Source organism: Dasypus novemcinctus, chromosome 15 (genome assembly GCF_030445035.2).
Source record: "Dasypus novemcinctus isolate mDasNov1 chromosome 15, mDasNov1.1.hap2, whole genome shotgun sequence".
NCBI lineage: Eukaryota > Metazoa > Chordata > Mammalia > Cingulata > Dasypodidae > Dasypus > Dasypus novemcinctus.
Genome location: NC_080687.1, coordinates 9510429 through 10485589, shown reverse-complemented (window position 1 = coordinate 10485589; position 975161 = coordinate 9510429). Strand labels below are relative to the sequence as shown.

Genomic DNA, 975161 nt, shown 5'->3' with positions numbered 1-975161 from the left:
TAATAGTAAAAAATGGTTATTTAATTTTCTTAGGTGTGATAACAACATTGTGGATATGTAGAAGAATGTCCTTATTCTCAGAAAACACAAGCTGGGTTATTTGAAAAGCAAGCATCATAATGTCTGTGATTTACTGCCCATTATTTTGCAAAAGAACGCACCTCTATATGTAAAGACATACCTACAAAGCAAGCATGCCAAAATGTTCATCAATGAATCAAGGTGGTATGTATAACCGTGTACAATGTGTATATCATTGTACTGTTCTTTGAACTCCTATCTCTCTGTAGTTTTTCATAATAAAGATCGGGAAAAATGAAGAAAGGAATGTTTGGCCTCATGGGTGTGACATATAAAGCATTTGGTGTCGGATCCCTGAGCTGCCCTACAGCTTCAGCTCTCCCCAGTCCCCCTTCCAGCCGCCCCCCACCGACCCTCTCCACTCAGATGGAAATCACCGTGGTTCCCCATCTCTCTCTCCAGCTCTCCCAGTGCCCGGGCTCACCTCTAGCAAAGCCCTTCTCCCACCGCCATCGCAGGCACCTCCTGATTGTCTCTCTCCCTACCCCACCCCCAGCAGCTTATTCATCTTTCGCATCTGTAGCAGCCAACATAAATGTACTAACTCAGCAAACTTACGTCCAATAAACAAATAAACAAGCTATTGATTCTCCAAGAAGCTTGGTATGATTCAAAACTGTCTTTTTTTTTTTTAATGGGAGAAGATGGAAGTTCAGTCACCGAGAGGTATGAGCCAATAAAGAGAGAGAGTTTGAGAATTCAGGTGGGAGGGGGAATTGCTATTGGAACGAAGTCCTGGCGGGCAGGGATGGGATGAGAATGGGGTAGGTGGGGCCGAGCACATGGGAAGCACGGTCCCAGAGCAGGTGATGCACCACTTCCGCTGACGCTGGAGGAGGAGAGGGGAGGAGGGCTAAGACGCAGGGGCTCAGTCCCAGGGCTGAGACAGAGCTGAAGGGGTGGCTCTGTTGGCCTCCCCTTCCCAGGGGCTTAGGCAAGGTCTGGCGTGAAGGAGAAGGTGCTGGGGCAGGGGCTTGGAGGAGAGAAATGAAAGTTTAGAAGCACCCAGGGACCGCCCTTCAGCAGGGGCTAGGGCAGGGGCCGTGGGAAGGGTGATTGACCCTGGGCTGTGCCCTGCTGAAGGGATCTATCAAGAGGAAGGCGGAAACGGACTTGGCCCAGTGGTTAGGGCCTGCATATACCACATGGGAGGTCCGCGGTTCAAACCCCGGGCCTCCTTGACCCGTGTGGAGCTGGCCCATGCGCAGTGCTGATGTGCACAAGAAGTGCCCTGCCACGCAGGGGTGTCCCCGCATAGGGGAGCCCCACACGCAAGGGGTGCGCCCCGTAAGGAGAGCCGCCCAGCGCAAAAGAAAGTGCAGCCTGCCCAGGAATGGCGCCGCACACACTTCCCGTGCCACTGACGACAACAGACGTGGACAAAGAAACAAGACACAGCAAATAGATACAGAGAACAGACAACTGGGGGGGGGGGGGGGGGGAGGGGGATTAAATAAATAAATAAATCTATTAAAAAAAAAAAAAAAAAGAGGAAGGACCCTTAACTGAATGTCATCAGAAGGTCCCATCTGCAATAGGTTTTACACCTACAGGAAGGGATTAATTTTCTGGGTTTCACGAAAGACTCAAACTACCACAACTCGCAAGTGTGCGTGTCCGGGATTGGCTCTACACAGACCTCACTTCTGAGAGTCCCACCTCCAAATGCAACTGTGCTCACGTCGGAAATCCAAATCCCCTCTTCCCGGACGTGTCTGCGCCACCCCCACCACCTTTCCGTCTTTCTTTGTCTTGTGGTAAATGACAGCGTTGTCTCCTAATTGCTCGGGCCGGAAGCCTGGGCTCACCTAAATGCTTCTTCCCTATGGCTGCTAATACTCCACTGGTGTTGTGGACTCTGTGGACATCCACTGGCGCTGTGGACTCTGTGGACACTCCCACCAGGACTGTGGACCCTGTGGACACTCCACCAGGATTGTGGACTCTGTGGACACTCCACCAGGATTGTGGAATCTGTGGACACTCCACTGGCGCTGTGGACTCTGTGGACACTCTACCAGGATTGTGGACCCTGTGGACACTCCCACCAGGACTGTGGACTCTATGGACATTCCACCAGGACTGTGGACCCTGTGGACACTCCACCAGGATTGTGGACTGTGTGGACACTCCACCGGTGCTGTGGACTCTGTGGACACTCCACCAGGATTGTGGACTCTATGGATATTCCACCAGGACTGTGGACCCTGTGGACACTCCACCGGTGCTGTGGACTCTGTGGACACTCCACCAGGATTGTGGACTGTGTGGACACTCCACCGGTGCTGTGGACTCTGTGGACACTCCACCAGGATTGTGGACTCTATGGACATTCCACCAGGACTGTGGACCCTGTGGACACTCCACCGGTGCTGTGGACTCTGTGGACACTCCACCAGGATTGTGGACTCTATGGATATTCCATCAGGACTGTGGACCCTGTGGACACTCCACCGGTGCTGTGGACTCTGTGGACACTTCACTGGCGCTGTGGGCCCTGTAGACACTCCACCAGGACTGTGGACCCTGTGGACACTCCACCGGCGCTATGGACTCTATGGAGCGTGGCTCGTTCCCTGACGACCTGGCCCGTCTGTCGCCACCACTGCCTCCTGAGAGACGGCAGCGGCTCCTGGCTGGTTCCTGCTTGCCCATCTTACACGTCCATCCACTGTTCATACGGGAGCTGGGTTCATCTTTGTGAAGTTAAAACTTCTTTCCAAGACCAGCTGGGTACTTTGTGGGGCCCAGGTTCAAAATGAAAATGCAAGGCCCGGCTTGGGCTGGGAAGTCCATTTCCTGTCCCCATGGCTGGATGCCTGACCTGCTGCCGATGGGCATCCTCTGGGTACTGGGATGCACTTGGTGTCTGAGTTGGGGTGGGCAGAAGGTCCTCTCTAAGTTACCCACTGAATGCCCTGTGGGCCTGCCAGCCCAAGGTAGGGCTGGCTGTCCGGTCCTGCCCCAAGATGCCGTAAGGTGGGTATCTGACCCCAGTCCTCCTCGTGTGTCCACCTGGGCCCCCGCCAGGGGTGAAGGGTGATGGCAGGACATGGCCTGAGCCCATCAGTGAGACTCAGTCATCTTCCCTGGTGGAGGGCCACAGGGGTCACGGGGCAGAGACAGGGAGATGGGCAGGGTCAGGTCCCCATGGGAGCAGCAAGAGTTGGGGCTGCACGTGAGCTGTGGCTCCAAGCCCCCGCGTTTACTCCATTGTCCCATTGGATTTCACTTCCAAAACGCAGAGGCAAAGGTGACATTAGTGAGAATCTTGAGAGGGCACCAAGGAGCCACAACCTCAAAGCAGGGCCCTTTTGAGCTTGGGACCCTGGGCGCAGGGGGCTACACTGGACCCCCACCCATGAAGCTGGCCCTGCCTCTTCCCTCCTTTCCTAAAAATCCTTGAGTGGCTCACGTTCTTCTTGCTCAGGAAAGGAGTCCAGATGTTTTACCCTGGCTTTCGCCGTTCGGCCTGCTGACAGTTCTCGCGGCTGGGAACACGTGTACCCCCTCCCCACGCCCCTTGCCTGCCTGACTCGTTCATCATCGGGGTCTTGCTTTTTCAGCACTTTCTCTGAGAAGCCTTCCATGCCCCTCTTGTTTCAGCCCCTTCTTTATTTGACCCCACAGCACAAGGTCAAGTGCTGCAGAAACTTCACATAGAAAGGTCAGTTACATACAGCCACCAAACAAGGACCAAAATGATCACACGACTTGAAAACCGGACAAAAGGCGTCCTCCGGGACAGCCCTCCTAAGGGGGCGGGCCTGGCGGAAGCCCAGGGATTTGTGATTTTGCTTTATTAACGCATCACTTACACTTAATTTATCTCCACTTGCATATCAAGCGTGGCCTCCAGGAGGCTGGGAGTTTAGCCTTAGCACCTAACACAAAGCTCAACATGTGGCAAGTACTCATTAAACATTTGCTGGCTAAATCAATGAATGAAAGAATTGAAGTTATAAAATCAGGCTGTCGTGCTCTAAGAACCCTGTATCTCATTACCAGAGTTTCCCCAAATATTACCATTAGCCTCTAAAGCAGAGAATATTAGCTGGAGGTCCACACGGAATCCTGGTGAATCCACTCTTGGCATGGAAGGATTACCAGTCCCTAAAGCTGCACATGAGGGAAGTGGATTTGGCTCAATGGCTAGAGCATCCGCCTGCCACATGGGAGGTGCAAGGTTCAAACCCAGGGCCTCCTGACTCATGTGGTGCACTGGCCCATGCGTAGTGCTGATGTGCGCAAGGAGTGCCGTGCCACGTAAGGGTGTCCCCCGTTTAGGGGGAGCCCCACACACAAGGAGTGTGCCCTGCAAGGAGAGCTGCCCTGTGTGATAAAAGCGCAGCCTGCCACATACACAGAGAGCTGACACAGCAAGGTGACACAACAAAAAGAGATACAGATTCCTGGTGCTGCTGACAAGAATACAAGTGGGCACAGAAGAACATACAGCTAGTGGACACAGAGAGCAGACAACCCGGCGGGGGCGGGGGGTGGGGGGGAAGAGGGAGGGGAGAGAAATAAATAAAAAATAAATATTTAAGAAAATAATAAAGTTGCACATGAAACTTCGTGGGTACATGTAGTTTGGGGAAGGAGTTCATTGATAGTTTTCATCAGATTTCAAAGGAATCTTGACCCCCAAAATCTAAAGATTCTCTTTGCTCTAAAATAGTGGTTGTTAAAAATGTGGACCCCAGAATGCGCATCATTGGGAGACTGATCAGAAATGCAAATTCTCGGGCATCTCAGACCTTCTAAATCAGAAACTCCATGGGAGGGGCCCAGCAGTCTGTGTGAGCAGGGACCCCTACCCCCCACCCGGTGATTCTGATGCCTCCTTGAGTTTGGAAAAGGCTAAAAAATTAGAAATAGAATGCTATATTTCTAAGTCTGTAGGAACAAAATGTGGGGATGAAAAATGTAAGGCAAAAAAGGAGGGAGTAAAGGAAAGACAAAGCATGGCCAACAGATGACAAAAATAAGGAAATAGAGGGAAGCAGATGTGGCTCAGCCGTTGAGCGCCAGCTTCCCACATATAAGATCCCAGGTTCAATCCCTTGCCCCAGTATCTCAAAAAAAACAAAAAAAAAGGTAGTAGAAATAAGTCCAAATATGTCAGTAGTCAAAGTGTGAACATTCTAAATTTACCGATTGAGAGAGAGAGTCGTGGATTGGCTAAAAATCAACCGACGACGGCAATGGGTTAGGGAGCAACTGGAGAGAGTGGAGAAGCCTAGAAAGGGGAACAGCAACTGGCATTTGCAGAGCGTGCTGACGCTTACCAAGAGCTGGCACTCCGTTATCTCACAGGGGCTGGAGCTTGGCAGTTTTGCAAAGTCAAGGGCTTGGCTAAGTCAGACAGGCAGTGAGGAGCAGCCTAGGAGGGCCCAGGCTCTGACTCGAGCCCCTCTCCCCTGCACACAGGATGGAGAAGCAGCTGCTGTGTAGTCTGTGGTCATCCTCTTTTAGGCACGGGCCAGCATTTTTGTACTTACTCCACCATTAAATTAATTTCCTTTTTTAGGTAGCATTACTCATTAAGGGCATTTGCTTGGCTCTGGTAAATTTTTACATGGTCTCAATTTAGTAAGTCTTGAAAAAAAAATTTTTTTTATAGCTTCAGCCTGAAGAAGTAAGAAAATTGAGGAAAGGTCAAAGGCCACCAGTCAAAAAGCAGAAGCGAGGCTCCACGTTTCTGAAACATTCAGCCGTGCCGAGAGCCTCGTGCTGGTTTCTCACACTCGCCGACTAGCAAGGGAGGGATTTAATTGGTGTCATGATCGGAATGTGGCTGCTGTCTTCAGGGCACCCAGTTATTGTTATCGTTGTGGGAACCAGGCTGCTCTCGTGGAATTAGACGACATTTTAAAATCGTCCTTCCTTCCCTTTGACCCAGCGCCTCGTCATGGAGAGCCTCCTGGTACCCGGTGCGCCCACACTACTTCCTGTAAATTGCTCCTCAGAAAACCCGCTTTTGTATGTGGAAGTATGCCTGGCTTTTAAAAATACATGTATTTCAAAACCAACAAAAAACCAATAGTAATCTATGCATTTCTGTAACAAATTTGGATCTAGCTTGGCATTAAACCACATCATGGACCAAAATGTGCCGTGCCGATGATGAGCGCTCAGCACGATTTGAGACTGAAATTCAGTCCTATGCTATGTTCCAGATCAGTCTCAACAGTTTCCCTGCTGTATCTGTAGTAACCGTTTTTCTTTGGACTATTCAAACAAAAGTGGTAACTAACTCCTTTCCTTGTCAACTTATTTGAGAATTTTAGTTAGACTGTCTAACTGTCAAGGATTATAGAATTGGAGTTGTATTTTTAAGGAAAATTCGTTCAAGCTTTCACTTAATCCATATTACCCTTTATTTTATTGAAATGTATAATTAACTGAAGAAAAGATTCTTCTTGGGAACATGTTGCCATAACATTTGAAAAGAATTCCCTTCATTTAAACTAAATTAGGGAAGCGGATTTGGCTCAACTGATAGGGTGTCCACCTACCACATGGGAGGTCCAGGGTTCAAACCCAGGGCCTCCTGACCTGTGTGGTGAGCTGGCCCATGCGCAGTGCTGATGCACACAAGGAGTGCCCTGCCACACAGGGGTGTCCCCCGCGTAGGGGAGCCCCACATGCAAGGAGTGCGCCCCATAAGGAGAGCCACCCAGCGCGAAAGGAAGTGCAGCCTGCCCAGGAGTGGCACCGCACACATGGAGAGCTGATGCAGCAAGATGACGCAACAAAAAGAAACACAGATTCCCAGTGCCACTGACAAGAACACAAATGGACACAGAAGAACACACAGTGAATGGACACAGAGAGCGGACAACTGGGGGCAAGGGGGGTGAGGGGAGAGAAATAAATCTTTAAAAAAATAAAATAAATTACTGTTTTACGTTGATCTGCATCTTTCTGTATATTTCTCATGACAGTGCTTGCATACTATTTGGTGTACTGAGCAAATAAATTTCTGTTTTAAACAAACAAACAGCAGAATTTAAGTCGCAGGGCATGCAAAATGAGATACCTGGACTGAGCTCCTGCTCTGGCCCAAGCAGCAAAGGTGCCACCTCTCTTGGCATAAAGGAAGAGCTCTGTCAGGTGGAGCTGGCAAAGGAAACATGGAACATAGAACTAGCGGTGGCAGTGAAAGAAGGTTCTGTACTGGCCTAAGAGAGGAGGTAATCTGCCCTGGGAGACTTTGAGGTTCTGTCCCTAAGAGAGCCGCAATTTGCTGGGCTGTCCAGCACTAGCCCTTGGCATGTGGAGAATGGGAGCTCTGCTGAGGCCCCCCCAGAGGCTTCTCTTAAAGGTCAAAATGAAGGGCAGCCGGCGTAGCTAAGGGTCCAGCTCTTGGAAATCAGATCCATCGGAATTCACGTTCAGGTGATGCTGGGCAATGACTGAATTTCCCTGAGACTCAGTTTCCTTATTTTTAAAATGAGGACAACAAACGTACCTCACAGAGCTGTGAAGACGACAACCTAAAATGTATGGAAATGTCTGCAGTGTAATAGGTACTCCAGGAAGATTTGCTCCCTTAGCCTTCCCTCTTTACACTAGTCTGAGAGTAAAGCAGATTAAAATTTATTTTAGGGAAGTGGATTTGGCCCAACAGATAGAGCATCCACCTACCATATGGGAGGTCCAAGGTTCAAACCCCGGGCCTCCTGACCCATGTGGAGCTGGCCCACGCACAGTGCTGATGCGCACAAGGAGTGCCGTGCTACGCAGGGGTGTCACCCGCATAGGGGAGCCCCACGTGCAAGGAGCGCGCCCCGTAAGGAGAGCCGCCCAGCACGAAAGAAAGTGCAGCCTGCCCAGGAATGGTGCTGCACACACAGAGAGCTGACACAGCAAGATGACACAACAAAAAGAGACACAGATTCCCGGTGCCGCTGACAAGAATGCAAGCGGACGCAAAAGAACACACAGCAAATGGACACAGAGAGCAGACAACTGTTGGGGGCGGGGGGGAGGAGGGGAGAGGAGAGAAATAAATACATCTTTAAAAAAATAAAATCTATTTTATATTTCTAAATTTCCAGCAAGTGTATTTCTTGGACCACTACCAAATTTTGATGGAAAAGAAAGCATTTCCTTGCATTAGGTAATCTACTCAACACCATCTAAATCTAAACATTCTGAAACGTCTAGATGTGAGCCTTTTCCTCTGAAAGTGCTGGAAAGCCCGACTCTTTTGCAACCGCTTCCCCCTTTGGGGGTTCAGCTACCCCCTCAATGTTTGTGTTTTTCTCCATGGGCCTGAATCTTCTCCTCTGCTCACGTTTGCGGTTTTCTCCGTGGGTCCGCATCTTCTCCTCTGCTCAGGTGTCGCTTGGCTGAATGGGCTGATGGGCATGCGCTCCTTGAGGGCATTTCTTCATTCATTCAGCAAATATGTATGAAATGCTGCAAGGGGCCAAAGCTGAATTAGAAAGAGTTCCACCCTCCAAGAACTTCCAGTCTGCAGGAGAGCCAGGCTTTGCAGAGAGGCTCTTTGATGGGTTGTGCTAGACAGAAGAGGGACACGGAGCTAGCCAGTGCCTGCCGGAGAGGCTTTGTGATGGACACAGCTCGCTCAGCAGAAGAGGCCAAGAATGGGGTGAAGAGAAAAAGGACGGCAACGCTCAACCTGCTGGAGTCCCAGAAACATCAGAGGGGCCTGCCGGGGGCTCCCCTACCCAGCAGGTATGAGCCACAGGTGAGGCGGCACATCCTCCAGGGGTTCCCGGCCAGGCCCTGCCGCTGTGCAGGCAGAAGGCGAGGCCACTGTGGATGGACGTGGGCAGGAGAGAAAGTTCCAGCGGGGCAGCTGGCCAGGGCGCTGGCAACGTCCTCGAGCCAGCTCCCCGGAAACGTGGGAAGTGCGGTGTGTAAGCCAGCACACCTCAAGGCCCCGCACGCTTGCTGGGGAAAAGAGGGCAAGCTAGCGAGGGATGGTTTTGTGGGCTGACGCTCCCCAGGACCTCTCAGGGTCCTCCTGCAGCCTCGGGGGTGGGCCTGGGTGACAGCCAGTGTTTTCGGGATGTGACCTTTTGGAAATGGCATCAGCGAAATTAAGAGGAGGCTGTGCTAGAGTAGGGCGACTAGTGTCCTTCTAGGAAGGGGCGAGGAGGCACAGACACGCAGAGAGAAGACAGCCACTTGACAACAGAGCCAGAGGCTGGAGCCAAAGGACACCGAGGGTGCCAGCGGCCACAGGTGCCGGGAGAGAGCCTGGGAACAGACCCTGTCTGCCGATACCTTGACTTCAGGCTCCCGGCCTCCAGAACTGGAAGGGAATAGATTTCTGTGGTTTAAAGCCACCAGCCTGTGGTCCTCCACTATCCAGCCAGGGACACCAGGACTGGGGTCAGACATGCCGGGTGTAACTCCCAAGCCCGACACATGGTCGCTGGGTGGACGTGGGAAGCCATTTATCCTCCATGGCATCAGTTTCCTAATCTGTAATCTGGGGGAGAGACTTACTTAGAATGAGTTAAGGTATGCAAAGTGTGTAGGCTATTTTGAATGCTTAATAAGTGGCAGTCGTGACGATTATTATTGAAACCCAAGTGAGCTTAGACCTCTCCTTTTCTCCATCTGCATCAGATCACTGGGCAAGTCCCTTGCCATCCCTCTTCTTCGTTGCTCTCCCTTCCGTTCCCATTGGGCCCTGGTCCCCCACCTCACAACAGAAGGATGGCCACGGCCCCTGGGGTCCCCCGGTTCCGGCCTCTTCCTTCCCAACCCTTTCTGCCCAGACCACGTGCGTCATCCATGAAGCTGGCCCTCGTCACAGCCCCTGGCAGGGCCTCTTCCACCGGACCTCCTATCCCGCATCGTCGGTGCCTTTCTCAGGACATGCGCCACATTCTGCCTTGAATTGTGGTGACGCTGTCACCATTGAACTGTGGCGTCCCTGCCCACGTGCTGAATCAGCACTGTAGGCGTGGAGACCTGCCCGTTTTGACTCTGGTTCTCGTTCGGCACCCAGCAGATTGTCCTGTGTATCTAAGTGCTCATGACACACGATGTCCCCTCAAAACACTCAACACGCACTGTGTTGACAAATGAACGAAGGAAAGCACTTCTACCCTCTATAGTCCCTTGTCCTAATGCTGACCTGTCCAGACGTGGGTGCAATGTGTCCTCGAACAGTGCAGTGTTAGCAGGTGAGCCCACGTGACTGTCCTCAACAGGCTCCAAAACTCTATCTTGCAGTCTCTGGGTTTCTGGACTTTGCAACATGAAAACAGAGCCCGAGACCACATTCCAGAGCTATTACAAATGAGGCTAAATCTCATTACCACAAATCTAAAAGACCATAAATACATCATAACAAAGATTACTTCCAATAAGCGCGCACGGCTGGCTGGGTTTTGAAATCTCTTGGTTTGTCAGATAGATCCTCTGTTATAATCTGATTTTACTTGTGGCATTACCAACAAACTCTCTAAAATCCCAAGTATGTTGTTGGCAGGAGAGACCAATAGAACTCGCGGGAAGGCCGGAGGGTGGGAAATGTTCTAGAGATTATGAAAAAATGTTCAAAGGACACAAGGCAAAGCTAGGCAAGATGGTGAACCCCGTGGCGTTTGGGCATGGCGCTGCTCTAGACGTGTCTTCCTCTTGGCGTCTTTCCTTACAGAGCCCTGGACATACCCTGAAGATGAGAGGAAGGTCTGAGAAACCCAGCAAGCCCGGCAGGCTGCTGGGGAAAGACCTGTGGACTGCTCCCTGATGAGGCTATTCCTATTCTAAAGAACTTGAAAAAAGTAGAACATGCTTCCTAGAGAAGGAGTAATACCAAAAGGATTTCCTCTTCCTCCCAAGCTCTGCTTTCAACTAATGTTTGGAATACAGTTGCCACTGAGCAAGATACTTTTGAACTGCTGAAAGTCAAGGACGCTTGCTTGTGGTTGTGGTTCAAATTCTTGCCACAGTAATTTGTGTTTTATGCATTTGAAAGTACGATTGATTTACTTTCAAGATGGTTATGGGACAGGACAAGGATCAGCTGGTGGGATCCGAACATAAAGAGCGTCTTGATGGAAAAGTTCCGACTGGCATCACATACCTCTTTCGAGGTCCAGCCAACCGTCTGCTGAAAGAGAAACAGAAGCAGACAAACTTTGCTTATTTTACCTTAAAAAGAAAACAGAAGGCCACCACGCCCGTGGGCAAAAGTAACAGTAAAATAGCCAGGCACCCCGGAACTTTTGGGACTGGGTTTGTGCTGGGCTCTGAAGGGAAACACATTTACACCTAATAAACAGGGGCTCGCGGACCAGATTCCCACAGGAAATGACAAGGAAGACAGCAGAAGGGACACTGCACATTTTTAAAGGTCACACTTGTGATAAAGGAGATATAGATTAATTACAACTCGTTTTCTGATGCCCAGTTAAAGCTCTGTAGACACCCCCCCACACACACAAATCCTAAAAGGCGCCTAATGCCACTGTGAAATCGTGACGGTGGGGGATTTATGAGGAAACGTCAGTCTCTGTCAAAACACATGTTCTTACTAAAGTTTTTCACATCGAGGACTTGGGCAAGATCACGCTTCAGCAGGACTAGCAGGCGGGGCTGAACCCGCGGGGAGAGGATCTGGCCCTGGCCCGGGAGGGCACGAAGAGCAGCGATGGCCTTTACCCAGCCCAGGAGGGACACTGAGGCGGGATTTAAAGGCTGCCCTGAGTCCTCGGCACGGGGCAGAACCAGCCGTCGTCGCCAGGGGAGAAAGTTGGAGAAGCTGCTGACATTCCAAGAGGCATTTGCTTGGGCCAAGGAAGGGTTCTCCTGTCTCCGGGGAGTGAGTGTTTTGTCTTTGACAGAAAAGGGCCGCAGGTTTTAACAAAGGGCCTCGCCTGTCTGAGGACACGCGTGCACGTTTTTATTTGGAAAGGATTTAAGCAGAATGATCATTTGGGAGATGGGAGGTGATATGATGTGCTCCCCTACATACCACCCGCCCCACCACCCCCATGGCAAAACTTTCTCTTCAGATACGGCCACTATTGCACACTTGTCTTAGGAAACAGCAGGGAAGACTGCCCTGTTTAAAAATTTTTTTTAAATTTAATTCCTAATGTCTGTTATTTCACCATTATAGCTTCATTCCTTTGAGTCTTGAAAAGTTCCTATATAATTTAAATATCCCTGTGGTGGAGGAAGGGTTATTTGAAAAGCCCATCAGTAAGAATTCACTGAGTTTAGAGGTTGCCCCGAGAATCTTTAGCCCTGAATTATTTGGATGTCTCCTGGCCTGGTGGTCTCCTCAGTCCTGCACCTGCTACGGTGAACTTTTCCTTCTGTCTAGCTTAGTTTCCAAGGCATGAAGGCAACTTATGTTGCCTGAAGTTCATCCACAAAATTAAAAGGCAAGCAACATACTGGGAAAATACTTGCAATTTGTGGCAAAAGGCTAATTGCCTCGATATAAAAAGAACTCTTACAAATCAGTAAGAGATGATACTAACAATAGAAAATAAAAAATAACAAAAACAAAACAAAACAAAACAAAAAAACCCAGACAGTTCATGAGAGACAGAATACAGAACGGGAAGAAGAAAGAAGGCAGTGGGGTGGGGGTGGCGGGGAGGAGAAAAACAGTTCAAACGCGAGTAATTTTTAAAATGCAGAATAAAGCAACGATGAGGTATTTTTTCATTTAGCAACTTAACAAATGTTTTTTTTTGTTTTTTGTTTTATTGAAAAAAAAAATCTGTGCTGCCAGGGTCTTAGGAAATCGGATTTTTAAAGTTCTGTTGATAAGAGCATAAACTGGCACTGCCTTTCTGCAGGGAGATTTGGGAATACGTTGGGACCCAACGTCCTTTATTATGTGTACAACAAAGGATTGATTAAATAAACCGTGGCAGACATCTACAAGTAACCATTCAAATGATGGAGCAAAAACATTCCAAGCTGTTAAAACAAAAAAAAAGTAGATTTCAAAATAGCACTTTCGGTTTGAATATAATTTTTGCTTTAAAATATAGATATTGGGAAACGGACTTGGCCCAATGGATAGGGCGTCCGCCTACCACGTGGGAGGTCCGCAGTTCAAACCCCGGGCCTCCTTGACCCGTGTGGAGCTGGCCATGCGCAGTGCTGATGCGCGCAAGGAGTGCCGTGCCACACAGGGGTGTCCCCGCGTAGGGGAGCCCCACGCGCAAGGGGTGCTCTTTGTAAGGAGAGCCGCCCAGCGTGAAAGAAAGTACAGCTTGCCCAAGAACGGTGCCGCACACATGGAGAGCTGACACAACAAGATGATGCAACAAAAAGAAACACAGATTCCCGGTGCCGCTGACAGGGATAGAGGCAGGCACAGAAGAGCACACGGTGAATGGACACAGAGAGCAGACAACTGGGGGCGGGGGGGGTGGGGTGGAGAAAAACAAATAAAAAATAAATCTTTTAAAAAAATTAAAAAATAAAATAAATTAAATATAGATATTAATACAATTGAATTATACACTTGAAAATTAAAATGGGAAAGTTTGAGTTGCACTGATGTTACTATGATAAAGTTTAAAACATATATGTAGAGAGAAGGGCAAGAAGAAATAGATGATTTGTGATATAAAATTACTAAGTTTGAAATGTATTTTGCCTCCATGACTAAGCCTACTTAAAAATTGAATATAAATATCTATCCTGCAATAATTAACTTGTTCTATGAGTATTAATTAAGCTCCTCCTATGCTCCAGGCATGGTGCTGGCATGGGGACACAGCAGTAATGGGACAAAGTCCTTGTCCCTTATATTTTGGTAGGGAACACAGACTATCAATAAGTAAACATGCATAGGTAAAAGAGTGATAATTTCATGAGGAAAATAAAACAGGGCATTACTACAGAGGAGTCCAGGGTTTGGAGGACAAGTTAGATACAATGACCAATCTGATGACAGTGCGTTTGAGTTAATGAGCCAGCCCCGTGAGAAGCAATCCAGGCAGGGCAGAGAGCGCACGTGCAAAAAGCCCGTGGGGAGGGTACAATAGCGGAGTGCTTCCGGAACAGAGAAGTCCACGGTTCAGGGGGCAACGTGGTAGGAAGTGAGGTCACTGAGCCAGGCAGCGGCCAGACCACACAGACTCTTAGACCAGCACAAGGAGTTTGAATTTTATTCGAAGAGCCATGGGAAGCCATTGGGGGACCTTGTCAATAATTTGATAAAAGGTGTTTTGTAAAGATAAAATAGAAGCTTTTGGTTATAATTTACAGTTAAATTAACTTCACATATGTAATCTCATTTTCGTGAAACAATTCTAAGTCATGTGTACGGATAATGATTGAAAAAACCAATCCGGGGGAAACGGCTGTGGCTCATCAGTTGGGCTCCCGTCTACCACATGGGGCCCCTGGGTTCACGTCCCGGGGCCTCCTTGTGAAGGCAGGCTCGCCCGCACCCTGCAGAGAGCCGCTGTCCCACAAGCGCTGCGGAGAGCCAAATCAGCAAGGTGGTGCAACAAAAAGGGAGACAAGTAAAAACACAGAAGAGTGTGCAGCGAATGGACACAGAGAGCAGGCAGCAAGCAAGCCGCAAGGGAGTGGGGAAATAAACAAAAATAATAAATACAGACACAGAAGAACACACAGTGAATGGACACAGAGAGCCGACAGCAAGGAAAAGAGCAGTGGGGGGACGGCGGCGATAATTTTAAAAAACAACCAATCCAGGAGTGGATGTGGCTCAAGCTGTTGAGCACCTACCTCCCACACGGAAGGTCCTGGGTTCAGTTCCCGGTGCCTCCTGAAAAAACAAAAACAAACAACAGGAAAACGGATGTGGCTCAAGCAATTGGGCTCCCATCTACCATATAGGAGGTCCAGGGTTTGACACCTAGGGCCTGGCCTGCATGGCAAGCTGGCCCACGCAGGGTGCCGGCCTGTTCAGAAGTGCCGACCAACGTGGAGAGCTGACACAGCAAGATGACGCAACAAAAAGAGACACAGAGGAAAGACAATAAGAGGCTTGGCTTACCAGGAAGCTGAGGTGGCACAAGAGAATGATTGCCTCTCTCCCCCTTCGGAAGGTCCCAGGATTGGTTCCTGGAGCCACCTAATGAGAAGACAAGCAGACACAGAAGAACACACAGCGAAAGGACACAGAGAGCAGAAATGGAGGGAGTGGGGAGAAATAAATAAATAAATCGTAAAAAAAAAAAAAGCAAATGAGAAAACCAACGCAGGGAAGCCAACGTGGCTCAGGGCTGGTGCTGGCTTCCCACGTGGGTTCAATCCCCGGCAACGGTACCTCAACAACAACAACAACAAAAACCCAACACCAACCCTGTGATATAGATACAGCTCTTCCCCCTCACAGAGCATGAGGCTCAGAGAAGTTAAGTGGCTTGGCCACAGTCACACAGCGAGTCAGTTGTGTGGGTGAGGCCAGGTCCGGGGCTCTTGCAGCCCCCGGTTCATTACCAGGAAGGCCAATGAAACCCAGTCCGCATCCCTGAAGGTCAAGGACCACATGGTGGCCGCTGAGTTCACTGAATGAATAAGTGGATTCTCCTCCCACTACCTCCCCCAAAAGAGGTGGTTAAGGAAGGAACCGAGAGACACAGTCTGTGTCACCCTGTCTGACGGCACCAGGACTGGAAACTCTGAGAATGGCGTTGCAACATCTGGCTTCTTCATGAAAGTCTTTTGAAACTTTCGCCCGACTCTGCGGAGGCAGCCTCTTTTCTGGAAGGGCCACAGAGGCCTGGCCCCGCCCCCGGCACCTGCCCGCCGGAGGGCTGAACATTTATTCCACAGCAGGTGGATTGCCCGAGCGGGGGCCCGTGACCTCCTGCTTCTGGATGCACTTTGGACCTGGAGGCCCTTTTTGGCCTGGCCAGGGGCCCAGGGAGCGCCTCAGCACCTGCTCGGCGCAGCTTTCCCGGGCATCTCTCTGCTGCTGCTGCTGAAGGCTCTGCATCTCTCCCCCCCGACGGGGCCACGGTTTGGTCCGTCGTTGGCACTGTCCCTTCACGGCCCCTGGGCAGCCCTGCCCTGGGACGCGCTCCTGGCTAGGGGACCTCGGCGAGCCTGGGCCTGGCCCGGCCAGCCTGTCAGCTCTGGGCAGCCGGCCGTGCTCTCTCCGTGGCTCTGTCAGCTTCCCTCCGTGCCTGGCCCGCCCCTCCCTAGGTCTGTAGCTTCTGAGGAAGACAGTTCTCGAATGTTCTAGAGCAGGGACCTGTGGTGCAGGCGTGTCCACGCACGCTTGTGGCCACTTGGGATTTAAATTCGGCCTTCTCGAGCCACATCTGAGCTGGGGGCCGGGTGGGCCCATAGGACGCCACCCCCTCCTCCTGACTGTCCCTGCAAACACAGGGAGCTCTGTGGGGGGAGACGCCTTGACCTCTCGCATGGTGCCCCGTCGTCCCCCCTGGCTCCAGGAGGACGGGGACCGCACAGCTCGGCCCCCTCCAGGCCTGCCCCCACGCCCCCCAGGCCTCTGCAGCTGTTCTCGTCCACGTCACGGATGGCTCCCACTTTGGCAAATCTAGGGGCCACTTTTCTGTCTTTGTCTCTCTCCACCTCTCACTAGCATTTGACCCTGTAAACCTCCTTCTTGAAATATGCTCTTAGTTTTGAGAAAACCTGGCTTTCCTGGCTTCCTCCTAACTCACGAGACACTTACAGCTGGCTCCACCTCTGCCCCACTGCTGAACGCTGGCACATGCCAAGGCTCCTCTTCTCTTCTCTTTCCGCATTCTCTCCCCAGACCATCTCATCCATCCCTTCACTTCAGGTACGAATCTCTGTGGATAACGCCTGATCGGTACCTTCAACCCAGGCCGCCCACGGAGCTCCACCTGCCCTGTAGCCTCTCCACCTGGATGTCTGTTGAAAATTTTCCATTCACTGGGGTCTAGATGAGAGATGGTTTCACGTTTACCCAGGACTGCCCCAATTGTGCTATGCTGGGTAGGGGAGGCTCTTAAGGACAATTCAGTCCAATTCCACAATATTCAGGTTAACATTAAAGCAGTTTCATTTTCGATTTTAAAACCACAAAAACACTCCTACCTAATTTTGATCTCAATGGCCTATTCTCTGTCTGGGACAAGAAATGTATAAGGTAGGCCTAAAACGTCTTGAAATTCCAGAAAGCAGGTCATTGATTAAAGATTACTGGAGCCATGCCAAAGAATTTAGGAGCCAACTTGGAATATCTCCTGTCTCAAGGTAGAAAAATTTGAACAACACAAAACAATAACTGCAGTGGACTGAACATATAGAAATGATAAAATTTATAATGAGACCAAAAAAAAAAAAAAATCCCTCAACTCATTTGTTATTTTGGAGGGATGCTGGTGAGCCAACTAATTATTTTGACAACTTGTAAAAAAGGGGAATAATCAATTTTCCCAATACAAAATGAACCTCACGGCAATCTAGTCATTGATAAGGGGACATTTCTCCCCATAGAAGTATTCTAGCTAATATAAGAAAGAAGGCATTAGAATCTCAACCTCTTTTTCAACCTCTAATGAAGTAATGATTCTTGCCAATGACCATCAATGGCACTAAAAAGGAGAAAACTGGGCAGTACATTCTTCCTGAGGAAGAACATTCTATCACCTATGAAAGTCTTGCCAAAACATCAAAGATTTCAATCTGAACAAGCCTTTAAATTTGGTTTATCGATTGGCAGAAAATGCAGGACACAGAGGAACGTGTTAAACCATGTTGCAAGGAAGCTATCAGCAAAATCCAGACTGTGGGACACGCTCCAGGAAAAATACCCGAGTTTCTTTAGCAAATGAATTGCAAGAAAAAATGTAGAGGAAGGAGGAACCTATAGATTAAGAGAAATTTAAGACTAAAAATGAATTAGAATGTATCGAACTCCTTTGGATAACAATTCCAACCCACTAACTGAAAAAAAAATTATGACACAATCAGGACTTATTTGATAATATTTAAGAATCACTCATTTTTTATGGGGTTTTTTTTTGTGCTTCATCTTTTGGAGATAAATATGACCATATCTATGGGTAAATAATGCAATATTTGGGATTGGCTTCAGAATAATTTGGGGTGAGGAAATGGAGGGTGTAGAAGAAACGAAGATTGGCCGTGAGTTGAAGAGAGTTGGAGGGGGTTGGTGAGAGTTATAACACTCTTCTTTCCACCTTTATGTTTGAAATTTTCCATCATAAAAAGGTTTCTTTTTATGGTAGTAATCTCACATTCTGCTCAAAGCCTCCCCTGCCCCAGCAGCTGAGCCCACGGGGTGGGGGCACAGTCTGCAGACATTTCTTGGCCTCTTCCTCTCCCCTGCAGCTGCTGTGCTGGCCGAGGCAGGAGGTGGACCGGGCAGGCGGGGAGGCTCCTGGCTGGGCCCCCGTGGGAGTCCGTGCTCTCGCTCTGGCCTGCTGTGACCTCGTCACACTTTCCGACCGCTCGCTGCCCGGGCCGCACCATATACTGGACGGTTAAGACGGCAAAAGTGTATTGTCTCCCAGTTCTGGAGGCCACAGGGGAGTGGGAAAGCGAGGTCAGCAGGGCCCTGCTTCTCTGGACTCTGCAGGGAAGAAGCTGTCCCGGGCCCCTCTCCTGCCTTCCGGTGGTTTGCAGCAAGCCGTGGCGACCTCTGCTTCAGTCGTGACCAGGCACCCTCCCCTCAGTCTGTCCTTCCGTGCCCCAATTTCCTCTTCTTATAAGGACACCCATCCTACTGCATTAAGAGAGCACCCTACTCCCGTGTGACGTCATTTGAACTTGCCTAATTCCATCTGTAACAGCCCTGTATCCAAAGAATGTCACATTCTGCTGTGCTGGAAGTCAGGGCTTCAAAGTATCTCTTGAGGGGGGCACAATTCAATCGAATTTTTTAACGGTTGGTTCAAATCATTATCCTAATGAGTCCCATACGTTGCTATTGGGTTTTTTTGTTTTATTTTGTTTTGATTTTTTAAAGATTTATTGTATATTTATTTCTCTCCCCTTCCCTTCCCCCCCCCCCCAGTTGTCTGCTCTCTGTGTTCATTCACTGTGTGCTCTGCTGTGACCGCTTCTAACCTTAGCAGCAGCACCAGGAATCTGCATTTCTCTTTGTTGCGTTCAGCTTTCCGTGTGTGCAGTGCCATTCCTGGGCAGGCTGCACTTTCTGTCACGCTGGGCGGCTCTCCTTACGGGGCGTACTCCTTGCGCGTGGGGCTCCCTAGGCGTGGCAGGGCACTCCTTGCGCGCATCAGCACTGCGCATGGGCCAGCTCGACACGGGTCAAGGAGGCTCGGGGTTTGAACCGCTGACCTCCCATGTGGTAGGCGGACGCCCTATCCATTGGGCCAAGTCTGCTACTCTATTGTTTTTTTTTTTTAAATAAAAGAAACTTAAAAATCATGCATAATGCCATTCCAAATTAACATTGATAATTCCTTTAAATATGATATTATGTATTTACTCTATAATTTGATTTTATTCCTAATGCTATATCACAATTGTTCTTTCTGTGTTATTTCCCCCTACATTATTTTTTAGAATATTGGTTTATTTCATTATACATATTTAAATGTTGTTTTTATTCCCACCTACATTTAAAAAACAATTTTTTTTCAAACTTCTTAGAGGTCTTTTATCTATAAGTGCCTTTCTTGTCACTGGCACCACAATTTGAGTGGCTTAACAGATTTGTGAGCTCATTAGGTTGCTAATTTTCACCAGAAGTTTTTTCCTATACTCCAGTTATTCATTGACATAATTTTAGGAAGGTTCCTTTCAAAAATTTAAATGATATCCACTGGGAAAAAAAACCTTACTAGATCACTTTTAAAGCAGTTTTTGTAAAATGCATTTAATTTTATTTTTTAGAGATGATTTATTTTTTGAATATAAAATTCATTTACTTGACTCCAAATTCAAAATGTACAAGAGGGCAAACTGTGGAAACTCTCCTTGCCCTGTTTCTCAGGCACTCAGTTCCTCTCTTCAAAGCCAACAGATGTTACCAGCATGTGAGGCAAATTCCAGAAATATTTTATGCAAATAAAATACATCCATATCTATATATGTGCATTTGATTCATTTATATATGTTTTAAAATATGTGTATGTTTGGTATTTGCATAAATATATATATGCACACATAAGCAATTGTGGATAGAATGTAACATTTTTATAAAATAGGAGATTTAATTTATATAAATACATCATATTTCTAATTGTTTATATTATGCATGTATTTTCCTTATTATCTCCCCCTATGTTTTCTTTTTTTTTTTTTTAAAGATTTATTTATTTTATTTATTTTCCCCCCCTCCCCCGGTTGTCTGTTCTTGGTGTCGATTTGCTGCGTCTTGTTTCTTTGTCGGCTTCTGTTGTCCGCTTCTGTTGTCAGCGGCACGGGAAGTGTGGGCGGCGCCATTCCTGGGCAGGCTGCTCTTTCTTTTCACGCTGGGCGGCTTTCCTCACGGGCGTGCTCCTTGCACGTGGGGCTCCCCCACGCGGGGGACACCCTTGCGTGGCACGGCACTCCTTGCGTGCATCAGCACTGCGCATGGGCCAGCTCCACACGGGTCAAGGAGGCCTGGGGTTTGAACCGCGGACCTCCCATATGGTAGACGGATGCCCTAACCACTGGGCCAAAGTCCGTTTCCCTGTTTTCTTTTTTTATTAGAGTAGTTTTTAGGTTTACAGAAAAATCTTGTAGAATGTACAGAGTTGCAACATATACCAATGTGGCAGTTCGAGATTATTTTATAAATCCCTAAAGAGAAAGATTATGTTTGTAAACATATCATACACCTCTGGGTGTGCTACCCTTTGATTACAGTGAATTCAGTTGAGGGGACTTTGATTAGATTTCCTGTTAAGATTGATGTAGGACTTTCAACTATTTTTTTTATTATTTTTTAAAGATTTATTATTTATTTATTCCCCCAAACCCCTTGTATTCTGTGCTCACTGTCTGCTTTCTGTGTCCATTCACTGTGTGCTTTCCGTGTCTGTCTTCTTTTCTCATCTTCTCTTTTGGAGGTACTGGGAACTGATATTGGGACCTCTGACGTGGGAGAGAGGTATTCACTCACTGAGCCACCTCAGCTCCCTGGTTTGTTAAGTCTCTTATTGTCTCTCCTCTTTGTAATTTTGCTGCATCAGCTCACTCATGGGCTAGCTTGCCTTCACCACGAGGCCCTGGGAAATGAACCCGGGACCTCCCATATGGTAGATGGGAACCCAATTGTTTCTTTGTTTTTTGTTTTTTTTTTACTTTTGTATTTATTTATTTATTTTTAAATTTTTTATCTTTATTCATTTTTAATATTACATTAAAAAAATATGACATCCCCATATACCCCCCACCCCCCTCACCCCACTCCTCCCCCCATAGCAACATTCTCCTTCATCATCATGAGACATTCATTGCATTTGGTGAATACATCTCTGAGCACCGCTGCACCTCATGGTCAATGGTCCACATCATAGCCCACACTCTCCCACAGTCCATCCCAGTGGGCCGTGGAGGACCTACAATGTCCGGTAATTGTCCCCACAACACCACCCAGGACAACTCCAAGTCCCGAAAACGCCTCCACATTTCATCTCTTCCTCCCATTCCCCACACCCAGCAGCCACCATGGCCACTTTCTCCACACCAATGCCACATTTTCTTCGATTACTAATCACAATAGTTCATGAATAGAATATCAGTAAGTCCACTCTAATCCATATTCTATTCCTCCATCCTGTGGACCTTGGATTGGTTGTGTCCATTCCACTTCTATGTCAAGAGGGGGCTTAGATTCCCCATGGATGCTGGATGCAATCCTCCTGCTTTCAGTTTTAGGCACTCTTGGCTCCCTGGTGTGGTGGTTGACCTTCTTCAACTCCATGTTAGCTGAGTGGGGTAAGTCCAATAAACCAGAGTGTAGGAGCTGAAGTCTGTTGAGGCTCAGGGCCTGGCTATCATATAGTCAGTCCAGAGATTCAGATCCCCTGGGTATATATTAAACCCCAGCACCAACTACAATCTGGTAAAGTGACAGGAAAGCCTTGTGAAAAGAGATCACATCTGAGTCCAGTTCCATCACACAGAAACACCAACTCCAAAGAAGGGCCAACTGACATGGCACTGAGCTCCATCTGCCATGACCATAAAACCTGTGGGGTCGGTCTCCTATTGGTTTTTAAGCCTTTAAGACCCCCTCAACCTGGCAGCTCACCAGGTCTGATGGACACATGCGTGGGTTCCTCAGAGGCCCTTTCAGAGGCATCTGCCCTGCTGTGTCCAGCTCTGGCTCACGGTGGGGCTTTTCCTCCCTCCCATAATCTTCCCATCCCCGCCAAAAACCCTCTTGCTCCTAAGGTTCTCCCTTTTGGAGGGCCGCTGTCTTGGGTGGGGTACCTAGAAGATATTGTAAGTCGCCACCCCTGAGCTGTCTGCTCAACCCACAGGAATCCAAGTTATCTCTGTTCAGAGGGAGGAAACAGACTGTCCAACGGGCACACCCTCTCCTGGCCGCCGCTCCACATCCCGCAACACCAGACGTGCCCGGCAAGTTCCAAGACCAAAGACCCTCAGAATGGAGGTTGGGGAGAGTCGGGCACACCCGACCTTTGCAATTGATCATCTCGGGGTCTCGCTTTCATTTATTGAATCATGAATAAATGATTTTAAACAGGCTCTGTGCAAAACATGGCCACACGAGGCCCCGCAGCTAAATTCTACTAGTCCAAGTGTTCCAAAGAGAAAAGTCTGGATTTTGTGCAATGCATGGAATTAACAACTGGAATAAGATTGTTTCTAATTTTATTTCTTTTAGGAAAGAATCTTTCATTAGTAATTAAGTGTTTCAACTTCCTTTAGAGTTTATTTTACAGATAGAAAGAGCTATAAATAAGTGCCCAGGAACATAAAGCTAATATTAGATCATCTCTCTGCCATCAGTGCAGTATTTGAATAAATCTTCCCGTTATTAAAGTGTTTTTCCTAGCACAAAAAAAGGCGTGGTAGGAAGGAGTCAAGAAACAGAGACAGCAAAGCTCAACAGGGAAGTTAAAGCCAGATACCACTTATTAACCCCGCACGACGCTAAAGTGCTCTCTGTGCGTTAGCCCAAATCAGCGCCACGCAATCTCACGCAGCATGCACGATTACCTCCATATAGAGACAGTAAGCAAAGCTCGGAAGAGTTGCTTCAGTAAACGAGGAAGCCAGGTTGCAGCTCCAACTCCCTTTGACTCTAAGAGTTGAGTTCTTAACCTCCATGTATAGCCCATAACAAAACTCTACAAAGTTACCGGTTTAGGATATATTTTAACAGCTCTGACACTACTTGAAAAGAAAATTATTTGTTGTGGGTAAATACCGTGAAACCACACAGTTTCAGGTATACAAAAGCCTACGTCATAAATATACATATGGACAGATTTTATAAATCTGAAGACCATTTGCATCTGTATACGAGTTCCTGATGTTATAAAAAAGATGGAGATAATGGTGGAAGGAAATTAACAACACTGAATTGCTAAACCGCTGATGTCTCAATGTAACTTACTGAGAGCACACCCTGTATCAAGCAGTAAACTAGGACTTAGGGGAATTCCCAAGGGAATCTCCCCAAGCCATTTTTATACCTAGGATTTATTTGAAGAAAATTTAGAAGTACCCACAGACTTATTGCTAAATTCCTTAGCTCCCCATATTTTAAAATATTTTAAAAATACATCATCTTTTGCGTAACCAACCAAAGTAAAAGCTTTTAACTTGCTAGAGGGAAGTATACATTTAGGGATGCTGGATATGTTTGTACAAAATGTAAAATTTGGTTATTCATTTATTTTTTATTTGAAATAGTCTTTTTATAAAAGGCAAATCAGATTTCCCCTTTAGCAAAAAAAAAATTAGATTTTGTACCTAAGACAAATTTAATTTCTCTATGTAATCAAATTATGAGAAAGATGAATTCTGACTTCCTATTTCTTTTTTAAATAAAGCTAGAGGGTCATTGTATTCGTTATCCGTTGCTGCATAAAACGTTATCTGAAAGTCACTCAGTGTTTTTTTAACAACAATAACACGTTTATTTATTTATTTTTATTTTATTTCTCTCCCCTTCCAGCCCCCTCCCCCCAGTTGTCTGCTCTCTGTGTCCATTTGCTGTGTGTTCTTCTGTGTTCACTTATATTCTTGTCAGTGGCACTGGAATCTGTGTCTCTTTTTGTTGTGTCAGCTCTCCATGTGTTTGGCGCCACTCCTGGGCAGGCTGCACTTTTTTCATGCTGGGTGGCTCTCCTTAGGGGGCACACTCCTTGCACATGGGGCTCTCCTACACGGGGGACACCCCTGCGTGGCACGGCACTCCTTGCACGCATCAGCACTGCACATGGTCCAGCATGGGCCAGCTCCCCGCATGGGTCAGGAAGCCCTGGTTTGAACCCTGGACCTCCCATGTGGGAGATGGATGCTCTATCCATTGAGCCAAATCCTCTTTCCATTAACATGGTTATTATCTCATGCTTTCTGTGGGTCAGGAGTCTGGGGCTGGCTGGGCTGGTGGTCTGCCTCAGGGTCTCCCAAGTGGTTTGCAGTCGAGGTGTTGGTGGGGCTGCAGGCACCCGAGGGCTTGGCTGGGGCTGAGGGCCCACTTCTCAGGTGACTCACTCACATGGCCGGCAGGAGACCAGTTCCTCGACGGACGTCTCCACATGGCTGATTTCTCATGTGACTCTAGGAAGGCCGATAATATTTTTGATATTGTGGGCTAAATAAAATATATTGTTAAAACTGGTTTCAACTGTTTCTTTTTACTTTTGAAAAGTGCTACTAGAAAATCTTAAATTACCTACAAGCTCACATTTGTGACTCACATCAGAACCAACCGTATTTACTGGGAGAACTTTTAACCACTGCTGAAGTTCTGTACCAAGAAGCAGTGAAAACTGATGCTCCAGGCCTCAAGTGCTACCATGTCAGCACTCCCATCCACATTCTCACATCATAAAACCCCATCCCTAGAGAGTGCCCTCTTGTTTCTTATCAAAACACGCTATCAAAAAAGGTCTAACTTCATTCACGCTGAGTTAAAAACTTAATGGTAGTGTTTTAGTTCCCTGGCTGCTAAGTCGAATTCCATACAATCGGTTGACTTCAGCAATGGGAATGCATTGGCTCATGACTTTGAGGCTAGAGAAATCCAAATCAAGGAATCAAGGTGGTGTTTCTGCGTGATGGAATTGGACTCAGAGGGGATCTCTTTTCACAAGACTTGCATGCTACTTTATTGGAATTGTAGTTGGTGCTGAGTTTAAGATATATGTAGGGGATTTGAATCTCTGGACTGATAATATGACACCCAGGCCCAGAGCCTCAACAGACTTCAGCTCCTACACTTTGATTTATTGGACTTACTCCACTCAGCTAACATGGAGTTGAAGAAGGTCAACCACCACAACATGGAGCCTAGAGTGTCTACAACTGGAAGCGGGAGGAGTGCATCCAGTACCCATATGGAATCTAAGCCCTCACTTGACATAGATGTGCAATGGACACAACCAATCCAATGTCCACAGAGAAAATGTGGAATGGGTGTGGGAACGGTAGCCATGGTGGCTGCTGGGTGTGGGGAACGGGAGGAAAAGATGAGATGTGGAGGCATTTTCGGGACGTGGAGTTGTCCTGGATAGTGCTTCCGGACAATTACGGGACATTATAGATCCCCCCAGGGCCCACCGGATGGAACGTGAGAGAGTCTGGGCTATGATGTGGACCATTGACTATGGGGTGCAGTGATGCTCAGAGATGAACTTACCAGGTGCAATGGATGTGTCATGATGATGGGAGAGAGTGTTGCTATGGGGGGAGTGGGGGGGCGGGGGCGGTGGGGTTGAATGGGACCTCATATTTTTCATAATGTAATTAAAATAAATAAATAAATAAATAATTTAAAAAAAAAAAAAAAAAAAAGGTGATGCCTTCTCCCTGAAGAATGTGGCGTCCTGGGGCTGGCGGCCGGCAATCCTTGGTCTTTGGCTTTTCTGTCACATGACAATGCACATGGCGACATCTTCTTCTTTCTCTTCCAGGTTCCATTGACTTCCATTTTCTGACTTTCCCTGTGACTTCTCTTTCCTGCTGACTTTCACTTTGCTTATAAAGGGCCAGTAATCTGGATTAAAACCCAAGATAATTCCACTGGAGTACACCTTAACTGAGGTAACATCTTGAAGAAATACTATTTACAGTGTATTCACCCCCACCAGAATGTGGACCAAGAAGATGTCCAAACTGGGGTACACAATTCAATCCAAATCAGGTAGCCTGAGTGTTTTTATGTCATTTTCATTTTAAAATAAAAAATAGATTTTAAAAAAGATTTGAAAATCCAAAGTGGAATAATCAGGCTTGAGCCAAAGGACTTGCTCTCGTTTCTGCCTCTGTGTTACCCCCCCTCCCCCCGCTGCCAATCTCCCCTCACTCCACGTGTGGTGGTTAGGAGGAAGGAAGGGGGAACTGGGCCCAGAAGCCTGGCCGAGTAGAAATCACCCAGCCTGGGATAAATGACACTCCATCTCCATGCCCTGATCATGCTCTTGGCTGCTAAGAATCAAGAACCAAAAGCATTTCACTGTGTCTTATCGGAATCTTCCCTAACACTCTTCACATACTTTTTGCCTCCTGGATCCAGGTGCAAAATAACTTTACAAGCCCAGCAATGGGCAGAGTAAAGTTCCCTTTAAAGGTTTTTTGGGTTGATACAAGCAGCCTGTTCTCATTCCCCAGAGCAATCGATTCTTACCATAATATAGGAAAGAATTGCGTTCCAAGTTTGTTCTTGTGATCTATATGGCTTTTTTTCCATGGAAATACTACTCAGCTCCCTTATGGAAAAAAACAAATGTCTTTATACTCTCATTACACTTGCTACCTTTGTCGTACATAAATGACACTGCTCACCCATCATCAAAGGACATGTGTACTGAATTCATTTTCTAGAAGAAGAGACGGATGGACACTGTCATCCTCCTTCCCTTGTGATCTAAACTGTTATTGCATTTAGAGAAAGCTCTGGGACTCTCTATTCTAAATAAGTGTGGTGAATATTAATACCTGCCATACCTGCTAGGGAGGCTGCAGGAACTGAAATCCAGAACGAAAGGGATTTGCATATGGGCTCCAGAAATTATGATTTGATTTGGGGGAAGATGCTGAGTTCTCTGAGCCTCGTCTGCAAAATGATGACAATCATCAATTTCCCTGATTGAGTTGAAATGACAATCCCTAAATTGTCTTGTTCAAAGCACCAAACATGGGGTAGGACAGAACAAATGTTGGTTTTGCTCTGCTTTCCTCTCCTTTCCTTTAGTTAACATATGTGCTGTGGGAGCCAAACTTCAGTTCTGATGCTTCCTGTGACCGTAGGCCCGAACCTGAGTCAAGCAGCCTTGATCTAATAGCAGAACATTATTATCGGTGGATGTTATCAAGAATCAAAGGATCTCTTCTTCTTCTAAAATTTCACAGTATAAGATGGAACTCATTGATTCCAGCTAACAGTGACAACTGGAAAACCAGATGGGAACAAATGAGACATGTGCTAATTAATGAAACGGAATGAATAAGAAGTGGTGCAAGAGTTTCTGGCGTGGTTGTGTGGTGATGACTTGTGAATGACAAATCCAGACAAGATGGGTTTTGGGGGGTGGGGGAAATCACCATCTTGGTCCAGCTCACTGGAAAGGCTTTATGAGAGAAGCATGCTTTGCGAATTATCTGAATATTTGTAGGAGGGGGGTTTCAAGGCAGGAGGGAGAGGTACTGGTACAGAGAGTACCTGGAATACCAGGTACTGGGTGTGGCCCGAGAGAGAGTTCAAAGGGCAGGCATGATTTTTTAATTAGCAGTTTTACTCACCTACCATACAATTCATCCAAAGTGTGCAATGACTCACAGTATGAGCACACGTGGTGCATTCATCACCACAGTCAATTCCAGAACATTTTCATTACTCTACAAAGAAAGACCCCATGCCCCTCGAACCCCTTATTGTTGGCACTTAGCATTGGTGTAGTAACTTTGTTATGATTGATGAAAGAATATTAAAATATCGCTGTTAACTATAGTCGATATTTTGCCTTAAGCGTATTTTTTCCCACATACCATCTATTACTAATGCCTTGCAATAGTAACCATACATTTGTTCTAGTTCATGGAAGAACAGTCTTATATTTTTACTATTAGCCACAATCATCATTCACAACAGAGTACACTATGCTATACAGTCCCACATGTCATCCTCTAGCTTTCCTTCTAGTGACGCACACAACCCTAAACTTCCCTTTCAACCACAATCACACACACGTATCGGCGCTGCTCATTACCCGCACTGTAATGTGAACAGAGATGATCTTTTGAAGAGGTGAGGAGCTGTCAAACCACAGCCAACATTGTTCAAAATTGGTCGCAAGTGAGCAAATCCCAGAACCAGGCCTGGGGACACTGGTTGAGTCTCCCAGAGATGCATACAAAATGCTTCCTCTAAAGCGGGTATGCTTCACTTTCGGGCCCTAACGTTGGAGTGAGGGGCAGGGCACTTGGGCCATTCCAAAGGCCCAAGGAAAAGCCAAAGGGACTGGGAGCTGGGACAGCAGATGGTTTAGGGGAGACTTACTGTCGCTTCCTTTTCTCAAGGACGGCCTTGGGAGTGGCGTGGCAGATGAGATGAGATGTTTTAAATTTCAGCAGAAGGATATAGTAGAGACAAAGATAAATGGCAATTCCTATATGGCTTCTGACACAAAAGAGTAGATGTCTGTAATATAAATTTTGAATCTTATACAATCTAGTTCCTGGGAGCTCTCCCTGTGGAGAACGAGCCCCGCCCTCATGTTGCACTGGTTCGTGGCACTCACCCTACGAACACTGGCTGGATCCAACCCCGTAAAGCCGAGTGTCGGCTCAGCATGCCCAACTCCCAGGGGCTGGCCACTGGATAATATTCAGGTCCCCTTGGCGGCAGATTTGGCCCAGTGGTTAGGGCGTCCGTCTACCACATGGGAGGTCCGCGGTTCAAACCCCGGGCCTCCTTGACCCGTGTGGAGCTGGCCCATGTGCAGTGCTGATGCGCACAAGGAGTGCCGTGCCACGCAGGGGTGTCCCCGCGTAGGGGAGCCCCATGCACAAGGAGTGGGCCCTTAAGGAGAGCCGCCAGCATGAAAGAAAGTGCAGCCTGCCCAGGAATGGCGCTGCACGCACAGAGAGCTGACACAGCAAGATGACACAATAAAAAGAAACACAGATTCCGGGTGCCGCTGATAAGGACGGAAAAGGTCACAGAAGAACACCCAGCGAATGGACACAGAGAGCAGACAACTGGGGGGGGGAGAGGGGGGAGGGAGAGAAATAAATAAAAAATAAACCTTTAAAAAAAAAGAATGAAGTTGGACAACTTCTTTACACCATACACAAAAATTAACTCCAGGTGGGATCATAGACCTACATGTAAGAGCTAAACCTACAAAAGTCTTAGAAGAAAACATAGGAGTAAGTCCTCGCGGTCTTGGATTAGGCAAAAACTTTTAGATAGGTTGCTCAAAGCACAAGCAATGAAAGAAAAAAATTGATAATTTTTTAGGAGGTACCAGGGATTGAACCCTGGACCTCACACATGAGAAGCAGGTGCTCAATCACTGAGCTACACCTGCTCCCCTGAAAAACAAATAGATAAATTTGACATTGAAATTAACAATTTTGGGGGAGTAGATGGCTACACTCAAGGTGGACTGGCTACACACAATGTTAAAATTGGTGGATCTGGGTATCTGGGGGATAGTAGAATGTTGATATTCTCTGCATGGGATTTGTATTATCTTTATAATTGTTCTATAAATTTGAAAGTATTTTGAGATACAAATTAAAAGACCCAGTAAGATAACATGTCACACTAACAAGAATGGCTACAGTTTTAAAAAGACAAAAAACAACAAAGGTTGACAAGGTTACAGAGAAATTGCTGGTGGAATGTAAAATGGTGCAGCCAACTAGAAAACAGTCTGAAAATCCCTCAAGTTGTTAAACACAGAATTGCCATATGACCCAGTAATTCCATTCCTAGACATAAATCCAAGAGAAATGAAAATTGATGTCCACACAACATAAAACTTGCACATGAATGTTTATAGCAACGTTATTCATAGTAGGCAAAAAGTGGAAACAACCCAAATGTCCATCAACTGGTGAAAGGCTAAACAAAATGGGCTCTATCCATACAACGGAACTTTATTCAGCAATAAAAAGGAATGCCATACCGATACAAGCTACAACATGGACGAATCTTGAAAACACTATGCTTGGTAAAGGAAGCCAGGTACCAAAGGCCACCTATTGCGTGATTCCATTGATATGAAATATTCAGAATAGCAAATCTAAGGAGGCAGAAGGTAGATTAAAGTCTTCGAGGGATGGAATGGAGGTGGGGTGGGGGGTGGAAATGGGGCATGGCTGCTGATGGGTATGTGATTTCTCTGGGGGATGATGAAAATATTCTAAAATTGATTGTGGTGATGATGGCACAATTCTGCGACTCTACTAAAAACCATTGATTTGGACATTTTAAATGGGTGAATTATATGGTGGGTGAGTTACAGCTCAATAAAACTTTAAAAAACAAACAAAACCACTGTCTATTTGGTGACATAATGACATGTTTCCAATTGCAGAGCGACATCCTGGCCTCACACACAGCGAAGGGGTTGGAAAGGACAGGCCCGGTACTAAGGCCCAGCCAGCCCTGCTCGGGCACCACCACTGGGGGATCCCGCGCTGGGTGCCCACAGCACCCCGAGCCCATTCCTGAGAAACTTCAAAGGGCTCCTGGCAGTGATGTGTCGGAAAGAGCTTAATAACTGGCTCTCTTCGGGGAAAATAATTTAAAGGCCTTGATTTGTAGCATTTGCCCATTTCCCTGGTGCAAATCCTTCCCCACGGCTGATTTCAAGACGTGGGGGAGACACGGCAGTATTTGCCCCTATCCAGTTTCTCTATGATACAAATATGACGGGTGTAACTAGGCTTGTCAGCATAACTGGTAGTTAAATGTTATAAAATAGTTAGGAGTGATGAGTTTTGAGCACTTACTATTGTTGTCTTTAATAGAATTTCATTGTACGTTTGCGTAACTTAATTTTTAGGAACGGCTGTCTGCAACATTCCTGAAAATGTAACAGGTGGCTCTTGTGAGCTGGTCTGAGCTGGCTCCGGCAACCACTGGCCCCTCAGTTTATTTCAGGGGGTGGCTGGGCGGAGGAAGAGAAGAGACGAGGGACAGTTTCCCTCTCCTCTTACAACTGCCCTTCTCTCCTTGCTCCGGCCTTCACTGAACAGAAGTCCTCTGCGTCCCCTGGTGGGGATCAGGCAACCCCAGAAGGGTTTTCTTTTCCCTCCTCGCTCCCTAAGGCTTCTGGCTTCGGGGTTCTAGTCGCCGTCTGTCTGCATAGCTGGCTCTCCTGCCCCACCCTCCCCGACCTGGGTCCATGGCCAAGGAAACTAACCGGGGAACAAAAACGGGCAGGCGGCGACGCAGCTGGTTTAACAGGTGCCTGATGGATTTTAAAGTTGTAGGAAATTGGGCTTGAATCTCTCACCCTCACCCCGGAGTCGTCGAATGAAACGCATGGCAGGGTGGCATTTACCTGGAAAAGTCCTGCAGATCTCCTCGGGCTGTTAGCCCCGACAACGTGAGCTAAAATGGTTGGGGCAGAAGGCAGGCTTGCTGGACGTGCTTGCCAGAAGACACGGACGCTCTAAAGATGGGCCGCCGGGGCTCCGGGGACGGCAGGGTGAGGATGCTCTTCCCTGCTGGTGCCCAGCTGGACCCGGGCAGGAGGGGGTCACCCCCGCCTCAACGCTCCCACAGCTCTTGGCTTATTTTTCCATCACTGCACTCAGTCTGCCAATATTTCCTGAGCACCCAGTAAGTGCTGGCAGCTGGAAATACCGTCAGGAAACCCCTTTGCAGCCTCTGTCCTCGGGGACCTCATCCATCTAGTGGGAGAATTTGCCACCTTCTCTATTATCATGTACACACCGATGTCTGCTAACAGGGAGTACATCCCACACCAGAAGTTTCTGAGAACCCTGTAGGACCAGGGTAGGTGCTCAGTGGAGTTTGTTGATGAATGAAACATATCCATAGACGCAGACTGGTCCCTGAGCCCAGGCCTCCGAAAGCTCCTAAAGGAAAAAGAAAAAAACCCTGAAACTCCTCACCCTCTCAGAACCAGGGTGCAAGGAAGCAGATTTGGCTCAATGGATAGAGCATCCACCTACCACATGGGAGGTCCAGGGTTCAAGCCCAGAGCCTCCTGACCCGTGTGATGAGCTGGCCCATGTGCAGTGCTGATGCGCACAAGTAGTGCTGTGCCACACAGGGGTGTCCCCTGTGTAGGGGGAGCCCCACGCACAAGGAGTGCACCCCGAAAGGAAAGCTGCCCAGGGTGAAAAAGCACAGCCTGCCCAAGAGTGGTGCCGCACACACGGAGAGCTGACGCAGCAAGATGAGACAATAAAAAGAGACAGATTCTGGGTGCCGCTGACAAGAATACAAGTGGACACAGAAGAACACACAGTGAATGGACACAGAGAGCAGAAAACTGGGGGGGGGGGGGGGAGAAAATAAAATAAAAAATAAGTCTTTAAAAAAGAAAAAAAAAAAGAAGAATCAGGGTACAGACTTCTCTGGCTGCTGTCTTCCCCATGACTTACCAGTGTCCTTCAGCCACTGGCACTTCATAGCCACCAATGGTGGGGTGAACGAGTGAATCACTCATTCAAGAGCAGTTTGAAAGACTGGGACAGAAACGTCCTGAGAAAGCAAAATGATTATCATAAGACGCTCTAAGATTCCTGGAAGTTGCAGGGTGTAACTGCGGCGAGGGAGTCTATTTATAACCAGCTATAGCATAAGAATTTAAGAAATGCTTTAAAGAAGGGTAATGAAGACAAAAGGGGAAGCTAGGAACAGATGGGAAGTTTCCAGTTCCTTTCAGCAATGCCCGTCTATCGTCCGTATCACTGTAAATATGTGGCACACAACACAAACCCCCGTGAGTAGGTCAGAAACGCTGCGTGTGCATGCACGCTCACACACGCACACGTGGCCACCGGTCACCCAGGTGCCCCGCTCGTGTCTTTTGTTTCAACGCACGAGCTCTTGAAGAGGGACAAGTCTTTCCCTAGTTACACTGAATCGTAACTGTATAGACATAGCTCATATAAATCCACTGGGTTTTGGTTAATTAAATGCATTCTCCTAAAATGTTTAAAATGATTTCCTTATGTCTGACTTAATGCAAATCAAACGGGGCCTCCTTATTTTGGAACCCCCTCTATCTGATGTAGTGACCACCCCCTTTCTTCTGTAGAGAAATGATGTGGAAAAGCCACATGTGTTTGTCCTTTCAATCTAGTGGGACAAATAATTAGCAAACGTGCATAAGACTTCGTCACAGTTCAATCTCTGCCGTCTGTCACTGGACGGTCTACAGAAAGAGTTACTGAGTCAGCTGCAGGAAGAAGTGCAGTCTTCAGAGCTACTCAGAGAACGTGGCTTTAGATTCCGTGGCCCTGGGTCCACAGACTCACAGAATGAGCTAGAAGGGGTATTACAGATCTCTGTCTTTATAGCAGAAGAGACCGAGGTGTGTACATGTTTTGACGCTGATGAGTTACAGTCCATTGACGCCTTCATTGAATTCAATGGGCTGCTTGCCCTTCCAGGTCTGCTCCCTTCTTCCTTCTGCTCTTTGGTATGATCCTCAAGGTGGGTTTCTCAGACCTGCAGTGTCAGCATCACTTGGGACCTTGGTTAGAAATGCAAATTCTAGACCCACCTTAGGTCTACTGAATCAGAAACGTTGGGGTGGGGTGCAGCCACCTGTGCTTTGCCAAGCCTCCCAGGGGGTGCTGATGCAGGCTAAAGTTAGAAAGCCACTGGACTGCCCGGGACAGTCTCCTTAGCCTCTGGCTTCCAACTGGACCTCAGCCAGTGGGGAACCCTGGCAGGAGATCCCAGCCAGAAGGAGTGAGCTCAGGGTACGTTTTTTCCCCTGGATTGTCCTAGGACTGGCTGGCCGCACCTGCAGCAGAGGTCACCAGCTCTGACGTCTCACTAGGCGACCATGGAGCTGCCTTCTGCAGCCAGGGACCTTGCAGGTCTAGGAAGGGAGCATTCCCTGTAGCAGCCCCAAAACACTGCTCTACCCCTACAGGGTCCCCTCCACAACCTCTGCCCCTCCACAACTTTACAAAAGATCCCCTTTCTAACCCTTCTCTAGTTACCCTAATTTAAATGTGCCACCTGGGATACTCAACTGAAGCCTGGAGAGATAGAAACCTGCTCGACCGAGCTGAGTGATGGGCAGAGGGGACGGCACGGTGCTGCAGGAAGCTCCTAGCACAGGATGATGACCTGCCATCTTCTTCAGCCCCATAGCATGAGTGACGCTGGGATATCCCCAAAGCCTGTATTTCCTGTAAAATAGCATACGATGTAGTTACACCAAACACGACCGTGCAGTGTGTTGTGTAACTCTGAAGACAAGATTGGTTTCTCCCCATGGATTCCCTGTCTTGAGTGTCTTCTTCTCAGCCTCTCTGACGTGCGCTGATCCAGTTTGTGTGCACCGGGTGGCCGAGGGGCTGGCGTGCCCTGGTCCTCGTTGGCCCCTTGGCTCCTGGGACTCCTTCTTCCCTCTTAAATCCACTCTGCCTCTTCCTGGTTTGTTGGTTGCTTGGTTTACTTTAATGCTATTTCCCCACCTAAAATGCCCTCTCTACACCCCGATTAAAAACCCCAGTGGGTTGAAATTTATCCCCTCCTCCTTTTTTATGCCCTTAGCATTTCACACCTTTATTGGAGTACTTACCACAGCCTCCCTTGTGCTCTAAGCTTTTTTTTGTCTTTATTTTTTTAATGTTACGTTCAAAAAATATGAGGTTCCCATATACCCCCCATCCCCTTCATCCCACTCCTCCCCCCATGACAACAACCTCCTCCATCATCATGAGACATTCATTGCATTTGGTGAACACATCTCTGAACACCGCTGCACCTCATGGTCAATGGTCCGCACCATAGCCCACACTCTCCCACAGTCCACCCAGTGGGCCATGGGAGGACATACAATGTCCGGTAACTGTCCCTGCAGCACCACCCAGGACAACTCTAAGTCCTGAAAATGCCCCCACATCTCATCTCTTCCTCCCATTCCCCACACCCAGCAGCCACCATGGCCACTTTCTCCACACCATGGCAGATGTGCTCTAAGCTTTTGTTGCTGCCTATTTCCTCCATTTCCAGTAAGCTCCCTGGAGCAGAGGGTTAGCCCAGAGGCGGGCACACAAGATGCCAACTGCCTCGGCACGCCAGAGGTCGTCTAGCTGGGTCAGGACCACCACCAGACGGGGCTCCCTAACCCAGTCCTGGATGCTCTCTGCTGCCGGGGGCAGTGGAGCCCCTTAAAGAAATTTTGTGTTGGGCTTGAAAATGCGATTTGGCTTGCTGGCGTTAATCATCACCTCTCAATTTAAGAAAAAATGCATTGAACGCTGATGTTGTGCTCTCAAACATACAAGGTGCATGCTCTGGGCCATGAGCTCCTGAAGAAGAACAGGGAATATTGCGATGGCTGGATTTCCAGCCATCAACTCTCAATCGGTGGTTGCCACAGTCCCAGCTGTGCTGCCTCTAGATCCAGCGTTAAGCAGTGACCTTCCTTTTCCCAGTTGTTCTGACGTGTTTTAATGGACTCTTTCCTCTGTCGGATCACTGCTCCTGTAGCCCTCTTTTCCTGGAAGGGTTCTTTTGTTCCTACAGAAGACCGGCGAGGTCAGTTAGAGGACAGGAAGGCCAGCTAGTCGAGTGTTGAAGTCCTTGGTGACACTCTAACGGCCTGGCCCCAAGACGGTCCACTTGCACCTGGAGGATGGGATAATCAGTTGTTTTGCCTTCATGTCACCCACCTCCTCACAGTTTCAGCCATAGGAATTACTTTGAGTTTATGACTTCGACCTCTGATCAAGAAGCCAACACCATGGTGACAAGAGGCTGTGAGCCCCAACGACCACTCAGAATCTCTGGGAAACCAGCGCTTGTTATCGTTCCAGGGAAGAGCCCTCCCTTTGAGTTCTCAAGTACAAAGTGGGATGGGGGTAGATTCCAGGAGAGAAGTCTCCTTCCTGCCCTCACTCTGGTTTCTTCTTTCAAGAATCTCAGGAGGGAGGTGGGGAAGTCTTGTTGTCAGTTGGAAAGGTCTTCCCAGAAGTTGTCAAGGGTTGCGCATGTCATCCTTTGAGTGGGGCTGTGATCAAGGCGCAATCTGATGAGCTGCCCGTTGGCCATTTCCTTCCTAATTCACATCACCGCTCCTGGGTATAAGGAACACCTTAGCAGCCAAACGTTGTGCCTGTGGGCCGTGCCTCCCAAGCTAGTCAACAGCTGGTGCTTCTGGAGACCTATCTCCACCCCTTTTGGTGGGTGCCGTCGTCCTCCCACCAGCCAGAATTTGTGTCAGTGCTTGTCCCAGTGGGAGCATCACACAGCTGACCTCATCCCTGTCTTGGAGAGATAACACATGACAGAGTTTTTCCAGGACTGTGCTTGCCATAATAGTCCATGAAAAATTGGAGGCGTTCTTTTCTTAAGCACAACTTCCTTTTGTCACCAGGCTCCCTCCTTGTGAAATGTCCCATCCTCGGTCAATTTCAAGCCTCTTGAGTCAGAGATTCCTTGACAAAGACTTCCCTCTCACAGCAGTTGGTTCCTGTGTTCATTTCTGTAGAGTAATCCAGAAGAAAAACATGGAGCAGTTGCTGTTCGTTTGCTTTCAAAATACACTGAATGGGCGTCAAATCTCAAAGTCTTAAATTCTGTACCTTCATTCACCTGCATGTCTGCACCACAGTATTAAAATCATCCCTCTTCCATGGGACAGGAGGAGGACACATTTCTGTTTTAGGAGTTACAAGCAAAAGCTTCCAGTCAGACCGCCTAGGTTGGTGGCTTGTCTATGCCACCATTGTGTGACCTCGGGCAAATTACTTGACCTCTCTAAACGCCAGCATGCTCATCTGTAAAGTGGATATATTTTCTGATTTACTCTGCAGGCTAATCAGGCAAGGCTAGTCCATGTGAAAACAATTAGTGACGTATCAGGCACATAGTAGATGATACAGGGCTTCTTAACCTTCTTAGTTCCACAGACCCCTTTGCCAGTCGGGTGAAAACCATGGACCCCTTACTAAGTCCATACTACACTGTGTATAATTTGATGAGTGTATCACACATGCACCAACATGTTCCCACAAGAATAATGTTTTGGGGTTTTTTTGCATTTCAATTCAAGCCCACGGACCCCTTGCTAAGAACCACGGGAGCAGAGGATGTTGGGTTCATGAAGACATTAGTGATCTTAAAGGATACAGCTTTGATGATATGATACAGGTAAAGGAAATCGTTTCCAAACCCTTTCCCATACTCACATTTTAAACTGGAAAACCAAGCAGGCCCCTTCAGATGTATCCTCTCCCCTTGGCTGTTCTTGTTTTCTGTCCCCCATCCATCCAGTTCCTAGGCCTACCCTTGTCCAGAAGCCCCTTGCCTTCCTCCCTTGTCTAGCCCATTCAGGACATGCTGGATGAAACGAGACCAATGGGGAAGCTATTCCAAGATATGAATTCATTCGAGTGTCGCAAGGCCAGTGCTAGATATTAGAGACACCACCTTGAGCCAGGCAGGCATGGTCTCTGACCTCGTGGTGCTTATAGCCTGGATTACAGGATCATTTCATTACTCTGCTCTAGCTACACTGGCATATTTAGTATATCTTGACTATGGTAAACACAGCCCTGCCTCAGGCCTTTGTACTGTTTTCACTACTTGGAATACTATGTCCCCAGAGAATTCCATGGTTTGTTTCCTCAATTCCTTCAAGTTTCTGCTCAAATATTCCCTTACTAGGATGCCTTTCCTGACCATGTTTTTAAATAGCATCCTCACCCCCATCCCCTCTACCTGCTTCATTTTTCTTCAGAACACTTATTAACACCTGACATATTCCATAGTTATGCTTCTTTTCTTTTTTTATAAAGATTTATTTATTTCTCTCCCCTTTCCACCACCCCCCCGCCCGGTTGTCTGTTCTCTGTGTCTATTTGCTGCGTCTTCTTTGTCTGCTTCTGTTTTTATCGGCAGCATGGGAATCGGTGTTTCTTTTTGTTGTGTCATCTTGCAGTGTCAGCTCTCCATGTGTGTGGTGCCATTCTTAGGCCGGCTCTCCTTATGGGGCCAGGCGGCTCTCCTTATGGGGCGCACTCCTTGCATGTGGGGCTCCCCTACGTGGGGGACACCCCTGTGTGGCAGGGCACTCCTTGTGGGCATCAACCCTACACATGGACCAGCTCCACATGGGTCAAGGAGGCCTGGGGTTTGAACCACGGACCTCCCATGTGGTAGATGGATGCCCTAACCACTGGGCCAAGTCTGCTTCCCAGTTATAGCTCTTTGTTAATTGCTTATCTCTGACCACTAAAATGTATGCCCCTGAATATAGGGATTTTGTCTGTTTTGTTCACTGCTCTATCACCAATACCTAGAGCAGTGCCTAAGACATCCTGCAACTTCAGTAAATATTGGTTAAATGAATGAATATGAAAACAAGGACTTAAACAGGAATCACAGACCAATGAGCTAAGCCTGATAACCAGAGCTTATACGGATGCTCTAGGAGCACATGTGAAGGGTGCTGAACTCAGGCATGGTGGGGGGGGGTGGTTAAAAGTAGGGGCAGGAGTTGGTAAGAATACATCTAAGAGACTTAAATCTTTGGAAAGTCCATGTGTCAACTGGACCCTGAATTTCAACAGAGTTGTAATACCTGCTCTCCAGTTCATTGGTCTCACCCAGGACAACTAACATGGAGGTGATGATGGACAACCACCATACCAAGGAACCAAGAGAGTCACATCCATTGGCTGTATGGGATTGAACCCCCCTCTTAATTAGAGGTGGAGTGGGCATCCCTATCCCAGAATGCTCAGGATTGGGGAATGAACTATGGACTAAAGTAGACTTACTGGTATTCTACTATAGACTTATTGTGATTCTAGTAATGGATGAAATTATATCACTGATATGGAGGCAGTAGCCTCTGGACGTTCTGAGGGCAAGGAGAGTGAAAAACAGGTATAATATGGGGGCATTTGGGGGACTTGGGAATTGTCCTGAATGACATTGCAATGACAGATACAGGCCATTATAAATCTTGCCATAACCTACAGAATTGGGTGGAAGAGATTGTAAACTACAATGTAAACTTTAATCCACACTTAGTGGCAATGCTCCAGAATGTGTTCATCAATTGCAATGAATGTGACCCACTAATGAAGGACGTTGTTAATATGGGAAAACATGGGAGGTGTAGGAAGTAGGGCATATGGGAATCCCCTATATTTTTTATGTGACATTTGTATACTCAAAGTATCTTAAAAAAAGAAAAGAAAAGAAAAGGAAAAAAGTAGGGGCAGGGAAGGGAATGTTCTCCAGACAAGAGGAACGGAATGCTCCAAGCTCAGGGCATGGCAGAGACAGGTGCATTGGGAGACCTGAAAGGTCTTGGGCTTGGCTGGAACATGCCCAAATAGCCAAGAGATGTGGTGGGAGGGGCCAGAGCCTGCAGAGCTGGGGGGCAGGTATTCAGGCCCTGGAGTCCTCCCTGCCCATCATGTAAGTAGCCATTAAGCAGTGACCCTAAGTGTTAGGAGTAGAGTAGAAGCCACTGGTCTAGGCTGGGTCGGAGTGAACCGAGAGGTAGCAAGGAGTGTGTTGTATTTTGATCTTGTGTTAAATTGGGTGAATAAATCCCATTGAATCATTCATTGATTCATTCTTTAATATTCTCTCATTTATTGTTTATTCTTTAATTCAGCAAATATTGATTAAATACCTCCAATGTGGCGGACACTGTACAGTTTTGGGGTGACTGGCCCAGACATGCTCCTTGCCTTCGCAGAGCTGTCTGTCCTTATTGCCAGTTGTAATAAGGAGCTGAAGGAAATAAATAAGAGGCGAATTGGCACGAACGCTGTGATGGCAGGGTAGGTGGCGAGGGATGGTCAAGGGACCATGCAGTTAGGATTCTCATCTTCACTCCTGGCACTGAGGACAGCAACCTAGAGATGCTGCAGTGAGGAGCTGGCCAGAGAATGGCCACTGGTGGCTTTGCTGGGGACCTCCAGTTTATTCTGCAACCTCCCTTTCTCTCCATCTAATCACTAACCATTTCTCCTTCCCAGAGGCACTGGGAGCCCCGCCTCCTGCCTCCAGATCTGCACCTGGTTCCTCTGGGCTGCCCGAAGGGTCCCAGCCGACTCTTCAGTGGCACCACTCTGTTCTTGGGCCTTCAGTTCACTTGGAATTATACCATCATCAGACTCCGCAGTGCGGGGTCGAGGGTCCTCCAGCCCGGAGTTAGATAAATGCATGCTGATGCTGTTCCAAATTCATTGCCCAATTCCCATGGGCTTCGCTTTACACCGAACAAAGGGCAAGACATCCATGTCTGAGACTATCAGTCGTGGGACCCAAGTGTAAATCCACATTCCTTTCAGGAACCCTCAGTCAGTTGCGCTACTCCCCGGTTAAAGTTACCTCTCCGGCTGCACCTGTCATCTGGAGCATGCTTCCTTCCCCACACACCACAAATTTCCTTTCTGCCACGGAAAGCTCTGAAGTCTCCCTTTCTTCCCTGGGATCTCTTCTGTAAAAAAGGTTATTTCCCTCGGACCCCACCCTGCCTAAGTACGTTCCTCCCACCACAAATTCTGTCCAATACACCTGCCTGCTGGCTGACGCCGAATGAATTGTCTTATGTTTGATGTATGTTCCTCTCCTGTGCGTGGGCTGGTTTACCAGTGAGCTTCCAGAGGTCAAGAACTATCGGTTCATTTGCATAATTATGATTACAAGGTAAATACGTAAATGGAGCAAATGAGAGACCACATAGAAATGCACTCAACTCAATGTTTGTCCTACAAAAGATGGTAGTGACTGCTATTCAAGAATGGATTGTTTTAAACTAGGTGCGTAGGTGTGCACTGTTTTTTGAAGCAGCAATATATGAACATGTGTGAAAGAGTGAGTCTTCCCCCCCAGCCACAGTCCCCTCCCCGGCAGCCGCTGCTGCTGTTGCCCAAGGTTTCAGGGAGAGGTGCTAAATAAGTGAGGCTTTTACTATGGAGGAAAAATTACCATCATCCTGCTTCACAGGCAGGCAGAAGCTACCGTCTTTCCCCCTTTCTAATCCCAGCCAAGCCCTGCTTTCACCCTGACATTCCTAGTTTTTCCAATCTGAAAGAGAAATAAATCAAAGTAGCAAAAAGGGGTTTAAACGGATGTCGCTCTCCATCTGGGGCAGCCTCGTAGGGAACTGTGCGTAGCCAGAGGAGGCGGGGCCGCCTCACCTGCCTGAAGCTACATCTCTAAGTGCGATCTGATCAGTATCAGAAGAGGTACAGAAATATAATACTGATATGATCATGATATATTTTAAAGTCTATTTAAAGAAAAAGAAACCAAATGCTAGTTCGCCAGCAAAACACGCATATATTTTAAGGTAGTGGGACTAAGACTGGATTGTTTTCTTTCTTTTTTCTATTTTATAAATGTTCTTTAATGTGATTTTATGACAAAAATCTAGAATATACTTTACAGTTTAAAATACATTATTTGAATTGAATTTTTCTGACTCTCGCTATACATGTATATTTAAATGTCAACTATACCACATTAGAAGGGGAAAGGAACTCCTTGATTCCTTCAAATACATTCAGCCAATGAAATCCATTCCATTCTTGTCTATAAGTTTATTTCTTGAGAGCACATAGAAATAAAGTGTATCCTGTAAGGCTATCATTCTCTGTCTCACCAGAACGTTGGAATCACCTGGAGAGCTTTAACAACTATGGATGCTTAGGCCTCAGTTGCAGAGATTCTGATTTAGTCAGTTTGCAGTGTGTCCTGGGTTTGGGAATTTTTAAAAGCTACCCAAGTAATCCTAATGCTTATCTAAGGCTGAGAGTCACCGATTTAAAGGGAGAAAACAGGAATAAGCCCTATCTAGAATTCATCAAAATAGACCCCTCTAATAAGAAAGTATTTTTACAAACCACAACCAATGCTGTTGAAATCAAGAAGAAAAGAAGGCATTTTTGCATATATCCTAGAATTTAAAGTTTATTAGAAATAATAAGATCTGCACAAATTAGGAGTGCTGGTGTTTTACATGTATCACCCCCAATCTTCATCAGACAGCAGGACACCTACATTTTAAAGATGAGGCAGGTGACAGTTTGCAGCTTCTGGTGGACCCCAGAAAAGATCATGTTCTTGGAGCTAATCTGTTCCCATGGGTGTGGGGCCCTTTGATTGGATTAGAGTGGGGGGGGGGGGTGAGGGCTTTAATTGAATTAGATTCAATTGGGGGCTTGATTGGATTAGACTCAATTGGGGAGTGGGGGCTTTAATTGGACTAGATTCAGTTGGGGTGGGGGCTTTGATTGGATTAGATTCAGTTGGGGGTGGGGGGCTTTGATTGGATGGCTTCAGTGAGGCCTGACCCTGGGTGTGTCTTGGTCTTCTTGCTGGAGTTCTTGCTAAGCAGAGGGCTGAAAGAGACACAGAGAAAAAGCAGCAGAGATACACAAATCCCAAACCTGGAAGAGACCGGGAGGAGAGGGGAGAGCTGAGCCATAAGCCTCATCAGCCACAGCTGAGCTGGGGCAGAAAGGAAGCCTGGGGGGAAGGCAGAGCCCCAGATCGGCAGCAGTCCAGCATCGCCAGCGGCCGCCTAGGGGGAAACAGCAGCTCTGATTGCGCCTTGATTTGGACATTTTCACAGCCTCCAGAACTGCAAGCTTTAAACCAATAAATTCCCATTATAAAAAGCCAACCCATTTCTGGTATATTGCTCCTAGCAGCTTTTAGCAACCTAAGACAGAAGTTTTCTTGTTACCCCAAATAAAGATAAGATACCATAATATTATTCTACACTAATATCGTATTTAATAACCTTCAGAAAATAAGCTCAAACAGAGCAGAGTTTTGATTATCCTTTATAGTTAGTGATTCTTAGCAAAATACATAGTTATTTTTGTGTGTATATATAATTAACTTATATCTTGCTGAACTATTATGATCATCTTGATATCAGAGGCAGGAGGATTTGCTAATTTGGGTGGCTATTACTAGTACTAACATATGGGGGTCTTTGGAATTAAACACTACACTGACTTTATTATGTACTCCTGTATGCCTCTATTAGTCATGGTTCTCTAAGGAAGCAGAACTGACAGGAGAAATCTGTAAATATTATGAAATTTTATAAATGTGTCTCACATGACTAGAGACGCACGAGTGCAAGTTCTGCAGGGCAGGCTGCAAGCCAGGAATTCTGATGAAGGTCCTCGGTGAGTTCCCTGGTAGAAGCTGGCTGACTGAAGAAGAATCCTCTCTCCTGAATGCTGAAATCACTTATCCTTTTAAGGCCTTCATCAGGGCACGTTCACTAGCCAGTGTGTGTGAACTGATTCGTTAAGATGTCTTTCACCGCCGAAGGCCATTTTCTCAGTTAATTGTCGATGTCATCAGTCATAAATGCAATCAGCTCCCTGAGGATTTAAGTCCATAAAATGTCCTCACAGTACAATTTGGCCAGTGCCTGCTTGACCAAACAGCTGGACAGCATCATCTGGTCAAGGTGACACAGAAGCCTGACTGTCTCAAGGCTCAAAGAAGCTATGCAATCGTGCAAAGACACACAGCCTTCCTGGCCTCCTTTCTGTGGCAAGCCAATCCCTGTCTTTGCCCTGATGTTCTCATTGTGTTATTCCAACCTGAAAGAGAAAATAAATCCATCAGAAGGATTAAGAGGCGTAAATAGGGGTCTGATGCCAACACCTGCCCTTATCCACTACCCCACATTACGTCCCTTTAAAAATAAAGCAAAACCATGCACAGAGGAGGATCCAGTCATGGTTACAACAAACACTGCCCTTGGGGAAGGGGGTCCTATTGCTTTTTACATTAAATACTTTAAATATTTCTGCTTTTTAATTTTATTAACGGGGAGCCTGAACTGCGCTTGTAATTTATAAAACTCAAAACAGTGAACAAGAGGAAACCACCAGCAGTACTGTGGCTAAGGGCAAATCTTGGAAGTCAGGCTGAGCAGGCTGCCTTCCCACTCTCCCTGGCCCTCACTGAATAAGCCAAGACCTTAGTTGCCACCTGTCGGCCAGGGGAACATTAGTGCCCACCTCAGCATCTTGTGACAATTACAGAAATTAGTATATGTGAGGTGCTTAGAGCACTGCCTGGAACACAGTAGGTGCTCCATAAATGCTACTCCCTATCATGTTAAGAATAGTCCCTGGGTTCTTTATGCTGAGCTCTCTTTAACTTTCTTACTTAAACCCCGTAGCCAACACACGGTAACCTCCCCTCATTCACAGATGGGGAGCCAGCATCCAGCTCACCCAGTCCTTTAATGGGGCGATTAAGCTCGGCTCCCAAGACCTCTAACTCCAAATCCCCTTTCCTGCTCTGACTCTGAACTCTCTGGAGGTTTGTGATTTCCCAAGAAGGAACTTGGGACAAAGATCAGGTCATTTTTCAAATTGTTCGTTCTTTTAAACACCAGAGCATTAGGAAAATCAAAGTTAGTAAAAAAAAAAAAAACCAGCAGCTGTACATGTCCCGAGATGCCTGCAGAGAAGCTACGGGTAAACAAGCTGCCACCCTGCACAGTCACACGGCGGTTGACCTCAATAGCTCTAGAAGAGCTGCATGGGGCCAAGCCCTGCATTTTATCAAATGTCCTTTCCAAGACCCTCCTCTGACCCCATCCTTCCACCGCAGCTGACTGCAGGGGCCCACAGGGCCCCTCCTGTGATTTCTAAACCTCAGGACAGGGCTTGGTCAAAAGCAGATCCGTGGATTTCTTTTTAGCTTGACAGAAAACAAACAAGCAATGCAGACTGGTGTGTGAAAGTCAAGACCTACGCTCTCAATGGTACTGGCAAGGGGAAAACATTGCACACCACACTGACACGTTTTAAACGGGCAGGAGACCACGGGTGACAGAACTGTAATTAGGTGGGCAAGGCCTGAGCAGAGTATCTTTTTCTTAAAACCCTTCAACTTTTCAAATAAAAAAGCCAATGTTTAACTGCCACTCTGACATATGATAAAATAAATAACCCCCTCTTCTCAAAGAAAACCAACGGAAGGTGAAAGGGGAGGGACAGCCTGAGCTCTCTGCAGGAAGCAGGGACGTCCCCCCCATCTCGTAGCCTTCTCACTTGGACACGTAGCTGTGGAAACCGGTGCTGGGTCGAGTTAATAATAGTCACTGCCAGCCCAGGAGAAAGTTCCCGAGCAGGATGCATGGTGGAAGGAGAAGGCTCGCTGCAGCGCACGTAGAGGCCAAGCTGTCCCGCTGGGCCCCTGACCGCACGCGGGAGGCAGGGGTCTAGATTAAAAAGTACCGGCACTTAGAGAGAAAAACAGACACAGGAGAGAGGACACACGTGCTCTCTTGCACACACACGCTGAGGATGGGAACACAAAACAAGCGATCCAGCCGTGTAGCCCAAATCTATTAGTGGTAAGACATGAAATGAAAAAAAAACCCATTTCCTGGTAAGTGCGAGATTAGGAAATGACAATTTACTCATCAGTCAAGCCACCTGGGACTAGGATGTCATGAAGGGGCTGGGCAGTCTGGCTCTACAGGGGGAGAAGTGATCGGTTAGGGGAGAATGGCTGCAAAGGTTTGGGAAGGTGAAATTCCGGCGGGCATGAAAGGTGCTGAGCAGAGCCAGTAAGCGTGCCTGAGAGCAGTGCCTGGGATTAGAAACAACCAAGTCAGAATTAGAGACAGGGGAAAGGAGGGGGTGACTTAGGGGAGGCGCTTGGGGCAGCAGCTAACTTAGGAAGTGGCTCGTGGAGCCAAGCAGGGCCCTAAACACATGTGCTGTGTTGTCTCTCCTCTTTCCAGAAACTTGGGATAGGTTTATGATTTCCATCCAGAGATGAAGAATTCCAAGGTTCAGAGAGGGTAGGAATAGGGTCAGCTGGCACAGCCGTGAAAGGGGGGACGCACTCCACTCTCCTGGAGCCACAGCCCCTTTCCTCTTCCTCTCCCTTGTGTCAGGACTCAGGTGGGGCCTGGGGACAGCTTCTCGAGAAGAGTTCACGGGAGTCGAAGGCAACAGGAAAGTAGGCCGGCCGCCGGACTGGTCCTGTCAGGGGCCCTGAGGTCTTAAGAGGGCTGGCGGCAGAGATGGCTTGCCGGGACCTTGTGTGTCCTACGTGACAAAGTGCCCGAGCCGACTATTTAAATATTTTGGCATATCGTCTTCCTGGGTGTGGTGCACCATTGTTCCCCGCCGCACACCCGGGCGACGCTGTTCAAGGATTGCTGATTACCTGGTAACCCTGGGCACCAGGATTTTTCAACCAAGAGAGTCAGAAGGGCCCACCCTGTGCAGGTATCTGGTTAGAGCAATAGCCGGAGGCTGTCCTCAGCCCCGGACTCCACCAAGAAGATAACAAAAGAGGGATCGAGACTACCTGCACCCCAACTAGGAACTGAAACTAGTTAACGTGTCCTTCAGTGCAACAACCCTAAGTGAAAGGCAAAGGCTTGGGAGCACGAACTCCCAAATTCCTGCCACTAAAGAATTTTTAAACACCTCTTAGGCAGGGGTGGCTCCGAGAACGTCCTCTGTTCCTGACAGGTCTGCATTCCACTGCTTCTTGGGTCCCAAGACGCCAGCGAGTCTCCTACACATGCTCCACGGTCCATTGTGAAGGCTCTGCATTGGGCCTCTGTCTCCCCGGGGCAACTGGCCTCTGTTTCACTTTAGGCACCGAGCACTTGGCAGGGGCCACCCCAAGGGGGCTGGCTCGCGCCCACAGTGCCCGCTGTCCGCAGGGGGCTTGCCTGGCTCCCCAGGCCCTGCAGTCTGGCAACTCAGGATCTGGCCCGGGGCCGCTTGGGTTCGGCCCAGTGACGTGGTCAGAAGGGATGGCACTCGGGGACCGTCTTGCTGGGGACCCTCCTTGGGTCCCATGTGGCACTACGTGGGCCTCTTCTGGGTAAGGCAGCTCAGGAGTGGGACTCTCGGCCGTGTCGCCCTTGCTGCGGAGGGGGCTGCGCCAGGACGTGCTGCTGAAGGGGCTTCAGGGAGAAGCGCTCGGGTTTTGAGGGTTAGGGGAACGAAATCCAGTGTTGACTCCAACCAACACGGGAACACCCTTATGCGCTAGGCGGGCTGTGAGGAGCTTCCCAAACCCGCTTTCTTTTGGCCCCAGGAGCTCTCTGTGAAGTAGGTGCTGTCTGCCTATCTTCCAGGTGAGATGGCAAGAAGTGAGCTGGGGGAAGCGGTGTAGCTCAGTGGTTTGAGCACCTGCTTCCCATGTACAAGATCCTGGGTTCAATTCCTAGTACCATGTTAAAAAAACAACAAAAACAACAACAACAACAAAAAACACAACAAAAACCTTCACAGCAACACATTGATTGGTGTTTGTTTAAATAACCCACTTACTCTGGAATGCTCAAATAAAATCCAAAAGAATATAATTTAATAATAATAATAATAAAAGACATGACCTGACTGTACAAGGTCAAGGGCACACAGCTGCTAAGACCAGCTCTAGGACTTTAATCCAAACCCCATGCTCTTTCACCAGAGGATGGCCTGATATCTTGACCATGCCTTAAAGAAATAGAACTACCAACTTTGCATTACACAGAAAACAAAAGCAGAATGGGAAAGCAGAGGCCTGACCCTGCGCAGAGCCGAGCTCGGGGGTGAGCTGGAGGCTCACCTGTGCTGGCTGCCACCTCTCCCAGCAGAGCGCTGGGCTGTCCCAGCACACGGGCACACTTCCCACTCCTGCGCTCCCCGTCCTGGTCCCGGGTGGCCTCCCACTCCCCTCTCACCCCCCAACACGCCCTGACCTTTCCTCTACCCCTCAGTCACGTACCGAGGCGGCCCGGCGCCATCTGCCTCTGGATCTCAGTAGCCCGGTGACCTTCGGCTCCCCACCCTCGGCTGGCTCGCTCTTGCTCAACTTCCCCATGTCCGCGGGCGGCGCCGGTGGCCGCGTGCGGGTGATCGGCCTAGTAATCTCCGGAGCCTCTGGCTTTTGTCACACGCCTTGGGCTGCCAAGGACAGCTGCTTCCTTCTCCCCGCCCTGTCGCATGTCGGCCCATGCCAAGCCACCCCCTTCATCGGGGTCCTACCCCAATCCTTGCCCCGGCCTGAAGGCTCTGCCACTTGTTTGTTCATGTCCACGTCCCCCCTGCAGTGGGGCCTCGCGCTTTCCAGAACCATTCCTCCCGCTTCTCCCTCGGCCAAGTTGTCCTGCCACCCGACACGACTCCCCCAGGATTGTCTGATCCTCGGTCGCAACGCTGTCCATTTCGAGTCTTTTGCCAGCTGCTTAGCCAGTTTCTCCCTTGTTGCCTGCACTCACCTTGGTCTGCCTGGCTCGGATCAAGAGTATTTTCTGCATCCCCCCCTGCCTCCATGCTTCCCATGCTTCACCTTCACTTCTAACCCGTGAGCCTTCCTGTCACTGTCTCCAAGACCTGGGACTCCTGTCTCTGCTGCCGCCAAGACGACTCCTGCTCAGCTCTTCTCCCTCCGCTCTGTCTCGCGACTTGCAATCCTGATGAATTCTGTCCATTGCTTCACTTGCTATCCCTGACCTTTCTCAGGTTTCAGGGCAGTTCATTTTTTTCAGGGTCTCTGTAAACTACCTATTGATTTATCTTTCTTTTTGCACAAGCTCCTTGGAGAAAGAATTAGGCCTGCTCTTACTCTGCCAGCTTAGAGACGATTCCATGGATAAACCGTGTGTGTGTGGGGGGGTGCTTTTCAAGATAATTTAAGAGCTGTTCCCCCCCCCCCACACACACACACAGTGAGCTTGATGGGGCCAGTTAGGGGAAGAGAACTGTGGAAGGGTGGCTGGGGATTGGATGCTGGTGGGCCCTGAGAAGGTGCAATATCTGAACACAAGGAAGCCTGATGGAGGACCTGGGTAAATTTGGGGGTGTCGTGTTTGATGTGTTTGCAGGGACACTGTGTGGCACATGAGCACAGGACTTGCAGAAGGCGCCTCCAGCCTCATGCTAATGTTTCTCTCTCCCCCTGGAATCCACTACAGGTTGTACAGAAGCAGAGGAAAGTATTTCAATGCTTATTATGAGTTAACTCATAATCCATGAGTAAATTTATTCCAAGCGATCAGTGCAAGCAAATACCTCAATGCAGCGTCTAGATCAGCATGCCCATTGTTCAAGAAGCACCCACCGAGCCAAAAGTTGGCTCAGTGATTACAGTCGGATGTCTTCATCAATTCCTTTTAATGGAATGAGCTGGGATTATCATGCTAATCGGATTTGTCCTTTCCGTCCAGTGTATCCCTGTTCTTCCATTAACGGGCAACAATTTTCATGTTCCTGCACCCAGTTTGCCCATCAGATCACCCCTTGCAAGCTTCTGGGGGTGGGAGTGGAATGGAGACGGAGGGGAAAGGGGTGGAGGGCTGGTCCTGGGCATTGGCTGTGGGGCGATCCCACATGGTGTGTGACCGGCAGGAGTGAATCCGGACCCATCCTGCCACAGGCCAGGGCTGGGAAAGCGGTCGAAGGAACGGAGGTGCAGGTTTTATGCGCTCACTACTTACAGACGACAGCGGTGACGTGACAAGGAGGGACCCGGGCTTCACACGGCACAGGCAGTCTCAGCCGCTGCTGCTGGATTCTGGAGGAGGGAGGTGTGGGGAGCCCCATTTGATAGGGAAGTGGCCTTTGTGCGAGGTGCCTAAAAGTGGAAGTGGGGGCCTGGCCCCTACCTGGGTACCTGGGCTTTGTCTGATCTGTGACACTCACCAGCACTCTACGTGCCAGGCACTGCCCTGACTTTGCAGCACGCTCACCTGGTTAGTCCTGCCAACCGCCCCGACCCAGGCCGCTTGCCCAGGGTGACGGAGCTGGGACCGGGGGTCCTGGCTCTCAGCCCCAGAGTCGGTGCCTTTTCTCTGTGGAGCAGGAGGCAAGGTCACATCGGCACCATGGCCCTCCTGCAGAGCCCTGATTCCCTTGGTCAGCACGTACGATAGGTTTCCTGCCAGCCCACACATCCCACACAGCAGAGACCAGCTCTGCGCATTCTCCAGTCTCTGGTACTTAGCACAATACTTGGCACACACGAGGCCCTCGATAAATAATGACCGAATCGAAAGACCTGTTCTGTTCAGCTGTTACAGAGGGAAGTGCGCTGACAACAGGCACATTTTAATAATGATCTTGTTTGCTTTAACGTGAAACACTCTGAGTGTATGAGCTTCCAAACGTCTGAAATGGTCTAAAAACTATAGCTTTGCAAAATAGCTGTGCAATATTATCCGTGGAAAATGTACAATGTTCTAGACGATGTGCTAAGTACTCAGTACCCATTTTTTCTCACTCAGTTCTTACAACAACTCTATGAAGTAGGTACTGTTTGGACTAGAACATGAGTTTCTGCTTCAGAGCATTTGCAGAACATTGTGTTAATCTTAGTTCTGGGTTCAGGCACTGCCGTTGCTCCAGACCTGGCCCTCTTCCATTCATTTCTTCTTCTTTTGCTCATATTTTAAATTATAAAATGAACACCTTTGAACTCACTACCTACCCTGAGAGCTAGAACGCTACACTTGCATTCACCTATGCGTTCTTTTATCATCTTATTCTCTTGCTCTCCCCACAAAGACAACTGCTATACAGGATTTTATATTCATCATTCCCTTGTCTATTTAATTGTGTGCCTAAAACCTTATAGTTTTAGTTATTTCTGAACCTTACAGACAGGGTATCCCACTTGGGTTCACCAAGTATTACTAATATATTCATATATTCCTTAGACTCATCCATGATGTCACACCTAGCTGCAGTTCCTGTTTTCTCTGCTATACAATATCCCATTAATTCTTCTGTTGATGGACATCTCAACTGTTTTTAATTTTCTTGTTCTTTCTCTTGAATATAATGCTGATTTAAGGAGGGGGAAACTTAGGCACAGAGAAGTTGAGTAACTCAGCTGAGATCTCCCAGCCAGTAAGTGACTGAATCAAAATTTGAACTTCGATCTTTCTGGCTCTAAGGCATGTGTCCTTTTACCATGATAGTAGACAGCCTCCATCAATCGTCCTTGGAGGAAAAAGGTAATAGGAGCTAAAGAGCATATGCTCCTTCCTCATTTTACTGTAGAAAGTCACTCCACCTCTCTTTGTTCAAGAGAAGAAGAAAAACTTGCAAGTTGAGTTAATTAGCCTTTCTAATCAAATCACTTTTCTCTTGACTGCAGTAATTCTTGGACTCCTCCCATTTCCAAAAGTAAAATTTGCTGGGTACAATGATTTACGTAAGAGACCATATGTCCAAATAATTTGGTTTTATACCTGCACTCTATCTTACCCTTAGTTTTATTACTAAATTCCCTTTGCAATTGGATCAATTGTGTGTGTGTTTTATTTATTTTTGTAATTAAAACAAATTTTCTTTTAATTTTTTAAATTTATTTTTCTCCCCTTCCCCCCCAGCCCCCGATATCTTCTCTCTGTGTCCATTTGCTGTGTGTTCTTCTGTGACTGCTTCTATCCTTATCAGCAGCACCAGGAATCTGTTTCGTTTTGTTGTGTCATCTTGCTGCATCAGCTCTCCATGTGTGTGGCGCCATTCTTGGGCAGGCTGCACTTTCTTTCGTGCTGGGTGGTTCTCCTCATGGGGCGCGCTCCTTGCACATGGGGCTCCCCTACACGGGGGACACCCCTGTGTGGCATGGCACTCCTTGCGTGCATCAGCACTGTGCATGGGCCAGCTCCACACGGGTCAAGGAGGTCTGGGGTTTGAACCCTGGACCTCCCATGTGGTAGGCGGGTGCCCTATTCATTGGGCCAAGTCTGCTTCCCTGTGTGTGTGTTTTAAAATGATGGAAAAATAAAGTAATATGTTGGGTTCTCCAACTTGTTCACCTTCTCCAACTTGCTCTAATGTTCCTAGAAGCAAGATAACTAAACTTATCTCTTCAGATTAAAAATAGGTTTTACCTGAAAAATAGATCTGTAAAATAGAAGAAGCTCTGATCATACAAACTGTAGATCAAAAGTTTAGAACAGAAATGATTTTGCTTAATTGTGAAGGAATTTCCCAATGAAAATGCTTAGATATTTGGAATTTAGGGGGAAGAATGGGAACGTACACACAATATGTTTGCACTTTCACAGTTTCTGCTTTTTCAAAAGTCGATGCTTCTGTACTTTAGGGCACTAAACAGTGTAAACTTTGAATTTATGTAGGTTTTGGATGTGGATCAGATTTAGGTCTGGTTTCCCCAAGATATGTCCCTCTCACCCTTAGTGGCTCCCGAAACTGCCCTGCGCCCTCAGCTCTCATCCCCTTTTCCTTATAACAGACCATCCGGGGGACAACCCGGGTCTCCAAAAACAATTTCTCATTTCTGTTTCCAGCCTTCTGAGCCAGTGGATTGAGAGTGTACAGATGTTTTTGATATCTTTTAAAAACATACCAAAAAAAGAAAGAAAGAAAGCCAGCCTAACAAATTAACAGAAAGTTTAGGGAACATGGGGGGAAATCTTACTCCCACCATACTCAGGCAACGTTGAGTATTGCCGAGTGTGTCCTTTTCGTCGTAGCCTCTGTGCACAAACACCGTCTACAGTGACAGACGGGTAATCCGCAACTCCCTACCCCGTGGGTCTTGGCATGGATTTTCCCAGAAGCAGACCCAAAGATGAAGATTCACATAAAGCTAGTTTATTTGGGAAATGCAGGTACATGGTCAGAGAAGTGGGGACAAGACACAGGAAGGGAAGGCTACCAGCATAGAGGTTTCATCCCAAGGAAACCTGGGGACACAGCAAAATTCACACCTCAAAACTGCCCTACTCTAGTGGTGAGGAGCTGAGGTATTTACCCATCATCTCCCCAGAGCCCAGATGAGGACTGCTGGGTACAGGGTGGGGGAATTGCCTCCCCGGTTGGGAGGCTCTGCACACACGGGGGCTGTCGGGAAGAGTCCCTCCCCTGGCGTGCACATCTGGCAGCTGGAAGTTGGCTGGAACACTCCAAAGTTCTGAGCAGAGTGGGCGGGCTCAGCGTGTCTGCTACACTGCATTGTTCCCTTAACAGTAATTATAACACAGACACTTCCTTGTTGCTACATTGTTTTCACTCAGGAGATTAATTTCTGAGTTAACATTTCATAACTGAATCTTAATTGAACTATCCCTCAAATATTTAGATTGCTCCAAACTGGAATTGAGCATGTTGACGACAAATAGCTCACTTATTTCTATTCAAACTCTAAAAGCAGGGGCCATGGGCCAGGAAGTGGATGTGTTGTATGTTCGTAAAGCTATTGGAAGTTCTCTACTCAAACGAGCCAAGCAGAATTTGGCATGTGAAGAGAGAACTGGCAATCAAGAGGGAGCAGCCTGCGCCACCCGTGCCCGGAGCTTGGCACACATATTGAGGGTGGCACTGGTGTCGCTGCTGGCATGTGCTCTTGCAGTGGCCACACTTTGGTCCTCAGAACGTCCAGGGTCTGTACTGGGCACAGCGAACCTCTGCACCAGAGCGCGCGCTCAGGAGCACATAGATAGCGGTCAAATGATTGTGTGGCAAAAAGGACTGTGGAAAGGAAATGTGGATTTTGCTCTAGGGAGGCTACCAAGTGCTGTGCTGCTTTTGGGCAGCTTCAGGGCATCTCTGGATGTCACTTCCAAGCCGGGGTCGGGGTGTCACGGGCATGGTCTCAGCTTCTCCAACAGCCTCCACCACCCTCCAGGCCTTCTTCCCTGGGAACACAACTCTGACTTTACAGGCTGCTGGGTGGAGAACCCCTATTCTCAGGGAAGTCAGCCCTGGGACAGCCCCAGGAGATAATCAGGACCGGTTCGAGTCCATTCTCCTTCACCCCATACTCAGGCCCCAGCCTCTTTTGTGGTTAGGGATGGTCATGTTAAAAATAATAATTCTTCCACACTATAATACTTTCCATGTGCCACTCTCCATAGCTATACACTTGTTTAATCCTCATGACAACCTTATGAACTAGGTTTACTATCATCCTTACTTTACTGAGGAGGAAACGGTGGCGCAGAGGGGCTAGGTAGCTCCCCGAGGCCGCATGGCTTGTCAGTACCGGAGGAAGGGTTCTCACCCTGGCTGGTGTGGCCCCAAGAGCCCTGCTCCTCCGTCACGGGCAGACCGTCTGGGCTCATCTTCAGGTAACCAGGAGAACATGCCAGCACGATCCCCGGATGAACGTAGGGATGGCCGGGGAGATGTTGGCTTCCGTCACCACTGGTTCCCACAGCGGGTACTTTCTGGCTTTGAATTATCAAAATCTGTAGCTTCCTCCAAAGGGTCTCATAATTAATTATAGATAAATAGAAATCATACTATTCAAACGGGAGCAGGCAAGAATGTTTCATTTCGCATTTTTCCTATCCTTGCCAGGTTAGAATTGTGCAAGGTCAGATTGCTTATGGAATCGTCTTCTCTCCAGTTCAGCTCCACTGTGCCCTAACCCCCAGCACGGGTGCATAAACACACACACACACACAATCATGCAGTACAATCACACGCACACACAATCACACGTAAGTGCACTCATTCATGCACACAATACAATCACGTGCACAATCACATGCCCAAACTTGTGCACACATGTACAATCACGCATGCACACTCACACGTGCATGCGCTCATGCACCATGTACAATCACATGTACACACACACACCTAGCCAGCGTCCCATGAATGTAGGGCTCCAGGACAGGTCCTCCCTTATTACCTGAGGCTTAAACTGCTTCTTTGAAGAAACACCTCCTCAAACATCATCCCAACCTGCTCTCAACTCTTCTTTAGGTCACTGACTTCTGCTTTTTCTTTATTTTTTATCTTTGAATCTCATTTCTTGGCATTAAGATACATTCTAGCCTTTCAGTCTAGAAAGATGGGTTCTTTTGATGGAGATTCCTTATTTTCTGGCTTATCAAGTGGCTAACACCTCTCCCAATTCCACAGGACCTTCGGGTTCCTTCTATCTTGACCCAGCTCTTAAAGTCATGCCCTCCCCTGGGACATCGAAGACCCCACCGGCAGTAAGTCCTTATCTCTAGGTTATTAACATCATGGTACTTTCCAGAGAGCAATGCTCATGCTTCTTTCTAGGCCCAGGTGTTTATAATTGTCCTACTGGGGAAAGTCTCTTGAGGTTTTATTTGAGGAACTACCTTCTATTCTCTTTGAGAAATCATATAGAATGATCGAGTTTCTAGAACACTAGTTATAATAAGCAAACATCCCAGGGGTCAAGGAGGAGAAGGCTATAATGCAGAAACCATCCCAGACATGACAGTGAACACTCAGAAGAGAAATCCAAGAAGAATTCCTGAGCGTCAACATGAGTTCACGAAGCAGTCAGTCCAGGCTGGGCTTGTTTTCGTTTGCATGAGGGCTGGTCCTTTACAGAAACAAGTCTTAACCTCAATACCCTGTGTATAGGAATCTGGGGAAAACTTTAAGGTGGAGTAACAACTAGCCCTTCAGGAACTACATATGGAATTCAGTCTATCTTACTCTACCTTCCAGCCCCTTAAAATATAAAAGAGATCCCTAGGAGTAATTGAGATGGGAAAGCTTATGTTGTATATATGCGTTCACAGTTTTTCAAACAAGAGCAGGGAACAAAAAAGTCCAGATGAATAGATGAAATACACAGATCTTGCACATAACTCAGGGACCCCCAAGAAAATGTCTGTGTATCTCAGAGTTGCCACCATGGTTTAATAAAGGCTGAAATTGGGGGTTCAAGAATAGAATGGGGTAGTCTGAAAAGCTTTAGAGCCTCTTTCAGAACTGCCTGGAAGGTCATCTTTCAGAGATGTTCTTCTGGGAATTTTTGCATTTGGAGAGGTCAGAACACAGCATCTCATTCCCATGTTCTAGAATTCCGTTTTTAATGAAGATTTAACCCCAAATCAATTTGCTTTAAGCTCTGCTTTTCACAGACTGTGCAGTGGCCTAAGCTAGTGCCAACAAGGCCCTCCAACTTGTAGCTTTCTACCTTTTTTTTCCCCTTATTCCCATAACCCTGTCCAAATCACACCTATTTAATTTAGGCCAACCAGTTGTCAGTTTGGAGTCTTGGAAAAGAATAACTAATAAGCCTGCTTCATTACAGCAAACCCAGGTTGCACGCCTTTCTGATAGCCAATCACATTCCACTGTGAGCTAAGTATCATAGTCACAATTCCATTTCACATCTCTGGTTAATACATTTTCTAACTGTTCCTTTAGAGAAACCCTAGAAAACCTTACTATTTCATTATTCCCTGTGGAAAATATTTCCTTCCAGGAATCTGAGGCTAGGATTGAACCTGTAAAAGGGCTCTTGTAATTCTAAACTTTTATATATTTTTTACCACTTTCTATACTTCATTGAATTCACGTGTATCCCTCTTTTAAAGTTTAGCAAATGACGCTGGTATATTAGTCGTTTTAACATCATTGGTGCTGACCAAGTAAAATCTGCATAGTGTCATTTAGACCTAAATATTTAATTCCTCCAACTGGGGTGGAATTCCTAAATTGTGGTAGAATCCTCTGCCATTTGTAAGGAAGGAAGCAGGCTCCTAGTAATACACATGGGTATTTAGAGGAAAAATAGACACCCATGTGTCCTGATTTCCCATCTGTTTCTCTCCAAGCTGCCCTCTTTGTCTTATCCCATGATATTGCACTTCTCACCCAACTCACTTGGACCCGTGGTGTCACACTTTTCACCCAGAAACACTGGCCAGCTCAGAGGTGTGGCTGGCCGGCTCAGAGGTTTGGCCTGCCACCTCCACCTACCGCCTGCTCCGAGAACTGCAGATCACTCCCAAACCCAGCCCCAACCCCACCAGGGGAGACTGGCTCTTCCTCCAGCAGCAGAAAGAGGAGATCCATTGGAAGGGAAAGAAAGAACAGGATGAAAGAGCAAGTGAACATTCAAAGATTCTGGGTAATACGCCTGAAACCTGAGTTGCCAAGGGAAAGCTCTGTTTCTGTCTCTATTTCAATATTTCCAAAAAAGGGATTGATAACAGATCACAGCCGAAGACCAATCCATTTGATGGTCATGAGATGCTGCTGTCCATGTAATAAGAACTACTTATTCTCAAATGAAATTAAAAGCAGGAGTTGGAGAGCATTTTTACTGATAGATGGAAATGAATTTGTTTTCCTAACTGCTATAGCTGGGTTCCCTGTTTGAAAGCTATTAAATGGTCTTTGAAAACAGCAGCCTAAAACAAGACAGAACATGTCTCCCTCATGTGCTCAGTCTTCTTTCTCAGTTCAGTGGTAATATTTTTTTCATACTTTCACCAGTTTCAGGAAAGGGTGGATTAGAGTCAGGGGCTTCCTGAACATTTTCAGAATAAGAAATCTAATGAACCAGCATGTTTAGAGAATCGTGTTTTGGAACATACCGACCCCATGTGGTATTATCTTTGCCACATTTTGCGGTTTTGTGTGAAACTTATTTTTAATCTTCAACAAAGCACGCCCATGTTTAGATTAAATGCTGATAAAGGTTTAATGATTTAAAACAAAAACTTTAAAAATAATTAAATATACAATGAATGCTGAAACATAAAAGTCAGACAGAATGTTACCTTAACAAGAAAGGGCTTTCTAAAGATCAAAGGACTGCTGTTTGTTTTATTTGCTAAAGATAAATAAGTACTTTCACTTTAAGGGGTTCTGTGCTGTTGAAGGAGGCTGGGAGTTTTTATTGCCTTGCCCCCCACCAAGAAAAAGGCTTCTTTCCCCTCAAATTCATAGAGCTGGAGGAATTTGTTTACTGCTAGTAAGAAGGGACACTGTGGTCTAGAAAAACAGTGCTGAGATGCCGTTGAAAACAGCATACCTTTCCATCTTAAAAATGCCTTGATCTTAGTCTGATTTCCTATCAGGAGTAAATATCACCGTAATCAGAGCAGAAACCAAGTGGCATGGGACAGCATGAGCCGCTCTGCCCCTTGCTGCACCCACCTCTCGTGTAGGGTTAGTTCAGTGCCACCTTTGGTGCAGCAGAAAGAAAACAAGCTTTTGGAGGCTGGAAGCTCCCTTGGATCTCCAGCTGCCTATACCTTTGGGTTTTCTTTAAGTCAGTTGTTGTTTGGAACTTCTTTGAGTTACAGACTCACATGTCAGAACAGGACAAGATGGACATATACTGTCAGTCCAATGTGTGGCCTGCAAGAGGGGTTTGGACAATGACGGTCCCTTTCTTTGTTGGGTCATTTTAATCAACCTAAGCAATTCTGGACGGTCTAATGTCTGGTTGTTTCCAATCTGTAGTTATCCTATGGACTGACTGAACCCCCCATCCCCCAATACCATCCAAAGGGAAGCAGTTATTTCTATTTACTTTGTATGGCTCAACACCAAACTGCTTCAAAAATATGCTTGCTATTTTGTATGAAAGCTTGCAACAAATATTTTTACACATAGCTTGTGATTCCTGTTATTTTTATGGCATCATGTATGGATTTTCTATCCAGGGGTATTGCCAAGTGTTTATGAGCTTGGGTTCTACAGTCAGGCAAAGGGAATCTCTCATGTTCTAGTTGTGTAGTCTGGGCAAGTTAATGAAGTTTAAGCTTTCATTTGCTCATTTGTAAAATGGCAAATATTAATCATACTTGAAAGGTGGTTTTGAGAATTGAACGCATGTAAGGAGCTCCACACAGCACCCGGCACTTATTAAATAACTGTTTGTATGATGGAAGGAAATTCATTACAAAGAACTTAAAAGACCTTAAGCAATAACTGAGGGGAATCTAATGCTACCATCTTTTTAACTCATGTCCTTTGTTTTCACCTGATGAAATGGTATGGAAGTTCTTAAGAGAATGCATGTTCCGTAGGTGCCTACAGGCTCATGCTGTGAGAAGCAGTAGAAGGCAGAAGCAGAAAGAATGACTGAGACGTGTATACATGGCAAAACCTTCACGCTGAAGAGGGGTTTTGTTTTGTTTGTAGGAGGTACCGGGGATTGAACCTGGTACCTCGTACATGCAAAGCAGGTGCTCAACCACTGAGTTCCACCCGCTTCACACGAAGAGGGTGTCGATGAACCATTTATTCTTTACAGCTCTACATGGGACCAAACTGAACTGTGGTGTGTGATAAACGATGCCCCATGGCTTCAAGAACTCTTACAAGGGGAACAAAACAAAAACAAAAGATGCTCCCCAAACCATGACTTTGCAATGCATCAGATCAGCAAATTGCTTTGCTTTGCTTACTCTACTTTAATGAAGGGCAGTATAGCCGAGGGGTGAAATTAGGTAGGCGGAGGATGGTTACTGTTTAAAAAATTATTTCGTAGAACCGTCAGGAATGCGTGTGATTGTTGATTTACTGGGCAGAGGAAAGGTGGTTAATGTCTATTAAATGTAAATTTTTAAATGATCAAAGAGGGAGTGTGGCACTACTGGTCGATAAGGGTGGATTCAGGAAATAGGATGAATTATTTTGTATAGACTAATTCTAAGAGAGTTGTTTTGGTTTGAAGAAAGACTAGAGTTTGGATCAGAAAAGAAAATGTTCTAAAGTTCTGGTTTTTAATCTATTCACTAAGTTTTACCTACAGTTTTTATTTGGTTTCCAACTCAATGATTTTTTTTTTTTGTCTTTATTTTTTTAATATTACATTCAAAAAATATGAGGTTCCCATATACCTCCCACCCTCCTCCCCCCACTCCTCCCCCCATAGCAACAATCTCCTCCATCATCATGAGACATTCATTGCATTTGGTGAATACATCTCTAAGCACCGCTGCATCTCATGGTCAATGGTCCACACCATAGCCCACACTCTCCCACGTTCCACCCAGTGGGCCATGGGAGGAGCAATGATTTTTAAACCCTTCGTTTCATCCAGAGCATGCTTAACATTGATACTTGGACTAATTTATGAGTGTTTTCCCAATGTTGCTTCCATTGTTCCTTTAAGTTCTGGGTATGGAGGCAAAGCTCGGACAGAGTTGTGTCTGATTCTGAGTGAGGGTATACTGTGCTAGAAGACGGTCCCACTCTTATCTCTGTTGGAATATTCCTGATAGTCACATCCTGATCTGCCGGATTACTAGTGAGTTAGTGTAACTCCAATCACACAACTCTACCACAAGAATAGAATTTTAGGTTCTTTTAATATGCGTGTTATCTAGATAAAACTATATCTAGGTCTTCCCTGACAAGCTGTATGATTCAGTGCTTTGTTTCTATGAACTAAAGTTAGAAACTCAGAGTGACTCACATTTCTTTTTGTATGCATCTAAGTGGACAAGGAAATCAGACTACTTCTGGTGTTGCTTTCTTTAAAAGAAAAAATAAAAGACATGCTTTTTCTCCGGTATCCTTTTTAGGTCAGCAGTTTTGAAGTGCAGGACTTATTGGTACCCAAGCGGAAAGGGTTGATGCTCTGATTTATCACGACTGCCTGTGAGCTGAGTTCTTCCATGGCTGGAGAAAGGAAAACATTTGTTGTACTAATTCTGAATGTGCTTCCTGTGTAAAATAACCTTTAACTCTGTGGAGATCCCCCATTTTAATGAGGGGAAGGAGAAGGAAATCAAAGCCCTGCACTGGTAGCCATTCTCCTAAGAGCGGGCCAAGCTGCAGCCCTTGTCACGACAGAAAGGGCTGCTGGGAGAATGTCTGGCAGGCTCGTTTCTCCTAGTTAAGGATATGACTGCATTAATTGTTTCAAAACGCGTGTGATATTTTGACCCACTAAGAAGACTGGGCTACACCAATCAGTTCTCGGGAGGAGGACGGGGCAGGGGAAAGAGGGCGGCCCTCTTACAAACGCTTGTCTCATGGGGACTGCAGGGAGCTTGGCCAACTGCAGGACAAGTTCTCCAACCCCAAACCAGACTGCTGGTTTCTATACTGCGCCACCTTCATTATAGGAACACTGCATCTAAAGTGACTGCCCTGGCAATCACAAGTCCTCTTTCTATGCAGAACTTTAAGGGGGTTTCCCTACACTGACAGAGAGGAAAACCCAGCAATGTTCAACTAGAAGGACACACTTTGCAAGAAGACTGGGTGCTCGTAAGCCCCTGCAGTGGCACAGCTCTTGAAGTTCTGTGGAAGGTACGTACAGGTGGTTGGGAAAGATGGGGGCTCCGACGTGATTTGTGAGCTTCCTGGCACCCCAGTGCTACGTGTTCTACTACAGGACACAATCATATTTTTGTCTCATCCAAGTATGCCTTTATACTAAATTATTCATTCAAATCTGCAGCTAGAAGTGGATGAACCTTTCCACGAGAGCTTTTCCATGGACATACACTTTCCATGGAAAGTACACCTCCAAACCTCCAAGCTCCCTTGCAGATTGCTGTGCACTGGTTCAGTTTATTCAAGACAGCTGAGTAGACCGGGGGAGGAAAGGAAAGGCAAGGCGACTGGTTGTTTGAATCCTTCCCATCCTGTGTTTTCTCCCTCTCTCCCTCTCCTCCCTGGCCTGGCTTGCTTGCATCTCTGATTCTCTCAAGCCAGAGCTTCTAATTCATCTTGACTTCCATCCAGCTCCTTTCCTCCTCCATAAGAATGAACTATTAGTTTCCATATGGACAGACCAAACTTTAGCACAGGAGTCTGGTATTTCACATGCCTTAGACTGTATTTCTCAGTCATAAAACTCCAGTTAAGTTTGACAGTAAAAGGAACACTATCTGCTACATTAGTGGGTATTTGATTACCATTTGTTGATAGTAAACACTGGTTCAGAATCATGAGGGCCAGGTTTGAGAATTCTAGTACTAACTGACAATTTTCTAGCCTCTCTGGGTATACAATGATTTATAGAAGAGAACTGCACTTGCCATGATTCTTAAAACAGGGTATCCATTACGCCTAGATGGAGGACTTTGGGATGGTGTCAAGATGTACATAGCTGGAAGGTAATCATCCTAGCATTACCAATTTTATTTGAGGACAAACAATCTAAAGCAGTCTTATTTTCTGTTTTCATACGAAATCAGACAGAATAGATTAGGTACCCCTAAAATGTTTAGCCTGCATGAATTCTACATATGGAGCCAACAGTTCTGAATCCTGCCCGTGGACTGCCCCCCCCCACCTCGCCCCGTTCACTGATATCCACTGATATCCAGAGGTCTCACTCACTGAATCACCTCTGTGCACCAAGCCTGGATATTCCAGCTGCCTACTTGGAATTTACTCTTGGATATCTCCAAGGTATATACTCAAAACAGGTCTAAAACAGAAATCTGGTACCTCTTCAATGTAAATCTTACTACATCCTAAGATGTATCTTACTACATCCATTGGGTTGCAAAACTAGAAACTGAAGAGTCATTCTTGACATATTTCTCTTCCTTATTCCCTGCGGCCAATTCATTACTGCCTTCTAAAAAGCTCCCAAATCCATCAACTGTCCTCCATCTTCATGGTCCTCTCATCCCTTGTGTAGACTTCTGTTTCTTCCTCTTGTCTTCTCTACCATCTCCTTCTCAGGCCCCTCTACCCACCAGGTGCTGTATGTGCTGGCCCTACACCTGCCTCTGCCAGCCTCATTCTTCAGCTCCAGCCAGTGCCCTTCCAGTCCCTTGTAGTCCCCGGGCTCCATCCCATCACAGGACATTGCTCCCATCTAGTTCCATTTTGTCCCTTATCCACTCAGATAATGTCTACTCCTTAGGTCACAAAGGCTTTTCTGACCTCCCCAACTTGTTCAAGCCTCCCCTATCATGTACTCTGCTAGCACCATTTATTTCTCTTTTGTAGCTCTTGCCAGGTCTGCTAGATTATTTTTTATGTGTATTTGACTATTTGATTGATGAGTGCTCCCCACAAGGCTGAAACTCCACGAGGACAGGAACCATTCTGGTGGGCACTGTGAACTCTGAAGCTAGCACAGCAGACACGAACCATAATGCATTTGGTGACCCAATGAATAAAGCCATTAATCACAAGCAAAGGAATGGGAGCTACTGACAAATGCCACCAGCAATAACAAGTCAAGATACATTAAAGGAGTTTCTGAGTCTAAACCTCAGTTAATAGGTTCTGCCTGGAGTGGTTAGTTGGGATGTTACTTTCTGAACATGAAGTGCAGGTTACGGAATTTTGCATGCAGATTTGTAAGACAAAAGTGCAGATAAGCATTTGGGGTTAAGCACCCAGCCCATTTAACAGGACTGCTGACCTTTCAGTGGCTGCTATACCAGGGCAGTTAATCAAAAGAAGTGTTCCTGTATACACATGTAAGCCAGGTTCTCCATATCTCTTAATTACTAAAATTATGTCCCTTCACCACATGACTCTTAGCCTAACAAAATAAGTACATTTTTGTAATGTTTTCCACTTAAAACAAATCTCCCTGAGAATTAATGGCATGGCATGGCATGGGAATGTGAGCAACAAAAATAGTGAAGGAATGATACTCCTTTACTTTTTTTTTTTAAAGATTTATTTATTTCTCTCCTCTTCCCCCCACCCCGGGTTGTCTATTCTCTGTGTCTATTTGCTGCGTCTTCTTTGTCCGCTTCTATCGTTGTCAGTGGCACCGGAATCTGTGTTTCTTTTTGCCGTGTCATTTTGTTGTGTCATTTCTCCATGTGGGCGGCGCCATTCCTGGGCAGGCTGCACTCTCTTTTGCGCTGGGCGGCTCTCCTTACGGGGTGCACTCCTTGCGCATGGGGCTCCCCTATGCGGGGGACACCCCTGCGTGGCAGGGCACTCCTTGCGCACATCAGCACTGCGCATGGGCCAGCTCCACACGGGTCAAGGAGGCCCGGGGTTTGAATTGCGGACCTCCCATGTGGTAGACGGACGCCCTAACTGCTGGGCCAAGTCTGCTTCCCACTCCTTTACTTTTAAGACCCACGAATCTTATTTAAAAGACAGTGTGAGCGACAACACTAACTTTAGACAGTAATTCCAGAAACTATAGTTTTCTGAGTAAATTTTAGGTCAAGGGACAATCTTACAAAAAGGTTGCCTTTAATCTCTTGCTTAGGCATATGCTCAAAGGCAAAATAGATTTCTCCATCTACATGATACAAAATGATCAGTTGTCATTTGAAAAAGCTCATTGAGCACTTACTCTGCTACCCAATATTCTGGCCCACTTCACAGTCTGCAAGTAACAGAAAACCTGACTAAAAAGTACAGAGTAAACAAACATGTCATTTAATTTTCTCCTGCAGCATGAAGTCTAGAGGTAGGCAACTTAGCACCCAATGATGTTATCAGGACATGGTTCTTCCTCTCACACTTCTCCATTTTGTCTTTGTCACCTCATGGTTTCACGATGGCTGCAACAGCTCTGGATCTCATAACCGCATTCTGAGTTTGTGGTGCCAGTAGAGTGGGGAGATGGGCAAGGACAATATGTGACCTCTTTTAGTTGGTTCTCTTCTTTTAGCCCAGAAGTTTCAATATACCAAACATATTTCAGGCAGGATAAATAAAAAGATATTAACAACAAGACACACTGAAGTGATAGTCAGATGGAGAAACTCTGAGGGCATCCAGAAAGAATAACAAAGACCACACCCAAAGGCTCAAGGATTAGACTTGTGGCGCTCTTAGCAGCAGCAACGGTGGAAGCCAGAAGGCAGCAGAATAGCATATCTTCAAGGTGCAGAGAGAATCACTGATAACCTAGGTTTCTATTTCCATACCCAGCAAAATCATCTCTCAAGAGATGAGGGAAAAATAAAGACCCTTTCAGACATAAAAAAAAAAACAAGACTTTACAACCCTCACTAAAGGAGGAGGTACTTCAGGGTGAAGGAAACTGATACCAGAAAGAAAATCTGAGCTCTAAAAAAGAAAATGACATACACATGGCTAAATCTAAGTAATCAGTCATCATGTTAAACAGTAATAATCATGTCTTATTTGTGGGGTTAAAAAATATAGAGCTAAAATGCTGGTAAAAATGGCATAAACTTGAAAGGAGGCGATCAGAAACAAGGCATTCAAAGGTCTGTGTTTTGTTCAGGAAGAGCAAAAATAATGATCAACTCAAGAATTTACTAAATTATACACCTTACCGAATTATACATATACAAATACATATACTAAAAATTCTGGGGCACCCCTTAAAATACAAAAAGCAAAACTGTAAAGGGAAGAAAATAGAATAAGGAAAAACAAAATATGGAACTTGATCCAAAAGAAGGCAATAAAGAGGATTTAAAAAAAATATGGATCTCCCTTTCCCCATCTCAGTCTAAAGCAGAGCGGGCATTACCACCCCCAAATCCTCAAGATTGAGGAATGAACAAACATAAGGGGGGAATGCAACCACAACCAAAGGAGTCTTATTGTTGTTGCTGTTAACTGTTTCAACGGAAGAATTTGCAACACTGATATAAAGAGAGTGGTTACGAAAGGTTCTGTGGGGAGGGGGAGGGCAGAAATGGGTGGAACATAGGGCACTGGAATTGTCCTGTATGCTGGTGCAATGATGGTTGCAGGCCATTACACATTTTGTCAAATCCTATAAAACTGTACAGTCAAAAGTTCTTGGTTAGTAGCAATGCCTCAATATTTGTTCATCAAGTGTAATAAATGTACCGCAATGATGTAAGATATTATTAATAAGAAATATATGGGAGTAGGAGGGTGTAGTGTATATGGGAATCCCCTATAGTTCTGATGTAACTTTATGCAATCTAAAACTTCTCTATAAACAAAGTTTATTATATGGGGGAAAGAAACAAAAAAAGAATACAGAAAATACAAAACAATAGAATGCAGAAAATAAGATGATAGAAGTGGAATCTAAATATCCATTTTATATATTATCATTGTTTCATTTTATATATAATATCCATATTATATATATATCCATTTTATATATAATAAAAGTGGACTAGACTTTGTATCAGATGAGCTAAAACGCAAAATCTTGCTACACGTTGTTTACAAGAGCCACATATAAAGCACGTAAGTTCACAGACGGGCTGAAGGAGAAAGAAAACATTGAATAAATATTAAACCTGCAAAATAATGTAGATATATTATTATCAGATGTAAAACCAGAAGAGAGACTTAAGGCAAAAAAACATTATTACAGATAAAGTGAAACAAGAAAGAGAAACTGCCAAATATACCATTATTGAGGGGAACGTTAACATATTGCCGTAGTCTGCCAGAATGCTATGGAAAATATCACACTACAGGTGGCTTAAATATCAGGAACTTACTGACTCACAGTTTTGAAGCTAAAAGAAGCCCAATTGAAGATACTGGCAAGGCTTGCTTTCCTGGCCTGGCGCTGGTGGCCAGCAGGCCTCGGGGTTCCTCGGCTTAAAACACCGCCTCCCATCACATGGCGATGTCCCCTCCCTCCTGGCTTCTGTGACTTCGGGGTTCACTTTGTAAGGCCTCCAGTAATCTGGATAAGCCACCCTGGTTCAGTTTACCACACCTTAAATAAAAGTAACATCTTCAAAAGCTGCTACTTACAATGGATTCATACCCACAGGGATGAGGATTAAAATACATCTTTCTTGGAAATTCATAAGACAAAAACAAATCAGAAATAATATGGATAATTTGACCATCACAACAAACAAACCAGGCCCAACTGACATATATAGAGCCCTATACCTATGACATGGAGAATGCATTCTTTGTACATGTGGAACAATGATAAAAATTGATCATGTACTAGGCCAATGGAGCAAGTCTCAACAAATGTCAATTTATCACTCTCATACAGGCTATGTTCTCTGACCACAATTTAGTAATAAAATATGACCAAAAACTTGGAAATTTAACAGTATAATTCTAATTAGTTCCTGGGTCAAAGAAGAAATCACAAGGGAATTTAGAAAATACTTCAACCAACCATAATGACTATGCAGGAAACATAAGATATACAATTAAGTGGGGGGAAAGTAATAGTCTTATAATGTGCATTTTAGAAAAGACAAAAGGCTGGAATTTTAAAAAGCACAGGAAAAAACTTTAATAGAATAGAATAAAGGAAATAAAAATAAGACTTGAAATTAATGAAACAACAATATTCAATAGAAAGGATCAACAAAGCAAAAAATTGGTTCAGTAAAAAAATAATAAAATTGACAAGCTTTGAGGAAAGTGAATTAGGCCCAACTGATAGAGCATCCGCCTACCACATAGGAGGTCCAGGGTTCAAACCCAGGGCCTCCTGACCCGCATGGTGAACTGACCCATGCAGAGTGCTGATGAGCGCAAGGAGTGCCGTGCCACACAGGGGTGTCCCCCATGTAGAGGAGCCCCACATGCAAGGAGTGTGCCTCTCAAGGAGAGTCACCCCGCACGATAAAAGTGCAGCCTGCCCAGGAGTGGCGCTACACACATGGAGAGTTGACACAGCAAGGTAACTCAACAAAAAGAAACACAGATTCCCGGTGCCACTGACAAGAATGCAAGCAGACAAAAGAAGAACACACAGTGAATGGACACAGAGAGCAGATGGGGGGAGGGGAGAGAAATAAATAAAAAATAAATCTAAAAAAAAAAAGAATTTATAAAAAAAATTGACAAGCTTTGCGCAAAATTGATGAAGAGAGAAAGCACAGAGCACAGACAATTTTAAGACTGGAAAAGGAAACATAATATATAAATATAATAGTATATAAACAGATTAAAATATAATGAGATACTACACACCTACTAGAAAACCTAAATCAAGAGTGACACCACCAAATGCTGGCGATGATGTGGAGGAACAGGAACTCTCATTCATTGTTGGTGGGAATGTAAAACGTCTTCCACTTTGGAAGATAGCCTGGCAGTTCCTTACAAAACTAAACATAGGCTTACCATTTGATGCTGGCTTTGTGCTCCCAGGTATTTACCCAAATGAGTTGAAAACATAGATTTACACCAAAACCTGCACATGAATGTTTACAGTAGCTTTAGTCAGAGTTGCTGAAAATTGGAAGCAACCAAGAATTTCTTCAATAATTGAATATATAAACAAACTGTGGTACAGCTATACAAAGGTGTATTATTCAGTAATAAAAAGAAATGAACTATCAATCTGTGAAAAAACATGGAAGAACCTTAGATGCATATTGCTAAGTGAAAGAAGCCAGGCTGAAAAGGCTACTTACTGCATGATTCCAACAATATGACATGCAGGAAAAGGTGAAACTACTGGGACAGTAAAAAGAGGAAGGCTTGCCAGGTGTTGAAGGGGCAAGAGGGAGGAATGAAATGGTGGAGCACAGGGCATTTTTAGGGCAGTGAAACTCTGCCATGTGATCTGTAATGGTGGACTACATTATACATTTGGCAAAACTCAAAGAACTGTGCAATAAAGAGTGACTCTAATATAAACTACGGACTTGAATAAATAACAACATATCAATGTTGGTTCATCAGTTATAACAAATGTACCACACTAATGCAAGATGTTAATGGTGGGGGGATGGGAAAGGGGAAGAGGAGGGATTCGGGAACCCTCTGCATTTTCGTGCAACTTTCCTGTCAATCTAAAACTGCTCTAAAAAATAAAGTCTATTAAAAATATTATGAGCAATTTACCAGTAAATTTAAATCAATACATTTAAGTAAAATGCACCAATTTCTAGAAATATATAACTTACAAAGCTCAAGAAATAAAAAATCTGAAATTTAAAACATCAGGGCTGATATTTAGCTTGTATTGAATGGTTTAGCCAGACAGTTTACTTAGGGCCAGGGTCTGTTGGGAATGACTGGGGCAACCATTCAGATAATTCCAATTTTAATATTCAGGGAGTATAAAAGGAGGAATAGGGAAGTGGACTTGGCCCAGTGGTTAGGGAGTCCGTCCACCACATGGGAGGTCCGCAGTTCAAACCCCGGGCCTCCTTGACCCGTGTGCAGCTGGCCCATGCGCAGTGCTGATGCGCGCAAGGAGTGCCGTGCCATGCAGGAGTGTCCCCCGCGTAGGGGGGCCCCACGTGCAAGAAGTGCGCCCCGTAAGGAGAGCCGCCCAGCGCGAAAGAAAGTGCAGCCTGCCCAGGTGTGGTGTGGCGCACACGGAGAGCTGACACAGCAAGATGACACAACAAAAAGAAACACAGATTCCCGGTGCCGCTGATAAGGATAGAAGCGGTCACAGAAGAACATGCAGCGAATGGACACATAGAACAGACAATGGGGGTGGGCGGGGGGAAGGGGCGAGAAATAAATAAATAAATCTTTAAAAATAAATAAAAATAAAAAAAATAAAAGGAGGAATAACTTCTAACTCATTTTGTGATATAACTTTTATACCAAAGTCAGACAAGAAAAATGTAAGAAAAAATTGCTGTCCAATCCAACTCTTATCATGGATGCAAAAATTCTCAACAAACTATTAGATAGATAATGATCAATTCAGTTTATTCCAGGAATGCAAGGTTGCTGCAACATTAGAGCATTTATTAGTGTAATTTAACTCATTAAGAGAGAAAAGCTATATGCTTATTTCAAAAAAGGCAGAGAGTTTAGAAAAAATTGCATGCCATTATAATAATTTTTTAAATCTCTTAGGTAAACAGGACAGAAAAGAACATCCTTAGCCTCCCTAATCAAGGGTATCTCCAGCAAAATAATGCTCCACAGTAAAAAGTTAAAAGCATTTCCTGTAAAAATAAGGAGTAAGACGAGATAAACTATTATTATTCCTATATAACTCTGTGCTAGAGACCTTGCCATGGCAGAATATCAAGAAAAATAGAAAAGTAAAAAGATTGGAAAGGAAGAAACAAAATTCTTAAATTTATCTATAAAAAGGAAATGATTATTTACACCAATAACTCAAAAAAATCTATCACAAATTATAAGAAGTAAGAAAATGTAGCAAGATTATTAGATATACGATCAATAGGCAAAAAGGAATTGCATTTTTGCTGGTGGGAATGTAAAATTGTGCAGCCACTGTGGAAAACAGTTTGGTGGTTGCTCAGAAATTTACGTATAGAGTCTCGGAGGCAAGATGGCGGCTGAGTGAACTTCCCGGTTACTAGCTCCTGGAGGGAATCGGCTGGGAGGCGTCGGAGACTCCTTGGGACCGGGCTGTTTCGGGATTTTTCCTGGTCCCAAGGTGTTTGGACATCGATTTGGAGGGAAGGTAACAGAGAGGATCCGTCTGTGAAATATACACGGAGATCCCAGCTACGTGTGGAGGATTCCCTCCTTGGGTAGGCAGAGCCGAGGCAGCTAGCACCGCGCGGAGCCCCGGCGGGCGGCGGCCAGGGTAGCCTAGCTGGGCCGCGGTGGGCAGCGGGCGGGGGATCTGAGCCACGCCGCGGCGGGCGGCGGGCGGGAGAGCCGAGCCGTGCTGTGCCGCGGCGGGCGGCGGGCAAGGGAGCCGAGCCCAGCCGAGCCTAGCCGCGCCGCGGCGGGCGGCGGGCGGGGAAGCCGAGCCGGGCCAAGCCCAGCTGAGCCGCGGAGGGCGAGGGGGCCGAGCCCAGCCGAGCTCGGTGGAGCCCAGCTGCGCCGCGGAGGGCGGCGAGCGGGAGAGCCGAGTCGCGCTGCGCTGCAGAGGGTGGCGGGCAGGGAAGCCGAGCCCAGCCGGGCCCAGCAGAGCCCAGCCGAGCTGCGGCGGGCGAGGGAGCCGAGCCCAGACGAGCTTGGCCGAGCCCAGCCGCGCCGCGCCGGGCGGGGGAGCCGAGCCGCGCTGCGCCGCGGCGGGTGGGAAAGCCGAGCCCAGCCGAGCCGCGGAGGGCAGGGGACCGGAGCCCAGCCGAGCCCAGCCGAGCCCAGCTGAGCCTGGCGGCGGGGTTTCTGTTCTTTGTTTTTTGTTTTTTTTTTTTTTTTTTATTTTATTTTATTTTTGTTGTTGTTGTTGTTTTTTTTTAATCCTCTCTTTCCTGTCCCCAATATTCTTCTTATACTATTTTATCTTAACAATACAATAGGTCCTACAGGAAATACCTCACATTTGCTGGGTTTCCTCACCCTCCACTGCCTCATTTCTCTGTGAATAGATTTAGCCTATCTACACTATCCCCTTTCCCCTACAACTTGATATCCTCCACCATTTGCTATCTCTCCTATATTCATTCTCCCTTTCTTTGATCCACAAAGTGTCTAACTCTTAATTTCTAATACCTTTGTTTAGTTTTCCATCTGGTATTCGTCCCTGAAACTATTACCTTTCTTTTCTCTTTCTCTCTCTCATGGAAACAATAGCCTCTTAGTACGTACCACATTCCTCCCATATTCAGTCGTCTACCTCATTATAGGTACTTTCCTACTACTATAACTCTACACAATTTACATGATCTAACCTCCATCCTCCCAGAACTCATATTGTTGTTTTGTTAACATATATCACCAATACTACTTCACACTTTTTCCTCCCTTACACAATTGCCTTTCCCCAGCACTAATACTTTCCTTTAAAGTGAGCTTAACTAGCAATAAGAAATTGGAATAAGAAGAACAAAGTGACAAAGAGAAGATATAACACTTACACAAAAACAACAGCTAATTAATCTCCAAGACTAGACAAAGAAGCTAAGGAACTGATTAAACCCGTCAAGAAAAAATGTTGACAAGACAGCAACAAAAATCTACAAACCAAACCAGTAATCAGGAAAACATGGCTGAATCCAATCAGGAAGGGGGGCAGGACTTCGCACAAGCAATGAAAGATCTCAGAACATTTATCACCGACAAATTTGATGAAGTAATGAAAGAGGTTAACAGCATGAAGACAACACTTGGAGGGGAAATTGCAGACATGCGCAAAAAAATAACAGATATGATGGACATGAACACCACAATTCAAGAAATCAAAAATACACTTGCAGCAAATATCAGCAGACTAGAAGAGGCAGAGCAGAGAATTAGTGATGTGGAAGTCAGTGCATTGGAAATCAAACAGATAGTAGAAGTGGTCAATAAAAAGGTAGAAAAAATCCAGATAGGACTTAGGGACCTGAATGATAACGCAAAACGCTCAAACATACGTATTATAGGCATTCCAGAAGGAGAAGAGAAGGGAAAGGGGTCAGAAGGACTGTTGCAGGAAATAATGAATGAAACTTCCCAAATCTACTGAAAGAGACAGATGTACATATCCAAGAAGCACAGCGCACTCCACTGGTCATAAACCCCAACAGGCCCACCCCAAGACATATACTTGTCAAATTATCCAATGCTCAAGACAAAGAAAAAATTCTAAAAGCAGCAAGAGAAAAGAAAACCATCACATACAAGGGAAACTCCATAAGATTAAGTGCTGATTTCTCATCTGAAACGATGGAGGCAAGAAGGCAGTGGTATGATATAGTCAAGGTACTAAAGGAAAAAAATTTCCAACCAAGAATACTCTATCCAGCTAAACTAGCATTCAAAAATGATGGAGAGTTCAAAATATTCACAGATAAACAGAAACTGAAAGAGTATATCAACAAGAAACCTCCCCTTCAAGAAATTCTTAAGGGAGTTCTGCAGAAAGAAAGGAAAAAACAGGACAGTCAGAGATGGAGGAGAGTGTAAAAGCAACAAGAAAGACAAAAATAGAAGGGGAAAATAAAATAATACAAACAAAATATAACAAACACAAATCCAACCAAAATATGGCTACCATAAATAACTCTCTAAACGTAATAACACTGAATGTCAACGGACTAAACTCACCTATCAAAAGATTCAGACTGGGACACTGGATAAGGAAATACGACCCATCTATATGCTGCTTACAAGAGACACATCTTAGACCCAGAGACTCATGGAGGTTGAAAGTGAATGGCTGGAAAACAATCATACAAGCAAACAACAACCAAAAAAAGGCAGGAGTAGCTATATTAATATCAGACAAAATAGACTTTAAATGCGAAACAATTGTGAGAGACAAAGAAGGATACTATATTTAGTGAAAGGGACAATCTGTCAAGAAGATCGAACAATCATAAATATTTATGCTCCTAACAAGGGCGCCTCTAAATATGTGAGGCAAACACTGGAAAAAATAAGTGAAAGAATAGATGCATCTACAATTATAGTGGGGGATTTTAATACACCACTATCAACTCTGGACAGAACATCTCAAAAGAGAATCACTAAAGAAACAAAACATTTGAACAGTATATTAGAAGAGCTGGATCTAATAGACATATATAGATCATTACACCCAAACACAGCAGGATATACATTTTTCTCAAGCGCACATGGAACATTCTCCAAGATTGACCATATGCTAGGCCACAAAGAAGGGCTTAATGAATTCAGAAAGATCGAAATCATACAAAACAATATCTCTGACCACAGTGGAGTCAAGCTGGAAATTTGCAAGGGACAGAGACCCAGACTCCACACGACAATCTGGAAATTAAACAGCACACTCTTAGAAAAACAGTGGGTCAAAGAGGAAATCTCAAAAGAAATCAATGACTACCTTGAAACAAATGATAATGATAACACAACATACCAAAATTTATGGGATGCAGCAAAAGCAGTACTGAGAGGGAAATTTATAGCCATAAATTCATATATCAAAAAAGAAGAAAGAGCAAAAATTGGAGAACTAACTGCACTTTTGACGGAATTAGAAAAACAACAACAAAGTAACCCAACAGGAAGAAGAAGGAAGGAAATAACAAAGATAAGAGCAGAACTAAATGAAATAGACAATAAGAAAGCACTTGAAAAAATAAACAAGATCAAGAGCTGGTTTTTTGAGAAGATCAACAAAATTGACAAACCTTTAGCGAGACTAACAAAGAAAAAAAGAGAAAAGATGCAAATACACAAAATAAGAAATGAGAAAGGTGATATCACCACTGACCCCACAGAAATAAAGACTATCATAAGAGGATACTTTGAAAAACTATATTCCAACAAAAATGACAATTTAGAGGAAATGGACAAATTCCTAGAAACACATAAGCAGCCCATACTGACAAAAGAAGAAATTGATGATCTTAACAAACCCATCACAAGCAAAGAGATAGAATCAGTCATTAAAAATCTCCCAACTAAGAAGAGCCCAGGGCCAGATGGCTTCACAGGTGAATTCTACAAAACATTCCGGAAAGAACTAACACCAATCCTGTTGAAACTATTCCAAAAAATCGAAACAGAAGGAACACTGCCTAATTCCTTCTATGATGCCAACATTACCCTAGTACCAAAGCCAAACAAAGACACCACAAGAAAGGAAAATTACAGACCAATTTCTCTAATGAACCTAGACGCAAAAATACTTAACAAAATACTTGCTAATCGTATTCAATAACACATTAAACAAATTATACACCATGACCAAGTGGGATTTATTCCAGGTATGCAAGGATGGTTCAACATAAGAAAATCAATCAATGTAATACACCATATAAACAGATTGAGAAAAAAAACCCACATGATTATATCTATAGATGCCGAAAAGGCATTTGACAAAATACAGCACCCCTTCCTGATAAAAACACTCCAAAAGATCGGAATACAAGGAAACTTTTTGAACATGATAAAGAGTATATATGAAAAACCGAAAGCCAACATTGTTTACAATGGCGAAATCCTGAAATCCTTCCCTCTAAACTCAGGAACAAGACAAGGATGCCCATTGTCTCCGCTCCTATTTAACATTGTCTTGGAAGTACTTGCTCGAGCACTGAGACAAGAACCAGATATAAAAGGCATTCAAATTGGAAGGGAAGAAGTCAAAATTTCATTATTTGCAGATGACATGATCCTATATATAGAAAACCCTGAGAGATCTACAACAAAGCTCCTAGAACTCATAAATGAGTTTAGTAAAGTTGCAGGTTATAAGATCAATGCGCAAAAATCAGTAGCATTTCTATACACCAATAATGAGCAAGATCAGGAGGAAATCAAGAAACAAATACCATTCACAATAGTAAATAAAAAAATCAAATACTTAGGAATAAATTTAACTAAAGAGGTAAAAAACTTATACATCGAGAACTATACAAGATTGTTCAAGGAAATCAAAGAAGACCTAAATAAATGGAAGAATATTCCCTGTTCATGGATAGGAAGACTGAATATTATTAAGATGTCTATCCTACCAAAACTGATCTACACATTCAATGCAATCCCAATAAAAATCAACACAGCCTTCTTTAAGGAACTAGAAAAACTATGAAATTTATTTGGAATAGAAAGAGGCCCCGAATAGCCAAAGACATATTGAAAAAGAAAAACGAAATAGGAGGAATCACACTTCCTGACTTCAAAACATACTACAAAGCTACAGTAGTGAAAACAGCATGGTACTGGCATAAGGAGAGACACACAGACCAATGGAATAGAATTGAAAGTTCAGATATAGAACCTCATGAATATAGCCATATAATATTCGATAAAGCCACCAAACCCTCTCAACTGGGAGAGAATGGCCTATTCAACAAATGGTGCCTGGAGAACTGGATAGCCATATGTAGAAGAATGAAAGAGGATTACCATCTCACACCTTATACAAAGATCAACTCAAGATGGATCAAAGACCTAAATATAAGAGCCAAGACCATAAAGACCTTAGAAAGCAGTGTAGGGAAACATCTACAGGACCTTGTAATAGGAAATGGCTTCATGAATATCACACCAAAAGCACGAGCAGCAAAAGAACAAATAGATAAATGGGACTACCTCAAAATTAAAGCCTTCTGCACCTCAAAGGAGTTTGTCAAGAAAGTAAAAAGGGAACCCACACAATGGGAGAAAATATTTGGCAACCATATATCTGATAAGAGACTTATAACTTGCATATATAAAGAACTCATATATCTTGAAAACAAAAAGATAAACAACCCATTTAAAAAATGGGAAAAAGACTTAAACAGACACTTCTCCAAAGAAGAAATACAAATGGCTAAAAAGCACATGAAAAAATGCTCCAAATCTCTAGCAATCAGGGAAATGCAAATCAAAACTACAACGAGATAGCATCTTACTCCCATAAGATTGGCAGCCATGAAAAAAACAGTAGAATACAAATGCTGGAGAGGATGTGAAGAAAGGGGAACACTCATCCATTGCTGGTGGGAATGCAGAAGGATCCAACCATTCTGGAGGACAGTTTGGCGGTTTCTCAAAAAATTATCCATAGATTTGCCATATGACCCAGCAATACCACTGCTGGGTATATACCCATCAGATCTGAAAACAAGGACACAAACCGATATATGTACACCAATGTTCATAGCAGCATTGTTCACTATTGCCAAAAGTTGGAATCAATCCAAATGTCCATCAACAGATGAGTGGATCAATAAAATGTGGTATATACACACAATGGAATACTACTCAGCTGTAAGAACCAATACACTACAATCGTACGTGATAACATGGATGAACCTTGAGAATCTTACGTTGAGTGAAGCAACTCAGGCATTGAAGGACAAATACTATATGACCTCAATGATATGAAATAAGTTAACTGCCTCAGAGAGCTAGAGTCTGGAAAAGTGGCTTACAGGAAATCGGGGGGTGGAGGAAGGATGTGAGTTAATGTCTGCAGGGGTGGAATCTGTGATGAGCTGGCGTTAAGTATGAGCACAAAGAAGGGACAAAATGGGGGCAAGGGGTTACCTTTGGATGGGGTTTTCTGGGTTTGAGGGGGGCTGGGGATGGGAAGAGGGGTAATATTGTCCAAGAAATAGGTGGGAGGGAGGGGCAACATACGAATATGGGAGAGTGTCAGAAGTTCGTTGAGAACTAAATGTTGAGTAAAACGTATCAAAGTATAAGTAGGAGGGTTACCTGGTTAGGACGCTCAGGGGGTATGGTCTGATGCATGACGGACTCCGGAGGGAATAGCTGAAGGCTCATTTTGCCAAGGTGGGTTCTACCATTGGGTGGGGTGGACCCATATCCTGGGGAAGACTAATGCCGTTGAATAGAGAGAACGGTATCTCTCGTGAGAAAGGACGGCTCCCAGGGTATTAGATTGGCAGGCGTTGTGGGCCCTAAGGGGAGGGGAAAATGGATGTGGAATGGATGGAACAAAGGTAAATAAGGGGGCAAAAGAGGAGTTATGTGAGAGTACACGAGGATGAATATAAAACAGCTAATATTACACCAAAAACATATAGGGGACGACAGACTAATAATGAAAACCATAAGACAAAACATAGGATAACTAAAAAATTTAGAAAACTGTACAGCCTAAAATATGGACCACATAGTAAGCACAAATGTCACCTTGTTTGAAAACTATAGTGTTGGAATCTGTACATCAGTTTCAGGAAATATGATATGAATAAGTTAAAAGATTATTGCTGTGCAAGGGAAAAGGTTTTATGGTGGATCTGGGGAAATACTGTATATTGTATATATGAATTTCGGTGATCTAAGACTCTTCTGAAGCTGACATGTTGGGATTCACTTTACGGGAAGTTTTGGATCACAGAGTGGTTCAACAATGGCAGTGGAGGAATACTGATATGGGATGTTATTGACAGGATATATATGGTTGACAGGGAGTTATACAGGGCATATGCCCAGGGTATATGGTAATGTCTATATATACTCATAGTGGAAACAAAAACAACAGCTGGGGGGGTACTGGGCTCCTGGCCGGGGGGTCACTGTTGTGGGCCCTGGGAGAGCAGCGGCAATCCTCCAGGTGCAACGGCAAGAACCAGGAAGGAAGGAGGGCCCAACAGTGGGCTCGTGATACTAATGGTTACACTTTTGAACCTATACACCTGCAATAAGAACAAGGCCTAGAGTAGCATTGTGCCTGGGGGTTTCCTCCTGACAGCCTGCATGTTACTCAAATGTGGCCACTCTCACAGCCAATCTCAGCGTGTAGATGCGATGCATTCCCCCCAGCGTGGGACATGACACCCGGGGATGAGCCTCCCTGGCACCGAGGGATCACTACCACATACCAGCTGAAGAAGCAACTAGAAAATGACCTTGAATTAAAGATTCAATGCGGAACAGCAGAATATACCTGTCTACATATAATAACATGACTTCGGGAAGCTGTTTGACCTAATGTAAGGGGGAAATGGAAAGGAGAAATGAGATTATAAGGCTGTGAGTCTCTAAAGAAGAGTCTGGAGGTTGTCAGAAGGAATACCCCTATGTACAACTGAACAGAGTCTAAGAGACAGATAAGGTAGATACAACCCCAGGTATTGGTTCTTTTGAGGGATAAAGAGACCCACGGGTTCTATGGTCATGGCAGAAGGGGTTCACTGCCATGACAGATAGCCCTTCTTTGGAGCTGGTGTTTCTGCGTGATGGAATTGGACTCAGAGGGGATCTCTTTTCACAAGACTTGCATGCTACTTTATTGGAATTGTAGTTGGTGCTGGGTTTAAGACACATGTAGGGGATTTGAATCTCTGGACTGATAATATGACACCCAGGCCCAGAGCCTCAACAGACTTCAGCTCCTACACTTTGATTTATTGGACTTACTCCACTCAGCTAACATGGAGTTGAAGAAGGTCAACCACAACATGGAGCCTAGAGTGTCTACAACTGGAAGCGGGAGGAGTGCATCCAGTACCCATGTGGAATCTAAGCCCTCACTTGACATAGATGTGCAATGGACACAACCAATCCAATGTCCACAGAGAAAATGTGGAATGGGTGTGGGAACGGTAGCCATGGTGGCTGCTGGGTGTGGGGAACGGGAGGAAGAGATGAGATGTGGAGGCGTTTTTGGGACGTGGAGTTGTCCTGGATAGTGCTTCACGGACAATTACGGGACATTATAGATCCCCCGAGGGCCCACTGGATGGACCGTGAGAGAGTCTGGGCTATGATGTGGACCATTGACTATGGGGTGCAGTGATGCTCAGAGATGAACTTACCAGGTGCAATGGATGTGTCATGATGATGGGAGAGAGTGTTGCTGTGGGGGGAGTGGGGGACGGGGGTGGTGGGGTTGAATGGGACCTCATATTTTTCATAATGTAATTTTAAAAAATAATAATAAATAATTAAAAAATAAAATAAAAATAAAATAATAAATAAATAAATAAATAAAATAAAATAAAATAAAGAAATTTACGTATAGAATTATCATAATACCGAGCAATCTCACTTCTAGATGGATACCCAAAAGTATCAAACAGATATTTGTACACAATGTTCACAGCTGCATTATTCATAGTAACCAAAAGGTGGATGCCATCCAACTATTCCTCAACAGACCAATGGATAAACAAAATGTGACCTAGCCATACAAAGGAATGTTACTTGGTCTTAAAAAGGAATGAAGTTCTGCTGTACGTGCTACAACACGGATGGACCTTGAAGACATCACACTGAGTGAAATAAGCCAGGCGAAAAAAGGACAAAGGTTCCATGATTTCTCACATGTAATAACTTAGAACAAGAAAGTTCAGAGACAGGAGTGGAACGGTGGTCACCAGGAGCCTGGGGAAACGGGAAAGGGGGGTTATTGCTCAATGGGTGTGAGCTTCTGTCTGGGATGATGAAAAGGTTCTTAAAACAGTGGTGAAAATTACACAACACTGTTGATGCAGTGATTTCACAGGATTGTACACTTAAAATTGTTCAAGTAGCTTTTTAAAATCATTTATTTTAAAAATTCAATTGCATTTCTGTACTTCAGCAAAAAAAAAAAAAAAAAAAAACAGCTGCAAAAGGATATCATTTACTACCATCCAAAAAATAAGGTATCTGGGAGTAAATCTAACAAAAATATTTTAAAAACCTCATGAAGAATATCATAAAACTTAACTGAAATATGTGTAAAAATGTCTAAGTAAATGGATAGCCATACCATATGAATGGAGAAGTTTCATCAAGATGTTAATTTTCCCCTCCCTGGCACCGAGGATTACTACCAAGTACCAGATGATGATGTAACTAGAAAATGACCTTGAATAAAAGGGTCAACTTGGACCAGCAGAATATCTCAGTCTACGTATAATACCAAGAGTTAAAAATGCTTTTTGACCTGAATCAAGGGGGAAATGGAAAGGACAAATGAGTTTATATGGCTATGAGCCTCCAAAAAGAGCCGGGAGGTTATCAGAGGGGTTGCCCTTATGCACTCCTCAGCAGAGTCCCAGAGACAGATAAAGTAGATACAACCCCGGGTATTGGTTCTTCTGAGGGCTACAGAGACCCACAGGTTCTATGGTCATGGCAGATGGAGTTTAGTGCTGTCAGTCGGCCCTACTTTGGAGTTTGTGTTCCTGAGTGTGATGGAGCTGGACTTAGATGTGATCTTTGTTCACAAGCCTCTCCTGTTACTTTTACCAGAACTGTAGTTGGTGTTGGGGTTTAATGTATACCCAGGGGACCTGAATCTCTGGACTGACCATGTGATAGCCAGGCCCTGAGCCTTAACAGACTTGCAACTCCTACACTCTGGTTTATTGGACTTACCCCTCTCAGCTAACATGGAGGTGAAAAAGGTCAACCACCACACCAGGGAGCCAAGAGTGCCTACAACTGAAAGCAGGAGGATCGCATCCAGCATCCATGTGGAATCTAAGCCCCCTCTTGATATAGATGTGGAGTGGACAAAACCATTCCAGGGTCCACAGGATGGAGGAATAGAGTATGGATTAGAGTGGACTTACTGATATTCTACTCATGAACTATTGTGATTAGTAATCGAAGAAAATGTGGCATTGGTGTGGAGAAAGTGGCCATGGTGGCTGCTGGGGGTAGGGAGTGGGAGGAAGAGATGTGATGTGGGGGCGTTTTTGGGACTTGGAGTTGTCCTGGGTGGTGCTGCAGGGACAGTTACCAGACATTTTATGTCCTCCCATGGCCCACTAGGTGGACTGTGGGAGAGTGTGGACTATGATGTGGACCATTGACCATGAAGTACAGTGATGCTCAGAAATGTATTCACCAAATTCAATGAATGTCTCATGATGATTAAGGAGATTGTTGTTATGGGGGAGTCGTGGGGTAAGGGGGGTGGGGGGTATATGGAGACCTCATATTTTTTGAATGTAACATTAAAAAATAAAGAAAAAATTAAAAATGAAAAAAAATTTTAAAAATCTCAATTAAAAAAAGAGATGTCAATTTTCCTCAAACTCTACAGATTCAGTAAATACCCAAAAAACCTTTTAAACTGACTCCTAAATTTATGTGGAAGAGCAAAGTGCCAGAGAAAGATAGCCAAGCTACTTCTAAAGAAGAGAATGAGGAGACTTATCCTACCAGATATCAAGAGATATTAGAAAGCTCTATCCATCCATGTATTACAAAATTTGCACAGGGACAGACAAATTGGTCAAACTAACAGAAAAGACAACCCAGGAACATGTTTGATAAACCTGGCATTGCTGGTCAGTGGGGGAAATGATGGATTTCTTAATATAAACAGAGATGGAACAATCCATATAGGGAAAATAAAAGGAATTGGATACCTACCTTACCAACTCCATAAGTGTGTGTGTGTGTGTATGTATACAATTGTAGTTACATTAGGGAGATAAATGTGAAAGGTAAGCCTTTGAAAGAAAGTTCAGAAGAAAAATACTGATAAATCTGATTGCACTTAAGAAGGTTACTTTATCAAAAGACATCATAAAGAAAATGAAAAGTTGCAAACTGAGGGAATATATTTGAACACCTATAACTGGCCTACAGATCAGTTAGAAAGAGACAAACTAAACGAAACATGAGCAAAAGATAAGAAAAGGCATTTCATAGAAACAAAAATGTGAATTAGCCAACAATGTGAAAATATACTCAATTTCAATAGTAAAGATGAAAATGAAAAAGTAAAACCATAATAAGATACCATTATGTTCCCAACAGAACTGACGAAATGTGAAAGTTGAGTAAGCTCGAGTATTGGCAAGAATACAGAGAAAAGGAAACTATTACTTGGGAGTACAAATTGCTTCAACCAGTGGCAAGTTATGTGTACATTCTACAACGTGGTAATTGGTAATCCCACTCCTAGTATAGAAACTCCTGCATCTCCACACCAAGTGACATGTATAAAAATATTCACAGTAGCACTATTTATAAGAACTGTACATTTTTGGGTTTATCACTTGCATGGTTGTCTACACAGGATCCTTCACCTGGTTCTCAGAGATTCTACTTTCTCTACTTCCTCTCATTCCTTCCCCAATTCCCTTTTCTGAAATCTTCCACTCTGTGGTCAGGGTCAAGACTGTCAAGGTGTTTAGAAACCCAGTGCTACTTGTGCCCTGGAACTCATTTCAGCCTGGGCCACCAGAACTCCAAAACCTAGAGGCAGTGCCAGAGCCTCCATCCTCTGGAGGTGATGTAAGGAATGAATTAGGGAGCCTGTGAGGAAGAATGGAGAGAGGCAGGCTAGCAGAAACGCTGTTGCTATAGCCTAAGGAAAGCTGAGAACTACTAAGCATGGTCAGCTCCTCAAAGATGGTGAATGGAGTAAAAAACAATGCCTTGTAGATGTTGTGATAACAATTATGATAGGCAGAGCCACAAAAGGTCTACAGTTCCTGGAAAGGGGGAAGGCAGGGCGGTAGAGAAAGTCAAGAAGTGAAACCTGACCTGAGATGGTGGAACACTCCAGAAACAGGTGACAGCAGGAATAAAAGTATAGGGGCATGGGGAAATGGACTTGGCCCAGTGGTTAGGGCGTCCATCTACCACAAGGGAGGTCCGTGGTTCAAACCCCGGGCCTCCTTGACCCGTGTGGAGCTGGCCCATGCGCAGTGCTGATGTGTGCAAGGAGTGCCCTGCCACGCAGGGGTGTCCCCGTGTAGGGGAGCCCCACGCACAAGGAATGCGCCCCATAAGGAGAGCTGCCCAGCGCGAAAGAAAGTGCAGCCTGCCCAGGAATGGCGCTGCACACACTTCCCGTGCCCTGAAGCGGACAAAGAAACAAGACGCAGCAAATGGACACAGAGAACAGATAACGGGGGGGGGGGGGGGGGGGGGAATAAAATCAATCAATCAATCTTTAAAAAGAAAAAAAGTATAGGCGCATGAGGCACAATGACATTTTCAGAGACTTCCAAGCAATTTCCTAGGACTGTAGTAAAGGAACTGGGAATGAGGCCGGCAATCAGATCTCAGAAGGCCTGTTTGCCATTCTAAAGAGTCTGGAGTTAATCCTGCAGGGCCCCCATTGAGGGGCTTTAAGGGGGGAAGTAATAGATTTGAATTTTAGGGACAAAACATCTTTTGCAGTGGTATGCCTTACTGGAATAAGGCAAGGAGCCCTTCTTGCCATTCAGGTGTCAAGTAATTCCATTAATCATGATACCTCATTTCTCAATCAGGCGAATTCACTGAGGTATTTTAGAAATAACACAGCTCATTCTCACTGATGTAAAGATAACTAGCTAGAATGATAAACAAATAAGGTCTTTTTTCTTCTTCTAAGGTCTATTGTATAAATGTAGCTGTACACTCCAATTTAATAAATGGAGTGAAGTTGAATAGCCTTTGGCACCAATCCCAGGTACTGAAACAGTGAGAAAACAACAAAACATGGAACATAATAGCTATCTATAAATCCAATTGTATGGCTAGGGTTAGGGAGCTTTTTAAGAGTTATGATTTCCCTGGCAAAGTATCAAAAACACATAGCCTCAAAAATTATTCAGAACAGCCATTTGGCAACCAACCATGCTGACAGAAAAAAGTTAGTAAATAGCCTACGTGTAATTCACCATTCCTGATGAAGTAAAGGAAGGGTGTTTTTCTAAGGCTTCAGAAAGACATATTTTCTTAAATAATAATGTGGTCATGAAAAAAAGCCAAGCAGTAACTTCCCAACTCACGTAAAAAAAAATTAAGTCTCTTTAAAAATGATAAAGACATTCTGTCACATAGAAGAATGACTGAGAAGATATCCACAAATAAGGTGAATTGGTTAACTCTGAGTGAGGGACTACAATTGATCTGTAATTCCTTCTTTGTGTTAATTGGTGCTTTCTAAATTTCTATGATTATGTATTGCTTCTAAAAGGGAAAACAAAAGAAGAAAAATAAATCAATTGTACAATCAGAATGTCTTAGCTGTGATTCTAACTAAGATTAATAAAAACTGCTTCAATTAACATTCTAGAGAGCTTTGAATATAGGCAAATTCTCAAGTCAAAGTCTTCAGGGAACGGAAGTCTTTTTAAAAATACAAAAACTTCGACTTGTAATTATTCATGCCAATGGAGAATAATGACACTAGTAACCAAAAACAGAAGGAGTGAAAAAACATCATGGAGGGAAGTGGATGTGGCTCAAGTGATAGGGCTTCCGCCTACCATGTGGGAGGACCCGGGTTCGATCCCTGGGACCTCCTGGTGAAAAAGAAGATAAAGCATGCCCATGTGGCAAGCTAGTGTCTGCGCGGTGAGTCAGTGCCCTTGTGAATGCCCGCGTGGTGAGCCAGTGCCCATGCAAGTGCCTGGGTGTTGAGCCAGTGCCTGTGCAAGTGAATCATACAGTAAAATGCTGACCCATCAAAGGAGAGACAAGGGGAGAGTCAAGGTGAAGTGCAGCAGAGACTGGGAAACTGAAGTGGTGCAAGTGACAGGGAACCTGTCTCCACAGCAGAGGTCTCCAGGATCAAATCCCGTTGAATCCTAGAGGAGAGAAAATGAGAAGACAACACAGACAGCAAAAACAGCAGCTTGGGAGGGAGGGAAGGGTGGAAGATAAATAAATGTTTTTTAAAAAATCATGGATATCATATTGGACTTTGCAATGTACTGCATGATGTTTTGCACCATATGAACATATATGCCTTCTGAACTGAATTTTTCTTAGGCCAATATTAAAATGGCTGTATGCTCCTACACGCGGGCTGGCAAATGAAGGGAGGCTACAGTAGAAGGAAACAGGTCTAGACTTTAAAGTGCATTGCATATAATCTACAAACTTTATGCTCCACAGGCAAATGGATAAAGGCTCTGTACATTAAAAATATAAACCACTTTTTAAAAACCGACAGACCTGAAGTAGACTACTAAAGCATGGAAAATGGAATGCTAACCTCTGATGCAATGCAGATGGAAAATAATAAAACAAAACACCTGGATTCAAAATAGTCGACTGCATTGCTTATTCTCAAAATCCAGCTTTTCATAATCAGAGGACACTCTTTTAAAAGCAGCTCTATCTGAAAGTATTTCAGAAGAAATATGAAACACTCATGTCTTGGGGTTAAAAAAAAAAAGGATCTGTCAAATAAACTTGATATCAAGTATTTCTCCATCCCTTAACACTTATGAAGGGACTTGCAAAGAAGGATGTGTAAATATGATTTATCTTAAATTAAGCACATGGAACTTTTCCCAACACTATATGAATTTAGATTATTTAAAGAATAGTTTAGATATATTCTTTCTAATCTATAGATCTCTTTCAGATCCTCTGAAATTTAAGTTTTCTTATGAATTCCTTTTTTTTTTTTAAGATTTTTTTATTTATCTCTCCCCTCTCCCATTGTCTGCTCTGTGTTCATTCGCTGTGTGTTCTTCTGTGACCACTTCTATCTTTATCAGCGGCACCAGGAATCTGTGTTTCTTTTGGTTGCGTCATCTTGTTGTGTCAGCTCTCTGTGTATGCGGTGCCATTCTTGGGCAGGCTGCACTTTCTTTCACGCTGGGCAGCTCTCCTTACGGGGTACACTCCTTGCGCATGGGGCTCCCCTATGTGGGGGACACCCCTGCGTGGCAGGGCACTCTTTGCACACACCAGCTCTGCACATGGGCCAGCTCCACACGGGTCAAGGAGGCCCGGGGTTTGAACTGTGGACCTCCCATGTGGTAGACGGACGCCCTAACCCCTGGGCCAAGTCCACTTGCCGCTTATGAATTCTGATCACCCACTCACGTGAACTCCCGTCACCCACATTTTCTGAACTTTAACACCACCAAACAACATTTTAACTGGTACCTTGAAGTGAATACTTTCTAAAAATGTTGTATACTGTATTATTCACTCAAATGTGTTCTGATGCAAAGTACCAGAAATCTGTTGAATTTTATAAAGGATATTATTTGGGGTAAAAGCTTACAGTAACAAGGCCATAAACAGTCAAGGTTGTTTTTTCACCAGCCACTTGCCAAGTGTTGAAGCAAGATGGCTGCTGATCTCTGCCCGGTCTCTCCTTTCCCTAGTCTCTCCACTGGGTGGGACTTGTCTCTCAGGACTTCCTATACCAGCTGCGCCTCTCAGGGGAAGGGCTCATCTCTCCCACAGGGCTCAGTTGGTTCAGACTTCTTCCTGTCACGTGGCAAAGTTCTCTCCCTTTCTCATGTGTCTTCTTGAGTGAATGTACATTTATATCAGCACCACCAAGGGTTGTGGAGTCAACCTGAATCATGCCCCACTGACAAGGTCGAATCAAAGACCTAAATTGATTTTATCAAGTAAATTCAAATCCTTTGAATTTAATATGATCAAAGGGTATCAAACCCAAAAGAACAGTTTAACAAACTTAATCTTTCTCTTTTGGGGATTCATAAATAATCTCAAACTGCCACATATACTAATTATTTTCTCCTCCCTTCTAATTCCCTCAGACAATGGAGAGCTCACACTTCCGGGATCCCAAACTCTAGGTGAAAACCATTGCCACCAGTCCAGTTCTCTCCTAAATCCTGATTTTGCTTTCAAAGCTCCAAAGAATCCATCTAGCTGAGAAAAACTGTCCTGAGAGACTGGGGAAGAAAAAGACTAAGCAGACCTGGTCAGATCTGTAGCTGGCAGGGAGTGGGAAAGGCCGGGCACATTCCTACATTCATGCTTTTTGTCTCATCACATACATCTGTGGTTCTTCAAGTTTGTGGATGTCAGAATTATAGATGTTGTGGTGGCATGCTGGTTTTTATTGAGTCTAGCCCTGGGGAGAAGGGGAGAATTGGAACCAGGCAAGTGTTAGGCCTCAAAGCAAGGCCTTTATGGATAACCAGAGATGGCATGAAGAAAACTTCAACACAAAAGTTAGGCAAACTCACACTTATTATGTCTGCAGAGGTAAGGAGCCAAGGCCAGTCCAAAGTGACTCAGACCTGACTCCCTCTGCTGCAGTTTCACTCTTGTTTAAATAGCCAAATTACTACTTAGCATTTGCTTTGATTATGCAGCTTCACCACATGTACTCCTTGTTATCCAGTTAACCCCTGAAGCCACTACTCACTTCTGTCTTTCCCTTCACCAAGCCCTTCCACTGTGCCCTTTGGAACATGCAACTGGACGTTTCCAATCTATTGCAATTAATGACCTGCAACTAGTCTATTGCCACTAGACCTCCCAGCATTTTTTTCATTTCCCTACAAGTTCTCTTTCCACATAATTGCAACCTAACTTTCTCATGATGCTACTTGCCTCAAAAGTTTATCCCATGGAGTCTACTCTTTCTCCCACTCCCCCTGATTCACAAGGCAAGAAAAGCCTCAAAATCCCCCTTGCTCCTCACTGTTACTTCTTGATCATTGGAATCATCACTCAGTCACCTGCCTCATATCTCCCTTTCTCTGAGGGCCTCTCCCACAGCTAACCCTCTACCCTCCCCTTGGTCCCCCTCACACCCAGTGGGGCAGCTGAGAAATCATCACCTCAATCATGCCTTCACTTTCTGGCATCTTCCCTTTTACTCCCTCAACTGACTCTTTCCCATCTGCCTACAAACATTGATCTCTCCCAACACACACACACACACACACACACACACACGCCAAAACACGGACAAGAACATAGCCCAACTCTCTATACATTCAAACCCAAATCCTGTTTGTTTTTTTGAGATCAACTTCTTTAGAACAACTCAGCTGCCTCCATTTAATTTTTCATTGATTCTTCACTTCCTAGCAATTTGGTTTCTGCTCCCACCGTTTTCCTTAAATTGTTCACCAAAATATTGTATGAATGACATGCCATTTGCCTAATGCCACAGATTTTCCCATAATCTCTACTTTAATACTTGACATCATTGGTCATTCCTTTATCTTGATTAGATCTTCCTTGGCTCTGAGACATTTTCCTCCTCCATTCCTCTTTACCTGATTCCAAGTTCTAAAAAGCTACTCTCTATATTAGACTTAAAGCCCTTTCTGAGTGCCTAAAGCCCGTGAGGCACTGTGCTGTATATCCAGAGGGGTCTAACCAAGCCAGCTGGTGACTGGATACCCAGGGCCTGAGCTCAAGCAAAGGATTGGGCTCTTGGTGGCCAGGAGCAAAAAGAGCCAAAGGGTAAATACAATTCCAAGTTTTTAGAGGGCACCAAGGGTTAAATGAGAAGAAAACTCAGTTGGTAAGTCTGAGGTGTAGGAATAGGACCCAAACAGGATATACATCTTTAAAATCCTTCAGGAGCTTTTAGGATAAAGCCTCATCCTTAAACTGGCCCACAGTGGCCTTCATAATAAAGTTGACTCCATGTACTGGAACCTCATCTCACATCACTTTCCACCTTACTCTCTTTCCCACCTCAGAGTTTTTGCACAAGCTGATTTGCCAGTAATGTTCTTTCAGATACCCTCCTACCCCAAATTAGTTTGTTTGCTCTTATGCTTAAGAGTAAGTATTCCTTAAGTCATCTCCATTCTACGCTGACCGGGCACAAGAAGGTGTTATCACACTACATTTGGGAAACAATATAGTGTAGTAATTACGACCATGGATCATATACTCAGGTTGAGTCCTTGAACATATTTATTTAACCCCTTTAGGTGTTGGTTTCCTCGCCCGTAAAATAGGGGTAATAGTAGTATCCACTTCATAAGGATATTGAAAAGATTTTATCAGATAATTCAGGTAAAGCAGTTAGAACTGTGCTAGGCCTGTAGTAAGAGCCCCAAATGTAGGTAATTATCACATTTAAATATTTGCTGGTTTGTCACTTCTCACCCTGGAGATCCCCCTGCACTTCTGCCTTTATGCAAAGTGGAAATTGTAGCATTTCCCCTAGCCGGCTTTGTATTAAATAAGATGATAATCTACACGTCTACAACGCTGTACCCACGGTAGATGTTCTTTACCAGCAGAGCTGAAGGCCGCATCTTCCCTCCGCTCCGGCACGTTTCGTCCCAACCCGCCCTCCTCCCAGCCCGCAGCTTCCCAGAGCCCTTGGCCCGGGTCCCTGGGGACCACAGGCGTGGGAGCGCCGGCCTCGTGCAGTTCCCTCCCGGCGCCCGCGCCCTTCTTCCTACCTCGCCCGGAAGGACGCACTTCCGGCGGATATGGGGGGCGGGCCCGGAAACGGAAGTGAGCAGCGGGCCGCTGACGGTAACGGGGCTGAGAGGTACTGCGGACAGCGGACTGAAGATGGTGAGTGAGCCCGCGGCCGCCTGGGTTCCCGTCGGCGTGGGGCCGGGGTCCAGTAGGGACCCACGACCGCCTCCTTGTCCGTGCCTGACGGCGGGGATGGGGCCGGCCTTGGGCGCCATGATGTGCCGAGTCACGGCTTGGGGGTAGGCCTCGGCGGGCCCCGGCCCTGGTGCTGGGAGCGGAGGTTCGACTCCATTCCCATCCCCCCGCTCAGTCTTGCCCGCCTATCTTCAGTTCCCTCAATAGGCTCCGACCCCTTCCCCGTGGGCGGCGCGGAGCTGGAAAGGACAAAATCAAACGTGCAACCATCTGCGAGGTGGTGTCGCCGACCCCCCTTTCCCTGAGTTGGTAGCCTCTGGGAGCCCGGAGACCTCAGACCCTTCCCTCAGGTTTGGTCCCCCGCCCTGCCGAGCAGCCGGCAGGGAAGGCAGGGGGCTTCCGTGTGAGTGAGCGTTTCGGAACTGCCTTGATAAACAGCCCCGCAACTACAGGCCGCATTTATATAACTAAAGTCTTTCTCTGCATCTGCCAGGGCTTGTTGGATGCTGTACACGGTGTTCTTGGTGTTGAGAAAAACTAAACAATTGCTTCCCTCCGTTTGTCAGTGTAGTTAGTGCCTCTCTCCTTTTTAAACGGAAAACTAAAAGGAGAAACTGAGGAACTTAAAAATTGTGACTTTGGGGTAAGACTCCTGAATTACCACTGCCTGCAATCGGTACTGGTAGGCCATACAAATCTAGAAAACTTCTCTTGGTAAATAGTGCTAATCATTTTAAAGACGTCTCAACGGGACTAATGGTACTTAGATTTTCATAGGTTTGTTTATTTCCTCTACTATTTTAGTAGAAACTGCCATTCTAACTCGGATATTTTACAGAAGGAATTTGGAATAACAGTGATAACATTAGAACCCAAAAATTAGAATTCCACTTGTTTTCTGCCATTTTACTATAAAGTGGTCTGGCAGGAGGAGAATGTTCAAATCAGAAAGTAATAGGAGATTCTTTTGGAAAGGTACATTCCAACGGTTCTAGACCTGAAGGTGTTCAGCTACCTGGTACTGCTAAATAAACAGGCCCAGAGAGGCTATTGGAATTGCTTGCAGTCACATAGTAGGTTAGTGTAGTCCACTAGATTGCAGACCAGATTTTTTTCCTGATCCACCATGACTTCTATATATTAAAGTTGAACTCTGTGAGGATTTTTCTCTCCTTTTTTTCTTTTTCTCTTTCTCTCCAGTGTTTAAATAGTTTTTATTACATGGGTATTGGTTATATGTTTGTGTGTTGTTAGTGTGTGAATGGTTTAATGGTGTTTTTTTTGTGTTGTAGAATACCAGAGGACTTGGATCTCAGCTAAAGGACAGCATTCCAGTTACTGAACTTTCAGCAAGTGGCCCTTTTGAAAGTCAAGATCTTCTTCGGAAAGGGTAAATAGGGGAGTTGTGACATCGACTTTGTTTTAATAAATGTTTCTGTGAATTATTTTTCACAATGTTTTTTAACAGTGTTGATATGCCCTAAATATATATTTAATTTGAGAGATATTAAGTAATATTCTTTGGACCTGGGGTGAGGCTGGTGGGGAAAAGGCTTAGATTTATAGCGAAAGAAGCATCTTAATAGTCGTGGGTCCTCAGCCAAGATAGGGGCAGTCATCTTAGGAGATGGTACATGGTAGCATGATTTGGCAGGGTTCTTTTTGTAACTCATAACGTGGAGAGCACTTGCCTCCTTCTCTTACTAACTTGCAGCATAGCACTCAAGAGCGTGATCATTTAAAACAGAGAATCCTGGCTCTGTTGCTTACTAGATGAATTAATGCCTTACTGGGTATATGTATGCTCTATGCCTCTGCATCTTCATCTATAAAATGGGACTAAGGATAGTGTACATCTCGTTTTGAGGAAAAAATGAGTTAATACATGAAAAATACTTAGAACAGTACCTGGCATTAGTAAGCACTCTGAACTGCTAGCTGCTATTACTGTTTTTCTTTGTGGCTTCAGCACAATATGTTCCTGCATATTTGGGTCTCAGTATATGGTACTAGTCCTTTTCCTTGGCAGGCTGCTTTGTGACTTAATAAAAAGAGATACTAACCTTTCTTCTTATATATACTTTGTTTTGAATTTTTGAGTTTTGCCTCTAATTTTAAGGTGTTTGTTCTTATTATACTAAAAGGGCATTCAGATGTTGCTGTCCGGTGACAGTCATAATACCTCTTTATAGACATTCCATTTTATAGTGGAAGAGGTACAGTATATAGCTTTTGGAATTGGCAGTATAATTTGATCTGTTGTACAGTCAAATTCAGAGGCCAGCCAGTAATGAAGTCCTGATGATTTTCCCCCCTTGAAATGCTCCTTTTTCTTTTCTTTTTCTTGGCTGTACCATAAGATTGCTATGAGCAGGATCATTTTCAAGTTCTGTGTCTAGAATAGTGTTCTTTACAAGAGCAATATTTAATAAATGATTGTTGCAGAATTTCTAAGGTTTCTTTCATCTCAAATCCTGGTTCAGACAAAGCTAGTTAGTTTTAGATGTAATAGTGTTAAACCAGTGACATGGATCTAGTGTACCTAAATAGCACTTAGTACATAGTTGGTGTTCTATAAGTGCTAAACACATTTACTCAACATGTGTTTAAGAAAGATATATTAAATACACATTAGACCTGGAGAGAAGAGGCTTAAGATATCTTATATAGTACAAGAAGCATCGCATCAGTAATATATTGAATAGTATTTGTTAAAACAATTATAGTCTGGGAAATTTGACTTTTTTCTTTGGGTGTATGATTCTGTGAATTTTAGTACATGTATAGGTTCCTGCAACCACCTCTACAACAAGGATATAGGACAGTTTCATCATCCCCCCCAAAAAAAACCACCTCATGCTAATCCATTATAATCACAGCATTGATAGATAAAATCTTGAGCTCTGGGTATTAAGTATCTCCATTTTAAATGTTTGTTTTCAGTTTTCCATGTGTGAAAAATGAACTTTTGCCCAGTCATCCTCTTGAATTATCAGAAAAGAATGTAAGTATGCTATTAAATTCCTGTAACCTTACTTTCATATTCTAATACAGAAACAATATTTGTAAAACTTTGTGGCTTCGTTTTGTTAAAATAATTCTGGTGCTGACAATTTGACCATGAAGAATATGAGACCTTATTTCTAATACCCTTGGAGGATAGGTGTTTGAATTGTACTTCACTAAAGCTCCCTTTCCACAGATTCTTTCGCTGTCTATTTTATGAGCACGCTAAAGATCACTCCACCTTTCTCCATTACTTTCAGTATTTTCTCATTTGATAATCCCATTTTCTTTTATCATCTTCTCCCTGTTATTTTGAGGTTGACCTCCCAAGTCCACATGTCTAGGCTAGACTGCTTTTCAAGCCTTGCATCCCAAGTTACTGAGGGACAGTCCACTTGCTGGGGAAGTCCACTTGCTGGGCACAGTGGGTACACAGGTACATATGACACCTGTGGAATGCTCCCTTTCCTTAAGGAGCTTAAAATTTATTGGAGGAGACAAGCAGTGTGTAGACAAGCACTACTGGAAGACCAAGGATGGAGCAGCCATCTGTGGTTGGGGTAGGTGGGAGGCTTTACAGAGCAGGGGACATTTGAACAGTTTTAGAGCAGTGCTCACCAGGTAAATAGGTAGGGAAAGGTCATGCCCAAAAAAGGGTGTAGCATATGCAGATGTTTTAAAGATAACATAAAGGGCTATACATTTAAAGCAAGAAGGAGAAAGAGGTATCTCTCTGAGGAAGATGGTGCAATGTTATCTGGTTAATAGAAAGCTGACTTATTCCACTTTTTCCTCCCTTCCTCTTTAGCAAGGGTAAAGATCTTTCTATAAGTTCAGATAATAATGACAGTGAAGGTCAAATTAGATGAGAAAATATAAGAGCTCCTAGTTGCTTTATGCTCAGGTTTCGGGCTCAGAAGTTGACATCCTAGATATAGATTTAAAAATATGTGAGTGTGATTATGAAACCATAGTTGGTCATTTTTGAGAAATACCCGGGGAAGTAAAAAGTACCTGTGGCCTGAAGAAGAGTATATATTCCACTTTTCTAAAGGGGAACTAAGTAAAAAACATAGACCAGCTGTAGTAATGTTGATTTCTAGCTCTGTTTTTAAGCAAACTGTTACTAAGTACCTGGCTGTGGACATTGGTAAGCCAAGTGGTAGTCACCAGCAACTGGGTGAGCGCATAGCAGGTTAACCTTAGTTCACTCTTTTTCTACGCTACTACATAGATGAAGCAAGGCATCAAATTATTTGACAAACGCTAAGTCTGAGGATATGATAGTGGATTATGGGCTGAGTGGCAGTCCTTAGTGTTGGGTAAATTGTTTGTGGTTAAACCTGTATTCAGAGAGTGTTGATTAAGGAATTGTCTGTTCAGAGAGGGAATATTTTGTAGAGTATCTTGGGCCTCTACTACATCTATCCCATTAAGTGTTTTCAAGATACTTAAGGGAAACTATAGAAAGAATGTAAATCAGGGTTTTGAAAGGAAAAAAGCTGGTTTTTTAAAAAAGCTCATTTTGACGAATGAGTGAAGTACATTGCAGATGATACGGTTGACCAAAATGCTAGGCCAAAAATTAATGAAAATCATAGAGATGAATGCAAAGTTTTGCATTTATGTTCAGAAAATGAATTAGGCATGTTGAGATGTTGTGAGCTTGGATTACTACCTAAAATGTGAAGATTTGATTGACTGCTCAGTATAAATGGGCAGATTACCTTGGCTGCTAATGTAATCTTTGACTTTATTAATAATAAGATGTGGCACAAATCAAAGGAGATAGAATTTTACTTTTCATTGTATTGGTCTGGCCACTAGTCTTGGAATATTGGTTCAGTGTTGACAAATATGTGTGAAGAGAAACTTGGACAAATCTAATTGAGACTGACCAGGATGGTAAAGAGTCTAAAAAGAGTCTAGACCAGGATGGTAAAGAGTCTAAAAAGAGTCTAGAGCTCTGATACTCAGCTTACAAATACTACCTGTACGTATTCTTCCTTAACCATTTAGCCAGTTAAAGACAATGTCTTCTTTTCTGAAATTCTGTGGCACTTATTGTCTATTATTAGTCTTTTAGTATGGGTTGTGTAGTTGAACAGCATAGGTTTAAATTCTTGGCACCATACTTTTATTAGCTAAGTAAAGTTGGGTAAATTGTTTAATCTCTCTTAGTTTCTTTATCTATAAAATGGGGTTAAGAACCCATCCCGGGAAGCAGATTTGGCTCAATGGATAGAGCGTCCGCATGCCACATGGGAGGTCCAGGGTTCAAACGCAGGGCCTCCTGACCCATGTAATGAGCTGGCTCATGCACAGTCCTGATGTGTGCAAGGAGTGCCGTGCCACGCAGGGGTGTCCACCGTGTAGGGGAGCCCCACGTGCAAGGAGTGCGCCCCGTAAGGAGAGCCGCCCAGCACGAAAGAAGTGTAGCCTGCCCAGGAATGGCGCCGCACACATGGAGAACTGATGCAGCAAGATGATGCAACCAAAAGAGACACAGATTCCCGGTGCCGCTGACAAGAATACAAGTGGACACAGAAGAACACAGAGCAGACAATGGGGTGGGGAGGGGATGGGGGAGGAGAAATAAATAAAAAATCTATAAAAAAAAAAGAACCCATCCCCATGAAACTCTTGTGAAAATTGAATGAGGTGAAGCTTATAAAGCAGGTGTTCTTATTTTTGTTCCACAGACCCCTTTGCCATTTAGGTGAAAACCACAGACCCCTTACTAAGTCCACACTATTCTGTATTATATAATAAATATATCACACCTGCACCAACATGTCCCCACAAGAATAATGTTTTTTTTTTTAAATTTCAATTCAAGCTCACAGACCTCTTGTTAAGAACCCTTGCTATAAAGCAGTTGGCACATTGCCAGCCTGTGGTAGCTACGACTAGGAGCTTCAGTAATGTGATAGAAGATGACTATCTTCTCTCAGTCAGTGGTTCTCTTTAGTTGTCACAACTTGGGGAGAGAGGCTGCTACTGGCTTCTCTTGGGCAGAGGCCAGGGGTACTGCTAGACATCCAGTGGTGTGCAGGATGGCTTCCCACAGCAAAGAATTATCTGGCCCAAGAGATCATTTGAGAAACACTGGTCTATACATAATGTCTTCCCAACTAAATTATAATCTTTTATAGGGTAGATTATTTCTTTTGTTTCATCACAGTCTAATTTTGCACATGGTTGCTCATCATTAAGTATACATTGATTGATAATTACAAGGTATGCTCAGTATATAAATTGATTTTTTTTTTTTACATAAAAATATATTTTTCATTAGGATAACTCAGTTTTCAATTAGAACTTCAGATCATGGATCCATAATAAAATGTTGATTATCACTAAGCACCCTGTGCCAAAATTTTGCTATGTCAAGCTGAAGTAATTAAAAGCCTTATTAGTAGACTTCTTACCTTAAAACTTCATATATATGGCCCCCAGGTCATGTCTCAAGTGTGCACTAATCTCTCAGTAGGTTTTTGATTAAAATGATCTCTTCAATGACTATTAGAAAAAATGCTTGCTTAGAGAGAATAGAGCAATAAAATGTGATCACATAAGATTACATCACATCATTATTACCTTTACTCTCGAGGTTTGTTTGCATACCATATCCCCTATCCTTCAGAGGCATTTTGGGAAACTTTATTTTGGAATCTAGCAGTCAGTTACCTTTCATTTTGCCTGCTGTATACTAAATTGTGATAGAAATTTGATGTAATTATCAGTAAAAATATGTTTCAGGAGGAAAAATGCTGATAGGTATCCAACACAAATTGGATAGACTTTTCAAAGACTGGGCTTTTTTCCCCCTTGGATCAATTATTTAAAAAATATTGGTAGTTTATACATTATAGTTTGATTAACAGGATGGTATAATGGTCTGATTAGTTCTTTTATGAAATCCTTTGAGATAAATACTTTCATACTTAGAAATTTCCTGTTTCTGTGTTGCTATATATAACTTTCTTCATCTCAAATTAGACATGTTCTTTGCTCTACCAATTTTGCGGTACTTGTAATTAAAAGTACTGAAATTATGATTGTGCCTTGTAAATATACTTTTGTAATGTGAAAAACATTCCTTAATATGTTAGTTTTGTACACATAAATTTTTTTTTAAAAAATGAAATGAGTTTCTCAGTAGTTCCACTTCTAAAATTTTTTTTTTGAGGTACCTGGGCCAGGGGTTGAACCCGCGACCTCGTATGTGGGAAGCTGGCGCTTAACCACTGAGCCTCTATTGGTTCCCACATGGCTGTTTTTAAGGGATAATTTTTTTTTACTGGTGAAGTACATTTGCATACTGAATAAAATAGAAGCATAAATGTTTAAAAATTTATCAGCAGAAATTAGTAAAAGTACTTCATTTTTATTTCTGTTAAGGATATTAATATTGTTCATCTAAGTATTATATTGTGTATGTATCACAGACAACTGTTTTGAAAGCAGAATGTTGTGTACATTTAATTAATTAAAGTTACATTGTTGTCTTTTGTAGTTCCAGCTCAACCAAGATAAAATGAATTTTTCCACACTGAGAAATATTCAGGGTCTGTTTGCTCCCCTAAAATTACAGATGGAATTCAAGGCAGTGCAGCAGGTAAGTTTATGGATCTCAGTTCCATATGCATCCACATGTGTGCTGATATCAATTGAAAGGACTCTTCTATTTTCATAACAGCCATTTCAAAGCTTATTCTTTCTGCTCCCCTATAACCTATTCTACTTCCCGCCTTTTTAAGATATGAATCGATTCCTTCCTCATAGAGAAGAAAAGCCATTAGATGGAAAATTCCTTCAGATAATAGGCTCATTGTTTGAAAATTTACCTGCATCTATTTTCATATTTTTCTCCTGATCCTTCTAGGGGGCTACAGTAAATTTAAAATCCCTCTAGGATACATCCTAGTGGAGGTAATCTAATAAGCAATTTTGTGGATAGCTGAATATACCTGTCATTCATGAATAAGATCTTGGAAAATGTGTCTCCAAGGGTGTAAGAGCTCTTTCCCCCTCCTGTACTCTGGATCCTGTCCCAGCATACTACTTCAGGGGAATTCCCTTATGTTTTGTCTTGTCTGTTCTTTAAATCCCACTTTTGTTAGAACCCCATCCCAGGTCCTCTTACCCTAGTATTTCCTATCCCTGTGGCTTTAGTGATTATTTATACATTGATGTCTCCCAAGTTATAATTCTGTGAACTGTAGGCTGCTTAACTTGTAGGCACTTCAGATTCACATGTACAAGTACAAACTAACTCATCCCTTCCTTCCAACATCTGGTCAATGACCTGATCTTCTCTTGTGACTATTCTCATTCTTCTGTCCCTGTTGTTACTACGTTGGTTTTGACCACTGCCATGCTTCATCTGGATTACTGCAACAGCCTTGCTGCCCCTCTAATTCATTGTACACACTCTAGCTAGCCAGAATAATCGTTGTAAAACACAGATATGATCATGTTACTCCCCTCTTAAAAGTCTTGCAGTGTCTTCACTTTGTCTTCAAAATAAAATCCAACTCCTTAGTGTGGCTCGCTTCGTGAATTTACTTCTTGTTCTTCACCATACTCCATATCTTCCTAAACTGATTGTGATCCCGACTTTATGTTCTCCTCTGTCTTTTTGCTTTTCCTACTAGTATGGATTTATTTCTCTCACCTGGCCAAAGTTGTGCCTTTTTCAATGAATTTTGTTAATTCCAGCAATTGCATTGGCTGAGTCCTTCAGGAAGCTATTTTTAGGACTTTTTCTCCAAGAAAAAAGCTCTCAAAAAGAGTATGGCTTTAAGTCAGAATAACTTTAATTGACTCTTGGTTCTACCATCTACTGTCTTAAGAACTTCAGTACGTTAGCTTTCTGAGCCTCATAATTTTTTGCTTTTAATGTGAAATGTAGCAGTAAGAATCATGTAGGATTATTCTGAAGATTAAATCAAGTAACATGTTTGGAACAAAATGGTTAGCTTTTCTTTTTATTCTTTTGCTCAGACTCCAACTACATATTCTCATATTTTGGGTCTAGTTTTTTAATCCCATTTATTCCAAACTTCTTTGCCTAGAATTCTGACTCTGTGTTTCAGTATTCTTAGTCTAGACACATTGGGGGAGGGGTGATGGATTCTAAGCATAACTGCCTGCTTGGGTTGTAAATTTGTGGTTATTTTAAAATACTGGTATCATTTAGCCACCTATTACTCTTTGGGAGATCACACTAGATCGAATGGCATTGTGTTTTTAAGGTTCCACAAGTAACTGATCTGTGTTTCTGATTACCACTGCTCTTTTAAAGGGTCTTAACTTACATTTGTACTTCATACAGTACAAAATAACAGAAAATGATATAATCATTTAGTAAATAAAATAATCTCACTGAGTGGGGATTTCTTTAGGAATTTGCTCATACCAAGTTTGTTAGGCATGAGGCATCCTATTGTATATGCAGTGGTTTGCCTGACAGAGTCAAAGCCCCCAAATCTGTGTGAGTGTGGTGGGAGTTATTAAGTCTTAACAAAAGCTACAGTATCAGTGTTTACATATTCTGAATAAATTTTTTTAAGGTACTTTTTAAAACTTTGTGTCTAGAATATGACCTGGTATGTGTTTTCACTTGTTGAATGAGTATTTTACTTAGTTTTATTTACTTTACAAATAAAGAATGAAGAACATGAAATTAGATTATATGTTCTCTGTTTTTCTCCTTTGTGTTTCCCTTCCCCCTAATCTTGCCCTTTTAAACTTTTCCCAAAGGCTCAGCGGCTTCCGTTTCTTCCAAGCTCAAACCTTTCACTGGATATTTTGAGGGGTAATGATGAGACTATTGGATTTGAAGATATTCTTAATGGTAGGTGTCATTCAGGAATTTTATATGGGAGCCCTTATATATATGTATAAGGCTATAGCAGCAAACAGACAAAATCCTTGTGCTCATGGACCTTACACCCTATTGACTTTATTTGTATTCACTGCAATAAGCTATAATTTAGTGGTAATAGTTGTTCTTTCACCATTTTTAAAAATGAAGATTATGAAATTCTGAAGTTATGTTCATTTCAGTCAACTAATAGTAATCATTGATTTCATGTTCATGAGCAGAAAGTTTGATGGGTGAGTCTAATACAATATCCTTATGGTAGCTAACAATGATAGTTTCAGTATTTAAAACATTTGTGACATGTAACTAGTTTTTAAAGCAACAACAACAAAATAAAAGCTTTCTTTAAAAAATACTACCCCATCCCCCAATATAATTGTTGCTTATAGAAGTGGTGAGTAAGAAAAAAGAATTGGTAATTTTTAACAAAATTCCCTGAATAATTGTATATGAGATAAATTACTATAAAGAAAGAACAACATATGCAACATCCTCATTTTTTTTTCTCGTCCCAAGGAAGATAAATAACATTCTGTCCAATTCTGCCTCTGTTCATTATGCCCCAGCAGTTCAGGAGAAACAGAAAAACCCAATAGGATTAAATTATATCAGTTTTGCTTGGCTGCTTATATCCAGTAAGGAAATGCCATGGACACAGTAGGAGTCTAGTTAGCCTCTTCGAGAATCATCCAAAGGAATTTTTTTTTTTTTTAAAGATTTATTTATTTCTCCTCCATTTCCCCCTCCCCTTTCCCCCCACTCCCCACTATCTGCCCTCCATGTCCATTTGCCTTGCGTTCCTCTGTGTCTGCTTGCACTCTCCACAGGTGGCTCCAGGAACCTATCTGGGGACCCTCCGGAGTGGGAGAGAGGCGACCACTCTCTCGCACCACCTCAGCTTCCTGGTTGTGCTTGGTCTTCTTATTTTCTCTCCTCTGTGTCTCTTGTTACATCATCTTGCTGTGCCAGCTCTCTTCATCGGCTGGCACTTGTGCGCAGGGCGGTCTTCCCACACTGGGCTGCACCCCCACGTGGGCCGGTACTCTGTGTGGGCCAGCTTGCGCTCACTACGAGACCCTGGGCATTGAAATCTGGACCTCCTGTATGGAAGATGGGAGCCCAATTGGTTGAGCCACATCTGTTTCCCTGAGGGAATTTTTTGAGAAAACCTAGGATTCCTAAACTTTTATTCAACTTAAACCTCATTTAAAATTAGTAAAATGATAGTTCAGGTCTATATGTTCATATCCTTTAATTTGCTACAACAGTGCATTCATTTTTAAATCTGCTTCTTAATTCTATGTAAAGAAGGGGAGTAGTACTTACTAAGCATTTATTCAGTCAATCAAAGCTATATTATGTGCCAGGCACTAGAGTAGGCTCTAAATATACAGTGGACAGCAAAACAAACCTGTACTCTAAGGCAGGGAGATAAACATTAAACAGATTAAATTCAAATGTATAATTGCAAATTATGATTAATTCTGGCAGTTAAAAGAATAGGGATGGGAAGCAGATGTGGCTTAGCAATTAATTGGGCTCCCATCTACCATATAGGAGGTCCAGTGTTCAATACCCAGGGCCTCCTGTTGAAGGCAAGCTGGCCTGTGTGGCAAGCAGCCCATGCGGAGTCCTGCCCCATGCAAAGAGGGCTACCCCGTGCAGGAGGGCTGGCCTATAGGAAGAACTGATGCAGCAAGATTATATAACAAAAAGAGACAAAGAGGAGAGACGCAACAGACTAGGGAGCTGAGGTGGTGCAAGAGAATACTTACCTCTTTGGAGGTCCCAGGATTGGTTCCCAGAGCCGCCTAATGAGAATACAAGCAGACACAGAAGAACACACAGCAAATGGACACAGAGAGCAGACAGTGGAGGGAAGGGGGAGAAATAAATAAATCTTTAAAAAAACAGAATAGATTTATAATTTCTTCTTGGGTTACAAGATGCACCTCTGGGTCAACACACAAGTTGATTGCTGAAAGATAATATGAATTAGTTGAGCAAAAAGTGGAGGGAAAAATATTTTGGGCAGAAGCAGTATGTTCAGGGCCTTGAGCAGCTTTGCATGTCGTCAAGAACTCTTAAAGAGTTTCAGATGAAGTTAGCCTGCCATAGTTTCATGGAAGCTGGCAGGAAACAAGACTCCTAGAGACAAAGGGCAAATGATTACTCTCAGTAGCAGCGGCTTAGAGTATCAGCATTTCCATTGATTCCCTGGGTTCTGGTTCTCATGTGGCAGCAAAAAGAGTCTTAGATGGTACAGTGTATTTCAACAGAGGAGGGAACCCCAAGTTTAGGGCAAATGAATATTTTATAATAGGCAGTAAACCTGGCTGTCCTGTATTCCTGAGGAGACACTATATTCTGAGACAATGTTGGTTTTAACATATACTCAGTGCCTCTTCTGAGATATGCAGAATTGTGAGACTTGTAAAAAATTGTCTCCCAGAAAGAAGATCATATAGTTGGAAGGTTTTTGGAAAGTGAAGGGTAGCTTCAGATGAGGTGGAAAAGCTAGGCAGGGTACAGATTGAGCTAGGGCCTTGCAGGCTCGGCTGTGAGTTTTCTTCAGAGTACAGTGGAAAGCCATTGGATAGTGTTAAGCAGGGGAGTGATGTGTTATGTAATTCATGTTGAAGAAGATCACTGGCTAGCTTGTGAGCATCTTTTCTCCCTCATTCCTTGCATCCCTCCAAGGTAGCTATTAGCTGCAAAGATCCCTGATTAGGTACTTGGGTGTTTTTTTTTTTGTTTTTTTTTTTTTTTACCTCCCTGCACTTCAGGTAATCTCCCTCTCGTAGGAACTATGACTATGTAATATATGGGTATGGGTATTTAGGGGACTCACCTTGGTGCCTTGCATTCGCTGTTTCTTCTGCTTACTCTTCCTCTCATTTTTTAGATTTCAACTTTTTTTTTAGGAGGTCCGGGGTTCATGCGAAGCAGGCAGTGAGCTATACCTGCTCTGCAAATTTCAACTTAAATGTAACTTCTTCAGGGTCTCCGTTCACCCTCTCACACACTCCCTTACTTAAACATCTACCTAGCACTTACCTGATATTTTTCTTGCCTGTCATTCGTTGTCTTCCCCATCTTAAATATGTCTTATAATGAGGAAATAGGTTGTTAATCTAAGCACTATATGAAGACAGTTAAAATATGGTGAAAATTCTTTATATTTCTCAAATATACATTGTTTAAAGTTTGGAGATGAGCTCTTTTCTTGCTCTTCAGTGAAGTGCTTGGCCAAAAAAAAAAAAACAAAAAAAAAACCCTGTACATGTTAAAAGGAAGGGAGGAGAATCTGAGGAAGGTAATGGTAAAGTCAGAGCCAGGCTTCTGATATGCTTTTCTTAATGCACGAAGGGGCTTCATTTACTCCAGTTCCCTGACTGTAGGAGGCGGAAGCCGAGACATAGAGGTGGAACCCTCACAACCTGGCTCGCACCATGTCTTTGGTGCAAGTGAATTACTTAATAAACATGTATTTTATTGAAGATAACCAAAGGCTTAAAAAATTAGACTTTAAAAGAAAGTTGTAATTATATAAATGAGTATATCCTTTATTTTAAAAGCTTAAAACATTATAGGTGAAAGTCAAGTCTCCTGTGATCACCACCAGTCCTCCTTCTCTCCCTCATTTTCTAGTTACCTGCTGTTTTTAGTTAGCATATGTTCTTCCAGACTTTTTTTCTGTATATCTTCATGCAGATTAATATGTAGTCAGAAAACACTTGACAATGTTTTGTGTGTTTAATTTTTTTTTTCACAGTTGGCATATACTGTATGTGCCATTTCCCTATTGATAGATGCTTACTTTTTTCTCACTTCATTAATACAGCAAACGTTTTTGCCCATTTTTTTACTCTTATGAAAACATTTTTTTTAAGTTTATGTTTTGAATGCCTATTATATGCATGGCCTTTTACTCTATTATGAATAATTGCAGCATTATCTTTTGTTGCTAAGGCTACTTTGTTGTGATCCAAGTGCTGAGAGTATCAATTGCAGAAATGATGTGACACAGTAATCTCCAATCTCTTAAGAAGGAAACACCCAAATTGGTTATACTGACCTGTTATGTTAGGTTATACTGACCTATTATGGTATGAATGGTTATTTTTACAAATTGATTTTACAGTTTAGTTCATTGAGTTTTTATTCTGTTTCTAGCCCTATGATGGGGAATAGAGGGTGAAAAAAAGGGGGGAGGTGATTTTCTTCTTTAGGGAGCTTACTATTTGGCAGTAATTTCTAAAACTCTTATATGTGTATTATGGTTAAAATAAGAATTTTGTCTGACTCATCTATAAAAACAAGGGAGTGATGACTTTTAAGGTGTTCTTATCCTAGAATTCTGGTGTGTGTGTATATGTATGTACATGTGTATATGCCACAGAGCACAGAATGGTCCAGATGAAAAGGTTTTACAATAGATTAGGATCACTTAAGAGTACAGTTCTATGAGTTTTGACAAATGTATATACTAACTAAACACCCCAATCAAGATATAACACATTTTCATTACCCCACAAAGTTTCCTTGGTCCTTTTGCAGTCAAACCCTTAACTGTGTCCCCAGGCAATCACTGATCTGTTTTCTGTCACTTTAGATTAGTTTTGCCTGTCCTAGATTTTCATAAATAGAATCATTCAATTTATTACTTTTTGAGAATCTTTTTAATGTTTGTTTTTGTTTGTTTTCAGATCCATCACAAAGTGAAACAATGGGAGAACCACACTTGATGGTTGAATATAAACTTGGTTTACTGTAATCATTTGTGCTGTTAAGGAAAAGAATAGAGTGAATGCAGCTTGTTTATAGTTGTCTTCTTACTATAACTTGATGAACACAACATTAAAAGTACTGACACATGAGAATTTTTGTCTAAATTGTATTAGTGATTGAAATTATTTGGTTCTTTGTTTTATGACCATGTTATGACAATTGAAAACACTAAAGGGGGATAGTTTTAAAACTAATTTATATGAAAACAGTGGCCTTCTAAGACTTTAAAGAATCGTTGTGAATGAATATGATAAATCTGCCTGCAGGTTCCAATTAAATCCATTTTCTAGAAGTTCCATAAATTTAATTTTGAATAGTCATTATCAGTTTTTGAGTGTAGCATCTTTCTGAGTAAATATTTGTAATTGATTTCACTGGCAACTTCAAATTAAGAACAGAATAAGATGTTTATACTTTATCCTATTTCAGTATCATCCATTAATACTCATAAAACTTTATTGATGCTATTTTAAATTACAACAGTTATTTAATTCTTTCAGGTTGAAAACTATAACTTCAGAAGTTTTGATTTTGGTCTTGTCTTTAAAGTGAAAAAATTAAATAAAATAACCAGCAGATGTATATAAAACTGTGGTTCTTCATATATTTGATATGTTTTACTATATATTTAATATGTTACCAGGTAACACTGTTAAAAGTAAAACTCGTCTTTCCTTGTTCTTGCTTTATATATCAAAAGATGCTTAAATTTTAATAATTACAATATTCGTACATATACCAATACAATAATTTCTTTAAAATTTTTCACCACGGTTGTTCTTTTTATAAGGTATGAAACTGGTACACAAAAATTACAAGATTTTTTAGAATGTTAGTGGGTCATCTTTCACCAAAACAAAATTAATTGTACTCTGTTTTGAGTAACTGTTCTGAAGTCTCAGTAATTTAAAAGTTTATTTTGATTATCAAAATTTTGATATACACAGTTTTTCAGAAATATCTTTATTATATTAAATTGGTGGTTTTCAACTAAAGATGATCTCCCTACACACACACATACCCCGAACATTTGGCACTTTGACATTTTTGGTTTTCTCAGTCTTGTGGAGAGTCCAGAGATGCTGCTAAATATCCAACAATACGGAGGACATTGATTTATGGTCATGTAATGTTAGAAACACTAGAATGAAGTGATTAAAAAGCATAATTAAAGCAGTAGCATTCCATGTCTTTTAAAAACTAGTTGCTAATAAAATTATAACACTATCTATATTGAGGTTGCTTCCTACAACAAAGAAGAAAAATCTGGTTCAAAATGTCCTTACTGCTTATATTGACAAACCCTGAGATAAATCAAGTAATTAAAATAAAAAATTTCTTACCCCTATTGAAATAAAGTCGAAAACTGTTTTTGCCAGCACAATATTTGCTAACCCATTTATGAGAAAATACAGACATAAGAAAGGTTCACTCATCAGTCATGTCTAAATTTATTGTCTTTCAACTAAAGAAAGTTGTGGGAGATTCTTCATGTTAGTTGCAGGAATAACAGATACCCCTCTTGACCAGAAGAGGGTACTATGAAATTAAGAAGCAAAGTTTAAATAGAAAAGCTAATGCATTTAAATATAGAAGTTGGTAATCATAAATAGTTCTCCGTTTCTAATAGTCTTTTTGCCTTCCTCTTTTACCTTTTTTGTATGCATACCAGCGTCCCCATCCCTGACTGCACTTAGGAATCATGTGGAAATCTTTTGAAACTACTTTTGTGTCAGGGTCTGACTCCTAGGAATTCAAATATGACTAGTCTGGGGTAGAGCCCAAGAAGTATATATACTTTTGAAAAGCTCTTCGGGGTTGAAAACCTTTGATTTTTATACTTCCTTTTCTTTCTTTGCTTGCTTTTGCCTTTGTATTAGGAACATTCATTAGTGTGGGTTAATAACTCTTCTGGTATATCTCAGGGCTAAAGAGTTTACTAATGTTTTTTACTCTGCAGTTTACAGTGCTTACTGTGGGGAATTACTCAGCTTCTTTGGTAAGATTCAGTTGCAGATTCCTCTGCATTTCTTACCTGGATGCCGTACTTTGAGAAGGGCCTATTTTCTTCCAAATGCTTGATTTCGTTGAAGAATTTGTTTACTATTTTCCTTACCAGAGTTTTGCTTGTGAAATCAGAATCTTTGAGTTCAAGGTACTTCATAGACATACCTAAGGGAATTGGACCTGATTCTGTCTTAGGCATTTTAATATACATGAGAGCAAAAGAGTTTGCAGGTTTCACTGTTAGTGTTGGGTGTTTGGCAAAAAAATTGAGTTCTGTTCAGCACGCTGTGGGATGGCTCTTTCACTAACTGCACCTTTCACTGCTACATTATGTTCTAAAGAAAAATGGGCATATCACTTTTTGTCCTTAGTTTTGTCCTTTCAGTGGGAATTACCTTCTTCCAGGGGTACATATAAGTATAGCACAGTGCTCTCAGGTGCATTGTGTTGTTCTGTTCAGTGAAGACGTTTAGGAATGCAAAAGGTGATCTGAAAAAGGACATTATGTTGGGAAAATGGAGAGATGATGTATAATCACTGGAATCCACAATTGGATAAATACGTGTTTTCTAACACATGAAAAGTATATCGGAACCAAATTTTCTGCTGTTTTCAGTAAAACAAAAGCCAAAAATGCTGTGATATGTCATTGGACAAACTTAGCTCATGATTTAATAATTATTCTGGTATCCTCATCTATAATAATTAAGAACCTGCACTTTTGTATGATATCTTAAATACTATTGAAGAATAAAAGCATACTTAATTTTTCAAATAGAATTTCAGCAGTTTTCTTTTTCAGATTGAAAGTATATGAGGCTTTACATTTTTTTTCTTTTAAAGATGGAAATTAAATTTTCAGAAAATTTAGAATTTGATGCCAGATCTTGAGTTTATTTCTGGAGCCTGTGGATGTGCTTTGTCAGTTGTACTTAGCCATCTTTCTGCTTCTCGGGGTCTTGACCTCATAGAAATAGGAAAAAGAGCTATACTGCTCATCTGTGACAAAAATGATGGCTCCCTCGGTCACTTAGAGGGCATGGCTTTCGGTCTGTGAAGACTTAGGAAGAATTCTGCCTTAACTTTGGCTAGGATTATTTGCTTTTGGAGAAATTAATTGATTTCAACTCAGACCACCTTTTTGTTTGTAATATATGTCAGCGTATTTTCTCCAACTTCTTATTTGAACAATTTCAAACTTAGACAAAAACTGAAAGAATAATAAATACAATGGACACTCATAATCCTGTAGATTTACCAGTTGTTACCATGTTGTCTTAATTCCTCATGATTAGCTTCAGGATAAACATTTAGCAAAGAGTCTGCAAAGGAGGCCAAATGTACTTATTATGTCACATAATATCAGGTTGTCCCACTTAACTGGTGATCCTGCATTTGATCACTTGGTTAACGAGTGTTGGCTGCCAATCTCTCCATTTTAAAAGTATAGTTTTCCTTTTGTCATAATCTGTGAAATAATTGTGGAGGTGGGGGGGGGGACTGCAAAATGGTACTATTTTATTATTCTACATTTATTGGCTGAAGGCTGGTAAAGCAGGATCTCCCATTTCTCTCCTCTTGAAAGTGTCTTTATGGACTCACGGATTCTTATTGTTTTATAATCCATTTCTGTCATTCTTTTGGATGATGTAAACCTCATTTTGATAAACATTAGTTTAAGAAGAAAATTACATTGGTGTTGTGAAAGTGCTAAATTTAAGTTTTAGCATTAATTAATGTTACTTCATGGAGTAATATTGACTATAATTGAGATATTTTAGTTTGAATAATCATAGAAGTTGTGACCAAAGAGCTAGGAAGTTCGCCATAAGGGGAAAACTGCTGACCTTAGTGCTGCTGGCGGTTGCCAGGTCACATGAGAAAGCCAGGAGGTCAGTAGCAGGAGAGCTCTCCCAGTGAGCGAGGCAGTATATCCTTGCTCCATTCTGCGTGGAGCTGAAGGGTAGACACTAGGAAGATTCAAGAGGAGACAGGGAACTGTGTAGATAGGCACAAGCAGCGGTACACATTCGTTTTTCTTTTTTAACTTTTTATTATGGAAAGTTTAAAACATCCAAAGTAGAGAGAAAAACGGAATATAACCCCATATCCCCATCTGGCTTCAACAGTTTATTCATGGCCAATTACCTACATTTTTCACCCACTTTCCCTCTCAATATTATTATTTAGAGATTACAAACATCACATTTCACCTGGAAGTATTTCCATTTATATCGACAACATACCCACAATTTCACAATCACACCTAAATTAGCAATAATCCCTTAAAATCAAGTATCTAGTCATTGTTCACATTTCTGATAGTTTGATGTGTCATATATAGGTAATTTTGTCAGCAGCTGTTTTGTTTGAATCAGGATCCAAATAACCCACATGCTGCAAGTGGTTTTGTCCCTTATGCCTCTTAACTGACAGATTCTACCTCTATCACTCTTCTTTTTCTTGCAATTTATTTGAAGAAACCAGGTTGGTTGTTCTACAGAGTTTCCACAGTCTAGATTTTGTCATATTTGCATCTTTGTGGTATTATTTGGTATGTTCCTCTCGCCCGTATTTCCTGTAAATTGCCTGGCAAATCTATAGGCCTGACTGGATCAAGTTTAGTATTTTTGGAATGATCACTTCATAGGGGATGTGTTCTTCCATAAAAAGACATCTGATGCTTAACCATTTCTCTTTTTATGTGATATTGGTAGCCATTGATGCAAAATGTGTTGATCCATTCCATTTATTAGAGGTTGCAAAAGGCAAAAGCCTTTTTTGCAGAATTGAAAAGCCAATTATCAAATTTATTTGGAAGGGTAAGGGGCCCTGAATAGCCAAAATGTCTTTGAAAAAAAGAAGGAAGTTGGAGAACTTTTACTTCCTGACTTTAAAGCATATTACTTAGCTACAGTGGTATAAACAACAGCATAGTACTGGCATAAAGACAGACAGATTGACCAATGGAACCAAATCCAGAACTCAGAAACAGATCTCACATCTACAGTCCAGTGATTTTTGACAAGGTTGTTAAGCCCCGTGAACTGGACCAGAACAGTCTACTCAATAAATGGTGCTGGGAGAACTGGATAGCCATGTCCAAAAGAAAGAAAGAGGACCCCTGTCTCACACCTTACATAATAATTAACTCAAAATGGATCAAGGACCATTTATGGCAACAACCATAAAACTCCTATAAGAAAATGTAGGAAAACATCTTCAAGATATTGTGGTAAGTGGTAGTTTCTTAAACCTTACACCCAAAGCATGAGGAACAAAAGAAAAAAATAGATAAATTGGATGTCCTCGAAATCAAACACGCTTGCACTGCAAAGGACTTTGTCAAAAAGGGTGGAAAGGCAGCCGATTCAATGGGAGAAAATATTTGGCAATTGCATATCTGATAAGGTTTAATAGTCATGATATATAAAGAAATTAAACAACTCAACAATAAAAAGACAAACTACCTGATTGAAAAATGGGCAAAAGACTTGAAAAGACAGTTGTCCAAGGAAGAAATACAAATTGTGAAGAAACGAATGTAAAAATGTTCAACATGACTAGCAATTAGGGAAAGCGAATCAAAAATGCAAGGAGAGGGAGCAGATGTGGCTCAAGCTTTTGAGTTTCTGCTTCCCACATGGGAGGTCCCAGTTTCAGTTCCTGGTACCTCCTAAAACAAACAAGTAAAACAAAGGGGGAGAACAATTCAGGGGGGCCAATGTGGCTCAGTGGTTGAGCACCAGCTTCCCATATATGAGGTCCCAGGTTCAATCCCTGGCCCTGGTACCTGAAAAAAAAAATACTACAATGAGATATCATTTCACACCTGTATTAGTCGACCAAAGAGGTGCTGATGCAAAGTACCAGAAATCTGTTGGCATTTATAAAGGGTATTTATTTAGAGTAGAAGCTTATAGTCACAAGGCAGTAAAGAGTCCAACTCAAGGTACCATAAGAGGTACTTCCCCACCCAAAATCAGTTGCCACATTTTAAAGCAAGATGTCTGTGAGGGTTCAGCCCCCGCTTTCCTCTTAAAGCTTCATGGTCCCGGCTTCTTCCGATCTCAGCTGTAAGCTGGCGTAAGGCTATATTCCTCTGTCTTCCTCTGGGGCTTTTTCTTTCCAGGCTCAGCTGCCCTGGTCTCTTCACAAGGTTAGCTGTAGACTATCAAGCTCACCTCTCTTCCCAGGGCCGCACAGGATTCTCTGTGTATCTTCTCTATGTATCTACTTTTGTGATCTGTATTAAGTGTCCATTCATACAGCCCACCAAGTGGGCAGGGACTCAACCGTGCATGCCCTAATGATGTGGTCAAATCAAAGCCCTAATCTAGATTTAATAAAGTAAATCTAAATCTAATACAATCAAAGGGGTATCATGCCCAGAGGAACAGACCAGTTTACAAATATAATCAATATCTCTTTTTGGAATTCATAAATAATATTAAACTGCCAGAACACCTATTAGACTGGCCACTATTGCAAAGTTGGAAAACTGTAAATGTTGGAGAGGATGTGGAGAGATAGGAACACTTGTTCACTGTTGGTGGGAAGTAGAATGGTACAGCCACTGGGGAGGACTGTTTGGCAGTTCCTAAAGAAATTAAATGTAGACTTGCCATGTGACCCGGCAATACCACTACTGGGTATACACCCAGAAGAACTGAGAGCAGGGACACAAACAGACATCTGCACACCGGTATGCATAGCAACATTATTCATGATTGCCAAAAGCTGGAAACAACCCTGGTGTCCATCAACAGATGAATGGATAAACAAACTGTGGTGTATTCACGTGATGGAATATTATGCACCAGTAAGAAGAAATGAAATCATGAAGCATGTGACAACATGGATGGACCTGGAGGATATTGTTTTGAGAGAAGCAAGCCAGACACAAAATGATAAATACAGTATGATTGAGCTATTATGAACTAAATATATTGTGTAAATCTTGGAATTAGTTAGAATATAGGCCACCACAAAATAGAATGATGTAGAGAATGGAAAGCTGATGGTTAATCTGTGCCGAATTGATTAAAAGGTTGTTTGTCAATCTTTGGAAATGAAATGAAATGTTGAGAGCACATCATGCTGATGTGACTAGCAGAGCGATTAAATGTTATGACAGTGGTTGAAAGGGATGTTGTACTAGAAGGAAAGCTAAAAAATGTAACTTGGGACTGTGTAACAGTGAAACCTCATGGAAAATACTATTATGGGTGATATTGTATATAAAAGACTTGTTTACAAAATATAAATACAAATAAACTAGAGAGAAGGAAACAATAGCAGCTATATATGGCAGGGAAAGCATAGAGAGATTGAGAGGCAATGCAATTTGGTTGGTTGGTTGGGTTTTGTTTTTTAGTGTTGTTATTGTCGCTGGAATAATGAAGATGCTCTAAGAATGACTGGAGTGATGAACGCACAACAATGTGATTGTACCAAATACCATTAATTGTATACTTTGGATGGATTTACGCTTTTTAAAAATATGTATCAATTAAATTGATTTGTTAAAATAATAATAATAACACCTCCAAGGGTTGACTTTGGGGAAAAGAGAGCTAAGGTCAGCTGGGTTCCGTTACCTGTATTTCCTCTTCCACTTTGTAGACCTCACCTGTCTCATTACGGCCACCTGGCATCCACTCTCATTTCCTAGTAGACCCTGAATTCTTTAGGGGAACCTTCCTGCCTGCTCTGTATCTTGTTTCCCACTGTAGAATTCTGGAGGCACAAGGGCTCTCCTCTCTGCTCCCCACCGAGGGCACGGGGGCAGGCATGTGACCCAGGCTCAGTCAACTCAACTGCGCTCTGGGGGGGCTGACACTGGGGCAAGGGCCAAAGGCCGTGGCTTAGGCGGCCAAGCCCTGGTGGTGGCCTGTGTGGTGACAACTGTGCTCTTCACCCGCATAAGCACAGCGGTGGGTTCGGCGGCTCGATCTGCGGGGCTCCCGGCTCCTGGTGGTTCTGAGCCCGTCCCTCAGCTCTTTATTGAAGTGGTGACTCTCCCAGGGCTTAGGGTCAACAGGGTGCCCTTGGTTATGATCAGGCTCCCTGGATGACACAGCAGTTGTCACCACACAGCCAGTGTTACTAGGATCGTGTCCTCAGGGAAATGTGGGAACTGGGGCCTCACTCTAACTGAGATGGGAGAGGAGGCCGCGGGACCTAGTGGAAATAGAGCTGTGAAGAGCCCTTTATCTTGTCTGGTCTCATGCCCACTTCATAGCCAGGGTCTGGCTGACCGGAATCTGAAAAGGCCGGCGGTGGCCAGCCTGCTTCGGACATTTAAAGCAAGTGACTAAAATTATATATAATAAAATAAAAATTTAAAAAAAGGGAAAGATAAAGAAGTGACTAACAAACTCAAATCCCCAAAGCAAGTGACTAAAACATAAAGAAACTCATTTCTTACGGATACGGGACTCGGCAAAAAACAAAGCTTGGGTCTACCAAATGAGGACAACTGCTGAAGTCACGGCCCCCATGGGATCCCCTGGAGAAGACTGAGGCAGTAATTGGGAGACTTGGGATTGAGTAAAAGGAAGCAGTCTCTTCACCTAGAGAAGAAGGGAGCTCCCTTCGCCCTGAAGTCCTCCCCTGAGGAGGGCAGTTCACAGGAGAACTGCCCCTCTTGCCTTAGCCCTCCCTGTTTCCAGACCCATAGTGGTAAGAGCCCAGCAGGCCCAATCCACGCAGTCCAGCACGTCGACAGAATATGAGCACTTGGCTCAGGTACAGCCCCCAGAATTTCAGGGCGACAGTAGGGAATGGATTCTGAATAGACTTTCAGAATATCGGTACGGGAGCCCTCCCACGAGGTATCCTGGATTCCACTCACTCCAGACGGCGGGTGGCTTTAAGAGCTGGCACAGGGGACTCAACAGGGGCCCACTGGATGAGGCCGAGACGCGGCGCCCTCAGCACGGGGTCGCCTGCAGCTGGACCCCACCTACCGTGTGGCTCGGAGGGTTTGGGCTGCAGCCTAAGGATGTGCATTTCCCACGAGTTTCTAGCTGCTGCTCATGCCACAGGCCGCTAGTCCAGGGACCTCACTCTGAGAGCCACTGGCGAAAAGGGAAGAAACACCCGGAGAAGCAAGCGTGTGGGAGACGCGAGCCCACGTGAACCCCTATTCACCTGCCACCTGGCTGCCCAGTGTGCGCCAGGTACCTAGACCTTCAGCCGGGGCTCACGCCTCCTGGTGCTGGCTTTAAAGTGCCAGTAACAGCCGTTTCTATTTAACTTTATTGAGGTATAATTGACACAAAAGTAATGTACTTATTTAATGTATACTGTTTGATAAAAATTTGACAAACGTATACACCTGTGTAATTCAATCAAAATTTCTATCACTCGCAAAGTCCCCTCCCAGCCCTTGTCATAACCTCCCCACCCCCACCCCGCCCAGGCAGCCACAGGTCTGCTTTCTGAGATGGTAGATTAGTTTGGCTTTTTAAAGAATTTCATATAAACAGAATCATATGATGTGTACTATTTTGTGTCTGGATTCTTTTGCTTAATATAATGTTTTTGAGCCTTAGCCACGTTGTTGGATATGTCAGCAGCCTTTTTTTAAAACTGATGTATAGTATTCCATTGTACGGATATGCCACCTTTTGTTTATCCATTCATTTGTTGAATAGCATTTGAGTTATTTCCAGTTTGGGGCTGTTATGAATGAAGCATCTATGAACATTTATGTCCTGCCTTTGCATAGACATACGTTTTCTTGGCTTGGATAAATAACCTAGGAGTACAATTGCTAGAAGTGTCTGTTCAACTTTTTTTTTTAAGATTTATTTACTTACTTTATTTTTCTTTATCTCCCCTCCCCCAGATGGTTCTCTCATCTGTCCGCTCTTTGTTTGCTCGCTTTCTCCAGGAGGCACTGGGAACCTAACACGGTGATGGCTAGTGCTGGAGGGCCTCGCTGCCGGCAGGGCCTCGCAGCAGGTAGGACCTACGGGAGAGATACTCACGGAGACTGGCTGATGGCGCAGGTCTGCTTTATTGCGGAAGCGCACGCAATTTTATAGGGTACCGGGTGACGTGTAAGCCGCTCATTGGCCCAGCCACCGGAGGCCTCTGATTGGCTACCCTGGGCGGTTGCTAGGGAAAGGTGAAATTTAGGGGGACGGTTTTTCTCAATGGGCGGCTAGCAGGGTTAATGAGAGCCTGAAGCGAAGGGCCCGGCACCGGCAACATGGCTGGCACTTTGCAGCGGGCTTTCAAGGAGGCGGATTATCTGCCTCATACTTGATGCCTGCAGGGGAGGCGCGTAACAACCTCAGACCCTGGTTTCAGCTACTTGCGCCAGCCATATTTCCGCCTGCCTGTGGACCCTTCCCTCAACACGGGACCTCTAACATGAGAGGCAAGTGCCCAACAGTCTGAGCCACGTCCGCTCTCCACGGGCATGGCGCCTGCTGGCTTGTAGCATCTTCCTGTTGCAGTGGGGGCGGTGTCTAGCTCCTTGCAGCAGGTGGCATCTAGCTTGATGCAGCAGGAGGTGGCATCTGCTTGTCTTCTTTAGGAGGCATCAGAACCTGAACCCAGGACCTCCCATGTGGTAGGCAGGTGCCCAACTGGTTGAGCCACATTCTCTTCCCTCTGTTTAACTTTTTAATACCATTTTACATTCCCACTAGCAATCTGTGAGCATCCCATGCTTGGCATCCTCTTCAGCACTTGGCGTTGTCACACTTTTTCCCCTTTAGCCGTGCTAGTGAGTATGTGGTGGTATCTCATTGTGCTTTTACCTGCACATCCCTTGTGAGTAATGGTGTTGGCATCTTTTTATGTGCCATTCTTCTGTCTTTTTTTGGGAGCTACTTTTTCAAATCTTTTGTCCCTTACCATCCCTTTTTTAATTTGGCTTGTCTGTCATACTGAGTTGTTAAGAGTTTTTTATTCTGGGTATGAGATATATATATTGCACAAATCTTTGGGAGTCTTGACTTGCCTTTTCATTTTCTTCTTGGTGTATTTCAAAAAGCAGAAAACTTTAATTTTGATGAAATCCAATTAATCTATTTGATGTATATAATTTGTGCCTTTGACATTTTCTTTGCCTATCCCAAGGTTATGAAGATTTTCTTCTATAAGCTTTATTTTAACTTTTATTTTATTATTATTGTTTTTTTATTTCTCTTCCCTTCTCCCCCCCCCCAGTTGTTTGCTCTCTGTGCCCATTTGCTGTGTGTTCTTCTGTGTTCGCTTGTGTCAGCAGCACCCGGAATCTGTGTCTCGTTTTTTTTGTTGTTGTATCATCTTGCTGTGTCAGCTCTCTGTGTGGGCGGTGCCATTCCTGGGCTGGCTGCACTTTTTTTTTTTTGTACTGGGTGGCTCTCCTTACAGGGTTCACTCCTTGTGCGTGGGGCTCCCCTACATGGGAGACACCCCTGCATGGCACAGCACTCCTTGTGCGCATCAGCACTGCGCATGGGCCAGCTCCACATGGGTCAGGAGGCCCGGGGTTTGAACCTTGGACCTCCCATGTGGTAGGCGGATGCCCTGTCCATTGGGCCAAATCTGCTTCCCTATCTTAACTTTTATATCTTAGCAATGCTAAGTCTTCTAACCCTAAACATGGTATATCTTCCCATTTATTTAAGTTTTCTCTAATTTTTCTTAGCAGGTTTCTATAGTTTTAAGTGTACTGGTCTTTGCACATATTTGGTAGCATTTATCTTTAAATATTTTATGTATTTGATTGTTTTTTTTCTTTTCAAAGTACAGGAGCAGAGGATTGAACCATGGACTGCATATGTAGGAAGCCAGCACTTAACCACTGAGCCACAGTTGGTTTTTCTGCTTGTTTGCCTGCTGTTTGTTTTTTTGCTTTTAAGGAGGCACCAGAAACCAAGCCTGGGACCTGCATGTGGGAAGCAGGTGCCCAACCACTTGAGCCACATCTCCTCCCCATACTTATGTGTTTTTGATACTATTGCTGAATGCTATTGTTTTTCATTTTAACATTTTCAGTTATCTGTTGCTAGTATATAGAAATACAATTGATTCTTACATATTGACTTTGTATTCTACGACTTTGCTAAATTCACTTACTAGTTATAGTATTTTTAAAATTTTTTTAAATGAAGGCTCTTTATGACTTGCTATGTCCACAATCATGCCATATGCAGATAAACAGTTTTACTTGTTCCTTTCCCATCTGTATGCCTTTTATCTCTTTCTCTTGCCTTATTTCATGGCAAGGACTTCAGTATGAGGTTGAATGGGTGGTGGTGAATTGGACGCTCTTGTCTTAGTCCCAATCTTAGGGGGAAAGCATTTGTTGGAAACTGAGGCACAGTGGCCTCTCAAGGAGAGACGTGCTGTCTCCATGCAAGTGCTATCTCCATGGTTACGCTTGCAACCTAAGGAATGCAGTAATTAAGAGTTCCCAGCAAATGGGATGAAGCTGTTAAAGGCTGAAAGAAAAGATGAGCACATACCTTTTGTAGTGAATAGAACACTTAGACTTTGTACTTTGAGATAAGATTTTTTAAAATTCCTTAGACTATGGGTAATGCTGATAGTTAATACATGTTTCTGCTTGATGTCACGTACACTATGTGTTTATGCTTATTGGCACATAGGCTACGTATGCCTGCTTCTTGTCACGTATACTGGGGTATATAGAGAGCCCCTTGTAAATAATAAAGTTGTCTGAGGAGCCATTACTTGCAGACCCCCTGATCCCAGCTCTCTCGTTCTTTCTCTTTGTTTCCTTCTCCCTTTTCTCTTTCTTTCATTCCCGATACTCTTCGGGTCCAAATCTCCAACAAGCTTTGTCTTTTTACCATTGCCATCTTAGCTGTATGTTTTTTGTGGCTGTCCTTTAGCAGCTCAGTTCCTAGTTTGTTGAGAATTTTTGTTATGAATGGATGTTGAATTTTGTTAAGTGTTTTTCCCTATCTATTGATATAATCATATTGTTTTCCTTTAGTCTGTTAATATAGTGTTAATACAGTTAAATTAAGTGATTTTCAAATTTTGAACCAGCCTTGCATTCTCTCTGGATAAATCCCATGTGGTCATGATTATTAACCTTTTTATCCGTTGCTTCAATTGTTAATACTGTATTGAGAATTTTTGTTTACTATCAAGAAGGATATTAGTCTGTAGTTGCCTTATACTTTCTTCATATGGTTTTGCATCAGGATAATGCTGGCCTCATAAAATGAGTTGGGAAGTGTTCCTGCTTCTGTTTTCTGGAAAAGCTTGTGTAGACTTAATGCATTTGTTCCTTGAATGCTTGGCAATGCTGCCCTCGAGGCTAACCCCCACCTCGATGGCACTCTGGCTACATACCCTGCTGGGGAGAGGAGACTCTCAGCAGTGAATTCAGGCTACATAGGGTCAGGAACTTAATTCTGTCGGTGCAGCCAGAATTAACTGGCTCAAGCAACTCTGTCTTAAGTTAATCAAATTAGACTGATTTTTGACCCCTCACTGATCCCGGCACTGAATCTAGAGATTGGTCCTTACACTATTTGATGTACTCTACAGCCTAAAATGGCGGTATTTACAAGAAGGGCTGTACCATTCTAGAAAACGTAGTCTGTGTGTCTTCTTTCTAGAGCAGGGTCGGGAAACTCCTACCTGAGGCTAAGTTCAGCGCGCTGCGAGTTGGGAGACGACGTTTCATTGGAACACAGCCATGGCCACTCGTGGTGTGTTGTCTTTGCTGCTTTGTGCTGCACAGGCCGAGCTGAGTAGTTGTGACAGAGACCACAAAACCCACAGAGCATAAGGCATTCCTGTCTGGACTTTACAGAAAGTTGGTTGACCCCAGAGCTAGAGCAGTGGTTCTCTGCCCTGGCTGTCTGGTAGACTACCTAGGAGAACACACACACACACACACACAGAGCTGCAGCACGCTCCCAGAAGTGTGGGCTTAATTTTGGGGGGGACTGAGGCCCAGGCCCTGGGGTCTTTTTTCCCCTTCCCTCCCTCCCTCTTTCTCTTTCTCTCCTTCTCTTTCTCTTTCTCACTCACTTTTTCTCTTTCTCTTTCTCTCTTCTTTCTTCTTTCTTTCTTTCTTTCTTTCACTAGGATTTTACAAAGCTGCCCAGATGATTCTCTTTAGCAGCAGGGTTGCCAGCCACAGCCTAGACAAGGCTCTGCCTTGGTGTTCCTTCTACCACCCGCCCCCCCCACCCCAGCCCGAGGGTTCTGAGGAGCAGATGGGGTGGGGAAGCCGCCACCTAGGGCAGCAGTTCCCAGGCCCGGGTGTCGGTCCCCTGAGGAGGGTGTGAAAAGAAGATCCTGAGACCCCACTCCAAGCCCTGAATTCACCTCCAGGTAGTGATGCCCGGGGATTTCTTTAATTCCTCATTTTCTGAAAAGAATCCTGAACCTAGGGCACCCTCTGCTTAGTATCAAGATTTTTGAATATTGAGTTAGTAGCGGGAGGGTAATGAAGTGAGCTGGGAGGGGAGAAAAGGCATCTGGAGGGTTCTGAGGCTGAGCAGCACAAGTCCTGGTGACCTGCCCAGCCTCACAGCAGTAGCAACCCACCTCCCGGGGGGGGGGGGGGGATCCGTGTTCATTAGCCATCACATACCCCACCCCCAGTACAGCGCTGGGTAAAAAGGAACGTGCTTTTGGTTTTTGGCGCCCATTTATCAACTCCATAGAGACCAGTGCTTCCATTAATGTCCTTTCTTCAGATAATCAGGTAGGATTCTGGGAGACTGGAGTAAAGCTTATATTTCATTTCCTAAGTATATTCCCCCATCGTTCGTGTGTCTCCCTTCAGCAGCACGTTTACTTAATCGCTTTCAGGACACTTCTGGGGATTTCTAAAGACATTCACGCCACCTCAGTCCTGGCCCTGACAGACTTACATCTCAGAGAGGGTTTCCTGCTGAACTGAGAAACCATGTGCCAATCCTTCAACTGCATAAAACGTGCCATCTGTGCCCTCTTCAGGACAGACGAAATGTGTAAAATCATGGAAGGCTGAGCCGGAAGGGCTCTAGACTATGTCATCTAACGTCAAAGAAAGCAATATTGTACAGTTTCGTTGATAACAGCGCTAATGTGTTTTTTGAGGCATTTCATACTGCACATGATATGAACCCCAGCTATGAAGAATCTCAGGGGTGTCAAGTCCATCAATGTGTAATGCTATTGCCTGGTGTTGGCTCAGTAGTCCTGGTAGAGGGAAGCAGACTTAGCCCAGTGGTTAGGCCGTCCATCTACTACATGGGAGGTCTGCAGTTCAAACCCAGGGCCTCCTTGACCCATGTGGAGTTGACCCATGCACAGTGCTGATGCGCACAAGGAGTGCCGTGCCATGCAGGGGTGTCCCCCATGTAGGAGAGCCCCACGTGCAAGGAGTGAGCCCCGTAAGGAGAGCCACCCAGCGCGAAAGAAAGTGCAGTCTGCCCAGGAATGGCCCTGCACACACGGAGAGCTGACACAACAAGATGACACAACAAAAAGAAACACAGATTCCTGGTGCCACTGATAAGGATAGAAGCAGTCACAGAAGAACACACAACGAATGGGCACAGAGAGCAGACAACTGGGGGGGTGGGGTGGAAGGGGAGAGAAATACATAAAAAATAAATAAAAAAAAAAGAAAAAAAAAATAGTCCTGGTAGATAAGTCTCCAATCTGTCTTGAGACTTATCCTCCTCATCTGTAACATGAGGAAAGCCAAGATCTACTTCATAGGGTTATTAGGAGAATAAAATAAGTTGATATAGAAAGCACTCTGTAAACTGTAAAGAGCTTTTTCTTTTGGTTTGGGAGGAATGTTGAGCAGGAAGAAAAATAAAAATAAATCTGAGAACCATTTTATTACTACATAGGCCACCAGCCCAGATCTTAAACCTCCAAGGCTTCCATTTATTTGCAAGGCTGACAACGACTACAGCACAATAGCTGGGGATCTTTATTTTTGCAAGTCCAAATAAAATTTCACAGTCATGTAGTTCAGTTCAGCCAACATTTATTGAGGATACAAGGATGAATCAAAGACTGGCCAGTCCTCAGGGTGCCCGTCGTCAGTGTTGGAAACAAGATGGCGGGCATCGCTGTGGCAGAAGCGCAGGAGGCGCTGGGCCTGCTGGGCAGGCGGGAGGGTGGGGAAGGATGTCCCAGGAGGCTGTGCGGAGGAAGCCACCGGTAGGCTGGGACCCGGAAGTTCCCGCGTAAAGCGGAAGGAAGGGCAAACGGAGTGGCCTAGCAAAAGCCGCGGAGGCCGGGCGGGGACCAGGGTTCAAACCCCGAGTGAGGGTCAAGGCAGGAAGAAACCAGATGGGCAGGGGTCAGAGCGGGACTAGCCTGCATGTTGGGTGGCCCTCTTATGGGTGGAAACCACGGAAGGAGGCTGGTTTGGGGAGCACATGTTGTGCTGGAGAAGTACCGCTCTCACGCAGGGGGGAGGGAGACCCAGAGTGTGGGAGATCAAAGGCGGGACCCCAGCCAGGGTCTGTCGGGGTGTGGGCCCAAAGCAAGGAGCGGATGGCGGCTCTGTAAGATGAGTTCTTTTACGCCATGATGGACTGTTTGCTCAGATTTTACATTTCTTTGGAAACAATTTTATTCATAATCTTTCCCCCCCTAATTGCCCCATGTGACATAAAGAAATATCATGTCTGTCACGGATGAAACATATTAGGAAAAGTGAAAAATATTCTAGAAGCTTTGACTACCTAAGCACCTAGATTGTCTCCACAAAACAAAGCTTTATCCAAGTTCAGGTAAAATTCTACTGTAACTATTTGAAATTCTCATAATTTCCCTATCCATGAGTGATACATCATAAGTTCCATAAATTATACCCACCAAATCCCTGAGAGAGAGGCCAGTCACCCATTTTGCAGCGGACGAATCTGAGGTCAAGAGTTCTCGTTGGACTTGATGCAATGAGTACATCAAAGAGATTTTGCTTCTGACCTTATTGAGTTTCTTAATCCTGCTTTATACCCTTCCATTTCCATTTCTTTCAAAAATCCAAAAGTGATGTGTTTTGAGATTTACTCTTCTACATATTGGAAATCCCTCCCATGATAGTCACAAAGTGCTCAAAGTGCATGGCGCTGGAAGACGCAGAAGTTTGGAGCTGGGAATTAATCAAGTGTTGATCATGGGGTTAGTTTATATTCCTCAGAAGTGAGAATCTATGATATGTGCATTCGGTTTCTTTTTTTAAAATCACAAGTCATCATCCGTCTGCAGCATCTCCCCTGGAATCTTCTTGTGTAAGAAGTGTATAACTTTCCTCATTCCAGTTGGTGCATCTGACAACACTATAAAGCAAACAATAGTTTACAATTGAGATTAAGGCAATACATAAATAAATAATCCATATGCCATCTTTTTCCTGGTTGCATGGCTTTTCATATATTATGCAAATTAGTCATAGAAGGAACACACTGGCATTTTAAATCCAACTGATGCTTTAGGCAAGCATTCTGAAAATCATGAAAAATCGACACAAGTCCTTTCTCCTCCAGACCCTAAGATGACTATGAGACCCTAACATGACTCTCTGTCCCATTACCAACTCTGTGTAGGCCACATAAAATTGTTATAACTAAAGCTACAACTGGATTTCATGTTCAATAGCTATAACCAAAGCCAGAAGACAATAACATCAGGAAATAATTAAAATAGCATGTAATTTTAGTTTTAAAAATATTTAGTAATATGGGGTTGAAAATATCCTAAAAAATCACCTACATTAACCTTATTAAAAGTAGTACTTTCATTAGCGTTGATCCATCTGTACTAGTTTTTCCAATTCTAAAAGTAACATAGGCTCAAAACAGAAAATTTATAAATAGGTGAAGAAGAAGATTAAATTTACCCATTAATTCTACTCCCCATCTAGGGGATTCTTATTAGTTGAGTAATTTTTCCTGATATGGATGCATCATAATTTACTTTTAACCATTCTCCTATCATTGGACATTTTGGTCATTTAAATTTTTTTTGCCATAATGAACTTCAAATATAAATTTTGGACAACATTACTGAATACTTTCCTTAGGATAGGTTTCTAAAAGGAATCACTGGGTCAAATGCTGTGAACTTTTGTTTTTAAGACTTTGACACCTGTTCTTGAATCGCTTTCCCAAAACAATGCTGAATAACACCACCAGCTCCATATGAGGCTGATGGTGTCATGCGCTATAGCACAGAAAGCCATTTTTTTTTGTGTGTGTGTGTGTGTTTTGAGGTACCAGGGATTGAACCTGGGACCTCATACGTGGGAAGCAGGCACTCAACCACTGAGCTACACCTGCTCCCCAGAATGTAGTTTTAATTTTGCCAATGCAATAGGTGAACAATCTCTTTTAAGAAAAAGATACCTGGTAAAAGTAACTTTTCATCAAAATTGTAGAGGAATTGAAACTACTTTTATACTGTGGCTTACGTAGATGCAGGCAGCAGAATTCCATCGAGACAATAAGTTTTGCATGTCTAGAACTGACGTGGGTGCAGCCCTGGGAGGAGCTCCGGGTCTGAGATGAACACTTCCCCTTCCCGGGAGTGCTCCTGGGCGCCTGTGGTCCCTCGCTCGCAGCCCGCCCCACACTGCCCAGGGGAGGCAGAGAAGACCTGGCTGCGGGTTGACCCCCTTTCCACTGACCCCAGTCGCTGTGCTCTCGGCCGCTTGCAGCAGACACACAACAGATGTCCAATATATGCACTATTCATAAATAGAATTCTGTACTTTCATTTATTTGAATATTTACAGTTAAAAGGGGAGCCATTTTAATCAAGCCAACTCTCTGGAAAGAGAACTCAGCCATCCTAATAGTCAGTGTTTTTCTCTGCTCATGTGATTTATTCACGAGCCATATTAAATTAAATCTTATTACAGCAATCTTTGGCTATCAGGGGATACTATACTCTAGGAAATCCTACTTTGAATATATTCATCTCTAATATGTTGACTTAAATCAATTTCTCATATTTAAAGAGACGGGTACTTCTTGAGGCTCTCTCCCTAACCGCATCTTGCCTTCTTTTCTTTCCGGTCAGCCATGCCACCACCTCTTTCTTATTGACATGTCTCCAAAGTTATTAACAGATGTCCTTATATCAAAAAGTTCTTGAGAAAAACATTCTGAGGCAAAATTTCAACAAATCTATGCCATTTTTACTGTGGGGCTGTCTAGGGAATTCACTTTATCCAGCTATCCTTTTGATAAAATGATAAAAAATAATTACATACCATAGACTGATGACTGGAATTAGTAATAGAACGGCACACAGCAGAAAAGTGAAGCCAGGGTACCAAGCAACAGTGGCTGAATAAATGCCATTGAAAACCGAAACTGCAGCGACTCCACCAAGTGTTTCTAAGAAAGCGATACAACCAAACAGGGTACCTGTTGGCAGCAGGGATGGAGGGAGAAAAAGAAAAGGCTGAATTACAGAGGAAACAACAGAGAAGATCTTAATGGAGGAAATGGTTAGTCACTGAAAACAGCAAACATGGGGGCACCTTTTCTTGGTGAATGAAGGTTATTCCTTCAAAATCCCATTTGGAGAGAGGTTCGTAACCCATTTTGCAGATGGAGAAAGGGAGGTAAAGAGTTCTCCTTGGCCTAGGTGTGAAGGATGTTGAAAACACAACATAGCTTGAGCGCCAGGGCCCATGAGGGCAAAGTGCAAAAGGCCTTAGCGGAGACTCATCTGAAACCTTGCAAGGGCTGTCCCTCGGCCCCAGGCCCGTCCAGCCCTGAGGTTCAGGATGGATTTCCCTTCACTGTCGGGCCAGTCTGGGAGGCTCCATCTGAGCAGAGCACTCCCAGCAAGCAACGGCTTCTGCCCAGGCCCCTCTGAAGGCTGAAGAAATCCTTTTCACTGGCTTCTCTGTTCTGGCAAGAGTGACAGCTGCAGGCCTAGGGGGATGAGCTTCTTATCAGACGTTCTGTAGCTGGAATTTATTTTTAAGAGTTTTTTTTTTCTTTTTTTTTTAACTTAGAGCACTTGTAGGTTTACAGAAAGTAAAGTTCCCATATACTAACCCTCCCCTGCCCACATACACAGTTTTCCCTACTGCAGTCTGAATTTGATCCCTCCCTCCAAACTGAAGAAAGAAAAAAACAGAAAAAAAATCTCAGTGACCAGAAGATTCCTGTATGTTTGACTCATCAAGTAACTGCTCTGCTCCGGTGCAGGTTTATGCCACAGCTTGATGCGCAGTGCTCCTTGACAGCTCATTTCGCTGCCTTACCTGCTAGCCCTGCTCCTCCCTCTGCCACGAGTAAGACAAGGAGAGTTCTGCTGCCGTCGCACTGCCAGGTGGCACCAAGCATGGCCTCAAGGCTGCAGGTCTACCTAGAATCTATGGCTGGTGACCCTGGCTTAGCACTGAATGTTCCAGAGCTTGTGATTAATGAAAGAAGCATGAAACGAGTGTATAGTCCAACCTTGCAATCCGAAAGATGTTCTACCAATTTTTAGTTTTGTCTGGAATTCAAGTCCACAGTGACTAAACAGTTTATCTTTTAAACTTCCAAAGCTGATCATCTTGGTGGACTTTTCTTCCTTTGTCAAATTTTGTGTCACTAAACATAAGATTTTGTGCCCATTTTCAACTCTCCATTATCAATGGAAATCTTCAATTATGGGCATGATTTCATTGAGATAAGTTCACACGTAGTTTCTGCCGTCTTCAGAAAGCAAGTCAGTATACTTGTTCTTACTTGGCCAAGTTTACTTTTCTCTGATTAGTTGCAATGCATTCTTCATGTAAATCATTGTGATCACTTTGATAGGCAAGATAAAGCCAAGCTTGAAGAAGATCTTTCATAAGTGGATTATGGTTTACAGGTCTATATTCTAATTTTTCCCATGTTTTTTTCTCTTTTTTTTTCCTTTTTAAAGATTTATTTATTTCTGTCCACCCCCTTGTTTGCACTTGCCATGTCTGTTTGTCTTCCTTGTTTCTTTAGGAGGCACAGGGAACTGAACCCAGGATCTCTGATGTGGGAGGGAGGCACCTAACCACTTGAGCCACGTCTGTGCCCTGCTTTTTGTTATATCTCTCGTTATGTTTTTTCTTATGTCTCTTGTTGTGTCATCTTGTTGCATCAACTTGCCGTGCCTGCCAGTCTTGTCAGCTCGCTGTCTTGCTCATCTTCTGTAGGAGGCACTGGGAACCTCTGCCCCCTGCTTTGTTGTGTCTCTCGTTATGTTTTTCTTCTTGGGTCTCTTGTATCAGTTTGTTGGGTCGGCTTGTTGTGTCAGCTCGCCACATCTGCCCATCATGCTGACTTGCTGTCTTCTTTAGGAGGCACTGGGAAACTAACCTGGGACCTCCCATGTGGTAGGCGGGAGTCAATTGCCTGAGCCACATCCGCTTTCCCTCCCCATGTTCTTGATCTTTTAGACTGCATATTGATTTTTATCTATTCAAATGTTTGCATTGTTATATAGATTCTCATATGTTACTTCAAATCCTTCATTGAATAATTGGGATGCCTTCATAAAGCATAAACCTATCTCTGTCAAACGTTGCATGATCATTTATGTACCTTCCTTTAACTAAAATGAACGGTTTGTCAATGCCAAGTGCATATCTGCTTGGTTTGCTGCTCCATCCCCAGGGCCCAGCTGTCCCAGCACAAGGTAGACATTTAATAAATATTTGTCAAACTAATGAATCAAAGCTTAATTTAAGAGCCAGTTCTCACTCATCAAGTAGCATGTAGACTTAATGTCTCCATGATTTATGATACTACTTTATGTCAGTTTAATTGGGAGGAAGTTCTTCTACTGGTCCACCTATGTTATGTTGTTTTATTTCTGGATCGCTTGCTGCAGTCATAACAGTGGAGGGCAGACCGCATAGCTCTAGTCCTGTCATATGACATTAATCCATTCTTAATGAGAAATAGGTCACCATCTGCTCTGACACAAACAATCACGCTATTATTACCGGTAGATCCAGTTTGTTGCAGAACTTTTCTGAGCAGTTAAACATATTCAGTAGTTGCCAGAGACAAATAGGATTACATAACAAATAGAAAAAAAAGTTTTTTTTTAATCCAATAGACCTCAAAAAATTAAGTCTGTTTTAACTGTGTTCCAATTTGTTATCACAAGGAGTGTAAGACTGATGATGAGATAAAATAGTTCATGCAGGGTGGCTTTAGTCATGAGTTTCAGTTGTTAGAACCCAGAGATTTCAACATAATTACCAAAATTCCATTTTCTCACCTTTCTTATGTAGGACAACACAGATAGTGAGAAGCATGTGAAAGCCCTGGCAGCATTTCCCCTCTCCTCTGATTAAAGTGCTTAAGAATGTCACAAAAAGAGGCATTTTTAAAAAATTAATGAAGGGTGGGAATACATTTAGTTTTGGAAATTTCAACACCTCCAAAGGATTTCATAGCTTGCAGTTAAGTACAAAGTAATTATACTATCCTAGATTAAAAGAATTATGAAGTTATGGCAATTATGAATAAGAAATGCCGAAATGTAAGTGAAACATTTAAAAAGTCACTATATTTAAAAGAAGGAATGCCTCTTTAAAAACTTTTATAAACAAAACTAAATATAAACAAAAATAAAATGTACATTCTGACAAGTCTATTTTAGCCCCAAGGCAAAACAGGTGGGGAGAGGGTGCAGCTCAGTGGTTGAGTGCCTGCTTCACATGTACAACGTCCCAGGTTCAATACCTGGTACTTTCCAAAAAAAACAAAACAGGTATATGTTTCCTTTTTTTTTTTTTTTTTAAATAACAGCTTTTTGAGATAAAATTTGCATACCCTAAAACTCACTCTTTTGAAGTGTACAATTCAGTGGGTCTTAGTGCCTTCACAGAGCTGGGAAACCATCACCACCACCTAATTTTAGAACATTTTCATCAACCTAAGAAGAAACCCTGCACCCATCAGCAGTCACCCCTCCCCCACCCTGCTCCCACCCCTAGGTAACCACTCTTCTACCCTCTGTCTCTATGGATTGCCTCTTCTGGGCATTTCCTATGAATGGAATTGACAATAGGTGGCCTTTAGTGTCTGGCTTCTTTGATTTATCGCAATGCTTTCCAGGTTCGTCCACGCTGTAGCATGGATCAGCACTTCATTCCTTTTCATGGCTGAATAATATTCCATTATGTGGAGAGACCACGTTTTATTTACCCGCTCATCAGCTGGTGGACATCTGGGTTGTTTCCACCTTTTGGCTTTGTGAATAATGCTGCTACGAATATTCGTGTCCAGGACTTTGTGTGGACAGATGTTTTCATAACATTGAATGGAATTACTGAGTCACATGGTAACTCTAACTTTTTGAGGATCTGCCAAATTGTTTTGCAAAGTGACTGCATCATTTTGTATTCCCATCAACACTCCATGAAGTCTCCAATTTCTCCACATCCACACCAACACTTGTTATGCTCTGACTTTTGAATTTCAGCTATCCTGGTGGATTCCTGACATGGCATCTCATTGTGGTTTTGATTTGCACTGTCCTAATGGCTAATGCTGTTGAGTGCCTCATGTGTTTATTGGCCATTTGTAGATCCTCTTTGGAGAAATGTCCATTTCAATTCTTTGCCCCTTTTCTTAAACTGGGGTGTTTTTCTAATTGCTGAGTTTTAAGACTCATATATATTCTGGATACAAGTTCTTTATCAGATATATGATTTGCAAATATTTTCTCCCATTCTGTGGGCTGTCTCTTCATTTTCTTAACGGTGTCCCTTGGAAGCACAAAAGTTTTAATCTTGATGAAGTCTAGTTTATTTTTTTCTTTTGTCCATTGTGCCTTTGGTATCATATCTAAGAACGCATTGCCATATTGCATAACCCACAGAAGCAGATAGATTTTTACATACTATAATCACCAGTTTTCATATTCCTAAATGGTTTTCAACGCCATCATCATCACTTCATCTGTGAACAGCTATGTTAACATACACTTACATCTTATGAGGAGAAAAGAATCAAGAAATGCAAGTTTTTAATTTATTGAATTATGCAGTCTTCCCCAGTGTTGAAAAAACTGGCATAAATACAATAGCATAATTATTTGTTCTTCATAAATAATTAAATGTGAACATTTGTACCAGGCTAAAACATGAAATAAAAGCTCCAAAGTCTAATAATCTTCATATACTATGCAGAGGGAGGAGGACAATGCCATATTAGATATCTAGCTAGTAACAAGTTCTAACAAGAAATGTAATTGGTGTTTTCCTTCTGTGCTGGCTTTTTCCTGCTTGCCTCTCAACTGTTTGATCGTCCATGCTTGGGGGGCTGACCCCCACCCTATAGAACTTGGACTTCATTGCTGGTCCAACTTCCTGCTGCATCTGCTCAGTGGGATTTAGGAAGAGAAGGACCGTGTGTCTTCTCAGCTCCCTCCTGATTCGGGGCCATCCCTCTCTGGTTATTTCCCTAACCCTGCTCCATTCCTCTCTAATGACCATTCGTTCAAGTCTCTTTCTTTGAACTGGCTGAAGAGGATCCTGTTTCCATCTGGGACCCCGATTAGGGGCCAGCTCAGACATTTGTAAGAGTAAGAATACAACTGGAGGCCTGCATATTACTATATTCTAAGTATTCAAAAGTTAATCATTCTGGCTAATGAAACTTTAACTATGGTATGTTCTGCCTCCCCTTTTTGAGATATACACCTTTCTTAATGAGCTGGAAGGCCAGGCATCCATTTGGAATTCTGACTTTTCTAGCATTCTGTGTGGGAACAAGACAGCACTGGGCGAGCCGGCCCTCGGCCCTGTCCCCAGCCTGTAGCCCACCCTCCTTCTGTTCTACCCCTGGCTCCATCCTGCTCAGAAAGGGTCTTTCACGTGTGGTGTGGACGCCCACTCTGCAAGCCCAGGCTCTGCCCAGCCCCTCCGGTAAAGAACCCCCTTGGCTACCCCAAAGGGGCAGCATCCCTGGGAGAAAGGATTTGAGGAAGGGGATCCTCCAGGCACTTGCTGGAAGAAAGCCTAGAGCCATCGGGCATCTAGGAGAAAGGTGTGGGTCCCTGTGGGCCTGCGCTCTCCTCTCCTCTTGGGTGGGGCAGGCCAGATGAGCCCTGGAGCATGAGGGCCCAGACAGGGACCACCATGCCTGGGCACAGGCTCTTCCTAACATAGTGCTAACGCTTTGTCCAAAAGGAGCTCCCAGAGAAGCAAACATGGCTCAGCTGATAGAGCATCCACCTACCACAGGAGGGGTCCAGGGTTTGATCCCCAGGGCCTCCTGACCCGTGTGATGAGCTGGCCCATGTGCAGAGCTGCCGTGCGCAAGGAGTACTGTACCATGCAGGGGCACTCCTGCGCAGGGGTGTTCCATGCGCAAGGAGTGAGCCCTGCAAAGAGAGCTGCCCCGTGTGAAAAAAGTGCAGCCCTCCCAGGAGTGGCGCCGCACACATGGAGAGCTGACACAGCAAGATGACCTAGTTTCCTGGTGCCACCAAGGGTGTAAGGGGACTCAGAAGAACACACAGTGAATCAATACAGAGAGCAGACAATGGGGGGAAGGGGAGAGAAAGAAATAAAATAAATCTTAAAAAAAAAAAAAAAGGAGCTCCCAGCAGAAAAAAAGGTGATAGAGTATTCTGAAGAATCAAGGATTGATGGAACATAGATTTGAGTTGGCACAGATTGTAGATTCATTCTATTTCTTAAGCAAATTAAACTCACCTTGTTCAGTAGAAGGAACCACTTTCGACAACATGGAGCGTACAACAGAGAGCGGAACGGCGGTAAAAAGGAACGGCAGCCGCACTGTGAGAGAGACGGTGGAAATCATTGGCTAAGCAAGAAGACTGGTGGTCAGTTTTAAAGGGGAAACATTTTCTCTCTGTCAAATATTTCATTTCTACTAGCACCTAAACTCATTGCATTGAAAGATTGATTCATTAACTGTAGAATTCTATTTTAAAAATTACAGTGTAGACTGGTTAGTTTAAGCTTAATCCAATCTAGAATTCTTATTCTGTAATAAGAACAAGAGTTGATATAAGTTTTAGGTATAGATCTATATAATCTGCCAGTTTAGACTGAGCTGCCAATTTCCATTAATTATTATAGTAACTTTTGTTTAGCAAGTTGTGATTGTTAGTTAGCAAGTTGTGATTTGCTTTTTCAGACTTGGGATTCTTAGTGTTAGCATTCCCTTTATTGATAAACTGATTTTTTTATCAACATGTTTGCTAATCTTTGTGGCTATATAGCTTCATGAACACAAACTGCCATTGGCGTTGAATTCCGACCCTGAATAGTCAGTAGCATTTTTACCACATGACCAAAGAGTATATGCCACATTTGAATAGCACTTTAAGGTTTTTAAAGACTTTGCACATATATCAACTTACTTGGCCTTGACAACCCTGTGGGGGAAAGGGAGGACTCTGTTTACGGAATCCTAGGAATTATACCAAGTGCATGACAGGTATCTCTTCTAATATTCATTGTGGCCCTCTGACTTGGGTGTTCCTAATTCAGAGACACCTGACTCCAAGTTGAGGCTCAGAGCAATTAACTTGCCCAAGATCACCTAGTGCTATAGATAGAAATCAGGCCCAATTCCCTTGATCACTCTGCCTCCCTGCAAGGTGGGAAGGGGTTAGCACCTGCACGGTGGAAAAGACTAGACTGGACCTTTGCTAAGGTGCCACTTGACAGTCCACACGGCTCTTCAAAGGCAGTGTCTCATGCAAGCCCTACAAAAATGCTACGAGATAGGTGGTCAGGGAAGGAGACCAATTCGCCAAAAAGCAATTCTTCAAAAGCCAATTCATGAAATGACCAATTTGCAAAACCTCTTTTTAAAGAATTTTCTTCTAAAATTTCTTCAATGAATATGAATTTATTATTCTTATAAATCTTTATGAGTATACTTAATATAATTGTCCCAAATATATTTATTGAAAGAAATCTTCTTAGTCACATTATCAGAAATGTTCAGTTTGACAAAAGCTATATTAAAGAATTATTCATAAGACAAAGTTTCCTAATAACACAATTTTGGCAAATATGCACATTTGGAAAATTGTGGTTATTCAGTGAATTGATTCTTTTTAAAGCAAATTGGCTTTCAGCTTATTATTACAGCTTCTGACAAACTACCTTTCGCCAAATTACTTGAATGAGTACAGGTTAAATAGAAAGTGTTATTGTAATAAAGTTTCTCATGTGACGACTAAATTCATTTGATATAAACATCAAATAAGTGGTTAATAGTAAAGCCACATTTTTAACTCACCCAAAAGCATCATGAGTGTTGTCCTGGCAAAAGCGGTCAGAGCCATCCCGGTCATGGTGGTCACAATTCCAATGAAGGCCATATGAATATCATCCATACAGTACGAAAAAAGCCATATTCCTAGAAAACTACTTAAAAAGGAGACACTGCCCAAAGCTGATCCATAACCTATAAAAACTTCATTCCAGCAGAGCGGTGAATCCAATTCATAAAGAATAAAAATTGGGGAAACGCCAATTACCACGAAAAAATAAGTGGTCATTGTAAAAAGTAACCAACAGAGCAAACGCTGTCGCTTACCGGAAGAATTTTTGAACAGCATGTAAGTTCTGTGAAAGAGGCTTTTAAAGCTTTCACAACATGATATGGGAACATTCTCAGATGAAGATTCTTTCTTTGGATTGCCAAGAAAAAATAAAATATAGATCAAGTTGACTGCAACAGCCAGAGAAATAATTAAAAATGACCACTCAAAACCTAGTTCTCTAATAAAATAGCCAGAAGACAGTCCAGTTAACCCAGTAACAACTCCAAGTAAGAAGTCAAGTACAGCTATTCGAATTGTTTTCTGCTTCTCATCTTTACATTGATCAACTATATAGGCAACGCAGCCTCCAAAAAATGTAGTATAATTGCCACAGAGTGCACTAAGGAAGGCAGATGCAATCAACAGCTGGTATGGTAAGGCAAAATAGGAAAGCAAACAGAGCCAAACGCTGGAGGCAAGGGTGCCAACGGAAGACGAGACCAAAGGGAGCTTTCTTCCTTGGTGATCACTATTAGACAAAAGTATGAATGTAGACACCAGGCCAGGGATTAACCCACTTATGGTCATCTGCAGATTAAAAAGGGACACTTTTTTCTGGATTTCCTGCAAATAAATAAGAGAAAAGTGTGTTTACAGAGATTTATACAACATATTTTAAAACATCACAGTATACCCCTCTCCAAACGTGGCCCTTAAGTCAAAGTTGGAGAATCTGTGGTGCAGAGGCCAGGGAGAGCTTAAATATTCACCTGCTTCGCAAAGCAGATATCAAGAGGTAATGTAGGGGCGGTGGACTTGGCCCAGTGGTTAGGGCGTCCGTCTACCACACAGGAGGTCCGCGGTTCAAACCCAGGGCCTCCTTGACCCGTGTGGAGCTGGCCCATGCGCAGTGCTGATGCGCGCAAGGAGTGCCGTGCCACACAGGGGTGTCCCCCGCATAGGGGAGCCCCACATGCAAGGAGTGTGCCCTGTAAGGGGAGCCGCCCAGCGCGAAAGAAAGTGCAGCCTGCCCAGGAATGGTGCCACACACACGGAGAGCTGACACAACAAGATGATGCAACAAAAAGAAACACAGATTCCCATGCCGCTGACAACAACAGAAGCAGACAAAGAAGATGCAGCAAATAGACACAGAGAACAGACAACCGGGGTGGGGGGGGGGAGGAGAGAGAAATAAATAAATAAATAAATCTTAAAAAAAAAAAGAGGTAATGTAGGGAGTGGATGTAGCTCAGTGGTTGAGCGTCTGCTTCCCACTGGGTTCAATCCCTGCTGGTACCTCCAAAAAAAAGAAAAGTAATAATTTATAAAAGAGGTAATGGAGTCATCCACACTCAGAATATTCAAGCACCAAGGTGAGACTTTAACCCCCCAAGAGGAAAACGTGCATACTGGCGTGCATCCGTCTTTCCCCTTAGGTTGGTCCCCCAGAGCATCTGTCTTACATAGGGGACCCATGGGAAAAATCCCCAAGGACCCCGTGGCCTCGGGACTGATCAGATAATTTTTCTTTTCACCATGAACAGTTGGCACGTTCTAAAGCAAGGGCCACACCCCTTCCGGTGACACTGCTTCTTATCTGCTCTAAAGGAGGGTAGAGGGCAAGGTAAAGGCTACATGCCCATCTTCTCAAACAGATAAGTGAGAAACGAATTCCTTTCCTGCTAAATAAAAGGAAATCCTGGGATGGTGATGTCCACTCCACCTCTATATTAAGAGGGGGTTTAGATTCCACAGGCTGGAGGAATAGAGTATGGATTAGACTGAACTTACTGATATTCTACTATGGAACTATTGTACTTAGTAAGGGAAGAAACTGTAGCCTTGATGTGGAGAAAGTGACCACGGTAGCTGCTGAGGGTAGGGAGAGGGAAAAAGAGATATGATGTGGGGACATTTTCAGGACTTGGAGTAGTCCTGGGTGGTACTGCAAGGACAGATGCTGGACACTGAATGTCCTGCCATGGCCCACTGGGTGGACAGGGGGAGAGTGTAAACTACAATGTAAACCATTATCCATGTGGTGCAGCAGTGCTCCAAAATGTATTCACCAAATGCAATGAATTTCCCACGATGATGAAAGAGGTTGTTGATGTGGGAGGAGTGGGGTGAGGAGGGGGGTGGTATATGGGGACCTCATATTTTTTTTAATGTAACATTTAAAAAGAAAATAGAGGGGGAAAAAAGGAAATCCAAAAATAAAAGTCTCAAGAGGAGCCTTCATGGACTGAAGACGGCAGGAGGCCGTGAGCTGGGCAAGATGCCGCGACTTCCCTGAGTGCCAAAACGAGGCCAGAGGACCGGAAGTGTAATGAGGGTTGTGCTAGTTACTTGATGCAAAGAACTTTGCACGATTTAAAAACGTTCCCTGCTTGCTACTTCTCTGTATTTTCCAAATTTAATATAAAGAGCACGTGCCATTTTTATTACCGGAAATACTAGGCTCATCTTTAAAAGCTTTATCTGTGTAATATCTAGAGAGCACCTGAAACACCTGATGTCCTGCAAAAATATCAAGTATGGAATTAATTCATAGTGAGTCTAGTTTTTTCTTTCCGCACTTGTGTAACTCAAGCAATTCCATGTGTCAGGAAATGCTCTAGTCACTCAGCCTCAACGTTTCCGTCATCGCCCCTGTTGTTTCTTGCATTCCCTCCGTCCCCCGCCGCCGGTGCAGTCCCATGTCCCATCGAGGACCTTCCCGGGGCCCCACAGCTCCTTCCACGCGAGGACTCTCCTTAGGGCTCACCTGGGCTACTCTGGCATCTAACTGGTCTCTTTATTGGATTCAGAATATAACTTCCCGTCTTCCCACTTTGCAAACCATATGCATCGAAGGTGGGAGCATCCGGCTGAAGCTCGCTATCGGCATGGCTGTGACCTACTTGATAGCCTTTCATGAAGGTCACCCACTGCACCCCGCGTCGAGGCTCGGACACGTGGCCCAGCCTAACTCTTCAGCATCACCCCACTTACTTCCTCTGAAATTCCCAACAGATGTCACCTCCGTCGTCTGAGCCTTCTCAGATACACTTTAAATCCTGACCGTGGCAATCAGCCTTCCCCGAGTTGTACTTCTTTCAGGTAGTGCTCAAGAGCCCGAGCTCTGGAGTCAGATGACTCTGGTCTCTGTGCAGCAACTAGAATGATCTTTTAAAAACACAAATTGGCTCACGTTGCTCTGCCGCTTGGAACCCCCCAGTGGCTTTCCTGCCACAGGAAGGAAGCCAAACTGCTCGCCACGGCTGGTGCACACGGCCCAACATGGTCCAGCTCCCCTTCTCTGGCCTCATGTCCTCCTGCTATCCTCTGACTCGGTCAGAGGACTCCCACCGCGCTGGCATCTGGGCTGTGTGCCATTCCTACCCTCTGCCCAAGCTCAGCTTGCTTCCTCAGTTGAAATGTCACCTGCTCCGAGGGGCCTTCTAGGAACAGTCCCTAGGCCCAAAGCAACCCACTGGTCCCAACCCAACAGGCTATCCCTTACCCTGCCGTATTAGCCTTTAGAGACGCACCACTACTTGACATCACATGATCTTTTAGTGTCTCTGCTCCTCATACCTGAGCACCAGGACGGTGGGAACTGTCTTTATAATCACAGTGTCAGCAGCTCCAAGAGCAGAGTTTGGCATGCAACAGGCACTCAATAGATATTTATCAACCGAATGACTGATCAGGCAAAATAGAGCCCCTGTAACTCACCCGCTGCATGTGACCTTGACCAAACTGTTTCTCTCTACAGCTGCTTCATCTGACAATTAGGGGTAACAACAAGCCCGGCCTCACTGGCTGTCATGAAGGTTAAATATAAAAATGACCCGGGTGCCAGGCCCTGGCACATAGTTGGTGCTCCACAAATTGTAGCTATTTCATTTTTACTACATGAGACCCGAGTACATCACTGTATCTCCTGCACACATAGTGGCCATCAAGTAAATGTTTACAAAGTAAACAAAGAAAGAAAGGGAACAGTTCTCTTTTGATCAGCTTCTCAACACGATGCTCCAATTTTGGCTCCCTCCGTCCCTTTCCCTCCCCTCCACCCAAGTCCTGTCTCTTCTTTTTACCATTTCTCACCCAACTTGAACCTAGACCACCCTCTACCTCTGTAATCCATTTTATAAAATGCAGATTTTAACTAAGATAAATTTAAAGCATATTTCAATCATAAATTACAGTTGCGAAAGAAGAAACAAATTGAGTATATCTTAAACTCTGGAGAATTATAATTACATATTACATAAGGGTAGATGGGAAAAATCAAAGTTAAAAAAATGCCATTTTTCAGTCAAGATTGAACAGAATGTCATTGTACTGAGACAGGAATAATTTTAGGAAAACTGTGTCAATTTTAAAGATGTCATAGTTTCAGAGGCTAAAATACAAACATCAGTCCCAATGGAGTAGAAAATATTCCATGTCATATTTCCTTAGTGAGACTCTGCTGGTAACAATGGATTGTTTTAGCTGTTCGAAAGTCTGCAAATAAAGTCCTGAGCAAGAGCAACTTCGTGATCTTTTGGATTTCCTCTAAACTGCTCCTCGCCAGTAGCAGAAGTGCCAATCTTAAAAGAAGCCTAAAGAGCACAGACTCCAATTGTTCATTTCACACTTCAAAATGAACAAATCATTTAGCAAGGAGGGAGCCTAAGGCATTTAAGAATTCCTTCCTCCCAAAAGTCAATGAAAATGCTAGAATTCCCCACCTCTTCATTCCTTAGTGAAGCCCTGCCATCTTATTAAAGAATCCTTTAGAGATTAATCTCATTGCCCAAGAGAACTGTATAGGTGTACTTTATAACACAGGGTTAAGAAAATGTGAAGCTTTGAATAGTAGGATAGATCAATATTAAGTTATTTATATGAGTATATATACTTCCAACCCAAATGGGCTGAAAAATAAGACCTTATCCATACAGAGACTTTCACAATGTTAAATATAAGTGAGATGGCTCAGTTTATTATATCTATATCCTGAAATAGATATTACCTTGCATTCTAATACATGTGTGTATTTGTGATGTAGGAAGGATAAATAAATATGGTAAAACAGAAAGAAGTCCAACCCATTTTCACAATATGAACTGTCTTCTTGCACACACTTGTTCTTTTGGAGGGTGACAAGAAAAAAATTCTGAACTGAAAAAAATCATTCATTCGTTTGTTCATTCACTCATTCATTTTTATTGGAGACTCACCCAGTATGATCTCTCTCATTTATACGCTTACAAGGGCAGACCATAAACCTTAAGCTTCTTTTAGTGAGCAAGTGGCCAGAGCCCACGCAGCAGAGCTGGGTGTTGAGAGAAACGAGCTCAGGGGAACAGGAAGCCCTGGCCCTTGGGCTCTGCGGGTAGAGAATTCTCGTCAAGTCGCTGAGCAGGGAGCGCGTCCTGGCAGGGGGCCTGAATGAAGGGCTGCAGAGCCCGGTGGGCCTCCTGGGAAGTAGAAATGTCATATGGGTATGACCGTGGTTGAAAGGGAAAGTCTAAGGTCATGTCCATTTCTAGAAGGAAAGCTGAAACCTGTAACATGGGACTGTGCAGCATAGTGGAACCTCAAGTGAAACACGAATGTAGGTGATGTTGCATAAATTAGACTGTTTTTACAAAATATAAATACAAATAAACTTGAGAGACAGAAACAGAATAGCAGCTATGTATGGCAGGGGAAGCATAGAGAGACCGAGGGGGTGGTGAGGTTTTTTGGGTTTGTCTGTTTTTTTTTTTTCTTTATTATTATTATTATAGGAATAATGAGAATGCTCTAATAATGACAGAAGTGATGAACGCACAACTGTGTGATTATACCAAACACCACTGATTGTACACTTTGGGCAGATTTATGCCTTATTAATATTTATCAATAAAAATGATTTGTTAAAAAAAAGAAAGCCGCTCTGTCCCAAGGGCCAAGCCGTGTTGGCCCCACGCCCCATCCCCAGTGGGGGTGGGGTTTCTAGTCCCCAGCCTGCGAAGCGGCACCTACGTCTAGGCCAGCATGTTCTCTCGAGGATTCATCCAATTCAAAAACAGTAGATGGAAAAACAACTAAGCAATTTTTAAAACTGAGAAAATCTTCAAAATGAAACCATTGCTCTGTGCGGCGGGGCTTCTCAGCGCTGGGTGGCAGAGATGGGGCCATGCCCACCCCCTAGGGCCCCTCAAGCTTCCAGAAGGGCAGGAGTCAGCCCGTAAGGGGGTGAAGGGGGGTGGGGGACTGCTCCAAGGGTGCCGGGGAAGGAGAGACACAGAATCTAATACCGGGAAGCGGATGCAGCTCGACTGATAAGAGCGTCCGCCGACCATATGGACGGTCCAGGGTTCGATCCCCAGGGCCTCCTGACCCGTGTGGTGAGCTGGCCCATGCTCAGTGCTGCCATGAGCAAGGAGTGCCGTGCCACGCAGGAGCGCCCCCACGTAGGGGTGTCCCACACGCAAGGAGTGCGCCCCGAATGGAGAGCTGCCCTGCTTGAAGAAAGCGCAGCCCACCCAGGAGTGCCCCCCCCCACGGAGAGCTGATGCAGCAAGATGACACAACAGAAAAGAGACGCAGATTCCCAGTGCCACCTGATAATGCCAGCGGATGCAGAAAAACACACAGGGAATTTGACACAGAGCAGACAACGGGGCGGGGCGGGGGGAGGAATAAATACAATAAATCTAAAAAAAGAATCAAACACAGACCGCTGTGAGCCCACTGAGCTGCCTGGGAGGAAACACTCTGGAAGGGAGACCAACGAGGAGGGGAGGCCCTCTTCTCCTGTTCTTGGGCCACAGCCCCCCAATTTCTTTCAGCCTCTGCCCCACACGACCTCACTCTAAGCACCTTGACGTCAGCACGGCTACCCAGAAATACTCAGTTCCAAGACAATTCCTCCCACAGCAATGAGGAAATGAGTAAGACCAGGGGCTGTGCCAAGCGGCCAGGCCTCATTCCAGCAAGGATAGGCCTGAGGGGACACCGGGGGAAGCACTAGAACCTTCCCCCGTGACCAGCTTCACGACTTCCTCTACTCCTCGGACTCCTCTCCCAGTCAGGCCTCAGCTGTCTCCCACTGAGGAGAAGCGCTCAGGGACGATGGGAAGAGGACTTGAATTCCCATCAAACTCTTCTCTGGTGATGAGGAAGCAGCCGCCACTCTTTCGTCCCCACAAAATATTCCTGCGGGAAAGAGTCCCAGGTTCAGAAGTCTAGTTTGTGTGTGGAAGACAGTGGGGGTGGGGATTCTGGGTGCAGATCTCTCTTGCGGCCTCGCACTGGGACGAGGGTAGCGGGTGAGATACCTCCTGCTGTAAATGAACAAAACCTGGGGGTTGGAGAGGGAGAAGGCAAAGCTCTGTCACATCGGGCTAAGCATCTTCAGGGTCCTGAAAGCAAAAGTGAGTGCTCTCCACGCCATACCTCCTCACACAGCTGCTCCCCCAAACCTGGGCGTCAGAGCTGATTTGACAGCACAGATGACAGAGGCGCTCGTAAGCTGCCCCACTCCCTGCCCTGTGACAAACACGGGCCCTGGGCTCACGCTCTTCAGTGAAAGCCTCTTTTCTGGAGCCATAAAACTGGTTCATGCAGATGCAGTGACAGGGGACCGAGAGGAGGGGAGCAAGAGAAGGGAAGCACCACGTTTCATTGCGTCCCACCAGGCAGCTCACGCCAATCGGCCTTAGTCCAGCTTTCACTTTCGTTTGGCAAGCAGTGGTTTTGGGCAAGCGCACTCTGAGGTTCTCTCCAGTAACAAGTGGCCGGGGCAAAAAAGGAAATGGGCCCTGAACTGGAAATGGGATTCCATCTAGCTGGTAGGAACCCTGTAAGACTGAGACGAAGTTTGTTATTGTCATGGTTTTCTTTTATTTTGTTTCAACCATAGATGAGCAACAGTGAGGCCAATGACACTTTTAGTCAAACAGGAAAGTCTGTTTGTTTTCATGATGTACACAGCCTCTGTTCCAACTGATCCAAAAGGCCGATCCAACCCAACTCGGCCCTAAGATCATTCCTTCTAAAAGCCTTGCCCATATCTCCTCCCTGTTCAAAAGCCTTCCCAGGTGTTCAGTGTCTGTAAGATATTGTCAAATTCCTCAGGATAATGTTTAAGGCTCTCTGACTCTGGCCCTTTTCATCCACCACCATCGCTGTGACCCGCGGCAGGTTCTTTCCAAAACAGGCAAGATACTCTTTAACTTCAGTCCCTTTTTTTTTTTAACCTCAGTCACTTTTACTTCCCTGTTCTCCCTGCCATTTTACTTGCCTCAGTCTACTATTTCCTCCTCCTAAGCTGTTTTCAAAGGTTCCATTTCCAAAAAGTCTTCCCTGACTGTCCATCCCAGCTGTCCGTGGCCTCTGCACCCCTCAACTGCTAGGGGACTCGCTGGTGATTCTGGCTGCTCAGCACTTAGCTCTCCTGTGAGGCTTGTCATCTTGATTTTTCATCTATAGGTCCCCTCATGCCCTAAAAGGATGCCAGCTCCTCAAAGCGAGGACTACCTACTACTCTCTTTGCACTGTGTCAGAAAGCCCCGTGAAGATGATTTGAACCGATTCAGTAAGTGTAGACAGAGCACCTGCCCAGTGCACGGTGTCGTGCTGTGTGAGGACAAAGCCAGCTCTTGTACTGGAGGCAATTCTTGCCAACTTTGCTACTTCCTTGGTATGTGACTATAAGTCCAGGTCTTAACCTCTTAACTCAGTTTCCCCACCTATAAAAGAAGGGTAACAATAATATCCAGTTAAGAAATTTATAGCGGTCATTTAGTGAGAAGACAAATAAGGGTCCAGGAAGCAGGAGCTCAGAAGAGTAAGAGCCAGGCTAGGTCAAATTTGAAAAATGAAAACACAGCAGTTCTAAGGACAGGTACAGAGATGGCATTTGGTGTACGGGGGAGGCCTGGAAAGGTTTTGGGGAAGCCTTCTTAGATGTGGGGCTACTTCTCTCTACTTCTAGAGAGAAGCTGGAATGCAGAGAAACTAGGCTTTTGCACTGGGCAGGCCAGTGATGAAGATTCACATCAGATGACCTGCCCCAGAAGGACAAAAGTCCTGGGGAAATAAAATCTTTAGGGCTCCGCCTACCGTCCAGTCAAAGTGAGAAGACACATCCGTGGGCCTGGGGGCCGCCTGGCCAGAGAGCCCCGGGGAGCCTGCTCCATTTGCAAGAAAGAGAAACTGTGGGGCGAGCTGACCACAAGTTTGGCTTTGGATTGTTCAGTCTGAGTGAGAGGCTATGCAAGTGGAGGCCGGAAGTAACTGGCACCTGTAACAAAAGCAATGAAGACCACTTCTGGTCCTTGCCCAAACGTCACCCCTAAAAGATCTTCTCTGCCCTCTGTGCTTAAAGTCTCATTCTCCTCTCCCCCCCAGTCCCCTGCCCTTCCCTAGCCCCCCTCCCTGCTTTATTTCTCATATAGATGATTTTAACCTTTTTTTCCCCCTTGACTCTTCTAAGTACCCTAAAGACAAACTATTGTGTTTTCTCACGGCTTATCTCCAGGGAGTAGAAAAGTGCCTGGCACATAGTAGGCGCTAAAGAAATATCTGTTGATTGAGTCACTGAATATAAAGAGCAGAAATCATTCGTCTAGATGTGTTTAGTCAAAGCCAGGGTAAAGTGTGCTCAAGGAGAGGCAGAAAGTATAGAAGGGAGAAGCAAGGTCTAAGAAAGGAGCTTGGGAGATATGAAAGAAAAGAAAAAAAACAAAAACAAAAGGGAGCTCGGGAGAGACCTCCAGAGGAGGAGATTTGGGGGACGGCAGGGAGACAAGCACAGAGGCAGCATGACTGCTCTGGAGCTTCCAGAGGGAGGGGACAGCCAGGGCCACGGAACGAGGAGGGGATGTGAAGGAGAAGAGGCAGAGCAAAGGCTCCAGAGACTCCAGGCAGGATGGGGACCGGGCAAGGGCACTCGGTTTGGGGCTGAAGAGTTTTGTGGTGACCCTTGAGAGGCCACTGCACAGTCTGTCCAGTGTCCTCTTTCATTTAAAAATGTAAAATTTCTTACCTCCTGCAATACAAAAATTGGGCTGCTTTTGTTTTTTTCACACTGAGAAATATTGCTATCAATAGCGATACTGTAGTTGCTTGTTTCTTCCCATATTCTCCTATACACGTACTGCGTGGTGAGCGGCGAGGTCAGAGTCATCGCGAATGCGCTAAGGAAAATGGCAGGTTCTACCCAGGGAATCTTCATGGTGCCTGGGAAATCGCTGAATCCTGTAAGAAACAAAAGGCGCACGGTAATCAGGGGCAGTCCCACCTGAGAGGCTAGGTTCTCAGGTCCCGAAGTTAGAGGAACTTGTGGGGCTGGGAGGTAACGTTAAAGAAAACAAAACAAATAAACAAATTTTTAAAATCCACCAGAAAATGAGAGCAGGAAGCGTTTCAGAGGAGAACGTCGGCCTCAGAGAAGGGGACTCGGTCAACCGAGATTGTCAAAAGTCCCATTCTTAAGAGTCGGTCTTTTGGGACTGGAATCCCCTGTCAGAGCACTCTTGAATCTCGTCAACTGTCATGCACCTGGGTTTTCCCAGATCACACTGCAGCTCCCACCTTGTAAACGGCCAGGTGCTTCGCAGAGCATAAGCAGTGAGAGTCCTCTGCAGCGGCTGCCACCTGTTTGCTTTCGTTATTTTGCTTCTCCTTAACAAAGGTCGGGGAGGAGGCCTTGCAAAAAGTAGCTCACAAAAAGACAAAAAATAAAATTTAATTTTTAAAAAAAGAAAAAATTAAAAACGGTAGTTCACAATCCAAAGGGGATTTAAAAACAAAAACAAACAAAAACTCACCCCACGATCACAGCCTTCCTGCCAGGCTAGGCGCAGGTCTGACCATTTTCGGGGCCCCGGATTTTTGGGGTGTCTCTCGGTCTGCCCCGCGTGGTGCGGCGACTCCCGAGCAGCGGGAGCAGCCTCAGGGGCTGGGTCAGCGGAGGCCTTGCCAGGGCGCTGGGCCAGGTCTACCCAGCCGGCGGCGCGGGGAGAGGCGGGTCTACGCAGTCGGCATCCGGAGGCAGGGACCCGGCATCGGGTCTACACAGCCGGTGCTGGGCGGTCAGGGGGATTTTCTGTAACCTTCGACCAAGTAACTTCTGCCGGAAAACCAAGACCCATTTTGGAGCAAACTAAAGAGCGCGCACTTCCGCGGCCAGTGACACCTGCGAAGGTTTTCAGCGCAGCCTCCGCTTCTCCGCGGCCTTGTGGACGCGGCTTCGGGGGTCGGCAGCCGGCGGTCGGTCGGCGGGCAGCGGGCCCGGGCCGGGGTGACTCAGCCTGGCCGCCTGCCCGGAGGCGGCGGGGCGAGCCGGAGGAGCCCAAGGCCGCCGAGCCCCGCCCCTCCAGCGCCAAGCCCCGCCCCCAGCCGGCGCCCGGCCCTGCTCGCCTTCCATTGGGCCCCGCGGCCGACGCCCCCGTGCCGATTGGCCCGCCCCGACGTCACTCGCTGCGCCCTGGCCCCGCCTCCTTCTCCCCCGGAGCCCCGCGGCGCCGGGTTCACCCCGCGGCCTCCGCGCTTGCAAAGCGTTCCTGGGCCCGAAGGTTGTTTTCGGTAGCCCAGAAGATCTGCTGGGAAAGCAGCACGTGTGTGAGGCAGCAAACTCCAGCCTCCGGGTCGGCAGGGCCGGGCCCGGGAGGGGTGGGGCGTGGAGGGTTCTGGAAAGTGCTCGGGCCCAGGGCAGCTCGCGGTCCCCGGGGCGCAGGCTCCTGCCCGCCGCGCGCCCGGGGCCCGGGGCCTCCGCTCGGGGAGCGTCCCTTTCTGCCTCTGTGCACGCCCGCAGCAAAGCCGCCGGGGGCACGCCTGCCGGGACCGTGCCTGCGCGCCTCCGCCCACCGCCGGGAGCGCGCGGCGTCCCGGGACGAGCTGCTGGCGTCTGTCAGGGGACTTGGGCAGGTCCTGGGGGAGGCGGGAGGGAGCGGCGCCTGCCCCGGGCTGGGTGCTGTCCCGCGGAGGGCGTGCCTCCGTCTTCCGGGCTCTTAATCTTATTTAAAAGCGGTGGTTTTGTCTGCGTTCCCACGAGATGACAGCACTGTCTTGTGGCCAGTCCCGGGTCACAGAATGGCCTGGTCTGACGTCGAGGCTCTGTGACACTGTTTCTATTGAACCACACCACCGCCCAGCTGTCAGTGTCAGGCCGGCGGAGAGCTCCCGCCCAGCTCCCTGACGGCAGCCCCGGAAAGGATAGCTTACGTGGTGGAAGGTGACTCCAAGAGGCTTAGGTCTGACACCCTAATATTGGTTGAAGTGACGAAGGTACAACTCTGTGATTACACCAGATACTGTTGATTGCACACTTTGGGTGGGTTGTGTGTTTAAGGAATTTGTAGCCAAAAAAATGGATTTAAAAAAAGAAGTTTTAAATTTGAATCCTCATTGCAATTTAGTAGCTTGTCACCTGGCACTTGCCACTTCTTTTATTTCTCAGCTTCTTCAAGGAAGCATTATGACATTCTTAATGCATCCGATAGGGCAGACTGTGGGCGCTGGAGAGCGGGTACACAAAGATGAAGAGGATAATTTCCTAAGAAGACAGGTGATGTCTTAAATCGTAGCATGACGTGATAAGGGCTAGATTAGAGGCAAATTCTAAATGGAGCAAGGAGCTGACCCTGAGCAGAAAGAGCTGGCCTGGAAGCGGGGGAGAGTCACTGGACACAAGGACACTAAGAAAAAGACAAGAAATGATCTGTGCAAAGTGCTGTATATCTTAGTAATTCTTACTAACATAACATCTAGTTCTGTGCTGGCTGGATCCACTTTCTACATTTTTTTGTCTGGCTTAGACCCTCCTTTCAACAATCTTTCCTAATAGGGAAAAAAATCAAGGTTAAAGTCATGTCCCAAATCCTAATACCTTAAAAAAGCAAAGGTTCTCTCGAGTTGCATGACTCAGTAGGGGGCTTGAGTTCGTACCATTTTCCGGCAAGGACACCACCTGAATGTCCCCGGCCCTGGAGAAGGAGGAGGGCCACCTGCAGAGTCTGGCCCAACTCTCAAAGGCTTCTTCCTAGAAATGACACATGGCCCTTTTGCTCATGTTCCATCAGCCCAAATAAGCCAGGAGCCTTGGGAGGGAGTGCACTCCTATCATATGCCCAGACGGAAGAGGAAATATCCATACAGAGCTCTGAAGACTTTCACGTCCCCAGACCACGATTTCTCAGGAAAATCAATGGGAAGAAAAGTGCAGTTCGAAAATGTTCTTTCTTATGGGGCTGAAAGAAAGCACATCCAACCTACTTCCAAGTTTCGCTGCCGCTGCTCTTCCCACCTGATGAAGAAGGCAGGCCTTCTTAAATGCAGCTGCCTACCTCTAGGTGACAATAACCCTCGGGCAGGCCTTTCTCCTCTTTCCTCGAGTAATACCAAGTGTTGTGTGTGTATTAAGTTAAAGAAGTCTTAACCATTGTCTGTTGACATCTGGCCCTAGACTGGGTATTATGGATGAAACAAAAAGTTAGCCCGTCCTATCTCAATCTCAAAGATGCTCCACGGTATTTGGTGAGAAAAGATGGAAAGAGATGACAGAAGCTCTAAAACCGAATATCTGGGAGTCATCACGGGTCTGTCCCTGCTGTTTGCCAAGCCCTCCTGATGTGGTCGCTCCTCACAGGCTCCCAGCTCAAGCCTTCTTCCTTGGAAGACTCTGAGAGAAGAACTTGAAGATAAAGCCAAGGTCTGAAAGGAGGGGTGGCCGTGCCACTGGCTTAAGCTCCCTGGCTGTGTTTCTGAAACTTGAGTCAACAGGTGTCTTTTTTACAGGGGTCTCCAGGAGGATTTTTAAAAATCGCTTTCTTGAGACATAATTCATAGGCCACATATGGCAGTTTGAGATAATTTATGAACCCCCCAAAGAGATCATGTTTGTAAGTTAATCTGATCCTCTGGGTGTGATGCCCTTTGGTTGTATTAGAGTCAGCCGAGATGTCTTTGATAAAGTCACGTTGAGGTTAGGGCTGGATTCGACCCCATCGTGCGGGGTTGAGTCCCTGACCCTGGGGTAGGCTCTATAAATGGACACTCACTGAAGGGGGACACAGAAGACACATGGGAATAGAGCGCTCCAAAGACATGGCAGAGGAGAGAACTTGAGCCTGGGGCTCCAGAGAGAGCTGACCCATTCGCCGGATAGTTTGCAACTGAAGAGACTAGAGCCCTGAGCAGCTGAGAAGGCCCAGAAAGAATCAAGCCCTCCAGCCTGCAGCTGAGATCGGAGGAAGCTGGGCCCACGGAGCCTTAAGAGAGACAGGAAGGCTGAACCCTCACGGACATCGCCCGCCATCTCGGTTCAACACATGGCAACAAATTTTGGTGAGAAAAGTAACCTTGGGTTGGATTCTTTAGGACCTTGAAAGTGTAAGCTTTTACCCCAAATAAATACCCTTTATAAAAGCCAACAGATTTCTGGTACTTTACATCAGTACCTCTTTGGCTGATGGATACCATATAATTCATCCATTTAACATGTACAAATCAGTGGATTTTAGTCTATTCACAGAGATGTGCCACCATCATCATAGTCAATTTTAGTGTATTTTCACCACCCCAAGGGGAAGTCCTATGTCCTTTAACTGTCACACCCCATCCCCAGCCCTCTCCATCCTCCATCCTTCAGCAACCACTAATGTACTTTCTCTCACTCTAGATTTCCCTATTCTGGGCTTGGATAGGGATGGAATCATATAGAATGTGGTCTTTTGTGACTGGCTTAGCATGTTTTCAAGGTTCGTCCATATAGCCTACATCAGTACTTCATTCCTTTTTATGTCTGGGTAATATTCCATTGCATGGTTACACCATATTTGTCTATCCATGCATGCATTGAGGGTCCTTTGGGTTGTTTCCACCTTTTGGCTACTGTGAATAATGCTGCTAAAAACATCTGTGCACGATTTTCTGTGTGGACTCTAGGAGAATGTTTTAAGTTTTATATATTCAGCTCAATAAGCTAAAGTTTTAAATGTAAGCATATTCCGAATTGTCTTCTAAGGACTGATACTTGATTTTAGCGCCTGCATTTGCATTTCTGCTTATGACCACATTGGCACCAAGTAGAACGATTTTCATAATCTCAAACTAATGAGAAAAGAAGTGGACTAAATACATAAAAGATAAGCTCAAGCCAAGGGAAAACCAAGTGATTTCATATCATGATGTTTGACAGAACCTTTCATAGTATTCTAATAAAAAATAGTGGGAGAAATGAGTCATCTCTGACACACAAATAGACACGCTGAACTCAAAAGGTCCTGTCCTGTGCTGTATTTAAGCAGCAAAAGCCAAAAAGGAGGACAGTAACTACTGGAGTTTGCTTCTTTTAGCTTCTGATAAAATCGGCAAAATAACATGTGGTGAAAAGACCTTAGTTATACCAATTGCTGCATGGGAGGAGATGGCCACTACTGTGCTAATAAGAGTCTAATGTAATACAACTCCAAGCACAAATTATTGGAAGGAAATGTGATCTGATCATCTGACCTTGGTCAATACACACCAAAACAGACCTGAAGAGCTGAAAAATTCAAGACCGACCTCAGCCCTTGCCTATGTCACCTCTGTTTTGGACAGGCTGAACAAATGTCTCCTTGAAATTTTCTCTCCCTTTGGGTTCCCGGAAGGACTCGGTCTTCTTTCTACTGAGAGGGCTCCTTCTCAGTCTCTTTGCAGCCTTGCATCTAAGTGATTGTGGTCCTGGGTTCCATCTCAGCTCTCTTCTCCCCCATCAAGCTCATCCACATTTGTGACTCAACTACAAAAAATATGCAGATCGTTCCCAAATCTCTTACCTCACTCTCCCCCTCTTCTCTTGAACTTGATCCCCAGAGCTTCTATTTGAGCATTTTGAAAAAAACTTTAAATGCCCAAAACATATGTCCACATCCTCCTGCTACACCTGACACCCCCCCTGTAATCCCTGTGTTAGCCTATGAAATCACTTGTCTGGTCAGCAGACATGGAGAACTGGGAGTCATTCCTGAATTTCTGGTCACCAGATTCCATAGCTTTCACATCATAAGTAAAACTGAAATATCTTGAGGCCTTTTAGGTGGGTGGCAGTTGGGCCCAGCAGCTCTTTCTCAGCTTGGCTAGGGTTAGGAGCTCTGTCTTGCCATTGATCCACTGGTGGGTGGAATTTGAAGGTTGCTAGAGAGGAAGTGGGCAGATAGGCAAGGGAACGCAGGGGTTCCTTGCTAAATCAGAAGTCCTGACCCTTTCCCTTTGAGATTTCAAGTAGTTACAATACTTCCGATGGGCTGGGCTGGTCCTAAGGTTGCTCAGTTGTCAGTAATGTACAGTACTGGCCCTGAGGAAGAGCTCCTCCATGATGGGGGGATGGGCGGTGGAGGTGGAAGGGAGTAAAATAGATGGAACTGATGAGCCAGGCTCAATAGCACTTAGAACAGACCACGGAGGCTGCACCCCATCCTCACCCACTGCCTTGCACCTTGGGGTTCTCCAGGAGAAATAACTGTTTAACTGTCAATGAAAGCATCCATCTCCCAAGAGTTATAACTGGGAACCCCACCTCCTGTGTGTGGAGTAAGCATTGCTGCACCTAACAGCCACCCCCACTTCACCCACCTCACTCTGGGCTCTGCAGCCCACCCTTCGACCTGTGAGCTGGCACTCCAGGTTTCCTGCACCAGCCTCACCAAAGCCGAGCTTGTAATCAGAACCAACTCATTTTGACTAAGTAAGTACCTCTGGGGTTCTCGCTTTTTGAGGGAGATCCCGGAGAATGAAGAATGGCCCTCTCGCCATCGGCAGGATGGAAGCTAGGACTGAATTTGTCTAGTGACTTAACTGTGGCTTTATTTCCCACCACAGCTGGTGGAATAGGATGTCTGGGAAAGCTCCTAGAGCGGGGGCTGTAGGGTCAGGTTCTAATCTGAACCTGAATCCTGCCTGGTCAGACACACCTACCCACTGTGCTGAGACGTGAGAGAGAAGAAGACCTCAGTGTAGGAGGTGACCCCGCAGAGCAACCTCCGCCTTCCTCTCTGAAGAGGAGACAGTCCCATTCCAAGCAGGCTTGGCTGGGGGAGTAAGGGAGTGTTTAAAGACAGCAGAGTAAATTCATGGCCCTACAATACAGATCCTGTGGAGAGGATCCGGCCACCATGCCTCTCCAGCTCCTTAGCTTAAGCTGCTGTCATCTGTCACCTGGATTGCTGCAAGTTTTCTTACCTGGGCACTCCACCTGCTCTCTTGCCCCACCTTCACCCGTTCTCCACACAGCAACACTGTATGCCCTTCCTTACATGCGTATAGAATTGCATCATTCCCTTGGCCAATGCCCTCGAATGGGCTCCCCATTAATTTAGAATACTCTGCCTCCAAACAATCCTATCCTTCTCCAGAGCTATCGGGTGGCCACAATGGAGCTTCTTTCACTTTCTTGAACACACCAAGCCCTTGCCCACCCAGAGATCTTGAACATGCTGTGCTAACTCCGTAGAATGCTTTCTCCCCACCTCCACCTTGCCCTAGCTCTTCCCACAGGCAGCTCCTTCTCCTCCTTTAGGTTTTAGCTTAATGTCACCTTGGAGGAATCATCCCTGATCGTCTTACCCAAAGTAGGAAACTGGTTCCATTTCCATTTGTCTCTAGCTTCTTGTTTGATTTCTTTTTTAAATTGCCACAGTTTTCTTTTTTAATCTTATTTTATTTTTTAATTCTTTTTTTAAAAGTTAATAGATCACACAAAATGTTACATTAAAAGACATAAGAGGGGGAAGCGGCTGTGGCTCCATCAGGTGGGCTCCCGTCTACCATATGCGAGGCCCTGGGTTTGCATCCCGGGGCCTCCTTGTGAAGGCAGGCTTGCCCGCACACTGCGGAGAGCTGCTGGCCAGGGTGCCATGGAGAGCTGCCCAGCCCTCCAGCGCTGTGGAGTGAAAAAAAATCAAAAAAGAGTGCACAGCGAATGGACACAGAGAGCAGATAGGAAGCAAAAAGCCACAAGCAGGGGTGGAGGTGGGGATTAAAAAAAATAATAATAAGAGGTTCCCATACCCCACTCCCCACCCCCATCATTTTTTTAATTGTATTTTTTTTAAGATACATAGATCACAAAAAATGTTACATTAAAAAATATAAGAGGTTCCCATATACCCCCCACACCCCGTTTGATTTCTTTTAACACTTTACATTTTAAAATTATTTTATTTTTCCTTATGTTTACCTACACCCTGCCCTGGAATGCAAGCTCCACGCAGGCAGGGCTAAGGCTGACTTTTTTGTGATGGTCCATATCTAGAACAGTGACCTAGTATGCAGTAAATCTTTGTTAAATGAACTAAATAAGGAGATTTTTGTTCAGTTCTCCTAAATTATGGAACTGCACGCTAAACCGTGCAAAATAATTATCTGACATTTATTTTTCTTAGGACACTGCATTTATGATTACATGCTCTGTCTTGGATTCTGTCTGAATCCCTTAAAAGAAGTGTGCCAGAATATTCAGCAAACTATGATTAGAACATTCAGATATGATAAAGCTTACTCATAAAAGCCAGTCTAAAAGGTGTAACTCCCAAACTAGCTGTTATTCTATCTGCAATTTGATTCTCTGCTAATAAAAGAAGGAAAGAGCTATTCAGCCTCCCTAGTAATCGAATAAGTGGACATTAGGATGACAAGGTATCATCGTTCATCTACAAAATGGGCAAAGATTTTGTTTTAAGATAAAATTCATTTGGCCAGGCTGATGTGAAATGAACATATTCTCACCCACTTAGTAAATTGGTAAAATATTTTTCAGAACAATAATTTAATAGTACACGTTAAACCACTAATAATTTGGGTGCACGCTGTCTACCCGGTAAGTCCCACTAATGAAATAATCATGAATTTATAAAAAAATTAAGCTGCTTCAATTTGTATTGCAAGGTTTATTTTAATTTGAAAGTACCTAAATATATGACTATATGTATATGTGTGTGTATAGATAGATAGATAATTATTTATAACATAATAGGGAACGAGTGCATATATATGATGGTGTTTTAAAAAGCCATTGTGAAGCAGGCTAGTAAGACAGGGAATCAATAGACGGATGTGGAACCTGGCAAGAAGTCCACGTGGACATCAGTCACGCCAGGATGGCTGCTGGAAGACCCTCCCCAAGATTCTGCCTCTCAGAAGAAGACTTCCTCCAGAAGCCAGGAGAAGCCCTGGATATTCCCCAAGGACTTTATCATTGGGCCCTCCTCAGAGATTGGTGGGAGAAATAATCAAAATGGTAAACTCTGGCTGCCTTCACCCCACTTGGGTCACTACACGAGTTTACCTGGGGATCTGTCATGGGGAATTGTAGTCTGTAAATCAGCCCTCCTTATTGCTTTTCAGCCCCTTCCTCTCTACCTGGGACCATGACCTGCTATTTTCTCCGATTTCTCATCCCTCCCTGCCTGAATAAATTACTGGCCTAGCTCACCTGACACGCTCTTGAAATTCATTTCTGCAGCATAGCCAACAACCTAGACAAAATCCAGTAACATATTTGGCGAGCCAGTCCAGGAGTTTATTGGTGAGTGAAACTGTGGCCTACAGCTTGTTTAATTCCTTCTTTTGGTTCTCCATTTTAAACAGGTTTACCTACAAGACCCCACAGGACGTAATCCCAGGAGGGAAGGGGCCAGGGCTCAGGAATTCTCTGCGTCCACACTGTGTGCCCAGGCTTGTGAGATCTGACCCCAGCCAGGATGGCTGGGTGATAGGGCAGTGGCTCAAATCACGGCCCTGCCAAGACAGAGGTTCCCCGGCAGAGCACTGGGCCCTGTGAGGCTTCTTTTTCTGGCCCTTTTAGCGGCCGGAGGCTTTGCCCTTGGGCCTGCCTGCTGTTGCCTTCTCCCGCCTTCTCCCTTCAGAGGCAGCATGGCAACAGGGGAGAGCCGGGGACTTGCCCCTCCCAGGACTTTGCCAGCGCCTTCCTATCTGACCACACCCAGTTACCCGGGGGACGAAGTGGGAAGGTGGAGGCAGAGCAAAAGTGGATGCCATGGGGGTTCCCTTCCCCAGGGGTGTCACAGGCCAGGGCACGCTTGCATAATTAACCTTTACCCATGGTTTTACCTTTTACTGCTTGTTACTGAATCTCTCATTACAGGTTTGTGTTAAAATGAGTCTTTCTCTGGAATGTTTTACTAACTATGAAACTGGGAAAATACCTTTGCTAGCAAGGAAGCTAGTGCCTCAGGGCCCCAAGGCCTGTTAGCTAGAACAATTAATCTCTAATCACTTAACGGCCTTTTGATGGCTGGTCTAACTGGGAAATTACCAGATGGTAAAATCATAAAACTAGGACTGTGTCTAAGACTTCTGGAAGGAAAGGAGGAAGAAGTTTTTTATCCCTTCTCTGAGGAGGGAGCATTATTTGGCTTGGAGGGCATCTGATCTATTTGAACTGTTTTCCAAGTCCAGGTGGCCCTGGAAATGCTCAGTGGCAGGGTCTCTGATTCCCAGGGTGGTGGGAACTAGAGAAGTAACTTTGAATGTCCCCCAAGATTTGAAGGCTTGGGTGCTTCAATTCAGAGAGCAGCTGATCATTTCCTGAGATTTAACTCAGGAACTTCTGTTTTGGTAACTGTGCAGTCAGTCTCGGACCCTGAAATGTCAGAGGTGCTGAGAACCAGAGTGGGAAACTCTGAAAGGCCTCCATTCCTTAGGCCCTTCCATTCAGAGGGCAGCCAAATATCCCCTGAGACTTAGCTCAAGCACTCTGATTTGGAGTAACTGCTCAGAACATCTCCCACCAACTCAGCTTGGGCGCATTGATCAGATCGTGGGAAGCATCAGATATCCCCACAAGACCTAGGTTGCCCACAGGGATGCCTTTAGGTCAGGAAGGCTCTGAAAATTGAAATTCTCAGGACACTGGGACAGAGCATCAGCTCTGCGGTGAACATTTTAGTCAGACTAGGACTCTGGGAAGCCAGATCAATTGACTAAAATGTGCTTCTTCATTCTTCCTAGAATAATGGGCATGGTCTCTAGTCTCCCAGTAAACTCCCAGTAGGAGTATCTTCTCAAGAATCAGGAAAATTTGCTTATTGCTGGTCCACATGGCCACAGTATAGCCAAGAGCAGCCTCTGTATAGGTCCTTGAATTCCAGTTAAACCAGTGTAAGAAAAGAGAACAGATAGATCTGAGGTCCAGAAACCTCATGTCATGTCTCCTTAGAAAAATGAGGAACCACACCTCAAACTTCCATTAGTTAAAACTTGGTTGTGCCTATATAAGGTGTGAGTAGAGATCAAGATCTAGACTGCTTACTAAACCTCTCTTAGAAAATAAAAAACCCCATGTGCCATCATTAACATCAAAGAGTTCCTAGAAATGCTAAAGGTATAAAATTCTCTCTTCTGTTTTAAGTTCAACTTTGAAATCTGCATTTAACTTAGTCAGTTTGCTTGTGCCTAGGAAATCAGATTTGGGATTCACCTGTTAGAAATTGGATAATGGTGAAAGATAACCTAAAGATAAGTCTTTAAGTGTCAATACTGTCTTGCAAGTGGATATAATGTACAAATCACAAGTGGAATTTACAAAGTTATTACTAATAAAATTCTTGTGACATAGTTAATAAAGGTACCCAGTTCACCTTAAAGTAAAACCTTATTAGAAACTGTAAGAGTACCTGCTAATTAACATCTTCCTGGTAAAAGTGTAAAAGTAAAAAGCAAAGTACTAAAAAGTTCACTTAATATGTTATACATTGCATTGGAAATGTTTAAAAAGTGCATAAAAATAGAGATAGACTTCAGCATTGTCAAACTCTCTTGTGCATTCTAACCAGGCCTTCAATACACTGTAGGTTGCCTCTCCATTTGAATTATTGGCCAGTTGGTCACTGACCCCTAAAACAATAAAGGTATCTACTACATCTCTGGTTGTGCTTCTGAAGTCAATGGAGACTACATTGTAGTTTCAAACTCCTGCAGCAGCCAATGATGGCTCAATATAGCCAGATGTACAATGAATATTGCCTCCAGACTGGCACTGTTTCATAGTGCCAAAAGGTGCTATGCACCACCTGTTGGAATACTGGAAACTTCCTTCCTAGCTTCTCTCTAGGGTTAATGGTGCTGCAGCTTGCTGGCTGTGTGAAGAACATACCAAGTAGAGCAATGATCACCAGAGTACTGTGAGTAAAAATGAAACACAATGGCATTATGACTTGCTCTCATGAAGAGATAACATGTAAGGTATTGCAAACCTGGAACTTAAATCTTGCAGCTCAAAGAAAAACTTATACATTGAATAGTACATTAATTAGTATTAAGCACTGTACCTATATCCTAACTTAGATATATGCTTAATGATTTTGGTGATATCTTTTCTATTCTAAACCATATGCAGTGAAACATTGAACATGTTAAAAGTCCTGGTAAATTTCATTTTCTAAGTAGTTAGTGAACATGCTTAACCCAGGTCTCCCTCCTAGCCCTTATTCCAGAACCTGTCCCATTCATACCCTGGGGAGGACTGGCAAATCCATATACCATCCTACCAGGGCTAAGTGTTTTCCATCAGAAGGGAAATGGCAAATGAAGTGGCTAAGACCCACTTAAGCTTAGCCCCTTTAAAATAGTCCATGGGCAATCTGTCCTCACTCAGGACCTGGAAACCATGTTCAGATCAAAACTTAGCAAGAAAATGCGCTTCATTCTCAGTTAGAGCCAAAATGTAAAGAACTTTACTCTGTAGTTCTGATCATTCTCATAGCTATTAAAATTAAAGGGATTTCCCGCTTGGTACACTAATCCTGAGTGAAGCCAGCTGCCCAATAAAGTGCCAGTTCACTAGAAGCTCCTGATGGGATGCATGAATGCCCGCTGGCCTGAAATACCTCTTCAAGAGAAAAAGCTAAGTCGTGTCTATGTCAAAGTCAGCTGTTCCCTCTAATACTAGCCCAAATACCTATTGCTAGGGGGAGGGCAAACCAGACATCCCTTTAAAAAAAAACAGACATCCTTTAAAAAAAAAAAAAAACCTTGTCTGTTTTCATCTCCTTTAACTTAAATAAAAAGGGCAATGCCTCTTCCATTCAACTCAAGGAAGAATACTGTTTCCCACAAACTTTGGGAAAATGCAGGCTTTACGGTTCTACTTTTTTGGTTCAGTATCCTTTTAGTGGGACACTATATTCTCAAAATTCTAAAGAAGTTTACTTCTTCCAGAATCAACATCTCATGAGCCATAGTGGGGCTTCATCCCAATTTGCCTAGGATGCCAGATCTGTCTTCTCCTGACTGAGCTAGAAGAGTCAGAGAGTTTTACTCCTTGTCAGGTAGGGCTTACTGCTCCTAACCAGCTGCGGAAGAAAGATCATTTCCCTTCAGCACCCCTTTAAGAATAAAGGTGTAAACTCTCTGAGGGGGGAATGAAGTCGGCTAGTAAAATAGGGAATCAATAGACAGATCTGGAACCTGGCAAGAAGTCCATGTGGACATCATAACTCCAGGATGGCTGCTGGAAGACCCTCCCCAAGATTCTGCCACTCAGAAGAAGACTTCCTCCAGAAGCCAGGAGAAGCCCAGGATATTCCCCAAGGACTTTATCTTTGGGCCTCCTGGGAGATTAATGGGAGAAATAATCAAAATGGTAAACAGCTGGAACTCCTCCCCTGCCATTAGCAAAGGGGTGGGATAATCAACAGTTCAAAAAGTAGGTGCAGGCGGCAGACTTGGCCCAGTGGTTAGGGTGTCCGTCTACTACATGGGAGGTCTGCGGTTCAAACCCTGGGCCTCCTTGACCCGTGTGGAGCTGGCCCATGTGTGGTGCTGATATGTGCAAGGAGTGCCGTGCCACGCAGGAGTGTCCCCCATGTGGGGGAGCCCCACGCACAAGGAGTGCACCCCTAAAGGAGAGCTGCCCAGTGCGAGGGAGAGTGCAGCCTGCCCGGGAGTGGTGCTGTACACATGGAGAGCTGACACGGCAGGATGACGCAACAGAAAGAGACACAGATTCCCGTGCTGCTGACAACAACAGAAGCGGACAGAGAGGACGCAGCAAATAGACACAGAGAACAGACAACCGGGGGTGGGGGTGGCGGGGGTGGAGGGGAAATAAATAAATCAATCTTAAAAAAAAAAAAAGTAGGTTCAAGGCCTCAGCTCTCTCTCTCACCTCTGGACCCCGACTCTGGCTGCCTTCTCCCCCACTTGGATCACTATGCAAGTTAACCTGGGGATCTATAACCTATAATGAGGAATTGTAGTCTATAAATCAGTCCCCTTTATCATTTTTCAGGACCTTCCCCTCTACCTGGGACCATGACCTGTTATTTTCTCCCATTTCTCGTCCCTCCCTACCTGAATAAATTACTGGCCTAACTCACCCAACATGCTCTTGAAATTCATTTCTGCAGTGTAGTCAAGAACCTAGTCAATATCTGGTAACACTAAGACATTAAGTAAATAGCCACAAAAGTAAGTGAATAATGTAATCCCAATTTTGTTTAAAACTAAGTATACATAAGTATGTATAGCAAAAACCCTGTAAAGTTGTCTATCAAATGTTGATGGCAATTATCTCTGAGTGATGGGATTATAACTGATTTTTATCTGCAAATACCATAGCCAGCATAATTTTCTGAATTCTCCACAAATATTTCAACCGTGAGTGTACATTAACATATAATAAAAAAAGAGATTATTTTTTTAAGAAATGAGAAGCAGAAACCATAAAACAGTACTGTGCAAAGTCATTCATATTTGTTAAAGCTTTTAACCTCTTCCAAGGGCATTAGTTTCAAAGTGTTTCTATGAGCTTTAAAGTTGAATCAGCAAGCACATGGCAAAAGTACTCTCTTGGACTGTCAGATAAGACAGGATGGAAGCTGAGCCCTGACTGGCAATGAGAGGCCTTTATCTAGAAAAGTTATCTCAAGAACAGAGCCGTAACTGCAGGGAGGAACGTGGGAGGCCTGCTCAAACCCAGACTTGCCAACTAGGAGACAGAACGTGGCAAGCCGGTCCAACCTTCTGACTTCACACATTAGGAGAATGAGAACAGAGGTGAAACACCCGTGTTATACTTCACAGAACACGCATGCCGGGCTAGACCCCCGTGCTGGTAGAGGTACAGAAAGGGCCCTCCTTGGGAGCCAGCTGTCCTGCCGTCCAGCTTTCTTCCTTACCCAGTGGAGTTTTAAGGAGAAGCTCAACTCTCCAAGGTTAAAATGCAACCCTCTTATCTGTCGCCTCCGGCAGTTGCTCCCATCACCACCCAGGTTTTACTACTGGTGACCTTGGGGGCAGGTATTCCCGAGGTTAGAAAACAGAGAGCCGTCTTGTCCCCTGGAAGGGTAACCCTAATCTCGGGTATCTTTAAATGTAGGGAGACGGGATTTATCTTGGCAAGGTTCATCACAGTCCTGACCAGTTGGATTATAGTTTGCTTTATTTCCACTATCCTGTAACCCTGATAATAGAGTTGTAAGATGCAGGGAGTCTTTGGGTAATTAGAACCTAATCTTCAAGCATTCAGACCGTAACTCAACGGAACTCTTTATCCGTGGATGAGCTCCTCACCTGAAGAGAACTGGTGGGAACTCTTAAAGGGTCATTTTGAGGAGTTGCTGGAGGCTTAGTGTGATGTAGCTCAAGCTGAGGAACTCCCAGAGGCTGCAGTCTCAGAGAGGTCTTCTCCCTGTCCAGTTTTACCTGCAGAAAACAAAGGAGATTGTCCCAGTGAAGAGCCAAGAAAGATCCCTTCCTGGGCCTGGCAGGGAGGGGAAGAGTAACCTCTGAAATAGCCCAGAGCATAACCAAAGACTCCGCCAGGGCAAAGCATTTACCTGAGCCTTATCCCACCTGGGGGAAGGGCACTTCCCCACCTCTGCCCCCTCTAGCTTTCCCGACTAACCTAACAGAGAAAACAAAAAAAGCTCAGGAAGACTTGTAACAGTCACAGCTCAAGGGATACAGGTCCACCCAAAGACAGGCGTTTAATGATCAGATTATAGAATGCTTCCTGCACACCTTCCCACCACATCAACAAGCTCCAGTACAATAACAGTGGGTTATAGCTGAAGGGCTGCAAGGCTTAGATTCTACTTAAGAAGAAGACAAAGGGAGCAGGTGTAGCTCAGCCGATGAGCTCCTACTTTACATATACAAGATCATGGGTTCAATCCACAGTACCTCTTAAAAAAAAAAGGAAGACAGAAACAAGGACACTAGAGGAATCTGATGGAAGCTTCTGGTAACTACAGCTATGAAAAAGACTAAATACAGCCCAACTGCCAACCAGAGTCACATAAACAGAGTCACATGCTAAAAGCCTTTAGTTTCTGGTCTTTGAAATACCTTGTCCAGTTTTTCAACAAGGCAGGCTAAAAGGGAAGCAAAAACACACTGGGAAGAGCTAAAGCAAGCATCAGAACCAGGCTTGGATATGTCATGATTTGGAAATCATCAGGTAGGGAATTTTAATTGACTAGCATTAATAGGCGATGGAGGGTCACATGGAGGCTAGCAGAGCTGCTGTGGTGGAGATGGCAGTGGGAGACTGAACGAGCTGGAGGGAGAAGAGGAAGTGGTCATGTCTTGTGCTACACAAGGTTCAACAGGAATGTCAGGAACACATAACCAGTGCAAAAGGCAAGAAAAAGAAATAAAAGACAGGAAAATTGAAAAGTTAGAAGTAAATCTGTGCCTATTCTTAGGCAACATGTTTATATAGAAAAGACTAAGGAATAAACACTTTTTAAAACCCTGCTATAACAAATAAGTTAATTATCAGGATCTAGATAAATTTACAAAACCTATATTTCTATCCATTAACAAAAAATGTGCAAAAACCTTTGCACTGAAAGCTATAAAACATTGCCAAGAGAAATTAAAAAGTCCTAAGTCAATTGATAAATATACCATGTTCATGAATTGGAAGACTAAATATTACGAAGTGGTCAGTTCTCTCCCAAATTAACCTGTAGATTCAAGGCAACCCCAATCAAAGCCTTAAACAAAAGAAGAAAGAAAGAAACTGACAAGTTAATTATAAAATTTTCATTGACATGCAAAGGATCTATAACGGCCAAAATAATCTTGAAAAAGGCCAGTAAAGCAGGAAGACTTACATTACCTGACTCCATGACTTTACTAAAAAGATACAATAAGGACTGAGGGAAGATGGCAGAGTAGGAAGCTCCAGGAATCAGTCCCTCCACCAGAACAACTTTTAAATGAGCGGGAACTGTCCGAATCAACTATTTCAACATTCCAGAGTCCAGGAGAATACTGTATAGCATCCAGGGAAGAGCAGGAAGAAGAGGCTGATAAATTGCAGTAAAAATCAGTAAACTACTCTCTCTGCAAGGTAGTTATTATCCCCCATTCTTGCCACAGGCAGCTGTGGGGTCCAGCCCCTGGTATAGCTTTTTTTTTTTTTTTTAAGATTTATTTTGTTTATTTCTCTCCCCTTTCCCCCCGTTGTCTGCTCTCTGTGTCCATTTGCTGTGTGTTCTTCTGTGTCCACTTGCATTCATGTCATGAGGCACTGGGAAACTGTGCTGCTTTTTTTGTTGTGTCATCTTGCTGCATCAGCTCTCTTTGTGCACAGTGCCACTCCTGCATGGGCTGCAATTTTTCATGTGGGGCGGCTCTCCTTGAGGGGCGCACTCCTTGTGTGTGGGGCACCCCTATGCGGCGGTCACCCCTGTATGGCACAGCATTCCTTGCACGCGGCAGCACTGCGCAGGGGCCAGCTCACCACACGGGTCAGGAGGCCCTGAGTTTGAACCCTGGACCTCCCATATGGTAGGCGGACGCTCTATCAGTTGAGCCATTTCTGCTTCCAAGGCATAGCTTGTTGTGACAGAAAGGGTCATATAAATCCAGTCCCCCCAGTTCTGGAGGAAGCATGGGCCATTCACTGATCAGTTCTTTTGATGAGCTACTTTGGATCACTGGGCACCCAGCTCTTGAGTGTGGCCATTGTTCTAACCTGCCCCACACAGAGATGGCAAAGGAGACTTGAAGAAGGTACACTTCCTCAGAGCTGGGGAGGAGAGGTGAGGGGCTACGTTTGCTGGCCAAGGGGCAAGTCAAGAATAAAGCTTTGGGGGAGCATGGAAGAAGCTCCTGGCACCCTCCTGGCACCTCCCAGGGCAGTCTGGAGCCATCCAGAACTTTGTTTGTGAGTGGGTCCCTGGCCTTGTTCTGGCTGAGAAAGACTGACTTGGGAAAAACTACTTTGATGTTACTAATAAGCACTTTCAGAGAGCCTAAAATCTATTTTTAATGATTCTTAATAGCACATGTTTTAGTTTCCTAGGTGGCTGAAAGCAGATACCATGAAATGGGTTGGCTTTAAACAATGGGAAAGTATTAGCTTAAGTCGAGGCTATTAGAATGTCCACATCAAGGCATCCTCGAGGTGATGCTTTCTCCCTGAAGACTGGCATTCTGGGGCTGGCTGCTGGCCACCCTTGGTCCTTAGCTTGCCACATGGCAAGCACATGGTGGCATTTCCTGGTCTCTTCCTTTTCTTCAGGTCCCATTGATGTCCAGCCTCTGGCTGCTCCCTCTGTGGTTTTTCTCTGTCCGAATTTCATTCAGCTCATAAGGGACTCCAGTAATAGGATTAAGACTCATCCTTTTTGAAGCAGGCCACACCTTAACTGAAGTAGCCTCATCTAAAGGTCCCACTTACAATGGGTTCACACCCACAGGAAGGGATTATGTTGAAGAACATGTTTTTCTGTGTTACATGGTTCTAAACCATCACAAAGACAATAGGCCAATGACACAGAATTGAGAGTTCAGAAATAAATCCATATACCTTTGGCCAAATGATTTTTGACAAGGGTGCCAAGTGCATTATTGGGGAAAGAAAGGTCTCTTCAACAAATGGCACTGGAGAACCTGGATATCCACATGCAAAAGAGTAGGTGGACCCCTACCTCCCATTATATACAAAAATTAAAGGATCAAGACCTAAACATAACAGCTAAAACCATAAAACTCTTAAAAGAAAACACAGGGGGGAACCTTCATAAACTTGGATTTGGTAGTGATTTCTTAGGTATGACACCAAAAGCATGAGCAATAAAGGAAACGTCGATAAAATGGACCCCATTAAAATGAAAAACTTGTATGTCACTATTAAGAAAATGAAAGGACAATCTATAGAATGGGAGAAAATAATTGCTAACCATATATCTGATAAGGGTTTAATATCCAGAATACATAAAGAACTGCTACAACAACAAAAAGGCAATAACTCAATAAAAAAAAAAAGGCAAGAGATTTCAAATAACATTTCTCCAAAGAAGATGCATGGCTGGCCAATGTGCACGTGACACGGATTGAACTTGTGATATGTGCTACAACATGGATGAGTGTTGAAGACATGCTGAGTGAAAGAAGCCAGACACACAAGGACAGATATAGTATGATCTCACTTCTAGAATAATTGCATAGAGACAGATAGTAGATTATAGGTTACCAGGGGTGGGAGTGAAGTGGGGGGAGGGGAAGAGGGAATGGTTGCTTAATGGGTACAGAGTTTCTGTTTGAGATGATTAAAAAATGGGGGTAATTGATATTGGTGATGGCAGCATAATAATGTGAAAGCAATTAATACCACTGAATTGTACACTTGAAAATGATTCAAATGGGAAATTCTAATTTGTATATATGCTACTTAAAAATTTTTTAAACGCTAGTTTAAAAAAATTAATTGATTCGGGGTGGGGACTAGGTGAAAATATAGATAAAATAAAAATGGCAGAGTATTAAAAAATATATGCTGTGGAGTCTGATGGAAAAAGTAGACAACATGCAAAAACAGATGGGTAATGTAAGCAGACAAATGGAGATTCTAAGAAAGAATCAAAAGCACTAGCAGAAAGGAGGAACGCCTTGGGTGGCCTCCTCAGCAGACTGGACGCTGCCGGGGTGAGCCTGGAGGTGGATCAAAACCTACTCAGTCCCAGCAGGCGCCAGACCCTGAACTAGGTCCTGGTCACCAACACAGGCCACCTGTGCCTCCCGGAGCTGGCTCACGGGCAGCCAAGCAGAGAAGTCCAAAGCCAGCCACCCCTCCTTCCGGTCTGTCCTCCTCATCTTCATCGTCAACCCCAGTCTCAGTTCTGGCCTTCACCTTTTGGAAATCTCTACACCTTCACCTCTGTTTTTCTTACCTTTCAATCTTGCCCCATTCCAGGTACTGCTTTGCATCGCTGGCAGAGAAATCAATCTCAAATACAAAACCGGCTGTTTTCTCTGCTTTAATGGTACATGTTGTCATTAGGGTAAAGTCCAAATTCCTAAGCGAGACATACAACACTGGCCTGTACTTATTTCTTAGCTTTGACTTTTGCCACTCCTTCCCTGGAAATGTACGTACTGAACTGGGGTTCTGACAGGTGGAGTTCTGATCGGCTAAGCTCCTCCCTCTTAATAGGCTGTCCTTCCGTGTCCCTTTCTTGTCTGTGCGGCCATCCAACTTATCCCTCAAGACACAATTCAAGTATTAATGGCCAAGGGAAACCATCTGACTTTCCTCCTCACCCAGCATCTGAGTCAGGGGCCTCTGCTTTTCGTAGAACTCTCTGTTCTAGCATTAACACGATGTAACGCGATCATCTCTTTTCTAAATTATTCCACCTTGGACCAGGCTAGGAGTTCTTTAAAGGCAGGTCTTTTTTTTTTTTTTTTTTTTTGAAACCACACAAACAATTATTCTGCATCTGAGCTCCCGGGTCAAAGGTCTGCGTGTGGGACCAGGTCCGTCAGCCCCTCCTTGTTGACTCCTGTGCACCTGCCCACCCGGGAAGGCTGTGTCCAGGGGCTGAGTCGGGGCCTCCAAGGCCCAGCAGGCGCCCCCTCGAGAACGCCGGAACCAGAGCAAACAGCAGAGAAGGCCACAGGCATGGCTTCGGGGGGCATCGGGCACCGCGCAGGTGCTATCTCGCCCGTCCCACAGGACAGGGGCAGCGAGGGCCTGGCTCTTCGATGCACAGCCCCACAGGCAGGGCCCATGGGTTCCGTCCCCTCAGCCAGCAGGAGCGCCACGCTCCCCAGCTGGCGGGGGCTGCCAGCCAGCTTTGTGTGGGCAGCAGGGGAGAACCGGCTCCCTGTATTTACATTCAGATCTAGCTTCAAATGGCTCCAAAACGTTCTTGTCACATAGCTGGATCTGATAGTAAGAGCTCTGATTTTTTAGAAGCTATATTCTTGTTGCATTTGGACAGAATGAATAATTTGTCTTTCACAGTTTCCTTTTCAATATTTCTTTTCAATAGTTGCTTGACCCAACATCATTCTGTCTACTCTATACAATGAAAATACAAACTAAATGGGAATAGAAAAAAATAATTAAAGCATTAAATTGTACATGTCTGTTCTACCCAAAATATACTTACATTAAAAAAATATGCATTTCAGTGAGAGATACACAGTAAATGACTCTAAGCATTCTGGCAAGCTTCAGGACACCTAGGCAGGGCCAGCATTTCGGGAAGAAGCTGAGAAAACTTGCATCGATCCCCATTTGTAGCGAGTTCCTTATGGCCATTCAGCGGTTACACTGAACACGTCATTAGCATCACTTGTGTAGGAAACTGGCTTGTTTGGGAAAAGGGAGGCAAGCTCTAACCTCAATTCTGAGTTCCTTAAAACTTCTCAAGAACATCATCAACAGCCTATACAGTACAGTTTTGAAATCGTAAACATGTCAAGGTAAGCAGAAAACTCTCCAGAGCCCAAAGCACATTTTCTGGCTGTATTTTGTTGAATTCCCCTCCACATATGGGCAGTCAGGCCGTGTTTCTTCTTGGGGACAATGTGGCCATGGACTAGAACAATGCAGGGGGACGTGGGGTTGGGGAGAGGAGGGTTAACCTTGTTGTTTTAAGTTGGACTCATCTGCCACATGCAATCCGCGGTCCTGCAAGCTCTCCTCGTATCATCTGGCGTAACACTTACTGCAGTCTTCAACTTTATCCTGGAAGTCCTCCTTGTCCCGCAAATGACGTTCTGCAGCTTCAATATTCAGCGGATCATCAAAATTCAAAAGGTCAGTAAAAAAAATAGTTAAATCCCCAAACCACATCCTTTACCGTCCTCGTGGGAGCCCAGCCAGTGCCGTCGATCGAATGTTCTCTCGGTAAACTTAGACATATTTCCCCTGTCTCTGTGACGTTGGGGTGCCAAATCCTGGCCAGGCATCTTACTTTGGGAGCACCACGTTGTACCCCTCAGGAACTTCAGTTTCAAAGTGACATTTTCCACCCCGGTAGTAACCCTCATCTTTAACAAGCAGCTTGTCCCGCACAGAGGCCCTCCGAGTGGAGTCTGAAGCTGTGGCTGCTGCCCGGGACCCTTTAGGACCGTCATCCCGCTTCAGTTTGCTCGCCAGGGTGAGCAGTACTGCTGCCTTTGGACCCCGCGCACGGGCGAGGCGGCCCGGCACCCAGCACCGTGCCCGCCCGCGCCCCGGCTCCCAAAGGCGGGTCTTAATAGGCCATTTTTTTCAAGCCTTGTATTTCGGCTTGTCAAAGCAACCAGTAAATGTTTGATGGATGAATGAATGACCGGGACGAGAGAGAGAGAGAAAAAAAGAAAAGGTCAATGTAAGAAACCGTACAACAACAGGGATTTGGGTCAAAAATCAATATTCAAGGTATGTGAGCCAGGATTCTTGGTTACAAATAACAGATATTGACTCTGGTTCATGTGAGCAGAAAAGGAATGCTCTAGACGGGTAGGAGGTAGCTCACGGCATTGACAGGAAGGCTGGAGAGTCAGAAAGAGACACAGCCGACAGCTGGGCACCCCGTCCTGGCAGGTTTGCCGTGGAGCTCCTGCACTGCAGCTTCCCAGGTGGGAAGGGCGTTTGCATGCTAAACAGCCAAAGGGACAAGTGTGGAGTATGCTGGGTTTTCCCAAAGACCCGCGTCCAGCACATCCGTGTTTCCCTTCTATGGTGTAAAACAGGCAGGGACGTGGGCATGGGGCAGACAAGGGGTGCACAGTCTGTGAAGATTATAAAACATATAAAAATGGCTAAAAGATGATCTGCTTTTCATTATCAACTCAAGCCAGCAGTTCCAAACAAGGCCAGTTTCTCTCTTGAAAAAAAAAATTGGTTGGTTGGTTGGTTGGGTCTAAATAGTTGCTGCATGGTAGTTTTAAAAATAAGTCCAAATTCTTTGATCCTCCTCCCTTTAAAAGGTGGAGCCTGTTTCCCTCTCCCCAGTGTGGACTGGACTTAATCTTTTTGTTTGATAAGTGTAAATTTCATATATGATATATTGACTGGGAATTCTATCTTTAAATGAAAATCTAGTCTTCTTTTTAACTGTTAATTGTTTTTGAAACTAAAGAAGAAATCAAATGAAAAAATCATAAAAATAAAATTATTTTTGGTAACTACTGAAAATGAGTGTTGTTTACTACCAAGAGGGTGTGAACAAAATGATCTGCTCCAGTTGTCAAATGTGCTAGGTATTATGCCACAACATTCAAGCTTAATGCTCAGATTTATGAGACAGTTTAAGAGCTCCAAAATAAAAAGAACACTAAATTTTCCTCATCATGGATCTTTGGATATCAGAGAGAGTTAGAGCATATAAATAAAGAGTGAAATCACCTTCCAACCTAAGCTAAAGGATTCAGTCATTAGATTCAATTATTTCTTTTTTTTTTTGAGCATAAAATTAAATCTCTACTCTTTTTCTGTTATTACCCACCAATAAGAATAAGTTAAGGTTCACAGTTTTAGTTCTTGACACAAAGTGAACTAGGAGGCAAATTTACATCCACCAGATACAATTAATGGTCCAACTTCAAAAAATTTGGGGGAAGCGGACGTGGCTCAACTGATAAGAGTGTCCGTCTATCATATGGAGGGTCCAGGTTCAAACCCAGGGCCTCCTGGCCCGTGTGGAGCTGGCCCACGTGCAGTGCTGCTGCACGCAAGGAGTGCCGTGCCACACAGGGGTGTCCCCGCGTAGGGGAACCCCACGTGTAAGGAGTGTACCCCCCAAGGAGAGCCACCCCACGTGAAAAAAGCACAGCCCACCCAGGAGTTGGCGCCGAACGTGGAGAGCTGACGCAGCAAGATGACACAACCAAAAAAGAGATGCAGTTTCCCAGTTCCGCCGGATAATGAAAGCGGACACAGAGGAACACACAGTGAATGGACACAGAGAGCCGACAATGGGGGGGAATGGGGAGAGAAATAAAATAAATCTTTTAAATTAAAAAAAAAATTCAGGCTATCTTGAAAGCTTGCAACATACTAGATATTGCTATGAATACTCTACTGACAGAATGCCAGCAATGGCAAGCAGTGAGTAGAACTTGTGAAGTGCTTTTTATTTATACAGTAGGTGTTTTCTATAATATGTCGCTAGAACACCAAAGATTTATAAACATGCCAGATGTTCAGAAGCAACTTAGTTCAAAGCCTAAACATGATTTAGGGGTGTGCTCCAATCTCAAGAAGGGTCAATCATCCATTCGGACAAAATTAATACTTGCCTCTGGGAAAGCAGGGACTCTTTATAAATATTTTTTAAAAATTAGATTTGACATTAGCACCAGTGCAAAATAAGCTCAGCATCATCAGATCCAAAACACCAGCACAAGTTTTAACCAGCTTTTAAAAAATCATGGAGAAGCGGCTGTCGCCCAATCAGTTGGGCTCCCGTCTACCATATGGGAGGCCCTGGGTTCGAGTCTGGGGTCTCCTTGTGAAGGCAACCTCTCCCACACGCTGGGGAGAATCACCCAGCCCGCAAGCACCACAGAGAGCCATCTCAGCAAGGTGACGCAAGCCGGCTCAGCGAGATGATGCAACAAAAAGGAAGCCAAGCAAAAAACCAAAAAACAAAACTCAGAAGAGCAGCAAATGGACACAGAGAGCAGACAGCAAGCAAGCCACAAGGGGGGAGGGAATAAATAAAAATAAATACAGACAGAAGAACATACAGCAGATGGACACAGAGAGCAGACAGCACGCAAAAAGCCACCAGGGGGGATTAAAAAAAATCATGTACTTCCTATTAAGATGTCAGACTAGCAGGTTATCAGATTAATAAATCTAACTCAAATATACTTTTTTTTTTTCTTTTTTGGAATGTTAGGGAAATGATTAACTTTTCCTGGACAAATTTCTCTTTTAGCAGTATTTCAGGAGAACAAATCAGTAGAACAGCCAACATTTTAAGATTTAAGATAGTCACTACCTTTTTAAAGATTTATTTTTTATTTTTTATTTATTTCTCCACACCCCCCCCCCCACCCTGTTCTCCCTGTTCCCCCCGTTGTCTGCTCTCTGTGTCCATTCACTCTGTGTTCTTCTGTGTCTGTTTGTCTTATTAGGCGGCTCCAGGAACCGATCCTGGGACCTTCCAGAGTGGAAGAGGGGTGGTTATTCTCTTGAACCACCTCAACTTCCTGTTCTGCTACCTCTTCTTATTTTCTCTCCTCCGTGCCTCTTGCTGTGTCATCTTGCTGCGCCAGCTCTCTGCATTGGCCAGCACTCCTGCACGGGGCAGCATTCTGCATGGGCCAGCACTCCACATGGGCCAGCTTGCCCTCACCAGGAGGCCCTGGGTATCGAATCCTGGACCTCCTATATGGTAGACAGGAGCCCAATTGCTTGAGCTACATCTGTTTCCCAAGACATTCACTATTTTTAAAACTGGGCATTACCTTACGTAGAAAATTACTGAAAATGGAGTGACTAAAGATCTTAAGAACTTTAAATAAAATTCCTTTCCTATTTGCCAATAAATGTGGCAGAAGTATTTTAAAAATCCTAGAAAATCTGTTTATTCATCATTCTTTCCAAGTATTTTTTTAGTAAGTGGTGTTCCTGTTCAAGGAATCCATGATTAACCTAATGATCTGATGGGGAAAGAGGGAAAACATACTTTTCACCTTTTGTGGAACATGCTTTAACCTATCAACTTAAGACCAAAATTAATAGCAATATAAAGAATTTGGAAACAAAAAGATTTTTGGTTTATATTTCATGATGGTGTTGCTGTCCCAACCTTATAAAGTAGAGCTGTCTGCTTTCCAAAATCCAAATATTAAAATACTCCCCATCTCACCGTGCTAACCTGTGTCCTTTGGTTTCTTTAAAACATAGAAGACTTAAAAGGATGTTGATTATCGAGGTGCAAGTTTGATTTGGGGGCCTTTCACACACAAAAATCATACCAAATGTCCAGACACTTATTTTATAGGAACAGTTTAAATATTATGCATTAGCCCAATCAAATTCTTCCATCCACCCTGTTGGAGAGGGGAAAAAATCCACACCCGTTTAACTATTTCACTCGATAGGATTTGTCTCCCAACAATAAGTAGCTTAAACAACTTTCACCCATCTAGTTTGACTTTTAGAGTGGGCAAGTCACATATTTTTAAGTACTTATAGCGAAATTGTGAGTTATAACTTGAACCTAGTAAACCATGCATCACAGCAGGAGCGAGGTTAACAAACCAGTGTGCTTTGAATTTGTTCAAGTACTGATATTTTGTATATAAAGACTTAGCATATATAGCAGCTATCATGAGAATTGAGAAGATTTTCCTCCAAAATGAAAATATTAAAACTAAGTTAAAACAGTGTTAGTATTCCACACAGCATAAAATTTGACAAATCAAGTTTACATGTCCCAGTTGACCGTGTGTGAAAATGCGAAGCAGGTATTAAAAATGTTATGTCCAATATTTAAAACCAGCTCATAATTGGGGGAACGTCTAAATCCTTAATTAAAAAACACAAATGGAGCGAAAGCTTTAAACACCTGTATTTCACGTTTGGAAACGCATGTTTGCATGCAGCAATACAAAAGTATTCATGAAGAATGCATAATCTCTGAAAATTATGAAAACATCCCTGCTACCAAAAACACATATCTAAATACAAAACTGACTACCATATTTGTTACTTCTGTGTAGCAAGAGAAGTTCATTTTCAAAACAGATAAAATTCAGTCTTTAGGTGTGAATGACAGTCTTTAAAATTTTTTTCTTAGTGTTTGGGGTGTTTAAGTATGCAAAGCCTCAGAGTGGAGAGTCCACAAAGAAAACCCAGGGTTGCCTTATGGCATCCAGTTAAGCCAGAGCTGGAAATGCCTCTGAGTCTTCTACATCGGGAACAGAAGCACTCGTCAGCCCTGTCGCCACAATAAGGATGCCCACCACGCCCATGTCCCCCACACCCATGTCCACCATGTCCTGGGCAGCCAAGGTCTCCAAAATTGATCTCCAGCTGAGACATTATATCATTTCCTGGCTTCTGGAAATGATGGCCTATCTCTGAATCTTCAGCATGAGCCTCTTTGACTTGTGAAGAACATACGTTCTTCATAAGGGAACATAAATTCCCTTTTTCCACTGCCCATCAGCACCTTCATTTGGTTTTCAGATATTAAATTCTACTTTTGCCTGGTCCTTACTTTGGATAGCTTTCCACTCATGCAAAGTCATCTCTTTTGGACCTTCTTCCTTTACCTCTTCAGCTTCATTCTCCTTATTTTCAGTGTCTGCGACTGGAGGCTCTTCACCTTCAGGTGTTTCCTCAGTCCCATTTGTTTGATCCAAGCCACGGCACTTAGGAGACATTCGTTTCGGAGCGCCTTTTGGGCATTCTGTTAATGCGTCTTTGACAGGTGCCCAGTGGTGAGATCTGCCGCCTTCACGTTTGTCCTCCTGCTTCAGGCCACAGCTGTCTCTCCCACCATGCCTGTCAAATTCACGTTGGCCAAGAGAATCAAACCCACCTCCTCGGCCACTTCAGCCCCGGATAGGCCGCTCCATAAAGTCCATCAACAGAAAGTTCTCCGTCCTCACTCTTTTCTTCAAGTGTCTTTTCAAATCGCCATGCACGAGGCGCTCGCCCTTCTGGTGGCCTACCAGTTATTTTCCCTGCGCCCTGAGGTTGCTGATCAGTTCTTCTTCTCACGTGTCTTTTTCCTTCTTTCTTGGCAGCACATCTGCACTGGGGGGCACGGGTTCTTGGGTCATTCTGAGACTTCTTACGCAGCTGCCTGCCTGCTCTGGGCCACGGCCTGCCCTGCGCTCTTGGCGCCAGGGCCACCAACGCTGCCCTTGCCGGCTTCTTTTTTCTTGTTCTCTGACACTTTCAACACCTCGAAGGGATCCAATCTGTCCTTAAAACTGGTCAAATTGGTTGGTGACCAGCAGCCGAAGCCCCCTGTGAATGCCCAGGCCTGACGTGGCGGATTGCAGCGGGCCGCGCCGAGCCAGGAGTGCCCGCTTCAGCTCTGCCCACAAGACCGTTTTTTTTAAATTTTGCTAGAGAAATGGCTTCTTTTTTTCCTCTTAATCAACTCAATTTTTAAAAGAAATTGTTAATATATATATAAAACATAAAATTTGCCATGTTAATCATTTTTAAATGTACAATTAATTCCGTGGCATTCACCATGCTGCCCGACCACCACCGCCGTCCATGACCAAGATCTTTCCATCACCCCAAACACCTCATTAAGCAATAGCACCCCATTCCCCCTCCCCTCAGCCCCTGGAAACTTGTATTCTACTCTCTGTCTCTCTGAATTTGCTTTTTCTAGGTCTTTTGTATAAGGGGAACCATACAATATCTGTCCTTTTGTGTCAACAAAGGTTTCTTTCGTACCCCCGTGTGCTTGGAACCTGCCAGGTCCCCCAGGTGTGCCTTGGCAGTGGGATAGAAGGAAGGAAACCGGGCGAGCAGTAGAGCAGGGCTTCCGGGAAGAAGGGTGGAGTCGCTCAGGAGAGCCAGAGCTCTGGGGGCGGACAGGGCCAGGCTGTAGGTTATTCCAGGTGTGAGCAGGGAGGCCTCGCTGAGAACGGGGACTTGAGAAAAGACCTGGAGGGAGCGCGGGAGTTTGCCACGCAGAGAGCTGGCAGAACCTTCTGAGCAGGCGGCAGCCCCAGCCAGCGCCCCGCGCCATGGGCCCATAGATGCTGGAGCGGAAGCAGGAACGTCAGCTGGAGGCCAGAGAGAGAGGGGGCCCCCAGGGGCGGCGGGTCCCCCAGGACCATGCCCAGAGGATGCCAGCACCCCCTTGGAGGGGCCCTGGGGGTGCTCCCAGCACCAAGCCCAGAGCTGGACTCAGGAGTCCGTTTATTCGGATTGGGAAGAAAAGGGAGCTCCCAGAAGCTTAGCATACTGGAGCTACGATGTCACCCCTGATACATGGTCGACTAACAGCTTCTGGAGGCCAAAGACACAACTTTCTATACGAGGCTAAAGATGAACGCTGTGCAGCAGGGGAAGTACAGGCATTTCCTGGCTACTTTCTTTCCCTCTGAAACCCCAGTCTAGGTAGCAGTTTAATAGTGTACATTACATCGTGTGTGTTCTACGTCACCCAGCAAGATTTTAGACATTTAGTCCCATGGAATTTCAGAGTCAGACAGGTTATTAGAAGTGTTTGAATTTTTTTTTTAAGATTTATTTTTTATTTATTTCTCTCCTCCACCCCCACCCCCCCGTTGTCTGCTCTCTGTGTCCATTTGCTGTGTGTTCTTCTGTGTCTGCTTGTATTCTTGTCAGCAGCACCCAGAATCTGTGTCTCTTTTTGTTGCATCATCTTGCTGCGTCAGCTCTCCATGTGTGCAGCGCCATTCCTGGGCAGGCTGTGCTTTTCTTGCGCAGGGCGGCTCTCCTTATGGGGTGTACGCCTTGGGCATGGGGTTCCCCGATGTGGGAGACACCCCTGCATGGCATGGCACTCCTTGCATGCAGCAGCACTGCACGTGGGCCAGCTCACTACATGGGCCAGGAGGCCCTGGGTTTGAACCTTGGACCTCGCATATGGTAGGCAGGCGCTCTATCCTTTGAGCCAAATCCACTTCCCAGAAGAGTTTGAGTTTGATTTCCCCTCAAAGCCAGCACCCCAGGCAAATGGCTAATTCTCTGCAGAACTGAACTTTCCTGGTTGGCACGCCTGGTGCACTGGATCAGTCATTTACACCAGGCAAGAGCAGAGGAGTAGATGCAGGCCAGCCCGCTGAATTCCCAAGCAAAATCTCTCTGGAGTAATAAGAAGGCTGCAGGAGAAGCCAGTGGTAAAGACAGAGAAACTGACCACAGTTTTACGCAGGGCCCGGAAGGGAAGGGCCATGGATCCCAGTGGCTGTCTTAACTCTGCCAACACTGGCTTTCCTGGGACACGCCAACCGGTCCGGAATGGCATGGGATAACCCAAGAGCTGAGATTTGCACGAGGAGGCAGTGCAAGCAGAGCTCTAGGAGTGGCTGTGAGCAGGGTGGCTGCGTGCTTTCTCTTCCCAACCCAGGCCCTTTTTAGAGGGAAAGGACAACTGGTGCTGATGGAGAAACGGGGACAAACAGTCACTCTAATCTCCCAGGGTTATTACAGGAGAGGCTCAGCGTGTCAGCCTGGGGGCGGGCACTGGGAATGCGGGGCGCTCCTTGGTCCCCCAGGTGTGCGAAGGATAAAAGATACACCTTAGCAAAATCAAGCGCAATCCCAGAAAGGCCACCACTACCTGTTCCCTTCCTTTAACTTCCGCTCATTGATTCAAATCGTTTTCTTTTTGGCTTAAACAGGAATTAATTGGCACGTTTTGTGTTTTTTTGTTTTCTTTTGAAGATTTTGGGGCCGGGGATTGAACCCGGACCTTGTATGTGGGAAGCCAGGGCTCAACCGCTGAGCTAGAGCAGTTCCCCTCATGGCAAATGGTTTTGAGACTAGAAGAAGTCCAAACTCAAGAGATCAGCAAGACGTGCTTTCTCCCTGAGGACCACAGTGCTCCCGTGCCGGCCCCCGGCAATCTTTGGGGTTCCTTGGCTTGTATTTATCCTGTCACATGGTTGTATCTTCTCCTTCCTGGGCTCTCTGACTTCTAGGTTCTCTTTCTCTTTTTTAACGGAATGTTTTGTTTTTAAAGAAGCTTTAGGCAGGGTCTCGGAGACAGCCAAAGTAGATACAACCCCAGGTACTGGTGCTCCTGAGGGCGACAGAGACACCCAGGTCCTATGGTCATGGTGGGTGGCCCTGGAGTTCGGTGCCTTCCAGTGGGCCCTACTTTGGAATTTGTGCTCCTGAGTGTGGGGGAGTTGGACTCAGATGTGACTTCTCTACACATGCCTCTTCTGTCCCTTTTATTGAAACTGTGGTTGGCGCTGGGGTTGGTGTATGCCCAGGAGACTGGACTCTCTGGGATGCCCATGTGCCAGCTGGGCCCTGAGGCTCAGCAGTGTTGCAACACCTACTCTCTGGTGTGTTGGACTTACCAGGTCAGCTGACAGGGAGGTGAGGATGGTCAACCACCACATCAAGGAACCAAGAGAGTCTACAGCTGTAGGTATGTGAGTCCCACCTACCAGCCACATGGGATCGAAGCCCCCTCTCAATTGAGAGGTGGAGGGGGCATTGCCATCCCAGGGCTCTCAGAATGGAGCAATAACATATGGATTAGAGTGGACTTACTGGTATTCTACTATAGAATTACTGTGACTCTAGCAATGGAAGAAATTATATTATTGATGTGGAGACAGTGGCCACAAGAGCTGCTGAATGCAGGGAGAGGGAAGAAGAAATGTGATGTGGGGGCATTTTTGGGACTTGGAGTTGTCCTGAATGATATTGTAGGGACAGATGCTGGACATTGTATACCTGCCATAACTCACTGAATGGACTGGGAGAGAGTATAAACTACAACGTAAACTATAATCCATGCTGTGGAACATTGCTCCAAAATGTATTCATCAAATACAATGAATGTACCACACTAATGAAAGAAGTTGATGATGTGGGAAAAGTGGGAGGTATTGGGAATGGGGTATATGGGAACCTCCTATATTTTTTAATGTAACATTTTGTGTGATTTTTGTATCTTTTAAAAATAAATTTAAAATATATTATTATAAAAATTTATAAAAATTTAAAACAATAGAGAAAATCAATGAGAAAAAAAGAAGCCTTAGGGGAAGGGGATGTGGCTCAAGCAGTTAAGTGTTCACCTCCCACATGGGAGGTCCCACGTTTAGTCCCTGGTGCCTCCTAAAGAAGATGAGCAGAAACAACGAGCAGTCAAGGAGCAGACACAGCAAGCAGATAATAAGCAGACAGATGAGGGAGCCATCTGGAGGGGAGGAGAAGCTTTAGATTACATAAATGTTACAATGAAAATATTTAGAGTGTATTTTAACCCTTAAATTGTCAAAATTGTTTATCTCAACAATAAACTGAAACTCATCCCTGAATTCTGTACCTTGGCAGTAGGTTGTACAAAGTGACATTTCCTCTTAAGACACAGCACAGAATCTGAAAACCATGACTATTAAATCACATTAAACTTTAATAAGTGCGTCACATTGAATCATCTCAAGGATGACAGAAGCCATGTCCTTATCTGACATATGCTGAAATGCCTTCATATACTCCACTGGGAGCAAGTGTCAAAGCCAGAGGCCAAGACGTCACAGCACTAGAAAATATTATCAGCACGCTGCACATTGGCAAAACCTGGAGAGAGAGTCTCCTGCAGATGGGTCCCTCCCTTCTCTCTACTCAGGCTCCGCACATACACATTATTTTCAGCCTTGCTGTTCGAGCTTGGGTTTTGTTCAGATATTTATTCTCCTCCACAGGCCCTTGCTTTCAAGCCTAGTCCCAGAGGTCCAATCATTGTCAGGCTAATAACCATTTCCTTGGCTGGTGATGACTTTAATTAGGGGTATAAAAGGTAATCCTGGCCCAGGAAGTGTGTGGAGAAGCCTGCTGGGAGGCCCCACTGTAAGAAAGATACACAGAAACATATCCTCCCTTTTATGCCTCCAGACATTGCGTGCCTGTGAAATCCGGAACTGCTGCAGCCATCTTGTGCCTGCGAGGTGCGCTCACTGAGGACAAGCACACAGCTGAGGATGGTAGGCGAGATGGAGAGACAGGAAGGTCTCAGTTCCTGGAAGGAACTGTGGTGGTAGCAGAGCTCTCGTCCTCTGGGCGCTTTGCTGACTTCTGTAAACATCGCGGGTGTGGTTGTTTCACAGTCCGTATCTGATGAGTCTAAAAAAAGCTGCTGTATATCTGTTTCTGCCTTCTTGTTTCCACTGGCTCTTTCTCTGGTCACCTTGTTTCCTTATTTGCCATTTATCTTTGAGAGGAGGTCATTGTCCTTGAAAAATGATTTGTGGGGACTCACAGGTCTGGGATAAAGGTGGGATCGGATCGAGGCAGGACTTCCGTAGAGGATTTGCATTTGCTTCTGCCGTGGGGCCCGGAGGTGCTACCATCCTAGAGCGCCCTAAACCACACATCCCGCTGACATTCCATCAGGGTGCCTGGCCGGGAGCACGCGCGACCCCTCCGGGACAGCTCTTCCTCTTTCTCCATTTCCCCTCTGCCGCTGGTGGGCACCAGCAGCCTCGGCTGGAGGAGAGAGAGAAGGTTGGTTCCTGGCTCGCACTCAGGACCCTGTGGAGTGTCAGGCTCCAGGAGGGTCTCCTGTAAGACCGCCCCCCCGCATTAGCTGCTCCCCCTCCCTCGGGGTGGCCAAGGGACAGAAGCCCGAGTGTCCTCCGAGTGTCCTCGTTGTGGCAAATGCCTTGGAGGACGAGTGGCCCTGGGGCCCCGGACCCACTACCCTAAATCCCTCCCCCTTAGGCCTTTGCTACCCACTTGGCAGTCCTTTGACATTTAAGGCGACGAGCCGTCCATTTCCTTGAGAGTTCACCTCTCCCTCTGGAATTACAATGTGAGAAAATAAATTCATTACCGTTGAAGTCATTTGAGTTGTGTGTCCCTCAATGGGTCTGCTCTTGACATTTTACCAGATTCTGGAGGAATTTCTGTGGGGACACCTGGAAATGGACCAGTCTCTAATACTAAGAGTTGGATTCACTGATTCAGTAAGGACTCCCGTTATTAGGGCAAAACACCCCCCAAAACTTACAAAAGAGATGTCATTGTGGCAAGAAAGAGAAAATCAACACTTATCGAGGGCCCAACTGTGCGTGGCACTTTAGTTTTACTATGTCCTGACTGGACTCTGGCCCCTCAGATGAAGCAGTGAGCTCTAATTCGTCAGACATCTGCGCAGAGTGCTAGAAGCAGAGGCGGGAGGGAGGGCAGGGTCGCTGCTGCACCGCGCCACCTGCAGCACACTCACCGCAGGAGCTTCCGGCGCGGCTGTCGTGCTTTCTGTTTTGGGTCAGCCAGAACTTCCGGAGCAGGGGGTCCCGAGGTCCCCAGTGGGTTTTCCTCACTAGCCCAGAGTCCAGCTTGGGAGTGACACTGCCAGCTTCACGGACTGTGCCGTTGACACTTGGCCTTATGCCTTCAAGCTGGGACCTTTGACTGAAACCTGAGCCCCGGGAGTCGGGGCGACTCTAACGGGGGGTCTTAGCCAGACACGGGGTCTTGGGGAGAGCCCCGAGGAGCCGGGGTCCCCGGCCCAGCGTGGTTGGAGAGTTGCCTGTTTTCCCGGGCAGAGTCTGGACTGGTCTGAGCCTTTTTGCCCCTGGCTATTAACCGGAGTGTGGACAAGATGATCCCTCAGACGCCCTCGGACGCCGAAAGGCGGCTTTAAGAGTGCACATTTATTCAGGACTTTATAGGCCTGACGTGGTGACAGGTCATCTGAGAGCCTTCCTGTAATACGGCCTTCGTCCCCCGCGCTGCTTCCCTCGCCACCTGTCGCGTCGTCGCCGCCCCTTGCTGTGGAGGATGTGGGGCGGGCGGCGCACACCCTGCAGGGCTGAGGCCCGGCTGTCAGGGCCAAGGCTCGGTCCCTGCCCAGGTGCCACCTCGGGTGAAGGGAGCTGGTCCTCAAGGCAGGACACCCGGGAAGGGCCGGGCCGGCCCCAGGGCCCCCGGAGCTGAGCCCGGCTGCTCCTGCTCCCGCGGCTCAGTCCCCCTGCCCTCACCGCTCCCAGGGTCCTCCCAGCTGCGCACCTGCCGGCTCCTGCCGCACACCTCCATCTCAGAGGCTGCTCCTGGGAGCCAGAGCCTGCTCCGGCCCCCGGCCCTTCATTCCATGCCCAGGGAAGGACGTTGGGGCAGCATCTAAAGAAGGCGCTCCTTAAATTCGGGGCGTCCCTGAAGGACGCATTTTAGTGTAATAAATGGTGACCTGCCCCTGGAGGGGCTCCAAGTACAGGTGACATGTCTGATGATGGCGTCTGAGTTCCCCTGAGCAGGAAGTGCCTGCTCTACCTCGTTGTCACCTGCCAGTTCTTCCTTCAGTGTCCAAGGGCTTAGAGGCTCTAATAAAAGCAAAAGTTGTATCGGGTGCCTGATCCCGCTATCCTTCCGGCAAACTTAACCCTCTTCCCGCCTTCCCAGGGGCCCCAAACAGGTTCACTTTCTCCCTGCCTGCCCTTCCTGTGCCAGCTAAGAAAAAACTGGGGGTCCCCCCGCATTACCGAAAGGAAGATTACAGTGGAGTGAATTTCACCGAGAGACTCCTCTGCATTGGGAATCTCTTATGTGCAGGGTGCTGGGCTGCAGAGAATTAGGAAAAGACAGAAGAAAAATCCATGCTCCAAAGCAGTTGCAAAGCAGATGGCTAGGCAGTCACCTTCCACCTGAAACTTGGTATTGTGCCAGGAGATGAGCCCAGAAGGGTGACTGGTGGTCCCTGCAGGAAGGCCCCAGTGATGGGAGCCTTGCTCCATGGAAATTAGAGTGACATACAAGGCCTGGGGCAACCCCAGCCCCGGGAATCTCTCCACCTGGTCATTAAATCACTTAAGGATCTGTGATAACTGGGCCTGCCTCTGCAAAACGTCCTTGGGGGAAGGTAGAGGGGACACTGGATCTCCAGCTGCCTTGCAGGGAAATGGACCGTCCTGCACCGTGACTCCAGGCACCAATCTTGGTGCAAGGGTGGGCAATCTCATGCAAATTGTCTGAAAAGACTTTTGAGCTCTCTGGAAACAGATACGGAGCAAGCAGAAAGATGAGGCTCATAAGAAAACATGAACACGTCTCTCAGTTGTTCTCTGCATACTAGCATTGCTATTGTTCCCAGGACCTATAGCCTCAACAAAAAGTTAGTATATTTATGTCTGTCTTGTTTCCTCTGGGAGTCCCATACATGTCCTTAAAAAAAAAAAAAAAGTCCCATTGAGCCAAATACGTAAGCTATGTAACGAGTACAGGAAGCTCTCAAAGACTTAGACGAAAAGCTTTTCTGAATCAGAAGGGGGAAAGAGCGTCATAATTTAGCTGTAATCCAGTGCCCCGCTTTCTGGCGGCTGACGAGTGAGCCCGGCCTGAGCAATGCACCCTGTGTCTCCATTCTTCCCTGGGGTGTTATCTGCGGCAAAGTATCCAGGGAGAATTCAGCCTCGCAGAGCTTGGGACTGCGTCTAAGGGAGGCTGCAGGGCCTTTGGCATAAGGATGGACAGACAAGAGGCTGGAAGTCTTGAGGCAAGACCAGGCTGGCCTGAACCATGACCACTTTCTCTGGGTTTGATCATGGGAAAGTTCTAGAAGTCCCACGGGAGGCTTTTTATGGAGGCAAGGGGAGATTTGTGTAGAGTTGGGCTATATGCTCTGAAGTCGGTTTAAGGCTTAAAAAGATCCCATGGAGACTATAAACTGTCTCTTCTCTAGGATTTTAAAAAGATCCCACAGAGACTATAAACTGCCCCCTCTCTAGGATTCCCTAAAGTAACTCCAACCCTGACCTGGGGTTCAAGTTAGGAACTAGATTTACCCTGCAAACCCAAGACTGCCTGGCCGGTTAAGCATTAGCAGCTCCTCAGCTGCGCTGAATTGATGCAGATCAATCCACTTACACTGCTTGGGAAGTGAAGAGTGAGCATTTCAGGAGCTTAGGCCCTGCTTAGATCTTTGCTTGAAAGTCACTTAACCTGTACCTTTGATGAGTTTATACTCAGTTTAAAATATCATTAAAATACATTCAATCTTGTTCATGGGTTACCTTTGTCTGTCCTCCCTTAGGAGTCATTTTCTCTGGATTTTTTGAAGGGCATTTCTGCATTTTGTGGAAATTTTTGTGAGGATGAGGGAAACAATTCACCCAATTACATGTAATGAAGGTATGATGCATTCATATGTGATCATTTTCTTCCAAAGACCTCAGAGCGCTCCCAACCATTATCCAATGATTTGATTTTATTGATACAGACACATACATAGCTATATATATAAAACCGGATTTATATGTGTATATAAAAACACGATTATTAAACATATATGTGTGTGTATAGATACAAAAGATGGAGTATCAGAATAGTGTATGTGGGTGTATATATATATGTCCTTTCCTTTTCAGGGGTGTTGGATTTTTTTAAATACAAGGAATTTACTAAGTTTTTCACTTCTCTGAGCTTAATCTGAAGGTAATCTCCTTGGAACCATCTGGAGTGCCTGTAAAGATGCAGATTCCCACCCCCACATCAAAGCAAGTAAACTGGGATCCCTGGGAGTAAAGTCCCAAAATGTGCAGGTTTCAGCAAGCTCCTGTGAGTCTTTACTTCAAGGTCAGGGGGGATTGGAAGAAGTGGACAAGCCGTGGGGCAGGAGCTTCCCTGGCACCCCCAAAATCACAACATAGACAGCTGCAGCCACCTGTCCGGATGATGCCAGCATGCTGATTCAGGGGGCAACCAGGTGAAAGAAATTATGATCGTCCACACTGTGTTTTCATGTTTCCTGTCTTTCCAATCATGAGCTACTGAAAAATCAAGCTGAGGTCTGGAAACACGACATTTTTAGAGAAGGAAATGCTCTTGATCAAAAACCAGATTTTTCTGGTGATACTCAAGTGAAATATCCTATTATCAGCTTCCTACAGATCTCCTAAGAGGCATTCTCAGGCATTTCGGAAGCAATCTCGGCAAGGGCCACTTCCCTGGCCATAACGCCGACCGCGACATGAGTCATGCCTTTTGTCCTGTGCCTGGAATTTGGGGATGTTTATGAAAAGTTGTTGTAAATACCAGTCATAATTCCTCTTTTCACAAGATTCTTTATTTCAGAAAAATGACTATCGCATCACGTACAAACGTCACATCACTTCCAGCCTCGTTGTCACCTGGAAATAATCTCTGTGCTGTTTCACTGGAGATTATTTAAAGGCTGTCGAGAAGAGTGTGTCACAGAGGCCCTCCAGAGAACGTTGATGGGTTACCATCAGGAACGTCGAGTTGTTAACTTGCGTCAACTGGACCAACTCCATCTATTGAGGCCAGAATGGGGAGTCCACAGAGGTTAAGAATTAAATGCTTAATGGAATGTAAAATATCTTTTTCCATACAGGCTCTTTGAGTTTGAGTACGACACCTATTTGCTTGCTACATTTAAATTTGCAAAGCAGGTGGACACTTAATATATACATCTCGATGACATTTTCCATAGCACACCAAAGCCTTATTTTCAAACAAAACAGCACCGATACTGAGCATCACAAATGTATGGTAGAGAATGATATATGCAAAGAATAGATGGCTTGAGCTTTCTCTCCCAGTGCATGCTACGTAAGCCCTCAGGCACAGAGGTTAGACTAGAACAGATAAATATGGTAAAGCAGGACATAGTGCAGACTGTCCTACAAGTCCCAACAAAACAGACAAAACAAGACAAAAAGATGGTATTTCGTTGAATCTCTGTAAGTAGAAATCCATTATGTAAACTGTCACTTATCCCCAGTTGTACTTGGAAAATGTTGATGTAGGGACAGAAGACAGTTTAAAAAAAAAGGTGCATGTCAGTTGTGTATGTCTAATCAACAAGGTCTGGAAGAAATAAATATTCTGTTTATGGCAGCAAGCATTTAAAACTTTTTTTCTTTTTTAAGAAAACAATTTAATTATACTCTTAGTTTCTACAGGGACCCACTGAAATGTACTTCTCCTGTCTTGGGAAGAGCTGCTGCATTTCTCTAATGCTAGCTGCTTTATAAAGGCTCTGTGACAAGTATTCATTGTGCATTCAGTACCTTGCTTTACAAAGCTGGGAGAAAAGGCAGACTTGGAAAATGGCCGCAGTTCTCATTTCTTCTCTTCAATAGAGGACAGTAGCAATGGTTTCAAACACTGGAGAAGAGAGCTTCTGAAACTTTCCTGGGGACCTGGTTGCAATGCAGACTCTGATGCAGCAGGTCTGGGGTAAGGCCTCAGGGTCTGCATTTCTAACAAGTGCCCTGGAAATGCTGCTCCTGCTGCTGGGAGGACCACACTTTGAATGAAAAGGCTTTTGCGTTTTCTCTCTCTGGGTGCTGTGGACAAGACAACACACCGTGCACCCTGCCAGAATGGCCACCAGTCAGAGGCATCCTCACTTAGCTTTGCATTTTTGCAGCTCTCAGCCTCCTGGGCTCTATTATCAGCCAGAGTCTTAGCTTCAAGATTTAAAAGTTTGCTTTCTGCTTTTTAGTGGGGTTCAAGAGGGCAAAGAAGCCTCAGCAGGGACACACTATTCTCACTTAGAGAGAAATCCTTGTCCTCTGGGAGCACGCTGTGGGGTCGATGGCCTGGCCCTTTCCCTCTCTAATGAGCTCTCGTTTTACGCCCACACTCCTGCTTTTGCCTGTTGCTGATTTCATAAAAAGCCTTAGTTAAATTTTATCAGGAATGAGAGGTCATTTGCTCCAATGTCCAGCCATAGAAAACACAGGGACTTTCGAAATGGAGTGAAGTGCAGGCACAGGCCAAAGTCACCTCTGGAGAGTTTGCCACCTAAACCCCAAGTCTGCCAGCGCTGCATTTTTGCCTTCCTTCCATTATTGCTCTCCTTATGACTAGATGTTTTGTTCAGAGTCACAGGGTGTTGGGCAAAATAGTTTCAAGTTTCCCCTCTTCCCCAAATTCCCATACGCCACTCTCCCTGTGATACCCCGAGGTATCCTTGACCAGAGGCAAGGTCTTAAACTGGTAACCGGGCAGCAGTTCTTTGGTTGCCTTGCCTCCACTGTTCACTGGTAACTACCAGCCCTATCCAGCTCTTTCTCCCATGTCACGCCACCTATCCACACCATCCTATTTGTGACTAATGCTTCATGCACATCTTTGATTTTGCAAGCATGGTCAGATGCTTCCTGATTCTGGCAGCAAGTTTCCTTTCCTCAATGTCATGGTCATCAGGGTGGTGCCTAAACAAATGGGCCGATTCTCCTTTCTGCCGCCCACTCAGTTTACATTTCGTTGTCCCTTTTAAAGTTAGGCACATCATGTGCTTGGCCTGGGTCAAAGAGATGTGGGTGGAAGTTCTGTATGGTACTTCCAGGAAGCAACACAAAGAGTCAGTGAACAGTTCTGGAATTTAGTTCAAAGGAGTCCCCATCAGGACACCAGCCTGGGTCCCCAGATGTCACGATGGGAAAAGCAGCCCCCACACCCCCACTCCTCCCACCCTGCAACCCACATCGCACATGTAGCATAAGTTACAAGTAGACCTCGGCAGGGTTAAGCCACTGAGACGGTGTGTGAGGAGGTGCTTGTTGCAGCAGCACAACCTACTCTATCCTGACATGCCCTGGCCTTCACCTGGCAGTGTAATCAAGCGACTAAACACAGAACTGCTAGGAAACAACCTTTTGAGAGCCTTCATTTTCTATTGTAGGGTGGGGTGGGAAGGAGAGGGGAGTTTGTTCAAGTTTAAGAAAACAGTTATAACCACTGTAAGGACTCACTTCCTCATCTTCTCAAACAGCAGGAGGAGGACCTTGCAATCAAGAACTGAAATTAATTCTTGTACAAATATTTATTTTAAAAATAGACTTTAAAGGACCATGATGCATTACTGTTCATTCTTCCAGTACCTCTCTCAAGGACACATATATATTGGAGATTATATATCTACATAATCCAATTTTTGGTAAAAGCTGTTAGCAAACCACAGTCTCTAAAAAAGGGATAAACTCAAGTGCACTTTTTAGTGGGAAGAATTAGGTGTCACAACAGTGTTTTTATTTTATTGTTTCAGCTCAGTGGAGTAGTTAATTTTAGAGCCCTGGTCAGGTGCGTTTTGCTTCTTTTCTTGTATAGCGTGCCACTCCTTTGACTTGATGATCAAAATCCCCAGGTCACACCTCCCTCCCTCCCCCCCCCATATTTTCTACTCACCATATCTCATTTCTGCTGACAGTCCCTGTAGTTAATAGTGAAATGTCTGGTCATCACCTGGGCATTCCTTCCTGGGTTTGAAATTAATGGGCATTAAGAAAATCCTCAAGCTTCCTGTTGTTTGAAATGGTTGACTTCTTTGCTTAGAGCACAATACAGAAACTACCTAGGTAAAATGGGAAAAGTTTTGGCCTCACAAGAGGAGGTATTACAATGTGATTAAGAGTTCAGGTTGCTTGGGTCTGAATCCACTCTGGCATTTACTAGCTGGGGGACCTTGGGCCATTTAATCATCCTCTCTGTGTCTTAGTTTCCTCATCTGTAAAATGAGATTGTAAGAGGGCATCTTCCATTGGTGACTGCTGTAAGCATCAAAATGAGTTAACACACGCAAAGCCCTGGGAAGAGCACTTGGGAAACAGCAGGTGCTTAGGAAGTTCGCCCCCAAGGTGATTTAGAAAGGAGGCAGTGGGCTTCAGACTACCCTGGAGGCCTTGGTGGAACTAATGACCTTGACCTCTCAGGCTTCAGCTTCCACATCTGCCAAATGGGGATAATAATTGAGATCTACCTCAGAGGAAGGCTGTGAGGCTATAACAAAACAGCATGTATCAAGCTCTTAGCAAGTACCACTGGGACAGTGTTTGCTGTCAGTCAATACCAGTTGTTACTATTGTAATTTTATTATTATTATTATTATTTTAATTTTCAGCATTTTAAAAGATCCACTTCCACCTTCCCCAAATCCCAGGCTTTCCTCTTCTTTTGGCGGCATTTCTCTAACACTTCGAAAGGTTTAATTCCTGATGTTGTCTAGTTTTTCTTTGATGAGGTCGTTTCTTTGATCTCGTGGGCTGCAGTGTTTATGTTGGCTTGTCCACAGGGCAACACCCAGGACTTATTTTTAAAAACCATCAAATGAGGTTTCCCAGAACTTCTCTAAAAAGCAAACTTCTTCAGGGGTAAAATAAACTTGAAGCTTCATTAGCTCTTTTTTTCTTCTTCAAAGATTTATTTCTTTATTTTCTCCCTCCCCTGCCCTGCTGTTTTTACTGTGTCCATTCACTGCGTGATCTTCTGTATCTATTTCTCTTTTTGTCTTCTCATCTTTCTCCTCTAGGATTCACCAGGATTCGATCCTCGGGACCGCTGATGTGGAGAGAGGCTCCCTGTCAATTGTGCCACCTCAGTTCCTGGTCTCTGCTGCGCTTCACCTTGATGCTCCCGTTTGTCTCTCTTTGTTGCGTCATCATCTTGCTGCATGACTCACTTGTGCGGGTATTGGCTCACTGCATGCAGGTACTTGGCTTGCTGCATGGGCACTCAGCTCACCACGTGGGCAGTGGCTTACTGCCAGGCCCCAGGAATCAAACCCAGGTTCTCCCACATGGTAGTTGGAGGCCTTATCACTTAAGCCACATTGCTTCCCTTCATTAGCTCTTGCTAACTCCTAACCTTCTAAGCCCTCTCTCAGAGGCTAACATTTTCCTGCTCTTCCTGAACCTATGCCAGAAATTACATGGCTCTGGCTTCTAAAATGAGAATTGTTTGGGTTAATTCAGTGCATTCTTTCTGGTATGGGGTATATTTTGCAGTGGGAGTTTTAAAGAATTGCATCTTATATTTAGACTGCAGCAACTTGTTATTCTAGTCTGTATATTTATTTATCCAGGTTTGCTTCCTACTTTATTTTACAATTATCAAAAGAGCATTATAAGGCTTCTTTTGTGAGCTCTCCAAATGTTTCAGATCTAAACAGACATTATTAACTGTTACTTCACACTTTCAAGAAGCTCCACATTGACTTCCTGTCCTGTGTGGAAAAGGTCTCTAAAAATATCTACAGGTGTAGCAATAATATAAATACTAATCCATTTATTCTATATTAATAAGCATTTCTTTTGATCTCTTCACTATGACAAACATGTAACGAAATCTCCTGGTGCAAGACAAGTACTAATTTAACTCTCTCAAAATAGAAGAACTAAGTTTCTTCGGGCACAACGCTGATTCTGGCACATAGTCAGAAAGCAGCACTTCAGCGTGGGCTGCGGGCTGCTGCGCTGCTCTCTCGACGCCTGCAGGGAAGTGCTGAGTCACTGCCCGGCTCCTCGCACAGGCCCGCAGGCCCGGAAGGCCACGTGCTGCCAGCAGACCCCACGAGGCTCAGGGCCATTTCCCGGCCTCCTCCGGGGCAGGGCCCGTCCTCCGAGGGGCAGGGAGGTCTCGCAGGGTCTCGCGGGATCCTCCCACCACCCGTCGGCCATCGGCCTGGCGGGCAAAGGAGCGGCGCCAGGGGGCTGCGTTCCTTCGGCTCAGAAGGGAAGCCGCGTGCTGTGGGCTTGGGGGAAAGGTGAAGTGGGAAAGGGGGAAGGCCCTGAGACGCCTGTGGGCAAAATGTGAAACCAGCGGAAAGAAACCGAATGCTCTAGCCCGCGGAAGGGGGAGTGGGAGGAGGAAGTAACTCGGAGAAGGAAGTAATGTGCAGCTGGAGCTGCTGCCAGCAGCAGGTTTTGACTGAACGATCTGCTATTTGGGAAGAGGAAGAACTTGTGAAAGAAGCCCCACCTCTTTGCCACCCCCACCCCCCAGCCCCGGAGTTTCCCCAGTGGGCCGTGGTTCAAGCCCCCCTCCACCAGGGAGCACTCCCGTCCGCGCAAAATCAGCCCGTTTGCGGCCAGGGGACTCCACGTTGAGCTCTAGACACATGGAATGATCTGGGAATGGTTTAATTTCAGGGTCTCAGGCCGCAGTACTCTGTGTCCTCTTCCGTCTCCTGAGGAAGCCGACTTGTGCAGTTTGTGCGGCCCAGTGATGCTATTTCTAGGTTTATGGAGCTCAACCTTGCAGCACATCCGCACAAGTAAATACCTTCTGCTGTCTGCCTCTTATTTCTGCCAACTGCCTCCGTCGGCTGTTCTGGGTCTTCAGATAACTAGCTCGAGCTCTCCCTCCTCCCTCTCCCTAGGCCCTGCCTTTAAACGCTCGGGTGCTGACATCGTCCACCAGGGCAAACCCAACTTCTGCAGCTTTTTACAGACACAGAGAGGTTATTTATTTTTCCTCAGGAAACCTCAACATCTAGGTGGGAAAGGCCTGGCTTCCTGGAAGAGTGCTTCTAGAAAGACCATTCCCCTAGGAAACAAAACAAACTTTTTATCTAGGTACTTCCTGTTTCCTTAGTTTAAAGTACTCTCCTGTAAAAGTACTTCAAAGACTCGGCCTCCCATTTTTAGGCTCATAAGGCTTTTCTCTTTTAACTCTTTGTGAGTATGGGCATTTAACTGTCTTTCTGAATGGCCCTTGGTTCTTCACAGAGGGACAAATTCTATTCAATGAATCCCTGCAGATACTCTTGTGTGTATCCAATCTTCAGATGCTTGTTATGTTATTCCTGTGGTTTGGGGCTTCAGAAGAGCAAGTGTGTCATGTTCAGATGTCATTGTGAATTGGAAGGCATGCAAGGATGGTGCTGTCGCCTCTAAATTTACATATTTAGATTTATTAAAATTTGCAAAAATGCATACTTATTACCCCTTCACCTGGTAAAAATATCCTCTTTTATATTTCTCTATGACTCAGCTTCAATCCAACATGTAGTTACTCTCCTTGAGAGGCACTAATAATAGTGGGGCGTAAGAGTTTCAAGATTAGGGAGTCATTTCTTAGATACAAACATTGTTTTTAAAAATCTCTTTTTATAAAGTTACTATTTCTTGGAGGGAACATATAAAAGAGCTAGCCATAATTTACACCTTAATATAAATTAGCCTAGAAGTTGAAAAGATCTTAAGAAAAGGAGACATGAGAATGGTAAGCTATGTGAACTCTGACAAATTATCACCTCTCAGAGTCTCATTTTTCTTGTTGAAAAGTGAGGATGGTAACTATTTCACAAAGTTATTTGACAATCAGAATCCAAAGCCGATGATAAATGTGGAAGTTCTTCATAAAATTTCTGTGTACTGAACTCATGTTAAGTACTATCACTGTTGTGATGGAAATAGCAGAAAGGACAAGGCAGGGGTGGAGAATGAGAGTAAAAAGAGGGCAGAATGAGCTTCCAGAGGTGTGAGCACCCCAAGTGTCCAGAAAAGTGGAAAAGAAGTGAGGGGCCAAGGAGACAGGCTTGGCTTCCTTCAGAGTTTTGTACCATGTTTGGCTCCATCAAGGTTCAAAGGCTCCGCAGAAACAAGTGTCCATGTGGGATCATGTGTGGGATCATGTGTGAGCCATGGGGGCTCACGAAGTCAAAGCTCTTTTCCTGCCGGTACGAAGGCATTATCCGTGTTTCCCACCATGATAACACTTACACTGATGGTGCAAAACTATGGTGGATAAAGCCACTGGTTCCTAGCACAAAGCAAGAGACAGTGGCCCCAACTGTACTAATAGCCATTGAATGGTCCTCACTGTACACTCCCAGGAAAAAAATCACTTAACAAGGTCCTTGATGAAGCAGGAAAATTATTGGCTATTAAATCTTGGCTCTCAAATACATGTCTTTTTATTTTTCCATTTAAAAATTTTATTAAAGTATGTATCTTTAATACATGGACATATATAACCAATAATGTCCTTTTGAACCTTTGCTACTCCCTTGTCAGATCATATCCAGGATCACATATTGTATTTAATTGTCATAGTCTATTTAATTGCTCTTCTCTTTTATAATTGTGGGAACATACATACAACATAAAACTTTCCCATCTCAACCACTTCTAAGCATACCATTCAGTGCTATTAATCACATTCATAATGTTGCGGTACTCTCACCACCAACCACTACTAAATTTTCCCGTCTTTCCAAACAGAAACCCTACCCCCAGTATGCATTTACTCCTCATTTCCTCTGCCTCTTACCCCCAGCAAATTGTACTCTAATTTCTATCTTTATGAGCTTGGATATGTTCTGATATTTTCTTTGTAGTACCATGGGGCTTAAATTTAGCATCCTAAGTCTATAACAATCTCACTTGTTTAGATACCAACTCAACTTCAATAGTGTGCAGAAACTACGTTCCCATATCTCTCTATTGCCCCACCTTTATGTACATCTTGTCGCAAATTACATGTTTACACATTATGAGTCCAAAACTATTGACCTGTCATTATATTTTATGCATTCACCTGTAGGAAGTAAAAAGTGAGTTATAAGCCAGAAATATAATAGTACTGGCATTTATATTAAACTATGTCATTACCCTTACTGGAGATCTTTATTTCTTTATGTGGCTTCAATCTATTGTCTAGTGTCCTTTCCTTTCAACCTGCAGAACTCTCTTTAGCATCTCTTGTAGGGCTGGTCTAGTGGTGACAAACTCCCTCAGCTTTTGCTTACCTGTGAATGTCTAATCTCATCCTCATTTTTGAAAGATTGTTTTGCCAGACATAGAATTCTTGGTTGGCAATTTTTTGCTTTCAGTGCTTTAAATATGCCTTCTTGCCTCTTTGGTTCCTGATGAGAAACTGGCAACTTAATCTCAATTAAGGCCCCCTTTTATATAACATTGTTTCTCTCTTGCAGGTTTCAGAATTCTCTCTTTATCTTTGGCATTTGATAGTTTGATTACAGTATGTTGCACGGTGGGTCTATTTGGGTTTATCCTGAGTTAGTTGCATGTCTTGGATGTATATAGTCATGCCTTATGTTAAATTTGGGACATTTGCAGCCATTATTTCTTTGATTATTCTTTCTCTTTTCTTTTCTCTCTTTCTTCTCCCTCTGGGATTCACACAATATGTGTATTGGTACACTTGATGGTGTCCCACAATGTCCTTAGGCTCTGTTCACCTTTCTTTATTGTTTCTTCTTTTTGTTTCTCAGACTGGGGATTTCTTTCTTTTTTTCAGGAGGTACTGGGGATTGAACCCAGGGCACTGTATATGGGAAGCAGGTGCCCAACCACTGAGCTACATCTGCTTCCAGACTGGAAATTGCAATAGTCTTATCTTCAAGGTCACTGATTCCTTCTTCTGCTAGTGAACCTCTCTAGGGGACTTTTCAAATTTTGTTACTGTGGTCTTCAGCTCTGCTTGGTTCCTTTTCATAATTTCCATCTCTGTTGATAGCCTCTTTATTTTCATCTGTATTTTCCTTATTTCCTTTTATTCTTTGTCCATGTTTTCCTTTAGCTCTTTGTGCACCTTTTTAAGGCTGTCTGGAATGTCCCAGGCCCAATCCCTCCTCACTGGTGGGTGGTTTCTAATGCCTTAATCTTCTCCTATGCCTCGGGCACCACCTCCCGTTTTGATAGAATGTTTTGTAATCTATTATTGAAACATGGGCATTTTGATAATTTAGTGTATTATCACTGGAATTTAGATTCAGGCATCTGTTAATGCCGTGAGCATCCCAAATAGGTCAGCTGTTTGAATTGTGCAGCATTCAATCCAACCCCACACGCTTGAAATTCTAGGCAGACTTTCATGTAGTGGTGTTTGAAGGAATTTTCATAAACTATTCTTTCATATATGATAGCTGAGGCTGGCAACTTTTCCATCACTGGTCATATCTTAAGCTAGGCAGCATGGATTTTACTTAAAGGATGAAAAATATTTCAATTATTGTTATTCAGAGCTGGATATTTAGCAGACATACTCTCGTAAAGTAGTAAGAAGAGCCTGTCACTCAAAGCAAATAACTGGCAGTATTTGTAGCCATGATAAAATTTGAGCTTCCAAACAAAAATGAGAATTTTGTGTCTGCCACCATTAGCATGACAGCTGCCAGATACCTAAATATTCTCTGGTGGTACAGTGAAATTAACCAATGTGATTTTTTCAGTATTGTAAATAAAATGTATCAACAATTGGAGAAATTCATTAACTAGTGACTCAATATTTTCCAAGGGATCAGGGCATGATATTATAAACCATGCACAGTTAAAACATCCATTCAAAGCTCAAGCTTAATAGTATGTAAAGTTAATTCATGTGATTTCAAATTCTAATTGCAACTAATCATTTGCAGTGTTTTGGCATAGTTTCAAAAGAGAACATCCACAAACATCTTATCCTTTTCCAACTACATATCTGTGTGGTGCCAGATTTTCTTCATGGCCTTCAACCCAAATCGCATATCACAATAGATTGAATGTAGAAGCAGATACGAGAATCTAGTCATTTTCTATTAAGCCAGACATTAAAGAGAGTTGCAAAAATGTAAACCAATGCCACACATCTCACCAATTTTCTGAAAAAAAAAAAAAAAAGTTATTTTCACAAAAAAACCCACATTACCTTGTTATTTATGTTAATATATAATGGTTTATTATTAAGTAAATAAAGTGTTTTAAAGTTTCTCAGTTTTAATTTCCAATATGGTGATTACTGATAGCTATTACCCCCACACACAAATATTCTTTGATGTCCTTAATAATTTTTAAGGGGGTAGAGAGGTCCTGAGACCACAAAGTTTGAGAACCACTATTTTGAAAGAAGATAAACACTTCCAGACAAACACTAATCCCAGCAGCTTCCCAGAATGGGTATAATAACTCCACTTAGCAACTCACCCCTAGGTATTTCTTCTCAGCAACATTGTCAAGCAACCTGGTCAGAAGAGGAGGTGGTAGAGAGCTGAGCCCGAGAGGATGCGCCTGGCTCCCTGAGGCAGCCGCTTAGGTCCCTAGGGCAACCAGAACAAGTGCCACAAACTGGGGGGCTTACAACAACAGAACTTTATTCGCTTACCGTTCTGGAAGTCCAAAATCAAGGTGTCGAAAGGGCCATGCACCCTCTGGAGGCCCCAGGGAAAAGTCATTCTTTGCCTCTTCCAGCTTCTGCGCCGATCCTTGGCGCTCCTTGGTTTGCAGCTGTGTCACTCCAGTCTGTCTCCATCGTCCCAGAGCCTTCTTCCCGAGTGTGGCTGTGTGGACTGCTACTCAGGGGTTCCCTTGCCCTAGAAAAGAAGGTACAGGTCACTGGGGGTGTCCTAGGTTTTGACAAATGCAGGGAGTGATCCTCTGACTCCCTGAAGAGTTGGATGATCTAAAACAGAGGTTGGCAAAATGCTGTCCTGGGACTTTCGGGAAATCCCTTGGACCCCTTCCGCGGAGCCACAAGGTCAAAGCCATTTTCATGCTAGTGAGATGCTCTTTGCCTTCTTCACTCTCATTCTCTCACAGGTGTACAGTGGAGGTGTCCAGAGGCCGACGAACATGGGATATCAAAATAAACGGAGTGCAGAAGCAGGTATGAGAATCTGGTCTTCGTTTAAGCCAGATATTAAAGTGACGTATACAAACGTGAAACATAACACGCTTCTCACTAATGTTTTTTTGTTTTGGAAGACATCAATTTTACACAGAAATATGGCACTTAGGCTAAAATGTGTGACATTTTTAATGAATTAATAAAGATATTAGATATTTCTCAGTTTTAATTTCTAATACATTAAGTATCAAAACAAAACAAAAGCTCTTTGGAGTTCTCAATAACTTCAAAGCCCAGAGTAGTGAATCGTAAGAGTTGGAAACCTGAGTCTTGCTTCCACAGTGTCCCAGAGATGGCTGAACCCAAGGCAGGGGTGACTTTATTTGGAAACAGGGTCCTTGCACATGTAATTAGTTAAGATGAGGTCACGCTAAATCCAATGGCCCGTGTCCTTATTAGACGCATCTCACTAGCATGAAAATGGCTTTGACCTTGTGGCTCCGCAGAAGGGGTCCAAGGGATTCCCTGAAAGTCCCAGGACAGCATTTTGCCAACCTCTGTTTCAGATCATCCAACTCTTCTGGGAGTCAGAGGATCACTCCATGCGTTTGTCAAAACTTAGGACACCCCAGTCACCTGTAACTTCTTTTCTAGGGCAAGGGAAACCCTGAGTAGCAGGGGGTCTTTTTGGGAGGCTTTGTTTTTTGTGGGTTGGCAGCAGAAATCCCACAGCAAAGTGCTCAGTCCGGTCCATCCGCTTCTGGGGGCTGGAGGATGCTGTTTGGTGGAGCAAGGGGCGGGAAGTGGGCACTCAGGCCACTTGCAGTACAGTGTGGAGACTCTTAGACCTCACTCTGGCTTCCTCCTGGTCTAATCTTATCTCCTTGGAACTTGAATTTTAGCCAGGCCAGGTCTCTCATCAACCTTTTTCCTTTATCTACTCTATTTCCTTCTCTCCTAGTTAGCATCTCCGGCTGGCCAGTTGAAATCTTGCTGGCGGCATGACCTTAAGCAAGTTGCTTGACCTCTCTAAACTGCACGTTGCTAGTGTGGGAGTAGTCTGTACCCAGTAGAGTGTGCATTTGCAGGAGAAAATGCACCCGGCAGATCTTACTTCACCTTAAGTACTTCACCTTAATTGTTAATAATTTGGCAGAACACAGGACTTGCATTTAGTGAGTGTGAGACAGGTTTTTAATACCCTTTCAGAGACCTTTTTCCCCTTTTTTAATGAACTCATATTTTTAAAGAATTAGCCTAACTAAAAAAAATCCTCTTTCTTTAGCTTAGGGGGATGGGCAAACTTCCCACAAGAAAAGAAATCAGAAAAGACCAGCCTGGAGACCAGGTAGGCCAGTAGGGATTTTGGTTGCAAACAACAGAGACTAACTTTAAATAAAAGGCAAAAGGAGGTTTTTACTGGGAGGGTAAAGGGTATCGCAGAATGGAAGGAAAGGCTGAAGAACCAAGATTTGGAAGCTCCCAACCCAGAATAATTTCAAGGATCTAGGAAACAAGCAGTGATGGGTTGTGTCTTTTAAGCACCCAACTCAAATCTGTCAGCCTTAGGTATTTCTCTCTCAGGGTCAAGGTGGCCTCAAATCAAACTCCAAGCCAGGCTGGTTGTTCTAGCTGGAGCCACAAGCCCGCCTCTTGGCCAGGGAAGGGCAGACCATCTGGATCTACTGTCCCTCCAAGAGTCTATCCATGGGTGGAGTGGTAAACCTCCAATGCAAGAGCAGGGAGTAGGAGAAATGGATACCCAGCAGACGAAAGAGCAGATGGCCTTTGGTTTTAAAGCAGTTGACAGAAAAGAGATCTAGGCATTTTAGTTTATTCAAGTGTTCCAGAAATGGGTGGGAGTTTGGTTCTCGTTAATTAGATCCACCTGGCATTCAAGGAGGTGATCCTCCGAGTTATGGTGGTGAGAATAGAATGGAGGATTTACGTTTAGGCACTTTGAAGAGGACATTGGCTGCTGTAGATAGTCTGGGGGCCCTGAAAGAGATAGGAGTTGTCTTCTCATTGCAGTGTATCAGAAGTGAGTTAGGTAGTAAGGTTCCTTCCCTCTTTAAACTTTCCTATAAAATCTTAGTCTATCAAAGACTTCATATAGAAATAACTTTAAAAGAGGCATCTCAACCTCTGACCATTTGCTATTTCCGCATTTCTGTTTATTCCTCTGGAAAACAAATTTGAACCAGGTTACCTTTGGGTCCCCTCGCTTTTAGTTCTGTGTCCTACAAATCTCTTCACCTTTACTGATCTGTTGTGAGACAGTTATGTGGTAAATAATAGTATTATTAACATGGTGCCTTGCTTGCCAACATTCGTTCTAAGATATTTTTCTTTTTCCCAAGAGTATTAAATTAATCTTTATAATCTCCCTTCAAATAGATAAGAGTCAGATGAAATTTCTTCCATTTTGGAGATTAGGAAATGAGAAACACCACGGTTCATGGAAAGGGATAGGATGAATTTTATTTTGTCTAGTCACTCTGAAGTACAGTGTTCTAGTCCCTTTTGTAATAATTATACATTAGACACTATTAGATAACAAGGTTTTGAGGGCTATTGTTAGGTAGGAAATTCGATACTGACCCAGAAATTATCTGTAAGGTTTACTGCGTCACTTAGCTGTGCCAAAGTTTAAAAATAGGTAAGAGAAAACATGAGAGGAGGAACTCGATGACAAAATCTAAGATCTTTATTTCAAGAGTATGAAGCAATTACAATTTGCAATTTAATTAGAAACACTCAATTAGAGTAAGAGAGAGAGTTCTCCTGCTGAATATTAAAGCTCACCGCAAAGGAGACGCTCACGTGAATGGTAGCTGTGGCTAATTAGCTACAGCAGATGGGCTGGAACAAGCCTTGCTGCGGGCTGGACGCTGAGCTCCCCTGGGGCCGGAGACCCCGATCACGAGGAAGCAAACTTGGAATGTGTTGTCTGTTCAATGTTTCACAATACATAATGCACCCCCCTTTATTTTCTCTCTCTCTTTTTTTGTCTTTTTTTTTTTTTTATGTTACATGTAAAAAATATGAGGTCCCCATATACCCCCCACCCCCCTCACCCCATTCCTCCCATAACAACAACCTCCTCTATCATCGTGGCACATTCATTGCACTTAGTGAATACATCTCTGAGCTCCGCTGCACTACATAGTCAATGGTCCACATTATAGTTTATAACTCTTCCCCAGTCCACCCAGGGGGCCATGGCAGGACATACAGTGTCCAGTAACTCACCCTGCAGCACCCCAAGTCCTGGGAGGACCCCAAGTCCTCCCGCATCACATCTCTTTTTCCCACTCCCCACTCTCAGCAGCTACCGTGGCCACTTTCTCCACATCAATGCTACATTTACTTCCATTACTAATCACAATAGTTCATGAATAGAATATCAGTAAGTCCACTCTAATCCATACTCTATTCCTCCATCCTGTGGCCCCTGGAATGGTTATGTCCATTCCACCTCTACATCGAGAGGGGGCTTAGATTCTACTTGGATGATGGATGCAATTCTCCTGCTTGCAGTTGTAGGCACTCCTGGCTCCCTGGTGTGGTGGTTGACCTTCTTCACCTCCCTGCTAGCTGGCCGGGGTAAGTCCAATAAACCAGAGGGTAGGAGTTGCAAGTCTGTTGAGGCTCAGGGCTCAGCTGGCACATGGACAGTCCAGAGATTCAGGTCTCCTGAGTATACACCAAACCCCAATGCCAACCACAGGTCTGGTAAAAGTAACAGAAAAGGCTCATGAACAAAGATCACATCTGAGTCCAGCTCCATCATATTCAGGAACACAAACTCCAAAGTAGGGCCAACTGACAAGGCCCTGAACTCCACCTGCCATGACCATAGAGCCTGCGGGTCTCTGTAGCCCTCAGAAGAACCAATACCTGGGGTTGTATCTACTTTATCTGTCTCTGGGACTCTGCTGAGGTGTGCATAAGGTGACCCCACTAATGACCTCCCGGCTCTTTTTTGGGGACTCATAGCCATATAAACTCATTTGTCCTTTCCATTTCCCCCTTTTATTCAAGGTCAAAAAGCATTTTAACACCTGATATTACATGTAGGCTGAGATATTCTGCTGGTCTGAGTTGACCCTTTTATTCAAGGTCGTTTTCCAGTTACATACGATTGCTTAGAAGCATCATCTATGCTTGGGTTTATTAATACGAGTTATTGATATGTTGACCCTGAGTTGAAACCTCTGCAGTCAAGCTGAATAAATTCCCAAGGTGCTGGGTCACTTAGGTCGGGTGGCTTAGGTCTGGGGGTGCCTCCCGACCCTGGAATAAAGCCAGGAGATCGGGCGACCAGACCACGTGTTCTGAGAAGGGGCAGGGATGAAACTCAAGAGTCCTGGACTCTGGTCTCCTGGCGTTAGAGCTGCCACGTTCAGCTGTGTGACTTTAAGTAAGCGTCTTTACTTCTCCGGGCGTTACTGACTTCACCTGTAAAATGAGTGCCCAGTTCACACTCTAAGGCGGCCTGGAGTTCTCTGGGTTCCCAGGAGGCACGACATTCCAGGGCCAGTGGAGAATTCTGGACCAGGCCGAGAGAGAGACCGCCGAAGAGAAGAAAACGCTTTCCTGCCGCTTTTTGAACAGGGGGCCCACGCTTTCAATCCGCACTGATCCCCCCGGGCTCTTCCTGGCCAGGAACAAGGTGTCTTCGCCCACCTGGCCAAGGCTTTCTGCTGCCACTCCTGGGGAGCCTGATTTTCAAAACCCGAGAAACGCTCTGATGCTTTCCCGCAGGTACGGGCGCCCTCTGCTGGGCAGTCTGGGCATCAGCCCGGCTGCAAAATCTGGGAAGACATTGCTCCCAAATCAAGAATTTCAAAACCCAATTGGTGTCAGCGGTTTGATCATTGATCTTCTCCCTCTGGACTTTTTAAGGCTCCTGAAGAGCCAATACCAAAGTGAATTGCTGTGTAGGTAGGTAAATTTTGTTTCAAAACAAGCAATCACAAAGCCTGTGCCTCCAGATCTAAGATGCACTGCAGAAACCAACATTTGGAACAACTGCTGATATCATTTTATTATGCCATCATGTAATAGTGCTTACTTTGAATGAAATATTCTTTATAATCTTTAAAGATTATAGCCATGGGGCAATGCATTACTGGTATCTTTCTCCAGGGTTAAAATAACGATCACGCAAATTTCCAAGTTTTATGTATCTGGTGACTTTCATTTTATTGGAATAGGGAGAATTATCTATGGAAAACTTCTTTAATGCTTGTAAGACATAAAGACTATAATATTTAACCATTAAATCACTGCTCTGTGATAGCCTTTCTATTTGGCAATTGTGGTAGCAAAACCATGGGGAAATCTTTAGAATTGGTGGATGTTGCAGTTTGATATTATTGATTAATTCCAAAAAGAAATATTGGATTATGTTTGTAAATTGGTCTTTCCCAATAGAGTGTATTGGATTCAGAGGTTTTACTTTTACTTGATTAAATGTTGATTAAGGCTTTGATTGGTTCATGTCCGTAGGCACCACAGAGAAGGGAGGTTGGAGTTTTGAACCAAAGCCCTGGGAAGTAAGCACACAGAGGAGCTTGGTGGTGAGGAAAGAGAAAAAGTCCTAGGAAGAGAAACAAGCCATTTGCCTGAGAGTCTACAGCTGGCCTTGTGCAGCTAGCAGAGTTGCTGAGCCCAGAGAGAAACGAGCCCTGGGAAGAGAGGAGCCCAGGAAGCCTGAACCCTCACAGACGTCGGCAGCCATCTTGCTCCAACACGTAGAAATAGACTTTGGTGAGGGAAGTAACTTATGCTTCATGGCCTGGTAACCGCGGGCTTCTACCCCAAATAAATACCATTTATAAAAGTCAACAGATTTCTGGTATCTTGCATCAGCACTCATTTGGCTGATTAATTCAGTGGACTTCTGTCTTCTCTCACATCCATTCCACATTCCATGTGAGTCTTTGTGCATGTGACTATGTGTGCAAGTGTATATGTGAAGAGTAAGTGGAAAGTGAAATGTGAGCATGTTTGTGTGTTAGCATGAGGTGCAATGAACAAACTTGAAGTCTCTGTCTAGACTTTACTGTGTGCTACACACTGTGGTATGGGCTTCTTCTAGCTTATCTCATTTAAATTTCATAGCACTTTGCAAAGGAAGTATTATATTTTCCACAAAAAAGTGAGTAAGGATTAGTGAATTTAGCCTGCCCAAGGTCATTCAGCTAGAAACTCACAATTTGGACTAAATCCCAGGCCCACTCAACTCCAAAATTCCATGCCCTTCCCCTGTGCAACATGGGCACCTAATGAACGAATCTAACCCTGATTACTTGTGTAGAGAATTAAAGTCGTAAGGACTTCGTGGACTGTCTAAGGGAATTGTCATTTCACAGCTGGCAAAGCTGCGGCCCAGAGAAGTGAATGGCTCGCCCAGAGCAGGGTCATCAGGGTAAGAGTTAGAATTAGACTGAAGGCCCTTTATCCCTAATATAGTGCTCTTCCCAGTGTATCACAGTTCTGGAATAACGCGGTTTTAGAAATGGGAGACCATCTTTTTTATTCCCCTTTTCCTATCTCCTACGAGGTGGTTAGGCCGTCCAAAAACTCCCTGCAGTGAGAGATTTAAAAGAATGACCTGGTATGAGAGTCAAAACAAATTGCATCTTGGCCATCATCAGATCAGAGAGTAGCAGCTAAGAAAATAGGTTGCTCACTGTCCCTCTGACCTTATCAGGTGCTACCAACCAAGACTGACTGAGCCCAACACCAAGGTGGGTGCTAGACGACTAGAAATGAATAAGATGTGAGCCAGCCAATGAGGGGTTCAGTCAAATGGGATGAACAAACATGTAAACAGAAGTTCATGGCTGCCAGGAGGGCATAGATGCCACCGGCGGGGCTCAAGGAAGGCTTCACCAGTAGAGGACACCTTCCGCAAGGAAACGCCATTCCCACGACGTTATTCTACTCCCTTTAACGATTCTACCTCCTACATAATCCAGAAACTGGAAACAGTAGAAAGTTTTGGAAGAAATTATTTGGTTAGTAAGGAACAGGGATGTGATGACTAGAAGGTTTGGATGAATTCAAATTCCCTAGAGGAATTGGGCAGCAAATGAAAGCTTAATTTCAGCTTGGTCAAGCACAAAGTAATTGGAATCGTTAAATTGGTATGTTAATTTAATTAAAAATTTAAAGTAAGAACAAACATGTTAGCTAAAAGGGTGACTATTTATATATTCTTAATGAGTTTTGAATTTAAACTTTTTTCCAGTTTGAAATAGGATTAATTTTAAGGCTCCCACGTGTATGACAATGAACTCAGGGAAAAAAATCAGAGGACCTTGGAATTATTAATATACTGCTCTTATTCCAGGTATGTTACCAAATTATATATTTAAAATGTTCTCAAAAAACAGGAAATGGAGTTGATTAAATCTTGGAATTGGGAAAGGCTCAAGTTCAAAAGTAATAGAAGAATAGCAAAAGAAAATGGAAAAATTTACCTAAAAATGCAAATTTCTTTATGTAAAAATTTAAAATACCATCAAAAGTACAAGGCAAACAATTGTTCAGGAGGAATAATTGGAGCAATAAGCTAAGAATATAAAGAATTCCTAAACATTAAGAAATTCTCTAACACCTTGATAAACAGATTTATTCATCAGCTAGTGCTGGAATAATGTTGCATAACAAATACTCTCCAAGGCCAATGGCTTATAACATCATTTATCCTCACACAAGTCTTAAGGTCAGCTGTGATTTGGTCGATTAAGGTTAGGCTTGGCTGGGTGACTCTACTTTAGGTTGTAAGGTAGCCTAACTTGGGGAGTGGATGTGGCACAAGTGGTTGAGCGCCTTGCTTCCCACATGGGAGATCCCAGGTTCGGTCCCCAGTGCCTCCTAAAAAACAAAACAAAACAAAACAACAAGCAAACAATTGTAAAAACCAACTCAGGGAAGCTGATGTAGCTCAATGGTTGAGGCCACATTCCCATATATGAGTTCCCAGTTCATTCACCAGCCCCAGTACCTAAAAACAACAACAACAACAAAACCTAGCCCGACTTGCTCCAGGATCTAGCTCCCTTCTATTCCAAGTGTCTCTCCTCATTCTAGGACCAGTGATTGGTCCAGGGCTAGTTCTCGTGGTGATGGCAAAAACGCAAGAGGTAAGTAAGTGACATGGAGCAAGCACATTCAAAGCCTTTGCTTGCTTTGCCTGCTAACACTCTACTGGTCAAAGCAAGTCACATGGCCAAGTGCAACATCACTGGGGCGGGAATGACGTTCCATCCACAGTGGGAGGGGAGGGGCAGTTCATCTGGAAGATCACAATGGGCAGAGGAACTAAGCTCGCAGCCCACAAAATAGGAAAACCCACAATCAACAGACATATGGAAAGATGATCAATTCTTTTAGTAATTATAAGAAATGTAAAATAACACTGTATTAAGATACCACTTATTATTTACCAAATAATGTGTTAAAGAAATCAAACCACGCAATAGTAAAAATTCTTCTCAGCAAGGAAACACAAGACACATATGGTTTCTCAGTAGAGTTCAACTAAATTTTCTAGGAACAGATCTTTCCAACGTTATGTAAATTCTTCCAGAGAATTGACAGAGGAAATATTTCTTTTTTTTTTCCTGGGTAAGAAGGCCTATATTTTATTTTAATTTTTGGGTTTTTTTTTTTTACACATTTTTAAATTAAAGTTAATAGATCACAAAGAACGTTACATTAAAAACATAAAAGGTTCACACATAACCCACTTCCCACCCCCAACCCCCACCATTTTGTAAATTGTATTTTTTTTGAAGATATGTACATCACAAAAAATGTTACATTAAAAAACATAAGAAGTTCCTGTATACCTCCCACCCCACCACCCAACTCCTCCCACATTAACAACTTCTTCCATCGTTGTGGCACACTCATCGCACTCGGTGAACACATTTTGGAGCACTGCTGCACCACATGGATAATAGTTTACCCTGTAGTTCATGCTCTCCCCCAGTACATTCAGTGGGTTATGGCAGGATATATAAAGTCCAGCATCTGACCCTGCAATATCATATAGGACAACTCAAAGTCCCCAAAATGCCCCCACATCACATCTCTTCCCTCTCTCTGCCCTCAGGGAAGGCATTTCTCTGCCTTAATGCTACAGTTTCTTCTATTACTAGTCACAATAGTTTTACAGGAGAATATCAGTAAGTCCACTCTAATCCATATTTTATTCCTCCATTCTGTGGACCCTGGGATGGTGAGGTCCACTTCACCTCTAGATCAAGAGGGGGCTTAGATTCCATATGGATAATGGGTGCAATTCTTCTGCTTGCAGTTGTAGGCACTCTTGATTACCTGGAAATATTTCTTGATTTCCTGGAAATATTTCTCAAAGCATTCTGTGGCAACAAAATAAGAAAACACTAGAATAAAGGAAAATTACAGGTCAATCTTAGTTTTACAGATGGACGTAAAAATCCTGAATAAATATTAGGAAACAGACTCTAACAGTAGACATAATAAAATACAGCAAACCATAACAAGATACTCCAAAATACCATAGCTTAAGTAAGAAAGCTTACCGGCTGGCTGATCTAGACTGTGGGGCAGTTCTGCTTGAACAGGTCATTCAGAGGTCTAGGTTCCTTGCACGCTGTTTCTAGGGCATTCCCTAGAGCATCATCCTCGTCTGAATGCTCAAAGCTGGGCCACTCCAACAGCAAGGTAGTATTCAACACAACGTGAGGAAAAGCCGAAGTCTAGGGAAAGAGATGTTTCTTTAAGCAAGAGGTACCCCGCAGTTATGCTACCACTTCTGGGATGATCAGACTCTTTCCCTGAGCACATGTGCCTGGGAAAAAGAAGATGCGTTTTCTGGTGACAGTTGGCAATATGCACAGAAGTAACAAAAACCTAGCAAAATGCAGAGCTCCGCCCAGCTGGCAGAAGCTGTGGAGCGCTGTCCAGCCCACAGATGCTTTGGAGTGCTGCCCAGGCCGCAAGCACCCTGGAGAGTCAACTCAGCAAGGTGACCCAACAACAAAAAAAAAGGGAGACAAGCAAAAAACCACAGAAGAGCACACAGCGAACAGACATAGAGAGCAGAGAGCAAGCAAGCTGCAAAGGGGGAGGGGAAATAAAAATAAATTTAAAAGAATACAGACACAGTGAATGGACACAGAGAGCATACAGCAGGCTAAAAGCCACAAAGTGGGGCGGGGAGGGAGTATAAAAAATGTTAAAAAAAAACAACCACTTAACAAAAGATGTGCAGGACCTATATGCAGAATATCATAAGGTCTTATTGGAAGACGTTAAAGAACACCAAAGTAAATAGAATGATGCTCTATGTTTTTTGAAAGGAATACTTGATGTCATGAATTTGTCAATTCTCCCCAAATTCTAAATGAAAGCCAAAGAGGATTTTCCTTGAAAATGACTGAGTAGTTCTAAAATTCCCAGGGAAGAGATAAGGGTCAAAAATAGCCAAGAAGCATGAGGTGATGAAGTTGCCCTAGCTGATATAAAGACCTCTTATAAAGCTGTAGAGTTTATACACATGTATTCGTGCAGGATAGACAATTGACCAGTAAAACAAAATAAAGAGTTCAGAAGAGGCCCACATACTTATGAATGTTTGATACATAACAGAAGTGGCATTGAAGATACCTGGGGGAAGAGGAGCTATTTAATAAATGGTTCAGGGAAGTGGACTTGGCCCAGTGGTTACGGCATCCGCCTACCACATGGGAGGTCCAGGGTTCAAACCCCGGGCCTCCTTGACCCGTGTGGAGCTGGCGCACGCACAGTGCTGGTGCGCACAAGGAGTGCCGTGCCACACAGGGGTGTCCCCCGCATAGGGGAGCCCCACGCACAAAGAAGGTGCCCCGTAAGGAGAGCTGCCCAGCGTGAAAGAAAGTGCAGCCTGCCCAGGAATGGCGCCGCACACACGGAGAGCTGACAGCAAGATGACGCAACAAAAAGAAACACAGATTCCTGGTGCCGCTGGTAAGGATAGAAGCGGTCACAGAAGAACACACAGCAAATGAACACAGAGAGCAGACAACTGGGGGCAAGGGGGAAGGGGAGAGAAATAAATTTTTAAAACTAAATCTAAAGTAAATAAATAAATAAATAAATGGTTCAGGAACAACTGAGTAGCTACATGGCTAGACTTGAAGTTGGCTTCCTACCTTACACCAAACACAAATACCGATTCGAGTTGATCCTGTTCTTAAATTGAGAAAGGCAGCACTTGAATAGCACTATAGGAGGATATCTTTCTAACCTTGGAAGTTCTTAAACAAGATGCAGAAACCCATGAAAAAAAGAGTCGATAAATGTGACATCCTTAAAATTAAGACCTTTTTCAAAAACACCATAAAGAAAATGAAAAGCTTTACATTGGGAGACCATATTTGTCATCCACAGGTAGAGGATTAATATCTTGAATACAGGGAAGCAGATGTGGCTCAACAGATAGAGCATCCGCCTACCACATGGGAGGTCCAGGGTTCAAACCCCGGGCCTCCTGACCCGTGTGGTGAGCTGGCCCATGCGCAGTGCTGATGAGCACAAGGAGTGTCCTGCCATGCAGGGTGTCCCCCATGTAGGGGAGCCCCACATGGAAGGGGCTGGCATGCTACTGTCCCAAGTCTAGGACCACCTGGGTGTCCAGGAGAGAGGCGGGGAACAGGTGCTTCTCTGGAGACTTCCGAGGTGCCTGGCCTTACTGGCACCTTCATTTCAGACTTCTAGTCTCTAGAATTGTGGACAATAAATTTATTGTTTTTTTTATACTACTTGAGCTTTATTTTGCACGAACATTTCAGTAGTTATTAATCCAATTCTGAACATGCCTCTCATTTTGGACCAAACAAGCTGTCATGGCAATAAATAATTATGTATTTAAGAAAAGCCCACTTTTGTATTTCACTTAATGCACTCTTACATTCAAGAAATTATATATACATTCTTGAATTCCAACTTATCAAAATAGGATAGCATCAAACTTTTTATTATCATCATGTTCCAAAGTTGTTTGCAACCTTAACTTCCATGCTGCTTTGTTCATGATGTAAGTAAAGAAGTCTGATTACATGCTGAGACAGAGTTTTACTATAATATTAATACATGAGATAGAGTTCAAGATCAAATATCAGAAGCTGGAATCTTTTAAATGTGCTTTATGAATACGAGTGTCTTATTTTTCAATGGCAAACGAAACAAAACAGGACCTTTTAGCTTAGAACTCAAAAATGATTAGTCTACTTAATTAAAAGTTAATTGAGGGAAGCAGCTGTGGCTCAATCAGTTGGGCTCCCATCTACCACATGGGGACCCTGGGTTCACATCCTGGGGTCTCCTTGTGAAGGCAGGCTTGCCTGCAAGTCAGGAGAGACGCTGGCCTGGGTGCCATGGAGAGCCAACTCAGCAAGGTGATGCAACAAAAAGGGAGATGAGCGAAAATGCAGAAGAACGTGCAGCAAATGGACACAGAGAGCAGACAGCAAGCAAGCCACAAGGGGTGGGGGGAAATAAATAAATAATAAATAAATACAGACACAGAAGAACGCACAATGAATGGACATAGAAAGCAGACTGCAAGCAAAAAGCTGCAAGGTGGGTGGGTGGGGGTATAAAAAAAAGTTAACTGAGTGATCAAAAACCTAAGAAGGGAAACCAATTTTGATCTGTCTTCTCATACCTAGATGGGTGTTTGTGTGTGTATACAAGCACACATACACACAACTACAGTCCAAATACAATGATTTTGAAAATGATTAGAAAAGCTCAAACAACAATGTCTTAGCAAATCTCAGTTTACATGAAGACTGCCCCAATTGTTTTAAACAAATACTTTTTCTGTTGATGCTAGGGAAAAAAAACTGGAGACAGCTGAAATATTTCTAAGTAAAATTATTATGAGAATTCTGAATTTTTAAGAAACAATTGTACCTTCCAGATTGGCATCAGCCAACTCAGGACCAGTCTGGCCTACTGGCCTCTTCTTGTAAACACAGCCATGTTCTTTCATGCACAGCTGTCTGTGGCTGTTTCCACAGTACAAAGACAGAGGTGAGTAGTTTCAACAGACACTGTATGGCACAAAAAGCCTCATGTATTTGCTCTCTATATCATTTTACAGAAAAAGTTTGCTGACTCCTGTTCTAGATGCTTATAAAAGAAAATTGGTCTCAAGTGTAGACTTTTGGAGAACAAAGTTCAATGGTCATCTAACGTGGACCAAAATGAGATAATATGTATAAGAAATACACGTATGTTCATTTGGAATATAATTCATAAGAAAATCAGCAGAGGATTATTTTTTTCCCTCCCCCCCCCCATCCTGCTGTTTTTGCTGTTTGTGTCCATTTGCTGTGTGATCTTCTGTATCTACTTCTCTTTTTGTCTTCTTGTCTTTCTCTTCTAGGATTCACCAGGATTCAATCCTGGGGACCTCTGATGTGGAGAGAGGTTCCCTGCCAGTTGCATCACCTCAGTTCCTGGTTTCTGCTGTGCTTCACCTTGACTCTCCCGTCTCTCTTCTGTTGTGTCATCATCTTGCTGTGTGACTCACTTGTGCAGGCACTGGCTCACTGCGTGGGCTCTTGGCTCACCATGGGGGCACTGGCTCACCGTGTGGTCACTGGCTTACCATGCAGGCACTCACCCTGGCACTCGGCTTGCCATGTGGGCACGCATGTGGGCACTTGGCTCACTGTGCGGGCACTCGGCTTGACACATAGGCACTTGGCTCGCCACTTGGGCACTCGGCTCACCACGCAGGTACGCACATAGGCCCTTGGCTCGCTGTGTGGGCACTGGCTTGCCACACAGGCATGCTTTCTGTTCTTTTTTTTTCACCAGGAAGCCCCAGGGATTGAACCCAGGTCCTCTCATGTGGTAGGTGGAGGCCTTATCGCTTGAGCCACATCTGCTTCCCTAGGATTATTTTAAAAACAAATATTTAATATTTTAAATAGCTCAGTTTTATAGGAAAGATATTTAAATAATACATACTTACTTTTGCAGTTAAATTGATCATTTTACAAAGCTGACAAGAATACAGAAAGCAGTTCTGAGAAACTAAGTGGAAAATATAACATTGGAAATCTTCTTCAGCTTTCCACTTTACTGGTCGAAGATACCACACAGACTTGTACAATGTCATCCTATTCTTTTTTTTTTTTTTTTTAAAGATTTATTTATTTATTTAATTCCCCCCCCTCCCCTGGTTGTCTGTTCTTGGTGTCCATTTGCTGCGTCTTGTTTCTTTGTCCGCTTCTGTTGTCGTCAGCCAGCGGCACGGGAAGTGTGGGCGGCGCCATTCCTGGGCAGGCTGCTCTTTCTTTTCACGCTGGGCGGCTCTCCTCACGGGCGCACTCCTTGCGCGTGGGGCTACCCCACGCGGGGGACACCCTTGCGTGGCACGGCACTCCTTGCGCGCATCAGCACTGCGCATGGCCAGCTCCACAAGAACGTGTCTGTCAGTCTTACACCAGAGACACTTTGCAGTCCCTTTACCGCAAGACAGTGGAGTAACGGCAAGGCAGAGAGAGAGACTTGGATGTAGTTTTCTACGCTGTCTTCCCGAAATGCCGTGCCAGTGGATAGAACCGGTATTGCACATTTCCAAAACAAGGTCCATAGTCCTTTCACTGCAGTTTGTTATTTTACAGGTAACATGGAAAGGCTCTTCTAGGTTTCCAGCATCTGGGATTGCCTCCAAACACAATCTAACAGCTCTAACCGGGACCCCTTCTTTGAGGTTGGCTGGTCTGCAACCTTCCCCTAGCAACTATATTTGTTTTCCACACTATGTCCAATTTTCCAATTCCTGCTACTCCCTTAGTGATGTCTGCCTTTTCTGCAAACCTCTTCTCAGGCTTTAGGCAGTATAAGTACTGGCATGTATCCATTGCCTGCAAATATGCTCTTGACCCAAATGTAGATACACATTCTCCCGCTTGGGTGACAGAATTTAGTTCTGCTGCATTGTACATTATAAACGGCTCCAATGAAACCTTCTCCATAAACATAAGTGAGGCAATATTCTGAATATGGGCTTCGAGAAATACTTCTTCAGTCTCTGCACTGTAAAATTTGGTTTTCATAACCAGTATTTGGAGAAGCTGAAATTTGAAGAATTTTCTAAAATACATTTTTCCCCCTCCACTCTGAGTTGTATAACTCACTGCATACACCAAGATGTTGTGGTCCAATTTCTTTTACTTCATGATGTATGACGTCATCAGCACAATTGGGTTTAAGTTCAGCCACTGCAGCGCTGGAAGCTGAAAGATTTAAATGCTGAGAAATTGTCTGAAGATCCAGTTTTACTAATACATCCCTTTTGATTTGGTTGCTATCATTATGAACGCTGATACAATTAGAAAAGTCTCTCCCATAAACATAGATTTCTGAAATTCTGTGGTAAAGTCCACATGTCACCCAACATTAAAATTTCTTCCCCATTTACAGTGGAAGGATCCTCTCTCCGGAGCTGGTGACGGATCTCCAGGTGAGTCTTCCCCTTCACACTGGAACAGCGCTGACTAACGTGGGCTTAGCCAGTCGCATCACTTTCAGCGCCAGCAGGGGCTCCTGTCTGCGGGGGCCTCACCTCCATCTGGGCCAGCCCTTGAGATCCACCGCCTGTGGGGGCTGAGGAGGTTCAGCCTGGCCCGCAAGAAAATAGGAACGTGTGCATTCGGGAAGATAGAGCGTCAGACACTTCCCACAGGTTCTCTGCCAGTGGTGCCTAAGGTTCTCCTCCTGCTCAGTCCTTTAGGGACCCAAAAGCTTCTTTTCACTAAAGCCATTCCTTATCTTTTAGATGTCTATACATAAAATATTTTCTCTATGTTCCAGCTACCTGAGCATCTCATGACTTAAAATACTCCCCGGTAACATGGCATAAATTCCTTTTGTTTTAAGCTACCAAGTTTGTGGTGCTTTGTTACAGCAACCCTAGGAAACCAATTCCATGCTTAACAGCATGGACCAAAAATAATGCTAAAGATTGTACACAGGAGACTACTATTCATTTGGTACACAGGAGCCCATTCATTTGATATCCCATGTCAAAATCAGGGAAACAAGTGGTATCCTGAGACCTTGCATAGGGATGCTTGGGTGGACAAGCCTAAGTATTTTGAGACCCCAGATTTCCTTGAGCCATCTGACTAGTTGAAACCGGTCCCTGCTGGATTCTTGCTAAGGAGAGGAGCATTCCCTTGCATGGATTCCCTATAAAAATATCACTGAAGGCAAGTTCCTCACAAAAGTATGCTGTACTCTTCAAGATTTGCCCACCTGTCACTCTGCTGCCTCCAGTCTGGTATCTGAAGTCAACTCTCAGCTCAGCCTGAGTAGAAAATTATAGACCTTTCTCCAAGAACAAATAGTTTACACACACACACCTTTTGTGGTTGAACCTTCACAGTTGCATGTGCACTACACTATTGATGGGTGTGTGGTGTTGTGCCATCAATAGCGAGAATATGGCCCAGCAACCATAGGGGAGAAGTCAGGCTTGGCTCCTCTTACCAACACGCTCAGTGACCCACTCATAATTTGTCCTTCTTGGGAAACCTTGGACTCTGCTAGATTAGAGGTACTGATTCACTGTAACAGTTCCACTGAACTTGAAGCAATGACTGTCCTCTGGCCACTTTGAACTCCCTATGCCAATAGACCAGAAGGCACAGCAATGAGCTATTATTCTGGCAGGAGTTTTTGACTCTGCCTATCACAAGGAGCTAGAATTGTTGCTGCACAATGCTGATACAGTAGTATGTCTGGAATGCAGGGATTCGTTGGGGCATCTTTGGACATCTATGTCTAGCAATAGCAATGACATCTGTAGAAATCGAGGCCCAACCAAGTCAAAGGAACTAAGGACTCAGGCCCTTTGGGGAGGAAGGTCTGGGTCACCCGGCCAGCCAAGCAACCTGGACTACTCAAAGTTCTGACAGACATAAAGAAAATCTGGAATGGGAAGCAGAGGAGGAAGAGGTTGATTATTTTACTTCAGAAGAACCAGTTGCAACAGAATAGACCAATGGAATATAACTGGTAGCTCAGAAAGCAACCCTTACATTCATGGCCAACTGATTTTTTTTCCCTCAACCTTGCCCCTTTGAGAAGGGGCAAAGACCACTCAATTAAGAAAGAATAGTCTCTTCAACAAATAGTTCTGGGAAAACTGGATCTCCAGTTGCAAAAAAAAGAGGACCCCCTACCTCACACCATATAAAAAAGAATAAAATCAAAATGGATCAAAGCTAGAACTATCAAACTCCTAGAAGAAAACGTAGGGAAGCACCTTCAGGACCTTGTATTAGGCAATGGTTTCTCATACTTTAAACCCAAAGCACAAGCGACAAAAGGAAAAATAAATAAATGGGACTTCATCAAAATTCAAGATTTTTGCATCTCAAAGGACTTTATCATGAAAGTAAAATGACAATCTACACAATGGGAGAAAAGATTTGGAAAAAAATCCAATAAAGGATTAATATACAGACTATATAAAGAAATCTCTCAACTTAAAAACAAATAACCCAATTTAAAAATGGGCAAAAGATTTGAACAGACATCTCTCCAAAGAAGTTAATATAAATGGCCAGAAAGCACATGAAAAGATGCTCAATATCATTAGCCATAAAGAAAATGCAAATCAAAAGCATAATGAGATACCATTTCACACCCACTATAATGGCTGCTATTAAAAAAGCGGAAAATAACAGGTGTTGGAGAGTAAGTAGAGAAATAGGAACAGTCAGTCATTGCTGGTGGCAACGTGAAATGGTGCAGCTGCTGTGGAAGACGATCTGACGGTTCCTCAGAAAGCTAAGTATAGAACTACCATACGACCCAGCAAACAGATATCTGCACACCAGTGTTCATAGCCATTGCCAAAATTCACAATTGCCAAAAGATGGAACAGCCCCAGTGTCCATCAACCGATGAATGGATAAATAAAATGTGGTATATACATTACAATAGAATAGTATTCAGTCATAAAAAGGAATGACGTGCTGATACATGTGGCAACATGGATGAACCTCGAAGACATCATATTGAGTGAAATAAGGCAGACACAAAAGGACAAATATTATATGATCTCACTGATTTGAGCAATTAGATTAAGCAAACTGAGCTGGGATCTAAAATATAGGTTACCAGGGGATGGGGTGGGGGATAGGGCATGGGAAGTTAAAGCTTAAAATGTACAAAGTTCCTATTTGGAATGATGGAAATGGTTTGGTAATGGATGGTGGTGATGGTAGCACAATATTGTGAATACAATTAACAATATTGAAATATATACCTGAATATGACTGAAAGGAGGAAGTGTTAGATTGTGTGCATGGTAAGAGAATAGAAATTAAAATTTAAAAATCCATGAAGCTACACACAGTGAGCCCTAAGTTAAACCCTGGACTTCAGTTGATGGTACCGATATAGAAATGTGCTCTCATCAATTGTAACAAATGTTCCACACCGATGCCAGGTGTTGGTGGTGGGGAGGTGTATGGGAATCCTGTATTTTATGCATGGTTGCTTGGTAAACCCACAACTTCTCTAATAAAGGGGAAAAAACCCACATTGGAATGTGAGAAAAAAGTTAACTAAAAAAAAAAATCCTTTAATTGTTTGGGAGAATTGCAGAGATAGAAGTATTATATTTAAAATGCTTAGTTACCTAAAATGAAGGGGGAAATGGAAAGGACAAACGAGTTTATATGGCTATGAGTCTCTAAAAAACAGCCGGGAGGTTATCAGAGGGGTCGCCCTTATGCACACCTGAGCAGAGTCCCAGAGACAGATAAAGTAGATACAACCCCAGGTATTGGTTCTTCTGAGGGCTACAGAGACCCACAGGTTCTATGGTCATGGCAGATGGAGTTCAGTGCCATGTCAGTTGGCCCTACTTTGGAGTTGGTGTTTCTGTGTGATGGAGCTGGACTCAGATGCGGTCTCTTTTCACAAGGCTTTCCTGTTATTTTGCCAGAATTGTAGTTGGTGCTGGGGTTTAATATATACCCAGGGGATCTGAATCTCTGGACTGACCATGTGATAGCCAGGCCCTGGGCCTCAACAGACTTCAGCTCCTACACTCTGGTTTATTGGACTTACCCCACTCAGCTAACATGGAGGTGAAGAAGGTCAACCACCACACCATGGAGCCAAGAGTGCCCACAACTGAAAGCAGGAGGATTGCATCCAGCATCCATGTGGAATCTAAGCCCCCTCTTGACATAGATGTGGAGTGGATACAATCAATCCAAGGTCCACAGGATGGAGGAATAGAATATGGATTAGAGTGGACTTACTGATATTCTATTCATGAACTATTGTGATTAGTAATCAAAGAAAATGTGGCATTGGTGTGGAGAAAGTGGCCATGGTGGCTGCTGGGTGTGGGGAATGGGAGGAAGAGATGAAATGTGGAGGCGTTTTCGGGACTTGGAGTTGTCCTGGGTGGTGCTGCAGGGACAATTACCGGACATTGTAGGTCCTCCCATGGCCCACTGGATGGAACGTGGGAGAGTGTGGGCTATGATGTGGACCATTGACCATGAGGTGCAGTGATGCTCAGAGATGTATTCATCAAATGCAATGAATGTCTCATGATGATGGAGGAGAATGTCGCTATGCGGGGAGTAGTGGGGTGAGCGGGGTGGGGGTATATGGGGACCTCATATTTTTTTAATGTCATATTAAAAAAAATGAATAAAGACAAAAAAATAAAAATAAAATGCTTAGTTACCTATGCCTGTCACAAGTTTGAGGACAACTAATAGAAGAAAAAATAGACTGTGTAACTTTTATAATAGGAAAAAGACAACAGAACAAATTTCCCTCAATCAAATCCTAAAGGAGGCTGAAAAGAAAAAAAAGAAGCATAGAAAAGCAGGACAAATTGAAAGCACAAAATTATATGACAGAAATAAGTTCAGCGATATAAGTAACTATAATTAATTTAAATGAGGTAAATTTGCAAATCAAAATATAGATATTGACAGATTAGATGAAAATAAGCAGATATTACAAATTCACAGGAACATACCTAAAATAACAGAAAAGTTAAAAGACAGGAAAAGGTATATAGCAATTACTAAAGAAAAAGAAAGTTTTGTAGCAGTATCAATGTCAGAAGAAACTTTATTCTAATGTAAAATGTATTGGAAAGTGTCACTGGATAATAATAACATACATAATTTACTAGGAAGATGTAATTTTAAAAAACTTACCTGCCCCTAATATCACAGTGTCAACATATGTAAAACAGAAGCAGACAGGATTGAAAAGAGAAATTTGCAAATTCAGCATCATAATGGGGATTTTAATACTCTCCTCTCGGTTAGCAATAGCTCATGTAGACACATTATTAGAAGAGATATAGACATCTGGACCAAAATATTAACAAGCTTGATTTAGAACACAGGTAGAAACAGGCATCTAAAAATTGGAGGATACACATTATTTTCAAGTACAGGGCATATTTATGCATAGGCCACAAAGAAACTCTATATCAATTTCAAAGCATCTGTATCAAACAGACCTTGTTTTCTGACCATAATGCAATTAGATTAGAAATTTATAGCAAAAATATATCAACAAAAGCTACATTCATTTAGAAATTTAAAAATATACTTGTGGAAAAAAAGCCATAGGACTATGTAACACAAACAGTGAACCTCAAGGTAAAGTATGGACTACAGTTAATAGGATATTGATAGTATATTCTTTCATCAGTTCTAGCAAAGGCACCACACCAATGCCAAGTGTTAATGATGGGGGAGGGGAATGGAAACTTCGTATTTTCTGCATGTTTTTCTCTAAACCTATAACTCCTCTAATTAAAAATTATTAATAAAATGCACTTCTAAATTACTCATGGGTCATATAAATAATCATAATGGAAATTAAGAGCTTACAATTTAATGGTATTGAAAATACCACCCATAAAAGTGTGTGGGAAATTTATATGAGAAAAACGCAGAGTGAAAGTTAAAGAGCTAAGCTTTCGACTTGAAGAGTTAGGGGAAAAAACATAACTTCAGAATAAACCCCAAAAACACAGAAGAGAGGAAATGATAATAGAGCAGAAATCATTAAGATTGTAAATAAAATACAAGAGAATAATCAACAAAGGCAAACGCTCATTCTTTCAAAAGACAAAAAAGAGACAACCTCAGGCATAATTCATTAGAAAATAATTTTAAAAAAGGCATATTTCATCAATATTAAAAAATAAAAAATTGATATAACTATAGAAATAGCAAGTGCTTAAATTTTTAAAAATTACAGTGGTAACATATAAACAACATAAAACTTTCCATTTTAACCCCTTCCAAAAGTCCAATTCATTGATATTAACTACATTCACAATTTTGTGCTACTAGTCACCACCCCTCATTACCCAAACTCTCCCATCACCTGGAACAGAAACGGCACCCCATAGAGATGCTGCCCTCTGGTAACTTCTAATCTACTTTCTGTCTCTATGAATTTGCATATTCTAGTTATTTCATGTAAATGAGATCATATAATATTTATCCTTTGGCATCTGGCTTATGTCACTCGATGTGAAGGTATATACGTTAATTAAAAAATACTATATCCACCTTAATGCCATTTGTGAAGGCCGTGGAGCTGTGCCGCCCAGATTCCCCTCCAAGGAAGGACTTGGTCTTAGCTGCTGGGTGTGCGGTGAGCAGAGAGCTTCTGGCTGTCCTCCTCCAGCACCTGCCTCACCTCCAGAGAACTCCCTTGTCCAAGAGCCACCTTCCCCCCACCAGTCCACATCCAGTGACCAATCCAGGTGGGGCTCTATGGACCTGGCTATTTGGCCCACTGTGGGACAACTGTCCATGTCATAAATAACGTGGTGCGTTTGGACAGGTTTAACACCTGGCTCCTGGGGTGGAGGGCAAGCCCTGATCTGTAGCGGCTGCCAATTTCTGCAGTGCAAATACTCCCACTACGGACAATTTCAAGCTGCGAAAGCGTTGGGAAGAGAAACACAGTAGTACATCATCATGTAGTATTTCCACAATACAAACACGGTCATTCATCATAGCTGCAAGTGGTCAAGAGCTTAGATATGCACGCCATAGAGTCATTAGGAAATGATGGGCTTCGAGTATCTGCTAACTTTAACATAGTATATTTAATGTTAGGTTTATATAATGTTTTCTTTAATGATGGTTATTTTTAACAACTGGCTCACAATCCTGCAAGTTTAGCAATGGGCTCTCATGAGCTGGGATGAACACGCTCTAGCACACCACTCTGCTGGATCTGCTCCTGAGTTTGCTGTGTGGCTGCTAAAGCTCTCTGGGGCTTGCATCACAGTTCACTTTCTCCCTTTGTCCAGTCCTGGTTCCTTTACTTTCCCACAGGCACTGACCTCTAATAAATAGCCAGCTGTATTAGCCAGAGTTCTCTAGGGAAACCGAATTGACAGGAATTATCTGTAAACAGTATGAGATTTTATAAAATTGTCTCACATGACCAATGGGATGCACAAATTCAAATTCTGTAGGGCAGGCTGCAACCAGGGACACCAATGAAGGTCCTCGTTGAGTTCCCCAGGAGATGCTGGGTCTCTGAAGTAGAGATGGGAATTCTCTCTCTGAATGCTGAAATCACTTCTCCTCTTAAGGCCTTCAACTGATTGGATGAGATGCCACTCATTGCTGACGGCAATCTCCTCAGTTGATTGTCTATGTAAGCAGCCCTCTATGCAATTAACTCCTTGATGAGTGAAGTTCATAAGATGCCCTTGTATTACAATTAGCCCAGTGCTTCCTTGACCAAGAATTGGTCAATGCTAGGCCATTGACACATTAGCCTAGCCATTGTACCCACTGTTTGGTAGACCAGTCTCCTGCCCAAGTGTCATTCATAACTTGCAACCACCACTCCATTCATTCTTTCTCAGTCTTTTCCCATCTGCATTGCAGCAATTTGCAATTGCAGAAGACAGATGCCTTTGGTCTCCTTACCTGTCCTTTGTATGCCTCACAGTCTGGTAAGGCAGTGGGGGAAATACTCCCAAGGCCTGCCATGGCAGACCCTTTTAAGGCTCTGCCCCCAGCTCCTAGGCCACCTTTTTTTATTTAAAAATTTTTTTAAATTATTTTTTTAAATGTTACACTAAAAAAATATGAGTTCCCCATATACCGCCCCCCACCCCCATCAACCTCTTTCATCATGATGGCACATTCATTGCATTTGGTGAACACATTTTGGAGCACTGCTGCACCACATGGATAGTGGTTTACATTGTAGTTTGCACTCTCCCCCAGTCCACCCAGTCGGCCATGGCAGGACATACAATGTCCAGCATCTGTCCCTGCAGCACCACCCAGGACAACTCCAAGTCCTGAAAATGCCCCCACATCATATCTCTTCTTCCCTCTCCTTACCCTCAGCCTCTACTGTGGCCACTTCTCCACATCAGTGCCACAATTTCTTCCATTACTAATCACAATAGTTCCATAGTAGAATATCAGTAAGACCACTCTAATCCATATTCGATTCCTCCATCCTGTGGACCCTGGGATGGTTATGTCCACTCCACCTCTATATCAAGAGGGGTCTTAGATTCCACATGGATGATGGATGCAATTCTCCTTCCTGCAGTTATAGGCCCTCTTGGCTCCCTGGTGTGGTGGTTGACTTTCTTTACCTCCCTGTTAGCTGGCTGGGGTAAGTCCAATAAACCAGAGGGTAGGAGTTGCAAGTCTTCTGAGGCTCAGGGCCCAGTTGGCACATGGACAGTCCAGAGATTCAGGTCTCCTGAGTATACACCATCCTCAGTGCCAACCACAGGTTCCGTAAAAGTGATAGAAGAGGCATGTGTAGAAAGGTCACGTCTGAATCCATCTCCATCACACCCAGGATCACAGACTCCAAAGTAGGGCAGACTGACATGGCACTGAACTCCAAAGCCATCTGCCATGACCATAGAACCTGTGGGTCTCTGTAGCCTTCAGGAGAACCAGTACCTGGGGTTGTATCTACTTTGACTGTCTCTGGGACCCTGCTGAGGTGTAAGTGTGACCCCTCTGATGACCTCCTGACTCTTTTTTGGAGACTCAAAGCATAGGCTACCTTTCAGCGGCAGCTTCCTAGGCAAAACCTAGGAAGCTGGGACTCAAGTTGCCCATGCCCTACCCCCAGGATGCTGCCTCAAGGGTCATTCTGTTTTTCCTAAAGCCCTGGGTGCCTGGATGAGGGGGTGGGGGTGAAGTAAAACCCCAAAGGTGATTCCCAACACACTCAGGTCCTGTCTTTGAAATGACAATTCTGGATGGACTTCTGCAAGCTTCCAGAGATCCTGGTGGTGTTGAGCACCTGCTGTATACACCAATGACCTGGATAACACACCTTTCTATTGATTTTTCATACTTCCTTCTTTTAAACACTGCATTCATGACATCTGCCTCTGGCACCACCTACCAAAAGTCATCTATCTATATCCAAGTCATTTCACCGTGTTCTGCTCTGGGAAGGGGGGAATTAACCTAAGATGCCTGTTGATCACATTTTTTTTCCTCAAATGAACTTCGTACCCTTATTTTCACAATTTCTAAATGCAAGTACAACCAGATGTTAAAATGGGCTTCACCTTGGAATAGCTGGAAACAATAGGTGGCTATGCCCATTGGGACCTCTGAGCAGCAGATGCCAAGAAGGATTAGATGCACAAAACACGTACTGGAGAAAACACCTCTGAAGGGTAAAGCAGGAGAGGCAAGGAGACGGCGTGTAAGTGGGGAGAGCTATCAGACTGTGCTGAGACCTGACACCTGAGAAGGGACAGAAGGTAAGAAGGAGGATTGTGTAGGGAGAACATTAGGTGGTTGTGCAGTCCTGAGTAAAGTGGGAGGGCGATGGGGACTTCCTGAGCAAAGGCTGCCCACCAGAGGGGTCCTGCACCGGGGGCAGCAGTGGCCCAGCTTTCATACTCGCCCAAGCTCATGTGTTGACCGTGAACAGCTGGGGGGCCGTGTGGCCTTGGTGGTTCTGAAGGTGTGACCCCTGGAGGCTGTCGGTGAGTTATGCGCCTACAATTTGGGCTAGCACACCTCCGTGGCCACCACGGACAGCTCTCCCCACATTTTAAATCAAGGTGTTGGACCATCTTTGTGGGACCTGCTAAATAAGGTTTCTGCCACCTTCAGGCCAAGTTTAAGAAAAGGAGAAAGGGAAGTGGATGTGGCTCAAGTGACCAGGCTTCCATCTACCATCTGGGAGGTCCCGGGTTCAGTTTCTGGGGCCTCCTGGTGAGTTGGCCCACGTGGAGAGCTGGCTAGTGTGGTGAGCTGGCCCGTGCACTCACAGAGGAGAGACAATAAGAGATGCAGCAGACCAGGGAGCTGAGGTGGCACAAGAGAGCAATCACCTCTCTCCCACTCCAGAAGGTCCCAGGATCGGTTCCTAGTGCCGCCTAACGAGAAGACAAGCAGACATAGACGAACACAGTGAATGAACATAGAGAGCAGACAATTGGGGGGGGGGGGGGAGAGAAGGAATAAATAAATAAATAAAAAAGAAAGGAGAGAATGATCGAGGGGTTGTTGCGAGAATTCCCTTGGAAAGAGGACAGGGTGCTACGAGGGAGAGGGGGAAGTCCTCATCCACCTCACGTGGACACTGAACATTTGCTAGAGCCCCGTGATCCTGGAAAACAGCGAAGGGTAAGAAATTCCCCACCCTTTATATTCTGGAAAATGGCTGACCGCAAAGAACTCCCTTCCCGTGTGACTCAGATAAGACTCACGGATGCCTCCTTAAGACAAGGCTGGACATGGAGCCTCCAAACTCCCCTTCTTTGCCTCATAAGTGACTGGCTGAACCGCTGCTCCCCACTGACCAAGCTGAACACAAGGCTCGGTAACCAAGCAGTGCCTCACTCCCCTCCTTCCTCCAGCCGCCTGACCGTCCAGGCACCCCCGCCCCCCCCCAGGGACCAGGCTGCCTCAGCTGAGGTGTCCTCAGAGCCATGCCTGGTCACGTCCCCTCATCCAGCCTCCCTGCACCTCGTTCTTTCCTGTCTAGAGAAGGAAACCCCTTGCCTGTCTGGTGAGGTCCTTATGGCCAGAGCATTCGCCCTATTTATTGCAATAGCCCCCTTTCCTCTACAATCATCTCACTTACCAGTCCAGGTTTGCTCTTTATTTGACAGGGGAAAGAGAGGCGTGGTTCTGGGGAGCTAGTTGGAGAGTCTGGCACTCATCTCCTGGGGGTTTAGGGACATACATGAACCCGGAAACAGCTGCCCGACTCCTACACGAAAAGCTTTAAGGAGAGTTTCCACGGAGTTAGGGAAGGAATCCTTGGAGAAGACACAAGGTCAGAGTTGTCTCAGAACAGGGGGACTGTCCTTCAGGTGCAGTGGTCCACACCTGGCGAGCTGGATGGGCGGAAGTGCCCAGGGTTTTCGGTGGGCCAGCATGGCCACGGCAGTAAGTGGTTAGGTCTGAATCATCAAAAGACTCTACCTCCCAAGACACGATAGCCCCCAGAGGGTCCAGTGAGTAGGACCCCCAGACAGAGAAGCTGAGCGGGGAGCTGGAGTGGCCAGCCAGGCCCTGTGCTGCCAGGGGGTTCCCCCGCCCCACCCCCCTGGAGGAGCCCGGCTTCCCAGAGCTAGTGGGGGGGTAGGTCGAGCAAGGAGGAGCTCCCCTGCCACCGGTGCTGGCCTTGGGCCCCACCGGTGCTGGCCGGCGGTAGGAGGGGAGCTTGGGACTGGACTGGAGAGAACCATAGTGGTTCTTAACGCCTGAAAGTGACATATAAAGCTATGAAATGTGCCCCAGATCCTTCCAGAGGGGAAGTAGAGCTGATGGAATAAACCTAAAAGACGCGGGGGAGTGGGGAAGCTATTTTGAGATTTCCCTTCAGGAAGTCTAGCTTGTTGGGAAAATTAGCTGGTATAAAGTATTGCTTTACACAGTCGTTTGAAAAAAAGATTCCCCATTAAAAAAATATGAAAACCTAACTAGTGCAAGAACTAAAGCCCTCATTTCATTTTTATAACGAGGACTTTTTAGTCCATTGCTGTTTCAACTAATATTTTTAAATTGGAGGCTTGGTAGATGTCTGGGCTCACTTGCCTTTTCAAGCCTCCAGGTGAACTGTTTGGAAGAGCCAGAGCCTGCAGATTGGACTGAGCGGAATGGGTTCGAGAAACCATTAACGGACAGATTCATTCAGAAGAGCGTCAAGGCTCCCTGGAGCTCCTTCATCAGTGTGAGGCGCCCTGGTGCTATTCAACACAGAACTAGACCTGGTTCTAGAAGGAACGTGTGCCTATTCCTCAGTTTCAGAAACCCACTTTGGGCTCCGTGAACCAGGAATCCTGCTGCCCTCCCAAGCTCTTCCCACCTTCCCCTGGCTGCGCATAATTCCAAGGCTCCAGTCCTGGCAGCTCCCTGCCCTGATAGCCCCCTGCTCACTCTTAAAAACTGTAACACATTTCCCATTTTACCTATTTTGAAGGTTTCGCTTTCGTGTTATTTATTACACACATAACGCTGTGGCGCTATCACCACCATCCCTTACCAAGACTTTTTCAGGACCTCAAACAGAAACTTAGTCCCCTTCCCGCTTCCTCTTCCCCCTCCCAACTCGAATCTATCTGTGTCTCCGTGTATTTACTTATTCTAGAGCTGTGATATAAGTGGGATCGGCCAATATTTGTCCTTTTGTGTTTGGCTTATTCCATGTCATCGCTGGCCCGGGTCGCCATTCCTTTCTACGGCTGAATAATACTCCACGTCTGCGCGCTGACACCGCATTTCCGTGATGCACCCAGCCACCCGCAGGCGGGCCCTCGGCTGCGTCCGCGTTTTGCCACCTGAATGACGCGAGGGACCCCGGCCTGCGGTATCTGCGGGCGTCCCCCTCTGCGCCCGGCCTTCCCGAGCGCGCCTCGGGCTCCCCGCGCTGGGGTCTGGCTGGCGGCGCCCACGGGCCTCGCCCCAGCGGGCGGGGACCGTGCGGGGCCGGGGCGCGCGGGCAGCGGCCGGCAGAGGGCGCTCGGCTCGCCTCGGCGGCGGCGCGGGGCGCGGGGCGCGGGGTGCGGGCGGGAGGCGCGCGCCGCTGGGCGGCTGGAGGCGCCGGGGTCTGGGCGGCGCGTGGGGGCGGCCGGGACGGGGTGCGCGCGCCTCCGCCCGCGGGCTGGCAGCGTGGACCGCGCGTCGCCAGCGCGGGGCGCCGAGGCCGGGCTTTGTCCGGCCATCGCGCGGGGGAGCGCCCCTGCGTCCTGCCGGCCCCGCGCGCTCCCCACGCGCGGAGCGGGGGCGGCGGCCCGGGCGGGGTCGGCGCCGAGGTGAGTGCGGGGGGCGCGGGGCTGCGGGGCGCGGGGCTGCGGGGCGCTCCCGGCGGCGGGGGCTGGCGGCGCGGGGCTTTAGCCAGCGCGCCCAGGTGCGGCGGAACCCCCGCCCTCCACCTGCGCCGCCTCTGCGTGTCTCTGGCAAGTTTGGGGACCCCGCTCGTGCCGACAGCCTCGGCGGCGCCGCGGAGCCCAGACCTTGCGGTCGATCGAAAACTCGAGCTGCGCGGAGGAGGAAGCGCCCTGGCTCCGGGGCCCGGGGCCCGGGGGTCTTCGCGGGCGGGGGCGACCTCTGGGCCCGCCCTCTCGGCCTTTCCCACGCAGGTGAGCGAGTCCTGAGCCGCCCACCCCCGGGGGTCCGCCTGGAAGCCGCAGGAGACGGGTGGACAGAGCCAGGGAGCGAGCGCCGCGTCGGCGTGGCTTTTCGGTGCCGAGAGCACTTTCTCTCCCCTGCCCTCGTCACCCGCTCGGGCTGGGGTGTTGCGTTTCCTCGGGCCCCCTTCCGCGCCGCCCGCCCAGACACCCCTGCGCTCCAGGGTGGTTGGTGAGTGAAGCCCAGTGCGCCCTTCCCCCATCGCGCGGAGATTTTGGTCTGTGAATTCATCTTATTTTAGTATGAATGTGTGATTTCCTGCGAGCTTTATAATGGCAGAGCCGAGGAGCGGCTTGCTACATCCATTTTTCATTCTGAGCCTGTGCACAGGAGGAATTTCAGGCACACAAGTGATGTTACTACCGTTCTATTTTAAATGCAGACGCGGAAAGAAGTACCCTTGGCAAGATACCAAAGGCGTCTGTACTCGGTTACATAAGTGCTTTCAAAAAATATTTGCTCGTTGCTTAAGTTATAAAAGTCATTACCAGAGCGTCCAGGAGGAGAGGGGAAGATGTCAGAACATCATTTCTGCTTTAAACCCAAACTTCACTGGAAGATAAGCATGGACTCAGCTGGAAGACACGCTTTTAAGCTAATATGGGGCCCTTTCTTATAAACCATTGTAAAGGATTGCAAAACATTAAAAACCAAAATAGGTTTTGTATATGCTTATAAAACTTGGCAAGGAGTCTTATGGTACCATGGCTAGTGATTAAAAAGATCCTATAGATATCCTTTATTGTTTTCCTACTTTTCTGAATTTCATTTTGATATCTGATGAGAACTTAGTAATTGGGAGTTGCCAGTTATAAAGATCGTCTTCACCTCAACAGCAAAGCTTCTGCTGTTATTTTTGGCTACTTTTCCAGGTAAGAAGAGACCCAAAGCAGCGAGCATTGGCTCTGCCTGTGCTTAGGTCTCCCTCCCCAGAAGTCTGCCTCGTTGGCTGTGGTTGTGCCCGGCACCTGGGATGCTCAAAGCTGGCCTGGGATTCCAGCTGGCCATTCTGCATTGAGTCGTGGAGAACATTAGTATTTATCACTTTGTCGCCCAAAGGTGAGACTGCCAGTGGTTTAAGGAAAGCCAAATGTGTGGTCTGAAATGGGGAGAGAAAAATGGTATTGGAAAAAGAGATCTGCTGAAGAATTGCAATATGTAAACTTTCGTAGTTTGTCTAAATCCTCTTTCTTGAGCAAAGGGTAGTTTTTGTTTATCAGGGACCCATCAACCCCCACGGACTACTTACTGGAATCCTAAGAGGTACATTTCATTGTGCAGGGGCACACTGGAGCTGAGTGGTAGTGTCAGGATGTTCTTTTATGTTTACGTGATGGAATATTCAAGATGTATTAAAGGTGATTTTCTCCAGCAGATTAAAACCTTACGTTCAGATAGACTAGTAAATTAAGTACAAACGGCTTTTATTGTTTTTAAGGTCGGAAGTAAACCTATCTACCTTATGTGCTTCCAAATATCCAAACCTGGGCGTCTATCTTGTAGATAGTTTCTGGGTGAAGTGTCTGTCTGATTTTGAAGGCTTATGTAAGAACTGCGGCTGTGCTTTTTGCTAGTCCGTTAAACTCCCTGCTTTGGCTGTTGCATAACTGACACAGAGCTAGATTGCTAAAGCCCAAAGCGAGTGAGGACGCACAGCCCCAGGCCAGCACGTGCTGTTTTATAATGAATTGCTGCTGCCAAATTAGAGGGAACAGCGGCGATGGTGGTTTGTGAACGAGAGATAAGAATAGGATCTGGAGGATTGTTGTAAGAGAAGCCTGTCAGACTTGGTGGTTTTCTAGAGTTGAATGTATCTCTCTTGGCAGAGGCAGTTTGCCTGGAAGCTGATGAATCTGAAGCTTTCAGGCCCCTCAGGCAGGCTTTGGCTTGGCCCGTGGGAGCGGCGCTGGCCATGTGTCCATGCGCTTGTTCCTAACTTCGTATTTGCAGTTTTGCATTCTTTTAAAAGTGGGAGGATACCGCCCCCTCCTCCCATTATATAAACCTCAGGCTCCCCAGATCTGACATCTGCCCCTCTCTCCAAGTCCTGTGCAGATGTTAAGCTAACTTATAATATTGCCTTATTTTAATTTTTGGACCCTTGTAAGAAGACAGAAAAGAGAGATTGCAGTTGACCTGGTGAGAAAATCAGATTGCTGTAATCAGGGGCTGTGTGGCGGGAGGGGAAGCAGGTGCTCAGCAGGTCAGCCAGCTCCTGGCCTTGTGATCTCACATGAACGGGACCTTTTTGGATCTGCGTGTAAGCGAAGGAGCTTAGAAAACTGCCATGGGCGGGCAGGGAGGAAAGTGGGTTAAAGCTGCTCGCCATCCCGGAGGCGGGCTGCTCATTAATGAGAGTTAATAGGAACAGCTAGTGTCAGCGCTGGAGAAGAGCTTTCTTTAAACTCCTTAGGATCTGTCTCTGATAGGAATTTTAATCTGTGAGCAAAAAACCCTCAGACTTGGAGCAGAGGCAGCAGGAAACAAATGCAGGTTGGGAAGGACTAGATGACTATCGGACAGTCCCCATCATCAGACTTGCTGAGCCTTATTGTGTCCCCTGCAGGAATGTGTGAGAGGCCAGTGATGAGAAGGGTTGAGGACTTCCTCTCTGAAACCATTTCCACTTTCACTCCTGAATTCAGGTATCTTCAGATCTTACCAACTTGACCCCTCTCCTACCGACCCAAATGCCCCATCCATCCACTCACCCACCATCCACCCAACAGATCATTTCGAGTGTCTATGTGACAGGTCGTGTTCTAGGCATTGGGTAGAAAACAATGAGCAAAACAGACAAAACCTGTGCCCCTGTGGAACTGACGTTGTAATGGAAGGAATTAGACACACTTGAGTACCATATTGAATATATTGGGTGGGGGTAAGTGATACGGAGAAAAATTAATCAGAGAAGGAGGGTGGGGATCGGGGGCAGGTGATTGCTCTTTCCAGTTGGGTGGGCAGGGGAGGCCTCACTGAGAGGGGGGCTTGATGGAGACGGAGCATATGGCCATCTGGGAAGAGCTCTTTGCTCCTTGGGGCCCCCGCCTGTGCAGTGCCCTGAGGCCAGAGCCTGGCCGGCTCACAGGGGGAGCCCTGAAGCCTGGGGCCAGTGTGGGGGGCTTCTTTGCGAATGGCCAGCGCCTCCTTGGGCACAGCCCACCCCTGCATTCTGTTTGCTGTTCTCTTGGCCCTGAACTTGGACCTCTTCCTGCCAGGGCCGAAGGCGGTGTCAGTGAGGGGCGGTGCAGGTGCACGAGAAGGGCTCTAGGGCACCTGGAACCAGGAGTGGGTAGCACTGACGGTTCCCCCTGGCTTGTGGGAAGGGAGCCAGCAGGAAGGTCTCGTTCTAACCCAGAATCCCTGAGCCCCCCTGGGGTGGGAGGGCGAACCACCCCGCGCCGTCTTGGGGAAGGTCTAACCGGCAAGCACCTAGAGCCCCTGTCGCGCGTGTACCTGAGCCAGAGCGGGCGCCCTCCTTGAGGCATTTCGGTTGTTCAGGGTTCACAGATGGGACCTTGCCCGTCGCCTGCCTGGGCTCCCTTCTGCCCCGATGGCATCCCTGCGGCCAGCACCCGGAGCACACCCTGCGCTTGCCGATTGCCTGGTGCCAGGCTGTCAGGAACCCAGGGCGAGAAGGCCAAGAAGCCAAGGTGCGCACAGAGCAGGCAGGCTCCCTGGCGCGGGAAGATGACGGGAGAGCGCTTGACGTCTAAAGCCTTTAGCTTCCAAGCACTTTGACCCATTTTTTGGACAGGAACGTGTGTGCGTCCCACCAGGAAGGCGGCGTGCGTGGGAGAGTTGGCTTCTCGCCTCGCCTGCACGCCCGTGCTTGCTTCGTGGGGTCTCTTGCACACTCTTCCAGGCTAGGAAAAGAGGTCCTTTAGGCTCTTCCTGGGTGTGTTATGCTCTTTGCTTGTTTTTGTGAATGGACCTTCTTTTTATTGGTTGTCGATATCTAGAAAGCTGTGTGTGTGTGTGTGTGTGTGTTTTCTGATATCATGTAACCAGGCACTTTGCTAAGTTCTCATTAGTACCTATAGTTTTGGGTTATTTTCCTTGGATTTTCTAGGTTCACAGTCATATCATCTGTGGATAATGATTATTTTGGTCTCTTATTTCTATCTCATGTTTTACTACCAGACTAGATAGAGGGATGAGAGGTTGTTAATTCAAGCTATTGAGTGGTATTATTAAAATAAAAAGGTTGATTATTTTTTTTCAGGCAGATGTGGTCCCCCTGCTCCTGAGAGGGTGGGCGAATGCCCCTCAATCTTCTCATTAGGCTTACCACCCTTTTGCACCTACACACCCTTCAAATCATTAGATTCAGTTCCCTTAGAAAAACAAAACCATATGTACACACAGTCATTAGAGCAAGTCAGCAGTGTCTGTGACTAGGGCTAAGCCGGCATCAATGAAAGGTTGATATTGACTTTGGAAAGTTTGATTCACCTGCAAAAATGAAAAACCAACATAACATATTAGCTTCTAAAAAGACGGTACTAAGGCAAATAAGTTTATCCAGAAACAGGCCAATATTGATAGAGTGATTTTAAATGCTTTTCCAAAGCACAGTGGAGAAAGCATGGGGTAGAGACCCATGGATTACAAGAAGTGACAATAAAACAGCAGATGCAAATAATGAACACTTAATAAGGAAGTTAAATTTCCACAGCTCACCACACTGCTGCTGCAAAATACTAATCTAAAAACATAAAATGAACACTATCTCTGTTAAATGACAGTATAAAAGAAGTAATCTTAAATCATCCAGAATTAATTGTCTTTGTACTAAGATGTTTGAAATTACTCAAAATAGCGTCTCAAGACAGGCAATCTTCTTCGACGCACAAATAACTGTCTTTACAGGTTTGAAATGTTGCCACATGCTGAATGAAACACATTTTTGTCTCTAATATTTATAATAGTATCAGTGTATTTTCAGGGGTGGTCAACTTGAGGATGGAAATCATGGAGCAGAATAATGTTGCTTGAAATTGGTATTTTTAAGCCTGATGCATTTTCTATCACTGTTGAGTGATCTCTTATGAAGTTGGTAAAGTGAACATGCCAAACATGACTTTTAATTTCCTAAAGACTAGCACGTGTTCCTAAAAGAAAAAAATCTACCTTGTGTTAGTCTAACTGGGAGGCAGTAATGACTTCTATACTGTGTGTGCGCATTCACATTTATGAGCAGATTTATGAAAAGTTAGTTTAATATAACTTGATTGTCTCCACCCCTAAACTTCATACAGAAATTTTCCTGATAGATTTTCAGATGACCATTTTGACAACAGCTCAAGAATTGTATGGAATATAAACGTGAGTTAGAACTTTTATCTTAGTTTGAAGAATGAAACAAAAAGTAGGATGTGGTCTGAAAGTCATCCTTCCACAGGGTAATATTAAAATTAAAATATTACTTCTTTTGGAAACACATCTGGAACCTTGGAGTAAGAACCTCCCCTCCTCCATAAAACCAAGGAGAACAATGATAAAACTTGTCAAGATAAACTCATTGAGAACTCTGGAAGTAACCAAAGGTTTGAAAAAAAAATCCGAGGAGTGTTTATTCAAGAAAAGTGACTGAGTCTTGGGAAAAACAGCAACCTTTGTGACATTTAAACTTTCCTCATTCCACCTTCTCAGGTCTGTGGTTGCTTGAAAATAAACAGCCCAGAATCCACTGGAGGGGGCATAACAAGTTTGGAGATTCTGTTTCCAGAAAATGACCTGTCTGGCAGCTCCCTGTCTTCATTTGACCTGACACAGAGCTCTCTGTATGAACAGCTCCAACACTAGAGCATTTGTTGGAAATAGTCAGCAACAGCTGTCTAATAGTGCGGGTGCCTGAGATGGTGATTCCAGTTGGAGCTAACAAGAGGCTGACCTGAAAAACCTAGAAGGAAAAATTGGTGAATGAGATGCCTATAAAGGGCTTTGAAAATTTGTTGAAAGTTAAGTGCTCTTTTATATGAATAAATAAAGAAGGCTTTGCCTTGAACTAAATAAAAAAAAAAAAAAAAAGGACTTTGAAAAGTTTCCACATATTCCTGAGAATCTAGAAGGCCCACATGCATGTGCAAGGATAGGTGCATGCTCAGAAAAAACTTGCAAAGGCCCCCATCTCTCACCTCTGACTGACACTGAGGCTCTGCATAAGCAGGAAGAGAAGGTGAAGGCAGATTTGTTAACTGCCTGCTGAAGCCTTGAGAGCACATGCCAACACGTACACAGAGCCCCTTGGCAAACACTGAGACTTCCTGGTTCAAGGCATTTAAGGAAATCTCTGTCCAATCCTTAGCTGACCACTGAACTAACTGAGAAGAGATATTAGTGGCTACAAACAATAAAGAGTTTGCAGAATTCAGGATATGGACAAATGGTAACAACAAGCAGCAACAAAAACAAATTTTTGGAAGGGGGTAGAATTTGATTCCCGAAGTTGCCATATTATAATGATTTAAAATCCAATTTTCAAGAAGAAAATACAAGACATGAACATAACTACCAAAATAAGGCCCATACACAGGAAAAAATGTAATCAGTGGAAAGCTGCCCTGAAAAAGTCCAGATATGACTTATTAGATAAAGACTTTAAATCAGTTATTATGAATATGTTCAAAGATCTAAAGGAAACTAAATAATTAAAGGAAAGTATGATAGTATTTTATCAAATAGAATATCAATAAAGAGATATAAATTATTAAAAAAAAGAATGCGGAAGTTGAAAAGTACAATGACCAAAATGAAAATTTCACAAGAGGGGCTGAACTGGCAGAAGAGTGAATCAGTGAACTTGAAGATAAGGCAATTGAACTTACACAGCCTGAGGAAGGGGATGTGGCATGAGTGTTTGGGCTCCTGTCTACCATATAGGAGGTCCAGGGTTTAATTCCCAGAGCCACCTGGTAAAGGCAAGCTGGCCCGAGCAGAGAGCTGGTCCACACTGAGTGCTGGCCTGCATGGAGAGCTGGTGCAGCAAGATGATGCAATAAAAAGAGACACAGAGGAGAGACAATAAGACACAGCATACCAGGGAGCTGAGGTGGTGCAAAAGATTGAGCGCCTCTCCCACTCCAGAAGGTCCCAGGATCGGTTCCCAGTGCCGCCTAAAGAGAAGACAGACACAGAAGAGCACACAGCAAATGGCCACAGAAAGCAGACAGTGAGTGCAAAAATAATAGGGGGTGGGTAAATAAATAAATCTTTGGAAAAAAAAGAATGAAGAAAAATAAACAGAACCTCTGACCCATGGGATCCCATGAAGCAAACCAACAAAGCCTAGGCCTTGCCAGGGCTGCTGTAACAAAGTATCACAGACAAATAGCCTAAAACAACAGCAATTTATTGTTTCTGATTTGGAGGCCAGAAGTCTGATATATGCTACTCCGTGGCTAAAGCTTAATATTAGGCTAAGTGAAAGAAGCCAGGCAAAAAGGCCACCTGTTGTATGATTCCATTTATATAAAATGTCCAAAATAGGCAAATTCAGAGAGACAGAAAATGAATTAGTTGTTGCCAGGGGTGATGGAAATGTTCTGGAAATAGAGAGTAGTGATGGTTGTACAACCCTGTGAATGTAAAAACTACTGAACTGCATACTTTAAAATGGTGAGCTTGATGGTATGTGAGTTATATTTAAAAAGCGTTTATCTTGATTATTAACTTTTTTGGTTTTTCCTTAAATTAAACAAGCCCTGGCCCTTGGCTTGTTCTTCCCAACTGGTCTTTCACCTGCAGAATTCAGTGAAATGTCCAGATTGGAAGATTAAAATCCTCCAACAGTAGAGAGTGGAGAAAGCCCACTGCTGTGAGTTGATCAAACTCAAAGCAGTAGCCTGGGAGCACTTATCGTAGGGACAGACTGTAGGTAAATAAGGCCATGCCCGTAACCCCGTGGCACAGCCTTCAATTTTCATAGCTCCACATCATTAGGGAAAGCTCGGTTGTGCTCTGAATCATCCTAACAGACTTTTTAATAAGGAAGAGAAACACTCTACTCTATAGGCTAGTGCTGACCAGCAGAATTATAATGAGAGCCACATAGCAATTTTAAGTTTTCTAGTGGCCCCATTAAAAAGGTAAAAAAAGCAGGCGGACTTAATTTTAATATATTTTATTTTACCCAATATAAAAGTTATCTTTCCAAGATGTTGAAGTAGTTTACATTCTTTTTTTTTTTTGTACCGAGTCTTCAAAATACAGTATTTTACACTTATAGCATATCTCATTTGTTCGAACCACATTTCATGTGCCCGTTAGCCATGTGTGGCGAGTGGCTACTGTATTGACAGAATGATTTTTATAAAAGCAGAGTCAGTATTTCCAGAGATGCAGCATGGAGTACTGCTTTCGATTCAATCCAGATGCAGATTTGGGCTTTGGCTTGATTTACTGCATTTATTTATCCTTAAAACAGTTACTAACATGGCTTCTTAAAAATATACAGTCTAGTTCTACGGTCAGGCATAGAAATACCTGAGAAAAGCGAAGTGTTCCTTTATTGCTCTAATAACCCCAGGGCCAGCGGTCAGTTCTGGTTGGGTGAGGGCTGGGGATGGCCAGGAAGGGCTTCAGAAGGAGGTGGGACTTGAACCCCACCTGGGAAGGTGAAGTGGAGCAAAGCATGGAGAGGTTAAACAGCCCTACCCAGGAAATCGCCTCGTAGGTCATTTGCTTGCCTGGAGCACAGGGCGAGAATGGGGTGGCTCAAGTGGTGGTGTGGTGAAGCTGGAGTGGGGGCTGTGTTACTGGAGGAGGTACCTGCCCTGCAAAGGAATGTAGGATTTATCCCCTATTAGGCACTGGGCTGCTGTAGGCATGGAGAAGCTTCTAGAAGGAAGTAACAAGATGACATTTGTTCTATCCTTAGGGCTTTTCTGATCTGCCTATGGTCTCTACAAAGCAGGAATGCTGAGCCCTGTCCAGGGGCTGCAGTGCGGAGCACCTGTGCCTGGAGGTCCAGCTGAGACTCCTCAGGCTTGTCTTGCAGTTTCCATATTTTGCTCTAGCTTTAGTTCTCCAACCTGGCTGTGCTCCAGAACCACCCAGGAAAACTTTCAAAAATAGAAATCCTTGGACCAGAGACCCACTGAATCAGCCTCAGAGCAGTGCTCAGGAATCTTGATGTGCAACCAATTCTTTCAGTGATTATTATGCAGGCACTTGTTTCAATCTGCACACCAGACTTTAGGAACAACAGCTCCAGAAGGTTCCCTTCCTCAGCGACTTGATATGGGACTCTGGGCCGTTGGGAACAATCACAGCTTCCGTGCTGGTGGGCTGCAGACCCCTTCCTCTGCTCACAGTGATAGTTGCCAGTAGCCTTCCGTCTCTCTGCATGAGACGGTCCAGTCGGTTCCTGGGCAGCGTCTGGTTTGACAGCAGAGCAGCTCATTTAGTTGGTACGTGACAGCCACACACATAGCCCTTAGGCAGCACTCCCAGGCATTGTTCCCACCCCTTAGTCCTTTGCTTTGACATGAATCCACTTTTCAATTCCAACCGGTCTGTTAATTCAGGGTCGTTACATTGGCAGCAGCTCTTTATCTTGGTCATACCCTTTAAAATAATGATGCTTTCCTTTTTCTGTTATATTCGTCCTCTCGTTCAGCGTATGCCATCACTGATGCATTTACCTTCAACATTACATGGTCACCATTAGATCCCAACATCTCTACTTTAGGGCGAGAATCACTGGAGCAAGTAAGAGTGCCCCCGACTGTCTGATGTACTTTACTTGCATTTCCTGTCATGGACATATTTCCTTCAAAAATTCTGATTGGATAAGAACAGTAGGTCTCACCTGCCACTTCAGCCCGGGCTTTTCACCACTGCATCTTTAGCATGCTGATCTCAGCCTTACCTCTCAGCTTCAGATAACTACTTTGAAAAAATAGGGAATAAGAAATAGATGAGTGGCATTAAAAACATCAAAACATTTATTTTGTAACTGGCACCACATTCTTGCAAAACCAAACCCAGCGATTTAGGATTTAGGGTGCATTGCTGTTGCATCGGTCTGGTGGGAGGATAAACTTGTAGAAACACTTCCTCCTCCCTCTCAGAGGACGCCCCTTGTTGTGGCCGTGTGAACTTGCGCTGCTGGGTTTTAGTTCCAGTGCACTGGCCCGGGCGCACTCTGCTGGCAGTGGGGGTGTGTGTGACGTGTGGTCGGCATGGCGGTGGGCATGGCAGTGGGAGGGGGGTGAGGTAGGTCCCAAGGTACGTGCTGTCTAATCGTAAGTGTATGATTACACAGCAGGTCACTCTCCCTTCGTTGCATTCGCTCTTGGGTGTGAGGCGGGGGTTAGTGAGACAGCCCTTTTCCTTTGCCCCTGCCTCTGCCCGCCCCTGCAGTGGCACTTACTTTGTCCTGCTCTCCCTGTAGCCCTTCTTAGGGAGCAGCTTTTTACTTTCCAGTCCCCACAGAGCTTTTCTTTCTGCCCTGTTGGTGCTCTTGGAAAGGTCTTTCTTATTGGAGGGAAGATGCTGAGAGGGAGTTGGCAGTAAGTAGGGACTGGATGGGAAGGAAGAGTTGAAAAGACACACCCAAGTCCCTCCAGTATTGGAGGCAGTTCATTCCTTTTCTTCCGGGTGCAGTGATGATAAGTTGGGTTGGAATTGGACCGGTTGGTTGCACAAACCATTAATGCTGGAAGAATGATGGGCTTGCCAAACGCGGGGCAGCTTTGACGGTTCCAGAACCCCTGGGTTTTCTGGTCTTGCCTGTACTATTTTTTTTCCTTTGTTTGGAAAAATTAGATTGACCCATATGAAATAGCCATTTTTTGGTAGCTAAAAATGGTTGAATAGCAGTAATTTTATAGGCCTCAAACTAATAATAGCAAGTATCCTGTGGTATCTTCCTCAGTAACATTTGGGAGGAAAATTTATGTTTTTTTCTTCCACCTAAGAACCCATCTTCCTGCTGAAAACTTTAGAGGAGAAAGTGTTTCTTGCTTTTTTAAAAATAGTTTTCTTTAGGATTTAACTAAGATTAATACTGTTAATGTTGTAGAATTTATAGTTCCTCTGTTTTTTTTTTCTTCCAAATTAGAAGAAAATAAGAAGCATAACAGTGTAAGCTTGGTGCAATTTAAGAACATTAAGAGCTACAAAATGGACATGACTGTCCGTTTATCAGAGGGGCTCTTCCCCTGACAAGAGCCACGTCTTAAGTCCTTAAGAGACTTCATTTATATGGTGTATTTAAGAATCAGTTTTCAGATCATTAACTACTTGAGGGATTAAGACAGAAAGAAAGTGAAGTCATGTAATCCCTGGAGGATTAATCTGAAAATACGATTAAGTGTCTCTGAAGTTCTCGACTCAGCCAGTAGAAAATTGTGAGTTTATGACCCAACTCCAATTATGAAGCGTTTATTTGCAATACGATTGCTGCATGGATTCAAGGACTCTTGAACTAACGTTATTTTTCAGCAAGAAGTATTAAAATGAAGTTACTATCTATGCTTTCCTGAATCTTTTTCCTTTCTTCTAAATTTTCTATACCCTTTTTTTTAAAGGTTTCCACGACTGAATTATCTACTAGGGCAAATGATCACCAATGGCAGTACAACTTGTTTTCTGGGGCTCTGGGTGAGTTTATGTGGACTTACTTGATTATTTTTCCATTTGACTAGTCCATAATTACCTCTTAAGTGTTGTGTAAAACTTCCTGAAATAGCTTGTGGCAGCATTTTGTAAATGATTTTATTCAGGAATCAAGTCAGTGAAGATGAGTTCTTATAAGAAAGCTTAATTTAATTTCTTTTCAGTTTGAATATATTCAGATATTGACTGAAACTCAAGTTCAAGCCCCGTGTTTCCTTTAATGATTTAAATTTGTGACTGTCTATAATGGATGTCTCTTTCCTACTGGTAATTAAGTTTCTACTGTGACAAAAGGTTATTGTGTTATTGTTAGAAACGCATTTTGTGATCTCAACAGACAAATAGAAGGCATGCAGCAGGTCTTGGGGGCTTGCTTTGGATGGAGGAGGTGCCCGAAAACCGAAGTTATTGAGAGAGAAAGACCAGCTTAGGGGAAAGAAAGTTAATGCAGTGCAATCAGAGCCTCTTAAACCATGAGTGGAAGCTTTAGTGAATGGCCAGGACCACAGGAAGTTTAGAACGTCAGCGAGAAGCTTTGCGAGGGCTGCTGCTAGCCCATATGGCGCTTGGTGCAAATTAGACATTTTGCTTCCATCTGATGGAAAACTATCAAACTATACTGATTTTTAGAACAAGCTACTTTGTTGCCATATGCCAGGAAATTGTCATATGAATAATGAAATTGCCTATCTTAAAATCAGCAAAAAGTAGTAGAGATGCTGAGGATGTGATTGGTCCCCTCTTAAATGTCCACTTGCACAGTGCACGGCCTGGACAACTGGCAGGCTGACTCTGCTTTCCTGGGGCTCAACTCCGGACAGACTCAAAGGAAAGGAAGTCTTTTATTACATTCTTGCCATGGAAGAGAGAGGATAGATACAAGAGTTTGGGGCTGTAGCTTTGATTGGAAACTTGGCTAGTATAACAGACACTTAGCAGAAGGACCGGAGCTTCTGTGGGTGTAGGGGCCAAGTAGCCTGAGCGTTCTAGGGATAAAACCAAGAAACCTCCCCGCCCCCCCCCCGACTGTGTTTTGTTTTGTTTTTTCAAAGATTTATTTTATTTCCCTCCCCATCCCCCACCCCCCACCAGTTGTCTGTTCTCTGTGTCCACTCGCTGTGTGTTCTTCTGTGACCGTTTCTATCCTTATCAGCGGCACCGGGAATCTGTGTTTCTTTTTGTTGCGTCATCTTGTTGTGTCAGCTCTCTGTGTGTGCGGCGCCATTCCTGGGCAGGCTGCACTTTCTTTCGCGCTGGGTGGCTCTCCTTGCGGGGCGCACTCCTTGCGCGTGGGGCTCCCCTACGCGGGGGACACCCCTGTGTGGCAGGGCACTCCTTGCGCGCATCAGCACTGCGCATGGGCCAGCTCCACACGGGTCAAGGAGGCCCGGGGTTTGAACCGCGGACCTCCCATGTGGTAGGCGGACGCCCTAACCACTGGGCCAAGTTCACTTTCCCCCGGCTGTGTTTTAAACCAAGTTTGTGTCAGAGTTACCGCAGTTCAGTGATGCATGGTGTGTACTTTTGGATTCCTCCCACTCTAATGAAGTCAGCTTCCTTCTGTAGGTCCCCTGTGTGAGGTTCTTGTTCTCCAAGACTATTTGAACTCGAGGTTTTTCCCAGGAAAAGGGAGATGGTTTTCAAAATGTTGAGTGTGTTCATAGCTCTTCCCTGCTTAGAAGTTTTAAGAATTACTGTCCTGATGAGACAGGAGGCAAAAAGGTATTTGCTGATGTTAATGGGTATTTGGTAGATAATAACTGACAGATTTTGGATAAGGGGGCTGCAGCAGGACTTTGGGTCCAGAGATAAGAGTTTAGGTGGAAATGTCCACATAGAAGAGGTGGCATTGGATTGGGAAAAGTGGACATGGTGGACGATGGGTATGGGGAAAGGCAGGAAGAGATGAGAGGTGGAGGCGTCTTTGGGACATGGAGCTGCCCTGGATGGTGCTTCAGAGGTAATCACCGGACATTGTAAATCCTCACAGGGCCCACTGGATGGAATGGAGGAGAGTATGGGCCATGATGTGAACCATTGTCTATGAGGTGCAGAGGTGCCCAAAGATGTACTTACCAAATCCAATGGATGTGTCATGATGATGGGAACGAGTGTTGTTGGGGGGGGGAGAGGGGGGGTGGGGGGGTGGGGTTGAATGGGACCTCACATGTATATTTTTAATGTAATATTATTACAAAGTCAATAAAAAAAAAAAAGAGTTTAGGTGGAGAATGTCCCTGAAGAGTTAGTGAGAAAGAAAGAACTTGGGGGTGGGGGGGACGGGAACGAGTGAGGACAGGGTGGTGGCGTGGTAGCTGAGGTAGTGAGGTGATGGCCGTGGGTGGGGGCTAGTCAGGGTGGGGTGGGGGAAGCCACAGTGGGGCAGCTGGGGGGGCGGCAGCAGCAGCTGTGACTGTGTGTGAGACTGTGTGTGTGTGGCTGTGTGTGAGAATTGGGTTTGATACTCTGAATACAGAAGCACAATTAAAGGAAACATGTAGGAGATTTACAGGTCAAGACGCTGTGTGTTATTTACATGTGACGCTTTCTTCCTGCCCCTACCAGACACACTGATGATCTCCGCATTGAAGAAAGAACCAGTGTGGGTTTTTTAATTAGCGGAGGGGCAGAAGAAAATGGGGAAACAGGATAAGGAAGGTGTATGTTAATCAGCCTCCCTCCCCGTATAATTGCTTAGCTGTGTTTCACTTTGTGGATATTATGTCTCATGGTATTTCCCCCCTTGCCTTTGGAATATGAAGGAAAGAGTGCGATTATGAAGACATTTTGGAGCCGATGCTTGGCCCCTGTGATACTGAGCTAATAACTTCATGTTCTATTTTTCTTTACCTTTTAGTAGAGAAAATATTTGTTGTTACAGAATGCTGAGGGATAATTTGTGAAAACAACAGTTTAATGAATGTTCAAGTAAAGCGGTTTAACAGATCAGTTATTCTCATGCTCGTTACTCTTCACAATTTTTACATTGAAATGTTTTAACACTATCTGGTCCAAATAATTGTCCCAATTATTTTTAATGAGATCCTTTATGGTGATTGTGTCCAGATGTACATGCTATGCAGCGAGAGAGATTTAAACAGCACGAGTGGCTTTTTAAAAAGGGAAGTGGTGCTGCCCTACTTTCAGAGGCGGGTGTAGTGCCTTGCGCATCGGGCCGGGGACACGTGTTTGGTGGGAATGGCTTTACCGTGCGGAGAGGCTGAGCACGTCCTCCGTGTGTTGCGAGCTCACCTGCCTTCAGCACCCTGCGGAGCCCTTAACATTCACAACAGCCCTGCGGGAGGTGTGGGTGGCATCCTCGTCCTACCTCTAGCTGGTGCAGGTGGAGCTGGGGTTGTTCCAGGCCATGCCCTAACCACTTTGCTTTCCTGCCCCCTCCCCAGAGGCTGGACCAGTTTCACTCTTAAATGTCTTTTTATTTCTCGAATTCTGGGCTTTTGAAACTAGCCTGTCCCCATAGCATGAAGCCTGGTAGCTTCAGAGACAGAACTGCTTTACAGTTGAGCAGATAATTCCATCATTAGAGGGACCAGCTGAACAAGGCCAGAGGAAGCGCAGAAAGAAATTTGCACCATATAATGAGATGTTAGGGAGTTGTCGGTTACAATTTGTTTCCCAGAGACCTTAGAGATTTTACAGGCTATGTGTTTTTTTTCCCATCAAAGACGGGCCTGTGATTCTCAGATATCTAAATGTCAAATAGGACTGAAATATCTTCAGATTTTGTGTATATGAAGAAACCCAGCGGTGTGTGTGTATCTTATTATCCGCTTTAAAATTATTCTCAGGAGTAGGTTTGAAGTGCCAGGGTCTCAGAGTACAATATTTCAGGAGGGTGAGGCTCATCTTCTCCCTCATCCATCTCTGCCTTAGGACAAATACATAAATAAAAAAACAAAATAGGAGAAGGCCAAACACATTTTGATATTTAAACCCATAGATCAGAGCCCAGAAAGATAGGAGACTGGTGGATGGAGGAGGCCATCAGTGAGTGTCACGTGGTGATTCTGCTCAGAGGATGGAAGCTGCACCGACTTCTTTGTTGTCAGTTTTCAAATGGTGTGTAAGACGCAGTTTTCCATACGCTGCTCCCTCATACCTACTGTTATCTAGCTGTTCTAGCTAAATTCAACCTTGTGGTCTGCTTGATGAGAGACCAGATTTTAAAAATCTCGGTCACCAGGACACACCCCAGAGGGCGGGGCCACACTGGCCCTGGGTGGGCTTTGGTGATTAAATGGTCGGCTTGCCCGGAGGCAAACAAAGTGCTTTCACTCCTGCCATTAGAAGCAGCTAGCAGGGAACTGTGCAGCACCCACTTGTCCAGGGAGGATGAATTGCAGTGGGAATCCTGGAAAAGTTCCTTTGATCCCTCATAGTGTGTCAGATGAGTTCATTATACTTAAAAATTACCCAAGAAATGGCAAAAGAATGAAAAGTGAATGAGCTATCACTCAGATGTCTTAGAGTTATTGCTAAATACATTTTTAATGCAATGTGGATTTTTTCCTCTTGTCCTTTTTGAACATAGCCTAGAGATTCCAAGCTGACCTCAGCCCTTTGGCGGTGATTTCCTGGGGCAGAAGCTCCGGCTCTGCTGAGGGAGGTCAGCGGGAGTCATTTCCAGTTCCCTGTGAGGCTTAAGTTTATTGTGGTTGACAAAGTCAGGAGTATGAATTAAATGGCTTGTTCCCCCCCCCATTAATCCTTTAAGATGATGTATTTTTAAACTTTCAAGTTTGAAATAATTTCAGACTTACAGGAAATTTGCAAAAATAATACAGAAAAACCCATAGAACTGTACAACACACGGAGTGAACTGTAATATAAACTATGGATTTTAGTTAATGACAGAAATATTATAAAATTGGTTCATCAATTGCAACAAATGTACCACACTAAGGCAAAATGTCAATAATAGCGAAAACTGTGTGTATGTTGGGTATATATGTGAAATCTGCACTTTCTGCATCACTGTTCTCTAAACCTAAAATTGCTTTTATTTTATTTTATTTATTTATTTTTTTAAAGATTTATTTATTTATTTAATTTCCCCCCCTCCCCTGGTTGTCTGTTCTGTGTCTATTTGCTGCGTCTTGTTTCTTTGTCCGCTTCTGTTGTCGTCAGCGGCCCGGGAAGTGTGGGCGGCGCCATTCCTGGGCAGGCTGCTCTTTCTTTTCACGCTGGGCGGCTTTCCTCACGGGCGCACTCCTTGCGCGTGGGGCTCCCCCACGCGGGGGACACCCTTGCGTGGCACGGCACTCCTTGCGCGCATCAGCGCTGCGCATGGCCAGCTCCACACGGGTCAAGGAGGCCTGGGGTTTGAACCACGGACCTCCCATATGGTAGACGGACGCCCTAACCACTGGGCCAAAGTCCGTTTCCCCTAAAATTGCTTTTAAAAAAGACCGAAAACAAAAAACAAAAATAAAAACAAACCTGTATAGAGAACTCTGTTAACCCCCTATCTAGGTTCCCAGACCAGATTTGCCAGCTTCTAACATTTTGCCGCATTTCCTCCTTGCTTCTCTCCGTCCCTCCCGCCCTCCTTCCTTATCTCCTGCACATTTGAGGGTAATTTGGAAACATCATGCTCCTTGAACACTTAATACTTCCAAGTACAAGGATATTCACTTATGTAACCATCTTAAGTGCAGTTATCAAGCTCAAGTACTTTTTTTCTTCTCCCCCCTGCCCTCAGTTGTCTGTTCTCTGTGTCCAATTGCTCTGTGTTCTTCTGTGACTGCTCCCATCCTTAGCAGCAGCACTGGGAATCTGTGTTTCTCTTTGTTGTGTCATCCTGCTGTGTCAGCTCTCTGTGTGTGCAGCGCCATTCTTGGGAAGGCTGCATTTTCTTTTGTGCTGAGTGGCTCTCCTTACGGGGCGCACTCCTTGTGCGTGGGGCTCCCCTACGCGGGGGCACTCCCGCGTGGCAGGGCCCTCCTTGCGCGCATCAGCGCTGCGCATGGGCCAGCGCCACACGGGTCAAGGAGGCCCGGGGTTTGAACCGTGGACCTCCCATGTCGTAGGCGGACGCCCTAACCACTGGGCCAGGTCTGCTTCCCAAGCTCAAGGAATTTAACATTGATATAAAGCTTACAGTCTATCTTCCAGTTTTTTCACTTGTCCCCCTAATGGAGGCATTTCCCCCTTCGTTATTTGATACAGTCCGGCATTGTGTGTTGCATTTAGGTGTCATTGTCTCTCTTTTTTTTATAGGAGGTACAAGGGATTGAACTCAGGCCCTCGTATGGGAAGCAGGTGCTCAACCACTTGAGCTACAACTGCTCCCTTGCCTTTGTTTCTTTAGTCCCCTCTCTCTTTTAAACTGTGGTAATATATTTACAACGTAAAATTTCCCATCTCAGCCACTCTCAAGCATATAATTTGGTGGCGTTAATCACATTTACAGTGTTGTGCTTCTCTCTCCTCTATCCATTACTGAAATTTTTCTATCACCCCAAATAGAGTAAGGCAGTAACCCCCATTCCCCCTCCTCCTGGGCTCCCTGGTAACCTGTTCTCTACTTTCTGTCTGTAGGAATTTGCATATTCTAGTAATTTCATGTAAGTGCAATCATGTAATATCTGTCTTTTTATGTGTGGTTTATTCTACTCCACATAATGTCCTCAGGGTTCATCCATGTTGTAACATGTATCAAAATTGTATTTCTTTCTTTAAAATATGGAGCTTTTCATGAATGTTTATGTCATCCTTGCCCAAGGCTATGCTAATCTTCTCTGTATTGTTCTAATTTTAGTAAATGTGCTGCTGAGGTGAGCACAACCTCATTGCTTCTTGTATCTGAATAATATCCTGTTGTGTGGCTGGACCACATTTCGTTCACCCCTTCATCTGTTGATGGACAATTGGATTGCTTCCACCTTTTGGCGGCTAGGAACATTTAGATGTCTTTTTAAGATCTGCTTTTGCTGGAGAAAGATTCTGTATTCAATTCTTCATTATACTCAGGTAGTTGTTATTTATTCTATCTAGTGTCCTGATTTTTAAAAATGTGTTTTTGAAAAAATATTCAACTATTAAAATGGGAATACTCCTCTTAGACGCTTGCGGAGGAGGAGTGACCCTTTCAGAAGTAGTTGGCAGCTCCTCTGTCTTGGGGAGCAGCCTTGGCACCTGGGTTGGAATGCAGGGGTGCTGCCAGAATTTTCTAGTCTTGCCTCTATAGGCTCTTCTCATCACTGGAATGTAAGCCCCATGAGCACAAGGTTTCTTGATCTATCCACTGCGAATTTTCCTGGCATCAGATTAATGAATGCCTGACACACGTTGGGCACCTAGTAAGTGTCTACAGAGCTGATGACTGAGCGGTTGGCTGCTGTGTGTCAGAGGCAGCTTTTAAAACTGTGGTTCTGGGAAGTAGGCAGTTTTTTCTTTCATCTCAACTGGAGGAAAACAGGGTGATTAAGATTGTCCTCTTACTATTTTAGCAGCACAAAAACACAAGAAACAGGAAAGAAAATTCTTTTATCTCTGGTATGTAACTTACTTAGTGGAAGCACTGGCTTTGCAGTCAAGGTCCCTGATACATTTGATTCCTCTTTATGCTTTTTACGTAGGAAATCTTAATATCTTTATCATTTCAGGACAGGATGGTACATGGGTCATCAGCAAGCTATGAAGAGAGAAGATCTGGAATTTGGTGATATTTATGTTCATGTCTTGGTTCTGGCAGTTTGCACGTGTGATCTTAACTTACGTTATGGTCCCCTTACCTTAAAATGGGAGTAGTACCTGTCTTGTAATTAAATAAGAATTAAATGGGATGATGATGGAAAGCGTCTTGTAGCAGTGCTTCCAGCAAAGTAAATACTGCTCTTCCCTTCCAAATAAGACCATGTTTAAAAGGTTCCGTTAAGAAGTTGACATTTCTAGTCTTGCTAACATGCTGCTTAAAAAGCCTGTGTGTGTGTGTGAATGAATATGCAGTTGTTTTTCCTATTCCTTTTCTGCTCCTGTAAAGTTAAGGAAATAGGGCTGCTTGAGTTATGGTTTGGCAGTGTGGAGCATGTATGGGCGTTTACGTAACTGCCCTGATCTGAACTAGTTTGTTAATGAACCAACTTTTCTTAAATGTGGAAGGCAGTATGGAAGTGTTGAGGGCAAAGACTCTGGGGAAATCTAAACTTAGTTTTTGAGGTCTACCAATTCAGGACAACTTTCTCTTCAGAGTTTAATTTAAAAGGGACGGCATTCTCTCTAATAACTGAAACTGCACGGAAGAGTTAGATTGGAAGCACTTGGCTAATTATAAATTCTCAAATGCATTGCAGGACACTCAAGTGCTTTAGCATCAAGCAGAAAGTACGGATGCACTTTTGAGTCCTGGAAGGCAAAAGCTTTTTACGTGTTCTTTAAATGTTTTAGTTTTATTTTCTTTTCTCTTTAGAAGAAATGATCTGGGCAGATTAATCTCCACAGACTTTACAAATATGTAAGTGTGCAAATCATATGCCACTTACAGTGGATTTTTAATAGACTGTTTTAATAGACTGCTTGTCAGAAAAGCTCGTGTTTTCTTTCGCTTCACATAGAAGCAAAATGTTTTGGTAGACATTCAGAACACAAAGCAATCTTTCACTTACTAAGAATCTGTACACTTAACCAAACTAATGCATTTTAACAGGAAAAAGCTACTAGGATTCATCTTTCCCATCGAAGGCGACAGAACAAAAAATGATCTTCTGCGAAACCCTGTAATCTGTCCTAGCTCCGTAGCACTTCATCAGAACTTTGCGCCCCGCGTCGCCTCCTACCTGATGCCATAGTTATTTGCATTGTTGAGAGACAAGTCAGAGTCGAGATTGCAGATGACAGCATTTTGTTCAGGACACCCCAGTTTTGCTGAGCAAGGAGCCCAGATCACTTGCAAAAGTGGAAGCAGCTTCATGCTTCTAGGGAAGGAAGTTAGCTTGGCTCTTGTTGGTTGGATGAGGGTTTGTCCACCTTCGGGGGCCAGGTTTAGGGTCGGTGGGCTTTATTTTGTATTGGATTAAAGGTAATGAACCAGGGGCTCATTTGGTTATCTGGGTCGGCTGCCTTGGTGGGGATTTCAAATTTCAAAAGGTTTCAAGAGGAAATAAATTCAAGAGGGAGTTCAGCGAGGATGTAGGGCACAGGGTTTTTGGCTCTGAGACGTCCCTGGGCTGCTCTTGCTCTAATTTTTCCAGCATCTACATGCTATTTTCCCACTGGCCACTCTGCTGCTTCAGCGGCACGGCCCATGTCTTATTGACTCCAGCGTTACTTGCCCAAGTGCCTTACCTGCAGCGGCTGCTCAGGAAATGTTTGGTGAACGAATGAGGAGTCTGTCGCTCGGAGGCCGGGGTCCTCGTTTGCAGTTCTCCTCGCTGAAAGTGGGCAGGTGGGCAAAGGTCCTCTCCTCCTGAGCACCCTGCTTAGATGGGCGGGAGCAGCCTGCGAGGAAGGCACCTGAGGGCCCTTTGGGAAGTGGGAGGAGACGAAGTAGGGATGTGGCCTTTCTCTAATCAAGTCGATGTGACTTGAAATGTTTTGCCACCTTGATTCTCCTTGTCAAAGGGGAAGAGGGGGATGAGGGTGGAATGGAAACTTTTCGGTCCCAGAGGGAAGGGGCGAGGGGGCACGGGGGCACGGGGGCACAGGCGCACTGGCTTTGGGTATGTGCAGGAGAGGAGCTGGCCGCCAGGCTCTGCAGGAGCCAGGAGACCGCAGGGGTGTCACCCCATGACATCCCTGAGAACACCGCAGGTAGCCTTGGAGCCTCCCAGCTTGAGGCTTCCTGACTCTGCCCCTCGTTTATGGGCTGCATGCTCCCTTCTGCCTTGTCATGGCCCTGCCTGACGACAGGGTGTCAGAAGGAGTGGCAGGGTGGTTCAGTGGGTGGCTCCTGTGCCTCGCTGTGAGGTCTCTGTTCCTTGTCAGTAACGCTCTTGTGGGGCCTCCCTGAACTTCCATCCCTGGCGTTTTCCACACCTTCCAGGGCCACGGCCCAGCCGGCAAACCGGGCAGGGGTGCCTCGTAGGACACAAGCTGGGACTTGTGCGTCCTGACCCCAGCGGGGCCTCCGGCAGCCTCGGGGGCTCTTCCCCTGCCAGGCTGAGCCCGGGGAGGTGCGGGAGAGCGGAGGTGGCTGCCGCGGGCCGGTGGCGCTGGCCGGGGCTGCCCGCTGCCCTCCATGCCCTGCGTGCCCCCCGGGGCCCGTCCAGGCCCCTCAGCGGGAAGGCAGGGCCCACACGCCCCCTGTGCTGTGGCCCCACTGCTGCTACTCACGCCTTTTTCAGGTCGGGTAGGATTATTTACTGACTGCCTGCTTTGTGGAGTTCACCCTCCTAGAGCTGAGAACATAAAGGAATGAAATCTGACTTCTGCTTCCCAAGAATTCACCGTCTAATGGGATAGCCATAAAGGAACCACTTGAAAAGAAGGGTCTGGAGGAATATGAAAGGGGAAGTGCAGAGAGGGGGCTCTCAAGCCCCCTCAGCTTCTCGCTGCTAGTAAGTTTGGGAGTCACTGAGTATTGGTTTACTTATTTATTTTTATTTATTTATTCCATGCCTCGCTGTCCGCTCTCTGTGTCCATTTATTGTGTGCTCTCTCTGTCTGCTCATTTTCTCTTTAGGGGGCACCAGGAACCAAATCCAGGACCTCCCATATGGGAGAGAGGCGCTCAATCCCTCAGCCACCCCAGCTCCCTGGTTTATTGTGTCTCTCATTGTCTTTCCTCTTTGTGTCTCTTTTTTTGCATCATCCTGTTGCCTCAGCTCACTATGCCTGCCCGTTGCACTGGCTGTCTTGCTTGTCGTCTTCTCTGGGAGGCACCGGGAACTGAACCCGACACCTCCCGTGTGGTAGGCAGGAGTTCAGTCACTTGCGCCACATCAACTTTCCTGATACCTTTTTTTATCTGTAGAATCCTGTGATAATAACTATTATTCAAAAATATCATTTTAATTACTCTGTGAACTATAATAATCGAATTAAATCACATTCAATAACGGTACCTAGTGTGTCAAGAAAAAAGACTCGTATTTTGGAAATATTTTCAATAACAAGTTTGTGTGATTGTTGAGTTTTAAAAAATTATTTTAGAAGAGTCCTTCCATAAGCATTCCTGCTAATTACCGTTTTAGGGTATTCTAGCCACATACTCCCCCATCTCATCACTGTGCTGCTGAGGAGAGAATCTCCTTGGCTTGACTAGTCTAGATCAGTGGTTCTTAACTGGGGATGATTTTGTCCACCAGGAGACATTTGGCAATGTCTGGAGACTTTTGGTTGCTACCACTTGGGGATTGGGGTGCCTGCTCTGGTATTTTGTGGGTAGAGGTCAGAGAGGATACTGAGCATCCTATAATGCACAGGACAGTGCATCCCTCCTCCCCTGGAAAAAATGAATTCTTCAATCCAAAATACCAGCAGTGCCAAGCTAGAGAAATCCTGGTCCAAATGAAAAAACTATACTGTGTACCACATTCACTAGAACATTTTATAAGATCCAGAGTCATGTGTTCCAGGAGATAGATGAGGTGATATTGGACTAAAGGGGGTTGAACGGTTGGGTGGGGTGGTATGATGGTGGTGATTCTTTGCCATGTCTGGCTTTTGCAGTATTTTTAGAACATTAGTTTTTATAATTAATCCGAAAGTTACATTGTTCCATTTGGTTCTTTCTCAGCTGTTTTCGAGAATGTTACCAATACGTCCCAAGTGTCCAGCAGAGACCCTGTGACTAGTACATAACTGATTGTATGTGATAGATGAATGCATGAAGACAATAGTGTGTTTTATTTGTTTTCCAGATACTCCTCTTGTACTTGCACAATTAGCTAAAGAAAAGTGCGCTGCTGGAGTTTATGAGTCATTTCAAAGATGCAAAGAGAGGGTTTAGGTTAAAAAACAAATAGACACTTGGCTCTCCCAAAGGGAAATGCTAGAAAGTCCTCGACTCTGCTGTCAGCTTGTTTGGAAAGCTCCATGGGCAAAAACACAGCTGCAGTTCATGGAGCCCCATTGGTCTAGAGCCACAGAGGAAGATGCTGCAAATGAAGCACTGTAGAAAGCCAACTCAACACATACCTATTTAAGGACAACCAGCAGGAATAAGGCAGGGTCCTTAGGGAGAATGGAAATTCATCTTATGGGAGCTCAACTGGCGGCGTGGGCAGGTCCTGATCTATTAGGGCAAGAAAGAGCCCAGGCACCCAGCACTTCCCGGTTCTCTTGGGAGAAGCTGGGTGCCTTACCCCTCACACCTCTCTCCTGCTCTTTTCCTGTATGAACGCTTTACTCCAGCCAGCTCTCCCCCAACCCTCCGCCCCCATTCTCTAACCGTGCTTCTCTTTTCTCATGACCTTCTGTCTAAAATGCCGTTTTCTCTCTCCTCTCTACCTTTGAGTTTTTTTCTATAAGATCAGCTCATTGTCGATCCTTCCTGAGTTTTTCTGCCTCAGAATTCTTTTCCAGTCCTCCTCCCCACCCCAGTTCAGAACGCACCTTCCAGTTCTGCTTTATCCTGAAGGTTTGAACAGGACAGGGGTTAGCACACTGCATTCTGGGATGTGCGTCTGTAGAATGTGGGTAGAAGTAAGGAGATGACTAGGAAGAAGCTGTTCTATAGAAACCTCAGGTGTTGACAGTTACCTGGGAATAATTCCTCCTTCATGGCCCTGGAAGCGGGCAGTCAGAGGAGGAAAGAAGCCCTCTTCTGTCCAGCGGGGTCCTGCTGGAGAGTGCCTGGCACAGCACCCTTCCCACTGGCATACAAGCTGAGTAGGGGTCCCGTGGTACCTACCTGGAGGAGAAAGGGGCCTTCAGGAATGCGTGGATCTTGTCTGCAAACTCCAGACCTAGAGTTAAATGCCATCCTAACGTTAGACAGAAGAAGGTCCCCCATGCACAGGCCTGGTCTTGGTTTTTGGATACAGGTGGGATGAAGCCATCCTTGTTTCCTCAGGGCCCAGGTGCAACATATCAAGTGTCTAAGGCTTGCCGGGCCCTGGTCTTGGCTCTTGGCAGGCACAGGAAGGGAGACCAAGCTTTGCTAATTGGCCAGAGCCAACCCCACTGGGCTTAGACCTTCCTCCCTCCCTCCCTCCCTCCCTCCCTCCCTCCCTCCCTCCCTCCCTCCCTCCCATACCATGGATTATAGTTTGTTTTGTAGTTTACACTCTCTCCCAGTCTATTGAATGGGTTATGGCAGGATATATAATGTCCTGCATCTGTCCCTGCAATATCGTTGAGGACAACTCCAAGTCCCCAAAATGCCCCAATATCACATCCTTTTTCCCTCTCTCTGCCTTCAGCAACTCCCGTGGCCACCATCTCCACATCAATGATATAATTTCTTCCATTCCTAGAGTCACAATAATTCTATAGTAGAATGCCAGTAAGTCCACTATAATCCATATTTTATTCCTCCATCCTGAGGACCTTGGGATGGTGATGTCCACTCCACCTCTAAATCGAGAGGGGGCTTAGATCCCACATGTCTAATGGATGGAATTCTGCTTGCAGCTGTAGACTCTCTTGGTTTCCTGGTGTGGTGGTTGACCATCCTCACCTCCCTGTTAACTGACCTGAGTAAGTCCAGTGAACTGGAGAGTAGGTGTTGCAACTCTGCTGAGGCTTAGGGCCCCGTTGGCACACAGACAGTCCAGAGATTCAAGTCTTCTGAGCATACACCAACCCCAGTGCCAATCACAGATTCAGTAAAAGTGACAGAAGTGGCATGCATAGAGAGGTCATATCTGAGTCCAACTCCATCATACTCAGGAGCACACATTCCAAAGTAGGGCCCAATGGCAAGGCATTGAACTCCAGAGCCATCTGTTATGACCATAGGACCTGGGTGTCTCTGTGGTCCTCAGGAGCACTCCTACCTGGGGTTGTATCTACTTTGGCTGTCTCTGAGATCCTGCTGAGATGTGCATAAGTGTAACCCCTCGGATGACCTCCTGACTCATTCTGAAGTCTCTTAGCCATATAAACCCACCTGTCTTTACCATTTCCCCCTTTTATTCAAGGTCTTTTTGTAGTTGCATCACGAGCTGGTGCTTGGTAGTAATCCCTTGGCATCAGGGAGGCTCATCCCTGGGAGTCATGTCCCACTCTGTGGGGGAAGGTTATGCATTTACATGCTGAGTTTGGTCCAGAGAGTGGCCACATTTGGAGCATCATGGAGGCTCTCAGGAAGTAACTCTTAGGTGCAGCTCTAGGCCTAGTTGAAATTTCAAGCCCAGCATTGGACCATCCTTCTTTACTGGTCTTTGCCCTTATACTTGGGGGATTGTTGTTTCTCCATTGGAAAGTGTGACACAGTTTCTGGAATGGAAACTCAGCACTCCCTCAATTGTTGTGTGAAACTCTACCACCTATGTCAATACCCAACAAACATCCAAACATATCTATATACCCTATATGCATGCCCTGGAGAACTCCCTCCCAACCATGTGTCTGCCATCATGATACCCCACATCAGTGCTCTTCCCCTGCCATAGTTGAACCCCTCTGTTATCTAAAACTTTAAAAATGAAGTCTAATATATTGCAAAATTCAATTAATAGGAAAATTAATAATTGCATGTTTAAAGATTAGAAATAGATACATAATAATTTAGAAAAACTAAAATTGGGGTATTAAAAAAATCAAAACTATCAAAAATTTTTATTTTTTGCCTTTCATCACTGTAATAGGTATTGTTTTGAATGCACAGTTGGCAAGGCAATCTCTTCCATTTCTTCCTCAGTGTCTACATCCTTTTTTTTTATCCTTCAAAAAAGTTTTAGGTCACAGTAAAGTCACATATAGAATATAGGGAACTCCCATATACCCAACATCAAACCCTTTCCCCCTTCCCCAGCAATGATCTTTTTACATGTAGATGCTACGTATGCTGCAACTGATGTACATATATTGAAACGTAGTTACTAACCATGGTTCCATTATGACTTACATTATGGTTTCCATTTTAGACTGTACACTTTTATAAATTTTTGGTTACATTATGGTTTACATTTTAAACTATACACCTTTATACCTTTTGGTGATATTTAACATGACCTGTATCCATCATTGCACAATCATGCTGAACACTTCCATTACCCCCCAGTTACCCCCTCTTCCACCTATTCTATTCCTCTCTCCCCCTCCTCTCAGGGCCCACAGTGACAACCAAGCTTCACTACTTGAACGACAAGATTCATAGATACTCGCAACAATGCTGAGGGCCTGACACACTAGTCTGTCCTCCCCCATTGGGAGCCACCCATGCTCTTGAGAGACACTCTCCCCTCTCTTTGAGAATATCAGGCCTCCCCAGGATGCAAGTATAACACCTTCCCACTCATTGCATGGGTGTCTACCCACTGATATAACACACTGACATGAAAAGTACTCACACACTCCCTAAAAGCCTGCCCCAGGTGCACCCTGTGTCAGATGTCCTCCCTCCCCCTGTCAAACACCTTATACCAGTAACCCTTCCTTATTATATTTTCTAAAGAGTTTTCTTAACATTATAGTTTGAACCACATACCTGACAATTTCCCACGTTCACTTGCTCCCCCCTAACTCTCCCCTCAATTCCCTGGATCATCTGACCCATCCTCCCAACCCTAGTCCCGCTCAAGCCTGCAAAGCCCCACCCAATAGTATCCCTATGCCCCTTTCTTATCCCTTCACTGCATAACTACTTACCTCCACTTTATCATAGATTTTGCCCTTGTGGGCATTGGCTCCCAACCTTCCTCTCCCCCCTATTTCCTGTAAGCCTGTCTTCTAGTCTTACTCTCTGAGACAGCTTGATTTGGTTAATTCATGTCAGAGAGGTCATGTACTACAAAGCTATAGTGGTCAAAACGGCATGGTATTGGCACAAGGATAGACATACTGACCAGTGGAACTGAACAGAGATTTCTACAATAGATCATTGCATATACACTCATCTGATAGTCAACAAGCCAACAAACCCACTCAACTGGTAGAGAATGGCCTTTTCAACAAATGGTGCTTGGAGAACTAGATATCCATATGCAAAAGAATGAAAGAGGATTACCATCTCACACCTTATACAAAAATCAACTCAAGATGGATCAAAGAGGGAAGCAGATGTGGCTCAACAGATAGAATGTCCACCTACCATATAGGAGGTCCAAGGGTTTGATACCCAGGGCCTCCTGGCTCGTGTGGTGAGCTGGCCCATGTGCAAGTGCTGCTGCACACAAGGAGTGCCAGCCCATGCAGAGATACTCCCACGTAAGGAGTGGCCCCTGCACAAGGAGAGCTGCCCTGCGTGAAACCGCAGCCCCAGGAGTGGTGCCACACACACACAGAACTGACACAGCAAGATGGAGCTACAAAAAAGAGACACAGATCCCCAGTGCCACCTGATGAGAATACAAGTGGACACAGAAGAACACGCAGTGAATGGACACAGAGAGCAGACAATGGGGGGTAGGGTGGGGGAAGATAAATAAATATATAAATCTTAAAAAAAAAAAAAAGATGGGTTAAAGATGTAAATGTAAGAGCCAAGACCATAAAGACCTTGGAAGACAATGTAGGGAAGCATCTACAGGACCTTATAACAGGAAATGGCTTCATGAACTTCACACTCAATGCATGAGCAGGGAAAGAAAAAATAGATAAATGGGACTCCCTCAAAATTAAAGCCTTTTGCACCTCAAAGGAGTTTATTAAGAAAATGAAAAGACAGCCTACACAATGGGAGAAAATATTTGTTAACTGTATATCAGATAGGAGCCTAATATCCAGCATATATAAAGAAATCCTATGACTCAAAAATAAAAAGACAGCCCACTTAAAAATTGGGCAAGTGATTTGAACAAGACACCACTTCTCCAAAGAAGAAATACAAATGGCTAAAAAGCACATGAAAAGATGCTCAACAGCACTAGTGTAGCAGTTGGATATGGTTATGAGTTCCAAAAATAGATACTGAATTATGTTTGTAATCTTGTCTGTACCTGGGCATGATTAAGTTATGATTAGGGCTTTGAATGGGCTCTGTCATTAGGGCGTTGAGTCCCCACCCCTTGGTGGCTGGGGACTCACAGATAAAAGGCATGGCAAAGGACAGAGTGGGGGGTTTTTGATGTTGGAGTTTTGATGTTGGAGTTTGGTGCTGAAGCCTTAAGCTGGGGCCCTGGAAAGTAAGCTCACAGAGGAAAGAGAGGAAAGACCGGGGAAGAAAGGACCAGAGCCAGAAGAAGAATACAGAGGAATAGAGATGGCTCCTTAGACATGGCAGAAACACCAGGGAGAGAGACAGAGTCGTTCAGCTGGTAGTCTACAGCTGACCTTGTGGAGAGAGGCAAAACCTAGAGAGCCTCATAGTCTACAGCTGACCTTGTGGAGAAACCAGAGGAGCTGAGCCCGCAGAAACCCAGGAAGCCTGAACCCTCACAGACATCAGCAGCCATCTTGCTCCAGCATGTGGAACTAAATTTTGATGAGGGAAGTAACTAATGCTTTATGGTCTGGTATCTGTAAACTCCTACCCCAAATAAATACCCTTTATAAAAGCCAACCAATTTCTGATATTTTGCATCAGCTCCCCTTTGGCTGAGTAATACAACTAGCTATTAGGGAAATGCAAATCAAAGCTACAATGAGATACCATCTTACACCCATTAGACTAGCGGCTGTTAAAACAACAGGACGAAGTGCTGAAGAGGATGTGGAGGAATGGGAACCCTTGTCCACTGCTGGTGGGAATGTGGAAGGATCCAGCCATTCTGGAGGACAGTTCGGCAGTTCCTCAAAAAACTAAATACAGATTTGCCATATTGACACAGCAGTTCCACTGCTGGGTATATTCCCAGAAGAACTGAAAACAAGGACATGAACCGATATATGCACATCAGTGTTCATAGGGACATTATTCAGTATTGCCAAAAGTTGGAATCAACCCAAATGCCCATCTACAGGTGAATGGATAAACAAAATGTAGTTTATGCATACAGTGGACTACTACTCAGCTGTAAGAAGGACTACAGTACTAGCACATGGGATCACATGGATGAATCTTGAGGACCTTCTGTTGAGTGAACCAAGCCAGGCATTGAAGGACAAACAGATATTCCTTTTAATCTCGCCAGGGAACCTCTCCCAAGATCCAACTCAGAACTTTGCAATATTGTGTAGAATTCCCCAAAGCAGTGGGTTTTGATTAGAGCTATTTGAAAGAGCCATATCAAAAGCAGAAATTGCCCAGAGGGTATGCTTAACATTAGAATGTTAAGCTGTAGAAAGGAGAAGGGACTTGTAAAAATAAAGTCTAATTTTGCTACAGAACTTTCTTTGTATGGCATTTCTTAAGGATGTCTGCAAACTGTCCTGGGGGCAGGTCTTCAGACAGTTGATTGATTTCACAGTGAAACTCAGATGGATGTATTAAAATTAAAATTGCATGCTGGGTGTTTAAATTTCATTATTATACCTGTGCTTATTACAATTACTTGTTTTCTAATCATATGAGACCGTTGGGTAGAGAACATTTACCTTGATTTTCATATTCAGAATATTCATTTCCCTGTTTACCATGATTTCATTTATTTTTAGATGAAAATTTCCCCCTTTTTTTGTGTGTAGCAGAGTGTATCTCAGTTGCGAAAGAGGAAGGGAATATCGTTATTGAATGAGGATGATCATTTATTTGCAAGTTAAACTATATTCTGAAAAGGATGGGAGCTGATTCTTGCCTGAAGATTGCTTGTTCTCTGGAGGCTCTGTGCCTCTGAAGGCTGTTTTCTGTGCTGTGGGTTTTTCCCTGCATCTAAGCAGGTATATGTCTGTTCCAGAAAAAGCCTTTACTTATGTTGGTATAAGAAGTAGAGAAAGGTATATGTATGTTCCAGAAAAAGCCTTTACTTATGTTGGTATAAGAAGTAGAGAAAGGTGAGGAAATTTACCCAGCATGGACTTAGAGAAATAAGAACTTTTACATAATTTAAACACAGGCTTTGTTTTTAGCAAAGTCATTTCCCCCTCCCTTTCTACTTCCTGCCTCCTCCCTACTCCCTCTGCGTTCCTTCCATCGTGCATTAAAGACGTAAAAAAAAAAAAAGAACTTGCCAGAATCTCACCAGCTAGGATTTTACTTAGAACAACAAGAAAAGCAAGTTACCTGTTTAAACATCACTCAACTAGGGATTCTGAAAGATTCTAAATTGTGCTTTTAAATGCTGCCATGTAAGCCCATTCATTTGGCTGTCGACCTCTTGGAATTTTTTTTTTAATCCCATAGTGGCTAAGATCTTTATTTATTATTTTTTAGATTTATTTACTTTTTATTTATGCCCCCTCCCCCAGTTGTCTGCTCTCTGTGTCCACTCGCTGTGTGTTCTTCTGTGTCTGCTTCTATTCTTGTCAGCGGCACAGGAATCTGTGTTTCTTTTTGTAGCGTCATCTTACTGCGTCAACTCTCTGTGTATGCGGCGCCATTCCTGGGCAGGCTGCACTTTCTTTGGCGCTGGGCGGCTCTCCTTATGGGCGCACTCCTTGCGCGTGGGGCTCCCCTATGCGGGGGACACCCCTGAGTGGCACGGCACTCCTTGCGTGCATCAGCACTGCGCATGGGCCAGCTCCACATGGGTCAAGGAGGCCCAGGGTTTGAACCATGGACCTCCCATGTGGTAGGTGGATGCTCTATCCACTGGGCCAAGTCCTCTTCCCTTGGAATTATCTTAAATGGCCATATGTTTGCACAGCTTTAGGATTGCCAATCTGTAGAGAAAGGAAACGAGAGCGCTTGTTTAAAAAACAAATCATCACGTTTATATACGAGATGATTCAGTAGATACATTTGGAGTGACTGTCGTCCATCGGGCATCATGCAGGTACCGCAGATAAAAAGGTAACTCTGAATGCTCCTTGTCCTCCAGGAGCTTAGCGCATATAGCTTCTGGTAGGCGGAGCAGATGAGTGAACACATGATTTCAGTACAGGCTGAAAAGGGCTTTGACCAGCGCCCAGAAGCGTCTGCAGTTCTGGAGGCCCTCCTTCAAGAAATACCAAATTACAAAATTTGTACAGAGTGAATATTTAGAAGGGGCCTGAGCAGCTGAGGACCCCTGAATCATCGGTCCCCAACTTCAGGCACGGAGGCCGGCCCCTGGGTGTGGGAGCCCCGAGAGGGCCCAGCCTCAGGCCGTGGGAACTGTGGAGGCGGCTGCGGGAGGCGTGTGTGCTTCCGTAGAGCACCTTCTCTGCGCAGCGGCCATTGTGAGCCTTTAAGTCCCAGTTCTGATAACCCAGCTCCCCTGTCAGAGTGCTTCAGGGCTCTGCATCACGCTGAATAAAACCCCAGACCCTTCCCCATTTCTCTCCCTGCCTCAGAATGTGCCACCACTGCCCCCTTACTGCTTTTTTTTTCTTGTCTACATACTTTTTTTTTAATTTTTAAATTTTTATTTCATTGTATTTTTTAAAAAGAGACATAGATCACAAAAAGTGTTACATTAAAAAATATAAGAGGTTCCTATATACCCCACCCCCCACTCCTCTCACATCAACAGCCTCTTTCATCAGTGTGGCACACTCGGAGCATTTGGTGAATGCATTCTGAAACACTGCTACACCACATGGATTATAGTTTACATTGTTGTTTATACTCTCTCCCAGTCCATTCAGTGGGTTATGGTAGGATATACAATGTCCTGCACCTGTCCCTGCGGTATCATTCAGGACAACTCCAGGTCCCAAAAATGCCCCCATGCCTCATCTCTTCTTTCCTCTCCCTGCCCTCAGCAACTCCTGTGTGCCCTCAGCAACTGTCTCCACCTCAGTGAAACAGTTTCTTCCATTGCTAGAGTCCCAGTAGTTCTATAGTAGAGCACCAGTAAGTCCACTCCAATCCATAGTTTATTCCTCCATCCTTGCTGCTCTTTGAATGCGTCAGTCATCCCCTGTCTTGGGTTTGCACTGGCTCTCCTGTGTGGTTGCAAGAATCCTTCCCTGGAGAGCACACACTTGCTCCTTTGCTTCCTCTGGTCCTTTCCAAAACGGCCGCCTCAGACCGGCCTCGTTTGGCTGTGCCGTTGACGCACGTCTGCCTTCTCTGCCTCTTGGCTGCTGTCTTTTCTCCAGAGCCCTGCCTCGCCGTGCATGCTCGTTGATCGGTCTCCCCAGCTGGGCCCAGCTCTGGAGGCTGCTGTTCTCTGCTGTATCCCCAGCACCTGCAGTGGCCCCTGCACCAGAAGGCACTCCTTCAGCACTTGCGGGATGATAAAGGAATGGAGATCCTGGAGCCCGTGGTAGTTGAGGTTTGTCTTCCCTGACTTGTGAAAAGAAAGTTATTCTTCCAGAGTTCGGATTGAGAGGTGAAAAATAAATGTGTCCCAGCTACATAATTTCAGGGAATTTCTAAGTTCTTTGTAAAAAGATTTCTGTCCAGATTCCTATGGAAAGAGAGGTTTGATATTGCACTATACTTAACACCTTTTTAGATCTCCTGTTTACTTTGAAATGCCTTTGTTTTGGATCTTCTTGGAAGAGATTTTGAATTTGAGAAGTGAGAAAGGAGAGAATAAGTTCAGAGTTTGTGTGTGTATGTGTAAGTAACTTTGAAGAGGTTAAAAGAATCTTATGTAAGAGATTTCCTTCCACTAACTATGCATTTGTTAAGCTTTCTGAAAGTGCACCTGATCACGGGAGTGGCTGCATGTGCGCAGGTGAGCCCGAATCCCTTGTTCTCTCTACTTCTGCAGGGGACACCCAGCCTCTGCTCTAGGATGGTGGTTTCCAAGGTGAGGTGTGTTTCCTGCTGGGGTGTGATGGGAGGCTCCTAAAATTCAGCTGGGGGTGGAAGATGAGACAGAAACTAAGCTGCCTCAGCTTCTGCTGGGAGGGTGGATGCCGTCAGTGTCCCTTGGTCCCCTGTACGTTTCCGAGCAGTGGGCGGTCCCTCATGTGGAGAGAAGCAGGGACACCTCCACAGCCTGGGTGGGGGGGGGGGGGGTGGAGACTTGGAAATTACATTATCCAGTGCTAAGTTAGCCTTCACAGCATAGATAAGTGACTTACCAACCATAAATTGACAGTCCTGCTAAGAAGTGAAAGTGCAAACAAATGTCAAGAAAATGGCAGAATTGATTTCGCTTCTGCTGCTCCTCATGTGGGGATTGCCTTAGCCAAGTACAGAACAATTATAACTTAGTTTGGACAAGAAATTAGCCCAAAATGGAAAATCATCAAGAAGATTGAAATATGGCTTTATAGCTATTATAACAATGTATCTTATCCTAATTGGGTAGTATGTCTCATTGTATTAATATTGGAATACATGTACTTAAAATTTAGAAAGAAAAAATTCTGTATGTATTGGGGGATACATACTCAAAAAAACAATGCCCATCTCAAGGAACAGAGAGTGTCTGCAACTGCAAGCAAGATAGTTCCACCCATCTGCCTCATGGGATCTAAGCCCCTCTCAATCAGAAGCAGTGGGCACCACCTTTCCAAGATCCTCAAGATTGGGGAATGAACAATGGACTAAAATAGGCTTATTATTCTATTATAGACTTATTATTCCAGCAATAAAAGAACTTTTATAATTGATATAAAGGCAGTGGCCACTAGAGGTTCTGAGGTGAGGGAGAGGGAAGAATAGGTGTAACATGAGGACATTTTCGGGACACTGGAATTGTCCTGCATGACAATGATGGATACAGGCCATTATATGTTTTGTCATAACCTATAAAATTGTATGGGGCAGAGTGTAAACTATAATGTAAACTATGGTCCATGGTTAGTAGCAGTGCTTCCGTATATGTTCATCACTTGCAACAAATGAACCACACTAATGAGCAATGTTGTTAATGAGGGAAAGAGGGGAAGGGGGTGGGGCTATGGGAATCCCCTATATTTTTATGTAACATTTATGTAATAATCTCAAGCGTCCTTAAAAAAAACAAAAACAACTAAAGAGCAAGAAAAGAGAGAGAAAAAGCGTTTTACTGTCGGCTTGTCTGCTGAAGCCAGCTTGGTGCCACCGTTGGGGGCCTTACTGTTCACAGGGAGCCGGGACCCAGTACCCGGGCACCTTTCAGAAGTGCAGAATCTCAGGCCCCAACCCAGACCTCCTGAATCAGGACCTGCGTTTCAGCAGGATTCCCAGGAGATGTGCAGGCACATCACAGGGTGGGCAGCATGCTCTCGGGCATGTTTATGCCGTGCTGCTTCTGTGCATTAGAAACAGGGAGTGACTCCCACACAGGAGGTTCTGGAATTGGGTTTAGTCCCAGTTCCGTCACTGGTGGACTTGCCTTTGGCTTACTGAAGCCCCCTGAGCTCGTTTCTTCTCTGGGAGGTGGGGACAGCAGCAGCCACCCCCTGAGGCGGACCTTCCTGCAGGGCACCGGGGGCAGGAGCTCAGGAACTGCAGGTTCAGCCCCCCAGACCCCTGTGGAGCCTTGGAGGGGGGCAGCGCTTCCCTATCTTTGTATTTCCTAGGATGGAGGTCTTCAAACTTTTTGCTCATGCATCTCCTAAAAGAATTAAAACACCAAACACAGATACCTTCACATTTCTGAAAGGTACCATTGAAAGTATTGTCATGAATTTAGAAAGTCGCGAAGTAGTGGCTAGGTTAGTATAAATCTCGACCTTTAAAAATAAAACCGGTGACATCACTCTTTCCAGTCTAGCCCGTGGAATCTCAGTACAAGTGTGACTTGACACACCCGGGATGGAGGGTTGTGCGGGGTGGGTCCCCAGCGGCCGCTGAGCCCCCTCGTGGCGCCACCTCCCACTGCACAGGCCCTCGGTGCTTCCTCCTGACGATGTTGGTCCCAGGCTCTGGTTGCACCGTCCTCTCCCTCTGTGCCCACAGCCCGGGCAGGGGCGGTGCTGGCTTCCAGCTCTTGCCCTCCCTGGTGGTCTGTGGGCCCCAGATAGTTTCTCAGCTTTCCTTTAGCTCATGTAACCAGTTCCCTGCCTTCATTTTCTCTTACTTACATGGGTTCTGTTTTCCTGCTTAGATCTTGCCTGACAAACCAATCTTTGGCCTTGCCCCATTGTTACTAGGGTAGGGTTTATACCCCAAATCAGTGCACTGTGGGAATATTAGGGATGCGTGAGAGGGTGCCTCTCTTTAAAAGCTGAAAGAAGGGGCGTTGGGAGGAAGAAAGACACTCCAGGCAGGACACCTTGGGGAAAAAGTACAAGTGGAAGATAAGGCCGAGCCAACGGGTTCCTTTGAAACGAGTACCCCTTGAAACGTCTTCGTGTGCTCCAGCTTCGGGATTGCTGCCTTGCGAAACCACATTGCATGCAGTTGGCACAATAAATGTCTTTAGGACGTAGGTGATTGAATATGCACCAGAGCCCCGGATTGTCCAGAAAAATCCTGCGTCTGCTCTGTGGCCTCAGCTCAGGCCAGCTCGTGGACAGGATCCGGGGCTGTGCTTCCTGGCCGGCTGGACGGGGCATCTGCTCGAGGGCCCGGGCACGTGGCCCAGCAGACAGGGCCACCGGGGCTGCAGGAGGACCGCGGAGGCCCGGCGGGAAAGCCGGCCCCTGCTCTCAGGCCGCCAGCCGCAGCGGCCGACGTGCGCGGCGGTGGGCAGCCGCCGCTTTGCTCTGGCACTCTGCCACTTACCTGGGGAAGTCTCCCAACGATTTTGTTTGCAGATTATCAAACGGCACACTTATTGGTTAGTCAACTAAACTGAAAATAGCCTAAGGATGTTAAAAAGGACAAACTTTCACTGGTGATAGAACAGAGCCTTCCAAAAAAAGAAAGAAGTACTATTTAGCAGCTTCCTTTGCTTTTTTTGGGGGCTGCGATTTTAAGTTACAGCAAATGTCATTCCACGTTAAAATTGAAATAGAGGAGTGGAGGTTAAAATACCAAAAAAAAAAAAAAGCTTCTGTAGAGAGCGGCAGCTGCCAGACATCGAGTGCCCGCGGGCCAGGCAGGGTCTGGGCGTGAGGTGCGTTCACTGATGTAATTGCACCGTGGGCGTAGCGGGTGGATATTGGTGTTGAGTCCATTTTATGGGTGGAGAAGCAGAGGCTTGGGTCCAGTGGCTTTCCCAGAGGCACATGGCTGGAAACAAAGCAGGCATGCAGGCTCCAGAGCAGAACTAGAATTCTGCCTCCAGGCCGCTTAGCAGCTGGACCCCAGCTGCTGCCCCTGACGAGGCACTGCCTTTTTAGGGGCTGGGCACCCCACCCTGCCTATCTAACCTGGAGAGGGGGACCTTGGCCTTGAGCTTATTGAAATGATGTTAAATGTATTTTTTAAAAATTATAAAATGTATTTTATTGGAGCAGTCAGCATTGCTTCCAAGAGCCGCCCTGGGTATTGAACTGGTGGCTTCCTACCAGGAATGTTGTAGCAATGGAGAACACGAGTGAAGATGGTAGCTCTGGAAGACAAAGACAAGCCTCCTTAAACTCGGAAATTTGACCTTCCAACTAATGATTCTTTTTAAAAATCCAGATTTATACTAGGTTAGATAGTGTATTGGGATTGTGCTCCAGAATCAAACCCATGGCTAGAGGCAGAACTGAATTGCAGATTTGTCTTTTTCACTGACCTGTTTATAAAATAATATCAAGACTGACATCTGCATAGAAGTGAATAGTTAAGTCCTTTCGCAGGTGTTGTACTGGTATTTCTCTCCGTGCCCACCCGCCTTCCACGCCCTCCTTGCCCACCATTCCCAGGTAGGAAGGACAGGCAAGGCGTTAACTCTCCTTACCCCAGCCAGGCGGGAAGCATTTTGAAGAGTTACTGTGCTGGAGATTATTATTATTTCTTAGAATATGTGCCCACCACTGTCCCCTCCCTCTTGGAAGGTAGCATCTAGAGGAAGAAAGAGCCTTTCGGATATAGCACATTAATTTCTGTTGAGGCAGCATGAGCATTATCAGAATGGACCCCTGACTCAGAACTGCTTGTGGGGTAGTTTGGGGAGGAAGTTGTGGGGAGGGTGGCTTCCCGGGGGGGGGGGGGGGGGGGGCGTAACCTGTGCCGGGTCTTGGAGAATTGTAAGATTTAGCTGGGCAGGAGTGGGGGTGGGGGACATCTGACCGGGTGAGCTCGGCGCAATGAGGAAGTGGGAAGCTGGAGTTGAGGCCAGGTCTGCTGGGGCCCATCCAGCAGCCTCCCCCTGAACTTAGCTGCTACCAGGCGGAGGTGGGAGAGGGAGGACGTACCTGTGGTTTCTTGAAGGGGCTTGAGCTCGTGCAGGCCCGCGGGTCGAGCTCTGGCTGTGCCCACACCACATTCACTCTTCGGGAACAGCACTCTGCGCCCCTGTTCCCGCCTCCAGGTGGCAGGAGAGGCTGAGGCCGGTGGACTGGAGCCCAGGCTGGCCTCGAAGTCCCTCGTCACCCTGATTCTGCCGCCATCAGGATAAGGGCTGGGTGGGGAGTGGGGAGAAGGGTCAGTGCCTGGGGCCCCCGGGTTGGCCTTCTGAAGACAATCCCTGTGGTCGCCAGACCTGACTGGGTTCTTTAGGACATTAGGGACGGGCGTGGGGACCTCACCCCTACAGTGTTATCATTGCTCTGGAAAAACTGTTTCTAGACAGATCCAACTTGCGAAGGAAACTTCTGGAACACCACCCACTTGTAAACTGGGCTAGTCAAGGTGTTGCTTTCTAGTACGAGGGCTTCCTTAGGCTTGGGCTGGCAGCCTCTTCTGGCCCTGTCTGTGTGGACATCTGCCACTCTTCTAACTGTGGTGATTAAGGCTCTCACACCTCCGTAGAGCTCAGTGTGATGTGGAGAAGTACCTACTATTGAACGTAACTACTTAGGTCAAACTTTATCTTCATAAAGTTTGTTGAATTTATAGAGGCACGGGCGACTTCATCTTGTAACTAATTTAAGAAAGGCCGTGTTCGTTGAAGGAGAAGCACAAACATCGTGCTGTTAGCGGAATGCTCTGGATTGGGGGCTTCTCCCTCTTGGCTGTGCTGCATAAAGGAATTTAAGGATATGCCATGGGGCAGGCGAGGGGGTAAAGAGTCTATGAAAAAACAAGAAAAGAGAGAGTACACAACCCGAGAGGTGGGAGTGGGCAGGGTACAGGGCGCGGCGCGCAGGTGGGGCCCAGGTGAGGCCGTTAAGACCTTCCCCGCCCCTTCCTGATGTTGGGGAGGGGCCCGCTGTTCGCTGCTCCGATTGGTCGCGCACCTGTCAGCCCTCAGGGGCCAGTGAGGAGGCCTTTTGTCTGGAGGTATCTGGAACCAATGGGGAGGACTGTGTGAGGTTACCCAGGGCTTCCCTTTGAACCCAGAAAGAGCTCCACGTGGGACCCCATGGCCAGGGGCTGGCAGGGTCTCTCGGGCCTTGTTCTCTAGCAGTCTTGCCTCAGGGGTTTTCTGGGCAGGGCCTCTTGGCCTCGTTTTCTTCGGGTCCCAGCTGTGCCTCGTCTTCGCTTTTCCCTGTACTAACCTGCCTCAGTACAGCACAGAAAAGAGGTAGTATGGGAAATGTGTATGTAGCTACACAAAAAAGTTTCAATGGAAAAAAAAAAAAGATGCACATGCCCAGGCCCCAGGGAAAACAGCCTGCTGAGCAGGCAGCGGAAGCCTTATTGCAACATGTTTCTAGGAAGCTTGATGAGAGAGGCAGGCTGTTGGGTTTTCCATCCGCATTCGTCTTGCTAATCAGTGAACTTCACCTGCCCGCTTCTGTTGCCAAACCTGGTGCAGAGCTGTGGGGGAGGGGTTTAAATTACACTTAGCTGCGATCAGTTAGACAAGGTGGTAAATATCTTTGGCAAGATGGATTTAGAATTTGCTGTGATGCTCTGCCATCTGCAAGGAAGGCCCCCTTTTGGAGATAAAACCAAAATGACATCTCTAGATTCTGGAGGTCCTCCTCCCTTAAGCAAATAAGGGTGGTTTCTTCTTTCCAGGTAATTATTTCCATAATCTGTGAAAACATACAAACAACATTATTTGGTCGAGGAGAAATGTGTCAGCATTGCTGGTAGTCACCATTTTGCCAGGTTTTTGCAGGATTTGGGGGACTGGATTTTGTCTTGCCTAGGAGGAAAGTGTCTGATTTAACACGAGCAGTGAGCCCCGGAGGCTAGAATGAGAGCCTTGGGAAAGAGACTCTTGTCTTGACATTTTCAGGCTCCCCACTGAAACTGGTGGAGAAACCAGGGTGATAAGAGTGGAAAATTCAGTTGGGGATGGGGCTGTTTTACCATGAATTGCAAGGGGAAAGCAGCAAAGGACCTCTTAGCAAATCACCATTGCGGTGCCCTTCTCAGCCTAAACCGGGGCATGTGCCTGGCCTGCTCTGTAGCTCCTGGCCAACATTTGGAGCCTGCACCCTCCTGTTTGACTCTGTCCCCATCTCTTCCACCGTGCAATGCTGGATACTGGGAGAGCTAGGGCAAGCTGGTTCTGCTTTAAGAGAAACTTACGAAGCGTGTATGTGAAGTCTCACCCTGTGTGCACTCAGGTTTTGCAAATGTTTGTCTTTACACATGGGCTGAGATGTGAAAGTGATTCATTTTGTGTAGCCGATGCCTTGTGTCATACCTGTTGTAGCTCCGTGCTAGACAGCTGTGGTTTGACATGCTGACAGACACTCTCCTTGCCAATGGCGGGCAGGGAGTGCCTTGCTACTTCCATCAATAACAAATGCTGTTCTTATCAGATAATCAGTCTGTTAGGAAATCTTAGTCTCAGGAGAGCCAGCAGATGGAGATGGTTGAACCTCTGTGGATCAGGGTCATGGCCAATCAAGGGCTGTGCTCTTTCCTGGCAAAGTATTTCTTTTGGACCCTTAGAGTGGGAAACTTCCTTGTGCTCTGGTATAGAGAAAGGAGTCTGCTGGAGGGAGAATTGTACATACAATGGGCAGTTAATTTGTGATAGGGTGGAATACTTGCATTTTAAAAATGTATGTGAGGTAATATGGATTAATTATCCATTACATGAGCAATCGATAGAAGTGTGTTAGAGAATTAATTGCAGGTAGTCTCCCCTTTTACGTAAAACTTCACAGACTGTGCATGTGGTCAGGAGCAGGCTTGTCACTTCCTAGCTTTGCCCAGGAACTTAGTGTCTGAGCCTCGGTGTCTTTGTCCCCAGAATGGTGATAGCAGCCAGCCCAGGGTTTAGGTGGTGGGTGTGTGCTAAGCAAACAAGCACACAAACAAAATACCTGGCACCTTCCAGGCTGTCAGTAGGCAATAGTTTCTATTCCATTAAGGCCACAGTCGTATCTTTGGGAATGCTCCTCCCACATCAGGAATCTGGGAGCTTTGCTGGGTGGCGTTTGTGCCTGGCACATGGTAATTCTCAGGCGCATGCAGGACTCAGTGGGAAAGCGAGAAGGTGCCTTTTCTCCATGTCAGCAAACTGGACTGCAGATGTGAAAGGTGCTCTCTGGAGGGTGGCAGGAGCAGGTGAGCACCTGGAATCCTCGAGAGGGAGAAGTGAGCCTCTCCCCAGAGAGTCCCAGAGAACACCATGGACTTCTCTGCGATATTTATTACACTCTCCTTCCCCATACACGCCCAGCTCCCAAAGGTATGTGGGAGAGAAGACATTCATTTTCGTCCTTAATATAGGGTCCAACATTTTAAAAAAGAGTTTCTCCAGAAATGGGCCCTCACACATACCTGTATGTGCACATGCAGACAGCCTCGTTGTGCCACACATGCACTTAATATAGGCATATGGCAAGGGAAGTATCACAAAGTGATTCACAATGTTGGTGACATGGCTGGTTTGAAATTTGGAAAAAAATTTACTCAGGGTGACATCTGGCAGGGTACCCCCAGATCCTGTATGATGACGTAATAAGGAATAACAACCAAATCAAAGAGTAGAAAAAGTAGAGCAAAGTGGAATTTAATATTTATAAAGCCTCTGGAGGACAGAGAACTTTCAAGGGACTGAGAGCCTTTTGAATGTTCACAACGGGGATGCTCACGGGATTTGACTCCAGCCAAAAAAAGTAAACACATCTGGTAGGAAAACAAAATGTAGGCAGAGTGGGAAATATATTTGCACCAAATATGATTAAGTATTAATATATTTTTCATGCAGAGAGCTTCTCCAAATAGACAAATAGTAGATAAAGGGGCAAAGAATAAGAATAAACAATTTGGAAGGAATGTGGCTGATAAACATGGAAATAGGTTGATTTCAGTAGTTTGAGGGAAATGCAAATGGAAAGAAGCTACAGTTTTTATCTCCTGAATTTTTAAAAAATCAGTAAAAACAGTCTTTGGTGCTGGTAAGGGAGTACTCTTCTCCATTTTTGGTTATATTATAGGTTAGTGTGTAGCTTTTGGAAAGCAATTTGACAAGTAATCTAAAAATCGATAAATGATGAATGTCTAATGACTCAGTTGTCCCACTTCTGGGAATTTATCGTAGGGAACTGGTGCAAAAAAAAAAAAGAGAAAACCCTCTAAACACAGAATGTTTACTGTTGCTTTATTTATTATAGTGAAAAATTGGGAACAGCTTAATAGCTCAGGGGTTGTGAGACATCCCCTGGATGAATTATTTAGTCATTAAAAGTGATGATTTTGAAGATTATTGTAACATGGAAAGAAAATAAATGTGTCAACTGAAAAACAGGGATCAGAATTTTATGTACGAAATGATTTTAGACATGGATGAAAAAGAAGCAATACACAGCATTTCCTATTAGAATGATGGTTTTATGGGTGAGTCTCCCTTCCTGCTATTTCCCAAATGTGCTACAATAATGTTGTTATTCATTTTACAATTTCAAAAACTATATATTTAAATAATTGCTGTTATTCTCCTAAGAGAGAGCAAAAAAGATGAAAGTACAGAAAATACGAATAGATAAAAGCCCTTCACGTGCTGCCTGGGCTTCAGCCTTGCAGCTTTCCTTGCGTCTCGTAACCGGTTGCTCTTCTGGCTCTCAGGAGCTGCTCTGCAGGTGAGCAGGTCATGCCGTGTTAGAATCCAGCCCCTTTTCTGACTGAGTCCGTTCGGGGTCTACAGCCTTCCCACTCAGGTCCCCTCTGCTGGTCTGAGCCAACAGCACAGCTGGTGGAGATGGACGTGGTCAGCGCCTCGCCCAACAGTTCCCACCCTCCGCTCCTGTGCAGGCACCCAGAGCCTCCTTAAAGGTGGCCGAGCACCCATGCGGGGAAAGCATTTTACTTCACCTGAGCTGGAAGGACTAGACATGAACCAGGCCATTTCTGATCCGCTGCTGTGTGTGCCTAGAAGCTGTGTGGACTTGTCACCCTGCATTGGCCCATAGTGGGCTTTCCAGGGAGGAAAAGAGAACTCTCTTTAGCAGAAGAATCTGATTTAGGTGCTGCTGAAAACAAATCTGTTCTTGTTTTTTTTTAATTTAAAAATTTTTAAAAATTTTTTATTAAATTGTCTTTTTTAAGATACATAGATCACAAAAATTTTTACATTAAAAAATATAAGAGGTTCCCACATCCCCCACCCCCCACTCCTCCCACATCAAAAACCTCTTTCATCTTTGTGACACATTGATTGCATTTGGTGAATACATCTGGGAGCGCTGCTGCACTGCACGGACTATAGTTCACATTGTAGTTCACCCTCTTCCCCTCTCCATTCAGTGGGTTATGGCAGGATATATAATGTCCAGCATCTGTCCCTGCAGTATCATTGAGGACAACTCCAAGTCCCAAAAATGCCCCCATATTACATCTCTTCTTCCCTTTCCCTGCCCTCAGTAACTACTGGGGCCACTTTCTCCAGATCAATGTTACAGTTTCTTCCGTTACTAGTCACGGTAGTTCTATAGTAGAATATCAGTAAGTTCACTGTAATCCATATTTTATCCCTCCATCCTGTGGACCCTGTGTTGGTGATGTCCCCTCCTCCTCTATATCAAGAGGGGGCTTAGATCCACATGGTTGATGGATGCGATTCTCCTGCTTGGAGTTGTAGGCACTCTCGGTTCCCAGGTGTGGTGGTTGACCATCTTCACCTCCCTGTTAGCTGACCTGCGCAAGTCCACAAACTGGAGAATAGGTGTTGCAACTCTGCTGAGGCTCAGGGCCCAGCTGGCACATGGACAGTCCAGAGATTCAAGTCTCCTGGACATACACCGTCCCCAGTGCCAACCACAGGTTCTGTAAAAGTGACAGAAGAGGCATGTGTAGAAAGATCACATCTGAGTTCAGCTCCATCACACTTAGGAAGACAAATTCCAAAGTAGGGCCCACTGACAAAGCACTGAACTCCAGAGCCATCTGCCATGACTGTAGAACTTGTGTGTCTCCATAGCCCTCAGGAGCACCTGTACCTGAGGGTGTATCTGCTTTGGCTGTCTCTGGGGTCCTCACATCTGTTTTAATAGAGTTGATTTTCAGCCCCCAGCCTCCGTAAGCCCTTTCCCTGGAAGAAGTCACAGGCTGGGACTTGTCGATTGCATTCCCACAATCAGGCTGACTGGCCTCTTCTGCACTCTGCCCACTTCAGGAGAGTCTTTGAAGATCCATTTAGGTGAGTTTCTAACCATCACACCTGGTCCTGCCCCAGTGTACTCACAATTACAGGGAGCTCCCTCACAAACATATACCCCTCGTGGGTCCACCATAGAATATTTGTTAACCCCATGCTAACCATAGGGGATTGTTTTCTACACCATCTAATGGGGAAAACAAGGCTAACCTGATTTTGAGTTATTATCCTTAGATCAAAATGTCTGTGCGTCTGGGAGAGCGTTGGGCTTTAAGAACAAACCAGTGGCAGGTGCTGGGCACCTGTTGCTCTCGTAGTTCGCGTGCTTCCTGGCTCTCGGGGCCTTTGAGGTGGGGAGGAGCCGCAGCTGTGACTTAGCAGGCTGTCACTGCCAACTGGGTTAGCGTCACAGCAGGTGCTTGGAGGACACTCAGGTTTCTGAGACCCTGGCTTCATTCATTTATTCAGCAATTATTTGAGTTCTTCCTCTGTGGCAGTGCTGAAGTGTGTTTCTTTCCCAGCCTATTAAACCCAGATGTTAAGCTGGGTAGTCCAATGACTTAGAGGAAAAAAATGCATTAACCTGTGGAACGCTGTTCATCTCTCCTGTGGGCCAGCTTAAAGACGCTGTTTATGCTCGCCCCTGGCCCCAACTGCTGGCTTTAGATTGCGGTGGGTGAGTGCAGTTAACTACCATCTCTGGAAAGCACATTTGAAGTTCCTGTTATTTTTGTCAAGGTAGGGCAGCTACTGGATTTAGTAATCCATTTCAAAATAATACAATGGAAAAGGGGCTTTCTGTTCTGTTGAGTTCCTTTCTGTAAGAATGTATCCTTAGAATGATTAAAAGCCCAACTGCCTGATGGAGTGTTCCATGAAGAGTTTGAAAGGAATTAGCAATCCTTTGTTGTGTCCACGGTGCTAAACAGAGCGACCCACGGTGCCAGCCATCAGCGCAGCAGAGGGCTTCAGCAGGGAGAGTGACACGGCGGAAGGTGTTCATTTCTCTTAAAAAGGGTGTCCAAAAATAAAAACCCATGTTTTGTAATGCCCTGTGTAGGAGGACAGGAATCAGAGGGGAAGCAGAACATACTAGGGTTTCAGTGAAATATTTTGAGCCAAAATAAACCTCACAGCTCTGGGCATTCTGTGAGCTTATTGTGTATTTGAGGTGATAAAATATTTATGATGAACATATGTAAGTTGCTTCAGGCCCTGTTTTGGAATGAGATAGATGAAAAACAAAGAGAGGTAACAATTCCAGGGTGTCAACAGGCCACAATGAGTGTACCAAGTCTTGCCGACTCCTGGGAGTTCAGGGGGTGAGAAGTTTTGTGTGTGGCGGGGGGAGGGGATCAGCTGATGTTTTAGGATCTGCAGTGAGGAATCCTGAATCCAGTTTCTTAGAATAAAGTTTAGAATATTCTATAATGTGTGTAGCGGTTTGATATTGTTTATGAATTCCAAAAATAGGTATTGGATTGTCTTTGTAAACGGGTCTATTTCTCTGGGCATATTAGATTGTATTAACTTCAGAGGTTTCACTTTTACTTGATTAAATTATGATTAGGGCTTTGAATGGGTCACATCAGTAGGACATTGGGTCCTAGGGGCAGGGACTCACAGAGAAAACGACATGGCAGAGGAGACAGTGTGGTTTTTAGCTGCTGGAACCCCAGGAAGTGAACACACAGGAGAAGAACACAGAGGAATAGAGATGGCTCCATAGACACGACAGAGGCCCCGGGAAGAGAGAGAGCCTGAGAGTCTACAGCTGGCCTTGTGGAGAGACCAGGGCTGATGAGCCCGGAAGGAAACGAGCCCCCCGGGGAGAGACAAAGCCTGAAGGAACTGGGACTATGGAGCCTCAGGAGGAAGAGTGGAGACTAGTAGCCATCTGCTCCAACACGTGGCAACAGACTTTGGTGAGGAAAATAACTTACATTCTATGGCCTTGTGACTGTAAGCGTCTACCCCAAATAAATACGTTTTATAAAAGCCAACAGGTTTCTGGTACTTTGTATCAGCACCCCTTTGGCTGACTAATACAATGTATAATCCATTTTTCTGACTACCTGCGAAGAACTACAGGACTTTGATTCTTTCAGTCTTACTTGAAAAGCATTTTAAGATGCTGTGGAGCTTCTTTAATATATATAATGAAGCTTTTTTTTGTTTGCAAACCATTCAATAAATTTCAAACAAGTTGTAATTGGTAAACCATAAGTTAGAATTCATTAAATTGTTAGCTGAAGACCATGAATTAAAAAACCCTGTGATGGCCAGAGTTCCCATCAAGGGAAGATTTAAGAGAGGTAGATCAGAAGTTGTCCTGGATCAAGAAGTTTTGGGGCTTTAAACTCACTGAACAAAAATATCCTCCTCGTGTTCTTTACACCTAAAACACCGGCCAGTTACTTCAGTGCTCTTGGGCACTGCCTTCAGCGGTGCTTCCCCAGAGAGGGGACGTGTGAGCTGGTAGCCAGCAAATATGAACCGTGGTTCCAAGTCAGTGATTACCTTCCTCCCAAGTTCCCTAATGTTAACATTTTGCATTAGTGTGGCACCTTTGTTTAACTGATGGAACAATACTACTAAATTTTTACTAACTATAGTTTATAGTTTACATCAGGGTTCAGTCTCGGTGATATACATTTCTTTAAAAAGTTTCATTCTGGTTACATATTTTAATTACTTTCAAGACTATAACTCAGTAGTGTTAATTACATTCACAATGTTGTGTAGATATGGCAACTCTTGAAGAATGACACCATAATCTCTGGCTTTAAAGTCTGAAATAACGCAAGTGAATGAAACAGCAAGTGTGAGTGTGTGTTTATGGCTGTGTACGTGTGAGTGTGCATACAGTGTGTGAGTGTGCACAGGGTGTATGTGAGCATGTGTGTATGTGACTATATGTGTGTGTGCATGCGTATGGGTGTCTGCTCAGCAGACTGACCTGTCTGTGAAGCACGTGACAGCTTCCATGGTTCTTTCCCTCTGAAGGGGCCCCTGGGAGCTCGGGGAGCAGATTTAATAAGCCTAAGCATCAGGCATCCAGATTCCCGGGTCCATTCTGAGATTCTGGGTGAGCAGGTCTGGGCTGGGGCTAGGAATCTGCTCTATTTTTTTTCTTTTACTATTTTATTTATTTTTCTCTATTTTAAAAAAATGTTACATTCAAAAAATATAAGCAGTCCCCATGTACTCCCCACCCCCCTCACTCCACTCCCACATCAACAACCTCTTGCATCATCGTGAGACAAATATTGCATTTGGTGAATACATTTTGGAGCACTGCTGCACCGCATGGATAGTGGTTTACATTGTAGTTTGCACTCTCCCCCAGTCCACCCAGTGGGCCATGGCAGGACATACAGTGTCCAGCATCTGTCCCTGCAGCACCACCCAGGACAACTCCAAGTCCTGAAAATGCCCCCACGTCATTCTCTTCTTCCCTCTCCCTGCCCTCAGCAGCTTCTGTGGCCACTTTCTTCACATCAAGGCTACAATTTCTTCCACCGTAAAGGATTGGGCTGTAGGGGATGCAAAGGCCCATGGCTTAAAGAAACATTTCTTCAGAGGCATAGTGGTGGGGCTAACAGAGTCCCTTTCATTTTCCTTCTGGTTCTAGCTCTTTCACCAGTCCCCTGCGTCAGGCCCTCACTCCAGAGTCAGAGTCTAGTTACAGCTGCGAACACCCAGGAAATAATCTTCGTGTTAAATTGGCTAACTGCCTTGCTGTTCTCAGCTGTGAGTGCTTCCAAGCCTGACTTTATTATTTCTCTCTAAGTGCTAGATAATGAGAGACTCGAGTTTTGTTATGCACACTGTTTTAGCACCAAAGCACTGTCCCCCCATGGGGTGCGCATTTTAAATTGGGAGAAAATATAACCTGTGCTGTGGAATATGCAGGGTTTGGCCTGATGGTGGTGTTTCCTGCACCATGAGGTGGATTGTAGTATCTCTGGGGTGTTCTACTTAAAATCAGCCCACTGATGGAGGGGGCGTAGAAAGAGCAGTTTCTTTGGGAACAGACGAGTGGCTTTCCCCCAAGGTGACATTCCTGGGAGGACCCGGCCGATGGTGATGGTCTCTTGTCTGCTCAGCTGCTGCAGCTCTTTGTAATTGCCTTTCTCTTCTGATTTCCTGGATGAATGAGCCAACATGTTTTCTAGAAAACAAAACTAGAAATAAACCATCCAAGGCTGCTTAAGAAGTCCGCTTAGGGGAGTTTGGAGTCCTGGTTTTCTGGATTTCAAAAGCCAATGTGATGTTTCCAGGGTTTCTCACTTCTCTTTTAAAGGAAAGGGGGGGACGCCTGTCCCTTGATGGTGCTTTTAAATATTGATGAGGCGTGCATGCCAGCGCCTCCCCAGGTGGGTCCTCTGAGGCACAGCAGAAGGCGTCAGTGAGCTGCTCGCTCCCGGGGCTCTGCGTTTGCATCTGCACTGCCCGCGAGTGCGGGGCCGGTGCGGGGGCTGCCCCTTGCACTCCCGCCTTGTTTAGATCCTGCTGCGTGTAAATGTCAGTTGGACCACAGCTCCATGGGAGCTGTGTGGTTTGGCTTGCTGTGGTGAGAGCCACATGATTGGAGCATCATCTTCCTGAACTTCCACCAGTTGGTAAGCACAGATACTTGCAGGAGGGTGCAGGTGAGGCGTGGGGCGAGCAGCCAGGAGGGTGCAGGTGAAGCATGGGGCGAGCAGCCAGGAGGGTGCAGGTGAAGCATGGGGCGAGCAGCCAGGAGGGTGCAGGTGAAGCACGGGGGGAGCAGCCAGGAGGGAGCAGGTGAAGCACGGGGGGAGCAGCCAGGAGGGAGCAGGTGAAGCGTGGGAGGAGCAGCCAGGAGGGTGCAGGTGAAGCACGGGGGGAGCAGCCAGGAGGGAGCAGGTGAAGCACGGGGGGAGCAGCCAGGAGGGAGCAGGTGAAGCACGGGGGGAGCAGCCAGGAGGGAGCAGGTGAAGCATGGGGGGAGCAGCCAGGAGGGAGCAGGTGAAGCATGGGGGGAGCAGCCAGGAGGGAGCAGGTGAAGCATGGGGGGAGCAGCCAGGAGGGAGCAGGTGAAGCACAGGGGGAGCAGCAAGCTGGCACCTGGGGTCTCTTCCAGCTTTCACCCTGGATCTCCTGGGGAGTCTGGCCTTTTGAGCCCCTGAACACTGGGGGTTAGCAGTTTTCTGTATCAAAAGGCTAAAATAACTGCTGCTTGGTTTTAAAGCCGGGCTTCAGAGGTTATTTTGCAATGGTTTGAAGTAAAGGCACTCCACATGGTCATCTTATTTTGAAGGTGGCTTTATGTAAGATTCAGAGAACAGCTGCCAAGAAAGGCTTTTAGACCAAGTCTATATAATTTTAATTTTAATTTGTCAAAGTTTTCATTAGGCTTTTGTTCCTGATGGAGAACTAGAGAGTTTGGTTTCTGTGCCTTGTATAGTTTGACTAAAGGATACCTACTGTATATGACTCAAACTTGCCTTGTTGCTACATCCTCCTTTAAAATACATATTTAATAATTTATTATGGGGAGTGATTGACATTGTAAAATGAATTTTAAAGTGCAGGTAACTTTTTAAGGATGGCAATAGGATCATGAGTGAATCAAAATGTAATACTTTTTACACCTAATAAATGAAGGAAATGATTCTATTACACAGATAACTCCTAACCCCTTACAAGCCTATGCAAATGTAATAAGAGTCTTAAATCATACCCACTGTATTTGAATGGTCAGTAGTAGAATGGGAGGGCAGACAATAGTTTCAAAAATGTATCGGTCTGGTCTTGTCCAAGAGAGTGGCCAAGAATGGCAGTTTTTAGGTTCTAAAAAATGTTTGTCCTTTAATATTAACCAAGTCCTTCTATCTTGGTGACCACTAAATTGGACTTGCTTATGGTTTTAGCCCTTTGGGGTATGTAACCAAAGCTCTCTTTCTTTTCCTCACTTTCCCCCTCATATTTGATTGGCTCTATGGCTAATAATTTCAGGAAAAAAGTACAAGAAAAAATACGGGAGGGCATCGTATTGGCCCACAATGTGAAGTAAGAGTTCTGTGTCTACTAGACGTGCTAGTGCCGGGTGCTTCTGGAAATAAAAAGTCATGCCACTCGGAACTTCAATAGAGCTCTTCAGCAGTTTCACCACTGATTTGCTAATTTTTTCTGACAAACATTAATTGGAATTGCTTAAATAGTGTCTGGGGGAGAAAAGTTTAAAGCTTTGCGTACCAGAAGCCTCAAATGATTTTTAAATTTTGTAACTCTTCATCGGTGTGCGTGGTTTTCTTTCCACAATGAGGTGAAGACGGTTGGAGATGACTCTGTCGGGCGAAGAGTTGGAGCTGTTCGTGTCAACAGGTTGTGAATCTGGGCAGTGGGCGTCCGGTCAGCCGGCCTGAGGATTTGGGCGGCTTTTGGCCCCTGTGCCCCGGGCTCGGCACCTTGCCACCGTGTTTGATCGCTGCAGCTTCTTTTCCTCCTCCAGAAATACTGGAACAGGGCTCAGGGAAGGGAGTCCACGTGCTGAGCCTTTCCTGCACAGTCGTCACCTCCATGTTCTGTGTTGTTTGCTCCGACTCCAGGGCCCTGGCACAGTGATGGTCCTTTGAGGGAACCCTAGAAAGACCGACACAAACAATTAGGTAATTGCATCATTTCTGTGTCTCCTTCTTAAGACTTCAAAGCCTCTCTGTCCATCCCGTTCCTCTCAGCCTGTAACACAGATGGAGGGATCACAGGGGCTGGTTTAAAGAGAAAAACAGAAGGACGGGGATGACAGAAAACAGCATTTCTCTCCCAAATTAAGAACCTACAGAATTTGGGATGTGCATTTTAGCCTAGTTAGGAGAAGGTTCCCACTGCTGTATAATGGTGGGCAGTTTATTCTTTTATGGTGTTCCCTTGCGTGGCAGCTTTCCTGTTTATTGCCTTGGAGCCTTGGTTGCTGGGGTGGCTCAGCTCTCACCCATATCGGAAGGTGCATATCGGTGGCAGCGCTGGTGGCTTCCTGCTCTCTTATGCTGGAGTTCCAGTAAGCCCTCGTCCTGCCTTTCTGGGTAGGAAGAGGAACGAGGTGGCTCAGCCCCAGTGTCCTGCTGCTTGTCCCGGGCCGCAGCTGTCCATGGCACAGCTTCCTTCCCCCTGCAGCAGCTGCTGTGATCCCTCAGGTTAGACTAGCATCCATTAACAGCGCCTCCCAGAATTTTGAATTTCAGGGACCAGATAGTCCTGGGAAAAATACACCAAACTTTTATATTGCCAGCCAAAACAAGTTTAAAAAAAATCATCCTCTACCGTCGTCGCTGTCAGTCTTTCCTTATTTTTGTTGTCTATGGAGAGTTCATAAAAGAAAGGGCATTTTAACTCCAGAAAGGTGGGGAAGGATAATCTCAGGCTATTGATCTTTGAGAGTATACATTCTACTTTTTGAAAAAAGTTCACTATCTGTTTTTTTCTTTCATCATAAGCTGATTGATAAACATTTTTATTTCAGATGAGAGTTCGGGAAGCCCTGGGCTGGGTGTTAGCATCTGCATTCTGTGTCTTGCTTCCCCATCAGTTCTTGGGTGAGGCAGAAATGAGAAGGTTGGTGAACATTTGGGTACTTCCAGGACAGTGGCCAGAAACGTCTCTGGGGTTGCATTCAAAACTACCCAGCTGATGTTTACACAGGGTTGGTTTATTTCTCTGCACATCATCTGCAAATCCTTCTCAAAGGGAAGAAACATTTAGCGCTATTGAAGAACTCTGGAATCTTAACTCTGGCCTCAACTCCTGCATACAGTTTGCACCTTACTCCCTTAACTTTCTCTGGGTTTCTAAGTCTTCCCGACTAAGTAATTAGAACCTGATCTCCCAGCTTCTAATGAGTTTAATTGGATAGTTTATTGTTCAGATAACTTAACATTGGCCTTGAGCAGAGGCCCCTTTCAGAGGTTTAAATTCTAGTTCATTTTAACTAGTCCTTAAACTAACGCTCTCATGGCTGAACTTTAACAGGTGCATTTGTAAATCATTTATCATTGTGAAGAAAGATGCTTTGTCCTTTCAGTAATGTTCATAGGGATTTGTTTTTTAAAAAAAGTAAAATAAAAAACGTTTGGAATATGTCCCCTTACATTGTGAGTGAGTTTCTCTTCTCTGTATACTCTGGAAACTGTCTGGGTTGTCTCCAGGTGTTTGAACTGTTTTAAAATGGTCACTCTTAGGCTCACGTAGACTCTCGCTTCTTATACACACTAGGAAAACACTGTGTGGAATATCATTAAGTTGAAAAGGAATGAAAGTATTACATTTTTTAGAATTTAGGTCTTAAGAGGAATCCACATGAAATGTCTATTGTTGGAGGAGCAAAACAAAGATAACCTTGATATTATTTCCATTATCTAAGTGGTTGAACAAATGGCCTCCCCTGAGGGGGCAGGTAAGAGCCTGAAATGTGGGAGGAGGACAGAGGGCCCCAGAGTAGAACGGATTCCACAGCCTAGCATCTTCTTCTCCTTTGGTCAGGTTCTCTGGTGGACTGCTCAGGTCGGTCAGGTTCTCTGGTGGACTGCTCAGGTTGTCAGTGGTGATCAGTGATGTTGGCTCTGCTGGAGATGGTTTGCTGATTAGTTGGTTAGATTTGCAATTGGGTAGGAATAGTGGCTAGAAAGACCTAGGAGTTTCTAGAGCAGCTCATGGGAGAGACATTGAGTGGTTTGGGGCCAGAGCCTAACCTGGATTGTCTGGCAGAGCTGGGAGCTGATCCACGTGAATGTGGGAGGAGCAGTGTGGATTTTCTGAGAGGAAATAGACTACTTTGAAACTCTAGTCCTATCTTCCTTCCCATGAACGATTCTGAGTTGTCCAGCATGTTAAATCATGGCACAGCTTTCATATGTATGGAAATCTGACCCTATTTATAAACTGATGACATAATTTCTATCATATTCTTATTACTTTTAATAGCAAAGGAGGGAATTTTGGTACATCGCCATCAAATGTCTACTGAACTTCTCTTTAAGCCACCATTTGTGAATTTTTATTTAGATTCATTTTGTACCAGGATATTTATATATATAAGAGCATGGAAAGCATTTCTAGTGGTTTCTTTAACAAAGATAATTTTTAAACATAAAGCAGTTAACCTGATTGTTTTTGTACTGAAATATAAACTTTTAGAAACTTAGATTTTAAAAGTGCACTCCCATGCACGGGGTCCCAGGTTCCATTCCTGGCATCTCCCCAAAAAACGAATGAACAAAAAAACCAGCTCCCATTGGGGAGTGGATGCAGCTCAGTGGTTTAGCGCCTGCTTCCTATGCAGGAAATCCTGGGTTCAATTCCCGGTACCTTTCCTCCTCCCCCACAAAAATTTAATGATAGTGCTTAACTTAGCAGTATTTGTAGTTTGACTCATTTAAATTTAATGGGTATGTTTTACTTTATAAGTTTTTAAAAAATGTATTTTTATTACAGAAGTTGTAAGCTTACGAAAAATCATGTACAAGTGTAGAATTCCCATCAGCACCCCTCCATCAACACACCACACCATTGTGGAACATTTATTACAGATTATGAGATAATATCATCAGGCTGTTACCACTAACTATGGTCTATAGCATACATTTGGCATATTTTTTCCATATCTCCCTATTATTAATGCAGTACATCTTTGGTATTGATGCAAGAGTATTACAGTATTGCTGTTAACTATAGTTTATAGGTTATATTAGTTGTATTTTTCCCAAGCTTTTCCACATTCTCACCACACTGCAATAGTGATGTACACCATTATAGTTCACAGAAGAGCATTCATGCATTTGTACTGTTAACCACAATTCTCACCCACTGTCTGCTGAACTTTTTTTTAAAGATTTATTTATTTATTTATTTCTCTCCCCTTTCCCGCCCCCCAGTTGTCTTCTTTCTCTGTCCATTTGCTGTGTGTTCTGTTTCCGCTTGTATTCTTGTAGGCGGCACCCATCATCTGTTTCTCTTTTCATTGCATCATCGTGCTGCGTTGGCTCTCTGTGTATACTGTGCCATTCTTGGGCAGGCTGCACTTTCTTTTGCGCTGGGCGGCTCTCCTTATGAGGTGCATCCCTTGCGCGTGGGGCTCCCCTATGCAGGGGACACCCCTGCGTGGCAGGGCACTCCTTGCGCGCATCAGCATTGTGTGTGGGCCAGCTCATCACACAGGTCAGGAGGCCCTGGGTTTGAACCCTGGACCTCCCATGTGGTAGGTGGATGCCCTATCCGTTGGGCCAAATCCACTTCTCTCTGCTGAACTTTCATTATGTCCTAGGCAACGTGCATGGTGTTGGGAATATAAATACATGAGAGATATGGTCCCTTCCAGTATTAAGGAAGCAGCTGACACGTGTTAAGCACCCACTCAGTGCTCTAACTGCTTTCACTTTATGGTGTGTCATCCTTGTAATCTCATGCCAGGTTGATGGGGCTGAGGTTCTCTGTCCACAAGCTTATTTTCTTTCCTTAAACAGTGATGTAGTTGCAGCAAGAATGTAAGATTCATATACAGGTGTCTTAGTTTACCAGTCTGCTATGACAAATACCACACAGTGGGGTGACTTAGCAACAGGGATTTGATTGTCTCATGGTTTCAGGAGCTAGAAGTCCAAAGTCAAGGCACTGATGAGCCCGTGCTTTCTCCCCAGGCCTGTAGCATCCTGAGGTTGGCTTGTCCCAATTCTGGCTTGCGTCTCTGCCTCCTGTCTCATGCCCATGTCTCTCTTTGTGCCTGCTCTTCCAGTTTCCTCTGATTTTCAACTTCTAGCTCCTCTTCCTGTGCCTTCTCTCTCTGAGACCTCCAGAGCCCCCAACTCAGTTGGCCCATACCTAAGTAGGACCTGAGAAGACCTTTGTCACAGGTGTGTGCACATCCTGATCAGTTAACGTGGCCAAAGATACTGTTTACAAATAAGGTCACACCCCAAGGAATGTGGGTTAAGAATGTATGCATCCTTTCTTGGGGTACGTATTTCAGTCTGCCACAAAGGGAGGGGTGAAAGCTAAAGCTGCAGGAGTTACATCGTGTCCTAATTATGAGGATTTTTTAATATTAGGTATGGAAATATAAACTTTATTCTATAGGTTATGCTGGCTCTTTGAAGGTTTTGAATAGGGACATTAAGTACAAATACCTGTACTAGATGGTGATAATGGGCAGGGGAGGAGTAGAAGAATGAGAAAAATTACAGAGGATGTCTATTTTAATGAGATTTATATTCATGTATTCATCCAACAAATATTGAGTGCTTACTGTGTGCCAAGCAGTGCCCTGGGTTATGGTGGTAGACAAGAGAGCCAAAGTCCTGCCTTCATGGAGCTTAGATGTTAGTGGGGAGGAGACAGGCATTAACACAGACAAGCAAGGACATAGGTGGAAATCTAACACTGCATGGCAATATGTGCTGCTCAGAGAACACAGCAGCTTAAGGGGTAGAGAGTGTGTGATGAAGGGGCATTACTTGAGGGGGTCAGGGAAGACCCCTTCAGAGAGGTGACAGTTGAGGGAGACTCCCTTGAGTGGACTTGTCATTCATGTAAGCGTGGAAGGAGTGGTCTGCTATCAAGACCCTGGAGTTGTGATCAAAGACCAGAGACAGACCAGTGGGACCAAAAGCCTGCGCAGGAGGGACGAGGCAGGGCGATAGATGGACCAGCTGACGTCAGCCTTTGGAAACGGTCGGCGTATGTATGGTATTTAAAGCTTCAGGAGTGCGTGAGATTGCCAAGAGGGAGCCTGAAGATTTAGAGGTTTGGAAGAAGAGGAGGCAGCAGAGAAGACAAAGAAATAATTGCCCTTGAGGTAGGGGAAAAAAAAGGAGATGTAATACCCAAAAGTTAATTGAAGAAAGTATTTTTTAAAAAAGGAAGAGTGATTAGCTGTGGCAAATACCAAGAAATCAAGTTAGATGAAGACATATCAAGAAAGGTGAAAATCAGCCTTTGGATTTTGGAACAGGGAAGTTTCAGATTTACTCAGTGAATGGTCTCAATAGAATTCTAGATTTGATGAAAGTGGGCTTGGGGGGGGGGCGGAGCAAAAATGCAAGTATAGACTACTTTTTAAAAGAGTTTGCTTTAAAAGGGGGCCAGAGAAATAAAATAGCTATAGGGTAAGATATAGGATAAGATATATAGGGTAAGATATAGGATCTCTTTCTTAAGATTGGAGAGACATCAGCATGTTGGTAGCTAATGACAGTGATCCTGAAGAGCTCTAGGTGGGAAGACATTGAATTGGCAGGAAGGATGAGAAGGTTTGCACAAGGAGAATCATCTTGCACAGGAGCAGGTCAGGTTCACCTATTGTAATGGTAGGGAAGGCTGAGTATATGGGTGTAAAGGCAGGTTAAGTTGATAGATAATATACCTGAAAGATGAGTTAGTCCTTTTAAGATTGCTTCAGTTTTCTTGGTAAATTAAGCAAGTTTGTTGTCTGAAGTGTTTGAGGAAAAAGAAGAGGTGCAAAGTAGTTTTTTGGGGAGTGGAAAGGTGAATTTATTAGGGAGTTGTGTCATCATGCTGGGCTAGACCGCTGAGGGTCTACCTGAGATTTGTAGTCATACAATTAAAGCAAGGCTAGCACATGTGGTGTGTTGTCTGCTACTGGGCTTTGCTGCTCAGGTGCAGACATAGAATAAGAGGAGAGCTGGGTTTTGTGCGGTAACTATTGTGTAGTTTGTATTATATATCCCAGTTTAGACATGCTCTTTATCTTAATCCATATTCCTGTGGTATGAACCCATTGTAAATAGGATCTTTATCTTAATCCATATTCCTGTGGTATGAACCCATTGTAAATAGGATCTTTGTTATTTTTGGTGAAGGTGTGGCTTAGCTGAATGAAGGTGGGTCTTGATCTGCATTAATGGAGGCTTTGTAAAGGGAACTGGGAAGTTTGAGAAGCTGGGAGAAAGGAGAGGACATTGTTACGTGATGGGAAAGCCAAGGAACCCCAAGGATTGGTGAGAGGCCAGCTGTAGAAAGCTCCTGATCCTGGGAGGAAGCAAGTCTTCTGGCTTCCAAAACCATGAGACCATCATTTCCTATTGTTAAACCCAAACCAGTTGTGGTATTTGAATAGCAGCCTGGCAAACTAGGACAAGCATGCAGAGTGAGAGAAGTGCAGAGGAGTTGGGGAAATGCATGGGAACAATTATGGTGGTGATCTATACCTAAGCAGGATAAGTAGAGAAGTAAGGACATGAGGTGGGTGGCAGATGATAAAGATTCGGTGGGGTCATTGATTTGGAGGGAACTCTTCCTTTGACTATGGGAGACCACTTTGTATCAGGCCAGTCCTGTTGCTGAGAACATCTGGGAAAACTAGATGGAATATTTTTAAAAATCTGTTTGAAGGCCACGAACCAGGGGTCAGCTTGACCCAGAGACATAAACCCAACATTTACTGTCATTTTTTTACAAAAGGCATTTGTTTATTCTAAAGTTGTGGTGAAGAAGCTGAGATGCAGGGAAGCTGAGCAAAATTTTGTGCAGTCTCATGAGGCTTTTGGGGGGTAAAAATTCAAATTCAGGCCCCATGGAGAAGGAGTCCTGGTTAAAAGAAGCTAGGTTCTCAGTTGAGACACCTAAAGGGCTAGATTAGTCCTTACAAAGATAGAAATCCAGTTTAGGATCAGTTTAATTCCTGGTTAAGATGATCTTTCCCTCCCAGAAGCAAAAGTAAATTGTGTCAGGAGGAAGATAATATCATTTAGAATTTCAAATTATCTCTTTCTCTCTTTTAAATACAAATGTCCAGTGTTCTGTCAAAAATTAACTGGCATACCAGGACATAAGATCAAGTGACCCCAACTAAGAGGAAACAAAATAAAACAATAGAAGTGGAACCACAAGTCATCTAGATAAAGGTGTTAATGAAAATACTCTTTTTTCATAAAGCTTGTGATTAAGAAATTAGTGGACAAAATAATTTGAACACAAAACTTATACAATAAAAACAATGGAAAGTTTAGAACTGAAGGTAAAAGTTCTGAAATTAAGAAATAAACAGGATAAACACCAGATTAGAGCTGAAAAAAAGATTAGTGAACTAGAATATGGGTCAATAGAAAATATCCCAGCTAAAGCACAGAGAGCAAAAAGAAAATATAATAAAGAGGATAGGAGACACCATATGGAACATGGTGAATATATCTAATATATATTTAATTGGAGAGAACTAATGAAACAGAAGCAATATTTGAAGAGGTAATGGATGATAATTTTCCAAATCTGATAAAAGTCATCACAGACTCAAGAAACTCCACAGATCCCCAATACATATTCCTTTCAACAGAGCAGTAGTAAGACTTAAAACTAATTTTTAAGAGAACTAATGAAAGCCTGAAGATAATGGAATGGTGTCCTAATAATGTTAAAGGAAAATAACTGCCAACTTAGAATTCAATATCCAATGAAAATATCTTTTAATATCAAGGCAAAATACATTTTCAGACAAATGAAAACTGAGACAATGTATTTTCATCAGAATTGTACTACAAGAAATATTAGAGTTATTTAGGCAGAAGGAAAATGATGCCAAATGAAAGCAAGGAGATGTAGGAAGGAATAATTTATTTCAATGACATGATCTTTGAGTTTCTTAGAAATGCTATGAGGGAAACATTTCTTCCCTCCCAAGACTCTTTAAGGCACATTCTGTTTTTCTCTTCTTGATGTGGTTTTTCTCATTTCTCTTTGGTAAGTTAACCTGCCCTCATTATTTAGAAAGAAGTACACATGCCAGTTCTCCATGGAAGCCTTCTTACACCTTAACTAGTCTGGAATGAGATCAAATCTCCTATAAAGGGTATCATAAGTACTAAGTATTAATTATTTGAGTGGTTTAGAAGATTGAATAGGGAACCTATTATTAGGAAAATATTTACAAACTGACCTCATGTTCCTACTCAGATAGACATTTTGTCTTAACACAAACATTTGTCCACATTTGCCCTATCAGTATCTTATATTATCAGTCCCTAATTGATAGTTGGATGTTTACAACAATGCAGTGCAAATTGGTTCCAAAATAAAATTGCAAATATTACCAGCTGTACAGAAGTTCATGAGTTTGATGACCAGCGATGTTGAACTATACACAGTGGTAATAATTGAGTTATACCTGTTCATACCTGAAGAAGATGAGATGGTCAAGGACCTTCAAAAAACAATAATTCAGAAATCAAAGACATAAAAGGAAGCTTTTGAGAAAATTGATTTTTTAAAAATAAAAAATCATCCTCTTTATTATGGCGCTGTGAAAGTCCAAAGTGTAAAGCATTTTGTGTTATGCCATTTTATAGTAATTTGTTTTGAGAAATATCTATTCTGCTAATCAACATTTGATTTATATTTTAGTTTTAAGAAATATTTAAGAATATTAAGAGTTAAATGAAATACACTTTTCATTTTTTCTTACCATTTTCAAGATTAATTGTTCAATTTATTTAATGCTGCATAGCAGTCACACAAAGAAGTGGTTTTAAACAAAGGTGATCATTTACTATTTCCCCAGTTTCTGTTAGGGATTCCAGAGGGGCTTGGTTAGGTGGTCCTTGCTCAGGTTCTCTGATGAGGTTGCAGTCACCTGAAGGCTTGCCAAGCTTGGGAATGACTTGCTCACCTGGCTGGCTCTTGGCTGGAGGCCTCAGTCCATTACCACGTGGGCCTTTTCATGGGCTTCTTGAGTGTCCCCAGGGCATGGTGTCAGCTTCTCTGACTTCCCAGTTCCTTTTATAAGGCCTCCATTAATGAAGACCCACCTTCATTCAGTTAAGCCCGAGCAAGTGGTCGGGAGGCCCTGAGGTAGACGATGCCATGCCTTTGATGACCTAGCCTCAGGAGACCCATTCCATCACTGCCTCTAACTGTGGGTCACACGGGGCCAGCCCCGACTCAGTGTGGGGTAGATTTACACGAGGTGTGAATGTTGGAGGCTTGGGTAAGTGGGGACGGTGGTGGGAGCTATTTTAACACACGAATTATTCCTTTTTTAAATAATTTACAGTGAATTTCTTTTCTCAAGTGGATTCACTCTCAGGGGCCTTGATTTGTTATCAATTATCCTGAAATAAGTAGGACTTCCCAAACCATTCTTTTATAGGTGTTCTTACCACAATTGGAATCCATATTTATTTGTGTGGTTATTTTATTGTCTGTCCCTCAGAGTCCAGTGTGCCTCCAGCATTAGCCCTGTAGCCAGCACCTAGGAGGTGCTCAGTATAATGTAGTAAATGAGTGAATCAGTGAGCCCAGTTGAAATGATACGTTCTTATGTTAGAGAAGTTCAGAACTTAGATTAAATGGATTCCTTTTTTGTTTTGCTTTGTTTTATTAACCAGGGAATGTTCTTACATTGCTGCTAAAGTAAGCCTATATATTGAGCATTATGGATTCTTATTAATGTTTAATTTCTAAGGGGATTAACTTAGTCTGTGCTGTTGTGGAAGGAAAAAGACTGCTTAAGTAAATATGTGCTATTGGAGTAATATAGATTTGGGCTTCTCCCAGGAGAGAAAAATGTCCAGTTGAATTCTATAATTGATGACCTGATGTCACTCAGGACTATTTCAACATTTGAGGTTAGGAAGATAAAACTCTTACCTTCAAATGAGAAAAGTTTCTGTTGGTTGATTTTAAGAATGAATCAGTAAAGAGGAATTATTCTTATGTAAAAGAATGACAATTATGCCTTACATGATTATTTTATAGGTTTGATATTTATAATGTTCTAGAATTTGTTTTATTCGTGACTTGTTTTGTCTACTAAACTTGTTTAAAAAATGTTTTTTTAATTAAAAAATTGATAAGACTTGGATAGGTGGCAAAATGCCAGAAAGGACCAAATTCCAATAGCTGCCGACGCACTATTATTCTGAGATGCCGTTATTTAAGTGGTTTTGCTAGCAGTGGAAATGTGACTCTAAGGAGGGTTTTAGCCTCTTTTATCTTATTCCCAGTCTCTGCCTTTCCCCCTCACTTCTTCCCAGAAGTTGTTTTCTGAGCGATGGCCAGTGTAAGCGTTCTTTCTTGATTCCCAGTTAGAGAGGAGAGGACACTCAGGTGAGCTGTGGGCACAGCGCACTGGGGGAAGCCTAATTTTGAATATTTATTTGATCGGTGTCTGTGTTTCCCCTAGATTTTAAACTCTGAAGCAAAGAGATTAGGCCTGCCCTTCCCACTGCATCGTTTAGGCTGCCTTCAGATGTTTGTGCAGAACGTCCTGTAAAAACTGGCTTAAATAATAATTGCTAGCTTATGTAAATGGAAGCAGTGAGATAGTGTAGACTTCAGAGGGACATTATCTGGTGAGCTCGGTTTCCCGCTGAATGTCCCAGGTGTACCCTCTTCCTCATCCTCAAGCCATCCAAAAGATGGTGGCAGCAGTTCCAAGACTTTCACTCTCTAGAGGAAGAGAGTTGCTTCCTGAAGGTACTGGAAGATCAAGGAAGACCTTCCACCCAAATCCCCACGAAAGCACTCTTGGGCATTTACGGCCCTAGGTTGCAGCATAGTTCCATTCCTAAAGCTGTCATTGGTAAAGGGAACGGGATTACCCTTGAACCAAGCAGACCCACCTGAAGCTAGGGGAGGGGCAACTTCTGAGGCACGTAGGAGTCATTGGAAGTGAGGGGAATTCCTGAAGCGTGTCAGGGTTTTATCAGGGCGGAGAGAATGCATGTCGGGTGGACAATTAACAAAGTCTTCCACACTCACTGTTGTGTCCCTACAACCTGGAAGAGTGCTTGGCACAAAATAGGTTGTCAGTAATATTTATTGAATTAGTTCGCGCTCTGTGATTGACTTTGTTTCCTGGAAAGATTACCATTTATACATTGTTTACTATTGTCCAACATTTAAATGCCATTTTGTTGTAGCAGTTGTGAGAGGTTCAATTATTTGCGTATAAAAAAGCCAGGACTCAGAAATGATTTTGAGAAGGAAAAATGGTTTATTGACTGCAGGCCGGACTCGGGAGCTTTCTGTTGCAAACCTGAGCCCTGAACAAGAATTTTGAGTTCCTTTTATACAGAGGAAGGGCTAAATTGTTCTTTGTTTCAGTGCTCAATAGGTTTGAATTAGCATATATATCTTTCACATCCTAGGTGAGGTTTTAGCATGGACTTTATACATTCTAGATAAGCTTTTAGCACATCTGGTTTGCATTTTCCCTGAATATTTAAAGTTTATAGAGTTTGCATTGATAAACTGTTTTCTGGGACTGGAGTCGTTGCCATGGTCACCAAGGGCAGGACTTCAGCCTCTTACCGTCCCACAGCCACAAGTCAGGACAGACAGCTTAGGTTAAGGTTATCTCCAAAGAGACATGAGCCTCCTCCCCACAGCCCACATCAATCTGAGAAACGTTTATTGAAATAGCTTGATGTTAGTTCACAATTATTAGAATCATTGAAATAAAGTTATAATTAAACACCTTGGTTGGTTTAGACAACTTTGCTAGCATAACCAGCCCAGGGGCTCATTTTAGCAAAACTAAGAAAGTAAATATGATCCATTATTTATAACTTGTAAGCCAGTAGAAGAATAACAGAGAATGTCATATTATACTGCTGGCATATGGTAGGAACCATAAAATCTCACATTACTCGGTGACACTTGTTCAGTTTAAAGAAGTGAATTTCGTGTGAGATTACTATAAATCCTGTAACTAATGTGGTGGTGATGTTGCTTTGGTAAATGGATCCTTAAGAAGATACTCAGAAGCTTTCCCACTCATCCGTGGGAATATGGGCATGTGTATATTCATCTCTTGATGTTATAAGCTGTAATTAAATTCTAATATTGCTAGGGCCATTGTCATTCCACTTTCATAAATTTAGCATCCAGATAATGGAATCCCTGGGTAATCCCCACCCTGGTGCTTGCCACCCTGTATTCAGCACAGGCTGCCCAGAGTACTTTCAGACATTTGAGTTTTGTGCTAAAATAGAATGTATTTTCTTAAAGGGCCTGGTGATGGATAGGAAAACTCAGGTGAGAATGAGTTTTCCCCCCAGATTGTTTATGGAACAGATTAAACACATTGTTTAATTAGGATCTAAGACCCACTTTTTTTCTCTCTCCCACTTTGGAGGTCCTCTGTGTTGTTTATCTCAACTAGGAAATTCACACTTTAGAACCTGAATGTTCTTAGGTCAGGTGTGTTGAGAGTGGGACAGGGTCTGGGGGATCCCATTTTACTTCTTGGAATGTGTGTTTTATTGGTTACTGGGCTTTTCCTGACCCTCTATTTTACATTCCAGTGATACTGAGTTGAAAACTTGACCTGGGAACTCCTCTTACCTGAAAACTTCCTGGAAACATCATTGTTCATATTTGAGAGAGCAAAGGTCTCCTGGGCAGGGTGTGTTGCTCTGTTTGTGTTAAGAGAGAGTTTTAAGTGATCTTTGTCAATTAGTAGAGTCCCTTGATGATCTAGCTAAGGCTGCAGATTGATGGGAGAGAGAACTCTCTGAAATGAGGCAAAAGAATTTCCTGTTAGTCCCTGTGTCCATTTGACACTGAAACGAGTGATGTAGCCAAGCCCCATTGTTATGGCTGCGTGGTTTTCAGTCAGTGCTCAGAAGTGCAGGTGGAGAAGAAGAGAAAGGTAGAGGTGATGGGGTTGATCCAGGTCAGAAAGAAAAGGAGACAAGAAGTTGAGAGTGTATATAATAATATCCAAGCAATAGATCTTGGGGTTTAGGCAAAGTAAATGAAGCTAGGGAGCTTCTGCTACATGGAGAACAGGCAGAGATTCAGCTACTGAGAGAGCCCTTCAATATTCATTAAACATTGAGACAACTCTTGCCAAAACTTTATTTCACCAACATGTGCTTTTACTTTTCTTTTCAACACATTTTGGTTAATAATGAGATTTAAGGAAAAAAATCTGGTGTTCATTGTGCTTAACTCATTGCAACTTTAAAATAATGTAAAAAGCCATTTTGTAACTGGAGAAAATGAAATCTCACTTCTCTCCTGTCTGCTGGTTAATTTTTCCTGTTTGCATATTACCTCAGGCTAATGAGGAAAGAGAAAATATATTTTACCAAGATCAGAATAAATCTAGCAAGGTTGATCCCTAAATATTTATGAAATACAGCAGTAAATGAATAAAGTAAAGCAGTAATAAAATCTGGTTGGTCTATGTTGGCTTTTGTGAAATGGAAAAACAGAGTCAAGGAATCATAGTAAATACTTTGATGTACTCAAAGTTTAGAATGAAAGGAAAATTAAATATTGAAGATCCATGCATTTTATAATAGGAAAAAGAAGATTTAATATACTGTACATATGTATATTCTGGAAAATTTGGGAAAATACATAAAAAGGAAAAGAAAAACTAGTCCCCTCACTCAACAATAATCATTGATAACATTTTGAGTAATTTATTCCAGATTTTGTTTTCCTGTATAACTTTTTTTTTCTTTTATTATGGTTGAGATCAGTTTTAGTGAGATTTGATCATCTGTGTAGCCTGAAATGACTTGGAGGACAGCTGAAGGAGAGAAAGATTATGATTTCATTATGGTAAAAGTAGTTGGGTTGGTTGCTGAGAGAAATCTTATAAAATGTAGAATTCTAGAATTGGCTATAGTTATATGTTTGATTTTATATTTAAATATTTTTGATTGAACTATGTCCATAAAATTCAAGTGCTTATGGAAATGCAGAGGACCTAGAATAGTCAAAACAATTTGAAAAAGAAGCTAGTTGAAGGCTACGATGGTGTGAAGCTGTATGTATCCCAGTAAAACATGTTTTTAAATCTAATTCCTATGGGTTGATGAGGCTACTTCAGTTAAAGTGTGGCCCATCCCAGTCAGGATGGGTCTTAGTCCTGTTACTGGAGTTCTTTATGAATGGAATGAATACAGAGAGAGAGAGAGAAAGCCACAGGAGCAAGAAGCTGCAATCAGTGAAACCTGAAGAGAAGGGAGAGACCAGCAGACACTGCCATGTGCCTCGCCGTAACAGAGGAGCCGATGATTGCTGTTAGCCATTCTTCAGGAAGAAAACATCACTTTGATGATGCCTTCATTTGGTATTTTCCCAGCTTCAAACCATAAGGTAATTAACTCCCACTGTTTAAGCCAGCCCATTTCATGGTATTTGCTGGAGTAGCATGGAAACTGAAACAGAGGACTTAACTACTGATTATGATATTGGCATAGGGTAGACATGAAGATCAATGGAAAAGAATAGAGTCCAGAAATAAATCCATACATTTATGGTCCTTTGATTTTTTTTGGCAGTACTGGGGATTGAACCTGGGACGTCATACATGGGAGGCAGGCACTCAACCACTATGCTACATCTTCCCTGGTCCATTGATTTTTGACAAAGTACCAAAGAACTTCAACAAGGAAAGTATAATTTTTTAACGTAATGGTGCTGAAGAAAAAAGAATACTACCATGTTTTTTCTTTGTTCTCTTCTCTCCTCCTCCTCTTATAATTCCTACATGATTAACAGCATTACATCACTGAAGTGTGTTAGATTGAATTACATACGCCAACAAAGATATGTTCTTAATCTTAATCCCATTCCTGGGGCTATGAGCATATAATAAATGGGCTCACATAATAAACCTCTTGCAGATGTTATTTTTAAGGTGTGGTCCAACTCAGTGAGGCCAGTTTGGCAGTTACTGGAGGCCTCAGTAAAGAGAGGAAACCAGAAAACAGAATTAGGAGAAAGCCACAGGGAGGACCCAGGAGCTGGAAGTCAGTGAAAACTGGAAGAGCAGACACAAGGAGAGAGCTTGTCGTGTGAAGGGAGGCATGAAGAGAGCCAAGGAGCCCCAAGGATGGTAGCCAGCTCAGAATGCTACAGACCCTGGGAGAAAGCAAGCCTTGCCAATATCTTGAGTCTTCTTTGAGCCTCAAAATTGTAAGCCATCAAATTCCTGTTGCTTAAGCCAATAAATAAATAAATAAAAGAAATGGTGCTGGAACACTTGGGTATCTATATTCAAGACAATGAACTTAGGCTCTAATCTCACACCATACATAAAAATGATCTCAAAATGAATCATGGAACTAAACATAAAACCTAAAACTGTAAAACTTCTTCAAGTTTAGGATTGGCAAAGATTTCTTAGTTATGGCACCAAAAACATGATCCATAAACAAAAACTTCGATAAGTTAGGTTTCATCAAAATTTAAAACTTTTGCTTTTCAAAAGATACTCTTATGAAAATGAGAAGACAAGCCATGGTTACAAACATGTGCTTTGCAAAGACCCTGTTAAGACCCTGGTAATTATATTTGGAAACCACATATTTGAAAATGGACTGGTATCCATAATACATAAAGAAGTCTCAAAATCCAGCAGCAGTTTGACAAACAATCCACTTAGAAAATGGGCAAAAGACATTTCACTAAAAAGGATATGCAGATGACAAATATGTACGTGAAAAGATGTTAAAATCATTAGAAAAATGCAAATTAAAACCACAAGGTAATGTCTACATACCTATCAGAATGACTCAAATTTAAAATAATGACACCACCAAATGCTGGCAAGGATTTAGAGAAATTAGATCACTGATCTAATGCTGGTGGTAATGAAAAATTGTACAGCCTCTCTAGAAAACGGTTTGGCGGTTACTGAGACAACTGAGCATGCAGTCACTGCACAGCTTGGAAATTGCATGCTTAGGTGTTTATCACAGAGAAATGGCACTAAATATATTCACACATAAACCTATACACAAATGTTCGTAGCAGCTTTATTCATAATAGCCCCAAACCAGAAACAACCTAGATGTCTTTCGGTAGGTGTATGGTTAAACAGAATGTGGGACCTCCATGCTATCGGAGACTTTGCTGCAATGAAAAGGAATGAGCTATTCATACACACAGGGACTTGATGGCTCTCTAGGGAATTATGTTGAATGAAAAATGCCAAAATGAACAGGCTACATACTGCATGATTTCATTAATGTATGATTCTTTAAAAAATTTCATTGTAGTATACATATAACAAAGTTTCCCATTTTAACCATTTTTAAGTGTACAATTCAGCAGTCTTAGTCCATTCACAATGTTGTGCTACCATCACCACCATCTATAATATAACATTCTTAAAACAACAAAATTATAGAGATGGAGAGCAGATTAGTGGTGGCCAAGGATTCGGAGTGGGGGTAGGTGTGACTAGAAAGGGGGGGCACGAGGGAGCCTGGAGGCCAGCAAACAGTTCTGTACCTTGACTGTAGTGATGATTACATGAATATAAGCATATCATAAAATCCCACAGATTCCCCCATCCCCTACACATACACACTCACTTGGACAGCAAGTAGAGCTGGTGAAATCTGAATCAAGTCTGTGGGTTGTACCAGTTTTCTGGTTTGATTTTGCACTGTAGTTAAGCAGGGTGTTGCCATTGGGAGGAACTGGGTGCAAAGTACGGGACCTCTTTGTATTTTTGTTGTTGTTGTTGTTGTTGCCATTTCCTGTGAATGTATAATTAATTCATAAAGTCTTTTAAAGACCAGCAAAGAGCCACAGCTTTCCCTGGCATACAGAAAATAGACAAAACTACAATTATTGGAAGAGGTTCCCCTTTTGCCAGATCCTTCATCCATTTCTGTAGGAATTAAAATTCCAGGGCCTGGTAGACTTTTGCATTTGCTGCTTTTTCTAGGGAAGGGTCCATTCCAAATGACTGTACTAAAATTTATCTAATGTAGCATCAGTGATTAAGCATGAATTCAAGTCATTATATTTTCTAAGTAAAAAAAGTCCTGTAGAGTAGGCTTTATTTTAACAGATTGGATTTGGGTGTTTTTAGGGAAAGCATCATTGATATTTTGCTTTTTTTTCTTGCTTTGCAATGACTCTCCTTTTATAGTACATCATTTGGTGCATATTAGTGAGAAAATCTGGCAAGAACACAGACTTTCATGTTCAACTAGATTAAAATATTCCTGACAAAATGAATGGTGTCAGGAGGCCAATGGGAGGAGGATTCAGTATGTTCACCTCTGTGGCTAAAGACCATTGCCCAGGTATTTTAGATAGGCCTTATTTAATGCTATTCTTTTTGTCTTTATTTTTTTAATGTTACATTAAAAAAATGAGGTCCTCATATACCCCCCACCTCACTCCTTCTCCCATAACAACAACCTCTTCCATCATCATGAGACATTCATTGCACTTGGTGAATACATCTCTGAGCACCGCTGCACCTCATGGTCAGTGGTCCACACCATAGCCCACACTCTCCCACAGTCCACCCAGTGGGCCATGGGAGGACATACAATATCTGGTAACTGTCCCTGTAGCACCACCCAGGACAACTCCAAGTCCTGAAAATGCCCCCAAATCACATCTCTTCCTCCCACTCCCTACCCCCAGCAGCCACCATGGCCACTTTCTCCACACCAATGCCATATTTTCTTCAATTACTAATCACAATAGTTCATGAATAGAATATCAGTAAGTCCGCTCTAATCCATGCTCTATTCCTCCATCCTGTGGACCTTGGAATGGTTGTGTCCACTCCACATCTATATCAAGAAGGGACTTAGATTCCACATGGATGCTGGAGGCAATTCTCCTGCTTTCAGTTGTAGGTACTCTTGGCTCCCTGGTGTGGTGGTTGACCTTCTTCACCTCCATGTTAGCTGAGTGGGGTAAGTCCAATAAACAAGAGTGTAGGAGTTGAAGTCTGTTGAGGCTCAGGGCCTGGCTATCACATGGACAGTCCAGAGATTCAGGTCCCCTGGGTATACATTAAACCCCAGCAACAGCTATAGATCCGGAAAAAGTAACAGGAGAGGCTTGTGAACAAAGATCACATCTGAGTCCAGCTCCATCACACAGAAACACAAACTCCAAAGTAGGGCCAACTGACATGGCACTGAACTCCATCTGCCATGACCGTAGAATGTGTGGGTCTCTGTAGCCCTCAGAAGAACCAATACCTGAGGTGGTATCTACTTTATCTGTCTCTAGGACTCTGCTGAGGTGTGCATAAGGGCGACCCCTCTGATAACCTCCCGGCTCTTTTTGGAGACTCATAGCCATATAAACTCATTTGTCCTTTCCATTTCCCCTTTGATTCAGGTCAAAAAGCATTTTTAACTCCTGGTATTATATGTAGACTAAGATATTCTATTGGTCTGAGTTGACCCTTTTATTCAAGGTCATTTTCTTTTTTTTAAAGATTTATTTATTTTTCTCCCCTCCCCCACCCCCACCCCAGTTGTCTGTTCTCTGTGTCTATTTGCTGTGTCTTCTTCTTTGGCCACTTCTGTTGTCAGCGGCACAGGAATCTCTTTCTTTTTGTTGACTCATTTTGGTGTGTCAGCTCTCCATGTGGGTGGCGGCATTCTTAGGCAGGCTGCACTTTCTTTTGCGCTGGGTGGCTCTCCTTACAGGGTGCACTCCTTGCGCATGGGGCTCCCCTACACGGGCGACACCCCTGTGTGGCATGGCACTCCTTGTGCGCATCAGCATTGCACATGGGCCAGCTCCACACAGGTCAAGGAGGCCCGGGATTTGAACCGTGGACCTCCCATGTGGTAGATGGACACCCTAACCACTGAGCCAAGTACACTTCCCAAGATCATTTTTTAGTTACATCATCAGCTGGTACTTGGTAGTAATCCCTTGGCACCAGGGAGGCTCAGCCCCGGAAGTCATGTCCCATGCTGGGGGGAAGGCAATGCATTTACATGCTGAGTTTGGCTTTGAGATTGGCCACATTTGAGCAGCACGGCGGCTCTCAGGAGGTAACTCCTAGGCACCCTGCAGCTCTAGGCCTTGTTCTTATTTCAGGTGCACAGGCTCACAAGCATAATCATTAGTATCAAGGGCTCATTGTTGGACCTTCCTTCTTTTTTAGTCTCTGCTGTTGCACTTGGGGGATTGTTGCTGTTCCTTTAGGAAATGTGATAGAGCTCCCCTGGCTAGGGACTCAGCACTCCCTCAGTTGTTGTTTTTAATTGTAACCACAGTGAAAATATCCAAACATTTTTATGTACCCTGGAAATATGCCCTGGAGAACTCCCTGCCAACCATGTGTCCCCCGTCAATAACATCCCACACCAGTATTCCTCCCCTGCCATTGTTGAACCTCTCTGTGATCCAAAACTTCTTCAAAAATGAAACCCAGTATATTGCCAGGTTCCATTAATAGTAAAATGGAATACAGTGATGAGTTTAAAGGTTAGATACAGAATACATATTAATTTGGAAAAATTAAGGTAAAAATAAATTGGGGTATCAAAAAATTAAAAGATGCAAAGCTTTGTTTTTTGTTTTTTTTTTTTTTGCTGCAAAAAGCTTTTTTTTTTCCCCCTCGGATAAATTTTTATATGTATCATATGTGCACAATCAGCATTCAAAACATCTCCATCATCCCAGAAAGCTTTTCCATCAATACTTCCCAAATCCTTCCTCACTATAGGGAAATACTATTTGCTTTCTGTCTATATAGATTAGTTTTTATTCTTTTTTTTAAAAATTTTTTTATTCATTTTTTAAAAATATTACATTAAAAAAATATGAGGTCCCATTCAACCCCACCGCCCCCACCCCACCATTCCCCCCACAGCAACACTCTCTCCCATCATCATGACACATCCATTGCATTTGGTAAGTATGTCTCTGGGCATCGCTACACCTCATGGTCAGTGGTCCACATCATAACCCATACTCTCCCACGTTCTATCCAGTGGGCCCTGGGAGGATCTACAATGTCCGGTAATTGTCCCTGAAGCACCACCCAGGACAACTGCAAGTCCCGAAAACGCCTCCGCATCTCATCTCTTCCTCCCATTCCCCTCACCCAGCAGCCACCATGGCCACTTTTCCCACACCAATGCCATATTTTCTCTGTGGACCTTGGATTGGTTGTGTCCATTGCACATCGATGTCAAGAGGAGGCTTAGATTCCACATGAATACTGGATGCAATCCTCCTACAAAGCTTTGTTTTTGATGTTTTGCCTCCATCACTGCAGTAAGTGTTGCCCTGTATGCAAATTGGCAGGGCAACTTCTTCCATCTTTTCTTCAGTGTCTACATTCTTTCTTTTTCTTTTTTTCCCCTAATTATTAAGGTTGTCTTCACAAAAGTTTTAGACCACGGTAATTCATATATACAATATACATTACTCCCCCATATCCAACATAAAACCCTTTTCCCTTCCACAGCAATAATTTTACATATTCATACTATATTTACTGAAACTGATGTACAGATATTGAGACAATAGCTTTCAAACAAGGTAACATTTGGGTTTACATTGTGGGTTATATCATTGGATAGAGACCTATACAATGAGAGTGAAGGTATACCCACATCCTGGGGAGGACTGATGTATTTAATGCTATTAAAAATCCCTGGAGGTTAAGTGTTTCCCAGAAGAGGAAATCAGAGCCCAGGAATGTTCAGTGCCTTTCTCAAGATTAGATGGCTCATGAGTGCCTGAGCCAGATCTGGACCTATGCAGAGAGGCGGCACAGTTTGGAACCCTGAGTCAGATTTAGGGGAACCCCAGTTTTATCCCTGTTATTTATTGCTTTTCAGCACTGAATGGCCCTGAATGGAAGTGTTTATAGCACATAACTTAAATGGATCAAGCTTAGGGATGAATATTAAGTCATGTATTTCAGAGAGTAGATCAATAGCTTTTGAGTCAATATATAATATTTATTGAGTCCTTATGAGGTTGCAGCCAATATTCTAGGTGCTGGGGATATAGCAGTGGAGAAAACAGACCAACCACAAGGAAAAGAACTAAAATATATGTCGTTGGTGATAGGTGCTGTGAACCCTGGGAAGGGAAGGGTGACAGGAGGCCTTGGGATGGGTTGATTTTGTGAGTAAGGCGGCTGGGAGAACCTCCCACGGTGGGTGACGGAGCTCCAGGGCTGAAGGCAGTGAGGGAACGAGGTCTGTGGAGACACTTGGCGGAGCCCTCCGGGGAGAGGGAGTGGCAGGTCTACAGGCTCTGAGAGGCAGATATGCCTGGTGTGTTCAGGGAGCAGTGCAGAGGCCAGAGTGTTGGAGCAGAATGACTGCATGGGGGCATGGCAGGGGTGACATTGGAAGGTGAGAGGGGCCACTGTGGGAAGGTCTTATGGGCCACTATTAGGGTGCTGGCTTTACTCTGTGCTGGCTTTACTCTGTGAGATAGGAGAATGCAGGGTTTGGAGCAGAGAAGTGCTATCACCTGACTTAATTTCAAAAGGATCCCTCTGGAGGCTTTGTGGAGAAGAGACTGAAGGTTCTGTGACAGTTTGATGTTCTTTTGTGAATCTCAGAAAAGATTATGTTTTTGAACTGGTCCATTCTGGTGGGTTTAAGACCCTTTGTTTGCATTAAATTTGGTTAAAGGACCTTGATTAGATCACTTGATTAGATCGCTTTTGATTGGACTGGGCCAATGAGGTGTGACTCAGGTTGGGTCTCTGCCCTCTCTCTGGGAGGACAGAACAGAGTGATAGAGAGAAAGGAAGCTGCCATTTTGATTCTGCCATGTGAGGGAGGACTCAAGGATCGCTAGTAGCTGAAACTGAGGTACAAAGCCCCCAAGGGGCTGGGCCATGGAGTGAGCAGCTCAGGGCTGAAGAGATGAGCCATGTGCCTGATTGCCCAGACCCACCATCTTGCCTCACCACATGGTAGGTGTTAGAGAAAATGGGGGTCCTCATTGGGAAATGGAGGCTGATGATTGCAGGTAGGAAGTTTATTGGGAAGCTCTCCCCATGGAGGGGGTCTGAAAAATAGACTTCAGCTCCCCTGCTGGCATGGCAGGGGTCTGAAGAGTGACTTCAGCCTGCCCCCGGAAATGAGGGCTTTGAATTTATACAGTACATTTCTAGGTGGGGAAATGATAGTCAGTGGGAGGGGGTCAAGGGTCCGAGTGAGGTGGAGGGACCATTAAGAAGCCCTAGAGGTGAAAATTTTCCCTTGTGTGGCTAGTGGGTAGTGGGTTAGGGAGCTATGTTTTCTTGGGATGCTGGAGGAGCAGGTGGTGCGTTGATCTGGAGGGAGTAAAGGTCTCTATCTCACTATACTCCTGTTTCCATATGGTTTCTTTGTTCAACCTTTGTGGAAGTGCCGTGCTTTCAGACACATAGGCTTATGGCAGGTGGGGGGGTCTTTGTCTTTCCTCAATGCATGTCAGGGGGAACTGAGTCACAGCTTGTTAATTATTGCAAACCTAGTGAGGAGGAACCTCTAACAGTAGGACTATAGGCTCTACTAGCGGACGACCTTGGCCACAAAGCATCTCTGATCGTGCCTTGATTTGGTCATTTCACAGCCTCGGAACTCTAAGATTTTCCCCTAATAAAAATCCTTCTTAAAATCCAACCCACTTCTGGTTATTTTCCATTGGCAGCTTATCTGGAATGATGGACGGTCCAGCAGACTAGATCCAGGTCCTGCTGGCCACCATGGCGGTTTGAGTTGGAGGTGCGTAGGGGTTCAGGCTGGAATTGCTTTCCAGGGGAGAAAGGCCCTGGAGGCCAGCGAAGGCGTTTGGTCTTTACTTTGTAGATAATGATTCACGTAGTTGGCCTGGTTGAATTCCTGCCTGAGGAGGCCTTCATCATTCCCGTTGGGTTTCTGGATGTGGGCCTCTTTGGGGTTTTCCTCGTGCTTCTCTGGGAGCCTTGGCCTTACTGACCACCTCTCCTCGCTGTGCTCACCCCTGCTGAGCCCTGCTTATTCCAGGGTCCTTTCCATCTCTCTGCCTGTCTGAACTCATCAGTAACTCTCGAGAGTCTGCAGCAGGCGTCGTGCCTGACATGGAGGACAAAGCAGTGAGCAAAACAGGGTCTGGCGGGAAGCAGGCGTTCAGCGGAGATGGTATGTCCCACCGCGTAATCCCAGTCATCAGGCTCGTGAAGGAAAACCACAGGGCACTGAAGAAGGGGGTCCAGCGATGAGCCCCCGAGGAGGGGGCTTTTAGGCTGAGGTCTGAGGCCTGAGTAGTGTGGGTAAGAGAAAGGGGGAAAGAGCCTTCCAGCGGGGAGCCCTGCGATGGGAAGGGGCTCCATGCATTTGAGAAAGAGCCAAGGCTGCGGTGGCTCCAAGTAGAGAGCTGCGGAGCCCTGTCTCCTCCCACACCACCTCTCCCTTTGGCCTTAGCCTCACCTGCGCTGTTCTTGGCACTTGTGTCTCTCCTGACATCCCGACGTCCTCACAGGCAGCTCCACTTGAACGTCCTGAAGGCAGGACACCCTTAGCATGTCCTAAACTCTAGGCACATCCTTCTCACTCCCCCATGCTTGGACCTCTGCTTTTCTTCATGCTTTTTTTCCTAGCCCTAAACCCCTTTTCTGCTGTCAAAACCCAGTTCAAACACCATGTCCTCTGCAAAACCTTCCCCAGCCTGTGTGTATTTATCCTTACCTCTGTCTTGCCTGGAAGAATAATTTAATCCAGTAACCTTATAAAACACTGTCCATTCTTTGATCAGCGCTGTTGGTGTGTACGTTTGACCATTGTGTATTTGTTCGTAACGGAATGGGTCTCTCTGGACTCTATACTGCTGGTGCTTTGCTTGATATTTAGGACAACAAAATAATGTTTATGAGCAGAATAAAGATAGCTATTGAACCACTGATGGGAATGCTTAAACAGGACAATAAAAGTAGGCAAGAAGCAGAGTCCTGTCTAATGCAGAATGACATGATGTCAGATGAAGGAAACCCATCTGAGTCCCCCGTTGGCATCTTAATCAGGGGATGCTGTTGATTATTATTCCAGATGGAAGCCCTGCATAGATCTTGCAAAATCTGAAAAGCAAGAGATATTTCAAGAGAGAATTGGTTTCTTGAGATGGACTCAACCTCCTAGTCTTGTCTTTTACATTTAGAATTGTGTTTTCGCTGTCCAGGGCAAAGGGTCTAGGGCCAACTCCATCATTTGGAAAGATTAGTGGAAGAGAGAAATACAATTGCCCGCTAACTTGACCCACCCTCCCCCAAGTAAAAATGTAATTGATAGTGAAGTCTGATATCCAAGACTCTACTTGGAAGTAATTAGCGTTTACGGAGGGTGTTTCATAGAATCCATTTATTTTAATTTCTTTTTAATGCTTTGTGATGGTGGCGGTGACAGGCTCATCTTTCACTCGCACTTGGTGCTTCCCTGGAGGGGCAGCTCACCGCGGCTCTCTGTTCTGAGTGGCAGGCTTCGGGCAAAAAAAGAACAGCTCCTGTTGGTGGCATTCCATTGTCGGGGGAGGAGGATGGCAGAGGCATTTAGGGGTTGACTTGACTTGCAGAGATGATTGCATTAAGGCATGCATTGCCTGCCCTCGGTAATTAAGCTCATTTCCATAGCAGCGTTTTCTCTTCCATGCCAGGATCAGGCTTGCAGGTACATGTTCATTATTTCCGACTTGCTAATTATAGCAAATTCATGGCAGACTTTGGTGAGCCGCCTGCTTATTATCTCTGTTGTAGTCTCACATCTCAGGTTCTGATGAAGCTGGAGTGTGCCCCGAGCATGGGTGTGTCTTTTTTTCAAGGCTTCCACATTTCCCCTCTGTTTATAGATTTTTTTTTTTGCAGATGTTTATTAAAAGTAGAGTGGGGCATTACGCTGCATGCTGGGGTTGGCATAGCAAAAGAATGGGTGGGTGCGTTTTTGTCCCTTGGAGAGGGCGTGCCTTGGTGAATGTGGGAAAATCATTAAACTCTGAGATGCTCTGCTTTTGTTATTCTAGGTGTAGCCGTGATAAACCGCCTGGGGCAGTAGGGATGAGAGCCCCAGAGGGTGGCAAACAGAGAGCCTGGCAGGTCTTAACTACAGCAGAAAACACACACGCAAAGCTTCTGTGTGTGTGTTCTCTGCTCTTCAGTTTAAGTGGCTTTGGAGAATGACTGGGCAGAGCGAATACACGAGGGGGCGATGAGGTGGGGTGGGGGAGGCAGAGGGTGCCGGGGTGCCTCCAGGATATCTAGTCATGGCCTGGGCTAATTTTGCCCACACCTGCCTTCCAGTGTTTGCTTTGGAGGACGTAGCAGTAAAGTTTCTAGGCGATATAAGAGCTTTTCATTAGACCATAAAACATAGTGGTGTCCCTGGAGAATTCATTATTTTGATCCTGTTACTTCATTTCTGGTGACTTTTACTCTCCAGTGACAGAATGGCCTAAGGTGTACGAGCTCTTGGAGGTTATGTCATAGTTCTAGTGAGAAGGTCCTCTAGGAGAAGGGTCCATATTGACCATCTGGATGACAGGTTCAAACAAGAGTGAGCTGAGCGCTGTGTTCACAGTGTTTGCTGAGAACCACCTGCGTGGTTATCTACCTAATAATTTTTGTCTGCATTATTTCCTGTCTTTGACCTAGCCTCATCCTAGTTGAATGTCTGCATGTATTTTTTTTAAAGATTTATTTATTTCTCTCCCATCCCCGGTTGTCTGTTTTCTGTGTCCATTCACTGTGTGTTCTTCTGTGACTGCTTCTATCCTTATCAGCGGCGCTGGGAATCTGTGTCTCTTTTTGTTGTGTCATCTTGCTGTGTCAGCTCTCCGTGTGTGCGGCGCCATTCCTGGGCAGGCTGCACTTTCTTTCGCGCTGGGAGGCTCTCCTCATGGGTGCACTCCTTGCGCATGGGGCTCTCCTATGCGGGGGACACCCCTGCGTGGCAGGGCACTCCTTGCGTGCATCAGCACTGCACATGGGCCAGCTCCCCACGGGTCAAGGAGGCCCAGGGTTTGAACCGCAGACCTCCCATGTGGTAGACGGACGCCCTATCCATTGGGCCAAGTCCACTTCCCTGTTGTATTTATTAATGCTGGGGCGTGGGCTCTGGAGCTGCACTGCCTGGCTCATACCCTAGCTCAGGCTTTCACTGGTTCTGAGGTTTTGAGCAAGTTGCTCCATCTTTCCAGTCGGCTTCTCCATGTGCAAAGTGGGGATAATGAGAGTATGTGTGTCTCAGCAATTTTGTGAGGATTAAATAAAAAGAATTTAAAACAGTTATAACAGTGCTTATTAGCTCTTGTTACTAGTTTTTTTCCTAGTAAATATGAAAATACTTACCCATTAAAATAAAAAATCACTTTCATGCCACCTAAAATTAGATTCCTTGCTCGGAGAAGCATTGATCTTGCCATCTAGTCCTACGCTTTCTGTTTGACCTTGACCTATCCTACTTTACCCTGGATGAAGGCCACCAGGGACCCCTTCCCATTTTAGCCAGCTGAGAACTTGGTCTTCCTTACACGAGGCTGCATAGCTTCCTCCCCTCAGTTCTGCTTTACCCTATGACATCACAAAGACCAGCTCTAATCCCTCTTGTGATTACAGCCCTTTACATAATTGAAGACAGCTATCATGTCTCCCAGAGTCCTCTCTTTTTCATCCCATAAAGTGTCACCTTTCCCCTCTGCACAAGCCCCAGCCTGCCTGCCATCTGAAGTCATCCTGTTACATGGAAGGAAGTTGTGGGAGAAGAGATTTGTCATAGGACACACAGGATACATTTTACTGGTACCTATTAGGGTTCATAAGCTCTGTGAGCATCTGGAACCTGGAAGCCTCCGGCATCTTTTCAGATGCAGAAGTTGCAGGTGGAGTGTGCACACAGACTGTATTCCCATTTAGAGCCAGAAACGTTCATTTGAAGAAGCCTTGGAAAGCTGGGACCTGTGGTTGCCTCTGCAGGCAGGAGCTGGGTGTGGGCTGCCTTCCTTGCCACTGCTACTCCTTTATCTCGGGTTTTTCATCATATAGCGCATTGCCTATTAAGAAACTGTACACACACATATGGAAAGAGCAGAATCATAGACTGTGACAGGAGCTGGAGGCAGTCTTAACAAGATAATGTGGAGGTGCTTTGAGATGGTAAATTCCTGATTAAGGGAATAGAAAGATAGTGCAGTGACCTGAAAGGAGACAAGAAGAAAATCAACCACAAAACCTCCTCTTTGCCCTGTGCCATCCCTGCACTCCACCTGTTCTGGCTGATTCCTCCTCCTCTAAGCTCCAGGTCTGGTGCTATCTCCCCCAGGAAACCTTCCCTCATCCCCTCACCCCCATATCAGGCTGGGTCCAGGGTCTCCCTTCTGTTTCCCGAGGACCCTAATGCCTTTCTTAGGAGCTGTCTCACCACAACCTGCAGCCTGAGGGCGGAGTTCTTGTGTTAGCACTGGTGTACTATTGTGTGTGCTGAGGCAGAGCCTGCTGGGTGGGGTGGGGTGGGGGCTGGGATGGGGTGGGCAGCAGTAGGAAGGCCTCCAGGGGCAGCTGGGGCTCCAGCTCCCCAGGCCCCAGTAAGCATTTACTGGGCTTAGAGGAAGGGGGGAGCTGCTCAGGGGACTGAGCCGAGACCCAGGCCGTCCTCGTAGGACAGCTGCCCCAAATCCAAATCCCACCCAGCACTGTAGAGCACAACATCGCTACCTTTTACCCAAATGCGTAAAAAGATTTCTGGTACTTTCTGTTTTATCTTTATTTCAGAATAAAGATTACTGAGTTCATTCTTTAATTTGTTTGAGAATATATCTCAGTATTGATTTGGTAACACACATATATAAACCATAAAATTTGCTATTTTAACCATTTTTCTGTTAAAAATTTTTTAAAAAGATCTATCTGTCTGTCTATCTAATCCCTTCTGCTCCTGCCCTGCTGTTTTTGCTGTCTGTTGTCTTCTCATTTTCTCTCCTCTAGGATTTACAGGGACTCGATCCTGGAGAACCCTGATGTGGAGAGAGGCTCCCTGTCAATTGTGCCACCTCAGTTCCTGGTCTCTGCAGCGCTTCACCTTGACTCTTCTCTTGTGTCTCTTTTGATGCATCATTATCTTGCTGTGTGACTCACCTGCACAGGGCACTGGCCCACCATGCGGGCACTCGTGCGATGCTGGCTCACTGTGGGCACTCACGTGGGCACTCGCTCGCCATGGGAACCTGCTCCCTCCTCTTCTTTTTCATGAGGAGGCCCAAGGGATTGAACCCAGGCCCTCCCATATGGTAGGCGGAAGCTCTATCACTTGAGCCACACCCGCCTCTCAAAATTTTTTTTAAGTATATCATTCTTACGTGACCACACAAAAGTGGTAAGTGTATTTTAAAAGTTGTGAACTTACAAAGCAAACATGTATAATGTCATATAGGGATCCCATACCTCACCCCACTACCAGCACCTTGCATTGTTGTGAAATGTGTTACAAACTATGAAAGAATATCGTCAAAATATTGCTACTAATTATAGCCCATATCTTATGTTTGGTGTATTTTTACTCCAGCTGACCCTATTATTAACACCCTGTATTAGTATTAAATACTTGTTATAGTTCACGAGAGAATGTTCTTACATTTGTCCTGTTAACAACCATCCATCATCCACCACTGGATTTCTTGTGTACACAGTCCCATGCTTTGTAAAATCCAGTCTAAGTGTCCATATACTCTGTGGCTCTCATTTTCATTACAGAGTTGTGCTATTATCACCTCAGTCTATTTTAGAATGTTTTCATTATTCCAAAAGGAAAAAATCCCCTACCCTCTTACACTGGCCTTTTCTGGTCTTTTAGAATCGTTATAATATCTCCTTTGCCATTTCTGCAAAAATTATAAATATTGCTATGTTTTAACCATTTTAAATGTACAGTTCAGTGGCATCAATCACCTTCACAATGTTGTGTAACCATCACTTTTATCCATGACCAAAACTTTTCTTTATCCTTTTTTTTTTTTTTTTAATTTTTACTTCTAGGGTAGGCAAGGGAGTAAAGAATTTATCAAGAAGCAAGAAAAGAGTTAAGTACACAACCTTAGACATGGATGCAGGTGTGCTACAGGGTGAGATGCATATGTGGGGCCCCAGATTAGGCCTTTTTAGGCCTTCCCTCCTCCCCTTTCCTAATGTTGGGGAGGGGCCCAGCTGTTTGCTGTTCTGATTAGTTGCCCCACCTGTTAGCTCTCAGGGGACCAATGATAAGGCTTATTCTTTGGTGGGTATCCAGGACTTCCCCTGACTCTGGAAAGAGTTCCAAATGGGATCTCATGGCTAGGGTCTAGGTGGGATCTTTTGGCTTTCTTAGTAGCAGGGATTTCTCGGGCGGCGTCTCACGGCCATGTTCTCTACTGGGTCCCAGCTGTGACAGGACATCTTCCCTATACTAACCTACCTCAACTCCTCCCTCAGAGAGTTTACACCCTTATTCTTAAGGTGCAGCTGAAGGGTGATGGTCATTCTTCTTTAGCTGCTTCCTGCTGGTTAAGTGGAGCAGGCCCCACTTGAGAGAGTGTAAAACTCTCTGGCTATTCTATTGAGGTTGAGGGAAGATGAGTCCAGCACTGTGGTTGGGACTGGATGAAATCCCTGCATGACTAATATCTTGTTCTGGAAGGCGTTACTTCTCTTTGTCTCCAGGCTTGACTCACCAAATACGTTAGTGAAACACTGTGTGTTCTGGGCTTCTAGGTTCTTGGCTATGTTGCATGAAAGAGTTTAAGGATACAGCATAGGGGAGGCAAGGGAGTAAAGAATCTAGTAAGAAACAAGAAAACTGGAAATGAGATAAGTACACAACCTGAGACATGGGTTGTGGGCATGCTACAGGATGAGATGTACTGTGTTCTTTTTGTTTTATTAAAGCAGCTTCATTTTCAAAACTTTTTCATCATCCCAATCAGAAACCCTGTACCCATGAAACAGTAATGCCTGCTGGTAACCTGAGATGATTTGGATTATCTGAGAGTTTCATGGCATTGGGCATTCTCTGCCCTGGACCCACTTGTTTCCCTCCTTCTGTCCCCCTCTCTTGCTTCCTTCCCTCCTCTTTCACTTCTCTCCTCATTTCTCTAGGAATCTACCATGTAAAAGATTCCTTCTAGGAATCTACCATGTAAAAGATGCATTGGGGATCTTAGTAGCGTCTAACCTTGAAATTAATATAAGTCCTTAAAAAGCCTATGATATGAGGCCACAGGAGAAGAAATTTCTGGGTTCTAGGATAGTTCCCAGGAAGGAGAAATGACATGTGTCTAGAGGACCAGGAGAGCTTCCCATTCATTTAGCTATGGGCTTAGGTGCGAGGAGCTTATGTGTGATGGGGGAAGTGGGCAGGTGGGGTGGTGGCATTTGGGGAGAGGGCAGGTGGGACGGGCTGGAGTGAACCAGAGAAACCACGGCCTTCCCTGTGTCCAGGGAGGGGAACGAGTAGGGAGGGGGGAGCCTGGCGGGTTCCCTCGTGGGCGGCTGGCGGCGATGGCTCAGGGCCAGGTGAGAAGCGTGGACTTTTCGCTATGGGCACGGGAACCCCTGAAGACGCCTGCAGCTGCTGTCAGCACCAAGTCCTAACTAGATGGAAACTAGCATGACAAAACCCTGAAGTCACTTGGGCAAGAGATGTTAGCAGAGGAAGCAAGGAGGCACACACGGGCACGTGCTTTGGGGAGCCTTTCAGGACTTCTTCTGTGCTGTTGAATAAAGGCCCAGGGCCTGCGCAGCAAGGAACAGCGGACAAGGAAGCAACACGGGCTCTCTCCTCCTTTGTGCCAAAGGCAAAGCTGCTGGTCAGCTAATCTAGTCTGCAGTTAGAAGGCTTCTGGAGCTGCTAGGCTAGGCTCTCCTGTATTCGGTATGGTCCTTTCTGTTCGGGTTGGAGTGCCTTGCAATTATTTTACGTTTTGATGATGAGTAATTCTGAAACTTCTTTCTGAAATAGAGGAACAGAAGTGCCCCTTGAAGCACAGAGCTTCCCAAGATCCTGGCTTTGCAGGTTCCCTGGAGGAGTTTAGGTTTCAGGAACATCCGAGAGTGAGTTTTGAGAATACCCTCCAAGTGCTTTTTCAGACTTCAGCTCGCTAAATGGGAAGGCAGGTTAAACAGACTAGCTGAATGAATAGAACCTGATTATAATTATTTCCATCCCTGGGTTGTCAGGCCTAGCTTCTGCCATGTGCAGATGTGTAAGTAATTTGCATGGTCCAGAGAAGTGTACTGTAAAGCTGGGATCCAAATAGAAGATCATTTTTCCTTTGGGATTTTGCACTTCAGCAAGTAAGTCGTGCTTTGATTTTAGCGAAGGGCGAAAGGCACGGGGAGTAGATTTGCTGTTGAGCGCTTAAAGGGCTGTATCAGTCTACTCTCCGTGGCTGCCAGGCACGCCTTGCTATTTATTTAACTGCCCTCCTCATTACTGTTCTGTCATCAGCAAACCTCGTAAGCATCTGATTGAGGATTCACAGTGTGTATTTACTACTTGGAGATGCTGTGCCATTCCTTGATTGGGTTATGTTAAATAATGCATTTCTGGTTTATGACTATCTGATAGAGAGAGTGAAAACTGGGATCCATCTGTGAGGTGAATTCAGTAAAGGGAAGGACACACTTTGCTTAAGAATCCTTGGAGCCTGGGACACTGTAACCTCTAAGTATGGAAACTTGGAACCATTTGGGTATTTACCCAGCTTGGTGTTTAAATACAAAAGCTCTTGAATGTACAGTAAGATGAACACATTGGTTAATTTAGATGGCCCTTCATTGGGCCAAAGTTCTGTAGGAATAAAAGAAGCACCTAAGATAAAGTAAAGATTTATTTATTTATCCCCCCTCCCCCTCCCCTCCATTGTTTGCACTCTCTGTCTGCTCTCTGTGTCCATTCGCTGTGTTCTTCTGAGTCTCCTTGTCTTCTCTTTAGGCAGCACTGGGAACCGATCCTGGGACCTTCCAGAGTGGGAGAGAGGCTATCAAACTCTTATGCCACCTCAGCTCCCTGGTCTGCTCTGTCTCTTATTGTTTCTCCTCTGTGTCTCTTTTTGTGGTATCATCTTGCTGCTCCAGCACTCCTGCATGGGTCAGCACTCCTGCATGGGTCAGCACTCCTGCATGGGCCATCACTCCTCTGTGGGCCATCACTCCTGCACAGGCCAGCACTCCACGTGGGCCAGCACTCCACATGGGCCAGCACTCCACATGGGCCAGCACTCCACATGGGCCAGCTCTCCATATGGGCCAGCTCTTCACTCAGGCTATCTCACTGCACAGGCCAGCTTGCCTTCACCAGGAGGCCCTGGGATTCGAACCCTGGACTTCCTGTATAGCAGATGGGAGCCCAATCGCTTGGCCACATCTGCTTCCCTACAAAGCAGCTTAAAACAGAGAAAAGATCAAGAGAAATAAGGAGTATCGCGAAGAGCTCACAATCCATTTGTCTGTTTCAACACTCCTAAAAATCCTCCTTGCTCAGCTGCTGAGGGCCAGCCTTGTGTAAGCCAAGCTATGTTTAGAAAAACAAAGAGAAAAGAGAGGTAGCGTCCTCCCTCATGCTCATAGAGAGAGGTGGCCCTGTGTCCTCGTTCCATTCAGATCTGTAATAAGCGGGCATCCCTGGAATGTGTGTGCCTGTGTTTAGAGCGTGCAGGGGCAGTATTGCGTGGGCTTTATTTTACTTATTTTGAAACCTGTGCAATAATGAGTTGTGTTTCTGTTGGAATTTTAGGTTTCAGAAAGATGTTTTGAGGGATACTGTCATCAAAAGAAAATTATAGGTAGGTTTCTTAAATCTGGAACCATATAACTCCCCAACATTAATTTAGGCAGTTAGAGAGGTACATCCATTCTTGTAGTTAAAAGAATGCTAATAGGTAGTGTCTATCTATAGGAATAGGTTAGGCCATGGGGGGATTTAGTATATAATGCTGAGAAGTTGTGTCCTTACAATTTGGTTGACTATCTAGAGATCCCTGAAGGTGAGTGTGAAGTTCTTGATAAATCAAATCAAAACATTTGATTCATTTGTGGTCCACACATCTCTGCAGTTTATCCTGTAGAAGCCACAGGGAAGCATTAGACCTGTACTGACCAATACGGTAGCCAGTAGCACACGTGGCAATTTAAATTACTTAAAATTAAATGAAAACCATTCAGTTTTTTCTTAGTTTCACCTGCCAAGTTTCAAGTGTTCAGTAGCCTCATTAGCTCATGGGGACTATATTGCACATTGTAGCTAGAGAAAAATTCCTTCATAGCAGTAAGCTCTGCTGGGCAGGGCTACATTAGACCATTGTCTCTGCCCCTGCTGAATTCTAACTTATTTGAGATCCAGGACAAAAGGATGTGAAACAGGAGATGACCAGGAAAATATCATTAAAATTTCATTAGCAGAATTTCAGTGCAGCATGTGATTGATTGTCAGAGTAATTTTGTAGATCAGAAATGATACAGGATTCCAGGTGGAGCTGGCTAGGAAAGAGCTGCAATTTTTACTGGGCATTAGGACTCCAACAGACAGTGCTGAAGAGGGAGGCATTCTGGAAGGATGGGTAGAAAATTTGGAGGGAGGGCAGTATAAGATGTATTTGAGGCAGGAACATCTGTAGAAGTTACGGGAGCCAGTGCAAAATGAAAATGTGGGGCCTCTTGTTAAAAAACTATTGCCGAATGTCTCATGATGATGGAGGACGTTGTTGATATGGGGGAAGGAGTGGGGTGAGGGGGGTGGGAGGTATATGGGAACCTCATATTTTTTTAATATAACATTAAAAAAATAAAGGAAAAAAAAGCTTTGTGGGAAGCAGACTTGGTCCAATGGATAGGGTGTCCACCTACCACATGGGAGGTCCGCGGTTCAAACCCCGGGCCTCCTTGACCCGTGTGGTGAGCTGGCCCATGCGCAGTGCTGATGCGCACAAGGAGTGCCATGCTGTGCAGGGGTGTTCCCTGCGTAGGGGAGCCCCACACGCAAGGAGTGCATCCCATAAGGAGAGCCGCCCAGCGCAAAAGACAGTGCAGCCTGCTCAGGAATGGCGCCACACACAAGGAGAGCTGATGCAACAAGATGATGCAACAATAACAAAAAAAAAGAAACACAGATTCCCAGTGCCGCTGATAAGGATAGAAATGGTCACAGAAGAGCGCAGTGAAGGAACACAGAGAACAGACAACTGGGTCAAAATTTTAGTCTTTCATCCCATTTAAAGCTTCTTTCTTTCCCACACACATGTACATACATAAATGATGAATACTCTATAGTCAGGCTTTACCTGCTAGGCAAGAAAGATAACTTCCTCTCTATATTTTTTTAAATAAACTATAGAAGGAAGTTGAATGCCACCAGAATGAATATTTGTTCTTGGAGCCAACACATGCTGGTATTTAGAGCTTTCAGAAAAATAGTTGCCTTTATCCAACCGCCTTAAGGCAAAGCCTGCTTACAAGCTCTTAACACCCACAGGATCTCCAATCTGCTTTTTTGTTGTTGTTATCTCATTCTTAAATAATAAAGGACAGCTAAGGATCCACAAACAATAATGATAGCAATCAAGATAAACAAATGAAAAGTGATGATTAAAGCAACAGAGATAATTCAGAGAATTATAAAAAGGCCAATTAACAGTCTCAAGGAAATGCAACTGAACAACCCCGATCATGTAGGAACAGGAAAATAATAAGAGGTTTCTAGGAAAAAAGAGAACTTGACAGAGTCACTTATATTGAGGAACTTGAAAAGAGATAGAAATTGGTATAAAAAGTGGGAAAACAGAAAGGCAATTAGAAACTCCATTAAAAGGAAACGCTGCACAAAAAGGGGTATGTAAATATATTATACTATTGACTGTGAGCGCAAGTGCCTGCGTGAGTGCCCATGTGGTGAGCCAGTGCCCACGAGAGAGCCCGTGTGGTGAGCCAGTGCCCATGCAAGTGAGTCACACAGCAAGAAGACGATGCATCAAGAGAGGCAAGGGGAGAGTCAAGGTGGAGCACAGCAGAGACCAGGAACTGAGGTGGTGTGATTGACATGGAACCTCTCTCCACATCAGGGGTCTCCAGGATGGAATCCCGGTGAACCCTAGAGGAGAGAAAAAATGAGAAGAGAAGACAACAAAGACAGCAAAAGCAGCAGGGTGGGAGAAGGGGAAAGGGAGGAAATAAGTAAATAAATAAATCTTTTAATAAGAAAAAAATAAACATTGTCATAATACCTGCAAAAAAAAAAAAAAAACAACTATTGCCAGTTTCAAGGTGATGATAGCAGGGCATTAGAGCAATCACGGTGCCCTTAAATGGGTACATTACATCATGGTGAAACCAGCTCTTATTTGAGGCATGGTGAATGAAACAGATGGACTGGAATGAGTTCTAAAGGTAGTAAAGTAGTGAGAGATATGGCCAGAAAGCACGATCAGAACTCTTCTTTTCTAAGCTCATTCACTGTACCCGGGTGTGGTGTATTTCTCACAGGTTTCAGTTTGGGGCCAGAGCCCAGCTTTTTACCCAGGGACTTGCCTTCCTGTCCTGAACATGACACTGATAATAGTGTTATTTTCTGGACACAGTGAAATGCATTGTGCCTGCCTGGTGACCTCAATTCTACTAATTGGAAACATTGTCTCTTGAAGGAAAATGGATGATAGAATTTTGAAAGCACCAGCTGAATGCCACATGCCACAGGAGGTGGGGTGTGACATTTGTTAGTGTTTGTTGACACGTGTACCACAATGTTGCCTTTCAGTTTAGATACTGCAGAGGGATTTACCGCCCCAAATAAGAAAGCAAAATAGGAATCACTGCAAAGGTATATATTTTTATTTTAGACGTATATTTTAAAATAGTGCTATGTAATAGGCTGGAAATTCTGGGCACTTGAGCTCTGGTTCCATATGAGCTACGGCGTGTGAGTCATCCTTGCCTCAATGGCAGATCCATCTGTGCGTATTAATTTCCTCTGTGAAGTAATGGTTAAGGTATTTGCCTACTACATGGGTACTTAAGGAGAAAAATAATAAAATACTGCAAAATACCCTACCTGAGTCATGTGCTTAATGTAAAAAGACTTGATGAGGATGCAGGCTGCTTACTTGGCAAAAATTCCAATACCCTTTTCTTTCTTTTTTTTAAAAAATTTCTCTCCCCTCTCCCCCTCCCCCCACTTGTTTGCGCTCTGTGTCCATTTACAGTGTGTTCTGTGTCTGCTTATATTCTTGTCAGGGGCACCAGGAATCTGCCTCTCCTCCTGTTGCGTCATCTTGCTGCGTCAGCTCTCCGTGTCTGTGGTGCCACTACTGGGCTGGCTGCACTTACTTTTTTTTTTAAAGATTTATTTATTTATTTCTCTCCGCCCCTCCCCCTGTCCTGGTTGTCAGTTCTCTGTGTCCATTTGCTGTGTGTTCTTTGTCCTCTTCTATTGTTGTCAGCGGCACGGGAATCTGTGTTTCTTTTTGTTGCGTCATCTTGGTGTGTCAGCTCTCCGTGTGTGCGGCGCCCTTCCTGGGTAGGCTGCACTTTCAGGCACTCCTTGTGTGCATCAGCACTGCACATGGGCCAGCTCCACACGGGTCAAGGAGGCCCAGGGTTTGAACCGTGGACCTCCCATGTGGTAGGGGGATGCTCTATCCATTGGGCCAAATCTCCTTCCCCCAATACCCTTTTCTTACACCTTTCTTCATTTCCCACTACAAGTAGCTTGGCTGGAAGGGCTGTGTCTCAGCTTCACGTCTCTAGGCTACACACACATTTTCCCATTGACTTAAAAGAACAAAACAAAACTCTTTTTTTTTTTTTTTTATTAGAGAAGTTGTAGGTTTACAGAAAAATCATGCAAAAAACACAGTTTTCATGTTCCTTCACCTCCTACAGTTTCCCTTTTTTTTTTTTTAACTCTTTGCATTAGTGTGGTAACTTTGTTACAACTGATGAAACATTCTTTTCCTAATTATACTATCAACTATAGTCCATAGTTTCCATTAGGGTTCACGGGCCTGCATTTTTGTTTTCGTATTTTTAAAAAACTTTTTATTCTAGTAACATCTGTAACCTAAGATTTCCCCCTTTTTAAATACATTCAAATATTATGCAATGGTGTTAATTACATTCTCAATATCCTTCTACCATTGCCACCATCCATTACCAAAACTTTCCCATCACCCCAGACAGAAACTGTGTACCAACTAAGCATTAACTCTCATTCCCTACACTTCCTGGCCCCTAGTAACCTGTGTTCTAGTTTCTGGCTCTGCTTATTCTAATGATTTCAAATCAGCGAGAGCACATAATATTTGACCTTTTGTGTTTGGCTTATTTCACTCAACATGATGACTTCAGAGTTCATCCATGTTGTCATAAATCTTTTTATTTTCAGATAATTATAGTTTCACATGTATTTAATAAATGATAAGAGATTTTGAATATCCTTTACCCAGTATTCCTCAATAATTGCATTTTGCAAAACTACAGTACAATATCACAACCAGGATATTGACATTGATTCAGTGCACTGACGATGCTCATTCATACTCATTGTACTGATTTGTGGCTGTATGTTTAGTTCTGAGCAGTTTTTTCTTGTGTAGGTTCCTGCATCACCAGCACATTTTTGAGATGCCTCCCGCTGCCCTTTTATAACCACACTCACTTCCCTCTATCCTTAATCACTGGTAACCACCAAATCTATTCTCCATTTCTATAATTTTGTTATTTGACATCCTTGATTAGTTGTTCCACGTTCTACATCTCCTCCTGGTTTTTAGTTTGTTCATTAGAGTGGGCCATGTCCTCCTCCTTCTTAGTGTGTCTTGTAATTTTTTGCTGGTTCTAGGCATCTGCTTATCTGGATGGGCTTATTCAGATGGTTAGCTTCTTTTTCTACTCTAGGGTTTTGTTTTGTGTTAAGCTTCCTTTTTGGCACTTGGTTCCACTTATTCTGTATCCTTGTAGCTCTCCGTGTTCTCCTTCCTGCAGTTTCTGAGGAGGACTGCAGCCTGCCATTCCCTACACCGCCATCTTGGAGCCTCTCAGCACCAGGTCTATAATTCTGTTATTCGAATGCAAAAGAAATGTGATCATAATATATATAACCTTTTGAGATTGACTTTCTTCTGTAAGCATAATTCCCTGAACATCAATCCAAGTTGTTGCATTTATCAATAGTTTGTTCCATTTTTACTACTGAGACATCTTTCATGGTGTGGACATACTGCAGTTTGGTTAACTTTTCCCCTGTTGAAGGGCATATAGGCAGTTTCTACTTTTTGGCTATTACGAGTAAAGCTGCTGTGAACGTTCATGTTCAGGTTTTTGTGTGGACATAGGTTTTCATTTCTCTGGCTTAAATTCCTGGGAGTGCAATTGCTGGGCTGGATGGTAATTGCATGTTTAATTTAGTTTAGTTTTTTTTTTTAACTTGCCAAACTATTTTCTAGAGTGCCTGTACCATTTTATATATCCACCAATAATGCGTGAATGATCCAGTTTGCCTGCATTCTCAGAAGTTTTTTGTGTTGTCACTATTTTTATTTTTGCTGTTCCTCATTGTGGTTTTAATTTCCATTTCTTTAATGGCTAGTGATGTTGAACATCTTTTCATGTGCTGATTTCTCATCTGTATATCTTTTTTGGTGAAATGCCTGTTCATCTCTTTTGCCCATTTTCTAATTGGAAGTGTTTTTTTTAATTGATTTTTTTTTACTGTGGAGTTATTCTAGTTAGATACTAGTCCATTTTCAAATATGTGGTTTTCAAGAATTTCCTCCAAGTATGTAGTTTGTATTTTCATACTCTGAAAAGGGTCTTTCACTGAGCAAAAGTGCTTAATTTTTAGAAAGTCAGATTTATTAATTTTTCCTTTTTGAATCAAGCCTATGAACTCTGTCTTACCATAGATACTGAAGATTTTCTTCTTTTTTTCTCCCTTTTAAGTCCATGATTCCCTTTGAATTAATTTTTGTATAAGATTAAGGTTAAATTTTTTTTTTTTTGCCTGTGTATGTCCAATTGCTTCAACACCGTTTTCTGAAAAGGCATTGAATTGCTTTTGCACCTTTGTCAAACATCATGGACATTTTTGTATGAGTCTTTTCTGTCCCATTGATCTATGTGTCTGTCCCTCTGCCAGTCGTGTACTGTCTTGATTACTATAGCAATATAGTTAAGTCTTAATAAGGGGTAGAGTGATTCCTCAGACTTTCTTTTTTTTAGTTGTTGTAGGGGGTGTGACCTTCCATATAAATTATATAATCTTGTTTATATCTACAAAAATACCTTGACTGGCATTTTGATAGTACTTGCATTAATCAGTTTGGAGAGAGTGGACATCTTTACTATATTGAGCCTTCCAATCTGTGAACATATGTCTTTCCATTTATTCAGGTCTTGATTTCTTTACTGATCATTTTATAAATTTTACCATAAAGAATTATACATGTATATTCTACATGCTTTATTATATACATGTTTTGTTAACTTCATGCCTGAGTATTTCATGTCTCTGGAGTGATTGTAAATGGCATTGTGTTTTTAATTTTAATTTTGATCACTACATATTCTTTGTATAGAAATAAGATAGATATTTGTGTGTTTATTTCATGACCAGTGGCTTTGCTGAACTCATTTATGATTTCCAGGGGATTTTTTGTAGTTTCCTTGGGAATTTCTACATAGATAGCCATGTCAAATGAAAATAGGTCTAGTTTAATTTCTTTCTTTCCTGCCTGGATGTCTTTTATTTCTTTGTTTTTGTCTTGTTGCAGCGGCTAGAACTTCCAGTACTATATCAAGTAAGAATGGTGAAAGAGACCATCTTGCCTTGTTCCCAATCTTAGGGGGAAAGCATTCAGACATTTCACTTTTAAGTATTATGGTTGCTGTAGTTTATGTATTTTGTAGGTACTCAATCAAGTTGAGAAAGTTCTCTTTTACTCCTAAGTTGCTAAGAGTTTTTGTCATAAATGAGCATTGGATTTTGTCAAGTGCTTTATTTTTTTCCATCAGTTGATATGATTATATAATTTTTCTACTCCCCTTGATATGATGGATTATATTGATTGGTTTAAAAATGTTGAACAAGCCTTGCCTACCTAGAACAAATCGTACACCAATCATGGTGTATAATTCTTTTTATGCATGGTTGAATTAGTTAATACTGGCTGAGGATTTTTTTTGCATCTAAATTCTTGAAAGGTACTGACTTTTTTTGTAGTGTCTTTGTCTAGTTAAGAGACTACTGGCTTCTTAAAATGAGGTGGGACATGTTCCCTTGTTTTCTGTATGAAATTGACCAAAATTGGTGTTAATTCTTCTTTAAATGTTTGGTCAAATTCTACAATGATACAAACTGGGCCTAGGGATTTTCTTTTGGGAGGTTTTTAAATTATGAACTAAATTCCGTAATAGTTTTAGGACTTGTATTAGTCAGCCAAAGGGGTGCTGAATGCAAAATACCAGATATCTGTTGACTTTTATAAAGGATATTTACTTGGGGTAGAAGTTTACAGTTACCAGGCCATAAAGTGTAAATTACTTCCCTCACCAAAGTCTATTGCCATGTGTTGGAGCAGAATGGCTGTTGATGTCTGCAAGGGTTCAACCTTCTCCCTCTTAAAGCTCTGTGGTCCCAGCATTTTCCAGTATCAGTTGTAGACTGGAATAAGTCTCGTCTCTTTCCTGGGACTAGTTTCTCTTTGGACTCAGTTGCCCTGCTCTCTTCACAAGGCTAGCTGTGAACAGGTGAATGGCTAGTCTCTCTTCCTGGGGACTCTTCCATGTCTAATGGAGCTTCTCTCTTTCCTCACCTATCTACTTCTCTGTGTATTTACTTCCTGTGGCTCCCGGATCAAAACTGTCTCCTCTGCCTTGTTGTTTTCTCTGTGAGTCCCTGCTCACCAAGGAGGTGGAATCTCAATGTCCTACTGACGTGGCCAATCAAATCCCTAGTCATAATTTAATCAAGTAAAAGTGAAACCTTCTGAATTCAATACAATCTAAGGGTATCACTAGCCCATAAGAACAGACCAGAAATAATCAGTATTTCTTTTTGGAGTTCATCACTAACATCAATGTGCTACAGGACTATTTTAATTATTTCAAATTAGATGAGTTGTGGTAGTTTTTTTTTTGAGGAATTGGTCCCTTTCATCTAAGATTTTTTCATTTATCATTTCTTTTTTATTTGAAGAACTTCTTTTAGCTATTCTTCAAAGGTAGATATTCTAGTAACAGATTTTTCCATGTTTCCCTTCATGTGAGGGTGTCTTTATTTTCCTTTCATTCCCTAAAGGATCATTGTCAAGAATTTGCAGTTGGCAGTACTCTCAGCATTTAAAAAATGCTGTGCCACTTCCGTCTGGTCTCTGCAGTTTCAGATGAGTCACCTGAATTTGTGTTCTCCTATAGGTAATGAGTTCTCTTAGCTGCTTTCAAGATTTTTTTTTTGTTGTAGTCAGTTTTGAGAAGTTTAATTATGATATATTTTGATGTATGTGTCTTTGGGTTTGTCCTATTTGGGATTCATTCAGCTTCTTGATTCTGTAGATTTATGCCTTTTTATCAAACTTGGGAAATGTCTAGCCATTATTTCTTAAAATAATATTTCAGCCCCATTCTCTCTCTTTCTTTCCAGAACTGCGATAATACAAATTTTGTACTTTTTATTTTCCCATAGGTCCCTGAGGCCCTGTTTTTTTACATTTTATTTTAATTTATTCTTTCTCCTCTTTTGTTAAGATTGTGTAAATTCTATTATTCTGTCCTTAAATTTACTGATTCTCTCCTCTGTCATGTCTACTTTATTGTTGAGCCTATCCAGTAAGTTTAAAAAAAAAAATTATTTTGCAATTCTTTAATTCTCATGTTTCTTTTTTATATGACTTTGATTTCTTTGCAGAGATTTTCTATTTATCCATTTGTTTTAAGAGAATCTGTAATTGTGCGTTTGAAGTATTTTTAGCATCACTGCTTTAAATTCTTATCAGATAATTCCTCTGATTCATCTCAATATTGGTGTGGGTTGTCTTTACTCATTCACTTGTGATTTTCCTGGCTTTTAATATGCTGAATGATTTCTGATCATACTCTGGACATTTGGGCTATTATGTTAGAATCTCTGGGTCCTATTTAAATCTTTTATTTTAGAAGGCACATGCCCTGCTTAGGAACCTGGCTGCTTCTGTGACTTTCAGAGCCTTTGTGGTATTCTTTTGGGCTGCTAAGCTGATCTGGTGCTGATGGTGCTGCTTGAGCGGGTGAAAGTACCTTCCCCAGGTCAGGCCACCTGGTGCCTGTAGGTGGGGGAAGGTCCTTGGCCCATGTGGCAGTTTGAAATAAATTATGAATTCCATATAGAGATAGTGATTATGTTTGTAAACTGGTCTATGTCTCTGGGTATGATACTTTTTGATTGTATTAGATTCATTGAGAAGTCTGATTAAATTATGTTAAGACTAGGGCTTTGATTCAACCACATCATTTGAATGTGATTCAGTATTGAGTACCAGCCCCCTTGCATGGATGAAACAGGCTCTCACATAGAAGGAGACATACAGGTTAAGAATACGAGGGAATAGAGACAGCTCAATAGACACAGCAGAGTCCCTGGAAAGAGAGGTGAGCCTATAGTCTACAGCTGACCTGGTGAAGAGACCAGAGCAGCTGAGAAACAGAAAGAAACAATCCCAAGGGGGAGAGATGAGCCTTATGCCAGCTTAGAGCTGAGATCAGTAGAAGCTGGGACTACGGAGCTTAAGAAGAAGAAGGAAGGCTGAACTCTAGTGGATGTCACCCACCATCTAACTTCAACACATGGCAACAGAGTTTGGTAAGGAAGTAACCTTGAGTTGGACTCTTTAGAGCCTTGTGACTATCAGCTTCTACCCCAGATAAATACCCTTTTTAAAAACCAACAGAGTTCTGGTACTTTGCACCAGCATCCCTTTGGCTGACTAATACAGGCCCGTTCTGTTTAAACCCTCTCTATGGTACTGCCCTCCTGTCCAGTGCCTCCCAGGCCCACTGGGGCAAAGAGGCTTCCTGTTGGAGGGTCTTGTTGTGGCGGCATCCCCCTTGCCTGTGGTGAGAGGCAACCTGATGCCTCCAGGTGGGGAGAGGAGTCTTAGGACCCCTTGCCAGAGCGACCTGACTGAGAAGGAGAGTGTTCCTTTGGCCACCCATTGACAGCAGCGCTCCCAGTCAGCCCCCCTTGCCCGGTGCTGCCTGGCTTACCTGGTGGTGTTGGCTGGTCTCCTGCTTGATTTGAGTGAGGCATGAGCCTACCTGGGCCACTTTCTCCTGCTAGCCTGGAAATCAGGAGATGCAGGCCTGAGAGAAGGTCTGCTTTTGGGTTAAGGATCCTGAGGTCCTGACTGTTCCCGCTTCCTTTTTACACCTTTCACAATTTGCCTTTGGTTGGGTGACTCTTGCTTTATTTCTAAGGTTTATGGTTTTACTTAGTGAGGAGGGACAGGGAGAAATGAGTCTACACCATCTTGTTCATACCCACATATTTTAAAATTCAGCTTTTATCTCCTTTCTGGATTTGTTTTTCCTTCCTTTTGCTTGAGAGTGATTTTGCGGACAGGCAGGATTTTCTCGAAGCTCGTGGGTATAGGTGGATGGAGCTCTGCAGCATCTGGCCAGGACGAAAAGCCCAGTAGGCTGAATTTATTTTGCTGAATGGGGGGGGTCAAGTCATTATATTAATATAAAAACAGGAAGTTTCAGGCCACTGCACAGGGAATAAAACAGAAGGAGCTGCTGTCTCTTATTGGTGGGAACCAAGGTCCGAGGAGGCTCGGCGCCCTTCCTCCCTGCACGGTGCAGTGGTGGCTCATGGGTCCGTGGTCCGAGCCCTCAGTTTCAATCCCTTGGAGCAGCACCCAGTAGCCCTCAATCAAGGGTAATTCTCTAGGTAATTCTTGCACTTTAGGTTCTGAAGAGGAATGGAAAAAGTGTGGCGATCACTTTAAGGTTAGTGGGGATTAGTAGAGAAGCTGGAGAGATCTCTGCCTGATGGCCATTTTTCCTTTAAGTAAGGGCACGTGCACTGCCTTCTGCTGGGAGAGATAAAACAGCAGCAAATGGCTCTTGGCAGGCAAGGTTTGCTCTATTTGCAAGACTGATTCCATTATATACTGAATTGGAAGGGAAATAATTTCATTCCTGCTCCTTGCCTTAGATCCCTTTTCTAATATAATGCTAAGAACACAGTGACATAGAGATGTCTTATTTGTCTTGAGTCACAGGATGGCTTGGGCCCAGCAAAGCAATTTTGGATCACTTTTGCATTTTACCCAGAAGCCAAACGCTGTGTTTAACTGTTCAGACACAAGAAGTCATTGGCCATTCCTGGATTTGCAGAAGTCTATAGATTTGCAGGCTTCTTAAGGAAAGAATTTGTAATGTATTGATTCTGGCTATATTCAGCTAATGATGACGCAATTAATGAATTCATGGTTAAGCGCCTGTGTTTTATGTTTAATGTAGGGCTAATATTTTCATTGGGTAAATGAAAATGAGCATTGATATTAATGCACATGTGTAAACATAATCAATTTAGGTATTTAAAAATGAACATATGGTTATGAAGAAATACTCATCATTAGATATTTCTAAGCTATTTTAAGCACTGTTGAGTACTATATTTTTAAAAATCCTTACTCCTCGATATTCACATTTCTCTGTTTCCTGATGTGGGTGAGGGAAGCTGCAGGGCCTCAATTCCTGGTTTCACTATTTACAAGCCTCAGATCTTAGGCAAGTTAACTCTGGTGCCTCAGTTTCCTCATATTTAAACCAGGCAAATATTGTGAATACAAATGAAGCCATATATGCAAAGCACTTAGAGCAGTATGGTGCTTATAGCCAACACACAACAGGTGTTAGCTTTTCTTGCATTGGGTGGTGACTGTTATTATGGAATCAGCAGACTCCGGGTATGACCATGTGAATTAAAAACCACCTGGCATTTTTATTCACCTCCAGAATCTTGACTATCCTGGATGAGTAATAAAAATGCCCCAGTACTCTGTCTGAATTAACAGTGCCTTGCTTAGTCTGTTGTCTTCCGTGCTTCTCGTACCCTTTCTCCTTCCTTCCCAAGGGTGGGAATTTTCACTGGCTTCACATTATTGTGTTCTGCATGATGGTCAAATTGGAGACCAGCTATTGTCCTGTCTAATCTGTTTCTAAAAGGTATGGCTTTAAAAATGGTGTGCATTTATGATGGTTAATTTTGTTGTACTTTGTTATTAAGAGGAGATGATGTTAATACCAAATGAGTAATAAAAAATCAATTAAAATCATTTAGGGAAATTAAAGTGCTGACAAGTTCATAATGGCTTTTCTGGTTGTTAAATGAGATTGACATGGATTAACACTGGGTAATAGACAGAAATGTGCTGAATTTACTGAAGTATATTTCCATTAAAATGACAGCTGTGTACAGGAGCCCTGCACCAGGCCGTTTGATTATGGGGCCCGTAAGTGTGAAGGATAGAACTAATCGAATAAGACAGTTTGTACTTTATTTTAATTAGGTAAATTCCCCTTCACGTTTTAATCACACAAACTTTGTCATGGATGGTGTAGAACCATGTAATCAGCCTATCTTATTGTCTAACTCAGGTTTCATTCTCTAAGTTATTTTTTCAAAATAAACTTAGTTTTAGCCTTTTGTATTAGATTGTATATGCAGAATTAAAAACTTTAATGAAAATAATTTGCCAGCTATCATTTCAGTGTTTGCAATTTTTGTATCATAGATTCCCACAAGCCATCTTTACATAAATATGCTGAAGAATCATATAGTACAATTTGCTGCATAAAATATAATCTGGTGAAAGGGACCTCTATCAGTGAAGGTGTTTAGTTCAAATAATAGCATTATTAGAGAAGCATATTAGAGAAGTCATAGGTTTATATAAATATCCTGCAGAAAATACAGAGTTCCCATATACTGTTCTATAATTAACATTTTGCATTGTGTGGTACCTTTGTTACAATTGATGAAACAGTGTTATTACAGTTGTACTGCTAACTCTGTAGATTACAGTCCTGTTCATTGTATTGTATAGTCCTATAGTTAAAAATTTTTTTTTAATTCTAGGAACATATATACAACCCAAAATTTACTGTATTAAACGCATTCAAATATATAGTTCTGTGTTGTTAATTATGTTCACAGTGTTGTGCTACCATCCATTACCAAAACTTGCCCATCACCCCAAAAAGAAACTCTATCTGTTAAGCATTGACTCTCCATTCCTTACCTCACCCTGGCCTCTGGTAACCTGTATTCTGGTTTCTGACTCTATGAATAATTTGCTTATTCTAATTATTTCATATCATTGAGGTTGTACAATATTTGTCCTTTTTTTTTTCTGGCTTATTTCATTCAACAGGTCTTAATGGCGGAATAATATTCCATTGAATAATCCATTGAATGGATATACCACATTCTGTTTATCCATTCATCTGCTGGTGGACACTTGTGTTGTTTTCACATTTTGGCAACTGTGAATAAACCACTATAATTGATTACAATTCTAGAATATGATTTCTGAAAACCAATAAAGCCTTTTTAGTTTCATGTGTTGATTGTTTTTTAAAATTTTTAATTTTTTTTTAATTTTTAAAGGAGCTTTAGATTACATAAATGATACATAAAAAAATAAGGGATTCACATATGCCCCTCTCTCCCTCTCCTTCCCACGTTCCCACATTAGCACTGTCCTTCATTAGTGTGGTATATTTGTTACAATTGATGAACACATTGAAGCATTGCTGCTAACCATGGACTACAGTTTACATTATAGTTTATACTCTGTCTGCACAGTTTTTAGGTTATGACAAAATATACAGTAACCTGTATCTGTCACTGCAGTTTCATGTAGGAAAACTCCAGTGTCTTGACAATGCCCCCATATTACATCTCTTCTTCCCTCTCCCATCCCTCAGAACCTCTGGTCGCCATTGCCTTTATATCAATGGTAAGATTTCTTTTTTTACTAGAATAATAATAAGTCTATAGTACAATAATAATGTCTATTCTAATCCATTGTTCATTCCCCAAACTTGAGAATTTTGGGATAGTGATGCCTACTCTGCTTCTCATTAAGAGAGAGCTTAGATACCATGGGGAAGATGGATGGAGCTATCTTGCTTGCAGTTGCAGACACTCTCTGTTCCTTGGGATAGGTATTGTCCATAATCTCCTTGTTAGTTGTCCTGGGTGAGTCCAATGAACTGGAGAGTAGGTGTTGTAACCCTGCTGAAATTTAGAGCTCCAGTGGCACATGAACAGACCAAAGATTTAAGTCTCTGGGACATAAATTTAACAAGGATAGTGCTAATTAATAAAAAGGTCAGAAGAGCTAGGTAGAGAGAACCTATAAATGAGTTAATGCTGTTACACCGAGGAGCATAGATTCCAAAGTAAAGCCCACTGACAGGTACTGAATTCCTGAGCTGTCTGCCCTACATATAGTTTCTGGATGTCTTTAGAGCCCTCAGGAGCCCTGCTATTTGAGGCACTGTTTACTGTGGCAGTCAATGAGATCCTCCTGAGACTTGCACAAGCATAACTTCTGGAATGATCTCCCAACTCACTTTGAAATCTCTTTGGTGTAAAAACTCATTTGTGTTTACCATTTCCCCCTCTTGGTCAAGGTCTTTTCCCAGATGCATTGCTAGTTGGCACTTGGTAATAATCCCTTGGTGTCAGGGAGGCTCATCCCCAGGAGTCATGTCCCATGCTGGGGGGAAGGTAGTGTATTTATATGCCAAGTTTGGCTTAGAGAGAGGCTACATTTGAGCACCAAAGGCTTTCAGGAAATTATTCTTAGGTATATGTAAAACTAGGCTAATTTTCAATTTCATAAGAAAAGGTTCACAAGTAAAATCATCAATATCAAAGGCCTGGTATTAATGATCTGTCTTCCCTTACTGGGCACTGCCCTTGCATTTGGAGGATTTTGCCGTATGCCATGTGGTTATAATGGGATTTGGATCTTTGTTGGTTCATTAGAGTTTTGCTTCACTAGGGTATTAGATGCATGAAGGTAGCAAATAATCAAGATTTATTATACTTGCAGGTTATAACCAGGTATTTATAGTCATGGAATTTTCTTCTACTTAAATGTACAGCATGTATAGCATACAGTTTTTTTGGTTGTGTAACTAGACATAATTTACGAAGTTTGTAGCAGCCTCTGAGATTTGAGTCAATAAATATTTTTTTATGTATGGCAATCTGCAAAATACTGTGCTAAACACAAGGAAGAAGCAAAGGTGAATTCTTAAAAATTATTCAAATTGGCCAATTTGAATAATAGTACAAAGCATTAGGAAGTCACTTCTAAAGAGAGGTGAAATAGTTTCAGTTGAGAAATCAGAGAAGACTTGACACTTGGCATTTGAGTTCAGTCTGAAATAAGAATTTTGGTGCATAGAAAATGGATGGAAAGGTCCTTTCTAGGCTGAATTGAGATTGAGCAAGGGCATAGAGGAGAGAGTCCATGTTGCACTCTGGGAGAACTTTGAGTAAAATATGGGGTGAATGGAGAGACGGCTTTATTTAGTAGGAAATGAGTTTGGAAACCCAGCACACCTGAGGAATGACACTCCTGTTAGTAGTATGTTACCTGTGGGACTGGGGCAGGGAGGACTCTACAGTAGCCGATAGGCCCCAGTTCACTTTAAAAAGTATCCAGGGAATCGCAGTTACTCCTGCTGGTGGGGTGAGGTCAGGGTCTTATCAAGCTGTGTTTCAGAAGACTTAGATGAGTGGGTGAGACCACTTCTTTGGAGTTAGGTGGAGCTGGTCCTAGCACTAGCTGCTGTGTAACTTCGCATAAGATACTTGCGGGAGAATAGCAGGGCTCCTGAGGGCTCTGGAGACACCCATGCCCTATGGTCAGGGCAGATAACTCCAGAGTTTGGTGCCTTGCCAGTGGGCTCTCTTTTGGAGTTTGTGCTTCTGAGAGTGACAGAGTTGGACTCAATTATGGTTTCCTTACATATGGCTCATCTTTCCCTTCTATTTGAACCTGTAGTTGGTACTGGAGTTGGTAGGTATACATCCAAGAGACTTGAATCTCTGGGCTGTCCATGTGCCAGCTGGGCCCAGAGCCTCAGCAGAGTTGCAACACCTACTCTCCAGTTCATTGGACTCATCCAGGACAACTAAAAAGGAGGTGAGGATTGACAACCTCCATACCAAGGAACTGAGAGAGTCTACAACTGCAAGCAAGAGAGTCCCATCCATCAGCCATGTGGAATCAAAGCCCCCTCTCAATTAGAGGTGGAGTGGACATCACCATCCCCAGAATCCTCAGGACTGGGGAATGAAGTATGGACTAGAATGGGCTTACTGGTATTCTACTCTAGACTTATTGTGATTCTAGCAGTGGAAGAAATTACAACATTGATGTGTAGGCACTGGCCACTGGAAGCTCTGGGGGCAGGAAGAGGGAAAAACAGGTGTAATATGGGGGCTTTTTCAGAACTTGGGAATTGTCCTGAATGACCTTGCAATGACAGATATAGGTCATTTTGTATTTTCCGATAGCACGCAGAATTGTGTGGGAGAGAGTGTAAACTACAATATGAGCTATGGCCCATGCTCAGCGGCAGTGCCCCAGGATGCGTTTATCAATTGCAATGACTCTGCCACACTAATGAAGGACATTGTTTTGAGGGAGGGTGTGGGAGGTGTGGGGAGTGGGGCATATGGGAATCCCTATATTTCTGGTATAACATTTATGTAATTTAAGTATCTTTTAAAAGACAAAAGAAAATATTAAAAAAAAAATACTGGTGGGAGAGTGATCACTGGAGTCCAGTTCTTCCCCCTGCTATGGAGTTATACTTTCACAGCCTGTTGCATCTCCCCTTGGCCATGTGACTCGCATTTGCTGATGAGCTATTAAGGGATGTTCCGCTATCAGAGGCCTGGCCATACTTGGGCTAGTACCCAGGTGAGTCGCCCTGAGAAAATGTGCTCTGGCGCTGCCGCCCCTTTACCTGGGCCCCGGAGTGAGATATGTAGAACAGACGGCAGCTTCAATAGAGAGCCACGTGCTGCCGAGCACAGCCCAGATCATCCGAGCCTCAGCCATGCGTGCGGGCTCAGCCAGCATGCAGAATCATGACAGAGGAAAAGAAATAGAACCCCTGAGATGTTGGGTCCCGTTATGTAGCATTCTTATGGCTGCAGAGCTCTAACACAGCGGAACCTCTTTGTACCTGTTTTCCTCCTCTGTAAACTGGGAGCACTGTCCCCTTCTTTTCCTTTGACTCATAGTAAGCAAGAAATACATTGTCGCTATTTTAATAATTAGAATATATACATACACATAAAGGACACACTTTCTGCACAGTGGGGAATTAACCACATAAAGAGGAAGAAAAGAAAGGTACTTAATGCTGTATTGTTACTATTAGTGTCTACTGTAAATCAGTTATTCTGATGCTTCCTGTTTACTATTCAGCATGTGTTCCTGGGTGTCTGCTGTGTGACCAGATTGGATGTACAGTGATGAGACAAAACAGACATGGGAGCTGGCATGGGGCTTCAGTGACTGTCACCTGTTTAGTCTGAACATTAACCTGCAAGGTGCCTTATTTTGCAATAAGAAGACCAAAGGCTCAGGGAATATGTCACTTAGCCAATATATCCAATACAGATACCTGGCTATTTCCACTCCCAGTGCTGCCTCTCCAGGGACACGGGAGAGATGGTATTGACTGCATTTCTCTGAGATGCAGCTTAGATGGGATTCTCTGGATGACTGTTAATCAATGGGCTAATAAAATGGAAATTTATCAATATAAACTTTAAATGCAGAAATAGTTATTAATAAATTAATGCATAGAGCTTTCAAGTGTGTACATTTTAAATAGCCAACAACACTTCCCAGGAATGAAGTTAAAGGAGCCAGTTCTCACTCAAGGTTCTTGCCAGAAAATAAATCTATCATACCTGCCTGCTAATAATCGATTAGTTGCATAGTACAGCGTGAAGTTGGCCTAATGTTTGTACATAATCGAAATACTGAAAAGTTTATTTTATGTATTCCAACCATGGCTTTGGGTTTCCTCCCACTTCTTGGATAGTCGTCGATTAGTTTTACGTGTTAGTGTTCTTGTGCTTGTTTATACTTTGAGAGAGAAGGACCCTGTTTGTTACTGAGGATAGCAGCCATCTTTGTGGAGAATATATTGTGTGACTTGCTTGTTTAAAATTTACTTCTATAATGAGTCATCACTTAGTACACTAAGGGCACAGAGCTTATATGTATGGCACGTGTATAAACCTGTGTAACCACAATCCACATCAAGCTCTATACTATTTCTTGTACCCCAGCAAGCTCCCTTGTACATCTCCCCTACCCATGCCTTTCTCTCCCCCAAGAAAACCACTATACTCTTTTCTGTCATAGAATTGTTTTGCCTGTGCTTGAACTTCACATGAACAGAACATGTCTGGCTTTTTTTTTTCCGGCTGCACATTATGTCTGCAGTTGTTTGTTTTTTTTTTTTAATTGCAGTGAAGTACTGCATTGTATGAATAGTCTGCCATTTCTACGAGGGGCTTTTGAGGTGTTTCCAGATTTTTGGCAATTATGCTTACTGCTACGATAATTTTTGCATGTAATTTTTGATGAACTTAAATATTCATTTCTTTCAGTATATACACTTAGGAATGAAATTGCTGGGTAACAGGGTGTATATGTTGTGCTGAACAATTTTCCAGAGTGGTTGTACCAATTTATACTGCTGTCAGTGTATGATAGTTCAGATTCTCTGTATTCTTTTGTTTTGGTTTTAAAACATTGTGGTCATGCCCTCTTAAGACATTTATGGAGTTGGGTAAGTGACTGTACTGACGGTAATAATTATTACATGCTGTCCTCTTAGGATTACATTCTTGGTTTTCATGCTTTTCCCAGCAAGCCCTGTCTGTAAGTTGCCAGAGACTGTTCTCATATGGCGTTCTGCTCTAACGTTCAAAATGTTTGGTTGCTCAGCTTGAGTTAATGTGCTTATAATTGTATTTGGTTCTTTCTGGTCAGGGCCTCAAAACCACGTGTTTTTTTTTTAAACAAGTCAATTTAGTGATACGTTTAATAAAACATATATCCATCCAAACTGTATAATCAGTGGTATTCGGTGTAATCACATATTTGTGCATTCATCAATTTATTCTTAGAGCACTTTCATTATTCCAGTAATAATACTAATAAAAAACAAAACTCATCACCTCTCTCTCTACGTTCCCCTGTTGTACATAGCTGCTGCTGTTTCCTTCTCTCTAGTATATTGGTATTGATATTTTGTAAAAACAATCTTATACATGCAATATCACCCTTATTCATGTTTTACATGAGGTTTTACTATCTTACATATTCCCATGTTAGTTTTTAGCTTTCCTACTAGTAATATACATGACTTTAAACTTTCCCTTTGAACACATATGTAATAGCTCTGCTAGTTAGAAACACAATGATATGCTTTCACTACTTGATTTCCAAAGATTCACAGACAACTTTTTTAACAGTTCTGCACAGATTAACCCTCAGCTATCGCTCAGTCCTACAGTATTTGCCCTTTTGTGTCTGGCTTACTTCACTCAGCATCATGTCCTCCAAGTTCATTCATGTTCAGAGGTGTTTTTTGAGGCCAGATTTTGTACTAAGGAAATAGAGCTACTCTGCCTTGAAACCACTTTTCACTGTCTTCCTTTGCGCTCCACCAAGGGAAACTCGTTAGTTGCCGTGATATTTGCATGTTTGTGACAATAGCAGAAAGGAGGGCCTGGCCCTAGCACTGTCCCTTTTACGAGCACCCTAACACCACCAGAAATTTAGCTTGACTCGTAACTTTTTTTCATTTACAACTGTAGCGTGGGGTCTCCCTCTGCTATGTGTTTTACTCCCACATAAATATGATTTGTCCGGCTTTCGTCTTGCCCGGGCTCTGCAGGGCCCCAGGTTGCTCTCCTTATCTCTGGGAATCTCCCGGCAGGCTGTGCTGCTCACACGCATTCACATCCGGGTCCTCGGGGCTGAGGAAATGGCGCCGCTGCGCCTCTGGGTGAGATTATTCCCTAGGCTCCCAGTGCCGCCTTCTGCGGGAAGCGGAGTTCAGAGCGGCTTTGTCCTCCCCTTGGCTTTGAGTCCAGAACCTTCCTCCTCTGCAGTCTGGGCGTTGGGGCGTGGGGTGCGGTAAGCTCGCCTCCCCCCCCCCCCAGGCGCCTTGCCTTGGGCTCCTCCGCCCTCTTCTGGGGGGTTGATTCCGAAATGAGGAGGCAGAACGCCCGGATGGCCGGTGGGGGGTTCCTTGGCGGAGGGCGTGTGGAAGGCGACGAGGGGCGCCCGTGGCCCCGTATTTCAGTGTTTCGTGGCTGTGGGTACTTGGTGGTCCAGCTTAGTCCTTTGTGCGTGTGCTACATTTTTTCCCCTTAAAGAGAAGGAATGGGTAGTGGAGAACTGGGGCATTGTTTGTCGAAGGGGAATTAAGGGGAACAGAATCTTGGGATTTTACACTGAAAAACCAAAATGGGCACCCGGGCAAGGCAGGCGACTCAGGCAGCCCGAACGACTTGCCAGCCCCTCGCTGCCGACGTCACCCCCGCACCAGGCCTCATTTTCCAGCTGTTTTGGAGCACTGGGCGCACAACCGAGAGCCAGCCCTGGCCTGGGGGCAGGCACCTCCTCCGCAGCTGCGGGGCTGGGGTTTCTGCTTGGGGGGCCACGGCCCTGGCACCTGTGCCTGTGAGGACAGCCTCTTGGCTCTGAGGGTAGAAGGCTGGGACTCAGCATGTGTTTTGGGCAGAAGGAAGAAACTGAGGCTGAGTAGACCAGAGGCCTGTAGGGACTTGACTCCTTTAAAGGAAAAGCTTTTCTTGGAGAGTCCTAACCACTGGCCTTCACCTCTGTTAGAAACCAGTCTTTTATGTCCAGAAAAAGGGTGCTCTCCTGACCACCCCTCAGGCATGCAGGCCGCTGAGGATGTGAAAAGTAAAGATGAATTTATTTTTCAATGTAACGGGCTTCATTGAAACTGTATTTTTTGTTCCCCTAAAGGATTTGTTTTAAAAAGGGCTATCTTTAGCCTTCTAATTGTTGTGATATCAATCAGAATGAGTAGGATGTTTTCTAGCCCTCTTTAAGACCAGTGTTATGTGCATCACAAAAATTGATTTTTGGGGGGTTGGGGCATAAAGTCTGGAGGGAACACACAATTTTAAAATTTTAGATTAAAAACAATTTTATCTCATGTCTATTTTTTTGCTAGCATATATAGTAGCATCCTATGTGCAGTCTGCAGTTCCAAAAATAGAAAGGAATACTTGGAAATGGCTGTTATTTGTTATTGGAGAAATTGAGGCTCAGAGGTCACAAAAGTGCTGAGTTTTGCTTAACTTTTTACACAATTAATTTTTTCTGTATTTAGGCCTAGGGAAAGTTTGGGTAATGTTAAAAAAGGATAAACAAGGCAGTTTCCAAGTGTATATCAAATATTTAAATTTGCTTTATACTCCAATTAATAAGTTCTTTAGTAATTAGTTCAGGGTCCATTTTTTTTATATTATAATTTTTCAAATTAAATTTAAATTTGATTTCTACTTTAGGCAGTGGTGAACTAGCTTGTTGCAAATCAGTCCACCTGCAAGGACAACTAGAAAAACAGAAAAACTAAGATAACAAAACACCTGTTTTCAAACACATTGAAGAGCTACCAATACAACAAGGACTGTGTAGCAAATATTTAGGAAGAAGCCCAGAGAAGTGAGCCTGACACTTGTCACCATGTTTACCTTTGAGGCATGTGCCTATTCACACTGAGCAAAGCGTCTAGCAGTGTCACGAGGGTTGAAGAACAAAAATGAACTCAGAGCCTACCAAGAATAAGCATCTCTGGTAAACCCATCATGCTTTCATTTGGAATTCATAACTGATTATAATCTAAGAATAAGAGTAACCTCAGAATAGACCAGCTCTCACAAAGACAGAAGCCTAGCACCCTTAATAAATTAAAGCAATCTGTCTATACCCCAACAACCTGCCAGAAACAAAAGTAAAATCCTCTCTGGAGAACTATAGCATTATCTTGAGCCTCAAATTATCTTTAACTTTTTTTATGTACAATTGCTAACCTTCAGTGAAAAATAGGTATGGCAAAGAACAAGAATTGACTGAAAACTGAGATGAAACAGACAGCAGAAACATCCCCTATTATTGGGTTGCCCTGTTTTATTGGAGTTATTAAATCCAGACTTTAAAATATCTATGACCCCTATATTCAAACAAGATGGAGAATTGCATCCAAGCATTGAAAACTATAATAAAGAACAAAATTCTGGATCCCAATAATTTTAAGTAACAAATGAAGAACTCAGTAGTGTGTTTAACCATAGTTTAGATAGAGCCAAAGAGAGAAATAGTAAGAAAATAGATTAAAATAATTTCTAGGCTAAAGCATGAAGATAAAAAAGAATTAGGAAAAAGCGTCAAACAGAAAAGAGCGTTAGTGGCACAGGGGATATAGTAAATAGATCTATTTATGTATTTAGTGTCCCATAAAGAGATGGGAGAGGGACAGGGGAAAAGGGAAAGAAATATTTGAGCAGATAATGGCTGAAAGTATGTACCATGAAAATATTAATTAAAGAGCAACTATATTATCAGACTAAGTAGACTTTGGGGTAAGAATTTTTACTAGATAAAAAGAAATATAGCTATTCTAAATATGTAGGTAAGTAATGGCATAGCCTAAATATATATAAAGAAAAAAACAACTGAAAGAAGAAATAGACAAAGCTGTAGTTGGAGATTTTAATACCCATCTCTCAGTAATTGATATAACAGGTAGACCAACAGTTCTACTAGTCATGGGCCCTTTATACTCTTAAATATTATTGAAGTCTCCAAGCAGCTTTGTTTATGTAGGTTATATTTGTGGATATTTACTGTATTGTTCAGTATTGTTATCTATATAGATATACATAAAACTGAGAAATTTAAAAATATTTATGGATACATTTTAAAAAGTAATAAATCCATTACATGTTTGACATAAATAATGATCAAAGCATATAATGAGAAGAAATGTCATTATTTTACATTTTTGCACCTTTTGTTAATGCTTGGCTTAATAGAAGGTAACTGTATTTTCACATATGCTTCTGTGTTCACTGTACTTCAATATGTTGTTTTGGTTGAAGTATATGAAGAAAATCTTCCCTCACATCTACAGATGTATAGTTAGAAAAGGGAGGGATATCTTAATAGCCTTTTCAATAATTGTGGGTATTCTTTGATACACCAAAGCTTGGCAAGTATAGTTTCTTAAAGGATATTTGCAAAGTAAAGTGTGAAACCATGTCACTGAATTTTTCATACAACATTATATTACAATTCACTGGTCTTTCTTGCACTTTGATCTTTTACTCATGAATGGTTTTGTAACACCATACATTGGTATTCTGGAAAATATTTATTCATTAAGTTATGCAGATCTTCCAAATGTTGGCATACTTCATTGTATGATATAAAAATCACCACCAATGTCATTAGAAAATATTGAGTATGTTAAAATGAGGAAAATTCGCTTAATGAGAAAACATCAAGTGTATAAAAGGCAAGCCACAGAGTGAGAGATGTTTGTAATATATACAACTGATAAAGATCTGATATCTAGCATATATAATGAACTTCAAAATAAATGATGATATACACAACTCAATAGAAACATGGGCAAAAGACTTAACAAATTCTTCACAAAATTGGATATTCAAGTAGCAGTTTGCATATAATTGAAAATAAATATGCAAAAAGCTGTTTAACCTTATTCATCAAGAAAATGCAAGGAATTAAAACCACAATGAGGTAGCAATATCATTTCACTCCCCCCTCCCCTGAATTCCTAGAATTAAAAAGACTGATGATATCAATGTTGACAACACCAAAAGATGACCAGAACTCTCAAGCTCTGTTGGTAGGAGTGTAAATTGATACACTAGCTTGAAAAACATAGTCAAAAAGTGAATATTTTTATTCCATTTCCAGGAATAAAACCAACAGAACTGTGGTACATATATACATCAAATGACATGTCCAAGAATATTCATGGCAGTATTTCTGACACCTTCTAACTGGAAACAACCCAGACCCTGCAGTTAGAGACTAGAGCAGCAGCTTGTGGTATGTCCTTACAACATGGCAGTCAGTAGAACTCCATGCACAGTGTGGCTACAGCTCACAGTGTTGAGTGAAAGAAGAGTACTGGTATATGATTTCACTTTTTATCAAGGTCTAAAATAGGCATAATCTATTATGTAAAAAGTCAGGATAGTGGTTATCTGCAGGGGGGTAAAGAAATCTGGAAGGGATCCTCTGTAGCTGTGTTAAAGTCCTTTGATATTTGTGTTTCTGTAGTTTAATATTGCCACGGTAATCTACAAGCGTTGGCTGTGTTATTGATGTTTCATTGAGGAAGTCACAGAGCCAAAAGTAACCAGCACGTAGAAGGTACTGTAAAGGAACCGGCTAGCGGCACTGCCAAGGGTTCATTTCCTTTTCCTGGTATTTGTGTGTGTGTCTGTGCATGCACACGCTCATCTGCACAACACGAGCACCTGCTAAGGGGTGGAGGGTGAGGAATGCAAGGGAGCCACGCTGTCCTAAGCTGTGGTAATGCCCCAAGGGGGTGTCGCTCTTCAGATCATGGGGAGGGAGGTGAGGGGTGGATTTGTTGGGGAGGCTTTGTGTTTCTCCTTCGCCTAGCTCAGCACCTGTTGTGTGTCATTTTCCTATGGGTTGCCTTTAGGTAGAGCATTGACATAACCACAAAATATTTCCATTTTTCAGAGCCTGATTTAAGAATGATGGTTAGTTTTCTTAAACTGTGGCATTCCAATATCATCATTTAGCAGCTGAAATGGACTGACCTGTACAGAGATCAACAGGTTTTGATCATTGCCCTTGATTCATTGGCTGTGAACTCTTCCCAGGGAAACTTGCTCTGATTCAGCTAGTGCTGTAGAGTTCACACAGCACCTTTCCCATCCCTTACCTCACTGGATTTAACAGCATAACTGTGAGGGAGCTATTAACCGCATTTCACACATGAGGAAACCTCAAGGAGAAGTAGGTTCCCTTTTCCATCTTCCATGTGGCTGGGATTTGTCACAGTTCTCCCAGACTTATTTCTCATGGGTCTCCATAAAATAAAAACAAGCAAAATCACTGTAATTATAATGGCAATCCATCTGTTCATGATTCTTTATGTTTATGAAGATTGTTGATATTGCTTAAATATACCATGTTTATTTATTTTTAATTGTTATAAATGCATTGCAAACAAATGTAAAGCCTACTTGAGCCATTTTAATCATGGAGAGAGTTTTCCCCTTAAGCTCTGTCCCGAGGCCAGCCCATGCCTTTTGCTGTATATGTCTTTCCTTTTGCTCTCTGTCCATGGGTTAGGCTGCTTATCACAGTGGGTGACTGAAAAGGAAGCCCATGCCTATTTGAATGAGCACAAAGAGCAGGCTGCTCTGCTGCCCTCTTTAGTTTAGAAAAGTTGAGGCCAGTCCTCTTATCTTGCCTCCTCTTACTGGATTTCTGCTACAAAGTGGGGCTGGCTGCCTTAGCTGAGTGCCTCGGGAGACCACCACTCAGTCCTGAAGATTCACTCTGACGCACTTGAGCTGAGTGATTATGGAGTTTGCTCATGGACTTGGCAAAGTGGGACTTGAGATATCCCAAGACCATGAATATGGATGTGTTTTTTTCACATCTTTGGTAAATATTAACCTAAGTTGTTTAGATAATATTAACAGTTAACTAAACTTGCAATATGCACCCACACATAATATCAGTCATGAAGGAAATGCACGGCAGGGGAGAAGAGAATAGCAGAGCATGGTAAAATCTCACTTTCTCCCCAGCTTCCAGTCCACATAAGACAGTTCAGCCTTTGACCAGTGATCACCTGGTTTGGTGCATGTGGAACAAGTGTCCTTAGGTAGTGAACCTGCTCCAGGTGTGGCCACACGAGGCACCTGTACCCCAGGGTAATAAGCATCTCTTTGGGGGAATTCTTGATATTTAAGCCTATAACTTAACCTTAGTTAAAGTTTCTTTTCTTCAGATAGGACTAGGACATTCTAAAGCCCTACCAAATAATAGCTCCTTAATTAGCACCAGCTGGAATAATTAATTCAACTGTTGTTAACCCTTGTGTCTTTACTTTTTGCTTTTTAGACAGTATTGAAGTCTCATTCCAGCCCTTCATCTGAGATAATAATGAAAAATCTTCTAAAGTCTCTGATCATTTTGACCTTTTCCATGACAAAGTGGCTGGCTTTTCCACCATAAGATGCCTCTGCCTCTCCATCATAATGCTCTAGCTGGAAGGCTTAGGTGGAGTGGTAGGGATGCCTCTCAAAGCTCAAATGCTTCCAGAAAGATTTGCGAGGTTATCTTTAAAAGAAATGGAATCAAATGACTGTCTGTCTGCATTTTCATTCAAAGGCTGTGGCAAGAACTTGATAAAGTTCAGCATCCTGTCCTGAATGTGTGTGTGTGTGTGTATGTATGTATGTATGTATGTATGTATGTGGTGACCCAGGAACAGGTAGTTCTTTAGCATAATAAAGACTATTTATTGGAACCCAGGATGGGGAAACACCAGAGAGGATCATTAAAGTCTCAGTGGGGAAGTGGATTTGGCTCAACAGATAGAGCGTCCACTTACCACATGGGAGGTCCAGGGTTCAAACGCAGGGCCTTCTGACCTGTATGGTGAACTGGCCCAGTCGCAGTGCTGATGCTTGCAAGGAGTGCCGCCCCATAAGGAGAGCCACCCTGTATGAAGAAAGCGCAGCCTGCCCACGTGTGGTGTCGCACACACACAGAGCTGACGCAACAAAAAGAGGCACAGATTCCCGGTACCACTGACAAGAATCCAAGCAGACATGAAAGAACACACAGGAATGGACACAGAGAGCAGACAACAGGGTGGGGGGAGAGAAATAAATAAAAAATCTTAAAAAAATAGCCTCAGGGACTAGTCTTCTATTATTTGAAGGTAACATCTGTTCCAATCCCAAATAATTCTCAAGAAAACTGTTGGACAAAACAGAAAAGGTGAGCTATAATATTAAAAAAAAAAAAAAAAAAGCCTGTGGACAGGAATAAGTTCCCTCTCACACACAAGAAAAACTCCAGCCATGCTGGTTCTTCCCCCAGGAAAGCGCTCGGCTGTGCTTGGAGGTTCCTGCTGCTCCCTTCTCTGAGTGCCAGTGACCTCCCAGGCATGAGGCAGGTGGATATGCTGGTCTCCAGTGCAGCCCAGGCCTGCTACGGGCTTTCATATGGAGTTTTAAAACGGGAATAATTATGTCCTGATTCACTGGTTTAAAGCAGTGCTGCTCAAACTTTGACAAGCTTGTGAATCACCTGGGAACCTTGCTAACATGTCACTTCAAATTTGGTAGCTCTTTGGTGGGGTCTAGTAGTCTGTGTTTCCTTAAACGGTCAAGGGTCTGTCTAAACAAAGCCAAAGCTGATAAACTGGTTCTTCGTGGCCAGGAATGTTTTCAGAATCAAAGACGATGTCCCTTCCTTTTAGACAGAGAACAATCTGTGGGAACCAGTTCTGAGCATCTGTTTAGAGAAGTTAAGTAAGTTGGAGGCTAGGGGATGGTAATGAAGAAGTAAACTATTATGGTAAATGAAGAAGTTAGTTGTAAATTCGTGGGAGGTCCTTTTGTATGAGGGCAAATCCCCAGATTCACACAGGTACAGCGTCCGAGGAAGGTGAAAACCCGTGCTTTTGGAGAGGACAGGCCTGTGTTTAAATCCCAGCTGCATTCTTACCTGGGCTGGCTGAGAACGGTGCATCAGAGCCGCCTGGGGGGAGGCTTGTCAAGGCACAGGCTGCTTGGTCCCCTCCTCAGGGTTTCTGACTCAGGACGTTTGGTGCGAGCTGGAATTTCCAGTTAAGTTCTCAGGTGACGCTGATGCCGCTGGTCTGGGGACCTCACTCTGACCAGGGCAGCTCACACCTGCAGTGTCAGCCTCTGTGAAATGGGTACAAGAATTCCCATCTTGACGTTTCATCATGAGGATGGAGATAACATGTACGAAGTGTCAATAATGGGTAGCCACTGCTACTGTTTCTGTAATTGTATTTATACCCTTTTTTTTTACTAAGTTTAAATAATTTAAAAAATATTTAAACTATGGACAAAGTTTGTGCTAGGGACTATATGTGCTTAAAGAAATATAAGATGGATGAGATCCTTCCCTGAAGGAGTTTATAATATAGTGAGTGACATAAAAAATGTATACGAATAAAGCACAGAATGTGATCATCAGGATAGTAGAAACACACGGAAAAACATGTATCTTTTAGTTTTAGTTCCTAGTTCCCCGGCTGCTAAGACACATACCATACAATATAACGGGCCGGCTTAACAATGGGAATTTCTTGGCTTCTGGTTTCAGAGGCTGGAAGGCTGGCTTCCTCCCGCGGTCAGTCTCTCCTGGCTGCCAGCAATCTTTGGGGTTCCTTGGCTTTCCCATCACGTGGCCATGTACATGGCATCTTCTTTCTCCTCTGGGTTCCGTTGGCGTCTGGCTTCTCTCTCGTTCTGACGTTCACTCTGCCTATAAAGGACTCCAGCAGTTAGGTTAATTAGGTTAACCCAATAAGGTGATCCATTAGGGCCACACCTTAACTGTAGTACCATCTTGAAGAGCTCTTATTTACAATGGGTGCCTGGTAGACCAAAACCCAGAACTTGCCCAAACTGGGGTACACAATTTAGTCCCCCAAAACTGTTAGAGAGGAATTATTTTTATTAATAGCTGAGGGATCAGGAGTGCTTCTTGGAGGAACTGTAATTGTACCCAACATTAAGGAATGAGTAGGATTTGGCATGCAGGGATGGGTGAGCAGGGATTTCCTAATGGAGAGGGGCGTGCTCATCCATGGGGATGATCACACTGTGATTTGGGTATAGAAAAAGGTTGCTTTCAGTTGACAGCAGGGTGTTTTAGGAGGAGGTGGTAGAGATGGATAAGATAATGAAGCTGGGCTGGACTCAAATCAGAGGCCTTTGAATTCTTAAATTTGCTTCTCTCCCCCTAAGCCTTCAAAATTTAAATGAAGTTTTGAAAAACTCCCAAAGACTATACTTTTTCAACAGAACCCCCATTTCCTGAGCATTCCTACAGAGCCAAAACACTTTATTATCTGGCCCTTTGCAGGAGAAATGTAGACTCCTGGTCTAAAGCAGTGGTTCTCTGATGTTCTCTCAACTCTAGAGTACGTCACAATCAGCAGAGGGCTTGTTAAAACACAGCTTTCTGGGTCCCACCCCCAGAGTTTTCAGTTCAATGGCACAGGTATCGAAATTTGCATTTCTAACAAATTCTTAGGTGATGCTGAGGCTGCTGGTTCTGGGGCCACACTTTGGGAACCTCTGGTCTAAAGCGGTGCTGCTCAAATTTTAGTATGCTTGGGAATCATCCCGGGCTCTTGTTGAAATGCAGCTTTTGAGTCCACAGAGCTGGGTGCTTATTCTCTTTTCTGTGGCTTACTTAGTATTTTATATTACTTTATGTGAGTATCTTAATTTGAGCCTTGAATTTTTAATTAAGTTAAGAAGTTCAAACAATTTACAGGCCATTTTTCTCTTCTTCAAAGACAACAGTTCATTTTCACAGTATATTTATGCAATAAAAAATTATTGAGCATGATGATATTAGCTATTTTTCACTGACCAAGTAATTTTGCTCTCACTCTGATCTCCAAAATCTATGTATGCTCCAGAAGTTGGGGACTTTACATCTGAGTGTTCACTAAGCCACTATTTATTGACTTAAATGTCCTCAGAAGAATTAATATGCTACTTTAGGTGATGGACAGAAATGTTTTCAAATGATCCTACATGACCTTAATAAATGTAAATAACCTTCCTATTTGAAGGTGTTCAGGCTCAGGCTAAAGGGTGGAAAGTACAGGGAAGCAAGTTTTGGTTCTATATAAGAAGTAACTTTCTAATTCTTTACAGTTGTTTAAAAATAGAATGGATGTCTTTTTAGATGGTGACATTCCCTACAATTAGATGTGCTCAAGAATGGCAGACAGCTAGCTGCCAGAAGGTTCCATAGGTGGGATTCCTCTCTTTGGAAGGAAAGGAGGCCTGTTGATGTCTAAGATTTCTTCCTTATTCTGCTATGGCTTATTTCTTTCATTCCTTGAAACAGCCGCTTCACTTGAGTTTAGATGTTGGAGGTAACATATTTTAGAGGACTATGGTGGACTTGTGATGTGTAGTTTTCATAGTGGTGATGTTAGCCATTGCTCGCTTCACAGGTGGGAGAAGGAAAGGAACCAGCATTTCCTCTGCTTTACGGCTTTACATATTATAGCAGATGATCACTCTCCACTGCACCATCTTGAGGTTTTAGGTAACAGACTCATTCAGATCCCGAGTACAGGTTGGGAACCTCCCACCCGCACCCCTTTGGCCATCCGTGGGTCCCCCAGTGGACTTAAAAAAGTTGTTCTGGAATGGTTCCCAAATGGTCAGCCTTGAAAATTGCATTAATAACTTTGAGCTTCATTTTCTTACTTTGTAGAGCGTGTATGTATCTAGATATCTACATATCTAGATACAAAAGAGCTTGTGTATGTGTAGTAGGCTGTGGGTGTTCAACCTTTTTATTAAACTGAGGGGACAACTTGTTTTTCAGTCTCTGCTGGATAGGAAGTGTTCATCTGCCCATTTTGTGCGAGGGCTGACTTCCCTTCCCCAGGGTAGAAAAGAATGTAAACATCTCTTCTCCCCTCCATTGGGTGCAGGTAGCTTTCAGCAGTGAGAACCAGCTTCACTGTAATGTCATCTGGACTATAACAAGTGCAAATCCCTCTATAGCCTGGGGCCCTGGCTTCCAGAATTCTTTTCACATTCTCCTTTTCTTCCTGTATCTCAGTTTTTGCCCAGCTTCTCACCACTACCTCACCCACCTTGATATCTTTTCATTACAGTTCCCCATTCTTAATTTTTCTTAACAAGGCATTGCATTTCCCCAAATCGTATGATTCAGAAACCAAGGGTAGGGATTGCAAGTAGGCAATGCCTATTGACAGAGCCTTTGGTACTGGCCAGGGTGGAGGGCACTTAACTGAAGGGTTATGGAGTTGAGCGTAGCAGGCTCGTGTGTGGGAGTGCATGGTAGCAAGTGCCAGGAGGAAATTTGAAAATAAAATCCATGATGCATTTCTTATTTCCTGTCACTAAATTATACTCAGTTTTCCTTTTCTAGAAATGTAAATTTATTTGATATTTTTAGTAATTGATTATAATAGAAGTATGTTTTTAAAAATAAGTAATGCAACTTGGTACAAAGATCATATATAGGCAAAGTTATTGATCTGCTTTTTCCCATGCAATACAACATCCTTGAGATATAATCAGTGATAACTGCCTAGAATAGATCTTTCCAATTTTTTCTACTTTCTCCAACAAATAGATGTTTGTTTTTAAAATCCATGAGCATGGAATGTCCTTCCATTAATTTAGGTCATCTTTGATTTCTTTTAGCAATGTATTTTTATGTTTCTGTGTTCATGCCCTTTACATCCCTGGTTAGATTTATTCTGAGATTATTTGATTCTTTTAGTTGCTGTTGTAAAAGGAATAAAAGGAATTTTTTCTTGATTTCTTCTTATGGTTGTACATTGCTTGTGTACAAAAACACTACTTGTTTTTGTATGTTGATCTTTTATCCTGCCACTTTGCTAACTTTGTTTATTAGTCCTAGTAGTTTTGTGTGGATTTTTCAGAATTTTCTGTTTATAGCATCATGTCATCTGCAAATATGTAAAATTCACGTCTTCCTTTCCAATTTGGATACCTTTTGTTTCTTTTTCTTGCTAAACTGCCCTAGTTAAACTTCCAGTAAAACGTTAAATAACAGTGGTGAAAGTGGGCAACCTTCCCTCATTCTAGATCTTAGAGGGAAATCTTTCAGTCTTTCACCATTGAGTATGATGTTAACTGTGGGTTTTTCATAAATGCACTTTATCATGTTGAGGAAATTTCTTCTGGTCCTAGTTTTCTAAGTTGTTTTTTTTTTTTAAATCAAGACGTTGTGCTGGATTTTATCCAAACCCTTTTTTGCCTCAGTTGAGATGATCATGTTTTTTTCCCTTTGTTTTGTTAGTGTGGTGTATTACATTAATTGATTTTCTTACATTGGCCTACCCTTGCATATCTGGGATAAATTCCACTTGATCATAATTCTTTTAATGTGCTGTTAGATTTGGCTTGCTAGTATTTCATTGAGGACTTTTGCACCTATATTCATAAGGGATATGGGGCTGTGATTTTCTTTTCTTCTGGTGTCTCTCTCTGGCTTTGGTGTTAGCGATGCTGGTCTCATGAGCCAGGTAATGTTCCTTTGATGCCCTCCTGGCTGCTTTCTTGACTGACTTCAAGCAGGCAGTCCTTTGCCCTTGGCCGCTTCAACTTAATTATTTCACACACCGTCCCAGCTGTCTGCAAGATGCCTCTCTGCCCTGAGACAAACCCTGGGAGGACATGTTCCCTAATTCAGTCTCTCGGACTTCCACTGATAGAGGTGCGGATATACATGCACCCCAGTATGTGCACCGAGGCCATCTGGCTCCCTCTGGAACAGGACCAGGGACCTGCGTTGTGGGTGGCGGTTGGGGAGAAGCACCTGTTACTGCTTCGTTACTGTCTTCAAGGTTCCTCTGCCACCTTTGCTGGAGGTGGGTTGGAACAGTAGCCACCGTCAGAGCCGGTCCCCAGTGACCTGAAGTAGCTGATGATGAACAGTGATCTGCAATCACATGCTCCTTGGGTAGGAGAACTAGGTCTTTGTGTCCCAGCCTGGCTCCAGCAGTCCTCAGTGCTGCCCACCACTAGGCTGGGGAGGGCCCTGCCGCAGGGAGAGTAAGACTCACCGGCACTTAGGGCAGTTCAGCATCCTCTTCTTCCAGTGCCTCCCGGGACGTTGCTGTGTCCCACTAGACTCTGCAGTTCGAAGTATCTGATTCAGGCAGTTCCTGCCAGTTCAGTGGTGGTTTTGGTGGAGGGATTGATTCCTGGAGTTTCGTACTCCCCATCCTCCCACCTCTCTCCTCAAGACATGTTCTCAGTCTGCCTTCCTGTGGGTGTGAACCTGTTGTAAATAGGACCTTTAGAGGATGCTGTTTTCAGTGAAGGTGTGGCCCAACAGGGGTCAGTCTGGGAATCGTTTATGAACAGAAGGAATTTGGCTACAGCAAGTCAAAGAAGGGCACAGTGGAAACCAGAAGAACAGACTCAAGGGGAGAAGGGGCGCTATGTGACAGAGGTGGAGGTGCCAGCCAAAGAACTCCAAGGATGGAGGAAGCCCACCTAGAATGCTACAGACTTAGGGGAGAAAGTGAGCCTCACCTGAGGCCTTGATTTGCACTTCTAGCCTTCTCAGCGGTCAGCCAATAAATTCCCATTGTTTAAGCCAGCCCATTGTGTGATATTTGTTGTAGAAACCTGGCAGACAAAGACAGAGATCTAGCCCCAATCCTTAAACATTTTTTATACATATATATGGGATCATAAATACATTGGGTATGCATTTGCAATTTTCCCCCTGTTTTCATTTGCATTTGCTCCCTTCACCCTCAATAACCCATGTTTACTATCTGGCTTGAATCCACCGTTTTTTTCCCCATATACCCTGATAACCATATATAAACATACAAACATAGAAATACATAGGGGTTTGGGGGATATTTATTTGCTTTATTAAATGATATAAAAGTGTTTTACTTTTCTCATTTAACCAAAGTACACAGAAGTCTCTCCAGCTCAAACTGGTATAGCTCTAATTCATTCTTTTATTAATATGTTCAACCATTAGTCTATTAATAAACATTCATTTTGTTTCCTTTTTTTTGCCTTTAGGAATAGCATTACAATAAACATGTTTGTACATCTATTCATTTGTGCTGTTTTATTTTTAAGAAAATGTTATAGTAGTTGGAATGTCATTAAACAGTATTTTTAGTACTAGATGTTGCAGGTTTGCTTCAATAATTTCTGTAGCAATTTAGAGTGCTACCAGAAATTTATAGTAGTGTCGTTTTCTTGACATCTCTATCACAGTATATTTAATTTTTTTTTCTTTATATTTTTTGGGCGGTAATAATTTTGAGCAGCTTTCCTTATATTTGGTTGTTTTGATCTTGGAATTTCTTTGAATTGCCTATCTTTTTTTAAAAATTATTTTATTTTTTTATTTATTCACCCTTCCCCGCCCCCCACAGTTGTCTTCTCTGTGTGTCCATTCTCTGTATATTCTTCTGTGTCTGCTTGCATTCTTGTCAGCAGCACCCAGAATCTATGTCTTGTTTTGTTGTGTCATCTTGCTACGTCAGCTCTCAATGTGTGTGGCGCCATTCCCGGGCAGGCTGCACTTTCTTTGTGCTGGGCGGCTCTCCCTGCGGGGCACACTCCTTGCACATGGGCCCCCCTACGTGGGGGACACCTCTGCCTGGCATGGCACTCCTTGTGCACATCAGCACTGCACATGGACCAGCTCATCACACTGGTCAGGAGGCCCTGGGTTTGGACTTTGGACCTCCAATGAGGTAGGTGGATGCCCTATCCATTGGGCCAAATCTGCTTCCCTGAATTGCCTATCTTTTTGCACATTTTTCTGTTGGGGTGTTTTTCTTACCCTTTTCTAAAAGGGCTATATAAATTATTGATATTAGCATTTACAAATTTTTACTAGTTATTTTTTCCAAAATCTCTTGTCTCCAGACCTTGCTTATAGTTTTTACTTGACAAAATTTTTAAAATTTTCATATGTATATCTTTTGACTTTTGTTTGTGTGTTTTCTTGGTAAAAAGGTTTCCGTGCTTCACTAGGTTGTACATATAGTCCTCTAGATTTTAAAAATTTTTATTAATTTTTTTTACATCTAGCCTTTATCTGTAATTTATTTTTAAATGTGGAGTAAGAAAGAGGATAAATTAGTTCCAAATCCCTTATCAGATATTAAAACATAGTCTAAAGGCTATTATAGTAAGATCAATATGATAGCTAAATGTATCAGTGAACAAAGTGGAGATTCTAGAAATAGGTATGCGTATAAGTAAAATTTTAATTTATAACAGTATTAGTTAAATTAAAACAGTATTAGTTGGTTTAGAGTGATATATTATGGTTACTTTCTTAAAATTTCAGGGAAGAAAGAATTTGCAGAGTATATGCATTTTTAATAACCATGCAGATACATTTTTATGCCAGGCAGAATATTTGCTCCAGAAATTATCAGTGGTGTGTCTTGAATGTGTTTCAGTGGCTGACAGTGAAAGCCAAGTAGTTCCCTGACTTGACACCATGAGTGCTGACAAGTTTTAGTTGATATCCCAGGGTATCACTTCTTAATTTCAAGGCATTACAGATGAGACAGACTGCTCAAGTTTCCTTTCCTGAAAACAAAACAAAAACGTTACCTTCCATTAGCTTCTCTACCATATTATCACATATCCCCAGAGCCTTTGGCAACAGATTCTAATTGAACACAGCTGTACTGAATTAGGGAGGAGGATTTACCTATTTGTTCATGAGTATACTCATAATGACCCATATTGGGAGAGAGTGGGAAGAACTAAGAGGTTTTTCATAGGGAGATATCATGGTGGGAACACCTGAAAATAGCTGATCTCATTTGAATAGCAACATGAAGCACGGGTCTGATTTTAATAGGGAGGTATTTGAGACATAAGAACACATGTGATGAAAGCATGTTTGTGCAGTAGTTTGGTGAAGTGGCTGTGTGAAGACGGAAGCAGTGGTCAGGTTACAAATAATTGATCAGAGGTGGGATCCCGTCGTGGGGGGGATGACTTACAGATGAGGCTGTTTGTTCTCAATGTCCTCCGCAAGGTGGTTGGAGTAGAGGACATCCAGATGTCCCATCATCACCCTCCCTTCATCTGACCTGTGGTCTCTTGACCCTCAAATAGCTGCCATTTTTTAAGAAATGTCAGGTACCAAAACTCATTGGACACCTGATTTCCAAGAACAATCTGAAGGTGTAGATAGATCCCAGTTTTCTAGGTAGAGATACCAATGTTTGGTCTGCTTGACTCCAAAAATGTTACCCTTCTGCTCCATCACACACTCTTCCACATACATGTTCATGCCTGCTATGTAACACCAACCTGGCGGTTAACAATTTTCTTGAAGTGTCCCATAACATAGCTCACATGATAAAGAGTGCACCCCATGAATACCTGAACTGATGTTTTTTAAGTACTGGGGATTGGACCCAGGACCTTATATGTGGGAAGCCGGTGCTTGACCACTGAGCTACATGGGCTCCCCTGAGTTGGTTTTTCATTTGATTTGTTGTTGTTTTTTTCCAGAAGCCACCAGGAACCAAACCCGGGACCATCCATGTGGGAAGCAGGTGTGCAACTGCTTGAGCCAAATCCACCCCCTACCTGTTGATTTTTAAAAATAAAATATTTAATATAAATACAGACTAAGAGCAGATTTATAAATACCTCAAGAAAGCTTTTTTGGTAGCACACCATTAAAGGAAAGCCTCGGTCTTATTGTCAGCACTGCACCATGCCAGCCAGAGTCAGTCAGCTAGCAGTGTGGTGGCCCATTTAGGTGCTCTTTAATTGCTCACTATAAATAGCTTAATGACAGTGCCATAAAAAGACTCTGATATAACCGAGGTACTCAGTGTGACCCATATATGTGATGTTATTTAGGTGTCTGTCTCTGAGGAAATTGATAGTCATGTGTGAGATGGTTTTCACTGCTGAATTTAAAGCTGAATTTTAAAGCCAATCATTTCTGACCCCTTTTCCCTTCAAATCCCATTGTCTTCATCATTCTTCTCCAGTCCTTAATTCTGGTGAGATCATATTTTTACACTCTACCACCTTCATCCACCAGCTACAATTCCACCACCTATTTGACCCGGTAGTGAAAGAGAAGTGCCTGCCCAAGTGCCCCAATCCTGATAACTTAAGATGATGCATTGTGGGCCTTTATGGTCGTCATAGAAACCTAGATGCCTTGCTTTGCTCTAGATGACGATGGATTTTCTTGATTCAGTCACTCCGTCATCTCTGACATGGTCCTCATTAACCATTGCCAACCCCCTCGAGGCCTCTGAGTACTTTACCTTGAGCGTTTCCTTCCTCCACATCAGCCCACTTCAGTCCACCATGCTGAGTGCTCAGTGCTCCTTCTGGTTTTCCATCCATTCCCAGTTTCACCATATGTTGGTTTCCCACACCAGTATGAACATCCTACCAAGATTTGCTTCATCTCCCACCAGAATTTTCTTTTCAAGGAAAATGGAGTCTAGTAGACTTGGAGAATTGAGGGATTGCATTGAAAAGGGGAGATCTGGTGGATAGAAAACATACAGAATAAAGATCTAGACTCTTGAGGAGTATGTGTAGCTGAAAAATGAAAAAAAAAACCAAAAACATAACACACAACAAACCAAACACCATACCTGAAAGCTTGAAGTGAGAGAGGGAATGTGGGAGGCAGTTGTGTGGAGACTGGTTAGATGAACTGGTGTGAAAGAAAGACTGGTTGAGACAAAGGGGTAAAAGCAACCTTAGAGAAGATGCAAGTGTGATATTCATGGGTCTGGACCTTTGCATCTGCCTCGATGACGCTAAAAGATGTTCCACTTTGCACAGTGATTGCACATGGGGACCCAGAGTTGATTCTAATTAGACTAAAAGCTAGCTGAGTATTTGGATGCTCAGATGCTAGTAACTTGATTGTAGTATCTGGAATCCTCTCTTTTAATAAAGAGGTCATCTTTTCCTTATAAAAATCAGTAAACTAATATTTGCCATTCACTGCTACCCATGTTTCTTTTGCACTGTGGGTCTCTCTCTCCAAAGTTCATCAACTCAATAAAGTAGGAGTTATTTTCCTTATTATATTAGGTGAGGAAGATATCCAAGTAGCTTGCCAAGGCCACAGAGTTGAATTTAGAACTTTGCCTTTAAGCTCACGTGCTTTCTCAGGGACTCTCACCCTGCTCTGGCAAGAGTGCAGATGTATATGACCCAGCATTTGGAGGTTGGGGATTGGATCTGAGTGTCGCAGAACCCAGGAGCACAGTGCTCTGTGTTTTGTGATATATGTACCTGTGGTGGGAGGTGCGAGACTAAGCTCTAAGGTTGGCCTTTAGCCAGTTATTAGCCTGAGCATCTGGAGAAAACACACCTCTGGAGCTTGTTTACTGAGCACAGCACATTTTATGAGACTAACAGGTGCCTGACCATAACCCTTTTGTCCTGAAATTGTCAGCATTAATTATGCTGTACCAGTAATAAATTTAAAAATTTCAAAATGCTTATTAGGCATCCACCTTTAAGTTGCTCTTGCTTAATTAACCCAGTAGTTTTGGAATCCTCAGCTTCAAGCATGTCTTAGACCTCAGGCTTCCCCTCTGGGTAGTTCTCGCAAAAGGAGAACATTTACCTGGTGGTCTGTATTCAGCACAGGTTGCCTTGTTTTCCCACAGGCCTACAGCTTGCTTGCTTGATCTGATACTAAGGGAAAAATGCATCTATAAAGACAGTGACACTTCATGTTACTTGAGATCATTTATTGTCCAAACTTAAAGTAACTGGGATATAGGTGAAGAAATGGTAAGAAACTCAAATGGATGTCTGAGCAGCCCAAATAGATGTTGGAAAATCTGTGTATAAAGTAGAGAGTCTGCAAGTCTTAGTCTGTTTACTACTGTTTAAAAATATCTCCAAAAGATTTAACTGTCTGGTTTCTCAGCCTGTAGACTGTTTTAAGAGTAGCAGATTAAAATATGTAGAGATTCTCTGGTGGCAGTTGCACTGACAAGGACAAGAAACAGACAAATGAACAGGCAGTCAGAGGAGCTTCAAAATTGGGTCAGCAGGTCCCATTTAACGTGTTGGCAAATGAAAGAGTGCTTAGTACTTCGTAAACTGAAAGTAAATCTTGTAGAATAAATTTAATTATAGCTGTGGAGGTTTATATTGTTAAACTTTGACAAAAGTTTAGATTTTGCTAGCCTGTGTTTTAGAAAGTAAGGAAATGCAGTTTACCTAAAGCTATTTCTGTGTTTAAGATTCAAATTTTAAAAATGGTTTAAAAAGATAAGCAGGAATTCCACTTCTGTGAAGATAGAGTAGACATACTTTTCATATCCTTACTAACAACCCTGGACATTTTATTTAAAATGATCATACAAAGAGTCTCAGAGGTGGAGGAAAAAACGTGGACTGGTAGGGACCTTGGGACTCGAGGAATGATGTGGTGGTGAGTTCCCTGATTTTCTTCTTGCTTCATATCCCATACCTGGAACTGAAGTAGCTGCAACCCCCCCCCCCCCCAACCCCCAAACAATGGGCGCAGCAGAAAGTCCCAGCAAAACCCTGCTTTCTCTAGTCAAATAACCAGGAAAGCAGCCACCTAATAAGAAGGAAGACTCTTAGACAATAACTGCTCTACTCCAGCCAAACACCCCAGAAGGAAATGACCCTGTCCAGGCAGACTCCAGCAAGACCAGGCTGGGAGCCCAAATTTCCTCCCTTGCCAGGCTATAATGAGGTGCCTCAGCTTTCGCCAGGGTGGTGTTCACAGAAGGTGGAGTAGGGGGGGGGCTTTGCTCCCACCAGGCAGTAGCAAGGCCCCCTTCTCAGCAGTGTCAGAGCAGACTGTGGGGATTGGGTGGTGTCAGAGGAGACAGGCTGGAGTGTCGGAATTTAGGCTTACAGTAGTGAGGAGGCCACATCCCCTTCCGTGGTATCAGTGGAGGCCACGTGGGAACCTGGGCCTCCATCCCCACTTCCTCCATCAGTGCAGGACCAGATGCTCAAAAAAAGATCCAGCCCCATGACGTAATCCCCCAAATATTCAGGTTTCAACCAAAAATCACAATACCATGAACCAGGAAGATCTCAAACTGAATGGAAAAAAGTCATCAACGACAACTCTGAGGTGACAAAGATTTTAGAACTGTCTGACAAAAGATTTTTAAAGCAGTCACCAAAAAAAAAAAATGCTTCAAGAACATGTGAAAAGATGCCCCACATCACTAGTCATTAGGAAAATGCAAATCAAAACTGCAGTGAGATACCACTTCACACTCATTAGGATGGCTGTAAGAAAGAGACAGACAATAAGAAAGTGATGTGGAAAAACTGGAACCCTCATACATTACTGGGGGGATTGTAAAATGGTGCAGCTGCCTCAGAAAGCAGTTTGGCAATTCGTGAACAAATTTACACATAGAGTTACCTTATGACCCAGCAATTCCACTCCTAGGTATATACCAGTTAAACAGTTGTGGCACATCTATACCATGGACTACTACGCAATAATAAAAAGGAGCAAACTATTGATACATGTTACAACCTGGATGAATCTCTAGAGAATTAGCCGAGGGAAAGAAGTCAATCCCTAAAGGTTCCATACCATTTGATCCCTTTTATATAACATTTTTGAAATGACAAAACTATAGAAAGGGAGAATGGAGCAGTGCTTGCTAGGGGTTACAGAGGTGAGTGGGTGTGGCTGTAAAAGGGTACCCTGACGGATCCTTGTGATGAAATGTTCTGCATCTTGACCATATAAACTGTCTCCTGGTTGTGATATTGGACTATAGTTTTGTAAGATGTTGCCATTTAGGGGAACCTGGTTAAAGGTATGTGGAATCCCTATTATTTCTTACAAAAGCATATGAATCTACAGTTTTCTCAAAAAGTTTAATAAAAAACAAGATAAACTGCTCCTCTCTATGATACAGTATGCACACATACACGCAAAGTTTTAAAAACTCTGCTAATTCTCAGTCAGACTCCACAGAATGCCACAAGTAAACAAAAATGCCCCTGAAGGCACTAGGGATGTCCAGATGCCATAGGCAAGCCACACGGCCACACAAAATGAACATCCCCTCAGTGGGATCTATCTGGGAATACATGAAAAGCTATTTCCTCAGTATAACAGTTATACTGCTATATTGGGATTCTTCTACTACTTACCCCCCCCCAAATGCAAATAGTGTTCACCTCTGATTGGATAGATTTCTATGTAAATGCATTTTAAAAATTATTTTAAAATAATTAAAATAATGTGGGAGGCGGGCACCCAATTGCTTGAGCCATGTCCACTCCCTGTAAATATATTTTTGAAACTTTCCCCAATTACATGTATTAAAATAATAAAATGGGGAAGATAGGAATTACATACATGGATTACAGAGTGCCCGATGAGTTGGTTAGTCACAGCTCTATTTGGCTATAAACTTTTAAAGTTAATTCACAATCACTGGATATATTCACTCTTTTTCCAAAAGAGTGCTGAATAAGAATGCAGTTTTGCAAAGACAACACAAAATAATATATCTACTTTTCTGAGCGATATAGTTCATGCTTTGCAGTGTCTGACATAAAATAGCTGTTCCACAAATGTTAGCTCTTATTACTGAAGCAAACACTTTCATATGTATTTACTTGTTTTTTCTCTAACAGCTCCACTAGTTAGACAGGGAAGGGAAGGTTTTTTATTTTTTAGTATATTTCTATTAGGTTTTGAACTTAGAAAACAATCATGCACGTGTGTGGAATTCCCATACAGCACCCCTCCACCAACACATTACATTGTTGTGAAACATTTGTTATGGATTATGAGATGATAATATCAGACTATTTCCACTAACTATGGTCTATTTTGTATATTTTTTTCATACCCTCTGATTTATTAACACAGTATATCTCTTGCATGATGCAAGAATATTGCAATATTGCTGTTAACTATAGCCCATCGGTTATATTAATTGTATTTTTCCCATGCTTCTCTACATTCTTAGCACCTTGCAGTAGTGATGTACATTTGTTCTAGTTCATAGGAGGAAATTCTTGTGTTTGTACTGTTAGCCACCATTCTCATCCACCTCTGGGTTCTCTATGTTATTCAGTCCCTAGGTTGTTCTTAGCTTTCTTTCAGTTGACATTTACTTCTCTAGACTACCTTGTTCAGCCACAATCCCATTTATAAACCAGCTATGTTAGTTCTACTCACTATAATGTGTTACCATCAATTCTATCCATTATGACACTTTTACAGTCAAGTTAGTAAAAACTCCTACATACATTAAGCATCAGTACCCCTTCTTAGCCATCCTCCTATTTCCTAATAACCTCTAATAAAACTCTAGGTTTTAACTCCATACATTGTTCCCTGTATTTAGTTCATATTAGTGAGACCATGCAATATTTTTCCTGTTGTGTCTGGCTTGTTTCACTCAGCATAAAATCTTCAAGGTTATTCCATGTTATCATGTATGTACCAATTTCATTTCTTCTTACAGCGACATAGTATTCCATCGTAAGTATATACCACATCTTGTTTATCCATTCATTGGTTGACATTTGGGTTGTTTCCATCTTTTGGCAATTGTGAATAACATCGCTATGAACATTAGTGTGCAAATGTCTGTTCGCATCACAGTTTTCAGTTCTTCTGGAGATATTCCTAGTAGAGGAATAGGTGGATCATATGGCAGTTCCGTATTTAGTTTCCTGAGGAACTGCCAAACTGTCTTCCACAGAGCCGGCACCATTCCATGGTCCCACCAACGGTGAAGTGTTCCTGTTTCTCCACATACTCTCCAGCACTTTTTTTTTTTTTTAAATAACGCCCATCCTCTGTGGTATGAGATGATATCTCATTGTCGTTTTGATTTGCATTTCCTTAATAGCTAGTGATATTGAACATTTTCTCATAACTTTTTTGGCCAATTGTATTTCCTCTTTGGAAAAATGTCTTAAGTCTTTTGTCCATTTTAAAATTTTATTTAAGTCTTTTAAAATTTCTTTTAGCAATGTGTATTAGTCAGCCAAAGGGGTACTGATGCAAAATACCAGAAATTGGTTGGTTTTTATAAAGGGTATTTATTTGGGGTAGGAGCTTACAGATACCAGGGCATACAGCATAAGTTACTTCCCTCACCAAAGTCTATTTGGGGCAAGATGGCTGACGATGTCTATGAGGGTTCAGGCTTCCTGGGTTCCTCCCTTCCTGGGGCTTGCTTCTCTTTCCTCTGTGTGCTTACTTCCTGGGGCTCCAGCTTAAGGCTTCAGCATCAAAGTCCAACATCAAAACTCCAACATGTAAAACCCTCAACTCTGTCCTTTGCCATGCCTTTTATCTGTGAATCCCCACCCACCAAGGGGAGGGGACTCAATGCCCTAATGATATGGCCCAATCAAAGCCCCAGTCATAACTCAGTCATGCCCAGGTACAGACCAGATTACAAACATAATCCAGTATCTATTTTTGGAACTCATAACCATATCAAACTGCTACACAATGCATTGTAGTTTTCTGAATACAATGCTTTACATCCTTGGTTAAATTTATTCCTAATACTTGATTCTTTTAGTCACTATTGTAAATGTATTTTTTTTTTTACTGAATTACTCCTCATATTGTACCTTACTAGTGTCTAGAACACTACTGATTTTTGTGTATTAATCTTTTATCCTGCCACTCTACTGAAAAGATTTATAAGCACTAGAAGCTTTGTTGTAGATTTTTTGGAACTTTCTAGGTAAAGGATCATATCATCTGCAAATAGTGAAAGTTTTACTTCTTCTTTTCTGATTTGGGTGCCTTTTATTTCTTTTTTTTTTGCCTGATCTAGCTAGAACCTCTATCACCATATTGAACAACACTTGTGACAGTGGACATCCTTGTCTTGTTCCTTATCTCAATGGGAAAGCTTTCAGTCTTTCACCATCGAATATAATGTTTGCTGTGGGTTTTTCATACATGGCCTTTAACATGTTAAGAAAGTATCCTTCAATTCTTATCTTTTGTGGTATTTTTATCAAGAAAGGATGAAGTATTTTGTCAAATGCCTCTTCTACATCAATCAATAGGATCATGTAATTTTTCTCCTTTGATTTATTAATGTGGTGCATTAGGCTGATTCGTTTTCTTGTGTTGAATCATTCTTGCATGCCTGACATAAAACCCACTTGATTATGATGAATAATTCTTTTATTGTGTTGCTGGATTTGATCAACAGGTAATTTGTTGAGGATTTTTGCATCTGTATGCATTAGGGAAATGGTTGTGTAATTTTCTTTTTTGGTAATATCTTCAGTTGGCTTTGGTATTAGGATGCTATTGACTTTTGAATGAGTTTGGTAGCATTTCTTTTCACTCAATTTTTTGGAAGAGTTTGAGTAAGATTAGTATTAAATTTTGTTTAGATGCTGGTAGAACTCTCTTGTGAAACCATCTTGTCTTAGGTTTTTCATTTGGGGAGTTTTTTGATGATTGTTTCAATCTCTTTATTTGTGATTGGTTTGTTGATGTCTTCTATTTAAGGTCAGAATAGGTTGTTTGTACATTCCTAGGAATTTTCCCATTTCATCTGCATTGTCTAGTTTTTTGGCATAGAGTTGATCATAGTGTCCTCTTATGATCTCTTGTTTCTTGGGATAAGTAGTAAGGCTCTGCTTTCATTTTTAAATTTTATTTGCATCTTCTCTCTTTTTTTGTTCTTTGTCAATCTAGCTAAGGGTTTGATTGATTTTGTAAATCTTCTTGAAGAACTAGTATTTGGTTTTGTTAATTCTATTTAGTTCTTAATTTCATTTATTTCTGCTCTGATCTTTGTTATTTCATTCCTTCTCCTTACTTTGGGAATAGTTTGCTGTTCTTTTCTAGTTCCTCCAGCTGTATAGTTAGGTCATGATTTTAGTTCTTTCTTCTTTTTTATTGTGAGCATTGAGGGCTATAAATTTCCCTTAGCACTCCCTTTGCTATATCCCATTGGTTCTGATATGTTGTGTTCTCCTTTTTATTCATCTTGAGGTATATATTTATTTCTCTTACAATTCCTTCTTTGGCCCACCAATTATTTAAGAGTGTGTTGTTTAATCTTCATATATTTGTGAATTTTCCCTTTTTTCCACCTGTTGTTGAGTGCTAGCTTTGTTCCATTATGATCAGAGAAAGTGGTTTCTATCTCTTCGATCTTGTTGAATTTGTTGAAATCTACTTTGTGAACCAACATATAGTCTATCCTAGAGAAATATTGGCACTTGAGAAGAATGTGTATCTTGCTGTTTTGGGGTGCAGTGTTCTGTATATGTCTATTAGGTTTAGTTGATCACATTATTCAAGCTCTCTGTTTCATTATTGATCCTTTGCCCAGATGTTCTATCCAATGCCGAGAGTGGTGTATTGAAGTTTCCAACTATGATTGCAGGACATCTATTTCTTCAGTTTTGCCAGTGTGTGCCTCTTGTAATTTGGGGCTTCCTGGTTAGGTGCATTACATATATGACGGTTCTTTCTTCCTGGTGAATTGCCCCTTTCATTAATGTATAATGTCCTTCCTTATCTTTAATAACAGTTTTGCTTTTAAAGTCTGATTGATCTAATATAAGTATAGCTACTCTAGCTTTTTTGTTTACTGCATGCATGGAATATCTTTTTCTAGCCTTTCATTTTCAATTTGTTGGTATCCTTGGGTCCAAGGTAAGTCTCTTGTAGACAGTATATAGATGGCTCATATTTTCTTATCCATCCTGCCAGTCTGTGTCTTTTGACTGGGGAATTTAATCCACTAACATTCAGTGTTATTACTGTAAAGGCAGTTCTTCATCTGTTTTGACCTTTGGGTTTTATCTGTCATATTTTATTTTCACCCCTCTTTTTACAATTTTAGTTACTTTTACTCATATAATCTTCATTTCTAGACTCTCTTCCAAGTCTCTTTCACTTGTGTTTTCTTTTTAGGTTGTAGCACTCCCTTTAGTATTTCCCACAAAGCTGGTCTTTTAGTTACAGACTCTCTCAATTTCTGGGGTTTTTTTGGGTGAATATTCTAAAATTGCCTTCATTTTTGAAGATAATCTTGCCAGATATAAGATTCATAGCTGGCAGTTTTTCCTCTTTTAGTATCCTAAATATATCATACCACTGTCTTCTTGCCTCCAAGGTTTCTGGTGAGAAATCAGCACTTAATCATATTGGGTATCCTTATATGTTATACATTGCTTTTCTCTTGCTGCAATCAGAATTTTTTGTCTTTTGTTTTTGACATTCTGATCAGTGTGTGTCTCAGAGTAGATCTATTCAGATTTATTCATATGGGAGTATGTTGTGCTTCCTGGACATGGATATTCATGTCTTTCAATAGGGTTGGGAAATTTTCAACCATTATTTCTTCAAATATTCCTTCTGTCCCTTTTCCCTTCTCTTCTCCTTCTGGGATACCCATGACACTTACGTTTGCATGTCTCACAGTCATTTACTTCCCTGAGATCCTGTTCAATTTTTTTCCCATTCTTTTCTTTATCTGCTCTTTTGTATGTTTGCTTTCAGAGGCCATGTCTTCAGGCTCACCAGTCCTTTTTTCTGCCTCCTTAAATCTGCTGTTATGTGCTCCAGTCCTTTTTAAAATTTCACTTATTGTGCCTTTTGTTCCCATAAGGTCCGATATTTTTCTATGTATGTTTTCAAATTCTTCTTTGTATTCACCCAGTGTCTTCTTAATATCCTTAACCTCTTTAGCTATCTCATTCAATTTATTAAGGAAGTTTGTTCAAACATCTACGATTAGTTGTCTCAACTCCTTTGTGTCATCTGGAGGCTTATCTTATTCCTTTGACTGGACCATATCTTCCTGTTTCTTAGTATGGATTGCAATTTTTTGTTGATGTCTTGGTATTGGTCTTACTAGATGTATTTATTCTGGGTAAAGTTTCTCTCTTTAGTTTAGGACTTTCTTGCCCTTTCTTCCTTGTTGATTTTGTAGTAGGAGCCAAGGATGTAGTTGATAATGTAAGCTATGGAGGCTGATGCTTCCTGTGTTGCCCCAGAAACTGATGTAGCTTCTCTCACCTTTCTCCTCTGCCAGGGGTAGGGAAAGAGCTGCAGCTATATGTAGTAATCCAAGCCATGCAGGCCAAGATGGTCTATAGTTGCCCAGAGAGACTGATGAGGCTTCACATTCCTTCCTTCCCTGCCTGGGGTGGAGATGAAACTGCAGGTGTTGGGAGCAAACTAATCTGTGCAGGTCAAAACTGACTGCAGTTGCCCAGGTAGATTGACATAACACCAGCCCCCTTCCTTCCCTGCTAGGAGTATGGGTGGACCCTCCAGAGTACCCAGCAATCTAATCCAGAAGGGAATACTGTCTCTTTTGCCCTTTAAGGGGTGGAGATGGAACCACAGGTGCCCAACAGATCAGTCTGTGTGGGCTGAAAGGACCCACAGTTGCCCAGAGAGGCTGAGAAAACACAGCTCCCCTTTTATCCTATGGGGGGGCGGAGGGTTGGGGTGGAGCCACAGGCACCCAACAGTCCAGTCCATACAGGTTGAGAGTGCCTACTGTTATCTGGAGATGCTAAAGAAACATGAGCCCCCCTATCCAAGTGGGGAGTAGAGATGAATCCACAGGGGCCCTGCAGTCCAGTCTGTGTAGGCCAAAAGTGCCTACTTTTGCCCAGAGAGGCTGAGGAAACACAACTCTCCTATCCTATTGGGGGTGCTGGGATGGAGCCACGATGTTCGACTATTCAGTCTGTGTGGGCTGAAAGCACTAGCAGTTGCCCAGAGAGAATGGGGAGACACTGCCCCATTCTTGTCCTGTTGGGGGTGGGGTGGAACCATAGGCACCCAACAGTCCAGTTCATGCAGTTGCCCAGGGAGGATGAGGAAACAGCAATCCTCTCCTGTCCTATGGGTGTGGGGTAGGGTAGAATTGAAGGTGCTCAACAAACTAGTCTGTGTAGGCCAAAAGTACCTGCAGTTCCCCTTCTATACTGTTGGGGGGTGGGGAGCCCCAGGTATCTGACTGTCCTGTCTGCTGAAAGTACCTGCAGGTGCACAGGGAGGTTGGTGCAGGTCCCCCTAGCTTCCTTCCTGCCAGTGGTGGGTCTAGGCTAGAACTGCAGTGCAATCTGGGTGGAAAGAAACCGGTCCCTACCATCACTGCCCCACTTCCCCTCACGCCGTGGGTGGAGTTAAAATGACAGTTGCTGACCTCTTTCCAAATTGGACAGGTTCAAATTTCAGCTGTTTTTAGGATTATACTTTAGCCAGCTGAATTTATTAATCAGTAGCTGAAACTTGTACCCAACTGTCTCTTCTTCCTCTGTTTTTGGGAAATGGCACTTCCAACTCCAGCCACAGAATAGCTCTCAAGGAGGCTTGCACCACCAATGGAGGATGGGCACTAGCCTAAGCGAATCTTCTCTGCAGATGGGCAGTCTTTTCTTTCCATTCTTTCGAGAATGTTACAGGGTCCTCTTCTGGTCTCCTGGTCCCCCCAAACAAGTCCTTTGGATAGCTCTGGGTGATTACTAACTGCCCCGTAGAGTGAGCTGAATCTTGAAGTGCCTTACTCAGCTGCCATCTTGCCCCTCAATCTCTTCTACTTAAATATTTCCCCTTCTTTCTTAAAACAAGACAAAACAAGGCACAGGTAATTACTCAGAAACGTTAATAATTTTTAGGTTCCCAACTTCCCAGCTTCTGGCCACACCCAAGTAAAAGAGAGTAAAATCATCCAGTGTCCTTTCTCCGTAATCCAAGTCCTTGATTGCTTTGTTCTCCAGAGGATGATTTTCTTCTTTCGACCCCTTTTCTCCCCACTCCCTGTCCCCTTTCCTTCCCCCTCCACTCTCCTCTGTTCTCCCCTCTCATTTGGTGGTGTGGGACAGGTGACCCCCCAGTTTTGGCCCTGCCTTCTCACCCAGCCAAGCCTTCCTCCAGCACTGAGTGAGGCTTTATGTACCTTGCTGCCATCACTGCAGTTGTGTGGTCAAGTTCCTTGCACAGCCCTAGGGACGGGCATTGCTCAGGGGACAGGCATGCAAATGGGTGAGAAGCCCCATGGAGACTTATGAGGAAGATGATTATGCAGGCCATACACACGGCATGGAGGCCACATAGGAAGGGACTTCCAGGGTCCTGGATCCTAGAATCAAGGTCTCGAAAGGGTAGGTGTGTGGGCCCCAATGGAGGCTTGTCCCCTTGGTCCTAGGGATTACTCATTCTGAAGGTCACAGCCAAAAGAGCAGGATCTTCTGAAGCCTTGGGTTGCAGGGCTTCAGGATGGTTCAAGAAGGATCCATTACCTAACTTCTATATAATATCTAAGAAGTCCTCAGGTATTTGTATAATCTTTTTCTAGAATAGGTATTCTGAAATCTAGACACTATAATTTTTCTCCATTATAATTACTTCCATTGTGTCCTCTCCCCACTCTACTAAAACTTAAAAGTTTAAATTATAAAACCTCTGATTATAAGAATAAAATATTCCTTGTAGACACATTGGAAAATATGAAAAAATATAGAGAAAATGAAATCATTCATCTCACCAACTGGAAAATTGTTAACTTTTTGGTGTGTTTGTTCCCAGTCTTTTCTGTGCATTTTACAAATTTGAGATCATATAAGATAGTTTTGTGGTATACCATTTCATTTAATTTTGTGTCATGAGAATTACTCCATTTCATTAAGTAATCTTCAAGCATTTGTTATTTGTTTTTTGTTTTTTTTAGGTACTGGGGAATTAACCTAGGACCTCGTACAAGGGAAGCAGGCACTCGACCACCAAGCTACGTACACTCCCAGTGAGAATTGTGTTTTTCATTTCCTTGTTTTTGTTTTTAGAAGGCACTGGGGATCAAACCTGGGACCTCATACATGGGAAGCAGGTGCTCAACCACTTGAGCTACACCTGCTCCCCAAGCATGTGACTTTTAAATTTCTGTGTAACATTCCATACTATGAAGATAAAAAGATTAACGTTTGGTCATCTTGGTGGTTTGTAATTTTTAAAATTAATTTAAATAACATATATATATCATTGAACATAAATATTTGGCTGCTCCTCTGGTTATTTTCTTAGGATAGGGTCTTAGAAGTAGAATTATTTGGTTAAAGAGAATAAACATCTTTAAATCTCTTGACATATTTTGATAAATTGCCATCCAGAGAGATTGTATTATTATTAGTTTAGATGATGAGAAAAATATATGCATGCATACATATATGTAGCTATATATTCTCATAAAAGTATGAAATGCTTCTTCCACCAATCAGTTTAGTTTCATTGGTCTATATGTCTATCTTTATTTCAGTAGCATGCCGTTTTTACCACTGTAACTAGGTAATATGATTTAAAGTTCTAAGTGAGAGTCTTCCAACTTTGCTCTTCCTTTTTAAGATGTTTTTAGCTAGCTATTCAGAGTCCCTTACCCTTCCAAATAAATTTGATAATTAGGATTTACATGTTTAAAAAAGGATTACATTGTTTAAAAAAGGCTGTCAAAATTTTTATTGGGGCTGCATATTTTCTTATCCATTCTACCAGTCTGTGTCTTTTGATTGAGGAGTTTAATCTATTGATGTTCAATGTTATTATTGTAAAGGCAGTTCTGACTGGACCCATTTTGACCTTTGGGTTTTGTCTGTCATATCTTATTTTCACCCCTCCTTACACTTTTAGTACTTTTACTGATATAATCTTCATTTGTAGACTCTCTTCCAAGCTTCTCCTGTCTTTTCTTTTCAGGCTGTATTTCAGTATCTTAAATATATCATACCACTGTCTTCTTGCCTCCATGGTTTCTTATGAAAAATCAGCATATAATGCTAATGGGCATCTTTTACATGTGATGAATCACTTTTGCTCCTCTCAAGATTCCCTCTTGGGAAGCGGACTTGGCCCAATGGATAGGGCATCCATCTACCACATGGGAGGTCTGCGGTTCAAACCCTGGGCCTCCTTGACCTGTGTGGAGCTGGCCCATGTGCAGTGCTGATGTGTGAAAGGAGTGCCGTGCCACGTTGGGGTGTCCTCCACATAGGGGAACCTCATGTGCAAGGAGTGCACCCCGTAAGGAGAGCCACCCAGTGCAAACGAAGGTGCAGCCTGCCCAAAAATGACACCACACACATGGAGAGCTGACACAAGATGACGTGACAAAAAGAAACACAGATTCCTGGTGCCGCTGATAAGGATAGAAGCAGTCACAGAAGAACACACAGCAAATGGACACAGAGAGCAGACAACTGGGAGGGGGAGGGGAGAGAAATAAAAAAAGATTCCCTCTTTATCTTTGGTGTTTGACATTCTGATTAGTATGTGTCTTGGAGTAGGTCTGTTTGGATTTATTTGGATGGGAGTACATTGTGCTTCTTGGACACGTATCTATTTCTTTCAATAGGGTTGGGAAATTTTCTACTGTTATTTCCTCAAATAGTTCTTCTGCCCCTTTTTCCTTCTCTTCTCTTTCTGGGAAACCCATGACATCATATTTGGACATATTTTGCCATCATTTACTTCCCTGAGACCCTTTTCAATTTTTTTCCATTCTTTATCTGTTCTTTTGTGTATTTGCTTTCAGAGGCCCTATCTTCAAGCTCTTTTATCCTTTCTTTTACCTCTTCAAATCTGCTGTTGATACCTCCAGTGTATTTTTAATGTATTTTTAATTTATTTTTTATTCCCCTGCCCCCCACGGCTTGCTTGCTGTCTGTTCTCTGTGTCCATTCACTGTGCATTATTCTGTGTGTCTGTATTTTTATTTTTATTTATACCGCCCCCCTTGCAGCTTGCTTGTTGTCTGCTCTTTGTGTCCATTAGCTGTGCATTCTTCTGTGTTTTTACTCGTCTCCCTTTTTGTTGCGTCACCTTGTTGAGTTGGCTCTCCTCAGTGCTGTGGGATGGGCAGCACTCTGCAGCACTTGTGGGCTGGCTCTCTGTGGCATGCAGGTGAGCCTGCCTTCACAAAGAGGCCCCAGGACACGAACCCAGGGCATCCCCTATGGTAGACAGGAGCCCAACTGATTGGGCCACAGCTGCTTCCCCCTCCAGTGTATTTTTAATTTCATTTATTGTGCCTTTCATTCCCAAAGGTTCTGCTATTTTTCTATGTATGCTTTCAGAGTCTTCTTTGTACTTACCCAGTGTCATCTTAATGTTCTTTTTTTTTTTTAAGATTTATTTATTTATTTCTCTCCACTTCCCCCCCACCCCCCCACCCCAGTTTTCTGTTCTCTGTGTCTATCCACTGCATATTCTTCTTTGTCTGCTTCTGTTGTTGTCAGCAGCATGGGAATCTGTGTTTCTTTTTGTTGCATCATCTTGTTGTGTAAGCTCTCCATGTGTGCGGTGCCATTCTTGGGCAGGCTGAACTTTCTTTCACGCTGGGCGGCTCTCCTTATGGGGCGCACTCCTTGCACGTGGGGCTCCCCTACGCGGGGACACCCCTGTGTGGCAGGGCACTCCTTTCACACATGAGCACTGCGCATGGGCCAGTTGCACACGGGTCAAGGAAGCCTGGGGTTTGAACCGCAGACCTCCCATGTGGTAGATGGACGCCCTAACCACTGGGCCAAGACTACTTCCCATGTTAATGTTCTTAATTTCTTTAGCCATATCATTGAATTTATTGAGGAGATTTGTTTGAAAATCTGTGATTAGTTATCTTAACTCCTTTATGTCATCTGATTTTGACTGGGCCATATCTTCCTGTTTCTTGGTTTAGATTATAATTTTTTGTTGGTGTATGGACATCTGATTTACTAGATTTATTTTTGGTGCATTTTCTCTCTTTAGTTAGGGATTGTATTTGATTGGCTTTGTGCTACAGCCCCTCTTTGATACTTGGTTCAACTTAATTGGAACTTTATAGTGGCTTGTGTTTAGCTAATCTGAACTTTTCAACTCATTTTCATCTGTTTTTTGCCCTTTTTCCTTCACCGGTTGTGGAGTAGTAGCTAAGGATGCATTTGGTACAATAAGCCTTGGAGGCTGAAGATACCCACATTTCTTCAGGAACTGATGATGTGTCCCCTGCTCTTGTTCCCTGCCTGGGGTAGGGATGGAGTCATAACCATATTCAGTAATCCAAGCCATGCAGGCCAAGAACACCTATACTTGCCTGGAGAGCCTGATGAGGCTCCATGCATCTTCCTCCCCTACCTGGAGTGAGGTTGGAGCTGCAGGTGTGGGCAACAGTCTTTTCCATGTGGTCCAAAAGTGACCACAGTTGCCCAGAGAGGCTGAGGGAGCACTGTCCCTCCTCCTGCCCTGTTACAGGTGGGGATAAAGCCAGAGATGTGTCCAACAGGCTAGTCCATGAAGGCTGAAAGTAACTGCAGTTGCCTGGAAAGGCTGATGCAGGTCCCCCCAGCTTCCTCCCTCCTGGAGGCAGAACTGGAGCCCAGATTAGGGCAGCAATCTGACATGGGTGGAAAGATACTGTTCCCTACCATCACTGTGATTTTCAATCCACCCCACTTCCCTCATGCTGGGGGAAGAGTTAAAGTGGAGCCTACTGGCCTCTTTCTGACTTGGACAGATTCAAACTTTAGTTGTTCTTAGGATTGGACTTTTGCCAGCCAAATTCACTAATCAGTAACTGAAGTCAGTGCCCAACCATCTCTTCCTCCCCTGTTTTTGGGAAACGAAAACTTCCAACTCTGGCCAGGGAATAGCTCCTGAGGTGTCTTGGGCTGTCAGCAGGGGATGAGCTCCAGCCTCTGTGGTGTGGTGTGCTTTTCTCATGAATCTTTTCACTGCAGATAGGCAGTTTCCTCCTTCCATCCTTCCAAGGATGTTGCAGGATGCTCTACTGGTCTCCTTGGATCCCCAACCAGGTGGTTTAGGTAGTTCTGGGTGATTACTAACTGCCCCATAGGACAAGTTGACTCTTGAAGCTCCTTACTTTGCTGTCATCTTGCCCCTTCTTCCCTAATATCATTTTAATAATAAAATTAACTGGACTTAAATATAAGTTTTTAGGGTATCTTGGATCTCTGTTAATTCATGAATTAAAATGTTACTCTTGCAACCATTCTTATTTTATTGGAATAGATCTTCCAATTATTTCTTTAATATAGCTTTGTGGAGGACTGGTTGCTCTGATGAGTGAGGGGAAATGCTGCTGCTTTGAAAGAAAATTTAAAAACAAACTAAAACTATAGTTTCCTGTTTTCATCCAATGTATGCCCTCCACCACCATGGATCTTTGAAACTCTGGAAATTTTTTACTGACATTTCTGAATCTCCTTTTGCTTCAATCTTACACTTCACTATTATTTTGTAGAATATATTCAAAATTGATGGACGAGGTAAACCATGATTTGGGGAAGAGTGTTGTGGAACCCTTTTTACCCAGGACTCACCTGCAGCTTCTCAGCTATGCTGGATCTGGAGCAGCTGGGTTACTTACTTCTAGAACCCAGTGGACACGGGGTCCTGTGCATTGCCATCCCAACCGGCATGGGTCACTGTTGCCTTGGGGACTGGTGGGGCCAAGTTTGCAGGGAGTGTTTCCTTAGCATTCCTTTGAATTTGCTCTCTGCACCATCAATTTCACTTGTTCTGATCTTTCATTCCTAAATGGCATATAGATATGCTGTAATACATCATTCCTTAAAAAGTAAAGCAGAAAACCCACCCTGTTTTTTTCTTCCATGCATTCTCAGTTCACCTCTACAGGAAGACTTTTTGGAAGAGTCATGTGTAGACATGGTCTTTGCCTTCTCATCACCATATTCTGTCCTGGTCCCACTCCAGTCAGGCTCCTCACAGTACCATTCTTGCCCACTTTACCAATAATGTCCAGCTGGCAAAGCCAGTGTCACTTCTGTTGTCATCTTATCCTCTTGGGAGCCTTTGACACAATAGCCTGCTCTCTCCTTGACTTCCTCTTGACTACACTTCTGGCTCCTGTTCAGTTTGGCCTCTGAATGTTAGAGTGGACCATGGCTCAGTTCTTTATTCTTCAATTCCATACAGTCTTACCCAGGTCATGGCTTTAAAGCCATGATATCTCCTTCGTTTAAATCCTTAGCCCAGCCTTTCCACTGAGCTTCCTTGGTTCATTTTTGACTTGATATTACCCTTAGATTTCTGATAGCTATCTCAAAACTAGTATTTCCAAAGCAGTATTCCTAATTCTTTGCCATGACATCTGTTCCTCCCCAGTTGTTCCCATTCTAGTAAGTGACAATACTATCTACTCTGTTGCCTAAGGCAACAGCCTCAGCACACCCTGTTGCCTCTACTTTCAGAATATGACCCCTCCTCTCTTTTTGCACTGCTAGAATCCAAGCCATTCTCTCTTATAATTGTTTCTATGATCTGGTCTTCATACTGCAATGATGATCTTTCTTTCTTTTTTTAGGCTTTATTTATTTATTTCTCCTTCCCCAATCATTGTTTGTGCTTACTGTCTGCTCTCTGTGTCCATTCCTTGCATGCTTGTCTTCTTTTTAGAAGGCACTGGGAACTGAACCCAGGCCCTCCCATGTAGAAGGAAGGTGCCCATTGGCTTGAGCCACCTCTGCTTCCCACTGGTGTTTCTCATTGTGTTTCCTCGTTGTGTCTCTTCGTTGCATCAGCAGCTTGCCAAGCCAGCCCATCGTGTCAGCTCGCTGTCTTGCTTGCCTTCTTTAGAAGGCACTGGGAACTTAACCTGGCATCTCCATGTGGTAGGCAGGCATCCAACTGCTTGAGCCACATTTTGAAAATATATAAAACCCCAACTCCTTCCACAACCAGCAGCACCTCTATTCTGATCCTTCCATTTCCACCTCACTTCTTTCTGCTTCTTGAACTAGCCAACCTTGCCTTGTTCACTGCTGTATCCACAAGACCTAAAAAGAGTGTGTGAACATTTTATTTGGAGTAATGAAAATGTTTTGGTAATGGATGGTAGCGCAACATTGCAAGCGTAATTAGCAGGACTGAAATATGTATCTGAATGTGATTAGAAGGTGAAATGTTAGATTGTATATATGTAACAGAATTAAAATAAATCCATGTAATTACACTATATTGTGACCCTAAATTAAACCTTGGACTGTAATTAATAATGCAGTTTTTAAAACGTACTTTCATCAACTCTAACGAATGTTCCATATCAACGCAAGTTGTTAATAATAGGATATTATATGGGAATTTTGTGTTATAGGCATGATTGTTCTGTAAGCCTTCAACTTCTCTAATAAAGGAAAAAAAGTGCTGGGCATCTGGTAGGAGCTCACAAAGCTTTTGAATGAATAGAAAAATGGTAGTGATTGGTAGGTATGCCCACAGAGTTAAAATTGCCATTGGAACTAATAAATTTCCTGTTACTACTTTTTGTTCCTCAAGAGACCTCATGTTACCTGGGTCAGTATTCAAGTGTGTCTAAGCTTTCTTTCTATAAAAGAAACTTTCCTGTGTTTTTAATTCCTGGGTCTTGGGTTAAAAAAAACCTGGCTGCTTAAGGCTCCACCCCTTGAAGCAATGGTTGGTCTGTAATGATTGTACTTTTCTTTTTTTTTTTTTTTAAAGATTTATTTATTTATTTAATTTCCACCCCCCCCTCCCCTGGTTGTCTGTTCTTGGTGTCTACCTGCTGCATCTTGTTTCTTTGTCTTGTTTCTTTGTCCGCTTCTGTTGTCGTCAGCGGCACTGGAAGTGTGGGCAGCGCCATTCCTGGGCAGGCTGCTCTTTCTTTTCACGCTGGGCGGCTTTCCTCACAGGCGCACTCCTTGCGCGTGGGGCTCCCCCACGCGGGGGACACCCCTGCGTGGCACGGCACTCCTTGCGTGCATCAGCGCTGCGCATGGCCAGCTCCACACGGGTCAAGGAGGCCCGGGGTTTGAACCGCGGACCTCCCATATGGTAGACGGACGCCCCAACCACTGGGCCAAAGTCCGTTTCCCTGATTGTACTTTTCTGAACAGAGCCATTTCATTCTCAAGCTCAAATTCACTACATCTTGGCAGCGTCTGAAGCTGTGCATATATATATCTGATCGTCCCATATGTTCTCTCCGTTTTGATGTGGCTCCTGTTTTAGAAACATGTGGTTTGTGTGCGATGCTCCCTTTAGCTGATGAGAAATCACCCTATGGCATATGTGTGTCACTATCCATTTTAGTAACATAGTCGGGGGAAAGTCTCTTGATTATAACCCACATCTTTGTAATGAGGTTCACATATATTTCTTCAGGCTGGTTGCCGTGGTACATTTTCTGTTTCTCATTCTTCTTGTCAATGTTATGTTTCCTTATAGTTTACAACACTTTTTCAAAAGCATCATTTTATTTAGAGCCTCATGAGGTAGACATTGGTTGGATCAAGTCATCCATGCAACAAACTGGGAAACTGCAACATGGCCGTTAATTACTTGTTCAGTTTTAGATGGTTGGTAACAGGTGCACCTAGATCTTGAGCTTTGGTGTTGGGCTACTGGGCATTTCCCTCTCTATCTACCTGTCTTAGATGTACAGTGGTTCCTATCTGACATTTTTAGTGGGTTATAAATATAGGTTATGAGAGCCCAGCATTTGGGAGCTCTCTGCATGCCAGATGTCTACAATTCAGAAATGTGTGCCTTGTGGTTGCATAATTAGACATTGCTTGATGATGGCATCTTTTACAAAGAGATTTCTAGTATGTAGAAAAAATGAAATGGTTATACTTCTGTCCTGGTTTGAATCTTTTGTGGATCCCAGAAAATTATATTCTTAAGCTCACCCATTCCTGTGCATGGAAGTCTAATGTGTGTGGAGCCTTTTGGTTAGATTGAATTAAGAAACCCTTTGATTGCACTAGACTCAGGTAAGGGACCTTGATTAGATTGCTTTTGACTGGACTATGTCAGTGAGGCATGACTCAGGTTGGGTCTCCAGCCTCTTGCTGGGTCTTACATGAACTGAGAACATACACAGAACGAGCACCACCATTTGACCCTGCCATGTGTAAGAGGACTCAAGGGTCATTAGCAGCTAAAGCAATGAAGCCCTCAAGAGGATGGGCCCATGGAGCAGCTCAAGGCTGAAGAGACCAGCCCTATGCCTGATTGCCTACTGCTGAGCTTGAGGTGAAAGTAGTGAGACAGGCAGACCTGCCATCTTGCCTAACTGTGTGGCAGGATGCCAGGATCATCAGAAGCCTTTCTCACCTTTGGTTTAGACATTTTATGGCCTCAGAACTGTAAACTTTTATCCCAAATTAATTCCCTTTATAAAAGCCAATCTATCTCTGGTATGTTTGCATAGGCAGCCTCTGGAAAACTAAGACAACTTCCCCTAGCACTGTTAGCAAAATAACAATAATGAAATAAAGTAATAATTAGTGCAAGAGCCTTTAATCATATGGTTATTTTTATGATGTCCTCCAATAAGTAAATTAAAGAGATGACCTCACCCTTTTTGTAGCAACATCAAAATAGCCAAAGATGATTACGTCTAGAAAATTCTGTGGCTGCCTGGAAGAGTGGGTTCTGGTTATCACAGCCTTTTATTTAAGAGATTTGCCATTCAGTTTACTTGTGCTGTCTTTGATTTAACTTTTTTTTTTCTTTTTTAGGAGGTACTGGGAATGGAACCCAGGACCTCATATGTGGGAGGCAGGTGCTCAACCATGGGGCTACATCTGCTCCCTTATTTTACCTTCTTAGAAAATTTTCTCCTGGTACTTTAATTGAATCTTAATTCAAGAATTGATTATCCTAATTTGAACAATTCTCAGGTTGGGAAGGTGTTTAATGCTTGGCATGCAAAACCTGGATCCATACCCTATGGAAATAATATCCATTCTAAAATACTTATGAAGTTTACAGATAATACAGTGTTTTGTGACTTGGGGTATAATTTTCCTCAGCGATCATCTTCCTCTGTATCCATATAAGATGAATTTATTGAGAACTGTAGTAAAACTTCCTCTACTTAGGAATGCCATGGTCTGGCAGTTACAGTGTTGCAATAACAATCCCGCGTATGGGACATCATTAACTACATCATGAGACTTCCTACAAGAAGTACTGTGTGTGGGAAACGGACTTGGCCCAGTGGTTAGGGCGTCCGTCTACCACATGGGAGGTCCGAGGTTCAAACCCCGGGCCTCCTTGACCCGTGTGGAGCTGGCCCATGCGCAGTGCTGATGCGCACAAGGAGTGCCGCGCCACCCAGGGGTGTCCCCCGCGTAGGGGAGCCCCACACGCAAGGAGTGCGCCCCATAAGGAGAGCCGCCCAGCGCGAAAGAAAGTGCAGCCTGCCCAGGAATGGCGCCGCACACAGCCCACGCTTCCCGTGCCGCTGACGACAACAGAAGCGGACAAAGAAACAAGACGCAGCAAAAAGACACAGAAAACAGACAACCGGGGGAGGGGAGGGGAATTAAATAAATAAAAATAAATCTTTAAAAAAAAAAAAAAAAAAAGAAGTACTGTGTGGATAATGTCCTTCAAATAAGTCAGGGCCACCTAAATTCCCTCTTGGGCCAGGGTCAGTGTTGGAACCACAAGAAGCATCATTGTTCACAAAGACGCGTATTTTGCAGACTAAATTTAACTTCTGCTTTCAACATGTGACATCCCTTGAGCTGATTCCTCTGTTAATGTCACTTGATCAACAAGCTCCTGCTTCTCATGTGGGGAGAGAGAAGGCATTTGCCCAGATCACCTAGTCATCAGTCAGAGTTTTAAAGTAACGAAGTATAATTATGGTTTATGGAACATGTTTTACCCCACATTTATCCCTGTAGTCTTGCCAGTAAGGAGAAAAAGGAAAACTCTGGTTGATTAAGAACCTCTTGTTCTAACTGCTGGATGACATGCTGGAGGGATTAAAGTGTCCCTTGTTGTCATTGTCGTCCTTCTCCTCGTGATCATGAGCCCCTGCCACGCTGTTGGGTGGCATTTGGATGCCCGTCGGCCAACCCACTCCTGTCCAGTTGGCTCACTGGGTTAGATAGTGGTGCAGACGGAGGCAGGTCTTGAGTTAGAGGCCTGTGGCCATTCTCATTTCCTGCTTTCCAAACCAACTGTTTCCCCCACATTTGCCTTTGCCATCCAGACGAGACCTGTGCCAAACCTCCATCATCACGAGAGCAAGGAGCCCCAGTGAATGTTCCGGAAATGGCGCCATCTGTGTCTATGAGGAGAGTATTTTTTTCAAAGACAGTATATATCGCCATGGTTCCTGTATGTCATGAACATCATACAAAACAACATGTATGAGCATGAAAATGTTGGAGGCATAGAAAGAACTATACTTCACCCTATGTCATCTATTTATTTTAATAACATTTCTTTTTTCCTGGTTATTTTAATAAGCAATGGCTTATTCAAACAATTAGAATATTGTAGTAAATAAAAATTCTTTCAAGCAGGGGTGGAGATTGGGGAGTTTGTAGTTGATGATAATGGAGCCTGATCCCAGGTGTGACATGGAAGGAGAGGGACATTCTGTTTTTCTTGTATGAGCAGGTGTCAGGGGTTGTCACTGAGGGACCCAAGGACAAAGTATGAGATGTTGAGACATCTTGACAATGCAAAGGCCTTTATGCTACTAACGACTGTGTCTGAGATGCTGAAAAGCCCCTAGTTTTTTAAATGTACAGCATCACTGCTAATATTGTAGTATAATATCTTCAAGGATCTTTTTGCAGCATATTTATTTATATAAGGTATCTACAATGGTGACGAGTGTTTTTTCAGTGAACACTCCATCTTAAACATCTTTCTCTACAAAAAAAAGTACCCAAAATTTAATTTTTAATGTTTGCTTATTTTTCCATTATTTGGATGAGCTAAAATATATTTTTGGGTAGTAAATGTGGCTCAAGCACCTGCTTCCCACATGGGATGTCCTGGGTTTGGTCCCTGGTGCCTCTTAAAAACAAAAAAACTCCAAAACAACAACAAGCAAACAAATGAAAAACCACCTCAGGGGAGCCTATGTGGCTCAGTGGTTGAGTGCTGGGTTCCCACATACAAGGTCCCAGGTTCAATCCCCGCCTCTAGTACCTCAAAAAGAAAACAAAATGAAACAAACAAATAAACTATATATATATATATAAAACTGTGGGGCTGGAGTCAAAGTTCAAATGAGGTTCACATACCATATGCTTCAGTATTTATAAGTGAATATAACAAGCTTAAATATGTTCTATTCACTTACCTTGACAAATATGCCGTTGTAGTGACAAAATTAAAGAAATATATGTGTTAAGTTACAATCTTTATGTGGGTGAATGACAGAAAATATCAAATTATTTTGCATTATTATTACATGTATAATAATGGACCAATGATATTATTAAATCTTGATTAAAATATGACATTGCTGGGATTTTCTCTTACCTGTTCAAACTGTGGACTTGGTGAGGATACTTATCTTGCTCATTTTTAGTGCCTTGATGAGTAACTGAATCTTCACTAGATAAAGAATTTGTAATGTCCTGTTTATGAATTGTATGTAGGTTATACTCCCCAGAAGCCTGTTTACTCTCAGTTTTAAGACTTGAAGAAATTTAAGCAGATTACATCTTTGAAGATTTATTATTTTTTAAAAACTTCTTTCAGTCTAAGGCTACTTTTGCGTTTTTCGTTTCTAAAAGAATCAATTTGTAGTCAATTTCAATAATCTAAAGGATTAAAAAGAAAATTATTTTATTCACAGTATACAGAAGATAAATATGTTTTCATCAGAAAATGTAAATAAAACTAAACTACAATGTAAACTATAATCCATGCAGTGCAGCAGTGCTCTAAAATGTATCACCAAATGTGATTAATGTGCCACAATGATGAAAGAGGTTGTTGATGTGGGAGGAGTGGGGGGTGAGGGTGGGGTATGTGGGACCGTCTTAGATTTTTTAATGTAACATTTTTTGTGATGTATGTATCTCTAAAAAAAAAAAGACAATTAAAAATAAATGTAAACAATATGAAATGTCAAATTTTCAGGAAATTATTTTCTAACTTATTCAAAATTTTGCAGTAAAATTAAAAGGCATAATACAAATTTTAATTTGGGATAGATTAAATATATGAACAAAACTCCTATTTTCAATTTAATATATTAAACTTTAATTAACATAGTAAATATTTTATAAAAATACATATTCTTTACAATTCTAGAATTCACTGTCCATCTAAATGTCAATGTAAAAAATTCAGTATTACATTTCCTGCCTGTCAGGTCTAGATCTTTATATATACAAGTTTAAGTATAATATGATACATTTAATATTTGCAAAATGTTCCTCAACCACTAATGAAATTGTTGTGAATACTGGAATAATTTGTGAGTATTTCTAGAACAAGAGTCAGCAATCTATGATTCCTGAACCAAATCCAGCCTGCCACTTGTTTTTTTAATATTTTTGTTTTTTAATATATTTTAACAGTTGTAGGTTTACAGAAAAATCATGCAGAAAATACATGAGTAGAGCGTTCCCATCTACCACCTCCAACACAGACACACAATTTTCCTTATTAATATTTTGCATTAGTGTGGTACCTTGTTACAATGGATGAAACACTAGGCACAATTAGACTATTTACTGCAGTCCACAGTTTACATTAGGGGTCACTCTTTGTGTTGTACAGTTCTGTGGTTTGTTTGTTTTTTTAAAAGTATTCTGGTAACAGGTAAACAACCTAAAATTTCCCATTTTAATCACTTTTTACAATTCAGTGGTAATTATGTTCACAAGATTGTGGTACCATTGCCACCGTCCATTACCAAGACTTTTCCATTTCAAGCAGAAATTTTGTGCCCTGCCACCTGGTTTTTCAAATAAAGATTTATGGGCACACAGCCACAAGTGTTCATTTGTGTGTTGCCTCTGGCTACTTTTGTAACAGAGACTGTGTGTTCCACAAAGGCTAAAATATTTTCTAGATGCCCTTTCCAGAAAAAGTTTGCCCATCTGTGCCTTAGAACGCGAAAAGAAGCAAGCAAATGGACGCTTGACCTTACTGGGAAACAGTACTCTTTATGCAAGAGAAAGGAGCATCCGAGCTCTCTGAGAGGAAGGATTTGAACCCTGGTTTGGCTTCTCTCTCCCTCCACGCTCCTGCAGCTGAGACGCCCCTGCATGGAGCCGGTGCCCCTCCCCCAGGGAGCTCAGCACCCTTGACCTTCCCAGCACTCCCTGGCCGGGATGGCAGAGTCATGCGCCGGCTGCTGTGCAGGTGGGAGTCCTTGGGACCTGGACCGTGCTAGTGGCCAGACAAGATGTTATAGGTCACCCTGTCCTGGCGCTGAGAGCAGGATCCAGAGCCACGGAGCACCCATGTGGGATTTTGTCCTGTGGATTTGTGGTCGCAAGGCCAGCTAACATGAATGGACTTAGGAGCAGCACTCGACAAGCAGCACTCGACATTTAGCTATTAAATCACCTGTTTAATCCGCACATTGCCCACAGTGTAGTATTATACACCCCCACTACAGCACCCACCTGAAAAAGAATGCCGGCAAGTAGAGATGGATACTGCATTTGGGATTTTAAAATGTTACGGGACAACTGCAACACTTTAATCATTTGAAAACATTTTAAAGATATTTGAATTTAGAGTGTTTTTTTTTAATTATAGGAATACTGTCTCATTATCAATAGTGCTTTTTCCTTAATATTGGTGAGTTGAGACCAGATTTATGGTTTAAGGCCATGGAAACACAATGAAATAAGCTGTTTCATGAAGAAAAGCAAACCATGATTTTAGCATGGATCTCCACGCAGTTTCTCAAGTAGGCCAGAGACCTAGAAAACATCCAAAGACCTTCCCAGGCTTTCATTAAAAAACAAAACAAAACTGAGTACCTGTTCTTTTAAGCTGAAAAAGAATAGAGAATTGAAATTAGTACTTGAGAGAAGTAGTAAATGCGTTGGGACGTTGGCGATTAGAGCTATGTAAAGATTAAATGGGCTACAATGTGAAATATAGAAATAGGCTTCCCTGGTGTTTTGCATTCTGTGATAGAGATGGACCTTGCATTTATTGCTGTTCCCACTAATAATGGTAGCCCCTCACAGCTTCCCAGTGCTTCCTATTTTCCACAGAACTTTCACATCCTGAGCTGGTTCTTCATTGAAGCATATGAGAAGGTGCTGACAAAGTAACAGCTTGTCCAAGTCAGAAGCTTCCATTTGGCAGAATGGATGCACATTCAGGCATTCTTATCCCGTTTATCACGTTCCTCCTGCTGATACCCAAGCGCCCTTTGCATGTAAGGTAATGGAGGACAGTTGTGTGCTGCACCCAAATGGCCATGCTAGACAATTCACAGGAAGGCTGATACCAGGTGTTAATGGCCAAGGACGAAACCCAGCCTTTGAATTATGTCTTTAGAGTTAATGAGACCTTCCAAATTTTGCAAGCTAGAGGGGATGATTTGTGGAGGTTGTTAAAAGCATAAAAACCCATGCTCATTCAGTCTGTCCATACAGATTGACTTTTGAGGAGCAATTAATACTTGCTTAGATCAAACAGATTTTGAATAATGCTCAGCATCTTAGATCTGCACAAAAAAAGCTGACTTTGGGGGGTTGAGGACAATGCTGAGGTCCGTCCCAAAGTGAGGCTGTCGTTGGCAGGTGGTGATGTGTAGGGAGACACCGGCCCAAAAATGAACAGCTTCTCCACCGAGGTGACCCCCTCCTTCTTCCAGGACACTCGCCCATAGAAAAATAGCCAGAATTATTAATCTAGGAAGTAATTGGTTCCCGCAAAGTCCTTCTACATTATGTTAGCAGGTGGTCTTGCGAGGAGTCAGCTGAAATCCTGCCTGTTCAGCACCAGCCAGCGTTTCACCCACAGAAGCTTTGGGATGAGCATATGCATTTGGGAATAGAGAATTTTAACATTCAGGAATCCCAGGTCTTAGTTTTTCAGAGGGTTCAATTGTAAATAATTCTGAAAGCATCACTGCTTAGGTTAGTTTTGCCTTCTAGCCTATGGTGCAATAAAACCTTAATAGTAAAGTCAAAGTCTCTGGTTGATGTCCCCAAATTCTGATAGCTGCAGGGTGGTAGAGAATGACTTTCCTATCCTCTGAAGTTCCCTTGCTCGCTTTTGGAAGAAATGTGTACCTTGAAGAGGCTATTTGTTTTAGTTTGCTAAAAGCTGCTGCAAGCAATATACCAGAGATGGCTCAGCTTTTATCATGGGAATTTATTAAGTTAGAAGCTCACAGTTCTGTGGCTGTGAAAATGTCCAGATCAAGGCGTCATCAGAGATGCCGTCTCACGTGTTGGCGATCCTGGACTCCTGCCATGTGACAAGGCACAGTGGAGGCTTTCTGGTCTGGGTTTCTACTCCAGGCTTCCTTTTTTCCTGAGCTCAGCTGTGGGCAATCAAGCATATGGCTCATCTCTCCCCTTTCCTTAGGCCTCTCTTGCAGGCCCTTGGGGCCTCTTTCATGCCTCTCTGCTCTGCTGATTCCAGCCTCTGGCCTCTGGGACCTCTCTCTCAGCCTCTCAGGGGTTCTCTGTGTCTGTTGCCTTTTTCTGTGTGTCTCCTGCTTTCAGTCCTTTGTTTATAAAGGCCTCAGCAAGAGGACCAAGACTCACCCTGGGTCATGCCTCTCTGAAGCACTCTAATCATAGGCCCCCCAACTGAATCTAATCCAGTCAAAGGGTCCTATGCCCACAGGAATGGATCAGCTTCAAGGACATGATCTTTTCTAGGATCCCAAAATGCTTCAGACTGTCACACTATTCTTTTAAAATTCTTTAAAATTCTAATTGGTGATTTTTTTCAAACATGTAAAAATAAAGAAAACTCCTTGTACTCACATCCACATTGACAAGAAAACTGATTTTTTTTGCATTTGCTGATGAGTTTTAAAAAAGAAAATGTTTCAGATACAGCTATAGCTTCAAATCCCTATCTTTGTCCCTTTCCTGTGTTCCTCTCCTCAAGAAAACTGTTGCTTAGAAGGTATGAATTGTTTCTTTATACTTTTGCTATATATTAATATATATGTATGCAAAGAGATGCATAGTTCTGCTTTGTACATATGAAGAGTACATGAACTCTGCCTATGTAATTTGCTCTTTTAGATAAAAGGTAACATTACTTTCAAGATTTATCAGAAGAGATACCAGAATTTAGTTTATTCACTTAAACTGTTCTATGATCTGAACATGATCTGAATATGAAATTTTGGTTTTCCTGTTTGCTGTTAATGGACACTGAGGTTGTTTTCAATTTTTCACTCTTACCAAAAATAATGCAACCAAATTTTTAATAGGTAGTTAGCTATATGGACTTGAGAAGTATCTTTTAGGCCAGTGTTTGCAAAGCCATTAATAGGGCATGGAATCAATTTAATGGGCTGCAACCAACATAAACTATAACAATAAAGATTAATTATAAATTAAGTGTTATATAAATAACAATATCAAAATTCACTGCACATTGTAAGTTAAGTTTTGTTTTGTTAAACCTTTCTTTAGTTAGCTGCGTATGTCCTGGAAGGTAAAACGCTTTTCTTACTGGGGGTCATGGTCAAGAGGTTGAAGGCCACCCCCTGGCATATGTGCTAGATGGGAGTCCAGTTGTTGGTTCATGGGGTACATGCATCGTCAACTTTATGAAATATTGCCCCATTGCCTTTGAAAGGCACTGAGTCCTATTTGCAGAGTTTGTTCTTGTTTTACTACATTCTAGCCCTGACTTGGTGATCAGATAGACATTCAGGTTTTTGCCACAAGGATTTCCCATTGAAATTTTAGTTTGCTTTTCCTAGTCACTAGTGAAGCTGAGGACGTGTCAGTTCTAAGTGTTGGCAATGAATGGGGAGAAGGTTTACCTTTTTATTTTAGCATAGTATCAGAGAGTTACGAGAAAAGCAGGCAAAGGAGGTCTCAGGTAGTGGCTTGGGGTCCTAATTGATTTAATAGGAAAGAAGGAAGGTGAGAAATATCTGGTGTTCTGATACTTGATGTTAGTTAGGACTTCCGCCTCAGAAAGGGACTAGAATTGACGAGCTCTCAGTCGCCTGCCATGTGATGGGAATGGTCTGGGTGCAACCAGCAGTGGTTAGCTGCAGAGGCTAAACAGGTAGATGCCCTGCATCCCAGTGTTTACATAAATGAGTGAGGGGGGCTGCAGGAAGCATGCTTGCAGGATTACATGCAGGGCTGTTCCTCGCTTCTCCTAAGAAGCACTCCTAAGTGCTGCCCTCTTAGTCTGTCTCTGATTTTCCCATTCCTGGTATCTATGAGAATACCAGAACAAAAAGGCGGGGAGTGCCCGTGTGGGCAGGGGCGGGCAGCGGTGGGAGTGGGACGCTCTGCAGAGGGTGAGGGCTGTCAGAAGGGGCAGCTGCGGCTCCTCTCTTGGGGTAAAAAAACCCTCTTGATTTTGTTTTTAAAATACTCACCCAAGTTTTATAAACAAAATTCCAGCCAAACAAACCACATCTGAATTTAGCCTGTGGACCACTGATGTGTAATTTCTGTGGTAAGTGAACAGAAGTGTGAAATGGGTCAAATCTTAAAAATCATGAGCACTGAGTTTGATTGCGTGTGTCCTAATTTGTCACTTCACTTGTTTCCTTCTAGGTGTATAAACGGATGTTGAAGGGGCTGTGAAATAATGAGTTACATATTGTTTAATTTATTTTTGTTCCTGAGCACCTCATACTTACTGTATAGGTAGATTTATTCTGAATGTTTGCTGACTCTATGGATAAATGAATGATGAAAACATTCAGCTCCTATATTCCTTTAGAGTCACAAATCTTAAAGTTAGAAAGTACGGTTACTGTTTGTCAGTTTTGCATCATTTTCTTAGGGCTGATATTAAAAGGATATTTCTGCTGCACAAGAATCTCCACATGTCACATCCTGACAATTTTACTGCTCACCAAAATGCCACATGCTAATTCATGATTTAGAAGGAAAGCTCAGCACATTAATAGATTAGTCAGTAGAATGAATAATAAATGACAAAGCTACAAATCCAAAGAAAATATGCATAGCTATTGGAAAATAATCTAACGAGGATTGGCCCATCTGGAGCCTCTGCTTCCCTAGGGGAAATTAGAGGATTTAGTGATAATCCTTCAGTCATAAAAGAAGAAAATGAAGTTCCATATGGGGCATTTGATCAAGCCCAGGAAATTGCAGTGCCGAGGAAATTCTAGAACAATTAACACTTTTCTGCACTTAACTCAGTAGGCAGCCCGCTTGGACTGATGGCAGCAGGATGTTATTGAAAATGTTAGTGGTGAATGGGTTGGAGTTTTAGCCACATCCTTTCTAACTCTGGCAGTCAGGGCCATCAGTGTATGAAATTTATGTGCCTTGATTCTAAAGACAAATTCAGAGCTATTCTTTTTTTTTTTAAAGATTTATTTATTTATTTAATTTCCCCCCCTCCCCCGGTTGTCTGTTTTCTGTGTCTTTTTGCTGCGTCTTGTTTCTTTGTCCGCTTCTGTTGTCGTCAGCGGCACGGGAAGTGTGGGCGGCGCCATTCCTGGGCAGGCTGCTCTTTCTTTTCACGCTGGGTGGCTTTCCTCACGGGTGCATTCCTTGCGCGTGGGGCTCCCCCACGCGGGGGACACCCTTGCGTGGCACGGCACTCCTTGCGCGCATCAGCACTGCGCATGGGCCAGCTCCACACGGGTCAAGGAGGCCCGGGGCTTGAACCGCGGACCTCCCATATGGTAGATGGACGCCCTAACCACTGGGCCAAAGTCCGTTTCCCGCAGAGCTATTCTTAGTTCTTCTTCCTACTCAGTCTCCAAATCGCCCACCTAAACTTCCTCCTTGCCAGTCTCCAACCACTCCCACCCTTTACTTGCTTCACCCCTGCTCTTAGCTCACAGAGGCTTGTGTGGATACTTGCCATGGCCTGGCAGTCTGTTTAGGTCTCTACTGATTTCTCCTCTGACACCCTGCAGTGGGTGTCAGGCAACCTCCGTAGCAGGCGTGTCCAGTCCAGAGGTCAAGTCTCCTTTCCATGCTCCATCACCACTATCCCTTCTAGCTTCTGGCCTTTACCACAGTAGGAAGATTCCTCTTCAGAAGACCGTGGCGGTGGCTTGGCCAACCAGTCTCCCTTTGTTTGCATGACTGCCAGTGACAAACATTGCACACTGGGTTGGCTGAAACAACATGCATTTATTGTCTCATGGTTTTGGAGGGTAGAAGTCCAAAACCAAGGTGTCAGCAAGACCATGCTTCCTCCCCGAAGCCTCTGGCATTCTCGTGCTGCCTGAGTGCAAGCCTGGCGGTGCCTCGCTTGTGGCTCTCTCTCTGCCCCATGTGATGTTTCCATCTCCTCCCGTATCTTCCTAAGGTTTCTGCCTTCTCTTTATGAGGCCTCTGGTCATACACACTAAGGCCAGTCCTAACTCAGATGGACCACACCTAAAAAGAACATCTTCTCAAGGTCCTGTCTATAGCAGGTCCACACCCACAGGAACGCAGACTAAGATGAAGAGCACGCCTTTCATTGGGGTACTTAATCCAACTTACCTCAATCCACATGTCCTTTCTGGACCTTCACTCTCCTTCTTGATGTCATAAAAACAACAATATCTATTAGGTGCCTTCTATACACCAGACACGGCTCTAAGGGTCCAGAGTGTATGCGCTTCATTAATCTTGACCATAGCCCAATGGAGAAAGTATTGTTAACCCTTTTTTTTCAAAGAGAAAATGGAGGCATAGTAATGTCTTGATTTTGCTTGTCTTTTTGAAACTCAGCTTCTTGTTTGCTGACTTCGTTTCTGTTTGTCTCAATAAACATCTCAGTGCCTATGGTATTTCAGTGATAAAGATGAGCAGTGCAGGATTTCTTCCCTCCAGGAGCTTACAGTGTGTGTGTGGGGGGGGAGTTACATAATGATTTTGCTGTGACATGGTACAAGGGAGGACTGAGTAGCCACAGGCAGCTCTGGAGCCTGGTTGTCACCTCTGAGGTTCAGAGATGTCTTCCTGGGGAAGGTGGTGGTAAAACTGTTTTGAAGGCTCAGTGAAGAGTTGGTGAAGTAAGATGGGAGGGCGTCGAGGCAGAGGGTACAGCATGAGTACAGGCAGAGAGGTAGGAAGCAGCCTGACGGATGAAGGCCACAAACAGTTTCCTGATACTAAATTTTAAAGTGTTGGAAGGGGCATGGTAGGAGGCCTCATATAATGAGCTTGGCCCTCATTGAGTATGAAGAGTTTCAAACTGGAGACAGAGATGGACAGGAGACCATCCTGCATTTGGAGAACAACCCTGGGGGGAGATAAGAGTCAAGGGGATTGATGAAGCTATTGTGATAGTCCTGGTGAGGGAAGATGAAGCACACAGTAAAGCTCACGGAGGTAGAATCAGAGCTGACAGGAGTGTGGGTGTGAGAAACATTTAGACATCAAAATCAGCAGGACTTTTTTTTGTAACAGCAAAATTTGGAAATATTAAAAATGGCCATTGAGGGAATATTAAATTTTATTGAATATACAATGGCATATGATCAGCTACTAAAAAGAATAAGATGGCTCATATGGAGTGACATGGGTGAAATTTGCAAGGAGCAAAATAACTTTTATGTCATGTTAATCATTAATATAAAAGAAGCCTATTTATAGGCTAACTGGACGGATATATGGGTTGCCTCTGCAGAAGACAGTTAGGTGGTTATAGGAAGGGATGGAGGAGAGGGACTTCGATTTCATGGTGTATCCTTTCACCTTTTGAATTTTGTGCCTTGGGCAGGTACTGCCTGTACTGGACTGAACATTATCTCCCCAGAGTTCATGTCCACCTGGAGCCTCAGAATATGCCCTTATTGGAAAGAAGTTCTTTGTGGATGTCATTACTTAAGATGAGGTCGTACTAACCCACCATGATGGGCATCCTTATGAGAAGAGGGGAATCTGGAAACAATGAGAAGATGGCAACGTGAAGCCATTGTGATAGGGGTTGGAGTGATGCTTCCTCAAGTCAAGGAACACCCGGGGCTACCAGCCATCGCAAGAGGCAGGGCAGGGTCTCCCTAGAACCTTCAGTGGGAGCCTGGCCTGGGACACCTTGTGACACCTTGCTTCCAGGTTCCTGACCTCCAGAACAGAGCAAGAATAAATTCCTGTTGCTTCAAGCCATCCAATTTGTGGTGCTTTGCTGTGACAGCCCTAGGAAGCTAATGCATGACCTATTCTTTTAAAAATCTCTGCTTTTGAATTGGATATGACCAATGAGGTCCCCAGGCGTGCAGGTGAGGAAGTGGGCGGAGTTGAGGGAGAAGGGGAGAGGAGATACTGTCAATTATTTATATTTTTTTCTCACAGTAGGTTTAAGAAATTATGATCCCTAAATCTCATTACTGCATCTCTTTTATTTAAAATTACCTCAAGTATTGTTTAACGATAAGTCAACCTAATTGGTCCTTATTTAGGCCAGTATTAAGCAAGTAGGAATTTTAGCTTAGTGAGCTTCCTGCTTTAGCAGGGTAGAAGTCAGCCCCACAATTGGTCTCAACTGCCCGTAAGGGACCCACAGCCCATCAGCTCAGTCTCAGATGCCCTTGGCTGCCTGCCCCCTCCCTCTCGCCCCTCCTTCCCAAGGCTTTGACTTTGCTGCCATAGGAGCTCTTAGCCAGCCTGTGAGTTTGGAAGTGGAGTTGGGTAGAAGCTGTGATGGGTTGACCTGGGAGGGAGGCGATGCTGGCCAGCTGCTACAGAGGTCCTGGGCTCAAAATATCTTCCTGCAGGTGGCTTGGATACTTTTATTTTAATTTTTTATGCTTCCAGAATTCTATAAATTATATAATCCTTTCGGGTAATAGTCAACTTTACAAGATGCAAGTGGATTATAACTGATGAGACATCCTTACATCAGTAGGGATTACTTCCATGGCAGTGAGGTTGGATGGGTTGGACCAGCTCATCTCGAGGACTCTGGGAATCAGCTTCCTTCACTGGCTTTAGGAGGTTCAGGAGATTGGGCCAGTTTGGGAGAAATGGACAGACTTGGGTGGGAGAGCTGTGATCAGAGGTGAGAACTATGCCAGGGTGGAGTGTGGAGACAGGGAGTTAAAAAGAGGGGTCAGGAGAAGCAAAGAAACTATGGGTTTGTAACAGTTTATTCCAGTACTATCCTCTTCCTAGGAGAAGAAAGGAAACTCTCCTTAATGACCTAGAACATAAGCAGTTGTTATAGTTAACAGCTAATGAGTTAATTTAACTTGGGGGTATGACCCTGGAAATCTAAACATCATCTATTATCTTTTTTTAATGGAAAATTGTTTCTTAGTTTCTAACAACAAAAAAAACTTTTTGGAATATAACCTATTTGGTAAGTTGGAAACTCCCTTTTCTTGCTTCCTATTTAGCAGTTACTTGACAGAATGACTTTTATGAGTAGCAGATTTATAGACTATTAGCAACTTCACATATTCATCAATCATCAGTGTCATTTTGCTATATTGTCAGGTAGAGATTATGGAATGCAAGTCTTCATTACAATCAAAAGACTAAATAAATGCCTTTTATTTCCCTTTTGTGGGAGCAGGCAGAGAAAAACATAACTTTAAAAAATCAGTACTGGGCTAATTCAGTTTTTGAATTGGAGGAGTTTAGGGTTATTTTTTTTAAATTCAGACCTTATACATTCAGAAAGTCATCATCTTTGACCACTTAATGGTTTTGTTGTAGAATTTGAGAGAGGTTCAATTATTTGCATATAGAAAGGCCAGGACTCAGGAATGATTTTGAGAAGAAAAAATGGTTTATTGACAGCCGGCCGGACTCGGGAGCTTTCTGTTTCAATCCCAAGCCCCGAACAAGACTTTTGAGTTCCTTTTATACAGAGAGGAAGGGCCAAATGGTCCTTTTGTTTCAGTTCTCAATAGGCTTGAATTAGCATATATCTTCCACATCCTAGGTAAGCTTTTAGCGTGGACTTCATACATTCTAGATAAGCTTTTAGCACATTTGGTTTACATTTCCCCAGAATATTTAAAGTTTATAGAGTTTGCATTGCTGAACTGTTTCCCCGAGACTGGAGTCATTGCCATGGTTACCAAGGGCAGGACTGCAGCCTCTCACCATCCCACACCCACAAGTCAGGACAGACAGCTTAGGTTAAGGTTATCTCCAAAGAGGCAAAGAGCCTCCCACCCAGAGCCCACATCAGTTTCAGTTAAAAAATAAACATTTATGAAGACTGCCTCTTTCAGCATCACACGTTAATGCCACTTGGAATACATTGCTGTCTCTTTCCCAGCCCACCACACCTGTATAGCCAAGCAGCAATGGTCATGAGGATATAAAAATGGCTTCCAAATAACAACACTGCACAAAGTGGTGACATTGCTCCATGAAATAGAATTTCTCTTCCAAATTAATGAGCTTTTATTTTCCCTATGACATTTCTCTTGCACGTGTGCTCATTTTTCTATAATCATTTTTATTGTACTTGACATTCATTAGAACATAGTGAGAATTTAGAAGTTAAATGAAACAGGCAACTGTCTAGCTACCATTTGGTGAAAAATTTCTTCTTAATTGAAAGCTCTTCTTTCATTAGCAGGGCTTTTCTGGTTCCACAAAACAATTCAGGTAAGGATGAAGGATTCTGAACCCTTAACCTTCACATAATTAGACCCATTTTTGATAAGTGAACAGAATAGAATATCTAAGGAAGCAGTTTCAGGAATGCAAGCTCTTGACTGTTGGCTTAAACACCAAAAAAAAAAAAAAAAAGCTGGATATCATGTGCAGGAAGAAAAATGTGTGTCGGCCGCATCACTTATACATTCGTTTCCTCCTTAAAATGTAGAAACTGCTTACCTCGGCTCATGTGAATTCTGACAACATGCTTGCTCTCAGAACAGGAGTGGCTTTCTCATATGGGAACATATCAGAAAGAGTCATCAATATCAATCTATCGAAGATGACTATGCTGGGAAAGTTGTGATTCTAGTTTGTTTTGCACGTCGCATGAAATTACTTAAAACAGTCTCCCTCGGCTGCAAGAAAGCAGCATTTGCTCTGGAGGCCCCTGTTAACAGGCTTCCTGGCCAGGTCCTGAATTTCTTCTCTCCTCTTCACTCACCACGTGGGCTCTGGTCACCTGTCCATGTCTCTGCCAGGGACATCATCCAAGTCCCCTGGTCTTTGATAACCAAGATCAAGGGAGGACCATTGCTGGAGGGCTACAGTTATGAGAAGGAATACAGGCAATCTGTGGGTCAAAGACTGACCCCTGGCCGACAGCCAGCCAGGAAACAGGGGCCTCAGTGCTGCAACCACAGGAAACTCAATCTGGCAACCACCTGAAGAATTTTGGAGGCAGTTGCTTTTCTAGAACCTTCAGCGAGCAACTCAGCCCTGCCTACACCTTGATTTCCTCCTGAGGAAGCTGAAGCCTAAGAACCAGTCCAGGCCCCCTGAATTTCTGACCCATAGAGACTGCAAGATAATAAATTTGTGTTGTTTAAAGTTGCAAAGTTTGTGCTAATTTGTTATAGCAGCTATAGAAAACTAATACATTCCTCTTTTGCATCCAAACATACCTAAATTTAGTTTAACATCTTAAGAAATCTCAAAAAAATGTTGTGTTCATCACTTCACAGATGAGCCATGATGCTTGAAATTAGTTTCATGCTAACAGTGCACAAATTGAAACAATATTAAGATAACATTAAAATATTAAGTAGCAGCTTTTATGTTGTCATTTAAAATGATTCCACTTCTCAAGAAACATTGTTCCCTCAAAAGCAGTGAATGCGAAGTCCAGGAGAGATCTGGGGGGCCACTCTGTGTCTTTTGTGATGGCATATGTTGATTTAAAGTACGCCATCAGAAGGAACTTTCTCATGATTAGCCAGATTCAAAGTCTTTTGAGAACTATATAATGAATTTGGAAATAGAAATCACTTTCCAGATATTTGAGGACTTTTGAGCATGTTTAGCATTTGAGAGGTAAATTTATTGATTTTATGAATATTGAAGATAAATTGATTACAATCAAGCATCCTTCAAAGACGTGAATGTAATTTCCATGCAATTAAACTCAGCAATTCTTTTTCCCGGAACTTGCCCCCATTTTCTTTCCTTTTTAAATTTTAATTATTAATATTTTTTGAATAGGTAATAATACATTTACACTGTTCAAGAAAAAAATTTTAAATGCTATTAGAATTTTTACCTGGAGAAGCCTTATAGTCACACCTGTCCCCATCTACCCCTTCTCAATAGACAGCCATGTTAGTTTCCTAGGAATTCTCCTGGTGCTTCTTTCTGCATATGCAGCAAATGAAATATATATTGTTTCCCTTTCCCCCTTCTTACACAAAAGGTAGATGACTTAGTTTGCCACCGGGCTGCCAAGGCCAAGTACCAGAAATGTTGGCCTTTGTAATGGGGATTTTATTTAGGGTAAAAGCTTACAGTCCCGAGGCTGTGAAATGTCCAAATCAAGGCACCATCAGAGGTGCTTTCTCACCTAAGTCAGCTACTGGTGATCCTGGGCTCCTGCCACGTGGTAAAGCAAGAGGGTGGCTGATGTCTGCCGAGGTCCCCGCCTTCCCTCCACAATCTGCTGTCACCCGGAGGTCAGCGGTGGGCCACCAGGCCAGGCCAGCCTTGTCTCTCAGTCTCCACTGCTCTTCTTTCTCCCCAAGCCCAGCCGTGGACAATCAGGCAATGGCCTATCTCGTCAGCCTTGAGCTGCTCCGTGGACCCAGCCTCTTGGGGGCTTCAAGCTTAAGCCTTGGCTCCTAGAGATCCTGGAGTCCACTCTCACATGGCAGGGTCAAAATGGTAGAGCTTTCTTCTCCTGTCTCTCTCTCTCTGCCTCTGTTTATATTAGACCCAGCAAAAGGGAGGAGACTCAATCTGAGTCATGCCTCACCGATGTAGTCCATTTGAAAGGGTCTCACACCCACAGGAATGGATTAATTAAAAAGCATAATCTTTTTTTTGGGGGGAGGAGTCATAAAAGAACTTCGCATTGCACAGTGGCATACCATACATACTGCTGTTCCTCCTTTTCCTCATCTGAGTATATGCTAGCACTCCTTCCATGTTAGAACCTAGAGAGAGTTTCCTTTTAGAGCAGCATAGCTGTGTTTTTTTTGGTTGTGGTGGGGGTGGGTGGGAGGTAGATAAACCATAGTTTCTGTAACCAGCTTTCTATGCATGGCTATTTGGATTTTTTCCTATTTTTCTTTTATAAGCACTGCTGTGATGAGTAACTTCATATTCATGTGTGCAGGGATAGCGCTAGGATAATAGCAGAAATAAGATTGAGTCAAGGAATAAATATGTAATTTTGATAGATATTGCCAGATTGCTCAGTAGGGGATTTTTTATTTTGCTTTCCTCATGAATGTTTGAGAGAACCTGTTTCCCTATAGCAAGCGTGACCATGTGGTTAATCGTCCCAACCAGGGCCCTTGGAGAGTGAAAGGGGCTCTTTTAATACCACACTGGGGTAGCAGGCATGAACTGGGATTTTCCTGGGCCATCAGGCTTTTGTTGTCTTAGTGTCACGAACTGAGTGTGCTGTCAAACTTCCAGATTTTTCTCAAGGAGCCTTGAAAGGAATGAAAATGCAAAATTAATCATTTTATGAGGCCAGCCTTAAAAGTATACCTCCCAGAGATTCTCTCTGTAAGTCTTGGGAAATATGTCATTGCCGAGTCTGGTGTTATCTCCAGAGGGAGCCAGCGCCACCTGAATGGCACCTGGCTGTAGGCTTCCTGCCCCGTGTACCCTGGTGTGGTTTGCACTTGGTTTGCTCTTTCTCCCTGTCTTCAGCGGCCTTGCTACTTCAGTGTGGATTTGTCTGGCCTGCCTCAGGGGTCTTATGGATGCTAAAGTAGGGGGTCTGAGCTTAGCCTGGCCCACTGGCATGCCATCTGGAGGTTCAGATGGAGAGACATGTTCTACCTGGAGGGAATGTGGAAGCTGGAGGACTGCTTGCCAGAGCTCTGGTCTTTCTTTACCTTTAAAAATTCTATCTCATTTATTGGGGAAATGAAGATTCTTATACCATGAATCAATCCTAGCTGTGACAGAGTTTGCCACATTGTGCTGCATTCTGGACCAAGTAATTAGGACAAGTAGATGGGCAAGGAAAGAAGCTCCCACCGGTAAGTAGAGTCCAGGGTCTTGAAGGCAGTGAGGATGGAAGAAGGCAGGTTCTGTGGGCCAGGCCAGGGAGCAGATGCCAAAGCTGGAAGATGCCAGGGGTAAAAACCCGAGGGCAGTGAGCCGAAGGCAGCAGGCCTCAGGTGCAAAACTGGGAGGGCAGTGCAGCGCAGTTTCCCTTGGGGTGGCTGTGAAGGGTGTGCCAGAGCAGAGGGTGCGGGTGAACCCCACCCCATGCACATGTTTGCACTCTCATTCATACTCACGGACCCACAGTGACCAAAGGCAAAGCAGTTATAGCACTGTGGAGCAGAATGACCTCTTGATATCATACATTATTTCATGGGAGTCAAAGTAACATGTGTGCTTCCTGTCATTGATTTTGAAGGTGTGTGCAACGACGTGGTGACTTGAAGAAATGGAATCAGCAGTCAGTGTCAGCTGGTAGCCAAGTCTCTTTCCATTTCGTCAGATCTCCATATGCTCTTAAGAAAGTACCTCTCAAGCTTGGTTCATCTCACCCATCCCTCATCTCGGCCTGGCTGGTTCTGAGAACCTCCAGGCAGTTTCTTGAACTTGCAGAATGTCCTCTGGGGAGTTCCTTCTCCTGCTCCAGTTCTGGTGCCTGCTGGCTGCAGCAGTGGGTCCTGGCACTGCAAACCCTAACTCTAGTATGACGCTAGAATTGCTGGGGAGATCCCTGCATGCATGCCGAGACATCCATGGCGTGACACCCGCGTTGACTTTCTCATTAGTCTGTGCAGCACCCTCCTTAGCCCTGCTGTGCTTCTCTTGACCACTTGGGTTATGCAGCTTCAAGTGCTGCAGGGCTACTCAACAAAGCCCCTCTTTTAGGGTTACTCAGGCCCTAGCATGGTTCTTCTACGGGGACTTGGGCACTGGGCCACGGCCGGACTGGAGGACACTCGGGGTTGTAGACTCCAGGTGGACTGGGACATACTCCCTCTCCTGGGGACCTGGGATGAAAGGCCTCTACTCTCTCTTCCTAGAGGGTGTTTCTCCCAGGAGGTCCATGGTCCCACACAGAGATCTCTGACAGGTCCTCTCCCGCCCTCCAGAGATAGCTCTGGTGATGGTTGCTTGGGCGCATACTTTGCTCACTCCTGTTGCACCTTATTTCTCGTGTACAGTGACTACTTTTTATGATTGTACTCTTTAGCACAGTAGCCTGAAGCTGCACGTGGCTACTGAGCACCTGAAATGGGTTCATCCAAATTGTGATGTGCTCTAAGTGTAAAGAGCACACTGGACTCAGCATGAAGAGAAAGAATGTCAAATACGTAGTTGATCATTTTATGTGGATAAGGTGTTGAAATGATAATCTTTCAGATGTATTGGGTAAAATAAAATGGATCATTAAAACTAATTTTACTTGTTTTTCTTTGAGATACCAGGGGCTGGGGATCGAACCCGGGACCTTGTATATGGGAAGCCAGCCTGCAACCACTGAGCCACATCAGGCCCCCTGACTTGTTTTTTTTTGTTCGTTTCTCTTGTTTTTGTTTTTCCAGGAGGCGCTGGAACTAAACCCATGTGGGAGGTGGGTGCTCAACTGCTTAAGCCACATTTGCTCCCCTCACTTGTTTTTAGTTTTTGAAATATGGCTCCTAGGAAATTTAAAATTCCATACATGGTTCACATTAGATATGTATTGGACAGTCCTTTTCCAGAGTATTCTCATCACCTGGGAGTGTGTTAGAAATGCCCCACCTCAGGTCTAGGGAATCCGAAACTGGGGCAGGGCCCAGCCATCTGTGTCTTCACAAGCCTCCGGGTGATTCTGGTGCAGGCGGAACTTTGAGAACCTCTGCTCTAGAGCCGCTCCTCTTTCCTACAGGTCTTTTGTTGAAAGCATTTGCGATGAAAGAAAATGAAAAAGAAGGAAATAGCCAACTTTTCTCTACAAATGTATGCTGGGCTATTCAACTGAGAGGTCGCCTCATGAGTGCTGCTAAGCATATTGGCCTTAATCACAGCTCATGGTCAAAAGGCTGTGGAATAGTTTAGCCATTGGGAACCTCCACTCCTAGGCCTTCCAGTGCTGTTTCTTTTCCTCTTTCTTGCCCCAGTATGTGGGCCTGAGGACAATTTGGCCCTCCCTTTTCATTGCTCCCTGGGGCAATGGCTTGTACTTTTTGGCTCTTTCGTGTGTCTCAGTGCACTTGAGTCAATGATATGCTGAGTAATTGGGTGAACTTTGCTGATTCTTGGATGGTGTCAGCATTCTGCTTAGACAGAAAGGAGGAAAAGGCAAGAAGAAGAGTAAATCAGGGAAAGTGTTGAATTTGCAGTGGTTTTTGAAACATGTAGCTTGGGAAAAATGAAAGCCTCCGAATTTAAAAAATTTCTATTTTATGTCTTTTTAATGGGGGAAATTTTGGTTTCTTCCTAGTGTTACTGGATTTTGTCTAGGTTCTTGTCTATGCTAAAGAAATGAATTTCAAGAGCACGTTGGGTGAGTTAGGTCAGTAATTTATTCAGTCAGGGAGGGATGAGAAATGGGAGAAAATAACAGATCAGGGGTCCCAGGTAGAGAGGAAGGGGTTGAAAAGTGATAAAGTAAGGCTGACCTACAGACCACAGTTTCCCATTATAGATTATAAATCCCCAGGTTTACTTGCGTAGTGATGCAAGTGGGGGAGAAGGCAGCCAGAGTCAGGTGAGAGAGAGCATCCAGGCCTTGTGTCTGCTTTTGAACTGTTAATTATTCCACCCTTTTGCTAATGGCCTAGGAGGAATCCCAGCCGTCTGCTGTTTTGATTGATCACCCCACCCATCAATTCTTAGTGAGGACCCAATGGTGAAGTCCTTGGAGAATATCCGGGGCTTCTCCTGGCTTCCGGAGGAATCTTGGGGAGGGTCTTCCAGCAGCCCTCTTGGGGTTATTGATGTCCATGTGAACTTCTTGCCAGGTTCCAGATCCATCTGTTGATTCCCTGTCTTACTAGCTGGCTTCATTCCCCACTCAGAGAGTTTACACCTTTATTCTTAAAGGGGCGCTGAAGGGATATGATCATCCTTCTGTAGCTACTTCCTGATGGTTAGGGACAGTACGCCCTACCTGACAAGTTGTAAAACCCTCCTGCTGTTGTATCTCAGTTGGAGGAAGATGGATCTGGCATCCTGTGTGAAGTTGGAAGAAGTTTCCTGATGGCTAACAAGAAGTTGATTCTGGAAGAAATAAACTTAATTAGAATTTTGAGAATATATGGTCCCACTAAGAGGCCACTAGACCACAGAAGTAGAAAAGGTCAGGTGCCTGCAAAAGGCTGCATTTTCCCAAAGTTGTTGGGAAAGAGTATTCTTCCTTCAGTAGAATGGGAAGAAGCCTTGCCCTTTTTAGTTAAGTTAAAGGAGATGAAAACAGCAAGATTTTTAAAAGGGGTGTCTGTTTTGCCCTCCCTCTAGCAATAGGCATTTGGGCTAGAGTTAGAGGGAACAGCTGACTTTGACACTACTTAGCTTTTTCTCTTGAAGAGGTTGGAGCAGTTTGATATGTTTATGAATTCCAAAAATAGATATTGGATTATGTTTGTAATCTAATCTGTACCTGGGCGTGATTGAGTTATGTTTAATCCCCCTTGGTGGGTGGGGCTCACAGGTAAAAGGCATGGCAGAGAACAGAGTTGGGGGTTTTTGATATTGGAGTTTTGATGTTGAAGTTTGATGCTGAAGCTTCAGCTGGAGCCTTGGGAACTAAGCTCACTGAAGAAAGGGAAGCAAGCCCCAGGAAGAAAGGAACCTTAAACCCAGAGAGGAGCAAGACCCAGGAAGGGAAGAGCCCAGGAAGCCTGCACCCTTGCAGCCTTCAGCAGCCATCTTGCTCCAACACATGAAAATAGACTTTGACGAGGGAAGTACCTTATGCTTTATGACCTGGTAACTGTAAGCTCCTACCCCAAATAAATACTCTTTATAAAAACCAACCAATTTCTGGTATTTTGCATCAGAACCCCTTTGGTTGACTAATACAGAGGTATTTTTGGCCATCCAGTGACTGGCATTCGTACATCTCGACAGGTGCTTCTGATGAACTAGCATTTTCTTGGGTAGCTGGCTTCACTTAGGATTAGTGCACTAAGCTGGAAATTCTTTGACTTTAATAGCTGTGGGACTGATCAGAACTACAGAGTAAAGTTCTTTACATTTTGGCTCTAATTGAGAACACAGCTTGTTTTCTTGATAAGTTTTTATCAGAACCTGGTGTGCAGGTCCAGGGTGAGGAAAGATTTTCCAAGGACCATCTTAAAGGGACTAGTTGAAGTAGGTCTTAGCCACTTTGTTTGCTGTTTCCCTGCTGGTGGGAAAATACTTAGCCCTGGTAGGATGGCATGGGTCTGCCAGTCCTCTCTAGGGTATGAGTGGGACAGGTTTTGGAATAAGGGCTAGGAGGGAGACCTGGGCTAAGCACATTTATAAACTACTTAGAAAATGAAGTTTACCAGCACTTTTAACATGTTCAATGTTTCTCTGCTTATGGTCTAGAATAGAAAAGATATCACCATAATCATCAGGTATATATCTAGAATAGGATATAGGTACAGCACTTATTACTAGTTATGTGCTACCCAATGCATGAGTTTTTCTTTGAGCTACAATGAACAGATTTAAGTTCCAGGTTTGCAATACCTTACATGTTATCTCTCCATGGGAGCAGGCCATTATGCCAATCATGTTTAAGTTCTACTGACAGTACTCTGGTCATCATTGCTCCACTTGATATGTCTTTCACACAGCCAGCAACCTGCAGCATCGTTGACCCTAGAGAGAAGCTAGGAAGGTAGCCTCCAGTATTCCACTGGCCTGGTGCATAGCACCCTTCAGCACTATGAAACGGTGCCAGTCTGGAGGCGATGTCCATTGTACGTTGGGCTGTATCGAGCCATTGTTGGCTGCTGCAGGAGTTTGAAACTGCAACATAGTCTCCATTGACTGCAGGAGCACAACCAGAGATGTAGTAGATACTTTTATTGTTTTAGGGGTCAGTGACCAACCTGGTCAATAACTCAAATGGAGAGGCAACCTGCAGTGTATTGAAGACCTGGTTAGAACGCACAAGAGAGTTTGACAATGCTGAAGTCTATCTCTTTATTTTTAAGCACTTTTTAAACACTTCCAACGCAATGTGTAACATATTAAGTGAACTTTTTAGTACTTTGTTTTTTACTTTTACACTTTTACCATGAAGATGTTAATTAGCGGGTACTCTTAGTTACAGTTTCTAGTAAGTTTTAATTTTAAGGTGAACTGGGTACCTTTATTAACTATGTCACAAGAATTTTATTAGTAATAACTTTGTGAAGTTTCTCTGCTTTTCTAGCAACTGAATAAATTTCAGTTGTGATTTATACATTATATCCACTCACAAGACAGTATTGACATTTAAAGACTTATCTTTAGTTTACCTTTCACCATTATCCAGTTTCTAACAGGTGAACCCCAAATCTGATTTCCTAGGCACAAGCAAACTGACAAAGTTAAACACAGATTTCAAAGTTGAACACAAAGCACAGATTAAAACAGAAGAATTTTATACCTTCAGCATTTCTAGGAACTCTTTGATTTTAATTGATGGCATCTGAGCTTTCTTTATCTTGATCACTACTCACACCTTTTATAGGCACAACTGAGTTTAAACTAATGGAAGTTTGAGGTGTGGTTCCTCCTGTCTCTAAGGAGACATGACATGGGATTTCTGGGCCTCAGATCTATCTGTCCTCTTTTCTTACATTGGTTTAACTGGAATTCAGGGTCCTGTACAGAGGCTGCTCTCAGCTGTACTGTGGCCACATGAACCAGCAGTAGGCAGAATTTCCTTATCCTTGAGAAGATGCTCCTATGGGGAGTTTACTGGTGGGCTAGAGACCATGCCTATTATTCTTGGAAGAATGAAGAAGCACCTTTTAGTCGACTGGTCCGGGGTCCCAGAGTCCTCGTCTGACTGAAATGTTCACCACTCCACATAATTTGGAGCTGATGCTCTGTCCAGCATCCTGAGAATTTCAGTGTTCAGAGCCTGCCTGGCCTACAGGCACCCCTGTGGATGACCTAGGTCCGGGGGGATATCTGATGATTCCAGCAATCAGATCAATACTCCCAACCTGACTTGCTGGGAGACGTTCTGAGCAGTTACCCCAATTAGAGTGCCTGAGATGTCTGTCTTGGTATATCTGGCTGTCTTCTGAATGGAAGGACTCAAGGAAAGGGGGCCATTCAGAGTTTACTGCTCTGGTTCTCGGCATCTCTGACATTTCAGGGTCTGAGACTTACTGCGTGGTTATCCAAACAGAAGTTCCTGAGTTAAATCTCAGGACACGTTTGGCTGCTCTGTGATTCCTGCCACCCTGGGAATCGCAGAGCCCCTGCCGCTGGGTGTTCCTGGGGCCTTTCTGAACTTGGGAGACAGGCCGAATAGATTTCAACCTGAAGCTGCCAAGTCGAATATTGCTCCTTCCTCGGAGAAAGGGCAAAGAGCTTCTTCCTATTCTTACTGAGGTCCTTAAAGCCATCCTAGTTTTATGACTTTACTGTCTGATAGTTTCAGAGTTAAACCAGCCATCAAAAGGCCATTAAATGATTAGAGATTAATTGTTCTAGCTAACAGGCCTTGGGGCCCTGAGGCAATAGCTTCTTGCTAGCAAAGGCACTTTACATTTTCACAGTTTTTAAGACATTCCAAAGCATTCTAACACAAACCTGTAAAGAGAAATTCAGTAGCAAGAAGTAGGAAGGTAAAACCCAGGGTAGCTGGGTGTGGTCAGATAGGAAAGCTGCTTGCAAAGGTGTGGACCTGCCAGGAAGGGCCAGCCCCTGGCTCTCCACCATTGCCATGCACCCCGTAGGGGAGAGGGCGGGAGAAGGCAGTGGATAAAGACTCTGGCTGCTAAAAGGGCTTGAAAAAGAAGCTCTGCAGGGCCCAGTGCTCTGCTGGGGAACCTCTGTCTTGGCAGGGCTGTGATTTGAGCTACTGCCCTATCACCTAGCTGTCCTGGCTGGGGTCAGATCTCACAAGCCTGGGCATGCAGCACGGATGCAGAAAATTCCTGTGCCCCAGCCCCTTCCCTCCTGAGATTAGGTCCTGTGGGGGCTCATAGGTGAACCCATTTAAAATGGAGAACCAAAGTAAGGCATTAAACAGACTGTAGGCCATAGTTTCACTCACTAATAAGCTCCTGGCTGGCTCACCAAATATGTTACTGGATTTTGTCTAGGTTCTTGTCTATGCTAAAGAAATGAATTTCAAAAGCATGTTGGGTGAGTTAGTTCAGTAATTTATTCAGTCAGGGAGGGATGAGAAATGGGAGAAAATAACAGATCAGGGGTCCCAGGTAGAGAGGAAGGGGTGGAAAAGTGATAAAGTAAGGCTGACCTACAGACCACAGTTACCCATTATAGATTATAAATCCCCAGGTTTACTTGCGTAGTGATGCAAGTGGGGGAGAAGGCAGCCAGAGTCGGGGTCCAGAGGTGAGAGAGAGCATCCAGGCCTTGTGTCTGCTTTTGAACTGTTAATTATTCCACCCTTTTGCTGATGGCCTAGGAGGAATCCCAGCTGTTTGCTGTTTTGATTGATTACCCCACCCATCAATTCTTAGTGAGGATCCAATGGTGAAGTTCTTGGAGAATATCCGGGGCTTCTCCTGGCTTCCAGAGGAATCTTGGGGAGGGTCTTCCAGCAGCCATCTCAGGATTATTGATGTCCATGTGAACTCCTTGCCAGGTTCCAGATCCATCTATTGATTCCCTGTCTTACTAGATAGCTTCACTAGTACCAATAAAGTTATGGCCTTTCTACACCTGGTTACAGCATGACCATATGTATTTGAACAAGTGTTCCCGAGCAAGGGCTCACTGCCTGGTGTGCACAGAAGTCAGTGCCATGGCATCAGGGTTTCGAGAAAAGAGCTTTAAGGCAAGGTCGACCAGTGTGGAGACAGGAGACCCCCCCCATTCAAATCTGGTTCCCGAATCTAAAGAATTTAGTATTTTGGGGGGAAAATGCTCAGTTAACTTAACAACTACAGTCTCAAGTACAGGAATGGAAATAAAGCCAAAGTAACCATTGCAGTAATAAGAATAATTCACTCGGTTAACATAAGTTAACAACTACAAATTCTCAAGTTAAGGAAGAAAAATAATCTAAATTAACACCTACAGATGTAAGTAATTATAGTCAGCTGTTACAGAGGTCAGTTACCTTTGTCGATCTTCTCATTCCCAGCCCACAAAACAGAATTAATGATTTCCAGTTTCTGTAACTGCCTGTGGAAGTGCTTTATAGATATTTTAATGGTGGAGTGGTTAAGAATCCCTGTATTGGCTTTGCTACCTGAGCTATATTTCGGTTCTTTTTGAACCTCAATGGCTGCATTTGTAAGTTGGGGATAACATAGGTGCTCAGTACTTCTCTGTTAAATCCTGAATATGTGTAGGAATTTGTACTTTCCCAGATGTTTAGATTGTGCCTATACTTTTGTAAGATGACTTTCCTAGCCTCCTGCAATCAAATACATTAATACTTGGAAATGAAACCTGTGAACATACATGCTAAGTGGGATTTTTGAAAAAAGACTATAAATAGCTTCATATCAGTTTAGGTTCCATTTTGCTGTCAAAGGAGTTACTAAAAACCTTTTTGTTTTCAGTTCTTTTTGGATTCAGGATTTTTGATAAGGGACTGTGGACTTTGGTAGTAACCATGTTGTCTGAAATAACGGAACATACTCAGATTAGCAAATGTGCGGCTTTGGCTTATTTGGAATGGCTGAGGAATGCCCTGGGTTGGGAGATTCCAGAGAACTGATGCATGTGTCAACTTTTAGAGTCACCACTGATGCCAACAGCCTAAGAGCCCTGGACTCTAGAGCCCACAAATGGGCATGGACATTCCCAGACACCAGTGCCAGTGGTTATGGCTTTCATTTTTAGACAGAAAAAAATCATTTCAAGTCAAAGCATCCTTGAATCTGGCTGTGCACGCATGCTACACAAAGTTTTATTTCTTTGTTAGCATAGCACAAAGTAGTTGGAAAACTCAACAGTGATGCCATAGGTTTGTTGTGATGATGAAACAGGTTTGCTGTGATGACTGTAATCCATAGCACAGACATGACCTTTAGTAACTCAAACAGCATGAACGGTGTCGTGCGCTGTTATCTTTAGAGGTGTTGATAATAAGTATTATCACCTATTCTTAGGCCAGATAGAAATGCTTCTTTTCAAAATTTGTTCATGTTTTAAAATATTTTTAGTAAAGAATGGTACTGGGCTCTTGTGTTTTATAAAGTGTATCTTTGATTTCCTCTGTCATTAATGTGATGACCTTGGTAAAGTCACTCTTCCTCTTTTGACTTTATTTGGTTTCTTCATTATAAAACAAATGGATAGGAGAAAATGACTTCCACTCTTTCCTTTGTGAGAAGTTATTTGGACTAAATTGGCTGGATTTCCAATTTGGAAGGAGCCCAGGATGAATCAGGCTCGCTCAGTTGCGAGGAGGGGGCAGGAAGAGGAGTGGGCTTGGGGGGTGGGGGGTGGGTGTGACTATGAAGCGCTCAGTGTAGAGCCGTTGGTGGCCTGTGGGGAATCAGGTGGGGGGCCCAGTGGGCATTTGGGTTCTGAGAGTGCGTGGTTGTTTCAGGTGATGGGTTCGTGGCAGGATGGTGATCAACACAGGAGTAAGAACTTAACTGGGCACCGAGCAGGGTCCCTGGTGTACCTCCCAGTTGGAGGTACCGGTCTCCTGGCTGACTGAGGTGAGGATACCTTGCCCTGGCCTGGGGACTGTGTCCCCATGCCGGCCTCCTCACCAGATGCAAATAGCTGATACAGAAGCTTTCTGGAATGTTTGCTGTGCTCCTGATGAATTCTGGTCACTTTGCTGAGTGTCTAAGGCTCAAGGGAGAAACCTGAGCTGGAGAGGTTTGTTATTATTAATAGATTATTATTATTTCTTTTGTCAGTTGATAGTAATAAGAGCTATATTTACTGAGTGCTGGGTTAATGTTAGTTTAGGGCTGAGCTCCCTCAAAAGGGAGCCACTAGTCAAATGTGACTATTTAAATTTAAATGAATTAAAATAAAAACTTTAAATACAGCCTATTAGTTCTACTAGCTACATTTCAAGTGCCCTGAATCCACATGTGACTAGTGGCTCCCATATTGGACAGCACAGAATCATCACAGAAAGTTCTACTCTAGAGCTTTATCTGTATTATCCCATTTAGTCCCGTAGTGTGGAAGTGAGAATTCTTGCCCATATTTTCGATAAAGATAGGGGGACTTTGGCTGAATAACTGGCCCCAGATCAGAACTTCAATCTTGTTCCCTCTGACCCTCTCGGGGACTTGCCTAATCCACTGGGTTTGGCCTTGTCTTGCTGTGGATGTTAGCAAAAGCCACGAATGCAGGAAGTCTCCTTGTGGTAGCAGGCGAGCTTGGGAGCTGGACAGAGCTGCCAGCAGAGACAGGGTCTGAGCACTGTTATGCAGTACCCAGAATTAGAGCCAGGCGACTCTTTCTGATTTCTATCATGACTCTACCAGCAAAGTTATTCGTTCATTTTGGAGAAAGCAGAAAATTAGAGAAATGGATATGAGAGCAAAGAATTCAATCCAGCAATCAGGAAAAAGATTAACAAATGTTCTAAATGGAAATGTTCAAAGTATTTACTCAGTGTGGACAATTGTTTCCAAAGCTGGAACTGTCGAAACTGTACTAGCTGGAACTAGTACAAAAATGTTGAAAGCCCATTAATGACCAAATATTCAAAAATGTACATTGAAAGTAGACAATGCTTTGAGGTGCTCCTCAGAGGAGCTTATTTATGGAGGGGCATTTGCTCACGTGTCCTGAAAATTAGAGATGCTTTTGAATAATCCAGGGGGAAATGAAGTTTGAAGGGATATAAGCTCATATCTGAAATATTAGTTTAATATGAGAACAAGCCCGTTGATGGCCTGAAGATGTTGCTTGTTCAGCTTTCCTCATAATCAAAAGCAATTGTTTGCAAAACAGCTTTACAGTGCTGTGATTCAATTGGTTTTGGACCAGGGTCTAATCAGGAGATGCATATACTTTCCTGTCAGATTTCCTCGGCTTAGAACCGCCTGCTGCGGGAGATTTGTATCCCTTGCCTGTGTAATTGAAGCCGCTCTGCCCGGCAAGCTTCAGAAGATTCTCGGGGCTGGGCGAGCCCTGGGGCTGGCTCTGCAGGCCGGGTCAGCTGGGGTGTGAGAGGGCGCCGGGCAGGTGCAGGCAGCCCCGGAAAGGCGATGTTTAGTCCTTGGGGCCCTTGGGGATGAAATCTCATCTTGTGTGAGACCTGCCTAGAGAGAAAAGTTTATGGGATTGAGGCCAACATAGTGACACCTTTTTTTAGAGCAGGCATAGAGGAATGAGGAAATTTTAGGAAAGTATATGTTGTTCAAATACACAGGAAAGGAAAAATAAAGGACTGACTTCCTAGACAGAGACCCTCGCCAGATTCGCACATCCCGGAAAATCTCCCACCCCCCTCTCAGTCTGAAAAGTGGGATCACAGATGGGGAAGAGGCTTAGACTGTGCTTTCTGGTGATGGGGATAAAGGGGCAAATGATTCTGGGTCTCTGTGGTAAGGGGGTGGTCTTTGGGCCCAGGAGGATCTGTCTGGTGCCCCCAGAATCAGGCAGGGCACCCGGGAAGGGAGCCTGGCTGGGAGGCTGAGTTTGGGTGGGGAGACAGCTGCAGGGTGCAGGCAGGGTACAAGGGAGCGCGTGTGCCCCTGCTAAGAAGGCTGCTGATGAGAACTCTGCCCGTCAGGGCCAGATCTTCTCATCTTCCAGCAGAAGTCAGGAATCGGAGCTATTTTATTAAAAATACTGGATTTAGACTTGTTGGTCATGAGTTCCAGCGATTACATAATGAGGGTCACGTAGGATGCATCTGAGGTCAGAGTTGAGCGTGTGCTGTCACCCTTCTGTTTTAAGAGGCCACAGGGAGTGTCTCCGGGGCAGTGCTGAGGGGTCACAAGTCCTCGGTGGAAGGCGCTCAGGATCTGGGGTTTGCTAATTAGTCATTCAGTCAGCATTTATTGATTAACCACCGCCAGGTGCACAGGCCTTGGGGCCTGGGGGATTCCACGCAGAGGAGATGTTAAAAGATCTGGATTCTGGAAAGGGAGCGACTAGTCTCTCTGTCATCGGTGCTTAAATCATGACTTCCCTGAGACACGCTGGACTCCTAAGCCTGGACCCCAGGATGTGGGCCCCTTTGTAAATAAGATCTTCAAAGATCCTGTTCAGAAGAGCCTGGCTGAATCAGGGTGGGCTGGAACCAGGTACGACTGGTGTCCTGAAAAGCAAGGGAAACTTGGACATGGAACTGGAAGCCACAGGAGGACACAGAGGGGCAGGCAGCCAGAACCTGCGGACTCGGGGAAGGCCTGGCCTGCCCAAGCCTTGAGTTTGGATATCTCGCCTTTCATGGTGAGCCAGCAAATGCCTGTTGTTTAAGCCAACCCTTGAGAGCAGCCCTGGCAGGCCAGGACAGATGTGACTGGAGAGAAGAGTCCACGAGGGCCAGTGGGGCTGGGTGTGATAGCAGAAGGTTAAACCAGGGGTTAGCATGAGGGCTCTGTGGTTGCTTAGGGGTTTGGGTTTTGCTGCACGGGCAAGAGGAAGCCACGAGGCAGAGGCGAGTCAGGATCGGTTCATGTATTCCACAGGGGACGCTAGTTGCCCTGCAAAGGGGGATTCCAGAGGGGCGAGGCTGCCGTGTGGGTCAGTGGGCCCTTGCGTACCTAGGAAAGAAACTCTCAATCTCTCCCCTCTTCCTCTTTCCATGGTTCCCACAGAGTCGCCTCCTCTCACCGCAAACCCTGCTTTCCTCATTGGCCTTAAGCTTTGAATAGGAGCCAGGAAGGGGCCCCTGCTCTCCCCTGAGACCAGGAAGCATGGAGCCTGCACCTGCCTGGGGGAGGCACGAGGAGAGAGGAAGATGGAGGAAGAAAACGAACAGATACTCCCACCAGTCTTTCCCCACAGTGGTGTGTGGACTCAGCCACTCGCTGAATCCTAGGGATTCCTGAATCCTGCATCCGTCTCCTGGGGGAGATGATGCCCAGCTGGGGGGGCTGCCACGTGCAGCTTTCAGTTCAGAAAGGAAGAGGTGCTGCAGCCTGCAGTCGTGTGGGCTCCACTCTATCCCGGCACTGAGACAAGCGGGCCAGTGGGGCTGGGTGCTCTGGATGGGGAGGCTTCGGGAAGCTTCCACGACCCTTTACACAGGGAGCAAGGAGGACCGAAAACCAAGTCCACACTTGGCACAGCCCGAGGAAGGTGCTAATGAATATCTCTTTTAAATTGTTTTCCATAGTCTGCGGCCATCCCCAGTGGTTCCTGCCTGCTTGTTCTCGGGACTCAGTTTGGCAGTGCCTCCCAGTGCCCCTCTGAGCCTTTGGGAGACTCTGGTCTTGCTTTTATTCCCACCCCCGTGCTTGCCCCAGTGGAGCGGCTAAATGTCTCTTGCATGCTGTCCTTTCCCAGAGGTGGCATCTTATTTGCCATCTTGTACCCAGTGCCTTGTCCAGATATGCATGAGCCATTTTGGAAGGCCAGGGAAAGGCTTCCTGACATGGGAACATTGGCACAGAGACCCAAAAGTGGATTTGCCTGCCTGGCTTCTGGATCCTGTCTGTTGGGGAGTGAATAGTGTCGCCTGACCCCCAGCCCTGTGAGTATAGATCCCTTTTAAAGAGGCCCTTTGAAGGTGCTGCTGGTTGAGGTGCCCAAGCTGAAAGAGGGTGGGCCTTCACCCAGGATGGCAGGAGTTGTGAGAAGTGGAAGAAACCATCAGGGCAACAGGAACCAGAGGGTGAGCAGGGAGAAGCAGCGCCAGGTGCTGGGGTGTGCTGCAGGCTCCAGGGAAAGCACAGCCTGGTGACTCCTTGATTTTGGACTCTAGCCTCCAAAATTGTGAGCCAGGACGTTCTTGTTGTAAAAGCCAACCAGGGTGTGGCATCTGTCACAGAAGGGCTGGCAAACTCCACCACTGTCTTCTCTTCCCTGCTCAGGAACCTTGCCTGGTTTCTCTTTGACGACTTCCTCCTATGGGAATTAAGCAGGTGTGACTTCAAGTAAGGGAGAAGAGGAGGAGGGCAGGAAAGAAAGAAAACAGAGAAAGCACAAATCTCTTTGGGCTCCCCGGGGAACCAGCCTGAGTGCCAGCCTCTCTTCTTAGCCACACTTCCTGCACGAGCTCTCCGTTCTTGCTCCCCCTTCCTGATCCCATGGCTGCCTGCAGTCTGGCTTGGACTCCATTGAAACTTCTCTTTGACCCTAAGTCCAGGGAACCTTTGCAGGCCTGTCTGCAGCATTTGGCCCTGGTGGATGCCCCTCTTAGAATCATTGACCTTTGCATTTCATCTATACTACCAGATTCTACCAGTAGTTTCTAACCCTCTAGCTGTTCTTTCTCAGTCTTCTTTTTAGACTGCTCTTCCCCTTAGAAGTCCTAAGCTCTCTTCTTTTTTTCCTCTGTACCCCCATCCTGGGTGATTGAGCTTAAGGAATCACCCATGCTCTGATCACTTCCAAATACACGTTTCCAGGCAGCAGCTCTTAACTCATTACCAAACTCCACGTAGCCTATCACCATGAATTTCTCCTGCATGCCTCAGTCTCCTCATGCCACAACCCACTCGTTCTTCCTGCTGAATCTTCCACCTGGCTGGGTAGAGCCACCATCTTAGGTACCCATTCACTCAAGTCAGACCTGGCTGCCACCCTTGCCCTCACATCCAGTTCACCACCAAGTTTTGCCCTTTGGACCTCCTAAATAGCCGTGCATCTGTTTCCTCGCCTCTCTCTGCTGTCGGACTCCTCTCTCTGTGGGACCCATGCAACGGCTCCCAGCCCTCCCCCTCCCGGCCCATTCTGCCCCACTCCAGCCCAGCTCCTGCCTCAGCCAGAGCAGTCTTTCCAAAACGCAGCCCAAAGTGCCATCGCTCTGTTAGTCACTCTTCAACAGCTCCCCGTGGCCCTTGGGATGGGTCAGGTGAATTGCTGTGTTCTCTCAGACCCTGCCAATCTGCACCCATCTCTCAGCCACCCCATCCCATCCTGAACGACTCTCAATGCTTGAAAACACCAGGCATTTCCTTGCCTCTGGGTCTTTACCCATGATTTAATTTCTCCCTGGAATCCTTGACATAAGGACTTGGGATTTTACTGTGATTTAAGGGGGGAGCCATTGGAGAGTTTGGAGGAGAAGGGTGACATGATCTAATTTATACTTTCAAAGGCTCCCTCAGGCTGCAGTGCGGGGAATAGATTCCAGGGATTGGGGGGGACCATGTAGGAGTCTCCTCTAGAGATCCAGGAGAGGAGATGGGGGTTGGACTGGTGGTGAGAGGTAGTCAGACGCTGGATGTATTTTTGAAAGGACACCTTGCCAAGTTTGAGGACAGGTTGCATGTGGAATGAGAGAGAGAGTCAGGGACAGTGGCTCCAGGTTATGTGCCCTGAGCAACTGGGAGGATGGAATGGATGAGTGGATTGTAGGTGGAACAGGCTTGGAGGGTGCTGGGGTGGGTGGGAAGAGCAGAAGCTTATCTCTGTGCATGTGAAGCTGGAGATCTGCTCACCATCTGTGTGAATGTGAAAGCAGATTAATGCCCCCCAGAGATGTCCATGTCCTAATCCTCACCCCTGTGTATTTGATCTTTCATGGCATAAAGGATTTTATAGATGCACTTAAATTAAGGATCTTGAGGTGGGGAGATTCTCCTTGGATTATCCAGCTTCATCCAATGTCATCACAAGTGCCCTCAGAAGAGGGACGCAGGAGGGTCAAAGTCAGAGAGGGGAGATGTGATGACAGATGAGAGGTCAGAGTGATGAGCTCTGAAAGTGGAGGAAGGGGCTACAAGCCAAGGCACTCAGGTGGCCACTAGAAGCTGGAAAAGGCTTGGAAGCAGGTTCTCTTCTAGAGTGTCTAGAAGGAGCACAGCTCTGCCAGCACCCTGAGTTTAGCCAGTAAGACTTATTTCAGAATTCAACATCCAGCACTGTAGGAGGATACGTTTGTATTGTTTTAAGTCATCAAGTTTGTGGTGATTTGTTGCTGCAGCAACAGGCAGTGAATACAGTGGAGTTGCCAAGTGGACTGTTACAGTCAAATCCAGCTTCGGGGGACTCTTATTTTCCTTACCTTCAGCTGTCATTCATCACTAGGCAAGCTGACAACATGCTTTTGGCTTCCTCACCTATCTTTTCAGTAAAAACTGGGAACTGTTTTTAAAAAATAGACCAAATGAAGTTCACACTTGTGCAGTGTATGTTTCCTGCACTGTGCTGGCGCCTCATGCCTATACCTTAATCTGTGTACCTATGTACCTATATACTATATGCTTTTTGCTTTACACATTATTTTTATGTTCATTGCTAGGTGGTTTCAGATTTTAGCAAAGTAGGAAAAGTTAGATTCTGTGGCAGAAATACTAATAGCTGTAAGATGCAATAACTGAAAACAGGGAAAGATGCAGGAAAAATCTAAGCACTCAATGCAGTTGTATTTAAGCTCATAGTTTAGGGGTAAACAGATCTTTAAATCACAATAGTTAGTCCCCAAGACAATATTTTACTGAAAGTACAATGACTAATGTTCAAAATGATCGCCATAAGTCAACATGGACATCATAAACTATTCTTGATGCGCTCTGTTTAAGAAAGTAGAAATTGCCCAATATATTTGGTGACCTGTTAACATAATTCAAATTTTTAAATGCATTGACTCTTAAATATGCTCCAGTTGCTAGAAAATTAATATGAGTGGAACATTTACTTCCTCAATGATGTTAGGATGATAGAGTGTCATTGAACTTTAGCAGTGGATAAATGCACCAGCACTACTGCAAGCAAGTGAGGAATTTAAAGATTAGGTCTAACTGTATGTAGACCTTGCTGTGAAAGCCTTTCTTTATGAAATTGTAGACAACCTTTGTGGCATTAAAGTAATCTCAAAAGAGCAAGACATTGGAAATTCACTCCCCAGTTTAGACCAGAAATAGCCATCTTTGCTACAGCAATTGGGATGGAGAGAATTCGGAGGGAAAATTTCTTCAATTTAATAAACAGTTGTGCTGTGCTGTTGGGATATACAGAAGACCTGCTCAAGTCTTGATCCATGTCTCTGTGGTATGAACCTGTTTGTAAACAGGACCTTTGAAGCTGTTAGTATCAGTTAAGGTGAGGACTCATTTGTGAACAGGATTTTTTCTATTTGGATGAGCCAAACTGAAGGAGGGTGGGCCTTAATTCATGACTGGGGCCCTTGAAAAGTGGAGGAAGTTCAGGTGCAGCTGGCCAGTAGAAGCCTGAAGTAGGAGAAGGCTGGTCCAAGTTGGAGGAGGCAGAGCTTGGATCTACCAGCCAAGGTATCCACAGTTGTAGGCCAAGCCAGTGGGATGCTCCAGACCCCAGGTGAGAGCATGGCCTGTTAACACCTGGATGTGCCCTTCTAGCCTCCACACCATGAGACAGTGCAGTCCTGTGACTGCAGCCAGCCAGTGTGTGGTATTTGTCATAGCAGCACAGCAAACTAAGACGTGTGCTTTCTGGGAACCTAGGGCTCTTCTAAGCCTTTGCATAGATTCCCTAACTTAGTCCTCAAGACAACAACCCTCTGAGTTAGGTACCATCATTATCCCCTTTAACAGTCGGCAGAATCAAGGCACAGAGAGGTTAAGCAGTGGACTCACCTTCGCCAGCTGGTAGGTGTAGATGCAAGGCCAGGCCGTCAGGTGCCAAGCCCAGGTCCTCACCTCTGCTCTGTGCTGGCCTTGCCCGCTCCCCAGCTAGACTTTGAACTGCCTTCGATACACGTCTCCTTTTAAATGTAGTTAGTGCAGAAGGGCTCATGTTGGTCTAGTTCAAGTCCTCGTCTTCTGCCTGATGTGGCACAGCATCCTTTGGACTGCTTATCCTGCCCTGCTCTTTCTTTCATCAGGTCTTGGTAGTGCCGCAAAACCCCATGTCATTCCTCTTGATTCGACATATGCAATAGTTTCCCACTTCCTATGGAATAGCCCCGGACACCTGGCATGACCTTTGTATCCACTGAGCTACTTGGCTGTGAACAAGAGAAACCCACGCTGGTGACTTGGGGCAGAAAAGAGAGGCTATGGAGGACGAGTGGGCAGTGGGCAGCGCCCAGGGTGCCCGCAGCTGGAGCATGCCGGGTGGGAGGCTTGTGCTGGACCTGCTGCTGCCCCCAGGGGCCGCCTCACAGCCATTCCCACTGCGGTCAGACTCTGTGTCGTCAGCTCCATGTCCCAAGGCCCAGGCGAGTGTGCCCCTTGACCAGGCCACGCTCACTTCCCTAGGAGAAAGAGGAGGGGGGAGGGCCGTCTGCCGCTGCTTCAAGGGAGCTGGATCTCTGCCTGCGGTTCCAGCATGGAGCGACCATGACCTAGGGAGTAGGTCTGGTTCTGGAGGCCAAAGGAACAAGGATGACGCCCCCCACAAGCATGGTCCTGCAAGATGTCTGTCTGCAACCCAGAAGAGATGCACACGCCTGTGTTTGCACACATGCACACATAGGCCTACACACACACAGATTTAACTGAAAAAGTTTCCAAGAAATCGTCCTCACCCATGTGATAAACCCCAATGTTTTATATTCTGTTCTCCTTTTTAAAAATGCAGCTGTTACACACGATGCTGATTCCAGTTTGAAACTGAAAAACATGCCCTGTGGCATCCTCGTCCCTTCCTTGTCTGGTACCGGCATAATCCCGCAGCTGGAATCTTGTCCTGCCCTTTCTAGTTCTCAGGGTTCCTGCCCCAGCAGCCTGGTCACCGTGCCCTGTCCCACCTCAGCCCCTGGGTTTGGGCTCTTCTCAATTACTGCAGTCTTCACATGCCGTCTCTTCCATGAAGCCCTCTCCAGTTCCTCCTGTTAAAGTCCTGGTTGCCTGATGGCTGGTGCAGTCCATAGTTCTTTCTCCTTGTGCTCCTGTTAGCTGTGGGGCCTCGGCTTTTCCTCCCAGAGGCCTCTGTCCTGGAGTGCAGCGAGCAGGCGCCGTTTCCTCGGTATTCCAGGTCATGGTCACTCTAAATGTGGAGTGAATGGTGATGGGGGAGGGAGATGTTTCCTCAGTTTACCCTTTTCCCCCTTGCTGCTCAGTTAAGGAAAGGCATCTGGCAGTGGGAGGGGCAGCAGTGCCCCCCAGTCCCCGTGCATTTGGGGCGGCTGCTGCTTCTGGTCCAGGCCAGCCCTTAAGAAGCTCACCTGAGCAAATCGAGTGTCTCCTCTTGCCTACCTTGGCCACGCCTCGGTCTCGTGACTGCTTTTGGAGGGTGCCTGATGTCCAGCTGGGCCTCTTGGTGTGGCTGAGACTTGCTGAAGCTTGTGTGATGGGGTAGCTTGAGTGGGGAGGCGGGGTGGAGGCGAGGGGCGCTGCTCGTTAACGTTAAAAAAAAAGAGTGGCACGTGTTACTGCATTTTTAGAGGGTGGGATTTGAGAGCAAATGTTTTTATGGGCGTTTAAAACTTATGTAAAAAGCAGAGCAATTCAGTATACTCGGAGTACTGCCAAGGAGTTGTTTCAGCCATAAAAATGCTGATGTATAAAATAGACAGTAACTTTTCACTATTCTGGTCCTTGAATGTTTGCAAAGGAGATCCTTAAAATATGGCGCTTGTTACCCTGGCAACAAAGCAGGCAAGAAAAGAAACTATGAATCTGTCGCGTGTCAAAAACCAACACCTTTAGTGTCCAGACATCCAATTGCAACCTGGGAAGGTACCTCATACGATAATTCAACCTCAAGGTGTTTGTAGTTTGCCAGGAAAATTTAAATCAGTGACAGCTGCTGCACAGTGACTGGGTTTTGCCTTTCAGAGCCTGCTCACCTGGCTTGTATCTCGTGGCCAGCTCTGGGTGCAGCCCTCTCTGCTTGGTGTTTTCAAGGATATGGTGGTGACCTGGGCCTGGGGTCTCAAGGGGCTGGAAATCTAGTAGCGAAAAAAAGACAAGAATGTAGGAACTAGTCGTGCTGGGTAGAAACTGGTAAAGGTCATGAGAAAGGAATGGCTAAAATGCAGAAGGGCTGTGGTTGGTGGAGCTCAGGTGAGAAGCAGTTTCTGTGGGACCCAGGGGGGCGGGGTGGGGTGGGAGGGGCTTCCCTTGCACCTGGAGCGCCGGGGGCCATCCCTGTGGCCGTGGGGGAGGGGCCCAGGCTTGCAGACCATTGGGGTCCCTGTTTTAGATGTCTCTCTTCCCAGCGCCCAGGCCCCGTTGGGCACAGAGTAGATGCTCACTGCATACATAGGGAATGAATGAATGAGTGAGGGCCGAGAGACCCCTCACAGCCCTCTCCTTGGTGCCAAGAGCCACAAGGCGGCTCTTTGGGGAAGAAGCACAGACAAGCCTCCCACTGCCCATCACGAGAAGGACGCGGCTTTGACCCTGTGCGTGCCCACCCACAAGTCTTCAAGCATGTTTCCTGTGCTGCATTCAAAGAAATGATGGCGTGCCTGTGCGGTGAAAGGCTGATACGGTCAGGCACGGATAGATGCTGGAAGCAAGGCCCAGCCCTGGGGAGCCGCCAGGCTCTGGGAACGAAGTCAGGCTTTCCAAAGATGGAAACATTTCTGGAAAGTTGGGGGGTGGGGTGGGGCAGGGAATATTGAGGCATCCCAGAAATAACCATAAACGCTAAAGACAGAAAGTGGTAAGGCAGCGCCCAAAGGGAGGCAGAGCTGAGAAAGCGCAGCCAGATGGCCATAGTAACAATTCTTTTCTTATCTGATTCCAGGCTTTTAGGTGAAATTCTGCCTAAGGGATGCTTTTCCTCAACCCCTTACTGCATGGGGACTTAGTCTACAGAATAGAGACTCACTATTTATTCTGTGTTGACGGGCTGGAAGTTCTAGAATGGAGAGAAGCGTGATGACATAACCAGCGGGTGGGTGGGAATGGGGGCAGCTCTAGAGCTGGGGTTTCGAATGGGCAGAGCGAAGGGCAGGGAGCAGGTGGAAGATGTCCAGCGCTGCTGCAAAGGTGAGTGAAACCCGGGGCTCTCCGGACCAGATGCTCTGAGGAACAAGCCAAGAGCAAACCACAGGAAACCCAGTTCTCACGCGTGTGCGTGTCGCCCCTTCTGTGGCCGAGTCAGCCCTGTAGCTATTTCCATATTTAGTGGGAGGGATGCCAGCTACCATCTATTTAGTACCACCTGCGGAGGTGCCTGCCACACAGTTTCTAGTCCTCCCCGGCAGCCCCTCAGCCACTATTTTTAGCTGCATTGAAATCATGCAGATAAAGAAACAGGATGGGATTGGTGAGATGCCACATAGCCACAGGATGACAGAGCTGGGGTCAAAGCTGAGGTGCCATACTTCCTTCATTTTTCCAAGACTTTTTTCTGCCCCTGCTTGGTGTTTATGAGGTCCTTTTATCTTTTAGGACTGATAGAGGGGGACTGTTCCCTCTGTAGCAACATTTTGCCGACTCACCCTGATAAAACATGCTGGATGCCTTGAAATATCCTCCGGTTTCCACTCTACAGGCAGCTGAAAAATCTTAACATTTGATTCCTACTTGTTAAAATTAGGGAAGCTCTTCTGAAATTGTGACTTTGTTTTCATTAAACTAGCTCAGCACTTTTTTTTTTTTTTTAGAATGTTCCAAATATATGTTTATTTCAAAAGTTGCTTGTTCTCACACAGAGGGAATTGTATCTCTGGAGAGAATTGGTGGCTCCCAATGGGTTAGGGCAGTCGAGGATGTCAAGCCCTCAACATGGTGGCAAGTATCTCTGAATATGGTCCTTCAAGTGATGAAGATTGATTGTCACCGTGGGCCCTGAGGGGAGGGGGAAAGAGGTACTGCATGGATGGAATCCGCACTGCTTTAAACCCTGCTTTTGTTGAACTCAGGGTAGAAATTAATGCGCCTCCATTTACCTGCGTAGGAGCTGGAGGAGGAGGGGTCTCTGCTTCCCTGAACAAGCTAGAAAGACCCTGGCTTCTGCTGCTGCCAGTTCTGCTTCAGGTTCAGTGTCCTGTCATTTCAGTGAGGCCATCCAGTCTGCTGAATTTCTCAGCATCCAGCGGTCTCCTCACATCCCTTATTATTATTTTTTTTCCAACTGTGCTCAAATACACATAGTATAAAATTTACAGATCCTTACATTTTAAATTTAGGTTTAAATTGTAAAGTCACTCTGTGGATGTAGCTTTAGTTTTTCATTAAAATTATTTTAATCTTTTTACTTGGCTATTGTTTCCATGAAAAATTCCATAAGAAAACAATGGGTTTAATTTTTTAAAAAAATTTTACTGATAGTGCTAAAAGGCTTACAACAAGAAATTGCAGCCCTCTGTCCACCTTCCCTATTTCAAGTCCTGCTCCTCAGCAGCAAACAATTTCAAATCATTTCATTTTTTCTTCTGAAATCTGTCTCCGATAGTCTGAGAGTATCGTCTGCTTCTGTTTCATTAAACAGCTCTGGGCATTCTCAGTTGGTTTTCATCCCTGCAGTGGAGAATTCAGGTCTCGGCAAATTCTGCTTCCCTTACTTTGTCCTTCCAAAATTTGGGTCAATCAGCAGTAAATATTTACATTATAGGACTATTAAGTGTTATTTAATGATGAGCCCATCAGTTGGTATACTATGATAATTCATTTCTTTTTCATGCAACTTTTTACGAAAAGTTTTTTTCTCCTAAGATTAATGAATGCCTATAAAGCAGACATTGCCAGTTGATTCCCATCATTCATTTCCTGTCCATCCGGGCTGGCTGACCTCTGATTTTGTTCTGATGTCACCCTTTCACCACGTGATTCAGAAATTCTTGGTTAAGCTGAGCCAGTCTTCCTTTGCCAGCTTGCAGGGGGCCTCTGCGGAGGGTTTCTGTGTCTTAGAGAAACAAAGAAACAGCCTCCCCGATCATTTGGACAAACTTGAGGGCTCAAAGACACCTGCAGTCACTGAACACAAATATCCAAACACGTTTTTCTCACTGCTTCTCACAGTGCTCCCACATCCTTTTGTCCTTCTGCTTCGTCTGAACCGGTTCATCCCAGGGCGTAGATACATTTGAATTTTTTGGGTTTTCCTTGGGTTGCCTGTCCTTACTGCCCTGCCTTCTTTGTTGGCTTCCAGATCCATTTTGCAGAAGCATATTCTTCAGAAGTATGGGGAAAATATATGTGTATATATATATGTATGCATCTGAATTAGTACATGTCTGAAAATGAGTTCTTTCTGTCCTCACACTTGATTTGATAGTTTAGTGAGATAATAGAATTCTCGGTGAAAATCATTATTTCTTGGAATTTTGGCATTGCTCCCCTGACTTCAAATATTTATTACTGTTCAGAAGCTTGTTGCCAGTGCTGTTCCTGTTCCCTATGATCTCCTTTATCTCACTAGAAGATTTAGAACCTTCTCTTTATTCTAGGGCACTGAAAATGCACAATGCTGTGCCACACAATATGCCAGTTTTTATTGGCGAGTCCTTTTAACCTGGAGGCTTGTTTCAGCATTGAATTTCTTGCATTGTTTTTAAGGCAAATTTTCCCTCCTGTTTTCTCGGTGCCTTTTTTTTTTCTTTCTGCCTTTGTATAGAATTTAGAACTTCTGGATTAATACTCTAATTATTTGATTTTTTTCTCTATTAGTTTCCCCCTTTCTTGATTCTAATTTCTCAGAGATTTCCTAGACTTTATCTTTAAAATGTTCTATTAACTTCTACATTTCAATGATCTTACTTAAAATTTCTATGAGCTCTTATTTATTTTTTGACTTATGGAATACTACTCAACCATAAAAAGGAACACACTATTGATAGGTATAGTAATGTGGATTAATCTAGAATGCAAAATACTGAGTGAAAGAAGCCAGACTCAAAAGGCTATGTACAATATGATTCTATTTGTGTGACATTAGGAGAGTTCAGCATTGGCCAGTGGGTAGTGGTGGGGGAGGGACAACACAGGAGAAGTTTTTGGGGTTATACAACTATTATATATCTTGATTGTGGTGGTGATTACACAACTTTATGCATTTGTCAAAACACTTAGAACTGTGTATCAAAATGTGAATTATGTCATATATAAATTAAACATCAATTAGAAAAAAGTTCATGTTTTCTGTATTTTTTGTGCCTTGTCTCCTCCCCCTCTCCTCATTTGAAGGCTTTCTTACATGGTTCGTAATTCTTAGCTATTTGTTCATAGTTAAGAGTGAGGTCATAAAAAGCAGATTGGGAGTTGGGGAGAGGGTTGTTCTCCTTAACTGGGGAGGAGGGCTGCATGTTATGTGATGTGTGCCTTTTTCTGTTTTAGGTATTGAGAGTATGGGGGATGAAAAGCCATAAAATTCTCTCTTTCTCTCTCTCTCTCACACACACACACACACAGAATTCTGAGCAAAGAAGTAGTAATTCACTGCTTATCATTTTCCTCTTTCCTAAATTGATTTTCCTTCAACTTGAATGCCCCTTGGTTTTCCTCTTTTTTTTCATTTCTCTTTTCTCATCCAGCCCCCTTGAACAAGAATCTGGTTTTGGTGGGGAATGGAGAATTAGTACCATTTGTGCAGTATTGCTTTAGAGGGTCTTTGATTAAAATGGATGTGTTTGATTGTCTCATGTTATTAAACAGTGAATTTCTAAAATGTGGTTTTGAATATTTAAAACATGCCCATTAAAATGCAAACTGATTCAGGTTTGAGCTTTTGGGAAATGTTTGATTTTTCTTGCTTACAGAAGTTGTCTGTTTTGATAATCAGGATGTACAAGCCTAAAACTCTGTCCCCAAAATTCTAGTGTGCCAACTTTTGATCCTGGAAGTATAGATTGGGTGCTTAGTGAAGCATGCCAATGTGTTGTTCTTTAGAAAAACATTCTTAAGTTTTGTTGGGAATATAGGTATTTTTACTAGTTTTCTTTAGGTTTTGGTGAAATGCTGGAGGATTCCTAGAAGCTAAGTAGAGTAATAGTATCTCTGTGTCTCAATTGGATTGAAAAAGCAATCATTCTCTCTAACATATGTCATTTATTTTTCTTGTGTCTTTCTAGGCCAAGTTGGTTCCTAACTAAACAGTATATTTTTTCTTTTCTGTTTATCCTTATTTTCCTTATCTCTTCCTTAGAGATAAAGGCATTCCAGGCTTGGTGATACAAATGCTTTGTTCATTACACAATACAATGTCAATGAAATGCAGAGACCGAAAGACCCTGGAAAATCAAAGTATATACCATACTTTTCCGTTTAGATGGAGATTTTACAATCACCCTTGCAGTTTATTTGCCTTCTGTTCTTTTTTTCCTGTTTTCTTTTTCTTTAAAAAAATTTTTTTTTCTGGGCTGCTTCATGTGTTAAATATTTAGCTTCATCCTTCTAGGTTTTTAGTTTATTTGGCAGAAAAAAAGATAAGTGCTTCTGATAAAAGATAAAAGAAATCCACCTTCTGGGATCAAAAAAAGCAATTTGAAAAGTTCAGTTCCTAGTGATGCAGTGCAGGCTTTTGAGCTGTAGGTGATCCTTCCTTTATCCTGATGATGTTAGAAAGATTTCTTTCTTCCTTTCAGATAGTGAACAATCCCTGAGACTTACCCTGCAGTCACCCAGATAAGCGAGAGGTCCTAGGCTGCCTGCCAGTCCCTGTGGCAGGCCGATGGTGATGAAGATAGTCAGTTTTCATAGCTCAAAAAGTGATGAAGAGAAGGCATGTGTTTATAGCTCAGACATGCCAACCGAGTTGAAATCAGCCTCTTTTGAGAAACTAGACCATGGGGACCTAGCCGAGGAGTTTGAAAACGTGCCCATATGTCCTCTCAGCTTGCACCAAGCCAGCCCCCCTGTGCCCACCCCTAGGGCAATCAACGGGGACTGCCCCCGCCCAGCCCATCTCCATGGCAGAGATGGATTGGACCATGGAACTCGTGGTAGAGATGGGGAGAGGAACACATCAGTGAAATAGTCAAGTATTGTGTTCATGCTCTGCCTGGCGAATTAGAGGAGAAGCTCTAAATCTCAAAGACTGGGTGCAATCTCAGTTGCCTTCAGGTGCAGGCAGGCAGAAGCCGCTGTGAAGCAACCCAGGTGTGAGTTCATAGTGCTTCTGGCCACTGGAGATGGGGAAAGAGTGTGCCCTGCCAACATGTATTTGAGTTCAGTCTTTGAAAAACTGCAGCTAACTCTTCTAACAACACAAAAACAAAACCTTGTCTGTTTGCCCCCATTCAGTTGGGTTTACTCCTATATATAAATACTTTCCTTTTCTGGAAGCCAAAAAGTGTTTTTCTTTTATCTAGATTTGAAATTTCCTGTCTCTCTCTTTAGTCTAATAAACAAGCACATAATAATGTTATTGTCATAGTTTGCATCTTAGCTAGTGTTTTGTAGATAGCATATTAGTCTTTAGTATCTTAGCTTTTTCACCTTGTATCATGAAGTAATAGCATAAAACTTATCACCAATTTTTGTTTTTTAGATTTTTAAAAACAAGATATTTAATGGCTTGTCAAAAAAAATTACAAAAATAATACATGTCCATTGTAACAAATTCAAACAGTACATAAAGAAAGAAGTAAAATAACTGCATTCCCTTGTGGAGATAAAACCAGAAATGTTTTTCAACCTGCCAGATTGAAAGATTAAAAAGAATTTCAGTGTTCAACACTGGCAAGGGTACAGCCAAGGTTTCTCATCCTTGGCACTAGCGTTCTCTGTTGTGGGGGTTGTGCCAGCTCTTGAGATGGTCAAATACAGTTGTCCTTGCTGCCAACCTTTAAGAGTAGATAACAAAATTTGCTTCCTTCTCTAGCACAGATAATTTCCAGTTTTTCTGGAAAGCAGATAGGGATGGCAAAGATAAATGACTCTGTAGATAATCCCCACACCTCATTTTCACTTTTTTCTTCTTTCTCTCTTCCCTCATGAAACCCTTTTTAGAGCAAGCCGTGCTCGGTGGACTGGAGTGTGATGGTGTCTTCCTTTCCTTAGCACATCGCCATCAGGGCAGTAACAAGGAAAGAGATGGTAAGGACATGACCGTCTAGAAGAGTGAAGAGTGACACGGGACTCCAGCGTCACCTGCAGTCCTGTACCCAGGCCTTGAATGCTGCAGCAGCTCTGATATTTGTGAGTGTCAGGTGCCACTTGAGTGCGTGGGAAATTTTATATACTTTTTATATTATATATGGATAGGATTAGGCATGTGAAACAGCATAGCCCTGAATTGCAAGATGGCGCAAAATCTCCCTTTCCCAGCCTCTCAATTGGAATCCCTGCCTCCTCCTCCCATTCCCGTAGGTACATAGTATTTCTGTGTAACCAAGTATTTTACTACACCCTGTCCTGCTTTTATTCTCATAGCTATTAGTACATACTTTTCCCTCGGGAGATTGCAGTTTCCCTGAGAATTAGGGCTCCTTTTTATTTCTTGATACCCTCTTATTCCTTGCACTATTTTTTATAGATTGATATTCAGTAAATTGGGTTCATCTTCAGAGCCCTTTTTTGGTTTCTGTTTTTTAAAAGAGATACCAGGGATTGAACCCAGGACCTCATATGTGGGAAGTAGGTGCTCAACCACAAAGCCACATCTGCTCCCCAATAAGAGCTGGTTTTTTTAAAAAAAGATACATTATTATTTTTTATTTCTCTCCCCTTCCCTGCCCCCCTGCCCCAATTGTCTGCTCTCCATGTCCATTTGCTGTGTGTTCTTCTGTGCCTGCTTGTATTCTTGTCAGCAGCACCAAAAATCTGTGTGTCTTTTTGTTGCGTCACCTTGCTGCGTCAGCTCTCCAGCTCCACTCTTGGGCAGGCTGCACATTTTTCGTGCTGGGTGGCTCTCCTTATGGGGTGCACTCCATGTGTGTGGGGCTCCCCTACACAGGGAGCACCCCTACGTGAGGGACACCCCTGCGTGGCACGGCACTCCTTGCACACATTAGCACTGTCATGGGCCAGCTCACCACACGGGTCAGGAGGCCCTGGGTTTAAACCCTGGACCTCCCATAGGTGGACACTCTATTGAGCCAAATCTGCTTCCCAAGAGTTGGTTTTATTGTTCATTTTTTTTTAAAGGGATACTGGTGATGGAAACTGGGACCTCATACATGGGAAGCAGACGTTCAACCACCAAGCCACATCCGCTTCCCCTTCAGAGCATTTTGAGTGCCCTCTCCACATGGCCTTCCTCTCTTACCTCTTGAGGTGTGAAGCCTTGTTCCTGGGAGGCAGAAGTCCTTGATGGGAGGTTGGGGAGGGGGTTGAGAGCTTAACTGGCAGCAGAGGACCCTGGCCTTCCTCCTCTGAAGGTCCCAGGTGAGACTTGGGGTAAGCCCTGCCACCTCTTTATGCTGCAGTTTCCTTCCATATAAAGTGAGAAGGTTGAAATAATTCATAGCACAGCCCTTTTCCCACTTCTAACCTTCCATGATTCTGAGGCTAACATATCCCATCAAGGCGTTATAAATTAGAGCATTAAGTGAATCAGGAAAAACTCAATTATGCCACCATCTTGACTCATTCAAATATTTATTGCATGATTACAATGTGCTAGAAATGGTCCTGGTCACTGGAGATGGGGCAAACCAGACTTACATGACCCTTATCTTCCTGGCGCCCACATTCAATGGGAGAAGAAGACAATGGATAAATAAGCAAACATATTGAGTAGCTGGTTAAAGCTGTGAAAGAAATAATCAGGTGCTGTGATTAGGGATACAGAATCATTTATCAAGGAAAGCCTCTCTGAGAAGGGGACATTTTATTTTATTTCCTCATTTTTAAAAAAGATACATAAAGCACACAAAATGTTACATTAAAAAATATGAGGGAAGCAGATTTGGCCCAGTGGATAGGGCGTCTGCCTACCACATGGGAGGTCCGTGGTTCAAACCCTGGACCTCCTTGACCCGTGTGGAGCTGGCCCATGCGCAGTGCTGATGCCCCCGCATAGGGGAGCCCCACGCGCAAGGAGTGCGCCCCGTAAGGAGAGCCGCCCAGCGCAAAAAAAGCACAGCCTGCCCAGGAATGGTGCCGCACACACGGACAGCTGATGCAGCAAGATGACGTAACAAAAATGAGACACAGATTCCAGGTGCCGCTGACAAGAATCCAAGCAGACACAGAGGACCATACAGCAAATGGACACAGCAGATAACTCGGGGGGAGGGGGGGGGAGAGAGGAGAGAGAGAAAAAAAAAGTTTAAAAAATATATATATAAAAGAGGGGAAGCCGATGTGGCTCAAGTGATAGAGCTTCCGCCTACATCATGGGAGGACCCGGATTCGATCTCTGGGGCCTCCTGGTGAAAAGGAAGAAAAGAAAGCATGCCCACGCAGTGAGCTAGTGCCCTTGCGAGTGCCCATGCAGTGAGCCAGTGCCCACGCAAGTGAGTCACGCAGCAAGATGATGACGCCTCAAAAGAGAGACAAGGGGAGAGTCAAGATGAAGTGCAACAGAAACCAGAAACTGAGGTGGTGCAATTGACACCTCTCTCCACATCAGGGATTTCCAGGATCAAATCCCCGTGAATCCTAGAGGAGAGAAAATGAGAAGAAAAGACAACAAAGACAGCAAAAACAGCAGGGTGGAAGGAGGGGAAGGGGGGAAATGAATAAATAAATAAATCTAAAAAATATATATATATAAAAAAGAGGTTCCCATATACCCCACTCTCCACACCCTCCACTCCTCCCCCATTGACAACTTCTTTCATTAGTGTGGTATATTCATTGCAACACTGTTTGTGTTGTACAGTCCTACATTATTTTTTAATATTTTTATTCTAGTCATATGTATATAAACTTGATCTATGAAATTTAGGAGATCGATTATACCTCAGAGGTGTGGCATATTAGTTTAAGAGCATGGAATCTGGGTTCAAATCTCAGTTCTGGCACTTACTTTCAAAGTTATTTTATTTCTCTTTGCACTTGTTTCCTTGTCAGTACAATATAATAATAATAATACATATTTGTGGGATTGCTATAAGGGTTAAATGTAGTAAAGCACTTAAACCAATGCCTGATGGGGAGCAGATGTGGCTCAAGTGCTTGAGCTCCCGCCTCCTACTGAGAGGTCCTGGGTTTGGTTCCCGGTGCCTCCTGAATAAAATGAAAATGAACAGCAAGTAAACCAAACAAAAAAACCAACTCAGGGAAGCTGATGTGGCTCAGTGGTTGAGTGCCAGCTTCCCACAAACGAGGTCTGGGTTCAATTCCCAGCGCTTGGTACCTAAAAAAAAAAAAAGCCTGATAATGGTAAGTGCTACTTAAGTGTTGAAAAATGACTTCTTAGTGTTGGGTGAATGCTAACTAATGCTGTTGAATACCTACTGTGTGCCACATATTATTCTAGGTATGGGGATAGAGTGGTCATCAAAGCAGAAAAGGTGCCTACTCACTGAGCTTACCTATAAATAAGGGGAGGCAGATATCAAACAGGGAGCAAGCACAAGAACCACTTCAGTGCTGTGGTGAGAAGCATGCTCTGACCAGGGTGACCGCACGGCCCTGGCCACCCAGTGCCATGGCAGCCCACCGGTTTAGCATTTATGAACTTTCTAAAAAATGTTCCATTGCACGCATAAACTTGTTGATGAATGTTTATAGCAGTTTTAATCATAATTGCTAAAAACTGAAAACAATCCAAATGTCTCTCAATGTGGATAAACAAATGGGGGAACATACTGTGGAATCTATTCAGTGCTTGAAAGGAATGAACCACTGGAAGACTCAACACGGATGAGTTTCAGATGCACTAAGTGAAGTGAAGGAAGCTAGAAAAGACTACTCACTACATAGCTGTGTAATTGAATTTAAATGACATTCTGGAAAAGCAAAATTGTAGGAACAAAAACCAGATCTCTGGTTGCCTGCGGCTGGAGGAGGGTTAATAGAAGAAGGCTTGGGGAACTTTTTGAGGTCATGGCATTGTTCTCTGTCTTGATTGTAGGGGTGATGGTCCCAACACTGTGTGTGTTTGCTACCAAAACTCACAGAACTTTACAATAAGAAGGTGAATTTTAGTGTACATAAATATTTAATTTTTTAAAATGGAAAAAATTCCTAAACAATGAAAAAGTATCCCTAGTTTTTTTGTCATTGTTTTTTAGGTTGGTAGTAGAGATTGAATCCACAACCTTGTATGTAGGAAACAGGTGCTCAGTCACTTGAGCTACACCTGCTCCCATCCCTATTTTGATTGATAAATTAGCTGGTCATTCTAGTTATGAAGAGTTTTAAGAGGGAGGAGATGGAACAGAAAATGGGGAAATCAAGGGAGAGAATGAAGATTGGCACTTTTTTTTTTTTTTGAGTATGGAATGTATTTATTTTTTTAAAGGTATGTTTCTATTTGTTTATTTATTTATAATTTCTCTCCCTTTCCCCTTCCCCCAAGTTGTCTGCTCTCTGTGTCCATTCACTGTGTGTTCTTCTGTGTCTGCTTGTATTCTTGTCAGTGGCATCGGGAATCTGTGTCTCTTTGTTGCGTCATCTTGCCTCGTCAGCTCTCTGTATGTGCGGCCCCACTCCTGGGCAGGCTGCACTTTTTTTGTGTGGGGTGGCTTTCCTTGAGGGGCACACTCCTTACGCGTGAGGCTCTTCTATGCAGGGGACACACCTGCTTGGCATGGGACTCCTTGCATGCATCAGCACTGCGCGTGGGCCAGCTCACCACACAGGTCAGGAAGCCCTGAGTTTGAACCTTGGACCTCCCATGTGGTAGACAGATGCTCTATCCATTGAACCAAATCCGCTTCCCTGGAATGTATTTTTATACAATAATTATAGGAACCCATCATGTGCCAGGCTGCATTGCATTTAAATGACGTATAAATGATTCAGGTTTGAAGTTGTATGTACTCCAGAAAATCTGTTCTTAAACGTAATTCATTCCTGTGGTGTGAACCCATTGTAAGCAAGACCTTTGGTCGAGGTTATTTCAGTTAGCATGTGGCCAACTCATTGTGGGTCTTGATTCTAGTATTGGGGTCCTTCATAGGTGGAATGAATTCAGACAGAGAGAAAGAGAGAAAGGCCCAGGAAGCAGAAGCTGAACTGAAACAGGGAAGAGAGGAAAGAGGCCAGGAGACTCTGCCATTGCCTTCCCATGTGACAGCGGAAGCAGGGATCACTGGCAGCGAGCCCAGAAATCCACAGTCTTACGGGGAAAAACATTGTCTTGATGATAAACATTTTCCTGATTTAAAAACCATTGGCAAATAAATTCTCATTGTTTAATCCGACCTAGTTCATGGGTATTTGCTTAAACAGCCTAGGAAACTAAAACAAAGGATTTCTCCTGGAGTGTACAGTCCAATATTAAAAAGTAAATGTAAATGTGCCTACCTATTTACACAGTGATACTACATTTAGTAATATATCTGAAGGAAATAAAAGACACAATAAAGATATGCATACAGTTATTTTCTCCGAAGGATTATTTTAAAGTCAAAAATTGAAAACAATGCAAAGGCCGGCAATGAGGGAGACTGGCAAGGAAATTAGGGTAAAAGTGTCCATTAAATGTTGTATGCATTTGTGTGGGAAGATGCCAATGACATGCAAAGTGAAAAAGTAAGGTTATAGAACTCATCCCACATATTTGAAAAGGTCTAGTCAAACTCTGTTTCTTGGTATGGATTTTATCATTTTTAGTTTTTATGTATGATTGAGAATGCATTTCTTTATAATTGGCAGAAGTACTTCTGTTTTGAAAAAGTTATCCACGACACAAAAAAAATTTGGCATAATAGGCAAGGAATGAATACCCCATATTTTTTGGAGTATAATTCTGTCCCAGAGAAGGAGATTTGCTTTTAAAGGGGAAAACCCTGCAAACATTTTTTGTTGGCAAATGTTAATGAAACTTCTTTTGGAGAAACAAGCAGCATTTTTGTCTGTAAGACTTTTTATCAGTGAACCTGATATTTTGCTTAAATGTCAAATTGGTTTAACCTATGAAAAAATCACTACTTCATTCTTTTCCTGGCCCTTTGTAGGGAGAGAAATAGCATCCATATATGTGTATGTTTTTTTCTTCAATCTTTCTACTCAAGGTAAAATAAAATAGCCTCTGCTACCTCAAAGAGAAAAAAGAAAATATATGCATCCTGAACACGGAACACAGTTCTGCTTATATGTTAGAATAAAATGTTGTGCATTATTCATATTATGTACAAACGATAATGAGAGCAGAACAGGTTCCAGAGAGCTGTTAAAACTCACATTATTTGGTGTTACAGAATTCAGCACCACGGACAGCTACAGGGTCCCTGAAGGTGTATTTCACCATACTCAAAACAATAACTCAATTTTTAATCATATGGTGGTGAAACCAAACTTGTAGTGTTCAGTGAGCCTGAAAAGTGTAAAGAATTAACTAACTATAATTGTGCCTGTTGAGAATAAATATACATGACATTTTGAAAAATGACTAAGAACACTGCTATTTCTAAGTAATTGCAAATGCAGAAAACACAGACGAATGATTACCATGAAACTTTCTAAACTAGATGAATAAATTGACTTATACGCAAATTTTACCTGCTATGTTATGTAAAATCATACTATTAAATGTGGTGAAACATTATAAACCCAAATATATGAGCAGTAAAAACATAAATCAAAATTTGAAAGCTAGGATTTTGGCTTTGTTTTTTTTATACCATTATACTTTCTGTTACATTTTGGGCTCACATCCTATACATTTTTATCTATCTTTAAGTTCTTCTGAAGGATCATTTACTGCATGGCAGTTGCTGTAGTTGGAGCTTCTTGGGCAAATAAACTTTTAGTCAGATGGAATGTGTTTATATTTAGAGGCAGAGTGTTTGACTATATGTGAAAGTTTGCAATTGAAAGAGCAATGAATCAGCAGATCTAGAGCCAAAGAAGGTGGTACAATAGCACTTTCAATCTTTCTAAACCCATGATCCCTTTTGATAACATAAAAATATAAAAAACTTCCTTTATTTTCTAAATAAATTAAAAATAATGACAAATATCAATCAAACAATTATGATGAGAATGTATTTTTCATATATTCTCTCCTGGGTATTCTAATACAGCCCTCCTGGGTAAGGAGGGTACCTAGCCATCTACACATCAAGGAAGCTGTTCAACAGTCTTCTTAAAATTAGACTGAAAAAAGTAGCTTATGCTCTATTGTAAATAGTGTGAACATTCACATTCTGAGGTCAGTTTGGGAAGAGACACTTCATCCCAAAGTGCCTACTGTGTGCAAAGTGCTGCCCAGACACCATCAGGGAAATGAAAGTGTTTGAGCTGTTAACTTTCAACTACATGAGCTTATATAAATCAAATAAAGGGAATAAGATACACATAATAGTAATAAAAATAAGACATTAATATTATAATAAAAAGATACACTTAACTATAATAAACATAGTATGACAATGTCAAAAAGAAAAATCTGGATGGATATTCAGGACATTCAGAGACAATATCTAGATTTTCTCTACTTTTTTGGGTATAGGACAGAGGGAATAAAGAATTTAGAAAAGGCTTCATGGAGGAGGAGGCATTTGAGCTGGAATTTTTGACTTTCAGTAGGTTGAGCTATTGAGCAGGGAGGACAATTTTATAGGGCAGTTGTATTTTAAGAAGAAGAGTAGTGGGAAATAAGTCTGGAAACATCTGTGAGCCTAGCACTCATCAGACCTCTAGTGTCAACCTGAGAAATTTGGCTTTAGCCTGTCATTCAGCTAGGCAACTCAGGGTCATTGTCTTACCTGCTAAAACAAATAACATAGGTTAGGTTGGCTTAAGCAAAGGGAATTTATTGGCTCATGGATTTGAGGCTAGGAGAAGTCCAAAGTAGTGGCATCAACAAGGCAATGCTTTTTTCCTGAATGCTGTAGAGTTCTGGGCTGGCTGCTGGTGGTCCTTGGTTCTTGGCTTCCCTGAAACATGACAATCAGTGCACATGGTGATATCTTCTCTGTTCTTCTCTAGGTTCCCTTGACTTCTGGCTTCTGCTTTTTCCCTGGGGCTATTTCTGTGTCCAAACTCCTTTGCTTATAAGGACTTCAGCTATATTGGATTAAGGCCCACCCTCATTCAGTTTGACATCTTATCTAATAACATCTTCAAAAATCCAATTTGTGAATGTATTCACACCCACAGGGCCAGCATTTGGAACCTGAACATGCCTTTTGTCAGGGACATGACTATCCTCAACTATCCTGTTAGTGATGGCAGAGATGGGGTAATTACTGAGTTTGTCTTTGTCTAGGAGATTGACTTCCATCTGTATTGGGCAGAACAAATATGGATAACAGAAAATTGAAGCCTAAGATGGATAAAGAGATTACATATGAGGTTCTGAATTCTATCAGTCTATTTCATGATTCAGAATGATTCAGAAATGTATATACTTTGAACTGAAAAAGTTATGGGTGGGATGGTTAAGCTGTTATCAGCCAATATGAAACAAGGTGCTGGAAACATGCCTGAATATTAAAGATGGGCAAAGACAGTCTTGTTTCTTATCAAAGGGAGGGTGCAGTTCTCAAACCACAAACCAGTAAACCTGATAGTGAGCCCCTGTTGGGTTTTAAAGAGCATTGGTAAGGGATGGGTGAGGTAAAGGAGAGTTAATGCATAGTGTGTATAGGGTTTCTGTTCTGGAGTGAGGGGAATGTTCTGGCAATGCATGGTGATGAGGGTAGCACAACATTGGAAATGTGATGGGTCCCACTGAATGGTTTACTTGAGAGTGGTTGAATGGGAAAGTTTATGTTGTATATATGTTTCTACAATTTTGAAAAGAGCAACTAAAGAGACAATGACAGTTAAATACAAGGCATAGGGAAACAGACTTGGCCCAGTGGTTGGGGCTTCTGTCTGCCACATGGAGGTCCGCGGTTCAAACCCCGGGCCTCCTTGACCCGTGTGGAGCTGGCCCATGCGCAGTGCTGATGAGCGCAAGGAGTGCCGCGCCACGCAAGGGTGTCCCCCGCATAGGGGAGCCCCACGCACAAGGAGTGTGCCCCATAAGGAGAGCCGCCCAGCGCGAAAAAGTGCAGCCTGCCTAGGAATGGCACTGCCCACACTTCCTGTGCTGCTGACGACAACAGAAGCAGACAAAGAAACAAGATGCAGCAAATAGACACAGAGAACAGACAACCGGGGGAGGGGGGAGGGGAATTAAATAAATAAATAAATCTTTTAAAAAATAAATAAATATAAATAAATACAAGGCATAGTCCTGGACTGGATCTGAAAATGGAGGGGATAAGGCCCAAAAGGACATTCTTAGGATATATGAAAAAATGAGAATAAAGATTGTAAGCTTTCTATCAGTGTTAATGCCCCTGAACTTGATCACTGTACTTAAGGTGTTTACATAAGTAAAGCCCTCATTCCCAGGAAATAGACATGGAAGTATTAAGTGTTTTCAAGGAGCATAATGTATACAGTCTACTCCTAAATGAGGTAAAAAGATAATTAGATAGATAAATGAATGGATGGAATGATACAGCAGAGTGGTAAAATGTTAAAATTGGTGGATCTGGATATCTGGGTATCTGCTGCAGTTCTCTCTATGACTTTTATATTATTTTTGCAGGTATCCTGTAAGTTTGAAATTATTTCATGATAAAAAGCTTTAGGAAAAAAAGGCTTTGGTACCGGTGATTTATGAGTCCTGAGAGGAATATATAGTGTTTAGGAGAATGTAGGTTGTTATACAGAACAGGGCATAGTAGGTCAATCTCATTTTATTTCCTTTCTTCATTTTCCTTTTTTTTTTGGAAGGAAAGGCAATGCTGTAATTATATTTCAACAACATATTTGACAAGTCTCCTGTTAGGATGTTCTTGTAGACAAGGTGGGGACATGTGGGACAGATTCAGGGCTGGGAGGCAGATGAGCAGATGCAGGGCTGGTAGGCGGATGAGTGGATGCAGGGGGCTGGTAGGCAGATGCAGGGCTGGCAGGCGGATGAGCAGATGCAGAGTTGGTAGGCGGATGCAGCACTGGTAGGCAGATGAGCAGATATAGGGCTGGTAGGTAGATGGAGGGCTGGTAGGCAGATGAGCAGATGTGGGGCTGGTAGGTGGATTCAGGGCTGGGAGGCAGATGTGGGGCTGGTAGGTGGATGCAGCATTGGTAGGCAGATGAACAGATGTAGGGCTGGTAGGTGGATTCAGGGCTGGGAGGCAGATGAGCGAATGCGGGGCTGGTAGGCAGATGCAGCGCTGGTAGCGCTTGGGTGTGGATGAAGAGGGCGTGATGAGCAGGTGAAGATGGTGTTCACTTGCTGTTGCTCTGGCCCCTGCCCGCCCTTGCTAACACTGCACCAGTGACTTGAATGCCAATGTGAAAGGCACGTTTACCTCTTCAAAGATGGTGTAGGAAACAGAATGGGTGGCACATATTTTTGATGAAAAAGTAAGGGTGAGCACAAAAAGGTTTTAAACAAGAAAGAAGAAGGAACCAAGCAAGATGTGGGGTATATTTTTATGGTCCTGCCCCTGGGTGCAGGAAGCCAGTTCCCAGTGCTCAAGGTTGAGTAGGTGTACTTGAGCAGTAACTCAGACAGGACGTCGGCATTTTACCCGATGAAGAGGAGTTGACGGGGCATTTGTTGTGTGGTTGGAGGTGTAACTAGCAGAGCGGACGTATTGCTTCCCGGTGGCTCTGGCTGAGGTGAGTGGGCTGAAGTGTTATGCTCAGCTCTGAGCACCTCTTTTAAGAGCCACTTCTGGTTTCCTGGTGAGTGTCCATAGGCAGAAGCTGCTTAGAGGGGGAGTGTTTTCAGAAGCTTCTCAGTTGCCAGAATCTGACTCTCTCACAAGGAGACTAGGTTTTGGGAAGGAAGAGGGCATAACAGCTCCTTACAAGTCCCTGCAAGGTTGCCCAGTGGAAGAGGGCGGGACACACCTCGGCTTGGGGTACTTGCTAATGTGGCAGAGGGGACCAGGAGCCCTGGAGGCGGTGCTCTCCTGCCCTGGAGTTCTCCCCAGGGGACCCCTAGAAGCACTGTTGTCCTGGCAATTGAAGCATCAAATAGGTCACGAGCCTAGAAGATCATGAGATTCCTTTTGAACCTAGGATTTAATCCCTGGATTATTTTTTTCAAAAAAAAATTTTTTTCAAAATAAAATAATATTTACCATATACCTTTCTTATAGTCATGCATCTGAAGCACACGAAAGCGACATACTGATTCAGGAAAATGTACATTAAGGTGGAGGGTTAGTACAGTGGATTGATGTATTTGCATATTTTGTTTACGTATAATTCCTGTATCACGAGTCTGAGCTCTTAAGAGTATGTTTTATATTTGGGGACAATGTTTACCTTAGTAGAGAACTGTGTATTGAAATCCAGATCCGGAAAAATCCTTGTTGGTTTCCACTTTGCGGTTTTCTCCTGGCGGGATGGTAGAGCTTTGGGGTGCGGGCATGAGACGGCTCTTGGAAGGAAGGCTCATGAGCTCTTAGCTCCCGTACATACCTGCCTTGTATGACTGAACACGGTTTCTAAAATTGCTTTTCAGATCTGTTTGAGCTTTCTCCCCTTTTTTGTTTTTTCCCTCTGTTCCTACTCTATGGTAGTGCTCTTTTCTTTTTTCTTCCTGGGTGGTCTGCTTGATTTCACCTTTGGTAGCTTCTCTTTCTACTGTTCCCCTTTCTGTGTGGTTTATCCCTTTTCTCTTTGTCCCTGCTCTGCCACTTCTTCGTTGTGTGACCTTGGGCCTGCTACTCTCTGTGCTTTCATTTCCATCCCTGGAAGTAAAAGCAGGCATGTTCTGCTCTGTCCCGGAGACCATTCCCAGGATCACCATTCCAAGCACACAGGTACTAGCTCTGTGTGCTGAGCCAGTACCTGGCCCCTGGGGGCTTCTAGCTTTCCACTCTCTTGCCAAGTTGTAAGCGATTGTTGACTGACAAAGAACTTCTGTGCTGTAATTCTTTGAAATTAAAATGCAACTCTTTATGGAAAGATACTGATTTTACAACTATTTGTCACTTTCTGTCGAACACAATGTAGTTTATAATGCCCTGGTTTTGTTTTTCAGGCCTGAGGAGGGTTCATTTCCCCCCCCCCCCCCCCCCTTTTCTCAGCTTCCACAGTTCAAACCAGAGAGAACGCCTGGCTTCGGGCTCTGGCTTCGTGCTCGATTATAATTTTGCCCTCTGGGGACTGGAGAAGCTCACTTTCCTGGATGGCGCATCCCCGTGGGTTTCCTGCTCCCTTCCCTGTGGGGACCTGTCTGCTGCAGAGGGCACGTCCCTGTGTAAGCTGCTGTCTTACTGCGCTGTGCTTGTCTCCCCGCTCTGGTTCTGTGTGCCTTTTTTTTTTGCATTTGTGCGCAGAGGACAAGTGTGTTTTCAAGGGAAACACTTAAAATTGAATAAAGATAGAAAGATGGGCTCCTGGGGAATCCCTTCTGAATTAGGAAGCCAAGGCTGGGCCAGGGCGTTGGCCCCTTGGTTGGGCCTGAGGGCTCTGCTGGGGCCTGGGAGGAAAAAGGGAGAAGGGAAAGAAGAATGGGAGACAGGAACAAGGGAGGAAGGGCTGGGAGGATGCAACAATGAGCGAGCCCTGGGGAGGGAAGAAGAGCCGAGGGACTAGGGACTAGGGAGACCTCACACGTGCTTACGGGTGTGTGTGGATTTGGGCAGGATTATTTGAGAGTGGGGGAAAGCAGGGAAAGATGTAGTCAAGAATGTTCATGTGTCTTGGGATGAGCAGGAGGAGGGGCAATGAAAAAGAAAAAGAAATGGACTTTAAAAACAAGATTTTGCATGATAATTTAAAAAAGGAAAAAAGTGTTTTTTTTAAAAACAAGCTTAAATAGGGAAGCGGATGTAGCGCAAGCAGTTGGGTGCCCACCTACCATGGGAGGTCCCAGGTTCAGTTCCTGGTGCCTCCTAAAGAAGGTGAGCAAGACAGCAAGCTGATGTGATGGGCTGGTGCAGTGAGATGATGCAACAAGATGACGTAACGAGGTGACGCAGTGAGGAGACCCAATGAGGAGATGCAATGAGAAACACAACAAGCAGGGAGCGGAGGTGACTCAAGCGATTGGGCACCTCCCACATGGGAGGTCCTGGGTTTGGTTCCTGGTGCCCCCTAAAAAGAAGAGAAGCAGACAGAGAGCAGACAGCACAGATAAGGGGGAAAGGAGAAATAAATAAAATAAATCTTAAAAAGACAAAACAAACATATAAAATGATCTCTTTTATGTAAAAAATGCATGCTCTCCATCAATTGATGTTTTAAGGGATGACTTTAGTAGATTGTGAAAGAATAAGTTGGGAAGGGAGGGGAATGGGGCGGGGAGGATTCATAAAGGCAATTATTGGTAATCTTTCATTGCTTAGGTTTGGTGGTGATTCTCAGGGCTTCATTATATTACTTTGATTTATAACTCATGTGCCTGTGTATAAATATGTGTATATATATGAATGCATATGTATGTATGGAGGAATATGTATATGGATATTTGTATATATACTCTTTTGAATGTATCATGTAACATATTAAATAATGAAGAAGAGAAACAAGTGGGTTACCATGTACCCTGTTCCAATAGAAACACAAACCCTCTCCCATGTAGAATGCATGTACTCATCTATGTTCGTGAATGAAGAGGAGAGTGTGGAGGGCTGTGAACTTTCAGTCCCCACTTGGGGGGGTGGGGGACAGGGCAGAACTGTTGCTGCTAACCTCTCCCACCCCGGTGCCTAATCAATACTTGCACGGTAGTGGGGAAAGCAATGCTAGCCTTCACAGACTGGTTTAGTGGTGAGCTCCGTGAGTCTGCTTTAATAGCAAATTCATACATTGTTGGATTTCAAGTGCAGCAAGGGCAGAAAGAACATTTCTTTTGCTCATTGTTCAGTCATTTATTTGTTCATTTATGCTACAAATATATATGAAGAGTCTAATACACATGCCAGGTACTGGCCAATGTTTACTTTCATTGTCTAGCATATTTGAAGGGTTTTTAAAGACTGCAGAGTAAAAATATAGGATGTTATCAAAGTTCCTTATGGAAGGACGTCCTCTATCCTAGGCGATCAGGAAGCCTTCCTGGAGGAAGTGGTGTTTATGCTTGGGACTGAAGAATAGTAGGAGTGCGTTGGCTGAAGTGGGGGGAGGACTCCACTGTCCACACAGGTGGAAGAGCTAGTGTAAATTCCCCGAGGCAGGAGGAGGGAACTCGGTACTGTGAGGCGTGAGGCCAGTGCTGCCGCAGCCTAGAGAGCAAACGAGGGGCGAGAAGTGTGCAGGGGCCAGATGGAGCAGGCCTTGAAGGCTGGAAGAGTTGCCCCTAATTTTTTATTTTGAAAAATTTCAAACCTATAGAAAAGTTGCAGATCTAGAACAGTGAAGCACCTGTGTTTTCCAGTGGTACCATTTGGCCACATTGACTTTCTCTTTCTCTGTCTCTCACACATGCATACATTTCACATATACACATACACATACATATACATTTACATACACACATTTTTTTCTTTGCTGAACCATTTGAGAGTAAGTTACAGCTATTATGTCACCCCTACATCCTAAAGCATGTATCATTTGAAGACAGAGTTATCCCGACATAATCACTATACTATTATACATTCAAGATATTTAGCATTGATACAATACTATTACTTAATATTCAGTTCATATTTAAGTCTCCAATTATCCCAGTAATGTCCTTTGCTAATTTTAAAAATCCAGGATCATGCATTGCATTAAGATATCCACTGAAGTTTCAGAAGATTTAAGACAGCTCTTTTGTAGAATTCCTAGCAATTTGAATTTGTCTGATGATTTTCCTACAATTGAATTCTGGATGGCAGAATATAACTAATGCGATGTGAGCCCTGAGAAGGACCTAACATTAGGAGCCTGTGACGGCAGTTTCCATTACTGCTGATATTAAATTTCATCACTTGGTGCAGGTAGTGTCCACCAGGTGTTTCCACTGTAGACACAAAATTTCCCACTTGTAAGAAAGTAAGCTGTGGGGTGCTACTTTGAGACTGTAAATATCCTGTTCCCCAACAATCTTTCAACTAATATTTTAGCATCCATTGGTCACCCTTGCCCCAAATAATTACTATTCTCCTGCTTGCAAAATGGTGGTTTTTCTTCTTTCATTTTTTCTACAGTTTTAAATTGCTAGTTTAAATTACTAGTCTGCTGTAAAGAAGAGTCTTTCCTTTTCTACCCTTTTAAAATTTATTATCAGTTTGGACTTGTGGATTTTTAAAGCTCAATATGTATTTATCCCTTGCTGACATTTTGATGTCCCAGTTTCTCCAAGTATGGCCCTGCCTAAAAGTTTTTTGAGAAAATACATTGATCGGGTGATGAATAAATCCATGTATTTATTATGCTTTTGTTCTCCCGAGACTCTCAGTCTGTCCATCTCACATGATCCTATTTTTATTTGCCTATAGGTCTCATGGACTAATTGGCTCTCATTCAGCAGGAACCTAAGAGAAGTCATCTTGCTCCACGTCAAGATGATGCTTGGTTTTGAAACTCTTCTGAACACGATGGAAGCAGTGTCACCACATGACACTGTCAGGGGACGACCAGCAGCCTGAGAATTTCCTACTAATCAAACTGCAGCTTGCAGGAAGCCCCTTTCCGTTAAGTAGGACTGCACAGAAAGCAGCCCCTACTGCCGGGTCAAAAATGAGTGTTCCGCTGATTCCGAAGAAATCCTGCTACTCTCAGTTGCAGGACAACAGAAATGGAGCGAAAAATAATAACGAGGGTACCCTAAGTCTGGGAGATACCAACGCCAATCCAGTCATGCCGGAGGAGGGTCCTCTGGAAGAGTGGAAGACAGGGGGCCTGGCAGGTGAAATTGAAAATGTGAATTCAAGTGAGCCAGCCAACAGCGCCCGTCTGGGTAAGGAGTCTCACAGACTGCAGGGGTTTGGGAAGGAACCCCAGGCCGGCCCCACCAGTCGGAAAGAGGCCCAACTTCCCTCCGCTGTGTTTGGGGAACCGCGCGCAGAGCACACAACAGGGAGAGGCGCGGATCTCCCGCAGGGCCCGCGCGGTGGCCAGGGACCGAGCGTGCCAGGTTGGCGGAGCGCCGGGAGCGAGGCCAGCGCAGAGGGGGCGGCCAGGCGGGACGCCGAAGCCCCCCAGCACGGCCCCCAGGACAAGCCGGCCAGGCCCCTCGACGGAGAGGCCCCGCGGCGGCAGCCCCCCGGGAGAGCCAGCAGCTGCGCCGCGGCCGTGGACCTGCTGGCGGAGGAGCGGGCTGGGAGCCCATCCCGGCAGCCCCTGCACCCCGCGCCCCTGCACCCCGCACCCCTGCAGCCCCCTGAAGCGCCGCTCCGAGTTTCTGTTGTTGGGGAGAAACCCCAGAAGACGCTGACAGACCCTTCGCGAAGGGCAGGTGTTCACCCGGCGGACGATACCTCAGAGGAAAAGCCTGCGCTGCCTCCTCAGCCATCTACCTCGGAAGCCCGGGAAGCCACCCCCGTGGAGCCCCCCGCGGAGGAGGCGGGGGACGGGGGCAGAGGCTGCCCGGCGCCCCCCGAGCCGGCTCTGGATTTAGCCTCGGCGTCCGAGGAAGCCCCGAGGAAGCCGCAAGCACAGCCCGGGCAGGGCCGGCAGGAGCGCGGGCCGGGGTGGAAGCGCGCCCGCCGCGGGGCTGGGCCGGAACGAGGGGCCCCCCCGGCCGAAGGCCTGGGACGTCCTGAGGGAGACAGGGTGGCAGCCCTAGAAAGAAGGGAGCCGTGTGGGAAGGCCCAGGAGCCTTTGTCACCCCCAGAAACCACTGGCGCGGGGAGCCGTCTACCCGACAGCCTTCCCTGCCGTCGTGGGTCGGGCAGCGGCAGCGACGAGGAGACGGGAGTCTTTCACCTCGGAGATGAAGATGCTCTGAAGACTGCCCCCCAGCAGGGCCCTGCTTCGCCGGGAGCCACTGGTAATCAGCCCGCTGGCAAAACGTCGCCCAGTGCAGGCAGGAAGTGGGGTCAAATGGCTTCCAGCGACTTTTCACCAGGTGACAGTCACGTAGCTGTTATCCCTGGAAAGCCATCTGACCGCAAGCTCTTCCAGGTTGGAGAGAAGAGGAGGATGCTGGCCGGTGGGGATATGGATGGTGCCGTGTTTTTGGCTTCAGATACTTCTGTTGGAGAGAGCAAAATCGGGGTCCCTGAGTCCCTTGTCCATCCAAGCAGCAGCTCAGAAGCAGCGGGAAACAAAACGATTGCTGCACCTGTTGCTGAAAATAGAAACCGTCTAGAAGGTGCAGGTGAGACTGAGAGTACCCCAGCAAGAGCACAACCCCTTCCTCGTGCCCCAGCCCCGCTCCCTCCGGAGGCAACTGTGAACGGGACCCACCAGCCACCACCGCCTGGGAGCGGCTTGCAAGATCTCTGCGTGTTCGGCGTTGGCATGGGGCCGCCCTTGGCCGGCCCACCTCCCACCCACAGTGGGCAGTTGTTGGCCACGCCCCCGAAAGTGCCTGACAAGAACACCTGCCCCAGCGGAATTCCCAAACCTGTCCTCACGCCTTCCAAGGATACCCCCTCCTTGCAGGAGGGGATGGAGAACGGCCACATTGAAAAAACAGAGGAAAGGACAGAAACGAAGCCCATCATCATGCCCAAGCCCAAGCACGTGAGACCTAAGATCATCACCTACATCCGAAGGAGCCCCCAGGCCCTGGGCCAGGTGGACACGTCGCTGGTGCCAGTGGGGCTTCCCTATGGCCCGCCCGCATGTAGCTTGCCTCTTGCCAAAGAGGAGAAGATAGCAGGTGGTGATCTCAAGCCACCTGCCGCACTCTATGAGAAATTCAAACCAGACTTGCAGAAGCCGAGGGTCTTCAGCTCTGGCTTGGTGGTGTCTGCAATCAAGCCCCCAGGGCAGCATTTCACGCAGATGAATGACAAGTTTTTGCAGGAGGTAAGAGATTTTGTCATCCTGATGTCATGTATAAGTTGGGTGTCCTAAAGTTTGGGTGTCTATAATGTCAATAAATTGTGCAAACCAAATCTTCTCTCTAAGCAAGCTGACGATTTTGATGGATATATTGGCACAGAATGGATACTTTGACTAGAGGAGGTTGAAGAGAAATGAACGTTTTTGACTAGAAGAGTTTGATGGTTGTAATGAGATGGATCCAGCATCCAAGGGGACTCATTTAAATTTCATTCCATTTAATACACAGATGGGTATGTATTAAATTAGCTTGCATGTTTGAATAAGTGAGCATAAGTCTGTATAAGGCAGGTCAAATGATAAGAGTCCAAAATCAGTACATTCATCACACTGATCAGGCTTGAGTCTCTGGTTGGACTATTTCCCTAATGAGAGAAGCTCACGTTCATACGAATGGAGAACACAGTGAGGGACCCCAAAAGAACCCACTAGACGTGGGCTCTCTGTGTTAAATAGAAACAATAATTGCCCCTCACCATTATTTGAGCACCTGCCAGTGCACTGGGCGCGCATAATGTTTACTCTGTATCAGTCTTCCCTAATCCTTACCACCTTTCTCTGGAGGCTGGAATTGCAACTTTTATCATTTTATTGAGGAGCTCAGGCTCAGAGGGTTTTAAGTAACTCACCAGAGTCCACAAAACTAGTGCAGGGCTGAGATTCTCACACAGGCCTGTGCAGGGTCACACTGCACTGTCGCTGCCATAGCGAGCTGTCCTCCGAGACCTCGGAAGCGACGTTTTTCTCCTGGAACAGTCTCCTTGTGGCAGCCAGAGTGATGGATTAAAACCAACTCTGGATCACATCACTCCTCTAACCCCCCCCCCCCAGGACTGTCCAGGTGCCTTGGAGCATGGGTTTATGGGCTGACCCATGGTCTGTCCCCATTACCTCCCTGACCTCACCTTCCACTCTCCGGCTCTCACTTGGCTCCTCCCCATTAGCCTTGTTGTTCCTCGGACAGTCCAGCACCTCCCACCTCAGGGCTCGGCGCGGCCTTCTGCCTAGGATGTTCTTTTCCCTGACATCTGCCTCACTTTTTTTAAGACTGTGTTTCCATGTCCCTTCACAGAGAGGTCCCCTGCCTGCGCTCTGAGATCGCTTTCCCTAGAGTTTTTTTCTTAGCGCTTCTCTTCCCCGATCTATATACATTTTTGTTTCTGTTTTATCTACTAGAATATGAACTCGACAAGAGGAAGGACTTTTTTCTTTAATCCTATTTTTTGGTCTTTATTTATTTTCTAATGTTACATTCAAAAAATATGAGGTCCCCTTATACCCCCCACCCCCCTCACCCCACTCCTCCCATAACAACAACCTCCTCCAACATCATGGGACACTCACTGCACTCGGTGAACACATCTCTGAGCTCTGCTGTACCACATGGTCAATGGTCCACATTTAAGTTTACATTCTCCCCCAGTCCACCCAGTGGGCCATGGGAGGACACACAGTGTCCAGTAACTGTCCCTGCAGTACCACCCAGGACACTCCAAGTCCTGAAAATGCCCCCACATCACATCTCTTCTTCCTACTCCCCACCCCCAGCAGCCATCATGGCCACTTTCTCCACCTCAGTGCCACGTTTACTTCCATCCCTAATCACAACAATTCCAGAATAGAGCATCAGCAAGTACAGTCCAATCCACACTCCACTCCTCCATTCTTTGGACCCTGGGAGGACTTTTTGTATTTTCTCTTTCCTGCTGTGCTCCCAGAGCTTAGAATGGGACTTGGCACCGATACGTGCTCCAAAAATGTCTAGCACAATGAGCTGACTTATACTTTTCATATATGTTAGATTCAAATGAAAGAATACTAAAGCTCCCTAGAGACTAGTGATTAAATGCAAAGCTGGCTCTAGCTTGAATGAGTGTATTGGCAGGTCTGAAAGAATGTACTGACCATGGGAGACCCATGTCAGACCTGGCAGAGGAAAAGGTGGCTCCACTTTCAGCAGCAGGTGTTGAGTGCAGCAGGCACTGCCTGGGAGAGGGCACCCAACAAGCTGACATTAGCACTTAAACGCCGCCCCCCTGACTGTAATTGGCTCCCCAACTTCCATCTCGGGAGCAAAGATCCTGACCGGAGAGTTGAAGAGTCGAGTCCCTCCGTGCTGACTGCAAGTGGACTTCTCCCACGGTGGCCAGAGGATGCTGCGTCTGCCCGCAGGCAGTAGAACCTCATTAAAAATGGACAGGTTGCCATACTGAGTTTGTACATCAGTCTTTGAGCTCGATTAATATGAGTCTTTCTCACATTCCCCAAATCTCAACCTCTGGGGCCTCCAAGGGCCAGGGCCAGGCTCTGACCCTGGACTTTTCTCTTAAGTTGGGGAGCTCCCTTTGGGGCCTCTGGGAGATGGCCCGCTGACCCTTGCCAGGCAGATCTGCAAGGCTTCAGAGCCCGAAGCCAATCAAAGGAATGAATGAATCCTCTTTCTCTCTTAAAACACACTCATGAGGGAACGCTTTTGTGGCGATATAGGTAAAATTCCTGTAATTTCCTGATGTTCTTCCTCTGGCACCTTCTTATTTTCTTCTATTTTCTCCTGTGAACTTTTTCCCCATCTGCGTCTGATGTCTCCAAGAACAGTTTCTATACTATAGGCGTATCCCCCCCTCCATTTTCTGTCCTCATCCTGCAGCAGTCCCCCCGCCCAGTCTCCAGGAAAGGGGGTCACATGAGGGGTTTGGAGACGCCCCTGGAATTGGGGGAGAACAGCACCTCCACAACCAGAGATGACTCATCCGAGGCAGTTCTTCCCCCGTGTTAAAGAATTTGGGATTTTAAGAGAGACGAGTTACCCTACAAACCAGCACTTTGTCTGTAAACTAGTTTCTGCCATAATCAGAGCCCTTTCCTCTGGGCTTATTTCTGGGTGACCTCCTTTAATGAAGAGCGTGCAATAGGCCGGCCCTGGCCGTTTACTCCAACAGCCGTGACCTTAGGTGACCCACCAGGCCCCCCGCCCTTGTTCAGACCCCAGCATGTAGATCCCAAAGCACCGCCCCCCCCAGCAGCGTGCCCCCAACTCACCACAGCTCCCAGAAAATCACACATTGTATTCATGGCAACAGACGTAATTTTTAAATGCAGAAGCCGTGTATTTTGTAATAAAATGGGAGGGCCTTAAACATAAAAACCCAAAGCACTTTCAGACCCTAATCCCTGCAGGTGACAGATGGGCACCTCAGTTTAAAAGCGCTTCTGAGGGACGGGGTGTCTTCTCCTCTGGCTGGAGGCACACCGATGTTTGAAGCATCGGAAAGTGGCTTCCAAGAATCTAGTCGAGCCAGGCTGATAAAGCCATCTTGCTTCTTGGCGTACGTTCTGCGTGGGCCGTGTGGAGGGCTGGGGCCCCCCTGCCATTGACTTAAAGGGCTCCCTTGGGGTATCGCGAGCCCTTTTCGTTTGGGGGGAAGGACGGTGGGAGGAAGGGAGCAGCGCTGGGCAGGGATGGGGGCTCCTCTTGGAAGGACGTCCTTCCCCTGCCTCTGTCTCAGTGCCCCTAAGCGAAGCCTCCTTAGGGACGGCGGGTCTCCCCAGGACACGGAACGGGATCGAGGATGGGACGGGCAGACAGGAAGAGGGACAGTCCAGAAGGGCTTAGTCGTGGGCCTTGACTGATTTCAGGGACTTGTTTGAAATAAAGGACTCTTCTGCTTGCTTTGCTTTCAGAATTCTTTCCCTACCAAAACTCCATTAGAGAAAGAGGGAAAAAGCCCTCGTCTCCAGGCGTTATGAGAATGCAGTATTATCACCTGTTCTGTTCTGCCAGTAGGGTAAAAGAAGATAGGGTGAAGCTTTTTGTAGGCTCCCTTGTTTTACTAAAAATGCAGAGATGAGTCATCTGAGGCATGCTTCTTTCCTCCTTTTTAAAGAATTCAGTATTTTAAAAGACGAGGTACCTTACGAAGTGGCAGGCACTAAAGTCACTGAAATCGTTTAAGTCGCTGTGCAGGGACATCACAGTGGTTTTTGACTCCTGAGAACTACCCAGTTTCACAGCACTGAGGAAGTACCCAGATCAGCTGGCTGTAAATCCTAAAAACCTGACAGGTCCAGGTGAGAAATGGTCATTTCTTCATGAGAGTACCTGCTAAAAGCAGTGAACAATGGCACCAAAAATTTAGAAACTAAAAAGTAAAAAGGAGCGTTCGTGGGTATAATAGATGAGCTGAAGATTGATGGAGCAGATGTAGAATGTTCTTTCCTAGGAATATAATATGCCCCAGCCTGAATTCAGTCTATCTGCTCTAGCAATCATGCATATTTTACAATGTGATTGTGATAAAACATTAAAGACCTAATCTTTTATTTCAATAATGTCAGTTTAAAGGAGAACTTTGTATCTATTTCAGCATGAAAAGAGTATCAAATTAGGGGTTTTTCTCTTGAACAGCTTGGATCAAAGCTTTTATAGTGCCTATTGCTTAAATGCTTATGATTCCAGAGGAGATAGAAGTTTGACACATAAAATGTATTGTGGTTTAGAGCAGAGTTAATTAACAGATGTATCTTTTCATACATGGTCTTTGGCGCTATCTTTTTATTAAATCATAAAGGAAATAGATTTCATTTTTAATATAAAGAAGGACTGATAGTATGAATAGACCTTGTGAATACAGTAGAATTGCATTTATAAAAGGTACCTCAAGCAATATTCTAATCCAAAATCTTAACTAGGGGAAAAGTAGTAGTAGCATTGCGTTATTAAATCGAGAAAAGGGAAACATGATTCCTTTATATAATAAATATTTAATTGTGCTCCAGTTATGTGCTAGACACTGTTCTAGAAGCTAGGAACTCAGCAGTAAACATATCTCTACTCCAGGGAACTTCAGTTCTAGTGACATTCCATGGAACATCCCTGGCAGCCTCCCCTGACTAAGGGAAGGCAAGCAGGAGAAGGATTTGCAGTCTCGTTTTTAATTATGTAAAGGCATAACAGATGCCTGGAAACATTGTCCACTAGCTGCTCTGTTTTTCCAAGTAGCCTAGTCTCCCTCCTTAACAATGCATATTTTATTCCCTTGGTAGCCAAGTAAAGACTTAAGATAAATGGATAAAGTTTATCCACTACTATGAAAAATGTGCCTGTGAAATGAAACTTTCACCATCTTATGAATGTTTGCTAATTCCTTTCTTTGCTTATAGAGGGACTGCTTGCACAAATTCCAATGGTTTTTTAATAATGAAATTTAAAACCTCTTACAGAGTTTTCCTCCCAATGAAATAGAGATGCTCAGGGTATTAGAACTGGAAGAGACGGGTTGGGTATGTTGCCAACTCTGAGATGGAGGTAAATGAGGCAGCCAAGCAACTCAGCGGCGCCGGAGGGGCGCTGGTTAGAGCTCGTCTCTGTTGGTGTTCATCCTGTGGTGGGAAGTACTCTAATTGGGCTTCTGGTAATTTCTTCTAGGTCGCAGATGGGCCTGGAAAGGAAGAATTTTGTTCTCCTGCCTACACACATTATGAAGTTCCTCCAACCTTCTACCGCTCTGCCATGCTCCTTAAACCCCAGCTGGGATTGGGGGCGATGTCCCGTTTGCCATCGGCCAAGAGCAGGATTCTGATCGCCAGTCAGAGGTCTTCAGCGAGCGCCATCCACCCGCCAGGACCCATAACAGCAGCCGCCAGCCTCTACAGCTCTGAGCCTGCAGGTAACGCACCAAACGACATACCACGGGGTGAATCCCCAAAATAGGAAGGCCGCATCTGTCTGCATCGTCCATCTGCTTGCAAATACTGATGCTTGTCGGAACTCACCTGCTGCAACCACTCTGCCTCCCTGTCACCCCTGGCTTCCTGCAGTTTGCCTCTTGTCTAATGTATTCTGTAAGCTTCGAGTCAGAAAACTTTTTCTGTCCCAGCCAGATAGTAAATATTTTAGGCCGCAAGGGCCATGCGGTTCTCTGTTGGAACTACTCAACTCCACTGCTGTGCTTTGAAAGCAGCCATGGGCAATGAGTTTTAAAGAGTGGGCAGAGGAATTTTGCCTGATGAACCACATCCATAATCGATTTTGATGAGATTTTGTATTTAGCATTACTACTAAAATGGCTTAAGACTTTTGGGATGTTGTGATGGAATGAATGTACTTTGCATTTAGGAAGAGCATGTCTTTTTTGGGATCCAGGGGGCAGATTATAGTAGCTTGGAGTTACATGTCCCAGAAAAACATGTTCTTAATCCATTGCTGTGGCTGTTTAACCCGTTGTAAGTAGGACCTTGTAATGAGGTTACTTCAGTTAAGGGGTGGCCCTGCCAAATCAAAATGGGTCTTAATCCTATTACTAGCAGCCTCATAGAGAAGGCCACAGAGAGAGAAGGCATGACAGTTAGATGCCAAATGAGAAAGGAGAGGATGTCACCACGTGACGGAAAAGCCAAGAAACCCCACAATTCGCTGGCACCCAGCCCCAAAACTCCATGTCTTTGGGGAGAAAGCCTCCCCTTGCTGATGCCTCAATTTGGACTACTCCTAGCTGCAAAACTGTGAGCCAATAAATTCCCATTGTTTAAGCCAGATCATTGTATGGTGTTTTTTTAGCAGCTGAGAAGCTGAAATAGCAGAGGTGGACAAATTTTTTCTTAAAGGGCCTCAGACAATATTTTAGGCTTTGCAGGGCATCTGGGCTCGGTTGCCCCCATTCTCTTCTGCCGTTGTAGTGTGAAAGCAGCCACAGGAAATATGTAAGTGAATGAGTATGATTGTGTTACAGTAAAATTGGATTTGCAAAAATGTGCCTGGTCCATGGGCTGTAGTTTGCCATCCCCTGCTCTAGAGAATACCAACCTTTGGCATGATCAGATCCATTCCTTTATTCCTTTATTCAGTATATTATTCACTCACCTGCTCAACATAGTTGTCTGGTCAGATGCTGGTCTCTGCATTCAGGATGCACTGATTCAAATACTGTCCATGACTTTGTGGGGGAACAAAGAAGTTAATCAGTTATGACAACATGGACAGACAAAGAGTGCACCTGAGGAGGGCTATCCAGCTCGGCTTGGACTGAGAAGGGTCTAGAAATGAGGTGAGCTAAGCTGAGTTTTTGAAGGCTAACCAGTAGTTTGCCAGACTGAGAAGGAGTGAAGGAAGAATACGTTCCTGTCAGAGATAGAGTTTGTCGATATGGGTGATTAGGGTCCCTTTTGGGACCAGTTATTCAGTAGGGAACACTGGAGGATGTTTTGTAGGATTGGAGGTGGTGGACAATTCACTTATGTGACATCGGCAGTTTCAGATTCCTAGGGGATGTCCAGGTAGAAATTTCAAAAGACAGAAATTGGGGCTAGAGATAAGTCTTAAGCCAAAGTTATGACTCTGGGGAAGGAGGGGTCATTACCCTTTCAATGGGGGGTGAAGCCTGGGAAACAGATTAGCAGATGCAGGACAGGGGAGGCAGGAGAGGGTCCAGAAGGAACTTAGGGCAACACCTGCATGTACGGGGAGCAGAAGAGAGAGAAGCCGGTGAGCCAAAGGGCCTGATGGAGGTGGTGTTTTCAGAGTGCAGGGAAGAGGGAGTTTCCAAAGTAGAAAATGGTCAAAACCTGCTCACAGCAGGACAAGTCAGGATGCAAGGAGGGTGTTGGGCTTGGAAATTAGGAAGCAGTTGGTGGCCTAGTTTTGAATGAGCAATTTTAGTAAAATGTGGAGGTGGAAGTCATGTATTAGTAGGTTCAGGAGTGAATGAAAAGTGAGGAAGTGGAAGCAATGAGAATAGACTGCTGTTTCTAAAAATGTGCTACTGAAGGGAAGAAAACAGTGGGTGCTAGCTGGAGGGGGAGGCAAGGTTGGGGTTTGTTTTGTTTTTGCAGAGTATGGCAGGAGCGATTGGAACTGGTTTGAAACCCGAGAGAGAGAGAATAGCCCCTGGAGAGAAACTAATGGAGATGCGGTGGTGAGCACGTTCCCGGTGGAAAGTAATGGGCTCAAGATTGCGTGCAGGGGTCAACCTTGGAGCAGAGCGCAACGTTTCTGGGAGGGAAGGAATGAATGAAAAACTGAGTGAGCGAAGTGTTAATTCCTAGGTTAAAACTGAGAACTATGTATTGACATCACCTAAGTGCCATTTCATTATTTTTACCGCTATTACAGACTTCACAGAAATAGGAGAACAATAATAGCATCTACTAAGGAAGATTTAAGTCAAATGGGAAGACATCCCATAAGACAAACTAGTTAGCTGTAAGATGGTCCAAAGGGAATAATGCCTAATTACAGTTGCTTTGGGATCAAATGACACTGGTGAGCTTAGGACTCATCGTGGGAGCTGCAGGGGAACCATCGTTTTGTTCAGGTGTTGTCTTAGTAAATAGCTCACCGTTACCATTCCTCCTGTTGAAATGGACATTGACAACGACTGTGTTCTCATTGTTCAGCAAACAAAGCTGCCCCGTCATTGGCTAACTTTCATTGCAATTTAGTATGCCTAATAATGGCCTGGAGGAACTTATTAAAAATGTAAGCTTCCTTGGCCCACACCCAGAGTGTGGCATACTCAATATCCCTCTGTTCATTTGGAGAAAAACCGTTGGTATAGTTGATAAATATTTATTGAGCACCTGCTATGTATCAAGTTGTCTTAGGCACTGATGTCTAAACAAGATAGATGAGGCCCCTCAGGTGATTACAATGCAGTGAGTTTGAATACTGTCCTGGTGAAAACTTCTGAGCTCAGGAGAACACAAGAGAGGATCTAACCCAGACTTGAGGTTCAAGATGCCAGATGGTATAAAGGCCAAAGGATTTGGGGCATGGTGGGTGAAGGGTTAGGGGAGGGTAGGAGTAGAAGGAAGAGTATGCCAGGTGGAGCAGAAGGTACACATGAAGATTGGTATGCCTGGAATGTAGAGTGTTAGGAAGTTTGAGTTTTATCCTAAGAGCAATATTGGACCATTAACGGGTTGTAAGCAAGGTTCGTAGTTTTTAAAAGAAATATCACTTGGACAGCACTTTGGAGAATGGATTGAGAACAAAAATGGAATTGGGTGGGCTGAGGATTGGAGACAACAAAACCCTTTAGGAGGTTGTTATAATATACCAGATATGATAGTAGCCCAATCAAGGTGGTGGTGGTGAGGACGGAGAGATGGAGATGGATTGCCAGAGGTAGATTTGACTAACCTCTTGACACCAGGATAGATTGGAAGGGAAAAGAAAAAATAAATAGCAAGGTAGAGAAAGGCCAGTTCTCGCTCAACTCTATTGGCAAAAATCCATGACTAATTCTAATGGGACTCTGCTCAGTGATTAGCTGGTCCACTTGTATTTGTATTTGCATTTTTAAGTGACAACAAAGATGTGGATGAATAGTCTTGATTTTTTGGTCCTGCTATCTTTGACCTTTGGTTCATGTGGAAATCTCTAGATGTCTGTTTGTCATTCTCTCCAAGACAGTTGTCTAGGTAGCATAAAACTTGTCTCCACGGATCTTTGTAATATGGAAAGGGTTTGTATTTTTATTTTTATATACTCCTTTCCTCCATTACTCCAAAAACCATATAAAAAGCACGTTAAAGTACAGGTTCAGAAGTCAGAGAACGTTTAGTGGTTTGGATAGTAGAGTGAGGGAACAGAATCATGCAAGTAGGCTTTTAGTAGACACCAACTGCTTTCATTTCTATTCTGAGGGTTCCTCTCTCTGGAACTGTCCATCTTCCAGCTTTTGTTTGCCTTCTCAACCAGATGTGTTCTATTGGAATTTCTCATCACCTTCTCCTGGGATGGAGCCATGCTGGAATACATTCTTGGTAATTTCCCAGAGGAGACTTAAAGGAAAGGAAAGTTGCATAGTTTCTGCATTTTGGAAACCGTCTTTTCTTTTTTTTTTTTTTTTAAAGATTTACTTATTTATTTATTTCTCTCCCCTTCCCCTGCCCCAGTTGTCTGTTCTCTGTGTCTATTTGCTGCGTGTTTTTCTTTTCCCGCTTCTGTTGTCATTGGCACAGGAATTTGTTTCTTTTTGTTGGGTCATCTTGCTGTGTCAGCTCTCCGTGTGTGCGGCACCATTCCTGGGCAGGCTGCACTTTCTTTCGCGCTGGGGGCTCTCCTTATGGGGTGTACTCCTTGCGCTTGGGGCTCCCCTACAAGGGGGACACCCCTGCGTGGCACGGCACTCCTTGAGCACATCAGCACTGCGCATGGGCCAGCTCTACACGGATCAAGGAGGCCCGGGGTTTGAACCTCGGACCTCCCATTTGGTAGACGGATGCCCTAACCACTGGGCCAAGTCTGCTTCCCTGGAAACTGTCTTTAGTCTGCATTCATTAGATCAAAATTAATTTTCGAGGTTGAAAGCAAATTTCTTTCAAAATATGGAGACTCCAGTGTTGCTCAAGAGAAAGCCTGATACCAGTCTGGTAAACATCTTTTGTAGTTGACTTGATTCTCTCTGAAAGCTTTAGAGTTTTCTCTTATTCTTGGTGTTTTGAAATTTACAGTTGTGTGTGTGTGTGTGTGTGTGTGTGTGCGCATGTGTGTGAGAGAGAGAGAGATGGGGAGGGGGGTACAGAAACAGGAAAACAGTAAAGAGACAGAGACAGAAAAAGAGTGAGAAAGAAAAAAGGAGAGAGAGGGAGGGAGGGGTGGAGAGAGAAAGATTAATTTTGCTTAGTGTTTGTTAAGATCTTTCAGTTTGAAGACTTGTATGACTTTAGCTCTGGGTAATCTTTTGTTTTCTGGATCATCTCTACCTCCCTGTTTTTCTTTTTCTTTCTTCCTGGAATTTAACTTCTTTGATTTTTGGACCTCCTAAAATGATTATCAATGTCATTACCCTTTCTTGCATGTTTCCTCTTACCTCATGTTTTCCTTCTACATTTTGGGCTTTCTTACTTAATTTTTTTTAACTCTTCTGCTGAATTTTTGCTTTGGCACTTTTAACTTCCAAAAATATTTTCTTGATTTCTGATTGCTCCTTTTCATAGCATAGTCCTTATTTATTGTTGTAATGTCTTCTCAAATTTCTTTCAGGATGCTAATTAGATTCTTAAAAAATATTTTTTACTGCTTGAATTCTCTCTATATTCTTAGGGGGCAGTTTTTCTCTTTCCTTTCCTTTTCTTGCACTTTTTGTTTTCGTGTTTGTTTTATGCTGAAACATTTTTTCAAATGTGATCTGTGTGATTGTTCACTCTTATTTTTGAGTTGGGTGAACTTGGAGTTCATATGTTTAAATTCTTTGGAAATCTATTCGCCGCTACCAGGGGATTGGAGGGGGTGGTAGGGCAGGGAGTAAAGGCCTCCTTGGTAGGTGCTCTGTGCTGGGATTAGGGAGGTATTGGGGTGGGGTACACTGTTTACCCCTTATTTTCTGCTCACTTCTCACTCCGCTTTCCCACGGATCTACCATCTCTGTGTCCCTGGCATCTCCAGTCTGTGAGAGCAGCAGGTTGCTTTCTCCACGACAGCTGCACTCTGCTCATCTCTGCCCCATCAGTCAGGGGTCTCCATCTGCATTCTGTGTTCCAGAAATTGTTGACGTATTAGACCTAGTAAATGCTTGTCTTTGTTCTCAGTTTAAATATGTATAATGCTTAATGGTAAGCATTCAATAAATGTTAGCCATTATTAATAGTATCTCTTGAAAATGAGTTACTTTTATTTTAGAGTATCTTTGGTTAAAGAGAATATGAATACTGTCTTCTGTCTACTAGTGGCTGTTAGGTATTGCAAAGTGAATCAGTTTCATCAGTATTGTAAAATAATGGTGAGAACTGTTTCTGATTGTACTCCATTGAAAAGACGTATTTTGCCATATTTTCGTTTTTTGAGTTTTATTCTCTAGCAAATAGAATAAGCACTTTAAAGTTTCTTCTACTTTGAAATGCTAAAGCAGTTTATCAGAAAACACATTTGATTTAACCGTATTTGTTTATAACAATATTGTCCCATCTTAGTAGTTTTGAGCCTCTGATGATTTTCTTGAGAATCACTAATATAAAAGAGGAACAGGGGGCTTTATCCATCCACATGTATAATAGCTGTTTAGTAACTTTCATAGATTTAGAATCTATACAAAATAATTGACTATAATTTTGTGAGATGTGCTAGTGCAAGGTAACTCTGTATTTAACCTAATTTTTTATACAAGTTTCCATTATAAATAGATCTGTCCAGCAACAAAATTACGACATCTGTATTATTTACATTACTATAACTTCTGTTAGAGTTCTTCTCTTTGAAGCATCCCTCCCCCCGCACATGCCAGGTCCCTCACACCTTTCCACCCACCCCCCAATTTCTAATTCCCTTCTCTTACACAAAGACACATTTATTCACTGACCAAAACATGAATAACTCTCATGTTAACTCTCTCTGGGACTTGTTTTATTGTAATCCAGCAGAAAAAACATATCCCTGGATATTGGTGAATCTCTAGATTAAAGGCATTCAGTTTTAAATGACTCATTTATATGGAGGTTCTCTAAATATTATCCAAAAATGCTTATACTCAGTTTTTTCTAATGTTGTCCAAATGGAAACTCAAACTCAGGAATTTTTTAGAAGTCTTACAGCAACTTTGGAGCTTGATGAAAGACACCGTGTAAGTAGTTTATGTGATTTTTTAGATATCGCTTACCTAACACAGTGTTCTGTTGTTATGTTAAACCCATCCGTTCACAGCCCTGAAAACATTACAACAAAACCAAACAAAGCTTTGGCTAGGGGCGCTTTCTGGCTTGGGTGTTGACTAATGCCTGTGAACTCCCGGCTCTAGTAAGTTTCTCTCCTGCCAGTGCCTTCCAGGTCACCCGCACATCTCAAGGATCCTCCTTTTTTGTCATGAAATTAGAAAACTTCTCTGCCTTTGCTCCGGAAAGCCTAGGGTCTAGGGCCCCTCCCTGTTCCCAGTCTGGCCATTTGTTCTTCCTGACACTCCTTTCTGGAATTCCCGTGGGCAGCCACAGGGACTGGTTAATCAGTGTTTCATAAACTCCGCTGAACTGAATGAAGCCAGAGGTGATGCAGTTCTATAATCCTTCTCTTCCTTCTCCTTACTTCATTTTTACTTTCCTTTAGGCCATTTTCATTCTCTAATCCTTCATGCTAGTTTCAGAGTGCTGCTGCTTGCTGGCATCACCATTGCTTCTATTTTGATCATCTCCCTTCAGGCTGAAACCGTCTTCTGTCTTGCCTCTTTATTTTCCTTTCCTTTAGTTAGTGTCTGTCTATCTGTCTGTCTCTCTCTTAAGTAGGAGCTTTGAGATATAATTCACCTACCATACAGTTCACCAATTTAAGTGTGATTTTAAGTGCATTCACAGAGTTGTATGACTGTCACCACAATCAACTTTAGAACATTTTCATCACTCTAAAGGAACCCCCTACTTAGTAGCAGTCACTCTAGATTTCCCTCAAATGCTAGCCCTAGGTGATCACTAATCTCCTTTCTGTCTCTATAGATTTAGTTTTTCTTTACATTTCATGTAATGGGATCATACAATATGTGGTCTTTTGTGATTGACTTCTTTCTCAGCATATTTTCAAGGTTCATCCATGTTTTAACATGCATTGCCACTTTATTCTCTTTTTATTGCTAAATAATATTTCATTGAATGGTTATACCACAATTTATCGATTCATCAGTTAGTGGACATTTGAATTGTACTTTTTGCTGATATGAGCCATGCTTCTATGGACATTTGGGTACAAGTTTTGGTGTAGCTACACATTTTCATTTCTCTTGAGGATATACCTAGGAGTGGAATACCTTGCATTGTTGTGAAATATTTTTTAACTAGTGATTAAAGAGCATCTTCAAAATATTACTACTAACCAAAGTATCACATATTTGGTGTATTTCCCCCCAACCCACTCTTATTATTATAATGATTTTTATATCATTTATACATGAACATATGTGAACAATAAGTGTATAGTAAAAGCTGTGTGAACTTAGAAAGCAAACATGCATAACATCATACAGGGGTCCCATTCATCAACCCTCCACCAACACCTTATATTGTTTTGATACATTTGTTACAAATAATGAAAAAATATTGTCAAAATCCTTACTACTAACTATATTCCTTATCTTACATTTGGTGTATTTCCCCCCCAGCCACCTTATTATTTTTTTTAAATATATTTTTTATGACAGAAGTTGTAAACTTACAAAACAATCATGTACATGTGCAGAATTCCCATCCAATACCCCTCAAGCAACACACCACACCATGGTGTAATATTTGTTACAGATTACGAGATAATATCATCAGATTATTACCAGGTCCATAATGTGCATTTGGCACACTTTTTCCATACTCCTCCATTATCAACACAGTACATCTTTGACATAGATACAAGAATATTACATTATTACTGTTAACCACAGTCAGTAGGTCACTCCAGTTGTTATTTATTTTTTTCTCTCCCCTTCCCACCCACTCCCTCCTTGTCTGCTCTCTCAGACCATTTGCTGTGTGCTCTTCTTTGTCCACTTACATTCTTGTCAGCAGCACCAGGAATCTGTGTCCCTTTTTTTTTGCATCATCTTGCTGTGTCAGCTCTGTGTGTGTATGATACCACTCTTGGGCGGGCTGCACATTTTTTGTACAGGGCAGATCTCCTTGGGGACACACTCCTTGTGCGTGGGGCTCCCCTATGCAGGGAACACCCCTGCATGGCATGGCACTCCTTGCACACATCAGCAGTGTGCATGAGCCAGCTCAGCACACGGGTCAGGAGACCCTGGGTTTGAACCCTGGACCTCCCATATGGTAGGCAGATGCTCTATCAGTTGAGCCAAATCCTCTTCCCCAGTTGTATTTTTTCCCATGCTTCTTCACAATTCCACCACCCTGCAATAGTGATGTACATCTGCTCTAGCTCACAAAGGACACTCTTGCATCTGTACCATCAACCACAATTCCCAACCACCTCTGGGTTTACTGTGTTATTCAGTCCCTAGATTATTCTCTAGCTTTCTGTCAATTGACATTTGCATCCCTGGACTACCCTTTTCAGCCACATACCCATTTATAAAGCAGCAGTTACTCACTATAATGTGTTACCAGCAACTCTGTACATTTCCACATTTTTATAGTAAAGTTAATTAAAACTTCTACATACATTAAGCATTAAAACATATGACAAAACAAAAAAAAATCATTGAGGTTGTGTCTTTGAAAACTACTTTCAAGCATTATGAAAAAATGTTGTGCATGGAAGGGCAATCCAAAGTTGTAGTTATTCTAACACTGTAATTTGTTTAAGAAATCAACTTCAGAGTATTTAAAACAGCAATACAATAAAGAATAAAAATAAATTGTAATTTTGATATAACTTTCAAAAAAAAAAAAACAGTGGTCCATCTCAGTCCTCCTTTTATCTCCTTTAAGAGTCTACCACCTACCACCAGGTCTTGAAGATATTTTCCTACATTTTCTTCTAGAAGCTTTATGGTGCTTGCTTTTATATTTAGGTTTTTGTTCCATTTTGAGTTAATGTTTGTAGAAAGTGTGAGATAAAGGTCTTCTTTCTTTTTTTTTGGCTATGAATATTCAGTTCTCCCAGCACCATTTGTTGAATGAACTCTTCTGCCTGAATTGGGTGGACTTGACAGGCTTATCAAAAATCACTTGACTCTAGATGTGAGGGTCTGTTTCTGAACCATCAATTCAGTTCCATTGGTCTATGTGTCTGCTTTTATCCAGTATAATGATGTTTTTTACCACAGTACTAGGTACTATGATTTAAAATTCAGAAGTGAGAGTCCTCCAACTTTGCTTTTCCTTTCTGGGACATTTCTGGCTATTCTGGGGCTCTTCTTCTTCCAAATAAATTCGATAATTGAGTTTTCCATTTCTTTTTAAAATGTGGGTGGAATTTTTATTCATATTGCATTGAATCTGTATATCAATTTGGATAGAATTGACATCTTAATGATTTTCAGTCTTCCAATCCACAAGCATGGAATGTTCTTTCAATTATTTAGGTCCTTTTAAATTCTCTTAACAATAAGTTGTAGTTTTCTGAATGCAAGTGCTTTACATGATTGGGTAAGTTTATTCCTAAATATTTGGGTTTATCTGTCATTTTTTATTTTCACCACTCTTTTGACACTTATAGTTACTTTTACTGGTACAATCTTCATTTCTAGACTCTCTTCCAAACTCTCCTTTTCTTTTCAGGCTGTAGTACACCCTTTAGTATTTCCTTTAAACCTGTCTCTTGGTTACAAACTCTCTCAGTTTCTGTTTATCTGTGAATATTCTAAACTCGTCCTCATTTTTGGAGACAATCTTGCCAGATATAAGATCCTTGGCTGGAAGCTTTCCTCTTACAGTATCTTAAATATATCACATCACTGTCTTCTTGCCTCCATGGTTTCTGATGAGAAGTCGGCACTTAATTATATTGAATATCCCTTATATGTTATACATTGCTTTTCTCTTGTTACAGAATTCTCTTTGCCTTTGGCATTTGACATTCTGATTAGTATGTGTCTCAGAGTTGGCCTATTTGGATTTGTTCAGATGAGAGTATGTTGTGCTTCTTGGACATGGATATCTATGTCCTTCAATAGGGTTGGCAAATTTTCAACCACTATTCCCTCAAATATTCCTTCTCCCCCTTTTCCCTTCTCTTCTCCTTCTGGGACACCAATGACACATGGGTTTGCATTTCTCTTGCTGTTGTTTAGTTCCCTTTAACCTTGTTCAATTTTTTCCATCCTTTTCTCTATTCTTTTTTATGTTCACTTTCAAAGGCCTTTTCTTCAAGCTCACTAATTCCTTCTTCTGCCTCCTCAAATCTGCCATTATATGATTCCAGTATATTTTTTATTTCATTTATTGTACCTTTCATTCCCATAAGATCTGTTATTTTTCTATGTATGCTTTCAGATTATCTTTGTGTTCATCCAATGTCTTCTTAATATCCTGAACATCTATGATCAGTTGTCTCAACTCCTTTATGCCATCTGGAGGCTTATCTTGTTCCTTTCACTGGGCCATATCTTCCTGTTTCTTTGTGTGGATTGTAATTTTTTGTTGGTGTCTTGGTATCTGTCTTACTAGATGTATTTATTCTGGGTGCAGTTACTCTCTTTGGCTTAGAGCTTTCTTGGCCTTTTTCCCTTGCTCTAATAGGAGCCAAGTGTGTAATTGGTGCTGTAAGCTGTGGAGACTCAAGCTGCCCTCATTTCCCCAGGGATCGATGAAGCTTTTCCCACCTTTCTCCTTTGTCAGGGGTAAGGACAGAGCCAGAACTGTGTGTAATAATCCAAATTGTGTAGGCCTAGACTGTAGTTGCCCAGAGAGATAGATGAAGTTTCAAGCCCCTTTCTCCCCTGCCCAAGGTAGGGATGGAGCTGCGGGTGTAGGTAGCAGTCTATGCCGTGCAGGTCCAAAATGACTACAGTTGCCCTGGTAGACTTCTGGCTATTCAGTCTGTGCCTGCTGAATGCACCTGCAGTTATTGGGAGAGACTGGTGCAAGGGCCTGCAGTTTCCTCCCTACTAGAGGTCGGGCTGGGTCTTATGCTAGAGCTACAATCTGATCTGGATGGAAAGAAGCCAGTCCCTATCAGCACTGTCATTTTCAGTCCATCTGGCTTGCCCTTATGCCAGGGGCAGTGTTAAAATGGCAGCTACCGGCCTATTTCTGACTTGGACAGGTTCAAATTTTAGCTGTTCTTAAGATTTACACTTTAGCCTATCAAATTTACTATTCAGTAGCTGAAGTTGGTGCCTAATTGTCTCTTCCTCCCCCATTTTTGGGAAGTGGAACTTCCAATTCCAGCCACAGAATAGCTCCTGAGGCAGCTTGTGCCACCAGTGAAGAATGGGCACCAGCCTCCAGGGCATGGAGTGCTCTACTCATGAATCTTCTCTGCAGAAGGGCAATCTCCTCCTTCCTTTATTTCATGGATGTTGCAGGATGCTCTTCTGATCTCCCAGAGCTCCCAGTCAGGTGCTTTAGATAGCTCTGGGTGATTACTAACTGCCTTGTAGCATGAACTGACTCCACGAGCTCCTTACTTTGCTGCCATCTTGCTGGTTGTTCTCTTCATCTTTTTATTGAGTTATACTAATATTTATAAGTTCTCAGTATAAGTCCCTTAAAAGATAAATAATTTGCAAATATTTTCTCCCTTTCTTGAGTGCTTATGCACTTTCTCAGTTGTGTCATTTGAAGTACGAAAGTTTTATTTTGATAATGTCCAATTTATCAATTTATCTATTTATTGTTTTTGTTTTTGCTTTTGGTGTCATATCTAAGACGCCTTTGCCTAACCCACATTCATGAAGATTTACATACATGTTTTATTCTAAGAGTTTTATAATTTTAACTCTGAAATGTAGATCTGTGATCTATTGTGGGTTACTTTTTGTATATGGTGTGAGATGTAGCTGTCTAATACTTCTCTTTTGTATATGGAGATCCAGTTATCCCAATACTGGAGTTTTTTCCTTAAATGTTAAAAATTTAGTTTTGCTGAGACTTGGAAATCATCCTCAGTTGACAGAAAATTTACCCCATATTCTGGTTGGCAGACCATTCCATGTCAATACTCTAAGACTATCTCATTTTCATCACTTCTTACACTCAAGGACTGTTCCACCTATATCCAGATTCACAGCTACTCTGTAAGGGTTGAAGTTCAACCTGAGAGCTGTAATGCTAGGGTGAGCAGGTGTCCTAGTTTGCCTGGCATGATGATTTTCCCAAGACTTGGGACTTTCAGTGCTACATTGGGCCAGTCCCTGTGCAAAGCAGAGGCTTCACTATCCTGGTGGAGAGGATGTCCCATTAAATTCAGGCTTTAAATTCAGTGTGACTACATTCACTAACAGACAGATATTGAAAAAGTGCTTGGGATCCATTAATTCAGAAAATATCATTGATCACACAGGAGGTACCAGCACTGTTCTAGGTGCTAGAGAATCACCTGTCAGGAAGACCATGCCTCCACCCTTATAAGGCTACATTTTAGTTAAAGAGGAAGACAGTAAACAATGGAGAGCTACATATAATATGCAGTGATAAGTGCTCTAAGCAAAATAAAACTGGAAAAGGTCATGGAGAGTAATAAAATTACTATTTTAGATAAGATGATAGAGAAGGTTTCACTGAAGGTCCAATTTAAATAGAAACCTGCATCAAGTGGGAGAACAGGCAGGTGAAGAGCTTTGCAGGCACTGCAGTGAACTTCAGGTATTAAGGCCCTGAGGTACAAATGTTCTCATGCTTGAGGATAAGCAAGGCAATTATGGGAGAGAGAGGGAGGAAAGAGGGAGGGGATGTCAGGTGGACAGGCAGAAAATGAAATTAGAAGTAGCTAGATTATCATGCCCATGGTACCAATTTTGAATTCTGTTCTAGCCATTGAAATGTTGAGAGCAGGGCACTGATGTAACTTTACTTAGCTTGTAAGAGTCACTCTGGCTGATGCAGAGAAATTGGTCCCTTTGTCTTCAGGTGAGTAGTTGTTTGTTGTATTCTCACATGTATTAACTATCTATTGCCACATAACAAATAACTCCAGAACTTGGTGGCTTAAAACAGCAATAATCATTTTATTATCTCTCAATTTTGTGGGTGAGGAATTCAGGAGCGGCTTGTCTGAGCAGTTACGACTTTAGTTTGTTGTCAGCAGAGCTGCAGTCATCTAAAGACTGGAGGCTCTTTATCAACTGCCAGCAGGAGCCCTCAGTTCCTTCCATGTGGGCATCTCCACAAGGCTACTTGAGTGTTCTCATGGCTTGGTGGCTGGCTTCTGTCAAAGGGAGCTCTCCTAGAGACTGAGGAGGAAACTGCTATATTTTTTATGACCTAGTCTCGGAAGTCTTCAGCTATCTTGGTAGAATAGTATTCTACTAGTCACACAGCTCAGCCCTGACTCACTACAGGAGGGACCTACGTCAGGCATGAATACTAGGAGGTCAAGTTCATTGGGACAGGGGGTCATCCTGGGACCTGGCTACCTAAGCCCACTTCTGACTTCCAATGATTCATGCCCCTCTCACAACTCACCCCCTCTCAAGGCTTCCGAGAGTCTCATCCTTGTCAACCACAGTTCAAAGTCCAGAATGTTGTTGTCTGAATCAGGTCCAGGTATGAAAGAAGCTTCTTAGGTAGACTACCTTGAGTATAGCTCCTTGAGCACAGCACCTCTTGAACCAAAAAATCTGTAAATAGACAGATTATCCCCTCCCCTCACCCAATAGACAATGCTGGGATAGACACAGCATAATTTCAATAAACTTTCCCATGTTTAAGAAAATAGAGCTAATTGGAGGCACATAGGAGTCAGTAGTCCCTAACAACTCTGGAATGCAGCAGACAATGTTGGTGGTTCCTGGGTTAGGACTAAGTTGTACAACTGTCTCAGAATGATTTTTCCATGGCTCTTGGCTCCATCCACTGGATTCTTGGTTCTACCTTCTTAGTCATCTTTCTTTCTCAATACAAGATTTGAATCTGAATGGTTTCTAAATATTTTTCCTGCCTGTAGAAGTTTAGGTTCAAAAGACTGCTTTCCATTTAGTAATGTCTCTGGCCCTTTCAGTTCAAGTTGGGAGTATTTCCTATAGCATAATTCTCTTAAAAGTTTTATGGGTCTCCTATGAATATTATTGGATTCATGTCATTAGACAATAGCTACACCCCAAAATCATTTTGTGATAAGCCCTTTTCTATCTTGGACTTCTGCTGAGGCTACTGTTTGAATGTTATATGATCCTGCCTTAGATCTTTCTGAATTCTTAAAGTCTTTTACTTTCAAACCATTGGCTTCATCTTTAGACCATATTTTCTTGATAGTGGCCTATGTCTGTTCTTTGCCTAGAAGTCATTTTTTGAAATTTTGGTGGTGGTTGCTATCTGGAGAGACTGGGAATTTTCAAACCCAAGTCCTGGCTCCTTGGTGTTTAACAGATCTTTTATTTTAGCTTCTTTAGCACTCTCTCCTCTTTCATTTTACACTAAACATAAGCAGAAGGTAGGTGGCACACCTTCAGCACTCTACCTGGAAATCTTCTTGGCTGGATTCCCAAGTTGATTAGGGACAATGTCTATATTCCACATTATAGCATGCAACATTGTTGCTAAACTTTCTGCCACTGAATAACAAGGGTTCACTTTCCATCAGTTTCCTCATTTTACGGCTTCACTGACATCTTCAAGCAACATAAGGTTTCTGCTAAAAGTCTCTTTGAGGCACTAAAGCTCTCCTCAGTTTCCTTACAGCTTCCAGTCTGCCTGGTTCCAAAGACACTCTTACATTATTAAGTTCTTGTTATGGTGGCATCCTACTTCTAGGTACCAAAATCTGTATTAGTTACATATATTGCTGGAAAACAAATCACCCTAAAACTTAGTAGCTTAAAGTTATAATGGTCATTTATTATCTAATGGTTTTTGTGGGTCATCAATTTGGGAGGAGTTTGGCTGAGTGGCTCTGGCTTGGAGCCAGCCTCTCACGAGTTTGCAGTCGGATTCAGCTGGGACTGCAGTCATCGGGAAGCTTGACTGAGGATGGAGCACTCACTTCCAAGATGAAGTAGTCACCACATGGCAGACAAGTTGGTACCAGCTGCTGGCAGGGAACCTCAGTTCCTCTCCATGTGGCCTCTTTACAGGGCTGCTGAGATATCCTCCTGGCATGGCTGACTTCTCCTTGAGTGAGCAAGCCAAGAGTCAATCTGCATTGTCTTTCATTACCTAGACTCAGATTTCACACACTGTCATTTCCACAGTATCTTATTGATCACACAGATCACTGTGATTCACTGGTGAGGATCGTTGGAGAGCCATCTTAGAAGCTGGCTAAGAAGCACCTTGGCTTATGCTCAATTTTTTCTTGGAGGTTAAGGGTGCCTTTTGCAGTTGTGACAACAATGCCTTCCATACTAGCAACAATGACAATACCTATCACTAATTGTATAAAAGTCTGATAAACACTCTACATACAATTTCTCTTCCATTATTATCATGGGTACATGGTTTTATCCTTTTTCTCATGTGAGTAAACAGGTTTAGAGAGTGTAATCTGGCTTGAGATTAAACACTTAATAGAAATTGTATCAAACCTACTTCTGTCATACAATCCTAAAATGTACCACTTCCTTTTTAAAAGTGTGCCTTTCTTTGCACAATTGCAGCCTTAATATGAAAGAATTTTCTTTACTATTTCCATGAGTGAAAGAAGCTTGGTAAAAACAGCTGCTCTTTGCTCATAATCCCAAGCATGAGGAGAGAGGAAGAATTGCTTCTCAGCCATGTGAACAAACCAAACCACCTCTCTGCAAGAAGAAACTATCTATAAAAGCAACCAGGAAGAACTAGTAAAAGTTTTTCAAAGGTGCTAATTTGGTTCAAATAATGTATCATGCCATATGTATAAATATGTCAGGTGAAAACACTTCAAATCTAGATTAAATGGAAGAAAATGGACTTGAGCAAAAGTCTTGAGTCACTTTTTTAGGATTTTGCCTTAATCTAGTTGTTTTCTTCACATAGTACTTGGTCTTGCCTGATTGAGCCCTGCTCTTTCTTCTCTCTTTGCTGTGATCATTTATGAATATGTGCCTTAATGCCAGGACATTGTCAGCCCCTCTCTGAAATGTTCCTTCTCTGTTTCTGAATTTCCTACAGCATCTGGTGAAGTGCCTTGTGGTGGGTGTCTATGATTGCATAGTAAATCAGATTAATATACATTTATTTTCTTAACTTCTTTATTTTACTGCCTGGGATGTCAAGAATATTGGACAATGAGGAATGGATCTTTATCAATATAATATTGAAAGGCAAAAGCTCAACAATCTGATTCTAGTTGATTGAGGCATTTTTCTAGCAGAGGTCTATTTAAAGGAGAATCAATACAAAGATGGAAAAATCAAAACAAATTTAATTCTTAGATTTTCATCAAAATGTGAAGATTTGCTTTCTTCAGAGGATTTATCTTTCAAAAGAAAAATAATGTTACTTTGAAATAGCAATACATCTTTTCAGTGTTCAACAGAAGCAAAATCTCTTGTTGTCAAACAGGAATGTTCATCTTTTTTCCCTTTGCAAAATCTTATCAGGATATAAAGTGTTGGTAAAAGAAGAGAAATGAGTTCTCTTTAGATTCTTTGTGTGGGTTTTGAATATTTGATAATTTTTAAAAAATGTTTCTTAACTTCAAATTTATTTTATTTAATTTTCCCATTATGTTATTGATTTCTCATTTTGTTCCATTGTGATTAGAGAACATACTTTGTATGACTTTAATCCTTTTAAATTTATTGCAACTTGCTTTGTGATTTAACATAAGGTCTCTCCTGGAGAATGTTGTTTATGCCCTTGAGAAGAATGTGAATTCTGCTGCTGTTGGTTGTCATGTTTTATAGATATCTGTTTGGTCTAACTGGTACATGCTGTCATTCAAGTCTTCTATTTCTTTTTCAGTCTTTGGTCTAGTTCTGTTCTTATTGAAAGTGGAGTGTTGCAGTCTCCAATTATTATTTTTTAATTATTTATTTCTCCCTTTAATTCTGACAGTTTTTGCTTTATGTACTTTGGAGCTCTGCCATTAGATATATGTGCTTAGGTATATATATATGCTTATAATTATTATATCTCCCTGGTGGATTGACTATTACAAAATGTCCCTCTTGATCTTTAGTAACATTTTAAAGAACTTTTATGTCTGAAACTAGTATAACCATACCAGCTTTCTTACGGTTTCACTTTGCATGATAGGTCTTTTCCTATCCTTTTCCTTTTAACCTCTCTGTGTATTTGATTGTAAAATGTGTCTCCTTTAGATAACACTTAGCTAGATTTAATTTTTTCATCAATTTGACTTAGCATTAGATGGTTTAATCCATTCACATTTAATTTTATTATTGAGAATATGTGGTACTGTTTAACTTTTTTGTCTTTCTTGTGTCTTACCTTTTTTCTCTCTATTCATCATTTACTTCTTTCTTTTGCATTGACTATTTTCTAGTGTAATATTTTAATTCCTTTAATGATTTTTAACTATTTTCTTTTGAATTATTTTCTTATTGATTGCTCTAGGGCTTATGTCTTCAGTTATCCAAATCTACTTAAGATTTATACTAACTTAATGTCAGTGAAACATATAAACATTGTTTCTCTATAGTTCTATTCCCTCTTTTTTGTTCTTTTGTTCTTATAACTATTAACATCTATGTTACAAACCTAATGATACATTTTTGTAAATATTGTCTCTATTCATGTTACAAATCTAATGATATGTTTTATAATTATTACACTGTATAATTTTGTCTTTTGAAGAAGCAAAGGGCACGCCAGTTTAGTGTCTTGCTCTCATGGAGCTTACCAACCTCCTCCTAATTGCTTGCCATCAAAATCTCCATTGATTTCAAGAGTGCTTTTGGGCTTGAACTTCCTCATGCTTCATTCATAATAAAGCTCATTCCTTTAGAGCTTTGGAGATCTCTGTTCCCATGGCCTGCCTCTACTCCTAGAGGAAATCTCTTAGGCTCTGGTGCTGAGCGTTGGAGCAGTGACCTGCTTCTCTCAGAGTGATACTCCTGGTTTATATGTGGGGAGCTAGGTGGGGGAAGTAGCCTCTGGCCTCCTCCTTTTATTGCCCCTAGAGTTGAACCGCTAACCTACAAGCGAACAAGTGTGGGCAAGAATAATTAAGCACTCTTGGCTTTCTGTGCCTGAGGCAGTGCCTCTGCCCTCTGACTTGGGGATGGAAGAGGGAAGGGCTCCCTGACTTCTGGGTTCTACTCACCTGGAATTTAGCCTCTGCAACATGGAAGTGGTGGTGGCAGGGAGCAATGAGAAATGCCGGTTGTCTGTGCCTCCGGGGGAGATACTGTAGCCCTGGGCTACAGAGAAAACCATCTTTTGGCCACACCGCAAAGTAGATATTCCATCTACTGAGCAGGGCTGGGTTTGGAGGGGTAGGTGAAGAATGGGTTGTGGTTCAAGTGTCATGGACTCTCACTGGTCTTATGGATATTTAGTAGATTTTCTTGTATATATGAGTCTTCATTTGCTGTATGCACTTAGCACAATTTCTAGAGGGTTAAACTTTTTTTTTTGAAATACAGTTTTTACCAGTTATGGATGTTTCACTGGAGCGCATGCCCAAGAAGCACCGCATACCACTTTTTGGTTGTCATCTTTTTGATATTCCTTTCATTTTTATTATAATATTAATAACTATTTTTTTATTGAGTTTACTTTGTTCTTGATGCATTATTATTTCCATCAAAGAATATGTTCTTGACTCACCCAATTACATATAATACTTAGAAAAATATATTCCTCTGATATTTTGGACTCATTTGAGAAATACACTTCTTACAAATAAGTCCCTTTCCTATGAAACATTAAATTAAGCCATGTTCAGTCAGAATAATTGAATCCAGTTATTTCACTGAGTGAGTTGGAATCTTCTGTTAAAGTGTTTCAAAGTATTTTCCAGGGACTACCTGATTCAGACTGAGATGTTTAGAAAGCAGACTTTGGGGCTCAACTCTACACTAGCTCTTGTGCAAGTAGACTAGTGGAGGTATTCAGTTCATTCGTGGGCTAAATGAAATTAATACAAACTTGGTTAATGCAGACCTTAAGTAAGCATTTACTGAATAAAAACTTGTGGAAGTCCCTATTCTGGGACTGATGATATAAAAAGAATAAGACCATTTCCTGAAGGAGTATATACTGTTTGTGAGAAGATTAAGCTGGTAGGAGAGACTGTTATATAGTAACTTGATGTATAGTATAGTTTACATTAATTTTATTAAAATTATATACACAGGGCATTGGAGCAAGTCATGCTTCCTCAAGTAGCCTATACCTATACCCATGCACACCCACACCTCCCCCCCCACACACACACAATGTGCCTTTATTAAAAAGAAGAGCTGAAAAGAGACTAGGGGAAAAAGAAAGCTAGAAAATCATTTAGAGACCTACTTCTCATAATTGGCAGATTCGTATGCTGGTGATTTTTCCTGTGTTCTTTCTGTGATGAAATGAATAATAACTGACTACAGAGAAGGGCAGAATAGGATAAAGTTTCTGTTTGGACGTGTTCAGTGGTTTTGTTTTGTTTAATCTGCAGCCTGGTTAATCTTTTACTAGATAATAAAGAGTTGAGTAACTATAGAATTAGAGCCCTGTTGAATGACCTGTCTACCAGCACCCAAGCAGATGTTTTTTGGTGGTTTGGCTAGTACGATTGTACAGAATATTTGGGAGCTTGGCTCTTTTGCCTTTTAACTTCCCATCAAAGTGCCTCTGTGTGTTGCTGGCATGCTGGTTGTTTTGTGCCACCGTGGTCATGGCATTGTGTGTTCGTGGAGCCCAGTCAGACTCACAGCCTGGAGGGCTGAGATGACGGGCATGTGGTGTGATGTTTTCTTATTTTGAAACAAGCTGGCTTTGCACATACCTGTGAACAAATTTCAAAGTTGGCACTGCCACACAATCAGAATTGGAAAAAAGAAACATAATGTTTATTTGAGCACCAGCTACCTGTCAATTTCTGTGTTACAGAAGCTGTAAGGCCCACACTGAAACCGCCAGGCTGGGTGTACCATCCCCCTTCTTTACACGGAAGGAAACTGGTTCCAGGCGCTGGGTCACCTGCTTAGGTACCATAGCTAGGAGCTGCTGGAGCCCAGACTTCACCATAGCTGTGGTCAGCCTGTGTTCCTCTGCCTCACCCCGTAAGCCTACAGAAGGCCCCTGCGGTGACTCTGCAGATGTGCTTCTGTGAGTCATGCTCTTCTGGTAATAACCACTGAAGAGTATTTGCCACCAGGTCCTTTGCCCATTGTAGGCGAGATTTTATGGTATATCTCCCTTTAAGAAATCCAGCAACTTGTAACAGGAAGTGTCCTCTTGCCCCATAGGTCACACCTTTCCTTAGGCCTTAGAATAGGGTTCTTGGGGTTTCCTCATCTCATCTGCCTAATTAGACTGTGAACTTCTGCAATGGGGGGTCGGGGAAGGGGTGGACGGAGGGGCAGCCTCTCTTCTGTGACCCTCCGAAGCAGCTAGCCCGCAGCAAGGGGCCCTTTCTCCCAGAGACTTGTCTGTGAATGTGCCCAAGCCTGCCCTGCAGGATTAATTGTGGTGTTGATGGCACAGCTGGCTTAGTATTCACACTCTGTGCCATTCTCTATCTTGTCTGTCAACTGAGAATAATTATTTTTTTTTTTTTGGATTGCGTTCATTTTAGCAGATTTAAAGAAAGTCTCCGGTTCAAACGCTGCCAAATCGAATCTACCGAAATCCGGCCTTCGCCCTCCTGGGTACTCGCGTCTGCCGGCAGCCAAGCTGGCCGCCTTCGGCTTCGTCCGGAGCTCCAGCGTGTCCTCGGTCTCCAGCACCCAGTCCGAGAGCAGCGCACAGGCCGACCAGGGCCCACCGGCCGCCAACCGTAAGTGGCGGGCAGGACCCCGCGCTTCACGCAAGCCAGCGGACTTCGTAACTGGGGTTCGTTTACGCTTCGTGGGAGGTTAAGACTTTGGGTCGAATGCCTTAATCTGCCATGTTGGGATTTTTAAAAAATCATATACTGGATAAAAATAACCAACTCGGTACTGTCATTTTCATGGGGGAAATAATGTGCTAGCAAAAAAATTTAAATTACTCTTACAGTCTAGACAATGACTTAATCTAGGGATGGATTCCAAGAGCTCCTTTTTACTTCTTGGCTTCCAGATAAGAAGTCAAAGAAATATCCTCAGATGGGTATGACTACATTGCGCTATCATGAAACATATTAGGTATTAAATATTAATTGAAAAAATAAATTTTTTTGTGATTACCTGTAGTAATACCAAATGAGTAGAGCATTTGACTGAATTTCTAAAGGTTATTGAAATGATGTTAAAAATAGAGAAGCACAGCTGGGTTTCTTCTAGTCCGTGCCCATAAACGTCCACATGGGCTGAGAGGATGTCACCAGGCCTATTTCCTCAGACTGACGTGGTAGATGGGATTTTAAAGCATGAATTAACAGCCTCCAGGGAAAGTCACAAGGGCCACTTCCCTAAAGAAGGTCTGGAGGCTGCCCCAGTCTGCCCAGCCTTTGATACCGGAGCCCATCTTAGCTGTGTCAACTTTAAAGCCACTGTTTTTGGATCTGAAGCCTTGACATCTTGGATGCCAGCTAGCAAGAACTTGCCAGAGGGCAGGATGGGCTTAGAGGTGTCAGTGGGGAGAGGTGGTTGGAAGGGATTAAACACTTGAAATTGAGTTGGAAGAGAAAAAAGAGAGAAGAGAATGCATTTTTATTTATTTATTTATTTTTTCAATTTACTTTCTCCAAGCTTGCTCTTTCTCTGTCCTTGGATTTACAGAAATGTCTGGAGCATGTGTACCTTTACCTTCTAAATTTTGGTCTACCTTTATCTTGATGTGTTTATAAGTGGTATTTAGAGGTTACTTGCTCATTTGGTTTCTGGGACGTGCTGTGGTTCAGACACTGCTTTCACGTACGGTTCATTTTAGGAATACCACTGCGAGGAGGGACTATATCACTGCATAGTAGATGTCTCAAAATCTGAAACATGCAAAAGCACACTCCTTATTTTTAGATATATGCATATCAGCAGTCTGATAATACAGGGGAGCTCCTGTAGGTCTTCATTCTAGTGATGTGATTTCCAACAGTAGCTTTCTTTTTTAGAGAGAGCATGAAAGAAAATTTTCTTATCTTTTCAAGGAAGGAGTTAAGGTTTTGATTTCTTAAAACAAACAAAAAATTAACCTTAGGTAAGTTGAGCCATGCCCCCATGGCAGCAGCTTTTGCTAAAGGAGAGCTGGCAGGTGTGGAAGGAATAAGTCCAGGTGTCCTTGGGGCATAGACTCTGGAGCTCCCCACAGAGACGAGAGTGTTAACGTGCAAGAGAAAATAACTTCTTACTTGAAGATTTCTTATTAAAAAGTAATATCTGCTCTCTTCAGAATTGTTTTTTATTTTTGAAAAACAGTATTTTAGGATTGTTCTGCAGTGATCTGCCACCTGCTCTGTGTAAAATTTGTACCTGACCAATAGACCACAGAAAACACATGTATTTGGGTTGATGTCTGAGTACCATTAGCCAGATTTGGTGTCAAGAAAACCTTTGTTCATACTCTTTAGTGAAGTGGTGCTGCTTTGATCGCAGGGTTAAGGAAATTTGACATTTGCTGCAGCTCCTGGGAGAGCTGTAAGCCTAGGAGCAAAGCATTGCCGGTTCACCATTCGAGGAAAGAGCCGATGTGACGTCAGAGTGGGTTCTTTTTTTCTTCTGGGAAAGTTGCTCTTTATTCAGTGTCTGTCCACACTGACTGTGGATGTGCTTTAAGTGATTCACTCTGTACCTCTGAATGCTCTCCAGGCTGCCTGCCTATGGCTCCTCTTTTGAGGAGCAAGTGTTGGTGAGTGTGGAGGGGCTGCGCCACGCGGCACCCTGACGTGAGGTGGCGGTGCATTTGCATCTTGACTGTCCTGCGTGGAATCTGCCCTCCACCCTGGGCTCGGGGGCCCATGCCATTAGCTCAGCCCCACTGGGCAGAGGTTCGCCTTGGCTCTCTACATCAAGTGCCCTTCTATGTCTTTTTCCTTTTTCATAAGGATTTGCAAATGGAGCAGACACAGGAACATGAATTATCTTCATGGTTCCCCAGAACTCAGGGGTGTCTTAACCATCCCGTTGAACTCCCTCATTTTATAAATGAGCAAACTGGGATCAGAATGAGTTCTGAGTGCTTTTCCTCTGTACTCAGTTCTTAAAGCTGCCATGATTGAAATGTCTGTCCTTTCTCTTAGCAAAGTGAATCCAAGAGTTAGAGTTGCCTTGGGAGGTCCCTGGGGCCAACCCCACCTCTCCATGCCCTTCAGCGAGCCCCTGCAGGAAGACATGAAATGATGGGAGCCAAGTCATGAGGAAGGAACCAGCTCTGGGCCTGGCAGCTCTCTCTCATTGTTAGGAAGCACTGTCTATGGGTTCTGACTGCCTCCTTGCAGTTTCACGCTAGTAAATACAGACTCTTTACCTTCCCCCATGCTTCCTTGAGGCAGTCCTAGAATGACTGTAGGCAGTTCCTTTCATTCCTTTATAGGTTTGTTTTATGAAGATTTTGAATTTGGCCCATTTCAAGACCCAAATAAGACTTCAAGTTTACTTATGATTTACAGATTATTTTTTTAGATTTTAATTGAAGGCCATGAAATGAATCTCTAAATTCATATCATAGCCTTTGAGCACTTATGTTCATGACTCATCCAGTGTGTAGCTCAAAATTATTTGACAATTTTTAGATAAGGAAAAAAAGTCCTTAAGATGCCTTAAGTGATAGAAACTTAAAGAGAAAAGCAATACTGTAATATTTAGTGTTGGTAATATACTGTAGCCTAAGTAGACCTTGTTGTTAAATTAATCAGTAATTAGGTGTAGACTTGATTTTTTTTCAGCAGGTGGATAAGTGTAATTTAAATTCAAAACATTTGGGGATAGGGAATTATGTCACAAAAAATGGTAGAGTAGGGTGCTCCAAGAACCCTCCACTGAAAAAACCAGGATGCTGGTGAAAAACATTTGAACCAATTTTTTGGGGACTCTGGCCTGTAATCAAATACTTAAAGAAACCAGGGAGTGCTTAATGAAGAAAGAAAGAGGCTGTAAAAATTCAGTAAGAGAGTATTGTGGTGCTTCCTCTCAACTGCCTACTCCCTATTCCCCAGCTCGGTGGTGGCAATGGAGACAGCAGTCCATGTTCCTGATGCAGCTTGCTGATGCTGGGCCAGGGTCTGCAGGGTGGGGTTGTGGTTGGGGTCAATAATGATCTTATTTTAGAAGCAGTTGTGGACATGTGTTTTGATATGTCTGGGAGGTGCCCTCAGGGGCTGGTATAGAGGCTCCCCATATTTTTGCTACTACCCTTTCCCCCAGGCTTGAGTGGCTTTCCAGGTAGTGTTGAAAGCATTTAAAGCCTGGAAAAGAGGAGGGTGAGGAGGAGGATACTTTGGATAATGAGAGCTTTGAAGGACTATTATGTACAGTACACTCTCCCAGGCTTGATGCATGCTCAGAAAAGACCTGAGAGGACCCTAGACTTGGGCTCCTTCAGCTCCATGAAAGCAGAAGGTGAAGGCTAAGACACAGTTGTAGGTAGTCTGGTTAAATGTTGATGGAGTGTAAGCCAACCTGAAAGACCAGGAGTTTTTCTTTTCCTTTATGTGCCAGGCATTTGAGAAAATTGGTTAGGTCACTGGCTGACTGCTAAAATAACTGAATGATATTTTGCTGACTACACACAATGAGGAATATAGTCTTTGCAAAATAAATAGAAACCATCCATCAGGAAGCCCAGGCATTAGTTATAGTAAACAAAGACTTTGAACCAACTATCTAAAATATTCCCAAAGACCTAAGTAAACCATGGACCAAGAACTAAAAAGGAAACCAGAAGAATGATGTAAGAACAAATAGGTACTATCAATAAAAAGACAGAAATTGTGAAAAGGAAACATAGAAATTCTAGAGCTGAAAAGTACAATAGCTGAAATGAAAAACTCACTAGATGATTTCAACAGCAGATTCAAGCAAGCAGAAGGGGAGAATCAGTGAACTTGAAGATGGGCGAGGTCCTCCATGACTTGACCTTAGTCTCCTTCTCACCTTTACCTTGTACAAACTCCTGATACATATCATCAACTAGCTAATTAGAAATGTTGACATTTTCCTCTGAGGGCTTTGTGTTTTCTGCCTTTGGGTCTTGGTTTACACCATTCATCTCTGCAATAGTTCTGTCTCTCCACCATTTCTATCTTCAGATGCTATCCTATTCATGTGCAGGTCACATACTGCTTCCTCTAAAAAGTCTTGTGAATACAAAGAGAACTTTTCTTCTAGAAACTCCTAGGACTTTTTGCTTGTATCATTTTGTGGATTACCACATGCTGTCTCATTTAGTTATTTTTTGTCCTATCTTCCCTGTACACTGTAAGCTCCATGAAGATATCTCTTAATAATTTTGGTATCCTTTGGACTACCTAGAACAGTCTTTTACACCAGTAGAATTTCAATAGAAATTTTGTCTCTTATCTAAGAGTATGGAAAAAGAGATACCTTTGAGAGTAACTTCAGTGGCCTCAGAAGTATTCTGAAATTGGAACACATTTTCACTTTATTCACAAGTATGACAATTCAGCATTGTGACATTTTTTTAAAAGATTTATTTTGTTTATTTATTCCCCCCACCCCCATTTGCAGTCCCTTTAGGCTCTCTGTGTCCATTTGCTGTGTGCTTGTCTTCTCTTTAGGAGGCACTGGGAACTGAAACCGGGACCTCCCATGTGGAAGAGAGGTGCTCAATCACCTGAGCCACCTCAGCTCCCTGGTTTGTCGTGTTTCTCATTGTCTTTCCTCTTTGTGGTTCTTTCGTTGCATCATCGTGTTGTGTCAGCTCGCCATGCCTGTCCACCATGCCAGCTCACCTTCTCTAGGAGGCATTGGGAACTGATCCTGGGACCTCCCATGTGGGAGGTTGAAGCCCAATCATTTGAGCCACAATTTGCTTCCCAGCATTGTGGTTTTCAAGATTTTTCTGAGATCTCTAAAATGTTGCTTTCATTGAGTGTGGTATATCTATAGATAACCTATAAAACTCAAAAAGTAGAAATGATAGTCATGTAAAGTATATTTAGAGATAAATCATTATGTAGACTGGTCTAATTGTCTCACAAATGTATAATAACCTATATATCTCTTTACATATAATTAGTTATTTTTAAAGATTTGGGCTAAAACCCTATTGTTGTGACTATAAGAGAATTTCAAAGTTTCAAAAATAAGATGTCTTGGTTTGGAGAGATTAGATATTCTCATTCAGTTCCTGAGTTGTACTTTTTGTTTTAATACTTTAAAAAGTAAATGTTCTTTTAATTATTTAATAGGATTTGGGTTCTGGGGATAATCTGAAGTGGGAAGTAGTCCTTTTAGAAGGTTAAAATGAAACTAAGGGTTAATATAAAAGCTTTTTTTCAAAATTAACTTAAGCATTTACAACCCTGAATACTACAAAAAAAAAACATTTACGTATGTAACACATTTGATTTTCTACATCTGAAGTGCATTTTGAATAAGATCAGAATTGACAAGAAGTATTACTGATAACTTCTATAGAAAAAAAGTCATTGACCTAACTCATCTTGCACTGATGAAGAGTCATTTTTTATTCATGGAAAAAGGAGCTGAAGGTGACTTGTGAGATCAGATTTCTGAGATACTGTTGGCTATTTGAGATTAAGCTTATCAAAGGCTTTGTCCTTACCTTTCAAAACTCTAGGGAAATGACCAGGTCCTCCTAGAGATAGCATTAGAAAGTATTTGTGATTTGTTTTGCTTTGTTTTTGAGAAAGTTAACCATTTATGTTTGTAACTAAGATAAACTGCAAGTTTGATTGGATTAGTCAGGGTTCTCCAGGGCAGCAGAATTGATTTAAAGGAATGGGCTCCTGTGAATGTGGGCATGGGCAAACCTGAATTCTATAGGGCAGGCTGCAAGCTGGGAACTCCGATGATGGTTTTGGATGAATTACCCAGGAGAAGGTGGCTGGTTGAAGGACAGCCTGTGGGCTGGTGGTGGGAGGAGGTACGTAAAGGAAGGTCAGGACTGCCTGGCTCAGTGCTCCTGTGGTACATCTTCAGATTTAATCATTCCCAACCTTTATTTTCCTACACTGGTTTTAGGTAATGACAACTTTCTGGATTTGCTTTAGAATACTCCAGCAAAGAGTTTGAAAAAGTAGAAGGAGGTGGGAAATTGATGAAAAAACATTGGCACATTTTTGATAATTCTTGAAGCTGAGTGATGGAACTATGAGGGTTCTTTAAACTTTTTACTTCACTTGTTTGGGTAGGTTTTAAAATGTCCATAATAGAGCATTAAAAACCCCACTTCTGTTGGTTTGGGGCTTCATTTCTTAAGAGGAAAGATAGTACAGTGGTTCAGGATATGGACTCTGGAGAGAGACTGTCTGGGCTTGCATCCTACCTCTGCCCTTTGTTAGCTCTGTGACTTGGGTGCCTCTGCTTCCTCATTGTAAAATAAAATAATTATCTTACCTACCTCATAGGGTTGATGGGAACATTAAGTGGAATAAATGTATGTAAAGTGTTTAAAATAGGCCCTGATGTAATAATGATAACATTTCAGTGCCCATTTCTACCCTTTGGCTATTTGCATTAAGTTCTGTGTTGAGAAGGCTTCAGAGGCTCAGTGGGAAAAACACCATGATGGGTTCATGATGCCTGATATGTGGCAAGGAAAGTGCTAATCTAGGCACTACATAAGACAGTGAAAGGACATTCACTCCAGTTCTGACTTTTTATAATCCCCTCTCACATGTGCAGTGCATGCCTTTCTGAGCTTTAATCGAAACGTATGTCATTTATGAGACATTTGGGTGGCAGTTCTAGGAGTTGCTGAGTTTTCATGGGAATGTCTTTGGGGCTATAAGCTTGTGGTTGCTTGGATAGTTATAAAATATAGGCAAGGAGAGCCATATTTTGATTTCTTTATTGAAAGGGGCTCTGCCACATCCTTAACATGATATCATTTAAGAAAAGACATTCATTTGGGTTCCCATTAAATGAAACATATTTATGCATGGTGACTAATATATCGTGTACTCATCTAAAGCTGATGGCATTTAAAACCTGGGCTCAGAATAGACACTGAGAGTTGGCTCTGGTTTTATTTCTGTGCCTTTCCAGTGTCTGTTGGGAAAAAATGGGAGCACTTGCTTTTGCTGTGTAAAGGGCTTCACACAGCTTCACATTGTGCTAGCGTCTAACTTCCACTCAAGTAGAGTTTTACTTGATCAGATATGTCAACCCAGTTTGGGTGGGTGGGGAAAAGAGAAGTGTGAGAACAAAAACCCAAATAAGCTTCTGATTTTCTCTGGAAATGAAGAAGTCAAACAAATATCGCTGATGGATTTAAATATCTATTTCCCTGGAATCTGTAATGAAGCAATTTAACATATTCTTTATAAGGAAAAAAATAGAATCATTTTCACTGAGGCTTGCTGTTAATTTCCCCCCATTATTCCCACACATTCAGTTCTTTTTCTTTTCTTCCTTCCCACACATTTACAAAGGAGAACATGGTTTTTCTGAGTATTGTTCTGCAATGCCTATATGAGAATATTTTCTTTACTGCTAAAGTAACACCTAGTTTATCCACCTTGATACAGATATCTGGCCCAAACTGTTAGAAATTACATTGTCTCAAAATGTTTGTCAGGGTTATCAGTGCTGCATTCTAGAATACGGCTCATTCAAGATGTTTAATGAAGAAAGGATGACCTTGACCTATGGAAATAATAGTTAAGAAATATGTCACACTTGCATACAATATTCATTAAAATCAACATTCATGGTATTAGAATTTTCTTTGGGAAAGTTAGCTTCACTCGACTCTGTTGTGTTTTTTTTTTTTTAATTTATTTTAATGTTGGGAGCAATTGGACTAAATGATTGGATCATTTCTGACTCTGAAGAACTAGGATTCTGAGGTTTTATCCTGTAAAGAAAAAATAGGCCTATTTGTGGTTTTTGAGTGGTGAATAATCAGAACTGCATTCCAGGAAAATAAATACAATAATGGCAAGTAAAGTGTTTGAAGTAAGGGGACCAAAGGTGAGAGATCTTAGTTCTTCCATAATTAGGAAGGTTTCCTTTCTGGGTGAGACCTTGTGTTTACTATTTTTTCCTATCATAATGAGATGGAAATTTCAGGAGCAGACAGCAGCCCAAGGGTTTCACCGCCCCTGTTCTCCTCTAAAAGGCAGGACCGTGAGTTATTTGGAAGTTGCCTTTATTGCCACTGGCCTCTGCCTAACGCTGGGCACCTTCAGCTATTGGTGCGGCGCTGGCGCAGAGGTGGGGAGGCCGAGGAGGGCGAGAAGGCGAGGGGAATGTTTTCCTACCTTTATTGCTTGTATCTTAGCAGAGATGACAGGTCAGAAGTAATATTCTGCCACAACTCTAACTCCTCTTAAGGGCAGGGAAGAAATATTAAAAAAATAAGCAAGCATAACTTCTAGATCAATATTGACTTCTCAAGGGAACTCTGTCAACAGCACCTGCTATCTTGCATGGTTATAAGATGCATGGGCTTTCTTCTGGGAAGGTTGGTAAAGATCCTTGTAGTACCTTCCTAAAAGCAGTACACGGGGCACAGAGTGATAACATGTTTGCTTTCAATGAGAAAGAATATAATAGACCTGATGAAGTCAGAGGCCCCTTTGGGCTCCTTTGACCGGCAGCAATTGGCAGGAAAATGTGAATGGATGAAATTGGGATGGGGAGTGGCAATAGAAATGGAAAAAAGGTCCAGATGTGAGAGTCAGAACCAAGAAGCTTACAGCACCCAAGAGAAAGGGTTGGTACTGGGAGGACGAAGGTGCAGCTGCGGGTACAGGAGGTGGAGTGGCTTGGAGGGGTGCGGTAAGTTCAGTTCTGGCCATGTTGAGGTCCCAGACCTTTGTGCAATGCGTCCAGACAATCTATAGAACTACCTGGCTGAATTAAGGAGTGTGGCCATGGAATAAGTAATGCTTGAACCACGAATGACCTCAGCGAGAGAGTGTATGTAGAATAAGATGGGAAGAGGGCTGAAGACAATTCTGTGGTACCCATCTACCTTTATAGACCAGAGACAGCATGGCCAGAGGGGAGGTATGGCCAGAGGCAGGACAGCCTCATAAGCTGTCAGCATCACCAAAACCAAAAGCAGAGAGGAGTTTGTGGAAAGAGATGGTCAGCCAGTGTTTCCTGTGCTGCAGAGGACGTGAAGTTTCAATATGGAGAAAAATGGGCCTTCAGACTTAGTGATTAGGAGGTTGCCGGTGGCTTTGAAGTGAGTTTGAACAAGGTGTGAGCAGATAGCAGGTGACAAGGGGGTGACGAAGATGGAAGTAGAAAGTACATACTACTCTTAAGACATTTGATGGAAGAAAAGAGCAAGGGCCATTGCTTGGTAGAGTAGCAGGGAAAGTTTTCTTGTTTTGTTTTTGGTTTAGCTTTTTTTTTTTTTTAAGATTTATGTTATTTATTTCTCTCCCCTTCCTGCCCCCTGTTGTCTGCCCTTTGTATCCATTCGTGGTGTCTTTTCTGCATCCGCTCGCATTATCAGGCAGTACTGGGAAACTGCTTTGCTTTTTTATTGCGTCATCTTTCTGTATCCGCTGTCCGTGTGTGTGGCGCCACTACTGGGTGGGCTGTGCTTTTTTTTTTCCACGAGGGGCGACTCTCCTTGTGGGAGGCTCACTCGATGCGCATGGGGCGCCCCTATGCAGGGGCAGCCCTGCGTGGCATGGCACTCCTTGTGTGCGACAGCACTGAATGTGGGCCAGCTCTTTTTTTAAGCATACTTAAGCATGCTTATGTTTTGAGAGGAAGGATCCAGCAGTGAGGGGAGCTTGGAGATGAAAGCAAGTGAGGGTGAAAGATGGAGCAATTCACGAAACAGGTAGGAGGGGATGATATCAGATGTACAGGTGGGAAGGGTAGCTGTGAAGTCAGGAAGGAAGGGACAAAGAAAGGGACTGGTGAGAAATTTTGGAGAGAAGGAAAAGAGCTCCAAGGAGTTCACACTAGCTAGCCTCATGTGTTCCAAGTCATTAAACAGTGCGGTTTTTGTACTTTTGCACCTCAAAGGAATTTGTCAATAAAATGAAAAGGCAGCCGACTCTATGAGAGAAAACATTTGGAAATCACATTTCTGATAAGGGTTTAATATCCATGATTCTATTGTTGCTATAACTCAACATTTGAAAGACAACCCACATAAATAAAAAATGGGCAAAAGACTTAAGTATACATTTGCCCAAAGAAGAAATACACATGGTGAAAAAACACATGAAAAAATGTTGAACATCACTAGCAATTAGGAAAATGTAAATCAAAGCTATAATGAGATATCATTTCACACCTATCAGAAAGGCTACTTTAAAAAAGAAAACTACAAGCCATGTAGAGGATGTGGAGAGATAGGAACAATTATTTACTGTTGGTGGGAATGTAGAATGGTACAGCCACTGTGGAGGACTGTTTGATACTTCCTAAAGAAGTTGAATATAGATTTGCTACATGACCCTGCAATACCATTACTGGGTATATACCCAGAAGAACTTAGAGCAGTGACACAAACAGACATCTGCACACCGATGTTCATAGTGGCATTATTCATGATTGCCAAAAGATGGAAATAACCCAGGTTGGCAATCAACTAATGAAAGGATAAGCAAACTGTAGTATATACACATGATGGAATATTATGCAGCTGTAAGAAGAAATGAAGTCATGAAGCATATACCAACATGGATGAAACTGGAGGACATTATGTTGAGAGAGGCAAGCCAGACACAAAAGGACAAATATTCTATTATTGCACTATTATGAACTAAATATATTGTGTAAACTCATGGAGTTAATAACTAGAATATGGGTCACCAGAAAATAGAATGAGGCTAGGGAATGGAAAGCTGAGGGTTAACTTGTGCAGAACTGGTGAAAAGGTTGTGTGTTAATCTTTGGAAATGAATAGAAAAGGTGAAAGCACAACATAATGTTTGTAACTAGCAGTACTATTGTGTGGGTGTGACATTGGTTTAAAGGGAAAGTCTAAGTCATGTGTATTATTAAAAGGAAAGCTAATAAAATGTAACATGAGATGGTATAGCATAGTAAAACCTCATGTGAAATATGAATATGGGTAATATTGCATATATAAGACTGTTTTTCTTTGAAATGTTATGTATGTTAATGTTATAAGATGTTAATATCAGACAAAAACAAAACAAAAAAATCATTATGCTAGGTGAAAGAAACCAGACACAAAATACTATGTTTTGTATGATTCCATTTATATAAAATATAAATATGAATCAATGTATAAAGATGGAATTTAATTAGTGATTAGGACTGGGGAAGGATAAAAGGATTAAGAGGTGACTGCTAAGGGTGTGCAGTCTTTCATTTTGGAGTAATGAAATTGTTCTAAAAATTTTTGTGGTGATGAATGCACAACACTGTGATCATACTAAAAGCCATTGATGCACACTTTGGATAGAATGTATGGAATTTGAATATTTCTCAATAACACCTCTTTAAAATTAGCTTGTACTTTTTTTTTAAAAGTAGGGTTTTTGCAAGTAGCAACTCAACCATGATAGACTTGGAGGCATGGAATTTCATAGAGTTAAAGTTTATAATGATTGATTTAAGCAATAAAATACTGAGTCACAGGTGAATGGAGAAAATTACAGAGTTACGGAGAAGGCTCATTTGAGGGTGGATAACATGATTTTTTATTGGAAACAATCTACCAGATTTTATCACTGTCTCCAGTGATGCTGGGAGATTGCAATTCTCTCCAGGTATCATCCCTGGTACATTGTAAATTACACAATTGAGATTCCAGAGTGAATATATAATGTGTCTCAGAAGCTTTGAGTCAAGTGATGTTTAAATACAACTCTGTGGATGCAAAGGTGCTGGTTGGAGAAGAGATGAATTCCTAGTGCATAGCTAACAGAGGTATTTCTCACTTGCTGGTTTGTAACAGGGCCCTTGTGCATCTCCGCATCAGCACTGTCCAGTAGAACTTTCTGCGGTCATGAAGTGCTCTCTAATACGGTAGCCACTGGTCACGGTGGGGAATTTAGCAATTGAAGTGTGAACTAAGGAAATGAATTCCAAATCTTGTTTAATTTTGGTTACTTTAAACCCAAAGAGCCACAGTGGCTACCCCAGGGGACAGCACAGCTCCAGTAGTATTATCAGTTTAGGCTTGCTAAAAGACATAGTGCTTCTGAGCATAGCTTCTTTAAGATTCATGACGGTAGTCATTTTTTCCTCTGTGTGGAAGGGTCCCACATGATACCGTGACAACTAGCTCTTTGGGATCCTGGGTTGATTACACAGAAGTAATGTAGATCACTGATTTGATGCCTTTACAGCTTCACATAGAGGTTTGGGGCTGGGGAGACTCTTAAAACCACAAACTCTACCTATATCCTGGAATGGTCGTTTTCATGCCATTGACCAAAGGGGCTGGATAAATAATTGTCCCATCCTCTTTATGATGAGGGTCACAAATGAGAACAGTAGAGTAAGGGAATTCAACCTTTTGTTGAAGGTACTTTTATTGGAGTATAAATATAATAAATTAATACCACTTTGTGTAGGCAGAGGTGAACAGTATCCAAACTAGAAAGAAAAAAGTGGGAAAAGGAAAGAGAAAGCTATTAAGTCTAAGGGAAGAAGGAGAGAGTAACAGGCAGCAAATGGAGCGCAGACGGTAAGATTCCTGTCCTGTGGAATAACAGATGAGGGCTCTGATGGCATCAGTGCTCCTGTCCGCCTCTTCAGGGTCTCCTTGAAGACCTCCTGTTTAGCCACACCGTGGCCTTGACCTCCCCAAGGCCAAGACGGAAGAAGGGGAGCTGATCTTGAAGCCTGATTTCAATGCAGAGCTTTGGTTCCCTTGAGATGCAGAAATTTATATTTTCAATTAAGGGAGATGCCAGACTACCGATGAACTATGTTTCAAACAGTCAGAAAAATATTTCTTAAATGGGCACTTATAGAGAAAAAGAAAACTTCATTTCTGTTAAATGCACATCTTATCCTGTGAACACGCAGAGAACAGAACTATTAAATAACTTGAGGCACCAAACTTTGCATTTTCCTAAGCAGGAGCAGACTGAATTGAACATGGACAAGGTGTAAGAGAAACACATGAATTGTAGATTTTTTTCTTTTTTCTCTTTATTGCATTGTAGATTTTTATCCGCCAGCAGGTACCAGCAGCTGAAATGAAATGCTGTAAACTTGTTGATTAAGGATGTGTATTCCTGGGCCTGGTGAGTGTGGTAACTTTTGGATGCTAAACTGACATATTTTGTTGAACGTCCTACCTGGTTGAATGTGTGAACAGGTGGCACGTGACACGGTTTTGGTTCCTTTGGTGTTCTCAGGAAGAATGGGCTTGCTGCCGGAGGACCGAGGAGCGAGGAGCAGCGTCCGTCAGCGTGAATTTTGCAGGGACATCCAAAGGCCCCTCTCCCATCATGTCATCAGGATGATCTTGACAGGGCTACATGGCAACTAGCCGCTTAATGTGGGACAGTCAACAATCAGTCATGAGGACAAGTCCTCGTTTTGTTTTTTCCTTCAAATTTAGTTGATTGTGTCAAAATTCACAAGAGATAGAGAACCGACTTAAATGTTAGAAAGTCATGTGCACTGAAATTAATGTGAAAGTATATATGAAAATTTGTCTTGTTTCCTCTCCTTTTACCACTTAAATTAGCAAGGCAGTAAAACATACGGAGATGGTCTGCTAGCCAGGAGAACAGAATGCTATCCTCAGTTCTTGTGCTATTAACTTCTTTGGGCTTCTGGTTTTTCATCTGTGAGATGAGACATAGTGGCATGAAACGTTCTTTCCAAATCATTCTTGAAAAGCAAAGTCTCATAAATGTCTAGCTGAATGACACAATGTGTGTGTGTTTATCCTACTTCATGGTTTGGGATCAGCACAGAGCATTGTATCCACCAGGGCTACTGGGTTGTCACTGTGTCTTCACCATTGACTTGGAGATGTCTACCAATTATGTGCTGTTTTATCTTGGAGCATGCCGAGATGTAAATTAAACTCAAGCCAGCTGTCCTTAAGTCCACCCCCACGGCGTGGTCTCCTGAGCCCAGGTCTCTGGTGTGTTAGGGCTGGGTGGGGCTCAGCTCAGATAGCTGCTTACCAAGCATTTCAGGACTTCATGAGGACAACAGGGTAAGCCGAGAACAACTGACCCTAAGGCAGAACTGGAGTTAGATGCGTTTTACTGTGTGATTTTTACTCTAAGTATACGCAATACATTTAAATTCTATGTGGTAGATTTTGATACAAATGTCTACTTCCTCCTCTCTAAGGAACTGTGAGAACCTTCTCCCAGTGTAGGTAAGACGTTGGAATTGCACCTTCTCCCATTAGGGTCCTTCTCCTACGGCTCTACTTAGGTAGTTATTCAACCTGACTCTAGGGTAGGGTTCTTCGCAGCGCTGCTCGTTGCGGACACTTACTCCAGTAAGTCCTGAAAATATTCAGTTCCTTTTCTCTTTTTGCACGGGGGCATTTCCTTATATAGAGAATCCCTGTTACTTTTACCACTTTGAGGGCTTTGCCTTCTTCCTGTGTGCTGGGATTTGTAAGAGCAAAGCTGAGATACTTAAAATCCATTATACACTTACGGAACTTCCTAAGGCGGGCCTGAGGGTAAGACGGGCTCTCTGGTGCAGTGTGGGGGCTGTGTCCCCTGGGCTGACTTTGCCGAGCTGGGACTGTGGGCTTGAGCACCTGAGGTGGAGGCCACCTGCAGCCCCGGGAGGGCCGTGTGCGTGTGGTCCCCGTGCAGAGGAGACGTGGGCCAAGCGTAAGCAACGCCAGTGCCCTCCCCAGGCCCTCTTCTCCCCCTGCTTGGCAGCACCGGCTGCTAAAACGGGGATGCTGGAACAGATGACCACCAGCTGGATGGCTTCCAACAACAGGAATGTGTCGCCTCCCAGGTCCCAGGCGAGGAGTCTGAAATCAAGGTGTCAGCAGGGCTGTGCTTCCTGTCCATCTTGCAGTTCATTGCCCGTGGAGGTGGCCTTGGCGTCCTCGGTCGCAGATGTGGCACTGAGCCTCTGCCCCTGTATCTGGTCTCTTCCCTTCTTATATAAGGACACCAGGCCTTGTGGACCAGGGCCTCCCGACTCCAGGCTGGCCTCGTCTTGACTAACCCCGTCTTTGAAGGCCCCATTTCCTCAGGACCAGAGCTTAGAACAGGAACGTGTCGCCCTTAGCACGCGACAGCCATAGTGCAGGACCCATCAGTCACATCCATGTGACTGCTTGTGTGTGTTCGTCTGTGTAGATAGGTGCGTGTATGTTACACACTCACTGCAGATTGCCAATGGTCCCAGTGAAGTCTCCCCATCCCCACCTTTTGCCCTAGCCACAAACAAGTGTGCCAGGAAAGTGGCCATCCCGGGCCCCCCAGCACGGCCCCCGGGACAGGAGGCTGAGGCTTGAGTCCTTTTCCTGTGCACTTTTTAATAAGAACTGTGGGTGACAGGGAGTTGACTTGTTGTACCCCTACCACTCTCTGCTGCCAGCATCCACTTCCTGATCACTTTGGTTAGAAAATGAGAACTGCCAGCACATCTCAGATGCTGTCAGCTGTGAGGTGTGCCTCTAGAGTTAGTGTCAACCTAGGAGACATCTATGGCCACCAAAAAGGTTTTTAATAAAAGCAAAGGAGCCTGGATGGACCCTGTCAAAACTGTTTCCTTACCGAAGGTGCTTATTACGCTGGCGGTCAAGAAGCAGATGTTTCAAACAGGTGCTACTCGTTGGTGTTCATATGGGAACTGAATGCATGAGAGAGACAGCCTGTGCCTCCCAGCTTTTATTTCTGCTGAGAAAGAGCTGGCTGCCGAGTCACCCAGGCTGGACTGGCCTCTCCATCCCCTGGGCACCCTCCTGCCCTGCACTGGCCATCTTACCACACCCTTTGCTGTATGTTACTTCCAGGAGCTGCCCCTGCAGCCTTCTGAGGAGCACGGCCCTGCCAACCCCTTGACTTCAGACCGTCCCTGAGGCCTGGATGACACTAGCATCTTAGGTTTCATGCAGGTGACAGAGGAGGACGTGGAGGTCAGGAAGGCGGGCTGGCTTTTATCAACGTCCCTGCGTGAATGAGTGACAGACGAGTGATAGAGGCTTCGGTCTGAGAGGCTCAATCAGTGAGTGACCGACAAGTGATAGAGGCTTCGGTCTGAGAGGCTCAATCCATGAGGTACGCCAAGGTGAGAGGCCCTGCAGGGAACTCTGAGTTTGCTGGAGAAAGGGTAGTTGACTCTCAGGCTGTGGCAGGTTGAATTATGTAGCCCAGGAAAAGACACATACTGTTAATCCATCTTTTTGGGTGTGAACCCCTTGTACATAGGACCTTGTGAAGATGTTATTTTAGTTACAGTGTGGCCCATCTCAGTCAGAATGGGTCTTAATCCTATTATGGAAAGAAAGCCATGTGAAGGAACCAGAAGTCTGTGGAAACCAGAAGAGAAAGGAGAGGCTGTCGCCGTGCGATGGGAATGCCAAAGGATCCAGAATGGCCAACCAACTAGCACGCTATGAGCTGTGAACTCCAAGACTCTGAAACCATAAACCAGAAAACGCCTGCTGTCAGGTCTACCCATTGTCTTAGTAGCCCTGAAAACTATGCCAGATATATTGTTGAAGTACTACAATATAGATTAGCAGTGTCCAGAATCAGTTTCCCATGACGTTTGCTTTGCTGAGAGGCTAAAGGAAGGTGAGCTCAGCTGCTCCAAGTACATGGGGGCCTGCTAGCAGCACGGAGATACTTGTTGGGGTTCCTTGTTGTATCCTGAACACAGAAATTTCAGGACCCTGCGCTGCTTTTCAAAGACTTCATGAATAGCCTTGAGGTGGACAGAATGGTGATCAAGGAGACCAGGAGAGTAAGGATCTAGCCACAGGCCCAGGTTATCCCCTTGGACAAATTGCAGTCATCCCTGTGGGTGTCCAGGGACCTGCCTCCAAAGGGAGAAGGTACCAGGTGACTTCCCAAGGCCTTCTGTGTAGCCCAGCCATCTGGTTCCATGACTCCGGAGCAGAAGGTTCTCTGGGATTGCAGTGCCCTAGAACATGAATTGGTTCCTTCTCACAAGCTATTTCAGAAACTATAGGAAAGGCCCCTCATATTTCCCATATATATATATCACACTTTGAAGACATCAGAGTTATGTCCAATAGTGTCAGTGTATGGTGTTGTCAATAAAAATGAATAATTGTAGAGCTTTATACCTAAAACATATAAATATTGCATTTTCTCATTTAAGAAAATGAAATTACCAAAGAAAACTCTTTGGTAATGTTATTAGGATAAAATTCATAGTCTCAGTACATGCATATACATTAGGCCAATTTAACTGAGGAATAAGTTACTCAAAACTAATTTTTAAAAATCTAAATAGTGGTAAGGTTATAGCCATAAAATATCTTATATGTACTTTATAAAAAGAAAAAAAATGATAAATGGGATAATGTATACTAGAAAATAATTAGAGCTCTAATGTTACGGATTTCACATTTCAGAAGCACATATGACAAAAAAATTCTCATATAATCTTTCATGTAATATTTTGAAAATACTTCTTTATGATATTTAGTAACTTTAAAACTTTACTTCATTGAACTTTATAATGTATGGAGAAAAAGTATGTAGCTATGCTATGAAGATAAAAATGTAGGAAAACCAGTAACAGGAAGAAATTCCTAAATCTCTAATTTGGTGTTCCCTCCCCCAGAATTACTTGCCTCTGTTGACTGATGAGAGACCAGGGTCTAATGCTACCCAGTGCCCTCAAGCTTACCAGGGTGGTGGCGTGTCTAGTTTTTAAGCATATGGCTGTGTAAAATTTTATCCAAAAAAAATCGTTCTTGGTAATAACCCCCAAAGAGAAAATAAATTCTTAAAGACTTACAACTACATACGCAATTAGCAAATTTCAGAAGGCAGCCAGATGAGCCTGTGAAGGTTAGCAGTGAAGCAAGGGAATTCACTGCCACCACCAGTAGTTTCTATTGTTTTGCAAATGCTGGCCAAAGCCAATTAGGCAAGGAAAAGGCGTGTATAAATATTGCCAAGGAGGAGACAAAAGTAATTATTTTCGATAAGCTCTTCATGGAAATGCAGAGAAGCTGAAATCAGCTTCTCAGGTTGAGAAAGTAAGTGGGCCAATTGCCAACTGCAAGGTAGGGAAAGCTGTCATGTTCTTTGTATCTGCTAGAAAATATGGCAGAGAAAAAGAGCCACCTACGACAGCAACAAAGAAACAACGAAAATGAAGCTACCGCCGTCCAGGAACTGTGATGGAAGCCGCAGCGCCGCCGAGAGGAGTGGGGCTGGGCGCCGTGGCTCCTGCCCGGCGGTGCTGGGTGCCTTCCGCCCGCCCTGCCCGCCCGGCCTTCCTCCTGCCGCCTTCGCTGCTGCCCACGCCGTCCACTTCATGCCCCCTGCCCTGGCATGCAGGAAGCTGGGCGCCAGGGGACTAACGGCTAACGGGCGGGGCACTTCCATCCCCAAACGTCTCCGTTCCGGGAATCCCGGCGCCGCCCCCACAGAGAGGACACGACCACATCCCGGGGACCCCCCGGGAGGCCTCCGCGGGGGCCACCGCACAGAGCCTGCTTCTCAGGGAGACACACAGATTGCCAGAGACCGGCAGAGGAGTGGTCAGGGAGCACCTACAGTCCAGAGACCACCACGAGCCCGCCGGCGCCTGAGCCCGGGACGGGAGGCTGTCCTCCTCCCCTGCTCAGCTGGAGCCCCCCTGGGTAGGACTGAGAAGCCCTCGGAAGACAGTTGTCAGCTGAGCTGTTGACAGTGAGTCAGGGCTTTGAAGGCACAGCTATGCACTTGACCCAAAGAGCAGGCCTGCTGGACATCCAGAGGAGGCGGGGTGCTGGGGGTATCCAGGTATCGGTCACCTGGTGTCACTGTCAGGGAAAGTCGTCTTCAAAACAAGAAACGATATCCATGCTGTATATCTGCAGGAAAAACGTATCTACCATCATGCCATCGGAACAAAACCTTGGCAAATTAATATAGGTGAATAGGCCCAAATGGTGGGTACAGAGTTCTCCAAGAAAAGAAAATACAGGTCACATACAAAGTCACACATCCCAGTGTCCCACAGTCATTAGACACAGAAGCTTTTAAAATTCTCAAATAAAAGTGAGGTTTTTTTTGGCCTTCTTGGAATAAGGACGGTATAAAACATGTTTTAACCAATTCTCCACCTTCTCAAAAGAAGGTGGAAACTATGGGAAAGTCCACGGATCAACAAGAGAGAATAAAAGAGGTTCCATGAGGATGAAAAATTATGATCCCAGATCCAGGCTGCCACCAGGCCCAGAGGGCCATTACCTGGCCTGGGGTAAGAACAGGGATGGCGGCAGGGGGGAGGCTTTCCAGGGACAAATTTGGAAGTAAGAGATAGGTGAGCTGAGTTTGACCAGGGGAAATGGAGCAATGGGAGTGATTCTGTTCTTGTTAGAAATGTGGGAGCATCAGTGAAAAGTTAGGGATATTAAAGGAGGTAACAAAAGAGTGCAATAATTCCAGAAAATAACTCCGTACTGCATAGCACACCTTAGCAGTAAATAATATTTACATAATAATATGAAAACTGGGAAAAATGGGGCTGGGAAGTGGGCAGATATGCTGAGAGTATCACAAAGAAATCAATATCTAGAGTATAATAGGTGAAGATAAAAATTTTAAAAATGAAATATTATACTCAAAACTTAGAGCTTTATATAAGAAGAGTGAAAATAACTAGAAAGAGTGACCTCCCTGAAGTGGGACTGAAAATGTGGAGCCGTGGGGCAGGCAGGACAGTCCTGTCCTTCATTCTAAGCCTTTCATTATTTATTCAGTCATTTTAAAGAAAAATATTTTATTTTCTGCAACACTCAAACCAGGAGAAAGACTTTGGGAACCTGGAAACATAGCACTGCAGTTAGGTTGCGTGAGTTTTTCCAGTGTAGGCAAATCCACTGGAGGAGCTTTCCTGGAAAGCATCTTTGTTCCCCCATTTCAGTAGCGATTCCTTTGTTCCCCAGTGGCATGAAGCAGGGGGGAAGTCCTCATCGTCCTGCACGTGTTTTAACCCTTGCACCTCCGGCTGCGGACCTCCCGGTCAGTTCAGAACCAGTACTTCTCCTTCTCCAGTGGGCTTACGAATCCCCGCGGAGCTCATTGAAATGCAGATCCTGATTCCGTGGGTCTGTGATGGGGCATTTGAGTCTTTTCTTCCGAGCTCACCTGACATGCTGAAGCTGCTGGACCACGTCCCAGGCAGAGAGAGCAGCACCGCCTCTGGTGGGTCTTGGCTTCCTGAAAGTGCTTCTGAAATGTTATGCCTGCTGGAATCCCCGGGACCTGTGAAAACTGGAAATGGCCAGGCCACACCCAGTAACAGTGAAATCAGAATCTCTGCTGAGAGGGCCCAGACATCAGAGGTTCCTGCAACTTCCCAGATACTTCAGTGTGCTGAGGAATTTGAGAACCACTGCCTTCGGTTATGTAGTGCCATATGGGAAAACCCTCTCTTTAAAATGAGCAGATAGTCACAAGCACAAAACTTACATATATATTTTTAATTTTAAAAATCTGTTATGCATACACATATGCACACATATTAACAAAGGCTTAGATTTCACAGGTTTTTTCCTAATTAGTATTTTTAATCATATGCAGATTTAAAAAATAATAAGGAATTTTGAAAATAAAAACCCATGAACTACACTCAAATATAAGGTCTTTTTTTCAGGCAAAATAAATATACTATTGTTTTTTTAAAAATACTGCTGAGTGATAGAAAAGATTTGAATAAATGAAGACATACGCCTTGCTGCTGGGTAAGAAGACAGTATTGTAAAGATTGTCGAATGTCTTCCCATCATGCTGAAAGGATGCACTGATTCCAGTGTCCATCATGATCCCAGTAGATTGACTAAAAGATTCTAATATGCATCAGTAAAAATAAATGTACAAGCTAACCATAAAATATTTGAAAATGAAAAGTAATGAAGATGCACTTTCCCTTCTGGTTTTAAAAGTATTATAAGATTTGCAATGATTAAAATATAAACAGGCATCACGATGGAATGGAATGCAAGAATCAGAAATAAGTCCAAGTCAGTCAATCAATCATAATCAACTAATTTCTCTTCATTTATATAATAAATATGACCTATATAACAGCATTTTAATTATATTATAAATCTAACACACAGTATAGAAAAGACAGATTTTTTTTTAAAAAAGTAGAATTGGGAAAATTTAGGGAATAAAACAAGTCAGAGCTCTCTCCTCTCCTGCACCAGTAAATAACTTACAGATGAATTTACTTATAAATCTAAAGTGAAAATTAAAACCATAAAACTCTGGAAGAAAATATAGATGAGCATTTATATAATCTTAAGATAAAGGTTCTCTCTAATCATGACATTAAAAGCAGAAGCCATAAAAGAAAAGATTAAAAGATTGTATCATTCATTTCAAACTACATAAAAAGATGAACAGTTCTTTTCAACTTTTAAGCCTAAATAAAATCTAAAACTTCTGTTGCTGATTAAAAAAAAACAAACACATATAAAGCAAACAGTAAAGTGGGAAACATTTTTAACCATTATAAACAATGATGAATACCCCTATGTAAAGGACTCCTACAAATTAGTAAAAAAAAAATAAAAAACAGCACAATAACAAAAATGGACAAGAAGATATAAACAGATATTCACAAGAAAAGTGAAGCCAATATCCAACAAACTTTAGGTACAATTTTTACCCTCATTATAAATATAATACAAAAATTGAACAAGATTTTTGTCTGACAAAATTTGAAAAGAATGATAATATGTAGAGTGTTGATGAGTATGTGGTGAACTGGACAGTCTTATATGCTGATATCAAATTCATTAATTGGTGCAATGTTTAAGGAGGGTACTTTAGTAATACTTTAAAAAGAAATCCTTAATATTGCGAATTGGTTTTTTTCCCAAGCAATTCCACATGTCATAATCCTAAGGAAGTAATCAAACTGACGTATGTATCTTTTCTTGTTGTAATAACAAAAATATAACATCTAAATCCTACTAGAGGAAATTTGAAGAATTAATTATATATCCATATAACTGAATATTATGAAGCTCTTAAAAGTGATATTGTAGATGTATATTTATTCACAAACTTCTTTGGTTATTTAAATGGAAAGAAATTACACCAGTATGTATGTATAAGCCTAATTTATTGGAAAATGTAAAACAAAACTTTATGCCTAGATAAATTTCTATTTTAATGTTAATAGGATAACAGGAGACTAAAAAATGTTTGCTCACTTGTATTTTCTAAACATAGGGTGGGGTGAGATAAGAAGAGACTAAAAGAAGATTGAACTATATCACAGAAGAAGTAGAAAAAAGAAAAAAAAAAAGGTTAATTGACCCAGTATTCCCAAGGGCCTGAGAAGGAGTTAAGATTTCAGTAAGAGGTTGGCCTGATCCCTGAGGCCTGGTTTGCCTTCTAATGCCATTATTATTGAATTCATTTCTTTCTGGCAGGGGAGATCAAAGTTGGCATAAGTAATTTCTGCAATATTCTTACAAAAATTAAAAGATGAAAGAAGGCTGTATTAAATAAGTGATACAGCAAGGAAAAGAAGAACCTGCTTGTGTTCAGAAGCATCTTTGATGAAACCACTTCTGGAGGAGGCACTGTGGTATGGTGTAGGCAGGACATGGAACAAATTGCCAGCTCGCTCTACGGGCCTTTGAAATTCTGCCATCTTCTTATATTTCTCAAGGGAGTGCTATTTCAGTGATCATAAAATTCCCCATAATTCCCTATTACTTTCCAAAAAGTAATAATATGAATGTTTTATGGGACATATCTAAGAAACTCTTAGCTCTGTCCAGGAAAACTCGCTGAGGACAAGTCCAACAGATGTTGTCAGGCATGGGTCCCTGAGTAAATATCTCTGGTCACTCTCATGTTTGAAGAAATATCCAGAAATCTTGCCTAGGAGCCCATTGCTTCTGTCCTGTGCTGGGGGCTTGAGCAAAAAGGCAGAAACAGAGGTGGAAGGTGAGGGTCTGGGCATGAAAGATCTTGAATTTATATTGATTTTTTTAAAGGAATTTATGTGTGTATGTATATTCTGTACAGGCAATGCCACATTGTCATGTAGGTAATTTATGTCAGGAATTCTTAAAATTTAAATATAATAATTTTATGATTATAAGAAAATTTTGTGGGGCTAATTGGCAATATAATTCGTACCAGTCACTCCTAAATCCTGGAACTGGCTAGATCACCAGGATGCAACATTGTATATGGACTGACGATAATTAAAATTTTAGTTCCATACAAGGTATATTTTGGACTAAAGCAGGGGTGTTGAGAGAGCAGAGCTCTTTAGCTCAAGCATGTCATTTCATGTCTCTAAACCTCATTTCCCGCTGTGTCATGAGAATGAAAGCACATGATTGAAGCTCCTTGTAAAGAGAAAAGTGCAGCGCAGATGCTGTTTTCCATGCCCACTTTTCCACATCCGCTGGTCTTCACACCGGCCTGTTTTCACACCCAACTCGGCAGCTGCTCCCGGAGGCTGGAGGCTGCTCTTGCCTCCCTCCTCTGTGAATGCGGACGGCATGGGGCTTTCGCCACCTTCTCCAGCATCGCCTTCCCGTGTTCCCACCCAGGCTGACCTTTGTGGGGCTTGTCTGGCTAAGGAAGGGGGGTGGGTAAAGGACGGGGTCAAAGCACCGAGGACTCTGATTCCTTAGAAGCTCGAGCTGAACCTCCCACCTGCCGAACAGAGAAGAGAAATGGAACGATGCCCTTTACCTGCACAAGTCTGCAGTCCCACTCATGTCCCTGCTTCTTTCCTTCAGCCCCTTTAGACCCTGTCAGAGGGATTTATCCTGCAAGGAGGGAATGAAAACCATAGCTTTTGTGGCCAGTACCCAACAGCGCTCTGGCTGGCCATATATCACCCAGGCCTCCAGCGCCGGGCCTGCTACCTACCGGGTGACGAAGCGACACTTAAAAAGCAGAAAAACCATCCTAGGGTCCACAGAATGGAGGAATAGAGTATAGACTAGAGTGGACTTACTGATATTCTATTCTGGAACTATTGTGATTAGTAATGGAAGAAAATGTGGCATTCATGTGGAGAAAGTGGCCACGGTAGCTGCTGAGGGTAGGGAGAGGGAAGAAGAGATGTGATGTGGGGGCATTTTCAGGACTTGGAGTTGTCCTGGGTGGTACTGCAGGGACAGTTACTGGACATTTTATGTCCTTGAATGGCCCAGTGGGTGGACTGGGGGAGAGTGTAAACTATAATGTGGACCATTGACCATGTGGTGCAGCAGTGCTCAGAGATGTATTCACCAAGTGCGATGAATGTCCCAAGATGATGGAGGAGGTTGTTATAGGAGGAGTGGGGTGAGGGGGATGGGGGATATATGGGGACCTCATATTTTTTTAATGTAACATTAAAAAAAATAAAGATACACACAAAAAAGGCAGCCTAACAAATAATGGAAGCATTATTTAAATAATCCTGGGAAGCAGATGTTGTTCACTGGTTAAGCACCTAATTCCCATGTACGAGTTCCTGTGTTTAATCCCCGGTACCTCCTAAAAAAATCCTGTCCAGGCAAATATGTCTTATTTAATCCTAAAAATAACTCATTTGTTTGTCCAGTGTTCCAAAAAAATAAATACATGAACACAGATTAAAAAAAAAAAAAAGCAGAAATAATTCAGATACTATGATTATGGTCAAAATCATTATCATTTTATAACATATTTCCTTCTCTGATCTTGGTCTTTTTACGGTTCAGTGTTTTAGAGTCTCCAGGTTTGTATTCATATTCTATCAACACTTGAAATATTTTATTCAAGGTACAATCAGCAATCATTCTTTCTGTTTCTCTAGCAAGAAGGTATTTCTTTAGCTCCTGTTCACTCTACTTATAATTAAGGGTTATTGCTTCCTGTTTACATCATCTGATGATTTCATGGTCTAACGTTTTGTTGATCATTTTAACGTTCTCTGATTCACTGTGTTCTTATTTTCCATTTACCTTGTTTCTTCTCATGTTGAGGCTTTTTTGGTCACTTATTAACTCACCACATTTATCTTTCTGCTTCTAATATCCAAAACATCAAAATTTTAAAAATGCTTTTCCCAAGCCATATATCGAGGCCTCTGTGCTAAACGGGGAGTTTCCCCTTGACTGAATGAAGTCACAGTGTTCTCAGAACCTGGACCACTGTGCCCCCAGCAGGACCCGCCGCCTGCTTTCTCTTGACTTCCCTTCTCACCCAGAGGCAGCGCCTGCATATCTGGTCATACCTGGTGGGGCCGCTGCCACCAGGTAACCAAGCTCCGTGAATGCAGGTGCTCGGGTTGCGGCTCCATCACCGAGTGATTGACTGTATCCTCCTCTTGCTGAAATCCCAGATTGTTTCTCTCCCTGGTGGATGGGGTAAACATCTTAGTTTGGCATTCTAGATCCTTAATCCACTCTGTGCCTGCCACCCCATGCTGTGCCACCCCATTGGTAATGAGGTAGGGGACAGGCATTCAGGAAACATATTTCAGGACCAGCAGTGCTCTCACCTCTCCACTATGATTGGAGGGTGAAGAAGATTTGGTTCCTGACATTAGGAGGCCATGGGTGAGGGAGGAGAGTGACATTCACTGAATTTAAGTCATTACAATATAGCACATTAAAAAAGTAGTTTAATAAGGAAGTAGAAAACTAAATTAAGTAGGCTGGGATGTCATTTTGATGACCACAGGACAGCATGTAGGGCCACTGGAGCATCGGGTTTTGCATCCAGTCATGGGAGCATCTTACGTGTAAATCTTTTTTTAAAGGTGAGATCTGGGTGTGTGATCGGCATCATATTCAGCTTCCTGAGCAGCTTCATTGCTTTAAAATGAGTGCTGCTTGAGTAGTTTGCAATTCAACCAGAGAAACTCTTAGGGTTGCCAAGCAACATACCGCTGCTGTCAACAGAAGCAAATCTAACATTAATTTTCTATCCCCTAAAATGATAGAAGAAATAAATGAAACTAAATGTTTTCATTTCTACCTACTCTGTCAAATAATATCAACACTGCGATTGTCAGAAACAGGCTGTTTCCACAAGAACAGTGTTTCAGGAGGCAGTCCCCTTGTTTTGTTCTGCTTTCCAAAGCATTTTCGGTCTTCAGGACATGCGGATGGCTGTGTGCTACTGCAGCTGCTCTGTGAGGACTGAGGGCTCCCACTCATAAAATAAATCCATTAAACGGCAACTTAAAAAAAAAAAAGGTGATTCTTCAAACCCAGAGGACTTCTTTTTGGTTGAGCTTAGAGAAGCAAAGACCATAGTCAGATAACTCATACTTTCTGCACAGAGCAGTCCATGAGAGCTTCTTGTGTGAAGCACATCCTCCATCACATCTAGGACCCACGGAAATAGAGCCAGTGGGAAACGTACACATTGAAGTGACTCAACTGGACTGGCCGGAGGATACCTGTGGAAGAAAGGGCATTCTTCTTTCTTCCCAAATAAGAGCTGTATTTTCCACTCTTTCTTAGATAGGATGCTTTTCTGGCAAGAGGTTTGTTTTGAAACCTAAGCTAAGACCAGGTGTGCCCGTCCCTCATGAAGATGCTGATGTAGATTTGTGATGCTCATTTATACTAAAGTCCAGGCTTCCCCTTAATTCTATTTCAGTACCTTTTTATTTTCAATTTGGGAGTTCCACTGCACTGATAATTAGTTCTCCCTCTTCTTAGTGGATCTATCTGTCAAGCACAATCCCTGCTTTTCTTCCTTACCTTACCACCAAGGGGGTCCCCAGTGCTAGACACTGCCAGTCACTATAGAGATCTGATTTCTGAGCTGGTGTTGTGAGTCCATGGGTCAATTGGACTCTCTGAATCTCTTTTCATATGACATAATACCTTTTGTTGGAGCACACAGAAGCTCTGAACCTGGGTAGTTTCTTGAGCTGTTTGGATCCAGAGACATTGGAAGAAACTGAACATAGCTTCCCCAGGACAGAAGTGTATTGGAGCATTTCTCCCTTGAAAACGTCATTCTGCTCATTCTGCACCATGCTTCTTGGCAAACAGCGTCTCTGATTCCACGTACAGGGGAACATCCCAGTGTGATCAGACAGTGGAGGTCAGTGTCCCATGTCCTCCAGTGGTCCATGGCCATCCGTAAAAGGTAAGGGTCTCAGCTACGAAGAGGGGTGCAGCAAAGATGAACCCCAGAGGGCCGTTGGAGGTGGACAGGGATATAGTTGGATTGAGCAGCAGAGAGAGGTCAGATTATTAGGAGCAGGGGGCAGAGGGGTGCTTGGGAGCAGGGTGCTGGCCAGGGTTTTGAATGTAAGTCAGTCTTATCCCCATTAGATGTAGGCTTTATTGTGTTAATCACACCATGGATGTTGACAAAGCATGGGTATTGCTATTCACATTTTCTATCAGGGTAAGTTTTTAATTATTAGTAAAAGAACTTTAAATCCACACAAAGTCTGGAAGAGAGCCTGGAGATTAAGCTAAATTTTCCCATCCTCCAGCAACTTAGGCTGGCTTCAGTCTGGTAGGAAGAAGGCAGATTTAAAGTTAGTGTGGGCGTGACTCAAGACTTGTGTGGTCACCTTGTGTTTTAGCATCCTCATCTGTAAAATGGGAATAATCATTCCATCCCTTCCCACTGTGCAGAAGGGTGCTAAAGATGAATGTATTCAAGAGATACTTGTTGAATATTTGCTATATGCCACATACCTTGCAAAGTGCTAGAGATTCAAGACTGAGAAGACCCTTCCCTACTTTCCAGAGCTCCAGCCTGGTGAGAGTCATCGACGCAAACACTTACCATGCACAGAGGAAGAGGGCATGTAGGAAAGAGCCACGCTTGCTTGGGACGTCAAGGAGCTAACCTGAAGGAAGAGAGGAGTTGCCTGACGAGAGCCTGCACGTATTCACAGAAGCCTGGCCGTGGGGTGCGCAGCAAGACAGCACCAAGGTCCCGAGGGGTCCCACTGCCAGGTTAGGCACTTAGGCTCTAGGGGGATGCGTAAGCAGTGGGAAATGCACGTAGCAAGTAAGACTCAGATTTGTGAATTCAAGAACTCCTGAGCGGCAGTGTGGAGAGTAGATCCATGGAGAGGCGACCATTTAAGAGCCCATAATCATCCAGTGGCGGGACAGAGAGGCCAGATGGAAACAGGAGGTCTTCCAGATGCCCTCAGTCTATTGATTGTCGAGTGGGGATAAAACATAAATGTGGGGATAAAACAATATCAGTGCCTGTAAACTTAATCTCAATAATGTTAGCTTTTAAAAAAGAACCTTCTTACATGACATATCTCAAAAAGAAGAAAAGAACTGTCAATATTTACATAAGAAAAAAATCAAGAAAAATCTGTTACCTCTTCTCCCCAAATCAGCAGAGTATCTCTGAATGGTGGCGTTTGTGGAGGGCGGGGGAGGGGGTGGGGTGGGGTGGATGATTTTAGTTTTTTTCTTCTTCTTACCATTATTTAAAAGTTTTGACCACGGGTATGTAGTACTTTTGTAGTTGATACGTGTATAGAAGGATGCCAGGTTGTCTTCAACTGTGTTTATCAAAATGGACTGTCTGAAAGCTTTGATCTTCTCACATCTCTGGAATTTGTTCATATAGAAAAATAAAAATGTACTCAGTGCTTCAGGAGCAAATAAGATGAAGAGGAAACCCTGCACCGAGGATGTCTTTCCTCTGTATCTCAAAAGACACCACCAACTGGATAGGGAATTGTGAGAGATCAAACTAAGGCTTGTCCATGCCACCAGCCTTGCCATGGGGCTGGAGAGCTTTTCTGCAACTCTTCAGTCCCGTAATGTGGAAAGCCCAGGTTTCCAGCATGATGGACACACTGTATGCCTTCCCTGGTTTATAAATATTCAGTGTTGTGATTGCTCATAAATCCAGGGATTGCCATGAAACTATTTTTCACTGGTGGTCTGCTTTTTCATCTGGAATGACATTAAGATTCAGAAAGGACTGTCTGTCATTTGGCTCTGTAATTTGGGAGAGCTGCAATTTCATCTTTCCATCATTATGGCAGGGCCCAGAGTTCTTGGAATGATATTCTGGTATTCTCTTCATGACTGGAGTTATAAAACAAAATATTCTGGTTCGCTATGGCAACCTTTTCTGGAGGCACATTTCCCTGTGCAGCAGACTGCACAGTGATATTTCCATTTTAAGTCCATTTTCCAGTAAAATCTACCATGTCTCCCTCCTGCATAGTAGTCATCTAGCCTATTCAGGTTGTTTGTCCATTAGTTGATAGAATATGGCTTCAAGTGGAAAGAGGACTGAGTTGTGGCTGTAAAGGAAGTTATGCTAAGTTTAAAGAATGCTGATTCTTGGGCCACCCTGGGGCTTCCTTGTGGTGGGCTGTGCTGACATCTCGAAGCAGAAAATGGTCTCTCTTCAGAAAACAATGGGATGAGCATGAGGACCTGTGTCTACCACGGCAGGTACAGAGAGGTCCAGCTTGATACAGACTGGGCATGGTCTGTCAGCTGCTTGGTCAACTTTGCCCCTTTATGTAAAATAACTTGGCAGCCTTTATTGGGTGTTGCCGGGAGGAACCCCTTTCTCAGAATGGCTTTTCCAGAAGACAAAAACGATTGACTTGCAGGGGCTTCCTGAGAAAATGGGCTGCACCCTACAGAGCTGCAGATGAGCACCACCTGCTGAGAAGCCAGGTGAGACAGCTTATCAAATTGGACAAGCATACCACGCTAACCAGCGCATAGCCGCCCTCCCCCATTTTATAAGAGCCCTCTGGGTAAAGTGGAAACTTGACGTCAGCCAATCAGAACATTTCCTCACTTGCCCTCTGTGGGCCTTCCACCTCCAGCCCCTCAGCGGAGCTGCCCTCTGCTTTCTGAGTGGGATGCTGCCCGATGCATGGATGGCTCCGTGAAGCTGGAGAGGCTAAATTGCATGAGTTGTTCTTTATCAGCCCTTGTGTTTTCAGGGTGCCTCATGACCACGAGCTTTGCTCAGCCAGGTCCTGGAGGACCAGGTTAGGGTCTCGTCCATCATCTGCAGGACAGGGCCCCTGCCCTGGGGTTCTTTGTTGGAGGGACAGGACCACGCGTGGGCTTTGAGGACCCAGTTAACTTGTCCCCACGCTCCCATCATAAGCTGCGATTGGCAGGCAGATCTGAGATCACTGTTGGGGAGGAAGTTGTGGTTTTATTTATTTTTTAATAAAAAGGAAGATATAAGTGATCTTTTAAAAAAACATATTTAGGTCAGATTATATCCTTCTCCACCACAAATACTCCACATTTTTCTCACACTGAGTGGAAAGCCACCGACCTTATCAGAATGGCTACCATGGCCCTTTATTATCTGCTCTTTTTTTTCCTCCACATATTTAACTTTTTCAAGCCTTTGCTCAAAATTCCCACAAGGCTTGCTCTGTCCCTCGCCACATTAAGTGACAACCTACATCAGTCAGCACATCTGATCCACTTTCTTTTTTTTTTTTAACTCTTAGCACTTTTTGCCATCTAGCGCACTTCTTCATTATGTGTGTTTAATTTATACATAGAAGTGACTCTCTATATGCATTGCTTATTGTCTGTCACCCCCTGCTCCACGGAGGGAGGGGTCCTGGTTTCTCTGTTGGTGTAGCCCTAGCACCTAAAACAAAGCCTGGCGCTCAGTGGACCCTCAAACAGTAGCTGAATTGGGATTGATTAAAGACCTGGTACTTCAGTTTTCCCATCTGCCTGAAATGATATTTTTTGTGCTGGCCAGAGGGATGCTATTTACAGAAAAGTGTGGAAATATTTAAACTCTTTGGGGTCCCAGGTCATAATTCTGTAAGTTAAGTTATAGTAACAATAATAAAAAAATAATAGTAAAACTGGTTTCTTAGCACTTGCCAGGCATTGTGCTAGTCACTTTACAAACAAGGAGGAAGCTGGGGTTGTCTCTATTTTATTGATAAGGGCAGCTGAGACCCTGAGCTTTTAAAAAGTCACAGAACACAGGTTTGGACCCAGGTCTCGATCACTAATCCTGAAGGAGGAAACCATGCTCAGAGGTGTCAGCGTTGCCTCCTGGCCTGAGTCGAGAGCCCGCTGGTGGAGTGTAGCAGCAGGCGGGTCCTTGGTGGCCAGGTGGGCGGGACCTAGTGTGCTGGGCAGCCTGCACCTGTTGCTGTGGCAGCGGGTGGGGCAGGGAGGCGGCGTCCTCTTTCCACGGGACATCTGGCTGGCTGGAGCCACCCGTAGCACACCTTTGGGGGTGGGACCAAGCGTGCTGGGAGGCTCCCTGGGAGCTGCTGGACTGAGCCTTTTAGCTGGAAGGACCTGTCCCCTGCTCACTTCCACCTTGCAAACCATCCCCCCTCCAGACTGCTTTAAATAATGCTTATTTTTCTTATTTCATCACAAAAGCCATACACATTCACTGTAGAGAATTTGGGATATATAGATGCATGCCCAGTATTTTAAAATGCCATAGTTTTACTACCCAGAGATGCTGAGGATGATGAAATGATTCTAGCTCATATTGTTTGAGCACTTACTACGTACTAGGTGCTGTGGTAAGCACACAATGTGGATGATTTCGTTTTGAAAATCTCACCATAGCCTGCAAGTTAAGGATCGTGCTCTCCATTTCACTGAGGAGACAACTGAGGCACAGAGCAGTTGACTGACTTCCCAAGATCACTCTGCTTTTGCGCAGTGCAACCAGGGTTCAACCTAAATACTAGAATGACTCCGGAATTCTGGAACATGAATTTAATAATATGCTTATGAATGTGTGTGTATTTGTGTGTGTGGTGTACATATACAGACATATACCTTAAAAATGCTCATCTATAAGTGCAAACTTTATAACATACACAGCACTAGAAGGATGTATATAAAAATTAATAGACGGAGGCCTGGAGGGGGGCATGACTAATGGGTATAGGTTTCTTTTGGGGGTGATGAAAATGTTCTAAAATTACACTATAATGATGGTTGCACAACTCTGTTAATGTATTAAAAATCATTGATGTGTGCACTTTGAATGGGTGAAGTTTATGGTATGTAAATTACATCTCAATAAAGTCCAAAAAAATACCACGAAAACCCTAGGCAGTCAACACAAATCACTTTTCAAATGCAACCATGTGGGTGGCGGACTTGGCCCAGTGGTTAGGGCGTCCGTCTACCACATGGGAGGTCTGTGGTTCAAACCCCGGGCCTCCTTGACCCGTGTGGAGCTGGCCCATGCGCAGTGCTGATGCGCACAAGGAGTGCCCTGCCACGCAGGGGTGTCCCCACATAGGGTAGCCCCACACGCAAGGAGTGCGCCCCGTAAGGAGAGCCGCCCAGTGCTAAAGAAAGTGCATCCCGCCCAGGAATGGTGCTGCACACACGGAGAGCTGACACAAGATGACACAACAAAAAGAAACAGATTCCCGGGCCGCTGACAACAACAGAAGTGGACAAAGAAGACACAGCAAAAAGGCACAGAGAACAGACAACCGGGATGGGGGTGGGGAAGGGGAGAGAAATAAATAAATCTTAAAAAAAAAACAACAAACAAATGCAACTGTGTATGCAGTTCTACTGGAAGTGAGCCAAAACTATATGACTACTCTTTTGAAATAGGTAGATAAAAATTGGTCAAAGTTGTTTAAAAAGAAAAAAAATAGGTGTTATAATAAATTTCAGAGATATTTTAAACTTTTAACATGAGAAGGATCACAGAATTGCTTTGGAAACTGCTCTTTCCCCTCTACCCTGGTGAGAAGGAATAACTACCTTTCCATGTTAATGAACATACAAGTACAGCATAATTATTAACAGTATTTATCAAATAGATGTCCCAGTTGCTTTAACCAAATTCCAGTCAACAGTCACTGAGGCCTTGTCCAGTTTCTTCCTCTCTCCAGCTTTGTGAGCTGACATTCGTTGAGTGCTTCCTGTGTGCCAGGCCTCATGCTAGGTACTTTGTGCATATGAGCTCAGGTAAATTATACCCAGGCTTACAGGTGAGAAAACACATGCACAAAGAGGCCAACCTAAGTCCATGGTCACACATTTATGTTTTTCCTTCTTGGTTTGTGCATTGGGGCAATGCTCAGAAAGCTCTTCCCTACATCACCCACCTCTGCTTTCTTCTAGCACTTTACATTCCTTATATTTAAGTTTTAAGCTGTCTGGAATTAATTTGGGGGCACAATTAGGCAAGGCTATTTTTTTTATTAGAGAAGTTGTAGGTTTACAGAAAAACTATGCAAAAAATAGAGTTCCAATATACCCCCACATTTTTAATATGCTTTGCATTAATATGGTACCTTTGTTACAATTGATAAAAGAATATTATTATAATTATATTTTTAACTACAGTTCATGATTCATATTAGGATTTATCATGCTGTACAGTCCTGTGGTTTTTCAAAATCTTTTTACTCTAGTCACATATATGCAACCTAAAAATTCCCCTTTAACCACATTCAAAAATATATTAATAATTCATTGGTGCAAATTACTTTCACAATGTTCTGTTACCATCACCACCACCCATTACCAAAACTTACCCATCACCCAAACAGAAGTTCTGTACCAGTGGGGCATTAGCTTCCCATTCCCTATCCCCACCCTGGCCCCTGGTAACCTGTATTCTAGTTTCTGGCTCTATGAATTTGCTTATTCTAATATTTCATATCGGTGAGATCATACAATATTTGTCCTTTTGTTTCTGGCTTATTTCACTCAATATGATGTCTTTAAAGTTTATCCACGTTGTCACATGTATCAGAACTTCATTCCTTTTTATGGCTTACAAATATTCTATTTATGTATATGCCACACTTTGTTTACACATTTGTCTTTTGCTGGACACTTGGGTTGCGTCCATCTTTCAGTAATTGTGAATAATGCCTCTATGTGCATGTAAATATCTGCTCGGGTCCCTGCTTTCAATTCTTTTGGGTATATATCTAGAAGTGGGATTGCTGGGTCATCTGGTCATTCTATACTTATCTTTCTGAAGACTCACCAAACTTTTCCACAGCAACTGTGCTGTTTTACAATCCCACCAACAATGAACAATGCATACATTTCTTCACATCTTCTCCAACACTTGTAATTTTCTCTCTTTAAAATACTAGCCATTCTAGTGAGTGTGAAATGGTATCTCATTATGGGTTTTTTTTTTTTAATATTTATTTATTTATTTATTTATTTCTCTCCCCTTCTTCCCCCACCCCGGTTGTCTGTTCTCTGTGTCTGTTTGCTGTGTCTTCTTTGTCCACTTCTGTTGTTGTCAGCGGCCTGGGAATCTGTGTTTCTTTTCACTGCATCATCTTGTTGTGTCAGCTCTCCATGTGTGCGGTGCCATTCCTGGCAGGCTGCACTTTCTTTCACGCTGGGCGGCTCTCCTTACGGGGCGCACTCCTTGCGCGTGGGGCTCCCCTATGCGGGGACACCCCTGCGTGGCAGGACACTCCTTGCGCACATCAGCACTGTGCATGGGTCAGCTGCACACGGGTCAAGGAGGCCCGGGGTTTGAACGGTGGACCTCCCATGTGGTAGATGGACGCCCTAACCACTGGGCCAAGTCCACTGCCTTATTATGGTTTTGATTTGTGTTTCCCTAATGGCTAATGATGTTTAATATCTTTTCATGTGTTTTTTAACCATTTTTGTATCTTCTTTGTTAGAAATATCTATTTAAATATCTATTTAAATCTGCTCATTTTTAAAATGTGTTCTGTGTCTTTTTGTTGCTAATTTGTAGGATTTCTTTATATATTCTGGATTACCCTAATCAAATATGTGGTTTCCAAATATTTTCTCCCATTCTGCAGGTTGCCTCTTTACTTTCATGGTGAAGTCCTATGATGTGCAAAAGTTTTAAATTATGATGAATTCTCATTTATCTATGTTTTCTTTTGTTGCTTGTGCTTTTGGTATAAAGTCTAAGAAATCAGCCTAATGTAAAGCCCTGAAGTTGCTTCCCTATATTTTCTTCTAGGAGTTTTAAGTTGGTTTTTATATTTAGGACATTGATCCATTTTTTGCTAATTTTGTATACAGAGTGAGGTAGGGGTCCACTTTCATTCTTTTGCATCTGGATATCCAATTTTCCTAACACCTTTCATTGAAGAGAGGATTCTTTCCCAGTGGAGAGGACGTGGCATCCTTCTCAAAATCTTTTGGCCATGATGTGAGGGTCTATTTCTGAACTCTCAGTTTGATTCCATTGGTCTATCTGTCTCTCCATGTGGATAAGGTTCTAATTTTAATTTATAATAAATGGCTAGCTAGTTGTTCTAATATAGTATGTAAAATGATCCCTACTGATTTGAGATATTTACCATATTAAATTCTTACATAAATTAGTATTTATTTCTGAACTCTATTCATTTTATTGAATCACTCCTATTTGAGACAAGGAGTTTGTACCCTTTTACCTTCACTTCATCTTTCAGTGGCTTCAGCTGTAGTTAATTATTACATTTTCTTACATTATATAAGACAAACTGTCCAGTTTAACAAATATACACAACAGTTCAGATTCATTTCGTTTTTTTGCCATGATTTCCTCATTCTTGTGCTCTTATTGCTTCCTCTATCAATCAGAGGGCATTATTTGCCCACCCTCAAATAATGTTTTCTAGAAAGGTATGTGGCTAATCTTTTCTGAGTTTTTACATCTGGGAGGACATCTCTCTCTTCATTCACATACGTGACAGTTTTGTTGGTCTGACACTCTTGGGCCAGAATTCTTTGCCCATAATTCCTGTGACTGATGCTCCATTTTCCGGCACTCACAGCTGTGGAGGAGACATAGGAACCTGTTTCTTCTTCACTTAGGTCTCCTTCTTTTCCAGCTTGATCAAGGGCTCATGTGTAATGCTGGGACTGAACATTTTGTTGATGGGAATATAAAATAAGTCAATTTGGGAAACAGTTTGGTAGTTTGTTAAAATTTTAAACAAATAACTGTATGACCCAGCAATTTTAGTTTGTTAAAATTTTAAACAAATAACTGTATGACCCAGCAATTCTCTTGCTAGGTACTATCCAAGAGAAATGAAAGCAAAGGTCTACACAAAGATTTTTACGCAAATGTTCATAGTGGCTTTATTTCTAATCACCAAAAACTGGAAACAACTCAAATGTCTGTCAACTGATGAACAGATAGATGTAATGATACACATGTAGAATGGAATATTGCTAAGTAGTACAATGGAATGAGCTACTGATATGTGCTATATCTATAAGCCTCAAAAATGTTGGTAAGTAAAAGAAGCCAGATACAGAAGACTACATGGTGTATGATTCCATTTATATGAAATTCCTATAACAGGCGAAACTTTAGAGAAAACAGATTAAGTGCTTCTGGGGTTGTGGTGGGAGCTAGAATTGACTGCAAATAAGCTGGTGGAAGGGATTTAAAGCATAATTGTTGGTGATAGTTGCACAGCTGTATAAATTTGCAAAAATCATCAAATTGTATACTAAACTGTGTGAATTTTATGGTATGCCAGTTGTAACTTAATAAAACTTTTAAAAGATTTCTAACTGTTAACATGACTCTTTATTATTGATTTTTCCTGGAAATCAGTAACTCTGTTGCTCTGCCTATTAAGTACTTTTTCTGTTGTTGGGAGAGTTTTAATCTACTTTATTGTATATGGCTTTTAATCCAGTTGTTCCAGGCTCAACTTCAGGGACACAATTTGTTTTTATCTCTTGATCTTCTTCCTCTGCATCTTAGGAAAGTTGTTTAAATCTATCTTCTACATCACTTGTTTGATTTTTTTTGGAACAGAAATTATACAACATGGACTTCAATATTTTTAGTTCTTTGATAAAGTCTACAACTCTACTCGCAATGTCAAATATTTCCTAATTTTTATCCAAGTGCTACAGCAGATGATCTTCAAAGTTGCCTGGAGTCTCCTGGAGCTGTTCTTGTTGCATGACTCTGAGGGCTCTCCACCGCTCCCCTGCTCGAATCATCACGGAGCCAGCCAGGGATTGCTGGTTCTCACCTGTCACTGCAGAGTACGTAATGCCCGTGGCTCTACTCTCTGACCACTGGTGTGGAAGGTGCTTCCTCTTCTCAGTTCTGCACTTGAGGATGCAGCTCCACACTGACTGCAACGCTCCTGCCTTTGTGTCTGTCTCCCTCTCTGTAGCCCAGCTCTCTGCCGTTCTCATGGGAAGTGATCCATTGATGACGAGCTCCTGGTCATCGTTGACACCAGAGTTCTTTCTCTCCATTCCCAGCATGGTGCCTTATTCATAGGGCCAACCTCTTTGAATAGACCTTGCCATTGTCTGTGCCCAGCTGGTTGTATTCTGAGCTTTGTAGCATCTGCTCGAATGTGGAGACAAGTCAGCTGAGAGTGGGTGGAATGGTGATGGGGGCATGGCAGATGGATGGCCCCCAGCAGGGTTGGGGCAGTCCTGGGGTGCTGATCCAGAATACCTCGCTGCCTTGCTTCCTCTCTTCCTGTCCACCTGATTTCTGCTGGCTCTTTACTTGGCTGTTGGAAGGCAGTAGAAGGAGGTAGGGGACAGGAGGCAGAGAAGAGGGGTGAATGCCAGCGAAACTGCCTCCAGCAGCATTCCTTGGAAGCTGAGCAGAGCACCTGCCCAAGTTGCAGCTCCATACGTCTCCTGAGTCTGTGAGTCAAGGGGCTGATGGTGAGACAGCGATAGCCCCTGTCCTTGGGCCCGTCTTCACGGCCGAGCGCTTTTTAAGCTGTTGTTTCTCTACTGAGCATCACCTAGCCTGTAATACAATTGTTTCTCCAGACGTTAGGTTGAAACCTGAGCCTGTCTGCTGATCAGTTGCCATGTCCAGGGCCTTCTTCCTTCAAGTTTTCACGGGTGAGAAACTGCACTGGGGGCTCTAGCAGATGCCATTTTAATACTCATTTTAATTCTTCTCCATTAAAGTAGACTTAATTTATATATGAATATATGCATAAAATCTTTCCTGATTTCATCAAAATCAGTAGTTTCTTAAATTAGAGAAATATTGTTATTTACAATTCTCGTGGAAGACAAGGGTCATCTTCTCATAGGCTGCTAAAACATATCTGGGATCTTCAAAGCACAACAGTCTCTTCCCGTGCTGTTCACAAACTGTTGTGGCCGATGCAAACAGCACTTTGCCATGAGGCTGGCCTCTCTGCAGTCCAGGACCCATCAGACAAAATGTCAGAGTGGAGAAGGAGAACAGAAATGAGTTCTGTACCTGATCCTGTTTTTGAAACAACTTTCTTTTATAGGAAAACTAAGGCAAGACTGTTTGGTGGTGGTCTGAGCAAATTGTTCCACATCCTAAGAATGGAATGAGGATTTTTCTGGTCTAGAAGATGAACACCCTAAGGTTTTTGTTTGTTTGATTTTTTTACCTTTGTTTGCACCAATGCCATGCCTGGCAATGAGGCAGCACTAGTCCCTAGAAAATGATGTTTTCCTCTAATGAGATGATAATGAGGCATCTTCCTAGTTTTAAATCAAGCCCAGTGTGGGAATGGAGGAACATAGGCAAACCTTTCTGTGGTAGCTGCAGGTTGAACTTGAAGAGACTGTTTATCCCCAAGTCTGGCATTGTGCTTCTGGATTACTGGTATACCTGCAGAAGCACATCAGTGTCTGTGTGCATTAGATATTGTAAAGGATAGAGAAACAGCCTCAAGGTAACTTCAGGGATCCAGAAATGGGAATTCCATTCTAATTCTGAGGTTCTCACTGAACTAAGTTTGTTTTTAGTATATAATCCATCCATTCTCAGTTGTTTGAAGGGAATGCAGCATAGAAAATAACTAATACTACTAATACCAAATCTCACCCACTTATTTTTTCCCAGTCAACAAAAGCTGAGCCACAATTGTGTGACAAGCCCTGGACTTTGATGGGTAGATGCATTCCTTGACCTCAATGCTTAATAGATTTTCAGTGAACAAATAGTTAATGTCCAGGGTAACTGCAAAAACATTTTTCTGCTTCTCTTTCCTTATCCAAAATATGGGGAATTACATAGCAAATCTACCTTTGGGTATTACCTAGATAAACAGAGTAATTGGTTTAAAGTACTTTGATCATGCAAAAGTCTGAGTGTGATTATTATTGCTAATGACAGAATGAGAAATCAAGTGCTCATGTGAATTTAAATTGGTTCAGAGAAGGGAAATCTGCACAAATTCCCATCATAGTAAGGAATTAATGGACTGTCTCAGGAATTGGTGCCTAGCGTTTGAAATAATTAGTTGGAGAAAAGTAAGCTAGTTCATTGAAGTAGCTGACAACACCAAATTAGGTAGGCTAGGAAAAACTACAGAGAATTATGCAAAATATTCCAGAAGGATCTAATCAAACAGTATGACCAGAAAATAGGACAGCAGCTCCATTTTAATGAAGATAAGTGACTTGCTTAGAAAAGGAAATCCACTTAATTTCACTTTCCTCAGCATGTTGTTAAAGCAAGAGCTATTAAAGTGAAAGGCTATGTGTCACGTGGTTAACACATATACAGGAATACTAAAGTACCATGTTTATCCATCCCCTGAACTTTATAAGCATGCTAAAAACTGGGGGTCATTGGGAACGTCAAGATACAGTCCCTCTCTTTAAGTTAGCTCACAGCCTAATTAAAAAAAAAAAAAAAGAGACTGCCTAATTTAAAGGGACAGACAGGTAAGCAGATGTGGCTGTGAGACAACCAAGTATGTAATGGTATGAATTTTCTGTTGCTGTATAACATGTGATCACGAATTTAGAGGTTTAAAGCAACATACATTATCTTGGTTTCTGAGGCTCAGCACAGCTTAGCTGGGTCTCTCTGCTCAGGACATCCGAAGGCTGGAATCTAGGTGCTGGCCAGTGTGGCCTCATCTGCAGACTCAGCTGGGGAAGAATCCATTTCCATCCTCACACAGGTTGTTGGCAGAATTCAGTTCCTTGTGATCCTGTGATCGGGACTCTGGCTTTTTGCCTGCTGTTGTCTGGAGGCCACCCACAGGTCCTTGCCACATGGGCTCCCTCAACATGGTCACTTGGTGAAGCCAGCAAGGAGAATCTCTCAGTCCAGCCAAATGGGGTCTTACAAAAGATAAGCTAATCATGGGAGTGGATCCGCTCTCCTTTGCCATGTTCTATTGTAGGTTCCTCCTGCTCTCAAGGCAAGGGGTTACACAATGGCATAAGTAGTAGAAGGTAGACATGATTGAGGGCTTCACACCTTAGGATCTGTTTGCCACAGTAATCTACTAGAGACTTCCTAGCAAAGAACACATCTGAGAAAATAACCTGGGATGTCTGAAGGCACACTGTTCATCCACTGCTCTTGAAATGTTTGGTTTCATCCTTGAGTCATTGATGGTGACTGGCCAGGCTTTATAACTAGACTTGGTAAGGCAGTCTGTATTAAGTTGTGCTCCATTGCTATGTTAAAATCTTTTATCAAAGTCATATATAATGCCAATAAGAATAATTATTCTTGTACTTATTGGTCAAAATAGTAAGACCAAAATTACAAATATACTAAATATTTTATTTTAATAAAAAATTCATAAATGTGAGTTCCTTTGCCAAAGTTATAAGATCAAGGCCATTTACAATTTCTCATTTAAGTTTCTTTTCAGCTGAGCAAACTCTTAAAGACACATTTGAAGTAATCTGAGTGAAGATTCTTCCTAGAATTTATACCACCCAGCTGTCCCCTACCACCACCACCACACAATCTTCTAAAGGTGTCTTCCTAGAAAAGTGTTTCTGCAAGTTGCCTCTATCATTTCTTTTCAAAGCCTTCAACCTCTTCATAGAAATAACTTTTTTTGCAATCTTATTTCAGTTTAATATATATTTTAATTAGAATAATTACAAGAGTATAACTAGCATAAATTTTTATGGTAAACACATCTTCAACTGGTGAAGATACCTGGCCCAGAGTTGTTTCCCTAAGTGGCAACCTGAGTCTGCCTGACTCAAAGCTAACACTCCTACCTACTGCATCTCCTCCTGTCATTTGACATTTTGCTTTTGCATTTGTTATAAAATTTTTGTTGTTGTTTTTCTCTCCATTCATTACATAAAGTTCTTTCTAAAGAGTTATTTTAAAATACTGTGCCAAGTCAACCTTTACACCTGCCCCCACCCCCACCCCAAAGAATTCCAACACCTTTATAATAAAAAGCATCATAACTTCCAGGCATCTCCCCTTTGCGCTGGTTTGAATGTGCAAACAGAACACAGGACTCAAACATTCTGGATGTATCAGTCTTTTAAAAATTAGAAAATTAGATATTTGACTTTTAATACTGATGTCTATACATGACATGCTTGATTTAAAAAAATATAATGTTAAGCAAGGATTGGAGAATTACATCTTTGAGAAGCAGTCACTATAGCTGAAAATGGATTTATATTCCCATTTTTTCATCCAAAGATTTCAGCTTTTTAAGCAAAATGACCAATTCATGCTATATAGATCAACATAGAACCAACACTTGCAGCTGTGATAATTATTTTAGAAACATGTAGTATTTGCCATTTTTTGAACCCAAAATCAGACCTCCTTATTAATTTTTGGTAAACATGCAAGAAGAAATCTAATTGTTTGGTAATAGACATAATAAATTGCCCAATAAGACAGGCTACTTACTATCTATGCAAATGTAAGATATTTCATTTAGAAATGAAAGACCCAAGATATTTCATTATCATGTTCATGATTTCTTTATGAGGCAGCATAGAGTATATTGGAAAGTGTTAGGTACTACACAGACCTGATTTCACTGGCTTCCCATCTGTAACATGGAAAGGATAATAGTATCTATTTTGCAGGATTGTTTTATGGATGAAAAATGCTTTATACAGGGGACAGTACAGGATCTATTAAGCACTCAATACATTTGTTGAATAAATGAATGAATAAAGTGATGAAGAATTAGTATTGTGGCAGCCAATTTTTAATCTGAATGGAAAGATGGACGAGATGGCAAACCAAGGACCAACAGGTGACAACAGTTGCTGCAAATACTCTTGGTAATTTTAGCAAGGTGGCTATAATGTCCATTTTTTATGTAAATATTTCAACTAAACCTGTATGTCACCGTGTTAAAACTCAATCTATTGCTCAGTTGATTCTCACTCATTAACTATCAATGAAATACATTCAGAGGCAGATAATGCTCATCTACCAAACCTATGTTATAGATCAGCTCAACTCAGAGTTCGCATTTGGAATATCCACACATGAACCTCCTCTCCTTGGAAATTACCAGGTAGCTGGTGGTGTGTGGTTTCTGTAGTCACAACTTGCTGTTGGGGACAAAACTGAAATCAGAAAATGACCCACATTCCTGTCTTGCAGTTTGAGATTATTTCATGAATCCCCCAAAAGAGAAAGACAATGTTTGTAAACTAATCTGTTCCTCTGGGTGTGAGACCCTTTGCATTAAGGTCAGCTGAGGTGTCTTTGATTAGATTCCCTGTTAAGATTACGGCTTTTGATTTGACTACATCAGTGGGGCATGACTCAGGTTGAGTCTCTGCCCCCTTGGTGCTGATATAAATGGAAACTCACAAAGACACACAGGAAGAGAGAGCTCTCCAATTTTTGATCCTGCCATGTAACGGAAAGGAAAAGTCTCAAACAGCTGAGGCCCTGGGGATGGAGGAGCCATTAGTCTGATAGTTTACAGCTGACCTGGGGAAGAGAGCAGAAGAGCTGAGACTGAAATAGAAGGCCTGAAAAAAAACAAACCTTGTGCCAGGAGAGAGAGGACCACAGGTTCATTTAAACATGAAGTCTCAAGAGCCTGGGGCCACGGAGCACAAGAAGAAGAGGATGTCTGGAGGGGAAGGAGAGACAAGGCAGAGATTGCCCGCCATCTTGCTTCACCACATGGCAGCAAACTTTGGTGAGAAAGCACCTCTTATGGTGCCTTGAGTTGGACTTTCATGGCCTTGCGACTGTAAGCTTTTACCCCAAATAAATACCTTTATGAAAGCAAACAGATTTCTGATTCTTTGCATTGGCAGCCCTTTGGCTGACTAATACACTGGTCATATAGTATTTGGAAGAAGAATTTCCTGTGTGGAGTAGTAATATTCACTATGTCCAAATTAACAGCAATTATGTGCTTCCAATAAATTTCCCTTGAAGAGTAATACTAAATCACCATAATAAATGTCCTCAGAGGGATTAGGTTATGGAGGAGTGTCCTGAAAGTATTTTAAAAGATTTTCTTTTTAAAAAGAAAATCTGAAAGTCTTAATATGTAGAGGGAAAGTACCTGATGTACTTAGGAGACTGATCAATTGTGTGACCTTGGAAAAAAATCCCTCAATGTCTACTGCTGAGTAGCAAATTACCCCAGAACCTAGTGGCTTCAAACAACATATATATTTATCTCTCACAGTTTTTAAGAGTCACAAGTCCTGCTTAGCTGTGTGCCTGACTCGGGGTCCCTCAAGAAGTTGCAGTTGAGCTGTCAGCTGGAGCTGCAACTCATCTGAAGGCTCGCTGGGGTGTGTGGTGGGGTGGGGTCTGCTTCCAAGCTTGCTCCCATGGCTGATGGCAGGTTTCATCTCCTCGAGAGTCGTGGGCTGAGGGTCTCAGTCCCGGCTGACTGTTTTTCCCAAGCCTCCCTCGGTTCCCAGCCACATGGGCCCCTCCCCAGGGCTCCCTCAGGCATGGCAGGTGGCTTCCAGAGTGAACAAGCTGAGAGAGGACACCCAGGATGGAAACCACGGTCTTTTTCAATATCATCTTGGAAGTGGCATCCCATCATTTCTGCCTGATTGTTTGGAATACTCAATATAAGCCAAAACTGTAGGGAAGGAAATTACATACCAAAGAGGGGTGGGGAATCCCTGGGGGCCGTCTCAAGGCCATCTGCCGCAAAAGGGGAGCATGTTAGAGGTTCTTTCATTTTTCTTATCTGGGAGACTTTATTCAAAGGGAAAGTACTCGATGGGAGTAGGAGCCAGACCAGGCATGTGACCTTGAAAAACTCTGCCAAGCCCTCTGAATTTCAGATTTGCACACCCAAAAGGTGAGTAGTACCAGTTGAGCTCCACATGCCATCCATGTAACTGGTGCAGAGCTCTTTGTCCAGATGCCTTCCGGTTTGGACCAATCAGCGGTTCTGGTGGTGCTTGTCGCATTGCATCATGCAGTCTAAATTGCAGTGAGACAGGACAGGACAATTGTGATGTCATTGCCATTAGCCTGCTAACAGCCCATAGAGAAAGCTCATTAGTTTGAAAAACTGGCTCTGGGCAATAGCATTTAACTGATAAATTTTAACTAACTACTCACTGATATGTAATCATTCATTTCCCTCAGAAACAACTTAGCCAGTCCCACTCTCCCTCCCTGCTGGCGTCCGGTGGCTGTCTACCTGAGCCTCTTCTCAAACCATGCTAGTAAAGATGACTCGGGACACCTCTGGTGTCTGCTCCTGTCTCCAGGGTGAGGTGGGGGTAGGCGGGGAGGGCTGTACAGCCCCCGGCTGGAGGACAGCCCCACGTGATACAGGTCCCACATGCCAGTGGCCCCTTTCCCCTCCCCTTCCCCCCCCCCCCCCCAGTTTTCCTGGTCTTCCTTCTTCCCCTTTCCCCTTTCTTCCACTCTTCCTTTTTGATTTTATTTGAGTGTTCTGCTTGAGTTGAAAAGGGTCAGGTGACGCTGCATCTTTGAACCTTTTAAAGTCCTTGAGTTTTGTGTGATGAGAAGAATAGGATTCAGCTGGTAGACCACCTGAACACCCTGGGGCCCCTCCAGAAGTTTGAAGTGTAGAAAGGATAACAGACGGCTGAGGTACCTCAAAGAACCTGGTCTTCCTCCTTCAAAATGAGCTGGAGGCAGGAGGTAGAGGCACCTTCTGACTCTGGAGTTCAGTTCTTTGTTACCGTGTTGTTCCAGCCTGGTGTTACCATCCCATTGTTCACTGATTTTTAACTCTTGCTGACAGCTTCAATTAGAAGAAACAAAAGTTACTGTTTTTCCTAGACTGACTTAATAGAAAATAAATTCTTAGTTGAGAACGTTTAACATTTGTGGGAAAACTAAGCTTTAAACTCTGGTTTTCCATCATCATTGTAAAATCTGAACTCAGTTGCTTAGTTACTTTTCAATTTGTAGTTGTTTTTCAAATATTTAAGAGCACTATGAATTAACCCATAGAATCATTTTACGTATCCTATACTATCATAGAGGTTTATAGTCTTAGTGGAAATATAAATGAATTAAAAGGCCATCATCTTGTGCAGTATTAAGCTTAGCAAATCCTACCACTGGCTAAATCAATTACCCATTAACATTCTCACAACACAATGTGGCAGGAATCAATTTTCTAAATAATATACGTTTGCAAATGAGGATGTAAAATGGGATTTCTGCGCAGCTAATCCTAGAATGCCAGATAAAAAGCCCAAGTGTTGGGACGTTACTAGATACTTCCGCAGGAAAAGCAATCCTTGAAAAGAATTCAAATGACCTATTCTACCATGTGGTATAATTCTTGCTTACCTAATATATTTAATTGTTTGGCAGATTTATACCACTTGAAATAGTTAAGCTGGCTCAGCGGGATTGGATTGGATGTGTTTACTATTACAGCTAGTGAAATATTCAGCTGTTTCAGTGTTTCTCCTTCTCCATTTATAATCCCATTGCCTCTGCGTATATTTTGAGCCCTATAATTTTTAAGAACCCAATTATTTCAGAACGAGAGGGAAAGGTAGCTATTGGTACAAAGCCGTCACATTGAAGTAGCCCCTCCCTCCAGTGTAACTGGAGAAGAAGCTGAGTCTAACCAAGGCTGGCTCCTGTTGGAAGTATAAAATCCCCGAGAGCATCTGGAACACATGTGAATCTCTAGCAGGATCCCGGACCCGTTTTTCTAATATCCCAGTTTCATTCCTCTGAGTCATGGGCATGAATTCTCATGGTCAGGAAGGCTGATGAAGATAAAATATGATGCCTTCACAAGGGTTTATAAGATTTGAAAGCTTTGCCTTTATTTGATGAAACTCCTTTCTCCAGCAGCACGAGGCATGCTTTTTCAGCCTTGATGGAAAGGAACGTGTGTGTTCCTGTAATACACCAAGAGGGAAAAGAAGCCTTGAGAGAACTGGGAGGGGTAAGAGGATAAGGATTTCATTAAAAGGGCCCGACAGCATTTGCCGTTCCATAGCACTGTGTAATTTGTAGTAACTATAGCAAAATAGGAACTCATAAAATGATTCCAGTGCGTTTGATCTTATCCCTGAAGACAAAGGAGAGCTATTGACTTGCCTTGTTCAGCCACGCATCCGCTTCACTGCTTCGGCCTCGGCCTCTAGAGTTGAGGTGGTGCCCTCCTGGGGAGAGCAGATGCAAAGGTGGAGAGCAGGGTCCCAAACTGGGAGACTCAGGATAGGTGGGCTCCCAGACAAGGCTTGTCCCTAGAGCTGATTGTTATCTGTAAGACTATGGAAAACTTGTCGTCTAGTGGGGACACCACCAGCAATTCTAACTCCCTAACTCAATTATGTGCGTATGCGTACTCATGTGTATTTCCTTTCTTTTTATTATGTACATAAATCTCTGATTAAAATCATAGCAGATTTTTTTTTTCTTTAGGAGGTACTGGGGATTGAACTCAGGACCTCGTACATGGGAAACAGGTGCTCAACCACTGAGCTACATCTGCTCACCAGTGAGAGTTGGTTTTCTCCTTTGTTTATTTTTTTGTTTTTAGGAGGTACCGGGGATTGAACATGGGACCTTGTACACGGGAAGCAGACATTCAACCACTTGAGCTACAGCTGTTCTCTTGGAATAAAATCTTGACATCTGCTTTTTTCCTCTAAACATCGCACCGTAATCATGGGTGCTAGTCACAGTACTTAAGAACTGGTACAGCGTGTGTCAGAGGTAATCAGAGTGAACACTAGCCACCAATAGCCTATACCCCTATCCCTGGCTAAATAATGGTCTTAATTGTCAGCATTCTCACCCATTGCTACAGAGTCTATGACCGAAATGCTTGCACTTAATCACAGTTACGTAGCCCTTGACTGGCTGCTCACCACTGGAGGGGCTACCATTTTTTAGTGTTGTAAATAATCATGCAGGGAGCAAATTTATTTTAAGGTATTTGAAAGAATTGACATAAGTGGTTTATAAATCCTATTTTCAGTTCTAGGAACTGGAAGGGTGATGATGGCTCAAAAGAAATCAAAATGAAGCAAAACTTCAGGCATTAGGACGGGTCCCAGCACTGTTTGGAGTGCTGCCTTGAATACGTAACCGATGAAAGTAGCTTTACCATGCCCCTTTTCCAGGCCGCAGAGTGAGAGGCAGACCTAGTGTTGGCACAAGGCTCTCAGAGCTACGCAGTAAAAGCTGCTCCAGTGCTCGCTACAAATACAAATGTCTGGTGCGGTGGGGGACAATATGGGAAGAGAGCACCAGGTGTGCCGTCAGATGGCCGGGCTGTGGCCTGGCAGTGCCTCTGTGACCTTGGGTGAGTGCTCAGCCTCTCTGAGCTCCCCTTTCTTCAAATGGAGGCAGGTGGGTGCCGAGTATCACAAACCGCAAAGGACTTTCGGAGTGGAAAGAATTATCACTTAGTTGATGAAAAGTCTCTGTGTTGATGTATTTTTTTAAATTATCATGACATGTTTCAAACGTAGAAAACTAGAGAATATAAGAATAAACGTCCATGTAACCTAGTACTCAAAGTGAACAAATCTTAAATTTTGCCATAATGGTTGCAAATCTCTTTTGAAATAAAGAAAATGATGCAGACCCAACGGGAACCCCTTTTAATCCTCCCCACTGCATTCGCCTTGCTCCCTCCCAGAGATGCAATTAGGAACAAAAAACTGGCCCCGGCATTTTCACTCTCAGCCTTCTGACGCCAGCACTTGCCGTCGTGCAGGCGGGCGATGTTTCACTCCCCTGGGACTGCTGTTTGGATGCCCTCATCTCGTGATCTGAACTCTCCGGTCCCTAGAAAGACACCCCTGAAGAATGGGTTAAAAGAGGATCTAAGGGAAGTGGACTTGGCCCAGTGGTTAGGGAGTCTGCCTACCACATGGGAGGTCCGCGGTTCAAACCCCGGGCCTCCTTGACCCGTGTGGAGCTGGCCCACAAGCAGTGCTGATGCACGCAAGGAATGCTTTGCCATGCAGGGGTGCCCCCGAGTAAGGGAGCCCCACGCACAAGAAGTGCGCCCCGTAAGGAGAGCCGCCCGGTGCAAAAGAAAGTGCAGCCTGCCCAAGAATGGTGCTGCCCACATGGAGAAATGACACAAGATGACACAACAAAAAATTACAGATTCCCATGCCACTGACAACAGAAGCAGACAAAGAAGACGATGCAGCAAATAGACACGAACAGACAACTTGGGGGGAGGGGAGAGAAATAAATAAATAAATAAATAAATAGCAAAAAGTAAAAAACTAAAAAAAAAAAAAAAAAGAGGACCTAAGGGTGACCAATTCTGGAGAACCTGCTAAATGCTGGTCCCTGGGTGTTTGTCACATATGTTCTGGAACCTTCAGCAATTCCCCAGGGTAGGTGTGGCAGTTTGATATGGTTATGAATTCCAAAAACAGATATTGGATTATGTTTGTAATCTGGTCTGTACCTGGGTATGATTAAGTTACGTTTAGGGCTTTGATTGGGCCACGTCATTAGAGTGTTGAGCTAAAAGACATAGCAAAGGACAGAGTTAAGGGCTTCTAATGTTGGAGTTTTAATATTGGAGTTTAATGCTGAAGTCTTAAGCTGGAGCCCCAGGAAGTAAGCACACAGAGGAAAGAAATGCCAGCCCCTGGAAGGGAAGCACCTGGGAAGCCTGACCCCTCGCAGACGTCAGCAGCCATCTTGCTCCAACACGTGGAAATAGACTTTGGTGAGGGAGCTGGTGGGCAGAGGGGACACTAACTGGCCGATAACAGGAGAGCTAGTACACAGATTGCAGGAAAACCGTGCAGCTTTCAAAAGGATGTTACAGGACAGTACCGTGGAACGACATTCGTGATTGCGATGGAGAGATTGCTATCACCCTAATTTTGAGTTTTGAAAGTTTGTTGATACATGTAGTATGTATGTAGATGTGTGTGTATGGATCTACATAAACTTGTGAAAATAAACTTTTTAACACAAACACAGGATTGGAAGGATGTATACCAAAAATTTATTAGTGGTTTTATGGTGACCTTCTGGAGACATTTAATGTTCTATATATATGTGTGTGTATACATGTATACATACCTGCATACATACATGCATATGTGCATATATACATACTCTGGGCTTGAATATAGAATGTAGAACTACAAAACTTCTAGGAAAAAAATAGGAAACAATCTTCTAGATCTAGGACTAAGCAAAGAATTCTTAGATTTGATGCAAATAAACATGATCCATGAGAGAAAAATTGCTAAACTGCATCTCATCAAATTGAAACTTTTCCTCTGGAAAAGATCCTGTTAAAAGGATGAAAAGACAAATACAGAGTAGGAGAAAATATTTATAAACCACATATCCACAATGGATGAGTACCTGGAATATATGACGGACTCTTTCAGTACCTAGCAGTAAAAACAAACAATCCAATTAGAAAATGGGCAGAGGACTTGAACAGACATTTGCACAAAGAGGATATACAGGTGGCACGTGAGCACGTGGAAGGTGTTCAGTGTCATCAGCCAGTAGGGAAATGCAAATTAAAGCAACAATGAGTTGTCACTGACACACCTACCAAAACGGCTAAAATAAGAAACAGCGACACCAAGTGCTGATGAGAGTGCAGAGGAACTGGATACGTTGCTGGTGAAAATGTAAAATGGAACAGCTTTCCTGGAATACAGTTTGGCAGTTTCTTCTGAAACCAAGCATGTTGCCCTCTGGGCATTCATCCCAGAGAAGTGGAAACGGGGGTCCACACAAATCAGTGCTTGAATGTGTACCGCAGCTCTATTGAGAGCCCCACACTGCAAACGACCAGGTGTCCTTTGATGACATTTAATGAATGATGACATGACCGTGGCACTGACACACCATGAACTCAGCAAGAAAGTGAACTGCTGATACACACAACAACCTCCAGGACTCTCCCAGAAATTATACTGTTTGCTTTCATTTCTGTAACATCTTAAAATGACAAAATTATAGAAATGGGGACTAGATTTGTAGTTTTGAATGGTTAGCGATGGGGAGGGCAGGCGGGAGGGAGGTGTGATTAGGATAATTATGGGGATGGAATGTTCTGTATCGACCATGATGGTGGATTGGTGACACCACACGTGATAAAATGCACATGCACAAGAGGACAAGTCAAACTAGTGAAGTCTGAATAAGATGGGTGGATTGCAACAATGTTAACATCTTGGTTGTGATGTTATTCTGTAGTTTTCCAAGATGTTACAGGTGGGGGAACTGGATGTAGAGGATATGGGATCTCACTGTATCATTTCTTGCAACTGCATGTCAATCTACAATTATCTCAACATTAAAAGTTTAATTAGCAAATAGTATTTGTAATGTATGTATATAATTATGTGATATATATAGCTTTGTATTTGTAAAAAATTAATTAGTAGTATAGTCACTGAAGAACTTGGCCAATTTGAAATATTTTATATTGTTCTTTTGCAAGGTAAATCATTTTGCAATTATTTAAAAAAGGGTTGTCTATACCCATTATCCCCAGTTTCTCTCTACCTGTCCTCTCTCGATCTGACTTTCACCTCCACACTTTTACCATGATACGTGATAAGCTATATATACACTGTTAACTCCAAAGCCAGATCTTAGTCCCCACCTCACTTGACCCAGCTACACCATTTGTCGCAGTTGGTGATGTCTTCCCTTGCAGCCCGCTTTCTGTACGTACCCTGGTTCCCGTGTTGGCCGCACCTGGGACAGCTGGAAGGTGCTGGAGCACTCTGCCCTCATCTGCTCTCGCTCCGTTGGGATCTCACCCAGCTTCGTGGCTTTAATGACCATTTTTGTGCCTGTGACTCTCAGCATTACATTCCCCACTCACACCTTTCTCTTGCACTCTAGATCCCCTCTCCAGCTGCACATGTAGCATCTCCACTTGGATATCCAATAGACATCTCAAAATTTAGCATGTCTAGAACCAAGCCTCTGAGTTCCAACCTTCACCACCCCCCCAAAGCCTTCCCCACCCACAGGGGTTCCCTCTTGGTTGAAAGAGTCTTCAAGTCCTCTCTGACTCCAGTCTCCATCATGCCCCAGTATCCAGTTCCTCAGCAAATTGGGATGATTCTACCTCTGAAATAAATTCAGACTCAAGCGGCTTCTTTCCACGTCCACTGCCACCTCCCTGTTCGGAGCGGCCATGCCTCTGCCCCACGCCCTGCAGCCAGCACACCTGCCAACGGCGTCCTTTCAGAACTAGGTCGGGCGTCGTCACTCCTCTGCTCCCACTTGCACCTTTCTCCATGCCTGCCACCTCCAGACACCCCTCTGAACCTGTCCTGTGCTCCCCTGTGTTCATTCATCTGGACACTCTGGCCTCCAGCTCTTCCTCCCGGGCCAGCCTGGCTGCCCTCTGCCTGGAGGCACCTGCCCCAATGTCCACATCACTGACTCTGTCACCTCCTTCCTGCCTTTGCGCAATTCTCCTGGCCTCAATGTGCTGCCCAGGCCCCTGTATTGATTAACAAAACCCTCTCCCCCCAGCACTTCCCCCACCCCACCTTTCCTGTGTTCCATTGCTCTTATCACCTTTTAACATAATGTGTAATTATATGACTGACGGACTAATGGTACTGTCTGACTCCCTATTCTAGAATGCACTTTTCTTAGGGCCAGGGATACTTGTCTGTCCTGAATGTATCCCAGATTCCTGGTATGTTGGTTCTCAGTGACCCTCAAGCATTTCCGCGGCTCTTACACAGCATAGGGTGGACTGAAGTGTGTGTTGATGCCCTCCAGTGGGTCCCTCCAGTGGGTGCCAGATAGGGGCAAGGTCAGCTTTGTATTTGTATTGGAAAATACTTATTGACCAAGGAAAACAATACAAAATACTAAGCAACCAAGTTAAAACAGAGACCTTATTTGGTCATTTAAAAATAAGCAGTAATATCCTGGCTATGTGGAAGTGAATATTTCACTAATTTCCATGTTCTCCGATAGGCTTGCAGATGGGGGAGGGGTGCCCCTATCTGATCTGGGCTGATTTAGACTGTATGTGTGCCAAATAACCAAGTCCCTTAAGCGACAACCACTTCCTGGGTTGCTTTCTCATGGGACTGTTGGGTTATTGGAGCCAGATCAGGGTCCCTGAGGACCTAAAACCCAGTGCTCCTGAGGCTTGGTGGCGCTTATTGAAGCAGGACTTGATCTTTGAATTCTTCTTTGCGGGGGGTGGGGATGGGTGGGGGGGCATCTGGCTACAAAGGAGCAGATAGAGCTCATTACGTAGCATATGAAGGAAGGCAAATGCCTTCTGAAGGAGAAGAAAAAGGTAACTTTCTGCCTTGTCTTTCCCACTCATAATAATGTTAGCTCTTTCCCAGGACCAGCGTCCAGCCTCTGTGATTGTGTGTGGTGTGTGGTGTATATGCCGCAGGCTGGAATTAGGGTGAGATCAGTGAGACATTTATTTCAAATGCAAAATTTAAAAGGGTGCCAAAATGTCAGTCATCAAGAAAAATATTTAATGCGGTATTTTAAAAATCAAAATTAATGCAAAAATCCAAGATGAACAGAATATCCAAGTTTTAAAATAAAGGCAGGTGGTGGTAGTTTGTTTTATAACTGGGAATGGTGTGCACTGGACCGGACACAGTTGTTTTCCAGTTAGCCTCAGCGCCCCATCCACGTGGCTGGCCCCTGTCTTCCTTGCTGCCTGGGTTTATGGGGGTTGACAATGATGTGCAAAGAGAATGGACAACTCAGGGCTTTATGTATATGCATTTTTCATATTTTCTCTAATTGTAGAGAGTTTAATAATTTTTCCACTTGGATGAAAATATGCAATGATGTTTTATACTTAGGGGCTAAATTTTTCTTTTTACCCCAGACACCAGTACGGCTTTCCATGGCAGTGTGTGTGCATGTGTGTGAATGTGTGTATATGTGCATGTGTGTATATTAGCATGTGCACATGTTTGTACATGCATATTTGCATGTGTGCATTGCACATGTGTGTGTGCATGCATGCGTGTGTTTGCTTTCATTTGTCCATTATAGTATTTAGGTGTGAGCATTCAAGGATATTAAATGCTTTGCTAGGGACTGGACTTCATTTCTGCACCACTAGAAAGACAGGTCCATTCTGTCTGACCCCAAGGGTTAGACTGGGTGTTCTTGAGTAGGCCCATGCAGGGACTTGTAGCCTGTCTCTCAAGACTGGGGGTTCCTAACCAATTTTGCTCCACGTACCCCCTTTGCCAATTAGGTGAAATGAATACCACTGTAATTTATTTATTGCATACATTCATAAGTGGAGGAAATGCTAGATTTCAGCTAGAGGTTAGAGAAAATGAAGATAATAAGTTGATTTTTTTTCAATTCAAGCTCACGGAACCTGAAATCTTTCCGTGGACCTCTTGGGGGTCCACTGACCCCTGGTTAAGAACCCCTGCTCTAGACTGTCATCACGGAAATGGCAATCTCTACGTGGGGTACTTTTGGACCTCACAATGATTATGTTAGAAAAGTGCTTCAAAATAATCTCCGTGATCTTTTTCCTCCACAGCAGGAGTCGTGAATCCTTCCTCACACCATAAAACCTCCCCAAACCTGCTTATTGGGTGGTTAGGCTGGCCAAGGGGAAAATAAAAGGAAGAGCAGGATCAAACAGCACACAAGACCTGCTGCTCTGTGAATCCAGAGCGGAAGTAACCCGTCTCCTTCCTCCTTGGTGGTTCCCAGGCTCCACTCAGCACTCTTACCTGCCGGCTTCTTTGCTGTCAGCTCATTTGTGCACCTCATTATTTCTGTCCTAAATTTAGCAGCACTGTGGGTCGGGCTTACTTTTCTGACAGCGATTTTGTGCTGTGGTGGGAAGACAGGTGCCTTACATACATCTTGATGTCGATGGTTATAAACTCTGATGGCACTCAAAGGTGATCTCTTTAAACTTGATTATTGTCAAGTTCTTGGGAAAAGCCTTTCTAGTGTCAGCCTGTCATGTACTGCGGTTTTGAGGTATTCCCATCCTTTGTCTAGGGCTGCCATAATGTGCATTTAATTCACAGTGCTTTTTGCACTGGCATGGGAACCCACACATGGAAAAATATCCCTGAAGATGAGATTCTTTTACAGAATATTTAAAATAAAGAACACTTTCATGGCAAACATTTTTCTGGAGAAATCCTGACAAATAATTAAGTGTTGGCCTTATGAAATAATTTTAAGTAGGAACTAATTTCTTTCTCCCTTAAGGAGATTAAAAAGAACACAACAAATCCCACAGTTAGTAATAAATGAAAAAGAGATCGAAATGATAGGTCGATTTTTTCTATTAAACATTGAAATTATGAAAAATAGATTCTTATTTAAGATTGACATGTGATGAAAACCTTGAAAAAATTTACTTAGAGCTCGCAGAACAGAGGTGAATATTTCTTTAGAGAAGTTTGAACCTCAAAGGGTTGCCATTGCCCTTACAATAACAATTGTGCTGGGTGGCAGGAGCCATGGGTGCTGTGAGGTCTGCTTCCCCCCTGCTCTCCACCATCATCCCACACCACAGCGCCCCCTCCGCTGAGGAGGCCCTGACCATCCTACAGGTGCTTGTGCATGCAGGCGCCCTCCTGCCACAGGACCTTTGCACATTCTCTTCCTGCCACAGGGTCATCCTTCCCTTCATTCCTCACCCCAGTTAGCAGATCTCAGCTCAAGCACCTCATCCTCTGGGAAGTCTCTCCTGAGCTTGTTGACTTGATCGACCTCCCATCCAAACCCATGTGCATAACACCCCTCACCTTGCCCCTCCTTGAGCTCTGACCATGCTGCACCTTTTTAATTGTACTTGAGATTGTTCCGTCATGCCTCTCTACCTCTTCATAGCCCACGAGTTGCCTGAGAGCTGGGACGGAAGTCCAGTTTGGCTTCCCATGTTGTCTCTTGCATCATTCCTGTTGCCTCAATAAATATCTGTGGAAGGATATGAAGACAATCAGGGTGAGGTCAGTCTTTTTTTTTAATTGGTTAATTCATTTGATCCTAAAAGTAAAAAACTGCCTTTGAACACTTGCTGTATTTCAGATAGGAATCTGTGCTTCAGTGTAGTAGATGATGCCATAGAGAAGTGATTTTCTTCTTCATCCTTTGGCTGGCCATCCACTTCCTGCTGTCACTGTAGCATCAACAGCATATCCACTGAGTTCTGGGTGGGAGAGGCAGTCACTGCTGCTCTGAAGGCAATAGTTAAAAGCCAGGAGGATATGAATTTCCATAAATGAAATGCAGTGAGAAAGCCTGTCTTTTACCAAATCACTCATGTCAGGATACAGCCCCTGGGGAAAACAGAATTCTGCTCTTATTGTCAAAAGAATGGCCTCGCCACACATCCTAATTAAAATGAGCAAACAGGGTTTGAAATTCCATGCAATATCTATTTCTCTAGGACTAGGACTTTCAGGCAAATGTTACTACTTCTGGACTGGAAATGTATGTTTTAGGAGCTTTGAAATACAGTTGTACTCATCCATAGAAGGAAGAGGAAAAAGAGGTTGACACAGAGAGGTGACACAGGGTTGGAATAGCATTCCAGATGTGAATCTTCCAGTGGTGAAGCCTTCTTGAGAATGTCTTGCCTTACTGAATAGAGTGTAGGCTTCCTGGCTCCAGGAGCTCTGGGCACGGAATGCCCTGGGAGTCTTCCAGCTGCTTCTGGAGGATGCTAGCTCCAGACCCATCATCCACTCCCCCGCTGAAGTTTTCTTCATCTGCTAGAAATGCTCATTCATAAATGGTCAGGGACTCAATGTATAGAATTTATTTATTTATTTTGTGAATAGAACATCCATAAATATGTTGCCTTGGGATGTTAGACTAATAGCTACTTGCATTGGTGGTTTTTATATGTATTTACGTACAGTTTTGTCCAGAACAAATGATTTTATGCAGACATCTTTTTAAACATTAGCCCTTTTAAAAAGTTTTTTGAGGATGTGAAGGTCAGTAGCCTATCTTTATGAACAAGAAAATTCAGTTTAGTTTTAAAATAAAATCTAGCAGGAAGCAGTTGTAGCTCAAGCAAGTAAGCTCCTGCCTACCACATGGGAGGTCCCAGGTTCCATTCATTCTTCGTGCCTTCTGGAGAAGACAAGCAAGACAGCAAGCTGGTGCAATGGGCAGGTGCGGTGAGCTGATGCAACAAGGAGTCACAAAGAGGAAGGACAATGAGAGACACAAAGCAGGGAGCTGAGGTGGTTCAGGTGATTGAACACCTCTCTCCCACATGGGAGGTCCCGGTTTCAGTTCCCAGTGCCTCCTAAAGAGAAGGTGAGCAAACTGTGAATGGACACAGGGAGGCAACAGTGAGGGCAAACAACGAGGGGGACGGTGATGTAGGCTATGGGTGGGAGGCTGTTCATCTCTTTGAAGATAACCTGAGCCGTGTGTGTCCTGAGCTATGCGTATGGGACAGTGAGAACGGTAGCCCTTAGTAACCATGACAACAACTCCAGTCCTGGAAAAACAGTTTAGCAATGCAAACTCTATGAACTTGAAATATTCAGGGAGAATACAAACCAAATATGTTAAAGCTTACATGAAATGTATGAAATCCATACTAAAAGCTTGCCTAGGATATAGAAGTTATATGTTAATTCAAACTTATTGAGCACTGAAACAACGAAACATTGGCCCTTCCTCTGTATAAAAAGAACTCAAAAATCTTGTTTGGGGATTGGGTTTTGAACAGAAAACTCCCAACTCCAGCCTGCCATAAATTATGTTTTCCTTCCCAAAATTATTCCTGAGTCCTGGCCTTTCTATATGCAAATAATTGAACCTCTCTTGACTTCTACAACAAGGGGAATAAATAAATAAAATAAATCTTTAAAATAAATAAAATCTAGCTCAATCGATAATACATACCAATAATTTCAGTTGCTTTTCATTATCTTTCTATGTAGTTAGTTCAACTTTCCCATAAGTGTGATATTTGTGGAATTACGGAAGACTAGAAGTATATAGTCAGTCATATAGTTTACATTTAATATCATACATGGCTTCTTGATTTGGTAAGCTTTAATTCTCAAGAATTCTTTAGAACTGATTGTGAGGTTTTAAAAAATTATATCATCTAATATTTTGCATTAAAAAATATTTTCTAAATCAAACTACCTTATTACTTTATGTAAGTATATTTTATATTCTCATATAGTGCCTCCCAATATTAAAAATTAAAAACAGCTGCATGGCTTCTGAATTTGAGAATTAGAAAGAGAAGTAGTTTTTTAAAAATTGGGATATAGTTTAGGAATAAAGCACGGTAAATATTCTAATAAAGTAGCATTATATGTGATCTCTCAAATTCATATATATATGATGAAAGAAATAGGAGTACATGAACCTCCGAGACAAGAGAGGCCAATTCCATGCTTTTGTACAAAAGGAACATGGTGATTGGTATACTTTTGTTGGACTAATTTCATTTTAAATTGTCAGCTGACATTTGGTGTATCTATTGTGACCACCCTAATTAATGTTGATACTAATGAGCACATATAAATCCCAGGAATTACACAGGAGGCTTTATTCTGAGCATTATCTGAATGTCGTTTAGTTTACCCACATACCTCCCTTGACTTCAGGTCATTCAACAAGGAACTGCTGGCCTCAAGCACTCCTTAGCCCTGGAGTGTGACTGGTGCTCGCGAGGGACGCTGAGGCACTTTCAGGTGCAGCAGCACTCGTCACATAAGCACGCTTAGAAAAGCACCTTGTTCCACTGTCCATCAATGAAGAACGTTAGGCAGTGGCCCTGGGCTTATCAGAAGCTTTGGACTTGGCAGACTGCAGTCAGTGTTTGCTGTGAGTTACTGCCCTCCGCACTCTTGCAAGGGAGGGAATGGCTCTTCGCCCTATCTTACCGTTGAGCGGGCTAAACGGCCAGCCTGTCCAGAGGCCAGGCTGGAGCAAGGTCAGAATCCACAGCGCAAAATCCTGTCTGCAGCTTTGCGGGCAAACTTGACCAACATTTATAACTTATTTCCAAAACCAACCGGAAAGCCCTTATTTGGGAACAGTGGGTGGGCATTCAAATGTGACACTCTCGACAGCCAAAATACTTTATTCCCAGCTTTGTGGAAATAAAGCCCCTTCCTCAGTCCTCCTCTGTGTGTCATTGCTGTTAGTCCAGGGTCAGTACATTGAAGTTCAAAGCAGGAGGAATTCGAGCTGGAAATCCTGATTCTGCAATTTAAGCCTTGCCTCAGGGGAGTCTGCTCCTGCTTTGCATACAAAGTCACACACCTCTGGTGCCTTCTACTTTATCAATCCACATGCAAGTGAAAAGAATATGTTGTAACCCCAGGCTATTTCTAGGTGGGGCATGTAGCAGCCTTGCCCTGTGTGCACCTACCCATGAGGGGACTGTCTTCTGGTTTGTGGACGGCCCGAAGCTTTTTCTGCACCCTATTCTTATTGGAGTTAAGAAGCAAATTAAATTCAGATTAGAGCTCGCTAATTTTCATGATATTACATGGATGTTGAAAACAATGAGACGTAACACTGGGCATTTGATAAAAGGAGGATTTAATAGTAAATTGGAAAAACTAAAATAAAAATATCTTAAAACAGCAATAACAACAAAATAGCAAATTGGTAAATATTAGCCCAGGAAAGAGTTTCCTATAGGTCCTCTAGTCAAATGTCCTTTTATTTTACAGATGGAACCAAATTAAGCACTTAGATAGTGTGGCTTTATCTAAGTGACTCATCTTCTTAGCTTTTTTGTTAGAGAGATAAAGTGGTTTTGAGAGTGTGATTCACCTTTTTGTATTTTAGTGTGAGAGGTGGTACTTACAGAGGTGAGCTATTATTGGAAAAACATGGCTGGTTTTTAATATACATGTCTATCAGAAACATTAATCAAGTATCTACATCATATACAGGTACTGTCCTGGGGCTGGGACAAAATAGAAAAAGTACATATATTATTACATATTTAGAGAATTCCTCCATCTTACCTACTTCTTCACTGCTTGCATTTCACTTTCTCTTGACCCACTGGATTTTGGGAAAGCAGTTGAGGGCATTTCTGCCCACTGCTCATGTGCTGTACAATGACTTTCTGGCAAAATCTCCAGGGAGTAAAAGGTTATGCTAAGGCGAGTTTTGGAATCTCCTAGAACAAGGCTTTGATTTTTTGTTTCTGCCTAAAGCTAAATCCCCCAAACCTGTCAATTCTTAGTTGACCTGGACCGTTCCTTGACAGGAGCAAGCTGGTGGGTTAGAAACGGTGCAAAGAAGAGCCACAGCAGTGATTGCGAAGAACATGGAGGAAGACAAAGGCTTTGAATTGCCTGTAGAAATGAGGACTTTGTAGGTGACACAGAGAACCTTGGGGGAGAAACACTGAAGGGTGAGGGAAGCAGTTGATTGAGGAAAGGTGGAGGAGCTCATACAAGAAGACAATGACCGAGAAGAGAAAGGCGGGCCAAGTGCTCCAGCACAGCAGGGCTAGCCCAGGTCACAGGTTAAGGGCACAGTTCCTCACAACTGTCCTCTCTCCAGACACCAGCCACAAGTCCGGGGGTCTCCAGGGCCACCTGTGCTTCTGACCAACTGGCTACAAATTGTGGACTTCCCACTATCCCGCTCAAGTTCGCTAATTTGCTAGAACGGCTCACAAAGCTCGGAAAGCCCTCTGCTGACGATTGTACCTTTAATATGGCAAGTCACAGACAGATGAGAGCCACCCATAGGAGGCGGCGCGTAGGGCCGGCTCGGGAGGGTACTGAAGGCGAAGCTGCCGCCGTCATCTCCTGGGGACGCGACGCATCACCCGGCACATCAAACTGTGACGCTACTCGACGAATGCTGCCCAGCTGGGGGCTCCCCTGCGCGGCTTCGGTGTCCAGCGAGGCTGCTGGGCGCGGTTGGTTGAGATCAGTCCCCAAGACCCCACCCCCGGAGGTTGGACTGATGGCAGGTGACTCAGAGCCCCACCCTCCAGTCGTATGGTGGTCTTTCTCGATGGTCAGCCCCCATCCTCAGGCTGAGCCATCGGGGTGGTCCTGGGGCCTGGAGGCTCATACCCCCCCATGAATAACAAACTCACTCCGGCTCCACGAGAAATCCCAAGGCCGAGGGCTTGCGCCACAGGAGCTGGGACATATGAGACCTCTCTTTGGGCAAGGTTAATTCTTCACTGCACAAGTGCAAAAAGAGCTCTTCATCACACGAGCTTCCAGAACGCAAGGAAGCATTCTCAACTCCCCCCGTGAGCACTCACCACCTGAAAGGAAAAGGAGTGCTAAGGGAAGGGGGCGCCTCCCCCTGCAGGTGTTCCTCCACCACATGCCCTTAGTATGCACCGCTGTTTACCAGCACCTGCCTTCTGTGAGACCTGTGAGCAGTGGAAACCCTACGGCTGCGTTTTTAAACCAAAGGACATAATATATTTCTAAATGCTTTGTGCACTACAAAACTCGAGTACATATGGTGGTCATTTTAAACCATTTCTGACTGAGCCTGGTCTGGGTTGCCTTGCTGTCCCTCCTCCCCAGGCTTTCCCTGAAATGGGGCAGGCCACATGCTCCAAGCCCCCCGGAGCGACAGGCTGGGACCTGCCCTCAAGTTGGTGTCGCCAGGCAGCTTGGAGAAGTGCTGCAAACCCCTTTTTCCTCCAGCCCCCGGCAGCGTTTGTGCCCCTGTTGTTGTACGGTAATGTGGTTCTTTGGAGTGGCTCTCCACAGTTAGAGGCGGTTGATAAAAGACTCTTTTCAGCAGGTGGCCACCCTCCCAGGCTTGGCCTGAGCGGGAACGCGGCTCGGTCACTGACCAGTCACGGCGTCGGCAAGGAAGATGGGCCCTGTCTGGAAAGCCCGATGGCGGTTAGGCTTTTAGAAATGTGCTATACCTTTTCCAGCTTCATTTTCTCCATCTATAAACTGTGGATCTTGAGTCTATTCTTAGAAGAGTAATTTGGAAACAGGATCCTCATTTAGTAGGCAAGTTTGGGGTTTAGGGCAGGGGTGCCTCCTAGTGAATGACCTTTTCGGGCTAATAAAGAGCTAATGAGAACCATTTTTTGTTCAGGTTCTGGTCAAAAGCTGTCTTAACTATTTTATTTTACTCCTTTGCCTGATAAATGTAGAGCACCGAGCATAGCTGAGACGTGAGTCAGAGAATAAGGCTGTTGCAGGGCTGGAGCATCCTCATTTGAACACCAGTGGACATTGTATGCTGTTGACATAAAATGCATTGTCTGGGCTGAACCAGGATCTGGACTGCACCTGGCTCTTCAGAGTGAGCAGTGCTAGACTTGTGGGGTGGGACACGGCAGGCAGATATGGAGCAGTTCAGTCATGTGGAAGGAAGGTAGACCTAATGTTAGTGGCAATGGAAGTGAGACACAAAAGTCAAGGGACTCGCACAAGACAGAGGCAGGAAAAGAGAGCATGTGCATCGTGCTAGTCAGGACTAGGTTTGCCTGCATGGGACAGAAAATCCAGAATAATTACAGCTAAAATAAGGTAGAATTTATTTCCCACCCAGGTAAAAGAAATCTGGGTGTTAGGGACCCATGCTCTTTACTATTTTATTTCTCTGCCAGCTTCTGTTCTGTGGTTCTACCTCATGGTCCACTGTGGCTGCTCGAGATCCAATCATTTTGTCAGCATTCCAGCTAGTAGGAAGGAAGAGGAGCTGAAGAAGAGCTAGTCCCTTTCTTTTGAACTTTCCAGAAGATAGACACTTCCACTTGCATTTCATTAGTCAGAACCTAGCCACATAGCTGGCTTAGCTTTCCTTAGCAACCTCCTAGCCGCAGTGGACACTAGGAAATCCCTTCTCCCTCCAGGTGGCTGTGTGCCCCACTGAAATTATGGGGTTGTACTATTAAGGAAAGGGAGAATGCATGTTGGGAAACAGCCAGCAGGCTGTGCCTTGAGGTTAGTGGACGATGGATGATGGTGATATAATGACAAAAGCACTTGGGGTTCAGTGACAGCTTTGCTACTGATTCCCTGTGTAGCCCTGAGCCGGTCACTTCACTTTATGGGGCCTCAGCACTGCCATTTTTAAAGTACAGGTTTAGAACCTGATGGTCTCTGAGATCACTTCCAGCTCAGATATTTTATGTCTTCTATAATCTTAAGAGTGGTTTGTCAAAACAAGACTAAAATGATTCATGATTTTAGCTATTTCAGGTTTAGTACATCAAGAATTTACTATTGTCAGTGTGAATGCACTTTTGGCCTGTTAAGAGAGAAATCATCCAGCAAATTGAAGCATTTAATAAACTGAATAAAATGGTGTAATGAATTAAAGGATTAGTCAGACCTGATATTTCACGGGGAATTAAATGTTGGCAACGTCCAGTTCAGTGTCATCTTCAATTTAGGTTTCTTGGCTTTGACAGAAATTAGCATTATAATTTATTATAATAAGATTCAATTGCACACTCAAGCTTGAAATCTTCAAGGAGATAAAATTGCAAAGAGAGTCCCTTGTCGGGGAATTATTTATCTCAATAAAAATTTGATTTTCTGCCAAGGTCCAGACCCTGTGTCAGGGTGGAAGAAGGTTGCCAGGCCAGTGTGGGGTCACACAAGCACACACCCAGAAGCATGGGCAGGTGTGAGGCACACAGTGATTGAAGTATGTATGGAGTGGAAAAGGAAAGTCAGGAGGGAGCACGATGATGAGCTCAGATGGGAGACCTGCGCGCTATCTAAGCGAAAATATGCAACAGGCAAGTGGATACATACACAGGCAGTGAACTTTGGAGTCAGGCTCAGGGTAAATACATAGATGTAGACCTTGTCACTGCATCGGTAATCAGCAAAATCATGGGAAGGGAAGAGGACCTAGACTGATAAATCAGGAAGACGATGACTTTTGGGGGAGAGAAAAATCGGGGGTGGGGGTGGGAATTGGGGGGTGGGGAACTGACAGGAAGGAAGTCAGGAGATCAAGTCCTCGTGGAAGTCAAGGCAAAGTCAGTCTGAGGACTTAGCTCACGTGCGTGTGTGTGTGTTCGTGTGCTTGATTTTGTTGTCGTTGATGACCCTGTATACCTAATGCCTAGTGACATCTGTGTCATAGCTGCCCCTAATAAGTATATGTTGAGTGAAGGAATGCATGAATGGTGAGCAAATGAATGTATATAAATATATAGGTAAGGACTACAAAATGTCCTTTGAGGCTAGAAATTGAAGGGGACTGAAGTTGTGGAGGTGAGGGTAGAAGCCCCAGTGGAGTAGGTGAGAAATGAATGGGTGTGGGTGTGGAGATGATGCGCTGACACTACTCTCCGGAAGTCTGGGATGGGATGAGAAGGCAAGGGCTTTAGGGTCCCGATGTAAAGGAGTCTGTTAGGACTGCTCGAGGCCCTTGTGTATGTTGAGAGCCTGAGGGAAAGCAAGAGAATGGAGGTGTGTTTGAACCCAGAACCTTGGCAACCTAAAACCAAGAGAGCCCCACCGTTGATTTAATGCTCTGCTGCCACCATCTTGAAATTTTTCAACAAGGGACCTTGCATTTTCATTTTCCTCTGGGCCTTGCAAATGATGAGGTCAATCTTGGGTAAGAACAAATAAATCATCAAATCAAATTTGTTGTAGGTTTCCATTCCCATTCTTTCATTCATTCAGTTATCCAACAAGTACCTGCTGTGTACCCAAGCATGTGGCAGGCACCGTTCCACACACTTCATTCCTAGACTTGGGCTCGGTGCTAGTTTATTATATTCATAATTTTTTGTTGTAAAAAATATTTCAATAATGTCTTGTTTTTCTTTTCTTTATTAATATTTGGTGTAATGAATTTAAGTCAGTATCTCTGTATCTTCAACCTTTACTTTTTGGAGTCAACCATTCTACTAGAAGGATGCGTTTCTGTATGCAAATAGAAATTGAGAAAGGGTGCTGTTACTTGGCCTATAGGATTTTTGAGTTACTAAGCCAAAAATGCCTGTAAGCTTGGATTCTCCAGTCCCTTGCTTCAATTTTAAGATTATTTTATTTTCTCTTTTGGCTTAAATATTAATGGTCTTAAGGAAATAAACTGCAATTCAGAAGTCTGTGTGACACCAAATAATTCATATTGGTTTACCCTCATATTTTAATTTATATATTTGCCTATAAATCTTGGTACTTGGTCTTTTGCCTCACTCTGTGTAATTTTAATATGTGAGTGGTGGGATTAGTAATTTGTGAACAGCTGGGGCCTTAGTGCTGTGTTAAACTTCTTCCATTTCCTTAGAAAAAAATGATAGTTCCAAGTGAATGATTAGGGTGGAGATAGAGCAATACAGATGCCCCCAGAGAAGGTCAATATGATGAATTAGGGCCCCTTCAGAGAGGATTGTCAGTGGGTCAGGACTACGTTCAAGGAAATTATATTGCTCTTCTCACTTCTGCTTTGTTTTTGAAATAAAAAACGATCTCTGTATCATCCCCCTTAGTCTATATCCTGACGTAAAAGTTGCAAAAAGTTCTTTTCTATTTATTACCACCTTATACCCTCTTAGACTGAAACTCAGATTTTAATTGAGAGCATTTTATTTCCCCTCCCTATTGAAAATTTAAATATTTCCTGTTTCTATATTCAGAGAATATAGAGTTTATACTACTTCCCTTCCCCAGGCATAATGTAAACTGTGATACTGTACACTAGCAAAGACAGTCTGATTTGTATTTGATTTCATATTAGTAAGACACACACACACACACCTACATGTTAACCATTGTTTCACTCTCATTTTTCCCTTAAATAAGCTGTACTTTGCTTTATTGGAAAATGTGCTTCATGGATCCCAGATGTTTCCATGCAACCTGGAGATACAATATGAGTATACCATTTATTTTGCATAACGTGGCATATTTCATGTTTGGGTGCACTCTTAATGGATTCTGTTTACCTCTGAGATCAAGAAACCAATTTCCTGTCAACAAAAGAAGACACATCCCATGATGGTCTGTACATTTCTATTCACTGTTTCACCCTTGAGAAATCCTTCACACTGCTTAAGCCTAACATTTAAAAAAACCAGTGAGTCGTCAGGGCACAACAGAAGCTTGCGTGCTCTATTCATTAGTGTTTGTCATGGTTGTCCGTGTTGAATTATGGAATTTGCAAGTGTTTTATGCCATAGAAGCAAGGTTGTGTTTGGACTGTAAAAACTAGTGATGCAGGAATGAAAGATTAGCTAAACTGCCTTCTGTTTTGCATTCTGAAATTATCCTGAATTTGCCTAATAAGTCGATTGCTCTCCAGTAATTAGGGACTTTGTGGTTTGATTTGGCTTACAGCCTGGCCAGGGGTTTTCTGTAACAACTTCCGGGTTCCTAGCATTTCTATGAGTCTTTCCCCTCTGCCTATAAAACTTGAGAATTGCAGAACTCAGTGTCATTAGTTGAAGGGCTTGTTCCTTTGTCCCAGTGGGCCTAAATTTATAGTCAGTATTTCATAAAAATTAAATTCTCTGAGATTTACCTTTTGTAGGGATTAATTGTTTGCAGAGTAAACCTAACATGCTGAATTGTGCCCAGCCAGCCTCTTTCTAGTCCCTAAATTGACATAGCCCTCTCTTCCCTCTGCTAAAAATCGTTCAATCTCTGTGTCTCAATTACAATTTTTGTCAATAGGACATTCATAAATCAAATGGATAGCTTAAAGCCGGGTGCAATGTTTAAGTCTCATATACACCCAGTCATATTTTTAAGACTTTTAACATATAATCATTTAATTATGTTTTTAGAAAATTTACATTCTTTTATTACAAGCTGAAAACAATTTAAAATAGACAAATTGGCACTGAAACCCAACATTATTTGTATAATGTAAACACGAAGTCTAAGTTCTTTCTTTGAATAAAGACATATTATGAGATCATGCCTCTTATTTTGGGAATGTGAAAACTGATGGGCAGTCAAACGTAAATGTTTATGGGTGATCATAAAGGAAAAGGGTTTGATTCAGTTTATCCCCCGGGGAAGAGGACTTGACGTCCCTCCTTTCATAATTACAGTCATTTCCACTTGAAAGGTTCATAGGTAGTAATGGAGAAGAAAATAGCAATACTGATTGCTGTAGCCATTAGACGACATGTGTTCTCCATCTATGCGTGCTGGGAAAAATTGCTTTGGGAAGGTAACAAAGAAAGCAAGCTTGTGTAGATATCTGTCACCACTGCTTTGCACAGATTGTCGATGCTACTGGGAAGCATCGTGGCTTTAGAGGGCTAAACTATTTCTGGTGTTTTGTTAGGTTGCTGGATATACTGACCGTGCTAACAATCGCCTTCGAGCAAGACATTAGGGTGTTGCTAACAGAAATCAACCTTTGCCTTATCTGCATATGGCCAACAAATGCTGTTTGCAAATCTGAAGCTCAATTATATAGGGTCTAACAGTGAGCTTTATTTATTTATTCCCTTCAAATTTACAACAGAGGCTGGTTTCTCCCTGTTATGGATGCTGGACATTTATCTAAATATCACGTTTTAAATTTTATAATTTATTTAAATACTGAAGTACAACTATAATAGAGATGTGGTGGACTTTGAGTGTGCTTAACAGTCAAGTTGTGTTTATATGCTCTCTTTATACATTTAGTGAATTTAAATTTTACAGCCCCAACCTAATCATAGTCATCATTTTCTTTGTATTCCTATGTCTAAACTCAGCTTGGTCATGAGCCACCATTACTGCAGATTGTATGAAGTCAGGGTTCTCTGAGAAACAGAACTGACAAGAGTTGTCTGTAAATAGTATGAAATTTTATAAAATTGTCTCATATAACTGTGGGAATGCACAAGTCCAGATTCCACAGGGCAGGCTGCAAGCCAGGAACTCTGGTGAAGTCCTCAGTGAATTCCCCAGGAAACACTGGCTGTCCGAAGTAGAGATGGGAATTCTCTCTCTGAATGCTGAAATCACTTCTACTTTTTTTTTTAAATTTCTCGCCCTCCTCCCCACCCCCCCCCGCCAGTTGTCTGTTCTCCATGTCCATTTGCTGCATGCTCCTCTGTACCTGCCTCTATCCCCATCAGTGGCACCAGGAATCCACGTTTCTTTTTGTTGCGTCATCTTGCTGTGTCAGCTCTCCGTGTGTGCGGCACCATTCCTGGGCAGGCTGCACTCTCCTTAGTGCTGGGCGGCTCTCCTCACGGGGCACACTCCCCCCGTGCATGGGGCTCCCCTACGCGGGGGACACCCCGCGTGGCACGGCACTCCCTACGCACATCAGCACTGCACATGGGCCAGCTCCACACCGGTCAGGGAGGCCCGGGGTTTGAACTGCGGACCTCCCATATGGCAGGCAGATGTCCTATCCATTGGGCCAAGTCTGCCTCCCTACTTCTACTTTTAAGGCTTTCAACTGATTGGATGAGATGTCACTCGTTGCTGCAAGCAGTCTCCTTAGTTGATTGTTGATGTAATCAGCCATAGATGCAATTAACTCACTGATAATTAAAGTCCATGAAATGTCCTTGAATTACAGTTAGCCCAGTGCTTGCTTGACCAAAACAACTGGGCACCATTACCTGGCTAGTTGACAAGTGAGCTAAACATCATAATGGTCCACTTGAAGGTGGCTCAGTTTCTGCAGAGTTGAAAATGTTGACTTTTGGGTGATTACTCAGTTCATTCAATTTAATTTCAGGGCAGATTTCAAAGTCCCTGTTGGCATTGCTCTTTCCTATACCAGGTTTTCTTTCCACCTGCCACCCACACCCCTCCTGGGACTTGGTCACGGACAGAGGGCTATGCAGTATCATGGCAGAGGGCGCGAAGGTCAGACCATGTCTTCTCCTCAGCCTCACTGCCCTGAACACAGAACACGTTGTGTCCTGCCTGGTGTTGGGTGTTGGCCATTTTCCTCACAGCATCTCCCATCGTGGTTCCATCGTCTGCTTCTTGGTGCAGGTGTGCATGGTGACTGCTCCAGGGCTGGTGCAGCTCTCTGTGGTGATCAGGGCATCTCCGCATCTCAGGTCACTTTGGTCCCTGAGGCCCACCTTGTCGGCTCTCCAGGGCATCTGCTCCTGAGCTTCCACTGCAGACTCTCTGGCACCTGCTCTGAGGCCATCCCCAGCAGGCATGGTGGTGCTTTCCTCTCCTCTCTCATTGTTTCCCTTTAGAGGGATAATGGGAAGAATTTCAGATCTCATCCATGCCAGAATTGCTGGGTGGAAGCTGTGGGTTATCCCAGACTGACTCTGTTGAACCTTGCCCAGCCATCTTGCTCACTTCTACCCCAGGTTGTGCTGGGGACAGGTTGGAAGGGGAAGTCAAAAGTTCACTTTTGAACATCTATCATTTGGGATCCTAGTAGACATTCAAGTGGGGTAGGCAGTTGAATACACAAGTCTAGGGACTAGTTAGGGGAGAGATCAGGGCTGGAGACAATTAGCCTGTAGAAGTCATTAACCTATCGATCATACTTAACTCCATGCGGTTAGATCACAGAGAAGCAACTTAGATAGAAAGGGAAGTGATAAAGTGATTCATTTAAGGAGGGGAAAAACTGAGAAGAAGCTGCTGTAAATGAAAGGCATTAAATGCTCAAGAGCAGGGTGGAATGCTCCATTCTTGCTCATTCCTAAACGCTGCAGGAACTGGACCTGGTATGGCAGCCAGTCCTCCTGATGCCTGCCCTTCACTTTGAACCTCAGGACCCTTTCCTCGGGCCTGGGAGCCACCTTCTCAGGAGACTGAAACTGGCACATGTGATGAAATTTATGGCCAACTCTGAGATAGATTTTAGAATGGCCAGAGCAGCAATTGTTTAAATACCAAGGTAATTATCTTTTCTCTGGGAAATGGTTTGGTCCTAAAACACATTAAAATAGCCAGTTACGGGTCCTTTCCAGCTATGGATCCATAGCTGGAAAGGGTCCCCTTGGGGCGGAGCCTGGCTCAGTGTGACCCCGTAACAGGGCTGTCCACCGCATCAGAGGGCTCCCCCAGTGTACACCCAGAAGAGGACTCTCAGGTGCATTGCTGTGGAGGAATCTAGAGCAGGGCAACCCACAGTTATTACTGCCCAGAATCTCAAAGTCCCAAATCCTTCTTTCCAGAAAGAAAATAAGATCCAAACCTTGAAGAAGTTGACAGTTTTCTAAGACCCAAGTATCTTGGCAGAATTTAAAACATCAGGGTCCTAGGAGTTATATTCTTTTTAAAAAAATGTTTTTTTAAAAAATTGTGGCAACATGTATAACAAAATTTTCCATTTTTGCGGGTCTAGGCAGGGGGCCGGTACGATAAGGCAGGGTACCAAGGAGGGGTTGGGGGTGGGAGTTGGCACTGTGGATGGTGGGGACCGTGGAGCTGTGATGGGACTGAGGCAGTGAGTGGAGCTACCACTGGACATAAACTTGCTGGAGCAGGTGGAAGACCTCAAGGCTTTTGAGGGAAGATTTACTGAATACCTTCATTGTTTGCGACCTGCTGCCGGACGTTGGAGGATGCTGCTTATAGAGGAATCTCTCTGTATCACTACTGGTGCATGGCACTGGCTGGTAGATCCCAAGACACAAAAGGAGTCACAAACTCAGAAACCAGTGGCTGGCTAGAAGACACTAGGGAGAGAAAGAATATGGCAAATGGGAAAGTGTCCATCATTGTGGAATCATCTGCTTTTTACCATTAGCTGCATCACTCTAATAGGCTTGTTCTCTGCTGGAATACACAAGAGAGTAGTCATCCCATCAATTAGAGCTGCTCAGTGTCGAACTGTATTAGCAGAATATAACATGTCGTGTAACGATATGGGAAAACTAATTTGAAACCGAGACCTCATGTTCAATAACAGTCTTCACTCATTATTATGGGACCTAAATGGCCTTTCTTCAAATAAGTGATACGCAAAGAGCCATAAAGGATTCCTTTTCCAGCTGGATATGTGAAGGTTAAAGCAATAACTGGCAAGGAAGTGTGCAGTATTTACCCTGATTATGTTGATGGCGATGACTCATTCTCAGTGTTTGGGATACCTTCGAATGCCTTTATTTTGGTGTTAGTGTCACTTTAGTACTTCAGATCCTGCAAATATTTTTGCAGATGAAGTATGTCTATATGTTATTAAATTAAACTTAGAAACAGAACCTCATTTAGTTTTTATAATGTAGTTTTGCAAACTACTGTAAATAGCGAATCGATGCCAATGTTATACAAAGAGGGAAAGGCAGGTGGACTTTGTTCTCCTGCACCACAATTTCGGGAACATCTGCTTGACATCCCCACAGCTCTTGAAAACCTGCTGTTGTGTACTGCTGTGCCTGTCACCCTTGTACTCCTCTCTTTTGATCATACTGCAGGAAAAATATCAGATTGTGCTTAGACTGAGGAAAACTCATTTCCATTATGTTGTAAGAAATTAGAGATGTTTTGAGAAGTAATTTTTGTTCAACCCAATGCTGAACTTCACTGTTGTGCTTATATTTTTCAGTTCCTTGTTTTCATTTAATGTTGGATATACTTTATATTTTAAAAATAATTTTAAGAACACTCCAAAGGCTTCTGAGTATACAAATTCAGTTATAACTTATGTATTATCTTAGAAGTTTATCAGTCATATTGATCTAGATAATTGGATTTTATTCTGGGGTAGGCATGCTGTTACCTAGTATTGTACAGGGGTACTTGAGCATCCTACTCCATCACAAGTTTAACAAGGGAGTGGGACCACAAAGTAGAGACCACAATCCTCACTGTTTAGAGAGTGTTAATGACATACTGTGTTTGCGTAATAGCCATGTGTACCATTAGAGTCCTTAAAATTAAACTATTGGGATTGTTGTAAATATTTTAAAGTACCGGAAATGCCTTTTACCTTTTATGAGAAGATTTTGAAAAGGTTTAAATTATTTCATGAGCATACTTTTAAGTTTCATTTAACATAAAGCTGAAAATTCCAGTAACAGGACAAAAACTTTTGAATAAGGCCACCATTTAACTTAAAATGTGTCTATCTTGGCTGTCACATCTACAAATTTTATTCTTTGAATTGCAGCAATAAAACCCTCTGCTCCTAAGAAGTCTTAAAAGAGTATTCTATATATTCAGCATTGTTTTATTTTCTGTAAATTTTGTAGGTAGATATGTGCATAAAAATAGTTTATATATAAAATTTTTGCCACTTTATTTTTAAGTGTATAATTGGGTGGCATTATTTTTATGATGTGCTTCTATCACCACCTTTAATTACTACAACCTTTTCACCACCCAAAATAGAAATTCTGTACCCATTAAGAGCTAATTCCCCATCCCTCCTACCCTCAGCAACTAGTAACCTCTACTCTGCTTTCTGTCTCTATGAATTTGCCTGTTCTAGAGATTTGAGATACATGGAATCATGCAATAGTTGTCCTTTTATGTCTGTCTTGTTTCACTCACTGTAGTATTTTGAAGGTTCATCCATGTTGTAGTATGTATCAGAACTTCATTCCTTTCTTAAGACTGAATAATATTCCACACGTATATACACCACATTTGTTTATCCATTTACCTGCCGATGGACACTTGGGTTGTTTCCACCTTTTGGCTACTACAGATAATGCCGCTGTGAACATCAATGTGCAAGTATCTGTTCAAGGTCCCTGTTTTCAGTTCTCTGGAGTATATCCCTAGGAGTGGAATCGCTGACTTACATGGTTTTCTATGTTCAGCTCTTTGAGGAACCACCAGACTGGAGAGCCCAGATACTGGGTTGGGGTCCTTCGTGAGATCTCATTCTCATCGCTTAAGCTTGTTTTGATGAGCTCATCTTTATGGAGTTTAGAAGGAACTACTGGGCATTTCACACTGAATGCTGAGTAACCTAAATGCTTTAAAGTTTCAAATTGTCCATTTTGGCTAAAACATTTATTTCCATGGAACTTAGCCTTGTTAAATCTTGTTGTTTTTTCACCTGTTTGGTTGGCAAACTCCCCTTCCCCCAAGGACTATATTACTTTTTTTTTTCAGAATTAAAATAAATGGAAATTCGTTTTTAAAAGAATTGTGAAGTAACCCTTGAAGTCCCAAGAGATATCCCAAAAGTTGCAAACCCAGAGTTAAGAATTATTGTTTTGTTTTTGTTTTTGTTTTTTTATTTCTTTCCCCTTCCCGCCCCAACCCCCCCCCCCCAGTTGTCTGCTCCCTGCATCCACCCGCCACGCGCTCCTCCATGACCGCTTCTATCCCTATCAGGGGCACGGGAATCTGTGTTTCTTTTTGTTGCGTCATCTTGTTGTGTCAGCTCTCCATGTGTGCAGCGCCATTCCTGGGCAGGCTGCGCTTTCTTTCGCACTGGGCGGCTCTCCTTACGGGGCACACTCCTTGCATGTGGGGCTCCCCTACGCGGGGACACCCCTGCGTGGCAGGGCACTCCTTGCGCATGTCAGCGCTGTGCATGGGCCAGCTCCACACGGGTCAAGGAGGCTCCCATGTGGTACATGGACGCCCTAACCACTGGACCAGGTCCGCCTCCCAAGAATTATTGTTTAAAGCAGGGTTTCTCAGCCTCAGCACTCCTGACATTTGGGACTGGGTAATGCTTTGCCATGGGAGCCCTCCTGTGCATTTCAGGGGGTTTAGCTACAACACTGTCCTGTACCTTCTTTGTGCTGGTAGAGCCCTGGCCTCCCAGTCTGGACAAGAGAAATATTTCCACTACCAAATATTCTCCAAGGTGATGGGGGTGACATGAATTGGGAGCAAATCACCACTGGTCTAATGGAATAGGGTTTGTAAAGGCTTTTTTTCCTCTATAGGAGACATACTTAACATGTTCTAATTTATATGTATAGATTTTACGTCTCTCAAATACCCTTTCATCCTTTCCCTACTAGGTTGGAAGTGACATGTACCAGAGGGTTTAATTGACCAAATCACATTTGACATGACCATTTAGGAAAAACTGGTGGCCCCTTGGGGGTGGGGTTGGGACCAGGAGTACAATTTAATCAGTCTAGGTAAATGAGAGAAGAGCACCAGAATTCACACAAAGTAGGACTCAGCCAGAGGAAAAGGAAGAAATCTGGGCTTCGTACATGCTGCAATTTAGTTATTAAAAACCGTGTTGTTGGTTGGGAATCTTTGCCCAGACACCCTGACGTTTCTGTAGCGCGCTTTCCTTGTGTTCATTGGTTTGACATGACATAGCCCAGAACTTAAAAGATAAAATAACAGATGAGTGTTGATGGCTGATTCATAAAGAGGTGGTCAAGTCACTTTTATCTCACATAAAAGGAAAAAAGAATACCCAAGAGGTTAGGCAGAAAGAAAAACAGTCTGAAGACTGTCCAAAAACTAGGTCCACCTTAGCCACGCACGAGGGATTGGCGAATGTGGTTTAGGACAGTGACTACAAAGGAGAAAGAACCGAGGAAAATTAATAGGTCAATGACTGGCCTACATTTAGTCAAAAGAGGTTGTTTGGATCAATTTCATTGTAAATAATGAGCAGCAGCAGCAGTAACCGTGGGGAGATTCCTCCTTTTCATGGGGGAGAGGGAGGGCCCATCTGGAAGGCCGCGGGGGTGTGTCCAGCTGAGCCTATCAAAATGTGTGTATTCCGGTAGGCTAAAATTCTCAGCAGCTCAATTCTCAGCCAACAAAATATTCTGCGAGGGTGCTGTGTGTCCACAATCCATGGAATTTTCTAGGAAAAAAAACACACAGTAGCTAAAATCTTCCTGAAAAAATAAGAAAATGTGGTGATTCTTGTTGTGTGGGAAATTTGAAAATACATTGGCTTTGCAGTATGATTCCAATAAGCAGTGTTGCTTAAAATCTTACCTGTGCTTTTTGACCAGATTGTAGGGTATATAAAAATAGCTAGGCCATTTCACTTTAAAATGCTTGTAGGGTTTTTTCCTTCACACTTTGGAGAAATTTTATGGATAGCTTGCAAATAATCTCTTTAAAAACTGGTAACCTATTCATGAACTATTATGATTAGTAATCGAAGAAAATGTGGCATTGGTGTGGAGAAAGTGGCCATGGTAGCTGCTGGGTGTAGGGAATGGGAGGAAGAGATGAGATGTGGAGGTGTTTTAGGGACTTGGAGTTGTTCTGGGTCATGCTGCAGGGACAGTTACCAGACATTGTATGTCCTCCCTTGGCCCACTGGGAAGAACATGGGAGAGTGTGGGCTCTGGTGTGGACCATTGACCATGAGGTGCAGCGGTGCTCAGAGATGTATTCACCAAATGCAATTAATGTCTCATGATGATGGAGGAGATTGTTGTTATGGGGGGAGGAGTAGGGTGAGGGGGGTGGGGGATATATAGGGACCTCATATTTTTTGAATGTAATATTAAAAAAATAAAGACAAAAAAATAAAACTGGTAACAGTTGCTGTGTTCTTAGGCAGTATTATTATGTGGGTGTTTGAGGTGAACGAACTTTATCCCAAAATCAGAGCTCATAAAATGTGTTAAGTGAAGAGAAAGCTTTTCAGTGGTAAATTGGGTTGATTAACTTTTTTGTCCTCAGTTGGTTTTCAAATAAAGTTGTTCCTTAAGAAAGAAAAGCGATTTATAAAGACTTTGAATACTCTCCTGTAAAACCCTCTTCTAAGGGGGTCAACTAATTTATGCACCTTTAATGTGGGAGAGGGAGGGTGTTCCTTGAAGGACAGCTTTTCATGGCACATGGGCATGGTTGGTTGGTATCTCTTCTCAGTGATAGGCCTTCACTGAGCACGCATCAAAGACCCCACACAGAAGTGGTGGCTTGTGAAAGCAGACCCAGCTATCACCACACACAGCATTATAAAGAAACAGGCATTCCTAAACACATCAAGGAATGCATGAGACAGGGCAAAGGCCGAGCTGGGTTCACTAAAAACTACAACTGCAAGCAGGAGAATTGCCTCCATCATCCATGTGGAATCTAAGCCCCCTCTCGATATAGAGGTGGAGTGGACATCACCATCCCGGGGCCCACAGGATGGAGGATTAAAATATGGACTAGAGTGGACTTACTGATATTCTACTATAAACCTTTTGTGACTACTAATAGAAGAAATTGTATTATGGATGGGGACAAAGTGATCACGGTAGTTGCTGAGGGCAGGGAGTGGGAAGAAGAGATGAGATGTGGGGGCATTTTTGGGACTTTGGAGTTGTCCTAAATGATACTGCAGGGTTAGATGCTGGACATTATATATCCTGCCATAAGCCACTGAATGTACCAGGGAAGAGTGTGAACTACAGAGTCAACTATTACCCACGTGGTACAGCAGTGCTCCAAAATGTGTTCATTGAATGCGATGAGTGTGCCACAATGATGGGGGAGGTTGTTGGTGTCGGAGGAGTGGGGTGGGGAGATGGGAGGTATATAGGAACCTCTTATGTTTTTTATAATGTAACCTTTTTTGTGATGTATGTATTTTAAAAAAAAACAATTTACGAAAATGATGGGGGTGGGGTGGTGGGCTGTGCTTTATATGGGAACCTTTTTTTTTTAATGTAATGTTCTATGTGATCTATTAACTCTAATAAAAATTAAAAAAATAAATAAAATAATTGTTAAAGTAAGCACCCAATTAATTTTAAAAAAACAATAAGTTGTAGTCCTCCATTGGCAAGTCTTTTTTAGCTTCAACTGGGTATTTTTTACTTTTCTGGCTTTGATTGGTTACTTGCTTTGGAGAAGTGCCTGAACTTCTTCCTGGGAGATCTGGCCTTTCATGGTATCTGTGGACACATCTACACCTTCAGACAAGTCTGTGGCATTCAACACAGTGGTTCATCATCAGCTCTCAGAAGCTTCTTTCTTGGAGCTTCTGGTGACCCTAGCTCATAGTTTTGCTCTGGGTCGTAGGTCACTGACCAGCCTGTGACCTGGCTTCGCTGGAGTCTGGTGGCCATCTCTGGCCCAGTCAGATGTGAACAGGGAGGTAGGTCACATGGTACCAAAGTTGGCTGTTGTGTGTGGGATAGCGCCCTGGGAGAGGGGATCCCAGTTCAGGGGAGGCTTCTGACCTCGATAGGACACTGAGGCCCCTGTCTTATGACAAAAGCATTGTTTGCCATAAATCATGTTCTCTTTGATTTTTATTCATTCATAACAGGACTTCAGAACCTAACTGAAAATTAATTAATTTTAATTCTACACATTTCAGTATCTTCTCAAAAACTTCCTACCTTTCCTATGATTTAATTCTCTCCTCTATGTCTAAAGACTTAAAAGGTGTTCAAAAAAAAACTTCTAGAACAACAATAAGGTGATTCTGCTTCAAAAGCTTTGGTCACCTTGTCAGAGAGAGGGCCAGGGGTGGGTGATGCCACAGCTCTATGCTCCTGACCAGCCCCAGTGGTCAGTACTGGGTTGGGACTTGGGTTTCCTTAGTAGTAATTATGCACCACCGTTGGAGGTAGGTGTGGCCTACCATGTGTCCATCATCTTCACAGGGTGCCAAGAGCAAATACTCATCCTCAGGAATTCAGGGGACGATGGGCAACCTGGCCACAATGGGTGAGTGGCGGGGAGGCCACATCATGTCCAGATTTGTGGGAAACCCCTCCCCTAACCTTCCCATCACCACACAGGTCATCGGCTTGGGGTTTGAGCAAGTTGTAATGCAGGAAGCTGGGGTCTCAATGCCAGTGCCTCAGGCTTGTCTAGCCGAAGCGTTGCCATTTTTAACCCCCAGAAAGATGCCTCTGAGGCAAGAGGTCCTCCATTATCTTGCCTCAGGCTTTGTCTTCAAGGCAGTTTGTTTAATGTCTGTCGTTTGATGGGTCAAAACAGAGTATTGGTCACTTACCAGAAATGTTTGCTCTAACAATAATGTCCAAATGAATTATGATTTCAATAAGTTTTCTAATGCAAGGACTTTTAAAAGCATTTTGAAATTTCTATTGTATGTGGAAATTTTTAAAAAAATCATTATGAGCTGTGCACATCAGCAGGACCTGCAGCCATGGAGATATAAAACGGGAAGTGGGGAACAAAGTGATGGTGCTTACCACTGAGTAGAAGAGATCACCAAGAGAATGAGTATAAGGAGAGAGGATGCCCAAGGGCTGAACCTTGGAGCTGCTCTTCTTCTGAGAAGCAGAGAAGAGGAACCAGCCAGGGACTCCAAGGAGAACCAGTGAAGTTGGAGGGCAGCTAGGAGGTTGTGGTGCCCTGAAAGCTAAAGGAATGAAACTGTCGAGAATGTGATCAGTGGAAGTGATAGATCAGGCTTACAGATAAGGTTATTTTTAGGTTGTCTGCAGCCTTACTTATTTTTTTCCCACATTATTTGTCTCCTACTCTTACAACAAATGGCATTTTCAAGTTCCCTTCCTTTCGTATGATTTCAAGGAGAAGAAAGAGTATACCAACTTACACAACTTAATTTGCAGTGGAAGAGAGCATCCTTCACTTGCTCTCCTTTTCCCCGCTCATTTTCTTATCAAACAGTGAAGTATTTTAGCATGTTGAAATAAGTGTACAGTTTACACATATTTAATCACCACCTGGAGTCAGCAATTTGCATTTTGCTATATTTGTTTCATCACCTGTCTCTCCCTCCATCCACCTATCAATTCATCTTATTTTTTTACAACACATTTCAAAGTAAGTGGCAGTCACAGTACATTTTACCCCTAAACACTTCAGCGTGTATACCATTATCTAGCATTCCATATTTGTTGATAGTTCCTTTTATTGTTTTTTGGTAAAATTTGCCTATAGTGAAATGTTCAAATCTCAAGTGTACCATTCAATAATTTTGACTGATGCATGCATCATGGTACCCAAACCCTAAGTGATAAAACATTGCCATCACCCTAGAAAACTCTTTTATGCCCTGCCCAGTAATTCTCCATCCCTCTATCCCCAGAGACAGGTATTATTCCTTTTTTTTTTTTTTCCACTAGGGATTAGTGGAGCTTCTTGAAGTTCATAGAAATGGGATCCTCAGTAGACATTCTTCTTCATCTCGCTTCCTTTATTCAGCATACTGTTTTTGAGATGTACCTATGTTGTTGCATAAAATTGCAGGTTTTTTTAAATTGCTGAGCACTTTTCCATGGTATGAATAAACCACATTTTGTTTATTCATGCTCCTTTGATGGACACCTGTGCTCTTCCCATTTTAGGCTATAAACAGTAAAACTCCTATGATAATACTTTTCTACTGTCTCATAGACTTTTGAGTAATAACTGAGATGTTTGTAAAGCTATTATTATAGGTACTGGCCCATAGTTGATGCTCAATAAAGGTCAGCTGCTGTTATGCTGAAGTTTAGTCATTCCTAGCTACCCTCATCTCACAAATTCAGAAACACGTTTCCTTAAAGATACCACTGCATATTACTTTACCTGTTACCAAACTAATTTAGTTAAATTAGTTTAATTTCTGGACCTGGTTATCTCAAGGTAAAAATCTAGGTCAGAAACCTTTTTGTCCCAAAGTCTTCAATGATAGGCTTACCAATAACCACAAGTCACTAGAACTTCTCCCTCATTCTATGCCATTCCAAGGTTGCATTTGACATCTCAACCTTGTTGTTATAACCTCTTGGGTTAAAAGGAATTGGAACAGAAATAGTAAGCATTTCTCTATGTCCTATTCTGAGTGCATGGAAACCTCTTTTATGATATTACTGTGTTCTTTTTCATTTTTTCTTTTATTCTTTTTAAAATCATATCTATTTCTATATCATTATCTCCTTTCATTTCTTTCCTTTGACCACTGAACCATAAGATGAGATTTCTCACAGCTATCCCTTAAATAAAAACTTTCAAACCCCTGAGAGGTATGTGTAGATTCATTTCCAAATTGGTTCATTTCTATCTCCTAATTTTTATTACTTTCTTTTCTGTAGGAGTTTCATTGCACTTAAGAGAGTTAAAAATAATTCTTGTATGTGCTCAATTTTTACTGCATTAGAACTTGTACTGAATTTGGAACAAAAGAATTGAGCTTGTGTCTTAATTTCTTAGTTCCTTACAATTGTGTGTCTATTGACAAGTTACTTAGTCATCTGAGACTCTGAATCATCAACTAGAAGTTAAAATATCACCTGTTTTAAGGGCTATTGTTATTAGGTATCATTAAATAAAATAATTTTATGAAAGTGCTTAACCTATATTCTCCTATAATGTAAGAGTTCAACAAATCTTCATTTCCTTTCTTTCCTTGGGCAAGTCAGTTAATGCTTCATCAATAAAATGAGGTTATATATCTCATAGGGTTTGAAAAGATGAAATATTAAAAGTAGTTTATAATCTCTAATGTATTCTACCAGTGTAAGATATTATTATTATTCCATTAATTTGTGTTACGTGTCATTTTGATTGATAATTGACCATGTATTATCCTGTATTCAGAGTACTTCAAATATGCATTATATGGAGGCATCTATAATAAGCTCAAAATCTTATTCCACTGGATGGAGGTTAGGTGGTATCAAACCATATAAAGAAAAGGATTTCAGGACATCTAACCTACAGATATTACAGTGCTTTTACTTAAGCCTGCGTTTTAACATTTGACTGGAAGTCATGAGTACAGGCACAGACAAGTTGAAATAAGCGCTTTGTTTTCAATAGTAACAGCCTTGACTAAGCAAAGCATTGAAAGGTGAGAAAGTCTATTATGCTACCCGGAGAAAGTGAGAGAATCTTTCATTTTCTCAGTGTAATTTGGGGGGGGGGGCCCCTTTTCAGCAAGGAAGAAAGCAAAATAATTAAGAAGTCAAACTATCACTAAGATATGAAACTGATAAGTTTTGTCGTGCTTCGGTGAGAAGGAATATTTTAAAGGGAAAATACCTTTTAGCTGGCTGTTGGATAAGTGTTAAAATGGTAAACATTCTTACTTGCATTCACCAAAAAGCAGTAATGAGCATTTTTAAATTATGTGAAATATGTTTTGAATGCTATCCATATAGGAAGAATGAAATTATAGTTTCTACTGGGAAGGTATAAGGCTTAGGCACCATGTGCTCTTTTTAAAATTTTTTTTTAAGATTTATTTTTATTTATTTCTCCCCTGCCCCCTCTCCCCCCATTCTCCCATTGTCTGCTCTCTGTGTCCATTCACTGTGTGTTCTTTTGTGTCTGCTTGTATTCTCATTAGGCAGCTCCGGGAACGGATCCTGGGACCTCCCAGAGTGGGAGAGAGGCAATTACTCTCTTGTGCCACCTCAGCTCCCTGTTCTGTTATGTCTTCTTATTTTCTCTCCTCTTTGTCTCTTGTTGCATCATCTTGCTGCACCAGCTCTCCATGTCAGCTTGCACTCCTGTGCGGGGCGACTGTCCCATACTGTGTGGCATTCCCACTCAGGGCGGCTCTCCTGTGCTGGGCAACATTCCCATGTGGGCCAACTCACCACGTGGACCAGCTAACACTCAACAGGAGGCCCTGGGCATCGAACCCTGGACTTCCTATATGGTAGATGGGAGCCTAATTGGTTGAACCACAACTGTTTCCTACCATGTGCTCTTTATACCATTTCTTGATCTTTTCCAAATACCTTGTGTGGCAGTTTGATATTATTTATGAATTCCAAAAATAGATATTGGATTATGTTTGTAAACTGATCTGTTCCTCTGGGCATATTAGATTGTATTTGATTCAGAGGTTTCACTTTTGCTCGATTAAATTTAGATTGGGGCTTTGGTTTGGCTACATCAGTAGGATGTTGAGTCCCTTGGTAGGCAGACACTGACAGAAGTAAATCCATGGAAAAGGAGAACAAAGGGGAAGAGAGACAGCTCATTAGATGGGATCCTGCTGCCCCAGGAAGAGATGAGCCTGACAGTCTCCAGCTGACCTTGTGAAGAGACCAGAGCAGCTGAGCCCAGAAAGAAATGAGCCCCAGGGAGAGAGACAAGACTTTTGCCAGCCTACAGCTGAGATCAGAAGAAGCTGGGACTACAGTGCCTTAAGAGAGAAGAAGGAAGGCTGAACCCTTGCAGACGTCACCTGCCATCTTGCGTCAACCTGTGGCAACAGACTCTGGGTGAGAAAGTTCCTCTTATGGTACCTTGAGTTGAATTCTTTAGGGCCTTGTGACTATAAGCTGCTACCCCAAATAAATAATAAAAGCCAACAGATTTCTGTTATTTTTCATCAGCATGCCTTTGGCTAATATACCTTGCTAAGCCTGTCTTCAGTCAATAACGATGTGAATGGGACCAGTGAAGCCCCAATACCTAAAGATAGTTAAATACCAGGAGCTTTGCCTACCTGAGCCTAAGTTCCACTGCAACACCCTATCTCTGGTTTTACAATCTTATTGTGGTCAGCAACAGCAGAGGATTAATCCAGGGTGGCACTGTCTGATAGGAATATAATGGGAACCACATTAAGGATATTAAATTTTCTTGTAGAGCCATTGGAAAAGTAAAAAGAAACAGGTGTGATTAATTTTAATAATATATCATCTTTAACTCAAGAGATCTGAAATATCATTTAAACATGTAACCAATATACAAGTTGAGTCATGTGCATTCTTTGTTTCAGTGTTTCACAGTGTACTTTAGACTTCCAACCTAAGTCAAATTGACACATTTTGGGTGCTCAGCAGCCACGGGACAGCATGGACAACATCTTTCAAGTACTGCAGATGTAGTCTGTCTATATTCCAAGCATACACACCTTTTAAAATGTTCCTGCCCCTTCTTAGCATCTATTGTGACCCTCCCTCCTCTCTGACCAATGGGTAATATTTTCCTTTTTCCTTACTCTTGAACCTAAAGGAGATAATGTGTTTATTAACTTATTAGGACTCTAGTAGATTGCATTTCCTGTTAACTTTTCTCTGACTCCTTGTCTTTTTTTTTTTTTTATTTTAAAATAAAATGGCCTAGCTTATAAAAACTCATTTCCATTCCAAATGGTCTTCCTATTAGTATTTTAGGACTTTAGGTAGGTGTTTTTATTTTGGTTGTTTTTGCTCTGTTTTTAAGTAGGTAGCTTTGAAGCTCTAGGATACCTGGAGGGGACAGTTGACCTTGGGCCCTCATGCCTGTCAACTTGGTGGATGCCTGGGCTTCTTTGAGGAAAATGGTTTGCATCCCAGTGGACAGTGCCAGGGAGCCCAGCAGCTTCTCCAAAACAGTTTCTGGTAACACGTGAAAGGAGGACAACCACAGCTCTTGAATCTAGATTCCATTAAAGTGGGCCTGTCTTGCTCATTGCGGTCTCCCAGGACCCTTCAGTGCCTGACACTTGGTTGGCACTCATTAATGACTGTTGAATGGATGAATGAACCAAAACAAATGTATCTATCCTCTGGTTTCCAGTCTGTGTTTGTAGTGATTGTGGCAGTTCTAAAAAGTGTTTCTCTTTCGAAGTTCCCACTTCCCAATGGGGTAATTGTATTAGATTCTTAGGGCTGCTATAACAAAATACCACAAACTAGGTGACTTGAAAAAAGCAGAAATATATTGTCTTGCAGTTTTGGAAGCTGAAAGTGCAAACTCAAGGTGTTAGTGTAGCCATGCTTTCTCTGAAGGCTCTATACCTTTCTCTTAGCTTCAGATGTTGCCAGTGAAGCCTTGGGCTTCCTTAACTTGTGGACACGTCACTCCAGTCTCCATCTCCATCATCACAGGGCTTTCTACCCTGTGTGTTGGTGCCTCTTCTCTTTTAAGGACAACAGTCATGTTGGCATATTGGATTTAGAGTCTACCCTGGTCCAGTATGACCTCATCTTAACTAATTACATATGCAATGACCCTATTTCCAAGTAAGGTCACAATCTGAGGGACTGAAGGTTAGCGCTTCACCGGTCCATTATATTGATGATATCATATGAATTGGACCTAGTGAGCAAGGTGGCAACTACTCTATACTAACTGATGAGGCATTTGCGTGAGAGAGGATGGGAGATAAATCCAACAAAAATACAAAGGCCTTCCACCTTGGTGAAATTTCCACATGTCCCATGGTGTAAGACATGGTGATTTATCGCTTCTAAAGTAAAGGCTAAGTTGTTGCATCTGGCCTCTCTTACCACTAAAAAAGAGGCACAACACTTCAGATTCTGGAAATAATATATTCCTCATTTGGTTGTGCTACTCCAGCTCATTTCCTGAGTGATCAGAAAAGCTAGTTTTGAGTGGGACTGGAACAAGAGGAGGCTCTCTGACAGGTCCAGGCTGCTGTGCAAGCTGCACTGCCATGGGCCACATGATCCAGCAGATCCAATGGTGCTGGAAGTGTCAGTGGCAAATAGAGATGCTGTCTGGAGCCCTTGGCAGGCCGCTATAGGAGAATCGCAATGCAGACCCTTAGGATTTTGGAGCAAAGCCCTGCCATCCTCTGCAGATAACTACTCTCCTTTTGAGAAACAGCTTTTGGTCTGCTCCTGGATCTTAGCAGAGACTGACTCTTAACCATGGGCCACCTAGTTCAGGTCTCACCATGAGACCTGAGTTGCCTATCATGAACTCGGTATTGTCTACCCACCAAACCATAAGGGAGGGTGTGCACAGCAGCACTCTGTAATAAAGTGGAAGTGGTATATATGAGATAGAGCTTAAGCAGGTCCTGAAGGCACAGGTAAGTTACACAAGGAAGTGGCCCAAATGCCCTTGGTTACCGTTTCTGCCACATTATCGTCTCTTCCCAGCCCACAGTTGTGGCCTCTTGAGGAGTTCCTTACGATCAGTTGACTGGTGAAGAGAATACGCAGGCCTGTTTTACAGATGGTTCTGCATGGATATGCAGGTACCATCTGAAAGTGGACAGCTGCAGCACTGCAGCCCCTTTCTGGGATGTTCCTGAAGGACAGAAGTGAGAGCAGATCCTCCCAGTGGGCAGAACTTTGAGCAGTGCACCTGTTGTTCATTTTGCTTGGAAGGAGAAATGGCCAGAGGTGCGTTTGTATAACTGATTCATGGGCTGTTGCCAATGGTTTGGCTGGATGGCCAGGAATTTGGAAGGACCGTGATTGGAAAATTGGTGACAAAGAGGCCTGGGGAAGAGGTACGTGGAGAGAGAGACCTTTCTGAGGGGGCAAAAAACATGAAGATATTTGTGTCCCACGTGAATGTGCACCAGAGGGTGGCTTCAGCCGAGGAAGATTTTATTATCAAGTGGATTAGATGACTGCTCTGTGGATCACAGTCAACCTCTCTCCCCAGCCACTCCTATCATTGCTCAATGGGCTTGTGAACAAAGTGGTCATGGAGGTAGGGATGGAGGTTATGCATGGGCTCAGCAAACTGGACTTCCCCTTACAAAGGCTGACTTGGCTACAGCCACTGCTGAGTGCCCAATCTGCCAGCAACAGAGACCCAAACTCAGCACCCAATATAACACCATTCCTTTAGGTGGCCAGCCTGCTACCTGGTGGCAGGTTGACTACATTGGACCGCTTACATCATGGAAGGGGCAGCAGTTTGTACTAATTGGAATAGACACATACACCAGACATGGATTTGCCTTCCCTGCACACAATGCTTCTTCCAAACTCCTCTCTGTGGTCTTACTGAATGTCCTAACCACATACTGAACATATTCCACACAGCATTGCTTCTGATCAAGGAACCCATTTCACAGCAAATGATGTGTGGGAATGGGCACATGCTCATAGAATTCACTGGTCTTACTATGTTCTCCATCATCCTGAAGCAGCTGGATTGATAGAATGGTGGAATGGTCATTTGGAGACTCAATTACAGTGCCAACTGGGTATCAAAACCTTGCCGGGCAGGGGCAGTGTTCCCCAGGAGGCTGTGTGTGCTCCAAATTGGTGCCCACTCTATGGTGCTGTTTCTCCCATAGCAAGGATTCATCGTTCCAGGAATCAAGGGGTAGAAATGGGAGTGGCACCACTCACTATTACCCCTACTAAATTTTTTGTTTCCTTAAGCTCTGCTGGTCTACAGGTCTTTGTTCCAAAAGGAGGAGTGTTGCCACCAGGGAGCAGCAATGATTTCATTGAACTGGAAGTTGAGACTGCCATCTGGCTACTTTGGGCTCCTCATGCCTCTGAATCGAAAGGCAAAGCAGGGACTTAACATGCTGGCTGGGGTGATTGAACCTGACTGTCATAGGAAAATAGAACTGCAGCTGCACAGTGGAGGTAAAGAAGAGTTTATCTGGCATTCAGGAGCTCTCCTAGGACATCTCTTAGTACTGCCATGCTTTTGATTAAAGTGAGTGGACAATTGCAACAACCCAATCCAAGCAGGACTAACAATGACCCAGAATCTTCGGGAATGAAGGTTTGGGTCACCCACCAGGCAAATAACCATGGCCAGCCAAGGTGCTTGCTGAGGTTAAAGGGAACATGGAATGGGTAGAAGAAGAAGGTAATGATAAATACAAATTTCGACCATGTGACCAGTTATTTCTTCCTTGTTTTGTTATGAATAAGTTTGTATATGTATATAAAACAAATATATTTGTTTTCTTTCCTGTCCTTCCCCTTATATGACATAAGTTGTATTAGTTTCACATCATAGTATTTAAGGATGTCAAGTTTAAGAGTGACTATTGCGCAAGAACTTGCAGCCTAGTCTGGAGAGATGTAGTGTATTTCAGGTTGTATGTAGTACAGCTGAGCAATGTTAAGTGAAAAAAGTATATATGTCTGTTATTGTTTTTATTCAGAGACTAAGTATGGCTTAAGGTGATGTGTATGACTGCAAGTTGACAAGAAGTGGACTGTGATGTTTAGGCTAAGTAACGGTGACTAGTTGCTTGGTCAAGAAAGCCCTAGGCTAATTGTAATTGAAGGACATTTTGTGGACTTGAATCATCAGTGAGTTGATTGCATCTATGGTTAATTACATCTACAGTCATCTGAGGAGATTGCTGCCAGCAATAACTGACATCTCATCCTATCAGTTGAAGGTCTTAAAAGGAGAAGTGATTTCAGCATTTAGGGAGAGAAGTCCCATCTCTACTTTAGACAGACAACGTTTCCTGGGGAACTCACTGAGGACCTTCATCAGAGACCCTGACTTGCAGTCTGCCCTATGGAATTTGGCCTAGTGCATCCCCACGGTCATGTGAGACAATTTTATAAAACCTCATACTATTTACAGTATCTCTTGTTGGTTCTGTTTCCCTAGAAAACTCTAATTCAACCATACCAGTAACTGCCCTGCCAGGATAGCAGGGGGTCCCCTGGTTCTGGGGAGACGGGTGCCTGCAGAGGCTTCGAGGCCTCACCCCCACATTGGTGCACCCTGGTGAAGCTGGCTTCTCTTTATTTCCTGCAAGACCCCATGCAGAGGTGGATCAGGTTTTCACCTCCTTTTAGTCTAGAGGTTTATCTCCACTTCAGGTGAGCTCTTCTAATTGCCACCAAATGCCATCAGGCCAGGAGCAGATGGCCACTTCATAGATTTATTACAAATGGTAACATTTCTTAAGTGGGGTAGTGGTCATATAGACATTTATTATTCTTTAAGAGGTACGCTATCTTTGAATTCTCCTGTTTATATATGGTATATTTCTCAATGAAATGGAATAACTCCCGTAATAGCAGGGTTGCAGCGTATCTTTCATTTCATTTCTTGCCTGTGAGACATGGCAAGCACCTTTGTATACCACGTAATGCTTTCTTTACGTCGCTCTCCTATCAAAAAAATATTTGGGAAGCTGACTTGGCCCAGTTGATTGGGTGTCCGCCTACCACATGGGATATCCGCGGTTCAAACCCAAGGCCTCCTTGACCCATGTGGAGCTGGCCCATGCACAGTGCTCATGCGCACAAGGAGTGCCCTGCCACGCAGGGGTGTCCCCCATGTAGGGGAGCCCCATGCGCAAGGAGTGCACCCTGTGGGGAGAGCCGCCCAGTATGAAAGAAAGTGCAGCCTGCCCAGGAATGGCACCGCACACACGGAGAGCTGACACAACAAGATGACACAACAAAATGAAACAGATTCCCAGTGCCACTGATAAGGATAGAAGCGGTCACAGAAGAACACACAGCGAATGGACACAGAGAGCAGACAACTGGAGGGTGGGGGGAAGGGGAGAGAAATTTAAAAAATATATATATATTTGATGCTTTCTTATTTCCTACCACACCAGGTCAGAATCCTCTTTTTGACTGGCACGACTCTCCGTAGGACTGCAGCCGGCTTACCCAGTCTGAATTTCCCACTGCTTCCCAACACACCCCCTCATCTCGGCCACAGCAGTTCCTCACTGTCCCATAGTTTCATGTACTGATTTCTGCTCCCATCATCCGTCATTCTCCAGCCTCTCTCTGCTGTTCCCAAAGTGCATTGTCTTGTTTCAACAATGAGAGAGTAAGGAAGTTCATGAAGACAGAGATCGCATCTCACCTTTTCCACAGAAACCTCCCCACACTGGCCACCCATTGCCTGGAGAATTTTTTAAAATTACAGATTACTGATTTTTACTCCCTGTCCCCCAGGAATACAGATTCAATAGGGCAAGAAGGGGTCCAGCCATCTGCATTCTTATCAAGCATCCCAGGTGACCCACTGCTCTCTTCTGTAGGACTCAATTCAGAGTTGAGTCATCAAGGAGAAGGGGAATAAACCCTCGGAGGGATGGGCATTTCAGATGTGGGAACTGAGGCTCAGAGAATGAAATGATTAAACTGCGGAAGAATTGGGAATTGCCAGTAGGTCCCTAGGTCAAGTGATTTGACCAGTCAGCATAAATTTTACTAGCTGGGAAGACAGATGTCCTGGAGGACTTTTGACCTGGCTGGCAGTTTGGGGGTAGACAGACAACAGGCAGATGCTGGAATCAGGAGAAAATTAGAGCAAGCAGCACCAGCAGGCTGGAGGGCAGCTCTTACCCCAGGTGGGAGGCTCTGCACTGGGAAGCCAGAGCTCAGGAGTCCAGCACTGAATTGGGGAATCTGCACTTGAGTGCATTTTGTAAAATGTGTGCTTATTTCGGCTCCAGAGCATGCGGTGCACGGCAGGAGAGGGGAGAAACTGCTCAGGACTATCCCAGAGGCCTTGACCCAGTAGGTTCAAGAATTCATAGTTGGGAACTTCTAAGAAATTTCTTCAGAGTTTTGAAAACCAAAAAGTAATTTATGAGGTTATGGGACATCCTTTTTGTGCCTTGGATAGAGACAATTAGAATTTTCAGTATTTATCTTGTATCTTAGAACAACATGCTCCCACGTGTTAAACTCATAGTATTTCTTCATGTCATTTTCACAATAGTAAGGCTACAGAGCTGTATTTCCTTTAGCTAAGCTGTTAAATCTGGTAATATACACTTGCCATAAAAATAATTTTTATTTTTATCAGTACAATTTTTATCAGTACAAAAGAAATTCACTGGCTTTTGTGTCATCTATTTATCTTTTTTTTAAAAAAAGAAAATTAAAAAGTAAAAAAAAAAAAAATTCACTAGGGGGGGAAAGAAAACCAAAACTTCTCACCCTGAAGTATTTAATTTGCTAATTTACTGGATTAGTCTTTTGCTTACATATATGGCTCATTTATTATCTTTTTTAACCTTATTTTACTTAAAATATAATTCATTGTCCATTGAATTAAGCTGAGAAGCTCCATTTCACAGCTCAGGTAGCCTTCAGTGGTCACTTTTAGGGGAGGAGAAAGCTTCTTAAGTGATTAATGCTTGTACTGTGCACTATACTTTCTTCTTCCATGTGCTAATACTAAATAATAACATAGCAATAGCTAACACTTATGTGACACTGAAAATACGTTTTTTTTTAACATATTAACTCATTCTTCACAACCCTAAGAATTAAGTGCTATTAACCCCATTTTTCAGCTGGGAAGACTGAGGCATAGGAAGCTTAAGTAACATGCCTAGAGACATAAATCTAGTAAGTGGTAGAGCTGGGATTTGAACTCAGGTAGTCTGGTGCCAAAATCCAGTGTCCTGACTACAAACTGTGCTGCCTCTGCCCAACGCCCTGCTGCGGAGGTGGTGGGAAGCATGACTGCCTAGGACTGGCATAGCCTCACTCTGGCATTGGCAGTGACTCCCAGGAGAGCTCAGGGTCTGTGAGTGGTAGGCACAGGTCAGCAAAGGAGCTGTTGGCACAGGTCAGCAAAGAAGTGCTGGCATAGCTTTTGGTGTTTTGCTTGAATGTGGCAGTCCAGTGCTACCTGAGTAGGGAGAGGTACTTGGCGTTTTTCTGAAATTACCACATTGTAATTCTCAGCTAGAGCGTTTCCTGGTATAATGTAGTTTATCATCATTCTGGCACTTCGGAGTTGTCAGGGTGACATGCTGTGGCTCTCCTTCAGCAAGGAGCTGCTCTCCAGGCATTCCTGGAGAGGCGAGACAAGCTCTGGGCTGTGACCTGTCCCCACTTTGGCTGGAGGCACTTACTGTGTTACCACAGCCCTGGGCTGCAGCAGCGAGGACCTTCCCTCTCAAACTGTGGCAGTTTGATACTATCTATGAGTTCCAAAAAGAGACATAGATTGTTTGTAAACTGGTCAGTTCCTCTGGCTGAGATACATTTTGATTGTATTAAGTTCAAAGGCTTAATGTTTACTTGATTATGTTACGATTAGGGCTTTGATTCGACCACATCATTAGGGTGTGCAGGAAGTCCTTGCCCCCTTGATGGGCTATCTGAATGGACATTCAATCAAGGACATAGAATTAGATACCCGAGAAAGGTGAGCGAGCTCTGACACGGAAGAGAAAAGACCTTTGATCCTGCAGCCCCAGGAGGAGAGATGAGCAATTCGCCTGATAGTTTGCAGCCAAAGAGGACAGAGCAGGGAGCAGCTGAGGCCCGTGAGACCAGGCAGAGACTGCCCACCATCTTACTTCAGCACATGGCAGCTGATTTGGGTGAGGAGGTACCTCTTATGGTACCTTCAGTTGGACATTTTAGGGCCTTGTGACTGTAAGCTTCTACCCCAAATAAATACCCTTTATAAAAGCCATCATGGGAAGCAGATTTGGTTTAATGGATAGAGTGTCCGCCTACCACTGGGTTTGAACCCAGGACCTCCCATGTTTGAACCCAGGACCTCCTGATCCATGTGATGAACTGGCCCATGCGCAGTGCTGATGCATGCAAGGAGTGCCGTGCCACGCAGGGGTGTCCCCACGTAAGGAAGCCCCATGCATAAGAAGTGCGCCCCTCAAGGAGAGCCACCCTCACGAAGAAAAGCACAACCTGCCCAGGAATGGCGCTGCACACACGGAGAGCTGAAGCAGCAAGATGATGCAACAAAAAGAGGCACAGATTCCCAGTGCCACTGATAAGAATGCAAGTGGACACAGAAGAACACACAGCAAATGGACACAGAGAGCAGACAACTGGGGGCCCCGGGGAGGGGGGGAGAGGGCGGGGAAGGGGAGAGAAATAAATATAAAATAAATCTCTTAAAAAAAAACAACAAAAAAACAACAGATTTCTGGTACTTGGCATCAGCACCCCTTTGGCTGACTGACAGAGAACCCAAACAGTTGGAAACCAAGCACTTACCCCGAGGAGACACCGTGCCCCTGGCTTACCAGGTCGTATTAAAGGTCCTGCTCCTGGGAGAGCCTTTGCTGGAATCCTGCTCATAAGAGGGGGCGGTGCCACTTGACAGCGGCCAGGTGGCCTTGGGGTGGAGGGTGGCCCCCTCCCCGGACGGCTTTCTCAGCTGGTCCTTCCAGACTGTGGCCTCCAGAATCTCATCTCGCGTCAGTTTGCCCAAGTTGGATTCATTGTTAGTCACGCTGTCCTTGGGATTTGGAAATCCAATTTGAGTTTAAGCCTGTCTTTTTAGATACTGCAAGTGGTAGGAATAATGGGAAAATGTCAGAAAGAATTTCAGTCTCTTGGTGGCCTCCACCCTGCATAGTTGGCATGACAGTTTTTTTTTAATTGGCTCAGAGGGAATCCGACTTAGGAGAAGAAATACAGGTATGAAAACAGCAGCGAGGCGCAGTTGTTACAGTAGAAAGGGGGTAATTAAAGCAGGCTCGGAGCTTGTCTCCCGGCCTCCAGCATAACAGCTTTTGACACGCGGCAGCTAAGGCACGTGCTGTGTGCCCTCAGCTTCCGGGGCCCCTTTGCGGAGCTTGCAAAGGAGGGCTAAGGTGCTGGGGACGGGCGGGGACTGTGCTGCGACTCGGCTGCTCTGTCCAGGTGACACTTGGGCTGGGTGGAGCCAGTGCCGAACCCTCAGACGAATGGACCTGATAATGCTCCCCAGAGACCCCGGGGGGTGGAGCAAACTGTCAACCCGTCATTCCCTGGCTCGTGAGAACCTTCGTATCAGACCCTGAAGGACAAAGAAATAGCCCACGGTCCATTTTCCCGGAGCAAGTGACTGTTTTGACAGGACGTGATCGCGCGGTCGCGCATGGTGACTGTGCAGTCACGTAAGTGTCTGCTCCCATGCCGGGCCCTTTACAGAGCCGTCTCCAGCACTGGAAGACGAGGGCTTTGTACAGCAGCCGCAAAAAAATACTTGTCAGTAATGCGGCGAGTTTAATGCGGTGAGTTATTTCCCAAGTGGTGAATAAAAGCTTGGGAGAGATGTTAACAACAGAGAAGCCCGGAAGGATTTCATAAATCTCAAAATTTGCTTTGTGCCGAAATACTTTATTGCGGCATTGATGGTACTTGGGTGAAATTTATTACATAGTAAATCACTCAAATTAAATAATTACAGTTTGTGTGTATGCTCATAAAAACTTCATCTGGGTCTTAAAAATCCTGATCAAATTTTCCGAGGCTTTTTTTTTTTTTGCTTGGGATTCAGAGAGGGCCTGTTTGGGAAAGGTCTGGATTAGTAAGTCTAGATAGACTAACGAGTGGTGTGATTCTGTTTAGGAGTATGAAAACCTCGTGTTTAAAATGCCACCCTGCCGTGTCCTGCACTTGAAATTGCGATCGTTTGTTTTTGAACACAACCTGCCTGGTGCGCTCTCTCCTGAGGCCACAGCCAGGCTACCCACGGCATCCCTGCGAACAGCACTCTACAGTTTGCCTGTTAATTTAGGCTCAATGTGGATGAAAAGCAGAGGTGGTAAGAGAAGGAGGAAGCTGTGGGTGGGTGGGGAGGGAGGGGAGAGGGACATCCCACAGCGCGCTCTGAAGGAGGATGTGAGCGCACATGGCATTTCATAGTTCTGTCCGGTATTAGCTTTTTGGGGGACACTGAGTCAATAGCTTAAGTTTCCGTTTCGGCCACTGAGCTTTGAAAGGGGATCATTTGCAGCCTTCTAACTGTGGAAACCCTATTAATATACACCTCAAGGATTTCTGGGTGTTCACTGTACAGTGCAGGAGCTGGCAGGAGGGTGAGCGTCGCTGTCCTTCAGCATATACATCTCTTGCTTTCTTGTACAATGGGATGGAGAATGGAATGAGTTAGGGGACAGCTAGAGCGTGGTTGTCAAAATAGAGCTCACCATCCAGTGCAGTTCAGCATTTCTGGGCCAGGCGTTGTATTAAATCCCAACAGCTCTGTGGCCAAGTGCAGTCCTTCCGGTTGGTGTTGAAAAATACATAAAGCATCACATGCCGATAAAGAGGCCCAGGCAAGGGGCTAGGGAACCCAGCGCAGGGGTACCCACCCCGCCTGGGCCAGTAAGGAGGCCATTCGGTCAAGGTGAGGCCCGAAGAATTGTTTTCTTCAACTGCCAAGTTAAAAAAAAAGAGGGAAGAGTATTTCACAAGGGGAGACTCAGGGGACCAAGAGAAAATGTTCTTTGGTAACATAAAATGATGGGGGCACCTGGGAGATGAGGCTGGACGAGGATTTGGGGGCAGCCTCCTCGAAGGCCATGTGCTCCTAGGCACTGTGGGGGGCCACAGGTGACCACATTTGTCTTACCACCCCCCCCCCCCACTCCCTGCAACAGGGGGAGGCGGAGTTGAGAGGTTCAGGCCACGAGTCACGCAAATTGTCAAAATAATCAAGGTGAGATGGCACAGGCCCAAACTACTGCAGGTTTTACAGGTCCAGAAAAATGTTCCAGAGCTACCTTTGTGGTTTTCTTTAGTCTCTTGTTTTTAGAGTATGAACTGTTTCGAATGTGCATGAAAGAGAATAACAAACAGCTATGCACCAGCACCCATGGAGGTAGACAATACTTGTTTTAAAGTCTTGGCCAGACTAGACGACACAATTAATTCACTCACGGGAGATTCAGGCAGTAAAGCCATGTTGGCGTCTGTCTCAGCGTGAGCTGCAGTAACAATTCTGCCACCTTTTGCAGCGTTCCTGCTTGGGGCGCTCACCTCTCCTTTTCCTTCAGCATTTGTCCTCCAGTTTAGTTTAGACCCAGGCTAGGGTCCCCCGTCCCCAACAAGGTCTTTCCCAGGTGGTTTGAGCCCCTGGCCCTGCCCATCCGGGCGCTGGCCTGTCCCCACATGCGGGCATAGGGGGTGATCACTGGCCCGGGCTGTGTCTGCTTCCCCCAAACCCCAGGGTGGCCTGAGCGTCTTTCTCCAGGCTGCACCTTCTCTGACCCACACCTCGGGTCACTGTCACCGCCAGGGAGCATGTTTCCAGCCAGCAGCCTAGCAGCCTCAAGCTCGAGCCCTTCCCACCACTTCGAGTTTCCTCTCCAGTTCTTAGTCACAACTCTGTCTTGATTCGGAAAATGACCACTATGATCTCTACTTTTATTTTAGTTGGTCATCGGCTAATGTTGGAAGCAGAGGATACACGTCAAAGTGAGGTCCTAGTTGGCCATCAACACTGGTCCCCAAACCTGACTTCAGGAAATCGTGTTCAGAGTTGTATGGTGTTACCCTAACGTTTACCTAGCTCAGGTGTGGCGCTTTAGCCTGCCAGCCCCTGCTGCCACCTGTATCTGCGTAATCATAAAGTCGAGTGTGACATGCTTTCAGTGAGGCGTACCTTGATCCACCAGTGGAAAGATGAACTCAGAAACAGGATTAGAAAGACATCTGAATAGTTTCTCTGAGCCATAAGGCATGGACATCAGTGACAGAATTTAAATAGCTGAAGTGACTTCTCTTTCCTTTTCTGGTCTTACCAAATTAGCATCAAAATATTTTTGCATGTTTAGGTAAGATGGTGTCATAAAGTCTAACGGCTTCACTCACCATAAATCATCACTGTGCTCATGTGCCGACTGAAAAACTGCTTTCTATTAATTAAATACCTGCTTTACCTCTTGAAACAAGAATACCCATATGCCATTAATATTTTCTAGGACATACCGTAGCTGGTGTGATCTTCGCAACAATTTGTCCACAGTCTGAATAAACAAGAAATTGCTCCTATTCTTTAGTAAACTCTCTCTACCCATTGGCTCATTCTTCTAAAGGAACGATGGCAATCACCCTGGAATTGGCATGTCCTTCTGAATTAAGGCTGTGTGGTTCCAAAAATGCCAGAATAAATTTGGGTTAGCATTGGCTGTGATTTTCCAGTGTTCTGGTGTTCATATCTCATCATTACTATCCATTCTTAGAGCATGTTAATGAAACAACTCCCTGCAAATGTAAAAGGTAACATCACAGAATCCTTATGAGCCTTTAAGATTTATGTACATTTTTAGCTTAAATAAACAGATATGTTTAAAAACGAAAAATGATGTAAAGGTGTTTTGGGATAGTTTGTTGTGGGTTCCGCCAAGTAATATTCAATATGCATGGCCAGATCTAAGTGCCAAACTTCTAAGTGGCTTTTCATGTTCCCATTTACACCATTGGAAGAAGAAGATGATGGCATTAAATTTTAAATTAAATTATGAAAGCTATTCTTATGAAGAATTCAGAGAACCAGATACACTCACTCTGTCAAATGCCACCATTACTTGATACTTAAAAGGAAAATAGACTTGAATTCCCAAAACACAGGACTCAGATTTATTTTTTGATGTTTTTCATGTTTAAACATGAACATTATTTTTTTTCCTCCATAGCTTTCAAGATTATAGAATTCATAAGAATCCTTAAGATGTGGAAATAAATACTTAAAAACTTGAATTTCATTTATACTGAAAGCCTCTTCAAGATTAAAGTCTTCACTGAGGCAAAGTGATCTCTTTTGCCCTTGAATACCCAAAGAAAGTAATTTGAATAAATAGAAATAATAACCACTGAGATAAGCTTTGCGACTTAAAGTTCCACTTAAATACCAAAATTAGGCCATTAGGAAGATGATGTTTGATCTTAGAATACCTTCAAGGAAGACGGTTACAAGTTTCAGAATGGCAGGAGGACTTGAGCGCCTTCTCTTTTCTTCTCTCTGGTGTGCCTCCAACTCTAATTTGGACTCCATCCTAGTAGGAGAAACCCCTCTTACATCATGAAAAATTGAGTGAGATCTACCCCTGGTTGGGGTGACCAGCCAGCGGTTAACAGTCCGCTTGCCAGAATGGGATGCTGCAGCCATGGGCTCCTCTTTGTGGAGCTGCACCAGGAGAACCACAGCTTTTGGCTTCTCTCCCACCCAGGGATGAAGCCAAGAATTTGACCAGGTGAGTTCTTGAAGTTGCCCCAAAAGCTGCTTCCCTTCCTGACATGCCGAGTATAATCTGAGGACTCGCTAGTGCTACTTGGGCTGAGATTCTTTCCTTCTGCAAAAAAAAAAAAAAACAGAGGAGGATAAAATTATAGGTAGGGCTGATATCACCCTCAACTCCGTAAGGGAAGTTACTTTTTTCTTGCATTGGGACTAGTTTCAGGCTTTGCCATCACACACTCTACCAAATGAGTTGCGTACTTATTCCTGCAGGTTAGATCCCCATGGAATCTAGGGCTTCTCCAACTTGGCAGCGAAGAGAAAAACCCATACCCTGGAGACTGTGTGGATGCTGAGAGTTTTCGTTGAAGGTCTTTTATGTTTTCCAAAAAAATCATGTAAATTTTGCATTTCATCCTAAAATATATATCCAGTTGTATATTAATAGAATCAGTGATTTCAATGACGTGTGAATTATTATAGCCTCTTTGGAAAGCAATTTGGCAATATCTATCAGCATTAAAAGTTTCTGTACCCTTTCATCAACCATCTTAATCCTGGGAATATGTCAAGGAAATAAAAGCATCAGTGTACACATCTTTAAGCTATATGTATGTATAATGTTATTTGGCCATGTGTTGTGGCAAAATTTGGCATAAAATGAATGGCATTCAACAGGGGCATGATAGAATATATTATAAATTGTGGATCAGCCACATCATGGAAAATTGTATAACCATTAAAGAGAATGAACTGGAATTCTGCCTGGTGACTCAGAGGGATTTCTAAGAGTAAAGCAAAATGCAGGAAAGTGTATATGAGTCCATTTTTGCAAAGTAGACAATGACAGAGTAACTCCATGTTTAGATGGTGATATTAGTTTAGCCACTTGGGTTGCTCATTTGCTACCCGAGTTGTGGATGGAAGGGATAAAAATCTTAAACACTTAAATTACCTGCCTTTTTGCAAATTTAGCAAATGCCGATACTTGTGGTAAGTGGTTTTGCCTTCTCCCTGTCCCACAACAGCAGAGCCCTGGAGCGCTAATGCTTTGGTTTGAGGGTCATGGACACAGATGCATCTGTAGTGCCAAGTCTACCTGAGGACCTGCTCCCTGTGGACCTCCTGTTGACTCTGCGGTGAGCCAAGCCTGAGGACCCACTCCCTGCAGACCTCCTGGTGGCTCTGCGGTGAGCCAAGCCTGAGGGGCCTTCTGGACTGAGGTGGGCCGAGGGCATGTTTAGGTTCCCGAGACTTGGTACCTGGCTCTGGGTCTTGCCTTCTGCTGGCTCCCCTATCTTTGAGGCATTGCCTTGTTTGACCTCTAGCTTTGGGTGGTGATCCCTGGTTCCTGCTGCTGCTCCAGCTTTTAATGACTGACTTCAGTCTTGTCCTCTAGCTTTCAGAAATTTCTGCCTCTGAGCCATCCTTTACATTGAGAAGGACTTTATCCTCTTGGCCTTTACTTAGAACAGCCCATCTCATTGGTCCATTCTACCTGACCCAGGAGCAAAGCTACTTTTAACATATATTACGTTAGATGCAGGCTCCTTTTCACTGACTTTCAGAACCTTCTGAAAGAGCTATGTTATTGATAAAAACAGATTTAGGTGGACCGTAATCTGTTTCGTGTTGCTTTAGTAGCGTAAGTACTGTGGTTGAATTTGGATAATCATGTTGGATTCTGTCTCATTTTGAACATGTTAGACTATTTGCCTTAAAACTAAACTCACAGGATTTCAGTTTTGGAAAGGGATTTTTAACAGCTTTACTGATATATAATTTACATATCATGTAATTCATCCACTTAAAGTGTAATTTCAGTGCTTTTTAGTCTATTCACAGTAGTGCAACCATCACCACAGTCAATTTTAGAACATTTTCATCACCCCCAAAAGAAACCCATACTCTCCAGCTATCTTCCCCTATTCTCCCATCACCCCCCAGCGCTAAGCAACCACCGACTTCCTTTCTATCTCTATACATTTTTCTATTTTGGACATTTCTTATGAATAGGATCATATAGATGGTTTACCTTTGTGACTAGCTTCTTTCACTTCGCATAATGTTTTCAAGATTCATCCATTTTGTGGCCAAATAATATTTCATTGTGTGGATACACCACATTTTGTCTATCCATCCAGCAGTTAAAGAACATTTGGTTTGTTTACACATTTTGGCTATTATGAATAATGCTGCTTGTTGGAGAAAAATGGTGCTCACTGGGACACAGAGACTGATTGTAGGCAGAAAAGTTATTGGGAAGCTCTCCCAGTGGAGGGGATCTGAAGAATAGTCTTCAGCCCACTCCTGGAAGGGGGGGAAGGGAAGATTTGAATTTATACAGAACTTTCCTAAGCTGGGAAATGATAGTCAGTGGGAGGAGGTTGAGGGTCCAAGTGAGGTGCAGGGTCCAATAGGAAGCTCTGGAGGTAAAAATTTTCCCTTGTATAGCTACAGGGTAGTGGGTTAGGGAGTTAGGTTTTCTCGGAGTGCTGGAGGAGCAGGTGTTCCTTTGATCTGCAAGGAGCAAAGGTTTTTATCTCCCTTTGATATGCAGGTAGAGAAGATTTCCTTCTCCCTTTAATATGCAGGTAGTGAAGATCTCCATCTCCCTTTACTCCTGTCTCTACATGGTTTCTTTGTTCAAACTTTGGGGAAGTGACGTGCCCTCAGACACAAAGGCTTTTTTTTGGGGGGGGGGGGTTGCCTTTCCCCAGTGCTTGTCAGGGGAACCGAGCTACAGTTATTAATTTTTGCAAACCTCTAACACTGCTATAAGCATTCATGTTCCAGTTTTTATGTGGACATATACTTTCATTTCCCTTGATTATATACCTAGAAGTGGCATTGCTAAGTCACATGTTAACTCTTTGTTTAACTTCTTGAAGAACTGCCAAAATGTTTTCATCCTGTGAATGTGAAGGGAAGCCATATCGTATTGTGATTTGATTGGCACTTCCCTGATGATTAATGATGTCGAGCATCTTTTCTGGTGCATATTGGCCATTCATATATCTCCCTTGGGGAAATTTCTTTTCATACTCTTTGCCCATTTTTAACTGGGTTATTTGTCTTATAATAGTTCTTTAACTATTCTGGATACAAGTCCCTTTTCAGATACAAGATTGAAAATGTTTTCCATTCTGGAGTTATTTTTTCACTTTCTTCTTGGTATTCTTTGAAGCACAACAGTTTTCTGTTTTGATGAAATCTAAACTATCTCTTCCTTTTGTTGCTTTTGCTTTTGGTGTCATATCTAAAAATCCTTTGCCAAATCCGAGATCATGAAGATTTATCCCTGTTTTCTCCTAAGAGTTTTACAGTTTTAGGACTACATTTATATTGTCGATCTAAAGATTTGGCTTAAATTTTGTGTGTGGTATGAGATAGGCATCCAAATTAATTATTCAGTTGTCTCAAACATTTATTGAAAAGACCAAAAAAAAAAAAAACACCTTGTGAAAAGTAAGTTGACCACAGGCACTTGGTTTTATTTCTGGATTTCAGCTTTATCCCATTGGTCTATGTGTCTGCCCTTGTGTCAATACCATACTGTCTTGAATACTGTTACTCTGTAGTAAGTTTTGAAATTGGGAAGCATGGGGCTTCCTACTTCATTTTTCTTTATCAAGATTTTTTGGCTATTCTGGGGCCCTTGCAATTCATATGAATTTTCGATTCAGATTGTCAGTGTCTACAAAGAAGTTGGCTGGAATTCTGATAGGGATATTATTGAATTTGTAGGCCAATTTGGGCAGTATTGTCATCTTTATGATATTAAATCTTTTAATCCTTGAACATGGATGACTTTCTATTTATTTTGATGTTTATTTTTTTCAACACTGCCTTCTAGTTTTCAAAGTATACGTTTAGTACTTCTCTGGTTCAATTTATTTCTAATATTTTATTCTTTTTTGATACTGTTGTAAATGGAACTGTTTCCTTAATTTCCTTTTCAGAATATTCATTGCTAGTGTATAGAAATACAACTGATTTTTTATATTAATCTTGTATGCTGCAACCTTGCTAAATACATTTATTAGCACTAAAAGATTTTTAGCAGTTTTATTGAGATGTATTCCCATACTGTACTATCTATCCAAAGTAGATAGTCAAGGGCTTTTAGTATAATCACAGTGTTGTACATTCATCACCATAAAAAATTTTAGAACAATTACATTACTCCAAAAAGAAAAACTCCACACCCCTTAGCAGTCCTTCCCCAGCCCTACATCACCACTAATCTAGTTTCATCTTTGTAAATTGATTTATGTTTACATTTTATATAAATGGAATCATACAATATGTAGTACATTGTGTATAGTTTCTTTCACTTAGCATAATGTTTTTTGGTCTGATATTAACATTTTGTGTTATTGACATGCATTTGTTCAGCATCAAAGAAAAACAGTCTTAAATATGCAGTTTTACCTATATTCATATTTTATATGCAGTTTTACTATGCTATACGGTTCCATGTTACATTTTTTAGCTTTCCTTTTAGTAATGTACATGACCTTAGATTTCCCCTTTAAATCGCTTTCATACCCACATAATAGTACTGCTGGTTACAAACATTATGTTGGGTTTTCACCTTTTCTATTCATTTCCAAAGATTAACACACATCATTTACCAATTTTGCACGTTAACCCTCAGCTTTCCAATCTCCATCCTCATTCAATCTTCTGGTGACCTATTTTCAAGTTAGTAACCCCATGACATTACAGAGTATATTTAGTTCCTAGTAGTGCAATTGTACAGTTTTTGTCCTTTTGTGTCTGGCTTGCTTCAGTCAACATAATGTCCTCCCGGTTCATGCATGTTGTCATATGCTTTACAACTTCGTTTCTTCTCACAGCTGCATAATATTCCAATGTGTGAGTACACCACAGTTTATCCTTTCATTAGTTGATAGACACCTGGGTTGTTTCCAGCTTTTGACAATTACGAATAACATCATTATGCACATCGGTAGCTCTAAGCTTTTTTGTGGATTCTTTAGGGTTTTCTCTATATAAGATTATGTCATATACAACTAGAGATAGTTTCATTTCTCCTTTTCCAGTCTGACAAATGGCCCTAGCTAGAATGTCCAGTATCATGTTGAATAGAAGTAGAGGGAGTGGACATTCTTCTCTTGTTCCTAATACTATGGGGAAAGCAGTTAGTCTTTCATCATTAAGCATAATGTTACTTCTGGGTTTTTCATAGCTGCCCTTTATAAATTGAAGAAGTTTTCTTCTATTCCTAGCTTGTTGAATGCTTTATCATGAATTTTGTTACATGCTTTTTCTGTATCTATTGATATAGGTTTGTGGTTTTTGTTCTTTATGCTATTAATGTGATATTAGTAGTATTATACTGATTGGTTTTCCTATGTTGAACTAACCTAAACAATTCTTTTTTTGGTAATGACTTATTCTTTTTATATACTGCTGGATTTGGTTTGCTAATATTTTGTTGAGATTTTGGGATCCATATACATAAAAGAGATTGGCCTGTAGTTTTCCTTTCTTGTGATATCATAGTCTGGTTTGGGTATCAAGGTAATACTGACTTTATAAAATGTATTGGAAAATATACCTCCTCTTCTATTTTTTTGGAAGAGTTAATGAAGAATTGGCACTAAATTCTTCTGTAAATGTTTAGTAGAATTCAGCAGTTAAGCCATCTAAGCCTGGCTGCTTTCCATTATGGGTAGTTTTCAATTATTAATTCAATCTCTCCACCTATTATAGATCTATGGAGATCTCCTGTTTATTCTTGGGTCAGTTTTAACAGTTCTCTCTTTCCAGGAATTTATCCATTTCATCTCAGCTATCTGATTCATTGGCATACAATTGTTCATAGTGTTCCTTTCTAATCCTTTTCTATTTCTATAAGATGGGTAGTAATGCCTTCTTTTGCATTTAGTTATTTGTGTCTTCTCTTTTTTATTTTATCAGCCTAGCTAATGGTTTGCCAATTTTATTGATCTTTTCAAAGAACCAGCTGCTGGTCAATCATTGATTTTTCTCTATTGTTTTTCTAAACTCTGTTTCATTGATTTCCCCTCGAATCTTTATTATCTCTTTTTTTTCTGTTTGTCCTAGGTTTAGTTTGCTCTTCTTTTTCCATTGTTTTCAAGTGGAAGGTTAGGTTATTAGGTAATAGGTTAGGTCATAGCTAGAAGCAGACTGAACCCGCATGATAATGAGAAATGTTGATTAAAGTGTTAATTTATTTTACTTACTTGTTTGTTTGTTTGTTTGTTTTGTTTGAGATCCTGGGGGCCAGGGGTTAAATCTGGGGTCTTGTATGTGGGAAGCTGGCACTCAACCACTGAGCCACATCAGCTTCTCTGAGTTGCTCTTATCATTTGTTTTGCTTGTTGCTTTGTTCTTGTTTTTCAGGAGGCAGTCAGGAACCAAACCTGGGACCTTCCATGGAGGAGCTGGGAGCTCAACTGCTTGAGCCACATCTGATTCCAATTTATTTTCATAAACTTTGAAATCAGATGACATTTTGTAGGATTTAGGCTTCAGTTTCACACTTTTGAGACTAGTGTTCAGGCCCTCATTTTTATTTCTGGATATTGGTTTCAGTATAGGAAAGTGAAGTGAATTGTTCTATCCAGATGATTTTACTAATCCCTTCCTATAATTGTGTTCTGCTTGTGAATATCTAGGCAGGAGAATATTTGAAGTATTTAGGTGGGTTGTGGCCATCCAAGAATGTCAAGTCTTTAATCCATTTTTCACCATCAGAATTTTGTTTTATAATGAGAACAAATTAATTGCTTTGAACACTTAAAAAAATATCTTCAGTACCTCAACCTGACTTTATATTGCATATTTAAATACCAGGTATACATACTGCTCATCCAGCAAACCACTTAATTGCTTTTTCAAGCCTTAAGAGTATATCTAGTTCATCATCTTACTATGTTCTACTTTTAACTTTTTAGTACAATGCCTTTCCTGGTGAATGATTACATGAACTGACTTAAATTATCCTTGTAAAACATTGTTGCTGAATTTATATTTTGTAATATGTGTGAAATTACCACCTACTAGTTTTAGACAAGCTTCTTAAATTTGAAAAATAAAACTTTTCCCTACTTACCAAAATAATTTCCTGCTGACGTCTGTTCCATGGGTACCACATTCAAATGTTCTTCAGTTAAATCAAATTTCTCTACTACACTACAAATAAGTATAGCTTACATTGCTCTTATCAACTGCAATAGAAAATGTCACAAGTGATTTATCTTTTTCATGCAACTTATTCTGTAAGCTTTCCACGAATTCTTTAAAACCTTAGCAACCAAATTTGGGGTTACACTTAATACTTGCAAAAAGTTATTCCTGTCTGTTCAGGATATGTAATTACAGCTATTTTCAAAAAACATTTCTCTAGACTCAGCATCCCTAAAGGGCTTAATACTCAACAATTTTTTCACTTAATTAAAAACTGCATTTCATAGTCACAGGATATTTTTCATTTATAATCAGAAACAAATTATGTTAAAATTTAAGTACTTTTTCCAATTTTATTAAGTTTTCATCACAAAACTTTTCTTAAACCAGCATTTATTGTGGCTTATTTCAGGAAGGTATATTATGTTGTATTCTTTAAGCACAGACATGCACTATTTACATATTAACTGTCCACCTTATTTTCTATGGTAAAAGTGAAGAGTATTACTTTCTCACCTATTTTTGGCACATTCAGCTTTCTGGATCTCTTTAATTTCCCTCCTTTTAGTATGGATACAAGAAATATTTTACTTTTCTTTCATGTAAGTGGAACAGTAGCATAAGCTTGATGACCAGTGAAATGTGACCTTAGAGTTTTGTACACATTAGAGAACAGTGGGGACTGTGGCAAACTGGAGGCTGCATGTCTATTTAAGGGCAGTAACCACTAGCCAATTCCATCGAGGGATCATTTAATGTTTCTAGATCTTCTCATTTAAAAATAAAATCCAGAAATTTGGATTTTCCCATCAAATCCCTTAACTTTGAAGTTGCTAATTATTTCCATGATTTCTGAAAACAATGCCTGGACCAAAAAGAATATGTCTGCTGGACTGATTGGGCTTGCAGGTGCCTGTTTGGAAATCCATATTTTATGATCATAGACTCCAAGAATGCTAGAGCTCAGAGGAACCTCAGGGCTTATCAAAAAATGAACAACTGTTCAAGGGAAGGACTACCAATTTCTAATACTGCAGGCTTCTAGTCTAATAGAAAGTGTTTTTGAACTAGTCTATTAATGCAAAACTCTGGTGAACAGAGTCAAAACAGAAAGAGTGTATGGGTGGTAGTTTTTTGGTTGGTTGTAAATGGCTTATTTTTTACCTGACTTAACTAAGCAGTGTATCTACTTTTAGCTTATTTTCACCTCTATGGGTATGACTGTGAGGAGATATAGTTTTGTTTGGGTTTTCCCACATTGCCTATGATTCAGAATTAATTACTATTTCTTTTCTGTTTTCTTTCATGCAGGTAGAAAATTTTATTTTCTTTCAGAGAAGGAGCTTGCCATTTACAACCTTGGAGGCATATTCCATATTGCCTGGAGGTTGACTCTTCCAGAGAAAACGTCTATATTAATTGTGGGAGTGGAAGCATTCCTCACATAAGTTAAATTGCTTGGATTTAGAAATACCCCATTTTCCAGTTAAACTAGAAAGGATGTGACAGTGACTGTTCTAAACATTCAGAGTCTCCTGCTTGATAGGGACATGCAGGCACAGGCCTGGACACTAGGATAAGGAAAATCAAGATGACTCTGAAGTTGTTTCAGAGCAGAACTCACAAACAGAATTTGAAATCTGTCTTCAGTCACGTGTTGGCCTTGCTGTGGCAATCTAGAAAATTAGGTTAATGAGATTCAACCTTTCTTTCCACTCTGTTCCTTGAATTGTGGTGGAGTTCAACTGTTACCTTTTGCCATTTATTGAGGATTTTGGTTTTTGCATTTAAAAAAAAAAGTTTTGGTGATGTAGAATGCCCTGTGCGTGGCATGATGGGGGTTGGGTGACTCGGCAGCTTACAGCCAGCAAGGAGGACAGATGTGGAGCCACCAGTGGGGACAGGGGTGCTGACGTCACAGGGTTCTTGGCCAGGGTCAGTGAGGGTGTCCAGTGTAAACTTTAAGCAAGAAGTCAATAGGTAAAACTATAGTCTGTTTGATATTTTGAAGCATTGCACTAGCAGGTTTTATTACCATCAATGGTTAATAGCAATCTGCTAGAGAGATCCATGACAAACTGTAATTCAGAGCCTCATGCTGGCAGAAATGTGACTTTGTATTTTCCTTCGCCCACAGATATTTTGTATTTGTGATGATCCAATTCAGTTTTTTAATTCTAGGAACTTGCTATTTCAGAAAATATTTCTGCCATAATTTAGAAATGGAGAGGTAAACTTATATTGCCTGGAGGTTGACAGGGAAGGAAAGAAAATGATTCTTAATGCTTTGGGAAGGAAAAAAATATGAGCCAGTTTTGTCATTCCCATTTCAGAAGGTTATTCTCATCTGAACAAGACGTTTGAAAGGTCAAAATGGAATATTGCCACCACTGCATCTCACCTGGTGCTTTGAAGTAATAGGCAATTATTTTTGTAGGTGTTTCTCAAATGAAAAGCTACATTCTTAAGATAAAATGGAAGCAATATTCCATGAATTTCAAACAGTATCAAGAGCCAATCATGACTTCTGCCCTGACGTATGTAGATTGACTTGGGCAGAATATAAAGTTTCCAGTCAGTGACCCATGATATGGGTTTCATATAAGAAAGAAAGGAAGGAAGAAAGGGAGAGAGGGAGGGAAGAATGGAGGAAGACAAAAGTATTGATTTCAGTTTTTCACTTCAAAATATCTGTTGGACACCTACTATGTGCAGGCCAGGTGCTGAGGACTCATTAAGATAAAGCAGGCCAAGTCCTTGCCCTCTCCCACTGATCCATGAGAATTTCACTGGAGGTGCTTGCACATAGTCTTACGGAAAATGTTGCATAAGATTGTCCCATATATGCTGGTAGAAGAGTAGTTCTGTAACATCATGTGGCCTGTCCAATTGTTTCTTTTCCAATGAATAGAAACATGGACCACATTTCAGAATGACTGCTTAGTATTAAATGGTCTGAATGTATCATTTTTTAAGTAAACAATTTCCTACTGAAAATTGAACATTTAAATTGTTTCCAGAGTTGTTTGATTCTGGATTTTTACTTTTTTGTGTGTGCTATTATGAACAATACTGTGCTCTTGCCTATAGTGATGTGGGCTATGGGTGGAAGGCTCTTTGTCTCTTCAGAGATAACTAAGTTGTTTGACTTGTGGGTGTGAAACGGTAAGAGGCTGCAGTCCTGCTCTTAGGGACCAGCAGGCTCCAGTCCCAGGAAATGTTTAACAAAGCAAGGGCTATAAACTTTAAGTATTTAGGGGAAATGCAAAAACCAAGGCTTATCTAAAATGTCTGGAGTCCTTGCTAAAAGCTTACCTAAGATGTGGAAGAGATATATGCTAATTGAAGCCTATTGAGAACTGAAACAAAGGGACGATTTGGCCTTTACTCTCTGTATAAAAGATGTTTGAAAATCTTGTTCCGGGCTCGGGATTCAAACAGAAAACTCCCGAGTCCGGCCGGCCGTCAATAAACCATTTTTCCTTCTCAAAATCATTCCTGAGTCCTGGCCTCTCTATTCTCAAATAATTGAACTTCTCTTAAATTCCACAACAATAGAACCGATTACCTTCTGCTAACTAATTCCTCCAAGTGGATCAAAAATTTTACAAAATGCTAATGTTGATAAGTTTGGCCAAATTTCCTTAAAGTCCCTGTATTCCCACCAGTGTGGATGAGTGTGCCTGTTTTTTCACACACCCATGCCAACACTTACGTCTCTATCTTGGCCAGTTGGATAAGCAGAGAGTCCTAGCTCATAGTTTACTTACATTTCTTTGATTAGCCAAGAGCCTATCTTTTCACATTTGTTGGCCCTTGTATTTTCTTCTTTTATTAGTTCCCTGCACATGTTCCTTACTTAATCTCTATTGGGATGTTCATCTTTTTCCTGTTAATTCATAAAATACCATTGTTTAGGGATAACAAACCTTTGTTTAGCCTATATTTTATAAATGTTTTTTTCTCATGTGTGTTGTTTATTTTAAACCTTGTTTACAGTAGGATTTTTGTCCTTAAGGTTTTTTTATCTTTTGTAGTAAAATTTATCCACCTTTCTCTTTAGTTTCTGTGGATTCTATTTTATTTTTTTGTTTGTTGCTGACAATAACTTTCCCCACTTCTGGCCTCGTCAATTGTTTTGACTGTGGCCTTGGTTTTTGCTCAGCCACATTTTCCTCTAATCCTAAAATAGTTATCTTGGGATCTCCTGGAATTTATTTTGGTGGAAAGCCTGACGATGAGATCAGTCTTGATTTGTAGCCAAATGTCTAGCCAATTGTACACTGGGGAATGAGCATCTTTATACTTTTATATATCGTATAGTATGTATATATCTTTATACTGCTTTCTCCTGCCAGCCTTATCACCTGCTGGGATCTCTCTAGACTCCCATTTATTGGGTTTTCTAGGTCATGCCATGTAATGCTATAGCATTTACCATCTGGTGGTACAGCCCCCTTAATTCTTACTCTTCTTCTCTATCCCCCACCCCCAGCCATTCTCACAGATTTATTCTTCAGGATGGCCTTTTCAAGGTCACCTCTCCACAAAATAGGAAGGAGTACTTCCTTTTAAAAGTCTTACACATAGTCAGTTAAATTTGTTTATAATTTGTTTGTTTGTAAATAACTTGAATGCAATCTTTTTTGTGTGCATTATCAAACTATTAATTATATTTTAATTGGCTACTTAATCGAATCCTGATTGTTTATACTATTTTAGTTGATTATTTTTGGATTTACTGTGTATGTTACTATGTCATCTGAAACTAATGATCACTTTATATCATTCTCAGTATTTAAAACTCTGTATTCTCTTGTTTACTTTACTCCTTAATTAATACTTACTAGTAAGGCAGTGCATGAACTTTTTTGTCTCATTTTGGGCTCTTTTGCTTCTAGTGTTTATTAATTTTACTGGTTCAGCTGTTGGTCTGATACATTGCTTTATCATTTTAAGGGATAACCACTACTCTATTTTATTCAGTCAATCTTTTGTGTGTCCCAGTCAGCAATGAATGTTGAATTATGTCAAGTGTTTGTTTAAACCAATGATCGGTAGATTCCTATGATTTTTCTCCCTGATGTGTTGATATAGTAAATTATTTAAATAGATTTTCTAATATTGAATTAATTTTCTCTGTTCCTTGGTACTAGTTAATTTACATACTAATGCTTTCTTTCTTAAAATAATTCACTCATGAAACTGTCTTGGGCAGAGGTTTTTATGGTTGTTGTTGTTGTTATAAATTGCTATCAACCTTCTCAATTATCTCCATGCTTTTTTGGCCTATTTGGATGTTCCAATCAGTTTTTGTAACATATTATCCTACAAAATTATCCATTTCATCCAAGTTTCCTAATCCATTACCAAACAATCCTTTAAGCTTCAACTATATATCTGCCTTTCCATTTCATATCCAATGTTATGTATTTACACTATTTCTTGATTAACTAGCAGTGTATATGGTATAGAGAGGTGGCTTTCTCAAAAAAAAATCTTTTATTAAGCTATCACTTGTTAATTTCCCTAATTTGTTCATCTTCCTTTTATCTTTAAATCAGTCCTTTGGCTTTCCGTATGCCTATTTCTTCTGTTGAGTGCATAGTTCCTTTACTCACTCCCTTATTTAGTATGGAAGGTGTATTTTACTCTGAATATCTTAGCCTATTTTCTGTGGACTTTATTAGGTAAGTAGGGGAAGGCTGACCCTGCTCGATCATATTATTGTCAGGGAACCCAAAGACAAGAACCCTGACTTCAAGGTTCTTGGGGCCTCCAGCCGCAGCACAAAGAACAGGAAAAGCTGGGGTGAACCATGGGGAACAGTAATTTTTCCTAATCAAATTTGGCTTAAATAGCTTTTGATTAAAGACAATAGTGAGGCCTGCTCTGTTTTGCTCCTTTCAATGTGTAAACCCAAATGCAATACGCTGTTAGGAAAGTGTACTGCATAACTACTGACAGTATGAGAAATGGAACAATAGAGAGGTTTTATTGGACAAGAGAAGACATATTAGTGCAGAATGTCTAGTGGCATGCTGGTCTAGGCTAGGGCAGGTCTACAAGGGAGTGAGAGGGGAGGGAGAAAGAAAACAAAAGTCAGCCTTTTCCCCAGCAGGAGCAGGCCTATCCTTATCACACCACCTTCCTGGAGGGAGGCGCAGCAGCCAGACCTATGGATCTGTCTTTAATGTTGGTCCTGGAATGGGGCCGGTTGTATCAACTGCTGTCCTCTGTTGGGAAGAACAGGAGAATGATGGAGAGCCAAACAGAAAAACTAACTGTTGGAGAAAATACGGCTTACTGGAACACGGAGACTGACCATAAGCAAAGAATTTCTTTGTTGAGAAGCTCTCCCAACAGAGGGGGTGTGAAGAACAGACTTCAGTCCGCCCACCACGCTGGTGAAGAGAGACTTCAGCCCACTCCTGGAAGGGGGGGACTTGAATTTATACAGAACTTTCCTAGGCAGGGAAATGGTAGTTAGTGGGAGGGGGGGTTGAGGGAGTGAGTGAGGTAGGGGAGGGGGCTGAGGGAGTCTGGCTTCTTGGAATGCTGCAGGAGCAAGTGTTTCTTTTGATCTGTAGGGGTTTAAAGGGTTTGTAAATAGTGAAGGTTTGCATCTCCCTCTTACTCTGATGTGCATGTAGAGGTGGTAAAGATCTCCTCCCTCTGATATGCAGATGTGAAGATCGCAATCTCCCTTTACTCCTGTCTCTACCCAGTTCCTTTGTTTAACCAGTAGGAAAGTGCCCCATGGGGGAGGGGGTTTACCTTTTCTCCAGTGCCTATCAGGGGAAACTGAGGTACAGCTTGTTAATTATTGCAAACCTCTAACACTAACCTTATTCCTCAAGGCCAACAGTTTGGTTCTGTTCCCTTTACATTTTTGTCGTTTTCTGCATGTTCTGCAGTTATGGTTTTGGTCTTTCACCCAAGAGTTCTTTAGGAGACTCTATTTTTAATTTCCAGTGAATCCAGTTTGCTTCTATTTTAGGTCTGTATATCTAGTTAAAAAGAATTATGATTGCTGGAGAGACTTAAAAGGAATTTTAGTTGTTTTTTTTTTTTAACAATTTTAAATTTATTGACCATGTGCTCTTGTTCTGTGTGGTGGTTTTCCAGGACAGTCCTTTGTGCTCTGGGCTGTGGAAGCCTCTGTGCAGATGATTCACTAGTTCTGCATCAGTTTTTATGCTCGTTTCTCAGCCAAGGGTTCCTTTTTTCCTTCTTCTTTTTTTTTTTTTTGAGTCCAACCCTGAAGGTCCACCCCTCCCAAATTAGTGCAGCCTTGCATATAATAAGGTCTGCTACCAGCCCAAGACTCCTTGGCAGCCTCTGTAGAGTAAAAGGAGCTCTTAGTCCAGATAGATTAGGAAGATCTTGCTAGGGGTCCCCACTCCTGGCACGTAATTGCCCCCTTGCTCCAGAGCTTGTGACTGGAAACTACCAGTTGTTAGAATTACCTCCCCTCACTTCCCTCATCCCCTGAACCCTGGACCATCTCATCTGCTTTCCTTCTCTTCTGCCAGGCTTCCTGTGCTCCATTGTCCACCCCATCTCTGGCCAAGGGGGGTTCCAGTTTCTTTGATGGCCCTACCCCCCGGGGCCCGGGGTGGGTACGCGCATTTCTCTCTGCCTTTCCAGCACAGGGTAGAAGTCCTGGGCGCCCTGGGTGTCCAGCTTTTAGACAGAAGATCTACCTCCAGCTCTCATGGTCTGGGAGTCACGGGGCTCCTGCTCACTTCTGTGACTTGACTACTTTCTAACATTTTTTGCTTGGAGATTTCCCTGTCTTTTTTTTAGCTCAACTGTGTAATTAAAAGCTATTTTGCTACATTTTATCTGGAATTTTCTCATGTTTAAAACAAAGGAGTAGAGAGTTCCTGGGCACCAGTTATGTTTTCACCATCACCTGGTTGTCTGGGTTGACTGTTACATGAATTCTACTGTTAATGGTTCACTGCAGTGCCTCAGTTTGGGTATAGTTTTATGGCCTATACATAATTTATTTCCTTCCATTAATTCATGTCAATTAAATTCAGCAAATATGTATCAAGAGTCTATTTCAGGGCAATTACTGTACTGGGTACGAGTAAAGATACGATCTTCATTTTTTTAAAAAGATTTATTTATTTATTTATCTCCCACTCCCCCCCCCCCCCCACCGGTTGTCTGTTCTCTGTGTCTATTTGCTGCATCTCCTTTGTCCGCTTCTGTTGTTGTCAGGGGCACGGGGAATCTGTGTTTCTTTTTGTTGCATCATCTTGTTGCATCAGCTCTCTGTATGTGCGGCACCATTCCTGGGCAGGCTGCACTTTCCCTCACCCTGGGCAGCTCTCCTTACGGGGCGCACTCCTTGCGCGTGGGGCTCCCCTACACGGGAGACACCCCTGGGTAGCAGGGCACTCCTTGCGTATCAGCACTGCGCGTGGGCCAGCTGCACACCGGTCAAGGAGGTCCGGGGTTTGAACCGCAGACCTCCTGTGTAGTAGACGGACACCCTAACCACTGGGCCAAGTCTGCCGCCAAGATATGATCTTGATTGTCAAAAATTCGTGATCTAGTAGGAGGGACAGACAGACGGAGCTAACCAAAGATGGTCCAAGCGAGTGAGCTCACGCATGCGTGTGCACACCTGTGGATGGCGGCATCGCTGCTAAATGTTAGAAATGCAGTCATGTGGGCGTTTTATTTTATTTTATTTTGCCCATTACGTTGCCTTTATTTTATGCCTGTCCTCTCCTGGTCTCTCTCGGTCTCCCCCTTTGCGCAGCAGTGTGCATTTCCTCCTAGTGCCGGGGACCGCCCAGAGTCAGGCCGCTTGTAGGCTTCTGGAGGGTGGAACTAGCCAGAGTGTATCGAAGTGGGTGCACCCAAGAGATTCTGAAATGTGACTGGTGGGGAAGATCACAGACTTCTTTGAAAATCTGGGAAAATTCTACCCTGTTCCTAGAAAGACTCATTCATTTTCCACGCACATTATGGATTCCTGAAGCCCCTTTATAGATGTCCTATCTATAGGACACATGTCACACATCAGTGACAGGTAAAACCTAGCTCAGGTTCTACCTCCAAGTCCTTCTAGAAAGAGAAGTAATTTTGTTTCAGCCACACAGTCGGGAGACAGACATGGCAGGTGCCCTGGGGTTGCGGTTCACATGGCCAGTTTTCATCAGGAGATATTTTATTATTCCCAGTCTCCAGCATTATTACTAATAACCCATGGAGGTGTTTATAAACCCAGCCCTCCCACGGATAGAGCTTGCTGACAGCTCAAACTTAATGAGCCATCTTTCTCGACTCTAAAGAGTCTAGCACGTAAAATCCCAGTTACCTGATGTGACCCCATGGAAGCCATCTGCAAATTTAATGACGTTGTAATGATGGTAGCACACGAGCATGGTATTGAGTACCTGATTTTCTTGGTTTATGAAGCCAAGTGAATTTTGCTATTTTCCAATTGCTTTTGGACGAATCACATTTGCCATGCTTAAAAAGTAAGCTTTGTCAGTGTAAGGCAAAAATAAATACAATGTTAATTTTTTTTTAAATTGGATTCTCAGTGCATTATAAAAATGTCGGTGCGTTTTTACCAGCAGGTGATTTGGTTCTGAGAAATCTTGTATGATTAAAATCCCTGCGTGGTGGAGTGCTGACTGTGGTGTGAACAGTCTCAACCAAGGCAGGTTTTACCTGTCTTAGGATTTTATTTTATAGAGAACATTTTTCACAAGCTGCATTGTTTTTATTTCAGATCTCTTCCTTTACCTTTGATTTGCTTTCTTTTTTTCAACTGTCAGCAGGTATAATGGTTTTATGAAAACCTTGTACATAAAAACCAAACTTACAGCAAAGAAAAATCATAATTCTTTTGAATTATGAAAGATCTCATCCCTCCTTTCTTCTCTTCATATCTGCTTCTTTAATAGTGCTGTGGATTTATTTTTATGTTATTACTTACTGACCAAAGAGAGACAAAAAATAATATATATTAAATTCAATATAAATCAAATGTAGGTTATCCCAATATGAAAATATGAAAAGGAAAGATCTGTCAATATAATTTTAAGAGCCCCAGGCCATTTTGCCTTTTTGAGTTTCTCTTCTCTTTTCTGTAAACTTGTCATCATAATTCTACAGATATTGAAATAAAAACAAATGCCTAGTATAGTATGGGATCCACCCCCTCTAGCACCTTAAGCTTTCCCCCCTCCTAGCAATTATCTCAGTTAGTAGAGATGCATTCACTTGTGTCCACGTGCACTGCGGACAGGACTGACGTACCTTATACCTAGCAAAGTGCCTAGAACTTGGAAGCTGACCCTCTTGTCTTTCTGGCTCAGCTAAAAGACTTCTTGGAAGCCTCTTTTGATCTGCTTCTGACTCCTAGGTATAACTAGCTTCTCAATTTCTTTTCAAATCCCAAACCTGACCCAGTACAAATTTCTAAAAAAGCCCATGTGACAGTTGGTTCCATTTGCTTTGTATAAGACTCTTTCCTCCTGCAAGTCCTTAGCCCTCTCTGGGGCATAGACTCTGTCGTAGTCCTCCTCTTTGTATCTCTTGCATCTAGGATCGTGCTGAGCATATGGTGGATGCTTAATTTTAAAAGTTAATATTGTGGAAGTTGGACTAGTACAGTAGGTGAGTTGACTTCTTCACTGGTTCCCTGTCCACTAACCTCATAGACTAGCCCTTTCTGGGCTGGCAGGGGAGTTGTTGGTCTAAGAGGCGTGCTGTGGTTAGAGTAACTAGGCACTGCCTTACCTGGGCCGGTTCCATTTGCTGCCTGCCAACCCCGGGGTCCCATTCGATTTAGCATTTGTTCTAGGTATATGTTACTTTCATGTTTAAGAAATAATTTATTTTATGTTAATTTTAAACAGCTTTATCAATGCTTATTTTGCTTATCATAAAATTCATCCATTTCAAATATACAATTCAGTGATTGATTTGTAATAAATTCACTGAGTGGTGCAACCATCACCATAATCCATCCAATTTTAGGGCATTTTCTTTTCTTTTCTTTTCTTTTTTTAAGATTTATTTATTTCTCTCCCCTTCCCCCCCTACCCCGGTTGTCTGTTCTCTGTGTCTATTTGCTGCATCTTCTTTGTCCACTTCTGTTGTTGTCAGTGGCACAGGAATCTGTGTTTTTCTTTTTGTTGCGTCATCTTGTGTCAGCTATTCGTGTGCACGGCGCCATTCCTGGGCAGGCTGCACTTTCTTTCGTGCTGGGCGGCTCTCCTCACGGGGCGCACTCCTTGTGCGTGGGGCTCCCCTATGCAGGGCAGTCCTGCGTGGCAGGGCACTCCTTGTGCGCATCAGCACTGCACATGGGCCAGCTCCACACGGGTCAAGGAGGCCCGGGGTTTGAACTGCGGACCTCCCATGTGGTAGACGGACACCCTAACCACTGGGCCAAGTCTGCTGCCTAGGACATTTTCATCACCAGTAAAATTCCTCATGTCCATTAATAGTTCATCCCTGTACCCACCCCCAAGCATTCATCTAACTTATGTCTCTATACATGTGACTTTTCTGGATATTTCATAAAAATGGAGCCATATAATAAGTGATCTCTGGTGTCTGGCTTCTTCCACCAAGTATGTTTTTGAAGTTCACCAGTGTCATGTGCATGAATCAGTCGTTCATTTCTTTTATTTCTGAATGGTATTCTATTTTGTCTATGCAATCACTGGAACTATGTTATAATTTTAAACCAGTTATTTGGTAATGAATATTCCAAAACCCCATATAATGTCATGATTGTAGTGCTCCCTTGCTCTCTCACAATTGTCCTGATTGTGCGAAATCCTCCTCTAGTTGTCATCCATCCTCACCACACCTTGTTGCTTCCCTTTCTATTCATATCAACATTCAGGAGCACCTTTGTACTAAGCCCTGAAGGGAACTCCCGATCTAATGATATCAGGGAGCATCTATTGAGTGCCTGCTGATACTGGGGCTGGCTCTAAATACGTTACATATTTTATCTCATTAAATCCTCACCATAATATATGGGGAAGATGTTATCATTATCATCCCTAATTTGCAGTTGACACTGGCTTAACGAGGTTAAGTAACTTGCCCAAGAAACTTGCCCGGACTTAAGACACTGGGTGGGTGGTAGCCACTGAAAAAAGAAATGCAGAAAGAAGACCCATTCTTGGGGTGGGAGTAGAAATATTAGGGGGCAGGCTGGGCCTGTGATGCCATAGGGCAGTCTAGGGGAGATGTCCAGTTGGTGACTCTACGTGCTCATGTAAAGCTCAGGCACAAAACCGAGGCTGGAGCTAGTCAGGGGTGTCATCAGCATGAAGAAGAGGTGCAGTCAGGAGAGGGGGAGTTTGCAGAGCGGGAAAACCTGAGGGTGAGCCCTGGGGGCACCGATGCGTAAAGGAGAGGTGGGGAGGGCCCGCTTACAGAGGAGAAGCCAAAGAGGGTGGAGCCCCAGAGGACCGGGCAGACTGCCGAGGAGGGGGCAGAAGCCCCCGGAAGACAGAGCTGAAGTCTCTCCTCAGCTTGAGGGGAGGCTGTTGACTGCATTGCATTCACTTGTGTGCCTTCAGAGGACTGACGCGCTGGGGAGCCAGTTAGCAGCGGCTTCAGAAACCAAAGGGCCTCGAGTGGTGGGGTAGTAAGAATGGTAGTCACGGCCTCCAGAGAAAGACTCAAAACCAAGTCATATGTAGGTGTGTGTGTTTATATACTCACATATACAATTACATGTGTATGGAAATATTAAGAGATTTATTATAGGAATTGGCACATGTGACTGTTGGATTGGCAAGTCCAACGTCCGTAGGGCATGCTGCAGGTGGGGAACTCCGAGGAAGGTGAAGGTGAATACCCCAAAGCTGGCTGGCTGAGGTAGAGATAGAAACTCTTCTTTCCAACTGCTGAAGCCCTCGCTTCTCCCTTTAAGGCCTCGCACTGACTGGATGAGGAGACGACTCTTGTCGCTGGAGGCGTTCTCCTTTGTTGGGTGTAGATGTAGATGGAATACCATCACAGTAACAGGCCACTGCTTGCTTGACCAAGCCACCAGGCACCATCATCTGGCCAAGGCGACACATGAAATTAACCACCACAGGTTAAACACTCTCTCAAGGGGTTCAAGAACTAGCGGCTTGAAGGCTCGGAGGATCAGTTTGTTTTAGTCACCCCCACCACGGCACTACCTCAGCTCTCAGTCCATGAGCTCGCCCTGATGTGTGTCTCAGACAGGGCTTCTGCCCAGGGGCCCAGGCACCCGCAGATTTTCACTTTCAATATTGTGTAAGTTGGTGTGCATAAGTGGTTAATAATCGAGAAAATGTGGCATTGATGTGGAAAAAGTGGCCATGGTGGCTGCTGAGTGCGGGGAATGGGAGGAAGAGAAGAGATATGGAGGCATTCTCAGGACTTGGAGTTGTCCTGGGTGGTGCCCCAGGGACAATTGCCGGATGTTGTATGTCCTCCCGTGGCCCACTGGATGGAACGTGGAAAGTGTGGGCTATGGTGTGGAACACGGGACATGGGGTGCAGCGATGCCCGGAGATGTACTCACCAGACGTAATGAATATGACGTGATGATGGGGGAGAGTGTTATTGTGGGGGGAGTGGTGGGGTGGGGGTGGTGGGGGCGAATGGGGACCTCATATTTTTTTAATGTAATATCTTTTTTAAAAATGAATAAATTGAGTAGAATTTGAAAAAAAAATATTGTGTAAGTTGGAATATTTGTTGAAGGCAATAGGATGGGAGCTGACCATTGGTCCACTGGTGATCCATCCGTACTTGGAGACACACAGGACAAATGCAGTTCAAAGGCGAACACGGGCACAGAAGGGCCCTGTCCTCTAGCAGCCTGCAGCACACAGGAGAAGTGAGCCTGGACCCCGGACTGGGCTTTCGTCAAGGAGGAGCTCAGCAAGGACAAGGCTCTGGACCTTGGAGACCCTGCTGATGGATGGCTCAGGCTTCCAACCACGGGGCACAGGGTGGTTAGAGAAGCAAGTAAAAGCAGGAACAGACTGACTAGGAGAAAATGGAAGGACCTAGGACAGCGGTTCTTAACAAGGGGTCTGTGAGCTTGAATTTAAATTCAAGAAAAACATTATTCTTGTGGGGACGTGTTGGTGCAGGTGAGATATATTAATTAAATAATACACCGTAAAGTGTGAACTTACTAAGGGGTCTGTGATTTTCACCTGACTGGCAAAGGGGTCCATGGAACAAAAAATGGTTAAGAACCCCTGATCTAGACACTGAATGGGCTTCCCACTCTCATTTCCTTAGGAATGAATTTCTGAAAAAGCGTAGCTGAAGGGTCTTTGGGTTTTAAGCAAGGGAATTAAACTAAGTCAATATTGAGAAATAGGAAGAACAGGTAGCAAACTAGTACTCAAACAACGGAAAAGGAGGGGAAAATGTTTAATTGAAACATTTTGATTTTGTCTTGGGAAGATGGGCCCTTCCAGTTCTGCTCTGACCAGGGAACATTTCAGCATGCCACCAAAATCCCAAGGCGCCTCATTGTATGATTTTGAATAGGAAAATGCGTGTCACCACTGCCATCACTTCTTCTTAATGGCCTCAGAACAGTGCAATTGATTGCAGCTGTTCAGAGCAATATTCCACTCGTTTATTTGAAAAATGAAGAGTTGTCCCATTATCTTTTACTGTCCTTGGGAATACGGCGATCGAGTGTCTCGCATGGCTGAATTCTCCATCGCAGATCGTCTCTGTGCGTCTCCTCTGAGCTCCTCCCCACACTGAGTGCAGAGGTGGAGGATGAAGACGTTAGCGTTACAGACGTGAAGGTTTGTGCTTTGCTCTCCTCTCTCTAGTTTTCAGGGAGAAGAGGGAATGATTTTGATTTTAGGCTTTCAGAAAATTTAGTTCAAATTTAATTCAAAAATGTCTCCTTGGTTCAATAAAAAATATCGATTAGTGTTATTACCTCTCATCTCTTCACAGGACAAAATGCTTTACAAGTTTAGTATAAAGTGTTTGAAACTTTCTTAAGTACCAGGAATTTCTAAATTTCTGTTGCCCATAAATTAGTTTGACAGCTGTCTGTGGAAACAGTACTCTTCAGTGCTCAGAAGATGTGAGAGTCCTGTAGATCTTAGCAAACTGTCTGCACGGACCAAATTGAAAATCACCAAAGGCAGCTGTGATGATGCTCCCCTAACAAGAGACACCAGTGTGATTCGTTTCCATCAGGCATTCAGTCAGTTATTCTCTTTAAATACAGAAAGGGAGCCCTCTTCTCACTGATGATGCAAAGTGCAGAGAAAGCCGAAAGCAACCAGATGGTGATTAAAAATATAAAGTCATGAGTGGGAAGCGGACTTGGCCCAGTGGTTAGGGCGTCCGTCTACCACGTGGGAGGTCTGCGGTTCAAACTCAGGGCCTCCTTGACCCGTGTGCAGCTGGCCCACACGCAGTGCTGATGTGCGCAAGGAGTGCCGTGCCACGCAGGGGTGTCCCCCGTGTAGGGGAGCCCCACGTGCAAGGAGTGTTCCCCATAAGGAGAGCTGCCCAGCATGAAAGAAAGTGCAGCCTGCCCAGGAATGGGGCCGCACACACGGAGAGCTGACACAGCAAGATGATGCAACAAAAAGAAACACAGATTCCCCATGCCGCTGACAACAACAGAAGCGGACAAAGAAGAAGACGCAGCAAATAGACACACAGAACAGACAACTGGGGGCGGGGGATGGGGGGTAAGGGGAAGGGGAGAGAAATAAATAAATCTTAAAAAAAAAAAGAGTCATGAGTGGTGGAACTCGTTGAGTGAATGCAAGATCTTCTGGCCAACTTAGTATGCACAGCCTCATTTAGCATGAAACTAAGAGCACAGACTTTGTTCAAACCTAAGCTCCACTCTTCCTCAGTTGAATCTCTTACCATCACCCAGCCCAGCTTTCTCACCTGTGAAACTGGGACAATATTAACGCCTCCCCTCTTGGGATTGTTACGAGAAGTTCAAATGAGACATGGTGTCAGAGCACTTGGAAGCCTTCTGAGCTTGCACTGCCAAGCTTGGCAGAGAAATAACTCTGATTTGTTCCCCAGAATCTAGGCTCTCCTCACTCACCCAAAGTAACTTTACTGTTTAATCTCCTTTTTCTGAATAGTCGGAGAGCTACTTCTCAGTCGTGGTTCCTAGTTAGATCATGAAATACTTTTTACCATGGACTCATTATACTTTGTGACTGAGTTCTTAAACTAGTGTAGTTAACACATAATATAACCAACTGATAATAATAATAATGAAGAAGAGATAAACGTAACCTGTTGGAACTCATCCCGATAATTGACCTTTTCTAGGAGCAGAATTAAAAGTTGTAGGCATCGCATGCTAAAGGTGAGTGTCAGGAAAGGACACATTGGTTTTAAATGGGAATGAGATTTTAGGTGTTACACTGATATTTTTTGGTGAGCTAAAGGAGGGGGAACATTTTGCTTGGAGGGTAACCTTGCAAGAGAATCTGGCATTTTTACTAAATATGCCTGTTTGGAACTTTCCTGTCCTTACCACTTCATTCACATTTTCTTCCTTCCTTCTGTTTCTCCACACCGCTCTCTTCTCTGTCTCACTGGTAGGCTCTTCTTGCTCCTCTCAACCATAGAAACTTGGAATTACCTGAGGCTTGACCCTGCGTCCTTTTCTCTTCTCCCTCTGTCTTAGTTTTCCATGGCTGCTGTAACAAAGAACCCCAGACTAGTTGCCTGAATAAGCAGAAATTAACAGTCACAGTTCTGGAGACTGGAAGCCCACAAACAAGGAGTCAGCGGAGCCAGGCTTCCTCTTAAAGGGGAGGATCTTTTCCCACCTCTCCCCTGGGTGCTGGTGGCTGGTCAGCCATGGTGCCCCTTGCCTTGTGGTGGCATCACTCAGTCTCTGCCTCCGTCATGGGGCCAGCTCTTTCTGTCTGTCTCAGTCTTACAGTTGTCAAGTTTCCTCTGCTTACCAGGACAGAAATCATAATGCTTTAGGACTCATGCTAATGTAGTTTGGCCTCTTCTTAATTAATGACCTCTTCAAAGACCCTATTTACAAATGTGTTCAGTTCACAGCACTGGGAATGAGCTCTTGAGCATGTCTTTTCAGGGGACACAATTCCATGCACAACATCCTCCAGCAATCACATCTGCTCCCATGGCTTCAAATACCACCTTTACTCGCTGGCCATTCCGCTTTGTCTACCTCCAGTCCAGATGTCCCTTCTGAGCTCCTTCCTTGACCAATCCAAAGTGCAGAGAAAGAAGAAAGGGACTTAATGTTGATTTGTTGTTTTAAGTTGTGAATGAAGCAGTGGTGGAAATCGTTGGGTGTATAGAAGATCGTTGGGCCTTAGTTTATTTGGCACATAGTTATGGTGTCCTCACCATGTGCTAGGGACTGCTCCAGATGCAGGGAACAAATTAGGTGTAGCCCTTGTCCTCAGGGACTGACCTCGTTGTGAAGGGGGGTTGTGTTCTTTCTGTAGATGGTTAGGGAACGCTCTCTGAGAGTGTAACATCTGAGCAGAGATCTGATGGCTTCCTCAACCCCTTTACCTGGATGGCACCAGGCCTCTAAAACTCAGGTTTCCCAAGCTGAATTCGTGACTTGCCCCTTTCCCCTGCGATCTGCACCTGCTCTGTAGTATTCTATTGAAGTAAGTAGTACCTCCACCATCCAGGTTGTTGAAGGCAAACACCTGTGAGGCTCTTCCACCACACCTAATCAATCACCAGTTCCTGTTTTAATTTTCCCTACAAAGCAGCTCCTAAATCTCTTCTATCTATCTCTACTGACTGTCCCCAGCAGCTCATATCTGGACGTATAATAACTTACCATCTCCTAATAAGCACTCTGGCCATCTCCACGCTGCAGCCAGAGTGATCTTTGAAAAATGCCTATCAGATCATGCCACTTCCCTGCTGGGAGGTGATGGTGGCTTCCAGTAGCTTTTGGGGTAGAACCCATAGTCTGCAGATCCTGTGGGCTCTCAGCTCTGCATCTATGCCAGTCATCCAGCACCACCTTCCCTGCCTCCACGTCTTGCAGCCTGACTATGCCATCCTCAGACCAGGAGCTCTTCATCGTTCCTTGCCATCCCAGGGCCTTTGTATTCACTCCTTCAGTTTCCCACTTCATTCTCCTAGCTAATCTCCTCCTTCAGGTTTCAGTTTAAATGTGACTTCTCTTCTTTAGAAGGGTCTTTCTGACCTCCCTGATTAGGTTAGAACCTATAGTTATTCTTTCTGGAAGTTGCTTCTACTTTTTCTCCATATGCTTTTTCACAGTTCATTCATCCTCTTCAACAGATATTTAACAAATGTGTTCTATGAGCTAAGCACAGTTCTAGGCACTTAGGATATGTCAGTGAGAAAAATATACAGAATCCCAAAAGAGACAAAATTCTAACAGAAGGAGGTCAAATAGATAAATACCAGCAGACTCAGAAATGATAAAGTATGTTGGAAGGTGAGATGGGCTCTAGAAAAGAAATAGAGCAATATAGGGAAGTTGGAAAATGATGAGGTCAGGGCACTGGGTTGCAATTAAGGCTTGTGAATCATTTTAAATGTTACTATAGGTTTAATGTTTTCCTTCTTAAATGCTTAGCTTTTTCTGGTTTACATACATGGTCTTCTCTTGGCACAGAGGAAGTTTTATTGAATGACATGAATGAATGACTGAATGAATGACTGAACAAACAATTATATGGGAAGACAGAAGATAGAATGACCTAGACCTGGACCGAGGCTGTGGGATGGAAAGGAAAGATGGATGTAAGAAGTATGTTAAGCAGGACTAGGCACTGGTATTTGGAAATCAGTTTGACTTAATGTTCTTAGTACAGTATATAGGTAAGTCCTAATGGCTTCAAGTTTCTTTTACTTGAAAATTAGCACTCCATTGCCATTAGCTGCTGTTCTGGTTTGCCAGTTGCCAAAAATAATACCATGCAATGGGTTTGCTTAAACAGTGGGAATTTATTGGCTCACAGTACAGGGGCTAAGAGAAGTCCAAAATCGAGGTGACAGCAAGGTGATGCTTCTTCCCCAAGACAGTGGCGTTCTGGGGCTGGCTGCCGGCAGTCCCTTGACTTTGGCGTTTCTGCCCCATGGCAGTGCACACGGTGGCCTCTCCTGGCCTCTCTCTCTCCATCTGACCTCACTCTGCCTTTAAAGGACAGAGTGTAACCTGGACAAGAGCCCAGCCTGGTGCAGTGGGGCCACACCTTAACTGAAGTAGCATCTTGAAGAGCTTTAATTTACAGTGGGTCTACCAAAACAGAATGGGGATCAAGACCAAGAGCACGTCCAAACCGGAACCTCCATCCAGTCCACCGCTGCTGTCAGGGGAAGCCGGATGTGTGGAAGGAGCCTCCTCTGTGCTTCATTTGCAGAGGCAGAAAGATGCCCATTCTGAGAAACATCTCATCAGGCTACTCAAGGAAGCATTTTCCAGTCCTGCCTCAAGTGTCTCTTCCATCTCCTAGGCTTCTATTCCATTAGCTTTCCCTGCTTGTACCTGCGATTCCTTCCTTGTGACAAGAAATTAGAGTAGCACTTCACAGAAATAGGAAAACACTGCCAACTCAGATTACCTCCACTTCACCGCCTGCGTTTTTTTCAACTTTTGGTACTGTTGATACAGAAATGTATAACTGCCAGCTGAGCTGTTCATCAAACTACGCGGTCACGGATCCCTTGCTGCCTTGCTTTCAATGTCTCCTCCTGTTCAGTAGTTTTAAAGTTATTATATGCATGCCATCACTTCTTAAAAATTTATTTTGCAAAATTGCTTACTTAAATTAAATGTGTGCTGTGATTTTCTTTCTGACAGAGGCCAAGTTCTTAGCATCTCCTAGCTTACCAGCCCAGTGATTTTCCCTAAAATGCACACTTGCATCAGCTTCCAACAGCTCCCAGATGAGTATTTTCTGAATGTGCTACTGTACTTGCACCCCACATCGCTGGAGGGCAGATGGAAGGAAGCAGAAATGGCTGCAGGACCTGTCTCTTACATGTGCTCAGGAGGGTGGAGAGGGCAGAGGGTACAGGGGCCAGCAAGGAGGCAGGGGTGGGGGGGGAACAGGCCTTGGGGCGCTTCCATTTCAGACGAGAGCATGAGGATGGCCTCCTCTGATAGATGACTTCCTACCGGGACTGCTTGCAGCCCCCTTAGGTCCATCAGTCACAGTGTCATTCCAGAATTAAAATTCTGACTATTTATATACACAGGTAAAGAAATCATCCTTATTAAATATTGGTTCTAAATTTCCTTTCCTTCACTTAGTGACATCAGTCTACAGTAGTTTTACATTTATCTAGAAAATGAAATCAAAGAGTGAAAAATGCTATAAGCAAACCTGATTAAAACATATCATATTAAAGCTTACCAGTTTAAGGATGTCTCTAAGGAACAAACTTTAAATCCTGGGCTTTAGCCTTTTGGATTTGCATGCTCTTTAACTTTGTGTGTCGACTAGAAGAAGACTGGAGAGCAAGGTTCTGTGTTTTGCTGGTCTCCTGACTGCTGTCTGGGAGGCAGCTGTTTGCTGTCAGCCAGAGCCTGGAGTGGGCTAGAAGATAATGAGACCTCCAGGTAGGGGGACGGCGATGTCTAGAAGGTGAGCCCATAGCTAACAGACCCTGCCATGGGACAGCTGGTCTCAGGAGCAGGCTCCCAGGTTCCAGGGCGGCTGTGCTGAAGTACTGAAAGAAGTCACACTCGAGAGTCAGACGGACTTGAATCAGAATGCTGCCTTTGTCCTCTGGTCTGGTCCAAATTACTGAGGCTTAGTTTCTGCTTCTGTAAAATAACAGAAGACGGCACAGATCAAATGAGCTCATTTATGTCAGTTATTAATAAAAGTATTTCCCAGACATTAGGCCTTGGGTAAATGTTAGTTCCTGTTTCTTCCAGGACTGGGCAGTAGTCAGGGGCCTTGTCCAAGAATGGGACTGTGGCATTAGCATAATATCAATAAATTAGAAACAAACTGTACTTATCAGGGATCCCAGCTGTGGTATGGAGTTTATAAAAATGGCGGCCATGTGGGGGTAGTGAGCCGAGAGCCCTCAAGAGCCCAGTGATTGGAGTGGACTGTGTGTGTCCACCAGACAGTGGCTTGGGTCGCAGGAACCTGGTGGCCAGCAGTGGGACATCCTGTCCTGGGAAGCTCAGTGGTCAGCTCTGAGGCATTGGAACTCAGGTGAGACCACAGACAAGTGTGCCTCAGAGCCCCATCCTATAGAGCGTGGTCTGCAAGACTGACCCTGAGTGCTGACTGCTTCTGTCAGGAGGACAGAGACAGGGAGAGTGTTGTCTAGGCCTGGACAGGGGTACATGGTGCTGAGAATAATTGTGAACAGGATAGACTAGTATTTCACTTGCTAAAAGCAGAGGAGGAAGGAAATAAGAAGATTTCATTCCAGTGTTGCCAAATGTTTGACGTTTTGCAAAAAACAAGTAGCATCTCTGCTACTGAAGGACAATTAAGTTATTCATAATTGCCATGGTTTGTTCATTTACTAATTGATCTTAAACCAGCTTTATCTTCATTGAAGTGAACATGCCTCGTCCCCCACTCCCACTCAGGATCCCATCAGGGCTTGGCGTTTGTCCAGCCAGGACTCATTAGCACATCTCAGACCATTAAGAGCACCCAGGCAGATATTCTCCAGCCAGTGATGGCTGGTCAACAGTAACACAGCCCCTCTCACCTTCTAACGTAACCCCCTCTAGGTTTCCTTCTTCTGCTCCATCCTGCCTTGTTATGAAATAGCTGATGTGCTCCAGTATTCTTTGCCTCCTAGTTACCCTTCTTTTTTTAAGATTTATTTTATTGATTTATTTTTTCCCATGCTCTCTTTGTTTGCACTTGCTGTGTCTATTCATCTTCCTTGTTTCTTTAGGAGGCACCGGGGACTGAACCCAGGCTGTCTTTTATAGGAGGGAAGCACCTAATCTCTTGAGCCACCTCTGCTCCCTGCTTTGTTGTGCCTCTCATTATGTTTTTTCTTCTTGTGTCTCTTGTTGCATCATGTTGCTGCACCTGCCCATCACATCAGCTCACTGTTTTGCTTGCCTTCTTTTAGGAGTCACCAAGAACCTTGGCTTCCTGCTTTTTGTTGTGTGTCTCATTATGTTTTGCTTCTTGTGTTTCTTGTTGCATCATCTTGTTGTTTTGGCTTGCTGTGCCTGCCCATTGTGCCAGCTCACTGTCTTCTTTAGGAGGCACCAGAACCGAACCATGGACCTCCCATGTGGTAGGCGGGAGCTCAATTGCTTGAGCCACATCCACTTCCCCTAGTTACCCTTCTTGACCCTGTGTGGCAGGTTGAAATTGTGCACCACAGAAAAGAAAAACAAAGCAAAACATGTACTTAATCTTAATCCTATTCCTGTGGATGTGAAGCCATTGTAAGTAAGGCCTTCTGACTACGTAATTTTCAATTAAGTGTGGCCCAACTTGAGGTTGTGCCTTAATCCTATCACCAGAAGCTTTAGGCAGAGAAAGCCAAGGAGAATCAAGAAACTGGAAGTCAATGGAGCCCAGAAGAGAAGGAGAAGTGCTGCCATGTGTTGGGAAAGCCAATGGACCCAAGGATCACCAGCAGCCAGCACCAGAACATCACAGTCTTTGGGGGAAAAGCTTTCTCCTGCTGACACCTCAATACCTCAAAACCATGAGCTAATAAATTCCTGTTGTTAAGCCAACCCATTGCGTGGCATTTGTCATAGTAGGTGGGAAACAAAGATGCCCCATGATCTCTGCTTAGTATGATCACCCTGTGATCATATGTCTCACCCAGCCTTCTGATGATCTCCTTGCTTCCAGTCTTGCCCCACTTGAATCTGTTTTTCCACTCCATAGCTGTAGTGCTCTTTCTAAAATGTAAACATTACTATGTTTCTCCTTTGTTGAAATTCTTCAATGGCCTTTTTTTGCCTTCACAGTCGAGCCAAACTCCTTAGAGAGACATGAGTCCTTTCCTGCAAGACCTCTGCCACTCCCACTGCTCCTTCTCCTGTCGTCTGTGCATTGCCATCTTGAAATGTCATTCCCCAGACTCAACTCACTGTCTTTGTTCATACTCTGGAATCCCTTCCTTTTCCTCCTTCTCTATCTTAGTGGTTCTTCAAGACTCAGCTTAGACCTCAGCTCTTCTGGAAGCCTTCCGTCCTCCCTGATCACTTGAATGACTGTCCCTCCTCCACATACCCAGAAAACACGATGTTTACTCTGTCACAGTGCTGATAACTCCACGCTTCATCAACTTCTCTGCTCCCAGCCTGGGAGCCCCTTCAGAGACCTCTTTCATCTCTGAAACCTGAGCACCGGGCCAAGCATCCATCACATGTCATGTCCAGTTGAGTAGCCAGTGTTCAGTTGTCACTATGATTGACTCCTATAAAGAATCAGAGTATGAAGCTTCTTGAGACTGAACTTGGGACCGGAACAACCACAGGGTTTGGCCCTGGTGATGGGAGAGAGGTGTAAGACGACTAGCAATTAGAACTCCATTTTGCTCTTGTCTGCTGGCAAACTCCTGAAATGGAGAGGGAGCACAGAGCAAGTGAGCATGTGTGTGCCCTGCAGCTTGGCAGGGAGTGTCCTGGAAGCCTGTGGGGCATTACCCAAGGACATCACACAACAGCAGCTGGAGACCAGACGTCCCTTGGCAGAAGCATCTATAGCACGTGACTTGCGGATGCTTTGTTGCCTCATTCCATTTTCACACTGAATCTTTCACAGAGAAGGGACCTTTGACCTATTTGTTGATTGGTTGATTAATTATTTATCGTACACCATATTTGCAGATTTGCTGCTTCACTTTATGAAGCTTCACCACCCCGCAGAGTTGACCTTTCTCCCACCCTTCTCGGCCTGGCAGTTCTCACGAATCTCTTGTAAAGAACACCAGCTCCTGAAAAAGTACAGGATGATTTGGGGGGATGAAATAGCAATTTTAGGAACAACTCTCACTTTCTGATGTTTCTTTGGCCCCTGTATTAGTTCTGCCTTCCTCAGAGCATGCGTCTTGGACTTATTTACATGCCTGGAGCCACCCACAGTTATGCCTTGAATGGCAAGGCTGGAATGAGCCATGCAGTTCACCCAAGCACAGGGTGAGAAGCGTTAATATGGCTCCTGATCCTGAGAAGATAAATGAAAAAAATCACACTATTTGTTATCAGGAAAATAAATTAGTTTTCCTTAAGCTGCCCAAAGTGCTTGTTTCCTCTCCTTGCAGAACTTTTAGAAGGAAATATCATTGGGGTGCCCGTGCAGAGAAGGGATGGAAACAATGATAAGCCTTGAAAGGATTTATTCAATTATTCATTCATTCGCTTATTCATTTTTTAGCTAAACACCCACTCAGCACTTTGCCAGTCCCCACACTTATTGAGTCCAGGTCCTTTCTAACTGTGAGAAGATAATTATAATACCATTTGGGAAGTGCAGATGTAGATACATGTGCAGAGGATTTGTGTGCCTGTGATGGGCTAAATCATGTCCCCTGAAACGATATGCACTAACCTCCAGTGCCTAGAATGGGACCTAACTTGGAAGTAGGGTCTCTCCTGATGGAATCAAGTGACGATGAGGGCAAACTGGATTCCAGTGACCCCTAATACAACTACTGGTGTCCTTATAAGATGAGAAAATTTGGGAACACACAGAGGAAGGACTCTGTGAACCATAGAGAAGACTGTGTGACCACAGGGACAGCGACTGGACAAATGTGTTTCCCAGCCCAGGAAGGCTGAGGACGCTGGATCCACCAGAAGCTGGCAGAGGCCAGGAAGGCGCCTCTCCGAGAGCCTTCGGCACATGCACCTGCCCACCCCTTGGTTTCAGACTTGGCCTCCAGACCAGAGAGAAGGGCCTTCTGTTATGGGGAACTGCCCAGTTCTGGACTCTGGCAGCCCTGGAGACTAACACAGTGCCTCAGAGTGCGATGTTACCCTGCCATTTGCCACCTTCCTTCCCAGAATAACTTACTTTGCGCATAATGTTGAACTGGGTTTAAAGAATGAACCAGAATTTGCTTGGGAGGAGGATCTGGGAAAATCATTCTAGTCAGAGCAAACCACGTGTTCAAAGGCACAAAGCAAAAACCAGCCTGGTACGTGGACAACCTAACAAATAGTCCAGTACTGTTGAACCCTAAGGTGCAAGGAGGGAGTGGCCTGCTAAGGAGCTTGGATATTTTTGGGGAGAAAGGGTGCAGAGCAAGTTGATTGAACTAAAGTTGCATTAATGCAAGAGCAGCACCAAAAGAGGTTTCTGCTCAAAAGACTGAGCTGGGGGAGCAGCTTGTATGGCTGCTTGAGACAGAGGGAAGGTGTGCGGAATGGGCAGGAATGAGCGAAACACGATGTGGGGGGCGTGGACTTCTGGGCAGGGTGTCTTGAGGCCCAGGATGTTGGTGTAATACTATGGCCATTTGTGACAGCAGCAGACATTGCTGGTTTCTTGGTTACAGCTCTTCTTTCTGGGCAGGGCTCTCTATCAGCACCTCCGAGAATCATCGCTACGTCAGCCTGGTTCAGTTAGCCTCTCTTTCTTCTTTGGCATTCCCTGGACAAAATGGAAGCTCAGGGAGCTTGGATTTTCTTTATAAGAGATGGGAGTCATGGGAGAGTCCTCACTTAGGAAACCATCAGTTTCATATTTTAGAAAGAGGAGGACAGGGAGAAGGAAAGTAATATTCACTGAACACCTGCTATGTGTCCAGAACTCTGCTAGGAGCTCTATCTATGTTTTGTTTTAAAACTTTCACCAGAATGACTCAGGAAAGCTCTGGGGCCACCCGGCACATGCGGGGCGGGCCTGAGTCTTTCCACCAGGCTCGCCGTCCCGGGGTGGGGTCAGCCCTGCGGGCTGAGTGTCCCCACGTGCCTCTGCCCTGCAGCCCCCCTCCCCGAGCCCTGGCCGTGTCTGCCGGGCTGGTGTGCCTAAGGCAGTACTGCAAACGCAGCAGCTTAGGCAATGCCTGGGTATTGGCGCCCACTCGTGCAGGGCAGAGCCCTCAGCTCAGGGCCTCCAGGCTGCCGTCCAGGGGCCAGTGGACCCCTCACCTGGAGGCCTCACCTGGAGGCTCTGGGGAGGAATATAGATGCTTCCCTGTTGGCAGAATGCACTTCCTTGCCATTGTGCAGCTCTAAGGGCCCTTCCTCGCCAGCTGCTGTCAGCTCCTCAAGGCTGGCCACACTTCTTGCTCAATCTTCAGGCCAGAGGTACCTTGAAGCTTTCTTGAGATCTGAGTTCTAGCCTCTTCTGTGACCAGCTCCAGAAAGCTCTGATTTAAAAGGCTCCTGAGGGGAAGCGAACTTGGTCCAGTGGATAGGGCATCTGCCTACCACATGGGAGGTCCACGGTTCAAACCCCAGGCCTCCTTGACCCGTGTGGAGCTGGCCCATGTGCAGTGCTGATGCGCACAAGGAGTGCCCTGCCACGCAGGGGAGCCCTACACGCAAGGAGTGCACCCCGTCAGGAGAGCCACCCAGCGCGAGAGAGTGCAGCCTGCCCAGGAATGGCGCCACACACACGGAGAGCTGACACAACAAGATGATGCAACCAAAAGAAACACAGATTCCCGTGCCGCTGACAACAACAGAAGCAGACAAAGAAGAACATGCAGCAAATAGACACAGAGAACAGACAACCGGGGTGGGGGGAGGAGAGGAGAGATAAATAAATAAATCTTAAAAAAAAAAATAAAGAGCTCCTGAGATGAGGTCAGACCCCCCCTGGGCCTACCCCCCTTCCTAGAGTCCCCTGCGCTGCAGCACATCGTCTCATCACGGAACTGTCACAGGCCCTGAGGGTGCATGGCATTTGCATCCGGGACACGGATCTCGCCCGACACCTTGGAATCCTGCCCGCCACGTATCCTTGTTGATGCTTCTGTTCAGATTTGCTGTTTTTAAAAACAGCCCCGTGGCCTCCTTGGACATAGCCTGGCTTTTCTTTCCTCTCTGCTGCCTAAGCCCTTTAACCGAAGCCTCCTTAGGGAAGGAGGCCTTAGCAGATGCTGCATTTCATAAATATTTCAGGAAACAATTTCTTCCATTCCGCCCCAGCCCCAGGGCAGCGGAGTGGCCCATCCTCTCCTTCCTGCACACCCGCCTTTTTTCCACTGTTCCAAGTGGAAATAAAGGAGGTCCCGTTCACCGTCGCTTGTACCTTCCTGGCCAGCTGGCAAAGGCGAAGCTTGCTGAAATCCTCTGTGCATCAGCCATTGTGTCCTGAGTGAGGAAGGAGCCAGGTGCTGCCCTAGATTTAGATACTTCAGCTTATACACCCTATTTAATTAACAATATATTCATAATACATATTTGTAGCCATTTTCTATTTACAAACATTCTTAAATTTTATGGAATTTTTTAAACAACAAGATATGTCCTGAAATGAAAGTGAAGTCGTTAGCTGGCCCTGGGGTGGGGCCATGGAGAGAGGGCTGAGGGTCAGGTCCCTGCCCCGGCAAGAGTGGGGGAGCTCCAGGCTTTGTGTGTCACCTTCACGACAGTCCATCTGACACCTTGTCTGTGTTGGAGGATCGCGAAAGGCAAGCAACTGAAGAAGGCCAGGAGCCTGCGGAAGCATCGAGATCTAGAAGGGGTTGAACTTGGAATCGAAGATTTCGTGAATCTCCAAAGCTGAAGGCCACGTCATCCACTGCTTCAGGTGTCGTGTTGAGGCTCCGGGCATCTTCCCCAAGGAATTTCAGATTTTATCAGGGATGGTCTCCTCTGACACCAGGCTTTCTGGTAGAGAAGTCCCTGATTTTATAGGACAGAAAGCCAAAAGCCTTGAGACAATGGTCTTATTACTTGGCAAAATGATGAACGTGATCTACTTAAGCCTTTGCTTATATCTCAAAACATTTAAAGGCTTTGAAAGGCTCTAACATTCATTTATTAGGCTGTTTATGAAAGCTTGCAAAGCCAGGTTGCATGTTTGCTTGAGTGATTTTATGATAGATTTTAAATTTTTTGCGATTTTAATTTGCACCAATCACGCCGGGACAGTAGATACAAGCTATAGGTTTACTCTTAAAGATGAGTGGAAATGGGGTTTTTGATATTTGAAATTTCGTATTAGAAAGGATTTCCAAGGAAAGGAGTGCATTCACGAATTAAGAAATGAGCATAATAGGGATGGGAACCTAACAGTAGTTAATGCTCACCCTATAGCAGATACAGTACACATTTTTTCAGTCCCATAAGGTGCTTGTTCTTCTGATTGTACAAATGATGACACAGGTGAAGAGAAGTTAATGCCTCTCCCCGGGCCACCGTGTACACAGTGCTGTGGCCACATCTGCCACGGGGCTCAGTGGCTGCAGCTCCCTCTCATCAGAGCCAATGACCAAGAAGATGCAGCTGAAGCAAAAAAATGGAGAACTCGCTTTTTTAATTTGTTTTGATTTATGCATCCATTAACTTCAGTGCTTTCTAAAACTGCTTATTTCCCTGTATAACCCTAGGATTCTTAAAATGAATGAATTCTTCTCCACTAGACCGTGGTGATTTAAACTGTTTGAGAGACGATCTGCTTCCTATTGGGGTTTCCCCCAGACAATTACAATTGCAATCAGTTAATATTTATGTTATCAGGATATTTTTATCTGGACTTTTAAAAGTAGCTTTTTATCTTTATAAAGCATAAAGCATTGATGCTGCTCCTGGAGATCCAAGGTTTTGGACTGCAGGTGTCAAAATCAGGAAGGTTTCAGCCCAGCTTCCAGCTTCTGGTTGCACCTGATCAGGATAGTAAAAATGCAGAGCGGGAAAGACTGAATTCATGAGCAATCATCCAAAACCCTTACTGAATGCTGAAAACAGCAAGTTTGTAAGTCCTAGTTCATCCAAAGCCAATAAATGCCTGAGAGCTTTACCTATGTAAAATGGACTAAGCAGGATTTTTGATGTTACCAGCTTTACCCTAAGACAGGTAAGAACAGCTTTTGCCTGAACCCTTCAGTTCTTTTCACTCAGTTAAAGCAGTGGTTCTCAATTGGACATGGTTTTGCCCCATGGAGGACATTTGGCAATGTCTGGAGACTTCTTTGATTGTCACAGCTCGGAGCTGGGATGAGGGGATGCTACCGGCATCTCTTGAGCATGAGCCAGAGGTGCTGCTAAACATTCTCCAATCCGCAGGACAGCCGAGCAGGAGCTGACTCAGATGTTAGCAGTGCTGCGGTGGAAAAACTCTGGGCTAAAGAGAAAGAGTCCTGCACTTGTGTTCAGAGACGAACGCCAAGAGGAAAGAAGATGACGCCATCCTCACCGACCCTGAAAGAAGAGGGAGTTTTCTAGCTCCCAGGAGGAGAGAGAAAATTACTTAGAGCTGAAGTGGTGAATATTATTTTGATTTATAAGTTGGCACACCTCCTTAAAACAAATATGCTGTTCATTGGAGATTTCTTAAGAGGAGAAATTTCTTCCACCTTAAAGATTGCATATTCCCCAGCAGCAACTAAGTAGAAAGGGTTCTTTTTGAGAGTGCCAGAAACCCAGGCTGGCATTTCCAGAGGGCCTGCTCTCTGCTGTGGGACAACCTGACTCCTTCTCGCAGGGCCTGCATGTTTCTAAGTGTATAGAAGACGGGTTTGGGGCTCAGACACAGTCATCTCCTTTGCAACCTGGGCTTGGTGTCCCAGGACGTGAAGTTGGTTTGCTGTCCAAAGCGATGTTTGACATGTAACAATCCCGGAGTCCCTCAGATGCCTCAAAACAAGTAATTAAATCTGTAGCATAAAAAAAAGACTATTCTAGGGCCCCAAATCCAAGGAGCATAAATAGAACACCTAAACTTTCTTATTGCTGTATTAATAAAAGCTGGCATATAAACCCTTGATCATTTCTATAATTTCTCATACCGTATTAATAACTTCAGCAGAATTTAAATTGGGTTCAAATCAGATGCTCTTATCTTCTAACAACTCCCATATTGAGCATATAATTAAACTGCTCCAGTTTAAACATTTTCCCCCAAGGTATTAAGTACTAAAAGATTCACATGATGATGAACTAGAGTGTTCATGGGTGATGGCTCAAGCTTTTAAGTACTGCAGATAAGGAAAAGAGACTTATTACAACTGGTCTAATTGATATAAAAGAGGAATGGTAAAAAAGTTGCTTTTAATTACCTAAAGGTCTCTTGAGATATCATATTAGCCCTTAGTCTTTTAAGTAACTAACCTCCATCAATATTTGATTCTGCTGGCTCCTCTGCGAATGTGACTTGGTAAATATTAAAGAGAATTTCCCAAATCAAAAGGAAACTAGAAGTAATTGATGTGCTGGGAGTTCAGAAGTCGTGGGCTGGTGATGCTGCTTTCATCTTCTGGGGTTTTCTGGTGGCCTTAAGAGCTGGCGCTGGCACTCCTGGCCTTTGCCTTCTTTGTTAGCCATCTCAGGCTATCTGAGGGTGCTTCTGTTTCTAAGGGGACATCACAGAGCAGGTGGCACGAGGGGACTTGCCCACGGTGGTGGAATGTTAAACGTTTCTCGGTTTAACCATTCATTCTACTCCTTTCCTTTTTATATTCATGTTCCTGGGCCATGAATCGCACTTACCAGTGCATCTGCATCATGCCCCGCCCCCCCTTTCCTGAGCAGAAATACTGAAAAGAACGCTTTGTCATGTATTAGCAGAAGGAGATGTGACAGCTTTCTGGAGTGTCTGTGGGCCAGGGGCACCGCGGGAGGAGAAGGTTTTATTTTCCTTTTTTCTCTCTGCAGTGATTTAGTTGTGATCTATGTCAAAGAAGTAAATCTGGGGGAAGGATGCATAGCTCTGGGGAACCACTGGCTATACACTGGGAGCATTAGAAACTGTCACTGCCCTCTACTTGCAGAAACCTTCTGCTTCCATTATTGGTCTGATGGAGGAAGGATGTCTTGAGGGTATTTCCGTAGAGCTCATGTGGCCAGGATCTCCGAAAATGTGGTATCTTTTGGAGTTCATGTGGGAAAGTTAGAGCTTGAAAAAATGGCAGCTCGTGAAAGAGAGCTACTTCTGCTGGTGCTGATACAAGTACTAGGCATAACAGCTAATATTTCTTGAGTGCTAGGCCCTTGGCTAAGTAGATTATGTGTATCTCCTCATTTAATTCTCAGGTTAACCTGATGATGTAGTGTAAATAAAGGGGCTAAAATAAAAAGAGGCTTACTTAAGTAACTTTGTTAATATAATGTTACTAGTAAGATTCAAAGCTGGTGTTGGACTTGGACAGTCTATGCTGTTGGTGGCTATACCACATGGTGTTCTTTTTATTGTTACTGCTGAAGACCTTGTTGTCAGGCCCAACCAGAAGCGCCCAGGAGCCTGGGCCTGCAGGGATCCAGCAGCAGACTTCCTGTGGGCTCAGAGGATTCATCTTCCACCCATCTCCAGGCCCGTAGACGTGTACTCCCCAGCCTATCAGGACTTGACTGTGGATGAGGACATGATCTCTGGTCTAAGGCTCGAATAATTTACGCTAACACAAATGGAAGAATCTAGACTCCTAGAGGACTGCATAGAGAAAGACCCTGAGGCCACCTCCTGGCTCAGGGAGTTAGTATTTTCTCTAGGTGAAGGGGAGGCCACCAACCATTTATTTTCCATTCTTTCATTAGACCTTAGGCTCCCCAAGCAGGACGCACAAAGAATGAACCATAATTCTCTGGAATTGCTGGTTCAGAGCCAGACCCCCCAGAGTGATCCCAGGTATTGCCTTGGAAGGATATGAAGTCATGGGTGGACTGGTGGCTGGAAGAAAATGCAGAGAGGGCATGGGCTGGTGTGTGTCACAGGCGGCTCAGCGTAGGTAAATGGACTTCATCATGAAAGTAAAAGGACAACCAACAGAATGGGAGAAAATATTTGGAAACTGAATATTTGATAAGGGTTTATTATCTAGAATTAAAAGAAATCTTACAATTCAACAACAAAAAGACAAACATCCCAATTTTAAAAATAGGCAAAAGATTTGATTAGATATTTCTCCAAAGAAGATATAAAAATGGCCAAAAAACATGAAAATATGCTTCACATCATCAGTCATTAGGGAAATTCAAATCAAAACCTCAGTTATATATCATTTCAAATAGTAGAATGGCTACTATTGAAAAAAACAAACAGAATCTAACAAGTATTGGAGAGGATGTGGAGAAATAGGAACAGTGGTTCATTGTTGGTAGGAATGTAAAATGGTGCAGCCATCGTGGGAGATAGTTTGGCAGTTCCTCAGAAAGCTAAGTGTAGAATTACCATAAGACCTGGCAATCCAACAACCGGATAGATGCCCAAAAGAATTGAAAGCATGGACTGGAACAGGTATTTGCACATCAATGTTCATAATGAAATGATTCACAATTGCCAACAGGTGAAAGAGACCCAAGTGCCCTTCAAATGATGGGTGTTTAAACTAAATGTGGTAGATGCATACAGTGAAATAATACTCAGCCTTAAAAAGACCATGAGTGAACCTTGAAAAAATCACGTTGAATGAAATAAACCAGACAGAAAAGGACAAATTCTGTATGATCTCACTTATGTGAAATCATTAGAATAAGCAAATTCATAGAGTTAGAAACTAGAATACAGGTTACGAAGAGCCAGGGAGGGGATAGAAATAGGGCATTAATGTTAAATTGGTACATTTTGGTACCAATTTTGGTAATGGGTGGTGGTGACGGCAGCACAATGCTGTTGATGTAATTAACACCACTGAGTTATATATTTAATGAGGTTAAAAGGGGAAATTCGAGGTGTTATTTATGTAACTAGAATAAAAATTTTAAAAATAAACCACAGGTGGGAAATGGATGTGACTCAAGTGATAAAGCTTCTGCCTACCATATAGGAGGGCCCAGGTTCATTCCCTGGGGCCTCCTGGTGAAAAAGAAGAAGAAAAAGTGTGCCCGCACGGTGAGCCAGTGCCCACACGAGTGCCTGCGTGGTGAGCGAGTGCCCACACAAATGAGTCATGCAGCAAGATGATGATACATCAAATGAGAGACAAGGGGAGAGTCAAGGTGAAGCACCGCAGAAACCAGGAACTGAGGAGGCACAATTGACAGGGAACCTCTCTCCACATCAGGGTCTCCAGGATTGAATCCCAGTGAATCCTAGAGGAGAGAAAATAAGAAGAGAAGACAACACAGACAGCAAAAACAGCAGGGCAGGAGGAGGGGAAGGGGGAAAATAAATAAAATAAAATAAAAAAACAAACCCAGAGGATTGTGCAAAATAAACAGTGAACCCTAATGTAAACTATGGACTGTAGTTAATAGTAGAATTAGAATAATACTCTCTCATTAATTTTAACAAAGGTTGGTACACCTTTTCACTAATGAAAAGTGTAATAAATAGGGAAATCTGTGTGTGTGGCAGGGATGTGTGGGAACTCTGTTTTTTGCTGATTTTTCTGTAAAGCTACCACTCCTCTAATAAAAAATAACCTTGAACTCTCTGAAAACCTCGACTCCACTCCAGGCGACCCCCACTCTGCCTGTACCTGCTGTGGCCCCTTCGTGGGAGTTATTTCAAGAATCTGAGCTTTCAGAGCACAGACCCCTTTGCCAGTCAGATAAAACCACGGACCCCTTCTCAGAATGTAGCAGCAGGTAGTTTTATGACACTAAACTAGCATTGGGTCTAACAACTACCACAATCTCAAAGTATGGCTGAGTGTGAGCGATTTTTCGAGATATGTAAAAACTGTAATGTGATATGAAATGAATACTGCTGTAATTTATTGCATAAGTGAAGGAAATGCTAGGTTTCAGTTAGAGATCAGAGAAAATAAAGATAATAATTTGATTATTTTCAATTCAGGACCCCCTGAAATCTGGTGAAGAACCCCTGTTTTAGAGGGTCTGTGGGCTCAGAAATTGGGAAAAAGAAGTGGCCATCAAGGAAACAAAGCCTCAGGAGACAGATTTGCCTTCAGTCCCGTATTTGTACAGCAAATTTTCATCCAGAGCCAGCCTCGTCTTGGTAGGACAGGAAATCCCCGGGGTCCCTCCTCACCTGGAGGTGATGCTGCGCCTGACGTGGTGGGAAGGAGGGCGAGAATGAGTTGCCGACCTCAGACCAGAGGGATTTGAATGCCGGGCAGAGGCAGGCGAGCTTACTGGGGACGGCCGTGCTGACCCCTTGGAGGTTTGGTGTAGGGACCAGTTGGGCAGATGCATGCTTTAGGGAGACTAACGGGGTCTGGCAAGGAGGATGAAGTGGGTGAGGGAGCCGGAGGGGACAGGCGCCACTTGCTGGCATATCCAGGCGAGAGAAGCCAGGGGCCTGTCCCGGGTGACGGCTGTGCAGCTGGACGGGGAAGTTAGCTGTGGAGCTTGTGATGGACACAGAAGCACACTGGTGACCTTTTCTGGTTCCAGAGAAAGGAATCAAGGAGATTCTGACCCTTCAATTCTAGGTGCCCAGAATAACGTTGAGGTAATAATAATACAGAATACATGAGGTGAGGGCACTGTGCAGCTGGGAGAGGTTTGCTCTAGCTGTCCTCTCCTCCAGGAGCTCCTCCCCAAATGTCCATCGGAAAAAGGCTTCCCTTTGTCCACCCTTGGGTTTTCCCCCTTGGGTTTCTTTCATAATTTATCACAGTTGGGATTATTTGTCTGTCAGTGTACTTGTTTGCTGTCTGTCACCCACACTGGCAAATTATGTGAGGACAGGACCCATGTATGTCCTGCGTCCACTGCCCTGTGCAGGGCCTGGCACATAGCAGGCTATCAGTGATGATTTATTGAAAAAATGCATGAATTTAAGAAAGAATTACATCAAGCAGTAATTCCACCCGCTTGTTCCAGCAGGCACATTGAAAATGCAGCACTGCTACTTAAAGATGGATGGGGATTATGTGCATTACAGCTGGAGCCATGTGTAAAGCCGATGAGGTCCCTGAAGAGGCTGTGGGGAGAGGGGGAAAGAGACCTGGCCTGCAGGCATGTGAAAAAGAGAGAGAGAGGATGGTGTGTCAGAGCTCAGAGGGCTGCTAATGCTAAGGAAAATAAAACTGATAAGAGGCTGGGGGGGAAGCGATGTGGCTCAGGTGATAGGGCCTCTGCCTACCATATGGGAGGACCCAGGTTCCATCCCCGGGGTCTCCTGGTGAAAAAGAAGAGAAAGCGTGCCTGCGCGGGGAGCAAGTGCCTGTGTGGCAAGCCAAGTGCCCATGCGGTGAGCCAAGTGCCCACGTGTGTGCCTGTGCAGTGAGCCGAGTGCCTGTGTGGTGAGCCAAGGGCCCACATGAGTGCCCGCATGGCAAGCTGAGTTCCCGGGTGGTGAGCCAGTGTTCACGCAAGTGAGTCATGCAGCAAGATGATGACACAACAGAAGAGAGACCAAGGGGGGAATCAAGGGGTGAAGCGCAGCAGAGAGACCAGGAACTGGGTGGAACAGGGAGCCTCTCTCCACATCAGAGGTGTCCAAGATCGAATCCTGGTGAATCCTAGAGAAGAAAGATGAGAAGACAAGAGAAAAAGAGAAATAGATACAGAAGGTCACACAGCTAATGGACATAGGCAGCAAAAACAGCAGGGTGGGGGCTGGTGATGGGGAGAGGAAGGAAAATAAAATAAAATAAAACAAATTTGCTTTAAAAAAAAATAAGACTGTGGGATTTGGTACCTGTGATGTCATTTAAAATACTAAGGAAGGAGTTTTAGTAGAGCTCCCTTTACAGAATGAGGGCTTAGCGGGAATGTGGAAGAGGCAGCTCTGAGAAGCTCAGGCTCCGTAGAGAGGAGAAGGGTTTTTGCGGTGGCAGCAGGTTTGAGGGCAGGGCCTTTTCCCTGCTGTAAAGTCATCTGAGCTCACTTGAGAAGGGACTCACGGGAGAGGAGAGACTGGGGCTTAAGCCCTGCCACTCTTGCGCTCGATGACTCGATGACGCCTTCTTGCTTGTTGTCAAGGCCAGGGTCTCTGGTGCTCTGCAGCCCTTCCAAAGCCTCCCTGTCACCCTCCGCCCTCCCCTCCTACCGGCCCCTCGCCTTCAGCCACACCTGCCTTCAGGACTCCCCCGCCCAGCGCACCCCCACCTCTGCCAGGACTGCGCTCCAGTGTCCCTTCGCAGGGATGCCTCCCCCAGCTGCAGCCCTCACCCACACTCTGCTTTCGTTGCACTTTGCACTCATTAGCATACTGTGTCATTTATTTATTTATTTTTAAGATTTATTTTTTAATTTATTTCTCTCCCCTTCCCCCCCGCCCCAGTTGTCTGTTCTCTGTGTCTATTTGCTGCGTCTTCTTTGTCCGCTTCTGTTGTTGTCAGCGGCACGGGAATCTGTGTTTCTTTTGGTTCCGTCATCTTGCTGCGTCAGCTCTCCGTGTGGGCGGCACCATTCCTGGGCAGGCTGCACTTTCTTTCGCTCTGGGCAGCTCTCCTTACGGGGCGCGCTCCTTGAGCGTGGGGCTCCCCTACGCAGGGCACCGCTGTGTGGCAGGGCACTCCTTGCGCGCACAGCACTGCGCGTGGGCCAGCTGCACACGGGTCAAGGAGGCCCGGGGTTTGACCCGCGGACCTCCCATGTAGTACGCAGATGTCCTATCCACTGGGCAAAGTCCGCTTCCCATCATTTATTTATTTATGATGTTTCTTATTCATTGCCCATCTCCACCACTAGGTATAATCCCTGGAGGACAGAGCAGCATCAGAACAGTGTTTCAGGAAGGGCTCGGTAATCATGATTCAATAATAAAAGTTAAGGGTAGTTGAGTCAACCTTAGGTTTCACTGTGAGCTTAACCACTATCAGTCGTTCTCCAGCACCCACTTGTCAGTTATACACACACATAACTCCACTTCTCATGGTAGAAATATCTGCCTTTCTGCACGAGTGGGTAGATAAAAACTACTAAATAGTATTAAGACTGCCTTTTCTTTCTTAAGACATTAAGATTCAGTGGACTATGAGTCTCTAAATCAGTGGCAGTGTTTGTTTATATTCCTCAAATTCAGAAAAAATGTTTAGATACCCTCCATTAAAGCACTCAGCATAATAGAATAAACTTTAAAAAGAATAATTAGGGAAGGAAAAATAGCAGTTAACCCAAGTACGTCAAAGTACAAACCACACAGAGTGGATGTAGCTCAGTGGTCGAGCGCATGTTGCCCATGCACGAGGTCCCAGGTTCGATCCCCAGTACCTCCAAACAAAAACGCAAACCGCAAGGGCCTGCTGAGGCAGAACCATTCCCAACGGCCAAAGCCAAGTGCAAAATGGCATCTGAGGAGTCCGGGTACCCGTGAGGTAACGCCCTGACTGGGCGGCGTCTGTTGCTAGAGGGAACTCTGGGGCATGTGGACAACTTCCTCCATACCACGCTGCCCTCAGAGCTAGCAGGTTTCCAGAAGTGCTTCTTGGAGCCAAGGGAGCAAAGCCCAGACATGTGTGGAGACAGCAGGTGCGGGCGCCAAGCCTGTGGGCAGAGAAGCGCTGCGCGGGGTGAGGACGAGCCACCAGGCTGCACCCCCAGCCTCAGCCTGCCTCTGGCCCTCCCCCCTGCCTCTGGCTTCCTGCCAAGCCGTCTTCACCTCGGGAGAGGTCAGTGAGTCTGTGCAGCGCCCAGGGGCAGTGCCCCTCCCTCCCTGTCCCGCGCTGGTTGGCTGGCATGGAGCTGCCCGGGCAGATGGCAGGCGTGCTCCTTGTCAGGACTGCCCTGTGCTCTCAGGGTGAGCCCGGGAACTTTACGAGCTGCTGGTGGCCTCCAGGGAGTGTGTCCTCTCTCTGCCCTGACTTCCCTCAGCTCAGTTTGCAAATGGAAGAGTTTCAGAAGAGATGTACCGCAATTTGCCATGGAAAATAAAATACGCTAGTCAAAATCATATCTTCCACATCCTTCTTTGAGGTCGTCTCCTGGAGTCTGTGACCTCAGCCTTTTAGTCTGTGGCTTTAGGACTTGAATTTTATCTTTAAAATTACTTTTGGCCAGGGAAACAGATGTGGCTCAAGCAATTGGGTCCCTGCCTACCACACGGGAGGTCCCAGGTTTGGCTCCCAGTGCCTCCTAAAGAAGACGAGCAAGACAGCAAGCTGGTGTGACAGGGCTGGTGTGCTGGGCTGATGCAACAAGGAGACACAACCAGGAAAACACAACAAGACCCAACAAGCAGGGAATGGATGTGGCTCAAGCAATTGGATGCCTCCCTCCCACATGGGAGGTCCCAGCTTCGTGTCCTGATTCCTCCTTGAAAAAAGGAAAGACAAGCAGACACAGAGCAGACAGCAAGTGCAAACAACAAGGGGGTGAGGGGAGAAATAAATAAAATAAACCTTTTTTTTTAAAAGAACCCTTTTGGTTCCCTGATCTCTCCACGGTCAACAGCTTCTTCTGATCAGGGCCTGACATTTACTTTCTGTCCCAACAACTTCTGAGTGCAAGAGGCTGGGGAGAGTTTGGCTAGAGGAGAGAGGAAGGGAACGTCCTGCAGACAGGCTGCTCTGCTCTCTAGGGTCTCAAGTAATGAGCGCATTTTTACTGGACGGATGGCATAGGATTTATGTAAGGACAACGCTTGCTGTAAGTGTTTATTATGCTTAAGCCATCTTTAAGAACTTTCCTCCATCTTTACAGTTCTCCTTGGTAAGAGAGTCCAGAATTTGAAACTTCATGTCTAACCTTGTCCCTATGGAATCTCAATTTTTCTAAGTAAAATATTTCATTTTGATCAAGAACTAGCTTTACTGAAATGACATGATATAAGGTTAACTTCAGCTTTTGAAAGGGGGAAAGAAAATATACGCCTGGGTTAAATATGCAGAAAAGGTGGAAGGTAAAACACTCAGTTGATACTTTAATAATTAACCTAAATCTTGTCACCCAGTGGCAAATGCTGCTAAATCCATGAAATATGCATCAATTAGGTAATCATGCAGCCAGAGCATTTTACCACTTGATTGCCTGAGATTGTTGAGAAAAATATCAGTGAAGAGAGTAGTTAAATCATTATAATATGGGTAAATATTCAAAGTCCATGAACCGTGTTTCTTAACTTTTGGCCTTAATACCATCATGTTATTAGTCACTGTTTTTGCTTTTTTGCTACGCCTTCATCCTGGGAAGCCCATTCTGGTCTGGTTAGTTTGTCCCATTGCCTTCATTTCTTCTTTTTGAAATTCAGGCTCATTACTGGCATTCCCAGTAAGTGACTGAGGAGGGAACACTGGGGGTGTGCGAAAAGAGCTGGCAGGTGGGCTGGAAGCCCCGCGCTCCCCCCACTGCAGTCACGGTCAGAACCAGCCTTTCGAGGGGGCCGAGCCGACCCCGCTCGTTACCCTGTAGGAGTGTATCAGGTACCCTGTAACCCCACCCTCCTCCTCCCGGGCCTAAAATCCATGGGACTGTCATTCCTTTAGCTTAGGCTTCTGGGGCCAGAACCTGCCTGTGGCTGCCTCTCTCTGAGCTAATTTGGTGAGCAGGAGAAGAGAAGGGTGAAGGGTGGAGGGGTGAATTGAATGTGAGCTGGGTCATTCTGCTGTCCTTAGCGAACAGGCTGCAGTAGTGCGGGCGAGGCATATTCTTTTCTTTTCCCTTTTTTTGTTTTTTCTTCCGGTTTTTTGTTAAGTACAGAAGTCCACGCTCAACTCTGAACAGACTGGTGGAGAACCACTGTGGCCGCAAGCAAGCATGTGGGACAGAGGTGAGGAATTTTAAAAAAAGAGAGAGAAAGGAAAACCAGCAGCCCCGCGGGGGGAGGCGTGGAGTTAAATCACGGCCTTGAGGCACTCATTCTAGCCAGGGTCCAGAAAAGAAAACCTGAAGATGAGAATTTTTTATTAAGATATAATTCACATTCCATAAAATTCACCCTTTTAAAATAGACAATCTAATGGCTTTTAGTATTTTCACAAGATTATGCAGCCATTACCACGATCTAATTCCAGAACGCTTTCATCACCCCAAAAAGAAACCCCATACCAATTACCTGTCACTTCACATTTCCTTCCTCTCCCTCTCCAGCCCCTGGCAAGCACAAATCGACTTTCTGCCCCTGTTGATTTACCTATGCTGGACATTCCATGTAATTGGAATCACAGAGTAAGTGGGTTTTTGAGTCTGGCTTCTTTCATTTAGTATGTTTTCAAGGGTCATTGATAGTGTAGCATGGATCAGTTCTTTACTTTTTACAGCCGAATAATATTCCATCATATGGATCTGTCACATTTCGTTTCTCCCTTCATCCCTTGATGGACATTTGCATTGTTTCCACCTATCAGCTACTGTGCATGATGCTGCTGTGAGCATTCACGTGTACATTTTTCAGTGGACATAAGTTTTTTACTCTTGGGTATGGGAGTGGAACTTCTGGGTCTTATGGCCACTCTGTGTTTAACCTGTTGAACTGCCATACTGTTTTCCAAAGAAGTTGAATCCCACCCAACAATGTGTGTTTCCCAATTTCTCCACATCATCCAATCTCTCCACATCTCCACCCCACTGTAATTGCCTGTATTTTTTTATTGTTGTCACCCTAGTGGGTATGGAATAGTATCTTGTCAGAGTTTTGAATTGCATTTCCCTAATGACTAATGATTTTGGGCATCGTGTCATGTGCTTATTGTCTATTTATATATTTTCTTTGAAGAAATGTTTGATCAAATCCTTGCTGTTTTCATGGGTTTTCAAGTTCTTCATGTATTGTGAATACAATACCCTTTACAGTTATATAATTTGTGAATATTTTCTCCCATTCTCTGGATTGGCTTTTCACTTTCTAGATGTTCCTTTGAAGCACAAAAGTTTTGTTTTTTTAAAATTTTGATTAAGGTTAATTTATCCAATTTTTCCTTTGGTTGCTTACGTTTTAGTACCCATATCTAAGAAATTATTGCCTAGTCCAAGATCCTTCTCTTTTTTTTTAGTTTTAGCTATTATATTTAGGTCCTAGATCCATTTTGGATTATTGTTTTATATATAGTGTGAGGTAGAAATCCAACTCCATAGAGATTTTGATAGAAATCAATTGATCACCTCAGGGTGCCTAACCACTGGACTCTAGAAGCTATCCCTGGAGAAAAAATTAAAAGTCACCTTCCCTTGGTTGTTCTAAGAGTTTAGAGAGAAAAAATATAGCTCTGAAGAGAGAGATTAGGTTTATGTATTAATCTGAACCAAACTGGATTCTGTAAACATGCAGAATATATACCTTGCAATTTCTTTTTTTTTAAATCATATGAATTCTTTTTGTCTTTATTTTTTTAATGTTACATTAAAAAAATAGGTCCCCATTTACCCCCCAACCCCCTCACCCCACTCCTCCCCCCCATAACAACAACCTCCTCCATCATCATGAGACATTCATTGCACTTGGTGAACACATCTCTGAGCACCGCTGCACCTCATGCTCAATGGTCCACACCATAGCCCACATTCTCCCACAGTCTACCCAGTGGGCCATGGGAGGACATACAATGTCTGGTAACTGTCCCTGCAGCACCACCCAGGACAACTCCAACCCCCGAAAATGCCCCCACATCAAATCTCTTCCTCCCACTCCCTACCCCCAGCAGCCACCATGGCCACTTTCTAACACTTTCATGAAGGCAGTCCTACCTTCCAAATGGTGAGTTGATGATACGAAGACCTGGACATCACCCAACGATGGCTGTGGTCCAGCAGTGAGGGAGGTGGCTGTGATCCTTTTGTTACCACAAGCAGAGGAATTCCTTCAGACTTTGGTGGTGTAGTGTAGCAGGGTGCTCTTCAAGAGTGCTGCCAGCATGGACAACGGAAGGGAATTAAATAGAGAGTGAGGTGACAACTAACAGAGGGAAATTCCTTTATGACATGGGACTGTTAACTGAAAATGTCTCTTCTCTCCCCCTCATCCCTGCCCCCAGCTAGCATTCATCAGCCACCTTGTTCTGGGGGCGGAGACTCATATTTCTGCATGCCTTCTGAGCAGAGGGGTTGACAGCCCCCACACGCTGAACAGCAGCATGGCTTCAATCCAAAATACCCCCCACCCTTCCAAAATGCCCCACTTTAGAACCACCGGATCTGATGTTTAATTTTTCTTGGGACTGGGCCTTCCTTGTATCTCTGTCGTGTAAGATGGTGCTGAGAGTGTAACTGATGTCTGCTGGCCTTAGTTTCATCTGTGCCTGCTCTTCTTTAACTTATGGTGTAGTTGAGTAAAAAGACTTAATGATATCATGAAAGGCCTGAGGATTTTTCAAGGAACCTGACAAGTAGATTCTAGAATTTATATGCAAAAGGAAAGGGTCAAGGAGAGCCAAGACCATTTTGAAGTAAAAGAGCAGGACTGGGGTCCTTTGTCTTATACTGACCAGTCTACCAGTACTGACCTTACCTGTAGTGATAAATATGGTACAGTATTGGCATAGTGATAGCAAATAGATGAATGAACTCAGAAATGGAGCCTCATGGGGCAGAGAGTGAATACTTGTTCTTCAAGCCCCTTCCCTCATCTCTGAAGCATAAGCAGAACTACGTTTCCCAGGTACCCCTTTTTGGTATTGGCCTGAAGTGGTTGGGATCTATACCACTTCTAGGCCTGGACCATAAAATCCTCCCAGGAACAATTCTCCATTTTCTCTCCTTCTACCAGCCAAATGTTAAGGTTTCTTGAGAACCCTCGAGTGGGACAAAGCACAAGATGGGAAAAGCCTGGATCCCTGAGTTCCTGCCTGGAGGGGAGCTGCCCAGGACAGCAGACCACCTGGGATCACATGTTTTAGATGATCCACTATCAAGAAACAAACTTTTGTAATGTGATGTTGCTGAAACTTTGACATTGTTTGGTTGCCTAAATGGAGACGTGATAGAGGACAGCCCGTGGAGCAGCTCTTGTGGAGAAGATGGATTGTCCAATATCAAGATCTGGGACAGTCGGCCAGGAATAGAGAGAACAAAACCACCATCAACAAGTCAGTCCCTACCCCCTGCCCCATTCCAGGTGACTCCTTAGCCTACATGTGAAAGACAAAACTTTAAAACATTTAGAAGACAAACAGGAGAACATCTGTGTGACATCAGGGTAGGGAATGAAGTCTAAGCCACGGAAGCACATGAGGCAGGACAAGACTGAGAAAAGTCAATGCTTCAGAATGAAAAGCTCCCGAATAAAGCTCCACAAGTGTGAGCCAAGCCACTGACGAGGAGGCTCGTCCCAAGGGGCCTACAATTTCAGGCCCACCAACTTAACCATTAGTGTTGATCTTTTCCTTTCTTCTCACTTAGAGCAGCCCATCCGATATTAATCCTTGAACACTTTCCAAGTTCCTGTGAAAAAACTAATGAAATGATGCGCCATTGAACTTGAGGTGAAATTTAATAACTAACACACGAGAGCGTGCAGTGTACTAGACACTGTTCTAAGTGTCACTCTTGTTTTAACTCTTGAACCACCTTTTTAAAAATTCCCTTGTATTCTCACTCTTCTCACAGCAATTCTATGAGGTAGATCACCGTTTTCCTCACTTACAAATGAAGAAACTGAGGCACGAGGGATGGTAGTTAGAGCAGGGGGCATTTCCACCCTGGCCATCTTGCTCCCGGGTCTGCCTTGTGGTTTTTATTTTCTCTCTGTGGCCAAGTGGACAAATCGCCTGGACCATTGAGGCCAGAGCAGACTCCGGTTGATGGGGATGGGGCGATTCCATTAGATGCATGAGCCATTTTCTCTGGTTGCTTTCTCCAGAACTTTTTTCTGGCTGGCATAAGCATGGATTGTTTATTTCCAGTTATTTTCTTCCTCTTCCCCAGCAGTGGTTTTATGTCACTAGCATTGTTGTGAAGTACTCAGAGCATTTATACGATGTAGCAGCCATTTCCAAATTCAGCATTCTTTCACTTACTGAATAATGCTGCTTTAATTACTAGGCAACGTAAGCTGTTTCTCAGAGTGGAACTGTTTACTGCCCGCTATATCCCACAATAATAGATAAGAATAGAGTTTTATTTTGTTTCAATTTTTGATAATTCAAGACATCTCTCATAGGATAGTTCAAAGCTTCCCTTGCCCCTTCATCCTTCAAACAGACAAATTACTTCCCAGTCTGGAAAGCAGCCAAATCTCTACCTTGACACATCCACTGAATAATAAATTTCATGTAAGAGAATGAAGCTGGGCACAATAAAATTTGATAAAAAGGCAGTTCAAACTCTACAAATGAAACTGAATATTTCCTTTCTTAAGAAACTTTAATAAATTGTTAAATAAAAGACGTGTGAGAAAAGTCTGGTTCCATTGGCATGACTAAATTGCTAGGACGGAGCCTGGAGCTTCAGGTCCACCAAGTAGAGTAAAACTGCCTGAGTATGAACCAAACCAATGGAAAACAAAGCTGAAAGATGGAAAGAAGCAAAAGTCCAATGATACTGTTTAAGTTGCTGGATCTAGCTGTACCTGAAACAGTGTAATTTTTTGGTTAAGTTGGTTGGCATTACGTTTCTTTCATTTGTCACCAAAAGAATCCCAACTAATACAATTGTATGCCCCTGATGGACACATACCCCAGTTTGGAGGCATAGAGTTAGTGAAAAAGATTTTGGAGCTTTAGCCTGAGAGTCAGAAGACTGAATTTGGGTTCTAGCTTTCCCACAAACTTGCTGTATGATTAGGAGTTGTACAAAATTATTTCCAAGCATTTTTTCTAATTCTAAGATACTCTGCTTAAAGATCTTGAAGAAATTGAAGGCAAATATCCCATAAACTGTGGGTAAGATTTCTGGGCTGTACCTCTGGAGAAGGGAAAAAAAAAAGACTGTGGAAAGTTTTGTACTCAACTTTAACTGCACATTTTAGTGAATAGATTGTTCTGGCAGCATGTGAGCTGTAGGCTGGACATCGGTAATGCCTGGTGAAATATTTCTAGCGGCTGAGCCTTCTTCTGAAATGTCATACAAATCTCCAGAGATTTCTGATTTCTAAGATCGGACTGGTGAGCCCACTTTTTAATTGAAAAGCTGAGACTCCCTTATTTGCAAATTTGCAGTGTCCCTTTTCGTAACTGGGTTGAGATCAAATACAGACATGCTTTTTAACCTGACATTGAAGACACACGGCAGGTCCTTCTGGTGGCGTTTTTGTGTATCTGTTCTTTCCATTGGCCAACTGAATTCTCTTAACCCTGTTTAGAACTATTTAAAACCCCAACACCTTGAAAGAAAGAGAGGGCATCCCTTCTGTTTTAAGAAATAGCACACTCTTTATTTTTCCTTCTTAAATAAGCTTTTCTTTACAAACAAAACAAATCTCAGCCATCTTAGACTTTCAGATCTTCAGAGGGAGAAGAGCAAAAATCTCTTACTCTAAATAATTGAATAAAACCCCTGGATTTTGTGAACACTAAAGCCATTTTAATAACATCATTCGTATGCAGATCCTATCAAGGGAGAATGTTGTGACTTAGCCTTTTAAAATGATGAAAACAAAAACCTGTACTCTTTCACTAGAATGCCGTGTACTTCTTCCAGCTGTCATTGCGTATGTTTTCTGGCGAGGGGTCTGTTCTTCCAGAGATTAACCAGTAACAGTAACTCGGTTCCTTCAGGCCCTCCCTGTAATAGATGGGGCCACACTGCTGGACTCAGAGGTGTATTTAGGAGATGTATGTCTTAACAGGGACTAGATTGTTGTGTCATTGTCTTTAAGAGACCCTAAGGGAATAAACACTTTGGAAAGGTGCAGAAGGAAAGTTTAGGGTACAGCAACTTCATACATTTGAACCGGACACGAACTCACATCCTAGTATGTCTGAGTGGTGACTTGTGACCACGCTGCCCTGTCTACGAAGAGCCCGTGTTTCTACACTGAGTCGTAAACTAGAATTATTAATAAATGGCTCTGAGATAAACGAAGCTCCAATTCAGAAGCCTCCCAGGTCGGTGAGGCCTCAGCCTCCCCAGTGTCTGCTTTGCTGAGTTGCGGACAGCTCCCCCCCCCATTCATCCTGCCCGCCCCATAGATCCCAAGCCCCATATTCCGTGTGTAGAATTACCTGGGGGTCAGGGAGCGCTGGGCTCGTATTTAGCGGTACGTGGATAAGGTCTCCTCTCACCTCTCCAGGCATCTCGCACCGTTATCAACAAAGGGCTGCCATGCCCTGTGAGCGAGCAAATGCCTGCCCATAAGCACACACACCTACACATATGCCCCGTGCTTTGTGCGTGTGTAAATCCTGCCGGAGCGAGGCCCCTCCTAGCTTTCATGGCACGCCCTTCAGTGAGGGCATTGGAGAGACAGACATGGGAGCATGACACAGGCTGCTCCTCCACATCCAGGCCCCTCACTAGCAGCCTCACTGGATTTGGTTCAGGTTCTTGGCTACACTGCAGAAATGAATTTCAGGAGCACATTGGGTGAGTTAGGCCAGTAATTTATTCAGGTAGGGAGGGAAGAGAAATGGGAGAAAATAACAGACCATGGGTCGCAGGTAGAGAGGAAGGGCTGAAGAGTGACAAAGTGGGCTGATTTACAGACTACCACTCCCCGTTATAGATGATAAGTGCCCAGGTTTTACTTGTGTGGCGACCGTGGCAGGGGAAAAACGGCGAGAAGGCAGGAACAGGCACCAGGACAGGGAGAAGTCAAGAGAGCAAGAGGTCTTCGTGCCTGCTGTAAACCAGTAGTTGTTCTGCCCCTTTGCTAATGGCAGGGGAGGAGCTCCAGCTGTCTGCTGTTTGGGTTGATCACCCCCCCATCAATCGCCCAGGAAGACCCAATGATCAAGCCCTTGGAGAATATCCGGGGCTTCTCCTGGCTTCTGGAGGAAGTCTTGTTCTCAGTGGCAGAATCTTGGGGGGGTGGGGGGAGGTGTCTTCCAGCAGCCGTCTTGGGGTTTTTGGATGTGCACGTGGACTCTTGGCCAGGTTCCAGCTTCGTCTATTGATTTCCTATCTAGCCTGCTTCAGCAGGTTGAGACATAGAGGAGATAGCCTGCATGCCATGGTGATCCGCTGGTAAGGCCGATGGTGGGGACGCCCGTGCGTTTTTATGCAGTTGTAATTAACACCCTGTCTGTCCCCCACAGGCGCAGCCTTCGGAAATGGAGACCAGCCCGCTCTGAAGGCGCCTCCGCCTCCCAAGGACACCAGCAAGGGGGCCGGCCGGGCGGCCGCCTCCGCTCCCTCCAGTGTGGCAGCGCCTCGCAAGAGTTTCCTGCCCGCGCCAAAGCCAATCTCCGCGCCCGCTGGTAAGACTTCCTGCCCTGGACAAGCTCCCCCGCGGAGCGGCTGTCAGCACCACGTAGAAAGTCTTCTGAAAGTCCCTGTGCCTGTCCGTAACGTAGATGGGATATGGACTATTGTAAATGGCATTTAAAACATTAATAACAATAGCGTTGCTGCGTGTCTTTAAAGCCTCACCGTCTCTCACCCCTCCCTCCACTGGGGGCAGTTTTCAATGGCCGAGAACAAAACTCAGGCTCTTTTTAGCCAATTGCCCCCTGGCTGTGGGCAGCGGGTGCTTGGGGGGTGATCGGAGGCCCCGCGGGAGCCAGCCGTGGGCTGAGCCTGGAGGACGGAGGGTCGCGGGCTGCAGGGGCTGCCAAGCCCGCTGGCTCAGGCTCACCCTCCCGGCTGCGGTGCCAGGCTCAGCCGCTGCTGCGGAAAGGTTGGCGGCACCTGCTGGGCCCAGGCCAGCATCGCAGAGGCCCCGGGCCCCGAACCCCGACCCCCGGGACCTAGTGACCGGCCACGGGGCCTCAGCTCACGCCAAGGTGCCTGTTGGCAGACACCACGGAAGCGAGGCGGCGGTCCCACTGTCTCCTCCCGCGGCCCAGACAAGTGCAGCTGTAGGTTGTCGTTAGGATTCCAGATTTCCAAATGACGCAGCTTAGGGGCAGAAGGGTGAGCCTTTCTCTAAAATCAGATCATCCCACGTGTGTGTGTGACGTTGCCCTCCCCGCCCCTGCTGAAGACATTTGTGGCGTTTTCTCTGGAGCCCAAACGTCAGTTGTACTTGCTTGTTCCTGCTTGTGACGAGCCATCACTTCCTTGGGTGACGACCTAAGTAAGCATGTGTTTAAGGCAGTGCTTATGGGCCTTCAGGAGATCCCTGGCCTTGCTCCTCTCAGCAGACGTTTTTGTGACTCTGACAATCGCTTCCTTTCATGCTCCAGACCAAAGCTTGGCACAGATACTCGTCCCTGGCCACCTCAGGGACCAGCTTCCTGGGGGGGAGCGGGAGTGGGGACCTGGGAATGGAAAGTTCTGGAGAAAGGAGGACGAGTGAGACACGATTCCTGGCCCCAAAGAGTTCACAGGCTGAGAAGCACAAAGAATCATTCAAACGTTGTTAATGCTATCACAGTTCACGGTAAATATTAAGGTCAGGCATGGTTGCTGGTTCCTCAGTCAGACAACTGAACAGGCCGCACTTCTTTAACTAATGGACCAGAGGCAAAAGGAGGGCAGGTTTAGGGGCGAGAGTACACACTTGGTTTTGGATGAGACAGGTCTGGGGATAACAGTGCCCGGTAGGAGCTGGGAGTCAGCAGCCTGGAGCTCAAAGAGAAGTTGGGGTTGGAGATTGAGATTTGCAAGTCCTTAGCATCCAGCCACTGCTCTGGGTATATGTGAGTTTCATGGGAGGAAGAAGGAAAGGCTGCGAGTAGCTCTCTTGGTAACACCAGCGTGGAAGGAGCTGAGTCCCATAGAAGCCGGAAGGAGAGAGAGATGGCCCATGACAAGGGGCAGCCATCTCCAGGAAGCCGCTTATCCCAGAGGATGCGTAGCCTGGCCGACATCTTGATTTTGGACTTCTGGCCTTCAAATCCACAAGTCCACAGATGCCTCTTGTTTAAGGAGAGCTGCAGAGGAGAGCCCTGTAGAGAGAGAAGAGCTTTCAGAGCCTAGAGTCACGAATGCAGCTGAGGAGGGGGAGGCCAGTGGATGGATCGTCCTGGATGAGATGGCAGGTGAGGTCGCCTGGCGGGAGCAAAAAGGAAGGCAGGGCTAGGGGTGAGCAGAGCTTGGACCTTACATTTTGAAGCATCAAGAAAATAAGGAGGGGCAGCGGACTTGGCCCGGTGGTTAGGGCGTCCGTCTACCACATGGGAGGTCCGCGGTTCAAACCCCAGGCCTCCTTGACCCGTGTGGAGCTGGCCATGCGCAGTGCTGATGCGTGCAAGGAGTGCCGTGCCATGCAGGGATGTCCCCCGCATAGGGGAGCCCCACGCGCAAGGAGTGTGCCCTTGAAGGAGAGCTGCCCAGCATGAAAGAAAGTGCAGCCTGCCCAGGAATGGCGCCGCCCACACGGAGAGCTGACACAACAAGATGACACAACAAAAAGAAACACAGATTCCTGTGCCACTGACAACAACAGAGGCGGACAAAGACGATGACGCAGCAAATAGACACAGAGAACAGACAACCGGGGTAGGGGGGAAGGGGAGAGAAATAAATATATCTTTTAAAAAAAAAAAGAAAAGAAGGAGGGAGGAAAGATAAGACAGGTGGAGTAGATAGGGGCGCAGGCTCCCCTCAGGGTTGGGGTGCTGTTGGAAAGGGAGTCAGGGCCCTGAAGTGCTGTGGGGGCAGGGGAGGGACACAGGGACTGGCTTCAGAAAGGAGCTGCCCCTCCTTCTCTTGGACTGAGGCCAGAAGCCAGGAGGCGACTTCACTCTGGAGATGGAATCTGAGGGAGTTTTGAGAAAAGGGGACACTCACTTTTTGACTATATAATATCCACCAGTTGTTTACTGATGATGTCTGAAGAGCAGTTCACGCCACCAAATGTCTAATCCGTCACTGAGAAGGAGCATATACACATCTAGTCTGTGTTTCCCAGCTGCTAAAACAAATAGCATGCACTGGGTTGCTTAGACAGTGGGAATGTATCGGCTGGCACTCTTCAGACTGGAAGTCAGAGTCGATGCACTGTCAAGGTGATGCTTTCTGCCGTGGTCTTATGGGGCTGGCTGCTGCGGTGCTTGGTTTTCCCAGCCGGTGGCAATGCCCGTGGCAGTGCACGTGCAGCATCTTCCGGATTCTGTTGACTCCGGCTTCTGGCTGCCCCGGAGGCTTCTCTGCCTGTGACTTCCCTCTAGGCCTCCAGTAGCAGGATTGGGAGCCATCCTGGTTCAGTGGACCACGATTTAGCTAAAAGTAACACCCTCAAAAGGTCCTGTTCATAAGGGGGTCACACCCACAGGGATGGATTAAGATTAACAGTATGGTTTTCTGGGGTCCATCACTTAATCCACCACAACTGGCCTTAGGGGTTTAGCTGCTGCTTTTTTAAGAGGACACGACCACAGGGATGGATTAAGATTAACAGTATGGTTTTCTGGGGTCCATCACTTAATCCACCACAACTGGCCTTAGGGGTTTAGCTGCTGCTTTTTTAAGAGGACACGATCAGAGACTGAAAAGAAACCGAATTGGCTGGTGGTTTTGCATCAATTCTTCCAGACTGACTTTGCATATGCTAAAGGAAAGGTAGGCAGTGCCCAGTTATTGTACCAGTCTTTGATGAAAAAAAATTAAGAGTCTTGATGTTTCTGTACAGCAAATTGAAATGCCCCTTTTTCCTACCTTATAATTATAGAAGATTTTGGTACAGGGGCCCTGGGGCTTGTGTAGGCTCCAAGACAGACAGTAATTGAAGCATGATATAAACTTTTGAGGTTTTATAGATTCAAACTAAATAGCCTTTAGGTTTATAGATTCAGACTAAATAGCCCAGCTCAAGTATGCTGTACAGGAAGAAGGTGGCAGAAGCCCTGCGCTTGCCCTGAGAAGCAGAGCCGCGATCCGAGCTCCCTCTCTAGCCTTCTGACTGTGAGCATCAGCATGTAGGGAATATTTCATATTTCTAAGTCAGTTAAAAAAAAGTTGGGGGTTGGGGGAGGATAATATAAATACTCCATGGGATTGTTTTGAGAACTAATTTAAATGAGAGGACAGAGAATGTTGCAGGTGGTTAATAAATGCTGTTTGAATCTGAAGCCGAGAAGGTCAGTTTGAGAAGAAAATTTAGAGAAACGGGGTCTCTTCCACTCTCTTCCAGACAGGATGGGGGCATCAGTGAAACGGCATTTTTACTCCCCCCTCACCCTGCATATCGACTCTGACCATAAATACTATTCCTAATTTTCCCTAAACTAATTTCCTTCCTCAAAAACATCTATCCAGCGCTGCGGAAGAAAACCGATATGCAGTCAAGAGCCTACCTGTGTCCCACATCCTTTATGTAAAAGAGACCCATAAATTTCGAAAGCCAGGAGAGAAGCACTTGGAAACACTGGCGTGTGCCTCTCTCTAAATAATTATTTTGCTGCCTTTGTCCACAATTCCTTAGTACTTACTTACTGACTAAAGGTGGTTCTGTTTTCTACATCGTCTTCCCTGATAGCAGGTGCCATCCTCGTGAGCCCCTGTGCTGGGAACAGCCCTTACCCACAGGACCAGCCCCTTCTTCTTGCCTGAGATGCCCAGTGCCGTCCCCTGCCCCCACAGACCCCATTCCCTCCTCCTCTCCTTCTTCCCGTAACTCCTTTTCTTCCCTTAGGTCTCAACCTGAGTGTGGCTTCTCCAGGGACACCTTCCCTGACCACACCCAGCATGGACCCACTCCCTGTTGCGTGCCCCCTCTCCTCCACAGCTCTTATGTCATGGTGGGATGGTTTCCCGTCTGTCTGCTCCGTACTCCATGTGCTCATCTGCTGTGTTCAGCCCCCAGATCCTTCGCCCCAGCTATAGTTCTGGTACTGCAGGTTCTCTTAGATGCCTGTTGAGTGAATGAGGTTATCACTTCCGAACAGTTTGAGGGTGTGATCTGCCACAGCTCGTGCTCAAGATGACCCATGAATTGCTGCAAGTGGTTAAGTCATGAAGCCGTGAGAAGAGTCTGTTCTTTGAGATAAGGAGTCTTGCTCTTCCCACACCTGGCAGTCCAGACTCCAGCAGACCTGAAAGAATTCAGCTGGCCGGCACCTCCTGTGACCGCCACCAGCTCAGCTTTTCAGGCAGCTGTGACCAGTTACAGAGGCCTGGCTGGGGAAAAACTGCTTCTGGGCCACAGTTCTTCCCATTTTCCTCTCTCCACTAGCCTGAGCTCTGCCAACCTTGCCCTCCTCACTTGCAGGCTCCTCGTCTAGGGTCTGCAGCGAAGGCAGCTTCAGCCACTGGAGAGCTGGGTCTACCCCGGTGGACAGAGGCTCCGAGGCGTAGCAAAGTCTTGTTAGCCTCAAGGCACTGTGTTTGATTTTCAAAATATGTAAAACTTTTTATACATTTTCCCATCATTGGCTCGAAGGAGGAGGCTGTGATCTAGTTTCTACAACAAAATCAGCGCTCATCTTGCTTTGTTCTGTCACCCTCATTACAAAGAGGGTAGACACGCAGATTACAGCTAAGTCCCAAATCATTGGATTTCTTGGGACTCTGGGATGTTTGGGTTATTTTAATGGCTTGGGTAACACAAACCCTTGTTTTAACCCTGCTGTTGGAAACATTTCCAAAGTGCTATACTTGACACTTTGCTCCCTCTTCTTGGTGAGCCCAAGCTGATGGGCTGAGCTCTTGCAGCTCTGGGCCCCATATTCAATTACCATCCACTGTGCCAACAGCAGAGCATTCCCTGCGAGCACTCGAGCTGCTCTCTTCCACCTAGATTTTGTGTGTGAATGACTTTTTTCTGGTTCCTTCCTTCAACAAACATCTAAGGATCTGCTTTAAGCCACATGTGACTTGGATAATTAGAACAATCCTTACCCTCCCAGACTCACAATAAGATAAACAGATTTGTAAACTAATTAGAGTAGGAGCAGGAGACCTATAATCTCATCGACTGGATTCCAGTTAATTCTCGCAGACCAAGAATTCATGGTAGGAGGGGTTAAGGAACTAACAACCTGAAAAACTGTAAATGTATTAAGCCTTTAAATCACTTATTATTTAATCCCTTTCTAATTTCACAAAAAAAATCTAAGGCGGTATGCAGTAAAGGGCACAGACTAACACAGACACAAAGATAAAAGATAAAAATCCAAGTGATTCAGAGAAAATTGAGGCAAAAGTAGGCTTGAGGTTGTTGGGTACAGGGGCAAAAGAAGGAAACAGTCAGGCGGAAAGCCTGTTACTTCACCGCAGGAGAGAAACCTACTTTCTAGCACTAAATTTTAGAGTATTGCAGTAGAATTTTAGAATTCAGATTTTAATTCTGTGAATTTTAAAAAATTATATTGAACAACATGATGGACAATAACTTGGTATATTTTAAAAGCATATCTATTCTGTTAATAAAAAAATATTAGATAATAGTTTAAAATTTTGGAGTAGGGAAGGCTTTTCTAAGCCTGACTGAAAACCTGGAAACATTTACAAAATGACAGATTTAACTAAATAAAAATTAAAAATTTTTTGCAATGAAAGACATCATAGTGTTAAGATTGACAAATTGGTGGCAAATGTATTTTTTTTTACCCATTTTTCATATTAAGATGTGTTTTTCTTATTGATTTTCAGGAGTTCTTTTCTTATTGGATGAGCAAAACTTAAAAAGATTGGTTGCATCCAGTGAGGGTAAGAATATGGCAAACACCTCTAACAACTTTAGTGGGAATGGTGACAGGTACAATTTTTAGAGGGAAACTTGACAATATCTGTGTAATGATCATGATCCAGTATTCCTACTTCCAGTAGCTTCTCCTCCAGAAATACTCGCCACACAGCAATGGCACATGTACAGGATTTGTAGCAGTGATTGTAATGCTGAAAAATAGGAAACAATCTAAATAGCCATCAATGGAAGGGTGTTTAAATAAGTTACAATGCCTCCATTCAATGGACTCACGCTATTATTAAAAATAATGAGCTAGATCTATATGAATGATATGGAAAGTTGTCAATGACATAATGTTAAATGGAGAAAAATTCAGAATATGATCCCATTTTTGTAAACCCTAAAATAAAAATAAATTTTATGTATATTCACAGAAAAAAGGTGGGAAAATATCATTTAAATTGTTTATAGCCATTATCGCTGTGGAGGAGGAGTTTCATTTTAAATTTCAAGGAAATTTTTAACAATTTTTTAAAATCTTAAAGGAAAAGTTTCATTTAAAAGTTCTATGTTCTTCCTATACTGTTAGAATTTTTCTAAATATGTATTTACTATTGCAATAAATATATTTTTAAAATTCAATGAAAATAGGATAATTCTGAGAAAAAACTGGAAAATACAGAAGAATAAAACAAAAATCTCTCATAATGTCACAGCCCATTAATAGCCACTAATAACATAAATTGGCAAGTTCCTTCTGGTATTTTTTCATTTTCTTTTTCAAACTTAATTCATGCTTTATATATCCTGTCTTTTTACTTAATATTTTTACTTAATATTTTATCCAAAGCATTTTCCAAGTCATGATAGATACGTGAAAACGTTATTTTTAATAATAGCTTCATATTGATCTAGAATAATTTGTTGACCTGTCTCCCATTCAACATTTAGATTGTTTGCAGTATTTTGCTACCATGAAACAATGAACTGCAATACCTTATTTGCATAAACACATTTCTCAGGGGTCCCCAAGACCACGATCAGGCTCAGCGATGAGCTAAGAAGGACTCAGGATTCAGAAGTTGTTAATGCTGACACGGTTTATTACAGGGAAAGGATAGAGTAAAATTAACAAGGCGAAAAGGCTCATGGGGTGAAGTCCAGGGGAAACCAGAGTCCCCAGTATGATATGGGACAATGCGTGGAAGTGTTACCAACGAGGACCTCTAGCCTGAGCCCGGTTGCCCAGGGGGTTTTTATTGGGGAACAGTGCAGTGCAGCTCAAGACCCCTGGTGTGCAAAACACTCTAATCAACCAGAACATTCCAAGTGCTCGTTCCCAAGAGCCAACCAAGGGCTGAGTTCTTGAAAACAGGCCCCTCTGGGAATGTGCAGAGTCCTGTCCACCCAGACTTCCTGAGTTAACCCTTTCCCACACACATATGCGTTAGAATAGATTTGTAATGAAAATACTGAGCCACATTCAAATGTGGCTTTACAAATGACAGAGAAATATTTTTACTCTATTTCTTATATCCATAAAGTAATAAAATCAATGGTTTGATATTAAATCATAGTTGTTTGAAGAGATTTCTTATGGGAGCTAAAGTAATATAGTCTATAATTTGCCTCTTATGAAATCTAACTTCTGTAAGCAAGAGTTTAGAGAACTCATAGAAGTAAATGGTTGGTGTGTGCCGTAGGCTGTCCCTCTGAAATGACAGTTGTCTCCGTTCAATTTATGATGACAAACTAGTCGGTATTAATTTGTCTTGAGTGCAATAGTCCACGGTGATGATCGAAAGGATGTGTAAGTATCTTAGATACCCATCCTGCCTACAGATAGTGAAATCATTTTGATAAAGTCTTTCCTTGTTCTTTTTTTAAAATTATACCCTTACTGAGCATTCTCTATTTACTAAACAGTATACATAGAGATTTATATATTTTACGTCCTTTAATCCTGGAGGAAACTGGGACTTAGCAAAATTTTAAAACTCCCCAGTTCATAGAGTTTCCAAGTAGCAGAGCAGGTCTGTCTGACTTTAAAACCTATTTACCCAACCTCTGTACTGGGTCATTTTCATATTCTTGTCCTAATGGAGGCCAATCGATTACATTTTATTGAAATTACTACCACTGAAAACTACGTCTTAAGAGATGGAGTTACTCTCTCTAGGGCAATGCTGGTTGCCCCGCATACAGTTTCTCAGATGCGCTGTGATCACTCTGTAGTCTGCTCACGGCTTTCACCCCCAGGCTGAGAGCCCCTGCCCTGCACTAAACCTGTCTGGAGGTGTAAAGGATGAGCCAGTCCTGTGACATTGCCTTCCTTAAGTTGATACTGATCCTTGCCTCCATTTACATCAGTGGAATGACAGCAGAAAGTGTGGGGGTTGAGCGCTGGTGATAAAACAGCAACAACTGAAAGTCCTGCTCTCGTGTGTAAAGGGTTTCAAATATTTTAAAAACATAGCCTTGGTCTTTCAACAGTTCTTTCTCTCAACAATTTTATGAAAAGCTTTTCTGCTGTTCATATGTCAAATACGAAATCCCTCCAGTGCATTGATCCATATAATTTTACACAAATAGTCAGGCTTCACCTTTTGACTCTTCTCACTGCTTGCATTGTTGTAGCAAATAGGAAAATATTTTCCTTTGAAAATATTGATCTGACGATAGATTACTTCTTGGTCAATATGGCCTTTGATTTTTGTCATGTTAACATGCTCTATTATAGAAAATAAAACTCCTTTATTCAGGTATAGAAATAAATACCTTTATTCAGGTATAGAAGAATTTCTAGTGGTTATATAGAAAAGAGCTTGGTGTCTTATTGTTTGGGTTCCTTCTACCTAAGGAAAAAAATCCTGCGAACACTGAAGCTGTTATCCTGAAGGCTACTTGCATCATAAAAATTAATTTTGCTTCTTTAAAAGCTGGCTGTTATCCCTGAGTTAAACTCCATGAATATAAGCATTTCTGGGCATATAATGCACTTTAAAAATATGAGTAGCTTGTCAGCATCATTAAAATGTGCTTATTGAGCACATTGATTTGCATGTGGCCAGGCACAGCCGCAGAATTTGTTCTCCCTGCCCTCCTTCCCTCCAGTCTGGTCAAGCATCTTCTTCCCTTTCTGGGTACACCTTAAATGAAGAAACTGGGAAAGTGTTTGCTGAAATAAAATATTCTGCCTTAGGAAAAGGCAGAGCAGGTCAAAGCGTCACTTTGCTACAGGAGTCTTGGTTCTAGATGATTTGGGGTCATCCTGCTATACTTAGCATGTGATACCCTTTAACTTAAAGAGCTTCATGAGTATTTTATTTTTCTGCTAATGAAAGAATCATGGGAGCTGAGCATGAGAACACACAGGCTGGTTCAGGAGAGCTGTGGGTTGAATCATGTCCCCGAGCCCTTAAGCCCAGTCCTGTGCTTGGGACACCATTTGGAAGCGAAATTTTTGCAGATGTTACCAAGATGAGTCCAAAAGACTTGGATGGGCCCTACTCTGATAAGATTGGTGTCTTATCAGGAGAGGGAATTTGGACACAGGAGTAAGAGAAATGGCCATGCACAAGAGGCAGAGATTAAGTGATGCCACTATGAGCCATGGAGCCCTATGGGTGGCTGGCCACATGCCAGGGGCAGAGATTGAGTGATGTTGCCACGAGCCACAGAGTCCTGTGGTGGCTGGCCACGCCAGGGGCAGAGACTGAGTGATTGGGCCCCACGAGCCATGGAGTCCTGTGGGTGGCTGGCCATATGCCAGGGGCAGGGATTGAGCAATGCTGCTATGAGCCACGGAGTCCTGTGGGTTGCTGGCCATGTGCCAGGGACAGAGACTGAAGGATGCTGCCATGAGCCACGGAGCCCTGTGAGTGACCAGCCACATACCAGGGACAGAGATTGAGCGATGTTGCCATGAGCCACAGAGGCCTGTGGTGGCCGACCTCGCCAGGGGCAGAGCCTGAGTGATGCCACCACAAGCCATGGAGCCCCGTGGGTGGCTGGTCACATACCAGGGACAGAGATTGAGCAACGCTGCCATGAGCCATGGAGCCCTGGGGGTGCTGGCCACGCCAGGGGCAAAGATTGAGCAATGCCGCCATGAGCCACGGAGCCCTGTGGGTGGCTGGCCATGTCAGGGGACTGGGAGAGGCATGGAATGGATCCTTCCCCTCCAGAGGACGCATGGCCCGGTCCAGCCGTGGCTTCTGGACTTCTCACCTCCAGAACTGAGCAAAAACGCTGCTGCCATTGAAGCTGGCTGGTCTGAGGCGCTGCGTCGTGGCAGCCCGAGCCCAGGCGTTCAGCGCTCTTCCAGGGTGGGCCGAGGGGCAGTTCAGCGCAATTACACGCAGCTGGTCTTGCGCGGGCAGGGGTGCGTGGCTGGTGCTGACTATCTCCCTGATGCCGAGTCCGAGTTGTCACTGAGGCCCGCTGAAGTTTGGGGGCCGAGGACGGGTGCGGGAGAGTAGAAATGCTTAAAGAGAATCTCTGCGGGAAAAAAATAAAGGCAGTAAAGTTGAGACCCAGGGCCTTGCAGCAGCCCACGAGACAGGAAGAGAGGGGGGCCAGAGTCTGTGCACCTGCCGCCGCCAGTGCCACCGCCATGCACAGGTGCTTTGGGGGTGAGGAGGCCCTGGCCGTGCTTGCTGCCACGATGGGGGCGGGGGCCGTCTTGCCCCTTCCCGCAGGTTGGGGGCATGATCAGCCACAGGCAGTGACACCACTCAACTCGCTGTCATCGCAGGACAGGCGAGCATCTGAGCTGGGCTGCCTGCTTGAACCTCCCTCTCCTGAGCTCCTACTCGGCGCTGAGCCCTGGATGGACTTGGGGAAGCAGCAAGGAGTGAGAGAGGCAGCAGGAGAGACACGTGAAGCTCCCGCACTCAGTTTTGCTAACTGGGAGAAAGAGAAATGAGTGGACCAGGGAGGGCAGAGCTGTCCACTACAGCACTTGGGCAGAGACCGCCCGGGTAAGCGCTGCGGGCCGCCTCGGGCTGAAGGCCAAGGTCGAAGGCCCTCCAAGCCACTCTGCCCTTAAGAACTTGGACAAGAGCTGCTAGCCCTTAGATCCTGCGTTAATTTGAAAGTCTACACCTCCCCGCCCCCTTGCAGCCTTTTTATGGAGGGACTTGCAGGCTGTGAAATGGTCAAAAGACAGCCTGAAAAAAATCGCACAGTTCATTCACAGCTGCTTAAGCAGTGGCTGATTTTAGTGGCACACACTCCCTGGCTTTGATCATCAGCCAAAGCTTCACCTTGAAGCAGTTCATTGGGACGGACAGTTTTGGGTTCTTGGTGTGTGTGTGTGTGTTTAGGGCACTTTGGGTGTGTGTGTGTGTGTTTAGGGCACTTTGGGTGTGTGTGTGTGTGTTTAGGGCACTTTGGGTATGTGTGTGTGTGTGTGTGTGTTTAGGGCACTTTGGTTTCAAACCCGAATAACCTTATCCTCTATTGCTATTTAAGGATTCTAATTGAATGCCACCGAAGGATCCAAATAAGAGAAAAGAGTCAGTGGTCCATCTCTGCTATGCCTTTCAGTTCTTTCATGGAAACCACAGCAAGAATAATATTGTTAGACTTTGGGAGCCTGGTGGGGCACACCCGTTCTCCCAGAGGGGAACTCATTTAGCAAAGGCCATGGCCCGCCCTGGTGTTGTCACAGAGCAAGGAGGCCCCTGGAGGCTGCTCGGAAACCTTTGGCTCCTTAAAAGCAGGGCACTAAATTCCTGCCTCTGATTCAAGAGTACATCCCAAAGGTTACGCACCTGGTATTTTGCCCACTCTTCTTTCAGCCTGAGGGAGCTGTGGGTGCTAGGCCAGCAGTAACAGTAACGGCTGCATGTGGTCTTTCAGGGCTGTGCTTTCCATTGTGAAATTCCCCATGCTTCAGAAACCTGCCTACTGTACTCTAAATGCATTGTTATGCAAATTGCTTCCATAGTGTAGCCTGATCTCTTAGCATCATTAGCATGGAACTTTTAATTACAAGTCACTGTTTTAAAACTTTTCCTTTATTTTCAGTCATTTATGCCCTACCCATTCTATTGCTTTGATGAAATACTGAATACTAAGTCTTCCTTGAGGTAGAAAATACAAGTACACTAGGGAGACAAATGCCAGTTGTCTATTTTATAAGATAACTGGAAAAGAATAGCACATTTCTGGGGCATTACAAAGTTTTATCTCTTTAACATTTAATCCGTCCGTCAGCTAATCTGTACTGAGAATGTGCCCCATCCCTTCCTCATCAGTAGTCATCCAAGCAGCCCAGCAGATGTGAGCTGGGCCCCGCTCTCCAGGCTCCCCACTGCTGGCCCAGCTTTCACCTTTGTGAAGTGCAGAGCTGGCCTGTTACTTCCCTGCTCAGAGGCCTGCCGTGGCTCCCCCTGGCCCACAGGCGCCGGCCCGGGCTCCTGCAGAGGGCACACACGGCCCTCTCTCAGCTGTGCACACACATACACACACACACACACTTTGCTTTTTCCTTAAACTTCTCATTTTGAAGTAATTTCAAACTCATAAGACTGTTGCAAAATAATTCAAACCCCACACATGGAATTCCAAGATACCCTCCTCCCAGATACCCAGATCCACCAAATTTTAACATTTTGCCACGTTTGCTGTATCATTCTATCATCTCTATTTTTTTCTGAACCTTTCAGAGTAGGTTGTATGCATCATGTTCCTTGAGCACATAAAGCTTCCATGTGCATTTCCCACATACAAGGACCACCTCAAGTGCACCTATCAAGTCCAAGTAATTTAACGTTGGCATACAGTGTATAGTCTATGTTCCGTTATTTTCATATGTCCCAGTGATGTCCTTTTGGCCCTTTTCACCTCCATTATTAGAACTAGTCCAGGATCGTGTATTGTATTTCATTGTTGTCTCTTCAGTGGCTCTTTTTTTTTTTGCTACGGAAACATAAACACAGACTTTCCCATCTCAGCCCCTCACTGGCATGCTGTTCCGTGCATGGCCTGCCTGCCCATGCGGCCTCCTCTCTTGCCTGCCACCACCTGCACCCCCACTCCCGCTGAGCCTCTGCAGCTGCTCGAGCGAGCCACCCCACTTCATGTCGCTGGGCTGCTCCTTGTCCCTCTGTCCCCCATCTGCCATGCCCTCTCCTTGCCCTTCCATTCCCAGTCACTTAAAAGCACCCGCTTTTGTCAAAGATGTTCACGTATGGACTGCGTAGCTCCTGGCAGTCACAGGAGCCCGGGCGCTGACCGCCTCGACGCCCTCCACCGCCGTCTTGAGCATTATCTCTGCCACGTGCTGGCCAGATTCTGCACCAGAGGCTGACCTCAGTTCTTTAGATTCACCCCCTTTTTTTTTTTTAAAAGATTTATTTATTTATTTATTTCTCTCCACTTCTTGCCCCCCCCCCCCTTGTCTTCTCTCTGTATCCATTAACTGTGTGTTCTTCTGTGTCCACTTGTATTCTTATCTGCGGCACCGGGAATCTATGTCTCTTTTTGTTGCATCAGCTCTCTGTGTGTGCAGCACCACTCCTGGGCAGGCTGTGCTTTTTTTCGCAGGGGGTGGCTCTCCTTGAGGGGCGCACTCCTTGTACGTGGAGCTCCCTGGCACGGGGGACACCCCTGCATGTCACAGCACTCCTTGTGCGGATCAGCACTGTGCGTGGGCCAGCTCCACACGGTCAGGAGGCCCTGGGTTTGAACCCTGGACCTCCCAAACGGTAGCCAGATGCTCTGTCACCAGAACAACACTATGAAGTGGCTCAGTGATGGTTTTGTGATGCAGCTGAGCCAGGGTTGGGTCAAGGTCCACTTTTCTCCAGACTCTCTTTTCCTTCTTTTTTTTTTTTTTTTTTAAAGATTTATTTATTTAATCCCCCCCCGGTTATCTGTTCTCTGTGTCTGTTTGCTGCGTCTTGTTTTTTTGTCTGCTGTTGTCAGCGGCACGGGAAGTGTGGGTGGCGCCATTCCTGGGCAGCCTGCACTTTCTTTCGCGCTGGGCGGCTCTCCTTACGGGCGCACTCCTTGCGCGTGGGGCTCCCCTACGCGGGGGACACCCCTGCATGGCGCGGCACTCCTTGCGCGCATCAGCACTGCACATGGGCCAGCTCCACACAGGTCAAGGAGGCCCAGGGTTTGAACCTTGGACCTCCCATGTGGTAGACAGACGCCCTATCCACTGGGCCAAGTCTGTTTCCCCTCTTTTCCTTCTAGTCTACTCAATTTATTTGTCTATTGGGAGATTGGTTGATTGATTATGATTATACTGAAGACTAATGAATAGGACATGGATTCCAAAATATATAATGCCATGAGAAGATGAATTCACGTTCCCCTTTTAAAGGAAATCATGTTTGTTTTTTAAAGTGCTTGGGCGTGGAAGATGAGACCCTTGATGAGTGTGAATGTGATTACAACTGTCCTTGTGTCACTGGTAAATTTTATGTGTCAACTTGACTGAGCTATGGTGTCCAGTTTGCTGGTCAAACACTAGTCTAGAAGCTGCTGTGAAGGTGTTTTGTAGATGTGAGTAGCATCTAAAGTCAGTTGACTTTAAGCTAAGGCAGTTACCCCGTAATGTGGGTGGGCCACGTCCAATCAGTTGAAGGCCTTAAGAGCAAAGAACTGAGGCTTCCTGGAAAAGAAGAAATTCGGTGTCAAGACTGCAGCGCTCCTGCTGCTGGAGTTTCCAGCCTCCCAGCCACCCACCAGATTTCAGCCTCACAGCCCCCACAATCGCATGAGCCCAGTCCTTAAAATAAGCCTCTTGATAAATAGGTAATACTTATATATGGACATGTGCATAAATTTACACATACTCGTGCACACAAATCCTGTTCTGTTTCTGTAGAGAACCCTGATAGATACCTGTCAGGTCCAGGACCCTTGTGCTGTCTCATTTCTGTATGGCTGCACCGTTATCACCTGGATACCACTCTGAGCCTTGGATGTCAGCATATGGTCCCCAGAGTCAGGGAACTAGTGTCCTTTGGCCTAGAGGTGGCTCTGGAGGTGGGAAAGGAGAGTAGAATGCCTAATTATCGTACCTGCAACATCATGCTGTATAGCCAAGCTGGGATAAATAGCACTAAATGGGCCAAAATGATGCAGTGGCTTACTTAGGAGTAACTGTAATAATAACAGCCACCATTTATTGAGTCCTTACTGTATGCCCAGCCCTATCCATCATTGCATGTTATCCCCACTTATAAACCTATGATCCATAAGTACTGTTCTTAATCCTGCTTTCTAGATTCTCTAGAGAGATCAAGTAATTTGGTCAAGGTAGCAAAGCTAGGAGATAGCAAGGCTGAGATTCCAACTCAGGCACCTGACTACAGATCTTGGACTTGCAAGCAGGGCCCTTTCTGCAGCCACCATATCAGGTGATTCTGCCACTGGCTGCCCTCTTTGCACAGCTGCTGCAACCTGAAATCACCCAGCCGGAGGAGGAGGCTGCCACAAGAAGTGTTTTTTGTGCCTTTGACCTGAGAAAAATATCAAGTTATAGGAGATTTAATACATTTTAATTGGTTAAATCTTTGGTTAAAATTTAAAAACCACTTTGGACATATTTCTGCTTCCACGATTCTTGTTCAGATGATCAAAACAACTTTATTTCCCAGTGAATCATTAGTTTCTATTGGATAGACTATGGATGGGAGATTAAAGAGAGCAGGCTCACGTCCCAGTGGCACCACCAGATAGCTCTGTGGCCTTGAATCCTTTTTTCGACCTCTCAGAGCCTGGGATTCCTCATTGGAAAAATGAGAGGACCACCCCCACCCTCATTCCATGGTGGCTAAACGCACTAGCCTGCGCTTATAATCCATAGGGTCTAAACCAATGTTGATCATAAGTAAATCAAGACTGCTAATAAGCACCATTTCATGTGTGCTTAGTAATTTCATGGCACGATCCTTAACGCTCTCAACAACCGTGTGGGGTGGATGCTGCTGTTATTTACACGGGAGGAAAGAGGCTCAGAGAATTGGGGTGACCTGCCCGGGGTCATCTAAGGGTAAAGGGGTGCCTGGGCCTCTACCATTAGGCTAAACCACCACTCCATTAGGTCTTTTTTCTACTTTCACCTCCAATTACCAAGGATTTGGTATTTCTAACCACAAACAGTGACTATCATCTCAATGGTGAGTTATTGAAGCTACTAAATTACTCATTCATTTACATTTGCAAAATGTTGTAGGTAAATGTTATCATGAAAGATGATAATATATTAAGTTTTTTAAAAGTGGCAGACTTCCACACGCAGTGCCGATGCGCGCAAGGAGTGCTGTGCCACACTGGGGTGTCCCCTACATAGGGAAGCCCCACGCACAAGGAGTGCACCCTGTAAGGAGAGCCACCCAGCGCGAAAGAAAGTGCAGCCTGCCCAGGAATGGTGCCGCACACACGGAGAGCTGACACAACAAGATGACACAACAAAAAGAGACACAGATTCCCATGCTGCTGACAACAACAGAAGGGGGCAAAGAAGAACACGCAGCAAATAGACACAGAGAACAGACAACCGGGGGAGGGGAGAGAGGGGAGAGAAATAAATCTTTTTAAAAAATAAATAAAAGTGGCAGACTTGTAACTCTTAAAAGTCAAAGCTAAAAAGGCAAGCAAAAAAGGGACAAAGAGGCTTAACCCCAGCATATCACAAAAAACCCAAATGGCTATCAAATGAATGAAAAAGATGTTAAACTTCTTCAGTAATCAGGAAAATGCACTCAAAAGCACAGTGAGGTGTATACCCATCAGAAGGTCAGGAACTTAAAACTCTGACCTTCTAGGTGTCGATGAAGATGAGGAAGTCATATGCTGCTAGTGGGAAATGGGTAAATGGGCACAACCGCTTTGGAAAATAGTACAGCGTCATCTAACCAAATGGAAGACGTGTGTGTACCCTCATGAGAGAATTCCACTTCTGGGTGTGTGAGAAATCCATTCACATGTGCACCATGTTCAAGGATGCTCAAAGCAGCGTTGTTTATAATTGCCAAGACCTGGAAGTAGAAGCAACTCAAATTTCTTTCAATGGTAAACTAAAGGAATATATTGTAATAGATGCAAACAATTTGGTAGTGATCACTGTTTAGCAATTAGATTGGACTAGGACTGCATGCTACAACTTCAGTGAATATTACAGATGCAGTGTTTAGCAAAAAAAAAAAAAAGCAAGGCAGCAGAATGCATGCAGTATAATTTTACTTATAAAAAATTTATCAGCAGCCTTAAGAGTATTGTTTAAGGGGTATGTGGATTGCAAGCGTATGAAGAAAAGTGAGTGATGGCCGAGAACATCATGGCAGGAGTTTTCTGATGGGAAAGGAAGGTGTTGAAACGTGGCAAACTTCTCCATTCACGTTCTCATGTTCTAAGTCTTAGCCCAGATGGCAATTTCGTGGGTGTTTGCTTTGTAATTATTTCTTAAACCATACAGAAAAATTCTAAGTAATTACACTTTATAATAATTTCATAATGAAAATGCATCCTTTTGTTCAAAAGTAAGTAATTTATTTAAATATTTACACTCATTTGATGACTGACACTTGGATATGTTGGAGGATAAATGAGTATGCGTATTTGCCTTGACCTAGTGAAATCAAACATCGCACGGGGATAGAGAAGATGCAGGCTGGACTCCACAAACAAGCCCGTCCATCCTCACCTCCTCCCTGCTCCCCCTGGATGCGCCATCAATTTCCCCCCGTCGCCTCCCTGGAACACCCTTTCCTTCTGGAGGCTGCTGCTTTTTTCTTCCCATCTTAGCTCAAACATGACCTTCTCTGTGAAGCCTTCCCAGCCCCCTGCAAGCTCCCAACGAGCAGCCTTCACTCGGACCTCTGGGCTGGCTCTTGCTGCATTATCTTGTCATATTTACCTCCAGGTCCCACTAGGTGGTGAATTTCTGAAGACAAGGATTTTGCCTCCTCACCTTGCAATCTCCAGCAGCTAATACCATATCAAATGTGGAGTGGCCTCTTATAAATACGTATTGAAGGAATGACTGAAGGCATGTTTACATTATGTCAAGGAACCAGTGCAGGAAAAGGGGGTTAATGCAGCACTTGGAGTAAAATGATAGGATGCTAGCATGGGGACTTTATTTCATTCTGAATAGACCATGTTTGGAATATTTTATTTATATGGGAAGAAAAGCTCTGTGAAGTACCATTTTAGTGTGCTCTTGAATTAATGTGTAAGTAAATACTAGGTGGAATAAAACAAATAATCTAGACTCTTTTCTTTCTTTTTGGCTTACTTAACTAAAACTGCCCCAATGAATAAAATCCAAACATATAAAGCATTTTCCCACCACAGCTTATTATTTATTCACATTTTCTCAGTGCCTAATACATCATACAATGTCCTGATTTCCCAGGAGGACTGAATTATTTTCTTTCCGCACATCCATCCATCATATTCAGAGCTTTACTCATTTTGTTTCAAACCATTGTGTACTGTGATTTCTCATTACTCACAAAGGACATGCCTGTTTATTATGTGGGGAGAGGGAGGTACCGGAGAAGAAAGGAGAAGGAGAAAATAAGAAGAGGTTTCAAAATGTCAGGAATTCACCAAATCTCAAAGTTTATTACCTTTTCCACAGAGGAAGAATATGATTAGTTATTGATATTAGAATATGATTAGTAACTAATCATTTACTTACAAAATAATACTGAGTCTGTGGTAAATTGTGGAGGATTCTCTTGGAATTTAGCCTAATGGGGACTATGGACAGTTAAACGTCATTCAACCATCATAACAAATGCACAACAATAATACAAGGTGCTCGAGTTAGAGGCGGAGTGGACATCACCATCCCAGGTCCACAGGGTGGAGGAATAAAGTATGGATTAGAGTGGACTTACTGGTATTCTACTTTAGAACTATTGTGACTCTAGCAATGGAAGAAATTGTATCATTGATGTGGAGACAGTGGCCACGGCAGTTGCTGAGGGCAGGGAAAGGGAAGAAGAGATGTGATGTGGGGACATTTTCAGGACTTGGAGTTGTCCTAAATGATATTGCAGGGGCAGATGCTGGACATTATATATCCTGCCATAACCCACTGAATGTACTGGGGGAGAGTGTAAACTACAATGTAAACTATACTCCATGCTGTGCAGCAGTGCTCCAAAATGTATTCACCAAATGCAATGAATGTGCCACAATGATGAGGGAGACTGTTGATGTGGGAGGAGTGGGGGTAGGGTGTGGGGTATGTGGAAACCTCTTATTTTTTTAATATAACATTTTTTTGTGTGATCTATGTATCTTAAAAAAAAAGACAAAATAATAAAATAAGAATATAAGGTATTGATAATACGGTGGTATATGAGGAAAAATATATACCCAATATAAATAATGGATGAGAGCTAGAACTATTTTAATAATTTTTAATCAACTAACAGATGTAACTACTGTTAAAAAATAGTGAATTATTTTTTTTAGGTGCTATCAGTTGTAATAAATGTTCTACAGCAATGCAGGGCATTGGTGGTGGGTGGTGGGTGGGAATCCTGTGTCTTAGGCATGATTGGCCTGTGAACCCACAACTTCTCTAATTAAACAAGGCACTCAGCCTTGTCCGGGCTTCCTCGGGCTGCGGCGGCAGGGTCCCCCATGTGGGGCGCTTACAGCAGGAACTTACCGTGTCACTGCTCTGGCGCCCAGGAGCCTGGAGTCAGGGCGTCGGCAGGCCGGGCTGAGGGCTGCAGGGAAGCGTGTGTTCCGTGCCTTTCTCCTCGCTTCTGGAGGTGGCCTCGGGCACCCTGTGTCCAGTGTTCCACTTCTTCTGTGACACCCGCCTGTTGGATCAGGGCCCACCCAGCCTGGTTTGGCCTCACTGTTGTCTTGATTATATCTGCAAACACCCTACTTCCAGGGACGCTCACATTCACCAGACCGGGGCTGAGGACTTGAGCAGGTCTTCCGGGGACACAGCTCACCCCATCGCAGCCTGTGGTGTCAGGAGCACCAGGTGCTGGGGCTGAAGGGCCGTGGGAGCAGAGGGGCCTGGAGCCGAGGTGTGTGGCTGCAGAGTCCTTGGAGGAAGTGCCCTGTCGGAAGGAAGGTGCAGTGACTGTTAAAGAAGTGAACTGAACTTGAAGAAGCCCAGATGTCTATTTCCCTGCTTTACTGGGTGTAGAAAAGCAAGGAAGAGGAGGGTAGGAGGATGGGGCCAGCCTTTCTGGCTGGGGCAAAGGCACCTGGACTGATACAGGGAGGCAGGAGGAAGGCAGTTTTCGTTAGGAGGCAGGGAGTTCAATTTGGGGCATACTGAACGTGATGTGCCCGGGGAGATACCCAAATAGACATCCGGTAAGTGCGATAGATGGGCAAACGGACAGGTCATAGGAGTTCCACAAAAAAACAAGCAAAAAATCAGAGGGGGGAAGGACATCAGCACAAACACCCCCGGACCTTTACGATGAGAGTTTGTAGACTGAAAGTGTCCACCAAGTGTTGATGAAAAATGGCCCATGCCAAGACACACCAGCATAAAAGTTACAACACTGGGGTAAAAAAGGGGCACCAGGGAAGCGGATGTAGCTCAAGTGGTTGAGCTTGTGCCTACCACACAGGAGGTCCTGGATTCAGTTGCCAGTGCCTCCTAAAGAAGATGAGCTGAGACACAAGAAGGAAAACATGAAAGACACAACAAAGCAGGGAGTGGAGGTGGCTCAAGCGATTAGGTGCCTCCCTCCCACGTGGGAGGTCCAGGATTAGGTTCCCAGAGCTTCTAAAAAGAAGACCCGCACATGCCAAGCAGACACAGCAAATGCAAACAATGAGGGGGTGAGGAGAAATAAGTAAATCTTAAAAAAGAAAAATGAAAGGGGTACCACAAGCTTCCAAGGAGAACCAACAGGTCACAGACAAAAGATTTGAGATCTGGAATGGCGTGGGACTTCCCAGTAGCAATCCTGGAAGTTAAAAGAATTGCAAATGCCTTTGCAATTCTGGAGGAAATAATTGCCAAATTGGAGTTCTGGAGTAAGCCAAACAATCCGTTGTATGAAGAAATTTTCAGCCATGGAAGGTCTGATACTTTTCCTCCCATGCACCCTTTCTCAGGAAATTCAAAAAGAATATACTCTACCAAAATAAGGAAGCAAAGTGAGAAAGAGGAAGACATGAGCGTTCAGAAAACAGAGACTCAACATAGGAAAGATATAAAGGGATTTCCCAGAATGAAGCAACCCCAGGGTGACAGCTGTGCAGCAGTCCTAGAAAGTACCAGTCCAGAATAAAATGGAGAATGGAGGCTCTAAGTACAATGGCTCCAAGAAAAAAAATGAAACTGAGATAAAACCTTGTGTGTTAAAATTGTGAGAGAAGAATTACACTCTGATGGAGAATTTGGGGGAGAATTACCAATATATGCTTAGAAAACTAAGCAAGGGGAAAACCAGGGCATTTATTAACTCCAGGGAAAACAAAAGGTTGTACAAAAAAGGACATGGTTCAGTTGTGAATAATACAGTTTGAACAAAGTGGACAAATGTATATTGTATTGAAATAATAAGGGAGGTACTGTGGAAGGAAGCAAAGTTGTGATTTTCGGCAGTAGGAAATTAGATCATATCAAAATGTAAATATTGGGAATTAGCTGTTTAAACTTGTTACAAGGAAGAGATGAGATGTGGGGGCATTTTCAGGACTTGGAGTTGTCCTGGGTGATCCTGCAGGGACAGTTACCAGACATTGTATGTCCTCCCATGGCCCACTGGGTGGAATGTGGGAGAGTGTGGGCTATGATGTGGACCATTGACCATGGGGTGTAGCGGTGCTCAGGGATGTAGTCACCAAATGCAATGAATGTCTCATGATGATGGAGGAGAATGTTGTTATGGGGGAGGTGGGGTGAGGGGGGTGGGGAGTATATGGGGACCTCATATTTTTTAAATGTAATATTAAAAAATAAAGACAAAATTTTTTAAAAAAAAACAGCTAAAAGATTTGCAAGTGATGAGTATGAATTGGGTATGGGGGGGGCAAGATACTGCTATTTTTTCCTTTAAAATCATTTGGGGGAAGTACAGATGTATGACTGATTTTTTTTTTTTTTTAGTTTAGGCTGAAAAATGAATGTGGGAGATTATGAGAAAAAAATAGAATTGCTTAGCTATGGTAACCAAAGTTACAGTTGACCACTGAACTCGTGGTGTCCCATCAGTGTCATTGCATAATTTCTTCCAGGAGTGTCCAGCTGGGCTAGAGCAGGGCAACAGAGTAAGCTAGGATTGGGCTCTGCAGACAGTTGTACCATGGTGGTTTCTATTTTCTGTGTGATATAAGAGCAAGAGTGTGGACAAGAGGAGGTAAAGTGAAAGACCTGGAGTTTAGGTTGGATAAGAAAAGAGGTGAAGACAGGAGGAGGCTTGTAGTTTGCGGTAAAGGGATTTGAGTCTAGATTCGAGAAATGACCTGATGGAGGGGAAGTAGCACAGTGAGACAGCTGGAGTTAGAAGGCGGGATGTGTGAATTCAAAGGTGAAGCCCAAGAGGCAAGGTCTAAGATGATCTTGGCAGAGGATCCTGAATAAAGTGTCTGGCAGGAATTTCTGATGTCAAAGGACTGAAAGGCTGGGCTGTCAAGTTATCCATGTGGTTCTTGACATCTACCAGCATGGTGGTAGGACCTGGGGGTAATGAGGAAGACAGAGGTGACTGCAGTGAGCAGGCTTAGAGGAGGCCAGCCAGCACCCTGGAGCCTCAGAGGAAGAGGGGTTTACACTGGTGCAACGGCTCGGGTTCTGGCTGTGTATTACAGAGTTTCAAGGAGACCTCCTACCCAGAGATGAGTTGGACAGAGAGCATAAGGGTCAGTGGGAACCATTTAAGAAGGTTGCTCCAGAAGAGTTGGAGAATGGGTGCCTACCAAAGAGAGAAGAGGGAGAGGGGGGTCATTTACCAAGGGAGTAAGGACTTCCCTGGGAAGCAGAAGAGTTGGAGAGAAGAAAGTTGGGTCTCCAATTTTCTGGCCTCAAGCTTTTGAAAACAAACAGCCGAGCCATTCCCTGGTCTCCTGGTCACAGCCCCGAAAAGACGACTTTCAGCCATCCATGTTCTCCTGTCCTTTTCCCCACCCTCACCCCCATCCCCCCACCATGCTTCCTACTGAGCTTTCCCACCTCTGGTCCTTCCTGCTTCCCTCCAAACCCTTATATGGAGTCAGTCTCCCCTAATCATAGTTCTTCCAGGTACGGGGGGGGGGGGGGGCGGGGGGGGAACGAAGAATGGCTGGTAGGCGAATGGACAAGTTACTTCTCAGGACTCACCAAGGTCATTGCCGTCTAGTGAAATGAAGGTCAAAATTAGTGCAAGAAGTCCCAGGGTCAGATCTAGGCTCAGCCACTTTTGGTGAATGTGAATGTGTTACCACTCCATGAGACCCCATACCTCCTCCATCCATTCAGTTCCTTCATTTGCTAAATGGGAATACCAACATTAGTACCAAAAGCATTTGGAGGGTGTATTAGTCAGCCAAAGGGGTACTGATACAAAATACCAGAAATTGGTTGATTTTTATAAAGGTGTTTATTTGGGGTAGGAGCTTACAGATACCGGACCATAAAGCATAAGCTACTTCCCTCACCAACGTCTATTTTCACGTGTTGGAGCAAGATGGCTGCCAACGGCTGCAAGAGTTCAGGCTTCCTGGGTTCCTCCCTTCCAGAGTCTTGCTTCTCTCTGGGTTCAGGGTTCCTTTCTTCCCAGGGCTTGCTCTTTTCTGGGCTCAGCGTTCCTGTCTTCCTGGGGCTGGCTTCTCTTTCCTCTGTGAGCTTACTTCCTGGGGCTCCAGCTTAAGGCTTCAGCATCAAACTCCAACATCAAAAACCCTCCACTCTGTCCTTTGCCATGTATTTTATCTGTGGGTCCCCACCTACCAAGGGGCAGGGACTCAACACCCTAATGACATGGCCCAATCAATGCCCTAATCATAACTTAATCATGTCCAGGTACAGACCAAATTACAAACATAATCCAATATCTATTTTTGGAATTCATAACCATATCAAACTGCTACAGAGGGGAATCAGGTAGGGTCATAGCCACGGAAGCCTCTGCACCTGGCATTGCTAAATGCTTCTGATAAAACCTCTCTGCTCAAGTGTGGCCTCCATCCCTGCTGACACCTCTCTTCTAAGGAAACAGGGAAGAGGGTCCAATGCTTGCTTGGTGCTGAAAAATGACCCAGGGAGAGAATGTATTGGGAGGGGGCCCATAAAGCTCTTTCACTTATGCAGGATTTGTCCACAACAGCACTTCTTCACTGCTCTCTCTTTCCCTTTGTGGAACAGTCTTCAGAAGTAATTATTGCCTTGTTTTATCCCAGGATTAATTAGGACTCTACTGTAGGCCTCGTCTTTGTAGGCCTCTCTCTGAGTACTTAGCACATTGTGGTGTTTTGTTTTGTTTTGTTTTGTTTAGGAAGTACTGGGGGTTGAACCTGGAACCTCATACATGGGAAGCGGGTGCTCAACCACTGAGCTACATCTGCTCCCCCATATTCTTGTTCTTGTTCTTGTTCTTGTTTTTTATTTTTATGTCACATTGTGTTTTAAGGTAACTGCAGGGTCAGTGTGTCCTTCAGAATTTAAGCTCCTTTTATATTCCTTTGTATTCCTAGCTACAGTGTCTGCCCCGGAGCAAGTCTGTGTAATAAATGGTTGTTGAAATGAACATGAAGTTAAAACCCAGCCTCTTCTCAAGTGTATCCTGAGACTCAGCTTCTCCCCTCAACTCCATTCTCCACCAACATCACATATTCCTTTTATGATTAAAAAGAAAATCACTACTGGCAGCCAAAATCCGTTGTGCTTCTGCTTTGTCCCTGCAACTTCTTTGAAATTTCCTCACATTTTTAAAAATTTATAGCCAGAGTTTCCGTTTTATTTTAGATCTTCTTACCTAGATGTTTTTTCATTCTCTTCAATCCCTATACATCTTACCTTGCTGTTCCCCTATTCAATTCGTTTTATAAATGACCTCAGATTCCCCATTTCCTGATTACGTTTTATTCGTTTTTTTCTCTTTACCTCCTGCCGGTTACACTGGTCCGATAAGTACTTGCATTGTTGCCACAATTGCATTTCATTCGTCAACCTGCCCCTCTCCATCTTCCCTCCGTAGTTTGTTGTCATGTGCCCTGTGTGGGAGCAGGTGTGCGGGTCCACGTGAGAAGCTGACCCGCTGCTTGCACTTTCACAGGTGTACAGGCAGAACATGAGACAGAGGTGGGATAAAGCCTGCTACCGTGTATGGTTTTTATCTCTTTTTGTTATCTTTTCTTATACAGAGATTTGCTTGCAGGACTTTGCTGCCTATTATGTGTAAGATTAAGAACCTGTAAAATTTCCCTTTTATTTTTTTGATATGCTTATATCTTTTTATGAAAAAGCACAGAGCATTCTCCTAGCCGTTATCTTAAATCTAAAGTTTTCAGTTAGTTGTGCGCATTCAGAATTACCCATTGTCGTTTTAAAGAAGACAGCCTCAGGAAGCAGATTTGGCTGAATGGATAGAGCATCCGCCTACCACATGGGAGGTCCAGGGTTCAAACTGAGGACCTCCGGACCCATGTGATGAGCTGGCCCACGCGCAGTGCTGATGCGCGCAAGGAGTGCTGTGCCATGCTGGGGTGTCCCCGCGTAGGGGAGCCCCACGCACAAGGAGCACACCCTGCAAGGAGAGCCGCCCTGCGTGAAAAAAGCACAGCCCTCCCAGGAGTGGCATGGCACCCACAGAGAGCTGATGCAGCAAGATGACGCAACAGAAAGAGACAAAGATTCCCGGTGCCACTGACAAGAATGCAAGCGGACACAGAAGAACACACAGCGAATGGACACAGAGAGCAGACAACGGGGGGGGGGAAGCGGGGAGAGAAATAAATAAAAAATAAATCTTTAAAAAAGACAGCCACGTCCTCAGACAAGCCCATCATTGTCTCATTGTCGATTGGGGAGCTTTGCGGCCGAGACCTGCTTGGAGGGCCACTCTGTTCTCACGTCCCAGGTGCCGTTGGTCTTTGCCTTTGCATCCAGCAGGAGCAGATTCCGAGCCATCTTCATGGCGTCGGGTTCAGGAGTGCAGTACAAAAGGGGCCTCTCCCGGCTGCCGTGCCAGCCGCTCCTGCCCTGCAGAGGCCCTGGTCCGCGGGAGACACAGCTGGCACTTTTCCATTCTGAGGGACCGTCCCGGGCTGCCAGGCAGCCCCTGTCGGCGCAGGGCTCCGGGGTGCTCTGTTTGTGGTGAGCTGTGTTGGGACAAGCCAGGCGCGTGGCAGTTGTCTGCAGTTGGGAGGAGATTATCAGCCACAGTGTTTCGAATTAAATCTGTGGACGACTGAGGTCAGAGTGTTGTTCTTCCTACAGCCGAAGCACTACAGGTCGGGCTCCGGAATTTGTAAATCCTGGCCTTTTACTGAGCTCTGAATCTCAGGGTGCTTCAGGTGCACAGGGGTAGTTGTCACCGCGTGCGGTCCCATAGAGAAGAGCGGTGGCTGGTGTTTACTAAGAGGCTCTTTTCTCTGGCCTCCATGGAATAATTCAGATCTTGTTTGGTTGCAAATTATAGAAGCCTAATTCAGACTGCCTTAGGCAAAAATGAAAGCCAAAGGGCAGAGGGACTTTGGGCTCCCATAGCTGGAAAGTTCAGGAGGTGAAGCAGGGCTGTGTCCAGGTTCTTAAACAGTGGCGTGATGATTTTTTTTTCTATCTCTTGGGCTTTTTCCTCTGTTAGCTTCCTCCTCAGGAAAGCTCTGCTGGGTGCAGAGAAACCAACAGAAGCTCCAGGCTTACATCTGGCTTAGGCATCCAGCAGAAAGAGAATTCTTTCCAATAATTTCAGCAGAATTCCCAAAGCAGGGCTCTCGTCCTCTTATGCTGGGTCCTGAGTCCATTCTTAGGCAGGGCATGTTGCCACAGCAGGCGCAGGCAGGGCTCCGGGTGGGCTGCCCTGGGGCCCAGGCCCACCTCCAGGGCTGGGGGCGTCAGCTCCGCTGAACCACGTGGAGCAGGAGGAAGAGGGGCACGGGCTGGCTCCCGGTCAGCATGGGTGTTGTTAACAGAAACTGGTCATGGGAAGTGGTGACTCCAGCAATTCAGCTCCCATCTACCCTATGGCGAGTCTTGGGTTCGGTTTCCAGGGCCTCCTTGTAAAAGTGAGCTGGTCTGCGCAGAGACATGGTCCACGTGGAGAGCTGGCTGGAGCAACTAGATGATGCAGCAACAACAACAAAAAATGGGTGCTGGAAAAAAAAGAAACTGGTTGAGCCCAAAAACAGATGGTCCCCAGAGGTGTATTGTCTGTGCTGGGGGAAGGAGAGAGAAAGCTGAGTGGGGTCTGAGGAAACACTGCCACTCAGAAGGAGTCAAGAAAATCAGGAAAAGCATCACAAGTGTCAGGAAATGTAGGGACCAACATAGGTCAAGCAGTTAGTGCCTTTTGATGAGCAAAAAGAACTTCCTCATTTATTTACTCGGTTAGTTCCTGTGAACTTCGCCTTGAGTGGCAAATGGGACTTGGTAGATGTGACTGAGGATCCTGAGAGGGCAGTATTGTCCTGGTATCTGGGTGGGCCTGATGACATCACCGGGGTCTTTATAAGTGGGAGGGAGGAGGGTTCAAAGTCGGAGGAGAAGAAGTGAAGATGGAAGCAGAGGATGGGCTGATGCACCCTGAAGGCAGAGGAAGGGGCCAAAAAATGTGGAGGCCACGGGAGGCAAGGAAGTGGAGTCTCCCATCAGAACCCCCAGAAGAAGCCGGCCCTGTGACGCCCCAACCTAGGCCCAGTGAAACCGACTTAAGACTTCTCATCTCCAGAGCTGCCAGGGAGGAAGTGTGTGTTCTTTTAAACCATCGAGTTCCTGGGAGTTGTCACAGCAGCTGCAGGAAGCTGGTACGGAAGGTGTCTGAGAGAGGAAGGAGCTGCATTTGAGGAGGATGAGGAGCATGCCAGGCAGACAAGGTGAAGGCTGAGTGCTCCAGCTTGAGGGACAGCTTGGGCTAAATCACAGAGGTAGCTGTGGAGCCGCGGCAGAACGGCCGGGAAGAACGGCGAGGACATCCCATCACCTTCTCTCATGCAAGCCATAGAGTCCAGCATTTCTCCTGAAGGGCACAGGGAGCTGTGGAAAGGCTCCAAAGTGAAATTATGTCATCGGGTTGGTAATTTCAAGACGTTGTTCTGGCAGTGGTGAGGAAGGTAATCTAGGCAGAGATGAAGAAGGTAAGACACAAGACTGGGAAACCACTTGGGAGACTTCTGTAGTTGTGCCAACAAACAATGATGAGGGCTAGGCTGGGATGAAAAGTGAGGACAAAGAGAGGGCTAGGTTCAGGAGTCCTGAAGAGGCAGGGTCAGACCTAGTAACCGACTGGGTGTGGGGAGGTAGAAAAGAGAACTCTCTGCTTCTGGAGCGAGTGCCTAGGGGGACAGTTGAGCAGGAAATAAAATATAGGAAGAGGAGCTGGTTTGAGAGGAAGATCATAAGTTGCAGTTGGGGCCTGATGATTGGGTTGTCTTGTAGGTATGTTGAAGCACCTCGTTGACAGCTAAAAGTAGGTCTGGCTCTCAGGAGAGATGCCTGGGCCCATCTGGATTGGAGGAGGTAGTGCTTGGAATCATCAATGTGGATAACTCAGTGTTTTTATTTTGTTTTTTTAAAGATTTATTTATTTCATTTTATTTCTCCCCCCACCCCTCGCCCCAGTTGTCTGTTCTTTGGGTCTATTTGCTGCTTGTTCTTCTTTGTCCACTTCTGTTGTTGTCAGCGGCACAGGAATCTGTGTTTCTTTTTGTTGCATCATCTTGTTGTGTCAGCTCTCCGTGTGTGCGGCACCATTCCTGGGCAGGCTGCACTTTCTTTCACGCTGGGTGGCTCTCCTTACGGGGCGCACTCCTTGCATGTGGGGCTTCCCTATGCGGGGACACCCCTGCATGGCATGGCACTCCTTGCGTGCATCAGCACTGCACATAGGCCAGCTCCACATGGGTCATGAGGCCTGGGGTTTGAACCACGGACTTCCCATGTGGTAGACGGACGCCCTAACCACTGGGCCAAGTCCACTTCCCGATAACTCAGTGTTGTGAGCTTGTGAGGGGATGAGCTCACCCAGCCAGCAGAGTGGATGGGAGAAGGCTAAAGCCTCCAGCTTTGCTTAGGTGTATGGCAAGGAGAAAGCTCTAAGCAAAGGAGATTGAGAGTGAGCAGTCAAGGTGCAGTAGGAAAACCATAAGACCAAAACCCACATGGGCATTTCTGGATACTCTTTAACATTTCTGGATCCTGGAGATCTTAGAGAGTTACATGGAAGCTGAGTCAGACAGCAAGACAACTGCAGAAAGAACTGAAAGTCTTAACTACTATAATTTTCTTGCCATCAAGAATTTCCAGATTAGTAATGGAAAAAAATTGTAGCATTGATGTGGAGAAAGTAGCCACAGTAGCTGCTGAGGGTAGGGAGAGGGAAGAAGAGATATGATGTGGGGGCATTTTCAGGACTTGGCGTTGTCCTGGGTGGTACTGCAGGGACAGATACTGGACATTGTATGTCCTGCCATGGCCCACTGGGTGGACTGGGGGGAGAATGCAGACTACAGTGTAAACCATTATCCATGTGGTGCAGCAGTGCTCCAAAATGTATTCACCAAATGCAATGAATGTGCCACAATGATGAAAAGAGGTTGTTGATGAGGGTGGAGTGGGATGAGGGGGTGGGAGGTATATAGGGACCTCATATTTTTTTAATGTAATATTTTTAAAAAAATAAAGAATGAAAAATAAATTTACTTTATATACATTTATACATGAAAAAAAAAAAGAATTCCCAGAACCACACAAGAAGTCCCCAGGCCTCACTGTGGTCCTAGGGTGAAGCTGGTAAGGGAAGGGCCGGTGAAGCTTCCAGCCCATGTCCAGCCTGTAGGACTGGTTGCACTTGAATGGTTTCTTCCCTTATCCTTTCATGGATCAGACACATTATTTACTTTTTGGTGTGGTTTCCTCTTCTTTTATTTTGTTGTTCATTTTTTATTGTAAAAGTAATGTGTCTCATCATAAGAAAATGGAAATGAAGCAGAAACATGTGAAAATAAAAAGTTCAAACCCCTTTATCCTACTGCCCTCAGGTAACTGCTTTTAACAGTGTAGTGCCTGGGGAAGCGGATGTGGCTCAAGCAGTTGGGCTCCCGTTTACCATGTGCGGTTCCCGGGTCATTCCCGGGGCCTCCTGGTGAAGGTGAGCTGGCCCGCGCCGTGGAGAACTGGCCCGCACATGAGCTGATGTAATAAGATAACACAACAAAAAGAGACACAGAGGAAAGACTGTGAGAGACACAACAAACCAGGGAGCTGAGGTGACTCAAGCGATTGAGTGCCTCTCTCCCACGTCAGAGGTCCCAGGATGGGTTCCTGTGCTTCTTAAAGAGAAGACAAGCAGACACAGAAGAGTGCACAGCAAATGGACACAGAGAGCAGACAGTGAGCACAGGTGGCAAGGGCAAGAAAAAAAAATCTTAAAAGAAAAAATGGGTGCCTGCCTTTCAGCTCTCTTTATATATTTGCAGTTGTAACGCAGATAACACTTTGTGATATGAAAATGCAATCGTGTGGTGCATATTGTTCGGCAACAGCTTTTTTCATTTATTGTGAACATCTTTCCTTGTCAGAACAATATGGCACTACATCCATACCAGGGAGTACTATGCAGCCATTGAAAGAAAAGACTCAATCAATGACTGCGTAGTACTCTCTGGTATGGATTTACCATACTCTCTTTAACCACCCAATGTGCCTGCTGGTTATTTACATTTTTTATGATTGCAAATAATGTAATTTGCACCTTTGAACATATATCTTTGCATACTTGGAGTGTTCAAAAGGATAGATTTTTTTTTTTAACAAGCGGCATTGCAGGGTCAAACTATAAATACTTAAAGTTTTGATGGAGGCTGCCAAACTATAATCTGCAAAGTCTGGCTGCAAGACATTGGAAGGCTAAATAAATATTGGTGTTTAATTTTCCTTTAAAATATGAAGCATTGTGTTTAATGCAGACTTTTGGCCTTTAACATTTCACTTCTCAGTTCCTAGGAATCTCAAAGCCTTTCCAAGTTTGTTGGTATCTAAAATCTGAGCAGACAGAAGGAAGTTAAGAGTGGGGTTAACCCTAGACCGTGTAACTTGAAGCCTCTGAGTTCAGAGGAATGAGGAGGGGACGGGGCTTGCAGGACCCAGCAGTTCCAGCCTTTACCAGCCCTAGACGAGGCAGCATTGGGGTGGGGGCTGCAGTGTGGACTGAGTGACCACGATGTCCAGGGAAGGATGTGACTGTCTGGTCCAGAGGAGAAGGTGGATCATAAAGAAGACAGGACTGTGATCGTTAAAAGTGGGAGGAGAACCATGGAGATTTCAGGCCTTGGAAGAGTTAAACCAGCAAGAACAGAGCAGCTTGTTCAAGGATGTGGAGCAGAGGGGAGGATGCTGGGAGAGAGAGCTGGGTAGGAGAGCAGGAAGGATGGAAGGTTGGCGAGGCAGGTGTGAGAGTGGGGGAAGTGGTACCCAAGTGACCAAACAAGGAGAGGGAAGTTGGATCCAAACACTTACCTGTCTCCTCCACATCCCTAGAAACGACCCTCCCCCATAATATATATACACACGTGTGCATGCATGTGCCTGCACACATATATATAAATATTCTGTAATAGTGCTGGAGAAGGAAAACTTGAGATATTTGAACACATTAAAATTAAAAACTATTATATACTGAAAGATATTATAAATTGAAAAATAAGTGACAAGCTAGAAAATAGAATTTCTATAACAGGAAAATGATTAATACTCAGAATGTGTGCAGAGCTTTAGCCCATCAACAAGAAAAATGGGCAAAGGGTGTAATTAAGCAATTCACAAACAAAGAAATACACATAATCAATGGAATACTCTCGGTGTGGGCAAAAATTAAAATGATCAAGATATCAGTGTTAGCAGGACGTAGGCCACGTAGAAAGAGGTGCTCATACCCTGTTGGTTGAGAGTATAAATTAGCGGAGTCTTTTGGAGACAGTTTGACTGCATCCAGCAAGATTCTAAATAAGCACACATTTAATCCAGCAGGACCACTTCCATGCACCTGTCCTCTGAAGATTCTAATCCACGTGTACAAAGGAACTAGTAGAAGGATGTAACACATTTGGCTATTTTAATTGCTAAAAGTTGGTCACAGTCTAAACATTCATCAATAGGAAGACAGTTGAATGAATTATGACACATCTCTCTTAATAAGAGGTGGCATTTTAAAAAACTATAAATTCACTGATATGAAAAAAAATCTCGCAAATGTGGTTAGGAAAAAGCAACGGCAGGATCTGATTCCTTTATTTAATAACTATCTTTGTGTAAGTGTAATATTCGAAAGTACCTAGAAAAAGACCTGGAAGAATAAACACCAGCTTGTTGGCAGAAGTTCTCTGGAAGGAGGGGCCAAGTCCCATGGCTTGTGGGGGGGTGGGAAGCTTGCATTCTGCATCTGATGAACCACCCAGCTGTGCTACTGAAGTGCCTGAGCCGTGGGCTTGAGTGTGGAAGTGTGGACAGTCTAGGTAAGCCTCTGTCTGTCGTTTCTCCATCTGGTCCTGCTCGTTGACTTGCTGGCTGAGGTGGTGTGAGGGTGAGTGTCTGCGCCCTGCACACAACGCAGTGTGCCCCTGATCTGAGGGACTCCTACCTGCCATTCTTAGCTATCACTCCCACCCAGGGCATCCCATTCTGCTGGGGCCAGTGCTGACAGCAGCGTCCACGACGGCTCCGCCCCACCTGAGAAAGCCAGAGGCGCTCAGTCCTCTCGGTGGACCAGCCCCTTGGAAATTAGTGGCCGTCTGCTGCTGGCCCCTGCGGCTGGGCGCCCAGTGATGCCAAAGCCGCTGGCCGTTCTCTTCAGCTCCAGCTTCCTTCCCTGTCTTCTGAAAATTTATGTAGGAAGAGAGACGCAGATAGAGTTGGTGGCTAAGGACAGTAAAATTTTAATTCCCAGATAGTTTGTCATTGTCACTGTGGGGGCAGTGACCGCCAGGGAAAGACACTTTTTCACCCATTCAGAGACAACAGTGTGCTTATCCCCTGACCACTCAAAACTCAACTCCTTTGCTGTAGACATACGCAGGGTGGTGGCCATAGCAACAAATCACCCATATATTTTTTGTTCTGTTTGCCTTTTGTTAAATCGCCCTTTCCGTAAATTGCTTACGTTCCTCCTTCAACTGTAACGAGCTTACTCTTCTTTTTCTTTCTATTTTTTTTTCACTATATATAGGAACAAAGAAAGAAGCACAAAAAGATCAAGATGCTAATAAGTCTACGGTTTCCTCTCCTAAGAGAACAGCAGCTTCAACCGCTAAGCTCCATTCACCAGGTACCTAAGCAATGTGAGCTCTGTTTTGTGGAGAGAAGGCTTTTTTATTCAAATGTCCTTAAATAGCACTAGCCCAGGTAGCATGCAGGATTGGTCTGTTTTATGATTCTAGATTAAATAAACTGGCAGTTGATATCCTTTTGCCTTAAAACAACAAGATATTATTGTGCCATCTATATTTAAGTGGCAAAATCTTTGTGTAGGAGTATCTTTTATTCCATCAGAATGTAGAAACAATTTACCACTGAAAAATAGACTTGGAGGCTCTAACCTCAAGAAATAATGTTTTCTAAAAGGTAGAAAAACAGAGAGAAAAGGTGGGTATCTAATGCTTGTTATCTGTCAATGAGGAATCATTTACTTTCACCTATGAATGAGCTATGTAATGTCACTTGAAAGTTGAAAATTCTGTATTACAAATAATCTTATTTTAAAACTTTAACCACTTTCTAGACTAGTATGCAGTACAACCTCAAAACATTTTCTTTAAGCACAAAAATAGTGGCAATAATGATAGCTAATGTCTGCTGACTCCGCGCTACTGTCCTAAGCGCTTTAAGCACATCGACTCATTTACTGCCCATAGTTACAGCGTGAAGCAGGTGCTATCAGCCTTCCCTTCCCTTTGACATGTGGGCATACTGAAGTATGGAGGCTTTAATTAATTTGCCCAAGGTCACAGATAATAAGTAGTAAGGCCTTGATTTGAAACCAGACAATCTGAATCCCAAACCTGCATTCTTAGCCACTACACTATTAACCAGAAAACTTAGGGAACTTATCCAAGTTTCTGGTTAATTAGAAATGTGTAGAAAATGGGCCAAGACACTGGTGCTATGCTCAGGAGACAAAGGCTGGTGCCTGAGGAGGGAGGGAGACAGGTTCAGAGGACACTGAAGAAACATGGACTTTCGGAAGGCTAGCACCCTGGCTGGCTGAACTGGAAGAAGCAGCGAGCATCCCCGGCAGGAGACTTGCCTAGTGCAGCTTTGGCTCTGGGAGAAAGTGGAGAAAGGGGCAAAGGCCTCCGCAGGAACTGTGGACCACCGTCTGCCATGCTCCAGCCTGAAACTAGATTCCACACTGTCTCTGTGGTCTGAGGATTCTATTTAAAATGGTGTAGCACTCATGGCTCTTCTGTCCTTCTGTTTGAACCTATGAGTACTAGAGCTGGTACGTGTAGTCCAAGGGACTTAAACCTTAGGGCTGTCCGTGTGCCAGCTGGGCCCTGAGCCTCAGTGGAGTTGTAGCACCTATTCTCCAGTTCACTGGACTCACCCAGGACAACTAACAAGGAGGTGATGACAGACAAGCACCTACCAAGGAAACAAGAGAGTCTACAACTGCAAGCAAGAGGGCCCCATCCATCAGCCGATGGGACTGAACTCCCTCTCAATTAGAGGTGGAGTGGGAAACCCATCCCAGAATCCTCAAGATGGGCAGATGAACTATGGACTAAAGCAGACTTACTGGTATTTTACTACAAACTTATTGTAATTCTAGCAATGGAAAAAACTATATCATTGATGTGAAGGCAGTGGCCACTGGAGGTTCTGAGGTGAGGGAGAGGGCAAAACAGGTGTAATATGGGGGCATTTTCAGGACTTGGGAATTGTCCTGAATGACATTACAATGACAGATTCAGGCCATTATATATCTCATCATAACTTACAAAATTGTGTGGGAGAGAGTGTGGACTACAGTCCACACTTAGTGGCAATGCTCCAAAATGTGTTTATCAATTGTAACAATTGTACCACACTAATGAAGGATGTTGTTAATGTGGGAAAATGTGGGAGGGGTAGGGAGTAGAGCATATGGGAATCCCCTATATTTTTTATGTAACATTTATGTAATCGAAGTTATCTTTTTTAAAAAATTAAAAAGTATATATTTTTAAAAAGACAAAAAATAATAAAGCCACTATGCCCATTTGTATACAAGTCTAATTTTTAAGAAAGTACCAAATTATTTTCCAGATTGGTTGTACCATTTTACATTCCCAACAGCAGTGAATGAGAGTTCTAGTTCTTCCATACCCTTGCCAACACTTGCTATTGGCATTCTTTAATTATAAGCATTCTGTAAGTATGTAGTGATATCTCATTGTGGTTTTACTTATTGGGTTATTTGTTTGTTTATAATTGAGTGTTAAGAGTTTTTATATATTCTAAATTATAATTCTTTTATCAGTTAGTTTATTTGCAAGTATTTTTCCAGTCTTTTTACTTATTTTGCATTCTCTTTAATAGAGTCTTTTAAAAAGACCTTCTTAATTTTGATAAAGTCCAGTTTATCTTTATTTTTCTTTTACGGACCATGGTTTTGATATTTTGGCCCCCCCCAAAATTTTTTTTTTGCATAACCCAAGATCACAAAGAGTTTCTCCTTCTAGAAATTTATGGTTATAGGTTTTACATTAGGTTTATGATTCATTTTGAGTTAATTTTTATATATAATGTGAGGAATAATTTAAATTTCTTTCTTTTTTGCATAATTATATACAATTAATTTGTACTCTTACCATTATTTCCTTTCTTCTGCTTATACTGAGTTTAATTTGCTGATGTCATTGATTTGAATTTTTCTTCTTTTCTTAGGTATGTTTTAGTGCAATAAATTTCCTTCTATGTTCTGTTTTAGCTACAATCCACAAGTTTGTTTTTACTTTGTAAAAACCCACAAGTTTTAATATATTTTTATTTCATCTTCATTGAGTTAGGTAATACTTTCTAATTTCTCCCTTTTGATTTCTTTTAGCCATGATTATTTAGAAGTGTATTGTTTAGTTTCTAAATGTTTAGGGATTTCTTTCTGGTTTATTATTATTATTATTATTATTATTATTATTATTATTTCTTCTTTAATTCCACTGTGGTCAGAGTGTATACTTCATGTCTATTAAGTTTATTGAGACTTGTTTTATGATCCAGAATAGGCATCTATCTTGGCAAATATTTCATGTGTACTTTAAAAGAATGTCTGTTCTTTGGAGCATTCTATAAATGTCAAGTTGGTTGATAGCTCAAGTATTCTTGAATTACAGATAGTTCAAGTATTCTGTATCTTTACTGATTTTCTGTCTACATGGTCTATCAATAATTGAGAAATGGGTGTTGAAATCTCAAACTGTGGACTTGTCTATTTCTCCCTTCAGTCCTATGAGTATTTGCTGCATGTATTTTGATTCTGTGCTATTAGTTGCAGAAACATTTAGAATTGTTAATCCACTTGATGAATTGAAACTTTATCATTATGAAATGGCTTTCTTTATTCCTGGTAATATTCTTCGCTCAGAAATCTATTTTGTTTGTTATTAAAAATCATTCCAGCCTAGTTTTTAGTTTGGGGTTTTTAAAAATTTGTTTGTTTTCTGGTTTTTTTTTGTTTTTGTTTTTTAGGAGGTACCTGGGATTGAAATCAGGACCTCATACATGGGAAGCAGATGCTTAACCATTGAGCTACATCTGTGTCCCAGTGAGAGTTGGGTTTTGTTTGCTTGTTTTTGTTTTTAAGAGGTTCTAGGAAATGAACCTGGGACCTTGTACATGGGAAGCAAGTGTTCAACCACTTGAACTACATCTGTTCCCTGTTAGTTTGAATATGGTGTATCTCTTTCCATACATTTACTTTTCATCTACTTATCTTTCTTATATTTAAGTAGGTTAGGTAGCATATAATTTGGTCTTCCTTTTTTATCCAATCAAAATGCCATTTAATATCATTATTGATTTGATAGGGTTTAAATCTACCATCTTGCTATTATTTTCTATTCTACCCACATGTTCTTTTTTCCCCTTTTTCTGCCTTCTTTTTCATTAATTGTGTAATTTATGTTTCCATTTTATCTCTTTTGTTGATGTATTAGCTATCTATGTCTTCTTGTGTTACTTTAGTGGTTGCTTTAAGGTTCATAGTATACACTTTTAAACTTCGTTTTATAGCTTCCAGTGTTGCTATCACTTCACATATAGTCTGAGAAATTTATAACAATATACTTCTATTTCTTTCCTCCTGGCTTTTGTACTTTTTTTTTTTAGATTTATTTTATTTATTTCTCCCCACCCCCTCATTGTTTGCATTTGCTATATTCATATTCTGGTCTTCTCTTTCTAGGAGGCTCTGGGACCTGAACCTGGGAACCTTCCATGTGGGAGGAAGGTGCCAATTACCTGAGTCACCTCCACTCCCCGGTCTTTGTACTTTTGTTGTCAAACATTTTACTTCTATGTATATTATAAACCTACAATACATTATTATTATTGATATCAACATTCATTCATCTTTAAAAGGATTTAATTAATAAGAGAAAAAGTCTCTTAGATTTACTCATTAATTTTCCATTTCTAGTTTTCTTCTTTCCTTTCTGTAAATGCAGCTATCCATCTGATATTATTTTCCTTCTGCCTGAAGGACTTCCTTGAACATTTCTTCCAGTGGAGGTTTTTTGGTGAATCTTTTCAGCCTTGTTCACCTTCATTTTGATAGATATTTTTGCTTTGTATAAAATTCTAGGTTGGAATTTTTTCTGTGTTTTTGTTTTAATTTTTCCTTTTAGTGTTTAAAAATGTTCCACTGTTTTCTGACTTGAATAATGTCTGATGAGAAATATGCTGTTATCCTTATCTTTGTTCCTCTGTATGTAATTGTCTTTTTTTCCTCTGGTTGTGAGCAATTTGATTATAATGTGTCGTGGTGTAGTTTCCTTCACGTTTCCTTCAGGGTTTATTGAGCTTCTTGGCTCTATGGGTTTACAGTCTTTATCAAATGTGGAAAAATTTTGCCCATTATGTCTTCAAAATTTTTCTGTCTTTCTTCCCTCCTCCTCTTAAGGGACTCCAGTTACATATATGTTAAGCCACTTGAAGTTGTTCCACAGCTGACTGATGTTTTTTTCATTTCTATGAATCCTTTTTTTCTCTAGATGTTTCATTTTGGATAGTTTTCTTGCTATTTCTTCTTATTTTCAATCATCTTTCATTTTATTTCTTTAAAAAAAAATAAATAGCACCCATTTCTTAGCTTACAGTTCTATATGTCTCAGTGGAAAAGGCATAGCTAGTCACAAGGCTGAAATCAAGATGTATGATGGACTGAGTTCTTGACTGAAGATCCTGGGGGAAAATTCACTTCCACACTCATTCAGGTTGTTTGTTGAATCCAGTTCATTGTGATGGTAGGGCTGAGGTCCTTGCTGGCTGTCAGTTAGGGTTTACCTTCAGCCCCTAGAGCTACCCACCTTCCTTGCCATGTGGCTCCCTCCAACTTGAAAGCAGTAACAGTATGTTGAATCATTCTCAAGCTTCAAATCTCTAACTTTCTACTCTGAAACCAGCTGGAGAAAAGTTTCCACTTTTAAAGGGCTCTCCTGATTGAGTCGGGCCTACCAAGGACAACCTCCCTCTTGCTACAAAATGTAACATAATCATGGGAGCAGTATCTGATCATATTCATGAGTTCCACTCATACTCAAGGGTTTTCTGCAGTATGTGAACAGCAAGGCCAGAAATCTTCAGGGCCATAATAAAATATGCCTACATAGGTAGATTTCAAGCTAGCCCATAATCAGGGTAGAAAGATCTGTAAGTATATGTTTCCTGTTCCTGTCTGTGATGGTTAGGCTAATGTGTCAGCTCGTCCAGGTAATTGTGCCCAGTTGTTTGGTCAAGCAAGCACTGGACTAACTGTAATACAACGGCATTTATGAGACTTTAGTTACCATTGACTTTACTGCAGTGGTAAATCATAGATAGCTGGTTATAATTACATCAATCAGAAAGATTGCCATCAGCAATGAGTGGTGCTTTATCCAATCAGTTGAATGCCTTAAAAGGGGAAGTGATTCCAGCACTGAGTGAGAATTTCCCAACTCATCTTTGGACAGCCAGCGTCTCCCAGAACTCATCAAGAACCTTCACTGGACTTTCATTGGAGCTCCTGGTTGCAGCCTGCCTACAGAACCTGGACCTGTGCATCCCCACAGTCACATGAGAGACTCTGATAAAATCTCTTGGTAGTGACAGATATCTCTTGTTGATTCTGTTTCCCTAGAGAACCCTGCCTAATACACCATCCTTGCTTCCTTCATTCCTTTCTGATGATGGCTCTCCCTTCTTTGGATTACTTAACATCTAAGAAGATCAATTGGACCATTTAGCACCTACATCAGGCCTTTGGGCCCTAAAATGCCATCTGGCCTAGGAGTGGCTTTCTCTTTGACAAAATTGAGACTGGAAATTTCTTGAAGTCTATGTTTTTATTATCAATTTTTATTTTGTCTCAAGAGTGGATTATACTAACGAATTTTTCATGGCTGGCTCTGAATTCATATTCCTGATTTCATATTCCTGAGTTTGTTTTGTTGTTGTTCTCCAATACTTTAAAGTAGTAAAGAATCTGCTCCTTCCTTGGAATAGAAAACATAAATCTCTTCTTTCTGCAAGGTATAGCAAGTCACTTATTATTGGATGGCTGCATTTCTCCCCTCTCTCTAGGACTGACTATAAAGAAATTTCCCATCCCCATCCCATCTGTTCTTCACCCTTTCCTATCACTAGCCAAACCCAGGCAAACAACTACCAATACTAAATAGGAAAATAGCATGCCACGTGGCAGAATTTTCTGAAATAAATTTAGGTTCGTATTATACAAATAAAACCTGTCAAATTCCACAAAGAACTCATACACGTGCTTCCTTTTATGTGCCTTCTGGGTGCCAGTCTGCAAGAAACTGATTTCCTTTCTATTCTGATGATGCTCAACTCATTAAGTGCTGCTTCTTAAACTGGGAAGCTATCAAAGTTGGATCCAGTAGTTCTTGTCCTTCCTGTTGAGAAGTGTGAAGGTCACGGGCCTTCTCACATGTTAGAAATATGCTGGGTTGCTTGTTTGTTATTGTGTCAGTTAAGTTTCTCAACATTTGGATTAAACCAAGCATTTCCATCCACTAGGGTCCTCTGGACAGTGACCCGATGACTGCAGATGAATTTTTTATAATCTTTCCATTTCCCAGGGCTGCATTCTTCTCCCCAGTGCCCAGCCTTTGCACGCAAAGTGTTTTCACTCACCTTTGTGGTCATGTAAGGTTACCGGCTTTTTCCGGTGGCCTTTAGAGTTGCAAGTTGACTCTAGTATCATGGATTCTCTCTGCCCCTAACCAGAGTTATGCAGCAGGGAGTGTGGCTCAAAAGACATTGTAATCAGGCAAGATTTAGACAGTGGGAGGTTGTTGTACATTTAGACTATGTGAGATCCATTAGAGACATTATAAAATGATTTAGCAGTGGGCGAAAGCAGTAGGAGCCCTGGACGCACCATCAGAAGGCCTAGCTCTAGCCCTGGCAGGCCTCCACTTGCCTTGCACCATCACCCTCATAGCAGAGGTGCTTCTTAAAAGTTGTCAAATATTTTGGTGCCCCACAAAACTGAAGACCAAGGGTTCATATGCAATCAGCTCTGTCTGTAGTAATGGAAAGACACTGGTCTAAGAATTTCTGCTCAGATACTTCATATAGAAGAAGTGAGGTGGGAAAAATTACAAAGGCCAGTCAGTAAAAAGCTGGTAGTTCTGTGCTTATTTGTTAATTCATTTCAAGATTCCAAAACCATCCGTAAGACCTGTTTTGGAGGTTCCCAGTTCTTCTGCGTGGAAGACAGCAAGATAATGCAGGTGACCAAAACCTTCCATCTCTGGAAAGAGACTAACCCCAGATAAATCCTTGCAGCCTGGCTGCTGAGTGACACCTGCCTGAGTCCAACTGAGACCTCTCCAAAAGCAACATACATAACGTGAGGACCAGGAGAGTCGGTGATAATGTCCTCCAACTCCTGGCCTGCTTTCTAGAGAACTACGGGCTTAAGAAGTCAGAAGAGGGTCTCTCTCATCACAGCTCATCCCACTGTGGCCTGCAGCCTAAGCAGGCCTATCACCTGTGATCCCTGCCTCCAGAAGGTTCTGTCTGATTGTTCCATTTGCCTCTGACTTCTGAAGCAGATTAGCGTGATAGCTTCAGTAGGTGCTGGCTTTTGAGAGAAGAAAGCAAAAGCCAACAACACCTTCCTTTTGTTTTTAATGGTTCTGAAACAGGTGAAGCTGGCCATGCATTGGTCTTCCTTAAACATCAGCTCCCCCTCCCCACCGTGGCCCCTGCGCCTGTGCAGCTGGCCTTATTCCAGGGATGGTCTGGTATGGACAGGTCAAAAGGCAATGGCAGGACAGTACTCAAGGGGACTGGGAGCACAAGAAAGAATATGGTTTTTAGTGAAAACCAAATACATACTGTTCCTTACAGTAAAATGATGAGTCCAAGGCAAAGTTAGATTTACTAGGGAAGCGGACTTGGCCCAGCGGTTAGGGCATCCGTCTACCACATGGGAGGTCCGCGGTTCAAACCCCGGGCTTCCTTGACCCGTGTGGAGCTGGCCTATGCGCAGTGCTGATGCGCGCAAGGAGTGCCGTGCCACGCAGGGGTGTCCCCGCGTAGGGGAGCCCCACGCGCAAGGAGTGCACCCCATAAGGAGAGCCACCTGGCGCGAAAGAAAGTTCAGCCTGCCCACGAATGGCGCCGCACACATGGAGAACTGACCCAGCAAGATGACACAACAAAAAGAGACACAGATTCCCATGCCACTGACTACAACAGAAGTGGACAAAAGAACACGCAGCAAATGGACACAGAGAACAGACAACCAGGGCAGCAGGGGGGGGGGGGGGCGCCGGGGGAAGGGAAGAGAAATAAAATAAATCCTTAAAAAAAAAAAAGGTTGGTTTACTATATTTAGAAAATGATGGAAACCTATCCGATGGAACCCAATAGAGAGCTCCATGGCAAACCTTGTCTCTCGCTTTTCCTTCCTAAATGCTTGGCATTGTGGCATGAGCTTTGATCTGTGCTGTGGAAGTGATTGGTGCCAAGCATCTGGGCAACCAGGAGTCCCACGCAATCGTTGTTTTATAAGGCAGATGATGTCACAAAGCAGCTGAATTTTCAATGGGCGTGTGATCCCAGATGATTTCCCAGGGAGCCTGGGTCTTGACTGTGAACCTCAGTTGTTTGAGGTCCCAGAAATAGGAATGTGAATGGAGTGTTCAAGGTGTTAAATGGAATGCTGGACTTGTGAGTGTGTGAAGAAGAGCAATACAGTAACGTGACCATATCAAAGCAAGCGCCAAGACTAGGATCTCACTGAACCCTTTTGAATTGTCATTTTACCATTGAGCATAAATGCAAACTTGATGATGATGATGAGGTGATAGGTCCTAGTAGACATCCACCCAGGAATAAATCTGATGGCTAAAAGTCCACGACAAGGTGGGTGCTTGCAAACATCCGCAAGCTCAGAGGTGACTCCATATACACAGATTGCAAGTGACTTTAATTCACTGAGCTGGAAGTAGGTTTTATTATTTCTTTTAGGTTTCTAAAAGAAATGCTTTCTATTGTAACAGTGTCAGGCAGCTGGTACCTCAACTAGTTAAAACCCTGGCGTGTTTGTTACAATCACCAGCCACAACAATAAAATGGCAAACAGTAATCATGAAAAAATTCACCTTAGGTCTTCAGCTGTGTCTTGGGGTTTAGTGCAGGCAGTAAAATCTCTGCCTTTCATTGGTGGGGTTTGGATGATATGAGTTATGTTTGTTTCAGTGTGCCAAATTTTGGGAGCAAATAAACAGTAAGGCTGATTTGCCAACAACGTGCGAGTGAATTTTCTGGAGTACTATATACTCAGGCATCATAAAGACAGTGGTTAAGAAGCAGTGATTTCACCTTCGCCTATTCCATTAAGTAATAATAATTTATATTGTGCCTGAGGTCACACTGTATCTATGACCTCCCACTTAACAAGAAAATCTCCAATGCCTTTTCAGAGAGGGAGAATTTAATTAAACTTAGCACAGCTGCCATTAAATTCACCATTAGATGCACTTTGATCAATAACTGCTCTTCCCCTAAAATGTGAAGCCGTTGTTGTGTTCACAAACCCATTACTCTACTGTGTTTCCGTATATTTGGCACCAAAAGAGGCTACCATTTTCTGGTTTGTTTTATGTGACTCCTTGGTATGTCAGAGGGGAAACCAGATAAAAGGGGAAGAAAGCACCCTTGAAGTATCAAAATACTCATGGTTGTGTTGGGCAGTGTCTCGCATGTTCTCTGGAAAACGGGCTACTTGAGCAAGGGAAAGAATGTGTTTCAGAAGGCAAGTCCATAGTTGAGCCACAGAGGTTCTTGGACTTCCCGGGAACACGTGAGGTCTGAGAGGAGCGTGGTTCCCAGGCGTGGCCTTTTGTCTCTGGTCTCCTAGGCATTGCCTTGATTCCTTCACCTTCAGCACAGAAGTTGCCTTTCACTGTAGCCTCCCTGTACTCACATCCCACTCCAAGCAGAGGTCCTGGCTCCTTCCCCTGCTCCCCTCTTGCCGGGAGCTTTCCTGCCAGGAGCCTAGGCGAGCCTTGAAGGTCACAGTGTGGGGTGTGGTTTACCCTCTTCCTGCAGAAGAAAGCAGCCGGAGGGATCATTTGTGCAAGATCTTTTCCTTTTTCTTTTTTTTTTTGTCTTTATTTTTTTTAATGTTATATTAAAAAAATATGAGGTCCCCATATACCCCCCACCCCCCTCACGCCACTCCTTCCCCCATAGCAATAACCTCTTTCATCATCATGAGACATTCATGCATTTGGTGAATACATCTCTGAGCACTGCTGCACCTCATGGTCAGTGGTCCACATCATAGCCCACACTCTCCCACAGTCCACCCAGTGGGCCATGGGAGGACATACAATGTCCGGTAATTGTCCCTGCAGCACCACCCAGGACAACTCCAAGTCCCGAAAATGCCCCCACATCACATCTCTTCCTCCCACTCCCTACCCCAGCAGCCACCATGGCCACTTTCTCCACACGAATGCCATCTTTTCTTCAATTACTAATCACAATAGTTCATGAGTAGAATATCAGTAAGTCCACTCTAATCCATACTCTATTCCTCCATCCTGTGGACATTAGAATGGTTGTGTCCACTCCACATCTATATCAAGAGGGTGCTTAGATTCCACATGGATGCTGGATGCAATTCTCCTGCTTTCAGTTGTAGGCACTCTTGGATCCCTGGTGTGGTGGTTGACCTTCTTCATCTCCATGCTAGCTGAGTGGGGTAAGTCCAATAAACCAGAGTGTAGGGGTTGCAAGTCTGTTGAGGCTCAGGGCCTGGCTATCATATGGTCAGTCCAGAGATTCAGGTCCCCTGGGTATACATTGAACCCAAGCACCAACTACAGTTCCGGTAAAAGTAACAGGAGACTTGTGGACAAAGATCACATCTAAGACCAGCTCCATCACACAGAAACACAAACTCCAAAGTAGGGCCAACTGACATGGCACTGAACTCCATCTGCCATGACCATAGAACCTGTGGGTCTCTGTAGCCCTCAGAAGAACCAACACCTGGGGTTGTATCTACTTTATCTGTCTCTGGGACTCTGCTCAGGTGTGCATAAGGGCAACCCCTCTGATAACCTCCCAGCTCTTTTTGGAGACTCATAGCCATATTCACTCATTTGTCCTTTCCATTTCCCCCTTTGATTCAGGTCAAAAAGCATTTTTAATCCCTGGTATTATATGTAGATTGAGATATTCTGCTGGTCCAAGTTGACCCTTTTATTCAAGGTCATTTTCTAGTTACATCATCAGCTGGTACTTGGTAGTAATCCCTCGGCGCCAGGGAGGCTCATCCCCAGGAGTCATGTCCCACTCTGGGGGGAAGGCAACACATTTATGTGCTGAGTTTGGCTTTGAGACTGGCCACATTTGAGCAACATGGAGGCTCTCAGGAGGTAACTCCTAGGCACCCTGCAGCTCTAGGCCTTGGTCTTATTTCAGGTGCACAGGCTCACAAGCATAGTCATTAGTATCAAGGGCTCACTATTGGACCTTCCTTCTTTTTTGGTCTTTGCCATTGCACTTGGGGGATTTTTGCTGTTCCTTTAGGGACTGTGATAGAGCTCCCCTGGCTAGGAACTCAGCACTCCCTCAGTTGTTGTTTTTAATTGTATCCACTATGAAAATGTCCAAACATTTTTGTGTACCCTGGATATATGCCCTGGAGAACTCCCTGCCAACCATGTGTCCCCTGTCAGTAACATCCCACAGCAGTATTCCTCCCCTGCCATTGTTGAATCTCTCTGTGATCCAAAACTTCTTCAAAAGCAAAGCCCAATATATTGCCAGGTTCCATTAATAGTAAAATGGAATATAGTGATGAGTTTAAAGGTTAGATATAGAATACATATTAATTTAGAAAATTTAATGTAAAAATAAATTGGGGTATCAAAAAATTTAAAAATGCGAAAGCTTTGTTTTTGACATTTTGCCTTCTGTCACTGCAATGTGTTGCCCTGTATGTAAATCGGCAAGGCAAATACTTCCGTCTTTTCCTCAATGTCTACATCCTATCTTTTTCTTTTTTTTCCTAATTATTAAGCTTATCTTCACAAAAGTTTTAGATCACAGTAATTCATATATTCAATATTCAGTACTCCCACATATCCAACATAAAACCCTTTTCCCTTCCACAGCAATAATCTGTTTATATATTCATACTATATTTACTGAAACTGATGTACAGATATTGATACAATAGCTTTCAAACAAGGAAACATTTGGGTTTACATTGTGGTTTATATTTTAGACTATACAATTCTCTAAATTTTTAGTTATCTTATGTTTTATATTATGATTTACATTTTAGCCTATCAGCCCCTATACATTTTTGGTGTAATTTAACATGTCTTACACCCATCCTTGCATAATCTTGTGGAACACTTCTTTTGCCCACACAGTTACATTGACCATCTATTCAATACCTCTGTCCACTTTCCCTTAGGGCCCACAGTGACAGTCAGTCTTCATTGCTTGAAGGGCTATGTTCAGAGATACTTGCAACAGTGTTGAGGGCTTGACATGCTCAACTGCCCTAATGCACTGGGAGCCACCCTTTCTCTTGAGAGATACAATTCCCTCTCTTTGAGAACATCAGTCCTCCCCAGGATGTGGGTATACCTTCACTCTCATTATATGGGTCTCTATCCAATGATAGAACCCACTATGGCAAAGTGAGCATTTACATACTCCCTAGGAGCCTGTCCTGTGTTAGATTATCCCCTTTAAGCATCTTAAATAGGTAACCTTCCTTATTATATTTTTCAAAAGTTTTCTCAGCATTATACTCTCAACCAAATACCTGACAATCTCCTATGTTCATATGTTGCCCCACCCTCCCCCCAATTTCTTGGGCAATATTACCCATCCTCCCATCCCTAGCCTCCCTCAAGCCTGCAAAGCCCCACCCAAAGGTAACCCTATTCCCCCATTTTATCCTTTCCTTGTACAAATACTTACCTCCAGCTTATCATAGATTTCTGCCATGTAGGTGTCAGCTTACATCCTTCCTCTACCCCCATTTTCCTTTAACCCTATCATCCAGTCTCTTGCTCTCTGAGACAGCTTGGTTTACTTATTTCATATCATTGAGATCATGTAGTATTTGTCCTTCAATGCTGGGGTTGCTTCACTCAACATAAGGTTCTCAAGATTCATCCATGTTATCACGTGTGTTTGTAGTGTATTCGTTCTTGAAGCTGAGTAGTATTCCATTGTATGTATATACCACATTTTATTTATCTGTTCATCTGTTGATGGACATTTGGGTCTATTCCAACTTTTGGCAATAGTGAACAATGCTGCTATGAACATTGCTATGTATGTATCGGTTTGTATCCTTGTTTTCAGTTCTACTGGGTATATACCCAGCAGTGGAATTGCTGGGTCATATGGTAAATCTATAGCTAATTTTTTGAGAAACTGCCAAACTGTCCTCCAGAATGGCTGGATCCATCTGCATTCCCACCAGCAGTGGATGAGTGTTCCCATTCCTCCACATCCTCTCCAGCATTTGTGGTCTTCTGTTTTTTTCATAGCTGCCTATCTTATGGGAGTAAGATGGTATCTCATTGTAGTTTTGATTTGCATTTCCCTGATAGCTAGAGATCTGGAGCATTTTTTCATGTGCTTTTTAGCCATGTGTATTTCTTCTTTGGAAAAGTGTCTATTTAAATCTTTTCCCCATTTTTTAAATGGGTTGTTTTTTTATTTTCAAGATATAGGAGTTCTTTATATATGTAGGTTATAAGTCTCCTATCAGGTATATGGTTACCAAATATTTTCTCCCAATGTGTAGGCTCTCTTTTCACTTTCTTGACAAACTCCTTTGAGGTACAAAGGCTATAATTTTGAGGAAGTCCCATTTATCTATTTGTTCTTTTGCTGCTCATGCTTTTGGTGTGAAGTTCATGAAGCCATTTCCTATTTCAAGGTCTTGTAGATGCTTCCCTATACTGCTTTCCAAATCTTTATGGTCTTGGCTCTTATATTTAGGTTTTTGATCCATCTTGAGTTGATTTTTGTATAAGGTGTGAGATGGTAATCCTCTTTCATTCTTTTACATATGGATATCCAGTTCTCCAGGCACCATTTGTTGAATAGGCCATTCTCTCCCATGTTAAGAGGGTTTGGTGGCTTTATTGAATATTATATGACTATATATATGAGGATCTATATCAGAACTCTAATTTGGTTCCATTGATCTGTGTGTCTCTCCTTGTGCCAATACCATGCTGTTTTCACTACTGTAGCTTTGTAGTATGTTTTGAAGTCAGGTAGTGTGATTCCTCCAATTTCGTTTTTCTTTTTCAATATGTCTTTGGCTATTCAGAGCCTCTTTCCTTTCCAAATAAATTTCATAGCTAGTTTTTCTAGTTCCTTAAAGAATGCTGTGTTGATTTTTATTGGGATTGCATTGAATGTGTATATCAGTTTTGATAGGATAGACATCTTAATAATATTTAGTCTTCCTATCCATGAATAGGGAATATTCTTCCATTTATTTAAGTCTTCTTTGATTTCCTTGAATAGTGTTGTGTAGTTCTCTGTGTATAAGTTTTTTACATCTTTAATTAAATTTATTCTTAGGTATTTGATTTTTTTAATTGACTATTGTAATGTGCAAGATCATTTTTGCTCCTCTGTGGTCAAGGAATGAGAAGCAGATTTCTCCCATCAAAAGGCAGAGATGTTGGCGTTTGGACCAGACCTTCAGCAGTGGAGGTGGTGCTGAGTCGTCCAGCTGGGAGAAAGTTTTGGAAGATGTTATAGAACATGGGTGCTGTAGGAATTTAAGGGCAGGAATCTATGGAGCAGAACTGCACAGGGGTGTGCCTTGAAGAAAGGGTCACAGTGTGGCCATTTAAAGGGAGGGAAGGCGCCACAAGGCGTCACTCTCCGGGGCCCCGTTAAAAGGCTGTCATCTTTCTGACTTCCATCTGGACTGATGGACTGATTTCCCAGTAGACATTTTCAGAGTCATCTTCTGTAAGAAAAAAAAAACAGCCGCTTCAATCTCTCTGCACAGGCATGGGAGAAATGCAGGAACCTGGATGGAATTCAGCAATGGTGTCTGCTTTTCCTTGCCCCTTAAAATATTTGAAGTCCCTGTCTGGTTCTTTCTTTCTCATACCCAAAATGACAAACCATGGGCAGTTCCTTCTCTGCCACTTTATGAAATCCTCCTGCCATGACTAGCTGTGGCCTCGCTCAGGCTGAGTGTGTTTATACAAGTCCTCGATCTTCCTTTATAGGGTTCCCGAAGCAGAGGACCGCCGCGCCCCGAAATGGGTTTTCCCCGAAGCCCGACCCCCAAGCCGGAGAGGCCGAGCGGCAGTTCGTGCAGCGGCTGAGGGAGCGCTGCGAGGAGCAGGCCAGGCAGCTGCGCCTCCTGCGGGGCGGGCTGCGGAGGGCCATCTGCGGCTTCGAGGCTTTCGCCGTGTCCACGCAGCACTTCTTTGGGAAGGTGAGGCCGCCCTTGGCGAATGTCCCCGAAGAGTCTGTGGTGGGGGTGGAGGGCGGCGGTGGCGATGGGTACCTGCCTGTGTGTGTGTTTTCCTGTGGGTTTGGGGTTTGGACTTTCCAAGGTCATACAAAATCTCCTGTGGCTTGGGGAGCCCAGGAGATCCCTCCTGTGGAAGGAATTGGTCTAGGAAGAATGACCTAATAACCTTGACTCCCAAGGAGGAAAGGCTGTAAAAAAGAGAGGCACACCGGCAGGCATGCGGAAGGGGAGGTCTCGAAGACGGTGGAGCAAGCTTGGCACTTTGGAGGTGAGGCGACCCTGCTCTCCAGACTCTGCTGGCTTCACACCCAGGGGCGGACAGTAGGGCCACAGCACCTGCCTCTTCCAAGCAAATGAGAACGGGATGTGCCCGGCTTGGGGTGCCCTCTCAGGGCCAGGCCGCCCATATTGGTGGCACAGGGGATGGAGGTCCTGGGGGTCCCAGGTTTTTCTGAAAACTGAGAGTGTTGGTTTCCTCTCAGCAAATGTCCAGGGTGGGCAGGGGCCGTGCAGCCCCTGAATTTGTGGTCACATTAGCCGGGAGCAGCTAAGCCTCCCAGCGCCTCGGCCTCGAAGGGGACTGGTCGGGGGCCTGGAGCCTGACTGAGGGAGTGGGCTTCACTTCGAGGACAGCGGAAGCATGTTGGAAAGAGAAAAGGAGCTCTTCCCATCGAGACATAGACACCGTGAATTAGCTTATTGAAAACACACAGGGCGTTGGGATTAATATATGGACCTCTGGTATCTATAAATGGTAGGAAGTGGGGGTAAAAAGCTCTATAAAGGCTCTCCAAATTAGAACGGGAACTCACTAAATTCCTGGCTAATTAAAAGAAGAAAATAGGAAGAATTTTAAGTAGTACCATGTTCACTGGTTTCTTCCTTTATCACCTGAACCTGAACTTATGGAGGACTCTTTGACCCTTTGTAATATCCCCCCTACTGCCAATTATAAAAGCCTGAGCTTGTTTTGTTTTTTCTTGCTTAAAAAGCTTTTAGCAGAAAGAGCAATTTGTCAAGTTGTTGTTGTCATGAATGAGAAGATGAACAATTGAAACCAAAATTTCGGTTTTACCAAGAGTTTTTTTCAACCTCCTCCCAAGTTAAAGTTTAACATTGGAGCTAAATGACCAATCTGAACTTCACGTCTTCCTGGCCAGGCTAGTGCTATTGGTGTTAACTGCGAACAACGGGCTATATACCCTCCCTATAAAAATGAGGATTACGAATGCAGTTTGGGCATGCAAACAAGGCATGACTTGCCAGGGTAAATGAGGAGGAGCATTGTGTTTTCATTTTTCAACTGGTTGCACATTTCCCATTGGCTACCAAGTCTTTAATAAAGAGAAGAGACCAGGACTGGTCCTTGAAGTTCAGGTATAACATTTACATTGTCACTCTGCTGGCTCTGGGATTTCTCCTTTCAGGCATCACCTACCCTTGACTAAGGTTTCATGTGGAATGACAAGACATGGTGATAGATACAGATATGTACTGATAACACACATAGAGTGAATAGATATTGTGGTGTGTTTCACAAGTGGGGACTGCTGCACCCCACCGAGAGCCTCAGGGCCTAGAGAGCTACCACACCAAGAGGCAGGGCCAGTTCCCTGCAGCGGTGCAGTTTGGTACGCCCCCTCGCCAGCTTCCTTCCCAGCAGACTTTCGGCATCAACTCTGACTACAGGACAGCTCCTCCTTGGCCCATAGCCATGAGATTTTTTTCCTCTGCAGCATACACCTGGATGTTAAATCAGAGGGCCAAAAGGCTCCAAAGAGCGAGCAGGTGGTTTGCAGACGTACCCATGGGGCCTCCCCACCGCAAGACCTGTACTTGACATGACATTTTAGCAAAGTGGCCAGTGGGCAGGACTTCCATTTTCTTACAGTAAATTACAACAAACCCTCCAGACAAGCCTCCTGGATGGCCAGAGTCCTTGGCTTCCCAAGCCATACATTCTTTTCTGTCTTTCTGATCTGCAGTTCACTTGCTCTGTCTCTCCAGACAAACCCCAGAAGAAGAAAAATGAACATTAAAAAAAAAAACCCTGTCATTGAACAAATTAAGTGGCTGTTTAGAGCAGGCTGCCCTGTGTACCCCGTGGTTTATGATGACTGATTTGAGAGTTTGCCAGGGATAGAAAATTAGGCCAGGAGGTATGACATGGGGGCCACACCTGGGACATAGAAGGCAGGGTCAGCTTGACCCTCCTCTGGTGTGTCCCCTGTGCAGAGAGGTGGTCTAGGGAATGGGGGCAGGGTGCTTGGGGTTGCTGTCTTGTTATTGTGTATGGGGAGTGATCGCCTGCAGGGCAGCCACTCCGTGAAGAAGCTCCGCCTCCAAAGCCAGGTCTGAAAACGCAGTATCTTCATTCTTCCAGTTAGAAAACACTGCTAGATCTCTATCCTGTAAGGAAATACATGCCTGTATTTGCTTCACTATAGCCTCAGCCTGCAAAAGAACCCAGTGCCGCTGGGACCAGGCTTTCCCCTGCCTCCATCTCATAGTGGAGAGGGAGCCCAGTGCCTGCTGGGACCAGGCCCTCCCCTGCCTCCATCTCATAGTGGAGAGGGAGCCCAGTGCCCGCTGGGACCAGGCCCTCCTCTGCCTCCACCCAGCTGGGCCATCTTGAGCAAGCCACGGCGCCTCTGGGAGGCCCCCGTCAGCAGGGGTGGCGTCCGTGTCCTTGCCCTGCTCCCCCTCACTGAGTCACCCACAGCCGGTCACCTTGGAGTCTCAGTTTCCTGGACTTCAAATACGATGAATACCAACTCTTCACCAGGCTATTGTGCAAAAGTAATGGAGACATGGGTGGCAGTACCTTGACCGAATGCCCAACAAAACATCCTTTCAGTGTAGGAGGACATCCGGTAGGACCTACCCGCGAGAATCCTAACAAGCAGGATGAATAAGGCATATATAATATGTACAAAAGTGGAAACACAGTACAGGCCACTCTCATTTAATGATATATGTCCCTAAAGGGTTTGGCCTGGGGTGTACTTTAAAAATAGAAAGCATATTCCCATCTAGCGACTCTGGAAGCGCTGATGGTATTCGGTATGGAAGTAAGTCGCAGTGTGTGGGCAGTCACTGGGAGGAGAGCATTAGAAGCCTAGAGGAGAATCTTCCATTTCTGCCCCTTGCTTTACAGCTCCTGGTAGGATGGCTGTGGAGGTTACCAGCCTTGGCAGCCCCTGCCTGGCAGCAAGGACTCTAAGAGGCCACCTCCGAGCTCCGTCATGCTGGTGCTGGTTCCAGGCAGCTCTGCCCCTGCAGTGAGGCAGGGTCTTCACCACAGGCCAGAGAAGCTGCTGAAACCCGTGATCCGGGACCTCCGGGGGCAGCGGGGGCAGTAGTGAGCGGGACACTTCGGGACTCCCACTTCCCAGGCGCAGGTGGAAAGTTTTTCTCCCTCTCGCTGCCTGGCTGCTGGGAACACTGCTCTTTAGCATCCCCTGGTGGCAGATACGTGAAATAATACGGGCAGTGGTCCTGTATAAAGTGGGGCGCCTTGCCTGGTAGCATCAATTTCATACACATGACATTTGAGGCCGTATGCTTTTGCATCTTATTTTAATAAGATTTAGTGTATTTATTCTTGTGTACTTCTCATGGCAGTTTGTGTCCTATTTCCAGTATTATTAACTTGATATGATGATTACAGTAGAGGAAAGTTTTTAATTGTTTTTTTATTTATCATTATATATTTTAGGCTTTAAAGTGTGGAAATTAATCAAGCATTTGTATACTTTCTAAGGCTAGTAAATAAAGTTAATAATGCATCACCATGCTTCTCCCCAAAGTTTACATATTTTATTGCTTCTACTTATTTGCTTTTATTATAAAAATCTTTTAAAGTACAGAAAAGTGGGAAGAATAACAACCAAAATACTCACCATCTATATTTCACACTTATTAAAATTTTGCCACATTCGCTTCATCTGTGTCTTGTTGCCCTCAGTTAAGGGAATATATTTTTAAGGGGACATGTGCTTTTCACCTTCAAGTCACCTTTGTCAGTAGAGGGTCTTTATCAGCTCTGCCTTTACCATATGGAGGCTCTGTGGAAGAGTCAAAGGAGGAAAGAGCAGAGCTCCTACATAACCGTAAAGCTCCTACTTGCCCACCACCTACTATGCCCTGGGTAGTTTACTTACATTATTTGTAACTCTTACAATGACCCTAACTGGTATAGATGTTACCCCTATGCGACAGTTGGGGAAACTGAAACTCAGAGAGACCATGTAGCCCTTTCAAGGCAGCACCACCAGAAAGCAGTCCTTACCTGCAACCCCTGGTTTTCCCACTAGCTGTGGGGCTGCCCTATCTCTCCCTCCAGCCTTCAACGTGCTTTTAATGTAGTTAAGGGGGAAACAGGTCATTGCAAAAAAGAAAAGCAAAATGGCCATATAAAAGTTAAACACTTATGCAGGTTGGTAGCAGAAAAGATCCAAGGTGGTGTTTATTCTGTTGCCGTAGAAAATGCTGTGTGCGCAGGTGAAAAGCAGGAGGGTTGCGCTGGGAGGGAAGGGGGCTGCGAAGGAGACCTGGGAGGGCCAGGGTGGAAGGCGGGCGCCCTTGCTGAAGCCAGCACTGCCTTGTCAGAAGGGACCGTGCAGGCGTCCCCTGAGGTCGCCGTGGACTGCGCCTGGCCGGACCTTAGTTCAAGGGGAGGAGAGGAGGGACAGGGAGAGAACGCTTTTGGGAAATAAGGGCTTGCTGCCTTTAACCATTTCATACATTCAGATTTTAAATTCAGGGGTTCATCTCTGAATGTGTGCCAGGCTGGCTGCCTGCAGCTCCAAAGCAGTAGAGAAGCCGTGATGCCCACCAGCCAAGGTACTTACTTCAGAGCGCAGAGGATTTTTGCACTTCGTGAAGCTTGCAGAGCAATGATTACACCCGATAAGAACTGGAGTCAGTACACTCTTTGTGGTCCCCTAAATCCTAAAAGTGACTGTTTCAACATGGCTTTCTGTTCCCTCACCATAAGCAATGCCCTACAATGACCTTCTCTTCCCTTGATTTTCCCTTGATTTTGTCTCAATAACTATCAATAACTATAAGCTTTTATTTATTTATCCCTCCAAAGATTTATTTATTTATTTCTCTCCCCTACCCTCTACCCCAGTTGTCTGTCCTCCGTGTCTATTTGCTGTGTGTTCTTCTTTGTCTGCTTCTGTTGTTGTCAGTGGCACGGGAATCTGTGTTTCTTTTTGTTGCGTCATCTTGTTCTGTCAGCTCTCCACGTGTGCAGCACCATTCCTGGGCAGGCTGCACTTTCTTTCACACTGGGCAGTTCTCCTTAGGGGTGCACTCCTTGCACGTGGGGCTCCCCTACGCGGGGACACCCCTGCGTGGCACGGCACTCCTTGCACGCATCAGCACTGCACGTAGGCCAGCTCCACATGGGTCAAGGATGCCCCGGGGTTTGAACCGCAAACCTCCCATGTGGTAGGCGGACACCCTAACCACTGGGCCAAGTCCGCTTCCCTATAAGCTTTTAAAAATGTGAGCACTAGGCTGCCACTTCTGACCATTCTTCAGCATGTGCCCTGGTGGGAAATATTGGTTAGGTACATTTTTCCAGTAATGCTGTTGGAAAGATAATGTTAGTAGTATGTCACAAAAGCAAGTGGGCCCCAGAGCGTTTGCTCTCACTCTGAGGACAGCAGCATGAGGGGTTTCTTAGCACAGTACCCGAATATCAAAATAGGCTCGAGACCAAGGAAGAGAAATCCTGTCAGAGCAGCTGGTCTTTCTACACCTGTACCCTCCAGTAAATACCAAACCTTAAATGTCGTTTGAAATTTATTTTAAAATAAATGCCATATTGGAATGCAGATTTAGCTCAACTGATACAGCATCCGCCTACCACATGGGAGGTTCAGGGTTCAAACCCCAGGCCTCCTGACCCATGTAGTGAGCTGGCCCATGCTCAGTGCTGATGTGCACAAGGAGTGCCGTGCCACACAGGGGTGTCTCCCATGTAGGGGAGCCCCACGCTCAAAGAGTGCACCTCACAAGGAGAGCCACCCTGCATGGAAAAAAAAAGTGCAGCCCGCCCAGGAGTGGCGCCGCACACACAGAGAGCTGACACAGCAAGATGACACAACAAAAAGAGACACAGATTCACGGTGCCTCTGACAAGAATGCAAGCAGACACAGAAGAACTCTCAGCGAATGGACACAGAGAGCAGACAATGGGGGGGTAGGGGGGAGGAAGAAATAAATTAAAAATAAAACCTTTAAATAAATGCTATAAACCCCCTCCAAATAAAAAGTCAATGTCATGGAAACTTTTAAAACATAATTTCTGCCCTAAGAAGCTTGGCGATAGGATCGCTTCGGCTCCAGTGCCTCTGTCCAGGGAGAAATGAGTTTGTAACTTTCCTAGGCCTCCGTTTTTCTATAAAATGGAGTAACTAAAGTTACAGCTTCAAGGACAACACTAGAATGAAGGGGTTGTCTAGGCCCACGGGCCTGTGATTTAAGTCCACTCACTCCCATGAGGTACCGTTGTCATTTCAATGCCAGAAAATGCTTGGCCCCTCTGGGAATGGAGTAAATTGGAAATTGGTGTGGCCCACTGTAAGCACATCTGCTATGAAATGATCACAGTTTAGAAAATATAAATTATTCTTTTTGGAAAATTCACTTAACGGAACAAACTTCTGTGGACCATTCAAAACATGAGTCAGTTTCTGAGTATATTTTTATTTCCTGCAAAACCCCTAGGGAAGCATGGTCAGTCCGAGAGGCAGCCTGGCCAGCCTGTGGCCTTTTGCCTCTGGCCCCCGAAAGGTGTAAGCAGCAGGATGCTTTTTGCTGTACCTCTGCTCCTGGAACTGAGCTGAGCTCCTGTATCCGTCTGTGGGAGGCACCCCATTGCCTATAGTGAGATTTGACGAAACCCCCTGCCTCCCCACCCCTCCTCCTCCTCAGTGCACATACCCTCTTTGAATCCTTTCTCTGATCCTAAAGGTGGGTAACCTCCCACCCTCGCCATTCTGTTTACCTGGAAGGGACAAAACATGTTTCGGATGCTGATTTCCAGTTTCAGAGCAGAGACACTTGAAAAAGCAATGCCATGGATAACTAGAAAAAGTAGAAACCTTTTAAAAAGGACAAAGGGCCCATTAAAAATTTCTGGGCTGTGTAAACACATAGCTCCTAAGTTCTTAACACTAACATTCCACAGTTTTGTGATATTCCTTTGGGTGTCCCACTGGGTGTCCCACTGGGAACAAAAATCTTAGGAACTGCAAACTTGTATCAGTGAACGTGTAGCAACACCAAGTACCTGTAGAGAGGCCGTTTTCCTTCCTAAGTGTTCTTTTAAGTCAAATGTCACCTGACCCGTTGAAACTCGGGGAAATCATCTAGAACCCCATCCCACATGCAGGAGGGCTCCCATCCTGCCTGAGAAGCTCTGGTGGGAAGGGCTTCTGCTCTTTCTAGCTACCCGTGGTACAGCATGTTGGCTTCTATTTCATTAATCCAGTTTGAGGCCGGGGTTCTTAACCAGGGGACCATGAGCTTGAATAGAAATTTTTAAAAATATATATTCTTACGGGGACGAGTTGGTGTGGCTATGATACAATGATTAAATAATACACAGTATAGTGTGGACTTAATATAGTTAGGAGTCCGTGGTTTTTACCTGACTGGCAAAGGGATCATAGAACCAAAAATGTTAAGATTAAATGTTAAGGGAATCCCACCATCCCTTGGGTGTGGATTCTGTTCCATGAAGCTTGACCCCAGACCTTTGTTGATTTCCAGGATTCCTTCTGCCTTTTGATGCAGGGGTCTCCATTTGAGAGCTACAAACATGGGACAGAGGGAGATCTCAGGAGAGAAGAAGGTGTCTCCAGAGATGTGAAGTTGGGAGTCATGTATGTAGAAATGACATAAAAAAGAGCACGTGCACAGATGAGAGTAGGAGACACAGGACAGCTTCTTAGGAAATAGCTGTGCTTCTGGGCAGGAGCCAGAGGAGAGCCCAGAGAAGGGAGATGGAGGAACTGGTGAGAAAGGGTGTTGGCAATCAGGAGCATTCCATGCGAGAGAAGCCCCAGAAGGAATTCCTGAAGCATGAGTGACTGACAATGCCAGGTATTAGAAAGCGGTTGAGAAAGATTCAGAATGAGAAAACATCTGAAACGTGGCAATTTGAGAGGAGAATCTGCACAGAGGTAAGGACAGTTCAAGGAGCCAGGAAAGTTGGAGCCGCTGTGAAGCCAGCATTTCCTCGTGAGAAGTGGCCAGGGCGACATCTAGAGGATACTGTGAGGAAATGAAGATCTGTGTCGAGAAGACACATACCAATTATTTCCTTGAATTCCAGGGACCACCTTTATAACAGTAAGTGTTTCTCTCCTCCACCTTGTTCACAAAAGGAAGAATTACAGACCTACTTATTTCACAAACCTAACTGAAACTAGGTTTGGAATTAAAAACACAGCTACTTTCATTTTTCATTTTGTTCCTGACAAGCACATTACTAAGACAGCAAGAATAAGATTTATGTGGAACACTGCAAATGCTTTGCCCATGAGATGATAAAAGCAATTAGGTATTGCACAAGCCTAAGATTCAAAACTATCTCTTCCTGTAATTCAGTCCCACGGCAGAGTGAAAGCCCAGCATTTCTGCCCAACCAAGAATAGAAAGAAAAACATATAAAATTCAAAAGTATTGAAACTATTACATGCCAGTGTTCTCCTGAAAACAAACACTCATCATAAATGCTGTACTTACAAGACAGGTAGGAGGTGATATTATTTCTCAAACTGTTCTTCAATGGTATTTTTCCCATTTATATTTTGGTTTGAAAGAAACTCAGCCACAGTTGCATATTTTAAAAGCTCAAAGAAAACACAAAAAGAGGGTAAAGAAACAAAGAACAAATGCAACTAACAGAAAATGTTACAAAGATGATAGATGTTAATCCAAAACTGAAACCTAGAAGGAGACACCTGGGCATGGACAGAGAATGCTCAGGAGCAGCTTTCTAATACTGGCTCAAAACATGGGAATGGGGACTCATGCATCAAGAGTTAAGGAATCTGTCCTTCCCTGTCCCTCTATCTCTTTTTTCTCTATTTTCTCGTGCCCCAGTCCTCAAGCAATCTTGTAGTGGCAGCAACAGAAGCCCCTGAGGCCAAAACTATGAGGGTGCAGAAATCTCTCTGAGTGGAGGAGGACGGTGCAAATACCCATTGCTTTTATTGTCTCTCACTTGTGCCATCGTTCAGACATGGATATGGGCACTATTGCAAGATGTGCACAGCAGAGTGGGGTAACTAAAGTCCCCACTTTCTGGCTGGAGGACTGAAAAGAGCCCCAGGTATTGGAAAGGACTGGGAGCTTGAGGGTAGGGAGAATCTGGGAAAATGATCCCTTAAAATTGTTTGTGAACTGGGCTCAGCCCCAGCTGCATATTTTTATCACCCTAACAGTATACATAGATTTGAGAACTGAACTGCCAATCAGATCCACTCATGTCCCTAACTGGCCATTGTTTGGTGCACATGTGGGAAGATCCCAGTAGCACTTCAGAGAATTGAAAATGCAACTACATTGGAAACACAACCCACAGAAAGCAATCTGAAATTGCTCCACATACAAAAAAACAGGAAAATCTCAACTTGTGTGGAAAAAAGCCAATCAACAAAGTCGAGACGATGCAGACGTTGCATTTATTACAAAGATGTTAATGCATCTATTTCTAAAATTCTTCAAGACATAGGGCAAGCACTCTTGAAGCAAATGGAAAGATGGAAAGTCATATCAAAGAAATAGAAGATATAAATAAGAATCAAATGGAAATTTTAGAACTGAAAAGTACAATCACCAAAATTAAAAGCTCACTGGATAAGCTCAATAGGGGGATAGAGATGACAGAGGAACTTGTGAACTTGAAGATAAGTCAATAGAAAGTGTCCTATTTGAACAATACAGAGAAAATAGATTAAGAAGAGGAAGAAAAAAAAATCCCAGGAACCTGAGATTTTATAAAATAAAAGCAGAAATCAATAAAAGTGAAAATAGAAAATAGAAAATAGAGAAAACCAATGAAAGCAAGAGCTGGTTCTTTGAAATGGTCACTAAAATGGATGTGTCTCTTATAAGACTGGTAAATAAAACAGAAAAGGCAGAAATTATAAATCAGCATTGGAAGAAAGGGTATGATATCCCTACAGACCCCACAGACATTAAAAAGGAATGAGGGTGTCTAGGAGTTTCTCAAAGGCACTATATTGAGTGAAGGAAATCAATGTATGATTCAATTTATATAACATTTGCCAAAAGACAAAATTAGAGTGATGGAGAACAGTTTAGTAGTTGCCACAGGTTAAAGATTGGGTAAGGGTGTCCAAAGGGAGTTGTTTGCTGTAATAGAACTGTTCTGTATTCTAATAGTGGTGGTAGTTATATGAATCAATGCATGTTTAAAATTCATGGAACTGAGTGCAAATAAAGCCACATAAAGCCAATGCTACTATAGATCCATTTTTATTTTTTCCCCAAGATTTAATGTACATTTATTCTTTTTTTAAAAATTTTTCTCCCCTTTCGCCCCACCCACCCCAGTTGTCTGTTCTCTGTGTCTATTCACTGCATGTTCTTCTTCGTCCGCTTCTGTTGTCAGCAGCTCAGGAATGTGTGTTTCTTTTTGTTGCATCATCTTGTTCTGTCAGCTCTCCGTGTGTGCGGTGCCATTCTTGGGCAGGCTGCACTTTCTTTCGCACTGGGCGACTCTCCTTACAGGGCACACTCCTCGTGTGTGGAACTCCCCTACGCGGGGGACACCCCTACGTGGCAGGGCACTCCTTGCGTGCATCAGCACTGCACGTGGGCCAGCTCCACATGGGTCAAGGAGGCCCAGGGTTTGAACCATGGACCTCCCATGTGGCAGATGGATGCCCTAACCACTGGGCCAAATCTGCTTCCCTATAGATTCATTTTTAAAATAATTTTTAAAAAATGATTCCAGTTTATAAGGGCATTTTTGTGTTGTCCATTTGGTCTTATTCATTTAAAATGTATAGGAAAAACAAATGCATTTAGTGCTTTGTGGGGAAGGTTCTCACTTCTTTGTGGAAATGGGTTGTATCTACAGGAGAATAGTGTGGGAAATGCCCATTTGTGGTGAGTAATAGTCAACCCATCTATTGCTGTGCTCTTGCCCACCCTCTGATCTGGACAGCCAGGTATGGTCTTCCCTCCCCATAGCAGTGGCTGTACAGCTGGACAAAGAGTCATATTATCAGCTTCAAATGGAAAAGACAGAGATAGGAAAGGAAAGTTAATCTGGGCAGAAATTAATCTCCAGCCTCCCATTCCCCATCAATTAGATGGAAATTATCCACACTGGGAAGGGGAAGCCTGCTACAGGAGAATCCCAAGATTTCTGCACCCATTTGTTTTGTGCCTGCCTGCAAGCTGAGTCCTAGAGGAGAGATTAAAACCCAGTGGGACCTCATCATTTGGGGGATTCCAGAGTGAAGGGGACCTATGCTTTGCTCATCCCACTTGGAATTCTGGAGGTCATAAACCTCCTCTTAAGCCACATTGCATGAGAATAGCAGGGCAGAGGTTGCTGGAGAGTGATTAGAGCAGAGGAAGTCTCAAGAGAGCATCTGAGAGATGGAGAACCCCTATATCACTCCAGTGCCTTGGGGATGGGGACAGGAGGGGGGGGCACCAGGTCTAAGGAAGATTAGGGTCAACCCAAGAGGAAACAGAGGGACCTGCATGGACCTGACAACCAAAGACCACTATGGCACCAAGGACACTTCACCAGGTGCTTTGAGGACAGGAACCAGGATCACCATCCATAAAGATGGGTTCTACATGGTGGCAGGTGCTGATGGGAAACACACCCCTCACCAGGAGTCCTACCCAAAGCCCACCAGCAAAGGAGGAGATGGAAAGAGAAGAAGATGTTAATGCATTCCTCCTCCAATCCCCACCCTCCCACCACCATCTGTTACTGGATCCCATGAGGGTTGGAATCAGCCTAGGTTGAGGGGTGAGAAGAAAAACCCAGGAGAGAGGTTTTTTCATTGTTTTTGTCTGTTTAACTTACTGAAGTATATCACTCATACATAAACATACATAAACAATAAGTATATATAATAATTGTCAAGTTATAAAACAAACATGTATATCGTCATACAGGGCTGTCAAACCTCACCTCACTATACCACCAATACCTTGCATTGTTATGAAACATTTTTAACTAATGATTAAAGAGCATCCTTAAACTATTACTGCTAACCAAGTATCTTACATTTGGTATATTTTTCCCCCAACCCACCGTATTATTATTATTACTATATCATTTATACATGAACATACACAGACAATAAGTGTATAGTAAAAGTTATGAATTTACAACACAAATGTGCATAATATCATACAGGGGTCCCATACATCAACCCACCACCAACACCTTGCATTGTTGTGAGACATTTGTTACAAATTATGAAAGAATACTGTCAAAATCTTCCTACTAACTATAGTCCTTATCTTATATTTGGTATATTTCCCTCCAATAAATAAATATATTTCTTTTTTAAATATACTTTTATGACACAAGTTGTAAGCTTACAAAACAATTATACACATGTGCAGGAATCCCATACAATAATCCTCTATCAACATACCACACCATGGTAGAAGATTTGTTACAGATTATGAGAATAATACCATCAGACTATTACCAGGTCCATAGTGTACATTTGGCACACTTTTTCCATACTCCCCATTATCAACACAGTACATCTTTGGCATAGATACATGGATGTTACAGTACTGCTGTTAACCACATTCCATAGGTCCCTCCAGTTGTAGTTTTGCCATGCCTCTCCACATTCCCACCATCCTGTGATAGTCACGTACATCTGCTCTAGCTCACAAAGGACACTCTTGCATCTGTACCATCAACCACAATTCTCATCCACTTCTGGGTTTACTGTGCTATTCAGTCCCTAGGTTATTCTCTACCTTTCTTTCAATTGGCATTTATAACCCTAGACTACCTTTTTCAGCCACATTCCCATTTATAAATCAGCTGTTACTCACTATAATGTGTTACCATCAACTCTATCCATTTCCACATTTTTACAGTAAAGTTAATTAAAACTTCTACATACATTAAGCATCAGTAGTTCATCTCAGTCCTCCTCTTATCTCCTTTAAGAATCTACCACCTACCACCAGCCTTAAAGATGTTTTTCTACATTTTCTTCTAGAAATGTTATGGTTCTTGCTTTTATATTTAGGTTTTTGATCCATTTTGAGTTAATGTTTGTATAAGGTGTGGGATAGGAGTCCTTTTTCCTTCTTTTGGTTATGGATATTCAGTTCTCTCAGCACCATTTGTGGAATGGACTGTTCTGCCCGAAGCTTGGGTGGGTTTGACCAGCTTGTAAAAAATTACTTGACCCTAGATATGAGGGTCTGTTTCTGAACCATCAAATCAATTCCATTGGTCTGTGTGTCTGTCTTTATGCCAGTATCATGCTATTTTTACCAGTGTACCTGGGTAATATGATTTAGAGCCCAGAAGTGAGAGTCCTCTAACTTTGCTTTTCCTTTTTAAGATGTTTCTGGCTATTCAGGACACCTTATCCTTCCAAATAAATTTGATAATCATGTTTTCCATTTATTTAAGAAATACTGGTAGAATTTTTATCAGGATTGCTTTGAATCTGTATATCAATTTGAATAGAATTGACATCTTCTGATGTGTGTATGGAATGTTCTTTCAATTATTTAGGTCTTTTAAAAATTTCTTTTAATAATGAATTGTAGTTTCCTGAATACAAGTGTTTTACAACATTTATTAAGTTTATTCAAAAATATTTGGGTTTTATCTGTCATATTTTATTTTCACCACTCTTTTGACACTTTTAGTTACTTTTACTGATATAATCTTCATTTCCAGACTCTCTTCCAATCCTCTCTCCTGTCTTTTCTTCTCAGACTGTAGCACACCCTTTAGTATGTCCTGCAAAGCTGGTCTCTTGGTTACAAATTCTCTCAGTTTCTTTTTATCTGTGAATATTCTAAACTTGCTCTCATTTTTGAAAGACATCTTGCTGGATATAAAATTCTTAGCTGGAAGTTTTGCTCTTGTAATATCTGAAATATATCACACACTATCTTCTTGCCTCCATCATTTCTGATGAGAAATCAGCACTTAATCTTATTAGGTATCCCTTATATTTTATATATTGCTTTTCTTTTCCTTCTCTGAGAATTGTCTCTTTGTCTTTGGCATTTCACCTTATAATTAGTATGTCTTAGAGTTGGTCTATTTGGATTTATTCAGATGGCAGCATATTGTGCTTCTTGAACAGGGATATATGTGCCCTTTAATAGGGTTGGGAAATTTTCTACCATTATTTCTTCAAATATTCCTTCTGCCCCTTTTCCCTTCTCTTCTCCTTCTGGGATACCCGTGACACATGTTTGCACGTCTCTTGCTGTAGTTTAGTTCCCTGAGAAATTGTTCAATTTTTTCCAGTCTTTTCTTCATCTATTCTTTTGTATGTTCACTTTCAGAGGCCATGTCTTCAAGTTCACCAATCCTTTCTTCTGCCTCCTCAAATCTGCCATTATATGATTCCAGTGTATTTTTAATTTCACTTATTTCCCTTTTCATTCCCATAAGATCTGCTATTTTTCTATGTATGCCTTCAGATTCTTCTTTGTGCTTATCCAATGTCTTTTAATATCCTTAATCCCTTTAGTCATCTCATTGAATTTATTAAGGAGATTTGTTTGAACATCTATAATTAGTGGTCTCAAGTCCTTTACATCATCTGAAGGTTTACCTTGTTCCTTTAAATGAGCCATATCTTCCTGTTTCTTGGTGTGGATTGTAAATTTCTGTTGGTGTCTTGGCATCTGGTTTACTAGATGTATTTATTCTGGGTGCAGTTTTTTTCCTTAATTTAGGGCTTTCTTGCCCTTTCTCTCTTGCTGATTGTGTAGTAGGAGCCAAGGATGTAGTTGGTGCTGCAAGCTGTGGAGGTTCAAGCTGCCCTCATTGTCCCAGGGACTGATGAAGCTTTTCCCAACTTTCTCCTTTGCCAGGGGTAGGGACAGAGTCACAGCTGTGTGTATAATCCAAGTCATGCAGGCCTAGACTGCAGTTGCCCAGAGAGACTGATGAAGCTTCACATCCCTTTCTCCCCTGCCAAGGGCAGGGATGGAGCTGCAGGTGTGGGTCACAATCTATACCTTGTGTGTCCAAAGTGACTGCAGTTGCCCTGGTAGATTTCTGACTACTCAATCTGTGCTGGCCAAATGTTCCTGCAGTAACCCAGAGAGGCTGGTACAAGGTCCACCAGCCTCCTCCCTGCTAGAGGTGGAGCTGAAGCCTAGGCTAGGGCTGCAGGCCGATCTGAATGAAAGAAATGGGTATCTACCATCACTATGATTTTCAGTCAGCCTGGCTTCCCCTCATGGGGGTGGAGTCAAAATTGTGGGTACTGGCCTCTTTCCAACTTGGACAAGTTCAATCTTTAGCTGTTCTTAGGATTACACTTTAGCCAGCCGAATTTGCTAATCAGTTGCTAAAGACAGTGGCCAGCCATCTCTTCCTCCCCTGTTTTTGGGAAATGGGGTTTCCAACTGCAGTCACAGAATAACTCCCAGGGCAGCTTGCACCACCAGAGTAAGAGGATCACTGGCCTCTGTAGCATGGCCTGTATTTTTCCAGATAATTTGGTGCAAGTCCCCTAGCTTCCTCCCTCCTGGAAGTGGGGCTGGGGTTTATGCTAGAGCTGCAATCTGATCTGGATGAAAAGAAGCCAGTCCCTACCAGCACTGTGATTTTCAGTTCACCCCCCTTCCACTCATGCCAGGGGTGGAGTTAAGATGGCGGCTACCAGCCTCTTTCTGACCTGAATGGGTTCAAATTTTAGCTATTCTTAGGGTTATACTATAGCCAGCTGAATTTACTAATCAGTAGCTGAAGTTGATGCCCAAACATCTCTTCCTCCCTGTTTTTGGAAATGGAGCTCCCAATTCCAGTCACGAAATAGCTCCCGAGGTGGCTTGTGCCACCAGTGGAAGATGGGCACCAGCCTTCGGGTTGTGGAATGCTCTACTCATGAATCTTCTCTGCAGATGGGCAGTCTCCTCCTTCCATTCCTTCAAGGATGTTGCAGGATGCTCTTCTTGTCTCCTGGAGCCCCCACAAGGGTGCTTTAGATAGGTCTAGGTCGTTCCTAACTGCCCTGTAGTACAAGCTGACTCTAGGAGCTCCTTACTCTGCCGCCATCTTGTGGTTGTCCCAGGAGAGAGGTTTGTAACATGAAAGTGGCTGAGTCATGTAAACCTGAATTGACTGAAAAGTTAGAGTTTGTTTGTTAAAAGCAACCAGATTAAGTTTTCCAATACTGACAACAAATGAAGATTCAAAGATAGAGTTGAAGTGCAATTAAAGAACAAGAAAATTATACTTCGTGAAGTTCATATCTGTAACATAATTTTTAAAATGTTATAACTAATAAGTTCATAACTATCATATACATTGTTTATGAATGTTTATATATGAGTGATATATTTTAATAAATTTTTTAAAAAATGTTATGACTAACAATACGAATGCTGGAAGGATTTTTTTGACCTGGTAATACATTCTAGCCTCCATATGAGGCCCTTGGGCTATAACAGTAACTCTGGACTTGAGAGGTTCTAACAAGTGGTCAACTTGACTTGAAGCTCAGAGAGGCTGCTTTAGCTGAAGCCACTCAGCAGATAAATGACAGAGCCAGGCTCTGAAGGCATCTAATTCTCAAACCAGTGTTCTTTCCTCCTCTGTCCAATACTTCCCGTCATTGCAAGAAGTAGCAACAAGGGTGACCCAGTCCCTCAGCCCTGAAGGTACCCACTACCCCATGGTGGGGGAGGCAGCGAACCTTAGAAGCACATAGGCTCTCATTTGGATAATCAGGTGATCAGAATGACCAGCACTGGCTCTGCCATTGGATGGTGGTGAACCTGAATTGGCACTAGAGAACAGGTTCAGAATGCTCACTCACTTGCTTTCCAGTGGTGTGTATTTTTATTTGAAGCAACATGTGTTGACACTTGCTGCATCTTTCATCTAAATTGGGGAGTTGCCAAGAAGGAGGAGGACTCCACTACCCCCACTCATTTCTCTGTGATTTCCTTCGGCGGAGCTGGTGAGCTGTAATGGGTTGGTAGTCTTGGGAACTTCCATTCCCAATGGTTGAATTGTGCTGCTAGAAGAAGGAGTGCACCTGAGCAGATGGGCCCTGCTTTATGAGTGAAGGAGAAACGGCGGTCAGCTGAGGGTGCTGCTGCATGGTTACCATACTTGGGGACAGCTTGTGACTGTGAGCTTTTGCATAGTCTTCTAGGGAACTCTAGGTTGAGTTTAGGAAGATACTGCATTGTGAGAAAAGAAAGAAGTAGAACAATCCAAATTAGACTCTGCCACTGGCTGGAATCCTATCTGCAGCTGGTAATCTATAGCTGGGGTCCAAATGGGTCCAATTTCTGGCTTTCTGCCCAGGTGCAAGTGGGTGATGCTGGACTCAAGGAAGAGGATGCTCTGTGCCAGGGGAAAAAAATAAGGGGCATTTCAGTAGACTAGACAGAGTGAGGAGAATGCTTGCCCCTGTAGCAAGCAAAGGAGGAAAATGGCCAAAATTCCTAATATGATGAAGCAAAAGGTTTTGATACTGTAGAATCAGAAGCTACAGTGCTAACAGTATATAGCATAGTTACAGTGTAGAAAGTAACCCTTCCAAAATAAAATAATTTTTTAGAGAGGTTGGGACGAAGAGGAGCTCATGTACTGTGTATTCATCATTATGATTGCTCATAGAAAGCACTGTGAAGGGGAGAGGGACATGGCACATTCCCAGAGTTGAACAAAGACCAGGCGACCATTGCACAAAGAGAGGGGAGACCTGGATGCAAAGTGAAGCTGTGGAGGACAGAGGACCTTGCAGAGCCTGTCAAGCGCGATGGGATTCTGACCTGATCTAAGCAGTAGATGTCTGTGGACGGATGGTGTTCTGAACAGACTTGCATTTGGGGAATAGATGGGCAGCTGACCATATAGGAAGGAGGCTCTGGCAGCAGTCCCTAGAAGAGCAGACAGTGGTGGCTAGGACAAATGCACTGCAAGGGGAGACTGAGAGAGGTTGGGGGTGCTGGGAGAGATACTGAGGAGGCAAGCTGAGTAGGGAGTGGTGATATAATTGAAGAGGGGGTAGGAAAGGCAGCTGCCAAGGATGAGGTTTGGGACTCTGGCTGGGGGAATGAGATGAATGGGGGGACTGTTCCCTGAATTAGAAATGACTGGAAGAGGTTCATAGTCTGGGCTTTGGGGCATGTTGCGTTTGAGGTGCCTTGAGACATCGGGTCAGCTGAATAGAGCTGGCACTCTGAAAACCACTGAGTACATTTTGTCTTCATTTAATTTAAGAAGAAATGATTGCACAGTTATGGTGTGCCTTGCAAAGGCTGGGTCCAAAGGAGAGGGGCTGCTTTTCTATAAGACACGTGACCTTCCCTGAAGGGGTTGGCCTCATCTGTGAGATTAGATAGAGGCATGACAGTAAGGAAATATAAATCAGTGTGTGTTTAATGACCAGAGCAAGGGATGGCTGAAGATGAGTGGAGGGGCTTCCTGGAAAGGGTGAGCCTCAAGTGAGAGAAAGCTGGCAGGGTGAGGGACAGATGGGAGAGAAGCTACGATACAGCGACATGAGCCAAAGGACGGAGTTCAGAGTAAATATTCCACAGCTCTTGGGGGGCAGTGAGAGTGCAGATTGCAGTGTGTTTATTAGATAGCAGTGGGCCGCTTGGTCCAGCCACTTAGAGATGGCTTTGAAGGTGAGAAACATGTTCTTTGAATTGTTGGTTTCCTGTTCCACTGGCTTTTCCTGGCCCTGTGAAAGGACAAACCAATGACAGCCAATGGCAAATGCAAGTTCACCTGACATGGAAGTTGAGTGTCTATTTTTTCTCCCTCATTGTCTCATTACTTTAGGCAATGTAATGCTAATTACCTTCTCAGTAAAAATTACATTTTAAAAAGACGTGAGAGTCTAAGGAAAACAGGGAATAGGAAACCTGTGCCCCTCCTGCTCCGTGGCCTCTCTCGGGGGCAGGGGGGTGACCTGTCATCTAGTCTCAAGGGAATGGACGACCCTGTGCAGCCAAGGCAGATACGTGTTTCTTAGGGAAAAGAAGAACACCTGACGCTTCTCAAATACCGGTTCACATGGAAAAATATCTTCCGACTTGAGTAAAAATGTTGTCTCAATTCTGGCCTGTGCTGGGGGGGGGGGGGGGCCACCGCCCAAACCTGGCTGCGAAGGAGACCGCTGATGACTGTTCTGAAAAATCACCCACCGGCCCCTAGAGAGAGCACATGTGCCTTACCTCCCAGCTGTCCACTTGTTCTCAGTAATAGGGAAACTCACTCAGGTAAAGCAGGAACGTTCAGGAACAGCCACTTGGGGGCCCATGTCAAGTAAGCTGACCTCTGCTGTGTGTAATTGAACCTGGAGCGGGCGTGCATTGTGAAAGCGCTTTTAAGTTAATGCATTTTCAGTGCACCGCAACGTAATCCCCAGGGAAGGTGAGAAGGAAACCCTGCGTAGGGAAAGCATCCTCTGCCTCTGAGCACGTCCGGGGAGAGGTAGGCAGCAAGGGGAGCTCCTACGGCCGAAAGAGCCAGCTTCTCTCCCGTCCTGAGGGACTTTTTCATAATGAAACAAAGTAGAGAGAAATTCCACTCACTTCTCCACGGAGGAGCCCCACATCCACTGGACTTCCAATATGATCCCAATTTTCTGAGGGGCTCATCGGGATGTGTGCCCCCCACAGGGAAAACAGCAGCTTTCTGTTAACGCAGGGCCCGACCCCGCGCCCTCCTGCTGAAGGCAACAGCTCCCAGGCGAGCTTCGCCTGCCGTCACGCCCTGGGCTGCCGCGTCACCCACAGGGAGGTGACCAAGGCTGGAGGAGAAGTGCTCGGCCCACGCGGCCTCCTGCACCCCCACGCCCGTGGGCAGAGCCTGGCTCCCTTGAAAGCTAAAGGGTGAAAAGAAAAGCCTCTGCCACGGGTGATGGCCACGCGCCGTGCCTTGTGTGGGCTATTTCCTTCATCTTCAGGCACGACGGTGGTTTGGGTACGGGCAACCTGTCTCGCCACAGCCACCAACTGCACCCCCGAGCACCTGCGAGGAGAGCCGGTGCCCCTGCGCGACACAGCCTGGTTGGCTCCTCCTGGGAAATCCCCAAAAGCTGTGGCTGTGGCCCCCGGTCGGGTGCGCTCCAGCTCTGCTCTTATGTCCAGCCTGTCTTTTTTTTTTTTAAAGATTTATTTATTTCTCTCCACCATCACCCCCAGTTATCAGCTCTCTGTGTCCATTCGCTGTGTATTCTCTCTCCACGTGCATCATTGGTGGCACTGGGAATCTGTGTCTCTTTCTGTTGTGTCATCTTACTGCGTCAGCTCTCCGTGTGTGCGGTGCCACTCCTGGGTGGGCTGCGCTTTTTTCATGTAGGGCGGCTCTCCTTGCAGGGTGCACCCCTTCAGCGTGGGGTATCCCCACGCGGGGGTACCCCTGCGTGGCAGGGCACTCATTGCATGCATCAACACTGCACGTGGGCCAGCTCACCACACGGGCCAGGAGGCCCCGGGGATCGAACCCTGGACCCTCCATATGGTAGATGAACGCCCTTTCAGGTGAGCCATATCCGCTTCCCCAGCCTGTCTTAATTCAAACCACTTCCCTTAAACAGTTATTTTCAGTCAAAAACGGACCATAGCTCCTGCTCCAGGGGTGCTGGTGGCCTAAAAACATCAAAGTGGAGTTGTAAAAATACCACCGGGGGGGGGGGTGCTCAACCACACGGGTTTATGACCCCCTGGCTGGGACCCAGTTCGGATGCCAAGCCCAGTTAGAGCCACTCATTCGTCAGCCTTTTCTTCACGGCCCACCGTGTCCAGACACTCTGCTGGGCTCCAGGGGTCCAGCCGGGAGCAAGGTCCACGTGTCCCCAAGGAGCTGCAGCTTATCAGTGCCTGAGTGTCTCAGGAGCGCCTCGGGGCAGGTTGACACCGTGCCAGCCTCTGTGAGAAATACCAGGTGTGCTGCCAGAATTCCAGCCCCAGCGCGTGTTCTCTTGGGATCCACCCAGAAGGTTGTTTCTGGTTTCACTGTCGCCGGGGCCCCAGAGAAGCTCTGTGGCTCGCCTTCTGGCGAGTGGGGTTTGCTGCAGCCGGGGTGCAGGGAACTGCACACCAGAGGGCAGAGGCAGCCTGGGACCGCGTGGCCAGACAGGAGCCCAGGAAGTCGAGATGACAGGGACAGTTTTCATAAAGCTGAGCAGTCTCAAATGCTTCCTCCTGCAGACCTTTTCCTGCTTGTCTTCCTCCACCTTCAGAATGGGCAGGAAAGGGGGTAGAGAATTCCCTCCCCCATCACATCCGCACTTGGCAGTGGTCCCCAGATTTCCCCCACCCGGGTGTCTCCAATGCAGGTTTTCCATTTCTTGGCCCCCCCTCCTTCCTTGGTGGCTGTTTGTCTTTCCACCCCAGGTTGGGCAGGAGTGAACCTGCGGGATAAAGCCATCGAATCCTAGCAGCCAGGCCACCAGCTCTCCCAGACTTGGACCAGTGAGAGACAGCATCTTGCTACCAGAAGAGAAAAGGAATTCCCCACCCCAGCCAGGGACAAAGGCATGGTGGCTTTAGCTTTCCCATCAAACCTTTCCTATTCTCAAACAGGGACCTCCATTTCAGCATGTGCAGCACATTTTACAAAGGAGCCTGTCCCAGGCAGAGCTGTCACCTTGAGCCCTCAGTAGATGTCGGAGGGACAAAGGAATTACCTACTTAGAAGGCTTTGAATAAATGACTGGACTGAATGAAGCAACAGCAATAAGGCTTCAGGCCCTTGGGGTAAAAATGTCCCTTTCCATTTGAACGTGGTATTAGAGAGGAGTTCCTTTTCCACTTTATCATCTATGTGCCTTATTTTTCAGCAACTGAGTCCAGCCGTCCAATTACTCTCCTAAAAGAGAGTCAATCCAATAAGCCTACGTTCTGCCTAGCAGAGATTTTAGAGATGGAGGAGGCACCATAGCTCCTTCCGTCTTGGTTTGCAAAGGTCAGAGGTATATTGAAAGCTGACCTGAGGCCCCTATGACACACCCAGGAGAGAGGGGTCAGGGACAGCTGACCCTTTTGCTGCTGTCTTGTCACTGGCGTCTTGGTAGATTGCCCACTCCAAGGGCTTAAAGGAGAACAAGCCTTGGGTCTTGACGTTTTCATTTGTGCGCGGGCAGATGTTGAGTGTGTGCCTTCTCCTTGTATGCTCAGCCCTGGGGGTCGAGTTGCAGGGCGGTGGGCGTGGGGCGAGGACAGCCCCTGCCCACATGGACTTTACTCTCAGATGTGAAGACAAACAGCAAACGACCTTGCAGATACGGGTACTGTTAGAACTGCTCTGTGCAGGTCAGTGGGGAGGCACCCTGGACAGCCTGTAACAGGCAGAGATGACCTCACCCAGGAGCTGAGGGAGGTCATTACCGCTAAGGAAGTAGCAGGCTGAAAGCCAAAAGGACCTGCATGTAGATGCAAAGGAGGAAGACTGAGCATTCCCAGTGCGGGGAGCTGCCGCCAGGGCGCTGCTGGGAGAAAGCCTGTTAGGTGGTAAGCGAGGGAGCTGGGGAGCAGGCGGCGCTGATGAGAGCTAGAGCAGCTGTCCCAGGAACAGTAGAAAGAGGTCAGGTGCTTGGGGGATAAGTAGCAATCGGGGTGTGCTCATAAAGATGATAAAAGGATTGGAGAAGGGCAGCAGTGAACTCAAGGAGACAAGCGAGGAGCTGGTAGAGAAATCAAGGCCAGAGATGAGGGGGTCCTGGACCCAAGTGGAACGGGGGAGAAGCAGATGAAGCTGGAGACACTTGGGTGGTAAAAGAATTTAGGGAAAGGTGTTCAGGGGCCGCTTGGCTTGCGATTGCTTAACCAGGTGGATGGTGAGGCCATTTGCTGTGATTGCTATCGTACATCCCATCGTCTAATAAAAGGAGGTCCTGTGAATGGCAAGCAGCATTTTTCAGTGACACAAATGAGACTCACAGTTACTACTATAAAATCTAGAAACGCGTCAAACCAGTCACAACTAGAAACCCAGCGCCTGGACTTGACCATGTCGTCACTTCACTCATGTCGTGCTGAAAATAAAACAGACTGAAGGAAAGGGGTGCAGAGCAAGTTTATTAAGCTAAGTTGCATTAATGCAGGAGCAGCACCAAGAGGTTCTGGGGAAGCGGATGTGGCTCAACTGATAGAGCGTCCGCCTACCATATGGAGGGTCCAGAGTTCAAACCCAGGGCCTCCTGGTCCGTGTGATGAGCTGGCCCATGCGCAGTGCTGATGCGCAAAAGGAGTGCTGTGCCACGCAGGGGTGTCCCCCGCCTAGGGAAGTCCCATGCACAAGGAGTGCGTCCCACATTGAGCTGCCCCATGTAAAAAAAATAAAAAGTGCAGCCCGCCCAGGAGTGGCGCCACACACATGGAGAGCTGGTGCAGCAAGATGACACAACAAGAGACAGATTCCCAGTGCTGCAGAGAATGCAAGCGGACATAGAAGAACACACAGCAAATGGACACAGAGAGCAGACAACAGGGGGGAAGGGGAGAGAAATAAATAATAAATCTTAAAAAAAAAAAAAGAGGTTCTGCTCAAAAGGTCGAGCTGGGGGAGCAGCTTCTGTGGCTGCTTGAGACAAAGGGAAGGTGTGGGGGAAGGGGAGGGGTGAGGGAGGCATGACTTATGCTTGGTACTGGCTTTCCGTGCTTGCGTCCTTGAGGCCACCTGGTTAATCTACAAGCAGGCAATTGATGTAAGACTGTGACTATCTGGTGAAGATCTGCAGGCCTTGCTGGTGTCAGCCTGAACTCGTTGGTACAGTTCTTCCTCTCAGGCTGGGGCAGGCAGTTTTAGAGCACCACAAAGGATTATGGGTATGTCAGCCACTCCAGCTAACCTCCGTTTCTTCTTTAGAACTCCCTGGATAAAATGGAAGCTCAAGCAAGTAAAGATGGTTAGTATAATCACTTATCATTCCAATTTCACACTCGGAAGATGCGTTTCCTGAGAGCAGGACCTCATCATCACGCCACCCACTCCCCTAACTACCTATAAGCTTTCTTCCCCACGTGGCTGGGAGGACCAGTCCTGCCCCCTCCCCACCCAACCTCAAGCTGGGTGGCCCCTGGCTTCGCCACCCCAGGGATATTAACCCGGCAGTGCCTCTGACAACCAGGACAGGCAGGCTCTACCTCATTCCAGGTCTCCTTGACTCAACCCCAGTCAATTTCCCTTAGTTGACCTGCCATTTCACGGGGACGGGCTACCATGAAGTTGCTGCTATCACCAGTGGAAACTTAAGATGGGGCTACGGGGTGGCTTTGTTCTGTTCTAATTATGTTTTATAGTTTACCTGATTAATTTTGTGACTATAACGAGGTGCCATTTGATAAAATATGGAGCCTTCTAGGTATAGGAATCCAGCAAAATAGTATCTAATTGCCTGCCTTCGCAACCTTCCTGGGCAGAAGATGACTGAGACTAAACTTTGTTCTCTAGATCCGAATTCTCTCCTCTGTCTACACACACAGAGCTTGAATTTCATTCCTATTTTATTTTAGCCTTCTCATTATCAGAAGAACTATTTGTTAACATTGTTTACAATCATCAAAGTCCATTTTTTTAAAATTTCCTGCTGTGGATCGTTTTATTTTAAAGCTGAAAAATAATGAAGCCACCTCTGCAGGCAGCATAAATAGGGCTAAGGAGGGAATTGTCTTCAGGCATCTGAGCTGTGGGTGTGTGCTAGATCATGGCCTATGGGCGTAATTTGAATTTGGCTCCTTTGGTATAGGACTCTCGACTTCTGTATCCATTTGAACTGAAAAGGGCATTTTAATAGTTGATATCTCACTGTGTAGAGCCTGCCCAAGGCTGTTTTGTTGCCCCAGCAGCATTTCCTGTTGGAGCTACTGTTATGAAGGGGCCATCTGCAGCCCTCCACCCCCTCCTTTTCTCACAGCTGCAATAATCCATACATTAAGCCTATTCACATGCCATAGACAATGTTCCAGATTAAATGCCCTTGTCCTCATTGAAGCAGATCTGGCTTCTTTTAATCCTAGTTTCCTTTTATTGACAGAAAGGAGAAGCCAAAATTGTTTGACAGTGCTTTGTTTTTAATAAAGAGATGTAGCTGCAAGGAAAGAAGAGTAAGGTATCATGAAGCCCAAATTATTTGTAAGATTTGTTCTAAGAGAATCCAGGGTGGCTGATGAGTCATATCCACTGATATGTTGGGTGAAACATGGGTTTGTAAGATGACTCCATCAAGCCTGAAAAGATGTTTTGGGGCCTGGCTGGGCTGAAACAGGTCTTGTCTAGGAATAGCTACCACTGCATATGAGTCTACCATCATACCTACGAGAACTTCCTGAAGAGCTGGTTACAGTTGGCCAGACGACTCACTGGAGCCCAGGAGACTCTGGTTAAACGGGAGCAGGTGCTCAGTACGCAGGTGGCACTGCCTGGCTCTCTCCTTTTGTGTGATGGTGTACAGAAATTCAGCTGGAGTTCGGTTTAGTGTCTAAGTGCACAGGCTGAGTGTTAAATTAGATTTGTCTAATTCAGGAGTTCTTAAGGGATCTGTGAGTGTGAATTGAAATCCAAAAAAAACAAAACAAAACAAAGCACCATTATTCTTGTGGGGGCCTGTTGGTGCGGGTGTGATATTTTTATTAAATAATAACACAGTATAGTGTGGACTTATTAAGGGGTCCGTGGTTTTCACCTGACTGGCAAAGGGATCCATAGAACAAAAAAGGTTAAGAACCCTTGGTCTATGGGAAGCGGCTGTGGCTCAATCAGTTGGGCTCCCGTCTACCATATGAGAGGCCCTGGGTTCGCGTCCCGGGGCCTCCTTGTGAAGGCACGCTGGCCCGTGCACCCTGGAAAGCTGACAACCCGTGCACCGTGGAGAGCTGGCACAGCAAGATGACGCAACAAAGGGAGACAAGCAAATTAAAAAAATACGTGCAGTGAATGCACGCAGAGAAGAGACAGCAAAAGAAAGGAACAATCCACAGGGGGGTACAAATAAATAAATCTTTAAAAAAAAAAAGAACCCTTGGTCTAACCCCTGCTCCATTATCTTCAGGAGAAATATCCCAGAATGCGGGCACCCGTGGGGGTTTAGAGATTCTTCCTGAGTTCCTCAACCTCTCTGAGCGTGAGCCCTGTTCAGAGAGTGCTGGGAGAAGCAGGCAGTGCTGGGTTTCTTACACCCGGGGCGCACACAGCCTAGACAAGCCCTCAGACACCTCCTCCTGGACTACCCTGGTCTGGGGAAAGGAAGCAGGAGGTTTTGCGAGGTATACTGAGGGACAATTCACGGACAGCAGGATTCATCCTTTTTGGTGTCCATTTCTATGAGCTTTGAGGCCATGATGTTTTAAAACGTTCCTAGATTAGCAACTTATAAAACACTGAGTGGAATCCACGAAGGTTTTCATCAAAAGAAGAAAAGAAAATCTCTTCTTTCTCAGGGACGGAGCTAGAGAAATCCGTTCATAAGATGGAGTCACTGAGTCACCTGCGGATGCAGGAGGAGAGGCCGAGGCCAGGAAGCAGGCAGAATAATGAGCCGTGGTCAACCCACACCTCCAGAGGGCTTTACCGTTAAGATTTTGTTACGGTGTGTTTCTAGGTTCCCTAGACTACTGCTTGGAAAGCCCCAATCTGGAAATAGCCCAGCAAGCCCAAAGGCCACATGCCATTTCTTTTTCTGATTGTCATCTCTGGCATGACTTTGAGCAAATCTCCATGTTACCCAGTTACCCGGTTGCCTGACGACGAAGTGGAACAATTACCTTTGAAAACTGTTACAAGAACGTCCTTCCCCAAAATGGACACTCCTCCACCCCTAACCTCCGAATCAATGCCACCATTCCCCCTGGCAGCTCTGCTCACAATCTCGGTGAGACGTTGGCGCCTTCATCCCTTCACCTAGAGCCAGATGGGAGTCTACAGGTATTGGATAGCACTGAAGACAGAGCCTATGATGTGCTCCCGTTTGATTTTGTCCTCAAGGTCAGGGCCATGGTGAGCACATGGTAGCTCCACAAGTCCTTCCTCAATTGAATTTTCTTTAAAAAGTAGATCTTTATCAAGCCCAGCAATATGCACAATCTCAATTCCTAATATTACATTTGTATGTGTATATTACAAGTTGTATGATGCTTCATAATCATTCTTTCCATGACGTTAATTCATTGAACAAGTATTTTCGAAGGCCTGCTATACAGCAGGTGTGATTCTAGGCTCTGGAGATGGAAGGGTTGCACCAAGGCAGAGCTCTTGTCCTCTTGAATATATATTCTAGTGGGAAGACATAAACACATAGATAACAGAATACAATTTCATATGACATAATTTCATGTAACTATAAATGCAATGAGGAAAATAAAGCCAGGGTAGTGACCTAAGGAGGTGTGAATGTGGCGTGGACTGCTCTCAGCGGGTCATCAGGGAAGGCTCACTGGGAAGGTAGCTTGAGTGATGTATGAGCCAGCCTTGGGGAAATAGGGAGGGAAGAAGTTTCCAGACCCAGGGAACAGAAAATGCAAGGGTCCTGAGACAGCAAGGAGTTGTGAAGTATTTGAGAAACGACAAGACACTTTGGTTGGAGCTCCAGGAATAAGGAGGAGAATGGAGGGAAGTAAAGCCCAAGAGTTGGGCAGGATTCTGATCAGACATAGAGGGGGATATTTACCGTGGGAAGTGCCATCAGAAGGTTTTAATGTGGAGAGTGATGTGTCCTAATGTACCTTTTTAGAAGATTACTCTGGCTGCTTGGTAGAGAATGGATCAGAGAGGGGCAAATGTGGGAAGGAGAGGTCCATTGGAGGCCTTGAGGTAGCCAGGAGGGAGAGCGGATGAAGTGGACCAGGGTGATGCTGGAAGAGATGGTGTAAAATGGAGTTGGGAGAGATTTGTGGGGGGAGGTGCCAGGGGTTGAACCCAGCACCTCATACTTGGAAGCAGGCGCTCAACCACTTGAGCTACACCCACTCCCCGTGGGATGGATTTTGAAGGTGGAGCAAACAGTGCTGGTGGATTAGATTGGGGGGCTGGGGGGTGGCAGTGAAGGGAAAGAGGACTCAGAGGTGCCTCCCAGGTTCTTGGCCAGACCAGGGAGTGGATTGGGGTGTTTATAAGTGAGATAAGGGAAGCCAGGGAGGTGCTGGTTGAAGGCAGGGTCTCTTCATTCCAGGCATGTGTACAGAGGCGCAGCTGAGATTTGCTTTGTTACGCAAATCCATAGCACTTCTGTGTGGCAGAGCCAGGATTCTTAATCAGACCTCCTGAAATCCATATTTATAATCAGCCCACAGGGAATGATGTACTGCAACTGAAACCGTTCAGGAGACACAATGTGTTTTGTTTAAAAGGCTGTTTTAAGGAGACAAGAACATAACTCTTTCTGCCAGAATTCATCAATAAATTCATTATGTAGGGGGACCATTGTCATGTCATGCTTTTAAAATGCCATGTGTTTCTGGTCTTTTTAAAATTGGTACATAGCGAAATTTATCATTGGTCCAACTGAGATAAAGAGAAAAAAAATCCTGTTTACCTCTCCTACAGCTAGTACTCTGACACTGCACCAGATTTAGGTTCTTGCTTTACAAGCGTCATGAAACAAATCACAGTTGTTTCTGCATTAATGAACCCCTACATTTGTGTGCGTGTGGGTGGTGTGGCTGAGCTGTCATTCCGTCAGCACTTGCTGGACACCCGCTGGGGCCAGAACACTGCCAGGCATGATGAAAAGATTTTTTAAAGACTAGCCACGTGATCTGCATCAGCTAGAGCTTCTCCAAAGAGGGAGATAGCACCACCTGCCGGGATAGTAAAAAACAGCAACAGGGGTAACAGAATCCATATGACCTTTAAATAGTAACTCCTGATATATGTAACTGTTTCCTGGCATTTAAACCTGCAAAGGTAAATGCTGTGTTGAGAACATCCAGGCGTCACTGTTCGTCTTAAATGAATACGTTTGCCTGCACAGAATCCATTGCGGGACTCCAAGTAAGCCATGTTCTTAAATAGAGTGTGGTTTGGAGGGTTTTTAGCATTTCCGAGCAAAAATATTTTCTCCAAATATGTACACTGCGTGTCTGCCATTTGTCTGATAGTCTACAGTTGACCTCATGGAGAAAATAGAGGACCTGAACCCAGAGAGAAGCAGGACCTAGGAAGAGAGGAACCCTGGAAGCCTGAACCCTGGCAGATATCAGCAGCCGTCTTGCTCCGACACGTGAAAGCGGACTTTGGTAGGGAAGTAACTTATGCCTGGTATCTGTAAGCTTCTACCCCAAATAAATACCCTTTACAGAAACCAACCCATTTCTTGTATTTTGCATCAGCAACCCTTTCGCTGACTAATACACCCTCTGAAACACACGCCTTTCCAAGACATCCAAAGTACTTGCCACTTTTTGCTCATTCAGAAGGATTAACATGATGCCATCAGTATAGGGAACCCACATGATGTTCTGCAAATTCTCAGATGGCTGAAGTCCTTAACTGTGACAGAGAGCATAAGAATTGGCACTGCTCAGGCACAGGGCTTGTGTGTGTAAGGTTGATCATCCTGTGTAAGGTTGTTCATCCAGTGTAATGTTAGCTGCTTCAGATCTTCCCTTTTGATCAGTATGGGAAATAATGCAGTGCCAGCTCAGTAGCCACATACCACCTACAGGCATCTGTGTTCAGCTCCTTGAGTAAACATTCCCGCAGCAGGCATGCCAAGTCTACTCTAGTTAAATTTGTGGACCACCAATGGCATCCACCAGGATGCTTCTGGGTTTTTGTCAGAGGCCAGATGGGTGAATTAAATGGGGATATGATGAGGAAAACCCACTGTTGCAGTCTGATATAGTTATGAATTCCAAAAGTAGATAATGGATTATGTTTGTAAACTGGTCTGTACCTGGGCATGATTAAATTATGATTAGGGCTTTGTTTGGACCATGTCAGTAAGGTATTGAGTCCACACCCCTTGGTTGGTAGGGACTCACAGATAAAAGGCATGGCAATGGACAGAGTTAGAGATTTTGATGTTGGAGTTTTGATTTGGAGTTTGATGCTGGAGTCTTGAGCTGCAGCCCTGGGAAGTAAGCAAACCGAGGAAAGAGAAGCAAGCCCTTGAAGAGAGGACCTGAGCCAGGAGAAGAACACAAAGGACTAGAGATGGCTCCTTAGACACAGCAGAAACCCCGGAGGGAGAGACAGAGATATTTGCCTGATAATCTCTACAGTTGACCTTGTGGAGAAAGGCAAAACCCAGAGAACATCATAGTCTACAGCTGACCTTGTGGAGGAAACAGAAGACCCAAGCCCAGAGAGAAGCAAAACCTGGGAAGAGAGAAACCCAGGAAGCCTGTACCCTGGCAGACATCGGCAGCCAGCCATCCTGCTCCAACATGTGGAAATAGACTTGGGTGAGGGAAGTAACTTATGCTTTATGGCCTGGTATCTGTAAGCTCCTACCCCAAATAAATACCCTTTATAGAAACCAACCAATTTCTGGTATTTTGCATCAGCAGCCCTTTGACTGACTAATATACCCACACTTTCATCCTTTAAGTCTTTGAGGGTGGCACTAATCTCTGCCTTTCCTTCTAGAATACAGTAGTGTCTGTGATTTACTATCTTCCCTATGGGAGGAGGAAATAATTTTGTGGACTGCCACTTGGGTTTTCCTATTACAATAGTTCTTACTCCAGAGGTCAACCAATGTGAAGGCTCTGCCAGTTGCTAAGTAGTTCCATTCTGATGATATATTTGAAAAAGAGGGAAATAACCACTGGACTAGTGGGCCCACTTTGAGATGGGCTGGAACTCCGATTATTACCTGCCTTCTGTCTGCTCCTACTCTAACAAGGGGGTCATGGTTGTGCTTTGGGTCCCTGGGATTCAGGGGCCACTAGGACCCTGCATCCAATATCCCTCAAAAAGTCTGGATATGCCCCATTTCTACAGGAAAGTCAAGGCCATAGGTTCCCCTGATGGAGGACTGGGGAATCTCTCCTGCCTACACTTGCATGGTGTTACAGAATCACCAGAGAAGGGACCCAGCCTCTTCTTTGGTGAATTGGTTTGTGCCTGAGATGTAACTCAGGTCTGAAAATTGGGCATTGTATCTTGGCTTTCTGTGGGCATGGCTCACCCCAGTCTTGGGCTCATCCGTCCTTGATTTCTCTTGCTTATATTAGCACTTTCCCTGTTGGCTACCCATGCATCTTACCTCTGGGAACACCATGTTCTCGTCTATAGATCCCTGCCTGGCAGCTCATCTTCCTGTCAGTCCTACCTGGGTGAAGGCTCAGTGCTGCCACAGGGTCTCTGACATGCTGGGATCCTCTTTTTCATTGATACTGGAACATCGACTTTCCCAACAGCATCTCCTGCTGTCAGCCCTAGTCTACAGAGGACAGCGTACCTGAGCTTCTCCAGATGCCGGTTTACCTCTCACCAGCACCTTCCTCATTGCCTTACTGAAAGGCATGCCCTCAGGGCCTTCCTGAGTAGTCAGCCTGGTGGGGCTTCCAAGCTTCCATAATCTCTGTATTCTAGCATGCCCACTTTTTTCATCTTTTGTTGCCTTCCTCCATCGTCTATCATGACAGTTTGGGCATCTGCTTCGTTTCCTGTGGGCCGTCACTTTTTCCAAGCTTCTACCAGCCAGTCTAGTCACAGAGCATAGCCATGCCCCAGGGCCCTGGCCAGGCTGTTAAAGCCCCTGTCAAGGAAACTTCCCCGTATCAGCAGCCTCTGCCTTATCTGGCTTTCCTTCCAGCTCCTCCCTTGATCCAGCACCTTGGGATCCACTCCCAGGTCTGCTCTCCTGGTTCCTGCTATGACAGGTTAGCCAGGTCCTGCAGCAACTTTGGCTTGGAATCCCTGTCCTCTCTGCGCAGGCCCAGCACCACCCTGGGTGGGCCATGCGGAGACTCGACCCTGGATTCTGCTCTGTTGTGAACAGGGCAGATGGGGACAGACCTGGAGGCGGACAGGCATGGCTCTGCGGGTGCCTCGTCACTGGGGCCTGGACATGGCCTTTGAGCAAGGCGGTGGGGGTGGGGTACTGGTCACTAACATGGGTGGAGGTGCTTAGGGCATCTCCCCAGATGGCCGCTCCTGCGCGCCCAGGGCCTTGACTTCCGCAGGGAGACTTGCCAGCGCTCAGAGTTCCGCCTGAGTGCCCCAGCCTGGTTGAAGGAGAGCAAGGATACTTGAGATGTCCCCCAGGAGGATTTCATTCACACTTTGCTTGATTGTGTTTGATTGTTTGATTGTCTGCCATTTTCTCTTGAAAGCCTAGGGCCACTCAGCAGTGACTGCCAATTCCATAGACCTTAAAATGAGTTTTCCTTTCTGCTTCACAAATGTCAGGGACACCGCCCGAGCCAGCATGTGCCATTGTTCTGGCATCGTAGCCCTCTAGCTGCCACCCCATCGCCAGCTGGCTGGAGGATGCAGCCCCAGAACTTATCCTTGGAGTCTGCTGCCCTGGACGACTTTGGGCACCACCTGCTCTGGGTCCAGCTCCCTGGGAGCAGAGCTGAGAAGAGTATGCGATTTCTTGAAAGCGTGCTCTTCAGGAAAAACCTGCAGAGTGTTAGGAAAGCATGAGCGAAGGGAAGGCATGAGCAACGATGTGGGCAGGGCCAAGTCTAGCCATGGTCTGCTCTGTGAGGCGCCCAGGAACATAAATCACCCCAGGTTGTCCCACCCCCATGCCAGTCAGGTGTTGGCCACTTCCAGCGGATAGGGGGTGTGTTACCCTCCCAGCAGCTGTGAGCAGGGTGACCCCTCCCAGCCAGGGGCAAGTCTCGGGAGCAGCTGCGGAGGGGGAGGGCAGCGTGGCCAGCAAGCTGTGGGGGGGAGCCAGCCCCCAGCAGGGTCTGCAACGGACTCGTTTCCTCACCATTAACCCTCGACTCTCCCCACTAATGCCTTCACTGCATTTAAACAAATTGCCCTATGTATTAACGTTTGTCAAAAAATATTTTCTCACTTCCTTTTCTTAACAGACCCTCCTAACTTTACCTATGCCAACTATTCATTGTGCTTCCATCCAAAGTTCATCTTCTCTCAAGGCCATGGCTGCCCCCTCCCCCTCCTTGTCAAGGTCAGCTACCACCTTCCCAGTTGCTCTCCCCACCACCCATCCCAGTCCCTACCCACCTTGCAACTAAGCTTTGCCTCTTCTCCACTCCAACTGCTTCCATAGTTATTGCCCATTTCCCTGTGTTGACCACCCACCCGACAACTTAACGTCCAGTTCCTGGACCTTTATAACTCCAGATGCTTTACCCCTCCACTGCAGCCGCCCACTCTAGGAGCTGTGCCTGGGTCCTGCCTTAACCCACAAGTGCTCGGCCACTCAAGTCTCCTTTCTCTGCCCACCTCCCACCCCCAACCTGCTCTACCTCTCCTTCCTCATCAGAGACCTGTTCCTCAGCCAGCACCCTTCTTCTCTCCATTCCCTTCTTGACCAGGACTTCTGGTTAAACCTGCCGCCTGCAGACTAGCAGCAGGGCGGCACCTGGGAGCTTTCTGAAAGTGCAGAATCCCAGGCTTGTTGAATGAGCAGCTGCGCTTTACCAGGATCCCCAGGCGGTTTGTATCACATTCAATCTGAGAAGCTCTGCTGTCTACAAGCCCCTGCCTTCGGGCTCCCTAACTCTTTATCCTTCTGCCTGGACCACCAGGGGTCCTCCAGGAACACTCCTGAGGACCCTGCAATGTGCACCCCCAGGTGTGGGTTGATGTCATCGCTCACCTGTGGCCCTCAAACACAGTGAAGTTCTCAGAGCTGCTAGTCCTTTTATTCACTCGTCCTCTTCTCCCAGTTTCTCTCAACGTGTGTTCCAAATGCTCACCACTTCTTTAAGCCCTGACGCAAACCTCTAGTCCTCTTTATAGATTAAGCTGCTTTTATTTAATTTGTACTAGAATTTAAATCACGATATCCTCCCGTGCTTTCTATTTGTTTTATTAATACAAATGAACACTTAGGTTTGCCCAAGGAAAAAAGAGAACGGTCAAACAAATTTAGCAAACTGCTAACATCTCTTTCATCTTGGGGTTATGTGCACACATATGTTGCATTATTTACGTGCTTCTCTCTGAGCTGTTTTATAATTTTTAAATAAAATTTGAAGGATCATTCAGGTGAAAAGAAAAATGAGAGGTTTCCCCTTATAAATTGTGACCATTGGCAAATCCATGTGCCTATTGGAGTCTAAAATTTTATTATTTGCCTAGTCTGAAAAATTGCAGGCCCAGAATTTGAATTTGAAATGAACTTGAGCCTAAAGTGCCTCTGCAGATGGGAAGCGGCTATGGCTCAATGAATAGATCATTCGTCTACCGTATAGAAGGTCCAGGGTTCAATACCCAGGGCCTCCTGGCCTATGTGGCAACCTGGCCCACGTGAGTCCTGCTGTGCACAAGGAGTGTCGCCCTGCACAGGGGTGCCCCCCGCACAAGGAGTGCAGCCCGCACAGGAGAGTAGACCGCCCAGGAACGGAGCTGCCCAACAGAGAGCTGACGCAGCAAGGTGACACAACAAAAAAGAGACACAGAGAAGGGACAATATGAGATGCAGCGAACTAGGGAGCTGAGGTGGAGCAAGAGAGTGATCGCCTCTCTCCCACTCCAGAAGGTCCCAGGATGGGGTCCCGGAGCCGCCTAATGAGAATACGACAGACACAGAAGAACACACAGTGAGTGGACACAGAGAGCAAACAACAGAGGTGGGGAGGGGGCAGAAATAAGAATGAATGAATGAATGAATGAATGAATGAATGAATGAATGAAGTGCCTCCGCAGAAATAAAAGCAAAAACCTCCCAAGGGGATTATATTCCCAACACAGCGTCAAAGAGTCCCCACAGAGTTTCAAAAAGAGGAGTGCACAATTTTGAAAGAAATCATAAAACAAAAAACAACACATTAGAGTCAGCAGAAACAGCAAACAATAGAACCACATAGAGAAGCCTTCTGATATTAGAGTTATCATAATTCTAATTATGGTCAATATGTTCAAAATATATTTGTATATATGTGTTTTTAGAAAAAAAGGGAAGCCAAAATATGATGTGTCTTAATTTTCCAGGGCTGCTATGACAAATGCCATACCCTGGCTGGCTTAAGCACCAGGAATTTGTTGGCTCACTATTTGGGCATTGAGAAGGCCAACGTCATGGGTCGCAAGTGGCCACGTTTTCTCCCAGAGTCTATGTGTTCAGGGGTGGCTTGCCCTGTGTTCTTGGCTTGTAAAAGCATCTTATCTCTGCCACAGGGTGAGCTGCTTCATTCTCTGGCTTCTAACTTCTGGATTCTACTGGCTGACTGTGAACAAATTTCCTCTGCTCATGAGGACTCCAGTCCTTTGGATTCAGGCCTTCCCTTGTTCCGTCTGGCCTCATCTAAATAGGATTTTCAAACATCCTATTCACGAAATTAATGACATACCCAATAATAACATTTTTAGAGGTCCTGTTTACAAATGAGTTCATGCACATTAGACTGGAAACGAAGACTTGAGCAGGTCTTTTGTGGGGGATGTAATTCAATCCCCAACTTGGTTCAAAGACTATCAAAAATTATCAAAATACCAAGTGGAAATTCTTGAACTTAAAAATGTAACAAGTGAAATTTTCAACTCCAGAATAGAAAATTTGTGAATTTAGAGTTTGAAGAAATTATACATGTGATAGTTAGGTTCATGTGTCAACTTGGCCAGGTGATGGTGCCGAGTTGTTTGGTCAAGCAAGCACTGGCCTAATTGTTACTGTGAGACTATTTTGTGGACTTAAATCATCAGTAGGTTGATTGTATCTTATGGCTGATAACATCTACAATCAACTGAGGAGATTGCCTTCAACAGTGAGAGATGTCTCCTCTAATCAGTTGAAGACCTTGAAAGGAAAAGAGATGACTTCAGCAGTCAGAAGAGAAAATTTCTATCTCTACTTCAGACAGCCACTTTCTCTTGGCAAATTCATCAAAAACCTTCATTGGAGTTCCCAGCCTGAACCCTGCCCTATAGACTTCTGCATCTCCACAGTTATGTGAGATTTACAGATCTCCTGTCAGTTCTGTTTCCCTAGAGAACCCTAGCTACTACAGCTTTGATAGCAGGGGTGCTTCTTAAGAAACAGAGTCTTAAAAGTGGGATTTCTGAACTGTTTCAGGGTTTTTGCAATTGGCTCTCTACTCTGATTAGATTCAAAGGCACTAATGACTCTATTTCCAATAATCAAGATGGAACTGTTAATCCATGGCAATAGAGATATGCAAAATATCACCTCTGGATACTGCTATAATATACTTAAAAGAGGGAAGACTCTGGGTGAGAGTATTTTTGACACCTTAACAGAGTTTGGTGGAATTATAAAGTATAATGATGTTGGCTGGTTGTTCCTAAATACACTGGGTACAGTTATAAAATAAAGAGATGAGCCTAAGGCTTCAAATTTGCAAATTGAGTACCGCAAGAATGATGTGTAACTAGAAAGAAAATGTAATTTCCTGTAGCTGCAGACTTGAGATCTCTGAAAACCAGACCCAGATTCTCCTTGAGCAAGTAAAGAGCTACAACAGAAGCTAAAATCTCAACCTTGTAGGGTATCTGCTGTTAAAGTGAAAGCACTGATTGGAAAAGAATGGGATCCTGAAAGTTGAATAGGGGGCATATGGGTTGCTAACGATGGCACGGGGGGTATTGAAACCCTAGATTCTGCAGAGTCTTTGCCAAATAAACCTGTAACGGGTTTCCCTGAAATCACTCAACCTCCAGTCCGCTCTCAGGAAATAGCTCCCCTAGCTTCAGTTTGCCCTGAGGAATCTGCCATCCAACCTGCACCTGCAGAGGTGAACCCTCCTGTGCCTGCTAAACCTGTAGCCACCTCCCTTGAGGAAACAGCCCCCACTCGTCTGACTGAAGAGATCAATCCTCTTTCGCCAGATGAAATTGCAGTTGGAATGCCCTGAGGTAATTGGCTTGTAAGACGCTTCTAATTCTCTTGACTCACTTCCACCACCCCTCTTTTCTTCCAGACCTATAACTAGATTGAAGTCCCAAAGGGCCCCAAAACAGGAGGTATAAAGTGTGACCCATTAGGAAGTATACTATATTCCAAAAGAACTGATGAGTTTTCTATTTATATAGACAGAAATCAGGGAAATGTGTGTGAAAATGAAAGTTAAGGGTGTGTGATAATGGGGGAAGGAATATAAAGTTGTATCAGGCTGCGTTTATTGATATTGAAGGAAACCCTACAGGGGACCCCGTGGATTCTTGCCCAGAGCACATGAATTGGAGTCCACCCCAGGATGGTCATGAGGGAAAGCAGGTTTATTAACACCTGCAAAAGAAAGGAGTCAGGTATCTCAAATCTGCCTTCCCTGAACCAGGGGAGCAGGTTTTTATGGATTCAAATGGGAGGGAGGGGTGGTTACCATCACAATGGCAAGTATACACAAGTGTGGGCCTCGTTTTGAAATAACCGTGAACAAGGGTAAGGTCAGCCTAGGGAGTTTCAGTAAATTCAGGTATTGGCTTTTGGCTATTAATATTCTGGGAAAGTAAGAAAAAGTTAATTCTTAACTCTTAGTTACAGTTTCAGGCTTCATTTTCACTTCAAAACAAGCTGGGCACTTCTGTTCATCAACTAAGCAAATGAAACTTTTAACATTAGATTGTGAAGGACAGGACTGCCTCAGTCAAGACCCTGGTGTTGGCAGAAACCAAGGTGGGGCTGGGTTTAAATGGCTGTGGTTCAATAGGAGATTCTGGATTCAATGTTGTAGCTCAAGGGGTTAGAAAGGGCTTTAACAGTTTGTTCGAATGATTGGCTGAAACGTGCCAAAAGATGGTCACCATTACCTGAGGTCGGAATGCTAGAACGGCCATGGTATAATGTAGATGAAGGGATCCAAGGACTTAGATTGGAATGCCTGAGTGAATTTATCGTGTAAGGCCTGCTCACCCACCCAAGGACTGTCCAGAGGACACACCTTCCACCAGGATTGTGAGGAACCAGTTTGTGAGACTAACTCCATCTTCCCTGAAGAGCTCTGTGGTTGCTCTTCTCTGTAGGTCAGATATTACTGTGGGAACTGCTGTCTCTGACCTGGGATCCTTAAACACTATGGGGATGATCAGATTGTGGGTTGGCAGAACCAAGTGGCAGCACTTAATTGCCAAAGACAAAGTGAGCTTGGCTACCGTAATGGACAGCAAACTCAAAACAGCAATTGAAATAGTCCTGAGTCTCAGAGATCTATGGCATTGACTGGTAATCATAGGGTATCTGGCAGTAAAATAGACAGGCAGTCTACTAAATTCCTATTGGTTTGTATAAGCAAAAGAGTTCGAGGTCAAGTGAACAAAAGTCTAACTTATATTACAGAAACAGAGCATCATGACCCCTTAAAGAATTCCCAGACTTGAGACAGTTTGCAGACCCAGAACCCCATGGATGAAGGGAAGGCTGGGTCACCTCGGGAAAGGACCCTGTTACACTGCCAAAAATTTATACCATTAATCTTCCTCCCCTTCTCCAAAGAGACCTACATCTTCTTACCAGAGTACCTGTGCATTGGGGGGGAAATGATCAACATTTGGGGGATTATTATACACTGGCTCAGAAGTGACATTAATTCCAGGAGACCCAAAACATCACTGTAGTCCATCAGTCAGAGTAGTGGCTTATGAAGATCAGGTGAATGATGGAGTTTTAATTCAGGTCCATCTCACACCCCACACCCATTCTGTGGTTATTTTCCTAGTTCCAGAATGCATAATTGGAATAGACATACTCAGCACCTGGCATAATCCCCATACTGGATCCCTGAGTTGTGGAGTGAGGGTTATTATAGTAGGAAAGGCCAAGTGGAAGTCACTAGAACTGCCCCTACCTAGCAAAATAGTAAATCAAAAGCAATACCAGATTCCTGGAGGGATTGCAGAGATCAATGGCACCATCAAGAACGTGACAAACATAGGTATGGTGATTTCCACCACATCCCCATTCAACTCTCCTATTTGGCCTGTACAGAAAACAAATGGATCTTAGAAGATGACAGTGGATTATTATAAACTTAACCAGGTGGTGACTCCAAATGCAGCTGCTGTTCCAGAAGTGGTATCATGGCTTGAGCAAATCAACACGTCCCCTGATACCTGGTATAGCAGTTTGATGTTGTTTATGAATTCCAAAAATATATATTGGATTATGTTTGTAAACTGGTCTGTTCCTCTAGGTCTATTAGATTATATTACCTTCAGAGGTTTCACTTTTACTTGATTAAATTATGATTAGGGTTTTGTTTAGACCATGTCAGTAGAATGTTGAGTCCCTGCTCCCTTGGTAGGCGGGGACTCACAGAGAAAATGACAGGGCAGAGGAGAGTGTTGAAGCTTTGATGCTGGAGTCCCAGGAAGTAAATACACAGAGAAGAAGAACACAGAGAAACAGATACATGAGGAAAGAGAGAAGGTTCATTAGACAGGGCAGAGGCTCCAAGAAGAGAGAAGAGCCATTCACCTGATAGTTTATAGCTGGCCTTATAGAGAGAACAGAGCAGCTGAGCCCAGAGAGAAATGAGCCCTGGGGAAAGAGATGAGCCCTCTAGAATCTACAACTGAGGACAGAAGGAGCTGGGACCATGGAGCCTTAGGAGGAAGAGGAAGGCTGAACCTTCGCAGAGACTGGCAGCCATCTTGCTCCAACATGTGGCAACGGACTTTGATGAGGAAAGTAACTTATGCTTTATTACCCTGTTACTGTAAGCTTCTACCCCAAATAAATACCCTTTATAAAAGCCAGCAGAGTTCCGGTACTTTGCATCAGCACCCCTTTGACAGACTAATACACCTGGTTTGCATCTATTGATCGGGCAAATACTTTTTTCTCAAAGATCACCAGAAATAGGTTGCTGTCAACTGGCATGGCCAACAATATACCTTGACTGTCCTGCCTCAGGTGTATATCAACTCTACAGCCCTATGTGATAATGTCCACATAGACCTTGATTGTCTCTCCCTGCCACAAAACATCACACTGGTCCATTATATTGATGATATCATGTTAATTGGACCTAGTAAGCAAGAAGTAGCAACTACTCTAGACGATCGGTAAGGCATTTATGTGTCAGAGGATGGGAAAGAAATCCAACAAAAACACAGGGGCCTTCCACCTCAGTGAAATTTCTAGGTGTCCAGTAGTGTGGAGCATGATGAGATATCTTTTCTAAAGTAAAGGATAAGCTGTTTTGGGTGGTACCCGAAAGTGGACAGCTGCAGCACTGCAGCCCTTTTCTAGAATGTCCCTGAGGACAGAGGTGAGGGCAAATCCTCCCAGTGGGCAGAACATTGAGCAGTGCACCTGGTTGTTCATTTTCCTTGGAAGAAGAAATGGCTGGAGGTACATTTATACAGCCGATTCGTGGGCTGTTGCCAATGGTTTGGCTGGATGACCAGGGACTTGGGAGGAACTTGATTGGAAAATTGGTGACAAAAATGTCTGGGGAAGAGGCTTGAGGAAAGAACTTTCTGAGTGGCCAAAAAACATGAAGATATTTGTGTCCCACGTGAATGCTCACCAGAAGGCAACCTCAGCAGAGGAAGATTTTAATAATCAGGTGGATAAGATGACCTGCTCTGTGGCTAACACTCAGTTTCTTTCCCCAGCTACTCCTGATACCAACCTGAAGTTTTGAAAGAGAGGACATAGTGCAACGTGCTCACTGTGACATTTGCCCATTAAGTTGACAAGACCCAGTGTTTAATCAGAGCAGACAATAATCAGTCCTGGGATCTCTGAAATCTGTCGCAGATAAACAGAAGTTTGTTTTGTTTTGTTTCTTTTCTTTCAGGGATAGAATGGCCATTTGTCAACAATAGCCAGGGTCAATATCATTAGCTGTTATTCCTAAGTGATAAGCAAACTCTTGATATGCTTAGTAGCTCAGTGCTGCACATGGCAGTTTGGCAGAGTAGGCACAGGAGCACTTTTTTTTTCTTTTCAAATCTTATGTTCTTTGCTATACTTCAAAAGAGATGAGGTATGTTCGTATCCTCTGGTCATTTTTCCCTTAAGTTGTCTTTTTCATATTGATTTATGACAAATAGTATAATAAAGATGGGAACATTTTATCTACCATATGTGTGCCAAATATTTTCTTCAGTCTATAGATTTCTTTTTACTTTGAGTATGCTGTCTTTAACATATAGAAGATTTTGCCTTTTAGGTGGTCAACTCAATGAAATAACCTTTCTGTCTTATGGGTTTGATTTCATACTTAGGAAGACCCCTCACCCCAAGATTATAATGATATTCTTACACATTTGACTCTGATACAGTGATTGTTTAAATTTTAAATACATATGAAATTCATTTTTATCGATGATTTGAGGTAGGGGGTTCATCTATGTGTTTTTCCACATCAGTAGGCTGTTGTCTCCATACCACTGATTGAATAAGCTATCATTTCCCATGGATTTGGAATGCCACCTTTATTGTACTATTGAATTCCAAAACATACATAGCTCTATTTCCAGACTATCTTGTTTGTTCCATTGATCACCTTACCTATATATGTGCCAGGACCATACTGTTCTAATTACTGTAGTCTTTTTTTTTTCCCAAATTCTACTCGATTTATTCATTTTTTAAAAAATATTACATTAAAAAAATATGAGGTCCCCATTCACCCCCACCGTCCCCACCCCACCACTCCCCCACCGTAACACTCTCCCCATCATCATGACACATCCATTGCATCTGGTGAGTACATCTCTGGGCATTGCTGCACCCCATGTCCTGTGGTCCACACCATAGCCCACACTCTCCCACGTTCCATCCAGTGGGCCATGGGAGGACATACAATGTCCGGCAATTGTCCCTGCAGCACCACCCAGGACAACTCCAAGTCCCGAAAATGCCTCCATATCTTATCTCTTCCTCCCATTCCCCACACCCAGCAGCCACCATGGCCACTTTTTCCACACCAGTGTCACATTTTCTCAATTATTAACCACAATAGTTCATGAATAGGATATCATTAAGTCCACTCTAATCTTTACTGTATTCCTCCTTCCTGTGGACCTTGGCTTGGTTGTGTCCATTCCACATCTATGTCAAGAGGGGCTTAGATTCAACATGGATACTGGATGCAATCCTCCTGCTTTCAGTTGTAGGCACTCTAGGCTCCATGGTGTGGTGGTTGACATTCTTCAACTCCATGTTAGCTGAGTGGGGTAAGTCCAATAAATCAGAGTGTAGGAGCTGAAGTCTGTTGAGGCTCAGGGCCTGGCTATCATATTGTCAGTCCAGAGATTCAAATCCCCTAGATATATCTTAAACCCCAGCACCAACTACAATTCCAGTAAAGTAGCATGAAAGGTGTAGTCTTGTAATAATGTTATATATTTCAAGCATTTTCTCTGCACCATTATTTTTGAAAATTTTTCATGACTATTCTCATGCATTTTCTCTTCCAGTTGAATTGTTAAAAATAAACTGTCATGTTTAAAAGAAAAGCACATTGGGATATAGATTCCCAGTGTACTGAATTTATTGTTTAACTTGGAAGGAATTTACATCATATAATATAGGGTCATTTAATTAGAAACAAGAGGTGGTGTAGCAGTTTGATATAGTTATGAATTCCAAAAATAGATATTGGCTTATGTTTGTAATCTGGTCTGTACCCAGGCATGATTAAGTTATGATTAGGGCTATGATTAGGCCACATCATTAGGGTGTTGAGTCCCCGCCCCTTGGTGGGTGTGGACTCACAGATAAAAGGCATGGCAAAGGACAGAGTTGAGGGTTTGTGATGTTGGAGTTTTGATGCTGAGGCAGTAAGCTCACAGAGGAAAGAGAAGCAAGCCCCAGGAAGAGAGGAACCCTGAGCCCAGGAAGTAGCAAACCCTGGGAAAAGAAGAATCCTGAACCCAGAGAGAAGCAAGACTCTGGAAGGGAGGAACCCAGGAAGCCTGAACCCTCGCAGCTGTCGGCAGCCATCTTGCTCCTACACTTGAAAATAGGCTTTGGTGAGGGAAGTAACTTATGCTTATGGCCTGGTATCTATAAGCTCCTACTCCAAATAAATACCCTTTATAAAAGCCAACAGATTTTTGGTATTTTGCATCAGCACCCCTTTGGCTGACTAATACAGGTGGTATTATCTTCAGGTCTTCTGTAATGAACTTCAGCATACTTTTATATATACTCACATGCATGCATATGTTTGTACATGTACATACACAGGTCCTGCACATTCCTGAGTATGAAGGCTTTGCATGAATTTGTCACTCCTGTCAACTTTCTATCCACATCTATCTATGTAGGAGACTCATCTGTGATACTTGAGTACCTTTGGATGAGATGTGGTGCCCATGACCCCAGGATCCTGACCCCAACAAATTTGACAAGCAATTGAGACAAAAACTCTACCCAGTGGTGTGGTCTGTACTGGAAAGAGCCTGTGTGAACCAGTCAGATGCTCTCTCTTAGGGACTTTGTTTTGAGATAGAGTAATAGAGTCAGCAGATGGTAGAGGAGACAGAAGCTGAAAAAACAGAAAACACTAAGCAAAAGCCAAGAGGCAGTAAAAATCCATGAATAAGCATAAATCTTGAACTAGAAAAGAGACTATAGAGGTAATCATAGGTAGCAGATGCAGAAAAACAAGTAGAAGATCTAGATAAAAGCTGAGTTCTGCATTTGGCAGAGTTGCAAGAGTAGAAAGCAAGAAAACACCTGTTGCTTAGGAATGATATGCTCACAAGGGTCCCCTGTGGAAGTGTTCACAGCCTTGGGCCATCAGAGCTGTTTGTCTCCTCTGTGATATTCCAGTTCTCCATGAGATCTGTCTTTGATACTTTTTTTTCATTTCTCGGTTTTTCCTTCCATAAATACTTGTGAACTTAAAACTGAACCTTTGGAAGGAAGGAGGGGAGTTAGATACATGGCTTTAGCCCTGCCCCCTCACCCCCATCTTGTATGAAAATCCTACCTCTTCCTCTTAGCAGAAAACCTAGCCTCCTACATCATCAAGAAGAGTTAAGACCATTCAACTTGAGCATCCTCGATTTCTCACAGTCCTGCTCCCATTCAAAATTGTGTGCCTCTAGAATGATCCTCATTTCCTTCTTGCCAGTCTCAGACGATGACAACTCCCCCAGTGCATCCCTTTCTGTGCCTTTGATCAGAACCCCTGTCCTGCTACTCTCGGGGCCCTGTTCCATGGATTATGGCCTCACTCACCTACATATTCAGCTTCTTCTTCCTTCCTGATACTTTCTCACCCTGTAAACAAGTCTCATCTCCCTAAAATAAAGCTCCCTTCATTCCACATCCTCCTGTCCACCTGTCATCTAACCTTCTCTTCCTGCTTTTCACCAGCTGTAACCAACTCCTGCTCCCACATCCCAGTGGCAGCTGCCTTCACCAGGGTCACCCCAATGACACCCTAACTGCCAGCCCTTAACTTCTTAAGTCTCTTGGCTGATAATTTTGATCGCTTCTTACTTCTGGAAACTCTGCCTCCTTAGCTTCTGATATTGTACTCTTTTGATTTTCCTCATTTTCTGACCACCTCTCTCTCCCTCCACCCCCTGTGTCTCTTTCTGAACCCACCCCTGAGTAATCCTACCCATTCTTATGGCTTCAGCTGTTACATATGTGCGAAAGACTCCCCAAACTCTGAGCACCCCTATTTGCTTGTTGTCACCACCCAGTTACCAGGAACATTGGATTCAACAGATGCTGAAGAGCAACCCCAGGTTTCCTGCCAGACCTGCTGCTAACCTTGTTCACAACATTGCATGTTGACCCCATAGTCACCAAAACTAGAAAACCGCCCCCCCCACCTCCTTCCATGCCGATTTCCCCCCCTAAATATATGTACTTACATATGTATTTAACTTTCCAAACCACTCCATCCAGACTTCTATCTTTCTCAGTGGCAGTTCCTAAAGCACCTCCCCGACCCTGTCTCTTCACTCAAGGAACCTTCCTGTAGCTCTCCAGGGTCAACAGAATAAAGAGCAAGCTCCTTGATTTGAATTCAAGACATTATCTGTCCTCTGCCTGGCTCCCTAGCCTCTTCTACAGTGTCAGAAGTACCATTTTAACATGGATCTTAGGGGACTCGGTGGCTGCTTTTCCTCAAACGAGGTCACCCAAGTGCTAGACCAATTCCGATCTGACACCCGCATCCGCCCAGGCAGCACCAGCCTTCCTGAACGGCCTCTGCAGTGTAAACCTTGGTTATTAACAGAATGAGAAAGAACCACAGAGCTGAGAAAATATTTGCTTTATCCTTTACACTGTAGGGCTGTCCTTTGATAAAACACCATAGGTGAGACCGAATAGCTGTCATAGCACCAAAAAGAAGGGCTGCTCAAAGTTGTGTTTTTAGCTAAGTTTCTACTCTAAGGGGGAAAGCTGGGTTTTCTTCTGCCTTCCTGAAAACCCATTCTCTTGGAACTCTCACTTAACTAAGATGACATGTCACTGGAGACAAGCCCCAAAATGACAAGTGTGTTGTTTGTTTTTTATTTCTGGTATAGTTATTAATCCTCAAGAAACCTTTCTTATTGATCACTATTCCTTGTTAGTTGAGGAACTAAAGTGTTCCTGATCCTTCTTGAGATACTGTTGGTAAATCTTCAATTGCCTTTCATATGTTCAGGAAAAGAAATTAATCCAAAGTGTATTCAATACAAGAGTAAAAATACCTGTTTTTCTGCCACGGGGGGGTAACTTAATGTTCTTGGGGAATTTGTGACTAATTAATTTCATTTGAGTAATCAGCGCAGTAATCATGCTAAATAGCTATGGCTTAAGCATTTTGATTTGCTTCTTAATTAAATCATTTTACCAGAACCTATGCAAAACTTTTCCGCTTTAAATAGTATTAAGAACTCGTTCAGGTCTTCTTTATTATTCAAGTATGAGGGCTTTTAGAAAGTTTATAAGCATCATAATTTTAAAAATAAAAATATCAAGTTCAATACTGTTTCTTATTTATGGTAATAGAAACCCAAATGACAGAGCACAGTCTACCCAAAATAGTAAACTTCTGAAGTTCTGTTTTTTTTTTAACTTTTTAAATTAATTTATTGAAATATATCACCCACACACAAACATACATAAACAATATGTGTATAGTAATAGTGGTGAACTTACAAAACAAACATATATAACATCATATAGGACTCTCCTAACCCACCCTACCACCAACACCTTACATTGTTGTTAAACCTTTTTAACTAATGATTAAAGAGCATTGTCGAAATATTACTACTAACCAAAGAATTTTCCCCCAACCCTCCCTATTATTATTATCTTTATGTCATTTATATATGAACATACATAAACAGTTAAATGTATAGTAAAAATTGTGACCTTACAGAGCAAACATGCATAACATCATGCAGGGGTCCCGTACATCAACCTACTACCAACACCTTGCATTGTCATGAGATGTTTGTTACAAATTACAAAAGAATATTGGCAAAATCTTACTACTAATTATAGTCCTTACCTGCAAACACACCTTATTATTATTTTTTAAATATATTTTTTATGACAGAAGTTGTAAGCTTGAAAAACAATCATGCACATATGCAGAATTCCCAAGCAACACCTCTCTGTCAACACACCACATTGTGGCGTAACATTTGTTATAGATAACATAATATCATCTGATTGTTACTATGTCCATAGTGTACATTTGGCTCACATTTTCCATACTGCCCCATTATCAACACAGTACATCTTTGGCATAGATCCAAGAATATTATATATTACTGCTAACCACAGTCCATAGGTCATCAGTTGTATTTTTCCCATACATTCCCAATACCTTGCAGTAGTGATATACATTTACTCTAGCTCACAAAGGACACTCTTGCATCTGTACCATCAACCACAATTCTCATCCACCTCTTGGTTTACCAAGCTAATCAGTTCCTAGATTATTCTCTAGCATTCTGTCGGTTGGCATTTATATCCCTAGACTACCATTTTCAGCCACATCCCTATTTATAAGTTAGCTATTACTATTTTTACCATCCAGTCTAAACATTTCCACACTTTTACAGTAAGGCTAATTAAAACTTCTACATACTTTAAACACCAGTAGTCCATCTCAATTCTCCTCTTATCTCCTTTAAGAATCCACCACCTACTGCCAGGTCTTGAAGATATTTTCCTACAATTTCTTCTAGAAGTTTTATGGTTCTTGCTTTTATTTTTAGGTTTTGATCCATTTTGAGTTAATTTTTTGGATAAGGTGTGTGATAGAAGTCTTCTTTCCTTCTTTTGGCAATAGATATCCAGTTCTTTCAGCACCATTTTGCTGAATGGACTGATCTGCCAAAGTTGTGTAGGTTTAACAGGCTAGTCAAAAATCACTTGACCATACATGTGAGGCTCTGTTTCTGAGCCATCAATTTGGTTCCATCGGTCTATGTATCTGTCTTTATGCCAGTACCATGCTGGTTTTACCACTATAGTTTGGTAATATGATTTAAAGTCCAGAGATGAGGGTTTGCTTTTCCTTTTATGATGTTTCTGGCTATTCAGGACCCCTTACCCTTCCAAACAAATTTGCTAATTGAGTTTTAATTTTTTTTTTAAATGCTGGTGGAATTTTTATCAGGGTTGCATTGAACCTGTATATCAATTTGAATAGAATTGACATCTTAATGATATTTAGTCTTCCAATCCATTAGCATGGAATGCTCTTCCAGTTATTTAGGACTTTTTAAAATTCCTTTTAACATTGGGTTGCAGTTTTCTGAGTACAAGTGCTTTACATCGTTGGTTAAGTTTATTCTTGACTACTTGAATTTTATCTGTTTTATTTTTACCACTCTTTTGCCACTTTGAGTTACATTTATTGATATAATCTTCATTTCCAGACTCCCTTCCAGGCCTTTCTCCTGTCTTTTCTTTTCAGGCTCTAGCACACCCTTTAGTATTTCCTGAAAATCTGGTCTCTTGCTTAGAAATTCTCTCAATTTCTGTTTATCTGTGAATATTCTAATCTTGCCCTCATTTTTGAAAGACAGTCTTGCTGGATATAAGATTCTTTGCTGGAAGTTTTTCTCTTGTAGTATCTTAAAATATCAGACCACTGTCTTCTTGCCTCCATGGTTTCTGGGGAGAAGTCAGCACTTAATTTTATTTGATATCCCTTATATGTTATGCATTGCTTTTCTCTTGCTGTTCTCAGAATTCTTTGTCTTTGGCATTTAACATTCTGATTAGTATGTGTTGGTCTATCCAGCTTTTTTTGAAGGGGAGTATGTTGTGCTTCTTGGACAAGATTATTTATGTCCTTCAATAGGGTTGGGAAATTTTCTACCATTATTTCTTCAAATATTCCTTCTGTCCCTTTCCCCTTCCCTTCTCCTTCTGGAACACCCAGGATATGTATATTTGCACATCTCTGACTGTTGTTTAGTTCCCTGAGAACTTGTTCAATATTTTCTGTTCTTTTCTTCATCTGCTCTTTTGTATGTTCACTTTCAGAGGCCATTTTTTCAAGCTCACCAATTCTTTCTTCTGCCTCCTCAAATCTGCTATTATGATTCCAATGTTTTTAAATTTCATTTATTGCACCTTTCATTCCCTTAAGATCTACTATTTTTCTATGCATGCTTTCAAATTCTTCTTTGTGCTCATCCAGTGTCTTCTTAATATCCTTAATCTCTTTAGCCATCTCATTGAATTTATTAAGGAGATTTGTTTAAACATCTATGATTAGTTGTCTCAACTCCTTTATGTCATCTGGAGGCTTATCTTGTTCCTTTAACTGGGCCATATCTTCCTGTTTCTTGGTGTGGATTGTAATTTTTGGTTGGTGTCTTGGCATCTGGATTTACTAGAGTATTTATTCTGGGTGCAGTTTTTCTTTTTAGTTTAGGGCTTCCTGCCCTTTCTACCTTGCTGGTTGTACAGTGGGAGCCAAGGATGTAATTGGTGCTATAAACTTTGGAGGCTCAAGCTGCCCTCATTGCCCCAGGGACAGATGAAGCTTCTCCCAACTTTCTCCTTTCCCAGAGGTAGGGACAGAGTCAGAGTTGTGTGGAGTAATCCAAGTCATGCAGGCCTAGACTGTAGTTGCCCAGAGATTGATAAAGCCTCATGCTCCTTTCTCCCCTGCCTGGAGCATGGATGGAGCTGCAGGTGTGGGCAGCAATCTGTGCAGTGCAGGTCCAAGATGACCGCAGTTGCCCCAGTAGACTTTTAATTATTCAGTTTGTGCCAGCCAAAGGTATCCTCAGTTACCTGGATAGACTGGTGCTGAGCTAGCCAGCCTCCTCCCTGCTAGAGGTGGGACGGAAGCCTAGGCTAGGGCTGCAGTCTGATCTGTGTGAAAGAAACCGGTTCCTCCCATCACTGTGATATTTGGTCAGGTCGGCCCCCCTCAGGCTGGGGGTGGAGTCAAAATGGCGGCCACCAGCCTTTTTCTGACTTGGACAAATTCACACCCCAGCTGTTCCTATATTCCTTAGTCATCCGAGTCTACCAATCAGTAGCTGAAATCGGCAGCCACCCGTCTCCTCCTCCCTTTTCTGGGAAATGGAGCTTCCAATTCCAGCCACAGAACAGCTCCTGGGGTGGCTCGTGCAGCCAGAGTAGGACAATCACTGGCCTCCGCAGCTTGGCCGGTAATTTCCTGGAGAGGCTGGCGCGGGTCCCCGCAGCTTCCTCCCTGCTGGAGGTGGCACTGGGCCTAGGCTAGACCTGCAGTCTGACCTGGATGGAAAGAAGCGTGTCCCCACCTGCACTGGGGTCCTCAGTCTGCCCCGCTTCCCTCATGCCAGGCACGGAGTTAAGATGGCAGCTCCTGGCCTCCTTCTGACTGGACAGGCTCGAGCTTTAGCTGTTCTCAGGATTATACTTTAGCCCGCTGAATTTACTCATCAGTAGCTGAAGTTGGTGCTCAACCGTCTCTTCTTCCCCCATTTTTGGGAAGTGAAGCTTTTGATTCCAGCCGTGGAACAGCTCCCAAGCCAGCTTGTGCCTCCAGTGGAGGATGGCACCAGCCTCCGGGTCGTGGAACCTCCACTTATGAGTCTTCTCGGCAGAAGGGCAGTCTCCTCCTTCCACTCCTTCAAGGACATTGCAGGATGTCCTTCTGGCCTCCTGGAGCCCCCAAGCAGGTGCTTCAGCTAGCTACAGAGAGCTCTGGGTGTTTACTCACTGCCCCATAGCAGGAGCTGACTCTAGGAGCTCCTTACTCCGCCACCATCTTGCTGTAATCTGAAGTTCTGTATTTTAACTCTGCTAAGTGTGACTTATAGAACTCTTTCCAAAAAGACCTGAGATATTTGGTAGTCAGCGAGCAGAATCACTCCACTGAAGGTTTGCCATGACAATAGAGAACATCTCGCTAGTAATAAATTGCAACACTGGATAGCACCATTCTTCTGCAATGGAACTATTCCAAACATTCCAAAAAGTATAAGGAATTATATAATGACCATGTGCTTGCTATTTGAGTTTATTAAAACTTAATATCATGCCATATTTTCTTTATATATTTTATTTTCAAAATAAAATATTTCAGATGAATGTGAAATATACCTAGGCCATGCCATCCAAGAAGAACCCACACCTGTGTTGTTATCTATTATCGCATGGAAAATTAGCTCTAAACTTAGCACTTTAACAAGCATTTATTATCTCACAGTTTCTGAGGATTAAGAATCCAGGAGTGGCTTAGCTGGTGGTTGTGTTCAAGGTCTCTAACGGGATTGCGGGGCACCCATTTGTTGGGTGAGGCTGCAGACATCTCAGGGCTCACTGGGGCTGGAGAATACACTGCCAAGCCCTCTCATGTGGTGGCGGGCAGACCTGAGATCCTCGCTGCTCTTTGGCTGGAGGCTTCAGTCGCTAACCATGTGGCCCTCTCCACAGGGTTGCTCAGAACATGGCAACTTGCTTCCTTCCCCCCAAAGCAAGAGATCCGAGGGAGATTGAGAGTGGAGCACCCAAGATGGAAGCCACAGTCTTTTATACTCTAACATGAAAATGACTTGCCACCACCACATTCCTGCCATATGCTGTTGGTCACGCAGGCAAACTAGTACATGTGGGGCAGGGCCACACAATGGTGTGAACACCGGGGAGAGGGGTCCTCTTCATGAGCTATTTTGGAGAATGGCTTCCACAACAGCCATGTACCACACAAATATTTATAACATAAACAATATACAGCATTGTTTCTGCATGGTTTGAGTCAGTACAAATATACTATATATCATTCTGTGTACCATCTTATATTTTGAGACCTTTCTGTGTTGATACCTGTAAATCTAATTCATCCATTTTTCTCTGCTGTATGGTATTCCACTGTACAACTGTACCATAATTTATGTATCCAGTGTTTAATTAAAAGACATTTAGATTGCTTGCATTTTTCACTGTTAAAATGAGCTGAGTATTCTTAAACATGTCAACTTGTGCACTTGTGCCAAAGTTTCCTTCTTGGATATATATTTAGAAGTAGAATTACTGGGTCAAAGTGTGTGCCTATTGCAATTTTCTTAAATTGCCAAATAGTTCTCCAAAGTGATTAAGGTAATTTATACTTCTACCAGCTGTGTGTTGATTTCTCTTGACTCATGCATTGCTGAATAGCAGTGGAGATAGTAGGCATCCTTGTTCCTGATTTTCATGGAAATGCCTCTGGTATTTCCCCGTTACGTAAAACAGTGGCTTTAAAGCTATGATATACCTCATTTGTCACATTAAGTAGATATCCCCTGTGCTTTTAACAAGAGTGGGTGTTGAACATTTTGTCAAAGGCTTTTTCAGTAACTGTGGTGGTGATCCTATATTTTTCCCTTAGATCTATCAGAATGGGTTTTGTAATACTGAACCAACCTTGTATTACTGGAATAAATCCCACTTGGTCCTGGTGTATTTTTTCTTAATGTGTTGTAGCATTCTGTTTGCTAATATTTTAGTTAGTACTTTTGTATCAGTATTCATAAGTGATAATGGTAGGGTTTTTTCTTTCTTTTTGCAGTGTCTTTACAGGTTTAGGTCTCAATGGCATACTTACTTTATTAAAAGAATTAGGAAATTATTTTCAATTCTCCGTAACAATTTATGGAGTACTGGAACTATCTGGTCTTTGATGGTTTGGTAAAAAACCCCTGTGAAACCCTGTGGGCCTGATACATTTTTGTGATTGTTCTTTATTAATTTTGTTTACGTATTCTGCGGAAATTGGTATGTTCCATCTCTGATGGGGTCAATTTTAGTTATATATATTGCCTTAGAAAATTATCCATTTCCTCTAGAATTTCAAATTTACTTGCAATAAAGATCTGCAATATAGCCTCATTATTTTTTTATCCCCCTCCCCTTGCAGGTTGCTTGCTGCCTGCTCTCTGTGCCCACTCGCTGTGAGTTCTTCTGTGTGTCTGTATTATTTTTATTTAATCCCCCTCCTCCCATCCTGTGGCTTGCTTGTTGTTTTTGCTCTCTGTGTCCATTTGCTGCGCACTCTTCTGTGTTTTTGTCTCCCTTTTTTGTTGCGTCACCTTGCTGAGTCGGCTCTCCATGGCACCTGTGGGCCAGGCGGCACTCCACGGCACTTGCAGGCTGGTAGCTTTCCGCAGCGTGCGGACTCCCGTCTACCACGTGGGAGGCCTATGTTCGCGTCCCGGGCCTCCTTGTGAAGCCACTTCCCAGCCACATTTTTTTTTAAATTTTTGCCTGTTTCTCCCTTGTCAGTTCCTATTGTATTTTTTATGGTTTGGGTTAGCTTATAGTTAGCTCTTTTGTTAATGTTTATCATTAAGTCTACTGGTTTTCTATTCTCTACCTTATTAATTTCCACTTTTATCTTTATGTTTGTATTTGTAGCACATAAATACTTATAACCTGAACAATCTATAGCATTGCTTCTGCATGGTTTGAATTGGTACAAATATTATACTCTGTATATCATTTTGTATATATCAGTTTTTCTTCTTTTAGATGCTTTTATCTTTGTTTCCATCCTCTTTTGATTTACTTTGTTCTTTTATAGTGTTTTTTTTTAAGCTGGATATTTAGTTTATTTTATATTATTTCATTTTTTATTATTTTTTTATTATTTAGTGCCATGAATATTCCTCTGACTGCATTAAACATAGCCTATTGATGTTTGTATGTAGTGTTTTCATTTTTGTTTTTATAAATTCTATCACTTCAGCTTGTATTTTCCTTTCAACCAAGAGATATTCAGTAGGAGGCTTTTAAAATTTTTTAGGTGGCAAGAAGCAGCTGTGGCTCAATCAGTTGGGCTCCCGTCTACCATACGGGAGGCCCTGGGTTCATGTCCCGGGGCTCCTTGTGAAGGCGGGCTCGCCCACACGCTGCAGAGAGCCACCTGGCCCGCAAGCACCATGGAGAGTCAACTCAGCAAGGTGCCGCAACAAAAAAGGGAGACAAGCAACAACGCAGAAGAGCGTGCAGCGAACAGACAAAGAGAGCAGACAGCAAAACAGGCTGCAAGGCGGGGAATAAATAAAAAGTAAATACAGACACAGAAGAACGTACAGTGAGTGGACACAGAGAGCAGATAGCATGCAAAAAGCTGCAGTGGGGGATAAAAAATTTTTTTAGGGGGAAGGCCTTTCAGTTTTCAGTTTTCGTTAACAATTTCTACTTTTCATTGCATTGTAATCAAAGAATGTAGTATTTCTACTTCATGGAAATGACTGATGTTTTCTTTGTGACCTAATGTATACTCTATTTTTAGAATAATTCATAAATGCTTGATAGAAAAGTATATTCCCTACTTTCGGGGTATCAAGTTTAGTATGTATTCTTAAGAGCTACCTACTTGATTAGGTTTTCCCACTTGATCTGTCTTGAACTGAGGGTGGTATAAGCTCCTTCATAAAGTTGCTTGCTGTGTTATTTGGTTCATAGGTAAACTTCTATGCCATATCTTCATTGTGATTTTTACTTTTAACATTAAAAGTTGCTCTTCTTTGTGTATTTAACACTCTTAGGCATGAATTATTTTTTGTTTTATATCAGAATTGTTTTCTCTGCTTTCTTATTTGTTTCCATTTTCCTAGTATACCTTCACCCATCCATTTATATTTTGCCTTTCTGAATGATTTTGTTCTATATACCTCTTATATACAGCATATAAATGGGTCTTACATTGTGAGCCAACTTGAGAATCTTTTTCTTTTTGTTGGTGTGTGAAGTCCTTCACATTTAGTTGATGTGACTGACAGGTTTGGTCTCAACTCTATCATAATATTTTATAATTATTTGTTATATTTGCCATGTTTCTTTTCCTAACAATATGTATTACTTATTCTTTTTATTGTTCATAAAAGTTATTTAGGAAGGTTTTATTTTTGTTCTAGTGGTTACCTTTATATTTCTATCATTTAAATGTACATAGGCCTCTGTTTCTTAGTTAATCTTTTACTATCTGGTTTGTCAGTTTTAAATAGTACCCTTTAACTCCCACTTTTTGCCAAAACAACAACCAATGAACATATTTTACTTTCTTTATCCCTTCTTCCATCCCTTCCCAATTTTGGGATGCATCATTTCTACTTTGTCATGACATATAACAGTTGTACATTAGTCTGCCCTCATTCCCACCTTTGTTTTTGTCTTAGATTTACAATTGTATATGTTAAAATGGTCACTAATAGTCCTTTGCTGAAATTTTTAAAAATCAATTTTACTGAAATGTATTCACAAACCATACAATCCATCCAAAGTGTACAATCAGTGGTTTTTGATATAATCACAGAGCTGGGCATTCATCATTGCGATCAATATTAGAACATTTTCATTACTCCAAAAAGAAAAGGCTCCTATCCCTTAGCAGTAACCTCCCAGTCCCTTTATCCTTCCCCTGCCATACATAACTGCTGTTTCCATCTCTGTAAATTTACTTGTATTTACATTTTGTATAGATGGAGTCACACGATATGTAGTACTTTGTGCCTAGTTTCTTTCATCTTTGTTAAAGTTTTCTAGTCATCTCTTGGTTGCATGAACTTCATCCTCTAGAAGAGTCCTCAAGAAAGGCTTATAGGTACAGAAATTCCCATGTTCTTGAGCATTTAAAACTAGTTTTCTATAGCTTTGATACTTAAATGGCTTAACTGGATATATAAAATCCTCAGATCACAATTTCTTTTCTTAAATACTTGTTTTATTTTAATTTGTGTGTGTGTATGTTTGTTTTAATGCTGCTCCATGTTACCTTGCTTTGTATACCTAACTCTTATGCTTTTGTAAGAAGTTGATCTTTTTGTCTGGAGGTGTTGATAATTTTTTAAATCTCTGAATTCTAACAGGTTTAATAAAGTAAGTTTTAGAGTTACTCAATCCAGGTTAACTTTTCTGGGTACCCAGTGAGCTCTTTCAATATAAAGGTTCAGTTCTTTGTAAAGTTTTATTATAGTTTTATATATTACTTTTGTTCCTCTGTTTATTTTCTCTCTCCAGGAAATCCAATAGTGTGACTATTACTCCTCCTTTTTTTGTCTTCCATTTCTACCATTTTCTCTATGACCTTTTTTACTTATTTCTTGTTCTCATGTTCTTGTAATGCCCCTTATGAAATTTTCATTTGATTTTATTTTACCTTGGACACCCTGTAATTTAACTTAACCTTTACTTCTGAGATAATATTGTTTTTCTTCCACTTCTTTCTTAAATTCAGTCAATTCTCGTCATTATTTCCTATTCTTTGTACATTTCTGTTATAGTTTTAGTATTTATGGTTCAAGATCTTTTTTCATAACCCCAAATGCTTGATTGAGTTTATCGAATCAATTTGAAGAGTTCTCTTAGTGTATTTTCCCCCATCACAGTTATTTTTTGGGTTTAAAATTGCATCAGTTTCTAAAAAAGAGTCTGGAGGCTGGCAGAAGGATTGCCCTCATGCACAACTGAGCAGAGTCAGTGAGACAGATAAAGCAGATACAACCCCCAGATATTGGTTCCTTTGAAGGCTAAAGAGACCCATGAGAGTTATGGCCATGGCCGATGGGGTTAACTACCAGGGCAGATGGCCCCTCTTTGGAAATGGTGTTTATGTGTGATTAATCTGGACTCAGATGGGATCTCCCTTCATAAGACTTTCATGCTAATGTGCTGGAGGTGCAGTTAACGTTGGGATTTAAGATATATTTAGGGGATTTGAATCTCTGGACTGACAATGTGATAGCCAGGTCCTGAACCTCAACAGACTCCAGCACCTACAATCTGATTTATTGGACTTACCACACTCAGCTAAGATGGAGTTGAAGAAGGACAATCACCACACCATGGAGCCTAGAGTGATTACAACTGAAAATGGGAGGATTGCATCCAGCATCCATGTGGAATTTGAGCCTCCTCTTGACATAGAGGTGCAATGGACACAACCAATCCAATGTCCACATAGAAGAGGTGGTATTGGATTGAGAAAAGTGGACATGGTGGACGATGGGTATGGGGAAAGGCAGGAAGAGATGAGAGGTGGAGGTGTCTTTGGGACATGGAGCTGCCCTGGATGGTGCTTCAGAGGCAATCACCGGACATTGTAAATCCTCACAGGGCCCACTGGATGGAATGGAGGAGAGTATGGGCCATGATGTGGACCATTGACTATGAGGTGCAGAGGTGCCCAAAGATGTACTTACCAAATCCAATGGATGTGTCATGATGATGGGAACGAGTGTTGTTGGGGGGGGGAAGGGGGGTGGGGGAGCGGGGTTGAATGGGACCTCACATATATATTTTTGATGTAATATTATTACAAAGTCAATAAAAAAAAAAAAAGAAAAATAAAATAAAATTGCATCAGTTGGGGCAAGTTGCATCTTCTGTAGTGATTCTTTGCAATAATTCTTTATAGATTTTTTTTTCTGTTCATCTTTTTGGGGAGGGGGTATTGTTTTCAAGATTCTCTTCTCATTTATCACCTTCTTTTATTAGAGTCCAGATTCTTCAGTGGGTTTTTTTATGGGGAAGGTTGATGGTGAAGAAGGGGTTTTGACTGTTTTAAGTTTCCTAATCTACATGCTTCTGTATTGACTTACAGAGTTAAAACACTAATTTTATCTAGTGCTCTGTGAAAACAGTGACAAGTAACACTAGGTGGGCCCAGTTCACTTGGGGCTGAGTTGACATCCTGGACGGTGACCTTTTAATATCTTGGCTTGTGCCATTCATCACCATCATACCTGTTATCTTTTTATGTATGTTTACAGTTTCTTCAGTATGTTCTCCCAGTGTTTTCTCTTTTTTTTTAAAGATTTATTTTTTTATTTATTTCTCTCCCCTTTCTCCCCCCGCCCCCCTCCCCCAGACACAGAGAGTTGTCTGCTCTCTGTGTCCATTCACTGTGTGTTCTTCTGTGACCACTTCTATCCTTATCAGTGGCACCAGGAATCTGTGTTTCCTTTTGCTGCGTCATCTTGTTGTGTCACCTCTTTGTGTGTGTGGCACCATTCTTGGACAGGCTGCACTTTCTTTCATGCTGGGCAGCTCTCCTTATGGGGTGCACTCCTTGTGCATGGGGCTCCCCTATGCTTGTGACACCCCTGCATGACAGGGCACTCCGTGTGTGCATCGGCACTTCACATGGGCCAGCTCCACACGGGTCAAGGAGGCCTGGGGTTTGAACCGCGGACCTCCCATGTGGTAGGCGGGTGTCCTATCCATTGGGCCAAGTCTGCTTCCCCCCAGTGTTTTCTTAATATCCTTAATCTCTTCCTTCACTTCATTAATTTGGTCCATGATATTTGTTTGGACAGCTTTGATTAGTTGTTTGAAGTTCTGCTTCTCTTCCTGGTTTTTAGTTTGTTTATTGGACTGGGCCATGTCTTCCTGTTTCTTGGTATGGTTTGTAATTTTTTGTTGCTGTCTGGTCATCTTTTTATCCTGATGGGTTTGTTCAGCTAATTAGCTTCTTCCTCTAGTCTAGGGTTTTATTTAGTTGCTGTTTGTGTGTGTATGTGTTAAGTTTTCTCTTTGACACTTTGTTCTTCTGTTTCCTTGTTGTTGTCTAAGTTCCCTTGAAGGAAAACAATTAGGGCCAGGGAAAGCAAAAGAGGTAAGGAAAGGAAAAGTGTAATAGTAATACTGATAGTAAAAGTTAGCAGAAGAACCATGTAAGACCTAGGAGAACGAATATCAAACTCACGTAAGCAGTGTAGAACCTACAATAAGATTGGAAACCAAATATGGAGAAGTATATAGTATAAATTAAAAGGCCAGAATGATGAGGAGAGAGGGAAGGAGAGAGGAAAGAGAAAAGAAAGGACAAAAAGAGAAAGAGTTAATAAAAGATAAAAACAGAATAGAAGAGTTAGAAATAAAAAACCAGAATAATTGGGGGCTAAACAAAGAGAGGTGGAATGTAAGAGCAACAACAGAAAGCAGAAGATAGAAAGATGTAGGAAGGAAAAGAGTGTTTTAGTCAAAATTGGTATACACAGAAAAGTAGAAATTGAGGAAAAGGAAACACAGCAAACAAGAAACAAGCCAGCAGCACCTAATTAAAAAAAAAAGGGGGGGGGGGCAGGGGGAGGAAGATAAAGAGAAACAAAGGACAAGAAAATAAAACACAGACAAATGCACAAGCAAGGAATTAACCAAACTAAGGAAAAACAGCCTTCCCTCTTAAGCTCCTGTGGAGCTTCTCAGGTTGCTGGTGTTAATCAGTCAATTACCCTGCAGCTTTCTCACTGCAGATTTTGAAGTGGGTTTTAGCAAGTAAACTAAGTTAAATATAAAACAAAAGTAACCTTTTTTTTTAAGGAAAAATAACAGACCCAAGGGAAGCTAATACAAGTGGGTTTTTGTCTATGTTTTCCCTGTCCTAAAGTATCAGCTAGATGTTTAATATTCTGGTGGGTCACTACTCTAAGTGGAGCTGGGAATCTAACTAGAGACTTCGTGTATTCAAGGTAGAAACTCCTCCACAGAGCTACACTTTCTGGTTGGGTTGATTAGCTCTTCATAAAGCTATTGAGTCCCTTCCCTTGGGCAGGACTGACTCTTTGCAATTGGATAAACTGATGATTGGGAATCTGTGCTTCCCCTTTTGAAATTCAAATGGGTCCCTGGTGACTTAACTCACCACAGAAAAAAAATGACTCTCAGTGTCTTCGAGAGCACCCACTTCTCGCAGGGAACCCTAAATGTGCTCTTGGAAGCTTATTAAGCACTTCCTACTGACCCCTTCCCTTAGGTGTGTTGCACAGGACTAGTTAATTGCCTGACTCCATCTTCTCCCAGGCCAAGTTTCCCTATCCCAGGGAGTTAGGTAAATCAGGTTGCCGCAGCAGATTTGCCTCTCCCCTTTTCCTGGTTTTCTCCTCGAACCTGCTGGTATGATCCTCAAAGCTCAAAAAAGGGGGGTCCAGACAATTGAGCCTGCACAGGGTAGACCCCTTCCCTTCACCAGAACCCTCCCGCTCTCAGAGTATGCCTCCACCCTCTGGGTGACCACCAAGAGTCGGGGATCGCTGCGGCTTCCCACCCTGAGGGTGATGGGGGCTTAGCTGTCCCACGCTCCAGCCTCAAGCGCCAAAAACTCATGGTTTAACCTTGAGCACTCAATCTTTTTGTTGTGCTCTCTCCAGATCGATGCCCTGAAGCCTCCTGCTTTGTGGGTTCCCAAAACAGCTCACTCAGGCAGGATCTAACCTCCACTCAGCCGTTTAGTGTAAGAGAGATGATATGTGGGTGCACTTAACCCGGCGCCGTCTTGCTGCTCCCTCGGATGGTACCTTTAAGATGCAAAGCTGCACCCCGTCTCCTGGTTCAACTCTTTGCCGTGGTATGTCTGTGGGGTTAGAAGCAAAGCTTTAGACCTCATTCAGGGCTGCCCCCAAAGATCTAACATATTGGATAGTAGTTAATTCAGACAAGCATGCATGATATTCATCTGTTCATTTTTAAGAAACAGCCTTCCATGCATTATTTTATAAGAACTTAAACCAAGTCCTCTTCGGGGAGCAGTTCTTACTTTCAGCAGGGCAGTGGCAAGCCTTTGTTTCACTTGAGGTGAGTCTCTAAACAAATCTTTAGCTATGGCTTCTTTTAAGGTGCAGTTCATTCACTCAGCCTTTTTAGTAGATTGAGGCTTCCAGGGAGAAAGCAAGTATGAGTCTGTACCTAATAGTCTAGATACATCTTGAGTTACTTTAGAGATAAAGGCTGCTCTGTCATCCCTTTGTATGGAAATAGGAAGTCTGAACTTCAGAATGATTTCTTTAAATAAAATTCTTACTACTTCTTGATTTTTTTTTCTGGCTGACAAGGAACGGTTTCTACCCATCTGGTGAATATGTCTACAAAGACTATTAAGGGAAGCAGATTTGGCCCAACAGATAGGGCATCCATCTACCACATGGGAGGTCCAGGGTTCAAACCCAGGGCCTCCTGACCTGTGTGATGAGCTGGCCCACACGCAGTGCTGATGTGCACAAGGAGTACCGTGCCATGCAGGGGTGTCCCCCACATAGGGGAGCCCCATGCGCAAGGAGTGCGCCCCGCAAGGAGAGCCACCCAGTGTGATAAAAGCAGACTGCCCTAGAGTGGCGCCACACACACGGAGAACTGACGCAGCAAGATGATGCAACAAAACGCGACACAGATTCCCGGTGCTGCTGACAAGAATACAAGCGGACACAGAAGAACACACAGCGAATGGACACAGAGAGCAGACAACTGGAGGGGCAGGGCAGGGAAGGGGAAATAAATAAAAAAAACCAGGAAAAGGGGAGGATGGACCAGTGTGTCAAGCTCTCAGTGAAGATGCAAGTAACTATGAATCTTATCCTTCAAGGAGTGAAGCCTAATGGTCACCATGGGCCAGAAGGGGAGGGGAAGGGAGAAATAAAATAGATGGAACAGGGGGCATTTGGGGGTGATGGAAGTGTTCTGCATGATCTTGCCACGATGGATTCAGGCCACTTTTTAAATTTTATCAGATTTTATAAAAGTATATGGTCCAAAATGTGAACCATTGAGGATGGTTGGTAGCTATGTTTCAATATTTGTGCATGAATTGTAACAAATGTACCATCCACACATAATATGTTATTGATGGGGGAAAGAGTGATAGGGGGAAGATGTTGGGTATATGGGATTCCCCTGTATTCTGTATGTGACTCTACTGTAACCTAAACTTCTTTGAAGAAAAAATGAAAAAAAAAGTAAGATGCTAGGGAATAAATGGAAGAAAATGTTACGGTACGTACAGGACAACAGTCTTATAGTGATGAAAAGCAAAATGTAAAAAAAAAAAGTTTTTTCCCTTTAAATATTGTTTCATTATTTTTAATAGCCCAATTTTCAAAAATACTTACTTTTCGTTAACTTTTTCCTGTATTTTACTTATGTATAAAACTACCATTATTTCATTTTCTTATTAATTGTATGTGGCTATTTTATTGGCTTCATTTTTGAAGAGGTTTTAGATCACAGAAGGGTTAAAACAGTGGCAGGGGAGGATCATTGGTGTGGGGTGTCAGTGAGGGGGGATATACATGGGAGGACGTTCACCTGGGTATATATATATATAAGGCATATAAATGTGTTCACCATGTTATTTTAACAGAGAGAAAATCAAACTTTAGTTTTGCACCAATACACCATTCAGCAAACAAATCCTATTTAGTATCCATCATAGCAGATGAAGGTGGCATCGGACAGGTTTTTCTGCTATGAAGTTACTTTTCATTTTCAGGATCAGCTCATAGATTTCTACTTAATAATGACTTCCCAGAATTAGCCTTTTACATTGAAATCTCTTAGTTTAGAAATTATTTTAGAGAAGCGGACGTGGCTCAAGTGATGGAGCGTCCATCTACCATATAGGAGGTCCAGGATTCGATCCCCAGGGCCTCCTGACCCACGTGGTAAGCTGGCCCACGCGCAGTGCTGCCACACACAAGGAGTGCCATGCCAAACAGGCGCACCCCCGTGTAAGAGTGCCCCATGCGCAAGGAGTGCACCCCACAGGGAGAGCCGCCCCACGTGAAAAAAGTGCAACCCGCCCAGGAGTGGCGCTGCACACCCGGAGAGCTGATGCAGCAACATGACGCAACAAAAAAGAGACGCAGTTTCCCAGTGCCACTGAGAATGCAAGCGGACACAGAAGAACACACAGCAAATGGACACAGAGCAGACAAAGGGGGGGATGGGGTGAGAAATAAATAAAATAAATCTTTTAAAAAAAAAAGATTTTACATTTTAAAGACAGGAAATGGGGGGTGTGGGAGGGTCTCAAATCTGGCTTCCCCAACAAGCGGGAGCAGGTTTATTATGGATTCAAACAGGGAAGGGGGAGCGGTGACCACCGCTATGGCAAGCGTGCACGAGGCCGAGCCTAGTTCTGGAATAACCATAAACAAAGGCAAGGCCAGTTAGAAAAACTATCACAACAGTAAGTATACAGAGGGGTGAACCGGCTTTGAAATAACCGTAAACCAAGGGAAGGTCAATTTAGCAAGTTCGAGTAATTTTAGGTATTAACTTTTGGCTATTCTTACTATACTGGAAAAGTAAGAAAAAGTGTTTATACAGAGTTTCAGGAATCAAATTGTCAATTCTTAGTTCTTGGTTACAGTTGCATGTTTCATTTTTGCTTCAGAACAAACTGGGCACTTCAGTTCCTCAACTAAGCAGCTGAAACCCTGCTAACGTCAGGTCGTGGAGGACGGGACTGCTCAGTTCACGCCCCTGATGCTGGCTCAGTTTAAATCGCTGTGCTTCAGCTGTTCTTATCCTGTTCTTGCTCAAAGGAAAGTCTCATGCAAGGGCAAGAGAGTGAGAAACTGCTTTCCGTGATTTGGTGTTTTTAATCTTTTTACTTACAATAATATTTAAGTTTGAGCATTCTGTGTCCTTAAGTTATGCTGAAGGTGAGGTTTTTGTGTAGTTTTACTTTTTCTTCTTGTTATTCTGTATTGATTTTGGAGGAATCAATATGTAGGCCGCTTCCACTTCCCTTCCTTCTGTATCATTTTAAATCCCTACTGCATCTGCAGAATAACCTTCTTGTGTTTCTAAGTTACTTATTTGTACCTTGAGTCTTTTCTCCCTTTGTCCTGAGCCAGTAGTTGGCTTCACTCATTTATTCATCAACTCAGTATATATATTTATATGTATTCTGTTTCTGCTCTGTGCTGGGAAGGGTTCAAAGTGTAAATGCAACAGTGACAAAGCCAAAATTCCCTATGTACATGGTCCTTAACACTCTAGGAGAAAGAGATAAACAATAATCAAGTAAGGTAGAGTGAGAGCCTTGTTGGGAAAGAATCAGGAAAGGAAGATACCGGGTGTGCTGGGGTGGTGGGAGAGTCTGCTGTTCTTCTAAAGGTAGTTAGAGAAGGCTCCGCTGGTTCGGCCGGTGAGGGAGCAAGGAGTGTGGCTATCTGGAGAAAGGTATTGCAGGCACAGCAGCCAAGGAGTGCCAAGTGCCTGGGGGGACATTCATGGCCTGACTGAGGCCCAGCCAGGAGGCCAGCACCGCTGGAGTGCAGTGACCGGGTGCAGGTGGCCAGATCAGAGAGGTCACGGAAGGCAGTTCAGGACCCCCACTGGAAGGTAATGAGGGCCAGTTCAGGACCCCCCAATGGAGGGTAACGGAGGGCCAGTTCAGGACCCCCACTGGAAGGTAATGAGGGCCAGTTCAGGACCCCCCAATGGAGGGTAACGGAGGGCCAGTTCAGGACCCCCACTGGAAGGTAACGGAGGGCCAGTTCAGGACCCCCTCTGGAAGGTAATGAGGGCCAGTTCAGGACCCCCACTGGAAGGTAACGGAGGGCCAGTTCAGGACCCCCACTGGAAGGTAATGAGGGCCAGTTCATGACCCCCACTGGAAGGTAATGAGGGCCAGTTCAGGACCCCCACTGGAAGGTAACAGAGGGCCAGTTCAGGACCCCCTCTGGAAGGTAACAGAGGGCCAGTTCAGGACTCCCCAATGGAGGGTAACGGAGGGCCAGTTCAGGACCCCCACTGGAAGGTAATGAGGGCCAGTTCAGGACCCCCTCTGGAAGGTAACGGAGGGCCAGTTCAGGACCCCCTCTGAAAGGTAACAGAGGGCCAGTTCAGGACTCCCCAATGGAGGGTAACGGAGGGCCAGTTCAGGACCCCCACTGGAAGGTAATGAGGGCCAGTTCAGGACCCCCTCTGGAAGGTAATGAGGGCCAGTTCAGGACCCCCTCTGGAAGGTAACAGAGGGCCAGTTCAGGACTCCCCAATGGAGGGTAACGGAGGGCCAGTTCAGGACCCCCACTGGAAGGTAATGAGGGCCAGTTCAGGACCCCCTCTGGAAGGTAACAGAGGGCCAGTTCAGGACCCCCTCTGGAAGGTAACAGAGGGCCAGTTCAGGACCCCCTCTGAAAGGTAACGGAGGGCCAGTTCAGGACCCCCTCTGGAAGGTAACAGAGGGCCAGTTCAGGACCCCCTCTGGAAGGTAACGGAGGGCCAGTTCAGGACCCCCTCTGAAAGGTAACAGAGGGCCAGTTCAGGACTCCCCAATGGAGGGTAACGGAGGGCCAGTTCAGGACCCCCACTGGAAGGTAATGAGGGCCAGTTCAGGACCCCCACTGGAAGGTAATGAGGGCCAGTTCAGGACCCCCTCTGGAAGGTAACAGAGGGCCAGTTCAGGACCCCCACTGGAAGGTAATGAGGGCCAGTTCAGGACTCCCCAATGGAGGGTAACGGAGGGCCAGTTCAGGACCCCCTCTGGAAGGTAACAGAGGGCCAGTTCAGGACCCCCACTGGAAGGTAACAGAGGGCCAGTTCAGGACCCCCTCTGGAAGGTAACAGAGGGCCAGTTCAGGACCCCCTCTGGAAGGTAACGGAGGGCCAGTTCAAGTCCTCCATGGGCCTTTACTCTTACTCCAGTAAGGAGGGAAGCTGCTGAAGGGAACAGCATGGGGAGGCATGGACTGACTTTTGTGCTGTAAATTTCACCTTGACTAGTCTGTTGAGGATAGGTTGGAGGTAAGGACAAGGGTGGACTCAGGAATGTGACTGGGAGGCTGCTGCCTTAATCCAAATAGAAGGGGATGACACTTGGACCAGGGTACTTAGTGCAGAGGTGTGGGAGCTGGCCAAACTCTTGACCTATTGACCTATGGGATTTGCTGCTGGATTGTGTACGGGCTTAGGAGTACTCACATTATTTTCAAAGGACTATGTTTACCTTTCCTGTAAGTGTAGACTTTTTTCCAAATAGCAAATATAATCATTAGTTGTGGGACACTTACCCTTTCCTTCCCTCAAGTGGTAGCAAATTTGGGAATCTGTGTTTGTGGTGGAGGGTAAAATAGTTTGAATCATTAGCTTGAGCCTGTGGCAATCTAGAGTACACATCACTAATGATACTGTTTCTTGAGAGACCCACACAGGAAGATGGCTGGGGTCCTACCATCAGTGGAAAAGAGAGAAAGAGAGAGAAACTCCAAGGTTTTTCAGCTTTCTTCCACTCTTATATCATAAAGATAATGATGGAAAGTGGCACTTTACAATATTGTACTTCTTCCAAGCTCCAAATCAGAGGGAAAGTCCAGGTAGAAGTAAAAGCAGTTTTTCTTTGCTTGACAATGTCTATACGTTGACTCAAGGTTAATTGTTCTTCAGGGATTTTAAACACCCTTTAAATGTTAGAGCAACAGGTTTGTTGCTATTAACAAGGGCCCTATACCTTGAAGTTCTTCCATCGTAAGTGGGATTAGTGCATGTATTTACTGATATATTTATTAGACAAACATATTTTTGGTGCCTGTAGGTGCTATGCTTAAGTGATAAGGATACAGTGGGAAGATGGACAGTAAACAAATCAACAGACAATTATTTAATTGACAGAGTGAAATAAAAGGAGAGGCTGCTGGGAGAAGCTTAACCTAGTGCACAGGTTAAGGGCTAGTCTTACCAAAGATCAGAAGCCATGTGCTGAACTCAAGGACATTTTGCTCCATTTTTGCTGTGGTCCTATCTGTTCTTGAGGAGGCTGCTGCTTCAGCATTACAGAGTAAAGATGACTAGGACACTGGAGTGGACATCAACATTCTGCCATTTTGTATCCAAATGGCCTTTGTCCAATAATGTGTGAGGTTCATTTGGAATTAAGGTATTGGTTGATAGTGCCACTTTCAGTAGCCTTCTCTTTGCCCGTATCACAGGTTTGTTATAAGATGACGTGTCGTCATGGCTATAAATAGTAAATCTTCATTTGCAATGAAGATGACATTATGGCTCATTGAGGAAATGGCCTCCTCAATAAATGGTTCTGAGTGAATTAACTATCCAGATGGAAAACAATGAATTTTCCCTTTATTTCATACCACACACACATGGAAAAAGTAGACTCCAGATAGACTGTAGATCTAAAAATGAAAAATAAAGCTTTTTAGGGTGGAAAAACATAGGAGAATGTCTTCATGATGTTGCTGTAGGAAAGGATTGTGTAAATAACACTAATCATAAAGGAAAAGAAAAGGAAAAACTAGACTAAAGTAAAATTAATAACTTACATTCATCCAAAGACACCTTTAAGAGTGTAAAAAAGCCACAAAATGGGAGTTCTTTACAATGCATATATCCAACAAAGGACTGATATCCGTAATAAATAAAGAACTCCCACAAATCAATAACAAGGAGAAAACCCCATTTAAAAGATGGGCAAAAGACAGGAGTAGCACTGCACTCACAGAGAGCTGATGCAGCAAGATGACACAACAAAAAGAGACACAGATTCCCAGTGCCACTGACAAAAATGCAAGCAGACGCAGAAGAACACACAGTGAATGGACACAGAGAGCCAACAACTCGTGGAGTGGGGGGAAAGGGAGGGAAATAAATCTAAAAAAATAAAATAAAAGATGGGCAAAAGACTTGAATGGGCACTTTAAAAAGGGGGATAACAAACGACCAATACACTTATGAAAAGGTACATGACTTCATAGTCATCAAAGGAACACAAATTAAAACTACAGTGAGACAAACTGTGCACTCATCAGAGTGTCTAAAGCAAAGATGTGGAGCAACTCTCATACATTGCTGGGGAGAGTGTTGAATTGGCACCATTGTTTTGGAAAATTATTGGGCAGGATTGTCTAGAATTGAGTGTAATCTTACTCCTTCCCTGAGCAAATTCATATGCAGGAGTTTACCCAACTGTAATGTGTAAAAATATTCACCAAAAGACATAGTGAAGACTATTCATTGCAGCTCTGTTCATAATAGCCAAAAACTGGAAAGAACCCAAATGCCCATCCATAGTAGAACAGACTAAGTATTGTGATATAATCTTAGAGTACTGTTTAGCTGTGAAAATCAACTACTGCTACATGCAAAAACATGCACCATTTCATGGGGAAAAGACAGTCTCTTCAACAGATGGTGCTGGGAGAACTGGTCCTTCATGTGCAAAAGAATCTAGGAGAACCCCTACCTCACACCATATACAAAAATCAACACAAAATGGACCAAAAACTTTAATAGAAATATCAAACTCCCAGAAGAAAACACAAGGAAGCATCTTCTGGACCTTGTGTTAGGCAATGATTTCTTTGACTTTACACCCAAAGCACAAGCAACAAAAGAAAAAATAGATAAATGGAATGTCATCAAAATGAAAAAAATTTGGTACATCAAAGGACTTTATCATCAAAGTAAAATGACAACCGACAGAATAGGAGAAAATATTTAGAAGCTACATATCTGATAAGGGTTTAATATCAAGAATATATAAAGAACTGCTACAACTCAGCAACAAAAAGCCAACTCAATTTAAAAATGGACAAGAGACTTGAATAAGGAAGTAGATGTGGCTCAAGTAGTTGAGCTCCTGCTTCCCACTTGGGAGGTCCCAAGTTCAATTCCTGGTGCCTCCTGAAAACACAAAAACAATCAACAAGCAAAACAAACAAAACAACCAACTCAGGGAAGTTGATGTGGCTCAGTGGTTAAGTGCCAGCTTCTTGCATATGAGGTCCCAGGTTCAATCCCTGGCCCTGGTACCTCAAAAAAAAAAAAAAAAAAAAAAAAAGTTGAATAGACATTTCTCCAGAGAAGATATCCAAATGCCCAAAAAGCACATGAAGTGATCTCAACATCATTAGCCATTGGGGAAAAGCAAATCAAAACCACGAAATACCATTTCACACTAGAATGGCTGCAATTTTTTTTAATGGAAAATTACAAGTATTGGAGAGAACGTAGAGAAATAGATGGGGATGTAAAATGGTGCAGCTGCCGTAAAAGACAATTTGGCAGTTCCTCAGAAAGTTAAATATAGAATTACCATATTACCCGGCAATCCCACTTCTAGGTATATATCCAAAAAAATTGAAAGCAGGGACTCAAATAGATATTTGTGCACCGATTTCATAACAGCACTATTCACAATTGCAAAAACATGAAAGCAACCTAGTGTCCATCAGATGATGAATGGATAAAATATGTGGTGTATACATATGATGGAGTTTTATGCAGCCATGGAAAGGAATGAAGTTCTGATGTGTGTGACAACATGGATGAACCTTAAAGATATCATGTGGAGTGAAATAAGCCAGACACAAAAGGACAAATATTGTATGAGTTCACTGATATGAAATAATTGGAATAAGCACAAAGTAAGCATCTACAATTTAATGTAGGTACTAGGGGACAGGGTGGGTATAGGGAATGGGGGCTTAATGCTTAAATTGTACAGAGTTTCCATTTGGGATGATGGAAAAGTTTTGATAATGGCTGGTGGTGATGGTAGCACAACATTGTGAACGTAATTAACAGCACTAAAGTGTGTATATTAACATATTAAGAGGGGAAATTTTAAATTATATATATGTTACTACTCTAAAGCTATTTTTTAAATCCATGAGACTGTACAACACATACAGTGAACTCTAAGGTAAAACATGAACTATAGTTAAAGTACAATTATAAAAATGTGCTTCAGAAATGGTAATGTTAAAAAAAAGGAAAAAAGAAATTGAACAAATGTACCACCGTAATGCAAGGTGTTCATAATAGGGTGATATATAGGAACCTTGTATTTTATGCATGATTTTTCTGTAAACCTACAACTTCTCTAATTAAAAAAACAACAAGACTAACCCTGTTTTATTGAGTACCTATTGTGTGGCAGAAACTGGGCACATTGAATACATTTTCTCACCACCTTACATGGTAGATAAAAATTATCTCCATATTATAGATTAAGACTCCTGAGGTTCAGAGAGTTGAGTGAGTTACCCAGAGTCACAGAACTGAGATTCGAACGAAATCTGTCCGGCCTCTCTCTTGTACTGCTCTTTTTCTTTTGTTTTTTTGAATAGCAGTTGCATTGTTGATAGACTTCCAGTTTATGGTCCACTGTGACCGTCCTTCTCCTTGAATATACATCGAAATAAACAAATGCACTTTGGGACTATTTCCCATCTCTGTATCTGATGATACCCATCAGTTGTCTCATCTTGTCTAACCTATTTATCCAGTTAGTAAAGTGCCTTTTGAATTTCACTTGTCTCATGAGAATAGTCAGTTCTTTTGAATATAATTCAGAAACCTAAGGAGAATCCTGTTCCTCCAATCATCTTAGTCACTGACTTAAAAGGGGAAAAAAAAAGTACCATCAAAGAACAATGGACTTAGAAAAACAAAGACTGTTCTACATAAGTAACAACCTTTCCTACTTGGGTATTATCACTAAAATAACATTTTTATTGTTCTCTTTTGACAAGTACAAAGAACAAAAAAGCACATATCTTTTATTTTCCCTTAATTTTCTAAATTCTGCTTATTTCATCAATGGTGTTTCCAGACCATCTTTTGTCTCTTGGTGGATGATCATAACCATCAATCATTTCTAGACTAAAGATTAAAGATTCCAGCCTCTTCTCAGCTCATCAAAATCTCTGGATGGCTTGCATTCGGTAAAAGCTACGCATATTTTCCTGGCAGACACCTTTGCTCTAAACCAGTGTTAGCACTCAAGCTCAGATTTTAGATGCATGGAAAAGGAGAAATATGGACAGGGGAACCCAAACAAATAGATGGTTGCCTTGGCAATCTGCACGAGGTACATCCATGATCGTTTTTCCCGGTGTTCTTTGGAAATAAGTAGTGAGACAGAAAAACAGATTTTATCTTGGTGACCTCCTACAAAGGGAACTTGGCTCACAAGCTGCACACAACCCCTATGGAACTACTGTGATTAGTAATGGAAGAAATTGTAGCATTGATGAGGAGAAAGTGGACACGGTAGCTGCTGAGGGTAGGAAGAGGGAAGAAGAGATGTGATGTAGGGGCTTTTCCAGGACTTGGAGTTGTCCTGGGTGGTTCTGCAGGGACAGATGCTGGACATTGTATGTCCTGCCATGACCCACTGGTGGACTGGGGGAGAGTGTAAACTACAATGTAAACCACTATCCATGTGGTGCAGCAGTGCTCCAAAGTGTATTCACCAAATGCAATGAATGTCCCACGATGATGAAAGAGGTTCTTGATGTGGGAGGAGTGGGGTGAGGGGGTGTGGGAGGAGGGGGGGGTTTATGGGAACCTCATATTTTTTTAATGTAACATTTTTTTTTAAATAGAGAAATAAATAAATAAATAAATGCCTCTGCCAAGGGCCACCTCGACTTCTTTGACTCTCCAGGATCCCCTGGGCATCACTGTGGGAAGGTTCTCAAGGCCTGTTGCTGGAGGTGTGGGTGTGAATGAGGCATACCAAGGAGGCCCTGCTGTTTGCAGGAAGACAGATGTAAACGATTATCATCCTGTGAGGCTGGATGTCATGGGGCAAAAGCAAGCTCCAGAATGACCTGACGTCACAGAGGAGGAGAAAACGCCTTCCTAACGGAGGACCAGGCAGATGCCTTTCAGGGGGCGAGGTAGCACTGCACTGACTTCAGGGTCAAGTTTTAGCAGAAGGCTTAAGGCTGGCCATGGGGCAGTAGTGGGGAGTGGCGTCTCCAGGTTTAAGGAAGACAAAGACACAGAATAATGAAATTGAACATTTTCACTTTGCCTTATGCACATGGTTCCTATAACGTCCATTTAAAGTTGTTTGTCTATGTGTTTGAAAATGTCCTTAAAAAAATAAAACACTTAAGTAGAGGCTCCAAGCTGTGAAAATGTGGGGTAATCCCATAAATATGTTTGTATTTCCTTTTTCATTTTCATGTGCTTCGATCCCTTATCCGGCTTTTAACACACAGTTACAATCAATGCTGGACTCATAAATAAGAGACTCCACAATTTGAATGCAGTAGGGAGGCTTCTGGCCAAGGGCTTCAGCTTTTGAGGCAGACCTGAGTTCAGGTCCCCGCTCTGTCACTTACTAGTTTTATATACACCTGCCAAGCTGGGTAATCTCTGGGCCTCAGCTTTCTCATCTGCAAAATGGAGACATACCTGTGCTTGCTCCTTCCAGTTTTGTGAGGATGGCTTGAGAGGTTGAATGCAAGCCTTCAGCCCGGGGCCTGGCATGACTGGTGACCAGCAGTGTTCCTTATGAGCTATTCCTCCCAAACACAGAGTGCTCATCTGGATCCCTCTGAAGAGATCTCCCATCAGGCTTTCATGTGACTTTTCTAAACACTTGTTCCTCCTCCAATGCCAGAAAGCCTGCTAGAAATAAAAGCCATCTCCAACCTTTTTCAATATTGGAGCCAAATCATCCCAGATTTGATGAGCCTCTGAAGTCACATCTTCCTTTTATGACAAATCACAAGAGTCTGAACTCCCTGCTATTTGCCTTCGAGAAGTTCAAGCTCTTTTTCAGGTATCCAAGCATTTGGGGTATCCCCTGGAGAATTTTTACCTCGGAGGGACCTACTCCTTGTCTTACCACGTGTTACAGAAGCCAGCCTGTCTCCCTCACAGTGGACTCCACTGGGCATTTTTCCTGACCGGGAAAGCAGGCGCCAGCTCTGGAGGCCCAACAAGAAGGCTCTGCCACCTTCTCACCCCAGCCCAAGGCCTCCTCCGAGGACGGTTTGTCTGTGGGAAGGCCGCAGACAGCACTGGAGTTCTGGTATCTAATTGCCCTTCCCAAGCTGACGTGCTGGAAGGATGGTTGAATCCACATTGGGAGCAGGGACTACACCAGCCAGGCCCAGGATAGCTTGTTGTGTCAGAAGGCGAGGAAAGGAGACTAACAGACGTGTCAGAAGGGTTCAGGGACCAACAAGAAGGGGCTCCTGCTGGCCAAAGGGGAGATATATTGAGCATCTAAAAGGGGTAATAAATGCAGTTGATTAAAACACATTGTGCATATTTAATTTTTTAAAACCTGAGTTTATAAGGATATTTTTTTTAAAAAGTGAGAGAAAGCAAAGCACAAAGAAAAACAAAACAAAACAAAACCTCTTTGAACACTACTGAGTAAAAAGGACACCAGCCCATGGCACCAGCCAAGTCACCGAGTCACCACCGCCAAACAGAATGGATGGGCCGGGCCAGGCATACCCCATGGGCCCCGCCTTGGGCATGGCACCCTGGGTAGGCACAGCTGCTGCCACTGCTGGCCCCTGGCTCCTGCCGGCTGCCCCAGCACTGGTCCTGGTGCCCTTCACGCAGCCTTCGTGGTGGCCGTGGCCTTGCCCTGCACATCTTTGCCCAACCTTGGCCCTGGGGTTCCCATTGAGTATCCTCCTCTGCAGTGCCCCTCACCAATGGCCTGACGATCACCCTGGAGGCCACTGGAGTTGCGGCCAACTTCTTGGCCATATTGGACAACTGCAAAGTTCTCTGTCTGTGGCTGATGTGACATCAACATGCTGATCGGGACCCCTGCAGAGCTACAGAGTCCACTGACACTGGGAGCAGTCACTTCCCTGTGGTGGGTGCCCCACTCTCCTATGTAGAGTCATTCTCATGTACTGAGAGGTCTAGCACCTACAGGGCCAAATGCTCTGCCACTTTGAAGTACACATAAGGGATCTGGATAGGCTTGTTAGGGGGGACCTCATCACCATTCCAAAGGGCTTCAGTAGCCTTTTCGTGGTCAATCTACTACTATTTTTGAACCAGAGAATTTCTTTTCAGTCAGGATTAACTTGACTGGAACCCCTGGACTTGCTTCTGCTACCCTAGCCAGCTACCAGGTTCCCTGGAGACATTCTTTGATTTCCTTGTGATGCAGGTAAAGATCTCCAAAGTTTTCTCCATGCAGATGTGTAGGGTGGGATTGCCAGTGGGTGGATCTACTGCCAACAGAGGTGAGCTTGTTCTGGGTAGATGTGAACCAAAGGAGACATCTGGTATACCCTCCTTAAGGAGGTATTGTATTATCAGGTAGAAATTCTGAAATTGGAAATTGGAGGCCTGAATCTGGACTGCAAAAAGTATAACACAGACAAGGCCCCAGTATAGTCACAGTATAGTCACAGAGAGCAGCCACGAACTCCTGCACCTGCCCCCAAGGGTGGTTGAAGCTGTGGTGGAGGCCGTGTCCCAATCAGCTCGAACTCCAGAATTCTCTGATGGTTTTGGCCTAGGTCCCAGGTGGCATGCTAGACTAATTCTGAAACACCTTGGTCTTACTTTCCTAAAATCTCCATGGACCTAGGAGATGAGAACTCCAGCAGATGCTTCCGTATGATCATCCTGCCTCAGCTTTGCATTCAGCCCACGATGGGCCTGGACTGAATTACAAATGTTACCGATTCGGTGTTTCACCTTCCACAGTTGCGCTGGCAGTTGGTGCTTCTCTGTCATCTTTTACAGAGCTTAGAACAGGGCGAGGTTCTTAGCAAGTCCTGTGCAGGAATGACCAGTGCTGCAGGGTCTGAACTTTCTGGGCCTTTCTCATAGAGGTCAGAGCCAGCAACTGCATCCCTGCCCACCCTTGGAATGAGCCCATTTTTTAAAAAAATTATCTCCTACACTTTCATGATTGTTTGTGGAATCGTCCTTCTTATCTGTTTCCATTCCATTGTCAGCATGTCCCCCATGATTTTGTGGTGGTCAGCGACGAGTCCTCTCTTGAGCAGCATTGCTGGAAATGAAGGCGCCTTCTGAACTCAGACAACCTTGAACTCAACCAATAAGAACTAAGTTTCAAGGGTGTCAACTGGGGTAGAAGCCTTCTTCCTGGATGCATTCATCTTAAGCCACCGCGCTGCTCCTGGACACTTTCCAGAATCACTATATTTTGATTCCTGATTTTAAAGCTTCCTCGTTCTCCTCTACTCCCAAGGGGGGAAAAATTATAATAAAAGGCACCTCATTCTAAACCAAAAAAAATGGGGGACACCAGGTCTTTATTCAGAAAATTAAGCCTCTATCCTATCTTTCCTATCCAAAGAGCATTGCAGGGAATTGAAATATCGAAATTGCCCTAGTTTATGAAGAAAAAGTATGTTTTATACAAAAATTCCAAACACAGTAAGTGCAAAAGGACAATAGAATTAGAAAATCATGTTGCAACCCCCGATGAAAGACTTGATTCAGGTAACCATTGTCAACAGATGAAACCATCCGATGCAGGGCTGCTGGGGAGCTTTGCAATGGAGGAGGTGGAACTCTCGCTTCCTGATCAACAGCTTCCCCAAAACTGGGGCTCCAGGTGCTGTGTGCTTCCTGGTGGAGGCGATGGGATGCCCCCAGCTTCACACCTAGGCATTGCTGGGGGGGGGGGGGGGAAGGACCTGAAACGACTCCAGCCTCAAGAACTCAGTTTCATTCACAGGGATGTAGGAGCCAACGAAACGACATGACGAGGGAGCAGAGAGGCACCCCCAGGATGTGGGGCGTCCTCCAGGACCTCCAGCCCACTCTGACCAAGCTGACGGCAGGGGGCGAGAGACTAAGACCAGGTGCACCCTGGGGACCTCGTTAGGGTCCCGATTCAAACATAACAACTGGGAAGTTGATTAGCAGCCAGACTTTCGATGTCGAGGCAGTGTTGTCCATTTTGTTCACTGGGTTACTACATTGTGGTGATGTCAGGAAATGGCCACGACTTTTAGTGATGTATACTAAAGTATGTCGGGCTTTGCTGTAAAATACTTTAACAAAGGGGGGGAAAAGAGGAGACAATAGCTCAAAAGAGAAAATAAAGTGAGAAAAATCTTGATAATTGCTGAATCTAGATGATGGGTATATGAAAAAAGTGGAAAAGGAAGAGGTGAAGCAAATATGTCAAAATCTTGATAGCTTAAAACTGGAAATGGGTGGATGAAGCTCCTTTGTTTATGTTCCTCTAATTCTTTTTAGTGTATGTCTGAAACTTTTATAATGACATTTAAAGAAGACAAATAAGACACAATTCTAGGGAGTGGAGGTGACTCAAGCCATTGGGCACTTTCCCCTCCCACATGGTGGTCCCAGGTTTCGTTCCCAGTGCCTCCTAAAAAAGAAGACAAGCACACAACAGACAGAGAGCAGACAGCGAGCTCAAACAATGAGGGGAGGGAGGAGAAATAAATTATCTTTAAAAAAAAAAAAAGACAATTCTAGGACTTTGGTACATTTCTCCAAGCCTAGGTTATTTGCGTTGAGATTATGCCCAGAGTGTGGCCTTGGCAATGCTGTATAGGATGGGCAGTCCCAGCCCCCGGCCGGGCCCTTTTATGCCCTCGGTGTCTAAGTAGAGAAGTTGCACCTTATCTTTCTTTGTAGGCAACAACTTGAGCGAGAACGATCACACATCTCGCAAGAACAAGCAGTAATTTTCTAGTACAGTGTAATCTAAACCCCCATATAGAAAGAAACAGTTTCCTAAGGCAAATGCTCTGCAGAGAAACAACTCTGCCCAAAGAAAGCAAGCTTGTCTGGGGAGAAGTTTAGCTTCCCAGAGCCTCTTCACTCCCACTGGCCGGTCCACTGTAGAGGCTCTGCCCTATCTCCATTTTATCAGAAGCCCATTGTGCAAAAAGTCACCCTCAAGGTGAATTCAAGTAACCCCTTCTTACGGCAGGAAGGTTTTCTCCCAAGGTTTCAGAAGTCCCAAGAACAGTTCTCAGTGCATGTTTAAACCCAACCCCGCTGGGCCTCTCTTCTCCCGAGAGGTGGCCCAAGTCCACCGCCAAGGAGGACCAGCCTCTTGGGAGGGAGGTTCCTCCGACCTCTCAGGCCTGGCTCCCTCCCTTTTCCCTGCTGCACTTTCTTTTCTAAACAAGAGGGTAAAAAGGGAGAATCTGCTCCCTCCCCCCTGTTTCCAGTTCCCCAAAGCCCTGCTGTTGGTAGGAGGACAGTGTGTATCTTCTCAAAAACTTTATTCAGGACACATACAAATACATGTGTGTAGTTTTGCTTTACTTTTTGCGAAAGTTTGCTTCCTTGCTCAACAATTCAGCACCTTCCTATAGGGTGGAAAGGTGTTGTTAGCTAGGGGATTTCCTACTTTTTTTCTTTTTTTTTTTGCTGCTACAAATGCTACTGCATTGAATATCCTTATGCAGACATTCTTCCATATTTATTTCCTATTGTATGATAGAAGTGGAATTGTTGGGTCAAAGGTTATGTGCATTTAAAATTTCTGGAAGTACATCCCAAATCGCCTTCCTATAGGATTACTCTGATTTACCTGCTTTATCTTTAAAGAAAGATTTGAGCCTATTTCAAGTTTAGGGCCAACATTCAAGTCTGTAAGCAAATCTAAATAGCCTATGCTACTTAACTATAAATTTGCTCTTTCTGCAAATGATAAATTTCAGAATTTCTCTTCTGAGATGTGAGGGCTTGCAGATATTTTCATCTTCTTTTCTCAGGAGTATGTAGATATATTTTTAAATACTGAGTCTCATAAGAAGAAAATTTTGGCTTCCTGCCTTTTTGATTGCTAGCAGTTTGAAAAATAATAAATTACTGAGAAAGATCAAGTCCTTTAAGGCTTTTAGGCTAATATATGTGAGAAAAATATCTCCCTCAAACCTCAGTTTTAATTCCTTCGGCCACTTAATTGGTCTGCGAATGTCAGGCAAGGCAAGCAATTTCACGTTTATATTTCAAATGTAAAGATCTCATCAAAAAAGGAAAACCTGTTCATGGTACCCAGACTGGAAAATGAGCACTTCGCCATCCGAGTGAGCAACACATTTCCTGGCAGGAGAAGTATTTGTGGCAGGGAGAGAAGGCCTCTTATCTGGCCATAGGAATCACATTTATAGATAGATTTTTTTACTTATCAGAAAAATGGAAACCCGGCGTTTGAGTGGAGCCAAGCAAATCGCACCCTCCTGCCTCTTCCTGGGAGCCCAGCTCGGGGTCCCTTCCAGCCTGAGCATCTCCTTTTGTGTGCTTCCCACTCTCCTTGCGTCTGCTGCGTGCAGAGCAGACCCTCCCCGGGAGAGGGAGCGGCTGCCGCCTCTCCTGGGCTGCAGGAGAGCACGCCTGCCGCCGTCTTCGGGAAAGGCTCTGTTATTCTGCGACTCTTGCGGTGCTCACTCAGAGGATTCCGGAGGCAGAGTGACCCTCCTCCTTCCTGCCCGTCCCCTCCCTCCCTGGCTCCCGCCTCCCTCCCCTAGCAGGATCTCCTCCTCCCCTCCGTCCTCCCGCTCCCGAATTCCCAAAGTTATTCGGAGAAATAAGGTAGCCGAGGGGACCACATGGAAGTTGTGACAGCTCGCAGCAGCACGCCCCTCCCGTGCCTGCGGCGGCGCCTGGGCTCCGGAATTACCTGCCTGAGCGTGGCGTGACGGCGACCCCCTTCCAGCCAGCCTGCCGGCATGGGCCACCGCTGCTGCAAGCCTTACTCCTGTCTTCAGTGCCTGGACCAGACGGTACTTTGCCTTCTCCCTCTCCTCCCCCCTCCTCTGCAAAGGCCGGAGAAAGCCCCGCCAGCCCCCCTGCCCTGCCCTCCCCAGCATGCGTGTGCCCGTTGTCGGTGGAGAGGACAGACCCCTGCCTGGCGACCCTGAACCCGCCGTGCTGGCGTTCCAGCCGCGCTTGGTCGTGCACGCTCTGCAGTGCCTTACATAATTCTGTGTTCCTGCAGTCTCCGATGGAACTGTTGCATTTTCCTGAAATAGTAGGGCTCTGCTAAAACATCTTGAAATCCAGACTGCCAAGAAATCCTTGGGAGGTTTCTAGTGCATTTTCATGTACCTGAGGCACCTAACACGTTCCAGTGGGGAAGTTAGAGCAGCGTGACATGCAGCCTTGGTCAAGAGTGAACTTTGAAAGTTGACTGCCGTTTTTTAAGAAATAACCTCTATCCTTGTCATTTATATTCTTTAGGTCAGAGACGAGAACAAACGGTAGAGTTATTCTCGCTGTACTTTTTTTACATCGGATAGGGGTAAAGAACATACAGGCGAAAACTTAGAGCCAGAAAGAGTCTGAGGGTTTCTTTCAAGCCTGCGCTGGAAGGGAAATTCACAGCCAGGGAACTGAAAACAGAGAGAGTGCGACTGAGAATCGTACGACAATTCCAACATAAAGCCTTTCTTTGCTTCTGACATTTGTCTACTCTGTGCGCTTGTACTGGGCAGGAATTAGAGCGCGCCTTTAATTCCACTCATAGAACTATGCTGGCAGCGTCTCTTGTCTCTGTGATATAGTTTATTAGCTCATACTTCTGGATTTCTCAGATGTATGAAATGGGGACTTAAAAGGAAGCAGAAATGGCCAGCTTTCTACCCCTGTGGGCAACAGCAGTAGAGACTGGAGAGAGACTATGTCAGCAGGTGAGGAAAATACATGGCTTCACAGAAAACACATCACAAGGCGGTCACTTGGGAACATCCTGGTTATCAGCTCCGCTATGAACTTTTACCCTAAGTAGTTAGATATCACCTAGGATGATTCCTTCTAAATCCCATTCATACGTTTTTTATTATTAGTCCATCGTAATAATCCTTAAAAAGTAAAAGAAACATTTCCTCCCAACTTCATATAAATACAAGATAGAAAAGGTAACTATTTTGAGAAAAAGGTTTTTTTTCACAGTTTGACCATAGCGCAGCTAAAGATGTTCTGAAAAAGTGATAGGATGGTTAAAATTACTTTTTTAAGTAACCAGTTTCAGAGTTAGGACTAGAAATAAAACCTGAAGTCTTTAGCATTAATTTATTGGGGGAAACTATAGAATCTTATCTAGAGTATAAAATGAATAAAAATCTGTTTAAAAAAGTGGTTTTAAAAAGCTGATGGTGCTTATATATTTTCAACTTGTAAAAACCTATTTATTGACAATGTGTATTGCTGGTTGACCCTGTACCTGGTTACTATGGGAATTATCAAAGAATTCTTAAAAGCCCGTATACAATTTACTAGTTTCAGTTTGGTTGTTCCTCCCACCTTGTCCAGAAAAATTACCAGTAGGGTAGACAACACGCACACAGAACACTTAAATCTTAGCACCAGACGGGAGTATCAGTAGGTGGAGTGCAGCGGGTACTGACCGTGTCTGCTTCTGGAATTGAGTGAGAGAAGAGATCAGTGCTGGATTCCTGGGCAAGTGGTCTTGGAAAAAGTGGAACGTGAACAGCCCTTTGAGGAATGGGGTGGAATTTCAATAAATTAAAGAGAAGAAGTATAATTCCAAGCGAGGAGCGCATGAGTCAAGGTGTTTGGGCCCAATCTCATGAAAGAGGAGAGGGGCAATCTCGTGGAAAAGCCCAGTGGGAAATCAGAGCAGAGAGAGGGCAGGGCAAGGTTTTCCAGCTGGTGAAAGCCTGACCCAGGCATTTCACTTGAGTTAGTAAGAAGCAGGGCCCCAGCCTGGGTTTTTGAGCAGAGGACGTCTGCAGATAGATTCACCAACAGGCATTCTGAAAGGAAAAGCAGGACCCAGGCAGGCGACAAGAAAACAAACAGTAACAAGTCTGATAAACAAGAGATTTTTCCTTAGAGTCCAAAGTCCAGCGTCACAGAAAGTCAGATTATCCCAAGGTGCGTTGATGAGAATGGAACCCCAGCCAGGAGTTGTATCATTTAAGAATCCCCTGCCTGCAGAGCCTGACGTCCCCTTGGAAATGCACTTGGGCAGGTTGAGTGTCCCTTTGCCCTGTCTGGAGCGCCTCTTCAGTCCCTAGGCTGACCCGCGCCCCTGCGCATGCGAGGTTCTTTCTTGTACTTGTCAGTAAGCTTGTGTCCTGCTGGTGAAGATACTATCCCGTCCCTCTAGAGATTTCTGTGCATTCCTGTGATGTGTTGATTATAATCTCCGAGGACAATCTCCTTTATCCGTCCTCTAATTCTTGGCATGGGTGGGAGTTGGGATAGGGCACCTCACCCAGGTATGCCTGGTATAAGTTTGGAGAAGTGATTGGAAGAAGGTTGTTCCAGAGAGGTCAAGGAACTTCTTAAGTGACACATAAATGGATGAGCCATCATAGGCCTAGCTAATCATTCTTCTTCTTGTAATCAGCTCAGATCCCCACATGACTTCTTCGTCCTTGCAGTGGCTCTTGGACATTCCATGTCTCATATCCTGGAAGAGAGTCCTCTATTAGGCAGAGCCTCTCAGGGCAGCGAGATGCCCTTTTTACCCAGGGTTTCTCTCCAGCACGCACGAGGGCAAAGCCTGGAATGATGCACCCTGAAGTGTAGTCATTTCTGATTTCTTTAAAAAACTAGGCGTGACTTTAGTCATTTTCCCCTTAAGTAGACACTGAACTGTATTGCAGAATATTAAGTTTGAAAGATATTTTGCCTTTGACTGGTCTGTATTAAATTTCATTTCATGGTAGAAAAGCTGATGGCGCATTCTACAAAAGCCCAGCGGCCATAGTGTTAATTATACGTGAAAGAACTCATACTTATTGATCAGGTCAAGTCCAGGCGCCATGCCCCTTAAAGCCGTAATAACTGAAATGAAAAGCAAGCGGGTCAGGCCACATCCCAAGGGATTCTTCCTCAGGGCTATGTTATGAATCTGGCCAATCTTAATCGTGGCATCAGGAAGACTGTGGTGTTCACAAGAGGCAGAATGAAAACAACTCTAAAGAGTCTATGTTCTGTTGATGTCAACTTGGGGCTGATTCATTCTCAAATATGAAAGACAATGTTTTCCTGTTAAGACAGACGTCTACCACGTTGAGTTAAACCTACCCTGAACTCAAGAGCCCTGGTGAAAAGCAATATTGTTTCTGGGAAGAATGAAAAATTCTTTGTAATTGAGTATATCTGTATGTGTTACACTTGAATTTTTAAATTTAAAAACGATCTGGTATTATTTAAATACCAAAACCCTATGGCTCTTTTACTTAACTCGCTGTTGTGGTTCTTTTGTTTAGCTTAGGGGTGTGTGACCCAGTTCACATAGTTGAATTTTCCTGATCTGCTCTCATTTCAGAATAGGCTAAAAATATAGGAAAGATTAGTTGGGAGTCTTTGGGTTACGTATATATATTTTAAATTTACATATGTATAGATGTAGGCCTCTCCCTTTAAAAAAATTTTCAGGTGGGTAAAGGGAGCTGGTAAAAATGCTCAGAACTGTAGTGAATTTAACAAAATTGGTGCAACCAAAGCTTCCTGCAGAGAGGATCATGGACCAGAGGCAGGAAGTTGGAGAGGGAAAGAGAAGGCCCACGGGAAGGAGGGTGCCAGGCTCCCAGAAAGAGGCCCATGTGCTGCTGTCACCAGTTCTGTTCTCCTGGCTCTGAGGCTCTCCCCACTCTCCCCGGGGTCTCCCTTCATGTCGTCCTGCTTGTTCATCCTCTGCTATCAGTTGAAATCTCCAAGACAGGTTTGCACGGACAGCATCAGCAGCTAACAGCTAACTCCCATGGACAAAGCGTGTTAAAATAACAGAGGGCGTCAGGCCTGCCTGTGGCTTGGCCATACATCCAGCTGCTTGAAGTTACTGGAACAATGAGCAGGTCGCATGCCCTGCCAGCCTTCTGTCGTGGAGTGAGAGCACAGGCATCTTCCCTTCCAGTGTGTGAGGGGCCTTAGAATGGAGGAAGTGTAGGCCTCGCTGTAACAGACTTGCAGTGGTGTGTTTGGGGCTCGAGGTGCAGGGGTGAGTTGGGTGTTTCACGGGAATGCTCCCTTGGATTCCACCTGTGAAGAGGTGTGCCTTGCTGGAGACCCGCAAGCTCAGTGCAAAGGACAGGGGCGTGAGCAGATAAAAGAGGGAGCCAGAGAGTCGCAGCTGCTGGTCCTGGGCTTAGGTGAATGCCTCCAAAGTGCCCATTCCCAATTAAGCCTGTCAGAGGGTTAACAGTAATTTTAGAGGAATGGCCTTCTTAGACTTTGCAGTTTCTGGACCATGTCACTATGATAGTTCAGATGGTTCAGACTCAGTTCTATTTTTAGCCCTTTTGAGTGGAAGCAGGAGCTCATGTCTTTGGCACCAGTTAGGAATTTTCCACTCACAGCCCACACCATCTGCCGCCCCCATTTAGGGAAACCCTGACCCATCAGAGGAGGCCTTGCACACATTTCAGCCATCCCACCAGGTCAACATTCCAGACCTGGCTAGGTTGGCTTGGGAAATGAAGACAAACAGGACGTGAGGTCCTTTCAAAGCTAGCCTATAGGCAGTCTTACCCCCGGGTGTTTGAAAGAACCTCAGGATCTTGCACAATGGCTGCTGGATTCCATAGAGCATCACGGGATGGAGGGATACCTCTTGAGGGCAAGGAGAAGAGAGTGGAAGATTCCTTTAGTTACCTCTTGCCTAAGAAAACACTGTTCCTGCAATGTCACTGATGTTGACTCATCTCTGTGCAGCATGGCACCATGCCATGCTGGTTTGGCTTCAGGAAACAAAAAAATACCTTACTTGATGCAGAGAATTCATAAATTAGAAGAGTTGATATCATTTCAGAAACAAGCACTTAAGGAAGAAGTGCTGGAGCCAGACAGCAGAGGTCAGCCTTAGAGAGCTGGGCAGTGCCAGTATCTTCAGCAGGAATGAAATCAGAGGCCATTGCAAAAGGCCCTTAGAGGGGCTGGTAGGGTAAATTGAAGGGCTTTGCTCTCAGCAACCCAATGTAGGGTATATGGAAGTGGGTCCCGACAAACCCTGGAAATCTATCAACATGCAACCAATAATAAATTGAAGTAGTGGGGAAGAGGAGAGGAAAGTTTTTCTTTGAAACAGACTAGTCAAGAGCTGACCTGCCCCTCATGCAGTTAGATGGTGATACTTTGTGGTAATAAGTGCTTGCCTCCAATCTGAGGCTCAGTACAATTTGGATCTTGATTGCACTTAGACAAGCTGGGAGGTGGGTAGTATCTTGGCATGTTAGTGTCTGAAGAAGAGTGTGGACTCTGGCTTCAAAGCCCTGCCTTTGCCATTTGCTGGCCAATTGTGCAGGGGCTTGTAACTTAAACCTCGGGCCCCAGAATTCCTCACCCATAAGGGGAAATAAACCCGGACCCACTTGACAGCATTTGGAGGACTAGTAAGAGGTAGGTAGAGGGCTTACTAGCATGCACCCTGGCACACAGATCATGTTTGGTGAAGAGTTTATATTGATTTGGTGATTAACCAGAACTTACCAGAATTTCGCCCTTTGCCTTGACATTGCCGCCATCAGGTGTGTCGCTTATCTCTTGCAGCTGACCCTGCCTTGGTCAGCCTTTTCACAACTGTGGTTTGGAACTAGTTGAATTTAAAGCCTGTACTTCAGAAAGGATGGGGATGAGCAGGGGATGGGATGGGAGCATCACCTTGACCTCTCTCGGCCTCTGCTTTCCTAAATGGCACGCGTTTCTACTCACACTTCCATTTCTTTCATTCTCCCCTCTCCATCTTCTCTGTCTTCCCATTTCCTTTCTCTTTTTTTTTTTTTGCGTCTTTTTTCTTATTTGCCCACTTTGTTCCCCCCAGTCTAATTCTTGCTTCCCCTAAACCACAGCTGTCAGCATTTGCTTTCCGTCAAAGTGATTCGAGTCCAAAGGGCTCCATTCCTATCCCTACCATGATCATCAATGAGGCCAGCTGAGATCTGGCCTGCACCAGGGCCTCCCTGAAACCCTTCCCAAAAGGTCTGCTCTTCTGTGGTGAGAAAGGTGGAGTGGCTTGTAAAGATGCTGGAGATGGTTAGCATTCTCCCAGAGCTGGTACGGTGACTAGAAAGAATGTTGACTGTGGGTTAGAAATCCGGGTGAGTTGGTTGCTTGTTTGCCTTCTAGCTGCTTATCACCTGACTGGTCTAAGTCTTTGTACATCTCATCACTCTGAGAGTTTTCACATTAATAATACTCTTTCTGGACTGATTAGTCCAATATTTCAATTTTCCAGCAGTGTTTAGGAGTTAGAGAGTACGAGTGTTCAACATTATTCTTTATAGCGGCAAGTTTCTTTTGCTAGTTTAAGACTGTTTCTGGATAAATACTGAAATAAACAATCACCAGAATACCAGATTTTCTTAATATGCTGGGAACAAGTTAAATGTTAGTCAGCAATATTATGCCGTTTTAGGACATGCATGTAATCCCTGGGGATTATAGAACTGTTCTTTGGGGTTCCCCAATCTTGGAACAAGATTCAAATCTTAGAATGGAATCAGGAGAGAAATACGAAGGTACCTAAAAGAAAAGAGCATGTGACTGATGTGGAACTTCTAAATGCATTAGATCATTAGTTTGGAAAAGTGCCTAGTTATATATAAGATGCTATCCAGTTGCAAATAAAATAAAAGGAAACAATGATATTATAACAGCTAACACTTATTATTAAGTAGTAAGTGTTGGTATAATACTTACATGGCACCATTCTAACTACTTCACGTGTTTTAATTCATTTAATCCTCACAACAACCCCATGGGGTAGGCCCAGCCTAGAGGCAGCGCATCTTAGTGGTTAGAAAAATGTGCACTTCCAGGATAGTTACAAGCCTTGACCTTCAGGGAAGGGAAGGATGCTATGGGCTAGGCTGGAAAGAAAGAGCCTCGTGAACGAGGCAGGATGTCCATGATCCCTCAAATGATGGCTCTTCCCTACGCTGTTATTAAGAGAACTGTTACCTAACAACTGTGGCCCTGGCACTAAAATTGCTCTCGGTTTATTGTGAAAATAGTTCTATTTTTTATATATTATATTCCTTATAACTTCACTTAGCAAATACCCTTTTGACAATCTAAAGCCATCACTTCAACGCAAAGAAGCACACGCTTCACGTGCCAAGGTTTGAGGGCAACGTACAGAGACGAGCACGTGAAAACTTTTTTTGCGTGGGCACAGGTTCATCAGGCTGCTGAGATCAGAGTCAAAGGTGGCTAATAAAGTTATGAATGGCATTCTTTCCATCAAATAATGCTTTAGCTTTGAGTTTTCTTGTTCCATCTATTGGTGGAATATTGATGTTCCTTCTATCAGTGGAATAAATGACTTGGAAACCTTAAGGTCGCTGTTAGTTGTATTATACATAGAGGTGTTTTAAGTGTTATGATCTGATCATCATTATTTATTAGGCAGCTCTCCATGTGTGGACAAAAGGGTAAGTTTAAGGGTCCAGTTGGTGGAACAAGCATATGCCCTTCAGATAAACATGGCATGGACATTTTCAGGGTAAAAAATTCATAATAGTAATAGAAATTAAAAATGTATAATAATCTATTACAGTAGATTAATGCAGAGAAGTATTCCAGGATCATATCCCAGAGTGTAATACAAAGCAAAGCATGCCCGTGGGTTTTATTGATAGCCTATTGCAAACTTTGCAATTTGAATGTGATACAAATGAATGAGTCATATTTGGCTTTGTATGTTTTTTATATGCTCATGTAGTGATAAAATCCCTTAAGGGCTAGACTTATAAATATTTGCTTACTATGATTCATTAATTAAACATATGAAAGTACTTATGTAGCATAAAACTAGGGGACTCTCGGTATCCGTTTTGTTTTTACAGAATGAAAGTGCCCTTGTGAAAGAAAATGAGCTGTCAGTCGAGCTTGCCAGCATCAGGGATGAAGTTGGTAAGTCGGGCATTGGAAATGAGCAGCGTAAAGAATGTCTTTCCCTGGTTCCCGCGACCGGGTAACAAAAGCAGTGGCGTCTCGTGGCATCAGCCGGAGCGAGCCTGCTCCATCCATGGGGTCTCGTGCCCGGCACAGGGGTGGGCTCTCGTGGCCGTAATTCTTACCTCTCTGTTGTCAGGACAGCTCGTATCAGGACGCGGGGTGGCTAAGGGGGCACAGACGCCGCTGTTCACAGACGGCGGCGCCCCTAGCAGGCCTGCCCCAGGCACCTCCACCGCTGCACACCGCCTGGGCAGGCGGCGGCTCAGGGCAGGGGGCTGGAGGCAGCTCTGGCGGGAGCACGAGGTGCTCTCTGAAAGACGCAGGTGCCCCCTGGCTTCCTGCCAGCGGACGCCCTGCGAGGAGGTGCTCCCCTCTAAGAGGGCAGGCTCCCGTGGGCGGCCTCAGCTGGCGTGGGTGGGAGCAGCTGGACTCAGCCCCGGCTGCAGGGGCTGCTCGGGGCGTCCCCCCAGGGGTGGGCTGTCCTGAGAGCAGGCTGCGAGGGAAGCGCAGGCCGAGGGCGCAGAAGTGGGCGCCCCTGGAACCCCTCGCCCTCCCTGCCAAAAGAGCCCCGTCCTCTCCAGTCTCGGTTTCAATGGAGGTCGTCTCTGTCTCGCAGCCACCGCTGTCCCATCCGACCCGCTAGCCCTCGCGCGTCAGCCCATCGGGGCCCACGTGCCCCCCCCCGTTCCTTCACCACTGGGGGCCGCCCCTCACTGAGTGATCCCCTCTTAGGTTCTCAGTGGCCCGTGTCGAGAGTGGCGCCCACTCTTCCACCGTGGGGAGCGGCTGCCCTCTGCGCTGATGGTGACCCCGCCGGGCGCCGGGCTCTGCTCCCGTTCCTCGCCACGCCACTCACCCGCGGTGCCCCTGGGGTCCCCACACAATTGGGTGGTCCGCCCTCTGTGCTCACATTGTGCACACACGCGTGCACACACATGATCTGTGACCTCATTGGTAGCTCCCCATGTTCTCTTTAAAAGGACACTCCCCCCCATTTTCCCATCCATAGCGAATCTTTTTTTTTTTTTAAGTTTCTCCTTCCTCAACTCAGCGCCTGCAGAACCCCCTCTCCCGCCCCACCCCCCAGCCTGCACTTCCATCGATGGGGTTCTAAGCCCTGCCCTTCCCCAGCCTCCCCCCTCCAGCACCCCAATCCCTAGGGGCAGCTCCAAGGTGCCAGATGGAGGTTCCAAACTTTCTCTATTCACTGTGACCCTAGTGTCTCCAGCGCTTCTCATAGTGCCTCAAGGCCACTTCCAACGTAATGCCCAGTTTAATAAGTTTTCACGTCCTGAAAAAAATAATGCATAGATATTAGGAAAAAATCGTATTTCCATTTTTCATCACCACGGTTGCTTGCCGACCGCAATGTGGGTGCCTGTTGAGCACCTTCTCGTACCTTGGCTTCAGGTCAGATAATGCCACCCACCTTTCCTCTTCTCCGCTGACTTTCACTCAGCGCTTCTTCTCAGATAATAACAATAACCTTCTCTTCACAAAGCTGCGTCATCGAAAGGAGTGACGTGCCACCTGATGTTGGCGCTGTGCACTGCCCTGAGCTGGGGGGTGGGCGGTGTCCAGCAGGCACCCTGCACTGCTGGGTTTCCCTTGGAATTTTAAGATCTCCTGCAGGGCCCCCTGTGAGTTTGCTGCAGGGGCTCAGGGTGCCTCGATACACAGTTTGGGAACCGTGGGCGGGGGGTCACTTCCCTTTCTTCATTGGCTGAGGGACTTGAGGGGGGCAGATGGGCAGGTCTTCAGAGCCTGGGGCTGAAAGTTGCTCCGAGGAAAGGGCAAAACATGACCTGTGTCAAGTGTGCCTCTAAGCCACGTTCCTTCCCCTCTTAACAAGACACGTTGATCTTTCTTTAGGCAGAGACAGAAACATGTTAAAATAATGCCGTCTCCAGTTTCCCATAGAGGGGCACCGAAGCGTGTAGCCCTGGAAGGCAGAGCTCCCAGGGAGGGGGGCATCTGCGGGGGCAGAAGGCGTGGGGGGCCCGCGGGAGCACGGGAGGCAGGGCCACTTTCAAGTTGGGCAGGTCACTCGCCTTCTCTGAGCTCGGGCGCCCCTTCATGAGAGGGGAAGGACGAGCGGAAGCATCAGGGGGCAGCACCTCAAACGCCGAGGACAGAAGAGGAAGCCTTCCACAGAGGAGGGCTTTATGCCCGGAGAGACCCCTGCCACCCCCCGCGTCCCCCCCCCCGGGGAGAGACCCCTGAGCCGCCCCCCACATGCGCCCTCCCGGGGCACACCCTCTCCTGGCCGCCGGCCTGTCTCCTGGCCTGGGGAGCCCCGCACAGCCTCCCTGCCCACTTGCCCCGAAGCGGGGTGAAGGCAGCAGCCCTGCGGAGGATGACGTGGGTTCAGGCTGTAAGTCCTACTGGGGGTCTGCGGAGCGCTAAGCGTAGAACCAGAATCGCCCTGCGAGGAGGGGGAGGCCTCGGCAGCCCGAAGGCGCCGTCCATCGAGTCGGCGTCCCGCCGGCAGAGGCTTTAGCAGAGGGCAGCTGGCCCGCCGCGGAGACTGCGTTTGTGAGAGACGGGCAGGGGGCCATATGGGGATGGACTTCTAGCAGGAAATCCCATGAGTTCAGGGGCTGCACCTGCAGGGAATTCCCTTGCAGGAAGAAGAGCGTGAAGCTTACCAACTTGACTTACAGATGATCTTGCTATGCATAGACCGTCACGCCTTCCTCGGCAGCCCCGCTTTTATTTAGACCTCTGCTCAGCCCAGTCTGATGAGCCGCTGGGGGAGGGGGGAGCTGGCATTTCTAAAGACTGAATTCAGACACAGGAGAAGGAAAGAAGCTGCAAAAAGAATCATTTGGGCCTGCTGATGGTGGATTCCAGAGCGCAGCTGGCCCGTCCCCAAGATCTAAAAATTATGGATTAAATTTTTTCCGATCCATTTAACTGCTGCTTGAAGTACTACTGGTAGCTGCTAATAAGTACCCCTCAGTACGCTACACCCCTACTGTGAATAATTTCACTCAAAGGCTGTGTGCATCTGCCCATTGGTGTTTCTCAAGCCTGGCTGTGCATTAGATCCCCTGGAGTGCTTTTTAAAAACACTCTTCCAGGACCCACCCTAGACCAACAGAATAAAAAATCTTTGAGGGTGAGATGGAGGCATTTTTTAAATCCCCCAGGTGTTCATTACGTTTGAAAATCCATGAGCTCCATTAAAGGAGCAGGGTTTTTATCTGAGGCGGGGATAGGGTAGAGAGGGGAACAGGTAACCTGGGATGGGCCTGGGAGGGGAGATCGTTCGATTGAATGATCATCAAGAGAAGGAGAAATGGCTGGGAAAGGGTACAGAAGAGGAAGTTGCAAAAGACAAATCCCACCTGCTTCAAAATTACACGAGGGTTAAGCTGGCTTCTGGAAAAAGGGAGAAGAATTTCCTTCCTTCCTCCCTCCCTCCCCTTTCTCCTCCTCTCTGGAAGCAATTGCCCGGTGCATGCCCCATGCATCTGCTGATACTGCACATTTAGAAAACATTCCCAGCTGTGGCATCCCCGGTGGAGCTAAAACAGGGTCTGCTAGGAGTACTTTTGATAGGTGCCATCCCACCCTGACTCAGAAGGAATTCCCTGGCAGTCGATTTACAGGTAAACTTTGAAAACAGCCTCTAGTTGAGAGCTCCCCAGGTCTGGAGAAGATATTAGCAGGCATGGATATCAGGGCCTTGGGCCTTAATGCCTGGACCCACCGCTGCATTTTAGAGATGAATAAGCAAGCTGAGACTCGTCCAAAGAGCTTGACTTCCGCTCAGACACCTGCAAGAAGTACCAAGAAGAAGCACTTAGTTCTTCTGAATTTCCACTTATTCATTTGTTCAACTATTATGTTGAGCACCTACTGTATGCCAGGCACAGGCCAGGCAGGGCCTCCATGGATGGTTGAGTAGGTCAAGCCCGGCAGTAGGGCAGCCTTCTAGGATGGGACTGAAATGCATCCTCCGTTGCAGTCAGCTCTCCAAGCCGTGTCCCACCATGCAAAGGCAGGGGTGCGTTTTTCTAATCTACACAAAGGCACCTTGTGGACTAGCTGGGGCTCTGGGGTCATGTCCCGGAGCTTCCGTGGTGAATAAGACTCAGCTCGTGTCTTCAATCTAAGGCCCTCTGGACGAGGGGCTACCAGAGAGGGACCCAGGCTGAAAACTAAGATGTAGATAGAGAGATGCGGGAAAGAAAAAGTCTTACTAATGCCTGCTACCCGCAGTGGTGTCGTGATCCTTTTCAGCTGTTCCCATTCTGCAGCCTTAAAGAAAGAAAAACTGTGTCTCTATTTCTCTTTCCATCTATCAAAAAAAATTTTTTTCACCCTTGTCGTTTTAATAGGTATAAAATATTCTATCAGGCTGATAAACTAGAGTAACCTATTCCTCTCCTTTGAGTGTTTAAGTTTTCCCCCATTTTTTTGGCTATTATGCAGCAAACAAAAGTGCTATTTGCAAATTGCTTTTTCCCTCTTAGGTGATTGTCTTAGGAATATATTTTCAAAAGTGTGTACCAGTACTCTTGACAAGATTTCACATTTGCTCTAAGCTCATCTGTATGTGAAATGTTCTTGGTATTTACTCTGTAAACCAAGATGAAAGATTATGGTGGATTTGATTTCGTTTAGGTAGGGTTGCCTTATGAAGAGGAAATTAAATCTCTCAGCCTCTCTCTCTCCCTCTGTCTCTCTCTCTCCCTGTGTCCAAGAGCAGAGACTGCATGGAGTGGGCTAACATTGCAATATCACTGTTATACTGTATTTCCTGGTCAGCCCCACCCTGAGAGCTTCCTGTCCTCAGGTTCCCTTTGCTTTGGAGTTGGTCTTAATTGGGTCTGTCCTCGGGAAAGTCTTCCCAATCTGCAGTGGCTTAGGGGAAGTCAGGGTATTTTCAACCCCCAGGAAACGAGCGTCCAGTACCATATCCAGCAAAGGAGGACAAAGAGGCTGGAAATCAGGTTTAATATATGCTTTTAGTAGCTTTAAACATACTCCATTTTCCCCAAAAAATATAGGCTTAAAAATATGACCCTTGATTTTTGCCTACTGTGCCATTCTGCAAATTTATAAGTCAAACATCAGAAAACTGAAAGACCACTCTTACACATGTAAGATTTGTGATTTCTTTTCTTGGGAACAGGTTATTTCTTTTTGAGAGTAAAGCTTCAAATTTTGCTTGGATATTTAAGGTCCTCTCTCCAGGAAAGCCGAGTGAGAGAATGACATCCAGACTCATCATTGCTGCCTTATTAGAAAGCCTGAGCCTTAAAAATCAATATGAATTAGATAAACTCCATGAGACAGAAAACCATATGCAGTGCAGTAGCTAGGAACAAATGGAGCTGTCTCTCCCCTCTGCTGATGGAGCCTGATGCTCTCCAGGCCTGCTGAAATGCACATGCAGGCTGGAGCAGGCCCTCTGCAATCCCCACTGCAAGTCCACCGCCAGAGCCTTCCCTCAGGCTGCTCAAAGCTGGAACTTCTGAATCTGCCGTGACCTTGGCCATCGTCTTTGAAGTTCTGTCACCCCAGCTGCTCTCATCTGGCCTTATTTACCTGGCTTCCGCCCCGGTCCCTAATGCTGATGGGGAAAGCTGCTTGAGGTGTCTGGCACCTTCTCCTCTCTTGAGCTCTGTTGCAGTTCCTACTGCAAGCCAGGCCCATGTGTTTTCATCTTTCTACCAGTTTCCAGACCTGAAAGGGGCTGTGCCTTTTTTACTCTTTTGCACACTTCAAAATCACTTAAAATGGACTATAGTTTTAAAATAGAAAGTTGTATCTAAAAACTATCATTCTGGTTAAATTTCTCAGGCATTGTACAGAAATCTAAATGATTAAATCCACGGTTTTATTAAAATCTGCAAATTGAAACAGAACAAAACAATAATGCCTGGATATTTTCTATAATATGAAATAAAGAGATTTTTAAAAATTTGAGACCTTTGATATAATGGCATGGTAGGAAACTATGTTTGTGATAGTAAGCATTTAATTGTTATTTATGATATCCTTAAGTTCCTAAATAGAATGATTTTTCAATTTATCTCATTTGTGACTAGCAACTTGCTCATATGTACATACACCACTGAAAGTGTATTTGTGAGATGATTTTACTTTTCCAACTTATACATAAAGCTCATCTTCCAATTTTGTGACCTTATTCTCTTATACTTCCATAGTGCTTAGTACCTACCAAGCTCGGTCACATAAGATGTTTTATTTAATCACTCACACAACTCAAGAGAGTAGGTGTTATCATCTTTATTTTATACATGAGGAAATTGAGGCTCAGAAAGTTCAAGTGACTTTTCTAAAAGCATACAGAGTCAGGTCATGACCCCAAGTCTAGAATTCTTTCCACATATAGAATGTAAGTTTACCATAGCCTCTCCTCCACTACCACCAAGGTGTTTTTCCAATTTTCAACTTGATAAACTCAAAAAATCAGACAAACCAGAAATAACTGTTTCTCCTAATTCTATGACTTCCACACAAAACCATAATAGATAATAGTATAAATCCATGTTCAAACAGGAACAAACATGAACTAGAGTAATTATGTAGCACAGTGTTGTTAATTATTCCTGGACTGTATCCATTAGAATTGGGCTCAGGAATGAATATCAAAATGCTGTAACAAAATGGTAGCTTAATCAAGGTGGATGTTTGTTTTTCTCTTACATAAAATTAGGAGGAAAGCATTAAGGGGCAGGGGTGTTGTTCCATTCCACAAAGTCCCCAGGGGACCTGGGTTTCTTGCAATTCACTATTCTACCATCCAAGCCCCTTCACCTCCTGGTCCAATGTGGCAGTAGTACAGCAGTCACCACATCCATACTCCAAATAGCAGGATGGAGGCAGAAATTGGGAAGGAAGCAGAGAGAGTGTGTCAGCTTCTTTGGGGAAGCTTCATCCCACTGGCCAGAACCAGGCAAAACTAGCTGCAAGGGAGGCTGGGAATATTTTCTTTATTCTTGGTGAACTTGCTCAGATGTTATTTTATTACTGTGGAGGAAGGGGAAAATGTATGTTGGGAGTTAGCTAGCTGCCTGTGCCACAGGTCCCCAATTGCCTCATGAGAAAAATGGGAATAATAACCCTATCACACTGGTTGGCTATGAGGAGAGCCTCTGGCAGAGTGCTTGGCACAATATGTGCTCATTCTTTTAAATTTCAGATTAGATTCTGCTGTCTTCCTCCCTCTCAACAATTTAAAGAAAAGTCTGGGTCAAAATGCCAAGACTAAGAAGGTAACTTCAGAAATATTAACCAATGTTGGGATCACACACACACACAAAAAGAATGTTCTGATTTAGGAAAAAAAACTCTCTTAAATGGACAGAGGTTGTCAGATTGGATAAAAATGCAGGAGCCAACTATGTGCTTCCTAAAAGATACTCTCCTCAAATATACATAGGATAAAGTAAAAAGAGGGGACAAAGGTATACTATGCTAATACCAATCAAAAGAAAACTGGAGTGGCTTTATTAATACCAAAGTAGACTTCAGATCAAGGAATATTAGCAGGGATGAAGATGGACATTACATAATGATAAAGGGGTCAATTTACTGAGAATACATAACAATACTGAACATCTATGTGCCTAACAATAGAGATTCAAAATACATAAAGCAGAAACTAATTAAACTGAAAGAAAAAATAGACAAATCCACTCTTATGGTTGGAGACTTCAGCACTCTCAGTATCAGTAGAGCAAGTAGGCAGAAAATAGTAGGGATATAGATGACTTGAGCACCACTATCAACCAAGTTGCCCTGATTGATGTTTGGAGAATGCTCCATCCAAAAACAGCAGACTGCACATACTTTTTAATACACATGGAACATTCAGCAAAATAGACGATTTTCTGGGCCATGAGACAAAGCTCAACAAATATAGAAGAACTGAAATCATACAAAGTGCTTTGGACTATGAATTAGACTACAAATCAGTAACAAAAATATTTGGAAAAATTCCAAACATTTGGAAATTAAACAACATACTATCTTGGGCCAAAGGGGAAACCACAAGGGAAATTGAGTGAAAATAGAAGGACATTGTATCAATGTATGTAGGATACAAAAACTCTTTGTTCAGTAGAGTTGAAGCTTCTCATTCAATTTGTTCAACAAAATTTTATATGGTAAGCACTGTCCTAGGCTCTCTAATGGTGAGGCAGAACTAGTTTTTGAAAGAAAGTTTTGATCTAGTAGATTAATCTCCAGTCAGAAATTTGAGCATGATGATATGGCTCTGAAACATACTGCTTTCCTCACAAGACAGAACACCCAGCTTGATGAGGTCCAGGAATTTCCTCTTATGAGGAAATGATATCAGGACAGAGCTGGGAAAATTCAAACCAATGATGTCAGCTGCCATGATTACATTTTATTCCAGTAAATGTAATTTTCTAAAGTCATTTTAGTTTCTCTCCTGAACAGGTGCTTACCCATGCACAGTATTACCAAAACTGCAAATTCCCTTAAATGTACCAGTAACTGGGTTTAGTTGCCATGGAAAATACATTACCAGCTACAATTCCACAAAACTGCTACATTTTCTTTGAGACAATGATTTATTCCATTTGTCAATAACACATTTTCTGATATTTATAAAATCCTTTTAAGTATATAGAATAGTGCATTATGGTTGTTGTGTGTTTTTTTTTAATGTGGAGATGTTTTGTGATCCTCTAAAATATTTGCTATTTTATGGATAAAGATAATTTTGCTTTCTGTTAAAATATGTTCTATATTAATGTTAATATTTTTTAAATCTGTGGGTTTAATCCTTAACTAACCTGAATTGATTTACTAGTCTAACTCAGGTCATCAGGCTGCCCCTAAACTTGGAGCCAGCTGTCTCCACTGGTTTGTGACTCTATAAAACTCATGTTTAAATATTCATGCAAAGCTCTTTTGCATATATTATCTCATCAGATCCTGACAGCAACTCTAGAATATAGTTAATATAGATAATATTACCACCATTTTACCAGTAAATAAATCATGGCTATAGAGATTAGAGGCAATCCCCAAATCCCTTAACTATTCAGAATAACTGAGCTGGATCCTTATCGCTTTCACCATGAACATACGATCATGCTGCCTTCATGTTGTAAGACCTAAATTGATGCCTTGAGGAAGGTTATAAATAGCAGGAAAAAGACATTGACATGTTGTAGAGTTAACCTGAAAATTCCTGAAGCGTACTTTGCAAAATATCTGTAGTAGTTTACAGATAATCACAGGCAAGTTACACAAATAAGATCACCTCCCACTTGTAAATTTCTCATGCACAAGGTCCCCTCTTATTTTTCTCGGTATCTTTCTTCTGATTCGTTTTATAAAACTGGGTTGAACTCTTTACTGTGCCAGGAGTAAAGAGGAATTTGACAGTCTCTGACCTCAAGAAACAGACACACAAACAGATCATTAAAACACAGTGTAGTAGGTGAAATGAGAGACACCTGGGAGTTCAGAAGAGGGTCTGCAACCCAGCCTGGGGTCAGGAAAGGCTAGGGGGCTTACACAGCCGGACTTCAAGGAAAGGTGGGCGTTGGTGAGCAAATGATTCTTCCATCTACGTGGTCAATGAGAAGGCGCTAATGACATCATTGATTTAATCTCTCCTCTGAAAAATGGAGGAATTAGTGAAGAAAGGCTTGTTTCCTTTGTGAAAATCCCTAATCAAGGGGCGTAGGACCCGTGAGTCTGTGTTTATGAGACCCTTTCGACCATCTGCATGAAAAGCAGTGGCAGTGAGTGGGACATAAGACACAAATGGTTCTCTTGGCAGATTTCTTAGCGTTTGCTTTATCTCGTCATGCCAAATGTCAACATAAATTATTCTCATCCATCCAAATAATCACAGAAACCGCCAGGCCCGTGTTCAAGGATCCGAGACTACTGTCAGTTGATTTGCTTAATTTGGCAGTTTATTTGAACACTGTAATATATGCATTGCAGTATATACTTGTGTCATTTCAGGTCATTCTTTTTTTTATCAGAATTTCCATTTTTCAGCCAAAGAGCAGAGTGTTTGGAAGTTAATTTCATTGAAGGAGGTGGTAACTAGACCAGTTTACCATTGGAGATAACCTTGTAAAGATTCACAGGGTTTCAGTTATAAAGACTGTCATCATGATATCAGGGCCCCTTAGCACAGCTGTTTTCTAAAACAGACTGTGGATGAAGGGTGTAGTCAGAGTTTAGCCAATCAGAATGACATGGCAGAAGAGACCAGACTGGCAGCTAAGTGTGGGCATTTACCGTGGTGGAGTCACCAGGGCCCAGCTTTTTGGTTTTCTTTGTTAGTACACCAAAAATGCATTTCTCTTTCAGGAAACACCTTTCGCTTAACTAGAGCCTGATATAAAAAACCAAAATGCCAATTTATTAATTTACAATGAGAAATATAATAGGACTTGTATGTTCCTGTCACTGGATCTTCTCCTTATACACAGATCTACCTAGAAAGCCAAAACTGTAGACAGAAGGCTTCTTGGTGAACCAAAATCCATTGTGTGCTGCAAATAATGATGGCATCTTCCTGAGATAGCCTTGAACATCCATCTGCATAGCCCTTCTTTTCTTGGATCTTGTTCCTTAGCCAGGGGTGGAGATGGGAGGAGATACAAAGCCTACTAGAATCATTGGGGAGCTTTTTTCAACATGCCCATTACTTAGTGGAGTAACTGGTACCAGACTTAAGCTATATACACAACCATAAAACTGGAAAAGTTACTATACGAGCCTGCAGTTTACAAGCATTAGACAGTGGGCACCACAGGACTGTGATCCCTGGAAAAGGGAGCGCCACCAAATGAGTCCCTTGTTAGCCCCAGCACTCTGCCTGGGTGCACTTACCAGACCACAGAACAGCATCCCGCTGAGCTGAAGAGGCAGACTGCCCAGAGTTCAGTGCAATTGAAGTGGTGGGAAATTGTGGGTCAGCGCTTTGGAGAGGAGTAAGCTGGTGGGGAGGGCCCCAGGAGTTTGCTCGAGGGTTTCCCACATGTTGTTAGATGAAGGGAGACCTGCAGAGGGCGACTGGCACAGGATTGGGAGCTGAATGGCAGTTCCAAGGTTGTGCAAGGGAGGCTTTGGAATTCTAGCCCAGCTGAGCAATCAGTGGAGACGTGAGGAAGGTCAGGCTTTAGGAGTAAGTACGGGACCTAGAGCGAGTGTCTAGGGCCTAGGACAACCCTGAAATAAACTCATCATAACAAAGAATAAACCAAACCTGCCAGAACCAAAGGGATTCACAGTCATTTAACTACCTGCCAGAACAAAATTCAACACCTGTTAAAAGAAAACAGTGTCGTATAAACTTCCTGCAATGTATCATCCACAATGTCCAGAATAGAAATTTTTCAATTAGACATGCAAAGAAGCAGGTTTCCTAATCAAGAGAAAAAGTAGTCAGTAGAAACAGACCTTGATCCAGATGTTAGAATTAGCAGACAAAGAATGTAAGCAGCTATCTAAATATGTTTAAGTACATCTAGAAAAAGAGAAACATAAGTGATCAGGTAAAGAATTACAACAGAGAAATGGAAAGTGTATATATATATATATGAACCAAAAGGAAATGTTAGAACCAAAAAGTACAATATCCGAAATGAAAAATTTATTGGATGAGGTGGGTGTGGCTGTTTATGTTACCAACCAAGGCCTTTTTGAGAAAGAGACATTAGAGCTGAGAAGAAGGCCCTGCTTCTCAAGTCAAATTCCAAGCAGAGGGGATGACAGGGTCTAGGCCCTGAGCTGGCATTCCTGAGAAATAGAAAGCTAGCCAGTGAGAATGTGGAGAGAGAGACTGAAGGGGGAGAATGTAACAATGAGGCTAGAGAGCTAGCTCACAGAGTGGGGGCCCACAAATCCTATCAGCCCACACAATTTCTGAGGCTTCACTAAAAACCAGAGTAATCCTGAATTTGCAAATTACCTTGAAAATTAAAACAAAACAAAACAAAAAAACATACAACTTGGCCGCCACTATTCCTGAATAAATTTATTTCAACTATGCTCCTGTCCCCATCCCTCCCTCTTTAACAGAGCTGTGGTCCTCAGTTCATCAGTAATAGACATTTGAATTAGCAACCTCACATGGAGCAGATGCAGCTCAGTGGTTTGAGCACCTGCTTCCCATGTATGAGGTCACATGTTCAATCCCTGGTACCTCCTTTAAAAAAACCGAAAACATGAATTAGCAACTCCTGAACACTGCGTAGGCTTCATAAGGGCTTGGATTTTTTTTTGTAGGTATGTTGGAAACATATAAACAGGTGATGATTTAAATTTTGACAAGATCATAGTGGCTACTTGGCTGATAAGAGATTGTGAGTAGGGTGGGGGAACTGCAACAATGAATGCAAGACGTGTAGGTGGCTAGGACCAGTGGAGATAAAGAAGTGGATAGATCCTGGGCACAGTTTAGAGGTAGAACCGACAGGACTTGCCTGACGCCTTAGATTTAGGGGATCTTACTGGTGGTCTTCAGTACATAGGCAATATTTAAACCCAAGGGAGTGCATCAGTTCACTGAGGGACGGAACGTAGGTTGAAAGTAGACGGCAGTGAGCTACGAGCTTCTGTTTTTGTTTTCCCTATTCAAATTTACAGCTTCTCAATTCCTGGTGTCCTATGGGCTGATGGATTTACTGTTCAAAAGCCATCGAAAGCCATGTATCTAGTCACCATTCCTGCCCCTGTGTACTCAAGCCCCTTACCCCAGTTGGTGCTTCACTGACAGGAAAGACTATTTCCATTAAGACCGTTCATTCTGTGTTCAGATTGGTCTATTTATTAGTGGGTTTTCCCCATATGACACTCAGCTTCAGTAGGGAGAACCCCTCCCCACCCGACCCCAGAAGAGTGCAAGGGGCACCACTGATAATTCCACCACGATGACGGATGAACTGGGGCACGCTGGCAGACCTCAGAAGTGTGAGGAGCAGAATGCTGCCACCAGGTAGCCAACTGGCCGGCTCCCAAAAATACTGCAAAGGTGAGATGCCCCTTGTCCCAGGGCAAGCAGTGATAGCAGACGGAAGGAGGTGGGGTTCAAGAAATGCGCCCAAATCATCTGCTCTAATTCCCTCATTTTAAAGAGGAAATTTAGGGACATTAAACTTTTAACCTCAGAGAGAAAGAGTAGACTAGAGGTAACCAGGGGCTCGAGAGTTCTTAATGGTACATGGTTTCTATTTGCGGCAATGAAGACGTTCTGGAAATAGGCTGTGGCGACGGGCACACTACACTGTGGATGTAATTAATGCCGCTGAATCGTACATATAAGAAATGGAAAATTTAGTTATGTATATGTTACCACAATACATTTTTTTTAATCAATGGTTTTACTTTTTTTTTAAAGCTGTTAATAATGCCTTTATTTTTTTAAAAGATTTATTTATTTTATTTATTTCTCTCCCCTCCCCACCCCAGTTGTCTACTCTCTGTGTCCATTCACTGTGTGTTCTTCTGTGACTGCTTCTATCCTTATCAGCGGCACCAGGAATCTGTGTTTCCTTTTGTTGCGTCTTCTTGTTGTGTCAGTTCTCCATGTATGCGGTGCCATTCCTGGGGAGGCTGCACTCTCTTTCACGCTGGGCGGCCCTCACACTCCTTGCGCGTGGGGCTCCCCTACGTGGGGGACACCCCTGCGTGGCAGGGCACTCCTTGTGCGCATCAGCACTGCACATGGGCCAGCTCCACACGGGTCAAGGAGGCCCGGGGTTTGAACCGTGGACCTCCCGTGTGGTAGGCGGGTGCCCTAACCACTGGGCCAAGTCCGCTTCCCCACAATACATATTTTAAATTATATTTAAAAAGCAAACATTAAGTAAAACTCTCATAATTTTTTTTTAAAGTGACCAAGGAAGAGTAGGGAGAAGTGAGTTCGGGGAGGCAGTGGTGGGGACAAGGGGGCCAGCGTGATGAGGGGCTCCCAGCCTGAGCAATAAGAGGGTTCGAGCGAGGAGCCGCGGGTGGGCACTGCTGGGGGCACGGCCTGGAGCGGAACCCTCAGCCAGCAAGGGCCGCTTCCAGGCAGAGGTGGAGAGGGGGGACATGGGCAATCCCAGGCAGACTTCAAGGGTCGAGCTGACGTCCAGGCTGTGGTGGTTTGACGCGCAGGGACAGGAGGTCTTTATTTTGTGTGGAGCTTGGTGATGAGGAAGAGAATCGGGAGTGGTTGGTACCCAGAGGACAACCTAGGAAGGAAGGTTGTGGTTTTGTGTGGTTTGTTTTGCTCGTTCGAGTGGGAGAGACCCAAATACTTGTATAAACTGGGTGCATGGAGCTGGTGAGCAAACACCCTGGAGAGAAAGGGAATCCTGGGTAGAACAGGGGGCGGTGGCCCCAGAGGAGCCCTAATTCCGGGACCTCACAGGGTACAGGCGCTAGGCAGGTGCCGCACCCTCTGAGTGGGGGGAGGCTCTGGAATACCCAGGGGGGCCCAGGGGAAGCATGAGGGTCCCTAGACAGAGTGTTCATAGTCAGAGATGTGACAGTGGAAGGAGTCAGAGAACCATGTAAAGAGGCTCTGCTGCTGGCTTTGAAGGTGGAGGAAGAGGCCACAAGCCAAGGAATGTGGGCGCCCTGTAGAGACTGGAAAAGGCCAGGAAGGGGAGCCTCCAGAAGGAAAGAAGCCCTGCTGACACCTTGATTTTAGGCCAAGAAACCCATGCCCAGCACTGTAAGGTAATAAACGTGTGTGGTTTTAGGCCAGTACATGTATGGGTATTTTGTTCCTGCAGCAACAGGAAACTAATCTAGAGGAATGAAGGTAAGAACGCAGGTGAGCCATGCTCTTGAGCAAGGCATATCGTCTTGAGCAAGCATCTGAGCTTCCAGAGAGAAGGGTTTTGTTGTTGAATTTTCAGAATGAGGAACACAGGAGCCTTGTTGACTTCAATCTTCTCGGCAAAGCAGGAGTCGAGGCCACTGGCCTATTAGGCAGGTGCTGTTCACAGCCCTGTTGTGTAGATGAGGAATTGAGGCAAAGGATCTGCCAACTTGCCGTCGGTTCCTAAGTTGCAGTGCCTGGCTCACCCTGCAGGATGACGCACTCAGCCACGTCCCTACACGCCTCTACAGAGTGAGGAGTGAGGGAGCTTAGGGTGCTGTGGCTGGAACTGCTGGACTGGAGTAGGGCCATTCCTGGTAACGCCAAAGCCCAGTGATGGGCCGTGGCAGTGACCATCAGCACTTGGTGGCTGCCGTGGCTCCAGCAGGGCCTCGACGCCACAGGCTGAGCAGGTGGATCCTGGGGAATCCAAGGTGCCTGTGCCAAGGTGTGGAGAGGCAGCTGTGAGCGGGTGTCAGGCTCCCACTGCCTGGAGCATGCAGGCCACCAGCACAGGGCACGATAAGAGGTCTGGGGGATGGGAAGCCAAGGCAGGGACCTCGAAGGAAGCCTCGTGACCTGAGGCTCGAGCCCATCAGGAGGCCACAGCCCAGAGCCAAGTCTGGCCGTACGGGCTCAGGGTCAGGACTGGGCACGCACGATGCCGTGGTGGGCACCATCTGCCCTCGGCAGCCTTCAGGGGTGGGTAGGCAAGGCTGCCCATCTGCTGCAGCCCAGGGCAGGCGCTGGGGGTCCTCAGCCAGGGCCTAGGGTCTTGCTACTCCAAGTGTGGGCATCACCTGGGGGCTTGTTCTCAGTGGAGAATCTCAGGCCCTACCTCTGAATTAGTGTCTGCACTTGCACAAGGTCATAGGGTCTGGACGCTGAAGGTCAAGAAGGCACTACCTGTGCTTGGGACGGTGCTTCTCCAAGTGGGGCTCCCTTCCAGAAGCATCCCCACCATCTGGGAACTTGTTAGAAAAGCCCATTCCTGGGCCTCAGCCCCGACCCACTGGCTCTAAACTCCAGGGCGGGGGTCCAGCCATCCGACTTTGATCAACTTCTGCCCAAGTCTCTGCCTCCTCTGATGCAAGGTCAAGTTAGAGACTTGCATTGGTGTGACCTTGGCAAGCACAGTTTGCGATTCACTAGTCTGGGTTATCTTGTTCTGCTCTCAGGTTCCTCTTGAATAAAAGGCAAGAGTCAGTCATGCCTCCTCCGCAGCGTGTCGGGAAAGCGCAATAAACCTGTTTTGCGCCTGCCAAGCGCTGCGTGCGCTGCCGCCGCGGCCAGTGGCTCGGCCTTAGTGCCGCAGGGCTGCTGGAACTGGCTTACAAGAATGGGGGTTTATCCTCGCTCCCTTCTGGAGGACAGCCATCCTAACCGAGGCGGCAGCCGGGCCCTGCTTCCTTCACTCTCCACTGCACGCCTCTCCCGGCTTCAGGAGGTGACTGCGGACAATCCACGGCCTTCTCCTGTCTGTCTGTCTGTCTGGATTTCCACTTCCATAGGGACACCAGTCAAATAGGATGGAGGCCCACTCTACTCACCGTACTCGCCTAATTCCATCCGTACCGACCCTATCAGTGCTGCTTCCCTCCCCACCCCGAATCCTGGCTGTATCTTTTCTGGAAAATTGTGGGAGAGAGCGCTTTTTCTATCCTCTGATGCCTGCTCTGCCACCCAGAACTTCTTTGCATCGCTCTGATAATTGTATTTTCCAAATAGCAATATTCTAACCAGCCAGTAACAAAGGGGGAGCCTTTTTCCTCAGTGATTCTAATAAGGACAATTCGCACGCAGCATCTGCCGTTGTGGCGCAGCGTCCGGCTACCCTGATGTCAGTATGGTGGACGCCGATCGTCTCCTGCTGGAGATTAGGCACGAGTTTGTGACCGCAGTGGGCTTTCCTCAGCCTCTAGTGAGACACAGGACAGTGGTCCCAGCTCCTTCTCCGGTAACTGTTTCCCCAGTAAGTGTTTAAGGACATGCAGCAGACGGAAGCGTTGATAAGTGATCGGAAAATAATTAGACAGTAGTTACCTTATAAACGTACTTTGAGTACCAGAATCTTAACTCCGGAGGTCAATTTGAGCTAGCCCCTGTAGACATATACCTGCAACCAGTGGTTTTCTCTTGCTTTTTTCCAACCTAGAATCCTTGCAAGGTGAGAAATAAACAAAAGCAGTAAACCAAGATGTTTGTTGAATGACTCCCAGAGGCCCGGCCCCGTGCTAAGCACTTACGGCGACTTACCTCGTTTAGACCTCACCCGAGGAGTAGGACTAGTGCAATCCCCACTTTACAGGTAAGGAAGCTGACCCTGAGAGGGGTCGAACCCCTGCACAGGGGCCACAGCTGGGGGGCAGTGAGCAGGAGTCAAGGCCAGGGCGCTTGCCCATGAAAGCCCTGTCTTCACCTTCTGTATGTCTCAGCACTTGAAGGCGGTCTTTCACTTGACGTCACACGAAGACAATAGGATTAGCTGAGAATGACTGAGCTGCTTCTTAGAAATAACTGGGGAATTTCCTTAACTGCGAATACCTTCTAACCTGTTTTATTTTATTTTTTTAGATGGTACCAGGGATTGAACCTGGAACCTCATACGTGCAAAGCAGGTGCTCAACCACTGAGCTACACCTGCTCTGCTCTCATAATCTGCTTTAAGAGCTACAGGGTAGAACTCTGATATGGCTCTCCAGACGTCCCCTTTTGAGGACATCCAGGGTCTTACTGAGGCCAGCCTAGGTTGCTCTCCCTGCCTGTCTGGGATCCTGCTGACCCAGTGCTAAATCCTGTGCTGTTTGTGCCCAAAGCCACCTGGTGCTGGCCTTCTTCTCTGACAAGGTCTAATCAGCTGTCTCTGGTTTTGCATCTTCTCGAAGCTTGTTTTAAGAACCATCTTCAGGGGAGCAGATGTAGCTCAGTGGTTGAGTGCCTGATTCCCATGTACGAGGTCCTGGGTTCAATCCCCAGTACCTCCTAAAAACAAAATCTTCAGCTGCCCATTGAGTTCCATAGAGACCTGTTGTCCTGGGCAGCAGGCACTGCAGAACGCTGCCACCTGACTGTGCCAGAGAAGGTAACCTCTTCACACCTCTAAAAAGGGGGTACTTTGCCTCCACCCGTGTGCTCTGTCCAATGCTCAGGCAGCAGGCAGAGGCAGGACAAGGAGCCAAAAGAAAACTCCCACCTCCATATCCAATTGTTTAACAGTGCTCCGTGTTTTCTGCCTAATGTCAAGAAATGATACAGCTGAAGACGCTCCCATTCAAACCTTTCGCACCCAGTCGTCACAGCTGCCCTTGAAATTGTCATGTGTTCACAACGTCACGTTAGCCCTGTTTGGGATTCCATGTCAGCCCGTTTCCCACCCTGAAAAGGAGATGAGCAATTCATGGATGGTCTGCATTTAGTTTTGTTTTAACTACTTTCTTTTCTAACTTACCATTCTTTCTACCTCACTTTCTAAAACTTCCCAGTTGCTCCTCTGTGACCATCTTCTGACCATCTCAGGGTGCCAGGCACCCCGATGCTGGTTCCTGAGCTCACATCACAGCCTCCACGTCTGGTTTAACTGGTGGTCTTGATTGGTTACTTCAACTCAACACGTCGTTACAGAGTGCTGGACAAAGGACATAATGTTTAGGTTCTGAGTACTTAGAAGTTTCCTTTGTCGGACTTTATTGATAGTCTTGAAGCCAATGTCCCACCCCCCCAGAGGCTGGTCATGCAGGAGATGAGCCCCACTAAGGAGGGAAGTGTGGACCCCCCTACGCCACCAACCCGTCCACCTCGGAATGGTGCTTCTCCGTTTCCTTCTCCTGGAGTCTTGTGAAAATTTTGATTTCTGACTCAGTCAGTCTGGAGAGGACCCTGGATTCTGCATTTCCAACAAGCTGCCAGGGCTGCCGCTGCTGATTGGGGGACCACGTTTGCGTAGCAGGGTCAGGCCTCAGCACACCCGACAGGGAGGGTCCGCTTTGGCGCAGCCTAACGCCGTGTTTAACCCTCGCCTCCATCCCTGCCGTCCAGACTAGCTTCGTTTTCCAGTTGACGGTCCCCCTGTAAATGTTCACTCTGTTTCAGTGGTTGTGTACACGACAGCAGTCTGCACGTTGATGGGAAGCTGGGGATCCACAGCGAATCCACTCCGCAGCATGGATGGATCCCCGGGAAAGCAGCAAGGCAGCTGTTCTGTTCCAGATGCTTCCCAGGACGAGACAGGGCTGCCATGTAGACAGGAGTCACCTCCACAGTGGGAACGCAAATCTATCAGCCAGGACAAGCCAGCGCCGGGGGAGGAGAGCCCAACCCCTCTTCCCCCAGGTAGCAGGTAGCCAGAAAGGTGTGTGGCTCTCCTGTGATACTTGTTTGAGACACATCTGCTCCCAGGAGGCAGCCTCCAGACAGGTACTTAGCAGCCTGGGGCTCTGGGCACTGCAGGAAGTGGTTCCCTGGGGCTTGTTTTGCAGTAGGTGTAGGTTCACAGAAAAATCAGGCAGAAAATACAGAGTTCCCATCATCCCCCTCCCACCCACAGTTTTCCCTATTATTAACCTTTCACATTAGTGCAGTACCTCTGTTATAATTAATGAAGCAATAGTATTATAATTGTACTATTAACAATAGTCCATATTTTACATTAGGGTTCACTCTTTTTTTTGTATAGTTCTGTGGTTTGTTAAAAAAATTTTTTTTTTCTGGTACTATATGTAACAACCTGAAACTTCCCATTTTATCTACTTTCAGATATACAGTTCAGGGGTGTTAGTTTCACTCACAGTGTTGTGCTGCCGTCACCACCGCCCATTACCAAAACGTTTCCATCACCCCGAACAGGAACTCCGCACCAGTGAAGCACCAACAATGCCCCCTCTCCTTTCCCACCTCTGGGAGCCTGTACTCTAGTTCCTGACTCTGGGGATTTGCCTATGATGATCTGGTTTTCTATCAAGGCAGCACATCCTTATGGGACTCTGCCACCTGCTGTATTGTGCTAAACGAGGAGAATTAAAAAACGAAGGCACCCGAGGGCCAGCCAAGGCGTTCGGCCTTTCTGCTAATCATAAACACACTCTTGGGCTACTGTGGATTGCCTAATCTTTGCAGTTTCTGCCTGTAAACGTAAAAATTAATGGGAGAAAGAACTCAAGGGAGCCCACTTTCTTCCTTGGAATCTATTCAGTATACTTGGGAGTAAGGGGGAGAGCCTGGAACGAGTTGAAGGAAGTTTGCCCCCTTAATGGTTAAAGTTAAGGTCTTTTGATGCAAACCATTGATCCTTCATTCCGAAGCAAAATTAAAAGCAGTAAATACTCAAACACTGTAACCACATGAGGCCATGATCTGCCCGGTCCAAAGTGCAGGCCTTCAGAGTTGCCCACGTGCAGAGCACTGGAGGAGCGAGTTGCCACGGGATGCTTTGAAAACCCTGCAAGTCCAAGTTTCCCTGGAGGAAAAAAGAAACGGCTCCACGCAAACCATTTCCCTTAGAACCACATCCTGTTTATGGGCAGTACTGCTGTTACTACTCACACAGACGACACTTTTATTCTCTTCAAACACCCTGTCATCATAACACTCTCTTAAATCCATTTCCTCTTCTTCCTTCGCCCCCATTAATCATTCCCTAACTTCTCTCCTCTCAGCCAAGAAGGTTGTTTATAAGTATTGTTATATTCATGTTCAGAATTGGCCATTATCCATTTGTTGAAATGTTCATTCTTTGTCTTAAAAAACACACAGAAAAATGGTGCAAAGTATTTATTTCTAAGAAAGAGCTTTAAATTAGCTGGGATGTTTTGTGTTTTTCCTTGTATTCTTTTGTTTCCCTTCTTCAAAACATAAGGCAGAATAGCATTATTATTTCCATTCAAAAGATCATTACCGAGCCTTGGAAAACCCACATTGGACATTGACTCTAGCTATTTGTAGCTGTGAAGCCTGAACAAGTTATTTAACCACTCTGTGCCTCTGTACAATCAGGGCAAAAAGACCTGCCTTTCCCAGCTTGCACATTTGTTGTGAGAGTTAAACAAGTTAATATTGTACGTGGAAAACCTTCATAAACTATAAAACGTGTTGATATTCCCATTTAATATCTCATGTCTCTGGGAAATGAAGGAGTGATTCCACAAAAGCCCATTTTCCCTGTCATTTCCCTGAAATCGAAGCCTGTCCCTTTCGGAGGGACAGCATCGTAACAAATGGACATCCGTCCCCGCACTCTTCAGAAGACGACAGGAAACTTCTCACGACGCCAGCTCGTCACAACCAGTGTGCGCAGAGTACTGGAACGCAAGCCCAGGGAAGGGGCTCACGGCTCAGGTGCCCCCTCCCCAGTTCACAGACGAGGCCCTTGATGTGCTCGGGTCACAGCTCGTGCCTGGAACCTGGAGAGGGAGCCGCGGCTCCCCCCGCCCGCTGGGCCTGGCCCTGGCTGGTCCTCGGCTCCTCTCTTCTCTCCTGTGCGGCCGTCCTCTGGTCACTTCCCTTCCTGAGCACTCACTTCCTCCACTCCCCTTCTAATCTTCTATGCTCTGAAAACCGATAGGATTCAGGTGAAAGCCAGAGTCATTTAATACTGCTTTGTGTGGGCCTGTCTGAAAGAAAGGATGGACTCTGGTTCAGGACTCGATGGCATCGGTTTGGGCATCCGCAGCCTTTCTAGCCATCCAGCTCTGGGACTGTGCCCACCAAGGCTGAACACACCAAAACTGACCCACAGGTCCGAAAATGGAGTGTGCTTTAAAAATGCCACCTGGGGGGCAGCGGACTTGGCCCAGTGGTTAGGGCGTCCGTCCACCACATGGGAGGTCCACGGTTCAAACCCCGGGCCTCCTTGACCCGTGTGGAGCTGGCCCATGTGCAGTGCTGATGCGTGCAAGGAGTGCCCTGCCACGCAGGGGTGTCCCCCACACAGGGGAGCCCCACGCGCAAGGAGTGCCCCCCCATAAGGAGAGCCGCCCAGCGCGAAAGAAAGTGTAGCCTGCCCAGGAATGGCGCCGCACACACGGAGAGCTGACACAGCAAGATGACGCAACAAAAGGAAACACAGATTCCCGTGCCGCTGACAACAACAGAAGCGGACAAAGAACACGCAGCAAATAGACACAGAGAACAGACAACCGGGGTGTGGGGCGGGGGGAGAGAAATAAATCTTTTTTTTTTTTAAATGCCACCTGGGCGGGGCCAAGGCCTGTCCCAGCACAAGGGCAGAAAGAAAAGGCTGATAGATGTACACACCAGTGCACATAATATTAAAAACTTCTGTATGATCAAAAAAATCACCAAAAAATAAACTTAACAGGAAACAACAAGCTGAGAAAAAATACCTGCAACACATATCATCCTTGGTAAATATCCTTACGATCAAAGGATAAAGATGAAAGACCATTTCAATAGAAAAGTGCTAATGGCCAACATTATATTAAAATGCTGCTTGGATAAGAATCTTTTGGTATTCATAGCATTCAGAACTCTGAACAGGACAAAAAGGGCCCTTCACCTCATTAGAGCCAAATTTCACCAATCCTTCTGCAAACTGTTGACAGCCTCTCGAGAAAAACCACTCCTGCCATCGGCCCCAGCTCCACTGGGGGAGATTCAGTAACCAGAGCCCCTCCTGCGGGCACTGCTCTTAAGACCTCAACATTTTTGTAAAGCAGACCTCAGCATGGGATCCGGACAATATGCAGCACCGTCTGTCACCTTTGAAACGCCCAAGGGCTGGTCACGATTCAGCAGACTGACATTCTTATTTTTCGTTCTCGTTTATGACCTCCAGAAATGCACTGTGAGGCCCCGCCTGAGTCTGGCGGCCTGGAGGAGAAGCTCACCGGAACATCTGTGCGTTAACGAACCTCTGAGTTCACTAAGGATCGATTCGGTGCCAGTGTGTGAAGTCTTGCCCCTGTTCGGCGACTCCTCTGGTGTCCCCCATCTCCTTAAACGCCTCCACCACCCCAACTGGCTCCTACCCAGAGCCCAAGAGGGAGTTTCGGTTCTTGTCTTTCCCTCGTCTCCCACAACCGGCCCATTGGCAGGTCAAGTGCACTTTGCTCGTAGTCCGTTCCTTACCCGCTTCAGCCGTGGGCCCAGTTGCCCACCTGCCCTGCTGCTGGGAGCCCTGCAGCACCCTCTTACCTGGCCTCCTGGCCTCCAGGCTTGCCTTCTGGGGTCTGTGCCCCAGGCACCCCACCAGAGTGGGCTTTTCTCCTGCTTCAGGCAGGGGATGGGGGCTTTCGCCCTCACAGGCAGTGGCCCTCCACTCTCCCTTGCCCCCTCCACCCCACGGGCGGGCCTGCCTCGGCTTCCTGGAGCAGCCAGCACCATCCCCGTAGCAGGCCGCGGCGCGGGTCCTTCCCAGAGGTGTTGCTCTCCGCCTCTGTGTTCCAACACCGCCTTCCCTGGGGCCTCCCTGTCCACTCTGCCCAAAGCAGCCGTCCCTTTCCCCTGTCCCTCTCTGGAGGGTCCCCAGTGTTTCTCTCTTTGCTGAAGTCACCCTGCCTTAAAGTTGTGCCTGTGCCCACCTGTGTGCCGTGACGGGCACCTCCTCCACCATGTGCCCAGAGCTGCGCTGACACCGAGCTCGATGGACTGGTCCTCGGGCTACCGGCCTGCCTGAGAACAAAGGACAGAAAGAAGGCAACGCTGTCCATGGCCACCCGCGAGGGAGGTGTGCTGCAATTCCAGAGAGCCAGTGCGTGTGACAGGCAGGCCCCTCGGAGCACGCAGTAGGCGCTGTAGAAATGCCAGGTCTTACTGTGACCGCTTGAGCCCCCACTCTGCGTGGACCCCAGGGACCCACCCTGCCTCCTTCATTCTCGTTTCTCCTGGACCGCGAAACTTTCGTGCTTGATTTTACCCGCTCTCCTCTCTTCTTGACATTTCCATCATAAAGGTCTTGGAGTGGGGCTGTGAAGGGCGCTGTGGCCAGGATACCGGGCAGCCATGTGCCATGCGACCGGCCATTGGCCTCGTGGACGGCATCCTGTGGGAGGCGGTCACCACCAGGGCATTTTCAGACACCGCTGTGCCCCGTGGGCACCTATTTGTTACAGAATCACCACCATTTCTTGAAAACTCACAGTTTAAAGATGTTCCTACTCTTTAACCCCAGGTAATTTCACTCCTAGGATATCCTAGAGAACAAAGCAAAACAATATTTGGGTGGGCATGTTTGTTGCCTTATCTATAACTCTTGGAAACAAACTAAATGTCCAACAAGTGGTATAAATCATGGCACATCAACATGAGAGTAAATTATAGCCCAAAAAATGGTAAGTAGGGAGACAGAGACCTTCTTAAAAGAGGACTAAGATTTCACACCACTGCAACAGCTGTGAAGGAATTACGCACTTGAAAATTTTATTTCATGTAGTGAGATTAGGGGTAATTTTTCAATTATTTTTTCCTTGAAAGTTGTTTTTTCTCTTCAATTGTTCTCCATGTCCCTAATAAACAACTGAACTTTTATCTAACTTGTAGAGTCCCCCTCTCCCTCCATCAATATGAAATTACAGTGACTGTTATAGTACTGCCATTTATTTAGATACGGTGTTGTTTTATCATATTTGGAAGATTTATTTCATCATCGTTATATCTAAAGCACTCCCTAAAGCATAAAAGATAGTGTAATATTCCTTTTGTCTTTATCGTGAGCCATAGAGCCAGATACTTCTCTTCAGTTTAAGTCTAGTCCTGCCTCTTTGGAAGACCAATGGAAAGTTGTAATTATTCAAGAGACATTTGGGACGATTGTTTGAAGCCAATTAATCTTATTTGCTGAGTTTTCTCCTACTCACTTGATTTATGAAGTGTGGTTGAAATTAAGCAAGACCTACGAATGGTTGCACAGCAGTTTTTACTCTGCCATTGACTCAGGCACCACCCTACATCTTCATATTTTACAATCATAAGTTGACAGATTGTTACCCTTATAAAATATATGTCTGAGGATGTTCTGAACGTAGCTTTAATATTTTTACATCATTGATATGGCTATATACACAAACTCTATATATGTACATAATTACTACATATACACTATATGCTATATATTGACACCATATTACAGTATATATAATATAGATGCACTGTACATACACACACATATATACATTGTTCATTATTAGTGAAGGTCAATTATGTAAAACTGTGCAACAGATTCTGATTCAGATTTTGCTTTTCAGACTCATGCTTTATGAATTAGAAGTTTTACATTGTCTTGACCAGTCGTCATTCTTTTATTTTAAAATTGGTTTTCTCAGCTTCTTGGGCTGCACGTATTTATTATTGTGGGTTTGCCTCTCATTACTTAGTGAAAAGTCCTAAGTGTTTTCGCATGAATAGAAAGTAAGACTCCAGCTACCATCCAATGCTATTAAATCAGCCTATGCTCATCTCTGTCTCTAAATGCCCAAATGGACATTTTGACGATTTTCCAGAGGCAAGGTGATATTTCTTTCTCTGGGGATTCCGTTTTGGGGGCTCCTGCCCTGAGCCTTTCCGGGCACCCCAGCTGCTCTCCTTCCCCAACATCTTGTGCAGCCCTGGGGCTTCCCGGGCAGCCTGATGGGAGGAGTGGGCCTTTCTCACACACAGTGGCAGCAGGAGGGTTGGCCCACATGCGGAAAGGGGTGACTTTGCCGCTTTACAGACAGCGGAAATGAGGCCTACACAGTTTGTGGCTGCTTTAAGCCAGCAGTGCAGTCCAAGGACAGGTCTAGATATCACTTAATGGGTACAGAGTTCGTTTAGGGTGATGAACTTTTGGTCGGGGACGGTGGCAGTGGCAGCACCATACTGTGAAGGTAATTAGTGGCACTGAATTGTATGCATGAAAGTGGTTAAAATGGGAAATTTTGTGTGTATATATGTTACTGCAATGAAATTTGAAAAAAAAATAAAAGGACAGGTCTAGGATAAAAACTAATCATCTCTCAGCCCCTGTGACTGTTTGAAGCTGAATGGACTCCAGAAAATCGTGTTCTTAAGGCTAATCCCTTCATGTGTGTAAATCTATTGCAGGTGGGACCTTTTTATTAGGTTACTTCATTTAGGGCATGGCCAAGGGTGGGTCTTAGTCCTCTTACTGGAATCCATTATAAATGGGATGAATATGGAGAGAAGGAGAGAATGCCACAGAAGCCAAAGCTGAAAGCAATGAAACCCAGACAGGCAGAAGCCACCACGTGCCTTGCCATGAGGCAGAGGAGTCCAGGATGGGCGGCAGCTGGACTTCAGGGAGAGTGCATCGCCCGATGATGCCTTGATTTGGATATGTTCAAGTCCTCAGAACTGTAAGCTTGTAAATTAATACATCCCCATTGTAAAAGCTAACCCATTTTATGGTATCTGCATTTCAGTAGCCTCACCAAATAAAACAGACCCTAAATAGATTGCCAGGTAATATGACACTGATGTGAATAACCTGCAAGAAAGATTGAAGAGTCATGTGGTTATTAACCACAGGATGCATTAACTTTTCTAAACCTTTTCTTTTTTTTTTTTTTGAGGTACCGGGGCCAGGGATTGAACCCCGGACCTCATATGTGGGAAGCCAGCACGCAACCACTGAGCCACATCGGCTCCCCTGAGTTGGTTTTTCCATTTGTTTGCTTGTTGTTGGGTTTTCTTTGCTTTTAAGAGGCACCAGGAATCAAACCCAGGACCTCCCATGTAGGAAATCTCAGATAACTCTCCCTGGTTAGAGGGCCTGGGGAACACTGGCACTCTGCCAGAGCCAGGGGGCAGAGTTCCTGGGAACAGACATTCCCTGAGCCACTTTGGCCCTTTGTCCTGGTCGGGTGTCTTTTGGAGGACCGTAGCCTCCAGTGACCAGAGGTAGGGAGGACTCTGTGTCTCCTGGCCCGTGAATTCACTACCAGGAACCTGTCTGTCATGACCAAAGAAAGCCTCGACCAAGTCTGCCCCACGTGCTGACACGTTCTAGCAGGCAAGTGAATACTATCTTACTAGCATGGTGGTAAGCTCTGTCCCTTACCTAAAAGATTTGCCTGAAAGGTTTAAGTAAATATTGCCTGAAAGATTTAACTTGTGACAGATGTGATGATTACACACACACACATACATTTATATTTACATATATTCCAGGGCATCCCTAACCTATTTGACATCCAGAATGGGCCATTTATACACCGCCTCCTTTACATATCTGAATTATTTCAGTGTAACCATGAAATAGTAATAAGCCTTATTTTCCTAATCTACTACATGAACAATTTAAAAGGAAGGAATTCTGATTTTGAGGATATTCTTCCAATTTATTCTTATTCAAATGAGATGAGCACAGCATCACTTCATTACTTATCATTTTCGTTACTCTTGCCAAACACGTATAACCTGAATCTAATAATGACAAAGCATCAGACAAAACCAAACTGAGAGGCCTTTTACAAAGCCACTCCCTAGAATCTTCAAAAATGCCAGGTCCTGAAGTCAAGGAAAGCCTGAAGAGCCATTTCCAAGTGAAGGAGATTGAAGAGGCTGCTAAACACATCTCACCATTCAGAACTGGGTCCTTTTACTAGAAAAGACATTAATGAAACAATTGGCAAAACAAATGGATTTATGCATTGGTTGGCACTATTGTATCAGTGTGAATCTCCTGATTTTGATGGTTGTGTTGTGGTTAAATAGGAGAACATTCTTGTTTGTAGGAAATACACACTATAGAATTCAGAGTCGGCAGGCCAGCTGCTAGGCATCTTATTCTTACATGGAAAAAACGTCTTTTGCACAATAATGTCCTTGTACTGTACTTCCAACTTTTTTCTGTGTTGGTGATTTCTTTTTAAAAAGAAAGAAAATCACAATAGTAACTGTAGCAATCGTTTAGAACTTAGACCAACAAAAGAGTTTTGAAATACGTTTTCATGGATGTGGGTTAGAATTGCTGGCATGAGGGGACAATAAAGAGCAAAGGACTTTTATGAAAGTTGGTTTGACTATCATTTTCTAATTTATCGCCTGCCCCTGGCCTGGGCTGCTCCCACCACCCACTCACATTTTCATCAGATGGCACACCTGAATCCTCCAGAAAGTGGCTGGACCGACGGGAGGCCTCGGCCTTGCAGAACGTCTGGCAGCTGGACTGGCCGGTTCCTTACACAGTAGTGGTACAGGGCAGAGGCGCCTCTACAAGATCTAGCCAACCCACCACTCATTTCACACACACCAAACAAGCAAATTAGATCCCTCATGCCAATTAAACCATCTCGTGCTCACAGCTGCCGAGAAACCCTTGAACTAGCTGCCTCTGACGGGAGCGTTTCAACTGGGAGTATCCAGCCACCTTGGATGTGCTACTCCCAGTGTTACGTTATAGGTGATTTGCCGGCTGGAAACTGGTGGCTGCCAGGGTGGACGACAGCTAGCCAGCACCTCTATCCAGCCCCTGGATTTTTAAAAAAATTTTTTAAAGATTTATTTATTGCTCCCCCCTCCCTCCATTGTCAGCTGTGTCCATTTGCTGTGTGTTCTTTTGTGTCTGCTTGTCTTCTCATTAGGCGGCTGCAAGAACCGATCCTGGGACCTTCCAGAGGGGATCATTCTCTTGTACCACTCAGCCCCCTGGCCTGCGGCGTCTCTTATTATCTCTCCTTTGTGTCTCTTTTTGTTGCATCATTTTGATGCGCCAGCTCTCTGCATGGGCCAGCACTCCTACATGGGCCAGCACTCTGTGTGGGCCAGCTCGCCACACAGGCCAGCTTGCCCTCATCAGGAGGCCCTGGGCATCGAACCCTGGACCTCCCATATGGTAGACGGGAGCCCAACTGCTTGAGCCACATCGGCTTCCCCCAGCCCCTGGATTGTAAAGTCAGTGGCAGCATCTCCGTGCTGGTGGCGCAGGCCAAGGATGTGGCCCTCGGTCTCCGTGGGCTGCTCTGCTGAGCACATGCACCTCTGCATCTGTGTGTGGGCGGTCCACCCCATTTGACCTGGACGGTTTCTAGGGTGGCTTTTTCCTTCTTGGAGGCAGGTTTGCAGTCCAGGAAGAGAACTTTCTAAAGCTCCCGCTCTAGCCATGGGGGTGGGGGGTGATGGCAGGATCCGTGATTGGGGGTTATCAACTGAGTAATCATTTTTCCGATGATTCCCAGAGAAACTGCTGGAAAAGAGCGGAGCCCCTTGAGAATGGCGTTAGTAAAGCTGGCCCCCTGCTCGAGGCTGCCCGTTCGGCCCTTCAGCTGGGAGAGCACGGCCTCCGTGGGCCTCCCCTCGCTGTCCCAGCTCCCGTCCACCGTGCCCCTCTCGCTCCCCGGCCCCTGGACCTTGCTAAAAGTTTAGATCCCGGGCTCCGGCCTCTGGGGCTGTGACCCAACCGAGGGGGTGGGGCTGCATTTTTAACAGATGCCCAAAGCTGCGAACCATCTGAAAACCTCTGCTCTGGCGGAAGGAGTCTTGGAGCACTGGGCTTGGAGTCCAAAAGCCGAATTTCGCATTCCCCGGTTTTTCTCCCATCAACCTATTAACCTCATCGCGGGCACTGGGCCCCCCCCGAAGCTCAGGCGGCGGCGTCTTCTCAGCCCCTCGGGTTTGGTGGGGGGAAAGCTCGTGGCCCCCGACGCTCTCAGGAGGCCGGGCCCGCGGGCCTGTTTCTCGAGCCAGCCCGGGTGGTCGAGGGTGGACGGCAGGCGAGCTGCCTCCTCGCAGGGGCCTCCTGACCGGTCATTATCCCCCCTGCCCTCCCCGCAGCCTTGAACACAGCAAAATGCGAGAAACTGCAGAAGGAGAAAGAGGAGCTGGAGCGGCGCTGCGAGGGGCAGGTGCGGGCGCTGCGCGGGCAGCAGCAGGCCGAGCTGCGCGCCCTGGAGGCCCAGCTGCAGCTGCAGTTCGAGGCGGAGCGCGCGCGCCTGCAGGAGGAGCACCGGGGCCAGCTGCTGAGGATCCGGAGCCAGCACCAGCTGCAGGTGGGTCAGCTCGGTCTCTGCGCTGTCGGGAGGAGCAGGTGAAGGGCGCTGCGCCGCTTCCCTCCCCAAGCTCACGTGCTCCGCCTCTCCCCTTCCCTTTTGGCCCTCTGACCCCCGTGGCTCTTCCTCCCCAGGCCCAGGACTCTTGCACTTAGCAGTTCCCTCTCCCTGGAATGCTCTCCCTCCAGACGCTGTGTGGCTCCCTCCTTCCCTCCCTCCAAGACTTCTTTCAAACATCGCCTTCTCTACAGGGCCTTTCTTCATCTAAAATTACCCCTGACACTGCCACATACTTCCTCCTCCTACTCTCCTCCCGCCTTTATTTTTGTCTCAGCACTTAGTACCATCTAACATATTATAAATCTGACTTTTGAATCTCATTTATCATCTGCATTTCTTAAGTATCAGAGATAATAAGGAGCAGGCACATATCTTGCCAGGCACTGTTCTGAGCACTTTGAATGCACTAATTAATTTCATCCTCACAATAACCCTACAAGATATGGACCGTTCTCATCCCCATTCACACACAAGCAGACTGAGACCCGGAGTACGGGGTTCGTGACAAATCCCAGGGCGAGTCAGGATAAAGCCAGGATTGGCCCAGCCTGGCCCAGAGCCCTTCGCTCTGCCGCTAAGTGGTGGCTCTGTCGGGCTGGCTGCAGTGTGCTCGGGTCCTGAACGTGGCCGAGCAGAGCAGGCGCTCGGTCCACGTCTCTTTGTTGGCAGTGAGAACCAAAGCCACCAGGTAGCCTGTAACCCGGATACCTTTCTGGAGAGGGAAAATGATCCCTGCAATAGCTGGAGAAGGATTCCTGGCCCTGTCGCTGGAACAGTGGGAAGCAGCTGGCATGCCCAGCGCCCTGGCCAGCCCCCTTGCCCTTCCAGTTTTCAGCTCTGATGAGTGGGAGACATCGAGCCCCCGTGCCCACTGGAGAACTAGCCTGCTCCTCTTGCCTCCTGCCAGGCTGCCAAGGCCGGGTGCCCGAACATCCACCTCCTAAGTGGCTCGTCATCTTACGGTGTCGGCTTCTGTGCTGGCGTCCTGACAGGGCTGGGGAGGCAGAGGGCTTGCTCTGCCTGGACCACTCTATTCCAGGGAAATCTCCGAGTAATAACAAGTTCTGTTGTTACGCTGAAAATTGCTTATTTATAGCACTTGGCAGTTTACAGGCTGTCTTCTATTCAGCCTCCCAGGTCAGACGTACTCATTTTAGAGGTCAGCGAAAAGCAGGTGCCGCTACGATATGCCTGAGGTGGTTTAGGCTTGGAGGTTGGGAAGCGGAGGTGACAGGTGACGTTACCTGCTGGTGCTCAGGGAGCCACTGAGCCTCTGCCTCTTGCCCCCCAGCTCCCCGACATGCTCCTGCACCTGCTGCTCTCACGGTCTCTCTTCCCATCTCAGGCCTGGAGGACCTGTCCACTGTCCTGTGCCTCCGTGGCCCAGGGCTCTCTGTACCCACTTGTTCACGAGAGCACGTTTGCACCCTTCTCTACCAAACGCTCCCGGGTCCCAAGTGCTGGGTCAGTTGAGAAGATGCTGCGAAGTGGGGAGGAAGGGCCAGAGGTGCAGCTGGGGCAGATGCTCCAGGGGAGCCCCCGATGGCAGGCCCCTTGTGGAGGGGTCCGGGGCTGCGGCTGCTGGGTGCGTCCATCGCGGGAGACCCACTCTGGCCAGAGCTCGCCACTGAGACCTCATCCCGTGGGATGTGCCACTGAGACCTCATCCCGTGGCAGCCCGAGCCAGGCCTGTGCTCGCCTCTGCTTTCAGCTAGGACCTGACGGCCCTTTAGAGATGTCGTAGCGGGAAGGATTTATAGGAGAGAAGCCCCTGGATGGTGCACTCGACCATGAGTTACCAAGGCTGCCTGTGTGTATTTGGAAGGTACTGAGTTCCATTCTTCTTGGCCCTTCCTGGTGGCTAATGTGACTGGTCTATTTATTCGTTCTCCCATAAAAAAAAAAAAAAAAAGCCGTCGAATGCCCACTCTAGGCAGGACACTGTGACAATCAGGACGCTGCGAGAGAGCCACCGTCTAGACAGTGCGCTGCGCGTTCACCAGCCTCAGTGCAGCCAGGGGTCCCCAAGACTGGGTAGGAATCAGAGGCTGAGCTCAGGAATCAGAGGGTGGGAGAACGTTCCCTTCCAGCTGCGAGGGCCAGGAAGGCTCTAGGGCAGCAGGAGATCTGCAGGCTTCTGTGTGGTCGTGTGGAGGTTGCGGGGAGCGGAGTTCATGCACCATCCGGCCCCGCCGGGCCCCTGCCGCTCCCCTGACCAGCAGCCTCTAGTGGAAGCAGGAAGTGAGGAAGAGGAAGGACACCAGGCACCCCAGGTTCAAGTTTCCAGACAGAACACACGCTGGCTTGCTTCCTGGAAGAGCCGCGGGTGGACGGTGGGTGGCGACCAGCCACCTAAGGCCGTCCGACGTCCCCGCGCAGCAACCCCCCCCACCAGGTCCTCCTTGTCAGGGACGGGCAGGTTCGGTGATGCTGGCTCCGTGGACAGTGACGTCGCTGCCTCACCTCTGGCCCCCCGGGAGGCCGCCTCACCGGGGATTTTCTTCTGATATCGTGCATTTTCTCCAGTCAGGATGTCCCCCGCTGGCAGGGGGCTCTCTGGCTTGGCCGCAGGGCTCCCCTGACAGAACCAGCCTGCGTCCCTGCTGCCCAGGCCAGGACCACCCGTCCTCCCCAGCCACCGTCCCCTGAGGACAGGGCAGCCCCCAGCCTGGTCCTCAGCCCCCAGCCTGCTCCTCAGCGGGAGCTGCTGAACCAGGATCCCAGGGGCGGGGCCTGGTTTTTAAAAGCTCCCCAGGGGTTCCTTCGGGCCTCCCCACCCAGCCCTAGAGCCTCAGAGGACCCTGGTCTCTAGCCCCCAGGCCTTAGCCCGGGGCAGGAGCGGGGGTGCTTACCAAGCACGGTCATGCAGGTGCTCGGCCAAAACCAGCCCTCGCCCTTGTCCATAGCTACACAGCCACAGAGGCCGGGGAGCCGTGGGGTGCCCTGTCCCGAAGGGGCAAAACAGCTTTCACGTGCTTTTTCCTTTTTGCCCTAAACGTCGTTCTTAGAGTTAGCTCCTTCTTGGCCCAGCTTCTGGGTCTTCCTGGACCACGGTTGGCTCTTCTGCAAACATTCCCAACCTCAGAGCCGGGTCTGCAGTGGTTGGGTCCCGTGACCTTCGACCCTCTTCTCCCAGACCCTTTGGCACTTTTCCTTACCCCCTTGCCCCGAAGGACCACTCGTGCCTGGGTGTGTTGTGGCTTCTGCTCAGTGAAGTCCCCAGGCCAGCAGGGATGCCTTGTCCTTGGGGAGCACCAGCGCCCGTCCTGTGGGCCCCTTTCCTAAGGAAATCGTCAGCAGGAACAGCGCCCGCGGGATCAGCCAGGAGGTGCAGGGACCAGGCTGCCCATCCCTTGCACAATGTCTCCTTATCCTCCCCCCGGGGGGCTCAGGGCTGCAGGCGGAGGAAACCACGAGTGCACTAATCAACTAGCAGGAGACCCTGCCGGAAGCTCGGCTCCCGGCAGCAGGCACAGCCCAGTGTCTCCAGATGCTGGCAAGACGCAGTGGAGAGACATTAAACGAGGGCGCTGATGAAGCAGCCGCCCCCCAGGCAGGCCACAGAGGGCAAAGGGCACGCTGAGAACCGGATGAAGCAGGGTTGGGAGCTCTGGCCTGGGCAGCTCTCTGCTCTGAGTCAGTATCAGGATCTTGTAGCTGGGACAGAAGGAAAAGCGAATCTCCTGGTTATCTAGGGGAAAATCCATTAAGAGCGCCCGGGAGGAGAGGAAGCAAGGCGGCCTTCATCTGGCTCGTCAGATAGAAATATGTTCTGGGATGGTGGTGTACAGAGTTCAATCTGACTTGGGTTTAATGAGTAAAGCTGCGACAATATAAAGCCCATACTTCTTCATTCTCCACGGAACCTCCGAGGGATGCCATAGCCCCAGATGATCGCAGTCAGCCACCCGCCGAATGAAGTAAACCCCACAGCGCGGTTCTTACCATCTGAGAGGGTGGCTTCCCAGCACTTTGCTCTGCCGTAGCTCAGCCCAGCTGAACAGCAGACAGCCGTGGAATCGAGCCCTTCCATGGGCAACAGCTGCTTTTCCAGACGACGGGGGTGGGGGGGGGGGGTGGGGGGGGTGGGGGGGTGGGGGGGGAGTGGGGGAGTTCCTGGTGTGGCATATTAGGCTTCTCAGAGACATGCCCCAGAATTCTGTCTTCAGGGAGGAGGGAGGAGAGTGGTCTGGGGGTGGTTAAAGAGGTCCCTGCCCTGGGTCCTAAAAGAGACTGAAGGAGGCTTCAGACCGGTCATCAATTTGCCATTGGTGATAGTGCTTTTCTGTCTTTGATTTGGTGATCTGTGGTGCACAAAATGACCTTATTTTTCTCTCGGGTCCACTTGTCTGCCCTCAAATGCCATCAGAATGAGTCAAGGTCTTCGCAGGCTGGGATTTCCTAGTGGCTGCTTCTTGAGCATGATCTAGGAAGAAGCCAGGAGCCCTGGGAGAGGTCATGGCGATTACTGCTATGGCAAGAAAGAGGATGGCCAGGAGTAGACAGCCCCTTCCTCACTGTGGGTCATTCTGGTAAAAACTGTTAAGGGGAAAAGAAAAAAAAAAACCTTAATTGCTGAAGATTAAGGGTCATTGCACCCGAATTTGGGCTCATGGGCTCTTGTTGGTTTCCTTCAATATAAACAGAGCATTCCCTTAATCCATATGACCTAGAGGATCAGGGGATCCGAATTTCATTCATAAGAACACCTCTGAGAGGCTGTAATGGATACATCCTGCCCTTGCATTATCCTTATTCTATTGGGGGTGGAATTCCACCACTGCGAAATCAGAGACATGCCCTCCAACAAACTAGAAGTATATACATCTTAGTCCCAAACATCCGACAAAAAATCTTCGTCACCTATTAGCAGCTGGGCATATCCATCTCCAGGGATGCCTGGCACTTCCCTGTAACTTAATCCTTCCACCCATCTCTCTTTCCTAACACCCTCCAGAATAATCTACATAAGAGCCTGTTGGCAATTGAATCACATCCCCCACAAGACATGTTCAAGACCCAAGACCCTGTGGGTGGGAACCCATTTATAAATGGGACCTTGGAGGATGTTCTCAGTTAAGGTGCCCAGAATGAATGAGGGGGGGCCTTAGTCCAATCTGGCTGAGGTCCTTATAAGCAAAGGAAATTGGACACTGAGAGAGAACCACTGGGAGCAGCTGGAAGCCGGAACTCAATGGAGCCCGAAAGAGAAAGGAGAAGCCGTCATGTGCATTACCATGTGACGGAAAAGGCAAGGAGCCCCAGAGATTGTCAGCCAGCCAGAAGATCCCGACCCGGCATGGGGAAGCAACCTTCTAACCTCTAAAGCCTGTGAGCCGATAAATTCCTGTTGATAAGCTGACCCATTGTATTTGTTTTAGCAGCCGGGACACGAAGACCAAGTCCAATAAATTAGAATTATAGAGGACTGATGAAGGATTTTTCATTATACTGAACTGTGTAGTGTACCTCCAAACATCTGGGTGTTTGTTTCCAAAGAGAGCGTGCTACGAGGGTAACTGACAGCAGTAAAGGAGCGGGAAGAAAGGATGGTTTTGATCACCAGTGATTTATTTTTCCACGAGACTGAAAAGACTTTAGACAAGGGCTCCACAAAAACCTCACATAAACAGGAATTGGACAATTAAGCTCTCTTGTAATCAGCTTTTTTGCCGAGTGGATTCATAGCTCCGAGCCCCAAATAAAATATTGTTTCATCAAGAATGATCAGTAAATAAAAGCGAAGCACAGCGTGTCTCACATGCTCACGTGGCAGGCGCCACTTTGCACACCACGAGGGCTTCGGTGTTGGTTCCACCCAACATCACCCGTGATATTTCTGCTTTAGTGAATGAAGGGCTCCGTTCGTGTAGGAGAGAAATCAGGCACATTTTCCCAGGAAATTACAGACCCCAGAATGGGAATCTCCCCAATTCAAACAAAAACAGCCATGCATCCATGTCACGCTTCCTTTCAGACTCTGGTAGAGGGCCGTCAGCCTTTCACAGCCTGGGTGTGTCTGGAAATGTCACCGCCCAGGGGGTGTGAATGACTCCAGAGAAAGGAGGGTTGAGGAGGTGCCCGGTGGCCCCAGCCAGAAGCCACGTGCTCCCAGCTGCCCCACAAGGAACTTCAGGCCCAGGCCTGTTCTCCAGCTCCGCGTTTCTCAAATTGCAGGTTTTGACCCATTCGTAGGTCATGAAATAAACGCAGTGGCCTGTAAAAAGTATTTTGTAAAGCAAAGTAGAATGAAAATGTTGAAGTCAGCTCTTTGCAAGTAGTAAGGACAAATATTGTTGGGTGAAGCTTTGGTTTCAGACGTGTGAACACGTGCCCGTGTGTGTGTTTGCGCGTGTTTGTGTGTGTGGTGTGTTATTGTGTGCATGTGTGACATTGGGTGCACGTGAGAGTATGTGGTGCGTGTGCTTGTCACAGTGTAAAGTGGTATTTTTTTACAATGGGTCACTGAGGAAGAGCTTGGAAAAACACTCTCCTGGTGTCCAGGAGAGGCTTGCCATCACAAGAAGAGGTCCTTTTATGAGGTTGCTCTTCTAGGGCTGACACCGCGTTTAGAAATGAAAACAGCCACAACCACAGCAGCAAATCCGCTAAGTGTGAAGGGCGGGGAGCTGCAAGTGGAAGTGGGGGTTGGAGTCAGGAAATGTAAAAATAAAAGCTCCTGGCCTGGCTGCACCCCTCGAGCTCAAACTCCTGGGGCTGTGCCTTCCAGCCAGGCAGCCGCGTGGGGCCGAGGGGCTGCCTCCCTGGAGATCTGTCCATCTGGGCAGGGGGCGGGCCCCGCCCTAGACCACGGCAATGGGGGAACAAAACTGTAGCCCTCCGCGGAGTTCCACGCTGCCCTGGCTGGAGGCCCACATTGTAGCCTACAGGGTAGTGTTATGCTCAGGAGCTGGAAGCCGGAGCACCTGGCCGGGCCAACCCCGCCTCGGCTTGGGAGAGGATTCCTAAGATGACGACCAGTTGTCTTGCTGGGGATGGCAATGACAATGGGCTCGAGAGAGCTTCACCTTAGAGGCAGGGAGACCCGGGGTCACGCTGGCTCTACCACTTACCAGGCCTGCGTTTCAGACCTTCACAACCTCACTCAGCCTCTGTTTCCACACCTGTAAAATGGGAATAAGCTATGTCTACTTCACTGTGAGGGTGGCATAGCCCCCTACACTGTGAGGGTGGCTGTGAGGGTGACGGAGCCCCCTACAGCGGGTCACATCAGCTTGTCAGTTCTCTCCGTTTACCCTGTGAGCTGCAGCTCCCACCTGCCGCTGGGAACAACGAACAGAAGATTGAACAGGGAGGATGCTTTTCTGGTCCTCAGCAATGGTTACTTCAAATAAAGAGCCTTGGCACAAGGGAAAGGAACGGGAGAGGCATGGGCTGGAAGCCAGAGCGCGCACTCATCCTCAAACCCTGGCCCTCCTGCCTCGGCCCAGGGCAGGAGAGGACGCCGCCCACGTTTGGGGCCCCTGACCTTCGCGTTCGTTGCATTTCACCCTTGTTCCCCACTCGGCGGGGATGGACGGTCACTCCCCGGCCCTCTGTAAGAGCCGTCACTGTGGCTCTCTTTCAGGTGGAAGATATCACCGCCAGCCACGAGGCTGCCCTACTAGAGATGGAAAACCACCATGCGGCAGCCGTCGCCGACCTGCAGGATGACCACGACCACAGAGTCCGAGGTGGGCAGGGCCAGGCGGGGCAGGGACCCCCTCCTGCTGCCCAAGCAAGGAACCAGGGTGGGGTCCCAGGGCTCCCCTCCCTCTCCTGGCTCCCCTACCTTTCTTCCTTCCCTTTCCTTCCTGGCGGGTTCTGTATGATGGTTCTAAAGGAGAAAGAAAGCCAGGGTCAAGGTAACTATTTCTCTCCTCCCAAAGCAGTTATTCTCAACCTTGTCTGAAGAGTGGGCTCTTCTGGGGAACTTTTAAAAAAGTCCAGGCCCCACATCAGGGATTCTGATTTAGTCGGTCTGGGGTGCGACCTGGGCATTGGGGCTTTTTAAAGATGCGTCTGCTGTGTGGCCACGCTCAAGAACTCGTGCTCCACAGCAGGCATGGAAATCTTGGGCTTTATATTATTTTGTGACCTTGCAAAATTAAATGGCAAACCTGCTGTGAACATAGTGTCCCACGTTTGTGGTGGCGTCAGAACCACAGCAGCATCTGATTTTTGCACCCATAGACCACATTCCCAGTGGGCTTAAGTTGACTTTCAGTATCTTTCTTTTCACATGTTTTGTGACTTTGGGTTGTCTTTGGATACTTCCAAGTTTTGATCAACAACAACCATGTTTACTAAGTGCTAATAAGATTTTGACTTTGTGAAAGAAGCGTGTCACCCTTTAACATGCATTTACAGTTTTAATTTCTTTCATAATTCAATTTACATGGCAATTTCTATTTCAATTTCCCCTCCCCTGATTTTTCTCCCAATCAAGCTGGTTGTCACAGTGAATTAAAAACAATTTTAGAAACAGATGAATGTATTTTTTTTAATTGAAAATTAACATCAGAGTTTTTATAATTTTAAATGTTTTTTGGTAAGCAGCAACCACCGCTATGCAGCAAACAGTACTCACATTATCTTGCCTCCCTCAGACACCAGGCTGGCACCCCTGGAACTGTTAGAGAGTGAACAAGTTCAAGCTGGAGGCAAGGGAGAGGGGTCTCCTGAGAATTGCTTAAATGCATTCCCTGTGTCCTGAGAGTGTGTCTTATATTTAGAGAACTGGTTTTCAACCTTGACTGCCATGTTGGTCCACAGCCCTGGAGTCAAGTTGCTTTAAAGCCCCAGGTCATTCCAAAGTGCAGCTGCTCTCCGAGAGCACAGTATTAGCATGGGGCCGGGCACCATGACCTTGAAGTAAAGGAATACAGGAGGGGAGGCAGGTATTAGCAATCTCCAGAATAGATGCTGACTCTTTCTTTTCCCTTCTGGTGGGGTCATCAGAAAATGCCTCAAGCCCATCACTGCACTGTATGAAAATGGTCTCAGAGAAGGGAATGGAAATGGGATAATGAACTGTGGTTTGCCTTTCGTTTCTGGATTTCCATATAAATAGATGTTAGATTTTGCTGACTAATCAAGCCTCAGATACCGCATCCAAGGTCTTTGAATTATATATAATGTCCAGACAATGTGGGCCAATACAATGGCAGCTGAAAAATGCATTGTTATGGTCAGGGCGATGTTCTTCGTGACTATTAAACTAATCATTTAGAATCTAAATCTAAGTTTTAGATTGCACCAGGTAGACCAGAAGGCCACATGCTTTTATTTCAGTGAAATCCACACTGAATCTTTTTCCAAATGTAAACTTCAACAATAACAACTGGATTTCTTTGAGACCTTCACCACTATTAGTTAAAATATTTGGGTCAATATAAGCCACAAAGTCTTTCCTAATTGCAGCTCATGCCAGCAAGAATGGTAATTATTGCTCTTTGGGATTGTCCTCTTCTAAGCAAGATGATAGAGGCTGATTAATGAGACCTCTCCTCCCCCAGTTGTAACATGAAAACAAATCGCTTGTGTAGCCAGAATGAGATGGGCTTCACCAGCTAATAAGGCTGTTTCCATCTGGAGGAAAAGAGAATCCGTTTGCTTAATAACTCTTCCATGACATCTCTTTCTGCTCAACTTGCAAATTATTGCTGGGATGATACTTTTTACTGAGTAGAATTGTTCCAAACCCTCTGAGAGGAACCAGTCCAATTAGTTCTTCCCTCTGTTTGAGTGACTTAACATTGCATCTTTGCTTAAGCAAATCCTAGAGACCCATGGTTCACTCTGAGTGTGGTCCAGAGGTCGCCAACCTGGCCTTGAAGACCCAACATTGGTCCCGTCACCCCTGCTCATTGCCAATGAGCCTAGGCTGCAAGACGGCCACTTACGGCTCCTCTCCCCTTAGAAAGCTACTTCCTCAGCCCAGCTGGCTGCTTCACAGTGGGAAGAAGAGTGACCCTGTTACAGGGTTACCCAGTTGTTTCACCACCAAGGAAAGTTGGAAGAATCAATGAGTACAGTGAATGAAGAATCTGAGTTGGCCTTGATGGTGGGGCAGTGTGTGTGGGGAGGGGTGAGTGTGTATGAGTGAGTGGGCGAGTGTGTGCAGGTGTGTGTGCCTGTGTATGAGGGCATGTGAGAAAGAGTGAGCGTCTATATGCAGGTGTGTGTTGTGTGTGCTGGAGCATGTGCACTTTCACATGGATTCAGTTTCATTCCCACTCTCATTTCTTTCCACTCTCTCTCTTCCTTCCCCCTACTCCCTTCCTCTTTCTTTCTCTTCCAAATGATAACCTGGTCAGCAGATAAAATTTCAAAATCCTGGGGGAGTCTCTCTGGGCCCTCACATCTGCTGTACACAGGAGTCACTTCTTTACCTAGACTCATTAGGCTTAGTCTGGCTAAAGAGTCTTGTTTTTGCCTTTTCAAGAGAAAGACCAGGAGCTGATGTGGCTCAAGCTGTTGAGCGCCTGCTTTTCACATGGAAGATCCCCGGTTCGGTTCTCGGTGCCCCCTAAAAATAAACAAACGACAAGCAAACAATCGAAAAAACCAACTCGGGAGCTGATGTGGCTCAATGGTCGAGAAACAGCTTCCCACATTTAAGGACCCAGGTTCAATCCCTGGCCCCAGTACCTTAAAAAAGCACCACCACCACCTTAACAACTTGCTGTGTTCTTTGCAGAGTTGATGTCTACCCACGAGCTGGAAAAGAAAGAATTGGAGGAGAATTTTGAGAAACTGCGGCTGTCATTACAGGTCAATATTGCCCTAACTGTGCTGTCAGAACAGCAGCAGCTTTCTTCCCATCCACAAACATTTATCTGGCACCTCCTGGGTACTGGGTCCTGCACTGAGCTTAGAACATAGAGGCAGATAAGACACGCTCCCTGCCCTTAAGGAACATGCTGCCTACCCAGAGAACCGGGACACAAATGGTGACAGGCAGCCCCAAAAGGTAGCGCACACTCACATGGCATTAGTGAGTTCTCAGGGCCCGAGGGGTCACTCGGACCCGATGTGGTCGCATGTGTGCGGGTAACTGAGCGGCGTCTGAGGACAGCGTAGGAGGTGGGGAAGGGAAGAGGCATTCCGGGGGGGAGGTGGCGTGAGGAAGGGAAGTCAGAATTCACGGAGCATGTTCTGGGAATTATAAAAGGGTCTTTAATCGGGAAATGGGTGACAGGAACAGACACCCGCTGCCTCACGCCAGCTAAAGAGACGTTCGTCCATTGCCAACCTAGAGAACGCGGGCGCTGCCACCTGTGCCTGCCAGCCTCAGCGGGCAGGAGGGGCCTCCCCGACCGCGTGCAAACCAGCCAAGACCGACCACCTCGGGCCTGCGGGAGGGGCTGCCTGGGGTGCTAGGTTCCCTCCGGGGCCCTGCCTCCAAGCGTGGAAATCCCGATCTGAACGAGATTGACTTTTGTAATATCTGGAAATTGTGCTATAAGGAGGCAGGAATTGTGCTTCTTCTGGCAAGGTATGTGACCCAGAGCCTGCCCTGCCCAGAACAGACGGTGGCAATGCCCGGGGTCACAGCGGTCACGGGAACCATTCAGAATTCTCAGAGTGGGAAACTGCCTGCCCGGGGCTCGCCACCCATCCATCCATCCACCAGTGGGTGCTGCAAGGCGCCCCTTTAAGCCTCATGTGGCTCACCCCAGCACATTAAGCCCAAAGCCTTCCCTCTGGACCCCACGCCCTTTACCATCCGCTGCACAAATGCAGGCCAGGGTGGCAGCCGCCAGCCAGCCGTGGGGCAAACGCCCGCCCAATCCGAAGCCAAGAGAAGCTCGACCACTGCCGTCAAACAGTCACGAGCTGCACGTATTTTAGTTGTGACTGTCCATCAAGCGGAGCCCGCTAGTGCTAGAGTTTATTGGGTACAAGGAGCGTGGAGCTACTTGCAGCCAGGGGAGCAGACTCTGGGGCTGGAGATTGAGCTTTGGATTTAAATCCCTGCTGTGCATGCTTTCATTGGCTTTGGGATCTTGGACAGTTACCTAACCCCTGTGCGCCATAGTCTATTCATCTGTCAGATGAGGATAAGCGCAGTGCCTTCCTCAAGGTGTAAACAGATTAAAGGAAATAATGTGAGTGGAGGTATAAGACCAGGTGGGCTCCAGGTAAGGGCCGGGAGTGATCAGTAGCTAGTGCTTGTATAACATAACTGGCACCCTCACACGTGTGGGCATCGTCATCACCACGCCCCGGTCAACCCCTGAGTGCCCATCTTAGCTGACTGGGTCCTCATGCGTCAGCCTGACCAAGGATCAGCCCCGAATGGAAAGCAGTCTTCCTGCTGATTTCTGCAGTGCCCTTACTGCACCGTGGACCTGTCCTGAGCAATAGCGAATACGGCAGAAAAATCACGGTGTGATGTCCAGGTCCATCCTAGGTGGCACATGCCTGATGAGTTTTGTGTTTTGTTTTTAATGGAGGGGGGAAGGCTAGAAAGAAATGCCCCTCTGCCAGCGCTGCAGAGGTCTGGTGTAGGAGCCAAGCAGAGACGCTGGTTTTAATGGTTGCCCTGGCAGGTGCAGCTGGACCCGTGGAGGAGACTCTGCCGGGGTTGCCCCGGCCATGGACTGCCCCTGCCTGCCCCAGGGCCTACCAACTCCAGCAGACAGGGATGTGCCAGGGTGTGCACTCAGTGCACCGCGGAGCTTGCATTTCTTAAAAATGAAGTGGACAGAAATGGGGGGTGGGGAGGAAAGGTGCCCAGGGAGGTTGGCCGCGGTCAGGACGGTGCTGTGCTCACGGCGCCGCAGCTCTGCAGAGTCACATCATTTACAGCACCCAGCCCTGGCCTCTGGCCGGGCAAGGCCAGCTCGCTTGCCAGAAGGGCTCATGGGAAGATGTTTAGCCCCCATGGCTTAATATTTCAGGAATCAGAAAGGGTGTCCTGGGGGCAGAGAGCTCTGGAATGGGCCATCACTCTTTGAGAGTGTCGAGAGAAAACTCCCGGCCGATCGTCCTTTCCTCCGCAGAGGTTGTCGGCATCCGGGCACGCAGGGGTCCCCTTCGTCGCACCTGCCCTGGCGGCCAGGGGAAGGGCCTGTTCCTGCCCGGACACGCCTTGGCTCCCACAGCCCACAGTGGAGCTGCTCTCCTTCGCCGGCCCTGCGCTGGCTGCCGGGGGCCAGGCTCGCGAAGAGAGGGCCCGAGCAGGGAGGGAGGGGCGGTGGGGGCGCAGCTCCACCCAGGAAGGTGGAGGGGGCAGCGAGAGAGCCGCGAGCCGGGGGCTGCTGGAAAGCAGGAGGGGCCCGCGCGGGCAGCCCTGGGCGCTGGACTCGGGCACGCCCTGGCTCTGCACGCGAGGCCTGGGGAGGGAGGCCGGGCCAGGCAGCCTGGGGGCAGCGCATCCCACTGCCAAGTCCAGCCGAGAGCCTGGGGAGCCTGGGGAGCCTGGGGAGCCTGGGGAGCCGGCCTCAGGGAGAGGGAGGGGCATGGAGGGAAGTGAGGGGTTCAAGGGTGGCTGGAAGGCTTCTGGCTTGAGCTAACGGACAAAAAAGTCTAGAAGGAGAGTCACTGTGTTCCTTCCCCAAATCAGGGGCTTAGGTGCCTTCCTCTGCTGATTTTCCGATTCCCTAAATCCAGCTATAAAATTACAGTCCAGGGTGTGTTTGAGTCCCCAGGCGCCCATGCCAGCGCACTCTACCTACGGCACGCACGCTCCTTTCTTCATCTGATGGTGTTTTCTTTCCTCTTTCTTCTTTCTCTTAAACTTCCCATTCTGACTGTTTTTCCATGTGCAACTTCAGTGGCACGCGTTGCGCTCACAGCGTTGAGCTACCATCACCATCACCCGCGACTGAAGCTCCTCCGTCACCCCACACACGACCTCTGCACCCACTGAGCGCTAAGTGTCCGCTCCCCTGCCCTGTGGCCCTGGTCACCCCCGCCTTCCATCTCCGTGAATTTGCTTATATTTCACGTCTGTGCAATCAGGCAGTATTTGTTCTGCTGCGCGTAGCTCCCTTCACTCAGCATCCCTGTAGTGGCGTCAGCCTCAGCGCCTCATCCCTTCTCATGCCTGAGTCCTGCCCCGTTGTTGACGAGGTCGACCCCTTGTCTGTGGATGGACACTGGGCTGTCTCCTTGGGCTGTGGGGACTAGTGCTGTTGAGAACGTTGGGGGCACCCATCGGCTGGAGTCCCTGCTTTCGAGTCTTTGGGGGTATATACCAAAGGGTGGGAATGCCAAACCACACGGTGACTCTGGGTTTTTTCATGGTCTACTCTAGACTAGGCACCAGGAGGGGAGGGGGGCACTTGGGTGACTCTGCCTCCATCACGAGCTGCCGGGGACCCCCCAAGAGCTCACCCTTGATTCTAGGGCAGACACCCTCTCCTGTGAGAGGGGAGATCCCAGCAGCTTCTCCTCTCCCTGGGCTTTGAAGAGTGCCCGGGACAGGGTGGGCAGCCCCGGGCCAGCCTCCCCGGAGGCCACGTCCCGGGGCGGGCCAAGCCTGACTCCCGGTGCCGTCACTTGCAGGACCAGGTGGACACGCTGACCTTCCAGAGCCAGTCTCTGCGGGACCGAGCCCGGCGGTTCGAGGAGGCTTTGAGGAAAAGCACGGAAGAACAGCTGGAGGTAGTGGGTGCTGAGCCCTCCCAGGCCTGGGTGGGCCCTAACGAGAGGGTCCTCCCCCAGCGAGGCCCCATGGGGTCCTCAGCAGTCTCTCCTCCCGTGGATCCGGGGCAGAAGTGACAGCTGGTCGTGACCGTCCCAGCATTTTAAAACATCCCCGTCAGCACTTCTCTCTCAGGAGACAGATGGGTCTCCATCTAAGTGTCTTCCTGCCAGACCCCCCTGCCTTCCCAGCCAGGCCTGGGCTCCCATGAACAGCGTGCATCTGGGACCTCCCCGCCCCAGCCAGGACCCCCGCGTCCTGTTCTCCCCGGCCCTGGCTCCAGCGGGCACAGGCTGGCTCTAGCGGAAGCATGACTTAGCAGTTGAGGGGAGTTACTCCCAGAAAAGCCGGCCAAGCTGCTTCCCTCGAAGGCAGAGCTGCCATATAAATTACATGACAGCCAGGTGAATTTGAATGGCAGGTGAATTATTTTTAGTATAAGTATAGCCTATGTAATACTTATACTCAAAAAAATGTTTTTATTGTTGTTTGTCTTTCAAATTAATCTGGATCCCTGTATCTTTATTTGCTAAACCTGGCAACTCCACTCTGATATGTCTTTTTCCAAAATGGCTTTTCTCCTTTTTAAACCATGTCTTTCCCTTCCTTTGGTGGGTGCCTCTCCATAGGGGCAGGAGGGACTAAAATCCCCGCCTTCCTGTTGAATCAGTCTGGGCCAATGTTAAAAGACAATGTTAAAAGCTTTACTACTCACCCCACGAGTCCCCGCTTAGGGTGGGCCAGCAGTGTCCACAGTTCCAACACCCAGCCTTAGCGGGCAGCCTCTAGCTCCCCTACAAGCCAACGAGCTGGGTTTTTATTAGTGTTCCCACCGGGAAACTAGAGGGACAGCTTGATCAGGGAACGCTGCCAGCAGCCTCTCGGAGGCGTCCCAGTGCCTGCTGGAGAGCTCGGTACAGGAGGCTCCATCCAGGTAGCTGAATCGCTGACGTGAGCCAGGACTCGATTTCGACGGGAGCCCCGGTGACCGCGCGTTGCTCTCTGGCCCTGTAGGTGGCACTGGCTCCCTATCAGCACTTGGAAGAGGACATGAATAGCCTGAAGCAGGTATTAGAGATGAAGAATCAGCAGATACATCAACAGGAGAAGAAGATCCTTGAACTGGAAAAGCTGGTGAGTGGGGGTGCTACCTCGGGAGGGCCCCGGGAGCCTCTCTGATGCCGTCGGTGATGACTCACCTTGCGTCTTACCTTGTGTCTCACCTGTCCGTGGCTTACATGGGAGCGGGGAAAACCGAGCCCACGGCCCAGGGCTTCCCCAGGAAGCCAGGAGTTTCCATGAGGCATCCTCGCGCCGCACAGCCGGCCTGCCGCCCTCCCCGGCCGGTGTCCCCACGCCCTTCCCTGCTTGGCTCTGGTTTCCCCTGGCAGGGCTGTCTCTTCGCCCCCTCCCTCTGGCCCAGGTTGATTGAGAATCACTCAGTGCGTGCCAGGCACCTTGCAGAGCGCGTCTCGTGCTTTCGTTCCTTTAATTCTGACGAGAGCCCCGGGCGCAGGTCCCGTGATGAGCCTCCTTTCACAGGTGAGGAAATGGGGCCGAGGGAGGGTTCAGGGACGCCCCCGCAGCAAGGGGCAGAGCCAGGCGGGAGCCTGAGCCCAGTGACCCCAGGCCCGGCTCCCACCGCCTCTCTCGTGCCTGGCACCTGTGGAACGAGCGGCCCGAGGAGGCCCCGGGTGTTGCTCCCCTACCGTGGCCCGAGGCCCAGGCAAGGGAAAGAGTCTGCGGTAGACAGGCAAGATCAGGAGCAGGAGAGCAGAGAAAACTGTCCCCAACCAGAGCCAGTCTTAATGCTGAAGATTGCCAAGGGTCTCGGATAGATTCTTATATAGTTTTTCCTTTTTTATTGTTTTATTTTTCCCCCAAAGATTTATTTATTTATTTCCCACCCCCCTCCATTGTCTGCTCTCTGTGTCCATTCCCTGTGTGTTCTTCTGTGTCTGCTTGTATTCTCATTATGCAGCTCCAGAACCAATCCTGGGACCTTCCAGAGTGGGAGAGAGGTGATTATTCTTTTGTGCCACCTCAGCTCCCCGGTCTGCTGCGTCTCTTATTGTCTTTCCTCTGTGTCTCTTTTTGTTGCATCATCTTGCTGCATCAGCTCTCCACGTGGGCCAGCTCTCCTGTGCAGGGCAGCACTCTGCACAGGCCAGCTTGCCTTCACCAGGAGGCCCTGGGTATCGAACCCTGGACCTCCTGTATGGTAGACAGGAGTACAATTGCTTGAGCCACATCCACTTCCCTTATTGTTATTTTTAAAACAAGCTTTTGTACTGTAAGGGGGAAATATGTGCATTGTAGAAAATTATAAAATAAGGTAAACAAAAATAAGATGAAACCATCACCTTCCCTTCACTGTCAACGCTTTCCAGAGTTTACACTGTGTGTGTGTCTGTGTGCACACACATATAAACATATATGTGTATTATACTGTGTAAGTGTTTGGTATCTGCTTTCTTTCAGTTAACAAATCTTAACCTTGCCAATTAAGTAACTTATCTCACTTAACTTTAAAATTTGCCTTTTAGTCCCAGAAATGTCCCTTACAGCTGGTCTATCCAATCCAGGCCGGCACACTGCGCAGGGTTGTTGTGTCCCCTCTTTATCTGGCATGGTCTCCTTCTGCAGGTGGGGTGGGAGTGAGGAGTGAGCATCTCTCACCAGCACCGTTCAGGAAGTGCCCACCTGGCCCTTTGCAGCAGCAGAGCTTCCAGTGGTGGCCACGGCTGAGGCCACGGGGATCTCACAGTCAGCTTGTGAGCTCTGCCCATGGCACGCAGCCCCTGCTCTGAGAGCCCCGGGGGGTTCTCCTCTCCTACTGGACCACCTGCCTCTGGTTGTTCCGGTCACTCCACGAGCCTCTGGGTTCACTGGGCTGTGTTTAACAGGCATGCACGAGTTCTCATTCCAGAACACTTTCTGGGCAAAGGAGAACCTATTTAATCACTTCCCACTTCCTGGGAGCAGAGATGGAGGCTGGAGTGACGTGCCTTGCTGGAGAGCAGGGACAGAGGCCTGTCCTTTTGCTCTGTGTTCAAAGCCCTCGCTAGAGGCAAGGGACAGTTTTCCTTAGAGATGGACTCCGTAAACAGTGAATCTGTCCCATCCTTTCCACAAAACAGTTCATTTCTAAATTCATCTTAGAACATCGCTGGCACTCTCACTGACAGAGAGAGCAGCCTAAATGGCTGGGAATGACCACCACGGGATGAGGTGGTTTTCTGATAATGTACCAGTGGTCTCGAGCCTTGTGCTCCCGCATGCCCATTGCCTCCAAAGCAAAATGTGCCCACGTTATTTACATTTTCCACCCCTCCATTCACTGGAAAAGGCTCATGCATGGGCCTCTGGGCAGAGATGATGGAAGGGCCACCGACACTTTGGAAAGAACCCTGGACCCCATTTGCCAAGCCAGGTCCTGGGGTGTGCATGGCCCGCCTCTGACCATGGCAAGGACCTGGGGACACTGTGAGAACTGTATTTAACACAGGAGCCCAAACTTAGCATGCGTAGAAGAGCTATACATTTTATGTGTATGTAGTCTTATAACTGAAAGTCTCACGTAATAATTCTTGTTTTTACTATGTATTACTACATACAGTGCTCCCACATACGAGGTCCTGGGTTCAATCCCCGGTACCTGCTCTTGGTAAGCTTCCAAAGCCCAGCAGCTGAGGGTGCTGGCTCCTACCCATCCTGTGGCCTTGCTGAGAAGCTCTGAAACATTGCTTCCTTCCCAGGTGGAAAAGAACATTATCCTGGAAGAGAAGATCCAAGTTCTCCAGCAGCAGAATGAAGACCTCAAAGCACGAATCGACCAGAACACAGTTGTCACGAGGTAGGCGGGCCCGGGGGTCTGAGCTGCCACACACGTGTTGCCGACTGGGTGGCTTTGCTCACCAGTCTCTGAGCGGTGTTTTTCAACGGAAGCCCGATGTGCTGCCCCTCTGAGCCAGGAGGCTCCACACACGGTCTCTCAGCATTTCCCACGTGACTGGAAGAACAAACGCAAGCCACACACTTGGAAAGCGGGCGGAGCTCGGCGGTTGAGCGCCTGCCTCCCATGCATGAGGCCCCGGGTTCAATCCCTGCTACTTCCTAAAAAAAAAAACAACACACTGATCAGCTGGCCTCAGGGGGGCTCTATGCTTGGGAGAGATGAGTGAAAGCAACAAAAGTGTACAGAGGGCCCAGGCTCCGTGGAGATTTTAGAGAGGAATGCCAGCTCGGCCGGTATGGGGGTATAGGCTTCCCAAGAAAATGGAAGCACCGTGTGGGCCCTTCCAGAGCTTCATCAGCTCGGCCTCCTGCTCCTGGCCTGCCTTCTGTGGCAGCCTGGAGCCACGGCCACGAAGCACTAGCCATGGCCAGGGGACAGGCACAGGCAGGTCGCTCAGATGAGCGACACATCCCTGGTGTTTGGAATGTGCCTGAGTGCAGTTCCAAAGCGGAATGCAACTGAGCCTCAGGGACACTACCATGGCTCCAGAAACATGCCGTTCCCACGTCTGGATCTGCCGTTCCAAAAACCCTGGGGTGCCCTGGGAGCCCCTGACTTGAAAGGAAGTCTACAGCTCAGAGCTGAGTTAAAGCAGGGTTCTTGTTCTTTTTCGCTTGATCAGCTAGAGCGAGGGTGCTCTGTCCACGAGGCTGAGCAGCTCAGTGAGATGTATGTCAAAGCCTAAGTTGCATTACACGCCCCCACAGCCACTGCCTCCGCAAGGGAGGTCCGAGGCCAGCGTTTGGCTTCTGCCCCAAAGGCATACAGGAGAGGCTGCTTGGACTCAGCAGGGGTCCTGCCTCTGCTTTCCCCTTCCACCCCTGCAGGCTCCCCGCGGCAGGTAGACAGAGCGCCTGCACAGCGAGCCAGCACCGCCTTCACCCTGGCGATCTGCAAAGTACCTCTGTGCTCCTCAATTTCTCCAGGGCACTGTAATTTCCCAAAATGCAACAAAGCAGCCATCTGAGCTTCATGCCAGAAGGCACGAAATGCATCTCCTCATTTTCCATCCAGCATTCTTTATCCACAAATATTAACTTGAGAATCGATTATGTGCCAGGCCCCATGCTGGATCCTGGGGATTCAGAGATGAGAAGACTGGGTCCCTGCCCATAGCAGGCAGGCAGATGCACAGACCTGCATTTGCCCAGGGGAGGTGACTCCTCTAGTAGGAGGCTGGAGCCAGGGAGCCGGGAGCAGGTGCAGCTGGGGCGGCCCATGTAGCTTGCAAGGGATTGCGCGCCCCTGGCTGATGAGCCACGTCTGTCTGCCCCTGGCCTCCTGGGTCACTGCCGCCCCAGCTCTCCACTTCCCTCCTCCCCTTACCAGCTTTGGTTTTTGCTCTGTCCACTGGACACCTTGTGCCTCTCCTGGGCCAGGCAGCGGGACCAGGAGCTGATCAGGCTTTGGTGAGAGTCTCTGGCAACAGGTGCATCAGCAGAACAAGAGGGAACCCAGGTCCTGTGGGTCTGGCTTGCCCTGTCCTCTCTGCAGGCAGCCGCGGCCACCAACCTGGGCCAAGCACCCACTGACCTGACTCAGCTCAACTTAATTGTCCTCTAGCACAGCTGCTCTTTGACCACTCCCCTTCCTCCCCTGCAGACAGCTGTCCGAGGAAAATGCTAATCTTCAGGAATATGTTGAGAAAGAAACACAGGAGAAGAAGAGATTAAGCCGAACCAACGAGGAGCTGCTCTGGAAACTCCAAACCGGGGACCCAACCAGCCCGGTGAAACTATCCCCCACGTCCCCCATCTACCGCTGCTCGTCCTCGGGGTCGTCCTCTCCAGCGAGAGTCAGCACCACACCGAGATGACGGCCTGCGGCCGAGGCGCGCTCTGGCTTCCCGGGCACTGGGCGTTTCCATCTTAAGGGAGCCTGAACCAGAGAAGGGCCCAGGACCTGCACGCCTGCTCCGTGGGGCACAGCTGTGTCCCAGGCAGGGTCCTCTTCTGATTGCGCGGGAGACTTAGGAAAGTGTAAGGGTCTCGTCTGATGTGCAAACGTTTTACCGTAGTTAGAGCCAAGAGAAAGCAAACGCCGCCAACAGTTGTCCATGAGTGATGAACTTTCCCTGCAGAACTTCAGGTTAGTTACAAATAGCTCAATTTTGAATAGACATTGAATAATCATTGTGTACTGCACCAACATGTGTCTATTTAGATATACATATATACACAGGCAGCGGTTCTGAATTGCATTTTTTATAACATGAAATGCTGACATATTTTAGTGAAGGTCAGCAGTTTTCTAACTTGTGCCTAAGAATTATTGGGAAATGAAAATGCATTTCTATCTAGCTTCCCAGGAATATTTCTACCCAAAATAGAAAAAAAAAAAAAAAAAGATACAGAGAAGAAGCGCCTTTCAATCGACCACCAAGTGGTACTCAAACATAAACACCAGCGATTTGTGAAATGGTAACTGCCTTTGCAACAATCAGCTTCCTAGTCAACACAATGTAAGGACACTATAGTAACCCATTCGCAAGTTTTGATGATTAAAACCCAAATGGTGAGTAGATGAGGGGTGGCGGTGGGAAAGCCTGAGGGTTTTGCAGATGTTTCTCATGACACTAACTCATCTATAGTCTCAAACACCAGTTTTGCTTTTTTCCTAAACGGCATCCTGGAATCGCTCATTACGCTATTACATCCTTGGGAAAATGTGGAAGATTGTGACCTACTAAAGCGAGGGTGACAGTGAGCTTGGAGATGACCGCGCCCGTTCGTGCTCCATCCTCAGGAAGGAAAACTGCATGGATAGGGTCTGACTTCTGACTTGGCACAGAGTAGGAAGTGTTCTCCAGCATGCCGTTTGCTTTGCTGTGATTCTCTAGCGGTCAGTCCACCTCCCTTCAGTTTGGTTTTCTAACTCCACCCCATCACTGCACATCGAGATGGCTCAGGGGTTGAGCAGGGCTTCCAGAAAACCCACCGTTCCGTCCTCGGGGAGCAGGTCCTCAGCTCTGCCGCACGATCATACGGCTTCTGCCAGGATGATGGAGCAAAGCCGTCGCGGCCGGGCCGGGCGGGCTCCCAGCTAGAGGAGCACAACAGAACAGCCAGCCAGCCGCCTACGGGCTCCTGGACTGGCCTTTGTCCCTGAAGTGGTAGAATTAGGATGTGAAAGGTGTCCCCGTAGTGCTGTGAAAGATTAGGAGCATAGGAGCATGCTGCACAAAAGAAAGTAGTTTTAACACTTACGGTGATAGCCATGACGCCCTTGTTTCCTGTTTGTGACAAAGACCCTGCACTTTTCTCCCCGCAGTCCCTGAACGGGTACCCTGCGCACACACCTGTCTTTGAGCATGCCCAAGGCAGGAAGATCCAGGCAGGCATCCCACGGGCCAAAAGCCACGGGCCAGGGTCGAAGCGGGCGGCTTGTCACGGGCCGTGCTTCCTCGGTCCAGGGTGGGGCAGGGTAGGCGCTGTTTCCAGCAAACCTCCACGTGTCCTCTTTGGCCCACCCTGGAAGATGCGCAGGGTATCCCTATTGAAGGAGCATTTTTTTCCTTTAGCAGCTCTGCATGAAGGCTGTGGTCTCGAGTTGGGCACTCTAGTAGAGTAGATCTTGCCATGTTGACTGAGAGTATTGCCATGCACCATTATTTATTCCCTTAGCAGCAGCGCCTGCCCCACAGATTCAGCCGCGGCTTAGCTCTCTGAACTAGGAACTGCTTCCATAACCACACCTGCCGAGTGCAGTTACGCAGCAATACAGATTTCCGTGTTATGCTAGGATGTGGTTCAGTGTGTTAGGCTGTTGCAGTAAAAGTTGTAGCAACGTTAGAACTAAGTAATCCCCCACTAGGTGGACTAGAGTTTTGCCCTAACCAGCCCTGACTTTGGGACTGGAGCTAATTTCCACATTGCCCTCTGTAGCACCCCCCCACACACACACACATCATTCGTGGCTCCTGATCTGAGCCATTCCTACTTCTCTGACACGCGGGTGGGGAGTTGCTGTGCCCCTCCTTGCCCCCCCACACCCATCAGTAGGAGTAGGACCTCTCTCAACATGGAAGTCTTCCTCTCGGGTTCCCCAGGCAGGAGCTCTCTGTCCACAGAAGGACGCCACAGCACCCCGCCCTGCCTCCGCTGGCCCACTGAACATCACCCATTGCTTCGTGGCCCCTGCCCCCCCACCCCGGGACTAGGCTGGGTGGGTGTCTGGATGGGTGGGGGGCCAGGGGGCTGGCACTCTGTTCTTATTTGAAGAGGTCACCACTCCTACAGTTTGTGTTGCATATCTGTGTTTAATTCTAAAGCATATTAAATGAACTTGAGGGAGTCTCTGTGGTTTCCACTTGGTGCGATGGGGAACGCATCCCTGCCAGGCGTACGAGAGGCCAGCCTGGGGTCCCAAGCAGGGCGGCGGTGGCTCGCTGCGCTGTCGGTGCCAGCATCTGCTGACAGCTCGTTAGGAGCCGAGAGAACCCCGCGCCACCCCTGCAGGTCTGCGGACTCCACCTTCACCTCCAGCCTGGGCTATGGACTTAAGGGGCGCGGCGGCTCTGTTCTGAGGAATGTCTGCAGGAGGCTGAGGTGGGAAATAGGGCCCAGAAGATGGAGTACCGTCCCTTCAGCGGCTCCCACACCTTCTCCATGGGTGTACATTCCTGCCCCAAACGGCTCAAGTTGCCTGGATCCAGGCCCTTATCATGAGTTTTCTAAGCCAGGATAGACTCTGGCAGACCCTGTAACACCCAAGTGCAGATGAGGTGCTCACATCCACCGCGAGTGCCTGCCCCACCATCACCGCTGGACGGCAGTTTGGGGGGAACAGCTGATTTCGTCCAGCCTGATTCCTGGGGCGTTGTGCAGGTGCCTGGCGCTGCTTGGGGTCCCCAGGGAGATCCCCAGGTTTGCCAGCGCCCTGTGATTTTGCGGGGCATACAGGGCCAGCAGTGACATCAGCAAGTCTGGTGCCCTGGTGGGCCAGTGCTGACCAAGAGAGCCTCTGTGGATTAGAAAACTCCTTGCAGAGCAGGTGTAGCCCAGTGGTTGAGTGCCTGCTTTGCACATTCGATGTCCCAGGTTCAATCCCTGGTGCCGCCTAAAAAACCAAACCACCTGGAGCAAGGTTCCCTGGGGACCGTCCTTCCTTTCCTTTCCAGATTATTGGCTGCGATTGCCTGGTTGATTGATTCATTTGTCAACACGGGAGTCTCGAGGTCTCTCCACTATTATAACAGCGCCTTCCAGTATCCCTCCCGGCACCCCACGAGGCAAACGAGACTGAGGTCGGCAGCACTAGTTAGCGGCGGAGGGGGCGTGGGTTCCAAGGCTCAGCGCAGATGCAGGCCGACTTGTCACCTGCCTGCGGAGGGATGCCACCTTTGAAATCGCACTCAGCCACCACCGTGGGCCGAGGACCACCCCAGCGGTGCTCCTGCAAGAGAGAAATGGGCCAGCGGAGTCTCGGGGTCCAGGGCAGGGAGCCTGCCCGCATCATGCCCTCGTGGACGGTGGGGTTCTTGGGACAGGGGCCTCTTGGCCCCGCCCACCCGACAGCAGGCCCGGCCCACGGCCGGGACCACACAGGGAGGGGGGCTCCTTGGCTGTGGATTTGGACCTCCCTACCCCGCCCCCCAAACCCCACTTGGCCCGCGGCCCCTGTCCCCTGCCCCGCCCCAGCCGGCATCCCACGCACTGTGCAGACGAGGCGAGCTCCCCCTAAGACAAGGTTTGCTGAGACCTGCCCCTGCCGTTTGGGGGCCACTTTGGACTCCCCAGCACCATTTCTGCCCCTCGCTGTGCGCATGGAGCTTGGCTCCGGGCACGCCTGGTGCCACCCGCGGACGGTCACGAGGGGCGGAGCGCGGGCCGTCCAGGCTGCCGGCGCCCGCCTGGGCCACGGGGGGGCAGTGTCGCCTGCAGGAGCCACGTCCTCACCATGGTCCCCAGGAAGTCTCAGCGGCTCAGCAGGTGAAACCAGACCGCCATCCCCGCACAGGAGGCGCCCTGCGGGGTGGGGGGGGTGCCCAAATTCCGGGGCCGCTGAGCACCCACTCGTGGGGTGTTGAGTCAGAAGCCGGGTTCTGGCCCCTTGGGCCAGGTCAGCTGCACCCCGGGCAGGTAACTGCCCTGGAGGGGGCCACAGGTGAAGAGGGGGGCTGGCTTCGCCCCCTGTAGGCCAGTGGTCCACTGCCAGGAAGCCTGGCCGCTCCGGGGATATACCGGCGCCACACGCTGGGGCGCCAGGACGCCCTGTGGAGGAGCAGCTGCGCCCTTGCTTTTCTCGCTGCTTCCTGGCCTCTGCCCCCAGCCCACCCGTGAGCTGAGGAACCCCACGGGTGAAACGCCAACTTGCCGGCAGCAGGGCCAGCGTCGCTGCGCCACGGCGTCTTGGTGCCCGAAAACGGAGGCCCATGTGTCCGCTGCAAATGTCGCCTCCCTTTCCAAGGGGGTAGGGGACAAGGGTAAAACACCAAGAATGAGTGGGACGGCTAGACCTCCCCCCGCCCCTCGGTGTCCCAGAGCCCCCAGCCCCGCGGAGCTGTGAAAGGTGACGGGGGCTGGGCTGGCAGGTCCCGGGAGACTCCATCCCCAGCGCTTGATTGGAAGGAAGACCTGCCAGCTCGAAGCCAGGCACGTTGGGGCAGTGGGAGGTGAGGAGGCAGGAGGGGACCCAAAACAAGTTTGAGGCCCTTAGGGGCCAAGACTCAAATCGGTGGAATGAGATTTCTACCCAAGCGCTGAGAAAACCAGCATGGCCACTAGAACCTGAGGGCAGGGACACCTGCGCTGGTCCAGGTGGGAAAGCAGGACGACGACCACCGAGGAAGCCCAGCGCCGGGTTTGCAACTCTCTGTGGTTCACTGCTAAGCTTGAGCCCCAGCTCAGAGACCACACTGTGCACACAGACAAACCAGGATGAAGCCACGGACATAATTTATTAGCATCTGGAGAAGCAGGAGATCATGTACCACGAAAGGGTTTGATTTTACAACGAAGTATGGCAGGAAGTCGTCAGTGTACAGTGTCGGCATAAAAGGGACATGGTTTCACATTTTTTTAAAGGTGATGGTTGATACCTACACTTGTCCTTAAAAGAAAACAGAAACAAAAAACCAGGAGGCACCAGCAGACCGTCCTGGTTTGTGATAAGCATCACAATCCAAATATAGTATCACAATAAGAAACTATTAGAAAAATAGAACATCCAAGCAAGCAAAAAATATTATACAATTTACATAATAAAAAAACACACAACTCTTTAACGGCTCCTTCTTCAGTAGAAGAAAAGTTTACTGGAGAAACCAAGCTACTACAGGTTTGATAATAAACCGACCCTTGTCGCTATCACCACCCTTTGTGCTCCTGAAACCTATGAAGCTGAAAGGCACAACTTAAGCAGGAAACTTGCATTTTAAATATATATATTAGTTCTCAAATGGGAAAAGAAGTCTCAAAAGTCTGTCATCAAGAAACACAAAGTTACATGCCTTGTTAATAAATTAAGGTCTGAAGGCATCTCCCAGCCCCGCTTCCTGGTGCTGCCCGAGGAGCAGGGCAATAAGCCGCGTGGACTTCCCGTCACTGCATGGGTTTCCGCCCGCACACACGTATGGGATGATACAGGAGGGCTCCCTGTAATGCCCTGAGACTCAGCCAGTCGTTTCCCTCTTGCAAGAGAGCACTGCTGCTCCAGGAAGCAGTGGGCACAAAAGGACTTTGATTGAGGGTGATGGCTTTGAAAGACAGCTGATCTTTTCTGCCTGGAACATACATCAGGCACCCTAACTACAATGATGAAATAAGCAGTGGAGTTCCTTGCACCACTGGATCAATACAGCATTTCATTGCCAAAAAAAAAAAGAGTCCACAATGGTCTGACAAAATGATACCTTGCTCTCCCTGCAGAGCCTGACATAAAATACTCTGGTGACGATGGCAATCAGGTGTGTTTTAAATCACATGTAACAGTCATGCTGGGCGTGTCTGGTTCCTCTGAAGTTTAGTTCTGTAACGCTCCCGCATGAGGGCTGCACACCAGTGCCTGGGGAGCACGGTGTTCTGGGGGCCCAGAGAGGGCCCAGTCCAGCCATCCTGGAGCTAACGTGGGTGAGGGGACCCCGGCCCCAGGAGGCTGCCTCGCCCCGTCCTGATGCTGAGGGTTCCTGGGTGACCCAGAACCAGAAGGGAAGAAAAGGTGCACCCATGTAATGAGATGTTCACAGCAGAGGCAGGGCGCTGGCAGGGCTGGGCAGCTTTCCTCGCAGTGACGCCCCCGCCACGCCCACGCCCTCACCTGAGTGTGGGCACCTGAGTGTGGGCCACACCTAGCAGGGGGCCCGGCTCCCACCCTGTCCCTCTCGGTTCTGTCCCCCGTCTCCAATGTCAGGCTAGCGGCTAAACTACGTGGGGCTGGCGGGGGGAAGGCCGTGGGGTGCGGGTGCCCCACCTGTCCTCCATCCCCGGAAACGAAGGCCAGCCAAGGCAGTGCCTCCACGGGCAGGCCCTGGGGTGGGCGGAGAGGACAGGGCACCCACCTAAGTCCCGTGGGGCACCGTCGGACAGAGCACGGCCCGGCCAGCAGCCCCGGGTCAGAGCACTCCGGGATTGCCACGGCAGCGGACAGCCAATCGCCCGACAGATGACGGGGGGCTCCATGGGAAGCTTCTGCTGCTGCAGAAAGGAAACCAAGAGTCGCCGGAAAGTTCTGAGCCATTCTGACACCTGCGCCCGTTTAGCCATTTCTGAACATTAATGGGAAGATGGGCCTCTCACCCATCCTCCTGGTCTGGTAGAACCAACTGACCGTGGGGGGCACAGGCCACTGCACAAGCAGCACGGAGCCCCAGGGGCTGCTGGTCGTCACCCTGGGGGCCTGGCTAAGGGGGCGGCCCCTGCTCCTCTCTGTCCGGGGCCCAAAGGCTCTGGGTGAGGGAAGAGAGCCCCCGGTGTAAGGAACTTTCAGCGGGAACACTTTCTGTGGCGCCATCTGCATTGCTCGCTGAAGCGTCATCTGCACAGTCTGTAGTGTGCTGCCCCGCACTGAGATTTTAGCAGAAAGAGAAACTAAAGTAAAAACAAAACAAAACAAAAACCAAGCTCCTCTCCCCTCCCTCCTCCCCTCAAGTTCGCTTTGCCCGTGTAGAAAAAAAAACAACAGACAAGGAAAACAGCTCCCAGGTCCCAAGAAGACAGCAGACCACCAAACCCCAACAAAATAAGTTAACATTTATCAAAATATTGTACAGCACCAGTCTACACAAATGTCAAGACCTCTCTTTGGAAATCCAGGCTTTGGGTCTGATCCTCCCTCTGGCGTTTAGAGGAAAGCGCTGACCGACGCACGGCGGGCGGCCAGGTGCCCGGCCCTCCCCGCGGCCCACGTGCTGCTCGCTGCCCTTCTCCCCAGGAGGTTTCTGGGACAGAGAGGCGGACGAGCGCGCTGGGCGTAGGGGGTATTCCTTCTGCATTTGTGCCACAGCTCACAAGGCCTTCTTGGGGAGGAAAAGGGGCACCGGGCTTTGCAATTGGCAGTGGGGGGGGGGGGGGAACCGACGTAGCTCAGGTGAGCGCCGGCTTCCCACACACGAGGTCCCTGAACTGCAAAGCAGACGTTTGTCAGGAGCAGATGCCGCTCAGCGGTTGAGCGCCTACTTCCCAGGGACAGGGCCCTGGTACCTCCAAAAATGGGAAAAAAAAAACACTGGCATCTTCCGCGGGGCCCACACCGCTCGCCTCTCACCTCCCGCCAGCACAGGGCCCTGCCCCAGCCTGCCGTGCCCCCGACTATACCGCAGAGGGAATTAAGGCCCCAGTGGTGTGGGTTTCCTCTGGCTTCACCAGGCAGGGAGTGTCAGACACGGTGCGCGTACCCCCGCAGCGCCGGGAGGAGGTAGGGAAGGGGTACACGGGGGCCAGGCATGGGGGGGGGCGGGCAGCACCCTCGAGGCGTGACCCCAGCCCCACCCACCACCTGTGCACCCTGACAACGGGCTGGGGTGACGGAGTCTTTGGCCACTTTCTGAGTTGACAGTGAGCCCCAACCGACTTGGGTGGAGTGATACAAGGGAATTGGATTTGGTCAGACAGAGAGGGGTCGGCAGACGAGCCAGGGTTTGGGGAGGCCTGGAGAGCCTTCTGCGCCCCAAAGCCTGGCCCCCAGGCCCACGAGGACGGCAGAGGCCCGCAGAAGCCTGCTGCAGCCTCCTGGCGCCGGGCACGCACCTGCGGCGGCGGGGACGCCCTTCGTTCGTGTCCCCACTCTGGCCCCAACCCCTGAGCTCCCAGGTGGTAGGCGGGGACCCCCGCCCTGGTCTGAGATATGACACCCACCCCGACACTGCCACCATGACTCAGGTGCCCCCAAGCACACACTGGCACCATTGCCATGTCTGGAAGGGGACACCGGGGAAGGGGGCAGACACGGTCCTAGAGACGGGCCTTTGAAAGGCCTTCCGGAAGGATCTGAGAGAGCAGGAGCGGAACCAGCCCGTGGCGTCTCTCCGGGTGAGCAGCTGTCCTTCGGCTGCGGGGCGGGATGGCGAGAGGCCACGGCAGCGGCGGCCGGCGTGAGGGGGACGCTCGGGGGTGGGGCAGGCCCAGGTGCAGGGGAGGGCGGCCCGTGGGCGCGGCGTGGCGGGCGGGCGGGGCGCGGCCGGGGACTGGCGGCAGGGGACCTGCCGTCTCTTCGAAGGGACGTGGGGGACGCCAGGGTGGCGGTCTCCGGGCGGGCGCCGAGGCTGCAGGCCACGCGGTCGCGCCTCAGGTGCGGGCAGTGGAGGTGCGTCCCGGCCCTCGCGGGCGACCCCGGAGGGCAGGGCCCGCGCCGTCACTTGCAGTCACCCAAATGGCCGTCGGGAGTCCTTGCGGGGTCGGTGGCCAGCGTCGCCTCCTCGCTGTGCCACAGGCCGTAGCCGAAGTAGATTGCAAAGCCTGAGGGCGAATGGGGGACCGCGTGAGCCGCGTGTCTGCGGTGGGGACCCTCACGTGGATCAAACAACGCTACTGTCAAACGGGGTCATAAGGGCGTCGTCTCGCCTCTCCACCCGTCCCTCCTGCTGGCTGCATCCACGGGAAACCCTCTGCACACCTACTGGGTGCCCAAGGATGGGGGTACCAGGGCCACCCCATCCTGTCTGCACCTGAGGCTCCAGGATAACACCAATGACTCCCTTCAGTACACTGGGGGCCTGGGGTGTGGGCGCCAGGCCCCCAAGAGAGACCCTGGCCTGGGAAGGAACCTACTGTGCACCATATCGGGGACGCGCACCGGAGCGCCAGGCCCAGTGTCGGCAAAGCGGGCGCCTGGCCAGCCCCTCACTCGGCGGGCTCGGCTGGCCACGTCTGTCCAATTCACGGTGGGGTGGCCTTGGCAGGAGGGTGGGATGCTGCCGGGGCCCGCAGGGGTGGGGAGCAGACCTTGCCCTGGAGGGCAGCGCCCAGGCTGCCGAGAGGCACCTGAGCGCACAGCGGCCTGCGCCCACGGCGCCGCTCTCACGACGCCAAGCCCTTGCCTGGGGAGGCGGCCAGCTCGGGCCGGGGCCCCCCGCCGGCCCCCCCACCTAGCCGGGGCGCCCGTGGCTTCAGACAGACCGCCAGCTCCGCGCGGGGCCGCTGCTGGGACATCGGACCCGAGGGTGGGCTCCACAGCCACAGTGCCCGGCCGGGCACAGAAGCGAGGGGCGGCGCAGGGGGCCCGCTCACCTATGAGCATCCACACGGCGAACCGCACCCAGGTGCCCTGGTCCAGCTGCATCATGAGGTACACGTTCACCAGGATGCTCAGCACGGGCAGCAGCGGCAGGAAGGGCACCTGCGGGACACGGCAGGCGGCTGAGCGGGGCCCTGGGACCTCCTGGCGGCCGGCACAGGAGGGGAGGGGCCGCAGAGCGCCGTGGGGGCAGGGGAGGGCAGCACGGCACGGCCCCACCCGTGTGCACCCCAAAACACCAGCGCACATGCCGTGCAGTCACCCACACCCTCCACACCCACACCCATCCACACACCTGCACCCCAACACACAGCCATACACACCCCCCTCCTCCCAACACACCCAGCACACCCTCACCCCACACCCAACACCCGTGCCCACACATACACCCCCACACACACCTGCAGCCCCCCAACACATCAACACACACATGCACAGGCACATCTGAACCCGAGGGAGTTTGGTTCCCAGGTGCTAGCTGCCAAAGTGAGCTGAGCCCTGATTTCCCCTCTTGCTAATCTGCTCAAGAAGGGATAGAAGGGAAGTGGACTTGGCCCAGTGGTTAGGGCATCCATCTATCACATGGGAGGTCCGCGGTTCAAACCCCGGGCCTCCTTGACCCGTGTGGAGCTGGCCCACGTGCAGCGCTGATGTGCGCAAGGAGTGCCCTGCCACGCAGGGGTGTCCCCCACGTAGGGGAGCCCCACGCGCAAGGAGCGCACCCCGTAAGGAGAGCCGCCCAGCGCGAAAGGAAGTGCAGCCTGCCCAGGAATGGCGCCACACACACGGAGAGCTGACACAGCAAGATGATGCAACAAAAAGAAACACAGATTCCCGTGCCGCTGATAAGGATAGAAGCGGACAAAGAAGAACACGCAGCGAATGGATACAGGGAGCAGACAACAGGGGGGAGGGGGGGATAAATAAATAAATATCTTTTTTTTTTAAAAAAAAAAATGGAGCTAGAAGAGGGATCCACTTTATCTCTCTTTGCAATTAATGGTATGATTTAAAAATGCAAAAGCCTTGGTCCTCTGCAAGGCTTAACAACGACATGCAAGCCACGTGCTGAGGTTTATGTGAGATGCTCGGGGACAGGCTGAGAGCCAGAGGCAGGGCCCAGGAGGACGCAAGCGCGTCCCCTCCTTTAGAGTCCGGCCGCCGCCTCCCACTCCCGGGACCCCTCTGCGGGCGCCGACCCTGCCCGCGGCCCAGCCCCCCATTCCTGAGGAGGCCCGACAAGCCCCCGGGAGTGTCCAGGCCGCGGGGCCCCTCACCTTGAAGGAGAGCTTGGTTTTGCTCTCAGGCTGCCTCCAGATGACCACAGTGACCAAGGCGCAGGCGACGGCACAGGCCGTGAGCAGGAAAACGGCCCACAGCGACCCGTCCCCCAGCATCTCGTTTCCCAGCACGGCCACGGTGCAAAAGACGATGGTGAGGGTGGCTAGGAGAGTGGGGGGAGGAAAGGTGCGGCGAGGACTTGACGCCCCTCCCACGGACGCACGTCCCCAGAGCCCATCGAGCAGGAGGCGCTGCTGCTGCGGGCGCCAAGCACCCTCAGGACGGCCTGGGACGTCACCGTCCAGCGGTGGGGCAGAGGGTCACCCCCGGGCACCTCCCCGGCCCACACACAGGAAACCGTGGAAGGCCAGGAGGCAAGACTCCAGACACCTTACGGAAAAGGCAGCGTCTTACCTATGAGGCAGGTCGAAACGTTCACAATTAGCCCAGATAATTTGGAAGGCTCCTTGTTTTTCGGCAACAGTAGGGTTTTCAGAGAAAATCTCTCTGCTTCCGGTAAAAAGCCTGCCTGGGAGTCACTGGTGCTCACCGACTCATTCTGGTCTACTTGGTCGAGCTCATCTGTCGTTCTGGCCATTTGGTACACCAGGTTAGGCTGCTGTGGCTGGTACCTGTAAAGAAATGTATTATATGGCCACCGTGATCTGCAGAAGGAGAGGTGTCACCTCGAGTCTTGGGAAGCCTTCGTGGTAAGTTGCCAGGGACACAAGGCATAAAACAGAAAGAAGCAGATGGTGCACACGCAGGCAGAGCAGGCAGAGCGAGGCGGAGAGGGCCCAGGCTCAGCACCCAAGGCTGTTCTAGCGTCTCCGACTGGGGGGAGCATGACCTGCACCCTTCCCCAGCCCAAAGAAATGTCCTGAGACTGATTCCATTCCTCTGTGGAGGAGCACTGGGCCGCAAATGCTCATGATACCAGGTCACGTCTAAGGGAAGTATGGCTCTACGGAGCTAAAACTAAGGGCGGAAACAGAGGCAATGCCATTAGCATCCTACGAAGCAGGTAGAGAAATGTGTCTGCAGGCCGAGGGAGGCGAGAAATCCTCTTTACATGGCTTAATTGGATGGATGTTATTTTAAAACCCCTAGTGCTGGGAGTAAATAAATCCACAGGGCGGGGGAAGGCCAAAGCCCGTGGCAGAATTTCCAGGACACGAGCGAGCTGCAGGTGACGCACCTGTCCCTTACCTTCCCACCCAAAATGAACAGAACTCAAATCTTTCCCGCTGGCTTTGAAAGCAGAGTGTTTCGTAAATCAGTCCACATGTCAGCACATCTAAGAGCGAGCATGGAGGTGTTCAAGCATTATTGCACAGATTCACTTCTTCGATTGAGAAAGTGGAGGCACTTCAGAGAAGATTCTAGATTTGAGGTCCTACGAAGGAATAAAGGTTCCCCCAACCAGTCAACTAGTTTGGGCTGATTCTATAGAACCACGCTTGAGGCTCAACCCAGGATGACCTGGCTTAGCTGTCCCCCACGTTAGAAGTGGACTCAGTGGCTTTGCAATTAGGGACCCCTGAGAAGAAACAAGGTGGCTCTTTCCAGGCCACCAGCACTCAGCTTCCGTGACCTGAGGACATGTCCCGTGATGGGGACTACTTGGAAGTATGTGATCTGGGCTCCTGGGGACCAGGGGTAGCTGAGGCCCAGCGATGTACCTTGGGAGGGAGCGGGTCTGGAGGAGAGGAGAACCCCCTACCCAGGCTTTTGCAGACTTACCTGGCCCGGCCAGCGTCACCTTGGGCCCCTTCGTACCACCCAGGGGACTGGCTCATCCATACGCCGTCCGTTGAAGCTACGGAGGCGCCCCGTCGAGCCAAGGCTGGGGTCCTCCCAATTCCCACCAGGGCCGGTCAGCCCCCAGTGCCCTCTCCCCCCAGAGCCCACGCCAGGCTGTGACCACCACCTGGGGGCAGGACCCAGGGCAAGGGCTGGGCTTAGGTCTAGCCTGGAAGCTCAGGCATGCATGAGGGAGATGGGGCCGCCCCACTCTCCGTGAGGACGTCTACGTAAACAGGCTCTCAGCTACCAGAGCCCACAGTCCCCTCAGCAGCTCCCCATCAGCAACCGCTGGCCTGAAAGTCACACGGTCATCTGAACTGTGAAAACACTAACTCGCTGAGAGGGGAGGGGCAGGTGCACCTGCCCTTTACCTACCGTAAGACCAACACACAGGCAGCCACCAGGGAGTAAGCCAGGAGGGTCCCGATGGACATGAGGTCCACTAGGTCCTTCAGGTCAAAGAGGAAGGCCATCACGGCTGCGGGGGAGAGAGACAGCTGTGTCTGCAGGTGCCCGTAGCAAAGCTGACAGCCAGAAGCCCCCCCACCGCGACCCCCTCCCCCGCACCCGGGAGCTGGGCTTCACCTGCCACTGCTCCGTGGGGAGCGGCACTCAAGGGGAAAGCTGAGGAGCAGATCATATCACAGCCTAACAGTAATTAACATTCATACAAAAAGTACTTTGAGCAACATGGGCTTTTTGACATTCATGGAAATTTAGCAAGTCAGCCTGACACCACAGATGGGGAAACCGAAGTTCAGACAAGTGAGGAAACTCATCTCAGGCCAGCGATAGTACATGGAGAGTCAGGACCTGAACTAGCTTCTTCCACTTTGAGTCCAGCATGTCTTCCTCGGCACTGTGCTGACACACAGTCACGTACATGCCTCCATCCCTCCACTTAGCCACACCGTTTCATTCATTCACCGTCATCCATTCATTCATTCATCCATCCCATCCCATCAGTCATTTATTCGCCATCCACTCATCCATTCCGCCATCATCCATCCTCCATCCATCATTTATTCATCATCCATCCAGGCATCCCCCCATTACCCATCCCACCATCCCCTCATCATCCAGCCATCACCCATTCCACCATCCCCTCATCATCCACCCATCATCCATCCCACCATCCCCTCATCATCCAGCCATCACCCATCCCACCATCCCCTCTGGTCATCCACCCATCACCCATCCCACCATCCCCTCATCATCCAGCCATCATCCACCAGTGGACAGGGCAGACACGGGCTTCAGGAGGCAATGATGATGAGGTAGAAGAGAGCTGGTCTGGTTCTATAGAGGACATGCAGCAACTCCTGACCCAGACGGGGGCCGTAGAAAGCAAGTTACTCCCAAACAATACCAGCCCCTTCACCATGCTCCCCCCCTTAAAAATAAAGAATAAAATCTGAATGCTTAACAGAAAATCCTCTGTAATTTGTGTGACATTATGTGTATTTACATTGTGAATATATCAAGTATCCCATTTAAAAAAAAAATAACTTGGAAAGATCTACTTTGTGGTACTTTCCAATTATATGCAATCAACACAAAGTTAAAACAACACAAACTTAAAGACTCTCCCACAAATATCTCTGAAGTCCCTCTAGCTCAATACAAGTAAGGCACATTTAAATTGAGGGTAAGTAATAGGAATAAAAAGCCATGAGGGCCCCCTGGATACTTAGAACAATATTCAACTGTGTTGGCCACAAGCGCCCACGTCCCTCCTCACCAAGAGGCTCAAAACATATTTCCCCACATGAGATGATTTTATAAAACCTAACACTTATTTACCACTGCTGCCAAGTGAAAAGAACAAGTAAATTCTTGGTGTGGTGCAAGGCGTGTACTTTATAATCACTTTAAAGCTAAAAAGTCTGGTTTTCCATTATCAGCCAGGTAGGAAATTAACACCAACCATTAACCAGATCACATTACATGTAAGCACTGAAAAATTTACTACATCCAATTCCTTAATCCCGTAAATATACTCGTCTATCCTGACATACAAAATGCCCCTCAACCTGGCCACTGCGATCACCCAAGAGCATTAACACAATAAATTTGCTAAACACACAAAAAACCAGTTTTCTTTCATTGCGAGATACTAATCCATGAAACTTGGCACGCTGAGATAAGGGCATAAACACAAATAAAAAAAAAAAATGAATGAATAATTCATTCATTTAAGATGGTCAAGTGTTTTTATCAAGGGACCTTCGCAAAATGCGCGTGGTACGTTTCCTCCTTGACCAAGAACCTGGAAAGAGTCCGGACGCTTTCACATGTTAAAAAAGCAACCAGGGCTCCGAGGCGAGCCCCCCCCACTCCGAGGGGGCATCCGCACTCCACTTTCTCTAGGTTCCAGGACAAGAGCTGCACAGCAGGGATAAACCTGCCATCAACTGTGGCCAGTAAACGTGAATGCCGTAAAGCGAACCACCCCCCAGCGATGCACACGCAGCTGCCTTTCCTTCCAGGCTTCCCTTCTCTGCATCAGGGAAACAAGCAGCCGGATCATTTCTCCTCGCCTACGCATTTGATCTGTCAAAACTTGTTTTTTTACTAAACAATTACTGAAAAGTTGAGTGATCCCTGACAAGATCAACTTCCTCTGAGTATGCCGTTCCTGATAAACTTGGGGGCAGGATGGCTTCGTCAGCAAAGCCCTCACTATCTCCTGGGGACAGGCAGCCCTTCTCATAGCACAACCGTACGGGACCCCCACTCTGCAGAGAATTCGGAAGCTGAGCTACGTGGATGCTCAAGTTTCCAGGCCCTGACCCTAAAGGTCACTTGGCTTGTACTGCACACAATAAGATGCCACCTGCCAAAATCCACTCGGGAAACGTTCCGGAAAAGGGCAAGGGAATGGCTCTGCAGACACGAGCGCGTGTCCTGGGCTCCACCAATGGGGGCACAAGCAGTACCGCGGGGGCTGGAGAACCCCTGGAGCCTCTGTGCACGTGGCCGCTGCCAGAGGGCAGTCACCCTTCAAGGTCCCACGTTAAGAAAAATAAAGCAGTTATATTTTGTACAGATCAGTGAACTCAAGCGACCCGACTCCCGCAATACCGGCACGCGCGGTCAGCGCCGGAGCTTACCGGCAATGGCACCCGAGGTCAGTGTGGCTATGATTGGTGTTTTGGTCTTGCTGTTGACTTTGGCCAAAAATTTAAAGAGCAGTCCATCTTCGGCCATGGCGTAGATGACTCGAGGCATGGGAAACATGGAACCTAAAAGACTGGGTGGAGGAGAGCACAGCCAACGCATCAGAAAACAAGCGCATCAGCAAGAAAGACTGTGGTCAAACTGCGACGTTTATCACTGAGAAACAATCTCTGCAATTTGCACAGCGAACCTCTGCCCTGCTGAAATATGTGACGCTCACATCTAAGAGACTGGGAATTCAATGCATCAGCCACTGCGAAGGCAAATACTTGATGCGTGGATTAAGTTAAAGCACAGGAAACCCCTGACATAAGCTCCCAATAGAGCTCATCATAACTTTTAGGGAGAGGAATTTTTGCATTTATTCCTACAGTTGTTTCTAGCTGAATCCAAGAGAAAGCAAAAGTGTCACTGCCTTAACATGGATTTCTCTGTGGTAAATCAGTATTTAGCAAATATTTCCATTTTAAACAAACTATTAAGAAACACCAGGGTGAGATGTTCTTCGCTGAAAGGCACTTGCTTCCTTTTTCAGAACAGACCCCGCTCTAGGGCCAAATTAAAGGGTCAAAATAGGGTGCCCAAAGAGGCGGCGTGGCCCGGTGGTGAGAGGCTGTGCCCGAGCACCGTTCCCTGGCTGCGTGGAGTGAGCTCGGGCTCCTCCGGAGTTATCGGGTCCGTGAGCAGCTCTGGGGCTGAACCGGGGCAACCCCGGGGGGTGGGCCGGGGTCTACTTCAAAGAGCAGCATCAGCAGCCAAGGCCACGCCCCTTACCTGGCGGACAGCGCGCAGAGGGAGCCGACGGCCACTGCGTACTTGGCCCCCTCCCAGCCCACGTGCTTGAAGGCGTCCGGCAGGGGGCTGTCCTTGTCCAGGCAGAAGTAGGGCATCATGAGCGTGAGGGCGGCCGACACCCCGAAGTAGGCGACAAAGCAGATCAGGAGGGACACGACGATGCCCACCGGGATGGCTTTCTGCGGGTTCTTGACCTCTTCCCCTGCAAGCGACACAGAGTCGGCCACGGGCCAGGGGGCGGCAAGAGGCGCCCGGAGCACCCACGCCACACCAGGCGCCAGGCTCGGCCGCGCCTTTGGGGACACGGGGCGCCCTGGGGCACAAAACCAAGCCACCCACAGCTCGGGCGGCGTGCGAGGCCCTGGCCACGAGGCTGAGAAAGCCTGGGAGGCTCTGGGCAGCCCGGCCAGGGTGACAGTGTGTTCGGTGGCCTCGTTTCCCCCAGGCGAGGCCCGGACACGGAATTAGGAGCAGCAGGGCCCTCCACGGTCCCGCTGTGATGCACAAGGATGAGTCGCACTAAGGGCGCGCTGCCTCTCAGCGGAGTGGTAAGGGGGGAGAGGAGGAGAATGAGCATCCGCGAGCTGCTCCCATGGCAGAGGGTGGCGGGTGCCTAGTGCCTGCGGGAGGAGACACCGCAACCCCTGGGAAAACGCTCACGGGCCCGGCCGCCGGGGCCAGCGGGAGGGTGCGGGGCTGCAGGCGCGGGCTGCGGCGGGCCTACCTGTGGTGGCGATGCAGTCGAAGCCCACGAAGGCATAGAAGCACGTCGCCGCGCCCGACAGCACACCGGAGAACCCGAAGGGCATGAAGCCGCCGACGCCCGTCCCTTCTTTCGTGTTGCTGGAAGGAAGAGCCGCGGTCAGAGGTTGCGACGCGTGTGGCGGAGCTTGGTTTTCACGGAACGGCATCCGGCTCCTGGAGGTGGTGCCATGCAGCCCCCCACCCAGCCCGCCACCCCCGCCGGGGAGTGCAGAACCCACAGCCAACGAGCCCAGAGGCAGCCGCTGCAGGCCCCTGCTCCCAGACCCCCGGCGCCGCGGGGCCCAGAGCCCTTTCCAGAAGCTTCTTTTGAACACTGCGCCTTGGGAGTGGGAGCAGCGGGGGCGGCAGCTGCATAGCCGCGTTGGTCCCACGCGCTCCTCTGCTCGGACCTCCTAGGCCTCCGTGCACCTCAGGACACCTCGTGGGTTCCCGGGGCGCCGCTCCCCTCCCAGGAGCACAGGACCAGGGCTGCCGGCCTAAGCGCGGGACGCCGCGAGGATTTGCCGAATAAATGAGCGCGAAGTAAAGCAAACACGTTTCCTTAGACCCCAGGGGCCAAGCGCGTGGCTCCGTGCGATGCCGCAAACACCCCAATGTGTTTCTGGGTGTAGGGGGTGCATGGGCCCTACACTGGTCTCTGAATTCCCGTGGTGGTGAGCCATCCGTGGCCCTCGTGCTCACCACTCGGTCCTGACGCTTCCCGCCTGAGAGCTCTGCCCGCTGGGGTGCTCTGGGAAGTGGCCAGACTCCTGTCCAGGTGGAGACCGGTGCCCTCCCTGCCCCTGTGCGGGCTGCGGGACCAGGTGGTGCGCCCCCTCGGGCTGTCCGGCCTGGCGGGGGCTGCTGGGCACATCCCGTCCTAACCCACCTTCCCTTCCAAATGCGCAGAGAGGACGGCACCTGACCGGACGTTCTGATTCTGCCAGCACGACGCGGTCACCGCAGGGGCAGCAGCTCGTTTTGTGAAATGTACTTTCACTGGGCTGTCTCAACCAGCTGAGAAAACTAAACCTTTGGACAGTTATTCCTTGGGAGGATTAAGCTGTATCCAGATTACTAGAAGATTATCCTTTTTTCTCAGTTTCAGAAACTACCGCTGAGACACTGGACTTTCGCGTGCAAATAAGTTTCGAAATCCAGTATTCACTGCAGGTTGAGAAGAAACCATGTGAGGGAGACCCCAGAAATAAATGACTGGGTCCAGGAAAAACTGCTGTCAGACTCGAACCAACATTTCTTTTATCATCTTAAAGTAGGACTGAAACAGTGTCACTCCAACACGGAGGCACAGGGCAAGTCAGCAGGCCAGGGGTCCAGGGCCAGGCGGGGGGCCGGGGCTCCTCAGTCAGGGTGCCGCCCCACTCAAAGCCCCGAAGCCTGTACCCGCCGTCCCACACCTGCTCCCTGCGGAAGCAGCCAGCGAGCGGGGACCCCGGAGCGACCTCCGTTCTATAACGCCCAGCAGAGGTGACCGAGAGGCTCAGAGCGCAGGGCACCCACGTCAGGACCACAGGCCCTTCCGACTCCCAAACACAACGAGAGCAAGGTGGGAGGCCTCTGCCAAGACCTGAGGGCGGCCCAGAAGCCAGGTTCAATCCCTGGCCCCCTGACCCCGGTACCTCAAAAAAATAAATAGAATACAATAAAAAATTAAAATAAAGGCTCTGGGCATCCCTCGCCACAGCGGCAGGGCACCAACAGAACACCACAGTGCCTTCAGCCAGGCGCCTTCCAGAAGGCCTAACCAGCTCCTTCTACATAATCAACCCTCACCCCTTCTGTGCACACGCTGCTTTTCAGCTGGTGAAGGATGGTCCACTCACCAACCAAGTAAACAAATGTCAAGGAGGCTACAATGGAGAAAGGGGCGCCCCCACCCCCAGTAAGTGCCCGACAGAGCTGGGCTGGCAGCTCCGGCCCTCTTTTTAGCCCAGCAGGCTGTCCACCCACATCTTGCTCACCAACATCTCAGGTTACCCAGAAGTTAGCAAAGAAACGAACTGGCCAAGACCAGAAAGCCCGAACTCATCAACGTCTCCTACGACCATGCGGCTGGAGCGGCAGTGTGGCCCTGCGCGACCCTGGGACGCGGGCCAGGCGGGGCCAAGCAGCCCGACAGACCGACAGGAATGAAACCTTTTATCTTGCTATTTCTTCGGTGCCATCCGACAAAACTGTCCTAGCGGGCGTCCCTGCAGAACTGGTGCCCCCCCTTTGCTACGATCGTCAATCTACGCACGCTGCATGAGGACGCGGGCAGAGGCAGTGCGAGGCGAAGGCCGCGCGGAAGCACGCAGGGCACAGGCCACGATGCCTGTCCCAGAGCAGATGGAAACCGTGCGGACGCCCGGTGGAGTGAAAGGCCATCAGCTGGCACAAAAAAATCCCTCCACAACAAGAGTGAAAGCAAAGCTCACCTGGCGGTCAGGAAACAAGAGCTGTCCTTTATCCTGAATTCCTGGCCTGTGCATACAACCAGGCAAATCTGCCCCCCAGTGCTCAAAGGCTTCTTCTGTGTTACTTCAAAGTGTATTCTGAGCTAACGGGCACAGATAACTTTGTCACTGAATATTACCCGGGAATGTTTAAGAACGATACATTGAAAATCCTCGTTCCTCCATAAGTTTCACCCTTAAAAGGAGGGCTATTCTCAGTTGAAACGTTGACTGCGTAACGTCAGTGTTGGCTCGGACGCGTCTCTGTAGTAGAGGAGTCGCGCGATGACGCTCGCTCCTGTGGCTGCACCGCCGCACGGTGTGGCTGGGCAGTGGCCACGGCCGCCAGGACTGTCTTGGTGTGCGGGACCCGCCAAGACCCCCGGGGCAGACCCCCTGTCGTGGCCCCCCTCCCCGGCAGCTCAATGTGCGTCCGTGGGGGCCTCGCCAACGGCCTGTGAGCTTCCAGGTCTGTCCTCCTTCATGGGGAGCATGGCGCCCTGCGCCCACGCCCACCCGTGCCAGGCCCCGAGGGACGGGGCAGGACGCAAGCCCGCCCACGGCATTTACAGCTGCCCCCTGCAGAGGAAAGGCTCTGCGTTTCCGCAGCCCGACCTTTGGCCTTAAGGGGAAAAGAAATCAGAGACAGAATCTAACTTCCCATTCGCCATCCTGGAGCACAAAGGGTCCCCTGGAAATGTGACAAAAAAGGGCCAAAAAGACAGGTCATGGCTGTTTTTGGCTCTTGTTCCCAGCAAAGCTGAGCTGTGGCTCCGGGGTGTGGAGCCCAGGCCCACCCAGGCCCCCCGCCACCTCCCACGCTGGGTGCCCAAGCCAGAAAGAGGAGGCGATAAAGCCGCTGCTTTTCAGAGCCCAAGCAGCCAGACGGGGAGTGCGAGGAAGAGACGACATCATCAGGTGGTGGCGCTTCCGCGATTCTGAAATCAGTGGATAAAATGGCTGTGATGCAAGTTCCCCGTTCCTTCCCATCTACATCATCAATAGAAACGCATTTAAAAATAAAGTGTTATCGACAGGGTGCTGCAGAGAAAAATCCCTTCTGGTTACAATTCAGAGACTGATATTGAAAAGGTACACGAGGAACCAGGGACTGCCCGAGCGACCTGACGACAAGCCTGAGCTATGCACAGTCTTGGGATTTTCTCCTGAATGCCTTCCTTTGTCACATAATGTTCTGTCCCGTTCGGGGAAGCAAACATTAACACAGATTCCAAACTTACTTAAACAACATCCCAGCGACTTCACAGCAGAACAGAACAAGACATCCCAGACACCGCCAGCAGGCACTGATGTGACGTTCATGAAAGGGGCCCGGGGCGTCGCGGCCCCACGCGCCCCGAGACGCGCGCATGCGCCCAGAGGCGCCGGGGACGACGTACTTGTTGAGGCAGGACGAGTTCTGGAAGTCGTGCTCCGTGAGCTGCCAGTTCTTGAGGGAGCCCTTCACGAAGCCGGACACCATGATGAAGCCGAGCACCAGCACGTTGACGCACGTGAAGACCTTGTTGACCATGGCCGACTCCTTCACGCCCACCGTCAGCAGCCCTGGAACACGAGGAGCGCCGCCTGAGCGCACCGCCCGCCCCGGGGCTGGGGACCGGGGGCCCGGGTTCTCGGGAGACCTCGGGGAACCCCGGGGAGCGGTGCGGGATTCTCTCTCTTCCCAGGCGGGGAGCGGGTGACCGAAGCCGTCCACGCCGGCTTCCCAGACCCCCTGGGACCGAGGGCCCCGCCCGCTGGCACCCCGGGAACTCGGCCCTCGGAAATCGGCTGCCTCCGAGGGGTGGAGACGAGGGTCTGCCTGCAGAGAGACCCTCGCTCTTATTCACAAGAAGAGGGACGGGGCAGCGCGGGCTGGACTGCTCCGCTCGGCTGCCTGGTGGAGGGAGCCTTTCGGGGTGCAGAGGAAGGAGCGACCCCGGTTCACTCTGCGCTGCCTGTAGCACAAGCACTTACACCCCGTGTGCCTCTGGACTCACGGGCACATGGAGCCCTCCCCCACAGCTGTGCCCTCGCTGAGCTCCGTGCGTGTTAAAAGGTGGCCGAGCTGGACTTCTGCTCTGCAAAACCACGCTAAAAAAAATTCAAGTGATAAAACCGCACAGGACCCTCCCAACAGAGCTCTCCTTGAGGTTTATGTCCCGGGACCACCGTGCGATAGAAAGGCCGTTTTGGTCCTTCCAGGGCTGAACTCTACTGGGCAAGGAGAGGGGCAGGAAAGGCCCCCAGGGGCCACAAGCCACCACGTGGCCTGGCACTGCTGTCCTGCCACGTCGCCCTTCTTTACGTTTTAATAAAAACACCCATGCTATGTGATATTCTGAAATGCTATGTTGGAAGAGAACTGGCCGATTTATCAAGGGAGCGCCTCACTACTCTCCTGGTTTATCTGTTTGCTGAAATGAAAACCTGGCATGCGCAGGCTTATTTCCTGACCCGTGTTGCCACCAGCTGGACCAGTTACACTGCTGGGACTGGCCTGCGTGAAATTATTTCAATTACGTGGCGTGTGGAAAAGGCATGTTGTTTTTAAACTCGTCCAAGAATTTCTAGCCTCAAATGAGGATCCCTCTGCATTTCAGCCTCATGTGTATACAGTACATGCCATCCTAGAGCCTGAGACACGCAGAGGAGTTGTGAATAAGAAGCTGCTGTAGGGCGGCGGACTTGGCCCAGTGGTTAGGGTGTCTGTCTACCACACAGGAGGCCCGTGGTTCAAACCCCGGGCCTCCTTGACCCATGTGCAGCTGGCCCATGCGCAGTGCTGATGCACGCAAGGAGTGCCATGCCACCCAGTGGTGTCCCCCGCGTAGGGGTGTCCCCGCATAGGGGAGCCCCACGCGCAAGGAGTGCGCCCCATAAGGAGAGCCGCCCAGCGCAAAAGAAAGTGCAGCCTGCCCAGGAATGGCGCCACACACACAGAGAGCTGACACAACAAGATGATGCAACAAAAAGAAACACAGATTCACATCCCGCTGACAACAACAGAAGCGGACAAAGAAGACCCAACAAGGGGAAGGGAGAGAAATGAATAAATAAAATAAATCTTTAAAAAAAAAAAATAAGAAGCTGCTGTGAGCTGGGTCCCAGCGATATTTGGAACTCTAAATCCCATAACCAAGACATGGGCGTGAAAAACTTCTTCACTTCAAGGGAGCTCTGATGACCGTCTGGTGTCAAACCAGCCAACACTCCTTTGAACACTGGGCTCGCCTTCGAGGTCCCGACACACCCTCATTGTTCCACGTCCCTGGCCCGTGAGTGCTGCCAACTAGCAGCTCAGCCAGCCTGGCAAATGGGGATCCAAAGAGTCAAAGGAGTTTTTATTCCTGGGTCACAAAAATCCTGCAGTGCTAACAAAATCGTACAGAGCCAACAGCTGTTCCACGCACTTGAGAGTCTCTCTTAGTAAAAGGGCAGGTAACCACGGCTATTCAACAGGTCGACCCCATGTGAGCCTGTGACAAGCCATAAGGCCATGGACAAATAGAGATGATTATCCTAATTACAAATACAAAAGACGAAAAGAAACGGGAGGAGGGGGAAGACACGAGACAGGGAGAAACGACTGCCCGGGGCCTGCCGTGGCCTGACCTCGCTGGACGCGGGGCCGTACCTGTCAAGATGAGAATGATGATCACGGCGAACACGTCCGGGGTTTCGGCCAGCACGCCGGGCGCGTTCAGGGCCATGTGAGTCCGCGAGAACTCCCCGATGGGCTTGCCGATGAGCTCGTCGAACGTGGCGCTCCAGGCTCGCGCCACACTGGAAGTACCTGTCACACAAGCAAGCCCCGGAGGAAGTTCAAGGCAAGTGCTACGTGGAGGGTCTCCCACCCAGCCCGAGGCTGTCGACATCCTCGCGGGGATCACGGACAACGCGCCGAGAGGCTGCTGCAGCGCCAGACTGTGCAGCACGCGGCCCTTCAGAAGCGAGGGGCAGCTGGTGCTTCCAGCGAGGTGGAAAAAGGCTTCCGGGGCACAGAAGAAACACACTTTCATCTCACAACCCGCGCACTACGCATCCTGAACGAGGGTTTCACAAAACGGTCATTCCCCTTGCTGCCTGAAGCGCGCCCCAGCGGTATCTGGGCCAGGCCACCTCTCACCTCGTGAACTGTCCCCGCCCATCCTCCCCTCAGCGCAGCCGTCAGCACCACCCAGGACGCCCCCTCTTCCAGGAAGCACCTGGCAGCGGAGCTGACGGCCGGCCTCGCTGAGGACGTGGCTGCCCGGGGGGCAGGGAGGACGCAGAGGGTCCCGCGCAGGGGCAGGCGTCCGCTCGCCCCAGGAGACGTGGCCAGGCGCCGGCACGAGCAGTCGGCACGGTCTTTCACTTCCCATCCTGGCCTTGCCGCCGGCTCTGGTCTGAACCATCCAGGGAATTTAGCCCCGGTGACCTGCCTTTGCTGGGTGGCCTCGTGATACAACTCAGCGGCACTGCTCAGTCCTGAGTGGCCAGTCTCTTGCGGAGCCTGCCCGTCCAGGCTGCAGGCCGGTGCAGACCGTACTCCTTCCCGCAGGGCCAGCTCCCCGCTGGCCTCGGCTCCAGCCCCAGCCTGCAGGGGATGGCTGCCGTGCACCTGCTCCCAGCCTGCCCCCGCCTGGGCCCGCGTTCTCGAGTCGTGCTCCGGGGGAAGCTGCTCTGCCCCGCGGCTAAGGGGGAGGACAGGTGCCCACGACACGTGGGTGAAGGGCTCTCCGGCTAAGAATCTTTTATTTGTTGGTCTAGAAGCAGCGGGCACCTCCCGCTCAACGTTTTGCCTGATGCCCGGGGAAATCCTCTGGAGGCTGAACGGCCCATTTAACATCACTGTGTTCTCAAGGGGAGACCTCGGCTTGTAAGAGCTGTCTGTGGTTACAAGATCTGATGTTTTACTAAAAAAAATAAGAACACTATCACGTGTTTTATTTTAGAATTTCGAGGAATGAGGTGGGTTGGCTGTCAAGGGAGGCTGCAGGCGCCGGAGCCCACGCGCTCAGCAAGCCGTGTGGATGGCACACGGGCCGCCCCTGACTCGGGGAAGGCCGCGAGGCCCCAGCACGCAGTGGGCGCTGTCGCCGGGGGGTGCCCAGAAGCCACCCGGGAGCCCGATGGCCCGACGTGCCAGATCTTACTGTCTTTCACCATCATAAACAAATGGTTAGAGGCCACTTGCATTTCTACTTTTGTGACCCTGCCATTCTACCTTTGCATTGTCTTTTATCCAGGGGTTTCTTTTAAATTGATGTGCTGTAATTAAAATACCAACAATATAGCCAGGAGAAAGCAACCATTTTTACCTTCCAAACTAAAAAAGGAGCTCACATTTTTTTGTCTTTTTGAGGTGTCTCTTGTCCATGCTAATGCCCGGCCTTGGAAGGGTGCTGGGAAACGAACAGGCACCCACCCAGAACAGCGCGTTAGAGCCGACAGACAGCTCAGGAACGCGCACGCCCTTTGATTAGACATCCTGCTCCTTAGACCTGGTTTTAGCAGGAAAAATCCTGCACATGCCCCGAAGACTTACCTGTAAAATAATTAACTATTTATACCACCACCGCAAGTGGAAATAACCTAAAAATCCCACGGGGGCATTTACCTAATGAGGTATGCTATTCCTTCTCTCACTGATGGGTTCACTCTAATAACGAGGAAAAGAAGCTAAACCCCTGGGTAACTAGGTGGAAGCGCCGCAGCGGGTCTCCGTCTCCCGCGTCGACGGCCCCTGCTCCCCCTCGAAGGCCCTTCACGCGGAAGACCCGGGCGCCGGGGCGCCCACAGGCGGGCACGCCTCTGCCGGGCTCGGGGGCGGCGGGGAGGGGGCTCACCGATGACGTAGGAGAGGATGAGGTTCCAGCCAGTGACGAAGGCCCAGAGCTCGCCCACGGTGACGTAGCTGTACAGGTAGGCCGAGCCCGTCTTGGGGACCCGCGCCCCGAACTCGCCGTAGCAGAGGCCGGCCAGCACCGAGGCCAGCGCGGCGATGAGGAAGGAGAGGACGATGGCGGGGCCGGCGTCCTCGCGGGCCACGGCGCCGGCCAGCACGTAGACGCCGGCGCCCAGCGTGCTGCCCACGCCCAGCGCCACCAGGTCGAAGGTGTTGAGGCAGCGCGAGAGCCGGGTCTCCTCGCGGCTGCAGTCCACCACCTTGCGGCGCAGCATCTGCTGCCCGAAGCCGAGCAGGACCTTGCAGCCCATGGCGCCGCTGCCGTCCGTCTGCGGAGGAAGCAGGAGAAGAGCTGCGTTATGGCCGTGCTCGCCCCCGCCCGCGGCACGGGCCGGCCCTCTGGGTCACTCGCCGGTCACCCGCCGCCCACAGGCTCACAGCCCCGGCCGCCAGGAACGTCCGCAGGCGGCACGTGACCCTCTGGCCTCTCTGCAGCCGGCACCGGCAGGAGTGGGCCGTGCCCGACCGATTCCGCGGGTTTTTCTGGGGCCTGAGCGTCCACACGGTATCTCGATTCTCCCTTGAGGACCTTCTAGAGGCAGAAAACTATGTGACTTGGGAAACACATGGTGAAGCTGCTCCGGCCCGAGAATCCAACCGTCCACCAGGAAAAACAAGGTGATTCTGAGTACACCGCAGTGAGGGCAGACATGCCACCTTTTTGGCTGGATGCCTGCAGACGTCGCCAGGACCCTCTGCAGGCAAGCGCCGCGCTGCTTCTCCGTCTAAGTCAACTGTCCTGATAGGTCCAGCTGAGACATTTTAAGTTGGGGCTCTGTCTAGCCGTTACTGCTCTAGAAACCCTTTCTTCTGGATCAAAACATCAGCCAGATGCGCTATATAATACACCCCTGAGGAGGACCAAGAGGGGGACAGGTGCTGAGGCACTGGCTGATGTTATCCAAGCACAGACACAACCAAACGAGGGTGCAGGATACCCCAAACATTAGGTGCCAGGGACCCCAGCTCAGGTGATCAACTGCTCTCATGTGACAGCCCGGCCCGCTCTGCCCACGTGGCTCAGCCAAGGGGCCAGCGTGGCCAGAGTGGCCGGCAGCCAGCCCTCACCCCGACTGTGGCGCGAGAAGCTCAAGTCCAGGCTGGGCTCTTCTGCGGCAGCAGGTGGTACCTGGGATTAAGGATTTGTTCTCGTTCCCCATCAGATGGCCCCTGGGGGCTGCAGGAGCCTGGGCAAGGCACGTAACCCCACTGGCCCTCAGCTCTCGTTAGTGCCAGGGGGAACCCTCTGTTGCTGCGTGGGATAACAGGGATTATTGTGGATACGTGTACATACGTGGGTGAGTGGGCACACATGCGTTTCGTTGCTCTGTCAGCTGAGAGGGTCTAGGAACAATGACACCCCGGTAGCTGTGAGCACACCCAAAGTCTAGACCTTGGTTTCTAAGACCATTCTCCAATGAAAGGAACCAGTGCTCCCTGGGGAACTGGCTGGCTGTGGGACTGGGGCAGGTGATACACAAGATGAGCTTGGAGCATCTTGTACACAGTGCCAAGGGTAAGGAAGTGCTCCAAAACAAAAACACAAAACTGACATCGACGGGAGCATGTCCAAGAGACCCGGGAGCCCGTGGAAAGCATTAAAGCCTCCCAACCGTCAAAGCTAGAACAATCTGTGCAACAAAAGAAAGAAGTATTGGATTAAGGTCCAAAGTGTAAAATCAGCAGCCATGAGCCCACACCGATATAACAAATGGGGATGCAACCTCCTGACAGAGGAATTTCAAACCATCTCTGTGGATCCTCCATCCTCAAGGTCGGGCATTCCTTAAGTGTGGGTTATGCAGTAACTTCATTCCAAAGAGTCCCATATCGGAAAGGCGGAAAGGAGTAACTTCATGCTGGAGAAACCCGACACATCACCTGGCAAGAGCATTGGGCCAACATCAGCAACAAGTCGTGCTGGGAGCATAGGCCCTTGATAACGAAGTGACGGGAACGGCCCTTCCCCTCTGTGGTCTCCTCTCCAAGACCTGCAGCTCCATTGAATCAGATACCTGATCCGTGCACCTCAAAACCACCAAGATCAACACCAACATGGGAAGTCTGAGAAACTGAGAACCCAGAAGAGATGTGGCAACTAGACGTGACGTATTCTCACGGATGGGAAAAAGGACAGGAAAATGAAAGAGATCCAAATGAGCTGTGGATTTTCGTTCAGCATGTACCAGTATTGGCTGTTTAGCTGTAACTAGTACACCACGGAGGTAAGGCTTAGAGGGAAGGTGGGTGTGGGCAGATGAGAACTCTACTACCCTCACGGGTTTTTCTATAAATCTGATAGTTTTAAAAATTTATTTTAAAAAAATGCCTGGAGAGAAACTATTATCATACTCCTTTGACTTATAAGGCACACACACACACACACACAAACACATTTTTTCCCCCACCTCCATCATTAGTTGATATTTACTGACCCAACTCGGCAGCAACGAAACGGTCAGTAAAAGCTAAGAGTGTGAAGGGAGATGACGGGTCTTAAGAAAGGCCACGCCTAATCACTGTGCATCACTGCCTGCCCACACCTCACCCTGCACCCACATTCCACGGTGCTTTCGGGCCCCCACAAGGGACACTGCTGCAGATTCTCTCTGCACCACTGATGTGCAGCACCCCGCTCCGGGCGCACGTGGGTGCAGGGATGGGCCTTTCGATGCTCTTCACAGAAAATCTCCCAAGATCCCTAAAATTTTAGCTAGAACGAGCCATAAAAACAGTCTGATCAGGAAGCAGCTGTGGCTCAAGCAATTGAGCCCCCATTTACCATATGGAGCACCCAGGATGGATCCCTGGAACCTCCTGGTAAAAAAAGAAAAAAGGTAGTCCCGCCTAGCACAGAGAGGTGCACCAAAAAGACAACGATGCAACCAGATACCAAACAAACCAACAAATGACTGACCTGATCCCCTTGTGACAGACAAAGGAAAATTAACCCGAAGAGCAAAGTGCCCAGGCCTCGAGGCCCCACGCTCTGCGGGCACAGGCTGGGGCCTGGGTTCGGCCTACTGACTGGTGACCAGTGCCCTGGCCCGCAGTGGGGAGGAAATGACATCGCAGCGCAGTGAAGTGGGGAGGAAATGAGGAGGAAATGAGGAAAGGCAGAGCACGGTCTGTGTGGAAAATCAAGGTGTGTGAGTTTGATAAGAGAGGAAAAGGACACGGACACCCGCAGGAGATGCCAGGCACGGACCGTGCTCCGGGCTGTGCCCGCTGCCCGCCGGCAGACTCTACAGGGAGGCTGGCCAGGGGCAGAGCTGAGGGCGTGCCAGCAAGGCCGCCGGGGCCAGGGGAAAGCGGCTTCCCTGGACAGCCGACAGGTTCTCGGTGGGACAAGACGTGCAAGGACCCAGCAGGTGCCAGCAGGTCCCAGTGCCCCCGCCAGGAGCCCTAGCTCTTCCTGGGGACCCCTCTTCTTCATAGGATTCGACTTTTATTCCAGTCAAATCATCCATCACAGCAGAGTGACTGGTAAACCCCTGCTCGGGTATCGAGAAGCTAACAGGGAAGGTGTGGCACCTCACCACGTCCTTTGGCAGAAAAGGCTGTGCTTTTGAGGATGTGCGAAACCTCCTACCAAATTCTCCACTTCTTTCTGGGAGGCAGGGAGTATTTAAGTAGACGGGGAACTCAGCGGGAAGTGGGGTGTGAAGATTCATTACTTCCCTTGCTCTTTAAGTTCGGCTGGCAAATGTGTGCGAGAGAGAGCTTACCTGCCCCAGGTGTAGGTTCTGGGTAACGCTAAGCCAATTCCCTCCACGGGCCGGCCAAGACCTGCTGTTAAAGAGCCCAGCGCTAAGCAAGTTCAGGGCGCAGAAGGTGAAAAGAGCCTCCCGGCCTCGCAGCTGGCTGGCACGACTCTCCTCTCTCCAAAGGGTCATCTAAGCAGAGCTCGGAGCTGCGGGAGTGGCCACAGTGGGGTTCCCGCAAGGGGCTCCCCGAGGCACACCCTGAGGACTCATTTCTGAGCCCCCGTGGGTCACCAGGTCACCAACCCAGGGGCCTCCTTTCCAGAGGGCCGGCCACATGCACCTGCACGGCTCAAGAGCGCAGGTGTACACTCACATGTATGGCCATGTTCACCTACACGGCTCATGAGTGCAAGTGTGTACACGTATGTACGGCTGCGTGCACCTGCACGGCTCACGAGCGCAGGTGTGCACGTGTGTAAGGCCATGTGTACCTGCACGGCTCACGAGCGCATGCACCAGCATGGGCAGGATGCACCAGGGGGGAGCCAGAGAACGGGGCAGGGGGAGAGGGAGTTACACTTCAAATGCATGAGCAGGTTATTAAATACTCTAAATTTAGATGGAGAAACTGGTTTTCAAATGTAACGTGGCGAGGAAATTCCTTGGTACGAGAACCATGACTGCACAGAAGTGGTACACACTGACCCGTTTTCTTCAGGACCCGTCTGCGGTCCAGTCCACAAACCCCAGCCATAGAGCAAAGTGCTGAGTGTCCCTGGGAGGTGACGGGGTGGCAGGAGATGACCCGTCCACTGCAGTTCCCTTGGTGACTTAAGTACTGCTTGCTATCTAAGTTGAGGGCAAACGCGACTCCTTTAGAAGACACCGGGGCAAAACACAGCCAGGTGCTGCCAAGAACAGGGAGAACACACTGCTGGTTAGGAGTGCACACCGACTGTCGCTGCCTTGGGTTTATTTAAGAACAGTCCCTTCTGTCTCCTTGCAAGAAATACAAAACTGTCCTCCAAATGGCACAACCTCTTGGTATCCTGTGCACGCCAAGCCACCACTCCCGGCTCACACGCGTCCGTGCTCTGAGTCCAAGGCTGTTCATTCAACCCACAGCGAGAAGAGATGAAACTTCCCTGCACAAAACTATCTAACCAGCCTAATTCCCAGTTCAAAAACACTGTCCCTTTAAGGAATATCTTTTTATTTCCCTTAAGGATGAACTTTACTTAAAAAAAAAAAAAAAGGGAAGCGAACTGGCCCAGTGGTTAGGGAGTCCGTCTACCACATGGGAGGTCCGCGGTTCAAACCCCGGGCCTCCTTGACCCATGTGCAGCTGGCCCATGTGCAGTGCTGATGTGCACAAGGAGTGCCCTGCCATGCAGGGTTGTTCCCATGTGGGGGGAGCCCCATGTGCAAGGAGTGCGCCCCGTAAGGAGAGCCGCCCAGTGCGAAAGAAAGTGCAGCCTGCCCAGGAATGGTGCCACACACACGGAGAGCTGACACGACAAGATGACGCAACAAAAAGAAACACAGATTCCCATGCAGCTGACAACAACAGAAGCAGACAAAGACGCAGCAAATAGACACGGAGAACAGACAACTGGGGTGGTGGGGGAGGGGAGATAAATAAATAAATAAATCTTAAAAACAAAAACAAAAACAAAAACTGGCAACTAGGGAATGTCAGTAGCCCAATCAATACTTGAGTCGTTACTGAATATATTAAGAGCACAAAGTCAGTGCAGTACAAACAAGTGGGAGTGTATCATTATCACTGCACTTCATTCTTCATAACAAATACTTTCAAGTCAATAAGGAATGTTGAGTTCTATTCAGTCCCACTTACAAAATATTTTACTGCATTAAGTTCTTCAGTCAATCCCTTTACTTGGCTCCTTTTATAATACTTTCCTATCAATCGTATTAAATCTACTATGAGCATAAATATTTTGAATGACGAGACATTTCTTAAACGTATACTTGAGAATGGTTGTCTGAAAAAGCACACCTATTTGTTTTGAGTGGAATTAGAGTAACTGAATGTGAAGTTTCTCAATGGGAACAAACTCAACTTTCTTCTTCCCATCATCTCTGCCATATATATGATTTCCAAAAGGCCTCACTTAAAAGTTTGTCCATAGCTTCACTAAGGAATGAGAAGCAGAGGGTAAACAACTGAGCTTAAGGACATCTGGGGTCAAAAATGCAAGAAAATATGTTCAACATGCAGCAATTGTCTCAATACTCAAGATTCATGTTAGTGAACTCAGTTATTGAATATGAGATTTTCTTGTATGACTAGGACTCTGGGCATTAAATGCACTGCTTCTTCATTTTATATCAAATTATCACACAAGCCATTGCTCTCTGAGACTCTGGATACTTTTACAGTTTAATTTGCAAACAGAAATTTTTGTTATCAATTGCTTTTAACCGAATCATATCTTGAAAACTGTTTATACAGAACACCCAGGCAATAAAGTAAACTGCTCACTGTGGAAAGCCTTCAATTACTTTATTACAGTAGAAAATACAGGAGGTAAAAGCTAGCTGAAAAGATAACCGATCAGCTGAGCCGAGGCTTTGGCTTTCCCTTCAAGTGGCCTCCACTGTGACCAGGCCCTGGGGGGTCTATCCACAGAGAAATCCTCCATCCCAACTGGGACCGGCGCTGTGGGGTTCAGGGGCTCTGGTCTGGCCGGGTGGCGGGGCCAGCTGGTGAAGTTGCTCAGGCTTCCCTCCAACACGAGCAGCTGGCAGGGGGCTCCCGGGGTGCATCCCTGGCGCCCAAGCACCTGCGTGCAGCTCGGACGATATTCAGACTCGTGACCTGGGACTACAGGTGGCAGAAGAGGTCCCCAAAGGGGCATCCTGGAGCCACGTGGGAGGGGAACGGAGGCTCAAGGACGGGAAAAACCTGTGCTGGAGGAAGTGCTGTCAACGCAGGAGCCACTGCCCTGGAGTCAGCAGGCCCAGGTGCAGGACCTTAAACTCAAGGCCCCCAGGAAGGAACACAGCACAACGGAGACTGCTTCCCGGGCAGGAGAGAAGAGGACAGAACAGCCCGGACGGGGACGGTAACGCTGGCCTGCCTCGGGAACGTGTCGCTGCCTGGTGAACAGGGGTTTGGGGCGTTCAACTGCCTGGGGGCCACTGCTAGTGGGCGCAGATTGAGTAAGAGGACAGAGCTCAGCAAGTTTCTTACATCCCAAAAGGAGAAAAATGTTAATCTGTAAAGACTCAAGCCACGTGCAATTTATAGAAGGCATTAGTTGATGAAAATCCCTCTGTATATTTTCAAGATGTCACCTATAGAAGTGGAAAAAAACAGCAGAAATCCTTCCTGTTCAACAAGAAGGAAAATTTTAAGTTACCTTCTAGTTATTCAAAATGTTCTTTCTAGATTGCAAATAGACAAGTAAGAAAGACTCATGATACGTTAACAGAAAATGCTACATCGGTATATCCTTTGGGACAAATAAAACACATGTGCATTTCCTACACCAGGTCAAAGGTACAATGAAATATGAATAGCAGTCATTCCGTTTCCTTATTCATTATGTTCTTTATGTTTAATTTGCAAACACATTTAACTTCTTAAACTTTCTCTAGGAAGTTGTTGTACTCTTAGAATCAGACGGAAAACACAGATTTGTTTCCAAAGTCGAACCGCATCACAGGAAAGTGTTTAACTGCCTGGAGCTGGGGAGCCACGAGGTCTCAATGAGGGTAAAAAAAATAAAAGGAACTGGAGACTAACTCAGAAAACCAAGGAAGCAACAGTACGGGGACGCGGGAGGGTTCAACGGTGACGCAGCCTGCAACGAGGGTTGGCTGCGGGCGGCCCCGCCGCACCGGAGGCCCTCCTGGAAGGGCAGGTTCTGCGCGGTGCTGAGCGGCCTGCGAACCTTGGGCTCTTTGGCTCACCTTTGGTTAGAGCCCCCCGGGGCCAGGGCCGGCCCTGGCCAGCGAGGCACACCCTGAGGATATCACTGGATCCCACCAAAATCCACCGGCCGCCCCACACCTGCCGTGAACCAACCACCGGGGGCTTCACAACCGTACGTCCCCGTCCTGCCCGTCAGAAACCTGAAAGGGGGCTTATCTCGGCTGCAGGGCGAGGCTGGCGAGGGGCGGCGGAGGACCCCAAGAGAAGTGCAAGGGTGGGAGACGGTTTAACCCTCAGCTCAGGCACCGCCACTTGCTTAAGGAAAAAAAAAGCGGGAGCTCATGGAGCAAGAGCAGAGGCCCACGACAGTACGTCACGGGGGCACCTGCACCTCGCGAGGCCGCGCCGCCCCTGGGCGTTCCTCGCTCGGGGCGTCCCTCCGGCCCTGCTCCGGGCGGCCGCCTCCTCCCCACGGCTCCCGCGAGCTCCTCCCCACGGCTCCCGCGAGCTCCTCCCCACGGCTCCCGCGAGCTCCTCCCCACGGCGCCCGCGAGCTCCTCCCCAAGGCTCCCGCGAGCTCCTCCCCACGGCTCCCGCGAGCTCCTCCCCAAGGCTCCCGCGAGCTCCTCCCCACGGCTCCCGCGAGCTCCTCCCCAAGGCTCCCGCGAGCTCCTCCCCACGGCTCCCGCGAGCTCCTCCCCACGGCTCCCGCGAGCTCCTCCCCAAGGCTCCCGCGAGCTCCTCCCCAAGGCTCCCGCGAGCTCCTCCCCACGGCTCCCGCGAGCACCTCCTCAAGGCTCCCGCGAGCTCCTCCCCACGGCTCCCGCGAGCTCCTCCCCATGGCTCCCGCGAGCTCCTCCCCAAGGCTCCCGCGAGCTCCTCCCCACGGCTCCCGCGAGCTCCTCCCCACGGCTCCCGCGAGCTCCGGGGCCCCAGGAGCGACGGTTTACGAGGCTCCCTGCAGCCCGAGCCTTCCGGAGGCCGAGGCCCTGCGCCGCCGTGGCCCCCGGCCAAGGCAGGTGCCGCCAGGCAGGTGCCGCCGGGTAAGTCCCATGCCGTCCCCGCGGCACCCACAGCCGACAGCGCCGCACCTCGGGGCGTGACGCTGAGGTTGCCGTGTTACAGGCTGTTTCCAGAGCTTTCGACATCATGGGAAAGCTTAAGCACGGTCAAGTGAAAACGTACGTGACCTCGTCCCATTCGGTGCAAAAACTCAACGAGGAGCCGAGTCTGCCCTTTGGGCTGCGGGGGTCAGTCGAGGTTTCCTCTCTGTTTGCCACGCCGTCTTCACCTCAGGAACAGCAGCGTGAAGAAGAGCCCGCGTGGAGCGAAGCCAGCCAGACACAGAGGACAAACGCCACGGGACTGTGGCCGCATCACTATGAACCTGACATGCTGTGTACCTTGTGACTGAAATACACGCGTACCCAATACGTTTAACTGAGAAATGGATGTTTTTATTCAACTATGCTTCCTTTTAATTTGTAAATTCTTTGTATCTTCTACTATTAAACGTACAAAATAACGTTTAAAAGAATTTTTTAAAAAAACAGCTACCGTAAATCACTGACCTTCACACCACCTCCTCGGGCAAGCGACACTGTGCGTTGTCGAGATGGGGGACGCGGGTTTGACCACAACTCGTGACCGCGCACTTGAGAGTCATCTGGGGAGATTTCTGACAACGGGCAAGCAGCCAGGATCGGGGTGGGGGGCTCAAACCCGGGTGGGGCGGAACGCGGTGCCGGGGAGGGACCCCGGCGCCCCTGGGTCTTCCCCGGTGGGCCCTCACCTGAGGCTGCCGTGCTCCCGAGAGGCAGGGCGGGCCGGCCGCACCTGCGGCCTTGGGGTGGGCGGCCGCACCAGCAAGACCCGCTCGTGACTGGGGTGGGGGCTCGGGGCTTGCGCTCACGCAGCGGGCGTGAAGGAGAACCCGAGAGGGCCGGCCCGCCACCCAGCAGGGGCCCGGAGGGCGGCGTCCCTCCCTCTGGCTTCTGCCCTGCGTCCTTTCAGGGCAACAAAATTACAAGCGCTGAGCGCCTCCAGGGAGAGCTACCGCCCCCGCGGGGGTGCTGGGAGCCCCCAAGTTTGTTGCCAGTTGGTCAGAAGTGCGGGGGGCCTGGGCCCCCCAACTTGCGCCTGGTGCCTGGAAGGCCGTGGGGGGCCTGAGGGCTGAGCGCAGCCGATGCCGAGGTCCACCGTGCACGGAGGCCAGGTGGACTTGTTCACTGGGCGGCGCCGGCAGGAGGGGGGACCCTCGGGCACCGTCAGCTGCACGGGGCGCCGGGCACCCCCAGCTCACGGCAAGCACCCCGAAGTGCACCAGGACGTGCCATGGGCGGGGCTCGCTGTCCCGTGACTCGTATTCAAGGAGCGGCTGGGGCGCTGACCGGGCCCGTCACAGAGACAGTCGCCTGCGCCTCCACTGTCATCGCCCGGGGGGCCGCTCCAAGAGATTTTATTAGCGTCGATGCTTGATGGTCTGACTCACCACGGAGGGAGCTGCCGCTTCTCTAATTGAGCATAAACGTAACGACGTGCTGGTTAGATTAAAATCTAACCCGAGCAGGCCACTCCTGTCCACAGAGCCCTGAGAAGTGCCGAGCGTTTCTCCCCGCAGCCGGTGTCCGTCACGGGGTGCCCCCGCCACAGCCTGCCCAGCCTCCGGCACCCCCCAAATCCACGGTCTTTGAGGAGCTGCGGAGCCTGCGGGCCGGGCCCCCCTTCTCCAAGCTGTGTCCTAACGTCCCCGGGAGCTGGTGAGCAGCCAGGAGGCCACACCTCCGAGATCACGCGGAAGGCGGAGCTGGCCAGCCTCCCAGCGCCGGGCACCGCCACGCCGCGCTGGCACGGCGCTCCCGCACGCCACTCTGGAGTCCCAGTTGTCGGTCACAGGCCCAGCCAGCGACAGGGCCCCTCCCGGCGGTTTTCACTAACTGAGGCTTTGCCAGGACTACCGCCAACACCGACTACTTAACTACACTCGGCCTGTTCAGTCCTGTTTACCCGATTCGAAGAATGACGACGACGACGACCACGAAAAAGGAAGAGAAGCCAGTGGGAGGGCAATTAGCACGTGTTCACAACCACCGGAAGAGGCCGGGGCAGCGCTTCCTCCTCCAGCGGCAGGACGCGACGAAAGGGCGCCTGTGCCTGGGAACGACGTTTCCACGTCCCCACGGGTCGTGCCCTGACCGGGAGGCGCCTCCAGCCTCGGCAGGAGGTGTCAGGGCGAGCCGCGCATGCCGCCGCTCCGGGCGCTCCGACGCGTGCCCCGGAAGTCACACTTGTAGAGTATAAAGAGCCGGGGAGCCGCGTCACTACCAACAGCAGGCGCAGGACCCGAGGGAGACGCCCGTCGCTCCAGCGCCGTTTCAAGCCGCCGGCACGTGTGAACCCGGAACTCGACCTGAGGAGCAGGTGCTGCCGCAGATCGGCCTTTACAGGAGCCGCGAGCCTCAACCGCTCTCGAATCTCAGCTGGAAAAATACTGTTTGGAAGCAAGCTCCCCTAGGATTAGAATTCAGAATTACCTGCCAAAACACGGCCCTTTCGTGCCTGAGGCCTCTGAGGTATTCTGAAAGGCAGAGGAGTTTTTCTTGGCTCCTTCAAAAAGCACAAGAACTGACAACGAGAAAGAGAGCAAGACTTCCATGCAAAACTGACCGAATTGCCATCCGACATTCAAAAACTGCTCTTTTCCCACTCACTCGTTTACTCACTCAACAAACCAAGGCAGTTCACTGACTCAGAGCCAAGCGTGGGGAACCCTTAGTCCTCAAGATCCTGTAAATTTTTACCTTCTCCCAGGCTCCACATAATTATAAGCAACTGTGGAAAAAAAAAAACTTCCTGGAGAATTCTGTGGGTCAAAACCAGACAGGAGCGGGGACTAGCAGGGGCAGCCACAGTATGGACCCAGTAAAGAGGTCCTGGTGAACTGGGGTCTGCTACGAACAAGCAACGTTCTAAAACAGCAGCTCCCCGCCAGGCTGTGCGCGCTTCAGTTCATTGTCAGTCCTCTCGTAAGACTGAGAAGACGGCACTGTCCGTGGCCCCGAGACTTGGTAAGTAGCCGGGACCTGAGCCTAGCTCGGCGGATTCCAGAAGCCCTACTACTCGATGCCAGCTGCCGAACGATCGACTTTGACCAAGCATTAGGCTCCCTGCTCCCTGACACTCTCAAAATCCTACTAGCGAGACTCACACAGGTAAAGGGGCAACCTCTTTTTCAGTATGCTCATCATAGCCCTGTAAAAGTTAGGTTGAAAAAAGATTCACGCGGGGAGCGAGTCACCGCAATCCCCCTCTGCCCTCTTCCCTCCAGCCTCTGCCCACCACCCGCTGGCTTCGGGGCAACAGGGGCTTTATTCAGGCAGTTCTGGAAAGCATAAAGGCAGCGGGGCAGAAGGGTCTGGGAGGAGACTCGAGGTAGCTCTCTGTGGGCAGGAGACCACGGGTGCTTTTATTTTCTGCATTTTGCCAAGTTTTTTTTTTCTCACGAGTGTGAATTGCTTCTGAATTGAGGGGAAAGAAATTTCTTTTGATGAAGCCAAGAGGAAAAAAGGAAGGTAGAGGGATCAAGACACAAGTTAAACCCCTTTTGAGGGTCTGTCTAGGAAATGCTGAAACCTGGGGTTTCGTTATACTTTTCTTTCTACATTTGTGCAGGTTTGGAAACTTCCAAAACTCAATGTCTAGGGCAACCCAGAAATCAACGAGAGAACAATTTCCACTAACTCCACCTAGCAGCACTGCCTCGCCTCCGTGCCCAGCTAGCCCCACGTGCCGGAAGCCACAGCCCAGATGAGTTCCAGCCTTTCACGTAGCGCGGGGTCGAACCATAGCAAGCTGCCAACATTCGGCTGCTGGGGACCTCTGAGGAAAGGCCAGGAGCAAAGGCTCTGCAGCGGGCCTGGGCCCCGCTCACGAGAGGTACTCTTAGGCATTTCTCCAGGCCCACGTCTGCGTCCGCTGGGAAATGAGACTGAAAACCCACCCTCTCTCACGCTGTGGTTTCCAACAGACCCTGTAAGTTGCAAGGAGCAGACTTAGGAAAAAGGATCTGTTCAGGGGTTTTTCAAAAGCTGGTGGCGTGGGGGGGCGGGCAGAGGGGCAGGAGGAGGGAAGGCTGCAGGTGCACAGTGTCTGTGGTTTAGACGCGTGGTGAGGGACACCGACGCGTCCGGCGGCTTGCCGCTTACCTTTCGGCAGGTACAGCGCCCCCCCAGGTGAGCGGCAGGAGACCACAGATCAGGCAGGACGGGGCGGGGCCACACAGCCTGGGTTTGTGGCAGACGCATCGGCCAGTTTAGGAGGGTCCCACCAGCAGCAGCTGCGGACCTTACCCCACACGCACCGTGCTTCGTGGGGAGCTCGGCACAGTATTGTTTGAAAGGGACGGGAAGGAAAAGACGGGGCAAGAGGGCTTTCCATCGCCAGGCTCGGGCAGTCCTTCTTTTTAGCACCAAATCACACGTTCACCACGGTATTTGAATCCCACTGATAAAATACCTTTGCTTAAGCAAATGCTACGGCCTCTCCTATCTGCCTGCCATTTGCTCTCCAACCCGCTTTTCTCCCTAAGCATCTGGAGACGTGCGTCAGGCACACGCCCAGTTGTCATGGAAATTATCTAAGTGGAACAGGGTCCACGGTTGCCAAGTCTGCAAATCCCTGAGCAGGAAATGCCACGTTTTAATAGTAGGTCTTCCTCTCCTCTTCACTGCTATTATCACCCATGGCCAGAATTTCAGGCACACCAAAAGCAAAGCAGGTGTACCTTGAGATATGCCCTAGCCCCTTGGCACAGCTGACCGCCTTTTTTGCTGGAGCCACGAGGTCTTCCTTCTACGTAAGGTGCTCTGGAGGCGTCCTAGGAGTAGAGAACACTCACCTCTGCCACAGACCAGAAGGGCGTTCTTTGGAGCTGCCTGAGACTTACAGCACCTGAAGCAAGTGGCCAACTCCACGGTGCCCGTAAAGAGCAGGATGCTTGACTGAATGAGCAGGGCAGGAGGCCCCACGCAGAGAGAAGGCAGAATTCCAGAGGAAGCCAGAGCAGCCGGAAGGCTCACCCATTAGTGACTTCCCACTGGACCGACGTTGTTGGACGGGGCTAAGGGGGAAGAGCCCGTCCCCAACACCAGATGGGGAAGCAGATGTGGCTCAACTGAAAGAGCACCCGCCCACCACATGGGAGGTCCAGGGTTCAAACCCAGGGCCTCGTGGCCCATGTGATGAGCTGGCCCATGCGCAGTGCTGATGTGCACAAGGAGTGCCGTGCCACGCAGGGGTGTCCCCACGTAGGGGAGCCCCACATGCAAGGAATGCGTCCTTCAAGGAGAGCCACCCCGCATGAAAAAAGCACAGCCTGCCCAGGAGTGGTGCCACGCACACGGAGAGCTGATGCAGCAAGATGACACAACTAAAAGAGAAACAGATTCCCAGTGCTGCTGACAAGAATTCAAATGGACACGGAAGAACACACAGCGAATGACACAGAGAGCAGACAATTGGGTGGGAATAAATAAAAAATAAGTTTTGTTTTATATTAACTTTTCCATGAATGCAAGTACTGTGCAAATTAAGGAAGAAAGTACTTTGTTTTGTTCAGATATTTTTCAACAGTGTTCACTATTTGGGAAAGTTACACAACCTGTGACAACATTGCTTGTAGTATAGTAGTTGTCAATAACCACACTCTGTCATTTGTCTGCATTTGTAACCATCACATTCAAAATAAATCTATGTGCAGCAGCAATCTTCTAAAAAAAATAAAATAAAACAAAAGAGAAAAAAATAAAATAAAATAAATAAATAAATCTAAAGGAGAAAAAGCACAACAGATGGACCTTGTGTGTTTAGCCTCCTTCACCAGCAGTTGGGAATCCGGGGCCACCTGCGTTCCTTTAAGGACAGCTCCAGCCCAATATCCTAAGCACACACCGTCATCCCAGGATGCTACTGGAGAGATGACCCCAGGGCCCCCTACAGGCCAGCGTCCAATCACCCAGACTGACCAATCAACATTCTCCTCTTTCTGACAGTCTTCACACCTTCAGAGAATGAGAGCAGATTCCTTCTGTTTTTTTGGGTTTTTTTTTTTTGAAGAAATTCCTAATGCCTAAAAACGGACAATGCAACTTAGGCCCCAAGTAATTCTTTCCATATTCCCCGTTGCCACAGAAAGAAATCCTGCCTTCTCCAAGTTCACTGTCCGGTTACACAAAATTTGGGGCCATTCCCCTGTATAAACAAACAATGCGACAGTCCCACAGTGGGATTTGAAGGCAGCTCCTGAAGAGCAACCGACCCCACAACGTTCCTAAAGTACAAGCGAGCCCGGCAGGGCCACCTGCCACCCAGGGGACAGTAAGGCACGGGATGTACACCCTGGCTGGAAGAGTCAATGGACCCTGTAGAGCTGTGCCCTTTGAGAGACTTAAAATCACCGTTTTATAGCAGAAAAAAAAGGGGCAAAATCATTTTTCACAAAAGGGGGTGGCAGGGGGGAGCCATGTTTCAATCTCTCTGAAAGAGCAAGGAAAGGAGCTCGCTGGTGCCGGGGCAGCCTCCCCCCTCGGCCAGCACCAAGGTCAGCTCTGCCGGCGCACAGGGCAGCCCGGGCGTGGGTCTTCCCAGCCAGCCTCCAGGGGGCCAGCCCCGTCCCACGCCCTGAGCACAGCCCCCGAGCCCCGAGCAGAGGACCAGCGCGGGTGAGGTAACCGTGGCGTGCTGTGAGCCTCTGAGGTGCGGCGCGCTGGCCCCCAGCAGAGGCCAGCGGGCAACCATCCGGGTGGCCCAGCAGATATGGGGGTCGGCGCTCTCTCCCTTGATTCAAATCCTCCAGCGGCCGGAGACCAGATTCCCCGTGTCTTTAACTCTGCTCCAAGGGTGGAGTAAACCCTTACACTGCCTGAAACTAATTTTTTTCTTAAGGCTAAATGATTTAGAAGCAATTTCCTCCTTCTAGAAAAAGGACAGAATGTGAAAGAGTTATTTAGGTTTTTGTTGTTGTTTTTAAAATTTATTCCCACCCCCGCCCCCATTGTCTGCTCTCTGTGTCCATTTGCTGTGTGTTCTTCTGTGTCTGCTTGCATTCTTGTCAGCAGCACCTGGAATCTGTGTCTCTTTTTGTTGTGTCATCTTGCTGCGTCAGCTCTCCGTGTGTGCGGCGCCACTCCTGGGCAGGCTGCACTTTTTTCACACAGGGTGGTTCTCCTTGCTGGGCGCACTCCTTGTGCGTGGGACTCCCCTACACGGGGACACCCCTGCGTGGCACAGCACTCCTTGCGCGCATCAGCACTGCGCATGGGCCAGCTCACCACATGGGTCAGGAGGCCCGGGGTTTGAACCCTGGACCTCCTAAATGGTAGGCAGATGTCCTATCCATTGAGCCAAATCTGTTTCCCAGGTACTTAGGTCTTTTAAAACTCTTTCATCTCCTCCATGTCCGTGCTGTGCACAGATGAGCATCCCGTCGTTGCTCCCGTCTGGATGGGGAGAAAGTTGCACAGCCACCCACCCCTTTCACCGATATGCATTCTGCACGTCCGCTGTGCCCGTCCCTTCTGGGTGCTGAGGAAACATCGGGGTGCAGGAGGGATGGGGCTCTTTGTGCTCAGGGTGGGAGAAGACCGGATATGATACACACAGTGCCCGGGAGCCTGCCACGGCACAAGCAGGGTTGCCCTGGCCCCAGGATCACGACGTCAGGGCTGCACCTCTACACCCCGGGAGGGGTGACACCCTGAGGTGTCTAGCGGGTCGTGAATTGCCCCCGATCCCCACAGGACCTAAGAGGCACCCAAGTGCGCCTCGACAGCGCTGCCCGCCCTGAGAAACAGAACCGTGCGACTGAGGCTCTTGGCTCAGATGCCCACGCTCAGCACCTGCGCTAGGTAAAGAGGAAGGCGCTCCGAAGAGTCCGTTAGGAGAGCAGAAGCGCTTCTCGTGGAAGCAGCAAGCGGAAGAGCGCGTGCTGAGCTCACTCTACCCGCGGCACCTTCACCACACGAGCGCCTAACAGGAGACACAAGGACAGGCAGCGCCCCCGAGGCTCAGCAGGCGCCGCTCCCTGCCCAGGGGCTAACTTGGCTGACTCTGGGAAAGTGCACCTGTCATCCTGCACCTCGCTTTGGCATTTACAAGGCCGCCCCAGCCTCACACTCCTGTGCGTGCAGCCCCCTCGAGCTGCCTCCATGTCCAGCCACCCCTGGCCACGTCCCCGCCAAGCCCCTCCCTGTGAACAGGGTCTCAGCACGGGCTGCTTATCCAATGACGCATACATTCCTAAGAAGCCATGTGCTCAGAACTGAGAATGCACAGGGCCCACAAACGAGGGTAAAAGGTGAGGGGCTTTACACACACAGCCGAAAAGAACATTTACTTGGTTGTTCTCATGAATGAAAGAGTGATGATGACGAAATAGCCGTACCTTAGGAAACCTTTATTTTAATCCAAAAACAACGAGAGCAACCGTTTTCACGTATTTTTACAGAAGAAACGCCACCCTCCCCTTTACTCCCAAGCTCTATCTTACGCCAAAACCTACTATAAGCAAATAGAACTGGAGCTGCAGCTATTTCGAGGCGGGGGAAGAGCCCCCTGCCTGCCCCTCACCTCTCCTGGCTCTGGTGCCCCCCTTGGAAATCCTGGTCAGAAACTCAAGGACAATCTACCAAAGAAATCTTAAGTAAAAAAAGGCCGAGAGTGAGGGGCACACGAGCAAGACGAAGAGTCTGGGGCAGGAAGGGACACAAACACCCCCCCCCACGGAGAACAACCCAAACGCGGCCTGAGGCCTCCCGGCAAGCAGCACCAGGGGCTGTGCCAGCACGGAAGGTGGGTGCACTCGAGAGGGCAGGGCCCCCGAGCACGCCAAGCCCTTGTTCAGAGTCTGACCGAAGGAAAGGCGGTAAACTGAAAAGACAAACCTGTTTCCAGATGAGTCAAGGAGGGCTGAGGAGAGCCACCGGAGCCTGGAAAAGTACAGCAGTTAAAAAGTACAAAAGAAAAGGAAGGAGGACGACCCATGTCTAGATGGTCGCTGACTGACAAAGCCAGCAGGAGGCGGTGGACGCCTCAACACCCGAACCCGTCCTGCTGTGCTGTCGCCGCGCAGGCCGTACCTGGGATGTGAGGTGAAGTCTCAAGACCGTGTGGCTCGAGCAGCTGCGGGGCGTTGGAGCAGAGGCGTCTCCGGAGGGGTCAGATGGGACTTGAGGCTCCTGAAAGGCAGGAAGGAGATATGAGGTCGCCTTTTGGCCCCAGAACCTCCAAGTCTACGGCTATGCTGGGGAAGAAGGATCCCGGCCAAGCGCAGCATAGGAAAGGACGCCCTGGCGGCCAGCGTCCTGGACACAGAACGGACGGCATCGGGGAGGCGAGAGGGTGTCATCGGCGGGACTGACCGGGCACAGGGCTGGCGCCCGCAGGACTAGGAAGTTACCAAGGGGATTTTGGTGTAAATGGGAAACTGGACTAGACCACCGTGGTGGCTGGAGCTGTGTGCACCCCAGAAGAGCATGCCCCTAAGGCTAGTCCACTCCTGTGGGTGTGCACCTGCTGTGAGCAGGAGCTCCGGAGGAGGCGCCTGCGGTTAAGGTCTAGTCTTAACGCTAGTACTGGAGACCTTGTAAGAGAAGGAAATTCAGACGGAGAGAGGGGAGGCCGCGGGAAGCCAGAGCTGACACTCAACAGAGCCCAGAAGATGGAGGGGCCGCCACGTGCACTGCCACGAGACGGAGGAGCCGAGGCCCGGGAACAGCCCGCAGCCGCCCCACGAGTCCCGTCTCCGGAGAGGAAGCATCACCTTGAAGATGCCTTAACTTGGACTTTCTTTTCATCCCCAGAACTGTGAGCAAATGAATGCCCGATTTTTACCCTGTCCCGTTTCACAGTATTCACTTGAGCAGCCACGGAAACGAGAAGCACCACCTCCAGCCGAGCCGTGCTACCTCTGTGAACGGATTACCAAATTTCAATAAAGACCGTTGATACCACAAGGATATTTCCACAAATCTTGGGAAAAGGGGGATTACAAAAGCTCTGAGGCACCGGTAGGGGAGGCAAAGGGGAGTGAGTCTCCTTCTGAGTCTGGAGTTGAGAAACGAGGTACGCAGGGGTGCCAACCCCGTTTCCAGGGAACAGTGGGTCCAATCCGTGGTCAGTCGTTTCTCAACGCGCTTCCTGCACTGGCCGCGCCGCCGGCTGCCCACGACACCTGCACAGCCCACGCTGTTCCCAATGCCGAGCCTGCGCACCCTGGGCCGGCCGAGTGGCCTGCAGGGCCTGCAGGAACAGGAACAGGCCATCCCCTCCTTTCCAGGCCCAGAGGCACCACTGTCTGGGCAGAACCTTCTAGGGAAGTGCCCTGCGCAGGGCTTTCTTCTCTAAATCCGACCGCTTCTACCTGACACACATTCAGCACTTACCCACAGGCAAGAAAGTGGAACCCACAGTTTTGGTGTAATATCAAAAAAGAACACCCACCCATCAGCTGGTCAACACCACGTGGCAGGTGCTTGCAGTGGAAGAGTATTCAAGTTGGGAAAATGGAAAGAAGCCTGATGCATGCTGCCAGGCCAATGAATGCGGAGTGAAACGAGCCAGACACAAAGGGACAGACGCTGCCGATACTGTGATTCCGCTTATAGGAAGTATCCAGAATATGCAAATTCATAGAGAAGGTTACAGGTTACACTGCACATGACCTGGTGCGGGAAGAGAAGGCAGCGTGTGCTGGTACTGCACCTCTGTTTGGGCTGATGGAAAGCTTGGGTAATGGTAGCACAGCACTGTGAATGCAGTTACCACCACCGAATTGTATACTTGGAAGTGGTTAAGTGGGAAATTTTATGTTGGACATGTTAAACAATAAAAATTTTCTAAAAATTTAAGAAGCAAATAACCCAGATGGTAAAAAGCAAATAACCAAATAAAAGAAGACTATCCACACTTATCTGAAAAGACTATAAAATGCTCCCGTGCCAAGCACCCATGTGTGAGACTGCGCAGAATAAAGGCCTGGGCTCGGCCAGCCCCTGGGGTAGCCTCTGCGCCTCTGCACTGTCCAGCGACAGGAGCGCCTTCGGACCACACCTGACAGTTCGTGGGAAGGAGAGAGGGGGTGGGGCAGCCATGCCAGAAAGACCAACCATATGATTGGGGGTCCCGTCATCCCCGCAGAGGGACCCAGCTCCACTGTCACCCGAATGGGCACTGACTGCCTCACGCCTACGTCAAGAACCCTGAAGAAATCGCTGCACCCAAGGCGGGAGGGCTTCCCCGCCTGATAACCTACACGGCCGTGCCGGAGAGTGGCGTGTCCTGACTCCACGTGGACAAGACACGGGAGCGTCCGTGAGACCTTCCCAGACGTGGCCCTGTGGGGTCTGCTTTTGGCTTCTAAATGGGTCCTTTCCACTGCAAACTCTAATCCTATGTGCAACACTTTCTTGAACATCCTAAAGCGAGGCCCACCGTGCATCAGTCCAGGATTAACGGGGCTGGAATGCACAGCGATTAAATTCATTAACCCTGGTATTCTTTAATCCAAGAATGTTCCTAATGACTTAATTCGCATTTTTCAGATTTGAAAATTCACTTGTTAAACAAAAGCAGAGTAGTGAAGACACTACACCTCCTACCTAAAGAAATAAATTTCGTTTATTTCACAAATATAACAAGCAGCACTCCAAAACTACCCGGGGACACAGAAGGGCGTGTCCACCCCACCGGGGCATGTGGCCAGGCCTGAAGGTGGTCTGAGAGCCGCAGCAGGGGAAGGGCACAGTGCAGCCAGGGCACGTAGGCCACAGACGGCACCCACACGGGAAGCAGGGGGCAGCCCCACAACCAAGACCTCTGTGGGCCAGGGTGTCGACAGCACTGCGGAGAGAGCCCCGCCAACAGCACGGAAACGTGGATTCAAAGAGTTCTAACAGGATTTTTAAAATTATCTTTAAATGGGGTTTCACTGTGGAAAACCTACTAATGATGTCTGCTAACCAGCTTGCACTCATGTGAAAGCAAAACCTTGTCACCACATCCCTGGAGAGCACTCATGTCCCCAAGCCAGGACCCAGAATAACCAAGAGTCGAGCAGATAAGAAGAAAAGTGAAGGGTGGGCTGAGAAAAGCTTCCCTTGCTGCCCCAGGCGCTCCCTGCCTGAGGACAGCTGCCACCCTGAAGAACTGCGAGGCATTTGTTCACCCAGACTGTAAAATGGGAGCCCAAGAGTGGGAGGGGGGAAAGCCCACACTTTCAGGAGGGCGCGCGGTGCACCCCCATTTCACAGACGAGACGCTGAACCTCAGCCCAGGGACTCGGTTTCGAAATTCAGGCTTCACTGCCATTTTGGAGAAGCGTCCTCTGACAGTGAAAAACGCATCCTGCCAGCCTTTCAGCGGGAAGGCGATCTTTCTCGTGTGGTTATGGGACAAGCGCAGAGGCAGGTGGCGGGAGGGCTGGTGGCCCCTCAGCTCTGAAGCACCTGAGAACTTGAAAAAGCAGAAGTTCTCAGAGTTGGGGCCACCAACGCAGCCACCGAATGCAGAAATCCTCTCAGGCTGTAAAGGCGAAGGACGGCCAGGGGGGGCCGAGAGGGCAGGAGGGTGGGGCTGGGGACAGAGGGACGGGGACAGTCCTCCGCCCACCCCGTCCACATCAGCGACACCTGCTCGCCCCGCGGCAGTGCAGCCCACCGAGGCCAGGGCCTGACAGGGCCAGCAGGGGCCTCGCGGGCCCCTGGTCCTCTCCCAAGGCACCCTGTGGTGTCATCTCCTTCATTACTCAAACCAAACTCAGGACGTGTGTCCAGTCGGCACACGTGGGAAAACGCAAGGCGGGCACATCCGGTACAAAGTGGAGCCTTGCTCAAACCTCGGTGCCTAACGCCACGCCGAGGCGCCCTTATTTCTCCTACGACACAAGCCCTACAGGAGACCAACAGGCCCCGCAGGGCGCGGGGCCAGAACGGAGGACGGTGACACTTTAATTTAGACGCCAGGACCTTCCTCCACTAACAGATGCAGGCGGGAAGATGCAACAGGGAGAGGAGACATGGTTTGGAAGAAGATTTAGCTTTCAATCTCTGCTCGAACACTTACTGGCTGAATGAGCTCGGGCCAATGATTCTGAATCTAATTTCCTTATTTCTCCAATGAGAGCATTACGGAAAAGCTCATAGAATTGTTCAAAAAAAAAGACATTAAATTGAGACTGTAAATATAAATACAGCCAGCACTTTTTGAAATAAACACATCTTGGAGAACATCTCAGACTGACAATTTCAGAAGCGCCATCTCTTCATTTCATACTTTTCCACAACTGCAGTGGCTCCTCCCTGGCCTTCTGAAATTTCTCTGCCAAATAGCTAATGAGCTCTACAAATGGATAAACGCAGCCAGGGGGGAGCTGCTATTTAAAGAAACCCTCTAATTTAAGTGAAGAAGTGTTTGATCTGTGAAATTAGCTCTTAATTACGGGGTCTGTTAACATCGTAAAAGAATTACCTCACGAGCAAGCTGTGGGCTGTGAGCAAGCTGTGGGCGTGGGCAGGTGGGGGCCCCCCTGGATCTGGACCCTCGCTCTTTCTGTCTCAGTTACTCAGGGAGGAGAAGCCCAAGAAGGGACGCCACGTGCTGCAGCGGGGCCTGTGGGCTTCCACAGGTGGCTCACAGCCCAGGATGGGGGCCTGGGCAGGCTCGGTGGCAAAGGGGAGGGCCTGGCGAGGCTGAGCGGGCAGGGCGGGCACCCCGACAGCAACGCAGGGGGAGCGGGGCGCCAACCCCCGGAAACACGCGCACACTTCGCCCCACACCCCAGGACCAAGGCTTGTCTGCTCGCCCCCAACTCATCAATGCGACCCACGGCCCTTTTCACTCAGGACTGCCGGGGCGCAGGCAGCGCCACCCGTCAACCCACCCAGGAGATAAACCTCTTATGCACCTACTGTGCGCACCCCGGAAGGGTGCCAGGGAACAACAGTGTCTCCAACACACGCCGTGGAGCGTGGGCTCCTGTCTGCCTAGACCCGGTCTCCAAGGCTACGCCCACCCCACCCCACCTTACGGGCAGCATCTACGCTGGGACCCGGTGGTTCTGGGCCCAGGGCCCCCCATCCCGGGTAGACCCTCACAGTCCCACGAAGCAAGGGGCTGGCACACGACGAACCCTTCTGTTGGCCAGATCAAAAGCTACTTCCACATTCCAGGGCCCAAGAGATGGTGCTGACTGTTTCATCAAAGCCTAAGAAGAGGGAAGCAGACGTGGCTCAACTGATAGAGCGTTGGCCTACCATGTGGAGGGTCCAGGGTTCAAACCCCGGGCCTCCTGGCCCATGTGGTGAGCTGGCCCATTCTCAGTGCTGCCACGCGCAAGGAGTGCCGTGCCACGCAGGGGTGTACCCTGCATAGGGGAGCCCCATGCGCAAGGAGTGCGCCCCACAAGGAGAGCCGCCCTATGTGAAAAAAATAAAACAAAACACAGCCTGGCCAGAAGTGGAGCCACACACACAGCTGACGCAGCAAGATGACGCAACAACAACAACAAAAGTGGCACAGTTTCCCGGTGCAGCATGGTAAGAATGCAAGCGGACACAGAAGAACACACAGTGAATGGACACAGAGAGCAGACAATGGGGGGGGGGAGAGAAATAAAATAAATCTTTAAAAAAAAAAAGCCTAAGAGGATTCCTCAGAAGGTGAAGCACAGACTTAGCACATGACCCACAATTTCACTCCGAGTGAGCACCCAAGAGAAGGGAGAAACCAAGTCCACACGAAACCTGGCCCGGCAAAGTCTATGACAGTATCATTTTTATTAGCCCCAAAGCAGGAAGGACGCAAATGTTCCCAATGGGTGAATGGAAAAATACAATGTGGCATATCCAAATAATGGGGTGTTATTTGGCAGTGAAAAGGAGTGAAGTATCGATACGTGTTAGAGCACAGGTGAACTCTGAAAACATGATGCTTCGTTTCCATTTCATTCCACTCGTGCAGAACGACCGGCACAGGCTCACAAAGTAGGTTAGTGGTTGCCCAGGGGCGGGAAAGGGGAAGTGTGGAGTTACTGCCAACGGGGACAGGTTTCCTTTTTGGGATGATGAAACTGTTCTAAAACTAATCGTGGTGATGGTTGCACAACTCTGTGAATATGCAAAAAAAAAAAAAAATTGAACCATACTCTTCAAACCGGTGAACTTTGTGGGATATAAAATATATTCAAAAAAGCTGCTTAAAAATTTGAAGGAAAAAAAAAACACTAAGAGAAGCCCAGCTCTGCATGGAACTTGAGGGTAGTTTTCTATTAGCCATGCCCAGACAGCCCCAGCAGCTTAGGTACAAGTTCAGCTGTTACAACAGCACTTTCTCCCACAAATTTTAATTCTATTTCAAGTTAAAACGCTATCACTGAAAGAGTAATAATTATAGCTCTGGTTGCAATTGGGAAGAGGATCTCCACTTTACTTGTGCAACCCAGTTATTATATGTAACAGTCATGCTAGGAGAGCCTCACGAACGTGAAATTAGCTCCTGTTTAATCAGCCGTCCCTACAGGCACGACCTCAGCTTTTGCAGTCCTGATGCGTTGCAAACGTAAGCTCCGGTGTGCACGCACAGCTTCAGTATTTCATGGCGGGGGAGCACAGGATAACAAAACTGAGGAAGACAGCAGCATGGGTTGGTTTCTCAGCTTTTAGCTCGGGAGGAGCCCCTCTAGCTGAGTGTGCACACTGCCCAGAATCTCAGAGAAGAGGGCATGGCTTTCGCAGGAAGTCAGAAGAAACGAAAAACGGGGAAGCGGACTTGGCCCAGGGGTTAGGGTGTCTGTCTGCCACATGGGAGGTCCGCAGTTCAAACCCAGGGCCTCTTTGACCCGTGTGGAGCTGGCCCATGCGCGGTGCTGATGCACGCAAGGAGTGCCCTGCCACACAGGGGTGTCCCCGCGTAGGGGAGCCCCACACGCAAGGAGTGCGCCCCATAAGGAGAGCCACCCAGCGCAAAAGAAAGTGCAACCTGCCCAGGAATGGTGCCGCACACACGGGGAGCTGACACAACAAGATGACGCAACAAAAAGAGACAGATTCCTATGCCGCTGACCACAGAAGCGGACAAAGAAGAAGACACAGCAAATAGACAGAGAGAACAGTCAACGTGGGGGGGGAAGGGGAGAGAAATAAACATAAATCTTAAAAAATAAAAAGAACAAACGAAAAGACCGCCAGGCAGGCAGGAACTTAGCAACGCCCTCAGCACTAGCGCAGCGTTTCTTAACACTACCGGGATAAATAAATCACCAGTGGGGAGGGCTGGTGGGTGGGAGGGGAGAGCGTGCGGGCCACCAGTCTCTCGTGCTGCATGCCCAGAATGCTCCCAGGCTCGCTGGCAGCCTTTTGTCTGCCCAGGCACACCTGGCAGGTGTGTTCCCAGGGCGCTCCTGGGCGGAAGCGGCGGGGCGCAGCTGCCCGCGGGCCCTCCTCGGACGTGTTCCGGGTGGCGCAGCAGCCTATAAAGACCCGGAGACTCCGCACAGCCTGGCACCACGAGCAGAACGCAGGGCGGCAGCCCCGCATTACCGGGGGACTCGGGCAAGCACGTGCAAGCCTTTGCCCCTGAATGTACTTTTACAGACTTAATTTGTTCTCCTGGGGCTACGTCGCTAGATGCGTTGCTACAGTTGTACACACCAACAGCCAGGCAAGTTCGAGGAGCGTGCCAAGTCAGGTGGCGCAACGGAGGCCGGGGGGCTCCCATCCAACGACGGGGACCCACCACCCGCCGGCAGTCCTGAGCAAGGCCCCTCGCCCTCACGTCCTCCCGCACGCTTCCACAGGACCACCTGCCCTGCCTGAGACGCCACGGGGCCAGCCGCTCCAGCCACGCCGGCTGCCACCCCACCTACTCTCACATGTGAGCCATCTGCTTTTCCTAGGACACACGTAAATGAGTGCCAACCCGGGAAAATGAGAACGTGCGGCTGCCACCGCAGCACAGGAGAACGTGGCCCGGCCCGGGACGGCAAGCCACGGCCCCTGGCCCCTTGCTGGACTGGCCAGGAGTTTTAGAATGGGTTTTTGTCTTTTTAAAGTAGGCACAAGAAAGGGAGAGAGACGAGGAGGACCACGGGGCAGAGGCAACACTGGCTACCTGGCCCTGAGGCAACGCTGGCCGTCCCCACCACCCGTGACCGCAGCCCCAGCGCCTGCCGGCCTGGATGGCAGCACCCGAGCACGGGCCCTGCGCCTTCTGAGTAGCTGAAGGAAGGCTACCAAAGAGGCCGGCGGCGGGAAAGCCTTCCTATCCAGCCACTCTGCCCGCACCTTAAAACCTGAGTCTTGTCTGAAGCAAACAGAGCGCCAGGCCGCACTGCCCAGTTATCCAGTTTTTGTCAGCACCACAGAGGGCAGCCACGGCCGGGCCCTGCGCTGGCACTGCATCCTGTTTGCCCCCAGCCCCTCGCCATCCTTTGCCAGAGTCCAGGGGCTCCCCCCCACTCCCAGCCCTGAGCCCTGAGCCCTCTGGCTTCAGGCAGGGGCAGGGGAAGAGGGAGGGGACAGAGAGCCTCTCCCCAGCACGGGGTGCTCTGGAGGGCCATCACCTCTGCGCAGCCCCTCCCTGCCCCTCCAGGCCTAGGGGCCCCTCCCTCACAACTCCGGGTCCCTGGCACAGTGGGACCAGCCCACGCGCTGCCCCACCTTGGTAAACGGTCGCTTTATTGAAGCTGCTCCCAATCACCCCATTTGGGAGCGCCCCGTTTCCTGCAGGGAGCCTGACAGTGACCACCTCGCAGGGACTGGCCTCCTGACGTCTGCGGCTACTGAGGCCACCGCACGGAGCGGGGTGGTCTCGGTCCCCCTGAGGTGGAATTCCTCCAGTCCACGACCTCAGGGCGGGAGGGGCCTTGAGACTAGGTCACGGTCTCTCCTCCCTCGCTCGGGTCACCTGCCCTGGAGGTCCACTAGACTACCACCACCCAGAAGAGCAATTCGGGCCGCAGCTATTGCAGCACAGCGCATCAGCCAAGGGAAACCTTCCTTTCATTCAACGAAATCCGAGCAGCCGGAGTGCCCCCGGCCCTGCGCTAGGTGCTTTTTCTCATGCACAGGGTGGCGGCGTCCACGCTCATTCTAGAGCGAGGAGCCGCAGCTCTAAGCGCCGCTGTGGGGGTCTCCCGAGCCCATCTGCCCCCAGGCGCGCCCCCGAGGCTGACCCCTGCCAACGCAGGCGGTCAGGGCACCGGCCAGCTCCGGCCACGCGTGTCCACGTCACGGCGTGCGCCTTGCTGCGCCTGCAGCCACCTGCCCGAGCCTAAACGCTGGCAGGTTTGTTCATGCTCGTTTCACGGAGTAAAGTGATTCTGAACGTTCTCTGCCCTGAGCTCCCCACGGAACACGCTGTAGGACTGGGTCGTGTGCCTAGGGGACAGCCCGGCAACCCCCGCCATGCCAGGCTGATGAATTTGTGAGGCTGAGTCAACTGCGAACGGAAAGACTTTTCCTAGATCCCGCCTTAACGTCTGCTCATGGCCCTGGCAGTGACACCGTGGGCAAGCCACACAATGTGTTTCACATTCACCATCTGAAAACTTGGATAACGATACCCATCTCAGCTATGCCCACCAGGTGCTTCCTACTATGAAGATTCCCAGGCAGAAAGGCAAGCTGCGTAGAGGTTCAAACCTCGAGAGAGCAGCTCTGCCATTCATTAGCTGTGGACCAGTTTCCCATCTTTCCTGAGTTCCCTTTGCTTATCTGAAAAATGGGATGATAATAATAATAATAATAATAATAATAATAATAATAATAATAATAGCTTCTTCACAGAGGACGAGGAAGGTTTAACTGAACTAATACATACAAAGCATGTATGTATATACAAGCCCAGGGCCATAGCACACAGTATATGTTTGCTATCCATTATTATTATTAGTTTCTTAAATCTACAAACAAGATCTTAGATCTTCTTCGTACCCAACTCATAAAGTGTTGTGAAGATTAAGTACCCAAAATGAAAACTATGTTTTTACTCTAGGAAGGTGTTTTGTAGTCAACAAAGAACTATGCAAACATTTGATTTAAAAAATAAATGTAACCTTATTGTTTGATTTCGTTCCACTGAGCTCATTCTGATGGTGGAAGATTTGAGGGCTGTTGCCTGGACTTAAAGCTATTAAAAACATAAGTAAAACGGTGAAATTATAAAAGCAAAACAAGTCATGACTGAATCTTGAAAATACTGACTTTTACTTAAATATCCCAGGTTCTGTAGTGCATGTGTGTTGGGGGGGCAGACAGCTGGCAGCGACTATACCCCTTCTTCATCTCAGCACATCCTGCCGGTGCTAGAAGAGCTGCCTATAACAGAAAGGGGCCTCTTTTAAAGAGAAAAGCAGCTTTGAAGAGGAGTGACATTCTGAGGCATGCTACTACAAGATGGCCTTGGCGACTTCATGTGGAGTGAAACAGCCCACACACAGAAGGACAAATATTGTCACATTCCACTTACTTGAAAGAATGCAAATGCACAGAGACAGACAGCAGAGTTCACATGGCAGGGGACAGGGGATACTGCATAATGGGTGCAGGGTCCCTGTCTGGGGCGGTGGAAACGAGCTCGTGGCACGGCACTGTACGTGTGATTCGTGCCACAGGACAGTGTGCTTGGAGTGCCTGAGCTGGGAAGTTCACGTTGAGATGTTTCCACCACGTAGAGAGAGGGAGACGACAGAGACGATGGCAATCAAATGCCATAAATGATCCTGGACCGGACCGAAAAAAGGAGGAGAAAAAGGCCCAGGAGGAGATTACAGGGACATACGGAAAACCTGGAACACAGATTGTAAGCTGCCTACCAATGTTTCAATTCTTGAACTTGATAACGGCACTTAAGGTGTTTACATAAGAGAATATCCTGCTGCTTAGGAAACATACACAGAAGTACTGAGTATTCAAGAAGCACGGTGTATACAACCTACTCTCTAATGTTTAGAAAATAATAAGCAGATGGATAAATGAGTGGGAGGAAAGAAAAAGAAAAACAATACAATACAGGTGGCAAAATATTACAAGGCAGTAGATCTGGGTGTTTGGGAAGGGGGTATGGTATGTTAGAGTTCTCTTTCTGAGTTTTGTATTATTTTGGCAACTGTCCTATCAGCTTGAAATTATTTTTAAATAAAACGTTTGGAGGAAAAAAAGTGGCAGCTGCGCCTCACACGCTGTGGGTGTCTGTGTCGGCGTGTGTGGGTCAGACGTGCAGGCTTTACCTTCCGCCAGACAATGACGGCCTTTGCTTTCCCTGCTCTGCCCCAGCCAGGTTCTTCCGCTCAAAGTTCAGGCCGAGACACAGAGGCCAGCCGGCTGCTTCCCCCCGGCCAGGAGGCCCGCAGCTCACAGAGACCGGGTATTTGTTTTCCCAAACTATGTATACACGGAATGGAAATGTTTGTTTTCCATGTCCCATTTTTCTCTAAAGAAAATGATTAAAGGACCATTTCAAGGGCATTTTTTGGGCTTTTTTTTGCTCATCCCCTCAACCTGGATACTGGATATATTAAGCAGCCTTACATCCTGCCTTTTAACTTACCTATCGCCCTCTCCTGCACTCCTCTCTGTTGACCTTTACATGTAAAATGGTGCTTCAGAAACTTCTATAAAGAAAAGGTCAAAGTGAAACGTTGCCGGGAAGGGGCCAGATGGGCAGCGGACAGGGTGGCCCCGCATCCAGGCCCCCCAGGAGCAGAGCTACCTGTCCCGTGCGTGTCTTAGGCAGGTGCCTGTGAGTACCTGAGCCTGCCCCAGCTGGACCAGCTGCCTTGACCCTGAGTTACACCCAAGCCCCAGAGGCTCCCCCACCAGCCCAGCTCCCGGCCCAGCCAGGGGCAGAGCCAGGAGCTGCGTCCTAGCACAGCACTCCATTTTCAGGCAACTTGCACTCAACTGAGGGCCAGCTGGGCATGGCAAAGGTTAAAATCTGCAAAACTGGCCTCGATAGTTGTAAGTGCAAAAAAGAAACGGTGAAAGAAGCTAGTATCAGTAAAACGTGGTATGGATAAAAGGTTGATAAATGTAGTAAATCTTTCCTAAAATTTTAAATGGACAATCATTGAACCCTGATGAACATCATTTCATAAAAATGAAGCTTTTAGGGAAGCGGACTTGGCCCAATGGATAGGGTGTCCGCCTACTACATGGGAGGTCCAAGGTTCAAACCCCAGGCCTCCTTGACCCGTGTGGAGCTGGCCCATGCGAAGAGCTGATGCGCGCAAGGAGTGCCGTGCCACGCAGGGGTGTCCCCCACGTACGGGAGCCCCACATGCAAGGAGTGTGTCCCATAAGGAGAGCCACCAGCGCGAAAGAAAATGCAGCATGCCAAAGAAAGGCGCCGCACAGAGAGCTGATACAACAAGATGACGCAACTAAAAGAACACAGATTCCCTGTGCCGCTGATAAGGATAGAAGCGGTCACAGAAGAACACACAGCAAATGGACATAGAGAGCAGACAACAGGGGGTGGGGCTGGGGGAGAAGGGGAGAGAAATAAATTAAAAAAAAAATAAAACGGCATCTATTTTTAAAAAAATGAAACTTTTAAATAGGTGCTCTAAGAACTTAATGAATTAAACTGAGGATCACTGAACACCTATCAAAATGAATCTTTTCTGATCAAATATTTATATTCAGAAACAGAGTACAAAGTAGCCTCAGAGGGAAGCATATGTGAGTCAACTGACAGAGTGTCTGCCTACCATATAGGAGGTCCAGGGTTCAAACCCAGGGCCTCCTGACCCGTGTGATGAGCTGGTCCACACACAGTGCTGATGCGTGCAAGGAGTGCCCTGCCACGCAGGGGTGTCCCCCATGTAGGGGAGCCCCACGCACAAGGAGTGAGCCCTGCAAGGAGAGCCACCCTGCATGAAAAAAGCGAAGCCTGCCCAGGAGTGGCACACACGGAGAGCTGACACAGCAAGATGACGCAACAAAAAGAGACACAGATTCCTGGTGCCACTGAGAACACAAGCGGACACAGAAGAACATACAGTAAACGGACACAAAAGAGCAGACTATGGGGGGTGGGGAGGGAGAAAGAGAAAGAAAGAGAAAGAAACATAAATCTTAGAGAAAAAAAAAAAGCCTCAGAGAAAACCAGTGTGCCACGATGCCCCAGGTCCAGCAAACAGCTGGGCGTAGGAGAACCTGGACGAGGCCAGTGTGCAGGGGTAAGGGCCGACACAGATGCTCCTTGGAGATAAGGCAGCAGCCCACACCCAGTGGGAACGGCCACAGCCGGGGGGGCCCCAAGTGCAGGGAGAAGAGCCCCAAAGCAGCTCAACTTCCCTGAAGACTGAGTGTGTGAGTCCACATCTCCCTGAAGGCCCGCCTTTCACAGTGCTGTGTCTTTACAGATAAATACGGGATGTCCCAGTTAAAGCTCGATTTTTGATGAACACAAGATAATATTTTAGTGTTTAGTATATCCCCAATTCTGCATACATCCCAGATACGGCATAAGTATGTCCCAAATACTGCATCCTTGTTTTTTTAGTATGAAAAGTTGTCCTGGGAAACGGACTTTGGCCCAGTGGTTAGGGCGTCCGTCTACCACATGGGAGGTCCGCAGTTCAAGCCCCGGGCCTCCTTGACCTGTGTGGAGCTGGCCCATGCGCAGTGCTGATGCGCGCAAGGAGTGCCCTGCCACGCAGGGGTGTCCCCCATGTAGGGGAGCCCCACGCGCAAGGAGTGCACCCGTGAGGAGAGCCGCCCAGAGTGAAAGAAAGAGCAGCCTGCCCAGGAATGGCGCCGCCCACACTTCCCGTGCCGCTGACGACAACAGAAGCGGACAAAGAAACAAGACAACAAGACGCAGCAAAAGACACAGAAAACAGACAACCGGGGGAGGGGAGGGGAATTAAATAAATAAAAATAAATCTTAAAAAAAAAAAAGAAAAGTTGTCCTAAAAAGCGTCCACCGTGTATCTGAAATTCAAGACCAGCTGGGCGTCCACTATTTCCTTTTGCCAAAACCGGCACTGCGAGCCAGCCCCGGCAGCTCAGCTCCGAGCGCCTGCCCCCACCCTCCAACTTCCGTCACCCTGACCATCAGCCCTGACCGCACGCACACGGGGCCTCCCTGTGCACGCCCGCAGACTCGGACAAGCGCCCACATGCGCTGCGCACACAGGAGCCTGGAAAGGGGAGAGCCCATAGCAGGGGCTACTCCGGAGGGTCCGTGTGGGAGGAGGGCTAGACACGGGCCCCCGCAGCTGTCCAACAAGAGAAAGGGGCAAGTGCGAGCAGTTCTGGTGTAAGCACAGGCGCTTGGTTCTCGGGAGAGTGAACACAGGCAGCGGAGGTTTGGCTTCTTTTTGGCCAGCGCCACTGTAAGGACGCAGCATCCTCAGCCGCCCCGGGTTGTGCACCACGGGGCACTCGGCCAGATGCCGTGAAGGTGAATGAACCAACCATATACACTGCAAGAGCTCGTTTTGAACTTTTAATTCCTACGTGATGGAAAATCAAAGTCTAGGGTAAATTTAAAATTTCCTAGCGCTCACCACAGTGGCTAAAGTTCTTTATGCTTTAACCAGTTTGTCTTGAGGACTATGTATAGCACAAATCACAAAGTATCTGCACGAGGCCAAAACCAAACAAAGAACAAGAACACCTGTGATTCCACCTGATGCAGCACATGGCAAGCCTCCCGTAAATAAGGTGAGAGAGGCAGGCCACCACCTAACCAACCACAGCAGATCTAGTTGTGTTTTTCTACACCCCTTTGTGTCATTGGTGTAACTCTTCTTGAGTTAGGGGAGCCCTTAATCAAACAAACATCTAAGAACACCATACTTTTCCTATTTATACATAAAAGTATTATTCCACCCTGGGCCAATTTCCCTTGATCTATATGCTGGAAGAAATCCCAGGGACACCATATCAAAACAATACACACACACACACACACACACACACACGTGCGCGCGCGCGCACAAAAAGGTATTTTGAAAGCAGCACTCTACATTCCTTCTAAGTCCCCAGCCCAGTTTGAATTTTTACAAAGAAACCCCTCCATTCTGCTAAAAGGCCCCAAATTAAGAATTGACAAGCAAACAAAGCCTGGACAAAGAGAAAAAAAGGTTTACCTGTTGGACATGCTATTATTTGGCACAAAGCAGAAATGTTCTCTACCTCGGCCCCGAAATTTTCAGGTATTTCACGATGGAGTGAAAAGAGTTAGGCTGAGAGCTAGCTGATGTTCAAACTGAACCAGGGGTATTCCATCCCAGCGCCTGAAAGGGCTAACGTCGTCACGCTTGGCCCACGCCCAGGTACTTGTGCCCCCGGCCGGGGCTCGGGCGCATGTGCCCGAGCAGCCCTCATCCCCCTGGGGCCTCTCCAAGGGCCCTCTGCCTGCCTTCTTGCCCCCATGGCTGATTATTTTTTTTAATCACCTAAATTTACTGCCTCTCTGAAACATTACGAATCACTTTATCAGGAGTAGAGCCCAAGGTCAACCCAGCATTCAGACAAAGCTCCAGCGCGCTGTGCTGGCTGGCTTCGGCGGCTGGGACCCTGGCCACAGGGAGTCGGTGCTGGCGTTAAGGCTGCATCTGTCACCTCCTCCCCGCCCTCGCTCTCCTGGCCGTCCTCCGCAGCTCCAGGCACTGGCCGGGCAGGTGGCCAGCTCCACGCTGCGCTCCCACCCACCCGGGCCAGAGCTGGCCGAAGGAGACACCGCATTCCCCGAGCTCCAGCGCCTGGGGCCGGCAGCACAGGCCAGCGCCACGCACCGCGCTGGCGGGGGCGGGACCAGAGCCCGGACGGCGAGGGCAGAGGGGACAGAAGCGGTGCCCGCTCCAGGGGGGCGGGCAGGGTGGGAGGGGCACGACCTGGAGAGCGCCGGGGCATCTCTGGAATCTGGCTCCATCGGGGGCTTCCCAAGACCCCTAAGAGGGCCTGTCAGTCCTGGGGCTCTAACTCGCTTTCCCGTGCCCCAGAGAATCCCAACCGGGGAGGCTGGCGCGCTCCGCCTTAGGCACCCAGCGAGTCCTGCTCCCTTCCCAAACGCCAATCGGTGCCTGTTTGGAGACCCGAGGCTAAACGCGGCCTAGTCCCGCCACGCGTCCTGGCTCTGAGAGGCTCACAAAGCAGCTTTGTAGGAAGGCATGTCCCGTGACGGCGTTTCAGGTTCCTGATCACCCCCCCCCCGCACGGCCCTGGCTCCCAGGGCCAGGCATTCATCTAGAAACACTCATCTCCAGCCCATTTCCCCTTTCAGTCTTGACTCCCTCTGATCAGTCAGCTTGTTACAGGCCCTGGAAAGCACTATTAGCTTTGGATTTGTTCTACACCATTTTCATCTCCCTACCAGCACCACCTGGCTCTAGACCTGCCTTGCAGCGCTTGGCCATGGCCATGGGAGTTTTAAACTACGGTGACATCTCTTACCCTTGGCCCTTCCAGACTGGGCAGCCCCAACCCCTCTCTCAACCTCTTAAGAACTCTCCTCCATCCCCAAACGGAAGCTAAGGCTTCCTTGGGCACAGCAAACAAGAAACCCCATCTTCTTATTAGATTCCTGTCCAGAGGGCAGATATTTAAGACAACTGCACATGGGCTGCACAACCCAAGTCCCTTTTTGCAAACGTGGCTCTCTGCCACCTTCTGCGCCCCTGTGCACCTCCGATGACTAGGGGACACGGAAGAACGGGCATGCTGGGTACAAGGGTGAGTTATCTCTGTGTGCACGTGTGCATACCTAAGTAAGGACAGGTTCGTCTGCAGGCTGGGGGGTCTCACGGGACTCTGGAGGTGCAGGGCCCGTGGAGAGGTGCCCGTGTCCCACCGCCTGTCTCCAGGCTGAGGGGCAGTGCGCAGAGGGCACCGGGAGCCCTGCACAGTTAGTTCTGTCCTGAAAAGGACACGGGTCTCTCAGGGGCAAGCGTCCACGCCTTCTAACCACCCTCCTCCAGGGCTGGAGAGGCTCCTGGTGCTGGTCCCCTCGCGGGCTGCCCAAAGGGCCCTCCCGACCTCTCGGGGAGTCCAGGCTTCCCCCCATTACTGCCCCTTCCCTGCAGGCAGCCCCCCGCGGTGGTGAGAGGCCTGGCACGCAGGCGTCACCTCAGCATTTGCTTTAGTTCACTGGGGTCAGGGTGTTTCCCAGGGGGCAGCGGACGCAGAAGCGAGCTCGCTGCAAAGGGTTTTCCAAAGGAAAACCATGTCAGGCAAAAGGCGGCTCCTTCCCGGCGCCCCGGCACAGAGCTGCAGCCGCCTCTGCTGCTGCGGGGGGAACACTGCATCCCACAGCCACGGGGCGACACGGCCACAGCCCTTCCTCCTTTGACAAAGCTCCTACTTGGGAGCGTCTGGCCGGCCAGTCCTTTAAGAGGTTCAAGCGCTCACGAGCCACTCCCTGGTGAGGTGACTTGGGCTGGTATCCCACACCCCAGACACGCCACACGGCCGGTGGGCTGTCCCCAGGGCCTGCTCGTCCCCTCGCATGGGCACGTACACCGCGAGCCACCGGCAGACCGCGAAGCGCTTGCTCCAATGCTGCTCCGTCCTTGTGGGTGCCCAGAGGAAACACCGTTCTTCTGGAGCTTTCCTACAGGGGACCGTGTGGCTGTCGCACAGGAGCCGCCCGCTCCTCGCCAGGGCTCCCGGCGCCCGGCTCAGGCTTCTGGGTGAGGACAGTCCGAGCGGCACCTGGCAACCAGAGCCCTCGCCGCCGCCCCAGCCCAGGCCTTCTGCTTCCGCCACGCCCCACTCAACAACCACCTCGACGACGTGGACGACAAACTGCACAGAGCTCCTCCGTGGATTCAAAGCCATGGAACATCACAGAGGTCCCGCCTGGGGCTAGAAACCCCAGAGACGCCCTGGGCCAACGTCCGAGTCCAGAAGCAGGGAAGGTGGCCCGAGCGCGTCTGTTCCGCTCGTGATCACGGGAAGGTCTGTGGGAGGAGGACGGGCATTCACCAGCCAGCCCTGGAGGCCACATGGCAGGCGGAGGAGGAGAAGGACATTGACAACAGTGCCAAGGGCTCCCACCCCTATGAACACGCCCCTTCTAGAAATACACTTTCGGGGTTACCCCTCTGCACGCTCAGCCAGCCCACGTGTAGGCCCTGCACGGACGACACAATCTTCTCCTTCACCGACATTTTCACACCTTACAAAAAGGTCTTAGTGGGAAATGGATGTCGCTCAAGGAGTGGGGCACCCAAATACCACATGGGAAGTCCCAGGTTCAGATCCCGGTGCCTCCTAAAGAAGACTAGCAATACAGCAAGTTGATGAGATGGGCTAGCACAGCAAGCTGACATGAGATGACGCAACGAGGAGACAAATGAGGAAACACAACAAGAGGCACAACAAGCAGGAAAACAGGTGTGGTTCAAGCGATTGGATGCCTCCCTCCCACATGGGAGGTCCCAGGTTCAGTTCCGGTGCCTCCTAAGAAGAAGATGAGCAGACACAGAGAGCACACAATGAACAGACAAGGAGCAGACAGCAAGCTCAAACAAGGAGGGGGTGGGAAAAATAAATTTAAAAATCTTAAAAAAAACACACACAATCACCAAGGTCTTCGTTTCCTCACCTGATTCACTAACAAATCAGACACGTCTGTTCAGCAGCACGACTTTCCTTCTGGTAAGGTGATGAGGGCTACAACGCAGAACCAGGGTGGAGGTTTCACCCGCACAATGCGCTGTTACTCTTAACGCCTGGTGAGATGAGTGATGTGCAAGTTTCTAGAAGCTGCAAGCATGGGAAAAAAAAAAAAAAAGGTGATTATAAGCCACTGTCTACATTCCTGCAAGAGGTACCATAAATTCAAGCTGATTTTCCCGAGGAAGCAATGCCATGATGGGGCCTTCGTAAAGGTACCGCACAGGGCGAGCAGCACACCCCATCCCTCGCCTGACCCTGCTGCTTGGAGGGGGGGGGCCAGCGCTGTACTTCGCCCACTCTTGTTTTTTTACAGGAGTCGTCAGAAACCCCAAATTTTGAAGAAAAGTGTAAATGACATTTCTATATTCTATTTAACAGAAAGTTTTCTACCCATCGTATGTATTAAAATAAAAGTCACGTGCAACTGAACTTAAAAGCATCCCCATTTCCTTCCCTTACTTTTTTATCCATGGGAAGGTGAAAGAACACCACTTAGAGGAAGAAACTTCCAAGGACTTCTGCATGTTCACAGGTGTTTACAGTCAAACACTTGGGGAAACTGAGGACAGCTGTGAAGCCTGCTCTGCCCTCCTTTCTCTGACTCATAATTAAATGTCCTATGCAAACACCTGTACTGGGCAGAAGCGTTTTGGTGAATGGGGTTCAGTGCTCCTGAAGCTTCAAAGCCAAATCCACCTCCTGGTGGGGTGGGAAGGGAGCACCCCGTTCTGCCCTCCCCCATCTACCCTTAGAACTCCTCAGGCACAAGCACCAGTAGCAAGCGCGGGGGTTAAACAGCTGGGCACATCCCCAGAGGCTGTCCCCCAGCTGAGAGGCCTGGGGAGCAGGCCCCACAGGCCCTGCCAGCGGGAAGCACGCCGCCTCCCGCCTCCCCCACCTTCGACAGAAAGCTCCACAAATCCACCCCTTCCACTGAGAATTCCCTGAGAGCAAGCAGCAGCCTCTGCTCGGCTGGCTCACCTCTCCTCTCCTTCGGGGTGAACAGCTCTGCGTGTTAACGCACACCTGAGGCAGCCGGCAGGTAAGGTACCTGCGTGCCACCTGCCAGCCAAGTATGCCTGGGAGCAGGACATCTCACGGGGGAGGAACCTCCCAGAAGGGCGAAGCGTACCCCGCGAGACGCCAGCCACAATTACAGCTCCTTCTGATCACCTGCGCCCTGGAGCCAGGCCACAGTCACCTGCTCTCTACAGACTCGTTGTCCACTCTCAGCACCAGCCCCTGACCAGGCCACTGAGGCACCAGCACCTCGGCCCTGGGCAGCCCTGGCGGCACTCTGTCGCCGGCGCCCGAGCCTAACTCATGCTTCCACCTGCGGCCGGGGCGCACTGATAACCAGGCAGCCCTCCCGGGCACCAGGTCCGAGGACAGATAACAGTTCTGAGCATTGACTAGAGGCACTGCCCGGGGTGGGCCCGGGACCTGGGTCCAGGGCGCTCAGGTCCCCTCAGAGCAGCCTGGGAGCCCGTGGGGGGCCGGCCACCTGGGGTTCCGCCGGCCCTTGCTCTGGGAGTGCCTCAGCCGTGGGCTTCTCAGATGCGGGTCAGGAGTAATGGGGATGCCAAAGGGGACGGCCCAAGAGGCGACAGAGAATGGAAATGCCTCTTGTCTACTGCGGTACATGTACAGAAACGAAGTGCCACCCAGTGCCCTGTCCCCGGGTTTCAATGTGCTTCTATTTCACTAGGGCTTGCATCGTTGGAGCAGAATTCTCCAGAAGCCTCTGCCCCTGCCCTCACACACAGCGAAGCACCCCGGGAGGCTGCTGACTCACCGCCGCAGTCTAGCAGCAAGGGTGAGCTGGAGTGCAAGACCAGGCATTTCTGAGAAATCAAATACCTGGTTTTGGGGGGCAGTGCTCCTTGCTCCCAGAAAGCACCAAAGTGCTGGGGACAGGCTGCCCTCCCTCTGTGCTGGCCCCTGGGGGCTCTTCCTCCGCAGGCTCACCCCGCAGGGGCACCCCCAGGGGCCACCCAGCAGGACCTCCCTGGAGCTCAGGACAGGGGCTGGCAGCAGGGCAGGGTCCCTCAACACCGCCCGGGACTCCGTCAGTGATCGGGGCCGAAGGCCGGGTGCAAACGGGGTCCGGCCATTCTCCCACCAGCCCACTGGGCCGCCGTCTCCCAGCTCAACACCACTCTTCGGCCGGTTCGCTAACCCTCTTGCCACTGCCTTCCAAGGCTACCCTCGGCAGATGAAGCAAGCCCGAAAAGGCCTCCGACAAAAAGTTCTTGCTTTTTTGAAAACCCATACTAACTCCTAAAATGTGAGGTTATGACTCTATGAGAGAATTATTATACAACTACAACCACAGATTATCCCTTACTCCAGATACTATTCATATATTACGAGAGCACAAAATCAAACTCATGAGGATTCTTTGTCAGATACTGGTGGTAAAATTTACAACTTACAGATGAATTTTTAGAAGACTTTAAATTAATGAACCTGAGTGCTAACAATTTTATTTTTATTGAGAAGCATAGCAAAGAAAAGAAGTTTACTAAGAACAAGGACAGATATTTGTACATTGTTCCAAAAACTAGGCAATTTATCTTGTTCCAGTTCTGTCACTATGTTCATGGTAGCTAGAATCAATTCCCATGATTTACAATTGTTTTAAGAACTACATACCCGGACTTGGTACTTAAAGAATATTTCTTTCCTAAGGGGGAAAAAAGACTAACACTTCTCATGCAAAAAAAAAAAAAAAGAGAGATTCAAATTTACATAAAATCCATTCAAACTTTTCCCAGAAATATTTAACGCTATGATTGGTATTGCTACTCTATTTCAATACGATTTTCAAAAGACATTTCAAGAATGTCTTTTCTCCCACTTCTTCCTTCCCACAAGTCCTTCTAGATAGGTTCTTGCTCAGATCACACTCAAAAAAATAAACTTAGTACAAGTGAAGCACTGAGACGAGTGACATATGCACATGCCCCCTCTTAAAGCCACACGAGCCAGCCCAGGCCACCTTTATGGTGCCGGCGGGGCCACCGTGTGCTGGGCCAGTGGACCCCGCCCGGCACCCAATGGGCCTCCTTGGGGACCATCACAAAGCAAGCAGCCCACCGCAGCCAGGTGCCCCCAAACGGCCATGAAACTTCTACTCCCAGATTTTCTTTGCTAAAACCAGTCCTGCCGGAGGACTCCCCGCTCCGATGCCGCCCAGGGACCTGAAATGGAGGGTGCCCCCGACGGGAAGCCTCCCGGGGCCCCAGTGCGCTCTTCTGGACAATCAAGGAAGAGAATAAGCATTAGGAGAGGGCACCAACTCGGCAGGTTCCAGAATGCCGACCACTGTTTCCTGAACACTTTCATTTTAATTTACGAGTGAACGTGTGCATGTCTGTGTGGGGGCTTGAGCACAATGTAAAATCTATTTCTTATTGTAGACTGCGACCGAAGAAGCTTGCAAGCCAGTGTCCTCCAGACCACTGGCCCCATCCCGTCCCGGAGAGCTTCACCACAGCTTCCGAACTTCCGGAACACAGAGCTGGTAGCCTGGCGGCAAACGGGGCCCTGAGGCTGGAGAGGACGTGTCCTACCGAAGGAGAGCCCGAGTGACAGTCACTACCAGGAGAGTGCTGCCGCCGCAAAGTGGCATTTGTCCTTACCACGCCAAATCACCAAGGCTGGGGCCTCTCCAAACTAGCCAGCACTGCAGATGGAAACGAAGTGCTGCGTGCCAAAGAATTTTCTAAATTAGAGAGCAAGGTAACACACTGCCAAAATACCTTGGTGGACCACATGAAAGAGAAGGAAGCAGATCCTGATGCTCAAAGGTGAGAAGTGCTGAGCAAATGTGGCAGAAATTCTCAACTACGGGTAAGTAAGAGTCAGCTGTAATTTCACCCCATCCATCCAGGTGCCTAATGACCAACCTAGGAAAAGCTTAACATCCTAATACTCTAATTCCAACCCGACAGGCTTATTCCGTGAAAGAAATGACAAAGTCACCCATTCACGGTATCATTTCATAGCCAAGTACAAAACATAACCCAGACCAAGAGGCCAGAACAGAATTACAATAGAAATTCAAACCAATTTTTGTTTCCTGCCTTAGGCCAAGATGGTACTGTTTAGCTCAGAGACATTCCTCCTTTGAAAAATGCGACGTATTTCTGCTTCTTAAAATATTCAATCAACAAATATTCACTGAGCACTATTTCAGGTCCTGCATACAGAGCAGTGAACAAAGTCCAATCTTAAAAAAGTCCATTTTTCCAGTGCAAATACATATAACCTCTTAAGATAACAATTCATGGAAAATGTGTCCAGACTTTTTTACTTTTAACATGCAAGTTTTTCCCAGAAGATCAAATGCTCTTTGAAAACACCATTTTTATCGGCTACATAATATTCCACCATAGAGGCGATATCATAATTTACCAAAAAGACATTTCCAAAGGCTTACCCCCAAGATAAAAACACAGGAGAGAGTTAAACATAACAGATTAGACCTAGATTTAGGTTTAAGGGGGAGGGGGGATGAAAATAGGAAGATCTCACCCAGCTCCCGTTACACTCCCCAGGGCAGGGGCTTCCAACACGTCCCCTTCCAGGTTCTCATCTCGTCCTAATTTGTCAATCTCCCTATATAAGCCCCATTCCCCTCTTTGATCCAGGGAACATTGTCTACACAGAACAATACATTTTAATTTCAATTTCCCTTCTTTTCAGGAAAGGAAATGTCTGGACTTCAAAGGGTCTCTTTGAAGACCGGCCTTGGGGTGGCAAGCCCTTGTCCTGAGACCTGAGCCCTGCAGGGGGTGCCGGTCTGGGCCCAGCCCCAGAAGTCACTCTCAAGGCCACCTCCTTCCAGGAGAGGGTCTGGTGCAGGGTTAGAGAAAACAAACACAGGTAAAAATACTCGGGGCTTTGATCATTCCCACCGGGCCCTTCTGCACACACGTCGATTCACAGCTTCAGGAAACTGAGGCATGCACGTGGAGCCGCGGCCACCGCCAGGGTTGCTTCTAAGAACGAAATCGTTCCAGAAGCCGGGCTCCACTGAGCCAAGACCCGTTCCCGGGCCAGGAAAAGTCGAGCCACTGGGGGTTACGTCTGGTAAAGACCACAAGAGGTAAACGGGGCAGGAGAGTGAGAGCCGAACCTCGAGGCATGCAACGGTTCCGAAATCTTCCAGGAACATTTAAGCAGCCTGGCGGCTCGCAAAGGGCAAAGCGTGAGCCGCACGGGGGGCCCTCCCACCCTGACCCTCCGCCAAGGCAGGGGGCGTGGGGCACACAGCAGGTGAGAGAGGACCTGCAGCCTGTCCAGCTTTGAGCAGGTGGAGGAAGGGTCACGCCCTTCCCTACCCGAGGACAGCCGCCACCGAAGCCCTGGTTCCTCCCCACTCGGGTGGGCAAGTGGTCGGGGCAGGGCAAACAGCGAGCCTGACCCGCTGCGGCCCCTGGACCCTCCCTTTGGGGGTTCTGCGATTTTCCCATTCTTCGCCACGAACGTTCGATCGTTTAGAAACACTATTTCGTAAAGAGGCTTAAGAGGAAGAAAATGAGAGCAACAGTTCTGAAAGATTTCCTTAAAAATAAGGAGTAAAGGACATTGGTGGGGACGACTGAAAGCTGAATGTGGGCTGTGGCCTGGGTCCAGTGTTGTGTCTGCTGAATTTCCTGAATGGGAGAGCGCACGGGGCTTGTGTAAGAGAATGACCTTGTTCTTGGGAAATCGGCACTGAAGTCTGCAGGGGTAAATACAGGGGCAGGGCGTCTTCCACGTCTGCAAGGGATTCAGAAAAAAACGCATGTGTGCATCTGTCTTTCCGCACACATACCCGTGTCTGTATTCACAGGGGGAGAGAATGCTAAAAACGCGGGACAAAATGTGAAAACTGCTCAATCTGAGAAAAAGGTATGCCGGAGTTGCTGGAACAGCTCCTTCACTTTAACCCAAAAGGAGGAAAAAGAAGAAAGGCAGGTCCGGGGCTCGAGGGCCAGAGGGAGACCCACACGGCCGTGGAAACCACTCCAAGCCCCTCGCGGTCCCCGTGCACCCCGCGCTTGGATGTTTTGAGGGTGCCAAGGAGGTGCGTTCTAAGGAAGGACACGTCCCCAAGTGACTGCATTAGAGAATGATGCAAACTAAGGATCTGGGGGCAGCACTACGAGGACCACACTGGTCTCAAGAAGAAGTGTGGGGTCCTGAGACGGAGGCCACCACCCCCCTGTAAACACGGGTCTCGGGTTCCCACAGGCCCCCTGCAAAGGGTCTCCCCAAGCCATCCAGGGGGGTGGCATGCAGGGAACAAAGCCGGGCTCCCACATGGTCTGGCAGGAAGCTCTGCGTCCAGCACGGTGCTGGGGACAGGCTGGTCGGCGGGCGACAGGGAAGGGGGCAGCCCAGCCTCGGGCACACACCAGTCCCTGGCCTGGGACGACATGGACCGGAGGCACCTGAGCTCCAGCTGTGCCCAGAGCAGGGGGCTCAGCCTCCGGGCTGAGGGAGGAAAGGGCAGCAGAGGGAAAGCAGAGGAGAAAAGCAGGGCGCCAAGCACCCCTGAACTGACCCGGACACAAGGAGGGACATGGGCCAGTGGTCCCTGGCGCCCGCCTGGCCCTAGGCACTGGGTGGGCAGGGATCAGGAGGCTGCAGCCAGCCCACCCCTCGCTCGGCTGCTGCACACCCAGCTGGGGGCCCCTACTGGCAGCTGCCTCGATTTCCTCACGGGGGGTGGTGAGGGTCAAATGAAGACCCGTGAGGTGCCCCCGGGCCTGCCATCATAGGCTATCCTCCTGGCTGACGGCCTTTGCCCAGCAAGGCTCAGGAGGTGAACAGATACTCAGCAGATACTAATGCTGAGCAGATATTCAGCAGGTGCTCAGCAGATACAAATACTCAGGAGCTATTCAGCAGGTGCTCAGCAGGGGATGAGAAGAGCTCAGCAGATGCTAATACTCAGTGGATACTCAGCAGGTGCTCAGCAGATACTCAGGAGATACTAATACTCAGGAGACACTAATAGTAGATTCTCAGCAGATGCTCAGCTGACACTAATAGTCAGCAGATACTCTGCAAATACTAATATTCAGTAGATACTCAGCATTGCTCAGCAGATAGCAATACCCAACAGATACTCAGCAGATAATACTCAGCAGACACTAATACTCAGCAAATGCTCAGTAGATACTCAGCAGATGCTCGGCAGATAGTAATACTCAATAGATGCTCAGTACTCAGCATTGCTCAGCAGATAGTAATACCCAATAGAAACTCAACAGATACTAATACTCAGCAGATATTAATACTTAGTAGGCGCTCAGTAGATACTCAGCAGATGCTCAGCAGATACTAACACTCAGCAGATGCGTGGAGGCAGACAGAAGCAGGGAGAGGCTGTTTTCCGCCAGCGCAGCAGACCACTATGAGGGTCTTAGTGGCAGAAGGACACGTAAGACAGGGTGGGGTTTTCCCCCTGCCACTAACTGCCACCCCCTGCCCCCAGCCCAGGCAGCGGGCGATCCCCTCATCACTCAAGGAAGGGCTGGAGGAAGGTGCGGTCAGAAACAGCCCCCAGCTCTCAGCTTTGGTTTTTCCTACACCCAAGGCCCTCGGGGTGGTGTGGACAAAACGCTGGGTTGGAAGGATCACATCCATCCCCCCCATGCACACGCACATGCACACGCACGTATACCCCACACGCCGCCTGCAACGCACAAACCACAGGCACACACACACACCACATGGACACACATACTACACGCCGCGTGAACCCTCACGCACACGCACACCTGCATGCAGGCAAGCCCTGAGATGGGCTGTGAGGTCTGCGGGCCGGAGCTGCTGGGCGGAAAAGCCCCTGCTAAGCGTGGGGGTCTGAGACTCACGGGCACCTGCGCCCCCCCCCCCAGGGAGCACTCAGAGCGCCAGGCCAGCGAGGCTCCAGCCAGTTCATCAGAGCCCCAAGCAGCCCAGAGACTTGCGAAGGGACAGTCATCAAGAGCCTGCAGTAGAGCAGGTGCGAGGGTCACGCAAGACCCCGGGCCGGGGGGTGTACGCAGCAGCCACCTCAGAGGCCGCCAGGCCCCAACATCCTGGCACAACATGCCCCCCCGCGGTTTAGACACAACACAAAGGAAAGGGGCTCGTGTGTGTGCCTCGGTACCCTGGCACCGGGGGGCATAATAAAGTCGCTGTGAAAATTCTCCTCCCACACCTGCATCACAGCACCGAGGCTTCTTTCCTGCACACCAGCTAACATTTGCAGGAACCCCGCAGTGTGAGCCAGATGTGCAGCTGCGTGCGGCATGTGGGTGATCGCATCTGACCCAGCCCCACAGGGCAGGCGCTAGAGGCACGTTACGGGCGTGCAAGGTGGGAAAGTACCTACAAGAGGCACCTCCCTCCCAGGCGGGGCCCACGCTGGGGTGCTCCGGGTGAGCGGGGCCCACACACCTCCTCTGATGCCCAGTGCGGCCGGGGTGTTGGGAGCTCACCAGCCTCCCCGGGCTGCGGTCCCCCTTGCAGCCGAGTCATCACCGCGACGGTCTCCAGGAAGCAGGGCACGGGCCGCCCGGGCAGGCAGAGGCTGGCTCCTCAGTCAGTGGGAGAGTAGGTCAAGGCCTCTCGGCCAAGGACCGAACTGAGCGCATCTGCCACGGGCCCTGCCGTGCGGCAGGCTGAGCCCTCCAGACAGCACATGAGTGGACTAAGCCAGGCACGCAGGGACAGGTACCGTGTGGCCTCACAGATGTGACAGGTGGAGCGGCAGTCACCGGGGTGGGGCTGGGGAACCGGGAGCCAGCGCTTCAGGGGTGCAGCGTTTCTACCTGGTAATGGGAGGTGGTGACAGGAGCACGACATTGTGAACGTGACTGATGCCACTCAACGGCACACCTGGAAGTGGATAAAATGGGAACCGTTACATATGTTACTATAGCAAGACTTTTAAAAAGGCCTTGTAGGAACATGGAAAGGTAAGTGACGAAACTGGGCGTGCCCGTGTGCCTCCAGAAAAGCAGAACGACATGTGGAAATGCGACGTCCCACAGCAGGAGGGCCGCCTCCCCCCACCCCAAATCCACTCAGCCGGGTGCCCCTGAGTGTCAGAAACTGGAGGAGTCAGTCTTCCACCCCAAATGCCATGTGCAGAATTGCAGGCTGGTACCCGGAAGAACTTAATTCGGGAGAGGAATGTACACTTGGTGGCTTGGTGCCTTTATTCATTCAAAGACGGTGGCCTATGCACGCGTTAGCGTCACCACTGAGTCTGCGGGGCGCGCGCGGCGCTGTCTACACAGCAAACAACCGTTTCGCTCAAGAAGTCGAGATGAGGCTTTGCCCACCCAGGGAAGCAGGGCTGCTCTCCCTAGGCCCAAAGCCACGCTTCTCCCAGGATGGGTGCTACCTTCACCTTCAGGGCAGGTGACCCCAGTACACAGGTGAGCCCAGGGCCCCTTCCCTTAGTCAGGCAGCGGGAATCCAAGTGCCCGGCATGATCACCAAAGGTCCCCAAAGGTCCCGGCTGCTGGCTCCAACTCTACTGACAATAAGGAAGCCGGCTGGGTGTGGCAGGCGCGGTGGCCCTGGGGCCAGAACCTAGTCCAAGGCCCAGAACGGGCTTTCCTACAGCCCTTGTCACCAGGGGGCACCACAAAGGGCCAGGGAAGTCGTGGCACCCACGGCCTATGGCACACGCCTGCTCAGATGCCTTGGGAGCTCAGTGAAAATAACTGGCAGTCCCCATCTTTCTACCAAGCTGCTGCCGTCCTCCCAGCAGATTCAGATGGCCAAACGCACTGAAGCTCCTTAGCCAATCAGGACTCACGATGAACGGCAGTGAAGGCAGGGGTCATCCTCAAGGCCGCCTCTGGAGCTGAAGGTGGGGGCTAAGCTATGAGAAAGGAGAGGCCGCCAGGGTTTACCCCTGGCAGGAAAATGCTGTCCTCGTTCTCAGAAGGAGATGAGACCCTGGCGTGCAGAGGGTGGGCCCAGGCTCCGTGCCGCTGGGTGCAGGCTGGGTGGGCCCAGGACTGAAAGCAGAGGCAGCCCCCTGCCACAGGCCACCCTCCCCAGCACACAAACCACCACCAGCTGCCCCCTGGAGTGTGGCGGGGAGGACAGAGACCACAGGTACCCAAGGACGGACAGGACAGCAGCAGAAGAGACGTCCAGGCTGGGGATGTAAACTATGGACTATGGTTAATAGTATGTTATAATAATATTGCCCCACCAACTGTAACAAAGGTACCACACCAAAGCAAAATGTTAGTAACAGCGAAAACTGTGTGAGGGGCAACTATGGGAACCCTATTTTCTGCCCAATGTTTCTATAAACCTACAATTTCTCCAAGAAAACCACTGAATTATAATCAACAGCACTGAATTACATATTTGAATGTGGTTAAAAGGGGAAATTTTAGATTGTATATGTGTTACTAGAATAAAATTTAAAAACACCAAACCAACCGTAGGACTATACAACAATTTAAGCATTAACACCCCATTCCCCACACTGTCCCCCGGTAGGTGCTGACTTTTAAGAAACCTTCTTCCACCAGACATGCTCTTTCCTCAGCTTCTCCAGCTCCACTCTCCTTGGAATCCTATCTGCTTTCTCTCAGAGCATCGTCAACTCCTGGCAAGTCCTGACGGTCAACCTTTACCCAGGAGGCAATCACCTGGCATTTCCACCATCTCCACCAAACTTGCGCAGCCCACCTAACTGGCCCCCATCTCTTCTCCGCACAGCAGCTGATGTGCCTCTCCCAAAGTAGATCTGAGTTCCAAAGGCAGCCTGTCTCACTGGGTGAAAGCGGACTCCTGCTGACCTACAGGCACTGTGACCGCCCCCCCAAATGTAAAGGATGGGGGAAGGGGCCAATCAATCATATAACAAAATCCTGCGTCACATGCACAGGTGTCCTTGGCATGAAGGCGAAGGACCAGGTGAGAACCTGGGCATCTCCCAGGCGGACTCTGCAGCTAGATAACAGAGGATCACTCGCCCAGGGGATAACCTCTCTCTCCACCACAGGAAGCACCTGCTCCTGATTCAAAGTCCTCCCAAGGATCAGTAACAGCAAATCCTCCAAGAATCTGGTTAACGATGAGAAGAGGTTCATTGCACTGGCCATAAGAGTGAGCCCTCCGAGCCAACTGGCCTTGACAAAAGCAAACTAGACGAGAAAAATCAGTCAACACGTAGTTTACTCCATCAAAGAATGGGGCCGTCGATCAAATGTACTAACATGTGTCTTAGAACTCAAACTCACTAAGGTCAGCTGTCTTGTCTTTCAAGCCTTTTTTTTCCTTTAAATCAAATAATTATATGCACAGCAGTGCCCACGTGCACAAACATCCAGTTTCAGACAACAGAGTATATGTCTCATCTCTAGTAAGCCTTGTCCTGTTACTCAAAACTCCTTTGACACTCTTTGAATTTCAGATTTATAATGATTAAACAAGTTCTTAACTATGCCAAATCTTTACAACTATTTTAATCCATTATTGACCTTTTCTCCCAGAGTTTCTATTCTGATTGGGTGACTTAAATAGGACCTTTGTTTTAATGACAAATGGGAGTGTTCATGTAAAAAACAACGACCATTTCCACTGAGACCAACTAAAACTATCAGGGGAATAAATGTATCATGATTTCCCATTATCTGAACCAAACATAAAGGGCGAGAAAGGCCAACGTAAGCCGCAAATAAATTATGGTTCAGAGAAACACAATTAGGAAATTCGGCCAGAGGCCAGATGGTACACGGGGCTACTGGCCAAACGTTAGTGAAAGAACACGCTTTTGAGGAAATACACCTGATACAGAAACCCCAACCCTCTTCTCCTGCAACTTAAGTTTGGAATAAACCCCACCCAGACTATTTCTAAACACGAGAGCGTAGCCGTGTAGTTTTTTCTAAGCGGCACAGGTCTGTGTATTCAAACCAAGTCAAACACAACTGTCCACTTCCCACACCCACGGAAAAGGGAAGGAGCCGGAAGGGGCACGCCGCGGTAGCACCAAGACGCCCTGAGTCCACACGGGTCTAGTGACAGCCCCACGCTGCGCCTGGGAAGTTTTCTACTACGCAGAAAGGGAAATTCTGAGACCAGGTTGTCACTACGCCGGAAGAACTTCCTCCCGCGCCTAACCATCTGGAAGGCTTGCTGAACGCGGCCTTTTCGGGTCAAGTCAGGTGACAAGGAAGCCCACCAAGAAGTGGAAGGAGGGGCTTCCCTGAAGTCACCCCGGGGCCTGGCAGCGAGGCGACGGCGGTCCGGGGGGCGTCCCGGGGTCCGGGCACGCGGCGCCGCTGCCCCCGGGCGGCTGATCGCGGAGCGCTCCCCAGGCCGCCCACCTGCCGCGGGACCACCCTCGGGGACCCCCGGCGGAGTCCGGGCCCGCGGCGATGACACGTCCCCGGCCTCGTGGCGGGGCGGGGTGGCTCTGCCCCGCGCCATGTAAGGGAAGGGCTCCCGGGCCGCCGGCGGGGCTCCGGGCGCCTCCAGGCCGCCCCCCTGCCCACCCCGAGCAGCGGGGCGCCGGGGGGCTCGCGAGAGCGGCGCGGGGCAGGCACGGGCCGGCGCGGGCTCGCCCACGCTCCCTGCCTGGGTGTTGCATCATGCACCACGCCGCGCCTCCAGCCAGCCAAAATGGACTCCGGGGCGCGACAGCCGCACGGGTACCGGCCCGCGCGCCCAGCCGTCCCGCGGGGCCGCCCCGGAGCCAGCGCGCGGCCCCGGCGCGGGACCCTCGGCTCTCCGCCGCGCCCCCGGCCGCCCTTCGCCGCGCCGGGACCCCGATCACGGTGACCCGAGCCCGGGAGTTCCTGCCGATGGGGACCGGGCACTCACCGAGCCGGCGGCGGGCGGGATGCGGGAGCACCGGGGCTGATGGCTCCACGGACCGACGCACGGGGGGCGCAGCGCGCAGCGCGGCCGGGAGGGGCGGCGAGCGGCGGGACTGGCACCCGCGCGGGCGTGGGCGCGGCGGCAGCGGGCGAAGGCGCGAGACCGTTGAGCGGCCGCTCACACCTGCGCGCGGGCAAATGGGGCACCGGCGGCAGGACCCGGCGCGGGGTTTCATCAGCCGCGCGCCGCCCCCGCCCCTCGCGCGCCCCGCGCTCCCCGCCCCGCGCCCGCCCTCGGCGCCCGGCGGCCCGCCCGTGCGCGTCACCCGCCGGCCACCAATGAGCGGCGCGCCCGGGAGGCGGCGGGGGCCGCGCGCAGGGGAGCGCGGCGGGCGGGGGCGCGGGATTCCCCCAGGCGCCTCCCGAGGCTGCGGCGGGCCGGCCCGCGTGTGCTCGCTCCCTGCCAGTCCCCGCCGCTGCCCGCCCCTTGCGGCGCGCTGGGGCCCTGCGGGGGGTGCTTCCCGCCGCTGGAGCCGGGATCTGGCCAGGCTTCCTCCCCCCAAAGAAAAGACCCGGAATGGACTTGAAGACTTTGGGGTTTGGTTTCCGTTTGGTTTGGTTACTGTACAAGTTCCTGTCGTTGTCATTTAACTATGAATTGCTGTAATTACCTTAATTGCATACCCTTGCCTGTTGTCGGGAAAGGCCATAAAGCTTGACCCTACTTGTGTACCCTGGCCTGAGCGCTGTTCTGGACAGCTGACTTCCGTAGAATCTCCAGGATCCCACAGAAACTTTAGCACGGAATCCCCACAGTGCTCACCCCACGAGCTCCTTGTCTCTGTGCTCCCCAAAAAAACAGGAAGAACCACAGTCTGTGAAGTTCCCGTAGGCTGTGCAAGAGAGGGGTGAGCTGGACACAGACTGACACTGCCAGCCTCCCTCTGGCTTTAGAAGGAGAAAGAAAGGAACAGATGGATGTCGCTGGCCTTTCAGTCCCTTCCACACCCTCCTACCCCCCAGTCGTGGGGCGCATGGTCAGCCACTGGGTTTTGTGCACCCTTGGAATTAAACGAAGAATTTATTTATAACTACATAGTGCTGGGTGCAGAAAAGGCTTTTATGAACACCTAGAAATGGGTCAATCTTTGTAAAGACTTTGGGCAGTGCCTGGCATCATATGCAACCATGTTTGTGTTGTTTTCAAACAACTTCAGTTTCAGCTATACAGTGGTGAAAGTCGCATAAAGAAGTTGCTGGGCCATCTTCGCAGCCCCTTTTACCTGCTGGCATTGTGGACCAAGGACGCCCCTTCCTTCACAGGAAGGGAAGCACTGTGTGGTTCAAAAAGCCTGTTTTGGGGAAACGGACTTTGGCCCAGTGGTTAGGGCGTCCGTCTACCACATGGGTGGTCCGCGGTTCAAACCCCGGGCCTCCTTGACCCGTGTGGAGCTGGCCATGTGCAGCGCTGATGCGCGCAAGGAGTGCCGTGCCACTAGGGGTGTCCCCCACGTAGGGGAGCCCCACGCGCAAGGAGTGTGCCCGTCAGGAACTCTAGGGGTGTCCCCCACGTAGGGGAGCCCCACGCGCAAGGAGTGCGCCCGTGAGGAAAGCCGCCCAGCGTGAAAAGAAAGTGCAGCCTGCCCAGGAATGGCGCCGCCCACACTTCCCGTGCCGCTGACGACAACAGAAGCGGACAAAGAAACAAGACACAGCAAATAGACACCAAGAACAGACAACCAGGGGAGGGGGGGAAGTTAAATAAATAAATAAATCTTTAAAAAAAAAAAAAAAAGCCTGTTTTGCCTTTGGCAGCACATCTGGGTTTGAATCTGAACTGTTACTTCACTCACTGAGATTTTCTGCAAGGTATTTATTTCACCTCTGTCTATAGGTGATCCATCCTTATACCTTTATGAGAAGATAATCCTTCAGTGTTTGAAAGAAGATGATGGGATTGATTTATTTATTTACTTTTACTGAGTGTTGGCAGTAAAGTAAAATTTAGTAAATTGTAGAAATGCTCTGCTTGGATGAGTAACATGGAGAGCCAGTGTAGAGTTAGTTTTGTATAATCCGAAAGCCCGGATGGGTTTATAGGCAGAGCTGAACTAAGGAGTTTTAGCACTCTGCTCAGTTTAGCATTCCCATCCAGAAGGCTTCACAAAGACAATAGGAGACGCTCAATGAAAAGTGAACATTCACACAACTTTGGCCAATTGATTTTTCTTTTTTCTTTTTTAAATTTTTTTAAATTAAAGTTAATAGATCACAAGGAACGTTACATTAAAAAACATAAAAAAAACACAAGAAAGAGGTTCCCATATAACCCACTCCCCACCCCCACACATCATTTTTGTAAATTGTATTTTTTTGAAAATATATACATCACAAAAAAAATTACATTAAAAAATATAAGAGGTTCTTGTATACCCCCTACCTCCCCACCCAACTCCTACCATACCAACAACCTCCCTCATCATTGTGGCACACTCATTGCCCTTGGTGAACACATTTTGGTGCACTACTGCACTATACAGATAATAGTTTACCCTGTAGTTTGCACTCTCCCCCAGTACATTCAGTGGGTTATGGCAGGATATATAAGTTCCAGCATCTGACCCTGCAATATCATTTAGGACAACTCCAAGTCCCGAAAATGCCCCCACATCACATCTCTTCTACCCTCTCCCTGCCCTCAGCAACTACTGTGGCCACTTTCTCCACCTCGATGATATAATTTCTTCTATTACTCGTCACAATAGTTTTATAGTAGAATATCAGTAAGTCCACTCTAGTCCATATTTTATTCCTCCATTCTGTGGACCCTGGGATGGCGATGTCCCCTCCACCTCTAGATCAAGAGGGGGCTTTGGATTCCACATGGATGATGGATGCAATTCCTCTGCTTACAGTTGTAGGCACTCTTGATTCCCTGGTGTGGTGGTTGACCATCTTCACCTCCCTGTTAGCTGACCTGGGTAAGTCCAACGAACCAGAGAGTAGGAATTGCCACTCTGCTGAGGCTCAGGGCCCAGCTGGCACATGAGTAGTCCAGAGATTCAAGTCTTCTGAGTATGGACCACCCGTAGCGCCAACCACAGGTTCAGTAAAAGTGACAGAAGACGCATGTGTAAAAAAGTCACATCTGAGTCCAGCTCCGTCACACTCAGGAACACAAATTCCGAAGTAGGGCCCTCTGACATGACACAGAGTTCCAAATCCATCTGCCATGACTATACACCCTGTGGATCTCCGTAGCCTTCAGGAGAACCAGTGCCTAGGGTTGTATCTATTTTGGCTTTTTCTGGAGTCCTGCTGAGGTGTGCATAAGCGTGACCCCTCTGATGACCTCCTGGCTCTTTTTGGAAGACTCTTAGCCATGTCAACTCATTTGTCTTTGCCATTTCCCCCTTTTATTCAAGGTTAAAAAGCAGTTTTTAACACTTAATCCAACATGTAGGCTGAGATATTCTGCTGGTCTGAGTTGACCCTTTTATTCAAGGCCTCTTTCTAGTTGCTTCTCCAGTTAGTGATTGGTAGTAATCCCTCAGCGGTAGGGAGGCTCATCCCCAGGAGTCATGTCCCACTTTGGGGGGAAGGTGATGCATTTACATACTGAGTTTTGGCCAATTGATTTTTGACAGGGATGTCAAGTCCACTCAATGGGGAAATACTAGTCTCTTCAACAATTGGTATGAGAAAACTGGATATCCATATACAAAAAAAGAAAGTGGAGCCCTACCTCATACCATACATAAAAACTAAGTCAAATGGATCAATGACTTCAATATAAGAACCCAAACTGTAAAATTCTAGGAGAAAACAGATGGGAATATCTTTAGGACCTTGTACTATGCAGTGGATTCTTAGCCTTTATACCAAAAACACAAGTAGTGAAAGAAAAAATAAATTGGACTTCATCACAACTTAAAACTTTTGTAGATCAAATGATATCTAGAAAGTGAAAAGAATCTACAGAATGGGAGCAAATATTTGGATACCATATATCTGAACAGGGTTTACTATCAAGAATATAAAAGCAACTACTATAACTTAAAAAGACAATCCAATTTTAAAAGCAGGCAAAGAACTTGAATAGACATCTCTTACATACAAATGGCCAATAAGTGCATGAAAAGATGTTCAACATTAGCCATTAGGGAAATGCAAAGTAAACCACAATGCGATACCACTTCTACCCACTAGGACAGCTATTATTTTTAAAAGGAAAATTACAAGTACTGGAAAGAATATAGAGAAATAGGAACCCTCATACATTGCTGGCGGGAATGTTTGAAATGGTGCAGCCGCTTTGGAAGACAGTTTGGTGGTTCCTCAGAAAGTTAAGAGAGAATCTCTATATGACCCAGCAATCCCACTTCTAGGTATATGCCCAAAAGAATTGAAACCAGGGACTCAGACAGATATATGTACAAAAATGTTTATAGCAGCATTATTCACAATAGCCAAAAGATAGAAGCAAACCAAGTGTCCATCAGTGAATGAAAGGATAAATATGATATATGCATTCACCATATACACACATGAAAAAGGAATGATGGGGAAACAGATGTGGCTCAAGCCACTGGGCTCCCACCTACCATGGGAGGTCCCTGGTTCGGTTCCCGGTGCCTCCTAAAGACGACAGCTGGCGTGACAGGCAGGCGTGGCAAGCTGATGCCACAAGATGATGCAACAAGAGACACAAGAAGAAAAACAATGTGAGACAGAGCAAAGCTCAGAATGGAGGTGACTCAAGTAATTAGGTGCCTCCCTCCAAAATTGGAAGTCCCAAATAGACAAACCCAAGGGGTAGGGAGAAATAAATAAATAAAATAAATCTTTGAAAAAAAAAAAGGAATGATGTTCTTATACGTGGAACAACACAAATGAAACTTAAAGACATCGTGTTGAGTGAAATCAGCCAGATGCAAAAGGACAGTCATTGTATGATTTCACTTATATGAAGTAATTAGAATATGCATATTCCTAGAGAAGGAAAGCAGTTACAGGTAACCAGAGCCAGGGGGAGGGAGAAATGGAGAATTATTGCTGAGCGGGTCACAGTTTCCATTTAGGGTAATGGAAAACTCTGGTAATAGCTGGTGGCAAAGGTAGCACAACATTGTGAACGTAATTAATACCATTGAATTGTATATTTGGAAGTGGTTAAAATGGGAAATTCTGTCTTGTATATATGTTACCATAATAAAAATTTAAAACAAGAAGAAAAAGTGAATAGTCACACCCATGAGCAAGTAGGTGAAAGTAATCATGCTTAAGATCTCAATGGAAAGCTAAAGGACACTTGAAAAAAGGGGCTGGATTTCTGAAATACAGCCAAATTTTAAGCAGGTCAGGATTCAAGTTACAGGTACAGAGGGACCACTAGTGCCAGATGGTAATTAGATTCAATCAATGACTGAGGCAAGATTCCAAGACCGTTAAAAAAGGAGATGCTACAGCTTGGGTCCTTGAGATGCAGTCTAAGGTGAGGGTTGAGAGGTCAAGTCCCAGCCCGGCACCTTCCGGCAGTTTCTTGGAAAAAATCCTCAGGATCAGAGCCACACAGGTGTGGCTTTTTTTGTTTGTTTCCTTTTTTTTCCTTAAAGATACATAGATCACACAAAATGTTACATTAAAAAATATAAGAGGTTTCCATATACCCCACTCTACGCACTCCTCCTGCATCGACAACTTCTTTCATTAGTGTGGTACATTCATTGCATTTGATGAGGACATTTTAGAGGATTGCTACGCAGCATGGATTATAGCTTATGCTGTAGTTTACACTCTCTCCCAGTCCATTCAGTGGGTTATGGCAGGATATATAACATCCTGCATCTATCCCTGCAATATCATTCAGGACAACTCCAAGTCCTGAAAATGCCCTCATATCACCCATGATGTGGTTTTGAACTCCATCGACTCCCTGCTAACTGCTGGCCTGGAGAAAGCACGCTCATCCTTTCTGAGCTCAGTTTCATTTTACTACCTGCCACAGAGATGTGAAGTTCATGGTAAGAATGAAAGGATCTGTGTAATGCTCCGGGCCAGAACTACATATAGAAGGTGCTCAGTTAATCGTGGTTATTATTAAGCTGATGAAGGGAACAGAGCCTCTCCATTTTCTGTGAGTTTCACGGCACTATATTGCATAAGTCTGGAGACAAAGGACAGAGGTTCAAATCCTGGCTCTGCGACAGGTACTTAGGCAAATATCTTCACCTCTCTAAAGCTCAGTTTCCTCTTTTCTAACAAAAAGGTATTAGTACCCTTGACAAATGAATGACCTACTCATGTAGAGCAATTAACCCACCTTGCCTGGCACGGAGCAGGTGCACGGTGAACATTATTATTTTGCATGACCTGTGACTGATTTGCAGGGTCACACAAAACACTAAAGGTGGGAGCATTTCTTTAGGGGCATCCTTCTTCATCCTTCTCAAGGCATATCTGCACAGCTTTGCTGGGAAGGGCTGGCCTTGTGTGGACTAAGGGGTGAAGCCTCAATATCGGGGCTCCCTCCCCAGTAGTCCAGGCAGAGGGAAGGAATGTGGAAGCCGCTGCATTCCCAGGTGCATTCCCAGGGGCTCCTTCCCCTTCTGCCTGGCCTACTCCCCTCCCTTGCCCTGAAACCAGCACTCCCACCTTCTCCCGGAAATCCTGTTCCTTGTCCCTCCCAAATCACAAAACCCCATCTCCCGCTGCATGCTGTCAGGGGCAGGTGGGAGGCGCTGGCCTCAGCTGGTCAACAGGCGCCAGCTACAGTGGTGGCCCCCAGTGCGTGGGCAGGCAGCCGAGCTGAGCTGCCAGCAGCACCTTGCCAAGCGGTTCTGAACTGGCATAGAGAGAGAGCCTCTTCCTCTCTGACAGCAGAACCAGGAAGACCCAAGCCAGGCTGCAACCACAGTTCCAGCCTGTGGAATAGGCAGGTCTAAGAAAACGAAGTGGACGCACAGAAAAATCAGAGGTGAGAGGTGGAGGGAGTGCTGTCGGGCCTCAGATCCCCCTTCCAGTGTTCGCTGAGGCCACCCTAAAAGCCAACGCGATGCCATTTTTTTTGCCAAAGCTATTTCTTCTTGGGTTTCTGTCACATATCCAAAAGAGTCCTGAGTCCTACAGCTTTTCTATCATAAGAGTTTTCCTGACCTTTTCAGAGGGGACGAACCATAAACATCATGACCGAAGATTACCCCAGCAGAAAATACACCAAGTGACATGCCTGGTGATCATTCAGATCGAAAATTGCAGCCCTGGGGCTAAGAGGATATGACTATGGGTAAGCTAATAAGTTAAATTCACTCTCTGCCAGAGATTTCAGGAGGCCTTGGAAACCAGCTGCATGAATGCCTGTGCTCTTCAGAGAAAATGCTTTCTCTCCACCACAAAAATGCTGTGCCTGTCCTCAAGAGCAAGGTCCTTTCCTATAACCTCTCTCTGTAAGAAAATGATGAGAGAGCGCCGCGAAGGTTTATGTACACATATTTATTGGAGGCTCATTGATAGCTGCAAGAAAGGAAACTTCCTAATGTCCCAAAATAAAGAATTGGTTAAATACATTCGATACATTCATTATATAGAATACTAAGCAGTCATTAAATACCATGTTTTCCAATAAAAAGCAATGTTGTGGAAAGTACTCAGACAATATTATGAGAATAGTGATATAATATTTTTTCTGCAGCATACTTCCAATTTATACACATATATCATATATACATATATCCACATATGTAAATATATATTACATACATTATATATTTTATGGAAACATAAGAATATTGTCCCTACAGGGAATTTTCATTTCTTTTGCACATGTGGTGGCTTGGAGCTATGTACTCCAGAAAAATACATTCTTAAACTTAATCCCTTCCAATGGGTATGAACCTTGTATATGGGACCTTTGGATGAGGTTATTTAAGTTAAGGTGTGGCCCAACTGAGTCAGGATGAGTTTTAATCCTATTACTGAAGGACTTATAAAGAAGGCCAGAGAAAGAGAGTGCACACATGTGTGCACACACGCATAAGCACAAAAGCAAGCATGCCTCAGGGAGTAGAAGCTGGCAGTCAACTGGACTGGGAAGAGAAGGGATGACATCTCCATGTGCCTCACCATGTGACAGAAAAGCCAATGACCAAGTATTGCTGGCAGCAAACCCCGAGAAAGTGAGTCTTCTGGGAGAAAGCATCACCTTGACGGCACCTTGATTTGGATTTCTCCTGGCCTCAAAACCATGAGCCAATAAATTCCCATTGTTTTAGCCAACCCATTGCATGGTATTTGCTTTAGCAACCAGGAAACAAAACAGGATACTTATCTCAATTTTCTACAATGAAAATATACAAAAAAACTCAGTAGATGCTATTAAAGTCAGAACTGTAGTAAAAAATAAAATAAAAGTTTACCTCTGGTTTGCCAAACTCAGCCTGTAAATGCATTACCTTCCCCTCAGCATGGGACATGACTCCCGGGGATGAGCCTCCCTGGCACTGAAGGATTACTACCAATCACCAGTCAGTGATGTAACTAGAAAAAGACCTTGAATAAAAGGGGGAAATGGTAAAGACAAATGCGTTTATATGGCTAAGAGACTTCAAAATGAGTCAGGAGGTCATCAGAGGGGTTGCTCTTATGTACATCTCAGCAGGATCCCAGAGACAGACAAAGTAGATACAACCTCAGGTACTGGTGCTCCTGAGGGCTATGGAGACACACAGGTTCTATGGTCATGGCAGGTGGCTTGGAGTTCAGTGCATTGTCGGTGGGTCCTAATTTGGAATTTGTGCTCCTGAGTGTGATGGAGTTGGACTCAGATGTGACCTTTCTACACATGTCTTTCTGCCACTTTTACTGAACCTGTGGTTGGTGCTGGGGTTGGTGTATATGCAGGAGACTTGAATCTCTGGACTGGTCACATTCCAGCCAGGCCCTAAGCTTCAGCAGAGTTGCAACTCCTTCTTTCCAGTCATTGGACTAACCCAGACCAGCTAATAGGGAGGTGAAGATGGTCAGTCATACCAGGGAACTGAGAGTGCATACAACTGTAAGCAGGAGAATTGCATCCATCAGCCATTGGGATCTAAGCTCCCTCTCAATTTAGAGGTGGAGTGGACATCACCATCCCAGGGTCCACAGGATGGAGGAATAAAATATGGATTAGAGTGGACTCTGGTATTCTACTATAGAACTATTGTGACTCTAGTAATGGAAGAAATTGTATCATTGATGTGGAGACAGTGGCCACAGGATTTGCTGAGGGCTGGAAGAGGGTAGAAGAGATGAGATGAGGGTAGAAGAGATGAGAGATTTTCTGGACTTGGAGTTGTCCTAACTGATATTGCAGGGTCAGATGCTGGACATTATATTTCCTGCCATAACCCACTGAATGGACTGGGGGGAGAATTTAAATTATAATAATCCATGTGGCATAGCAGTGCTCCAAAATGTATTCACCAAATGCAATGAATGTGCCACAATGATGAAAGAGGTTGTTGATGTGAGAAGAATGTAGGGGGTGGGGGGTGGGGTATATAGGAACCTCGTATTTTTTTAATGTAACATTTTTCATGATTTATATATGCCTTTCAAAAAAAAGACAATTAAAAAATAAATTCAGAAAAAACGTTTACCTCCAGTCCCATCCTCTCAAAAATTATTTATGGCCCCGAAAGTCATCATGGAGAGTGGATTCTCCTTTGTTCATCCTCGCAGTTTAAATATGCTTCTTATATGAAGGCCAACGGTACATGTTTCCCACTGAGTTTCCAACAGTTTTTGGAAGTTTTTCAGACTCTATGAAAGTTTTTTAACAAATTTCCCATACCCTTGCTGTGTTCCTTAATATATGGATGCTATAGCCACTGACATTTACATTTAGGAAAAACATTCTGGAATATACATAAAGCATATTTATAAAGAAGACCAAATGTGGGAGTTGAAAGAGACATGAGCTGACCCTCCAGCAAACCGCTGGAGTTTCAGCTGCACCTGCCTTCCTGGTTGTCACACGGCCAGGGAGAGACCAAAAGGTGCAGAACTCTTTGCACAGCCTAAGACTGAGGTCTCCCAGCTGCTTATTCATCCATTTGTTTGTTTTTAAGATAAGTGCTTTCACAGTTGCTCTGCCTGCCGCTGGCTCCCTGGGTGGAAGATAGGAAAGCCTTGGAGTTGACTCCTCTGTATCACTTGCAGTTGAGTAGATGTGTTGCCAACACAAGCAGGGAACTTTCTCCAAACTGATAAGAACACAATGCTATCAGCTTCAGAAAGAAGTTACTTCCCACTGGGAGCAGAGTGGTAGAGTAGAAAAAAGAAAGAGTTTGGGCATGAGATAGGTGTGGGTGTGAATCTGGATTCCATCATTCACAAGTGTGTGATGTTGGTGAGTTATTGAGCCAATTTGGGTCTCCTGAAATGTAAATGAGGGCAACTGTATCTACCCTTGACAGGTTGTTATGAAGATTAAATTTTAAAAATGCGTGAAAGGAGGAGGCTACCCTGTCTCTTTCCTTCCATCCTCCAATTGCTCCTTCCTTTTTCTTCTTATCAGGAGAAAGGAAATCAAAGAAAAGTTTGCAGGGCCTGGCCCCCAGCTTTCTGACTCTCTTCCACTGCCGTTTCCACTGAAATACACACTTTCCACTCAACTGCAGGAGAACCCCCAAAGATCTCAGGGTACTTTGTCAAACCTGGAGGCCACTCATCTGGTCATCGTATTTGTGGTGTTTAGCTAATTCCTTAAGGATCTGATCTGACAGAAGCCATCTGCTTCTTTGGATTTCTAAAAAGGGGTGCCACTTGGGCAATGTCCTTGCTTCCATTAAGCATAGTCTCAGTGCTTCTTTGATTCTGGAAATGCTTGTCACTTCCTGAAGACAGAACATGTCCAAATACCTGAGAGGTTTCTGCTTGGTGAAGTAAAAGTATAACATGTATGCGGAGACAGTTGGGGCTTCTAAACAGCTTGCCCTGATTCCTAGACAGCCCATTTGCCTGACTGCCTCCTCCAGCCTCACTGCCTTGGACCCTGTACTAGGAATTAGCCTTCTTATGTTTGGATCTGATGTCACACACTCCTCCAACAAGAGTGGGCTGTCAAAGCAGCCAGCACAATGAGGATGCTGAGAGTCCAGATGGCAGACACAGCCTCTTATATGGCTTTCAGCAGGTAATTGACCTCTGTGGTCCTCCCCTTTCCCATCCAAAATGGGAAATTGAATGAGTTGCTGTAAAAATTGAGATCAAGCCTGAAAGTCCCTATATAGTGCCTGGCACATAACAATAATGACTCCATAAATGCTACCTTTCATTATTGTTATTTATTATCATTCATATTTTGCATCTAGCATATGGTCGGTCCATTGATACCAGGAAATACCAGCAGAATTACCTTCATCAGAGCCTGGCTTTTTTATTCTTTGACTTCTTAGAGGGGAGAAAAGGCATGGGGCAGTGGTTTTTATAAATGACTTTCCATTGTGAACTGATGGCATGCCCCAAGTTGACAGGCTGATAGGAGCCTGTCATCAGAAGCATCTGCAAAAGGTAACTTAGAGCACATGCAGCTACTGCTCAGACTGAGGCTATTACCAGACCAGGGACTCTCAATCTCAACCCTGCTGACATTGTGGGCCAGATAACTCTATGTTGTCGGACACTGTGCTATGCATTGTGGAATGGTTAGAGGCATTCCTGGCCTCTGCTTGCTAGATGCCAATAGCAAACCCTCCTCCCCCCAAGTTGTGACAATCAAAAATGTCTCCAAATTGCCAAATGTCCCCTGAAAGGCAAAATCGTCCTGGGTGAAAACGATTGACCTGGAGGAATATCTGTTTTGCAATGGATGTCATCCTGTCTCTTGGGTGAAAGGAGAATATCTGATCTCAGCAGACAGAGCTAACATTCTCCTGGTTAGCACCAGTCCAGCCGAACTGTTGTTTAGAGCCCAGCCCCTGTTGCGTTTGGTGTTAAGTATGTTTTATATTGTTCCTGCATTGTAGTGAGCCTTTGGTTGAGGCCTCTTTAAAGAAGTAAACATCAAAGCAGATGCTAACTGTACATTTAGTGAAGGCTAAATTCATTCAAGGAAAGTTCCTGAAGGAAATTAAAGTGCTACTCCAGCAAACACACAAATGAAAAGAAAGCAAAAAACTTATAGGGAAAGATCTGGATAGAAGCTCAAGCCAAAACCTAATCCAGAGCAAAGCCCTAAGCCTCTTCAATTCTGTGAAGGCTAGAGGTGAGGAGGCTGAAGAAAGGTCTGAAGCTGACAGAGGCTGGTTTATGAGGTTTAAGGAAAGAAGCCATGTCCATAATATCAAAGTGCAAGGTGCAGCAACAAGTGCTGATGTAGAAGCTGCAGCAAGTTACCCAGAAGATCTAGCTAAGATTTTTGACGAAGGTGGGTACTCTTAATAACAGATTTGCTGTGTAGATGAAGCAGCCTTCTATTGGAAGAAGATGCCATCTGGGGCTTTCATAGCTGGAGAGGCAAAGTCAATGCCTACCTTCAAACCTTCAAAAGAAAACCTGACTCTTTTTAGGGGCTAATGCAGCTGGTGACTGTAAGTAGAAGCCAATGTTCATTTACCATTCTGAAAATCCTAGGGCCCTTAGAGATTTATGCTGAATCTATTCTGCTTGTGTTGTGACAGCCCATCTGTTTAACACATCATTTACTGAATACAGGCATCCTTATTACGTGCTTGGTTCACTGCAATAAAGCAAATATTACAATAAAGTGAGTCACACGGGTTTTTTGTACATATACAAACATATATATGTTTAGTGGAGCAATGGAGCTAAGTGGTTGACCATGTGATTTACATGTACAAGATCCTGGGTTCAATGCTCGGTACCTCCCCCCAAAAAACCCCAACTTATGTTTACACTATACTGTAGAATGTTAAGTGTGCAAAAGCATTATGTCTTTTAAAAAAACAATTTTTGAAAAAGTTCACTCAAAGAGCATCATGTCAGCTAAAAATAGTCAGATAGTCATTCTTCTAGCTAACAGGTTTCCCACAATGCTTCAGCGTGGGCTTTTCATCCATTGTTATCTTCTCTGCCATCCTTAATAATCAGAGGATAAACAGTATTTCACAGTACTAAGTCTTACTGATGACACAAGACTTAACCTGCTCTGGACTTCTGCACAGCAGGTAGTAAGAGATGGTTCTCCTCCGAATGTTTCAGCAAACAGAAGCATGGACCGCTTCTGACACTGTGTCCTCAGGCCTTGGGGTGGTGCATGCTTCTCTGCAGGATGCACCTGAATGGGTCCCCATGATAATTGGGACCTGAAATTGTTGTCACTAGTACTGATTTTCTTAAATAATGCACTGTGGTGAAATTTACAGAACATAAAATTAATCATTTTAAAATAAACAATTCAGTGGCATTTAATACCTTCGCCATGTTGTGCAAACACCACCTCTATCTAGTTTCAGATATTTTCCATCACACCAAACAGAAGCCTCATACCCAGAAAGCATTCCCTCCCCATTCTTCCCTCCCCCCAGCCCCGGCAACCACCAGTCTACATTCTGTCTCTAGAGATTTACCTATTCTGGATATTTCCTATAAACTGGAGTCATACAATAGGTGGCTTTTTATATCTGACATCTTTCTCTTAGCATAATGTTTTCAAGGTTCATCCACATTATAGCTTTTTATTGCTGACTAATATTGCATTGTATAGATGTACCACACATTCATCCATTCATGGACATTTGAGCTGTTGCTGCTACTGATATTTCTTGCTATTTTTTTTTCTTTTGCCACTGGTATTTGATTTATGTCCAGAAGAGCACTCCAATAGGAAAAAACAAACAAATAAACAAACAAAAACACAAAACCCGTAACTAAACTGGACTATCAGTGCACCAAGGGAGAGACAGCAGATAAATTAGGTTAGATTACTCCCTAAGATTAATGCACTCACCAAGTAATCAGAGAGCTACCATGAACAATAACACTATAGCTGCAATGTCATTGAAACACTGGAATAATGGGCTACCCATAGTGGGCCTTCTCAGAAAGACCAGTTTCAATCAAGACATGGCTTTTTGGTCAGAGCACTGAGCCAAGTATCTTAAACGATCATGACATTCAAAGCAGGTTCTCATCCAGCATCTTTGTTTAGACTGAACAAGCCTCTGAAAGTACGATAAAGGAAGTGAGGTACCACCCTGCCTGTCCACCTGGAGCTTCTTGTCCTTGCTGCGTCCAGGCTACGGCCATCTCTGGGTCTTCCCACACACTGTTCCCCAGCTGGAACATTCTCCCTTCCCACTTCACTTACCTGACTTCCTACTCATTTACTACCTGTGGGTCTCATTCTTTTTTCTATGAAATGGACAAACCACAGAGGCTGTGGCAAAGAGTGAGATAATATATGTGAAGTGCTTTGTCTAGTGCCCAGCATGTAGCAATCATTCAACAGAGGTTAGCTATTGCTGTCAGCCTTGGTTCTCACCTTTCCCATGCCAGCTTCCCCTAAGAAACCTCTCCTGATGCCCTAAAACACATAATTTGCCCTGTTAGTGTCCCCCCATAACACTGCCACATTGGGACAGGAAAGAGGGAAGACAACTGGGACCTGACAGAGAACATTGCCCTGAGACCCCACCCAGAAAGCCCTGAAGGAAGGCCATGAAGAATAAAGCAGGAAAGACCCTGTCAAGACCCTGGGCTCAAGAGAAAGCCCTGGAAACTCCAAACAGGCCTCCGCATTGGTCCCTGATAAATCCAAACAAGAGAACCTACCTGAGAACTAACAGCAAACAGCTGGGCCCCCACATTAGGAAAGGGGAAGAAGAAAGGCCTTAAAAAGGCTTAACCCTGTGGCAGGCTCATACTCATGTCTGATGGGTGCACTTACCTCTTTTCTTATTTCCTAATAAACTCTTTACTCCCTTGCCTATGCTATGGCATGTCCTTAAATCCCTTTATGTGACATAGCCAAAAACCTAGAGCATTCTACTAAAATATTTGGTGAGCCAGCCAGGAGAGAGACAAGTAACAATTCCAGACATTTGACAAAGACTGTTGAGTCTAGGCTTTTTAATTAGAGTCCACCTGTGCCCTCTTTTGTTTTCTTAATGTCTGGTTTAACTGCAAGACTTGGTCCATTTCCTTATCTCCCCCTGCCCTTACTTCTCAGAGAAACAGAGGACTGTGAGATGATTGCTGTCATTAGAAATGAGGGTCCCCAAACCCACAATATAAGACTCCACCCAGGAAAGGGGAGGTGTGATAACTACTTCTGGGCACATCTTGTTTATAGTTACCATCCCACCATCAACTTTCTTATTATTCCCAAAGATAAATATTAGTATTTTTATTAATGATTTCCCTATGGGTAAGGGACTGGGGAAAGGATAATTTGTCCCTGGTTTTTTATTGTGAGATCACAGATTTAAATGGTCAAAACAGAAACAAGAAACAACTTTTCTGTGTTGATCAGGAGTCATTCAATTACTCATAATGAACCTCATTTGAACAAACTGTAGCAAAATGTTGGAAATTTTGAAAAAATTTTATTGTGTAGCCAAAAAGTTCAGGATGTGAACCAAATGTATATATGCCAGAGCAAGTCCTTAAAATCTATCTCACTCTCTCCTTCTCATAGTTTTCCTGCCATATCTCTCCATTGGTAGGAACAATGGCCTTTACAACATGCAGCATAAAAGGAGAATCCTTTCACCATCCATTTCTACCCTATAAAAGGACTCTGTTTGGCTATGCTGGGGACACAGGTCAAAGCTGCAGAAGGGAAAGCTCCTGTTTGCTAGTCTGGGTCATATATCTGTAGGGGGTGGGGAGCAGGGGTTGTCAAGGGGTTTATTGGCAGTTCCACCAACATCACAGAAGTAGATGAAGAAGCAGTTCCCAAAGAAAAGGAAAGGAAAGTGAGCAGATAAAAAAATGAATAGGTGTCCACTACATAGTCCCTCTCCTACCCACACAAATGTTTCCCTATGCATTCCCAGGATGCCTGGGGGTGGGGGTGGTTGAGATTTGACCCATATGTTCATCATATCACTCCAATTATATCTGTCCAGCACTCCAGTCTTACCCTGGCTAGGGAAAATCAGTGTAGCCTCCAGTTGTGCACAACTGCACAATACTACCCGAACCTGTCCTCTCCCTGCTTTGGGAAACTGCTCATGTTTCACCTCCTCTTGTCTGAGTCTCCTCTCCCATGGAACTCTGAAGACTGAAGGACACCATAGGTGCAAATACCACTGGGCAACAATCAGAAAATCCCTCCCCCTCAACACTAGCTATGAATCAAACTTGTGGACGTGAACTTTCTCTGCTTAGGTTGAATGCTTCAGACAGGTCATCCCCATGCTTTCCTGGCTTCCTGTGCCATGTCAATAGACTAAGCTATATGACTCAGCAGAATTGAAAGCTGGGGTCACTGCTGTACCTGCTTTAAGAGGAATAGTCTATTTTCACCTTGATTTACTTATTTAAGTTTTCACCACAGATTTATTTTCTAGTTGTCTTGAACAGCTAATTACCCCGCTCTTGATTACTTAACAGTTTGTTTGGGTAGGATTCTAATCAGTTTTTACAAGAATCCCAAACTGAGACAGGTTAGTACAGTATAGTGAAAAAGGGAAAGTGACCAAGACCTGGCAGACAACATGGCTGGCAGACCACATGGCCATGAGACCCCAACCAGAAACTTACTGAAGGATCCTGCAAAACCCTGGCCATGAGAATCCCATGAGATAGGTATCAATATCATCAAACTTTCCTGTGCTTCAAACCTGGCCTTCAGTACACTGCATGGTGCCTCTCCACTTGAGTTATTCACTAGATTGGTCACTGACCCCTAAAACATAAAAGTATCTACTAAATCCTTGAACATGCTCCTGAAGAGGATGAAGAGTATGTTGCAGTTTCAGACTCTGCAACATCCAGCAATGGCTTAATATGGCCAGATGGACAATGGACATTGCTTCCAGACTGGCTCTGTTTCATAGTGCCAAAGGGCGCTATGCACCAGACCAGTGAAACACTGGAGCCCTACCTTCCTAGGGTCAATGGCGCTGCAGCATGTAGCTATGTAAAGGACATACCAAGTGGAGCAATAATTACCAGAGTAATGTAAGTAGAACTTAAACCAACACAATTGGGATTATGGCCTGCTCTCATGGATAGCCAACATGTATGGTATTGCAAACCTGGAGTTAGGTCTATTTAACTGTAGCTCAAAGAGAAACTTATACATTGATTAGTGCATTAATTAGTATTAAGTACTGTACCTATATTCCTGATAAATATAAGAATATCTCTTTTATTTTGGATCATATGCGGAGGGATATTGAACACACTAGAAGTTCCGGTAAATTTAATTCATTTTCTAAGTAATTAATGAATGTGCCTATAAGATAAAGGAATGGCTCTCTTAAGTACTGTCTTTATTTTGCTTGCCATATGCGCTTGTCTTGTTGCCTATACTGTCTTTGTGAGTTTGTGTCTGGGGCAGTGCCTCTCTTCATACCTCGCCTAACTGTCCTAAGCATAACCACTGCTGTGGGAACTGGGGTTGGCAGTTTATACCCAAACCACTAGGTCTACCTCAATCTCTCCCTAGAGTTAACCAACAGAATGAAAGAACTCAAGGAAGAATGCTGTTTCCCACCAACTTTGGGAGGATGCAGGCTCTGAAGGCAACTGGCCCTTTCTCATTCTTGTGGTCCAGTATCCTTTTAGTGGGACTGTGTATCTTCAAAATTTTAATTAGGTTTCTTTCTTCCAGAATCAATGCCTCATTAGCCATATGGGAATTTCATCCAGCTCCCCCCATGGTGCTAGACTCATCTTCTGTCAACCACAATAGAATGGTGAGAGGGTTTTACACCTTGTCAGTTAGGGCCTACTCCTCCTAATCAGCAGGAAGTAGCTACAGAAGAATGACCAATGCCCTTCAGTGCCCCATAAGAATAAGGGAGTAACCTCTCTGAGAGGGAGGTGAGGCAGGTCAGTACAGTGAAAGGGGGAAGGCAGCTGAGACACAGCAGTCAACATGGCCAACAGACAACATGGCCGGCAGCCCACATGGTTGCGAGACCCCACCTGGAAGCCTCCTGAGGGATACCTGAGACCCTGCCTTTGAGAATCCCATTCAGGGTCAAGGGAAAGCCCCGGATACCCTCAAAAGGTCTCACCATTAGTCCCCTGGGAACTGACAAGTGGTGCAACAAATCAGAACAGCAAAAGCTGGGACCCCTCCCCCAACATTATAAAGGGAGAGAAGGAAAGACTTTAAAAAGTCCTGATCTGGGGCCCCATGTGCATTTCTCATTCCGTAGCATGCCCGCAGCCCATGCCTCTGTGTACTTTTCTCATTTTCTTGTTTCTTAATAACCTCTTTATTCCCACGCCTTAAACTCTTTGGATGCTACAGAAGCCAAAAACCTAGAACATCAGAACCCAGAACCTTCTGCTAACAAAACTACACATATTACTCTCAGTATTTTCTCTCTTTGGTGTGTGTTGGGGGGAGGGGGGGGCGTGTCTTTGATTTATCTACCACTGTTCTTAAGTAAGAAATCTTAATTTTTAAAGTCCTGTAAGTAAAACATGGATGGCATAGTAAATTTAACTGTTGACTGATTGATTGACTCTGGGTAGAATTTTCTTAAAAGTGAAAGATGACCTTGATAGAGCTTATAGTAACCCAAGAGAATTTGCAGTAGTGTCTGATCTTCTATCAGTCCCCAAAATTTCTTCCCATTCATGGAATTTGTTACCAACCAAAAGGAACAAGATATGCCAGGAGCTTTTGGCAGATTCCATGGGCAACATTTCAACACACTCTTAGACTCATTTGCCCAGAATGAACAAGCAGACTCACGTTGTGGCAGGTTCCCTTTCTCCCACTGAACATGCATCCTTTTTTTCCTGCCTTTGAGCATGTGTCATCAGTACCCTAATCTGCACATCTTTTCCTCCCACTAGACCTCATCAAGTCCCACTCATTTCCAACATTGCTTTCCATCTGGCCATCACAAATGTTCACTCATGAAACAACAGTTCAGGAGTGTCCTACTCCAACACACCCTCGCACTGCTTCACCGGAAGCCAACACTTGAGAGACTGTCATCAGCAGTCTAAGCAATGTGAAGAAATAGAACAGGTAATTTAGTAACCTTTTTTATGCCTTGCAGTTATGACACTGTTTTTTCATGTGCTGAGAATTACATGTAAACAAAGAATCAAAGGCTAACGCTAAAACACTTGACAGATCAAAGACGACTGGAGATCATTGGAGGACAAGGAATTCTAACAGTTCATCTGTTTTACTGTTTTGTTTTGCTGTATCAAAGTATATTACAAAATGGAGATTACTAATTTTGCACATTTTGTAATGGGCAGCACATATTTGATAGTAAGAATTAACTGGGGAACAGAAGTAGCTCAAGTGGTTGATCACCTGCTTCCCATGTATAAGGTCCTGGTGAAGCAAGCTAGCAAGATAGAGAATTAATAGACAGACCTGGAACCTGGCAAGAAGTCCACGTGGACATCAGTAACCCCAAGATGGCTGCTGGAAGATCCCCCCACCCCCAAGATTCTGTCATTCAGAACAAAGACTTCTTCTGGAAGCCAGGAGAAGCTCGGGATATTCCCCAAGGACTTTATCTTTGGGCCCTCCTGGGGGATTGATGGGTGGGGTAATCAATCAAAACAGCAAACAGCTGGAACCCCTCCCCTGCCATTAGCAAATGGGTGGAATAATTAACAGTTCAAAGAGCTGCAGAGGCCTGAGCTCTCTCTCGTGGACTCTCTTGCCTGTAGACCCGTTCCTGCCCTCTGCACACCACTCTCGCCATTTTTCCTCTGCCATGTGGCCACGCAAGTAAACTTGGGCATTTATAACCTATAATGGGGAATTGTAGCCTGTAAATCAGCCCGCTTTATCACTTTTCTGTCTCTTCCTCTCTACCTGGGACCCCTGCTCTGTTATTTTCTCTCATTTCTCTTCCCTCCCTGCCTGAAGAAATTACTGGCCTAATTCACCTGGCATGTTCTTGAAATTCATTTCTGTAGAATAGCCAAGAACCTAAATAAAATTCAGTAACGCTGGGTTCAATCCTCAGTACCTTCTTTTTAAAAAAAGGGGGAAACGGATGTGGCTCAAATGATAGAGCTTCCATCTACCATATGGGAGGACCTGGGTTGGATCCCTGGGGTCTCCTGGTGAAAAAGAAGAAGAGAAAGCGTGCCTGCATGGCGAGACAGTGCCTGCGCGAGAGCCCATATGGTGAGTGCGAGTGCCAGCCTGGTGACCGTGAGTGCCCAGGTGGTAAGTGCAAGCACCCACGTGCTATGCCAGTGCCCACACAAGTGCCTGCGTGGTGAGCCAGTGCCTGCGCAAGTGAGTCACGCAGCAAGATGATGACGCATCAAGCTGGTGATGCAACTAGAAAGAGACCTTGAATAAAAGGGCCAACTTGGATCAGCAGAATACCTCAGCCTACATGTAGGCTCATGGGTTAAAAACTGCTTTTTAACCTTGAATAAAGGGGGAAATGGCAAAGACAAATGAGTTGATATGGCTAAGAGTCTTCCAAAAAGAGTCGGGAGGTCATCAGAGGGGTCGCATTTACACACACCTCAGCAGGACCCCAGAAAAAGCCAAAGTAGATACAACCCTGGGTGCTGGTTCTCCTGAAGGCTACGGAGGTCCACAGGGTGTGTGGTCATGGCAGATGGATTTGGAGCTCTGTGCCATGTCACAGGGCCCTACTTTGGAATTTGTGCTCCTGAGTGTGATGGAGCTATACTCAGATGTGACCTTTCTACACATGCCTCTTCTGTCACTTACTGAACCTGTGGTTGGCGCTAGGGATGGTCTATACTCAGGAGACTTGAATCTCTGGGCTGCCCATGTGCCAGCTGGGCCCTGAGCCTCAGCAGAGTGGCGACTCCTACTCTCTGGTTCGTTGGTCTTACCCAGGTCAGCTAACAGGGAGGTGAAGATGGTCAAACACCACACCAGGGAATCAAGAGTGCCTACAACTGTAAGCAGAGGAATTGCATCCATCATCCGCGTGGAATCTAATCCCCTCTTGATCTAGAGGTGGAGGGGACATCGCCATCCCAGGGTCCACAGAATAGAAGAATAAAATATGGACTAGAGTGGACTTACCCATATTCTACTATAAAACTATTGTGACGAGTAATAGAAGAAATTGTAGCACTGAGGTGGAGCAAGTGGCCACAGTAGTTGCTGAGGGCAGGGAGAGAGAGGGAAGAAGAGATGTGATGTGGGGCATTTTGGGGACTTTGAGTTATCCTAAATGATATTGCAGGGTCAGATGGTGGACCTGCTATAATCCACTGAATGTACTGGGGGAGAGTGTAAACTACAGGGTAAACTATTATCCATGCGGTGCAGCAGTGCTCCAAAATGTGTTCACCGAGTGCCATGAGTGTGCCACAACGATGGGGGAGGTTGTTGGTGTGGGAGGAGTGGGGTGGGGAGGTGGGAGGTCCACAGGAACCTCTTATGTTTTATAATGTAACATTTTTTGAGATGTATATGTCTTCAAAAAAAAATACCAATTTACAAAAATGAATGTGGGTGGGGGGCTGGGAGTGGGTTATATGGTAATCTCTTACATTTTTAATGTAATGTTCTTTGTGATCTATTAACCTTAATTTTAAAAAGTGTTTTAAAAAAGGCACACACACACACATAAAAGAGAGACAAGGGGAGAGTCAAGGTGAAACGCAGCAGAAACCAGAAACTGAGGCAGCGGAACTGAGGTGGCCAATTGAACAGGGAACCTCTCCCCACATTAGGGGTCGCTAAAACAAACAAACAAGCAAAAGGGAGAGAGAATCAACCAGCTCTCCGGCCACTGCTCCGTGGCTGGGAAAGGCAGGCGATAATAGCTAATAATACTGCCTGGAATATCTACGCCTCCTCCCTTCCTCAACAGCAGTCTGTCTCCCTCTCTCTTCCAAACCACTTTCTGCTTTCACCTGGAAGCCTGGGGCTCATGCTGGGAACTTTTCCTGAGCTTCCGCTTTTCCAAACCCAACAAAAAGAATATAAACATTCCTTTGGACTTTGCTCTCTGCCAGATGATTCAATGAATAAGTCTTTTAGGATGTTAATAGGGGATAAGTAATTACATGCACATTTTAATTGGGGCCACAGGGAGAAAAGCTGGAAACCAAATAATACCCACCATTTAAGGATGCCTTCTAGGTTCTTTACAAGCACCTTTACATTTAACTTTCAAAAAGCTCCCGTAAGGTAGGCATTAAAATTTCTCTCCTGTGGAAGGAGGAACGGAAGTGCTGAATGCTCAAAGTACTGGGCCTCACACCTCAGGGCCCCACCCCCCAAAAGGGGGTCCCTCCAACTCAAAGCCAGGCACTTCTGGGCACTGCGCAGCTGGAAGAACTCATTTCTACTCTAAAACCACGCTCTTAAGCATTTGAAGAAATAATGGCCAACGTTTTACAAATTTGATGGAAAAATATCAATTCATAGATCCAAAAAGCACAGCAAACCACAAGCAGGACAAATACAAAGAAATCCAACCTATGCCCCACAGCAAGGATAAAGAGAAACTCTTGAAGGTAGTGAGAGAAAAAGAGCACATCACAACAGTGAGAAAAGATTCAGAATGCTTTCTGAATTCTCATCAGAAATAACGGAGGCCAGAGACAATGGGATGACATTTTTTTAAGAGGAAAAAAAAACCACCTGTCAAACCAGAACTCCAGAACTCCATACCCCACAAAAATATCCTAAGAGTAAAATAAAGGAATTTTCAAATAAGTGAGAACTGAGAAAATGTATTGCCAGCAGATTAGCATAATAAGAAACTCTAAAGGATCTTCTTTAGGCTGAAGGGAAACTGTGATGATTTACAGGAAGTAAAGAAAAGCATTCTTTTCTGGAAAGTTTTTTCCTGCCCAGAGATTAAACAGTCACTCATATAAAATACAGCGTTGCAGCTTTAATTTCTCCTAAATTTATTCTAATGTCTCCAATAAAGGGGTGAAGTGGGCTAGCCTGGAAATCAATGGATGGCTCTGGAACCTGGCAGGAAGTCCACGAGGACACCAATATTCGGAAGTTGGCTGCTGGGAGACCTGCACAAGATGCCATTCAGAATAGAGTCCTCCAGAAGCCAGGAGAGGCCCGGGATATTCTCCAGGGGCCTTATCATTGGGCCCTCCCGGGGGATTGATGGGCGGGGTAATCAATCAAAACAGCAAACAGCTGGGACTCCTCCCCTGCCATTAGCAAAGAGGCCGAATAAGTAATAGTTTAAAAAGCAAGTGTGAAGGCGTCTTTCTCTCTTGCTCTCTTGCCTTCGCCCTGTCCGGGTGTCTGTCCTGGTAGCGGTCCGTGTGCCTGTTCCTGTCCTCTGCACCCATCTCTTACCGTTTTTCCCTTGGCATGGTCGCCACGCAACTAAAACCTGGGCATTTATCATCTATAAAGGGGAATTGTCTGTAAATCAGCCCTCCTTATCACTCTTCAGCCCCTTCCTCTCTACCTGGGATCTAAGATCTGTTATTTTCTCCCATTTCTCATCCCTCCCTAACTGAATAAATTGCTGGCCTAACTCACCCAACATGCTTTTGCAATTCATTTCTGCAGCATAGTCAAGAACCTAGACCAAATCCAGTTACAGTGGGAATATAGCTCTCCCCTCCGCGTACCCAGGCTACCAGTACCCTTGTCGAATAACCCACCCTTTCCCATTGATTCGTGATGAGTCCTTCATTCCACATTAAAGTGTATGTACATAGGTGTACTCCTGAGCTATTTATTCTAGTCCATTGATTTAGTGTTAATTACACATTATACCATTTTACTTTGGACAGATTTATAAGATAGTAAGTAAGGTAAATTCTTCCCTCTTCCCATTTTTCTTTCTCCAATTCTTTCTCTTCACACCAATTTATTCCTCGAATCATTTTATCACCTTATTCCCTGCCACACTCATAACTCGGGAATGTTGAATGGAATTTCTTTACAACTACACATTAATTTGGAAAGAATTTATACCTTGGCTATAGACATTTCCCCCTCCAGAAACGTAAAATCTCTCTCAACTTAATCAAGGTTCAGGCAAAGGAAATAAAGACCGGGGCTTGCTAAAAATGGTAAATCTAATAGGAGACACTCCCTCTTGCATTCAGCTGGGACCCCAAGGGCAGCATCCTGTGTTCGGGAGAAAAAGAAATAAAAACTAACATGCAGAAAGGAACGATAGAGAAACCAGGCTGTCTCAAACCTGCTGTTACTAGCAAGGGGCAAAGTAGTCTTTCTTTAGAATTCATAATCTCAATCTGCCCCCACTTAAATCATGGTTTCAGTTCACACTAATTGTGTGGCCAAAAAAAGTCAAGCCAGATTTAAGTTTAAGTCGCATCAGATTGACAGTGCTGGCCAAAAGCAAACAAAAATCCTGTCTGGAGGAACTCACCTTTAACTGAGGCCTCAAAGAACTCCACTTGTGGGAGCAACTTGTGATTGAATTAAATTTCTAAGGAATATGAGTAACTCATGATTGGATTTAAAGATTGAATTAAGCAAAACTACACTAAACTAAACATTTCCACTTCCAAAAGTCCCCATCAGTGAGATGAGCAGTAACAAGAGTCAAAGAAACAGATGTGCAAAAACTTCAGGTAGAGAAATACCACACACAGGATCTAAAACAACGGTATTAATAGTAAATATTATCTAAATGCATAGAACCTTGTGAAATGGATTAGAACCTAAAAAGGAAAAACATAATCACTGGGAAAAAAGCTCCATTGAGGCTTCTGGTAAAGGTTGACTAGGTTAGTCAGAGCTTTCTTTCTGCTGACAGTAAGTGAGACAAAATATAAACACACCTGCTTGCACATAAGCAGGAGCAAATTAGATAGTGAAAAGTGATTAGGTTGCGATTTGGTGGAAAAGGAAAAGGGAGGTCCAGAGAGGTAAGCTTGCTTTTTCTTTTGAATTTTATGCTATTTTTTCTTTGGAGGCATTTTTCAATTTTAGATTGGGTCATGGAGAGGCTGAGAGGTTTTTTCAACAGCACCAGAAGCTAATGGAACAGGGACTGGGGCACACGTGTTCCCAAGGTTGAGGGGGGCTTTAGTGCACCTCTCTTTGCTCTGAGCTGCAACTTTGCAGGGCTGAATCCTAGGAATAAAGGTAAGCCTCAAGGAGCAAGATCCTCTCAAGGACTAGAGCTCAGTTTTCAGTCCCAACAATTTCTGAAACTACTTTAAAATGATCTCAGATTGCTATGGCTCCCAGGCACATGGCAGAAGCAAACCTTCCTTTATTCTACAAAATAGTTTATAAATATAGTGCCCAACACTCAGAAAAACATTTCCAGAATATAAAGAGACAAAATAGCATGGTATAAAATAAGTAGAAAAAATAGGACAGCAGAGGCAACAGCCCACAGGGACTTTGAATATTGTCAATATCAAACACCAACTTAAAATTTACTGTAGGGAAGAGGATTTGGCCCAATGGATGGGGCATCCGTCTATCACATGGGAGGTCCAGGGTTCAAAACCCAGGGCCTCCTGACCCGTGTGATGAGCTGGCCCATGCGCAGTGCTGATGCGTGCAAGGAGTACCGTGCCATGCAGGGTGTCCCCCGTGTAGGGGAGTCCCACGCGCAAGGAGTGCGTCCCATAAGGAGAGCTGCCCAATGTGAAAAAAGTGCAGCCTGCCCAGGAATGGTGCCGCACACAAGGAGACCTGACATAGCAAGATGATGCAACAAAAAGAGACACAGATTTCTGGTGCCACTGACAAGAATACAAGTGGACACAGAGGATCACACAGTGAATGGACACAGAGAGCAGACAATTGGGGGAGGGGGAGGGAAAATAAATAAATAAAAAATAAATCTTAAAAAAAAATAGATAAAAATTTACTACAAAGGATCAAATACAAGGTGGAGATATTTGGCCGAGTATTAGACACTATGAAAAGGAACCAAGTGACAATTTTAGAGCTTAAAAATATAATTATATTCCAGAAAACAATGGGTGGATTTGACAGGTATTTAGACACAGAGCTAAAGAGAGAATCCATGAACTGGATGTAGGTCAAAAGAAAATATCTAGAATGATGCATAGAGAGTAGAAATAATAGAAAATCCAGAAGAAAGACTGAGAAAAGAAGATACAGTGAGAATATTTAATTGAAGTCTCAGAAGGAAAGGAGAGCTATAGGAAGGGCAAAAGAATATTTAAAGAGCTAAAAGCCAAAAACTTTCCAAAAGTAATGAAAGACATTCATAGATTAAAAAATCTATACACACTCAAAGCAAGGTATGGCAAAAAAAAAAAAAAACTATGCCTAGGCATAGTAAAATTGCTAAAAGCCAAATACAAACAGAAAAAGTCTTTAAAGTAGCCATAGGGAAAAAACTCCTTCGGAGGAGCATTAATTAGACTGGCATATTACTTTTTAATATAGTCAAATGATAAATAACAATGGAATATCATTAAACTGCTGAAAGAAAATAACCGACATCTTATAATTTTGTGAAATTCTGGTGAAAATATTCTTCCAAGAATTAAGGTGGAAAGGGACAGATATTGTATAATTCCACTGATATGTAATAGCTAGAATATGCCATTTCATAGAGACAGAAAGTTGAGTACAGGTTACCAGGGACAGAGTGAGATGGGGGAGAATTGGGAGCTAATGCATAACTGGTGCAGGGTTTCTGTTTAAGGTGATGGAAAAGTTCTGATAATGGATGGTGGTGAGAGTAGCACAACATTGTAAATGTGATTAATGCCACTGAACAGCATGCTTGGAGTGGTTGAGATGGAAAGGTTTATATTGTATATATATTCCCACAATTAAAAAAAAAAAAGAGTGACTAAAGAAATAATGACAATTAAATGTAATACATGAGTCTGGCTTGGTACTAATAGTGGAAGAGAAGCCCCAAAAGGATGTTGTTGGGACATATGAAAAACACTGGAGACTGTAAGTTTTAGATCAATGTTAAATCTCTTGAACTTAATAACTATATTTAAAATGGTTACATAAGTGAATATCCTTGTTCTTAGGAAATACATATGGAAGTAATATGTTCAAGAAGCATGATGTGTACAACCTTTTTTCCAGTGTTTAGAAAATAGATAGGTGAAAGGTAGGAAGGTAGGAAGGTAGGGAGAGAGGAAGGAAGGGAGGGAGGAGGAGGGGGTGGGGAGAAACCCAGATAGCTTTGCTTTGAGTCCTGACTCTGGTACTTACTATCTGTGTTGCCTTGGGAAAGTTAATTAATATCTCTGTATTTCTATATATTCTCCTTAACATGGAATAGTAATAGTATCTATCTCTTAGTGTTGTGAGCATTAAAAATTTAATATGTGTAAAGCACTTGAACCAGTGATCAGTGCATAGCAAGTGCTTTATAAGTGTTAGCTATGATTCTTAAGAAAGCATTCTAAGGTCTTGGTATTTCCAGGTAAAATACACAAGTACACAATCACAGAGAGAGATTTTAACAACACGCTTTTGACAGGATGATTGAACAAAAAATATATTATTAGCAATCTTATTTGTATACATAGAAAAACTTGTACCCAGCAAACTCAAACCACATAGGGTTTTAAAAAAATCTGTTAGCCTATACAAGGTAATTCAAGAAGTAGAAATCAAACAGGTTGTGGCAGACACTGCTAGGTGATCAAAAGAAAATATCAAGAATTATGCATAGAGTAGAAATATTCTCCTGCTTACTCTCAGAACACTGGTTTCTTTTGGAATGGCAAGCCTTCAGCTAAAATACTCTCCCAGAAGCCCTTGCAGCCATCTGTGGACATTTGATATAGTTGTGATCACTGAGATTTAAGTGATTTTAAGTATTGCCTTGAATTTCTGGGCCAGCTTTTTAAAACTTTATTGTCTTTAAACCTTATCTGCATTGAACCAATGAGTCTTCCATCTGTGTGTGTGTGTGTGTGTTGGAGCATGCCTTCAAACTTGCCCCAGGCAGCTTACAACTCTGCCTTAGCCTTCACTTCTTGCTGGCTCAGAGCCTCAGAGTCAGGGAGAGAGGGAAGCTTAAGGCTGTCTCAATTCTCTCATGGGCATATACATTGCCCTGCACTAAGAGGGGCCTTCAAGGATCCCAGGAATAAGGAGGAGCTTAACAAACACCATCAGGGCTTTAACCCACACAACCTCTTTATTCAATGAGTTATTGTTAAAAATCTCTGGAATTTAAAAAAATGGATTTCCACAAGCTCTTTCCTAAAATTGACCAAGAAGAACAAAGAAGTGGAAACTGCTCTGCCAGGTATCAAAGCACAATATAAAGTTATCATAATCATGATAGAGTTATTGCAAAAATAGATAGCATGATGATTTCAAAAAGCCCCAAAATAGACACACATACACAGATACACATTTTGCAATTGATATATACTACATTTTGAATTATGAATTATTCTGTAAATAGGTTGAAATGATTGGCAGTCCATTTGAAAGAAAAATTGATTCTTATACCTTAAGCAAGTATAAATTACAAATGGATTAAAATTTATATACAAAAGAACAAAACTATAAACATATTTTGTACTCTTAGGGTAGGGAAAGTTTTTTTTTCCAGAATGACAGAAAATCTAGAAAACAGAAAGGCAAACCTTGACAAATTTGACTTCTTAATAGTGAAAGTCACCACAAACAAAATTAACAGCAAACAGTAAGAATGCCTGTAAAATATGCAACAGAAAAAAGAAATACAAAATAAATAATGAGATCCTAATTTTAACCTATTAGACTGCCCCCCAAAAAAGCTTTTATGTGGTTGATAATATACAATGTTAATGAGGATGTGAAGACTAGGTTATTTGGTCATTCCCTGTCAGTGAGGGTGAAAATTGTTAGAGTGCAATTGTTTGCAAGACAATTTGGTAGTACCCAACAAAGTCTAGGTGTGCAGCAGAATATTCACACATGCACAAAGATGCATATGCATGAGGCTGTTTTTGGCAGTTCTGTTTGTAACAGTTAAGAACCAAGACCTGAATGTCCACCAATAATGTATGTGTGCATGTAAAAAGGGTGGGGTGGGTGGGAGGAGTGACAGAGAGAGTTTGCAGTTAAGACTTAACTTGCTTTGCAATTGTTTTGAAAGATGAGCTTTCCTCTTTTTCTTGTCTCCCTCCCTCCTTTTTATTTATTTATTTATTTATTTTATTTCTTTCTCTCTCCTTCCCCCCCATTGTCTGCTCTCTGTGTCCCTTTGCTGTGTGTTCTTCTGCATCCACTTGCATTATCCGGTGGCACTGGGAAACTGCATCTCTTTTTTGTTGCATCATCTTGCTGTGTCAGCTCTCCATGTGTGCAGGACCACTCCTGGGCGGGCTGCGCTTTTTTTCACATGGGTGGCTTTCCTTGTGGGGCATGCTCCTTGCACATGGGGTACCTCTATGCAGGGGCCCCCATGTGGCATGGCATTCCTTGTGTGCATCAGCACAGCGCGTGGGCCAGCTCACTGCATGGGTCAGGAGGCCCTGGGTATCAAACCCTGGACCCTCCATATGGTAGATGGATGCTCTATCAGTTGAGCCACGTCTGTTTCCCCCTCCCTTCTTTTCTTCCCACCTTTCATCCTAGCTTCTTTTGGGGGAACCTAGTAAACATAATTAATGACCTTGATGAAGATGAGATCGTATTGCCAGAAATTTTAGGGTCCCAGCAGATTATCCTTCCTTTTGAAAACTCACTGGCCAGGAGAATTCTGCTTCTAAAGAAAAGTGTAGACCTGAGAACTGTTGGAGTCACTTTGAGACTGATGTCTTGTTGTCTCAGCTTCTATAACTTTTTTCTTCTTTATTTATTTATTTATTTTTTATTTTTATTTAATTCCCCTCCCCTCTCCCGGTTGTCTGCTTTCTGTGTCTTTTTTGCTGCGTCTTGTTTCTTTGTCCGCTTCTGTTGTCCTCAGCGGCACGGGAAGTGTGGGCGGCGCCATTCCTGGGCAGGCTGCCCCCTCCCTCGCGCTGGGCGGCTCTCCCCATGGGTGCACTCCCTGCACGTGGGGCTCCCCCACGTGGGAGACACCCCCGCGTAGCACGGCACCCCCTGCACGCATCAGCACCGCGCATGGGCCAGCCCCACACGGGTCAAGGAGGCCCGGGGTTCGAACTGCGGACCTCCCATGTGGTAGACGGATGCCCCAACCACTGGGCCAAAGTCCGCTTCCCAACTTTTTTCTTCTTAAGATTTATTTTATTTATTCCCTCCCCTCCATTCCCCCCGTTGTCTGCTCTCTGTGTCCATTCGCTGTGTGTTCTTCTGTGTCCACTTGTATTCTCATTAGGTGGTTCCAGGAACCGATCCTGGGACTTTCCAGAGAGGAAGAGAGGCCATCACTCTCTTGTGCCGGCTCAGCTCTCCTGTTCTGCTACGTCTTTTACTTTTCTCTCCTCTGTGTCTCTTGTTGCATCATCTTGCTGTGCCAGCTCTCCGCATTGGCTGGCACTCCTGTGCCGGGTGACATTTCCATGTGGGCCAGCTAACCTTCACCAGGAGGCCCTGGGCATCAAATCCTGGACCTCCTATATGGTGGATGGGAGCCCAATTGCTTGAGCCACATCTGTTTCCCTCAGCTTCCATAACTTCTAATAGCCATTCCAGCTTCCAAATGCTAGCCTTCTAAGATGAACTGAATCTTATTTGTGCGTCAAAGGTAGCAAATTAAAATAACAGAATTTTATTCAGCAGAATGCAATCATTAAAATAAGCAGGACTGACAGATTCCAATGAAGCATTCTCCTATATTGCTGGAAAGCAGTCTGACAATACCTCTTAAACTGAGTGACTCATGTGTCTCTAATGTTGAAAGAGCAGGCCACCAAATGGTGCAAACAGAAAGCACCTTATCCTCCCCACCCCCACCAGCGCCTTGAATATGGTTTCTTTCTTTCAGGCAGTCTACCGAACCTTCTCTGTCCCTTTTACATTAAAAAAAATAAAAAAGTCTCCAGTCAGTTTTATTCACGGAACAGTCTCAGGTCAACACTGAAAACGCCCAGTCCCGTTGAAAGTCAAAAGTGGTGTTAGATGTCGGAGTGAGACAACAGGGATGTGGAGACCAGTGATTGCAGGCAAGGATTTATTGAGAAAACCCAACAGCAAGGGGACTGAAGGTAGAAGCTGTAAGAATGAAATCTTCTTCTGGAAGAAAATAAGGCTCTCCCAATTGTGGAGAAGAAAAGAATTTATTCTCAATCTTGCAAGAAGGGGCGCGTCACCAGAAAATGTGGCTAGCACTCCAAACAAGGAAAAATGACACAATTTATACCCCTAAGCCTAGCACGCAAGCCCTTCCTCTGTTTCTCCATAGATTGGATAGTGTTGTACAGAGGTTACAGCCTATCCGAGAAGGTCTAATTTCCCACGCAAAAGTGTGTGATTAACTGCTTCCCCCATCACATTCCAACCATTTTAGTTTTTACCTGCTCCCTTTGACAAATAAGGAATGGAATTTACTGCTGAATTGGTGTTGACTTAGCTCTTTTTCGTCCTTTTTTACTGCCTATAGGACTGGCTTAAGCTGGTTTCCTTTGTTCCTGCTTAACCCGGGAGTGGGAGACTGAGGCAGTAGGCTGCCAGGTTACATTAATTAATAGTTTCTTTCTTTATGTGAAAACTAAACTAATCTCCATTTCTTACAATCGCCCCTCTTTCTTTTAAACTCTTTTTAGTTTTCACATTTCCATTCTTCAAATTTTCTAAGCGCTATCTCACACTCTTCATCATAGGGCTCTCCTTCCTTAAGGGGGTACAGATTGTTTTGCCTACACTGTATGGGCATTTGTTTAGTTAGGGCAGATTCAATGAGTCTTTGAACTAGCCCTCGGGCACATGGAATGATACAGCATGCGACTGTGGTAAGCACCCCAGCTGAGATAATGAGGGAAGTTAAGATGGACAATGCAACCCCTTTCCATTTTCCAAAACGATTTTCAAGCCATCCTGTGAGTAAATTGTTAATGCCAGAATTCTCTGCTAATTCCTCAGATAGGGCTGTTAGGCCTTGTATAGCTTTAGTGATAGTTCCGTCAGGGGCAGTGTCATTGGGGATGAATGTACAGCAACTACCTCCAATCATAACACAGACTCCCCCTTTCTCAGCTAGCATCCTATCTAAGGCCATTCTATTTTCCCATGCCATTCTGCTAGTAACATCTAATTGTTCTTCAATTCCCTTAACTGCGTTCCTGGTGTAATTAATAAATCTCTGTTGATTATAATAAATGTAATTAATTCAATTTACATTTTTATTAATGGTGACCCATCAGAACAAGAATGACTCAAACCCAGCTGCTACCTGATTTCTAGCTTTAAACTCATCTGGGACTCCTTGGGGAACTCCTAGATAGTCTAGATAGATCCACTTGTTAAAAGAACCAAGTAGACTTCTCTTCTCTCTCCCTCCCTGGGATGTTACTTTGCTTCTTTTTCAAATGCCAAGGTGAATGGGATAGCCAATTGGACCAGAGCACAGGTTCCATGCCACCTCTCAGGCAGTATGGTCAGAGAACACCCTTTCCACAGGACCACCACAGGTCTGCTCAAGGTCTGACCAATCTGGAGAAATTGTCAGTACGATCACTGCTCACATTCCATTTTCATGTACACGAGGCCATAGTTCCAAGGTCCTGGAATCCTTTCCCCTGTCTAGAGAGACAAGCAGAGTGATTCCCTGGGCCCAGACGGGAGGCAGGTATGGCTTGATGTTTCCGTTTTTGACCAGTGGGAAGAGAGTGGACAACGTACTACAATTTTCACCAGGAGTAGCATTCTGGAAGAGGAGTATCATGCACTTAAACTCCCTTTCATGCTTTTCCATACCTAGCGGAAAGGGTACAATATGAGCTGTGGGTCAGCCTATTGCACAAGTGTAACAGTTGCTTTTGTTCAGACTCTGGACTGTATATTTGACCCATTCTACCCAGGCGTTTGTGTCCCCATACACTGTCTCTCTTTCTGTGGTTTGCTTTAAATCTTCTGCCTTAAGTATCCTAACTGCTTTGGGATCATTTTGAATTGGGGAACTGGCCTTCGGTGGGTTTTTCTGGAGAGGGTGTTGTCGGTGTCATATCTACAGGGGGAGGAAGGACTGGGATACGGAGCCTCCCCAGAGGATCTTTACCTGTAACATCTGCTCCCATTCCATAGACTCTATCAACCACTTGGTCCCTGGTGCTGCTCCCAGTTTTAATTTGTCTGCTTTCTTAATAGTTATTACTACTGGGTTGCACTGAAGGCTTTTGCAGTCTGGCAGGGTATTACCTTTATAAAAGTTTATCTTACCCTTTAATGGCCTTGAACTTGGTGACACCCATCCCATATTCACGGTCCATCCCTTATACGGGGTAGTCCATCATACATTATCCCAGGAGGGGCATGGGGGGGGGCTCGACTGTAACCATTCCCCACTGGCTCTGGGCATAGGTATTTATTTTCCCCACTTAGCCATCACTGGTGCTCTAAATTCCCACAGTCTATTATTTGGCAGGCATCTAACTGCACTGTCTGGGACTCCATACCTTCAGTCACATTTATAACTAATTTGATAGGGATAGTTGCTTCTCAGGTTTGAAACATCATGGCTAGCAAGATTATTTTCACCTGTAACTTAAGGTCTGAATTTCTCCTTTGGTATTCTGATAGGACTGGGGCCATTGTTGACTAGGGCGATACCACAGGTCAACCCCCTTCCCTCCCCCCGACCAGTTATTGTTTTTTCAGTGTGATCTTTAAGGGATCTGGGGTTGAAATTATTTTCCAAGACTCAGACGGAATTGTTGGGTACTTATTGTCGGGTTCAGGTACTGGTCCTTTTACTCGAGAGTAGTGAGTCCAGCCTTTTTCTGCCGTTCAGACTGCCGTTTCAGTTGTCAGCAAGACTTGATAAGGTCCTTCCCAGGTCAGTTGGAGTTTGGACTCTTTCCACGACTTGATTAGGACCCAGCTGCCAGGTTGGTGTTGGTGGACTTCAAGTTCAAGAGGCGGAGTCTGAGCCAGCAAAGCCCGATGTCTGAGGGATGACAAAGGAGAAGACAGGGCCAGTATATAATTTTGAAGAAAGAGATCCTTTGACTCAAAGGAGGGGAGTTCTCCAGGCTTCCCAGGGAAGGGCAGACCAAAGAGCATTTCACAAGGAGAAATTCCCAGTTCCTTCCTAGGGGCAGTTCGGATTCTTAACAGAGCTATAGGTAAACACTTGACCCATGGTAATTTGGTATCTAAGACCAACTTAGAGAGATTTTTTTTTAAAGGTTTGGTTCATTCTTTTCACTTTCCCTGAGGATGGTGGGTGCCAGGGTGTATGGAAGTTCCATGTGACACCTGGACCCTGCATAATATTGTGCAACACTCTGGATGTAAAGTGACTATCATTGTCTGAATCTATGTTTTCTACTAACCCATATCAGGGAATGATTTGTTCAAGGATAATTTTTGAAGTCCCTGATGCTGTAGCTGAAGCAAGAGGGTATGCTTCTACCCACCCTGTCAGGTGATCCGCAATAACCAGAACATACTTTAATCGACCTACAGGGGGCATTTCAGTATAATTATCCTGAATGCTCTGGAATGGTCTGAGGCTGGGCTCCCTCCCCCCTGGCACTTGCTTTCTTAAAACTTTCTTCTTAACTTTCTAACAAATTATGCACCGTTCACTTATTTGTTTGGCTATAGTATAAAGCCCATACACCCAAAATGCTTGAGGACCGGGGCACACATGGCCTGTACTCCCCAGTGACTCCCTTGGTGCAAAACTGCTAGTACTTCCTTCATTATTTGCTTATTCAACATCTGCCCAAAATCTGGGAGGAGCCACTTCCCTTGGCTATCTCGAAGGTTGCCCCCAATTGTTCTAGTTCTTTTACTTCCTTTTCAGAGAATACAGGGATTCCAATTTCTTTGGGGATGAAGGGTATCAGGACCATCAGTTCCAGAGGGGAACAGAGGGAAGCCTCTTTGGCCTTTTCATCCACCAATCTGTTGCCTTTTGCTTTAAAAGTATGACATTTCTGATGCCCATTTATATGTACCACGGATATTTCTCTTGGTAAGAGCAGACTGGCTAACCCTTATTTTACCAGTTCCACATGGACTAATTCCTTTCCTCTGCTATTGGGCAATCCCCTTTCTTCCCAAATTTTTCCAAAGATGTGAACCATGCCAAAGGCATATTTAGAATCTGTGTACCATCTTTTTCCTCCAACAATTTAAGGGCTTGATTTAATGCATACAGCTCACAAGTCTGAGCAGACCAATCATTGGGCAGTTGGCCAGCTTCTTTCACCTCACAAGTTAGCCCATCAACAACAGCATAGCCATTGTGCCTTTTCCTTCCAGGATCCTAGAAGACCCATCTATAAACAATTTTCCCCTGAATGTAAGGGAAAGTCCCCCAGGTCGGGCCGGACTTGGGTTTGGTATTCAATTAAGTCTAACCAATCATGTTCAGGAGTTTCTACCTGGTTGGGACCTTTCCAAAGGAAAGAAGCTGGGTTCAGACTATGATCAACTGTCAGTATTAAATCATCTTTTTCCATTAGAGTCACCTCATATTTCAGAATTTGGGAATCCATTAACCACCTTCCTGCTTTTTGAGACAAAATAGTCCTGACCTGATGAGGGGTGCTAAGAACTAAGGCCCCCCCAAAGGTGAGATTCCTGCTTTCTTTTACTGAGAGTGGTTGCTGCCACGGCCTAAACACAGCCTGGCCATCCCTGGGAGACAGGGTCCAGGATTGTGGAAAGGAAGACCATGGGCTTCCTTTGGCCTTCCCAGATCTGGGTTAGGACTCCCAAGGCTGTCCCCTTATCTACCGTAACAAACAGATGGAAAGGTTTCTTGAGGGAGGGGAGGGCTGGAACAGGGGCTTGCACCAATGCCCGTTTGAGCCCCTCTAAGGCCTTTACTTCCCCCTCTTTCCACTCTAATTTGTCAGGCTTCCCCTCCAACAGTTTTTGGCATAACCATTTGGTTTGGGATACATAAGAATCTATCCATAATCTACAATATCCCACCAATCCCAAAAATCTTCTTAGTTCTCTTTTTGTCTGGGGAAGAGGTAATTCAGTAATGGCCTGAATTCTTTCTGGATGTATCTTCCTCCTTCCTTCACCACTGAGATGATCCAGGTATTTGACTTCCTTTTCTACAAATTGTAGCTTACTTTTTGACATTCTTAGCCCTTGATCTCCCAGGAAATTGAATAAGCTCTTTGCAGTTTGGACCACTATTTGCTTTTCTTCACCTGATAATAGCATATCATCTACATATTGTAAAAGGGAAATTTCAGATGGGACGCAAATTTCTCCAATACTTTTTCCAGTTCCTGCCCAAAGAGGTTGGGGGATTCTGTGAAGCCTTGGGGTAAAACTGTCCACCTATACTGCTGTTTTCTTCCTGTAGAGGGATCCTCCCACTCAAAGGCCAACAAGTCTCTACTCTCTGGGTCAAGGGGACAGGCCCAAAAGGCATCTTTTAGATCTATTACACTAAAGCATTTATGATGGCAGGGGATCTTACTAAGGAGAGCAATGGGTTTGGGGCTACTGGGTGTTGAACCTGAGTGATTTGATTAATGGCCCTTAGATCCGGTACCATCCTCCAACTACCGTCCAATTTCTGAATGGGCAAGATAGGAGAATTGAAGGGGGACATGCAGGCTCCAGGAGTCCATCCCAAAGGAGGCCTTCCATGATGGGTTGAAGTCCCTGCCTCCCCTAAAGGGGAATGGGATATTGTCTTTGACAAATAATTTCCCCTTCCTTTTTCAATTTGATTTTAATAGGGGGTACCTGCAAACCCCTCTATTCCCTTCTCTACCCACACTTCCTGTTTGATATCTTTCTCATCTTTTTCAGTGAACATGGCTAAGACTACTTTTGTTTGCTCGTCCCTTACTTCCAAATCCAGACCCATGAATACTGTTAAGTCCCTTCCCAACAAATTACAGCCGGCTGCTGGAATGTACAAAAAAGAGCTTACAGTCTGATTGCCCTCCCAACAAATATTAGTGGGAGAAAGAACGGGGACCTCAAATCCTTCTCCTTTTATCCGAGACTGTAAGGGAACTGCCAGAGAGTTTGCTTCCTCTGGGAAGATGAGTCAGAGAGGAACGGCTACACCGGTGTCCACTAGAAATGTAATTTCTTCCGGATACCGGCCCACCCTTAGATTTACTAAAGGCTCCCAGCAGGCTTTAGAAGTGAGGAGCCTCAACCCCCCTAATCCTCAAAATTCAAGATAGGGATTACCCAACTCTCTGTCTTTAAACTCCAGGCATTCCCTTTTGAAATGATCAGGACTTCCCCAGCGATAGCACCCTGCAGGGCCTTGCCGCCTTATCTAAATAAGCCCATTTTGCATCTCTTTCTCACCTCTGCCGGTCCTGTTCCCTCCCTGACTAGTCTCCAATCTTTTCCTAACCATTTGATCTACTGTGCTTATCATAACCTTTGCTTTTTGTCTCTGCTTTTCCTCCTCTCTCCTTACAAACATTTTCTGGGACTCTCTCAATAACTCTTCCAATGGCTTATCTATCCATCCTTCTATTTTCTGAATCTCTTCTGAACGTCAGGCCAAGACCCCTTCACATAGCTGACTTTTAACATTCCCTGAGCCACAGGATCATCAGGGTCCATCCCTGAATCTTTCCTCACTTGGTCCCTCAACCGTTGCAGGTAAGCAGAGGGAGTTTCATCCTTCTCCTGGGCTACTTCAAAGGCCTTATTCAAGTTTTGAGATGTGGGTACAGCCAATTTGATCCCCTGTATAATGAGGTCTCTAAGATCTTTCATCTGTGCTCTGTCCCCCCCCAGGTCATTATTATCCCCATTAGGGTCTGTGTTTGGGAACTCCTGTTCTGCTGCCATCACCCCCTGTCTGGGCGGATGCTGCCTTTCCCACTCCTTCATAGCTGCCCTCCACCCCATTCCTCTTTCTTCTCCCATAAAGAGGATATTCAGTATGGACATAAGTTCGGGTCAGGTGTATAAACTAGGACCTAGGAGTTGATCTACTTGTTCAGCCAGCCCCACTGGATCTTCCATTAGAGATTTCATCTCCTTTTTGAAGTTCCTTACTTCAGTACTCGTCAGTGGAGCAAATGCCAATGTCCCTGGCCCCATTGGTATCCACTTCTCTCAGTGGATACAAAGGCTCAGCGGAGTTTTGCTCTTTCACTCTCTTCCCAGGTCCTCTGGGGAATGGAAAATTTTGTATATCTTTCTTAAACTGTTCCAATTCTTTCCTCAGCTGTTGGTGGGTTGTAACCGGTGGGACTGTTGGCCCCACTTGATTCTCTGATTCCCCAGGATTTACAATGGGTTCTATTGGGCACTCCAAATCTATTGGCCCTTCTTCCAGGAGGGGAGGGGGAATGTAAGGAGGAGGGAGATTAGACAGGGGTCCCAGGGTTTAGCTCTATAGCTTTTGTTTCTTCAGACTTCGTTTCTGCAAGCTTAGTCACGGGGTCTAGGTTTTCAGCTTTCACAGGATAGAGAGCTGCCCCCTTTCCCTTTAACCAGCACATGGCATAGTCAGACTCTTCTTTGGAGAAGGGTGTTTTTCCATTAACAAACAGTACAAGGTTGGCACAAAGCCAATCCTCATCTGCCTCATATTTTGGCCAGAATACATCAGACAGTAAAATACTTTCCTTGGTCCAGATACCACAGCAGCATTTGTTCATTTTCTTTTTGTCTTTTCCCTTGGTCCAATCACTATCGGTCCAATGCCTTAACATCTGCCCTAATGGACTATCTGGAGGAATATTTCTGAGGGATCCTATATCACTTTCCCCTTTTTCCCAGCCAACCCACTGCCTCTATTTCCCATTCTGAATCTTGTTTGGGTCTCTTTCTCTTGAATCTTATGCTTCGTCCATCCCCGGCCCTTTCCCTTGTGGGGAGAAGGGAAACATGAATTGGGACTCTGCACTCACGTCACACAGTATGTCACACATCTCATGCATGCACAATTAACCTCAGACTCATCAGAATTCCCAACCACCAAGGTAATACTTAATGGCCTTTGTTCTTACCTTGGTCCATGCATTGAGTCACCCGGTCAGTGAGAGGCAGATTTTCCCTTCCCTTCTTCCCATCTACAATCAGCAAATCCAAGCGTCTGTTCTCAGGCCTCTTGACTGCCAGAGGCAAGGCCCCTGTCGGTGGAGTCCAAGACCGATTAAACAGCGGGGTGTGCCTTCCAGTCGACCACCCTGGGGGTCCACTCTCTGTAGCTTCAGAATCCCGGATGAGCCCCCAAAGCTGTAAGAAAGAAATCTTCTGGAAGAAAATAAGGCTCTCCCGGTTGTGTAGAAGAAAAGAATTTATTCTCAATCTTGCAAGAAGGGGCGCACAACCAGAAAACGTGGCTGGTGCTCCGAGCAAGGAAAAACGACACAGTTTATACCCCTAAGCCTAGCACGCAAGCCCTTCCTCTGTTTCTCCATAGATTGGATAGTGTAGTACAGAGGTTACAGCCTATCCGAGAAGGTCTAATTTCCCATGCAAAAGTTTTTGATTAACCACTTCCTCCATCACATTCCAACCATTTTAGTTTTTACCTGCTCCCTTTTGCCAAATAAGGAATGGAATTTAGTGCTGAATTGGTGTTGACTTAGCTCTTTCTTGGGCATCTTTTTAACTGCCTATAGGACTGGCTTAAGCTGGTTTCCTTTGTTCCTGCTTAACCTGGGAGTGGAAGACTGAGGCGGTCGGCTGCCAGGTTACATTATTTAATATTTTCTTCATTTACGTGAAAACTAAACTACTCTTCATTTCTTACAAAGCTTCACCTGCCTCTGGTGGAGGCGGCCTTGAATGGATACAGAACATCTATAGGTGGGAACAGGCTTAGTCAGTGGGCGTGGGGTGGGGTTTAGGTAAGACCCCAGGCCCACCAAGATGGCTAGGGGCGGTGGGCTAGGGGCAGTGGATTCTAGGGGTGCGGGAGGGGTCGGTGGGTCATGTGGCTTCTTTGTTCTTGGGAGGAAATGAACTGTATCTGGACAGGTAGGCTCTGGAGGGGGCTGCTCGATGTCGTGGGACGGCTCCTGCTGAGTAAACGGATGGTCACCCTTGCACAATGGGCAAGGTTAACAATAAACTTGCAGTTTCAGCAAGTCACGGCTGGTATCGGGGGCTGCTATTGGGGTCAGGGGCTAGGGACGGCCTGGTTTTGTCAAGTGGACTTTCTGACGCTCTGCCCTGCCCAGGTGGGGACGGAAGGCGCTGCTCCCTCCCGCTCCCTGCTGGAGGGCTGGTGGGAGGAAGGGAAGGCCAGCTGGGCTGGAACTGCAGCACCATGAGGCCGGGGAGCCCCAGGAGCTGCTTCCCTGACGGGGCAAGTGCCTTCTGCCTGCAGGTTCACTTTCTCCCAGGCGCTGCGGGGCTTTCCACAGGCTCCCTCATCCCTCCTGGCACTCTGAGGCAGGTTTGGAACTGCTCAGGCCGGCCCTGCCCTGCGGGGCGGCTTCTGGTCCACAGGACACACTCGCCCATTCTTGTCCCCACTGCCTGGGCCGTGTGGGGACCCTGTGGGGCCTGTGGAGTTCCAGGGGCCTCCTCAGAGCCTTCGCCCCAGCCCGAGTCGAGGGGCAATAAGGGGCAGATCTCTCAGCTTCCTCTGCCCCCTCCTGACTCTTCCGTGGGTGCTGGCCTGAGCCTCCAGTTTTGGGCGCCCTTCATGCTGGCCCTGCTCAGGCCTTGTAGAACTCCTTTGGAATGTGACAAGAACCGCCGTTTCTTTGGCCCAGGCTTTTGGGCCTTCGGCTAAGAGTTCGTCCTGTTTTACATCTTGTCGATTTGCCTTTCCTTTGGCCCGGGAATCTCACTTTGGGTGCGTCTATCCCATAGAAATAAAAGTACTGGCGAGGCAGCTCAGTCCAGGAAGGAGGGAGGCCACTGGCCAGATCTAAGCCGGAGCCCTCACAGCTGAGGCCAGGAAGCCTGTGGCCACAGAGCCTGCCCCCCAGCCCCCCGGGTGACCACCATGGCCACAGGAGCTGCCCCCCAGCCCCCGAGCGATGTCCATGGCCACGGAGCCCCCCCCCGCCCCCCAGCCCTGAGTGACACAGCTGCTGAAAACAAAGGCCGGCCCTTCCAGCTTCCAGCTCGCCCAGAAGGTGGCCTCGAGGTGCCGTTTGAAACTCCCAATCGTTCCAAACAGAAAAGGCCTCCTCACTGGCTCCCTGAACGCTGACGGCGCAGCCTAGTGGGTCAGAGTTTAACGCAGGGGGTCTTAACCGTTTTTGTTCCGCGGACCCCTTTGCCAGACCTGTGAAAACCACGGGCCCCTTACTAAGCCCGCACTACACTGCGGCTTGTTTACTAACGATATCACCCCCGCACCAACACAGTCTCACAAGAATAATGGTTGTTTTTTTTTGGAATTTCAATTCAAGCTCAGGGTGCCCTGGTTAAGAACCCCTGTTCCGATGCAAGATTAGCATCTCAGTTAGCCCATCCCCGCCCAGACGAGATGCCGGCTAAGGACAGGAATCTGAAAACCTGAAGCCTCTGCTCTAGCAGCCCTCCGGCCTCACCTTTAGCAAATATGCATCGCCCCAGGGACAGCAAAACTGCCCACGTCATAGTGCACTACGGATTTCAGGGATGGGTCCCTCAGCCCAGGGCTCGGCAAGTCAGAAAACGTCCAGAGCCCTGTCAGGTTGCCTGGGGTAGCAGGCTTGTCCTGATCACTTTCTGGCGTCTCTCCTACATATTGGATGAGCTTTCTGAGCAGTAGGAGCAAATCAAAACCAAGTTACCCACGCTCTTCCATTAAAAATCTTCTCACGTTAAAGCGAGGGTGTGCTGTCTGCATTTCATGAATTTTCCTCCAAAGTGCAGCCTTTAGAGAACTGATCAAAGTGGAGCTCTGACTGGCGGTTATGGGGACCGATCTAACCCATTATCTTTGAAGCAAGGGCAAGCGCAGCGTGTGGCAGTTGCTCTCTCAAATGCAAAAGAGCAACGGGCCTTGTTCCTACACAGCAGCCCTTCTGCGCTTTGCTGGCTGAGTTTGCCTTGTTGATTTTGATCCAAAATCAAGGTGAGGGCTAAACTGGACCCCAAGTTCAGCCTCACTCCATGAAGATGGCTAAAAACTCCCTTTATATTCATCTGTTGTCTTCATTAGCTTTTTATTTTTAACCAGAAACGTGTTGAGAGGTTATGCAAGAAAGGTATTTTCAACAAGCTGTGGCAAAAGAAAACGGAATCATTACAAGAATTAATCATCCCTGGCCAAGAAAGATCCTGACGTTAACTCCATGAAAACAGCTATTAAATCAAGGGCACTGGATTCTCATAGCTAATTTTCTCACTTTTCTGACTTATGCCCAGCTGGCTTGAAATGCTAAGGCAATGTCTGAAAAATTGATGGCAAACCTAATCACAGTAAAAATTGCAGGACTTCAGGTTTTCTGGGATTCTTTGAAACAGACAGTTGTCTGAAGCAAGTATCAGTCTGCAAATCTCAGTAAAAAAAAATCCTAAGAATTTATGGACTCTGGTTTTTGACAAGCCTACCAGTTCCGTGTTGACAGGGTACTCTCTTCAACATGGTTCTGGGAGAACTGGATATTCATAACGAAAAGAATGAAAGAGGACACCTGTCTCACTCCCTACATAAGAATCCACTCAAAATGGATCAAAGACTTAAACACAAAAGCCCAGACCACGAAACAACTAGAAGAAAATGTTGGGAAACATCTTCAAGACCTTGTGGTAGGTGGTGGTTTCTTGGACCTTACACCTAAAGCACAGAGCAACAAAAGAAAAAATAGATAAGTGGGACCTCCTCAAAATTAAACTTTTGCCCCTCACAGAACTTTATCAAAAGGGTGTAAAGACATCCAACTCAATGGGAGAAAATATCTGGAAATCACATATCTGATAAGAGTTTAATATCCAGGATATATAAAGAGATGTTAAAACTCAACAATAAAAAGACAAATAACCCAATTAAAAAATAGGCGAAAGACTAGAATAAACATTTGTCCAAAGAAGAAATACAAATGGCAAAAAAACATACGAAGAAATGCTCAACATCACTAATGATTAGGGAAATGCAAATCAAAGCTACAATGAGATATGATTTCACACCTATCAGAATGGCCACTATTAAAAAGACAGGGAACTACGAGTGTTGGAGAGGATGTGGAGAGATAGGAACACTTTATTCCCTGTTGGTGGGAATGCAGAGTGGTACAGCCACTGTGGAGGACTGTTTGGCAGCTCCTAAAGAGTTGAATATAGAGTTGCATGTGACCCTGCAATACCACTACTGGGTACTCAGAAGAACTGAGAGCAGAGACATGAACAGACATCTGCACACCAGTGTTCATAGTGGTGTTATTCACAATTACTAAAAGTTGGAAGCAACCCAGGTGTCCATAAACTGATGAATAGATAAACAACTTGTGGTGTATTCACATGATGGAATATATTATGCAGTTATAAGAAGAAATAAGTTGTAAAGCATATGACAACATGGATGAATCTGGAGGACATTATGTTGAGTGAAGCAAGCCAGACACAAAAGCACAAATACTGTATGACTGCCCTATTATGAACTAAATATACTGTGTAATTTCATGGAGTTACTAGCTTGAATATGGGTCATCAGAAAATAGAATGAGGCTGGAGAACAAAAGCTGAGGGTTAACTCATGCAGAAGTGGTAAAAAGGTTGTGTGTTAATCTTTGGAAATGAATAGAAAAGATAAAAGCACAACACAATGTTTGTAACTAGCAGTACTACTATGGGGGTATGACAGTGGTTTAAAAGGCAAGTCTAAGGTCAGGTATATTATAAAAAGTAAAGCTAAAAAATATAACATGGAACTGTATAGCACAGTAAAACCACATGTGAAATATGAATATGTGTAAAATTGCATACATAAGGAAGTTTTTCTTTGAAGTTAAACAGATTCGCTTTAATACTACAAAATGTTAACATCAGACCAAAAAAACCCCATTATGCTAAGGAAAGAAACCAGACACAAAGTACTACATACTCTATGATTCCATTTCTATAAAATGTAAGTATAAATCAGTTTATAAAGATGAAATTAGATTAGTGGTGATGTAGGGCTGGGGAAGGACTGCTAAGGGGTGTGGAATTTTTCTTTTTGGAGTAATGAAATTGTTCTAAAATTTTTTGTGGTGGTGAATGCACAACTCTGATTATACTAAAAGCCACTGATTATACACTTTGCATAGATCTTATGGTATGTGAATGTATCTTCATAAAACTGCTTAATGAATAAATAAATAATTGTGCAAGAGAAAAATAACTTAGGCCTTTACTGTCTGTAAGAAGGTATGTCACATGAAAGCTAAGGCCTCGGGACTGAGCCTTTTCCTTGAACATTCTGTCTTCCTATTTGTAATGTGGTTGGAGTTCCTGGAGCACCTCTCCATCTTCTCTATCAGAGAAGAGTCTCCTGGAGGAAAGGACACTGCATGGGGTGAGGGCAGGGGCTAGGAATTCCAAATTCTGGCTCTGACTTCACTGACTAACAGGATCCTGGGCAGGTCATAGCATCTCGGGCTTCGTTTTTTATGCCTATAAACTGAGGGTAAAATAATTATACCTCATATATATTATCTGATTTATTAGAGGAATGTCCTGACCACATCAGCATAATATGTGGATAAGACCCGACTGAGAAGGGGATCTGACACAATTAATGAGGATGGTGAGAGGAGAGCACGACTGGAGAGAGGCCAGAGGCCGTACCCCCGCGGGGAGGGCTCCACCGCTGCTCCAGGGCCGGGGGTGGAGGCGGGCAGCTGGCCCACCTGAGCGCAAAACTGCTGTTTGCAAGTTATGGTATGTGTAGTCATGTCTGAGTCATCATATATATACAGTTATAAATGATATATATGATTCCATATCATATATATGATGAATGGATATGCACATATATCATAGTTTCCATTGTTCTCCATTGAGGCTTTTATAGTCTTTTAACTTTTCCAAGTTAGAGGAATCTCTCTAGGTAGCGTTAAAAAGAGGTGCCCCAGCCAGAAGGATCTAACTCTGAGATTTTTTTCCCTCTCCCATTCCCCGTCCCCCAGTTGTCTGCTCTCTGTGTCCATTCACTGTGCGTTCTTCTGTGTCTGCTTGTATTCTTGTCAACAGCACACAAATCTGTGTCTCGTTTTGTTGCATCATCTTGCTGCATCAGCTCTCCATGTGTGCGGTGCCATTCCTGGGCAGGCTGCACTTTTTTCGCGCTGGGCGGCTCTCCTTACGGGGCTCACTCCTTGTGCGTGGGGCTCCCCTACGTGGGGGACACTCCTGCGTGGCACGGCACTCCTTGCACGCATCAGCATTGCACATGGTCCAGCTCATCACACAAGTCAGGAGGCCCTGGCATTGAACTGCGGACCTCCCATGTGGTAGGCGGACGCCCTATCCATTGGGCCAAATCCACTTCCCTAACTCTGAGATTTTGATCATTGACCCATTTCCAGTGCCGGTGCCTCGAGGAATGGGAGGGGCAGCGGGGGCAGGGAGAAACCCTTCTGTTCTGATGTGCCTTCCTTTCGCATCTGAACCTGTGCCACACTAGTGCTGCCAATTGGCAGGGTTACGGGTACATTTAAAGACAACTGGTATGTCCTGCTCTAGATACAACTATGAAACAGAAGGAAAGCACCAGCATTGCCACCTGGCTTTAACATGCTTAGCACGATTTAAAATGCATCTCTTCTGGGGAAACCAACAACAAAAAGAACCACAAAAAACCTGGAAACAATAATTGGCCAAAGAAATGGGGTAGGGGGTGTTTAGAACAATCAAAACCAGACTCTCCACCATTCAGAGAAAGTTCTTTCCAATCTTTCAAGCATTCTTTAGTTTATTTACATAAAATCAAAGTAGGCTTCATAAACTCTGCTGAGATGAGAAGACAAAATCCACCTTGCAACTGCCAGCGAGAGCGCCAATGAGGGAAGATTCTTGAATTACCGCTTTCATTTTGGAAAACGTAACCAACCGTCTGACTGGAGCTTGCAGCACAGACCAAGGTTCTGGGGAAAAGCCAGACTCAAGTGGTATTAAAAACAACGACAAAAGATTTCATTCACCAGCAATCCCTCCTTCTTTTGACTTCTGGTTTTCAGAAGCGGTGAGGGAAGCCAGGTAGGTGGCAGCCCTGGGCACGTACCGCCAGCACCATCCCCATAGGCCGTGGCCACCGTGGATAACACGTCCACAGGAAGTGGGGCCATCACTGACCAGTTATGGAGGGCCCGCTCCAGACAGAGCCCCGGGCTGACCATTGTAGACTTCCTCTCAGCTAGGAACTTTTCTGGCTAAAGGAAGAAAGCACCACCCCGGATAATACAAAATGGTAACCAATCAGCCTGAGGCGTTCCTCAAATTCCTTCTCTCCACTTCCGGAGAGGCACTTTTCTGGAATTCCCATCCAGAGAACACAGGACAACCTCTCTGTCACTTACTAGGAGGGCCTCGGAAGAGCGAGGAGTAGTTCTCGCTTCCCCTGGGATTACTGAGGAGCGTTAAGAAGGAGGGAGTGTGGGCACTTGAGCTATAGGACAATGGTTTTTTTCCCATACATCGGGCAGTAAAGACATTCCTTTTTACTGTATATCTTAACTATGGCATAATACATTATTATTTTTAAGAAATGTAGACTCAAACACATAGGTGTTGAGAACTAATTTGCCCTCGTAAGGTATTTATGTCTTGTGGATTTTTTTTTCTTCAGTCAAGCATTATTTCATGCAATTAAAAATTTCTCACTCATCCCTTATTGCTCTTTTTTCAATGATAAAAATACACATACTAATAATGGCAAAACACATGATCGTCCTGTCCAGCCTCACTCTTTTCCAGCTTGATGGCTATCCTTCCAGACCATTTTCTATATGTCTACATGTACATGCATTTACACATTGCGCTTCCACGTGCAATGTCGGGCTTTTTCTTTCTTTTTCTTTACACCCATGTTATCTTTCCTGGGTCATTGGTCAATTATGTTAGGCAAGAAGCAAGGACAGATATCCTGGTTTAGAAGGGCTAGGAATGTTTGAAAGGAAAATTTGGATGATTAAAGGGAGAGCTGTTGCCTTACTGGAAAAGTGTTGAAAGGGAACACTGCGGCTTGTTAAACTCGGCCTAGACAGAGGGCCTAGACACTCGTCCAGGTTGGGGTCCCTGGGATCTTTGGGCCTGCTGTGGCTGGAGTACCAGCATGGGGCTGGCTCCCAGGTCTCATGGGGTACGTTGACGGGACAAAGCTGTGCGCAGGGTTAGTTTCTAGGCGAGATGAAGGAGGCATTCCAAAGGGCTGTCTCAGCGCTCACGAGGCGGATGACTCACCACCAGGGCAGGCATGGGTGAGCCTGAAGAACAAGTCCCAACCAAAGACGGTCCTCTTCTGTCCTCCGGGCAGTCAGGCGAGTGACACATGTGAAATCTTAGGGAGGCCGCCATTTTGTGGCTCCTTTGGGAATGCAGGTCTCCCACCACGAAGCAGTAGTGATGATCAGGGAAGCTCCATCTGTGAACACGGGCTATCTGCAAACAGAGTGAACCTGGAGCAGGTTGTCCCTTCTGCACACTAATAATCAAGCTCCTGGATTCCAGGTTCTTGCTTTCTAGCTTATTCCTCCTTTATGGCGTTCTCGTCCTTCATCTGAAATGGATCCCTTAGTGTAGTTTTTTCCTCCTAGGCAACTGTTTAGAATTGAGAAATAATTCACAAACCATGAAATTCACCCTTTCCAGGTGTGCCATCCAGGGGCCCTGGCGTGGTCTCCTTCTGCAGAGCCTACGTTTCTCATGGGGGCTGCGTTCATTCTCCGCCAGGTCTCTTTGAGGAAGCGGTTCTTCTCAGTGGATTCGTTTCTCTCTGATGCAGAGTGAACTCTAAGGAAGCAGCGGGCCTGCTCTCCCCATGGCTGCCTCTGTCCTCGTGTCTCAGCTGGCACCTGAGACTCCCACCTGCCGCCATCCTGGCGCCGGGTACTCGGAGTGCCCCCTGGCTTCCTCCGTGCTGAGGGGCCACTTGAGCAGAGGGTGATGCTGTCGGGCAGAAGGAGAGCTGAGTCACACAGACCCTTGATTTTGCCACCTTCTCCACTCTCATCCTCGCTCTTTTCCCCTATCGGAAGCCAGGACACTAAGGGTCCTTGAAGCTGAACCGAGTTTCTGAACTTATTGCATTCCTAAAATAGTCCGGAAGAAATGAAGAAATGGGCCTAAAAAAATCACATAGACGTAAAATTATGTTCCTGCCGGATGATGAGGCAGCCTGGCAAACCCATGTCTTTGGGGCTATGACATAGGCCGATGCTAAGAAAATAATGGACTGGCTCGCACAAGGGAGCATCTTTCTCCTTGAGACTAATTAGATAGTTTGGGAAACAGTTTGGGAAATGTGTCTGATTCCTGAACAAAAATGATCATCTAATAGCCAGAAATAATTATGGGTGCACACGACGATGTGAGAATAAACAAAATTCCAAATTCACAAAACACTAAGAATTTATTAGGAGTTACTAATTTTCTTTTCTTTTTAAGTGTTTTTTTTTTTATCACCCCCATGAGATGGCCCCCTCATCTGTCTGCTTGTTGCGTCTGCTTGTCTTCTCTGCGCAGCATCAGAACCCAGGACCTCCCATGTGGTGTCATGAGCTGGAGCAGTAGTGTGAATCAGGAGCTTGTCGAGAACACAGGAGCCCGGGTCCCACTTCCTCGAGCTGCCTCAGGAGTCACTGGGTGGGATAGAGGCTTCCAGAATTTTAACAAGCTCCGTAGGTGACAGGTCAATAGTTGAGATGATCCAATACACTGCACACAGGCTGAGTTTGAAATCAAGTAGACATGAGCTCAGATTGGGGGTACACTGTCCACAACCGTGGGCGAGCGGCCCCTCTTCCCCAGCCTTGGATTCCTCTCCTGGGACCCACCTGCGGGGCGTGCTGTCCTCAGCACTGCCACCTAGTGGAGGGCAAGGGCATGCTCTTCCCCGCGCCCCATGCTTCCACCTAGTGTTCTGGGTTGACTCAGGCCCCACAAAAGAAATGTGGAAGTTCTCACCTACAGTCCTGTGCATGGGAGCTTCTTTGGAAACAGGGTGTCCTTGCAAATGGAACTAGTTACGTTAAAATGAGGTTACACGAGGAGGCAGGGCCTTCGCCCAGTAGGCCTGTTGTCCTTAGAAGAAGAGAGAATTTGGAACAGACGGAAAAGTCCCTGTGGCCACCGCGGCAGAGACGTCCAGCAAAGGAAGAGGCCGGGAAGGCACCTCCCCATGGGGCTCAGGGGGGACACAGGCTGCCCACACCTTGATTTGGGACTTGTGGCCTCCAGAGCTGAGAGACGACAGGTTTCTGTTTGAAGCCCCCAGTTTGTGGCACTTCCTGGCAGCAGCTGCAGGAACCAAGACCCCCGCACCCCTTTCCTCTGACGTCAAACGTCACCGTCTTTAACTCAGAGCCACTTCGCAGTCCTTCTTCAGCAAAAGCACTGGTTGAAGGTGGGGGTGAGGACTGGGGTGGGCATTTTGCTCAAGCCATCTGCTTCCCCAGAAGCCAGACCCCAGAACCTACTCCGAGAACACAGCCGAGTCTGCTCGCAGCTTGAGGGCTTGGCTGCTCCTGCTGGCTAATTTCGTTTATGGAAAAAAAAAAGAAAAGTGACCCAGATGGACCAAGCGGACTCTTCCTGTTCCAAATTCCCAAATTCTGAGCCCTTGTGTTTCCAGAAGCGTCTGTGTTTTCATCTCCTCCTCCCCTCCTTCCCTTCCTCCTTTGCCCCTCCCCCTCCCCTCTCCCCTCTCCCCCCTCCCATCACAGGAGAGGAAAGAAAAACCCTTTCAAACTTCCTAAGTGTAAACCTTGACTTTGTGGTTGCTTAGCACCTCTTTTTAGAGTCCATAATATTCCGTTTCAGACAAGCGAGGCTTCATCCTAACCATACCTCCTCGCCCTTCCCTGTCCCCAAATGTCTCCAACGTGGTACAGATGCCACAGAGACAGGCTGCGTCATCACAGAATCAGGGACGTGAAGTTCATTCATTACAGTGTAACTGCAGCACCTTCCAGCTGGGAACCCATCAGTTATGTAACTGGCAATGCCCTGAAACGAGCTGATGAATCACTCAAGATGAAGCTAGAAATCTTCAGCCTCTGCATTCTTATTTATATGAGAATGAATGAGATTTTCTGGCCTAGACTATGGATTTTAACTCTTAACCAATGTCTCACATCCTTTGACTATATTTTGCCTCTTTTTTTCATGAAACTGAGGCAGTCTTCTAAAAAATATTCATTTATTATATATATTCCTCTGCTTGATTTAAAACATACCACTGTGATTGCTCTGAATTGTAAATGAGAAATAGGATAGAGAAGGCTGGAACAGTTACTCATGTATATTAACTTAATAAATACTTTTCTGTGATCATTCAGGTGGAGATTAAGGCTCTGGTCAGGGCAGTTCTGGGGTGTTATTCACAGCGTCATTCTGACCACTCCAGTGGCCCGAGGCAGGCAAATGCCCACAGCACAGGCAAGTAATGAATAATGAAATCTGATATGCACCCACATCCCAATTTCTGATTGTCCCAAAATATATCCTGTATAGATTTTTTTTAGACTAGGTTTCTATCAAGTTTCATCCATGTCATTTGGTTGTCACATCTCCTTAGGCTCCTTTAGTTACTCGTTTTTAGGGGCTGGGGCCAAGGGAATGAACCCAGGCCCTCGTAAGTGGGAAGCCTGTGCTGAGTCACTGAGCCACATGGGCTCCCCTGGGTTGGTTTTTTCATTTTGTTTTGCTTGTTGTTGGTTTTCAGGAGGCAATGGGAACCAAACCCAGGACCTACCATGTGGGACGCAGCCTCTTGAGCCACATCCTTTAGCCTCCTTTAATGTAAAACAGTCTTTATTTTTGTTTTCCCTCCCCTTTTTTCCCCTTCCCCTCTCCTTCCCTCTCTTCCTCTTCCCATCATTCTCTCACAACCCCTCTCTTTTTCTTTGCTTCTTTCTTATCTTTACGACATTGGCATTTTTGAAGAATTCAGGCTAAATGTCTTGCTGACTATCCCACATTCTGGAAGTGGCTGATAGTTTCCTCATGACAGATTTAAGTTTAAAAATTTCTTTTGTGTATGACCAGACTGCTATCTAGGTAACAGAGTGCACTTTCCTTCACATCAATTCGGAGGCGCTTAATGTCAGTTTGTTGGTAGTTACCAAGGATGCCAACTAAGCAGGTGTGTTCCGGCTCTTTCCTGTGTCCACGCTCTTTGCCACGTAATTTTGCAGGTGTGATGCCCTGCTCCTGGGCTCAGCCGTGGGACTTGCTTTTGGCCAATGGGGTGTTAACAGGATGCAAGGAGAATCTGGGAAAGTGCTTGCACAATTGGTCTTCCTTTCCTGTACTCTGCTATTACTATGAGAAGAACACATCTGGGATGGCCCACTGATTCCAGGAGGAGAAGGAGAGACACATGACCAGAACTGCCCCAGCTATGCTTCCTCAGCCCTGCGTAGAGCAGGGCTCCCCAACTGACCTACAGATAAACCGTGAGTCAAGCCAAACGAGATCAGCAGGCCCACTGGGCCCAGCGCAACCTGGATCAGCTCAACTTCAGCCAGCTCACTGATCTGAGTCACAAAAGCAAATGACTGGAGACAACACAAGTGTCCATCAACTAATGAATGGATAAACAAAATGCGCTGTATGCATACAATGGAATACTATGCTGCAGTAAGAAGTAAGAAGAAATGAAATTGGGACACATATGATAACACGGATGAATCTTGAAGACATTATGCTAAGTGAAATAAGCCAGGCACAAAAGGACAAATATTGGATGGTTTACTAATATGAACTAAATACAAAAAATAAACGCCAGGAGTTAAAACCTAGAGTATAGGTTATCAGGAGATAGGAGGGCTATGAAGGAGTACTGATGCTTAATGTATGCAGAAGTTTTAATTAACTTGACTATAAAAGTGTGGAAATGGATAGTGTTGATGGTAACACATGATAGTGAGTAGCAGCTGTTTTAATACATGGGATTGTGGCTGAAAAGGACAGTCTAAGGATGTAAATGTTAATTGAAAAAAAGCTAAAGAATAATCTTGGGACTGAAAATCACAGTGAATCCAGAGGTGGAAATTAATCGTGGTTAATAGCACAAATGCAAGAATGTCCTGTGAACTAGAATGAATATATGTCACTATTGAAGGGTGGTGGGAATATGGAGAAGCATGGGGAAAATATAATTAATGTAACCTATGGACTTTAGTTAACAACAGTATTGTAATATTCTTGCATCAATGCCAAAGATGTACTGTGTTAGTAATAGGGAGGAATGGAAAAAATATACCAAATGTACACTATGGACCATAGTTTGTGGTAACATTCTGATATTATCTCATAATCTGTAACAAATGTTGCACAATGGTGTGGTATGTTGGTGAAGGGTTATTGTATGGGAATTCTACACATGTTCATAATGGTCTTGTAAGTTCACAACTTCTGTAATAAAAAATTTTAAAAATTATTTTTAAAATGGATATAGCAAGATGGGTAAATTCTGAGGAAGAGCACATTACTACATTCTTTTTCTTTTACATTAAATTCTTTGGCCAGAGCAATATCTTATGGGATAACTTGATGGTGGATAAGTCACTTGAAAAATTCTCCTGATTTTGGTATTAAAAGAGGCATTGGAAGCAAGGAAAGCAGATTCAATATCCAGAACAACTGTCGATTCCAATGAGGACAAATCATTTCCCTCTTCGAGCTGGAAGAAGTTCAAAGTAATCAGTCTGGTTCTCAATGGTTCACTGCTCTCCCCAAGGCATTTCTCTATCAGGATATAAATTAGGCCTCTGTGGCTGACTCCTGTGCACTCAGTAATGATGGTCGTCGAATAGCTTTGGTGAGAGAAGGTTCATAGTGTTCATTCCTTGTAGAAACTCTGTACCTGCTACCATGGCCAATTTGATCATGATGCCATTGTTCAAAGGCTACTGAAGTCGTATGGATGACATCTACAGACCAGGTCGTCTGGGACATTCTTTCTCAGGCAATTAAGTACTATGTGCTTCCTGCCATTCAAGAACCCCATCACACCAACTGAAATCAGGGAGCCTATTTCAAGATTGCCTTCTTCCAGTGTCATCCCCAGCCAACGAAAGATGGCCAGCACAAGCTCAATTTCTTTAATTTTCATCATGACTTCCAAAATTATATAAAAGAAAAAGAATTGTGTAATGAACCACCATTACCAACTACTCAGCTTCAACCATTATCAATTCACAAGCAATCTTGGTTCATCTATACTTACAAGCACCCCTGAATCATAGAGGTTTTGGGAATTGTTTCTTCCCTCACTAACTCATTTCTCAATGTCTGAATAAAGCAAGTGTTATCAGGGCCTAATCTGTAGAACATAGGAATGGGAGATGACCAAGTTGCAAAAAATAAATAAACTCTGTTGCTTCAACAGCAAAATAAAAAAAAAAAGTAACTGTCATTTTTAAACCATTAAGTGTTGAGATGGGTTGTTATGCAGCATTTTAGTAGAAATAGCTGATACACATTAAGTTTGGTTACTTGTTTTGCATGCCGGGTCATCTCTCTATTATAAAAGAAACAACTTTTTTTTTGAAGATTTACTTTATTTATCGCCTCCCCCTCATTGTTTTTACTCACTGTCTGTTGTGTCCATTTGCTATGTGCTCTCTGTGTCTGATCAACTTCTCTTTAGGAGGCACCAGGAATTGAACCAGGGACCTCCCATGTGGAAGAGAGGCACTCAATCACCTGAGCCACCTCAGCTCCCTGGTTTGTTTTGTCTCTCATTGTCTTTCCTCTTGGGGTCTCTTTTCCAGTGTCAACACACCGCATCTATCCACCACATCAGCTTGCCTTCTCCAGGTGGCACTGGGAATCAAACCCAGGACCTCCCATGTAATTTATGAGTAATTGTTGGGATTACTTCAAGACCACATAAATATCCAGTATCCAGTATCATTTTACAGAATTATTTCACCAGCCATTCATGATCCTTGTTTGGATCAATTATTACACAGAGAATTGAAAAATGGCGATTTTTCTATTATTCCTTCTACACTGATTAGCTAGTGTAATTGCTAGCTAAAGCAGATGGTTCCGTCCACCTACTTTTTTTTTAAGTGTGAGGATGAATTGATGAGTTTCTTTTTTATTCAATAAATTATGATCCATACTGTCATTATTTTCTTTGACGCTCAAATTTTCCCATATTTGACCAGGAAGAGCTCCTCCAAGTCAGCTCCCGTGTCCTTTCCACACGTCCCCTTTCATCTTTCAGCGCTTCCTAGCTTTTTGGCACACTAAGGTATTTCCTGTGGCTGCATTTGATTTGCTCATCATTTTAAGAGGATTTTTTTTGTGTGACTATATTTGTGAGGGATATTGGTCTGTAGTATTCTTTTAATGTCCTTACCATGTTTTTGTGTCAGGGAATTGACCTCATAAGATGAATCAGGAAATGGTCCTTCCTCAGTTTTTCTGGAAGAATTTGTGTAGAATTCACCTTATTTCTCCCATAAATACTTGGTAGAATTCCATCAGGGAAGCCATCTGGGACTGGAGTGGTTTTTATAAAAAGGCTGTTAACTATAAATTTAACTTAATCACTATATGTTTCTTCCTGAGTAAACTTTGGGAGTTTATGACTCTCAAGGAATTTGTCCATTCCATCTAATTCATGAAATGTATTGGAATAACATTGTTTCTAATTCCTCATTTTTCTTTTAATGTCTATAAGATATGTAAGGGTGTCACTTTGATACTAATATAGTAGCCTCTTTAACATTATTTCAATTGGTGTTTACATGGTGTGACCTTTTCATCCTTTTACCTTTATAAACTATTTTTTAAAGGAATTTTACATTATAGAAGGCATCCTTTCACTTTTAATGTATCATTATAATTATATTCAAAGTGTATTTTTTCTAGACACCATATAGTTGAACCGTGTTGTAGCAGTTTGATATGGTTATGAATTCCAAAAATAGATATTTGACTATGCTTGTAATCTGGTCTGTACCTGGGCATGACTGAGTTATGATTAGGGCTTTGACTGGGCCACTTCTTTAGGGCATTGAGTCCCCTACCCCTGGGTTAGTGGGGACTCACAGATAAAAAGCATGGCAAAGAACAGAGTTGAAGGTTTCTGATGTTGGAGTTTGATGTTGAAGACTTAAGCTGGAGCCCTGAGAAGTAAGCACACAGAGGAAAAAGAAGCAAGCCCCAGGAAGAAAGGAACCATGAACCCAGAGAGAAGCAAGACCCAGGAAGAGAGGAACCCAGGAAGTCTGAACCCTCACAGATGTCGGCAGTCATCTTGCTCCAACAAGTGAAAATAGACTCTGGTGAGGGAAGTAACTTACGCTTTATGGCCTCCTAACTGTAAACTCCTACCCCAAATAAATACCCTTTAAAAAAACCAACCGATTTCTGGTATTTTGCATCAGCACCCCTTTGACTAATACACATGTTTTATAATCGAGTATAAGGTCTACTGTTTAATTAGTATGGTTAGATCATTTATGTCTTAGTTTCCTTGGCTGCTCAAGCAAACACCATGGAATGGGTCCAGTTGAACAGTGGAAATGTATTAATTCACGGTTTTGAGGCTAAAAGAAAGTCCAGATCAAGGCACCATCAAGGCAATGCTTTTTCCCTGAGGATATGGTGTTCTGGGGATGGCGCTGGCAATCCTTGGTCCTTAGCTTGTCACATGGCAAGGCACATGGCGGTGTCTTCCAGGTTCTGCTGATGTCCAGCTTCTGACTTCTTCCTCTGTGGCTCTCTCTCCATCTGAATTTCATTCCACCAGGAAAGGACTCCAGTAACAGCAGGACTTTGTGCTTATATGTTCTTGAGGGGACTCCAGCCCTGCTCTCAATTTTGTGAAGAGTATATGAGGGGCTCAAATCCCAGGGATTCTAAATGGTCACACCAGTCTGCATTTGGTCTTAAAGAATTCATTTTTTTAAAATATATTTTTTTATGTATTTTTAAAAGATACATAGATCACACAAAATTAATTTTTATTTCTCTTCCTATCTATACCTGTGATGGCCACCTCTTCCTCCTGTGCTCTGACAAAGGTGAAATCGTTTCTGGGACCCATTCACCTCAGAAGGGCTTGTCAACCCATTGGTGCACCTGACTGCCTCACAACCCTAACTTCTGATGGGATCAAAAAAGTTATGAGTTGGCAGCGGACTTGGCCCAGTGGATAGGGCGTCCGTCTGCCACATGGGAGGTCTGCTGTTCAAACCCCGGCCCTCCTTGACCCGTGTGCAGCTGGCCCATGCACGTGCTGATGCGCGCAAGGAGTGCCCTGCCACGCAGGGATGTCCCCCGCGTAGGGGAGCCCCACGCGCAAGGAGTGCACCTGTAAGGAGAGCCGCCCACCGTGAAAGAAAGTGCAGCCTGCCCTGGAATGGCGCCGCCCACACTTCCCGTGCCGCTGACGACAACAGAAGCGGACAAAGAAACAAGACGCAGCAAATAGACACAGAGAACAGACAACCGGGGTGGGAGGGGGAAAGGGAGAGAAATAAATGAATAAATAAAAATCTAAAAAAAAAAATATTATGAGTTGTAGATTATTGAGACCATCAAGGCTTTCTCTCATTGTCATGGAGGAAGCAACATTCCTTGTGATTTCCATGTCTTAAGCAGAAGGTATTCACCTATACAGGATATTGTGTTAAGATTGGAATGATGTGATTTTGATTTCCTCTTTAACCCAGGAAATATTTAGGGTGTGTTGTAGTTTGCTCAAGAGAGTTAGAGAGGTTTGTTTTTTAAATATTAATATCTAGTTTTATAGTATAGTGATTAAATAGTATGATTTGAACTTGTTCTTTATATATTTACTAGGACTTTCTTGTGGTTAAATTTTGAAAATATTACACACATCGGTGCTTAGAAAAGTTTAATAGCTCTTCTGTGGTATAGAGTGTGCAGTGAATCTTTAGTATTTAAGTAAATCATTCAGATACTCCATATCCGTATTTATTTTTTATCTGCTTAATCCTTAAAGGATGAAAATATGTCACTGTTACTATTTTTCCTAAAATTTTACATGTATAATTCTGATGGTTTTCATTTCTGTATTTTGGTGTTAGTAATTCAGCACATAATGGCTTACAGTGGTTATTTTCTTTGTGTTTTATATCCTCCTTCATCAAGAAAAAGTCATCCCTTTTGTCCTTTCGCTCTTTTTTCTTTGAGGTCTTCCTTTGATATTAACTCAGTTCCTTCTGTAATTGTTTATATTTGCACAACATATTCTCTTTCCATTGTTTTCCTTTTAGCCTTTCCCATTTGGTCTGCTAATACAGATGTCGGGCAGTATATTGTTGAACTTAGTTTTTTGCAGGTTGTAACGTGTCATGCTTCTGGGGATTTGGCTTCTAGGCCACTATCTGGAAGCCAAAGCCCCAGAGAACATGTCTAGAAGCCAAAGCCAAAGGCACGAGGAGCTCTGCCTTTGAAGTCTTTGACTCTGCTGCTCCGGGGTCTCCTTCACAGCTCTTCCCAACTTCCACTCCCATTTGGAGGTCTGCAGCAGTTTGATATTATTGATGAATTCCAAAAAGAAATATTGGATTATGTTTGTAAACAGATCCTTTCCTCTGGGCATATTAGATTATATTGGGTTCAGAGGTTTACCTGATTAAATAATCGGTAAACCTCTTGTGCCAGTAGGGCGTTGAGCCCCCCCCCCTTGGTGGGTGGGGACTCACAGATAAAGGGCATGGCAAAGGACAGAGTTGGAGGGCTTTTAATGTTGGAATTTTGATGTTGGAGTTTGGTGCTGAAGCTGGAGCCCCCCGGAGAGAGACGGAGCTGTTCGCCTGATAGTCTACAGCTGTCTTGTGGAGAAACCAGAGGCGCTGAGCCCAGAGGAACCCAGGAAGCCTGAATGCTCACAGATGTTGGCAGCCATCTTGCTCCAACATGTGGAAATAGACTTTGGTGAGGGAGGTAACTTATGCTTTATGGCCTGGTAACTGTAAGCTCCTACCCCAAATAAATACCCTTTATAAAAACCAACCAATTTTTGGTATTTTGCATCAGCACCCTTTGGCTAATACAAGGTCTTTTCCTCTTGATAACTTCACCTCAAATTACCATTATCTCCACCCCCACATGGCTCCAAGCCACCTGCTTAGTCACATTCCCACCCCCAGGGCCAAGGACAGTGGGCAGCACACAGCAGGCGCTCAACACAGTTAAGGATTGGTGAACTGGCAGGGTGTTAGTTATGACAAGGTGCACTGGTAAGACACACAAAGCCTAAATTCCAGTGACTTGAGAAGACAGAGGGAAGCTCTCTTTTATGTAATGGCCTCTCCCTCAGATAAAGAAATCTCCCCTCGTGTAGAAGTCTTGAGGCATTTAGTCCAGAGCTGGGAGAGGCCTTCACTTCGTAAAATCCTCAGGACACAGGCTCCTTCCAAATCAATGCCCCACCACCCGTAGGGTGTATTCCTCATCCCCATCGTCCTAGGCGGCCTGCATCTCAGCCTGTACACTGGAGGAGGGACAAGGCAGAAGACAAGACTGTGTTCCAGGAGGGTGTTAGGGCAGGTCTCTTAAAAACACTTCCTCTTCCTCTTTCTCTCCTTCTTCCACTTCCTCTTCTACTTCCTCTTCCTCTCCCTCTTCCACTCCCACTTCCTCTTCTACTTCCTCTCCCTCTTCCACTTCCTCTCCCTTTCTCTCCTTCTTCCTATTCCACTTCTGCTTCCTCTACCTCTTCTACTTGCTCTTCTACTTCCTCTCCCTCTTCCTCTCCTTCTTCCTCTCCCCTTCCACTTCTACTTCCTCTCCCTCTTCCACTCCTTCTCTTTACATTTCCTCTTCTACTTCTCTCCCTCTTCCTCTCCCTCTTCCACTTCCTCTCCCTTTCTCTCCCTCCACTTCCTCTTCCTCTACCTCTTCTACTTCCTCTTCTACTTCCTCTCCCTCTTCCTCTCCTTCTTCCTCTCCCCTTCCACTTCTACTTCCTCTCCCTCTTCCACTCCCTCTTCCTCTCCCTCTTTTACTTCCTCTCCCTCTTTTACTTCCTCTCCCTCTTCCACTTCCTCTCCCTCTCCCTCTTCCACTCCTTCTTCCTCTCCCTCTTTTACTTCCTCTTCCACTTCCTCTTCCACTTCCCCTCCCTCTTCTTCTTCCACCTGCACTTCACCATCACTATTCAGCATCTGGTCACATGGCCACACTCAGCCACATGAGAATAGCATATGCTACCTCAGTCTGAACGGCAAAGGGCCCAGGTACACTTGCGTGGCTACAGAATAAGAGAAGAACAGATCCTGGGGAGTCACCAGCCACTGCAGAACCCTAAAACTCTGAAGAAGCTGAGCCTATCGGTGGGAACAAGAAGAAGTTCCGTGGAGCCGGACTAGAACGTGACTGAGGAGAGATGGCAGAAGTTTGGCTAGACTTTTAGTCAGATGCTAAGACTTTGAATATAATCCTGTTGATTATTTTTATTTTTATTCATTTTATTTATTTTAATTTCTCTCCCCTTCCCTGCCCCTCCCCCCAGTTGTCTGCTCTCTGTGTCCATTCGCTATGTGTTCTTCTGTATCCACTTGTATTCTTGTCAGCAGCATCCAGGATCTGTGTTTCTTTTTGTTGTGTCATCTTGCTGTGTCAGCTCTCCATGTGTGTGGCTCCATTCTTGGGCGGGCTGCACTTTCTTTCACTCTGGGCAGCTCTCCTTACTGGGTGTGCTCCTTGCATGTGGGTCTCCCCTACGCGGGGGACACCCCTGTGTGGCACGGCACTCCTTGCGCGCATCAGCACTGCACATGGGTCGGCTCATCACACAGGTCAAGGAGGCCCGGGGTTTGAACCTTGGACCTCCCATGTGGTAGGTGGATGCCCTATCTGTTGGGCCAAATCCACTTCCCCTGTCGATTATTTTTAGCAGCAGGTCTTGAGAGGAAACAGATGGCACGCCTGAAAGGGGCAACTGAAGTGAGTTAAATGAAGGGACAACTAAGAGGCGGGTGGGATGAAGGAGAACCAGCAAGGGTGGCGTGGGGCCTCAGAGCCAAGGGCTGGGGGAGAGAGAGCCCATCACGCCCAGGGCTGGGGGGGAAGTGGATGAGAAGTTACTGGAAACCCAGCGATGGTGGGAAAAGGAGTGGAGGTGGGAGCGGTGCCACGTGGGGAGCACTGCCCCACAATGTTGCGCCCTGAAGCTGGACTGGCTACGTGATATGCAGGGCCCAGTGCGAAATGAAAATGCGAGTTCCCCTTGTTCAAAAATTATTAAGAATTACAAGACGGTGACAGTAGAGCAGTAAACCACACGGGGGTCCCTTCTGAGCACGGAGTCCATGACACGGGCCTTGCCCGGCAGGGAAGAGGCCAGGGGAAAGGACCCTGACCGTCGCTCTCCTCCAGCCCTCTGACCTTTGCCGGTGCCTGCCGTTGGCCATACCCAAGTGGAAGCCTCAGGGCCGCGATCCAGTTGCTGCAGCGCCTGTGGTGGGCCCCTGGAGCGGAGACGCGTGCAGAGTGCTGGCGAGGAGCAAGGAGAGAACAGCTAGCACAGCCAGCGAGAGCCATTCGAGATTTGTATGCAGAGCGGTGTGTCCGATTTATTTCTTTGGAAGAATTTTTTGGAAGCAGCGTGGATGATGCATTGGGAGAACATGGAGGTAAAAGGTCAATTAGGAGTCTATTTTGTTGCTTTTCTACTTTTATTTTTTAAATTTCTTTCCCCTTCTCTGCCACCCCCCCCCCCCCCCCGCCCCGGTTGTCTGCTCTCTGTGTCCATTTGCTGCGTATTCTTCTGTGTCCGCTTGTATTCTTGTCAGCGGCACCCGGAATCCGTGTCTCTTTTTGTTGCGTCATCTTGCTGTGTCAGCTCTCTGTGTGTGTGCGGCACCATTCCCGGGCAGGCTGCACTTTTTTTCGCACTGGGTGGCTCTTTTACGGGGTGCACTCCTTGCGCATGGGGCTCCCCTACGTGGGGGACACCCCTGCATGGCAGGGCACTCTTTGTGCGCATCAGCACTGCGCATGGGCCAGTTCCTCACATGGGCCAGGAGGCCCTGGGTTTGAACCTTGGAGCTCCCATGTGGTAGGTGGCTGCCCTATCCGTTGGGCCAAATCTACTTCCTGCTTTCCTACTTCTTTATTTTACATCACAACTCACAGTAGAAATACATTATATATTTATTTTGTTAACCAGTAACAAATGCTAACTGAAGTCCATGAAATGATGCAAACTTTTACTCCATGTAATACCATTTCACCTTATTAGAAGCAACATGTTGGTTCCAAATCACTAGTTGATTCTATGACCCACTAATGAGCAACAACCCTTCATTTACAACCCCAGAGATTGTTAATATGTGACCTGACATGGCAACAGGGACTTTGCAGCTGTGGTTACATTAGGGACCTTGCCACAAGGGGTGGGGGGTTGTCCTGGACCCTCCACGTGGGCTCCTGAGAGTGGAGGAAGAAGGCAGGTGAGCCGGGGACAGAGAAGGAACTGTGACCATGGAGGCAGAGCCAGAGCGATGCAGGTGGCTGCCGCTGGCTTTGAAGAGGGAGGACAGGGACCAGGAGCAGGGATGCAGGAGGCCTCCACAGGCTGGGAGAGGCAGGGAAACAGATTTTCTCCTGAAGCTTCCAGAAGGAACATGCCCTACTGACATTAATTTTTAGCCCAGTGAAGTCCAGTTTGGGCTTCTCACCTTCTGAACTGTAAGTGTATAAATGTTTTAGGCTGCTGCGTCTATGGGCATCTGTCACAGCAGAAATAGGAAATGCACACAAGGAGGGTGACGGCAGGGACAGAATGTGGTCAGCATCCACGGGGGGTGGGAGGGAGCGGGCACTGAACGTCCTGGCAGGACCTTCCTTTTTGAGAGGTCCAGGCAACTCTTGGGGTGAAGATTCGCAGCCCTGGGACAAGTCACAGCTCTCCTTTCCCCAGCATTTTTTATTCCCAGGAGCATTAAGATATGTGTGAAAGACTTAAAGAGGAAGAGCTCTGCTTTGGATCTTGTTGTTCTAGTGACATGTGCCAACAGACAGGTAAAATGAGCGAGCTCCAAGCCTGAGAGCTGAGCTGGAAGGTGGGAAGTGCCGCCTGGACAGTTCCTTGGCTTAATCTAGCTGGTTGCGGAGGTTAACTGAATCAGCACAGCTCTCAGAGGGGGCCCTTGGTCGTATCTAGAACCCATGAGATAAACAATATAAAGAAATAGAAGGAGAAACTGTGCCAGTGGAGAGGGCCTCAGCCACACAGTGCAAGTAAGGGATGGGTGATTTCAACATTGTCCGATAAGCAAATACGTCAGCACAAGACGGGCCGAACAGTGGACAGGCAAATCAGCCGTAAGATCTGGTAATGATCAACTCATGCGTATAAGTAGAATTGTTCAGAACACACAGCCCATCTGAAAAACAAATCTGAGTAGCTATCACGTGGAATTTAAAATAAGAAATCAGTTGTAAAAACAATAGAAATTTTAAGATAAGGTGCCTAAGGAAAATTCTAAGGATCTGTAAATCTTTACATAGAAAAGCAGAAAACTTTGTAGAAAGACATAATAAGACCTGATTATTGAAATGCTATTTGGCATGTGTAGATGGGATGAATATTTTAAAGATTCCAGGCTCTCTCAAATTCATTCTGTAAGTTCAGTGCAGTGGAAATAATGACCTCAGTAAGTTTATGTATGATTCTAAAGTAAATGTGGGGGAAGAGGACATGGCTCAACTGATAGAGCATCTGCCTACCATATGGAAGGTCCAGGGTTCTATACCCATGAGCAGTCCTGCCACGTGCAAGGAATGCCGGGCCACAAAGGGGTGCCCCTGCAAAGGAAGTTCCACGTGCAAGGAGTGCACCCCACAAGGAGAGCTGCCCCACATGAAAAAAGCACAGCCCACCCAGGAGTGGCACTGCACGCACAGAGAGCTGACGCAGCAAGATGACGCAACAAAAAAGGGACACAGTTTCCCAGTGCTGCCTGATAATACAAGCAGCCACAGAAGAACACACAGTGAATGGACACAGAGTGCAGACAACAGGGAGGAAGGGGAGAGAAATAAATAAAATATTTAAAAAATAAAATAAAATAAAATAAATGTGGGAGAGCAAAGTGTCAACAATTAGCGGGACGCTGGAAGTTTTGTCCTGCCAACCATCCTACTTCATAAAGCTCTGCCAGTTGGACCTGTGTGGTATTAGAGCAGACATGGATACACAGGCTCACCTGTGCCAGCAAAGCAGCAGTATAAAAAGAAAGAAAGATGACTGTTGGGCTTCCCAGCTGCTAAAACAAATACCACACGACAGGTGGGCTGAACAACAGGAATTTCCTGGCTCCTGGTTGCAGAGGCTGGAAGGCTGCCTTCCTCCAGGCTGACGTCTCCTGGCTGCTGGCAATCTTTGGGGGTTCCTTGGCTTTCCCATCACATGGCCGTGCACATGGCGGTGTCTTCTTCTCTTCCGGCTCTGTGGACTTCCAGCTTCTGGCTGCTCCCAAGGCTTCTCTCGCTGTGGCCTTGTCCCTAAGGTCTCCTGTTACAGGATGAAAACCATCCTAATTCCCTCAGCCATATCTTAACTACAAATGACATCTTCAAGAGGTCCTGTGTACAGTGGGTTCACCCCCGCAGGAATGGATTAGGATCAAGAACATGCTTTTCTGGGGCCCATAAAGCCAAGCCACCACTGTGATGGACTGTTCAATAAATGGTAGTGAAACAGCCAATTGTCAGTGGGAAACAATAAAATTAGACTTCCATGTGAAAAGCAAAACCTTAAAACTTTCAGGAGGAAAAATAAAGGAGGACATATTTTTGACATCAAAGAAGGGGACAAAGTACAGATACACAGAAAACACAAAGGAAAACATGGATTCATTGAATTATACCAAAATTAAAAACTTCAACACCACAAAGACTGTCAACAACAAGAGAAAGTCAACCCAAGCCTGAAAGAAAAGCTGTAGATATGGAGCAGTGTCCAGAACATGCCAGAACTCTACTTATCGATATGGGACAACCAACTCAATAGAAGATGGATTTGAACAGACAATTCACAGAAGAGGAAATCTGAAGGACCAATACAGCTAACTTTACTAGTGATTGAGGAAATGAAAAGTAAAATGAGATACCAGTCCACTATTATCAAATAGGCAAAAATTAAAAAGCCTGAAAATACCAACTGTTGGAGAGAATGCAGAGAAAGGAACTTCTCTGCATAGAGAAGCGTCAACTGGACCAAGCATTTTGGAGAACAATTTGACAGCACTATCTAGGGAAGTTAAGGATGAATATTCTGCCTGGCACAACCACTTTGTTCCTAGGAACGTGCCCTCGAGAACTCAAGCATGAGCACAGGATACCTTCTCTTAAACATGGTTTATGCTGGGCAACAACTGCCCACCCTCAGGCAAATGAATAGAAGGACAGAGATACAGTCATCCAAGGAAATACTTTGTGACAGCAAAAATGAATTAAACAGAGCCTCATGTGTTAGCATTGACAGATTTCCAAAAGCAATATTTAACCAGAAACTCACAACGTAGTGAAATGCATACAGTAAAATAGCATTCCAAACAAACCTACCCTGTCAATGTCACAGATACACGTACAAAAATGATAAAAGCCTAAATGAGAATGGAAAAAGGAAAAAAGGAGTAGAATGGAATGGGGGTCAGTAGGAATACAGGGTAGAGTGTATCTGAAATGTTTTATTGGTACTTTACACTTATTGTTTTATGTTTTTTTAATACTTTAGTGTATGCTTGGAAAACTTTTGGTCAAGTACCACCCTTCAGCGGGCATGAGAAGCTGTCCACGATCTTATCCTCTCCATGGTCTCTGTCTCCCTTCCCACCACCCCCAGGTACCACCAGGCTCTAAAAACACCAACGTTGGGGGTCATTTCCCAAATACATTTCTTTTTACACCTGCATGCCTTTGTTTGAGATCTGAGGATCTCGCTCTGAGAAGCCACATCCTGGGCTCAAACCTCCTTCCGGGCTCTGCTGGGAGCTCTGGGCTCTGAATTCCCGGGGATGCCTCTACAGTCCCTTCTTGTAACATTTGTTGTGCTGTTTTAGGTCTCTCTCTTTTACATACACATATACATATACATATATATATATATATATATGTCTCCTTCATGAAACTTTTAACTCACAAGGTAGAGATTCTGTCCCGTACCTGGTTGTAATGTCAGCATCTACCATTCATTTGCTGAACGTTCGAAAGACCAGCCAAGTACAACTGACACCTTATGAAATCTGTTTCTGTTTGCTTGAATTTTGCTTTATATCCTGGGCCAGTAGCAACAGGTAGGTCAAGCAATAAATTCAAGTTGTCTGCAGGTCAGGTCTGAATAAGTTCCTAATTGCAGGGCTCAGTTGGGGAGGGGAAATCACAACCCTTTAATAGATGTGCAGAACCCTGAGGGCAGAGGAACCCTTGGCGGTGGGTGGCTGGAGCTGCTTAGTCATGGAGCCTGGATTTTGCTCTAAGCAGTAAAATGGCTTACAGAGGGTTTCAGACCTGTTTTAAGCATGGTGAAAACAAAAATTAGGCCCTCTGAGAGGGGGAGGATCCAAAGGGCAAACCCAGGGCTTCCTGATGATCACCTCCCCTGGGGATTCGGCTCCCATGAGCAATGGGTCACTGCGGGTTTCCTGCCATCTCTTGAACCCAGAGTTCACCCTGCCTACCTGGACTGCAGCTCCGGCTCTGCCACTTGGCAGCTTTGACACCAGGGACGAGTGACAACCTCTCTGGGCCTAGGGTTGCCAGCCTTAACAAATCAAATTTCCATTGTTGGGAAGCAGATTTGGCTCAACGGGTGGAGCGCCCGCCTACCACATGGGAAGTCCAGGGTTCAAATCCTGGGCCTCCTGACGCATGTGATGAGCTAGCCCACGTGCAGTGCTGATGCAGGCAAGGAGTGCTGTGCCACACAGGGGTGTCCACCACGTAGGGAAGCCCCAAGTGCAAGGAGTGCACCCGTAAGGAGAGCCGCCCCATGCGAAAAAAGCGCAGCCTGCCCAGGAGTGGCGCCGCACACACGGAGAGCTGATGCAGCAAGATGACACAACAAAAAGAGACACAGATTCCTGATGCACACACAGCGAATGGACACAGAGAGTAGACAATGGGAGGGGGGAGAGAAATAAAAATAAATCTTAAAAAAAAATTTTCCATCGTGCATCTGAAATTCAGATTTAATTGGGAATCTGTATTTTGAGTGGAAGCCCTCGTCCTGATAACTCAAAAAATAAGGTTGTCATGCAGTGCCAAGACCTGCCACCAGGAAGCCCCTGGCGGGCCTGCTCCTGCCACTGTGACCGTGGGGTCCCCCTCAGGTTTTCAGGTAGGAGCTCCCCTAAACTTAGTTCTAGGAGACCACCCATCCCTGCTGAGTGATGGATAGCGTGCTACAGTGTCAATCAGCTTTGGGAGCTGTGGAATAAGCTCCTCAGGATTGAATTTGCAAAGCTCAAGACATAGAGAAGCACATACGCTACAGCATCAATATATACGAAAATACACATCCAAGGCTGGCTCCCTTCCAGTGCCTTCCAGACTACTTGGCATGCTGGTGATGGACAATAAACATCTGCTGAGCCCATCTCAGTTACCTTGATGGGAGAAAATCGCAGCCCGAGTGGGTCTGAGGCCCCACTCCTCTGGATGTAGACGTTGGTGTTGGTAGCATCTCGGGGTCTTTAATTCTGAGATGAGGGGAGTCACTTTTCCTTTTTAGCTGGACCATTGCCAAAGTGACTATTCCACATATTTGTTGATGTAAACAAATGGGAAATTGAATGAGTATTTAATATTATACAATGAATGCTTATGAAATAATTTATTATTTTTCTGATTTTATAAGTAATACAGGCTCTTTACAGAACAGTTGGAAATCGTGTAAGTAGGAAGGAAAAAAGAAATGTCACACTTCATAATCCCACAACCCAGAGGCAAATCACACTAACATAATGCTGACGTTCCTCTCAGTGGTTTTTCTACGCCTCTATGGAATGTTTTAATATCATGGGAATCATACACTATAATTAACTTTTTTTTTTTTAGATTTATTGTATTTATCTCTCTCCCCCCACCCCTCTCCCCCATTGTCTGCTCTCTGTGTCCATTCACTGTGTGTTCTTCTGTGTCTGCTTGCATTCTTGTCAGGCTGCACCAGGTATCTGTGTTTCTTTTTGTTGCGTCATCTTGCTGCGTCAGCTCTCCATGTATGCGGTGCCACTCCTGGGCAGGCTGCGCTTTTCACGTGGGGCGGCTCTCCTTACGGGGCGCGCTCCTTGCGTGTGGGGCTCCCCTATGCGGGGACACCCCCGCGTGGCAGGGCACTCCTTGCGCGCATCAGCACTGCGCGTGGGCCAGCTCCACACGGGTCAGGAGGCCCTGGGTTTGAACCCTGGATCTCCCATGCGGCAGATGGACGCCCTATCCATTGAGCCACGTCCGCTTCCCCTAATGAACTTTAAAATGATTGTTCCAGCATTCTGTTTTATGATGACATAAACACAATTATCATAGCTAATTCTTGTGCAGACCTTAGTTAAGACCAGGGTTTTTCAGTTTTCACGTATATTAACTCAGTGAAGTCCCACGACAGTCCTGTGACGCGGCTACTCCCTCCATCCTTGTTTTATGGATGAAGAGAACGAGGCTCATCTTGCTGAAGTGTCTTGCTCAAGATGATATAAACGAAAGCGGATGACCTAGGACTTGAACTAGACTGTCCGGCTCCTGGAGTTTCCCTTCTATTCATGACACGGCACTCTTCCCCGCTGGTTGACTTAAAAAGGTGGAAACTGTTGCGCAGCCGCCAAGATGAGGCTGAGCTCCTTGGTGCAGTCCCCGCCCCACCGCCGAGTGAGGGTTAGCCTGTGTCTGTAGAACACTGGGGAAGTGACAGTGTGGGTCCAAGGTCAGGTCATAAAGGCACGAAACTGTGGCTCTCTTGGTCTCTTGGGTCACTCCTTCTGGGGCAAGTCAGCACCGTGCTGTGAGGACACCCGAGAATCCCTGTGGAGAGGCTGTGTGGAGGGGACCAGTCACCAGCCGTGTGGATGAGCCGGACCTCCAGACCCAGCGAGCCTCCAACGGCCGCAGCCCGGCTGACATCTAACCGCTGGGAATGAGAAATCTGCAGACAGAACCACTCAGCCACACTGCTCCCATATTCCCAACCCACAGAAACTGCGGAAGAAAAAGGAATGCTAAGGACTGGGGTAATTTGTTACACAGCAACAGATAGCTGATTCAATACTTAAAGTCAAAAACACGACTTCAAATCTTACTATTCCAAGATAACTTCATGATAATTGGGATATAATCCCTTCCTTTTGGGTTTAAATATGTGTCATTTTAAAAAATAAAACTGGGGTCATAATGGAAGTCCATTTTTCTTCCTCCCATTTTTTCCCCACTTAATGTGAAAATAAATTGTAGATAATTTATCCATGTCATCAGAAAACTCTTCAGAAATTTATAAGTTTAATGGCTCTATAATATCATAGTAAATGTATGGTCCACAATGAGTCACACCTAAATTGCTTCCAGATATCTGCTATTATAAGTATTACCAAAATAAATACCTTTGAAAGAGACAAAATATTCTTTGTTAAGGGCCTGAGGATTCACTGGGTGTTCAGGCCTAGCTCTCCTCCCTGTCTCTGCAACTCTGAGTAATAAAATGGGGAATGCAATGGCCTTGCCGGCATTTACTATTTGTATTTCTTTTTAAAATATTTGGTAATTTGATAAATGGAAAAATATAACGTAGAAGATGACATTTTAAAAGTTAAAAAAAAAAAAAAGCCTGAAATACCTGTATCTTAATGCTTTCTGTGTTAATCTAGATTCTAGAAACTAGAACTACCAAGAAACCCACAAGAAGTGTCTGGTGTATTCACTTATCCTAGACCTGAATTCACTTATCACAGGAGCCTCTTGGACGCAAAGACACCATTTATCTGTCACCTGACAAACACCATTTAGTGTGAACATTCTGAACTCCCCTCTCTCACATCTCCAAATTTGTCTGTGATTTCTGAAATCTGTTATTCTTTCCTTTCTATTCAAGAGGTGGCCATTCTCCTTTGAGGCTCATCACTCCCATATGTTCTTAATTTTAAAAAAAATTTTTTAATGTGGCAACATATATACAACACAGATTTACAATTCAGTGGTATCAATTACATGCACAATGTCGAACTACCATCACCACCATCCATTACCAAACTTTTTCATCACCCCAAACTGAAACTGTACCCCTTAAGCAGTTACTATCATACCCCCTTCCCTCTCACCCTGGTAATTGGTAATCTACTTTCTGTCTCTATGAATTTGCATATTCTAGTTATTTCATATAGGGGGAATCATCCTTCTGCACCTGGTTTCTACCTGTCCTTTTCTGTCTGGCTTATTTTACTTGACATGATGTCTTCTGGGTTCATCCAGGTTGTAGCATGTATGAGAACTTCATTCCACTAGACAGAGGATTAGTATTCCATTGTGCGTATATACCACACTTTGTTTATCCATTCATCTGTCAATGGACACTTGGGTTGCTTCCACCTTTTGACCATTGTAAATAATGATGCTATGAATATGGATATAGACATATCTGTTCAAGTCCCTGCTTTCACTTCTTTTGGGTATACCCTTAGAAGTGGGAATTTTGGGTCATATGGCAATTCTATACTTAACTTTCTGAAGAATTGCCCGACAATTTTCAACAGTGGCTGCTCCATTTTACTTTCCCACAATATATGAGTGTCCCTAGTTCTCCTCATCCTTGTCAACACTTTTTATTTTATAAATCTAGATTTATCTATTATTTATCTATTTTATAAATCTAGTGGGTTTCTCTAATGGCTAATGATCTTGTGCATCTTTTCATGTCTTACAACCATTTGTATTACCTTATCTTGGGAGAAAGGCTTATGGAAGTCTTTTGCCCATTTTTAAATTATATTGTTTGTCTTTTTGTTGTTGAATTGTAGGAGTTGTTTATATATTCTGGATATGAAATCAATATCATATATGTGGATTCCAAGTTTCTCTTTCTTATCCTCTGTACATTTTCTTTTCACTTTCTTGATGATGTCCTTTGATGCACAAAAGTTTTCAATTTTGATGATGTCCAATTTATCCACTTTTTCTTTTCTTGCTTATCTTTTCAGTGTAAGGTCTAAGAATCCACTGCCTAGTACAATGTCTTGTAGGTATTTCCCATTTTTTCTTCTAAGAGTTTTACAGTTTTAAGCTCTTACATTTAGGCCATTAGTCCATTTTAAGTCCATTTTGTATATGATATGAGATAGTTGTCCACTTTCACTCTTTTGCACATGGATATCCAGTTTTCCTGCCTCCATTTGTCGAAGAGACTATTCTCTCCCCACTTAGTGGACTTGCACCCCTGTTAAAAATCAATTAGCCATAGACGTGTGGGCTGATTTCTGAACTCTCATTTCTGTTCCATTGGTCTATATGTCTGCCCTTGTGCCAGTACCACACAGTTTTGATTACTCTACAGCTGTAATTTCATAATGGGCAAGTTTGAGCCCTCCAACTCTGTTCCTTCTTCAGACGACTAATTATCAGGAGAGAGTAGGAACCTTAGTAGGTCCCAGAGATATGAAAAGGATGAGGGGATATTACGAAGAACAAAACTTTATGCTAGTAACCTGCCCTCTGCTCTCAAGTCTGAGCGCTCCGGAGGCTCTCTCTGCACAGGCAGGATGCGGAAGCCCCGGCGGAGCTCAACGCTGGCTGGTGAGCACCCCAACATACACGGGGCCCTTGGTGGAAACTAGATCTACTGGTTGCGTGCACTTAAGGAAGCTTTTTTTCAACCATTAGCTGACCACAAGGTAACCAAGTACAGACAACAGTGAGCACAGACCACAAAGAAGTTGAGGATTGTTGCCCGAGCGGCCCAAGCCGTCAATAAAGAGGGCGCGGGAGCCGGGGGGGCGCCCGGAGAGGCGCGGGGGCACGGGCGCCGCACCTCCTCGCCACAGTGCCAGGGCCGCGCACCCCACGCCCCGCGCCCCGCGCCCCGCAGCTCCGGGGTCGTTCTCCAGACACGACCCGAGCGCGCGCAGGCCCGCTGCTCCGCCCCTCCCCCCGCTGTCCTTGGCTACACCCAGGACACCGGGAGGGGCCGGGGACCCCAAAGCAAAGTCGCTGCGCTACAGGGCCTCACCAGAGGAGGGAAGAAAGAGCAGCCGCACCTGCGCGGGAGCGAGCGCTCCCCGGAGAGACCAAACGAGGCGCCCTTAGCACTGGGGACCTGGTTCCGGGGCGCCTAGGGAACCCCAGGCCAGGATCTGGAGGGCCCCATCCCTGGGGCCTTGGGGCTGAGGCCTCCCATCTCTCTAAGGGATGTGAAGCGACACTTCACCTCCCCTGGTTGGATAAAACGCTCGTTGCCAACACGGTAACAGTTTGGGGTTTTTTCCTCCGGGTTTCCCGATGCTGGTTCACCAGGCTGAACATACAGGCTTTAAGATTAAGAAAAGATTTTGCAATTGATTAGGGGTTTGTGTTTTAATTAATTAGAAAGTACCCAGGGAAGTGGATTTGGCTCAACTGATAGAACATCCACCTACCACATGGGAAGTCCAGGGTTCAAATCCAGGGCTTCCTGACCCGTGTCATGGGCTGGTCAACGCACAGCGCTGATGCGCGCAAGGAGTGCCGTGCCATGCAGGGGTGTCCCCCGCGTAGGGGAGCCCCACGTGCAAGGAGTGCACCCCTCGAGGAGAGCCACCTTATGCAAAAAAAGCGCAGCCTGCCCAGGAGTGGCACTGTACACACAGAGCGCTGACGCAGCAAGATGACACAACCAAAGGAGACATAGATTCCTGGTGCCGCTGACAAGAATGCAAGCAGACACGGAAGAACACACAGTGAATGGACATGAGAGCAGACAACAGGGTGGGGGGAGAGAAATAAATAAAAATTAAAAAAATAAAAGAAAGTACCCGGATTGTTTTTTTCCCCTTAAGCACTGATGTATAAAAATACATTGATAAAATAACAAACTGTAGTTTGCTTTCAAGATACCGGTATTTCACTTTCATCTCCTCTCTTGAATACGTTTTGCACCTAAATTGTTCTTTGTTCCTTTTCATTAGCTAATACAGCTCTAAGGACTCTGGTTTCAGTAAATACGGACAGCAGGCTTTACGCAGTAGCAGGTTCCCGTTTGGCACTCTGTAGATTCTGCTTACTACAGCTTCTGTTTTGCTTAAGCTTTTGAATGATTAAATAATTTTTAAAGTGCACAAGATATAAATACAGAAGAAAGAGCAACCTATAATATCTAACAAGGACCCCTCCCTGCCAAATTTTCATACTGAGACTGTATATAGATTTCAGTTCTGTGTTTACCTGTAAGTTGATCAGAATGTCTGGGGGAAAAGATGACTAAAATTGTTTACATCTTTGTATGGGTTTATTACTTGATGTAGTAACACTTATTTTCATCTTAAAAAAAGGATTAGTGCAGAAAAATCACTAAGCAAGCAACAACCACAAGCAGCAACAACAAACCCTGGGGAGGGAGGAGAATCTGATTTCCAGATGTGTCATCATATAATTAAATCCAGCTTTAGCAAAAAAATTATGAGACATGTAAAGAAACAAGAACGTATGACCAACACAAAAGTAAAACACAATAAAACTGTCCTTCGGTAAGTCTAGATATTGTACTTATACTAGACAAAGACTTTAAATTAGCTATTTTAAATATGTTCAAATACCCAAAGAAAACCATGTCTAAAGAACTAAAGGAAAGTATGAGAATGTGCCTTACCAAACAGAATATCAATAAAAAGAAATTATAAAAAGGAACTAATAGACATTCAATAGTTGAAAAGTATAATAACAGAAATTAAAATTTCACTAGAGGGCCTCAGCAGCATATTTCAGGAAATAGGAGAAAAAATCAGCAAAGTTATTGACTAATTGGAAATATCCACTTGAAGGAACAGCAGAAAGAAAAAATGAAGAAAACTGGATAGAATTTCAGCAACCCATAGGACACCATCAAATGCCCAACATATGCATAATGGGAGTCCCAGAAGGAGAGGAAAGGGAAAAAGGCAAAAATAAACTATGAAGAAATAAATTTCCCAAACTGATGAAAATCATTAGTCAATACTTCAAGGAAGATCAAGAAACTCTAAGTAGGATAAACTCAGATAGCCACACCTAGACAAACAAACTACTGAAAGGCAAATACAAGCAGACAGAGGAAAGCAACTTATATATAAGGGCTCCTAAGTAATACTGACAATTGATTTCTCATTCGAGATCATGGAAGCCAAAAAGGTGATGGGATGGCATATTCAAATACCTGAAAGAAAAAAATTGTCAAACAAGAATTATAAATCTAGCAAAAACCATCACTCAAAAAACGAAGGATAAATGAAGACAGTCCCAGATAAACAAACAAACAAAAAGACTCTTACTAGCAGACCTGCTTTGTAAGAAAGAGGAGTGGGAGTTCTTCATGAAATCAACATGAAATAAAGAACTCCAGGTGGCGGACTTGGTCCACTGGTTAGGGCGTCTGTCTACCACATGGGAGGTCCACGGTTCAAACCCTGGGCCTCCTTGACCCGTGTGGAGCTGGCCCATGCCCAGTGCTGATGCGTGCGCAAGGAGTGCTGTGCCATGCAGGGGTGTCCTACGCGTAGGGGAGCCCCATGCGCAAGGAGTGCGCCCCATAAGGAGAGCTGCCCAGCGCGAAAGAAAGTGCAGCCTGCCCAGGAATGGTGCCGCACACACGGAGAGCTGACACAGCAAGATGATGCAACCAAAAGAAACACAGATTCCCATGCCGCTGACAACAACAGAAGCGGACAAAGAAGATGCAGCAAATAGACACAGAGAACAGACAAGGGGGGGGGGGATAAATAAATAAATAAAAATCTAAAAAAAAAAGAAAAAAGAAAAAAGAACTCCAGCAATGTGAACCACATAGATAATTATAAAAGATGGTATAAATGCATTTCTTGCTTATAACTCATTTTTTCCTATCTAATATAAAAGACCAACTACATGAAGCGGTAATTATAAATCTATGTTGATGAGTTCAAAATGTATACAAATATAATATGTGATAATATTCCCATAAATGAAGTGAGGAATGGAACCACTTAGGAATTAAGTTGGTATTAATTCAAACTACCTTGTTATAAATTAAGATGTTAGTGGTACATCCCCACAGCTGGGCTCGCGGCCGCCCCCGCCGCCCCCCACCAACGCCGTCCCTTCCTCGATGACGAGGACACCAGCGAGCGCTGCAGGGCAAGAAGCCTGCGCCCACCACCTACCCCCGGGGCCTGGCCATGGCCCGAGAGATGGGGTCGGTCCAGTACCTGGAGTGCTGGGCTCTGACCCAGCACAGCCTGAAAATGGTGTTCGACGAGGCCATCCGGACCATGCTGTGCCCACCCAGGGAAGTGCACAGCCTTCCAGAGCCTTCTAGAGCCGGGCGGCAGGGCCCCGACCAGCACCTGCCCGCCCCTACGGTCTGATTTCTCTGGGTCTGCGGTGGGGGCGCAGGGAGTGGTGTGGGTGTGGGAGGGAGGGAAGTAAATAACTCAAAAATATACAGTAAGAGCAACAGCAAGGGAATTAAAATGGTGCACCAGAAAATATCCATTTCACACAGGAGAAGGCAATAATGGGGAAATAGAGAACTAAAAAGATGTGACATAGGGGAGTGGGTGTAGTTAAGTGGTTGAGCACCTGCTTCCAATGTATGAGGTCCCAGGTTCAATCCCCAGAACCTCCTAAAAAAAAAGAAGAGGAAACCACAAGGGAAATTCAAAGATGTATTAAATTGAGTGAAATAGAAAACAATAGAAAAAAGGACAAAACCACACAAGCATCTCAGCAGATGCAGAAAAAACATTTCACAAAATCCATCATCCTTTCATGATCAAATATTCAACAAAATAGGATTAGAAGGAACTTCCTCAATCTGAAAAATAGCATCTATGAAAAACCCAGGGTTAAGATCAAAACTTAATGATGAAAGATTAAATGTTCTGCCCCTAAAATCAGGAGCAAGACAAGAATGTCCATTTAAACTACTACTATTCAACATTGTACTTGAGGTTCTGACCGTGGTCGTTTGGAGAGAAACAGATAAAATCCATCCAGATAGGAAAGAAAGAAGTACAACTATTTCTATTTGTAGAATAATCTTACATATAGAAAATTCTTAAGAATCCATTATTAAAGCTAATAAATGTGTTAAGCCAGGTTGTAGGATATAAGAGAAATAAACAAAAATCAGTTGTATGTCGATATACTAGAAATGAATGATCCAAAAATGCAACTTAGAAAAATTTCAATTTATAATATATCAAAATAGTAAAATACTTAGGAAAAAATCAATCAAAGAAACATAAGATGTACCTGAAAACTACAAAGTATAGTTGAAAGAAACTTAAAAATACCTAAATAAATAGACATTCTGAGCTCATGGATTGAAGACTTACTATTGTCAAGATGGCACCACTCCCCTACTTGATCCATAGATTCAATGCAATCTCTATCAGAATTGCTCCTCATTTTTTGCAGAAATGGGTAAGCCAATCATAAAATTCATAGAAAATACAAGAAACCCAGGATTTAAAAAATCTTGAAAAAGAAGATCAATAGGGGAGGACTCCCAATTTACTCATTTCAAAACTTACCAAAAAGCTGCAGTAATGAAGACTGTGTGGCACTGCCATAGAGATGGACAACTAGACCAATGGAATAGAATTGAGAGTCCTGCAATAAACCCATGCACAAATGGCCAACCATTCAATAGGGAACCAATAGTCTTTTCAACGAACACTGCTGGGTCAACTGGACATCCACATGTCAAAGAATGAAGTTGAATCCCTATCCACACCATATAAAAAAATTAGCTCAAAATGGATCAAGTAAGTACATATAAGACCTAAAATTATAAAATTCTTGGAAGCAAACGTAGGTGTAAATCTTCATGACCTTGGAACATGTAATAGTTTCTTAGATATGAAACCAAAAACACAGATGTGTGTATGTGTATATATATATATATGACTTCACCAAAATTTAAACATTTGTGCTTGAAATGACACTATCAAGAAAGTGAAAAGACAGCCAACAGAACGGGAAAAAATTCTGCAAATATATATATTAAGCTGTAGAATATATATATATATTCTACAGCTTAATAGTTAAAAGGTATTAGGTTGGTTTCAGATCATGAATTTCAAATCATTGTAACTAGGTTCAAACACATCTTTATTAATCAAAATAGGAACCATTGCAATCAACACATTTTTATTTTTGCCAATGAAAAATGTTTGTTTATTCCTGCAGCATAAAAAACCGTGCTTTGGGATTCGATGAATTCTTGGAAAGCATTTTCCACATCCTGTTGGTTGTGGAAGCATTTCCCTGCAAAAAGTTGTCGAGATGCCTGAAGAAGTGGTAGTTGGTTGGTGAGGGGTCAGGTGAATATGGTGGATGAGGCAAAACATAGCCCAATTTGTTCAACCTTTGAAGCGTTGGTTGTGCAAAGTGCAGTGGGACGTTGTTGTGGGGAAGAATTGGGCCCTTTCTGTTGGCCAATGCCGCCTGAAAGTGTTGCTGTTTTCGGTGCACCTCGTTGATTTGTTGAACATACTTCTCAGATGTAATGGTTTTGCCGAGATTCAGAAAGCTATAGTGGATCAGATTGGCAGCAGACCACCAAACAGTGACCATGACCTTTTTTTGGTGTGGGTTTGACTTTGGGAAGTGATTTGGAGCTTCTTCCCAGTCCAACCACTGAGCTGGTCATCGCCAGTTGTTGTATAAAATCCACTTTTCTTCATATGTCACAATCAATCATGAAATGGTTCACTGTTGTGTAGAATAAGAGAAGATGATACTTCAAAACAATTTTTTAAATTTTTGGTCAGCTCATTAGGTACCCACTTATCTAGCTTTTTCAATTTGCTCCAAATGCCGATCAACTGTAGAATGGTCAAGGTTGAGTTCTTCGGCAACTTCTCGTGTAGTCTGAGGATCAGCTACGATGATTGCTCTCAATCAGTAGTTGTCAACTTCTGATGGCCGGCCACTACACTCCTCATCTTCAAGGCTTTCATCTCCTTTGCAAAACTTCTTGAACCACCACAGCACTGTATGTTCATTAGCAGTTCCTGGCCAAATGCGTTGTTGATGTTGCGAGTTGTCTCCACTCCATTTTGAACTCAAATAAGAAAATCACTAGAATTTGCTTTTTGTCTAATATCACTTCCATAGTTTAAAATAAATATATAGTGAACAGTAAGTAATAAATCATTAGCAAAAAAACCATAAAGCGGGAAATGCACTTTAAAATGTTGTGTAACATAACCACGTTTATTTAAGAATGTATGCCAATATAAATGGCAAATTTCTTTTTTTTCCACCTTTCTTTTTTTTTTTTATTGATTTTGTAAAAATATTGCATTAAAAAAAAATATGAGGTCCCATTCAACCCCACACCCCCACCCCACCACTCCCCACCCCCAGCAACATTCACTCCCATCATCATGACACATCCATTGCATTTGGTAAGTACATCTCTGGGCATCTCTGCACCTAATGGTCAATGGTCCACATCATGGCCCATACTCTCCCCCATTCCATCCAGTGGGCCCTGGGAGGATTTACAATGTCTGGTGATTGCCCCTGAAGCACCGTCCAGGGCAACTCCAAGTCCCAAAGGCACCTCCACATCTCATCTCTTCCTGATAAATGGCAAATTTCAACACCGCAAAACTGCAATTACTTTTACACCAACCTAATAAACAACATATTTTGAAAATGAGCAAAGATTTTGAATAGATGTTTCTTCATAGAAGATATACAAATGGCCAATAAGCACATGAAAAGATGTTCAACATGATCAGTTACTTGAAAATGTGAATCAAAACCACAAGATACTAATTCACACTCTCTGGGATGGCTGTAAGAAAACATACTTTTAACAGAAAAGAAATAACAAGTGTTGCAAATCATGGGGAAATGCAAATCAACAACACAATGGCTGGAACCTACATACATTGCTGTTGGGAGTAGGGAATGGTGCAGCCAATAAAAAGTTTAACGTAGTGCCGGCGTATGACCCAGAAGTTCTACTCCTAGGCATATACCCGAGGGAATTGGAAACATGTTCACACATAAAGTTGTACATGAATCTTCATAGAAGCATAATTCATAATAGCCAAAAAGTGGAAACAATCCAAATGTCCACCACCTGAAGAAAGTATAAACAAATTGTGGTCTACCCATACAATGGAATATTATTCAGCCATAGAAAAGAATGAGTGCTGACCCATCTTACAACAAGTACAACCTGGGAAACATACTGCGTGAAAGACACCAGACACAAAAAGGTCACCTACTGTAGGATTTAATTTATAATAAATGTCACAAACTGGCCAACCCATAGAGACAAAATTAGATCAGTGGTTGCCAGGGGTGGGAGGACAGGAGGAATGGAGAAGGACTGCTAATGGGTACTACAGCTAGATAGTGGTAATTGTCACATGACCTTGTGAATGTACTAAAAATAAAACTGGATGGTACACTTTAAAATGGTGAATTTCGTGGTCTGTGAATTCTGTCTCAAATAAAAGAAAGGTTGCAATGCTTTCCATTTCCATCTAATGAGATCAACGTAACACTGTCCTTTAAATTCTAAAAAAATTTTTATTTTATTTATTTATTCATTTCTATTTGTGTGTGACTGTCTTTTTGATGCATCACCTTGGCTGGGTTACAGTCCCCAGTTATTCAGGCAAACACTAACCTTGGTGTTACTGGGAAGGTATTTTGTGGATGTGAAGGAAATCCACAATCAGTTGATTTTAAGGAGGGGAGTTTACCTAGGGGGAGGGCCGGGGTCAGTCAGTTGAAGGCTTTAGGAACAAAGCCAGGTGTCCCTGAAGAAGGCGTCCTGCCTGTGGACAGGGGCTCCGGCAGCGCCTGCAAGGCCTGCCCTGTGCATTTCAGCCGGGCCGCGCCAGCCCCACAGTTGTGTGAGCCACTTCCGAGCAGGACAACTCCGCTGATTGTTTCTCTGGCTCAACTCTGACCAATACACACTGCTATCCAACCTAGATAAAACACGACATATAAATACATAGAATTACAGACCAATGTCCCTCATACACATGACACAGATATATATCCTTGACAAAATATTAGCACAGCAAATTCCATAATATATAAAAACAACATATTGTGATCAGCTGGGGTTGATCCCAGGGAAGTAAGTTAGAGTTGCTATTTTATTTTATTTTTTAGATTTTATTTATTTCTCTCTCCTTCCTCCCCCCGACCCCCAGCCCCCGGTTGTCTGCCTTCTGTGTCCATTCGCTGTGTGTTCTTCTGTGTCTGCTTGTATTCTTGTCAGTGGCACCAGGAATCTGTGTCTCTTTGTTGTGTCAGCTTGCTGTGTCAGCTCTCCGTGCGTGTGCACCACCCTGGGCAGGCTGCACTTTTTTTCATGCTGGGCAGCTCTCCTTACAGGGTGCACTCCTTGCACATGGGGCTCCCCTATGCAGGGGACACCCCTGCATGGCATGGCACTCCTGCACGTGGGCCAGCTCATCACTTGGGTCAAGAGGCCCTGGGTTTGAACCCTGGACCTCCCATGTGGTAGGTGGATGCTCTATCTGTTGAGCCAAATCTGCTTCCCTGATTTGCTATTTTAATCAGTCAATAGCAATTCACCTTGTTAACAAAATAAAGAGAAAAATTATCTCAATAGAAGCAAAAAATAAAATAAAATCATTGACAATATTCTATACCTATTCATGATTTTTTAAAAACACCAACTTTCAGCAAACTAGGAATAGGAGAAGACTTCCTTGATCTGGTAAAAGACACCCACACAAAACATACAGCTGATATATTATTGATGACCCTAAGAAGGGAATAAAGCAAGAATTGTCCTTTCACCACTTCTGCTCAGGACTGAACTGAAGGGCTCAGAGAGTGCAATAAGGGAGAACATAAAGAGGAGAAAGAAGTCAAACTGTCTTTATTCACAGTTGACATGGTTGGACATAGGAAACCCCAAGGAATTGCCAAAACTTTTTGCTAGAATAAGCAAATCCAGTAAGGTAGCCAAATCCAAATTTAATAGGCAAAAATGAAATATGCTGTAAAAAAATTTTTTTTTAATTTTTAAAGATTTATTTCATTTATTTATTTCTCCCCCACCCCCTCATTCTTTGCTTTTCCTTGTTTCTTTAGGAGGCACTGGAAACTGAACTTAGAACCTCTGATGTGGGAGGGAGGTGCCTAATTGCTCGAGCCACCTCTGTTCCCTGCTTTGTTGTGTTTCTCGTTGTGTTTTTCTTCTTGTGTCTCTTGCTGCATCATCTTGTTGCATCAGCTTGCTGTGCCTGCCCATTGCATCAGTGCACTGTCTTGCTTACCTTCTTTAGGAGGAACTGGGAGCCTCTGCTCCCATCTTTGTTGTATCTCTCATTATGTTTTTCTTCTTCTGTTTCTTGTCGCATCAGCTTCCTATACCTGCATGTTGCACCAGTTCTCTGTCTTCTTTAGGAGGCACCAGGAACTGAACCAAGGACCTCTCATGTGGTCAGCGGGAGCTCAATTGCTTAAGCCACATTCACTTCCCTGAAATATACTTTTAGATAGTAACAATGAACAACTGGGAAATGAAATTTAAAGACCAGTACCATTTTACAATAGCATTGTACAAAGATGTTCAAGACCTCTGCCATGAAAAATACACGTATTTCTGAGAGAAATGAAAGAAGATTTAAATAAAGAGGAAGATATACCATGTCCACAGATTGGAAGACAATATTATTAAGATGTCATATCCATTTTAATCTATGGATTCAATTTAATGCCATTGAAAGTCCAAGAAGGGTTTTTTGTTGAAATTGACAAGCTGACTCTAAAATTTATAGAGAAGTACAAAAGACTCAGAATAGACAAAGAATTTTGAACAAGATTCAAAAGTTATTATAGGGAAGCGGATGTGGCTCAACTGATAGAGTGTCCACCTACCATGTGGAGGGTCCAGGCTTCGATACCCAGGGCCTCCTGACCCATGTGGTGACCTGGCCCATGTGCAGTGCTGCTACATGCAAAGAGTGCCGTGCCATGCAGGGGCACCCCAGGGTAGGGGTGCCCCATGTGCAAGGAGTGAGCCCCGCAAGGAGAGCCGCCCACATGAAAAAAGCGCAGCCTGCCCAGGAATGGCGCCACACACATGGAGAGCTGACGCAGCAAGATGACACCACAAAAAGAGACACAGTTTCCCAGTGCCATCTGACAATGCAAGCGGATGCAGAAGAACACACAGCAAATGGACACAGAGCAGACAATGGGGTGGGGGGGGGGGCGGGAAGGGGAGAGAAATAAATAAAAATCTTTAAAAAAGAAATGTTACTATAAACTAACTATAAATTATAAAGTAATAAGTTTGAATAAGATTTTAAGAGTTACAATAAAGCTACATTAATCAAGAAGGTATGGTATCATCACAAGGCTATACCTATAGATCAGTGGAATGGAACAGAGTCCAGAAACTGTTCCCCACTTACATGGTCATTTATATTCAATAAAGCTGCCAAAGCAATTCAATGGGAGAAAAGACAGTCTTTTTAAGAAATGGTGCTGGAACAACAGGATGGCTAGATGGGAAAAATGAATCTTGACCCCTACTTCATACCATATCCAAAAATGAATTCTGGATGCATTATAACCTAAATGTGAAAGCTAAAACCATAAAGCTACTAAGAGCATGCATAAGAGAATATCTTTACAAGCTTAGGGTAGACAAGGATTACTTATGTAAGACACAGGAACACTTAACTACCAAGGAAAACACTGATAAACTGAAGTTCATGAAATGCAAAAGGTATGCTAATCAAAAACAGTGTTAAGGAAATTAATTGGTAAGCCATAAATTGGGAAAAAATATTTGCAATATATATATCTGGCAAAGGATTTGAATATAGACCATATAGAGAACTCCAGCAACACAATAAAAAGATTAACAACCCAATAAATGAATTAATGAAACCATTAAGATCCTGGGTACAGAGTTCTCCTTATAGATCTCTGGAGGTGAAGAAATGAAAGCTGAGCTATGCTGTAAGAAAATCCATGCCATCTTCAATAAAGCTATTCAGGGCTTTCAAAAGAAAATAGCCACATCGATGCAAGGTACAGTATCACTATGACCACTGAGGAACATTCTACAGTGTCTGCAAAGAGCTTTGGAAAGATTAACCAGATAATCTTTAAGGATGCCTTCAGAGGCAGGTGAGCTTAATTCCACCCAGAGTGAAAACCAAGGCGAGGCTGGTGGCTGAGCTGCTGCCAAAGGCAGAGCTGAGCACCAGGGCTCCTGGCTGGCGGGCAGATGAACTCTGAGAGCTGAGTCGCCGTCGGCACTTGTAAGAGCTGTGCTTTCCCACCCTTCCTGGCAGGCTCGCCCCCTCGCTTACTCAGCAGAAAGCTATTAAAAAATGCCTCCCTCGCAGCGAGAGCCGAGGCGTGTAGCTTTACCGTGAGGCGTTCGCGCGGGAGGCGTGTCCTGCCTGGGGGCAGTGGCTCACTTCCTGATCTTGGCCTCATGCCCCAACGGCAGCCACAGCCGTAACCAGGTCTCCACTCTGCACCGCCAGCGGCTACTGCTTCCAGGCCTCTCAAAGGCTCCCAGAGCCCCACCCAAGTCCTCCTAGAGGTGCTGCTCGTCCCCCGCTGGGCCCTCCACAGCCTGTGCTGACCCCCAGCCCAAGCCCCATACAAGCTTACAAGCCTTGTCGTCATCCTGGCCTCCACGCCTCCGTTTCTGCCAATTCCCTCACCTGCAATGCCCTTCCCATACGTCTTCGACTCTCCAAACCATACCCATCATTCAGTGACCACCACAAAATCTTCCCTGACCCAGCCCTACCCCCAGCTCCCATCCTCCTCTGAACTGGAGGCATGTAACCGATATGGGGTACCACTGAACAAGACACACTGCATCTTGCCCTCCTCAGAGGAGAAGACAGACAGTAAACTTATAAACAGAGAAGATCATTTAAGCTACAGATGAGCATGTGGAAGAAAATAAAACAGGGTGTGTCTTAGTCTGTTGGAGCTGCTATAACAAAATACCACACACCGGTTGGCTTAAACAGCAGGAATTCATTGGCTCACGGTTTTGAGTCCACAAGTCCAGAACCAAGGCACAGACAGGTGGCCCCTCTGGAGTCTGTAGTGCCCTGCTGGCAGCTGCCTCCATCACATGCCCTCTGGCTCCTTGGTCTCCTATGGGGCTTCTCCTCCTGCATGGTTGTCCGTGATTCTGTCTGAATTTCCTCTGCTTACAAGGACTTCAGTTGTTCTCCATAAAGGCCACCTGAAGTCAGTCTGGCCTTATCTAAATAGGATTTTCAAAGATTCTATTCACAAATGAGTCCATGCCCACAGAACCTGGGGTAAGGACCTGAACGTGTCTTTGTGGGGTACACAGTTCAATTTGCCACTGGGTAATTGACTAGCGAGAGAAGATGGGGAAGTGTCTCTGGGGAGGGGACGTTTGAGTTGAGCGCTGAGTGCAGACATGGAGCCAGGCTTGCAAAGCTCTGAGAAGAATGCGTCAAACCTGTCCAAGGCTTGGAACGAACCTGGTGCATCTGAGGGAAAGAAAGAAAATCACCACGAGAGTGGTGAGTGGGGGTGAGTGGGACAAGGGGGATTCGGGCAGGACTGCGTGGGCCAGGGCGAGGGGCCATGGCAAGCCTAATGACTTCTGGTTTTGTGGAGCGAGTGGCAGAAGCAGATGCTGAGTGTCACAGGCTTGTTGTGCTGAGGCAGCAGGGACCCCGCTTCAGAGAGGCCCTTGGACTTTCCTTTTCCAGGCCACTTCTGTCTAATATTCCCTGTGCTACCCGGGGCTCCTTTGATAGGAAGAAATTAGCTCCTGTTTGGGGGATGCGATGAGAAAACTGCAGATGGAGGAGGCAACAGGGGGAACTTCTACCAGAGATTCAGGACTATCCTCAGGCAACCACGGCCAGAGTATTTTCCAATAACTCCCTTCCCCCTGGCTCCTCCTCTCTGGAAAACCAACCTTGCATTTTACAAAAAAAGTCTCAATGGGAAGCAGCTGTGGCTCCATCAGTTGGGCTCCTGTCTACCATATGGGAGGCCCTGGGTTCACGTCCCGGGGCCTCCTTGTGAAGGCAGGCTCACCCACAAGTGCTGTGGAGAGCCGACTCAGCAAGGTGAAGCAACAAAAAAAGGGAGACAAGCAAAAACAAAACCCACTGAAGAGCACACAGCGAATGGACACAGAGCAGACAGCCAGCAAGCTGCAAGGGGGGAGGGGATTGCAGCTTGTGTCTGCACAATTGAAAAGAGCAGTTGTGATGACAAGGTAGGCTAGAAAGTGGAGGGGCACGTGGGGTTGAGGCTGCCAGCTCGCAGCTGTGTCCAGTCGGTTAGCCTCGAGCCTGCAGTGGGGATCGGATCAAGGATGCGAGAGGCCAATTTCCTTTCCATCCTAGTAACCATGACAACGCCATGTATTGAATGTACACTATGGGCCAGATGCATAGGGTTAAGCAGTTTACCTGGAAAAGTTTGCTCAGTCTTCATGCCACCCAATTCTTCAGCTGAAGCTCAGAGAGGCTAAATAATTTGCTCAAGACAACATATGTACTTAAGTGGCTGATTTAGGATGGAGACCCAGCCGGTTCTGGATCCTAATTTGTACCCACTGCCTGCCTCCAAGCTCCGAAGGGCCATGCCCTTTGAATGCGGCCAGGGTTCCCAGCCTCCCAGAGCTGGCACGTGTTCTTTTCAGCCTCTTCCTGCCCTCAGCAGCTGCTCTGCGGCTAGGGGAGCCTGTCCAGGCAGGACCTGCCCTCCCTCCTGGTGCCCTCCTACGCGGCCAGCGCCGAAACAAAGCAGAAGGTAAATCCCGGCTCAGCAGAGCCAGGCCAAACCCTTTTTATGTTCCCTGAGGGGAAAGGGTGAGGAAGTCGTGGTTTTTATGAACATGTTGAACTCGGTCTCTTTAGACTCAACTCCCAGGTACACCCACTCTTCTCTAGAAGCTTCTAAGTAGGTGCTGACACCGCTGACTGCAGAAGGACCAGCCTCCCGTGACGCCCACCCTGTGTGCTAGGTGCGGTGGTCTGAGAGGAGGTCCTGGCTTGCCAGGCATGCCCTTGTTGGTGCTTTCTCAGATGCAATGCTGGAACCGGACAGGTCAGCAAGAGTGGTTTAAAATAAGAACAAGACAAAAATAACGACAGCAAAACAAAACAAAAATAAGAACAGGAAGCCATGGTGAGGGGCCGCCTTGGTGAAGGCAGGTGGCCTCCAGATGGTCCTGAAGTTTGGCTCTGTCTATGGAAGTTCACGCCCTCCTGCGCCTGGCCGATAAGGGGGTGCAGAGTGGCCCCCACAACTTATCTGCAGGTCCTAGCCCCTGGCACCTGTGGTGGGATCTCATTCGCTATAGATGTAATGAGCTAAAGACCTCAAGGTAGGGAAGTGGACTTGGCCCAGTGGTTAGGGCGTCCGTCTACCACAGGGGAGGTGTGCAGTTCAAACCCCGGGCCTCCTTGACCCTTGTGATGAGCTGGTCCACGTGCAGCGCTGATGCGTGCAAGGAGTGCCCTGCCACGGAGGGGTGTCCCCCACATAGGAGAGCCCCATGTGCAAGGAGTGCGCCCCGTAAGGAGAGCCGCCCAGCGCTAAAGAAAGTGCAGCCTGCCCAGGAATGGCGCCGCACACATGGAGAGCTGACGCAGCAAGATGACACAGCAAAAAGAAACACAGATTCCCTTGCCACTGACAACAGAAGTGGACAAAGGAAAACACGCAGCAAATGGACACAGAGAGCAGACAACGGGGGGTTGGGGAGGAAGGGAAGAGAAATAAAAATAAATAAATAAATCTTAAAAAAAAAAAAAGACCTCAAGGTCATCCGGGATGTCGGGTCAGCCCTGAGCCCAATGACTGGTGTCCTCAGAAACCTCTGCAGGCCCGGGTGCTGGGAAGGGCCCCACCTCCCGCCAGCAGCTCGGGAGCTCAGCCAGCACCCCTCCCTGCTGGGGTGCCGGCAGCCGGTGGGCTTCTGGGCTTCTGGCCGTGCCCAGGCCCACCAGGCTGTCCCTTCGATTCTCACCAGCAGAGGGTGATTCGGGTGCCCCTGGCTGCATCTAACCCCACGCCAGCTCTGCTTGAGCCATCTTGAGTTTTGGATGCTCCTCGTTTCTTTGGTCACATGTTTAGCGACCATTCTTCATAGTTAATTCCCGCACGTGGCTCGTCCCATTCTTCATGTGTGCATTCTTCTGGTTCCACTCTAAGGACATTTTACACATTTTGGAGGGGGAGGGGGACACGACCCCATGGAGGTGACTCTGCATTCGGGGCCAAGTGGTAGTCAGGGCTGCAGAACCAGCTGAGGGCGTGGGGCCAGGCTGACCCCTGGAGGCTGAGTGGCCACAGACGAGGAGCCGCATTCCTGGCCTCTCCCGGTGTTTAACGCAGGGCGGATTTGTACTGCCTGTTCTTTTTTCCCTCTGTGTGACTGTGAGTGTATGTGTGTGTGTGTGTGAAAGTGTGTGTGTGTGTGCATCCTGGGAGTGGGGTCAGCCACCAGCCATCAACGTTGTTGGCTTTCTCTAGCTGTAAATATAAGGGAGACACTGGGGGGTCTTATTCCTTTCCCCTTCGCTCTAAAACCTTAGGAGCCCACCTCAGACTCTCAAAATGTCAAGTGCACCCTCTGGTGCCCGGACTTCAGAGGCTCCGCGCCGGCCTCTGTCTTGTTTTCGCGCTGTCCTTCCCGGTTTTGTCTCACCTGCTTTTGGGAAGTTGGATGGGGCAGCTAGGGAGAGTGGGTGAGTCGGGTGTGACTTTCTGGGACTTCGCACCCTTGGGAAGCCAATTGGACCCACCACGTGCGCTCGTCAACCCTCGCTCTACCCAGCGGAGCCCAGGTAAGACCCCACTGGGTGGTGGATGTGGAGCTCCGGGTTCCTTTCCCAGGCAAAGGTCAGTCGTAGAGTGTAGAAACAGTCAGGTCAAGTCCATCTGTTACTCCTAGGCTCCTTCCTTCATTCATTTGAGAAATACTCATTGTGTCCCTGTTCCAGGTGTTATGCTGGACCCTTGGGGACAGAGTGATGCCAAAAAGTCCCCGATCCCATCCTGGGACCTAGCTCGGAGGCCGTGCGCGGCCCCTCCCTGGCCCCGCGTGGGTGGGGGTCCCTCCACCCCCTCAGGCTGCCTCTCCCAGCAGGCTCTCCTGAGAGCCCTGGCCCTGCTGCTGCGCTCTCAGGCGCGCAGCGCCCTCTCCCGGTGACCCGGACGCCGCGCCCGCGCGGTCCCCTGTGACCGCCCCGTCCGCCCACCCAGACGCGTGGCGAGCGCCAGGCCCTGCTCCGGGGGCCGCGCGTGGAAAAGGCACGACTAAGGCGCTGTCCTCGCGCCCGTTTGACTCTCTGCCTGCCCCTGAGAGGATCCCCGTGCTGCAGGCGGCCCGGCAGGGGGCCTTGCCAGCTCCCACGGCCCTTGCCAAGGTCTTCCCGGGGCCCGCTCGTGGCCGTCCTGCGCGTCCCAGCTCTCGAGGTCCGTGGGTGCGCGGGGCCCCGCCCTGACCCGCGCCCCGCCGAGCGTCAGGGGCCTGAGGACTGGGGAGGCCGGGACCTCGGCCCCCACCTCCGCCTCCCGGCCCTGCCCCACCGCACCCACCTCCGCCTCCCGGCCCTGCCCCACCGCACCCACCTCCGCCTCCCGGCCCTGCCCCACCGCACCCACCTCCGCCTCCCGGCCCTGCCCCACCGCACCCACCTCCGCCTCCCGCCCCTGCCCCACCGCACCCACCCTCCTCTCCCACGCTGCCGCCGCTGGCCCTGGCCGGGGTCGGGAAGGGCAGGCCCTACTCAGTCCTCTGCCCGCGCCTCCTTGCTGAGCCGCTGGTACCCCTCCCCGCCGGCCCCGTGACGGTCACCCCACGCCCCTGGCTCTCAGCAAGGACGGCGGGGACACTCGCGCTCCTTTTCTTGCTCGGACAAACTGCCTGAAAACTCAGGAGTGGCGTGCAAGGAGCCCCCCAGAGGCCGAGCGGGGTTACTACAGCTCAGGATCGCCTCGGGAGGGACCGGCGGTCAAAGCCGACCCAGGGCCTGGCACCTTCCGGCATTTTTGCGGCTTAGTTTTACTTCCTAGTTCTTGTTTTTAATGTAACAGCTTTATTGAGATTTAATTCACTTGCCATACAACTTACCCGATTAAAGTGTACATAATTCAGTGGTTTTTACTCTATTTTCAGAGTGGCGAACCAATCCCCCCAGTTCATTTTAGAGCGCTTTCATCACCCCTGAGCAGCGCCCGGCATCCTCCTCCCCTCTTCCCAGCCTGGCAACCACCACTCTCCTTCCTGTCTCCGTGGACTTGCCTCTTCCGGACGTTTCCCCTAAGTGTAATCATGCAATATTTAAGTCTTGTGTCCACTGGCTCCTTTCTCAGAGTCAGCTTTTGCTCCTTTTTTCATTTGCACTTTAATGAAGGTGACCATACAATTTATTGTCCAAACAGAGGACACTCTCAGAGGTGAAAGGTTGTGCTCTTAATAATTATGCTGGCTGCTGGGACAGCAGGCTGAAGTCGGGGCTATCTCGGGCAAACCAGGAGCTGTGGACACTCTACGTGTTACTGAAAATGGTTAAATCACCTGCGCTTCACCCCCACTCTGAAACTACCTGCCTCCCCTCCCAGGAAAATGGCCAAATCACCCTCAGTAACCTCAGGCCTTTGTGGGGACCTGAAGTTAATTTACTTCCAAAGTTGCTAAGGCTCTGTTTACAGCCGACGCATGCTTATGATTTATGGGAGAAGTGAGAAGAATTTCCCCTAAAGACAAGAGAGCTGGCGGTTTTATTTTTCATTTCGGAAGCATGAAATTTTACTGCGTGGGGTGCAAACTGCGAAAGAAAGCAGACGGAGAAAACAAAGCTGTTATGACAAATGCGTAAGGGATGCCGTGATCTATGGGCCATCAGAATGAGATTCTCGGACTCTTAATTGGGTGGGTTCCCGTCACAGCCCTGCAAAGGGCAGTGTCATTATTTAGTGCCTGGCTCAGCATCATCTCTCACTGTGACGGCCTCTCCTGGGTGCTTTGGATAATCTTGGAAAATGTTTTCAGTGTTTGCAAGCAAATGAAAAATTTATAATTTTTAAATTATAAATATCTGTTGGGGGTAGAGGTAGAAGGTAAGCCAGCTTGACAACACCTGCTCACTGTTAGAACTGGCAAATGAGCACAAGATACAGCTCGGCAATCGAGAGTTTAACTATTGGTTCCATCCGAGCTGCAATAAGGCTTTATTTATCAAATAAGGAAATCTCTATCACCAAGCGTAGGTGTCATTCTCATCAAAGGGCCCATCGCACACTAGAAACTCTACTGAGCTCTTCTGAGGCTGCCAACAAAATATATCTAGGCTGCCTTGGAATGCTACTAATGCAAAAGGAAAAATTATCTATTTACCAAGAAGTCACCTTCCCCTAACCTTCGGCTCTGATCATATCCCTGGCTGAGCCTTGATCTCAGTTTCTCAAGGGAAATGAACAATTTTTCTGTGATTTGTTTAAGTTCTGAGTTCACTACAGGTCAATGTGGGATCACCTGTCACAACGTGGGCAGGGGTGTCCCTAGTGCAAAGCAATTTTCATTCTTGTCGTGCGGTTGGTTGCAGGCTCTGTCCTGGAAGCAAGCTGCTGGCTCTAGAGTCTGCCAAGCCCAGGTGGCTGCCCTCACCCTGTCCCCCTTCTGGACCACACGTGCCAGCATGCACCCCAGGACTCCAAGCTGCCTTTGTTTGTGTGTGTCTGTGTCTGAGCTCATCCATCTGCCACCCTTCTTTCTCTTTTCTCCCACCATTCTCAATTGGTCTTCCAATTCCTTCCTAACCAATTATGCTATCAATAGATTTAGTCGATTTCTAGGCCAGATGCTCAAATACATCCTTTCTGCGTTAAAAATCATCCAAGTAGGCTACCAGCCAGCTACACATTTACAGACCTTTGAAATTCTAGGAGGAATCCACAGACATTTCCCGACCATGGCACAATCCCCAAGTTCATTCACCAGGGGGAAATGCACTAAATTAGTAAGAGCGTGGAAAGCATGGTAGCACTGGGCTGGATCCAGGCTCTCACACACCAGGAGAGCTGGTTTGGGCCGACAGGTGTAAGTCTGTCCTGACACAGGATCCCCAGGAGGCGGACCCCTCACCCCTGCTGGGCCCTGGAGCCGTGAGGCTGCGCTGTCTCCTCCGCCCTGAGTTCCTCTCGTTGCTACAGGTCTGGTATGTGCAGACTTGGCACTTTCAGGGCACGGAGCACGTGGACGGCGGGGCCATCATAAAGCCCCAGGAAGGGGCGGCCAGGGAAACGGGCATGGCCTTCCAAGGTGGAACGGTGTCTCCGTGATGCTGCAGGGAAGGAAAGGCCTTTGCAGGGGCTCCCCCCCAGTGCTGGAGCCCCCCGGGGAACACCGCTGGGGCTGGGGGCCCCTCACCAGCAGAGTCACGCTCAGCCCTGCCCGAGCCCCAGGCAGAGGGGACCTCTTTGTCCCCTATGCTTGTCCAGGGGCCTCCCCTGCTTCCCGCAGAGAGGCAAGTCTCAAAATTCAGCACGAAGAGGGACGCCCCCTGCTTCCAGGGAGCTCAGTTCCGAGGGTGAGAGATGAAGCCCAGGAATCTGCATTGCCTCTTCCTGGCTTCTGGTGGCTTGTGGGCTGTCCTCGGGCTTCTAGCCCTGTCTCCATCGTCACGTGGCCTTCTCCCCTTTCTGTCTGTGGCTGCTGTCACATGCCTTCTCCCCTGTGGCTACCGTCATGTGCCTTCTCCCCTGTGGCTGCCGTCATGTGCCTTCTCCCCTGTGGCTGTCATCACGTGGCCTTCTCCCCTGTGACTGTCTGTGGCTGTCATACCATGGCCTTCTCCCCTTGGTCTATCTGTGGCTGTTATACTGTGGCCTTCTCCCGTGTCTGTCTGTGTCCAATTCTCTTCTCATAAGGGCCCCATATTTCCAGGCTCCGACCACAAGGGAGGAGGCAGAAGGCGAAAGCTGGTCCCATACCCCTGCCTGGCCGTGGCTGCTCAGGGAGTGCTGGGTGATCCCAGGGCCCTCCTGCTACTGCCCTCTGCTGACCCAGCAGAAGCAGCCTAACCCCTTTCTCTGTGCCTTTTCACTCTTGGCACCCCCCACCCTGGAGTTACCCTTGGAGAACTGGCCCACCTCTGTCACCAGCCAGGCAATGAGCTCATGGAGAGCAGGGACTAGACTTTGCTCATCTTTGTCCCATGTGCTCGGGGTCCGATGAACTACAGGTGCCTAGAGATGTGTCCCCCTAGCCGAGTTTGCCCCCTCATTAAACTGCTGCAGCAAATGCCCCAGCTGTAAAACCTAGGGTCTATGTTTCCTAAACGTCTTCCGGCATATTCTGGGGGAGAGCCTATGACAGCACAAGTGCTAGCACCCCTAAATGTCCATGCTTTCCAGCCCAGTGCCCAGGACGGAGCCACTGCTGCACTGCGACGCATTCCAGAGTTCAGGTTTCTCTTCCAACATTTCACCCAGACGGGAGTTTTTATCATTTCCCCGAATGAAAAGCAAATTCAGGGTGGCTAATTGGTTGAGGTGCTGGTTGCCAGCTGGCCTGGGGAGGCTTCCGCGCTGCCCTCCGCCTGGAGCTACCGAGCTTTAGCCATCTGTCCACGCTGGCCGCCGCCTCCTGACTGCCCAGCTGTTTTAGCCAAAGACTAAAGAACCCACTGGGCTGGATTTAAACCCTGCTCTGTGGTTTGGGCCGAATGCATCTGTTTTAAGGAATGCCATCTAGCCCTGGGACCATCTTGCCTGGGATGGATTTGTTTTGGCTGAAAGCCCTCCTTAAATAGTGTAAGGTGTCATTGAGAGGGGACGGGGACAGAGGTTTGTTGATTGCATTGCTGTTGGACACAGAGAGTGCAGTGGTGGGAGCCCTGGCTTTGGGTCCTGGCTTTCTGCCTTTTACTGGGCATGAGTCCTTGGACCAAGAGTCTGCTTGGTCCTCAGTTTTCCCACCTGCAAAATGGTGATGCTACAGCCTATCACACAAGGATATTTTTTTTTTTTTTAAGATTTATTTATTTATTCCCCACCCCTCCACACACCATTATCTGCTCTCTGTGGCCATTCACTGTGTGTTCTTCTGTGTCTGCTTGTCTTCTCATTAGGTGGCTCTGGGAACTGATCCTGGGACCTTCTGCAGTGGGAGAGAGGCAATCGTTCTCTTGTGCCACCTCAGCTCCCTGATCTGCCGCGCCTCTTATTGTCTCTCCTCTGTGTCTCTTTGTGTTGTGTCATTCTGCTGCACCAGCTCTCTGCATGGGCCAGCTCGCCACACAGGTCAGCTTGCCTTCACCAGGAGGCCCTGGGCATCGAACCCTAGACCTCCTGTATGGTAGGCTAGAGCCCAACTGCTTGGGCCACATCCTCTCCCCACACAGGACTTTTTTGAAGAATAAATAAGAACCGCCTGGCAGGGTTCTGATGTATTTACAGCGGATTCTAATGCAAACCCCTCAGAGGGGCTCACCAGGAATCTTGGAGAAACTCAAAAGGAGCAACATGCGTTGATTCTTGTCAGACTTCTTGTAAACAGAGAAGCCCCCTAAAGAAGTCTGAACCTCCCACCCATGGGCTCCTGCACACAGCAAGGGGGGGGGCAAATGTTGGGCATGTGCAGCCCCCAGGCTCTTTTGTAGGTATTCATGGATCAGGGTTAATATCCCCCAACCTTGCTCCCTGGTTTTAATTAAAGTGAGTCTCAGATCAAATCCTGCCACATATTTACTTTTTTTTTTTTAGGAGATGTCAGGGATTGAACCCAGGACCTTATATGTGAGAAGCAGGTGCTCAACCACTTAAGCTACATCCAGCCTACACATTTACTTTTTTTTCCCTAAGATTTATTTATTTATCCTCCCCCCCTTGCAGCTTGTTTTGCTCTCTGTTCTCTGTGTCCATTCGCTGTGCATTTTTTCTGTGTCTGCTTGTCTCCGTTTGTTGCGTCATCTTGCTGCGTCAGCTCTCCACAGGTGCAGGCTGTCAGCTCTCCGCGGCGCACGGGCCAGCTTTGCCTTCACAAGGAGGCCCCGGGAGGCAAACCCAGGGCCTCCCGTGTGGTAGACGGGAGCCCACCTGCTGGAGCCACAGCCGCTTCCCCACACATTTACTTTACAAAAATAATAAGACATTTGTTAATAAGAAGGCACAAAATAGTTCATCTGTTTTAAAAGTTCCCTGCCATCCCAGCTGTCTGCAGCTGAGGCACCCTGAGCTACCCCTAGTGTGAAAAGTTCCTGAGACTGACAGCACAGCCTTGCGACTCAGGCAAAGAGCCACCGCCAGCCGGGGGCTTGATAAGACGTACCTCGAGGTGCGTCTTGAGGATTAACACTCCCTGGGTTCAAGTTCTGACAGTGCCACGCTGGCCTCCCCGAGGTGGTCACGTGGGCGTGGCTAGGAGCCTCTAGTCCCCACTCTCCTGCTTACTAGTTTCGTGGTCTTGACATTGCCAACGCTGAATTGTATCATCTGGCGGGCGCACCACAGTTGGTTTAACCACTCATCTGCTAAAGGGCATCTGGGTTAGTTTGGGACCATCATCATCACGCATATTTGTTAGTTTACAAAGAGCTCGTCTGTTCTGTGCACCAGCGCGGGGAGGTGGGCAGGGCGCTGTTCCCCATCAGAGCTGAGAAAACTGGCTTGCCCAAGGTCACGCAGGAAGTACCCTGCAGAGCAGAGCAAACCTCCTGTGCGCTTTCAGCCATCAGGCTGCCTGCTCTTAGAGACTCATTCATTCAAGAATATTCCCGGAGCGCCTCGGCTCTGGGGACACAAGGGGCTGCCCTTCGCGAGGTTCCGCTGCAGCAGGAGCCAGACATTCAAATAGCAAGTCTAATCCAGAAGGACTGTCACGTGCGCGGTGGGAAACGAGAGGAGTGCGTTGACTCTGACTCTCAGGCAGCCTAGCCAGGTGTCGTGAAGGTCGAAGGCACCTGCGAGGCGTCCGTGGGTCCGCGTGGCTCTGCAGGAAGCCTCTACCTTCCATCAAGCGGGACCACCCCCTGAAGGTCGAGAGCCTGGGACGGGTGCAGGCTGAGACCAGCTCTTCTCATTTCTGCCATGTCTCAAGCCCCAAAGATATGCAGAGAACCCAGAGAAATACCACTTTCCTAAGGAGGGAGGAAAGCTTGTGTTGGCCCAGGAGGCCAGAGCTGCAGAGGCTGGAGGTAAGGGGACTCTAATAATAAATAAAGCGTGTGGCACGACGAGCCCAGAAGGAAGACGAGCACTGCTGTTTCTCAGATGTCCTGGGGCGGGGTGGCCGGTAGAGCCCTGGGAGCTACCTGGAGCGGGGACATGAGGAGTGGCCCACCTTGATTTGCTCAGGTGGCGGAGGTGCCGCCGCTGCTGGGGACGGACACGTGTGCGGCTTCGTTACGTGCCAGGCAGTGTGCAGAGGGCTTTCCCGTAGTATGCCATTTGATCCTTGCCATGCCTGGGAAGGGGATGCCAGTGTCACCATTCCCGTTTAATATCATTATCACGGTAATATAGATATGCAACGTGCATCTTCCCATTTTAGCCACAATTCAGGGGAATGGAGTGCGTGCATGACATTATGCTACCATAATGTTTCAAAAACCTTTCCATTGCCCTAAACAGGAACTCCTGAACTTATTAAGTTCTAAAACCATGAACTTCCCATCCCTCTGGCCCCTGGTCACCTCTCATCTGCTTTCCGCCTCTAGGAATTTGCTTATTCTAGATAGTTCATGTAAATGGAATCATGTACTATTTGTTCTTTTTTTATTAAAATTAATAGGTCACAAGGAACGTTACATTAAAAAACATCAAAAAACAAAAAACAGCAAGGTTTCCCATATAACCCACTCCCCACCCCCCACCTCATCGTTTTTGTAAATTTGTGTTTTTTTGAAGATACATACATCATGTCTGGCTTAGTTTATTCAACATAATATCTTCTAGTTTGTTTCACTTTTTCTTATTTTTTAAAAGATACTTCGATTATGTTAATGTTACAGAGAATATATAGGGGATTCCCACACGCCCCGCTCCCCACGCCTCACATTTTCCCACATTAGCAACTTCTTTCATCAATGTGGTGCATTCACTGCAACTGATAAACACCTTTTTGAGCATTGCCACTAAGCATGGACTATAGTTTACACTGTAGCTTACCCTCTCTCCCATTTGACTCTGGGGGTTACGGCAGGATATATAATGGCCTGTGTCTGTCATTGTAACGTCGTTCAGGATGATTCCCAAGTCCTGAAAAGGCCCCCATTACACCTGTTATTCCCTCCCCAGCCCCAGCACATCCATGGGTCACTGCCTGCACAGCAGTGGTGTTTCTTCCATTGCTAGAGTCACACTAAGTCTATAGTAGAATACTGGCATGTTTCTTTTAGCCCATGGTTCGTTTCCCAATCCTGAGGACTTTGGATGGTGATGCCCACTCCACCGTTAATTGAGGGGGCTTTGATCCTGCACATCCGATGGCTGGGCCGCTCTTGCCTGCAGTTGTAGGCGTTCTCTGTTCCTTGGTATGTCATCAACATAATATCGTCAAGGTTCCCCCATGCTGTAGCTTGCATCAAAAGCTCCTTTCCTTTTCATGGCTGTCTAGTATTTCGTTGTGTATCTATCCCACATTTTGCCTATCCACCCGTCTGCTGAGGGACACTTGCATTTCTTCCACCTCTTGAATATCGTGAATAGGCTGCTGTGAACCCTGACGTACGAGAGCTGCCATGTCCCTGCTTGCAGCGCTTTAGGGCATGCAACTAGGAGCGGGACTGCAGGGTCTTATGGTCTTGCTGTGCTTTAACTTTCTGAGGCCTTTCAAGTCAGGACTTCTCCACGATTCTCAGACACGAGGAGAAGAGCTGCATTCGCCCTGGACACTGCCACCTGCTGTTCACTTTGCAGTCCCTGGAGCCAAATGGAGAAGGGTGGGGGGCGGGTGCCTGGGGCTGGCCCAGGTGTGCACGGGGCAGCGGGACACACAGGGCCAGGAGCTGAGTCACCGCATCCTGGGCCGGCAGCGACCTCCACTGTCCGGGGAGCAGAGGCCACAGGGGTCGCGACTCAGGCCCTGTGGAGCCCGAGGGGCCCCGGAGGGTGGAGGAGGCCAGGCCACGCCATCGCCCGACCCGTGGGCGTGGGGAGGGGGCGTGCGTGGGGCGGTCTCAAGGCCTGGCTGGGGCTCTTTCCCGCCAAGCGTGCTGTCCCCAGCTCTGGCTCAGAGAGGCCGCAGCGGCACATCAACAGCTTGGCAGTGCCTGTCCAGGGGCCCAGCCATGTCTGGAGCATGCCCTCCTCATGCCTTGGGACCCGCCACACCCACGCCGGCCCTGGAACTGCCCCGCGACAACCCAGGTGGACGAGGACGCGGCCGGCACAGGCGGCCGGGAGAGCTGGCCTGGGCCGTCCCCAGAAGGCATGGCCGGCCGCAGTCCTTGTTGAAATGGGGCCAGGAAGGCAGCGAGGGGCAGGGAGGGGCCGTGAGCGCCCCTCGGTCCCGGGAGGACGAAGCTGCAGCGGGCAGAGCAGGGGGTGCCGGGCCCACAGGGGGCCCGCCTGAGCCCCCCACGGCCGGCTCTGCATGGGGTGCATGCCTGTCCCCACCGCTGTGTCCACAGGGACGTGTTCAATGGCCATTTGTGGACGGCTGGATCGATCTTGGCGAGGAGTATACTCCCGTGACGGAGCGAAGGGCATTGGAACACGTGGTCCCGGCTTGGATCTGGGCGCCTCTCTTCTGGGTGGCCCACCCCAGGCCTCAGTTTTCTCCTCTGTTAAATGGGAAGGTGACCCGGACGACATGCCCACATCCTGGGGCGCTGTAGCGCGTGGAACGCTGCCAGTTAAGTGCCGGCCCCAGACAAGAGCGCAGGAAGGGGTTAGGAGTTGGAAACGGGCAGCCCCCCCCCAGGGAGAGCTGCCACCCCCTCCTCCCCCTCCCACCCTCGCGTGGCTCGCTGCAGGCTTCCCCGGGGATTGGGGGCCTGGGGGGTTCAAGGTGCTGCCTCTTCGCTGTCGGGGAGATTGCGGGGGCCAGGCCAGGGTCGGGGGGGGGCTGGCTCTGCTCAGCCGACATTGGCGCCGGCAGGCCAGGTGCCCGGGGCGGGGTGCCCAGCACCCAGAGAGGGCCCAGCACCCGGAGAGGGCCCGCGGGACCTGCTCTGCAGTTTGGTGCACGGCGCGGCGTGCGAGTGGGCTGGTTTAAAGAATAAAGACGGGCGTTCCCCGACAGCCTGGTTATGGGGCCCCTGGACGCGGTGTGTTTCGCGGAAGCGTTGCTGGCATTCGGCTCACCTGGGCCCTGGGCACCGGGCACAGAAACGGCCCCAGGGTGTCCTCTCCTCCCAGAGCTGGTGGGCCGATGGGCCGGGAGGGGAGGCAAACGCATTAGGCACACGCAGTCTGAGAGCGTGAGGGGGCGTGGAACAGCCCAGGATGCGAGCTGAGGACACAGATAACCCACAGGACCCCAGCCTGCTTGGCCGGGGGTGCATCTGAAGGAGGACGTGGAACGCTGACAGACACGAGCCCTTACACATTTTGTGGAAACCTATAAAACTGTGCGGTGCAAGGTGTAAACCATAATGTCAACTATAGACCAGGGGGTCTTAACCATTTTTTGTTCCAAGGACCCCTGTGCCCGTCCGGTAAAAAAACACGGGCCCTTTCCTAAGTCCACACTAGACTGTGTATATTATTTAATAAAAATATCACACCTGCACCAACACGTCCCCACGAGAATAACGCTTTTTTTTAAAAGATTTATTTTTGTTTATTTCTCTCCCCTTCCCTCCCCCCAGTTGTCTGCTCTCTGTGTCCATTCGCTGTGTGTTCTTCTGTGTCCCCCTGGATTCTTGTCAGCGACACTGGGAATCTGTGTCTCTTTTTGTTGTGTTGTTTTGCTGCGTCAGCTCTCCATGTGTGCGGCGCCGCTCCTGGGCAGGCTGTGCTTTTTTACATGCTGGGCGGCTGCGTGGGGCTCCCCTATGCGGGGACAACCCTGCGTGGCAGGGCACTCCTTGCGCGCATCAGCACTGCACATGGGCCAGCTCCACACGGGTCAAGGAGGCCCGGGGTTTGAGCCTTGGACCTCCCATATGGTAAGTGGACGCCCTATCCATTGGGGCAAATGCACTTCCCAGATCAATGCTTTTTTGGATTTCAGTTCAAGCCCACGGACCCCTGATGACGAACCGCTGCTCTAGACCTTGGTTGGTAGCCATGCTTCAGTGTGTGCTCAGCGGCTGTGACACATGTACACACCATTGAGGGACGTTGTTAATGGGGGAAGGTGGGGGGGAGTGGTACACAAGAATCCCCTAGATTTTCAAGGTAACATTTATGTCATCTAGCGCTCCTTGAAAAATAAAGGGGAAAACAAGAGTGAAGGTGCCTGGCCACACAAGGGACTGGCCTCTCTCCCTCCCCCGCTTTCATTCGGCAAATGTTCCCGAACGCCTTTGGGGCCCCCTGACGGTAGCTACCGGTGATGTCCAGTGAGTGCACACGGCCACATGGTCAAGGAACTCAGTGCAGAGACCAGAGGGGTTGGCTCGTGACGCCCCCCAGTCCTCACCCCCCGAGCCCGTGAATGGGGCCTTATTTGGAAATGGGGTCTCTGCAGATGAACCAAGGTGAGGTCAGACCGGATTAGGGTGGGCCTCAGGGGATGCAAGCAGTGCACCCAGGGGGGCTCAGGCGCGCCCACTGAGGCGACCTCAGCAGGACCGCTGAAAGCTTTGCCGCCTGAAGGCGGAAGCTCAGTTTATGGGACCGTCTTAGCTTCCTAGGGCTGGTGGAACAGGGGTCCCCGCTGTGCTTACCCCCCAGCTCTAGTCGTCTCCCAGGCCTGGCGCAGCACCCATCAAGGCGTGGGCCGGGCCCAGGCTCCTCTCCAGGCCTGGAGTTTTCTGGCCGTCCTCACGGGGCGGCAGCTGCGTCCCTGCAGGGCCGGCCTCCTCCTCCCCCGCTTGTCTGTCCTAGAATGGGACACACGTGGAGAGGACCTGAAGCCCCCCTTGCACCCCGCGGCAGAAGGCCCTGGCGCGCACAGACCCGTTAAGGAGAAGAAGGGGCGGTTCTGGCCAGGCGGGGGAGCTGGACCGCGCGGCACCCAGCCTGGCCGGGGCGCTGGGCCTGCGCCCCCGGAGTCCTAACCCTGCTCTCACTCCGGGCCGCCCACCTCCTGCTGCCCCCGGCCCCGCCCAGCGGCCAGGGCGCCCCGAGCAGGCCAGGCTCACCTCTGTCGGGGCCGGGTGGCGCCAGCCCCCTGGCCCAGGGGTTCCCCTACCTCCTGGCCCGGGGTACCCGGGGTACCCCACAGCTCACCGCTGCAGAAGCTAACATCCACTTCACTATCAGCTCTCAGGGAAGGGATGGGGGTGCAGCCTGAGCCCTGACCTGGGGGCAGTCTGGGTGGGCTGAGCTAGGGCGGGCATCACTCCTGTTGGGCAAATATGGGTGAAGGCCCAGTGGGGGCCCAGGCAGCACGCCCTGCAGCAGGGCCCCCCGAGGCAGGCTGCGGCAGGATGGGGGTCTGCAGCCCGGGAAGGCTCTCTGGGCCCCTCCCTATCCGCCCTCCCCCCCTGACGGGGCAGCTGCTTCTTAAGGAGGGACTCCAGCCGCACATGAGAAGTGGGCGCTCGCCAGCCGCGCGCCCCCTCCCCACGCAGGCCAGCCTTCTACCTTCTACTCAGATCCGGCTGAACTCGATCCGTGCTCCCTTCACGGCTTTGCTTTCTGAGCCCCTAAAAACTCGGCTGCTACAAATCAGAGCTTTGGTTTTCGCTACTATGCTCCGTGAAGTGTTTGCCAAACGCCTCCTCTGGAAGCCAGGGGCTGAGCCTGAGCCTGACTTTGGCTTTGCATCCAGGAAAGCTCAGTCTTAGTTCCCAGGAAGAGGAGCTCTGACTTAATAGTGGAAGCTTTCCTCAGCAGGGCGATAAAAGAAAAGCCCAGTGTAGCAGCTTGATACTATCGGTGAATTCCAAAAAGAAATATTGGATTATGTTTGTAAGCTGAGCTGTACCTGGGCACAATTGAGTTATGATTAGGGCATGGTGTCACCAACCCTTGGTGGGTGGGGACTCACAGATTAAAGGCATGGCAAAGAACAGAGTTGAGGATTTTCTGATGTTGGAGGTTTGATGCTGGAGTTCGGTGTTGAAGACTTAAGCTGGAGCCCTAGGAAGTCAGCACACAGAGGAAAGAGAAGCCAGCCCCAGGAAGGAAGGAACCTTGAACCCAGAGAGAAGCAAGACCCAGGAACGTAGGAACCCAGGAAGCCTGAACCCTTGCAGACGTTGGCCGCCGTTTTACTCCAACACATGAAAACAGACTTTGGTGAGGGAAGCAACTTATGCTTATGGCCTGGTCTCTGTAAACTCCTACCCCAAATAAATACCCTTTATAAAAACCAACCCATTTCTGGTATTTTGCATCAGCACCCCTTTGGCTGACTAATACACCCAAGAATACATTAATATAGTTAAAAAGATGGCAGTGCATGAGATAGTTGTTGTCCTCCCCCACGCAAAACCGGTCAGTGGCTCCTGAATGCTCTTAAACTAAAGAATCAAATCTTAACCGGGACCCCAGAAAGCCCCTGTGACCTGGCCTTGGCTTCCCCTCCAGCCTCTCGGCCTGCTTTCCCACCTAGGCGATGGCCGCCTCCCCCTGAGGCCTCCCCGCCTTCTCCCACCCTCACCTCTTACTCCTCCTTCCTCGGGGAAGCCTGGCCCAGCCGAGGGCAGGCTTCTGTGGTGGAAGAAGCTGCCCCCTTTCAGCTCAGGTCTAGCTTCAGTTCTTGGATTATTTGGTCTCTCGCCGAGTCTGCAAACTGCTCAAGAAATGATGTGTAGTTGTCTTTCACCCCTGGTTTCCAGTGAATGAATGAAAGAATAGGATGGATGGGGTGGATGGGATGGATGGATGAATGGATGGACGGATGGGTGGGTGGATGGCAGGATGCAAGGATGGAAGCTACTCTTTAATGGCACATTTGTAATTCTTTTTTTAAATTTTTATTTTATTTATTTCTCTCCCCTTCCCCCGGTTGTCTGCTCTCTCTGTCCATTCGCTGTATGTTCTTCTGTGTCCGCTTGCATTATCTGGTGGCACTGGGAAATTGCATCTTTTTGTTGCGTCATCTTGCTGCGTCAGTTCTGTGTGTGTGGCGCCACCCTGGGCAGGCTGCACTTTTTTCACGCAGGGCAGCTCTCCTTGCAGGGTGCACTCCTTGCGCTTGGGGCACCCCTATGTGGGGGCGCCCCTGTGTAGCACGGCACTCCTTGCATGTGGCAGCATTGCACGTGGGCCAGCTCACCACACGGGTCAAGAGGCCCTGGGGATCGAACCATGGACCCTTCATATGGTAGATAGATGCTCTATTAGTTGAGCCACGTCCACTTCCCAACACTTGTAATTCTTGGTCCCAATCCCCTGGTCCATCAGAGTGACCAGTGGACAGCTGACACCTGTGGACTGGCTTGATACAGTACTGCCTCTTTGGGATCATTTGAGGTGGAAACTTAAGTCCTCCTAAAACACCTGCTCCCGCCCATACCTCTGAAAATTTTACCAGTGTTATTTTTATATGCTTGTCTTCCAGAATTTTTTACTATTTCTGGTTCGAGCCTCATGAACTACACTTCAGGCAGCTGAATTGACAGCTGAGTTTAGGGATGGCAGGAGAGGAAAGCAGGAGGGAGGAGGGAGGAGAGAGAACTGGAGAGGTGGAGAGGGAGACAGGGATTGTGGACAGGACCCAAAAGAGAGCTCAAGGCATCGAAAGTGTCACCTTGGTGGATTTGCCAAGCTCTGATCCTTTTACCGTCATGCTTCATGATCCAGCCCAAAGACATTTCACCATTTTGATTCCCACCCACCCCAGCCCCTGCCAAGGAATAAAGATACAAAAACAAACAGGAGAGACTTCCTCAGAGGCAAATGGAAGCACGCGGGCATCAAGCCTGGATGTCTAACACTTGGATGTATCCTGGCAGAAAGCTTCATTCATTCATCCAGTCATTCCTTAAGGAATCCTCCCAAATTCCAGGCACTGGGAACAGGAGAATGAACAAAGTAGGCACTGCCATTGCCCCACAGGAGAGGGGAACTTCCCACAAAGCTTTTTGGAGAAAAGACCTCAAGGTTTATAACTGCCCCGAAGTGGTGGAGATGGGGATTCAGGGCAAGCTTGGGGATATAGTATATTGTCTGGAGGTATAGCGAGCAGCAAAGGAAAAAGAAACAATATTCTCCTTTCCCATCTTTGTCCACTTTTGGAGACTTGACAGGAGAAGGCTGAGAGGAGAGAGGGGTATGGCTTAGATGCTGGAGTCCAGGAAACATCTCCACTGCAGTTTGCAGGTGCCAGCCTGTGGCTTTGAAGCTTTCCTGCAAATAGAGGAAAGATGTCTGCTCGGTGAAGGAGAATATAATTGCCTGGTAAAATGAGAATCAGTTAAGTCTGCTGCACCTTATCTTATTTCACTTATTTCCTTTTGTTCCTGACACCAATTTCTACCCTTCGGTGTTCTAGCATCTTACCATTACGGAAATTCCTTTTCCTACATTTATTCCACTTATTATTATTACATTTATCTCCTTTTCCACCCCAGGCCATCATAGAGGTGATGGACAAAATAAAGCTATTCTCTGATTTCAGTAAAAGCCTTGTAATCTCTCCCTAAAGCTTTGCTCTGCTTGGAAAAATCAATATTCCTCCAATGACAATTTCCTATAATGTGATTCCTTTAACAAAATAAAATGTGAAAAATCAAAACGTTGTGAGGGCAAAGGCTTTCTTTCCAATTCTCCTTAATTTCCCACTCTGCAATGTTTCTTACTTCATTCTTAGCCAAGTGAGAAAGCCAAGAGAAGCTGGCTTTGATTTCTTAGAGGAAAAGGGTTTATTAGTTAAGTTTTCTTGGTTGCAAGTAATAGAAACTCAACCTGAGCTAGACTCAGTCAAGAGGCCTGGGGGTGGGGGGGGGGGAGTGGGGGTTGCTGGCAGAAGGAGGGAGAGGGCTACTGGGCAGCAAAATGGGCAGATGCCCACCAGAGGGTCAAACGCAGGTGGCTCCTCCTCAGCCCCACCCCAGCCCCACGTGTGTGGGAAAGGTCAAGGGTGAAACTGGGAGGAGGGGCTTTTGAACTTTGAGAACCGTGTCCAGACTTTGTTTTTGAAGATTGAGAGGTCAAATGGCAAAATTTCATTTTTCATTATTGGTGATTCAATATTCTACATTTTAGGTGGTTTTCACTTATTTTTCAAATAATACTTTAAATGAAAATTTTAAGTAAAATTATCTTTCATTGTTTAATGTTTGAATAAAATACATCAGTTATAAATATTTTTCTTGATACTTGTAATGTTTATAACTCTTCTGATGTGCAAGGTAGTAAATATTTGTTTCCACTGATTTTTCAATTTTCTAAATCCCCAAAGTCATAAAAATATCAGTATTGATGTCAAATATTTCATTACCAGTCTAAAGAGACATTGACATCACAGCAACATCGTTTCAGTGCAGTCCCCTGGCTGCTGCCCTTTTCTGGTCCCAACAGCCAGAAGCAGAAGAGGGTGAGGCTGGGCAGCCTTCAGGGTGCCCCATCTCTAGGGCCGTGCTTCACGTTGATGGGTATTCAACCTTTTTTTTTTTTTAAGATTTATTTTGTTTATTTCTCTCCCATTCCCTCCCCTCCCCCCCCCCCCCATTGTCTGTTCTCTGTGTCCATTCACTTGCATTCTTCTGTGTCCACCTGCATTCTCAGCAGCACCGGGAATCTGTATCTCCCCTTGGTTGCATCATCTTGCTGCATCAGCTCTCCGTGTGTGAGGCACCACTCCTGGGCAGGCTGAGTCTTTCTCACATGAGGCGGCTCATGCAGAGCACACTCCTTGCACATGGGGCTCCCCCACGCAGGGGACACCCCTGCATGGCACAGCACTCCCTGCGTGTGGCCGCACTGCGCATGGGCCAGCTCACCACACGGGCCAGGAGGCCCTGGGTTTGAACCCTGGACCGCTCATGTGGTAGGTGGACGTTCCTGCAGTTGAGCCACGTCCGCTTCCCAGTATTCAACCTTGATGGCGGTTTGATGCTCAAAGTGTTCATAGCCCATCTCCTCCAATCTTTTTTTTTTCATATTGAAGTTAATAGATCACAAGTAATGTTACATTAAAAAACATAAAAAAAAACAGAAACAAAAGAGGTTCCCATATAACCCACTCCCCACCCCCCACCACATCATTTTTGTAAATTGTATTTTTTTGAAAATACATACACCACAAAAAAAGTTACACTAAAAATATGAGGTTCCTGCATACCCCCCACCCCCCCACACCCCACTCCTCCTGCACCAACAACCTCCCTCATCATTGTGGCACACTCATCGCACTTGGTGAACACATTTTGGAGCACTGCTGCACTACACAGATAGTAGTTTACCCTGTAGTTCACTCTCTCCCCCAGTACATTCAGTGGGTTATGGCAGGATATATAAGGTCCTGCATTTGACCCTGCAATGTCATTAAGGACAACTCAAAATCCCAAAATGCCCCCACATCACATCTCTTCTACCCTCTCCCTGCCCTCAGCAACTACTGTGGCCACTTTCTCCACCTCGATGCTAAAATTTCTTCTATTACTCGTCACAATAGTTTTATAGTAGAATATCAGTAAGTCCACTCTAGTCCATATTTTATTCCTCCATTCTGTGGACCCTGGCATGGCGATGTTCTCTCTACCTCTAGATCAAGAGGGGCTTAGATTCCACATGGATGATGGATGCAATTCTTCTGCTTACAGTTGTAGGCACTCTTGATTCCCTGGTGTGGGGGTTGACCATCTTCATCTCCCTGTTAGCTGACCTGGGTAAGACCAACGAACCAGAGAGTAGGAGGCACTACTCTGCTGAGGCTCAGGGCCCAGCTGGCACATGGGCAGTCCAGAGATTCAAGTCTCCTGAGTATAGACCATCCCTAGCGCCAACCACGGATTCAGTAAAAGTGACAGAAGACGCATGTGTATTAAAGTCACATCTGAGTCCAACTCCGTCACACTTAGGAGCATAAATTCCAAAGTAGGGCCCTCTGATATGGCACAGCACTCCAAATCCATTTGCCATGTCCATATACCCTGTGGATCTCCGTAGCCTTCAGGAGAACCAGTACCTAAGGTTGAATCTACTTTGGCTCTTTCTGGGGTCCTGCTGAGATGTGCGTAAGCGTGACCCCTCTGATGACCTCCTGACTCTTTTTGGAAGACTCTTAGCCATATCAACTCATTTGTCTTTGCCATTTCCCCCTTTTATTCAAGGTCAAAGAGCAGTTTTTAACACTTGATCCAACATGTATGCTGAGATATTCTGCTGGTCTGAGTTGACCCTTTTATTCAAGGCCTCTTTCTAGTTGCTTCTCCAGTTAGTGATTGGTAGTACTTCCTCAGTGCTAGGGAGGTTCATCCCCAGGAGTCATGTCCCACGTTGGGGGGAAGGTAATGCATTTACATACTGAGTTTGGCTCATTTTTATTGTGGTACTCTTTATATACACCATAGCATTTCCCTTGTTAACCACTTTCAAATCTACAATTCAGTGGCATTAATGACATTCATTCTGTCGTGCTTCCATCGCCACCATCCATTACCACCATGCCAAACAGAAACCCCATACCCACCAAGCATGAACTCCCCATTCCCCACCCCATCCCTAATAATCTGTGTTCTAATTTCTGACTATGAATTTGCACATTCTACCAAATTCATATAAATGAGGTATATCAGTCTGCCAAAGGGATGCCAGTGCAAAGTACCAGAAATCTGTTAGCTTTTATAAAGGATATTTATTTTGGGATAAAAGCTTGCAGTCCCAAAGCCGTGGGAAGTCCAGTTCAAGGTACTATAAGAGGTACTTTCGGAAAGCAGACTTGGCCCAGTGCTTAGGGCATCCATCTACCACATGGGAGGTCCTCAGTTCAAACCCTGGGCCTCCTTGACCTGTGTGGAGCTGACCCATGCGCAGCGCTCATGCGCACAAGGAGTGCCCTGCCACTCAGCGGTGTTGCCCGCATAGGGGAGCCCCACGTGCAAGGAGTGTGCCCTGTAAGGAGAGCCACCCAGTGCGAAAGGAAGTGCAGCCTGCCCAGGAATGGCGCCACACACATGGAGAGCTGACACAACGAGATGACGCAACAAGAAGAAACACAGATTCCCATGCCGCTGACAACAACAGACGTGGACAAAGAAGAAGATACAGCAAATAGACACAGAGAACAGACAACCGGGGCTGGGGGGAAGGGGAAAGAGATATATAAATAAATAAATCTTAAAAAAAAAAAAGAGGTACTTTTTCACCAAAGTCAGCTGCCAAGTGTTGAAGCAAGATGGCAGGTGATCTCTGCTGGGTTTCATCTTTCCCCTCTGGGCTTCCTCTTTCTCTTGAGGCTTTATGGGCCCAGCTTCTTCCCCATCTCAGCAGTAGGCTGCCACAGGGCTTGTCTCTCAGGGCTTCCTGTATCAGTCTCGGCTCTCTTCCCAAAATCAACTCTAAGCTATCAGGCAAATAGCTCATCTCTCCCTGGGGCCCCAGGATCAAAAAGGACAGCACTCTCTCTTCCCGTGTGTCTTGAGTGAGTTCCATTTATATCATTGCACCAAGGGGGTGGGGCACCAACCTGAGTCACACCTTACTGACATAGCCCTATCAGAAGCCCTAAATTGATTTTATTAAGTAAACTTAATCAGAGGCCCCTCAACTGAATCCAGTATAATCAAAGGGTATCAAGCCAGAAGAACAGATTAGTTTACAAACCTGATCTTTCTCTTTTGGGGATTCACAAATAATCTCAAACTGTCACACAAAGTCACACAATATCTGTCCCTTTGTGTCTGGCTTAAATCATCCGATGTGATATCTTCAAGGTTCATCCATGTTGGGGCATATATCAGAACTTCATTCCTTTTTATGGCTGAATAATATTGCATTGTATGGAGAGACCTCTTTCTGTTTCTCCATGCATCCGCTGATGGGACACTTGGGTGGCTCCTCCCCATGGCTCCTGTGGATGCCCTAGCTGTGAACCACCTCCCGTGCTGAAGGGCTGGTGTGCGAGAGCCTGGCTGAGGTCCCGTGGTCACTCAGCTGTGGGGAGAGAGGGACTTCATGGGACTCACTGCAGGGGTCTCTTTAACCATCCCAACAACCCTATGTTGGTGGTGGTATTGGTACCACTTTCCAGCTGAGGACAAGCAACTGGTGAGTGTGGGAACCGAGAGCTGAGCCCAGGCCAGTCTGACACCAATGCCCGCCCACCATGCCTCCTTACCCCGTGGCTGGAACCACCAGAAATCACACTATTGCAGTGATCCAGCTCCAGTCTCTTTTTTTTAAATTAAAGTTAATAGATCACATAGAACATTACATTAAAAAAACATAAGCGGTTCCCATATAACCCCCACCCCCCACCCTCATCATTTTTGTAAATTGTATTTTTTTGAAGATACATACATCACAGTAAAGATTACATTATAAAAAACATAAGAGGTTCCTGTATACCACCCATCTCCCCACCCTACTCCTTCCACACCAACAACCTCCCTTATCATTGTGGCACACTCATTGCACTCGATGAACACATTTTGGAGCACTGCTACAAGATAGTAGTTTACATTGTAGTTTCCATTCTCCCCCAGTTCATTCAGTGGGTTATGGCAGGATATATAATGTCCAGTATCTGTCCCTGCAATATCATTTAGGACAACTCCAAGTCCTAAAAATGACCCCTCACCACATCTCTTCTTCCCATTCCCTGCCCTCAACAGCTACTGTGGTCACTTTCTCCACCTCAATACTACACTTTCTTCTATTACTAGTCATAATATTTTAATAGTAGAATATCAGTAAGTCCACTCTAATCCATATTTTATTCCTCCATCCTGTGGACCCTGGGATGGTGATGACCACTCTACCTCTAGATCAAGAGGGGGCTTAGATTCCACATGGATGATGGATGCAATTCTCCTGCGGGCAGTTGTAGGTACTCGCAGTTCCCTGGTGTGGTGAGTGACCATCCTCACCTCCCTGTTAGCTGACCTGCGTAAGTCCACCAAACCAGAGAGTAGGAGTTGCAACTCTGCTGAGGCTCAGTCTTGCTAAGAGAGAAAGCAGGTAGAGGACAGCCAAAGTGGCTTTGTGCTGAGCTGCAACTGTGATGGAAATTCAGAACCTAGTCCAGCACTGCATGGGGTGAAAAAGTGGTCCCCAAAACTGATCTGTGTGCCATTCAGAAGCACCCTACCTTTGGAGGCTTGCTTTGGGCCAAATACAAGATGGTGAAGGCGGTCTCCTTCTCACTCTTGCTACAGGAACAGTAGATTGACCAGAAGAAAGGAGAAGCTCGTCGATGAGAACATCTATGGAGGCTTTCCTGAAGGTCAAATTCCTATAAATCCCAGAAATCCTGTAAAATGCTTATTGCAAATGTTTCATTTATTAAGCTGGGTAATAGCGACTTCTGTTTAACTACTACTATGATTGCTGCTACTTACCCGTTAAGGTTTTCAGAGCCCTGGTTCAGACAGCCCTCAACTGCAGCTTCATGCTGGCGCCATCTACGGAGGACCTGGTGAAGCTGTGGAGTGTGAGCAACGGTTTAAAATAAAAACTTTTGTTGCTGTTTTTCTAGAACCACACAGTTCACATTTTAATTGATACTGTAATTATTTGCAAGAATTATTTAAAAATGATCGTTATATTCAAAGTTGCAATTTTTAATGATCATCTAATAAGTATTTAATATCAACTTGCATTAGGGCATTTTGTATGCTGTTTGCCGCAAATAGATTTTTTAAATAAAATGTACAGTTTTTAAAAATCAGCACACAACCTATGAGATTACTGTGTTTGCTTCTGTTTTAGGTTCAAATAACACTATTTGCTGTTAAATTGAATGGGTAAAATGTATAAATAATACTTGACTAAACATTGATGACTAGTCAAAACAAAATCTTTTGGAAATAGAATAAGACAATTTTATGCAAGAAAAGTATTGCAAAACACTTAGAGTTAAATTTCTCAAAGGTTAATGGAAAAATCAGAAAGGCTGCCAAAACTGGAATGTCATTCAATGCTTAAAAGAAATTGTACCAGCCTTTCTGAGCTTAGGGTTGATTTTTAATTCAAAGCAATCGAGACCCATATTAGGTTACAATAAAATGCAAATGGCAATCAGGTCACGTGCACTCCCAATATTGTACTAAAGACTAAGGAAGCAGGAGCCACCCAAGTCTTCTTGGTAATGTTCAATTGACATTTAGTGAATAACACACTAAGAAGTCAGAAATCCATTTACATTTGAGTGAACGCTCTATGCGTTGGAAAAAAGAACACTGTTTTATCAGGTTTTGTTTTTCCACTAAACCCATGAAATTAAGAAAGTGGCTTTGCTGCATTTTAAGAAAGTAAATACTTTGGTTCTTTTTGAAATTTTCAGCAGCGTGGCAGTTTATGTGAGATAAATTACCATCCTTATTTCCTATACGATTTAAAAGAAACTGGACTACTCGAACTGTCACTAGACCTAAAGAGCTATTTTTTGAAACAAAAAACCTTAATAGAAAACATTGGAAACATCTTAAAGTTATGTCAGTAGGGAAAATATTAAAATATAGAAAGATCTCCAAGCCATATTACTGAGTGAAAACAAAAGTTGCAGAATAATATGTACAATATCATTACATTATTTAAAAACAGATCTTATATCAACATACACTTGCACTCTGCATGCTGTGCCAGCGCGGGCTTGGGAAGAATGGACCAGGGTTGGGCTAGAAAGGGGATGGGTTCATGTATCATTTTGAAGCTAAACGTCAAGAAGCAAAACAAAAACAAGCGTGTAAATCTATAAACTCCAAACTCATCACAGATTTCCAGTTTCAATTCTAGACCAGACAGCTAGAACTTAGAACCCACTAGCATCTAGGTTTTAAGGACGCTCTAGAATTCCACGCGGGCATTAGGTACCTGCCTTTGAAGATGAATTCTGGTAAATGGCGTCTTAGATACAAGACATCTCTGGTTCCTCCTCCAGGCTCCCACGGGACTTGCTTCAACTTGGGGTGTCCTGCTAATCACCCACTGTCCTGGTTGCAAAGCCGGCTGGGATTGCGTCTTTCTCCTCCTCCGCCCCCGCGCTGAATGCGTGGCAATCAGTAGGCGGAGGGGAGGGATGTCAGTGAGGACGCCCCGACCGCAGGCAGGAGCTGGGGTGCACGCACCCTTTTTCTCTCAACCTCTGTTGGATTTGATTCTTTCGGGTTTCTTATTCGTTTCTGCTGTCTGTCCTGCCAACGAGGAGGGCGCCAGGCCTGTTTCTCTCCCGGCTCTTCTCTCCAGTGCCTGGCCTCGGGGGCCATATGGCATCTCGGATGAATCTAACATTTT

The 975161-nt window shown here is 45.4% G+C and overlaps 4 protein-coding genes, 1 long non-coding RNA gene, 1 other non-coding gene and 4 pseudogenes across 11 annotated transcripts; 4 read left to right on the top strand and 6 right to left on the bottom strand.

Moving 5' to 3' along the window:
• Positions 1–85579: 85579 nt before the first annotated feature.
• POMP (proteasome maturation protein) lies at positions 85580–106955 on the top strand. Its single transcript, XM_071208171.1, has 6 exons — positions 85580–89445; positions 90777–90874; positions 92428–92488; positions 97010–97111; positions 99259–99352; positions 104092–106955. The coding sequence occupies exons 1-6, from the start codon at positions 89146–89148 to the stop codon at positions 104157–104159; spliced, it is 723 nt and encodes a 240-aa protein (XP_071064272.1). The 5' UTR covers positions 85580–89145; the 3' UTR covers positions 104160–106955.
• Positions 106956–120144: 13189 nt separating this feature from the next.
• On the bottom strand, positions 120145–162022 carry SLC46A3 (solute carrier family 46 member 3). Of its 3 annotated transcripts, XM_004458537.3 has the most exons (7): positions 161818–162022; positions 157202–157333; positions 141672–141883; positions 131407–132277; positions 129843–129926; positions 123399–123555; positions 120145–121464 (listed from the first exon to the last, which is right to left on the bottom strand). In XM_004458537.3, exons 3-7 carry the CDS (start codon positions 141858–141860, stop codon positions 121380–121382), a joined length of 1386 nt encoding a protein of 461 aa, XP_004458594.1. In that variant the 5' UTR covers positions 141861–141883; positions 157202–157333; positions 161818–162022; the 3' UTR covers positions 120145–121379. The 3 variants fall into 3 exon arrangements, with proteins under 3 accessions (XP_004458594.1, XP_071064271.1, XP_004458592.1); XM_071208170.1 differs by lacking the exons at positions 157202–157333; positions 161818–162022 and adding an exon at positions 142456–142990; XM_004458535.5 differs by lacking the exons at positions 157202–157333; positions 161818–162022 and adding an exon at positions 142220–142962.
• Positions 162023–163583: 1561 nt separating this feature from the next.
• Positions 163584–164519, bottom strand: LOC101434286 (NEDD8-conjugating enzyme UBE2F pseudogene; annotated as a pseudogene).
• A 4235-nt stretch (positions 164520–168754) lies between these two features.
• Positions 168755–176600, bottom strand: LOC131273558 (SERPINE1 mRNA-binding protein 1-like; annotated as a pseudogene).
• Positions 176601–204994: 28394 nt separating this feature from the next.
• LOC101429915 (trafficking protein particle complex subunit 13-like) lies at positions 204995–206038 on the bottom strand (annotated as a pseudogene).
• A 25132-nt stretch (positions 206039–231170) lies between these two features.
• MTUS2 (microtubule associated scaffold protein 2) lies at positions 231171–791583 on the top strand. Of its 2 annotated transcripts, none has more exons than XM_058277015.1 (17): positions 231171–231220; positions 353084–353155; positions 407387–407575; positions 422887–425365; positions 430827–431067; positions 452601–452798; positions 602825–602986; positions 636624–636722; positions 652417–652628; positions 738658–738724; positions 768348–768562; positions 776211–776316; positions 779325–779398; positions 783140–783238; positions 784293–784412; positions 787037–787134; positions 788899–791583. In XM_058277015.1, the coding sequence occupies exons 4-17, from the start codon at positions 423005–423007 to the stop codon at positions 789110–789112; spliced, it is 4266 nt and encodes a 1421-aa protein (XP_058132998.1). In that variant the 5' UTR covers positions 231171–231220; positions 353084–353155; positions 407387–407575; positions 422887–423004; the 3' UTR covers positions 789113–791583. The 2 variants fall into 2 exon arrangements, with proteins under 2 accessions (XP_058132998.1, XP_058132997.1); XM_058277014.1 differs by having other exon boundaries at positions 452598–452798.
• On the bottom strand, positions 237935–238040 carry LOC111764142 (U6 spliceosomal RNA). The gene has a single exon (XR_002796832.2). It is a non-coding gene; the product is annotated as a U6 spliceosomal RNA (small nuclear RNA).
• Positions 325057–331221, top strand: LOC139436482 (uncharacterized). Its single transcript, XR_011645742.1, has 3 exons — positions 325057–325335; positions 327853–327945; positions 329683–331221. It is a non-coding gene; the product is annotated as an uncharacterized lncRNA (long non-coding RNA).
• Positions 724615–726712, top strand: LOC139436563 (beta-secretase 2 pseudogene; annotated as a pseudogene).
• Positions 791584–794175: 2592 nt separating the features above from the next.
• On the bottom strand, positions 794176–864600 carry SLC7A1 (solute carrier family 7 member 1). Of its 3 annotated transcripts, none has more exons than XM_058277009.2 (14): positions 864315–864600; positions 851395–851555; positions 832920–833018; positions 815060–815447; positions 812866–813024; positions 810629–810794; positions 806753–806871; positions 806008–806230; positions 805167–805306; positions 802429–802531; positions 800662–800879; positions 800244–800410; positions 798960–799068; positions 794176–798188 (listed from the first exon to the last, which is right to left on the bottom strand). In XM_058277009.2, the coding sequence occupies exons 4-14, from the start codon at positions 815427–815429 to the stop codon at positions 798085–798087; spliced, it is 1878 nt and encodes a 625-aa protein (XP_058132992.1). In that variant the 5' UTR covers positions 815430–815447; positions 832920–833018; positions 851395–851555; positions 864315–864600; the 3' UTR covers positions 794176–798084. The 3 variants fall into 3 exon arrangements, with proteins under 3 accessions (XP_058132992.1, XP_058132994.1, XP_058132995.1); XM_058277011.2 differs by lacking the exon at positions 864315–864600 and adding an exon at positions 856008–856076; XM_058277012.1 differs by lacking the exon at positions 851395–851555 and having other exon boundaries at positions 864315–864589.
• Positions 864601–975161: the final 110561 nt, after the last annotated feature.

Excerpts from the sequence above, each read along its gene's own strand:
- SLC46A3 (XM_004458535.5), bottom strand. The coding sequence starts at position 142,250 with ATGCTCTGCGAAGCACCTGGCCGTTTACAAG. Across the intron at positions 129,927-131,406 it reads AACACTCATGATGCTTTTGG|TGCGGCTGCCGTTCCTTTTT; the intron begins GTGAGTTAAAAA and ends TCTCTCTCACAG. Across the intron at positions 121,465-123,398 it reads ATTCCAGTCATCAGTCTATG|TGTTGTCAGATGCACCAACT; the intron begins GTATGTAATTAT and ends TTTGCTTTATAG.
- POMP (XM_071208171.1), top strand. The coding sequence starts at position 89,146 with ATGTTCTTTACCAGCAGAGCTGAAGGCCGCATCTTCCCTCCGCTCCGG. Across the intron at positions 89,446-90,776 it reads CGGACAGCGGACTGAAGATG|AATACCAGAGGACTTGGATC; the intron begins GTGAGTGAGCCC and ends TTTGTGTTGTAG. Across the intron at positions 99,353-104,091 it reads ATTTGAAGATATTCTTAATG|ATCCATCACAAAGTGAAACA; the intron begins GTAGGTGTCATT and ends GTTTGTTTTCAG.
- SLC7A1 (XM_058277009.2), bottom strand. The coding sequence starts at position 815,429 with ATGGGCTGCAAGGTCCTGCTCGGCTTCGGGCAGCAGATGCTGCGCCGC. Across the intron at positions 799,069-800,243 it reads AAACCAAGCTCTCCTTCAAG|GTGCCCTTCCTGCCGCTGCT; the intron begins GTGAGGGGCCCC and ends CGTGTCCCGCAG. Across the intron at positions 798,189-798,959 it reads CGCCGTGTGGATGCTCATAG|GCTTTGCAATCTACTTCGGC; the intron begins GTGAGCGGGCCC and ends ATTCGCCCTCAG.
- MTUS2 (XM_058277014.1), top strand. The coding sequence starts at position 423,005 with ATGACACTGTCAGGGGACGACCAGCAGCCTGAGAATTTCCTACTAATC. Across the intron at positions 431,068-452,597 it reads CTACAGCTCTGAGCCTGCAG|CAGATTTAAAGAAAGTCTCC; the intron begins GTAACGCACCAA and ends CGTTCATTTTAG. Across the intron at positions 779,399-783,139 it reads AACTGCGGCTGTCATTACAG|GACCAGGTGGACACGCTGAC; the intron begins GTCAATATTGCC and ends CGTCACTTGCAG.